General features: G+C 37.0%; 1 protein-coding gene and 1 non-coding gene across 7 annotated transcripts; one reads left to right on the forward strand and one right to left on the reverse strand.

Moving 5' to 3' along the window:
- Window positions 1-107,106: 107,106 nt before the first annotated feature.
- Window positions 107,107-901,551, reverse strand: PDE4D (phosphodiesterase 4D). Of its 6 annotated transcripts, none has more exons than XM_069492690.1 (15): window positions 901,097-901,551; window positions 311,034-311,225; window positions 294,580-294,616; window positions 286,431-286,504; window positions 281,695-281,744; window positions 160,238-160,350; window positions 124,015-124,108; window positions 122,173-122,345; window positions 121,461-121,559; window positions 120,449-120,613; window positions 119,138-119,237; window positions 110,030-110,184; window positions 109,020-109,142; window positions 108,352-108,534; window positions 107,107-107,766 (listed from the first exon to the last, which is right to left on the reverse strand). In XM_069492690.1, the coding sequence occupies exons 1-15, from the start codon at window positions 901,549-901,551 to the stop codon at window positions 107,350-107,352; spliced, it is 2,430 nt and encodes an 809-aa protein (XP_069348791.1). In that variant the 3' UTR covers window positions 107,107-107,349. The 6 variants fall into 6 exon arrangements, with proteins under 6 accessions (XP_069348791.1, XP_069348792.1, XP_069348793.1 ...); XM_069492691.1 differs by lacking the exon at window positions 901,097-901,551 and adding an exon at window positions 780,446-780,825; XM_069492692.1 differs by lacking the exon at window positions 901,097-901,551 and adding an exon at window positions 475,039-475,163.
- Window positions 639,596-639,657, forward strand: LOC138398515 (U7 small nuclear RNA). Its single transcript, XR_011235996.1, has one exon. It is a non-coding gene; the product is annotated as a U7 small nuclear RNA (small nuclear RNA).
- Window positions 901,552-1,153,433: the final 251,882 nt, after the last annotated feature.

The following is a 1,153,433-nucleotide window of genomic DNA, read 5'->3' on the forward strand; positions in this document are numbered from 1 at the left end:
GAGAGGGAGGAAACCATTTGGGCATCCTGATTTTTTATCCCAGATTTCCTGAAGATATATATGAATAACAAGCGAACAACAAATCCTACTGATTGTGTTGAGCAACAGGGAAACTTGGTATCTGTATCACTGCCCAGCCTATTTGCAGCTACAATTTTAGGAAGGCAGTGGGCATGGTTTGGTATATTTGGAAGGACAGTTCCTTTAGGTGGACTTTCTCTTTTTTTGGTATTGTGTTAAAGGTTTTTTAATTCCTCTTTTCAAAAATAGAGAAGCTTCACATCAAAGTAGTGGGTGCAAGTTTATTGTGCAAAGATATTGATAGGAAAACATGAATACATCTAACAATATCTCTAAAGAATAAAAGCCTACCAGTCAGGGAACCAGTTCACACACATTATCAGTAAGTTAAAAGATAAAAATTAGAGGAGAAAGCCTTTGGGATGTTTTAAGCATATCCATGTTATTTGTCACCTTCTTAGTTTGAGATCCACTAATTGGCAGTAAATTTCCACTTTGGCACCCTGCAAGGCAAGCCTTAGCTTAGTGAATACAAGATAACATTAATGCTTTATTAGATTTTAATGGGGCAACCAGCTTCAAAATCGCAGAATTTACAGTAAAAGGAAAGAGAGAACCTGGGGCATAAAAACAGATTTGTTCGCAACTGTAGCCTGTTTTCATGATGTTGTAGTATTTCTATAACCCAGGCCAGAATGTGGCCCTGTTAAATGATGTAGCTATTAAGCTCACTTTATGACCCAATAGGAAGCAGTAAAACCAGAATATTCTTCCCATCCTTACTTGCAGCCTTCATCCCACACATCCATACAGATGTAACAGGCCTAGATAGAATATTTCAGATGGCTTTTGCAGAAGGACCTTGATATATGTCATGTTGTAAAATGGAATGCAAAATGAGACAGGGTAGAAAAGGGAAAGGGAAAGAGCTGAGATTTGCTCTCTTGAAAATCCCTTCCCTGAAGAACTGATTGCTACTGAAATTCATTGGTCCTTCCACCAGATGTAAGCCAAGTGCCCACTTATGCAGCATCAAATGTGCCAAAGCTGAGCAATTTTATGCCAGTCAAGGGAGAGTGATGCAACAACAGCTGAAGGATCATGGCCAATGAACATCTGATACTTTATATTTTCCAAATCCCAGTGGAAGTGAATGAACCCTTTTTAATTGATTTCCAGTTCTGAAACTCCCACCCTGCTGTGAATTCCACTCCAAAGAATTCACTGAGAATTTTCTGGATAGAGTGTCACAGAGCTCAAGAGAAAGAACACCTATGTTCCTGCTGTAAAGCATATAGGAAGAGAGAATATTCTCTATTCATAATCTCATCAAGAAATTCTGGTTTTAAAATCAAATTTGGCAAATAGAGGAACTGGCCCAGGGTTAACTAGGTGAGCTTTTATTGGCATTGAGCTATGTTATTCATAAATTATAGCACTATAGTCCCAAGGTTTTTTGACCTTTTGGCCACTACACACGCACACACACACACACACACACACACACTACCTCCATCTACTAATAGTCTAAAAATATGCAGATCATTTTTACCAATGGCCTAACTAAATTTGTATTTAAAATGGCAACACATCTTAAAAAGTATATTATTTGTGTTAGTTTCTAAATCTTAGACACCCATCTAAGAGTCTTTTATGCAATTAAATTAGTGTTTTAAGTATCAATTTCTCTTCTGCTACTCATCACCTGACCACCCTCACCTGTCCAAATACTTTTAGGAATAACCCTTGTTTCAAGCAGATACTTTCAGGAGCTTTGGTGTTGGTCCCCTCTTTTCCTTTCCTAATGCAGTTGAAAAATTGTACTGAAAATTATTTCATCTAAATAGCCGTCCTCAGAGTGAATCAGCATTTCAGCTTTTGGGCATGCGGATGGATGTGGAAGGTGCACACAGTGTCCTTAAGTCCTAAGATGGCAGTTTAAAGTGAGCATCACGTCTACAGGCTCAGAAGAAGAATTGCTTCGGGACAATGAATCAGTTCATTGCTGCTGCTCCCATTGAACATATTCTACTGCCTTGATGAGCTTCTAATGGCCATGAGAACCAGGAGGTTATTGCAGTTCCTTTTTAGGGTCACTTAAAGGTCAGTATTCCTTTGTTGCCTGGTAAACAAGTGCTAAGATTTTTCTTTGGAAAGGGAGCTATGCTGGTGCCTCCAGGTGCAGCAGAAAGCTGCAGCACTGTGATGATCAACGTGAAATATAAGTTCTACAAAATTACAACCCAGCCAAGGCTCGGTGGCTCATGCCTATGATCCCAGGGCTCTGGGAGGCCGAGGCAGGATCACTTGAGCTCAGGAGTTCAAGACCAGCCTGATCAAGAGCGAGACCCCATCTCTACTAAAAAATACAAAAATCAGCCAGGCGTGGTGACACACACCTGTAGTCCCAGTTACTGAGGAAGCTGAAGCAAGAGGATGGCTTGTGGCCAGGACGTTGAGGTTGCTGTGAGCTACAATGACACCACTGCACTCTACCCAAGGTGACAGAGTGAGACTCTGTCTCAAAAAAAAAAAAAATTATAACCCAAATTATACAAGACATCAAGGCATGCAATAAACAATTATATATTTCACCTACTTAACTCTTACCCAGATTACTTATAGGCCTTTAGCACATTGGTGATTTTTTTAGAAACCAATTTAAACGTTCAATTTTAACTATATCTATATTTATAATAGATTTCAGGTATACAACATTCTTCTTTTTTAAAAGTAAAATACATACCCCTATTAACGGAACTTCCACGAAGCAACATTAATTTTAGAGCGTGGTAGTCCATAATCAGTGGTTCATTGTGATGTGCTTTATCCAACATGTATCTTAGTGCATGTACTATGTGATCTTTTAGTTAACTGTGTGACATTGGTGGGACTATATTAAAAACATATCCAAACTCTACCAAGCTGTACCAAGCTGAGGTAGCATCTGCATGTAAAAAACTGTGATACAACTTCTATTTTAAAGTCACGACTAGACCAAAAAAGTTACTGTGTGTTTGTTACTAACCTTCATAGTGCTATTGGAATGCTCAATCAGGTGTTTTTGGTGTGGCATACTTGGGAGCTGGCCTGTCTGTCTGAAGAACCCTTTCTGTCTGAATTACAGTTGGCATGACTAGAACCCAGAACTCCGTTCCTGCGCGTGCATACTCACTCAGCGTGCTATGTCTGCAAATGTCAAGGCGCCCCAGAAGCGACTAGACCCGTGTGGCCTTTCTAATCCCTCCCTGAAAAATGAAATCCCTATAGCTCTGCTCAGCTCTTCCTGTTTGCATACGCTACCTGTGTTTAGTAGTTTGCCAGTAAAGTAGTGGAAGACTTTCTGATGTGCCGAACCTTTTAGTATTAGAGTCAGATTTTTGGAGTTTTTTATAGTTTAGGTGAATTTTTGACCAAAGTCAGTTAAAGAAATAAACCTATTTTATATCCTGGAATTAATTGGGAAAAATTGGGTAAAAGATGAAGTTTAGGACCAGGAAGAAAAAAAAAAATCTTTACCCCTAGAGTGCACTTAAAGGGCTCTAGGTTCTAGAAATACAGTATGCCCTAAGGGGGAAAAACAAGTTGGGGGGATTTATCTAAAATGTATCTACCTATTGTTACTGGTATTTCATAAATCAATGTAATTTTTTCTTAAAAATCTTTACTGAAATGCTTGATACTCCAGTCAAATAATATTTCCCCTTGATAGCTTGAAATATTTACTCTTAGGCTACACATACAGCACTGCCCTTCCCAACACACACTTACTCACCTGGTACAGAGGCATCAGGTAAACACTGATACCTTTTTTTAATGAAGGGAAAATTCTATCTATGGTGCTTTCTCAGTGCTGGGGAAAAGGGAGCTTTTGCTATGTTCCAACTATAACTCACATCTTTTTTAAAAAGGTCCATGAAATAGGTTTGATTTGATTTGATTAGTCAGTGTATCTGTGCACATAATTAATGCCCATTAGACAGAGAGAGTGGAGAGAAAATACACTTTGCAAACATTATAGATAACAAATGAATTATTTCAAAACCTCATTCAGAGCTCAAATATTTAGAGCAGACCATCTAGCTAGTGGACAAGTTGAACTTTCTGTTTACAGTTCTCTTTTACTTACTGATTTTTTTATCATTTCAGTTTTTTAAAGCACTATCCTCATAGAATGCATGACCCACAATAGGAAATGAGACTCAAGTTTCATCATTTACTTCCCAACAGCAACTATTATTGGTGGAGTTTCAACCAGTCGTTACTTGCTGAAATGAGGTTTGGGGTTACCTGTGTGTTTCATTCACCTGTGTTCATACTTTCCTTCATCGTAAACAACTGAGAGTTGGCTGTGGCTTTATTTCTTAATGCAAATGTTTCTGCATTCATGTTGTTTGGGGCTAGGGATTGCTTAGGTTTGTGAATGCTGTTCTTATAGACACAGATGGTACATGAGCCACTCAGACACCTGGCTTTTCAGGGACGTGAGCATGACCTACATCTGTCTAGTGGTTCCGTACTTCCTCTTGTGAAAGTGAAGTTTGGGTATTGTTTTCTGTGCCGATATGATGATTTTTCCATGCATTATCTCATCATCCCTAGGATGTGTGCTGAATGACAACTGTCCTGTAATTCCTGTTAATATATTGTTAATGTCAGATGTGATGTGCTACCGTTGGACTGTCCAAATGTACAACTATTTAAAGGTGTTTGTAGAACTGAAATGTCTTAAATGTTGCATGAAATATGTTATAAAAATAGATTTGTTTTCTATTTTTCAACACCTCAGAATTGAGGGTTCATGGGCCAATAAGTGCAATATTTAATGACTTACTCAGTGTATATAAACTAGTGTGAAAGAGTGAATTATAATGAATGTGTGAGATGCTTTGACAGCTGTGTGACTTATTCAAATGATTTTTCTTGTAGCTGTATTTGTCTTGTGGTGCAATTTATACAGTAAATATCTTATTGGTGTCACGTAAAACTCCTCTGTGCCTACTTCAACGTACTTTTCTTCCTATAAGACCAAACGTTTAGTACCTGCAAATATATGTCAATTTTATCTTTGAGAATTGTGGATTTTATTTTCAAGACAGAAAGACTATTAGTTTATTTTATAAAAAGCATTCCCTTCTGTAATTCAGAATTCTCCTTAAGTGGCATATAATAGTGTGCATTTTACTATCAAGCAATTGATTTAGATACCTAAGAAAAAATATGTGCATAAGGAAAAGTCACTTTTTTTCTTCTCAGAAAGGTTGATCACATGTTCTGTCTACTAAGAATTTTTACTTCTATATTTCTGTGTACGTTTTATTGTTATGCAACCTTGTATTCTGTTTGCAAATTTAACACTGTCAACCCTGGGAACCCTAAAATACCAATGTCTTCTTATGTTGTATCTAATGTTATATTCACTTTCAGTTCTCAATTGTCCACATTGGTGATGTAAGAGAAACAAAAATCAGAATCCAAAATCCTTAAATACCTTTTATTGCCATCCTACACTCATATTCATCCTCAAACCCTTTTGCTTAGTCCTACAATTGGTGGCCTGGAACTTCACTGAGATGCAAAATCAAGAAATTATCTAGTTGCTGGTTAACTAAAAGCTACAAATGTTTCTGTATATGAAGTTTAATGCAAGTTAACCACCTTAAATTCCTATGTGCATTTTGCTTTTTGAGGGAAAGCATTCATTTTAATATTGTACTTTGCCTTGTCATTCAGTGAGTTGGGTAAGTCATGATACCCCTAGAAAGAAAAACAAGGTATGACTTAGTCACTAAAAATAATGGAGGGCAGTTAGTTCTAGATGATCATGGCCATCTGTTCATCATATAAAGCCCTCAGTTCTCTCTATGGCACTTGGCTGGAAATTGACATATGAGGATGTACCGATCATATTAAATGGATTTGGACTATGTGGGTGATGTGTGGCATGAATTTAACTGTGATAGACTGAAATTTGTGTTTGCCTCTCAAAACCCACTGAAGAAGTCAAGTAAAGGTGGATAAAGGAGGGAGATTAGTGACAACTTTGTGCCAAACTTTAAAAAAAAAAAAAAGGAAAATGGAAGCAGGTAACCAACATTGGAATGATAATTTAAGTGTGTGGTTGAATGTCTAGTTGGTTGTCACAGCGTTACTGAATCCCAGGTGCTCAGAGTTGTGGGAATCAAACATGGCAGTGGTACAGCTCTTGCCCTTAATGAGAATGAGGAAAAAATGCCAGCTATAACCTGAATGCTGGGTTCTGTTGGGATATATGAGTACAGAGAATGGGGGGGCTGGTAAGAACTGGAAGAGTCAGGGATGGCACCATTGAAGAGGTCAAACATAATCCCAAAACGAATTAAGATAGTGACAAGATCCTGTCGGGCAAGCAAGTGGGAAAGGTCATGGTATGCTCCCTGCGGGTGGAAGAGTGACAGAGCTGGCAGCTATAGATGATGTTTTCTCCTGAGACAGCCCTACTGGCCCTCTGAACCCCTTCCGTGACCCCAGTTTAGCTCCCTACCTTTCAGTCTCCCCAAGGAAGATGAGCTGCTGCATCATCATATCCCTCTGTGCTGAGCAGCCCCAGACTCAGCCACAAAACACAAGTTGCTTTAAAGCCACATTAGAGCAGTTAATTGAGACATTTGCCAGTGCACCAAACCACAAGACATTGTCTAACCGAATGTCACCCAGGCAGATGTGTACCCAGAGATTTTTCTGTAGCTCCAAGTTTCTCATAAAGGGCGCTGGGAAATGCACAGGTAAAGACCTTCCTTTGGAACTGGGCACTTTTGACTCCTTCTCAGTGACTGCACTGTGGAACTCTTCTTGAGAGAGTACTGAAAACAGCTTAATGCTTTCATATAGTGACCGTGACGTTTAGTTGAAAACTACTGCTGTATAGCAACTATTGTGACTCTTCCTGTGTCCACAGGAGCTCTTGTGTGGGTTTAAAGCTATGAAGTGTATTCACCTTGTGAAGTTTTAATTATCTTTATTGAAATTAATTGTGTAAAAACAGTATGTGCTCTATTAGGTATTCAGTTTGTATGTGAATTCTGTATAGAAAGTGGTTTTTGTTCTTTGAGTTTATCTTGTTTTATTTCTTGAAGATGACAATAAATATCTAAGAGACTATATTCCTGAATTGCTCAGCCTTAGTCTGATCAATGTTTTCTTTAATCTCCTTTCAGTTCATATTATTTTTGGTCCTAGGATGCCTATTTCCACTTCTTGTTATCTTCCTCTTCAGCAATCCCAGGCACAACACTGAGCCACAATTGAAGACAGAAAAAAAAATACATTTTTATTTAGGGCTTTGGGTATCCAACACATGAATTTGGACTTAGGCATAGGAGTGAATTCTAATACTTGTAATCTTTTGAGGTAGATAACTTCTCATCTGACTTGAAGGACTGACCGTGTTCCAGAGTTCAGAGGCCTTAGTTGTAGGATTAAGAATAGCAGCTAAGGTATTAAAAAGTTGCCTCTGCTACCTGAAGACCATGTGTCCCTATGTCAGAATTTTAAGGTCTAGTGATCACTTGGGCACTCTACTGGCACAGCCCGGGCCAGGAGGAGTCAACAGGGACAATATGTGGATGGGATGTATGAATGGTGTGGGTGTCATTTAATGCACAGCACTTGGTGCAGTTGTTAGGCTTAAAGAATTCACCTTCCCCAAACTCCCATCCAAACCTCCCATAAAACCCACCCTCCCCTTCCTAGGGGTGTATTAGGCATGTAGCCTTTTCCAGACCCCTAGGGAGACAAAGGAATGGAATGCAGGAGAGGAATTTACTTTCTTTAGCCCTCCTGATAAGGAGGATGCTTATCCCTCCCAGGTTGTACTCTAGGGAGATAAAGGAATGGAATACAAGAGGGGAACTTACTTTTCCTTATCCCTCCTGATTGTTTGAAAAGAATTTGTTTACTCCTCCCAGAAAAACCCTCTATAAAGCCCCAGGCTCTCCTCTTTTCTCTTGTGGATGCCTTTTTCAGCCTCCACCCATCTGCACCCAGATGTTCAAAATAAACAGCAATGTGCTACACATGAGGTTTCGTGTGTCTCCCTCTCAGCTCTGGACCTAGTAGCAGTGAGGACAAGGATTCCGCAGAGGCTCTCGCCAGGGGCCTCAGGGCATGGTGAGGCACCAGCCACCAATCTGTTTGCATCACGGCAGACCCACTACTAATTTTGAGAGCCCTTAGAATTCTACTTGTGCCAGAAGCACCAATCTACAAACTTTCTTCCAAATATGCCTCTTTGGATCATTTCCAGGACTCTGCACTGAAAATAAGCCAACATGGGTCAAATTAGCTTCTCGATTTGAACTCAGTGTCAGGAGGGTCACCTACTTGGGTAGACAAAGCAGGTAACATTCAAGGAATAAAAAAAAATAAAGAAAAATAATAATAAGGAACCTCCAGTTATATTATCAAAACAAACATTTACAAAATGCCTTCTGTATGCCAATTTCTCTGTATAGATGAAAATACATACAATAAAGTCCTAACCTTTAATGAACTCAAATAATTGTGATGGACAAAAATGTGTAAGTTAATATCAATAAATCACCACAATTGATAAACTTAATATTCCCTAATATGTGTGTCTAATAAATACTTGAACACTCAAAATGTTTCATTTTAAAAAAGCTCACAATAAATTCTTTGAAATGTTATACACTTTTTAGACTATAGTCCCCTCCTCCCAGATAAATTTATAAAAATTAATCAACATCAATAAAAATCAATTCAAGATTCAAAAAGTCAAGAGCCCCAAAGGACTACTCATATTTCCTGGTCATTCTGAGTTCCTATAGCTGAACGAGTTCCAACTGGTTTTAGCAGGAATCTGCCTATACCCTCACCCCTCAAGTAATATCCCCATAGCTTGGAATTAATTTTAAAAAATGAGGTTATTATGTGGCTACAGTATTTCTTTCTATAGCACTGAAACAGTAGACATGAAACAGAACCCATCTGTCTCCCTCAGAAAACGCTAACTCATTCTGTCCTCAGCTTCCTATTAGACTTCAAAAAGACTCCTTCTAAATAAAAGGCCACAAGGTCTTTGGACACTTCTTGGGGACACTCCACCTCTTGGTTCTTCTGTTTCTCCTCTAACTTCTCACCCCCTCACCTAGTCCAAAGTTTCCTTAGGCTGGTAAAGACAGGCTGCTCATCTGTTCTTCTTTATCTATCTATTGTTATCCCCTCTGAGTCCTTTAGGGCTAATTTCTTACTATTTATTAATTCTAAATCTCAGGCAATTTCAACTAAAAATCGTATTCTCTATGTTAATGTATTTCCTCCCCCTTAAAGCAAGTCTGCTAACTAAATGGAAAAAAAGCAAAGGGTATAGAAAATATATAGAAGATGGGTATGGAAGAAAATCTGGATTAATATTTCAAAACAATATCTTACCAAGCAATTACAATATAATTTGATTAGTGCCAATATAAAGGTTAAATATTAATACTAGCTACTTTGAAAGCATAGAGAGGAGCAATTATTAATCCAGACTGCAGGCAAGGGCAGGGATGTTGCAAGAAGGCCTACTAGCGGAAAGGAGGTCTGAGCTAAAGCATACAGGAGATACAGGAGTTATGCAGGGAGACGGTTGCTTCAAGCATGGGAAGCAGCAAATGAAAACCACAGAAGGATAGCAGAGCATGGTGTATTTATAGAATTTCAAAGCAGTTCACACAGGGTGATCCCAGGGTAGAACAAAAGGAGAAAGAGCCCAGGGCTGAGATCATGACATTTGTCAGAAATGCTTTAGCAGTCTGGATTTCATCCTCCAGCTGTGGGGAATTCATGAGCAAATTTAAGCAAGGAAGTGGTTTGATCAGATTTGAATTTTGAAAGAGCACAGAACTGGCAATATGAGAAATGGACTAAAAGGAGGCAACAGCAGAAACACGAAGAGTGTTAGAAAGCTGTTATTGTAATCTAGCAGTTTTATCCCCTAATTAAACGTGGGACAGTAGCAGCAGAGACTAGGGAATACCTGAACATTCACTTTATTTTTTTTATTATTTATTTACTTATTTATTTTTTGAGACAGAGTCTCACTCTGTTGCCTGGGCTAGAGTGCCGTGGCATCAGTCTAGCTCACAGCAACCTCAAACTCCCGGGCTCAAGCAATCCTTCCGCCTCAGCCTCCCAAGTAGCTGGGACCACAGGCATGCACCACCATGCCTGGCTAATTTTTTCTATATATATTTTTAGCTGTCCAGATAATTTCTTTCTATTTTTAGTAGAGACGGGGAATCTCGCTCTTGCTCAGGCTGGTCTCGAACTCCTGACCTTGAGTGATCCTCCTGCCTCAGCCTTCCAGAGTGCTAGGATTACAGGCCTGAGCCACTGCGCCCAGCCATTCACTTTAGAAGGTGGGAAGTGGTGACTGATAAGATTCAGTAAGAGTAATAGTAAGAAATCAAGGATGAGCCTCCCACTTATGGCTTAGTTGATTTTGCCATTAAATAAGAAAGCACAGCAGTAGCAGTAGGTTTCAGGAAGAAGATAATGAGTTCCATATCCAAAATGTTGTGATTAATGTTTCCATGGACCAGGATGCTTCCCAGGGAGCATCCAGGAGTGCAGGTATAAAGCTTAGAAAGGGGGTATGCACTGATGACACTTCTGGAAAGTGCCAGTACACAGATGAGAACCACAGGTCTTGGAGAGGAGAAGGTGACATGCAGGGGAATGTTTGAGATGAGAAGAGCAGACTGAGATCCAGGGTATGCTACATTTATAGGCAGCCGAGGAAAACAAGCTCACAAAGGAGACTTATAGGAAAAGTGGCCAAAGAGAGGGATGGAAAATCAGGTGAGAGTGGTACACAAGAAGCCAAGAGAGGCCGGACGAGGTGGCTCACACCTGTAATCCTAGCACTCTGGAAGGCCGAGGTGGGTGGATCGTTTGAGCTCAGGAGTTCGAGACCAGGACCAGCCTGAGCAAGAACGAGACTCCTGTCTCTACTAAAAATAGAAAGAAATTAGCCAAGCAACTAAAATATATACAAAAATAATTAGCCAGGCATGGTGGCACATGCCTGTGATCCCAGCTACTCGGGAGGCTGAGGCAGGAGGATTGCTTGAGCCCAGGAATTGGAGGTTGCTGTGAGCTAGGCTGATGCTACAGTACTCTAGCCCAAGGAACAGAGTGAGAACCTGTCAAAAAAAAAAAAAAAAAAAAAACAGAAGAAGCCAGTAGAGGAGCAAGTTTTGAGAAAGAAGGAGTGATCCACATTTTTGGATGATATAAAATGAAATCAAGATTGCCAGACGGGGGAGGAGGGGATGGGTATATTCACACCTAATGTGTGCAGTGCACACCATCTGGGGATGGACATGCTTAAAGCTCTGACTTGGGCCGGGTAAAGGCAATAGATGTAACCTAAACATTTGTACCCCCATAACATGCTGAAAAAAAAAAAAAAAAGATTGCCAGTCAACTTGTCCGAAGCAGTTTTAGAACAGCTATTAGGGAGAAAGACAGGTTGCATTGAGTGGAGAAATAAACGGTGATGATGAAGACGAAGCACTGTTCTTTCAGGTACTTGGAAATGAAGGTAAAAGAGAAGGTTGTTCAATGAGGATAGTCTAAGGACGGTTTTATTTCCAATGGAGTCTTATACATCATTACATGTTAAAGAAAAAGCCAACAAAGGTGGAGTTTGAAGATATGAGCAAAAATTGATATCTTCTCGATCCAGCTTTCATTCTCCCATTTCTATTCTTGTTCTTATCTCCTCAACCCCCTTCCTGTACACCCTGTTAAGATTTTCTATGCAACGATCTCAAGCTAATCGATATTGTCCTCTCCTAATAGTTTTACTTCTCCATAGCGCACAGAACTCCCGACAATTACGAGTGGTGAAATCAGCAAAGCTATCTTTTTTGAGGTTCATACTGCAACAGACATTTTAAATTATCTTTTGTTCTTATAATTTGCAAACTAACCATGAAAAGGATTACCTCATCTTAAAAGTGATGGATACGTAGTTAATGTAATAAAATCCAGAAAGCAGTCAGTCAGTTAAGTGGGTGGCAAGCCCAACTGAGCTGAGGTTTTAAACTGCTCACCAAATCACAAAACTGTTTTCAGGAAGGTGATCATGTTTCTGCAAAGTTGGCAGCTGCTCCTTTATACTTTTTTCCCCCTCATTGGGATGCACCAGGTGCGATGCATTCCCTGTGGCCAACATCACTTTGGAGGAAGTATAAATTAGCATATCCCTCAGTATCTTTTCGCCCTTGCCTCTATTCATAGAACAGAAAAGTCAAAAGACAGGGGCCACCTAATGGAGAAGAAGCCAAAATTAAAAGGACATTTAAAAATAGAAGCTTGGAGGGAGGGGTTGTGTTGGTAATGGAAATGCTGGAAACAGACACATAACCATAGGCTTAGCAAGAAAAAGATGGCTTTCACAAAAGACCATCTGTTGACACTTGAGCTAAAAGGGAAGTCAGGCTTTGCAATGGGAGGTGGGAGGGGAAGGAGAGAGTATTTCTTACTGATAGAGATTTGAAAGTATGACCAAGAAGTGAAAAGCTGACGTTTTTTAAAAGGAGTCTTAAAAAATACATTAGATTCTCAGGTGCCATGGATTCAAATCCTAGAGCTACAAATTAGGGTTTTGACAAAAATAATCTCAAGATTTTTTAAATATATTGTCTAAAACTGAATGAGACTGGAAGAAGACATCCAGAAAATTCCTCTTCTTCCCTTTTTCTAGTTTAAAAATACAATGACATACTTATAAGTTACTATAACTCTGTAAAAAATATGTTAATGTTTCTTTTAAATATGTGTCTGTCCATAAGTAGTAAGGGTCTGGAAGGTTTTTAGTATTATCAGTAGAAAAGACGAAAGACTCTTCAAAGGGCAGTGTAATATAGAAAAATGTAATAACAACTATTTGGGATTTATCATTTGTTATTTCCATTTGATCTCTAGGTTAGCCCCATAAATACAATGATTTTAGCCTGAAAGAACCTATCCTTGGATTTAAAATGTAAATCGTTCAATATTAAGACCACCCTAAAGTCACTTCATGATTTGATTATTGGAACCAAGTACAGTTTATAGAGTAGCTAAATGGATTTAAAAAAAAAAAACAAAACAAGACCCTGTCTGGTCTACATATGCTATCTATGAGAGATTCACTTCACCTTTTCCCTCATTGGGATGCACCAGGTGTGATGCATTCCCTGTGGCCAACATCACTTTGGAGGAAGTATAAATTAGCATATCCTTGATGAACACAGATGCAAAAATCTTTAACAAAATACAGCCTCCCTCAGTATCTGTCGGGGATTGGTTTCTGGATCCCCCGAAGATACCAAAATCCTAGGATATTCAAATTCCTTATATAAAAAGGCATACTATTTGCGTATAAACAATGCACACTCTCCCATATCACTGTAAGCCATCTCTAGATCATTTCTAATACCTAATTCAATGCCTACAGATCACTTCATTTGCATGGACTTAACATAGTATTCTGCTCCCATCAAATTCAAGTTTTGCTTTTTGAAACTTTGTGGAATTTCTTTTTCATCTGAGGTTGGTTGAATCTACAAATGTGGACCCCCACAAATACAGAAGGCTGACTGAACTAGCAAACCAAATTCAATAGCATATTAAAGAATCATTCACCATAATCAGTGGGGTTTATCCCAGGGATGCAAGGATATGGAAATCTATAAATGTGATATGCCACATTAACAGAATTAAGGACAAAAATAATATGATCATTACAAAAGATGGGAAAAAAAAACATTTGATGAAATTCTACATCATTTCATGATAAAAGCTCTCCACAAATCAGGTATAAGAGGAATGTACCTCAACACAATAAAGGCCAAATATGACAACTCAACAGCTAACATCATACTTAATAGTGAAAAATAAAAGCTTTTCCTCTAATATCAAGAACAAGACAAGAACGTTTGCCATTTCTGTTCAACACAGTACTGAAAGTAGCTGGAGCAATTAGGCAAGAGAAAGAAATAAAAGACATTCAAATCAGAAAAGAAATTAAATTGTCTCTGTTGAGATGACATAATCTTATACAGAGAAAATCCTAAAAACTCTACCATGCCATTAGAACTAATAAACTAAATCAGTAAAGTTACAGGTACAAAATCAACATACAAAAATCAGTAGTGTTTCTACACACTAACAATGAACTATTTGAGAAAGAAATCAAGAAAAAAATCTCATTTATAATAGCTACCAAAAAAAAAAAAAAAAGACTCTTAGGAATAAATTTAACCAAGGAGGTGAAATATCTATACATGGAAAATTATAAAACACTAATTAAAGAAATTGAAGAAGACACAAATAAATGGAAAGATAGCCCATGTTTATGGATTAGAAGAATTAATTTTGTTAAAATGCTTATGCTACCCAAAGTGATCTACAGACTCAATGCAATCCCTACCAAAATTCCAATGAAATTTTTCACAGAAATAAGAAACCTGAAATTTGAATGGAACTACAAAAGACCCAGAATAGTCAAAAAAATCTTGAGCAAAAAGAATAAAGCTGGAGTCATCACACTACCTGACTACAGACAGGTACTATAAGATAAAGATAAAATACTATAAAGATAAAATAATCAAAACATCATGGAACTGGCATAAAAAGAGACACATAGAGCAATGAAAGAGAATCAGTAGCCCAGAAATAAATTCATTTATTTATGGTCAATGATTTTCAACAAAGATGTTAAAAGTATACAAATTGGAAAAGATAGTTTCTTCAGCAAATGGTGCTGGGAAAACTGAAGATCCACATGCAGAAGAATGAAATTAGACACTTATCTCTGAGGATCTTTTCCATGGGCACATCAGGTTGCCCAGTGCTCAGCCTGAGCCCTGTAGTCATAAGAATGCCCCAGCCTAAACCAATCCTAGAAAGATCCCAGCAATGCAGGCTTTTAACTTGATTCTCTGTCTCCTCCTTGACCAATTAAATCAGAAGCTCTAATGAGGAGGCATGAGAATAAGTAATTTTTAAAAAATTTCTCAAATGTTTTTCATGTGGTCCAATTTTGTGAAGCACTGGAAAAAAAAAATAGGAGATAGCACAATTTGGAACAGTTTTCCTAAATACCAAGGAAAGTAGAGCTTTCTTTGCAATCAAGGGCTATCCAGCTCTTCAAGGGTCATTGCAGTTGCCCTTCCATCTGTTCCTTATTCTTTATCCAACAGGAATTATCAAGTTAAAAAGCAGCAGCTTATTTACATTAGGCTTAACATCTGAGTGTGCATATTCAACCCTGGGCAGAACTAGTTAAACTATCACAACATCATGAGAAACAACCCATCAAACAAACCCACAAACAATGAATGATGAAATAAAAACTTTCAAAGTGGCTTTATTAATGTCTGAAGAATTATCTCCCCATCTATCTCTTCTTTTCAGGCCATTTCTAATTTCTAGTGGTGGTGAGTTTGCCCATTCCTCTTGTCGTAACAATGCAGGAACATCACGTTTTTACCATTGGTGGTACTGGCAGAGGGAGCTCTTTATTCCCAGATAAGCTCACATGGAAACTACAGAATGTGCTGTGTTTCTAAGAGAAGGTCATTCATTCTTTACACAGACTTAGTATGGTACCAATCCCCTAATGATCTCACCTCCTGGTGCAATGGACTGAATGTCTGTGTCCCCCCAAAATTAATAGGTTCGAATCCTAACTCCCAATGTGATGTTATTAGGAGGTGGGGCATTTGGGAGGTAATTAGCTCGTGAGGGTGGAGCCCTGGTAAGTGGGATTAGTTCTCTTTAAAAAAGGGGCTCATGGGACTTTCTCGCCCTCTATCCACCTTGTGAGGATACGATGAGAGCACAGCAGTCTGCAACCCTCAAGACGGCCTCAACAGACCCCACCCGCGCTGGCACCCTGATCTCAGACTTCCAGCCTCCAGAACTGTGAGCAACGAATTTCTGTTGTTTATAAACCACCTAGTCTGTGATAACTTTGTTATAGCAGCCCCAAATAAGACACCTGGCATTCATGCTGGTATTAGTTTTATATTGCTGCCCTAACAAATTACAACAAATTTAGCAGCTTAAAAAGCCCCAATTTATTATCTCACCGTTCTATAGGTCAGAAGTTCTACTATCCCACCAGGCTAAAATTAACATGTTGGCAGGGATACATTCCTTACGGGAGGCTCTGCAGATGAATCCAATTCTAAGCTCTTTCAGTTTATTGGTTGAATTCAGTTCCTTGTGGTAGTAGGAATGAGATCTCTAGTTCCTTGCTGGCTGTAGCTGAGGGACCAGTCTTTGTTCCTAGAGCCTGTCTGTGCATTTTCTTGTGCTTTCAATGGGCCCTGACCTCTCTCCAGTCATAGCAGTTGGCCCTTACAACTCAGAGCCTGCAACAGCACATTGAATTCTTTCCACCCTGGGAATCTTCCTAATTGCCCCTTCTGCTGCATCCCTTCTGTGCTCCTCTTCTGATTTCTTCTGCTGCTTCTAAGGGCTCATATGACTACATGGGACCCTCCTGGATAATCCAGAATAGTCACCATATTTTAAGGTCCATAATCTTAATCACATCTGCAAAGTCCCTTTGCCGTGTAATATAACAAACATATCCACAGGTTCCAGGGATTAAAGAGTAAACATCTTTAGGTGTTATTATTATGCCTACCACACACCTTTATATAATTCCCTCGCTTTGAGGATAGAATGGATTTATCAAATAGAATGCAACAGAGTTTATGAGATGTCATTTGTAAGATTAAGTTATGAAAAGACTGCAGTTTCCATTTTGGGGCACTCTATTTCATTCTATCTTGATCACTCATTCTCGGAAAGCCAGTTGCCACATACTGAAGCAGACAGTGGAGAAATCCATGGGATTCAGCTTGGAAGCAGATCTTTTTAGGCCTAGCAGTAGGCAAATGAGTAGATTTGCAAGCACATCTGCCCTGAATTGAGCTTTGAGACATCTGCAGGTTCAGCCAATATCTTGATTGCATCCTCGTAAGAGACCCTGAGCCTGAAATACCTTATTGAGGGAGCATTTGGCTCTTTTTAAGATGACAATGTGCAGCCTAAAGCCGTTTATAGAACTGGATTTTTAGTGAAATAGATAAAAAAATATTACAGGAAAGAATAATGTTACTATATTAACTACGCATCAGAAACAAACACGCAGCCACAATTGCTGCCTTCATACTGCTGTTGGTTGCCAAGATCTTTTCCTTAGTCAGCTCAACAGCCTGTAATAGGGTAAAATGAAAATGTGAACACTAGATAATTCCTAACAGTAGTGGAGATGCTTTAATTAAGTACAATCCATTTCTGATTGTACTAATGGAGGCAAGAAATAGCTCTAGAATAATACAGAAAATTCTGTTAGATTTTGACGAAGGAGACTGGCATGGGAAGGAAATACTGTAGTTATAATGCCATACATATGTATATAATTTAACTGCTGAGAGAGAGACGGAAACAGCGAGAGAGAGCAAGAGAGACAGAGAGCAGCAGACAGGCAGAGACACAGAGAGAAAGAGATAGAGCACACACACTAGAGAGAGCAATAGACAGAGATAGAGACAGAGACAGCAAGAGACAGAGATAGAGAGAGACAGACAGAGCAACAGGCAGAGAGACACAGAGAGGAAGACAGAAAGCACACGTGCTAGAGACAGCAATAGATAGAGACAGAGAGCAATAGCGAGATAGGTATGGATAGTTTATAGTATAAATAGTTTGGTATTTTAGTTTTCTTATTCTACCTGTCACTATAAGTATCTTCCCAAGTTATCTCCCACACCACTATTTTTAATGGCTATATTGCGGTGATTTAAGGATAGATATCATAATTTTATAAACAATTCCCTGTTTTTCACGTTTTGGTTGTTTCTAACTTTTTTGGTCATCAGTACTGCTGGGAACATCTCTTTGGCTAAAGCTTTGCTTGTATCTTTCTTTAGGATAAATTTCTAAAAGTGAACGTTCAATGTATAATAAACATTTTAAAGCTCTTATTACAAATTAATAATTGCTTTCCAAAAAACGCCATGCCAATTCACAGACTCATTGGCATTATATAAAAACTCTTATCTCACCTCATTCTTACTGGCATTGTGAAATTTTTAAAATTGTGCCATTTATTTTTCATGAGTATTTGAAGCATTTTAAAAGAGTGTTTACCACCTCCATAACTACCCCACACCATCGTGTTTCCTTCATTGAAAACATTTTCATTTGATGGTAACTCCTTTTTCAAGCACGGTAAGGCCTTTTAGTCCGCAAGATTAGCATCAAATTCCTGTGATTTGGCATCAGCTAGAATTTAGTGACTAAATCTCAAATAAACCATTGAATTAATAAATTTTTCTTATTAAAAGATAAATTCTAAAATGGCTTTGACTAGAATAACATACCAAAAAAATGACCATATTCTCCAAGGACCAAATTCTCATTTGAATCTAAGTATTTAATGAAGTCAAAGGTAACTCATAAACTAGACTCACTGAGGAAAAGGTCAGTTTCCAGTGCTAGTTCTATGAGATACCAAAAGACCATGAGCCCCTTTTTAGTGGGAAAATTGCATTTAAAATTTAAGACACAGTCACATGAAAGACAAGAACCAAAAGAAAGTGTCCCCAACAAACTTGAGTTTGGGGGACGCACAATATGTTTTAGCAAGATTATGGTCATCAGACCTGTCATATGTTAGTTACTTACATTATGCTTTATGTGAATTATCTCATTCAGTTCTCACCAAACTCCTGAAATGTGGCCACTGCTATAGTCCTAGATAATAGCAGATGAGAAAACGAGGCATAGGGATGATAAATAACTTGCCCAAAGTGACAGACAAAGTAAGTGGCACAGACAGATTTTAAAGCCAGGTCTTTCTGACACAAAATACTGTACTCTTTCCTGCACATAGTTACCAGAGACCCAAATGCCTAGTTTTCATAGATTATTTTCTTTGTTGCAGATATTGGATAGGAGGCAGCATGCCACCATTGTAGGGGGCTTTGGATTTGGACATCCTTGGATTTGAATCTTGCCTATGTAGGCTAGACTCTGATGTCTATGATCTTCAATTTCCTTATAACGGCACCCAAAATTGTTGGGAGGACTAAATGATACAATGCCCAGAAAGTGCAAAATGCGACGCTCAATATGTATTAGGTATTATTATTTATATGTGTATTATTTGTATACCAAGTGGACAAGGCTGAAAAGTAAACATTTGTACCCAATTACCCAATTGTCACCACCAGAGGGCAGAGTAAGAATTTTTGTGACTTTCTATGTCCATTTTGATATGAGAAACTAAAATGTGACGTGAGTGCATAATTTAAATACCACTTACTAATCCTGAAATCTTGAGAGGGGGCTCTAATAGACAAAAAAAAAAAGGAGAAACTAAAATATACAAAAGAAATACATTAAGAATAATCTAAATCTTAAATTCAATTTATATAATTAATGTATACGATTGATGTATTTGATTATGTAAATATTGATGAAGCTGGAAAGTTTAGCAGTGAGGAAAAATGTAAAGTAATTATGAGAATTTTTAAAGTTGGAAAAGTAATCAGTAATATATATTCTAACATATGACATAGGGGTAAAGAAAAGAACTGGGAGATGGAAAAATTACACAACTAGCACAGCTCTCTCCGTTAAGCAGTGCAAGTGGCAAAATGTGCTCCAGAAACAAATTGTTCCATCTGAAAATCTCACAGAAGTAAGAGTATGCTGGAGGGATGGAGGTCAGGCAAAATTATGTTACACATTGAAGCAATTCCTTAAATACAGCTATTCCTGAGTTACCAAAGACTGCCCAGGGAATATGCTTGCCAAAGAAAATGAAATCAATCATTTCTAACTTGCTGTCAGTGTCTCACTCAATGGTAACCACTTGACATTAACCACTTTCCTCCAGAAAGGCAGTGTGCACTGTGGGTTGGACGTATCAGCAGCCAGTTTCGTGTCTAGATCACTTTCAGAAATATCAAATTCATCACTGGCTGAAAGGAACCAGTAGCCAATTGTTAAAGAGGCTTGTTTTAAGGATGCTTGACATGTAAATTGGTACTCTACAAAGTGTGTTTTTCTCCTTAATTACTTGATCTTTCAAACAAAAGTCAAGTCCTGGGTAATTTTTCTACCTTATTAGCTAATAATGACTTCCCTTGTCTGTACAGTAGACAAATCCCCACACCCACACAACTCAGGACCTCGATGAGGCCAATGGGGAAATTGCCATAGAGACAGAGCTTCCATTAGGTGATCTGCCCTCGCTTCTCCCATGACTCCTGTCAGGTGTGCAGACACTCTGACACCCTCTGATGCCTGTAGGCCTTGGAAGGGGAGCTCTCCCAACTACCAATTATGAAGCAGAAGTCCATTCAATGACCCTTACTGCCCAAGGGCTCATGTACCCTACAGATCTTCTCAGTGGATCCCAAATGCCCATCTGTGACTCCATCGATGCATCAGAATCACCTGAGTGTGTCTGTGGGGTCAGCCAAGGCTGGGGACTATTACAATTACACATCCCCAGATCCAACCTCAGACCTACTGAGTAGAATCTTCTAAACTGGATGTCAAGAATACATATTTTAACTGTTATATGAATCTCATAAATATTGGATTTCAGAACTGCTAAGCTAGATGAGAGCTAGAAAATTGGGTATAATAATAAAAATACCAAATTTTGCACAGGATTTATTGTGTCCAAAGTAACTTAACATGTGTTTTCCCACTGAACCATCACAGCTGGCCTGTGAAATAACTGTAACATTAAGACTCATATTGCTTACTTTGTATGCCTTATCTTGCGTCCTTATGAGGTAAATTCTGTTAGGATCCTTTTCTAGACTCTAGACAAGGAACCAGGGCTTTAAAGAATAATGTGGTTGTTTCAAGATGAGATTTGGGAAGGGAGTCAAGGTTTGAATCCAGACCCTCCAATGGCCCAAATCCTGATCTTTCTACCGCACAACACTGTCTTGCTAATTTCTTAGGGGGACTTTCAGAGTGAGGAAATTTACATTCAAAAGGTCCAAGACAACATCAGAATCCAGCTCATTACTGAATATCTCATGTTTAATTATCTTGACAACAATATTCTTTAGAGGCAGATTAAATGTTCTTTTCATTATTTTTAAGGATGTCCCTGAGGTGCCTGAATTTGGAATTACTTTTCAGGCCCTGGAAATAAGACTGATCTATCTATCTATATTTTTTGTATGTTTTCTTAGAACAACCTTTCAATTGAATGGAGATATAGACAAAGATTTCTCTATAGCCATACAAGAGTAACCGCCAAAGATGAAACCCAAAATGTGAAATTCTCTTTATACCCAGTAGAATCACCTGGGAAGTATTTTTTTTTTTTTTTTAAACACAAACCTAGCCCTCACCACAGATCAACTACAATGGAATCTCTGAGGGCGAGTGATCTTGGTTTGCACACTATTGTAGCAAGTTAGAAATGGAACCGAATCTCCTGACTCCTGGTTCGCTGTTCCTTCCACTACCTGCTTCTCCTCTCTTATTCCACGCAATTCTGTGTGTGTAAAAATGACTAGCTTAACATTCTACATATATTTATTTCTATGAGAACAGCAACAACAAAAAAGCTGAAGTTTTATATCAACATTTCCCTTTCCCAACTTCTCTTTTTTAGATTTACTCAGAAATAACTAAAGAAAAAGACAGCTACGCAATTCTGACTTGCGCTTGGTAGCCCTCTAATGTAGTTTTGCAGTAAATGCATCTTTTACAACATAATTTAGCAGAAAGTTCATGTTTTACCATAATCTGACATATTGTGACATGCATGGGTTCATTACTTTGCAGTTTTTAAAAAATGTTGGTTCCTTACTGTGCTTTAAAATGGATCTCAGAGCATTCCAATATAAGTTCCTCCAGGACAAAGAAAGAAGCCACACAGCCCCTCTCCCACTATCTCTCATGGGGAAAAAAGAGCATTTTAAATCTTAATCTCGCTCTAAAATCAAAGCTGGTTTTTTAAAAAATGAGAAGTCAACAGTGTTCTGCCTACAACATTCTAAATTTTCACCAAATTGTTTATTTCAACTCCTGTTTGTCATCTCACCTCAAAATCGGTATAGTTTGCATAAAGCAAAGATGTTGAAAAAGAAGGAAATATGATCGTCCGATCTTCAAATGAAAGTGAAAATGCTGGGCCAAACGAGGACGAATAACGTAACTATATTATACAGAACTAAGCCAGGGCAAAGGGGTGCTGTTTGGTCCATCTGGAAACCACATCAGGCCCAGAGCCCTTTCCGCCCGCGGAAGGACGTGGGAAAGCGAAGGACAAACGACCTCTCGCGCGGGGCGCCCCAGCCAAAGTGGGAGGAAGGAGCACACTTAAGTAAAAAGCCTACTTAATATTTGATGACCAAATTTATAAAACCGTTTCCATCTTCACAGTTTTGATTGCTTCCTGCCTTTCCCTTTTCATCTTCCTTCCCTCTGTAAAGAAGTCGCTCTTTAACTCTCAGCGCCCAAAGCGGCTGCTCCTCAGACTGTTCCCCAACCGCCTGCCCGACCTTCCCTGGGCTCCTCTACCATTGTCCTACCAGCCCGCTAGTCAGTCAGCTCTTCCTCCTCCTGATTGTTAAAATTTCCCTCTGTGCTCATATCTTCTCTGGTCACCCACGGGTGAAACCACCCCTTCTCCAGCGCCCATTTCTCCCTCGTCTCTTGCACGCAGGTCTCCTCCCTTCTATTAGGTCATTAAATCTGAAATGTCTGATTTTGATCAAAAGTTTAGTTTATTATATCTCAAACAAGAAGCAGTACAATTAATCAAAGTATGCGCCTAAACTATTGACACAGTTTTGCCATCTTCCTGGTAGCTTGTTTATGCCGGCCGTGAAGAAGCCTGGAGAGTGAGTGGCAATGAAATCCCAAAAGTCGTTTTCCACAGCTTGTTGAGAATTGAATATTTTTCCTTGCAAGAAGTGGTCCGAAGCCAGTGGTAGTCAGTTGGTGCAAGGTCTGGTGAATATGGTGGATGACAGAGAGTTTCCAAGTCCAGCTTCTGTAGTTTGAGCAGCGTTGTTTGTGTGACATGTGGTTAGAGCATTGTCTTGCAAGAGAACTGGCCTGTCTCTATTGACCAGTCTCAGCTGCGTCATCACAAGCATCCTCATCATTTCATCCAACTGGTGGCAGAGGACACCCGCTGTAATGGATTGATCAGGTTTCATGAAGCTGTAGTGGAATACCACCACTGGACCACCAAACAGACACCATTAAGTTTTTTTGATGAATATTCGGTTTTGAACTGTGTTTCGGCACTTCATCTTCATCTAGCCATTGTGCTGAATGCTTGTGATGAAGCTCAGTGCCAGGCACATAGTGGATCCTCAGTAAATTTTTCTATTGATTGAATGAAGTAATGAAATTAAGACCCTTACTATATGGATGAGAAAACCGTGGTCCTGAATTTGGGGTGGGCAGTGGGTCCCCAGTGTCTGCTCATAACATATCAAGGTAGGACCAAGATTAGGTCCTGGACCATGTGACTTGCATTGCAGTATGATTTTCTCTTTAATAACATCAAAATGGAAAAGGCAAAGTAAATCAGTTGGCAAAGGATGTGAGGAAAAGGTGAGAGAGGAAAAATGTACTAAGAGAAAAAAGGAGAAAACATTAAAAATATTTTTTGTAAACCAAATATAAGAAAAGAACAGGAAAAGGGAAGACATGTTGATAGGCGAAGAGACAGCTGGTGTGGGAATCCCCAAGGGGAGATGTCAGCAGTAACACTGTGCATTTCTATCTGGGCCCTTATACCCCAACTTTGCAGTGAACATTTGACTTTTATTTGAAGGTGGCAGGGCACCCAGAACCTCGAGTTACCTTTCCTGAGAGTATTGGGCGGTGATCATTTGCCCTTGCACATCTACCCTCTGCTTTTCTCCATCTTGTTCTGTGTGTGACTGGCTGACGTCCCCGGCCTGCGCCACGGGCTCCCTGGCCCTCTGGCTTCTGATTGTGTTCAGCCCATGGGAAGCGGCAGCAGGAGACTGAAAGGTGGGAGGAGAAAGGGACCAGCTCATCCTCTGCCAGGCCCTGAGTTAGAAGTGGCTGCCTTCCCTGGTAATGCCACAGCTTCTGCAGCTACAGGCTCATCGCATTTCACTAATAGTTTCTGAGCCTGTGGGAGTCCTAATGGCTTCCTGCAGTTGCTGGCTCTGGAGAGCTTCACCATTCTTTGTTGATTTTCCATATTCCTATTTATACTTAACAGTAGCGTTTCATGAAACTCTTTTGAATTATCCCTCTTGAAGGTGCCATCTATTTCCTGCCAAGAATCCAACTAATTAGGTTTGGAGAGTTTCCCTCAGGAGGCAGAGACAGACTTCTTTATAGAAGCCCAGTGCTCACTGTCACAGCTTTCCTTGTAGCCGGGCTCCACCCATGGGGTGCATCCACCCGAGTTTAAACCTGAAGCTAGAAAAGCACCCTTCTGCTCAACCCCTTGACTTTTGATACCTTGGGTGATTCAACCATCTTATTGTCTTATCTTAGATTAAGTTTGACTTTATGCTTTCTTTATAGTTTTTATTTTATTTTTAACTGACAAATTATAATTGTATATATTTATTGTACATTTATTGGGTACAATGTAATGTTTAGATACATATATACATTGCAGAAAGATCAAATCAACCTAACTAGCATATCCGTTACCTCAAATATTTACCATTTCTTTGTAGTGAGAACATTTAAAATTCTCTTTTAGCTATTTTGAAATATACATTATTAACATTATTATTAACTAAAGTCACTTTGCTGTGCAATAGAACACCAGGACCCATTTCACCTAACTAGAATTTTGTACCCATTGACCAATGTCTCCCCTTTCCCCATGCACTGCCCCTCCCCCAACCTCTAGTAACTACCATTCTACTCTCTATTTCTCTGAGTTCAACTTTTTTAGATCCCACATATGATTGAGATTATATGGTATTTGTCCCTCCATGCCTGGCTTATTTCACTTAACATAATGTCTTCTAGGTTCATCCACGTTGTCAAAAATGACAGAATTTCCTGTTGTTGTTTTTTAATACTGAATTATATTTCATTGTGTGTATACCCAGTAGTGGGATTGCTGGATCATATGATAGTTCTATTTTGAATTTTTTGAGGAACCTCCATACTGTTCTCCAAAACAGCGGTACTAATTTACAATACCACCAACAGTACATAAGGGTTCCCTTTTCTCCACATCCTTGCCAAAAGTTACCTTTCATTATTTAAATAATAGTCAATCTAACAGGTGTGAGGTGATGATATCTCATTGTGGTTGTAATTTGCATTTCTCTGATAATTAAAGATGCTGAATATTTTTCAGTTACCTGTTGGCCATTTGTGTGTCTTCTTTTGAGAACTGTCTTTTCAAGTCCTTTGCCCATTTTTATTATAATAGGGTTATTTTTTTCCTAGTTATTGAGTAGTGCAATTTCCTCATGTATTTTGGATATTGGCCCCTTATCTGATGTATAATTTGCAAATATTTTCTCCCAATCTGTGGGGTTGCCTTTTCATTCTATTAATTGTTTCCTTTGCTATGCAGAAGCTTTTTAGTTTTTATCAAATTTCACTTGTCTATTTTTACTTTTGTTGCTTGTGCTTTTGGGTCATATTCAAGAAATCTCTGTTCAGACCAATGCCATGGAGCTTTTTCCCTATGTTTTCTTCTGGTGGTTTTATAGTTTCAGGTCTCACATTTAAGTGTTTAATTCATTTTGAGTTGATCCATGTATAAGGGCTGAGATAAGCATACATTTTCAATCTTCTGCATAGAGACATCCAGTTTTTCCAGAACAATTTATTGAAGAGTCTTTCCTTTCCCCATTGTGTGTTCTTGGCACCTTTGCCAAAAATCAATTAACCATAGATGTGTGGGTTTATTTCTGAGCTTCCTATTCTATTTAATGTGTTTGTTTTTATGTCCATACCATGCTGTTTTGGTTACTATAACTTTGTTATTTATTTTGAAATTTGGTAGTGTGATCCCTCCAGCTTTATTCTTTTTTGTCAAGGTTGCTTTGGCTATTTGGGGTTTTTGTGATTCCATACAAATTTTAGGATTGTATTTTATATTTCTGTGAAGAATGGCATTGGAATTTTGACAGGGATTACACTGAATCTGTAGACTATTTTAGAGAATAGGAACATTTTAACAATATTAATTTTTTCAATCCGTAAACATAGAATATCTTTCCATTTATGTGTTCTCTTTAATTTCTTTCATCAATGTTTTATAGTTTTCATCACTTCTTTGGTTAAATTTACTACTAAATATTTTATTTTGTGATGCTATTGTAAATGGGATTGTTTTCTTAATTTCTTTTTCAGACAGTTTGTTGTTAGTGTACAGAAATGCTACTGATTTTTGTAAGTTGATTTTGTATACTGCAATTTTACTGAATTTGTTTATCAGTTCTAATGGTGTTTTTGGTGGAGTCTTTAGGATTTTCTATATATAAGATCATGTCACAAGCATACAGAGATAATTTTACTTCACCCTTTCCTATTTGGATGCTTTTTCTTTCTTTCTTTTGCCTAATTGCTCTGGCCAGGACTTCCAGTATTATGTTGAACAGAAATGGTAAGAGTGGGAATATTTGTCTTATTCCTGATCTTAGAGGAAAAGCCTTCCACTTCTCAAATTGAGTATGATGTTAGCTGTGGAGTTGTTGTATATGACCTATATTGTGTTGAGGAACATTCATTCCTTCATACCTAATTTGTTGAGAGTAAGTTTGATGTTAATACCTCCCACTGCTACAGCGAAAAATTGTTTTCTTTGCTTCCAATGACTAACATTGGTCTTATATAAGTTGACTTAATAATGATGATAAACTTGTAAAAGTACATCACTTGGAAATTAGAAAATGAAGTTGCTCACTATGTGGTTTGCAAGAGGTCCTAAATCCAAACATCCTTTTTCTTCTCCCGTTAGCCCTAGCCTGAGTCGGCTCATTAGTGGTTTCGGGGGAAACTCTATTCCTGACTTCTTGCCCTCACGTTCTATAAAGGTTAACCATGAATGGTTACACTGACAGGACTATTTTGGACCCTGGCCTTTGCTGCTTTTCAGAGGAGGCTGAGTGTGAGTCAAATTAAGAAAAAGGAGAAAACTCTCTTCTAAATAACAAGTGTCATCTATGTTAGTACACACATTCTGTGGGTTTCCACTGTACACAAGTAACAGAACAATATATGTGGCTATGCGCAGATCAGTGTTGGCCCAAGGGACTGGAGAATATATCTGAATTTCTTTTTGTTCTAATGAACTGCTCAGAGACGGGACGTTGGAGAATTTCATTTTCAGTTTGATATTCCTTCCTGTGGATCCCAAGCCAGTCATCCCATTTCACATAGGATCTAAGTAATAAGCTTAATTTTTCCGTATCTAGAAGGTAGACTATGTGGTGCATAATCGCATGAGGACAGTCATCAACACCAGCTAATCATTGCTGCATTTTCTCATATATTTTCTCTCACAACCCGCCAATACCTAATATTCTGGCTGGTAGGAGGCTGAAAATTCATCTGGTCAAGTTGCTCCATTTTGTAGATAAGGGAACTGGAATCCAGAAATGTTCAGTGCCTGCCCTGGTCAGACAGCTGCTAAAAGGCAGTGCCAGAAGCCAGCCAGATTCTTTTTTGGCTTCCAAACCAGTGTACTCCAAATAACAGGGAAAAAAAAATAGCTTCAAGTTTTTATTTAATAGAGCTCTTTGAAAAACCCAAAGATCCATTAAATTTGTCTAAAGAACTAGTTATCTGCAGGAGGAAAAAAAGAAGAAATAATGTGCTATTTACATTCTAGATATAAAGAAATTGAAGAATAGAAAATACTTTGCTTACTTTCTTTTGGTTTTTCTCTAGTAGCAAAATCAAGCTTAGAACCTTGTTAAGGGAGCTCACCTTGCAAAGTGAAACACCTTTTGACAGAAAATGTGGTTACAAGTTAGTCCAAAATAATGGTTCACATAGAAATCTCAGTAGCAGTTGCAGAATGGGTTGAGTGTCCTGTTTCAGGTGGAGCGACTGAGGCAGTGGTTGGGACAGATGGGGGCTCTGTGCATGGCATAGGACGGGGAGAGGCCCGTGCTGGGCACATGGGCCTAGACTATGGCTGTTCTATCAGATCCTGCTGCGTGACTCACTGTGTGTGTGATCATAGCACATCAGGGAACTTCATTCTCCACTTTACAAACGAGAGAACAATTATACATACCTCCTGTAGTTATTGTGAGAATTGATACATTTAGAATCTTGTATACAATAAATGTTCTGTTAGATAAAGTTAGCGATTATCATTATCCACAAAAGAATCCAGGCAGAGATCTAGGAGCTTACACAGGGCTTGTCTTTGGAATTACATATTTCGAAATTTGGTGGATGGGAAATGAAAAGAACATGCTCTGAAGAGCCACTAGAGGGAGCTCTCTGGTCGGCCTGGAATGGCAGCCCCACAGTGGGGCATTCTCAGCGGGTGCCCGAAACACAGGGCCTTGGAACCCGAACACCCTACAGTGAGACCCATGGGATTTCTAGATCAGATCTCCTGCTGGAGCTGAGGTTTCTGTGGGAATTCAGAGTTTGTCTCTGAATTGTCTCTCTTTTTCAATTCAAGTGGCCTGAAGCTGCTGTTCTTCACTGTGAGGGGTGTGTGGGTGTGTGTCTACCTACTCTGGATGATAGATTAGATAGATGATAGATAGATAGAAGAGTCATGGTTGCGCCTGTTTATAATGTCACCCCAACTGCATTTCTGAGTGGGAGGGAAAATGAGGGAGCTGCTGGGAGTGTGGAAACTCCTGGGAACCTCACCCATGTTGTTCTCCAGAACTGCAGGGCGGGGCTGGGGCAGGGAGAACAGGGCTCACCTCCAAATGGCACAGCACCTGCGGCCTGCTCAGGTTCGCCTCAGGCAAAGCATGCGTGTTCTCTTCAGGGCAAGGCCCAGACGCGTGTCCCTGCCCCACTGGGCCACCTCGCCCCCAGCCCTTCTCAGGCAGCATCAACATAGTCCCTCCCTCCCCTTCCCAAATCCAAAGTGCTGGAAAAGAATACGAGTTCATCGTTCACTCCTCAGTTTTTATTTATGTCTTAAAACCTAGCTGTCATTTTTTACTTACAGGCTTTCTTTTTCCTGTCTCCTTTCAACTCCCACCTTCCAGCATCTTAAAGTGATTCCAAGTGTCGCCCCAAGCCCACAGCAGTCCTCACCATCAGACTGAAGTGTCTTGCTCGTTGCTTCTATGAATTTCCAAGGGCAAAACTATGGGGAGTTTCTTCCCTGAAGACAGTCTCCCCAGCTGCCTGTTCCCAGCCATCTTGTCTCTAACCTCCTATCCTAGCTGGTTTAATCACAGTAGGCACTTCTGATTCCAGGGGAGGAGAGAGACTGGTAGCAGCAGAGGGAGGTCACAGGCCGACCCCCAGGTCAGGGTTCAGAGCACTGAGCAGCCCCTGAGAGAGGCTGTCTGTTGTCATTTCTCTCTGTGAGCGTCCAGGCCTTGCCAGGAGGAGGCATCCCGTGGTCCACTGAGGTTTTCCATCTCTAATGTGAGGCCAGGCCTTTGTTCTGGCCCCTTTGCCTCTGGAGTGACTGAACCATTTCTCTGCTGGCCTCATATCCAGGCTCTTTGACTTTCGGGTGCATATGCTGTCTGGACAGCTGCTGGCCTTAACTTGGCGGCCAGGCCTCTGGGCTCTGCCCACAGGAAGTCTGACTCACTGTGCTCCGGTTGTGTCTTTCCTGTTTGCTCTCCATCTCCTCTTCCCTGTTTTCCTTCTGGGTCTGACGCTGGGTGGCCCCCAACCCCTGATGCTGGACCCACAACCTGTTCAGCCTCTCTTTGCCTTAGAAAAATCAGTTTTATAAAAGCTCATTAACACCCTGACAAGAATCCCTTCCAAGTTACCAGCATTCCTGATTAGAGTGCCCACCTCCTAGTCATATAACCCTTCTGGATTTCTAGCAGAAATCTGTGGAAACGTGTGTAGCAGAAATGCATGTGGAAGGAACCGTCATCTTTCCCTGGGACGCTTTGATGATCTCCCTTTAATGTTTTAACAATGCTGGAGCCTGCATTGCTTCTTGAGTTGGGGGCATTGTTGGCTGCTTGTTTATTTTTCAACCACAAGTCCCTTTTCCCTCCTTCAAAAACCTTAGCATAAAATGAAACAATAATAACAAAAAACCACATAGGCCATCCTGTCTTGGCTATGCCTCCCTGGGCTTAGTCCAGTGCTGGTGTCTCTGTATTTGCAAAACTCCTCCATCACCTACCCTAAATTCTGACCTCATTCCTGGCCACTTGGGCATCTACACACTGAGATCAGGAGACCAGCAGGGCTGGGATAGAAGAAAAAGCGTTTTCTTTTTAAAGTGTGCTTAGCTCTGAGAAAAGAAAAGCACATACATAGAGCAAAGAGGACTTTATTGTTTTTGCCACTTACCTCAAGTAACTGTGTGTGGTTATTGCTCTCAGAGCATACAGAGTATATAATTTTGCCAGGCTTTTAACCACAGTTTTAGTAAATGGAATAAACTTGAGCAAATTTAAAAAAGAAAAAAAAAATTCTATGATAGATATCTCTAAGGCAACCCCCAAATCCAGTCTTTCCCTCTCGGAGGCACAACTCAGCCCTGTGCCCAGTGTGCGCCATTTGTGTGTTACTTCCGGCCACCAACGGGAGGCGAACGATGGCTGGGAGGCTATGGAGCTGCAGAGAATAGAAAATGTCTCTGCCTCTGTGTTCTGTGCACATTAACAGGACCTGGACACAGGTGCCTGGGGGTAAGCCCAAGCAGACAGTTCTTCCTAAAACCTAAAACAGGGCGTAGTGGACTCATTAAACCTTAAGGATAGAGGCAACCTCTGTGGTCAAACATCTCCATTTTCCAGGCAAAAACATAAGCCTGTGATTACCGGAGGCAGAGCGCAAGGTGGGAGCCTGGACTCTGGCCCCAGGTTGCTGGGTTGGGATCCAGCCTCTCCAATTCCTGGCTGCTGTGTGACCTTAGGTGTGGTACCTAACAATCCTGTGCTCAGCTTTTCTACTGGTGAAGTGGAGATAATGATAGCATTTACCACATGGGGTTGACCAAGTGAGTTGATAGCTACGTTTGCAGTGCCTGGGGTTGGGGAGCTCCTTGCTGAGCGTGTGGTTGCTGCTCAGTAAGTGGATCAGGAACGAATGAATAATTAAACGAGCACTAGTGTACCCACTTAGATGAAGAAATGAGGCTGGAGAAGGTATGGTATGCACCCAAGATTACAAAGCTAATGGGAGGCGCGGTGGGGCCCCACGCCCAGATCCTGGTCCCTGGCCACCACACCACACCGTCCCTGCATTGCTGATGACAGAGTAAAGCTCAGCAAGCCCCCTGGTGAGGTCACTTCAGCCCTGTCACGAGGCCCATCCACACTCAGCAGAGCGATGACCTGCCCTCCCGCGCAAACAGGAGGCGCTGCCTCAAAGGCCAGCTCTGCCCCGGCCCCTGCAGCCACTCCCAGGGGGCCGATTCACTGTCCAGTCTTCTCTGTGACACTCCAAGTAGGACCCCCCCCCCCCTCGCCCAGCATCTCCTCCTTTTCTAGACAGAATTGCCAACCCGGCTGCCTCCGCGCTCCCGCAGACTCCCACAGCGCTGTCGCCTAGGCGTGACGGTCCCGGGATCTTTGTTCTCCCTTTGTTCTGGAGGTGACTGTTCCTGCAGGGCCGCCTTCCAGCCCGCTCCTCCGCCCGCTCGCACTTGCTATTCCGCTGACGTCGTCGGCGAAGCAGGGGACTCCCGCGGGGTGGCCCCCGCCCCTCTCTCCTCCGCCCTGTCACCCGTCTGCTTTCCTTCTCCTGTTCCTCCGGATTTATTTTATCTTCTCTATGGTCTTAAGGCGGAGGGAGGGGACACCCCCGGGGATGCGCCCTCAGGCCCGTTCCCCAGTGCACCCTAATCAAAGCGGGACCGTTCTGACACCTCATCCTGGGACTATTAAAATGTCCGCTTTGTCGCTTCACTCCACAGCGGGCAGATTGAGGACACAGGCTTCTGCTGGGAAGCGTAATTGTCGCTGCTCAGTCCTATTATCCCAGGGAGAAGCCTCTTCTGACGTTACAGCGAGTGACCTTGAGCCGCCCAAGAAAAAATGCCGTCCGTGTCTGTTCTAACGCTCTTGGCGACCAGAATTCCCCCGGAGGGCCGGTTGCGTCAAGGATGAATAAGATCCAGAGCGGCAGAATCGCATCATTCATCTCGGGGAGAGGGAGGATTGCAGGCTGTGTTTTATGCGGTTGGGTGGCAAGTTTGTGTTTTTTTGCAGATAATTTCTTTCTTAGGGAAGTGAAGTTTAGCCTTAAAGTATATTGTTCTGTGACAACACTCTGGCTCCGGGGAGGAAGCCCAGGGGAGAGCTCAGGCAGCCTTCCTCCTGGCCTCTTTGTTTTTTTAAGTGATGAACGTAAATGTGTAGAACCCACGAGGCACCGTCGTCTTTGCAACGTGTTTCTGCCTCTCTTGGCGCTGTGCCCTTTCAGCACAGATTTGGATTTCACTTTCCCTCTGTACCCACCTGTCTCCCTCTTCCCTCTGCCACCGTCCCCCGCCGTGGTTCTGTCTTCCTCTCCACCCCTTTGTTTCCTTCGCATCCTCTAGTTTCCCTCTCTCCTTCAGCCTTTGCCACGCCATGTGCTTACCTTTCTCCCCTCCCTGCGGTACCCTAAGCTTAGCCGAGGGGAGACCCGCGAGGCGGTGGCCTGGGGCAGCCAACAGATGGCACTGCAGGTGGGAGGAGTCACCGCCAGGTGGCGCTCTCTGAGTCTGCGGAGCTCTGCTCTGATGAGACATTCCTGACTGGGTAGAAAAACAGATCATCGGAAAGCACCGTGAGAGAACACTCAGCCCAGTGACCTCCAGATATTTTTCTATTTCTTACCCAAATGTTTTGATCATGCACACCCGCATGTACTTATTTGTAAATATATATGTCCTACTATTAATCCGTACTGAATATCAGCAAAAGATAATAAAATGTTTAGATAAAAATGAAGTATTAGACATTCTAATATTTTCTTCCTGTACTACAATAAATCATTGTATGTACCTTCTAGGGAGAGCATTAATCTAACTCATATTTCCCTTCTCCAAAAGAACCATGTTTTTTCAGTAAAACAAACATTTTTTTTCCCAGCATGTGCTGTGTACTCAGCGCTGTGAAAGGGACAAAAAAATGGCCCAAAAAGGCATTAAAAAAAAGTTTTTTTTACAAGGTTCTGATACTATAGCTGTCAAGGCAAGATTTAGCAATAGATGTAAAAGATTCAAACACACATAAAACAATGTGCATGTATCAGCCAAGACACTCAGTTGTGAATGATATAATCCACTCTTTTACTATTTTAAGCAAAAAGGAATTTATTAGGTGACTTACAGAATCCTTTCAGGGCGAGTACGCCAGGGTTAGACAATGTGCAGCAGCCAGGGGAAATAATCCCACCCAACGGAGGTTACCCGTTACTGGTAACGTGTACTGGTGTTACCTGTTACTACACACGGGTGACACCAGCAACCAGACAGTGCAAAGTCTACTAGAGACACCAAGGGGAAACACGCTTCAGCTACCCTGCTGCAAAGAAAGCTGAGCTTCCTGAACACAGCCATTTCTTTGCATGGGTCACTTCCTCCTGCATGGTAGCAAGTGGTGGCTGCCTCCACTGGGCAGAACCTAGGCTGTATCCAGAACCAGTCCCCAAGGGTGTCTCTCTAACTTCTGCCTCTGCTGTGGCAAAAGGAACAAGAGATTGGAAGGGATGCTGAGGGAAGGAATCGAGGAACAGGATCTGTCACATTACAATTGTGTCCATTTGAGAAGAAAGGCCAAGGTAGGCTTTGAGCTCTCACATGGAGAATTCTGGGGAGCTAGTTCAGGACCTGTCCTACGCCGGGCTCTAAGTAGATGTCAGCCCGAGTTGGCCATGGGTTTCTGACTACAAGAGGTGAGCTCTGAGACGCTTCCCATCTGAGGCAATTTCCCTTCAGTCCCAAAGTTTCCTGCATTTTTCTTCTGTGACTATTTTTCCTCTCCTAATTGCACATGCTGCATTTTTGTTACAGCAAGTGTTACAGCAAGTGGTCTCGAGGACAAACTGAGTGGCACACGGAGAGTCGGAGAATTAAGGTTTATTTGCAGGCAGGCTCAGAGGGGTCTTGGCACTAAATTCTGAGCCCCGTCTACCCGATTTTTCCCACTTTTATTAAGTTGGGGTGATCCAAGGGGTGGGGGTCTCATTTGACTAATATCCACCAGGTAATAGGTTAGGTTAGTTGCTATACCAGGTAATAGGTTTAGTGTTATGTCGATGTGCCAGGTAATAGCTCAGTTGATGGGCCAGGTGTTAGGTTGGTATTATGTTGATGCGGGTCTTCTGTGAGGGGTGGGGGTCTCAGGTAGCTGTTGTGTTAAGTAATAGATGGGGGTTTTCCTTATCATTCCCCCCTTTGATGCCCTTATATGTCTATTATAGGGCATCATTTCTCAGTGTGTGATAGCCTCATAAGGCCATTATGTGAGCTGTTGTTCTCTGGGTTACAGTTGTTTTTACAAATTTTATAACCATGCTGAGTATGCAGGGGCCTACAGTGACAAGGAGAAGAATAGTTATTAGCGGCCCAGCCAGAGGTAGTAGTCATGAAGTCCATTGTCCCAAGTCGAAACCCCAGGTTTGTTTTAATTTTTTGTTTTTTTTCTGGATTCTTTTTCTTAGCTCCTTGACTTTTGTGGTCACTACTCCTGTCTGATTTATACAGTAGTAGCACTCTTCCTCTAGGAATATACAGGTACCCCCCCCTCTTTTCAGCAGTGAATAGGTCTATGACCTGTCTGTTCTGTAAGGTCACTGCTGTTAGTGAATTCAGTTGACTCTGGAGGGACAGTAGGGAATCTGCTACTCGTTCTATGTCTTTATTTAGTTTTTGGGATAACTTGTGGTAGATGTTTAGGGATGTTCCTATGTCTCTTACTCTGCTCCTATCCCAGCAGCAATTCCTCCCACTATGAGGACTGATGTTAGTAAGGCCCGCCTTTTCTGGGTGTTTGGGTGGGGGCTCAGTGCAGCTTCCAGTTGCTGGGTTTTAAAGATAGAAACATCTGGGGTGAGGAAGACCTGGGTGTAGGTCCTGGTCCAGTTTTTTGGGAGGCAGAGGTAGGCACAAAGAAAGAATATGTCATCCCAGGAGCAGGTGGCAGTGGCATTACTGGGTAAGGTTTGGTTGGTTGTGTAGAGTTCACCCGATATGAATCCCAATATTTTATTTTCTCCTGCGTTAGTAATGTGATATGCATGTGGGAAGTTATGGCTAAATGGACATTGTATGCTATTGGGCCCACCAGGGATGTTTTAGTTGGGCCTGAGTTTAAGATACTGGAGTTACAGCCTGGAGGCACAGGGACCCCAATATAGACTGGTTTCTGGAGGGGTAAACAGACCCAACATGAAGTATGGTTGGGTAGGGCCTGGAGAGTCATATTGAGGAACCAAGTTATTAGGGGAGAGGTTTCCAGGGCTTTGGTGATCTTTCACATGCCAGTAAGATCTGGCCTCTTATAAGTTGATTCTGTTACTGAGGCTATTTTATTTAGCTGAGTCCTTGTGTCTTTGACCTGTTGGATTTTAGCCTGGGCTTGGACTCCTCCCCCATCAGACATTTCCCAGTGGGTGTAGTAAGTCCAACAAGCTGGTTTGTCCCTTGGGGCTATACAGGGTTGAATATCACCTGTAATGGTGCCAGTCCAATATTTCTTTTCTCCACTGTGGCACACCTGAGCCTCACTATAACATGTCTTGGGCATGTAGGTGCTGACTGTGAAACTTCTGTGGTCCAGAAGCATCAAGTAATCCCATTCATGGAGGGAATCCAAGTCCTAGCATAACAAGTCTCAGGGTAGGGTTTTTCTGCCATAGTTGTTAGGGTGAGTGTCCCAACCAGGAAGAGGGGAGGGACTGAAGCAGGAGCAGACATCCTACAATGAGTCAAAATATCATAGTTAGAGATGTCCTCTGCAGTACAGTCTAATCTTCCAGAGTTACCGAGAAGAGTCCAATGTCCAGTAAAGTCACTATAACCCCAATAAGGGCCAGGGCCAGGGCCAGTGGTCCCATTTACTCCTGTTCAGTCCTGGGTGTGGCTGTCTTCGTTGGCAGACGGTTAAGTTGGATCTTTAGCAGGTTCTGCTGGTCCTGTTGTGCAGTCCAGAGATTAGTTTTGTTGTCTGGTTCGGCCTTTTTCACCCGGGAGTGGTGGATCCACGGAGTGATACCTGCAACTTTAACAGCCGTGGGAGTAACTAGTATCACAGTATGGGGACCCTTCCAGGTGGGCTCTAGGGGTAATTTTTTCCAGTCCTTTACCCAGACTAGATTCCCAGATTGGTGGGGGTGGACAGGAAGACCCAGGGTAATGGGGTTTTTTTCTAGGACAACGTGGTGGATATGGCACATAGTTTTGGCTAAGGCTTGGAGATATGTGTTTATATTTAATTCCCCTAGTTGTCTGATGTCTCCCCTTAATTGCTTGATGAGTGGGGGAGTTCTACAGAACAGGATTTCAAAGGGTGAAATATCCTGTGGGCCCCCGTGTGTACCTAACTCTGAACAGGGCTAGGTTTAGCATGTCTACCCAAGGTAATTGTGTTTTCTGACATAGCTTTGTTAGAGTGGTGTTGAGAGTCCGGTTCATGCACTCTACTTTCCCTGAGCTCTATGGCCTGTAGGCTGCACGTAGTTTTCATTTGATTCCTAGTGCCTTGGTGAGGGTTTGCATGACCTCTGCAGTGAAGCTTGGTCCACTGTCACTGCCAAATGAGAGTGGTAGACCATACCGGGGGATGATTTCTCTCAACAGAAACTTTGCCACTTCCCTAGCCTTTTTGGGCCGGGTAGCAACTGTCTTCACCCAGCCTGAGAAGGTGCATATCACTACCAGCAGGTATTTATAGCCCCAACAGGGTTTTACTTCTGTGAAATCAACTTCCACATCCTCGAATGGAGAGGCTCCGGTGTCCTGAATTCCTGGGGTGGGTCTCAGCCAGACCGTTGCATTGTTTTTAGTGCAGATCTGGCAGCGGGCGCTGACTGCTGCCGCGATGGATGGAAGTTTGGCGATGTAGTAGTACCGGGCGAGTAGCTGTGTGAGGGCTGTTTTCCCCAAGTGAGTCAGGTTGTGATGTCAGAAGACAATAGAGTATGCTAATTTACTGGGGATAAAGATGTTATGGTTTCGTAGGTGCCACCACCCGTCTGCGTCCTTCATGGCCTTCTCCTGCTCTCCCCACTGGTTCTCTTCTGGAGTATATTTTGGTTTTTCAGGCCACTCAGGTGCCAAAAAGATTTGGCAATGGGTTGCAGTGTTGTCCTCTGAACGTTCTCGGGTGGCTGCATTTTTGGCTGCTTGGTCTGCCAGGTGATTGCCGGTGGCAATTGGATCTGTGCCCTTTTGGTGCCCTCGACAGTGGACGACTGTAATTTCTTTTGGCTCCCAAACTGCCTCCAGCAGTTGGAGGATTTTATTCCTATTTTTGATCTCCTTTCCACCTGCAGTCAGCAGTCCTCTCTCCCTGTATATTGTCCCGTGGATATGTATTGTGGCAAAGGCATATTTAGAGTCTGTGTATATGTTGTCTTCTTATCTCGGGCATGTCTGAGGGCTTGGATGAGGGCCCATAGCTCCACCCTTTGTGCTGACTACGCTTGGGGCAAAGGGGCTGACATGATGACCTCATCCACTGTGGTGACTGCGAAGCCCGCCAGTCGTTTTCCATTCTGGATAAAACTACTGCCATCCGTGTAGAGTCTAAGTCTGGTGCTGGTAGAGGACTACCTTTCAGATCTGGCCAGCTGACATAGACCTCCTCTACTCCTTGGTGCAGTCATGGTCCGGGGGCCCTGGCTCAGTGGGTAGGAGGGTGGCAGGATTCAGGGTCCGCACCGTCTCCAGGGTGACCCACGGATTTTTGCACAGCAGTCCTTGAACACTGAACTAACCAGTTGCTTGAGAGCCACCAGTGCCCTGAGGTGTCCATTAGAGATATCACTGTATGAGGGACTCACACACGGAGGTTTTGTCCCAGTGTGAGTTTGTCTGCTTCCTTGACTAGCAGGACGGTGGCCACTAGTGCACAGAGGCAAGGGGGCCATCCTGCCGCTACTGGATCTAATTGTTTTGACAAGTAAGCCAGTGGTCTCTGCCAGGGGCCCACAGTTTGAGTTACAAACTCCCAGAGCCACTTGTTTCTTCTTGTGTACAAACAGGTTAAAGTCTTTGGTGAGGTCCGGTAGCCCTAGTGCAGGGGCTCCTTTTAGTAAGTCTTTTATTTCCTGGAAAGCTCTTTCCTGACTCTCAGCCCATTCCAATTCTTTGTTTTCAGGCCCGCGTAGGGCCTTGTACAGAGGCTTGGCCTTTAGGGAGAAACCTGGGATCCAGATGTGGCAGAATCTGGCCGTGCCGAGGAATTCCCTGAGTTGTCTCCGACTGGTCGGCCTGGGGATTGTACAGATGGTGTGTTTACGCTCATGTCCCAGGGTCTGGCACCCCTGAGTGATGTGGAAACCGAGGTACTTCACCTGTTGCCTGCAGATCTGTGCCTTTTTCCAGGAGACTTTGTATCCTTTGTCAGTGAGCAGTTGGAGCAGGCACCGGGTTCCCTGTTCTAGTCTTTTCTGGTTGGGCTCGCTAGAAGGAGGTCACTGACATACCGTAGAAGTGTGCAGCAGGTTTCTTCTCACGGAAAGGAGATGAGGTCAGTGGCTAGAGCCTCCCCAAACAGAGTTGGTGAATTTTTAAATCCCTGTGGTAGTCGCATCCAGGTGAGCTGGGTTTTTCTTCCAGTCTGAGAATCCTCCCACTCACAGGCGAACAGGGGCTGACTCTTCAGAGCGAGCCGCATATAGAAGAAAGCATCTTTTAAGTCCAGGCAGGAGAACATCAGGAGGAATGAGGCCGGGGAGGGTGTATAGGTTTGGTGCCACTGGGTGGAGAGTTACTGTGGCCTCATTAATCAGTCACAGGTCTTGGACAGGCCAGTATCCACCTCCGTTGGGCTTTTTGACTGGTAGGAGGGGAGTGTTCCATGGGGATTGGCACTCCACCCAAATCCCCTCCCACTTAAGCCTATCGATGTGTTCCTGAATTCCCTCTCGAGCCTCCTTGGGGATGGGATACTGTCGTCTCCTGGTCGGTTGGGCACTCGGTTTCATCTCGATCATGAGGGGTGCATGTTGGTGTGCAAGACCGGGAGGGTTGCCCTCCGCCCATATCAACAGAAAGTCCTGCCGGAAGTCAGGTGGGTTCTGTTTCTCTTTGGCCTCATCGTATAGCTTCCACTCCAATTCCCGAGGTAGGGTGACTGCCATTATGAGAGTCTCTGGAGCACCGAGCATGAGGCTCTGTGATCCCTTCTGGGTGGAAGGTGATTTGGGCTTCCAGTTTGTTTAGGAGATCTCGACCTAGGAGGGGCATGGGGCAGTCTGGTATGTATAGGAATTCATGTCTTATCTGGTGGCCCCCCCCCATCTGGCATATTTGGGATTGGCAGAAGGGTCGCACTACTCGAGTTCCAGTGGCTCCCACAATGGTGGTTTCCCACTTTGTAAGTGGAGCCACGGGGGTTGTTACCACCAAATGTTCTGCCCCAGTGTCCACCATGAACGTTATTGGTCAGCCTCCCACTTCCATTATGACTATAGGTTCCCGGGGGCCAAGAGTCAGGGAACCCGGTCAGTCTTATTCTGAGTCGACCCCAGTGAGACTGATGAGGTCCTGGGTCTCCGGCTCCTGCTGGAAGCCCCGGGACGGTTCCTGTTTGGTGGTGGGTGGTTTCTTTTGTTGGAGCATTCATGCTTCCAGTGACCAAACTCCTTATGATAGGTGCACTGGTCAGGCTTCAGGGTCCCTCGTCTCTTGGGTCCTCCTTCCCGTGGCAGGCTAGGTTTCTTGGCTGGGTCAGGTCTTTCGTGGTCAGTGGCCAGGAGAGTGGCTTTCCGTTTTATTTTCTGGTCCTTCTTCCTCTGCGAGGTCCGGTCTCGATTAATGTAGACCTTCTGGGCCACTTTCATCAGCCGCGTGATGTTCATTCCTGCAAACCTGTCAAGTTTCTGGAGTTCCCGTCAGATGTCAGTATAGGACTGCCCAACAAATGCAGCATTTACCATCCGCTGATTTTTGGCTGCCGCTGGGTCGAAGGGTGTGTAGACTCAATAGGCCTCACAAAGGCATTTGTAGAATTCGCTCAATAATTCCTCCGGCTTCTGGGTGATCAGAGCGACTTTTTTCATGTTGGTTGGTTTTCTGGCTCCCTCTGGGACCCCATGGAGGAGAGCTTCCCTATACCTTCCGAATGCCTCTTGTCTACTCTGGGAGTTGAAATCCCAATCCGGGTTGGTCTCGGGTGCTGTTCTCTGTGCCCACTGCTCCACGTCCAAGGTCCCTGCTGGAGCCTGGTCCTGGAGCCACCTGCAGGTCCCAGCTACAATCCGGCGTCATTCTTCTGTGTTAAAAAGGGTCAGAAGGAGCTGGCGGCAGTCTTCCCAAGTGGGACGGTGGTCTGAAAGATGGATTCTAGGAGGTCAGTGAGGGCCTGAGGTTTTTTGGAATAAGGCGGGGTGTGGTGCTTCCAGTTCAGAAGGTCAGTGGTGGAGAAGGGCTGGTAGTACAGGACTGGCTGTCCTGGATGAACGGACCCATCATCTGTAAGCTGCATCGGACCTCGCACCTCACGCAGGCGCATCTGGAGGGCTGAAGTTGGGGCCTGAAGCTAACCGTAGCCGGCGGGTAATGGGTGTGTCGGCACCTGGTTGGTCTGGAACTGGCCGTGGGGAGACTGATGGTGGCGGGGTGTCTGGTGGATTCGGGGGTACTTCAGGAGGTGTCATGGCAGGGTTGTAGGGTAGTGGTGGTGGTGGCTCCTCTTCAGGATCTTCTTGATGGATGGGTTTGGAAAGTTTGGAGGCTCTGTTTCTGTGAGGAAACACTATGGAAAGCCCTGTTGGGTGGAGACACTAGGAGCATTGGACACATTCTCTGCCCTTGGGATGCTTCTGATTTGGATAATAGATAAGATATAGACCATAAAGCAGTGAGTGCTATGTAATGCACATTAATAATAATATATGGAGAAGTTGCCAAATGACTGGTGCAGATAATAAGTACTCAAAGGAATCGGAGGAAAATTGTTAGACTATTATGTATCAGGCACCGTGCTAGGTTCTGCAGACACCAGTGAGCAAGACAGACCTGATTGCTGGCTGACCTTGAAGCACTCACCATCTAGTGCAGTGCCTCTCAAGGTGTGATCTGGCAACCATTTGTGTCACAGTCATGATGAATAATAATAGCTGACAGGTATTAAGGGCAATGCTACATGCCAGCCACTAAACTGAGTGCTTTACATGGATTATAATTTCATTCTCAGACCAATCCCATATTTGATCTATTATTATTGTCCCCATTTTACAGATGAGAAAACTGAGACAACACAATTACCTTGCCCCAGGTCACACCATTATGAAACACCAGAGCTATGATTCAAACCTGGAGGTCTGGGCTCAGTGCCCATGCCCTTAACCTACATTAAAAAGACTGATCCCTAGGGCCCAGAGCAACTGAGGCAGAATCTCTGGGACTGGATCCCCAAAATTTTACATTTTTAATTGGATCCCTAAGTGATTTTGATTCCCAAGTATTGAGACCAATGGCCTAGAGATGAAGTCAGATAATTCAACAAGCAATGATAATAAAAATAACATTTGAAAGTGTTGTGAAAGGGAGAAGTACAGGATGCTAAGGGAGTGTTTAGCTTAGATGTGGTAAGGGAATGCTTTCTAGAGGAATTGCTCACACCTGCACAAAGGTAGGCATCTCCAGGTACCAAGGAAGTGAGAAAGCTTCCAGATAGAGAGAAAAGATCAGAAAAACAGGGCCAGAGGAAGGAAAGCTGCCAGGTCTTGAAGAAGTAGAAGAAATCCACCATGGCTAGACAGTAGGAAGGTGGGGCCCTTGCTTAAAAGAAGAGGCCAGAGTGGCAGGTGGAGGTGAGTTAGGGCTTATGCATAAGGTTGGGCTGATTGTGCATTATAAAAGTTTCTCCATCCACCTAGGAAAGGGCTTTCTTGTAATGCAAACCCCCTCCCTTCACATACTTTATGCAATATGCACGAAGACACCATATGGGCTAGCAGTGGCCTGGGTCAGATCTGAAAAGCCTTTGTTTATGTTCAGAAATTTGGACAATGAGTAGGAGTTAAAGGATTTTAAAAAGCAAAGTAATATGGTTTGATTAGGTGTTTGAAGGTCACAAATTTCTACAGAGCATGCTTTCTGTGAGCACAAGGGTTGTAAATTGTACTCTCTGTTGAGGTCACCACTGTGGCTTCTCTTGTCCTGTGAGGCCACAGATTCCTTCCCACCCATTGGGACACTGAGTTTCCTTCCCATATACCCCCAGATTGTCACCCCCCCAGCTCCGACCCCCTGCTTGTTCACATCCTAAACCCTTTACATAGCATCACACTAATCCTTACAATTATATTTATTTATTAATTATGTTTATATTTATACATAAATAAACTGAGGGTCAGAGAGGTTAGGTAATCTGCCCAAGGTCACACAGCTGCAGACATGGAACTTTAAAACAGGTTATATTTTGTTTCCAAAGCTCTTTGTCTTACCACTGTATTTAATTGCCTCCAAATCTATATGAACAAGGTACAACCAGCCTCTTCTAGGGTTCCTATATAATAAAACTGACATGGGGAGTTCGGAAGCACTCAATTCCCCGCCCAACACCCCCTTAATCTTCCATGCCACAGCTAGCTATGGATGAATCCAAGCTACCTGTATTGACAGAACTAGTTCAGCTCCCAGGGACAGAAACACAACTCAAACGGGCTTAAGCAAGGAATTCAAATGGCTCACATAAATTAAAAGTTTGATTTTGAGCCCAACAGGTCATAAGGCCTTGGTCACTCTCACTCCATCTCTGCTTTCCTTCCCTCTATGTGGCTTCCTCTGCAGGTGAGCTCTCCCCTAGTGACAGCAAGGACAGACAATAGCAGCTTCAGCTTGTAGCTTACCTGTTTAGCCACCTCAGCTGGAAACATGCCTTTCACAGGTTATCCAGAGAAAGTTCTGTTCAGGGACCCCATGGCTGGGCCATGTGCCAGCCCCTGGTCAGTCTCACTTGATTACACGGTCTGAGTGAGAGAATAACACTCCCCAGTGGAAAATAAGATGCTGTTAACAAAGGAAGAACCCTCTAGCAGCCAGGAGAAAAACAAGTTGCCAGAACTCCAGTGAATTTTGTCATCCCAGCTACTTAGACCCAGTAAGATCACACTGGCTTCACTTTTCCAAGAACTTTCTAGATTTCTCCAATGGCAGTGATAATTTGAGACCCTCCTTGATGAGAATTACCTGCAAACATATCTGATTCCTCTTTTCAATTTTGTGTACTTTAACATAAGACGCAAGTTGAAGAAAACCCAAAGGGAAGTGGAGTCATTGATTTCACGGGAAATATAAAATTATTTGCTTAAATAGTGGGCAATTTAATAATGAAATAACAAATATTAAAGATGAGAAGATGACTTGGTTTACCAAAGATCTAAGGCCAAAGAAAATGAGCAAAGTTATAAGACAGAAAATAAAAGGAAAATTATTTTAAAAATTGAAATATCAAAGAAGGAAGAACTAGGCCATGGTAGATGGTTCGAGAAAGTAGAGATCCATTAACTTAATCAAGATTTCTAGGTTAAAGTTGCTGAGCTAACAAGTATACTGCTTTTTCCAACATGATAGGTGATAGAACAAGCCAAGCAAGAAGGAAAAAGACTGCTTTGCTCACTGTTGCCTCCATCACTATGACAACGTCACAAGTGGAAAACAGTGATATTGGAACGTTATAATCTATATTTTCTCTTTCACCTTTCTTATTTTTCAGTGTTCACAATGCTGGCAATATACTGTCTTGGTTTACTTTATTCCACTGTATTTTTCTTACTTTAAAGTTGTTGGAAACTGTAGATGCTGTTCAGTGGGAGATGAAAAGTAAGAGAGGAAAATAATTATTTTTCTATGTTTGGGCTAATAGTGCTTTATCATTTGGGAATAATTCTGTCCTCCGGTTGTATGTGAGAAGTATCTCACAGGAGATCAGATCTGTCCACTACTGGCCAACACAGAAGATGAGCATTGAACACTGCAGGTTCAGATACAATCTTGGGAACTGGTGGTTTAAATTTTTTTAGGATAATAAAATAGATGGTCATATTACTACAGTCACAATTAGCATTATCTTTGAAATCATCAAAATAGTTACTATTTATTGTTTTCTATATGCCAGACACTATGCTTATTGCTTCTTATGTCCCATTTTATTGTATATGAAAAACTGAGACTTAGCGCAAACGACTTGCTCAAGGGAATGAATCTAGGAAGCATAATAGCAGAACCAAGATGCACATGTTGGGTTGGTTGTCCTGGCTAGCACCCCACGTTCAGGAAGACAAACCATAGATTAAATGCATACTGAGGCCAATTAGTCTCATAATGTTCTAAGGTCAAGACTTCATTCTTGTCCTTTGCCACTAAAGAAATTGCTCAAAAAGGGAACTGAGGGAAGAGCATGTTCTTCAGCTATTATGTGTACCATGATAATCAGCATTGTCTTCCACATGTGTGAAGCCTAGTATATGACTATTTTATATTTACCAGATTATATTGCTTGGGAATTTATTGACTGTCCACTACTTACAGGGTACTGAGCCAGTAACTCCAGGAAGAACAATTACGAGGTAAGATATAGCCATTGTTTCAAAGAGCTTACAATATGGAGCAGGGGTAAGAGAGGGGGCAGCAGCTCAGGTGAGTACCCTGTGAGTAAAACAAGCCACAATTTGAAGAAAACTGTAAAAGAGCTATACAGCAAATGTTACAGGAGTTCAAAGAGAGAGAGGAATCTCATGCATGTGTGGAAAGACTTCCCAAAGAATATACTATTTGATACGGTGCTGATACATTGGGCCAGGATATCAGCATGCCTAGAGCAAAGGAAAGAAGGGAAGGCCAGACAGAAAAGACAGCATAAGAAGAGGCAAGCAGTTTGTGACGGTGTGGTCTGGTACAGACACTCACGGGTTGAATGAAATAGCCCAGTCTGGTTGGAGAGAAATGCGTGTGTATGGGGAATAATGAGAGGCCAAGCTAGAAACATAGGTTGGAGATGCTGTGTTCCAGCCATCATGGCCAAGCTGGTTGGTCTGGCAGACCAATGAGCAAAGAGCAAATGGATTGGATAAAAAATAATCCAATTGGAATGAGGTGATCAGGTTGCTAAGACGACAACAACAAAGCAGCGAGGCCAGTGCTTCTCAAACTTTAAACTGGGCATCTTGTTAAGATTCAGATTCAGTAGCTTTGAGGTAGAACCTGAGATTCTGCATTTGTGACAAGCTCCCACATTAGGCTGAGGCTGCTGGTCCACAGACCACACTGGGAACAGCAAGGGATTGCAGTTTACATCATCCACTTGAGTGCTATGAAAAGTTAAAATAATTTCAGATTTTAAAGTTCTTTTTAAAACTAAATTCACTCTCATACTTCCTTACTTGTAAACCAAAATTCAAAGACATGAGTCTATATAGAATGGTTCATAAGATATCCTTGGGCATTTTGCCAGCATTTGTTACTCCCAATCAGGTCTCTGTCTTGATACTTTTTCATTGTTTTGTGATTTCAATTGCAAATCTGAAATTTCCACCTGCATCTCCTCCTGTCCTCCCGTTTTTACAAACTCTTTAAGTGCAATCTTAAAAAATAGGAAGAAACAAACAGATTGAATGAGGTCATTTAAGCAATTTGTGGTTTCTGCTGCAGATTTTTGTTATCTTAAAGGGAAGCAGAAAACATGTGAACGTATAAATAGAGGTGTAGAGCACAAGTTCACAGAAATTTATTCTCTCACTGTATAAGGATGAGCTCACATTTAGAATGCAGGGCTCAAAGCTGGTCACCTTTGTGAGAAATGGGATACTGGTTACACTAAGGACAAGTTGAGCAATTTAGGTCTTTCTGTCACTGGCTGTGGACCAGATGCTGGGGCTTTGGCCTCTGGAGCAAATTAAAACTGAAAGCATTTAATAGCAACCTAAATCTTAAAGGCTGAAATAGGAAACACAGCAGAGGACTTAAAACTGGGTCAAGGAGGAAACTCTAGAAAACCTCCTAAAATGGCTGACTTTTCAAACATTGTATCATTCTTCAGATCAGTTATTTTCAAAAGGAAAGCACATTTTTTTCCAAATGTATCTTTCCTGACCCCTATAACAAGATATATATAAGCTGTTGCGCATAGCAAACTACAGGAATAAAATCCAAGCCAGTCACATATGCCGAACCTCTGCCCTGCCCAACCTTCTGTCCCTGCCCCTTCGTGTTATGCGGCATCCCAGCCACACAGTGTGATAAAGGTGGGAGCGAATTGCCCTGAAATGAGAAGGCTCCATAAGGAAACAGATTAATCTACACTCTGGGGTTATTACAATTTCAGCCATTTTAGATGGAGTGCTCAGCTGATCTGATTGCGCAGACGGTGGCATAGGCCCCGGTCAGTTCCCTGCGCAATGACCACTCACATACCAAGGAAGAGATTAGCTAAGTGCAGCTGGCAATCGAGAGCAAGGCTAGAGGAGGTTTCACTCCCACTCTCTAAAATCCCATTAACATTCTCTTTCTCGTAATGATGTTTCCTTGTGAGTAAAGAAATTAAATCTTTCCTATCCCACTTGAACATTTCATTTAAAAGAATTTATGGTTCACAGAAAGAAAATATCCTAAAGTGAATGAACAATCATTCTTATGTCCGATGAAAACATATGGGACAAGACATTGTTGGAGCCATGGGCATTTTTATGGAAAACGGTGGTCAGGACAGACAGTCATTGTGTGAGACATTCAGTCTCTCTGAGCAAAACTGCCCCAATGAAGAAAGGAGCCCCGAGCAGTGATGCCAGCCAGACCAGCAATGTTTAAGCCGTGTGATCTGCCCTAGCACAAAATCTACCAAGCCCCAGACTATTCTGGACTTGTGATGTGGCTTTACACAAAATGCTCTGTGAAAAGAGAGAGGATGATAATTAGGTGGCATATCAAGAATTTGGACTGGAAAAATGTAGGGAGAATTAGCAGTGGGGAAAAAAAGCAAGAAGACACAAAGACAAGCAGAAACAGAGTAATAGAACCACAAGAAAGGCAGAGTGAAGAGTCATCCAGTCTTGCCTCTGGGGTACTTACAGGTGCCTGGGGATTGCCAAGTCCCCTCCGGCCTCTGTCTGGGCTGTGGGACGTCCAGCTGACCAGCCTTCCTGCTGTCATTGGAGCCTGTTGATCCAACTCTTCGTGCATTTTCATAGACGCAGTTATAGGCTGAGATTCCCACTGACAACACTGGAGTCTCCATTTCCAATTCACATTAATGAAAGTGATTAAATGCTTACCTAACTAGAACAAAGAAAGCAAGGAATGAAACACCGGAGGGAGAGAAGAAAGAAAGGAAGATTCAAGTAGTTTCAAGACCTTGGTCATGAGTAGGATAGATGTTCTACCAACATCTCTGTCAGGCAAGACTCTTGAATTTGAGACCCCTCACTAAAAATGGTCAGGAGTAATTGAAGACAAAGTATAAAAAGGTAAGGGTATGCTATTTTTCTTTTAACTATTCCAAAACAACTATTTTTAATACATTGCATTGTTAATTTTAGGATACTCAAAATTCTTCTTTGGCCTCTCCATCTCCTTTGTTGAACTCACACATAAGTTTTATTCTATTTTGTCATGTCTTGTCATCCAGAGAAAATGAAAGGTCTCTCAGATAAAAGATGCTATTTTTCACAATTTGGTTACAATTCTGAAAAACAGAAAAAAAATATGCATTTGTTGCATGCCTCAACACTCTTTCCCACTCAACCCAACCCCAAACTGGGAGCTCAGGGCAGATTTTTTTCAGTGCCTTGAAGTTACGATTATAGTGATGATAGAAAGTCCTCTCACACCCCAGGGTCATTCCTAGTTCAAAAACATTTTTCTTTACAAAATTCCTTGTTTTTTTTCTTTTTGGTCACTCCATGACAGGTACTCTTGTCATTCAAGGACTTAATGCCATTGTTTGGAATGCAGCCTGCATCGCTAGTGAGCACTGCTGTCTGGACTCTCTCTAGTGGGTTGTCAAGATGAGCAGATCCTCAGTGAGTCTCAGCACAATTGTCTCAGGATACAGTGAGTGCAGAGATCACCATGGCAACATAAGCAGAGCAAGGTAGAACAGCATTATTGTTTCTCTCATGGAACGATGCTTCAAAAAGGGCCTTGACTTCTCAGATTCATCCTCTTCTACATTCTGTTAGGAGGGAGAAGGTAGCTTCTACCAGCAAAAGGTGGCAAGAGATCTAATATTTAGACTGCAGTCGATGCACTGAGAAATGCTATTTATAAAATAGATATATCAATGAGTCACCAGCTACACATTTGAGCATTCCTAAAACACAATATGTGACTAAAATGGAGCCTGAGGGTAAAGGGGAAATCCAACAACTCTAAATCACTTTCCCAAGTGCCAATCTTTCAATCACTAAAATAAATAAATGAAAGGTATTAAGACCTTAAGTTTTAGTGTGACATAGCATCATGCTCTTAATACATCTCAACAGTTTTATTTATACCATTATCAAAATTTTAAAGGCTATTGGAGTTTCTTGTTAATAGTAAAGAATGAACTGTTATTAGGTTTACCAGTGCCTCCCACTTGAGATGAAATCTTTAAAAACCAATGTTTTGCTTTTTTCATAAAAGCTATACCCTCTCCTTTACCTAATAAAAAGTTAAAACATCCCTAAATTGGCAAATTTAACTCAAAATAAGTAATAAATTGTTCTAATTTAACATTCTAGCTTGGTATGAAACATGGTGTAATATTGTTAACACCTAGCTGTGTAACCATGGTCACATTAATAGCTTATCAACTCAAGAGAACTCGGAAAACTTGACCAAGTTACTAACCTCTCTAGCCAGGAGCCATAGGAGCATGAGGAAATCAATCACCACACCTCGTTTTCCCCAAATGTCAAGTTAAACTAACATTCTTGCTTCCTCGTTTACCGTATGGCAGTGGTCCTCACCATTTTGTTCCTCAGGGTCATAACTGTAGATGACAGCCACGCTCTGGATACACTGCCAGAAGCCAAGATGGTGCACCAAAGGGTACAAGTTAGACTGCAGGTTATACTCAATTCTCCCACTGCCACCAACTCTTCTCTTGCTGGTGTTAGATTTACCAGTGCGGTAGGCAGCCTCTAAGATGGTCCCCAGTAACCCCCACATCCTAGTACTCATATCACAGCACCATCCTCCTCTCCTAGGTGCCAGCTGGACCTAGTGATTCTCTTCCAACAAACAGAATACAGCAAGAATGATGGGATATCACCTATGAGATTACATTACAGAAAAATCTTTGCATCTTGTTCACCTTTTCTTGTTCTCTCTTATTCACTCTAAGGAAGCCAATAGTCATGCTATTACTTGCCCTGTGGAGAAGTGCACATGGAAATGAATGGAGGGAGGCCTCTAGCTAACAGCCAGCAAAGAATTAAGGCCCTTGAAGTCTGCTGTAAGCTGAATCCTGCCAACAAGCATATGAGTGAGCTTGGAAGTGAATCCTCCCGCTCCTGTTGGGCCTTCAGATGAGACCATAGCTCTGGCCAATACCCTTATTTAAGCCTTGTGAGAAATCTTGAGACAGATGCACTCAGCTAATTAATGCTGGGATTGTTGCCCAACAGGACCCGTGAGATTGTATTGGGTGTGGTTTTTAAAACACTTAGTTTTGGGATAATTTGTTAGTGCAATAATAGGTAACTAATAACAAATATGGTCAGAAACCAGAGTAGAGAGTATTTGCCTCGAAGTGGCATTTTTTCAAATATCTATGTCTCAATCTAATGACTATGATTTAATTTAGTGACCTAGTGGGGCTCAACCAGAATTTTTAAATGACATAATAGAAAAAAACCAAAACTCATTATACATATTAAGGATAAATAATACTGTCTTATAAAACTTTTATTTCATATGAATATTTCACATATTAGGCCATGTTGTAAAATGTATTTTTACTATGAGTTGGCCAAAAATGTTTGAAAGATACAACGCCTAACAACAATTGTAAAAATCAAATGAGAAAATCAACTGAACTCTGCCCTCTGCCTGGCCAAATTCAACCAAACTTTAAGTCCTAGTAAGACTTGGCTCAAGTCTTACCTTTCTTTAAATCCTCCCTTTACTACTCTAGCCCACTGGTTTTTCTCCACCTCCTCTTGGAATGTAAGACCTACGGGAATCCAGTGTCAGTGGTGCACTGCTTTGTGATAAATTATGGTAATCTGAATTGTTGTTTGTGGCTGAGCATGGCATATGTATTTATCTAGCAATAAATGGTACGATCCTTGAGAGAAAGGGCTGTGATTTCATTTATCTATGTACTCCACAGTCTACATTATGCAAGTATAAAACATGTAAATAAAAGCCATTTGGATCACCTTTCATAATGGTGGTTTATTGTGAAGGAGCACAGCAATGCAGAATAAAACTGTAATTGTCCCTTGGTGGTAGGCTGATAAATCGTCCCCCAAAAGATAACCCTGCCCCAGTACTCTAAACCTGTGAATATAACTTTATCTGGAAACAAGATCTTTCTACATGAGACTAAATTAAAGATTTTGAGATTGGAGATTATCCTGGATTAGCAGGGTGGGCCCTAAATCTGACTGCATGGATTCTGATAAGAGGGAGGCAGTCTACAGCCATACCACCCTGAACACGCCAGATCTTGTCTGATAAGAGGGAGGCAGAGGGAGTTATAAGACCAACAGAAGAGGTAGAGATCAGAGTGAGGCTGCTCAAATCATGAAATGCTGGCAGCCACCAGAAGCTGGAAGAGGAAACGGTTTCTACCCTAGAGCCGCAGGAGAAGCGAAGACCTGTCCTTGATTTTGACCGAGTGATACTCTCTCGTTTCAGCAATCTAGTTACAAAACTGAGAGAGAATAAATGCCTGTAGTTTTACACCACCAAGTTTGTGGTAAGTTGTTACAGTATCCATAAGAAGTTAATACTCCCCTCAATACCAGTTTTACCTTTGACTTCCAGAATATCCAACATTATGTACCCTGTGCCTTATTGATGGTCAACATTTTTTCACACCTTTTAGGAAAATAATGTGAAATGCAGTGCCCACCTTTCTCCCTAAAGACATTAGGCTGAGTTGGCTTGTCACCACATAATATAGAATAGCCCTCGTGACAGTATCCTTGACAAGTTATCTCGAAGATGACTGGACTCTTTTATATCCATACCATTTGTGGTGACTTTGGGATCATGCCAGTCTTGATCAGGTTTCCTAGAAGCAGAGCCTGAGACAGGATTTTTGTTCAAATAATTGACCTGGGAATGCTCTCAGGAGTCAGAGCAAAAACTAAGCCAGATATAGTCTCAGCCAAAGGCTAAATTCAGTCTGATCTTACAGAAAGGCTTTGCACCACAAAATTAATCCCACCTTGAGGCAAGAGGTTAGGCTTTGCATACACACCCTATCACTTAGGGATTGGGAGTTGGGGGTAAGGGTGGGAACTGGGGGTGGGAGGACAGGAAATTATGGCCTCCCAGGCAAAGAACAACCGTATAAGGCTTCTTATAAGGAATGATTAATAAAACCACATATGCAAATCATTATATAAACAATTAATGAGTTTAACCATTATAAGATATTGTCAGGATAAATTTAGATTAATTCTAATGTGTTAGCCAAATGACAGGCAATGAATATTACTTACCAACTCTGATTTGAACTCTAGGTTCCTTTGGCCTGTAGCATAGCATGGCAGCCTGGAAACTCTCAATCAGGTTGCAAAAACAAACATGACCCTCAGCAGAGTAACAGTGGAATGATACTCAGATAATACCTTCAAAGGCATCATACACGAGGTGGCCACATGGTCTTACAGGCCCATGGAGGGACCTCTCCATGGCAGGTGAAATCTAAAAACCAAGCAAAGCAGCCTGTATGGTTTGTGACCACACTGAAGTCCTTGTTTGAGCCACAGATGAAAAACATGATCCAAACATGGCCTAGATGGAACTGGGCTGTTTTGTTTGTTTTTCAGGGAGACAGGGTGAAACCGCAAAGTATCCAAAGAGGTGTCAAGTCCACCCTTCATGTGGGAAGCGTGTGACCCTCAAAGCTTAGATTTTTGATCACTTAAATACAACACTTCTGAGCAAGTCCTTGAAACTTAGGAAATGCCTCGTGAATTTCCAAAACATTTCTGAAACATGCTAGACTGCTGCATTTGCTCCTAGGAGCAAAAGCCTAAGCAGAGATCGGGAACAGGGAAGAATGGAAACCACAGCCACAGGGAGGCGAGCCACACATCCCCAGCGTCCTGCACCCCAGCATGACACCCTCACTCTGTTCTTAACCACATACAAGCCTGTGTTTCCTTGGCGGGTAAAAGACAAATGACAGAGAGAGAATGAGAGAGAGGGACAGAGAATGACTGAAATGGCATTGCAGATTCTTTTTTTAAGGACATGTAAAAACAAAAGGTAAAAAAAAAAATCATCCACTATCATTATTTCATAAACAAAATCGATTTGAACATCATAAAACAGAAAGCACATAATGCCAGAATCAAGGGCAGTCCTTTAAGTTCAATGGATTTAGTTTTAGAAAAAAACTCATTACCTTACACTTACTTTTTCATTTTCCTTCAAATCAGCACTCTAAGTGTTCTGACAGCCACAATTTCAGACTTTAAGCTCCTTGTTCCTGTCCTTCTCATACAAACTGAAAAGAGCTGGACTTCTTCTGGCCCACCTTAAACCAAGAACAAATTAAATTCCTGCCCCAAATAAAGGCTATCCAAAGGTTGTGGGAACTTTTAAATTATCCCCAACTCCAGCTTTTCAAATACCCTAGGGAATTTCTCATTATCAATAGGGCTGCTAGGGAAGATTCAATAACCTACAAACTAATTAAAGTTTAACTTTTGTTTTAGGTGTTTGTGTCATATAAGACTTTTAAAAATAAAGATGAAGGGAATGTTTGTTCGACATTTATTGAGTGCCGGACTATACATTACATGCTGTGCTAAAATACGAGAATATATTTTTGTATTTTTCCCAATTTTTCAACTTAAAGTATTGTTTACATACAATAAAATTTATTCTTTTTCAACATACAATCCTAGAAGTTTTGGCAAACACTCAAGTTGTATAACCATCACTACAATCAAGACATAGAACAGCCCCAGAATTCTGCTCACCCTGTTGTAGTCAACCTGTAACCCCTACACCTCAAGATCAGAAACCGCTGATCTATTTTCTCTCTTCTGTCCCTAAAGACTAGTCTTGCCTCTTCCAGAATACATAGTTATACTTATATTTACAATTATTTACATAATAATTTTCCAGATTTCTGTATAAGTGGAATCATACAGTGTGTATGTAGCGTTTTGGGTCTGGGTCCTTTCACCTGACATAGTGCTTCTGACATTCTTCTGTTGTTGCTTGGACCAATAATTCCTTTCTTACTGCTAGTGTACTCAATTTGTTTAGCCATCCACTGGTTGAGGCACATTTGGGTTGTTTCCATTTAGGGAGTAAAGAAAATATAAACAAAACTATTCTAAACATTCACATACAGGTTTTTTTGTGAATGTAAGTTTTCATTTCTTGTGAGTAAATGTCTAGGAATAGAATATCTGAGTCTTATATATGTGTAAGTGAATGTTCAACTTTATAAGAAATTGCCAAACTGCTTTCCAAAATGACCGCATCATTTTGCATTCCCAACAGCACTGTATAAATGTTATGGTTGCTCTATATCTCTGCCAGCATTTGGTATTGTCAAATTTTTTTTTGTTTTTATTTATGCATATATGTATATGCATGTGTACATGTTTGTATGTGTGTGTGGAGAGAGGGAGACTTTCTAGTAGGTGCCAGTTAAGTAGTCGCTCCCCATCCCACCTCTCAAGCCCCTCCCCTTGGATCTGTTTTCTGTTTCTATGGATTTGTCTATTCTAGATATTTCATGGAAAAGGAATTATGTGTTATCTTTAGGTCTGGTTTCTTTGATTTAGCATAATTTTTTTGAGATTCACCTATGTTGTATCCTATACTAGTACTTCATTCCTTTTCCTGGCTGAATAGTATCCCATTGCATGGATATGCTGCCTTTTGCTTATGCCTTCATCTGTTGGTAGCCACTGGGTTTTTTCTATCTTTTGACTCTTGTGAACAGTGTTCAAAAAACCTTCTTGTACAAGTTTTTGTTTGAATATCTGTTTTCAATTCTTCTCAGTATAAGTGGAATTACTGAATCATATGGTAGTTATTCTTGTTTAACTTTTTGAGGAACTGAGAAATTGTTTTCCCCAATAGCTGAACAATTTCACATTCCCACCAATAATGTGCGAAGGTTCTAATTTTTTCATATCCTCACCAACCCTTGTGATTTGGGGAGTTTTACAATTTAATTTTATTATTATTATTACAGTTATCGCACTGGGTATGAAGTAGTATCTCATTGCTTTGATTTGGCATTTTTTTCTAATGACTAATGGAAGCTTAACATCTTTTCACATGCTTGTTGGCCATTTGTCTGTCTTTGCTGGAGATTTGAAGTCATTTGCCTGGAAATATTTTAAGGGTCCCCAAAAGCACAAATGGAAAAGTTCATGGTGAAATAACTCCTTAAAGATCTGCAAAACTCTATCCAGTGGATCTATCTGGTTTCAGCATAACACGTTGGTTCTTGGCATGCCCATGGCCAAAGAATGACCAGAAGCACCAAAGTAAGGCAAGCACGAAAATTAGGTTTACCGAGGAGAGAAGGATAGGCTAGAGCAAGAGCGAGATATAGGTTTACAGAGTGTGATACATACACCACAGATGACAACTGGACCCATTGTTGCAGCAAAGGGAAAACAAAAGGAAGGGGCCAAAAAGAGGTTAGTTATGGTCTCAGTCTTGTTTTATAGTGCCCAGATTGGGACCTCCCTATGGCTCAGACATCACCATGAAACCACTTTGATTGGACAGTTGGGAGGTGCATGACCTGAGTCTTACTATGAATATGGGATGCTCTAGGTCAATTTCCAGACTCTGTAGTACCTGTGGAGCTTCTTGGCCCATGAACTAGATAGAGAGTCCTCTGCGTTCTTTTGTGCTAAGTTATGATTGGCAGATTCATAGGGTATTCCCTCCTCTCCAGGTATGGCAGTCACTCAGGACACGATTAAGGTAATACAGGACCAAGTTGGGGGCCTGGGGCCCATCCTGTCTTTCTTCCCAGGTGGGGCAATTGCACCAAGGCAAGACACCCACTTTTGTCCCTAGGAGACCTGGAATCCCTTGCTATCTGCCTAACAGATCTGGACAGATTTGAAAGGGAAGGCTAGAAAGAGCCATGTAAAATATCCGAAGCACAACATGATAAATTAAAAGTTTCTAGCCACTGGTGCATCACCTGTGCCTCAAGAAAGTATGCTCAAGAAATTTGTAGAATTAAAATTCCAAAAGAAAGCATAGAAAAAATGAAAGAAGAGCCAGGAAGGACAAGTATAGACTGAGACCAGGCCCAGTCCTGGTCCGATGAGAGAATTCTGGTCCAATGAGAGAGTATCTCTCAAGAGGGATTACCCAACACAAGCAGGAAAGGTTGGACAAGGTTCATTTAAACACAAAGGATGTTTTTGACCAGACCCAGAACTTATTGGTTTGATTTTTTTTAATGGATTATCCCACAATGCAAAATTCGGAGGAGTATGATTGAGAACAAATGCTTGGGACAGAAAGCAAAACAAGTGTGAAAGGAAGGCAGGGACTTAATCCAGCAAGTGGTACTGACACAAAAGGGGACCAGCCTGGAAACAGAGTAAGCTGTTAGAGAGCAGTTGCATGCTGAAGGGAATCAGCAAGGGCGGTGGGGGGTGGGTGATGAAACACTGGAGACATACGCTAGGGCTACAGCAAAGGAGGTTGCAGAGAAAATGCCACTCAGGATCTGGAATCTTCAAAAGCAGAGACAGTGTCTGGAGGTGCACCTGGCAGGAGCATTGCCAGTCCCTAAGTCCCAAGGACACAGGCTTCAGAATTATCAATAGCAGCTTTGGTACAGGAATCTATTGAATGAGATTCTCTAAATACAGGCATGAGGAGAAGGAAGAATCTCCTTAGGAGACAAGTTTTCAGATGAGATCAGGCGTGTTCAGGGTAGTACGGCCACAGACGGCAAGCAGGTTTTCAGACCTAAGCAATTTCGTAGCAAGAGGCCGTGGAAAAAGCATATTTACCAAAGAATAGAAAATTCCTGCACTACAAGAAACAGTAAAGGCAAGGAAACAAGACAGATTTCCGTCCTCTCTCAGCTCTGGGTGAGGGAAAGGGGATCAGAGAGAGAACAAGAACACTGGGCTCAAAAAGGAAATGAAAATTGAGAGATTTTGATTTGCCAGGTAGGAAAGAAGTAGTGGCTAGAGCTGTGTTGGAGCGCAGAAAACAGTACCTCAAAATATGGCACTTTGGCATGCTGAGGGCTTTGAATGGAAGAAAATTGAAAGGCCTCAGAACCAAAGTCTCTCTGCCCTTCCCCACTGCTGTCTCTCTGGTCCTCTTCCTTTCCAAAAGCTCCAGGAGGGACTCTCTCTGGAATTTCTTTATGTATCTAAGGAAGTTTCCCTCCTCTCAAAAAAAAAAAAAAAAAAAAAAAAAATGGAATTGTCTTAAGACCACCTCCCTAGGAATCTCATCAAATAACCAGGAAAGATAAACCACCAGAGAAGAGGGAGTTGTCACTGTGCCCAGACAGACTTTTCATCCATCCTTCTGAGGACAGATGTGCTGAGAGATTACCTGGGAGGATTCGCCTGCATAAAGCAACCTTTGTTCACAGTAAAGTTCCACCCCTCACCTTCCCACCACCTCCCCAGAGCTCTGAGGAACTTTATCCTAGGCCATTGTTCTTTGGGCTTTATTCATTCCCCCTGAAATCATTTATTCCTAAAACCCCCTCTCCCTATGAAGAAGGGAATACAAGCATGTGGACCTCACTGGATTATTGGGTAATCACACTCCTGCAATTTTATATAAAAAAATTGCAGGCCGGGTGCAGTGGCTCACACCTATAATCCTAACATTCCGGGAGGCTGAGGCAGGAGGATTGTTTGAGGTCAGGAGTTCAAGAACAGCCTGAGCAAGAGTGAGACCCCATCTCTACTAAAAAATAGAAAGAAATGATTTGGACAGCTAAAAATATATATAGAAAAAATTAGCCAGGCATGGTGGCACATGCCTGTAGTCCCAGCTACTCGGGAGGCTAAGGCAGGAGGATTGCTTGAGCCCAGGAGTTTGAGGTTGCTGTGAGCTAGGCTGACGCCACGGCACTCTAGCCCGGGCAACAGAGCGAGACTCTGTCTCAAAAAAAAAAAAAAAAAAAAAAAAAAATTACATATGCTTTTTTTCTCCTATTAATCAGCCTTTTGTCAGTTCTTTTTCAGCAAAACTTTGGTGAGCGGAGAAGTAGCTACCCCTCTGCCCCCACAGCTGCCTCCATTGAATATTGCTAAGTTCTCAAAAAGGGCTGCAATATCTCAAAAGCCATCTGCAGAGAGAAGAGGGTATACATAGATGGATTTTATCTCTAACACAAGCCAATATATAGTGCCAAAAAGATTAAATTCACCCCAGTGAATTTAAGCATATGTGTCGTGGATTCCAAACAACTAGCATGACTGACCAGCATCCTAACAAGACTAACATCAAAGTCTTTCTCTGTCTTTTCTGCATCACTCTGAAACCACTGGGGTCTGGCTGAAACTGAGCAGAGTAAGACAAATGTGAGTATGGTTTCTGGACTTCAGTTTAACTTAAAATTTTTGCACTTCAGATTTTTAATTCATAAAAAGGAGATTTGAGTTTAGATTTTGAAACTTCACGGAATTACATATTCCCAAGTAATTTTTGGATTTTAACTTTTCCTCAAGAATTTGACAATCTGATGGGATTTATACTCAAATTCATAGGATGTCCACATGGCTAGCACTTCAGTGTTAGAGTTGTTTTATACATTTTATATCACTATTTCCACTTGCTCTCTTGGCAGGTCCTCTGAGGCTGTGATAAACACAGTAGCCGAGTCGGGAAGAGGAGAGCAGGTGAATTCCAGTGTTGGTGTGAAGTGGCCTTGGGTTTGATTTAGTCAATGTGCTGCCCTCTCTGAAAGATCCTTCTGTACGTAAACTCTGCACTGCCCACGAGTGGCCCCAGGAGAACGCCCACAGGAGCAGTGTGGGGAGTGGAGGCCACCCCTGTAAAGGTGCAGGTAGCATTGCCTGGATGCACACCTGATCACCTCTCCTGAGAGAGCGCCACACCTCTGGTTGGTCACAGGCTACAGTTAAGTCCAATAAGTTAAGGGGGGAAGAAGGATAATATTATGGTGTAGGAAACAAAAATTGTTTCTTCCCCACTCCTAATATTTACTCCCAAGGAAGAAAGTTCAATGGAATGATACTTCTTATCCTTGATCCTGCACCCCTTTATTTATTCCTTTTTCCTAAAAAGACAAGACAATTTACCTGAGTGGCAAATTGGTGAAGAATAATGGCCCACCTCAGCCTCACTGGGCTTCTTTGAAGTGAGCTGACCACAGAGATTCCTCCAGTCTTCCAGATTGTAAGTCTCACACAGGGAAACCTCCCACCATGACTGACTTGTCTGCTCTCAACTTGTTCAGAATCTGCATATTTGGAGATCCCACAGAGACCTCAACCAGAATGAGCAAAGACAGCATTCCATTTCAATTTCATAGGGCCCTGTGGAGGAACTGATATCTGGGCCTTGAAGCCTAGAGAGTGCAAATATGGAGATTTCCAGGTCGAAACAGCAGCCTGAGCACAGGCAGGAAAGAACTGGGTGTGCACAGCCCGCAATGTGCGGTTCACTACGATTTGCAGCAGGGCCAGAATGAGGGTGAAACGAGCAAGGCACGTAGAGCACAAAATTTAAGGAGTCGTTCTCAAGGTTGTGTAAGTGCCAACTTTGCATTTGCAGCTCTGAAAGTGAGTGTCTCCCTAAATTTTGTGTCCCACATGCCCTATTTGCTCCACCTTGCCCCTGGCCCCCATGTGCATACTCAGTGTGTAAAGGGAGATGGAGGGAGGGCAGAGCCCGGGGGGCTAAAACCTCAGGCTCTGGAGTTCCCACATTACTGGGAGATCATGAATTGAAACTAGTTTATGACAAATGTGATAAACACTGATTTGCATTAACTATTTGTGGCAGGCCGATAATGGCCTCCAAAGATATCCAGGTCCTAATCCCTGAATGTTACCTTATATGGAAACAGGGTCTTGAAGTTGTGATTAATTAAGGGTTTTAAGATGAGGGGATTATCCAGGATTATCAGAGTGGGCCCGAAATGCAATCACAAGCATCCTCGTAAGAGAGAAGCAGATGATGATTTGACCGCAGAGAAGACCATGTGATAGAAGCAGAGTCAGAGAGAAGGTGATGTCGCACTGGCCTTGACGATGCAGGAAGTGGCAGTTAGCCAAGGAATGGAAGGAATGTAGCTCTAGAAGCTGGAAAAGGCTCCGAAATGGATTCTTCCCTGGTGTCTCTGAAAAGAGCACAACCCTGCCCACATCTTGATTTCAGCTCAGAGAAACCCATATTGGACCTGTGACCTCCTGAACTGGGAGAGAATAAATGTGTGGTTTTAAGCAACTAACTGTGTGATTAATTTGTTACATTGCAATAGGAAACTAACTACTATCAAAAGGAATAAAGTTAGTGTACACTGGGTCTGTAGATAGAGTAAAATCCAAGAGGGGCAAAGCAGCCGCACAGGAGGGGAAAAACTGAGATGGACAAAGAGAGCAGAGAAGGTGCTCAATATGGGGTGGGCTGGGCAGTGACGCTCTTGAATTCAGAAACAAAAGACAAAAGATTGAAATTCACAAGTGACGGACAGCATCCACCACAATCACAAATGGAAGTCTTACTAGTAGTGAAGATGTAAAAGCTCAACAGAAGAAAACAGGTGAGTGAAAACTCCTTGAGAGGTGTTCAAACTCACATTGAGCAGTTTACATCTGTTAGACTTAAAGAATTCACTCTCCCCAAACTTCCATCCAAACCTCCTATAAAACCCACCACTCTCCTCCTCTTCCTAGGGTTGCATTAGGCACAGTAGCCTTTGCCAGACCCCTAGGGAGATAAAGGAATAGAAAGCAAGAGGAGAACGTACTTTCCTTATGACTCCTGCTGAGGAGGACGCTTATCCCTCCAGGGTTGTTCCTTAGGGAGATAAAGGAATAGAATGCAAGAAGGTAACTTACTTTCCTTATCCCTCCCAATTGTTTGAAAAAAATTTATTACAGGCCCAGTTGCTCACTCCCCCGGGAGAAACCCTCTATGAAAACCAAAGCTCTCCCCTTTTCTCTCTCTTGTGGACTTTTTCAGCCTCCACCTAATCTGCACGAAGATGCTCAAAATAAACAGCATTTTGGTACACATGAAGATTCGTGTCTCCCTCTCAGCTCCAGACCTAACAGCGTCCAAGGTTATGTTCACATTATTCTTATTATTCAATTAATTTATTTATATGCTGCCTTTTCTCCAAAGATTGAAATGGAAGAAAGAAGTCCAATCTTTCTATTTTCTTCTCTCTCTTCCTAGGCATATAAATGTAAAACAGAAAAATAACACAAAAAAAGAGAAAGTAGAAAAATCTTTTTTGCTAAAGGCAGTGAAGCCAAACAGGAAGTGAGAGGCTTCTTTGTGCGGAACAACTTAGCCCCAAAGATAAGTACAAGGAAAGGACTAACGAGACATAGTGTTGCTGATAAAATGAAGTGTGCAAGAAAAAGGATCAAATATTAAGTGTTCCAAATACAACCCATGCATTGAAAATTAATGAAATAACACTAAAATGAAAAAATAAAGCAATTTCTGGCTTTGGACTCTATGTGATAGTGCAACAGGAGCCTCAGATGGGAAACAACCCGATTGGCAGGTACCAGCCACTTTTGCCAAATGCGGCTGCGGCTGCAGCGTGGTCCTGGACTTTCACATAGACCGTCTCTTTGTCCCCCAAAGACCTTGGAGGTCGTCATTGCTCTCAGAAAAGGAGGGTCCCCCTTGCTGCTTTGCCTCTCTTACAACAGGAAGGGAACCCAATTAGATGGGGAGGGGGACATCCAACACTGTGATTAGACAACATTTGTCTTAATAGATTATAAAATCTAAAGCATTCGCCATTCTGTCAAACCAGAATTCGTTACATCCATAGGTCACAATGACAGACTTTAACATATAAGTTTGCCAGTGAAGAAAAACATAAGAGGGTAATATTGCTCTTTCCCTTTTTTATCGATCAAAACCTTTATTCTTGTGGTGCGGGATGCTATATTTCATTTTGAACCACGTTTGGATGCTCTATTGAGCTAAACGAGACCCCTTTGAGCAAAGCATTCCTCTTCTCTTTTGCTGAAATTTTCCCTTTTGTTAAAGGCAACTTTCTTCAAGAAGATGTCATTGAACTTTAGATCTTCTGGCTAGAGCAACCATAACATTTTTTGTCAAACTGAGATGTGGGATGTGACAGGCAGCAACGGGTAAAAACTAACACTTCCAGGTAAACCTGGTCACCATATGTAGGACATTTCTTCAGTGACCTTGCTGTGTTTATGGTATGTTTTATGAGCATCACATGCTGTTAATTATCCTTTTGAGTGTAAGTTCTAAGTCAAATTTTTCTGATTGGAAAATAACTGAAACAATTTAAACAAGCTTAAGCCAAAAAGCAAAGGCGTAAGAAGATATATTTAAAGACAAGGGACAATCCCATGGAATCCAAGAGCAGAGAGCACAGCAGGTCTCATGAGATCCTTGTGGAGCCGGGGACTGGGAAAGCACAGGGAAGGAAGGATCTTCACCAGTTGGTGGTCTGGGTATTCTCTCTGCTTGAGTCTTTTCTTCCTTTGAAACCACAAATAAGGGAATTTGTGGGAAACTGTGGGCTGCACAATAATGCTTCCTTAGAAGATACCTCATGTAGACTGGCCATGTGGTATCTAATTCTTCAACTCTTCATAGTCAGCTATGCAAGAAGGCTTAAGTTTTTATTACTCACCACCTTCTGTTTAATATAGTTTCTTAACTACATTTTTCCTTCCCAAGGGGGCTTTTGGAAATGTTTATGGGGTCAGGGTGGGGTAGACATGTTAATTATTTTTCATTGCAAAGGACAACCCTATATAATGGATTGCCCACCTGCCCGCCCCCACCCCAATGCCAATAGGGTTTCTACTGAGAGATGCTTAAACATAGCCATCAAGGCCCCTGCAGGGCAGCACACTGAGTGTGGCCTGACACAAAGCATAGTTCTCTGCTGGCCAGATTCTGTAAGCAGGTTCTGAAGGCAGAGAAGTACCTTCAATGGTCCTGGGTAGGGAAATGAAAATTATATTAGAAGAGTGATTTCTGTGGTTGCATGCCTTTATACAATAGCCAGATGTCACTAAGAAACATTTGTGGTTCCCGGCCACACTAAATGTCGGCCACTGTAACAAAACCTGAAATAATAGCACTGAAATAGACGTCACTCACCCACCCTCAGGACATGCCGACCTTCTTCAGAAAGCAAATGCTAAAACTCCCCAGACTAAGGTGAGCGCCCTGCATTTGCTGACAAGGCACTGGGTGTTAAAAATAACCTATTTGATCCCTGAGATATTTTAACCAATCTTATCAAAGCATTTTTCAAATGTCAGATCCTCTGTCACCTGACTTTCATTGGCTTCCCAAACTGGTATTTCCCACACTGATTTTAGGGGACATTTAGTCTGTAAACTGCAAGGCTTTCGACCCCAAAAATCTAGACAGTTGAACTGGCTCAGTTGGGGGTCTGCAATGGCTTCCAAGGTGGCATTTTTGGCTTGTCATGTCATAGATTCTCCACCTGAGGCGCTATTAAGCTAGAGCCCAAATGGGAGCTTGAAGCCCAGCTCCCAGCACCCCTCCCCCACCTCCAGGCACACCACGGGCCTCTTCCTCGCTTCTGTGTGGTGACTCAGCCACCACGGTGATGGGTGGATGGGTGGAAACTTGGCTCCCATCCCGCCCCCGGCCTCCCCTTCCCTCCCCATCCCCAGCTGATCCCTTGGAGAATACTTCAAACTGCTCATATCTAGTATCAGGAGACAAGGAGGAGGTTTACATTGACGTCTTCCGCTGTTATCTAATAGCTTTCCTGAATGGCAGAGGAACAAGAAATCCTGAAGTGCAAAAATAAAATTCATCAGCGTCATCAAACTTCACAGCAGAATAGCCTCTTCATTCTTCTTCATTATTAATGAAGTCAAAAGAGAGTCTGAAGTTTCGATCCAGGAAGCACCAAGGGTAAACATGCCAACCCCTCTCTGCCTCTCAGGCTCAGGGCGGACACCGTGCATGGCAGGCAGCTCAGCGGGTGGGCGTCTGGCCTGTGGTCCAGGTGTTTGCGGCTTGATGTGGGGACAGGCGGGGGCCTAGGGCACAAGCCTGACGTGGGAGGATGGCAGGTCACTGGCACATTTTTCCTAGGCAGAATTCAGGGCACGAACCACAGACAGATCTGCATGGTCATAGAATTTCCTGCAATATAATTGTTAGTGTCTTCCTCTTCCAACCAGATGAGCGCTTTTATTTTTCTGGAACACTGAATTAAACCGTCTTTATCTTTATCCTGTAAACTCATGTCATTTGAACGCCAATGGCAGTCACTGACATTATTCAGTTCATCGAACAATTGAGATCTTCTGGTCTGTTTTAAGATGTAATCGCTGAGAATAAAGGTCGTGACAGGTATTCAAATTGATTTCAGCTGAAGTCATGTCTTGTTTTTAGCTTTTCATTCTTTTACATGGAGTCAGACATCAGAAAAGTTTTTTAATTGCTTTGATTTAAAATGTTTAATATTAAACGAATGGTGTGTGAAGTGTCAAGCCGATAAAAGGAAATCTGGTGGTACCCGCTCAGCTGGCTCGTTACGTGGTAGTTAGAGCTGGAACTGAAGCTACACTGCTTCTGTGAGACACAAGCACATGCTAATGTGCACAAATTCGTTGTTCCAAATATGTCGTCGCTAGTCAGAGATGATCCCCCAGTCTCTCCCCATGAGATCCCCTCTTTCCTGTCCTGACGACGTGTTGGTTGAGCCTCCCACGTTTTGTATCTGCACCTTCTCCTGACCAGCCATTACTGAGATGACTCACTGATGTTGGGATATGGTCTAGCTGTGGAATGCAGTTTTTCTGAGTGAAGCCGGACCATCTAAAGGGGATTTTTATTCACACACATGGCATAATTAGCACCAGTGATCTAATTTATACAGAGACTTAATTTGCTATTTATATGAAAATCTCACCTTTACTTTTAGACTAGACCATGTGAAAGGCCATGCTTCAGTTTCTCTTCTTTGATATATTAATAGCAAAAATTGACCAGTAGGATTATTTTGAGCCAAGGCAGTATAATTTAGGGAATTATACTCTAAGTGATATTGTCTGTATTCCCACAAATCTTTGTAGAAAAATATTCTACTTATGCTGTAAAAGGAACCATTTGGGTAGTTTTGCTGGTTCTAAAATACAAGAAAGGTGTATTTGGAATGAAAGGTTTTCAATCATACCTGTCTTTGCTGTGTGTCTTCAGAATTACTGGTCTTCCCAGCATGGGTCTGACAGTGTATCCAGTGAGGGTTAGAGCTGCACTAATCAGCCTTAGGAGGGGTGACGCAGTCACAGTATTCTGAGCAAGGCTGTGATGTGCGTGAGCACACTGTATGTCCACTGGGAAGCCAGGCAGTAGAGCAAGGGCAGCTTTGGCTGTGTGTCCAGAGGAGTAGCCAAGACACCACGGCTGTGGTCCCAGGAACCAGAAGAGTTCTGTGGCCATAGCTGCTTCTATATTCCAGGAATTACTTGCTGGCCCTTCCCTGGCTTTCCAGCCCATTTGGATGTAGAGGGTTTTTAGCTAGTCACTGGCCAGTTCACCTCATCGTCAGCATCTTTTTCCAGGAAAGCCTTTATTGAATACATGCAAGGGGCTGGGTACTAGTACACAGCAATAATTTAGGACAAATATCTTGTCACTAAGATAGGAATAATAAACTTCACCAACTGAGTTAGGATGAAAGGAATATTACACAAAATAAAAATAGTATAAATACAAATTGGAAGAACCACCAGCAAAGCCGCACCCTTTGTCCTAGTAGGCAGCCGCCCCCGCCCCCAATACCCTCACCTGAGGGCCTAGGTCCCAGACCTTGCTAGCCGAGTGTGGGCGCATCGAGCCTTTCAGAGGGAGCCTCAGTATGAACTGTTTCAGTTATGTGTTAAACCTTCAAAATGTTGAGGGTGAGTCTGGGGTTGGTGATACTTCATGCTCAGGACCACAACATTGTCTTTTATCAACCCACCTCTCCTTTCTCAAAGCAGAGATGCTGAGCCTTTTAAATAATTTGAGGGTTTACAAACTTATGGCATGTTGTGTGGGAGTAGGAGAGTCTAGAATTCTAGGGTAAATTTGGCTTCTTGGTATGGGAGAAAATATTCACTTGAGGAAATTTATCTCCTTGGGACTTTAACAAGGAGCTAAAAGTGTGACTTTTCAGTGGCTGATTTCTATTGCCTATAGATGAAATTAAATACTATTAAAATAGGATTTGGGAGGAGGTGATGGTCTGTGGTCACAGCCTAGCCTGGGAGCATCATGCCTACAGCTACAGCTAATATTAATACCAATATGTATGTTGAGGGTCATAAACCCCAGCCTAAAGTTGGGGTCTGTGAGTCAGCCCCGTGCCCAGGGCATGGGAGGGCAGGGAGTCAGAGGCCTCAACCAGAAACCTTGACAGCAGGCAGGCGGCAGAGCCATCTCCAGGCCCCACAGCTGCCCTAGGAGGGGAAGGGCAACCTCTTCACCAGACTCTCCACTTACTCTCCCTCCCCATGCTGCCAACCTCTGCCCTCACAGCCACCCCATCCCCCACGACCTGTTACAGTACTGCCCTGCCAATATCAAAGATTCACGTTTTAGTGTATTGAGGCATAAAAGATATTCGGCTTTCTCTGGGAGTATAACGGGGACTAAAATCATTACCAGTTAAGTGGTTATTTCCCTTCCAGCCTTGTCAGAAAGACCCCTCCTTCCCTCTGCTCTGCAGCCTTAAGTTCTGATGAGGAAAAGGTCAAGAGTCCAGGGAATCCGGAAAGGCGGAGTCCAGAAAATCTGGAAAGGGTAGATCTAAAACGTACTGTGTGAAAAAACTGGAGGAGGGAGAGAGAGCAAAGAGCCTGAGTAAACAAGCTGGGAGACAATTCTTGAAGATTAGTTTTTAGCTATTTTGCTATTTTATCACAAAATGTTTCCTGACACCCATTTTGCCACCTTATTTAAGTTTTCAGAGAAAAGCGTTTTTTCAAGGTTTTCTCATTGGATTTTTATTTCTTTTGAGATAAATGCTAAGGATAGAGCACAAAGTCTTAGATTTACTTGCACTCTGTCTACATCTTAGCATGAACTGTGAGGGCCAGCCAGATAAGAAAAAGGTTTTGCTGAGATGGGCTGCATGCAGCATGAAGTGGGCAGAGGGGTCTAGAAGGAAGCACTCGTGGCAAGGCGTCCTGATATGTTTTCTCTCTCTGGTCTCCCCTGGGCTAGTGCCACTGGCGTCCTTGTTTTTGGCCCTCTGCGTGCCCTTGCTGTGTCAGAGGAGTACCCAGGCAGCTGCCACCAGGGAGCGGAGCCGCAGCAGCTGGGCATCGGGCACAAGTCCAGCTACCCGGCTGCCAGCACTCCAGGCCCTGTCCCCGCTCCCAGCTTACGAGGAAGTCAAGGGCAGATCCCCGCCATTTCCTCGCCAACCCCACCAACGTCCCAAGCGTGACCTTGTAGCATGGTCCCCAGGCAGAAGCACCCTGCTGCCAGCTTCTCCCCTGAAGTCAGCCTCTGGCCACAGGCTCCATGAGGCTCCTCTGGGCCCAGCCTGTGAGGCACGGACAGAGGAAACTTGGGCAGAGGAAGTTGGCACTTCATTGCAAATCTGGCTCCCTACAAAGAGATTTATAACCAGGCAATTCGCTTCCTCTGCAGTGCTTTTAGAAAACAGTTCCTGGCTTGACAGGGGAAGAAAAACTTTTGTGGAAAATGCCTGTCGTTCATGTTCCTGGCAGATCTACAAGTATTTTTTATGGCGCAAATGTAGCTTTGATTGCTCACTCAACAAACACAGACAGAACCTTTGTCAGAACACTGGCTGGAGTGTGTGCCAATCAGCAGACAGGCCTCAGACAAGGAGCAAGGGTGATGCTCCCTGCTGAACAGGAGAGGGGTGAGGACGTGGGTTCTCTCCAGCACCTGATCCCACCCTAACAATGTGCCCCCCACTCTAAGGATGAAATGATTTCCCTCATATCTAAGGGGACCTGGGAAGCATTAGTTAAATTGATCCCAAATGTTATGGGTTGAATCATGTCCCCCAAGAGAGATATGTTGAAGTCCCAAACCCTAGTACTTCATAATGTGACCTTATACTTGGAAATAGGGCTACTGAACATGTAATTAGTTAAAATGAGGTCATACTAGAACAGGGTGGGCCATTGATCTAATATGACTGGTGTCTTTAAAAGAGCAGAACGCCATGGGAACAGACAGAGACACACAGGGAGAAGATGGCCATGTGTCAGGTGGAGGTGGAGATTGGAGTGATGCATCTACAAACCAAGGAATGCCAGGGAATGCCAAGAACTGCCGAAAGCTAGAAAGAGGTCAAGAAGGATTCTCCTCTACAGCCTTCAGAGACCACAGCCCTGCCGACACTTTGATTGCACACTTCTAGACTCCACAACTCTGAGCAAATAAATTTATGTTGCTTTAAGTCACCCAGTTTGGGGTACTTTGTCATGGCAGCCCTAGGAAACTAATATGCCAATCAATGATGGCTTGATAATTGTCACCGTGAGCTGGCAAGAGTGCAGAGGTAAACTAGCAGTGCTCCTAATCAAACTTCCCCTCAGGAGCACCAGGCAAAGGGCATGTACTACAAAAAATGTTTTGTTTTGTTTTGTTTTTTCCTAGCTGAAGATGCTTCTCCTTCATGGGTCCTTGGGGGATCTGTAATCTTTTTTTCATATCAAACAGACCAAAAGTGTCAATGGTTGTCACCTAGTCCAATAATAAATGTGCTAACTCCTTGAGCTTTTGCCCTGTGATTTAGACTTGTGGGACAAGAAAACATTGCTTGGGAGTAAAAATTCAATGATCTCTATTTGGTTTCAAAAGGATAAGTCCTAATTATTCCAGAAGGAAAACTGGTTAGGCATAAGGGTCTGGGAAACTGATCATATCATCCTTGGGCTTTATTCATCCACTTCCAATTGAAGTTTGGGGCTGAATGAACATACCTTTAGCTTTTAGCCACAGCAGTGAATGACTGAAGCGACCCTGAGTTGTCTATAAAGAAGGTCGATTTGGCATCACTTTGGAGATTAAATAGATTAAATGGAAGGGAAAATTGGCTGGAGAGGGTGGCAGGATGGAGACCGTAATCTAGGCACGATGAAGTCGCTGCTAGAGCCAGGACAGAATGAGGATGGGGAAGGGGACAGAGTAGCTTGCAGAGAAAGAAGCAACTCAAACATCAGGAGAAAAAAAAGGCTCTAAACACTGTGACGAAATCCTGGATCAGGCAAGGAAATATTTAAGGGAATTGGCCTCATCCAGGGAAGAGAGGGTTTGTTTGATGGATTTAAAAACATCTAAATATCCAGAAATGTTCCAGGCATCTCATAAAATTAATTGTATAAAATAGAACAATTAACATTTCAAGAACAGAAAAAGAGACTATATAAAAGAGACAAAGGAATAGATGTTACCAGCCTCCTGCATAAAAGGAACTGCTGCAATTAGAAACTAAGGCAAAAAGAGAAACGATCTTTAGCTTTTACTGTATACACATAAAAACTCATCTAAAGACAAACTTGTTGCTAGAAGTGAGCTAGAAAAGTTTTTATCCCATTAATCTATGAAGATTTTTAATGAGAAAATGTTTATATACATATATATCTTGCTCTAGGTGTGTATATTTATTATATATATGTGTATGTGTATATATGTGCACTATATACATATATACGGTTTCTTTCAAACTTGCTGGGCTGAAATGACTTTCAGTTTAAAGTATGTGTATGGATTTCCTGATATCTGTGATTATTATGCTAACCCTAAGAAATATAGGCATATGATAAGGAGCCAGATAAAACATACACATGATTTTACATGCAAATAGATTCTCCCTTCCCCACTGTCAAGTGGTTGAGCCAGAGAAGCAGCTATGGGTGGTAATCGAAAGACAATCAGTTCCATGGTCTTACGCAGCAGGAAACAAAGATGATACCTTTAATCCTCCCAGGGTGTAATTATTCCATGAGAATCCCAGCTAGTAGAGAAGTTTCCTTGCTATTATTAGATTTCTTTCAGCTCAGGATGTAAGTATATACTGAAAGTCATTCACTGAAAATTACTGGTTTCTCTATCAATGTGTTTGAAATCTGAGCTCTGTGGTGGTTAATTTGGTCCCTGAGCTATGTAAAGCTGCACTTTGGCTCTTCCTTAGTGCAAAGCCTGAGTCTGAATGAACCGGCACATTACCCTTTATTCTACTTTTGTGTATGTTCCCAGAAAACAGCAGGACTATTCTCTTGGCCTGCTGAGATATCTCTTAAGTTCAAGAATTTGTTCCATTAATTGTTTTTTCCCCTCAACAGTTTCAAAGATTCCTAGTGGCTTTTCTTTTTTAATATCATAACCACTGATGTGAATGTCACCCAATAGCCTGGTCAAAAGAAAGCCTTCTCATCATGCCAGTTGATTTCATGTGTTCCCCCACCCCGCCCCAGGCTCTTTGTGGAATATGTTGTTATGTTTCCAAAATCAACTATGTTTGAACAATGGGCAAAATGACTGACCTGGAGGTTCAAAAGGATGAATAAAATAAAAAATGATAATTTTATATGTAAATGAACTATGTAGAGCAGTGTTAATTCTCTCTCTCCCTCCACACATATAAACACATACTTCGTTAGAAATATATCAAACTTCCACATTATCCAAATAACCAACTAAAGAAAATAGGAAAAAACCTACTCCTATTCCAATATTCAGTGAATAATATTAATATTTGTGGGACTCTGCAAACCAGGCATTGCAGACATTTTATGCAATATTACCTGTGGTATCCTAAGTTACTCTGCTAGGCAACTACTATTACATTCATTTTACCAATGAGGAAAGGGAGGCCTTGCAAGATCAAATGACTTGCCCAAGACTGCACACCTACAGTACTAAAGCAAAAATGTGAACTTGCATCTCTATATCTGTATCATCTGTGTGTGTGTGTGTGTGTGTGTGTGTGTGTTGTGGAGTCAGATTCAATATCTGTATCATTTCTAAGCTATTTTTTTAAATTCTCTTTCTATTCTATCATTCATATTGACAGTAATTGGCTAAATACAAACTAACTAGCTTCTAAAATACACATGTATTAGCCTATAAGTTTATAATATTCACTCTAGCCACTTCAGAATTAACTAATAGCACAATCATTATTGAGTCCTTTGTTCTCCTTTGCACACACCAAATGAGACTTGGCCGAATTCTTAACCTAAATCAGTGCTTTCCAGCAAAGAGTCTTCAGACTGGTGAGCCTGCTTCTACTGTCTTTTTTTTCCCCACAGCATGGCAGCTTCAGGGTTTGAACCATCCTTGGGTTTTTCTCAGCATTTGTAAAAGAGGATTTGGGTATCTCACCAACCCACAGGATGCTTAGCCTTGGAAAACCTTCCCCTTTGATCTCCCCTGTAATTGGTTCTTTGTGTACTTGAGCAAATGGAATTTCTCAGTGACTAGAATAGAAAACAGTAGCCAAGTTGACCTATGACATCAGAGGCCAAACTCTGCTTCTTTTTGGTGGTTTCATGATACTAAAGAAAATCACCTTCCAGTTTTGGAACACCTAGAAACCCACCTACATGTATCATCACTTCCCACATTGCTATTCTGAGAACCCCCATAGTACCATAACCTCTGCCATCTTTATTTCTTTTTTTTCCTTCCTTTTTTCTTCCTTTTCTTTTCTTGTTTTTTAATGAACCTCAGGTACAGAAAAATGTCTTAATCATAGGTCTCCGTTTATGACACACTATCAGGATGAATCTACCCAGGAACTCTTTCTTGTTTTGTGTAAGTATAATTCCTCCCCTTTTATTCTGATGCCCACTCTCATTCCGTCCTCCTCAGGCTCCCACCCTAGTGTGTTTACTGTGTCTTCCTTGAAGATGCATGTGTTTTAGGCAGGCACTGCTTCTTGTCCTCATACTTATGCAGTAATAGAATTTGTAGCTAGGCATTAGGCATGACCACATGACTTAATTTTGATCAATGGGATATGACCAAAAGTGATGTGTGTGACTTCTAGATTGCACCCTTTACAGGGGAGAAGTGTGTCCTTGCCTTTCGTTTTCCCCCTTCCCACTGGCTGTGCTGTGACTGTGGTAGCAAAAGATCAAGCAGTCATGACAGAAACCCCGAGTCAAGAGTAGCAAGGGAAAATGACGGAAGCAGCTGGTGTCCCTGATGACTTTGAAACACCATATGCCCCGGATTGCCTACCTGAATTTTTATTAAACAAAGAAAATCTTGGAGAGGAAAAATGGCAGACTAGAGGTAGTCTGCCAGGAGGCTGCTCCCAAGGAAAGAAGTGAAAGGTGCAGGCAGCTGCTTACACACAAATTGCTCGTCTCTGAAGCGGCATTGTGAAATCACAGAGAAGCAATGTGGGACACTCAGTGTGGAAGAAAAGGTGATGGAGTGATACATATAACAAGATCAGAGAAGGCGAGGAGAACAATAGGAAAATAGAGCACAGGAGTACCATGCTCGTCCTAATGCCACACTGTGGACTGAATGGCAACACGGCTCTCACCACCTCCGCAGACCTCCTACCTTCTCAGACAAGGACCTGGCTGGAGTCTGTGCAGAGCCATTGCACTAGACAACAGGCTCTGTGGGGATCAGGCAACAGCCAAAGCCACCCTGAACTCTTGGCTGCATTGCACCAGGTCTACACCAGGCTGGGGAGGAAGTGAACTGACTCGTGGTTTCCCTGAGCCATATCCTGGAACTAGAAGCCAGGCACTTCACCCCTAGGGTGCAGGGGGACCTCAGCACAGGAATTGACCAGAGCACAGCAGACTCCAATCCGAGAGGCTTTGGATGAATGCTTCAGTGAGTCCTGCGTGGGGTGTGGAGAGCTACAACCTCTGCGTATCTGACCTGGAATCTGTGAGAAGCAGAATCCACCCTCCAGGTCAGATTGGCCTACTATCTGCACACTGCCATGCTCATAGGCTTTGCTTCAATCTTCTTAAACAAACAAACAAAAAAAACCTGCCAGCCTAGAATTTTGTATCCTGAAAAACTAAGTTTCACATTTGATGGAGAAATTAAGTCTTTTCCAGACAAGCAAACACTGAGGGAATTCGCCAAGTCCAACCTACCCTGCAGAAAGTACTCAAACCTGCACTATACATGTATCAGCACAATAGATTAATGGTCGGAGCCCAGTCACCACAATGGCTGAAGAGGTAAAACAAAGCAATAAAGTTATATTCAACAGGAAGAACAGAAATCCACCCCACTTATCAATTCTTTTAATAAATGTGGATGGCTTGAACTCCCCACTCAAGAGACATAGGCTGGCTGAATGGTTAAAAAAATACAAGCCAAGTATCTGCTGTCTCCAGGAAACACATCTAACCCACAAGGGCTCATTCAGACTCAAGGTGAAGAGATGGAAAACAATATTCCATGTAAATGGAAACCAAAAGAAAGCTGATGTGGTAGTTCTCATAGCAAATCACATAGACTTCCAATCAACAAAAGTAAAGAAAGACAAAGATGGTCATTGTATAATGGTAAAGGGAATAATTCAACAAGAAGACATAACGATTCTAAATATTTATGTACCAAATACAGATGTGCCCAGATTCATAAAGCAAATCTTACTTGATCTAAACAAAATGATAAATGGCAACACCATAATAGCCAGGAACTTCAACACCCCTCTGACAGAACTGGACAGATCCTCCAAACAGAAAATTAAACAAATAAAAAATGAATTTAAGCAAAACTCTAGAACAAATGGGCCTAATAGACAAATATAGAACATTCTACCCCAAAACCACTGAATATACATTCTTCTCATCAGCTCATGAAACATTCTCTAAGATTGATCACATCCTAGGCCACAAAACCTGCCTCAACAAATTTATAAAAATAGAAATTATACAATGCATCTTCTCAGGCCATAGTGGAATAAAATTAGAAATCAACTCCAGCAGAAACACTCATCTCTACACAGTCATGGAAATCAAACAACCTACTGCTGAATGACAATTGGTTCAAGGAGGAAATTAAGATGGAAACTGAAAAATTCTTTGAACTAAATGATAAAGGAGATAAAAGTTATGAAAATTTGTGGGATACAACTAAAGCAGTCCTGAAAGAAAAATTTATAGCCATAAATGCCTACATCCAAAAGACAGAAAGATCACAAATCAACAATCTCATCAGTCATTTCAAAGATCTGGTTTTCTAGATGAGCAAACCAATCCCAAATCCAGCAGAAGAAAAGAAATAACCAAGATCAGAGAAGAACTAAATGAAATCGATAATAAAAGAATTATACAGAAGATTAATGAACAAAAGTTGGTTCTTTAAAAAGATGAACAAAATTGACAGGCCTCTCACTTCATTAACCAGAAGCAGAAAAGAAAAGACTCAAATAAACTCAATAAGAAATGAAAAAGGAGAAATCACAACTGATACTTCAGAAATACAAAATATCATCTCTCAATACTATAAAAACCTCTATGCATATAAACTTGAAAATCTGGAGGAAATGGACAAATTATTTAAAACACGCAGCCTCCCTAGGCTCAATTAGGAAGAAATAAAATTCCTGAACAGACCAATATCAAGTACTGAAATTGAAGTAGCAACAAAAAATTGTCCAACAAAAAAAGGCCTGGACCATATAGTTTCACCCCCAAATTTTTCCAGACCTACAAAAAAGAACAGGTACCTATCCTGTAGAAATTATTCCATAACATTGAGAAGGAAGGAATCTCCACATGTTTTAAGAAATCAATATCACCTTGATATCAAAATGAGGAAAGGACTTAATGAAAAAAGAAAACTACAGACCAATATCCCTTATGATTATAGATGCAAAAATTCTCAATAAAAATCCTAGCAAACCAATTTCAGCTACACATCAAAAAAACTAATCCATCATGACCAAGTGGACTTCTTCCCAAACATGCAATGATTGTTCAACATACGCAAATATATAAATGTAATTCACCACAAAAATAGAAGTTTAAAAAAGATCATATGATCCTTTCAAATGATGCAGAAAAAGTATTTGACAAAATTCTTTTTATGATAAGAACACTTAACAAAATAGTCATAGACAAGACTTACCACAAAATTATGAAAGCCATATAAGACAAATCCATAGCCAACATCATACTCAATGGGGAAAAATTAAAATTGTTTCTGCTTAGAACTGGAAGTAGAAGAGGTTGCCCACTATCACCACTTTTACTCAATATAGTGATAAAAGTCCTAGCCAGAGCAATCAGACAAGAAAAGGAAATCAAGGGCATCCAAATGGGGGCAGAAGAAGTCAAACTATCACTTTTTGCTGATGATATGATTGTATATTCAAAAAAACCCAAAGATTCTGGCAAGAAACTTCTGGAATTGATTCAGCAAAGTCTCAGGTTACAAAAATCAATGTACACAAATCAGTAGCATTCATATATACCAACAGCAATCAATCTTAGAACCAAATCAAAGACTCAATATCCTTCAAAATAGCAACAAAGAAAACAAAATACCTAGGAATATATTTAACTAAGGAAGTGAAAGACCTCTATAGGGAGAACTATAAAACACTGAGGAATGAAATAGCGGAGGACATAAACAGATAGAAAAACATATCATGCTCATTGACGGGCAGAATCAACATTGTTAAAATGTCTATAGTACCCAAAGTGATCTACATCAAATGTAGATTTGATTCAATGCAATCTCCATCAAAATACCAACATTATTTTTTGTAGATCTAGAAAACATAATTTTATGCTTCATATGGAATTAGAGAAGACTCCATATAGCCAAAGCAACCTTAAGCAAAAAGAACAATTCAAGAGGCATCACTTTACCAAGTTTCAAACTATACTACAAGGCTATAGTAACCAAAACAGCTGGTACTGGCACAAAAACAGAAATGTAGACCAATGGATCAGAACAGAGAACTCAGATATAAAGCCATCCTAATATTGCCATCTAATCTTTGACAAAGCCGACAAAAATATACACTGGAGAAAAGAATATCTATTCAATTAATGGTGCTGGGAATATTGGATGGCCATATGTAGAAGAATGAAACAGGATCCCTACCTCGCACCACTCACAAAAATTAACTCATGATGGATAACAGACTTAAACCTAAGGCAGGAAATTATAAGGATTCTGGAAGAAAATGTTGGAAAAACTCTTATAGACATTGGCCTAGGCAAAGAATTTATGAAGACCCCAAAGTCCATCACAGCAACAACAAAAATAAATAAATGAGACTTCATCAAATTACAAAGCTTCTGCACAGCCAAAAAACAATCATTAGAACAAATCAATAACCTACAGAATGGGAAAAAGCATTTGCATGCTATACATCCAATGAAGGGCTAATAACCAGAAATCTACAAAGAACTCAAGCAAATCAACAAGTAAAAAAATCAAACAAACAACAGCATTAAAAAGTGGGCAAAAGACATGAACAGAAACTTTTCAAAAGAAGATAGACTAATGGCCAAGAAACATGAAAAAATGCTCAACATCTCTAATCATTATGGAAATGCAAATTAAATTCACAATGAGATATCACTTAACTCCATTGAGAATGGCTATTACCAAAAAGTCCTAAAACAACAAATGCTGGTATAGATGCAGAGAGATAAGAACACTCATACACTGTTGGTGGGACTGCAAGCTAGTACAACCTCTATTGAAAGGAGCATGGAGATACCTCAAAGAACTAAAAGTAGAACTACCATATAATCCAGCATTCTCACTACTGGGTATTTACCCAAAGGAAAAAAAAGACTTTTTATAAAAAAGACACCTGCACTTGAATGTTTATAGCATCACAATTCACAACTGCACAGATGTGGAATCAACCCAAGTGCCCATCAACACAAGTGGATTAATAAAATGTAGTATATGTATACCATGCAGTACTACTCAGCCAAAAAAAATGGTGAACTAATACCTTTTGTAACAACCTGGATTGAACTGGAGACCATTCTTCCTAGTAAAGTATCACAAGAATGGAAAAACAAACACCACATATACTCACCATTAAATTGGATCTAATTGATCAACACTTATGTGCACATATGGAAATAATACTCATCAGAAATCAAACAGGTGAGAAGGGGGAGGAGGGGATGGGGAAATTCATACCTAACAGGTACAATGCACACTATCTGGGTGATGGGCACACTTGTAACTTTGATTCAAATGGTATGAAAGCAATTTATGTAAACAAAACATTTGTACCCCCATAATATTCTGAAATAAAATTAAAAAACAAAAGAAAATCTCTCCAGTTTAACCCATAATTATTTTGAGTTCTTCTTTTATAGTCATTGACCCAATTTTCTAAACAAGTACAGTATCTTTGAAAAATACATAGGGGCATTTAATATGTCTGCAAGTGTTTCAAATTTTAAATAGCATTGTTCTGTTTCTTAGGTTTTTCACTCAGCACTATCTTTAAAAAAAAAAAAATCTATCCTTGCTGCAATGAGCACATCTAGTTCTTGCTTCTAAGTGCTGCAGAGCAAGTCATTGCATGCATCTACCACACTTTTCTCACATACTCACCTAGTGATAGCAGCTATTGCTTCCAACTTCCATCTACCACAAACAACACCATGATGACATCTTTTGTGATGTCCTTTATGAACCTTTAGAAGAATTTCTCCTCAGTAAGTATGCCAAGAGTACGATTGCTAGTCATAGAGTTTTCTCACATTTAATTCCATAAAGTTCTGCCAAATTGTTTTTCAGAATGGTTATACCAGTCTGCACTTTCAATAGCAAATCCCAAGGGTTCCCATTTCTTTTTTTTTTTAATTTATAATTTTATTTTATTTTATTTATTTATTTTTTTTTTTTGAGACAGAGTCTCACTCTGTTGCCCGGGCTAGAGTGCCTATGGCGTCAGCCTAGCTCACAGCAACCTCAAAGTCCTGGGCTCAAGCAATCCTTCTGTCTCAGCCTCCCGAGTAGCTGGGATTATAGGCATGTGCCACCATGCCTGGCTAATCTTTTCTATGTATTTTTAGTTGTCCAGCTAATTTCTTTCTAATTTTTTTTTTGGTAGAGACAGGGTCTCGCTCTTGCTCAGGCTGGTCTCAAACTCCTGAGTTCAAACAATCCTCCCGCCTCGGCCTCCCAGAGTGCTAGGATTTCCCAAGAGTTCCTATTTCTCAACATCCTTGCCAATGCTATGTATTATGTAAGTTTTTAATTTTTGTTAACCTCAAGTAATTCATTTTTGTTTACACTTCTATGATTATTAGTGTTTTTGTAACTGTTCATATACTTGTTAGCCATTTGAGTTTTCTCTTCTGTAAATTGCCTCTTTCTACCTTTTTCCCCACTTCCTGGTATATTCTTGACATTTATTCTTGTTGTTTTAGTCACTTCCATCCCTGATCTTTCAAGGCAGATATCTTTTGCACCTTATTCATTGAGACATTGTAGTCATTTGATATCAGTTTCCACGTTGGTCTGCAACCCATATCCCATTCCCACATGGGTGTGCAACCCCACCCCAAGCCCAGCTACCCCCCTGACATTTCCAATGTCACTGAGCTGCCAAGTGTCCCCAGCTTGCAACAATTCTACTGGTGAGCCAACATTCCCTCCCTCTCCTGCTCTCCATAAGACACTGGCCCTATTCCTTTCTTGTGTCCTCCTTTACTTCCTCTGTATTTAAGGAGAAAAGGGAAACAGGATGGGATTTGGATTACGCAACCAGCAGCTAACACTCAAGACTTCAACATTTGGAAAAGGAAATGTGGATGAAAATTTAGATGAGAAACTCTTACGGTCCTTTCTGATTCTAAAAAGTTTGACTCTTCAGAGTACATGTGGTAATTTATAGGGCTTTTTATTTTTATTTATTTATTTATTTTTGAACCAAGAGGTTTCCATTGGCTACACTGTTTGTTTTCAGCTTAGATTTTCTTTAGACAGAGTCCTGGGAGAATGTCAGCCCATGAAAATCAGTACAAAAAATTTCATGCAGCTGAACAGATGAAAATATTTTAAGAAAGAGGAAGGATATACCACTGCTGGAGATCCCTGGGATTGACCAGGGCAAAAAACAGAAGGCCCCTTATGATATAACCATAGTCTCTCCACTGTCACTTTTGGTTCTAATCATGGTTCACTGCTTAAACCACTTTCAGTCTGGCAGTCAATGTTCTCAATCTCTCAACCTTTTACTCTTCTGCTACTCCTGTTTAGGAAAACTCTAGCTCTAGATTCATCCTGCCATCCTCCTTCTCTACCATGGTGCTGATTGAGGCTCTTGACAAATCCATGGTCTCTAACCTCAGCTGGGCTTTCCACACTGTCTGGCAACCTTCCCATGGCCTTCTGACAGTGCCCACCCACTAGAGTGGCTTTTTCAGACTTCATCTCTCTCTCTCTTTCTCTTTCTTATGTTCCTTTCTTCAAGTCTGCTTCTTCCTCCATTCTCCATTCTCCATATACCTTAACTTCCTATTTGACAGAGAATGAGGGACAGGGTAACTCATTCAAGCCCGTTTCCTCTCCTTCAACTTATTTGCATGTCATCTGCCTTACCTCTTTCTCTATAGCAGTGTCTACTGGCTTCTGCTAAATGCCTCCACCTTTGCTAGTGATTCTTAACTGGATAAGACCTAATGCCCTCTTTTGGTAAAAGATATATTATGACCCTCCTCCCCTTTGCTATTGAGAGATGAATGTAACCTATGTAGACACCTGATTATTTTTATTTAATTTAATACTATAATTATAAAATAAAGAGGAAATTAAAGAAAAATAATGTACATGCTAATATGTAAATGCTCAGGCACTACTATATTAGAATACATAATCAGGAAGACAAATGCCTGCACCTAATGAAGAATCACTATGTGATAGTTATGAATGTATAAACTTGGTATTGGAGCTCAAATAATGGGAGCAAAAATGCCATCTCAGAACCACAAGTAATCCTTGCTAAAACATCCAACAAGGCACAGTATAATCTTCTCTTGATTTACACAAAAATTTAGTCTGTATTAAAGCTATATAAAAACTACTCTTAGTTTATATGAAAAACAGAGTTAAGTTCTAAACTCACCTAATTCTAAGTAGGTTTTTACCTTTCTGATTGCCTGGAGGGTCATTTGGAACCTGCTTAGGATGTGGAAACTTTCTTCATTATGCTGCCTATTGCAAGACATAACACATCCTTGGACTTGGCCTACTCAGTGCCTTTAATACCCCGAAATCACTGTGACAATCCAAACGGCCCCATCCATTTCCAAACTGCCCCCTTGGGACAGCCAACACATTTGTGTAGAGAACTGCTGGTCTGTGTTCTGGATCTCTCTTCAGTGACTTGGTTTTATTAGTTATTCCTTTGTTTCAACCTTCAGCCTCACCTTCTCTACTTGCTATTTGCCCTCAATTCTGTGTCACAATAAAATCAAAATACCATGTCCCTGTAACACTAGATCCTCCTCTGGACAGTGTACTGTCTCACTCCTTTTCACAGCTGAACAGCACAGCAGCCCACCCTTGCTATTCCTTCCCTCTTGCTTCCCATTCACTCCCTAACCCACTGCTCTCTCTCTTTGGCCTCTACCATGCCAGTGAATTTGTTCTTTACTGGATTACCTGTAATCTCCTACTTCCTGGTTTTCCTTCTTTTTTGGTTGGCTATTATTGTTTTCTCTTCCCTTCATAGCTCCTCTTTTTCTGCCCATCTTTTAAGTGAACACCTCCACCAGTATCACCTGTCTTAATGGACATCATCACCAGGCACCCAACTGTCCTTTGTCCAATCAGAAACCAAGGAGTCATTCCTCCCTTCATCCCCCAGCACTCAGCTGGCCATGAACTTCTATTGCTTATCCTTTCTTAGCATCTCTCAAATCTTTTCTCTTTTCTTTACCTCTGCTTGGCCTATATCTCTCACTTGGATTACTATAAAATCTTCCTCTTTCCCACTTTCTCCATACTATGCATTGATCCTTGTCACTGCTTTTGGGAAGAAGAAGAAAAAAAAAAAAGCTTTCAATAGCCATTGCATAGCTTCAGAACAAAGTTGGAGCTTTTAAGCACAGCAGAGACAAGCCCTTCCAACTCCAACATCAATCCCACTTGCCCAGCTTCATAGCTCACTATTTACTCTGCTGCAAACTTATCCAGCCATAATGAATTAATGCTTGTCTCTCCAGTGCACCAGGCTCTCTTATGCCTCATGGCATTTGCATAAGCTGTTTCTTCTTGAATTGCTACCCCACCTTTCACCTGCTTCTATTCAAGCTTCAAGGTATAGCTCAGACATCTACTCCTCCAGAAAGACTTCTCTGAACTACCTGCCCCAGACTGAAGCAAGGTCGAGCGACCATCCTTTGTATCTCCTACCAGCCTCTGTGAGAGCACTTAGCATTGCACATTGCAATTGTTGATCTGGCATCTCCTCTCTACTAGAGAGAGAGTTTCTCTGCTGTACATCCCTGCAATTCCATGTCTAGCACAGTGACTTGTACTCAATAAAAGTTCATGAAATAAAGAAATAAATGAATAAAGAAATGAACAGGTTAAGAGTGCAGCTGATACTAGCAGGACAAGGCCAAATGTGTTTACAATAACATAAGGACTAGTCTAGTAACTTGCTAGCTTAAAAGAAAAATAACCACAAGAAAATTTAAAAATTCCTCTATTTGTCAGTCATAGACTCCACCATAATCCTTGTCAGTTTCAAAAGATGTAGTCGGTGGTTAAATGTTCAGCCAGACAAATGTTCACACCAACCCCACATGTAGACTTTCTCTACTTCAAAGCAGGATGTCCATGAACTTGCATGACAAGGCCAGAAGAAACTTGTATAAAGATAGGAAAAGGGACAGCTAACCCAGCCTAGTAAACACAAGCAATTTTGCAGGTGGAATGTCAGGGAACATCTCAGACAGGGCCTACATTAACCCTCCATTGTAGCCAGGGTCTACTAAATACAGAATGGGGAGGGTGTTAGAGTGGGGGGAGGTGAACATACTGAGAAAGTGGGACATGTTTTCAGAAGAGCAAGAATCTCATTTGTCCAACCGTATATTTGCAGCAACTAAAATAATGCCTAATATACCATAAGTACTCAATAAATATGTGATGAATTATTAAATCAATCCTTGATTGATAGCACTATAAAGCATTAACAGTGGTTGTCTCTGGGTATAGTAATCTAATTTTTTTCCTGCCACTTTATGCTTTTTGGTTCCATCCAAATTTTCAATGAGCATGTATGCCTTTTATATTTCCTTTTACAATCAGAAGTATTCAATGGAAACAAAAGGAAGCAATTGTGTAATGTGGTCCCATGGCAGTGGGGGTGATTGGGTGGTGATGCTGGTGTAGAATAAAACTACTACCCACCCATTATTTCTTGATGCCTACTAGGCGAAGGAGTGCTCCTTACACAGAGCAATTTATTGCTTAATTCTTATCATCATAAACTGGTCATCATAAACTCCAAAGTGTGGTCTGTGCTATCTCTGTCCCTCTCTCTTTCTGTTTCTCTCTCTCCTCCCTCTCTTTCCACTGCCTGCCCCCCTCCATTTCTCTGTCTCTCTTTCACATAGAGCACATAGAACTGTGTGGGCTGCATGTGAAGAGGCTGCAGAGACAGGAAAATGATAGGGGTTTTCCATGCATTCAGAAAACTGTGTGGGAATCAGTTCTTTTCAAATAAAATGAAGAGCTATTCAAAAGCCAAGCCCTGTTGTGAACCGTGCATTGGGGCCGTTCTCTTAGGACGTTTCTCGTGTGCACAAAGGAAAGCCCTGCACAGCTTGAGGACCCCCCAGGGCTTTGGCACTAAACCAGATTTAAAGGTCTCTGAGTTCTGATGATAACACTGCTTCCTCGCTCCCCCAGCACCCCCCAAAACCACAATATCACCAAACACTGCACACACTTGCCAATGAGAAAACAATCACCAAGGGTAACTAATACTAAGCAAGAACAAATGGAGCCACAAATTAAGGGGTATGGGTAACGGAGGAAAATAAATGCTTTCAGCTGGCATTTGAGAGGAACTGGAGCTGTTAGGCAAATGAGTCAGAAAGAGAGAAAGAGACAAATCCTAAGGGAAATTATCAGGTAAATGAGCAAATAGGCTGTCCACATTTGGGTACAAGTTCAAAATCATTCCAATCCATTAAGATCCTCTGGTTTTGCCTTGCAAGAAGCTAACGATAATGACATCATGTTCTAAGGTAAAGTCTCTCAGGAGGTGGAAAAGAAAATCCCACTGTGCACAAATAACTAACCTGCTTGCCCAACTACTCAGGAAACACAGTTCATTTGTGACTCTTAGGTCACCCCTGCCATCACTTTCTGCCATTAGCTTCCAAGTACACTTGTTATTCAAAATGTGTAAGTTTCCAGACATTAGATTTGGGAGGCATCTCCTATCTGACTCCATTCCAAATTCATTGAATTTACCCACATCCCTGACCATGACCAAATCTAAATCCTGTTTCCCCACTGTTGTTCTTTTTGGTTTCTGTCCAGGTGTGTCATCAATAAAACACTATTTCATTATCTAACCCACGTGGGAATGCAGAGTATGATTCCCATCTCGTTCTTTCCTCCTAATTTCTCTGGACACTTCTTTAGGTCGTTCACACACAAGAGGATTAAGAAATACTGTGGATTGATTAATTGAAAACAGCCATTTTAGGCCGGGCGCGGTGGCTCACGCCTGTAATCCTAGCACTCTGGGAGGCCGAGGCGGGTGGATCGCTCGAGGTCAGGAGTTCGAGACCAGCCTGAGCAAGAGTGAGACCCCGTCTCTACTAAAAATAGAAAGAAATTATATGGACAACTAAAATATATATATACAAAAAAATTAGCCGGGCATAGTGGCGCATGCCTGTAGTCCCAGCTACTCGGGAGGCTGAGGCAGGAGGATCGCTTGAGCCCAGGAGTTTGAGGTTGCTGTGAGCTAGGCTGATGCCACGGCACTCACTCTAGCCTGGGCAACAGAGTGAGACTCTGTCTCAAAAAAAAAAAAAAAAAAAAAAGAAAACAGCCATTTTGCTTTCTCTTTCCCCATTAACTTTTAGCATCTCCCCTTGAATTCTTACTTTCTCTTAGTATAGCAAGTAGTAAATATTATAGAACTCTCATTGCTTTAATTATCAACTGTTATAAATGAGAACAGCAAATCAGTTTACCTAGACTTGAATCTCGATCTTCACACAGAACGTCCTAGCTCGAGGGGCACTTCACTGAGTGTCCTTTCTACAACGTAAGCTAACATGCAAAACCTTCCCACAGGCTTCATTAGGCCCATCTCTCCTCTAGCAGCATACTCCGGGACAATATTACATATTTTTTAAGCAAGAAGCAACAGAAGGAGTTATCAGATTATATCTGGCTAAATCTGGACAATTCTGCACTTAAAACCCATCTCATAGCACAGCCCTTTCCCCGGCTCCTCTCCTACCACTGGCCTTGCTTCTCTCTGGGTTAGGCCTCTGCTGACTTCTCTGCTGGACCACAGCATTAGATGTTCTCACCCTGCTGTGAACATCCAGCCTCCTCCAAAGAAACTAAAATAGTTACTACCTGGCTCCTTACAGAAAGAGTTTGCTTAATATGCATGCACTCGTGTTACTTAAAAGGCGTAAAACATCAGATCATTGGCATACATTCACAGTTTTATTATGAAGGAATCCCATTATAGTGCAGTAGGGTTACAGGAGGGATGAGAAAGTTTCAGGCCTTTGGGTTTTCTAGAGCCGAGTTTCTTAACCTTGGAACTATTCAGAGTTTGGACTGAATAGTTCTTTGTTGTTGGGGGCCCGTTCTGTACATTGTAGGATGTTGAGGGTCACCCTTGAACGCCACTCCCTGGATGCCAGTAGCACTAGAAGCCTCACCCCTGTGACAATCAAAATTGCTTCCAGACATTGCCAAATGTTCCCTGGGGAGAAAAATTGCTGTCATTTCAGAACCACTACTCTCAAGGTATGGTCCATGAATTGGTGCTTGCCTGAAAATAGTTATCAGTTGACAAAGAAATGGGGACAGAAATTGCAATAGCAGTTTATAACAGAAGTACAGCAATTTGACAGTGTAATTTTGTGTTTGCTGAATCTAACAAAAATTTTGGCCTTGTATTTTGATATTTGGGTTTGTTTTCTATTTTTCTCAAATACATTTTTTATTATATGTCTTACTCCATTTGTGCTGCTATAACAAAATGCCACAGACTGGATAATTTATAAAGAACAGGAATTTATTTTCTCGCAGTTCTGGGGATTTGGAAACCCAAGATCAAGGAGCTGGCAGGTTCAGTATCTGGTGAGGGCCTGTTTCATCAACTGCATCTTTTCACGGTGGCATCCTCATGTGCCAAAGGCAGAAAGCCAAAAAGAGGATGAACGGTGTGTCCTCATTTGCTCTCCTGCTTCTAATATTTTTAAAAACAATAATATTTATGTTACTCATTTAACAGACTTAGAAATTGATTCTTAAAAGATTATTTAGACTAGGGGTCAGCAAACAATTGCCAGCAGGGCAAACCTACTCCCCTGCCCTCTGTATGTTTCGTACATAAAGTTTTAGTGGGACACAGCTCTGCTGACCACGATGATGCTTGCTATTTATTGCACACAGTCTTATCCTCTTGGGCAAGACTTTTCTTGAACAAATAGTAAAATCGTGGTAACACAGGTGGTCTCCATTTTCCATACTGATAGGTAAGCTAGCTATAAGGATGCAGGTGGTCTCAATTTTTAGAGATAAAAACTGATCTGCTGCAGAGGAAAGCCTACAGGACTGGGAATGATGAGACTAGTTAGATTCTGGATACAATCTGACCGCCAGACTGGCTGGAAGACTTGAACAAATGGTTTCACCTCTCAGAGCCTCACTGGATGTAAGAGCTGGACTGACACTACCTGGGACATGCTGCATGGACCCCGTAATGGACAGAGTGTAGCTCTTAATCCAGAACTATGGCCCTGTATCCTTTGGAGGCTTACTGGTTCAAGGAGAATAATAGATTTCATAGGACAATAGATGTCACATATTGGCATCAGAATAAAAAAAAAAATACCCCCTTGGTGTGTGAGTTGCCACTATTGAATGTTGCTATGGTCTGAATGTTTGTGGTTCCCACCCCAATTCATGTGTTGAAATCCTAACCCCCAAAGTCATGGGGGGACCTTTTCAGAACTGATTAGGTCATGAGAGTGGAACCTTCATGACTGGGATGAGTGCCCTTATAAAAGAGGCTGCAGAGAGCTGCCTTGCCCTCTTCCACCATGTGAGGAGTTGGCCCCTCACCAGACACTAAACCTGCCAGCATCTTGATCTTGGACTTACCAAGCTCCATAACTGTGAGAAATAAATTTTTGTTATTTATAAGCCACCTAGTTTATCGTATTTTTGTTATAGCAGCACACATAGATTAAGATAAATGTCTATACAACTTGGGTTTTCTCAGACCTCACCACACTGTAAATAGAAGTAGGTCATGTTAAAAGTAAAAACTAAATTGTGCTGGTTCTTGCCACAACCTAGGTAAGCAAGACCCTAACTCTTACGGGTAGGGGAGTCATGCAAGGGTTTCTTGCATATGTGCACATAAACAAGTCAAGGCCATTGCTGCTTCTGCTACTCCTGCTCAGTGCTACTGCTTGCATCCAGCCTTTGCTGGGAACCCCCATCCTAGAATGTCTAAGAGGCACTACTTGATATCCCAGTAGGGATGCCTGAGAAAGGCACTGTTGTGCGGGATGCCTCAGGAAGCCAGTTCCCTTCCCAGAGATCTCTGGAGACACGGAGAATGGCTCTCCACATTCTGTGTTATAATTTGTAGAATGTTTCCCTAAGTGGTGTCAGTTGAGCTCCTGTGTGTTACAGAGTTTAATAAAAAACACTTTCAATTGATACTCCCAGTTAGAGGTATACCAAGTACACATTTTGGCTGTGTGTTGAAAGGCCTAGTTTGGCATAAGCTGAGGCTAAATATAAATATCGCCATTGTAGAATAAATTTATGGAATAAATGAATAAATCTGAAATTTTATTTAAAAATTGATAATTATACTATATGATTCCATTTATATAAACTTTTCAAAAACAAAGCAATAGGGATGGAGAACTGATCCCTGTTGTCAGGTGTCATGGAGTGGGGAAAGGAAATGACTCTAAAGGGATAGTAAGAGGGAATTTTTGGGGGTGGTTGAACGACTCCATATGGTGATTCTAGTGGCGGCTGCTAAAATTCATAGAACTGTGCACAAGGAAAAAAAAGTCAATCTTATTGTGTGATAATTTTAACAATAAAATAAGATAAATTAATGATTAGTGCAAGTTTATTTTTTTTAAATAGTGTAAAATTTTAAAAGTTTAACACGATAGTGTAAAAACGAACATAACTCGGGATTGTCAGCTGCCAGATTGCTGTTGTAGTCACTGTCACGTTTCTGATAACTGATTGAGTGTCCCTTATCTGAAATATGGAAGCTGAAGCGTTTTGGATTTTGTTTTTCTCCCAGATTTTGGAATATTTGCATAGACATAATGAAATATATTGGAAATGGGACCCATGTCTAAATATGAAATTTATTTATGTTTCATATATATCTCATACACATACCTGAAAGGAATTTTGTATAATATTTTAAACTAATTTTATGCATGAAACAGAGTTTTGACTGCTACCCATCGTGTGACGTCAGGTGTGGAATCTTCCACTTGTGGCATCATGTCAGCACTCAGAAAGTTTCAGATTTTGGAGCATTTCAGATGTTAGATTTTCAGATTTTTTCTGTACTAAAGAACTACTAGCTTTCAAATGGCATATTCAATAATTTAACCTTTTGGGGAATAACACAGCATAATATAAATTAGGAAAATGTCTTTCAGTAACATGTTTTCTAGAAGAAACTTTGCATGCATTTACATAGTTTAGATAAATGAAAAACTCTCAAATTTCTGCTATTTAAAATGTTGGTAGTTTTCAGGAATCAATTTGACGAGCTTTTTGATTTGAGACCAGGTGTGGTGGCACATGCCTGAAATCCCAGCTTCTCAGGAGGCTGAGGGCGGGAGGATTACTTAAACCTGGGAGCTCGAGGCCAATCTGGGTGACATAGAAAGACCCAGTCTCCATAGTACACGTATACCATATTTTATCAATCCACTCATGGATTGAAGGGCACTTGGGTTGTTTCCACATCCTTGCAATAGTGAAATAAAAATAATAATAAAAAAAAAAGAAAGAAAGAAAGAAAGACCCAGTCTCAAAAAGAAAAAAAAAAAAAAAAAGGCTTTTTATTTGAATACTTAGGCTTCATAAATTCAAAATGGTAAGTAATTGTCTCTCTCTTTTTTTTTTTTTTTTGAGACAGAGTCTCGCTCTGTTGCCTGGGCTAGAGTGCCGTGGCATCAGCCTAGCTCATAGCAACCTCAAACCCCTGGGCTCAAGTGATCCTCCTACCTCAGCCTCCCGAGTAGCTGGAACTACAGGCATGTGCCACCATTCGCAACTAATTTTTTATATATATATATTTTTTAGCTGTCCATATAATTTCTTTCTATTTTTAGTAGAGACGGGGTCTCGTTCTTGCTCAGGCTGGTCTCGAACTCCTGACCTCAAGCGATCCTCCCGCCTTGGCTTCCCAGAGTGCTAGGATTACAGGCGTAAGCCATTGCTCCTAGCCAGTAATTGTCTTCTTAAACCAGTCTTTTATTTATTTATTTTTTATTTCAGCTTATCATCATGGGGGGTACAAAAGTTCAGGCCACATACACTGCCCATGTCCTGCCCATCCCCCCGAGCGAGAACTTCAAGCGTGACCATTCCCCAGACAGTGCGCATTGCACTCATCATGTAGTTATACCCCCAACCCCTCCCCCCACCTCCCATCCCCCCAAGCCAGAACATTCAAGCATGACCATTCCCCAGACGGTGCACAATGCACTCATTAAACCAGTCTTATAAACTCTGTATTCTGAGGTTTCATTTATATGAATAAAATATATTTTAGCACTTTATTTTTTCTATCAAATTTTTTTTTCCTATCTTTTTTTGGTGTACACGATTTCAGACCTATTCCTCTTTGTGAAATTTTGAAATGGCAAAGTTGACATTCTGCTTTTAATCCATCATCATAGAATGTAAAAAATAACATCTATGACTTACTGGAATTAAATGACTAAAAATCAAAATACTGTTCTTTAAGTTTATTTTGTTGAGTATTATGAATACAGATAGCAATTTGTAGATATCTGTATTATGAATATAGATAGCTTTGTAGCAATTCTACAAAGATTAGAATTACGATGTAATCTAATTTTATACTACTAAATGTAAATAAGGGTTTTTTTGGACTCAATACTGTTGTATTATTTTTCTACATTAGTTATCTAGCCAATCTTCTTTTTAAAATCCCAATTGCCAAACTGTCTCCTAAATTTAATTACTTGAACACTCCATTAATAGTTTTTAACATAAATTAACAGCTTTCATAAAAATTATTTTTGGGGATTTTTTAAATAAAAATCCTTATACATTTATTTATCAGTTGACTACTAGAATTTCAACATATGAAGCACCTAAGAAGACTTTTTTACTCCACATTACAATGAGAATGTTTACCTATATTTGAAAGGTAATATAAAGGTATGACAATATCTTTAAACATGTCTTCTTTGTGTAGCTGATGTCACACTGATTAGAAATGTAGTCTCTTAAAACATGATCACAAAGATGCCAGAACTAATGCTGAAGTGGACTCTCTGGAGGCTGACACAGAATGACAGACGATGGTCACATGCTGAACCCAAACCAAAGTTTGGAGCTTTCCTACTTACAGACTTTCCTCTATCACAATGCAGGCCTGGATCCACGGGGCTAGGCAGAGTCTAACAGCAGACAATACCATGCTGAATTTGCAAGTATTTCTCCCTTTGACCCTGGATTAATTACTGAATCAGGCCAGCGTCCATCTTTTTCTACGTACTCATGCAACAATTGCTTGCAGGCCCACCCTTCCGACATTTTACACTGTTGTATATCCCTGAGTGTGCTTAAATCCCAGCCAGCCCTCTGCTACACTTATGTACAAGTACATATTATTTTTTGAGCACCTGCTATATAACAACCACTATGTATGCTGTGAATTATATATATGTATAAGCACAAATATATATATATTTCTAATAAATTTCTAATCTTCATGATTATTTTATGAAGAATTTCCACTTAAACACGAGGATCGAATATACAAGGGCTGCTGGGAAAGTATCCAGTCATGTAACCATTCTCATTATAGTAGCAATGGCTGGATACTTTCCATACAGTCCTTGTATATTTTCCTATATTTCTCCACGAAAATGACAGCCAAAAGGTTTTTTTTTAAAGGCATAACCCTGCAAGGGCAAAGGGAATACGAAAGGGGCTGGCACAGCATTTTAGAATCTGGAAGCAGCCAGATAGGTGGCGACTGATGGGAGCAGAGTGAGCAGAAACCTAAGCCTAGAGTAAGGGAAATACATTGATAAGCTGATTTACTCTGCGGAATCCCAGAAAGACTCAGAAACCGAAGGACCCAGAGACTTATGAAAGTGAGGGTACTGGTGGGTTCCAAAAACAGTAGGATCCTTGGAAGATCTATGTATCAAACAGTTAAAATCTTTTCACTTACCTTGTGTAATTGGATGACTGACCTTCACTCATGCTGGTTCTCAAAGTTTACTCTGTAGAGGTTGATTCCAATGGGATTCCAGACTTGAGATGGTGGCCACTGCTGAGAAAAGGGCTACCATATTAGAACCAGGGAAGGTAGGTGAAAGATCATATCCTGAACTGAGAAATCCCAGCCCCTTCCCATACTCAGCTGGTAAAATGGTGGCACCAAAGAGATTGGAGAGATGATCACTAGGAAAACCAACAATCCAAGAGAAAAACATCTAAAAATGGCAAGAGTTTTTGGATATTCCTCAGTGAAACAGCCAAGCAGGAATAGCCCCATGAAGCTGTCCATTCGACAAGCCCTGTCCACGCACAATATTTTCACTTGACTTTCTAACGTCTAACTCTTCAAAATGAACTGACTGCAACAATCATCAGACTACATGAGGAAACCCTTTAGCATAACAGACAGACCAAGTAGAAAAGAGAAACTATGATGAAACAAGAACTATTCTGAAGTGAGCAAAAGAAAGTCTAAAGCAAATTATAATGAATATCAGAGACATTATAACCATGAAATGGGTGGTAATGAGCCATGTAAGAATTTGACCTTTTAAACAATGTGCTTGTATTACTTCTAAACATTTATTTTTATAACTTAAAATAATTAATAAATAAAATAGCCATATAAAGTAGCTCTTACAAGAGAGAAAATTGGAGCTCAGATTAGTGAGGGAATATGCCCAGGGTGACACATCTGAAGCCCGATGTGTCTCATTGCAGGTCCAGAGATTTCCAGGTTCGTCCTGGAGTCCAAGGAGCGCAATAATGGATCCTAGATGTTTAGAACAATATCTGGGATTGCTCTTGGGGAAAAACTCTCTGCATTTTCCCCCTTAGGTTACTGCCACCCTTCACTCACTACTACAGATCTTCCTTACAAAGCATTTCAGGCTGGGGTTGTACATTAAAGAATTGCACCTCTTTCTTTTCTTAAGAGAGAGAAAGCAATCTCATCAACATATCTTTCAAATGCCCAACTCAAAAGCAGGCCTGGGAATGATTTTGGCAGAAACACTTGGCCCTTCTACCATGAGACTTGAACCCAGAAGTTCTCTTGAGGTTTGCATTGATGGAAGAAACACTTTTTTTTTTTTTCTTATTCAAGGAAAAGAGTTCACATAGGTCACAGTGATACTAACCTTAGCAAAACAAGAGAAAGGGATGGACTTACAAAATACTCCTGGGTAACTTTCCCCTTCTCCTTCATCCTGAATAACTCTAAGGCTGCCTGGAGATAGAGAAGGGGCCACATGCTGAACAATGAGACCCTCTTCTTTGCAAGATGAGTCCATGTTTTGAATTCAGCTTGTTAGATGTGTAAATTATAGAAAAATGGAAAATGTTCACAGGATCCAAAACCTGTTTTCCTCTTCCTCTTATTCATTATAAGTTCTAGGGCTGGAAAACACTGTGGTATATTCTCATAAGCCACACTTCAATTCTTGGTTAAAACTGCTAATCATTGTGAGAATCATTTCATGAGTGCTGAACAGTTGACCTTCATCAGCTTTCTGGCTGAACACAGTTGATCTTCATCAGCTTTCTGGTTGCTATAGAAAGGCACCTGCAAAGCATTTGAGAATAGCCAGGATTGCAAAGAGTGAATTGCTAGGATTTGGGGCTCACCCTTATTCAACTGGCCTCAAACATGGAGATAAAAATGTTCTAAACACACACGCTCATATATATATATGTGTGTGTGTGTGTGTGTGTGTGTATACACAGAAGCCCTGCTCTGCCACTCTGAGGACACAGCTTGATTGGTTGGTTTTTTAAGTTCTCTACACTTTTATTTCTAACTTACAAAATGAGAAGAAGATGACCTATCTATAATAGTAAGTTTGTAGTAAGATCTGGTAATAATGTAAGGAAAGGATTTTGTCTGACATGTTAGGCACTGGGATAGTGGTTATAAAAGGAGAGGGAGATTTGGGATTTAAAAAAAAAAAAACAAACACAAAAGAGATCCCCTAATGCTTTGAATACTGACAGGTGACATAAAATAAAGAACTGAAGTAACAACCAGGTTCAATATCCTCTTCCTCAGAGAATACCGGGCATTTTAGAGACAAACTGGCTGATGCTCAAATATCACCTCTGACATTTTTAACAGGTGACCTTTTCCTTCTCAGCCTCCTGTGACCTCTTTGTCAAATGGAGGGAGTTCTGGGCTGGAGGGAAGTTGAAATGAGAATGCAGGGGTGACATGGTCTTAGCACACATTGTTCTCCTCCCCGACTCTTTCCTATCCCATTCCATTTTTTTTTTTTTTTTTTTTTTTTTTTTGAGACAGTCTCACTTTGTTGCTCTGGCTACAGTGCCATGGTGTCAGCCTAGATCACAGCAACTTCAAACTCCTGGGCTCAAGGATCCTTCTGCCTCAGCCTCCCGAGTAGCTGGGACTACAGGCATGCACCACCAAGCCTGGCTAATTTTTTCTATGTATATTTTTAGCTGTCCATATAATTTCTTTCTATTTTTAGTAGAGACGGGGGTCTCGCTCTTGCCGAGGCTGGCCTCGAACTCCTGAGCTCAAACAATCTGCCCGCCTCGGCCTCCCAGAGTGCTAGGATTACAGGTGTGAGCCACCGCGCCCGGCCCCCATTCCTTTTCCAACCACACTGAAAGCTCCTCAAAAGCAAGAATCAAGTCCTAGCCTTTGGAGGCCTCTGGCACAGCACTCAGTAGACTAGACTATTCTGGCTCAGTTAATTTCGAGTTTGCCATTTTCTCAGCATGATTCAAGTCCCTACCCTCCTCCCAGATGAGTGTGTTATCCAAATAGTAATCTTTTTCTGGCCTTCTTACCTTGCCTAGTGAAAGAACAAGGACGATCCACAGCGGAATCTGCATGTTTCAAAGCGTTGTGTTATAGTCCTTTCTTTGAGCAGGAGGGCAGTTTGTTACCGGCGTGGCACTTCAGGTAGGCGGATGCAGAGGGGAGGAGTGGGTGGTGAAAACTTTAAAGGTGAGGGCCACGTGGCCACCTGAGCCCCATGATGGTTAAAGGTGATGGAGAACCCGCTCCACCTCTACTCAGGTGTCTCCTGTCTGTCTCTAGGCAATTAGTAAAATTGCAAAATTCATTCTCCTTTCTCTTACCCACATCCTTTCAGGTTTCTATGCTGGTAACAAGGGAGTATGAAAATAAGGCAGTATCCTATGCTCATAAAATAGATCAAAGCTACCTGTCCCCTGAAACGGCCAACTTTCCCATGGGGGAGGGTGTGGAGGGGAAGGAGCCTCCCATATCCTAGGGGTTCTGGTACATCCCATTGTTCTCCCTTTCCTCCCATGAACGTCACTACAATTCATCTGAGAACTGTTCCAATGATTTAGCAGAGGACTAAAACAAGGAAAAGGGAATATATATTCATCTGAAAATTGTGCAACAGAATAATTGCACAAAAATGTGGCTTACATATCTAGCCAGCATTGTACTAGGCACAATTCGAGACACAGGCAAATCTAATATATGTACCTAACCCCCACCTGCACCGCCCCCACCGGCAAAGGAGTTTACAATCCGGTTAATTTTCAGCCAAGCCTTCCAAGTAGTATTCCAAGTGTTGGTATTGCCTTTGTCCTCTAACATAGAGAAGCTGGCATGCTATGTCTTCAATCTACTTTCAGAACAAGGCTCTAGAAACTACAGGTTCTCAAAAGCCCTGAAATCATTTCTTTGTGTCTGTGTTTTCCTCTCCAGGCAATCTGAAATAGCAGCGTTGAGCTAGTTACTTAAACACTGCTCCATCATAACACCCTAAAACCATCAAATTTTCTATTATGTTGCTTACTAGGCCTCCCTGTTGGATCAGTTTTTATTTCTCTTTAGAAACCACTGTGGAGTCATACAAGGCTGGTAAATTGGCAGGAGTAGGAATTGATGAGAGACCTGGGTTCCTCTAGCCACCTCTGGTGGTTGAGTTTGTTCTAAATCAGTGCTTCATATACTTTTTTTATGCATGACCTAAAACAAAAGCTATATTTTACCTGGCAACTAGGCACATACATGTGCATGTATGCAAGCACTCAAGTATATCCACACGTGTGTAAAAAAGACAATTTCAGAAAACCAAACTTACTGTTACTATGTGTGGTACACTGTGATATTTTCTATTTTATTTTAGTTCTTTTAATTTTGCTCATTGCAACCATCTTTTGATTCTACAACCCACTAATGGGTCATAAGCTGTAGTTTGAAAGATTTTATCTAAAGTTTACACTGAGATTAACATTTATTAATTCATATGCTCTCATAACACTATGAAGAATGTATTAATAGAGAAGATTCTAATATCATAACTCCCACATTTAAAATGAAAGAAAGAATCGTGAGGTGAATTAACATGCCCAAGATCACTAAGCTAATTTGGGGCCAAAGCCCCAACATTTCCATGGTGCCGGGCACGTCTATCCCCAACCCCAGCCCAGACTCGGCGGCACGTTGTTGGAACAGATAGTGGGTATGTTAGTTAGGATTATTTCAGGGGCAAGTAACAGAGGTTCAACTACAATGGCTTAAAATAATAGCTAATAATTAGTTTTGAAGTAGGACTGATTATTTCAGCAGGTCAAACATGTCGTCAAAGACAGGTTCTTTCTATCTTCTGCTCTGCCATCCTCAGCATGCTGTGTATTCATATAGTTCCTTTCACGATCTCAAGATAACAGTCCCACCATGACATCCTCAAAAACAATTCCAAAGCCCAGAAGAAACAATGCTCCTTCCTCTTCTCCCTTTGTGAGTGTGAAGGCTACTTTCCCGGAAGCCACGCTGTCTCACTGTCTACAACTGCAGTGCTGTGTGCCTGTCCTAACCTAATCCCTGGCAACGGGAGAGGAATTGCCATAAAAGGCTCACAATCAGCCTTTTATGACCGAGGAGAGGCTGACTCTCCCAGAAATACTTAACTTCCGTAAGACTTAAGCAGAATTCACCTTCTTTATGTCAGGAAGAAGGGGGTGCAAGGTTGGTAGCAATCAAGCAGGCAGCCAAGAGTATCTTGTGCAGTCGGCGTGGATAAAACTTCCCAGACGGTGAAGCGTCTCTCTCTCACCCTTCCCATACCCTTAGTTTCTAGTTCAAATGCGATGCCTTCAACTTCTGCTCCTGTTCCATATTCTCCTCCAGCTACTTCTGGCTCCTTAACTGTCTCAACACCTGCTTACCTGATCTCTAATCCATTCTAGGCCAATTCACACCTTCCCCCCTCATTCTTCACCATCCATCGCAGTCATTCATTCAGGCAATCACTCACCCATTTATTCTTTTCCTGTTTAATGCATACCTGCTAACAGGCAGACACTGAACTATGCCCTGGGAAAACAGTGATGCATAAGGCCTGTAAGGCCCACAGGCCCTATTTTAAATAGTGAATACAAATGTGTACACAGAAGTTTGGCATCTGCTGCTCTGAATGTACAGGTGGTGTGTAACTCAGGGTCTCTAGGAACAGAGATGATCAAAGCCTGAGCCTAAGGGAGGATCAAAGTGACATACTTTATTTGGGAGGTACAAGCCTTTGAGCAGTGGGGGTGAGAACAGAAAGATTCAGGCAAAATGAAGCAAGTGAAGTAAGAACAAGGAAAGGGAGGGAAGCAGGAAAGCCGTGGGGCATTGTGTTGTGATGGAGTATGTGCCAAACGTGTCACGCTGGCTGCTGCCCCACCTTGAGCAGCCTGGAGGCACGGCAGGTGGCTTGGTAGGCACTCTTGCCAGCAGGGAAAGGCAGGGACCAGACTGACGGGCTTTAAGCGGGGGCCTCGGCTCAAAGTGGTCTGGAGGAGTGAAGAAGTTAATCTGCCTGGTTCCTTCCCATCTCTGGTTTCCCAGGGGTCAAAGTTAACCCTCTGGGAAGTTACCTCCCTGCACTTCTGGGTTGTGTCATTTGCCCCTTTGGTGGGCTCTTCTGGTGCCAGATCCCAAGCCCTGGGGTGTGTGGTTTCACCAACTACAAAAGCAGAGAGGCCTCAGCTGTGTGATTAAGAGTGGAGTATCTAAAGAATGGAAAAACAAACACCACGTGTACTCACCACTATTAAATTGGAACTAAGCGACGAGCACACGTGTGCACAGAGGGAAGTAAAACTCAATGGAAATCAAACGGGGGGAGGCCAGAGGAGAGGGTGGGTGAAAACCTACCTAACGGGTACAATGGACACTGGGTGACAAGCACACTGTTAACCATGACTCAAGTATTACAAAAGCAATCCATGGAACCAAAAACATTTGTGCCCCGTAATACTTTGAAATAACACATAAAAATAAAAATTAAAAACAAAGAGAGACTGAACCTGAATGGGGCAGCTGAAGGCTGAAAAGGTGCTCAGTTTCTGTTCATTAAATGGGTGATCTTGCAGAGAGAATATGGATGTAATTTTCTTTTAACTCTTCTCTCCTTTTCATGACATTTTAATCTTCGTACCTTTAACCTGTGCCCACTTGTGATGCCGTTATTGCCTGGTGGTAACGGCCAATCCCAGGTTTCCTCTGCTGAAGGGAGCTGATAGCCTCTCTATTCCTTCTGTGCTTGTTGGAAATTGGCCACACATGTGATCCTACTGTTCCCAAGATGGCCATGGCCCTCACTAGGTCACCTGTCACCACTCCTATCATAACAAGTATCCCTTTGATTAAATGGAATAAATTAGAAATAGGGTTGAGATAATGCCTTTGCCTTTTTGCAAAACCAAAAATGGAAAAAACAACTCCATGAGGTCTTGAATCATGTTTCTCAAACTTTATGGCATGTAACAATCACCTGCGGTACTTGCTGAAACAGATTCTAGGGACAAACCCTAGAAATTCTTTTTCCGGGGGACTGGTTTGGGACTTAATAATTTGCTTTTCTAATAAGATCCTACTTGGTGCTGATGTCAGCTCAAGGACCACATTTCAAGAAGTGCTGGCATCAGAGGAAAAAAATAGTCACATATTAATATTCTGACTTAATTCCTTGCTTGCCAGGCAAAAGGGAGTCCACTGCCTTTAGAAACTCACAATCTAGTGGGAGAGACAGAAAATAAAAAAGAGAGTGACAACATATTAGGGGAAAGCTTCCTCACAGGGGCATGTACATAATGCTAAAGGGAAAGGCTTCCCAGACAAAGGGACATTTAAACTGGATCTAGAGGGATGAGCTGTTTTCCAAGCGGAGAGATGATCCTATGCAAGATGTAGAAGCATCATTTAGCCGAGGCGCAGTGATCTAGCCGCGGTTGATGGGAGAGACTGAGGGTGATTTAGTTTGATTAGATCCTTTGGGATCTAATCTTATGCATCAAGTTAAGGAGTATGAATTTGGTCCTGTGGGGAAAGAAGGCATCATCACCGTTCTTGGATGCTGTGGCAGCAGAGGGGGCCACTTTCCTTCACTTTCTCCCATTTACTCCTTAGTTTTTTTCCTCTCAACCTTGCTTGTTTTCAACTTTTCCAGTGCACCCATTAGGCATTTCAATCACTAATCCCAGCTATTATTTTATAATATAAGTTTTTAAAGATACTCTTTGACTGGTGTATAATGCCATGTGCCACCAAACATGGCTTTAAAAAGCAAGAGTGGTTGCTTTCTAAGCAGTCTTCTGTTCTAGACAGATGCCTGGACGGCAGCAGCTGTGCATGACTTCCCTTTCCCACCCCTTGAACCACTGACTTTCGCTAGGGGATCGAGGGGCATCTGTACCTATCCTCAGTCTGACCCACTGTGGCAGGGGTGGGGTGGCCTGGCAGTTTCTGTGTCTCTTCCCAGATGCTGCAAATGAACAGTAGGAAACAGAAACAACTGTCAGGGTTGGGGAGAAAATGAGTCAAGTGTTAAGAAGCCACAAGGTGAGAGACTGCTGGGTTCTCTAATTAGCCAGCCTGGTGGTAAAAGCAGTGCTTTGCACAACCTGGGCACTTACACTTAGTCTGCTTTTTGCTTCAAAAACAAGGAGCAAAGGAAAACAACTCTCAGACGATAGAGCTTTTCAGACAATACATTTACACGATGCCATTTCTGAAACCATGTCTGTTGGCTCAGGATGTGTAAGCACCTGGCAAACACCTGCTGAGCAGGCGTGATGGGGGAAGGGGCTCCGTCCTGTGCTGGTTTTGGCTGAGCGCCATCCCTTCATTGAGGCCAAAGCCCCGCCAGGAGACCCGTTAAAATCTCCTTGTCCCGTGCTGTGAGTCTCCACCGGGCAGAGGTGCACATCCATCTCTGCTCTTTCCTTTCCTGGCAGCTTCTTTCACTTGCTTTCTTTAAATTTTTTAAGAAGGTCTGGGGTTCTCTACCCCAGGGCTCCTCCTCACTATAGAGAGGTAAGTCAATGAATGAATATGCACTAATATCTAGCTTTGGACCATGAAAATGATCATTAACACCTGGAATGAGGGATGGTCAAAGGCAACGAAAGGCAACCTATGGTCAATTTTGGTCCTTGTTACTGAGTCAACATAAAAAGGGTGTAGAAATAGCGACGGGAATTCTGTCAAATCTGTAGTTGGTAAATTGTCAGACTTAGCATTTAGCTTGTGAATAATCTTAGCCAAGTCAATTAACCTTCTTGGGCCTCATTTTTCCTAGCTATGAAATGGAGTAGATCATGATGCCCCTTGTGTACCACAGCAGGGTACTGGGATGGGAATGTGTGGGCATGTGGCAGGGATCAAATATGAATTTCACCTTATAAAATCCTCAAGTGCTATATCTTGTAATGGAAACAGCTGGGTGAGAACTACGACTAGACATCAGGGATAGAATTGGAGCAGAGATTGCAGGAGAAATGGTTCTTTCCCTACTTCCTCTCATAGGAAGTAGAGGAGGGCCTGATGACTTCCACCTGCAGACAACTTTCTCAACTTCCAAAATGTTCAGTGTACACATTAGATTTGAATGTTGCCAACCATGTGTGGAAGGTTAATGGGCTGAACTTTTACTTAATGCATGCTATTCCTGTCTCGACTTTCTTCTCTGTATTTCAAGTAATAGCAAAGATATTTTGCAGAGTGGAGAGCAGAAGCAGACAGAAGTCATAAACACCTCTAGTCTTAGGTGCTTTGTTTTGTTTTGTTTTTTAAAGCCTAATCCCATTGAAGAGCAGAAGGAGGGAGAAGTGGGAGTGGGAGGAGAGAGTGTGTCCAGGGTTAGGAAAGGGACAATGCTACTTTTTTGCAGTAACTTAAGTAGACATGTCTTAGTCTGCTCAAGCTGCTATAAGAAAATACCATGAACTGGGTGGCTTTTCTTTCTCACAGCCTGGAGGCTGGGGAGTCCAAGATCAAAGCTTCAGCAGATTCGATGTCTGGTGAGAACCTACTTTCAGGTTCATAGATGGCACCTTCTAGCTGTGTCCTCACATGATGGCAGGGTTGAATGAGCTCTCTTGGGCTATTTTATAAGGGCACTGATCCTATTCATGAGGACTCCATCCTCTTACCCAATCATCTCCTGAAGGCCCCATCTCTTAATACCATCACCTAGTGGTTAGGATTTCAACATTTGAATCTGGAAGGATGCAAATATTCAGACCATAGCAAGATAGTCATACAACATTAGAAGGGCAGGCTGCTTTTATACACACTCTGTGGGCAGCCTAAGGAAGTGGGGCCCCAAACCAGGGTCTCTACCCTCAGCATCTATTCCTAGTAGACCAGCGGTCCCCAACCTTTTTGGCACTAAAGATTGGTTTCATGGAAGACAATTTTTCCACGGATGGGGGGGGGGATTGGTTTTAGGGTGATTCAAGTGCATTCCATTTGCTGTGTATTTTATTTCTATTATTAGTACATTGTCACGTGCCACCCACTGATAGAATTTTTGTATGAGTCTGCAAACAATTGATTTATTATGGTCTCTGTGCAATCAAACCTCTCTACTAATGATAATCTGTATTTACAGCCACTCCCCAGCACTAGCATCACTGCCTCAGCTCCACCTCAGATCATCAGCATTAGATTCTCATAAGGAGCGCATAACCTAGATCCCTCGCATGTGCAGTTGACAGTAGGGCTCATGCTCCTATGAGAATCTAACGCCGCTGCTGATCTGACAGGAGGCAGAGCTCAGGCAGTGAGGCCAGCAATGGGGAGCAGCTGTAAACACAAATGAAGTTTCACTCGCTCGCCCACTGCTCACCTCCTGGTGTGCAGCCCAGTTCCTAACAGGCCATGGACTGTATGTACCAGTCCGTGGCCTGGGGGTTGGGGACTATAGTAGTAGACCACCAGGATATGGGGGGACAAGGAAGCAAAGAACTGAGGGATTGTAAGGAGCCATTACAGCTGGAACAACACAGAGGTCTGGTGCTCAAGTTAGGCTGGAGATAAGAGAACTTTTGAGAAGTTTTATGTTGGGAGAGAGAGGGGATGTACCAATAAAGACAGATGGAAACTCCAACAGTATGATAGGGTGGGGACGCAGAGTCCAAGTTAATTCATTTAAAGGAAATAAAGCAAGCTGTATTTCCTGCACTTGTAAATTCATGGACTAAGATTTATACCCACTACGCCAAGTTGACATTTAGTATGTGGAGATTATGCAGTTGTGTGGCGAACAGCACTGGATCAGAAAGATGGTAAAGCACAGGTATGATTCCACTGAAACACGGTTATCATGCCCCTGGGGGAGCTGGTGGCTCTTTGACAACAGGGAAGAGGTTTCATTTTCTGGGGTCTTTTGGTTTGTTTTGGGTTTTTTGTGTGTGTGTGTGTGTGTGTGTGTGTGTGTGGAATGTTTTGCTGTTGTGCTTCTAAAGCTGTGAGCCTGAGGAAAGATTTGCAGGTCAGAGATCTGAACTTGGGCAGACTCAACACACCCAAATTAGCCTAAATCAACATGAGGGACTAGTTGGGAAAAGGGAATTGTTTCTTTAATCCCATAGTCTCTCTTTGGGGTCATGGCTTTGGGGAAGGGAATTTGAGATTAAATCAAGAATTCTCTGGAAGGCACAAATTGGGCACCTGTTGGCTAAAGTGACTGTCATTCTTTGTCGTGGTAAGAGGAAATAATGAAGAGCCATTTAATTACCCTATGCTGCCAGTTATGGTTTGGGAATTATCTTGCGATTAAATTTATTTGATATTAATAAATTGATATTCATAACCTGATTCATAATTCTGATTTCTTTACTCTCATTATCATGAAGAGTGGATTGCTTTGTCGTTCAGAATAAAAACAGAAAGATTTGTGAGGAAGAAGCAGAGTTCTTAGTTAAAATGAGAAAGGAAACTCTAAACTCTTTTATCTAGAATCTTAGCAAGCTCAGAAACAAATAATGTTTTTATGGTATCAAGTTAAAAACTCCCTAAGATCCCAAAATGTCTTGGCTATCAAATTGAATTATATCCAGTATCAATTTGGTGGCTACAGTCAACACACAGTAAGAACCTACTGTGTACCAGGCATAGTTTTAAGGGCCAGGGATGCACTGGAAAGCAGATACCTTGTTCTCATGGAGCCACGTTCTGGTTGGAGAGCCATACAATAAACAAATGAATAATGTATCTATCAATCTGCAATAAGCGTTATAAAGAAAATAAAGTGGGGTTTTGGGGGTAATGCTGTGGAGCAGGAGGGCTATTTCACACAGGATGGTTCGGAAGGGTGCCCAGCTCTAGGCCCTGCCAACCCTCCCCCTTGCTTTCCTTCAATTTCTCCAGCTATCTCAAACCCATTTGTACCTCAGGATTTTTGCAAATGATGTGTCCTCTGTCTGGGCCCCCTTCCTCTTCCTATCAACTCCTTTTCCCCTGCTTACCTCTTATTACCTTTCAGATCTCAGCCACAAATCACTGCTCAAGGAAGCCCTTCCTGGTCCTCCAAACTAGATCAAGTTCAGGTTCCCTCTTAATCACAGCACCAAACTGCTTCATTGTACTGAGCACAATTATAATGACATGTATATTGCATAGTTAATGCTTTTGTCCCCCCCAGACTATAAGCTCCATGGAAGCAAAGACTGTGTGTCTCACTGACTTAATGTTGAATCCTTAAAACTTTGTAGTTTGCAGAGTAGGTGCCCAACAAATAATTGTTGAATGTCTAAACAGTAACTTTCAATATGCCAAAATATTCAATTAAGCATGGAAGGCCCCTTCCCAAGCCTATTTACAAAACACCATGCTTAATCTAAGTAATCTGGGAAATGCTTTATATAGCAAGATTAATCAACATAATTTGGCTTCATTTGGTTATGAATATCAATACTAACTCATGATGTGACTATCCTTTCAACAATGTTCATTACCCTTGGAAATGTGTGCTGATTGAACTTCATTTAAAATGGATAATCGTTCATTTGTAAAAGACCAAGTCATAAATAGGCAGAATCAACCCATGCTTTTATTTTCATTGCATATAAAAATTTCATATGAAGGTATTGATGTACAGTACTATCCCCATGGGCTGTAAGAGAGGCTAAGAAACCACTAAAAGAATCATCATTTGTAATGCTCACACACAATTTACCACTCTTGAAAACATATCCAAAGAAAGAAAATTAAAAACAACTAAAATCAGTAAGGATGTTATTTTATAATTATAGTGTCCCCTTTGTATGGTTTAAAACAAAAGTAATCAAATTCCTTTGGGCCAGGGCTGCTAAAATCTACAGTTTGTGTCAAAAACATAAAATAAAATAACAGGAGGCTCATTTTTCCTAGAAAAAGAATCTTTCCTTTCACTAAGTCATACGTTCCAAGGGCTGGGCAGCAGTGGGAGGAGGTTTCCACATTATCCACTAGGAATTTTTCATGCTTTCAGGGGCTGGCCATTGTGAAAGGTTCAATTTAAAAATTCTACAGTGATACAAGTTTTGAAGAAATAAATTCTAGAGGATGGTGAATCCATTATGTTATGTGAAGCAGCATCACATATAACTTGGAGTTTAAATAGATGGGTTTATGTGTGTGTGTGTGTGCGCGTCTGTATTTTATCCACTAAGATAAACCAATATCAAAATTTGGTTTATCTTAGTGGAAGAAAAATTCTAGAGTTAAAAAGATGACCTTTTTTGTACAGTAATATTCACTTAACATGTCCAGAAACTGATGAACAGATAGATGATCAACACAAGTGACCTGTGGCTCTAGAAGCCCAAAAGACTTTTTTTAAAAAAGACTTTTTATAATCAGTGGACATGAATATATTTCCCCAGTAGAGTGTGAGAGTTGAAAAAATAAAAAAATCAGATGTGAGTAGCTGAAGTAGCTCCTGATAAACAGATGGCCAACAAGCATCACACATGCAGTGCTGCTCCATGGCAAGGCGTACTTAAGAGCTTATATCTTAAAAAGGTCGCAGAATCTTCCAGAGTTGTCTGTGGTTTTGTAAAATCTAGCCATTGCCAGAAATCCAATCAGTCGAAACCCTGGATATAAAATGCCCAGCCCTAGCCCCACCATTACCTTCCTTTCAAATGCAGCAAAACAGAAGAAAATATTGGTTAAAGTTAAGGCACAGCCCTGGGACCAAAGACCTGCAGCTATGTTTTTAAATTTATATATCTTTATGTATTTTATAGTTTTCTTGAATCTTCCATAAACAAGCTCTAAGGTGACAAGACTATATTACAGGAGAAAAGAAAAATGTACAAGGAGTATGTATACACACCATTCATTCTCTCACCAAGAGTTTCCAAATATATCAACACCATCCCATCATGGGATGATGTTTTAATAAGAACTGATAATTTACAATTAACATTACAGTATGTACATTGCAATAAATACATGGTTGTAAACAGACAAACAAGACTGTATTACAGGTAAGGTCATTTGGTGAGAAAAAAAATGCATGGCACAAAAAATAAATAATGCATTCAAAAATTAACATAAAGCTTTCTGTAAAATCCATTTCATTCAAGTTTTTTTCTTTCCTTGTCTGCAATTTGTTCTAACTACATTATTTTCTTGTGAACGTTTTAACTGATGTAAAAGAAAACAAAATTAAAATAGCATTATTGTGTTAAAGTAACTTGCAAGCTGAAATGCACTGGTTCTATGCAAACTTGGACGTTTTTTTCCCCATACAGTACCCAGATATTGCAATTTCTTATGGCATTTTAGGAAATGTAAAGCCACTTGTAAAAGGATGTTCTTTTTAAAGCAGTGTACATTTCTGAAGCACACTTTGGCAAGACAGAAGGAGGGACAAAGAGAGAGAGAGAAGGGCAAAGGTAAGCAGATTGTACAGTGCATTAGTCCCTGTCTCTTAGATATTAAGCCTTTTCCACAATTTGATTGTCCATTTGTGGGTATCTTTACAACATGGTACCATTAAGAACCAACAAACTGGAAAGAAAAAGCCTCTCTTTATTAGTGCAGTTATGAACCCTTTCAGGTCTGGATTTGTTAGTGACATATTGCTGCTTTTTAATTTTTTTTTTCATTAAGATTCTAGGCACTCTGTGGGGGAAATACCAAATGGAGGGTGGGGAATGAAGATGTTTTGGAAAGAGGAATAAACTCTAGACTCCTTTTGCCTTTCCTTGTAGATCTCCCTCAGGGACAAATACAATGAAAAGAGAAACAAGTTCCCAAATGTTCTTGTGAAACCACTTGGTTAAGCATTGATCTTTATTTGGAAAGGATCTTTATTTGGATGCTGTCTGATCTTTATAGGGGAAGGAGATTGCAAACCTGATAATTAATTAGTTGATTCCTATTCTGCCCTATGTAAAAGATCAGAGCTATAAAGACATGGTCTTTCTATCAAAGGTTCTAGGTATCGGTTGGATCTCAGGGGATTAAAATGGGAGCTGTCTTCAGCTTGGGTCATTTCCCTGGCTGATAATTTAGTTACTAGTCCCCAGAAGGGTCCTTGAGAAGTTCCCAATATAAACGTTTTTCAGGGTGGCAGTTTTTCTCAACTGTTTTAGTTTTTACTTGGTCAGATACCCCCTTTAGCCTGTATCTCAATTCTTGGATATCAATGTGAAAAATGATTATTTGGGCTCTAAACTCTTTACAGAGGAGGTAAACATTTTACTAAGAACTGACATGAGAAGAAAAGTCCAAACTAAATGCCTCATGATGCCAACTTCTCTGAGTAGGTAAAAACTTGGAATTAATCTCTAAAATTGCAACACAGTTCCTGGTGCTAAAATCAGCCAAGAGTGATCTCTAATTTTTTATTTAGGCAGAATCTTTTTACCAACCCTCTGGTGTCAATGGCATCATCTTCTTTCCCTCAGTGTGTTTAAAAGAAGTAGTTCCCCTCTACAAGACATGTTTATGAATCAAGGATAAGTGATAAAGCAATTCCTATACATTATCTAGCTGTCCATCAAGAAAGAGTAGTTGCCTCACTTAAAACCAACTATCAGAGATATTCCTGATACAGTTCTTAATCCCACGGTGAAATCATCAAAACCAAAGAGAATTAGTTGTACTGGTGTTTGTTAATATATACTGTTGATATTCTTAAAAACTGCCTAGTTAGCCATTAACTTTTTTCTATAAACCAAGAGTAAAAGCTAGTCATGATACACAACTTCATGGCAGAAATGAATGCTAACCCTAACTTGACTACCTGCTTCTTTTCATCAATCCGAATGGTGGTGATATATTTGAGAAGATCCCATCTAGCCAACATGGACAGAGGTTCAAACACACGCTAAATAATAAAGCAGCACAAGGGGAAAAACATTTCTCTTACTATAACTGGCTGTAAAAACAATAAAAATGAGCATGAAATGTGTGGATTATTACAAAGACATGCACTTGTGAAATGCACGTCTACTGACACAGCAAAAAGTTATCAGAAGACACTAAGTAGGAAAATATCTAAAAAAGACTGACCTATTTTAGCTACTGGATATTTATATATCTCCCACTTGCTTCAGACAACACCAACTGATGATTGAGTTTCCATGAGGCTTTAGACACATTTGACATAACGCACATCAATGTATTATAGAACAAATATTCACTTTGCACACTGTGAAGAAAAATGTCAGTGGAGAGCAACCCCACTTACCTGGAAAGAGTGAAACAAAAAGCAAAGTAAACAAGGACTTACAAAAAGGGTTTTCTGCAACATAAAGTTGTTTTTCTGTTTAAAATATGGAAGTCATTGGTATATAAAACAATGAATCACTACAAATCAGTTAATTGCTATGAACTATAAGGTGCAAGTAAAATTCGTAAATTAGATTTATCCAGTGTAGCACAGATTTGTACTGAAAACTTGCAAGTTACTCCTTAGAAAAAAATAACCAGTGGCAGATGAAGTTCTGAACATAGTTTTTTAAATATAATACCTCAGTACATTTAATAATAAAAGTAAGCTCTACAAAAAATCTGTTTTACATATCATACAAAATGTAGAGGTCAGTGCAGCTCACTGAACCACACTATTCAGTCATGTATCAGGAAGACTTGAAATTAGAAAATTATGCAATTTCTGTGGCTCATCCTCCTCTTCCTTCTGGTAACAGATTCATGCTGTGTCCTGGTCTTGCTGTTATCTGTTGGTTCACCCATTAAGTTCACTTTGTGAAATGCTTTCTTTCTTCTGAAAATATTGCAAACAAATAAAAAGAAAAGAAACCCCAAATCCAATCAACTTTTGGGCTGCCTGATGAGCCACGCTCCCTTGAAAACATTTTGGAATTGATTTTATCTGCTTCCACAGCTCTACCAAGCTGAAATCTTGTTAAAATGCTGTTTGTGAAGATTTCCACCTTGCTCTGATGACATGGAGGTGAAAAAACTGGTTACGATATTCCTGAGCGCCAGACTGGGTAGTCAAGGTCAGTTTTGTTCAACAAACGTCCTGGCAGATGACAGTGAGGTGTGACCGTGGTTGTGGCATGTGACATGCACTTTGGAAACAATTTTTCTACTAAAAAAAAAAAAAAAAAAAGGCATGAAAGTCTTTGCACTGTTACGTGTCAGGACAGTGATCATCTATTACACAAGCTTCGGTCTGGCTTTCCTCTTCTTCCCCCACCGCCTCCTCTTCAACCTGTTCATCAAGGGGAATCTCAGTGGACTCCGAGTCTTGAGTACAAAGAGTCTTGGAGTCACTGCAGCTAGTGTCTTCTTCCACTTGACTCCCACTGTCCTTCTCTGTGTCAGACTCGCCGTCTTCCTCTAAAGTTAGTTCAAACTGGAATTTCTCAGTTTGACCCTGCCGGCCCTCCTCTTGGTCGTCAGGTGCAGGAGAGGGGCTCTGGGGGATTGTGCTCTGGTACCATTCACGATTGTCTTCTAAAGTGTCCAAAATGTCCTGGGCATCCGGATGTACGAGGTCTGCCCATGTCTCCCAGAGAGGATGAACGATATAGTCTATGAAGCCCACCTGGTTATGAAAAAAATCCAGTATGAGTAGAGAATGTGGGACTAAGAAACAATGGGAAAGGTTAACTAGATCATGGCCCACAAATAGAACACTGAACAGAAGACTATTAACCTTAGTTTGGCAAAATAATCACTATTTTAGATAAAAGATCACATAAACGTATCATTACTAGCTGTTGAAAATTAGCTTCTAAAACTCTTAGTTCAAAAGCATGTTTACAATGTAAAAAATTTCCCAATTGTTTTTACATGGTAGGGTTTGGGGCCTGAACCTTATTTTAGGATCACCAATTTGTGGGTGAATCCAGATAACTGAAATAATGCCATGAACTCTATGGACATGAATATACTAAATGAAATAGTCACACTGAATGACTATAATGTCATAACAACGTATATATGACTATGAATCTAAGTCATAGGAATGAAAATTTCTTGGATCATGAACAATAAGGTGAAATTTAACTTGTCAAGAACAAACTAATTTTAAAAACCCAATAAAATACTGTGAGATGTGAATACAAAGTAACCAAATGCTAAAGCTGTACTCCTGCTCTCTCTGAAAGCTCTATGCTTCGTGCATTACCTGTGATTTTTCCACGGATGCATTGTGCTTGTCACACATAGGACTTATCTCCATGCCACGCTCCCTCTCCCGGTCTCCCTGGCGGAAGAACTCCTCCATGATCCGGTCCGTCCACTGGCGGTACAGCTGGAGAGGCTTCGTGGGGTTGCTCAGATCGGCACAGTGCACCATATTCTGAAGGACCTAAAACGGATGGATACACTCTATTCAGCACCTGCTCCTTTTTAAAAAAAAACTAGAAATTCACATTGGATGATTGTGACACTTAAAAATACATGTAGTGTAAGATTTATTCTAAACAGCACAACCATGATGTGTCTGTGTGTGGTTCACACTTGTATTAATAGTTCTAAATTATGCCACTTCTACCACATCTAAATATTGTAAGAGAAACTGTTTATGTGCATGGTTGATTAAATTCAGAGCGGCTTAAGTGGTTGGCTTTGTGGAGTATTAGTTTTTTTTTTCCCCTTAACATATACACAAATGAAAAGACCAATAGGATTTTACCTGGTTAATTTTCAAAAATAAGAATATGTATGAAAATCCTGCCTAAAATTATTAAACATATGATGTAGGAGAAAGGAGAAATAAATCTTATTTATTTCTGAAAAGACACATGGGCCCATGCACAGGCACACACAAAGCTAACTCAAACAATGCTTTACCTGAATCCTATCAGAATAATTATCAAGAAGGAGAACTCCAGAACTTGTCACTTTCTTAGTTTCAACCATAGTTTTCAAATCAGCCAGTAGATTCATGTGCTTTGACATGTCTGTTGCAAGTACCTTAAAAGACAAAGAGTATTTTATTAAGTAAAGTCCAGAGGGAAGTGTCAGAATTTACACGTGAAAATATTATGCAGAATATGAGAAGGAACAGAAACTCACTATGCTATCTAATAACAGTGTACGGAAATCCTTTACTCCTTCTTGGAACAGAATCTTTTCCTCTATGCTGTCAAGTTTTCTGGAAGCCCAGATAAATGTGTGCAATATACTGAAACATTAGGCACTGACAACCACTTTCATGGTCAAAAATGGGACGATATCTCTTTGGATAAGACATCATCATAGGTTCTGAAGTTCTTTTCCATTTCTTGGACTAGAAAGTGTTTACTGGACTATGATGGACTGCTTCAGAAACAGAATGTTCTGGTTAATTTTCTGCTTATCCAAGATAGATAATTCCTGCCTTCAGATGTACAAAGTTTAACAGAGTAAGTTTTTGATAACCAGAGATTTTCCTGTGTCTCATAATCACTCTAAATAATATGTACAGAGAAAAGAGTAAGGTCATGGGTGGCCTAAATAGCAATGTTTGATGGCAAAAGGTGAAAAAAAATCCATTCAAGCTGTGGCCCACACCCTCTGCTTTTGCTAGACATCTTTCTCTGCATGCCACTAGACTGGAGGTGCTCAGAAAATAAAATCTGAATGATGAGGGTGAGCTGTCATGATTTAAGCCCAAACTGCCAGAAGTGGAAAATCTACTAGGGAACATCATGGCCTGCAGCAGGGGAAGCTTCTACAACATAAAGGACAACAATAGGTTTTGAAATGCAGTTCCTTTTACCTGATACCCATCTCATTCTTACATTTAAAAAAAACAAAAAAAACAAAAAAAAACTTGCATCAAACTTTTTTTTTTTTTTTTGCTTTTATCAGCTACTTACAATGTCAATGACCATTTTCCTTAATGATTGTCTTTGCTTTTTGGTCAAATTCTGGAAAATGTCACAGTTTTCTTCCTGAAGCAACTTAAAGCCCACAGCTAAATGATGGTTCTCTAAGACAGAGGAGTCATTGTACATCAAGGCAAGTTCGGAATCTGAAAGAAAGATAAGAGGCAGAAGATCAGCGAAGCTGTTTATTAGAAGTTTACCTTATTCTTCCAATTCTAAGATACCTTGCAATTTCCCCTAACTACTTCTGTGGCCCTTATAATTACAAGATAATATGCAGGAGAGAATGTACTGGATAATTTAAGAGCAGAAAAGACACTGGAATCGTGGGAGTGAATTCTAGTGCTACTGACATGTGGTAGGTCATTTCACTCCGTGGGTCTCAGTCTCCTCTTTGCTAAAGCAGAAGAACTGGACCACATGATCTTTTACCTCTCCTCTAAAGCTGCCATAAGCTCAGCAATATAGGACATTATTATTACCATCTACAACATGCCCAGAGCATGAGGTGTTGTATTCCTGATTACTGTGCAGTACCCACCCTACAATTTATATAATTTAAGGATCGTGTGATGTAGGACTGTTTGTACTCAGAGAGGGTATAAGAATGGTTTGGAACATATGAACAATATTAATTTGTTCTTGCTGCTCTTATTTTCTTCCCCAGGATAGCTCTCAAAGTCTAAGCTTTATTCATTTTTTCCACTTCCTTTTCCAAGTATCGTGGCAGTCACTATATACTGTACATGTATATTGCTCTTCCTGCCCTTGCTCAAGGCTTCACACAGAGACACTGTGTTTAGCTGTTTACATACCCCCTGTGAATATTCTGTCACTCTCTCACGACTGCCCTCGACCTGTGTATTTTAGGCAAGGAGAAATCCTGCCTCTTTCCTAGTTCCTGTCCATAGCAGACCTAGATCTATAAGGTAGTCATTAAAAAAAATTGTTGCTTTATTTTGTTTCTACTAAGTCATTGCAAAGACTAAAAGCACATGTATTTGATCTTTTCCTGACTAATGCACAGGAAATACATATCCTTTTCTAAGAAAGAAATAACTCAATACTACTCAATGGCTATTTTAAAGCTGCTAGGCAGGAGAGGAGAGGCTCAAGACATATCTCAACTGGGAAATTCTACGGTTTTATCAGAACTATAGAAATAGGAATTTGCATACCTAAATTTTTGCTCCCAAACTACAGGAAGAGAGATGTCTAGAGTCAGGGTTCTCCAGAGACACAGAAGCAACAGGAGATGTATGTCAATGTGCGTGTGTGTGTGTGTGTGTGTGTGTGTGTATCAGAGAGAGAGAGAGAGATTTATTATAGGAATCGGCTCAGGCAATTATGGTGGCAAAGAAGTGCCACATCTTCAAGCTAGAGAACCAGGAAAGCAGGTGGTATAATTCAGTGCCAGTCTGAAGACCTGAGAACTGGCAGAGTTGCAGAAGGAGGTGAAATGGTGTAAGTCCTGGTCCAAGTCCAAAGGCCAAAAAAACCAGAAGTGCCAATGATGGAGGCAAGAGAATATGGATGTCCCAGCTTAAAGAGAGACTGAATATAGATCAGATGCGATGGTGCCCACCCACTTTGGTAAGGGCAATTTTCTTTAACCAGTCTACCAGTTCAAATGCTAATCTCTTCCAGAAACATCATCACAGACACATAGAAATAACGTTTTACCAGCTATCTGGGCATCCCTTGGTCTAGTTAAGCTGACTCATAAAATTAACCATCACTAAGTCTGTTCCTCGTCAAAGTGGCACCCATATGCATATCCTTAAACCATATTTAATCTCCAAATAAAGCCAATGACAAGGTCATAATTCCACCAAACATGACACAACTATCCCACACACAACCCAAAACACACTAATCCCCTCCCCAGAGGAGGTAAAATTTTTGAGTGATGTTTACTCTTATCCTGATATCCCCAAACTTAAATACTATGATATAAAATTAACAATACTTAAGTACTGATATAAAGTCAGTAATTCTTATGTTATAGAATGGAGAAAAGAAAGAAAACAAAGATATTTGCTTAAGATACGTATATAAATACGCAAATGCATTCATAACAAAATAAAGAGGAAATACTCATGACAATTACAATCCTCATTTCTGTAACTGGTCATGTGGTGGTAACTAGTATTTACAACTACCTTCTTCTACTGCTCATTCTGTATTCCCTTTGCCTTCAGCAAGCACGTCAGCTGGCTGTGGTTCTTTACCTGGTGGAGTGACCCAAACCTTCATTCCTGAAGGGTCTGGGCCATTAGTAGTCCTGCCTGAATTGGGTTGTTGTAGTTTTACATTGACTTTAATCACAGGGCATGACAATGCTAAGAGACACTCCAAGGGATCTCCTGTATTCCAGACATACCCTTCATTACCTCTGTTGCAGAGTAGTGATGAAATCTCCCTTTGGTAGTCAGGATCAATCATTCCAGGTAACACTAATTCCCCTCTTTGCCAGCTGACTCAGAGGCATGAGGAGCCCCAAACGGCTGGGTCTTAATTTCAGTTCACTGGAATCACTGTTATGACTCCTGGTGGAAGGATTCCTCCCTCTGGAACCAAGACCTCTAGGCCAGCAGAGCACAAAGGTGTAGGAACAGGAAGCAATATTTTGCTAGTGGTGCCACTGCCATTTCCACCCTTGATTCCTGGACCCGTGAAACAGCACCATATATCAGACACTGATTCAGAGCATACATGCCCTTCTGGAGAACCTTGCCTCAGCCCTGAAAGGTACTGCCACCTAGCTGGTGCTGTGACTGAGCTGGTGCTGTAACTGAGTCTTCCAAAGGCTATTCCACCATTTTATCCTGACAGCTGCTTCAGGATGGTGGGGGACACGATAAGACAAGTGAACTCCATGAGCAGGCGCCTACTGCCACACTTCTTTGCCAGTGAAGTGAGTGCCTGGTCTGAAGCAAGGCTGTGTGGATATCATGACAGATAAGGCAATCTGTAGGTCCAGGAATGGTAGTTTTGGCAGAAACACGGGTGCAGGGAGGGCAAATCTGTATCCAGAGTAAGTATCTACTCTGGTAAGAACAAAGCTCTGCCCTTTCCATAATAGAATCAACCTGCCATCAGCTAACTGGCTGATCACCCCAGTGAATGGTGCTGCATCAGGGACTCACTGTTGGTCACTGGAGCTGGAAGACTGGGCACTCAGCAGTGGCCATAGCCAAGTCAGCCTTGGTGAGTAGAAGTCCACGTTTCTGAGCACATGTATAAGTGCCATCCCTGTCTCCATGGCCACTTTGTTCATGAACCAATTGGGTGATGACAGAGGTGACTGGGAAAAGCCGCCAATTCGTATCCACAGAACAGGTCATCCTTCCCTCTTGATTATTAAAATCCTCCCCTACTGAGGTCATCCTTTGGTGAGCATTCACATGGGAAACAAATATCTTCATTGTTTTTGTTCATTCAGAGATATCTATCCACATTATCTCTTCCCTAAATTTCTTTGTCATCAATTTTCATATCATGTTCCTTCCAAGTCCTTGACCACCCAGACAAATCATTGGCTACAGACCATGAACTGGTATATAACTGCATATCTGCCACTCCTCCTTCCGAGAAAAGTGAACAAGGTGCACTGCCTGAAGTTTTTCCCATTGGACAGATTTCTTCACCACTGTCCTTCAGGGATGTTGCAGAGAGGGGCGTAGTGCTGCAGCTATCCACTTTCAGGTGGTGCCTGCATATTGTGCAGAGCCATCAGTAAACCAGTCCCTCTGTCAACTGATTGTGGGGAACTCCCCATGACACCACATACACGGATGGGAGAGAGAAGGCAGTGTAACAGGAGTGGGGACCAGAGGCATTTGGGCCACTTCCTCATGTAACTGACTTTTGACTTCAGTGTCTGCTTGGGCCCAATCATGTAAACTTACTTCCATCTGATGAAGGCATGGTGTGCATGCCCAACCTCGTGGCTTGGTGGGACAGATAACACCCAGTTTATGCTGGGCAGGCAACTCAAGTTACATGCTAAGTTGGTGGTCCATGGTCAAAAACATTCAGTATCTACTAAGGCCCAGCAGTAGGCCAAGAGCTGTCTCTCAAAAGGAGAGTAGTTTCCTTTGAATGATGGCAAGACCCTGCTCTAAAATCCTAAAGTCTGTGCTGTGATTCACCTATAGGGCCCTGTCAAAAGCTCCGAATAGCATCCCTATCTGCCATTGACACTTCAAGTACCTTTGGATCTGCTGGATCATATGGCCCAAGAGGCAGAGCAGCTTGCATAGCAGGCTGGACTTGTACAATTCCACTCAAAACTAGCAGCTTTTCTGCCACTCCCTTGTTCTGGGCCCCACTCAAAACCAGCAGCTTTTCGAGTCACTCTGTAAATGGGCCAGAGTAACACACCCAAAGGAGGAATATGTTGCTTCCAAAATCCAAACAGATCCACTAGGAATTGTGCCTTTTTCTTGGCTGTAGGAGGGGTCAGATGGAAAAACTTATCCTTCACCTTAGAAGGGGTATTTCAACATGCTCCATACCACTGGACCCCTTACCCTAGAAATTTCACTAAGGTAGAAGGTCGCTGAATTTTAGTCAGATTATTTCCCAGTCAGTGCTCTTAGCTAACAGTAGACATCCTGAAGAGCTAGGAGTTCAGTTTGCATTCTAATTCAGCCATTCACAGGCTGGGGTTCTGCCTTCGACTTTCAGCAATTTCAGCCCTGCAGCTACAGGAGCTAAGGCTCTCCTTCAGTGCACACCTAGAAGCTCTCAAGCGATTCATGCAATGCCTGAGCTGGGAATTCCAATCCCTGAGCTCATCTTTTTCTTTCAACACTTGCTCTAGTCAAATCAGGAGAAATAAACCAACATTATTATATTTCTTAGTTTCCTAAAAATGTTTAAAAACATCATATACAGAATCACTTAGTTCTTTGCTTCTTTAAATTGTTAATTAGAAGTATCCAGTGCAGATATTTTGCACATCTTTCTATAAACAGTTCACACCATGGACTACAGGTGCTCTTTTTACTACTGGAAATAGAATTGTTAGTGTCTTCAAATTTTAATCAGATGAAAGAGTTCATTCCAGAAGCCCCAGAACCAATTCAGAAAACTCATCCTTAAAATTCTGTTCCTCTAGAGTGACTCTTAGTACCAAAAACTGTATTTGTCATGCTTCTCCAGAGAAACACAACCTATATATATATGTGTGTGTATGTATATGTGTGTGCGTATATATATTTATATATTTATTAAAGGAATTGTCTGAGGTGATTATGAAGGCCAAGAAATTTCATGATCTACAGTGTGTAAGCTGAAGAACCAAGAAAGCCAATGGTGTAATTTAGTCCCAGTCTGAAGGCACGAGAACCAGCAGCTCTGATACATGACGGCAGGAGAAGATGATATCCCAGCTTAAACAGAGAGAGAGAATTTTCTACTCCTCCTATTTTGTGTTCCATTCTTCTATTTGGGGCCCTCTATGTATTGGATAATGCCTCCCAACACTAATGAGAGCAATCTTCTTTACTCAGTCTACTGATTTAAAGGCAAATTTCTTCCAGATATACCCTCACAGACACACCCACACTCATGTTGTATCAGCAATCTGGGCATCCCCTAATCCAGTCAAGTTGACATATTAAAAGTAACCACAGCACCCTCTTAAATACTAAGCCCCTGGAGGGCAAAGAGCTGCTTTTTCCTGCTTTAATGCTCCTGCAGTACCTCATGTACACTGAGGGCAAGTAGTGGGAAACAATAAATATTTGTTGATTGTATTATTAAGTAGATTTTTACCAAAATTTTAAATTACTTATTACCAAAGGATACTTTTAAATAATGGGGAAGTAATGGAAAGAGCCCTGCAAAATAAAAACAAATTCAAAAATTTTACCAATCAAATTTATCTGCTTGACAAAGAGCACTTTCAGGAATAGATTAAATGCATACGACCATATGACTAGTATGAATAAACATTTTTCCCCCAAACTTAGGCATCTTTGCCACAAGCAAAAATGATTTGTTTTCTAGATAAAATTTAATGCTATATATATTTTGTACTTTTGACACTGCTTTATTTTTTCAGAAAATAAAGCTGTGAAGTTAAGTGAACTCCAGCATGTTATATTCAAAATTTTATGATGCTATTTGTATTTTATGGCTTTATTTATATGCTTAAAAAAGACTTAGGCAGCTTCCTACCTGGAATTTCAATTTCTCTAAGTCCAGTTCACATTCCCCCTCACTCCCAAATCATTTATTAAAGCTTAACCAACTCTACCAAGTAGAAATGATCTCTCTGCTTTCATAAATTCCAGCATGCTAATAAGGAATGTAAATAAAATTAGTTCGAATCATTTGGTACCTAAAACTAACACAAGTGAAATAATTAACAAAAACTGTAAGTGGACTGGGAACCAGCCTGGTGAGCCCCTGGTGCCCACTCTGTATCAGCCACTTAACCCAGGACACGACCCCAAACCTTGCAGTGCCTCGGTAGCCTCCTTAAAATGACAGGTAACCTCTCAACTATGGGCTTATCAATTTGATGATTAGAATTCTTTATTACAAGAAAGTAGATTCAACTTTTGGATTTGGACAGGTTGGCAGCTCCAGCTCCATGGCAAGAGCTGAAGAGTGTGCTGGTTCAACTCATGGATTCTCAATCCATCCATGAAAGTCAGAGAAATTATACTGAAGTCTATTTTTAAAAAGCATTTACTGTAAACTAAAAATAAACATATAATTTTGATACAGTATTTTAACAGACCCTTTTATTACAAATTTAAAAGTTATCAGAAGGCCTTGTTTATTGCATGCTGTGAAGACAAAAGTTATTTGTGCTACTGGCTACTAAGGCTCTTCTGGGTCCTGAAAAAAACATTCTAGCTCTCAGGATCCCTAGTCAAAAGCAAACTAAGACAGTAATTCTGATAATTCCTGGGGGCTCTGATCAGCCTTGGGATACTTTCATGTACCAAATGACACCACTGATTCATTCTCTCAGGAATAACAGCCTCATCACATCCCACCCTCAAAAAAACACTAGCAACCAAAAGCCACTCTGGAAATTGAACTTCCCTTTGTTGCTCTTGTCCCATAGAGAGGAAATCATCATAACATCACCAAATAGCAAAGACCTTTCAGAAGCAGGATTAGCTCTCCTTCTACCCAAGGCATGTCACTAGCAAAATGACCTTAAACAGACACCTTTGGTCACTCTTTTTGTATTTATAATCATCCCCCAAATTTCTCCACTATTTCAGTGGCTCTCAAATGTCAGAGGACATCAGATTCATCTGTGGACTAAGACCTTGCTGGCTTAAATGACAGATTCCACAAGGACCCAGATGTACCTCCAGGTGCTAGCCTGAGCCTAGAGGATTCACAAGAAAGAACAGAGTGGGTCCTCATTATCCTTAAAAAGGTTTATCAGAGTGCTTGGAAGGTAGTTACTTTACTATCAGTTGTTTTCCTTTGTTCTCTAATGTATCCTTAATTCTAATGCTATAGTAAGGGAACATACAATATGTTATATAACAGAATGCAAAGAAAACATACCAGTCTGACTGGTGTTACCAAGAAAAAAAATATTTCTTAAAGGCAAAAGTTAGATTAAAACATACACTTTATGTATTTGCTAGAAATCTATAAAATTAGGAACATATCAAGGCATGCATAGGCATTAAAATATTAAATTAGGCCAGGCTCATGAAAAGTACCGGTGTTCATTATACTGTATGACTTCCCTGCTCTTCTCAGGACAGACAAACCTCACCACTGACACAACCCAGGAGTGGCATCCAATGTGTGTTAATATTTATATGTATGTTTTGATGTGTCCTTAAAGTGCCCCACTATAGGTCCTCATAAGGTAGCTGGAACATGAAATGTTGTCCTGTCTAATATGGATAAATAAGTTCCTAAACTAAACTTCTAAAATGTACCTGACTAACCACACATGTCAGGAAATCCTGGCTTCTCCAATCCTCCTCTACTTGGGTTAGTCACTAGCGTGCATTTTGCTGTAGGGTAGTCCAGAGGCTATTAAAAGATATAAAAATAGATCTAAATAATCCTAAAGGTCTGAGTTCATTTTTAAAAGCAAAGTTACATTTAAATTCTTTCTTTAAATCTGGTTATAGCAAAGTATAGGGAATGAATGGTGAATTCATAGATAATTCTACAGCTAGGCTGCCATACAGCATGAGAAGACTGCTATCCAGACTCAAGCACAAAAAAAAGACAGATTCTTAACAAACATGAAAAATACATTTTCACCAACTTTGCATTTTATTTTTTCATATATAAAAGTGAATTTACATTAATCTACCACAGGGAGAAGGAAATAAGTCATAGTTCATTTAAATCGTTTACCAGTTAGCTTCAAGTATCAAACAGAACTTCTGTTAACCTAAACCTCTTTATAAAGGCTATGGCTCAGGCATTACCTAAACATTCCTTACAGAGGATTTCTGCGCAGCTGTGTGTCAGAGATATTCCATATTAAACAATCAATACCATTCCTTACATTTCCAAATTCAGTGATGACTTTTTATATGGTGAGATGTCACCAATGAGAAAAAAATTTAATGATTAAAGAAAATATTGAAGTAAGACAGAAGTTCCTGCTAGCCTCATTAGGAGATTTAAAAAGGAAAGAATAGGGCTGGGCATGGTGACAGGAGAGAAAAGGAAGCTATGACCTCTGAAGAGGATTAAGTGACAACCCACATAAAGTAAGGAAGGTTTAACATTAATTCTCATAATGTTTTCTTTTTTTTATTTAAAACTTTAGGGGTAATACGGCTATCTAAATCTTTCTGCACACTTTCACTTTTAATTACCCTTGCCTAGTAACATGGCAATTTATTTTTTTTTTTTATAGAAGTACTGGAACACATGTTTTTCAAATATCATATGCCTCATCAAATATAATAACAAATTTTCAGGGCTAAGTTACATTAATATGCACTATCATTAAAACACATATTTATACATCTCAAAAGGACATTATGGTTCTGGAAATACCTGAACTCATAAAGACCCTCAGTCATTCTAAAATGTACAAAGAAAAAATGTGTTCTGCAAAAACAAATAAACTTTACTTACTTGTATTGATCAGAAATTGATTTGACACACCAGGATGATCTACATCATGTATTGCACTGGCAAAAATTGCTGCAAGAATCTCCAAATCTGTAAACACAGCCTGGAAAAATCAGAAAAATATAGATAACATTACTATTCTATAACTATATGAATTAAAAGTACAAACAAATGAGAAGTAACTTCCTAGAATTTAGGTGGAAAACAAAATAAAGCTTCAAAATATGTTATCACAATGTGTTAGGAAGAATCTTTTAGATAATGAGATACTCATAAACTTTTTAAGTGTAATCCTGGAATATTTTATCTGATTTTATTATATCTCATGATCAAACCTTGTCCATTCATAATATTTTATAAAACATTATAAAAGCTGTCTGAAATTATTTTTTAAAGAAAATAATAGCTCATTTTATAAATATTTAAGATGTCTAAGAATATTCTAAAATGTACATAAAATTAGTAAGATATGAGTAATTATTTCCTTTTCTTTTATTCAAACTAGGGTTTCTCAACAGCACTTTTGACATTTTGGGTCAGATAACTCTTGGGTAGGAGGCTGTCCTCTACATTGTAGAATTTTTAGCAGGATCCTGGCCTCTATCCATAAGATGCCAGTATCATGCATAACTAAAAATGTGATAGTTGTGACAACTAAAAATGTCTCCAGACACTGCCAAATGTCCCTGGGGGTTGGGGGTGGGGACAAAGGGGAGATAAATCATTTCTAATTGAGAACCACTCACTCAAATGATGAAGCATTAACACAATTTTTTAATGAAAACAATCTGAACTACAAAATATATTAGCAAAGGAGTATCTTTCCCCCAAATGATTAAGGAAATCAAATTGCTTTAGCAAACACTTAATGGAGCAACTTCTTAGGATTTGGAAAAATTAAAGAAGTGTTTTCTCCTAAAAAATTCTATGAAAAAAAATCAATGTATTTGCTTATATTTTATAAAAAAGTCATCTTTTGACCTATAACTGCAAAAGCCATAAGACTGCATTTCAAGAAAACAAAGTAACCAAAAGTGAATATGTCAGATGTGCTTTATGAAATGTCCACTGGATAATTTCAAAGAAGCAGTATCAGAAACAGATGAATAACTGAATCATTGACCAACTTTCACAGGGAAAATTCATCTAAGACTTCACTATTTATTAACTATAACAACATTTTTTTCTCCTGTAAGCCCATATACTTTCAACAAAGCCAATTATTTTCTTCACTGCAAGCCCTTCAGTATAAAAGTTTAAGAGTCTTTATGAGTGGAAAGTTAATGTTCTTGAAATTTCAGAAAACAGATTTACCTCCAAAGCAGGTGTAGATAACAGCACATGAGTAGACTGGACAACATCTGCAGCATGGATATTGTTGTGATAGGCCACATCAGCATGGTAATGGTCTTCGAGAGTCATAAGATACGTAATTAAAGTATCTACTGGAATTTTAAATGTTTTTAATAAATCCCGTTCCTGTAGGAAAAGAAATCCTCTTATATAAAAAATTTTTCCATAGTATTAAAAAAGAATCACACATCAGTGTTGCCTAAGGTTAACCCAGAAATGGCGACTACACTCTTACATGTTTTGTGAGGGAAACGGAAACCTTTAGAAAGATCCAGGGACTGAGGAACACAACCAGAACTGGCTTGTCCTCTGTCCTCCTGGAGCCCAACAGTGCCATACCCACATGTATGGTGTAGGAAGGAGATGCCGACTATAAAAGTTTCTGTGTCCCATCATCGTGAAGGCAGCTTCCATCAAGTGTCATTGACTCAGCCACTGGATCACACAGACTGAAACTCAACATTCTCTCTAGGGCTGGAGTTTCCCATCCCAGTCCCAAGGTATCTACAACAGCCTCAACTTCTCATTTAAATCCCACCCTGAGCTGGGGTAAAGATTCAACAAGGGTGAGAAAAGGATTAGAGAAGATAGCAGGACACAAGAAAGTGACTGAAGTCTAAGGAAAGGCAGCAGGGGGCTTACTCATTTTTTAAAGTTAGTAATCTATTCTCTATGGAAGTTAGTGTCACGGAGATGATTTTTTAACTATTATTTAAATGAACTGCTTCAATTTCCCCTACATCACATCTTTTTCTTCAATGCAAAAAAATAACAAAATTGATTTATTTGTTTTTCCCACATTCCACCTTTCTGTATCTTTATTTGTCCCTTAGCAAAGGAGTGAATAAGGAAAAAAAGTATCAAAATAAGCAAAAGAGGATGAGTAGTAGAGAAGACAAGAGACATGCACAATCCACAGACTGCATATTAAGTCCCTGAATAAAAGAAATATGTTAGAACTCAACCACAGTACCTGAAAAATGGTGTGCATGATAACAGTCAGAGGCCGGTTACCAGACAACTCTGCTATTCTGAAAACATGAAGACCCCATTTGTTCACATCCTCCAGTTCCTGGGGTTAAAAAAACAATACCAAAACATTAGAAAGTGGAAGTAGAATATGAATCAACAAATACAATTGTTTAAAGATTACTGACTTGAATGTAAAGATGGTTAGATTTTTTTAAAACAATGATTCATTTTAAATGAATGGGTGCACCATGTAAGAATAGGCAAACTTTAGGCAAATTCATATAAATGTACTGAAAACAGAGTAGTATTTGCTTAGCCTTATGACTCTGACAATATCATATGGAGTCAGTGTCATGGAGAGAACATATATCTATATACTTTGAATATCAATCTCAAAGCTCTTCTTCAATGGTGAAAATCCATTCATGAAATCTTAACTAGACTCCTAAAACCCTGAAGACATAATAGATTTCAAACTCTTTAAGCCCAATCAAATGAAGATGCAAAAAAATAAGAAAGATATACCAAATCACTTATCTAAATCTATATATTATTAAAATCTAAATACTTTAGAAAGAGCTTTATAAGTATTTTTCGATCTTCAAAAAAACCCCACAAATTAATAAACTTTTCCATCTATTTAAGAGAGAAAGAACCAGAACTCATGAAAAGACATCATTGCTTATTTATGATCATGATCTCTGAAATCATACCTTAGCAAGAACATCTTCTTGTTCAGTTTTAACTCCAAACCTTGGGATACTTGAATTAGTCAGACTAGAGCTGTGCATCAGTTTCTTAACTCCACTGATCTGAGACATTGGCCTTTTCTTTTTCTCCTTTTCTTTCTGAGTTGGACAAGGAATTTCCACTTCATGCTGCTTATCTTGAGAAATTTAGAAAATGTTGTACATTTATTATTAATTCTATCTTTTCTTAACCATAACATGCATAACAGTTTGGATTGTAATTGATTATTATATATTTCAGGAAATGTTTCCAAGTAAAACTTTTCGTTTAAGAAAATTGTTTCAATTTGATGTGGACTTAATTTGCTATCTTCGAACACAAAATTAAGCAAATAAATTCCACTAAAGAACAAGTATAACAAATATATTCAGTGGTTATCTCTTTGATAGAATGTCCTAATAAAAAATTTTGCAACATTTACTATGAAAATAGACTCAGAGAGAACAAAACAGGTGGTTATTTCCACTGTTTATCAATTCCATTCCTATTTGAAATTCACTTAGTGGCTTGAAAACTGCTCTTGCCAACTAAGGCCTCCAGTTTCAACATGTACTTTGAAATGGTAGAAACCTCAGACACAAATGTCATAAAACCCTAACAGCTAACTGAAATGGGTCATACTGTAGGATCCAAAACAACATTTTTAAATGACTTGGATTAATTCTACTACTTTTTATTTCTACATTATAGTGAGATAAGGGTTATGATATAACCGGGTTTTATGGACAAAAAAGAATCTCAAATATTACATGATAGTGAATATGCACATATGCTAATTGTTGTTTTCTGTAGTAAAAGACTTAAGATGTCTTGGTACATCCATCCACTATTTGAAGGCAGTGAGCAACCCTAACATATCTTCACACATAGTATGGGTTTGATAAATGTTTAATAAATATGCTAATTAGATATTATGACACTTTTGTTTGGAAAGTAAATCCAAATCAAGGAGATGTTGAAATTACTGACTTTTACTTATTACAATTTCTTTCTGTGGATGGGGTAGAGGGGTTGTCCAGCTATTATCAGCAAACTTTTCTTTAGCAACTGTATTATACCTGCCCAACAGTTTACCAGATTTAGTGTCCATTAGACTGTCAACAGGAACCATTTCTAATTTATCATTAAATACCTATTATCCAGCAATGACTGGTATTTAACAAGAATTTGCTGAATACATGAATAGATCTTTCTGTAAAATATATTTTACAGTTTAGTACTATTGACTGGGCGTGGTGGCTCAGCTGGGTGCTATAATCCTAGCACTCTGGGAGGCTGAGGAGGGAGGATTGCTTCAGCTCAGGAGTTTGAGACCAGCCTGAGCAAAAGCGAGACCCTGTCTCTACAAAAAATAGAAAAATTAGCCAGGTATGATGGCACGCCCCTGTAGTCCCAGCTACTCAGGAGGCTGAGGCAGGAGGATTTCTTGAGCCCAGGAGTTTGAGGTTGCAGTGAGCTATGATGATGCCACTGCACTCTACCCAGGGCAACAGAGAGAGACTCTATTTCAAAACAAATAAAAAATAAAAATACAATTTAGTACTATGAAAAAATACAATGTACAACTTGAGTTCTGAGAATCCCCTAATGTCCTAAATAAAACCAAAAGATAAAAACATACTTTGTCACCTTACATTCTAAAGCTTCTAGTATCAAATTATAATATTAATATGATAAACAAAAACAAATAGAATTTCTAACACTTGTTTGGCTTCCAAAATGAGTTGGCACACCAATCCCCCTCCAAAAACAAACAAGTAAATAACTCAAAAGAAAAATGTTAAATTGCATATTGTTATACTCACCTAAGAATGTGTTTGATATATACTCTGACACTTGATTTCCAGACCGACTCATTTCAGAGAGATGGGTGAGCTCCCGATTAAGCATCCTTTTAAACTGAAAAACAGAATGGTAAAATGAAATAATAGAAGAGGAAAATTTAAGAGAAATAACATAAGCATACTATGAGACACGGGAAGATATACCCCAAAAACTTTCAAGTTGTCCTGACAATTTAGATCGGTGTCATCCACATGAACTTTCTGCAATCATGGAAAAATAACATAATCTATGCTGCCCACTACAGTAGCCACTAGCCACATGTGGCTATTAAGAACTTAAAATGTGGCCAGTATGAGTGAGAAGCTGAATTTTGAATTTTATTTAATTTTAATTATTTTCAATTTAAATAGTCACATGTGGCTAGTGGCTACCATATTGGACAGCACAGGTTTAGACACTCAAGGAATAAGGGGAAAATCAGGGGAATCAAGGGATTAAAAAAGGGAATAAAAAATTTGAAAAGTATTTAGAAAAGAGAAAAACTAATTTATAGGTACATAATAATTGCCACATAAAATATGGTATATTTTTATCAATTAATTTATCATTTGCAGAAATGTATACATATACTGATCAAAGGTTAAATAAAAATCTAATCTTTTACTCCAAAGCAAAACTAAACTGACTTATTTCAGTACTCTTCCAGAATAATGGAGAAATAAAGTTCAGATTGTATTGTATTACGTAGTTCATTATAATATATATAGCATTTGAGTAAATAGTATATAATGTTTCATTTAAAAGTTTTTCAAGTAGGGAATATACCATTTTTTATTGGTTCTCAGCATCCACAGAATTTACCAGCCCAAGTGACTGAATAGAAAACAAGTTAATTTTTAATACTGTACTTTGTTACTTCACAATTTATTTTACTAATGCCGTGGTGCCTATTTTATTAAAAGAAACATTGGAATTAACCTATCAACACCACATGGCATTACTAATACCCACAATTCTCAAAGATTTTATGCTTCCCCACCCATCAGCTGCTCTTAATGCATCTTCTTTTGACCCTAAAAATAGCCCAACTAGGCCTTTTAATATGCTTTTAATATTTCACTTAACACATAGAAACAATACATTTTTCTATACATATAGTAACTGCTATTAGACACTTGATCAAAAAAAGTCAAACACATTTCCTCTAATCTTTAGTAGCCTTTAAAATTTTGATTTCACCATAAATTCTCATTTAAGTCTGGAGGTGAATAGTGGGTTTATCTTTTAGTAATTCCTGAAATGTAATTCTTATGCAGTATTTGATTTAGAATTTTTTTTTAAATCTTGCTTCTCTGCAAAATTCATACCAAGACATCCTACTCAATAGTTTGCTAAATCACTTCCAGAGTCAATCTTATTGACCATCTAGATTAGGTATAAAAAATTAACTATTACCACAAAGCATAAAGGAAGACCCCCATAAAAATTTCAATAGACTGTTGGATACAAAAAATGTATATCTGCAATCTACTGCAGTCAAAAACAAAAAAATGGCATGACCAGTACAAATTCTGCTTGTCAATGTACTGGTCCAGGGAGTTTATTCTCAAACTCAGGAACATAAAGTTCACCTTCTTTGTTCATATATTTTTATAACTTCTAACTATAAAATGCACATGTGCTATAGAAAATCTAGAAAACTATACGGGAAAAAAATCATATAAATTCCTATTGCTCGGAGATAACCATAGATAACTAGCTAAATATCCTTCTATGCCTTTTTTCTACATTTGTATGTATACATGTATTTTTTTCAATTGGTATCATGTAGTATACAAAACATGAGTTGCTGTTCATGTTCCTTTAGCATTATATAATATGATCCACTGGAAAAAAAAATTGGAGGCTTTCTAAGAATATTCACAGAGACATCTGCAATGGTGTTCAAAATTTCTTCTGTCCATTTTTGCAAAGTTCTATTTTCTTGAGTAGATTATGGGCCATCAAATAATTAAATGAGCTAATATAGAAAGTGTCTTATATTTAGCCTGACACATAGCAGGTGATCAGTATTATTTGAGTTCCTTCTGGCTCTCTTTCTGGCACTCAGAAAGATTCCTGACTTTTGGGCCTTTTATAATAATGCTTGATTTTATCATTGCAGGACAGGCAGATAAAGGATTTGACTATAGTTATGATTATAAAAATACATATCTGAATAGCTAGCTCCCTTCTTTCAATTTCTTAACAGAATTTAGGACAGTATTCATATGGGAAAGCATAACTATGTTTTAAAACCAAAACTATGATATCATGCATGATATTCCAGAGGTAAGAAAATCCTTGCTTTACAGATGAAATTCACCCTTGGAAAAATCTACTCATTAGGCAAAGCACATTCAAAAGAGAGAGAGAGTGTGCTGAATATTTTAAATATGTATTCAATGAAATACATATGTTGATTGAAAAAGTTAGACAGGGACACAGTTTATCATGGGGTCATTTTCTAACATGTACACACAACCTCATATAAGGAATATGTTGCCATATGCCCAAGAAGAAAATGTGCAGCCTACCTGCAAATACACTATACATGTTATTAGATTTTTCTAGAAGAATATAAAGAATGAAGTGTAATTTTCCTGGCGGTTGGTTATACAATTCACCAAAAATAGCCAGTTAGTACAGATAACTAAGGGGGAAAAAAAGCCAGCGAAAGGAATCTAACTATTGTCCAGACCAAATAAATGACATACTGCTTATTCCAGTTTATGTATTTGCATCACACACATTATTCTTAGATTACTTTCCTGCCTTTGTTCAAAATACAAAAACATGGGTTGGAGAAACCCTTCATCACACATCTACTTCTCTACCAAGTCTTGTAAGGTGCTCCAAGGAAGTCAACATTTCATTTTAACATAGTTATAAGAGACAGTATTTGAAACAACCCTCTCTATTCCCAAGGAAGAGAATAAGTTATAATACAAGGGTATTTTCTAAAAGGAATTAAAATTGTTTTCCTTTTTTGCTATTACTAATAACATAAAACTTTTGGTCCAAAGAAGCTAAATTAATAATCACAAAAATTACCACAACTGGTAGTTGATCTTACAAATTGGTTTTGGAATATATAGCTAGATGTAATAAAGAATACTAGACTATTCAATAAACATTTTAAAATGTAAGTGGAATTTCTCCCTTTTTAATATAACTATATAACATTTGTTAAGATAACTATATAAAATTACCATGAGGGGGAAGGAATGATTACAAAAGCTAATGAAATGTATTCTGTCTAGAACACCATTATATTTTTCAATTAAGAGATTTAGAAAAAACAAAATACAGAATTGCTTTTCAAAAGAACTGGTTGTAAAATGCAGAACAATTTAATTAAGCATTTAGTTATTTTTTTAAAGTAACCTCCAAATATTTTCTGTTGCTGCATTTCTGTTTTTGATCTAAACAGTCTGAAACAATACATAGAATTATGGCTGCAACTAAGAAAAAAGAGGAGGCTTTCTAAGTGAGGGCTTTCAACTCCTTTGTTCTCATTATGCATCAGAATGTCTGTGTACAGCATTTAAGGCATAAAGGGAAGTGAAGATGCATTTGAATCCAAATATTGTATTTTGCTTTTTAGAACTGCAGTCCTCCAATTTACATTATGCATTTAAAATTATTCAGGAAGCAAAATAAAATAATAAAACAAAATTAAAATATTCTTAAATGTAATCCCTTGTACTTCTGCATCATGCCAGTGTGATACAGGGTATATTACGTATCTTCCTAATATATATTTAAGGAGGTAGTAAACAGTAAGAAAACGCTTATTTTTTTCCCCATGATATTCTGCTAAAAATCATTTGAATATGCTGCACTGTGAGGCATACAAGTTTGGTAGGTATCAGTATTAAAGGCTATTTAAATAAATACTGCATTGAATGCATAAAAATAAATCTTTCAAAATGTATTATAAGACCAAATACATCTATATTTGCCCTTCTTACAAGTTTTTAAAGGTACAGTATTAACACATAAGCAAAGCTGTCCAGGAAAAATTTTCCTCAAAAAGATAAATACTAAAATTCTGTATTTAGATTCTTGGTTGTATTGTTCATAATCATAATACAAATGTGAAGCTCTTAAAAAATGCATCAATTATGAGCTAACTAAAAGCTAAGAGATAGATTCTGGGGTGGGAGGGTAATGGGAGTTTCTTATATTGCCCTCTACATTTTTCTGCATTTTTGAAAAATTTTTAGCCAAGAAATGGCTGGCAAAATTCAAATAATGAAAGTCTATATATTTAAAAAACAATTTTAAATATCTGAACCATCCATTGATTTAAAGGGAGTTAAGGAATCACAATTATTTGGACAATCAAAACTGAAATAAGTTTTCTAGTTTTCTTAGAATTCAGGTAAATTTTAACAGCAAAAAGGAAATTTTTCTTCAAAAAGAAAGAAACAAAGCAAATGAAAAAATATTTCAATCTGAAAGTCCTTAAAGGAAAATGAATCTTTAAAAATGTGTTGTGATTGGCTCAAATATTCAAGGATAAACATCAATTTATGAAGTGATGCTTCATTTGGGACTGAATAAGGTTTTTCTACCACTTGGCTTCTATTATGGAGATAGATCTACAATGCTAACATTACCACAGGGCAGGCAAAAAGCCTGCCAAGCATGAACACAATATTATTAAATTCAGGGTATTAATTCATTTCTTGAGATGAACAAAAATAACAGTATCATAAAAACTTTCAGTTTTACAAGTAGATAATCAAGTTTTCATTTTAATAAAATATCCCTTCAATAGTCAAGTAATGTCAATTCTTAACGTCACCTAGAGCTTTATACATAAAAGTAAAAAAAAATTCCTCATCAGGTTAAAGTAGTACAGATTTTTAGAAAGAGCCACAAATTAATTTTATAAACTTTAAATGCTACATACTAACTGGAATCCATAAATCAGTGTAATTTGGCCCAATACTTTACTTTCAGTGAATTTAATTAATTACTTTAATATTTTAAAGCACAACTCAAACCTATACCACATGACAAACAGAATATCCACTGCATATCAAAAAAGCTATTTTAACATGCAAACTACAACTGATAAAAGGTATAAATCTTATCTTGACCAATAAAAACATGTATTTTTTTTCTAGTTCACATGTAAGGAAAGAATATAAAATTGCTTAGAAAGCTCAGACTCCATTGTAATTAGTTATAACTATCAGTTATGTAATCAGAGTAATCAGGAGTTTTCAAAGACTAAATAAATCTTACCTTTATGTAGCCCCAAGACACTGACAGTAAATAGTTTGCTTCAGGCATTTTTGATTGATTAGATATAGATAATAAGTTCTTAAATGTATTTATCTTTAAAACCTTGGTACTTTAACAAATCTTCCCAAGCCACGCAGTGTGTGGGTTTTTTAAAGATTCTTGGCAATTAAGTATACATTAGAAAGCCTGGCATTAGATCCCATCCAGCCGTCTTCCCATTGAATACATGCCATTTGTAAAATTTCAGAATGGAACAAAATTCAGAAACTATTCTGAATAAAAAACATCCATGTGATAAAGGAATATCTAAAAATCTAAGAGTCTGCATCTTTCTCTCCCCGAGCTCCAGGGCTTAATGAATAATGTATGTCAAGATGCTTAGCTGCAAGAAAGAAGAGTTCTGTCAAAAGCTACCAAATAAGGAACTGCGGGGGAGCCAGGAAGAGTGACAAAAAACCCTGCCCATAAAAAAAATCCCAACTATCTACCAATCGCATTCCATCCCTCAGTCCATAAGGGGAGGGGGCGTGGACTCGGCACAGGCTGTGATGTGATCGGTTGGCAAGGGTGAACCTCGGGGGACGAGGTTTTCTGCCTCACCCGGGTAAACGCCATCTAATAATGGTATCCCTACAGCTCTGAGGCTGCCCTAGGAAAAGATGAATGGGGCTTCCCTCTTGCAGTGATGCATAACGACCATAAAACTCTTCAACATTCACAGTTCATTCTTAAATAAGAATTGCCAGTCCTTTTGGAGTCATTTCTATGAATTTCAATACTGACTTCTCTTCCAAATAAAAGCTGCTCTGAAAATGGCAATCAAGCATTTTAATTACCTCCCTCTCTCAAATCCAAAACAAGTGGCTTCCCTGCTGACGTAGATATAACCATAGTTCTCCCATCCAACATAAAAGCATAGTGATTCTAAAATACAACCAATGCCCAGAACTCACAAATGGAAATGACATATTCCCTCACCGGTGTGGCACGGCTGTTCTCAGCTCCTTTTGTGTCTATTGTTATGTATGGCTGAGCTCTGTAACCTTCAAAATCGAGGAATGGACATGATTTATAAATATAAATCTGATTGGGGGAAAAATCTGAAAGCTAATGCATTGTGTATGGACAAGGAATGCAGAGTTTCGTATATAGAATTCAGGATCTATAACCAGAAGAGAACATTTTTACAACTGTACCCAATGTTAAGAAAGGAATGAGTGGCTCTTAGGAATACAGGATTGAGCTCAGGAGTAATCAGACCTTTTATGAAGAGGGTTAAATAAGAAATTTAAATTCTTTTCAGAAAAATAGTATTTTTATTTGGTTTGGGATAGTATTACTCTGTAACTTTCATACTATAGAGGTCCTGTGGATGAGACATGAGGGAAATGTAGATTTTACTCTATTTTAGTATAAAATTCTGTCCATTCTACCTCAAAGTTTGTATCTGTGCTTCTACAACTTGCTAATAATGGTTATTCTGCAGTCTTCCTGCCATTTAAGTATTTCTATATCAGGTTTGTCTGTCTTAGATAGCATGCTCTTGCATAAATATCTGCATTAAAACTTTGCCTCTTTGAATTTCTATTGGTCCTTTGCTGCTCCTATTGGTCCTTTGCAACTAATGTCCTCAGCTGCTATTCCTATTGTGTTCATTTCCTAACTTCCTCTTAATCCTCTACAAAAGAAAGTACTTAAAACCCCAACACTCAGCTGAAACTACCCCCAGAAGAATACTAAAGTCCTCCTTTTTTCTGGTCTTTCCTTCTCCTTAACTTCTCTGAAGTACTCCATATTGTTTGATCATTCTTACCAATCTCCCTCAACTGGCAGGGTCCTGAAATTCTTTGGTTTTCTTTCTACTTCTCTGACCGTGCCTTCTTTACCACCTTCTATTAATTCCCCAACTCGGGATCTCCACAAGAACTCTGTCCCAGGCACACTCTTCAATGGTCGCTTCTAACTTAAACTTTAGTACCATATTTCCAAATATAAGATACTCTGCTCTCTTGAATGCCTTGCCAGTCACAACAAACTTTTTCGAAACCATGAAACATTTTTCTATTTAAAGTAGCTCTTCCTGTAACTACCTCCATTTCAGTCAGTGGGCCCATATTTCTTCCAGTATCTCAGATGAAATCTGTGACTCTTTTCTACCAATCAACAGGTGTTCTATGTGAGTCAGACACTCTCAGCTTTGATATGAACCATCTGACTGGATCCTTGAATAACCCTGGCTTGTTCCCCTTTACCACATCACCTTCCCTCCTTCACTCACCTTTGTTACCAACTCCTGTCTTTTATAGAATGCTGTTTCTTTCAGGCTGTTCTTTTCCATTCCCACTCCCATCGTTTCAGTCCAAATACATAAAAGACTGAGAGAAACAGCAAATACCTTCAATATCACCCCCTCTCATCCCCTCATTTCCACATAAAGTGAGACCTGGAGAGCAAAAATGATTTTTCTATGTTTACTCAGGTACTAAGAACATGAACTCCAAGTTTAAATCCTTTAGTGCACAATCCTTGACAAATAATCTAACCTTTTGGTGTGTCAGTGTTCTCATCTGTAAAATGGATTACTGTGACAGTTAGTCTCCAAAGATACCTCCTAATGAGCCACATGGCCCTACATTGAATCTGAGCTGGCTTGTGTAACGAACAAGCGATGTTGCGTGACTGCTGAGCCTGTCACAAGAAGTTTTGCAGCTCTCACCTTGCTCTCTTTGAACATGCTATTGGGATCCCAGAGCTACCAGGTGACAAAGTCTGACTGTTCTGACACTGCCATGCTATGAGCAAGTCCATGATAACGTCATGGAGAGTGGAGAGAGAGGAGGGAGAAGGGGAGAGAGAGAGATACTTTTTCTCAAATCCAACTTCAGCCTGTTACTTCAAATCTAGTAAGCGACAACTTAGCATTTGACTGCTTCATCACATTCACATTCCTCTGTGAGCTCCAGACTGCCATCATCTGACCCTAATTCCCAACTCCAAGCCTATTTTCAGCTGCTGTATTACATCTTTGCTCTGTCCCCGAAAGGCCAGTATTCCCCCAATCTCTATGATATAGCAGACAATCCCATTTCTCTTAATCTTTACTGAATTCACTGCCTAGAATACGCTCCTTCTCCTACTCAGTCTACCTCCAACTGGTTTTCCATGGCAGATTTAAATTATTCAAAGTACATACATCTCAGGACCAAATATTCTAGCCCTTCTTCAAATTCTAACTATTCTACCTTCACCCCTTCATTCAATAAATATATATTAAGCTCCTACTCTATATTAGGCACTGTCCTGGATGCTGGAGACATAACAGTGAACAAAACAAAGTTTTCTCATCTGGAGCTTACATTCAACAATTAAGTTAATAAATAAGTAATATGTCAAGGGTGGGTAAGTGCAATGGAGAAAAGAGAAATGATAAAGATTAGGAATAGAAGTTTCTACAAGATGACCAGAGAAAGCCTCTCTGATGAGATGACATACCCAGAGATCTGAAGAGAGGAAGAAAGCCATGTGCATATGGCGGGTAGGGAAGAGAAAGTCAAGTGAGGGGTAGCCAAGAGCCAAGGCCTTGCAGCAGGAGAATGCCTGGTGTGCTCCCTGCAGAGCAAGTGTAAGTGTCATACCACGTCATTTAAATCCAAATTATGCTCTACAGTGGGGTTTTCAGCCATATCAGGCTCACTGCCCTCCCCCTCCTTTTAAAAATCTGTCCACCAGTCTATTTTATTCTTTGATGAACTTCAAACTAAGTTACTTTTTTCTTTTTATAACAAGTGTTTTTTAATCCTAAAATGAAATTCCTAAATACACTTCCTACATACATACTCTACTAAATATATACATACAGATTAAATGCTTCCTACGTAAATACTTTTTAAAAAATCAGTCTAATGACATCAATAACATAAAAGAGAAATAAAAATACTTTCTATTAAATACTACAAAATATAAATACTTGTACAGAACTACATTAAAAAAAATAGTCAAAAGTTTAGATCTTACTATCACTGACTAGTGGGTGACCTTCAGCAAGTTATCTGAACTTCTCATGATTCAGTTTACTCATCTGATGCTATGGTTTGGATACTTGATCCCTCCAAATCTCATCAAAATTGGAAATTTCATCCCTAGTGTTGGAGGAGGGGCCTACTGGGAGGTGTTTGGGTCATGGGGGTGGGTCCCTCATGAATGGCCTGGTGCTGTCCTGTCACAGTAATGAGTGAGTCTCACTCTGTTAGTTCCCTCAAGAGCTAGTTGTTAAAAAGAGCCTGCAACCTTCCCTCATCGTTCTCTCCTGTCATGTGACCTCTGCACATGACAGCTCCCCTTTGCCTTCTGCCATGAGTGGAGGCAGCCCGAAACCCTTGCCAGAAGCAGATGCTGGCACCATGCTTCTTGTACAGCCTGAAGAACCATGAGCCAAATGAACCTTTTTTCTTTAATAAATTACCCAGACTCAGGTAGTCCTTTATAGCAATACAAACAGACTAAGACATCTGGAAAATGAGAATAATAGTATCCACCTTTGGCATTGTTATGAGGATTAAATTAGTGCATATACATAGAGCACTTAGGACAGTAAGTGCTTTGTAAGCACTTGCTATGATTTCTCTGATACAGGGAATTACCATGAATATAGGGTTGTTATATTAGAAGGATGATATTTTTCCCCAAAATGATGAATGATACTTAGAAAGGTTTCACATGTAACAAAGTACAATCTTCCCTCAATATACGCTATATTACTGCACTACTAGAAAATTTGGTGTGAATTAAAACGATGTAAAAATATTTAATGTTTAATGTAAAAAGTAATTGGGTTCTAGGCTCAGATAATTTTAAGTGCGCTTTTCACCTACATGAATGGCTGCTGAGATTTTTTTGGATATCATGTGGGACACAGAGCAATCCTCCCTGGTGAAGGCCTACCCTATCCCACGTATTCCAGAGTATCTAACCTCCCTGGCGTCCATTCATCAAGTACCAGGAGCACTGCCCAGTCACTGTGCCCTGAAATTTCCTGAATGTTCCCCAGTGTTAACAATCACTGTTCTAGTTGTTTCAACTGTCTTGAACTTGGCTTCCTCATCCAGGGTGGAGGATCCTTGAAGCAAAAAAAAAAAAAAAGATGATATCTTACTCTCTCTCAAAGTAGTTAGGGTACCACAGGCACAAAAAGATTGTTGGCTGATACAGAAGCAAAACTTATCAATATTTTTATACCACCTGTAGGAGATAGGAAAGGATGTGGATTTTCACCCTCAGCAAAATCATCAAAAAACATTTAAAACAAATTACATATGGCAGAGTAATATGTCCTATGTCTTAGAAAATCATGCAGAAACACACACACACACACACACACACACACACACAGAGTTTCCCTTCCCTCTAATATTTACTGCCAAGTCTCCCAGCTAAATGTGATGGTGCTTTCATTCTACAAACTTCTATTCGGCAGCTACTACGTGCCAGGTACTCTGACAGGTACTAGATTTAAAATAATTCAACTGTAAATTCCTAATTTGCTGCAATAAGGGAGACTATTTAATAGAATCAAGTAGTGTGTGTGTGTGTGTGTGTGTGTGTGTGTTAAAATAGAAAAAAATGATGTCCTGGAGTGTTCATTTCTCTTTTTCTGTCTTTTTTTAACAATACTTCTCAGAATTTATAGAGGTCACTTCTCTTTTACTCCTTGTTTTTTCAGTCCTTAACAAATACCCAAGCAATCAACAGTCTCTCTGGATGATTTCAGGACATTTGGGGATATTTAAAATTCTGCCAATGGAGGTGAACCTTTGACACATTAACACATGCTGGCATCAGTGACTTTGCAACAGAGGTCAAGACAGATAAGATGTATTTTGAATATGAAAAACAAAACCAAACCAAATTATGAGGAAACTGGGACAGAGGTCAAGTGTCTTGCTCAAGGTCACAAAGCCAGTAAGTAGCGGAGCAGGGATTTGAACCCAGGCCATCTGGCTCCAGAGTATGCTAAAGTGCCAAAAAGTATTTCAGGCATTGTTCTATATTTAGTCTAGAGTCTATAACAGGTCTATTAATATAAGCAATTCTAAGCTATTTATTATTGTATTTGAAATATTTAAGAAATATTGTCTAAAATAAGTGTATTGACTTCAAGATTTCTCCAATCTAAGGAATTTTCCTGGCAGTAACATTGCTTTCAGTTGGACTTACAACCACTGGAAAAATATTTTATTCTATAATAAATCTACATTTATTTTATACCTTTCTCCTTAGAATTAAAGTTCTGGTAGTTGTTATTAATTAAACAAATCTATACAAAGTACAAAGTGGGTTCTTTTATGTCTAGTATGGTTCAGCTTGAACAAATGCAAATCCAATTATTAAATGTCCCTTGAAGAATCTTGAAGCAATGTTAAACCAGATATTAAATACAATAGCTACGGCAAACTACTGTCTGAAAGCAATGTCAGTCTCCCTTGGCTTTCAAATGCCTCAAAAATATTTTAGAGGTAGACAATAATCTGCAATTAATTTATAACCAACATTTTAAATAGCAGAATGTTAAATCTATTTTCACATGATAAAAACTATCTTTGATTGATGCTAACTAATATTTAAAAAATCACTTTAGCATAAGTAAATCCCCTAAATGTTTTTGTGTTTACTGCCCTCTAGTGATAATGGTTCTGCATCTGATTTAAGAAATAACTATGTTCTTGAAGAGTCATCACCTTTCAGAAAATGAAAACATATCTTACAAGTGTTACGGAGATTTGAGATCAAAAGGAACTCCAGGTTGATTATTAAAAACCAAATAATCTTCAAAAAAGCTAAGACTCATTCTCCAATTAATCTGGTTTGAAAATTTTTATTAAAAAAAGTTTTATTTAAAGTAGAAAACATCTGCAACATTTACTGAGAAAAGAAATTCCAACACAAGAAACCATTTTTGTTGAGAGGTTCCTTGAAACTGAAATAACATGAGACTGATCTGATAGCTGTATTTTTATTTCTCTTCTAAATGGGCTAACTCTCTTATTATATGGTGGCATAGTACTCTATAATTGTTGATACAGCTTGAATTCATAGACAGTAGACACAGACTTTTGTATGTTCATTACTACTTAGTAAATCTAGCTCAAACCATCACTGTCATCATTATCACCCTAATCATCATCATTACAACTACCATGGACTTCTATTTCACTGACGAATAATCAAGGCAATAAATGAGGGTACCAACTTCAAATATATGGAGGCTCCACAAAAATAATCTTGTATGAAAAAGTATTTTCTACTTATAGAGAAAACGAGAATTCCCAATTCACTTAAACTGGCCTGAGTGAATACTCATATTTCATATTTACGATGGCCATAATATTCACCACGAAATACTAATGTTCCCTCTGTACTTGTGGCATGCTTTGTATAATAAAAACAATTTAAACAGAGAGAATACCTGTCTTCTAAAACAATAATAACAAATTTAGTAGAATGGGCTCCAGCTCTATCCAAGAGAATACAAAAAGTGCTAGATCACCCTTGTTTTTTGTGGCTGAGTAGAACTCCACGGTATATATACATACACACACACCACATTTTCTTAATCCATTTATGTATTCATGGGCACTTGGATTGTTTCCACATCTTTGCAATTGTGAATTGAGCTGCTATAAACATTCTAGTGCAGATGTCTTTTTTATAGAATGTCTTGTTTTCCTTTGGGTAGCTGCCCAGTAATGGAATTGCTGGATCAAATGGTAGTTGGTAGTTTTACTTGTATCTCTTTGATGTATCTCCACATTACTTTCCACAGAGGTTGTACTAGTATGCAATCCCACCAGCAGTGTATGAGTGTTCCTATCTCTCCCCATCCATGCCATCATTTATTGTTTTGGGACTTTTTCATAAAGGCCATTCTCACTGGAGTTAAGTGGTATCTCATTGTGGTTTTGATTTGCATTTCCCGATTAGAGATGTTGAGCATTTTTTTCATACGTTTCTTGGCCATTGTTCTGTCTTCTTTTGAAAAGTTTCTGTTCATGTCCTTTGCCCACTTTTTGATAGGGTTGATTGATTTTTTTCTTGCTGATTTTCCTGAGTTCTATATAAATTCTAGTTACCAGCCATTTATCGAATGTGCAGTACACGAATATTTTCTCCCATTCTGTAAGCTGTCTGTTTGCTCTCGTGATAGTTTCCTTGGCTGTGCAAAAGCTTTTTAATTTGATCAGGTCCTATTTATTCATTTTTGTTATTACTGTGATTGCCTTTGGGGTCTTTTTCATAAATTCTTTGCTTAGGCCAATGTCTGTAAGAGTTTTTTTAACATTTTTTTCTAGAGTGAAGTATCACAAGAATGGAAAAACGAGCACCACATGTACTCACCATCACATTGGTATTAACTGATCAACACATATGTGCACATACAGTAGTAATGTTCATTGGGTGTCGGGCAGGTGGGAGGGGGCAAAAGGGGATGAGTATATTCACACCAACTGGGTGTGGTGCACACTATCTGGGGGATGGACATGAGTGAAGCTCTGACTCAGGTGGGGCAAAGGCAATATACATAAGTTAAACATTTGTACCCCCATAATATGCTGAAATAAAAAATAAATAAATAAAATAAAAAAACCCTCACATTTAAATAGGCATATTTCTAGAATATATATTTAATCTTTTACATACACCACTTTTATATGTAGATCTTAAAGTAATTTTAAGTCATGAAATTTGAGCTATAATTCGAAAAAGAAAGATTATTCCTTGTAACAAATGATTCTTGAACAGTTTGACATCCATTCATAAAACAATGAACTTCAATCTTTATCCTGCACCATACTAAAACTACTTGAAAGGAATCATAGAATTAAATGCAAAGCCTAAATCTATAGAACTTCTAGGAGAAAATATTTGTGATCCTGGGTTAGGCAAAGATTTCTTAGAACACAAAAAGCATGAAGCATAAAAGAAAAAAGTATAAACTGGACTTCATCAAACTTCTCTTTGAAAGAAACTGGTAAAAAAGTAGAACAGCAAGCCACGGACTAGGAAGGAAATATGTACAAAACAAGTATCTGATAAAGGACTTGTATCCAGAATTTATTTAAAACATTCTTATAACTTAACAAGAAGACGATAATCTAATGGGGAAAAAATGGTCAAAAGATTTGAACACTTCATGACAAAGAAGATCAATAAGCACATGAAAAGATACACAATATTATTAAACATTAGGGATATGAAAATTAAAACTACAATGAGATGCCACTACATACTTACTAGAATGGGTAAAATGAAAAATACAAATACTGGCTAGGATGCAGAGCAAATGAAATTCTCATACATTGCTAGTGAGAATGCAAAATGGTATAGCAACTTTGGAAAACTGTCAGTTTCTTATAAAGTTAACAAATACCTTGACTGTAAGAGCCAGCAATCTCACTCCTAAGTATTCATCCATGAGAAATGAAAATATATGTTCATATAAAGACTTACGTACCAATGTTTATAGCAACTCTATTCATAAGAGCAGAAACCTGGAAATAGTCCAGATATCAATCAGCTGGTGAATAGTTAAACAAATTGTGGTACATCCATAAAATGAAATATTAGAAAAAAAAACAAAATTCTAGAAAGCAATAAAAAGAAACATTACAAATATATACAGCAACACAGATGAATCTCAAAAGCATTAAGCAGCAAAGTGAAAGAAGGCAATCATACAAGGCTATATATTAATATTTACTGTATTGTTTCATTCATATGACATTCTGGATAAGGCAAAACTATGGAGATGATAGGTACTGGGAGTGGTGGGAAGGAAATGACCACAAAAGAGCAAAAGAACAACTTTTTGGGTGGGGTGATGGTAATATTCTATATTATGTACTACATACATCATGTAATTTTATAGATTATAGCGGTGGTTATCTAACTGTATACATTTGTTAAAAAGCACTCAATTGTACACCTAATAAGAGTAAATCTTCCCATGTGTAAATTATACCTCAAAAACCTGAATTTGAAAAATATTAGCTGATGTTACCAAATTATTTTAATTACAGATTTGCTTAACTTTACTCAAAGGTAAATGAGAAATGAAAATCTCCAGCATAGTTACATACAGTGCAATAACATTTTTACTCTTTCAAAGAGCTCCACTATTATTTCCCAGAAAATAGGCATATATTTGTCTAATGTCCATGTCAGGTTTAAACAATACACTATTTAGTAAAACCCAAGTTGTGCAAAGCCTTTAAGCAATGAAATAATAATAAAAGTATTCTCATAAGCACTATTATTATTATTTTTATTTTAATCCTTTGGAATGAAAATTTCCCTAAAACATTTTAAATATTTTCCTGCTTTTTTGAACAAGCCAAACTCTATTTAATTAATTAATGGTGACTTCCTGGGCCACTGTTTTTCACCCATCATCGAATAATCAACAAATAGTTTCCGTGCACTCATTCTAGGGTGAGTGCTGTGCCAGCTGCTAGAGAGAAAAGTCCGGTAAAGAAGATACAGCTGCTTGCACAAAACTGAATAGTCCCAACTGCTGTATTCTTTTTGAATCCTTTTATCACTTTTTCATAGGTTTTATTTTTTTCTGAGTCCTTGGCTGTCAGCCTGCTCTCTTTCCTAGTCAGTATGAATCTGCCTTTGTATAGTCAGTTCAGTGCCTCCTTCCCCTTTCTAACAGGAGGGGTTTTTGTCTAAGGCAGCATTTCCCAGAATGTGTTGCAAAGATCAGTAGTCCTGTGCGATAATTCTCAAAGAAGACTTCCACTGTCAAATAAACTTTTAACACAGTGCTAACCTTTTTGGAGATTGTGTACATTAGCATATTCAAGGCTCTGCCAGGAACTGTAATAAATATTCTTGCTTTATTTTGTTTAACCTAGCATTTCCCAAGCCTATTTTACTACTGAACTTTTGACATTTATTAACAAGCAAAAACAATCCAAAATACTAGGGTTTCATAGAAAATTCTTGTGGAAAGTAATGGCTTTAAGTATCAGATAACAGACTTTTTTAGAATGGTTATTTGCTTATTCACTCAACAAATATTTATTAAACAGATACTATGTGCCAGCTTGGGGGATAGAGTAATGCACAAAACAGATGAGTTCCCTGTTCATGTAAACCTTGGACTCCCAGGGAAGAAAGACAATAAACATGTAGACAAAAAAATGAATGACAAAGACTGAATGAAACAAAAACGGGGTAATCAGGAAAAGCTGCATTGAGAAAGTGATATCAGAGAAGACCCAAATGACTACAAAAGAGCCAACCAGATTTGAGGCAGAGCACCCTCAGCAAAGGCTGAGGAACACAGTCAGCAGGAGGGAGGATAGGGATGCAGAGTAGGTTTAGAGGCAGGCCAAGTAAGATAGTGTGGGTCTTTGTAAGCCTTTTGGAGCATGTGAGGATATCACAGGAAGGTTCTGAGCAGAGATGTGATTTACATTTTAAAAAGTTGTCTCTAGCCAGGCTCAGAGTCACTCATGCCTATAATCCTAGCACTGTGGCAGGCCAAGGCAGGAGGAGAGGCGGGAGGATCGCTTGAGGTCAGGAGTTTGAGGTTGCAGTGAGCTATGATGACGCCACTGAACTCTACCCAGGGTGACAGAGCGAGACTCTGTCTCACAAAAAAAGTTGTCTTTGTACAGGATGGTTTGTAAAGGGGCAAGAGCAGATGGAGAAAAGAGGAAGCACTTGAGGAAGAGCTGCCAAGACTTGACGAATGAGATCCTGAAAGGAAAGAAATGAGAAGGATGGACTCCTAAACTTCTGGTTCGATCAATATCTGCCTTGGATGGATGTAGGTGCCGTTTGCTGAGATGGAGAACACTGGAGGAGGTACAGATTTGGAGGAAGATAAGGAAAGGGGAAACGAGTCCTATGAGTCAAGTGCAGGAACATTTAAATACATGAAGTTTTGGGTTTTTGTTTTTTTTACTGTTGAGGGACATTTTACTCCCTTACCCCTAAGTTCCTCACTGAGTTCTGGATAAGGAAAGCTGCCATATAGTTCAGTTTTGAATAAGATATTTCATTAGGATAGACCACTTCCATCAAAATCTTTTAAAATGTTTTTAGAATATTCCAATAAATCCCCTCTTCATAGCAGATTAGGAATGTGAAAGCCTAAGCAACTTCCTCATCCAAGGTGATACAGTAAGAACCAAGATTAGAATCTAGCACACACAGCTGGCAATATTTTTATTAAAGTACTATATCTTAAACTATTTTAGGAATAAAGACTTTACTGAAGGCAATAATAAACACAATTAAAAGTGGTACAATAATAGGACTTTTTTTCATTTGCAACAATGGCACAATAGTAGGGTATGAGAATAATGAGACGTATGATGGTACAGAGAATAGGTTTCTATATTGGCTTCACATAAGTTCAAGTCTTGGCCTTGCCTGTTATTAGTACTGTAATATGCAGCATGTTATTTAAGGTCTCTGGGTTGTATGGAGAGAATTGGATTTAATGTAGCTGACCTATGATATATTAAACATGTATCAGGATCTCTATAAGTTATTTATAGTTGACCAAAAAGACTGAAACTTGTCATAAGGAAAACGATCTGATTACAACAGCTGCATTAAGATTTATGCAATGATATCTACCCAACAGCTCATGCAATCAATGGCTTGTCTCCAAACTATTATAATAGAATCACCGATACCAGCTGAGAATGCTTTTAGAGATTTCAAACAAACTGGAATAATTCTCTCGAATGCACTGACCCAACAAATGTAAAGACACCCAGACAGGAGTACTACAACTCTTCATAGATAACAGTCTGCCTCTCCTGAATTTTTCCTGTTGTTGTATAAGTCCATTCCACTTTGAGTGAATGCAGTTTTAATACATGGAGTTAATATCATTCTTCAAAAGAAGCTTCTTATAAATTCCTTAAAATATATTTGACTCTGGATATAAGCAAATAAAAACAAAATATGGCTGGGGATTGTATTACGGAGGCTGCAATGCACAGAAGGGTAGTTAAGATCCTTAATCATTTATGTAAAAAGCACTACAAGCCTTAGAGTGATCAACAGCAGAACATGTGCAATTATAGCCTGGGCTGTCACGAGGGAAGCAAGTATGTGAATTAGAATATATGAACTTCCATTTGGGGAACTAAGAAAACACACTAAACAGATAACTTTTACAGATTCCTGAATACCAGTTCTAATAATTCACAAATTGTTTAACCCTAAAACCCATAATATTTAATACTAATAAAAGGTAATATTAATATTTATGGATTGTCTACTATGTGCCAAGGAGAGTGCTGAGTACTCTCCCAGAATTATCTCTTTTATTTCTAATAATAACCCTATAAGAATTATTATTCCCATTTTACAGATGAGACTTAAGGCCTGTTATTAACTCTGCAAGCAACACCCAAGTAAAATCCTGCCTTTTCACTGGAAATCCAATCCTGACAATTAAAGGTATATAGGGCATTTCTACTTAGATATGAGGCCTCACTTCAACTTTATGTCTAAAAGTTTAAGTGTCATATTGTCCAACCCTCCCAAACCTCCCCTCAACCCCTGCTCAACTGACTTCTCTGATTTTCCAACTTTTATCCTTTCTATTATTTGGGTTTAGAATTTCATACTTTCCTCTGGCTGTAGCCCCCCATGTCTTACATATCTTATCACCCTTCCCCATGCAATCTTTCTCCTACCAATTCCTTTCTTTTCATTCCTGTCCTGTTTTAGGACCTTATCATTTTTGTGCCTAATTTCTTAACAGATTCTTCTTGCTTTTAGTACAATTTCTCCTCAATATGATCCATCCTGCATACCACCACCAGATTTATCTTTCTAAAACCACTTTATTATTTTACTTATACTACTTTCATTATAATCAAACTCAAGAGTTCTTCAGGATTTATAGGACAACACGCAAATGGCTTCACCTGGCATTTAAGGCCTCAATCTACATTTGTCATACTTGCTTTGGGTCCTATAATCAGATCCTCTGGTCCAGGTAGGCTTCTAATTCCAGGATGTCCACTACCTTCCTATCCCCACAAACATGCAATAAAGCTAAATTCACAAAAGTGTCCCATCCTACCCTGCCTCATCTAGCTCCTGGAATATTGCCTCTTCCCTTGTTATCAACCGATGTGAAACCTTAATGCTCAAGATCCAGCTTTAGTAGCACCTTTTCTGGGATGCTTCCCAATCATTCTGGTCTTGTGTTAAATACACTCTGAACTCCTCTATAGGACAAGAACATCATGAATCATTCTAACGCACATTAACACACAACGGGCTTACTCATACGGCTAGCTGTATTTTCAGTGGCACATCTATATGCTTTTCTATCTATCTGTCATCTATCTATCTATCTATGTGTTTAAATACAGTCATACACAAAAATCTCATTTCACCTATAAGAACCTTTGGAGTAGACATATGTCCTACAATAACCAGGCTATCCAAAGATATTTCCCGAAAGGAAAAAAAAAATAACCAGGCTAAAACAAAAATCAATGAAAGCTTAAAGACTGGATTGTGGTTGTCTGCAGCCAAAAGGTACAAAACAAAAATCTCCTAATGATTTCTTTCCCACATGAGAGTGGTATCTGATCCAGAAAAAAATGATCAAGAATCAAATACAAGTAATAAAGACATACTAAACTAAAACTTTCATTCAAAAGTGATGATGTCAATTAAGACCAAAACCAAGGTCAGATATCTAGCAACAAAAAGTTTTTATTCGCTAAGAAGATAGAAACCTTGACGAAAGTAACATAGAACTGTTTTGTTCTGGGTCATTTTAACTTTCCTGTACCTTGTTACTTCATCTGTGAAATGAAGGAGGTGAACAGACTGATCTCACAGACGTCTTTCACTTGTAAGGGCTTTTGGAATTTTTAAAAAAACAACTTTTATTAAGCTGACCAAAGTTTGATTTCTCTGCAATGTGGCCGACAGCAAGTGGAAAATAAAGAGGGATCGACCACCTACTCAATGACTCATTTTCAACCCTTATAACAACTACACTGCTAGGGAATTTCTTCTCTTGCTATAGCTCGTGTCAGACTCATGACTAAGACCTCATCATGGGGCTGGAACTAGGTTCAGAGTCATTTCATCCATTCCCTTTTTTCTCAGCTGGATTGTCGTTTTTAATGTGTGCAATGCTTAAAAGGTCTACTTTTGGTTCTTATTTCTACTTACTCCAGATACCTAGTATCTTGATATTGATTAATATTTGACACTCTCGTTAATCACAATTTCAGTAATTTATAGAATCAGAAAAATCATTTGGAGGGGGCTTGGAGGTCATCCAGGGAGAGGGAAAAGCAAAACACAAGCAGTGAACCCCGTTTTTAGGCATAGTAAAATGAAGATCTACATGAGACCCTCACAACTCTAATAAAAGTCTTTTCTATGGCTGCCTTAATACATATTCTTTCAAAGAAATCATAACGAAGGAGTCATTGAGAGTGTAAACAAAAATATGCTATCACAGAGTGCTAGGTAACTGAGCTAACACTAAAGTAAACAAACTCAGTGGGCCATCGCATATGCAAGCTAGTAGGGCCCCATAAATCACCATGACTGGGTATCAGGATTTCAAAGGCACACTCTGTAAGCTCTCTCCCAGGCCTGTTGATTCAAGCTCCAATTGCCTTAGGTTACCTATATGGCAGATATAAAGTTGACCTTTTAAGTTTAAAAATAGTTCCAGTACTCATCCCTACTAAAGATAGGCCATAGTACCTATCGTGTGTGCATCACACTACACACTTTACCTAAGTTTTCAGTTAATTTTCACAACAATCCTGTGAGATTACATTAGTCCTGATCTACAGAGAAAACAAAGGCTCAGAGGTGGAAGTGATTTAATTATCCAAGGTCACAACAGTAGGGTAGGGTAGATTTATATCCAAAATAGGAATTGCTAAGCTCCTCAGAATTTAGGAGATTTAAAATAAAATCAAGATAAAAGTTCTTATTTTTCAACTGTTCTATTCTACTTTACTCTTCCAGCATCTAATAATAACTTACAACAGTGGTCCCCGACCTCTTTGTTTCATGGAAGATAATTTTTCCATGGACCAGGGGTGGGTGGAGGGGATGGGCAGTGGAGCGGAGCTCAGGTGGTCATGTGTGGCTTGGTTTCTAATAGGCCACAGAACAGTACTGGGCCACCATGGTACTAGCCGGCTTGGGGACTGCAGACTATGGTACAGTGAATCAGCTTATATTTGTTTTGACATAGTCTATTTTCACCATATTCCAGCCTACATTTTGCTGTCCCAGAGCCCATCAACTACCTTTCTTCACTCCCAGTCAACAGGGTCCTTAGGGGATGGCTCAGCAATTGGGCCACCATCCACTGCTACTGGGCCATGACTCAAACAGGCAACTGGTGAAGGACATGACTCCAGCTATTAGTGCTAAAAAAGACCCAAGCCTCAAGAAATACACCACTTCCATAAATCTCCCCTCTCCAGTCAGCTCTACCCCTCTCACCCCCTCAGCACAGCTGACTGTCTTCCCTTAAATATTCACACCCTCTGGCTGACCCATCTGGGATTTCTTTATTTCTTCAAGGCTGCCCCCAAAGGTTCATTCCAACCAGATTTCACCATATGAACCCTGTGGTGGAAAGGGGGCACGAACACTAACCAATTGGTTTGCCTCCAGCCAAGACAGCCCTGATCTTGGGCTAGCCCAGCCAGACATCCATCTCCCACCCCTCCCCTTCCTCACCTTGCACTGTCTGATATGTCCTCTTTCTCTCTTCTTTTTTTCCATCTTCTCTTTCTATCTTGCCCCCATTAAGAAAATAGACCTGTAAGGCAACCTCATGGTAATAGGCCATTTTTAAAATCCTGAACCTGCTTACATTTTCCCTGAGTATATTCCATACCTTCTCTATCTGCTACCTACCTTCTAACATCAATAAAGTTTCATCTTACCCCCACCTCCAAATCCTCTGCCAGCTCAGAATCTCAGATGTGCTTTTGTCATTTGGTCTTCTCATCCCACCGACCCCATTACCCTTCAGTTATACCAGTGCCCTATTAACGTAACTGCCTGCCTAATGTGCTGTCTCACCAGCATGCTCCTCCTAGGAGGTGGGGGGTCAGGTCAGTTTTGTTCTCATGCCAACATGACTTAGAGAACAAGAAAGGCAGAGCGACATGTACTGTAGGATTCTCCTCTAGGCATTATATTTTGCTGAAATTGCTCTTGCTATTTTGGAATCTAGTGCTCACTAAATAAATACAAAAATATTATCTGGATATATTTTGAAAATGCAGCCTGAGAACAAACACTTGTTCTATCTTTCCATCTTCCTCCAATGCTACATCAGAAAATAATCATCTTTTATAACTACTAAGAAGCATATGGATCTTAGGCATGTTTAACTGAACCTCAGTTTTCATGTATAAAAATGTTTTGAAATGTAGTATAATATTCCTGGAGCTAAATTAGAAATTTAAGGTTTAAGGTCTGAGAAAATATCCAGGATCATGCCCAACATTAGAAGGCAGGGCACATACTGGTACTTCGTGACCAGCTGTAGTCAAAGACTGTTCGTATGTTTCAAATGGGTAATATTAAAATGTTTGAAAATAAGGCTAAATGGCAATAATGCGTGTATTTAACACAAGACCAGAATGATTGGGAAGCATCCCAGAAAAGGTGCTACTAAAAGGTCACAAAAATTAGTACAGGATGAATGATGTTGGTGAATGTAAATGCCGTTTTTCACCTTGGATTGGTAATTCTACTTTTGAAAAAACAAATTCCTCTCATGTAGTGTGTAATGATGCAAGTTTTTTGTCTTTTATATCTTTTCTTCTATATATCCTTTAGTCATTTTACTGCTTATTAACACTACACAGAAAAATTAAGACTTAGGCCCAAGCAGTATCTTCTGAGAGAAAGTAAACTAATCTTTTCCTGATGTACAATAAAGAAACAGGTGTATTTCTAGTAAAAGATTCCTTATGATTTATCAAAACCCAATTATCACATACCATTATGGAGATCTAAGAGACCATATTGAGATTATAAGATCAAGAAAACAAATAGCAGAAAACCAAAATATATATCAAAGATAACATTAATTGGTTTCATTCTTATCACAGCATATCATTGAAACTGACTTGAAATTTTTTTTTAAAAAAGATACAAGAGGATAGGTGTTTAGTTTTCAAAAAGGGAAACGACTAGTCACAAATACTCACTGAACACCTAATCTATGAAAGACTCTGGCCAAAGATCTCAAAATATAAAAACCCAAAAGATTCAAGATTTTCGTTTTCCCAAACCTAACTTAATTTTTGAGTATTTTTTAACAGAATTATAGCTTTGCTTAATCTTTGTAGTCTTTAGCTTTTGTGTGAAATGGGGCTTCCCTGCAAATAATTAAATGACACCTACATATAGTTAAAGCACCCATGAAAGAATTATTTATTAAAAATTGTGAAAGCCCTTCCAAATTTGAAACTTATTCTCTTCTTAAATTCTTGCCACAAAGCCCATCATTGTTAATGTTTTAGTTCATTTTTTTCTGAAGTTTGAAAAAAAAAAAAACCTAGCAAATATGAAATAGAACTGTTATGGTCTGAGAATGTACTCCTTCTCTAAAATGTGGAGTTGACGTAAAGGCATAAACAACACAACTCACCTTACTAAGAAATGATCCTTTCTTTGTAATTCTATATGATTCAGTACAATTTATAAATCTTGAAAAAGACATACAATTAATTGTTTTTTGCATGATTCTTTTTTTCCCTTAATTTCCCACTGTTGTGAAATGTCTGTTCTTCCATCTTGACTGAGTTTAGAATGGAATGATCAGGTAGATTTAAAAGGAGAACAACAAAAGGAAAACACTTTGATACATCCTCTCAAAATACTCTGAAGAGTATTATTTCTTTAAGATGTCTTTATTCATATGTAAGTCTAAAGAAAAACAAACCAACAAAAACATTGCTATGTACAGGGAAAACAGTCTTGAAATTAGCCAGTTGCTTTCTGAGATGGAGAAGGGAGACGCCAGCCTGCACTGACTCCAATATGGCAGCCACATCTTTGCCTGGTTGCTATGGACACATCTCTGTCAGCCTGTGCTTTCCACTCTCCAGATCTGTTTATGACGGGCTGAGGTGTTTCCTATTATGGTGCCTATATCTGCACAGCACACTGCTTGCTAGTAATAAAAGCAAGAGGCTGCCCCTATAGGGATTACAGTACAGCAGACCAGAGTTGCTGATGGGGACTCAAGCATGCCCTGGACAAGCTTCACAGAATACTCTCTCACAGGCAAAAGCTGACAAACACACCCTTTCTACAAAGGCTAGCAGGGAAAGTATTCAGCTATGTCATTAGAATGATATTTCTAAAATAGGTATAGAGGACAGAGAACAGTTTAAGGCCATGAATATGGCCTATGTGGTTTTTGCCTGTGCAGTATAAACTTTTAATTTAAATAAGATAAGACTAACTAGCACCTACTATCCTAAAATTTCTGAGACATGAGTATCTACAGGCAGAACTGAGACTCTTAAGTGGGAAATGCTCAGGATTCTTATCATTGAAAGAAAAATACCTTTCTTGAAAGGTCCGAGCTACCAATCCAAGGTGAAAAACGGCATTTACATTCACCAACATCATTCATCCTGTACTAATTTTTGTGACCAACTACAGAATACTACATTGACACTCACAAGGTTTGGGCTAAAAACAGTGTAGAAGGCCTAATCAGAACAATGAAACAAAGACACAGTATATTGTACTAAGAGTTAAAAGAATTACAAATAAAAACCCTATAGAAGGTCAAAGGTGAAAGACATATCCCACTGGGGGTGGGAGACATAGAAGATAGGACAAAAAAAGCTTTATAAAAGAGGTGGCATTCCAAATAGGCCTTAAAGGATGGTTAATGTTTTTAAATAAAATTTTTGTTTTAAAACAGTTTTAGATTTACAGAAAACTTGTGAAGATAGTACAGATAGTTCCTGTACACTTTACATGCAGTTTCCCTATTAACATCTTACATTACTATGACTCATTTGTCAAAATTATTGAATCAACACTGATACATTGTTATTAACTAAAGTCTATACTTTATTCAGACTTGCTTAGTTTTCAACTAATGTTCTTTTTCTGTTCCAGGATCCCATCCAGGATATATTATATTTAGTAGTCATAACTCCTTAAAGAGGAGCCTCTTGGATGTGAGTTTCTCAGTTTTTCCTTGTTTCTTCTGATAACTTTGACAGTTGTGAGGAGTAATGTTCAGGTATTTTGTAGAATGTCCCTAACCCGGGATTTGTCTGATATTTTTCTCATAATTAGATTGGGGTAATATGTTTTCAGTAAGAAAACCACAGATACAAAATGCCATTTCATCTGCTCATATCAAGGGTGCATACTATCACTTGATTTATGATTGTCAATGTTGACCCTGATAAGCTGACTGAGGTAGTGTTTGTTGGGTTTCTACATTGTAGAGTTACTTTTTTTCCCCCTTTCCATACTGCACTGTGTGGAAGGGAGTCAATATGCACAGCCCACACATAAGGGGTGGGGAGTTATGTTCTCCCTCCTTGAGGATGAAGTATCTATGTAAGTTATTTTGAATTCTTCTGCACAGGAGATCTGTCTATTCTCCTCCCTTTAATTACTCATTCAATAACTTTTTTATACCAATACAGACTCACAGATATTTATTTTATACTTTGGGTTATAATCCAACGCTACGTTATTTTCTTGCTCAAATTGTTCTAGTTTTGGTCATTGGAAGCTCTTTCAGTTTGCTCTTGCATTGACATATCTCCACAGTGTGGAGTTCTGTTTGTTTGAGCACCTCCTTACTTTCTGGCACTGGAAATCTGGCAAGATTTCCAGGCTCATCTTATATATTTCATTCCTGAGTCCCTAGAATCAGCTATTTCTCCAAAGAGTTCTGGTTCCTTTTATCGGAGAATGGTATAAGAAACAAAAATGTGGCTGGTAGGTGTCCTCACTGCTACTGGGTGTCACTTCTTCTAGACCCTCCCAGGGGACAGAGCAAGGAAATATTTGTGTGTGTAGATGGTTAAGATGTTGAAAGGTGGAATGAAGGGCTATGTTCTTAATATATTTTTCTTAATATTAAATATTTATAAGATATTGTGTATCTGAGTTACTTCTGGTCTCATTCAGAGGAATAATAGATATATTCATCTATGAAAAAAACTGGCTAGGCTATTCTCCATTGCTTTATGCATTTCTGCTAGAAAAAGCTCAGAGATTGATCACAACGAGTTATAGATTTTTTTTTAAGAAAAAAAAAGCCCAGAGATTTTTTGATATTTTGATAAAAGCTGAAGCTGGCTTAATGGGCTATACTGTAAAAGTACACAAAGAAACAAAAGGTAAACACCCTGAAAGATAGAAATAGAGGTGGAAAAAAAAGCATAGAAAACAACCACTAAAAAAACTTGGCTTTGTAAAAGTCACTAATGGGGAGAGAAGAGGAAATGAAACACCACAATAGTTCTCCTTTGGTTAGTACCAACGTCATTAGGCCACCATTAGAAGCTCATCGAAGCTCATCGGAAAGGTAGGAATCAGGACAGCAAACAAACACCCTCTTACTCTCAGTCCCCAAAATAAGAGAAGAAAAACTAGCAATATTCCTTTACAGATGGAAAAAAATTAATGTACTGAGTACCAACTCTGTTTCTGACTTTGTCCTGATAATTCTCATCTTTTAGTTCATTAAATCATCATAGCAGCTATTTAACAAATGAAGACACTGAAGCACAGAAGGGAAAGTGGTCCCATGTACACTTGGTAAAGGGCAGGCTGGCTACAGTGGGCTGCTCTAAATCCACAGATCATGCTGCCTAAGAAACAAATGTCTAATGAATGGGACATTTCTTTTGAAGAAATTTGCCACTTTCTCTTTTAGTGGAGAAATCCCATTGGAGGCTGAGAAGGAAAACTGTAGGTTGTTTAAAACATATCATTCTAATCAGAAATGAGTCTCAAAATTGTTCTTGCAGTTGATTTAGACTAGTATGTCCAGAAATATGCCCAGTGTTCATAAGTGGTAATCAAAATGCTTTAAAGTGGTACACAGATAAATGTTTTCTCATTTTGCTATAGATTAATTTTAATGTATATTAGAAAAAATATAACTAGAATATCAAACCTATGATTTCATGCATATCATTGCTTAAGATGAAGCACTCAGGTGGGTATGTACATTTAAAAATAAACTGTTTTAAGTAGCTTTTCTATACATTAACAAACTAACAACAATTAAGAAAACAATCCCATTCATAATAGCATAAAAAATACTTAGAAATAAATTTAACCAAGGAGGTGAAATATCTGTACACTGAAAACTATAAAACACTGATGAAAGAAACTGAAGAAGACATGAAATGAAAAGATGTCCATGTTCATGGTTTAGAAGAATTAATATTGTTAAAATGTCCATACTGCCCAAAATGATCTAAAGATTCAATGCAATTCCTATAAAAATTCCAATATCATTTTTCACAGAAATAGAAAAAAATCCTGAAATTCATATAGAACCAAAAAAGACCTAATAGCCAAAGCAATCTTGAGCTAAAAGAACAAAGCCAGAGGCATCATATTCCCTGATTTCAAAATATGCTATAAAGCTACTGTAATCAAAACAGCATGGTACTGGCATAAAAACAGACACAACAAATGGAACAGGATAGAAAGAAAGGCCAGAAACAAGCCAAAGTATCTGCAGTCAATTGATTTTTGACAAAGGTGCCAAGAACACACAATGGGGAAAGGACAGTTTCTTCAATAAATGGTGTTGGGAAAATAGAATATCCACCTGCAGAAGAATGAAATTGCACCCTTATCTAATATCAGATATAAAAATCAACTCAAAATGATATAAAGGCTTAAGTGTAAAACCTGAAACTATAAAGCTACTACAAGAAAACATAGGGGAAAATTTCTACAACATTGGTCTCGGCAATGATTCCTTGCATAATACTCCAAAAGCATAGCCAACCAGAGCAAAAATAGCCAAATGGGACTGCATCAAACTAAAAAGCTTTTGCAGAGCCCAGAAAACAATTAACTGAGTGAAGAGACAACCCATCAACTGGGAGAAAATATTGACAAACCATATATCTGATAAGGGGTTACCATTCAAAATACATAAGGAACTCAAACAACTCTACAGCAAGAAAACAATAACCTAGTTTAAAAATAGGCAAGGGATCTGAACAGACATTTCCCAAAAGAAGAGATACCAATGGCCAACAGATATACTGAAAAATGCTCAATCAACATCTCTAATCATCAGGAAAATGGAAATTAAAACCACAATGAGATATCGTCTCATGCCTGTTAGAATGGCTATCATCAAATAGATGAATGGCAACAAGTGTTGGCGAGGATGTGGAGAAAGGGATCCCTTGCACATTTTTGGTAGGAATGTATTAATATAGGCATTTTGGAAAATAGTATGGAGGTTCCTTAAACATCTAAAAATAGAATTACCATATGATCTAGCAATTCTACTTCTGGGCATATTTCCAAACAATTGAAATCAGTATTTTGAAAAGATATCTGCACTCCCATATTCATTTCAGCATTATTCACAATAGCCAAGATATGGAAGCAACCTAAGCATCCATCAATGGATAAATGCAGTGGTCCCCAACCATTCTGGCACCAGGGATCAGTTTCATGGAAGACAATTTTTCCACAACGGGGTGGGAAGAGCAGGGGATCAGGCGGTAATGCACGGCCCGGTTCCTAACAAGGCCATGGACAAGTACTGGGCCATGGCCTAGGGGTTGGGGACTGCAGGATAAATGGATAAAGAAAATGTGGTACATATACAAAGTGGAATAACATACAGCCTTAAAAAAGAAGGGAATTCTGTCATTTTTGACATCATGGATAGAAATGGAAGACACTATGCTAAGTGCAATAAGCCAGGCTCAGAAAGACAAACATTGTCTTTAATAAATGATATCAATTATACATGGATTCTAAAAATGTCCATCTCATAGAAACAGAGTAGAAAGTTGGTTACCAGTGGTGCCGGGACAGAGAGGGAAGAATAGGGAAAAGGAAGATGTTGATCAAACGGTACAAAGTTTCAGCGAGACTGGAGGAACAAGTTTTAGTGCTCTATTGCACTGAATGGTGACCACAGTTAAAAATGTATGTTTCAAAATTGCTAAAGTAGGTTTTTAATGTTCTTACTGCAAAAGAATGCTAAATTGGTGAGGCAATAGATATGTTAATTAGTTTGACTGAATCTTTCAATAATGTAGACATAAAATATCACCTTGAACCCTGTAAATATACACAATTATTATGTCAATTAAAAATAAATAAATTTTTAAGAATATTAATAAAAAGCAAATTGCTTTAAATTGAAATATTCAACATATAATAGCAGATATGAATGTACACAGAAATAACAAGGTTTGAATAACATTTATTTAAACTATTATAAAATAGAAAGATCATCTTTTTCTTCTAAGAAACATTATGTTCTTACTTTGCAAGGAATACAGGACATGGGATTTTTTAAATTTTTCTTTTTTGTATATATTTTAGACAGGTGAGCACACGTAACTTACTGAGCACCCAGTGTGTGCTATGCACCAAACTGAGTTTTGCAAACATTATAGTGACAATACTATCGACAACTTTTCAATTTTATTTTCCCCTTTCATGATCCCCACTTATAAATGAAGAAAGTGAGCTTCAGAGAGGTGAAGCTTGTTGCCAAAAACATTAGGTAGGAAACAACAGAGCTGAAGTGGAAAGCAAGTTCGCCTGATGAAGAAACATCTATGTTCTTTCCACCCTATAAAGCTGCCATAAGTATCACTGATGTATATTCCAGGCCAGGGAGTAAATATCATTTATTCTAATCATATACAAAGTACAGCAAATAATAACAAAAGCCCAGAATACTAAACAATAATAATAAAAAATATTTTCTTAAAGATAAACTCTTTTCTAAGAGGAACAGATAATAACCCTATTATACTTGCAGTTGGTAATCCAACATAACTAATTTCCTAATGAACACAGCATAATTACTTATTGTTTAAGCAAATATCAAGGCTCATCCACACATCCTTGTTAGAGTTAATAAAAGAAAATGCCTTCTTAAAATGCCTTTCAAAACTAGTATGGATATTAAAATAAAGGGCTATTCATCTCTTTATTTTCTAGAAAGATCTCAGACTAATAGTGCCAATCAAACTATTACACCAAACAGCCAGGTATAGAACTACTGTCCTGCCAGAGCTATTCTGTCACAAAATAAACCCTAGCAATGTGTACTTTTAAAAAAAGAGTTGGTCTTTCCTGCTGCAAAAGAGAAACCAAACTATATATTTTATGGATCAATTGAAAATCTTGACATTAACAGCATTTCACATCTATCACATATTTGTATTGTAAGTAATAGCTACACTCTATGTGATTATCACAGAAATCTTCTTAAACTCAACAAAAGCATTATCTATCACCCTAGCTATTTGGAGAAAAAGAGTTTGTTTAATCTATCCATAACATTGGGAAAAGTACAAGGCTTATGTATTGAAATTTTTTTCAGAAAGGGAGATAGTTCATAATGCTATCAGACAGAAGTTACCATTATCCCATAAATCACATCAAAACATAACTGAAAGCAATTTCTTTAGCTGTGGTCCCCAATGCTCCCCTCCCGCCTCTGTCCATGGAAAAACTGTCTTCCATGAAACCGGTCCCTGGTGCCAAAAAGGTTGGGGACCATTGTTGTACAGTAATAATTAATTTATTGAATTATAAAATCAGAAGTTTTTGATAATTGAATATTAGGAATATTTAAGCTTATCATCACTCAATACCGACACAGGAATTGAGTTAGTGACAATAGAGACAAATTGATATTTGTTTTAATCCTTAGTGTCTTGCTAAGTTAAAGTCAAGGGCTTTACTATTCAATGAAACAAAAATTTCCTTTCAAAGTGTCTCCCTCTTCTGTTATTACTTAAAAGCAAAGAAAGTATTTTTTCCTAACACTGATTATAAAAACAAGGATTCCCAATCCTTCATATTAACTTTAAGGCATTATACGTAAGCTACACAAATCTTTCCCAAATCTACCTTTAGTAAGAGAATGAAAAAGCAGATAAACCCAAAACAGTTGAGTTTCTATTATAGAAGATATTTTCTTTTAAAATTTAAAGTTTTCCTTTAGGCATGTTGATTAACTCTTCACAATTCTTTTACCTAAGTTTTAATATTTTAATGGGGAAAACAACTGCTGCTGTTTTCTCTCATAAAATTAAAATGCCTTTTCCAACTAACTTAGCTTCCTTCTTCGCAAAAGTTTAACATGTATTTCTATTCTGAGTTATTTTATATTTACATAATGCTAAAATACCTTAAGATTTAGCCACTTGTATGAATATCCCATATTCCAGCACCTCTCTTGCCCACAGGACAATCTATGAGCAGTCACAGAGAGTGCTAGTAGTATACTTTATGCATTGACATCTGCAAAGCAGTAGGGGGAGTAGCCAGAGAAAGCACTAAGAAAAAGCACCCTAGAAAAGCAGTTTAATTTATAGGCAACAGAAACATGCTAGAGATGTTTGCTAAAAACCAAATATACAAAATAAATTCCATAAAGAAGTCATGACCACATTTGCAAAGCTGGCCTAAGTACATTTGGAATGAGCTATAGAAAAACAAGTCTCTTAGAAGGATGCTTGAATCCTAACTTCAAGACAGACTTTGAGCTTGAAGTACGGCAGTTTCCAGCAATGCCAAGCCTCAAACTGCCCTCAAAATTAGAGAGTAGAAACAAAACACATTTTTATAGTGGTATGTTTTGGGGAGAACTCAAAATGATTTTGTTTTCTCCTCTAAACATCGCTGCATTCACATTGAAGGCCTGATGAAACATGCATCATTAGCTCACAAGAGGATAAGGTTATATAGGGTTCCATAGCATAATCCTTGAAAGCCCTTAGGTCCAGACCCCTGTCCTGCTCTCCTCTCCACCAGCTTCCATTCTCATATACTTTCCATGAGAGAAAGGTAACCAAAAACATAGTGAAACTATTCTGTATTGAAAGGTATTTTACTAAAAAGGTACATGAGCTTTGCAAAATCTAAACAATAGGAGGGAAATCTGCCCACCAACTCCCATTATATTTTACATGTTATAAAAGTTAAATAAGGGCTGTGTTTTCAGTTTTAGAGCAAAAGAGAAAAAGTACTTAGCTCTTCTGTCTGGCATTCTGTAACTGGAATTTATGAAAAGCATAAACTTCTAATTAGAACTTTAAAATGTGTATGTCTGTATTATGCCAAAAATACTGTAAATATAATGTAAGCATTTTTTATAACACAGACATCTGCACTAAAGACAGTTATCTAAGAATTATATAAATCCATGAAACTTTAAATGTTTAGCATTAATTAAAACTAAATGGTAAAAAAAAACTTTTAGCCAAGTAGGCAACCAATGAAGTTTGACATGAACTCCAAATAACACCAATAACAAGCGGTAATTGGTAGTGCCCACTACTGTCTGACACTGTATTAGCCAGCTGTTTTTTATACATTCTTTTGAACTCTTACACTGACCTTTCAAAATAGTTATTATTATACCCATACTATGCTAAGGAAACTGAAGCTAAAAAGTTGAAGTCATTTCTCTAACGTAACTCAGCTAGCAAGGAACAAAACCATGATTCAACTTCCAGGTCTGTCTGTCTCCAAAGCTTTGAGACCTCACTAAAAGAGTCATCCTCAACTGTAGCAATGAGGTTCCAGAGGAAATCTATACAAATCTCAGGCAGATTACTGTGCTGATGAGAGTAAATGTTGTAGATTTAATCACTCAAATTAAACGCCATCTGGAATCTCTTACCCCGCTTGGTACAAGCATCTTGCATGTGTTACAGCCAACCTTGGCCTTGGCCAAGAATTCAATAATCTTTCTGCCTCATACTATCAACAAGCAGTGTGTACATTATAATAACAATATAGGAAATACAGCTAGTTGCTTCTAAAGCATCATTTAAAAACTGCTAATTGGTTTAGAGTTCTCTGATTAAAGTATCTATGAAATGTACGAACAATTTGTTAACACAATTTGTTAACTAGTTTGGGGAATCAATTTCATTCTTTGTAACACTCGAATCTATCTCCATAGTAAGTGTTTTCTATCATCACTTTAAAATCTTGATCTCTTATTAGTGTTTTCATTGTGCTTTTTAATCTACTAGAATAAATTTTTAAAAACTTCAAGAGAGAAGAACACAGAGAAAATTTTCATGATTTTTCAAAAGCAAAAAAAGGATAAAATGAAAACATGGTTTGGTTCAAACAAGTGTATCTAAAAAGAATGGATGGAGATAAAACCAATAACTGAAAAGCAATGTTTCGGACTGATTCATTCATATTTAATAGATATCAAACAACCAAGTGGACGTATGATGTATACATTTCCAGTTCAGACTGAAGGTGCGGCATCACTAACATGGCCTTCAGATCAGCTGGCCCAACTCAGCCCTTGTGGATGTGGCTTATTCATGCCCTTGTTATTAAGCAGAAGGGTAACTTTACAACCTTCAACAAGAACTTTTTTTCTTTCTATGCTAACCCTTTTTCTGCTATAAAAAGTCATGTGAGCTTAGCACTTACTTAGAAATAAATGAGTTTAAAAAGAAATGAATGGCTTGGACATTTTTTTTTCCCAGCACTGAAGACAGCATAGAAGATTCTGTGGCTTGGACATTAAAAGTTGAAGCAACAGCTTTAGCTGAGCTAAGTTTAATTTTAAAAATAAGTGTCACATCAATAATCTTTCAACCACAAAACATAAACACAGCTAGAAAGACTACATTTTGAAAAAGGTATTTTCTCACTTTACCTAGATTTCACTTCAACCAAATAAACCCATGTTCCATACTAAACCTGTAAATTAACTCAAAGTCTAATACGGGACCTTCACAATGAATATTTTAAATAAAAATGTCTCATTTGGTACCTTTAAAAGAAAAGAATCATTTTAAGCAATTATTGTGACCTAAAGTATTTTCTTATCTTAAAGTATAAATTATTCAATTGACAGTTGAAGTCATTTACAATATATTATTAGATTTTACATTAATTTTTAAGTTCAAACACACGTCTCACCACTAAGAATATGGATTTTAGAGAAAGTAACTGCAGCTGCCCAGGTTCATTTATCTGAAAAAGTATAGTCAAATCATCTTGAAGACATAAACAAATGCTCGCATACCACTAGGTGCCTTCAGATTCCGCTCTTCCTTTTATTATACAGAATCAACCAGACAATAGAATTAAGATCTCAGGCCCACTGCAGAATGGGAGCATTCAGCATTTAGGACACTGGAGATATTCAGCTTAAGTCTACTGCTATTACGAATCAAATTAAGAAAAAAACTATTTATATTTTACACAACTAAAAATACGTTACCCAAATGAGAACAATGGTACCTATGCCACAGCGGGGAGTAGGAGTCCCCTTAAAAGAGCAATAACCGGTCATTTTGATGAGGAGCCAAGTCAAATTTAGAAATGAGGCTCAAAGAGAAAAAAAACTATGTATTTAATCATCAGTGTGCCCATGGGTAGGTCAGTATCTGCAGGCAGTGGCTGGGGGTAGGGGGCGCCTCTTCTGTTTTTTTTATTAGAAGCCAACTTTTCCCTTAAACAACAATGCTATCAAACAGTGCTACATAAACAGTATTAACCGATAGGACAATCAAGTGGCTGATACGCTATGGTATTTTTTGTAAAAACTGCATGAAAACAAAACAGGTGGGATAAAAACTATAAGAAGCTTCAGAAAAAGGCATCACTTATGGAAAGATACATACACATAAACTGTAAGATGATATAACCTTCTTGACCTTGTTAATAGGGGGCCAAAAAATACTTAAATATCTTTAAGAGACAACTATTACTAATTGCCACACAACATTACCAGTGCTTACTGGAGAAATCCCTCAGCCATCTGCATCCAACATGCACATGCCTCTTTTCCTGTCCTTTTAGCCAAATAGTCATTGAAAACATTTATAATCCCAATTATTTCCTTGCATAACTAAAGACAAAAAAAAAAAACAGATTTTCCTGAAAACAAAAACTGAAAACACTCTACCTTGCATTCCAGGCTATTTTAAGGCTGTCTCAGGTTGAAGGTTACTTCTCAGACCCCAAAACTATATTAACTGCCAAGCCAGCACCTTAGAACATATGGCACAAATGCTTAGTTGAAGCCTCCTTGTAACTGAACGACCTCAGAAAACTGGATTTTCTCTCCAAGATTAATGGAAACAAAGGTAATGATTATAATGAACCTTCTAACTTTGTTAACGTTTCCTGCGGATGTATATGGCCAACTGAATGTACAAAGAAAGATGCAGTTCTTACAGGGTACCCTGACGAGTAGATAAATGAGGTTAAGGTTCCAAGTTCAGTGAACTATTCTGAGTTTGGTTGCCCTAGGTGGTGACATTCAAGTGATTTCACTGACATCCAGTAATTCTTATTTTCAACTGGGAATCCCAAGAATACCTTTAAACATGCAATGCTAATGGACCCTACTGGATTTCTGTTCCAAGGGCAAAATGTCACTTAGGAACTCTGTATCCTGGGGGTACTCAATCAAACTATGTCAAAGTTGCTTTTGCAAAATGTTTAATTTATCTGTAATGAATAGAAGAGAGAGGGAAAGCATGGAAACAGGAACCCTCCTCCAAAGGAGCACAATAGCCAACATGCAGTTGGCGTGACAATTCTATTTCCCGGGGGCTTAGGGACTGGTGGCTTCACCAGTGTGGGAATCAGCAGCTTAGGGGCGTCAGTGACAGCAGAACAGGGGCTTACCTTGTTGGAGGCCATCTCACTGACAGAGTGCCTGGTCTGTAGGGTCTCTAGCTGGTCCAGACACCAGTCCAGCTCCTCCAGGGTCTCGCTGGCCAGTTTCTGGTAGGCCTCCTCTGCGAAGAGACAGGGAAAGGGGGACTCAGTTCTCAAGCGCTTCACGGGGCCGCCAGTGAGTTCAAAGGGGGCCATCCTGCCATACCCCGCCATGCTCGGATGCCCGGTGCCGGCACATGAGGGCTGCTCCTTCATATTGCCGAGCCCGGCAGCACGATGGGGGCCAGGGCTCTGCTCGCGGGGCGGCCGGCCTCGGGAAGGCAAAGTCTCTCCAGCTTGGCGTCTCGGTTTTACTCCACGAAGGGCGCGCAAAGAGCGGCAAGCCAACTTTTACGCGGGGACATGGGCGGAAAAGCCACGGTGCGACTTTTGACGGCGGCGCGGCGGGCCGGAGTCCTAGTCCCGGAGCCCCGCTCTGGAGGATGGCGAAGGGGGTGGCGCGCACGCCTCAGTGCCCGCCCCGCGGAGGAGCTCTGGTCCACGGCCCGATCTCCTCGGTCCCCGGCCCCGAGCCCGCCCCGCCTGCCGAGCCTTCTGCGCGGCACTTGAAGCGAATGAATCAGCCGCGGCCGGGTGCGCGGCCACCACGTTTCCTGTTTTCTTTCTCAACTCCTTGGGCGGCGGGCGCAGCGCGGCTCCATCGCCGCGGCTTTCCGGGAACACTCCCCCTCACGCCCCTCACGGCCCTCGGCGCTGCCTGGCTCCTCCTCAACCCCCTTGAAAAAGATTCCGAATTGCAACAGCCTGTCCGTGCCACCCGCCGCGTCCTTCCCCTCAGCCCCAGCGCCGCCTCGCCGTGCCATCACCCGGCGCAGCCGGGCGCCGCTCGCTTTGAAGCGCAGCCGGGGAGGCACGGGCGTGAGCGTGTGTGTCTGTGGAGCTGCTGTGGGGCTGTCTGTGCCAGGAGAGCTGCGGAAAACCCGGCGTGGAGCGCCTGCAGCCCGCTGCCCGGGGTCGCGCTCTTCGCGGGGCTCTGGAGGGACCCGGCGCGCAGGCGCGCGCGGTCGCGCACCTGCCCCGCGGGAGCCCCGCGGGAGCCCCCCGCGCCCCGCCGAGCCGCTGCCCCTCCCGGTCACCCCAACTGCCAGAGCCGTCGCGTTTTCACCACTCGCTGCTTCCTGCGAAGTTTCATGGGAAAGCATGGCAGGCGGCACAAACAGGGTTATTTAGGATCCGCGCAACCGTTTCTGAGGGTTTAGGCTTTAGGGTTTCTGAGGGTTTAGGATTTACCTACTTCAAGGAGGCAGGGTTGTGGGAATAATAGCATTTCTATGAAGACCAGATTCTTTCTGTACCTAGGTCAGCCCCTACTAAGTACCAGACTTTTAAATTTTGAGGTGGACATAAACAGGCAAACAAAATATACAATATTGTGGGGTCTTGAACGCTTTAGAATTCACAGGACAATACGCTGCATTTTCACATTAAGCATTGCCTAGTAGTACCTTAAAGTAACAGCAACGTGAATGAACCACATGGTAAGGAGAATTTACACACATCTTACATAAGTACTCCCTTCCTCTGTGATATTGCACAAGACCAAGGTGATCTTGTGGTGCCAAGGAAGAAAATCTGGCAGGGTGTTTCTACCCACCATGGGCAGAATACACTACAAACATGAGAAAATTAAAAGACCATATCCAAAGGCATCATAGGGAAGCCGGTTCTACTTACCAAAGCTAACCCAGGGAACCGGGCACTCTTCCTAAACTGGTCAGTTGCAGAAGAACTTTAGTACATTTGCGTGTGATAAGCAAACCAGAGGGGGAAAAACTCAAACTCTCAAGAGTCCATCTTATAAACTATCAATACAAGATATTAAAGAGCTTACATGAAGTGGTGGAATCCCTTTTCCTTGTCTTCAAATCTGAGGTGTTGATGGAGAAGAAATTCTGTCCTTGAAATTTAGTCTCCATAAATGATCAGTGGCACAACAAAGAAATTCATGGACTGAATCTCAGCCTGCTGGGATTTTCCAGACAGATTTTTATATAAAATTTGTAAAAGTTAGAATAACTTTCAAAGTATTTGTTACATGTGTCCTGTGGCTTATTGTTATCAAGAATTCTTGAACTGTTTACTATTCACTTTGCGTACTCTAGGTTAAAATTTGCCTTTTTTATTCTACTTTTTTTTTTTTTTTCCTACAACAACCTCCGTAAATATATACGTCAGGTGAACAAACAATGCCTAAATCTTGCCGGGTGAATTAAGGTTTAAGATCGAAGCTTTATTCCTTAACAAAAGAAACAACCTTAAAGATAATTTTAAATGGTCAGTATAAACTACCTTTTTGTATAGCTTTTCGTTAATTATAAGAATGTAAAAATATTACATGGTTGTTAGAAAAACTGAAACATTAAACAGTGACATTAGAAAGTCCCTTGTAATCCTCCTACACCCTGAAGTTCATGAGCAATAATTCAGCCTATTACAATAACACAATCATTTTCATTTTACTGAATACCTTCCATATGCAAGTATAGTATTATCAAGTTGCCATGGTAGTGTATCTACTATATGGTTTGGTTTGGTTTTGGCTTTTTTCCTCTCTATACTATATAAAATAGGAATGTAGGAAATTATTTTATGGTCATTTGAATTGTCCATAGTTAGCATATCCAGTGGGTTAGAGACGCATATAGCTATTGTGTCTGAGATTTGTTCACTGCCATTTTTTCACTCACTGGTTACATCTGGAAGCCAGGAGTCCTCTCTAAGGTTTGGCTTTCCAATGTCCTCTCCCCTGCACTCCAACTTTCTCAAAGCCTGAGCCCCAGGGGACCTCCCAGGAAGTAAGTAAACAGTCCCCTCCTCCACCTTTACCAACTTCCCAAAGCTTTTCAGAAATCAAAAGTACAAATTCAGGCCTCTGACCTAGCAGGATGTGGCTTCACGTATTATATTTCAGTCTTTATTTTTTAATGTGGAAAAGTAATTCAAGAAAGTTTCAGGTTAATGCCTCAAGACATCATGTGCTTACATACAGGATTTGCTCTTAAGAAGGCAGTACAACAAGAAGAGGGGCAATTTTTTCCAGAATATCCATTTGATGTCCAAGTCATGCATTATAGCCATTTTGATAATCAGGATTGGGTACGATCATAATGTGGTATAAACATGTATTTTAAGTTCTAACATCTTTTGCATGTATTGTATAAATCCGAAGAGTGAAACATAAGTCACCAAAACACATCTATATAACCAGTAAGAAGATAATTATTAACAACAGAGTAAAGAATAGTTTATTCTGTAAAATTGTTGCTCAAATAATTATTCCTGATATTAGCAGAGAGCTGAGACTATTATTTTTTTTTTCAAATTCCTACATTAATAGGCAATATGGCTAGCCACAAGTTTTCAGCATGATTATTAAAGCTTCACTTTTAGGAATTTTAACCCCAAATGTGCTAAGACATCAAGTAACTGACCTTTTCATCCCTACCAAAAAGCCTCAATGTGAAGTTGTCAGCTATCCTACAGGAAATTGAGTCACCACACCAAACAACACACCTAAATGTCGACAGCTAGCGGGACAAAAACAGTGAGCCAGTTTAATTTTGGCTTTTACCAAGAACACATACTGCATTCATTAATAAAATACTTTTCCTTCCAGAGAGTAGTATACACTGTGGCTCTCCTTAAAAATATATGAAAACTCTTCTATTTAACTGTCCAAAATCTTGCTAAGTCAAGGAACTAAAGAGCAAAAAAAAAAAATCCAAGCAAAAACTATTGGCTAAATTCCCTAACGACTAGGAGAGGTCTATGGAACAGCAACCAAGAAATAACTTGAGCCTGGAAGTCCCCTCCTATACAGCATTGGCTTTCTTCAAGGCACCCTTGAACTATGTAACACCCATGTTCTGCTCAGGCTCTTTTGTGAACAAACAGTACTCAATTCTTGCGGGCTAGCACTTGGCTTCCGTCATTGTGATGGGCTCAAGGGTTCCCTTGACACATGGCCTGAAACCATTCCAGAGGCTCCAGGAGAAGATGCTGAAGCAGCAGCTCCCCATTGCAAAGCAAAAAAGGAATCACCTCAGAGCCATAGCAGTTAGCTAGATGCTGGGGTTGTTTTTTTTGTGACATGTTCAGCCCATTACTCTCACCCACAACATAGAGTGCTGTCGGCCATTGAGGTTAAAGGAGGTGTAACTGCGTGGATGTTGGTTTCTTTGCCAACACTTGAAGGTCTGCTAAAGATCTGTATAAGTTTGCCATAATTCCTAGACAGACCTATTGGTAGAAATGAAAAGAAGAAATAAAAAAAAAATATCACTTTGGACACCATTTGTTTGCCCTTAATTTAAAAAAATAATAAAAATTATAACTGCAGGTTCAGACTTCTGAAAATAAAAAACTGCATTTAACAGCTCCTAAGAGCACTACTTAAATATGTATCTCCCTAACCAATTCCAGTTTCTGCTCTCCTAATTCCTATCAAAATTACCTCTTTGTTCCTTAGGAGGGAGTTGGAAATGTCTGAAGTAGGTAGAACTGCAGAAAATGATTTCTATTTTACCATGTATTGCTTTGAGCTAGTCACCCCTCGAGTTTGCCACAGCAAAAGATTTTTGCAGGTTAGATCTAACTTTTGCTGACTTAATTTTTTCCTCTATACATTTTATCTGATGGGAAATACATGAAGGCTTTGGATTCTCTTTCAATGTGTACATGTAACAGGTTTAAGCAGAGGTTGCCAGTGGCAAGCTGCTCTTATTTCTAAGTGAATCTCTGGCATCAAGTTCTTGTTTTGAAGTCTTCTAAAATCTTATAAAATATATAAAATTTCACTTAGTACTTCAAAAAACTTCCAAAGTGGAGTTGTGCATAATTTTATGAGGGTTTTTTTTTTTTTTAATCTTCCCACCACCTACAATTTTTTTTCTAGTGCTGCCTAAGGCTCTAGTAAAATTTTTTAAATGAAATAAACACAGGATTGGCTTTCAGTGACTTCTAGTCCCACTGGTAACTTGACATTTATTTAGCAGCAACTGTGTGTCATGTGCTTTATTAGAGTCTGCAGAAACAAGATCACTGAGAGTGTGTCCCTTATCTAGCACTGGAGACAATTTCAGCACACTAGACTGTAGAAAGCATTCTGACAGAAGGAAGCAAGTGGTTATAGTAAAAGAGGTTACAGTAAAAGAGGGCTATTTAAATCAGACTGGGATAGAAGTAGAGTGAGAAAAAGCCGAGTCCTAAAGAATGGAATAGGAAGTAAGTGAAAAGGGCGGGAAGGATTTTTAAGATAAAATAACATGAGCAAACACATGGACCTATGACCAACAAGGTGTGTATGTGTATGTAGAAAAAGGAACATACATTTCCTTGAGCAGGAACTTGCTCAGGCAAAAGAAGGCTGGAGAAATCTGCAAAATCTGCAGAAGTCTTGTCAGGCATTTGTAGCTAGGAGCTTTGGACTCTGTAAGATTAGGAGCCACTGAGTGATTCAGAGTGCTGTATGATATGGGATCTGATTTTATACTGGATGAGAAATTCTAGTGCTGTGCAGTAAATGGGATTGCAGGAGGTAAGGCTGAAGTCAGTGAGGCCATTATCTTTGAACATATTATTGCTAGAATAAAATTAAATAATTTATAGACCATTTGCTTCTCTAATGATCATTCTTACCTATCTCTGTAAATAAAATCCTACATGGGCCTAAGTTCCCATGATATATCAGGCCAAGGTGACTTGACAGGGAGTGGGCTTCTTGCACTTAAAAACTGCAACCTTTTAATCACCGAATTTTTAATCACACTATAACAAGATAGAAAAAAACTATATTCACCAAAATTTCTTTCAGGAAGAGCCTGTTTGCATGAAAGTGTTTGATAAATTTACTTTATGGCAGAAGGTGAGACTTCGAGGAGCTCCATTTTGGGCAGAACTAATTTGTGCCTCTTATACATAGGAAAGGGAAGAGAATGCTGGTTGCTGGAGAGGGAGTGTGTGTGTGTGTGTGTGTGTGTGTGTGTGAGAGAGAGAGAAAGGAGTCAGCCTGGTCTACTGGGTAACTACCCTGTGAATTTTTCTTTCTCCTCTAGTCTTTAATAAGTTTACTGAAGGTACAAAATGCTGAGTTAAAGACATTTCTTATTTTGTTTTGATTTAATTCATCAAAGGGACTGAACCTGAAGGCAAGGATGGCCCAAGCAGAAATGTGTGCCTGAGCTGACACTGAAGAGAAGAGCCAGAGAAAAAGAAGAAGGCTTTTGGAACACAATGTAAAAATAGGGAGGGCTCTGTCAAAGGCATTGGAATAGCCACGTTTAATTAGACATCTGGGTTGGGGGCTCTATGTGACATGTGTATATCTGTAAGCAATATTAGTCCTTGAAGGAAACTAGAAGAGTGGGAAAAGTTTCCCATCTCTATTCTACCTCATATAAGCCACCATTCCAGGCACTTCACCTAACCTTCTGGGGCCTTATTTGTTTCACCTAGAGATTGAAGATAATAACAAGAAGCTGTAGGTTATTTTAGTTCAAGTGAGAGATTGAGAGTTAAATAAACTTATATAGCTTATCTAATAGATTTGTTTCCTTTCTTCCTCCATTTAATCTTCTCCCCCTGGACTTAAGTCTCTAACTTAAATGCAAATAATTCTATTAATTCAAATGAGCCTATCAACTAATACCTAGGAAAAACCTAGGGGTCCAGAAACTTAATAGTTACTTGGAGCAGTTTTTAGGGTGGGCAGAAAGAAAAAAATAAATTCAAGAGAAGGGGCAGGGATTCAGTGTGAAGGAGTCCAACTGGAGAACATAGGCCATTTAGGTAGCTATGAGCAGATAAGGATGTAAAGTGTAGGTCAGGCAATGGGCAAAGATAAAGATGGGCAAGTAGTCTTGGAGAGGTTGTATACTATTCTAATAGTTTTTTTTTTTTTTTCTGAAGGAACCATTAAACATCTAAGCTAGGGCATCACATGGTCAGATTTGCATTTCAGAAATTACTCTGGGAATAGTGTAAAAGGAGGATTGGAAAAATAAAGACCAGTAAAGATACTGGTGATTAGAAAAGGAGAAAGTCTTAGACAATGCCTGAAGGAGAAGGAGAAGCTGCAGAAAAGTAGGAGAAGAACCTCTCAGGCAAAAAAGGGGGGAATTTCAAAGGAGAATATTGCCACAGACTGAATGTTTGTGCCTCCCCAAAATTCATATGTTGAAAGCTACTCCCCGATGTGATGGTATTTGGAGGTAGAGCCGTTGGGAGGTGATTAGGTAATGAGGGTGGAGTCCTCATAAATGGAATTAGTGCCCTTATAAGAAGAGTCCAGAGAGCAAGCTTGTTCCCTTTTTGCCATGTGGATACAACCAGGAGTCTAGGAGGCAGTTTCCAACCTGGAAGAGGGCCCTCACCAGAACCTGACCATGCTGGCACCCTGATCTCAGACTTACTGCCCCCAGAACAATGAAAAATAAATGTTTATTGTTTAAGCAGCCCAGCTAATGGTGTTTGGTTATAGCAGCTTGAGCTGACTAAGACAGATATCAAGGCTTTGCTGTTGGTATTCAACACAGAATGTATATACCCGCAGGTTAATGCCAAGATAATTTTCATTCCAAACTCATATTTCAACAATACAAGACTTAAGGGGTGTTAAAGAATGCTGGTGAGGGAGTTTTTGTCTGAAAAGTTGTTCCAATAAAGTAACAATAAAAAAAAATTGCAAGCAGGCTTTTAAAAAAGTATTAGAACTATTTATGTTATTTGCATACTCTTGTTACTTTAGGGATCAATTTTATTCCTGTGTGGGGATTGTTAAGAGGATACCTTTGTTTTCATCATATACAATCAAGCTTAGGGTAAAACATAGTCTTTGCATCTTTACCTTTGTCAATGACTGCACAAAGCATTTTTTAAAGAAAGAAAAGAATTTGAGTAGATGATCTCTAGTGCCTACCCAGCTCTAACATTCACTCATTCTCTGATTTCTGATGTTGCTATCTGGGTTGAATATTGGTCTTAAGGTTGTCCACTATTAGTTAACCTGGACGGTGTCAGCTATTATTGTAGAGGGAATTCCTGAGCTGACTAGATGCTGTCAAAAGTCCCATCTACTACTAGAATTCTGGAATTCTGTATGTTTAGCTCAACTGTATACCAGCTGTGGATATTTTAATACTTGAAACAGACATACTCTAAGAAATAAAGCTATTGACAAATAGAAAGTGTGGGGGTATATTACACTCATCTTTGCTTATCTGCACTCCTACCCCAACCCTATTGCCATCTAATACTTTGTCAATTGACTTACCAATTTCTACTCAATCTCTGTAATTACCACCTTCAGTCAAATCCTTATCTATATATTTCTAGATTCATGTAATAGCCTACTACTGGATTTTTTTGGGTTCACTTTTTCACACCAAAGTCCAGTTTAGAAAGTCAGAATAATCTTTCTTGCACCTTGTTTTTAATGTGTCACTCCTTTGCTCCAGAACCTGCTGCCCAAACTCCCTCCACTTATATTAATGTTACACTTCTTGTGTTCACATAGGCTTTTTTTTTTCCAGCTGGATTTTCAATATCTTTCCAAACTCTCTTTTATTCCCATCTAAGACTATCCCATCTAAGGCTGCCCTTCCTACCCAATTCTTCTACCTGGACACAATTTGCTGCCTTCTGTCTCTATAATTTTTCTTATATTATTTTTATATTTATGTCGAGGCCTTTCTATACATGTCTAGAATTCCTGACCTTTACAGGGACTCCACACATCTTTGTGAGCGATTAACCAGTAAGTATGCTTGTTCGCTATCAAATAAGAATATTTATTTCCAAGTAAGATTTAAACAGTAGTACTGTCCTGGGTATGGCTGCCTAGGTGTGTTCATCTCTATCTCTTATTCTCAATCTCTTGCTTTCAAACTCTGCTTTTTTTTTTTTTCTCTTTTTAAACAGTATCAGGAATTAACATTGCCAGAACTTAGAACTCATCAAGCAGATCATGGTGTCTTAGTGAAGGGAAGATATTCTATATACATACTGCCTATATAGAGAGAATAATCTTTACAAAATTAGGTGAAATTCTAAACAAATCCATTGATATATAGGTATGAGGTTTGGGAGAAACAGGTGAATACACTAAAGGTGCATCTGATGCAAGCATCCCCTGAAAAGTGAACATAAGTTCAGTATGACCAATATTTTTTATTCTAAAAGTGTTCACTGACCTCACTGAAGTCACCAAGGACTCCAAGTTAAGAATTGCTTTCTGAATGAAGAAGAGAAAGTAATTGTTTTAATCAGCATTGCCCTAGAATCTTCTATTCAGACTCAGTTATCTCTGCTGTCTTCTTTCTTCCTCTTTTTTCAATTTCTCATAAGTCTTTGCTTAGCATTTACCCTCTCTCACTATGAGGAGAATTAATGCCGAAGAGATATTCATTCAATTTAAAGGCATTGAAGGCTGAGTTAAAAAATATAACAGGTTTTTAAAAAAGACTAGACCCTTTTAAACAGGCTATGAACAGAGTCTCAGAAGGGTAATTTTTTATGTCCAACTTTTAGTCTCATTATTTTTGTTATAAGTAACATATATGAGAAGTTATATCGGCCTGCTGGTAATTCTGTATTTGTTAAATGTATATGCATTATAGAATAAATTTAAAAACTCAAGATCATATCAGGTATACTTGGCTTATCCACTTGTTTATGAATGGGTGCCATACACAAACTTAAATAAGAGGAATTAGTTTTATAGTTATATAAGAATATCTAGGGAGATTTAGATTTGGATAAGAAATCTCTTATTTATGCATGCAAAGATCTACAACCTAAACAGTTCCTCATGGGAAGTAAGTGACAGATCAGAAAGAGCATGGACTTTTGAGTCATCCAAAATTTGAACTCCAGCTCTGCCATTTTTCTAACTGTGTTGTCTTAAATTAGCCATTTAAAGCCCTGAGCCTACTGTATAAGTTGGGAGTTACAGGATTTTTATGAGAAATGTATATGAAATATAAAGCCCCAAGGACTGTACCTCACATTCAATCAATAGTAACTATACTACCCCACTTTACAGAGTTGTGTAAATAAGTTGATCTGCAATAAGGTAGTTAATACATGAGTATTTCCTTCCTTTGTCACAGGTTCTCAATCCTAAAACAATCACTATTTTCCTATCATCAGCATCAACCCTCAATCATTAACCAGTTCTGAGCTGAATGTGAGTGAACAATCTAAGATCTAGAATAACCTTCACAAGACCACACCAAATTATGCAGTCACTGTATATGAAAAATATGTATAAGATATGTTATTGGTTAATGACAGAGCAACACTTGATGAGGTTACTGTGAGGATCGTTCCAAACATTTCCCAAATAATGTTCCAATCAACATTATCCTTAAAAGATTCTCCTTACTAATAAAGTTCTGTAGTCAAACAAGCTTGGGAAATGCATATGTAGCCTCTCTGCAGTGATTTCTAATGGGCACAAACCTACCAAAAGCTAGAAGTTCTATAGCAAAGAACCCTATTTAATGTCATTTAACAAGCATTATCTAAATTTATTTGACTTTGGAATTTTTTTTTCATACAACAACTATCATCTTTTGAAGCATACCTAAAAAAATTTTGTCCTACACCTATACCTATGTCAGATGAGTCCAAAACATAAACACATGTGTTCTGCAGACTCCTACATGTTTGAAATCTGCACTAAAGACATTTTCTTTCCCTTTCTCCTGACTTCGTATGCTGTTGAGAAATGGTCAGAGAGTAATCTTCCTCCCTCCCTTCCTTCTTTTCTTTCTCTCTTTCTTTTCTCCAGAAAGAGAGCAGTCAAGAAAAATTCCATGCATATTTATTAAGCCTCTCTGACGCGCTAGTTGCTGTGAAATACAAGAACATGAAAGATTCAGTGGCCTGCGCCTGGGAAGGAACTTATAGTGCAAGGTGGCATATAAATCTTTCAGCCTGGGAGTGCTACTGTAGTTCAGAGCAGGGAGAGGGAGGTATGGACTGTAGTTAAGTGTGCTGGGTTACAGAAAGAAGGTGAACCTGGATGTAGGTTTTCAAGGAAGTCTGTGGTTTGAGTGGCTATGGGAGGAAGGAGTCAGCTGGCATTCTTTTCAGGTAGAAGAAATGTCTGGAGCCTGAATAAAAGTTACATGTGTGGGCGGTAAATGGCTTAGGTGGAGTAGATTCCTCCTAGAGAGGAGAAGGGAAATAGAATTGAATACTTAAATGTGTGGCCATGAGCTAATGGGTATTGTGGGAACTGAATAAGTGCACTGGTAGCCCACGAAGATAAAATGGAGAGGAGAGAAGGAAGGAGATTAAGAAGCCATTGTCGTAGTCCAGAGGCACAACAATAAGCGAAGAGTTCAGGAAGTATCCATTTTAGTTGCCTACTATGACAGCTATGAGCAATAAAAAGTGCATGACATTGAGGACAGAGGCTCAAATGATGGCTCTGCAACTTAGCAACCATGTGGCAAATTTGGGCAAGTTATTTAACTTCTCTGTACCTCAATTTTACCATTTTGTAAAATAGGGCTAAAAATACTTCCTTAGAAGGTGGACTCCAGGCCATTTTTCCACATTTTATTTTAATTTTAAAACTAACTTTAATCTAAAAGTCATGTATCCATAACCTTATTTCCCTGTTGTTGCTTTCATTTCAATCTAAATGCATGATTTGTTTAAAAATATAAATATGTATCATCTGATACATGTAACACAGAATAGCTGCTTGTAACAGCAATCCATCTCCTCCCCATCTCTTTTTAAAAATTCAATCAAACTTATCAAAACAATCTTTTACCTATTTTTGATACTAATAGCCCTTTCATTTCTCTGAAAATTAACACAATTAGCAACAATATTAATGGTACCTGCTACTTTAAATAATTTAAATTGCAGTCATATTAGTAAGCAAGATGCACAAGCCACACCATTTATGTTTTTTTCATCTTTAAGATGAGCTTTTAGAAACATATATTATTAAACAGCAATCTGGACAATTCTTGCCATGCCCTGATCTTGTAAGCCCAAATTTTATTTTGAGTACTCCATCTTTATGCTTAAATGACAGCTCTTTGAGAAAAGAAAAACAATATTTCTTCCCATTGTGTGAAAACATAATGGGTATACATATATTATATATACATATGTATTTGTATAACTCTTCATGGCCTATTTACTAGCTAGAATTATTTAATGTGTGGACATTCTGCATTGTGCTAATTAAGAAATTAATATGATTAGGGTTTTGATTTAAGACAAGTTTGAGATTTACTAAAATTATTGCATGTGTGTCCTTCTGGTGACTTCATATTTTCTTCAAGCAGCATTATATATCTTAACTCTTAAAGGACAATTTTTAAGTTGCTGAATTAAATTTTAAGAATTTTGCCATTTTTGGTAACACTGCTATGTTCACTGTATCTGTTATTTCACTCGGAATTATTTATTCTAGTTATATAAATTTTCATCATAAATTTAACCAATGAAGAAGCTTCTGAATATTTAAGTCTATATTCTTATTTCAATCTGTATATTCTATTTTTCACATTTGTCCTTGTTGATCCAACAATTGTACCTGTCCACTTTGAAAGTGTTCATTCTTTATCAGCTTAAGGCCCCAGCTACCTGGACCATTCCTTTTTGGTATTCTTTCTAACCTTGGAGAACAAGTGAACATTATGGGGAACTTTAACTCCTGTGAAGACCACCATCTTCTTCTGAAGCCCCAGACTCCGCTCACACAGGGGTTTGGGGAGGATTATGTGAGAAGAGTCAGTGGCTTATAAACTTTTTTAAAACAGTGAACTACAGTAAAAAGTATATTTATACTATGACCCAGTAGATTTATTTAAAGTAGGAGGTACAATTGAATACTATTGTTAATTGTGCTCATTTTTGAAGGCATGTGGATGCTGACTCCTAGCAGTATAAAAAATATGTACAAGAATGTTTTGAGGCCGGGCGCGGTGGCTCACGCCTGTAATCCTAGCACTCTGGGAGGCCGAGGTGGGCGGATCGTTTGAGATCAGGAGTTCGAGACCAGCCTGAGCAAGAGCGAGACCCCATCTCTACTAAAAATAGAAAGAAATTATATGGACAGCTAAAAATATATATAGAAAAAATTAGCCGGGCATGGTGGCACATGCCTGTAGTCCCAGCTACTCGGGAGGCTGAGACAGGAGGATCGCTTGAGCTCAGGAGTTTGAGGTTGCTGTGAGCTAGGCTGACGCCACGGCACTCACTCTAGCCTGGGCAACAGAGTGAGACTCTGTCTCAAAAAAAAAAAAAAAAAAAAAAAAAAAAAAAAAAAAAAAAAAAAAAAAAGAATGTTTTGATACCTGTATGTGTTTAAAAAGCAGTGGGAGTGGACTCCTATTAAAAGCAACTTCTGTGTGTTATATACATAATAGTCATGGAGAAATTTGTTTATAGTCTTTGTTTAACAAACCATGCATCTCAACTTCAATGAAACCAACCAAAAATTATTTTATATATACAATATAAAGGAAATCTATATATAATTGAAACAGTATATGCCACATACACACATATAGATATATATTTGATTCAGTATATAAAGAATTGAAAGAACTTAACATGAAATTACATTTACCCTTCCTATGTATGATTCACTCTGATGTTTTCTATTTTACTTAATTTTAAAAAATATTGATTGTGACACACCAAATTGATGTTGAAATGCACTAATGAGTTGGAAAACACTTTGGTAAGACATCACCTAGCTTAATAATTGTTGTTTTGTTTTCCTCTTCTCTCTTCCACCCTTTTTGGAATAAAAACTCTCCCCCTACTTCCCTACTTCAACTGAGAGTTAAATAGATCACATAATAAGATTTGAGCTGTCTACTATGCATATATTTTGTAAATTATTTCTCTACACATGTGTGAGTTTTCTCAGGGCACTATAAGTTTACGAGCTGAATACATAAAGCAAGGATCACTCACTAAGACGCCTGTAGGAGCCAGGCAGATCATGCGAATGAATGAATGACACGGTTGGCGGGCACTTAGGCACACTGGGTGGAACTGAGGAGGGCAGAGCAGATTGTTGGAATTCCTGCCAACTGTTGCCAGATCTTCAGAGTTTTCAAAAAAAATCCCCATATTTGAATTTTTAAAGGCAAAATTTATGTTTTAAAAATTTTGGTTACTAATTTTTTAAAAAGTTAAACATTTTAAGGGACAAGCAAAACAAGTCTATGGGCCTTAGCAGCCAGTGTGCCCCTCTAATATCAACAGAGCTTAGCATTAGTGATAGAAACCTTCCTGAGAGTGGCATTTTAGAAAAGCCCATACAGACCTTGAAATTTCAAGACAGAAATAAAGAAGTGTTTCTGGAATCTGAAATGCTAACGTGGGGGTCACCGAAAGACTATATGATTTGGAGTCAAAAGGCAGATTCCTTTTCTGATTCCAACAGTTACTAAGGAATGGTCTTGGTCAAATGATTTCAGCTGTCCCTGGGCCAACTGGACCCCTATGAGACATGCTTTGAGGAATGTGGCCTCACCAAAAATATCTGACCCTGTTGACCTAACAATTACCTATGACTCAACTGATCAGGTAGCACTATCTCCCAAAGACCACCATATGTCCTCATCCTTTCATTGGCAAATGAATAGGAAAAAGACATCTTTCCAATTGGCCCTTATTTTCCTTTCTAGCCCTTAAAACCTTAAAAATGTATTCCTGGCAAACCCAGCTGTTTTTCCCTTTTCTGGGGTTCCTTTATCCCCTGTGGTTGACCCCACCTCCACCTCCATCTCTTATCAGCAAGTTTCCTCAAAGTCCCATTTCTTCATATTTGGTCATGCTGGGTTATTTGTTTTTGTCCCTTGATCATCTACACCTTTCTTCCCTCCTCCCCTCCATTTACTCAATCCCTGTCTTTCACAGGTCTACACAGGAGGGACAAGAAGACCCCAGCTGGAGGGAGTGGGGCACACTCAGGAGAAGTTGAAGGGAATTCACGTATTTCACCTGTTTGGGTTTTACCTGGGGGTGAGCCTTTTCCATGAACAAAGTTGGGAAGCTAGAGGTTGTTTTCGTTGATTCATCTTTGTCTACGTAAACTTTGGCTTAATTCATTAATTCTCAACAAAGAAGAACCCTGCTGGTAATACTAGAAGCCTGATATTATATGAGGCGCTCAACTTACAGAGCTTAGCTGAGAAGATTTCTTGCTTCAAGGCATCCACAATCTAGAGGTATTGATAAACAAATGAACAATGGCAGTGATTTCAAAAGATGCTCACATGTGCTATGGCTGAGGCATACACAGGTCAGAAAAGCTCAGAGGATCCAGCCAGGCTTCCTGGGGAAGACGCCCATGGCCCCTCCACCTGGTGACTTAGGATCAGAGCTTTTAAGCTTGGCTGGGTTACAAGGAACAGTGTGTGAACCACAGGAAGAGTAGGTCTAGTGGCTCAGATGGGGCAAGAATGAGCTCATGGCACTAGGCGTTAGGCACAAAACAGTCATTTCTTTCTCTAACTCTCCAAATTCTCTGAAGTAGAAGCCTTGGAGTGAGAGTGAGAAGGAGGTAGTGAGCTACAACTACTAGGGCAAAGGAGGAAAGAACAGGCATGAGTCTCCAAAAGCACAGAAATTCAACCAACTGGAAGCTGACAGCATTTAGAAGACAATGTTTAAAAAGGACAAAGTGGCAATTGTGGGAGGCAGAGGGGAAGAACTGGAGCTGCCAGATAAATGGGTGAAGAGAACCCAGCACTTTTGAGAGCTCAATTAAATTTTGCAGCTTGAATTCCCCACTTATTGCTCCCATTGCCTGCCTCTTCTTCCTCCTCATGAGCTGGGCCCTGTGGGCCTGGGATCCTGTGCTCTTTTGGGAAAAAAAATATTTAGAAATGAATTCATCAGCACAAGTAACCATTGCTAACATAATTCTCCTTCATGGCAAAACTGGCAGTGGAAAATACTCTGTTTGGTTCGATCCAATTCTGCCTCCCTCATTCCTTTCTTCAGAAAACATGCTGGCGGATCCTTGCTCCTCTTAGTCTTTGAGTGGATCAAATGCTGGCATATGCTGGGCTGGAGGGGGCCCTACAAGGACTGAAATTCAAGAGAACAATTTTTAGAGTAAGGCAGTCCTTGTTTGCAAACCTGAGCTTTGCAACTGTCTAGCCTGAGACTCTCGTAAAACCCAATTTACTTACCTAAGACTGTTTTCTAGTTTGTAAAATATGGAAAGGAGTACCTACAGAATAGAGTGGCTTTAAAGATTAAATAGGATTCTGCACATGCCTGAAAAATATGAAGTGCTTATAAAGTTACTATGATGACGAATTTTACACACTGGCACCTAGAGCGTGTTAGGATTTTTTGGATTGTTCCCAGCTCACTCTGATGCTTTCTCTTCTCCAAAGGTCTAATATCCAATACTGGGTGACTGAGATGGTCTTTCCAGTTTTTATCAATATGATCAGGAATAGTAATCCTGGAAAGAGCTCTCCAATTATTCATCTAATTAAATAAGCAAACCTTTTTAGCCCAGATAGCCTAAATCTCTGTAGCTTGTCTTTGCTGATTTGATCAGAACAGCTCAGACAGGGCTTTCCTGGTGGAAAAAAACAAATTAGCAGTCTGGAAAACAAGGACCTCTGGGTTAAAAGAATCTCACTAAAACAGCCTGACCAGCCTGTTTATTTTATCATATTGTCTAGCATTAGTAGGCGACTAGGAAAAATCAAGCTTACCGCCCAGCAGGAGTTCTCCCTAAAGATAGAGACTGGCAAATATTATGTGTGATGCATGAAAGCCAAATCAGAAGTTAACTCTTCAAGTCATTAAATCACTAACCATTCAATCACAATGATGTGTTTACTACTAGACCGAACTTGGTCCAGGGTTGGGACCATATTGAATTCATTTTTGGATCTCTGATACTAAACACTCGTCATCATGTACAAGGTATCCAATCAATTTTTGTTGAATTAAATTGAAGAAAAAGCAAGGAACATTCCCCTCATTAGGGCTACCTCTTTGTAATGTTTCCATAATTTCTAATGCACCCGAGAATCAATAACCAGACTGTTTTGAGTGTTATGAATGTGGTTCAAAGGACTTGTAACCCTTGTGCTCTGAGATATCACATGATTAGAGTAACTCTTGTGCCAGGGGAGAGAAATCCCTGGTAGAGTGGACCTTATCTCCATTTTTTCACTCCTAGTGTCCTATAGAGCCTTTTTTTTTTTCTGGGTACCTATAAATACTTTTACATTTATTTGTCTAGATATCTATTTCCCCCTGTTCTCAACTGGCCTGAAACTCATCAGGTTTTGTCTGTTATAGCAGTGTAATTATGAATAGCATTGCCTTTCACTCTAAAACGTGCCCTGGTTTGAATGCTAAATTATATGGACACCCTACTTATGGGAGAGTTGACTGTACATCACTTAGTCACCCAACTCCCCTCCCTATGGAAGTCTGGGTTCTACACGCGGCCAGGGGCTTTCCTCTGTGGAGGCAGCTCTCTCAATCACAACATTCAGGAGGTGTGAGCCCATTCCTGAAAGAACAGACGCCTGTCTCTGGAGAGACTCTTAGTAGAAGAAAAAAAAAATCATTTCTCTAAATGTAAGTCTTTCCTTTAATCTTGGATTTCTTATTCACATAAGAAAAAAAGAATCCCTAATAATTACATCCCTAAATTTAGTGAAATCTAGAGGACATGCTCACTTGAAAACTCTAATCTAGTAATTAAGCTTCTCAGGTTAAACTGCACCGTAATAATGTAGCTTATTTTGTCAAAATCAGTTAAGGTCCTCTAATGTGATTTGGAACAAATGGACAGACAAAAATTAAAATGTGGCTGGTCCAGGTAATCAGAAAACTCACTTCATTCAGTCAATAACAATGGCAATTTAATGGGTTCTTTTTACTACTGGGATGTAATTGTGCTTGGCTTTAATTTCTTGTAATGATGGAACAAATTAAATTACTTCATACTTCTAGGAACATTTGGCTACATCATGTTTTGGTACTTCCATAAACCCCACTGGAAATTAAATCAGTGGGGCTCCGTGATTGCTCATTCTTCCTATTTAGTGCCATGTCTGCCTTGTGGCAGCAAAGTGGTAACATTGTCTACCTTAATGCAAGACACTGCAGTAGAATTAAAAGAAATTACCTTCCCCACCTCCCTGCTTTCAGAGCTCCCTATTTGTAGCTATCAAATTTTGGCAAGCATGCTGGAACATAATCTTGTTAGAACAAGCACAGTAATTCTCATGTGAGACTATAGGACTCTCTATGATAAGGTCAAAATGTACCTGGGATTCAAATTTAGATGAGGGTATTAGTTGGTAAGAACATTAAGAGCATTAAACAGCTTTCAGAACTCTAACTACTTTTATTTTGTACAATTGATTTCTTTTTTCCGCACTTCCAGATGGACATGCAAGCTCTGAGGTTGGGAATCTATTGCCATGTACCATTAAAATTAATTTGTCTAGTACATTTTATCTTTAGGTCCTTACCCCTGGCAGGTAAAATATTCTAGCAGAATCTTGAACTCCTGGCCTCAAGGCATCCTCCTGCCTCAGCCTCCTGAATATCTGGGACCACAGGAGTCAGCCATGGCATCAGGCTCAATTCTAACAGAAACTAACACAACTTTCCTGAACACAATAGCTACTAAGCTCATATGGTAAAAGATCATATTATAAATTACATTGCAAATAGATTGCTGCAGACTACATGCAACATTATTAATAGGCAACACTGTGGCAGAGACTGTCCCTTACTATTGATGCTTTCCTTCATCAGTTGTATTAGAATTCTGCTTTTCACCTAAGAATATGACTGCCCCACAAAGAGAAGAAAATTTCCAGACTCCTTTGTAGACAAGTGTTGCCACACAACTAAGTTCTGGTGAATGGGTTGGTAGTAGAAGTGTTATGTGGAGGTTCTAGGAACTCTCCTTAAAAGATATCTGCCACGTATCTTCTACCTGCCTGTCTTTATTCTTTCCTACTAGCCAGACTATGAATTTGATGGCTAGAGCTGGAATAGCCATGTTGGACCATAAGCTGAATTTGGGTACAGAGGTTGCATCTAACAAAGCAACAAGATGGAAGGAGCACATGTCCTGGAAGACATTATGGAATAATGTTGCCATATTAGCTCTGGACTGCTTACTTTCAGATTTGAACATGAGAGAGAAATATCTGTCTTGTTTAAGGCACTTCTATTTTAAATCTCTGTATTTACAGCCAAACGCAATCCCAACTAACAAACACCGATAACAAAAAACTCATATTTACTAGCGATTTAAGACCATAGTTTGTCTTAACAACAAAGAAGCGTGTTCACATAGGCTACGCTGAGACTTGGGTATTGGATGGCTTGTTTTCAGCTCACCGTGATTTGAATATGTTGTGCAGTAACAGATTGCTCAGTAACAGCTTGCTCCAGAACTATCTGAAAACGCTTTTTAGAAAATCTGCCAAACAAAGCCACGAGAACCATTCTGCAGTTTCCTTTAGGCTTCAGATATTTGTCTTCCCAGCCTGAAAGTCATTGTGCTTAACCAAAAAGTGTTCTCCCTGCCCTGAAGAAGAACGCTGTCCCAATTGCTCAGAGGCTCTCCTTCCCTCAGCTCCTCTCCCCCACTCATTTAGACATTTGTACATATGGATGTTCACGTATTTCTTCTTAATAGTCTCACAAGCACATTGTTCTCGTTAAATCATTAAAAACTGGTGGGTCTTTTCAAAATTATTTCTTCCTACGATTTTTCATCTAAAGCCAATGTTCTCTCCTCCTGCAAATCTGATAGCTTTAAAGCTAAATTCTTGTGGATCCCAGTCAGGCCTGAAAGGTTGATAGAATGACATATTGTGGTTGTATGGTCAGAGCACAAATACTTCTGAATGTACAACATTTTAAAACAAAACAGTTTATGTGTAAGCTCTGTGAGGTTATAGACCATGGCTATCTTATTTATTACCAAATCCCAAGCTCCTAGAACAGAATACCTCAATATAAATCTGCGAATAAATAAATGAAGAGCTTGCCTGAAGTAGTAAATGTGTTATTTATACACACTCAAGGCTCACTGTGTGTGTACACTGTCAGAGTCAGCCTTGTGGAAAACTTTGGAGGACTGTGTCTCTAGAGTGTCCATTGCAGTTATCAGGGAATCCTACTTTCATAAATTGCTCCTGCATCATACCTTCCTCCTACAGAGAATCTTGCTGCCAATTATAAATCCTTGAAACACTGTCATTTTCACTTAGATTCCCCAATGCATAGAAATATTGTTAAACATTCTGGATAGAGAGGGATAGGCACATTCAAGCTCCTTTTGGGAAAAAATTGCAACTGTCAGAAATGTGTTAGCTAGCAAAATTAGCTGCATAGATTATGAAACAATCTCAATTTTATTTGTTCACAGCAGGGTAAACCTGCATTTTAAAAAAATTAAGATAGGAAATATAAAACAGTTTTAAGTATCATAATGGGAAGACGCCTACCACCACATAGTTTGGCTGTGGGACAGTGTCAGGATGATTACCCACTGGACCCAACTCCTTCCAGGACCCAATTCACCCTCGTCAATGTGCCCTTTCTGCTTCTCCACTGCTTACTGTCAGGGAGCAAGGTAAAGGTATTGTCTAAATAGAAACTACTAAGCTCTTTCAGAACCTAGAATTATCTGATCACAAGAGGACATACAGGATAAAAAATACAGAAAGACAAGATGTTCTGGCTGTCCTAATGAATGCTAACTAACTATAAAACCATTGATAAGATGGATCACTAAATAGATAAGATTCATTAATTAAGGGGAATCTCCATTTATAGTTCATCTATTCTCCCTAAAACCAGCACTCAGTTATTTCCCATATATTGATGTATTGTATATTTTTAATATACCAATATATTTCTATCATTTTTATATTTGCAAAATTTAAAATGTTAGTGATATGACGTTTTCCCCCCAGATATCTGAGCTGTCCCTCAACTAATAGGTGAGCTGTTCCTTATACAGTACAGTATCTGAGCTAGTACTTGAGGTAAAAAGGAATAATAAATCATGCTATAAAATCCAAAGGTAATCAGATATTTGAGCCTACACTTTAGTTCTATAGAAAAGTGTCCTTTTTTTTGGGAAGTACACATTGAGAGGATAGAGTACCATGATGTGTGCAGCCTTCTCTCAGGTGGTTCTGAGAAAAAAAAAGTGTGTGCGTGTCTATGTGCACATGTGTATATATGTGTGTGTGTACAAAGAGAACGAAGAATGATGATGCAAATGAGGGAGAATGTTGACAATGGGTGAATGCATTTATTCTTTGTACTATTCAGGAAGCTTTCCAGCATGTTTGAAATTATTCCCAAATAAAGCATTTTTTAAAAAGGCAGTCAGAATAGTGATAATCAATAATTTCCCTTATGCTCATATTTGAGCATTCTTTCCTGCCCTACTCCCCCATGTATACACACTACATACACACATAGGCTCACATAAATGATACTTACTGTACTTCTGTGGCTACATAATGAGTGTTCATCCAGCATGTGAGTGGCAAATTCAGTCTCCTATTCATGCATTCAAGCTCTAAGTAATTTTAAGAAACTTTTAGACAATGTTTGACTTTTAAGACAATTTTGAAGTCGTAATATAATGTCATCTCTTACAAAAACAAGACTGCCCTTTTGCCCTTTCGGATTTGATTGAAACTGGCCCATGGAGTACAACTACCTGAGAACATATCCTTGAGAAAGACAGCTGAGGCAAACTGCCCAACCCACAGGCTATGGAAAACTTGGCCAAAGGTGACTACTCTGGACTGTTGACTCCAAAAGTGCTGATGAATACAATGAAGTGTGGAAGATGTATGATTTGTTTTGAACACATTTAATATGATTGATGATCCAGATTTGGCAAGTTAGTTCACTCCCAGTGGAGATGAAAGTTTCACTGCCTTGCCTCTTGCAACATTCCTGTTGAGACAGGTTTCACTCTTATTGGCCAATGTACTAACAAATCACTTATATATGCAGCATAATGAATTCATTAGCTACACTATGGATCAATGCTGTACATAATATTCCTGAGCCAACATGAGCTCTTAATTAAATTTCCTTATTATAATGCCTCTAGCAATTTTCTTTCAGGCTACTAAACTGCAAGCCATGAGTATAAGTGGTAACCAGTAATTATGCTAGTAACTTTTTGAGATGGGCCAGAGCCGGGTCAGGTAAGGAAGTGATCTATTGTGAATGCCAGGTTATAAAACCAATACATGCGATCCAAAACACCCAGAATTGACTCAAACCATTCTATGTCTCAAGTTATTCTGGCACTCAGAGTATCAGCCTTCTGAACAAGCAGTTTCAGTTACTACATTAAAAAATCTAAAAGAAAAAATAAAAACTGAGATAATCAGTTTGTTTGGCAATGGCAGGGGTGTGAGGAATGAAAAAGAACAAAGTGAAAAATGACTGAGGATAGGATAGTCCTAGTTCTTCAGTATGAAATTGAAATCCCTATTTTAAATTGATGACTATCATGCAGAAACAGAGAAAGGGCAGGGAGGGGATAAGAACCTAATTCTAAGGTAATTCCAAGGAAGAGGCTATTGACCTAGGTTATAGCCAGAATTCAAGAGTCTGACCATTGTTGATGTCACTGTTGTTATTAAGTAAAAAAAAAAAATGAGAAAAAAATATATGTTTTCTATTGGTTCTCAGCATAAAAGAAGGAGAAAGAGAAGGAGGGACAGAAGGGTGGGGGAAAAGACTGATAAAGTCAGGAAAGAGATAAAAATCCAGGTTTAAGATCCTGAAGTATGCTATATTTCTGCCCCCTTCAAAATATTAAACTTTGCTAAAATACACTGGACATGTTTTTTGTTTTTTATTTTTTAAATCAACTGGTAGGCCAACTAGCCAAGATGACATTTTTGTCCTTAGTACTCTTTCAAGTGAGCTCTGGGGTCTACCATTAGAAAGTCTTAGCCAACCGACTTCTCATTAGACCACTTTGTGCTGGGCAGACTACAGTCTCCTAAAATAAACCACACTACCCTGATGCTAGCCCTGCTAAAGTGTAGTTTGCTGTCAGGTCTGACAGGCTACCAATGTCCCACTATTTTAACACAATAAAACAAACAGGAATGAAATATCCAGAAACAAGCCATAAATCTGGCAGTGAAGTTTCAATATCCCACACACTATGGTGATTTGTTAATTCAGGCTGGGTCTCTAACTAGAGTTTGTTAATCCTCTCTAAAATGTCATTAAACCATCTGTTTTGACTTGCTCAAATAACTTTAAAAAATGTATTCAGAGTATCAGTAACCCTTGAATTAATATAGCCATTAGTAGTGATCCCCTCTCCAAACTTAAATTTCTTTTTAAGCACTAGTTTTTTTTCCTATCCTTTCAACAAATAGCTTGACTTCCAAGTGTAAGAAGCACTTCAGTTGTAGAAACGTTCAGGGGGGTGCCCTGCTTTCAAAATAGGAAAGAAATTGATCCAATAATCCCACTTCATAGTATACACCCAATGGAACTAAAATCTAAATCTCGAAGAGATATTTGCACTCCCATGCTTATTGCAGCACATTCATAATAGTTAAGATATGGAAACAACCTCAATGTCCATTGACTGATGAATGGATAAAGAAAATGTGGTATATCCATATGATGGAATATTATACAGCCTAGTCCTGTCATTAGCAACAACATGGATGGACCTGGAGGACATTATGCTAAGTAGAGTAAGCCAGCCACAAAAGGACAAATACTACATGAGCTGGGTTATACATGTAATTGAAAATAGTCAAACTCATAGAAGCAGAAAGTAGAATGGTGGTTGTCAGGAGCTGGAGGAAAGGAGTAATTGGGAGGTGTGATCAATGGGTACAAAGTTTCAGTCTTGCAATATAAGTTCTGGAGAGGTACTGTACAACATAAGGCATATGTTTAAGCATACAGTTACTGTAGGCTTAAAAATTTGCTAAAAGGGTAGATCTTACACTAAATGTTTTTACCTACAAAAGGAAAACAAACAAAACAAAACAAAACAAAAGGGTCAAAGGAAATTTTTGGAGGTGACGGCTAACTTTATGGCATTGATTGTGATAATGGTTTCATGGGTGTAGACTTATCTCCAAAAATCTTGCAGAATAAACATCTTACATCTTAAATTTCCTTGGGAAAGGAGATGAGAAAATACTTGTCAAAAGACTGTATACCAATATAATATTTTGCCAAGAACACCAAAAACCTAGAAATCCTGTTTCTTCCTTTGACTCATACTGTTTTAATCATATGACATTATGCATATCTGTATTTGGAAGTTATAGCGACATTTCAACATAATATTGTCTTCAGGGTCTATGATTTGGCACTCACATATAAGAAAGTCCATTTTATACCAATTTGTTTTGTTCCTTGGTAACTAGACCCTCTTTCATTGGATCTGATAATTAATATTCCTGTTTCATAAAGAAGACTAAAGGGACCCAAAGAGATGCAGTTTTAAAGGTGTCCCTGTCAAAGCATCTTTACCTTAAGCAAAGATGTCCCAATTTTTCTCATTTGTTTTCCAGATTCTGTTCTAAAAAATGTACCTTATTCACTCTACTAATGGAAAACCCATTGATTCATTGAACAAATATGGACTGAACATGTAGTATATATTAAACGCTGGATAAGATTCTGGACATGCAATGAAGAATGAGATAAGTCCTAGCCCTTAAGAAACTCACTGTCTGATCAAGAAGAAAGACAAGCTAACAAACACTCCTAGTGCAACACCTTGGTAAGGGCTCCAGCAGCACATGTAGGAATACCATGAGAGGAATCTAGCTTGGTCTTGGAGGGGCTTCCTAGAGTAGGCAATTCTTGATATGTCAAAAAGGAGGAGGTATTAGAGTGCAGAGAGGAAGAGCAAGAGTAGAGTGTAGAGAGGAGTGGATAGATGAGGAGGGGTCCCAGACAGAGAGAATAACATGGGCAAAGGTGGGAAGTCATGGGGCCCAGTGCATTTGGGATCCTGCCTACCATTTGTTATAGCAGAAAGTGCATGTGTGGGAAGAGATGAGGCTGGAGAGATGGGCACGAGAGAATCATGAGAGATCAATGATTAGCAAAGAAAGTTGGGGTCATGTCCTGATGTGGTGGGGGCACATGGTGAGAATTTTATTTGTAAGACACTAATTCTTCTTCTTTTTCATTCTGTGGGGAATAGAAGATGCTATGGTCTGAAAGTTTGTGTCCCTCCCCAAATACATATGTTGAAACCTCATCAGCAACGTGATGGTGTTAGGAGGTGGGGCCATTGTGAGATAATTAGCAGAGCCCTCATGAATGGGATTTATGCCCTTACAAAAGCAGACCCAGGGAAGCTGCCTTGTCCCTTCTAGCACATGAGGACAAAGCCAAGGGCTCCACATCCAGGACTCAAGAAGGAGGCCCTCACCAGATACCAAATCGGCTGGCATCTCGATCTTGGACATCACAGTCTCCAAAACTGTGAGAAATAAATTTCTGTTGTTCATAAGCCACCCAGTTCATGGTATTTTGTTCTAGCAGCCTGAATAGACTAAGACAGAAGAGAAAATGTGCCTTTCTGGAGAGTGAGTTGACAGATAGAAAATAGCCATAGGTTTCCAAAGAGAGAGAAAGATATGTGATCAACAACCTGTTTCAATCAGGACTATTTTTTTGAAGTGCACTAAGTTTTCTTGTACCTTACCACATATTCTATAGTCTATATGATGGCAATGAAATACTGACTAGGTTTCTGAAACAATTTTTGGAGTCTAAATGTCACTGCGGGGATGAATAAACCAAACAGATTAGATTCATATGGGTTTGCCACATGACACATTTTTTTTCACATAAGATTAGAGAAAAAACTGATTTTACCGAATTTCCTGCCTTCTTCATGTTAGAACTGAAGTCAGTGCTATTATCTCTTTGCCTATTCTTTTATATTCAAAATCTGATGTAGGACTGTGCTGTAACAGAAGAAATAATTTAACACATTCTGTTACTTCTTATTTCTCATGAGTTTTCATTTAAAAGAAAACAAAAACAGGACATGGATTTTCTTTTCTTTATAAAAAACACATTATTTCTAGACTTTAAGAACATTCTAGTTACCAAATGAACACATATTTTTTAATCGACTTGGTAAAAGATTGCATATATTACAAGGTACTTGGAGGCTAACTCTTATGTGGTCAGTTTTTCATAACTCAAAATTGATGAAAACCTTGTAAGACAATCAAAATAAAGTGTAATTGTAGGCCCTGTAGTGACAAAACATGAACCACATTGGCTTGAGTCCAGAGCTTAAAACTGTCTATTTGAGCTCTTGATTACAGAGCCCGTGTGAATGAAAAGTCTGACATCTGTACAGCTGAGTATTGTGAAGTCTCAGTATCTTTGTATATAAGAAAGTAAAACTTGCCCCTAATCCACACCACTAGCACTCCCATAGGGTACAGATTTCATTTGGTTTAACGTGATTGTTTATATTGGTAGTATATTTCATGTGAACATAAGCAATCATCGTCTATCCAGACAATGGGGACAATAAAAGGTTTTTGAAAATGTATTGTTTTGCAAGAAACTAGATCTGAGTCTTTCTGCTTCAATCATTTGTTCACTCATTTGTTAGTTCATTTATTCACTCAAAAATGTATATTGAGCAATTTCCGTATGGCAGACATTGTGACATGTGCTGGATTCAATGGTAAACAAAGCATCCGTGGTTTCTGTGCTCAAGGATCCTGCCCTGTGGAATGTAAAGTAAAGCAAGGAATATCGACAATAAATGAAAAATTTAAATCTGATTGATGTTGTATGTAAAAATGCAACACCTCCTAAAAGACACTGTATCTTCTATCAAGGAAGATTCAGTCCAGTGAGGAAAATAAACATGTAAGCAAATATAAGGCATGATCAATAGATGATGCAGTTTTTGAAAAAGAAGGGGTTTTAGGCAGGAAGTGTTGGGTTTGGATTTGGGTTTCAAATCTGTGTGTTCCTGAGCCAGAATCTCAAGTCCTCTAAGCCTCAGTTTCCTCCTCTGTAAAGTGAGGCTAAAACTACCTTGTTTATCTGATGGTATGAGATTGGGTAAAGGACCGGATGGCTCAATAAATTGCTGTTATTATAACTGCAATTTTCTTCAGTCATGGAAGTTTTCAACTGAAGGGAACATTTCAGCTTGGTCTGGAAGAGTAGGAGTTTATCAAGCAGAGAGAGTTTGTTAGGATATTCCAGAGAGAAGGAACAAAATGTGCAGATTCAAGTAGCCAGAATGAAAATGGTTTCTTAGAAGAATGGCAAATACATCAGTGCAGTTGGAGCACAATGTTATCTAAATAATCTGTCTTTTAACCTCTTCTTTTAACTGATAAACAAAGGAAAGCATTTTAAAAATCAGTTTAAATCCTTTCCTCCTTATCCCTCTCCATTCCCCATTCCAGGGAAATACGGTTCTATTTCTTTTATAAAAACTCAGTGTTAAGAGACTTGGTTCATCAAGATTAGCAAATTTCACAGCATTGAACGAAACAGAGAAAGAAAAGTTAACAGCAAACATGTTCTATGTCAAAATTTGGATACTCCAGTGGGATCAGAAGATACGATTAAAAGACTAAAAATTGACATGGGGATATATTTCAGTGGTGCTCCTACCGTCATCCTAACTGTTATGTTCTACCTTCATAAAACCTTATTACCCACATGATTTGTGGACTCTGTTTGGGAACAGGAAGCTCATTTTATTTATCCAGTGGGGAAGCCCTCTTCTCCTTCCCTGGGCGATTCCTGAGCAACCATGAACACAGCAGCCACAGTCAGCACAGCGAGTCCTTGCAGGGAGCCTCTTTTCCATGGTACTCAGGATGACTCACACTTCCAGATGGCCTGGTCAGCCTTCATCCACATTCCAGTCCTGGCACTATTAACCTGGTCTTGTGTGGTCAAAACAAAAAACTTTTTCTGTTAGGAGGAGCAGTGTTTTTAAAAATTAAAAATGTTTACTGCTCTAATTTCTGAACATAAAAGGAGTCTGCCTTCATTACAGATTACTTGGGAAAAAAGTACAGGGGTGCAAGAGAAAAACAGAAACATCCCATCATTTTATCACCCATAATCCTACCACTCAGAGATAACCACTGTGAACATGTTGATGTATTTCTTTCCAGGCTATTTTTTTGGTAAATATTTCCCTATAAGAAATTTCCAAAAGGTGAATTACAAGGTCAAGGGAATAAACATTTTGATTTCTCTTAATGTGTACTGCCAGATTGTTTTTCAGGAATATTATACCAATTTCCACTTTTGTAAGGAAGCACTATTTGAAAGTGATATCACATGATATTTTTGCCAACACCGATTATAAAATGTTATAAATACATTTAAAAAAACCCTTGCCGCTAATATTATCTCCTTGTTTCAATTTGAACTTCTTATTACAAGTAAGAGTGATCAATTTTTGGATTTAAATTTTATTTTTAGCAAAGTTATATAGACACATAGTTTAAAGAACTGAATAGTTCCACAGGATTAAGAAAGAAGAAATTTCCTGCACTGCTTCTCCCACCTGCAATACATACATGCATCTTCTACTCCCTAGAGCTCATCATTTTCAAATCTTACTGTATTCCATGATATCTCTAAGTGACAAATCTTTATTGCTACCTCTTAATATTTCATTTTTAGGCATTGCTTATTGATATTTCACAGTGCAAGATGAGGACTTAGCTAGCATCCATTCATACTTCTCATCCTCATCCTTCAGTATGTATTGTAACTTTAGTTAGACTGATAGTTATTGCGTTTACATTAGGAGAACTACGTAAAAACTATAAGCAGCTAAACTATGTAACATAATCTATTTACTTTTTCTTTTCTACACTAGTTTTTGTTTCCTTATTGAAAATTCTTGCCTTTTATTCATTTGTTCCCTTAGGTGTCTATATACTTATCACTAATTCAATCCCAAATTTTCTCCCTACTGCAAAAACTAAGTATGGTTCAAACACTTTGAGAATTTTATCAAATTCACCTTCTTGAAGAAATCTCTCCCAGAGGCCTCTTTGATCTGGATTGGTTATTTTCTAGGTATGTTGCTCAGCTGTCACTTTGGGATGCTCCTTCCTCATTAGCCTGAGGATGATGTTTTTAGAGTTTATTCCCTTGTTTTGGTGAGCATGTTTTCCAGTAGCTTCCTGAGTAAGTATGCATCAGAGAAAAATTTTTTGAGGGCTCGCAACTTTGAAATTGTCTTTATTCTATGCTCACTCCTGATTAATAGTTTGGTTGAGTATAGAATTCCGGGTTGAGAATATTTCCCTTAAGAATTTCTTTCATTCCTTTCTAGGTTTCAATATGAATCTTAAGGAGTCTGATGCCCTTTTGATTTTTAATCCTTTCTATATGACCTGATGATGATCTTTAGAATAAGTCTTTTTTTAACTACTCTATATTGTGCTGGATGTTCCTGTTAATGAGTTCTGAAAATAATTTCTTCAATTGCGGCTTCTTGCAGTTTTCTCTCTTTTTTAGAATTTTTGTTATTTCCTTCACTGGCCCTCTAATTTCCCATATATTTTTCTGTATTTTCTGCCTTTTTTTATTTTTGCTCTATTTCTACAGAGATATCCTCAAATTTATATTTAAACACTTCTATTAAGTTTTTAATTTATGCTATCATGTTTTTACTTTCCAGGACCTCTTTTCCTGTTCTCTGAATGTTTTCTTTTTCATAGCATCCTATTCTTGTTTCATAGAAGCAATGTTAACAACATTTATGAATACCATATCAACTGTATCTCCTCTTATCTCGCTGAGGATATTTTATAAGTTGCTTCTTCCTGTAGCATCTGTACTCCTTCAAAGTTCCTCATTTTTAAAATTTGTTTTGATATCTCTCCATTTAAAGATATTTTCTAAATGTTTGATAAATCTTACCTGTGTGCTCATATTTAAGGCTAGAGTACTAAAAATCAGATTGGAAGCTCTGTTTGCATGGGTAAGATTTGTCAATTATATTCTTCACTTTAGAGTGATCTAGCTGAGCTGTTTCATTCTAAAATCCCAAGTATCACTCACCACCTTTGGGTCTTTTCTCTTGGGCTACTGGATTCTCCAGAGGGTACCTCAATCTCTTGTCCAGAGGGCTTATACAGAGTTGGAAACTTAATGGGGGAAGAAGGTTGAAACCCTCAACCTTCAGAACTCATTTAACAAATATTTGAGTGCCTATATTTGGCAGCCTCTGCTCTAGCCTCTGGAGATACAGAGGTAAACAAAATTGAAAAATCCTTGTTATTATGAACATAAATATGTGTTTACTTAATCCTTCTGTGTTCAGTGTGGCACCTCAATCTTCAACTTGCCTGGTTTTCCCTTGTCTAGGGACTATTTTATATTTCAGGGACTGTTTTACACTTTCCTGAGAATAATGTCTAGTGTTAATATTTTCCTGAGTGTAGGAGGGACAGTCACACAGCTTCACAGAGCGTAAGATGGGATCTGCAAGTCTAACTGCTTCTAAAATAGTGTTAGTCTTCATCCCATTTTCTTAGGTACTGGTTATAGCTGCTTTCTGAGTCTTTTGGTTGTGTTGAACTATTCATGAGATTACTCTTTGGCTTTCCCTAATGCTAGCATAGGATTTTGCTTTAACTATCTACTAAGGCAGCTACTACTTGTCCATTTGTTTTTTAGCTTCCAAAATATTGTTACAGTTATCTCCTTTCCCACTGTCTTTGTCATTGTCATTTATACCTATAAAGGTCCTTTTATGATTTTCAGAAGGTAGAGTAATCAAATGAATGTGTTCATTGCTCTATCTTTAATCAGAGGTCCTAATTTTTTTTTTTAACATTCTAACTTGTCATTTATATATCTTCTTTTGTGAATGGTCTGAATGATTTAACATTGAAGACTTAGTCTTTTCCTTACTTATTTGCATGAGTTTTTCTTTGTTAGTGTGTTAACCATTGATCTACAATATCTTTTAGTACGACTGATTTCAAATCCCACTGAGTTATCTGGAAGTTGTGGAAGGTATAGAAAATTAAAGGGGGAGGGGGGGTAAATGGCTGGAGATGGGAATGAGAAGGTAGGTTTGATTCAAATTATAGAAATATATCTATCTGCACCAAGTGGTGAAGACACTGTTGTTATCTACCCAGCAGCCACTAGATTTTGTTCAGGTGTCAGGTGTCTGGTGCTTCAAGGGAGACCAGGCCTTCCAATGTCAGGATGAACCATGATTAGTTCTGATCATGAGAAGTTCACATGGCACTTCTCTTGCCTGTGAAAGGGTTAGGTATAAGCATGTGATGAATTTCTTTCCAGTAAAAATCTGAGAAGGAAATCTGTTAGGGAGCTTCTGGGATAGTTTTTATCTTTCTTAAAAAGGGACAGAAGAAAAAGAAGTTGTATGAATATATTATGCTTAGAGCTGCTGCAGCCATCTTGGAACCATAAGAAGATAAAGCTGAGATCAAAAACTAAAGTGCTGAGAATGAGTGGCTAGAAAGAAAAAAAGAATCTGGATTCTTGATACATGTTTGAACCACTGAAATAATTCTATAGCTATGCTTCTTGTCATATAATTCAACAAATCTCTCTTTTTATTTAAGCCATTTTAAATGGAGCTTTCTGTGTTTTATAGCCTAAACATATGTAGTAACTCACGTTCATAGTAAATTCTCTCACACATAATTCAAGGAATGTTTGTTAATAATTTCACACTATTATATGAGGAATCAATAATTTATTTGTCAAGGAACACTTTCTGCTTTGAAAAATTCTGGAAAGATGATAAATACAGTATTTATTGTCATGTCTACTATATGTCTACATATAACATGAATTACCTTGGAGTAGCAATAAAATGGCAGTAACTTATGTAGGATCCTAGAATAGAAAAAGTAGATGGCTATGAAATGGAGAAAAAAGTGAGTTATGAGATCCAGGAAGATGAAAATATAAAAAATAAAAGAACCCAAAAGTTATAAAAGGTTCAAACTAGAAAGGGCTTTAGAAAGAGAGTCTAGCCTAACCTGCTAATTTTACAGATTGGAAAAATCAGTCCTGGAGAAGTTAGAAGTCGTCAAAGATTCAACTATTAATGGTAGAACCAGAACTTGAACACAATGTTCTGACTTTTCTTAGAGCATTTTTTATTATGTCACACAGTTCTTTACTTCTCCCTGTAAATAGAGATTATTTTACGAAGAGTAAGTCTAACAAGAGCTGATCAGAAGACCTGGGAGACACAATTAGGCTTCAGTTGTAATTTCCTAATGGGTCCTTGAAGTGCTTTACTGAGAAGGATTCTGAGGCTTACAGAAAAAACACAATTTCTTAATTATGTCTACCATGGGCATGGGATGGGAGAAATGCCATGCAATTATTTTCCATGGATAAGAACCACCTAATGGAGAATGAGGTGTGGAAAATAAAAGGAAAAGAATACACCATATATAATTTATGACTGATCTCATTTTGACTTAGCTTACATTATCAAACTTACTCTTTTGAAAAAGTCATTTGATTTTGGGTTAGATTACATGGAACCTCTCCTTTTTTAACTTTAATTTTTTTTCTTATTTTAGTTTGCTTTTTTGGACAGTAGATATGCTCTGTATTCAGTATTTGAAACCATGTAAACCTATTATTTAGTCACCTTGGTTTCTTTCAAGTAAAAAGTTCTTTTTAAAAAATATTTCAAATCATTGGTATGCACATTTGTTGCAAAGAAAACTCATGCTGTAAAATTTTGCTTATTTCCTCACTAGAGCAAATAGATATTTATTAATATACTGCATTTCTTTAAATGAAAAAAAAATCACAAATTTTCTTCAAACATCCAGCTATTTGGAATCAAGTATATAAGAAGAAAAGACTTTATAATATGAAATTATTTCAAAAATTATTATTACTTTTTATAAATATAGCACATACAAGAGATTTTCACCATTTTTCTAAGATGAACATTAGATGTAAATGTTGTCTTTTAGAATAATATTTTCATTTTTCTAAGTACTCCCCATAACCTACTTACTTATTTAATTTTATCCTTATTTTTTATTATAGATATATGTATATTTTTAAATGACCATACTATTTATTCCTATGTGATTTAATTCAAAATGACATTTTCTGTAAGTAAGGTCATTTATTTTTCCATGTTTCTACTTCTTGATGCTTGGTAGTCCTCAGGGCCATTGTAGATCCTTCTAGAAAGCAATTTTTAAGAATAATGCTTTCCTTTGGAGCTCTTGAGCAACCTCCTGAGAATTCTTAGAATAAACCAAAAGGAAGGCTAAAGAGACAAACGAATCTATGGTTTCTTTAAAGTTAATCAAACAGATTCCCCCGGCTCACTTTGGCAATCAGTGTGAACTAAAATCTGCATTTTCACATCAGTAATTTACATTTTATACAGTATATACTTTGCACTGATGTATATAAGAAGGAAAAATAACACAATTCTTCAGCTGTAAGGGGAGCCTCTTGGCAAATAAAAGAAAGACTTATTTTCATTAGTAAAAGGCAGGAGTTTAAATCTAGAGAACAAGTACTTAAGAAACCTAATAGAAAAATGTCCCTGATTTACTCTGTGTAAACAATTAGGTTTGAGAATATTGCTATATAATAACAGAAAATACCAGCTAGACTATTTGAAGTCTTCAGCGACTATAACAGAAACAGAAAAAAATAAGCTAACTCCTTCAGCAGTGAAAATATGAAACCTGAAGAACATCCAGTGACCATAAACACACACCTTTATGAGCCTGACAATATATACAGTTCATGCAGTTAGGAAGCTTGATAACTATGATTATTATTCTCAAGTTGAAACAAATGTTCTTGGCTAAGAACAAAGAATTGTTATTGAGCAGATGGTATCACTTTTTTTTGCCAATTTATATTCATAAACCTCAATCAATATCTTGCCTTAAAAATGTCAAATAACTCAGATTTCAGGATAATACATACCAACTAATCTGTTTTGCCTATCTCTACTCTATCACTCCCCACTCCAAAAGCTCAAACAACATGGTATGACAAAAATAAAAGCAAAAACTATTTTTCTTACTGCAACATGGTCTTATCTATAATTCAGCACTTCAATATCTTATGAAAGATACCAAAATCCAAACCAATAATATACCCCACGCTACTAATCCACAACATCACCTGTTGATCTATTTATCTACTATATGGATCATTTTTTATTCTTGCTGGAATTGCTACCAACATGAAAACATTTGATTATCAACTAAATAAGTTTTTTTTTCAGTGTAGTGTTTAGAGCTAGAATTTTAAATACACAAAAACTTGGATTCAAATTTTAACTCTGCCACTTACAAGTTGTATGACAGCTGGTCAAGGTACTTTTTCTCTCTGTTTTCAGAGTTCTTATCTGTACAATTATAATAGCTTTTACAGGGCTCTTCTGAATATTAAAAAGGCATTATATATATAAAGTTCCTAGCATAATATCTGCATAAATATTTAACAAAATAACTAATATTAGCTTGGTTATTAGAGAACTGGAGTCTTAAGTAAATTAAGATGCTGTCCCTAAGGTGCACTCAATGGAAATATGATTTTTAAAAATTCATTTTTTTCACCTTGCTTTTCTAGGGAAATGTGTTTCCCCTCATTTCTCTCTAATTTGTTTTCAATTGTAAAAGAGATTTGCAGTTACACTGCACTGTACATCCACAGGACTAACAGCTGATTTTCAAGATTTGGCAAGAGCTTGTAATATTTTCTTTTCTCAAACATATCCGAGGACTGCCATGCACATCGGTCAGTCAGCCACTTTGGATGTGTGCTGTAGGGATAGGACAGGCAATTCAGGGATAGAACTGGTCATGCACCTTCCATGCCCATTCATCAGATACCCACCCCCTCCCGCCCCACTCCCAAGACAGCAACCTTCAGGTTGTAGATGTCATAGAAGGAGTTGCTTTTTCTTACACAAGAACAGGAAAGACAGAAACCATCTTCGTGGTGTGGAGTATGGATTTTAACCAAAACTTCTCTGAAGACTTCCGATTTCCTAAAAATCTCCACTTTTCCCGTAGAGTTGGTATTGCCTAAGTGAGCCTCAGAAAATTTTGTGAAATTTGGTGAATATTCTGTGCTCCAGAAACAACTGATTCCATCCCCTTTAATCTCTCCTTCCTTTATGTCCATCTCCCTATTTAATGTTTCTCTCCATCTTTGTAACTAGTTCACTGATTTAAAAACCACTGAAATACATAAACAAACATGCACAACAATGTTCAGTGTAGCACTGTTTGTAATATTTAAAAATGTCCATCAATGGGAAAATAATTAAATAAGAAATCTGACATACATACTATGCCGCAATTTAAGTGGATTGGTATAGATTTATATGTACTAAAATAAAATAATCTCTAAGACATATTAAGTACAAAAGTTAGTCACAGAATAACATCTGTAGTATATTACTTTTGGTTAAAACATTACACATAATTCTAAATGTTCATATATATGAGTATTCCATTAAAATTCTGGGAAGATGTTGCTACGGCTTGAATGGTTTGTCCCCTCGAAAACTCATATGGAAGTTTAATTGCCATTGTAACAGTATTAAGAGGTAAGACTTTTAAGAAGTGATTAGGCCATGAGGCCTTTGCCGTCTTGAATGGATTAATGCTGTTATCGCTGGAGTGAGTTCGTTATAGTGGGAGTGGGTGTGTTATAAAAGGGCCGGTTTGGAAGTCTCGCTCTCTCTCCACCCGCCTCCCCTTCTGCCATGTGATGATGCAACAAGAAGACCCTTGTGGATGCCAGCACCTTGACTTTGGACTTCCCAGCCCCAAGAATTGTGAGCCAATAAATTTCACTTCATTATAAATTATCCATCTTGGGTATTCTGTTACAGCAGCACAAAATGGACTAGGACAGATATACACCAAATTATGTCCATTGCTAAGTGGATGCTTAAACAAAAAAGACAGCTAAACTAAAGGTGCATGTAGAAGAACTTTCTCATATTAATTTTTAAAATATTTTATGATATATTTATTACATATTTAATAAAACCATACATAAAAAAATCTGATGGTAGAAATCTTAGGAAATACAGAAAAATTAGAGAAAACAAAGAACAATTATATATATATTTTTCTACAACCCAACATTCAACACTGTAAAAATAATTGGCTTTTCTAATACATTTCTACACACATAGACACACATTAAATGTTTTAAACATAACTGAGTCTCTTCTCATTGACCTCTTTAAAGGGTTTGAAATACCAAAAAAAAAATGTTTTGCCCAGGCGCAGTGGCTCACTCCTGTAATCCTAGCACCATGGGAGGCCGAGGCAGGCGGATCGTTTGAGCTCAGGAGTTCGAGACCAGCCTGAGCAAGAGCGAGACCCCCGTCTCTACTAAAAAAAAAAAAAAGAAAAGAAAGAAATTAGCTGGACAACTAAAAATATATATAGAAAAAATTACCCAGGCATGGTGGCGCATGCCTGTAGTCCCAGCTACTCGGGAGACTGAGGCAGGAGGATTGCTCGAGCCCAGGAATCTGAGGTTGCTGTGAGCTAGGCTGACACCACGGCACTCTAGCCTGGGCAACAGAGTGAGACTCTGTCTCAAAAAAAAAAAAAAAAAAAAAAGTTTTGATTCCTATGAAGAAGCAGCACTAAGAACTATAGGCCAAAGTAGGCTGTGGCTTCTAAATGCACAGCTTAAAGCTCAGTGTTCCATGATACATGGAACAAGGATGCCATGGCCATACACACACATTTCCACATTCCCAGTTGCAGTCTGTGGTCAGGGAAGCTGCAGATTGCCTGGGAGCCTGTATTGTCTCAAGCTACTGACCTAGTTCCTAACGCTTCACTCTGATGCATTTCCTGCATGACCTCAGAATGTGTCATTGTAAACTCCGTAGTAAGATGGTAGTTGCACAATCTGGAGTGTGGATTCTGCTATGTGACTCAAATGAGCGTGATGGAGAAGACCCTAGAGCTCTGTGGGCCTCAGTTTCTTCAACTCTAAATTGATTGCTGCCGTCCTTTCCAGCATAAACAGTCTGTAATTTACAATAAGCCACAAAGAATCATGCGGAACTGACTACCACATAATGGCTTGCTTTCAGAGTTCTTAAATCTGTCCTCAAAACTGCCTGCAAAATGACTTCATTCACCGTGTGTGTGGAACTTGGCTCCGTTCTCCAGAAGGCTCACCAGATGGCGAAGAAGGATCTCCCCACCTACCAACATCTCCACGTTGTTTCTTGCCACTCACTCCTCAAAGTTGGGAAAAACCCGTGGTACCAAGCACTCAGCTGAAAAATGTGGCTTTCTCCTTAGCAAAAAGTTACAGGGCAAAACAGGGGCCCCAAACAGGTATCACGTGAGAGTAATGATACAGAGGATCCCTGGTTTTAACTGTCTTTGAAGTTTATTGAAAACAAACTTGAATCTGTACCAATCCTGACAGGCACGGATACCAGATTCACAAATGAGAAATCCTAAGCTTTCCTGATATTCTATTTAATCTTATGATATAGATCATGAAACATATTATAATTCAAGAGCAGAACTATTAATATAAAGGAGATAGAACATAAATACATAATCTTATCCACAATATATCTAGAGAAAATCTGAAAAATAAAATCATGGCTTCATACTATCAGGCATTGTGAAGGAAAATAAAAAAGAGGTTCATCAATATCCCTAGAAGTTTATGTGCTAGGTAGAAACTTTCAATCAAACAGGGGTAGATTAAGGTCAAGAAAAAATTAATACTCAAATTATTGATTATCATGATGGGAAATTTATTGTCTATACAACAATGAGGAAAAGGCATAAAAACCTGCTACCTCCAGGTAGAATTCACTCTTTTAAATGACATTAAGCCAGCCATAGTATTAAAATGCATGCATTTTTTATTTGAAAAATTTTTTTTTTTTTTTTTGTTGAGACAGAGTCTCACTTTGTTGCCCAGGCTAGGGTGAGTGCCGTGGCGTCAGCTTAGCTCACAGCAACCTCAGACTCCTCGGCTTAAGCGATCCTACTGCCTCAGCCTCCCGAGTAGCTGGGACTACAGGCATGCGCCACTATGCCCGGCTAATTTTTTCTATATAGATTTTTAGTTGTTCATATAATGTCTTTCTATTTTTAGTAGAGACGGGGTCTCGCTCTTGCTCAGGCTAGTCTCGAACTCCTGACCTCGAGCAATCCACCTGCCTCGGCCTCCCAGAGTGCTAGGATTACAGGCGTGAGCCACCGCGCCCGGCCTGAAAAATTTTAAAACCATCAAAATGATTAGTGTGGGATCCAAATATCATTTAAGTAATATCTTATAGAAACTACAAAACTATTCAGAGCAGTGACTAGAGTTCAGTTATTACTATTCCTTATTTCAGAGAAGAAAATCAAAGTTTTGCTTTTTATAATTATATATGATAAGCAGTAGAAAAATAGGTCTGTTTTTAGCAGTAATGTGCAAATTCCATTCAATATTAATTTAGATTTTAAATCACTTTTGCTAGCAAATATTTTGAATCATATGGGCAAGAAGTAATCAGATAAAAAGAGTGGGTTTTTTATCTGACCTAGATCGTAAGTTCAATCCTTTCATATGTATTTTCTCTGCCTTTATCCATATGATTATATAATTATCACTGGATGCTTGAATTAATAAACAGTTTTCTATATTTTTTTCTCAAAATTATATTTATTCTATTAGTGGCTTAGTCTTTCAAAGTACTGCTTTTTATCATATTGCTATAATGGTCCCCTATAGTATAAAATTAAGCCTACAACCTTTATCCTATCATCTAACATGTCCATGACATAGCCCATTACATTTATTAAAGAGTTGATTGTCAAATAGCACTCCTAGTACAATAAGAATACAAGAATGGTTCCTTATCATGCTAATGAATAGCTTTCATCCCAAATCTATGATTAACAATGAAACAAATCAGAAAAAAGAAAAGGCTGCCGACTGTCTCCACTATTATTTAATGCTGCTCAGAAAATTCTAGCCTAAGCAACCAAACAAGAAAACCAAATATGTTGTACAAATGTTTAAAATGAAGGAACAAAATTATCATATTTTCAGATGAAAACTTTATAACTCAAAATTCAGGAGAATCAACTAAAAGGTATGAGAAAGGTAAAACATTATAAAATATGTATACACCATGGGTTTTCTTATACTAGTTAGAAAATGGAGAAATGATCCTATTTGTAATAGTCACCAAACATATAAAATAAGTAGAAATAAACTTAATAAAAATGTAAAAGTCTTGTATAAATTATGTTGCAAAAAATCATTGAAGGGCATTTTCAAAAACTTGAGAAATGTATCTAGTTTCCTGCGTGGGAAGAGTGAATATTGTAAAGATATCAAGTCTTCCTACACATTAGTTGAATGCAGTTAGTTTTGCCCTAAAATGTTAAAAGGTTCTTAATTATGCAATTTGAATTATGATGTCTACTTTCTTCTTGAAAGCATTTTTCTCGGAACCTTCTAATGACTCTAATTTAGGCTGTCTGCTTTCTAGGCTTACTACACTGTTGTCATACTGGGATTTATTTTCATAAGACACCTGGGTTGGTTCCAGGGCTCTTTGTATCTTAGGTTGACTTCTGGATAGGATTCTTGGTGCTTTGTTTTGCCTGAATATATCTTCAAGTAATACTTTTATATATACATGTATATACATATATATATAAATAAGGAAGAATCTGTAGGTGGTAAACTTGTAAACTCGAGCCCTCAAATATTTAAGTACATCCTTAGTTTGTCCTAACACTTGATAGTTTAGCTATCAATTTTGGGTTCTAATTAATCTTTCTCCGAACTTTGAAACATTGCCTAGCCTGTAGCAGCTTCCAGCCTTGCTGATGAGAAGGCTGATAGCTTTGAAAAATCCTGTTTTGTTCTCTAGAAGGTTTTAGGATCAATTTCTTATCCTTGGAATTCCACAATTTCATCAGCATGTGTCTAGGTAGGTATTCTTTTTCCCCTGCTGGGCATTGGATAAAACTTTTCATTCTGAGGACTTGAATTACTTCAGGTGAAGAAAATTTTTTTTCTATTCTTTTTCCCTGCCTCCTCTATTTCCATCACACCCTTCATATCTTTTTACTTTTCCATCATATTTTGTATCCTTGACTTTTTGCTGTACGTTCTAAGAGATGGCTCGACTAATTCAATGTCCAAATATGTTTAGCCTTTTATCAAACCTTTCTGTTTTTTTTTTTTTTTTTTCTCAGTATCCTGCTCCTATTTCACGGAAACCTGATCATACTTAACAGATACACTCTACCCCTGAATATCTCTGAAAATTTAATATTGAAAAAATTTTCCCATGCTTTTTACTGTCTTTGTTTCTTCTGGAAATTTTCTTCAGGATAATAAAGTTGTCCTGTTTATGAATTAGTATTTTTTTGTTCATGCTACTGGTTTTCTTCAAATGTCTAATGATCCTTTGTTCACCAGGAATATTTATAATTTAAGAAATAGGAGTTTCTTAAGCGGTTGGCAGGGGTATAATAGGTATAATAAGTAGCTGTGTAGTACTTGGGGAAACTGCTTATAAGGAGCTTAATGTAATTTTAATCAAAATCTGAATGAGATTTTTTGGGGGGGACTTCACAAATAGATTATAATATTAATTCTTGTAATTTATAAATTAATTTGTATAATTTAGCAAAACCATATGAGAATAACTGAGAAAATCCTGAAATATAAGAATAATTAAGAGGGAACATGTTTTCCCAGATACTAAAATGTATTTTTTAAATTCATAATAATTATAACATATTGCTTTTTGTATAGAAATAAGATATAAAGATTAAAAACAGAACTAACTATTCTTAAATTTAGTAAATGGTAGAAGTGGTACTTCAAGCCAATAAGGAAATTATGGATTATGCAATAAATAGTATTCTGACAATTTAGAAAATCTAGAAAAAAAACATAGCCTTGACATAAAGTAAAATAAATTTCATAATTATTAAAGATTTAAATATATAACATAAAACAATTAAAAACTAGAATAAAACATTGGTATATATATTAACATAGTGGGGTTGGAAAAGACTTGCTAGGGATTTATAAAATATATTCCTATAGAGACTATATAACAATTTAAACTTCTGTTTATTTAAATAAATATCTGTGAAAGTAAAAATAGAACTGAACAAATGGCAAAAAATGTAAAACATAACCAATAAATAAAAAGTTAATATCCTTAATCTCTAAAGACCACTCTAAAATCAGTAAGAAAAAACAAATAAACCCATGGACAAATCATCAAAAAATAAGAAAAGGTAAAAATATATAATTGCCATTGGATACATGAAATATATTTTAATATTCTTGAAGCTAAATTAATTCACATTAAAATAAGATACTATTTGATTAATCAGATAAAGATAAAAATTAAAATAAAATGTAGTATTGGAGAGAATGTGGGAAATAGAGACTGCTGATGGAGTGTGTATAAACTTTCTTCTGGGCAATATGACAATATAGCAAAAATAAATCTTTGAAAAATTAGGCAAATTCTTCAGTTCAACAATTCTAATTCTAGAAATATATAGTAAGGAAATAACTAAGCCTTGTCATAAAGACTCTACCACAAAGATACTCATCACAATACTGTTGATAATGGGAAAGTTAGGAAAAACTTAAAATTTTCAGTAATAGAAAATTGCTGAAATAAATATACTATATTCATGTAAGAAAATGACACTAAAATGTGATATATATAATTATATTTAATGGGAAGAAAAATGTTCATGATACAATATATTGTATAATTTTAAAAGCAGATTACAAAATGGTACCTTCAGTATAATCTGACTTTTATTAAGAAAACTCCCTCTCTCTCCACACACACACACATATACATATGCACATACACACAGAACAAAATTATTTCTCAGTGTTATAATTACCGATAGTTTATTTTCTCCCTCTTGCTTATTATTATTTTTTAATAGGTATGCTATGTATTTAGTAGTCACTTGATAAATACTTGTTGCAAAATTTTAAAAAGTATGTATTATATCTAGGTTAGGTTGTTCATGTAATTTATCATCCAAACAATTATCCTTTTCAGAGAGTCAAAGGGGGCCCTATAAATTATGAATTCATATAAATTATATTAGGATAACAGGTATAAACTGGTACTGTCCCAGGCACAGCAAAATGTGCATGTTCTCTAAAGATACATCTTGACTTTGAGAAATTTAGAATCTTTCTTGAGGAGACAAGATTCAAATACATGAAACTATTAGAAAATAATCTCCCAAATTAGTCTTGTAAAGCCAAGTATTTAATTGCACTTGACAAATGTTAGATGTTATTGGAGGTTTAAGAAGTAAGAGCTGGATTTAGACGGGATTTGCCAAGAAAACTTCTTGGAGTAAGTGAGATTGAATGACACTTTTAGAACAGGTAAGAAACAGTAATGAGAACTTTTCAAATGGAGGTTGGGTGGCAGAACGACAAAGAATAAAATACTCAGAGGTAGCTTAAAACAGTGTTGTGTCTATAATCACCCTGACTTTTGCAAGGGGTCTGTATGGGAGAGTAAAAAATAAACAATCTAATAAAGAATATACTATCGTTGTCCCCATTTTACACATGAGAAAATGGAGGCTGAGAGGGTTATAGAACTTGCCGAGGAGGGTCACTTAGCTAAGAGTGGGGAACTGAGATTTGAACCCAAGACTGGTTTCGGAGCCCATGTGTTCAGCCCTATGCTGTACTGCCTACCGCAGCCAAGCTATGGTTTCTGGTTTAAATCTTATGAAACTCTTTGTGACATTTTGCTTATAATATTTCCCTACCCAAAATCCTTACCTCCTCCTTTCTGCCCTACTAAATCTCTTTGTCTCTCCACACCTAGTTCAAATAATACTTTCTCCACAAGTTTTCCCAACAATTTCAGTTCCTGGAATTCTCTCCTATCTGGATTTAAGAACATCACTCTCCTCCTGATTTTCTGCCTACTTCTCAGCTACTCTTTTTCAATCTCTTTGTTGGAGTCTTCTTTCTCTACACTTTTCTCACTCTATTCATTCCTTCTGTGAGTACATTCACCCCCCAAGAGACAGTATCTACCTACTTTTGTGCTAAGAACTCCAGTTTAGATTTCTCTACTGCATTTCACAAATTTCCACCTGGATGTGCACAGACATCTCAAACTCCACATTTCCAACACCGGCATCTACCCTATTTGCAGTTGTTATTGACAGCAGTTCCACCATCATTCATGCAATCACTGAAGCCAGGAATGCCAAGTGTGATCCTTCAGTCCTCCCTCTCTCCAGTCCAATCTCCTAGAAGTCACAAACTTCTGTTTTTACTCTATAAATAACTATCGAATTCTTCTCTCATCTGAACTCCCTCAGTTCAAGTCCACATGGTTTCTCCTGTGACTATTGCGTTAGTCTCTGAACAAGTTTTCCTGACACCTGTCTTTCCCTTCCCCATTCCAATTATACCCCACATCAGCATTTCTCCAATTTGAGATAGCACAGACTTCCAAGAACACTTCCCAGTCCCTCAAAGGCATACAGTTCCCAGATGAGAAACATTGTAGCTAAAAGTTAAATGCTTTTCTTCAGATGTTACATGTGGCTAATGCAATAATTTATGCATTGGTAAATGTAAAGCCAAAATACAGGCACATGATCTGGAAAATGCTTGCATTGGGGCTTTTAAAAATATATTACAAAAATAAAAAAATTCTTACAGAGAACGCTTTAACTCTAATTTGTGTCAAAATTAAAGAACATGACAAAACTTAAGACTAATAGCTCTGTCCTTGAATAAAATCACCCAGAGGTTCCCTAGTGCTTTAAAAAAAAAATCCAAGCTCCTTATCATACAATCTAAGATTTCTTTGCAGTTCATTTTAGGTTTCTTCTCTTTAATCATCTCGCTTACCCCTTCCTCATCACCCATAGTGCCACAAACTTTAACCTGTTTGGGACTCTCTCTCTTGCTTTTCACACATCAATATTTGATTAGATGTGTGACCCTAACCATATGCATCTTTCCTCCCTAACTAACTTCTTCTCATCCTCAAAGTTCCAGCTCAAGAATTTTCATCTTTGGGAGAATCTCTGATTTTCTTCTTTTCTCCAGTCTCCAAAATGGTATGTGTACCATAGCATGCTGTAATGGAATTGAGCTTTCTGTTTAACACCCTTGGCTGCTGGGTCCTTGAAATTTGGAACTGTCTTTATCCACTTGTGGGTCTCCAAGCCTAGTACAATTTCTAGGGATGAAATACATGTTTGTTAAATAGATGCAGGCCTCCATCTATATTTATCTTTCCTTTCTCTACTGCAATTAATTAACACATTCACTTATTCATTCACCAATTATCATTTATCTGTTATTTTCTAGGAGTACAAACATGAGTAAGATATCATCTTTGCCCCCAAAAGGGATTTTATTATTGTGCCATACTTTCTTTCATTCTCCCTCTCTTTCTCTCTCTCTAATCATTTAGTTGTCTGTTTTCTTAATAGTAGGAACTCATTTTAATAGCTTCTCTACTCCTCACAGTTCTTAAATCATTGCACAAGCTCAATACATTTTGTGGAATAGCCTTATTATGTCTTTAGGGGATGGTGCAATGTTCTGCCTATTAATGCATACTTCTATCAGAGCTTCCTGTTGCATGGAAAACCTGAGTGTTACACTTCAAGCAATTGAGGCAATTTACAGGTTTTCTGGCATAAATGTGCTAAGTGAGCTAGAAGTTTACAAAAGAAATTGAGTATTATGTATGATTCCAGGTCATTAGCTTGGCTTTGGGTGAAATACTGCTTTAATCAAGATAAATAGACTCATTTGTATTGATTTCAGTCAACATTATATGCTATTTTTATAATATCTAGGGATTTTAAGAGATTATTTTTTTATAGATGTTATTGCACTTTAATAATAAATAATTAAGAAAGATAACAGAGCTAATATTTAGTGAGCATTTATGTTGGACAAGCACAGTTTTAAGTACTTTTATAAGTATCAATTCATTAGATTCTCACAACTCTTATTATACCCATTTTATTGCTGGGAAAACTGAAGCACAGAGCACCTCATTAATGTGCCCATGGTAATTTAGCTAGTTAGAACAGAGCTGGGATTCAAACGCAGGCAGTCTACATACCTTATAACCGTATGAAGCTCCCTATAAAAGGAGGCCTAAACTGTTACAAAACGTGTTTTTAATCTTAAAGTTGCATATTATAGTAGAGTGAATTTAAGAATATCATCTGAATTTCATTGTCCTTGCACCTCTTACAGCTGTGAGGAGGAGCCTTTATGTAATCTTTTACAAACTATAAAGTGTTATAAATTCAAGAATTTATTTTAATATGTTAAAATTATAACATAGGAAAGTCTTTCAGAAAGTCCACGTGAAGGCAGAGAGATGAGATGAGACACTAGCACTGAATGTTCAGACACTAACCAAGTTAAGCTGCACATTTTATTGCTAAACCTAAGGGAGAGATTAGATAGTAGGAGAGTAGGAAGCAAAAAGGTATGAAGTCTGGATATTTAGGGGCTAACATAAATTATTTTCTTGATCAGCTTAAAGTGTTAACAATTACTTAAAGGGGTTTCTGGAAGAAGTAAAACTCCCCAAATGTAGTCAAATTGTTTTAAAAAAATCAGAACTATCTGTAAAGGCAAATGCAATTTGATCATATATCATTCTTTTTTTTTTAAAAAAAAACTTCTTGTTCTAGCCAGTTGCTATTAGCAATCAATTGATGTGCACTGCTCATATTTCCTGCATTTAAAAGTTGACATCATGTCTAATGCATCTGGGACTAGTGTAGGAGTTAGAGCAGAACCTGACTTCTGTTCCCAGCTTTGTACCTTGTTAATACAGAAGTGGCCATCTCCCTATAGGGAGATCTGTGATAAGGAGAATGCTGATGCACTTACCTCCTCTTAAGAAGATGCTTTGAAGATTGGTGAGACAATGTCTGTAGAGTTCTTTGCACTTTTTACAAGATAAACCATACACAGACCCACTGGCATGAAAAGCACTATGATCATCTCTTTCATACATGAGAGAAATCATAAGGAAGACAAACTTCAAAGGCAGTTCCATGTTATAAAAATGTTGGGTGAGGATGTGAAAAGTTACAGGGTAGGGAACAAAAACAACACTGAATCCAAACCAATATTTGCATTCTATATAGTCTACAGATTCTCAAAGGGGCCTTCATCAAGTGCTCCAGAGTACTATCAGAAACCATGTTTTTTTGGTAAAAGTACAATGGTAATAAATATATTCCAGTAACAAGCATAGCATATGGCAAGCAATTAATGGGCACACTCGCCTCTCTCATTGCTATGTTGTGGCCAATACTCTAACTTATTTAGGTTGGCTTTCGGTTCCCTGAGAGGTGCTCAAAAATGCCTTTTAGAAAGTGTTTTTCATGATGAGGTACAACAATGATAACAATAACAAAGAAAAAGAAAATGCAAATATCTACTAAAATATCTACTAAACACATGAAAGAGTACTCCCCCTCACTAGTAATCAGGAAAATGCAATGATAGATCCTCTACATTTGAAAAAAATGGAAAATCTGACAATGCCATGTTTTTGATTAGAATGGGGAGCAATAGGAACTCTCATACACTTTGTCAAAGACTTTCTTCTTATCTAATGAAGTTAAAAGATATGCATTAACCAGGATTCCATTCCTAGGTATATTCTCTCACAGGAATGCAGGCTTACGTGCATCGAGATACATGTATATAAATGTTCAAAATACCTTTATTCATAAAATTTCAAAACTGGAAACTTTCCCACCACATAAAAAGAGAAGGTTGGACAAATAAATTGTGCTTCCTTTGCATAACAGAACACTACATAGTCACACATAATGAGGACTGCAATGTACGAGCCTCCGCTACATACAACATGATGAATCTTAGAAGCATACCATTGCATAAAAGAAGCAAGATACAAGAATATCCCTAAGAAGAGTTCATTTACATAAAATGTAAAACAAACTCAACTGAGCTCTATTATTTTGAGATGAATACATAGGTGGTAAACCATAAAGAAAATCAGGAAAAGAAAAAAGTCAGGATAGTATTAATAGTTCTCTCTTTGGAGAAGAAGAAAGAGGAAGAAACAGGTGTTTCTGAGGGTGACTACAATAGGTTTTCACTTTAGAAGTATTTGTTAAATGTAACATTTATGGTTTATGTAGTTTACTAAATTTTTGTTATGTTTAACAATTTTAAAATTTACAAAGAGATAATTTTACAAAGCCTTGTAAAATTAAGGTTGAATTATATAGGACCTTTTGCTTCTATTTCATCTATACAACTGCTGATGAAGATCACCTGGTGTGTATACCATGAAGAGTCCCCTTAAATAACGTGTATTTATGGGGAAAACCACAAAGTCCAAATGGTAAAATGTTAGCAAGGGAAAGAACTGAAGACTTTTCTCCCCCCAAATTCCAAGCAAGTCTGGTTTAACTGAAATTAATGGCAGACAACAGAGCCATTTAATTGCATTTTAATCTTAATAATCTCTAAGCCTTGTTTGAAACATAAACAGACATGTAAGCATTCTTCAAGATGTTGGAAATGAGTCTATTTTATAATTCAAAAGCATATTTTGCTTATGAATCTCTTTAACAAGCTTTGGGTATTCTTTTCTTCCAGGTGTTTGATGTTGTATAGACACAGCCTCCATCCCTCTGCATATGATTTAAAACACATTTAGAAAGAGTATATTTATTTTACAAAATGGTAAGAGGACATAATTCAAATTGTCTATGGATTTATATAATTATGAGTATTAAGGCTCATAAACTCCTACAGATAGCATGTAATGATCTGAATAAGGTTCTCTTACTATTTTGCAAACCTGAAAGCATTTTATGTTACTAAGACATTATTAAATAGGTCAATCAACAATTTTGGCTGAGTAGAAAGCCCCTAAATCATAGACTGAAAAATTATTTTGTGCATATACACTTTTATTTAAAATCCCTGCTTAAGCAATTTATGGGAAGAAAGATAGTGTCAGTGGTCAAGAGGACCATCTCTGAAGTCAGACTTGGATTTAAATACCAGCTCTATCATTTACTAACTAAACAAGTCATATTATATCTCTATGCCCCAGTACCTACTTCCTAGTGTTCTTACAAGGACAAAAATAAATAATCTAATTAAAGAATTTAGCAAAGTGCCAAGCACATAGTGAGCACTCAATGAATGTTAGTTATCATCATCATCATCTTGCTCCTTTTTCATAAAACGCCCTATCCTACCTTTTACTACCATAAGGTGCTCTTCTAAGCCATCTTCCTCCTCAGCTATGGTTCCCCTGGATTCCCAGCAAAAGAGAGTGAAACTATACATGCTTATGTTCTCTCTCTTTTTCTGATACCTTACTAAAGTAGAAATGAAGGAATAAAAACACACATATCCACAAAGGCATAAGTAATACAAGAGGAGAGATTAGCAATACAGAGTTCAACTGAGTTTTTGAAATCAGAAAATGGATAGAGAAGTAGAAACTGCCTTAGCACGATGGAAGAAATGATTACAGAGAGTAAATTCCAAGAGAAAGTGAACTTTGCTGAACCCAGAAAGACTTAGGGCTTAGAGGCAGCACACACTAAGGAAGGCAGGAATTTAGCGTGGGGCTTAAAGTATATTAAAATTATATGGAGTGTTTGGATCCTAACTAACTTCTTCCCTTCCATGCTGGAGGCTGAATCTTTCTTTTCTGGAGAAAATAAGCTACAGATATCAAGCTGAGGACATTAGGCGCTGTGACAAACAAGGTGAGGACCAAGCTTGAGAAATAGGTGATCAATTGAAAGTCTGAAGAGTTCCCAGTAGGACATTCAACCTACTTATATGTCATGCTCCCCAAACATTAGCAGTCAGCTATATTCCCTAAGCAGAATTCTCCCAGGCAGGAACAGGAGAATCCTCTGATAATCACATTGGGAAACTTTTCAAAGAATACACCAGCTTTGATTGAACAATTAATCATGCAGCAGTAAAACCCTATTGTTGATGAGTCCTATCCATACTCGCAGAACTTTTGATGGTCTATTTCTTGTCATCATTGCAGTTATTGCTTTGTGTGTGTGTGAGTGTGCATGTGTCTCACTCTTAAATAAGAATGAACAGCCTCTCGAAGAAACTCTCTAGAATGAAGAAAAGAGACTAGAAAAAGCAGACATTATCAAAAGAACAAAGAAATCCACAAGAGACAGACAGAGGAAAACCTAAAAAGGACAATAATCTGTGCCATTAGAAAGATAAGATAATGCATTCCCAACATTAGAACAGATAAAAACCTATTAGAAAGAAGAGAACAAGAGAGTGATAATTTTTTTTAAAAAAAATCATAGTCAAAATAAAAATTTCAATAGAAAAGTTGGAAGATAAATTTGAACAAATCTTCTATAAGGTAGAACCAAAAAAAAAAAACCGACAAAAATATGGGAAGAAAAAAATTAAGAAATTCAAGGATCTGATCTAGAAGGTCCAACATTCAACTAACAGGAATTCTAGGAGAGAAAAGAGAAAATGGAGGGCATAAAATTATCAATGAATTAATAAGAGAAAAAATTCCAGAATGGAAAGACTCATTTATCTAGACTAAAAAGTGTACCCAGGATAATGGATGTAGACCCAGATCAAGACAATTGCTTATGAAATGTTGGAACATCAATGATGAAAAAAAGTTCATAAAAATTTCTACAAAGAAAAATATAAGGATGTTGCCAACATTAGAAAACAATGGAATGATACTTACAAAATGTTGAGAAAATACACATGCAACCTAGAATTCAATTGCAGTTAATCCATGTCTCAAAGGGTTGGTAGTGACTGAATAGTATAAAGAAAAGATTCCTGAAGAGGAAATCTTAAAAGCTAGGTTTTATCCCCAACTTTGATACTAACTGTAGAGACACAGGCAAGAATTAGGGGTACTCTTGGCATCAACCTGAGACTTCAGATCTCCTGAGACCAAGGTTTCTTTTTTGCTAACACCACTGAGTCACAGAACCAAAAAGCTGACCAAAGTTATAAAGTTTGTCAGACTTGGTGCTTCTGGAAATAAGTGTACTATTTTTTCATATAGCTGAGACCTCTGAGAATATGGGTCAGTGGGCAATATGCCACAAGAAATCAAACCCAAGTACTTATTCTGAAGTCAGTTAAGCTTAGATTTTTTATATCGCCACCAAATTTTTCAAATTGTTAAAAATATAACTAAGAATGATGACCTTTTGCTATTAATTAAGGATCTAGCATTTAACTATCTTCAATAACAAAGTGGAGAAATAAATAAAATATTTTCTTATTTTTATGCTTATTAAATTACCATGAAAAATATTCATTAACTATCCCATAAAGAAGTGTTCTTAGATGCTTATTCTTACTTAAAAGGAAAGGAGCAAAAAATAATTGAGCTAAAAAAAACATTTTTAGCTCTTCTTGATATTCTAGTATTCTTTTACAAAGGATCCTTTTTATCATAGTAATTGATTCCCTCTCTTACACTAGGTATATTATTATATTAAATAGCTAAAGGATAAACTTAGGTAACAGTGAAGCTATAGTTCTTTCAGAAATAAATTATGTGTGCCCAAAAAAGTTACTTTGAACATTTCTAATGCACCCTCTCATTATTTCTGGTTACCTGATTAGCAGTTAGTAAACCTGGATAACTGTTTTCTTCTGATAGCACTTCAAGTCTACTCTTGAGTTCTAGTATTACTTACCTAGACTACCAGGAAAAAATGAAGACATTATTTTCTTCCCTTGTACACTATGCTGAACTGTTTATAACATTAGGCTTTTCTATCCTAATACTCCAGGCTATTTTGATAATTGGCTAAGACTGATAATAATAGATTAACAAGTACAACATAATTATAATAATCATTCTTACTTAAAATAAGAAGAGTTTCCAGAAACAGAAACCGAAACAATTCAAGCCAAGCAGCTGAATGGGCTATTTCAGGGGTTCTTAACTCACTCCTTATGAGGCTAGATTGCATTTTATTTCCCTTAAGTGTTCTTTATTCATTTCACAGATATTATTTAATTGTGAACAATGTACAAAGCACTGTGCTAGTTACTGTGGAAGACATTAAGCGGGGTGGGGACAACTAGTTTTTTCCTTCAAGGGGGAATCTGTGGGAATTGGTCGCAGGGGCGTCTCTAAAGGAAAGTGCTGAAAAGGAGAGGCTGGGGAAAACAAGAACGAGGACCTAAGTTGTGAATAAAGAGGGGCCAGAGAGATGGATCTTTGGGAATAGAGGAATGAGATTTGTTTTTAGCCTTGCTCCCCTTTCCCCTGGCAGCCCCCTGAAGCTCTAAATAGACATAACTGGCAGAGTTCAAGTGGGCAATACGACTTCAAATCTACTAGCTAACTATGATCAGTCTGTCATGGAGCCCAGGATACAAGAAGTTGCTATCTCATCAAGAAAATAGGATTGTACTTCTAGTGAGCAATTAGTTGTCATGAATACCTCACATTTATTTCTTCTTCCTTTTGAAAACAATACCTTGATTTCCTTTGGGGAGCTTCCCCACTGTCAGGTGGGACCACTGTGATTGACTGATTGAGTGGAGGGTCTGTACCCTTAATTATGTGGGAGCTACCATAGAGAGATGCTGTCTTTTTGTATTGGATATAAAACCCGGAAAGAGATGGCACTAGAATTCTGATGTTGGTGCTGTCTCTGTGTGGATGGAAGCTGAGAAAGAAGCTGAAAATGGAGTTTACATGCAGGACCCACAGACAGACAATTTAAATCCTCATAAAGGGCTCTAACCAAAACAGCATCCACGGTCTATGTAAAACCTCATGGAAACCACATTGAGTGGGGGATAAAGCCATCCATATACTAAATACCACACGTAGAAGAAATACATCCAGGAGGACATTTTACCAAGTAGGAAGACAAGTGTGTAACAACGTTTATGTGCTTATAATATTCTTCTGTTACAATCCACAATGTCAAATTTTGCACTTTAAATTTACTAAGGAGTATTCTCAAGGGAATGGAAGAAACAGAGCTGGCTGTCAGTGAAGGGAAATACTGGGTAAATATAAGTTGAAACTTCAAAACGGATTTTTTAAAAAAGCGATTTTCTCTTTCTGAAAGTTGACATGGAGCCGGCAGATGACAAGGACTGTTATTATTCATACATGCAAGTCAACAAGTAAAACCAATCAAACAGGCAAACAGCCACGTGAATAATGGGGCAGTTCCTCTGATGACCAAGAAACAACTTTATAAGACCATTTGGGCAATGTATCTTGACGGGTAATATGTTATGCTTGTACTTTTATTTAAACCACAGCAACGTTTGTCTTCCTGAAAATAGCCCCTGCATTCTAGAAAAGTACAATACGAAGTCTCAGACTGGTGCTGAGCTTAATCACACCTACAGCGCTGTGGTAGGTTTCCTGAGCCCCTGCTCGCTAGATTTCACAAAAACCCGGCCCTCCTACCACCTTCTCTCCCTAAACAAACACACATGTAAGCAAATCACATCAAAGTATAATCATTGAAGAACACCATAACTTGCAAATTATCCGAGAAAAAGAATCACTGATGCAAAACTGAAAAGAGAATTACATAATTATCTTAGAGTAGAACTTTTTTCTTAAAAATTATTTTTCTTCCCCATTGATCATGCACAGAAGCAACCCACGAGCACTAATGTGGTTCCTTTTCAGCCTTTGCCTGTTTGTTTTAAAGACAAGAGAAAAATATGCTTAAAAGCCAAACACACTGATAAATGTTGACTGATAAAATCTTCCATATGGGATTACTTTCAAAGATGGCCAATTATAAGCTCCTGTCTCTCCTTTTAATGATATTTTTAATGATCCCCTTCCTCTCCCAGAAAATTAAGGAACAAAAACACCTTAGGCTGCGAATGACCCAGTAATCCTCATAATCACATTGCAATGACAAGCAAGAAGATCAAAGTACAGGTGCCTTGAGAAATAGGGGCTTCCATCCTATTATAAAATATGAACTTGCTACTGACCGAAGATCAAAAGTGCTTTTAGCTCCCAAATTCCCAACTTCTAAAATTCTGTGGTTTCCTTGATGAATAATCTTCCCCCAGATTTTCCCTTCCCAGTATCTACTAAACATTGGCAGTTCTTCATATATGGTGGCTGTGTTTCCACATATACAATAGCTAATTGATTTTAGAAATTTGGTGAATTACATTGAAACTTTAATAGCATTAAGAAGTCCTCAAGCTAGTTGTTAAGCTGACATCTCCAATAATGCAAAGAGAAAACCTAATGATGAAAAATTACATAAAGATAACCCATTGCCAGTATATTAGTTAGGTAGCTAGTAGTGGCTTCAACAAGAAAGAGGTTTATTTTTGTCTTACATTTAGAAAATCTAGAAACAGGTCAAGGCTGGAATGATGACATCACGTTTACCAGGGACCTGGGTTCCTATTATCTTTCTGCCCTACCATCCTTAACATCTGCCTTCCATTCTCACGGCCAATCCAGGTTGCAAGATGGCTACTGATGCTCCAGCTACCACATGAACCAAGTCAGTACTACAAGAAGAGGAGCAAGCATAAAAGTGAGCTCTTCTAGGCAGGAGCTCCTTTGTGCACATTTCATCGGTTACATCTATCTCTTAGGGAGTCTGAGAAATGCAATCTTTTGACTAGGCAGATGCCACTTGATATAATTAAGATTCACTTAGTAATCTTAATTATATTGGTTACTAAATGAACAAATCTGTAAGGATATTTAGTCAGCACCAAGCAATCTTTGTTACAGCATAGAATCACTGACTTCTGAATATTGGGTGGAATTTGGTCTAACCCCTTACTTACAGATAAAGAAACTGAGAGCAAAAGGCTAAGTTTTCCCCAAACTACAAACTGATTAGCCAAAGAACTAGGAGTTACAACTCAGATCCTTGATCATCTATCAGTAAAGATCCAGTTCTTTACTGACAAAGCAAACTCCAATGAGGTCAGCCCAGGAAATTCAGCTAACCAGCATGAATAATAACACATCTTACTACCTGGGTCAGACTCTGTGACTCACACTTCAGGCTTTACAGTCATAAGTGCTCACAAGCTGTAACATCCACCCTTTTTGGTTATAAAGTGAGAATCACAAGTCATGTACGTGTTTATACGGCCACTAAATTACTAACAAACCAAGAGATACGCAATACAATGCAACAGTACAAGTTACCATTTGTAGAAGAGCAGAGTGCTCCACATTTATGGGCAAAAATTGGTACTTGAACTTCATGAGTGACTCTAGGTCTTTTATGGTGGTGGCTTTTTAAATACACACAAACACATTATTATGGTGTCTCCTGAAATTGACATTCTCAAAATAGCGTCCACCATTATACAAAGGAAGTTTCAATGTTCTGAGGCTTTTTTTCTTTTAAACCATTGCTCTTATCTCTTCTTTAATTATGGTCATCACTTCCTCAGACTCCTCCAAGCTGCATTCTCAACCAACCACAGTCCAGGACGGAACTCCTACACCGCATGCTTTCTTCAGCACATTGAACTACATTATTAGGCTCTCACGTCTTACTTGTTTTATGTTTCAGGCTTCTTGAGGGCAGGGCCTATACCTTCTTTATTTTCCATCATACTCAGCATATGGTACATATGGTAAAGATTATAGTTTTCTTCCACAATATCGTGCTTAAAACATTCCAATACTCTCCCAGTCTCCCCAACTACTTCCTGTGGTTTCATTGATCCTCTTCATTCACTGCTACTCACACCCTAGGTTACCTGAGTGATTTCTCAAAAATACAGAACATAGCAAGCCATGTCTATACATCTTGGTGGTGCACCACTGTCTGGAGATAATGAACTTTTTGAGAAGATAGCCCCCACCTGCATTTACACCCAGTCTCATTCCTTGCCATTTCTTCTGTTTGCACCCTAGATACTATAAGCTACTCAGAAATATTCATCTTTTTCTACGTGCCTGTGACTACACGCAATTCCCTCGTCTAAAATGCCCTTCCTTCTTTTGTTTATGAAGAGATTTAAAATGGCATCTAAGGTACAGGTCAGTTATTATCTATGAAAGGCTATGCTGTATGTATCCAGCATTTGCTAGGGGCCAGGGAAGCTTAGTCAAAGATCTTGAATATTACTCTACACATACTTCCACTATTACACCTATTCTATTAAAGTTGGAAAACTTCACAAGTGTAGAAATTATGTTCAGTTTATTTATTTATTTATTTATCTTATTTTTCTAGAGACAGGGTCTTGCTCTGTTGCCCAGGTTGGAATGCAGTGGTGCGATCATAGCTCACTGAAACCTTGAACTCCTAGGCTCAAGCAATCCTCCTGAATCAGCTGCTGAGTAGCTAGGACTACGAGTGTGTACCGCTATGCCCGGTTAATTTTTAAAAATTTTTTTGTAGACACAGGATCTCCACTATGCTGCCCAGGTTGATCTCAAACTGCTGGCCCCAAGCAATCCCTCTGCTTCCCAAAGTGCTGGGATTACAGGTGTGGGCCACCACACTCAATCTCTGTGTTTATTTTAGTTCACTGTGAATCCCAGGTTCTGACGCACAGGAGACACTCAATAATTTGTTGAACGAATGAATGTCAGTTCCCCTAACAAGACTTGAATAATTTTCTTGAGAGTCTAACTGCTTGTCATAATAGATCTTGTCTTATTTTGATTCTATATCCACAGAGCCCAGCATAATACTTAGAAGTAAATATTGTTACATCTCTTTTGTTGTTCCAGGTAATCCCTGGATCCCAGAGCTGCCCTTTCAATAGGAAATCCAATCTCTCTTTGACAACTCCCCCTCCTTCAAATAGCCCAGGAGCATCAGGGATTATTCAGGTTAATGTAGAGTCTTGCTTCTAAACTCTAGGTGGAGAGAGGATGGACAACTAGCACGAAGGCTCTGCCGCTGCCACGTGGTGTCACAGTTGAACACTGGTCCTGCACAGTCCTGCATCCTTGCTGGCTCAGTTCTATGCAGGCTTCTAAGTTGGCCCAACCTTGGACTCTTAAGATGGCAGCTCTTTGATTTCATTGCTTGTTTAGTCAAAATTAGCCCCCACTCAACAACCTCAGGAGCTTCCCCTTCCCCTGCTCTATCAGCATTCTCTCAGCTGCCCTCTTTGGTCCATTCTGATAGGTTTCCTACACTTCCAACTGCAGGAGAACTTGAAGGTTCGATCTCTTTTCTCCTAGCAGACTCCTGAAACTCTTAGGTAATTTGGTCCACTCTCTCCTCAGACTGTACCAAGGAGAGGGGCAGCTTTGAATAAAAGGGAGAGATCTTGTCACACCCTTTCTCCAGGGAAACAGATGACTGGAGGTCTTATATGTACATAATTAAAGAAGTCCACTTAGTGACTTCTACAAAAATAAAAAATATATGAACCCCTCGCAGGTTTTCCAATAATAGAGTTAGAAATGGAGAGTACAGACTCAGATTTTCTGCCTCTCTGGTCACCCTCTTACACAGGCATGAGGATGCTTATTGAAATTAACAGTCATTTTTTCCAAGTCCTTTTACCTTAGGAACAAAAATTTCTGACTATGAACTACATATACCTATTATATATCCATTAAAAAATAATAATTTATGATTATAAAGACGAAATGGGATGAGGACAACTGAGAAACTCTTGTCCTAAATGCCCTTTCCTGACTGGCCAAGGAAACAGTGAGTCTAATGTCAGCTATTTTAAAAAAGAAGTGCATGGCCCACCAATCCAATAAGATAAAAAGATATTCATTCCAAGGTAAAGATCTGGCATTGCAGGGTCACATCTGAGTAGCAGAGCATGAATACAATAACAATAAATTTCAATTAGATGACAAAGTCAGCCATAGGTCACAGCACCAGCAGCGTCTATTCCACTAAGAATGGGGAAAGGAAGGCTTAAAACGCACCTTATGTTTGTTTAAGAAGATACCTGGGAATCCTTCCTTGAAATGTATCCAGCTAGTTGAGGTTTATATAATATAATTCAGGGGAGACTACCCCAAACTGAGGCTTAATTTACTAAATTGCAGAGAGTCTAAAAACGTACATTTTTTCCTCCACAATTTTATTGCCTCTAAAATCCAGGTGTGTCTTACAATCAATGGCATCTTGGATTTGATGAAATAAAGTGATTCATCAAATGTTTTTAATTAAATCAAATACTTTAAAAATATAATATAGACAACCTAGAAACTATCCCAACACTCAGATTCAAATCCCAGGATTAGGAGGTAACTATATTACTATATTAGCATATTAAAGCAGAGATACGGAGGTACAGACATTAGTGGTAACCCTTCAAAGGGGAAAAAGGCTGTCAGCAAAGGATGATAGTAGAGCCCACTGGTTCTCAAAGGGGATTCCCTGTCCAGCAGGCCAGCAGTATCAGCATCACTTTAGAACTTGCTGGAAGTGCAAAATTCTCAGGTCCCACCCCAGAAATGCTGAATCAGACTCTTTGGGGTGTAGAGCCCTGCAGTCTGTGTTTTAACAAGCCCTCTGGGCATGAGTTTGAGGACACTTAACAGTAGCTAGAGAAAGGAGACACTTGATCAGTTTGTATTTGGCACAATGTGGGAGGAGCAGCATCCTAACATTCCAGCCTAGTGGTAAGACTGAGAAAGATTCTCAAGACTCAGTGCAGGGAAGCACTTTAAAACCCCTCTGTTCCTAGTTTCTCATTTCCCATATGCCAAAGCCACTTCTAAGTATTAGTAGAGGTTTGTTTCTCAAGTGGTGAACTACAAGGAGAGAATGAACTGATCCTGTCTACTTGTCAATATATTTCTCACTGTAAATTACTTAATTCATGTTCTTGCTCTTGCATTAAGTTCACGAGTGTCAGTGACAGCACCTGATCTAATTAGGTTCTGAGAAAATGAAATTTCTGAACCTGGAAAACTTAAAGGTCAGTCCCTGAAATGTGTGTATGTTATGACGGCACAGCCTGACAGGGCCCACTACATACCCAAGACATTTAAATGGACTATTTCCCAGGTTAAGAGAAATGGAGAATTAAGGGCAATTAGGTCAAGATTGCAAGCTGGCAATCCTCAGGCCAGATCTGGTCCACAGATGTGGTTTGTTAGGCCCACACACGTTGTTCAAAAATTGGGAAGTTTCACATAAAATTTTGGATTTCTTTCTGTCTTAAAAGAGCTACAAATTTGACAATAGGGAGCCCACATCCTGGCAGTTCAGCACCAGCCTGGAGCTAAGCAGAAGCTGCCTCTTTAAACAGCCTATGCCTTCCAATCTACCACAGTGTCTGGGATCCCTATTGTCTCAGGGCTGGTGAGCTTCTCCCCTTAATTACCTGCCTGACCCCGGCACATTTGAGTTTGAGGACCATTGATCTACATAACCATTTTTTATGAAATAGGTAGTCTAGTTTCATGAAAATATTTTCATGGAAGTAGATAATTAGGCATATTTGAATAAAACAAATTACTCAGAAAATTACTTTTATTGTACCTTTATAGCTATTTGTATGTATGTGTGAGTAGAGGTGTAGTGCTCAGTTATTTTTAAAAACAGACACAGTATCAACACAGGCAAAGGTTGTGTGGCAGAGTAGAAAGTACAGGACTGAACCTCTAATGTCTAGATTTGGATCTACCGCTTACTAAATGTAAAATTATCCCTGAGCCTCAGTTTACTTATCTGTTATATGGGAATGATAATATCTACCACACACAGGGTTTATTGGGATAATTGAGTGAGACACTGTATGTTCAAGTTCCTCAAAAATGTTAGTTGAATTAAAGTTTGATGGCTCTGTTATCTGCATTTTACTTTAGAAATTATACCTAGCAGACATAAACTTTTGAAAAAAAGTCAAACTGACCCTTCAATAGCCTTATATTGTGATAATATAAAGAAATGAACATTTATTGACTGTAAACTACGAACCAGGTACTGTGCTGGGTGCTTTATATACATTGTCTTGTGGAAGACTTATAGCGATATTATGAGTTAGTATTATCCCTCTTTTATAAATTAAAAACCAGGGATCAAAAAGTTTAGGTAATTTACCCAAAGTCACACAGCAAGTATTGATAAACAGAGTCCATCTTACTCCAAAGCTTTTACATGTAATTACTTTAGCGTTTTTCAAACAGGCCTGATTGTAAGAATCACTTGGGCTACTAGTTAAAAATACAAGTTCTCTACAAATAGGAATTTGTTTCCAAGATTACTGAATCAGAATCTAAGGGGATAGCTTTGAAATCTGCATGTTTTATGAGAGCTCCATGTATTCTGTAACAATAGCAAGAAAACTGCTTGAGAAAGCTGATACGGAGTCAAAGTAAGCAGAAAAAGTAGTAATTTGCATGGTATTCAATAGCAAACAGGAAGGAAAGATGAAAGGAGGAAGGAAAGAAGGGAGAGAGAAAGGGAAATAGGAAGGAAGGAAGAGAGGAAAGAAGAAAGTAAAGAAAGGAGGGGGTGGACGGCGGGAAGGAGGGCTGCAGAGAAGAAGATCCTGGAGCTAAGGTCTATGGCATTTACAGGATCATGTGAATGCACATACTAGATGGATGCTTTCTTTCTAACTGCACCCAGCCTGTTTACTGCAAACATAAGGAACCAGCCAACAGGAAGCTCAGCTTGCCACTGCAGAGGAGTAAAGCACTTTGAACTACAGGCATCTTGTACACCCAAATTACATACTGTGATACACATAGTATTTGAGCTGTTCCGCAATACAGAAGCCAATTATTCTTGGCACGTACTTCTATCGTGCTCTCCAAATCACCATCCCTCACATGTGGAACTGTGCCACATCAAATGCACCAAGTCATAAATTCCTTAAACTCTTCGAGATGAAAGTCGAATGCAGAAAAAGGATAGTTTGGTACACACACCATGTAGCAGAAAAGATGTATGCTCAACTTAGTATTGCTGGGTCTATTATGAGAATCTGGGACAGCAAAATTCTGCCTTGGGAATTTTTCAGAGTGTAAACTGAATTTTTCCAAAGTAATTCGGCATAATCTTGCATTTTCACATCTTAGTTATTCATAATATTCATCTTAAAATAATTAATTTTCTAGCCTCTCCCTCTAAATGTTTTTAAGCACAGTGGAAAAACATAGACACTAAAACAAAAGAGTTAGAGGCTGTATCATAAAATTCTATTGGAAATCACAGAAACTATGCATATGTCCTGAATGGTACTGTTATTTAATAATCAGCTAAATTAACCCACTCCTCTTACCCCTGGCAAATCCAGGTTAAGAGAATATTTAATCAAAACTATTAAGTGATATTAAAATAGAAATCCAATGATAATTGTTAGTAGTATTATAGAAAACTTAAAACACAAATCCTGCAAGACTGAAAAGCAAGAAGTGGGGTATTAGATGCACTAGCTCTGTGCTTCTTAAGCTTTAAATATGTTTAGGAAATTTCTAGGAATTTCATAAAACTGCACATTCTGATTTAGCAGGTTTGTATTTCCAAGTTCCAAGATTCTGATTTTTAATAAGTACCCAGGTGATGCCCATGCTGCTGGCCAAGGGATCAAACTCAGAGTAGTAACTCCATCAATTTAAGAAGGCTAGCATTGGTGAAGTTGCCAGAAAGATGATAGGAGGATGCCAGTCGAGGGATTGTGACGTAAAGCTAGTATTACCTAGAAATAAAATGCAAAGATGAAAGAGAGTGAAGCATTTATGTAAATGTCCAATTTCTCCAGAAGAAATTGGTTACACAAGCAATAGAAAACTAATCTTATTTTTGGATTAATAAGAGAGGAATTCTAAGAGATTAAGTAGAATTACATCAATGCATCAATGAGTTTCTCAAACTTAAGAATTTGATGAGAATACTGGATCATTCTCTCCCAACAAAATGTAGATATGAACACGCAAACACAATTCTCTAGACAATTTCAGAAGGTTCACTGAGCTGCCTTTGGAAAGGCGTGAGCCCACCTAGGGGCCCATATCATAATTTAAGACTACCAGTGTACGTACATATTAGTGCAGAAGAAAAGTCTATATTTTTAAGAGTGATTGCTAGAAAAGGTGACAGAATCTGTTTTTGTATCTGACTGATAATACTATCATATAAAGGCTGATGATTTCCCAATCACTTCCAGAAAATATAAACTTGTTGAAATGTATATTTTTCTAAGGTAAGACATTAAGCCTTCTCATGTTAGGTAAGAGGAAAGCACCATATTAAAAAAATAGATATATACCATTTTGGAAAAACACAAGACAAAGATCCAGGTTTGAAAATTACTGTACAGTATAGGGCTTCTAAAGATATAAAGGGCAATTGTTGTTTTATGCTGGTACCATATGTCAGGTTTTTTTTTCCCAATAGTTTTGAGCATCCTACCACCTGTTTCCTTATACTAGGGAGAAATGATAACTAATTAGAGTTTTCATTTAAAAGACATAGAGAACACTTTATTTTTTCAAAAAAGTTACTGATCTCCCAATCTTAGATAAGCAGCTTAGCATCTAGAAGGGGAACGACACCTGTGTGTAAAACTATATGCCAAGGCACGATATGAAATACAGACATAATTCTCTGAGAGTACTGAGGAAGGAGTGATTATTTCCAGCATGAGATGAGGGACATGTATCAAGGAAATAGTCACAGGGGTAGCTCTGAGCTGGACCCAGAAGGATGAGTAGAATTTCAGTAGATGGAGAAGTAGAGGAGAGACATTTCAGGCAAAAGGACCCCCATCAGCAAAACATTACAGAGGTGGGGGAGGGAGGTATATGCAGTTTGGCCCAAAGAGAGTATGCTATTCCATTGCACTTGTAATATTCCCATTTGTGTAGTCTCCTTCTTGTTGAATCAGGCTGGGCGCAGGACTTGCTTTAATCACTAGAATGTGGCAAAATTGGCCATGCACCAGTTCTGGGCTTACACATTAAGAAGGCCTGGCTTTTGTGCTCTTGGGAGCCCTGAGCTGCCAGGTAAGGAAGTCTGACCACCTTGCTGGGAGATCACATGAGGAATCCACATGGAGAAAGAGAAAAGCCCTGAGACTACATGAAGAGAGGCAGAAGGCAGGTCATCCCCACTGAGCCCAGCCACCAGTCCACTGGCTCAATGACTGCAGCCACATTCAGGACCATGATGAGTAAGAACAGCCAGACTGGCCAGCTGAGCCCACACAGACTGCAGAATAGAATGGTGGTTTCTCAAGACACCACTTTTGGAATAGTTTGTTATGCAGCAATAGAAAAGTGAAACAGAGTGTTTATCAATATTTTAAATCAGTACCTCCTTTTGATAAATATAAAATGCACACACCCACCTGGAGATTCAGATGTAGCCCTGTTCTTCTATACTCACTAGTCAAGACTTGTTTTCAACCTTACTACTGAAGTTTAGAGAATAAAACTCTAGGGTTTTTTTTTTTTTTCATTTTACAAATAAAAATTATTACAAAAGTGAATAAACTTTTTCAAAACACACCCCTTACATCTCCCCTGCTGAGAAAGAAAAGTATGTGTGCTATGAGAAGCTATGATAAGGAGACTTCACTGAATCTGGAGCATTTAAGTGGATGTGTTCACGGATGCCAAGTCACGAAAAGTCCAAAGTAATAGAGGTCAGTCTTGAGAACATTTCTGGCCTGCAAAGGGGTAGCAGAGGACAATTGGAGGAGGTTGCTGAACAAGCCAAGGGGACTGATGCTCTGTCCAATCCTAAGACTAGCTGGTGGGGCTTGTACATGCCATAACCTGTTGGCCCAGCTTATATTTAACTCTTCCCAACAATTCCTGGCTTGTTGGATTTAGAGAGGAGAGGTCAAGGGGCAACAGTGAAGTATCTGCCTTAGAGTCTAGAAATGAGCCAAATAAAATCATCCACTATCTCTCAGGGTCAAATTAGGAAATCAATCTAGAGTTTTCAAAAATTGTCTCCAAGAGACTCCCAAGCTGACGCCTGACAGTAACTGGTTGAGGGTGTTATCATATCTGGAAAAAGAATGTTCCCATTAGAGGGAGGTTGGGCAGCATGTAAATCAGAGGAAAACGGGACTTGACCTGTGCTGCCAGTGGGGAGAGGGAGTGCCCGTGTGGGTCCAGGGAGAGTGTCCATCCTCCTGAGACCAGGGCCAGCCAAACATCTGATCGTATGTCACCCTGTCTATTCTAAATCCATGCCATGCGGCAGTTTAGCTTTCTGAACTTACCCATAGAGGGAGAATGTGTGTGTTGGGAAAGCCAAAGCACTTTGTAGCTTTTAAGGAATCAATGCATACTCTGGCTTTAAAGCTCTTGTGAGCTTTGAGAGTCGGAGTCAGCATACTCAGGGGCCATGAAAAGATCTGAGGGGCAGACCCTGGAATACAGTTAAGTCGCCAAAAAACAAACAACAAAACAAAACAAAACAAACCACTACTCTGTCAGAACCTGTCTGGGTAACTGTCCTTCCCTAGTCACTAATCCTAGGTAAACCTGCCCTACCCCCCACCACACATCATTTTAAATTTAAAATTTCTACAAGAGTGGTAGCGCCAACGTTCATACAACACAACAGCAGCTAACTTTTTTTGAATGCTGTCCATGTACTAGGCATTGTTCCAAGCACTCCATAGATTATCTCATTTAATCCTCATACCAAGGGTTGAGGTGTCATTACTCCTCTTTTGCCACTATGAGAACTGAGGGTAGGAAGCACAGGTCTCAGAGTGAGCAAAGGGCTGGGATTCAGAGTAGTTTGATGTCAGGGTGGCACCTTTAACCAATATATGGCATTGCCTCCTTTCAATGCCTCTATACCCAGGAGGATTGGCACTATGTCAAAAAGTCCATTTGTTCCCAACTGTGGCTTGTGAAATTTGTTTTCTTTAAAGGGAGAGGGGGAAAAATGACCTCTACCTATATGCTCTGATACTCTACACACCTTTCTTAGTGTCTCACAAGATGTTCGTGTTTCATTAACTAATGCTTAATGAAACATTAGGCATTAAACTCATCAGTTTGATGCTTCATTCAAACTAATGAGATGTGCTCTAGTTCCCTACCCCAAATCCCATATTTTCTCCTTCCAGCTTTTCTGTGGTCTCACAGAGGATAGTTCCCGCAGATTTTCATCTTGTTTTAATTTGTCTCCTTGACTATGCAAGCATGATCCCAGAACTGTAAAAAGGTCAGGAAAATGCAGGCTCATTGTCTGGGAAACTCTGTAGTTTTCTAAGGAGATAATAAAAAGCTACTTAGGATCCTGCTTTCAAATGGGTTCTTGGGGTCATGATTGTCTCCTGGTGTCTCCTTGTGCAACTGCCCTAATGCTGGAATGGCCATTTATAAAAATTTAATTCATTAGGTAAACTCACAACTAATGGACGTGGTGAGCATTGTATGGGGGAAGGGCATGTCTGCAATCCTGGCTTGGGTGAGGCAAAGTCATAACATGTAACCAAAATGTTTGTACGCCCATAATATCCTAAAATAAAAATAAATAAATAAAAATAAAAAAGAATAAAAAATTCAATTCATAACTAAGACACTTTTTTTTTTAAGTATCATCCTTTCTCTCTTTTAAAATTCTTATAAAGTATGGGATGTTTAAATGTGTTCTCCACCTACATTTTTCTACTCTAAATCCAGAGGGAATGAGGCAGAGACCAAAACCACAGCTTTCAGGGACCAGAGGGTTGATGTCCTTGATGTTCCTGATCTTCTAAATGAAACTCTCGGCTGTTCAGCAATAGAAAACCAATGAAGCCAAATCATCTGTGTAAGAGACACTGAGTAGGCTAATTATTCATTTATTCCACAATGTACTGAGTGTTGCTGGGCATGGCACACCTGTAGACCCAACTACTCAGAAGGCTCAGGCGAGAGGGTCACTTGAGCCAAGGAGTTCATTGCTGTAGTGAGCTATGATCGCACCACTGTACCCCAGCCTGGGAGACACAGTGAGACACTGTCTTTAAAAAAAATTAAAAAAAAAAAAAAGGAATATACTGAGTACCTAGCATAGCTGAGGCCCTGTTCTGTATATATCTGTATCCATGAATAAAACAGGCAAAGATCCTTGTCCACAGTAGCTCACAGTCTAGTAGGGGAGAGAGATAAGTAATAAATATAGTAAATTATGTGTTAGAAGGAAAGACATGCTATGAAGCAAACAAACACACCTACACATACAGTAGAGCAGGGACTGGGAATGGGGAGATGCAGGACACAGTTAAGAAATGGATGTCCTCATAGGGTGGAAAAGACATGAGCACAGACTTGAGGATAGCAAGCGAACTGGCTTGAAGACATTGGGGGAAATCACATTCCAGCAGGACCAAGATGGACATGTGACTGATGTGCTTGGACATCAGCAAGGAGGCTGGTGTGGCTGGAGCTGAATGAACGGGGAGGAGAAGAGTGAGAAAGAAGGCCAGAGATGAAACAGGGGCCAAGTCAGGTTGGGCATTGTGGGCCACGGTCATTATTTTTAACTCTGAAGAAAATCAGGAGCCATTGCAAGGTTCTAAGCAGAGGAATGACATGATCTGCACTGACTGATGTCTTTTGAATAGACTGTAGCACAGCGAGAGTAGATGTAGGGTTACCTATTAGATGGCTATTGCAATTATCCAAGCCAGAGAAGATGGTGGCTTGCAGTAAGGTAGTAACTGTGGAGGTGGTGAGAAGTACTTGGGTTCTGGGTATATTTTGAGGGCAGAAGCTTCAAGAGTTCCAATATATCAGATATAAGATGTCATAGAAACAAGGAACACAAGGATGTCTTCAAACTTTGGCCTGAACAACTGAGATGAGGAAGCTATGGTTACAGCAAATTGTGTGGAAGGCAGTTGGGTAAATCTGGGGTTCAACACTCCCTCTTCCCTCTTTCCCTCTTTCCCTCCCTCCCTCCTTCTCTTACTTCCTTCCATCTCTCCCTCCTTTTCTCCCTGTTCTCTTCTTTCCACTCTCCTTCACTTTCTTCCATGCACAACTACAAATACCAAACATTATACCTAGAGAAACAGGAGACACAGGGCATCCTCACCAGCCAACAGAATATGAATGAAAAATGGGGCAGAGATGTGGAATTGATGGTATGGGACCTCCTATGTTCTATTTGCTCCCCTCTTAAAGATTTAGATTCTGATATTAACAGATTTGAATAATTCACATTTTTAAACATAATTTTGAAAATGTACCAATACTTCCACACTGATTCTACTTCAAAAACTATGCTAAATCTAAAATTAGGGTTCCATTGTTAAATCGGTGGTGTATTTTTTGCCCACTCTATTATCAAAAACCACCATCCAATCAACCAAAATAACCACTGATATGAATGAAACATTCATTACTATCTCATAGAAATGGTGTCTTTTTTGTTTCTCTAGCCACTATCCATTAAAGATTCTGATGACTCAGCTAACTAACTTTATTATTTATTGGTTTTATTTTAAGAAATGTAAAGCTAAGTGGTATACTCTGATAGAAAGGATGCCCTAGGGTACAGCAAAAGGCAGATTAGGATTGTGTTAGGGGGCCAGTCTTGGAAACAGACTGCACAAGTCTGACTCCTGGCTCTGTTTCTTATTACCTATATGACCTGGATCTAGTTACTTAACCCCTCCATGCCTCAGTTTCCACAACGAAAAAATAAAAACAAGGGTGTAGCCAACCTCACAGATCAATGGTGAGGATCATGCCGAATCCTTAAAGAGTATGGCACTTGATAAGCACTCAATAAATGGTGTTACTTACGGAGATACTGAGGCTGTTATCACTGCTACTATCATACTTCTCCCTTCCCACGAGTTTACTTTTATATTTGATGTTATGTGCCTTTTTTTTCATGTTCGGTAGTCATTTCCTTATTAAGGAAAAAGCAAGGAGGAAAAGAAAGTTGACACAGATGATAGAAATGTTCAACATTATCAACTAAATAAATGATAGAAAATGAACAACCACAAAAACGATTTTGAAGAAGTATACTTTGATGCAGAAAAATGTTAACGAAGTTTTCTTAAATGGAAAAAAAAATCACAATGGTAAATAATCAAATGTCATGATCCCATTTGAGATATATATAAGTATATGAACACTTGGAAGGATATAAAGCAAATATTAATGGTGGTTATCTCTGCATGGATAGATTTGTCAAATTTTAATGACTTTGTTTTATTTTCTGTACGTGTATGATATACTCACATGACTGAGTAGTGTCACCAATTGAGTGAGATACATAAGGATGCACAAATTTAGAGAAAATGCTCTATTTAGTTTTGGATATAAAGAGTTTAATAAACCTGTGGGACACTCAGGTGGGAATTTCTGATAAATATTGTGGAAGAGGTTAAAATGAATTTCTATGTAAATTTAGGGGCTTTTAGCATGCAGGTGTGATTAAAATAACAAGAATGCATGTGTCAATCCTGGAGGACTCTCAGAGTGAGGAGAGTAGGGACTGAGAGCAGGATCCTGGGAACACCAATGTCACGGGGAGGGCAAAGCACGGGAAATCTAGGAGGGAGACAAGCAAGGAAGAAAAGAGTTTCAAGGACATATTGACAATTGCCTTAAAGAAACCTGACAGGAAATGAACCGAAAACTCTCTACTTTACTTGGTAATTAGGAGATCAGGGGAACCATAGCAGGAGTAGTTGCAACAGAGCTCTTGGTAGAGCTGCAAGCTGATTTCAAGAGGGTTGAGGAATAAAGAGAGAAAAAGAAAGTGATGAATATAAACTTTTTTTCCTAGAAGTTTGGGTGAGAAAGTCAATAGAGATACCAGGTAATAACTGGAGGGAGACACAGGATGAAAGGGGGAGGGAGTTTTTTTCTCTTAGGAACTTCAACCAGTCTGAGGGGGAAGCAGCCCCCAAAGAGTAGGTCAAAGAAAGGGGAGAAGAGATGATGGAGGGATGGATGGAGCAATGTCCAGGAGGAGGTATGGAAGAGGATGGAGGTTAGATTTGGTGGTATTTTGACCTCTTATTTTTGAATGTATTAAATATAAATCTTTCCATAACATTACACAGAAAAACAATACAGATTGCACAAAATGTAATTTAATCTTTTTTTTTTTTGATGACTTAGGGTCATTAATTTGAGCACCAATTATTATACTTGGTTGTCTAGAAAGAGATGCCCTTGTTTCCTAAGACAGGTTGAGCTTATTGCCCCTTTCTAAAAGGCCCTAAATAGCTGGCTTTTTTTTTTTTATGATTTGGTAGATTTTCTATTTCTTATTTTGTTTTCAGGCCATCAGCTGTCACTTGACTACTATCAGTTGTGACTCTCTACAATCTCCTAGCTAGTATCTCCCAATTTGCTTCATCCAGTTATAGAAGGCTTAAAACCATATGACTGTGCTGGTATGAATCATCACTAAAGTGTGAACATACATTTCTCTGGCTAATGACCTGCATTATCTTTAGTGGGTGAACGTCGTGAACATCTATTTTGAGTGCTCAGAGACCTCTTTTGCTTCCTTCCTGATGACGATCAGGAGAAAGGGACACTGTAGGGGTTGTGGGCTGAATTCTTAATAGTTAGGATGTATACTGCTGTTAATAACTGAGGAACACACGTACATCACACGTACTAACATGTATTCTGTATACAGAGAAAAGGCCGATGGAGCACTATGAGCTAACATATTAAAGTTTACTACTTTTCCACAAAACCTACATAGTTTGCTGAACAATTTTATCAGGTAAGCCATGATCTATGATCACATAAATAATTAACAACAATTTTAAAATAATTTTGCAATGATTTTGGTTCTGTTTAGATTCCCAATAGTGTAATTCCCACAATCTTCTGTCTGATTTATTATTATTATTGGGAAACACATTTCTTATCTCTGATAGTTGGTGAATTAATGCTTGCTATGGTCCTAACTAATAAATATATAGCCAAAAAATATGTAAAAATGCAGGAAATAAAATGGGAATATTTGTCTAAATTTATCAGCAATCCATTTTCAACATATTATTGTGTACTTTTTGGAGCAAGCATATTCAAGAAATTGAAATGGCTTAAAGCATACAATTCCCCATTGTATAATCAGAGTAAACAAACAAGGAATGATTTTCAGAAAGCTCATCTCTTGGATTTTTTTCTATGTATATACTACATGGAATTTATATTGTATGATAAGGATACAAATCAATTTTTTGCCTTCTGACCCTGATTTACCAAACTTTCACAGCTCAGACCTGCATAGACAGGTTTTGAAAATAACATTTGGCAAGAATGTGTGCAAACGTGCTGGATGAGCATCTAGGTACATGTATATTTTACTATCTTTCCTTCCTTTTCACTCTGGTGCTTTTAAAAATCAGCATAACTGCAATAAAAAGAACCCACAAGTGCCCTCTTATTGAATTACAAAGCAAGTGTTGTCGGAAACACCCCTCAGAGTTTTAAGAGGGTCAAAAGGAAGATGCTCTGCACGTACTCCACGCCTGCAGGAATTCTGCTGAAAGGAGATACCAACCCAGAGCTGTTTAAAGGATGACTCTGCAGCCAGCAAGAGCTGGGGAGAATGACTGGGAAGCTGGATTGGCAGGCAGAACAAGGAGGGGTGGGGGTGAAAGGACAGAAACAACAACAGAAGAGAAGGGTTTCAGATGTGTTGCTGGGATAGGCCTCTTCTTCCAAGTTTCAAATAAGGTTTCCAAAAGTTCAAAGAAAGAAGACAACTTTCTGCAAGATGAGAGGTTGTTTTAGGCACCTAGTTTTAAGTAATTAACAACAGTAGGTAATTATTCAATATAATCACTAGCAATAATAATGGCAAGACTAAATATCAATAAAAATATTTTATAGTACACAGTGGCTCCATGTGCCAATCCTTCATCTCCACCAAATTGCTCTACAGTTAGCCACTATTGTTTCTCGGGCTTTACTCTGGGATACAATTTCTCAACATAAGAGTTACAAAATTCCAAGATTGCTGCTCAGTTGAATTATTATCACTTATATGAGGCATGGTGGGTTGTCTCTGATTAACAGACTTCCTTATATTAACTTAAAACAGTCCAACCCTTTAGACAAACTTCATTTCTTTGACCAATTACAAACCAAAGAGTCTTTAAACCCACCTATAAGCTCTAAGCCCCCGCTTTGAGATTTCCCACTTTTACAGGCCAAACCAATGTATGCCTTCCATGTATTGATTTATGACTTTACGTATAATTCCTATCTCCCTGAAATGTATAAAACCAAACTGTAACCCAGCCACAGTAAGTTCACTTGCTCAAGGGTTCTTGGGCGTGGCTCCAGGCCATGGTCCTCAGAATAAACCTCTTTAAATTATTTTAGAGTTTGGCTTCTTTTTCGTTGACACCAACTGTGTTTAAAAAACATTAATGACTGTCTACTAATTTTAGATTAAAGTCCAAAATATCTTAGTTTGACCAGAGCTTTCACAGCCTAAATCTCTTCTAACTAGCCTCACTCATCTGTACCCTCTGCTACAGGATTGTCACATTTGTCGCACACATACATGATTCAACATTTGTGCATGACATTTGGAGTACTTGTTCCTCTTTATCTATTTAAATTTCTTATCCATAAGTCCCAACTCAAACCTTACTTCATCCATGGAGCATTTTTTGATTAAGCTAGCTCTCCAAGATCTCTACTTCTTCATAGTACCTATATGTCTTACTGGTTCTATTATTTATTTGACATTGAGAACTGAAGAATTGCTGTTGCAGTGGTAGGCCAGAACTGGATCTTGTCAATTGTTAAACATTCAAGAATTCTGCAAAAGAAATGTAAACAAGTGGTAGCTTGAAATCAGCCATGGTGGGAGCATTTACACCATGGCAATAGGCAAGCACTGAAGATCAGGATTTTTATTTTGTTTTGGAGGGTGGAGGGAAAAGGCAGAAGGAGGAGAACTGATTTGCCAGCATACCACACAACAGACTCTCTAATCCAACTATTCATACAACACCTGAAATATTTTGTCAACACACTGCTATAAGTTTCCAATATGGAACCCCAAAAGAGCCCAGATAGCCAAAGCAATCTTGAGCAAAAAGAAAAAAGCTGGAGACATCATACTACCTGACTTCAAAATATATTACAAGGCTAGAGTAACCATAACAGCATGGCACTGGTATAAAAACAGACACACAGGCCAATGGAACAGAGTAGAGAACCCAGAAGTAAATCCATGTACTTAACAGTCAACTGATTTTCAACAAAGGTGCCATGAACACATGGCATTGGGGGAAGGACACTCTCTTCAATAAATGGTGCTGGGAAAATTGGATCTCCACATGCAGAAGAATGAAACCGGACTCCTATTTCACACCATATACAAAAATTAACTCAAGGTGGATTAAAGACTTAAACATAGGACCCAAAACTATAAAAGTACCAGAAGAAAAAAAATAGGGAAAACACTTTAGGACATTAGTCTAGGCAAAGATTTTATGGCTAAGACTTCAAAAGCACAGGCAACAACAACCAAAAATAGACAAATGGGACTATATTAAGCTAAAAATCTTCTTCATAGCAAAGAAAACAATCAACAGAGTGAAGAGACAACTTGTTGCATGGGAGAAAATATCTTTAAACTATTCATCTGACAGGAAACTAATACCCATAATATATAAAGAACTCAACAGTAAAAAAAGCAACTAATTTCTTTCAAAAGTAGGCAAAGGACATAAATAAACATTTCTCAAAAGGAGACATACAAATGGCCAACAGGTATATGAAAAAATGCTCAACATCACTAATCATCAGAGAAATGCAAATCAAAACCACAATGAGATATTATCTTAATCTTACTCCGTTAGAATGGCTATTATTTAAAGACAACAAACAAAAAAAAACAGATGTTGACAAGGATACAGAGAAAAGAGAACTCTTATACACTATTAGTGAAAATGTAAATTAGTACAACCACTATGTAAAACAGTATGGAGATTTCTCAAAAAACTAAAAATAGAACTACCAAATAATCCAGCAATACCACTGCTAGGTATTTATCCAAAGGAAAGGAAACCAGCATATCAAAGGGATACCTACCCATCATGCAATAAGCAGCACTATTCACAGTAGCCCAGATATGGACTCAACCTAAGTGCCCATCAATGGAAGAATGGATAAAGAAAATATGGTGTATATACACAACGAAATACTATTCAGCTATAAAAAAGAATGAAATCTGTCATTTGCAGAAACATGGATGGAACTGGAGGTCATTATGTTAAATGAAATTAGCCAGGCACAGAAAGACAAATATCACATGTTCTCACTCATATGTGGGAGCTAAAAAAGTGGATCTCAAGAAGACAGAGAGTAGATACCAAAGACTGGGAAGAGTATGTGGGTGAGAGAAGAAGGGATAAAGAGAGGTTGGTTAATGGGTACAAACATACAGTTAGATAGAAGGAATAAGTTCTAAATTTTGATAGCAGAGTAGGTTGACTATAGTTAACAACAATGTATTATATATTTCAAAATAGCTAGAAGAGAGGACTTGAAATATTCACAAAACTAGAAATCATAACTATTCAAGGTGATGGATACCCCAAATACTCTGACTTGATCATTACACATCCTATGCATGTAACAAAGTATCACATGTACCCTATAAATATGTACAAACATTATATAGCAATTAAAAAATAATTTATTGAAGTAAAACTAACATAACAAAAAATTATAAGTTCTAAAGTCAACACTTCAGTGGTATTTAGGATATTTACAAGGTTGTGCAACCATCACCTCTATGGAGTTCCAAACATTCTCATCATTCCAAAATGAAAAGCCCTTACCCATTCAGCAGTTTTTCCCATCAAGACCACTTTTAACTTCAGTGTGTGGGAAGCCTTCATTTAGAAACAGTTTTTGGAAAAAAAAAAATGCTTCTGTGTAAATAATCATTTAAGTTAAATAATTGAGAATTGAAATTGAGAATATTGAAGTCAAGGAGCCTTACAAAATTAGACTCAGCCTCCCATCTTAGGATTTTAAAAATGTCATTCTTTATTTTGCTTTATTGTGGTTTTGGTGTTTTTAGTCTTTGTCAATTTTTCAGATTCTCATTTCCCAAAGCCAGATGTTTCCTTTGGTGCAGTGGCTAAGGTGTGATTATGCTGATAATATTAAACCTAATTTCCAAAGATGGATCAACAAGAATAATTCTCAGATCTGTGTGTTTATTTAGCCTCACCCTGATGCCTGAGAACTTCATCTCTAAATCACACGTAGTCTTCTTTCTGTCTTCAGAAATGAGCAAGAGTGCTGCTGATTCTCCAAACATCTCCACTGCATCTTCTCTAATTTTCTGTCAGCAAATTCTTCTTTGATATTTACTTGTTGTGCCAATTCAGGTAATAGACTTGATTAAAAGCACAAAACTCTTTCCAGTCAATCTTTGTTTACCTTCCACAATCTGCTGTTTATATATCCTCTTAATTTTTAATTTTGCTAAACACCTCACATTCGTTGTTCCTACATTGTTGTTGTCTCATCAAAATCTCAATTCCAATACCTGTGAGCTCTCCAGTCCATTAATTACCTCATTTCCTGCTTTTGACATTGGAGTTCTTAATACTAAGATCAAACTGAATGTTTTACCCTCATTTCTAATACTTTATTCCAGACATCCTGTCTTCTAATATTTAAAGATAGAAAACATGTATGCCGTTGTCAATACGAACTCTTCTGGCTTACTTGTCAGAGATGGATTGGAAGGAACTCATTTTGGAGGGAGCTTATACTGAGACAGCAAAGCATAGCACAATGGTTAAAAACATGTCTGTGAAAGTGAGAAAGACTTGGGTCCATATCTTGGCTCTGCTGCTGATAAGCTACATGACTTTGGGCAGTTGCTTACATTCCCTGAGCATCAGTTTTCTCATCTGTGCAATGTAGAGAAGGCAGCATTGTTTGATAAACATGGTCTTGTCTTTATGTCCCTTTCTAGTATTTCTACAAGTATCAAGTCTATCAAAATACTACCTCAGAAACTTGAAAAGGTACAACTTTTGGAAAATGTAGTCAAAGAGAAACAATTTTTCCTACCCAGCTTCTGGTTCTGCCCTGACTGGTATCTATAAATCATAACACGTTTCTAGGTCTTCACCTCCTTATTTGTAAATGGAGGGACATTGAGTGGAGGAGTTCTATTACTTGCATCTTGGCTCTGCAATTCTGGGGTTTTATTTGACACACAAGGACCATCGAAGAATAGAGTGAGGGGGGTATGTGGGCAGCGGTTTGCTCAAGGTCACACAGAAAGACTTGCTGTAAAAGCAGGAGCTCATCCTAAACTGGTTGTCAGCAAGTTTAATTTCCACTTGAGTAGACCACATTCTCTTTTCTCCCACAGCTGCAGCTCTGCTCCTCATTTATCTCAGCCCAGGCTGACCTCAAGCTCCTTTCACTTCTACCTCCCTGCATTTTGACCTGATAACTTCGTGGCCTAACTAGCCTCCTTCTCTGAGATCCCTTCTTAAAGTGGTCATTCTATTAAACTTCCCATTTTCATTACTGTGCTGTTGTTGATCTATTGCCACCAGTCAATTAATGGGAATTATATGGTGGAATGGGACAAGGGGGAAAAATCCAATAAATGTAATGTTGGATAAAAAAAAAAATAAGCTAAAAGAAGGATGAGAGGAGGGTGAGGCATAAAAACTTACCTACCGGGTACAATGAACAGTATCCTGGTGATGGGCACACTAAAAGCCCCACCCTCAGCATTATAGAAGGTATTGATGGAACAAAAACATTTATACCCCCTTAATACTTACTTTGAAATAAAAAAAAAATTTAAGCTAAAATATACTGAGTTTTAAAAATCACAATGTATTGTTTATGAATAAAAACATATGTAGTAAAAAGATGAAAATGTGGACAGGATGACTATTTTCAAAATTTATGCCAGAGGTTCTGGAGAGGAAGGAAGGGAAATGAGGCTGATGGGGCGGGGGGAAATGGGGTCTTCAAATTTATCTCTATTGTTTTATTTTGTTTCTTAAAAAAAAAAAATTGCTGTAGTTACACCAAAGAGGTAGTTTGTCAATTCTAGGTTGTGGATACATTTTTAAAACCTTTTGCTTTCCAGCTAATTTTTTTTCGAATTAATTCTAAAAGATTTATATCTGCTACATGAAGAACTAAGCGATTTCTGATCTCTTACTAAAAGAGTTCAAATGCTGAGGCAAGGCCTGTGCTACAAATTTGTGTAACCAAAGCCACTCTGCTCTCAATGCTTCTAGTGTTGGATTACAGCAGTTAGAGGAGATTGAGCTGTTTTGTTTCCATGGCTCATTAACTTACGGTTAGCCTGGTATCCATAATCAAATTCACTGCACTTACCCTTGCCTCCTCTCTTGGAAGTGAGGCCAGACCTTAGGGAAAAGGTAGACTTAAAAAAGTCTCAAACACTCAAGGCCTATGGTAATTTTGTTCAGAAAAGAAATTACCACACCTGAAAAGGATTAAATTCTTTTTCCTTTTCTAAATGATCCCCTTCCTTAAGCTTCCTCTGTCAGTTGACTGCCAACCTTATTGCTAATTCCCATCCCTCATCAGGCTTACTAGCACTTCCTGCTGCAAATTAGCGTTCAGTGAACCGGAGCCTGCTCTCCAAAACACATCCAGGCTCTGGGTACTTCTGGGCTAGGATGCTGGTGCAAAGGGCACCTAAACGTCACCGGGGGGATGATCAATCACCTGTGGCCTGGGAGTGTTCCAGGCACAATGAAGGGATATCTTGGGAGACAAAAGGAATGCTTAGGTAGGAAGAATCAAGAAAGTCTTTCATTAATTTTTCACTATAGGAAATGATCTGGATGGAGAATAATTAGAATCATAGAAGGGAGAGGTGGGGCAGAATGGGGGATGATGACAGATACAAGTGACAGGAACAAGTCAGGAAGACAGGTTGGAAAACTTGCAATAAGGCGCATAGCAAAAAAGTGAAGGGAACCAAAACAGTTGGTCTATGTTGTCTTGACAGTAATAACATCAAAATCAGTGCTTTTTCACCCCGGGGGGGGGGGTGGGGGGCGGGGCAAGGAGCCTGCAAAGTCTCTGGCCCTGCTTACTCATTTCCACAATATACCCAAACACCCTCACGCTCATATGCTTGGGAGCAGGGGGCTCTGGTCCTCTCATGAACAATCCAGGATCATATCAGACCCTGGGACTGATTTTCAGAATCCTTTGTTTTTTGAGTACAGTTAGAAGAAGAAGAAGAAAAGGAAGAAAGGAAGGGAGGAAAGAAGGAAAGAAGAAAAGATTCCATTTATAAACCTCAGACAAAACAAAAATGAAAACAAAATAAAAAAATAGCCAATATGAACCAAGTTGCAGATTTACCTGTATTCTTTCAGAGGATGCAATCCAAATTCCCATGTGTATAATTAGCCATCTTTTCTTTCTGTTATTACACCAAGCAAGACAGGTCAAGTGTGCATAGTGAATGTGCTTTGTGAAACTCCTCCCTTTCATTTACTACATCAGAGGAAGCCCATTTTAATATAACCTTTACTATTTCTTAAGAACAAATGGGAGGGGGGGCGGTTCTACTTCAACTACTTTTTGTGTGTTTGAAAGGAATGCTGTTTAGTGCTTCTTCCTTTTCAAAAAAGAAACAGGTCTTTGAGAAGAAGAACCCTTGCTATACAGCCCTTTCCTGTGGCTGCTCCTCTAGTACCAGCCCATCTGAAATAAGAGTTTCACATAATGCAATTTATTAAATCCACGTTTCCTGCCAGATTTTGCTTTATGTGCATATGTTCTTTTGTTTCCTTGCTAACATTTTTATAACTCAGAAATCATTCTTTCTGGTATGACTGAAGGATATGGATATTAAAATCAGATCAGCAAAAGATTCTATGGACTTGGAAAGCTGCCAATCAACGCTATAAAATAAAGCATATTATGCAGCTGATATCATCAAATCTGTTCTGTGCAGTTTTCATATTGCTGGGGGTGGGGTGCGAGGAGTGAAGCTGGCCCTGGTGGAACAATTGAGAGTGGAAGAGTGAAAGGATTAGACGAATTGTGGAATTTGAAAATGGGGACCATTTATACTCAAGAATTGTTTTCAAAGACTTCATAACCTCCAAGACATTTTCCAGTTAGGTCACTTTTGAATTACAGCTGGAGGTGATGTTCTTGGAGCTGCCTCTGAAAGCTGAAATCCCAACATGCCTGCAGCGTTCCCTTCCCAAACCCGCAACTTTGTCATTTTCTCAGGCAGAGACACAAACACGAAAGCGTCCACGGTAATGTTTGTGTGTGTGAGACAGAGAGACAGAGGGATGGGGGAGGGTGATCGCTGCTCTGCAGCAGCTCCTTTGAAGTGTTTAATTCCTCTCTTGTGATCTATTCATCAACACGACATTTAAACCTATCAGTTTTAGCTCAGCAATTTCATTCTCAGTGGCTCCTGTGGCTCAGGGCCTCTGTCCAGCACCTGGGTGGCACAGTTTGTTTCATCTGAATTCAGAAATATGAACAAAATCAAATTCTTTCTTACTTTCTCTCTTCTTCCCCCACCTCCCTCGATCTAGGCTAAAAGAGCTCGCGGCGGGGTGTGCGCGAGCGAGCGTGTGTGCACAGGAGCGCGGTGTGCCTGCCTTTTTAAAATACAGGAAACGTACAAAAGAAAGAAAAGTGCAGCTGGAGCCTCGGCTTCCCTCTTTGCTTCTTTCCTTCCCCACCCCCCGCCCGCCCGCACCGGCTTTTAATTTTCAAAGGCACTGCAATTGCTTGGTGTGGTTTCAAGAGCTGGGGTGCCATTCTCCCAGATGATGACTGTGCTGACGTCAATGGCATTCTTATCATGCCTAGTGCGACATCAGAAACCAGCCCTCAGAGGCTCCTCTTATTCACAGTGTCTGGGCTCTGCGCAAAACGTGGACTGGATTTCTGAAGTGCAAAGGACTCCCTTCTCCCAACAAGCTCTGCACTCAGCATAGAAAGCCGCCTTCTGTCCGCAGCTTGCCAGTTAAGACTTTGTTCCTTAGTGTCCTCTCCTGCAAGGATCCCCCGAAGGAGAAGAGAGGGCTAAGTGGATCACAGAGCTTCCTCTTGCGTCTCAGCTTTTAGAGCTCTGTGTATGCGTGTGTCCCTTCACCAAGGTTAGAGACAAGTTGATGCAGCTTCTGGTCATTCTTTAGGTTTTACTGAAGCCTTCGATATGAGGCAATTCCCCCTACACAGCAGCCGAGACCCTCTTGTTTAAGTGCTCCTAGCTTATTCTCTGGGCCATAACCAGAGCCCAGGTCCTCAAATCAAGCCCGTTTCCACTTGAGACTGCAGCAAGCACCCCTCTCCCCCTTTTTTATTAATAACAAAGAAAAAAATAGGAGGTGGGAGAAGAGGGGAAATAATCACGGCTGAATAATAATAATAGCAGAATAGGAAAACAGTATCACTGAGAATTAAACATTTTACTCTAAACTTCACCCACAACTTTTTAAGAGGCCTGATCTCAAAGGCCAAATTTATAAGGAAGTCACTAGACACTATACTCATTATGCACTTCCTATCCAGCAGTTTGGGGGCAGCTATTACGGTGACAATGAAACTGTCTCCATTTGTATGGGAGTTTATTATGACCCAAATCTACCCCAAAACATTTGGGAAATGTCCACAGTTCAAATCAAGATATTTAAAGAGATGGGGCAGAATTAAGACACCCTGGCTTTAGAGTCAGACAGGCCTGAGGTGGAAACCTGGCTTAACCACTTGCTACTATATAATTTTAGGACATTTCTTAACTTCTCTGAGCCTGGGCTTCCTTCTCTATAAAACAGGAATAATGATTCCTACCTCGCAGTGTTATTGAAAGGATTAGAGGTGATGTTTACTAAACTTTCATCATAATCTCTAGCACAAAGGATGATATTAATGATGATTTTTATAAAAATAAATGGGAAAAATCATAAAATTGGTAAAGACCAAAGTAGAACAAAGAAAGGACAGAAAGCATTTCCCTCCTTGCAACCAGAGTTAGATCCTCAGCGCCACTAAAATTGGAAGGGCAATATTTCTTTAAAGAATTTTTCCAGTGAAAAACTAATTATCTGAACCAAATATATGAGCACCGGCCTGCATTACGAATTTCCACAAAATGTTAGCGGAATGCATTTTGCACTGAGTATCTGATTACAATTGGATGTCAAATAGCTACAAAACCTAATTGTGCTCTTAAAAATTGTCTCTTCTCCCTGAGACACACTGTCAATATTCATCTAGGTGATAAGTAGCTCTGCATACACGGAGATAAGAAGCCGAATCAACTCTTTAAACTGAAAGGCAGACCCACGTGAATGGCACAGGGTTTTGGAAAGCGTAGCTGTCCATTTGTGAGATAAACCACGGGGTCTCATAAAGTACATTTTCACTCTATACTGTGTTATTACACAATTGAGTTTATTTCATTAATAACAAAATTTATCAAAATTAAAGTGCTTTCCCCTTGGCAGAAATCAATAACAATATAAAATAATAATAGCATTTTAACTCAGAAACAAATTACAGCCCTGCCTGTTTAAGTTGGCTCATGCAGATTTCATAAGTGAAACTGGAGTGGTCTGCGTAAGTTCTAGGTTGGATATGAATCAGGGAAGTCCAGATGTCAAAAGGGTGGGTGATTCAGAAGAGGGTACTCATCCTGGTGATTTAGCCCTAAACCAATCAATTCTGTCTAGGGCAATGGAGGAAAACAGCTCTTGTTTCTAATGGAATCGTCCAGTCTTGTCCAGCCTTTCCTACGTAATGAAGCTTTTGCACCCAGTCAGTAGCTTAGTCAGCTTTAAATGCTTGATATCCCTTCTGCTTCATTCAAGCAAATGGAAAGAAAGATTTTAGTCGTATCTAACTACTCCAAGCTACCAAGAAAAGTGAAAATGTAAAGTTGATCATGTTGTTCCCTTCCTTAAAACCATTCATTAGTGATGCTCATTCACCTGTGCCCTCAGCAGGCAGGACTGTTGCAACTTGAGAAAAGGGCACCATTTTCTAATTCATCCTGCCAGGGGGACAACCCTTTGGAATCTGTCTGCCTAGAGATGGTGCCTTTTAAAAATATACACAGATGCCTTAAATATACAAAAGGCACAGGGAAATCCTCTCAGGTCTCAGTTTAATGCTGATTTCTGATTTGGTTACATGCTCTCACAGCAACTTGTACTTTGCCTTCATGGTGCTTAAGACATTTCAATAATATATTTTGTTTAATTTTCCTTTGCCCTACTAGTGTAAGGTAGGAATTGTGACCATATTGTTCACCTATGTGTCCCCAATTCCTTAGCCTAGCACCTGGGACACAAGTAGTTGGCCAATAAAAAGTTGTTACACAGAGTTAGCTTGTTATGTTCAATAGTTGTTATGTTTTGCACTAGAAGTTATTTTTGAGAGTATCTGAAATAATTCTGCCCTTAGAAATGCCTTTATCGTGGTCGTTCCCAAACACCATAGGTATGTGGTGTTCCAAAACAAAGTTTTACTGGCCCTTAGGGAAATTTAAAGAAATACTAATAAAGCCAATGTAACACACTTCTATGTACAGATTAATGAGCAGTTTCTACAGCCCCCTGTGGGAGATGATTGCTGTTTGTGTCCTTACTATTTTGTGATATTATATGTATATAGCATGTAGGACATAAAAGTCCTAATATGGAATCATGGTTCTAGTATCTGGTAGTAGTTCTGTTGAAAATAGCTTTATTTGTAAAAATGAAGAGTTGGTAATACTTTGTTGGGCCCCACAATTTTTTATTTTGAAATTCCAAAGTCTGGGAACCACTGACTTTGCAGAATTGTTCCCATCAGAACCCAGACTTGAGGGTTTTTAGGGTGCATGTTTTAGTTTCTAATCGGATGTGGCTCCAACTTACAATCCTTCCTTCTTTTACTTCCCATTCTTATTTTTGATTTTTCTGATATTTCCCACAACTGTGCCATTTCCTAACTTTATTATTATGAATGTGCAATTTTGTATATCACTCTAATGTATAGTTTATTTTACTGTAAGAGATTTAAAAATTCTAATCATATACATAGTAACAATGGGCCTGGTACACTCACCCACTGTTTACTGGGATAACATAAGGTATAACCTTTAAAGGTAAAAGTAACCAGGTTTTAGTTGCACACATAGGACTTCCCAGTGGTGCGCCAATTAGGGGGGATTATGGGTGAGCCAAAATACTGTTTTCTGTCAGCTCTTGTAGCAAGTGGGTGGGAGATTGAACACAAGCCACATCCTTTATTTACTATAGTTTTACTAGAAATATAATTATTGATGTGTGCCATGAAGGAAAAAAGTATGGGAAATGCTGACTTAAATAACCTCTATATTATTTAATACATGTGAAAATTACCATTAATAATATTAAATCTCAAAATTATTCAGCAGACCTTATTCAATGGTATAATAATATTTCAAATTCCATATTCCATTACAGCACATTTTCAGGTATAGTTTTTTAAAAATAGCTAATGTAAAGGAAGCATGCAATTAATGAACACATGAAAATAAAACTAGCTTAATCTTCCCTTTAAGAAAAGCTCCTATTGCTTTTCCTGTTACATATACAGGCATAGACTTCATGGCATCTAGAACATGTTGATAATATTAACATTTCCACTTGATTGTGGAAAATGGCATTCATTTTCCACTCTTCTTAGGAGTATTATTAACCTGATGGTCAACATGATATACTAGAAATGTCCTTGTCAGTCAGAACCCACAAGCTGTAGAAATTACCATGTTGTTAAACATGTTCACCATCATTTGACAATGGCAACAAGTCAACACTGTTCTAATAAAGGAAGATCAATCATCCCATTTCACCATAAATTTCTTTCTTTTTCTAAAATTAGTATTATGATCAGTGTATCTCAAAGAATACACTGGAATTGAAAATTATGCTCATTCAACTCTGTTTTTCTATTCTCTTATAACTTGGGAAATTGACAAACTCACCTCAAAAATTTCTTTCTCTCTTTCTTTGTGTGTCTCTTTCTACACATACACACACACACATACAGACAATCTCTGAAGATCTTGTCATGTGTGTGAAACACAAAAAGAAAAAAGTGGACATTTTGTCATAAACAAGAAATGGAAAAGAACTCCTTCCTCACTACTAGTCCTAGCTAGAATTCATGCTTTTCTAGTAGGAATAGTAAAATGGGTGCTGATGCTGTGGCATAGGAGACCAGTGGTGTTAGATGTAGAAAGACATGGATTCAAATTTAAGCTCTGCCACTTCCTAGCTTTGTGAACACAGGCAAGTTATTCACCTCTGTAAGCCTCAGTTTTCTAATCTGTAAAATGGAGTCCATAGAATTGTGAGGATTCAACAAGATAATTTATTCGAAGCATTTGGCACAACATCTGGTATAAATAAGCCATTCAAGCAACAGAAGATATAACACTAAAGTATAGTACACTATATCAGGACATTAGAAAAGCTTAATTTAATAAATCTCTGGTCTGATCAGTATGATTCTGCTGGTAAACTGTAGCTGAGTGCATTTGGCCCGGCTTAGGGCCTCCCCAGATCAGCTCTGCCCAACCCACCTTGGGCATGAGCAACTTTCCCAGGTTCCTGGCCACACACAGCAGCCCCAGGAAAGAGTTGGTTGTCACTGAAATTGCCTCACCTTTTCTGCCTCCCCGTCCTAAAGGGACTGGCCTGGGTGATGGCCTCTCACTTCACCAGAACCACTGAGCTGCCTGTGAGGTTCATGGATGCTACGGATTCCCCAGGGACTTCTGGGAGGGTCGAGGGAGGACAAGGCCCTGAAGAGCAAACTTTGGCCAATGAGAGACAAAAGGTATGTGGGCAGAAAAACTGCTCACCCTTTCTCCCTCACGTGGAATGTTCTAAGACACAGTGGTTCTGTGCAGCCTCACAGGCAACTTCTCTCATCACTTAACAACCAGTGTTTTTGCAAAGCTGTAACAAGCTTGGCAATGCATTCCCTTGCATTTCATTTCTCTTCTTCCCTACTGCTGGTCCTCTCACCCCCACTCCACATTCACTTTCCTGGGATTTGCATGACTCCACCTCCCTCATGCAGTGCTGGCCTGCAGGCTGTTTCTAGGGAATTGGAGCTAAGACTGTAAGATTTACAAAAAAGATGAGACAACTAGAGTACAAGAATGAGAGAGAGAAGAATTAATAACAGTTGACATCAGTTCTACTTATCTCTAATTCCTTGGATTCCCCCAGCAGTGCAAGCTCTTAAGGCCACATTACCACCTTATTAACAAAGAATAAATGATAAAATCAGCAGAACAATGGGCCTTTGAGGACATTCATTTAGTTCCACAGAGTCATTTCAATTATAACCTAACATAACATGTTCAGAACCATTTAATGCTAGAACGAGAAAGAGAGAGAGAGTGTGCTTTCTCTTTGAAAAGTTATGTTCCTTTGAATTTGACTAAAACGTAATAGGATGTTAAAATGCAACCTTGGTATTTTTCTTTCCTTCAGAAATATGCCCACATTTTATAGAGAAAACTATATGTTGAGGTTCTGCAAAAAACAAAATGCAATTTTCACATTAAACATGGATTCTAACGTCTGGCATTTCTCTTAGTGCTTGCACATAATTATCCAAAATTGCAGTTTTTCTCACAGTGGTTGCTCTGATTCATTCCACATTGCGGGGCCCTCTCACATAGGTGGTCTTCGGCACCAATGCTCATAGTTGCCGTCTTCCTTCAACCTACGTGGAACACTTTTCCTCTCGTGCCTCATGGCATCGAATGTATAAGCTCTAGGTCATTATTCGGGCTTCTTTCATCCTCATTTTTGGTATTTTTATGGCTGCTTTTTGCACAGGCACATTTGCTGAGTTGGCGCCTCACAGGTGGTTTGGTTTGTGGCATATTTTAATAGCTATGAAACCATGGGTTCAGCGATTGGGTTGCAATGAGTTACATAATGCATGTGCAATTCAGTGCACCAACAAGAAGATTTTCCTAAGACCCCAAATGACCCAGGAAACTGACGCACTGAAGGGCGTGCACCTCACCGAATGTCCCCATGACAAGGATGCGCTTATCCTGAAGGATGTGCCCTTACTCTTAAGGCTGGTGGTCTGAGGAGAGCAGATCTGGTAATTGTCCAACTACATTAAGGTGCATTTATTTCTGTTGCCTTTTGGTTCATTTTATTTGATTTGGTTTGTTTTCTGTTCTTAGTAATCAAGCCATCTTATGAGTACTTTGGCAAGCAGTAGCAATAGATGTTTTCTCTAGGAAATTTTCAACCTTTCAAACACAGCAGAGTTATGGACATTACAAATTCAATTAAATGTGGTTCCTGGTCCTGGGTTGATGGTCATAACCCTTTTTTCTTTTTCTTATCACTCTCGTTTAATTTATTTGCAATGAAAGAAATGAGTATGAGGCTCCGATGGTATTGAGTTGAAATTCTGGGCCTTTAAACACAGCCCTCTCTGGTCTGGGCTTGTTTGCAACCTACCACTTCTAGAAGTGCCTGTCATTGGCCCATGAGGATAAACTCCAAATAATCCAAGTTCTATTTATCTCATTATTATTCCCATAAATATCTCCCATATGCCAGCACTGTGCTTAGGACATCATGCCCTAAGATAAAATGTCATAAAATTCTGTGGAAATACATATCTTGGCATTCATTTTGCAACTCTCCATGGATCATGAGGAGAGAGAAAACGAAGCATATGATATCATTCACTTATTCATGAATTCATTGTCTCTTTGTTTAAAACAACATTTATTGATCATCTACTTTGTGATAGGTACTGCACCAAATGCCAGTAAAACAAGGATAGAAGATATAGGATAAAAACCATTTGAAAAAGATGAATTTGACTACAAGATATTTTAAAAGCCTGAATGGTAAAACAAACAAATACCCTAAACAAAATTAAAATAAAGAAAAAGTTTACCAACAAGGGGAAGTTCATTTTCTTAATATATTCATAACATTAAAATATCAATAAAAATAAACAACCTCCCCCAGAGATAACTGATTTAACGAGTTGGGGGAGAAGTGGCCAATAAACATAGAAAAGGTGATCAACTTTATAGGCAATTAAATTAGATGGACAGAATATGCTTTTTGTGAATTCCAGGGTCAGTAGGTATGGGAATATAAGCATTTCTCATGTTGATGGTGGGATTGTAACTTGATGTAGTCTTTTTAGAAGACAGCTTGGCAGTATCTATGAAAAGTTTAAATTCAATTTCACAGCTCAGAATTTATCCAGTGAACATACTTACAAAAGGACACAAAGATTTTCAGGTACAAGGATGCTTGCAATGTTATTTGTAATAGCAAAAAACTGGAAATGATCCATAAGTCTATCATTAGAGTTAAATGGATTATTGCACACACCGTAACAGAATACTGTGTGTCAAGTAATAAGAATGAGGTAGATCATTATCTGTATACGCCCATACAAATAAATTAAAAAAGAGCTTGGCGCAGAATAGTACAATATTTATAATAGTCTCTGGGAGGATATGTAAGAAGCCATTAACACTTTACTCTAGACCGTTATGACCAAGCAATTAGCACTGGCACAAGTGACCTCTATTTGCTATCCTGCTCTCTCCCACGGTAACACTGATGGTAAGTGTGCCCTCCCTGAGAGATGTGCTGGCCCACGATCTTTGAATATTTGTATACAGAGAGAATTAGGAAGAATTGAAGATTGGTGCATATTTTCAAAGGAATAATTTAAAAAGGGCAGCAGCAAGGGGAAGGTAGGGTGACCAACGTGTCCCAATTCGCCCAGGACTTTCCCAGTTTTAGCACTGACTGTCCCACATCCCAGGAAATCCCTCAGTGCTAGGCAAACTGGAACAGCTGGTCACCTGTGCTTGTCTCGGGGTTACCACAGAGGCTTGTGCATGAGCTGTATGCATAGGAGAAGCTCAGGTACCCTTTTTCCTGCCCACATCTTGGTTTCCCTGTAGCTCTGCCCAGATGCCAAAAGGTCCCCACAATTTCCCAGAGGCAAAAGTCCTGGCTTTCCTTTCATCTCTATCCCTTGCTGCAAGGATTTCTACCTTTGCTTTGGTGATGTGACCTTTTGGATTACAATTTCTAAAGCTGAGAATTTTAAAAACTTTGAGTATAATTTTACAGGAGAAAAGAAACTATTGTGAAAAAACTGGGAGGGGAGGAATTTGGATATGGGGAAAAAACAAGTTATTTGTGAGGTGAGGAATAATAAATCCAAAGAGGTTTTCAAGGCAAAGAAAAACCCCATGGTAGATGGGAAGGGATACAGTAGAACACGTTGGAAAAACTGAAATGGTATCTATGAAATTAAGTTAGATTAAAAGGGGGCATTTTAAGGGAAAACTTTCAAAACAAAACACACCAACCCTGAGGAGCAACTGGATTAAAAGAAGCAATCAGTAATTTAGATGCTTCTGACACTTTTCTCATGACTGGAATACTCTGGTGGGAGAAGCTGCCCAGCAGCAGAAAACATAAACTATCCCCATTCGCAGGTGCAGGGCTGCCGACCCGCCCTTATCAGCCCTAGCAAGGGTAAAGGGAAAGTCCCCGGGGAATCTCACTGTTTACAGTGTCCATGGCAAGAGGGAAGCCAAACACTGGGGACACATGCTACTTCACTTTTGTTCCCTGAAATTGGGTTATGTTTCAGATTCGAGAAGGGCATCAGAAATATAGCTGTTGAGTGCATGTGTTTCTCATTATAGTGTTGGTATCCATTTCACATATATCCCCACAGTAACCGTTTACTGAAGGAAAGCCGAAGCCATTTCAGCTTGATTACATCTCTAAGAATTCCTACAGAAAGAAAACCTCAGTATTATTCATAAGCCATCTAATCTCTCGCTTTTAACATTTTTGCCCATTTGGGGGGGGTGGGAAGTGTTGCTTTTTGCATTGATAGATCAATAGCTACGCCACCTTTTCCAAAACCATATGTATTCTGCCCTCTGGACCATTCATTCAATCATTTAACCAATATTTGCTAGGAGATGAGTGGGGCACTGGAGCTTCATAGATGAATAAGACAGAGTCCACTCTCAGGAGTTAAGGGTACATTAGGAAAGACAGATAAAAACAACTAATATTATGACATTGTAAGATGAAAGAAGGGTATGAAAGATTTATGGAAGCATACAGGAGGGATGCTTAAACTCAGGAGGAATTCAGGAAAAGCCATCTCAAGGGGCAAGTAGATGTCCTGCAAAAAAGGTGAGGGGGGTGAAGAAGGCTTCCAGGGTGACAGAACAATATATGCAAAAGTTACAGAGGTGTGGGTGCTTGGCTCAATTGGGAAACTGTAATCTGTGGGCTAGAAACAAGGCACACTTGGAAGGAAGGGGACACATGCAGGGGTAAGGGCCCTAAAAAGGTAAGTGGGACCAGAGGACTAGAGGAAGGAGAAAGAAAGGGCACTCATACTCATTGGGCATTTATTTGGCACCAGGTGTTTTACATTTTGTATCTCATACAATGACTCCAATAATCCCCATTAATGTTCACTGTTCCATTTTACAGGTGAAGAAACAGAAGATGAGAAAAGTTACACCTGGGCTGAGCCATTATTTGAGGCCAGGTGTATCTAATATTAAAGCCCGTGGTCATTTTATCACGGAACACTGTTTCTAGGTAAAGGGTAAAGAAGTTTAAACTTTACCCTGAAGGCATAGCAGACTCTCTGATGGGTATGAGCAGGAGAGAGACATGGTCAGAATTGTACTCTCAAAAAAATTACTCTGACAGTAATTTGTAGGAGGAAGAACTGGGGCTTTTCCTAGGAGGACAGTGAAACATTTTTCTGCAACAAACGTCAGTGTCTACTGGCACATACTGAAAAGTCTAGGTCTCTTTAGGCTTTGATGTTGTCATAATTAGATTTATGCCTAGAAACATGCAAGTAGGAGATGTAAGTTGCAAAACTAAAGACAGTGGATTCCAGAAACTCTGACTCACCTTAGAGGGGCATGAGTTTGGGGCATGAGCATAAGGGTAAAATTAATACCGCATTTCCAAAACTGAGTAACACAATTAAAGTATGTGCAGATTCAGCCCCTATGAATGAACAGGCTGGCTAGAAGACATCATTCCTCTTGAGGTAACAGCTAGAGACGCTGGGAGCAGATGGAATAGTTCCAACTTGCGCTTGTGTAATTACGTCAGAGGCTTACCCTTCTGTCAAATGATCCTACCGCTCTAAAAGTTTGAGATGATGCCTGGGCTAAGAGCTTTCTTTAGCTGTGTGTCTCAGGGTGGCTATGAATTTCAGTCAAGTCATGTCCTGCACACTGGGTCTAATTAAAGAACTCAGGAATGGGAGGTGTGGGGTGAATTGAGATATACATTCAGGGATGGTGGAGTTAATGTATTTCTTGGATTGAAAGTACAATGGTCATTATAATGCCTCTTTGGGTTGGAAACACAGATCCTTATGCACACGTTCATTTTGCACAAATAGAAATGGTAAACCAAAAATCAGGGAGTGCCGAAGTTCTTAAACTAAGGACTATCTTATATTAAAGCTCTAGTAAAGAAGGTCTAGAAACTATTTTTGAGATAATTTTAAAAAATGTTTCAATGAAAATTTTGCTACTCCGTGTTTTTCAGAAACAGTAACAAGATATCTATATTCTAGTAGGTACAAGTGTTTGTACCAGAGGGTCAAGATTCTGAGATGGCAACCAAACATCCTTATCATAAAGATATGGTTACAGGAACTGGAGGAGAAGTAATGTTCCTTGATGTGATTCCATCATAAAAGGTAGCAACTTTACATCTTAAGGTCAAGGAGATAGTCATTCATTGAAAGTTGCCAAGGTCTGGCTAGATTCAGAAATCATCAAAGTATTCTTTTAATGGTAAAAATTACACATACACATACATGTTCCACTTGTAAAGTCAGGAAGAATCCTCTATTTCTAGGGGCCAAAGAGAATAGCTAAAACCTATAAATGGATATTTTACTTAAGTTGCAGAAGGAAAGTTCCAGAGGTTTCAGGATCCATAGGTGAGAAGAAAATGTAACTGGTAGACTAAATGGCAAACTGTTTGGTGATTTTTTTAATCTCTAACAAGACACAGTTTTTACAAATGTTGTTACCTGAAAATTCACAATGAGACAACCATTTGTTTGTACTTATAAAATAAAAATATTCCAGTAATTTATACCACCAAGTCTTCGGGTCTAGCCAACCTGCCTGCCCAAATTAGGTGTGTAAGCAGTTTTCAGGCTCTTCACAAGAACCACCTTAAAGAATCGTTTAGGCCACACCTGTGTTTCATTAGTGAAGCCTAGAGATGTGAAATAATTTTTTCAAGGTCACATAGTGTGTTATTAACAAAGTCAAGACTATGGACAATTTCAGGATCTTGTTCCTTGGTGTTCTGGAGTTTCTGAGGAAGCTCCTGAGAGGATTTTCCTGGAAGGTTAATGTGGTTAAGAGGCGACCAGGTGAGGCGCCAGGCCTCCCACTCCAGTTCACCTAAAGCAGGTCTGCTGTGTTAGAGACTTGTATGCTGGCCTTCTTTCTGAATAACATTTATTTGAAAAAACGTCTCTTCTGCTAAATGAAATTTTAAAATGAGCACATGGTGGACCCTGCTAACATATTGGGCCTGCGGCAGAGAAGATGCGGTGGACACCAGCAGACAGTCACGTGGTCCAGAAGCGCAGAACTATGTCCCTCTCATGTTGGAATTTTCCCCAGCTGTTAAGTTCTTGACTTTTGCGAGGGGCTTTAAAGGCAATAGGGTCTGGGTGTTCTTGTCTTATAGCTGCAGGAGCTCCCTTCTGACCTTGGGAAGTTTTCTAGTTATTCCCTTGTTTTCTTCCACTGTGCATGGGATGTGGTTAACTTGTATCTCTGAAGGCCAGCCCTGACTTTGTTGGACCCATCTACTTCCAAGTTGGGAACACAACTTCCCAAGCTGACCCCACCCTGTTGTCTCTGCACGAGGCTGGAAACTCAGGTAAATGAATGAATGAATATTAGGCTGATAGTAGCTGCAGGAAAACAGTTAAGAGGTGGAAACATAACAATGGTGAAATTATAAGGCAATAGAGTCCCTGATATCAAAGGAAGGTAAATGAGTTCATTCTAGCATTCCATTAGCCCTCGTAGAAATTTGTATGATTGCCTTCTCTGCTCTCTGTTTACAATTTTATTTCTGAGATGCACCTCATCATTTCCTATGTATAAAGGGGCTTCAAATTTGGTTTCCTTTCTCCCCAGTCTCCAGTTTCCTACCTCACTTTCTTTCCTCTCTTAATTTGAATTGCTAATGAGGTCACTTAGGTTTACAATAGTTCCCCACACTATGTATTATTCCCATCTCAAAGCAAACTTCACATTGTAATCTTCAAATTCAAAGTCCCTTACACAAGTGTTACTCTAGAACAACTGACTTCAGGCAATTACTGATTAAGTGACTTGACTTCTTGATAAATTTTGCCTACAGGTGGGCCCTTTCTGGAATCATGTTCACAAACTGGGTGGGGTCAGAGAAAATATTTTCTATTAACACTTTTATAATTTGTATTTTTACTTCAATGATTATCTTTAAAATTATGTTTTATCAGTTACAATGACAAAAATCTCTTTTGCAGGAATCATTACAATGAAAAGATCTGTATAAAGTAAGACATTGTAAAGTCAGTTTCCTGACCAGAGGTCTTCAGAATTCTTTCCTGAAGGTATTTTTGGGGGGAACCTGGAAGAAATATTTTCTCATTAAAATAGAAGTTTATAATGGCAATAAAGAGTGATCTATATGTAGCAGATTATTTGGGGGCTAGATGGAAATATAAAGGAGCATTGAGAAATGTGTTCTAAAATTTATATTTATGAAAAATAACATTTATTAATAGAGGTTCAAAAAGAGGCACTAAGTTACTTTTATTGCCTTTCTTTTCCTTTACCCTTTCCTTCCTTCTTTCCATGAATACTCAAATTCTCAGTTATCTCTAAACTTTTACTCAAATGCAAACTTCAGTCCCTTTGGCTTTTACAGTAAGAGTTTCATTTTGAGAAAACTAAAATTAAATGTCACCATCAATAAATCAACTAAAGGATCAAGTACATGTATAGCATGGGCAGAGAAATCAATTTAACACAGGGATTAAGAGGTTATCAAGTCAGCCTGACCCAGTCTGGACTCCAGCTGCAACTCTTACTGTGCATGTCCTTGAGTGAGTTAATTAAAGTAAACCACACATCCTGCTATTAAAATGGAGATAACACTATCTCCAAGCATAGCTGTGAAGATTAAGAGATAATTTGTACATAAAAAGCTTGGACTGTGCCTGGGACATAGTAAGTACTCAGTAAATATTATAATTAATCTAGTGTTGCAAAACATAATATTTCATACTGTTCCTATCATTGCAAAGTGATAAATCAAAGGACATTCTGATATCCTACCTAATTAAGAAAATGAATATTCAAGCAATATTTTAATTCATGTGCTTCTATTGTTATCTATAATTATCTCATTCAAATGACATTTTATAAAAAGTATTTGATGCCCCAGCTTGACTTAGTTCTAGACCTAGATCCTGCAACCCATAATGAACTGATGTCTTTTGAACTTGAGAAAGCTCGTGATAGTCTAAAGTTCCCACAGGGTTGATGTTGGTTCACTGCCTGTCACGAAGTACAACTTTGTCCCTGAAGCTGGCCATCAAAGCAGAATAAGGCTAAGGTACTTCAACTCCTTCACAATCACATGGTTTCACTTTAATCCAATTATAGATGCTAGTCACATGCCTTAAAGATCAGAGATCCAAATAAAGGAACCATCAGGGTTTCTCTATGGCTTACGAAAGAGAAACATCTTTTATGACTTTACTAGTCTAATTTTCTGTTGCTAAAGAGAAAACAGTTCTCTTTGTCCTTAACTAAGGCAGCCAGTTGTGTAGAAACCTAAGTGTGCTGTGGGTCAGGAGATGTGCGTCCTGACCACTCACCAACCATGACTTCTCGAAGTACAGAGACCAGTCACTGGCTGTCTCTGGTTTCACTTTCCTTGTTTTCTAAAATAGACTCCTTGCATTGATGATCTGTGAGATCCTCTCTAGCCATAACAGCCTATTATTTTATGCCAAGTGACTTTTCCGGAAGAACTGGAAGGCTGTAAATGATGGGTTCAGAGAAGACAAAATGAGACAGTGTAAATAAAGTGTGTATGTGTGTCCCCAGAAAGCAAAGAAAAACAATCACAAACACCATTCACTAGATTGTTCAATGAGAAAAAAGATGAGGGGGTTTTGAATATTAATCTTTATGATATTTCAGCTATTAAAATTAGCTTCATAGTTAATTGGTTCATATAACTAAGGGTTTTGTGTGTCTTAAGCTAGCATTTGTTCAGCACTGACAAAGTGTATAGAGTTTACATCTAGGTGCCATGGAGTTTTACAAAGTTTGGGTTCAACAATGTCTATCCTGCAGGAGCTTGTAATCAAGGAGATTAGTGAAAAAATGCAGATTTAATATAAATTGCTTAAAACTTTACATATAAATCACATCAAGCCAAAATATCAGCTTCGTTAACTTGACTAACTGGGGGTTATAACTTAAATGGTTTATATGTTTAACACAGGTCTTTGGATTTCCCATTTAGAGACCCTACCCCCTTCAACAATTAAAAATCCTCTATCCAGAAGCTACTTCTTGTTTTATAGATGTCCTTGCTCTTTTAAAGAGATGTTTTAAAATAATAGGTTGTTTTTATTACAGAATATTTATCTATTAAAGATAAATTGGAGAATGCAGAAAATATATTTTTTTCCTTAAAGAAAATAAAAGGTGGATTTAATGAAATGATCATTTTCATGTTCAAAGGTGTATTTGCTGAATGCTTTTCGTGTGCTAGGCACTCCCCAAATAGTCTAATTTAATCTTTGTAATGATCCATGGTATTATCACCATTCTACGTGACAGTAATTGAAATGAGGCTCATGGAAGTGCAGTGATTTTCCTGAATTTACCAAGTAAATAATTTGGGCAGGTGGAATTAAACCCAGGGCTGACAAGCTGGGAAGCTTGTGCTCTTCCTAATCTTTCATACTTCTCATTCTCGGTGCTTCTCTGGAATTTTGCTTACAGAGAGAAGGGGGCAGGAGATTTTCACCTCTGATATGCAGAGATTATGATGAAATAATCTCATGAAATATATTCAACAGTTTGATTACTAAAAATGTACATCCATCTCCCTGTATGATTTTTTAAAGAAATCAGATTCCCAATGAATGATTTTAAATGCAATGTTATATTCAGCTATGATGAATATACAGTTCTTTCCTAGAGATAGAAAAAATCTACTGAATTAAGCAGGAAAAACACTATCCCAGAGATGCAAAAGGTATCCCTGAGAAGTATGCTTGATTGCCATAACAGATATACTATATGTGATATTATCAAGCACTAATTGAAAACTGCTGATTTCATTTACATAATTCCATGCCTGGCAAATTAGGTGGTGTTGCTAATGAACATATACATATTTACAAACAGTTAAGGAAAATTTAAAATATGTGTCTGAAGACGAGTTTGATAGGTTTTAAAAAAACCAAAATCCTGTTTTATTTTTTAAAAAACTGAAAAAATATGCATCTAACTGTAGGTAGCTTTTCTTATCTTTTTCTGTAGATATCTTATAAAATATTAACTTAGTAAGATTCAATATTTTCCTATTTATATTTTTAAGAATGCTAGCCAATATCTATTTTGCTTTTATATGCATAAGATGTGTTTACATAATATAAAATAAGCTATTAACAACTGATCCTTTCTAGAATGCATTTTGAATTTTGAAGCATAAGAATCATTTTTTTTTTTTTAAATATTTTCAATTTAAAAAAGAGTTCTAGGCATGGGTGGTAATTACTACAGATAAGGTAAAATGGAAATGTAACACTTTCAAAGCCACCGAAGAGAGTCATTTCTTTAAAGTTAGCAAATGAGTTAGTAGTTTCATCAAGAAATGGAAATGGTCTGATTCACTTTCTTCCAAATCAAATAACACAGTCCAAAGCAAATTGTTGAAAGGGTTTTGATACTTTTATTTCCAAATTGGATTTGGAGTTTCTTCTTATTCAGATTCTGTTGAGAGGAAAGCAGTAGGACTTAGATTGATAATTTAATTGGATAAGGCTCCCTACAGAAAAAATGGCAGAAAAAAATTGCCTACTGCTTTATTTCCTGAGTAAAAAAAATTACCCTAATAAAAGTAATAGCAATGCTGAAAAAAGCATATTCAAATTAGAATTATGCTCCTCCTGAACACCTCCTTCACATCTCTGGCCCATATAATTCCAAAAGTTAAGAATACATGGCAGTTCCATGTAAATTTTAAATATTGAATGTCTTTGCAACTTCTATTTTAAATATTCCTTACAATACAACATAAAATAACAAATTTTTATGCTATAGTTGAGTGTCGAGGACAAAGATTATATTTGAAAAGTGGGAAAAAATACTTATAAGAATTCTCAGTTGAATCGGAGGGGGCTTTTTAAAAGAAACTCAAGCACTGTCTAAATCTTCAAGTTATTCCTAAGGTGAATTCAGTTTTGAATAAATTGATAAAAGCCATTATTGTCAAAGCTATCTATGTCTTTCATTGAGTTGGGCAGTGATGTGACTGAAACATCCAAGTTGGAACCCAGCATCAGCAATCCATAATACAAGCTCACCTTGAGTTTGACTCCTGAAGATCACAAGTTTTGATGCTATTTAAATCTCTACTCCTTTACAACTTCTCTAAATAAATGGTATTTAGAATTTCTTATGGTCCTGTTTTTGTCTCCATAATCCTAAACTGGACTTAGAAATATTTATGAAGTAAATGCAAGAGCCTTAACTTAGTCACTGTATTTCCTATCATTGGTTCTTTTGCTAAAGTTTTGATGTTTGTCTCCCAAAAAGTCTTGAGAAATATTCTATTTGATTAGGTTAATTTTCATACAAACATCCCATCATTTGAATAGCTTTTTATTAACCTTACCATCCTTTAGTCTCCATAATTTTCCAAGTCAGAGAACCAGTTATGAATACCTCTCATACCATATTGGGGCCATCACTGTGTAAATTCTTTGGTATACAGTGATTTTCAAACTTGTTCCTAATCCAGCAGCCACTTGCATCATTTATATCTGAGTTATTTCCTGTTTTTCTTAGTAGAGAAATGAATTGATATTCAAGCCAGTAAGTTTCACTTGTTGACTCAGTCATGTCATTAATAGAGGTAATTCATCCTCAACTAGAAAAAAATATGTATTTTCCCAAATTACTGACTTCTACTTTGTTGGGATTTTGGTGGCAGTGACTTCAGAGTCCTGGTTCTACAATGTATAGGTTGCGCTTATTTCAGTTGAAGGTAGAGGAGAAAAACTATATTTGAAAAGTGAGAAAGAAACACAGACTTTTCAATAGAACTTGAGGAGAACTTTCTTTTTCTTTTTTTTTTTTTTTTTTTACTGTAACTCCTCAAATACTATCTAAACTGTCAAGGTATTATTTATCTTCTCTCAGCTCTAAATTCTCATCTGTATCATGAAGATGATAACAACATCTATGTCTCATCTCTTCTGTATCATGGAGACAATAACAATAGACCCATCCCTCACACAGTGCAGAGAAGGTGAAATGATAGTGTAGATAGATAGTCTAGCCTATCACCTGGCATGGTAAGCACTCAACACTAGTTATTTGTTATTATTTTAATTGGTTATTCATTGTATTTAACATATAACCTGTTCCCTCTGGAATGAATCCATTACCAATGAAGACTTTTTAATTAAAAGAAACTCCATAGATGATAGGTTATTCAATAAAAGTCTACTGGAAGTGAAACCATTTACCAAAACCAAATATATGTATGTGTGTCCTTGTGTGCATATATATTTTAATAATTGGTTTATTCTAAATAATGGTAAACAAAATCTTTTCCTTATTCTAAAACCACATTTGATTCAAATACACTAATGATATTTAAATATTGTTCAAATATTGACCAATATTAGGCTGTGGGATCCTCTAATGCTTGTGTCCAGCTTGGGCCTGAGTGTCAGGACACAAATAGGAGATGCCAGACTTATTTGATAGTAGTGGTAGTAATCATTGCCTAAACTTGCCAATCATCAGTGCATAGGATTTGGTGCTTTAGGCAATAGTATTAATTATTCCCCCTCCCCATTTTTGGTACCATTTCCGCATAAACTGACACGTCTCCTCAGGCTTTACTAGATAAAAAAGCAAACAGGGAAGAACTAGGTTGGTAAAGACCAGTAATAATCAAAGTGAATACTCTGCATTTGAGTCCAAAATCAATTCCGAACTCAGTTTGGTTAGTAAGATATTTCTTCATCATTGAGGGGTCAGTAGGAATCCCTAAGCCCTCCTTGCTACAGTGTTAAGCTTTTTCACTAAAGGACCAGGTTCTTTCAGGTGCTATCTATCTTATTTGGAATTTAATTTGTCCTAACATTCCTCCAAGAGCTGTTACAGCACACCACATTGCTGTACCCCATTTAACTCCCAAACCTCAGAGAAGCTGGCTGCAGCATCAAACAACACTATTAAAAATACCACAGGGGAACCTTAGAGTAGGAATTTCAGGCATAAGTTGCAGCCTAGGGACAAACAGGGGTTGTAAAAAGCTTGAGTGAAACTGGGATAGGGACTTAAGAGAATTTCAGAGTCTGAAAAAACAGTCCTTAAGATTTTCATGTTGCTTTCTAGGGCTGCCTCTTTGTGGTCATCATATGTGTTAGTTAAAAGACAAGAATAACTTTGTCTTTCTCCCTCCCCGTTTGAATTTTTCTTGTCAACAGATTTGGAACCAAGTGTGACTATAAGTCAGAATGGCTTGGCAAAGTTTTCCAAGAGGAGGTTCCCTATTACTGGGCCTTGCAAAGGAATAATAGACTCATTCGCATAGATTTTTTTTTTTTTGTTAAGCTGGAAATCTTTATTGTGCCATCTAAGCAATTATTTGGAAGTCTTCAGGTGAAATCCTGACTCCAGGAACTAAAATACAGAAATTAGCAGCCATGGCTACATAAGAGGATCCAGGCATTTCGAATTTGAATGAATGTTTTGAAAATGGAGCAGACTGAATGGAGTCCTGTCATGTGGGAAGTCCAAATTCAGAGCCTTAGAGATGGGAGGAAGATGTTACAGTTGTGGTAGTGGTAGCCTTAAAAGAGGTGGTGGGAGGAGAAGAGTAGGAAGGAGGAGGAGGAGGAGGAGGAGGATTCTTCTCTGGGTGGGAGAACAGAAGGAAGAGAAGCCAGTGCTTGCCTTTCAAGCTGTGCAATAGAATCATTGCAAACTCAGTACGATAGCAGAAGAAATGGCTTTGGACATCAACTTGCTCATTCTCCTTGATTGGCCAACCTGCCTTTGGAATCTTCTCAGAAGATCCATTCTGCTACACATAAGTATTTCTTTTCCCATGAAATTCCAGAAGCATGGGTAGGGTGGGCTTCTGGTCTTTAACTTTCATAGAATTTTTCCGTCACATAAAATACTTAAGTTTGGAATTTTACATTCAGGATTGGTTATTTGATTAATATAGTATATATCTCCCCACTCCTAGCCCCTAGATTATAGGGACCAAAGACATGGATAATGCTTCTTTTTGGCCACCATTGTAACCCAAGAGCCTTGCTTAGTGCCTGGAATATGGGGGAATCTTAAGAAATTATTTGTTAAAAGAATGTTGTCCAAATTGTGAAATAGACTAAATCTGGATATCTAGCCCAAGGGCAGACAATTCATGGGCTTACCAATAGCCAATGAGCTACAATAAATGTCTAAAATAAAAATTTATCTCATTGTATTTGTAAATTTGTAGGTTCTAATTGCAATGTGAATGGGAAACTGCAACTAAGGTACTTGGTGTCAGAAGAAAAATTACCAAAAAAAAAAAAAAAAAAAAAAAAATCCGTAGATGGCTTGAAGTAAAATTTGGGGGCTAGAGAAGCTATAGCAAGCCATGTGCAAACTTTGACATTGAGCAAGCAGACATATGAAGAGCAGAGAACTATCTCCAGAAGAAGAAAACAGATCAGGTACACAAATAAACAAACCTCAGAGTCCTGAGAAAGATACTGTATCTTCCACAAGCAAAAGATGTTTCACATGTCTAGAACTGTGATGATTCCTGAAAACTTCCACACCTTGTCCACCTGTGTCCATGTAAAAATAACATTTATTTTGGTCTAGTTATTTCTGGTAACCAAGCTAATCCAATGAGGGTGTGCCATATGGTGATGAGGGAACTTTGTGAATTGCTATGTGAAGAAAAGATGCTTCCTCTGTGCCAGTAGCTTGGGAATCTGGAAACCTTTCCTGGAACCCTCAGGGTGTTTCCAGGAACAGTCACCAAATAGCTTTGATTCAAGGAAATGAAACTCTTCTGTCCTATATTGCCTGGTTGAAAATACGGTCACTTGAGTAAAATATGGTTTTGTTCAAAGTACTACATCACAGGGTACCCCTGAGCACTTACAGCAATGGGCTTACATATAGGAATTGTACTTGGGTTGATCACACAGTTCTGCAGCTGGTTTCTATCTGCTGCCTCGAGCTCACTTCCTGTTAATGACCATAGAGAGAGGCATTATCTTTTTCTAGTAGCCAGAGAGCATATGAAGTTCAATAATAACCTAATTTGTGAGGTGTCTGGTGGGAATGTGCATGGGAGCAGAGTGACACAGCCTCTCCTAGTTGAACACATCCTTGCGCTGCCTCGTGCTTGAAGCTGGGCACCACTGCTAATGTAGGGAGGGAGATACTAGGAAAACAGAGGTGAGGAATGACAGATGGAGCTCAGTCTGGACCTGGGCGATGCTACAGTGAGGGGTGAGGTGACATCACAGCGGCAATGAAACGGGATCAGGGAGCTGGGAATGAACAGGATGAAAAAGGGAAGGAACAGAAAGGGATGGAGACAAGGAATAGGAAATACAGAGAAATAAAGCATTGAGTGAGAGAAAAGAGTGGAAAAAGAAGAGGTCAAGAGAAAGGGAAGGGAGACAGAGTATAGTGGAGAACGTGAGAAAAGGAAAGAATGTGAAGGAAACCAAAGTGAACTGGGCTGGAATTTGAGGGACGCAGGAGTGTGTTGTTTATAGGGTGTGGAGTCTGAAATGTAACTGCTGAGGTTTGAATCTGGCTCCACAACTTTCCAGAATAACAACTATGAGAATTTCCACAAATCTCTGAGCCTCAGTTTCTTCTTCTGTAAAATGGGGATAATAATTCTACTTACCTCATAGGGTAGTTGGGAGAGAAATGTGATCATGCTGTCAAGACTTAGCACAGTGCTTGCACATGGTTAGTGGTAGTGTTATTGAGGTTAGAAGGCCGAGGAACAGAGGGCAAAGGAAAGAACAAAGTGGAGGAAGTGGGAAGGACAGCCATTCAGACAGTGGAAGGATGGAAAAGAAAGAAATTTCTGCTAATGAGTTTAACCTTACTTTCCCCACATTACAATCCAAGTTTCTATGGCTACCATATTATTTCTACCTGTTTTAATGACACTTAGGATAAATAAATGTGTTTAATATGAACACACTTTTAAATGTATTATTGTATTAAACTAGCCTATAGTAGTTTGCAAAATAGCTGTTCACATTTCCTTAAGAGTTGACATTATTCCCTGGAAATGAGTAAGATCAAGTCTACACGACGCTGAACCGGTCATCCAAAAAACCATTTGTTTATTTTCCCTTCCTCTTTACTGTATTGACTAGCCGTTTGATGGGATTAACTAAATTGACTGGTTATTTTGAAAAGTGTTAACCCCAGCTGTAGACAGTGGGGAAAATAAAGCCCCAAGTGTTCTCGCCTGTGCTTCTTTCCAAGTTTCTCTCCACAACACAAACCACTTCCTTTTACTTGAAGTCATTTTGCTTTTCTCATTAGTCTCACAGTCCAGGGGCTGGTGTTGAGTGCTGAGGCAGCTCTCAGTCCAAGACCATAAAACAACACAACAGAATTGGCCCAAAGCATAAAAGGAAGGCACTCTGGAGTTGGACTTCCCCTCTCAAGGAAAGGAAAAAGAAAAGTAAAAGTTAGGGCAGGTAAAGTATGAGAAAGACATCAGAGATCTATTCTTTTAGGGAGTGGGGGAATGGGGAGGGGGGAAGCAATGAAACCACAGCCCAAATCAGAAGGGAAAAATGGAAGGGACCAAAAAAACACCTCTTCTTACACTCATCCCAGCAACCTTCTGTGCACCTGGCAGGAGCTGCACACTTGTTAGGTCACAGATGTGTTTCCATGAGGCTGAATAAATAGTGTTCTCACAGACTCTCCAGCAGCAGTGGGGGAAAGGCTGACCTTTCTTGACCACTATTAGGCTACTTTTTTTTCTTCTTCTGAAAACTCATCAAGTGCAGTAGTGAGAAGGGGGAAAGAGCAGAGCAAGGGGTTTGATCTGTAACATACTGTGAACAAATCAATGGAGGTAACTCACTACCCTCAGACCAGCCAAGGAAGGCTACTCTTAAATGCCATTCAGGACACACTAAAAGGAATTTTGTTCTTTTCACAAAACATATCCTTCTGCAGGCCCACGTGAGTTACTTAAAATGTTGGCCAGTGAAACAAATACAGCAAATGGCGTTGCTTCGTACATTTTCCCCATTCTGATTCAGAGGGCTGACCACGTGGAGAAGGTCATCCAGCATCCACTTCTTTCAGGTTATTCCTTCCTACCAAAAGGGTTAAGAGACATATTTTTGTCCCACTTTCTTTCTCACATAGGAGAAAAAGTTTTCACATTGGCTTCTACTGTCCCATGTTTTGCTCTTACATCTACTTAATAATCATTTCAAGAAGTTGTAGTAGAGAAGAGTTGTAGTAGAGTCAGCTGACCTTCTCTATTTCAAGTCCACTGAACACACAGAAGTTGGCATGATAGGGTCCCAGAACCACACACTAGTAGAGGGAAGATACAACAAAAGAATTGACACATTATTGGGTGGGCTTTTTGAGAATAAAGAGGCATAGACTACGGTTTTTAGAACAATTTCATTAGGTTATGCTAGAGGTCAGTTTGAGGACTATGGAAAGACAAGAGTCTGACCCAGCCTGGGGAAGGGAGCAGGGCTTGAATAGTAGGTGCCCCCTGACCCAAAGTGAGATGAAGTGAGCCAGGCAATTATGAGAGGAAAGTGAGTTCTAGATGGGGAGAAGAGAACAAGTAAATCAAGAGAGTTATGAGACCTGGTGTGTATGGGTGGGAGACGCCTGCTACTGAAAGAATCAGGCAGGGGCTGGGGAGGAGGTATGATAGCTGGGTAGGGGCCTTGGGGACCACATCTAGGAGATTAGAGTTTATCTCATGGATGATGGGGAGATGAGAAGTGTTTTAAGCAGGAGAGTGACATTTTTCAGATTGATTTTTCAACTAGATGAATTTGGTTGCATTGTGGAAGGTAGAGCTAAGGAGAGATAGGGCAAAGACAGACCATTTAAGAAAGTGGTTCTCTAATTATTTTATTTATAATAAGAAATACGTATTCATGGCAAAACAGCTATGTGTGTATCAACAATTTTATAAAACAATACTTATCCTTGTTACTATAGATGTGGTTTTATACTCTGTTATGTTCTATTTAATTCTATATTTTTTTTAAAAAAATAAAATGCTAAATGCAACTGACAGTTTCAAAAACACTTTTAGGCATCACTATTTAGGGGAGAGCTGGTGAGTGCTTGAACTACTATTGGTGGGTTAGAGAGGAGAGCACAGATTTGAGAAATCTTTAGAAAATAAAAATATATTGACTTGATGGAGGGGTGTATGATTTCCAAGTTAAAATTTGGATAAAGATGCTTTACTGAGACAGGAAGAACAGGTTTTGTGAAGAGATATGTGAGTCCAGTTTTGGACACATTGGATTCGAACCCTGAGATATCAATAGATATTGGGCTTTTGTATGAATGAATCTGAAAATCAGGGAAGTGGTTTAAGTAGAGATAGCATTTTGGGAATCACCTTCATAAGATGGGAAATACAACCACTGAAGTGCATGTAAGCATCTAGACAATGCACAGAGAAAAGCAGTGAATCAAAAAGAAACTTCTAGAACACTCATGTTTAAGTGGGGGGGAAGGGGAGAGAAAGACAGGACATTAATTATGGTGAGAAGGTATATTCAGAGCAGCAAGAAAAGCATGGAACTTTCTGGGACACAATGGCTCCCAATAAAATATGTTGAATAAATATTGACTGAGTAAATGAATGAGGAGACAGCTTAAGAGGAAAGCCTCTAGGATAAGGACTGAGAAGGCAAAGAGGCACTCACTGGTAGCTACGGCGAGGGCAGCTGGAGCAGAGGTGTGTGTGAGGAAGTCCTAAGCCAGCATCTGCAGAGTAGATGGGGGATAAGGAGGTGAGCACCTTCACTGAGAGGGAAGGGTAAAGAACCAGCTAGAGGATCAGTAAAGAGTGTGTATCTGAACTTTGCTGTTGTTTTGCTTTGTGTTGTTGTTAAGATTGAGAGAGACATGAATAGGGAAAGAACCAGAGTGAAAGGAAATATTGCAGATGTGAGACAAAGAAAGGAAAATAGATAAAGAGAGGACCCGGAGATGCTGGAAGAAGAGAGGATCAAGGTCACATCTGCAGGAGTTGACTTGGCGCCGGGGGAGAAGGCACACCTGTCTGCTAAGACAAGCACAGGGGAGGAAGGGATGTGTATGGATGTCAGGAAGAGGATGCAGGGGTTGAGGAAGTTCATGCCTTGACACTTTCTTCAAAAAGCAGCAAGTCAGGTCATTGCTGAAAGGTGATGAATAGCTGCTGGCTCAGCAGACGTGGGTAAAGGGAGGAGGTCTGGAACAAACACCAAGGAGACTGAGAGGAGGCACAGCAGGGACAGAGTGTCAAGTGCACTGGGGGTCCGCTGCGGTGCGAGGTCTTGACTTCATTGGAATTCGAGCTTGAAGTGATGTGGGATTCCTCCTACCTCCAAGAGTTCAGGTAGTGACGTGGAGAAGGCAGGTTGTGAGAATGACAGAGTAGGGTCTTTCCAAAGTGAATAAGGACAACAGGATTACAAGAAATGTGAGAGGAACTGGGTAGGCAAGAAGGAGAGGTTAGGAGAGGGCTCATGTGCTTAAAGGAGATTGAAATCCCTGAATTAGGGGATTGCCAGAGGAAAAAAATCCTTTATTTCCCAGTCTTCTTTGCAGGTGGGTGTGGCATGAGACTAAATTTAAGTCAAGGAGATGTAAGTAGAAGCATTATATGGGATTTGTGAGAAGTCTCTTTTAAAAGGAGAAAGTATGTTATTTCCTCTCCTTTCCGCCATTGTGCTGCTGGCAATGTCGTTGGGATGGCAGGGGCTCTTGCGGTCATCTTGGGCCATTGAGACAAAGCCCATAGTCTAGAAATGATGGAGGAATTATCTGAAAGAAGATTTGGGTTCGTGGTGATCTTAGAGCAGCCGTGCAAGCACTGGACTATCTACTTTGGGTTTCTTTTATAGGAAAAAGAAATAAACTTCTGTCTTGATTAAAGCACAATTTTTTAAAATTTAAATTAAAAATATTATTTTATATATTTATGGTGTACAACATGATGTTTTGATATATATATACACATACACACACAGTGAATCTTTCACTCTAACTGAACCAAATTCTAGCTAAAATAGTATATGCATAGCAACTAGAACATTTATAGAGCCATTCGTTAGAGAATGCTAACCTTCCACCATGTAATGCCTGAGAACATATTTTATGGTAAGCAAAGAAGCTTTGATCTTTGTAGATTATAGACTGTTTGCGATTTGGGTGGGGAAGAAACAAAAGTCAAAACTTGGATTTCTTCATTAATTAAAAAAGAATAAAGCAAAATAAAGGCACAGGTACATTGTTTTTTCCCTTTAACATCAAAGTCTTGTTTGCATTTTTTATGAGAAAATGTGTTAAAATTAATGACATCAATATCCAGAATGATACATTTCCATTGTTTTACAATTTTTTTCCCCTTCCTAAAGGGTCAGAATTCCCATCAGTCAGCATAAACTGGTTAAAACCCAAACCTAGTAAATCACTTCTATTGCGTTGTTTTCAAAGTGACTAAACAGCTGTAGTTTTCAAGGTCAGCCAAATCATCTGCCAGGGTCACATGTGTTTCACATGTCAAGTAACTTATATGGGTTCAATTCCACCCAAGATCATAAGGAAAAAGACATTTGCAAACAAGTGATCTGAAGACATGTTTCCAAACAGCTGCTATGGTTACTGGGATGAGAGTTACTATTGTAAACCACTTGAGTTTAGAACTGTGCTTCCAGCCCCTCAGAAAGAATATTCATTTCAAATCACAATGTCCAAATCAAGAGAACCAGTTCCTAATCATAATGACACTCAATAAGTATTCAATGAAGATAAAAAATAATATTATATACTAGTTATTATCATAATGACATTGTTCATATGCAAGTGAGAAGAATATGTACTAGGTATAAAAACAAAACCAACCAAACACGTAATTGTGATGGAACCTAGATAAACAGCTAGAAAGAGAGAACTTTAAGCAACATGACTTGCCTCATACTTCTGCCTCCAATTTTTGCTTCAGGCAACATTGAATAGAAGCAAAAGACATGACTCCGTATGCTAATAACTCCCTTAACAACCTGGAGTAATTGGTATCATGGAGCCAGACCTCAGGATTTAAGGAGTTTAGGAATGGAAAAAAACTTTAAAAATTCACATATTAATTCAGGGCATAGTTAGAGAAGTTTAACTCCAACAGAGAGAAGAAAAGGGGTATTGATTTGTGTGAGTGACTCCTCCATTGGGTTCTTCTAACTCAAAAGAGATAATTGGTCTTGAATAGTAGCTCTTACATTGAACTTATATTGTGTTCTCTTAATATTCTTCGTATGTGTAATTCAAAGCCCACGATCCGTCTCCCCATCTTGTTTGTATTTACTAGTTCTGATGATCTTCCACGTGTGAGACATGCTGAATGAAAAAGACTGCCTTCTGATCATTTAACTCCCCTCTGCAGGTTTCAAGGTCGGCTTCCATATTTTAGCAAGCAAAATAATAGGCACCTCCAAGTCAGAGGAGTAGTGCAGACAGGCATAGACAAATACTCACTCCAACTAAGTATGGGCTCCAGTCAAGCTGGAAAAGGTCTTCAGCTCTGAGTCACTTGTACAATCAAGTCCCTAAACATGTTTCTGTCCCTAATATTTTGTTGCCCTGGGCAACCATCAAGTCCACATGAAGACTTCTGCCAACTGGAGGGGATGACTGGCTAGGAGTGCCAGAATTTTCTTTTAACTCTTTGTTGAAAACTCAAAATAGCAAATGGTGTCAAGGATATCCCCTAAAGATCCAGCCTGGGAAAAGCAAAATTCACACATTGACCTGGCATCTTTTATTCACTTCTCAGGGAAATATAACTAAAGAAAATAAAGGCAATTAATCAGAAGCATGCATTTTCATAATAGTAAAATATTACAAAAAAGCTAGTTAGATCGTTAGACATTATTTAATCCAATACCCTCATTTTACAGAAGAAAAATTACGGACTAAAAGTTACACAGGGAGCTAGCGGCAGAGCTGGATGATAGCTCTGGTCTCTACAGCCTGAGCTCATTGCTCTTGCCGCAGCTTTCAGAAGCCCAGTGTCAGATGCAAAAAGAAGAAATGTTAGTAAATCATAAGTGACCACCTCTTTTCTGTAATAGCAAACGGTCCTGGTTGAAAAGGGCTTCTCTGCTGGGACATTGGGAGCAATACTAAAGCCATGCAGTAGTGACCGCCCGTTAACACGCTCATTACAGAAAGTCTGATTATGCAGCACACAGTTAACTAAAGTAGCTGAAGAGTGTTCAAGGCCCAACAAAAATACCACGTTTGCTGGAAGCTTTCGTTGCTTATTCCCTGAATTTGATCTCTGCCTCCTCAAAATTCTTATGACACTGTCTGTGGAACAGTTCTGGGATTACCTAAGATTCTTAGTTTCTTTTTCGTATGTACAGCTTGTCAAGTCCTTGGGGGTAGAATTACATCTTATTCATTTTTGTTTCCCTGAAACCCAGAGCACAGAATTAAACATGTTTTTGTTGATTGGTTGATGATAAATCAATATTAATTTTATTATCTCTAGCAATATAGTGACAACCTACTTATCCGGAGATTGATTGCAGGAATTTTTACTATTTGAAATTCATAAGCAGGTGAAAATAACCCAGAAAAGTCAAGTAAATGCATTTAAAAATGTATTCACTATATGCATCCTGTATCCTAAAGGTCTACCTCGGAGATGGATTGTCCCAACCCTTACTTTTATTTTGAGTTAATTTTAATTTATTTTATGCTCAGTGCAATCGATAGCTTGGTAATCTGGTTTGCCAAGGAGAATGAAGTAGCAGATCACAAGAGATGCCAATAAGGCCAGGCCTCAGAACATCAAGAAGTGACTACTGGACACTCTGAGAGTAGCAGATGAGAAATTAAAGTGTGGCAAGGTTTGGGGCTCTTTACTTTTGGGGCAAAAACGTCCTCATAGATCATTAGGTCTGAAGCACATTTGTGAATGACAGGGAAATATAGAAGCTAATGTTCATAATGATGACCAGAGCCACTAAAAATGATTTAATTATATCCAATGCATCCCTTTAAGAGGTTAAGAATAAGCATAATACCTTTCAAAGATTTTCATTCCAAATGATTAAAATGTAAACCCTGCTTTTATAGATTATTCAATATACAGGACATTTTCTCCTAAATTAAATATAGGAAATCTAGGCACTGTGATAAACCAGGCACTGGTTTATCTCAGTGCCTAGATTTTACGCTGGAATTTTACACTGGAATCCAGGTCTCAACCTATGTTTATCCTACGTATAATACCAAGGATTACAAGGTTTCATATATTGTCAGAAACATTTTATATCCACTCAGTAAAATCATACAATTACTAGTTACTAAATCCTACACATTTGTTCTTTATCTTTTGCAACTATTTTTTCCTTTCTATTCACATTCTCTAGCTATTTTGCTAGTGTAGGGCCTTTGTTACACCTTATGCTTGGGTATTGTTCTTGTCCTCTAACTGGTTTCTGAATCTCTGATATTTTTTTCCTTTATCCACTGGAATTTTTAAAAGATCCCCAGGTGATCTGAACAGACAGACAAGTCTGTGAACCACCACCCTAAGTGTTTAGCACACTATTCATTTGACTGTTAATTACACTCTACCATGGAACTAGTCTTTTTATGGCAGGCATCAAGTGTCTGTGATTTCTGAGCTTAGACGCTCTTTAAAAATAGTTGCTTTTTAACGAATACTCACTGTTAGTGAAAAGTACGGTCCCCTCCATTTCCATTTCCTCCCTCCATTTACTTAACAACTATTTTCAAGCCCTTAGGTGCCACCTCTTCCAGAAGACCTTCTGTATCTTGCTTTGCATCTCCAACCAAGAGGTGCTAACGTCTTCTCTTGCTCTTCTTTTCAGAGATGCCACTGATGCTTACGCACAAAGAGACAGAGATGGCGAGTAGAGGTGGCTCTCTTAGCTTTGCTTTTTCTTTGTAGGGAAGCACCTAAAGGGATCTGTCCCACATATGAATCTACCCTTCTTTGAAGGTCTGATTTGAAAGCAAATTGGGCTACATTTTGCACAAAGGCATTTTAAACATGCAGGTGTGACTGCCCAAAATAACAATACTTTGAACTTTTACAGAACCTTTCATCCAGTGATACCAAAACAATTCAGCTTATTAAAGCCTTAGGAAGCTGGTGGACAAAACATCCAATGGATCTATAAATGGAGACTCACTGCATTAACTGGGTTGGGGATCTGTTTCAAGTCTTCAAACAATGGGGCACATACGTAGAGAAAACCATAAAACCATATGGTGTCTACAAGCTATGTCTCTTAATTGTGACATTTAATGTTCAAATTCTTCAAGGAAACAAATCCTTTTCCTTTTCTTTTTACATTTTTGCTGAATTCTAGAATTACCAGTTTACAGATATGTATTTGCTTTCAGAAACTAATAATTATTTTTTGCCCAAGCATTGGCTTCTATTTCATGTTCTAAAGAAGCCCATTGAACAGATAAGTAAAAATGAACTTCACCTGTGGTGAGGGAGCACTATTACTTATCTGATTGATTTTTAAACGAACAACTCATCATACAAATCTGCTGGATACCTGGAGCTTTGTATTCTATTTCTCCCAAAAAACTTACAAATTTAAACTTTCTCTGTTTTCCTCCTTCTGGCTGCCTTATATGCATTGCTGTGAGCAGCTAATATTCGGAGTAGGAACTGGGCTGTATTCCCATTTTCCCGTAGTTTAAAACTGCTGTAAACAGTTGTTATGAACAAAATGTGTCTAAGGAATGTTTATTAGACTATGGTTTTTATTTGGCTTTGTCCCAGCACATTAGTTTTCTAATTTTTTGTCCCATTTCAATGGTTTCTTTGATGTCTTGTTTTGACCAGCTGCTGAGCTTTCTGTGGCTGTCCATTTACATCACTTTAAAAAATGGTACATAAATGAAATTCGAACGAAATGAACAGTACTTTCACATTGTTTCAAAATCAAACATGTTCCCAAGGAATCTGATTTGTGGCAGATGGAGAACAAAACCTTCCAGAGGGAGGGCTGTTAAATGAGTCTTAATTGCTTGCACATGAAAATATAGTGACTAAGATTGTATGCACAATTAGGAATTTAAACATGTAGAAAAGAACTGGCCATAGAAACAGGCAGACATTTTTGCAGTCATAGCTAGTTTCTTAAGAACACAGACAATAAAGGACAAGTTAGTAAAAAAAAAACAAAAAAATTTAAGAGAAGTTTAATTGTTTTCTTTACTTCATTCTTGCTTATGTTGAGCTCTCAATTCTAAAGATGATTCACCTGCCTCAGAAACTCACTGATGGAAATGTCATAGTACAGTAAAAAAAAATGGTTATTCAAGAATTAGCATTTTTTTGTTAGTTCCTACTACGTGCCAGATGCTAGGCTGGTGTTTACTCATCTCATCTAATTCTTACTTAACTCTCTGAGATAGATTTGTTATTAGCCCCATTTTATCGACGAGAAATTAAGGCTCAGAGAACAACTTTCCCAAAGTCAAATGCTAACAAGTAGTATAGCCAAGATTCTCTGTATTGATTTAATGAATCCAAAGCCCACCCTCTGACAATGCCTAGCTACTCCCCTGGAAAAAGACACACACCTTTAAAAACAAAAAACAAAAAAAACCCCTCTTACTCCAAGAGTGGCTGTACTTTCAGTTTTGAGTCAATAATGCCTTCCTTCTTTTGGGTGACATGGTAGAGTAGGCTGGTGGACAGGCCAGAGGTAGTCAGGTGTGGAGACAGACTGCACTTGTTAAAGGTATGGTAAGGAAGGCATAATTGGGTCCAAATGAGGTGAATGGCTACACATAGGGCATGGATAATCTAGACAGAGGTCAGGGCTGAGATGATAGATTTAGAGACAGAGGCCAGGACCTGCTATAGGCTGGGCAGCTTAAGAAGCTTGGTCAGAGTGTGGGGTGGGGAAGTGTGGAGGTCAAGTGGAAGCATCTAGTCAGAGGTCAGTGCCATGGTGGCTCTGCAGGAAGCAGCTGTGGGCACACTGAGGTTCTACCTGACTGGGTCCGCCATGGTGTATGACGCTCAGTCTAGATCTCCAGAGCCCTGGGTTGGGCCCTCCTCACAATGACCTTACGAGTGAGTAAGCTGTGTGGTGTTCTACAGTGAGCTCCCTTTGGTCTTGAGGGATTTATATCCATCTCATCTACTGATGGACCTAAATGCCTTTGCAAGGGGACCTCAAATTTTTCTTCTGATTCTTTCTTCTCCGGAAACCTATACTTACCTGGAATGAAGGTGGAGGTTGGTGCTACGGTGCCTTTGATGAATGTCAAAATGTGGACATTCATGTCTAAAGTTCAAACAATGGACCTTCAAATGAATTCAGAAACCCAACTTGTTTGTATTCTGGGGCCTACTTACATGTTGTTCTTAGAAAACTGAAATGATTGAAAATAATTCTGTTTTGCATCCCTTAAAGTAAGTCTAATTAGAGAAGAGTCCATTTAAATTACTATTAAGCAAAGATCATAGGAATGCAAATTATTCCTTGCTTTGGTTCCTGCACTTGTAAGTAAACACAGGCATAGAACTAAGCATAAAAGAGGCATCAATAAATGTGCACAGGTCAAATTATTAGGAGGTCAAATAATTTTTGTGCCTTAGAGGAACGGAGTTTTCAGAGATGCAACAATGAACAGGTGCAAGAACTGCATCCCTAATAAAACTGAGTATCATAAAGAGAAGTTTAATGAGAAATAAATTAGCGAAGTAAATTATGCATTGAGGCCAATTCTCTTATCTGACTATAATTAATATTTATTTTTTGGCCTACCAGCATTTATTACCCTTTTTAAGAGCACCCAAATTTCTTTCAGGAAATTACTTGGTGTCTTCATTGGATGATCTTAATAATAGCACAGCCAACAATAATCAAGTGCTTACTATGTGCCATGCATTTTGCTTCATTTTTCATAAATATCATCTCAAATAATTTTCATGAACTCCCTATGAGATAATTATCATTATTATGCTTACTTCAAAAATGAGGAACTTGAGGCTCTGGAAGGTTACATGAATTGTTTGAGGAGAAACATCTGAAAGCGGCAGAGCTAGGATACAAATCCACAAAATCTGGCCCCATAACTCAGCTCCTACTACCACATTATATCACAAGTTTGGTGGAACTGAAGCCAGATGCCCTGCTCTCTCTTAGCCAAGGCCTGAGACCAAAACTAGACCAATTACACCCTTTCACAGCAGTTTGACTCTTAAACAAAGAAACTAAAAACAGTTGCAAGGATCTCACTAGAATGCTCCTGCCGTAAGACTTCCCCCTTGATACCCGGCTTTCTAGCACTGAGAAGACGCCTTGATTCCTTCAAACCTCATCCTCCAGCCTCCCCACTAATTCTCAGGGAATTGGGAACTCTTCCTATATTCTTCCACTACGTTCCATTTAGCACAAGTGAGAAGAACTGGTTTTTGTCTTACAAACAAAGGATCATTGCTGATACACCATTTTTTAAGGGGAGGGTTATAAACCAGCTGAAGGGAGAATCCTTCAAGAACAAGACGCTGAAGCACTGTAAGTGCCCAGCAATAATTTAGTAGACTCGCTGAGAAACAATGGTGAGACAAAATGCCAGGCTAATTTCTCTTGTTGCCCTTTCTGTGGGAATGATGGAGGCTCTTGGGGCCCTCTCTGAGCCAGTGGGCTTGGACACGCTGGCCTTCCCCTTTGTTTCCGGCACCTTCGGCAGTTTCCCTTAAAGGGAACCTTACTGTGAGGGTCTGCAGAGACAGACCGTACGAGGTTGGCTAAAGGGTAAGAGAGATCTCCCAGAGATTCCTTCTTTCCTTCACAAACTGACTAGAATTCGGATGAAACTGTCTCCTTCAAAGTGGCACCTGGGGACACCTGTTTATATGTTCATTTCGTATGTTGCCGTCACTATAAAGATTTCAGGGCTCCCTGTCTTAGAATTGCTTTGAGAGTCCATGTTATGCTTCTTTCAAAAACTTCAAAATTATCTTTTCCCTTGAGAATGGCTTCCTTTCTGGAGTTAGCCTCATCTAAGCTAATTTGGCATTCTGTCTGGTGAATGGGGTTGATAGTCATATTGGAAATAATATTTTTGGTCAAAACTGCGGTGTGACTGTAAACCGGTAATATGTCCTGTTCTTGTATCTTGTGTGGCCCATAAACTGTCTCTAAAGGCATTGCCAAAAAAAAAAAAAAAATGCTTTCGAGCAATGGCAGCAGGGCTCAGATAAAATGTACAGTTTCCAAAGATGACTGTTTTGAAGATCAATAGTCATTGAATAACATAATAAAGTCTACTGATAGTTTATAATGCTTTTCAATATATAAAGCCTTTTCTACATACCTTTTAATAAGACCTAACATTTACTACATACCAGATACTGTGACAATTTTTTTACATGGATTATCTCATGTAATCTCTCAAAATTAGGAAGGCATTATTATTATTCACCACATTTTAACAGAAAAGATTCAGGACATTTGAGTGACTTGTCTCAGGTCAGATCCAAAGTGGGTGAGCAGGCCAGCCAGCCACAACACCCAGATTTTCTGACTCCTGAGCCCTGCTCCTCCTCTCCTACACAGATCTCATTTGTACATCAAAACAAACAAACAAAACCTACAACGTTTGAGATTTTTTTCAAAATAAAAGCCTGTGGGAAGAGAAAACCTAGGTCTGTTTCTACCTTTGCAGTATTAGTCAAATAGCACAGTCAGTCTTCAGTCAGTGACTTCAGAGTTATCTTAGAGACTCTTATTTGTTCCTCAACTCCGAGGTCTTGGTTCCACAGCCAGTCCTTTGTCATTTACCCGTTTGGCTATCTGAAAAAACGTTTCCTCTTTTATTGCTCTCAGCCTTCCACTTTCTCGTGCTGTGAAGTTTTCCTCAAGTTCCTGAATTAGTTACCCAGACCCTTTCTAGTCTCTAATCTAAATAATATTATAGGCCGCTTCCTGGCTCTCTAGGAAAATGATCTCATGCCGCCCCATTCTTTTTCCCTCCCTTCCTCTCTCCCTTCCTCATTTTATTTATTCGCTAATCCATTCATTTATAAACTCTGTTTTCTATTTACTTAAAGAAATTGTCATTCAACAGAACACATTTTGTCTTTTCAAGTTCTACAGACCTTCAGAGTAGTGGTCTTAAAGCCCAATGGAGGTATTTTATGCCCCATTGGAGCCCTGGAGCCTGAGCAGAGCCTTCCACACACTAGGGACTAGGCAAGCAAAAGAGCAAATCCAGGAAGATACACAGAAATGATGTTCTCCACCTGGACAATTCAGTGTGCAATATGAAAACAACAGAAACATATCCAGAAAAGAATGCCATAAACACCCATCTGTTTTGCTAGGCACATAGAATACAGTGAGTCAGAAATACTTCCACAGGGCTAGCAGTGCTGAAAAATAACCACAAAAAAAGAAGGAAGATGGCACACTAAAAAGCACTGGGCTTTTAGGCATCAGAAATATCTAGAGGAAGGACATTTGGTAGAAATGGTACCCAGAGAGATGACAATAGACGTGAAGGGCCTTCACCCAAAGAGAAGATGAACATTCCCACTTGGTACAGCCTGTTCTTTCAGGGCCTTGACAGCGAGTGGCTCTAGAAGCAAAGGTGAGTGCTAACGCTGAGCAAGGCTTTACCCCAATTCTCCTGAAACGTTCCAGCTGCCTCACTTCCCACACAGACCTGAGGCCTTTCCTTGTTGATGCTCTGGCCCTGGGCACTCTGGTGACAACAGGCACTTTAGAAGAGTCAGACAGAGGACTGTGGGAATTGAAGAGTACTTGACGAACCCTCCATCCCAGGCAAGAACCCTTTCCTTAGTTCCTCTTAGGGTTTGCCAAAGGGTTTCTCTGATCCATTAATCTCATCCCTCCTCTTGTCCTACTCTCCACTCATATACATTCAGTAATGGACTGCTCTCAAAACAGAGAGAGAGAGAGAGAGAGAGAAAGAAAGTCAGGTAGTCCCTAAGGAATAAATTTTGAGGAGCAGTAGATACAGCAGCTTGTGTATATTTGTGTGTACAGGTCAATAAATTTTAAGGGAGAGAGGAGTTAACATTCTGCTTCTGAGTCAGACAATCTATACTTTGTCATGTTCTAGCTATATATCTTCATCAAATTATTTAACTTCTCTAGCTCAGTTTCTCATCTATTAAAGCAGGAATAGGGACATTGTCTACATCTTTGGATTACCATAAGGTTTAAAAGAGATTATGCATCTGCCGTGGTTAGTATGTATCAAATGTCGGTAAATGTTAACTTTTATTGATATTAGTATTAATAATATATCCAATGATTTTTAAAGCATTTTTTGGGAAATGCCTTTTGATATAATGAAAGAAAGGATGCTGTGAGTGAACTCCCTATTTATTTATACAGTTAAATAATTCAGTGCAACATCCAACCAGTAAAATTTGGGAAATTGGCCCCAAAGGAATTTTAAATGCTTTGTCCCACCACAGTCATTGTATGTCTGAGTATGCCTAGAATACTTTTTTAAGGCATAAATGGGTGGGAAGCACTTTGTGGAGAAAGGGAGTGACTTAAGAATGCAACTTGTGTTATTCTTTTATTTTTTTCTTTCCTTTTATTGGTGTAAGGAGACTTGGTCCTTCGTCTGAGAAGACAAAAGGAATACAGTGACTCAACATAACATTTGCCAAACTCCCTCTCACCCCCATACACAAACACAGACGTGATACTTGATTTTCTTTTCAGAGAGGAGCAAGCTGGTCTAATTAAAATTGTGTACACATTTTGAGAGATAGCAGAGATGCTGACGCCATGGTGACGAGGATGGCACAGATAATAATATCACTTTGTAGTTCCTTGCACTCACCGCAGAGCACTTCACACATATTTTCTTGTTTATCCTAGACTGCATCGTTTGTTAGGTGGGGGCATGGGTGTCACTATATACCTTTTCCAGAAAGAGATTTTCCAACAAATTACCCACAACCCAGTGACAACACTGTGTATGCAGGCAGGACTCTAACCAACTTCCTTCAGTATTCTACTGTTCTCCCAAATTTGGCTAATCAAATTGTTGGCCCGGGAGCATTTGTTAATAAATATAGATCCTGAGCCTTAACCCGAAGATTCTGGTCTGAAATGTCTGGGAATCAGTCACTTTGTGGTTGTTTTCAAGTATCCCTTGGAGATTCCTTTGGTCAGGCAGGTTTGGGAAGGACCATTCTTTGCTCTTTTTAACTCAGAGTGGTGAGGAAGGGTTAGGGGCAGGAGTGGACTTTGGTCTCATTTAGATCCTCTATTTACATGGCCGCTTTTCTGATCAACTGGAGGATAATAGAACAGTCTTGTTCAGGCTCAATAATCAATAGAAATATTACTTGAAAATACAGTCTGATCGTGGCACCCTGACATTGAAACATCATTAGGCACCAATACCTTTTCTAGGTGAGGAGAGGCACACTGACAACTGAGACCTGAGAAATACTGAAGTATTTGTCACTAGGTTCAATGTAAAATGGTAAAGCTATCTGTCTTTGTTAGCTACTGGTCAACATCTAAAAGTATCTTAAGTTGAATACAATGTACATAATTAAAATGCATTAAATATGTGCCTATTGCCCACATAGCATTTTATCATATGTACTTTAAAACAGAAGTCTTTTTCCACATTACTAAAATTTTCTATAAATCATTTTAAAAACTCTTATGGGCTTTTTTTTTGTACACCTAAATGAATTCACATATTATTTAGTATTTTCATTGTTTTTAATCTTTTATGCATATTCACAATGCTGCAAAGAACATCTATATATACAATTTCATTTAAAAAAAATTCTTCTTTCTCACTCCATAATCTAATCAACCCCCAAGTTTCCTCAACTCTATCTCTGAAGAATTGTGAATCTATCTCCTCATCTCCACCCCTCCCCCAATGCCCCAGTTCACAGCCACATTATCTTTATCATGTACAAGGCCTATGATAGCCTCTTGAAGATCACAGGGCTGGCACTAGTCTTTCTTCCTTTCAGTCTGTTTTCTACACTGCTTGCAATTATTGTCATTCTAAATGCACATTTGTTCCGCAGATTTAAAAAGATTTATAGTTTTCCATTGCCCATAAAATAAAATCTACTGTTATTTATGTAGGCCTCCAATGCTACTGCCTTAATCTACTTCTGGAGCCTCCTGTTCGGTTGCACCTATACACTTTTAACTCCATTTGTCCTTTACTGTTCCCAGCCCCCTGATTTGGACAGGCACTCCATGCTTCCATTTCTGATTCTTGCTGTCTCCTGTAATCTTCCCCAAACCATATGGAGAGCACCATATTCTTCAAAGTTCAGCAGGGAGCATTCCCCAGGTAGAACCATTGACCCTCTTCTTCAAATATATATATTTAAATTGTGGCACTTAACTAGCAGTTAATTATTCCAAATTCCTTCTCCCCTACATTGTGTATTCCTTGAAACTAGAAGTCAGATTTTACTTCCAACACCTGTGCATGCCATATATAAGATGTACAGGAAATGGCTCATGCTCCCATTCCCTCAACTCTACAGATATTTCTTTTGTTATTATATATACTACTTGTTATTATCATATGCACATGCATACACACACTTAAAAGGCAGGTCTAGGTAAGTAGCAAGCATTATTATTGTCACTATATTAATAAAATAGTTGTTTAGTTTCCTTCCTTTAATAACCTCTGAGTGTTAAATACTTAACCCAGATAATAACAAAATAATTGTTCTGGTTAAATATCTTTGTTGTTTTTCTCCCCCCTTATTAAATCTTAGGAACTATTTTGTGCTTTAGAAGAACACGAAACATATAAGATTTAAGTTTCTTCTCATTGTGACTGACTAGTATTAGTTGGATAGTTTATTTTTTAATCCTCTACTAACCGATTGACTAAATTCTATCTAGAATGTACTTTTTTTTTTTTAATGGAGCTGTGCATATTCTGGGTAAAAAAATCAAAGTGGAATGGAGACTTGCATTAATTTTTTTCTAGACTAAAACTACTTTTGTGTTTTATTTTTGTCACTGCAGCATGTGTCTCCCTCTGCAGGTGAAGAGTAGGCCATTGTTTTATTGTTTAGATAAAAGAATTTATATTTTCCAAAGTCAAAAAGCCAGAAGTCCTTTGCCTTAGGCTGCTTATCTTTATGTCTCTAGGATATATAATCAGCAGATATAATCAAAACGGCACTGACTATAAAGACACATCCAGTGAGAAGTTGGAACAAGGTATTTTCTAATTTTCAAGCCGATGTACAAATAATCCAATGCTACATCTATTACTCAGAAATTAATATTCTTTAATACTTCTTATACTTTCTCTAAAATATTTATTTCTAGAGTAGCTGTAAAGGCTACCTTAATTTGATGAGTCATTTTATTTCACAGGGGCGTAAGAAGGACCCTGGACTTGGAAAAAGGAACCACATGTTTATTCTTGGCTCTGTCAGTAAGTAGCATCTTCTCTCACCAGGTCTCAGTTTAAAATAAAGATATTTACATAGATTTTTTTTTTTCTGAGTTACATTTTTGCAGGAAAATCCTCAAACTGAAGATGATTAAATAAAGCGGTTGAAAATTTGGAGATTCAGAAACATACTGAAAACGATATTGTAAAGACATGACAAATTTTCATGATATGGCTACAAAATACTTCTCTTAACATCATTTAAAAATGAAATGCTCAAAAGGACTGACTCTGCCCCAAGCAACATGGCTCTACTCCAAAAACAGGTGATCACTGTCCCAATACAGGTATGGTTTGGGTATCTCCGACGCTTTGTCACCCTCTCTTGTTTCAACACACTCTTTAGTTCTGGGAAGCACCACACCCTAAGAACCTCTGCAGATGAGCCTTACCCTAAATGATAGAGGGATTACTAAAAATGTCCTCCCAGGCCTGATACATTATCAATGTCCTCTGCTACCTCTACTCTACCAGTTTTTAAATTAGCTTCAGGAACAAAAAAATGCCAGGTTATAGGGAAGAAACACTTGGCAAGTAACTCATAACCTGCTGAACTTTACCCTTTATATAACTTAGCTCCTTGAATTCTTACAACAGTCTTAAGAGGTAGGTACTCATATCTCCATTCTTCAGATGAGAAAATAAAGCAAAAGCGAGACTGGGTTCGCACTCAGGATTCAAATGCCACATATTATATTTTTATTATATCATACTAAAGAACAAATATGCTATTTAGTAGTAAGGCTCTTTTATAAATGCACACACTTAAAAGCCTTATTTTTAAAGACTTGTTAAATCTATATATTTACCAATTAGATATGGAAATACAAATTGGTAAGTGACTGATATACTTTAACCCTAATGATACATATCGAATGGAATAACCTTGAAGGGGGGGAAAGAGTATTGTAAGTTCTATGGGAGAAATCCTTAGAAAGCAAGGTATGCCATATGTAGACAGTAGAAGTTCTTAACTCTTCTTTTTTTAAGAATTAAAAAATTGGCTTATGGAAAAATTATAGAGAGTTAACTTTTTTCCCTTCAAAAGACTACAACTCAAAAGTAAGTTCTTAGACTTTAAAATAACCTTGGACAATAGTCTGTCACCTATGTCTTCACAAAGGCACCAGCATCTTCGACGAGTAGAGGATGAGAGCAAAGGATACAGGGCTAGGGGAAATGAGAGACCCCATTTGACGGCATAAAGTAAGTGTGTCCACTTTGACCATTTGGGGGGACTCATGAATTTTACTCTTATGATCCTGCAGGCTTGTCTTTCTCGCACTGTTCCCTTTCCTTCTTTCATCTCTTTGGGCTATTCTTTTCATCACCCCTTATTATGGACTGAATGTTTGTGTGCCCTTAAAATTCATATCAAAATCTTAACCCCCTATGTGATGATATTTGGAGGCTGGACCTTTTGGGGGTGATTAGGTCAATAAAGTTAAATTTCACGAATGGGATTAGTGCCCTTCTCAAGGGACCTAATCTCTCACCCCCTTTCCATGTTGTGAGGATATAATGAGAAGACACAGTCTGCAGCCTGAAGACAGCCCTCACCAGAACCCAACCATATTGGCACCCTGATCTCAGATTTCTACCTTCCAGAACTGTAAGAAATAACTTTATGTCATTTATAGACCACTTAGTCTATAATACTTTGTTGCAGCAGCCCAAACTGACTAAGACACTCCTAAATAATACTAAATAATAACAACAAAACAAACAAAGATGCATTGAGTGCTGATTCAACGAGGCACTTTGCTAACAGCATCACACATGTGCTCTCATTCAACCTAGCAACAACTAATGAAGTAGTTTCGCCATTCTAGAGATGGGGAAACTGAGCAGAGAAAGGATGTGTAGCTGCCCAGAGCTATCATGATAGAGCACCGCGTGGGTTCTAGACAGGCAGAGCACCCACTCGGTACGATTCTAGGGACAACACGTCGTGCTGTTCTATGGAGCTGCCCCCAGGGGTGCCTGGAGCTGTGCAGCCTTTTGGATCAGCCATGAACTTAACTGTTAGGCTACACTGTTCCTCCAGACTGTAAACAAAATCTCTAAGAAGGCCACCTTCACCTTAAAGGGTGCCAACTAATTTGTTTTAACTTCTCCACACTTCCAGGGCCACTGCAGAGATAGAGCCAGGTTCCAACAACAAAGGGAGTGAGCCTGGAGGGCAGAGCCTGTGCAGTCAGCTGCCAAGGGAGGGAAGGCACAGCACCGCCTTTCCTGAGTGTCTTTAGTCCAAGTCGCGACCAACATTATCATTATTATTACTGCTTAGGCTTCAAGGGTGAGCTCAGAGAGAGGAAGCTTCCCCTGTTATTGCTGTCTTTCCCCCAGCCCCCATCCCACGTTCCCACCTTGGTTTGCTACGCTTGGGCAAGAAAGAAGACTTCCCATCTTTAGTCAGCTTATTTCCTGTTGTGCTTTGTGATGAGCCCAGCTGTGCTATGCAGTTAGTGACAGTTCATCAGTTTCCCTTCCCAGGTACGGTATTTCTGTAGCCCCACTGTCCCTAGGCCTCAGGTCAGGAGTTTGTGGGTACAAATGTGGCCATGTTAACCTTCATTTCTCAATTTCCGTGGCTCATAGTTCCCTCTGGTATTGCTCTAGGGCCTCAATAATATATAAACATTTCTGGGAGCCCCTACAGGGTCTCTCACATATGTTTAAGACCGAGTCTATGCCCTCTGAGTGCAGCTACTCTCCTGCTCATCTGTGCTGGGCAGCTGCCCTGACCACTAACCACCCAACCATCTCTTGCTGGACACAATAGACTCCACTGGTACCTGAAGCTGCTCTTCTGGGACAACACTGCTCCACCTGTGATGCCAACTCATATGTGACCTCAAGCTAAAAAAGCTTTCAGTCAGGGACCAAAATAGCACTGCATTCTGCTCAAACCACAACATCCGTCTTGCTTATTGCAAAAATGAGGGGAAGGTAGTCTCTCTTCATATGGGTCAGACCTGGTGCCCAGAGCAGGTTCTTGATCAATGTCAAGAACAAAACTGGTGGACCATATATACACTATGAAATGACAATTCATAATCATCACCAATAAGATCTTGAAAGGGAAACATGGAAAAGAGAACCAATCACTTAATATTCATTGAGATACAAGTTCCATTTGATAGACATTCAGAAAAGGAGACATTTACCGCTGTTCCAGAATGGATTCTGATGTGGTAACCACAAATACAACTGGTTGACTGGCCATGATAAAGTTAAACTTCAAGGAAAGTATACTCACTAATAACTTAAAAAGGAGCTCCTTTAGCACATTATGGGTTGGAACTCGAGGAAGCCACTTGAAGGAATGAAGTATTGGTCTAGTTTGGAGAATATGTTAATTTTCTTCTAGTAATAATTTGAGAAAATATAGGTTTTCTTTTCCAGGCAATTATTTTAATGACTCAATTGGGGTTTCCAGCAATGATTTAATGAGTTCAATTTGGTTTCACGTTCAGCAAAATGAGATCATTTATTCTGTTTTTGGTTCAGTTGAGGTCAAGTTCTGTTTCAGACTAATAAGAATTGGGATAATTTGATTTGTATGCCCTTTACTTCCCTCATTCTTTCTTCTACTTTTCTTTCCCAAACATCTGTTCAATGCTTTCTTTTGATCTCATTAAACTTTTCTGGATTGTATGTTAACTTTTCTCCCATCTCGAACTGAATTTATCCTTAGTCTTTGGGTCCTAATAAGGACTCCTGGAATAGTGTTCCTTCCTATACACAACGGGATACTGATTAACCAAGAAGGTACCCCTTTTATTTATGCTTTCACTTTCATTAAATCAGGCTGCCACATAATAATATCATGCTGACAACATAAACGTGGAACCAAAATGGTAAACATTTTGAAGGTAATGCTATCTCTCAAAATACAAATGCCCAGAGCAATGCTAAACTGAGTACAGGCATGAAGTTCAATGGTTACAAAATGGTATATCAGTAAAGATTTTCCAAGTAACAGCTTAAATGGACAACTTGTGAGATCAATGATAAAAATTATAACACAGAGAAGGAATATTTCTTTAAAATTTTCATATTACAGTATAAAATTGTTGATAGTATTGTACTGACTGTTGGAAGATACAGTTTCTTCCTAGACATGTGACGAATAAGGTCCCAGATCTTTCTTACCTGTTATGGTGGCTTTGTTGATGGATGGTTGGTTGCACATGGGTGATCTTCTGACAAAGAGAGAAAAATACAAAGCAGTAAATATATGATGCTTGTTGATTTGAGTATTCTCTCTCTGAGTCATTTCAGATATGGCATTTTACTTTAAAGAATTATTTTTAAGTTAGGACATGCAAATGAAGATTTCTTTCAGACTAGCTGGTCAAGTTCCTGGTGCTGTTTGTACTATGGTTCAGATCACACATGCCAAAAAAGAAAACTGTTAAATTTCATGGTGATTGACTTTGGGGTAAATAAAACTGATGTAAAGTCACAGTGACATGATATAAAAGGAAACTCTTATTGATTGACTATATTCAATTAATCCAAGGCTTACAGAGCAAACACAGACTTTCTGAATTTGAAAAAGTAGTCAATGTACAATAGTTTTCCCTAAAGCAGTATTAATAAACTTTTATTTTTGGTATAAATTCTCATGATTGCCTGTACATTTTCAGAAGTGAATGATTCATTATAAACTATCTTATAATTAGAGAAGCTGTTTAAACTTTTTCCTTTCTATTTTCTTAAATCGTGAAACATCTCTGAAGCATTTGTTACAGAGGTATATTAATGACTTGTCCAAATAGATGCTGTAGAGACTTTAGAAATACAATAACCAAAGGTACTTAAATAAATTCTATCTTGTATTCTTTTTTAAGTTTTCAGATGTTTACCAAGTTCCACAAGATGACTGTAAACTCCTTGAGGTTAAAAAAAAGTGCTATCTGATTAACTTGTATTCCCTACAGAGTCCAGTAGAATGTACCCAGTATTTAACTAGTGCTTAACAAATTATGTTGAAAAGAATATCATATATGGAATGTCCATTAAAATTTTTTTGAAATATAACTTTATAAAGTTGTTAGTTATAATTGGCCACTTTCAAAATATAGTGATCTTTAAAAAACACTTTAAGAATAGATAGGTTCAAGGATGTTTGCAAACTGAGTTTTTTTTTTTTTTTTTTTTAGTGCTTCTACTCATGGTTGACACTTAAGTGATTACTGCGTGTCAGACGCTGTGCTAAATGAGCACTTCAGATGAATTATCTCAATTAATCTGCACAACAAGTCTTAAGGCAAGTAGTTTCATTGTTCTCATTTTACCAACAAGGAAAGCAAAGCTTTGAGTAGCTGAAAACCTTGTTGGAAGGAAGAAGGCTGAGATTTGGGGCCGGGCGTGGTGGCTCACGCCTGTAATCCTAGCACTCTGGGAGGCCGAGGTGGGCGGATCGTTTGAGCTCAGGAGTTCGAGACCAGCCTGAGCAAGAGTGAGACCCCATCTCTACTAAAAATAGAAAGAAATGATATGGACAGCTAAAAATATAGAAAAAATTAGCCGGGCATGGTGGCGCATGCCTGTAGTCCCAGCTACTCGGGAGGCTGAGACAGGAGGATCGCTTGAGCTCAGGAGTTTGAGGTTGCTGTGAGCTAGGCTGATGCCACGGCACTCACTCTAGCCTGGGCAACAGAGTGAGACTCTGTCTCAAAAAAAAAAAAAAAAAAAAAAAAGAAGGCTGAGATTTGAACTATAGTAATGTGATTTTAGGGCCTGTGCTCTGTGGTGGTACCTTATTTTTAGGATGCTTTTGGGGAACCTGGATGGACAGCCTCATATAAGTGCAAACTTGCCTTCTGAGGTGATTAATCTCCTAGCAGGGCTGGGGGGAACTTGGGAAAAGCAGTCTGGGATTTTGCAAATTCTCTTGGTTCTACTCAGCCTCTGGCTCCCCCTCATCACTCTTAAGTTTATTGGTATCAGTTTGGGATTAAAATTTGTATTTGATTGAAAATGCACCAAAATTTACTTCTGAATTATTTTAGTTTTTATTATAAAATAAAACGGGGGGGGGGATTGGAACTTGATAAAACCAAAAGATTAACATTTTAAACCGCTGCTCTGAAATAGCTTTGGTCTATATACTACTAGCAATTTTCTTGCTGAGAGTTTATTATTCAAATAATTTATATATTGATTACTCCTCTTTAGTCCTTGCTCTGTGAAAAATTAGAAAACATTGACTTTTGTCTGGGAAGGGTTCAGATGAATATTTTTACACTTTTCTATAGTTTTGGAAGACCGGATGGTTGATTTGTTACTAATTATTTCCTCTTAATATCAATCCTACAACTAACTGGCACTCAGGGATTTGATATCTTAACAAGTAACTGCAAGGCAAATATTAATCCTTTGATTCATGGTTGCACTGATGCCTCACTTAATGATGAATGTGCCAGAACTCACTTCTGGATTAAAAAAAAAAACAAAAACTCAAAGGCAAAAAGAGCAAGGTGACAGGAAGCAGCAGTGTGTTAACACCTCAGCAAGGTGCATCTGAACACCCATTCAGGGGCTGGGTTTCGGATTCATTCTTCCTGGACTCCTTTCCTGCAGCAAATAGAAATGGTAGATTGGGCATTGTAGCACATGGCTTCCACAACACCCAAGGGGGAGCTTGGAAATGTCCTAGTGGCACTGCCAGTGCCCAGCAGGGGAAATTCTGATTTCTCCAGGGTCATCATGTCATCAGCAAGAGCTAAATCCACTTCGCTCTTACTGAACAGAACAGAGTTTAGCTGTGTGTAGATTGAATTCTACTATTCTGATACCCAAGGAAGCTGATTTGGTTCGAATTAGTAAAGGAGGTACAAATCTGCATTGACCAAAAGACAGAGCACACTGGCCTTTACTCAGAGGCTGCCAGATAACACTGTTTGGTTCAATGCCACCCTGGACATTGCCAAGACAGGCAGGGAGTTCCAGAGTAAGCTGTGATTTTCTATCATCCTCTAGCTCCTTCTTTCCATTTTTATCTGTTTTGTCCCTATAAATCATTTGAAACTTCTGTCTTGCATAGAATGGGCCTCAGATCATTTCTTTGGGGCCTCAAGGGCCAGCCAGACCAGTCTGATCTACTGTTTGCCTGCCACATGTTTAAATGCTGGTACCCAGGAGACTATATCTAAAGGAAGTGTAAAGGCAGTTCGTTTCTTGTTTCCCTTTGAAAGACAAAAACCTTAATTTCCTGCATAAAATTTGACACTAAAAGGTTTGGAAGTGACAAGCAGTAATTTCATTTCTTCTGCAGAGTTGAGACTTTCCAAAGGGGAGGTGATTGTACCGATAAGCTACCAAATGCCAAAAACTCCAAGGCGCCACTGAGGTCAGCATGATCTTGTAGGGCCATGCTGCACTGCAAACAGCATGAATTGGTAACGAGTCAGTAATGGACAGGTGCCTCAAAGCACACCCTCATGTTTCACAGGTTGAATCGCCGCTTTACTCTTTCAGCCAACAAGCATTTGCAGAGTGATTACTCTGTATTATGCAAAGCACCAGAAATACAAGTGTCAACCAACCACAGCCCCTGTTCACTGGGAAGCGCCAGTGTTAAGGAGCATCCCATCTGACAAACAGGCAACAGGAACAGAGAGAGACAGGTGCTAAAATAGGAATTAAGTACAGGCTGTTATCAGATGAGACAGAAAGGCATATCACCCTGTTTGGGGCTTGTGGGCATGTCTATGTTGGGTATTGTCAGGGGTAATGCCCCCAAAGAAATTTTATTTAAGCTGCAACCTGAAGAATGAATTACAGTTAGCCCAGTGGACGAGGAAGGGAAGAAGAATATGAGAAGTGTTTAGGCTGAAGGAATAGTACTACAAGAATTCATTACCTAGAAAACATGACTATCAACTAAAGCTTCTGGGTTCCATTCCAATTATTTGCAATGTGGCATTTACATTGATTTTTAAAAATCTTTTTCTGTCATAGGAAGTACTTGAATAACAGCCAGAGCTTATCTGGATCATGGAAAACGTGCATTGAAGAGGTCACTTATATTATCACGGAATGGAAGGTTCAGATTTTTCATGTTTTTTAAGAAGTGGCAACTACTATAAAATTTTATACACTTAGATAAGTTACCGTTCCTAATAAATTTATATTCATTGCCCTCTTAATATTGGTTTAAATGTTTTTTTCTTCTGGAAAATTCTTTGGAGTTGATATTTTAAGGATATTTTATTATTAGCAACAGATTTTTTAAATTAACGGACAATTTAATAATAGCAAATCAGCTTTCCATTTAATCTGGGAAAATGAATTTTCTCTTTTTAGGTATTTTACCTTTATCAGAACCCCCAAATTATAATCATTTCCCATCTCAGCTTTCCCTCTTTCAAATGCTTTCCATGTTATCACGTAAATTGCAATTTTATTAATTGCTCCAAGAATGCTGCCGATCTGAGAGTCAGTAACAGCAGGAGAATCAAAGATCTCTGCTATAATATGGTGCTTCTCTAAATAAGACTTCTTTGTCTTAAGAGGATGACTTTGAGTTGACTTAAAGGTTTGATGAGATTATTTGCCCATGGATAATTTATGAAGTAAGCCAAAACTCTAAAGTTACCCTGAGTGTAAATGACTGGGCAGAGGACTGATCATGCCAGGTGATTTCTGACAGATGGAATCACCATATTTATTTGTCATACTGCTTCATTTCTGATATTAGAACCATCACTACAAAGTATTTATAGAAAATTAACAGGACATCATATGACTTAGTGTACACAGTTAGACAACATGGCAACAACACGGAGCAGTCTAATATATTGCCTTGAGTTCAGTCACGTTGAGAAAATGCTATTTAAAAGTTTAGCAAAAAGGGAGGGGGGTGGGAAAGGAGATCTTACTTGCTAGGTGCTCGATCTTGCAAATTAGTTAATGCAGCAAAGTTGTTTCGTACAGTTCGCAGGCTGGCCAAGACCTACAACAAAGAAGGATTCTTTAAACTTCTTGAAATAGGACTGTTTTAAGTGAAATTCAAAATGGTTTGTTAAGAGAACCTTGATATTGCTTGCAACTTAGTTTCATACAGCACTAAGGAATCTCCTAGCATTTAGTGAAGTTTGCACGTATCCATATGAAATCCAGAGAGGCCAGACTATAAGGATTTTCCAGAAATCTCTCCTCATTGTCTATGAATATGGTGACAATAGCAGCAGTTTCCACAGTATTCCCAGATTCCTTAGTCACCAAGACAATAGCCCAGGTAATATACATATAGCATTGTTGCATTTTATGCAAATTTGAAATACTAATAAAGTCTCACTTTAAGAATAAAAAAACAAAATTACTCCCAAATTCTCTTCAAAATTTCACCAAGAATCACATAAATGCAATTCTGCAAGCTTAAGTGAATTTTAAATTGTTTTTCCACCTTTGCCACAAGGCGACTGTAGTTATTTCATAGTAAACAGACATTCTTTTCCTTTGTTAAGGTTATCTGAACAGTGGATTATAAGAAGCCCTCAGGGAGGTATTTCTCACATAAAATCCTGCTGCCCTGTATGTGCACAGTGCCTGGCAGACAGAAGATATTCAAGAAAAATTTGTTGAATAAACGAATACAAACATACAACATGTTCAAAGATATGACAAGGCAGGACCGATAGGTGACACTATCTCCGATAGCCTCTGGCTTTTAGTCTCTGCCTTTTTCTAATTCCAACTGGAACCAGAAAGTGGGCAAAGAATTAAAAGTGAGCCTAGGAGAGAGAAGTTACAAGAGCACTACCTCTTTCTTTACCCTGCCCTTTTTCCTGGAATGGGCAAGTTTCTCCAGGGTGGGACCTACATTAGGTGGGATTATAGGTGATCTAGGTGACAACTCGAATGCTAAATTATTCTAAAACATCGACTTCAAGTGTCCTGGTAGGTACTACATAACAACCCAGACTGCCTGGCTCTGTTGTGTGTGGACTTGGACAAGTTACATAACCCCTCTGTACCTCGGCTTCCTTATCTGGAAAACTGGGATAGTGATATCTACCTCATAAGATGTTGCTAGGATTATATGAAATGACAGGTTAGGTGCCAAGAACAGTGCCTGGCAAACCGAAAGCACTCGGTGAATGTTAGCCCATTACGGCAGCATTACCTTTGGTTAATGATTTCACATGCACACAGGGAATTTACTCAATTAATGCCTAGCATTGGTAATACAAGGGAGCCCCCAAACTTCTAATTGCTCCAAGGGTTCTAGCACTGTTTTCGGAAATTTTTTCTTCTGGCACAGACCAAAAATAAAGTCAGTCTAAATTTTTTTCGAAGACAAAAATGTCTCAAACTCTTCTTTTGAAATTGGCATTAATTTGTGTCAGTCCATGGGGAGCTGTTTGTGCCCTGGGACGGTGACCTACAGCATTTTCCCCTGAAGGAGTTAATGGTGCTTCCCAAGAGGCCAACCATGATTAACTCGGTCACTGGAAAAACCTGGCTCATTATCACGTACAAACAACTCACATCTCTGAAAGGTCACGCTGCCTACGATGGAGTATTCAAATAGCCAACTGCTGACATCAGACCACGATGTCTTTCATTAGGCATGAAATCTTTGAATGATGCAGAAGTAAATCAGATAAATGATCTGCTGTCATTAAATCATGCAGGCTTAATTTATGTTTTAAGAAGTGAATATCAAACACGCTAATGAAGCATTTAAAATAAGATTATTGCAACGGCGAATCGATCCCTTTCCTAGACAAAAATTTTAACCCCAGAATTCTGAGAATTGTATTCTAATACATAACAGTTAAGTGTACCGCATTTGACAGCTGGGTCCATTTAGAAATAGTACTGCAGGTAATTCATGCTCTGCACTCATTTGAGAGGAAACATTAGTCGTGAAAGGAAACACTAGTTCATGAAAGAAATATTTTCTGTAGAGAAATTTTTGCCTCTGTTACAATAAATATCTAATATAATAAATTAATATTATTTTGTTTTGGCTTTTAATTTAAATTTTAGTTACTCATTTTTGTATAAACTATATCTTCACATGGTACAGAATTTATACAAAACAAAAGGGTATAAAGTGAAAAATATCCCCTATAATAATTAACACAAAAATCAAAATTATTGTTATTTCTGAGACGAGGCAATGGAAGCAGATAAAATTGGGGAGGGATACTCAAGGGGCATTAAAAATATTGGCACCACTGTATTTCTTAAACTGTTCATTTTAGTATTATTCTTTATACTTTACATAATCACTAGATACATTCTCAATTGTGTATGACATCTTTCAAAACAAAAAGTGAAAAAAGAAATCTGCCTCCAAGTCTCTCCTTCAGGCATTCAGCTGCCTGTCTCTTACCAACTGACTTTCAGGTAGTCTAGCTTCAAATCAACACTGCTGCAGTAAGTAACCTTGTAGATACATCCTTCCCTATGTGTGCAAGTATTAGATCATTGTTTTTCCTGTGTGTGGTAGGACAAACAGTACTTTGTAAATTTTATGTTCAGTGTTAACTATTATCTTTTGCACCATGACATATATGCTATTGACAGAAGTGTAAATAAAAGTTCCAGATAAATCTTATAAGGGGGTGTTGCTTTGAGCCTTGCCCACTGATTCTTGCTGTCTTCGTCACAAGTATCACTGCATTAGTCTTATAAGCTCTTGCATCACAGGACACAAAGAGGGAGGCGTCTATTCCTGTAGGCTGTGGGAGAGAACTGGAAACAGTTTTACTGAAGCCCCTGAATTAAGGTTCAATTATTATTTGTCTTTGTTCTAGGGTAGCTCTCACTCCCCCTGAATTCAACTCTTTAAGAACTGGAGTCAGAGCTTAAATGCTCCTATAATTTTCTTCACTCCTTAATGCTTGCTAACCAAAAAGGTCACTGAGGTTACTTCCACGTAGTTCAACGGTTAGAAATAAGGTCATTTCTTTCTCTTCTGCCTCTCCAAGAAAAAGTGTAATCAGTCAATGTCAAAAATACCTTGGGAACGATGAGAAATATATACATCATAGGAAAGAAATATTTGTAATGCTACAGAAAAATTTTGGACAAAGATGGTTTATGTATTAGCCCATGGATAATAATTTACATACACTACTCTCAGACTTTCTTAGGTGCTTCTAAACATTTATTAACCAATAGCATTCACTGAAAATAGCAGAAAAATGTGGGCTTCATTAAATAGTTAAACAGCTAAACAGAGAGAAAAAGAAAGGGATACTAGAAGAAATGGTTTTGTGGATAGATTTTCATACCATGTACACTTTAAGCCACTAGATGGCGGTAAAACACAGACCATGCGTGCCATTGGTGGCGGAGGAGTGAGGGGACTGGCACGGGGAAGGATTTTTGCCTCGGTTTTACCGCCAGAAAAGAAAAAATGGAGTCAAATTATGATTATTTACAAGGCAGAAAGGTCATATTGATTGAAAAGAAAACCTCTTTACAAGTTATGTTTGGGTTAAACTGTTTTCTTTTTTTACATCAACTATGTTGGAATACTGACAATTTAATATGGTTAGCTCTGAAAAGAACTTACACAACTAGAAGATGCTAGTTGTAATTTAAATTTATGAAGGCTAAAAAAAAACGCTGAAAGAAAAATAGAACCAACTGAAATGAGATGCCTGTCTTTTTTCATAGCTGGGCAGGGAAGGCCTGGTGGATTCATCAAACTAGAGGATTGTGACGAGACCACAAGATTGCTGCCCCTGGGTGAAATGGGTGAGGGAGAGGCAGGAACATTTAAAGAATATTGGTGGGCCGGGCGCGGTGGCTCACGCCTGTAATCCTAGCACTCTGCGAGGCCGAGGTGGGCGGATCGTTTGAGCTCAGGAGTTCGAGACCAGCCTGAGCAAGAGCGAGACCCCATCTCTACTAAAAATAGAAAGAATTATATGGACAGCTAAAAATATATATAGAAAAAATTAGCCGGGCATGGTGGTGCATGCCTGTAGTCCCAGCTACTCGGGAGGCTGAGACAGGAGGATTGCTTGAGCCCAGGAGTTTGAGGTTGCTGTGAGCTAGGCTAACGCCACGGCACTCACTCTAGCCTGGGCAACAGAGTGAGACTCTGTCTCAAAAAAAAAAAAAACAAAAAAAGAATATTGGTAATGTTCTATTACTAATTAAACAGTAATGTTCTAGAGTGTTAATAACTACTGCATTTTTTTCTAGACACCACGTGCTGTATTTTGGTTAAAGGCAAAATGATGCAGTGGTTCCTATCCTGTATTTTCAAATCAGGCATATCTCCTCAGCCTGAATGATGTGAGGGTCTCTCCAGGGATCCAGGAGAATGTTTGGGTGTTTCCTGTTTTCTCCTTCATCAAAGATTCTGCTTCTTTTAACACTACAGACTTCCACATGAGAATTCCAGCTGACTCAGTTTTTACAAGGTGGTTGTCTCACACGTAGTGGGAAAGATGCGACCTGATGCAGCTGACTGCAGAGAAGGGTTTCCCACATTTCAACAGCGCTGAGCCTCCTTGGTTATCCTTGGCCCCCAAGAACTCTGGACAAAAAAACAAAAGGCCAGCTGCTGGGTGGCATGGTGTGGTAAAGGCAGTGGGATTCCTCTCCACACCCAGCCTTCGTGCCTAAGGAAATACGCACACCAAAAGATTTCAACACAAACATAAGAGAATATTTTAAAATTGAAATTAAAAAAATTTAAAACTGTCACTTTTTGGGGGGGAGCAAAAGGATTCTGAGCTTCTAGGGGGAAACATAAGAAATGAGAGGTAGAAAAGAGTTTAGGTTAAACACCAGCAAGAATTTCTAGCCCTGACAGTGTTTTAGACATTGAAACAGAATATGGAGAGATACTGTAGGATCCCTTCTGAAAATTATGTCTATTCAAGATATTTTAGGCTTTAGCCCAACCAACAAGGTGGAATATATCTTTGCATGACTTCCTAAATTCTCTTGTAATATAGGATTTCATTCTCTTTGCTTCACAAGAAGCCTTGCTTTGGAAAGAACAGGAAGAGGGAATGCTTTCATGTTTTAGAGATGCACTCAGGCACAAAGAAATGGGTTTTCATGAAGAGGTGGAAGATGATATTGGGAGAAGATCTTCTACCACTTTAGACAGTGGGAAGCCATTTGTGGAAGTCATGGGAAAAGAAAATACACACAGAAAGATTAATCTAAAGGGATATAAAGTAAAATGTCAATAGCAGTTATTTGGGGGTTTAGAATTATGAATTTTTTTTCTTTTTGCTCATTATTTATATTTCTAAACTGTTTACACAAAAATATTTATTTTGAGAGCTGCATGACTTTTTCATCAGAATTTAGTGTGAAATTCCAAACTTTAAATCATGTTAGGAAAAGGGGCTAATTCTCTGGCCTACTTGGCTGAACATTTCCTGAGCGCCTTGTCTAGAATCAGTTGTTTTCTGTCCATTGGCAAAAACAATTATAATATATCAGGCTAAGTAATATTGATATCACTTCATGTGTTATATTTTTAGCGTTATAATATTTAGACAGTTTAGATATTAATCTAAATCTAGATATAATATTTAGACTGTTTAGATATTAAACAGTAAGTGCTCTAGCCTATATTTAAAAAAAAAAAATTGAGGAGTTAGTGGTTAGGGCAACAAAATGTGCTAGCTGTACCCAATGAAGCACAAGAGAAGGCCACAGGCAAACGGGTACTAACTGGGGTTTCCCTTACCTTCCTCCCGAGAGATGTTCTGTCAGTGGTGAAGCTCTTCAGGGTTTAACAGCTTTTTTTAAAAAAAATTCTAGGAGGGCTTTTCAAATCTTATACCCCATAAAAAGGCCATTGGTGAAAACTGGTATGAAGCCACTTAAGAAGAATCTGCAGCCTCTGGAGCAATGACCACCCTCTGCAAGGTGTTATGAGTCACTTAGCTAATCATAAGCAAAGTCTTCTAAAAACATTATGGGCTTATTTTCAGGCATCAGATATGCCTGTAAATTACACATAGTTGATTTATATTCAGAATTCCAATTTTAAAGGTATTAAGTATGTACCTTTTTTATTTAAATAGCTTACTAACATAGACGAAATGATATTATATATATACATTTTATATGTATGCATATACTTCTCAGTATTCTGAAATTCTATTAGTTTTCTTGGAGATGTTAGGTACACTACACAAATTTCTAATTATGTAAAAGACTAGATTTCCTTAGAGTTTAAGACATTGACGTCAGGGACCAAGTCCAATTTATTAATATACTTGTTGGAGATTAATAAATACTACTTGAAGAAGGCAAGGTATCACATACAGATAATTTTTAAAGTTTTACTATCTATTTAAGATGGTTATCTAAATTTTGCCTGATTTTATCTGTTCACCTAGTCCTTAGCTCTTAGATATAGAATTATAAGTTCTTAATAGTAATCAATTAAAAACCCTTAGTTTTATAAGAATTTGCTATCACATAATATGATTAAGGCATATGAATGTAAATTTTTTTGGACATAGAATATGGATATTAAAAAGAATTCATGATCTCTAGTAAAACCCTAAGCAAATAAGACATTAACCTTCTGAAAAGGATGGTGGTCAAATTCTATTTTTCATTGCCTGTATTAATTTAAAAAAATCACTCTTCTACATTATGTTATTTATGAACTGATTAAATTTTTGGTCTAAATTATGGCAATAACAAAATTTCAGGAAATTTTAAAAAGTAGAACTATACATAATCCTACTATCAAATACTGCTATTAGTCATTTTTTAAAAACAGCACTTATTATGACATTTTAGAGATGAAAGAGCAATTTCATCCCTACACAATTAAACCAACGACAATCAAAATGTATTAAATATCATGTTTTCTAGAAGTTGTGCTGAGCATTTTATAAGCCCAGTATTGTTTCAACTTCTTAACAACTGTATGAGGCAGGTACTCTTGGAATTTACCAGAGGGAGAAACCAGATGTGAAAAAGTTCAGTGACTTGCTCAAGGCCATTCAGTCAGCAAGAGGACAGAAAGGGTTTCAACTGGAGCCTGACTGTCCTTCATCCAGGCAGTCCCCTCATTTTCCCAATTGGAAAAAAGAGGGCCCAGAGAATTTAAATGAATTGTCTCAGGTGCTATAGCTATTTATGGCATAGCCCTGATTATAATTTTTATAATTTCTTGGGATTACTTGTATTTCAATATTTAATACTTCTTATCAGTCAGTGTTGGCTTGAAATCTGCTCCATGCCCCAGGTTAAATCAGTTTTATCCCATTCTGTCCCTAGTTGTCTATACCAGGGGCTCTCAACAACTCCTGCACACTGAAAAAGTACTGAGGCCTTTAAAAAATGCAGATGCTTGGATCTGATTCCCAGGTTTTGGGATTTAATTGACTGACCAGGGGTGCAACACTGGGCACTGGGATAAGAGGTCTCTGGGTGAATCTACTGTGTAGCTAGGGTGGAGAGGCACTAGGCTATCCATGGAACATACGGTCATTAACTGTTTTACATATATTCCAAAACATTTTAGAACATTTTATCACCTTCTTGCATCTATGTCAGATGGTTACAATATTTTCATGATGTGTATGCCTAAAATTCATTTCATTTATTCTAAAGGAATAAATGAACATAAACATATCACTCAGCTAAATCCTTGTACAAATGCCATATGTTTAAAAAAAGAGGTAAATACGATATCAGGTTGAATTGGATTATTGAATTTCAAGCACTGATCATGTACCTAATTATACTAAATGTAATTTAATCCGTGATATAGCCTTCTGCTGCTAGTGCCTATGTCAGTTAAGGAAATATGGACCCAATTAAGCACATCCCTTAGGAAGTTTGTTATTTGAAGCAAAGATACTCTTTGGGTCTATGGATTTATAGGAAACAGATCAATAGGGTCAAAGTCATATTCTCTAGCATTGCCTTCAAATGACTTGAATGAATCACAGAATTTGTATTTATACTTGTGTTTGATTTAAAATTAAATTAAGTTACAACCAGAACTAATCCCCCAAATTAAATATTCCTATCTGTGAGAAACCTGCCCGTTCACCAAGCTGTGCTTACCTGAGCAAATGGAGTCACAATCAAGTCATCTCCATGTCTGAAAAATAAACCAAATCCTGTGTTAGAAGTCACCAATAACTCTATGCCCTCTTTTGATCAATATGAAACGGCAAGTTCCAGTTTTACAAATTCCCATAGAGAATTACAGTAATTCCATCTTTATTCTTCAGCACATGTTCCTCCCAGCAACTGGATTGAAAATATCTCGTCTGGAATGTTAACCATTGTCCAAGTCCCTGGGTAAAAAGAAGGGCTTCTTGATCATCAACCAAGGTCACTGTTGCTTTTTAAGCACACAGGATATGCAACAGTAGAAACGGAGTTCCGGCAGTGGAGCCGGAGTTTTACTTTTGGCTTCTTATTGCAGATGTTAGTAGGGGGTGCCGTGGAAGCAGCCAGCAACTGCATTGGCTTCAGTAAGAGGACCCTGGACCATCTAACATTTGAAGGTGATTAGCATGGAGTGTTCCGCATCATCCTGTGTAAGTCTTGGGCAGCCTAGGAACTGAAGATGACATGGGACTGCATCATGCACTAATAAAAACCCAGTGAAACTTTTCAACTGACTCACATCCCAGCCACTGTAGTTGCAGGGGAATGTTACTCCGTGTGTGCTGTTGCTGCAGCAACCTCGGCTACACCGTGCCCGGGGTATAGGAGCAAGGTGTCAGCATGACGTGTCTTGGAGGGACAGGGAAAGGCAAGGAAAGTTGTGCAACATTCTACTTAGAGAAAAGTGAGAAACTGGGGCTCAGGGTTCTCTTGTGGTGTTTCTTAGCATGAATAATTCAAGAGAAGGATTTCCAGAATCTCCATGGGCTATTTCTTGATCTAGCTAGCCAAAGCTCTTTAATCAAAAGTAAATGTAGTTATTCCACAAGGAAAACTCCCTGGACAGGACCCTCACTGAAAATAGTGCAACTGAACTATTCACTCGCTCGTGAACAATCTGAAAAGGACCCGAGTGATATAAAACACCACTTGTGAAATATGCTGCAGCACAGAGGGCATATGGATGATGTTAGCAAATAACTTGTTACCAATAGCTAAGCCAGTTGTTACGGTCATCATCAAGTCATGCAGGTATCTTGAAAATACAACTGTGGAAAATAAAAGCAGAAAAAGGGAAAACACATACTTTAAAGGAAGCACATGCCATTTTGTACCCCCTTAGTTTCCAAATTGCATTTTTCAAGCAAGGGGCATCTGTTCTTTATAGAGATTATTTATAGAATCTTAGACTCTAAGAAGGCTGGCCGTCGAGTTTCATGATGTTTTGTAGAGGAGGTAACTGAGGTTCAGAGAGATCGTAAGGTCTAAAAACTAATAAATGGTAGAGGCAGGATGTTAATCAAAAAAGGCTTTCTAAGGCCCAGCCCAGAGAGGCTCTTTCCCCAAAAATGCCCCACAGGGGGAGCAAGCCTGGTGCACTGAAGCGGTAAGGAGGCCACTGTGCTGGAGGGAGCCAGCAGGAAGACACAAAGCCAAGGAGTTAGAGGAGACACCTGGGTCAGGAAGAACAACGTGCAGAGCAGGAACTTCAGTGAGTAGCTCTGTGATTCTAGAGACTGTCACGCAAGACAGGAAGTGCAAGAGTAGTGGTTGGTGATGAGTCAGGCAGCCAGTTACAGAGCCTTTGTACTACAAGTAAATGAACTTGGATTTTACTTTGTGGTGGAAGTTTGAGTTGGAATTCCAGCTCTGCCACAGACTATGTGTGTCAATGTGCGCACGTTATAAACCTTTCTTTCCCTTCATCTCTTCATCTGTAAAATGGAGATAATAGTACATACATATAGTATTGTTTTGGGGATTAAATAAGTTAATAATGTTGGTGCTGAGAAATGTGTTTACCACATAGTAAATGCTCAATAAATGTTAGCTATAATAATAATACTACTAGGTAGTAGTAAATATTTTTAGATTGTAATGACTTTTGCTTTCCTATGCAGTCAGGAGATTGCAGACACAGAAAACTGATAGCTAACAAGGACTCTTGAGCCCTGTGACAGGTCTGTAAAGGATTGAGGGCTTTTAAAGAGCAAAACTAGAAGCAGGGAGACCAGATGAAAGGGTTGAGGAGATAAGAAACTCAACTAAATCAGTGGTAGTAGAGAGAGAGAGAGAGAGAGAGAAGATGACATTAAGGGCTCTGTAAACAAAAACTTCATGAAAAATTTCAAACATTTCCAAAAGTAAAAAGAATGTTATCATGACTGGTACATTTTATATAATATCACCAACTGTTACAACAATGTTGCAAGGTAGGAAATACTACTCCCATTTTGCAGATGAGAAAATTGAGGATTGAATCACAGAGTCACCCAGGTAGTTAAGTTCTATACAGCCATAACTGGAATGGGCCCTCCTTAGGATTTCACTGTCTGACTCTTACAGAAACAGCTTAAAAACAGGTTAAAAAGAAGGCTCTAGGAAAATGGCAAAAAAAAAAAAAAAAAAAAAAAAAAAGGTGGGGGGAGAAGAGTAGACACTATAGGCATCTGGTGGAAAAAGAGACTTGGCCCACCATTCTGACCTTGCTTTCTAGCTGTCGACTTATAGGCAAAATTTAGGGCTACAGTTTCTCGTATGAACTTATTTTGAAACAATTACCTAACACTTACAAAACAACTGAGAAATACTTACAGATGCACCAGTGTTTAAAAAACAAAAAATGTGAGTACAAAATCCAAGGCTGAGTGCTTCAGCATTTGACAACTTTCTACACACACACAAGACATCTTAAGAATTTATTTGAAGCTGAACATTCTTATAAGGCTTGAACAAATCAGTAAACTGGGGAGTGTGTTATAAGTCCAAAAATGAAAGATAATTCCAAATATTTGTATACCACATATATGGCATTCAAGATACTTCAATGAGTCCTAAGATAAAAAATATTGTTTAAAAATCATTATTCTGTGATGGGAGGTACATTACACAAGCAGAAAAGACATACCATATATGTCTACTCAATTTGGCATCAAATAAACTATTAATCTGCTTCCACATACGGCCAAGCTGAAGACATCATATTTGTAAAATGGACTAGAGGCAGTTCAGAAAGCCAAAGTTAAAGTAATATGAAATCTAGATATTGTCTGAAGGTGCAATTTCTTCTTTCATTTTATTCTTTATAATTGCCCAACTGCAAAGTTTATTTTGTCAGACCTAAGTCATCTTGATTGAGGCATAGCATCAATCTGAAATAAATCCATGGAAATATGTCCCCTAAGTTTTTACACACTTTCTACTGGATTTGAGTCATTCAAAACTCAAAAGGGTTGCATGTCTTTATAGCAAATTCTTTCTTGCAAAAGATATATTTAGAATATACAATATTTAAGATAGTTTGTTTTCTTCCCTGTCAAAACACAAAGAAAGACAATTATAATTTTAGTGAAGGAGATATGTCACTTTTTCTAATTGCCCAGAAACTCTTTCTGCCAAATATCTCGAGATTGTCTCATTTTGGTAACAGTAAAATGATTCCTAGCATTTCAGTGGCAGATGTCCTCAATAAAGGGCAAGCTATATTCTATCGATTTTTTCAAAAGTATATAATACTTAAATTATCTTTAAATACATACCTAATATATAATTAAAAAATCCTTGTCTAAGTCCTCAATTAAATATAATACAAACATATCTTTTAATTGTGTCCTATAATTGGCTTATAATAATTAAAAGATCTGGCAGTTAAGATGAACAGAAGATTCATCATTTTATTATATACTATTTGGCATAAAGTATGTGTGGGTTTTAATGAGTTGAATAATTACACATACCCAAAAAGACCTATGAAATAAAATGATTCTGAAATCCTTCACTTGAATTACTTTCCCAACTAGGAACTTTTAAAAGTACCTTAGGTAAATGAGGTGGGGTTATATAATTCCATGTAATAAGTCACCTACTGGTGACATGAGTTTTGAGGAGGATTATGCAATATTATCTTTCATTTAAATAAAAACAAACATAACAACAACACACTTTAAAAAAAACTGGTGGGATATGCTTTAAGAAACAAATAGCTTTGTTTTTCTAGAACTGGAGTATTTATGGGGGAAGACGGGGAGAGAATGAGGGCTGAGGGGTCTCAGAAAAAAGCTTTTTTCTTTAATTTCACAGTTTTACGGTAGTACACAAGTTTTGGTTATGTAATTTGCTTTTGTACAGTTTGAATCAAAATTGTAAGTGTGCCCTTCACCCAGTTAGTGTGCATTGGACCTGCTAGGTGTGAACTGACCCAAATGTATATATGTATATATGCATATATGTATATATTTATGTATGCATGCATGTATGTAAGTATGTATGTATGTGAGTGATGAAACTGATAGCCAGGAAACAGTTACAGCAGAGTACAAATGCAGAAACTTCTAGAATAGACAGGATGAGCCCTTGCAGGTCACTGTGGGAGTCAGTGTCACACTGGGCTTCAGTCTTGTGATGTGGAAGGAGGTGCTGCATGCTCGGTCACCTACTCTGGTTACAAGGGGCTGAACCAGAGTCACCTTCTGTAGCCCCTGGAGCCCCGCCTCTCACCTCTCCCAAAAAGAAGGGCTTGCTGAGTCCTGAGCCAGTGCTACTGGAGGCAGGGGATACACGGCTCAACAGTGCTCTATTGATTCTTCTTTTTTCCCCAAGACAAATGACAATTGAGTCTACAATTCCCACTTTCTATGCCTTCTGCTATCCTTCTACTTCTGTATTATTTACCTTCATTATTTAGGCAATAAATATTTTATTTTCTACCTTCATTCTTTATGTAATAAGAAGCCAGAAAAATAGACAAGAAACCGAAAGAAAGAAATCCAAAAGCAAGCCCTTTTACAGAGACCTCGTTGGGATCCATAAACTATTCAAGTACTTAAATATGAAAAAGCCTGTTGTCATCTTAAAAAAATAAGTTCAATCAACATGAGCATCTGAAAACATAATTTCATAAGCAAGTTCAAGACTGTGTTGAAACACACTAGGTGGCAACCTTTCTCCATTTTACTATTATTACCAAGCCAGAAGGAAAAGGAGATGAAGTTAATTAGAAGAGAGTTTTTACTTTATTGAGGGAAGACCCCTAATCCTATGGTATTAAAAGCATTAGTGGCCATGTAAGACCTGCTGCTTCTGAATAGCACACATTGCAAATTTTAGCAAGACAAATGGTTGTACGCATTATCTTTGAAGAAGAGTCAGTGGCTGAGTTTGATCTTCTGTGCTTCAGCTACTCCTGCTGGAAAGAGATTTTCCTCTGGAGTTTGTCAATGGGATTAGGAAATTGATAAACACACAGATAATCGGTATTTTGAAATTCTAGGGTCTTTCTTCCCTCAGACTCAAAACTATCATCCATTTATCAATTCACCCTGGATTCACCTCTTTTAGGACTAGAGAGAAACAGTATGTTCTCATTTTTAATATGCACATAAAAATGTTTCTAGAAGATTCTGCTATTTGACAACAACCAAGAACACCCAAGAATTAGCTACAAGAGGAGCCATTTCTACTCACCATTCTCTATTCCTATCTTCATAGAGTATAGAAATGTACAACAAACAAATACATATATACATAATCTGCTTGATATTTGCAAAGTTATATATATTGTAGAAACTCTGAGAAATAAAGGAAAACTTAAAGAACCACCCAAGGTAACTACTGATAACATTTTCCTTCTGGATGTATGTGAACACATGTGTGTTATATGGTGCATGACTTTAATGGAATACATGATTTCTTACAGAATTGGAATCATACTGTATATTCAATTTTATATCCTACTTTTAGCATTAAACATTAATGAATCATGAAAAATTTCACATGCCTTTATTCTTTAAAAACATTTTGATGATTCCAGTCTATGTTCAGTAAGCTCTAAGTTTTTGAAGTAAATATGAACCCAAGTGTATTAAAATGTAAGCACTAATTCTATTTTAAAACACATTTTTTTGAAATAATTGTATGAGTTACTTAGCTTCATTTCAGTTTATGTATTAATCATTCATTCTTTTAAAAGCTACTTATTAAAGAAAACATGCCTATTTTAATAAAACACTTGTAAGCAAAGCTAATGTTACAATATATGAGAAATTGGGCTTCAAGGGGAATTCAAGAGGAAGTTGAATATTTTATGTTACCACCCTTTTAAATTAAATTCATAGAATTATAGGTTCAGACAACAAAAGTATTCTGGAAAATTTGACTACCAAGACTATTTTACAAAACTAAATTATATTTTCCATAGATATAATTTAAAAGAGATGATTTGTTTTCCCCCCAAAAACGTTCACTCTGACAAATTATAAATGCCACATTTAAGAATATAATGAATGATTTTAAATTACTTATGAAGGAGGCATTATAATTTTTGATAAACTTCTATTAATTTATGTACTGCTAAAATAAAATAAAACAAAACAAAAAAACACGTGACAATTGTGCTTCATTGGTATTATAATAGATTTACCTGAGTACACGGGTCCTCTGTATTGCTTGAAGTTTTAATTTGGAACTAGCTCCATTGTAAGTCAAAACAAATTAAGCAGTACCTCTATTTATGAAACCCCAGGGGATGAAGTTCCTAATATAACAAAGCCAACTTCAGTCACAATGAATGCAATTTTTCTCTTTGAAGCTATTGCCATTTAGGATTAAAGTAATCCATTCAACACAAAATCTTGTATGAAAAATCACAACCACCAAAACTTTCAATTTGGCAAGAGTGTCCAACAACCTTTTTCTGAGAATCAAAGAAAATGTAAATTAACATAAGAGTAAAATTAAAACTGTGTAGTATAATGTGAGGTAGTATCTTCCAAATTGAAATTTTTCACTGTGAAACTCCAAGCCACATGTGTGTGATTCTGTATATGCAGCTTTGCCAGGGTTTTTTGATAATGCTAAATATAGTTATCAGTCATCAAGTCGAAATGTTTACTACTCCTGTCTAATGAGCACATTGTTGATTATATTCTGGACTAGCATAAAAAGAAGAAATTTTAGTCCTTCCCACAATTTTAACAGACAAGCCTATTCTATAAAAACACGTGAATGAGTGCTCACCTGGCCATTTAAATTCTTAATGAGGAAACAGCCTGTCTTCTGTACTTTTTATCCTTTCTTTTCCCTCAAATTGTAAATTCCTAATAGACTTGAGTGTTCACCTACCCTGAAATCTCTCACTGATGTCCAGCAAAGTGATTTGATAGCTTGTTTTTAGCACTGGGAGCCTCTATACTATGTTACCATTATTTTTTATTTCTTAAGTAGGCTTTCAATATAATTGCATATTCTTTGGTACATTTTACATCTCATGAAGACGATATGCCAATGACAACAAATAGAAGAGTTACACATAAATGCAAAAACAAAATCAAAATAAAATCAAACAACAAAACTAAAACAACACTTTACCAATGATTTACAAAACAAAACAAGCTTGGCCTTGAGTTGGAATTTAGGCAACACAAGGAAAAAATTACCAAGTCTGAAATGGGATCTCTTTAATCATCCTAAGAGAAAAACTTAGGCTTCATTAGAGAAAATACATGCCAAAAAATGTCTTCAAACTTATTAGTTATATGATGGCACAATAATCTGTGCTCAAAATGATACATCAAAAATACTGCAATTTCAGTCATTTAAGAAGTATTTAGCACACGTGTGTATACACATTCACTAAGCAGATTAGGTTATTTTGTTTGATAAATACCAATGAAACAGAGCAATTTTTCCAGGAGTGCTAATGTCACCAATTAAAACTAGGCCAAGAGTCTGACTTCCACAGAGTGGAAGGAGGCAGGCAGAAAGGGCTGAGTACACAGGCTGGCGTCCACAGGTGCCCTCATTTTGTGTTCTAGGAACAGGCTCTTCTTTCATAGTCTATCTTGTAATATTTGACAAGCCCATTCTTAACGTCAGCGACCCTGGCCCTGCCCTCTTGGTTTTTCTCCAGAATGCGTTACTAGGGGAAAGATTTATGGGTAGCTAGCATGACAATTTTAAAGGTCTACATGCGGTGAAAAGATTCAGTAGATTAAAGGAAAGCCTTTGATCAAATAGAGAGGAGAACGATATGTTTTATGCATGCCTACTGTGTGTCAGACATGGTGTTCTACAACGCACCATGTTTAATTCTGACGACTCTGCATTAAATGCATGCTCGAATTCCCATTCTAAGATAAGGAACATGGCTCTGAGAACTTAAGTAACTCATCGGCAGTCAAGCCCTTGGCAAGTGCCAGGGTTCAGTGGTTTCCAAATGCCAGTCTAAGATCTGATGCTTGTTCAGCAGAATGCTCATTGGTCTTTGTCAAAGTGAAAGCAGACATGGACCAGGGAGTGAGGTTTTAAAAAGTTGTATGTATTCGTTTAGAAAACTCTTTTATTCTGCGATTATGCTCTCTCTTTTTCATTGAAATGAAAATGCCTTTTAAAAATAAAATGATTGCATATTTATATATTAATAGAAATTTTCTTTTTGATGTACTTTACCTGACAAAATAAGGAGTTGTAACCCTAGGTCAGTCTCCCAGGTCATTTTGAAATATTATTGGATCATAAAATCCCAAGGCATGAAATTGTACATTTTGCTGGATTTGAACCCAGGCTTTAAAATACTATTTTGTTTCTATCGTGCTATTTTCTGTATGCTCAAATGGATTCAGACTATTCTGAAGCCACATGGAAGTAAATATTCTAGACTCTAGAACAGTATTCCCCAATAAGATATTTCTACAATATTCTATTTCTACAATAGAATATTCTATAATATTTTCTCTCTGCACTGTTCAATATGCTACCCACTAGCCACAAACAAAAAGTAACCAGCCACACAAACAAAACTGGCTTTGGTGGTTATAAAAAACCTGGGGATGTTTCTTCAGCGAACCTGACCTGAACCACACCATGAAGTGTCATGAATCTAAGAGCAAAGCCCAGTGTCTGATACTCCTGACTTTCTGGTTGAGGCTTTCTCTCTATATATTTGTAATAGCACATCTTTAAATGATTCATATTGCAGGGATTTAGAAAGAATGATTTAGTAATACTCCCTAGTACACCTTATCTCAAGAAACACATCACATAAATGTTCCAGCATTATTTTTCCTTATATGGTTCAGGAGATAATGAAAACAATTCAGTAAGGAACTAAGACAAGCAAAAAAAAAAAAAAAATATTTAAAGTGATTGATATGTAAGTGAAAACAAGTATTTATAATGGGATCTCAGTGTTGGCTGGAGAAGTCTCCTTTTCTATCTAGGATTATAAAAAAGAATATAAAGACAAAAATGAATGCTTTCAATGCCCAGCCTGCCACCACCGCCTAAACTAACAACACTAAAACTTTAGGAAATTTATATTTATAATACACTGGACCATGGTTTTGATTTTAGTCTTCTTTAATATATAGAGGGAAGAGGGTTGAGACAGGAAAGCAGGTGAGAGCCACCAGGCACAATATCCACAAGTGATTGAAGCAGAACCCCTTTTGGTGGCCATCTGCCTCTTCAAATTTCAAGGGGCAGGAAGAGTCAGTAATTTTCCATGGCAGTTCCTTCACGTAGGGCCACACTGCACTGAGAGCACTATCCAGGTTACTGGACTAGCTTTTTTCTGTCAAGATGGTCTTCAAAATTTTCTTATTTTAGTTAGTTAGTTTAGTTTACTCACAAATTGCTCTTAGAGATTGTGTTCTTTTGGGATATGCTGAAAAATAGGCCAGCTCTTCCCTGACCAAGGCCCATTCAAGTTTGCTCTTTAACAGGAATCTGATGTCTCAGGGGATTGTGGGATAGCTGCTTTTATTATTAAACTGCTTCTCCCCAGATTTTAAAAAAAGTAGATGTTACCTTTCAGAAAGTATTAAGTCTGAGGTAAAGGCATAATTGCATAATAAAATATTTACAAGTTTAAATAATTCCCCTTCACACTGCCTATTTCTCTTACGTACAGGAGTTGAAGAAGACTCAGGTGACTATTTTTTTAGGTTTGGGGTTTTTTTTTACACAATTAAAAGTGAGTCAAAACACTGATAGTGAGTATGAAGGAGATTAAGAAAAGAAAATTGTGTGCTAAATATTAGGGCAAAGTCCTGGAGTTAGAAACTGCAGTAGCCTTGTCATTGAAACAGAGAATTATTGGTATGTTTGGTCAGTCTTCATTTCTTTTGCCCTCAGCTTTAACAACTTTTTATGACTAATATTTATCTCTCCATAGCTCCTCAGACTTCAGTATATACCTATTACTTTGGCCATGATAACCATGAGATATTAGTATATATAATTCAATGAGTTTGTTATTTTAAAAGGTTGGAGCACAGCACAATGAAACCCAGACATGCTGACATATAGTAATCCATTAAAATTGACTCTTTATTTTACCCTGTGGCATTAAAAACACAATCATTCAAAATGTCAGCACATCAGATTTCCTTCTTCATGATTTTTTTCAAAGTATGAGATTAGAAATATAAAATGTATATTCAGCTAGTATTTTAAATTACCTAATTCAAGGATTGAAGAAATATGTTTAACTAATTTGTAAGTATTATTTTAGCATTAATTGAACTCCTGGTTTTTTGAGTCAGAAATAAAATTACCTCAGTGACTGAATAAAGGGCAAATAAACAGATATTTAAAATAAAAAAGGTAGCAAAAAGGTATTCTGGTAGCTAATGATCTTAGAATATTCTGCCAATGAACTTCTTGGGATTTTATAGCTAGTGTTAATGTCTACATCAATACCCCACAATAATAATAGTAACAGTGGTCAGCTCACATGGATCAAAGAAAATGCCTTATCTATCTAGATCATTACCAAAATAATAGCACTTTTGGCAATAATAGAAGATTGTGGCTATCTGGAATCCTAATAGAATGAAAAACAAGATAAATTCTCTAGATCACACCAGAAAGTTTGTGGCTTTGGACCTATTGAGTTATTTTTCTTTCTCTTAACAAAATTTCTCATCACACAGAGATCGGATTTACCTCCAATCCTTAGGACATGAATAAACACCCTAATACAGAGGTTCTCAGACTTTCTCAGTTCTTGAAGCCCCTGACATCTCGATATTTTTTTACAACACCCATCTGCCAAAAGAAATAACTAATAGTTCCAATTATTAAGTAGTTAGGTCCATATAATTTAATAAGCTTTTGTCCTAACGATTTAGCAACTGTTGAGCACTACACAAGTTCTTACTTTGGAATGAGATTGGACACTGCCTCCCTGGTTGCACATCGATTTTTGCTCAGTACTCGATTTTTATCCTGCAACTACTGAAAACCTAGTTTTGCAAAGATATGATGTCACAGAGAGGAATGCCATGATCTAAATTAGAAACTGGGAACTATTTCAAGCTATTAGTTTTCCAGGTGGGTGACAGATATTTTTGCGTTTCTCTTGAAAATTTAAAATACCCTTGTACCCATGTGAGTGCCCCCTGTTGCCTCAGCAACACATTTTCTGAATCCCAGCTCCAGTCCCATCACCCCTACACCATAGAGTGAGGGATGAGGACACCCCCTCAGTTGGGAATGCCCAGGAATTGGGGAAGGGATGACTTGGCTGTGGTGCCTTTCTGTGCTTAGTTAAAGGAAGAAAGCTTTCAAATGGCAAATCGATATGATTTTGAAATCTACAATCTAGCTAGGCAGGGGCTACAACCTTTTCATGTAGTTCCAGTGAGAACTAGAACCTTTGTAATGCAACATGCCTTTTTATTATACTTTTGGAGATAGCCTCGTAAGACCAAGGAAGAATAACGTAACCTGGAATAAAAGATATGAATAGACATACGGGCAATTCTTCTTCCTTTTTCAAGGTCAGGACTCGACGCAATATCATGCTTTTACACAGGCAAAAGAAGTGGGGAGGAATGGCTATGACTAAAAACCCACGTTAGAGGCCCAGGAGGTGGTGAGGGATTGCTAACTGCTAAAGAAAGGGTAGCAGTTTGAGATGGGTGTGAGGGATATTGTCCACTAGCTGAGAGAACGTCCCCAGGGGGCACTTCAAAGGCCTGATCAATAAGGTCCTAAAAGTCTGTATGGTGCATGGGGACAAGTGACCTTGGGGACAGGTGTGCTCCAGCTTTTTTATGATATATTGTGTGTACTCACTGCTCCTCATTGCCCCTTCTGCACACATTCCTCCTACCGCATATTCTGTATGTAGGAGTAAAGTATGTCAATATGAGTGAAGAGCTGCTTGGATCATCTTTGGAGTCTGTATGTTAGTGTTCATTCAACAGAGGGTGGGAAAGCGAGGGTTAGTTACCATATTTTTCTAAAAACCTAAGTGGTTTGATGAGTAGCTTATAGCCAATAAATTCATAGTTTTATGACTAAATTCTATTTTTCTTGTCACTGCTAATTGTCCTCTTAATCTTTGCAATGTTTCACATCCTTGTGTGTTTCCAGATACACAAACTATATTATTAGATGATTTGCAACAACAGAAGTAACTGTTTATTCAAAAACTAAAAATATTAGAAATAAAAATGTAATTATGTTTATTCTGTAATTTTCTTCATGTTTCTTCATGACATCACTTGGGCAACCTTTTGTTATCTAATTGTTTCTACTATCATAAAAATTTATTTTACTATTAATGGTAGTTCAAATTTATTTTTCATGTAGTTATTAATATTTACTGTACTCATGCTAATATTTAACATTTTTTCTTTCTTATTTTTCTTAAGAATTAAGTTGATACTGTTTCATCTATATTTAACAAACCATGCGATGGTCTCTGACAGAAGCTGCCAATAACTTCTCTTCTGCCTTATAAAAGCTAATTTTTTAGGGTCTGAGTTTAGCCTAGTCTTATAGACTTGTATATATTTTCTAAGAGTTGGTTGCATTTTTGCTTTGTTACTTGTCTGAGATTTTATCTTATTTTATTCTTAACCAACTTTTTATGTGCTAAGTAATTCATTTGGTCTAATGGGTTTGTTCAACAAGTACTTCTGTTTTTCAGCAGTTTTTGCTGCAATAGTGTACAGCACTTTGTTTACAATGGAATTATCAAAATAATGTTCTTCTAGAAAGATCAAAATGTTTTTTATGCTTTTAAAAAAGATTAAGCTCACCGGATCTTGGGCCCATAATCTGTAAACTGGCATAACAGTCCCTATCAAAAGGACTGTGAAAATATAAAATGAAATAGTTGGTGGAAAAATACTTGGAAAAAATAAGGGTGATATACACATATAATGTGTGCTGTTATTGCTGCCATTATTGGTCTTACTTTCTTCTTGTGCCTCAGCTATTTCACTGGTACATATTTATAGACAATAAGATGATGACACGCTATCTACTAAGAGGTGGTTATTCTCCTTCTCAGTTTCCCAATATATTAAACAATTACATACTACTTAAAGAGCATTTGAAGGTTTTCTAGAACAGTTCATTCAAATAGATAATTCCAAACTTTCATTTGGTACTGTTTGTATTTGAACTTCCTAAGGGATTTTCTCGGTAGGAAAGCTTAACTAGAACAATAAGTATAAAATCATCAAGTGATTAAAATATGCAGTAACATCATTCCCTATAAAGCACAGTTGAATTATAGACATTGGACAATCTTCATAGCGTTATGAATTAGGTCAGGCAAGAAAATTGAGGTTTACACATGGCCACATGAGAAGTCAAAGGAAGAGCAGGCATAATCGTTTATAGTAGAAGATATGTGTAGGATCAGATTGAATATTGAAAGAGTAATTATTTATTCTATTTACCTTTCTTCCCACAGTGGCTTAATCTCTCTGGTAGAAAGAATGCCTTTCAGGAGTCAGTCAGTGTCAAGGGAAAACCTTATTGCTCCAATGTAAATACCCAGGGGGAATGGAAAAGCTAAACATGTCAACATATTATTTTTATACAATATATTTTTCTACATCATGGTCTGATTGATCTCATCATTCCTATGTGAGTCTAATCAGATAAATTCTTGAGGTACAGAGCAAACTGAGGTCATCCTTGTAAGTTTGCTTTGGAGATAAAAAGTACTATTTTAATATGAAATGTAGGCGTTTCATAAAATACATGTGTATATTTAGTATTTAATAACTTGAGTAGAGGGTATGAAAGAAACAATCTATACACTGGTACCCTACAATCAATTTACTACAATTAAAAAAATAGAACACATAACTATCTAAATAGGATCTACTAACTCACTGTGAATTTTTCCCTTGTTTCTATCTAAACCAAAGTTGTTTCACCTTTGATGAAGTTAGACTGGATGACTTTTAACTTGGTCCTTCACTCATTCAACATTATTTGTCATTCAGTATTCTACTCACCTCTATTCTATTCCCTGTTTTGATCTGCATAGTGGCTTTTTTAAGCTTTTCCCTTCTTCGCAAGCTGCCCCATCCCTGTCTCCTTTGGTTATTGATGGCTATACTTTCTACTTTAATGAAAAAGTAGGGATTAGTACCCTCAATTCTCAAACATCTTACCCTTCCATCTCCAAATTTATATTTCCCTTTTTCACTTAGTTTGTTCTTCTTTGTTCTTCCTAAAGAATACAATACTTTTCTTTACTACTTTTCCAAGGATAGTCTCTTTACTTGAGCTCATGATCATATTTTTGGAACTACAGATTCATCTTTAACCGTTTTTTTCCTTGAGTTTTTAGTCTCATTCTATCTTCTGGAGCCTTCCCTCAGCTCAAGGATCTTGAATTCAAAAAAACCTTTCCCCCTTGAACTTAATTCTCCCTCAAGCAGCCTGAGCTCGCTCTCTCCGCTTTGCTCATCAACCTTCTAAAGAGATGTGTGCACTTGCTCATATCTCTGCTTTCAATTCACTCCTCAACCCACCAGGCTCCTAATCCTATTACCTGAATAAGAGGCTCCACTCAGTTGTCGCTCAAAGATGTAGTAATTATAAAAGGTAATTGCTTCTTCTAATTTCTCCAGGTCCTCTGGACTTGTTATTTCTGCTCTGTCCTTGTACTTTAACTGTTGTCTCATTTCCCCAGCCTCACTGTGTAAAAGTCAAATTCATTACCTAATATCTGCCCTCGTGTGGTCTACTCTCTGTTCTTTGTCCCTCCTGTTAACATCACCATTTATTTACTCATTCAGGGTCAAAGCATTAGCATTCTCTTTGATTCTCCTTCCCCACTGGCTGTACCCTCCACAAACATACAAACATACACACAAACACAACATTCTGTTAGCCTCTTGGCTCTTGCCTCTCAACCAACCTCTTCCTTCTGCAGCCACTTCCTTGATCTAGATCATCATCATATTTAGCCTGCTTTGTTTCTGTGAATTTAGACACAAACCACTTCCCCATAGTCACTTCATTATGCAATCATTCAACAATAGAGTAAACAGAATGCAATAAAAACAAGAATGTAATCATGCCAAACCCCAGCTAAAAACCTCTGTGTCTCTTGGGTCCCATAGACTGTATGTAAATCTCCTTTCTCTCTTGCCATGTTTTGCAATTCACACCAAGCAGACTGTCATTCCTTAATTGAGTCATGATTTTCCACGCCTCACCTTTAGCAAATGTTCCCTTAGCCTGGTATTTTCTGCACCCTTCCACCAAATTCCTATAAGATGAATTGTAACCTCTTATGAGTTTTTGAGGTGGTCTCATGAGAGGTGGCGAATGTTATTGGACAAATGTATAGATCCAAAGGAGGAAAGTGGAAGACAATTCTATGCAGAGGCAGAGTTACCACAAATGACAGTGTAGGTATTGAGTGAGAGGAAGGACCTATCTAGAAGCCTCCTGAACATAAAAAGAATAGGAACACTACAGTAGACATGAGAATGGAATGCACTGAGAAAATAAGCTAATGCTGGTCTATGATCTGCAAACCTGCTTGTCAGTTTTAATTATTTTCCAAACTGTGTCATGTCTTAAATGATATTCAAGTCTGTCTAATGTTTTCTGTGTTTGCCTCTAGTGATTCATATTTTAAAACTGTTTTAATTTGGACAAAACCCCACAAAGATTTCTCGAATGATCTGGCAAACCAATGTTAACACTTTTAGATGCATCAATTGAAATATGTTCAAAATGCTATCCACTCTAATATCACAGGGATATTCAAAGTGAGTTTAAAGCTTTTCAAAATATTAGAAAATATCCATGTGGCTGGGTAGCTAAAACTCAGGTCCTACATAAATCTAAATTAACAATTTAAGTGTCATTTTGAATTAAAAATTTAATTCTCACTTTTCCCAGGCAATGTATTTTCTGGGAAAATAAATGTTTCTTATCAAGAGTGACAGTATAGTCAAGTTAAATCTACCATTCATTTTGTATAGCTTGTATAATTTTATTATTTTTTCTATATTAGAGGAGAATGATGCAGTTGAACAAAAATCATTGGTTTTATTACATTATCAACTCTAGATTTAAATTTACTTGATTTTCCATAGGAGCTCCCTCTTCTTTTTGCCCACCTTTATACTTACATATCACTAGCAATGGAGGAGTTCCGGGACATAGACTTTGGAGAAAGGTCATAATCGCTGTCGGATCGATACAGGAAGGACTCCCGGCGTTGACTGTGGACAAAATTTGCTTGGAGAATTAGCCCAGATCCTGGGCTGGTCATGGGATCCAAGGGACTTCGTCCCACAGATGTTCCATTGTCCACGTCAAAACTGAAAATGAAGGAGAAGGAATTATGTTGCTGTGAACATTCGCCTGTGGATGTTTTAGCAAGGGGTTTAGCTTCTGTTTAGAAATTGACAGTGGAATTAGCAGGAATCAAATTTACAGATGATTCCTGCTGTTAAAAAATGATAATACTGAAATAGACAAAAGTAAAAAAAACCCACTTCACATTCTTTTCCTGAGCTTTTCAATACTGTGGTTAACTGACCAGATACAAGACATAGGTATTTTTAAACTCAACATCACTTAAAAACGAACCATTTTGCAAAAAATAATCTTCTAAATGCAGAATTCCTTTTTGGGAAATAACAAATACATAGTAATGCACTAAATATTTGAGTTCAATTCGACAAGTGCTCCTTATGTGCCTATGCATCAGTCCTGTAAGCCTGGGCGTCTCCCACCTTCCCCACTACACCTATTCAATCACTAATTTCTGGTGTATCCACTTCCCTCCACCCCACCACCAACTCATCAACTCCGACCATTATTATAACAGCCTTTATGTTAGTCTCTTGAATCCATTTTCTACCCTGTACCAAGTATGACTCTTCTTAAAATCAAATCCTACTACGTCATTCTTCAGTTTACAATTCTTCAGTAACTCACTATTGTGCTCAGGATGAAGTCCAGATTTCTTGGCTAGACTGAAAGGCTTAACCATCTGTGCTCAATTATAATACAATTAATTGTCTTCCCAGCTTCAGCTTACGATCCTCTTCCCTCGGTATTAATGCTGCCCTCATCGAACCACCACCTCCTTGTCACAGGCTACCCCCACCTCGCCTTCTGTGCCCCTAACTACCCAACCTCCTTGATTTAGTTTTTCTCAGTTCGACTGAGTAAATACTGAATTTTAAAACAGTAATTTGTATTTTTTATTATAATTTTTTCAAATTAATTCAGTCAGTCTTAACTTACAGAGACCCTCCACTATACATTTGGGAACAAATATTGCTAAATATCTTAAAACATTTAACATTTTTTGATATAATATTACCTATTAAAATCAAAACATTTATTAATAAGTCAGAAAATGCTTGATAGGGTGTATTTCAGGGCCCTTGCTATTTTTCCCTGGATGTTGTCATATAAAAATTTGTCCACTAGATGGAGATTGTTTTTTTAAACAAGGAAAATCTTTTTTTTTTTTTTAATATTTACCAGTGTTTACTTTATTTTACTTTTATTTCAGAATATTATGGCAGTACAAATATTTTGGTTACATAAATTGCTTTTGTACCATTTGAGTCAGGGTTGTAAAGTGTGCCCATCCCCCAGCTGGTGTGCATTGTACCCATTAGGTGTTGTTGCAAAGATGTGGAAACAACCCAAGTGCCCATCAATATATGAGTGGATTAATAAAATGTGGTATATGTACACCACGGAGTACTACTCAGCTACAAAAAAATGAACTAATACCCCTTAACCTGGATGGAACTGGAGACCATTCTTCTAAGTGAAGTACCACGAGAATAGAAAAACAAACACCACATGTACTCACCATTAAATTGGAACTAATTGATCAACACTTACATACACATATGGAAATAATATTCATTGGAAAACAAGCAGGTGAGGGGGGCTGGAAGGGATGGGTAAATTCATGCCTAACAGGAAAATCTATTTTAAGTAACCTTAAAGGCCTGTATTGTCTACTTCTTAAAGACTCATGAAAACAATCTCTTAAATATCATCCAAAAAAGAAAATTTCACAATCTATAAGAATTACAAATATTGATAAAATAATATTAATCTAAGTAATAACAGTACTAGCTGTACAAACATTAAGAATGAGGATCTAAAAATGATTACAGATGTTTTATTAGACTTTTACTTATTAAAAAACTCAAGAAGATTTAATTGAATTTCCATAACAATTCACTGAATACTTATCCTGTTGTGGCAAAATAACATGAGTATCATTAATAATCTGGGGAATCACTCTAATTTTTGGTAACACAAGTTTTCTCAGAATACAGTTTGTTTTGGGAAGTGGACCTAGGGTATGAGATCATTTGCATAACTGATTTCCATTCTATTAAATGCTCCTATAATTAAAATTCATTATCAAGAAAAAGTAATATTACTGAGACTCTCTAGTCTGAAGCATTAGCAAATACCAGATTGATGAATGACCTTATGGGAAAAGAGACTTTGCACTCTGAAAAATTCAATGAACAAACTTTTACATTTTCTCCTATGTCCTTAGATTAGCACTTGATTAAATACAGATATGTTAAACATAGCACTTTTCTGCATGGCACTTACTAAGTCTGGTTAAGGGAGCAGGACATGAAACAACTAGAGAAAAAAACCCCAAACATCTGAAATCTGTATTAAATAGTATATAAATACTGAAATACTAAATTGTGTTATATAGACAATCAGAATATGTGATTTAGACAATGAATGTAAAAGGAGTTTAAGAAGCTGAAGGATGCATGTCTTTGAAAGGCAGGTTAAAAATGTCCAGGCAGAATAGAGTCGGGGTGGGGATGGAGGGTGTCCATCAAAAGTGAACCAGCAAAAGCAAAACCAAGAAAGAATGAGAAAGTCATGAGTATAAAACAGGAAATTTAGTGTCAGGCTCCATTTGAGAGTTGATATTAAAGAATAGTGGTGACCTGTAAAAATGGCAATTTTGTATGGTTCAACCTAACAGGTAGAGCTGGATGTGTTTATGGAAAGCTAGGCCAAAGGGTATCAAGCAGAAGCTTGTTAAAAAGAAATATGTGGAAGGACACACAGCAACTTTTAATATTGAAATCCCAGGAGAGTAGATGCGCAAGGCTATTACATTTCACTTATATGTGTACTTTCAGATTGTTTGATTTGTTAAAATAAATGTATTGTTTTTTCAACTATTAGTAAATAAAAAGCAGAAAACAGAGTAGAAAGCAACAAAGAAAAAATATAAAATAAAAGGAAACCCTCCTCCCTCAAAAAGGCTTGTTCATTAAATCTTTCAAATATTAGAACTAGGGAGCTTGCCTTCGGAGAGGTTAGTTTTGGATTTAAAAAGGCAGTACGTTTCACTCAGTGGGTAGTAAGTCAGCTGAGAATTAGACTACTTATTAGCTCACTGTCAATTAGATGGAGCCCAACCATAAGAGTAGCATAAGCTTGGGAAAGTAATTAAAGAATTGAGGGGAATAAACATAGCCAAGTATGATGATGGTTACAAGAATGATAATGATGATAATAATAATACAACTTTTGGAGCACTTTCCATGGGCTGGACACTGTGCTTTACATGTATTTATCTCATTGAAGCCTTGTAATAACCCTTTAAAGTAAGCACTGCATTTCCATTTGAGCATGAGGAATCTGAGGCATGGAGAAGTGCCTCTATGTTTAATAATGTGTTCAAGGCCACACAGCTCATAAATGGGTTTTAAGCTCAAGCTGTCTGATTCTAAAGCACAGGAGAACAGACATGGTTTATATCTCTTTTAAGGTTTCCTACTAATCATTAAAAAAGTACAAGAACACCTTTTAGCTTCCTCACCCGGATGGATCTTCAAGTCTTAACTCTTTGAAAGTTACATTCTGATTAATTTATAGCCTTAACACATATGTGAAGGCTAATTCTGGGACTAGGTTTTCATATGACCCAAGATTTTGGAATTTGCCAAATTGCTTGATTTTTTTAATTTTGAACACAACACAGTAGGGATATAAAAGATTCTCTGCTATAATCCATGTGGTGGGTTTCTTCACAGAGTTTGAGATTTCATTTGGATTTAAGGGAGGATCAGAGGGTCTATGAAGAGGCTTAGTGAATGGAACTAAGTGAGATGCTCTATTGTTCCACATGTTTGCGTCCCTTAATACAATTCAAGCACGTACATGTTGCTTTTACCAAAAGGCAGGTGTGGAGGAGCAGTGCAGTGGTATGTGGTCCCTCATGGGGGAGCCATATGAGTAACGACCAGCTGGCCTGTTGTGTTCAGAAGGCTGTGTGTGGCTGGCACTAGTCAGGGCCAAGCCCTCCTCAGGCCCAGCCCTTCCTGTGGCACCAGCCCCCCACAAAAGGCAAACAGATATCAGAAAAACCGACCAATAAACACACTGCTCCCAGCTCTCCACGCTGTCCATTTCAGTGGAATTACTGTGTGACAGTGCAGTCCCAACCCACCTTCCACCCAGCTCCCATGCTTGACTGCTCCCATACTTCCTGTCTAGTGACCTTGTAAATATTTGTCTTCTCAGGACCATGTCTCATCTCTTTGGCCTGATCCTGGACTCTGCTTCCCTGTTTTAAATACTTTCTCTTCTTGACCATGATGTGGGTTCTCCCCTGAGCCAGAGTCCTGCCACTGTCCTGGGTAAATAGCTCCCCTCATCTAGCCTAGACCTCAGCACCTTATACTCAGCACTGGCCCCCTACGAAGCCTGAAGTAGGCAAGACACAGAAGAGGCCCCAGTGCATCAGTTGCTAGGATCCTCTATCAACAGCGGTCCCCATTACCAAAGCATCTATGAAGAGCTCCCAAGGGAAAGACCCTGCTGAACGCTGCTGGGAACACTGGGAGCCTCCACTCATGCCAGGAGCATCTGCGAGCTGCCCCTTCTGCTATGCATTGAGAATAATGGCGTGTTGACAATGTAGATCAACCAAAAATGTTCCTGTTAAGACAATTATTTGGGAGTTAGAAAATACAGGTTAAACTTTAAATTTTGGTTCTGCTACTTTCCAGTTGCATGCTCTTGGGCAAGTTACTGGACCTTTCTAAGCTTTCAGTTTCTGACAAGGATAATTGCAGTACCCAGCTCTAGGGCCATTATAAGGATTAGAAGAGAAAATGTTTGGAAAGCATTTACCACATTGCCTGGCAGCCAGTACCTTTCCATTAGTTAGCAGCTACTGTTTTCACTTACATTACTCTTTACCTTGCAGGGGGATCTGCCATCTATGTCATCGGCCTGGGCAGAACCCAGAGGGAGAGATGAGAGAGGAAGGGAGATGAGGGACAATCACTGAATCAGCCCTGGCAATCAATGAGGTGGCAAATGCTGGAGCCAGATTGCTCTCACAACTTCAGCTGCTTGTCCGTCTCCACCCCACTCCACAATTCCAGGGTGATAACATCTGGGGAGAGGGCGGAGACTATTGATCTTTCTCTAGATATTCCTCACTGAGGAGAAAGAACAATTTCCTGCTAGGAAACGTGGAAGGCTTAGAGGTCCCAACAACCTAGGTGGGGCACCAGCTGAATATAATGAGCAGAAACAGTCCTTTAGACGTCAGTCTCCAGGCACAGGGTGTAGCGTGGAGACCTCAGGTCACGCTTACATTGCTGTTTATTTTCCAGCGCCCAACTCTCCCATGTATATTGTAGCCCATGCTGCTGGCTGTACAATAATAGAATCCATTTTGGTGCTTTGCCACGGTGGGGTAGAGGAGGCTTGCCTTTGAGCTTAAAGGAAGAGTAACTAGAACTAGATGATTACATATAAATGGTTTTTTTTTTTTTGTCTCTTTATAATAGCAAATATTTTACCCATTGTTATCTGTATCACAAGGTTATAAAATTTGTTTGTAATTAATTCCAGTGATATTTCCCCATTCAGAAGTTCCCCATAGGTCAAATAGCTTTTCTGGAGCCAAGAAAATACAGATGCTCAAAATTCACCATTTTAACATTTACTTTCTCTGATTATCTATAGAGTTGAGGCTGTAGAAAATAGCATTTTACGGTGATACGTGCAGATGGCAATCTTTCCCAATCATAAAGCTGCCTATCACATTTAAATAGGATACCTTGAGAGGACATGATGTTTAGCTACTTTACTAGATTACACAGTTAAATACTACATGTGTTAGCTTTCATTACACATATATTTGCACAGAGGACAGATATTTAAGAACAGGAACATTTTGCCCTTTGTTTTCACAGATGGTTTTTATAAACAAAAGCCTGGCACAAAGGTGAAGGGTACAGGCTTCTTTATTAGTAATATATCAGGTGATGTCTAGAAATTTACAGCATTTGTTTCTGGCTTGTCAGCGACACTCCCAAGTAACATTGGGCAATTAAGAAATTCAAGATGAAAATGATAGTATGAGCTTGATGTCTGGACTGGAAATGAGAAGGGGTAAGCTTGACTTGCTTACTAGATTTTTAATGGAATGATATGGTAAAGGCTAATGTTCCTGAAAAATGTTTATTAGACTAGTGTTACAGACTGAATATTGTTTACCCCAAAATTCATATTTTGAACCTCTAACCCCCAATGTGACTATATTTGGACAAAGGACCTGTGAGGAGGTGATAAAGGTTAAATGAAGCCATAAGGTTGGGGCTCTAATCCAATAGGGCTTGTGTCCTTATAAGAAGAGAAAGAGATACCAGAGTGCTCTCTCTGTGCCCTGTGAGGACAGGGGGAGAAGGCAGCCAACTGCAAAAGTAGGAACTGAATCTTGGACTTCCCGGCATCCAGAACTGTGAGAAAATAAATTTCTGTTTAAGCCACCAAATATATGGTTATTTTATTACGCAGCCTGAGCTGACGAAGACAACCACAAAGCCCCAATCAAGAATTATTTTATTTGAGGTTATAGATAACTTTTTAGTGATTATTTTTAAGAAAAAAAATTTTTAACTGAAACTTTACTTAAGAAAATACCTCAAATTATTGCTAAGACCAATGCCATAAAGCTTTTCCCCTACATTTTCTTCCAAGAGTTTTACAGGTTCATGTCTTACATTTAAGTCTGTTGAGTTGATTTTTGTGTATGTTGTAAAATAAAGGTTCAATTTTATTATTTTGCCAGTTTTCCCCAGCACCATTTGTTGAAGAAATTTTCCTTTCTCCATTGCATATTCTTGGCACCCTTGTCAAATATCAGTTAACTGTTTATGTGTGGGTTTATTTCTAGGGTCTCTCTCTATTCTGGTCCATTGGTCTGTATGTCTTTATGCTAGTACTACACTGTTTCGATTAATATAACTTAGTAATATGTTTTGAAGTCAGGAAGTGTGAGGCCTCCAGCTTTGTTCTTTTTCAAGATTGTTTTGGCTATTCAGGGTCCTTTGTGGTTCTTTATGAATTTTAGCTTTTCTATTTTAGTTAAAAATGCCATTGGGATTTTGATGAGAATTGCACTGAATCTGTAGATAGCTTTGGGCTGTATGGACATTTTAACAATAATAAGTCTTCTCATCCACGGACAAGCACAGGCAACAAAAGCTAAAATAGGCAAGTGAGACTACAACAAAATAAAAAGCTTCTGCACAGCAAAGAAAACTCAATACCCCCCCACTCCCAAGAACCCAATTGCTCTCCAGGCCAGGCTGGGCCTGAGAGTCAGATGCAGCCCCACAAAGATTAACTCAGTTTTAACTCAGATGAACTTTTCTTGTGCTGTTCACAGCCGGTCACTACCAACCTGGTACTTTCTGAGATCACTTCTAAGGTGTTATATTTCCACAAAACTGGAAATATAGTCTTCCTCAAAACTGGGCTTCATCAAGCTAAAGCCCAAAGAGGAACAGTGTCTTGTTAACAAGTGTTTCTATATTTATTTATTTTTCCTATGATATAGAGTAACTATAATTGCTTTAATAAGCCCACATTGGAACACTGATATTTTAATGGTATGCCTCCTTCTCTCCCCACCCACATGCATTTATTCTTTATACTGCAGACAGAATGATCCTGCTAAAATGTAAATCAGACCCTCACCCTAACCCTAACCCTTGCAAGTCCCTGCTTGACCATCCCCTAGTGGCATTCTATTTTATTTAGAGTAAATACTATGTCTTCACAGTAGCTTAAGGTCTTCCCTGATTTGGGACCTGGTGCCTCTCTGGTCTCATCTTGTACCTACATCTCTTCCTCTTACTCACTCTGCCTCAGCATCTTAGTCCTTTGATGTTCTTTAGACACACATGAATGCTCTCTCCCCAGGGCCTTTGCACTTGCACTTCTCTCTGCCTGGACTATTCTTTCTCCAGATATCAGTTCAATGTCACCTTCATGGTGAGATATTTCCATGCTGCCCTATTTAAAATTGACATCTCTAATTTCCTGGCTTTTGTTTTTTTTAACTTTCCTTACATTTACTTTTTCTCCACAGCATTCAACAGCCTCTGATAGACTTCACTTTTTACTTATTTTATCATCTTACTCTCCCCATTAGAATGTTAGCCCCGTAAGTGCACAGAGATTTTTATCTGTTTTGGTCATTAATGTATCCACAGCACTTACAGTAGTGCCTCACACACGTTAATTAGTTGCTCAATAAATATTTGTATTGTGACTGCATGAATATCTTCAGATGTGGCACTACTTACTATATCTTTGTTATCATATCATATACCATGGTTATCTGTGTAGTTCTACTTCAAATGAACTTCATTATAATTTTTTTTAATTTGGCTAGGAATTGGTCACTTGTTTAAAGAAAGCGTCCTATCAATTAATGAGATTGATTAGTTCATTTAAAAAATAATCTTGAAAAACACTTAGCAGGCATTTTAATGGGGGTTATTTTGAATATCCCCCTGTTTCAACACCAATCAATCAGCCATGCAACCAGGGGCAAGATCTAGGTTTTGTGGCACAGGAAGGTTATACAATTTTGAGAATCTGCTTTGAGAAAAATAATACAAAAAAATTCTTACTTTTTCAAATCTTACAAAAACCTGTAACTGTGTGCAGCTGCCAGCACCCCGCCCTCCTAGAACTGGGAAGGGAACAGGCCAGTGAGGGGCTCCGAGCTTGAGCTGGGGTAATTATAGAGCAGGAAAGGATAAGACAAGCAATGGGATGGCTGAAAGTAGAAACATGGCATTCTATTTTTTTAAAGGTAAATTAATTTCAGTTAATTTTTTTCTTCATTCCTTTCTTCTCCATTTTCCCTCTTCTTTTCCTTCTTTCTCTCTTCCTTTCTTTCATACCCCAAATTTCCAAAACTCATTCATATTTTTCAAAAATTGTCTTGTTATTTGCACATGTTTATTCTTCCTAGTTTATTCCACTAGGTTGGATATTGAAATCACTTTGAAAGTCTGAAAAGGGATAATCTTTAAACCACAGCTGTCTTCCCAGAGACTATGATTTTCTTTTTGAGGGGTGGGTTTTTAAAATGCAATTTGCAATTGCATTCCTGGCTAGTCATGTACTTATACTTATTAAAAGTTAATTGCTGAATGAATAAGAATTATTAAATTATGAATCCATTGTAAAATACTCAGGATTAAAAATATTATATATTAAGTGGTTGTATAAGTCTAGGTAAGATTGTCATTGAAAACAAAACTGTAATAGTTATACTATTTAATTGCCTTTAAAAATATAACTTAAGTCTGATTCTTTTTGACTAACGGATATGGAAACTCATATACCATGTTTTTCTCTGGGTCTGGACTCTCCCTCAAACAGGTCAGGAAACCATTCGTCAGCCCTACTATTAAATCTATTTCGGAGAAGTGATATTACTCAGTTTCCAACCTCAACGACCCAAACAGATGGGTTTTCCACTTTAATGGGGGTAGAGAGAACAGAGAAGAACTTCAGACGGCTAGGTGGCCTGAATTGCCTGAACTACATGCCATTTCTTCAATCTTACCAGGGCAATACAATTATAAGAATATTATCCTATGATGATCATAAAAAAATCACTCTTCTGCAATTCTTTTAAAATATCTCACGGAGAATAAAAAATATTATAAATGCTCACCCCAAACAGCACTCATCTCATTGTGTAATCAGTATATTAAGAATAGTTTTCCCTCATGATTCCTTATATTGGATGAATTACGCATGGCTACAAATTATATTTTAAAGGTTTTAAGACATTGGATGGGCTGCCTAAGTGGCAGTGGGATTCAACAATGATTTTGAAGAATAAAGAAATATTTTCATATTTCCTTGAAATGGTTCTATACATAATCCTGCCTGAAGACAAAATGATCTTGGAAAAGCATAGAGTTCAATAATCAGGATCATGAATGCGGCAAACTCTGCTTACTGTCTGTCAAATTCCATTCTCTGCCTGTTCCTAAGAAGTTAATAAGTCCTTTCCATGCCTCCCTCGCAATTAAATTTGGCCATGTGACTAGACGTGAGCAGAAATATCGCATGCCGCACACAAGACTGGCTCATGACTCCCCCCACATGCTCATCTCGGTGTTTTTTGTCTGCCAGCTGGATGCTGAGGATGCTGAAGCACGAGGGATGTTGGAAACGTGATACAGGAAAATGCTGCTCCCTGACTGAGAGCGAGGACAGCTGCCTTGTCCCCAACACCACCCTAGAAAGTTACTTGATGAAGAAGGAAGTTCATTTTTACCTCATTTAATTTTGGGGGTTTATTTGTTAGCATGATAGCATTTAATGCACTACATCACACCAAACTAAACCGGCAGGACTAAAAGTATGCTAAACTTTCAAACATTTCACACTTAGTCTGCCTCTGGCCAAGTGAAACCAACTATCTCTTTATCATTTTCACACTTGATATGATATGTTTTATTCCCTTGATCTTCCTTGGTTATATGCTTTCATTAAGACATTTCTTATTATCCAACTGCTTAAGAGATGTTAGAGAATAAGTTTATAATCATTGCACACAGTTGTGATTGTTCTGTGGACTCAAAGTTCAGTTCTGTTCTGCCTTGATGACAATCAGTAAAGACATAAAGGATCAACTCAAGCATGAAGCTAACACATGAACTAATCTATGGATTACAGAAGAAACACAGGGCCAAGAGTCACCAACACTCAGGATTTGTACCCATGCTTCACTTGAGCCAGTGGGGTTTCAGAGTATTAGATCAAACTAGGTTTGCCTTAAGATTTCAGAAGCACAGGCACCAAAAATTTTTAAAATACAAATGAGACTGTATTAAATTAAAAAGCTTCTACACAAGAAAGGAAATAATCAACAGAGTGAAGAGACAATCTGTTGAATGGGAGAAAATCTTTGCAAACTATTTATCCAACAAGTACAAATATCCAGAATACACAAGGAACTCAAACAACTTAACACCAAGAAAAAACTCCCATATAAAAGTGGGCAAAGGACATGAATAGACATTTCTCAACAGAAGACATACAAATGGCCAACAGGTATAGGAAAAAATGTTCAGCATCACTAAAGATCAGGAAAATACGAATCAAAACCACAAATCATCTTACCCCAGTTAAAACGGCTATTATTAAAAAACAAACAAACAAACAAAAATAACGGATGCTGGCAAAGATGCAGAGAAAAGAGAACTCATACACTGTTGGTGGGAATGTAAATTAGTATAGGACTATGGAGATTTCTCAAAAAACTAAAAATAGAACTACCATACAATCCAGCAATATCAATACTGAGTATTTATCCAAAGGAAAGGAAATCAAAGGGATTCCCATCAAAGGGATGCACCCACCCTATGTTTATTGCAGCACTATTCATAATAGTAAAGACATGGAATCAACTTAAGTGTTCATCAATGGACAAATGGATAGAGATAATGTGATATATATACATAATGAAATACTACTTGGCCATAAAAAGAAAAGAATGAAATCCTGTCATTTGTAGCAACAAAGATGGAACTGGAGGTTATAACATTAAGCAAAATAAGCCAGGCACAGAAAGACAAATATTGCATGTTCTCACTCTTTTGTAGGAGCTAAAAAAGTGGATCTTATGAAGGTAGAGAGTAGAATGATAGTTACCACAGGCTGGGAAGGGTGATTAGGTGTGTGTGAGAGGTGGGTGAGGGGGGCAGGGATGAAGAGAGGTTGGGTATTGGGTAAGTTCTAATGTTCCATAGCAGAGTAGGGCGACTATAGTTAACAACAATGTATTGTATGTTTCAAAATAGCTAGAAGATCGGACTCAAAGTATTCCCAACACATAGAAATGATAAGTACTTGAGGTGATGGATACCCTAAATACCTTGACTTGATCATTAAACATTCCATGCATGTAACACAATATCACATGTACCCTATAAGATTTAAATATTATATATCAATAAAAAATTCTATTTTAAAAAATATCCCCAAATTAGGCTTACTTTATTAAGAATGTGATTCTACAATAAAACAACATTCTGAATGTGTACATTTCTAGGGATATGGGGGAGAGTCTATGAAAAAATTCTAGGACGACTTCACAGTTCATCCAAATCTAGACTAGAACCACTCTTCACTGTTGTCTAGTTCATCTGCAGTGGAATCAGGGCAGAGTTGGTTCTTCAGACTGGGAATGTTGTAGGTGCCTAAGGCCCTTCCTTTTCAGAACGCATAGCCTAAAAGCCCTTGTAGAGCCAAATATGCCTCTCTAGAGGAAGGAAAGGAGGTGACTCCAGAAATAATGGGAGTGGTGTCAAATTTCAGCTCTCCTTCACTGAACTTCCATGTATTTCTGCTCTCAGGAACACTTTATTGCCACCTTAGAGATCAAACTCAAAGGATCAATACATCCTGAGGTGGGTAGAGTAGGTCACAGAAAAGAGTAATCTATCTGCTCCACAAATATTCATCAACAATTACCCACTACTGCCAGACTGGGAGAAAGAATGGAGTGCACTCAGAAGACACAAGGACTGTAGTAGTGGCATTGAGCTTCTTCTGCTCCTAAAGTAAATTGGGATTTATTTTTCCCTTCAGAATGACCAAATTCATGGTGAGACTGTTCATAAACCCTGTTGACTTGCCACGTCCACAGCCAAGATAAGTGCACAGCTGGTTTCTAAATGCATTTGACCTCTTTTCTAATCATCTCAAGTTGAGAAACAATGTGCGTTGCTGACCCTCTTTGCTTTGACATTAACTACGTTTAAAAACAAAAGTTAAATTTTATTTCTTCAGCCATTAAAATTCCTCTCATTTTTATGCAATGATATCTCTCAAATATTTGGATATATTCATTCATTTTACACCAACTCATCTATTCTCTGGATAGGGTATGGTATTCAGCTACGTGTATTTCATCTTTCTTTTTCTCTTCTTTGTAGAACTCATTCTGTATAAGCTTGGCTCCCATTTTATTTCCCACTTATACTCCTTTTTAAGAATGACTTATGCTTTTTAAATGAGGAGCCCAAAATGGTACATGGAGCTCTGAGTACAGGGTAAACAAGGCCATCTGTAACGAGACAGCCTTTCAACCCAGCAAAGATTTCTCTAACTGACTATAGATGGTCATGCCAGAATCTCAGATTTAGTGTTTCCTAATAGCAATTGTAATTGTTTTGATTTCTGGCCTGTAAAATATTTAGTACTACACTGTACCACCATAGTGTAAATATGTAAACAGAACCACAATTTCCAGCCTGCTTATATAAAATGAATACCACTGGTGGATAATTTAATTTTAAATGCTCTTAGTTTTACAGAAAAATATATTTTATAAAATAAATTCTACTTTTTTTCCCACACATTAAACTAAGCTAGTCTAGAAAAGAATAGAAGTCACTTTTAAAAACTTGACTTGAGGGGAAAAAAAGAACCCAAACATGATTATATACTTTGCTGGACCTTTGAAATTTAATTTTGACCAAATTTCGAAAATAGGCCTTGAGAATTACAGAGTGAGCAGATCCCTGTACTTCATGAAACCCAAATGGGAGTTTTTATAAGCATTCAGTGTAGGTATCATCTCTGTTTTTTCATATCTTTAAAACTTCTTAAAATCTTAAAATATGACTGTCTTATCCTTCTTTTTCTTTTTCCATAAAATTGAGAACTCAAATTTAAATTTGATAAGAGGGGAAAAAAATCCAAAACCACATCTATGCCTATCCTGCTTTTGGATTCTTCCTACCCAGCTGTCCTTTAAACTTGCAGCGTAATGACCAGTTCCAATACCATGTATGCCACTAATCCCACTAAAGTATGTGAGCCCTCAGGCCTCGTGAAAATAATCTCTCAGGGCACCTTTGGTGCTTCATCCATTTGCTGTGTCCAAGAGCTCCATCTCTGCCTGTGACAGTCCTATAACCTGTCCTGGGGAGACAAAAGATTTCTTCTCAAAGGTCTTTCCCTCTTGTGCCTTTTATGTCCTCCCACGCTGTTTCTAGAACCCTTTCACAACCATTGGCCAGTGGGATTCACATAGTGACCCTGGGAACAGGCAGTGGGAGTGGGGTGTGGGCTATCACCCTCATTTGCAGTAGAGAGGAATTAATGATGAGTCCAGAGTCTCATAGATTTGAGTGGCTAAATTGTGTCTCAAACCAGTCTTCTGATCTTTGGACTAAAGAGTTAAATGAAGGATTGAATAATTGGATTACTTTTAATTTCATAAAGCTTGAAACAAAGACAAATGCTTGGTTTAATGTCCCCTATTGGAACTCACTTAGAGATATTATCTAGCTGAGCACATTGTTTAAAATCTTTGCGTAGAACATGACATTTTGCTGAAATGAATGGATGTGTTTACACGTCTCTAAATAATAGAATGAAACAACTTGAAAGTGATTATACCAAGCGTCCTACATTTTGGTAACCTTGTTAATCACCCTACTAATATTGTAGCACCTTATAGTGTATGGTAAATGTTTGATAATACTTAGAGAAAGATACAGCAAGCAACCATCTAGTTAAATTAAACATATCAGACTAGCTGTGCAAGATAAAGGAATAACCACTTTATATTCTAAAGAATATTGTAGAGAAAAGGAATGCAGTTCTTTATAATACAAAGAACTAACCCTGGCCTATACTACTGGGTTGAAAATTGGGAGCCCTGAATTTGAGTTCTCACTGTGCCACCACCAACTTGTGATTCTGGCAAGCCTCTTGCTTCTTGAGGACTTAGTTACTTCATCAATAAAATAAAGAGATTGACTACTAGTCATTCTCAATTACTGGTCCACACATACCTTTGGAGCGGCTTTTAAAAATACAGATTCTTAGGCTTCCTTTTGGATACTCTGAGTCAGAGTGGAGCTGGACCCAGGAATCTGTATTTCTAAAAAGCTGTCAAAGCAATGCAATGTGTTGTCAGGTTGGGAACACCAGACTTGCTGATCTCCAAGTTCCCTTCTAGCTTCGGCATTCCTGGTTCCATCTGGACAGCACTGAACTCAGCTCATAGTCCTCCACCCTGGGCTCATGTGAGAGGGAAGGTGTGCCAAAGTTGTCCTCATCAGCCTCCTGGGTTGTGTCCCCGCCATGTGCCCTGCTCCTCCACGCCACTCTCTACACCGCTGTTGGGACTGTGTGTGTGGTTGAATGGAAGGACGGAGGAAAGGAAGAAAGGAACTGAGGAAGGGAAGAAAGGAAGAAAGGAGAGGAAAGGAGGGAAGGAGGGAGGGAGGAAGGAAGGGAGAAAGGAGAAGGAAATAGCTTGAGGTGGTGGGAAAATGTGACTATGTTATTTCCTTGAATAGCTACTCTTGTCTGTAAAAGTGAATTACAATTCTTTAACATGGCTTTTAAGTGTTTTAACATGTGGTCCTAATTCCTTTCAAATCTTGTCTCTGACCCCTCCAAAGATATGAGATTTTGCTCATACTGTTCTCATTGTCCAGAGTACATTTTATAGATGATGAAGTTTCTGTTCACTCTACCAATTTCTGCCTCATGAAATCTTCCTTATTCTTTAAAGCTCAATATGTGGTAGGTAACCATTGTGTAATATGCCTTCAAGTCTTCCCTCTGCAATTCCAAACATCTTATTCACACCCTCCATAAAGCATTATCTTGGAGCACTGCAACTGGCTTTAGACGCATTTCTCCCTTTATCAACTGCCCCTGCCCAGCTATTTGAGGCTGGGGGGCTAATGCCATTTACTTTACTCATCATAATAAATTTACATTGTATTTTACCACTTACCAAATTCTTTTACATTCATTATTTTATTTGCTCTACACTTCTGTGAAATATTACTGTTGCCTCCTTTCATGGAGCTGAAACTGCAACCAGAGAGGTTTACTGAGTTGCTGGTTAGTGATGGAGCTGAGATTCGAACTTAGATCCTGTGAATTCAAATCTTGTGCTTTTCCTATGCTGCTTAACAAGGCATTAGCAGCAGTGGCTCAACAAAAGCACATTAAGTGATTTAGTGAATGAATGACTGGTCAGAGGAAGCAGCATGGTGTACTGGGAAAATAATGGTCTCTGGTCTGTGTTTGCATATTGAATCTGCTACTTGCTAGCTGGACAAGTTTGGACAATTTATTTAACCTCTCTGAGCTTCCCTTTCTTCTTTTATCATATGGAAAAATAGTATTGCCTTCATAAAGGGCTTTGTGTGTGTGTGTGTGTGTGTGTGTGTGTGAACTCAATGATATAAAACCTGTAATGTGCCCTCTCCAATGCTGCGCAGAGCAAGTCTTCACTATATGTTGGTTTCTTTACTTTGTGTGCAAGGCAATTTGTTTTATTAACTGCATCTGGGTTCTGTGCATATGCCTACCTATGGAGTGTACATTTACTCCTGAGATTTTAACCCTCTCTCATTTCCAGTGAGAAACAGTAAGAGATACCATATGATGGTAGTTAAGAACACAAAGTCTAGGCTGTCTAGGTTCAAAACCTGATTCTCTCCCTTTTTAGCCATGTGAGCTTGGCCAAGTTTCACTCCCTCCATGCCCCAGTCTCTTCCCTAAAATGGAGAACACAGCACTTAGAATAATGCCTAGTGTGTGATGAGCCTGTGCACTTATGGGTACTACTTGGGTTGTGGAGGCACATAGCTAATAAAAGGCATGCTTAGCACAAGGACAGAGTATTTGCCCTTTGTGCTTCTCAACCAAAATTGGTAACTCTTGTAAAGTAGGAACAACGGTAAACTAGAACCTTGTCAATTCTATTCAGATTAGTAGATAATAGTAACTAGATGAGCAATTGGAGAATATGTATAGGAAAAAAATAGGTGTGTGAATTTTGTATTTAAAAACAATGAAATATCAGTTCTCATGTATTTATGACTAGAGTGGGAATAAAGGTCATTTGACTTTTGCTGTGCAACTTAAATTACTACCTCTAATGGTCTCATTTGAAATAGCTAAAACTGTCTCTTCCTTTCCCTGGCCCTACCATTAAACAGAAAGAACTAGAAGGAGAAAAAAGGTGTCAAGTTTTAGAAATGGTTCCTCTGAATCATAGTTATCCCTTTTGAATACTATATTAAATACTCTATTTCACCTGCGAAATCTCACACACGTTTCAAAATCATTAAAAATTGTAATAACAAAAATATATACTACCTGTAGTGCTAAAACATACCAGGCAAAATGTAATAATCTCTCTATCATTCCCCAGACTTGTTCATATATGATGTAAGGGCAAAGATATTTTTGACTTTAACATGGTAAGAAATGTGATCAGTGTCTTTTGGAATAACCAGAAACCTGAGATATTTACTGCATATTGACAATGTTAAGATGACGTCAGAAAGGTTATCTTTGGAATGGTGGAGATTGAGTTGCATCTAGAAGGCCAGGTATCCCTGTTACCAAAATAAATACAGCTTAAGCAATGGCAAACATGGGAGAGGGACCAAGAAATAAGAGTTTTCTCCATCTCTTTGCTGGATCTTTGTATGGTAAAGTAAAACAGGCAAACAATTTTAGGGTCTCAGCCTTTACATCTACCACATAGGGTTTACGTATCAAGGCTGTAACTTCTGCGCGTTGATAGAACTATGCCTTCTCCTGAATGCCTCTTTGCTTGGCTGATGTCTCTGAGAGAAAGTGTGGTCTTTAATGTCTTTCATAGTTTTGGCAACATTGATCACTTTGCTGAAATGTCTCCTCACTGGAGGCCTTGCTATCTGTGAAACACTCCTCAACCCTGCTCTCTGCTGCTATGTTCTTGGACGGAATTAAAGCTGAAATCCTAAGCAGCTCCCAAAGGCAAGTCTGCTCAGACAGTCCTCAGGGGGGTCTGTCACTGTCCATGGGGATTTTTTTCTAAGGGTAATGCAATAATGACAATAGATAATAACAATGGAGAATGTACTATCCTCAGCATTTCATATCCATTGTCTCATCTGAATTTTATTACTATGTTGGATGAAGAAATGGTGTTCAGAGAAGTAACTTGTCTGAAGTTTGTGTTTTTATCCATTATACTTTATTGTCTCTCTAGGATCCAGTGGCCTTTTACCAAAATACTGATGCAATTCAGTAAAACTAGGTTTCCAAATGCCACATAGCTCCCCAAAGTATCACTTCGTGGCAGAAACCACCCATGCTTTGGAATCAGATGTGAATCTGAACAGGCTCTGTTCCTTGCCAGCTATGGGACCTTAAGCAAAGCTACTTGGCCTCTCTGAGCCTGAGATTCCATACTTGTTGAAAAGGATTATAAAGCACTCACAATTAGAGAGCCAAAATGGGTTAGGGAACGTTAAAACATGAGTTTTGAATGTAGTATGTGCTTGGTAAATATTAATTCCTTTTTTATTCTTCCCCCTTTAAGTACACTGGAATTTCTTATATACTGCTTGGTATTAAGATGGTCTTAATCTGGCTCACTGCATGCACCTTGAAGCCATGAAGCAGTAATGAAATTATCACTGTCAAACCTTCCAGTTACTGAAACGAACAGCCATGACACAACCTTCTCAGTTCCCACAGTCTACCTATATTTTTAATAGGGGTATTAGTATATTTATAGTCTCTGTCAGAACAAAATTCTGTCATTACTTTGACTCTAGGACTCTCATTATGTGGCTGTGACTTTGTCAGAGCAAAGATCCTTGTTAAAAAAAAGAGAATAATTTATTTACTACAGACTATTTGAAAACTCTTATTGAGTAGCATGTTCAATTTGATGCCTGGGGTTACATGCCAGTTTTAGCAAGAGATGATAAAGCTAAATGGAATGTTTAAATTTATGATTTCTTTGCCTCTGTGCTCATCTACTTGTTTTCCTGCAGCTTTCCTAGTTCTCCTGGTGTCGATGAGCGGTACAATGAATGAATGGCACATGTCCGTAAAGCACCGGGCTCTCAGCTTAAGACCTGCAGATTTTCACTGTAAACTAACCAACTGGTTCAACTGATAAAACTAGTGTCCCAAAAGGTATAGCCCCTGCCCTGGGCTCTGGAGCACATTGTTTCTGTTCAGGTCATTCTAACAAAGGTCCATACATACAGCCACTTTGTTGCAGAGGGTTTTAAATTTGGGAGGTCAGAGACCCCTTTAAGAACCAGAAGACTTGTAAATCTTCAGAGATATAAGCCTTCAGAAAAATTTATGAACACACACACACACCCCCTCTGGAAAGCTCAGTGTGTCCTAGGGGTTAAGCCTAAAGGCTTTAGAGTCAGGTAGCCTGGCTTAAAATGATGACTCTACTGCTATATAGTTCTATGACCTTCTGCAAGTTATTTAACCTCTTCAAATTTCATTTTTAAAATGGGAATAAAAACAGTAACTACCTGATGGGGTCATTATGAGGTTTAAAGGAGATGAAGCATGTGAAGTGTTTAGCATACTGTGTGACACTTACCAAGTGCTTTTAAAATTTTTGGTATTATTTTAAGGGTCTCCAAAGCTTACAGATCTCCAAAGCTTATTTGTGGACAGGAGATTAAGACTTTCTGCTATGAAAAGAGGACAAAGTTCAAATCAATTAAGGACAATCTGCCTACCATAAAGCCAAGATCTTATTGAAGGTAAATAACTATCAATAAATGGGCATTCAACAGCTAGGTCTGCTACCCTGCCTGGCCCTGAGCAAGCAGGACAATGGGTCTAGCCACATCTCTGCTCTTTCCAAGGAGTGGCAATTGTGCCTCCTGCTGCAGCTGCCTGTACCAGCCACGGCTGGGAACTTGGCAGCCACGGCTGCTCTCCACACTTGACTGGAAAGGAAAACAGACTCTTAGCCGTCTGAGCCTTATAAGGCAATTGTGCTGTTCCTGACATGTTCTTTACAAGGTCCTAGGTGTAACAAAGGGCTGTGATAGGTTTTAATGAGAGAATATTTAAGTGCCCACTTTAAGGACACAAAAAACTTTCAGTAAATGCTGTCCCTTTTCATGGATCAGGAGAGAGGTTAACTCAGCTTGACAAAGTCACAGCTCCGGGAGAAATTCCACTGACACTCAGGGGACTAAGTTATGCATTTGTTTAACTAAACATGACTTGAAATAAGCAGGCCTTTGAGAGGGCTTTCCTTTTGGGATTATACAGCGAGTTTGCTGATGTAATACTTTCTCTTAAGACTTTGACTGGTGCTCTAAGGTACCCTATTTTAGTCAAAGTAGATTCTTTAGCCAAATCGGTACATTTTGAAATGATTAGAAGCAAGTTCAGACACATTAATCTTTAGAGGGAAATAGGCAGAAATTGAATAGTGCCTGAAGATTCTGTATCCTGTGTCTTTGCTTCAGAAAGATTATCAAAGGGAACAGCTGAATTAAGTGACTACAATATATTTATTTCCGTATTCCCAGCACCTAGCACAGTTCTGATGCCAGGTATAGATTCTAATTTAATAACTATTTATTGAATGATTTTGCTACATATGAACTTCAACATCCACTTTAAAAAACTCTATGGTTGGGAGCAGTGGCACATGCCTGTAGTCCCAGTTACTTGAGAGGCCAAAGAGGGAGGATCTCTTGAGGCTGGGAGTTCGAGGATATAGTGTGCTGTGATCATGCTCATTATTAAAAAAAAAAAAAAAAACCTGCATATTTTTAAATACATATTTTATTGCCAAACCAGTTGAGGAGGAATGAACTGTGCAAACACCTGTTATAGCTGATTCAAGGTGCAGATTAGCTCTACAGTGGCCTGGAGAACCTCATACTTCCTGATGGATTCGCTGAGCAAATGAGCAGGAAAATCACTATTTTAGATAAAGTTTCATAGACCGTTTTTCAACCGGTCTTACCAAACTTTCTGAGTAGTGGCTACTGCTTTTGATCTCAACTTAATTTCATTTCCAATGGTATATATGGGAAGGAACAAGAGAAAAATAAGGGGGATATCTAAATCGGTGAAATTTAGACATGTCAAAAGAGATAGCAGGACAAATCACAACCGGTAATCCACCAACAATGCCAATCATTTAAGATTACACATTTGAATTCTCCAATGCAGGAATAATGATGTGGATACAATACTAATGACAACAGTAACAATAAGAGTTAGCATTTATTGAATATTTTCTATGTGCTAAAGATAGTGCTAAATCTTTTGCATGGCTTATTTTATGTAATCCTCACAAGAATCCAAGGGGGAAGAGACTGGTATTTCCCTACTCTCTTTATAGAGGAAACTGAGGCAGAAAGCAGTTAAATAAATTACAGACAGATGTAGAACTAGTATCAAAGCACCAAAGTCAGAATTCTTCATTATCTGGCTTTTCTCACCAGTGGTCTTAGACCACCTGCCTCAGAATTAACTGGGGTGCTTATTAAACATGAATAGTTCTTGGTGTTGTCCAGAACAGATGAATCAGAGTCTTAGGAATGAAACTCATGACTCTGCGTTTAAAAAGCAGGCACAGCATTTCTTACATACATCCTAGTGGAAGAACCACCGCCTGAGCAATATGAATTTCATAGCCTGATATTGCTACATGAACCAGATTGAATAAATGATTCAACCAAGTCTGGTTTTTACTGTACACTCTTGTAAGAATCAAAATATATCACAGCATTAAAAAGACATTAAAATATTCTCTCACCAAAAATTGTCTCAACTACTGAAATCATTTCAACAGAGCACTCAAACTGTTTCTCTTTTGAATGGATCATACAGATGTAACTGCTTTTGGCCAGGTTTCGAAGATAGAATTCTGTGCTTCTCTGTCCCTTATGTGGACCTGGGGCCTTAACTTCTCATTCACAAAACAAGAATGACTAGACAAAATTTTATGAAAATGAAGATTTAAGTAAATACTAATTACAGATGTTCTTTTTTAAAAAAGAGAATTCACTATAATATTTCTTTAAAAAGAAATTTTATTTAAGTAGAGTTAAAATGTGTTTTAATAACTATCTGGCAGTATAGTATAAATTGTGAAGTTTATAAACATTTAAACTTTTTGACCCAATAAGAGCATTTCCAAGGATTTTGCCAAAGTAATTAACCAGAAATACAGATTAATATATTTTTTATAAAGATGTTCAGTGAACCATTATTTGTAGTAGAGAAAAAAGGAGGAAAATTTAAATGCCCAACAATGAAAGAATGACTAAACAATTTTGTTATATGTAAAATGGATTTCTATGCTACATGTAGAATATAGTTTTCTAGAATCCTAAGGGATATGAGAAAATGCTTCTTAAAAATGTTTACGTGAACAATGCAGAATGACAGATGATGTACACAGTCCTGATATTCACCTGGCATACAATAGTAGAATATATTTGGCAACAAAAGCATTTGAAATGTTCAGTCTCTGTGACCCAATTTTGTCAAATCTCTGCTTATAGGTACACATAGTGTGTGTATGTATATCTGAATACATTTGTGGGGTATGTGTGTGTATGCTTTAAAGAGTTATGCAGTAAATAAACCAACACGTTTTAATGACAGCTATCCCTGCATGCCGCAAAGACAGGTTATTTATATTTTGTAACATGTACTTTTCTGAAGTTCTCAATTTTTCCACAATGAACGTGTGTTTATTTTGTAGCTAGAAAAATATGTGTTATTACAAAATAATTCACTGAGAAACTACTTTTGGAAATCCATCTCCGATGCAAGGTGAAGCATGTCTGCAATATGCTCCTTGCTGACAAAGAGGCCTCTGAAGCAGGCCTCACCAATGTTCCCACTGACGGTAAATTTGGCGATAATTGTGCTGTCAGGGGAGCTCCAAGCTTAAATGCCGCAATTACGAGCTTGGGTACACAAGGACATACTGGAAGTGGTAAGCAATGTCAGCTTCCGCCAAAATAATGGTCAAGCGAATGTGTGCTTTTGCCCAAAAAGGAAAGTAACGTGGCTGTAACTGGATATTATAAATAAGTGGTCAAAGGATCCCTAAATAAGCAATATCACATAAGCCTCCTTGCAGCATATTTTTTCTTTTGGGAGTCGTGTCAGGCTCACAAACATGAAGGCAGCCAGGCAACTGTTATCTGTTTACCTCTCATTTATTTTTATAACTGTCCATGCCAGCAATGAGAGAAAATGTTTCTTTAAGAGAAAAATAAAATTGGCAATAAACTCCCTGAGTTTTTTTAAAAATCTTAAGGAACAAAATCTTCTACTTATCATGTAGCTGTCAAACCTAGCCTCATTAAAGCAATTGTATGTACGTCTGAATGTCTGGAACCTTGAGGCTTGGCCTCCAACCCTGGCTCTGCCAAGAGCTTTGTGCCTTTGGGCAGATTTCTTAGCTTTTCTACATCTTGCTTTTGTTATCTGTAAATGCAGATGGTATTATGCCACACAGGGTTCTGGGAGGTTGGGTGAAAAAATGAGACTAAAGTAGAGAGCACAATCCCAGGCACATTGTAAATACTAAATAAAAGTCAACTTGATTCCTTTCCCCTCCTGCCACACAAGTAAGATGATTTCAGGCCTCTGAAAGTATTTTAAGGAAAAAAGAAGGTAGGCAAATAAGTGCGTGTGTGGATGTGGATGTGTGATGAAATATATATGTGTGCATGTGAATGTATATATATGTGTGTGTGTATGTGCATATATATATATATGATATCTTTAAGGCTGAAATTAACAACTAGTATCTGCTTAAACAACAGCAACTAAACCTCTAGAAATCCTTTATTGTCCCTGGTGAGTTCTGTCCCAGTGAAGATGCTCACTGGTAAAAGAGAAGACAATCCATTTCTTTTGTACAGAGTCAGATTTGTTTGAAGGACACAATGACATCTATTCAGGAAGGCACCAATCTTTTTTCTTTTAAAATATTGAGGCAAATCTCTCAGAGGTTTCTTCAAAGCCGATGGTAATAAACATATTTCAACCTCTGCTTTGCTTCACTGTAGGCTCTCTGTGTGGTAAGGTTATGAAATAAAAATGAGTTTGACGTTACAGATATTATTTTAAAACCAAAAACTATACAAAATGATGTTGATTATTCTGTACTCATTATGCTAATAAAAATAAATGTCCAAAAAGAAATAGGCAATTATCCAGTAGGCCGGCCATCTATAATAACAGTCAATGCCGTAACTCTAGTTAAAACCACTTCTGATCTTAATAAATCTGATATAAAAACATAACACCAGATGGGGACTATATTAACCTTATGTGATACTTTCGACCATGATGAGTAATAGTGCTATAATTTTTATATGGTTGCTGTTATTAAGGGAAGAATAACCATTTATGGAAATCTCCTACATGACTCTTCTTTGTTGAAAGGAAGATTGGATCTACATGCATGTCAACATACTAATCAAAAGTAAACATGCAATCAAATTATTCAACATTTTGGAATCGTGGTCATTTTTATAGTTCCAGATGCTCATCTTTATCCAGATAAAGTGAGACTATTTTATTTTTTTGTCAGAACTCCAAAACTAAATATTTATAATACTCAAATACACAGATGAATTATCCTTAGCCTTGAGTGAACAGGGCCAGGGCCTCTTTATTTCTTTAGGTTTTGCCAATAAATGCAGGCTTCCTGCATTAAATGGTGCCCACAGACACTGAGACTGCTAAAATACCTCCTAAAAATCAGCACTTTACCACATGCCTTTTAATGTCAGAACATTCACTAAATTAACAAGCATTTCATGACATGTGCCATTAATTAGTGTGTATATGTGCATGCATGTATGCATATGGTCTAGGATGATAATCTAATTAAGTTTTATAAAACTTATTCAGTTATAATAGCTGTATTGCACATTTTGTCTGTAAACTACCCATACTCAAACACATATACACCCATGCACCATTATAATATGGCTTTTAAAATGTCATATAGTTGATCTCATTTGATCCTAACAGAAACCACAATCTAATTGAAATAAGTGCCTCTGCCATGAAACTAAGTCAGTTAGTTAGTGACTGTAAAGGCAGTTGATTTATAAGAACATCTATTCCACAGTCTTGCTAACTGAGCTAATTAATGACACATGTCATGCAATTATTGTTAATGTAGTGAATGTTCTGACATTAAAAGGCACATGGTAAAGTGCTGATTTTTAGGAGGCATGCTAGTAGTTTCGGTGTTTGTGGGCACCATTTAATGCACAAGAAGCCTGCATTTATTGACAAAACCTAAAGAAATAAGAGGTCCTGCCCCTGTTCACTCAAGGCTAAGGGAAACTTCAAGTTTCCTAAAGTGCAACAGGCACTTTAAGAAAGGTGGGGTTTGGATGGATTGACAGGATTGAATACAATGACTTCTTACATCCATAAAATTTGCTGTAAAACTGTTTATCAGTGGACTTCTTAAAACTAGGAATGGAATGTAGGCCTTAGAAATTATTGATCAAGGAATCCCTTGATTATATAGTAGGTATTTGTTTAATGAGAAACGAAAACTTGGCTGAACAGGTGGCCCGGGCCATTGTTTCTGCCACCTGCTCTCCTCACCAGTGTTATCAATCACTTGAACCTGGCTTGCTGCTCTGGCTCCTTCCCAGTCTCTATGGATAATCATGACTTTAAGCAGGAGGAAATTTAGGAGCCCAGCATCACACTACCCTGCCACAGTTGCCTTGAATATAATGGTCTATCCCTAATTACTGGCTTTGGCCTTGATTCCTTGTGCTTGGCTTCCTTCCCTGAGACTCCAGTTCACGTGGCCTTTGAATGGAGACTTGCGTTGCTCTGTTCCTGCTCCACGCCTAAACTGTAGGCTGGTGTGCAGCCATTCCTGAGGTCACGTGGTCTAGATCAGTGCTTGCCAATCTTATAGGATGGCATATTTTTATCAGTAAAAGTGAAAGCACCTCCACTATGTATATTTATTTTTAATAAGTTATATTTTATTCTTGCACTATTATACCAAATATTATCTACTTTATAAAATACACTAAAAAGAAAATTTTTGAGAGGATGAGAAAAAATATAAGGTTTTCTTTGCATTTTATTTGTCTCGTCCACATCCTGGGCGTATTTCTAAGAATTACCTGCTCTGAGCCACTTCTTAGGAGGTTGTTATGTTTTGCCCCCCAGATACCAGTCAGGACATGACACTGCCATTATGTCTGGTCTGATGGAAGTTTCCCCAGTGCCCACTAGGTGGCTCACTGCTCTTGCATCCGTCTAACACCTCACCCACCTGCTACCAGGTCTCACTAAAGTGCTTTATCCCAGTATATATAGTATGTTTCTCTCAATGGGCTGCACAGAGTTTTGTTTTTACTGTTTTCTATTGGATGTTATTAATATTTGTAAAATGTCATTTTATACCTGATGTGTACACATGATAGATGATATATAAAATTTTATATGTAACATAAAGTGATAAGTAAAGTAAGGAGCATATAATGAGGTACTGGGACATTATTTGGGGTAAAAATAAACTTTTATCCTTAACTTATAGTAAAATAAATTCCAAACAGATGAAATAATTAGGTAAAAATCTATAAATAAAGAAAATATAGCTAAATATTTGTCTGCTCTTAGGATGGGGAAAAAATCTCTCAGATTGTTAAAGCAAAGAAAGAAGTTACAGAAAACCCCAATAGATTTGACTATATAAAACACCATAAAAAAGTAAAGGGGAACTAAAAATTAAAATATATAACTACAATAAATGTAAGCTGAAAATGGCTCATATATTTAATAAGTAAAGCATTTTTACAAACAGTAAGAAAAACTATATAATCCCAATAGAAAAAACAGCTATGAGGCAAATTGAAAATCACAGAAGACAAATGGCTAATAAACACACAAAAAACATGTTCATCCATAGTAGTAGTCCAAAAATGTTAAATAAAACAACACTGAAATATTATTATGTGGATAATGATTTTATTGTAAGAATTCTGATGGCAGTGAAGATGGGAACACTCAAGCAGTGTTGCTTGGAGTGGAACCTGGCATAACCTTTATAGAAGTATTTTTGCAACATGTATTAATAGTTGTAAAATATTCATACACTTTAACATAGTTATTTTACTAGGGAAATAACCAGAGATAAGCCAAGGTTTCAGTTCAAAGGTGTTTCTTGCTGATATTATTAATCATTGGGAAAAACTAGCCTAAGTGTCCAAAAATAGACAAATGTTTCAATTATGAAATATTTTCAAGGAAGAATATTTTGCCTGCATATAAATCATGTTTCAAATAATTTTGTTAAATGAGATGGAAAAATACTCACAATAAAATGCTAAAGTTTTTAAAAATGGAATTAAATCTGTGCAATTCATAAAATTGCTATTAGTGTCATATTTTCTTAGAAAAAGATGAGAAAAAAAATCTAAGAATTAGCAGTGGTTATTTTGGGGAGTATTGAGATTATGAGTAATTTATATTTGTATTTTTATCCTTTCTATATTTTTTAAGGAACCTAAGGTGCACATAAGTTATTTTTATAATAATAATTATTTTAATAAAAAGGTATGTAGGAGTCACTGTGCTTTAAATATAAGTATTTTTCAGATTATATGATAAGAATTTTAGGATTAGTAATGTTTTCCTATTTGTTTTTTTTTTTTTTTTTTTTTTTTTTGTTGAGACAGCGTCTCACTTTGTTGCCAAGGCTAGAGTGAGTGCCGTGGCGTCAGCTTAGCTCACAGCAACCTCAGACTCCTCGGCTTAAGCGATCCTACTGCCTCAGCCTCCCGAGTAGCTGGGACTACAGGCATGCGCCACTATGCCCGGCTAATTTTTTCTATATAGATTTTTAGTTGTCCATATAATGTCTTTCTATTTTTAGTAGAGACGGGGTCTCGCTCAGGCTGGTTTCGAACTCCTGACCTTGAGCAATCCACCCGCCTCGGCCTCCCAGAGTGCTAGGATTACAGGCGTGAGCCACCACGCCCGATGTTTTCCTATTTGAATAAAATACAAAGGAGTCTTCGACAATAGAACGTAGTTAGCATCTGAGAATTATTTATATATTTCATATTTGACTTGGGGGCCAGCCACTATTCTGCTATACCTTGCTTAACAAGTTGTATTGAGGTAGTATTCCATAAGGCCAGCTGTCCAAGAGCCAGTACAACAGCGTGCTCGAAGGCTTAGGCTTTGATGTCCAGCAGCCTGGGTTGGAGTTCTTGTTCTGCGGCAGGGTACAGGTGACTCTACCTCTGCAAGCCTCAGCCCGACTAACCAGGTGTCACTCTTTTTCTCTACGTGGATGCTTCATCAATCTCATTTTCTGAGATTCATAACTGCATAATGACTAAATATGGTTAGTCATGCCATCCTGATTTTAAACGGAAAAATGGTAGTATGGAATGGATAGAATAAAATCCAGAAATAAGCAAATACTCAAGTGATACTCTCAACATTGCTTTCTTCACTAGGTGCTCATGCCCCCCAGCAAAACAATGTGCACAGCACAGTCCCAGCTCAGCCATGGTCCTTAGCCATCGCAATTAGATCATGATCATCAGTTGAGTCACATTCCCTAGTGACATCATACATAAAAATGTCAAAGATTCTTGCCCCCCAGCCCTTTTTTTCAGATAAGGGAGTAAACTAGGCAACTGTGAAGTTTTTACAACACAAAATTCTTTGTTAACTTTGTTGACATTTGGCGAATGAATTACTAATTGCTTTATGGCAGTGAAATCTCTATTTATTTCTTTAAAAACACCATGATCAGTCAGTGTCTTCTTCTGTAAATATAAATGATAGTCCTGCCAAAGGAAAAATGCATCATGATTTGAAAGGAATACGTTTTATCATGTAACATATCTCCATATTTAAATAAAATGAAATATAATAAGACCTCCCAATCATCTTCATAAATGAAATCTTCAGAAATAGATTGTTAATAGGCAAGCTAATTGGATGCAGTGCTTTTTCTGGTAGAGTCTTTTTAAATTCCATTACCCAATCCTCTTCCACCCCCAAACACAGTTACCACATACTGTATACTCCTCATTCTCACAGCAGGATGTATACAATACAGTGATTGAAGAAAAATGTATGCATTTCTTTATCCATGATTTTATTCCTCTCAAAAGACTTTTTAGCTCTAACTAAAGTCTGTTTTATATATTTCTGATAAAACCAAATTATTTTACATAATTCCTAAATATTCAATTTTTGTAGAATCTCTTCTCCATATCGTTCTGATGCATTTTAAGGCAAATCTCATATTTATTGCTTGTGTTATCTTAGCAGGACTAAGTGACCCAAAGTTATGTTATTTTCAAAATCAGGTTTGGTTAATATATCTGAAAAAGACTCGGATTTTGATCGTTAAGAAGGACACTAAATTATTTTTCCTCCAGCTAGAAATCTTGTTCTCCAAGGTGCCACAGAAGGAACCATCACTTCCTGAGGAGTGGTGTCCCAGGAGAGAAGAATGAATAAATGTTCAATGAATGTAGGGATGAACAAATCAGCAAAGCAAAAGAATTGTGGCTCTTTCCTATCATTTAATTAGGCAAACTAATTTAACCAAAGGAAGAAATCTGAATCTACTGGTGTTTCACACATAACCACTTTAGGTTTTTTCTTAATTAAATAGAAAACTCCACACAAAGACAGCTGATGTTCAAACACAGAGGAAAGCAAACACAAAGCCATTTCAGAGCTACATGATGGATGCTGTGCAGAAAGTCATCAACACATACTACTTGGAGAAGAATGTACGAGCAGCCGTGAAGGACTCCAGACGGCCCAGCCCTGCTCGTTAGCACCTTTCCTGTTTAGTTTGTGCACAGTCCTCATTACTCAGTCCTAGGGTTCACCCAGATGTTCACCCTAGTCTTTTTCCCCCTGTTTTGCCTTTGACGTGGATTGATGTGAATAAAACATTTGAGAAACACTAATTTGGAGTAAGAACTAAAGAGCGTCTGTTTTTGAAATGATACCTTGGCTCTTAAAGATAGAAAAGCAGTCATTAAATTTTTGCCCTAACAACTAAAAATGACGTCAATTTGGGCAGATGGCAAGAAGAGGAGCTGTGTAGCACTCAGCACTTCACAGTGCAGGATGACTGAAACAAAGCATAGGTCAAGAAGTCCCAGACCTGACCAACATTTATGAAGAGTTCCAAGAAAATACATTTCTCTTTTTTGCAATAATGAGTCATCTTTTCAATTGAAAAATTAATCAGTGCACATAGTAAAAGTCCCCTAAAATTCAAATTGGTGAGTACTCAGCCCTCTTCCACCTCAGATGCCAAATCTATAGCCATTTATTCTCCAAAGCTAGCAACTCTTACCATCATATTGAGTCCACATGCAGAAAAATGCTTGCTAGTGAAACATATTTATGTATGTATAGTCTTCATGTGTTTTTCCATAAATGGGAACATTGTGCATTAACTTAGTCATTCTAAAATATACTTTGACTAAATTAACAATATAGCCATTCAATGGAATAACTTTCTACTACTAAAAAGAAAAAGGATGAGAATGCAGACACTTTGAAAAACAGTCAAAAAATTAAACACACAGCTACCATTTGGCCCAGCAATTCCACTAGTAGGTGTACACTTAAGAGAAATGAAATATATGCACATACAAAAACTTGCATAAATGTTCATAGCAGCATAATTCAAAATAGCCAAAAAGTGAAACAACCCAAATGTCTATCAATGGATGAATATATAAACAAAATGTGGTATAGCCATATAATGGGATATTATTTGGCCATAAAAAGGAATAAAATCTGATACATGCTACAACATGGATGAGCCTTGAAAACATTATGCTAAGTCAAAGAAGCCAATCACAAAAGACCACATATTATATGATTCCATTTATGTGAAATATTCAGAATAGGCAAATCTATAGATTAAAAAAAGTAGATTAGTGGTTCCCTAGGACTAGGGGAGAAGCAGGTAACAGGAGGATCGGAGGGTGATAGCTATAGGGTAAGGGGTTTCTTATAATGTTGATAAAATATTCTAAAATTGATTTTGGTGATGGCTACAAAGCTGAGTGAATATACTAAAAATCAATATATTGTATGCTTTCTAGAGGTGAAGAGTATGGTGTGTAAATTATATCTCAATAAAGCTCTTCCAAAAAAGAACAAGAAACTTATCTAGGTATTGACATATTGTCAGGTGAAAAATGCAAACTGCAGAACAGTAAATGTGCAGATTATGCTTCGTTTGTGTAAAAAGAGGGGAATAGAATAGAATTTATGTTCTCATTGTTTACATTTACATAAGTTCTAAGGTATAAACAAAGAAAACCAATGAAAATGGATACTTGTAAGTATAAGTATCATTTTTTTCTAATTGTAACAATAATAACACTAGTAAACCTCACCTGGAGATAGCTCCATACCAGCACATGAGAGATCTTCCCCCTGGATACACAGTATTGCATTATAGTTTACATAAATTGTTCAATCAGTTTTAAGTTGATTGACATTTAGGCTTTTTCTAATATTCTGTTACAAAAACTGCAGCAGAACATTTTGGTACATGTATTTTTGCACCTATACACAAGTATATAGAGTAAATATTTAAAAGTGAAGTTGCTAGATTAAAGAGAAACAGTATAAGAAATCCTTAAAGCAACGCAACCAAAGAGGATCCCTGTGGATATGTGTGGCTGTCATGCTCGTCCCTTAAATTTGTTGACAACTATAGTAGCTATAAACCTTAATCAATTGCAATTAATGAGCAAAATATGTATTTTCTGACAAGATTAAATGAATTGGTAGGATTTTCTTGTTCTCTGTAGTTAGAGCATTAAGTAAGGAGAACAATAAGTTCCATTTAAAAGAAATTCAGACAAAAACCAAATGGTTTATTCTACGTAAGTACTGGAATTTGAGAAAGAGAAGTCTCCTTTTAATAGGCATGAATTTATTTGAATTCATTATGCGGTTTCTCAAATGCTGTGCACATTTAAAATGACCTTTCAGCCCAAAGTAGGAGTCTCAGAGAGAAAGGATAAAGAGAATTTGTTTCGATTAAGATAAACATCAACTACCCAATTATACTATTTGAATTCTAAGAAGGCAAAACCATTGTCAAAAAATTGGAAAGCACCAGAGATGGCAGTAATCTTGGTAAAATTTAATTGCACGAAGTTCTGATGATGCAAAGAGATGTTACTGAGTGTTCATGGAACACTGGGCTATGTTTGTGTGCATTCCTCCCTTTCCTTCCTTCCATTCTCTCTGGCTCATTTTGGAGTTGTTTTTGAGTGATTCTATTTGGCAGAGAAAACCCTGTTATTCAGTATGGTCAAGGAATGTAGACATTAACTAACAAAATGTTACAGTTGGTAGAATAATAGAGAGTTCTATCTTTAACAGATGTTATAATGTTGAAAAAATTATAATGAAATATATTTCATACTAAATAAAACCTTAATTTGGCTATTTTTGGTTATTATTGTTGCTTTTGTCATTATTTTGCAGTTTTATGATAAAGAAAATACTTGAGAACTTAAATACTTGAGGAGGATGATTGTGGCAATGATCTGTGATGAGGTTAAATTCATACAGGCCAAAAGCGTGTTGCTGTTTGAAGCTGATGGAACCCATTCATGAACTACTCGAGGGTGCCCAGGAAAAGGGACACCACATACATCCTGAGCAGTCTTGCCAGTGAGCTTATCAGTGCCTGGCCTTTAATATGTGTGGCTGTCATGTTATCCTTACTCCAGTTTGGGAAACCGTAGCTCATGTCTGTCTTTTGTACCATCCGTGCTGTCCAGCAGGCACATCCTACTATCAGCTGAAGGCTAACATTACCATCTTTGGGAAGACTACTCCAACCAGTAAGCAGGCCATTTATTTTTTACACATATATCTACTAACCAATTATATTTTGAACTCAAATTGTAACTAAATTTAACTCACAGAGGCATTAGAACAATAAAATCTATGCACTTATGGCAAGAGAGAATTCAATATGGGTTGCCTAGTGCATGACTTGCTACTTAAAGTGAGATCTTAACACCTAATAAAAATGCTCTTCAGGTCTAGCAAATCAAACTCTTGGAAAGGTCTTAAACTGAGTAAAAAGGAGAGATTTGCAACAACATGGCATCTTCAAGGGCACTTTTACTCCAGAAGGCTTTCCTTCTCTCCTAGGTGAAGCCACTCTCTCTGACCGTGGCTCAGCAAGGCTCTCAAGAACACAGGCTAGCAACAGGGATCAATCAGGTCAAATACACATGGAAAACAACCCAGCCAATGACAAACACTGAGGACTCACTGTGCAAAACCCATCATTTCAGGATGTGCAACTTTTCACTGGAAATCTGTCTGTGAGGGCCATATAAATTCAAGTTCTTAGGAGAGCATTCTTTTACTTCTTTTCTTTTTTGAATGATTAAGATGGCCTTCTTTCTACTTCTCAGACCCACTGGATATTCAAGGCCTTAACATCTGCTATAATCCTCTTCTCCCCAATGTTTGCTTGACCGGTTCCTTCAGTTTTCAGCTTCCCTGACAGCTCCAGCTAAAGTGCGCCTCTAGGATACACAGACACACACACACCGTTTAACTCAGTCCCTTCTGTGTTCTCTTCACCGAACTTAATTTGGAACCATTTTATTTGCTTAATTAGTTTTGCTTGGTAAGCTCCAGGCAGGGAGGGAGGCTCCACAGCATCTCCCAGGCCCAGCACAAAAAAAGGACTAAATACGTATTTGCCTTTATAGAAACTGCCCTATTCAAAACTAGAGAAAATTATCCTAAATAAAAATATTGTTATTGAACTATTTTATATACAAAGGAATTTATATCTCTCATCTTCCTGTAGCACCATTGTAGGCTACTATTAAAATAGAATTTATGTATACATAAGAATTAAACAGAGTAACATATTTCTAAATAATACTGTTTAGAAAATAATGTATCTTTTAAGAAGGCCATGTGAAAGAAGTTTCTAGTCTAGATTTAGCTAGAAGTGATGTTGCTTTTTACCATATTCATGTAAATTTAACAGAATAATACATTTAGAATAAGCCAAGATTCATTTGTATTAATTTGTAAATTGAAGTAATAATTAGGTTTTACCTAGAGCTGTTATGACATTTTCTCAGTAAACTTTTCATTGTCATTTCACTTGTGAAAGATTACATACATGTCATATCATATGGCCATTTTGTAAATGGTTAAAATTCTTACATCCTCAAACAGTAACTTGTGTCAAGACTAGCATGAAAACAAAAACATAAACAGGAAGACATTAATAGGAGTTTTTCCTTTCTAATAATAAACTGCCTAACATTTATTTGGTTTGCTGTGTCCCCAGCATTGGATCAAGCACTTTCCACGTATTATTTCACTTAACATTCACAGGAACCCCATGGGCAGTTTTTCCCCCTCATCCAAAAGCACCCAGCTTGTAAGCAGAAGAGCCGAGTTTTGAACTCAATCTGACTTTAGAACTCACCCCCATCTCTCCAGGACATATTGTTGGCAATTCCAAACTGCCCTTGAATTTAGACAGCACAGATCGTTGCTTCCTATGGCCTAAAGATATAGAAATACTTTGAGTGAAGTTAAGCACATAAGGTCTGACTTCAAAATAATATAAAGGTTTAAAACTATCCATTAACTTTTACCGGGGTCAAAAAGGAATATTTACAAAGCCATACAGAACGTGACTATCTGGCCTACTTCTGGTGCTGGGAGCTTAAACATGCTACTGCAAACTTTCTAAGTGCTTTTTGTTTCTTTCTTTAGAATGGTTAAAAGTTTCTTGAATAACTAAGGAAAAAGAACCCACTTTTCTTGAGAATTCCAGATTAAACATCTTTACATGCAGCATAATGTTCTACCTAGCCACCAAAAGCAAGGGTTAAAAGCAAAGGTTACTCAGAGTCCCTCCCCAAATCTCTCCTCAATAGAATTATTCTGAGGAACCAATCTTTTTCTATTACTCCTGCTAGTCAAAAATTCATATATTACAAAAAAAACAATTCATTCTCTCCACCAGTATAAATGAATTTATTCACGATGGTACACAAAATCAAAAATTGCTAAGATTATGTCCAAACTCTAAAGTTTCCATCAATTTAACTTCCCTTTCTACCAAACCTTATAGGATTTCACAAGTTTCAACACGAGCTGATACACAAGACACTCCCTTTTCTTTCATCTGACTACTTTTATCTGACTTAACCTATTCTATCTTAGCCAAAACGGATTGTCACTCATTTAAAAATATTGCCCTGAGAGCCTTTTTGCTTTTTTCTCCGAAAATAGGTTCATATTCTGAATTTCGGCACTAACAAATACAGAAAGTCAAAGACGACCTTAATGAGACTCTTGATTCAGAAATATTTCAGAAGAAATTAAGGTATTCATTTCATATTAAATTAAGACTTGCCTTGAAGGCTAGGATTTCTTTATGTGAATGTGAAGTTTACAGAGTAGGTTACACCTATGCAATATTTTGAAAGCAACTGAGTGACAATGAAATGCCTAAAGCAATTGGCACCAGGGGAATTTGGTACTTTAAACATTTTGGGAAGCCCAAGTTTGCATGGTAGTTACATGTTCTGTATCCTTTCTCCATCTCTTATGTATACATTCAACAACACACAAATGGCACGAATTATGGAAGCAAATGCGAATTATGGAAGCAAATGTGTTTAGTCCTTTGAACAAATTATCCAGGCTTACTGAAGTAAATTATCCAAAATTTTTCTTGCTGCATTGGAAATTCAGGCAATTTTTTAATATTAATATTAAGAAATGATACATGTGTGGAATTTGAAAAATGAAACTCTGTATTTTATTTAGAAAATTACTAACAAAGAAAGTCAAATCACCAACAGAACAGAAACTAAGTGAAAAACAAAAGAAAACTTCAAAAAGCTAATTACTTAAGAAGGGATGACCAAGGGTATAAATCTGAGTTTAGAATTCAATTAAAATCTTATAAATAAAGTATATAAATAAAATCTTACAGTTTTTCCTGACTACTGGCTACAGTTCATAAAAATCATTTTTGGAATTGCCCACAATATGCACTGAAGAGGCACTGAAGAGGTGTACTGAATGGGAGGTGTCCCAAAGTCAGACTGAGTTCAAAACTGGTCTTATAGAGCTGGAGCTGTTACAATGTCACAAAAATGCTAGAAGTCCAAATGCATGACTGGGAATCATGGAATAATATAGTTCATTGTGAAAGTCTGATAATAATTTGATATTCTGTTGCAAACAGGTTTTCCATTGTTGCATGGTGCCCTTATATGGCAGTTGTAATCCTTAAGGGCAAGCCCTACAACTGAACTACAGTGGGACATAAATGACATTTTCATCTGATCTCCTGCATGGAATCTGGTCTTTGACAGTTCTTTCAAAAGTTTCTGTTAGATCCCGATTTGATGAAATGGCCTTACTTAGATTAACACGGTAATAGCTGGGGATTATACATAATAACAAAGGAATATAACTGAACTCAACCATGGTAATAATAAAATGAGTTTATTTAGAGAGCTGGCAAATAAGCTAGTGGCAGTTATTTGTAGAAAGGAAAAGTTTATTTCCCTTCTTAGTGAAACAGAGCCTCAAGCAGTTTTCAAAATTTAACTAGGATCTATAAAAATAAAGGTCTCCTGAAGATTATTTGTAGAGGCAGATTTTGGCAACAAGTTAAATTATGCCATATATTCACTTTATGAGTTATTTTTGTTCAAAATTCACTTCTTTCCAGCTATTTTTTTTCTGATGCGCCCTTTTCAGTCTCCCTTTATATATGTACATTAAAATTTCCTACTTTATACATTTAATGTTTCAAAAGTTAAAGCCAAAATTAATTTAAATATGAAATAAAGCTGTTGGTTTTTAAATTTATATAAATAAAATAAACTTAAGTATTTAACTTGGCTGACACAGCCTTATTAGGAGGTGACTAAGTAAACAATTTATTTACAGTGAAAATATTTCTTAATAAAACGGCATGAATTTCCAGGCCAAAAAAAAAGTAAGAAAGAAAAAGAAAAGAAGAAAGAAAATATCTCTCTAGACCAGAGAAAATATTTTGATCTAAAAAAATCAAATATTCCAGATTTATTTTGTTTTACCCCACCCCAAATCCAAGTAGTGAGGGTTTCAAATAATTCTGTTCACCACTGAATTTCTGAAAGCAATTGAAACACGTTTTAACTATAAATGTATTGTCTTAATCATGAAAATAAAAAATATCCCAAGGATATAGTAGTAGGTAAAACCATCAATCCTCTGCCCCACAGGAGTACTTTAGAAAGTCACTAGACAGTAAATTTTATGAAGATGAGGGCTATATATTCCCTCATTGTCTCTCTAATAGCCAGCAGTGTGCCTGGAGCAGAACCAGCTTAATCCACATTGTTAAATGAAGCAATGAAAAATGCACCTTTGCTTTTGCAACTAACAGACCTGCAGAAATGATACCCTCCTTTAATGACTGTGTATTTTAAGCTATATAATCAGACTAAATGGCCATGTGGCTAGAAAATGTTTTTGTATTTAATGCAACACTAAAACAAATTACTTCCTCTGTTATTACGGATCAGGCTTTAATTTCTTGGCATTCCAAAATGTTTAAGTCTGGAAGTATAGTAAAGCTTAAAGTTCACAATACAGGCAGGGATGCTAACCCTACGTTGTTCCCTGACTTTGAAGGTCAGAGGTCTACTCCCTTTGTTAGGGCTCTAGGACAAGCTTGTCACTTTGGTTTAGCATCTCAGCTGGGGAATCTGCTTGGACAAGACAGCTGTGCTGGGTTTCAAGATGCTCAAAATGAGGCTAGAGTTAGCAGGAAGCGATGGTCTTAGCACTTATCGCCAACAGGTCTCTGGGCTTCATGTAACAAGCACCCATTGATAGAGTCAGGTGGGCTTGTTAGCTGGGTGATTGACATGCACAAAACACTTATTAGCATTTCTGTATGCACCATTCATTACTAGTTGATGATACTAAGACTCACTTGAGCAGTGAGAAAATGTTGAGGAAAACTTGGAAGTGTACATACTAAAATGGGAAATATGTGCGGGAATGGAGGGTATTCGGAGAGATGTGTTGAGACCAGAATTGCCAGTGAAGGTGGTAAACCAAGGGTGAAAGAAAGCCACAGGAAACGGGCAAAAATCCTCCCAGATACTTTGCAACTCCTTGCCATAGAGAGAAAATTCTGTCTCTACAACTCATCCAGTACAATCTCTAGCAAAGAGCCATCTAGTAAAATAAAATTAAAAATAAAAACAGATTGTAACATTATTTGTGATATAGACCACCTCACTCTTGTACTCTCCATGCAACGGATGTTGAATGCCCAAGATGCAGCAGGCACCGTGCCGGGAACAGAAGTTCATCCCTGTACAAAGCTGAGCAAACCCAGTCTACCCCATAACATGCTCACAGGAGAGGCAGGCGAGACAGCAGACAGTAACTGCAATGTTTCAAGAGTTGTAACAGAGAAATGTATAAGGTTTCATGAAAGCAAACAGAAGGTACTTTTAATTCTGAATGGAAGGGCTGGGAAGGCCTCCCAAAGAAACATCCACTGGAGGTGCGTCTAAGCAACAGAGTTTGGACGTTAAATCATATGCAAGCAATTATTATAAAGTGACAACAGTTTTAAATACTCAAATAGTCCTACATACCAAATTATGATTTAAACAGTTAGCACACATAATTTTTATCCTGAATTTATATTTCAAACAAAACTTTGCTTAATTACCTATACATTAGTGGGAAGGAATGAACCACATCCACATGAACATGGGATAATCTCTCAAACATCATTTTGTAAGGAGGTGGGGGGTCAGCCAACCACAAAATAGTACATACTATATTATTCCTTTTATATAAAATCTAATGCAGAAAATCATAATTTGTGATTTTTGAAATCAGCATCACTGCTACCTTTAGTAGGAATGGGCAGTCTTAAAGAGGTACAAAAGTGACTTTTGGTTGTTGGTAATATTATTTTTAATATGGGGTGACAGAGGGGATGACCATTGATAATTAGAATTAACTAAGTTTTCTTTTTTTTTTTCCTTTCTTTGGTTTGCCACATCCAAAAAGTTTTTATGTTAAAATATTTACACAGAGTATGTTCTTAATAAGTGACAAAAACCCAAGAGCACGTTAAAGTTGTTTATATACACACTTTTGTATGTATAAAATCTGTTTCTGCTACAAGTTTAATTGCATGCAAATTTAATCTCAGAGTTTAGATACATAGAATTATTACAAGATCACCAGGGCCATTTAAATGGCAAGCAGCCACATTATGCCCCTCTTCTCTCTGCTAGACATCAATTGATCACAGTACTTTTTCCCTAAGCCCCATGCTGCTCTCATTACATTATCCCATGCGGCTACTACTAATTATGAGAAGTTGCCCACAGATGAAAAAGATTAGCCATCTTGATTTTAAACAACCAATTTTTTAATATTTACATGAAAAAGATCTTATAATTTTGGAGGAACCTCACATGTATTCCGAGGTAAGGGTATAATTTCATACCTATGTATGAAAAATGATTTTCTAAATTATAATAACACTTTTATAATGGAATGTCTGCTAACAGCAAGTTTACTTTTTTGTGTATCCTTTATATTGCCCTAGAAACACTTACTGATTCATATACAGTTAGACTCAATTTTAACAATAGGACTCAGATAAATAATTGGAACTATTTTTTCCAAGCAAAAGACTCAGGGAATCTTTAGTGGTCAAATTGTTTCCCTCAAGGTGGTTAACTCTACCCTGGATTACACTTCTTTCCTCAATGTACAATTGTTAATTTTAACAAAGTAATGCTTTTACATACTTTGTTTTGTAACTACTCATAATAAAATAAGTAGATACCAGCGATTGTGGAATGCTGATTGCCTGTTCTCACTAATCTATTGCATTCTTGACATTTTTAGCTCCTATGGCTGTTCAGCTCATCCTGAAGCTACACTTCAGGCTGCAGGAACAGAACTAACCAGATCTCACTTCTTGCCAGTCGTATTTTTAGAAATAATGGAGAAAGAGTCTTAAGCCATTTTTTGCTGAGCTAGGATGGCTGGGTAAACGAAAGAAGAGTCCTACCCAGTCCATGGTTTGATAGGGAGGATGAGACTCAGCTGTGGAGATAATGATCTATGAATTACACAAGCAAGAATGCACTTTAGGACTAGAAGAGAAAGGGATTTGGAGAAGTAGGGAAGGCCTGGCCGTGTGATTACAGTAAGGCTAAGCCACTAGGCAGCCCCAAGAAGGAAAGTTACGTGAAGAAAGTCTCTACAAGGATGCACCTAGGGGTAACGCGCAGGCGCCTGGCCATTTCTTTCAGATTAAACCCTCACCTAGGTCTGCTTCCCTAGAGGATTCTCACTGATTTTCAAATAACTACATCAGAGGTGTTCTAACTTCCAATTGACCACTTCTTATTCTGCCGCTTTTATTACGTAGTTTACGTCTTTGACCCACCTAAATAGAGGTATGTCTTCTTTGAATCTTTGTGTTGATGTGATTTATCCAGAATACCTAGTTCTATATAAATGCTCCATTCTGAGAGTGCTCAAGAAGACTGCCTTCTGGAAAGGAAGCCCTTATAGGTGAAATCAGTTTCACATTTATAGTTCTTGATGATGTAAAAAGTTATATTGGAGCCAGGTGCCACGGCTCACACTTGTAATCCCAGCAAGTTACGAGGCTGAATCAGGAGGATCATTTGAGGCCAGAAGTTAAAGATCAGCCTTGGCAACACAGCAAGACCCAGTCTCTAAAAATTTTTTTTAAATTAGCCGGACATGGTGGCATGTGCCTGTATTCCCAGCTACTTGGGAGGGTGAGGCAGGAGGATCCTTTGAGCCCAGGAGTTCAAGGCTGCAGTGAGCTATGATCACGCTTGTGAACAGCCACTGTGCTTCAACCTGAGCAACAGACTGAAAGACCCTGTCTCTAAAAAAAAAAAAAGTCAAAAAAAAAATTCTCTAACGAAGTCTTTTACCACTTGAGCATTGAAATTGTTTCTAACAGTTTTTCTTGACCTTACTTGACTAGAAATGCTAAAGACCAGCAAAACTTTTCCAGCTCAACAATGGGGTTGGGGTGGGGAAAATTTGATTATAGGTTATCCTCTGTGGTCTCTTTCATTTCAAAGATTTTATGGTTCTACTAACTGGTCAAATGCCAGAGAGGAAGAAAACAGTGCAATTTATAGTCTAACCAGAGGGAGAGAGTCAATAAGCTGAACGAGTCAGGAACTGACTAGATCTCTTAGGGATGAAGCTGTGTCAAAGTCCAGGTGCTATTTCTCAACACATCTCTAGGGTCCAAGATTTGCTTATATGCAAATCTTTAGAAAGACGGCAGACAAATACCAAAGGTAAACATGTTCTTGAGATACACGAGGTTAAAGGGAGAAATGTGAACAATCTAGGGCTAAAAGGAAAAGTATACATAGCCTGCTGACTACTTTTTGTAATACCATGATCATAATCACATGTGGCCAAGGCAGTTTAGATAGTGGAGAAAAGCAAACAAAACAATAAGAACAACAGCAACAACAACAAAAGTGGGATGTAGAATTAGACAGATCAGGGTTTTTTTTGCAGCACCATGATTTTACAAGCTGTATGACTTGAGTTTTATCTCATACAGTTGCTTTGAGGACAAAATGAGTTCAATTGTACACAGCGCCAAGTCCAACGTCTCACAAACAGTAGATACTCAATACATTGCAGTAATCATCATTACTAAGGTTACTGCTCCAACTATGACTATAGATTTAGGATCTGCTGTCCCTAGCTAGCTGGTAAACCAGTGGCCAATTAGTTACCTGCTATTCTCTGACAAATTTGCAGTATCAGAGGAAAAACAAGCTAGCAGTGCCTTATTCCATGTTAGAATGCCATTGGTTAAAAGTTGTCACATTTTGCAATAATTTATCCTAACTAAATTGGTTATCAGTCATATAAATTCTGTGACACAAAGAAAGAACTCTGTACCATATTGGAATGGAATGCCATCATGGATATTTGGAATTATTATTTTCTGTGTTCCATATATACATAAAATATTCCATGCAAGTTCATTAAAAAGAACTGAATTTCTCATCTTGGGTGTATTTTAAACAGGAAGAAGAATTAGGTACAATGGGAGCACTTTTCTATAGGAAACCTGAAAATAATTACATACTGAAATTATGTCTAATGAACCATTTCTTTTAACAAGTCACACTGGTGCCATCTACTTCACAAGGCAGAATGAATATTTTGCTATATGAAATGAAAAAACTCCATGAAGCCATTCACTAGCAGTTTTCTAAGGTCATAAAGGAGAATCTACTTATCTATTGATTCACTATCATTATATCTGATACCTGATAACTAAGAGGAAATCGGTTAAAATTTAAGCAAGGGAGATTAGTATTAGATATAAACAAACTTCCTAACTGTGTGGGTTTAAAACATCAGGACTGCTTCCCCTAAGGAGGCTTTGGAAGTTGTGATCCCTGGGGTGCATGGATTCTACACCAAGTGTCTAGTTTTCTAGTTTCTTGTTCTCCCTCATGTGTAGTAGAGAAATGCAAGGACTTACAGTTAGTTGACTCCCTGTATTCTCTGGCAGAAGTTCTCAGGGCTAAGATGAGGGTAAAAAATGTCCTTTACACTCAAGTCCATTAATGGCAGCTTTTGCCCAGAAGTTGACAGTGTGATTACACAAGATAGTGCGCTAGGTGGCAGATGTTTGGTCATAGTGGGCTGGAGTTCTTCCACATTGGCTTCTCTCTAATATTTCCTCTTTTCTGGCCATACTTCCCCAGCTCTTCCCTTGAAATTTTTCCCTTGTATTTTTCTGTGTCTTATTCTGAAAAGCAGCAGTTCAGCCTTCTGTTAGATTTTCCAATTCACTTCCTCACCCATCAGCCAGGGTTCTACTAGGAGAGCCAACCCCCTTAGAAAGCTGAGGGTGGATAATAAATACTTATGCTTCCCCTGTCGTGCTAAGAAACTGTATCCATAGGCTCTGGGATTCTTCCTACTCTCCATTCTTTTGAAGCACTTTCTAGTTTAGGTCAAACTTGACCACAGAACGAGGCGATCCGAGAGCTGAGACATACCACTGGCACAGCTGCCCATTAGTTATCTCCACGGACTTACATTTAACAGCACTCACCCAAGCTTGCTGTGCTCGTGCCCCTGTGGTACTCCCGCCCTTCCTGTAGGCCCTTGTCCTTTTTTTCCATTTACTGCTTTTGGCTAACATATACCTTACTTCTACTGTTAATTTTCTAATATACCATCAAAACCTGTATTAGCTCTTAAGAAGGTGGATCATCTCTAGAAGGGCTCCAAAGAAAATCTATGTTGGCTTTTAATTAAGACTGTGCTTTCCTTGTGACTATCTTCCCTACCAACCTAGCTGATATCCCTCAGCCCTCGTTCTCTTTACCTTTATCCAGGCTTTGACAATTCTGTATGTTTAGTATTAGCATCATTCAGAATATTCATTACATGTTCCTCAATTATCTTTCCCTAAAAAAAGTAAAAAAAAAAAAAACACACACACACAAAAACTCCTTGAAGACCTTAATACTCTTCCTCCTTTAGCTTCATCTTAGAATCTACTTTTCTCAATCTTGTTAGTAATGGTTGGGTGGATCCATGACTAACCACTCCCATAACCCAGTCCATTCCAAGATACAGAAAATACAAATGACTCTCCAGTGGTAAGACAGCACTGCAGAGAGTAAAACTATAAATGATCTTAGCAGTCATTAGCTTAGTGGTTTTCAAACAATTTTCCTTGGAACCTAGAGTGTAATACAAGGACAATGCAAGCTCAGTGGATGTTTTATTGCTTTATGTATGTTTATATATTTTTACTTATATATTTCATACATATCTGTATTTCTAAATATTTATATCTATATATCAAATATATAATTTGTTTCATATATAGTATATATAATATATATATTTTATATACATATACACACTTATTTATATTAACTCCAAGTCATAGTTCACTTGTAAAATGTATTCCATTGGAAACACTTGTTTGAAATTCACTGATCCAGCCCACCCCTTTCATTTTACAGGTGAGTAGACTTGGCTTTACAGTGAGCATGTCAGAGTAGAGTGGACAAATGGCTTTTTTTTTTTCAGGGAATCCTGTAATTTATGACTTTAAAGAATAAATCTGTGATCCACTCTGTGTTTTTCCAGTTATGTTTTAAATGATACTCAAGGCATCTTAATCACTTCTCCTAAAAGCTGTGTACGTTTAGGTCTATTGCATAACAGATGAGGCATTAACTTAGGTAATAGGATCAAAAAAGTTTATGGCATGGTCAAAACTCTGAGCCAGCCTTGACAATGGTTGCTTACCTAAGCCAAGTATATTGGACAGACAGAAAGTATGCAAATTCCAGTAGTTTTCCTATTTACAAAAGCTTCTATTTAATATAATAAAAGATATAGGAAGGCAGACTTTGTACCTTTTTCAAACCTAACCTAAAACAGTATGAAACGATAAAAAAAAATCTGAGACATAGCACTTGTTTCTAACCTGAAGTCTTACAGAGCTTGCAGAGAACAGAAAAACTTGCTAACATAATTGGAATGATGATCTATTCAAAACTGGGAGGCACTGACCTTTTGCTCTTTATTCTCTGTTACAGGGAACAGATGACCTTATATGCTACCAGTAGAGAATATAATGGACTAAAGGCTGTCACGACAAGAGTCTTTCAAAAAGCCATTTTTCAACAACCAACATCAGCCCTCAACTTTATAGGCTATCAGACCTCTAAAAGGACAGCTTCCAAATATTGTAGTACATGTAGATACACTCACAAGATGAGCAGTTTTACAGCCATGACAAATGATAATTACGTACACAGTAAAGGGAGGCAACGTGCTGAAGTGAAAGCATTGTCTCTGAGGTAGACAGACGGGGGTCTCGCCCCAGCCTTTCCTGGCAGTTACCAGTTATACGACTTTGCCCAAGTTACTTCATATCATAGACTCTTTTCCTCATCTGTAAAATTTGGATTAACTATACCTTCCTTTCAATGTTGTTAGAAGAACTAAATAATATATTGTATGTAAAATTCTCCACAGAGTTCTCATTCACAGAAAACACTCAATAAAATGAAAGATAGAAGCATTATGATTAGAAAAATAGAAAAATAACTGATATGTTAAATGAAGAAGCAGAGTACAAGAATAGTATTTACAACTATTTAAGATATGTAAGTTAAGTTGAAAATGAGACTAGCTGAGGATGGTATAATGGGGTTATGAGTGATTTTCTATCCAACATATTAATCAATGTTATTACATCTTTTTTATTCTCAATTATAAAACCGGTAATTTTAGCCTAAGCAAATGCTTTCCACTGTGATCATGGGGCTAAAATAAGAATGCTCAGCTAGCCTGGATTTTTACAACCTTAGGAGGGGAGAGCTAATTAAAAAATTTAAAAAGGCAATCATTTATTGGTCATAGCTGAGCTGCAACATAATTCAGACAATTGTATCTGCTCAATATTGAAATGCATATTCACTGTATTTTGTACACTGAGCAAATTACTGTTTAATGGATATATAGGTATCTACACATGTAAAGATAAGGTTGTTAATGCAATGGTAGTTATGTTTTCGATAATTTAAACTTTCATATATAATAATTTTTTGAAGAAAAATCTCATACAATATAGAAATACAGGGAAAAAAAGAGAGAACATCTCCACTACCTTCATTCTTACCTTTTTTCCCACCTGAGAAGTAACCACTACCAAAGGCTCAGAATAGAGCCTTGCACAATTTTTTCTATGTCTATAAACCCAAGTAAAATTTTTACATATTCAATAATCAATTTCAAAATTTGCTTTAAAACCACAGTCATATTTTGAAGAGTAGCATCTCTTTTTTCTCAGATTACATAACGAATGAGATTAAATATAACAAACCTTGAATGTTCTGACAGCAGGAAAGAAGAAAGTCCAGTTTTATTGACCAAAGTTCTCTTTATAACTTTTTACTTAAACTAAATCATGTAAATCCTAGTTAGATTAATGAGAAGTATCTCTGGAATATGTTTATACATGGTAAAATGCTAGAGATATCAAGGAATATGCAAGGTAATATTATAATATATAACTGCTGACTACATCTGAATTTAAGACATGTAAAATTCAAATATTTATGGAAATGTAATTATCTGATTGTTTTGTTATATAGAATTTGGAGGCAGAATATTGTTACTGAAACAACTAAAATAGAAAGACAAACAATGTTCCAATCAATGAATTTGCTAATTTTATTAACTTGATGAGCATGAGAAAATACATATTAAGTTTTTCTTAACTTCATGCATGCAAATTTTTTAATGAAATGCTTAATAAATATCATAATTACTTTCTGCTAGAACCTGGCATATAGTAGGTACTCAATGAACTATTGAATAAATAAAAGCAACCTTGTATATACCTTTATTATATAAACTCTAAATTTGTGACACATATTACAAGGAAATAGATTAATTTCAAGACTATTTTAATTTTTTTCTTGAAATTTATAAAATGTTAATTACAAGTAAGGCTGGCCTTTTGAGTAGATGAAGTAAGAGGAAGTGTATAAAATATCATTTTATGTTTGCTGTGAAATCCCATTTAAAATGTGACTATGTCATTGGGATTTAATTAAAGCTGTAAAGAGCAAATAGTGTGGATTGCTTTTTATGGTACTTGTTGGAGAAAAACAGATAGGAAAAGGTAAAGAAGAAGTAATTCAAAGCATCAGGCTCTTGCAAAAGGCAGATAACAAACTTCCAAAGGTAGTGTTTGGCTTTGTTGGCTTTGAGGCACCCAGGGAGGAATAGACAGAGCTGGAGAAAGTGAGCTAATGAAACAGAAAATAGATTTACCTAACCAGAGTTAAGATGGTAAAGCCAAAAGATGAGTCCCAAGGAACAAAGTATACTAAAGATGAAAATGAAAAAAAAAAAACAAAAACCAAACATCTGACAAAAGGATAAATGGTAAAAGCGCAGGTCTGTCTTATAGGCAGTCAGCTGTGAAAGGGGATGAAGTAGGCTTTGGTGTTTGAAAAGCAATGAGATGAGGCAGGGGTGGTTGAGAAGTTAGAAAGGAACACTGGTGAGGAGAAGACATTGTCCAGTTGAGGTCTCTGAGGCCTGTGGCCTTTATGTGCAGAGGCACAGGAAGAGAGGCCTGCGTTTTTCTTGCTTTTCTTTCTTTTTTTATAATTGAGTAACTATATGTGTGTGTGCATGTGTACGTATACACACACACATATTTCCTCTATATACCTAATCTATAATCTATATTGATTTTACCATATATAAATAAATATGTATGTATAGTATTTGAATGACACAAAGGATAATAAAATGGTAAAACCATACTTAACAGCTATTATAGCCTCAAGCCAAATTATTTGGAAGCCGCAGTGATACACCCAAGCAGCTATATTATTAAGTCACATGTCAGATTAATAACTGGGGAGGTTTCTGTAGTGTGCAGTTAAATCTAGGAATCATTAGTGTAGAGAGAGACTTTTATTTCTTACCCAAGAATCATTCTGACCCCAACACTATGAGGAATATTTAAAGTTAAATGGAACAATATATACAATAACAAATCAAGATTTTAAAATATGTATTTTAAATTGTGGCCCTACTTATTTATGAAAGTATCTCATACAATTTAAAAAAATAAAATAGAATAGTTGTGACAATCTCAGAGGAGCAAAGGGTATCAAATGTTAGTTGCCTCCTAAAGTGAACTAATTATTGCCAATTGAGCCCTAAATTTGAAAATAAGTCTCCTGGCAATTTAGGCAAAGAAAAGAAATAGTTTGGTTTAATATTATGTTTTTAAATATTATATTCTTTTTTCCCATAGGATGTATATTGTAAATGAGTAAAATTCACTTATTTTATGAATTTTGATTACTCACATCAGAGTTTTATATTAGTTCTTGTAATTCATAATAGAGTTCTAAGTATTTTCCAGTATTTATTGTTTGGGAAAAAAGGACCTTACAAATTTATTTGCAGATGCAAACTTTATAACTCAAAGAAGAATTTGCTAAATGTACTCTTTAATAAGGAACGATACATAACCTAATAGACGAAATCTTCATCTATAATTTATTAAAACTCACAGAAATACTACTAAAAGGACAATTCTTGCTTCCGGTCTATTAGGAAACCCCAGTACAATAACAGCAAAGCATAACTCATCCACATAAACAGGGGCTGAATTCCTTACGCAAATAATTTGAGTATTTACATGAGCACTTGCCTGCTCACATGATACTGCATAATACATTCTGCTTGCCTGTTTCTATCCTATCCCTAGCCACCTCCCCTCAATCATTGCCTTCATTTCTCCTATCTGAAGCATGATTATTTCCACTTCAAAGAAATGAGCTTAGTTATTTATTTACAATCAATTACTAAGGTAAACAAAATAAGATTAACCTCTGAAATAGCCATGAAAGTGGTATTGTGTAAATAGCTATTCAAGACACAAAAGTTACTTTGTTGGAAAAATATTCCTTACAGACCGTGCCATATGCTTATGAGCATATCAGATCAGCATTGAGAAAATAGTAGAATAAATAGAACTGAATATACTTTTCATTAGGGTGAAAATATTAAAATTAGTAAAAAATATAACTAAGGAATATTAGTGACAAAATAAAACATAAGAGATGACTGAGTGATGAGCACCTTGATATACATTTAGCCACACAGTTAAATTCAAGTTGGTTCCATGTATATGATTAAATATGTATAACAGTATTAATTTCTAATACATCTGTGCCAAAAGTTAAGGTATTTCTTCTAAAGATAAGGGCAAAGCTTGTCAACCACCAGCCTGCTTGCAACAAGCAAAAAAGATGAGAAAAAAGCAACCAAATCAGACAGTGAAAAATGGCAAGTTTTCATTTGCAAAACTCCCAACATATTTGCAAGTTTTTTTTTTCTCCTTTAAAAAATTAACATCAGATAAATTGCTATAGTCCACAGGGAGTTAAAAAAAAATGTGAGCACACCTTTGATTACAGCAGAGGAGATTGGGAATATAATAGAGAATGAAAGAGGCACCAATACACTGTTGTTTCACAAATCCTCAATATCACACACCTCATCAGTAATTACTAAATACTCAAGTACATGTCAATCTTAAAAGGGAAAACGGGAGAAGCAAGAGAGAAAAGCACATTACCAAACTGCCTCTGTAGTCCTTAGGGAACTTGTAGATCGGGATCTTGGCTTCATAATAATGCTCATTTTGAAAAATAAAATAAAAAAAGAAGGGAAAAAAAGTCTTCAATTATTCTGATTAATACATTTCAGCTGTCTTTCTACAAATAAGCTTTAAATATATTCCATCTTCAAGGACGGCTGCTTGAAGAAATCCAGCTTTCCCGAGGTCCACCTCCTGCCCTCAGTCCAGCTCACAGGGAGGGTTCTAACACGCAGGAGCGCTTTCCTCCTTCAGACTGAATTTACTCCAGTACTAGGCTGTTCGGAAGTGACAGTTTTTTTTCTGTCTTGCAATGCCAAGGGAGGAACTGAATTTTGAATCTTTTCTTCCTCTGGGTCACAAGGGACACCAGCACAGTGAAAAAGTCACTTGATCTCTTCTTTTTTGCAATTCCGTAATAACAGGTTTAAAGATTCTCAACACTAAAAGTACTCAGGTAGAGAAAAAGGAAAAGAAAATGACCGGGAAGAACCGTAACACGGGAGAGCTGTCAAGGAAGTTCCATTTCAGGGCAACCACAGGAAAACACTCCAGGAGTCAGCAAAGGGTCAAAGCTCCCCACACTTCAGTTGGGTGGGCAGATTTACCTATGAATGTAATTTCCGTTGTGTCCCCTGCTTAGAATCCAAGGCTTTGTGAATGAGAACTATCATTCAATCTCACCAGGCAGAAACTATTCCTCAAGGGCTGTATGACGTCTGTAAGAAGGCAGTTCAAAACATCGCAGGGTAGTGAGAAAGGAAAAAAAAAAAAAAAAAGCCAAGCCCGCCCCGGCCTCGTCAATTGCTGAGACTTACAAAGAAAGGGAAGGGGCGGACCGGCTCCGGGGACCAGGACTGTAAACCGGCCAAGCAGACGGGAGACCTCTCAAAACTTATAAAACCATTTCCTCCTCTGGGAAATGAGGTGTCTGTGTTATTCAGAGTAAGATTCCGTGAGCACCTTTATAAGAAACACACCCCTTGCCATCGAGTTGTTTGTCTTCCAAAAGAAAGAAAGAAATGAGAAGTCATTTTCTCAAAAGCACCGGACCGGCACGCTAAAACTAAAATTTCTCTACTGAAGCAAAGTTAGGAGGACCGAAGGACTTAGCAGCTGTTCATTTTGAGCGGATTTAATGAAATGTCATGCTTTGGGGTTGGTTGTAGAGCTGTAAACTGCCTCTAAATAATTCAGCAGAGTGTAACAGGCATCCTTGCATCAGGACGTGCTGGAATGTTTAAACTGAAAAATCTAATGTATTATTGCTGGACAAGTGGCTACATGTACTGAGGCTGTTCCCTTGCACAATGTTTTCTGAACCTTATTTTTTTTAAATGATATGCAAATTTCATTCATCTCTATACACAAAGACTGTAGGTTTGCTAATTCTTAACAGCTCTTTAGTAAGGAACGAAGCTTTATATCATGTCAACATCACTTATTATTTTGAAGACTAAAACCTGCATAGCCTCCTACATCTGAAATAAAAACTTCTATTATAGTGGATATAATCTAAACTGATTCCGTAGCTCCTAACACAAGGAACATTTGACCACCCTGCCCATCTCTCTAAACGTTTTCACATAGGATATGTATTCCTTTGGGTGTAGCAACTTCAATGATTTTGGATATGAATTACCAAGTGAACATAATTTAAGCATTCCGATTGCCTAAATGACATTAGTTAGTACGTTGGTTCTCTAGTCTGACGTGAACTTGGTATTTATTTAGCATTTGCAGACAGGATGTTGGAGTGCAGTTGTGACCCACCCAAACAACTTGGAAAATTAACGTAGTAAGGCACCCGCCAGAGCCTCTGGTTGCTTATTACAACAAACCCTTCATCTCTTCCCTGGTCACACGTCAAGGTGCATTTGTGATTTAATTTTCTTTTAGTGACTCTCAGGCTTCTTAAGGTAAATGCCAATAAACTGCTTTCCACATAGTTATACTCCTTACGCTTTTCAGTTTTCTTATGTCTCCCCAGGGACAGTCACGGTTTCTTAGCACTGTCCCATGTTTAGTATATTGCTGGTGGCTTTAAAGCAGGTTAACTGATCACATATTTTTAGAAATTTAAAAGATGGTTTGTGAGACTACTCACTTTTGCAGGGGGGAGAAGGGGGCTTAGGGGAGGAGGCTTAACTTTTTTCTCCTTGGAATTTTATTGTGGGAAAAGGAAGGAAAAAAGCAAACTAAATAAAATTAAGCAACTATATATTATTTGAAATAGTGTTCTCTTCCATGTAAGGTCTACCAAATATCTTCTCGTTGCCATTTCAGAAAGAAAAGGAAAATGATCACAGAATGTAATTGATACGGTTTGGATGTTTGCTCCCTCCAAATCTCATACTGAAATTTGATCCCCAGTGTTAGAGAGGGGGCCTGGTGGGAGGTGTTTAGGTCATGGGGGCAGATGCCTCAGGAATGGCTTGGTGCTGTCCCAGAATGAGTGAGTTCTCACTTTATTAGTTCACATGAGAGCTGGTTATTTAAAGCAGCTTGGCACTACCTCCTCCCTCTCTTGCTCCTTCTCTTGCCCTGTGACACACCTGCTCTCCCTTCACCTTCCACCTTGATTGGAAGCTCCCTGAAGCCCTCACCAGAAGCAGATGCTGGCGAAATGCTTCTTGTACAGTCTGCAGAACTGTGAGCCAAATAAACCTCTTTTCTTTATAAATTACTCATTTTCAGGTATTTTCTCTATAGCAACACAAAACAGACTAATACAGTAACGTTTGAATGTTCAATGTTCAATTTTCCAAAAATAATCAGCCCTGTGTTCTACTGTTCCCCAGGTTCTCTGTCCCAGTGGGGGGATTTAGCTTGCTGCCATGCCCTTCTCTGTTGCACACACGTAAGAGGTTAGTGCAGCCTCACTTACTTGCTCAAAGTTCTACACATTCCAGGAATCTTTCTCTGAGAACTCTAACACACTTATTGGGCATCTGCTAAACACTGTGTAACAGTCCCATAATGCCTAACATATCATCCCCATCCCCCTTAAAAACAACTTTAAGTGGGGAATCTGACAATGTATTCAACTAACAGGAATACTCAAAATTTTTTGGATTGGTACATCAAGGTTGCTGTTACAGAGAAAGAAAGATGTACAATATCAGGCCACTGAGATTTATGTTTAAATTTTCCTTCTATTCCTAATGTTTAAGGTAGTAATAGAATTTTAAAAAAACTAATAGTTTTTAGTATCACAGTGTTTTCTCTATTTTAAGGCAATTTTTTTTTCATGAACACTTCTGAAATAATATTCTATAGTTTTTCCTCTGAAAAGCTTCTCAGAGTGGAACAGATATGACACTGCCCTCCAAATTCCTTTTAGTACACAGCATATGGTGGTGTACAGGCGACAAGGATGCCTGAATAAGGGGGGACTGGGCTTTAGGAACCATGTGGCCCTTGCCTGTAGGGCTTTGAAAAACATGTGTTTGATCCAGAAGCTGCTATTATCTCTCAGCATTTCCCTGATGTACCGAATTGCATAATATCGTATGGACTACTTTCTACTTTCCTGTTGTTACCACATTTCCATAAATGGTATCACAAATGTGTAAGTTAATTAAGTCATCCATCCTTATATGTTTTGTTGAATCAAACCACAATGTAACATGATGTTTCCCAAATTTCAGTCATGTAGACACCATCTCCACAATTTTTTCTATATCAGCATTTTATCTATAACATTATTTGATATTTTTCTTCATTGATCTCCTTTTTAAAAAATTTAAACCTAAATTTAAAAGGTAGCTTTATTTTGTAAATGAGCTCGATATATTGGTTCTATTTTTTCCCAGAAATACAAGTAAGTATTAACAGAAAAAAAGAGTCCAAATACCACCTAAAATTTCTCTCATACCATGAATGGTGCCCACAATGCAAGGTGGGCAACACTCGCAGGGAAAGCATCAAATGCACGCAGGTAGACTGGCTGTGCCCCACAATGTGATTTCCCTTTCTCTTATTTAATTGTGAGCATGACTTCTGAGACGAATGACATTTTTTAAGAACTGTGAATTAAACATGAAACATTAACTGAAACCAATGGAATGAGGTGTTAAGGAGTGATTTTACTATACAACCGAGGCCTTCTAAGATATTATTACTTTGAAATACTCTGCCTACTATCAAATCTTCTGTCCTTTAAGTAAATTCCTATTTTCAGATTATAATAGACAGTCTACACTTTCCAATCTGTTATGAGCAGATTTCTTAGAAACATATTATAAACTAACTAAATGTTCAGGCCTGTCACATGTGCTTAAATTAAGGACTGCAGATACGTCAAACTAACTTATAGGAAAAAGGACCATGGGATTGCAGTTTTTATAGTTTCCCAGTGTTCCACATTGTACTCTAATGAGAAAAAGTCACTTTGAACTCTTGTAGTAGTTCCTCATCATTGAGAAATACTGCAGTGTTTTCCTTATCTGCAGGGGAATTTTGAGGCAGTTTCTAGCAGTCTCTTTTATCATATAATGCTCACTAGGGATACAATTGGATTCAAGGACTTTCCTATTGGCATGAATCTCACTTGGAGCTGAATTCCTTAATTCCCAAGGAGAAGTCCAGAGTATTATATTTTGAAGGCTTCCTACCTTCAGATTTCCTACCCCTTTTGTAAAATGTCAGGATAGAGTAATAATAATCACTCTTATTTATTAATCACCCACTAAATGCTAATTATGCTATATATTTTCTTATTTATACATCACAACATCCCTGCAAGGAAGATGTGACAATACCAATTTTATGAAGAAGGAAAGCCAACAATGTGGACCCAAGTGTATCTCATTTCAAAGCTTGCTCTTCGTGATATGTGTGAGTACATGTGTGTGTCTGTGTGTGTCTGTGTGAGAGAGAGAGATACAGAGAGAAAGACATGAAAAAGTGCTACCTAGTACCAAGTTCTTGGAATTATTTTTAAGCCAGCTGTCCTCTTTATTTGGACAGTGGCAATGAATGAATATCCAATGAAAATGGTGTATGTACATTACTGACATAAGGATGGACATGTTTAACAGCCAGCAAATTTTAGATTTTCAAAATATCCAGGATTAAATAATCTGACTTCACCATCCTTGTTTCTAATTTTTAGGCGTACATACTGTGATGAGGATATATATGACAATATCATGAGCCTGTTAGCCATAAAGTATGATAAGGTTTTGAGCCATCCTTAAAACATGAGTAATAGTGGTTTGCTGTTACGTACCCAACAGATGGCATTTTCATCACCTCATTAGGTAATACTGGCTTAACAAATGATCATTTTAAAAGGTAACAATATGTGAGACCTCTGGTAATGTATAGGTTTCAATATATGTCAACAAATTACTTTGTCTACTAGAAGGTGCAAAAAACTAGTTTTTAAAACCAGAATAACATTATTTCTGCACGGGATCAGTAATGTTGACATGAAATGCATTTCATAATTGACTTTCAGAATTTTTCACTAATTCAATATTGGATTTCAAAAGAAAATATTGTAAGAATCAAATAAATTACCTAATTTTAAGTTTTATCAGTGCTGCTGTACTTCCTTTGTATTCTACCTCTCCTCTTCTCTCTCTTTTAATCTTCTTGTTCTTCTTGATTTTAAACTTAAATACATCTCTGCAAATGTAACTTCATTTTGAATTCAATATTTAAATGTTATTAAAGAAATACATGCAAACAGTTTAATCAATCAGTGATGAAAGCAATATCCTCAAACACCTGCATTGACCCCTGACCTCAGTTCATCCAGGAGAGGGAGGCCCTAGGAAGGTGACAGGAGGCTCTGGCTGCGTGGGTGGGGCTTGCCCACTGGGAGTTTTACTGCAGTGCCATCAGGTGCCCAGCGGGCATTATTTTGGCTTTTCCAAATGTTACTATGTGTAGGATTTTTTTTCTCTGGGGTAGTTCTATTTTCCTAGCGGAGGATATAAGTCTGCCTGCTAGTGTTCTGGTGTGGGCAGAAGAAGGGAGCTGAAGGTCTTACTGATAAGTTTGCAGACACTAATTTAATCCTTTCTTTTTTTTTTTTTTTTTTTTGAGACAGAGTCTCACTCTGTTGCCCAGGCTAGAGTGAGTGCCGTGGCGTCAGCCTAGCTCACAGCAACCTCAAACTCCTGGGCTCAAGTGATCCTCCTGTCTCAGCCTCCCGAGTAGCTGGGACTACAGGCATGCACCACCATGCCCGGCTAATTTTTTCTATATATATATTTTAGCTGTCCATATAGTTTCTTTTATATTTTTAGTAGAGATGGGGTCTCGCTCTTGCTCAGGCTGGTCTCGAACTCCTGAGCTCAAACGATCCGCCCACCTCGGCCTCCCAGAGTGCTAGGATTACAGGCGTGAGCCACCGCGCCCGGCCAGATTTAATCCTTTCATTTGCACAACTGTTCCTCTCCTCCCCTCTGCCTAGTACCCTGGAATCTCTGTCTTTCACAGGGAGGGATGTGAGGTATATTGACTGTACTAAGAAAGAGTTAGGGCTTATGGATAAGTGTACATTATATACATGTTCACACATTTCCTTTTTTTAGCACTTACCCATCTTCCAAAGTACATTCTAGGGTACCAGGGGCAGCTCAGTTTCCTTTTCTTTAGTAACATCTGCTTATTTGGTTAAGTTATTGAAGTTCTCCGTCCACTTCTATCTTTGTGCATTGTGGCTTAGAGTTACATACATCTCCTAGTTTCCTAAGAGGTGGAATATAACTTTCTGGGTTTTGTACTAGTTATTGGTTGGGTGATTTTCTTTTTTTTTTTCTTTGAGAAAAATGGGGTAGGAAGATCTTTTCTCCACTCTTTTAAAGCTAGGTATCTAAATTTAACTTTAAAAGAAATGAATTTGCTAAGTGTATCTAAGCATAAGTATTTAAAAAAAATTTTTTTATCAAATGACTATATGTCAACTCTAAGTATAGGCCAATATTCAGTATATTTCTTATTAGGGTAAAATATGTATAACATAAAATTTACATTTTAACCCCTCCTAAGTGTACTGCTCAATGGCATTATATACAACCATCACCCCATCCATCTCCAAAACTTTTTCATCTTTCCAAACTGAAAACCTTTTACCCATTTAAAAATCTTGTTCCTAATCTCCTCTTCTCCCAGCACCAAACAACCACTATTCACCTTTTTGTCTCTATGAATTTGACTACTCTTGATATTCCATATGAGTGAAATCATAAAGATTATGTTTCAGTGGTAAATTCAGACTCTCATAGCCAATTTTGGTCTAGATGTCTCATTCTTAAAGAGAAAAACCAATCACTGGAAGCACAAGGTTTGAAGACAACAATTCTCACCTTGAGAAATAAATGTACTCACCTCATCGATCATTGCTTCTTTACAAAGTATTTGCTTAGCTTAGTAAAAGGCAGGAGCAAAAATATCTTTGCCTTCACCAACATCTGTTTTTTTTTTTTTTAAATCATTCTTTTAGCTTTTTTTGATTGAAATATATTTGAATATTATCAGTGCATATCCAGATTGCTCATATTATAAGTTTAGTTCTTATTTCAAACTTATGATAGCTCCCTGTGTTTAATCCAGTGGTTCCTAACTCTATATATCTATCTCAAGAGAAAAAGGAAAATTTTTAAATTAGCTTAAATTAATAAAAATAATCGTAAAAGATTTTTTGAAAGAGATACAACAAATGGAAAAAACACGGTTCCAAATGAAGCCCTTGTTTCTAACACTGTGAGATAAATCAAAGTTTTCATTAAAATAAGATTTGAAAAACAACCTGTCAAAAATAAATACACACAGAATATGTTTTAATAATAATTTAACCTCTGATGTAATAGATAATGAAGAAAATTGATTTATTAGAAAACAAATTTTCATCAGGGCCATTTAATTTACATTTGTTTGATAACATTTTCCCCTGTACATGTTAAAAGTAATGGCAAAATAAGCCTGGCAATTCAGGCAATTTCTCCTTGACACACATTACAAATAGATTTTCATTAATGTAAACGGTCTGTTCTTTGAGACAATGCCTACTAATTATGAAGAGTATACAGGATCAGGTTAAGAAGTGGCCTTTGGAGTCAGATTGCCTGGGTACAAATCCAAACTCCACTAACCACTAGTTGTTTGATCTTGAACAAGTTACGTAACCTTCTCTAAGCCTGTTTCCTCAGCTATAACCTGGAGATAAAATAGAGTTTTGTGAAAATTTTAAAAGAACACATAAAAACTTAGCAAAGTATCTGGCATATAGTAAGGGCTCAGTATATAATCTTTACTATTAAAATAAATTTTAAAAGATAAAACAATGAGATATAGAGGAAAGCAGCTTTCAACCTTGAAAGTATATGTTGCTATTTAATACTAATAATACATTAGTATTTGATAAAATAATCGTTTTGTGTTTTTGTCCTAGTTTAGATCCTAGTCCCCAGACTCCCTTTACATAATAGATTGTATAGTTTTCCTGACTCCCATTTTATACATCTAAAATTTATTCTCCATGTTATCTTTGGGTCATCTTTCAAGACCAAACTTTAGAATGTTAAATTCTCTGATTAAAAAGCTTCCACAGCTTTCTATTCTTTGCAGAGTCAATTCCAGCCTTCTTTATGTATTAAATAAAATCTTCTACCATTTGGATGCAATCTACTATTCAGCCTTGTCCTTGACAACTAGTCTTTCCTACCCTATAATGGCAGCCACACCATCTCACACACCTTGCCCCAAATCTGCTCATGCTGTTCCCCTGTCTACTGGCCTTTCACCTTCTTCCCTCTTCCCTGCTGAGTATACTTCCCACTCAGATCTAACATAAGCATCAGTGAAGGCCAATGAATTCTAAGAAAAACTCAGAAGTTCAGCCTCCTTGGCTTGATTCAATCTGTGAACATCGTGGGTTAATTTTGATTATTATTGTTATTTTTTTACTTATTTTTAATTCATTTATAGTGTATGGCAACACACAGTAGAAATCACAGGGGCATTCAAGTCCCACAGTCACTGTTCAGCCACTGATTTTGACTGTGTGACCTTCGAAAATACTCTTTAAGGTTCAACACTGCCTTCTGCAAAATGAGGACAATACACACACCTATCATCCTCCTACAGTTCCTTTGGGATTAAATGAGAAGCCCTTCCTCTCTATCACTCTCAGATCCTTGCATATGTTTCTTTGGCAGTATTATCCTTTTTCTCTTTTACCTCTCATTTTTTGTCAGGAATTAACTCGGGCTACTCCTCCAGTCCTGCTGCTTTGCAGTCTGAATTAGGTACTTAGCCATGCAAACCTCTAGATTCCCGTCCTAATTCCTCTCGGAGTATTTGTCAACACCATATGGTGATCCTCTCTTCATTTGGCTAACTGTAAGCCACTAACTGGAAATTCCTAGGGGAAGGGATTGTTTTACCATCCTTATTTTCCCAGGGTCTGGACCTCAACAAACACTTGGGCCTCCATAATGCTGTGAGTTCCTTGAAAACAGGGAACGGGACTTAGTCTTCTTTGTATTCAGAGCACCTAGCACAATATCTGGCTCACAGGGTGTCTGCTTAACAACAGAATAAATCCCTGGTCAACAATGACAGATAGGCCTTTTACAAATTTTCTTCCTGTGCCCTTTTGTGGCATTTGCTTCATGGTTAGAATTAGATTTCAAAAATTGAGTCTTGCCTCTGTCTTGTTTTTCATAAGTCTCTATCCTTAAAAGTTACTTTAGATGCCTTCTTTGCTAGAAAAGGAGTTCTTATGGTATCTTTACAATAAAAAATATTCTCCCAAAGAAAGAGAGACTAGTTGGTGTATGGAAATATGCTGGAAGAAGTTTTAGGCAGGCACTGAGTTGACCCCAGCATCATCATTAAGAAGGAAGAGATTCTTTCTAAAGTATTTAGGAGAAATGGCCTTAATCTGGAGAAACTATTATGCAATGTGCTATTCAACCCAGATAGAGTATTTGAATTCTAATAGGGACCTTTTGAAAGCTCAGTTCAAAGGAAATGACTTTTCCAGGAAGAGTTTCCCCACATCTTGGCAGGACAATGAGGAGGGTGCTTATGGCATCTCATAAAATCTGCCAAAGTCTGTCACCAATCTGCCTATGAATAAGATGGCTGTTTCTCTGGATGTAAAGGCTGCATCCTGGCCAATGCTCTAAGAACCTTATTTGGAGCCACTAATAGATGGTTTACATGCATTAGCACATTTATGTTTATATCAACCACATGAAGAGTTTGTATATCCATTTATCAGATGAGGGAACTGAGGCACACGGAGTGCTTCCCCAGCAATGTAGTGGAAGAAGCAAGTCAGAACTCAGGCCTTCTGGCTCCAGAGGAGGCGATTTGAAGATGACAGAAAGAATTCCCATTTATCAAGTGTTCACCATGTGCCAGGAACTGCGTAAGATGCTCCACATATGTTCTCTCATTTAACATTTAGAACAAGCTCATGAGCTAGGTGCTATTATTTCCTTCATGAAACAGTCCAGGAAACAGATCTACAGGAGGTTAAGTAGCATGTGCGTGGTCTTAAATTGGGGCTTAATCTTAGATTACCAAAGTCAAGCATCACCTGTGAAAACTAGGACTTCAAGAACTAAACAAATAGCATTGGAAGTAGCATCTGAATAGGAGGATAATTCTTTTAAACTTGTTTAAGCAATTCTTTGATAAAGATGGATGAATTTATCACCCCAGTCATAGTTTTTTTTTTTTTTTGCACATGACATTGAAATCATTTTTATTCTAGGAACCATGACTTTCAAATATTTCAAGTATTTAGATACCAGTGTATACATAAATGTGGTATTCAAAAGTAACTTTTTAAAAATGCATTTTATTTTACTATGTTGTTTCTTTCCTTGAAAGACTAATTTACCTTCCTTTTTCAAAAATGGTTTCTATGAGCGTATCATATTTTTAGCTAAATTTTTTTTTTTTTGAATGGACAGCTCCTGTCTAAGGGATAGGAAAGCAGACTTAGATGCTATTTAATCTGAGCTATATATCACTCTGTGTTCTTCCGAGGAGAAAGACAGCCTGTTCACTCCAAGCATGCAGTGACCTCTAAAAAACTACTCACAAACAACATTGAACTGTGATTTTTCAGAGGAACTGCTCTACTATGTTTCCTGTGTTCTTAAAGGGAGTGCTTTGTCTGATACTTTTGCAAAAAAGTCAAGTCTTAAGTATGGTACTTGGCAGAAGTTGCTTTATGGAAAGTTGAAGGCAAATGAGCTAGAATAGATAATGCCAAAATACTTTCCATTTTCAGGGCAGATTGTTATTCCATATGGGGAAAGAATATGAAAAAGCTCTCCCACCCAAGTCCCTGTAATTTAAACCTTCATTCAGCTGACAGGTCCTCAGTGAGTCAGATTCCTCCAGGATTTAAGTTACTCCCTAGCTGACTCTCAGGCTTCTCTGCAAATAGTTAACTTTTTCGTTAAGAGTTACCTTATAGTAACTGCACATTAGAATTAATTTAAAGTGTGGTGATAAAAAATCAATAAAAATTAAAAAAACATAAGCTATTTTAAAAATAATAATTTTGCAAATGGCAAGTAGCTTAGGCAGGGCTGTTTCAATACTTATGTACATCTCACTATTTCTCATATCCAACATATTAAAATGGACTCACTTTCCACATTATAGATTTTTTTTACTATAAAAATCTAGAAAGAGTCCCTATAATTTTGCTTTTGAAACTATGTGGCTACTATTAAACTGATGTAACTAATGACTGGCCCTGATTTCTTTGCAATCATCCAGCATGCTTGGGAATACTTGCAAAATGAAAAAAAATCAGCATGTAAGTTTCTTTCAAATTTAGTAAAATTTTTATGAATACTCACTTGACAACTATTGAAGTTGACATAATGTTATGCTTTGAATATTTACTTAAACATTAATCTTGATTTAGCAGTTTTCTTTTTGTATTTTGGAGTCAATTATTTCATTTTTCAGTTCTCAAACATTTTTACAGGCCCATAAAATGCTCATAGGATCTAGGTCCTAAGGACCACAGTGCCTGCTATGGACAAGAACCCTAGAGGTGGGATTTGGGAGGAAAGGGAATTCTAGTAAGAAGTGATTCATGCAAGAAGATGTATTTCATATTTCCAGACAGTGTGCTATTTCCTGTACTGCCTCAACAATTATGAGTTACTTTACTTTGCTAATGAGGTGAAGTAAGGAATTAAGCATTTACTGTTCAGGTTCTTACTCATAATCCAGCTCATACTCGGTATCATAGATGACAAAAAAAAGAAGTCTAAATTGTCATTGCTACCTTAGAGGACCTAATAGTTTGGTTGGGAAGAAAAATGCTATTCTCTGATTTCCTCTAGAATAATTTAACACATGAGATTGTAAGATAATGAGTCTGGGGTTTGGTTACTTGAATGACTGAACTAAAACAATATTAGGGTTGCCTGGTTTTTATTAAATCTTCTGTGCTATAACTTGGTGACTAAGATAGAGTCTGGGAAGCATGGAGGCGCTGGTGGCCCCATCAGGATGAGAGTCCTTATGAAAGAGCCAGCATAGCAGGAAGATCATTTATTTTTCACTCAATCCCAGGATGTAGTATTAACCTGGGGTTAGGTTCCTACTCCAATTAGAGAAACTTGAAACATGAAAAGATTTGAGCCCTAAGTAAAACAGCTATATCAGAATTTACAACTCTGACTCTCATTCTGCTCAATTGCTTGGTGATATGGTCAATATTTTTTCTCTGAAATGAATTTTGTTTTTTAAGGATATATGAAATGCATTGTTTTGCAAATAGAACAGGATATTCAACAGAGGTCTGAATGACCAAATGTTTTTTCTTCATTATTGTTGTTCTTACCTAAATAGGCCCTATAATGGAAATAATAAGGTTTTCTGTAAGTGGGCTGGGTACATGTGCAGCTAGGCTGTAAGGTCAAATTTCAGTGCTTGAGCTACTCTCCCAATTCAGTGGGAGTCACACACCACTGAAGGCAGTATCTGGCTACAAGGTCACCATGTGTTACACTGGAGGATGGTGTGTCACCATCTCATATTAAGCTCTGCAACATCATGGAAAAGTCACCACCACGTTCACCTATCCCAGTGAATTCAACCTGTAAGCAGCCTGCCTCCAACTTCTTAGAGATCATTTCTGAGAACATTTGTCTGCCACTATTGCTTGACATGACAGAAAACAGAAGAAAAGGCTATAGAAGGTTTAATTGACCCAAGAAACTACGTAGCAGTCTTTGAATTATGTACAATTGTCTGTGGGATCTTAATGTTGATCTTTGATCCTAGCACAAGGGGAGACCTAAGGAGAAGCTGTTTTGGGGGGGCAGCCGATCTCAGTGAGAATCATTTAAGGGAATGAAGAGTCAAACCCTTTTGTATGAGAGGTCATTTTAATAAGGCCACTACATGTTTGTGTGAGCTGCACATTGCACAACCCCAGGGAGCACCATTTACACAAATCACAATGTGAACTGTGCTTCTGGAACTGTGGAAAAGGGTGGGTCTGTCTTTCTGCTTCTCAAATTGTAACACAATGTAACTGCATTTTCCATCTTTAAATAGATCCCAAAGGCTCAAGTTGAAGCCCTGAGGCTAACACTTGTCCCCAGAGAAAGCAGTGTGTCAGACTGTGGTTAGGAACATTTTGGAGGCAGACTGCCAAGGTATAAATCCCAACTTGCACCTTACCCCGCCAAATCGCTTTACTTCTCTGTGTCTCAGTCTCCTCAATTGTAAAGTGGGTGAAATCAAGGAGGTTGGGAGAATTAAATTAGATAATGCAGGTAGAACGGTTGAAAGAGCAGTACACACAGTCAAGGACTCAATAAATGGTAATTCTTAAGACAGTGTCTCCCTTTGTTCAATCATTATGATTATGGAATAAGTAAAATTAATCACAGCTGTTTCCTTCTGATTCTGCCTCAAGAATATTTATGGCTCTAGAGGAAACATTTTCTGTGTGCCTTTAAGGCTAAGAATTAGGAACAGTTTAACAGAATGTTCTCAGAGAAAATGAAAAAAATAGAATTTTGTGACTGTCATTAAGTGTTTAAAATAATCTGTTGTATGGGGTGTGACTGCTGGGTACTTTCAAATGTAATTATCAATGAAGGCTAATAGAAATCCCTGAATTTTCAGATATTGATAGAAAGTGACAGGCATTCCAAAAATAAATGTTGAGAAAAACCACAAAATTAATATTATACCTCCTCCCCTCCTTTAGTTCGTTCAGATGACACTGAGCGCATGACAAAGGGTCATTGAACCATTTGAAGATTTTTATTGAGGAAATCAGATATTTGTAAAAAGCTACTCTTTAAGAAATCTAAGTAGCTTTTTACTATTGACTAATAAACTTTTCTAATAATCTTCAGTTGTATTTAATAAAATATTAGATGTGGTTCAGTTTCTCAATCTTAAAATACTGAGTGACCCAGGAATAACATGAGGGAAATCTGAAGTATATGGAAGTTGAATTTGGTGTTGACTGAATCCTTGGTGTCAGCCCAAGGCAAACTGTAAGGCCAAAAGTGCGACTTTCTCTTTTTGGTCTTGACAGGCTTATGTTTTGATAGACTTGTTCTCATCCGCATCCCCTACACTGCTTCTAAGATAGCCATATGGTTCTTAGGGTACCCAGGGGGGACACAGGTTAGGCTTGACCACTGGGTGTAAGGCTAAGAACCATATGAAAAGGTATCATCTTCAGATTACTTCCTCTGTGCATTCTGTTTTTGTATCTTTTCATCAGAGATTTAGCAATCATGTCAATATAGTTTTGTTAGTTACTGATCTGTTAAAATGGTGGCTCTCTTAGAAAAAGTGCTCTACCTTCTGTGCTCCCCCTTGGCACCTTGGCCTCTCTCTGTCTCAGAAGTCAGGCTGTGTTGTAAAGGAGGGAAGCAAGCTGCGTATAAGGAAAAAAGAAAACAGCTTTGGAAGGATGATGGACAACAACTCATATTAGTCCTCAATGTTAGAATAGTAAGGACTATTGGGCCAAGAATACTGAAAATGCAAACCGTGGAAGGAGGCAGCTGCTGTTTAGCTTGCTCTTTCTCCCAGGAATGAGAGCTCAACATAGCCAACTTTTCTCAGTTGTAAAGAGAAATGTGAAATTTTATGTGCGATCTTTCCATTTTCAATTGCAGTGCTAATTCAAAGTTGTTTGTTTCTTTGTTTGTTTTGAGACAGAGTCTGACTCTGTCACCCGGCTAGAGTGCAGTGTGGCATCCTCATAGCTCACTGCAACCTCAAACTCCTGGGCTCAAGTGATTCTCCTGTCTCAGCCTCTCGAGTAGCTGGGACTACAGGTGCACGCCACCCCGCCTGGCTAATTTCTTCCATTTTTAGTAGAGACGGGGTCTTGCTCTTGCTCAGGCTGGTCTCAAACTCCTGGGCTCAAGCAAATCCTCCCACCTCAGACTCCCAAAGTGCTAGGACTATAGGCGTGAGCCCCAGTGCCTGACCCCCAAAATTTAAAAAAATATATTGCCTGGCCAATGCTGTGAAAGCCAAAATAAGTTTGGGGTGGAGGTGGTGGTCATATTACCAGATTTGCTTTTAACCACTGTTTAAAATATACTGATTTACTGTTTTATTAATCTCTAAGAAACTCATTTTATGCAGAGTGGCTAATACATCAGTATATAATACTTTATATTTTAATATTTTAAATTTTGATAGTAGATATAGTAAATAAAAATAACAACACAGTGGGATGACTTTACAAAGGTAAATATTTCAGGTCTTCAGGGAGGAAATTTTTGAATTGGAGAACTGTGATAAAATGGTAAGTACCTATTCTATCCATGCATAAAACTAATTCTAGTGGACTTAATTTTTTTAAAAAAATCCCGCATTGTTACTCTTTAGCTAATTATTAACCGAAGTCTGAGTGACCAGTTGTGACCAAATGAGTAATTTGGTTAGGTAAACCACAGAAGACAGAAGGAATTTATTCAACATTTATTATCCACTTGGTGCTTTATCTCTATTTTCTCTTCTAATCTTCAAAACAACCCTGTAAGATAGTTGTAATTATAACTTATTCTGTATTTTGTAGATGTAAGTTGATGTTTGGAGAGGGCATGCCTAACTCCTTTGGACCATGCTTCTCCATTATACAATGAATGTTGATGTTGCCAAATATTAATTCAGGAGCTGGTACAGTTAGCAATTAGTAACACACACACACACACACACCAGCATTTACAAACAAGGTTTAACTCTCTAAATTAGGCAAAGTTAGCTGCCATATGATAATCCAAAGAGAACAATTCTGTGCTGATAAATAGAGCTTTTTTCCCCTTAACTGAGTCGTCTTGTATCATTGTTAGGTACTATAGACAGTGTATACATTAACTAGGATCTGATACTTCTTTTTATGCATCACAAAAACCAACAAAGGGCTGAGTGTAATTAGTTGTAAATAAGTGACTTAACCCTTCAGATCTTTCTAAAGGAATGATAAGGGTCTGATAGGGTTGGAGTGGGAGGGGTCAACAGAGATTGGAGGACAATTACGGGCTAGGGAAATCTTTCTGGATTCCAAAAGGAGTTAAGGACAGAGAATTGAAAGTGAAACTGGTTCATACATTTCCATGCCAGCTTAGTAGTTAACTCCCTATAAGGGAATCTACCAACATTGTGACATTTATTTAGACTTCCTCAAGTGGGAAAATGTGTCCTTCCATTCAATATCAAATGTAATTATAGCATTAGCAACTTAATCCAACTTCACATAAATCCCAAATTGATTAAATCTACTATCCATTTAGAATAGTATCATATACTTATGAAGATAGGATGATAAACATTTTTGGGTCTCTGTGATAACTAAATGCTAATAAATAAAAGAGGTAGTACTTGCTTTAGGGAGTTTAGAATAAAAATAGGGGATGGGTGGTAAAAGACATAATGCCCATGAAAGACACCATATTATTGTGTTTTATTTGCTTCACAGGTCTTATATCTGAAATTTTTTGGTTCTTCATATAGATCTCACCTACTAGAATGCATCTTCTATAAGTGCAAAACTTGCCTGGGTTATATGCTCCTATATCCTCAGTATCTAGAACAGTGCCTGGTAGATAGGAAGCACTCAAACAATAATGGACAAATGAATGAATCAATGACATAGATCATGAATGTTACAATGAGAAAGTAGGGGAGGAAAAAATCCTATCGGCTGGGTAGTCAGAGAAGGTTTCAAGGAGAGGGGCTCCTAAATAAGGACCTTGAAAGCTGGTGGAAGAAAGGAGGCAATTTTCTTGTGACAAATGGCATAGACAAAAAGGACAAGCAAGGGTGAAGACACACCTGGGCTGATGGAAAGTGCTATTCCATCAGTAAATCCTGGTGAAGAGACATAGGGTCATGTGAAGAAGAACTTTCTATTAAAAATGGCATGTGTTCCCTTGGGGTTGGTAGTAGAGGTGATTTCTGTGGGGAGAGGTATTGGAGACATGAGTAGACGACCACACAGCAAATATAGGACAGTGGGCAGTCAGGGCTGAGGTGTGAGTAGAACTTTTAAATTCTCTCTAACCTTGGTATTCCAGGCCTTTCTTTTGGCCTGGTTGCTGAAATGATTTAGGGGAATTTCTTAAAACCTTTAAAGTAGTTGTGAATGGAACTTTGTTTTCTTCTTCCTAAATCAAGAGAAAGCTAAATTGACCGTAAGGGTCATCTTATATTTGGTGAATCATTATTTCTGTGTGTGGAGAAACCATTGTTTTACAGTTTAGCTCTAAAAGGGGTAAGTGAGAGTGACATTTAGGAGATTATTTTCTACAGATTTCAGAAGATGATTAATCATTTTGTTTTGAAGGTTTATGATAGGATAAAGTATTTTTAAAGCACATCATTAAACAACTTATAGAAAAATATCCAAATCTTATCCTATGGAAGCTCCTATTTCAAATTATAGTCTACAGAAAACTTCAAGTAAAATGTGACTTCACATCTGATTTTGTGATAAATAATTTGCTTTCTATTTATTAAGATCATTTTGAAGTTATAAATTCAGACACCTAAATACCAGTACAAAAACAATAATAGTTTTAAAGTTTCCAAACACACAAAACAAAGAGAAGCCTTGATTCAAAACTTGTACCCTATAGACAAACGAGCAAGTAACTCTGTCCGTGACTGTCACAGGGTAAGGTATTGGTGCCCATATCCTCTGAATACCCCCCTTTCAAAGCTGGTTACTACAAAAACCTGCAGCTTCTTGCCTGAGGGTTTTTAATACCTGGGAGTCTCTGCCCAAGGGCTCTTTTCTGGGCATGGTTACAAGGTTGGCCCATGCACAGATAAACCACAAGTGGTGGATTGTTAATGATCCCCAGAAACAGGTGATGCGTGGTGGAATTGGTGGAAAAGCACCCCAGCTTCCTCATCCCGCAGCTGGGATGACTCTGAGGTGTGTTCCACACTGTCTTCCAGAGCCCTCCAGTGGGACCAGGCTCCAGGTTCACACTGTGACAACTGGCCTGATGATGTATGTTCTACTTGCATCCTCCCATTTCCTGTCTCAATTCCCTACTCCTGTACTCATGTTTCTTGAACTTTCTGAATAAACTACTTGTAATCCTTGTTTCTGAGTCTACTTCTGAGGATCCCTAAATGAATACATGGCTCTTCCACTACTTTGTGACACCAAAGAAAAGTTTTGATTAGGACTTGGAAACTATATATGAAAGCTGATCAAAATGAGATGAATGATTAGGTCTGTTTGTTCTTTGTCAAATAGTGAAATGATGGCATTTTATTTTAGTAAATTGTCAGATTTTCTCACGTGCTTCCTTTCTCTCTCCATATCCCTGCTCTTCCCCATCATTTGGCCTTTTCAGTCTCTGGAGCACACACCCATGAAATAGGATGCCATGAGGTAGGCCAATGAGAAACACTGAAATTAAAAAGAAAATGCTTACAGCTTCACAGTGCTTATCACATGAACCTCAAATACACTTTATTATTTGTGTGTGTGTGTTTTAAAGGGTCATATGGATAGATCACATATTGTCAAATGTATATTCTAGAAGAAATAGAAATGTCAATTTATTTGCATGGGCCTAAATCAGTGTTACATTGAAATCAGGGTATTTCCTGACAGTGTGAACTAACACATGCAAACACACACATACACTCACACACTCACCGTATACACGTGTATGTGTACTTGACATATACCACTTAATAATATGAATAGACTAAAGATACTGTCAATCAATCCATATAAATCTTAAATTCAGAGTTAATGTCTTTGCCATATTCCTTTTCAAACAATGTTTGGCTGCCTTAAGTAAAAAAATTCAGGAACTACCATAGATTCACACATTTAAGTCAGGTTGGTCATCAGTCAACACTATTTAAGAGCCAGATATGTCAGAATGGCTCCTGAATCAATGATTATTTATAGTAAGTATTTTAACTTGGGGAGAGGGAAAGGACAGATTTCTTTCAAGTGTCTGTGGCCAGTAAAGAACCTTTATGCCTCTTTTCCTCCCAAAATCTGTAGGAAGGAAGAAGCCCAGTGTGAACTGCGGAGGAAGGGATGCAGGGGAGAGAGAGAGATTGAGAGATAGATTGAGAAAGAGAAGAAGAAGAAAGGAGAAATGAGGAGAGAGAATAAAAAGAAGAAAGAAGAAGGAATATTAAGAAGAAATAAGAGAACCTCTGAGAAGGTTTAAACTGTGCCCAGACCTTTCATAATCACTTAAATATTTCATCAAAAGGTATATAGAGATGATAGCTCCACCCCCCATATTATGAATGTGTGTCACATCACAGCTATGCAACTTTGCAATCACAAAGGCAGATTATAGCTCTGGATTTAGATTTGGAATCAGTACAATCATGAGGTTTATGAAATTTTGAAAATGATATTCTTTACAAGTTTATGATTACCAAAAGTAGTCCTATTAAAAGACTCCTTTAGTCTCTGAGCACAAAATATATTTTCTAAGTTACAGTGATAGCTTAAATAGTTGATGATCATGTTCTAGAGCAAGTGGGTGTGGCCATATTTGGGGATTGAAATGAGGAAAAAGGAAATAAATGTTTAAAAGATTACATGTCTCAGCATCTTAAAGCATCATAAAGCCCAGAGTAAATTTCCATCTTGTTGATTTGTATATAAACCATGCTCAGACAGGCAGAAAGAAAAATGGGGAAATCACCTTGGCTTACATGGAAGAGGGAAAGGCTGTATCTAGTTCATTGTTTAAAACTACCTGTTAACATATCCACAGACACAGCTCTGCATAATGAACTCTAGAACGTGGTTAGTGTCAGCAACAGTTGGGGATGGCAGAAACCACCTCCACCAAATGTAATTGATGATGGCTGTGGAAGTTGGCATGGTGATGGGACTGAGGTGAACAGCTGCCATAATGACCGCTGGGCACCTGCCCTCTTCAGCTCTGGGAAAACATCTGCCACCTTACTCATGGGTGGAGGTGCAGAAATGAGAAAACCTGTCCCCAGACGCTTAACTCCAAAACCTGCTGTCAGGCTAAAGTGCTGCCTTCCTGTTTCAGTGGAGAATTTCCAAGTCTATGCTAGGGAAGAGACAGTGGTCACGCCAGAGGCGCTGGTTCCAGCATCAGTGCTACAGGCAGACACCACCTCCAGCAGCTGTCAGCCCATGCTGGTCATTTGAGACCTAGCAGCTGGTGACATGCCCTCTCCACATGGCAGCTGCCTCTAGCAAGCCAGCGCACGACTGAGCCAAAGCTAAGTTGTTGGCATTTGCCTAGATGTTGAGAGCACCCACTGGCTTGGTGGGCACCAGTTGGCAGGAAGCGAGAACCCTGGCCAAGGAAGGTTTTCGAGAAGGCCACGTGCTTTCGTGAAGAAAGAAGAGGCTGCTTTCGTACCCCTCGTTAGAGGAGGCAAACAGAGTCCGCATCTATGTATAACCTGCCTGCCTTAGTCAGTGGGAGGGAGGCCAGTTAACAATTTTTTTACCTCTTTATCAAAATCAACTACCACATTGCTATATTTAGATAGTAGTAACTGGGCACACGGGACCAGCAGGCTTCCCTGACAGCTTTTTTATTAGGAGACATACTTTAGGTCCATCCCACTTTGTATGTCTGCAGCATGACACTCCACATCATAGGCATAACAGTGGAACTAGAACTAAGGCCACAGCCGCTTCGGGCACACAGAGCCAAAGTATGTCTGACTGAGTCTGTTTTTTCTATTCATAAACAAAACAGCTCTTTCCCTTGTGTAAGAACCTGGCTTGCCAGGCACACAGTGAACCAGCAGGAAGACTACATGAGGACAATGGAGACACGGGTGAGACAAGGGCGGGAGATGCACTGTGTTGCTCATAGGAAATGAAAAGCTCTAAAGCCCAAAGCATTTCCCTTAATTTTTTTCCATGTAGTTCCCTTGAGTTTATGCAGCTGGATATTCTCAAGGCTGAGAACAGACTGGCGCACTATAAACTATTCATTCTACCTTCAGATAGATTCAGATCCTGTTATGACGGTTGACTCAATTATTCCTAGAACCGAGGCATATGCATGTTACATTCTCTGATCTTAACCTCTTGAAAGGCAGCAAAATGAGAGAACACATGGAATTTTGTTTGTCACTTATCTTACTCCTTCAGAAATAGTTCTCCTTTATATGTAAAATAAGCCTGGAGTAATTGAGCTTTGATAAACGACAGAAGAAGGGATGGATTTCTAAATTAACTGGTGGCATATACCATGAGAAGAAATACATAATAAACATTTTAGCCTAAGCCACAGATTCTTCTGGTCTGGGTACACTGGAGGTATTTTTATAAATATAACATGGTTTATTGATAAACCTAGTAAATTGTTTAAAATTGGTGTTTTCTGTCATATTAGAGGAAGTTTTAGACTAAAAATAATACTAGCAACAAATACAGCATTTAAGCATTACCTACTATGCATTTTATCCGCACTTTATGGATGAGAAAATTGAGGTAGAGTATAGTTGAAAAACCTGCCTAGATCACATAGCTAGGGGCCCATGCCTATTTACTAGCAAGGATATAAGACTGAGTTTGTTTGACATGCAATAATTAATTAAAATCATGAAGTTCTCTGCATTCTCCTTGATTTTTGAAAGAAAAAGATGTCTGTTCCCTGAGAGGTAGCTACTTATAGAGTATATACAATAAAGTTAACTGGAACTTCAAATACATCAAAGAAAGCATTCAGAAAAGAAAAAATGGTTTTGAAAGAAGAGGAAATATTTTCTTACAGTCACTGAAGCAGAGAGCACAATAGTATACATTTATAGACCGATAACAACTTATGGAAAGAGAAAATATATAAAGAAATATGAAAAAATGTTAAACATAATTATGTTATCAGGGTAGGATAATAGGCAAGATTTTTTTTACTTCTTTTTCCACAATTTCTGGATGCATGATTGCTTTTTTTTTTTGTAATTAACAACAATGTGTTAAAGAAATAAACTGTAAATCCAGCCTCTTTTTGCACAAGGTGGCTGCTGATGTCATAGAATTTTAGCTCTATCTGTATATGGGTGCATTATTCTGATCTTTTATTTTATAAACAATGAATTGGGAAATTCTTTTTCTTTTATCTTAAAAAAAAAAAAAAAGAAGACCATAGCCTTTATGTTCATTTTGGGCAGTTATTAGTTAAGACAACACATGTAGGAAAAAAAACAGGTTATCAAATATGAATAATATTTATTTAAAAAACAAAATCACTGCTTTCAAAATGTTCATAACCTACAGAAGAACAAGTTAAGCTCATCATAGAGCTGGTGCAATAACCTTAGACTACATGATAATATCAAATTTGAGAGTGTGTATATATATATATATACATATATATATATATATATATATATTTTTCCCCCCAGAAGCCTTTCTACTTCCCCATTCAAAGCAATATCACTTTGTCGAGGGAAAATAAACAAAAGAAAATGGTTTGGGGTTGACTGAAAACTCTTAATATTTGAATTCTAATTTGGTTATAAATTCAGAAAAAAAAATCTGCCCTTCTGGTATAATAGTTTTAAAGAAAATGGAATCCATCAAGCATGAAAAACTAATCTCTGACCTTTAATGGTAATTTTACCTACTGAAAAAAGTTTCAAACACTCCGTTGTAGAAAGGAAACAGACTTTTGCTCACAGACTGTGGACTCTGGCTCAGTTGACAGTAATTTTCCATTGATGGGGAGAAAATCATGGAAATCACATAGCTATGGTTGGCTTTGAGCTTGTCCTATATAAACAGCAGCCATAATTCGGTGTTTATTCTTTTGTGTGGGTGAAATGTCAATAAAGTCTCTATAAAAAGATGTTACTAATATCTTTGAGGTGACCTATAATCACTATATATGATATAGTTGTATCTCCTTGATTCATCAACTATGTATTTTATGCATTTATAATACCTATACAAGCAGTTAAAATTGTGCTAGGAAAAGCAATAAAGTACTCTGTTCTGAAATTGTTTCTACAAATGCTGCAGTTATAGGTTTTCAATTACTTTAAAATTTCCATATCTGGGAAAGTTTTAGAAATGTATTTTTCCAAATGCAGGTGGGAGGATACCTTCTAAAGCTTGAGTCAGTTCTACAGGAACCAAGAGAAACACCAAAGAGTGAAATAAATTGAAACTCTTCACACCATTTCTAAAGCAATGAAGCAAAACTACCTCCAAGGGTCAGTGGAGGAGCCAGTCAGTCCACACCCATAATACTAAGATAGTCCTGGTCACATCCCCAGCCATACCTTTTTGAGTCTCTGTGGCCAATCTTGCATTCTCATGTCCTAGAGTTCCATAAGAGCCGAGCTTCCAAATGCAAAAGTGTGCGTGTGCGCATGTAGGCAAACTCACTTATTAAGGGTGAGGTACTGATAAGGTGAGAAAAATACTAACCAAACAGGCTAAATGAATTAAAACAAGTAAAACACTTAGAATAGTGCCTGGTACTTAGTCTGGAAACAGGCTATACATAATATCAAAACAGAGAACTTCAGTCTGTTAAGATATAAAACATAATCTATGTTTCCAGACTTTATGGACACCCTATATATATAAGTATAAGCCATTATTTGTGAGAAACCTATATACAGGAAGAAAGTAGAATGAAATACTTTTAAATTATAACAACTTATTGAATTTTAACTTGAAAGTATTTACCTATAATTACACTTATTTGATATAATTCCCTATCCATATTTTGTCTCCAGCAACCTGTAAAAAAAACTTTAAGTGACAACATTGATAATCATCTCTAAAATTCAAAAACCATTTTATGAACACAGCACACTGAGATATGACAAATCTATCAAATAAAAAGTTGGTCCTTTGAAAAGATAAACAAAATAGATAGACTTCTTGCTATATTAACCAGGAATAGAAGAGAAAGGACCCAAATAAGCTCAATCAGAAATGAAAAAGGAGATACTACAACTCTTTAGAAATATTTGTATACCAGAGAAATACAAAATATCGTCTGTGAATACTATGAAAATCTATATGCACATAAACTCAAAAACATAGAGGAAATGGACAAATTCCTGGAAACACACAATCTCCCAAGACTTAATAAGGAAGAAATAGGACTCTTGAACAGACCAATAATGAGCAACGAGATTGAAGCAGTAATAAAAGCTTCCAGCAATAACAAAAAAAGCCCTGGACCAGATGGATTCACAGCCGAATTTTACCAGACCTATAGTGAGTTGTGAAGATCAAAAAGAAATGGGTATAAAAATCTGATTAAGAGAGTACAATTATTAATAATTATTGGCATTTTAAAATAGTGAAATTAGAGCACATATATTTCCCTTTCCAATCTCCCTCCCTTCCTCCCTTCTTTCCTTCCTTTCCTTTTATTTATTATTCACCGAAACCCTACCAACCAATGAAGCAACAATTATTAATTGAAGGCTTTTGTTGTTTTTTCATGAAAACAAACCAACTAAGTAATCTATTTTTTTTCCATAGATAAATTTTTTTGTTGAAAATAAAATACTTTAAAGGTATTCATCCAAAGTCTGTTGCTCAAAGGACCATTTGAGGGTTAAGCGCAGGAAAGCACTTAACCCAGGGATGGAACACAGGGTCCAGTGACATTCATGTTAAACTTGACCTGACTCTGTCAATACTTTGTTCAGTCTATTGAGTTTTCATTCCCTCTCTCTGACTTCCTTTCTGCTCTTGTTCCTCCAGCTTGGCACCTTCGTGGTTTTTCATAATACATCTGCCATGTTACCTAGTCTATGTCTTCTCCCTTGCTCCCTGGAAGTGCACTCCTGGAAACTGGACTCAATCAGGAACTTCTTCCTGTCACACGTGTAATGATGAATCCTCCCATCCATTGTACTGCCTGGACAAAATTTTTATGCTCATGGCTGTAGTGATCATATTTTTCAAGCACAAACCCTGTGACGGCTAGTATTTAAGGGTCTCAGTAGAATTTAATGTGTAAAGGATTAAACATTAATATACTTCTTAAATCCAGCCTCTTGCTCATCTTGTCTTTGTGTTCTCCCTGTTATTTCTTCCTTTCTGTCAAATATCTCCATTAATATTAAGAAGAATCAGGAATGGACAGGTAGTCATAAAAGAGAAGCTAGAGTTTTGCTCTGAAATGTCTATAGGATGGTACAGAAAGGAGCCTCAGGACTGAACTGTACCTGGAAAGGCACCTCTTTCTTCACTGTATTCAGCCTTCCTGAGTCACTAATTGCTAGCAGCACAGAAGTCACAGAATGAAATGAGAAAAAGTGCTGAGTGGAATTTGGGAAGTATAGAGACACAGGAGATGAGTTTTCCTGGTATATTATATGACCATGTCACCAGTGTCCATATTAAAAGATGATCGTCTAAAAACAGAGCATACACACATGTGACGTGTGGACACACATTATAAGGTCTACTCAAGCCATGAGACTATTTGGGCTTGAGAATGTATGGATCGATGAAACACAATCTCAGTCATATATCTTTGATTCAGGAATTCAAAATGATGGCCAAAATCTCTTATTTACGAGGCAATTAGGTAGTGATTTAGAGGTAACATAGTTTGAAGATATCTTCAAGTCTCAAGTATGCGGCTTAGCTGTGCAATGATAGGAAAATTATGTCATTTCCATGGGCCACATATATTCTCAGAGCTAATTAAGACACACTATTGGTACAATAACCAGTGCAATGCCTTAGTATGGCCTTCATAAATGTGCAGAATTTTTGGAAGAAGACCAAAAACTACATATCAAGGAAAATACTGCAATCAGTTTTTATTGCTTTAGTTTTTAATCACTCACTCAATAGTGCTAGTGAAGGAAGTAACACCAACTTTACTCACTCCTATGGGAACAGACTGATACTGTCACATGAGACCAAAGACAACTAATCATGACCATGAGATGGTCCTGGAGTAGCTCATTCTGATTTTGACCAATCAGCCAAATGAGCAGTTCATGGACTCATGCCATCCCTTTTGAAAGTACAATCATAGAGCAAAAAAAAAAAAAAAAAGGAAAGAAAAGAGGTCACTGAAATTAAGGTTGCTCTCCTGAGTTTGTCAAGCAGCCCATTGGGCACTCAACAGCTGGGAACTTTTGGTGTTCCACCTTTATGGCTGATGGGTCAAATCCAATGCTATCTATCCTTAAGTCATGTATTAGATTATTGTTCAGTAAATATTCACTGTTCTCTTCCTCACACTCTCCTCCCTCAAGGATATTTGGCTTGGACATATTATGTATTTTGACCAACAGAATGTGGGCACAAATGATACTGGCTCTTCTGAGGCCTCACGAGGTATCAAGTGTTTGCCACTTGCCACTCTTGGAATTGTCAACTGTGCCATGATAAGAACATGCCATGAGAAACTGTTTGTCAAAGAAGGAGAAACATGAGGAACAAGCATGAAGGCAACCTACAGCCTGAGCAGTACTATCTTGACTCACTGGCAGACCTGTAGGCAAGAAACAAATGCTTATTATCGTATGTTACTGATATTTGTGGTTGTTTGTTATGTAGCATTACTGTAACAATAGCTGACTAATACGCCTTGTAATAAAAGATCAACATAGATAACCCAAGGGTTCTGACCCATTCAACTAGTCCACAAACTTTCTATTTTATTTTACCCTTTCATATGGGCTGCCCTAGCAGCCCAGCCTCTTATTCCTCAAATTTTTCTCATGCACAGAGTATGGTGTCCTCATCTCTCTGTTATTCCCATCTGTCTAATCTTTACATGTAAGATTCAACTAAAATTTTTACCTTTTATAAGGAAATGTAGATGCTTTTGCTAATTCTACCTCAAGGAGAAGCAATTTCTTCTCTAAAATCTTTCATCCCTCTCTTGTTGATCACTTTCTACAAAAAATTACAGTACTCTTAGTACTGTCCTATATTACTTATTGGTTAATATATCCCTTAGCATATGAAAGTGCTGTAAGAACAGGAATATCTCTCTCAAATTTCAGACAGAATAGGCCCATTATTAGGTACAATTTAAAATAATTCACCTCCCTTCTGAATCTGATTTTCCTTTGGATATCCTAACTCAATAAATATCACTGCCATCCTTCTAGTTGCCCAAGCCAGAAATCTGAGTGCTTATTGATCCCTACTCCTCTTGTCTCCTATTAACTAGGCCCGGTTTAATCAAAACTCCTAAATAGTCAAACCTATTCACCTCCCTCCAGACCCACTGACATTATCTTAAAGCTCTTTACCACTTTTTCCTGGATCATTGCAATTAATTCTCATGTGTTCTACCTACCTCTGGTCTTCACTTTATACAACACAATTTCCCACAGTAGCCAAACATTTTTTTTGAAGTACATGTTTAATTATGATATTTGCTGCTTAAAATCAGTTACAGACTCCCCACTGCAGCAGAATGAAGTACGCATTTCTATATCATGTATCAGGCCTTTCGCAATCTACAGTTTATTCACTAGCCTTACTTCTAACTGATTACCCAATTTGTGCTCCATGCCTCAGGCAAATTAATTCTTCTGCATATCCTTAAACCCACTATATTCTCTCTTATTCACAGTCATTTGTCCTTCATACTCTGTCTACCTGATACCCTTTCTCTCCTCCCACCATCCTTTCTTTGGCTAACTCCTCTTGCCCTTTATAATCTAAGGTCAGATAACACTCTCCTCCAAAGTCCACCTGGATGCTCTCCTTTCCCCCTTGCCCTGGCTGGCCTCGCCAGGTGCCCATCTTGTGTGTTTCTACAGCATCTTGCTCTTACATGAGTCCCTGTAGCACTTACTATACTGTAATTTCTGATTACTTGTAGCTGACTCTATAGGTAGCCTACCCAAGGGCCATTCCTCCCAACTAGACTCTCGGTATAACTCAAATATCCACATGTCTTTGCAGCCATGTGCTCACAGGGAGGTGGGCCTCAGCCCCAGCCCCCAGGAAGGAATCATTGTGCCAGCTAATAATGGAGGTACCATTTCTGTGGTAGTGATTGGTTATGACATTGGCATGTGAAACAATTTTGGCCAATGAGACATCAAAGAGAAATCAGCCAGGGGGAGTCTATCTGGGCCGGATTTTTCCTTTCTCTTACAAGAAGACATTAAAAAAAGAAGATCCTTCTGTTTCCACTGGTCATAGTTATCTGCATGTGACAGCTAGAACTATAACAGACATCTTGAGATCATGAGAACAAGCCAGAAAAATCTCCAACACTTGAGGACGGCAAAACAGAAAGATGGAAAAGACTCAGGCCTTTGATAACATCACTGAGTTACTTAGGGTTTAAGCCAATTAAGTTACAGGTTTCTGTTACTTATAGCTGCATTACAAGCATTCTGACACATGGCTATTTTCCTTACCACACTGATATTAGTAGGAATCTATGCTTGGAGATAGAACTGTAAAAGAACTAGGAATTTAAAGAAAACATCTTAGGAGCCTGCATGGCCTTATGGTAACTGACAAGGAAACTTTATTAATGAGATGTCATATAGAGAATCAGAATCAGCTTTTAAGGAAAAGGCTATAGAAGTCTTATGCTTTATTCTCTAGGCCTGAGAATAAAATGAAACTATAATAGACTTTTGAAAAGCTAGGTTTAAAATGGTCACAGGGATCCACTGTACCAAATTCAGAAGCTTCTAGAAATGTGACCTAATTTAGTTTCTTCCCTGCTCTGCCCCTTGCCTTTCCATTTCCCATCACAGCTCCGGTTTTACTTCAAAAGTCCAGGAACTTAAAAGGGGGGAAAACTCACCAACTCCAAGAAAAAGGTCAAGGTGATATCCAAACCCGCAATTACATTAACCTTTCATAGATCTGAACATTGAACAATGCAGTAGTATCTTTGCTTCTGTAGTATTTCTCATTAGAAACAGGAATTTGAAAAATTGCATGAAAGAGAAATTCTCTTCCTACCTTCATTTTCATGCTTTTACTATTACGTGCATAGCCAGGAGGAACTATGCAGCAGTCTATTAAACAGCAGTACCTTTCTATTTTTCAGTAAGACAACAAGTCTCCATTTCTCCATTTACATTAGGAAATTTAAGACAACAGGTAATATGGATAACCAAGATTATTGTTTGATTATATTTTGTTTATAAATTAATGGACAGTTTAAGTTCCTGTTGTGCTACAAATGGAACTGATAGCATACTTAAAAACAGCTACTTGTAAAATGAGACAATTTGTATAAGGTGGATGTTATCTTTTCCTTGAAAGTTTGGTAGAAGTTGTATATAGAACCATCTGAGCCACTAATTTGGGGTGGGTGTCTAAAATTGTAACTGTGGATTCAATTTGTCTAATGGCTACAGGTCTACTCTAGTTTTTTTTTTTTTAAATATAATGTTGAGTTGATTTGAGTTTTAAAAAATATATGTACTTTTACATTAAAATCAAACTTTAAAAATAAGTAATAATAAAAACACTGCAGCTTTAAACATGCATTGCCATTCACCTCCTCTTCCATGATTCTAAGGCCATGCTGTCTGTAGGTTAGCCCCAAGACACAGGTAATTATTAAATAATTGAAACATGGCTAGTCCAAATTCAGATGTGTCAAAAGTGTAACATATGCTCTGGGTTTTGAAGATTTAATATAAAAAATACAACTGGCTAAGAATTTTTATATTAACATATTAAAATTATAATATTTTAATATATTAAGTTAAATGAAATATATTGATAAAATTAATTTCACTTATTTTTTAACTTTTAAAAATGTGGTCACTAATCAGAATTTAAAATGATATATAGGATGTGCATTATATTTCCACTGGGTAGCACTGTTCTAAAGCATTCATCAGCTCTTCTCACACTATGCACTGTGCTGCAGATATTGACATATGTGTAATCCCTGAAGCACATGTTATGAAAAAAGCATACTCCTAAATAGATGTATGATCTTGAAAAGGCACATAACATTTTTGCATTTCCATTGCTCCATCTTTAAAATAAAAGGACTGCATGAGATGATTCCAAAATTCCTTTCCTATTCCCATATATTTAATGACTTTATCATTTCTTCAATAGATTCCAAAGCCAAGGAATACAGTTCATATGAGAGCGCATCTCAGTTTAATAAATATTTCTGGAGCATCTATCATGTGCCAGGTCCTGTGATGATGTAATTTTACATCTGAACATCCTTCAATTTATTTAGCACTATTCTTCATTCTTGACAACTCTGAGAAATATCTATACAATGAATGAATGGGTCACTATTCTGCTGCGTCTTATATGTTAATGCAGAAAGGAAAAATTCACACACACACACACACACACACACCCCCAAACTGGCTGTAAATGAAATACTAAAAAAAAAAAAAAAAAAAAAAAAAATTAAAAATTGAGTTGTGATTCTTTAGCAGAAACTCAAGTAGCCATACAACTGAATAGTCTCTGAACCTGGCAGCTAAAAATGCTTTATTCCTTCTGAAAAAAGGAAAATGCATTGTAATTGTAAGTAAAGAACAGTCCAATTTTAGCTTTGTCCTCTTTGAGGCTTACCTACGTCGATAATTAGCAACAGAGCTTCGGGGACTGAGGGAAGCAAGAGGATGATGAGCAAGTGCAAATGAGCTACCTTAGGAAAGCAACAGCATAAAGCAAGAGAGCCCTTGAAACCTGTGCTGTCAAAGCATTCGGCTTAGCCAGGCCAAAATATGAGAAACTGAAAATTAATAAGCCGGAACCCAGCTGTATGTGCTCATGTAATGAAGTCTACTGTTAATGTAACACATTTTCACCCTCTACTGCAGCAAACACTTCTAAAATTACTCTAAGCGTTTCTCAAAAAATGCTTCTCCAATTTTGCTTGGGTTCTTAAAATTCATTTGTTTTCTTCCCAAACCGTGAGAGAAAGAAATGAGGAAAGAATCTGATATACTAGAAAGAGTGCAGGACCAAGAGCCAGGAAATCTGATTTCTAGTCTCAGAACTGCTACCAACTTGTGATGTGAAGCTGAACACATTGTTTAATCTTTTTTGGTCTGTTTCTTCATCTGAGAAAACATGAGTATAAAACTCTATGTATTTTAATGGTTGGTAAGGGGATCAAATGAAATAACGGCAAAGAAAAACATTTACAAAGTATAAATGTTCTACAAATGTATTTTATACATAATTATCATAGATATCTCTTATGAGCTAAAAATCTAGTAATATTACATGTGGTCTTAGATCCAAAAATGAAGACTAAGAAAAAGATATACATAATGAAAATTATGACTTTTATCAGAAATAGCACAATATCCATAAACTACTAATAATATTTAAAAGCATATGGTGTAATGGTTAATTATACAGACTAGAAAGACAGAATAGAAGACAGACTGGTAGGATTTGAGGTCCAACTCTGCCACTTACTAGCTGTGTGATTTGGGGCCTGTTACTTCACGTCTATATACTTCAGTTTTCACATCTGTAAAATGGGGATACTACTACTACATCCCTTGTGTTTGTTGTGAGGATTAAAGGACTTAATATATATAAATCACTAGAATGGTGCTAGCAAATAGTAGGTAGTACATGAGTGTAGCTGCTATTTGGGATTTGGGAGTGCATTCTATGATGCTTTAAACTCTAGGCCAACTTCTTGGCTGGCATTTGTTTTACCTTGTTTGAAAAATAGCAATGGATTTCCCATGTACATATCAGATGTTAGAACTGTCACAAGTGCATGCTGGGAGAACACAGAAAAGCAACTTCAGGACATAATTCACAAAAGGATAGCCTAGATGGGCAACGATTTTCAGAGGGCTGAAAGAGAGGGTGAAATAAAACACAGTCATGCAGGGCCTTGGTACATGTGTGGCTCTTTTTGTTTTTCCATTTTCCTTAGGTACTGAAAAAATAATTAAAAGTGCCTTATATTTGCACTGTGTTTTTTTTTTTAAAATCACTTTCACATTCATCACCTTATTAGAAGTTCAGGGCCATTAAAATGGACAACGAACTTACTTTCACCCTCACATATCTCTTTGAGGAATCAAGTCAATTCAATACTTGTACTTGAGAAAAAAGGTGGGCTCTTTGCCAAATCCTTTCTGGCAGCTCCTCGCCTAAGCTTTTCATCTGAGCCAGCTGCAGGCCTGGAGGGGTCCAGAGGAGCGACTCGTCTGCTGGGCAGACCTGCCTCTTTTTGTGGCCGGCAGCGTGCTTTCTACATGCAGCTGTTGGTAGTAGGTGGATCACTGACTATGCCCCCCTTGCAAGAAGGCCATGTTGGATGTTTCCCCAGAGAATCCGAGAGTGTGGGGCTGAGAAGGAGACTGACTAGTTGAGGACTTCCTCCAGGATTTTCCCATAGGCTCCGCCCAGTTGCATCATTCCATTGTTGCATTCAAAGGTGATTTTCCATGAGACTACATCTACTGAAAAAGGAAGTCTCTGGCCATTTCTTCTCTAATTTGACCAACTGTTACTCAACATTATTGATTCAGAACCCCCAAATCAGGCAAACATAGCCCAGATGGGAATTCTATGCAAACGTTTTCATGGAGTCATTTGCTAGGAACCCCCTTCCTCCCAGAAAAAAGCATGGAAATATACCTTTTCATGAGGCTGTGGTTAAATCTAATTAGAATGCTTACTCTAGGAAAAAAATTGTTCTCAGAAATTATATTGTCTAATCAAGTTTGTCTCTTTTGTCTAAATACTTATTGAAATCCTTAAATATGTTATGACAATAGAATATATTAAATATAAGTTAATCTTTAAGCACAGTGTAATGTCTGCTGGTCCTGATTTGGATTATCATAATACTTCAGGTATCAAAATGTATAAAACTGAACACATCTGTATTCACTCTAGGATGAAAGAGATGATTGAAAAATTATTTCTTCATCTTGTGTGCTTTGATTTTGTTCCTTCCTCTTATAGTTCATACTTAAACTGTAAGGGTTACACAGAACGTATTAATAAAAAATCTTAAGGCAGTCTCTCCTTGTCTACTTATTCGACACCTAGATTAGTGCTTGAAACAGGGGAGGTATTCAAAAATACTTACAGAATAAATGAATATCTGAGAAGTTTGGATCATTCTAACTACACTAATATTTTTTATTTATCTATAGACATAATAATCTCAAACACATTAAGGAAAATTGATCAATATTAGCAATAGCAAAATGTTTTCCTTTAAAGGAACATAATGCTAAATTATAATTCTGCAAAGTGAAAAAGTAATCTACAAATTAATTATAGAGCATTAAGTGAGTCAAAGCCATTCTATAAATAAATAATATAGTGCTTTTCTAAAGGTTGCTGCTATTATGTGTAAGCCCTCAGGATGAAAACTTGGAGGCCTATTTTTAATACATTCATCACATTAATTAATGAACAATATAAACAAATCATGTAAGCACCTTGGCCAAGCATTACTCTTGGGGACTGAAGAGACATTTTCATAACAAAAGCTAAAAAAGTAGGGAGCACAATCTTGATTTAGAAAATTCGCTCAAATTTCCTAATTTACAGAAGTGAAATATATAATTGAAGCCAATTTTCCCTTGGTAAGGTAAATATGATCCTTTCACTATTGTGAGATGGTTTGCACCCTGTCCCCAAACTGGCCCCAGGCAACCTGCTCTTGGAATTCTCCCCACCTCCTCCCGCACCATTCTCACCTGCAGAGGGAAGGGTGAATGTTCAGTGCTCTCCCACTACCCACTGATGCTAATCAAATTTGTTATCAGGGAAGAATCTCATCTCAGGTACTCACACTCACACTCATATAAATTCAAACCACTATTTTACCTTTCCCTAAGATATCTGCCTTTTGGTCTTACCTCTGTGTTTAAAAAAGAATCCAAAAAAGTTTGTTTTTTTGTTTTTTTTTTTTCCTTTTTTCAAAGAAATTATAAGCCTTAGATGTCAGGAAGATAATGTCTTTATTTTGTTTATTTGGTTTTGAGATGAAAGGTCTTGTCTGACATTGAAATTACTTATGCAGACTAAATCAACCAATTTAGCAGTATTATGGCAGCTACTTAAAAGGAACTGCATGATTCACTCACGTTGTCAGGCTAGGGCATTTCCCTGTTTGTGCTCACCACTGCTTCCTCGGCCATCTCATCCATGCCTTCGTGTCTGACACACACTTCTGACTTCTTGATGGAGCCTCTATCCTGAGGACCTTCACCTCCAAAAGAGGATCACAGCTCCAACCACACCCATCATTTTCTTTCACAAAGCCCTTGTCCTTCCAGATATACAGTTCCCAGTCTTGAGAGCCCAGTCATCACTGACCCTTCCATCTCCTCACCCCATTTTTAGAAGTTGAAATTATATAATTCTTCTAGAAGCTGCCTTTCCTCTATTTCACCTCCAGGAATTGAGTTTATAATCTCATTACTTTTTAAAATAAAAATAATGCTTTATCATTGTATTACTTTCTTAGGGCTGCCATAACAAAACACCATAGAATGGGTGGCTTAGACAACAGAAACTTATTTTCTCATACAGTTTTGGAGGCCAGAAGTCCAATATCAAGGTGTCAGCAGGGTTGATTTCTTCTGGAGGCCTCTATTCTTGCTTGGTAGATGGCCATCTTCTCCCTTTGTTTTCACATGGTCTTTTGTGTGGGTATGCATTCTAATTTCCTTTTCTTATAAGGACACCAGTCATATTAGTTTAGGCCCCACCTTAACGACCTCATTTTATCTTAATCACCTCTTTAAAGGTTCTATATCCAAATACAGTCACATTCTGAAGCCCTGGGGTTAGGACTTCAGCATATGAATTTGCTGGGACACAATTCAGCCCATGAAACTTATGTTTTCCTTGGTGCACCTGCTCACAATCCAGAATATCATTTTTTTCCCAGAATCATTTTGATAATCTGTAGAAAAACTCTTCAATGGCCACAGATACATTCTTAAACAAAGTCTCTCTTCAGAATCCAAAGTTGGGTTGTCCCATGTTTAATTTCCTCATTCCCACATCCAAGGCCTTCTACAGCCTAAATTTATATTTTCAAGTCCCTTTCCTACAATTCCAGTAAAACACAGTCACTCTAGATTACTCTTTCCTACTTTTGTTGCTTCCACTTGGGTTTTTTCTCTCCAAGATTGGCATTATCCTTCAGTACTCTAACCAAATGCTAGGTTACTTAAGTGCCACTTTCCTTAGTCTGATACACACCCTTCCAAATAACTATGATTCCTGGTTCCTAGAGCGATAGCCCATTAACCTGACCTTCCTATTTCATTCACCTTTCTCTGCCGGTTTCCTAGTTCGCACAATCATAACTATCTCTTAACAGAGGGCTCATCATATCACCGATGCTGAATAAATCACTCACTGAGTTGATTAAAGCCAGTCAATTTGACATCAAATATTTCAGGGGTTAATATGATAAAATATCCCAAACAATTATTATTTTTTCTTGTTTTCATCTTGTAGACATGGCAGAAATCATGTTTTGAAGACCAAGAGTCAGCAATGATTATATTTGGGTTGATTATTTTTCTTCCCCAAATAATGTACAATGTTCACTTTAAACAATTATACTGTGTATGTATATACATTCTTAATCAAAATTTTTGATGACATTTATGAAAACTGGGAGAAACACTATTAGTATCCACATTATAGGTTGCATAATCTTAGGGTCCATTGTGAGTGACCGGCTCACCTGATGTTTTGTAAGATCTGGCTTCCAGTTACTTTTAGATAATTTCTAGTTTATTTCCCACTCTACTTCACACCTTTCCAAGGTTTATTCTGCAATCAACATAAAAATCTTAGTTCTTTCTTATCTCCCTGTCCTTGAGAAACCTTACCAAATTGACTTCAGGCTTTAAAAGCTATACATTAATATAGGCCAAATGTGGCCAACAATTTAATTGGCTAACTCACGTTTTTTTCCAATCCCCTTTATCTTTGCTGTCTTTATTATAGAGACTAGAAAGCCAAATATTAACTTTCCCACCCTCTTTGCCTTATAAACAACTAACTGTGTGGCATAGTTCTGGCCAATGGGCTATAAGCTGAAGTCTTCTGGTGGTTTTGGGGAGGGCTTTTGTGTTTCTGGTAAGCGAGGTAGATACAACTAGAGTTGCCCCTTCCTCTCTCCCCCACCCTCCTTCCCTCTCACTGTCTGTAACGCAGACATGATGTCTGCAGCTGCAGCAGCCATTTGACATCATGAGGAACAGGCCAAGAAAATGGTGGAGATGCTGGGTCTCTGCAGATGGCAATAAAATCACACAGCAGCTGAAGGACCTCCAATAGCCACTTATTTAAAAGTAAGCCCCATTTGTTCAAAGTATTGTAAGTCCAGGTTTCAAACATATTTCATAATCAAAATCCACAAAGGTCAAAAGGGCAAATGAGAACAAATTGGCTGTTTTCACACAAATCACTCACCACTAAGGGCACCTCCATTATCCTCTTTCTTTATATATGAAGGGCAGTGTTTTTCTTTTCCCTCAGGGATTATTATTAACTGTTTTCTAGATATGCCAAGAAGGGAGAAAGTTACATTAAAAATCAGATGGAGGGGCCGGGCGCGGTGGCTCACGCCTGTAATCCTAGCACTCTGGGAGGCCGAGGCGGGTGGATCGCTCAAGGTCAGGAGTTCGAGACCAGCCTGAGCAAGAGCGAGACCCCGTCTCTACTAAAAAAATAGAAAGAAATTATCTGGCCAACTAAAATATATATAGAAAAAATTAGCCGGGCATGGTGGCACATGCCTGTAGTCCCAGCTACTCGGGAGGCTGAGGCAGTAGGATCGCTTAAGCCCAGGAGTTTGAGGTTGCTGTGAGCTAGGCTGACGCCACGGCACTCACTCTAGCCCGGGCAACAAAGCGAGACTCTGTCTCAAAAAAAAAAAAAAAAAAAAAAAAAAAAAAAAAAAAAATCAGATGGATAGCCGGGCATGGTGGTGCATGCCTGTAGTCCCAGCTACTCGGGAGGCTGAGACAGGAGGATCGCTTGAGCCCAGGAGTTTGAGGTTGCTGTGAGCTAGGCTGACGCCACAGCACTCACTCTAGCCTGGGCAACAGAGTGAGACTCTGTCTCAAAAAAAAAAAAAAAAAAAAAAAAATCAGATCGAAAGGAGGGACCTTGTGATCTCCTTCAATTTAAAGATTGTTGTATTATTCTGCTTTTCAGGAATGAAGATGGCACAGAATGGCATAGAATGGTAAGGTCTGTCTGCTTTCTTCTGATATTTCCTGTACAGAATACTTCATAACTGCGATCCATAGTTGGCAAGAATCCCATTCATTTCCAGCAGAAATTCAGGAAGCTTAGTGTGCCTCTCTCCAGCTCATTAGCAGAACAATTAAAATCAGCTGTTGTAATGCTGCTTTTTAGGGCTTCAGATTTTGTAGTTTACGTAGCTCAAGGCAAGATTCATTTTTATGTAGAGATTTTGATTCCAGTCTTGCCAAGTCCTAAAGAGTTCTAATTAAAGACTCCTTGGGGAGTTTTTCCTTGATCTGCTATATTCAACATTCTTTAGTAAATAACCTGCTAGGATTATTTCTGGTGAGGATAATTTATCTTTATTTCAAGGTCTTAATTGTATTTTATACATATCCTGAAACTGCAGGATAGTAATCTCATTAAGTAAATACAAAATTGTATGTCATATACTATAATGAAAACAATACAGTGTTAAAGGATGTATGCAGATTTTTAAACCTGAAGGTCTTGTTTATGTTGATCCAAAGCTGAAACGTCTTCATTGCCACTTATTTGAATAATAGCCATCATCATATGTTTAATGCTAAGTTACAGGGCTCTCTTGTAGGTACAAAGTTGACTCAAAAAATGTACAGAATCATTACATCTCTGAGGGTCAAATTTAATAGCATTCTTTCTACCAAAATCTGATAGCCTTTGCAGCATTGGCAACTTGTCTGACAGTAGCAATTCTAAGGGAAGGAATTAGAGGTAACAAGCTGGAGAAGACCATCTAGTGTACTTTATTCGAAGCTGTGTAGCTGTGTTTGCACTGTAAGCATATTAGTTACACTGTATTTGGCTTTTGTGTTAGTTATGGGTATGCACATGGGGAAAACCAATGCCTCCGAACCCTCCTTGGTACCACAATTGTTTTACTAAGGTTTGCAGGGAAAGCAGAACTATATTAATATGGGAACATAACTTTAAGCAGGGCTTCTCCTCACCTCCTGATTCCTGGGGGAAAAAAAATCTTCTTATATTCTATTAGCTAATTACATTCTGTATCTATGTCCCATCAAAGAGATAAATCTATCAATCAGTCACTCCTTAGTAAGTACGATAGAAAGCATCTTGTTCTTCCCATCTCTTCTTGAAATGGTACTGTACATATTTTTCCCTTCCCCTTCCTGAGACGTACTTCCCTCTGCTTTTCACTTGGCTAATTCCTATTCATCCTTCAATACTCAGCATATATATTGTTTCCTTCCAGAAGCTTTGATTTCCCATCCCCATATTAACTGGTTCTCTTCTTTCTTGGGACTTGTACTTCTCCTTCCATGCACTTGATCTAATTATGCAAATAATCACAGGCTGATATGTTTCATGTTTGTCTCCCCTGTTCCTCTGCAAGGCTCCTGAGAGCAGGAACGATATCTGTTATTCTCACCACTGTGTCCTCAGAGCTCAGCCCAGTCCTGGCACAGGTGCCCAATGAACATCAGTAGTGAAGATCTCAGATGCCTTCCTGTGCTCAAAGTATGGGAACCAGCCCGGAAGAGCATCAGCAACAGGATCCTTCAGACAGTAAAGTGCCCATTTCACAGAGGAGACGGCTGTGAAGCCCGGAAAGTGTCCAGAACCCGGGAAAAGGGAGAAAGACAAAGAATCGCATCTATCTTGCAGTCTTGTTCAGGGTCACGGTGGTGGCTATTAATCTTAGCCACTAAAAATATATTTTTGTCCCTATAGATGGTCAATGATCAGTCATTGCAATGAATTTTTAACTATACAACCTACATTCATCACTTTTATCTTAGGACTAACTTAAAATAAAGGCTGATACAAGTAAAAGAATGATAAAGGCTATTTAAAAAAAAAAAAGAAAACACTCTGCAGTACCTTTATAAGTGTCTCCCTCTCAGGGATGAAAGGATAATCACTCCCTTTAAAAATATCTTTCTGTAAAACGACAGGGGAACTCCTGAAGGTGGAAACAAAAAAAGCTAGATGGCAGCAGACTGCCTCTCCACGTCCCTACCGATGAATGGTTGTGAGCTTCCTAACTAACAACCAGTGGCAGTATTCATGTAAATAATATAAGTAGTTAAAAGACTCCAGAAATAAATTCCTAAGCCACTCCCAGCCATCTGGAATAAGTATGGCTTGGAATTTTCCCCATTTTTGGAATTCTGAGAGAAATGGTCTAGACTAGATGTCTGTGACTATATTCAGATAATTCTTATTCATAAACCAAGAATAAAGAATAGACCAACTTCAGTGACACTGCTGGGAGAACAAATTGGCTCAAGAAGTAACAACAGCAACAAAAAAAACCCTGCTAAGGCATTTCAGGGTAATCAATTTAGTTGTATCGCTTTTTGCTGTGACTGAAGAAAGCTAATTTAATCTCTGAAAGGAGTATCTTGCTGCCAGGAATGGGTACTCACAAGCTTCAAATAAACTACGCCATGAACTTTAAGCTGCCCTTGACAGAAAGAAGGACACAACCAGCTCTAAGCCATTAGGGAAGGTATAATTTCCCAAGTCCAGACAGCCAGGGAAAGTAATCCTCAGACAGAATATTTTGTAGAAAAAAATTTGCATTTCCCTTTCCTTATCCATCAGTAACCTCAACAGAGAGATTTTTTGATTGTTTCTCTTTATTCCTATTTATGACTGTTATTACATTTTTGAAAATTTTTTTTTGTATTGTCAATAGAAGCAGGTATGGTTAGTAAAAGTTTACCTATGGAGCCAGGCAGCCCAGTGTTCAAAGTTCAGCTTACTAGCTACTTCTTAGCTATATAACCGTCAGCAAGCTGCTTACCCAGACCGACCACCTGCATTTTCACAGCTATTAACAAAAGAGGGTGGGCAGTGATAGTAATGTTCACCTTATAGAATTGATGTGAGGTTTTAACCAAATTACTTCTGAAAATGCCTGGCACAAAGTCAGGCGTGTAGTGCGGATTTAATAAATCTAAATCTCATTCCTTTCTCTCTTTTTGGGTCTTCCCTTCTTCCCCAGTCTTTTCCATCTTTCAAAGACCAGCCTTAGTAATAGATGATTAACTGGAGCTCCTGCCCAGCCCCCACCCAACACCCCCACCTACCTCACCCCCCTACCTCCCAGAAGTTCTGTGATCTGGCTGCCTGATACAAGATACAGCCCCATTAGGGCATTAGTCTGTTTACTCAATGCTCAGTTTATGTTGGAATACAAAGGATCCTGGAAATAAAATTAACTCATGTCTAATTGCCTATTTACATTTTCAGCGTTGCTTCATTTTTTACAATTTATGGTGAGCAGATTCTACAAAGAAGAATATAGAAAGAACAAAGGCTTTGGCTTTGAGAAGGAACTGTGTGTCAACAGGACAAGCAGGGGAGAAGAATGAAGGAAGAAGAGAGGAAGTTCTCAAACCCAAGCTCCTGAATCAGTCACTCTAAGCTTGCCCAGTTCTTGGATAAATTAAGCTTGCATACTTCTTAAATTGTCACCTGCTAACTTTTCATGGTTTTTCAATGTTTTTTAAAAACATTTTTAAAGACATGGGTACAAGTGAAAGGCATTTATAAATTCCCCTCTTTAAGGATGATTGTCATGAATAGCAGTAGTCATCAACAGCTAACATTTTAGTGGTACTTACCACATGCCAGACATTGTGATAAGCACTTTACATGACTATCTCACTGAATTCTCACAAAAACCGTATAAGTTGGGCATTATTATTTCAATTTACAGATGAAGACACTGAGGCAGAGAGAGAGTGTATAGCTAGTAAATGGTAGAATCAGCTAATAAGCCATGAACCCATCTGTTCTGACTACAGAGTTCTATGCCTCATGGGTGAGCAGTGGAACTCCGTAGGACCTGCACATGGTTCTACTAGAACATACAGTAGGATGTCATAAGGTCATTTTTTTCCCCACCAAAGTGAAAGTTGGGGAATTCTGAATGGGCATGGGGAAATTTTAAGAGCCCATAGGAGCATTAGTTTAAAGCTAGCAATGGCATGGGAGTCTTCCCCATCTTGTGAACTCTCTTACTGACGGGTTTCATTCCCATTGAAAGCTTTTAAAACATGACTATGAACTGTTTTTCTTTGGTAGTGGGAAGGGATGTTGTAGGGAAGAGACTCGGGGAAGTTCATAGATTAAATAACAGAAGAAACACAGGTTTCATACATGGTGTTACATAAATATCAAAGACGACCTCTCAAGAATTCTTTAAGGTTTCATTAATCTATGGCCCCCCAAAATATTGCTTCCCATTATAATACTTTATATTTCTATATTACTCCACAAATAACATATCTTATTTGATTCTCACAGCCAACTTGTGACGTGATTAAGGAAGATGACAATAGTCCTGTTTTATAGAGGCAAAAGTGTGGAAACAAGGCTTTCTATGGCTCAGCAGAAACAGAACCCCAAACTAACATCTAGACCCCCAATCCTGGCCAATAATGACTTTCATTAGTACAAAAGTTCTTCTGCTATAACAGTCTATGTCTTTCTTGGTGAAAACAATCTTCTCAGTGAACTAAATTTTGGATAGGAAACTAAAGGCTCAGCTTCACATATTCTTGTTTGGTGTATCTTAGGAATCATTTACATTCAGATCTAAAGGAACTGGTTATCTGAAGAGTGTCTGACTAAGCAGTCCTGGGAGACTGCGTGCCATTACCTCTTGAAAGTCATTACGGCTGAGTTCATGTTTCCAAATTCTTTCTTTCTGAGAGGAAGGCAGAGGATAGTACTTGAATCCAAGATAATTGAAGTTTGGTAGATATGAAAGGGGTGTGATTAGGATGCTAATCAGGAACTCCAGCTCAAGTTTCTGTAGTTGCCAAGTCCCCAGGGAACAGGGTAAGGGAAAAATTGCCTGATTTGAATAGAACAGCTAGATAATTAATTTTTTTTTTTAACTTAAATGCTTACAAATTCCTCACTGCTATAGCAACTATTAATGAAAGTCTGTTTTCATGATCCTCCATGGTATTTTAGCATAATTTATAGAAAAAAACTCAGAAAATAAAAAATAATGTAAACATAAGAAATGTTATGAAAATATCTTATGAAATATGTTATGAAACTTTTGTCCATTATGTAACTAGTGCCAACTTTGCAACCATTTAGGTTTCTAATGGTGATAATGTATTTATCTTGCCATTGCTTTTCCAAATCCCAAGTCCTTATTTACAGAACTGTAGCTTCAACCAGATGGCAAGCCTTACTTTTTGTCAAATGCAAACAGAGTCCAGACAGTGATGAGCCTCACTGCAGGCTTCTTGGGATTCCTCTGGACCACACACTATGGATCTAAGAATAAGTAAGACATGTATCCAAGTATGTATATTTTAAATTCTAGGTTTGATTTTTCTGATCAAGCTAAAAATGAGCTGAGAATCAAATTATAGATTTTCTTGAATATTTTATATTTTATCAAAGTCATTTTCCTTAGTAATAAAAAATTAGAGATGATAGAAGGCAACTGAATATGTTTTAGCATTTCCAAATAGTGTTCTATAGAAGATTAATTCCAGTATGAAAAAGATGATAAATCATATACAGATACATGAGAAGGGGAAGATGTGTTCTGTGGTAAAAGACATTTGAGAAAAAGATTTAACAAAGTTAAACAGTTTTTCAATAATTCTCAGTGCCTTTAATATGCAAGTGAATGAATAATGTTCAAGAGGGTCACAGAATATGCAGCTGTCTTAAAACTAAGCATAGCATGAGTATTTTGCACAGTGGTTGCAGGGACTAGGGTTTCACGGGCACACGTTGGGTCACATGGGCATGGGAGTGACACAGAACTGAATTCCTGTTACAGCTCAGAGGAGCTGTGTGACCTCGAGAGAGTGACTGAAACACTCTAAGCCTCGGTGTCTTAAGGTTAACAAAATGTCATTAAATTCAAAAATACTGGGAAAACTACATTATATTCTTGATATTCAAATGCATCTTCACTAATCTTGTAATTCACTAGTCTCATTCTACCATCTACTTTTCCCTCAGAAAATTTAGTTTAAGGAAAAAAAAAAAACGGGTGGTTGAGGAAGATCGTCTCAGAAAGAAGGGAAAGTTTTAGATGAAAAAGAAAAAACAAACAAACCATCATAGATGGGGTGTAATTCCAAGGGAAAAGTGCCAGAACCTACAAGAGATACCACAGGAAGAAGGTGCAGAGCAGAACAAGAAGGAGCAAGATATCAGCAGGCACCAACCCCCAAGAGGCCTGGAGTCCAGTGAAAAGGGTAGGTGGAGCAGATTGTTTCTCCCTCTCTCACACCTTTGGCAGTCAGCAGACTCCTGAGCTGCTGGAGAGATTTTCTAGCCTCACAGGCCCAAAAGCTGCTGCTGCTGCCAGTGAACTGAACAGCAGGTGCCATATTGCTTCTCCTCCCACCATGTGCCTTTGTCCTCCCATGGGGCTTTGGCCCCTCAATTTCCATTTTGCTAATTCCCACACAAACATTTCCCAACTCTGGCCCAGACTGCAGGAGCCACAGGGGGCTGATGGGTCCCTGGGGATCTGTGTGATCCCAGACCCTGGATGTTCTGGGCGGGCTGTGATCTGGAGACAGGGACAGAGTGCTAGCTTTCCTCATCCAGATGCTTTTCCTCTCCTTTCCCTCCCCCTCGGCTGCCAAGAGAGACACTTGAGCTGGGGCTCTCAGGAGCTGCTGCTTCCCCTCTGTTGGGGCTTCCACAGAGAGTGGTGCTCAAATCTTTTCTCTTAAAGAACTGCAGAGGGCTAAGGGGTGCTCAGACTGTGACCTTCCCAGTGCTGTTTGCCCAGCTGCTCCATCAGAGCAGGGCACACCCCAAAGTGGAGAGACATTCAACCTGCTTGAGCACCCCATAGGCAACTCAGGACCAGCACGCTTCTCCCTGGCATGGTCAGGAATTGATCTTTGGGGACCCGGGGACCAGCCCGCAGGCCAGATCCCATACTTCCAGGACTTGATTGTGTTGCTTGGGGATACAGAGGGGATATTTGTGAACTAATCTCAGGAGGCAATTGAGCCTGCATAGGCAGAACTGAAAAGAGGGTGCAATGTGGGTCCCAGCCATAGGGCACTTGTGGAGTACCCCTCCCTCAACAGGAAGGCCATACTCTCAGCCTAGGGTGGGATCCTGGGAATGGAAGCTCCCAGCCTACAGTGCCATTATGGGGGAGCTCAGCTGGTCTGAGCTCCTGCCTGCTGGCAGATGCTGGAGGGAGACAGTGGAAAAGGGGAGGTGGAAGAAGAGGGAAACCTGTTACTGACAGCCAGATTGTGAATCTCAGATGGCCCTGACTCCACAAGCAGACTTTCTAGCTGAATGAGACCACCTCAGCCCCTCCCAGGTGGCTATCCCCAGAAGGCTGGAAACAGACCTTTGACCCCACCAAAACAGGTACCTTATCAGCTTTTGTGGAGCCTGAGGGCAGGCTCACCCAACCCAGCCCCACCCAGCCTCACTGCCCCACCCACCCACTCCTGCTGGGACCTGGGGCATCTGAAGTAACAGCTGCTCCACATCAGAAGGAACCAGAGAAAGAACTCCAGAAGTATGAAAAATCAGAATGAAAGGACACCCCCAAAAGGAACACCAGCTCTCTAGTAATGGATACCAACCAAAATTAAAATCTTGAAATGACAGATAAAGAATTCCAAATATGGATTGCAAGGAACCCCAATGAAATCCAAGAGAAAATGGAAAACAAACTCAAGAAAACCAGAAAAACAATTCAGGAAATGAATGAAAACTTCACTAAAGAGATCAATATATTAAAAAAAAAAAAAAAAAAACAAATAGAACTTCTGGAAATGAAAATTTCATTTAAGGAAATACAAAACACAGTGGAAATTTTTAAGAATAGACTAGACCAGGCAGAAGAAAGACTCTGAGAGCTTGAAAATAACTCTTCCTTTGGAACCAGAAAAGAGCCTAAATAGCCAAAGCAAGCTTAAGCAAAAATAACAAATTTGGAGGGATCATGTTAGCAGACTTCAAACTATACTACAAGTCTATAGTAACCAAAACAGCATGGTATTGGCACAAAAATAGAGACGTAGACCAATGGAACAGAACAGAGAACCCAGATATAAAGCCATCCACATATAGCCAACTGATCTTTGATAAAGCAGACAACACACACTGGGGAAAGAAGCCCTATTCAATAAATGGTACTGGAAAAATCAGATAGTCACATGCAGAAGAATGAAACAGGATCCATATTTCTCACCACTCACAAAAATTAAAACAAGATGGATAAAAGACTTAAATGTAAGGCATGAAACCATGAGAATTCTAGAAGAAAATGTTGGAAAAACTCTTCTAGATGCCAGCCTAGGCAAAGAATTTATGAAGAGGACCCCAATGGCAATCACAGCAACTACAAATACAAATAAATGGGACTTGATTAAATTAAAAAGCTTCTGCACAGCTAAAGAAATAATCAACACAGCAACAGACAATCTATAGAATGGGAGAAAATTTTCACAGGCTATATATCTGATAAAGGGCTAAAAACCAGAATCTATAGGGAACTCAAGAAAATCAGCAAGGAAAAACAAACAACCCCATTAAAAAGTGGGCAAAAGACATGAGCAGAAGATTTTCAAAATAAGATAGACAAATGGCCAATAAACCTATGAAAAAATGTTCAACATCATTAATGATCAGGGAAATGCAAATTAAAACCACAATGAGATATCACCCTACCGCAGTTAAAATGGCTTTTATTAAAAAGTCCAAAAACAATAGTTGCTATGTGGATGCAGAGAGAAAGGAACACTTATACACTGTTGGTGGGACTGCAGATTAGTACAATATCTATGAAAACAGTATGGAGATTCCTGAAAGAACTAAAAGTATACCTACCATTTGATCCAGCAATCCTACTACCGGGTATTTACCGAAAGGAAAAGAAGTCATTTTATCAAAAAGATACCTGCACTTGAATGTGTATTGCAGCACAATTCACAATTGCAAAGATGTGTAATCAACCCAAGTGCCCATCAGTACATGAGTGGATTAATAAAATATGGTATATGTGGGCCATAGAGTACTACTTAGCCATAAAACAATGGGGAACTAATACCTTTTGTAACAACCTTATGGAACTGGAGACCATTCTTCTAAGTGAAGTATCAAAAGAACGGAAAAGCAAACACCACATGTACTCACTATTAAACTGGAACTAATTGATCAACACTTATATGGACATATAGAAGTAAAATGCAATGGAAATCAAGCAGGTGGAGGAGGGCGAGGAGGGGTTGGGTAAATTCACAACTAATGGGTACAATGCACACTATCTGGGTGATGGGCACACTTACAACACTGACTCAACTGTTTAAAAGCAAGACATGTAACTAAAATGTTTGTACCCCCATAATATTCTGAAATAAAACAAAATAAAACATGTAATCAATATAAAAATCATAAATGAGATATTTTTCACTTTTGTTCCTACTAGTATTTGAAATCCTCTGTGCATTTTACATTTCCAGCACGTGTCATTTGGATTTGCCACAGCTCAAATGCTCTATGGCAAATGGCTCTCTTATTGGACAGCACAGGTCTAGATTAACAGCTTCCTTATGGAAGGCATTTTTCTACACAGATACAACCTGTTTATCAGTTCAGAGTTATTGTATTTGTCAGGGAGAGGAGAGAACAAGGAAACCATATGTGATATGGATACTAAGTGACCCACAGGTTCATTCAATAGTTCAGTAACTTAAAGCCACAGAAGAGCTCTATTGTACGAGGGATCTAATTACTACTTGTCATGATACATCAGAGTTCCTCACAATCGTCCATACCACAAAAGTCAAGGGGTATTGTAATTGTTTTGCAAGTAGAAGAAGCAATAATAGTAATTTGAAATTTTTACAAAATTAAATTCTGTGTGTGTATGTTGAATACCAATTGTGTGTATGAATAGTTACCATTAATAGATAGGAGACATCCAATTTTATTGGCAAAGGTATGTATGGCATAAATTCCATCTATTTTAAAGGGTTAGTTGGTGATTATTTCCTTTTCTTCTTCTTTTTTTTTTTTTTTTTTTTTTTTGAGTGATGGGCACTATAGAAAAGCAGACAATCAGTCTTGTTCCATAAAAAAGTTATCTATTCATGCTTATCTTTGATGGAAAGAAATTTATAGCCTATTCTTATGAATAATGATAGCTAACATGGGCTGATTGCTTACTACATGCCAGGCACTGGTCTAAGGGCTACACATGTATTATCTCATTTAAGTCTCACAGAACTCTAATGATGTAGGTACAGAGGCTCCTGAAAACACAGTACATTTAAGAAATTTAATAAATGTCATACAAGCCACCAATTGAAGAGCCATGATTTGAACTCAGGAATCTCTGCTCAATCATGAAGCTAAATTACTCACTTTAAATACATTATGTTCTAAACATTCTTTTTTTTAAAAAAAAAAAAAAAAACAACTCCTTTTAGATAATGATTCTTTTAGCTAATCTGAATTAGATACTTCAAAGCAATTCCCATATTTCTTATGACTTTAAATATTGTGAAGATCTTAATGGGAAGGACCTCTGTAAAGACATAGGTTTATACTTAGCATAACCTCTCATTTTATTTCATTCCTAGGCCCATGCTAAAAGAATTCAGTTTCATTCCCTATCTCTGACGAATACCAGGATCTACAACACATGGTGCCTCTTATCTGCATCACTTTCCACAGTGTTTGCATTCATCTTAATGTTGATATTTTGTGGTCTAGTGGCTCCTAGAGAAGACAAATACCTGTCTTCTTCGAACTGCAAATAACCATATTTGGATTTGCTTCTTCTCATAATTTTTACTAGTTCTTTTTATTTCTCTCATGTATAAACTGAAACTTGAAAATGATCAAATCTATCTCAATAGTATATAAATATTTCTTTTGGTAATGTGACAGAGTTTAAATTATTAATAGTAGTACATAAACCAGTTGAAGCAACTGGGCAAGTAAATAACCCATTAATTTCATATTAATTCAGTTGGGTGTAAGCATCAGGAAGGTCTCTTTCTTGAAACTCCAGACTATGCAACACAAAGTAAGAACTAGTCTTCATTTTCATACCCTTCCTCTTTTTAAACATTTATTTTTAAATATTTAAATGACAAATAAAATTGAATATATTTTATGGTATAGAAGATGATGTTTTGAAATATGTACACATTGTCTACAGCCATACCAACCTGAATGTGCCTGATCTTGTCTGAAATATGTACACACTGTGAAATAGCTAAATCAAGCTAATTAACATATGCATTACCGCACATACTTTTTTTTTGGTCCTGAGAACATTTAAAAATCTACTCTCTTACAGATTTTCAAACACATAATACATTGTTCTTAACTATAGTCACCATGTTGTACAATAGATCTCTTGAACTTATTACTCTTGTCTAACTGAAATTTTGTATCCTTTAACCAACATTTCCCATTTCTCTCCTTCCCACGTAAGCCTCTGATAACCACCATTCTATTCTCTGCTTCTGTGAGTTTTGACATTTTTAGATTCTACATATAAGTGAGATGATGCACACACCCCTCTCCTCTTGCTTATACTTACTAATATTCAGCCAGAAAAATAACATCAGCAACAAGGTCACCTCTCAAAGTCTGCCAACCCCTGGTTTAAACAACATATATAAGAGTGTACAACATAAAGTTTGGGGCTTCATAAGTCTGACAGATTATAGATACTCATATACATTTGCTGTATGAACTATTGAATTTCACATAAGTACACAGAGACATTGAACTATTCTGTGATCTTTCCTGGGCTTGGTGTTGACTTCATGAATGCATGCTTGATGTAGGGAGAACTATTTTGGTACATATTTTGGGTCATAGTTTTATTATATTTCCATAATGCTATTTTCATAAGTTTACAAGGATGTAGTAGTTATACAGTCTATATACTCAATTTCAAATGAGAAGGCTGAGGTCCTGAGAAGTTAAGTAACTTGCCTGGTTCTGTATAATGAGCCAAGGTAAGAGTGGAAATGTAGTTCAGCTGACTGCTGACCTTCCATGTGAAAACTGGTATAGTTCATAGTATAATTAACATTTGAATGTAACCTAAAGAAATATGAGCTGGAATTTCAGTTATGATAATAATGAAAGTTTACACTAAAAATAAATTATATTTTGCATGGTGAATTATATAGTAAGTGGCAAATAAATGAAGCCTGAACTTGGATTTGAATATTTAACAATATATTATGCCTTTGTACAATATACTGATGTTTTATGGGAAGGATTTTTTCCACAGGGGTTATAATAAAAATATTTTCAATCTGTTTAGTTATTTCTTAGCAGTGATTGTGAACCAAGGAATACTAAAAGACATACTAGCCATATCTTCCCTTCTGTCCATAGTTTACTGTCATAATAGTAAAAGATTAGTGAAAATACTGGGAAAAGTGGCACATGATCACTGAATGATTCCATTTTAGTACAAACTTCATGATACCTCCAGTGGTATGGGATGATACTCAGCTTTCTCAGAAGTGTAGCAAATTCTTCTCTGAGAATGAAAGCAATCTTGGTGGATGAGGCCAGGTTTCAGACTCAGTCTCTTAAATTCTTACTTTGGATATCTCAGGGGCACTTCTTAAGTGGCTTAAGTCATTCATGGAAAACCAGCTAAACTCTTGATACAAAAGCAGATGTTCATTCTGAACATCTCAAAAAAGAAAAATAGCTTACATTCTGTTTTTTTTATAACCATCTTCCCTTTCAGTCTCCTTAAGACTGTTTCTGTCAATTGAACAAGGAGTAAACCATCAAAAATGTGGATAGTTATTTTAAGTATTTGCAAAAATGATTTGTTTTCAGCATCTATTTTGTTAGTGCATTAGTGTATTATATTATGAAGCCTCTATTATCCTAATGCAAATCAGGATTACTTTTGGACTCAGATAAAAGAATGCCAATTAATTTTTGACTGATTTCACCTAGAGCCAGTCGTCTGTAACCTATTTACAAAATTTATTCTATCTGAAAAATTCACTATAGCACCTATAGCCTAAACCCCTTCTACTCAAACTGTGGTCCAAGGACCAGCAGCATCACACCATATTGAAGCTTGTTAGAGATCTAGAATCCCAGCCCCATCCCAGAACTTCTCAATAAGAATCTACATTTTAACAAGATCCCCAGGAGATCCATGTACACATTCAGGTTTGAAAGGCAGTGACATAAGCCACAGAATTTTGTAGTTGTTTATAAACTGCCTTGTTCAGAAAAAGTGTACGTTTCTCTCAAGTTCTAGTGCTAGGTGTAAGCTAGATATTCATTAAAATACAGTAAGGTGATTGAAACATAAGAAAAAGAAAAACCTTCCCAAAGCAAAAACAAACCCTGAAAAACACTATGTCTTTGTTTACTCTATTTTCCAAAGTTCTAATTATTCTTTAGATTCTTTCTAAAGTACCATCTCAGAATAAGTTCCTCCCATGACGGTGAAACTCAGTAATGCCAGGTGGAACAGTGTGCATTCAGTGAATACAGGTCTGATTATCTACTTATAGAATGATCTTTGTCTCTAGTTATCCTCTTTTTCTCTCAATTGGGATATTTAATATCTTGATATCACCCTTGGAAGCAGGCAAGACAACAGGGAGTTGGAAACAAAGATAAGCCATTCTGCTTTTCTTTAGTTGTTTTGCTAAATGATTTGATAGGTTAAATATATTTGGTTAAAATAAACTCTGTGGATTTTAATTATCATGTCATATTTATTGCTGACCCCAAAATGTAACGTCCTAAGCTGCTATTTGGTTTTTATTGGAAACTACATTTTAATGACCCGAAACAATTAATGACTTCCAGGACCCATGGAATTATTTAGTCACTGAAGAATGTTGGGCTTGAGTATTACATTTTTAGAAAAAATCTTATTTCCAAAAAACCTAAAGGTAAAAGTCAAATATGATAACAACTTCCAGGGGGTACTAAGATAGAGAGTAAACTTTAAAAGAGAACATAATAAATCCTTAACACTTTTCCCAATTTCAGGTGACTCTTAAGTAGAAACTGTATACTTCTTCAAATTTCATGATTTGAAGTATGTGGTAATAACATTATATATTATTTCACATCATGAAATCCCTAGAATACATACTGTCTTAATGTTCCCTTTTGTTCCCTAATATGCTGCAAATTAGAGGGCCTTAGGACTGGATTTTGAAAGATTCAAGAGATAGGACCCACAGTTATTAACATGCTAAAGTTTTCCTGTCATCATCTAGAAATTAATGGTTACATTTGACATGGTACAAACTGAACTCAGGTCTACCAATGTAATTGATGTGTCAGTAGCTGGACTGATATCATCAATCAGTTTGTGATGAGCTTCAGACAAAAGAGGTTTATATATCACCAGCATCTTGACATTAATAAAATAAAGACAATGATGACAAAGAATGAAGAAAGATAATAAAGGAAAAAACTGCTCTACATACATGGGTAAAAAAAAATCTTTGAAAAAGCAATACACATTTATTGTATTATAACTTACATTGCCTGTGCATCTGCCAGTGGTTTTAAACAAGTAAAAGTAGTTTAGGAAAAGTCCAAAATAATTTTTCCCGGGACCAATTTATGGGAGAGAAAACCTGGTTTAAAGTGAGCACAGGATATATAGCTAGAACTAAAAGTATGAGATGGAAATTTTAAAATAGAATAAAAGATCATTCAATGGTTTTGCTAACAGTAATTACTGTTGGCTTGGAAAATAAATCTTGAAAAATTGTTAAGAGTAAGATTATATACTTAAACTGGATATGGGCCAAATAGAGGAAAAATTCTATTTCTGCATATCAGACCAAGTTTCCTATTTGAGCCACTTATTTCACAGTTACGTACTATTAATCAGGAGTAGACATAGACAGAGTATGAATGGCTCACTATACCCACACCATTCCTGGAAACACAGTTCTTAAAGATTAGAAGATCCAACTCCATAAATAAAAGGCATGATGGCATTATTATTATTAGGCAATAATTTATTAAGATGCTGTCATTGAAAATGGAATACCTACCCTTTGGTAAGAATGTAGAAAACTGGAACACTGCTTTATGGGACACATAAATGGTGCAATCCCTTTGGAAACCTATTCAGCAGTAAATAAAAACACATGCATAACCTTCAGCCCAGAAACTCTACTTCTTGGGATATACCCAACCTATGTGTATGCAATGCACATAAACATATACATACTACATGTACATTTGTTTACCAAGTGACATATCCTAGAGTGTTCATAATATCGCTATTTATAATAGTCTAAACTGTAATGCCCAAATATCCAACAACAGTGAAATGGATAGGTAAGCTGTGGTATCTTCACTTGGTACAATACTATCACAATGAAAATAAAGAATCAAAGCACACAAAACAATATGAACGCATCCCACAAACTCAATATTGACTGAAAGAAGATAAAATAAGAGAGTTTGTATTTCAGAATTCCATTTGTATAAAATTCAAAAATAGGCAAAACAAATCTATGCTATTGGAAATCAGGATAGTGGTTATTTTTGGGTGCAAACTGACTGGAAAGAAGCATGAAGGGTTCCCTTGAGAGCTGGTAATGTTTTGTTTCTTGTTCTGAATGTTGGTTATATTATTAATAGTGAAAAATGGCTAAGCACTTTTTTTTTCTCACTTAGTGGCACATTCACACCCATCATTTCATACCAATTAGATCAGAGAGTCTAAGGGTTACTTGTAAATAATGTAATGAAGAAAGAGAGTCCTTTCCCTTCCAACCAACACTGGGATGACAAGATATTTTTTAAAAAAAGAAAGTCAGATAGTGTTAAAACAAACATTAAGCCTTTCAAATTCACTCCAAAACACAAGATAATTTGTCTCCTCGGCCAGTAATTTCTTCTTTTCCTTTCTTGGCATTTCTGCAAGTCAGATGTCCCTGATGTTTATGTTGTCTTAGTCCACATGGATTTGCTTTAGGAAGAGAAACCTGTCATTTCTTGTCCCTGAGTATCTCAAGCAAGGGTCTGAAAAGCAGCACATACAATAGAAGTTGTACAAAGTCATCTCTGTCCTCCTCAATAAGGAAGAACGAAGAACAAAAATGTGTCCACTAGTAGTAGCGCCATTGGTAACCTCTCAACTACGTTTACTCAAGACATTTTGAACTTTACAATCAGCAACTAAGGAAAGTTATAGCGGAAAATATCTAGTCATTTTCTATGAACCAGTAAGACATGAAATAAAACAGTTATTTTAGCAATGAAATGTTTTCATCTTTTAGTTCGTCTGAGATCAGGGCAGTGATACTTCATGGAAGCCACAAACGAGAACTTTTTGTCATGTACAACCTAAAGACGGCAGAAGAGGTTTTGCTGTTAGGGTTTTTCCTCCACTAACGTGACCACCCTTTCACTAGGGAATGTACTTACATCATCAAATCAATGGGATTCTTAAACAGGACATAAATCTTTCTTTTGGATGGGAACACTAGTTGGATTCAGCTAATTTTTCATTCTCTATCTAAATATTGCCATTATGTGAAAAGAAAAATTCTTAAAAATGAAGGCAATTTTATTGAGTTAAACCTCTCCTCCCAGCCCATCTATTTTGTTACCCTATATAAACAAACTCTGCCATTACATTCCTTTATCCATAGCAACTTCCAGTGAGTAATACACAAATCAATTAAAGGCAAGTTAATTGCCAAAAAGGATCAAGTGACAAGCATTAGAAACATAATATTTACAGGCACCATCCTAAAAATTTATGTGTCAGAGAATAGTTTGGTCTGGCTAGCTTTCCTTCTAATGCAAGTTTTAAAATTTGTATGATTACTTTTGAAAATCAAAAATACATCACATAATTACTCTTAGCTTATGATAGCTATGTTTTGCAGGCAGATATGAACAGATACATCAAACCAAAAAAAAGAAAAAGTACTATAGGGCATACTACTGCTATTGAATTTTAACTTGCAATTTATTTTACTTTAATATTTCCTACATATGAAACTTTTTCAGGATAGGATGAAATAATGTAACAGAAAGTATGTTCTAAACTGCTCCTTCTCCCTTTTCCTTTCTCTTCCTCTTCCTGCCCCTTCTTGTATTTTTACAGTAAACGAGAAACAAAGCCAAGTTCACTCAAGAGATTGGAGTCTGATCCAACTGAAAACAAAGCCAGTAACAAGATCAATATCCATATGGCTCCATTGACCTCGTGCAATTCTGAGTGACGGATTGTCTGCCTAGAACTACAAACGTACGTGTGGATGTAAGGAATGGGTATGCTTCAACTTACATGCAAATAAATTGTCATTTTCTTTATGAAGGCTTCCATGACTTCTCCAAGCAGAACCCCCCCATGCCAGTCCCTCTTTCTTTTATTTCTTACCTTGTTTATTTTCTGCCTTCCTCCACCAGAACGTAAACTTTATGAGAGCAGAGATCACATCCATTTTGCTCCTCATTATATCCCTGACATAAGGTAAATATTTCTAGGTGGTTAATAAAGTATCAAGCACAGTGATGTGCTGGAGAGGTCTGTACCAACTGGTGAGAGCTGACTGTTACCCTTTTAGGAGTTTTTGTAAGTTGGTGTTACACCCAATGGCTATTAAAACTTAAACTATATAAGCCTACAATTAAACAAATTTTGTTGAAAATAATGGTAATAAATATTCAAAACTCATCATGTCTTAATAATTTAACTATATTTTACTACTATCTACGGTTTTGAGGTAGTTTATATGTATCATAACTGCATGGTGGAAACACTGTATGTGCTACGACGTATCTCCTGCCAACTCCACCTTGAGTGACCTCTGCAGCTTGAAATGGGCTGGGGGGAGAACGTTTCACACAGAAATCAGCAAATGCTACAAAAAGCTTTTTGTTTTTCACAGAGAGCTGGCTGTTAAGATTTATCAGCACACCACTAACCAGGCATATCATAAGCATTCAACAAATAGTCTCTGAATAAACGAATTGGTCTTTTATATGTATTCTGATTATATTGGAGATCATTCTTCTTCTTCTTCTTTTTTTTCTTTTTTTTTTTAACAGGGTTTATTCCTTTTACCTCAGCACAAAGCTTTTTTTTTTTTTTTAGGTTAACTCCTCGCAAGTTCCTCTTGAAATGTCTGTCTTTTGCATTTGAGTGATTTAACATAACTATAGTAATACCCATTTATTCTGTTCACAAATCCGTCTTTGCTCTTTCACATTTTAGTTTTTCCCTTCCAAATTTACACTATTATCAAGTATTAAATGACACAACTTGACAAGTTTTAAAGTGCTGTATTGTAGTCTCCCTTGCCAATGGAATTTTCTTTTGCTCTGATTCAAAGTAACTCTGGGTGCTTATCCAACCCCGCCTTACAGAAATTCAGATACCTCTCTTCAGCCCCTTATTGCACAATTTAAAAAGGCTTTTCAATTATAGTTGAAGGGTTAAAAAAAAAAAAAAATGGAAGTTAGGAGGAAGGAGAGCCATGGTAGGAAGTGGATATTTGTCTGTGGCAAAGAACATGATAGACGCTGGGGCCTCCAGAACAAGGAATAGTAAGGTACAATGTGAAGAACTGAATGCTTCCCCTTTTGTAAGAAGCATTCCTTACTTGCTCTGCCCAGACCAGACAAGTCTTAACTGGGCCACTCAGTCAAGGTCCCATCTCTTAAAATTATTTGATGGGGGCTCATCAACTTCGTGACCCAAAGACAAAAATGTACTAGTTGAAAATCATAAAATCAACGTTTTGAGAATGAATAATGCAAATCTTATGAACTAATTAAACATAAATATTCACATCTATTGCACATTCAACAATGGTATAGTTTTAACTATAGCATGGCTCTCACACTGATGATCAGAAATACCCACAAACATCATTATAAACCCTTAGCAGTGGGAAGTGTCTTTTCTTCTTTTGCCACCTTGATGTTTTTACATCTTTTGTCAGCCCACATTTGACAGTGCTCCTCTGTGCTGGCCTACAGCCCACCAGGCTACCTTATAGAATTGGTATTTTTATATTTAGTGCACAGAGTTCTTAATCTTTCTGTCTATGGTTGCTCCATGTGCATCTTGATAGCACAGAAAATTCTCAAACTGTATTTCCTTTCTCTGTCTGTTTCTGATCCACATTCATAATTGCACAGATTCTTTTGAATGTCGGTGATGTGGCTTTCCTTCAACTTAGAAAAATGCAGATAATATCTTCTGCAAAATTGTTATTTACAAAGTGGTCCCGCTCTACAAAAACCCTATTGCAGCTGATATAAGAAGTGATTTTTAGGCTTATAGGAAAAATGTCTGAGCTTAATTTTGCCTGGAAGAGTCTTATTATTGAGAAGTCTGCCCTTCCGTGGTCCTGGCCCAATTATGACTCTCATTTTCTACCCTGGCTACAAGAAGCAGGCTCCAAATAATTTATTCCCTTATTTATTTACTAAAGGCATTGAATTAGATGGGATCTGTACTGAAGTGAGGGGTGGGACATTGGAGCAAAGGTTTTTGCAGAAGCTTGGGTTCTAGCTCTGGCCACGGCACTATCAAGTTGCATGACCTCAGGGCCTCTCAAGATCTCCAGGTTCTTCAGTGTAAGAAGAATGAGTCTGAGCAAATGAACCATCAGGTTTCTTCAGCTCTAACCCCTTGTTTCCATGGATGTGGCAAAAGGAAGCAGAGTGTTCTCACGCTTGTCACAAATGTGAAAACATTTGTTAACAGGTTCATTCATTCAATACATATACATCAAGCACCTACTATGTGCCAGACACCTTTCCAAGCATTGGCCATAAAGAGGTTGGGGAAAAAAAAGACACAAATTGCTGCCACATGAAGCTTACATTCTATTATTAATAGCTAGCATTTATTTTAGTGCTATGTGCCAGGCACTTTACAGGAGTAACACACTTAACCATCATAGTACCCTATTTTACAGATGAGGAAACTGCAGCATATGAAGTTAAGTAACTTGCCCAGTGTTTCATAGCTCTAAATTATAGTGTGGACATGTGAACCTCAGCAGTGTTGTTCTAGAGGCAGCCAACTCTCAACCATTTGTCTATACCACTTTTCCAAGGGTAGCCTGTTTGTATGCACAAGTTGCTTTATAAGCCAGCTGCATTGTGCTATTCTGTAACCAAGAGTGGTCCCAATAAAGATGGTTAACTTGCATATGTATTTGACAAAAGAAGTTTCACAAAATTTGTGAAATGTTAAGGAAAACTTGAAAATGCTATAAAAGAGGTGGCAAGCAAGCCTGACTTTATGAACACATTTTCATTTAATCTGCACAATGGCCTTATGAAGTAGATATTTTTATTTGCTATTTAAAGACTTGGAAATGGATCATGGAGATTAGGAAAACTGCCCAATCAAGAAAGCAGCAGAGCTGGCATTGAACCTTGCTCTGTTGAGCTCTGAGGCCAACGTCCTCCTCCTACACAAGGCTACCTCACCCCACAAAGTGCAATGACTGTTAACACTATTGTTATTCTTAAGTACAAACCTTGCCTATAGGGCAATTATTTTTTCATTGTCAAGTTAGCCCACATTACTCACAATTTAGAATGTCATTAAGAAGGCTAGTTTAATAGGCAAGACAACACCAGTAGAATAAGTAGGCATGACACAGGATGAAGCTGACCTCTCTAGCTCAGAGAATCTTCTGGCTCCTCTGAACAGCTGGCCAAGGAGCAATATTTTGGTGGTAAAATATCACCACATGACCAATGTTTTTGGCCAGATAAATTCAGCCAGATGGAAGCCCATGAAGCAAAATCTGGGGGGGGGGAGGCGGGGGGAATGGAAGCAGGCAACATAAAACTACTGATTTATTTCCTTTTTTTTTTTTAACATAAAAATACTTTTATTGGGATGCTTTTGCTTAATATTACTTTAAACCAATATCAGTTAGTTAAGCGTACAGCTATTATTTAATAAGTTTATATTTTATTTGGTTACTAAATCTTCTATGTCGAATTACAAAGTGCTCTCTTCAGAGGAAGATGTGAGTTAAGTAGAGGAAGGTAGTATGTATATTAGCATCACACCTCTCAGTGTGGGATTCCTCCTGTGTGGTGATAAGAGGACCCAAGTCAGGAAGCTGGAGGAGGGAGAGTGACTATTTAGGAGTCCAGGTTCTAGGACAGACTTCAGGGTGCATACCTGGGCAAGTTTCTTAACCTCTCTCTGCCTAGTTTCCTCATTGGTAAAATAAAGGTGATGCTAGAATTACTTCCTGGCGCCGTTCTGGAGGATGCCATGCAGGAGAGAACACGGGTACAACAACACTGGGAACACCACTGGGTGCATAGTAAGTGTCCAACATAAATTAGCTCTTATTATTCTTTCTTTGGACTTTCTCAGACGTCTGTGTGTGGTCTCTGGTCTTTGAACCTACAATTCTTCTTAAATTCTTAAATGTTTAACAGTAATTATATCCATCCTCTTCACTTACCCTAAATAATTAAACGAAATGAGTTGTGGAGCACTAAAAACAACAGTTGTCACATCTTTTACATCTGAAAAGCTTTGAAAAATAAAAAATGCCTTGCAATAGGAGGTATTCTCGTGGTACTCAGAAAGTTACATCCCAATTTTCGAGTTGTTGGTGGCACTCATTCCCCTATTGAGATGTGGGTTCTAGCCAGCATTCTCTAGTGGGCATTGTGAGGTTTTATTCGAAAACCACGGATGTGCTACTACCTAGGTTTTGGGAGTGCCAAAGAGTAGTTATGAGACCCATCTCTCCTATGATCCCTGTTTACAGCTGCTGCCATGACCCCTTCAGATCAAAGTTACAGATATATCTTACTTTCTACTAGTATAGGGGATGATTTAAGGTTCTCCAGATCTTCTTGTTTCGGAAAATATTGCTTTATCTTTCCATAGCCTGAATATCACTTGTGCTTTTGTTTCTTGGTCTGATGGTCAATCCTCCCTCCTTCTACAGTTCAGTCCATGTCACATGAAACAAATGCACTCCTTAGCCCTTCCACAAAAGGTACAAGTATGCTCACAGGTATTTAATCACCTCTTTGGCAGCTTTGCTAAAATGCTGGGTAGGGAAAGATGTTGAAACAACTGGCAAAAATGAGATTTGGAGATGTTTCTGAGAATTTCAATTATGTCCTGTATCCCATGACCCCTATTATTATAAAGGGCAAGGAAACTAGAAGACACTTTCTGTTTCTAGCCTGTGGAATGCTATGGAATAATCTCTGCACTACATTTAAATATACTCTGAATGGCTTCCTTTCTATTTGCGTAACACTTATCCCATAGTCACTACATAAAATGTTCCTTTTAACATCTCCTTTTAAAAAGTCAGAAAGCAGAAAGTTTTGTGATTTGTTCTGGTTGGAAGACCAGAATCTTTAAACAAGGATGCCAGGACCTAGTGTGACAAATCAGTACCTTGCCTTTCAAAATAGTACTCATGTTTGTAACCAGTGCCCAATGCTAACGCCGATCCCATTACTTAAAACATGGTTGGCACTCCATTCTGGATCCACAGAGGAGAATCAGCTTCCTTATTATGTAATCCCGCTTTCTTCCCTCTCCTCCTCACCCCCTTCCTCTCCCTCTCCCTCAAATCTAACTTAGTTTAGTAATCTATGCATTAGTCATTGGTAAGTTATTATAAAAGTGTATTTTATCCACAAAATACAAAAACTTGTCATTGCCGAAAAACCACTTTCAAGTCTATTTTGAGCATTGTATAACAGTCTAAGATTATGTTTCTCAGGAGTCAATACTCATCAAATGCATGTGATTTTGCTATTACTTTAATAAGTCAGACTCTTTAACTGAATTTCGTATCTTATAGACTTGACATACCTTTAGCCTGAATGATTCCAAAGAATGAAAGCAATGCAAAAGGAAAATATTCCAGCTTAAAGCTAAATGTACCACCAGTATCATGCTTTAATATCCATTTCATATTCAAAGAAAAAAAAAAGACACTGCATTAGGCACATTTGAAGATTTTGCAGAATATAAAATATTGTTCTTAAGCAAACAATCTTGTAAGGTAGAAATCCAATGAGGAAATGTTGTCTAATGTCCAGTTCTTTCAGTTGCTTCAATAGTGGAATCATATTCAAAGCCTCTTAAAGGTCAAGATAAGCTTAAGTTACTTCTATGTTTTAAGAATCTCATATATTAAACAGGAAATGAGGACATGAAAAAACAAAGTTGTAAAATAATATTTTACATGTTTACATTAAACAGTTTAACACCTTTAATGCCAGGAATGTTATACAATAAAACTATTCAGAAGATAATTATAGCATTTAGGTGTGTGTATATGTGCCTGTGCACATGTGCGTGTGTGTATATACACACACTCAAGTTGGTTATGGCAACAAGGGCATTATGCGGTAATACCAAATAAGAGAGTATAGCAGGACACTTCAAATAGGCATTAATGGCACTCCTGTTGGATGTAAGGGAGCCTCTGACCTCAAAGAGTTTGCAGTGTAAGAAGGAAGACAAAATAGAACCCACAAACAGTACAAATAAATAATCAAATTAATTATTATATGGGCAATTAATATTCAAATTAAGGGGAAGTGAATTCTCAAGCTCCCAAAAAAGACTGGCTCATAATGGCTATTCAAGATGTCATCCTCATTTCTTAAACTTGTTACAAATGAACCTTGTTAAAATTGCTAACGTGGGGCATTCAAATACATGCAAAAGTCATCCTTCGCTATGCCAGTGCTTTTATTTTGAAAAAGGCCAGAACTTAACCAAAGAAAAGTGAAAATATCTTTGCCAGACTGAGAAGGTGAGGTTCATAATATATTTGATAGTCATACAATAGAACTTAAACTCTGCATTTTGTGAAATTTCTTCAACTCTTTAGTCCATCAAGCTATTGCTTATCCTCTACCCAGCAGTTAGAAATCTATGATATTAAAGAACTTTCTATCAGATCTCAGTGATGAACTGTAATGTTTACAAAATTTTGATGCTAAGTTATGAGCATATAATTTAGCACATATGAGTATGAGATGCAAATAATAAGCATAGAATCATGTTCAGTAGAATGTGAAGCATATGGTAGGCATATATTAATGTTAAACCAAATTTCATAAGTGTAACAAATTAACATAATTAATAAAAATAAATAGTATTTTGTTTCGAAATAAAAGCCAATGGAGGTACTACTTACACCTTTAGCTGGCAACTTATAGTTATCCCTTGTCAAAGTTTGCTCACACATTGTTACAAGTGAATTTTATAACTTGATTTCTCTAATTTTATAGTTTCTTGAAAATTTCCGAGAGCACTATCTTCCTTACTGTCTAAATCAAATAAATAATTCTTGTAAATTATTTTAATCCAAATTTTGAACAATTTCTATGCAAGGAAAGCAGAACACATTTTAATCTACAGTTAGTATATATTTCTACATAGGCCTGGCAGCTTACAGATACATTGCATTTGGTCTAAATAAGAAAGATCTTATTCCCAAGATTTTGCAAACAATATCACTTCTATTTACTATTGATGAAATAGCTTTCAGTGCTATAGACTGTAATCAATCAGAAACAAAAAATTGTGAAGAATCAATCTTTTCCTATAAATATCCAGAACATTCAAGTGAAGAAGAAAATCCAGTATTTTTCTCAGTATCTTCTTTCTTTCTAGTTCTTTGGTTAAAATGAGCTAACTTTGACGCAAAACAAAGTCACTGACAGTTTAGTGAGATCAAGAATTTTCATGTGATTTTTTTAGAAAAATCTTTAGAAATAAAAGATTAATAAAATATTTACTTTGAATTCATGGTATCTAATTTTTCTGGACAAGAGTGAAACTGTGAATTATTAATACCACCTAGAACATAGAGACAGTTCCAACTTTTCCATGTGCATGTGCCCTGAAACACTTATCAACAATGCAGTGTTTTTGTTGTTGTTTACTTGTTTAATCAAACAAGAACCCTTTCCTAACATCTAAAGAGTTGGTTACATTAATCCATTAGGCAAGTTAACACACTTGTTTTCCAGAGGACAGAAACACGAATGCTTTTTGCAGTTTGCCATTTAACTCTCACAGTTAGCTTGTAGAGTTAGCCAACTTCCTTCTACTTCTGCAGGTTCTCACATACCCTCATTTCAAGGTTCACATCTTCTTAGCTCTTATTTCCTATACTGTCAATTTAACCAACATTATGAGTTAAAGAGATCCACACAGGGCAAAGGTTTATTTGCAAGAGGCCTAAGGCAGTTTACAAAAGCCCTTCCCAGCTACAGAAAGGAAAGAGCCATACCTGTAGGACTTTGAGAAACGTAATCTTGATTGGGCTCTTGGAGACGGTCCTGGCACTATGGCTCCCAGAGGATCCCAAACAAAAGCCATTTGTAAAGACGGTACCAAGATCCACAGGAACGGCAGAAAGTCAGAGTTGGTGCAGGGCCCTGGGGCCCTGGGGGCTCACACGGAGCAGGAGGCACTTGTAGCTGAGTGAGGGCATTTCCTCTGTGTGGTGGTATGCGCTGACAGAGAGGTGGCAGGCAGGCTGAGGCAGGGCTGGAAGGGATGGCCAGGACTTCCTGCTGCATGACACTTGCCCTTTGCGACAGAGCTTGCTTCACTCAGACCTTATCTCACTATTAATGTGAGAAACACTCCCTCGAAAATTTGTTTTTAAATATAGCCCTGATTAAACAGCAGAGTCACATGCCACTCCTGAAAAGCACAATACATACACACAACAGAAGGTATGATTGGAGTGGGTGGACCTTTTGATCAAGTGTGTACTTTTAAAAAAAGGTAAATAGAAGATTTTGTTAAAAATTTTAAAAAAGTAAATACGTGCCAATGACTGGAGAGTTCGACAAAGATTACTAAATTTCACATGGCTAGCTGCCCAATATCATTTTCCTTCTTTTGACTTCTTTTAAAAACAGAGTGGACAAAATGATTAGCAAACCTTCCACAGGATTTAATTGGCTTGAAAATACCGGTGCCTGTCTGCAAGTCAGTGTGAGAAGAAAACAGGCAGATCACTTTCAAAGCTTTTGGCAGCTTTTCCCTCAAGGAGATGCCGTGTCACTTTGGAGAGTGAATTACCATGCATGACTTTGACAACAAAGATCAATTTTCGTGTCCATTTTCTGTTCCCTAGAAACATTTCTTAACTCTCTGATAAATCCCTTCAAACAACGTTCTTTCAAATTAAACGATGAGAGACAAACCGAGCCCTGCACACGTTTTACGAGCCCAGCACCTTCTGGGGAGGGACATATTCCAAGACACTGTACACAGGAGTCAAAGGACTCCAGTGCCCTCATCGGTCCTCACCACTGAGTGCTATTTAATGTTAACACTGGGGCATAATTTCATCAGTCCCTGTCCAAATATTGCCCCGAGGGTGACCTCAACTGTAAACCAAGGCAGAGCTCCACTTCGCCAGGATAAGATTAGAGAGGCCCCAAGTGCCCAAGAGTGAATTTAACCCTCTTTGAACTGGACAAAACTGACCAATAGTCGAGCTCAGTGAATGTCACCATAACTACCAAATGTTGAGACCCTTAAACCTCAATCTATTTCTTATATACCAGAGGGGTCCGAAATATTCACGTAAGTCTATAAAAGTTCAAGATACTAAGCATGATGCTTATTTTCACAACAGCACCCAGCACACCAGGGGTTCTTGAGAATGCTACGAGTTCCCTATCAGCATTGGGGATGAGTAACAGAAAACATTTTTACAGTTTAACCTCTTTGTTATCTGACATACAGGCTCAAAGAGAGTGGGTGAGTGATAGCTGCCCTGAAGAGCAGCAACCTAGAGGAGCTGAGAGTTCAAAAATAAACACATTCTCTCTGAATCAACTTGCAATATTTTAATGCTTCCCAGACTTTTATATAGGGAGCCACATTTCACATGAGCCAAATGAGTGGTCACCTTCCTGATCTACTTTGAGAAGAACTGAAATGTTCCTAGAGGTATGCCAGTCTGCCCCTCTGGTGTCTGAAAATTCCACTATTATCATTTCATTCCTTTATACTCGCTAATTTCCATTTCGGGGCAGCTCTTAGGAAATGTGAACATTCCTGGCAGAGTTAACACAGAGCTGAACAGCTTGGTGCTTAGTAGAATGCCTTCGTCTGGGACTAAAGTCAGACAGTGTAAGAGAACTGTTCACCCGGCTAAAGAAAGGAGGAGGCCCTGGCAGCTGGAGGGCTGTGGTGGAGCAGTGTGCAGGGTGGCGAGGAGCGGGGGACGCGAAGATAAGCCGCAGAGCATGAGGGATGGTACCCGCAATGCAAAGCTCTCCTTCTACCTGGCAGCGTTTATAATTTGATAGGTGAAACAGCATCATCAGCTTCTGAGAAAAGCTACAGTCCATATAGACAGCTTTCGAAGCAGAAGAATGTTCCTTTCATTGTTATCTCTATTTCATTTGGAGAAAGATAAACACTATCTTCCCATCCAGGCTAAAGCCAGCAATAGACATTTTCACAAATAATTAATTGCCTTTGCTTACCGATTTACATTTTAAAAGTGTTCTATTAATGGATAGCTAACTGATAAACTACAAGGGAATAATAATCATCTAGAATGAAGCTGCAATAGAATGTCTAACTTTTTCTAAAAATGTACAAGGAAGAAGTGACATTCTCTTTTTCGCTATTGCCAGAAACCTTTCTTCCTTCTTCTCCCCCCTGCTTCTTAAAAGCAGACATCTAGAACAGTTAGGCATGATAAAAAACAAAAAACAAAAAACAATAGACCTATAAATGTGAAATTATGAATGGGAATAAGGAAGATCTGGTCTTTTTTCCTAATATGAAATACTATAAAGACACAAGAAGTGTCTGCCAGTGTTAATATTATTTTTGCCCTAAATAATTACTTACCGCCTCCTTTTCATTTCTTCTGTACAAGTTACACATAATCCCTCGTAGGTTACCAAGCCTCAACAAGGTCATAGAACTAAGCTACTTATTACTGAGATTAATCATAAGCAAAGTTAAGCCTTGATTTCAAATATAACTATCAATATTGTTTTGAGGAACTGGTTAGTACTTCACTGCCATGAGAATTTTGACAATTGGAAAAAATAAAATAAAATGTTTCCTAGGATGAATCTTTGCTGTCGTTTATATTCCAACCAGGTGTTTATAATTTTTACTTCACAGGTACTAAAGGGTAGAAAAGGACTAAGTAGAAATCTTTTGAATATTTTAATTACTGTCCCTTTATTATTTATTTTTCCAGAAGAATTTTAGTAAAATCATGATTGAATAACAAGAAGAGATGTTCTATCCCTGAGACAAAGTCAACTCTTCTTTTACAAGTTGAAAACTGAATTTATATCCCAGGGAAAACCAGACTCTGAAATCTAAACATTGTTTCCATCCAATTGTTACCCACATAATTCCTAACCTCCCTAAAATATTAACAAAATGCCCACCTCCTGCCAATAACTTAGATCTTATGTTTCTGCAGAGCTCTAAATAAGGCATCATTTTTTTGCCTCTTAAATATTTCTCAGATTTTGGTTCCAAGATTCCAGATGTGACAAATGGCAACTTTGGGTTTTGGTGTTGACTCGGAAACTCAGACTTTCCTTTAGAGGAGATAGATACTATGAATCAAATTGAAACACCCAAAATTAAAAGGGGTAAAGTTTAAAAACAATCCACATAGGCATTCGTTTACTTACACACCAAGTCACTAGTTGACAGGTTGACAGGGGTGGTTTGAGCGAAGCTTCAGAGAAAGAGTTACATTAGTGGGGTTGCGTTAGGTTGAAACACATTGCTTCAGGAAACCAGAGCAGGCAGATAGATGGGTTTCAGGATAATGCTGTATTTCGAAATAGTCTCTGGTCACAGACTCAAAGTCAGTAGACGTTAATGTACAAGCAAATAACAGACTTCTTTACCAGCTACTTCTGATGGGAGCATCACTGTAATAATTCTATTTTCAGAGTGATACATTATAAAAGAGTATAACAAAAGGAAGTTTGACAAGTGCACTTACTTAAACACTTCTTAAAACTAGTGTTCATTCAGTACAAATTATTGTGTTTTAAAAAAGGCTTTTTATCACCTTATCATAATCAACTATAAATTATTTCTTCAAATGGAATTGCTGTAAGAATAATGCTACAGTTTTCTTTGAATTGCTTTCAAAAATTCATTCTAAAACTTATATGAGTCTACTTGACTTACAGGTCAATTATTCCATGTTCTGAAATGGGGGACAATTATTTTATGAGCTGGAACACAGTGGAAAGTTAACAGAATTGAAGGTACCCCGTAGTATCAAAAGCATTAGGAAAACATGCTTCGTGTTTTAAGCTTTATGCATTCTTTACTCGTGTATGCCCCAGAACACAGACAGAAATAAATTGTAGTTAAAGACATAAAGACATAGAATAAAAGATTGAAAAGAGGCATGCTTAAATGTAAGAAGAAAAGACCAATAATACAACTACAGATTATGAATTAAAATGTTTTACTACACACTAAGTTTTCTGTCTATATTACTTTTAGGAATGTTTTAGCAATTTGGAATAATTAAGTCAAGCCTCTTCTATTCAATAAGTCAACGGAGCTCCTCCTAAATACTTGGAGAAATGGGGTTGAAGGAAAGAAGTTAGGGAAGCAAAGGCTGATGGAATGGAATGGAAGGGTAATAAATTTTATGTTTATTAAGTATCCACTAAGTGACTGACAAAGTCTTCAAAAGAAAGTATTTCTGGAATCAAATTCTTTAAAAATCTTGCAATTAATATAGGCTAGTCACATGAAATCACAAACTTAACACGATTTTTTTTTTTTTTTAGTGTGTAAAAGTCTTCTGGAGTCAATAATTATCTAATTGTCTAATTCTCTGTATATAAAGATTTTAAAGGTCAAAAAAGTTCTTTCTTTTCAATATTTCATGAATACAGCCTGAAAAATATCCAGCTTAGTTATTGATTGGTGAGTGAAAAGGGGGGGATACAGGATTTCATCTTGAAAGCCACTTCCTCCCGAAGCCTTCCCCGCTCCCCCAGACCAGGTGATGTCTCCACAGCACTGTGTACTTCCTCTTTGTCAGCGTCACTGCGTTTGTCATTACTTTCTCAGCCTCTGGCTTCCCTGAGGGACCTAAACGTTGTGCGAACACGATCACATCTGCTTCCCCTCTGGGTCCCCAGCGCCTAGTGAAGAGTCTAGAAAAATAAAACCCATAATCATGTTTGTTTAATAAAAGAAATTCTCAGGGCTTCTTGAAAATAAGATCCATCACCTGCATTATATTCTTTTATGTTCCTAAGTAGGGGCAAATATTTCTCCACAACTAATTTACGTAGCCCTTACTTAATTTCTCTTTCCTTAGATGTTCCCTCTGACAAAGTCAAGGTTGTTGCAATAAGTGATAAACAAATAAGAAAATAAAATAACCAGAAAATCCACTGTCACTGTTATGACCAAATGAAGTACGGGCCTGTCCCACATATATATATATGTATATATATATATATTTAAAAGAAGCACCACTGGGCAAATATTCGGGGCAGCACTGGTATAGAGGATTAGAGATTACACCAGGAATTACACCGTTACACCATGAATTTGCCATGTGAACAACTTGAGCACTGTTGCTCGGCCTTGCTGAGTTTCAGTGTCTTATCCATTTGTTTCTCATTTGAGAATCAGTGCAGTTTTTGAGATGATTGAATAAGGTAATTGACATGAAAACATTCTGAAAACTCCATGCAAAATTTTAGGCATTACTGCTGACATTGTTTGTAAACTTTTGGGGGAGGTATAAAAACTATTTTTATATTGTTGGAAATATTTACAGTTTTAAAAATTATCTTCTAAAATTGGTTACCTTATGAGCACAGTAAGTAGGCATATCATTTTATCGGTTTCAAAAAGGGTATCAATACTCAGTTTTGATAGGTAAGTTTTTTTCTCTATTTAAAATATTTTTATCCCACGTGTGTAAAGATAGATTATCAGCTGTTCTATTTTAAAGGTTAATTCTATAACAAAATCTTAATGTTTTATTTGCACCATGAAAACCCTCTATCGGTTTTTGTTTATAAGAACTAAAAAAATTAGATGGAAAGGAATTCTGCTAAAATTAGCAGATGGAATTTTTCTTGATTGTTCAAAATCCTGGACTTCTCCTAAATACAGAAGCATTTCCATTTATTTTTCAAAAACTTATGGGATTCTGAAGACAGGTTGTTTAATTGGAAAAGCATTTGCAACGCTGACTCCAACTTATGCTGCTGTCATTGTTGACCACACACCAAATAAGGACAAAAATGGCTTCTTCCAGCTTTTCAGAATTATGCTAACAAACAAGCAAAAGCAGTGAGGGAATAACCAGGCTGAGAAACAAAATTGCTCCCTTGGGAGAAAGAAATAAGACCCCAAATACCAAGAATCCCTAAATAATAACAATCTCATATGCTGAATTATGGTGCCATGAATTTTTTCCATGACTATTCAATATCTGGCTACATCTGGATTTCCATTTATTGGAGCCAATGGTCATAAATTTTCCCATTCCTGACCACATATTGTTGACCTGTCACCCTCAGATCCCTTTCCTTACCCAGACACTTCCTGAGTTTGTGAGCCTAACATCACCATGAGGTCAGGATAACTTTTCTAATTCCTTATTTTATTACGATGATATCAACCACTTATTTGGAGCTTTTTGTGTGTGATAAGGCTGTGACATAAGCTATATGATCCTCACAATAATATATCTATGAGGTTTGTATTAATTCTATTCTGTTTTACCACTGAGGAAATGGAGGCTTACAAAATTGAAGTAGCTCGACCCTCTGATCACACACAATGAGCAGATCTGAGGTTAAAACTGAGGTCCCCCTGATTGCAAAACCTATATCTTAGCCAATATGTGCCTAGAATATAAATGAATGAAGGAATGAATGAGGTCAGGTCTCTTTCATTGGAGAGTTAAGTCATCAAGGAGGTCTTGGATTTTCACAGGAAAAGGAGATGGTATCAGGTAAACGATTTACATAATCTTATTTAATCTCCAAACATCATTATTACTGCTTCATAGATGAAAATCTGAAGTTCAGAGAGGTTAAGTAACTTGGCTGAAGCCACAAATTGAATATCTGACAGAGGTGTGAGACCAAATCCATTTTACCTGCTTCCAGATACACCCCTGTTGCAGCTGGTTCATCCAAACTCTTTCAATTCCTAATTCCAGGGACAGGATTGGCCTGCAAGCCCCAGGTGGGACTGAGGCTGCAGGCAGGAGCTCATTGGGCTCAACTGTGAAAACCAGAGGCAGGGAGGGGAGGGCTGGCACATGGTAAGGCTTGAGGAAAAGGGACAATGTCAGTGTTTGCATGTACTGTGCTTTGCTCTGCATTTTCCCTCTGAATATTCTACATAGAAGAGAAACATAAACTCTTTTCAGTCCATCTGATCCGCTGCAGCAATTCACTGAGGGATAAATTACAAATCTGGATATTTGAGTAACAGTGAAAGAAAACAGCTTGTTGTTGTTATTTGCTTTTGTTTTGTGACAGGATGTATAAAACTTAGGGTGCCATTTTCTAGCTAGCTCTCAAAACCACCCAAGAAATTATAACAGACATTTACATAATTGGGCCATTAATAGGTAATAAGACAGGTTCTGGTTTTTGCTTTCAGGTGCTACCACTAATTTTATTTCTGTTGGTTCAGTGAAGTTAAGTGAATTTCCCAGGTTTGGTAAGTGGTAAGTAATGGTCCTTTGATTAAAACTTTAGCTTACCTCTACATTTTAAAGAATAAGCCATTTCTATATTAGGGACTTAATTAAATAAGATGTAGAAGTAAATTTCAAAACACATAATTGTTATTTCATTGACCAGGTGGTATCAAGTAAAATGATTTATAGCAAAATTCTTAGTTAAATTGGAAATATTTTGGTTTGATATATATGTTATGGATAGCCATTAAAGGATTCAATTTACGTTCGAAAATAAAACAAATTGCCACCAAAGAAACAAAATCATAACTATGTATTTTAAAACACTATTGGACACTAGATAATGAAATGTTTGGGGCAGCAAGTATTTGCCTAGATATTCTAAAAGTGACTAACTCATAAAATCCTTTGCAATAAACAGAGCTAAAAGATACAGCCTAGTAAGCTAGTTTCTATATGGAATTTTGTTCAACAGCTAAACCAATCTTCCTTTCTTCCTCCCTTCCCTCCTTCCTTCCTTCCCTCACTCCCTCCCCCTTCTTCCTTCCTTCCTTCCTTTTCTTCCTTCCTCACTTCCTTCCTTCCTTCCTTCTTTTGTCCTTCTGCCCTCCCTTCCACACACAAACACACATTAAGCATCTACTACGTGCCACGTGGGATGCCAGCTGCATGGTGGTGATTAATGGTGAACACAATTCATGCCCAAGGGAAGCTTAGAGCTGAATGAACCAAAAATTGAAACTCAAGGCTTATAAGCAATTGGACTGGGCTTACATTTTTAAAAAGTATCAGGGCAGGCGGAAGACAAGGATATAAAATATTTATAGAAATAAAAAATAACTTGAACTGTTATTTATGAAAAAAATGTATACAATTAAAAAGAAGGTGATTTTTAAGATCATCAACATTAAAAACAAATCAAATGAGATATTTGTGCTGACATATCTTTCGTAGCACTGGCCCAGGGGAAAAATACTTGTCCTCAAACAGTCAATTCTTAATATTATGTTAAAGTGGGAAAGGCACAGGAGAGACACATTAAAACAGAAGTTCCTACTGCAACCAGAGTGGGTCTAAATCAGGGATGGGTGACCCTTGGTACAAAAGAAAGATGAGACCTGGTGCCTCCTTACAGATGCTTTGCAGCCGGAAAGAATCTTACTTCAGAAGGGCATCTCTGTAAACTGTGGTGGTAATATTTTTCTCAGTAAAACCTATCAATAGTGCTTAGAACATTAAAATTCACTTTCTTACACAAATAAAGAAAAAAAATAAGCATGCTGTACATAAAGCAATCAGCTCCAGAACAGTCCAGAATGAGTTGAATTACAGATGTCTAAAACACAAAATTGACAAGGCATGTGAGATTAGTTTCAGGATAAAAATTTAGAATGAGTCTTGCTATATCAGGAAAGAGGTTTTTTGTTTGTTTGTTTTCAAAATTGTATTATGAACATTTTCAAAAATGTAGAATAAGCTGAAAGAATTTTACAGTTAACACCTGTGTATCTACCACTTAGATTCTACCAGGAACATTTATGAGACTGCTTCTTAACATGTGATTATCACATTGGACTTGAACAGTAAGAACTGTACTGCTGTAATAGGATTCATCTGAACAGTATTTAGGATTGTGCCTTATGTTGGACCTAAAATTATAAGTTTCTATGTTTTCTTATTGAGTCTATTTTAAAGGGTAGATTTTATACAGACTAAGACAATATATTTTTTTCTAGGTAATGTAAACACAAAATAAATTTGAATTTTTAAATTTTTCTAACAAAAATAAATTAATGATAAAAGGTAAATGTTAAAGATATATTCAAAGATTATGAATTGTCAAAATCATTATCCATTTAAGTGATAAAAGCTATCAACCATGGGGTTTTATTCCAGTTTAGTCTTAGGTAATATGTTTTCTGAATTATTTGATACAGGGAAATTCTTGGTAAATTATGAGTTAGTCAAACACTTGGGAACGAGATGATTGGGAATTTTCCTTAATTACTGATGTTGTACAAAATATCCTATAAAATCTAAAATCAAGATAAATTTTAATAAAGTAGAATTTTTTGGTTTTTCTATGAGTTTTTTGTTTCCTTTTGTCATATTTTTAAATAAATGTTATATAAATGTTAGGCCTAGTTTGTTACAGATAAGGCAGCCTACTTTTCTAATAAATGAAAAAAAAATCTCGACATCAGTGACCCTAGCTAGTTTTTGTCTATTATTTCTGATGTGCCTAGTGTAAAGGTCAGCTTGCTAACTTCTCAGCAATTTGAAATGCAGGTCAAGGTCAGATGACTTCACAAGAGTGACGGAGGAAACCTAATTTTAGTCTCCATGAAACTGAAGAACTCACACGAATGATTACTGAACACTCTTAGCCTATGTTTGGAGCCGTATACTTGAAAAGGAATCCCATCAAGGAGGAACAGGTACTGGAGAGAGTCCTGGAAGAAGCCAGTGTGCTCTCAGGTGCTCCAAGGGGTCAAGGAGCATCTCAGATTCAGACAATTGACTTTTCAGGTACATTTAAAGGATGCATATTTGCAACTCTAGTACAAACTCATTAAAGCAGAAATTCAGTGAAAACAGTCAATATATTTAATAGCTATAAACAGCATAGAATGGCAATTCCAAAAAGATGTTGGGGTTAATGCTTTGTTAAAAAGTGCATTACAACATTTTTAATACTAAGTAGAATCCAATTACTCCTCAAAAGCATTTATCAATTAAAACATATTAATTAAAATATGCACCAAAATGTTGACAGTGTTATTTCTAGGGAATAGGATCATAGGTATTTTAAAACTTCTTTTCCATAGTGTTCATATTTTCTACAACAAATAAAATTACTTTTACAAACAGACAAAACTAAATATACTGTACTAAAAAACTTAAATAGTCAAGGTTCTTATTTCCTACCAGGTGTTTCAGGTTAAAACTTAATTAGATTTCAACCAGAGGTTATGAATAAAGACTTTTAAATTCATATTAAATTAAACAGGTATCACAGATATTTTACACATTGCTGAGATGTTAAAGGGTCTGAGAGAGAAGTCCTGAGAAGCCAGACAGACAAACACACCATTTGACACCTATGAAGATACAATTTAAAATCCAATTAGAAGCAGCGTGATGCAGTCTGCAGAAGCATAACTAGAGAGGACAGCACAGGTTCCTTCCAGAGGTGGAAGAGGAGCCACAGTCAGGAAAAATCAAAAGAAAGAAGCAGGGCTCTTTTAATACATTTAAGGAAACCCACTTTGTGTCAGTGTGCAAGGAAATTCTCCTCTATGACAAGAGATAGATATTTGCACAGCTGCACAGCGCCCCCTTGTGGAGAGGTTTAAACAACTGTACCTTCTCCCTAAGAAAAAGCCAAGAAAGCCATCGCTTAGCTTTCATCAGCGGATGACTGACTTCCAAGCCTTTTTGAGGATGCATATGTGGGTATGAGCAACGCACTGACTTGATATTCTGCTCCTCTGTTATTAACGTGTACATAAATATTCCACAAGGTTGTGTTTCTTAATGATAATACTTGAAAAAGAACTTCCTAAAATAGAAAATAAGCAATTATGTTTGTCCCCACTACTTGTGAAATTTGCTCTTTTGCGCAGATGAATGCTGTTTCTCCATTTGACAAAAGGAAATTGAAAACTGGGGACCATATTAAAAATCAAATATTTTCCATTCATCTTAAAAATATGAAGCCATTTGTTTATGAAATGTTAGTATGCTTATGAGGGCAATTTGGAAATGTATTAGTCACCTGAAATTTCATATGATAGCCAACGATAAAAATGTTGCCATTTGAGTACTGTGAGAATTAGGGGCTTTTGATGTGCTTGATTTAGCTCTTTAACTTGAATAAAAACCATATTATAATTCATGTAAATGATTCCACTGATTTGCAATTATCTGGATAACTGCTCAGCAGGAAAAATCAAATTCTGGATGCTTCTTGGAAAAGAGAAATTAATCTGAAATGTAATATAATCTGTCTAAGAAGAGCTGTGCTTTATTAGACATTCTGACTCAAAACAGGAGAAAAAATGAACAATTGATTGGGAAGTGAGTACAGTCTTCACTTTGCCTGTTGCTGGCTGTACTACGTAGTTAATGAGGATCTCGTTCATCTCTGCTCATCTTCCTATCCAAGCCATTCTACAAAACATGCTCAGCACCTGAGCCAGGAGAGTGAGAAAGTGTGGCTTTGCAAAAACCATTATTAAAAAACAGTAACAACACAAAAAAAAATGGCTCAAGTTGCCTCTCCATAATCTCCACTAGCTTTTCCAATACTACTCCAAATAAACATATATAGAAAGTAAAAACAACATGCTTCCTACGCAAATACACAGTCAAGATAAGTCCCCAAGATCCCCTTCCTTTCAATCAAATTGTCATCACTTCTCAAACAAGTACCATCTAGAAATTCTACTGTGGCCTCTGCTGAAAGATCAGACTGTTCATTGATGAGCATCATTGTGTTTATGTAGGAAAGAGAAGACAAAGCAGAGAAGGATGGAAACAAGTCTGTATAGGAACTCACTCGTATTCAGGCCTTGTGCAATGAACTTTCACATGGGCTTGCAAAAGACTAATGACTCCCAATTACATCTCCATCCCTGCTATTTTGACTGGTGTCCAGAACAGTATATCCACCTTCTTGAACATTGACATTTGGATATTTAATAGTCTTAGGTTGAATCCCTCCCAGGCAGACTGTACAAAGTCTTGGAGTAGGTAGTTTATTTGGAAAGGAGGCAGGCTGGTGATTCTAGCAAGTACAACTTAGTGGGAGGGGAAGTGGAACAATGAAGGAAGAAGTTAATAGGGTGTGTATTAATAAGCAGGTTACCACTATGGGTAAATAGGGCTCAATCTTCCTGGGGACACTTTGAGGGACCATATACACATACCTTGGGATTGCCCTAGTGAAGAATGCAGAACCTGGGGTACACGAGTGCCAATTCTGGCCCTCAGTGTTTGAGGGTTGCCACTGGGAGTGTTAAATCCCGTGCACAGTCTAAGCAAACACCTTTGTACTGGAGAAAGCCCCCAGGTGCCTGAGTTGCAAAGGTGGCTGAGCCCACTATAGCAACAGGTGAACTCTGGAGTAGTTGGACAGGAAATGGGGCAGGGCTTGAAGCCTTTGCCCACAGATAGGCCTCTCAGAACTTAAGATGCCAGAACTAAACTACCCTACCAGTAAACTTGCTACTCCCTTGTCTCCCCCAAGCTCAGTAAATAAAAACACAAGTTTTCAATTTGCTCAGGCTAAAGTCCTTGCATCATCTTTGACTCATCTCTTTTTTTCTCACCCCATGTAACAATCCATCGTCAAATACTATCAGCTCCAATTTCAAAACACATCCAGAATCTGTTCACTTCTCATCAGCTATGCTGCCGCCACTCTGGTCCAAGTCCCCGTTATCTGTCGCCGAGACTGCGGGAGTAGCTTCTTCACCATTTTCCCTGCTTAAACCCTTGCTCCGTGTCTATTCTGCACAGAGCACTCTGTGATCCTCTGAAAATGTATGTCATTTCTCTGCTGAAAATCCTCTACTAGTTTCCCACACCACTTGGGATAAAATCCAAACACTTCACCATGGCTTACAAAAGCCCAGTCCCTCATTCTCTGGCCTCTTCTCCTTCTACTCTCCCCCTTGCCCACTTGGTTCCAGCCAACCAACTGTCTTCCTATTCCTTGAACACAGTGTGCCTGCTCCCACCTCAGGACCTTTGCACCTGCTCCTTCCTCTTCCTGGAACACTCTTCCTTCAGATAACTGCATGGTTCCTTCATTTTGTTAAGATTCAAATGTCAGGTTAGTAGATATAACTACCTATTCTGACTATTCAATCTAAAGTTGTACTTCCATCACTATTTCTTTGCCCTGCATTAACTTTCTTCATGCAACTCAACATCATGACATGCTACATATTTTGTACATGTTTGTGTATTTCATATGTTTTATACTATCTTCCCCCACAAAATTTTAAGTTCCTTTAGAGGAGAGACTCTGGTTTGTTCACTGTTGTTTTACCAACAACCAGAATAGGGCCCGAGAGTGATAGTGGTTCCATACATATGTACTGAGTGAGTTAATTCACTGGTCTGAGAGCCATATGAGATAAATATTCGTACTTATCAAACACTTACTAAACACCATGACTGGTGTTGTCCTAACACAAGTATAAGCAGCCCCTGCTCTTCAGAAGCCTGAATAGCCAAGGTGTGGTGGAACCATCAGAGGTCAGAGCAGAAATGACTGTATTGGGAACAATGGTATTTAGGAAAACTGGACTGTGAAGAAACTTGAACGCTACATTAGGAGCGGGACCTCTGCTCCGTTTAGAAGTGAAAAGTCACCAAAGGTTTCCGAGTAATTAAAATGAAATTTAATTAATTACAGTAGGGTCTCAGAACAATTAATATTTTGATTCTACTTACAGGGACTTGAGTAGGGAAGAATTAAGACAGAGAGACGGCATCATGATTTTTTCCCCCTTGAATCCTCTTTTTCCCCAATATCCAAGGCACTGGCATAGATAATACTACGTGCATCTTTTTGACATAGTTTGTAGACTACTGTATCAATATTTTTCACACTCAGCTAAGAAGCTTTTTGACCTGACTGTGGATGTTAACTGTTAGGTTATTAAGTATGGAATGTCCGATTCCCTTAAGTGCTAAGTTTGACAGTTGATCTCTCTGACATTTCACTTTGACACTTCTTGTTTTATCTTTAATGTGAAGGTACATCCTCAGCCTTTCAAACACACATTTTAGCTTGTGATTATCTTTCAAACTTTTTTTTTATAAAAATTAGTTATCTGGAAACTAATAACTAAAGAATTCAAAAAAAAAAGATAAGATTGGGCAGAAATATGCTATAGGTTCTCTGGCGAGATACAGATATGAATAAATGGGAATAAACAAGTCCAAGGCATCTGTAGTGATTAGCAAGGATTCTTTAGATCTGCAATTTGTTTCTTTTCTAGGGAAAAATTCATACTGCAGTCTTCTTTCTCTGAAGGAGTGCTGTGAAGCACAAGAGTGCTATATGCGTGGTGCTCTGCTGGCCCCTGAACCTTCCGGGGCTACATATCCCTGCGACTGTCCAGCACCATAGGAGCTAAATAAACGTATGTAAAATGAATCTGTCAAATTTCTTAGAAGACAGACTCCAGGAAAATTTCATTATTTTGCTCCAAATTCTGCTTTCCTTCATGTAATGAATATTTAATTCTGTTTTGTTCCAGAAAGGATTTAAGGCTTCTCTGTTTCCTTTGGTAATTAGCTTAGATAAGCCAGATCATCCATTTCTTCACCTGCCCAATGGACATTAGCTGATGCTTACACTTCTCACAGCTGTATTTGCGCCTTGATATGTTTGAGAACCTTTCAGATACATAAACCAGCCATTATCATTTGACAATATAAACTAGTAAACTTTAGAATGTTGTACCTAACTTTCTAAACAATCCCAAATGACTGATTGAATCTGTTAGTTTATTCAGTTCAAAATTTAAAAATGAGAAAATTGCATAGGAAGGAGTTTAAGGAACAAGGGTTGTTTGATGGAATTAGCTAGTCTCAATTCTATATTTTCACTCAGTTCATCCGATTATTTGCCAAGTAAACATGTGGATGCACTCCTCAATCTCCTAGGTACTAGATTACAAAGCTCTAAGGAACCCGTTTAAAAAATGCATAATAAGCTAAGAAAAAATTATTCCTTATATTAATAGTTTCAACTTTGCATCTTTTACTCATGCTATGCCCACCCTTTTAGATATCTTTTTACAAAATGAAAAGGAATAAATTATACATGTTTAGAGGATAATTCATGCTACTAAAATAAATCGTGAGGAAAAGCTGAAGTGAAACTAGTGACAAGCTTTTGCTTTGTGTCCTACTGCCGTGGCGTTTTTGCCAACACTATGCATGGGATTTTTTCCAGTATTTTATGCCAGGACATTCCTAAGGAATCCTGTGCTCAGGACAAAGTCCATTTCAGCATCTGTCAGTCTCCCTCTGCCTCTCCAGCTCCTCGGCACACAGATCCATTTATGGATAAAGGCAAGGGCAGAAGGCAGATTTTGAAGGGAAAAGAAAGGATAAGAGGAGTGAGAGAAAGAGAGAGAGAGAGAGAGAGAGATGTCTTGCTCCGCAGTCCAGGGAGCTTACAGGGTAGTTCGTGTTCGGTGTTAGCACCGCAGGCCTCTGCAGCCGGCCCTTGTCTCCCTCCTGGTCTTCTCCACCGACTTCTGTTCCCCTCTCACCCCCCAGTGCACGGTGGCAACTTAGCCACAGCACAGAAGCCAAGACAAATCACCCCATCCCAAGTTGAAATGGTGACTTCAATGATACGTCTGCCTAATAATCAATAATTCATTTTAATGGATTTTCTGATGGATAAAGTAATGTCCTTATAACCTTCTGACTTCTTTATTTTTTTTATTTTTTTTTTTTTTTGAGACAGAGTCTCACTCTGTTGCCCAGGCTAGAGTGAGTGCCGTGGCGTCAGCCTAGCTCACAGCAACCTCAAACTCCTGAGCTCAAGCGATCCTCCTGTCTCAGCCTCCCGAGTAGCTGGGACTACAGGCATGCACCACCATGCCCGGCTAATTTTTTCTATATATATTTTTAGCTGTCCATATAATTTCTTTCTATTTTTAGTAGAGATGGGGTCTCGCTCTTGCTCAGGCTGGTCTCGAACTCCTGAGCTCAAACGATCCACCCACCTCGGCCTCCCAGAGTGCTAGGATTACAGGCGTGAGCCACCGCGCCCGGCCACCTTCTGACTTCTTACCAGCACTGACCTAAGAATCACACCAAAAAAAAAGTGCTGTCAGAATGCAGAAACAGTTTTCTGTTTGAACAAGTTATTTTTATGGCTATATAACTGATGAATATTCATGACAGAAAGTTTAGAAAATGAGAAGAAAGAAAAAAAAAGAAAGAAAAAAATATCACCTACACCCAGAGGCGACTTGGAAATCTAGTTTATTTTCTTCTGAAAATATTATATTTAGTGGTTGATAAGATTGGCTGGATATAATATCAAAATTTATTTAAACATCAGTTTATGTGGAAGATTTAGAATATACCTAATCTCTCAATATTGTAAGTTCTTTTGTGGTGAATATCTTTGAACATAAATCCTGTAGTATCTCAAATTACTTCCATAATCCAAATATCTATAAGTAGAATTACTAGATTAAAAAGTAGGAGTATTTATGAGGCTTGAAGCTCCTGATGATTTTCAATCATTTTTATGAAATAAAACTTTTAAATTTGTTCAAAAACCAGTGTAAATATACATTATGCATTATTTTATTATGACTTTTCTTTAAAGATTAACAAAACATAAGATAATTCAAAATAACTTATTTACTACAAAGAGGACTCTCACCACATGAAAATTAGTCAGAACCTAGAGTAATAAAAATAATGATTCTTATAAGATGGAAAAAAATCCCACCATATAAATACTTAATTTTGGCCATATTTTATGAAAAGGCCAAAAACAATTAAAAAAAAAAAAAAAAGAAAGAAAGAAGAAAGAAAGACATATGGCTGTTATTATAGTTGGTCAACCACTTCAAGTTCTTGTAGCTGGTGAGGTCACAGGAGCTACAGGCCGACATTTCAGACAAATTATGCACACTGAGGTCATGCTGCTCTACTTGAGGCAATTTTTCATAATTGTAGTGCTCTGTTTACAAAAGGTCCTTGACTTAAAAATATCCTTTTGTGCCCTCTAGTGTTTAAATTCATCAAAACTTCGGGAAGTTTATGTTTTACCTCTAAACTCCAACTGAACACCATTTCATTCTTACTTAGACCAAATGTCTATCTGTCTGTGAAAGTGGCCAGTATACATACTGTTCGGAAAATGTTTAAGTTTACTTAAAATTCTTCATTTCAAAGGGAGCTAGAGCAGGGGTTAGAAAACTACCACAGGGCAAATCCCACCCACCATGGTTTTTTTGTTGTTGCTGTAAATAAAGTTTTGTCGGCACACATCACGCTCATTCACTACAGACTGTCTATGGATAACTGCATTTGCTCAGCAACAGCAGAGCTGAGTAGTTACTACAGAAAATTTATGGCCTGAAAATGCTAAAATATTTACCATCTGACCCTTCACAGAAAAAGTCTTCTGACCCCTCGACTAGAGAATCCCTCTGATAATTAGATTGGATACCATGACATTTTATAATGTCCCTTAATTCTACTCCCTTTCCATCAACCACCAGAATATGGGTTAAAACAAAGACTGTTGTGGGCCAGTCAGTTAGCTTTGTGGTTCATGTACCAACTTTGTATTGTTTTAGTGAAAATACGTTGTTCTTGATTTTTGTAATATCCACTCAGTGTGACAATAGCGACTCCGTCCTGATGATTTCGGCATTAATGTGATTATATGGAAGAAAATATAATGAGATCAAAACTCTTTACCCATCCAGACCAGGAATTGAAAAACTTTCTTACCTCCTTTGCCACCTCATCTCTTACTGATTAGCCAGAACTCAGATGAGGAGTAGATTAATATCCCATCCCTCTTTATTTTTATACATCTAATATTAAAGCTTGCAATTACTTTTAGAAACACATACAGTCTTTCTGGAATAAAGTAAACATACCATTTATAATTAATATGGAATTTACTTAAGTTCATGCTTGATTCAAATCTCACACAATCACTTCTTTTACGTACTAGTGACAGCACAGTGCACAATAATAAGTCCTTAGTGCCATGGGGTCAACTTACAGGCTACCTTCTTTCCCCAGCACAAATCTCACATCTTTCTAAATCCCTCTAATATTTTATCCTCTGTTTTGTGCTTCTAGAAGCTTTATTGAAATTTCTTACTTCTTATCTGAAATGGTTGAGATATACATATATAGTTCGTCAGACTTTTTCCATATGGTTTTCAGAAGTGGATCTATTTTATCGCTTTCTAACTTAAAAGTTGGCTTCTGTTTCAAAATGATTACAACAATTCTTTTTTTCAAAGATACACATCAGCAATAGCCTGGCCAGGAGTTTTGTACAGTAATAGGAGAAAACACAAAACCATGGGCTGAGAAAAGTGAATGAAAACAGGCTTTGGTTGATCCTTTTCCTCATGAGACAGCATCCGTGTCTGGTGACATGCATTCACGGCCATCCTAGATTACACACCTGGAGCTTCCCTTCTCAGCCTACAGTGTCTCACTGCATGCACATCCTTTACTCTGGTCTTTATAGTCCCCCATTTCCCTGCCCCCCGATACAACCCTCTTTGTCATACCTGACACAGAAATCATTTAATCACAAACCCAAATACAAACACTGCATAGACTTACTTTATGGAATCACATACTTAAAACTTCTGAATGAAATAACTTAAACTCACTTTCCAAATCTATGCAATAACAGCAACTAAACAGGTAGTAAAACACATCATCTTTCATGCTCAGTGTTAAAAGCAATTTCAAAAAACCCAGAAAAAAGTACACCATACCTCTGTTCCATAAGCAAAAAATATCCAAACTTACCTACAAAAGAAAAGAACAATAAATCTCAAATCAGAATGCATTTGAATTCTTTCCTCTAGTAAATTAGTCAAAGATGTCATCATGAATATAGTTAATTCTTAATTATTGCTATGTGTATCATTCTCTCTAAATAATGCTTTTTAGTTCTTGTAGATGCCAGCAGCGCTGACAGTGATGTTCTCAAAGGGCCAATTCTCACTGTGCAGAGAGTCCTTTTCCACCTGTAGTCTGCTTAGTAAGAGAGTTTTTATAACAAAAACGTAAATAATTCCCTAGGTGAAGGAAATGTGTGTATTACAAGACATATTTTTGAGAGTCAAATACAAACAAGGGAAGAAGAAGAGGTTTGGAGTCAGACCAACCTGGATTTAAATCCTAGTTCCACTACAGCCTGATAACTCAAGTCATTTTATTTACTTAATGGGATTATTGTGAGCATTGAATAAGGTCATCGTTTTGGTACGTTGTAGAAGCTCAATAAATATTGTCTTCTTGCTGTCCTGTATGTTTTATTTTATGCCAATACTTTGCTGAAAGATAGATGTTTCATGCCGTATATAAAGCATGGAAAAGCTTTAAGCAATTTAAAATGGATAGAAAAGAAACAAGTTCTACATTTCTCTGTCTTTGTATTATGACCAAGTTGGTTCATGTGAAATATTAGTCATCTTCTAAATGCTGGGCAATTTATTTTCTGGTGCAAATTCAGGCATTTCGCTGAGAGTTCAAGCCATTAACGGAGAGCATAGCAGTCCTTAGCATGGCTTCCACACCCCACATATTCACACTGTGTCCCCTATGGTGTCCGCTTCACGCCCTCCCTGCAGCCTCACAAGCCTTCCAGACATTCCAAAGATACAAGGATGCTCCGGCCTCAGGGTGTTTGCATTCACTGCTCCCTCTGCCTAGGAGGAGTCCACACTGCTCACCCACCCTTCGATCCTTGCCTCAATAGGCCCCCTCAGCAAGGACTAACCTGATTTCCCTACTGAAAATTCCAACCAGGCTCTCAGCCTCTATTTTTAACGTCCCGTGTTTTGCATTATTTGTCCCCCAGCACTTACAGCCTTCTAACGTGCTATATAATGTATATATTGAGTCTCCCTGTCCCTACAACCCCTTATAAGCCACATGGCAACAGGGGTTTCTGTCTGTTTTGTTCACTACTGAATAGCCAGGACCTGGAACAATACTTGGTAAATAGAAGGTATTAAAAAAACATTTGTTTAAGGAATCAATAATGCATATATAAAAGAGCCAAATATAAAACATAAATTATACCTATATATACAAGCATTTTTATTTATAGATTTATATAGAAATGTTAACTTTATATATTTTACTTTTATAAATATAAATTTGTTATAGAATAAATATGTATTTATCAACTATATGAATATTTAATATTAGTTAAATTTTTAGCTAGAAGTAAATCATCTTACTTTAACTTAACACCTTTTATGAGAGAAACTGTGGTAACCATTAGAGCTGCCGGCTCACTCTTCCCAGCTCCCCACATGTAGGTGCACTTAATACCCCTCTATGGTTGAATGGAGCCACGTGACTAGTTCTGGCCAATGAGTCAAGTGTGGCCAAGCCCTGAATTGCTGGTGGGGGACTCTCCACCCCTTCCCATCTCTCTTGCTGCCAGAAGGACCAGCAAAGTCCATGATGGCAAATGTGTCAGCTTCCCCACTAGACTGAGGAGGCTGAGGAGCACAGCCCCCAGGTGATGACATGTAGCATGAGAAAACAACCACAACAACAGCCTTTGTTGTTACAAGACTTGGAGGTAGTAAAGGCCATTTAACTCGCCCAATATGACAAATGGAGAAATTACGCACATATAATTTAAAAATTATGCAGAAAAACTTTAAAAAAAAAAACCCACAAAAACTATATTATATGTATCCATTTTGAATGCTCTTTCCCAAATCATTTTGTTTCTGCTGGTACTTAACTCTATAATTCTAAGTAATACGCTTACAGTGGTTTTTTTTCCTTGATTTTGAAAGTTTTAGCCATTATCTATTCATTTCTTGTTTAATAGATAAAGATTTAATTCTTTTATATTGATTTCCCTTCTCCTCCTTTCACCTAGTTACATCACAATTTTTAGTTAAATTTACAATTGCCATTTACATATTTTTACTATATAAATCTTATTTACTATATATGCAATATGGTCATATTTGCTTTATGGCACTTTATTTTGCTTGTAGTTAATAATTGCCTTGGTTTTTCTCCACATGGTAACTTATATCTGCCATCCCCCTCAAATGGTCTAGCAAACTGGATAATCTATCAATTCCATTTTCTTCTCTCCGACCACCTTCTCAGGACCCTCTGCTTGCTTGCTTCAATCTGTAATTCTGGGCTAGTTGCTTTCCAGGCCTTCTAGAAATCTGACAGTTTAACTTTCTCTCTGTTGTCTCCCATTACGATTACAGATCCCATTGGATCCCATGACTTCTGCTTTAATAGCTTCCTGTTTCTCATGGGTCCCGTTTTACAGAAGCTTAAGTGGCAAACCAGTGATTAGTATTTAGCTGTTTTCAGATAGTGCATGACTAAAGATGGCTTTATTCTGTCTTTATACTTGCTGATGGTTTAAATTGCTATAGGATTCCACATTGGAAATAAAATTCTTTCAAAATATTGAAGCCAAGACTCCATTGTGTTGCAGCACCTATAGTTGTTTTTTAGTATTCTGACATTAATCTGATTGCTTTCAGTTTTGGAGGAGGGTAGAGGAGAAGGCTGAGGATTTGGCATTCACGATACAACTGTACTGGAAGCTGAAATGTACTGCCCAGGTTCTCCTCCACATGTATTTCTCCAGTAGAGGGTGTACCATGCTTGCCCAAGACCACACGCCTCTGACACAGAGCGGTCTGCAGACTATGGCTAGGTGACAGAGAGGAGGGAGGTGGTATAAAGGCTTAAGCCCCTTCCCTCAATTTTAGAAGCCCCCATTGGACCAGATGAGGCCTCCATTGACCCTTTAATCATTCTCCTCCTCATCCTCCAAAGGTGTTGATCCTGAGAGCACGTCCCATACCCACCCTGCACACCAACCGCTATCTTACAGCCTGCTTTCCAGGGAACCAGACCTGCAACACAGGCATTCCCCTTCATCCTCGTTTCATCCCCACTCCTCAACCCCTCAGTGTGCTACATCTGCTCTCTCAGGGTCCTGAGCCTCTCCAAGAACATTTCTCTAGAAAATAAATCTTGGATATTTCTGTTAGGCCCTGTGGGTGGAAATGGGGGCCTTGGGGGAGTTGGGGGAGGTAGTCTTCTCTCCTGTTCTTATGTCTCTCCTTTTAAGTTCCTCTATTTAATTAGAGATAATATGAACACATGGGATCAATTCACTACGATTAAATAGAAGTCCATATTTTTTAGATTACCAGTTCAACTGTTCATCTCTATTAGCATAGACTAAAAACAATTTTATGTATTAAAAGCAGAAAAAGGCATAAGAATATTTCCCAAAATGCTGCATAAAAATCCTACTTTTTGAGATATTCAGAGTCCAGTTGAATAAGAAAAGTAAGAAAAAGACTAGAGAGTCAAACAATTTGGAAAATATTGGCTTGACAATTAAAAAAAAACATTTTTTAAATTACATGAGTTCTAAGAGCTTTGAACATACTAATTGGAATGTGACTCTACTAGAAAGTGGAGAGCATTTGCAGAGTAATTGGACCATTCCCCATGGACGTCAATTAGTATCAGAGTAAGCCACCTTTTAGAATATGACATGGGAATTGCCACACAAGTATCTGAAACTAACTTTTATGCTAATTACAGTGCTTCTCCTACTCCTGCAAGAATTTCTTTACCTTAGCTGGAGAGGTAAAGTGAATTGCTAATCACTTGAAAAATAGCATGACTGTACTGAGGAATAAAACACGTTAACTTTTAACTTGTTTCAGGTGAGTGCTTTCTCCATTACATCAAATTGCCTGCTAAATTAAAATTAATCACAATATTTGAATTATCATTTAATGTAAAATATTTCCTTTCCCAGAATATTCTACTATAGAAATCAATTTCTTACCATCCTGAAATTTGTTCAAGCAATCTGCATATATTTTTAAATCTTTATATCTCTCTAGTTTAGTATGTGCCCAAATGTTCTCTGTGGAGCACCCAATCCCTTTAGATACTCTGCAAACAAACAAAAAAGTTACATGTTTAATAAAGTTTGAAATACTATGCATAAGTATCTCCTTCCCAGAGACTTATGATATTCATTTAGCTTGTTAAAGACTTTGGAAATCTTCTGGCAATGTATCAGTTTAATTTTGTGAAGCTATGGCTTATTTGACCATGGAACCACTCTGCATGTAGCACCCATTAATATTAGCATTCCACAAAACCTACTTCGGGAAATACTAACCTAGACTACGAACCTAAGAACCTAGGTTCTTAATGGCAAGAGATGAAGAAACCATAAATTACAATAAATGTTAATAGAAAAAAAAAAAAAAAGAGCTCCAATGGTCCTGACTAAGAGTGGTAATTTTTGTGTAGGCACTTGATTTCTCCATGGAAAAGGAAAACAGAGAACTAGTAGTTCCATTGTATTTATGTAGTTAGGGTGGAGTATGGTCCAGAACTCCTTGCTTAAATGTATCAACCTCATCCTGTCATGACTTCATTTACCCAAGGCTAAGCTGTAATCTCAAAATACATCTTTTTAAAACTGACAAATAAAAATTGTATATATTGATGGTGTTAAACACAATATTTTGAGATATATATATACACACACACATTGTGAAATGGCTAAATCAAGCTAATTAATGTATGCATTATCTCATTTACTTATCTTTTAATTTTTTGTGAGAATACTTAAAATCTACTCTTTTAGCAATTTTCAAATTATGATATATTATTAACTGTTGTCACCCTGATGTACAACATATCTTTTGAACTTATCCTTCCTAACTGAAATTCTAACCAACATTGCCCCTATTCCATTCCACCCCCCATCCTTGAATGAACTACAGGAGAGTTGGTGAAGCCCCTGAAATTATATGTAAAATTGTGTGTACATTTGCATTTTTCAAGAGAGTGGAACTATAGATTTAATCAGACTTTCAAAGTACCCTGAGGATCCCCCCCAAAAAAGTGATATTAATAGATCCTTTAAGGAGATAAGGATTCCTCTTTCTTTGCTGATTACATTTTTATAAGATTTCTTAAGGAAAATATTATAAGTCATGTTTACTGTATTTAATAATTTCTGGGACCTTCATTTTTAGATATTCAAGAAATTTAAAAGGCATTGCAGAATACAATTAGTTTATGGGGATTGGTTAAAATATGCTTACTTTAATAAAATTTTAATTTTTTTTTCTATTCTGCAGCTAGGGAAAAGAAAGTCACTTGAAAAGATCTCATTTGATGCTGGTGAGGATGTAGAGAAAAGGGAACTCTTATACACTGTCAATGGGGACCCATCTTAGTACAGCTGTTATGGAAAACAGTATGGAGGCTTCTCAAAAAACTAAAAATAGAACTATCATACAATCCAATGGTCCCACTACTGGATGTTATCCAAGGGGAAGGAAGTCAGCATATCCGAGAGATACCTGCACCCCCATGTTTACCGCAACACTATTCACAATAGCCAAGATATGGAATCAACATACATGTCCATCAATGGATGAACAGATAAAGAAAACATGACACACACGCACACACACACACATATACTATTCACTCATAAAAAAGAATGAAATCCTATCATTTATAGAAACATGGATGGAACTGGAGGTCATTATGTCAATGCGTAAGCCAGGCACAGAAAGACAGGTATCACATGTTCTTAATCATATGTGGAAGCTAAAAAAGTGATTTCTTAGAGGTGGGAGAGTAGAATGATGGTTACCAGAGGCTGGGAAGGGAGAGAGGGGAATGAAGAGAGGTTAGTTAATGGGCACAAACATACAATTAGGTAGAAGGAATAAGTTCTAGTGTTTGATAGCACATTTGGGTGACTATGGTTAGCAATAATTTATTGTATATTTCAGAATAGTAGAGTTGAAATGCTCCCAACACACAAAAAAATGATAAATGTCTAAGGTGATGGATATCCTAAATATCCTGATTTTATCATTACACATTGTATACATGTATCAAAATATCACATGTACCTTGCAAACATGTATATTTATTATGTGCAAATAAAATATTTACAGCAAAAAAGAGATTTGAATTACAACAAAAGAAAGATACTCTATTACTTGCGCAACTTAAAAAAAAGTCTTATTTGAGTGAAAAACTCACTTGCCCACAAGATGGCTCTCTATAATCTTGGATATGTGAGCTTTCCAAACCAATTTCTTAAGAAGCTATTTCTAAAGTCTTCTCTTCACTAAAAAATAACATATTTATTAATACAATAAATTACTCTCTATCATTACATGCTTGAACATCTAGCAATGCCTGAAAAAGTATATTTTAATTTTTTTTGAGTGAGTGAATTAATGGATGGATGGATATTTCGGACATTCACAGATTATTTACTAAATTTCTGCTACATTCACAGCCCTGTACTATGCATGGTGGTGGATTTAAAAACAAACATAAGGAGTTAAAGTTTAAAGAGTAAATCATAGTTACTATCTTTCGGGAAGATAAGATTTTTATACCCGAAGTTTCAGAGTATAAAAATGCTTTGTCTTTGGTACAAAGAAGGGAAGATATCAAAGTTGAGTTCAATTAGGAAAAAGACCTTATGAGTTGGTTTGATCTCTGAAGAACTGCAAGGTTTATATGAGAAGAAGGTGAGGGGAAGATATTTTAGGAAGGGCAGACAATACAAGGAACAGCTTGAAATTATGTGGTCATGGCACGCAAAAAAAAAAAAAATGGCCTTCCAGTAGATAAGGCTAGATGACTTACAGAGAGTGTTCCAAGGGGAAGGAAAGGTAGTTAATATTTATTGAAGACATAATATGATCTATGCTGTGATTAAATGATTTTTCCCCCAACCTTGAAAAATATATGTGTGCCTCTTATTAAAGCATTGGAATTGTGGTGCTATATTTAGATCTTTTGAATAGGTTAGGTTTTCCTAAATGTTGTACTAAATCCCAGTATATAATCACCAGAGGGAAAAAAATGTCCTCAGAGAGGAAATCAGAATTCAGCAGGTGGGCCTTAAGTAGGCCTAAGAGGAGACTAAACTTCTCTGTATTGATTCTCCATCTCTTGAGTGAAGGCTGTGTCTTTTATTTATTTATTTTTTATTATTATTTTTTTTTATTTCATCTTATTGTTATGGGGGATACAGAATTGCAGGTTACATACGTTGCCTATGTACCGCCTTTCCCCCCAAGTCAGAGCTCCAGGCGTGTCTGTTCCCCAGACAGTGCGCGTTGCACCCATCATGTAGGTATATATCCCTCCCTTCCCCACCTCCCCTTCCCGAGTCAGCACCTTCAAGCGTTACCATTCCCCAAACGGTGCGCAATGCACTCATTGTGTAGGCATACCCTCATCCCCTCCCCCACCCCCCACCTCAGAGCCCTCTCTGCAGAAAGGTTAAAGATGGCCTCAGCTGCCCAGTGCAAAGTAGGAGTCGGAAGGAAAGCTTCTCATAGGAGACTGAATTGGAGTCAAGTATCTCCTACGATAGATAGTTCAAACTATTTAGTTTCATGTTATTTTGATTTTACATACTTCTTCTTGTCAGTAAGTCTTACTTTAAAATTCCTGCTTTGTCTCATGTCTCAACTGTTCCACTAAGAAAAGTTTTTTTTTTTTTTAATTGATATTTGGATTAAATCGGGTTAAGAAGAACAGTATCCATCTGTCCAAAGGATGATGGGATCTCAGGTGAAAGAGAGTTGAGACATGTGGTCTGGCTGCCTCACTCCAAAATGAGAATTTCTCTCCATTCTAACCTTAAACTCTAAACTTACAAGTCAAACTGTCAATTCAGCAACCACACTTGGCTTTCTTATAGACATCTCAACTTGCCATGTTCATAATGAAGCTCAACCTTCCCTCTCCAACCCCTTTTTTCTTATGTCTTGTACATCTCAACTGATGGCAATTCCATCCTTCCAGTTGCTCAGCCCAAAATCTTGGCATCATTCTTCCCTCCTCGCACTACATCACACACCCAATCTATAATGAAATTCTGTCACTCTCTCTTCAATACATATCCAGAACCCGACCACTTTGTACCCTCTCCACTGCTCCATCAATCCTGGGCAGCCACCGTCATTTCTCATGATGAAGCCTCCTCATTGGTCTCTCTGCTTCTTCCCTTGTCCTCCCTAAAGCCCATTTCTAAGTTAGCAATCAGAGTGATCTTGTTGAAATCTCTCCAAAGATCCTTGCTTGATAAGGCCAAAGTCACTAGTAAGATGTGAAGTGCCATGAATTGCCACTCACCTGCTCACCCCCAGTTATGTTTCATTTCCAATGTTGTTTCCTTCTTCACCACTTTGCAACTTCACTCCAGCCACCATGGCCTCCTTACTGTTCCTCAATCACGGCAGGAAGACTTTTTCTACCTCCTTCATGTGTTCACTCAAATGCCACCTTTTGAATGAGATCCTTCCTAACCCTACTTAAAATTTTACCACACACACACACACACACACACACACACACTTGTTAATCTCTTCTCTGATACATTTTTATTCATAGCATTTATCATATAATCTCTTTTTCTATCTGTCTCTCTGTGTATACACACACACATATATGTATATTTAAATTATTTCCCTTGTCTTTTTCTTTCAACTAGTACATAAGCTCCATGAGGGTAGAATTTTTGTCAATTTTATCCACTGCTGTATCTCTTCCAGTACATGAAAGAAAGATCTAGAATACAGTATGCCTTTAATAGTATTTACTAAATAAACTTTTTTTTAAAGTCTGGATTTCTGTGTGCTGACAAATGAGAAAATCTGCCAACACTGTCCTGTGTTTTCACATGGCAACAGCTGTCAGGAGCTTAGAAGCAGCGGTGCATGCAGATGAGGATGGGGCCTCCCTGGGATCCTCACTTGTTTTCCCCATTGCATGGCTCCTGGCTCCCTGCGGATATGTGAGTTGTGACCTCTGCTGGGAGAGTCCTGAAATGGAGAGTGACAGGATCAAAGGAGGACTTTCAGTATGGCATCTGGGAGTAGTGGGTAGGGTGGATTTAACGAGCCTGGGTGTTGATGCTTGTTAGTGTCTGTTGTCCAAGTACAGGCATGAGTGGATGAGGACCCTGGCAAGGTTAACACTAACACCACCGAAGAATTTCCTTTACAAACTTCTGCTCCCTTTACAAAGGAAATAGAGTTTGAAGGAAGGATTAATAGAAACTGAGGACGGATTGATTACATATTGAAGATGAAAGGAAAGAAAGAGTAATGATGACTAAAATCTCTGGACTGGTTGATTAGGAGAATGATAATCACTGATGTAAAAAGAGAATTTGGGAAAGAGTCAACCTAGGACAGAAATGAGAAGACCTACACATGGAAAGAAATATGCTGATTTGAGTGAATAAAAGTAAAGTATGAAAACACAGATTTAAGGGTATTTGATAACAAAAAGGGACTTTGAGATCAATGCCAGAGATAAGGATTCAATTTTGCATACTGTTTATGTATTGCCTATGTAAAGGCACTTCATGATGAAGACTGTCAAGAACAGAATATATGGAACAAGGGACAAAAACGGGGTATGAAAGAGAATATTCCCAAGTATAGGTCAAGTAGTTGCAATGAGATTTAAAGAAAAAATTCCTCTCCTCCTCCCACTAAAGTACACACATCTACACAAACATAAGTGTTAATAATTTAATGTGTTGAAATTGGCTGCTTCCACACTCTATGTGCACCCTACCCTTCCCCATTCATACCTAAGATACCATATGCTAGTGAAGATAAGTTATAAATGACATCAACAATATTTGGGGGAGGTTCTCTCCTTTTCCTTTTCTGACTTTATATTTCCAAACCGTGTATACCCCATGGATACCTCTGAGTGAAGAGAAAATATTACAATCTGCTGGATTTTAGAATAATAATTAAAAAAAAAAACTGGTTATTTTAAATTCAAACACCATGCAGAACTCATCTTCAACAAAGGGCAGGTGCCAGGCACAGCACCAAGAGTGTAATAGGTGGTCTCTCTTCTCTTCCTTTCCTTTCCTCTAAAAGTTGAATAAAACTAAAGTTTTACCATTCAAGAAAGTATGCCCTTTAATTAAAAGAGGAAGATAAATGTGATAAAATTTCCTTTGAGCTCTTTAAAACAAGTTCAGTCCATGGGGATTGAAAGTATTATTTTTAGTCTGTTACTAATATGTAGGGCCATGCATTGGGGGGGGGGGGGGCTAATGTTTTAGATTTTGGATACTCATTTATTTGGATTGAAGGTTTCATAGGGTATTTTCCATCTTTGATGCTCTGAAATGGTTCCCCTTGCCTTGCTAAAATATAGTCTGTCCTTCTGGCTGCCAAATTGACTCACAGAGGTTTTCTATCTGTATCGGCAGATAAATGACAGCAGATGGAATCCAGCCTGCACCCTGTCCCATCCGCAAGCCCCCCGCAGCCTTAGAAGAAGGAATGTGCCCCTGAAGCATTATGCAGGTTGTTCATCTGGCATCAGTGTCACTGTCAGAGTTGGTGAAGGGGAAATTGGCAAATCACTATACACAGTAGGCAAAATGCCACGCTCTCAATTTCTGGATTCCTGTAGGCATATTCTCTTCACTCATACCTTGTCTTTTTGCCGAAGGCAGGCTTCTGGGCCAAGATGTTTTGCCAGCCTGGAATTTTTTTGCCCAATGTGCAGAAAGATAGTTAATATTACCACTAGGGCATCATTAAAATCAATTCCCTTAGTATATTGATATATTAGAAACTGAATACAAAAGTGAATAAACACCTTATTGAGCAAATGCTATATTATAGGTTTACTATACCACAATCATGTTTTTTATATTACTATAAGTGAAAAGAACAAAAGCAAACACTTTTGTGCTGCTTACCATACACAAGGCACAGTTCAAAGGCTTTAAAGGCTGTTAGCTTTCTAAATCCTCACAACCTTGTAAGTTGAGCATCAACAATCTAATTTTCGATATAAGAGAAAACTATGATAACAGCAACACCAGCAGTAATAATAGGTAACGTAGGAGTGTTTACTATGTGTTGAGTACTATTATATATACATGTTATATAAACGTGTGCATATACAGGTTGAGCACTTCTAATCTACAAATCCAAAATCTGAAATGCTCCAAAATCCAAAAGTTTTTGAGCACCAACACGAAATAGCGACACATTTGCCTACTCATGGTTCAATGTACACACACTTTCACACACAAAATTATTAAAAATATTATATAAAATTACCTTCAGGCTATACATACAGGGTATATAAGAAACATAAATTAATTTCACATATAGACTTGGGTTCCATCCCCAAGATGAGGTGTATATGCAAATATTCCAAAATCTGAAAAATTCCAAAATCTGAAACACTTCTAGTCCCAAAAATTTCAGATAAGGAATACTCAATTTGTATATGCATACACATACAGGCACACATATACACACATATACACTCATATGTGTATATTGGGCATATACATTAATTCTTTCAATTCTCACAATAGCCCTGTGAGTTTGGCATTACCATTCTCATTTAGAAATGAGGAAACTAATAACAGTAATAATGAATAACACTAATAATAGTAATAACAACTAACACTGTGAGTTGAATATGTATCAGCAATTGCAGACATTATCTCATTTAGTCTTCACAGATGTTGAAATTACCATTCTGGTTTCAGAGATGACAAAACTGCAGAAATTCAAGAACAAATAACTAAGAAGTGGGAGTCTGGGTTTTTAACTCAGATGCTGAGTCCAAAGCCTGCCCCTTCACCAGTGTGCTAGACTAAAGGCCACACATTCTGGAAATGCAGACAGATTGTGACCACAAGGAATTAATACAGAGTGATGTGTGTTTTACAATATACTGCATCAGTTGGAAAACGCAATTTAACATCTGTTTTTGAGGGCCTACCGTGTGCAAAGCTGTGTACTAAGCAGTGGGAAAAATGCAAAGACAGGAAATACACACTTTACTCATGTATCCTAGGAACTTGTGAGCCCATGGGGAAGATCACTCCATGAATGCAAGAGAATGAATGAGGTGGGCAGAGTGGGGTGTGTGTGTGCAATGACAGACGAACTCTATACTGGAATACTAAGCTTATAGGGTAGAATTCTGGGATATTATGCTGAAATGCTAGGGGTTCTCGCTGGGCTTTTTGTGTCTTTCTATTAAACTCCATTTATGTTTAGCTCTGCTGATGTTGCTCTTGCAGCTATTGGTTTTCTGAATTAACAGAAAAGGGAAAGGGAACAGCACGAATTATGGGCTGTTGCTGCTCAGCAAGGGGACTGTGTACTCTGGAGGGAAAAGTCTGGACATGATGTGATCCTGTTTGTTCACTCTATTCTTGACACGTCGTCTTTCAGGAAGGCCAGCAGTCCAATAAGCTGAATGAACGCACATGCAGGAAAGCCTTTCCTTTGGAAAAAATATAGGGCTTTTGGGCCAAATTGTGGAGCCCTTACAGCATGTGTTCTGCCAACCACCTGAAGGTCAAAAAGATTTTCTGAATGCTTTTGAGGCAAAGGGAATTCTAAACCTGCAAAGAATAGCCTGGGTCATGGTAATTCTGAGAGACAAGGTGTGACCATAAAGAAGTCAGATGTATTTTGCAAGCTGTGCATAGAAAACCAAACCTTTTATGCTATTGTTTCATGCAAGTAGAGTTAACAATGACAAGGAAATTATTGGTTTTATTTTATTCTTCCTAAGGGGGATTGTGATTGTTCGAAGTGTGAATTCAATAACTCATTTTAGTGATATAGTGACTTCTTTTTATCCTGATTGTTTTATGTAAGTATCCTGCTTACTAGAGCATTAGTTATAAATCATCTTTACAGTGAGAAATAAAGTAATCTGCCTTCAGTATCTGCAAACTGCCTTCAATATCTGCAACCTCACTTACCACCAGCCCTGACTCTGCTGGTCTGATTGGTCACGTGTACACATCTCCTCTCTCTCCTGATAGGTCAAGGATAGCCAGCCCCATTTCTGCCGATAAAGAGCGCCACTAGTCCCTACTCTACACATAGTGACAGTATTAAACCTATCAAATATTAAAGGGGAAATGGAACATTCCATTCAAATATTGAACAATATCAATCCAAGACATTTAACTATGATCATGCCAATAAACAGACAACACTTATCATATTTGCAAATTTGGTTGCTTTGCTTCCTTTTAAATTTAAAAAAGAATTATTACACTAATTTTGCCCCCAAACTATACTACACAAGGCTTAGAACAAGATACAGAATCCTGCAGTATAGGCTTTATATACATATATGTAAAAAAAAGAACAAGATACAGGAGTCTTTTGTGCCACCCCTCTCCATGAGACTCTCAAACTCTTCTCTTTTTCAAACTCCATACTTCTAACTGGCTTCCCATCATGAACAATGAGGATTTCACATGATTTCACTATCTCACTCCTCCACTTCCTTCCTTGTGTTCTCTCAATTTTTAGTTACATAACAATTATTGAATAAATATTCAGGTCTTAACTTATTTGTCCCTGCAAAAGAATGTTTGCTAATAAGCCAAATGGTGTGTCATGATTATGTTTCATTTATTGAACAATGCTTTCTTTTTTTTCTGGAGCTATAAATTGCCTCCTTTTTTTTTATCTGCTTATTTTTATGTGGCATTATCACTAATTCTTCCAGAACTCTCTGAAATAATTTTTAAAAGCCCTTTGTAGAATATTTTCTGCCTAAGTTAAACACATCAATGATCTCATCAGTTTCCTCACGGTTAATTGGCAATTTTATTGGGTTTGGAATTCCAGGTTGCAAATTATTTTCACTGAGAACTTTGAATGCATTGCTCCATTGTCTTCTAAGCATCAACATGCTTTTGAGAGGATAAATTAATACCACATGAACCCTTATCAAAAATGTAGTCTGTGGCATTTTTTCTTTCTCTCAAGAAGCTTTTAGGATCTTATATTAAATTTGTAGCTGGTGTTCTGAAATGTCAAGATGTGTCTCTAGTACGGGTTTTCCTTCATTGTGCTAGCCACTAATCTGCCTTATAAATGTGGAAAATTTGTCCTTCAATTTGAGGAAAATTTGCGTTATTTTTTGATTAGCTTATTCCCTCCATTTTTCTCTTTTATTTCTTTCTCAAACTCCTAGTAGTCAGATATTAGCCATAGAATTGGTTTTCTAATTTTCTTAACTCCCATTGTCCACCTTTTTGTCTTTTAGTTTTACATACTGGTAGATTTCTAGAAACTTTATCTTTCAGCTCTTCCTCTGAGTTTCAGTTTTATCTATCATTGTTTTAAATTCTACTAACTCTATTTTGTTCTTTTGTCAATTTTATATAGTAGCCTTTTGTTTGATATAGTAATTTCACATCTAAGAATATTCATCATTTTTTTAAAACTTTTGTTTCTTGAACTGTTTCAATATAATCCTAATCATCATTATTATTATAGTTTTGTTTGTTTGTTTTAGACTTCACGTTGGATTGTTTCCCCAGAGGTTTGTGGAACCTTGGCTCTCCGTTCATATTATAGAGGGAGACACTAACATGCTGACTGGGAGGGCCACATGGCTTAACTGGGCTTATAGAGTCTCGGGATTCATTATAGGATGAGTGGGGAAGAAAGACGCTTGCCCTTTTCACTAGGCAACCATCTAATGCCAGTACCATAGTTTTTTTCTCTGGACAGTGATTCCATTTTTCAAGAAAAAGATCCTCCTATTTCATGCCTAGGCATTATAAGCATAACTGACAGAGTTCTTGTTCCCAAGTGCTATTACAGAAGCCAGAACTGTACAATTCTGTTGGCAGACTTTTATTTAATCTCCTACCTTCCACTGTGCCTAGTATCTCCAGGTAAAAACTATTTTTATTTAATTTTTTTGATAGAATAAATTTCCATGCACAGAGTGGGATTGGTCTCCTAGCTGAGCAGGGTGAGAGGAGAACTTGTGGAAGAGTCCCCGTCGTGTGTAGATTTTCTATGCATCTTCCCGTATGCTTAAGGGTACTTGGCTCATCAATTCCCAAGTCTTTCCAGATTTTGACAAAGGGAATTGTTAGCTGCTCCTGGTGCCCTCCTCTGTGGGCAGTTTCTAATTAGCACTCTCAACTTTCCTAATTATTTTTCTCTCCTTTCCATTTTCCAAAATCTTCCTGTCACATCTCCAGTTGTCTTCTCTCTTTTCCCCCTATTCCTGGGAGTTTTTAGTCTCCTGTTCCCTTACTATCATTTTAAGAGAGGGCTGTCAAAGGTAGCAAGTGCAAAAGGTTGCACTGATTTGCTAGGGCCACCATAACAAAGTAACACAGATTGGGTGGTTTAAACAACAGAAATTAGTTTTGTCAGTGTTCTAGAGGTTGGAAGTCCAAGATCAAGGTGTCAGTAGGTTTGGTTTCCTCTGAGGCCTCTCTCAGTGGCTTTCAGATGGCCACCTTCTTACCATGTATTCACATGGCTGTCTCTCTCTGTGTGCATGTGTCTAGTGTCTCTTTGTGAGTCCTAATTTCCTCCTCTTATGAGGAGTCACAGTGGATGAGGGTCCACCTTACAGATCTCATTTTAATTTAATCATCTCTTCAAAGACCTTATCTTCAAGCGTGATTCTATTTTGAGGTAATGGGGGTTAGGAATTCAACATACGAATTTTGAAGGGACACAATTCAGCCCAAAATAAAATTACATTTAAAACATCAAAAAAAAAAAAAAGAAATATTAACACTACTCCAGACATATTGAATGTATTTTCTATCCCTTTACTTAAAGACAATAGAATCATCTATCCAAATTAACAATGTTCTCTGTGAAAGAGCACACTTTTCATTAATTCATTCTCTTACTCATTAAGTAACAACTATTGAGCATTGACTTTTGCAAGGCTCTTGGTTTAGCAGCACAAGGGATGCAAAGCTAAGCCAGACCCAATCTCTGTACTCAAAAGGGTTTTATTGAGAAGGATACGAGCAGGAGGCTTTTTCTTCTTGTGATGGATTTTTATAGGATAGTTTAAAACATAAAACATTTGTCAACTCCTTCATGGTGATTACTTTGAAAAAAACTTAAAAGAATATTGTTAAGGGAATCCTAACAGAGCTCATCTTTTACATTAAATGCAAATTTTTTCACTTTAATTTTGTAAAAATCACTTTTGTTGCCCAGAAGCCTGGCACTTATAAAGGTTGCCTCATATTACTTTTGCTTGTCACTATTTTATTTCAGGGAACGTAACAGCTCAACTTTCAACCGAAGAAGAACAACAGAAAGTGAAGAACTGAACAGCATTAAAAGGATGTTCCCTCTGCTACCCTTACACACCATTTCCCTCTCCTTCAGGCAAGCTGGGAGCACTGGGGTGGGCGAAGACCTGTTTGCAGGAGAGCTGAGGTTGTGCAGCACATGACAAAGCTCCAACGGATCTGGCCCACGGCTGTTCTCACTTGGCAAACACATGGCATTGAAGGGCACTGGGCATCTCTTGCTTCTATGGGGTTTTGATCCATGGAAAAATGTTAATGATTAACCTAAACTTAAGCAATACAATGAGAGGTTGTTACTTTGTACTGGCAACCTTTGACTGGACGATCTACACACATCACACGCAGAATGAATATAAAGCATAAATGAAATGATTGTTTTATTTATTTGTAAGTTATCCTGGTCCTTCATCAAAATATGAGGACCCCTTTGGGTATAACCTGGGATTCCTCTACAAAAAGTCACAACTTGTTATCTCTAGAATGTTCTGTGTGTATATCTCCCTGTTCCTCATTGGCTACAGCGAATTCTCTATGAGTACAATGGATAAGCTTTTTAAATTCCTTTCATTGTAAGATTTTATTGTCATTTGGAGGGCTATACAATATATGGTTGATTTTCAAACTAGACTACAAGTGTCTGGGCTACAACTAGCACTTAGTAGAATTGGGAGCAGACATGTACAAACAAATATATATACAAATATATGTATATATTTGTAGATTTGCAGATACAAAAAGAGACAGAGACACTTTCATGTATACTGACTCATTCAATCCCCACAAAAAGCACCGTTCTACGAGGAACCTTCCTCTCCTCATCGCCCTTGTCCACCATCAAGTCAAGTCCTTTGATAATGTCCCTATTTTACCTCTAAAGAAGCTAGACCTGAAAAGTTTGAGTCCCTCCCAAATCAATCCAGATCGTAAAGTGACAGAAGCAGGAAATTCAAACAATGTTTACACAACTTACCCAAAGCTGTTTCATTTTATTCTTTCCCAATATCACGTCTGCGAAATTCTCTGCCTAGATCAATATGTATGCCAACCACCTGTCTATTTTTATATACAGGCAATCGTACCCAGGTTCAGGGATTGTGGGAGGCAAGAAGGGGAGATGGTTGTAAGGACACTGCACAGCACAGTAGGCAAAAAAAGAACACCTTCAACAAGACAACCATGGCATTTTGGTTCGGCCTCTCAGCATTGTTAAGAATGGTAAATGACACTTGAATTCCTTTTTCTGAGAAAGATCAAGAACAGTCTCTTGATAAATATGTAATAAATACACATAACATATAACGAGTTTTTGCTGCAGGCATCAGTGTTTTAACTAGAAAATCCTAAAATGTAGATGATTTTCCTCTGAATGCTCTCCTGCATCAAGCAGACAAGTTTAAATTAGGCTGAATTTTATATCTGGACTGTAATGAATCACAGGCTATGCCAAAATATAGAAAAATCACCCGTGAAAAACACACAGTAAAGAAAACTCTGGATAAATTATCATCTTAAGCTCATCCCATAAAGCCCATAGTGCAGGATTCTGTATCTTGTTCTAAGCCTTGTGCAGTACAATTTGGAGGCAGAATTAGTTGAATAATTCTTTTTAAATTTAAAAGGAACCAAAGCAACCAAATTTCCAATTAGTCTTACTTAAAATTTGTCAATTAAAATTAAAATTTAAAAACTGATAATTGATTCAATTATTGGAAAACCTTTAAGTATATTTGGAACAACTTGGGTAAGTGAAATTACACTTCTAATTGTAAATTTTATGAGATCTAAATCTCAGTCAAATAAAGATCAAACAAGTAAAGATCAAATATGTTCCAGGATAATTTAGCATCAAAATTAATAAGTGATGTAAGTAAAAAATATATACAGAATTTCAATGCCATAGTATGAGGAAAGAATGTTAAATATCTCATTAATAATTATATGTATTAATTATAGGTTGAAATAATAATATTTGATATAGCGAGTTAAATAAAATATATTCCTAAAGTGAATTTTACCTGTTTCTTTGCTTTTAAAATGTGGTACCAGAAAATTTAAAATTACAGAGTGGCTCACATAATAATTCTATAGGCCAGCATTGACCTAAATCCTGAGACATACATACATGAGAGGTCAACTTCATGAGACAAATGAAATAGTTAATGAGACAAATTATTCCATTTTCTATTCTAGATCTCTATTTTGGGGGAATGTTGGTAGAAAATACCAAAATTGTCTTAATTCATTGGCAAAGTGAACCCTGGACCTGATCCCGTTGTTAATCTCCCTATTCTCTTGTCTAGGTCAACTCTTTCACAATTTTCAGTAAAAACAAAAACTCTAAGTGCCCTTTATTGGTATATTTTATATTTGTTTGCCTCTTGAAGGAGAATTATTCTGCTCACAGCTGTTTTCTATCTTTCAACCACAAGCTCTATCTTTAGGTCAGTCTTAGTCTAGAGCCAATTTTGTCACAGAATCCCAGAGGAGAGCCCAACAAGAGCTTCTTAGAGATGGTCTAAGAAAATAGGAGCTAGAAAACTAGGAGCTATTCAATATCAATGTCTAACCTGTATGTCTGGATTTCTTCCTTACTGGGGATTATAGTTTCATAGTGAAATCTAAATGCTGTCTTTGAGAACTGTTGACAATAATCCATTCCAGACATTTGCTCTCCTAAGAGTTACATGCATGATAAACTAAAGGTAAAAAATTTTAATTAAATGGGGGAAAAGTATTATAGCTAAGTACTTGTAAATCTTTGAGTATTGCAAAAATTAAGGAAATGTCATTTATCAAAAAAAGAAATCTAAAATTCCACCAATTTTCAAGCACTGAGTGCATATGAAGCAGTATGTCCCCAAAGTTAGAATCATCCAGATATTTTAAATCGGTCAGAGTAAACATTTGTTTCATCACAGATTCACCAAAGTCAGAAGTAGAAAATTCACATCTACTTGCAAGCTAAGGAGAGTAGTGTTTTTCTGTTCTCTATGCCAGGTCTCTTGACATACTTAGTAGCATCTACTCACCAAATAATTCAGATCACTGGATTTATAGTCAAAAGCCATTACAAGAAGTAGTAATAAAATCATAAATACATATTTGTTTGATATACATATATGAAATATTTCATCTTTGAGAAATACTCCGAATTTTGAGAATATTATAAATGATGTCTTGGTGCCACAGGTAAACCGGTTTACTTACTCCTTTTTAATTTGTATTTATTATTTTAAAGTATTCACTATAATCCTTTATAACATTCCTCTATAAAAGAGATTTTAAGCAATAAATTCTCTATGAATTTTGATTTATAAATTATATATGGTATGTATCATGTTAAAAGTATGTATTATATACATAAAATGCTGCATCCGTAAATTATAGCAATGAGGTCCCCACATCCATAATGCAAATGAAAAGTAACTTCCCCGGCCAAGAGCACTGGAGAAAAGATAAGCAAATCCATTAGAGAGAACATTAAATACATGTGAAACAGCCTCCATAAAAATACCCAAGCTTCTGGGAAAATAATGTATCTAACTATCGATAAAACTGTTTTCAGAACTACTAAATACCCACATCTAAATACTCACAAATACCTACTTCTAGCCAAACAAGACAACTGTGAGTCTATTGAATTTCCAGTAAGAAATGTTTGGTTAAAAAGAAAAAAGCCATTTTACCTTTTTTTTTTTTAAAGCAAGTAACATAATAGAAAGTGATAGAACTCATGGATAATTTTCACTGTGTGGCCATAAACATACTTCTTTCTAGTGACCAGGTAATAGCACTATATTTTTGTTGGTTTCTTTTCGTTCTCCTCTATAATTCCAAAGTTATGTACTTTTACCCGTAGTCAACAAATCTCTAGCCATTATGCCAGTTTTGGTTGTTTTCTGGCCATTGTACCAGTTAAATATTTGTATTTATTGCTGAGAATGTAATGGTAGGGCAGAGCAGTATTGGATCATCCGTGTCTTATTTCTTCATATTCACTTTTTGTAAGCATTTGTTGGTTGAGTTCAAGATTCAATACCAGGACTAATGATGATTTGATTTTTTTAAATTAAAAATTAATTGTCAGTTTAAAAATAAATGCCACTTTATGAAGTACTTGCAATATACATATCTTAAAATTTACCCAAGGTCAGAGTGATCTCGGCAATAAAACATTTAGGAATAAAATCTGATGTATTTTGGACTTCTTTGTAAATTATTTATCTTCTATTCAAGCTTCATTAAAAAGTCTGCACAATTTATGGCCAACTAAAAATATATATACAAAAAATTAGCCGGGCATGGTGGTGCATGCCTATAGTCCCAGCTACTTGGGAGGCTGAGGCCGTAGGATGGCTTAACCCCAGGAGTTTGATGTTGCTGTGAGCTAGGCTGATGCCACGGCACTCACTCTAGCCCGGGCAACAGAGCAAGACTGTGTCTCAAAATAAATAAATAAATAAATAAAAATAAAAAATAAATAAATAAATAATTAAAAAAAAAAAGTCTGCACAATTAGCACAAGGTGAAAGTGATGTTCTGAATCAGAAACAAATTAACAAAAAGGGGATTGACTGTGACTTTGAAAACCATTAAGCTTTGACTGTTAAACCTAAATCTAATCCACAAATGTAGATGTTCCCCAGCAACCTCAGCTTGCCCCCCTCTTCTGTTTTCACATCTCCAGCCCGGACCACTTTTTACTCTTTGCCTGATATTTGTTTGCTTATCTCCATTTATTTGTCCTGACAAATTCTCAAAATCAGTTTATCCATCAATAAGTCATTATTTTTATTCTCAAACCTGCTGCTTCTCTTCCTAATCCCTATCTCTGTCAGTTGTGCAAATTCAGGATTCATCGTGCCATTCAGGCATCATCATGGAAATAGCTGCTTCTTTTCTTTCTCACACAAGTTTTCAACTCTTGCTAATCCTTCCTCCACAATGACTCTAGCAAATACTCCTTCCTGTTCATTCTATTACTATCATGCACCATTTCATGTTAGGCCCTAATTTCCTGCTCTTTTTGAAAAATAACAACAGAACTCTTTACTTTTCCTGATAAACTTTTATACAGCCATTGCAGAAAATATAGAATTTAAAAAGAATAACAAAAATGAATACTGTAATTCATCACCTGTGTTAGTTACCATCCTATTATTTCCAGAGTAGATTATTGCTATTTCCACCCCCACCAGTCTCCTTACTCTAGTTTTCTGCTGTTCCAAGTTGTGTCTTCATTGCTGCCACTTTATTCTTTTTTAAGCAAAGCTACAATCATAGGACACCCCTGTTCGAAAATCTCCAATAGCTCTCCTTGGCTTAGAAAATATTCCTTAGCTTAATTTTCATCATAGTCTCATTCTCCCTTTCTAATTTTATTTGCCATTGTTACTTCTCAAATTCATTAAGTTCTGACCACATTCAATTTTTTCCTATAAATGCTTATTTTCTCACATCTATACCTTTGCCAGATTGTTCTCCTAATCTGAAATGCCCTTCACCCTCAACTCAGCACTACTAAATGAAAACCCTAAGACCAAATACCATTTTGCCTAAGAAGCACTCTATGATACTCCCAGTTGGAAGTAAAGTTTTCCTTCTCAAGAGTGCCAAAGCATTTTACTTCTACCTTCTCCATGGTACAAAATTTAGAGACAGATGACTGGGGATTGGGTCCCAATTCTAGCATTTAACTAACTTTATTGCCTCGATCAAGACCTTAAAACTCTCTGGGTCTTAGTTTTCTCATCAGTTGATGTGATGCTCAAAGAACACAATCTATGAAAATCTACTTTGCAAACTATAAAGTACTATATCATGTGTGTTCATTCTCTGCCAGTCATTCCATTTTTGGCACTGCCTTTCAGAAGAATGCACCATCCTCCTTCATGACCTAATTTGTAAGACCTACCCTGAATAGTCCAGCTGGTGGTAGTCTTGTGTCCCGTGTTTTCCTAGAGGATTATTAAAGTCCTTACGCAGTTATAATATTTTCTTTAAATTTTTGCCTGAGCAGTTAGACTTTGATCTTTTTGCATGCTGGGAATTCTTCTTTTCAGTTTTGCATTCCTAGCAGAGGACTTTGAACTTAGTTCCTGTTCAGTAAATGTTTGCTGAACAAATGAATGCATGAGTGAATGAATGAATTTACTGATAGCTTGATCTTGTGGAAAATTTACTTATGTGCAGTCCCTGTCATCTCCTTCTAGAGTGTAAGCTCCATGAGGGCAGGTTTTTTGTGTGATCCACCGTTGTACCCTTAGAGTTCCATGTGCATTATATGGAATAAATACTTCCAGAAAGCAGAATAGAAAAAGGTAGCTAAATTGGGTCATGCAGGGGAATGCTCCTGTGTATAGAAGTTTCCCATAAGACTGTTTTCTTCTGATGTGCATGCAATCTTAATATCTGCTTAATTTGCAAATGAGGCTAATTATATTTACTGTTGACATTAGAGTTTCTTCTCAAATTGAATAAAAGAGTTATCTATAAACAGGGATACATCTTTTGAGGGTACAGTCACACAAATATCAGTGGAGTCATGTCTTACTCAGGTTAAGTTCTGACATCAGTCCTTGTGGCAAAAATCTAGTACAGTCAATATTACCATGGAGGGTCTCTTGAATCACCCTAAGGTAAGGCAAGATGTCCACACTAAATAGGCCTGTGGGAACCAGGATGGACACAGAGTGGCACGTTCACATTTCCCACCTTACATTTCCTAGTGAACATACATCCACCGCATGTGTTGGCAACTGGAGCAAGTGGAACTGCTTTACGTAAATTGCTCTTTCTCTCTTCTCTATCCCTCTTATTTTATGTAGTGTATATATTTGTATTTGCATTATTAAGCACTTGGATAGTGCAACTCTATTGAATTGTCTTTTTACAGTATTAATCAGGTTCTCCTATGTCACAGTACATGTAAAATCTCTCAATAGCCTGGAAAGATTAATGGGTCTGCTTAAATCTCATTATCCCTTGAGTAATTTAACCCCAATCATCCCCATTATAACTTAAATCCTAGTCTGACACAGAGAGTTTAGTATTGTGTAGTCAAAATGGCAACTTAGCTTTAAAAACTGCCAGTGATGCAAGGGTTAATGTTCATCTTCCTAGTCTGTTTTGAGGTGATTTTGAACATATACTGAAGTCAGAGATGATGGAAACCCCAGGGTTGGCATGTCCTTCTTCCACAGGACTCATCATACTGGATTTCTGGCATCTATCAGCCTTAGGATTCAAATGAGTCTTCCCCCAGAGGCAAGAAGACTTTGCTGACAAAAAAAAAAATATCAGACAGAAGTAAAATCTTTTGCAAGTTAAGATGGCCAAGAACTCCCTTGCTAGCAGAGTATAAATCCTACCACAAGCAACAGAAAGGGCAAATTAGATCGTGTTACTTTTGGTGTCATAGTCACTGGATTACTAACTCACACACAAAAAAAGAAACTCAAAGAGAACAAAGAGCTGCTGGTATTCATAATGTTCTTGTTATATACATGATGGATCACCATGGTAACACCAGTATCACATGACTCATCTTACATCGGGTCCCAGCATACTTTGTTCAAAAATAACAGCACAAACAGGAGCACATATTTTCACTCACAGAGGCAGGGGGCAGGAGGGCAATTACAAATTTAGGAAAACTGCATATCCATCATAAAGGTACATTGCATAAATTATGATTGCTCAACAGACTTTGAAACACGCGCGCGCGCGTGCGTGTGTGTGTGTGTGTGTGTGTGTGTGTATATTTTTCTAACTTTTGCCCGGATTAAAAATCAGTGACTAAATGCCATATGCTTACAGTAATCCTCCATGTATCATGATAAACTGAAAGTTATGCATTTTGTGAGCTCATTTACTGTGAATTCTCACACAATCATAAGCTCAGATTTCAAGAAATCTTAGAAAAATTTTGAAAATTCTGATCATGAAAATTAGTCAAATTCATTGTTTTCTAACTCAGCTATTGCTCAGAAAGAAACATCACAGAGGTAGAATTTGTATTTTTAAGCTTGAGGTCAGCTCCAAACCTTTGGAACAGAGTACCCACTACCAAAAGGGTTTTGGTGCAATTTACTAGTACTGAGAAATGTGAATATCACTATAGCAATGAAAACAAACCAACAAACACACACAAAGCCCTTTTGGGTAGACTATATGGAAACCAGCAATGTGGAGATCACTTAAGAGGCTCTGACAGTATTTCCCATTAATTGGCAGTATCAATAAAGACAGAGCATAAGGGATTGATGTAAGAATTAAATAGGCGAAAGACGTGATGAGGGAGGGAGTTAAGACAAAGGAAGGTGACTAAGGTGACTCTCACATTTCTAGTTTGGCTAACTAGGTAGCAATCAATCAGACCAAGGAATAGAAGAAAAAGACCAGATTTTAAGCATAAGATGATGAGTTCAATTTTGGTCACGGGGACAACTGATAAAATTTTCAAGGAGTGAGTATAATACAAGTACAAAGGGGAAGGATGGTCAGGACTTGAGATGTTATGTTTGGAAGTTGCTGAAATGAATTTAACGTTTCTCCAAAAGGGTACACATTTATTTACTGTCTCTGATTAATTTCTTATTCCCAGTTGAAAAAAATGAATTTGACAGGAATTTACTGAATGCCTATTACATATCAGGTCCTGTACAAAGCACTGGACACATTGTCATTTAAAAAACAGGTTTGGACCCTGTTCTCATGGTCCTATGATTGAATGTAGGAGGCCAACAAATTATATAAATATATGATTGCACTTGTGAGAACTGTTCAAAAGGAGACAAGAGCCCAATAAGAGTATTAAAATAGGTGCCTAAAATAGTGTGAGCACTTAGAGAATGTTTGCCTGGGGATGAATAACAATATGCACTCCTAAGAACATGAATGAAAGCTTGACCATCTTTTGAAATTCAGAACACATTCCATCTTGTCTGAGAAGTGATTATCTTCCCCTTGGGCACCTGCAACAGCCTTCTCATCAAATTTCTTTGCTTCGGGGTACTTCTCTCTATCACCACTGGCAAAACTATCTTCCTTGCTGGAGCAGCCTTCTTCTTAGGGCGGTACAAAACACAGCACTACAGATCGAGTCCAAGGCATTGCTCTTGTTTCAAAGGCCATCAGTAGACCGACTTCCTACCCCTGCTTTTTGCCTTGGCTTCTTTCAGACCTTTTATGTAAATATATATTCTCTTTGAAAGCAAGGTGCCATCCTGAGCCTGGGATGTTTTGTTAGCATTCACTACTTCATTTATCGCAGCTTACAAAGTAAAATGAAAGATGATAGTAGAAGCTTTCCCTGTGTAGTTCAAGTTTATCTACATAATAATAATTTTGTTCAATACAAGGGCAAAGCCATGGAAAACTAAAAAAAAAAAAAAAAAGGTTCAAAGTGTGGTTAAGTAATTTAATGTCTCTAATTGTATATATAATAGAAGTGTGACTAACACGTTGTGTAGTCTCCGGTACATCACTGGCAGCAAACATTCTAAGTACTCAAAGGAGTCCCATTCCACTCCTTTTGGCAAAGGAGAGACTGTACAGTTGGGTGATGGGTGAATGCTGAGCAGATGCAGGAGAACCAAGGTTAACATGTATGACTGTTTTTATTAATCCCCAGCGCTTGGGAATGGATTAGAAAACTGACCTATTCTTTTTTGAACTTCAGTTGGAAAATATTACCTACTGTTTATTTCAGTGCTTTAAAATCCTCAATGATAAGCAAGACACAAGGAATACATTTTTAAATTGTAGTGCAAATGAATAAATCAATAAATTAAACAATCACTTAATATTTCTCTCCAAAATGAACATGAAGAATTATTTGGTTAACTCACTTTTCAAAAAGAGTAATTTCCCTTGCCTACCTTCTCTACTTTATTTTTGCCACTCTCCTCCCTGCCTCATCATACTTCAGAAACCTGCCTTATCCTTTTAGTTTCTTTAACATTCACACTGGGGCTTCATTCACATGCTTCGCAGTAGAGCATGTTGTTACTCATCCCCAGGCCTCATCATCCCCAGGGAAACATTCTCCAAATGCTCAGACTATGTTAGGTGCCCATTTACATACTGTTATTGGGTCCTTGTCTCCTTCTGAGCAGTTCTCACAATTGTCATCACATATTTAAGTATTTTGTAATTGTAATGAAATTGTCCCTGTCAGGATTTCACACTGCTTGCTTCTGTTGGTATGGGGATTCGCTCTTTTCCATCCCAATGTATGCAGCATGCCACTGCCAAATTCTTCTTTCTAAAACAACTGTTTCCATCATGCCACTCTTAAGGAGGAGGAAAGATAGAAAATATATAAATAATTTGGATTCGTTATGATAATGTAGTAACAGACATAGAAGAAAAGGAAAACAGCTTGTTAAAAGAGATACTTTCATGTAGAAATAGGGAATTATGAAAAGATTTAATGAAAAAGATCTGTGGGATGAGTTAGCATTCATCACAAAGGGAGGGGAGAATGGAACTCTAGGCAAAAAATAGGTATTAGCTAGTAGGTCTTTATACCTAAAATACAGAGTATATGCAGGTACAAAGGGCAATTTATAAGGATAAAGAGATGTAGAAAGGAAGTAGATCATGATGGTTTGGAATTTAGGCTTTTTTTGTAGGCACAAAAGCTAGGGGTATAAGCATGAAAGTGTCGTGATGACATTTTAGTAAATAGATCTGTGGATGACAGGAAGAGGATGATAATAGAATAAAGAGACCATTTATGAGGCTGGTAGCTTTCAGGCAAGGGATGAGGGCTAAACCCAAGATGGTAGCAGTGGGGGGTCATAACCAAAGGTGAGATGAAGGCGGAAAAGTGCACCTGTAGCTGGTTGGTGGCAGTGTGTTTGGGCTGAGGGAGAGGAAGCATTTAGGATGACTTCAGGGTCTGTGGCATGGATCACTGAGGACAGGGGAGACAGGGCGGGTCCCTGGGTAATTTTAGTTTCCAATATATGGAGTTTGAGTTCTTTGGAGGACATCTGAATAACAGGCAGTTGGATACACAGCTCTGCACTGAGAAGACAATGGGGAGCTGGATATATACATTTAAGTTAGAACTGTTACTGCCAATAATTTTTACCCAGATGTAGGGAGGATTAGAACAAATTCTGAGGATAATTAGGAGTTTTATTTAAAGTGAAAAGAAGAGCCTCTTGTCAAAGAAAATACTCCCTTTTCCCCTAGAGCTTTTCCTTTATAAAATTTGCTCTTTGCTATTAGGATGAGCGAGTTATGATGAAAATGCACATCTGGCCCACACGTTCACAATAAATGGGACCAGGCATGTAGGCACAGGGATGGGTGGTGGGAGTTCAGCAGAGCTTCATACACCAGGCCAACAGGGATGAGCACTTAATATTTTCTATAATATGTAACTTTGTCTAGTATTTTTCACCTCTTCTTGAAAAGCAGGTCAATGTTTATCACCTAGCCTGGAGCTACAGGGATGTGTTAGACCATTTATTCAGCTTTCTTTAATGAAATCTTAGTAGTACCTCTACTGAAAGAATAATAAGCTCTGAAAATGTAATAAAGGTGCTTATTCAGACAAATCAGAAGACAGGACAGCTGAATTACTGAATACTTTAAATGATATTAAAAATGTGGCAGTTATCTATTTTTAACCAGGCTAAGAAAGCATTATCTAGTGGTTATCACAAGAAAGGTAAGAGAAAGTATTTACATAAATACATTAAAAATATCAGTTGTCTGTATATAAATAATAGTCTTCAAAGATATACAACGTACTCCCTAACCCAATTTGTTAACACAAGGTTTTCTCAACCTCACTATTGACATGTTGGGTCAAATAATTCTTAGTTGTAAGAAGCTGCCCTGTGTATTATAGGATATTTAGCAACATCCTATCCTCTAACTACTTGATACCGTTAGCCACGCCTGCCACTTAACTACAATAAAACATGTCCCTAGACATTGCCAAACGTCCCCTGGGTCGGGGCTGAAGGGTAAAATTGCCCCAGTTGAGAATCAGTGGTTACCTTGATAATTAATTTAATATCTAACCCTCACCCCCACCAGACACACACACACACAAACACACACACACACACAAAGAAAACTGTACAAAAGCAAATGTTGGTCTAGGCCCTGTTTGAATGATTATAGTACAGAGTCCAAATTAAAGTGATTCTATTTGATAAAGATGCATTGTTCACAATGTGTACTTGTCTTGCTTTGGTACAGAAAGTGGGAGGTATCCTGCTGTACTCTTCAATGCCTCCCTCGTGCAGGTTCATGCTCATTACTGAATCCACTTTTACGAACACGAGGTCACCATTTATTCAGGAATCACAGTCCAATTCCTATCTCCCTCCACAGTCACTATCAGCCAATCAGTTCTATGGACACAATATGTCATGGGCTGCATTACATCACCCACCAATTCATATGTGGAAACTTTAACCTCAGAATGTGACCTTATTTGGAGATGGGGCCCTTAAAGAGGCCACTAAGTTAAAATAAAGCCAACTGGGTAGGCCCTAATCCAATCTAACTGATGTCCTCATAAGAGGAGGACATTTGAACACACAAAGAGAGTCCAGGGATGCCTATGCACAGAGGAGAGGCTATGTGAAGACCCAGTGAGAAAGTGACCATCTTCAAACCAACAAGAGAGGCCTCAGGAGAAACCAAACCCGTCAACATTTTCATCTTGGACTTTCAGCCTTCAGAACTGTGAGAAAATAAATTTCTGCTGTGTAGGGCACCCAGCCTGTAACATTTTTGTTATGGTGGCCCTAGCAAATTAATATACCACTTGAGTAAATGAATAGCTTGATGATTGGTCAGAAATCTAAGTGTACAGCTTTGTAATCTTTCCCTAAGGAGAAAGCAGGCTGGTTTACATAACTCAGACTCAGGGAGCAGGAGTAGGCCCGTCACCAGCAGCCAGGGCCATCAGTGTCAAGCTAATGAAATGCCAGGGGAAGAAGGCAGCAGGGGGAAGTGCAGCACTGTCCTTGTGTGCAAAAAGTAGCGCTCAAGAGCAGTTGCTTTACATCATTTTGGGGAGCTAGTGACTACTGTCTCACCTGATTCACTGCTCCTAGTTTTTTGTTTTTTTTTTTTCCATTTTGATCAAAAAAGTTTTTTTTGGCTTTTACCTTATAGCAGGACAAACTGAACTGGAGGCTTCAATTTCAAAATATTTTTAACTGATTTTATGAACTTTTGTGGCTCTATAACATTTCTTACAGATTTACAATATTATTTCCCTCTAGAAAACCCCCCTCTGTGCCCTGCCACAGTGACTTTTTCTCCTCCTTTCTACTACTGGAAGCTATAGATTACACACACACTCTCTCTCTCTTCCTCATGAATACAGAAGTGAATTTCAGATTCTGCTTTGCTGGCCTGGTAATAACACAATGCATGATCCCCAACCACTTAAGTCAGTGGTCTAAATTCAGTGCTGCATACAGCTTCTATAAGGAAATAAGGAAGGAACTTAACTGATCCAATAGAGGCAAAAATCTTGCCAAGAACTCCATACTGTGGCATCGGGGGAAGTGAGATATATACCTATGCCAAAATATGCAGCATGAACTTTCTAATCATTTTTTTACTAAACAAACATTTATTGTTTAATCTGTGCTGGGCTCTATGCTGGGCACCAAGGAAGTTAACAGTGCATAAGGCAATGATCCCCACGCTCAAAAAGCTCACAGCCTAATTAGGTGAGGAGCGGTTAGAAGAGCCAGATTTTAAATCTGATTTTTAAATCTTTGTATTAAGATTGAGACATCTAAATTTTATAAAAGTAAAAGGAAATTACATTCCACATAAAAGTAGAGGTCTAGAATTTGAGGAGGCAACTAAAATTTAAAAGGAAAAAAAATTTAAATCACAAATATAAAAAATAATTATAATCACAGATGGTAGAGTTGTCATTTTCTTCAACATTAAGCTTGATGAAGATTTAGTAGTGTTAACTGCTTTGTTAAAGGCTTCATTGCCGCTCTTGAAATAAAAATTGAGAACTATTAAATGACCATGTGGCCATGCTTCTAATACAGCTAATTTTCAATTTGGAAATCATTTCTCTGTGTTCCAAGACAAACATGGTGTTCTTTCAATAAGTCATTATGTTATAAGGATATGTTTAAATTTAAATTGAGCTATATTTTACATTTATGTATTAGATTTCCTATTTTATTCTCCCCATGGATATTAGTGAAAAACCAAATTTCTTTTTATCACCACAATCTTATGCTTCATTGGATAGGTTAAAACATCAACATATAGCTCTTCTTCTTTAGATGTTTTCTTCCTTCCTTCCTTTCTTCCTCATAATTTTTTCAGTAATTAGAAAAGCAATTTTCTTTCTGCCAAGAAGCACAACCATGACTACATGAAAATAAATGTAAACATATTGCTTTAGATAAATCTTAGTCCCAGCCAGCATCCTGAAAACTAAACCATTTAATTTGGGGTAGATTTTAGTGAATCTAGGGTGATGACCCCACCATTCCAGGCGTATTGTTTTCCCAAAAAAAAAGTTGAGGTTTTAAAATTTACAACTTAAATAATGAGTTACAGAATGAAAAACATTCTCTATAATTTGGATGTTTGTTCATTCACTCATCCATTTCCTCCAACCATTGTTTTCGTTACACATTTGTTGTCATTTATACTTCCATGGGATAAAAACTCCAGATGTAATGATTTAAGAAAATCTTTTACACAAAAGTCATTTAATTGATTTACTTGCTGGATATAAGCAATGTATTATGCTAAAAGAAAAGTTAGATCTGGTATTTTTACAAATTCTAAGGTCTATGCTATAAAATACTAGTTCTTGTAAAATGCCTTTCAAAAATACTTGCTTGCAAAATGTATTGTGATGCCCAAATTTAAAAGTAATTTTAATTGGGGATATATCTGAAATTTCCTAGGTATATGCATATACACAACAACTTACATAAAAACATAATTCAACTGACTTACACAGAAAGTTGATTGCTTTTAAGCAGAAAAAATAAGATAACAGAAATAGGAGCATAGCATATACACGTGGTTTTGGCAACTTGTATGGATTTGTAGTATCACTCCACTAACTAGAGAAGGGACTGGGGTACCAACAGTAACTGAGCCATGTCGGGTGTGTCTGAAAGTACCTGAAAATAGTTGCTTGTTGCAACGAGCCTGTTATAAATTCAAATGGTGCTAGAGCTGGGCAGAAAAGCATTGCTATTCTGGGGAAAAGAATAAAATATTGGCCCTCACAAAAATCAAAAAGCTTATTCTCATCAAATCAAAAATCATTTTCACAGTTAAAAAACTAACCCCTAGGCATTTCTGAAGGTTTACAAACCATTTTTTTAAAATCACTCAAATGTCTAAATGTTCCTTCATGTTTATGATAAGGTCAAATCTGGCAAAATGTATTCTTTGTCTTTGGGTTTGTGTGTGTATAATTAGAAAAAAGAAAATTCAAGAGTAAGATGATATTAATAGCCTTCAAGTAAAATACATTGTTTTTAGAATTTTGGATTTTCATTCTGGGAATTCATAAAATTAAGGAAAACTGGAATTTTCACAGAGAGAATAAAACATCGTTATACAATGCTTCTGAAGTTCATTGTTAATTGCTGAATAAAATGAGTTTGTATAAAACCAAAACTGAGGGATGAGTTTTGGACACAGTAGTCAAATATATCATCCCTATTCCAACACTGCATAAAAAGGATAGAGGGTAAAATGCTGATCTCACATGACAACTTCTTTATAGGAAATATACGTATAACCCTGTTCTGGATTCCCAAGTGACCACATGAAAATGACTGCTTTTTGTAGAATGATAACACATCCATAGCACCTTGGCATTAAGGAATGTTACATATAGATGATGAGCTATTGGGCATCTGGTACTAATAGCTGTTAATAAATACATCCATTATTTGGCTAAATCCTGTTTTAAATTGTCATCATGGATAATTCTGACGGTAACACAAGCACCAATAATCTATCAAATTCTTACAATTTACAGACCTTGAAACCGGATTAGCTTTTGCTAAATAGCTAAACTAAGACTATTTCCAGCTTTCCTCTCTGGTTAATATTTTCCCAACTCTCCAGTATGCTGAATTTAAAAACTAACCTCTCACCCTGACCCTCCCAGCTCAGCAGACCTCCAAAGCAGTTACCAAAGGGTAACAAAACACATTTTCACTGACAAACAACTAGAGAAAAGGAAAGCAGTTACCGTCTCCTCTGTGGCTTAATATCAATCGGCTTGTTGATTGCATAAGGTGATCCATGACCAGAAGCGCTTCGGAATCTAGGCACCTTCCCCAGAGTTAGGTACTCACAGCTGGTTGGCAAACTCATTGTATCCAAAAGGCAAGAAGCAAAAGCAAAGCTTAGCAGTCAGACCAGCATTCCTGGGAAAGCTGGGAAGAACGTGTCATATAATGGATTTCAGACATATGCTGCTCACTGGTCGCCGGGTGCTTCTTTTCTTCAAAAGTAAACGTGTGTTTCTCAGAGGCTACACGCGCTACCTTGTTTTCTGTCCATGGATACAGGAAGCTTGTTGCTTATTTCTAACCAGGCTCGTGCTCTGACCAATTATTGGCTGAGCAGATGAAGTACAAATTCTGTAGCTCCACAGAAAGCCTATTTCCACTCAGACCAAATCTCCGAGTGGGCAGCAAGGTTTAATCCACTTTTGTGTAACGTCTAAAAGAACATCAATCTAATGTAATAGCGGTTGAGTAACCACAGTTATGTACCTATATCATGCATGCATCTGAAGGGAGGGAAATAATAAATTATTTGCTATATTTTCAAAGGAGGAAAATTGTAGCTACTTAGAAAACGAGATGGGCACATGGAAATGATTATGGGTGTTTTTCCAATTTTCTGGTCAAAAAATTGTGGGTTCTTGTTCATAAATTGCTGTTCACAATAGGACATAACTCAGCCTCTCGGGAACATAAAAATTGTAAGCAAAAAGCTTTGTGTACTAACACTTTTGACTATGATACTGATTTTTTTCCTTTGTTAGAAACATTTTCTCAGAAATGCAGCCTCTACCTGCTCTTTAGATGAAGATCTATTGAAAAATTGATGATGAATTTTATGAATTCTTTGTAAGCTGTTTTTTTATAACAGTGAAATATAAGTTGGAGAAATTAGAAATGTTACTGAATAATTCTACCTGAGGCAGCAGAGCCTCAGAGAAATGTTACAGCTTTAAACAGCCCACAGTTTTACTAGCCCTCACTCCATTTTCTAGAATTACAGCAACAAAACCACAGAGGCCCTCGCATTAGTCTCCAGATAGCAGGTGTTCAGAATACCGTACAGACTAATTTTTATATTTGAAAAGTGATTTCTTGTCCAGGATTTGAATATACACACCAATGTATTTAAGTGTCCTGGGACCTGGGCAAACACAAATTGTGTTGAAATAAAGCTATATTTTATCCTACAGGAGCCAAATCCAAACACCGATTGTTAAACAGCAGACACTGTTTTTTTTTTTTTTTTTTGCCTTTTTTTTTTTCCTTTGAGACAGAGTCTTGCTCTATCATATCACCTGGCTAGAGTGTAGTGGTGTCATCATAGCTCACTGCAACCTCAAACTCCTGGGCTCAAGTGATTCTCCCCCCTCAGCCTCCCAGAGTGTTAGGATTATAGGAGTGAGCCACCACACCCAGACTAGACACTGTTTAAACTCAGAAATTTTAAGTGTGAAAGGGTCGATAATTTTCTATTTGATGATAAACCTTTCCATTTCAACAATTTTCTTTTTATATTTCATTTTTAAATTACAAAATGGTTCATGCTCATTTTAACATGTCAAATATTTTTTATTTATACAGAGGTATATAAATAAAAGAGCTTATTGTCTTTTCCTTCCCATTAATCCCACCCTTTCCTTTACCCTTATTCAACCAAATATATGTATGTATTTCTGTGTATATTTTATATATATGTGTGTGTATATACACACACACAATATATACACATACGCACACATATATAGGGCCTCTCCTTCCTTTATCTGTAAATTAGGCTCATATTATATACAATACCCTATAAAAATTTTGTACTTACATCATGGAGAATTGTTTCAATCAATGCATAGAGATCTAATGTGCTCTTTTTAATAATGATATAAGATTCCATGGCATGGGTATACTACTATTTATCCAACCAATCCTTTATTGATAGACATATCATTCTGGACTTTCATAAACAATAAACATATTTATTAATATATTCTTACTGATTGGTGCTTTTATTTCTAAAAATGGGTTGCTAGATCACAAATTGCACCATTTTTTCCTTTATTATGCTATAGACAGTTCACACTTCCACAGCCATATGGGAAGATGTCAATATTTCCCCACACTCTTGACAACACTATCTATTGATATTCAAGTCCATTTATCTACAGCGTTAAAAAATGGTAGCCAACTCTCCCAGATGTCCAGTGATTGCATACGGTTCTTGCTAAAATGAAACTCTAATGAAGGTGCCTACAAAGGTAAGAGCAGCCTACCTGAACTGAAATATGCTGGAACATAAAGAAATGGTTTATAAAGGCTTTGCCCAGGTGTGGAAAGTCAGAAGTCTTATCAAAAGGAAAGAATATCCCAAGCAAAGTTAGTAAACACTTAATAAATAATTTTTGATTAATTTGCATAATTAGGGAGATAGTAAATATAGAGGAACTCCTGCTATGCTTTCACTCTTCAGTATATTTTTTTTAATCAGGATATTTCGTAATTGGGGTAAACATCACTAATTTTATAATATCAAGGTAGTGCCTAATGACTGTCAGCTAATTGTGATGTATGTGACTGTGTATAATTAATAGTTTTTGAGTTTAAGAGGCTCTTATGAGCAACTCCTCTCTTTCAGAGTCTTAAGAACAAAAGCACAATAAAGCATTTTTATTGCAAGCTAATTTAGGAGCCTGCCCAGTAGTAGAGGACACGAGCTGCTTCACATAAGAATTTCCTAAGAGGGGTAACAATCAGAAACTGAAGGGTGAGACATAAACCTCTGTGGAAGAGAAATATGTGTCCTCCGATGAGTAAAATTCCATGGTTTTCTTAGCAGAGGCATTTTCCTTGCACCAGATAATGATTTACCAAGAAACTGGCAGGGGCCCCTGGGGATTATTTGTACTTAAATTGGGATGAGAAGGGATTACTGCTAAAATCCAACCTGCTAAGAATGCAGAATCTGTGAGAACTCTGGCCCATCAGCAGGAAGTGGCCTTTAAGGGAAAATGGAATTTTCTTATCTTCAACAACTCCCTTTCTCTGGAGCTAGACAGGTAGTTGGGGACTTTATCTTTGGGAAAATAAAATCACATTGGACAGTTTAATTTTATCTAAAGATTAGAACCACACGCTGTAACAGGCTTACCCCAAAATAGGGCTGAAATCTCACTAAGGAATGAGCAAGTTTCTCTACCTGTGTTTTGTTTGTTTTTGCATACTGAGATTTCTGTGGCAGACAGGTATGGGGTCTAGCACAAATCTCCTTGTCATCCCCATGATTCTAAACTTTTGAGAACATTAAAACAAAGGCAGAAATCCATCAAGGTATCTGGAGCATCAATTTTACTCATTGGAGGACACATATTTCTCCTCCGCAGAGGTTTATGTCTTACTCTTCAGTTTCTGATTGTTACCTCTCTTAGGAAATTCTTATGTGAAGCAGCTCTTGTCCTCTACTACTGGGCAGACTCCTAAATTAGCTTGCAGGTCAAAATGCTTCATTGTATTTTTGTTCTTAAGACTCTGAGATAGAGGAGTAACTAGGTCATAAGGGTCTCTTAAACTCAAAAACTGTATGCTAGAGGTTGCAATGCAAATAACATCCTGCATAGCAATTAAAAGCAATTGCTAGCAAGTAACAATTTGGGGCCATAGGTCTTTTCTTCTAATAATTGTAATAATATTTATTAAAGAAGTTTCCTTCAGCCTTTAGCTCTACCCTGGCCTGAGTTTGGCAATTTGAGAAGCTGGAGGAACTTCTTTCAGACAGGAGGGTATCATCTGCTCATGACCATATCAGAGCACAGAAACTGACTGAATCTTTTCCCCTGGCTTGTGGCTTGGAAGGACTCCCTCCCTCCTCAGACCTTGTGTTCTCTGCCCATGCCCAGACTGGAGAGCAATGCTGCTGCGGTTCTAATCTGCCCTCAGCTCTCTGGGCTCCTCTTGATTCTGACCTTCACACTTCCTGGTCAATACACCTAATCAAGTGCTCCTTATGTGCTGAAAATCTCCCACATCTTTATCCAGAGTCCACATCTTTCTGCTGTTATTATCAACTACTCATGAGAAAATTCCATTCGGAAGTCACACAGGTACCTCATTTGAGCATTTATAGTGTAATTCACATCAGCTCTCTTCTCCTACCCTCCCAAAACACATTTCTTACATATTCTCTGGGATCATTTAGCCAATAATCTGACAATCACTGCTAATCAAGCCACAAATCCTAGAGACATGAATAACATGGATGGTAACAATAATATTTATAGTAACAATAGATAATAGCTAGCACAGATCAGATGCATTTAATATGCTAGGCACTGTGGTTGACAGGAATTAACTCATTTAATCCTCATAAAACCACATGAGCTGGGCAATATTATTATACTAATTTTTCGGACAAGAAAAACGTGGCACTGAGGGATTATGATGCACACCCCGGGTCACACCGACTGTTAAGTAGTCGAGTTAGAGTTAGGAACTAGTTCATCTGGCTCCAGAGACCAAACTATATGCTTTGCCTGTCTACACATTGTACTTTCCTTAGAATCTCTCTTATTTATTCTCCCCCCATGTTTTTGCTTAGACTTAAGATTTCCAGTTTTCCCTCCTCAAATCTATCCTTCACTTGCCTGCCATGATCATTTTAAACCATAAATCTGAACATGTGAGTCTCTTGCTTGAAATCATTCAATGAGTCCCTGTTACTCTAGTAATACAGTTCAAAATTTAAGTTCCAAAGGTCAGCACAGAGATGCCCTATGGCCTTGCTCTCCCGTCCTCTCTTGTATCAGCCACAAGTAACTTGGCAGCGTCCTTCCCATTCAGTTCGTTCTTCCACCCCTCTGGGTCTTCCCAGATGCTCAGCACTCTCACCACAGCACTTTTCTCTCCCTCCCATCGCTGGCTAACTTCTCTTACGTGTCATCTCTTCCAAAAAACACTCTCCATTCCTTAGTTTTACTTAGGTACCTCTCATCTATTTCCCCAGCTGCAACTCTAGTACACTCTTTCATAGCTGTTCATAGATTTATACATTTATAACTTTTCTCCATGGCACTATAGTTTCTTGATGGCAGGACTTCTGCTTTTTTTTGACTTTGTAATCCCAGTACCTAAAACAACACTTTCTTATTAAATAAGGTAGCTGAAAGTGTAAGGTGCTGACGTTCCAAAGACCTTATTAACCCTTCCCTTAACTCCCTCCTCAGCTACTCTCCCCACAATAATAATTAAAAATATTAACTATTAAATTGCATCAGAAATATTAGAGCTATTCAGTATATGCTATCGAACAGAAATATTTTGCAAAGAGTACCCACCGGCACATGAGAGAAACATCTTTTCTCAGGGAGCAAGGGATGGATATAGGTTTAAATTGGAGGTGATAAGTTTGTGCCTGCCTGGGCTAACAGTTCCAGCTCAATAAATAAAAATTGTCAAACTAGTTATTCAAACACTTGAGTAAGCACAGTATTATGCCTTTATTTATTCATGCTCTGTTTTGAGAACAATTAGTAACAATTAATTAGTGAATATTCTTCAATTAAGGGTCAGCTACCGATGTTCCTACAGTAGACTTTCCTGAAAATACACTTCTTAAACACTGTACATAACACACTTCCCACAGTCTTGTACACAATAGCTATAATCAGAAAGAAATGCCATGAGTGCGGATGAAAATTTAACTACCATTAAGGCTGTCACAGTGTTTTCCAAAATAATAAAAAGATGGAAACATCCTTAATGTCCAAATACTTAAATAGGTATGGAATAGCTAATCAATGTGAATATCATAAATCCATTAAAATGATGACATTGAAAATCTTCCCTTGGTACTTACCCATAGGAATGAAAAACTTACATTCACACAAAAATCTTCATCCATTGAAACAAATGTACTATTCTGGTGGGAGATGTTAACTTTTTGACCTATAAATTGTTTCTTGGAAATTTTACTAGCATGACTCAATCCTCTCAGATTGTAAAAATCATTAAGACTGAATTGTATGTCTTTTAGGACTTGAAGAACATAAAGACTCATAAATCAGCTAGGCAGCAAGCCTAGCCAACTTTATAACAAGGATAACTTTTTATTAAATCAATCAACTGATTCATTTTTATAAGAAGGTAAATTTGAGAAGAACGAACCATAGGTTCTCATCTTTTTAAAAGCTTCCTTCTCTATCTAATGGAGTTTCTTTGAGAACAATTCCTCCCAAAATCTTTTTTTATCTATTAACTCTCAGTTCCTCAAAATCACAGCAGAAGCCTGTTGATCACATAAAGTTAAGTTTCAAACCTACTGGAGCAAGGGACAAGACCACTTGGACAGTGGCCTTAGAAGAGGAAGTTAGTGCAGCAGGTAGCCAAGTGAGTTTTGTTTGTTCTCAGTTTTGTTAAACCCAGGGACAGGAAAGCAGTCCTGGCCTAAGTGCCCTTTAACAGAGACAGGAAATTATGTCGGTTTCAGTTCTCACATTCAACAAAAAAGCCCATGATTACTGATAATCTTATCTCAACAAACCTATTATATATCCAAAGTTTAGGCTGAGCTAAAGTAGCAACAAGACCAACTGAATAAAATGATGCTCATTCATTGAAGTTTCCAGGTAGGCCCACACAATTCATATCTCCAAGCTTTTTATAAGCTGTTTGAATGTTAAATGGAGTGGCATTTTGCTTTAGAATCTATGGAAATGGAAACAAATGAGTTTAATATACACAACAGACTTTGACAACATGACTTCTTCGACAGATGTCCTACACTACTTCCCACACTTCCATCCTTAAAAAGCACAGTCTACTTGCCAAGATATAAACTGTTGCCAATGTTCAGAGGCAAAAGAATTTTCAACAGTAGGAACCAGTAGAAAGGATTAAAATACTTTAAGCTTATTTTCAAATAACCAAGTATCTTGTATCAGTATAAAGTCACAATATGAAAAATAATCATGCTCTAAGTCTCTACTCTGTCAACTATCCAGTTGACCAAAGAGGCAGTGTCTTTGACAAACAAGGCTCTACATTTGGTTTCCAGATGATTTTTAAAAAATCTGTTAATTCATGCTTCTGCCCCAGCCAGCCAGCTAACCAGACAGGCAGCATTAGTTGAGCATCTCCCATGTATACACACAAGAAGTGGATTAACTCATATAATTCATTTCATGTTCAATTCATGCATCATAACAGGACTCGCTTCAATTGACAACATCATGACATAGAAACAAAAGTGGCAGAGCATCAATGATCCTATTTGAAACGTTGTAGTTGGCTAACATCACATCAAGCTTAATTCAGCCCACATCATCATTTATTGCCTTATATTTTTAATATAGTTCACTCTCTTTTATAGAGAACTATAAACCACAAGGTGGGAAGATACATGGCTTATTTGTCTTTGAACTCTCCATAGCACCTTGTACACTGCTCTACACACAGTGTCACAGTGCCTAGTGTATTTCTCTGCACATAGTAGGTGCTCAGTAAATATTTGTAACAAAAAAGACTTGAAGCCATATTTTACCTTCATTGACTTTTTAAACTGAGGGACTCTACTATTCAGTTTTCCTGAAGAGTATATAGGTATTGTCCTGGAATATTGATTAAAGAGTGCCTCCTTTAGAAGTTATCCAGTTATTATCTGGCTCTGAAACTACGCACTTACAAGGTTGCCTCAGCCACTTGGACAAAAGTATCTCAAAGGCAAAGACTGAGGCTTCCTTATTATTGCGTCTCCAAATCTATCTCTGTACCCTACCTCTTCTAGGGTCTGCATTGATGACCCCAGAAAAAATAACAGAAAATGGAGAAACTGATGGTGAACTAAATCAGATTGGATAAATCTAGAGACAAAACAAAAGTTGTCCACATGGGGATAAATTAGGCAGGTAAATATTGACCTAGATTTTCTCCTACACAATTTAGATGATACAAAAGTTACCTCCCTGCATTCAAATCCATATAGCAGTGAAATATCATTGTCATTGTCAAATACCTACGTATCTCTGAGTTCGTTCAACACAATTCTGGAATTATTTGTAAAAGAGGGAGAGATCGAGAATGAGGATGTTGGTTTCAGGGCCAGGTGACTTTGGTTCCCAACCCTGCACTGCCATAAATGGCTTAGGTAACCCTGGGGGAGAATGACACCTTTCTACTATCAGTTTCCATGGCACTTAAGCTTTATGTATGCATTCGACAAATATTGATCAAGTTACTATTCTAGGTGCTAGGAATCCAGTAGCAAATAAAACTGACAAATATTCTGGCCTTTATGGAACTAACATTCTAGTGAAGATAGGTAGATTGACATAAAAATAAGTAAAATATATAAGAGAGGGGATGTGGAGAAAAATACAACAGCAAAGGGGCACAAGCTGTTCAGTGAGAAGGATGAGGAGGGAGACTGCCTCACTGCATGGAGTCCCGGGGCAGAGTCTGGGGGATGTGGGATGGCTGAGGGGCTGCCCTTCCTGTGATAACTAACTCAAAAAGAGATAAGGGGGGAAAGGTGAGGAGGCAGGGACAGGCATGGGCAGTGCTCAGTACTGTATTTGTTAATGAATAAGTGAGTGAGTGAGTGAACAAATACCTTCAACAGATGTTAGCTGCAATACTAAGATAGCAAATCTGTCACCTGAGGAAAATAATCCAATGATGCTAACATGACCTAGAACTTAACCATTATTAACATTTTGCAAGTTCCTAAGCTGAAACATCCCTCTTAATTAATGGAAGAGATCCATTTTTTTCTGACATGATTCATTCCTTTGTTGATAGACTATGGCTATGTGAGTCACTAGATAATTTAATATTCGCAACTGTGATTTAGCAACCACTTAGAGTTTTCCTGTTAAATTTGATGAATTAATCCCAAATCCAGGTAACATAGAATGTAAAGGCAATTACAGAAAACATAAAGTGGTCATAAATTAAGAGTAAATCAGTTACAAGTTGCATATGACCTTATTAACTACCTTACTTATTTAGAAACAGAAAGTGGTGCTAAAATTTTAAACAGCTTTTAAAAATTTTAAACATCTTGATTTACTCCCCTCAGACAAATAATCAGTTGCAAATTCATGGACTAGTCACTACTGGTAACAATTATAGCTAATATCTATTCAGTGTTTACTTGGTGCCATCAAGCACTATGCCAAGAATTTTTCATGTAATAGATTCTTATAGTTGAAAGGTTCATTGGCAGCGATGGAAATGTAGTCTTTCTCTGATGCATGAACACTCTCCAGGGAGAAACAAGTGTCTGGTCCTGGCATGAGGAACGCCCTGCCTCATGGGGTAGCTTTCTCATCTTTGAGCAGATCAAATGTTGAAAAGTTCTTTGTATCAAATTAAGTTTCACCTTTCTAAAAGTGCTACTCCTTGAGCCTAGATCTGGAGTCATTCAAAAACAAGACTGATTGTTTTTAATATGACAGCCTGTGATTAGCTAAAGAGAACTTCTTATTCTCTCCCTTTTCCAGGCCACATTAGTCTCACTTCTTTTGATTGTTCACCATCCTGGCAACATGCTTCTGGACTGATTTCTGCTTATTGATACCTCTTAACGGTATCTGAAATTAATCTAATAGCCCAGGTGTGATATGACTATTGCAAGATGGAGAAAGACATTCAGATTCATTTTTCTGTTCACTATACATCTATGAACGAGGCTTAAGACAGAATTCCCCACATATACTTAATTCATGTACCACTTCCTTTAGGCCTCAACTATCCATTCAGAGTAATTGTAAACTTGAAATTACAGTCATTTTTATTAGTAAGCTTAAATAACTGTTGATCCTGACTTTGCATTTCAAAATATTTACTATCCCTTTCAAATTTAGGTTTCTGTGTATTTGTTTGATTGGATGAATAATCTTCCATTCAGATAAACATTTATTCTTTATTCACTATTCTTCATCTATGTTGTTAAACTGGTAACAAATATATTTAACTGCATTTTCATCCAGCCCACACATCCATTATATCTACAATTATACCACAAGAGACATTTTCAAAGACCTTACCAAAATAAATATATACTATTCCTACATCATATTTCTAATTTACTAGACAAGTCATAATGAGATTATGACTAATTCTGTGTAAATTGGGAAATGCAAATGATAACAATGGGCTTTGGGACCAGACATTTTAATTAACAAGACTGAATGTTTTTTGAAAGAGAAGTAAAAGAAATAACAGGCAGTATCTTGGAAGATCATTCAGATATTAAATTGACTTTGTACTATGAGAAACCAATCTAATCGAGACCAAGGCAGTGTAACTTGTGGGGAACATCAAACAGTGAACACAAATTGGGGAATGAAAGTGTGGTTTGACAACATCAAGTGTATATAAGAGATAAGTTAGTAACAAATCAGCAAGTTAACAGCTTAATACAAAAGCAAGGAGGTCAAATTGTAAAATCAGGGTCTTTGAACTCATTCTCCCTTTACAGACTCCTTGATTATACGAGAGCCTATACTCAGTGTGAAGCGTGACACTCAGAGGAAATTCATAGGGGCGTATAATGGGACTGAGAACAAATATTTAAACAAATTGGTACCGTTTTGCCTACAGATGAGAAGATGGTGATTTAATGACATGTTTTGGAGACTTTCTGCAAAGAATAATAATGCCTACTGCATTCCACCTTCTCTTAGGAAATAAGAAAATGTGTGATTTTAAAAAGAAGCAGAGAGAATAGATACAGCAAAATAGAAAGTTTATCTGAAAGTAAAGGGTTATTAATTATTGGGAACTTGTTGGGAAAACTTTCAAAAAGTCCTCAAGGGCTCTTCCATCCACACTCTACTGCTATAGAGGATCACATAGGAAAAGCCCAAGCTAAGAACAGACAGTCTATACCTCTGAATTAGGTGTGGGTAGAAGAAGACATTGGCCTGCACCATCTTGAACATGTGCTACCAAAAGTAACTTTTAAAAACCTTTCCCCACTATTGCATATCATAAAAAATCAATCATTTAATCATTATTTATTTTATCCTTACAAAAGCCCCAGCGAAGTGGGAAACTTTGAAAGACACAAAAGGAGAATAGCGCCATCCTCACAAAGCTTACAATATTTTTGAAAATAAAAGTCTTACACACATGAATAAATGTGCACTCAATGTGAGACAGTACATAGTGTGTGGCTCAAACACAAAATGTTATAAGAGCTCAGGGAAAGCAGAATCAATATCCAGCCTGAAGCAAACTAATTCGGTTTACACAGCATCTTACACTATACCATTCTAGGCAGGCGACAGAATCCCTGAAAAAAACTGATTGCATAGTTTCCAGAATATGAATATGATGGTCTGATCATTTCTCTTACAAATAGGCACAAAGAAGTAGATAAAGATGACATTTATACCCAAGGGCTTACATAATGTTACCTCGAAAGATGGCATATATTTGCACTTTATTTTTTATTTTACTAAAAAAAAATGGCAGAATTCCTGAACTGCATGTTCCATTTAGAAAAAAAGCATGTACTCTGTTGTTCTCTGTTCCAATACGGGAAAATCAATAGTGTAATTACATGGAAACAGAGAAGGCCAGGTCATCTGAATTACCAATGTCATTGCTATTGTGAATCACAGAGTATGGTATCTAGAATTTATTTAATATGATTATTTTGCTATCATGAACAATGTTAATCCCCAAAAGAACAGATGGTACAAACGTATTTTAAATTATTCAATGAAGTTGCTTTTTAAATCACAAATGTGTATTAGCAGAGTGAATACACTTGGCATTCAACTGTTGTTTATGTTTTTGCTCTCATATGTTCTAAGAGGTAACCCTAGTCAACTGAGAAGTATCCTTTGACCATCTGGATACAAAGCTGATGGAAAACAGGTAATGGGGGAAAAAGTCACAGAATCTGTCTAAAGACCGAAAAAAAGAGAGAGAAACAAGAGAAATATACAACTTTTCTTGGGTTGTACAACAGCGTAACACTAAAGTGGCAGTCTTTTCTTAGCAAGCGACTAAGCACTAACCTATCTGAGATCTAGCAGGAAAGTACCTAAACCCACTCTCTAGTGCCTTTCTTTAATGACACCATCTTCACATGGAACATATAAGTTTAGCAAGTTACCTGAATGCTTAGAAGTTCATTTCAAGTGAAATTTTGAGTTGAGAAAAAATAAATCTGCTATCACCTGGTCAAATTCTAATCAAAACATTAACATCTTAGAGTACATCCTGATCTTCTCACCACAATTTACCTGCCTACTAGGAACTACTTTCAACTCTTTACAAAGCACTGAACTTCAATTCCAATAGACCTGGAATTACCTCGTTTATTATGTCTCAACAATTCTCTACTATATTATGAAAAAAACCCTACATTTTCATTTACCAATACAGACTTGTATTTAAGCCAAGATCGATAAATATAGTCAATTTTAGTGAAAGAAGAATCATTCAATAGCTCATTTTTCATGGACTCAAGAAACATATATCAAGTTTATGCCAGGAAATACTTTTGCAATGGTACTGACGTGTATTGTTGATCTGATTTATGGTGACATGTCTAACGTTTCTGATAATTCTGTTCCCAACATTTATATGCCATTAAATTGACCCTATGCCAACTGAACTGCCTGAATATATAGATTCTGTTGCAATTTGTCCATAGTTGTAAGGACAATCAATTATTTAATAAGAATTCAAGAAGATTATCTACAAGACCTGAATAATACTGATTTAGTCAAAATTATTTGACATGCAGACAAGACAATGCATTGAACAAATTGTAACTTTTTAAGTACTTTAAGGCAACATGTAGACATCACTTAAATCCAGTATTAATCAAATGCTCCAGATTAACTACAGCGTCACAGTTTGGGAATTATGTTATATTGCTTAAATAGGCATGTATATATTTATTTATTTACCTATATAGGAAAAGAAGACATAAATCAATTTAGACATAAATTAGACATAAATCAATACCTCTTTCTGCCTCACAGCATAATTTTCAATAAATAAATACTAGATAATAAATAAATAATGGCCAGAAATACTAAAGAAAAGCAGAAAGCATAATAAACAGCAATGATTATTAAAGCCATCTTTTGTCACTATCTTCACCCACGTAGCCATAATGCAAAGCTGAATGTTGACTAGGTATAAATGAATTCCCATGGTTGGCTTAAAGATAAGAGTCCTCAATACATAACTGATCTAGTATAATTTGTCAGTTTTTGTTTCTGATATAATAGAGGCATTTGCTTAAAAGCACATTATGGAAATATTTTATTGAAAATAGCATTAAAAATAATTTCATTTGGTCATTGTGCTATGTGTATATATATGCTACATGTATTATATAATATATATTTAATATAATCCTTTATGTATAAAATATATAGACATATATAATCTACAGATCATTACATTCATTTTAAGTAATTACTAAGTAAACTACCTATAAAGTAACAAGAGTTATTCTTCAACATATATACCATTTTCAAATTCAAATCAGTATTTCCTAAATGATTTATTTCAATAGAAAAATAGAGCTTGCTTGCTGAATGAATAGATGTGTGAATGCTATTAGGACTGAAGATATTTTTGGCAAACCCTTTGGGAACTATCATTCGAGGCCATTTCCAGTATGCACAAGAAAACTGCCTCTTAGTTCTATAGTTACTTCCCATTTTGACTCAAAATAGCATCAGCTTACTGGATCCACCACTTTAATTATCAGACTTAATGCCGAAAGTCTTTTGGCAGCTTCACAGAGCCAGATCTACCTTCAGTTGATGGAGATTTGCCATCAATGGAATAAAAAACATGTTTAGCAAAGTCTCTGAAGGGAAGTTCAAAAGAGGAATCCCTGAAACATTTGAACAACGGCAATATCCCTCAAAGACCTTGCTAGAGCAGAGCTTCCCACAGGCATCATTTAGGAAGGCCCAAACTCCATCAGATCAACGTGTAAGTTATGCCATGTTTTGTCCCTCTTTCTCCCTCTTTTCTCTTCTGTTCATAAATGTGTTTAAAAATAGTAAAGCAAAATCTGTGTAATCTTCAGAGTCAATGTCAGACATTTACACTCTATTTAGACTTTTGGGTGGGGCAGATTTTAATTAATGAGTACATGATCAATAAAATGTCACATCAGCAATGATGAAAAATAGTGATTGCTTTACACATTCCTTTAGTGACTTTGCATCATGGTGTAGGTGGATTAAGGATTTGTTTTGGGGGGAACTTAACAAAGGTCAGACTTGCCAGACTGTGGATGTGATGCTGGCAGTCTGTGCAAGGGTCATACTTCCTACCCCATTGACGCCAAGTTGGGCTGTGCAACTTGCTTTGGCCAATGGCATGTGCATGGAAGAGATTTGTGGCATATCTGAATAGAAGCTTTAAAAGCCATTTGATGGCCCTGCCACCTCCCCATTTTTCTGCCTTCTCAGAATGGACAGTTTATTTAGGGTTGGTTCTAGAATGAAAAGAATAAGAAACAGAGCAATACTGACCAGCCAAAGACACGCAACAAGAGCAGGAAATAAAACTGTGGTCATAGCCACTGAAATATCAGGATTTTTTTTTTACCTTAGCATGACTACTTTTAAACTGACTGAAACAAAGAAGCTCACAGTAGTCAGGGGTCAATTGCAGGAAGACATTTGTATGTTATTTAAAGCACTGACAAATGGATTTTGAATTGGTAAAGATTAAAGCATTCTGTAAAATAAAATGGTACTTCCTCTAACTTTTCATGAGGCTTTTGATAATAAATTTTAGGAAGATTCTCTAGCTGTGATTTGAGGCAGGAATCTCTGTGCCTTGCTCCAACATTCCCTCAATCACACTGAGGAGGTTTTACCTATTTCCCTTCTCCACGTTCCTTTCCCTGTTCTCTGGGCTCTGTTCTCCCCCTGCCTTTCCCTACTGTTACTGCACTAGTCAGCAGTGCGTGGGAGTGAAGGCTGATCTGGGCATGAAGTCCCTTGAATTTTCAATACATAAGGGTATTATTTCCAGTATCATCATTAACACAATAAATACAGTAAAATTTACAACAGAATTAATTGCAGTTACAATTCAAAGAACAATCTTTTCAGTAGCAAAGTCTCAAATGTGGTTCCCCGCCCCCGCCCCCCCCCCCCCCAGCCGACACAGAGAGCAAAGGGAAAAATGCTATAGTTTGGGAACATCAACAACAACAAAACCCTTTCCCCAGGTGAGTGGGTGATAACCCTGTACTTCCCACTCATATGTTATCTCCTGATCCAAATCCAGGTTGAAAGGCCTGGCTTCACAAATGTGAAAGTTTACCCATTGAAAAGCAATGCTTTTGATGCACCCAAACGTACAAATACGGATACCATTTGCAGTCTCAAGCTCAGATGTCAGCAGCTTCAACATCCCCTCGCCCAGGAGGGCTCCGTTTGGTCCAGTATCTTTCTGGTTTACCTGAGATAGTCATGCTTTTACCTGTGGCTGGGTTTACCGTTGCTTTACTGTGAAATTAGTAATAGTTCCCTTTTTACTTCTGGGCAGCAAATTATTCAGTCTCCAAATCTAGGAGATTTTAGGCCCAGGAAAAATTTGTGCCAGGAATTTCCCAGAACATTGTCCTCTAAGAGGCATGTGTAGCTTTCTTCCTGTCTATCTCCCCTGACAAAAAGTTCTAAAACAATCTTTTAAAATATCCTACTCAACAAAGTCTTGAACTCACTGTACAAAGTACTCCTTATTCAACCTTAGCGCCTGCGTATCAGTTGTTCACACTGAACTCCCCTGCTTCCCTCCCTTCTTCTGCCTGTCACATACAATTTCGCTCATAGAGTTCATGGCTTCCTTCAAAGGACAGAGAGATATATCAAGTGATTGGGGTTCAGAATTCAAAAGAATAACCTTCTTTTCAGTACTTTAAAAATAGCTACATTCTTAACTCGGTTAAATTGTGTAGGTTTTCTCAGTCTATGCCTCTTGTTGGGGGGTGGTGTGGTGTGTGTAACAAGTTGAGAGTAGCAGGAAAAAGCCACTTACCCATTTACTTCATGGTCTACCCTCTCTCCCATAGAATGACTTGATTTCCTGAATCAGTTCGATTTGTAGGACACTATTTGTCATACTTTAAAATTTTATTTATTTATTTTTTTAAATGACAAATAATTGTATATATTCATAGGGTACACAGTAATGTTTTGATATATATATAACATATGGTGATCAGATCAGGGTAGTTAGCATATCCATCCTCTCAAACAGTTATCATTTATTTGTGTTGGGAACATTCCTTTTTCTAGTTATGTGAAACTATATGATATATTATTGTTAACTATAGCCTCCTACAGTATAGAACTCTAGAACTTATTCCTCCTAGTTAGCCGTAATTTTGTATCCTTTAACAAATCTCTCCCTATTTCTCCCTTTCCCCTACCCTTCCCAGTCTCTAGTATCCTCTATTTGCAGGATTTTTAAAAAGCAAAAATTTGGACTAATATCTAACATTTCAGTCGCCCATGGTCACACCTATCTTTATTAAATGGCAGCTGACTAGCAGAGTTCAGTTTCAATGTGGTATTTGCCATTTAGCAGTTATTTTTCCAACATTCCCGTTATATATACTATACTGACATCCAGAGAAATTCAATTTCTGGTTTATTTTAAGATAAAATGCTAAACCAAAAATTCTGTTCTGACTGTGTAAATGATCACCTAGTGCCAACTGATTAGCATTTTTAAGGCAAAGAATTTGGAAGAGATGGTATGTTATGCACATCACACTTAGTGTGAAAGAAAGTCATGTATTTGCTAATGTTTTTGTGGCACTACAATCTTTCTCTGATCTATAAACTGCATGTAAAATTGAGAGTTGTGTTATTTAGGGTTATTTTTATTTAAAAAATGTCTTAATTTGTATCAAGTTCACTACTCAATTTATCAATCTGTCAGTATTGGCTGGTAACAAAAGGAACCTGGCAGATCATCATTTTAGCACTGTTTCCATGTAGTGGTCAAAAGGATGACTTAGTATTCTAGAGAGGTTTATCAGGATATGGAATAAAGGCCAGGAGGCAGGGCTGCTGGTATTGCTTAAACAGCTATAACCCAAGCACCATGCATATACTTTTAAATTCTAACAACTATTAATCTGCTCTCTCTCCCATTTTCCCCAAAGACAAATGTCCTTTCTTTCTTCTCAAACACTTGAGTCCTTACTTCCCACACATAGCAGATGATATTCCTACTCAAAGAGAAAATAGTAACCATCGAAAAGGAACATTCTCCATGTCCAGCCATCAAAGAGACAAACTCATCTACACCCACATTTCCATTTTCCCTCCTGTTACCACCTCGGGCAAATCCTTCCACCTGTGCTTTGGACCTCAGTCCCCCTCACACGCTCACTCAGCTTCATCCATCATTCCCTTACTCTTTTCTCCCTTTTTACCAAGTCCTTTCCATAAGAATTCAAATGAAACTGATTATTCCCACTGTAAATAAAGTCCCCCTCAATTCCTATTTCTCTGTCAAGATACTTCTTACCTCCTCCTCACTCTGAGCCTAATTTCTTGAAATAATTTCGTTTATAACCACTGTCTCGATTCTCCCTTCATACTTACACCTCAACCCACTTCAATCTGGTTTCTGCTCCCACTATTATGGAAATTTTTCTCTCTGGGTCATCAACCTACCTACGTTTCACTAAATCCAATGTACATTTCCAAAACTGTTGGCCACTCCTTTTTTTCCAAAATACTCTTTTCCCTTGGCTTCCATAGCACCTCGTTTTCTTAGTTTTCTTTGTAACTCTCTGTTCATTTCTTTGTTTTTGTTTTTTTTTTTTTTTTTCAGTTTCTTCTTCCACCCTCCCCTTCCAATGCTGGCATTTCTCAGGGCTGATGCAGGGCTCTCTTGCTCTCCTAATCTTGCATACCCTCTAGTTTATCTTCTTAACTCAAATAACTTCCATGACCATCTGTGGATAGACAGCTCCCAATCAATTTCTCTGGTTTGGATCTGTTTCCTGAGAAACATACCCAGCATACCTAGCTCCTGGACACCTGCACCTGGAGGTGTCCTGTCTATACCCTAAGCTCAACCATGGAAATCTCCCTCCTCCAGTATTTCCTCTTGCTGTAAATAGCAACCCTTCCATCCAGTTGCCCTGCTTTGAATCCTGGAAACAATTATAACTCCTTCCTCAACCTTGTCTCCTAGAGCCTCTCAATTACCAAGACATGCAGACTCTACCTCTTACCTCCACCTCTCAAATCAACTGCCTTTTCTCCATTGCCTGTGCCATCATTATGTTCCACACCAACATCTGCTGTCTGCAACAGTCTTCTAAATGGCTCTCTGTCTCTGTTCCAAACAATTCTATACAATGCAGCCACTGACTTTAGAAAACACAAATGCTCATGTCATTCCCCTGCAATGTCTTCCATCTGGCTTGAGAGCCCTCTAATATTCTTGCCCCTCTTCCCTCTCTCATGCTTCACACACTAGTTATCCATGTCTTTAGTCCCTAAAATGTGTCTCATTTCCTCTCCCCTTGCACATGATCTACAATATTCTTCCTTTTCTCCATTGATAGATTTCTATTCATACTCAAGATTTCAGACTGAGTTTTATTTTCTCAAGTAAACTTTTATTGACTATTTCTGACATAGAGTTTACCTCTACCACTGATATCAAGGCTGTATCCAACAGGATCCAACTAAAAAAAGAGAAACACTACACATTTCAAAAGGAGTGGATTTAACAGATATAATTCATTACACTTGTAATGGAAGAGTTGAGAAACCAGAAAGGGGGCTCTGTGGCAACCCAGAGATTAGGAACAACTTAAACTACTATCAGCCCTGGTCTAGAGGGAGAAAGGATGGCTGATGTTTCCAGGGCTTAGGGTCACCTGACCTACGCAGGAGTAATAGAGGAGACACAGCTACTGCCTGAGATACTGCCTCAGGCAGACAGAGGGAAACATTCTGGCTTCTCTCTTTCTCCCTCTTTCTAAATGCCCACCAATGTGCTGCAGCCATCTAACAATCAGTGGGCACAGAAGCCTGGAAACCACAGCCCTCAGAGGTCAACCTCTAGCAATAAAGGGCAGAGAGAAAGGGAAAAGTATAAATCTGAGACTAAACAGGCCAAAGGCCACCACAAAAGCATTCATTACATTTAATGTCATTACTTTCTAAAATTTTTTTCTACCATAAATTGTAAGGTCTATGAGGGCAAGGACTATGGTTTGTCTGGCTTATTAGGTTTTCTCTTTTAAATAGCAAAGTAATTGATATAAGCATACCTTACTTTGCTGCATTTCACTTTATTGTGCTTCACAGATACTTTATTTTTTACACATTGAATGTTTGTGGTAATCTTTCGTGGAGCAAGTCTGTTGGCCCCATTTTTTCCAGCAGCATGTGTCTGCTTTGTGTCTCTGTGAAACATTTTGGTAATTCTCGCAATGGTTCAAACTTTTTCATTATCATTACATCTGTTATGGTGATCTGTGATCAGTGATCTTTGATGTTACTATCATAACATGAGCCACACCCACATAAGATGATAAACTTAATCCATAACTTTTGAGTGTGTTCTGACTGCTCCACAAATTGGCTGTTCCTGTGTCTTTCTCCCTCTCTCCAGGCCTCTCTATTCCATTTCAATATTCAACAATGTTGAAATTAGGCCAATTAATAACCCTACAATGGCTGCTAAGTGTTCAAGTAGAAAGGAAGAGTCACAAGTCTCTCACTTTAAAACAAAAGCTCGAAATGATTAAGCTTAGTGAGGAAGGCATGTCAAAAGCCAAGATAGGCCAAAAGCTTAGCCCTTGTGCCAGTTAGCCAAGCTGTGAATGCAAAGAAAAAGTTCTTGAAGGAAATTAAAAGTACTACTTTAGTGAACACAACCTATAGAGACGTCAGTGCCTAACAAGGACAGGCTCTCTTGTTAGGGGCTAATATAGCTGGTGACATTAAGTTGAAGCCAATGCTCATATATCATTCTAAAAAGTCTAGGGCCATTAAGAATTATGCTAAATTTACTCTGCCTGTGCTCTATAAATGGAACGACAAAGTCTGGATATGACAGTAAATCTTGTTTACCCCATTATTTACTGAATATTTTAAGCCCAGTGTTGAGATCTACTGCACAGAAAAAAAGATTCCTTTCAAAATGTTACTATTCATCATCCAAGAGATCTGATGTTCTTTTCATGCCTGCTAATACAACATCCACTTTGTAGCCCATTGAGCAAGGTGTAATTTTGACTTTCAAGTCTTGGTATTTAAGAAATACATTTTATAAGGCTACAGCTGCCATAGATAATGATTCCTCTAATAGACCTGGGCAAAGTAAATTGAAACCCTTCTAGAAAGGATTCACTAGTCAATATTTCATTAAGAACATCTGTGATTCACAGGAGCCAGTCAAAGTATCAACAGTAATAGGAATTTGGAAGAAGTTGATTCTTCCAAAGTCAACCCCTCATGGATGATTTTGAGGGCTTCAAGACTTCAGTGCAGAAAGGAACTGCAGATGTGGTAAAAATAGCAAGATAAATGGAATTGAAAGTGGAGCCTGAATTGCTGCAATCTCATGATAATACTTAAATGGAAGAGGAGTTGCTTCTTATGGATGAAGCAAAGACAGTGTTTTCTTGAGATAGAATCTGTTCCTGGTGAACATGCTGTGAACACTGCTGAAATGACAACAAAAAGATTCAGAATATGATATAGACTTAGTTGATAAAGCAGGGACAGGATTTGAGAGGACTGACTTCAATTTTGAAAAAAATTCTACCGTGGGCAAAGTGCTATCCAACAGCATGGCATACTGTAGAGAAATCTTTCCTGTAAGAAAGAGTCAACCTATGTGGCAAACTTCATTGTCATCTTATTTCAGGAAGTTGCCACAGTCACCGCAACTTTCTGCAACCACCACCTTGATCAGTCAGCAGCCATTAACACTGAGGCAAGACCCTCCACCAGCAAAAAGATTATGATTCACTGAAGGCTAGGTGATCATTAGCATTAAAGTTCTTTTCAATCAAGGTAAGTACATTGTTTTAGACATAATGCAATGGCACACTTAATAGACTACAGTATAGTATAAATATAACTTTTATATGCACTGGGAAGCCAAAAAATGTTGTGTGATTTGCTTTATTGCTATGGTCTGGAACTGAACCTGCAATATTTCTGAAGTATACCTGTATTTAAGAGGCATTCAGTAAATATTGGCTGGATGAGTAAATGAATGCAATACTACTATTCAAATTTTCAGATGGGGAGAATGAAATCCAGAGAGAAAAAGTAATGGCCTAGAGTCCCACAGCTAGGAAGAGGTGAATCTTTGATTTGAGTCTGGTCTATCCAAGTCCTTACTCTTGTTCCTGTACCATATGGACTTCATCATCTTCTTTTTTATCATTTTGCTTTTTGACGTAATTTCTCATAATACACTGATAAAAAGTACGCACAGCCATTCTATGGTGGTTGTGATACATACTGCTGAGATTGCTTCTTTTATTCCATCACCTATTTATCCACTCAACAAATATTTATTAAGCATCTAATAAGTTTAACTAACCCAAAAACTCTGTGTGGAAACTATCAATTTTGTTCATTATTGTATTTTCAGAACTTGGGATATGCCTTGCACATAATAAGCATAATGCGACTTCAATACATATTTGGTGAGATACTGCATAAGTAAATTTTAAATGACACTAGCTGCTTAAGATACACAAAGAGAGCCCAACATTAGGGAATTTTTGATGAAACTTCACTGGAAAAGATCTATGTATTAATCAAGTCCTACTGAAGGATTTTGAACTTCAGAGGACGTAGCACTGAAATTAAGTAGGCACTATCTGTCTGCTTCCTGAACCCAAACTTTGCATTGTTCATTCTCTCAGGCTCATGTCTGTGGTCAGGATTCCTACCCTTCTATTCTTGCTAAACTGCTTTGCATGCTAAAAAAAAGAAAAAAAAAGTACATTTTGGTAAATAATTATACAATTGATTAATCAAGGGAACAACAACAAAAAGATTGGTATTTTGTTAATCTATAACTATTTTTGGACAGAGTCAATCCTTAATCTTTCCTCTGCCAAAGGAAAAGGACCATGCATAAAAAGAATACAGAAAGTTTAGCTGACATAGTTTTGTTTTAATACTCCAGATCTTCAATGAAATCTGATTTCTTTCATTTATTTAATAAATGAAACTTTCTCATGGGGACTGCAGCATCCTTCGCCAATCATATATTTTGGTGGCAATGTGAAAAAACATAATTTGCATGAGATATAGAAAGTGATAAATTAGAAAAATTAACTAGAATGTTGTTTGCTAATACATTTTTTTATTTATCTTAGTATTATTTACATATTTTCCTTCATGATTGAATTTATAATCAATAAATATTCAGTGGTTAATTTTTTTCATTGAGAATAAAAACTGTTCTCTAATTTCCCCCTTAACTAGACTCTTTAAGTTTTGTTTCACTGTTATCAAAGCAGAATCATTTCTTACTTCATTCTTAAGGATTTTGAGAGGAAAATTGTGTTAATGTTTAAACAGTGGTGTTTTTAAAGACCAGCTTAATTTTTTAAAGTATTCACTTGGAGAGCATGTTTCTGATAGGTAAAATAGGCAACAGGCCAGACAAGGCAGAGGCTAGTGCATAGAATTTTCTTTGTCTATCTTGGTAGTTCCAGTGACACTTACCTGTCTCATGTTCTATTCATTCAGCTGTCAAATGAAGTGATTCTCAATTTCGGCTGTACCTTGGTTTCAGCTCTAACCCTGACAATTTAATAGAATCAAAGTCTCTCCAGGTGGGGCCAGGCATCAGTATTTTAACATGATCCAGGTGAAACTAATGTACAGTCAAGGTTTCAATCTCACAGGGAATTGAGACAGCTTGTTTGGTCAGATAGTCTATTATACTGAAATTATGCCAAAGGTAGCTAACAAGTACTAGTAGTTCAAAGCTCTGGATTAGATTTTGGCTTTAAATAAAATTTACTTTATGGACCTAATTAGGCACCTAATTAACCAATTCAATCTGTTCAAATCTTTCAGCTGTGGAAGGTAGTTAACTCAGTCCTGTGTGGTTCTTAACTAATCATAGATCTCTAACCATCTGAAAAAGCTAGACACACACCCCAGAATACTGAACATTTCTACAAAATTTTATGTACAATTTCACAATGTCCCCAGATCATGTGAAGCCAGATATGAATTCATTTAAGGCACAAGGAGGAGATGCCATGTTAAGACACAAAACTAAGAACAATTCTGACTTATAACCAAACTTCAAATCAGTATAAGTAGGCCCGCTAACAATTACAGCTGTCCTATAATGTAATGTTAAGAAGGCATTAAATGTAAAAGATGATGACTATGTGGAAATGATATATAAAAATATTTAGAAAATGAACAAGTAAAAAAGTATAGAACAAAATTACAATATATACACTAAGATTAAATGTGAATTATATGGATACGGATGAGAAAGAAATATGAAAATGAAAAATCCATAAGAAAATGGATTAAGACTTTATAGTGAATTTCTTGTAATAAAATTATAACAAATTTTCTATATAAAATTAAAATAGACAAGTACCATTCTAATTAAAAGGATGATTTTTATTATCTCGCCTTTGTAGAAGACATAGTAGGATAAGACAACACTAAATTACTTGGAAGAAGGTATTAGAGAAATCAACTGTGTTAGAAAATTAAACAGTTGTCACCAAACCACTAGGTGATGCCAAAATATTAGTTCTGTTACTATTCAAGCCTACCCCAAAACAATGATTTACCAGGAGAATGCGGGAAGTGGTATTGTCTGAACATGACCTAGATCGCTCACGCTGGGTTGTTGGACAATAAATTGTTGGCAGCATCCCTCTTCTCTCCGGCCTCCCCAAACTCAGCTTCCCATGAGACTGGTGACTCTCTTTTCCTGGAAGAGGGGGCAGCAACTTCCCATGCTTTCTTAACATCTCCAGGGCTGGGCAGCCAGCTTTCCTAGACAACTCCTAAAAAGAGATGACGTCTAAACCCAGCAATCAAAAGGTTAGGCTGTACCTCCATAGAGAAGATTCCTCTTTACACTCACCCTACAAAAGGGAAAGGCAGAGAGATGATGCAGCGTCAGGGACCATAAACCTCCTCTCTTCTTGCCAACACTTGATTAATAAGTCACTCAAAGCCTGTTCCTTAACCCCATGAGTGGTGTTGCGGCACATGAGCTCTGCCAAAGTATGTGGCAACCACGAAGGAACACATTTGCCCCCGAGGTGGGTTAGGAAGGATGGTAGTTTTCTCAAGCAAAGCCAGGCATAAATTTACCCTACCATTATGGGCTACTCTTAAATACCCAGGGCACCTCTTGGGGAGTATATTGCTTTGTTCTGTTTACAACTTCATAAATAGAGCAACATGTATTTATGTAAATAGCTGAGAAGTTTAGGGTAAAAAAACTTTTGTTGAAAAGCATGTAGTAAATTTCCATTTCAACAAAAAATTATATATATATATATTCACATATACCAAAAAAATCCAAGTACTTACACAAAAACTCTTAGAAATCATTATCTAAGAGGAGGGGAGGGAAGATGACAGGCACTTTATCTAAGTCTTACATTTTTGCAGTGTTTGGAATTTTTGCTTACATAATCAAGAAAAAATAAAATAATTATCAAAAAATTACAACTATTTAGGTTCTTTTTGGACACAGTTTTGAAACTTCGTTTCCCAAGGGACACTATAAAATAGAGTCATTTGGTAATTAAGACATTATTCCCTAGACCATCTGGCTGCCTGGTAGGCCAAAAGGTTTTGACCCTTTTGCCTATATTCAGTTCAGCTAAGAACAATGCAAGCTGAAAACCTAAACAGCTTACAGCCTGAACTTTATATTTTTTCTGCTGAGTCAACCACCTGCCTGATTTTGCAGCTCAGTCAAAATGTTGTAATTGGTTTCTTCTATTCATGATTATATCAGGTCCCTATTTTTTGTCCATTTTAATAGTTCTTAATAGAATAATTGTTTGGGATTTAATGTGAAAACTACTAGTATTTTGTTAACAAAGATATTGGCCTATGTTTCTGGTATTTGCAAGCTCTCATTCTTAAGAATTTTACTATTCTATGATGGTCAGGTTAAGTAATGGAGACAAATAGCATAAGACAGCATTTATAAAATTATTTAGAATCATCAAATTAATGCATTAGTTAAAGCAGTTATTTTATAATTGTTCTTTTTCTAAAAGTAAAAAAAAAAATCCACTTCTAATAGCAAGTAGAACAATTTAGCCTAAAATATCTCCATTTCCCTTTCCCAAATTATTTTAGTTTCGGTTACCTTATTGTATCATCTGCCAATTGTGTCACTTGGCAAAACAATATTCTAAGATTCTACCAATTCACCACCTCAAGATTATCTAGTGTCTCTAGGTGGTGCCAAGATATCCCAGGTGCGTCTTGGTTCAGACTGCCAGCTAAGCAGACACTGGGGTGACATACATCAGCCCAAAGGACATTCATGCTGGTCCTCCCAAGAAGCATCTCCAGGACATCAGAAGAGCTCTGAGAATCCTGGGATTTTGTGAGATTCAGAGTACAATCCTATGTTAACTCATGGCCATCTTTTTTCACATAAGCAAAAGTTAGTCACTGTTAAGCAGGTCAATTTTTCTTCATAAAGATAAAAATATACCACCAGTAACACTTTGTTTTTTTGTCCATAGAGTGCCCTTGCAGATGTTTGACTTATGTAGGTCAACATCCAGCATGAAATCTATTAAATAGTACAAAGAGCAAATACAACAAAAAGCTGGGCTGGTGCCCCAAAGATATGTCTTTGGATTTAAACCTTTCAATGATGCTTTATTTAACAGTAGAATGAACTGAGTCTTTCATATGTGGAATTGACTTACTGTTTTCTGACATTCCATCATTGCTAATAGTATGCCATGACAGTATTTTAAAACAAAGAGGGTAGGATGAATAAAAGGTTAGAATTACTTTTAATAAGGTAATTATAAGCAGTCTACAGTCAAATTTTCCTTTTGTCACTAAGTATTTGTTTAAACTTCATATTTAGAAACTCCTGTATCCTTTACAACTGTATCCTCTACATATAATTTTTTAAGCCATTGTAATAACTAAAATCTCCACGGTTAGTCATTAAATTCAATTAATATTTATGTTTGTCCAGAGGGCATATATCATAGTTCAAGGTTAACACATGGGCCTTGCATTAGGAGTTGCATGAAACGTTGTATTTATTAATTAGACTACATAAATTGGCGGGCGAGGGAAGAATACTCAATTGAAATGATAGTTAGGATGGAAAGGCATTCACATCATATTGAAACATGAGCTTTGTTGTGAAAACATGTACCATGTGGGACTCTTCCAATTTCCTATACCTCTGATATGAATCTGTACTGATTATAATAACCATTGTTTCAGATGGTTGACATAGAAAGCTAGTGAAAAGAAGTGAAAAATGAGGTTACACTCGCATACGTACCATCTCCAAGTAAGGTTTGCATTATTAAAATCTGTGACTGGTGCCAGCCTGGTTCACAGACATTTGGAGGATTAAGAGGGGTAACACTCCCTGCACTGAATCACACACTCATTAAGCTTTCTCTTAAAATCAGGTGCCTTGGGGTTCATCTCTGATAACAATGGCCCTCCAAGGGAATTATGACAATCATTCTGTTGTTTAAATTTTCCATTGCTAGATTATGCAAATGCTCAGTGCAGAGAGATTTCCTTAGGAAATTTTGCTAATTAAGTTAAATTAGCAGCTGCACTTGTATGTTTAAGTCAACATTTATTTTTTAAGTGTCATTGATTTAGAATATAGAATATGTCAGAACCTTAAAAGAAGAATAGAATATAGAATAAAATAGAAAAGAAGAATAGAATATAGAATATGTCAGAACCTTAAAAGATCTCAGGTTGTTCAGCAATCACATATGCAAAAATAATGTAATAAGAATACACTTATAAGGCAACAAACATCTACATGCTTGCTATAAATATACATATTCTGAGTTTAAATCTTCTGGACAAAGCGTTGCAGAACAAATAAAAAAATCTTTTCAAAATACAAATGAGAATATCTATGTACCTTACTTTCCCACCCACTAAAGCCTCTTATTTGGCTTCCCATTGATCTTAGGGTAGAAGACAAACTCCTTAATGTAGTCTCTAAGGCTCTGCCTCAGTCAGACCCTACCCTCCTGTCTATCCTCTCCTCAGGATGGACTTCCTGTTAGCTCTCTGCCTCCCAGCCACACCAGCCTTCCTTTGGTAAACATACTCTCCATACAGTACTATTTCCCACATCAGGGCTTTGCACATCTGTTCCCAGATACTCATCTTTTTATTATCTCATTCTCCTACTTCTCTTCTTCTACCACCACTACCCTAACAACAATGACTACTGGAACACATACATAAATTCATGCACGTGTACACACACACACACACACACACACACACACACCTCCCTTCAAAATCTGCTCATTGTTACATCCTAAGAGAAATATTTCCTGATATCCTCCATATATCCCCCAAAAAGAAAGGCCTCTCTGTTACAAAATCTCCTAGCACTGTATACATTTACTTCATAACACTTATTTTTAAAATTTTACATGTATTTTTGGACCTTTTAGTTAATATCCATCTCTCAATGAAAGTTGGAGTTGTATGTTTCTTCCCATCATTATTTACCCAATATCTGGCATGAAACCAGGATACACAAACATTGTTTAATGTTGATTCAATCAACAAATCAATCAAATCTCCACTCCTCAATGATAGTTGGATAATCCACTGGGCAAAATTCAACCTGAAGGAGAGGGATAAAGGAAAAGAACAATTCTTGAGCTCAACTATTCTGCAAGGACAGGGCTAGCTGCTTTGCATATTTTAATATCAGCAATTACCCAGTAAAGTAGGTATTCTGATTTCGTTTTTACAGATGGAGAATCTCAGACTCATGTGGGCTTAGTAACTCATCCAAGGACTCCTGCCTAGGAAGAGACAGTAACATGGTTATCCTGAAGTTTGGTAGGTTTTGTATTTTCTTAGGATTTTCTATGACATTGTGGAGTAACCTTTACATCAGCATTAAATCATATTTGCATAAGTTGCATTTAGGATGATCCTATCTTAGCACAGAAAATACTTTTGAATATTAGCTATAGAAATTATGAAAAATGGAATATAATAAAAACTGAAAAAAGTCATACAAACTGAGCCAAAATTTTAGCACTGAAAATTTAATGAGGTAATCATCTTACATTTAAATCAGAATGTGTACAGTTGGAATTATTAGTAAGAATTAAGTATGTTTTCAGAATTTAAAACATGATTTCTGGAACCAAAATTTATTTTAGTTCCAGAACACCCAATCTACTATCTTATGACTGTAAATGTGTTCATGATTTTTCCCTCCAAAAATCTGCCTCTAGTTCCGAAGACTCCTAACTAGGTAATTACTTTCCACAAGCCCAAATTCTTTTCTGTGGCTGGGTTCAACACCTTTTACGCTTCTGCCCATTTGCAGAGATCAGCATTTCCTTTCACCAGATGCCTCTGCTGACCATAATGCTCATGGAGCTCTCAGGGAAAAAACAGAGACAGGTCATTTTTCCACTGCCTGATTTGAGATCTCTGGTACCGGTTTCTTTCTGTCAAGATAAGCATGCTAAAGTCAGCAATAATTACAAAAAGGACTCTCACTTGGTCTCTTACTCTACTCGTTCCAGTACTTTTAGACAACAAATATGTAGTATTTAATATTATGTGCAGAGCCCTCTAGATACTGTGAACAAAGTAAAGGAAATTCAAAATATGATCAGTCCTTATCTTTGATGGATTTGTGTTCTAACTGGGGTATACAGAATGAATATACATGGAATGATTAGAGTAATCAAGTGAGAAACTGTAATATGGACTGTTATGGGCTGAACTGTGTGCTCCCAAAATTCATATGTTGAAGTCCTAACCCCTCATACCCCCAAAATGTGACTATCTTTGAGGACAGGGTCTTTAAGGAGGCAATTAAGTTAAGATGAGGTCATTATTGTGAGCCCTAATCCAATATGACCGGTGTCCTTATAAGAAGAGGAGGTTAGGACACACACATGCAGAAGGAAGCCCACATGAAGGCACAAGGAGAAGACGGCCTTCCACAAGCCAAGGAGAGAGGCCTCAGAAGAAACCAGTCCTGCTGACACCTAGATCTCAGATTTTTAGCCTTCAGAATAGTCAGGAAAAAAGTTTCTATCATTTATGCTACCAGTCTACAGTCCTTTGTTACAGCAGCTCCAGACATAACACATGGATTTTATTCAAGAATGATTTTAGGGCAGGGAGAAATCAGCATGTGTTGGAAGACTTGAGGAAGGCTTGTGCATGACATGGAGTCTGAGTTGAATACAGAGAAAAACTACATGAAGCAGAGGCAGAGGGATGACAATCTCACTGAACAGAAAACTGAATGAGGTATGCACAGTAATTGGGAGAGAAAAGGAGTTAGTCACTGGCATCTGTCTCTAAAAGCTTTGAACCTTTGCAATGTGTTCATCTTAAATGTTAATGTATTTTTAATAATATATTTACTCACTAATAGTCGATAGATAATTTCAATTTATGGTAGAGTTAATACGTTATTATCAAAACAGCCATGCTGACATCGACATGAACATACTATTTTCCACACATGCTTAAATCTTGAAATCCATAGCAATATAAAAATGACTGCAAATATAGGCAAAATACCATTATAAATACAATTGTATTCTGTACATTATTTCATACGTACACAAGAGTCGTACGTGTAAAATAAGAAAGAGAAGACAGCTGCAAAATGTGGAATAAATTATGTTTGAGTTCACTGGTATTTCTCAGTTATCCAGATTATACACATTTATTATCAAAAGCTTTGAGAATTTTACTAGGTGAAGCTTATACATATATTCATAATCATATGTTCGTAAACCATTTAAGTATATGGCTTCATAGTTAAGCAAGCAAAAATTAAATATTAAAGATATTATTTTTAAAATTTTAGCCCTCTTTTAGAAACAAACTGACAGATTGAAAAAAAATCCCCCAACATTGCCCACATTTGTTTCCATTTGGGATTTTCAGAAAATATTGCAAAGTTGCATTTAAGTGAATAATTTCCAGCTTGAGAATGGTGAGCCAACTCAGAACCATAGGCTGTTCATCTCACCAATAAGCAGGTGTGAATGAATATTTCATAAACATTCTCTGTAACCTCCTTTCTACTTGCACAGCAACAATCCTGCTCCACCCAGCCCCCACGGCTAGTCCCCTCCCTAGAACAGAGAGGGGCATTCGACTGCGCTTAGAATCCTTACCAGCATCAGGGGGTGTGTTATTCTTTACTGTTCACATTACATTTTTATCTTTTGGTTTTTGTTTTCAAAAGCCATTTGTTCTACATCAGGCAGGTGCATTTTCTTTCAGCATTAAGGAAGAGGAATACCAAAAGTACTTACCTAAAAAACAAAACACAAAGAAATAAGGATTAAAGTGAATTCACGAGCATGCTTGGTTACTTGACAAAGGACTGATGTGGGGATAAAAACACCTCCAGCACCTCATGATGCTGAAACACATGGCCAATAAGGCAGGCAAAGCCACCAAGGAACACACAAAGAAGATGCATGCTTTTCTGAAAGTTAAGAGAGCAAAGGAGCGTGCCTTATTTATTTTTTAAAAAAATGAACAGGTGAGGCAAGGTTTTGATTTTATTTTATCTTCAATTTTCTAAACAACTTACATCATTACAGACTCCATCCTAGGGAGTATCGTCTCTCTCTGTGCTTTAACAGGTTTTAACTGCCTACAATAATGCTTTAATCATTATAAGCCAGAAGACCTTGATTCTAGATCTTACATCTCCTCTAAATCAGAGCTTCAACGCTGTGTCTCCCAACAGCATCATAAAGGGTGGACGGGGATGTGCCAGAACTGGTAGATCATGAGAGAAACAAAGGCTTTGTTAATGGTCATCTTCCTGACCATGAGCCCATGGACCTCCTTTACTATGAGTCATTGCAGTGTTGGCAGAAGGGTCCACTTTCTGAGGCTTTTGGGCACTACTAACATAGATGACATCAAAGCTAATACACATAATCAGATGCAGCATACAACAGAGAAAAAATATTCATATACATTTATGAAAAATTACATGTAAATCATCAGTGGTAATGTCAATGGTTTTTTTTTTTTCTTTTCCCAATGTGTCTGCTCTATATAAGTATGAGATCTTTGAGAGTATGCTGATCACAGATGCCCTCTGCACAGGGAAGGCAGGACATGACCTCGCATAGCTCACAGTGAGTGACAGTTTGGGAACAGGTGAGAGAAGGCACAGGACACACCAAGTGAAGAAATCTGTTCATTCTCTCAGTTATCAAAAGCCAAAGAAAAAATTCCTTTAGAAGAAATGATGTTTTCCATTTCATCCTTGACAGGCAAGATCCAAACAAGAGAAAAAATCTCAAAGAGAAAATGGGACTTTGAGGAGAGGAGAGGAGCTCCCATTTACAAAGAAAAAGGAGAGAACATCCATGTGGTGATGTCGGCAACATGTAGAGCCGTCTAGTCTGGTGCTGCTTGGACAAGCCAGTGCAAAAGGCAGAGGCACAAAAAGCCACTGCTCCTCAGGCCTGCAGTGCATCACAGTTGCCTGGGCTGCTTGGTAAAAACATGGTATTCTCAGGGCCCTCCGAAACCTATTAAACCAGCATCTCTGGAGGTGAGATTTTGGAATTTCCCTTTTAAGAAGCACCCATGGTAAATTTTAAGTAGCGAGATGGGCACCAGTCTGCACATATAGTTTTAGGAACCACATACTAGAAGGTTTGAGTCTGTCTCCTTTTTAGGAGCTGCTTGTCAAAGATCATTCTCTGAGGAGGATAAGCTACATTATTCTGTCAGAATTTAATCAAACATCAGGGACAGAGATAGGGAATGTGTGTTTCTCTCCCTTATTTAATTTTTCCTCATCAACAAACTTCTGATAAGAAAAAAAATCTCACATAAAATATATTGTTTTATTGGCCTGTGCCACCAATCAATGGGATTTTCTTTCCCTACTATATTCTGATTCTTATTAATAAAATGCATTCTGCACTCCCACTGATAGAGGGCACCGTTTTCTTGTTCATTCTGTTGCAGGTAGTTGATAACAAACAAACAAAAACCCATAATTTCCTCAGTGAATTAGGACTAGGAATAGTTTTGAATATTGCAGTGTATATATTAATAGTAAAATCTCTTTAGTGCAAACTCCCATGAACCTAGGTTGACTGATTTCTAGAATCTCTTGGCCTGTGATAGCTTCATTTTCATTTATATTGTTTGGCCAGCTCTTGAGCTATTTTTATCTGAATAACACAAATTTAGAAATTGATTCATTTTGTTTCTATCAGAATGTTTTTATTGCATTCTGATACTTCTCTGCTTTACACATTTAGAAATATTTATTTCACTTCCAGGTTATTGTGATATATTTAAAAGGATGAAAAAGTACTTCACAAAATTATCTCAAATTTAATACTATATATAATATAAAGAGGTTTCTTCCAGACTAACATGTTCCACTACTAAGTGAAATGTAACTTAAAAAATAATCACAATATCAGCAAATTGTGAACTGACCTCAACATTAATATTTATATTCATCAGAGGCTAAATGGAAATGCCTTTATGTCTCATAATTGCAAATGAACCTGTATTGCCATTTTAAAAGATTTTTCCAAATGTCTATCTTGGCAAATCAGCATTCATTTTGTATTTTGCAAGTGAGAGGACTATGAAGATTAAATCAAAGAAGTTAACATGGTTGGTCAGGAGCCAGAAGACTTGGGTGGGGGTTGAGAGGAAGACGGCCATTAGAAGAATTTTTAAAACATCTTCTATATCTTAGAGCATAAAAATGGAGTGAAGATGAAATATTAACTGACACAGGGCATAAAGCGCCACAAAGAAGCACAAATAGCTTTAAAGGCTTCTATAAATCCTAAAGATCATCGTAAGACTCACATCCCTCTATACCCACTTCAAATCGTATTATTCATTTCCTTTTCCCTTTCCAACTGCACAACTGACAATAGCTACAAAATGCATCACCCGAAAGGAAGACAGTTTAACAGGCCTGAAGAATATAAAGTGACAAGCAGTTTGTCCCTAATTGTGGCCTTTCTCTAGTAGCACATAAAGAGTTGTCTTTTTTAAAGTAGTGGTATAATATATTACAGCTCTAGACCAACTAAAGCCCCAAAGCCAAACTTCCAGAAGTAGCTACTCCACGATTAAGATAACTCTTTTATGGTATAGAGTTCTTTTCTTAATTATGGAAAAAAAAAAAAGTTAAAGAAAACTATATTTGCTTTATTTTACATTAAAATGGTTTAGAAATAAACAGTAACTAAGAATATGACATAAATATCCCTTCCAGAGGAAGGTCAGAGCATACATGACAGCAGGTAGATGAGAAAACACAAGAAAACAGAAGTAAAGGGCTAATTTTTTCAAAAAGAGAAATCACATGTTCTTCTAATATTACATAATATCTCTGAAAGCACAACATTTTATTAGGGTTTAATTAAGCATATATTGTTCCAATTTAGCCAGTTAAAACATAGAGAGTAAGTAAATGTGAATCTAAGGTAAATGTACCTGTTTACCAAAACATAAAATGACAATCTTCTTGTTTAAAATCACACCAAGTGGTCGGCGCAGTGGCTCACGCCTGTAATCCTAGCACTCTGGGAGGCCGAGGCGGGTGGATCGCTCAAGGTCAGGAGTTTGAGACCAGCCTGAGCAAGGGCGAGACCCCGTCTCTACTTAAAATAGAAAGAAATGATCTGGCCAACTAAAATATATATAGAAAAAATTAGCCGGGCATGGTGGCGCATGCCTGTAGTCCCAGGCTGCTCGGGAGGCTGAGGCAGTAGGATACCTTGAGCCCAGGAGTTTGAGGTTGCTGTGAGCTAGGCTGATGCCACGGCACTCACTCTAGCCTGGGCAACAGAGCGAGACTCTGTCTCAAAAAAAAAAAAAAATCACACCAAGTATACATATGACTGAGTGGAAGCCAGGTGTGGACAGTGTTCTTCATAAGCAAAAACTGATTTCGTGCTGGTCATAGGAAAAGAGGGAGAGTCAAAAGGTCCAAAGAGAGATGTGCCACATTCAACTCAGCTCCTACCAAGATGGGTTTCATTGTTTTCATAATCATAAATCATTTCCCCAAACGCAACAACACATTTCACTTGCTGACATTGCTCTTGAACAACCTGCCTGGCAAGTAGCTTTCTCATTAGCTTTCAAAGACATCCTATCTATGTCGTTCATCTCCTGCAAATGCATGAATATAACCTTTCCATCACCTTGACTTTTAATTTCCCCTTCAAAATAGGAATTTTGTGAATTGATTTGACAGGTCATCTAAGTCTCTCAGTACTATTCATAAAACTTGCCTTCCAATATGCTTTGAAATTAAGATTATAAACCAGTTCCATATTATCATACTTATGCCTACCTAAAAGTATGCTGACAATAGCTGGCTAGCCATACTAGGCCAAATTAAACGACTAATATTTCACAAAGAATTAAAAAGTTACTTTAGATTGAATACTACTTGTTAGCAGCATATAAAAAGAACTCTGACTAGAAATGTTCTCAACATAGGAGGAGAGTAAGGGCTAAAAGCAGATTTTAGGAAAAGGATTACTTTCTTACATGAGATATTCCCACTTTAATCCCATCAGACACTGTGAATAGGTAGAAGTTAATCTAGTAATAAAAATATGGATTTTATTGTCAGAGCTAGGTTCATGGCCCTTAATGTATTTATACCTAGTTTGAATCATTCTACTTTCTTATAAAAAAAAAAAAAGAAAATATAGAAAGAAATAATGACCTAGAAGAAAATATAGAACATGATACATACTGAAGAAAGACTGTTCTAGGTCTTTTGTTTTCTCACATGAATCAGTTCAGTAAGCCTATTTACTCTCATAGTTTCAACTATGCTAATGCCTCCCAAATATATAGTTTAGATTTTAATTTCCAATCAAAGCTTCAAAGCTTCAATCCTTAATTTGCAGTGGCCAGGATAGAGACATCATATAATTCATCATCATATTATAGCAATAATATAGGTAATGCACCTAGGAATTTTTGAATGATGATATATACACTAACAATTATATTAAAAGCCTGTAATTAATTATGTTATTTAGAAGATTATAGTCAATGCCAAATCACTCCATACAATCCTCCAAAGGCACTTTTCCTTCCTCTAAAAAATGGTCAAGAAGACTTGGTTAAGAATTCCTGTTTATTTTGCAAGAAGGAGATTTTTTGCTTGTTTCAGCTACCTTTCCAAAATGCCTTGTAGTACCTCTGCTTCTACAATAACAGCTCTGTACCAGTGATTTTCAATGTCCAGATATCCAGATATTATTATTCCTGACAATGAATCTGCATTTATTTCAAATGTGTTTAAGAAATCTGTGAAGCTAGAGCTCATCTAACCTGTCATCATCACTCTTCATCACCCTCAAGCAAATGGTCAGGCTGAAAGAATGATGCAGACCACTAAGGATGCCCTAAAGTAAACTGTTAGAAGAAAATGACCAAGGAAATTTGCCAAGCTTCTCATCGCTCAACATGTCATTCCACGTGGAACAACAGAAGTCAGTTCTGCTGAATAAAAAAAAGGAGCAACATTGCAATTGTTCTTTTGACAGTTCTCATATAAAGCTTAGAATCTATAGATAAGCCAGTATGTATTCTGTATATTCATTGTGAACTCATTTGTCTATATGGATTGGTCTTGACTAAGAATTTTAAAGGTGATAGAGCAGGGCATGTTCCTATGTACTTAAAATCACTGTGTCTGTGTGTGCATGTGTGTGTGTGTGAGAGAGAGAGAGAGAGAGAGAGAGATTACAAGAGTTAGACTATACATGAGCAAAGGTAGCATAACACTAGTGAGTCAGTGTTGTCTTCAGTTTTTTAAAATTCTTTTTTGTATTTTATTTCCTTTAAGTTCATTATATGCCATTGTATTCCTACTTATTTTAAACTCAGGTACATTATATCACATAGTTAACTAGAGCATTTTTTTCCACCAAAAATGTGACTTAAAAAGCTTTTTTTCTGCTTAATATCAATTAAATCTCCAAAAAGTTAGGAGAATTTGGAGGGGAGTCCAGAAAAGAGTGCATGTGTTTAACAAATAGTCCAAGCTCTCCTCTTTCTGGGCACATGGTAGGATTACCCTAACATTCTCCTTTGATGTCAAGCAGGGTCATGTGATATACTTTGACCAATGGATTTGAGCAAAAGTGACATGTGTCACTGCTGGGTGAAGGTGTAGACAACCTATCACTGATTAATTACATTATTTTTCCCTGTTGAAGAAGCCAGAGTTGAGATAGAGCATTAACCACTTTGGGTCCCAGACTGACAACAATAAACAGAGCCTCTTGCCAATCCATATTGGATATTTAGGAAGAAATCAAGACATAAACTTGTGTTATATTCAGCCACTGAAATTTTGGATTGCCTAGCCTATCCTGAATTGTATAATGAGTAACCAAAATAATAAAATATTAATAACTGAAGCCATGAAGTGTTTTATTCAAAAAGTTAATTATGTGCAGTATTTATTAAGCTCAAAAATGAAAGACAACTAAGGGTTTACTTAATTACTATCTTCAAGAATAGAGACAGGGTTTGTTTGGTTGGTTTTTCTTCCCACTAGAAAACTGTTTACCATTTTTCAAGTTATAAAGACATTTAACAAGAGGAAACTAACTTGAACCAAGATAATTTGGGGCTGTAAGTAAGAGAAAATAAAAGATTCTTCAGGTCATGGAGGAAGAGGATGAAACCAAGGAAGGGGTAACAGATGAAGGCTGTGTAGTTTCCTTCCCCAGATAACTGTAATAAGGGACACATCTCCTTCACTCCCAGATTGTTTCCATTAGTGAACTTTAGAATTTTAGAATTTAGAATATTAATTTTAAATAAGCCTCAGGGATTCCTACAGGGATTCATGAATTAGCTTATGGGGGGGGTCTATGAATTAACTAAGCCAGTAGCTAAATTATCCATTTCTGTGTACACCTTTCAAAGAAGGCCTATAACTTCATTCAGATTCTCAAAAGGGGTCTCTAACCCCAAATAAGACTAAGAGTCATGGTTGGATGTTAGCCCCACATAAAGTAGGGAATCATAATGCATAATCTCAGTTTTCTTTTACAACTCTTGTGACGATGGCAAATCTATAGCTTTATTTTCACCCTCACAGCAATGCGGAACATGGCAAGAATTTTTACAGCTGCCACCTTAAAGTACAAATCAGCTTTGCAAAGGAGGAACCATAACTTGAATTCTAACCAAGAAGTTAACTAGGGTTGACTTCAAAGGATTTAGAAGAAATGCCTTGAAGAGGCTGGGGGTTCTCAGTTTGTTACTCTATCCTTAAGGCCTACTCCTGTCTTCCCTCTAGAAGGATTAACAAAGAAAGGTTGGTGGAGCCTTCTACACGGTGATCTCAGATTTCCAGACTCTGTTGCTGAAGGGCTCAGGCTTGTGGGTTGCTGCATGCCCCAACATCCCCAAGCTCCCAGCGCATTCCCACTGACCACTCAAGCCCAAAAGGAAAGTAAGGACGGGCTTGTCTTTTAAAAACAGTCTTTTTCTCACATTTATGGTTGTTTCCATTTTTTTACTAAAACCATACAAAATAAAGTTATACAATGAATGCATAAAGGACCCAAACTAATGTTTCAAAAACTTCACCAAGCATGTCACTAAAAAGACACAAAGCAAGATTCTTAAAAGATACTTATGCTGATCACAGTGTAGGGAAAGAATGAGAAACAAGTTTCTTCCCATCAACCTATTCTCCCTTCCTTCCTCCATTTTATGAAGAAAATGGTGACAATAAAATTTAACTGAGTTCTGCTTCTGGTTATAATGAACTAGCTTACAGAAAAGCTGTACTTCCACCAGAACACTAAAGTTAAAAAACAAAACAAAACAGACAAAACCTAACCTAATGTGATGGGGTGGGGAGTAATTGGAGTGTGGCACCAGGGGCTTCTGGGAGAATTGGTCATTTCTTAATCTGGATGGAGGTTACATAGATATGTTCATTTTGCAAAAATTCATCAAGCTGCACACTTGTTATTTGGTACTTTTCTTTATGTGGTTACATTTCAATAATAAATTTATCTTTGAAAAATGCTCACTGCTTTCAGTAGGCCTGGTGAATGCCTGGAAATACATCATTTGCAAAATGCAAACATATGTACTTTTTCTCTTAGAGTCTTAACTTTTGGACATTCTACTGAATTTGTTCAAATTTATTGCCATTGGAATTATTCTCTTCTGGAAGTTTTACATAAGCAATAGCCAGAGATGGCATCCTCTGGTAAGTTCATGAGCAACATGATCTTTCACAATGCAAAGCCCATTTGATACTGCATTGGCCTTGAACGTGGTTTTTGGTTACATACTTTGGAAAATTGCATTGCATGTGGCAAAATGTCCATCTCTGCCTACCCCTGTGATTCATTTTATCAGTTTCATAATGGGAAAAAGAAGAATATTTTCTAATCTACCCAGGCTATAATTACAAAATAAATATGCTGCACTATATTTTAAGTAGACAAACTTTGAAATATTGCTTGCAAAGTATACTTCTTAATAGCATTATAACTAACAATAAATCATTTTAGAAGGCAATTGAATTAAATCTCATAAATTTCAACAATTTATAGACAAATATTCAGAGATAATAGTAACACATGAAAAAGAACAATAGTACCATCAATCTACAAACACACACTAGGGAACACAAAAATTACACAATTATCAAATACAAGAATTTGAATTTCTATGCACAATTGACAGAATATTTTAAGGCAGCTTTAGAAACCACCTACAGAAAATTAAAATGAGAATATTAATGCTGCTTTAGAAAAAAAAACTTAATAGTGATATTGAGAAAAGGATTTCTGTAACATTTAATTTCACTGAGCGGCAGTAGCTATTAAATTGATTTTACTCTTATTAAACAATCAATTCATATATTTTATTCTTGAACAGAAACAAAGGGGCATATTATTAATGTTATAAAGCATTGAGGGCCTCTTTATAAGAAATATGCTCACTTATATATCAAATAAAATAAATCAATGAAGGCTAAAATGAAAATATATATAATTCAATAAGATGAAGAGAAATAGATTGGTTAAGCTCAGATAACAAACTCTTAGAGAATTTAAAAATATAGCATTCAGTTGATAGCATTTAATAATTATTATCATATGGGAATATTCATATCTCCTTCTTTCAGCAATTAGTAATTTTTGCCAGAGTATTATCTAATTAGAAATGGTAACAATCTATATAAGCACAGATTTGAGGTTTATAGCAACATTACTTTTTGCAATAGATTACAAACATTTAGACTGAATTAGAAATAAGACTACAAAGGAAAGGTTAAAATTATATAAAAGAATCTGTTTTTAAGAAATTCTGAAGTGTCTATTTATATGTGAAAAATGGATATGCTAACTACAAATCATTTTATCTTATTTAGTTGGGTGCAGAAAGAGGCTCAACACTTTAAATATCTAAATTAGTTTACTAAATGTTCAAGACACTTCTACAAAACAGTTCAACAATTACAGATTAAAAGCCACAGTGTATGTATGCATGTGTGTGTAAATTTTAATTAAAATCCATGACAAAATTATAGAATTAATTTTTGGTTTTGAAAGATAGATAAAATAACAGGATTAAGTATATTATTTAAATAAATATAAAGACTCAAAACTATCTATTTGACTTAATTAGTTAACTGGGTTTCTCCTGAGCCATATTCAACTAGCAAAGTAGTACTTAACATATAATGTGCTCCTGTCAATGGATTCTTTATGAGATTTTTAATAAACAGATCACAAGGATCACATTTCAGTAATAAGTATCTTAAAACATAAGGTTCAATAATGTGCATAGTTGTTTGCTCAGTCTAACCTCAGTTATTTTCAGTATCTATTGCTCTTGGGTGATGAACATGAAGCTTCTTATAAAATATGACAAAAAAAGAATTGTTAAAATGACAAAAATATTCAGTGCACAAAGCAAAAGCATGGACTCTGGATTGTTGGTGATGGTTTGGACCCTAGCTTCATACTAGAATTACTAGAGGAGCTTCTTAAAAATATTGTTGCCCAGGCCCTGTGCTCAGAAGATTTTGATTCACTTGGCCTGGAGTTTCCAGGACTTCTGCGTTTTTACAATGCACCCAGATCATTCCAAAGCACTGTTATGGTTGGAACCATATGGGATGCATGCCGTAACAACTCTTGGGTAGATTCTGTAGTAGGTCCATGGTCTGTCCTTACTAGCCATGGCTAGGCCTAAACTATTCCAGATATATAACTAACTATGTTTTAGACTAGTTCCCTTTTATCTGTCCTCAGAGGAAAGGAAGGAAAAATCATATATATTTTCTTTTTTCTTTTTTTTTTTTTGTTTTGAAACAGCCTCTCACTCTGTCGCCTTGGGTAGAGGGCAATGGTGTCATTGTCATCACAGCTCATTGCAACCTCAATCTCCTGGGCTCAAGCGATCCTCCTGCCTCAGCCTATCAAGTAGCTGGGACTATAGGTGCATGCCACAACCTCCGGCTAATTTTTCTATTTTTAGTAGAGATGGGGTCTTGCTCTTGCTCAGGCTGATCTCGAATTCCTAATATCAAGCGACCCTTCCGCCTCAGCCTCCCAGAGTGCTAGGATTACAGGTGTAAGGCACATATTTTCTGTTTTTTAACCCTTCCATCCTTGATAATCATTCCAAATTTTCCATTTACATTTTTACTTTGAGTCAGCATATTTCAAACTGTGGGCTCATGACTAATGGGAAGGTTGTAAAACAGATTCATTGGGTTGTGACCAACTTTAAAACTAACAGAATAGAATATATTAGAGATCATCACATGTAGTAAGAGTAAGTAGGATTTGTGAAACTTTTGTCTCGGTTAAACATGTATGTGTGTGTGTGTGTGTGAATACATATGCTGAGTGGTAAAATAAAGTGTAGTTCTGCAATAGATTATTGAGTTCTCAGCCAGTTCCAGCTGCTTATCTTTTTCGCACTGTCAGAAAACTGAAAAAGTTCATGTCATGAAAATGACATGAATGACAAAAATGTCATGAAAAGTAGGAGTTTACCAGTCATAATTTTAATCGACATAGTACTGAACTCTTAAAAAATCTTGCAACATAATAGAATAAACATGGCATATATCCTGTAAATGCAGATTAGGGTGGGAAAGGTGTACAAATTAACTTCTAATCTCTACTGCTAAGGATTATCTTGCCTCTTTCTCTAAATATCTTACTAATATCTTATGTCATATACATTGGTCTTCCTACTTACAAGAGACATTTTTTTGAGGTTATATTTTTTTTTAATTCTTTTTTTCCCCAATACTTAAAACTGTTATGGGTTTAAACACTTCAATAACTTCATTAAAGGACAAATTCTCCAAGATATCTGTTCGTGAATATTCTAATATTCCAAAGTTTATGATATTTTTATGCAAACTATTCAATGATAGTTTTTAGTTTACAAAGTTATCAAAAAGGGTGGAAGTACATAAAAGAAAATGATGCTGCTTTTCACAACATTGTCGTCCACCTACGTGGAAAATTTATATTTTTCTTTGAAAAAATGTCCTTTCAAGAAGGTGGTATAATGCAGCAATGAAGATAATGCTCCCACATCCTCTCTGGTTGGTCTAAGACTTAATAAAAAGCCTGTCTGCTAATGTCCCAGGTTACCTTCCTTATCTTATTTTCCCCCTTTGCTGCCCACTCCCAGGTTCTGGTCCAGTCCTGGCTATTCAAGAATGCTTCCACTTTTCATGATGTGCATTGTAGCCACATTGTCGTGGTGTGTGGCCATGGTGGGTCACTGAGATTCATCCCCAGAGGTTAATGGAGCCAGCATGCTGGGATGGGAGTACTCTGTGAAGCCAGGCATTACTTTGTAGCATGTCAGGTCATTTCATTTAAATTACTTTGTATGCTTCCAATAAATCTCTTTGTATCGGAGCCAATATTAATAGGTTTCTGTTCACTCATTCACTCATTGAGCATTTACTGTGTGCCAAACAGGTAATAATAATCAGCATGGCAGCATGGGCCCTGCCTTTGTGGAGTCCACTTCCTTACCACCAAACTTGCCCTGATTAAAACAATTCATGTTATTATTTTCCCTTGAAATGGACTAAAGTCAAGGCCCATGGGCTTTAGTGTTTTCAGAGTAACCAGGGCAGCAGTGACTGAGACAGAACCGTGCACAAGATCTCAATGATCACTTGCATAGCAGAATGTTCCTGAAGGCTCTTCCTCTTCAGTTTCAGCAAAGCTCCTAAAAAGGCTAAGGGCAAAACAATAGGTGGTGAATACTCCCACACCTTGGAGCTGTAGACCTCTGTAGGACTTGCAAAACAGCAGCTCTTCTGACCTTAGCTGACATCCCACATGCAGCTTTTAAAAGAGGTCAGAGGGAATAATGAAGGAGAGACAGGAAATTCAAGAGAGGATTTCTTCTGAGAGTATTGTTGGCATGTTGAGTCTTACCTCTTTATTGGATTTTAATGGCAGTGGAGAGAAAGACAAAATGTTTTCTGACTGTGCTCTATGAGTCCTACTTGTTCAACATGGCAGTTATGGCAATTATACTTTTTAACAGAGAAGTAATAAAATGCAGTACAAAAAAAAAAGAGAGAATTAATCAGGAAGTCACCATCTAACTGTGTGTCTCTGAATATATCATTGGTCTCTCTGAGACTCAGCTACCTCATCTCCAAAATGGGAGTGGAATTCGGCCGATGAAATCATTCAAATGGAAATCTCCACAATTTCTGGCCTCTCTTCCCTGCTCTTTGGATGCTTTTGGGTGACGGTAAGGAAGGAGCGTCTCAAGGGCACAGTTTTAAAATTCCTGAACCTTCTTGAGTCCCTGAGCTTCTGTGGTTTCTCCCAGCATTAAGATTCTAAGATTTGACTTTTGTTCCTTTTTAATATCCCCAGAAGCTCTAAGGTAAGACTTTTCTTGAAAGTAAAGCCCTTTGCTAACTTTGGTATTCTCATCACTGTCGCTATTAACCACGTTCTCTTTGTTGAAACCATTCCTCAGCTGGCAGGCATAATTTTCTCTTTGTATCCTTCATGCATACTAAACCCACTTCTTCAAAGAAAGAAAACACCAAAAAAAGGAAAAAAAAAAATTCAACTCTCACGTTCTGAGTCCATGACTCAGACTCTAGTCTCCTACACCCCCTTAATACTCATACTTTCTCCAGTTTGTCAACTAACAAAATGACAGACATTCTCTCATAGTTGAACTTACTTGAGGCTTCTTGTAGTCTAGAACATTACATATTTTAATTGCTAAAAAAAAAAAAAATACTTTTGGAAAGTTGCTTCAGTTCATTGAGTGATGATGTGTTTGTTGAAACATGATGGTTTAACCATCGTCTACGGGTCTTTTCTTTCTAGGCAACGACTGTAAGGGCAAAGAGAGGCATTGTTCTTTGAAGTACTCCCTTTAAAATGTTCTTGTTCTACAGTGGTGATTGCTAAAGGAAATCATTTTGCAATGACATTTCAGATATTCAGACAAAAATCATCCCTGTAGTAAGAAAAGAATATTCAAGATTTTAAATAAAAAATGTATCAACATAAGTCAAAGAAACAAAAGGAAAAAAAAAAGTGATTCTCTCTTGCTCTTTTGGAAACAGAGCCACAGAGGTTATTGTGATGCCTTAGGAAATACGAACTATTTTTATAATGGTGTACATATCATTATCATAACAGAGCAAAATTTTTTGACTCTTGTTTGTCAACAGCAGTAATGTGCTCCTAATCACAAATTACTTTCTTATGCTTCTCTCTAATAATATTTACCTTTTTTCTAATAATATCATAGAATCCTATATGAATTCAGTTTTACATATGAATAAATATACATGTTGTGATTAATTTTATGTGGCAACTCGACTGGGTCACTGGATGCCCAGATATTTAGTTAAACATTATTCTGGGGGCACCTGTGAGTGTATTTTTGGATAAGACTAACATTTCAATTGGTAGACTGAGTAAACATAATTGTCCTCCAAAATTTTAGTGGCCCTCATCGAATCAATTAAAAGCCTGAATAGAACACAAAGGCTGGTCCTGCCACAAGAGGGGACTCCTCCTGCCTGACAGAGCTAGGATATAGGTTTTTTCCTTGCCTTCAGACTTGAACTGAAACTTCTGCTCTTCTTGGGTATCAAGCCTGCCAGCTTTTGGACTAGAACTCACACTGACGGCTCTCCTGGGTCTCTAGCCTGTTGGCTGCAGATCTTGGGACTTTTCAGCCTCCATAATTGTGTAAGCAATTTCCTTAAAATAAATCTCTTTCTATGTATATGTAGATTGTGTTGGTTCGGTTCTCTGGAGAATCCTGACTAATACACATGGAAATAAATTTTTAAATCTTTAAACAAGGAAATCTGTGAATATCTCACATATATAAACTTCAGCCCATCGCCTTCTCTGGAATTCTGTTGGAAAAAAAAATCCATAGCCTTTAAAATCTTTTACTATTCCAAGGATCTTCCCAGGGCAAGCAGACCAACATTTAAAAAAAATTTTTTTTTCTTACAATTTCATTTTTTTTTGGTGTGTTTCTCTAGGAGAAGCTACTAGCAGAGCTCTTCCAACATTGCTGATATTAAGGTAATCACCCTGCCCTTGCTCCTTTGTTTTGAGTGGCTCATTACAACCAGGGATTGGGGTAGTGGCAGAGGGGCGGGAGAGCACGAGGGGGCTCTGGGTGGTGCCAAAATAACCACACATAAAGCTTATCTGCATGGATGACCTGCTAAGGCTGGGTGCCTGGCCACAGTGGCCTCTACCCACACAGTGCTCAGGATGCCAGCTGCTTTTTAGGGACATCCCTGCCACTCCCTTTACCTTTAAGGCTGATTCTGACACTTCCAGAAAGAAGTATACCCTCTTCTTCCATATTAAAGCTAATCTTAATGATCATTAACTTAGTGGGCCGATGTCAGTAGCATAAACAGTGAAACTGAACCAATGCAACAAACATTATTATGGTCTCTGTTCAAGGGACAGCATAACTATATTTTAAGAGGACAGGCACAGTATGGTCTCCACTTGGGCCTTGTCCCCTGAAGGAGCACACACAACTTCCAGCTCCCCTGGTTATGCTAGCTTCCCAACACCATCAACTCCTAAGAACCCAACTATGTAAAACATCTCTGCGGAATTTCACTGCGGTCCAGGCTTCCCCAGGACAGGCACATTCTTAGATAGCAAGTTAAAACTATAATTGTCCAGGGGCTTCCGATCCAACCCAAATGTTTTCATCTTAATACCAGCCCTAACTGGTGATTTAGTATCTGATGAATAATGCTTATATTTTTATGCTCAACACGTAACAGACTGTGGTTGTCTAAAGCCAACCACTTGGCATATCTTTATCCTTCCAAGTTGGCCCTGTAAATGTCATATCTTTAGGCATACTCAACGTCACTACCATTCAAGACTTTGTGCCTATGGAGTATTGTACTTTGAGAAATTCTAGGTAATCTTAGACTAGTCAGGGCCCCTATTGAGACACTGTGTAGGGCTAGATCCTATTTCTTTATTGTCCACACCCTTATCATCTTCCTCCTAGAACAAAAAAAATGTAGCAGATATACTAATGTTGTCTGTGCCCCTTTCTTCAGTCAATGGCAGCAGCAAACATAGTTACTACACCCTCATTCCTGTGATACCAATTTTAATATAACAACATTTTAATCTTACTATATTAAATTTCACTCTATTTCTGAGATGAGGTAACATACACACTAGAAAGAGCAGCAGACTGCAAGGTAGCAGCCTGTAGTTTAAGCCTCAGTTCTATAGCTTGCCTGGCTCTGGTGAAAACAATCATTTGTTTCCCATTTTCTCATCTGTAAAATGTAACTTGGGTCAGCTCTGAATGTCTCTGAGAGTTCTAAAATTCTATGATTCAATGATTCATCAACACCACTTGACCACCAGTGATATCCACCATGATGCGTGCGACTCAAGTTAGTAAACCAATTAGTTAAAAATTCTAAGAAACCTCAGTGTCTCCTAGGGAAGGCTAGGAGATAACAGATCATGAAGACAACAGAGATAAAAGCAAATTATGGTAATATCTGGCAATATCTGGTGGGCTTTTATTACCCACCTAGCCACTGGCACAGTGGCTCACAGACACAGTATTTACTTGTTATTTGATGGAGGGATAGATAAAAAGATGAATACTTTCTCATCTATTAGTATTCAAGAAACTAAGGAATGACTGTATAGTGTATCCAATGATTTGTGCAATGTGTCAGACATCTGGGCTTTATTTTCACTGTATGCCATTGTTATTTATTAAAGAGTAGAAATGATTAACACTGAGACATCTGGCCCTGCTTATACATCCACACTGCAAGTTTTAAAAAAAGATATACCCAGGAAATTACCATTCATATCTGGACATAAAAGTCTGGATTGAATTTTCTTATTTTAAATTTAAGTCTCCACCAATAAGGTAGAGATTTTACAAAATAACCTCTCTTCTCAAGAACAATGCTTTAAAGAAAAGCTTCTACTAAACTTAGCAGTTACATATTTTTAGGTTTTTACATTAGTAAATGTATTTATTGTATACCTATATCCAGTCTTATGGTGGAATAGTTTTTCTAAAAGAAACGCCCTTATTGAAAACCAAGAACATAAAGTTCCTAAATGCTTTCATGTTGTATAAGATCAGAACCAACACTGTCAGAAAATGATTAACACTCAGACATTCTCACTATTGTCAAAATACGGCACAAAGAGGCAGAATGCAGGATTGCCTCGGGCATTCCCAGCTCCCTGACGTCAATTCAGATCAAATTCAGATAACTTGCTGTGCCAGCTGCTTGATTCTCCAATTCTCTGAAAATCTATTCTCTTTAAAACGAGGTTGCTATCTAAATACCATCAAAGCTACTTTGAAATATTGGGAAAAGGGCTTAAGCTCTTTTTGAATACTTTTAACCACCCCGCAACAGCAAGCCTATAGAAAATGATCAACTCTTTCTGATTCCTTTCAATTATGACTGCTATATTGAGATAAAATATTTTTTCTGGACTCTATAGTTTGATGTAGAGTGAAAAACAATCTGCAGTCTGTTAAAATTTAACTCATATAGGTTCATGGATATGATTTGGTTGCAGACTCTGTAATGCATGTGGCCCTCTAGGCCTCTGAAAACAGTGTTGCCTAGGAAACCATACTATTTGATTGTTTGCTCCCTACCTCCCATCCCCACTTTCCCATTCTTTTCTCTATGTCACTATCAAATGCCACAATAGACTTTCCATGGTTGCTCTTCAGAAATAAAAAAAGGCTTTTAATTATTTTAAATAAATATTACCTTAATTATTGCCCCTCTAACAGTTATAAACTTTTCCTCTTAGTATAGGTGATTTTCTGTGCCATCTTGTATTAATTCTTTACAAATTAATAATAATAGGTAACACTTATACAGTACTTACCATGTGCCCTACTGCATGCTTTATATGTATGTATTATTTCAGTTAACTCTCATGACATCTTTATGAAATAGATATTATTATCCTCATTTTATACATGAAGAAATGTAGGCCCATAGTTGTTAAATGACTTACCTGGTGTCATACAACTTACAAGTAGTGGAGCTGAGGTTTAACCACGTGGTCAGATTAAATGTTCATGTCTTAACCATTAGGATATATTGCTTCCCTTTCTGAGCATAAAAAGTACAAAAGAGAAATGGCCTATGAACCTTTAAAGCATTAAATATTCAACACCCTGTGTGGCTTGACTAAAAACACTAGATTATTATTAAGCATTTATTGTAGGTCAATACTTAACATGCCTGTATTATAGTCGGAAATAAAACGAAAGTAATAAAATGTTTGCTCCCTGCATCAAGAACTTAACTTTATAAATACAATTTTATTTTGCAAAAGTAGGTAATACTCCTTCTTGTTTTAGTTTCCAGCCCAAGAGTTGTCTAATTCAAGAATGCTTAGAAGAGGAAGTAAGATAAAAGGACCACAGTTCCATCATTTAAAATTTTAAGATTCATCTTTTTAATACTTGTGATAGAAAGTAAAGCAAACGAATGAACAAAATCCTGGTCAGTATGGAGCTAGGGGAGAAAGAAACTTCTTTACTGACTATAAAAGGCAAACTAGAGTCTAATAAGAGATACAGCAATATGCTCTTTGGGAACAAGCAGTGCTTCACTGGAAGGTGTTTTCACTGTCCATGGAAAGGTGAGTAGAACTTCTACTGGGTGTGGAAAGTGGGTGAGAGGAATTTCAAGCTGGTAGAACATTAAGTGCAGAGAAATGGAAATAGTGAAGAAAAAAATTACTTGAAATTTTCATTTGTGCTCAGTTAATCAGAGACTAAGAGGAAACGGGTAAGTGAGACCGGAAGATGCAGACTGGAAGCCAAGAACCAGGTTCACAGCCCTCGCACAAGGAACTTGCAGAGTGATCTTGGACAAGCTACTTAAATTCAGCTTCCTCATGGGTAAAATGAGGCTCTCAACCATATCATTTTCCTAGTTAATTATCAGCCTATTTAGTTATGCACATTGTTATTCCAGAAAGGGTTTAAACTGCTTTATAAGGCTACATAAGCTAAAGTAACATTAATAAAAAGTAATCAGGAAGGAAAGGAACACAAAAAAGTGCCAGAACTGAGGCTAATCCAAAAAGGCACGTCGTGAAGACTTATTCCTTGGCTATGAACTTGACTCTAAGCTTTAGAGCAATCTCTGAACAAGTACAACCTAATAAGTTACACAACTCGAGAGAGAAATACTTGCCTCCTAGCATTGTAAGGATCAAGTGAGATCCTGCATGCAACAAATATTAATTTCCTTGTCACTCCTCTAGGCAATGATATGTAGTACAGGTACTGGGAAGGAAGGAAGCTGTCAAGACTGTCCCTTTAGAGAATTACCACAAGTCACTGTCTGTCACTCCACTTCTTCCCTGCCCTCTTCTCCTCTGCCCATCAGACACACAGTGTGTACAGACACAGGGACACCACTCTCCACTCAGCACTGTGGGAAGGATTCTTGAACTAATTACTTAGACTTGAGCTCTGGGTGCTCCCTGGTTCTCTCAGGTTTCGCCCAGGTCACCATTTACAAGCGGACAGACATCCCAGACGTCTGACATCAGCAAGAGCAAATGAATGTCTAGCAGTTGAAGCAAAGTAAAATATAATGGATTTAAAAGCACTGCAATTTCTAAGGCCTGTGGGCCACCCAGTCTATAGCTTTCATTTCCTTTTTTATCTCACATTTTCATGCTTTACCAGTACCAAACAATTTGAGCTATTCAGCTGATGCAAGCTGAGAAAGACACAGTGGGGAGATGCACATCTTGTAAGATTTGGAATACAGCTATTTAATCTATCAGAAATGAGTTTAGAGTAGATAAGCTGTTTAAATACGCATTTGAAATACCATTAATGGGAACATCTCCTCTTCTCTTTGCTCTGCATTGTGGTTCTTTTAATAAAATCGCCAAGGATGACATTAGTGTGTGCATAGCTGTGCACCCTGTGCTTAGCAACAGTTACTTAACGCCAGGATATTCATTCATATGAAAAAGAACTAGATCCATATTCAAAAGAGCAATAAACTTTTTAATGAAATATAACCATTAGAGATAAAATTTTTTTTGGAGGGGGGTCTTCAGAGAGCTTTCTAAGTACAGTGGGAATATTCCACAATTTTGGGAAATTTGTAGCAAGCAAATACAGTAGTTTAATGAATTACCATGATAAAATATTTTTGGATGTATTAGGATTGATGGTTTAGCTGGTAAGTAAAATTTTAGGATGAGTAGGAGCAAGGCAGATCCAGAAAACATCTGTGCTTTCAAACTGAAATGAGTCAAAAGGAGAAAAATGACAAACTTCTGTGGTAAATAAGCCTTGAATTGTTTTCTAGTCCAAGGCAATTTTTAAAATTTTAATATTAATAAGAACTGTTGCCATGGTCCCTCTGTAATACCATTTTTCTCCTGAGGCTTCTGCTTGCTTAGGCTCTTTTGTTTCTTACAAAAGCATAAGCCCTCTAGAAAATATTAATTAGTTTCTTTCTTGATATGTCAGAACTATTCTTTAGTTAAATGCTATTTAAGTTGATAAGTGGAATTACTTTCTCTGCTAGACCTCCATATTTCTGGGGAGAGTTACAATATTTAAAATTCATATCTTGAGGAATCCCAGTTGGAAAATACAGAGTTCTTTGGTGTAAGAATCTGAGATATTTGTTATTTTAATGAAAGCAGACATATAGTGTTTCAGTATTCTTTTTTCTTTATTGCTTCAATATTCTCAACATTTGAATTAATAAGATTTTTGGGGTGCCTTAGCAATATGGATGAATTCTTATTCATTTCCTTGTGCCCATATTAAAAAGGGGCTCAAAATGACTCGTTAATGAGAAAGGAAACTTAAAATGAAAGAATTGTTTCATGGTTGCATCTCTAAGGGGACCCAACAATATCATGCAATTTTCAGTTTTCTCCCCATTTCTTTATATTCTAATAACTTACAAGTTTTCTAAAGAACATACCTTTCCCCATGCAGTTGTTTTCTCACATATATAGCAATGATAATAGTTATGTAAGACTTCAACTTTTTAAAAGTATGTGTTTAATAAAATCTCTGGTATTTCTCTAGAGATAATAATATTATAATAACAGCATTGCCTTAATAAAATAATAACAACACTTTGGTTATTACCACTAGTGTAATAAAAATATCATTTCTCAAATATTTGCTTATCTCCTTTGACTCTCACATATGGCCACAAAAATGAGAAACCCTCAAGTAAGGTAAGTTGTTTTTATTTCTCTCTTTTCTAAAGCAACTGTGGAGTAAGTATCCTCTTGAAATGAGTCTCCATATGTCACATGATTTTCTAAAAAGCAGTTGGTTGAACTTAGTCAAACAAAAATATTTACTATATTGGCTGTTTTTATCCCCACCACCACACTGAAAATAGATTTCTTTTCAGGTAACCGTAACAAATAAGCACTAAGTAGCTTCTTTATGCCAATCACTCTATCTAATGATTTTATATACATCATCTCATTCCTATTTGAGTCTTCTGAGATACATATTATGATCTCCATTTTACAGGTGATGCTGGAGAGGTAAATGACAATTGCAGAAAAGAAATAAACTAAAAATAGTTTCTAAGTTTAAGAAAAATCCATTCAGAGAATACATGTTCATACACAGAATTTAAACCACTTAAAAATACAGTATTGTTTATTTATTGCACTCTACCTTTGTCATTTTTGTGCATTCCTTTATACATCTGCATTTGTGTGCTATAATGACTAATAATACTAAATTGAAGTAAATTAAATGACTATAACTAAATTATTTTGTTCTCTTGATGTGGTACAGAAAATAATTAAATAGGTGAACTTATAATACATTATCATGTGCCAAAATTAATTGGGAACTGATAAGGTACCACAAAAGTAAAAGGCTCAATCATTTCCCCACCATAAACTCTACAAAGTATACCTCTACGCAGGCTGTCAGTCAGTTAGGGAGGACAGAGGAAGTCTGCATAGTGGAGGGTAGAACTTGAGCTCCAGAGCCCACTAATGGAGAATCAAATCTTGGCTCTACTTATTAGCCAAGTGAGGTTGGCCAAATTCATCTTTCTCTAAACTTACCTGTCCTCAGCTTGAACATGTAGGGGCTAAAAAGTATTTCAAGCATATCTATAGTATTTTATTTCTATTTAAAAATTACCTGAAGCAAATTTGAGTTATGATGAGATATTTAACATTAGTTAATCTTGGGTGATGGGTATATACGTGATTTTCTATCGTTCACTGCACTTTTCTATATATTTGAAATATCTCATTATTCTTGCAAAAGAGAATAAAATGAATAAGTACATAACATAAAAGTTGACAATAGCTACTTTTAGGGGAGGGCTGAGATGAATGTTAAATCAGATAGCTTATACAAAGTGGATAACCCACAGTAGGTACCTCTCAAGTATTAGCTCCCTCTTTCTTATAGTTATTTCCTTGGCAATACACCATTACCTTCTGCCTCAACAATTTCATTCACAAGATTGAGCAGTGATTTTCCAGTGAAGCAAGTTACAATATTTGATGTCAGTAGTGATTGATAAAATGCTAGTTAAGTATCTACTACACAGGAAAATCACATAATATTGAAAACAAAGTTTATTTAAAAGTTTTAGAAAACTTTCTCTGTTACTTTCATTTTGAAAGTAACTTAGGTTATGTCAAATTCAAGTATTTTTCTCAGTATTACTGTGGAAAGATGATATAAAAATGTATAGCACTTTCAATATCACTGTTTAAATGTATGTATATTCACAAAGATCCCAAAGGTTCTTGGATACCTTATTTCTTACTTTATCTAATTATAACAATAAATGTTATAATTCAATATAATGTATAAGATATGGAAATTGGTCTTTATTACTATTTTCTTCCTAGTGAGATAACAGGAAATAATGGATGGATTTTGGGTTGCTCAAACAAGAAGTAGGACAGAAGAAATAAGAAAAACCTGTGGCTTTATTTACTAAAGTTAGGATATTGTAGATGCTCAAATGTGCAACCCAGGTAAACCATCCAGGACTGAGGCACGCATTTTCCCAGCAGCTGGAAGTGTTGGCAGCTGACAGCTCTCAGCAAAGTCCCTCTCCTAGAATTGCCTTCAGTGGAAGAGAGCTAAATCCTACTCCCTTCACTCCCCAACAGGTGTTGATCCTGAGAGAACTGCGCCCCCTCCCCCACAACAAATTTCCTGCCCCTAAGTCTCTGTCTTGAAGTCTGTTTTCCAGAGAATCCAACTTATGCCATGTTGCATTACCTCTTTCTTTCAAGGATGCCTTTGAAAACCTTGAGTACAAGTCTCCATGATCCTGGACATGGAATTGGTTTATATAAAAATTTACTGGGACTAGCTTCTTTGTACTTTCACTGACAATAACCTACATAGAACATTCACAAATCAAGTCACTAGATAATCCATTGATGATTAACCACTCTTATGATATATTAATCCAGAAATGACATAAGAAATGATGTCTGATTAGTGAAGGCAAAGTTGCCCACCCTTGACACCTAACTTCTCACATTTCGCTTGTGCCTGTACCTACCTATATTTTTCTACCTTTAGAAGAGTTAAATGTAAGTACATAAAAACATTACTCATTTCTGTTTATCCAGAAAACCTACTATAGATTTTTTTGCATAAGATAATTTATCAATAATAAATTAATAAATTACTGAATGTACACATGAATCAACCAATGATCTTTCTATCAGGGATTGAATTTATCTAATTCTACAAATTGATTGCAAATGACATTAGTGGTTTAAGAGCCAGTAAGATGTTGGTGATATACCACAAACTCCACAATTTTCCTCCAATGCAACAAAACAAATAAAAAAGATGCCCAGTCTGATTAAACACCCAAATTAGTACAAGAGTATATGGTTTCATTTTCATCACCTCCCAATTGAATTTCTGATTACCTGGAGCTAATTTTCAGATGAACATGTACTATGGAAATAATACCAGGGGAGTTTATTATTGTAGGGAATTGATAGGCCTATATATTTAATTCAGTGAGAGATGTCCACAGGCTAAAGTTGTTTATATACATTTGAAGCCTCTGTTTAAAAAATTTAATTGTCAGTTTGGTTACAATTTATGACTTTTTATTTCAATAATTTATTTTAGGCATTTTGTCAAAATATCCTTTAGGGACCTAGAAAGAAAAGACTATTCTGAACTGCTTATAAAGCAGTTCGCAATGCATCTCTGAAGAAACATACTGAAATACAGCTTTTCATATATGTAAGCCCTTCACAATAAGACAAAATGGTAAAGAATAGCATAAAAAGCATATTCTAAATACTTGATTACAGAGTTCACTGTTTAATAAACAGTTCAATATATTGTAATAAAGCCGCTCACATGTATCAAAAAAAATTAATGTAAAGTTGTTAAAACACAACAAAGCCTTGTTTTCCCTCTTCTCTCATTCTCAAGTTAAATTGCCTATTAAATAACCAGAATCTCACCCAGTTATAAATAGAAATTAAATATTTTTTTTCTCTAGAAAACAGTAACTCAGTTCTAGAGACCGAATGATAGGTGTCCTGGTGATTTAAATACATAATTGCAATGTTTTAATACGTAGGTAAATTACTAAGACAGAAACTGAATGAATAACGAGTGATTGAGTGGCAGGGTATTTTACGTAGGGAGACTGATTCTATTTATTTGTGAAAATACATTACTGTTTAATTCAGATTCATGAAGCCACACAATCCCAGGATATTAGAGCATTATGGGAAAAGGTGGAATACATGTCTGGGCATCAAACATCTGACCACATTACAAAACAGTTATTTTTTCCAAGTTATAATACAAATTGCTTTAAAAATCAAATGGCTTAATATAAATGCATGGTAATAAGATTAGAAACAACATGAGCTTTATGAACTTGGGTTTGGCCTTAGAAACCCCAATTAAAGATAGGTAATACTTCCTTTGACACTCTGTGATGTGGTATCAAAAATGCAATGCACATATAGTAGTAACAGTCATCAGGTGTTGGGCAAGTGGAAGAGGGGAGGAAGGGACGGGTATATTCCCACCTAATGCATGCGGTGTGCAGCGTCTGGGGGATGGACATGCTTGAAGCTCTGACTTGGGTAGGGCAAAGGCAATATATGTAACCTAAACATTTGTATTCTTGTAATACGCTGAAAAAAAATGCAATGCAACCTACGAGGACAGACAATGTAATGCTCTGAGTGTTGCTACCTGGTGAGTTCAGACTAACAGCAGCAAGGAAAATATCATCTAAGATGCTGGAATTGTTTCTGCTCCCAATTGTGAATTCACAATGTGTCAAACATGTAATGAAGGAGCTTCCTAGTTGTTAAATAGCCATTAAACTTCTGAGGCATTGCCATGTTAGTATAATGATGCATTATAGATTTCAAAAATAAATACTAGCTAGAATTAGGATACAAATTCAGCTCCCGAACATCTGTTAGGGAAAGTCAGCGTCCTAATTTCACATGAAAATCAGATCTGTCAACTCAAGCATAAAACCTGGAAACTTCTTTCCTGGTCCACACAATCTCTTATGAAAGTGAGACATCAGGAGAAAGTTGAAATGTTAGTCATAGCTTTCATTTATTTTGGGTGCTTTATATGCCCAAGATTATGCAAACATTTTTTCTTTATGAATTTCATTATTACAAAGAAATTGGATCAAGGTTGCACAATAATCTTTTAAACTATTACTAACTATTGCTAATCTCCATCTTCCAAAAGACCAGAGAAAGTTCTAAATGTCTAGCAACAGACCCCATGCACCTGTATTAGGACCCTGAAGTAGCCCCACCAGTGGCCTACTTATCCCAGCAACATGATCAAAACAATATTACTCATTGACTGGGGAAGACTTTAAGGTGCACCCAAACCTTATTTCTTACTTGTAATGCTGGCATGAATGGATTTGTTCTATACAGTTCTCCAACAAAACACTAGTCTCTAATACAGGTTCCTGTATTTGAATCCCTTTCAGGCCACTCTCTGCAGTCACTAGCGAAGGAAGAAATCCCTCGGGCTACTTTTGTTGGTATGTTTTTTCTATCTTACCCAGCCCAGTTTGGCCTTGCCTTCCTCACCAACGATTACCTCCCTGGGAGCCTTCCTGGGGTCTTCTCTAGTCTGTGTGATACTGTGAGCAAATTCACATACATCCTGATCACTTTTGAAAATAACTTGTTCAGCTCCTTGACCACACTGAAATTAGCCCTCCCCCACCTCCTGATGGCACTAACTTCCAAAATGTTTTCCATCAGAAGTAGTCTCCTTCCTTACATGCTTCTTGTAGCACATGAGCCCACTCTAATCTTCAGCAAGGCTTCCTCGTGACAAGCTCACCACATCCACTGACATCATTCTCTCACTGTCTCTCATTTGTCAACCTATGGACCCATTTTTAACTTTCTTGGTGGAAGTTACCATCAAACTTCAACAATCCTCCTTACACATCCTCAACCTCTATATCTCCATTCCATTCCATTTTCATTCTTCAGAAATACAGACACCTCTATCACGTCTAAATGATGAGATTCATAAATGTTAGCCTTTCATTTCTCCTTTTTCATCCCTTCTAATCTTCTCTCTTTCCCCACTGCCACTTCAGTATTGTAGTCCTTTCCTATTTTTCCATATTTTAGCCTCATCTGCTAGACCAACTTATTTTCTTTCTTTAGTGTAGATTCCAGGATGAAATTTTCTAACCAGATTCACGTTAGCACTTTTGAATGTCTTATACTTGGTTTTCAGAATTCCCACCTGTGAAACCCAAATCCTCTTTCCATCATTGTAGTCTTCCCAATAATAACAAAATTGTATCTTTGAATACTTGTAATATATATTTTCCTCAGTCTGTTTGCCTTCTCATTTTGATTATGTTTCTTGATGTAATTACTTTTTCTTTTTTTTTTTTTTTTTTTTTTGAGACAGAGTGTCGCTTTGTTGCCTTGGCTAGAGTGAGTGCCGTGGTGTCAGCCTAGCTCACAGCAACCTCAAACTCCTGGGCTTAAGTATCCTACTGCCTCAGTCTCCCGAGTAGCTGGGACTACAGGCATGCGCCACCATGCCCGGCTAATTTTTTTTCTATATATATTTTTAGTTGGCCAGATAATTTCTTTCTATTTTCAGTAGAGACGGGGTCTCGCTCTTGCTCAGGCTGGTCTCGAACTCCTGACCTCGAGCAATCCACCCACCTCGGCCTCCCAGAGTGCTAGGATTACAGGCGTGAGCCACCGCGCCCGGCCTACTTTTTCTTTATTTTCAGTTTTTGGGTAGCCCAATCTGTCAGCCTTTTCTTTTTCTTTTTCTTTTTTTTTTTCTATTTTTTTATTTCATCATATTACAGGGGTACAAATGTTCAGGTTACATATATTGCCTTTGCCCCACCTGAGTCAGAACTTCGAGCATGTCCATCCCCCAGATAGTGCGCACCGCACCCATTAGGTGGGAATATATGCATCCTATCCTCTCCCCTCCCACCTGCCCAATACCTGATGAATGTTACTACTATATGTGCACATAAGTGTTGATCAATTAATACCGATTTGATAGTGAGTACATGTGGTGCTTGTTTTTCCATTCTTGTGATACTTCACTTAGTAGAATGGGTTCCAACTCTATCCAGGGTAATACAAGAGGTGATAGATCATCATTATTTTTTGTGGCTGAGTAGAACTCCATGGTATACATATACCACATTTTATTACCCACTCATGAATTAATGGGCACTTGGGCTGTTTCCACATCTTTGAAACTGTGAATTGTGCTGCTAGAAACATTCTAGTGTAGATATCTTTTTTATAGAATGTCTTTTTTCCCTTTGGGTAGATGCCCAGTAATGGAATTGCTGGATCAAATGGTAGTCCTACTTTTAGCTCTTTGAGGTATCTCCATATTACTTTCCACAGAGGTTGCACTAGTTTGCAGTCCCACCAGCAGTGTAGGAGTGTTCCCATCTCTCTGCATCTGCACCAACATTTATTGTTTTGGGACTTTCTGATAAAAGCCATCCTCACTGTAGTTAAGTGATATCTCATTGTGGTTTTGATATGCATTTCCCTGATGATTAAAGAGGTTGAGCATTTTTTTCAAGTTTGTTGGCCATTAGTCTATTCTCTTTTGAAAAGTTTCTGTTCATGTCCTTTGCCCACTTTTTAATGGAGTTGTTTGATTTTTTCTTGCTGATTTTCCTGAGTTCTATATAGATTCTAGTTATCAGCCCGTTATCAGATGTGTAGCATGCAAATATTTTCTCCCATTCTGTAGGCTGTCTGTTTGCTCTCGTGATAGTTTCCTTGGCTGTACAGAAGCTGTTTAATTTGATCAGGTTCCATTTATTTATTTTTGTTGTTGCTGTGATTGTCTGTCAGTCTTCTTCATAAATTCTTTCCCTAAGCCAATGTCTATAAGAGTTTTTTCAACATTTTCTTCTAGAATTCTTATAGTTTCATGCCTTAGGTTTTTCTTTCTAATAAAAACAATTCAGTAGCATATCCTTTATCTGTGCTGGGATATGAAGATTATATAAATGAATTTGGAGTTCAAATTTGTTTACTTCAACAAACATCTATTAAGGATAGCTACCCTAGGTAGAGTAGATATGTTAAAGAATAGCCCCTGGCCTTAACCAGCTTGCAATTTTTGGAGAAAAATAAACACATACATAAATTATTTTAGTATTACACAGCAAGTACAAGGAGAGATGTATATCAGCATATGAAAGCACAAGGGAAGGTATTACATGTGTCTTAGAAGGCAGAAAAGTAAGGTAATGTATCCAAGGCAGATGGTATGTGAGTTGAATCTCAAAAGGCCAGAAACTGGCAGCTGGAAAGGAAAGAGGAAAATAGATTTTCTGGACAGAAGAAAAGAACAGATTTGTACAAGAAAATGATAAGGACCTAAATTATTGCAGTCATAATAAAATTGATAAGAAGGGAAGGCCTTAAATACTCAGAATATAAAATCATCATATTGTGTTGACTGATTGGATGTACCACCTAACTATACTGGGCAAATGCAGGTGCAGCAAGAGATCAGGGACATGATGTGAATTCAGGTTCTGATAGGTTGAGGCTGAGCTGGTAATTGGAATGTCAAGTGGAATAGACAATAGAAAGTCTAAATTTTAAGACGGAATTTAGGAATATGGATAAAACCTGAAGATGCATGAGAATGTTTGTGATAGCTAACATTCAAGGTAAATTCTAAACTTACCTAAGTTTCCCCACGAAATTTAAAAGTGCCTTTGAAGACCCAGAGAAGCTGTCTTCTTCAATTGATTCTTTTGTCACCCTGCACTGGTGTTCCCTTCTAAATTATAATCTCCCTATGGATTCAGGCTGTGGTTTCTTCATCTTTATATGCCTCGTATCTCCTAGCATAATGCATTACTCTCAGAAGAGGGCAATCACTTAATAAATGTTTATTATTAAAAGGTTCTTAATAGCATAGACATATAAATAATGGGTAGATTAAACTTATGGGGAATACCAGGGACAACAGAATACCTATATGCAAAATGTTCTATTCATAGATAAGTCTATCTGAGACTATAACCCAAAACAAAGAGAAAGAGGAGAGATATTTATGACATGACTTTTAGATGTAAAGAACTCAAATGAGTTGCCTAAAAGAACAGATCTCTGTTTAGTTACCTTCAACCTGTGGAGATGTCAGATCAGAATCCGAAAGCTATAAACATGGCATCTGAGCAATAAAAGTTTCTTCCACAGACTTCCCTCCAGTTAAAACTTGAAGTGAATGTTGAAAAGATACAGATATTTTGTTCCCTTTGGGACAAGATGTATAAAACTTGGATAATTATTTTATTTCAATTAGGAAAATTAAAGCACCATTATTTTTTACTTAAATAACTTCATTATACCCAAAGGTATTATGTTTTTCCCTCCTTAGGGAATATTGCAAGCATTGTTTTTCTTTACATTGATATAAACATGGAGAAATTCTTGTGGAAAGGACGAACTAACATCTGATTCTACATTATTAGGAACACTCAATCACAATATCTTGATGGGATGAAGGTGTTTTATAGCAAATAAATAATGGGTGGATTAAATTTTTGCTGAGTTTCTTTTATTTGCTTGCTTTTGAAGAGATGATCTCAAATTTTAAATTGTTATTTAAATTTAATATAAGTTTTATATTAGGCAAAAGGGTCTAGAAGGATCTGAAGACAAGTGTATAGCTTCATGTAAAGCCTCCAAAAGTGTAAAGAGGGTCTTCAATTCAGTATTGTTCAGGGTAGGAAAAAGGAGATTAGGCCACAATATTCCTAAATATTAATATCATGCTCAGGAACTCTTAGGTAATTTTACAGAATATGGCAAAGTGATGAAAGCTCAATAGGTCTGTCATCTATGATCCCCTCTTGGAGAAACACAGGAAAAACTATAATTACATCCCCAGAAATTTGTGCTTTCAAGTAAAGGGCAAATAAAAACAGTAAATTATTAATATAACTCCATGCAACTGATGGACATGCAGAGGCAGGTTCATTCAATGGAAGGGCTTTCACTATTGGTTCATGGCAATGGTTCCCATGAAAACCAATACTGCACAGTGTAATGGTGGTACTGTCTACCCAGGGATATCCTGCAATTAACATAAGGAGATAAGGATATTTAATCTAAAGTACTTAGGTACCATGATCCATGGCTGTCTATAAATGACAAGAGCAGAGTAAAATGGAATGCATAGACAAGGGTTTATTTCAAATTCATTTAACTTGAAATTTTATTTTTTCACTTTCTACACATTTTAGAGTATATGTTTCTGAACTCTTCCACTATGTCTTTCTGTGATTTTCAAATCTGGTTTCATTCTAGATTATTACCTCTCAGTGAGCCAGAGCAGTAATGAGGCCCCTGGTATAGTGGGTAAGCTCACCTTAAACAGAAGGTAGTTTACTCTCTTGATACAAGCAAATGCTGCTATCTTTGGGTCAGGACTGTCCAGAACAGCATGTGATGGAAGATAAAATGAGAGACAAATACGGAATTGATGACTTTCTTCACCATCATGATGCATCTATTCTGTTAAAGTGTATTTATGTGTAAAAGTTCTGGAAATCTAAAGCAACATACCCAGGACTTTAAGCATACGTCTCTACTTGAGATCTTGTAAGATCACATACCTTTTATCATTGTGTATTCCCATTTTTCATAAAATATTATGGATTTCTTAAGGACAAAATGTTATTTATTTTTATATATTGGGTCTGGGATGAGTTGGGGGAACAGCGAAATACTTGTTGAATGAACAAAAGAAATAAATAAAAAATATGCAATCAATAAACATAATGGCATGTTCTAGACGCAATGTGTGCCAGATTTGACAAGTCATGAGAAAGTGATAGAGAGTAATATAATGTACGGCCCCTTTGAATCCTAACAATGGTTTGTCATCCTGTTTAAGAAAGTTACATACTATATTATTCCAAAATATAATTGATCTAAGTATCTGTTGTATACATATGCACATTTAACCACAATCCATTTTGTATTTGTTAGTAAGAAATAGTATATTATTTGACATAATTTAAAGCAAACATGATTTTTCCTACTTGTATAACTGAGTTCCAAAGAGAAAATCCAATATCCCCACCCAGTTAAATCTGGCTAAATAGTGTGTGTCAATCAATATGAACACACACTTTTAAAAAGCTACTCTAGTTCTCATTCCTCAGAAACACTGGTTGTGTAGCAATAGGGGACATTTCTCTGTTCTCATACATTTTGTTCTCTGTAATAAGGAATCTCCATTTTTTAGTGTGTGACTGCTGATACCTATTAAGCCTGACCCCTCCTTCTTTCCCTTTGCCCCACATCTGGGAAAGCTGATGAGAAAGCCCAGGTGTTCTCTCCTTTGGTGCTGGTGAGAGATTCAAACCAGATAAGCCTCTGCTATGGCAGAACTCTCAGCTTTGCTCCGCCCCCTAAAGCCCATACAATCCCACAGCCAGTCATTTTTCAGTGCTCTCATTTCAGACCTTGGGAGGCCTGCCCTGCTCTGTCCAGAAAAAGCCTCAATTTTGTAAGCAATACATGTTTTCATACCCTCTTGGTGTGTGTGGGCTGGCGTCACTCATTAGTCTTAACGTTTGAACCAAATTTGGGTGGAGTTTCATCTGAATCTACACAATGGTTACAACAGTCTAATCTTCTAGATCTTGGTTATTTAGTTGTCCTCCTCTGCTCTTCTCCTTAGGAGGGACGTATAAGGTAAAATACATGTTCCCGGATCACATACAGAAGCTAGCCTAAGGGAACTGCAGCTTTAATACAGCAAAAAGAACTTAGAAGAGAGTGCAGAAGTGATATTGTTATTAGCAGAAGTTGAAAACATCCACCTGCCTAATTCTGAATTGGCTCTGGCATCAACAGTCTTTCTAGACTATTTTCAAACAGCATTATTAGCAAAGGGTGCTGTGAAGAGCAGGAAATTATTCTTTTATGCCTACATTTGATTGGCCTCTTGCAGTGCGTTAATATAAGGGTATGTGGCACCATTTTCAAAGCTAATGTTAAGGAAATTAACATGGACAGGGGAAAAGCAGATTTTCTACATTTAAATAGCACATTCTCAAGAGGAAAAATGCCAATTGATGGCTTATTCATAACACAATAGCTGTTTAAAATACAGCTTAGAATTTATGATGTGCCAAGCACTGTGCTAAGCATTTTGCACACATCACTGCATTTATCATTATAAAAACCTTATGGGTTAGATATTATTATTGACATTTTACTGATGGAAACCAAAAGTAGATTGTACAGCTAGCCCTTGTCGGAGACAGAATTTTAACTCAGACTTCCCATATCCAAAGTCTATATTCTGACTCATGCTACAGCTTCAAATCTACATTGTTAAGGCTGTGAAATTTTTTGCTTCCTGCTAATTTTTGAGAGTGCAATAGGACTTTATAAAGCTAATTAGCTGGCAAGCTTGAGAAAGGAGCACCTTTTTTTCTATGGGATGTAGGGAGACACTATCTGTCACAGCTGATGGATGAAATATATAAAAATACTGCATGGTATGCTTTATTCATTTCAGGTACATTGCCCTAAATAAATGTACACCATTAATTGAGATTCAGAAAGCAAATGGAATAAATGCTTTTAAAATTTTTCAGTAGTTAATTACTGGATTATGTCAAAGTAAATATTCTGGGATCTGTGAGGAAGTAGAGAGAGGTAGAAGTCATGTTGCTGAACCTCACCATGCTTACAGTATACCTGAGAAGATAATGTGACTCAGTAGTTTGTCTAGTTTTTAAGAATTTTAAAGTATTGATTCACTACATTAATATAAATGATTTTATAAGTAAGATAAATATTTTAAAGTACTAGTTTTTTTTAAGATTTGATTTTTTTAGAACAGTTGTAGGTTCACAGAGAAATTGAGAGAGCACATGAATTTCCCATATACAACATTCCAGTTTTTAAGTATTAATTTTAATATTTCTTATGTCCTGAGTTAGTATCTAAACTGATTTGCTACCCTCAGTCTTTGGGACAAAATGCTTCTGTTTAAAATAGCTTATGGCTAAGAATTCATCATTTTAAAGCTAATTATGTATAATCAACAGGTATATAATTTAAATGGAAAACAGCAGGGGGAGCTCAAAGACAGGTTGAACAAATTAAAGATTGCCTTCAAGAGTACTGAAATATTATTTTAATACAGTTTTGAAGCCAAGAAGAAAGTTAAGAATAGGCACAGTGAAATTATTAGATGATATTTTCTACAATAACTCCCAGCAAAACAGCTACAGAGGAATACTTTACTGCACAGAGCATTTCAAAAGGCCAGATAAATTTTTTGTTAATGCACAGAATCACTAGACATCAGGAAAATGCAAATTAAAGCTACAAGAATATACCACTAGAATGGTTAAAATGAAAAAGATAGAGAATACCAAGTGTTGGCAAGAATGTGGAGCAACCAGAAAACTGAGACAGCATTGGTGGGAATCTAAATTGAAAAAACTACTTGGAAAAATTAGCAGTGTTAAAAAAAAAAAATGCATGCCTCATGATCAAGCAATTTTACTTCTGGTTATATGCCCAACAGAAAAGTATACTTATGTATACAAAAAGATATGTACAATAATGTTCATAGCAGCATGATTTGTAATAGCTTCAAATAAACCCAAAACAAATGTTTACCAACAATAAAATGAAGAAATAATTTATGGTACATTCATATAAGGATGCAAATGAACCACAACTACGTATATAAAAACAGATGAATTTTCCAAATATAATGTTGAGAAAAAGAAGCCACATATTAAAGAATACATTCTCTTTAGTGAGTAGTATGAATATAATGTTAGAAATCAGGATAGCAGTTATCCCTGGGAGGCAATATCTATTATAGAAGGGGACCACAAAGAGGGCTTCCACAATTTGGTAATTCTCTGCTTCTTGATATAGTTGCTGGTTACATGGGAATGTTGTCTTTATGAGAATTCACCATGCTGTATGTACACTTAGGTTTGTGTGCTTTTTTTCTATTATGATATAATTCAACAAAATATTCTCTAAAAATTATACTGGCTGATTGTTTTAAATTAAGAGTTTTTGTGGCTTGAAATTAAGAAAGCAGTTCCACAGGGATAAGTATTAATTATCCCTGAAGAGCTGGTGTTTTCCCTGAAGGTGTCTGCCAATCTTTTGTGTGCCATGGAAAGACTTGAAGCAAGGGGCCTAAATAGAGAAGGGACTTCTATTCAGACTCTACAGGAAGTCTTACACCTGAAAGTCAGCACCCATACTGCGTGTACTAGATAGCAACCTTTCATGCAGAAAAAGACGTGCTTTGGTTTTAAGGTGACATATTTAAAAAAAAAAAGTTTCCTTCAGAAATTTCTGATCACAAGTGTGTTCTCACATGGACTTGGGTACTTGCGTGGCCCGAAAGTTGAACATTTAGTTTAAAGTAAATCCATGGTTGTTAGGTAATGCACTTACTTAAATTATAAGCAAATTCCCTCTAGAAAAATACACTTTAAACACAAATAATCTCCACTGATAAAATACTGAGGAGCATGAGCTCGAGTACATCAAAAAATCACGGAACACATAAAGAAGTAAACTTCCATGAGATATGTACGATCAGCAGAAATAAACAGCAGAAGTGGACCTAAGAGATGAGAGATTGGATTTACCAAATTACTAAAATAATATATTTAAACTATTGAAAGAAATGATAGCAAATTTAGCAGATGAGTAAGAGGCCATTAAAAAAATCAACAGGTATGTTTAACATAAAAACAAATGGAACCTCAAATAGAACCTTTAAAATTGAACATCTAATAATTGAAATTAGATACTCAATAAACAGGTGAAACAACAAATTAGACTTAGATGAAGGTTGAATTAGTGAGCCAGAAGGCATGTATAAAGGAAATATGCAAAATGCAGTAGAAAAGAGATAGAAAATATGAAAGGGGGGTTCAGAATAGTGAATGACAGAGTGAGGTCAACATAAGCCTATGAGAGCTTTATAGGGAGAGAGTAAAGGAATGGTAGTGAGGCAGTATTTGAAATGATAATAGTGAAGAATGTTTCAAAATTAATAAAGGACATCAATATTTCATATTTAGGAAGGCCAATAAATTTTTAATAGAGTGTTTTGTTTTTTTTTTAAATCAACCTCTGGACTCATTAGAGCGAAATTGTACAACAACATAAAAGAATTTAAAAGCACCCAGAAAGAGGAGTCAGAACAAAACACTTGCCAGACTAAAAAATGATTTCTCAAAAGGCAATTTAATATTATCTTTAAAGTGCTGAGAGAAGTAATTGTCAACCTAGTGAAGCATATACAGCAAAACTATCTTACAAGTGCAAAATAAGGATTTTAAGAAAAACAAACTTGAGAATTTTCACCTATTGTACACACATTAGGGGAACTTCTAAAAGATATATTTGAAAAACCAAGAATGTCTCAGATGCAAAAAAACAATATTGAGCAAAGAAAATGAAAAATATGCTAATAGTCACACAAATTGGCTTAATAATATCTAATATGTGAGGTAAATATAAAGAAAATGAAAAACAATTCTTTTGTACTTGTTCAGGAGAAGGGTAAAGGTATTATTTAACCCAAGCATTTATTAAGTCAAATACTCAGGGAAATCTTTTTGGGGTTAGTACTAAAATAATAGAGTTAGAGTTGAACACTTACAAACCAGAGGAAAAATACAATGAGAAAAGAGAGGCAGTCACTTTGATCAAAAATAATACAGGAAAAGAAGAGAAAAGGAAACAAACAAGAAAGCAGGAAAAATAGGAAGCCTAGAATAATATTTTTAATATTATAATTATAATTAATCCAGTGTTCATGAATTAACTGATATTTCACGAAATAAGCTAGTTTCAACAAATGTTGGAGAATGGGTATTATACAGATACCTTCTCTGATAACAATAGAACAAAGTTAGACATTAATAATAATAGAAATATAAAAATCCCCATTTATTTGGAAAATTTTTAAAAAACGCTTCTAAATACTTGAGTCAGAGAAGAAATTGTAAAAGAATTTATAAAATACTTAAAGCTGGAAAATAAATATATTACATATCAAATATATGGGATTTGCAGCTAAATCAGTAGAATTAAATCATTATATTAGAAATAAAGGCTAAAATACACAAAGCAACTTACTTAAGAACTTAGAAAAAATAGCAAAATAGACCCAAAGAGTGTAAAGAAAGTAAATAATTATGAGAACAGATACTAATAACATAGAAAAGAGAATACAATAATAGAAATTTATTAACCAAAAATTATTTAAATAGACTAACAGTAGTCTGGCAAATTGACAAAAAAAAAAGATATAGAAATAGAGGAAGAGAGAAAATGGTAATAATTTTAAAAAAGGAAGAAAAAGAAAATGAAAGGGAAAAATATGAGACAGAAATAGATAAACAAAAAAGAGTACCCACTTAGAGGAGGCATGAGGCATGATTTACCTGGAAAAATAGAGAAACAGAAAATTTAAATAAAAAAATAATTTTCCATGTATATGGAAAATGCAGGAAAATGTGATGCCTCTTAGAGAAATCACAAAGTTCTCAGTGAAAACTGTTCCGTCAAGTAAAGCAAAAGGAGCACCCATGAGAAGTGGTAGCACCACCAATTCCAACAGACATGGCAGGGAAGTCTGAAAATATAACTCTAATTTCTGTGACGTAAATCCTTCTTCTAAATTCTTTTTTTATTATAAAACCTAAATCTAAGTAATTACCAGTACTAATAAGATATAATTAGACAAAGATAGAATGTGACTCATTTATGATGGAAGACAAAATAAGATTAAAAATTATTTATCAAGCAGGGAGACATAAATATGAGAGTAGAATTTGATCTAGTAATTCCACCACTGAGAACTTATCTTGATAAAATGTGTAATTTAAAAGATGAAGAAAACCTCTATAGATGTTTCCTAGAACCATGATATCTTTTTTTTAAAAATGTGCCACGACTAAGTTTGTTTTGTATAATGAAGTAATTCACCAAGTACAGTATGAGGGTTTGTAGCTGCAAAGGGTACTCACAAATCCCCAAGCTAGAGGAATTACGATTTGGGGGTAAGCTATTTCAAATAGTAGCAAATGAGAAAGAAAGCTTGAACATCAAAAATACAGAAATTTTCAATCAAGTCAGAATATTGTGTAGCAATCAAAATGATAGGTGTGAAAATTATGTCAGATGACAGAAAAGTATTTAAAGAGTAATATGAAGTTTTAAAAGTAGAATAAACTCATATATGATTAATATTATAGCTACAGAAACAGTACCAACAGTAAACATTGTAAGGAAAAGAAAAAATGAAAATTGTTGTATCCTGGTGGCAGAATTATTGCTAAGTAATTTTAAAAATGTATTTTGTATATATATTTGGGAACAAAAGAAATTTTTTTTAAATTTTACTTGTATCTGTTGACTAACATGCACAATGGTAGTGGGGACAGACCATTAGTTATTATTTTTGTGAATTCACAATACAAAATTCACAAAACAAATATAAAATTCTTTAAAATGAGATCTGAAAGTACAATAATTATCTTGCCTTTCAGTTTCACTTAGATAAATATGAAAATGAATACTAATTTTCAAAATATGTTGAAGAGCACAGGTTACAAGGAAGTACCTGATACAGCTTTATAATGAACAGATAGTGTCCTATCAGTTCAATTCCTTAGGTGATAGAATAATAGGTCAAGTTAGAGCCAGTTGGAAAACATGGCTTCTGAAACTTTCCCACATGGTATTCTCATTAGCAATAAAAAACACTGAATATCTGTTCCATGGACTTAGTACCTTATGACACATTGCTAATAAAGCTTTTGAAAATTGTGGTAGTTTAAGGCCTGAACTGAGTTCAAAGATGCAAGAAAGTTTGGTGCTCCAGAATATAAAGAACACATAACGTGGGTGTAGATGTCTAAACTTATGACTATATACAATCTGGTTTGTATGCTCAACTGTTTAGAGTCCTGTAAAATGTCTAAAATGTTAATGACTCAGTGTTAAGTGAGATAAAAAAAAAAAGTAAGCTCTTTTTATTACCAGATTATACAATCTTCATATTTTAGAGATTCTAAAAATATCTATAGAAAACCCCCTTTTGAATGATGTGGCAACTTTTCTCCTAGAAGGAGCAGGCTAAGCTAAGAGACCTGAACATATTTTCTCTGCCTTTGTTTCCATTAAGGTTATATTCCTCGCTGGGGCAGGGATATCAAATTCACAATGTGTATGCCTAAGGCAAAAATCACTTATCTATCAACATACTCTTTTCTGCCAAGTCTCCGAGCTATATACGTCTTATAATCTTTATAAAGATATATTTTGGGAGATTACTACCAATCAATGAAAGCTATTTTTCAACTAGACCTAATTAAAGAGAAGATGAATATATGAATGAACATGAGGTAAAAGTTTGGAAATGTCTCTTCAATTTCACTTCAAGAATGTTCAGCCCCATTGAACTGGTTTAACCAAAACTCTAGACGTACAGGTGTAGGCTTCATCTTTATTGAAGAGTTTAACATTGAATTTCCCATTTCAAAGGAATGGAAGCCGAAAAGGTAATATTCATTCAGAAATCAGTTGATGTAAGTGCAATCAAGGGACATTTGTAAAAAAGAAATTAGGTTAATGTTCAAGTAAAGATAGGGACATTTTCTCTTATAAAACCTATTATCATAGAATAGCAACACCACTAACAAACAAATATGAAGCAGTACCAAGGACAAAGAGAAAAAGTTATTTCCATTTTTGAAAAGAGGTGAGGTCTAGTTTAGGAAAAAAAACATATCAAAGTATAAAATTCAGACATTTTAATTGACTGTACAGTTTAGGTTGTTTTTCTCATTAATGTACAAGCACCTACATGTAATTTCCAAAATCTAAATGTGTTCTTTTAAAAACCAGTGATGAATATGAAAAACAAAATATTCATCTTAAACAATGAGATAAAAATATAGAGGTTTCTCATGCCCGTATCTTTTTAATAATCAATGATTAAATTGTGATCATTGATTTATTGTATGGCTATTTAGTTGCATTTGATTTTTCTCAGGATTTAATGTTTACTTTTGTACTTCCTCCACTAAATTTATCATTTCAAAATTGTCAACAGAAAAAAATTGTCAACAGCAATATGCCCAAAAAAATTATGAAAACTTGGAAATACTTTGTCATTCTTTACCATATTAAAATGAGATATAAAAGTGGAGTCAAGAATGATATTGACAAAAAAAATTAGGCTAGCATATTGTCTAGATAATGAGTTTTCAATCTCCTAGGAAAAAAATACATTACATTAATTATGCATATTTATGCTTTAATGAGAAAACATTGCGTAAGGATGAACAAAATCCTTTAACATATAGCTGGTAGGGAGGTAAGAGACTACCTAGTTCAGCCTCCTTTCAGAAATGAGGAAATTGAATCTTTAAAAGATTAAATGATTTGTACAGTTCATATACTTCATGAGCAGGACAATGTCTCCTGTATTTTTCTCTGTACCATGGTATCTATGTAACAAAGGAAAAATTTTCTTGAGTTGTTAAAAGTAAAATGTCTTATACTGAAAGGTACTACTCCCACCTGCCAACAAATAAGAATTTAAGGAAAAACATGTGGTAAGGAAATGACCTAAAAGGAATCAAACATAGGGTGGTAGCAAAATAAACATGTTTCACCGTGTACCACAGATTTCATGAAAGATAATGACAGTCTCTTCCTTGTTTCTGAAGTCACTTATGAAGAGACAGGTTTAAGTCTCAGTAGAAGAGATTGAGATTCAGTTATAGAGGAAAACTCCTTAAAGTGAAAGGACACTAGGGCTAAATGATTTCCTGAAAGGTTATAAAAAAAGATAGGCATCCATTTATTATTTAATTATGCTAAATCACTGCTGAATTCAGTGAAAGGTCTGTAAGTTAAACGAAATCATTAGGTAAATCAAGCTTTTAACATAGGCCATTAAGCTACAAAAGCAAGGAAAGTGTTTGTATTCTTCAATTCAGAATCTAGAATCCCTAAGGCATCCTCTTGATGGGGTGGGAAGCTGCTATTACAAATCACAAGGGCCAAGATTTTGCTGGTGGCATTTTTTGTTTGTTTGTTTGTTTTTACCCCACCAGGGTCTAAATCTGTTTTTAGTGGCCTTGAAAACTCCAAGACTGAATTGCTGAATTCAATTCAAGATTGAATTAGTGAATCAGTGATTAAACAAAACAACTTAAAAAAAATCATTCTTTTCATTTTTTAGTAGACAAAAGAAACAACCTTTCATTTTACCACTTACCAGCTGTGTGAGTTTGGGCAAGTTTTGGAAACTCTAAGTACCTCAGCTTCTTCATTAGCAAAATGCTGATAATAGTAGAATATATCTCAAAACTTATCATAAGAGACGAGTTAAATGTAAAGAGCTTAGAATAAGAGAGTTTATATCTAATTCATTTTATGTACTTAAAAAATTAAAAATTTTCAAGGATTATATGAAGCTGATCTGAATCATAAAGAGGTTAAGAACTGTAAACCAAATATTAGTGAATAAAGCAGTAATAAATGAGTATTTATGCACATAAATATATGTATATATGTATATTTATGTGTGTACAATATGAAAGGCTATAAACATTAGAAGTTCTAATAATTTATGACATAATAAAGGAGAAAAACCACATACATATCCCAACAAATGCAGAAAAATCCTTTAATTCAACAACGATTCATGATGAAAATTTATGGCAAGTTTGGATCAGAGGGAACTTACTAAACTTACTAAAACTGTTAAAAGATAGCTAGTCAAATATTTATAGCAAATATCACAGTTGATGATGAACTGTTGAAGCAAGCTCCTTAAATTTAGAAACAAGAATATTTGTTTTCTCCATTTCTAAAGTAGACTAACAGTCTACTGAAAGTCTTGCTAATATTTTGGACTAGCATCATCACTACTCCCCAGGAGCTTGTTAGAAATGCAGGCTCTCAGGCCCTGACCTACTACTGAATCAGGATCTTCATCTTAATAAGATTCCTCAGCGATTCATATATATATTTAAAATTTGAGAAGCATTGGCTTAATTAGTAGAGCAAAACAATAAATATTTTTGTAAAGTGTTATAAAATGTAGAGTATACAAATTAGAATGGAAGAAATAATTTTTTTTTCTTATTCAAAGATGGTATAATTGTCTACATAGAATACCTAAAAGAATCAGAAGAAAAATTATTAAAATTGCAACAAAGTTTGTCAAGTTTTCTTGATATTTGAACAGAAAAATTATTAGATTTTTATATAATGGTAGCAAGCATTTAGAAAATGTAACTTAGAAAATTGTTGTCATTTTATAATGGCAACAGAAGTATACAGTGTATATGAATAAAAGATGTGAGATCTTTTGAGATCTTTATAACAAAATTTATAAAATTTATAAAATGTTTTGAAAAAAGAGACAATGGAGACATATGCCATGATTGTAGATAAAAAGGTATTAATATCCTGAATATATCACTTTTTCTTAGATTGATCTATAGCATCAATGAACAATAAATATCATGGTAGTTTATTTCAAGGGACTTAATAAGCTGTTTTTTAAAAAAATTTTATGGAGGTGATAAAGACAAGGAATAGCCAAGACATGACTGCAGAAAAACAGATCAGGCAGAGGGAACTCCCTACCTGACATTATGATAATGCACAGAAATTAAGACCAGGTGGGTTTGGGACACAGATAGGAAAAAATATGCAATGGAACAAATGGAAACGCTAGAAGTAGACCAACAGTACTAAGAAACACAATGCATGTCAAAGGTAGCACTAAAAATCAATCGTAAAAAGAGAGCCCAAGAGAAAAATGAGCAAAATTTGGGCAGAAATTAAAAAATCATGAATGACTAATAATCACATTTTTAATGTTCAAACTTATTAGTTATCAAGGAACTTAAAATTAATACTAAAATTAGTGTCCGTTTATTACCACTAGATTGAAAAAGTATTTGTTTGACAAACAAAGAAGCACTTAGGACAGCTTTTTACAAACTATGTATGAACACATGTCCCACTTGTTTCAATACCCATTGAGAATTACTAAAGTTTACACACATATGTCACATACATACACATACACATGCATATATACCGTCATTCAAGATTAAAATATGATAAACATTTCCTGGAGCTCTGACTTGGGGGGAAAGGCGGTACAGGAGCAACGTATGTAACCTGCAATTCTGTATCCCCCATAACAAGATGAAATAAAAAAAAAAAGAAAGAAATTAAAGAAGATATAAATAAATGGAAAGACATCTCATGTTCATGGATTAGAAGATTTAATACTGTTAGGATGCCAAATACTATCCAAAATGAATAATAGATTCAATGCAATTCTATCAAAATTCCAATGACTGTTTTTGCAGAAATAGAAAACCCATCCTAAGATTCATATGGAATCCCAAGGGACCCTGGACACCCAAAACAATCTTGAAAAACAACAAAGCTAGAAGACTCACACTTCCTAATTTCAAACCTTACTTCAAAGCTACTGTAAACTAAACAGTGTATTCTGACACAAAGACAGACATATATATCACTGGAATAGACTAGAAAGTCCACAAATAAACCCTCCCATACATGGTCAAATGATTTTTGACAAGGCTACCAAGAAAAGCTTACCAATCGTACGTGGCCACTAACTGCTTACGATTTCTGTTTCTGGATACCTTAGCCCAAAGTATTCTTTCACTAACAGAGAAAGAGACTGAATATTTGACTATGTGTTTATTGGTCATTTGTATTTCTTATTTTGTGACTTGCTTCATTGTCACTTTTGCTAGCTTTTTATTGCGATGTTTTACTTCTTATTGGTTGTCAGTTTTGTATATCAGGTCCGTTAACCCTTTGTAGAGCATATGCTCTGAATGGTGAGCATGTTGGACTAACACAATTCATTGAAATTTTTCCCTAGTGATTTTAAATGCTACCTTTACTGTATACTAAATTCATATATATGCGTATGAATCTATTTCTAGGCAATATACCATAGTGGTTGATCGTATAGACTCTGAAAGTAGGCTGCCTCCAGTTTCAAGCTCTCAGGTAGAGACAACATTTTTAACACCCAAATCTCAATAGTTATCTAAATTCCAGCATTATTAAAATCTGAGAAAAATATATATAATATAAAGTACTTCTAAAAGATTTGAAATTGAGTAATATGAAATACAGACTAGAAACTCTAGTTACTAAGTCATTACAATATGCCAAGTTACTTCATATATATTAACTCTATTTGATACTTGAACTGGTGATTTATCCACCACTTCACAAGTAATAAAATGGAGGCAAACAGAGTTGGGTAAATTATACAAAATCATATAGTTATAACTGAGAGAGCTTAGAATTGAATCAACTGTGTTTGAATATTAAAAAAATATCAATATGAAGGTGCCATACCTGATGAAATGGGCCTAAAAGGACCCACTTCTTTGTTTACTTTATACTTTTACCTGAGAGCCTTGTCTCTTTTCAGTTTATTCTCTACACTGCAGCCTATGTGATCATATTCTAAATAAGGAATCAGCAAACTATGGTCTGCTGTCCAAATCTGACCTAAGCTAAGAATGATTTTTTTTTTCACAGCTTTACATTATTGAAAAAAAATCACAAGAATAGTATTAAACTTATATTCAAATTTCAGTAAAAAAAAAAAAAAAAAACATTTCCTGAGTCAGTTAAAAATTATAGCTTGTGTATTCTTCATGTAAAATGTTAAACTCTTTCAATGACTGAACATAATGGTTATTGAGAGATGAGGAAAATGATTAAATTTCTGGATTTAATATAGTTAATATTATTTATAAAGGAAAGAAATAATACTAGCTGTGTAACCTTAGGTAAGTAACTGAGTCTCAGTGAGCTTTGGTCTCCTCACTAGTAAAATGAGTCTCAAAGGAGCATATACTTCATAGGGTTGTAACATTTAAATGTGTTAAAACACTTGAGCTACTTAGAGCAGTGCCTCATTCCCAGCAAGTGATCTAGGAATGTTAGCTATTGTTACTCATGTAATTCACATTTAATAATAAATCATGCTTCAGAAAATGATGTCAATGTAATGAGCATTTCAGGCAATCTAAGTTGCTTTTGTTCTTGATGGCATTTTATACCTTTAAAGTTTCCAATAAAAATATAATGCTAACACCATTTATAACAGTAAAACAGGGGAACAAATATCTTCCATGACAATTAGAATATCTACATGTATTAGTTAAATAAATTTATTATTTATTGTTTCCACTTGCGTTGAAATGTGCCTGAGTAATCATTTTATGAATGGCTTCCTATTCCGTCCAATATTTTTAGCAGGTTTTAATTCTCAAGCATTCAAATTGGATGTGCTAGAATTTGGCTCCTATTAACTCATGATTTTGCCCTAGTGATTACTTTCTGTTATCAGATTGAATAAATATGTGTATTATTTATACTAGTGGCAAAACAGTGATTTCAGTTTTGCAAGGCAAAATGATATTTGCTCTCTATCATCTTTCTTTAGCTAAAAAAAAAATGCAATAATAAAGCATGCTTAGATATTTTTGTTGTCTGAACATTCTTTAACCCCATCCCTTATTGCATGGATGAGTCATGATGAAAACCACAAATACATATTGTTAACGTTCAGTTGTGTCAGTTCCGGGCTGTGCATTGTGGTAGTTGCCCCAGAGGAGGGGTGGCAGGACATGATCATTCACATCAAGGATGCTATATCAATTTAAGAAGACAGAACTAAAAGACCCCAAACAGTAGTGAGCAATACCAAATAGTTCCAGGTCAACCTATGATAGTGTACACAAGTCTAATAAAAAACTAAAAGAAAAGGAGGTGAGGAAAGCAATAGTTGGGGAACGTTTTATGGCTGAAGTGGGAATTGCAATAGACCTTGAAGAAAAGTAGAATTTTAACCCCAGTTCAGGCATTTGATTACCAGCTTCATGATTTTGCCATATCCACATGTCTACTTCATGATTTTTGTCATATCTGAGTTCCCTCTATATTATTATTTATCTTAAAAATTCTTACATAGATTAATCTTTAAAAACCTAAATAACTTAAAGAAGAAACTTTATAGCATTACTATAAATGGAAAGTCAGTACCTCTTGCCATAAAAAAGGGAAAGGCATCTGAAAATAAACACAGTGTAAACAGAACAACCTTATTAGTTTCTGTCTAGATAATACTGACTTCCAACGGCTCTGGGCTAGAGGCCAGTTGTGTCTTTGTTTAAAAGAGATATTAAGCAGGTATTAAGTAGTGTTAGCGACTTACTAATACTAACATGACACTTTCTTCTGTCCTTCCTTCCTCTCTACCATCCTTTTTTCTTCTCTTCTTGTCTTCTCTCCAACCTTCCTCCTTCCCTCTCTCCCTCCATCACTTCTTCCATATTCCTCCACATTCCTCTCTCCTTCTCTTCCTCCTTCTTTTCACATATATTTGTTGAGCACTTCTTACTGCCAGGTACCATTCTAGGCATTGTGGATGTAAGTAACAGTGAAGAAATAGACAAAAGCTCTCTTGCCCTCATAGAGCTTAAATTCTTGATAGAAGAAGACAGTCGGTAAACAGAGAAATAAGAAAGGATGTAGTAGGTCATAGAGGCTATGAAGAAAAATGCAGCAGGGAGTGTCAAGGTAGAAAGAAAAGCATGGACAGGAAAGGATTACTGATAAAGTGACTTATGAACAGAGATCTGAAGGTCAGGGTGGAACCAGCCATGCAGATACTTAGAGGAAGAGATTCCCTGGCATTGGGAACAGTTAGAGCAAAGGTCGTGATGCAGAACATTCTTAGCATGTTCTGGAGAAGTGAGTGGGTGAGGGGAGAGTGGCCTGAGAAGAGGTCAGATCCAGATGGCTTGAAGGAGGATGCTAGCAATTAGATCACATAGACGTGTAAAAGACATAGCAAGAATTTGACTGACTCCAAGTGAGATGGGATGCCATTGGATGGCTGTGAGCAAAAAGTAATGCAATGTGACCTAATTACTGTTTTTGTAGAATAACTCTGATATGTGGAGACTAAACTGGATGGGACAAGAGTATAAGTAAGAAAACTGGTTAGGGGGGTACTGCTATAATCTAAGAGAAAGATGATAGACTGTTTAGTACTGGGGAAGCACTAGAAGTAATCAGAAATATTGGATTTGCTGAGTGAAGTATACCTATACCCCACTACATAAAAAAACCCTCTATTTCAGCACCTACGTATTTATAGCTTATAAATGAGGCTGTTGATGGGGCTGTTCTCCCTGCCCCATGTTTGTTACCAGTGACCAGCAATCATGCCTTATTCATCTGAAATCCTTAGTGTGCTGACCCCATGTCTGACAAAGGTGCTTAAAAGTTTTGTGGAACTGATTCCCAATGAGTGCAGGAAAGAAAGGCACAGAGGCAAGAAGGCTCATGGTAGGTATTTGCGACAAAAAGACCCACGTGGGAAGAGCAGAGAGGCCATGAGCATTGTGAAAAAGTGCCTCTCAGGGAAACTGAGGCTCATATTAGAATGTGTTTTACATGAAAGGAGACCTAAGGGATGTATAGAGGACAGTAAATTTAAGATGATGGGATAGAGGCCAAATTTCATGGAATTCAAAGAAAAATTCAACATGGGTAAGAGTTAAGAAAGGACTCAGGATTGACTACATAACTTTTATGTTTAAATCAGTAAAACCTTCTTAAGTGCTTAAATTTCAACTACCAATTCACAGAATAATGCCAATATTTTGATTATTTTCCTGCTTTAAGAGATAAAAAAGAGCTGTCCAGAACCAATGAAATTTGTATATGTATTAGAAACTCCTTAGTTTCTAAGATTGGCATGGAATTGTTCCTGTAGACATACTATGAACCTTTACATTCCTGGGATGAAGAGACATGATGGCATCATAAAGGTTTACCATGGTTAACTAGGTATATTTCAAGGAAGCCAAAGAAACTACAGGGGATCATTACTAAAAAAAAATCTCCACTGCAAAATAAAACAAACAGGAAATGAAGGCAGGACTGGGACAGCATGGAGAATGATGTGCTGCTGAGAATGGAGGAAGAGGAGTTAAGGCAAGAAGACCTGGGGGAAAGGTGGCTGGAGGGAGCAGAAGATGTCCTGTCTCTACAGAAATGTGTTCCTGATGTTGCATCAGAGAGACTTGGCTCAGCTTGCATGAAGTAGCCAAGTCAGAATCAAAATGGAAATAGATACATGACTGCCCAGAATCTTGCTGGTAACATGGGGACCTCAAGCCTGGTATGCAGGGGAGACAGAGCCAACAGTCATTTTTGCAGGTGAAAGACAGATTTTTTTTTTTCCCCAAATCCAGGTCCTCTTCATCTCTTACCTTCACTTATAGACATGGCCTCCTACTTGGCCCTGTCAGTCAACACTTGGCCCTCAGCACTCCATTCTTCACCAGCCAATACTGGCCTCTAAATTCTTTTTGAGTAAATACCAAATATACTCTTTTCTCATCTTCCAACACTCCACATTCCATAACTTCCTGGTTAATTCTTTCAAAGTTGTCTTTTCTAACACTATCCCCTACCCCATCAACCCCACTTCTACAATTAAGTTTATGCCCTCCTTTTATTTGATCCGAGGCACCTTCCAACTCTCTGTTATAATACTTGATACACTTATAATTCTAGATCTGTGTTCCCCAGAAGGTAGAAAAGTGTCTGGTACATAGTAAACACTTAAATATTTGTTCACCATTGAAGGGTGAATGTTGACTATTGATGAACTTGAAGATATGAAGACAGTAACTGATCATTTACTTTAAAAGGTTTTACATAAATTTACATTTTAAATAAGGTGTAGCTGGCTGTCAGATACATTAAAAAGAGTTCTGAATGAATAGGAAAAAGCTTTCCTTGAGACTAAAAGAGAAGTAAACTCAGGATTGGAATTATTATAGAACATTGTATAATTTACAGTATTTACAAATTAGAAAAATAAATACTAGGAGTGCAAAAGCCTCATCATACATAAACAAATAAATAATAAAAAAAAATTACACTTTAACCAAAACAGAGTTAATGTAAAGTATACTTGTGAATCAGTTCAGCTCCTTAGAAGGAAAAAAAATTAAAATTTACTTGGAATAGTCCATTGAACGGGTATCATTTAAATATTTGTTCTTGAACTAAGATTAACCATGTAGAAATGTAAGAAAAATTAAATTTAAAAGGGTGTTTATTTGAAGTGTACTTTTAAAGCAAGTCTTATGAATCAAGGCAAATACTCACATACATACACTCATGGTACTGGAGTGCACTTTATTCTCCTATAAACCCAAGACTTAGAGACAGTTGCTAGCTGCACACAAACAGCCACACTGCCCATTGTTTTACACAAATGGCGATTGAGTAGCCAGAGAGGTTGATGTCCCCAGTTCTGAGCTACTTCCGGGTGTGTGCCAGATGTTTAAGCTGCACAGTAACTCATTTAGGCCACCAGAGTAACTCTTAATGTACCAATGCTGTAATTTGAGAAGACCATTTTATTTCCAAGAGGGCTAGAGAAATCAGCAGCAATTTTTAACACTTGCTGTTCCTAAGGTGCGAATTCCAGGCAAAGAATCTGGCGGTGTAGTGAAATTGCTTATGCCATTTCACATTAACAAGCTACAAGATGTAATTCTGAAAGGCCTGCCATTTGCAGTGCATTACACATGAAGAGCTGCCTCAATTAACAGAGGGGCTCTGCCACTAAAGGGATGTGTTTCCGTTAACCTGAGTAAGAATTACCCTTAAAAGGGGTAGAAAAATTTAGGAATGGAACAACATTGACTTTCTAAGATTCACAAGGCAGGCAGTTTAGAAAAAGTTCTTAGCCTTGAAACAGAACATCTTCTGTCATTGTCAGTATGAATATTTATGAAGCACTATCAGTTGGTTTAACTCAGTCCCTGCTCAATTAGCTTATAATTTAATTAGTCCTAAATGCAAATCCTCTAAATTGGGGTATTTGGCTTTTGAAATGCATGTCAACCAATGCCATTATCAATGGCTCTCTAACTTTTGCTTGTCTCTCTCTCACTTCTCTTCCCCTCTTACCTTATTTTATATTTTGCTCACACACACCTGCCCCCCAAACTGAAAAGATGCAAATCAAGGTACACCTGCAAAAGCAGAAGGCTTGTGGTCCACACAGAGCTTTAAAATCCATCCTAGTGTTTTGTACCTTAACATTGTAGACATAGTTTGTGAATTATAGATAATCTAACACAATTTATAAAGTTATCAAATATCAGTTTTTAACTATGAAAACATTTCTAGGATATTTATGCAACCTGAACTCTAAATAAAGTTCTCTGTTTCCATTTGAATTTCACATGACTGAATTTCCTATATAGTCTCTGAGAGAGCTTCCTATCTGTCCTAGGGTTGGTCCATTGCACAGGATTTCTTACAGGATTAGGTGGTGCATTTTATTCTGCGCTACATTCTCTCTTAGAAGACCTCAGTTGTATTAAAATCACAGAGAGTTGCTCACTAATACAGAAAATAGAAAAAACTCTGCCCCTATGAAAACTACTTAATAATTTTAATAAGTTTCTCTTTAAAAAAAAGATATTTCCTTTTACCAAAACCACACTCTTGTAGTCATAAACATTTTCACTTTATAAGAACCATCAAAAATAGGTTCAGGAAAAAAGTCACTCCATCGCTTCCTGTGCCCTGTGCTACACCGTGGAGCACTGCAGTACACATCAGAGATAAACATTCTCAAGTAACATCACAGGGCAAACAGACCCATGGAAGTGGACTCCCTCAAATCTCTCTATGGTTCTCTGCAGGCACTCATCGATGGTAGCTAAGGGACCATACAGGAAAAGACACAGACTGACGTCTGCTGGCCACCATTTTCCTGGTGGTTTCAGTAAAGAACATTAAACCTGAAAGATAATGTTTCAAAAATAAGTGTACACTTGCTTCAATGCATTTTTTTCTCTTCACCTTTATTTTAATGTTTAGGAAAGCTAAACTCATATATATTTTGATTATCTATAACAATTTTATTTTAGGAAGTTGGCTTATTACGTTATCTAAAACTACAGGAAATCCGAATGTTGATTCACCTGTACAACAGCAACAGGAATTTTTTCCCATTGATTCATTTTATTTCTTACTTGTCCTTTTTTTGTTTATGTAGCCATTCTCCTATTAATAGACATTTTGTTCATTTCTCTTTTTCATTATTACAAAGAATGCTTTTGGAGAAATTTTTAATTAAACATTATTTTTAGTTGTGAGTTTACCACCACCCCCCAACTCCCTAATCCCTGGAGAATATTACTACTGTATGAGCACCATAGTGTTGATCAGTTAGTGCCAATTTGATGGTGAGTAGGTGAGTGTTGTAGAGGGGAAGAGCAGGCCTATAATCCTTGCTTGGGTGAGGCAAAGTCATAAAATGTAACCAAAATGTTTGTACCCTCGTAATATCCTGAAATAAAAATAAATAAAAAATAAATTAAAAAACATTATTTTTTTCTTCTTATGCCAAAATAAGAGCTTAGAACAGAAAATATAGACCAAAAATGTTAATATTTAAAAGTATCTGCAATCCTACTTACTTTGAAATAATCATTGAACAGTTTGGTGGTGGTGGGTATGCATGTCAGTGTGTTCATACATATATCCTTTTCCCTCTGACTACAAATAAGCCAATGCATAAATTTATAAAAATCGGATGGTGCTAAACATACTTTTTATAACATGCTTTTAAAAAAAATCCTATAAGGCTTTTAAAATATTCAAAACACTATCCATTTTCTAGCACACACACAAAAAAATGATTCCTTTTTTTTTTTAAATCACCACAGAAAAGTACATTATAGCAGGCAAAGAAGAAGTTTAGTTGAAAGTTATCCTTCTAACATTTGAGAGAGACTAGAATGGATGAAGCTTAATGTACTTGATCCTGATGAGACAAAGTAAACGTTCCAATATTTCAAGACTTCATTGCAAAGTAAAATATGACCTATTCCTATTATTTCAAACAAGTTACATGCTTAAGGAGTTAAGGTGTCTGCAGCTGAAAGGAATAATGTTATAGCCTTGCTTCTAAATGTTACAACAATTCCTTCTGTTATAATTCTGCTGTCTCAGATAGTTAATTAACAGAGCCACTGCAACAAGGGGTTTATCTATAATTTTATTGAGTAACCAATTTCTGAGCCATCTACTTCTGGTTTGTTTTAAAATCAAATGCAAGATAATTGGCTAATATACAATCACTGTGGGCTAGAAACATAAAGAATAAGCCAATTATAGCCTTCTTTGATGTGCCCCTACTTTCATTTGAACCTCCTATTTTGCTGACAAAAGTTAGTGTATTATTCATTAAAAAGTATTTCTTAAACATTCCTCTATTATATCTGAAACACCACATCTTGAACTCCTCCTTTTGTATTAGCTGGCCATCAGCCATCAACCATCAACCATCATCATCCAGCTAAAGTCAAAGATATAAACTTATACTTAAAGGTAAGCAAAACTGAAAAGAAGAAACAGAAGACCCTTGGTAAACTAATAGGAGCATGGCATTTAAGTGACATATTGAAGAACACATACACATGTCCCAGAAAACAAATCCATACTGAATAAAATCAGCTATAGAGATCCTATCAGACATATGACAAAGCTTGTTTAAGAAGGATTGAGAGAGCAATAACAGACGTTATTAGGTAAAGGAATGTGGTTTGGGAAAAGAATACAATGACTTCAAACTGGGAAGGATAACTAATAGAATGAACGACAGAATCAGGATATACAAAGAGCATAAAGGCCCAAATATAACAATACAGAGTTAAATAGGGACACATTTGAAGACCTGCCCTTTGTCTAAAACAGAAACATCTAACTGAGCAGCTACCAAGAGGGAGGGAGATGGTGCCTAAGCTGAGTACTTTTAATTAAGTGCATGATGTGACAACAATTGGATGTGGCCACCAAAGAGTCTATGTAATCTGAAGTCACATTCATTGACAAATAATGTCCAGAATGAACCCCCCCCCCAAAAAAAGTCTCTATGGTGCTCTGAGCTAATTGGATCATACTGGAAATTTATGTTTTCCTCTGGGCCACAAAATTAAAAAAAAAAATGTTATAAGATAGAAGCTAGTCTAAAGGAAAGTCACTGGGACAGCAAAAGAGATGCAATAGTATAAGGGTAGTTAAGGAACAGAAAGCATAGGGAACAGGTGTAATGGTGACAGATACGAAAGAGTGATATGTGAAAATGGAATTTTATTTGCCCCATGTGTGTCCAAGCTTCACAGTAGGAGCAATGCTACCTGGAAACTTTAAGGAGGCAGAAGATTCAGTGAAAGTGAGACCACGCCAACAACACAGAACCAGCCAACAAGACATCGACACTGCCTGGGAGAATGGTGAGCTCTCCGTGTGAGCAGCATCACCTGAGGATATAACAGAAGCACAAAACTAGAGGTTCTATCGCAGATCCACAGAATCGAAAACTTTGGCTAAGGAGCCCAGTAATGTGTGTTTTTCTGGCCTTTTCCTGTGATTCTGATGCTCACTAGTGAATGTGCTTTTATTTTCTTACTCTAAAATGTCATCCCTTACATCTTGTTTGATGGTGTGTATGGAAAAGCACAGCTACTTATTAAAAGGTAAAAATCTGAGTCAGCAATTGCAGCTAAGTCACATCTAAAAACCATGTGGGCAGATTTTGAAAACTAGATATTTCAATCAGCTGAAAACGTGACAGCTCCTCCCCTGCAATCCCAATTTAAAAGTTTTATTTCTTCCCAACAGTTTGTATAAATAACCCATGCAAAATAAGCATTGTATATAGATTAAGAAATGCTTTTCACATATTAATTGAAATCTCTCTTATTTTATTGGAATTCTTCTCTCTCTTATATTTTAGATATATTTTCCAGAGATTGATTTTCTCTCTCAACTGGAATTTTGTTGGAAGCACAAAAAAGCAAAACCAAACAAACAAGCAAGTAAATAATATTCTCATCTAAACAATTATATTTTAAAAATATGGATATTTCTTCCTGTGAGTTAAACATAAAACAAACAAATATATTGTATTGTATATAGTTTTATTTTATTAACTGGAAATACCATTTTACCTACATGATAATTGTAATAATAAAGGTGAAGCCAAAGTGCTGAGAGAGCCCCAAGGATGTGGCAGCTAATTCTTCCTGGATTACAAGGGACAGTGCCTTAGAAGAGGTACTGTTTCAGCTGGGTTTTGGAAGGTGAGTTTCCAGCGTAGGGAATGGGGTTGGGGACTCTCTCCACAAGAGTAAAACAGTATGTGCACATAAGTACCCCATCACCAAGGAGCTTTGTGGGGTGAATCTACGAGTGAGAGAGTCACACCATGCAGGACTTCTAGAGTTAAGGAGTTTGGGTTATCCGTAGGCAATGAGATTGTAGGCTGTGGATTTACATATCACAATCTCTTGTTACAAAGATGGGCTCTGGCCCATAAATTGAATCATACAAAGACAGTTATCAGGAAATTCTAGCAATTTCTAGCTTCAGAAAAGGCAGGGCCAAAGCAATAGTGGCAATGATGAGGCCTGGAATTGAGAGACATTTGGGCCCGGTTTGAATGTGATGGCCAAGGGAAAAAATAGGGAACAAGGTAGAATCTTGAGCTTCTTATTAAGTATTTCTTAATATTGGCAGTGATACTTATTTTGCATTAGTTATTCATTCAAACTATTGAAGCCAAAATGAAGGTTTTGTGTTTAGATGCAAAGGTGCCTCTATCATGTATCCAGCTGGTTCAAATCATCAGTTTTCAAAATGATAGAAATAGGTGGTATTCCTGGAAGGCAGAGCAGGTGCAGATGCATTTCTTTTTTTTTTTGTTTGTTTTTTTGTTTTTTGTTTTTTTTTTTTTTGTTGAGACAGAGTCTCACTTTGTTGCCCAGGCTAGAGTGAGTGCCGTGGCGTCAGCTTAGCTCACAGCAACCTCAGACTCCTCGGCTTAAGCGATCCTACTGCCTCAGCCTCCCGAGTAGCTGGGACTACAGGCATGCGCCACTATGCCCGGCTAATTTTTTCTATATAGATTTTTAGTTGTCCATATAATGTCTTTCTATTTTTAGTAGAGACGGGGTCTCGCTCAGGCTGGTCTCGAACTCCTGACCTTGAGCAATCCACCCGCCTCGGCCTCCCAGAGTGCTAGGATTACAGGCGTGAGCCACCGCGCCCGGCCAGATGCATTTCTTAACCAGCAGCTCTAAGTGGAGGTCCGTGAACCTTTACAGCATGCAGTCATGGGAGATCTTAAAAAATACTGTCAGCTGGGTCCTGTCCCCAGAAAGTCCAGTGTCATTGGCATGGGTGTCTGGTCCACACATCAGATTTTTAAAAGTTCCTCAGAAGATTTAAAGAGTAAGAACTGGCCGGGCGCAGCGGCTCACGCCTGTAATCCTAGCACTCTGGGAGGCCAAGGCGGGTGGATTCCTCAAGGTCAGGAGTTTGAGACCAGCCTGAGCAAGAGCAAGACTCCATCTCTACTAAAAATAGAAAGAAATTATCTGGCTAACTAAAAATATATATAGAAAAAATTAGCCGGGCATGGTGGCGCATGCCTGTAGTCCCAACTACTCGGGAGGCTGAGGCAGGAGGATCACTTAAGCCCAGGAGTTTGAGGTTGCTGTGAGCTAGGCTGATGCTACGGCACTCACTCTAGCCTGGGCAACAGAGCGAGACTCTGTCTCAAAAAAAGAAAAAAAAAAAGTGTAAGAACTATTGCTTGAAAATATAAGTAAAGGCCTTTTCAATTTGATAGTGTAACTTTAAATTTTATTCTGTTGATTTGCCCAACAATGTGTTGTGATTCTGATGAAATCAGTGTTATATGTTTACCTCCTAGGGAAGATGCAAAAACAAATGAGATAATATGTGTGAAAGTACATCAAGCTGATACTTACTTGGGCACTACGATCAGCACCACTGTCTCAAAATTTTCCTTAAGGGAGTAAATACTTACATAAATCACTGGGAAACTACAACAAAGTAGCATATTTTCTTCCATTTTAGCTTCAACATGTGGGCTATAAAACTGTCATAAACACTATCTGCCACAACTTATAATAAATATTTTTATTTTATACAATATGAGCAAATACATTTTTAAAAGGCATCAGAGGGACTATAAATGCAAAGTTTCTATAAATGCCTGAACAACATCAGCACACGTGACCTGTTGATATAGTAAAATAATAGAACATTGTTTGGGCTGGGCTGTGCTGAAGAAGTTGATCTCTTCCCAGCCCTAAAGAATAGTGACTGGAACTTGGCAGCAGGAAAATCTGGGCAGATGTGTAACCAAAGTGCTTTGAAATAATTATGATGTCTAAAACAAGGAATAGAAATATTTTTTAACACATGGATGAAAATATAATTTTAAAACTCATGAGGAGAAAGAAGCCAAAAAAAAAGAAGAAAAAATAATGTTGGGGGTCGAAAGAAGGAAATATAAAACAGAGAAAACATCAAAGTAAAAGGCTAAGTAGATTATATTTTGAAATAGTAAGGATGCAGGAGAAAAGAATAGATCATGGATATGGTAATTTGGATACACAAATATGGAGTATATCAAATACATATACAGTTCTATCTGTAATGTATGAGATTAGAAAGAGTAGTTTTAGCTACTTTGAAATAATTTCAACATGATTGTTGGAACTACCAGGTCTAACTCCAATTAAGATTTCTTAGCTCTGTGCATTTACAATATTTAACTCCTCTGACTTTTTCCAAATCTCTTACATTTAAGCTTTTGTGGCCCATTTCTTAGGCCTTTATTCAACTTACCCTTACAGAATTTTTAAAAGACTTTCTTTTCTCTTTAATATGAGATTTATTGTGTACTTTCAGCACTGCATGACACTATGGAAAAACACACATAATCTGTATTTCTATATTCTTTGTGAATGAGCTAAATCTAATGTTTACCACCATAAATTTGGTACATCCTACATGAAGACATCAGTTTTAAATACAATACTGCTTCATATATTATGAGAAATATATACTTGGTGTATAAACCATTTGGTAAGCTACAATAAGACCCACCCCAAATTTAAGCAGGCTTATCTGAAGTTTACAGAAGATTTAGTGTAATTTACTGAATGGCTAAATATATATATATATGTGTGTGTGTGTGTGTGTGTCTGTGTGTGTGCATGCATTTTACTGATTGGTTAAGGTAAAAGTTATGATAGGACATGAGGATAAACACTGTTGGCTGGAATAAACCATTTATTACAGAGAATCAGGGTTCTGAAGACCTAACTAGGACAAGGGGCACAGGAAAAGAAGATGAAATTTCCAGAAAACAAGCTTTGATAGTTTTGACCAAGCCCCAAGCTGTCTAGCTATCATCTACATTTTGTATGAGCAGAAATTTTATATTTCAAATAGAAGCTTCCAATTATTAATTAGAAAAAAAGTTTATACGTGGAATGTCATGACTAAGTTTAATTGTTCACAGAGTAGACCAAAGTAATGCAAGTATTAAAAAGACTAAGTCCTCGGAAATAAATTACCCATGCCTCCTAACTTTTCTAATTTGGTAATTTGAAAACACTAATGGGATTTGGTCATCTTTAATTGTGTTGATAATTCTTGTTCTTTATTCCCCAAGGCCAGTTGAAATTTATATGCCCTTATATTAATTTTTCTGACCATCTGTGGTTTCTTAAAAGTAAAGAAGTTTCATAATTATGGAGAAAACTTTAGGTAAAACTTTACAGAATGGTTTATAATTTATATAAGATTTTTCTTTAGTTTTTGACAACTATCACTTGTATATATAATTATTCAGTAAATAGATGGCCTTCAACAAGTTGTTTGACATGATAAAAGAAACTTCCCTTTTCTTTTACATTTTAATTTCAATGTTTTATTTAAAAAATGCAATGCTATACCATTACTAGAAAATTAAGAAGAGTTGTATGATAAACATGATCCTTGTTTTTCAAAATGGGAACACTTATTTTACCCTCTATTATATTCACCTAGTTATTTTTCAGTATTGCTTTCACCAAAAAACATATAGTATATAATTTACATTTTACTATTACAGGGACGTGATCCCTAATGAAAATGAGGATAGAGTGCTCAAAATGGGGTCAGATCATCCCAGCCCTCTTGATTTTCCATTGTTGAAACAAAAAAATAGGTCTTGTTAGTTGGTAGGTAGGTTTCATAGAGTAAATTACCTTCTAGGATATTTTGCAGAAAAATTCTGGAGCTCTAAAATTCACTTAGCACTTAAAACTGGCATCAAGAGTAGTGCCCAATCACTGTGGGAGTAACCAATGACCATAAAGAAAGTTCTTAGGCCTCTGCTGTGAGAAAGGCTGGAGAGTATTTACGAGGACAGAGAGGACTAAGGGAAGAGCACAAATCACTTGAGCTCCAGGCCTGCACTACATTCCCAAGAGTTTATTGGATATCTCTACTTGGATAACCACAGATTTCACAGATTTGCTTCTCCAAATGGAACACATAATTTCACCCCCAAACCCTCCCCCCTCCCTGGGCCCCAAGCTCAGTGAATGGCCCACTATTCGTCTAGTTTTTCAAGGCGTCTACCTCTCCCTCAATCTCATACCTAATGAATCACAAGTTCCCACTGATTCTATTTCCTAAATATCTATTACCTAATTCTTCTCACCTCATTCCATCCCTGGCTTGCTGTTAGTCCAAGCTATGAGTACTTGTTGTCTGAATCATTTCAGCAATGTCCCCACTGGTCTCCCTTCCTCCAGCTTTGTCCTTCCCCATTCTAGTCTCTACAGTGCAGTCAAATTCTATAACCTTAAAGGCTCCCCATTTTCCGGAACCCTTAACATGGCTAGAAAGGCCACCACTGTTTTCTGTTCCCTGTATTCTCTGCAGCTTCATCTGCTATTATTCTCCAGACCCTCTGCAACTGACCCCTGTACCCCAAGCCCTACCATATGGAACTGAGTTCAGTAATGTGATGGTGTAAAGAACTCTCTACCTTTGAACGTTGCATATGTTCTTCTCTCTGCCTGCTCTGTCCATTATCTGGCTAATTCATATTCATAGGCTTTAGTGCCTCTTCTGTGAACCCTTCCTGACCACCCCCATGCACGTGCCCTCAAGTCCAGGAGAGCTGCTCACAGATAGCATACCAAATGCTGTCTCAACCTGAAAGTTAGTACACTTCATTGTAATTGCCCATTTACTCATTTAGCTTTACTGTTGCTTTACTGCTTCCTAAGAGTAATGGCTGTGGCTGCCTTGCTCACTTGTACAATCCCAGCCCATGAGAGTGAGAGGCCCATGATAGGCGCTCCAGAAATATTTGTTAAATGAATGAATCTGAATGCAGTTATGTGCAGAGTTCAGATTTCTATTTTTGCCCTTAGCTATCTCATCAAAGTACTGCAGGAAACATTACATGGTAATTAGCTGTCAGCTTATTACAAAGGACCTCCCTGCTGTATAGCTCCACCCTCTCCCCAGCCCCCCAAAATCCCAATTACTAGTTAGATTTAAATCTATTTGACTCTAGTTCTTTCAGCCTTGGTAAAGAACTGTAGCAACCACCATTGTATTTAAGAAGAGAATTAAATTACTAATATTGGTCTACCCATTTCTCCAAGAAAATGAAATTACTTCTCTACAGAATTAAAACACCATTTCCTTGAACTTGATGAAGAAGCCAATTTTCTTTTGTGTTTCCTGCCTCAAAAAAGAATATATGTCTAGACAGAATATTAGTGAAGTTTTTCCATGAGATATCCTTTTCTGCTAAAACGAACTCCATTATTCCTATAAAATTACGTAAGTAGCCCAATTGCACCTCTCTGCTTACACACTTTCTTAATTAAAAAACAACAACAACCATAAAACAATAAAACTGGGTGGAAAAAAGTCTAATCCATATTTCCTAACATCGGAAACACACAAACTATGGATTTCTATACCCTTCCCCAAATTTCTAAATATTGTCAAATTCATTTCCAGAAAAGCAAAACTAGTTTCATTAGCTTACATTTGTCCTGTGATATTCTTTGCATCGGTGTGTCTCAGAGTGTAGCACACATCAGAATCACCTGGAGGTCTTTTAAAAGTGCAGGTTGCTGGACCTACCCCCAGAGTTTCTGATTCATTGGGCCTGAGATGGGACCAGAAATTTGCATTTCTAACAAGCTCCCAGGTGATACTGATGCTGCTGGTCTGGGAACCACACTTCCAGATGTGACGTATACATACAACTTATGGTGGAGAAGCACATTTTGTTTCTTTCTGTGCAGTTATGTCAGGCATTTTGACAGGTACTATCCTATCCTTCCCTCCCTTTTATTTTTAGTCACTAGTATATAACTCAATATTACTGCCTAAATACGTAAAGCATGAATTCCATGTATTCCTTCCAGCACAAGGGTACATCATTTTCTCAAAAAGAAATTAAAGAAAAGAAAGAGGTCTATTTCTGCAAGTTTAAACAAATTAAATGAAAAAAAAAAAACAACTAAAAATTTGTTCTAAGGGGGTTTTGCTTTCAACACAAACATGTTTTGCCTCAGTCGTGATTTCTTTGTTCAGGAGCCAAGCTGGCAATTAAGCTGGCACAGGAGTAGGAGCCATTTGTTTAATATGATGATAGTGTAGCCCTTTGTAAATCCTGGAACAATGAGGGCCCACACATAAGCTCATTCGAAGTTCTAGTTCCTTCTTTCCCCTTACTGCTCATTGTGAATTCTCATAGCCACAAAGGAAAGGAAAGATTTTCAGTGCTGTCACATCCTTCCCTCATTTACACCATTTACTGCCTTAACTTATAGGAGCAATCTTAAGTAAACTTCTTTAAACACGTTGTAGAAGGGATTATCAAGTCCACTAACAAACTGGCAGTTTTGAAATCTCTTTTGTTCCAAAGGCTCTCCATTAATCTCTATGTTCCTCTGTCATTATCACTGTGCTGAGAAAAGCAAGTTGAAAATCCAGTCTTGACGTGGGTTTGGTGGTAGGGTTATTTTATATCTTTTAGATTTATGTCAATCTTCTTAGGAAGTTCTAGTTCTCATCAGTTTTGGCATAAGCTAACTCATGTAAGAGGTCTCAGAATTTAAAGAAAGTGATGCCTGCAGTAATGGCTTCTGAAGAAATAAGATGCACCACACTGTGACAATTGCAAGGCTCTACATGAGTTCCCACTCTTCTATGAGGTTCTGTTAGGGTGGGAACTCCATCTTGTTCACTGCGTCATCCCTAGAATTTAGAACAGTCTCAGAAAATAGAAGACACTCAATACGTAGCATTTATTGTCTGACTGGCTCTCATTATAAGTATTACAGCAAATGCAAAACAAGAATTTTAAAAGTATAACATGACACCGAAGTTTATAAATTAAATATTACCAATACAGAGTTTCTACAAATGAAGAAAATTAATCAGAAGAAATCTTTTTAGAATATAACTTCCTTCAACCCACAGTCTACAAATATGTGGCAAATGTTCAAAATAAATATACATTTACATTTCAGAACTCAAATCCTTAGTTTTATACTCGGACAATGCCCACATGAGTAAAACAGTTTTCACTTAAATTGTCTGCCAGTTTACAATATGAGAAGGAATTTCCCATGGGATACCATCTCCTCCCCCTTCTCAAATTGTGTAGAAAGGGCATATAATTATTATGTTGATGAATGTGATTGCCATTTCTTTTTAATATCAATGGTTTTCTAAAGGCTGCTTTTTATATTTTGCAGGTGTATCAACTTACAGTTCTTTACAATCCTTTCAACTGAATCTACTTACTGCTGGCTCAGCCTATCTGAGTTCATGAAAGAATCCTGCTTGGGAGGGACCCACCATAAGAACTTCAGCTGCAACTAGGTCATGCTACTCAGGTCTGGATCTAGGTGTGACTACTGGTTTCTACATGATCTACTCTTTTTCCCAGGTTATCCAATCCCTGACATCTACTTCACAGACACTAGACCCTGTGTCAGATGTTCAAATTAGGATAACCTCATACCACAAAGTTTTATTGTCTCTCCTAGCTTTGGATTTCCTGTAACCCAAGACAGCCTAATCCAAGATGGGCTCTCTTATGCCCTTTGGATACTATTCTTCTAATGACTCCCAAGACCAGCCTTTAGGGACAAGCTAGTTCTCCCAAGTTTCTTCTAGTATCCCAGTGCTATTTTTTTCTGCCAGGTTCTGATTTCTTTTCTAGTCCCTGTTGCTAAAATCCCATTGAATCCCTCACAGACACCCTGTTCCTGACAAGGTTTAGATTTTTCTGTCTTAAGTTCATTTCCAGGGCTCAGTGAATAATGATGACTAGTCATTCAGCACCCAACACACACATTGTACAGAAAGTGCAGACATTGGGATGGAGGAAGAGCATAAAAGAGGCCCTTGGTACTGAAACATATTTTCACAGAATAAGATAATTGGTGAATTCTCAAATCCAGTGAGGATCAAATTGATGTACTATTTTTGCACTCCCACAAGAATTCTCCTACCTCATTTCTGCACAGAATTTCATTTTATAGAAAGGTTCCACGATTTTTGACATACTATAGCATGTCCTCACATCAAGTAGTTTTGTATTTTGAGAATTATAAAATGCATTCATCAAAAATTTGTGGCACACCATGTGCTATGTAGTACATGTTTATATATTTTAAAATTCCAGAACAAACCTCTCTTGAGGTTCTGTTTAAAATACAACCTGTGCTTGTGCAGTCAAGTAGGATAGAAAAACAATCACCTCACGGAAGACCAGCACCTGCCCTACAGGTACTATAATTTGAAATTTTGTTGAAAGTAGCTTGAAAATTAGTTATGCAGTCTATAAGAACACAAGCAAGCTACAATATTCCTTCTACTGGATGACATTAAAGCCTCAGAAGTGAAATGTCCAAGACTCTTCCAGGTATAAAAATCTATTGAGAAGAGAAGCCCAGAAAGCATTAATGCAGTCCTGTCTGCATGCTGCCATCTAATTTACAATCCATTGCATGCAGAGCCAAGTGACAGTTATTTACATTTGTTCTTCTGGGATAAAAGAAGGGATGAACCTGAAAAGGATCTGCTGAATCAGATCACGTTTGACTGAGGAGTGACAGAGGAGTTTTCTTCAATTAATAGCCAGCTGCATAATTTGAGCTAATGCCAGCCGCGCTTTCGTCATGAAGTGACACAGAAATAAACAATTCTATATTCAAGTGCTGGCATGGTGAAGTGAATTAATCCACCCGACAGTTGGGAGAGAGAGACAGAGGGACATAATCCAAATGTTATGAGCACATTTTAGCAATCATTTCAAGAATATTGGGTTCATCCTAATTGTTAAAATGTCCAAATGGATCCATTGAGGCTCAAATACTTGTTTGAACAAATTCTTAGGGAAAAACCAAATGGAATAGAAATAGTCTCACCAAGGTCATGGTGATTTCTTTCACTGATGAGTGAAATCTCCATTAATATTGAATTCATCGTCAAGGAGGGAGTGGGCAAAAGGGGTTTTATTAAGGACATCCACATGGGAGAATTTTTGAAAGGGGAAAAAGATGACTACAATGACACAAAAGGAATTCAGGTCAGGTTTAGAGAGGTTAAATGGCTGCTAGTTCATTCAGAAAACATTAACATGCCCAGCTGCTGGGAGTTTTCTAGCTAGGTGCCTGTCCTGGTTGTCAGAAGTCCGTGTGTCTCCTGGCTGCCTGGACGCACTCCCATCTGTCTGGATGGAAGAGCACCCACCCACATGCCAGACCTTTCCCTTACAGGAAAGTTTCTGAGGTTTCATGTTAGGCAAACTTTGCTCACCTATCACTTCATGTAAACACCTCTTCTCTGGGGATTTCTTAGAGAAAAACCCACTTGAAAGCAACTAACCAGAGCAATGAAGGTCAGAAAAACAGAAGCTATGTGGGAATCTGAGTATGGAACATACTGGCATAAAATAAGCTCTCCAAACAAGGAAGCAGTAACAGCTTGACCTGTGAATTGTTTGCTATCTGTTTGCTCCTTCAGTTTTCAAACTGTAGCCCCGGAAATACAAACACGCAATTCTAAACATTCACAGGCCTGTGGCAACAAAATTGTACACGCCAGCTTCACAACTGGGGCATGCAGACCATAAATTCTGTAGTGGCAGGAGGGAGGTGTGGAAATAGACTGTCGTCATTCAGCACCCTGCACCAAACAAAACTGGGCACAAGAAAAGGCAACTGGCAGCAAATTCCTGGATTCTCTCATTCATGGAAAGAAGGATCTCAGGGATTGAATTACCCAATTGACGCTAATTCTACCCATGCCAGAGGACAAAAGTTACAAGACAGCCAAAGGTCATGGTTGGTTGGAATGTAGGCAGAGTTGCTTGGTCCTTGGTGTGTAACAGACAGAAGTGCTGGAAAAGGGGTTCCTCACCAAGTCTGGTAATGAGTGCTCCCATTCCGACATGGATTTCAGAGAAGGGCTGAGGGGGCAGAGTCCCGAGGATTTGACCCTGTAAATCAGTCAGCACGAGAAATAAACCTAATTTGGCCATGTGAGACTGATGAGAAACAGTCTTTGCTGCTGATACCACAGAAGGGAAAGGGCAAAACAAGAAACCCATCACTATTAGTTACATTTAGAGCAACAGAGAGAGAATCCTACACCCACGGGGCACCCTGTACCATCACTGGTTGGTTAGTCTGGGGTACCCTAAATTACTAGCTGGAAGCCATCTCCACAGTGAGTATTGGGGGAGGTGAGCTGTTAGGAAGCTGAATTACAAATGCTATTTCAAATGTTCTATGGAGTGTCACTGTGTGCCCTAAATGTAACTCCTTCCCAAGTCAGCAATTTATAGCCTGAACATAGGCACAATCTCTAGATGTGAGATTGCATGGTATTTCCCAAGTATTAGTTTTCTCCTTTCAACACACTCTTTTCACATGAAGCACGTTATCTTTATTTTCTAGCACTCTCTACATCACACCCGAATGTGTGGATGAAAGCAGAAAATTCTGATCATTAATCAAAATATTGTGTAAGAGTCTATTGCTTTCTCTTATTTTTATAATCTTTGTTATGGAGAGGATATAGCCTCTGTTTCTATGCCTGGGATAAATGATACATTTGGATGTATTAATATTAGCAGACTCTCTTATTAAAATACTCATGTTTTATATATAATATTATCTCTTCATTCAGGGACCAGTTATATAATTGATGATTTGTTTTTCTTCAATCTTTTCCTTTTGACTTCTTCTTTATCAGGAAAAAAAGAGGAATGATGGAATTGGAATCTGTTGTGCAATGAGCATGTCCCCAGCCCTATGCTAGATAAGTTTTATACATTATCATCTGTAAACCTAACAGTCTTTTGAGATTAATATCCAATTACATATAAAGCAAAAGAAGATAAGAGGTAAAGACACAAGCCAAACATCACCATGTCCTAGTTTTACCCCTGCATTTCTATCATTTTTTTCCATAACTTTTCATTTGCCCATGATCCTTTTAAATTGTAATTTCCTTAAAGGAGAGAACAGCATCTTATTTGTCTTTTCATCCTTGTGCCTGGAAGGAGACAGGCAGAAATGTGAGGAGTTAATGTAGGCCATGCAGCCAGCAAGCAACAGTGTTGGGTTTTCAATCCAGAAATGTCTGATGCTAACACCTCCCAGGTAAAAAAAAAACAATGTGGTAATTTATCAGTGATGCTTGGTAGAAAAATGGGCATTGAAATTAGTTTATCTAGTTTCACTCTAGGTAATTCACGACCAGGAGGTTCTCAAGAAATACTTGTTTACAGAACTTGTGCATCAAGGTTAGCTCTGTTTCCCCAAACCATGGATAACTGGAAACTAAAAAATTAGATAAAGTCAGGCTCAATGGAAGGAACAAGAGCTTGTATTAAATATGAATGAGCATTTACTTTGTTAAAAGATAGGTTGGCTTTGCATCTGGATTACAAGAAAAATACTGCAACATCAATTTTACTTGGAAGAACTACATTTGAGTAAAACCCTAAGTGCTCTCGGCATGAAAAATTCTAGTTTTTCCTTACTGTAAAAATTCACAATGTAAATATAAACATGATGGCATTTTCTTTCACAATACCAGTCATTTAAAAATACAAATCTCTGAAAAGCAAGAATTTTTGACAAAGTAAAATAGCTTTAAATCCTGTGGAAAAACTGAGGGCACAAAACCTGAGAATTTTCAGGTATAGCTTTGCTGATGGAGTTGAATACTCTCTTACACCAGCCCCCTTTTCAAACTCTACCTCCTCCCACTCCACTTGTAGCAACTAATTTTAACAGTAAAAACACATTTAAACTAGAAAGATGAACAATAGGCAGAAAACAGTTGATGGTTTACCAGTTTCCGCCACTTCACAGCTTAAAACGTAAACAATTTAGCTATGGAGATGCCAGCTTAGTTTGTCCAATAGCACAGTAGTCACTGTGCCCAGGGCCCTTGGTACTTGTGGAAGCTCATGAAAATGTTTGCATTTCTTTAAAAATCTGAAGAAAAATCAATGTAATACAGTTTAGATTATGTTTATGTTTATATTGATGTAGTTGTAAATATAATTTTGTATTTTTTGTGGAGGAAGGGACCCACAAAGCCAAAAATGCACAGGGCCTATAAAGTCATAGTATCCCTTGAGCTACACTATTTTTAATTTTTATAAATTTGCTATGCCATTATTATTTGTTGGAATACTAGGAGGACATTAATGTTATGTACCTTTTGTGTCTTCTCTCCCACCACAAAAACCAATTCCATCAAAAAAGATAAAAAATTCTTAACAATTGGATTGGATATCAATAGGATATCAATGGATATCAATCACAAATCCAATTTAATTGGGCAATGAAAGTAAAGGATTTCCTAAGAAAACCTCGCTTTTCCATATCTCACATCTTTTACCTGGAAAGCAAATACTTAGAAATAATTACAGTTTCAGAGGAATGAAAGAAAAGACAAGCTATTAATACTAGAATATTGTGCCTTTATAAAAACACTAATTTAGAAATGCTTACCCACAGAGCTTTTTTTCTTTAACACTGATTAGCAGATTCAATTGAATAATTCCTCAATTAAGGTGGGTACTTTGGTAGGTAGTCATATCAAATTACTGAGTTAGTACTAAATTAGTAACCTTAAGTACTCAGTTAGTAAAAAGGCTTGTATCAAAGCCAGTATCAAGAATCTATTTTTCATACAGTACAGTAGAACAATATTGGTTCATGTGGACATTGTGTTTTCATGCCAACCAAGCCATACCTTGATTTCCTTACTGCTCTGTCTGTGAGTTAGTTCTATGTTTGTCCACTAATAGGATGTTGACTTATATATATCATCTGATTGTTCCTCTAGCTCTAACTGTTCTGTGGAACAGAGAGGAAATGATAAGAAGTGGGAATAAAATACCTTCAATTTTGGAGTGTTTGTTAAATATCTCTTGGTATAGAAAAAGGCAAGAAGTAATGGTTGAGATAAAGTTTTAACATTATCTGTGAATTGTATTTACCTATGACCTTCTATAAATTTTTTATAGGGAAAAGAAGTGGTAGTATATATACAATTCAAATTCAAGTATTTGAAACAGAAAATTTTAGGATTTCTATCACATTCTAAATAGTTTCCTTTTGAAAAATATGAAAGAAAATTAGAATTTAACACCTTGCCTACATTAATAAGGTATAATAATATAGAAGTATATAAATCATATAAGACAAAAACAAGTAATAATAACCTCAAGTAAACATTCACTTTTTTCACAGCCAAAATTTTGATTTTTTAAATGCTTTTTAATATAGGACAAAAGTTTATTTTTTTTTCCTTTCAAAATATAATTTGTACAACTTACTGTTATATATGTGGTCACAGCTAATATTTTAAGAAAGCAGAACTTAAAAAGATATGGAACTGTATTCTGCCTCATTGTACTGAGATAATCTTTAAATATGATTTTTTTTTTTCTGGTTACAGTGCATCTCTGCATATTTGTCCTGCATTTTTTCCTCTCATTCTGATAGCAGAACACAAATTTTCCTTAGAAGAATCAACCTCCACATGATGGAACTGCCCTCCACGGCTGGGATGCACAGAGGCCTGATTAGCCAGTCACAGTTGATTCAAGGCTGGCCTATAATCCAAGTCCATCCATCTCAAGTCAGCCCTGAGTCTCCCTTGGAACCACTGCAAGAGATATGTGCTCATGTCAAAGGAATTACTACAGGCAGGATTATGCCTGGTGCTGCTTTAGCTTTCTTTGCCAATACTTAGGGGAAGTCTGAGAAACACAGTGTGACGCAGTGAGATGCGGGTGGGGGGAAGCTTGGGAGGAGAGAAGAGAGAGAAAGAGAGAGAGAGAGACTCTAATGCCCTAATCACATCATGAGAGGGCTTCGAACAAGCCTTGCAACCATTGAAAACCAGCTGCACTGCTTGGATTTTTTCAGTTTCAAGATGCTGTAAACTGACATTTTGTTTGTTTAAATCAGCTTAAATTGGGTTTCTATTACTTGCAACTAATGGAAGAGAGAACTCTGACTAATACTCTATTTCACCACATGAATCTTTTCAATGTTCAGGAATATAATAGAAATTTTGATTTGATGCAAGTTCACTCTTGCTTATTTACTGTTTGCTGCCTTTGTCTTTGATTGACAATAAGGGACTCCAACTGTTTCTTGTTGCACCACTGGGGCATACTCATTCATTCATCCATTCCTCCACTTGTTCATTCAACAAATGCTTATTGCACACCTATGATTTGCCAGGGACCCCTCTAGGTTCTGAACATTCATAACTGAACAAAACAGACAAATGGTCTACCTTCATAAAATTTACAATCTGGTGGGAGGGAATTGACTGTTAATTAATAAATAAAAAGGAAAACCGTGTAAGTATGTTGGATAGCTGTATGTGCTATAGAGTAAAATAATACAGGAAAGAGGATACAGAATGTCTGGGCTTGATGTTGAGTTTGTTTTGTTGCTTTTTAAAATAGACGGTTAAGGAAAGTCTCAATAAGAAAGTGGTATTTGAGCAAAGACCTGAAGAAAATGGATGCCTTACTGAGAAAGGTATGGGTTCTAGAACAGACTCTAGTAAGGCTCAGCTCTATAGGGTATATGGTAAACTTTCCTAACACGAGTTTACCTAGTTACATGAGAAAGAAACTCCCATTGATGCCCCACTAGAACTCTTTGCTGCCAGCTCTCTGACGGAACTGGGCATATTTGTTTTGTTTCACTAGGCAAACAGAAATATGGGTTAGGGATGGCTGTAGCTTCCCTGAATAATTATTATTTTCAATGTGCACTCTCAGGCATAAAGGCTGTGATGTGAATTGCTGACTAATTTTATAAAGCACCTGGAGCTCCTCAGGGCAAAGGCACTATGTCAACACCAACATTAAACAAATAGCAATAATTGGCCAAATCCTCTGGTGGTGTAAGGCAAATAAAATATGTTCCCTCTTGGAAGTTCATGACGTCTGCCAGGTTAAGCAAGAATGAGGCAGAGCATTTTTAGAAAGCCACTCTTGCTACCATTGTATATGGCCTTCAGACAACTACTGTGAAATGTTAAGTATTTAACAGCAAATTAAAACTGAACATGATTTTTTATTTCATTACCACAACAAGGTACTGAATAACCACTCGAGATATTTATTGTACTTTATCATTTTCCAGGCAGTTTTACTATTAGTCAAAAGTAACAGTAGAGTGACATTCATTAAATAATAAGAGCAGAACAATTTTTCCACTAATTTTTAGAGGACATACAACTCTCTATTTAGCAAAAGAACTTTTTCGAGCAGTGCATCTTTCATAGTTTCTCAATGTGAATTTTAATTAAAGAAACTTACCCAAAGAAAGAATGAATTATAGGGGTTCAAAGGGTAGACAAAACACTAAGTTGTATATGACATAGTAACAAGATTTCTTTGTATTTCTAAGAATTCTATAAGGAAATGTACCTAATTTCAATGCAAACCTGTACCCACCCCACTCCATTCCACATCAAAAAAGGCATTTATGAGGGAGAAAGTGCAGATATATATATATAAATACAATGTATAAATAAACATCGGGATTTTAACAAGGAATAGCTCAAGATAAACCTGGTTTTACTGTATTAACTCCAACGTTCAATGGAAAAAAAAAACCATTTTCTCAAGGTTATTAACATCATTGCTCATAGAATTATTAAATGCTGTTGCTGAAAGCCCTTAGAAATAATCTAGTATGACTCCTTCATTTCACAGATGAAGAAACTAAGCACTAGAGAGGTCACTTCTGCAGAAATAAATTACGTATTAAATATCAACTATAATACCTTAAGCCATAGCTACTGTTAATATTTTGGGATATCCTTTCAGATATTTTTCTCTGAATTATTATATATTTTTTATATTTAAAAATGGGCTTTTCATTTAACATACAATGAATATGTACCATGTTAAAAATTAGCCTTATGCATCAGTATAATATCATCTGCATTTACCTTGATATATTGATATTTTAAACTAATCCACACTGCTGGATATTTGGCTCATTTACTTTTTTGGCTCATTTTCAAATTTCTACTATAATAAACAATGATATAGCTAAATCTTTTCACACATTCTTAACTATTTCCTTAGGATAAATTCTTAGAAGTAAAATTCCTGGTTTATAGAGTGTGGTTTTTTTTAAGGTTTTTGGTAGTTACTATTGAATTGTCTTCTAGAAGGCTACTCAAAGTGTTCACTTTCACTGCTAGTGAATGAGAATGTCCTGACTTGAATCAATACATCGTTTTTATTAGGCTTAGGCTTTGTTTTTTAATCTTTAGCACTTTGATTTGAGAAAATATTAGTCCACTGTTGTTTAATTGGCATTTCTTTAAGGTTAGGTTTTTATTCATGTTACTGGCAAATTGTGTTTCTTTTCTTATGAATGGATTGTGTTGATTTTTTGGAAAGAATAGTCATTTTTTTCCTTATCGATTTCTGATACATTAAAATTAATGCCCCTTAGCAACTTTGGAAATAGACTTTCTGGTTTGCCATTGCCATTATATTTTATTTATGGGGTTTTATTTAAATTTCAGAATATTATGGGGGCACAAATGTTTTGGTCACATGGATTGCTTTTGTACTGCTTAAGCCAAAGTTCTAATGTGCCCATCACCCAGATAGTGTACATTGTACCTGTTAGGTATGATTTCACCCATTCCCTCCTCCCTCTCCCACCTGCCTGATTTCCGTTGAGTTTTACTTCCATCTGTGCACATGAGTGTTGATCAGTTAGTTCCAATTTGATAGTGAGTACATGCAGTGTTTGTTTTTCCATTCTTTAGATATTTCACTTAGGAGAATGGTCTCCAGTTCCATCCAGGTTGTTGAAGAAAATATTAATTCCTTTTTTTTCCCCATCTGATCTTTGACACAGTAGGCAGTAATATACATTGGGGAATTGAATCCCTATTCAATAAATAGTGCTAGGAAAATTGGATAGTCACATGCAGAAGATTGAAATAGGATCCATATCTCTTACCACTCACAAAAATTAATTCAAGATGCATCACAGACTTAAATCTAAGACATGAAGCCATAAAAATTCTAGAAGAAAATATTGGGAAAACTCTTCTGTATATTGGCCTAGGTAAAGAATTTATGAAGAAAATCCCACGGGCAGTCATAGCAACAACAAAAATAAATAAACAGAACCTCATTACATTAAAAAGCTTCTGCACATTCAAGGAAACAAGCAACAGAGCAAACAGACAACCTATAGAAAAGAAGAAAATATTTTCATGTTGTACATCTGATAAAGGGCTAATGTTTAGGATCTATAAAGAACTCAAGCAAACCAGCAAGAAAAAATCAAACAACCCCATTAAAAAGTGAGCAAAAGATACTAGCAGAAGCTCTTCAAAAGAACATGAACTAATAGCCTATAAACATGGAAAAATGCTCCATATCACTAATCATCAGAGAAATGAAAACCAAAGCTACAATGAGATATCACATAACCCCAGTGAGAATGGCTTTTATCAAAAAGTCTCAAAACAATAGATGCTGGCATGGATGCAGAGAAATAGGAACACTTATACACTATTGGTGGTACTGCAAATTAGTACAATCTCTATGGAAAATAGTATGGAGATTCCTCAAAGAACTAAAAGTAGACCTAAGATTTGATCCAGCAATCCCACTACTGGTGTATTTCCCAAAGGAAAAATAGTCATTTTATCAAAAAGACACATGTACTAGAATGTTTATTGCAGCACAGTTCACAATTGCAAAGATGTGGAATCAACCCAAGTGCCTACCAGTTCATGAGTGGATTAATAAAATGTGGTATGCATATACCATGGAGTGCTACTCAGCCATATTTATGCTGTTTTAGATGTGCAGAAATATTTTTATTTCAAATCAAAAGTAAAGTTTATTATATCTCAAACAAGAAGCAGTACAATTAATCAAAGTATGTGTCTAAACTATCGACATAGTTTTGCCATCTTAACAGTAGCTTGTTTATACCAGCAGCAAAGAAGCCTGGAGAGTGAGTGGTGATGAAATCACGAAAGGTGTTTTCCACAGCTTCTTGGGAATTGAATATTTTTCCTTGCACAAAGTGGCCCAGTCTGGAAGAAGTGTTAGTTAGTTGGTGCAAGATCTGATGAATACAGTGAATGACAGGAAATTTCCAAGTCCAGTTTCCGTAATTTGAATAGCATTGTTTGGACGACATGTGGTCGAGAGTTTCTTGGAAGAGGATTGGCCTGACTCTATTGGCCAATCTTGGCTGCTTAAGCACAAGCTTCCTCATCGTTTCACCCAGTTGGTTGCAGTAGTCATCAACTGTAATGGATTGACCAGGTTTCATGAAGCTATAGTGGATAATACCAGTGCTGGACCACCAAACAAGCACCATTAGCTTTTTCTGATGAATATTCGGCTTTGGACTGTGTTTTGGCACTTCATCTTTATCTAACCATTGTGCCAAATACTTGCCATTGTCAAAAATCTATTTTCATCACATGTAACAATACGGTATAGAAATGGTTGGCCTTTATGTTGTGATAGCAAAGAAAGGCAAGTTTTGAGATGATTTCTCTTCTGATGCTCATTTAGTTCATGCGGTCATGCAGTAACTATCTATCCACTTCTTTACCTTGCCGATTTGTTTCAAATGGTCCAATATTATTGGAATAGTAACATCCAATCCTGCTGCTAATTCACATGTAGGTTGAGATAGATTCGTTTCCACAATAGCTTTTAGCTCATCATTATCCACCTTCGTCTTAGATCACCTATGTGGCTCATTTTCAAGATTAAAATCACCAGAATGGAACTTCTCAAGCCATCAACATACTCTGTGTTCATTAGCCACATCCTTCCCAAACACTTCATTGATATTAGCAGCTGTCTGCACTGCATTGGTTCCATGATGGAACTCATACTTGAAAATAACATGAATCTTTGACTTATACGTGGTTTCACAAAAATAGCTCTAAAAAAAGTTATAAAGATAATCACAAGCCAAAACATGTGTTTGAAAGACTGAGGATGTACCTTTACAATAACAATAAAACAAGAAGTGTCAAAGTGAAATGTCAGAGATATCAACTGGCAAACTTAGTACGTAAGGAAATCGGACATTTCATACTTAATAACCTATATTTGATTTTTAATTTACTCCTATCAGACATTTTCTTCATGCTCTCTAGTTTTGATGATATGCTTAGAAATACCTTCCCTACCTTGAAATTTAGATAAATATTCACTTCTATTTTATTTTAGTTGCTTTATTAATAAAATTATGTATTATATATTAATAAAATATTATCTTTATTTTAATTAAAGCCTATCCAATATATAATTTTATGCAAAGTATAAGAAAGGAATCGAATTTTATATTGTTTTCCAAAATGATTGGCTGTTGCCCCGACATCATTCATAGAATAACCCTCCCTTTTTCATTGAATAAAATGCTACTTTAATCATACATACATCGCACACATACATAAATATATACATGAGTCTTGTTTGGAATTGACAGTCCTTTCAAATGACCTCTATATAATTCTGCACTGAACCATGGTCCTAATTCTTATAGTTTCTATAACATAATTTCTTGGATGGTGAGTTACATCTCTTCAACTTTTACCCATTGTGCTTTTCTTCAAGTTTTTCCTGATTTTCTCATGTATTTATTCCTTTAGATGAACTTTTGACGTATTTCATCAAATTCAAAAGTAAAATCTCATTAGTATTGACTGTAACCAATATAAATATAAATAAATATTATGGATTATTTAGCAAGAATTGTTTGTCTTTTAATTAAGATTTACTGTTTTCTTTTTAATAAAAACACCTTTGATATCTTATTATTTTCATTTACAGGTAAAGGTATAGTAATTTTTGTGCCTGGAATCTTGTGCTATTTAGAAAGGAATTTTATTTTTTTCATTATAATTTCTAACTGATTATTGCTTTTTTATAGAAAAGCTATTGGTTTCCTTATATGTATTTTATATTTGGCCACCTTACTGAATTTCTGTATTATTTCTAATAATATTTCAACTAATTCTTTTGGCTCTTCCAGGTAAATACCCACATAGTTATAAACTCACTTTTCATTTTACATTTTATGTTTCAAAACATAAAGCTGACTAGAACTTCCTAAATGTTACATGAAAATATTATATTACATAACAGTGCTTATAATGAAATTGACTTTAATAGAAATGATTTGTGCTTAAAAATCTGTTTTGCTATTGAGTTAAACACTATATTCTTCCACTGCTATTTCACTGTGTCTTTTTTCAAAAAAATGATGAATGGATATTAAATTTTGGTGAAATGCCACACTAGCGCCTGTCATTACAAGCCTGTTGCTTCCTCTTTTAACCTATTAATATGATGGATTCTGTGAGCAGATTCACTCACCATGAACCACGTGTGCATTTACAGAATCAACCTTATTTGACATGAGCATGAATCTTTTAACAAAATGCAGGATTCAATTTACCAATATTGTACTTAGGATTTTATCTCTTTATTTAATAATAAGATTGGTTGTGGATTTCCTATTGCAGTTTGGTCTATTTCACATACTAAATCGTAAAGCTGAATTTCTTTTCATAAACTTCAGAAAATTTTACATAAGATATTATTTGCTCCTTAAAAGTTTGGTAACATTTTCTCAGAAATTCTCTGGGCCTTATATGTTTTGGAGGGTTGTTTGTTTAAAGCAATTTTCCAATTTTTTTTTTCCAACAAATATTGCTTTATCAAGTTACGTACTTCAATTTGTGTCAACTTTGGGAGTATATATATATATTTATTTATTTTTGCAGAAAGGCATAATTTAATCAAGATATTCTGTATCTCTCTCGCTCTCTCCCCTTCCATATGTAGATCTTTCTGACTCATCTTAGGCCCTCACTTTCCCCCACCCCCACATAACTGTTTCACCAACTGTTAGGTGTGACTGCTGTTTCATTCTCTCTCACCACAGAAAACTGGGAAAGAAATTTTAGGAGGTGAGAAATAAAGCATCATCTCTCAACTTTTCACCATCCCCCAAGAGAAGCACGTGGGGGTCTCCATGCCAACAGTGCACTCCTCTGTGATCCCTTTCCCTAATCACCCGGGAGTAACTTTCCACTTTTAGCTTTAACAGAGTGAGCAGGGCTCCTCTTCCTCAGAATCTGGCTGCTAGGTGAATTAATAGGTGTTTCATGAAATTCAAACACAGTAGTAAGATTTATAACAGAAACACTTCTAAACTGTTTGTCTCCGTTCTCCCAGTCTGGCTCTGGATAGAGGGAGTTCTTTGGGACTAGTTTCTGAAAGAACATGTACTTTTTCATGTTATATAACATTTTGAGCAACATTTAAATGAATGCTTAATGAGAATTTTCAAATAGATATTTGTGGTATTTTAAGCCACTAACTGAGAAAGATTTAACAGCTATACTTAATATTTTAGGAACAAGTATAGTAAACTATTGTTTAATAAATAAAAGACAAGGCAATTATTACAAAGGGAAACCTGGAAAAGCTAAAGCTTCTAAAATAATTAAACCTGCCCTCCAGCAGACCCTCCTGGAGCACTACATCATTAACTGAGTTTGCAACAAATAGAGGAAAGTATAGAATATAATAAAAGCTAGAGTTTCTTGAATACTGGCTACATACCTGGCACAATGCTAGGCGTATACGCATTAGCTTCACTCCTCACAACATCCCTAAGGAGGCACAGCAAAGGAAAACTGACATTGTTTACACGTCCTGTAAGCCAGGCACCAGGATCAATGAGTTTGCAGGAACTATCTCATTACATTTTCACAAACATCTTGCAGAACAGCTATTATTGTCCCCATTTTTGGAGGTGAGGAAACTGAGTCCCAGATCCTAAGGCCATAGAGCTAGCAAGTGACAATTCATAAGGTGAAGTCTGATTTTGACATTGTACCACTGTTTCAAGTTTGACTCAACTTGATTCTGAGAATGACGACTAATAGTTTATAGTTGATCACTACATGCTTGGCCCTGTTCTAAGTGCTTTATATGTGTCATCTTCTTGAATCTTCACAACAACCTTATAAAATAAGTACCGTGATTGCCCCTTGTCCCCTTCCATTTTACAGAAGAGGAAATTGACACTTAAGAGAAGTTGTCCCGCACCTAGACCATTTATTAATAACTCCAGACTCTAAACTTTTAATCACTGTACTTTCAGAAATATCCACCAAGAAAGATGACTGAATTTGAGGAATAATATTTATAAGGCAAGTCTAAAGGAACATGAATAGAAGCATTGGGAAGAGAAAGCTATGATTTCTAACTCTACGATTGGCAGTTTTCCTTAGATGTCATCTACTCTAATCTCCACTGGGGAAGGAGCACAATGAAACACAACTGTAACTGTGCCCGAAAGGTTAACTATGTAACAGCTGTAGGCATCTCAGTCAGAAGCAGGTCTCACTTTACCAAAACAGGTCAGTCGTGCTTGACTACAAAGACTTTAGGATCCTGTTTATATCATATGTTCAACACAGTAATTTGGAATGATCTGGTACAATAAGAAAAACAAAGAGTAAACAAGCATCTGAATAAATGTGTTTCTTCTGAACTTCTGAGGGGAGAGGGGTGTAAGAAAATGAAACATGCCAGGCAAAGGTAAATTTATTTGTAAAGAACTTAAGGAAAGAGAGAAAAAGGAAACACTGTTTCCCAGCAACAAGTATATCTCTTTCCTTTAGGTCTCCCTTCTTTTTATCCCTAACCCCCAGTTTGTTGAAAAACTGATTATTGACCCTCTGTGAACTCTGGGTCTGGTTATCTCTTTCCACTCAACCTTGCGGGGACTCAAGCAAAAGGAGTCCCTGGCTCCACTGCCATTTTCAGATTCCAAGGTGGCTATGCTGATTGTCATCTTCCCCCACTTCTACCCCAATCTCTGATCCTCCCTTCTCCTATAAAGGGACATCATTATGAAGCAACCTGATTTTGTTTCCAGCTAGTATTTTCTGAGCCAGAGCTTCATTCGAATGTGACAATATGAGCTCCATGAGATCTTGGTCACCTCAAATTACTTGCTGGAAGAGGTGGAATGGTCCTACTTCAAGTGACTATATTGCTCAGGTTCCTCAGTTTTTCTAAACTTAACCCAGTGTCTTATGTACTTTCTGGCTGGTTTTCAGAGTTTATGGGCCCTGTCCTTGATAACCATTATAAAATAAGCTTTCTATAGAATATAATGTAAAAAGTATGCTATTTCTGCATTTCTCTGACTATGCTAAGTTCTCTTGATGGGCAGTGAGTGTCATATTACACTACTAGTGGCCTGCACACATGAGATAGAGCACCTCTTTTGTACCTGGCAGAATTGTGACTTAATTCTTACCCTGGGTATAATGTTCTGATTTTGACTTTTTATTTCAAATTCCCTCTTATTCTCTATATGTTTCTTTAGCACATACTAGGTGTCCACTGTGCCAAGTAGCTTTCCTTTAACCAGCACAGCAAGCCTATAAGGCAGACACATTTTGTATCCAAATATTAGAGTGGGGAGAACAGAGGGGAGGAGAGGAGGTTAAGTGACTTGCATGTGGCCACATCCTCACCTTGGGAATCCTGCTTTGCTGTAAAGCCGTGGTAAGACATTGGCTATTAGAGCACTCATTGTTCAGTATCCAAATATTAATAGTATCCCTAAGGGAATGAACTTCAGGGTTTGGTACAAGGAAAACTTTTTCTTCCCTGAAAATGGATTTTGTGTTCTTCACATCCAATATTTCTCTTGTTTTCCTGCTAAGTTTGGCCACCATGTAACAAGAAGATAGACTTCCAGGCTCCTTCAGAGGAAGCACAATGATCCTTATTATTGGAATACCTACTTTCTCTTCATCTAATTTTCTCTTTTTAAAATTCTGCATTTAAAAAAATAAACCGTTAATGCCTTTGTAGTTTTTGTAACGTCCTGCAAATCCTTTTTGTAAATAGGGCATGAATAAAGGAAGGAAGGAAGAAAGGAACAAACAAAAAGGCAAGCATATAAAATGACTTACCATTTATATTTTTAACTGATTCAAACCTTTGTTTTCTAATCAACAAAACCTTAATGAAATGCCATCTCTAGAAAGCCTTTATATAAAGCTTTTCAAATAATAAAAGGAATAAGGGTAAAATACTGAAATGAATAAACTTTTTGCAGGCAGAAAAGTCTTTGATCTAATGTTCCCTGTTCACTACCTCTCAAGGGCCCCCAGAGTAAACATACCACGAGGATTTTTGCTAAAGCTAGTCTTAAAATATAGACTATTCTAAGATTAAACTTTGTATGACTGTGATTTATAATTTTATCCCTAAGGCCATTTATATCACTTTAAGTAATGTTGTAATAACTATTGAAAATACCATATACTCTGATTTTACATAAATTTGCAATTTATATTATCCTTCCTCACCCCCTACATTGGTAAAGACTTATTCCAATGATATCACATTGTGGCTTTTATTTTCTTGCCAGGTTGTCGTCTTCAGATTTGGAATCTTTCTATGCCAGCCCTGCTATCTTTGGTGACTGGCTGGGTGTCTAAAAGACACAGAGACACGGAGCAGGGCTAACGACTGCGGCCAGCCTTTTTCACTTTCTCAGATGTTTAAAATACAATGAGGGCTTGTCGAGTATACTTTAGAAATAATTTTGTCAGTAGGTTTATGTATATTAACGTGTGTCCTGAGAGTTAATATGAGCATTTTACACTAACCATTGTAGGTGGTCTACCCTTCTTTTAGTTGCTGTATCCTGAGACAATAAGGCATTTTATTCAATTAAAGAATGAGGTAAAATATCAATGTAGAAATGCAGAAAATACATACTGAAGCCACATAATTCTAAACACAAATAAGCATTGCTATATTTGCAAATGAAGTCAGCTAAAGGGAGGAAAGTATAAACTGACCAGGCAATGAATACATCAAGGAAAATGAGAACCCGTGGAAGAAAGGAGCCCACCAGTACCTAGGTTCAGCTCTTCTAGCAGGAAAAAATCTGGTAGCATTAACATCCTAGTTCTTTATAAAATGATGTGCATTTAATATGAAATATCATTGGTGGCTCTAGAGAACATATACCTGTATGGTTGTAAAGGAACCATAGCTTTAGGACTATTACTAAACAAGGGGAATATTTTCAAATTTACTACAAACCATTTTTCCATTTTTCTTCCTACAAATCCTTATTAAATATCTACTACATACTAAATGTTGTTCTAGGCTCTGGGGATACAACAGGACACAAAACAGACCAAACTCCTTTCCTTGTGGAGCTCATATTCCAGTTGAAAAATATAAATATTAAACAAAATAAATAGGTAAATGATAAGATATATCAGAAAATGATAAGCACAATGGAGAAAAATTTAGCAGGAGAGTCTTTGGGGGTGGGGGCTAGGGATGAAGACTACAGTTCTCAATATGACGGACAGAAAATGCTACACTGAAGTGACGCTGGGAAAAGCCTTGAAGGGAGTGAGCCATGTAGGTATCTGGGGAAAGTGCACTATTTCCTCATTTGGATATAAACGTGCTGGGGGAAAAAAGCATTTTCTATACATAAGGCTATGCCTCTGAAGCAGTACCATGTAGATGACAGAATTGGAGAAGAGGATCCAAGGCCAAAAATTTGGAAAAAAAAAAATAACATATTTTTATGTTGAAACAAATATAGAAAAGCAAGGGATTGAAGACAGATTTTTAAGATAAAATTGGAGGTGTTAAAAAATTTGCAGCTGATACCATAACTCCAGGCTACTCTTTCCAGACAGCAGGCATACATGTTCAATTTCTTCTGGCATGAAAAGCTCCAGTGGAAAAGTCAGAGAAGCTCTTATTAATATCTCTTTGCTGGAACAGTCATGTTAGGGTGGTTACTGAGTTGAGGGGAATTAAAGGATATGAATGTTGACTATCTAAAACAGCACAGATGCGAGTGTCCAATTTCAGAAGTAGTAAACAAAATACATGGATTTTACATAGGTCTAAGCCACATGAGGTATCTGTGCAAGGGGTTGCTGAATCTCAGAATTACAAGCTAGTCACTTTTGTAAAAAAACGAAGTGCAGACTTGACTGATGGTAATAGGTGGAAAGAGGAAGAGCATGAGCCAGAAGTAATCAAATCATGGCTCTGCACTCTGTGGTCACAAGGAAACTACTTAAAACCTCAGTTATTTCATTTATTAAACGAGTCTTTTAACAATAATACATGTCAAATTCCTAACATGGTGCCCGTTCACCTTTCATTTTACAAGACTACTTAGTGGTTCAACATCTTTTAAGGAACAACATTCACTGAAAATTGAAGAAAAGAAGTCTGAATATGTGTGCCCATTTTGCTATTTATTCTTAAAGTTTTAAATAAAAAGAAAACATGAAAATAATATAATGCTTAATTTTCATGAGCCATATTATAATTCCCAGTAATTTTGGGCCCATGGATATGGGTGATTGATTACAATGTTCTTCAAAAGAAATGATTTCATTTATTATATGGACTTTGTTTGAGGAAATTAATAGAAAACATTTAAATGTTTGTTTTGGAGAGGTTTCATGCTGTTAACTTCAAAGCACCTAAGCCTCCAGTGGCCCTCTTGAATATAAGCTATAAATACGAGCATCAATGACTGTGGTTGTTTTACATGAAACTTTCTGACATGAAAACATTTCACCTGTAACCTCAAAGGTCAATGATAGCTGATAGCTCGTGAGTATGTTTCCACAATACTGAATATTTTGGTAAAATACTGATTAGAAAAGATAAAAAAATTTAAAAGTTTTTATAGGATTATATCAGAAATATTGAGAAATTTCTTACATCACTCAAGAAAAGTTTTTGTTTGTTTTCTGGAATGACGTCATCAAGAATCAATCACGTTTTTTACAAGGTAACTATATTCGCAAAAGGTCCATTTCTCTATCCAAAGCACATGGAAATAATTTACATATAAATGAAGAAACATGCCACCCTTTAAAAATGTCAGTTTCTTGACATAAGTCCAATGAATTGCTGCAATTTTAAGTCTTTAATAGATTCAAGGTGAAAGAAATGGCATATTATTTGAAAGGGTTTCCAAAGCACTGGGGCAGCCTTGTTTTGCAGATAATACTTTCTAAACATTTGGTTTAGAATATGGCACCAGAGGCCTTGGCAGTGTATACTCTGAAGAAATGCAAAGTTTAATCGATCCATGCAAATCAGTCCCAGATGTGGTTTATGAAGGACTACATACTTTTAAACACAGTCTAATAAAGATCAGAAATCAATCTATTCCTAGTGATAAAACGGTAGGTAAATTCAATTCATTTAAACATTTATTGTGAACCTACTCCATGAAATATCCATTTTATGTCTTACAGCTGTGGTCCCCAACCCCCAGGCTGCAGACCAGTACGGTCCATGGCCTGTTAGGAACTGGGCCACACAGCAGGAGGTGGGGGGGGCCCCGGGGGGGGAGGGCTGTGAAGCTTCATCTGTATTTACAGCCACTCCCCATCACTCACATCACCACCTGAGCTCCACCTCCTGTCAGATCAGTGGTGGCATTCAATTTTGCTTTATGGTGAGCTGTATAATTATTTCATTATATATTACAATGTAATAATAATAGAAATAAAGTGCACAATAAATGTAATGTGCTTGAATCATTCCAAAACCATCCCCACCCTGGGTCCATGAGAAAATTGTCTTCCATGAAACTTGTCCCTGGTGCCAAAAAGATTGGGGACCACTGCCTTATAGGAGGTAACAAGATGTAAGAAAAACATGCGGCCCTGAAAATACAAACAATCATGTGGAGTAGGGCATGTAAAACCCATTCATTCAACTAGTATGTCTTGGTATGTATTGAGCCCTGATTCTGGGTTAGATACTCTTTTGGTGATATCACTGTAAGTGAGATCTGATTCACGCTCTTTCGTACTTTTCATCTTTAGTGAGGAGGAGAGACAGGTAAATAGCTTGTTATAGCCCAGTAAGAATTATGTTAAAGTTTGCACAGGGTGTTAATGAAGCTCAGAAGAGGGGCCAGAGCAATCAATAGTCCAATCCTCAGGTCTGGAGCCTGGAAGAGGTGGAAGAAGAATTGCCAAAGGAGACAGGGGTTGAGGGTAGTTAGGGAAGGGTGATCCCAGCAGATAAAACAAACTGCAAAGGTAGAGAAAAGCCAGCAGGAAACTGGCCACACTAAGTTCATTGTTCCTGGAGAGAGTCTTACGGGACATGGCAAAGAGAGGGAGGTGGGTCCTAGCGAGAGAGGCAGGTGCTCAGTTCTTGACGGCCAAAAGGCCCTGCTGAAGAGTTTGTGTTTTATCTTCAGGGCTCTGGGGAGTTGTTGAAAGATTTCAAGCAAAAGATTTTGAAAAACATAACAGTGTAAGATAATTCTATGATCCTCACTTACAAATTATGGCAGATATTTCAACCGTTCACCAATTTCCAGTTTCTGTCCCCTTCTGACCTCATAGGACAATTATACTTCCCTGTCCCCTTGAGGCTAACAAAGTTGCATTGCTATGAAAAATGAAATATGGTTCACTTTTCTCAGTGGAAGCATTTAATTGCTGCTGTTTGGATCTCTAACCTTTTCTTCTATCATGGGGATGGTAGAAACCTGTGGTTTATATGGAGGTGCTGCTCTAAGTGATCACATGGAGACTATTGGCCCGCAAGGTTCCCATATCCACTGTGGGATTGTCTGTTACTGCAGCATAACTTTGCCTGCCTTACCTGATACACCTAACCAAGTAATGGGGATATTCTTATAATTAACAAACTATAAACTGCTTTGTAATTTGTTCAATTAGAACAAGTTAAGTATGTTCCTTCTTAAAATTATTCACCTGTCTAAAGTAAATTTATTGTCCTGGTAAATCAAATCACCCTTTCCAGATCTTATAAGTGATAATGAATAGAGTTTTTGCTTATTTATTTACTTATAATTAGTTTTTGGTTCTGGAAATTTGAAAAATGAAGAGTAGAAAGGAGATGGCATGCATTTATGTTAAAAACTTTTAGAAAGAAGTAGTATGTTAGTAACATGGTATCAGTATTACAGTATTTTAAAAGAATAAGGATGCTAACTCCTGAAAGTGAATACTGTACATGTTTGTATGCATTTTATTCTTTGCACTTTCTAACTGCTGATTGCTTACTGTCGTCCTCCTGGCACCAATTCATTTCTACCTCACATGCCAATAAATGTTTAGGAATGTCGGAGAATGCAGAGGATGCCAGAAGTCTTCTTTCTCAGAGAAGTATCTAAGCATTTTCCCATAAAATGGGAGAATTCATTGATTGGCCATTCTTTGGACAGGCTTTTAAACCTTCTCTACCAGCAGGGATTTCATATTACTAGGACAAAAGAGAAACTGCTTGTTCTTATGCTTACAAAATCAGATCTTTTATCTGATCTAAAATTGTACAGGGATTAGGTCTCAGGGAAGGAATATACTATGTCTATATAGTATACAATAAGGTATTTTGAAAAGATAGTAGTGAAGGAAACACTTCCTGAAATGGTAAATTTGCCTGTAAAATCAGAATGCCCTACCAATCCTTTGAGATTTGGCCAGGATGTTCCCCTAGGTAAGGAACCTAACCCTTTCAAATTGCATGAAAATTAGAAGACAAATGAAGATGTTGTAGATGGAAATTCATTTCCAAGTAAACCAGTGGGGTAGAAATCATTAGAATAATAGCTAGTTTCAAAAAACTATGTCCTGTTTCTCTTTGTCAGTCACAATTATAATATTTTAAACATGTGCACTTTATAGTATATTTGTCTAGTTAGGTTGAGTTCTGTTTTAGAAAAATTTCTCAGTTTTTAAATGTTATTTTAGAGAAAAGAATACAAAATAGTATAAAGCAAAGTAATACAAAGCAAAGCAGAACTTTAACATGAAACTGATATTGGTGGTCAAGGAAAGCATCTTATTTTCTATTAAATGTGTTCTTTGTTCTAGAAATAATCCCTATTTCTCACTTTCTCACATAGTAACTACATCTCAGTAGAGTTAAATCCTCAGGACAACAGAGCATGTTATGGTGAGATATTTTACATACGGCTTAACCATTTTGTAAAATCAGAGATAGCAATTAACCCAGAGGCTCTTTCTCGTTTCCTTTTCAGTGGTGTTTAGCTATTGATAAATATTAAAGTGCATGTGATTTGGCTGAAAAACATGGAGAAAGAAATGTCAGAAACCTGTCAGTTTGCTGAATCAGTTTGCTGTGTTGCCAGAGGGCTCTCAGCTGGCACAGCCCCTCTGGGCATTGCCAGCTTACGGAGGAAGTGACGGGGTGGGGTAGCAACAAGTGTCAGACATGCTGCTGAGCCGATGATCTCAGCAGGCCTGAGGACAGAGGAGAAAGGTTACCACATAAAGGGCTTAGCAGCAACCCTGGAGGAATTTCAGCCTCAAAGAGATGTGAGTGGGAAAAGGTTTCACAACATTTCAGTTACCCAGGGCTGGAGCAGCAGGATTCATTGATAGAAAGAGTAAAGCAAATAAAAACCCTCATCAGTTAATATGACTCTCAAATAAGAATGCAATTCCCTGCAGCCACAGTAGCCCAGGAAAAGATATCCTGAAACGGTCATTCTACTGAGATGTAGGGACATCATGATCGGGATGGAGAAGACCCCTGCAGGCTCTGAAGGAATTGTAAATGAACTTTACTGAGTGGTCATTATGTACCAGACACAGTTGCAAGTGCTTTGGGGGCATTAATGCATTCAATCTTCACCACAACCCCTTAAGGTAAGTATTAATATTTGCCCTATTGTATAGATGCAGAAATGGAGGCATAGAAAAATGAAGAAACTTGCCCCAGCTGATCCAGCTAGTACAGGGGAGAGCCAGAATATAAACCTAAGAAGCCTACTTCCATCGCCCATGCACTTAACCACCAAGATTTACCATCGCTCAGAGAGAGGAAATGACAAAGCAGAAAATTCCCAGTCTTTACTTTTTAGAGGAGACACAAGTTATATACGTGAAAAGATATTAAACATAAGAATATAGAAAATGATAGATGCCAAGTGAGTGCCAAAAAATACACAGCTGTTGAAAGAGGGCCACTGCAAAATAGATTGGAAGAAGCAAAACAAAATTGAGAAGTGGATTCTTGAAATGGATATGAACAAGTAGGGCAATGTGGCATGGAGGAAGGGAGCCTGGACAGTATAGGAAGGTGTTAGCCTCAGAGGGTCCTCGGTTCAGATCTCAGCTCTGCCACTTACAAGTCATGTGAGCGCAAGTCAGTTACTTAGTATTTTGTGGTTTAGTTTTCCTGTTTGTAGGGTTAGTAAACCTATCTCAAAGGTATTCATGAAGACTAAGCAAAATTAATTCAGTCCAGGTCTTATCATAGTGCCTGGTACAAGGTAAACACTTAGTATCCTCATTATTATCCAGTGGGGGGAGATGGGAGGGAGGTTTCAGATGAAGGGACCAGCATGGGAAATGATCTGTAATAATCAGAAATACAACTTCTGTTGGCTCAGTTCAAGCTGACTGGGTAAGTCAAGTGTCTGACGTGAACTTGGAGGTGAGAGGGATGCTCCCATGGATAGTCACCAAGGGGTCTCCAAGCTGTGAAGAGTTGCCATGTGGTCTGTTCAGTGCATAGTATTATGCATCGTGTGCAAAGGCATGAGTGTAGGAGAAAAGGTAGAGACACCAGAGTCAGAAAAACACATTTTATTTGTGGTGAGACAGTCTGGCTGGAGGACACTTTTACTGGTTAGAGCTCTGCTTATCCAGATGAGCACACAAAACTTGGAATGATTGACCGAAAAAGGAGACAATCCGGATTAATTCATTAATCAAAGAAACATTTGTCAGGTACCAAGCAGGGGGCTCTATGCTGAGTGTTACGGTATGCAATGAATGAGGCAGAGATGACAAGAAGCTTCCAGGAAACTTTCATTTTTCTGAGAGAGACAGATAAGAAAACAGCTGCACTATCCTATGGAGAGGTGGTACTTGAAACACAAGATTGACGCCCAGGCTGCAGGGGACGCACAGAGACTTGGAACGCAACACAGGTGGGGTGTGAGGCTCTAAGAAGAGACTGTCTTTCATATGAGCCTTGGGGAAGAGGCAGGTCTCACCAAGCAGTGGGCGGGGGGCCGTGGGGAACTAGCCTGGACAAAGGCTGATGAATGGAGCCGAATGACACATTCACTGAAGGAGATGCAAAACACTTCCCACCAACAGGGTTCAGTTGGAGTGTGGCTCATGAGGTTGTGAAATCAGCCACTGAAGATGCTAGAAGAATGTGTATGAGAGATGAGCTCGGCTTTGCTCCTTAGACAGGTCCCCACAGAAGGGAAGAGAAGGAGAATGGAGTAGGTGGTGAGGTTGGAAGCCTGTACACTATTTACACAGTTACTGCATGGAACCCAGGCAAGAAATAGTTGCAGTCATAATTGGGGGACGAAAGAGCTGTGGCATAAGCCTAGTGAGGAAAGGTAAAGCCCTCGACACTCCTTAGCTTCACGTAAAGAGGGCAGAGTGATTGGGTAGGTGAAGGCCCTAGACAGGTGCTCGGGATGTTACAGCTTCAGAATGCCTAAGTGCAGCTGTCACTCCCTCTTATTTTCTGATTCTCCTATCCTCTGCCACATTGTCCTTCTCCTCCCTCTGGGACACCTCCCTTCATCTCAGAATTAAGAAATAGAGGTGGAGAACATGAGTAGTGGGGAGACGGCCAAGACAGCAGAGGGACAATGAAGAGAGAATAGGAGGTGGAAAACAAAACTAAAAAAGAGACTCGAGGAGACAGGTTGTGCTTTTGCTAATGCCACTAGAAAAATGAAATGTGAAAATAAGAATTTATATATAAACACAAACACATGCATATGTGTGGGTGGATTAAGCAACTACACTCGCTCTTAGCCAAAATGATCTTTTCTAATCAGATTGGGAGATGGAAGTGTCAGAAGCTTGCATAGGTAGCATTTGATTTTTCAAATGCTGTTTTTGAAAGATGGGTCATATTTTGATTTTTGGAGAAACACAGAAGGGAACTGTATTCTTGATCTTGGAAATGCAGTCCATCACTTTCAGGGCAATGTAAGGATCTTTAGCCCGGCTGCCAAGGCCTGGATGGGCTGGCCCCACACATCTGCTTACTCTGTGCCTATCTCCACCCTGGCATTTTTGGTTTCCTTTCTATTAACCACTTGTTCATTCATCACATAATGTTCTCTTTCTTGTCTTTCTTTTCCTGGCTAATTCTTAGTGATCCTTCAAATCACAGCTTAAACCACGTCTCTCCCAGGGAAGCCATTCCTGATCTCCCTGACCAGGTCAAAACCACCCCCCCCCCCATAGGTCCTTATGCTGTGCGCCTCTTTTCCATAGCATCTGCCTCAGTTACAGCTTTGTGTGTGCATGCACGTGTGTGTGTGTGTGTGTGTGTGTGTGTAGAATTTGATCAATTCCACTTGATTGTAAACTCCATGTGGGCAAGAACCATGTCTGATTTTGCACACCAGTTTGCCTTCAATGTCTACAAAGGAATGGTGAATGAATGGTGAATGGACGGATGATGTCAGGGTGCGATAAAATGTTGAAGGAGATACAGCTAAAAAGGGTGTCAAAGATCAACTCAATCTACTGACCACTTTGCCTACCCTAAATATTATGTCTACCCTATATTTCTTCTTTCTGGACTGAGTGGGAGAATATGTTTGTTTGTTTTTCTCAGTTTCCTAAAATCTTAGGCTACAAACAAAGGCACTAATGGGTAGTACACTTTTGTTAGAGCCTAAGGGGAAATGTGTGTGCTCTTGAGTCTTATAATTTTTACATTACATGTTTTCAATATTAGCTTTCAACCTAATGCAAAAATGAAGTGCAAATGGGAAGCATATTAACTATTTTATACAATATCTTAACTTTGTTTTCCTTAGGACATTCATTGAAGGTATAACTCATTACTGAAAACCTATTCTTCAGTGTGTTTCTAACCCTCTAGCCACTTCAAAAAGAGTTGCTTTAATTTTCTAAGACAAATCCCTACTTTCTTTGTGATTCCAAGGATTCTTGAGTATGGCCAATGACCAATTGCTAAAGGTGGATAGTAAAAGTTACTCCTCTCCCTGAACTACCAGTAGGAGACAGTCAACATGCAGTTCTTTGGTGTCTCTCCAGAAAGTATAGAGACTTATAGGTAAAGAGAGTAAAAGTCAAATTAGTCAATTTTCTTTTTATAGATATAGTTGTCATTTGGGGTGTATGCTCGTTAGAAAAGAAGGTGAAAGCAATAGATAAACTTAACTTGTGGAAATACTGAGAATTTCCGTTATCCATGTCCCAAATTACTGTAAATAATACAAAGTTGACCATATCGATCTTCATGTAAAGAAAAATATTTGGGACATTTTAAAGTCCTAACAGTTTGCAGCGTAAAACTAATGAGAGGGGAATTAATATCGAATTTTTCTAAGGCTTTGAGAAAAATACAGCTTCTATTTAGGTACTTCCACTTTAGTCAGGATAAATGGAACAACTTTGCTGGAATCGAACAATTAAGTAAGCAAATGGTGGATGGTGGGAGCCAGGGTCTCACTTTTAGAATGGAAGGTTACAGGTAAGCAAGAGGAAGAAGCCAGAATGATGCATGTGGTAATGGATTAGAGTTGGAAACATCAGTATGAACTCACGCTTATCTATCTATCCATCCATCTATCCAGATGATTACATACATAAATATCTGTAGATATGTGTATATACACAAGTTAGTATACACAAATTTATTTCCTTGCTCTTTCATGCAAGAAGGCCTAGAAGAAATGACACCCCAATAGCAAGGAGCACACCTAGCACTCAAATCTTGGTTTTTAATATTAATACCACTTTTCAATGAAAGGAACCAGGACTCCTTGGAGAAGTGGCTGAATCTAGGATGGGGGAGGAACTATATTGCTGATAACGCTCGAGCATCTTGTAATGCCAGAAAGTATGAAAGTGCATCCAAACAAAACAAAACCAAAAAAAAAAAAAAATAGAAAACTAAAAGCATCACAATTATGAGGATTTATCAAAGGGGCACAAGAACCAACCAAAAGAGTTCCCAATAGCCAAACCTGGAATGATTAGAGCAATACAATGAATAAAGTAATATTGGAATATAACCTAAAGTATAATATACATAGCCATGAGTCCACACTGACATACAAAAATAACTGGATAAATAATTAAGTAAATGAGGGAGAACAGGCAAATCTGTTCCATGGAAAAGAATTGCAAACATTGGATATAGATATGCTGCCTTCAAGGAGATGAAGCATAACTCCCTCTTGAGTGGGGGTAGTTCACAGTGACTTCCTTCCAAAGAGTGAAATATGAAAATAAGGAAAAAGGGTAAGTTTATAGTGGAAAACCTGACCAAAACCATCTCAGCCAGGTGATCAAGGTTAACATCTTTAGTCGTGTTGACAGTGGGATGAAAAATGGCACTTTACTATCTGTGGTCTTTCTCCCCAAAACACAAAACCCTAGGCTAATCATAAGAAAAACATCATAAAATTCCAATTAAGGGACATTCTACAAAATACCTGACCAGTACTCCTCAAAACTGTCAAGATCAAAAACAAGGAAAATCTGAGAAAATTCTATAGCCAAGAGGAATGAAAGGAAATATAACAACTAAATGTAATGTGGTATCCTGGATGGGACCCTAGAATAGAATAAGGACTTTAGGTGAAACTAATGCTATATGAATAAGTATGGACTTTAGTTAATACTAACATGTTGATATTGGTTCACTAATTGTAATAAAAGATCATACATAACATTTTATTATGAGATGAAATGGGTGAGGGGTATATGGAAACTCCCTGTATTATCTTTGCAATTTATATGTAAATCTAAAACTGTTTTAACATAAAAAGTTTATTTTTAACAAGCAATAAAAGTCTATAAATTTAATTTAAACTGGTACAATTAAATAGTAAGGTCTAATCTTACTGATATAAGATAATATTTCATTTTCTAAAAAAAAAAAAAAAGAAAAGAAATAGCATTCTCCATGCATTAACCTCTATGACCATTTTCTTTCTCTACATTTCTTTAAAAGATAGTAGACCATGCTATACATCACTAATTAAAGCCAGGTTAAAATGTTAGGGAATTGCTGAACATATGACTCAATTAAAGAAAGATCTACTAAAGGGCAGGAACCAATTTACAGGAGATAGGCATTTACTATATGGATGTATCTTTCAAGAAGATGAAAGGAATCAAGAATAGCTCAGTGTTCTAAGATACAAACAAACAAATAGAAAAACAGAGAGTAAATGAAGGATGAAATATAAAGTTTTAAATCAAACAGAAAAGGGAGAAATTGCAGCAAATTGACAAGATGTTATCATCTACTTATGATTTTTGATCCTTGCAAACAATGTGTATTTGTCCATCCCTACTTCCTCCCCTGGACCAGTGCAGGCCATGTCCCATGAAATGCCTGTTCTGACCATTAGAACAGCCAGACTCATTCTGGGGCTTAATCTCTTTTACTGCAGATGCACCCACTAATTATATTTCAGATTAGCAGCCACAAAGAACCTGCGTCTTCCAAGTACCTGTCCTTCAATTACTGCATCGTTTTCTCTCTGTAATAATCGCAGACCTTCAACCACTTTATATGTGACAAGGTGTGAGTTTGCCACCTCCCTTGTCATTCTCCTGAGTCTTCTTCAGCTTGTCTACAGCCAGAAGTGAGCACAATACTCAAGCTGAGGTCTGAATGATGCAGGGTCAAGTGTACTCATTACCTCTTTATTTTGGGTTATTCTATTAATGCAGCCAAAGATGTTATGTGAAATCTCCAAAAATAGGTTCCATATTTTATCTTCAAAAACATTTGACAGGTACAAATACTACATTATCTGTGATTCCTGTGAATGAGGTTAATACACTATTATGTGGTTGTGAATATCATACTTGGCTTCCTGGAGGCTTCGAGTATTCAGGTACCATGGCCCCCCTGTGAAGACACAGCCAGCAGTGCCCTCAAAATGGCATAGCTCCTAGCCTGCCCTTACTAAATATCCACATCCTTTGCTCCAGCTACACAGCTGTAAAGTCAGAACTGAAAATAGTGGCGGAAGAGAGTATTCTTTAAATTCAGTATTAATCTCCTGATATTTTCTGGACATTTTAAAGTACCTGCATCCCCATGAGAAATATTACTGCCTATCTAATAAATGAGGATGTCATACAAAATTACCCAATTAATAACTCAAGAACACTTTAAAGTTCAGATGCCAAAGAATATATTTTTCTAATATTTATGGAAAATATGTAAAGTAATATAAAAATTTTATTTGCAAATTGTGCAAACTGTGTTGGAACAAAATGACAGTGAAGATGGGAGATTTCTTTCCCATCGTGAAGATGGGAGATGCTCTTCACGTCCTGTTACCAATCCATTTACTTCAGCTTTATCAATTCTAATGACCAAGATATAGTTATTTTAAACATTAACGCTTTGAAGACTATACAACACTTATACATACACAAAAAAATTACAAATCTCCAAGAAAAAAATACCAAGTAATGAACGCTAGCCAAATTGTTACCCAAACCAAGCTAACTCAGGGATATTATTGGTATCTTTAATCAAGAAAGATGAATAACATTAATTTTTAGTGGACTTAGATTAAATAATGCAATTAACAGCTATAGAAATTGTAGATGAGAATAAGAGGAGAGAAAAAACACATTAATCAAGTAGACATGTTAACAAAATAATAGATTAGTCAAGATTACCTTTGAATAAATTGGGAAAGAATAAAAATACATTAAAATATCTCATTTGTAGTACTTCCCAAGAGAAATAGTACTGTTTTACAGACTAAATCATACATATGCCCAATAAATACTCATTTTCAATCTTCGTATGCACTGTAATGTTTGTAATGTAAAAAGCAAAAATTTGCTCCTCCTTAAAGTATTTTGGTTTGAGATTTTGTAACGAAGGAGATTCTTTTTCATGCTAGACATAAAAGTTCCTAAACACATCATTTCATTGATGTAAAGCACATTTGCAAAAGGCATTAGGGACCTCAGTTTAAGAACAATAGACGCAAGGCTGATGTACTGGTTGCTTCCTAAATACTATACTCAGCAAGCAGTTTTAGAGCACTTAGCAGTGATGAATTGCCATGAAGAATCAGGTACTAAAAAGCCATTTCCTTGGAAATGAAACCCTTTTTAAAATTCTTTTATCTTTTGCTTGTCTTGATTGCAGCTCTGAAGAAACCAAGGATACAGAAGGAGTAGAGAAAGCATGCAACACAGATTACCCAGAGGAGACACTCATGAGTCTGAATGAAAATAGATTCTAGGGAGAGGAGGGAGGAAAGTGGCCATAATCTTCAAAATTCTTTTGATGTGTTACTGCTCTCAAAGTAGTGGATTTTCTCAACGTAATGCTGTTGAATATAGATGAACTCATCTGTCAATCAAACATCTTTTACTAATGGCCAAGTCAAACACTTGATTATTCTAGTATTGGCATCAAACCCTTAATGCCAGCATGAAATAGCCAATTCACCGAGCTGGGAAAAAAGAAATGACAGGAAAATTAAAAAGTGCAGTGAGCACTTATATTCTATAATCTGGAACTGCATTCTTTATTTTGTGTAGTTGTTTTTGTTTTTTAGGGGATTTTTGTTATTTTTTGTTTTACCACCAAAGGAATTGTTTTAGGGGGTAATAGATAACAGCCATATCACATATTCCTGAAAAAACAACTTATTGGACCTGACCTCATAAATGTAAAGGATTTTATAAATTCCAGAAGCTTTCTTATTTGTCTACAGCTCTTTCCAGACTATGTGTCATTTCATAATCCTTTTCATGGTTCTCGTTTTCCTTATCAATTGAATTTGCGTTTGAAACATTTCAAGCATAGGGAAGCAATCGTGTGAGTTGACATATCTTGTCGGGAGCGGCCTTGTCAGAATTTTGACTGACGCATCCACTCTCATCCATAACAAAAGTCCATGTACAGACTCAGGAACATTTGCCTCAAAGGTTCGGGTGTCCTTAAGGGTCACACAAGGTTGTGTCACCCTTTACGACTGCTGTCATTAAAAATGGCACAGGACTCAGGATTCTAAAATCTAGTGCTACGATGGGCTATGAAAGGTCTCAAAGTATATGAGAATGCTGTCCTTTTAACCTCAAAACAGTAATTTATCAAGACATAGCATATTTTCTATAAGGAACATATTTTTTATTCAGATTATTCTTTTACAGACACCTCAATATCTTCAATAGTAGTTAATCAGATGAAGATGAAATCTAGTACATAGGCTTTCTTTTAATTACGAATCAACAAAAGTATTTACAATTTTCAAAGATCTTTCAAATGTATTACAATCTTCACAGAAACTTATGGGGAAAGAAAGGGACAGGAGGGGAACCAAAATGTATCAAATATCTTATGTTTATCAGGTGCCATGATTTTGACATATCTCTTTCCTCTTTACGCACACTTTAGGACAAATTTTACTTTTGATTTTAGTTTCAGAAGTAGGTGTGCTTCCCCTGAGCCACTGAGTTGTTTATATCTAATGGACACTGAGATTTGTATTTAAGCTTCCCGATTTACACTGGCTCCTGGGAAGCTTAGCAAAAACTTTATGCCCATCTGGCAAACCCTTGGACTTCATGGTCTACTTAACTCCTAGAAGATGGAGGGCCCTCTGCCTCCTTTGAGATCTAAACAAAATTTTTTTGAACTTCCCAATTTCACGACTGGTAAGGTCTCCAAAACTCACCCTTACATTTCTGATAATTTCCTGGGGGCAGGGCTCATTGCCTTTTCTTACCAACATAACACAGCTCATTTTTGATTTGTATACCACCACCACCACCAGAGTCACTTACCTTCAGCCTTGGGAGGGCTGGAAGTAAGACATGCATACATTAGCGGTCTTTTTTTTTTTTGTCACTGGGGAGGGATCTGTTTATGGAGTGAGAACACAGTTCTCAACCTTCCCTGGGCTGCTTCTGCTCTTCCTCTCCCGTTTTCTAATCTCTCTTCCTCATTTCCATCATTCTAATTAGCTGTGTAGCACCAAATTCTCCCTCTGACATGCAGAGTAGCTTTCACTCTCACAGCACCTGAGCACCTACCTGTAGCCAAACGCTCAAGGAACTCGCTTCCTACCCCAAGGGCATCTTCAAAGTATCCCTTCCAGCAAAGGCATTTCTCTTCTCCTGCAAAGATTCTGGTGCCATTTAAGGTGTGTATATATATACATACATACATATATATACGTTTTTTTTAAACCTCACTACATATGCATGTGAGTAGGAACATCATACCTTATTTCTCTTTGCCTTTCCCTCATTATTCCCACTGTAAGTTCTGCATATGTATCTTTGTTGGCCACCTTAAATGCTGTCTGGGACTAGGCAGGGTTTAAAAAGGCAAATAAATAGGCCAGGCATGGTGGCTCATGCTTGTAGCCCAGCACTTTGGGAGACCATGGCAAGAGAATCCCTTGAGGCCAAAAGTTTGGGACTAGCCTGAGCTCTATTAAAAAAAAAAAAAAATTAGCCAGGTGTGGTGATATGTGCCTGTATTTGCAGCTACTTGGGAGGCTGAGGCAGGAGGATGGCTTGAATCCAGGAGTTTGAGGCTGCAGTGAGCTACAATGATGCCAATGCACTCTAGCTCAGGCAACAGAGGGAAGAGGCTCTGATTAAAAAAAAAAAACAAATAAATAATCTATTATCTCATTGAATCCTTACAACAAATCTGAGTGATTGGTACTATTATATTTTTATTTTATGAATGAAGAAAGTGATATTCATAAAAGTCAGGTAATTTGCTCAAAATCAGCCAGTCAACATCAGAGTTGAATTTGAAGTATTTCAATATGGCTGTAAAGAATGGGCCCCTTTCTCCAGCTGAGAGATAAATATGAGACCCCTCAAATACTTTATCAAAATACATATGCCACCTCCATTTCCTACCCACCCCTCAATCTCCAGGTTTTCATACTTCTTGTTATTGGGATGAGAGAATGAGAGCTGATTTTTTTTGTACAAACTCTTGCAGACATTTCTGATAAATGATACAACTGCCTTCTTTAATGACATCTCCAACCCTCGCCATCTCCATCATGATGAGAACTGTGGCTCTGCATCCTTAAAACACCTAACTTAGTGTTAATTTTCCCGGGTGTTCGCTGACCAAAAAATATATAAATATATAAAATAGTTATTTTTTTTAATCTCGCAGATTCCCAGTGCTAATAAAATAGTTCTCGATGCTCTTTCACAATAAAGCAAGAATAAAACTATAATTCTAATGTGCAAAGGGACTTCAGGTTTTTAATGGTCATCTTAGCTAATAGACATGGCTAATATTCTAAATAAAATATGAAAACTATGGCATATGCTCCCCATTTCAAAGGCTCAACTGAAAAATTATTTTTATGCAAAATCTCAATATTTTCAATATTTCAAATATGATTATTTCTCCTGAGAAGTGATTTAATGCCTTTAAAAAAACAATTAAAATCAAAATAATATCAAAATGAAAAACTAAAACAGAGTAATAAAGAGAAACGTCTAAGAGTCTAAGAAGGTATTGATTACTTCAGAATCCAAAGAATACAGCAGATCCCACTGAATGCACACCTACTTCTTGAGAAGAACTATGCTGAGCATTTTGTATGCTATATCTCATTTAATCCTTACAGCAATATGATGAGGTAGGATTATCAGCCATATTTTTTCTACATGAGGAAAAAGAGGTCAAAGTAAGCTATAGCGCTGCTCAAGGTCATATACCTCATAACTGAAAGAATAAGGATACAATCCTGATTGTCTGTCTCCAAAGCCAACACACTACTGACTCTCAGAATTTCATAGCATTTACTATGTACGATGTAGCTAAGCTTGTGAAAAAGACAAAAAGTATATAAGATGTGGATGTTTTTGTTTAGTGCTCATACACTTGTCCATTAGAGGACATCACCTGGCTGCAGATAACCAAACACTAAATTGAGCAGTCTTTTTGAGTTCACGAGACTTCAGAAAAGTGAGCTGAGACCAAAGAGAGTTTCATGGAAAAGATGAAGTGTTGCAGTCTTGGGGGAGGGAACTTGAAAGACGGTGAGCTTTGGACAGGCAGAGCAGAGGGCAGAAGAATCCCAGGAAAGGAAATCAGATGGGTGTAGCTGGGACTAGTGAGAAGGCTAGTATAACAAAGGAAGGGGAATCTTGTTGGCTAACCATGAGAATCACATAATGAAAAATAAAGATAGATAAGGTGAGACACTTACAAAGAGCTTGGAGGGTCAAGTTGAAAAATCCATTTGTTAAATCATTCACAAAGGTTTACTGATGCCTAATACATGCGCCAAAGAAAATAAAAAAGACAATATAGAAGGTGCTGGAGAATTCTGGACACAGTCCTGCAGCAATCCCTGTCAAGGCCCTGCTCATATCCGCTTGGCTGTCACATGCCATGTAGAGGGTTGATGAGGAGTCAGGCTCCAGCTTCCTCAGACCTTCTTCAAAAGTGCAGCATTTATATAAAGCTGTTCATCAATAGCCGTCATATCTATTTTATATATTAGTCACTGCCTAAGCTTTTATTTGAAGGGAGGATTCTGTGACTTCAAAGTATATGTTTATACTGAGTACACCAAATTCTGGTGAGGATGTGAAGCAACAAGGACTCTCATTCATTGCTGGTGTGAATGCAAATTGTACAGCCATTTTGTAAGACAATTTGGTAATTTATTACAAAACAAAGCATATTCTTCCCATATCATATGATCCCGCCATTATGATTCTTGGCATTTACTCAAATGAGTCGAAAACTTATGTCTGCACAAAATCCTGCACATGGATGTTTATAGCAACTTTATTTATAATTGTCAAAACTTGGAAGCAAGCAAGATGGTTTTCAATAGGTGAGTGGAGACATAAACTGTGATACATCCAGACAATGGAATATTATTCAACACTAAAAAAAAAAAAATGAACTATCAAGCCATGAAAAGACATGGAGGAAAGTTAAATGCATATTATTAAGTGAAAGAAGCCAATCTGAAAAGACTACATGCTATATAATTCCAACTGTATGACATTCTGGAAAAGACAAAACTTTGGAGATAGTAAAAAAGATGCCAGGTGGAGGGCAGAGAGAGAAATGAATAGACAGAGCAAAGAGGGTTTTTAGGGCAGTGAAGCTACTCTGTATGATGCTCAAAACCCATAGAATGTACAATACCAAAAGTGAACCCTAATCTAAATTATGGACTTTGGGAGATAATGATGGGTCAATGTAGGTTCATCAATTGTCACAAATGTACTACTCTGATGGAGGATGTTGGTAATGGGAGCGACTATGTACGTGTTGGGGCAGGGAATATATGGAAAATCTCTGTACTTTTTAGCGCAATTTTGCTGTGAACCTAAAACTACTCTAAAAAAATAAAGTATATTAAAACAAAATATATGTGTATGATTATAACCATTGCACTAAATAATAGATGTATTTAAAAACTCAAATATAGGATATGTATTCTAGAACAATAAGAGAAATAACATTAACACTAATAATGGCTAGCACTTACACAACAAGATTAGAAAGACAGAGGCCAGATGAAGCAGAACCTTATGCTGAATTGTATGCAATACAGGGCCAATATGTTTTCTTGGCAAGTAAATAGATATTATGAAGATGATTTTTTTAAAGCTTAGTTTAACAGTGAAAGATGTATGAAAAGAGAAAAAAAGAACCACACGTGGAGGCTGGTCTATGTCCTGAGGACCATATTATCTACTGTGATGAAAAGTAATTAAAATGTAACATAAATATTGTAAATGCAGAAAGGGACATAATGAAGCACTAGAACCAGCTGCAGAGTTAATTTACAGGCTTTTGTCATGCCAGCAAGATAAAACATACACATCTTCAAGGAAAGAAAGATTCCTATGTGAAAGTGAATGAGCTGGTTATTGGTTTTGAAGAAAGAGTGTCTTAGATAAGGTGATTTGCAGCAGTAGCATTTGGATTTTGCAGATAAACACAATTCAGCACAATGGCTGCTTCTGCAAATTCAGTTAAACTCTCCCAAGTGCCAGAAATCAAAATATGTGGGAATTATTTATGCTCAAGATGACAATTTTTATAGAAATTTTACCTATCCAGAAAAGCATGAACTATCTCTTGAAAAATTGAAATTAATCTTGAAAGCATTAACTTCCAAAGACACAATTCTACAAAAGTAGTAATAATTTTCACTCTGAAGCATTTATTGAGCATCTACTGTGTATCAAGCACTGTGCTAGGGTGCCAAACACTGTGCTAGGAACTGAGAATCTAATGACAGAAGACCCAGATAAGATAACCGTAAAGGGAAAATCCATCCTGTGGGAAGTAGGCACTGATTCAACATGGGAGGGCACAGCAGTTTCATAAGGGCAGGTGATTCTCACTGAGGCTTGAGAGATGAGGAGGAATGAATTATTCTCCATAATTCAAATTTAGCCCAAGGTGTTCTTTCTAGGTATGCACTGAAGAGTTCCAAGAATGTAATACAGAAGAGGCAGTTTAGTTCTCTAATCAACCTATAGCTAATGGGTAAGATCTAGGATGGAATTGGCCTGCCACTGAGCAACTCGATTACCCTAGGCAACCTGGTTAACCATTCACAGCCTAGTTTCCTAATCTGTACAATAACAATAGCTACCATTTATTGAGTGAAAGGTACCCTTCTAAGCATTTGACCGGTTTTCTCATTTAATCTTCACAGCAACCCTATGAACTGAGAACTATTTATTGTCCCTATTTTACAAGTGGGGAAACTGAATCACAGAGAGTTTAGATACCCAAGATAACAAGGTTGTACCCTCCTTATCTTGTTAGGAGGCTTACTAGAAGTCATGGATTTGGGGGAGGATTAAATGAGATAATGTCTATAAAAAAGGTTAGTCTATACCTGGCATTAATAACCTCTCAAATATGATAGCTATTATTATTATCTTTATTAAATATTATTTTTATGCCCTAAGCCCCTACCTCATCTCAAAAGATGGTACAATAACATTATTTGAAAAATGTAAAAGGTAATTTAATTAAATTATTCCCTAGCCATATAATTTTTGTTACATATTTTTTCTGTGCACAGTTTTTTTCTTTTTTTAATTTTTTTTTATTTCATCATATTACAGGGTACAAATGTTTAGGTTACGTATATTGCCCTTACCCCACCTGAGTCAGAGCTGCAAGAGTGTCCATCCCCCAGAAGGTGCCCACTGCATCCATTAGGTGTGAATATACCCATCCCCTCCTCCCCCCTCCCACCTGCCCGACACCCAATGAATGCTATTATTATATGTGCACGTGTTTAATAAGAAAAAATTTATAAAGTATCTTATTAAGTGCAACATTGTGCTGGGTACTAGAATATAAAGTAGAACAAAGTAGTCAAGGCGGCTACCTCCATGAATAAAACAGAACATGATTTATTACTATGAAGTCTCAAAGGCTAGCTTGGTCACAGAAAGTTCCTTGAAGCAGAAGACTGTGCAATGTAGACCTCGTAGGGTATGGTCATCCTTTTAAATGGTGACATCTTGAGGCAACTTAGCATTCAACCTCTCTTAAAAATGAAATCTTACATGGATTATTTTCTAAAAAATAGAATTTTTTAACAAATATTTTCTTCTTTTAGAATCCAGACATTCAAAAGTATAGGGCTCCAATGCCTTACTATATGACGTGTAAGTGGTCTCTTCCACTGCTCTCAATAACACTACGGTTTTCTCAATTTGCCCACTATCAGCTTGCTACCTTTCCTTTCTTCTCTAGAACAGCAAAGGCCTCTCCATTATTGTACCAATTATTTGTTTAAAATTTACTGAGCAACCCCACAACAAGGTTCCTGATATTGAGAACTTTGTACAACATTATTTCTTTAGACTAGATGGGGGTTAGATGAAAAAGGAAGGGCCTGAGACTTTTATCAAGAGAAAAGTTGGGAAGACATGAGGAATGCACAAATTGTATGCGAGATATGTTTTCTCAAGTACTGTGGATATCAGCATTAATAGTCATAAAGTTGCTGTCTTACCAATGAAGAAGGCTGGTAATTTAAAGTTAGGTTTTGTGGAAAAGGAATTAAGTGAAATACCTAAGGCTGAGAGGCCAAGGGTTTCCTATAGGAAGGGCCAAATACTTCAGAAAAGCATCAGAGCTCAGTCCTAGAGCAGTTTGTTTATCAGTGTGTATTGTTTCTGTGCATTACCTTTAATCAAAGGACAGTTAGGCCTAAACAAGACAGAAATGAGTCAATTAATTAGATCAGATATAGGACCATAGATTTTTATAGCAACACAGTGATCATTTTGTCAACCCCCTCATTTTCAGATCTAGAAAAGAAAAACATGGAAATTCAAATGAGAGGAAGAATGAAGTTCCCTTATAAGTGACTAGGACTGTTTAATACCCACCCCATTTAGGGTTTTGGAGCCGAATCAGAATTCCCACAAAGAAAACCCTGTACAAAGTAATGGTGAGCACTGAATGCCGAGAATATCAAAGAGGAAGCTCTGTTGAGATGGACAGAAGAGATGAAAAGAGTTCATAATATTGGCTAAAGTCATGGTACCCTCTAGGTTTTATTCCTATGGCCTATCAAATGATAAGGCTATTTAATAATATCCCTTGATTAACATCTTATATTTGTCATTTCCCCCTATTTATCATGGAAACATAAAAGAGAATTTAAATTTACAAATACTTAAACAAGGTTATATCAGTTCTGATTAAAGTCATATTATGCTTGGTTATTTTCAGTAAGTTTCCCAGCAACTGGTGACGCTTTGAAATAAACTTCACAAGGGTTTTGAAGAAATTTTTGTAAAAGCAGGTTACATATATATGGATTTGTGACATTCTAACATAAACCACAGAAAGGTTCCTATTAAAAAAGGAGCAAAGCTGAATCATTTTGCCTTTCCTTCCCACTGTGATTTTCATTCATTTGAAGATAAAATTCAAAGCAAACATCTTAGAGCTTCTGTTTGTCACCCAAGAGTTATTTCAAGGCAGCATAGGAAATCTCACATTTCTAAAATCAGGTCATGTACTGGAACTGCATTCTAATTAATATGTTCATAAAATGGTTTCTATCACTGCCAAATAAAAAACGACAACAATAAAATCAACTCTGTATTCCCTGGAATCCCAAAAAGCACAATCAATAGGAGAAATCCTAATCATAAAATAGTTCCTAATTTAGTAATTAAGAGCTATAACATTTCTCTCATATCTCTACTCCTTTTCCTGACATAATACTTTGTGTAAATAAATTTTAAAGTAAAGTAAAACATCATTTATTGACTGAATATATTCTTTTGGCATCACTGACCTTTTTCCAACTTGCTTGACCCCCTTGTACTTCCCTCTTCAGTAGCCTTTGCAATTCCCCAGAGTAGCTGTTATAGAACCTTACTAAACTCCTCTACCTGCTCCTCCAAGGTCCTCCTTCTGAGATGTGATCTTGAATTCTACTTCCCAGAGGAAAAACCCCAAACTCCCCCAGGTTCTCCTTCCATTTACCTAATCTCTACATTACCTGCATCCTCCATCCTGTTTCAGAGGAAGTCCTGTTCCTCCGCTAGTTCCCCAGCTCTGTATCAGGGTACTTCCTTCGGGACATGCTCCCCACCCTTAAAAGTGCCTGGTGTTCTTCACGAGCTACTAGGTTTTCCTCCCTCTTACTTTCCCCTGTCCTCCCCTCCCTTCTCTCCTCCTTCCGTCTTTCTTATCCAAAATTTTTAAAGAAGTGGTTTGTCTTACTTCTCTCTGCTTTTATAACCCTTGAAATATAACTTATCCCCTTAAACTCCCTTAAATAACTCTCCGAAGTATTACCAGTAACCACTAATTCTCAAATCCATTGAATGTATTTTTAGTCCCTCATTTCTAGACTTCTGCAAGGTATTTAGATCAAGACAGTTAACTTGCTTCTTCCTTTGGACTCTCATAACACTTCGTGTACAGCTGTATTAATATGCTCCCTACTTTACTGTAATTATTTGTTTTGGTATCTATTGTCCTCTCTACGCTATGAGTATCTTCAACACAGGACTCATCGTATTTATCTGGGCATTTATGTGTAAATATATTGGTATGTTCCACCTGTTCCAATATGATTAAGCATCCCATTTTCCAGCAATTCAGATATTGGGCTATTTTATGATTAAAATGCTTCTTTAGCATTTAGGTCTGATTTCAGATAATTCTAATATGCTTCACCTGTGCACAAAGTAAATTTTAAAGACCTATAATAAGTTAAACATTCTAAAGAATGTAATAACGATGGCAACAAAACCCAAAACATATACGATGTTTTATTATAGGCAAAGCACTTTCAAAAACATTTCATCTGACTTTTACAAAGTCGAAGTGGAGCCTATGTCAAAGCAGGGCCAGGGCCGAGCAGTTTGGACGTGGCCAAGCCACGCCCCATAGAGATGGTGAATGGAGCTGTGTGAGCCCAGAGAAAGGGGTGCCTTTTGCTTTGCACGGACGCTCTGTCCATTCACCAAGCACCGCAGTTTGCATTTCTACTTCCTCTGTCCAAAATGTGGCACCTTTGCTAATATATCTGCCCAGAAAAGTATCTTTTACTAATTCACAGAAAGGGTCTTATTGGCCAGAGTGGCCCTGGGAATACAGTTCACCACAAATTCCTTGTAAAACTTTTCATTCTGAGAAAACACAGAAAGAGCTGCTGACACAGCCTAAGTACAGGTCATGGTTCTAACATGAACAGGAAGAGTTTCTCAAGGAAAAACCATTCACATTCAGTAGGCATCCTACGTATTTACCCAACTTGCTAAACAACAGGGTGAATCTGCTTATTTTCTCTGGTTTACTGCTAATCTATTTTTCCAGAAGATCCCTGGGTGGAGTGCTAAGGTATCTGCCACAAGAACAATAAAGTGGATTAAAAAGACACTGGGCTTTAAAATCAGGCTAGACCTGGTTTTGAGTGGGTCAATTTTTCTAAGTAATGGATATGTGTCTTTGAATAAGTTATCTAACCTTGGTGAGCATTACCTTCCTCATCTGCAAACAGGGATTACAATAAGACCCACTTCAGAGAGTTACTATTACCATTAAACGATGTAATTTTTTTTTTTTTTGTGAAAACATGCAACAACACACAGGATGGTTTGACAGTACTGATCTCTTCTATGAAGTATACAATAGTCATATTTGTTACCTGTTTAAAAGAAGATTTACTCAAGAGATTTTAGCATGCCGTTGTTAACATTCTAATAAGTTATTGTTACTAATGTGCTTTGAGATTTTTTTTAATAGTCTACTCTTTAACAAGAAGCGGGTAAATATCTGCTGCAATCATTTTCAACCGTGGTGAAAAGCTCAAAGAGCTTTCACAAGGACATACAAAACATTAACACCAGAATTAGAGTTTCATATATATATATGTATATGTATATATGTATATGTATGTATACACACACAAAGACACACACACACACACACACACACATATACATATATAAAATCTCCCCAAATTTATAGGCTGGTACTTCTCAAACAACTGGAAACATCATCCAATAGTCCATCAAGTGATAAGCAGTTGTAGTAGTTAATTTACAGCTCAGAGGCATTTTTGAGCTATCGTAAAAAGGGTGGGGTGATGCTATAGCTAGACAAGTACTAATGAACATTAACACTGTGGGATGTGATTGAAGGAGGAGAGGAAGCGGAGAGGGGTTTAAAATAAAAAAGAAACTTTCAACCTGTGTCAAGTGAGAAAACAGTTGTTAGTTCTTGAGTTCTTCTTTCATCTCAAGATTCTAAACTATTTTCCTTTTTCCTTTACTTGCTTATTTTTTTCTGAATCCAGATACCTCAGCATTAATGGGAGTAACTCAATAATAGTCAACTAAAAGAGGTGCAGCAAATAAGGAGTGGAAAGTCAGAAATTTAATGGAAGCTAAACATCCCAAACTCTTGGTTATTAATTTTCATATGATGGAGAATATTTTCTTCTTTTCTTCTTCTCGTAGGATATCTAAGACCTCCTTGGCTTGGGCCACCCCCTTAAATACTACAGGGACTAAAAACTATATTTAATTTCCTTAAGTTGTGAGCACATTGATATGACTAACGACAACTTTCCTCCTCTATTATACCATTCCTAATCAATTTTTTAAAAATATTAAAACATAAAAATATGAATTTTTATTTTCAAATTTAAATTTCAAGGTATTACTAGCGGAAATTAAGGGGAATACCACTCAAGAGAAAAATTATATATTTAATAAGATCAACATTTTATCTAATGGAAAAGCTTTGGTATATTTTATCTAAACCTGAACTTCTGCCTTAAACAATAACTGACTTTACTGTTGAGCCCCAGAGATTGGTGAACAAAAGGAGTTTGTTTCCTTCAGAGTGGAGGAGGAAAAAAAAGGAGTTTGCATAAGTATAAACTCTATCTAAATTTTATTGGTCATAATGTTTGCAAATAAATTGTGTTGACCCTTACAGGAATTCAGAATCAAGCTGGGAGTCTGGTATTTGTATTTTAGAATTTTGTCACCCAGAGGAAGAGATGATAGTAAAGCAAGGTCAGCTATGTCCTGCAATTTCATTAGGAGACAAGCAGACACTGGAAGAAGTTTAGGTTGACTAAAATGAACAGAGTTCCATTACCTTACATGAGACTTGATACATTCTGCCCTTCAATGAACACATAGTCATCAAACTCAATTTCTCCCACCCACTCAAATCCTAATAAAATAAGTGAGGTTATTATACTGGTCAAAACACAAACTGTGGAAAATGTACTTCTGGACTGAGATTTTGTAGTTTCCATGTATGAAGAAAAGAAAATTTTAAAAGATGAGACTCTAAGAGGCTCGATAGAAAGGATTATCCTTTCATTAAGAAGCAGGCCATCTTGCCTTTCTTTGCGTATTTATTCATTAGATTAGTGGTTTTAAACATGTACACACACATAATGAATGGATGTATAAATATTGTATTATTGCTATATTGATTTATATCTTGCTTCATTCCATAAAGGATTTAGATCAAATAGAAAAAAAACAAAATGAGTTAGTTTATGAGTTGAACCCTTGGTCTACAGAGGAACAGCTGAACTGTGATTTGCTAGACTAACTCTCATAGGAACTGGCAGGAAAGAGAAAATCTACAGAAGAACGTGGGGGCCTAGAAGAAGAAACAAGAAGCCTCAATTTTGAGTCAAGGTGCCATAATCACCCCATTTTGCCTTTTGATTGGAGTCACCTCTCAACATCAGAGACAGTTTGATAAAAGCATTTTACATCTGATCTTTCAAAATTAAATTGTAAGCACCAAATAAATAAATAATCACTGTCCATAATCACTAGTCCCAAATCTTCTCCTGGCTTCCTCAGAGGGGCCCTCAATGGCAGCACTATATAGCCTCCCCCAACAGGGCCCTTTAGCTTCTCTCTTTTGCTCTCCTTTCTCTGAGCCATTTGAGTCCATCACAGAAAGGATGCAAAGGTATGCAAATACAATGTACTCCTAAATTCAACACAGCCTCGATGTTTCTGGCATGAAATTATAGTATTTTTACAAATCAGATTATACAGAGTTGTGATATAGCTTTTAAGTAAGGCCCCAAACTGCAAATATATGTTAGTCACACTATGTAAAGTCATTCATGTTAGACTCTTGCATGTGATTCCATGTCAGAAAGCTTCCAAAGAGTCCCCTTAATTGCTGCTAGGTGAAATTTAAATTCCTAGAAAGCTGATTTGCATTTCCTTTCTTTGCACCACGTAAGATCCGTTCCTGAATTGCCAGGCTACCTTTCTATTCTCATAACTAGTCAGAAAAAAAAATAAGAAAAACTATATAGTACTTATTTACCCAGTGAGGCAAACCCTTATCTTTGTTTGGCTTGGCAGTAAAAAGGCTGAAAAGTATAATGGAAAGCGGCCTTCGCAATAAAATCCTCCAGCAAATATTTTTTTCTTGTAGCTTCAAACAAGAAAGACACATTCTTCAAACCACTCTTTCAGCATTCAAGGGGTAGTGTTCTATTAAGCCAGGTAACAAGACCTCTTATTAACTTTAACCTGTAACCAACAAATAGTGAATTCTTTAATGCTATTGCTCAATTATCAACACACCAGCTCTAGGGCAGGAGTATGAGAGTCCAAGTGGAAACTCTGTGCATAGGCTCTGGTTCTTTCACTAACTCTGATAAACTTTTGAAAACTACTCTAGACCGCCTATGTCTCAATTTTCTCTCATTCTTGCTTTCCAAAAAGCAGAAGAGAAAGAAGCCAATGCATGCCACGTCCTGCCTCTCCAAAGGGTTTAGAGCCTTCCTAGAAATGAGCTAGGACTCATGAAACCAAAGTATACATCTCCTTTAAAATGTTTATTATTCCCTGGCATTGGTCTGTTGCCAACTTCTGATCTATCCTTCGTGAAGAAAAAGACCTGTATGTGAGAATGAGGAAGGGGGGGGGGGTCTTTGAAGATGAGATGGGGAACAACTTAGCAAACCCTCTCTTCTTAGCACAATAATTCATGAGTATGAAATCCGATCCAATAGGGGATCTTACAGTAGGACAAAGGGAAAGAAGGTTCTCTGTCAACAAACACCCAGAATCTCTTACTGCAGTATTGAAAGGTGAGGTTATAAATAAAAGGCAACAACAATTGGGGAAGTTAAGAACCAAGCACAGCATTAATTAGGTCACCTGGAAAAAACCACCACCTTCTTCCTTCGAAACCAACGTCATATTAACGAATCCTTTTAAGGGGCCCAGAATAGACACATAGAGCACCCTCACTCCACATTGGCTCAGTGTGGCCCCAACAACAAACTGGCATACCATGCAGTGAAATGGATAAAGGGTTACCAAGCTCCAAGCACAAAAGAAAATCACCAGGACTCCAAACTTCTCTACATAGCTTTCAAACATATGTATTACAGATCTGGAGGAGGATGAATAAGCAAATTTGCATTCTTTCCAAAACTACAGAGTTGAATAGCTCATTTCTTTCTAGTCAAAATTAGAGGTGAGGGTAATGCAATAAAACAAAATATGGTTATAATGTTAGACAAAGAGAACATGCACACTACCTATTGCAACATAAACAAATGGACTCAAACAACAGGACTTAGGCAGAACAAAAACTGTTGCTTTATAGCAAGGTACACTTTATGAGAATGGCATTTTTCCCCTCTAAATAAATCTTAAGAGGTATAAAATTAACCATAAAAAAAGGCATAAGGAATAGAAGGAAAAAAATTTGACAAATGCCTACTATGTGCCAGAAAACTGTTTCTGGGATCTTTTAATTTCAGGATTAAAGACTATTGACGTGAATTTTTCTACAGGGATGACAAGGACCTTATTGCTGATGCCCGACCCTCACCACCAGGACAAGCAAGGCGATGGCACAAAGACTCCCACTGAGTTGGAAACTCTGGTGATGCAGTTGGAAGTGGGCCACTGAGGTTTGCAGGCACGTCACCCAGACTCTCTCCCAAGCACACTAGAGGTTGGGGACAGTGGCTGTGTTCAGAGAGAAAGAAGATACGCCACAGCGTTGACTCTGGATGTATCTGGTGTTGACAGAAAATAAGCACCTGCCTTGAGTGACAGAGTATGTCTCCTACCCTTTTCTGCAATGGATTTTTAACTGAAAACTGAAATATCTGTAACAAACCAGCAGGTGCTTTGGGTGGTGCCTTAAGCTCTCAGGAAGCTTTCATTTGACACATTGTTATAAAAAACAGTTAGAAAGCCCTCAGAAACCTGTATTTGGTTATATCCATTACTTATCCTGAGTCCAGTCAAAATATTTACCTGGAAAATATACTTTCAAAATCAGACACGTTACAATATCCAAAATAACCCATGTTTATAGACACAAAGCCTTAACATGTGCCTTTATTATGCATTCACAAAGTTTCAGCTATGAGAGACTGAATCCAGAGGACCCTAAAGGTATGGTAAAAACAAGCAATTTTAAAATAATGACCTTTGCTCTTATGATACCCTCAGCAATTAGTTCCTATACACATTGAGTCATAAACTCTAATAAGAAATGGTACATGATATCACATGTCCAGGGACTTTAATACATCGCAGTGAACCTTAATACATGACCAAAAATCAAGACATTAAACAAGTTCTATGAGAGTCTGAGCACTTCATGACTCATGTGTTAGAATTCTACTAGACTTCTATTGGTTCATTATGGTAGAAATATTTCTTGAATAGCTAAAATATTCTTAAATGTGAGGCACCATCATATCTTAGAATTATTTCAAAATTGAGTCAACATTCTAAGTTTCCCTTAACCTTCTTTTGGAAATTCAGGTAAATTGTATTAGATGTCAGAAATTTCATGTGTGCCCTTCCCCAGGGAGTTTTGTAAATAAAAGAAAACAAAACAGCAAAAAACAAAGCCCAAACCTCCCCTTTTCTTTTATTTATGAGTTAAATAGTTGCTATTCTCAAAGTTGTTTTTTCTTTTTCTTCCATGAAATTTGAGCAATTGTAAATGTCCTCATGTCCTCATACTTGACTTATTTTGAGATGCTTTATATTAACAAGTAATTTTTCATTGCATAACCATTACTTTCTCAGACATTTGGTTTTACACGTTTTACTTTTCATTCTCACTTGATACCAGTATTCCTTTCAAGACAAATCCTCATCCTGTCCCTGTCATGGAATTTCATAATTCTGAGTTTTACAAACTGAAGGAGTATTGATTACTCACCATATCCAGGAATGCCTTCTAAAGGGGAAATTATTCACGTGCATCATGTTTGCAGATCTTCTGTCATTAATATTTTCCTTGTCTCCTATGTTACATGGAGTGGTTTTCACAGATGAATTCCAACTCTCTTGTTTGAGCAGCTATGGTGGGCAATTATTGCAACAAGTATTAAATTCCAAAAAAATCCCCCCCAAAAAACAAATAGCAGTAACAAAAGCCCTTCCAAGATTTGAAGAAAGAAACATCACAGAGCACTGCAGGTATGGGTCCATCCATTTAGGTTCCACTAGTTAGTCAACACACTAAAATAACCAGTTCAGCCACTAATCCTAAATGGTGGCAAATATTGTCCTGGTAAAATCTAACTGCCTTGAGTGTAAGTTAATGCATCCTCGCAGGAAGGACTCTGGAATGTGGAAAAAGAGGAGTCAAAAGACAGTTTCTTGTTATCCTTGTTAAAGAAGTATTAGAAGGGAAGTGGAAAACTTCAGGTTGCTTTGCCATACTGTCCTTTAGAAATGAATATTGCTTTTTCTTCTTTCTTAGGCACATATTCACTTTAACGCAGTGCTACCGTCTGAGACGTGTCGGACAAAGACCTGGGCAGAGGGGCTACAAACCATGTATAACCAAAGCCAACTTCTTCCCCCAAATCTCAGAGTTGCTGGCTTCAACTGCAAAAGTAGGAAGGCAACGAGTAATTTCTGCTTTGCAGGACAGGATTTCCATTAGCTACCATCATGACTTCAGAAGGTGCTGTCGTGATGAAATTCATTTCTGCTGCCTATCCCCATAGTAAGTCTGTCTGCTCTCTTTAAGTAAAATGACTGAGCTATTGATTCTTTCACTGCAGAATCCCCTCTAATTTGTTATTATCAAAACCATGTGCGGGCTTTTCATATTTTGCCTTGGAAAGAAAAGGAATTTCACAGCTGCAAGTCAGACGTTGTCTAAGAATTTCTTCCCCCGCTGTCTTTCTTTTCTCTTCGCGCGCTCTCTCTCTCTCTTTTGTTTTTTTTCACCCCGAATTCAATTCCCCAATAGGTGTCATTTACTCTGATGTTCTGACATCTTCTGAAAGATTCTCATGCCCAAGCTATACAGACCTTGCATGCTTTTAAAACACAATGGCAACAGGCTCCTGCTGGAGTCCCCCAGCGCCGAATTTCCAGCACAACCTTTGGAATCGTCGCAGCCGCCTTGTCTGCCCTGGGCTGTGCCGCCCCAGCTCTGAGCAGCTCAGGACACTTGCAGCCTCCTTGGTACTGTACATTAACTCTGCAGCAGCCCGCTCGGCTGCAGACACTGCTGCCTGACAGGGGATGTGCTGGCGTCAAGGGGGCCCTCTAGGTGGGTTCCCAGACACTGCAGAGCCGCGCACTCCGTGCTAGCCTCCGAGGCACGGTGAGCAAAAGGGGTTAAAAGGCAAAGCTCGCCCTGAAAGGGCAGATTTCTTTCAGTAAGTAATTACTGGGCAAGAAAAGCTAAACAGCAAGAAACCTGTAAATAACCTCATAGGGAAATGACACCTTGAACAAATAGATATTAGGGACGGAAGATTTTGCTTTTTGTTTTGTTTTCCTTCTTACCCAATGAAAAGAAAGGGACTAAAACAAGTCCAGAGCTAATTTGCAAGTGATAGGGTTTGGTTGATTCACTCCTTTAAAGAAAAAAACAACAAAAATATTGGGGTGGGGAAGCCTTGCTTACTCAATGATTTGTAACCATTTAGCTACAGATGACCACAGGGTGATTTTTGGACAGGAAATCCTATGGAAGCCAGTTCTGCAGAAGTCAGTTATATACTTCAATTGCAATTGCGCACGCCATAAAGCTGCTTGTTTGATTAGGGGGTGTGTAGATATGAGAAGAGCTGAGATAAAACATTGCAACGCCCATTTTTGCATTTCCTCAAGCTTGCCCCTTTGTTGTAAAAATTCTGTTCAGTAATCCCCTGAAAGCACCCCATCACTGTTGATGCCATTTTGGAGCAAGAATAAAATATTATAGTAAACTCTTCTAATAGTAGGTTGGCACTTAAATGGTGTTTGTTCGAAATCAGAAGAATAGACTTTACAGTAGAAGTGTACTCAATATTAATGTATCACTTTTAACTTAGGTATTTTAAAAGCCTGTTATGTAATTGCTTAATATTAAATGGAATACTGGCAACACTTAATATATCATGCTATTATCTTCAGTTAGGATTTCCCCAGTGAGGTCCTGTCATTGCAGAAAACATTACCCAGTGTTGGGGGGAGGGGCATTTCCCATAAATTCAAAACCGGGTATAAAGGAATCTAGTAAGTCTTGGAAACTGCCATCATTTGGGGGGTTCATTTTGATTAAGTGATGATCCTAATAGAAGCATTCCTGGGAGAAAGAAGACCTGAGTGATTCCTTTAAAGTGATTCCTTTCTGAACTTGTAGGTTAATAAAGATGGCACCACAGCATAAAAGGAACCTGAGAATATTTGTTGGGATTTCCTGTAGCCTAGGCAGTGTCCTCATGACCTCTTTTTGCTAAAGGGTCTAAATCTCTACTATGAGGTCATTTGTGATCTGACCCAGAAAACTTTAGCCTAAATCATTTTAAACAAGCTTTGAATGCTTTGAATCAAGCATCACAGGGTAATTAAAAATTTGATATTATATTAGATATTTAAATATTATTAAGAGCTAGGAAAACTTACAATGTCCCAGGCCCTATTCTAAGAGCTCTGCATTATTAGCTCATTTAATCCTCACAATACTATTAGGTAAGGATTGTTATTAGCCCTGTTCTATGGGGGAGGAAATCCAGGCACTCAGATGTTAAGGAACTTGCTAAAGGTCAAATATCTAGTAAGAGTCACCATCTGAATCAAGGAAGCCTGTCTCCAGAGACTGTACACTTACCACTGTATTCTAGCACCTTTGTAGTAGTAATAATACCACCTTGCATTAGCGTTATGCTTTCTAAAATTATTTTTACATGTATTATTTTAGCATCACACAATCATGCTGAGAAGAGTAAGACATTTGTTATGCCCATTTTGAAGATGAATCTCCAAAAGAATTTTATTTGATCATCATCGCACAGCATGTTAGTAGTAGGTCTGGAAGAGAATCCAGATGATTTTACTCTTGTTAGTGTATTTTGATGATGCTGCTGCTGATGATGATGACAGATACTAATTTAATTATTTCAAAACCAACATTTAGTCCTTATACCAGAAGAGTAGGCTTCCATGGAAAGTAGCAAATGCAAAGAGTTTTAAGAAATGATGTGGAAATGTATTTTCCCTTGTCATATTTATCTGACATTTCTTTATTTTATTTTTTTTTAGTCCATTCTATTATACTTTGTTTATATATCAAAGTGTTTCCTATGGGAGATATAATAGCAAGAATATCTCTGAATAATTCTCAACTACTACACAGTACAATGTGTAATACTTGTTAGCTATGCTTCCATTTGTGGGCAATGACATAAGCAAAGCACTTTACAAATAGAAATACAAATAATTTAGTCATTAGATCTAAGGACAAAAGGAGGTTTAAAATTAAAATACATTTAAACTAAGAGGAGATTTTAACTGAATATTTTTAAAGTAAACTTTTCTTAGATTTTTATTTATTTTTATACAGGTAATAGTCTAGAATAAAAAATAACAAATTAAAACAAAAGGAAACGCAATTGAGAAGCTGTGATAAATAGAAAATCCAAATTTCTGCTTGAAGGATAACAAAGAAAAAATGCAATTTATTTCACAGTTCAAGACTACAAACTAATAAAGAATCCTAAATTGAGTACTTTTATAGACTCAAGGCAACAAATATAAAAAGATAGGTTTGCTTAGAGAATAGAAATATTTCATTTCCAGCATTTTTATTCTATCTATATTAGAAACAGGGTCTTAAGAGTTATAACCACTAATTTACAAACTGACACTTCACAAAACTTAATACTTCATAAATGTGTGCCCTTCAAGAAATAACAGTTTGGTTACATGTTATGATTGCCTGAAATAAAAAAAAATAAGATAAATAAATAAATAAAAGAAATAACAGTTTGGCAGAACTAATAGGTTTGTAATTTAAAAACAAGTTCTCAGAAATGAATAATGTTGATGGACTAGGGAAATACTAATCTGTTTTGTTCTACTAAAAGATAACCATCCTTTCATGGAACTTCTAAGAAATAAAAGAGTAATCATGAAAGACTACTTTAATGGCTGATCTGAACCCCATTATTTCTACCATCAAAGGAGTGCTAACTTTTAGCAGGGCACCACAGATTGGCACAACCTTGGTGAGGTCCCTATAGCTATCGTGTAACCTCAGCTCTACCAGCACAAAGCCTTGTTTTTTTGTTTTGTTTTGTTTTTTGTGGTTTTAAAATTTTATTCCCACAGCAAGCACATGAGTAATTGGTTTTTCAGGGATGGACTTTCATTATCCACCCTTATATGAAACTGATGTAAAGAAAGAAAAAAAAAAGCATCAATTAACTGATAAACTACAAATTCAGAGCAAACCAAAATAAAAGATTGTTAATAAAAAATAAAATTTAAAAGATAGTTGGTAAAATATTGAAAATGAAAGTGATAACGAAATTTAGTACAAAAAGTTTGTCAAGTCATAAAATCAAAGTCATGAAATCCTTAGTATGAAATTAAAATCCTGACAATCAAAATAAAATTCTGCTTTTGTACCACTATAAAAAAAAAAAGATTGTTTAGTGCAAGCAGAATCAGAGCAAGAAATATAAACTATCCAGTGTCCCCATGTCCTTTGCCAATGAAATCTTTTTCTCGCACAGCTAGGATGTTATGCTCATAAGAGTGAAAGTTTTCAAACTAAATTCCTGGGAACCCTGTGGTTTTGCAAAGCTACCCAAGGCCAACTGACAGGTAAAGGTAAGCCAGGTTCCAACCAGAGAGCCCCTCTGCTTTTACCAGTTTTATCTCAAAGTTTGGTTTGAAAAAGGGAGTCTGGCTCTTTAAAAGAAAAAAAATGTTTACAAAAATGTAACAGTAAGAATACAGAATTAACACTTTCTAGGCAAATTCTTATCCTTACATTATCAGTTTCAAGACTCCATCCTCTTCAAACCCCTTCAACTGACGCACTTCCTTCACAGTAAACATAATGACTAAGTTGTACATTTATGCTAATACAATCATAGTGTAATAAAGTCACACCCTAGTCTCTGCGCTTGGGTGTTTCCTAAACTCTTTAGTCACACCTATCAGATATTGAGGGTGTGATGACTTGCTTCATTAATTTTCTGTTTCATTTTTAGAAAATAACTTTAATTTCAATTGTTAGGGTATATCTTTCTGTCACCATCACATTCTGGTATAATCAATAGTTAATATCAATGTTTGCCTCTTAAATAGCATACATGAAATAAAATTAAAACACCTCTATATTTAGACATGAAATGATAATATCTAAAAGGTCAATTTTTTTAGTAATCTTATATGAACACCATTGATCAGTGCAGATATTTTAGGAAAGTCCCCATTCTTTCAAGAGGCTGGATAAATTTTGTCCCTTAGATGTTAAAAGCAAAAACAAAACAAAATTATTTTGTCCCTCTATTCTACATATTGAGTTTTTATAAATATATTTATACATATACATATCCCTATATAATTTGATTAGCACATTATATATATATATATATATATATAAATAAAATAAATATCACCTAAAACCAACAAATGCTCTGTCAGAAAATTTCACGATTTAGATAATATAATAAATCATTTTGGGTCATATAACCAAAGCTTAAATCTTCTAATCTTAAATGATAAATAAATGCATTTACAGTAGAATCATCTTGCATCATCAAACACAATGCATTTCATAATTCCAAGGAAATAATTTCATGTATTTCATATATCCAAGGAAATAGAAGCTACAATCACTTGGATATCTTCTTGAAAGACGTGATTTCTTGCCTAAAGCCAAAAAAGCAAAGTATTTTCTTTCTTTTCTAATAAACAATGAAATTTACATGTACTTTTCATACGTTTGTATGTGTATAAATACACATATATTTCTTTTTATTGCATACATCACCTAATAAACAGGTGAGAGTAGCATTCCAACATGTAGAATGAGACCCAAGATAACTGCATGCCCACCCACCTCCCAGCAGGAAAAGAACATTCAAGATCAAACCCTCTCTCCCACCATTATAGAAAACCAATCCCTCTGGAAAAGAACAGTGTCTTCCTCTGTGTATTTATAACATCAAAAACATTGTTGGCACTCAGTAAATGCCAACTAATAACGATGTTGATAGTGATGACTTTTTACTTCTGGCATGTTTTAGCAAAGTCTGAAGGCATGCTGTTCAACACATTTATAACTGAAATAAGAGAAGCCCTCATGAAGTCATAGTTTCAACTGCTAAGAGTCAGGGAACTGCGTCATGTTTCAGGAAGTTGCTAGTACATTCAATTTCTACATATTCTTATTACCAAGGGATACAACCACCAATTAAAAAATGAAAAATAAATCCCTTAAACACTTAGTTTGATCACCTAAAACCAACAAATGCTTTGTTGGAAAATTTCACGATTTAGCTGATATAATAAATCATTTTGAGCCATATAACTGAAGCTTAAATCCTCTAATCTCAAATGATAAATAAATGCATTTACAGAAAAAAAACGTGTATCATCAAACAATACATTTCATAACTGGAATATTTAGAATGCTTGCTAAATTCCACTTTTAATATTTTTGGAAGTAGAGGAGTTAAAATACCTAATGCTACAACACAAAGAAGGCACTTAATATTCATATTCAAAAATCTAACTTGACAAAAAGTCCACAGCAAGTTTGAAGAGGAAAAAGATGAATTTGCATTCCATCTTGGAGTCTCAAGATGCGCACCTTTAATTTTAGGTTCTTCTACTTTTAGTGCAATTTTGACTCAGGAAACCTCTTTGAGACACAATTTCCTTATCTGTAGCATAGAAATAAGCTCATAGGTTATTGTAATTTTTAACTTATTATAATTTATAATTTTTAAATTATAAAAATGTACTTTATAATAAGAGAGCTCTTAAAATATTGTTTGCATATTCTTTTAAATTTGCTTATTAAAAATATAATAAAATATAGATCTTCACTCAGTCCGCAATTTACTTGAATCAAAATGGAATAATGAAAAGCAAAAACAAATAAAGCAATATTAAAAGTAACTTCTGAAATGAAATCATATTTCATTTCTATCTTAAACTTTTCTAAAGACTTTGTTCATATTTTTTCAAAAATTCAAAGGAGTAAAAATATTTCTCATGCAATAAGAGAAAGCCCAGTTTCAAAATATACCCATGTTATAGAATATTGTAGATTCCTAAGAATGATTTGGAAAAATATCTGAAATAATGCTAGGTAAAATAATGCTAAGTAAAAATAAGAAACAACCCTCTGCTTTGTAGAATAATATCATGAGTATAAATTCATCAATTTAAATGTATGTGTGTGTTAATATATAAATTTATGTTAATGCAGAGAAAAAGAACCAGAAGGATACACACCAAACTATTGACAAAACTACCTCTGAGATAAGGAAGTAGAAGTGGAAACATTAAAAAAGGATTTCTATCTTTTTATTTTTTTACATGTTTCTGAATTGATTCATCTTTTAAATGAGAATATATCTATATATTACTTGCATAATTAAAACAGCAATGAAGAGAAAAATATATTTAGTATTTGTTAAGGAAGAATAGTCATTCTTAATTAGCATCTAAATATTGGAATATCAAACCCAAGTTTCTAACATTTACCAGACAGATTCTCTGACTCAAAGCTGAATAGTCAAACTCAAAATATATATTCAGGAATTCAAACATTCTATTATTAATATTAAACCAATATCAAGTCTTAAAAATAGAAGTGAATAGCTGATTTATTCTTTTTCCATATCCACGTGAACACTGTAGCTGGGGCCAGATGCAGTATTCATTCAAAGTCAGAACTATCAATGTTAAAGCTATGTCTACTTGCAAAATAAAACATCTGATCAAACTTCCTGATTATAGTATGTGTTTATTTCACTCCAGTTCAAATATTTGGGTATCTGCAAACCTGTGGATGCCAGTCTGACCTCTGGCCCTCTTTAATCCGGATCGTAGTCACTGGACACATACAGCCTTTACACAACCATACCCAGAATGGGGCAGGCTAAGAACAGTGTCATCTTGAGTAGCACCAAGAGAAGTGTTGTAGGAGTACAAAGTTGTTCTTTCTTTCATGGATCCTAGCTAATTAGATGTTTCCAAAATAGATTTTCTCTCATTGGTAATTTAGTTGACTGATTGATTGATAATTTAGTTAAACCCTTGATGGCAGTTTTTCTGTCACTCATTCTCCCAGTCAAAAAGTAACACAGGTGGGGCACAGTGACTTACTCCTGTAATCCCAGCACTTTGGGAGGCTGAGGCTGGAGGATTGCTTGAGGCCTGGAGTTTGAAACCAGCCTGAACAACATAGGAAGACCCTATCTCTACAAAAAATAATTAAAAAAAAATTAGCCAGGCATGGTGGCATGTGCCTGTAGTCCCAGCTACTCAGGAGGCTGAGGCAGCAGGATCACTTGAACCCAAGAGTTTAGCTATGAGAAGGCCTATTTACAGCAGTTCCTTTTACCCACTATGTGTCCAGCTATCAAGAAGATATGACAAGGCATAGTAAAAGACCAAAAAACACAATTTAAAGTGACAGAGTAATTATCAGATTCAGATAGAGTTGTTGGGATTATCTGTATGATACAATAAGGTAAGTACATGTCATAATAAATTTGTCCAAACCCACAGAATGTACAACACCAAGAATGAACCCCTATTATAAACTATGGACTTTGGTGATAATGATGTATTAATGTAGATTTATCAATTGTGACAAATGTAGAACTTTGGTAGGGGAGATTGATAATGGGGAGACTATACATGTGTTAGCATTTGGGGTATACGGGATATCTCTGTACCTTCCTTTCAATTTTGCTGTGAACCTAAAATTGCTCTAAAAAATGAAGTCTTTAAAAAAAAGGCAACATGACAAGTATTAATCTTTTATATCCAGAATATGTACAATTTTTACATAATTTCAAAATTATGGATAATACACTTTCTATCAGTCATGTCAATAGATTCCATTTCCTTTAGTTTATAATTGCTTGAAACAAAAGTAGACCCATAATTCTTTCAAGAATGTTTATTTTAACCTACATTTTAACAATCTATTTATAAAATCTGAACCTTATAACACAGCTTCTTTTTCAATAAATGAGATATCATTTAAAGGTTACATTTAAAAAATGAAATTTATTATTTCATTTAGGAAACCATGCAAGTTCACTATGGAAAATACAATGGTAAAAAGAAACATGAAATATGGAAAGAAGAATCAAGCCATCCATAATACCACTCCCCAAAGATAAGTCAGTGTATTTCCTTCTGGTCTTCCCCTCCCTACACCAGGATTAGTGGGGTTTACCACTGATTTTTATATTACTGTAGAATATTTAACTGGCCTCTGGATTTGGTGAAAAGTACTGCCTGAGAAAGAACTCTTTTATTTACCAGGTGGCATATGGTAAAGAAATTACCTTGGAGATAATCAAACCTATCCACTCTTACAGAGTAGGCAGTTCAATCAGATTGAGCTACAAAGTTTATTATTCTCCCTGCAAAGAAACCCTTATGATGGATTTTTACTGGTAGATAGTGTCAAGAGGGTATTCATTCAGGCTTTTCTGTTCTAACTGTTTAATTTTGATCCATCTTTGAGTCTGCTGGCATATTTCTTTTTAAAAACTTAAGATAGTTCATATCTACTATAGCAGCAGTACATAGTAGATGTATTTTCTGGTTCTGGTAAAACTAAGAGATTATTTTACCTACTTTTAGAATGGAATAGGGTGGGTGGCCTACCACTGATATTTCCAATCTAATTCACTGCTTCTTTAATATTTTGGCAGTGAATCACCATCAGTCCTGATTTTTGGTGCTTTTGTAAAATTGTAATTTTGGTGGGATGGTGTTTCTATGGTCATTTTAATAGGAAGTTGGAAGAGGCTGCATCATATGCTGCAAGTAAGATGCTATTTAAAATCCAAAGGTTCCAACCACCACTTCCAAAACTTGCACATACATACTTGCACTTGACAGTTAACAGAGTTAGGTATAAAGCAAATATGACTTTTACATACAAGTATGTATATTTGTATATATATTCATAATATATATATTAGTTATATTACAGACACATATACATGTATTTTTATTTCAACATCTTGTATTTACTATGTGGAGACATTACTACTACATTACTTTTTTAGTTATCTGTGAAATAGATGATTAAAGATTATCATTAGAACATAATAGTGGGGTTTTGGGTCTGTTTTGTCTCTGGTATATCCCCTAATGCCTAGAATAGTGTTTGGTGCATAATAAATGCTCAATGAAGTATTTGTTGAGTCAATTACTATCAGAAATAAATCAGTCACTATACCAAACATGATTATAGGCAGACATACTGCCTATATCTCCTTTTAAAGGGCTTGCATTCCCTACACCCTTACCCTTATAAAATCTGATTGGAATAGTATGAAAACTTGACTCACTGCCACCTGATTCATTCGCTGGACATAAAATATTAATATATTAATATTCTCTCTTTGGAATGTGAAGAGTCCTAAGTAAAACTGAGACTCAAATCGGTTTGCGGTGGGGTTGAACCAAAATGTCATGTGGACTCAGGGGCTAAAGTTGCCATTTTGGGTTAAATACAAACTGATAACTAAGGAGAGGGTGGCAATCACAGAGAGAAGACTGGAAAGAGCAGAAACACAGAGACCAAAATGGATGACTATATGGACCCAAAGAGAATAGCTGCCCTGAATCCAGAGTTTTCCAAATCCAGTAGGACCAGCTACACTTATTTCTGTGAATTTCTGTATCTTTTTTTTTCCTTTAGTCTTTATTTTTTTTTTATTTCAGCTTATTATGGGGGTACAAAAGTTCAGGTATATATATTGCCCATGTCCCACCCATCCCCCCAAGTCAGAGCTTCAGGCATGTCCATTCCCTAGACAGTGCACACTGCACTCATCATGTAGGTATACACCCATCCCCTCCCCCCCCCCCCGAGATAGAACATTCATGCGTGTCCACATTTGGGAATAATACCAATTGGGTTTCGGACTGAGGTGAGGGGTAGGGGGAGGGGATGGGTGTTTACCTACATGACGAGTGCGTTGCGCATTGTCTGGGGAATTTCTGTATCCTTGTAGTAACTATATTCCCTTCTTTTTTATAGGTGCTAGTCTGAGTCAGTTTCTTTTTCTTGCAATCAAAATCTTGATGAGTCACCATATAAAATACCTTATTTTGACATTCATAAATTCTTTACTTCCTTCCAAAAGTAAAGCAATTTAAAATTAATGCTATAGTGTAATATTGAATAGCCACAATAAATTGACTTGACATTGACTCAATGGTTGCATGATCAGGGGGCTTAAATGAAAACACAGGGAGTGGAGTTAACAATGTATCTACATCTACATCCACTCTGAGATATTCTGGAGAGAGTTTCCTCTTACTCTGACTGACATCTATCATACTTCCAGTCAAAATATTAGCTTCTTATTTTTCTCAAACCTCTCTTGCAGTCATCTTTACTGAATGTCAATTAGTTTCAGATAAGGAGGCATGAGAGAAAGTGAAAGAAAGAGAGAGAGAGATTAAGGAAGAGGAGAAATACTGTGATCTTTTTTTAACTTTATGGATAAGAGAATTTAGTACTCCAAGGCAGAATTCCTTTTTAGGGAGAAAAAAAGGACATGTTTATGATTTTTAGAAAATAACCATTTAAAAGCTTAAAATATCAAAATATGTTAAACCTAGACCCCAATATGTTAGAGTAACTAATAGTTTCAAAGTTATTATGGTGTAATTAAGTAAAGCATTCTTTAAATACAAAATAAATTCAAGGTTAGTTATTAAATCCTAGTTTTCCATTGTAGACAGATAGCCTTTCATTCACCTAGCATTTTACACACTGTTCCCTGCTGTTTTTAACATTCTGACTCAAGGGTAAATCCATAATTCTGAGTACCTGAAACTTTCAACTAGCCTGCCTCTCTCTATAATTGGCATATTACACTCCTAAAAAAAAAAAAAATCACTATAGACTACACAAATCACTTAATAGGTACAAACAGACAACTCATAAACAATACATGTCCAAAACTGATGAGACACAAAAATATTAATATGAAATTGAATTGCCTTGCTATATATCTTATCCTTTTCTCTCTGGGAAGCACATTATGAGTGGGAAAGAATTCAATGTGGAATATAATGTGATTTTATCTGTTGTTCTTAGTTCCAAGATTTGTAGAATGGGTGAAGACACAAAGGAGCTTTAAATTTTTCCACAAAATAAAGTATCAAACCTGATCAAATAGTGAATTTGCTTTCAAGGTTTCTTCTCTTTTCTCACTGACCCTTTCCATTGAGATTACTGATCAAACAGGGGTTAGAGCAAAAATAAAAAGCAGGAAGGGAGCAAGGGAGCACCCAGTTTTTGTTGTAAGAACCCTCAGAAATTTTATTGATTTTTCAAATCCTCACTTTACTTTTTAAAAAATGGAAGTTATACAGGAAGCAGGAAAAAAGTCAATGAAAATATAAACTCGCTTCTCTCCCTGTCTCCCATAATTATTCACTGATTAGAGGCACAGGCCATTTGAGACGAGGCTGCCAGTGTATGTGTGGGAGGATTGAACACTTTTGTTCTGGAAGGAGAAGGATCAAGCAACTGTTACAGCTGGAATCTTTGCTGGCCTCTCTGCATAGACTGTAGCTATAGAGAGCAGGTGACAGTTCTAAACTCCCAGTCCCAGGAGTCCAAAGAGAGGAAGGAGTGAAGAAAGACAAAGGAAATTCAAACAGTGGATTGGGACAGAAGGACTTTACTATTAATATCAACATTCCCATCCCCTCAGTGACCTACTGCTTGCTACATCTTTAATGTAGATCTATTTTGGGATCTGTTTGCTGGGGCATAGGCATTTTAAAAGAGCAGAAGAACATTTGCTGGATAGTATAAATAATTTTCCTTGATTTCCCCCTCAAATATTAGAGGAAGACAGAATAGGGAAACATGCAAGAAAGGAATAAATGTGATGTGAGATTGTCAAGGTATTTTAAAGAATATTTATAAATGGATATCAATATTGTAACACATTTGTTGAAAATAAGGACATGTGATATATATTAAAATACATTTTATTTTGGTTTTCTACTGCTCCTTTCAGTCTTTTGGGTTTGTTTGTTTGTTTGTTTGTTTGTTTTGAGACAAGGTCTCACTCTGTTGCCCAGGCTGGAGTCCAGTGGCATGATCATAGCTCACTGTAACCTTGAACTCCTGGGTTCAAGCAATCCTCCCACCTCAGGCTCCTGAGTAGCTAGGACTAAGCTAGGACTACAGGCATGCATCACTATTGCCTGGCTCACTTTAAAAAAAAAAAATTGTAGAGTTGTGGGGGGTCTCATGATGTAGCCCATGCGGGTCTCAAACTCCGGCCCTCAAGCAATCCTCCCGCCTTGGTCTCCCAGAGTGCTGGGATTACAGGAGTGAGTCATCATACCTGGCCCTTTAAATTTTCCTTATGGAGAAAGTCTTACGATTTTTCTGGGCACTGTAAAGCAATAGAGAGCTTTGTATTCACTTTAAACCATCAATTCTTATTCTTTTTGGAAATTAGACTACCATTCCAAATTATAATTCCAAACTTGATTGAACTCATTTCTTCTTCCCCCTCCCAGCTGGGCCTATTGCAGAGTAGCTGCTTGTGGTGGGTGAGTGGGTGGTATTGAGGGTAGGGTTTATCTTCCCAGCTGTTGGTACTGACTGCTCTGGGATTGGAAAGCATGGAAAGAGATGATGAAAGGAAGGAGAAGATTTGGGTTCTTTTTCCCCCCTTGAATTGGCACCATCCTAAGATGGCATATCATATTGGGGACCTTTCAGACGTTGAAAGCTGTCTCTTTGTCTCATGGGCACTTTTGTGGGTTCATTAGTGGCATCCCTGCCGGGCTCCCTGGCTGCAACTCCTATGACTCAGGCAGAGCCTTGTTTTCCAAATGCTGCTGGTTAATCAGCCCCCAACCAAGCCCTTGGTTTTCTAATGATCCATTCCCTACAAACTCTTGCTACTGGATCCCAGCTGCCTTTCCCAGATGGTCTCCATGGAAAGAACATAACATGGCTCAAGACTAGGTCTCTCTCCTGTGTGTGGTGTGAATCTGGTCCACAGGAAAAAATACCACCATTGATGCCTCTTTCTCTGCACTTGATGTGAATGAAACAACTATAGCCCTCTTTGAGGGAAGTTAGGGCAGGATTCACAGCACTGCCCAGTTCTCACTCTCTCAAAAATATATTTTCATAAATTTTTGCACAAGCAAGAAAAGGTTCATTTTCTGCCATTGGACCTTGTGTCTGGCTAAGGCCATCTATCTTGTGTTAATGAGGAGATTAAGTCTAGGTAAAAGGACAAAGTGCTAAGAACGGCAAAGCAAAACCTGGGCGATATGTATGTACCTCTTAATAACCATCTCTGGAATAGATCGCCTTGAAACATCATGTCATAAGACAGTAAATTTTCCTTATTTGCTTGTATTAAGCCATTAAGTCGGGAGCTCCAAACTTACAGCCACAGGCATCTTCATTGATGCAGTTCACCATGAAATATTTACTATAAGCCAAACAAGGCCACTTATCAATAGGCAATCAAGTTAGACAGGAGAGGGAAGCTTATGTTTGCTCACTTCTTTTTTTTTTTTTATTTCAGCTCATTATGGGGGTACAAAAGTTCAGGTTATATATATGTTGCCCACGCTCCCCCCATCCCCCTGAGTCTGAGCTTCAAGCGTGTCCATTCCCTAGACAGTGCACATCACACTCATCATGTAGGTATGCACCCATCCCCTCCCCCCACCCCCATCCCCCTCAGTCAGAACCTGCACCCCAATGTTTATAGCAGCACAATTCACAATTGCAAAGATGTGGAAACAACCCAAATGCTCACTTCTTTTGTTCTTTCTAAGTAGCTGGTGGGTAAGCTCATCTGCCACACAAAGTACTTTAAAGCTAGAGGTTTAAGTTTCTTTTCAAAAGTGCAGTTGCTATTAACTGAATTGAAACAACAGTTGTGATGACACTTGTGATAAAAAATGTTAAGAAAAACAAACAAAAGTTTTGTTCACTTTGTGAATCCATTATTTATAGGTAGGGTTGGATCTCTCTTAGAGTGCATGGGGAGATCAAAGAGGTTTCTAATATGACATGATATTGTCAATATCCAGGGCAATGATCACATTCCATCTTCCAGAAAATCCGAAGATAATATGCGTGCCAAAAACCCTTTGGAAATCGAATCATACTTCATGCTGAATTCCATTTAGAGGATCAAGCAAGGACGTATTTTACTGTTCCATACTATGATGTGGGTGTGCTTATATTAAATCACTTTCAGAGAAACACTAGGTGACTAATTTGTGACAACGATATGTTTGCAGACTAACACATTCATAAGAACAGCAGAATAATGAGCTAATTTGTAAAGTACCAGATGGAATTTACTGAAAGCCAGTGGCCTAAGCTATCGTAATTGTCCTTTATACTCTAAGAAGACATTTCTAGTAATCTTGCTACCCACAACTTTGCTTTTGGATAAAAAGGCCAAGGTCTAACTAATCCTCTTCCCATGAAGGCAGATCTGTAGTATTTGAATATTCTTGCTACTGGAGACCTGCGGTGGTGTGCAGTTCTGCTTTTTTTTTTTTTTTTTCCTCCACTGTCTGAATGGCATCACATGAGGAATCATTAATCTCCACTGTTCTCTAGCCCATGTCATTGTTGTCGGGTTTTCCCATGTTGTTTCTTTGATAGTTCACAAACAGTGAGGTGTATTCACATTTATACTTGGACTGTCTTTTTTTATTTCCTCTATGTTTGCATGTTCCAGCCCACTGGAATAGGCACTGTATCCTCAGCACTTTTTGAGATTGCCTTTTCTATTTTTTATTTCTTTTTCCCAAATCAGTCCAGGGATGACTTTATCCCTCTTACAATTAGTATCATTCCTCACTGCTTTAGTGCCCAACCAAAACTTGAGATTGATAAACCTGAACCCTAATTTTGGCTCTTTCTCCATTACATCTCCTCATAGCCCCAAGTATAAACTAGGTAATTTGTGCTGCTAGGTGAATAGTTTTTCTGAAAGAAGAACTAATAACAATTCTTCTCAAACTTTTGCAAAGAATAGAAGAGGAAGAAATCCTTCCAAATTAATTTTATGAGGCCAGTGTTACTCTGATACCAAAGCTAGACAAAGACACTACAATAAAAGAAAACTACAGGTCAACATCCCTGATGTACATAGATGCAAAAGTCTTCAACATAGTACTGGCAAACCAAATTCAATGGCAGAATAAAAAGTTCATTTGCCATAATCAAGTGGGATTCATCCCAGGGATGTAAGGATGTTTTAACACATACAAATCAATAAATGAAATACATCACATTAATAGAATGAAGGACAGAGACCATACCATCATTTCAATAGATGCAGAAAAAGCATTTGACAAAATTCAACATCATTTCATGATAAGAACCTACAACAAATTAGGTATACAAGGAATGTACCTCAACACAATAAAGGCCATATATGACAAACACACAAGTTAACATCATATTTAATGAGGAAAACTTGAAAGCTTTTCCGCCACTTTTATTCAACATAATACTGGAATTTCTAGCCAGACTCCACTAAAAAAACTGTTAGAACTAACAAATGAATTCAGTAAAGTTTCAGGATACAAAATCAACATAAAAAATCAGTAGTGTTTCTATACACTAACAGTGAACTATCTGCAAAAGAAATTTTAAAAATCTCATTTACAATAGCTACAAAGAAATAAAATACTCAATAAATTTAACCAGATATGGAAAAAATCTACACTGAAAACTATGAAGAAATTAAAGACAACACAAATAGAAAGATAGCCCATGTTGATGGGTTACAATAGTTAATATTGTTAAAATGTCCACACTACCCAAAGCAATCTACAAATTCAGTACAATCCCTAACAAAATTCCAATACCAATCTTCTCAGAAATGGAAAAAACAATCCTATCATCTGCATGGAACCAGAAAAAACACCAAATAGCCAAAACAATTTTGAGCAAAAAGAACGAAGCTTGAGGCATCACACTACCTCACTTTAAAATATACCACAAAGCTACAGTAACCAAACAGCATGGTACTTGCACAAAAACAAACACAAAACTGATGAAACAGAATAGAGAACCCACTAATAAATTCACGTGTTTATGGTCAACTTAATTTTGACAAAGGTACCAAGAACACACATGGGAAAAGGACAGTTTATTCAATAAACAATGCTTGGAAAAATGGATATCTACATATAGAGGAATGAAAATAGACCCTTATCTCACACCATATATGAAAATCAACTCAAAATGAATTAAAGACTTAAATGTAATACTCAAACTATGAAACTACTAGAAGGAAACATAGGGAAAAAGCTCTATAGCACTGATCTGGACAATGATTTTTGGATATGACACCAAAAGCCAGGAAACAAAAGCAAAAATAGAAATTGCATCAAACTTAAAAGCTTCCGCATAGCAAAGAAAATCAACAGAGTGAAAAGACAACCTACAGATTGGGAGAAAATACTTGTAACTATACATCCAATAAGAGATTAATCCAAAAAATATAAGGAACTCAAACAACTTAATAGCAAGAAAATAAATAACCTGATTGCATACACATTTCTCAAAATGAGGCTTACAAATAGCTGACAGGTGTATGAAAAACTGTTCAACTCACTAATCATTAGGGAAATGCAAATTAAAACCTCAATGAGATATCACCTCACACCTGTTAGAAAGGCTATTATCAAAAAGACAAAAGATAATAAGTGTTGACAAGAAATATAGAGAAAAGGGAACCCTTGCACACTATTGGTGGGAATGTGAATTAGTACAGCCATTATGGAAAACAGTATGAAGATGCCTCAAAAAATTAAAAATAGAACTACCATACAATCCAGCAATCTGACTACTGGGTATATAGCAAAGGAAATAAAATTGGTATGTGGAAGAGATATCTGCACTCCCATGTTTACTGAGACATTAGTCACATTAGCCAAAATATGGATCCAATGTAAGTATCCATCTATGGATAAACTGATCAAGAAAATGTGGTATATATACCCAGTGGAATACTATTAAGCCATAAACAAGAAGGAAATCATGCCACTTGCAATAACATGGATGAACCTTGAGGACATTATATTAAATGAAATAAGCCATGCACAGAAAGATAAATATTGCATTATCTTATTCATATGTAGAATTCAAAAATTTTGACCTTATAGAAATAGAGATTGAATTGGTAGGGGCTGACGTGGTTGGCAGTTGGAGGGGTGAAGTTGATGGGGTGATGTTGATCAAGTGACACAAAATTTAAGTTAGATGGGAGGAATAAATTCAAGAAATCAATTGTACAACACAGTTACTAGAGTTAATAATGATATATAGTTTTCTTGAAAAATGCTGAGAGTAGATGTTAAATGTTCTCACCACAATAATAATGATGGGAGGAAAAGCATATGTTAATTAGATATATTTAGTCATTCCATAGCATATATATACTTCAAAACATGTCCATGATAAATACATACAATTTTATCATAAAACTAAAAATATATATGATAACAAAAAGAAAAAACTTTATTTGGATGTGTATCAAGATTGCTATATGTTTGAACAAATTCTTGTAAAAAAAATAAGTTTTTCTGAAGAAACTATGGTTTGGTGAAAGGAGCACAGGTTTTAGTATCATCAGACAAACCCAAGGTGTCATTATCACTTGATTTACATTGGGCTCATTTCCCAACCTTCACTGAGTCTTAATTTTTTCATCTGGAAAACGACACATACCTCCTAGATTCATTTGGTATTAGATTAGAAGGTACATAATCTGTACCTGCACATGCAGGAACTCAACATAGTTGTTTTCCTTGACCTCCTCAAATGTTTGCTATCTAACCTGCTGACTGCAATGGTGGGAATGTTAAATTAGGAAAGAAGGAAAACATATAACAGTGTAGAAATATGAAGAGACTGAATAATGTAAGCTTCACAATTACTAAAGCAAAGTGAGTTGGCAGGGTCAGCTGTCAACATAGCCATCGTATGGTTTCTGTATCATTTGCCTTAAAGTGAGCCTATAAATTAATTAGAATAATACCAACAAACCAGAAGAAAAATGGGAAATGGATGCAAGTAAGGATCACAAAAGGAGAACTACAAATAGCCAAGAGCCATTTGAAAAAATGTTCAATCTCACTAGTAACCAAAATTAATTAATTAAAAGTACAATGAGGTATTTTGCCTATCACACTGGTTTAAATTTTTTTTTAAAGATTAAAAATGTCCAATGATCATGAGGGGGTTAGAAACAGGTACATGCATACACAGTTGGTAGAAACACGGATTGGGAAAGACGTTTTTGAAGTACATTTTAGTGGACTTTTTAAAATGAAAACATATATACCATTTGATAAGCAATTCCTGTAAGAGTCTATCCTATAAAAATGATTGCTCAAGTGCAAACATATGTGCAATGTGCATGGGCACATATGTACACACACACACACACTCACTGGTATTCATTTAGGTATTTTTTATAACAATAACAAAAATATGCTGTTTCTGTCTCTCTGACCAGATGCTGAATTCCTGGAGAGAAGGCCAGAACTTTATACCTCCTCACCAGTAACTTCCAAGCTTCCAAACGTATATAAATAATAGGGTTGAAGATGCTTAAAATGCATAGTGGCTGACAAAAGATGAAAATATTTTCATTATGTAAAAAGACAACTATATAGATTTATAAAATTTGTAGGTGATTTGTTGTTTTCAGAGGTAAACATAAGTATTCAATAATTGACAATCCAAAAGTTTATTCTAACCATTTAAAATTTGGGGAACACTTATACAATAATTGATTTTTACTCAACTCTCCAAGCCCATGTATAACTTATTTATATTTTTATCATAAATTTGTTATTTATAAAGTCTTAACATATTTAAAGAAAATCACAACATCCCATCAAATGCAATTTTGTCCTTGAGTCTTTCTTTCTTGTTTTATTCTCTACTCCTGCCCCCCGTGGTACATACAACACTTTGCTTTGCTGTCAGACTTCCTCTAACTTTCTGAAAAACATAGGAAACCCTGTCATTATAGGCCAAAACTGATCTCATTTATCCCAGGAGTATAAAAATTCTCAAACAGGGGTTCAGAATCCTGTTACTACAACTCTGGGCCCTGTTCCCTCAATAGAATCTAATTTTCTTTCAATATGGAATGGGGAGATGGGGTATAGTGTCTTTTAAATACAGAGACCATGCTTCTGATATCATCAACAAAGAGTGCCTCTGGGTCACTTTATCAACAGTGGGATTGGGCTCCTTCAGTCACACTATCTGGACCCAAGTGGCATGAATTTAAGTGTACCCATTAGTGAGCTGTCTGTCTGACCTGGCTATAAAACAGATTAAATGGAACTAATCCACCTAAAAGAGAAATTCAGTAGACAGGGAGTCAGCCCAACCTGGCTACTTTTATATTAGATAACTAAAATCCAATATTTAAAAATGAAATAGTATCTTCTTTTTCAGGGAGAGCTATATTAATAAGACAGAAGATGTACATAGGAGGTAAGAATGTTACAGTATTCTCAGAGCAATATGCTAGAAGAAAGTCCTTGCATCAGTGTAAACCCCAGATCAGTCAGTATAAATGCTGTGTCTATTTTTAGCAATATAAATTGAGCTGAGCTTCTCAAAAGAATACATTGTATTAATTGAAGGCATTCAACTAATAATTAGCATAAGAAGCTAATTAGCTTCTTTCTATACACCATTAACTGCAGTCCGCAAGCCCTGTGCTGTGGGCCGGTACCGGTCCATGGCCTGTTAGGAACCGGGCTGCACAGAAAGAGGGGAGCGGTGGGAGAGTGAGTGAAGCTTCATCTGCATTTATAGTGCTCCCCATCACTCAGATCACTGCCTAAGCTCTGCCTCCTGTCAGATCAGCAGCGGCATTAGATTCTGCATTGTGGTGAGTTGTATAATTATTTCATTATATATTACAATGTAGTAGTAATAGAAATAAAGTGCATAATAAATATAATGCACTTGAATTATCCCCAAACCACCCCCCACCTCATTGTCCATGGAAAAACTGTCTTCCATGAAACCGGTCCCTGTTGCCAAAAAGGTTGGAGACTGTTGATTTAGAAACATGCCCTAGCACATTGGAAATAAAGGGAGAAAAGTGAAATAAAGTTAACATTTTTTAAAGTCTCTCTTCTGTGGAAGGCTTTGTGCACTGAGCTTTACACAAGTTATTTCCTTCAATACTCACAATAACCCTATAAAGCGAGTATTGTTAATATCCCCATCTTACAGATGAGGAGTCTGAAGAACCTAGAAAGGTTAGGTTACTTGCCCATGGACCTAGGGAGTAAGTGGCTGGGCTGTGATTGGACTATTAATCCACCTTTGCCCACCATACTGTGAGACTAGCGTTGTCCTGTGGGTTTGGACATGGCCAGAATGACTGGCTAGGAGCAGCTGCCACTACAGAGACAGTAGAGGGGGTGAGAAAGACCAGGAGCTTTGCAAGCAGTAAGTGCCTGGCACAGTGCTAAACACTTGGCTCGCCTTGCCTCATTTAATCTTCCAAAAAGTACTACTAGTTTGTCCATTTTACAGTGAAGAAACTAAAGCACAGCATAGTTAAGCAAGTTGCCCAAAGTTACACAGCTAGTTAACAAACAAATCCCATGGCGAGTTCATAATATTATTTCTTGTTTCTTTTCCCCATACCTCTCTCTCTCTTTTGTCTATTTCTTTCTTACAGAAGGAAAAATAAAAACCGAGTGAGTTGCTTTACAGTTTACTGATTTCATATACCTTTGGGAGTTTTAGTGCCTTTTGGTTAAAAAAAAATAATCAATACTGTCCCAGACCTTTGGGATGCCAAGAGGCTATTTGGGGACATTGGAAGGCACTTTACTGACGTTCTGCTTATGTCAACAGACACGCACAGAATTGGGCTGCGGTTTTATTCCCAACCCTATGGATGACTTTCTAAACTCTCAGCAAAAACATATTTTAGTTCTCCTATCTGCAAAATTAAAATAGCTAGGTGTTTTTGTTTAAAAATGCTAATATATGATTTGGCAAAGGCTGACACTTTATCTTGTTCCCCTTAGCTGGTGTTTCGGGCTTATTCATCTGGCAGTGAGTGAGTGCCCAGCGCCTGTGCCCCTCCCCTCCCCTCCCCTATTTATTGTCAGGCTGCTGCAGTGCAGCGTTGAAACATCTGGTCATTTAGATCATTAAAAATCAATCCAATGACCAAATCGTTCTGTACATTTTAGAGAAATGACAAAAAGTGCAGCATTAGATTGCTATTAACTTGCTCCGGGTTTTCTTTTTACAGCTGCCAGGAAAGTCATTTGGTAAAATTGATTAAACCAGCATGCCAAGGATGAGAGAGGAAAAGAGCAGAGAAATGTAAACACGGTGAGCTAAGAGGGGAGGGCAATGATTTTCTTGGGAACGAAGTGAGATGTCACTGGGGGAGACAGAAGTGGGCGGGTAGGAGGAGCGACCTTGCATGTAGTGAGCATACTATAATTTGGGCCATAAGATATTCAAGATGGTAGAATACAAGCAACCAAAATGCAGAAACAATAGAGAAGAAGGAATGAAGAGGAAGCAAGCTATCCATGTGCTTCTAACAGACTGTCCGCACTGGTCACACTGCACAGTTTGGCTGAATTAATCCAAGAGACATCACTGGTAAGAAGCTGATTTGAGAATTTTAGTAAATAAAACTCTTTCAATACCAGGAGAGAGTAGGGAGGAATACCTAGTTCCCTGCACAGTGGGGTTTATTTCTGTAAGAACAATTAACAAAGAAAGGAAAATAAATCTCTCTGTTTTTGCTCAATAAGACCATGACTGCATAAAAATTCACACATGCATTCCCCTATTTGTCACAACAGTGGCCACTCCAAATAGGAACTGCCTTCCCCTTACAGAATTGCATTTTTCTCCTAATATCTTTCAACAATTTCTTGATTAATGCCAAAAGAACCCTGGTATGTGGAATCACACAGTGCTGACAAGGATAGATTTTAATGTGGGCTTTCTACCACCGTGCCACTATTTCTAATTCCTCTAAGTGTCCTATTTAAAGTCACACTTACTCTGCCATCAGAGGGTACAGGAGAAAAAAAATAAAGTCACACTTAGCTCACACAAGTCATGCTTTTCTAGAAAAGGGCAAGAAAGACCATCAAGTATTTATCTGCTATATATAATGTCTGCTACCATTTCAAGTATAACAGCCACCTAAACACAGGGACTTAAAATAGCATTTAAAACATTATAAATAAAGCAAATGTTCTGTGGAAAAGTATGTGTACTTCCTTGGATACTGGGCACAGAAAATGATGATATAAGAACCATTTACTTATATAGGATAAAACTGACACTATAAATGAAGTGACCCCCTCAAGAGATGTTTTAAATTGCACTGACACCATACTGGGCCTGCTACTTGGTTGAAGCTGAGACTCAACGTTTATTTGAAGGTATGGGTTTGCATGGGAATAATTAGACTTCTTGAATGAGAGTGTTAGCTAGCTTCCAGGATGGCCCCCGATTACCCACCTCCTGGTATTTTCATCTTTGTGTAGTCCCCTTCCACACTTTTCCGGGGTTGGTATCAGGCAGAAGCAATGGCATGTCAAGATTAGAAATGATTAGATTATAAAAGACTGTGTGTACCTTCTGTCTTGGGATGTCTCTCTCTGTCTCTGTCTCTCCCATTTCTCACTCTGGGGGATACAAGCTATAATATTGTGAGCAGTCCCATAGAGAGGTCCATGCGGCAAGAAATTGAGACCTGCCAACAATTTTGAGTCGCTATGGAAGCAGCTGAGCCTTGAGATGACTGCAGCCCAAGTCAACAACTAGTGAGAGATTCTTAGCCAGAACCACTAACTAATACAGGGCAGCATTGAGCCATTTACATGACTGAAGGTCACACATACAGAGCCACATCCTAAGGCGCAGGAGTGATGGGGAGAGTAGAAGGTTACAGAAGAAAAATTTCAAGGAAGGAGATATGATCATCATTAGTGCTGTCTTCAGCATTCCCAGTTCTCCCTCTGCAAGGCATATGGCAGAATTGCACTTTCTCCTCCCTTTGAAATGAGACATGGTCACCTCACTTTGTCTAATAAAATGTGAGCAGCACTAGAAACAATATCCATCTCTCTAATTCCTATAAGTATATACATATAACTGTATGTCTTGAATATTACTATGACTTGGTAAAATAAGACAACAAAAGAAAAAAGAAATGTGAGCAGAAGTAATACATGTGAATTGTGGGAGAAACCGTTAAGGTCTGGTGCATTATGTCCCCTCTCCTCTGCCACAGTGACTGAGAACTTTCCAGATAGTAGTGTCTCCCAGCATCTGTGTTCCTAAGTAAAGAACAGAACCGTCATCCCTCCACCAGCGACCTCTTATGAACATGTAGCTTGAGTGAGAAATGAGCCTCTACTGTTTAAAGCAACTGAGATTTTGGAGTTGTTTGTTGTAGAATGATATAGCCCATCCTCACTAAAACAGAAAGTGGATCTATGACTAAAAATTCACTCTATGAAAAAAAGAAATCTGGTATGATAATGAGACTCAGCTATGAAGCCCAAGGTTCCTGAAACATGTAGTGATCCTGGGTAGATTGGGGTGATTGGCATAGGAACTCTCCTTTTTGCATCCTGGAAATACAAAGGTTTGCGTATGAGAACTGAAAGAACTTTTTTACTATGTTCCTAAAACTTGAGAGCTCAAGGAGAAGCACAGCTATTGACTTCCCCTGAGAGAATAAGAAGAGAGAATGCATTCTCTGTACTCTGCAGGCAAATAATGTGCTGGTACTGCCCTGGATGGAAGAGAGAACATTAATAGCTGGAACGAACTGGCTGGTGTCTGCTATTAGGCAGTCGAGAGACCGATGAGCATGGGTCGAGGGCACGGGTGGAGCGGAGGCCAACATAAAGTGGGATCTTGAACAGATCAATGCAGAGGCAATTGCAAGGTTCTCCTAAGAATCTCAGAGATACTTAAGTGAGAGAATTGGTATGAGTCATTGCTACTTATGCTGGAGAGGATGGACATAGAGATACTAACATTGAAGAATTAATTTTAATGTGACCTAATTTATAGCCACCAGCTTGGAGATTAAATACCTAAGACACTATTGCTTTATTATTAATTTCTTATTAATTATTTGTTTGTTACAATAATTGATCCTACATCCACACTGTATCATGTGGTATTATGTGGTTCTACCTTGATGAAGTCTCAATTTAAGAATTTAAATTCTTTCTGTAAGTGTTACAGCTCTTTTACAATTTGTCTAGCAAGTTTTCTGGTTTTCACCAGGAACCCCCCCCCACCCCCAGAAAAAATTTAAAAAAAGAATAAAATCCTTTTGGCAAGAGCTTTGTTTTAGTCTGGAACAGTTTATCGATTCTCAACTAACACCTATTATCAGACACACATATGCATTGTTTTAACATTTAGTGGATTATAATTTAATACAAAAAGACTTGGGCATCTGAAGTGAACGTGTGAGCAGTTCAGCTGATTAACATTTTGAGTATATGCACATTCATCCTTTGGATGGGCTCATGCCTCAGATACCCATTACATACACCTTAATGAAACAATAATTAAACAAGGGGGAACAGGGGACTAAGGGAGGTTTTGAGTAGTGAGGAAATGAAGTCAGTAAGGCTGGAGAGCAGAATTCAAATGTGATACTTATCTTTCAAAATAGGAGAGACTTGATAATGGCAGAGAGCAAAAAGTCAGGGGAGAAAAACAGAAAGTGTTTACAGAAGGAAGCTGGGCTAGGGGTATAAGGTCTCTCAGAAAGTGCAAAGAAGTGAGACCTGGACCACAAATCCAAATGTCTTTACAGAGGATTTGCATATATATCTTACTCAAATAAATCATGGATTGGTATTAAGCCTTCAGGGTGACTTTTCATGACAACCTGGTTGTCTTAGTCCATTCAGGCTGCTCTAACAAAATACTGTAACATGGGTACCTTATAAACAACAAAAAATTATTGCTCACAATTCTCAGAGCTGGGAAATCCCAGGTCAAGGGACCAGCAGATTGGGCATCTGGTGATGGCCTGCTTTCTGATTCACAAACAGCCTTTCTGATTCACAAACAGCTTTCTGATTCACAAACAGCCTTTCTGATTCACAAACAGCTTTCTGATTCATAAGCTCACATGGCTTAAGGAGCAGGGCGTCTCTCGCAGGCCTCTTTTATAAGGGCACTAATCCCATTCATGAGGGCTCCACCCTGATGACCTAATCACCTCCCCATCGTCTTTGGGGGTGAGGACTTCAACATATGAATTTTCAGGGGACACACAAGCATTCAGACCATGGCACTGATTTATTACATGTGGCTACTGTAGTTCTCTCCACCAGAACCCTCCTATTTTTCCTTCTCAGAAACATCACAGTCTGAACTTATATATTCATTTGTCTGTCTACATGTCTGTCTCCCCAACTAGGATACAAGCTTCGTGGGGGCAGGTTTCATGTCTGCTATGGTCACTGTTATATAATCTCCCCAGTATAGTGCCTAGTACACAGTAGCTGTTCCATAAATATCTGTGGATTGATCAAATCAGGATAGGCAAAAGAACAAATTTAAGACTATTTAACTTCATTGATTAAAATTTCAATCCTGAAATTGTTCTGATCTCTCTCAGGACTCTTTTATACTTTATACCTACCTGCCCTTCTCACTTAAATGAAGTCCTAGAATGAACTGTGGCCCAGTAGTCCTTATACCTTTGTAAAATTACAAAGGTTTTCAATCCAGTTTTGATAATATAGCGGCCAAATCTATCCACATCGCTAAACCCAATCAACCAGACTGTCATTCTTACTCTGATGCTATTTAGAATGTGCAGTGAGCCACCGGATTCTACTTCCTAAAAACTAATTTCCCTGGAGCTTTTGCTCTATTATTTTATCAATGCCCCTGAGGTCAGAAACTATGATTTCGTCTCTCCTGAACAGTACAATTTCTCATTAAAACTTCTTCCTATAAGCCTGAGTATTTCTTTAGAAATGCAAGGAAGTTTCAAGGATCATGAAGGACCTTTGGTTCGATAGCAGCTATTTTTAGTGCTTTGAGAGCAACAGCACAGTCAAGTTCATTAACGACCTAGAAACAATTAATTCAATATATGTTCTGATTCCTTGATTGACAGTAGTTGTTGCTGTTTTGTTGTTGTTGTTTTGGTTTTTTTGTTGTTGTTAGATTTGAAAAAAACAGTGTTTGGTCAATCTTTTAAAAATGTATATTCTTATATTTGTTTTTATATATCCCAACAACCAAGTTGGATTATCATATTTACATATGAATATGGGCAAGTCTGATAATCCAATAATTTATATTTTATATCTCGTACTTCTACTCAAGGATAGGCAGATGGGCAATACTCATTTATTCATTTTTACTGACTGTCCCCATGTTCCAAGAACAACTCTAGAGGCCAGGGATACAGCAATGAAGTATGAAAAAACTAGGGACCTTCATTCTAGTTGGGGTAGGAGAGATGGAAAATAAAAAGTCACATCTATAGATGGTTATGTGGTAATAAGTTCTAGGGAGAACAGTAAAAAAGGAGAGAGGGAATGGGGAGTGCCAGGGACAGGGATGATGTGGTTGTACTTATTTTTTTAAAAAAAGGTGGCCTCACTCTGATGACACTTGAATAAAGAATAGAGAGAGGTGAGAAAATAAAACTAGGGGATATCCAGGAATGCAAGTTCTGGTTGAAGGAATAGAAAGCATAAAGTCCCAGAAGTAGGACTGTGTTTGGATAGTTGGGAATAGAAGGAAATCAGCATGACTAGACCAGAGCAGGAGTAGCAGGAGCTGAATCAGAGGTAACAGGAACCCACAGGTAGCAGGCCATTGTAAGGATTTTCATTTTCATTTTGAGGGAGATCAGAATTTATGGAAGTGTTCTGGGCAAAGAAGTAACTGACATGACCTAGATTTGAGTAGCCCCCTCTGCTGATGTGTGGAGAATAGACAGAAGCAGGGACACCGGTCAGGATGTGGTGCAGCAAGCCAGGTAAGGAGGGTAGGTGGCCGGGACCACACTGGTAGCAATGGAGGTGGTGAGAAACTGTCAGATTCCAGGTTATCCTTTGAAAGAGAGCTGGCTGGATTGGCTGATTGGATTGGAATTAGGGGTGTGAGAAGAAAGGAGTCAAAGGCAAGTGCAGAGTTTAGCCTGAGATGGGGGAATCTGCAGGAAGAACAGGCTTGGTGGGGAGAGCAAGTCTTTGGTTTTGGGTGTGTTAGGCTTCAGGTTTGTAGGAGACATCTAGGTGGAAATGGCTGGGAGGCAGTTGCACATGAAAGTCTGTATTCAGGGGAGAGGTTCAGCTTGGCAGAAACTTAACAGACAATGGCATATAGAGTTGAAAGTCACGTAAGATTAGATGAGCTGTAAGAGACATGTAGAAAGAGGATGAAAGAGTGCAAGGACCAAGCTCGGGATGTGTCAATGTTAAGAATTTGGGGAGCTGAGGTGGAAGTAGCAAAGGAGAATGAGGAGTGACCAAAGAAAAAGGAGGAAACCCCGGAGAATGAGATGCCTGGAAACCCTAGTGAAGAGGGGCTTTCTTCTCTGAATGTTGTTGAGCAACAGTGGAAAGACACCTGCTTTGTAATTTTTATTTGGTCATAAGATTCACACACATCAACTTTCATCTGGTTTAACATTCAATTTTTTTTTCAGTTTTGCATTAAGCTTGAAAACATTCAATTTAATTTGCATATTTTGGAGAGTCAAGCAATTTATGAGAGAGAAAAAAAGAAGGAAGAAATGCCAGAAATTATGAAATCTGCAAGATTAACTGGTTATATACTAGTGAGACAAAATGAAATTATATTAAGATAGTCATTAAGTTAGGTCAGTTTTGCTACACAATAGAAATTATCTTGATCTTTGGCTCAATTTTTTTAAATGAATAATTTGAGTTAGAGTTTATGTATTAAGGGGAACATACTCTCCACTCATATTTTGCAGCATATTTACATAAAGTTAAACTTATTTCCAGGCAACTACATAATTTAAATAAGTTCTGGACCATTTCTTAGTTTCTGCCCTGATGGAATTGACCTGACCATGGAGCACATGTTAAGTTCAAAGAACATTCTGCACTTAGATTAGCCCCATAGGAACAGGCCATTTTAAAATGCAAATATACAGAATTAGGAGGGAAGAGAATCATGCTGGAGTAAGCATCTTATTTTTGGATAAAAACTGAAGTTTATGCCAATTATAATATTCAAGCTTTGTGTTATGATAGGAATTATGATTTTGTGCTTTTTTTTTAAACTAAAACCAAAATCAAAGGTTTCTTATAAGTATGGGAACAGTGAATTTAAAAATAAAATAGAGCTATGTAGATATATTCAGCATTGCCTTTACTATCATGCACAATCATAGCTCAGAAGTATAACACAGTCTATATTACTACAGCTAAAGCAACAACGTGCAAAGTTATAATTCCATTTCCCCTTTTTAAAATGAAGATAGTCATACCAGTCCTGTTTACCTAATCAGATGAGATTATGTATTTTGAAGCATTTTTAAAACTGCAGAATATCCTACAGCACCAAAGGATGAACCCAGCATGACTTCCCTTTAATGGGTGAAAATTTTTAAAGCACCAGTTATTTTTTAGTCACTAGGAAGGCATTTCTCTTTAAATTAACACATCCTCAGGCCACTCTGCTGACACTCAAGTTGAGTTATTCAAAAGGTGGCTTTTGGATATTTTTAATGTTGGACATTCTCATTCTAGCCTTGCACTCTTTATCGGGATGTCACTAGTATACGTATATACGTCAGACCAGCATTTTAAGTTTAGAAGTTATAAATCAACTCCAAGGTTTCCTAGAATATATTAGCAAAAATGAAACCGATCCCCCAGTATATTTGAATTCTGAGCAGTCCTACTTCACTATGATTTTCTGGTTCAGAGATAAAAGCCTTAAATGGACTCTTAAACTTTAAGGTTTCTTGGACATTCAATACCTCGCTCTGTCATTTTGATGAGTCTAGTGTAAATGAATCTTAGATATGTGGATTGAATTTCCCATGCAATACTCATGGTTATGAAACATCTAAAAAAAAAGCGTTTTGGCAAACAGACAAATATGTTTTGCTGACCCATCAATATTTTCAGGATACTCAGTGGACATAGACTCAGTAGGCATATTCAACATAAGAGTGACCAAATTGTCCATGTTTGCTCTGATGTCACCAGTCTTCATGTATCCTTGGATTGTGAGGAAGAGAAGCCCTTCAACAGTACAGTTCACATTTCAGTCTCAGTGAGCTGGAGTAATCTGATCTCCTGATTTTACTATAGGCTTATTTTGAATGTGACCCTAGTAACCTCACATTCTTTATACTGCCTACCTTACACTGTTCACTAGTTAGTTAGCTAAATAGAAATGCGTTTCAACCAAAAGAGGACTATCTTGTCATAAAGTGTAGGTAGTTTCCAGTATGTTTAGTAAGATATCACAGTAAATATATTTAATATAAGCATCCACAATCTGTCTCAATAGTAAAACCAAGCACTAACATTTTTTGACTTTCAGTGAAAGTTAAACTTATTGAAAACATGCTATGTTTTTTTTAAAAAAAACAATATTTTAGATTGTGATTTATAATGGAATTTCACCAATGCAGCCATTTCCATCAATTTGATTCTTATTTCACTGTATTTACAAACAAGTTGTTTTTCAGTTTTAAAGTTTTAAAGAATTCAGCCCGGTATTTTAGTGTTTCAGCACTTTCTTTCCATTTTGAAAATGAGCCAAGTATTGATGTGGTCAGATCTGTGACTCCTCAAACCATTAGAAATTATGACTATGATAAATATAATGTAGAAATTTTCCAATTTGGCAACTCATATTGAATTTAAGAATAGGAGTTACCTACAAAAGATAATGGCCGAGTCACCACAAATCTGTCACTACGATAGCGCCATGCTCCCTAGCGATGACCCCAAGTGGTGGAATGAGCCTTTGCCTTTTCAATCCTATCCATGAAAATAAAAGTAAACTGCTAGAGTTAGTCAAAAATTTTGTACTCTGACAGGTTCCAAACAGAATTTCTTCTGTGTTTTTGGTATGAAGTTATTCCCATGGAGATTATAATCCTGCTTTCCCCCCCCATTCTATGCATTTCAAGAGCTAAATATTGGTGCAGGGAGCTAAAAATCATGATGTACTATCTCAGTTGGAATATATATATATGTACACACACACATATAAAAATATCATATTATATAAAATAATCAAGGATTTAACTTAGTGTATTACTTAGACCTAATAATGATATATCCATCTAAGATTTTAAAGTACTGGATAATATATTTACATATGATTTTGAACTTTTTGTCATTTTCTTCATTAAATTATCTATCAGTTTTCCTCATCTCCAATTGCTGAGGATGTACATTGTCTTCTCATTTGTTGTCAACATTATGACTAAAAATATACCCTCCAACATGTGCACTTGTCTTATTTTGGATAGGTAGGTTTCAAACCTTGCTTTGCCTATGGGCACATTAGGTAAAGAGAGAGTGCCATGTCTGAGGATGTCTGTCATCCCCTGCCTCCAACCTTGGAGAGCTCAATTTGGAAATCAGTGTGGTAGCCCTACATAGTGAAAGTCATTTGCTTACTTCTTTTTCGTAAATACCATTGTAAACATTATGCTACAATGGGGACTACTAAATAAGAGATTAACAGCTAATAGTGAATGAATGTCTGACAGTAATAGCACCATGAATAAACCCATGAGTCTGACAATACTTCATTAATTCACACTTGACATGGGTTGAATTATGTCTCCCCCAGAATTCGTATGTTGAGGTCCTAATCCCTACTGAGAATGTGACCTTATGTGGATTAAATAGGCTTGTTGAGGGTATAATTAGTTAGGCTACAATAAGGACATATTGGAGTAGAGTAGGCTCCTAATCCAATATGCCTGGTGTCCTTATAAAAAGAACACCATGTGAAGAGACAAACATACACACAGGAAGAACATCATGTGAAGACTGCAGTTTTGGTGCTACAAGCAAAAGAACAACCAGAGCTAGGACAGAGAACTGGAACAGCCCCTTCCCTAGCTCCTTCAGAGGGAGCATGGCCCTGCCAACACCTGATCTTAGACTTCTCACTTCCACAGCTGTGAGACAATACATTTCTGTTTAAACCACTCAGTTTGTGATACTGTGTCACAGCAGCCCTAGAAAACTCATACAGCACTCATTCCTCAATTCCCTGCATTTTTCCTTCAACTCCTACTATTCCAAGGAAATGCTTTTCACTAAGCAATGACCTTTTTCTAGGTCAGTCAACTCTTTCTATCTGGAGCTTTTAGGCTATTGGCCATCCCTTTTTAAGTCTCCCTCTATCATTATTTTTTGATTTTTTTTTATCTAAAAGTTCTGAATATTCCTTTTCATTTAATTTCTTCAATAGTCATTGAAAATTTGTCATGTAAAAAATTATTCCTTAATGAATAAAAGTAACTGTGTTCAAGGAACATGAAGTCAAGAGGGAGAGAGAAGTAAATCAATGAGTAGAACACAGTCTTGTGCATGATATAAGAATTTATATGAAGCTCTCTTAAGTCTAATCTACAGGTTTAGGCAAAGATTCTCTCGTTTAAATTTGCTTTTATTTTTAATTATTATGGATACATAATAGTTGTATATATGTATAGGGTACATGTGATGTTTTGATACAGGCATACAATGTGTATCAATCAAATCAGAGTAATTGGGGTATCTGTCACCTCAAGCATTTATCATTTCTTTGTATTTGGAACATTCCAATTTCACTCTTTTAGTTATTTTAAAGTATTCCATAACTTATTGTTGACTATAATCACTTTGTTGTGCTATCAAATATTGTTCATTCTGTCTAACCATCTAATTATATTTTTGTACCCATTAACCATCCTCATTTTTTCCTCCCCTCTCCAATACCTTTCCCAGCCTCTGGTAACCATCACTTCACTAGCTGTCTCCATGAGGTCAATCATTAGGCAAAGATCCTTTTAAATGGTAACATATGTCCTGGAACACGAGGAGGGTTTACCTGAGCGGGGATGGAAAATGGGAGACCTGAGCCAAGAGAAGAGGGCATTCTAGGAAAAAAGAACAACAAAGTCCCAGAGACTAGAAGAAACAATGAGCATTCAGGGAACCCTGATCAAAATTGTGTGCAGAATGCAGGAAAGGCTGTGGCAAGAGAAGAGAACAAAGATCAGGTCCTAATGGATCACATATGCCATGTTACAGTTGGACTTTATACTGCAAGCAACAGATAGTTACTGAAAAGTTTTAAGCAGGAGCTATATTTAATCATATTTAGCTTTTAGAAAGAAATACTCTTTGTATTATGTGAGGAATAGATGAGTGGGAGTAAGCAAAATGGAAAGCAAAGTGTACAGTTAGGAGGTGGTTGTAATATTTCAGAAGAGAGAAGGGATGATGGTGGCTGCTATGGTTTGAATGTTTGTCCCCTCCAAAACTCATGTTGAAATTTAATTGCCATTTTAACAGGATTAAGAGGTGGAACATTTAAGAGGTGATTAGGTCATGAGGACTCCATCCCCGGGATAGAGCTAGTACCCTTATAAAAGGGCAAGTTCAGCCCCCTCTTGCTTTCTCTCACCTTCTCACAGCAACAAGGTCCTCTCAAGATAATGGCACCTTGATATATGACTTCCCAGCCTCCACAATTACAAGAAATAAATTTCTGTTCATTATAAATTGCCCTGTCTCAGGTATTCTGTTATAGCAACACAAAATGGGACTAAGGAAGTGGATTAGCCAAAAGTAGTACCTATATTTATGGAAAACAATGGAAATCTTTGGAGAATACTACAGGTGGAACAGATATGACTTGAAAATTGATTGGACATGAGTCATAAAGGAGAGAAAACAATTCAAAAGTGATAAAAAAAAAAGTCTGTCTTGTAGAAATTTGATGAAGTCTGATGTCATTTATGAAGATAGAGACTCACAGGGAGGCACAGACTGCACATGATGGGAAAGGGATGGAGGCAGGGAGGCAGGCTTGGACATGCTGAGTTTGGACATTCTGAGTAAACATATATAGAATACAAGCCTACGGGCTAGGGGATCCAGATGATGTTTGGATTGGTAGCTATGACAGATGCCTGTGAAGGCATGGGTGTAGATCAGACCACCAGGCTGGTTCTCATACCAGCACATCAGAGTCATCTGTGGAATTTCTAAACAATTTAAGTGCCTGGGCTCCACTCCCTAGTAATTCTGATTCAGATGAGCTAGCATAGTGAGCAGACAGCTGTTTTCAAAGGCTTTGCAAGTGATTCTGAGGCCTAGGCACAGCTGAACACCTCTGGGATATTGGGTAAGAACAGAAAGGGCTGGGGGCAAAACCCAGAAGAACACTATCATTGCAGAGATGGGAAGAGGATCGAGAAACCTCAAAGAAGACTGACAAATTGCAGGCAGATGGCTAGGAGCCTATGGAGGAAGGGACTGTTTTAAGCATAGAGAGTGGTCAACACTCTTCAAATACTGAGGAGAATCTGAGTAAAATAGAGACTAAAAAAGTCCTTTGCATGTAGCACTAAAAATGTCAGTATTCTTGGTGTGGGAAAATGCAAAATTGAGAGTAAGAATGTATAATAAAACTCTTTGGCTGTGAAGGGGAGGAAGGCAGTATGCAAAGTAGGACCAATGAAAATTTGACTTTGCACCGTTTTGTTTTGTTTTTTGAAGGGAGTGTTCTGAGTACGTTTAAATGCCCATGCTAATGACCTGGCCCATGGGGAAGGCTGCTGATCCAAGAGAAGTGGCAGGGGAAGGAGCACATCAACCAAACAGGCAGAAGCGGGTGGATTCAAGGCACAGGGGCAGGTATCTGCCTCAAACAGAAAAAGGATGGAAACTTCCATGTGACAGGGAGAAGGGGTTTTGACATGGGAGAAATGGACATGAAGCTGACTAGAGAAACAAAAGGGTTTTTGTTTTTTTTTTTGCAGATTCAAGTCTTCCTCCAATTGAGTCTAGAGAGGCTGAACCTGCTAAGCACTAGGAGTAAAAATGGAGAGATCACACAGGTGGATTGATCCTGGCTTATAATTTTCCTGCTTGGGTACAGCAGAATAACAATGAAGGGTTGGCCAGAAAGCAGTAGAAATATCAGACTACTAGATCTTTAACATAATAAGGGGAGCTAGAAGGAAAGGAAGCCACATTGAGAGTGTGAGATTTTTGAGTTTAAGATTTTGAGGTTATTTGGAGAAGTTCTGGCTGATGACAAGGTTTGAGTGTGGCCATGGGGGTGAGTTGCCAAAGTAGAACTGAAGTCAAGATCAGTGGATTTAAGGAAGGAAAAGGCGAGAAAACAAAGCTGTGGTTCTCAGCCTTGGTTGCACATTAGGATCACATGTAGCTATAAAATCTCTCAACACACCGGGACCGTGAAATCAGAAGCTCTGCAGAGAGAACCAAAGCATGAATATTTTTTACAAGTACACAGGTTGAGAACCACAGAACTCAGTTGTTGCCTGTTTTGTCTAATTGAATTCTGAAGTCACTCAAGATGGTAAATTATATGGATACTTTTGGTTTTCAACTGGTACTTAGGAAAAAATTAAGAGAGATGAAGGGAGTGGCAAAATAGCCAGCATGGGGAAGTAACAAAGGGTTCCTAAGCTCTTAAAATATTCTGTGGTTTATTATTAAAAGATAAATGGAACTAGGGCTGTATTGAAAGACTTCTTTCTTATAAAAATGTAGATAAATCTATACTCTCACTTCCTCTTTTTCTGTTCCCTACAGTTGGAGTTCAAACACATCCCACTTTCTTTCTTTGTAAAAGTTCAATCAGGCAAGTTAGAGCTGTAGGCCTATAGAACACTGCCAGACTCAACTTCGCAATTTCCATCCTCACACTTCAGGTTGCTGTCTTGGATTCTGTTTCTTAGACTAAGCAAGGCCTGCTCTTACTAGTTTTCCAATTACTACCCACTCCCAGAGACTGGGTAATTAATCAGATCCCCTCCAGAGGTTGTACATTAGAATTACCCTTTGCTTCACAAATAAAAGCTCAAAATTAACAGATATCCTTTATGTTTCCTGGAGTGAGCACCTTTATCTGGGATGCACTGAATAGGAAGCCAGCTGAGTTCTTCTTGTCACCATGGTGATGGTAGCATCCCCGAATTATAGGTTTTTGTAGGAGTTCACCAGTTGAAAGCTTTGAATATAATCAGAAAGCAAACCTGCTAGGCCTATAAATGATGCTTCAGCTAATGAAAGCAGAAAAAATAATGGTTGGGTATTCCTTGGCATAGTGGCTAATTTCTAGTAGTTTCTTGCTGATTAAACCTCAGGAACATTTTTCTTCCTGTTCTCCTTCCTGCAGCGACAGAGGCTTTTCCTGAGAAGTCTACGGTTACAAAAGATCTTGGTTATAAACAATAACAGTGATAATATTGTTCCTAGCAAGACCGGCTTTTAATTTATCAAGAGTTCCCTGGCACTCAGGCATCCAAATCATTTTACTTGATTTTTCCCTTACCTAATAAATCAGCAAAGAATAGGATATGTTGCTAAACTGGGCTGTGCAACAGTGGAACCCAAAGTTTTAAAATTTTCTGTGCCCAACAAATATGTGAAATCTGAGAAATCGACTCTAATAAATACCAATAATGACTTAAATTTACATCATTTTACAGTTCAGAATATTTATACATATTATAATTTATTTTTTCATATCTTTTATTTCTTTTGATCTTTAAAAGAGTTAAGTATTGCCCTTTCTTTTTTTTTTTTTTTAAATAAAGTGACCTATGGCTTCAAAGGATGAAACTAGCCTGAAGTAAAACCTGAAATTAAGTGCTAACTGGACTCCAAGTTCAAAGTCAGATATTTTGACTCAGAGAACAGAGTTATGTCTACTACACTGTTTTTTAAATAAAAAATATATGTATATATGCACATATACACACACATATGTATATATGTGCATACATATACATTTTAAGAGAAAATACATATAATTCCAGGTAAAAAGTATTATGGTAGGTGTCAATAACCATCTGAAATAAATGTAAAAGGTCTTAATTCTAACTTACTCTTAAAAGTAATGCCAGACTTATTATAACATCAAAAAACAAAACAAGCTAAAGAAAGCAAAATTCAGCTCCAATCCAACATGCCTGACTTCTGCTGAGATTGGAACTGTGTAGCTCATCTCCATCCAAGCTCAGATCTCAAGTCTAAAGTGTTGGCTACCTTGATACGTGGCTACTGTTACCCTGGTAATCTCAATAGCTTTTTCTTTGTTTGGGGCACACCTCTATCTCTCTCCCTTTGTTCTAATTTCCTCCACCCAAAAGAAAAGGGGTACCCCTTCAATACTCACCTCTCCCATGCCCAATCTTAAGGAGCTATGCTGTAGGTGCCCAAGCCAGGTGGTTGCTTAGCACCACCTGGGAGAGTACTTTAGAATGACTAATGTCATTAGCCTGAGACCATCAACCCAATTGTCAGTCAACAGAAGGCCTGAGAATCCAGGGTAGGGTACTATGGACCTACGAAAGTATTTTAAGCCATGGCAAATTCACCATCGCTTCAAAATTCTGACTGGTATCTTCGTGATAGTTCTTTCTAAATTTAGCATACTTCCCATTATCCCCACATCTCTTCAATCTTTCTGTCAAACTCCTGATTCTTTACTTTCTGATCACTACCCGAGATGAAAACCCCTCCTTTGGTCTTGCTCTTACCATATTTCATCGATATTAAAATGCCACTGATTGTGAGATGCATCATCAATTGGTTAACAGTTTTTCAGGGGAAAAAATAAACACAACCTTATTAAATGAGCACATCAATTGGATGACTCATCCTAATTTCAGAAATGTTAAAATAATAATAGAATGCTTCAAAGTTGTCAAAATACAGAATGTTCTTGCTCACATCCTCATTTAGCATAATTTCTTCTGCTCCAATATTATCTGTAAGACCCCATCCTCTCATTTTTCTGTAACCCTAGTACATTACTGTCCAACAGAATTTTCTATGGTGATGATAATGTTCTAAAATCTATGTTGTCCAGTACTATAGAACTGAGTCTTATGCTTGGGCCACACTTTTTCTTCTTGCCCTACCTCGCACTGTTGCCCTCAATAACAACCTTAATCATGGTGACAATTTCTCCAGATTCACCTCTATTTCACTTTGGAAAGCCAAAGTTGTGGACTTGGTCATCTCCAAATCTGCTTCCCAATGCTTGAAGCTCTGCAGTTCCCCCTCCAACTCTGAGGCTTGAAACCCTGCTACAATTTCCTCTCTGACTAAATCTGTTATCGTCCAATCACTTAACTTTCCTAAGTCACCCTGAACTTGGTATGTATCCTCATAAGAACAACCAGATCCCCAGAGTTCCAATCTCTGACCTTTTATACACCTTGACATCTATTGTTTTCTCTGTACCTTCTGGGCTGTTAAGCATTATTAGAAAAAAATATTAGCTATATTGACTGGATGATCCATTAGTAATACTATTTACTTCCACAGAGGTTTCAATGTTTTTCAGCAATACCATTACTTGATAAGTTATTAAAAGTCTTTATATTACTTTTAAGTTCACGACTTGATCTCACTTTCCTTTACTATCACTAGAAGATAATCATGGCAATCATACCAAAAATAGCTAACATCTCTGAGCATTTATAACATGGCATGCCCTATTCTAAGCATGTTATATCCATTATATCATTTAACACTCATAAATATTATTTGGGCTGTGTTCTATTGGACCTACTATTTTTTCTCACTTTACAGAGGAGAAAATATATATAACATGGCTGCATTTTGCAATGAGAGAATAGAAGCCACCTTACACGAAATGGCTTTTTTATTTCTCATCTGATACCAGTACTCATTCTCTGTCCTTTTCTTGTATTTCAGAGAACTGATTTCTCCCCTTTCCAAATTGAATGGACCCGTGCACGCTCTTAATTCTATCTCCTGTTTATCTTGCAGGACGTTTTTCTTAATTCTATCTATTCTTCCATTCTCTGGGACTTTCTCATCTGTCTCTGACATCTTCAGTCTATTTCTTTCTTCCTCCACACACTCTTGCCCCATCCACATTGGTGACAATGGTTCTTTCCACTTTATTTACAAATTCTCATTTAAACAACAGAAAAACAAAAGATCTTCTCTCAAATTTGTCTATTTTTTTCAGTCCCCTCCCTTTCTTTTCTTCCCTCTTTAAACTTCCTGAAAGAGTAGAGGGGCAAGGTGACACAGTGACAAGCATGCTCCCAAGCAGGAGGAAGAAAGGTGGCTGTGTATATATTGTGGCACAAATATTAATATCATTAATATCACTCAGCTTTCAGCTTCAATAAACTAAAATGTCCAAGTACATTGATGCATAGAGGAATTATACAGCCTCTGCTTTCTGATCCATCTATCAAGATATTTAGTCTATACCATATTGTTAAGAATTATTTCTTGTAGCTTTTCAATTACATGATCATTTCTTCATTTTGCCCAGTAGTTCTTCATTTCTCAAATGATAAAACTCTAAACATCCCTTTAAGCCTTTGCAGTCTAATGTCTGTCATTATCAGTTCTGATTGCTATATTTCAATTCCTAAAAAGTCAACATGTTACCAACTTTGTGGCTATAACTGTTTGTTGATCATTTAAATATAAAGTGAAAATCCATCTAAATAGTCTTTCCTTTTTAATACTCTTTCCATTGCTTAAATTTATTGATAGGAATTACATACCTTGGCTGATGCAGAATTCTGAGATAGAGTTTATTACTTTCAGCCCTGATGTTATTTCATGATTATATTACATGAAAAAAGGGATGTCTGTAGATGTAATTAAGGTTACTACTAATCAGTTGATCTGAAGTAAGGAAGATGATCAGAGTGGGTCTAACCTAATCGCACGAGCCCCATATAATCAGAGGGTTTTCTTTGGCTGGAAGCAAAAGAGGAAGTCAGAGAGATGTGAAGTGTGGGAGAGGAGGTTCTCCTTTGCTGAGATGGAGATGACCAATGGGGCAAGAACCTAAGAGTAGTCTCTACAGCCAACAGCTCGCAAGGAAACAGGGATTTCTATCCTATAATTGCAATAAACTAAGTTCTTCCAACAGTGACAGGAATGAGCTTGAGAGAAGACCCTGAGCTCTAGATAAGAGCACAGCTGGCCAAGCCCTTAATTTCAGCTCTGAGCTTGAGACCCAGAGCAGATAACTCAGTCCTGTAATCCTGGATTTCTGACTAAAGAACTATGAGATAAAAAAAAAAAAAGGATGCTGTTTTAAGCTGCTAAATTTATAGCAATTTGTTACTCACTCAGCAATAGAAAACTAATATAGCCAAAACATCTGGGTAATTTGTTGCTGCATCCTTCATATTGAAGGGTGACTGCTTTATAGAACAAATGGGTGACTTAACTTCTTAATTTGGAAATTCTATTATATATTTTTGGGTAATTTAATTGCAAGTTTGTAGTTTGCAAAAATGGAAACAAAGATTTTTAATAAAATTTACAAACTAAAATAAAAACACTATAGAAAACATTAATATTTTAATGGTGAAAGGATGAGCATTATTTTGTTTACCTTTCAGTGATTAAAAAAACATATTAAGATCCAAATCATGTCACAAGTTATTTGCAGCATGAGAATAGAGTCAATATTTTGATTAAATAAATTAAGGTAATAACTTTAACGAGCAGTAAGCTAAAGTACCCAAATGGATTGATGAATAGAGGCATTTCTAGATCTTGTAAATGTATATGCTTCTATTGCTTCCTGTGCCCCACACATAAATAAGATCTTTATTCTAAAGAATTATTCCTGATAAACATGCTCCTACTTTGCTTTTGTTAGTTCCATAATCCTCAAATGATAATGCTTCTGTGTCTTTTGGAAAGCATCCCAACGGACCTATCAAGAAGCTTTGTATTTTGCACACATTTAATTTTTCATACCTCCTCTATTCAGTCTCTAGGGAATATAGTCTACTTTACAACCACATTCAGGCAATAAGAACTCAGTTACGTACCAACTTAGAGTCTAGCTCTTCCAGTAGTATTTTTAATTCTCTAGGATAAATGTGTCTTGACTCACTTGAGGTAATTAATTACTGTTTCTCAAATTTAACTGGATGGTGATGAGTTTGAAGATGTGAATAGGATTCCAGTAGAAAATACTCTAAGAAGACTTTTTCTTTTCAGGACAGTCACTAAGCAGGTGACGCTGACATTTTGTTGCTATTCAAAGATTAAAATGATAGTAATAGAGATTACTAAAAATGCACTGAATTCTAGGGTTTTATTTTATAATTCTTTTTCCAAAATAGAAACACATTGTAAGCTCATTGCAACACATATTTCATATTTCATTCTTAACTAGGCACTGAATTTTATGTAAACAATATGCTTTTCTATTACTTTCTAACTGCATTATGTGTTAATCATGCCCTGTACCCCAAAAGCCCTTTATTTAAAAGGTTATATAAATGAATCCATAATTTCAGAGTATGGTTCAGGATTCAGTAATGTATTTGAGTATGTGCCATTGCCTTAAAGCATCAGATTTTTATATGAAGCCAAAAGAGTTTTCATAAAATAGAGATTGTTATTCATGGCAATGGTTTTTACTAGCAACCATGAGAAATGTTTGGTAGCCTTTGGTTACTTTCTGAACATGAAATCACCCCACCACTGCTTGTCCCTAAGGCAGGGGCTGAGCAAGGATGGTGAAAATCCATACACTTCCTGGGGGTGAGGGAAGAAATGAGCCCACACACAAATACGTGCTGCCTCCTTGCTAGCCTCACCTGCACCTGAATCCATATTTTATCCTCAGTAAGAAATAGCTCAGTTCTTTACCCTTAAAGACCTGTTCTCAAGGAGCCATTCTTAAAGTTGTATAAAATAGTCTGTAGATTAGTCATCTATGCCTACTGCTTACTTATTGGAATAGCAAAGAGAAAAAGAATTAAAATAAAAAATTACTGCTGCAGAATCCACAACAAATGTGTCAATGGGATTCTTTGCAACTTTTTAAAACTTGAAGTTATATCTTTAATAATGAAAGAAAAGAATGTTTGCAATACACCTGTACCATAAGAAAAAACAAATCAAGGGGTGCCTGTTCAGTGATTAGGGAGCAGCGATGCAGGGCAGTGCTGTGGATTTCATCAGGCAGCACTGGGCTAGAACCGAATCATCTCCAATATCCTCATCTAGGCTTCTATATCCAGCGATGTTCCATAGAACTTTCCGCAATAGCTGAAATGTTCTATATCTGTGCTGTCCTATATCATAGCCACTAATGAATATTTAAATTTAAATTTATTAAAATAAAATAATTAATTTCTTCCACATGACTAATGGCTACCAATTTAGATAGAGAATGAAATTCTTTTTAAGGATAGTTAGTTATACCACCTATCATTTATTGAGCAAGCCCTGACCTTGAGCTAGATAGTTTATCCTTTGTTTCCACAAATATTTATTGAGGATCTGTTTAGTACCAGGCACTGTTCTGCATACCCAGAATACAACAATATCTGAGACAAGTAAGTCCCTTGCCCCATGGAGTTTTTAGGCTAATGTGGAGTAGAAATAGAATAAGAAAACAAATACATCTATGATTTACTTTTATGTAACTATACATATCATACATGGCAAGGGACTGAGCATGTTGAGAAGGGGTAGGACTGTTCTTAGAAAATGTGGTCAAACAAAGTCTTTATGAGAAAATGACCTTTGAGTAGTGTTAGGGGTTGAACTGTGTACCACCCCCCCAATCAAAATTCATGTGTTAAAGTCCTCACCTCTCAGTACCTCAGAATGTGACCTTATTTGGAAATAGGGTTTTTGCAGATGTAATTAGTTAAGATGAAGTCATATTGGTATAGGGTGGACCCTACTCCAATGTCATGGGTATTCTTATTAAAAAGAGAAATCTGGACACAGAGATACATGCAAAAAGAAGTGAAAACACAGGGAAAATGCCATCCATTAATACAAACCAAGGAGGGGGCCTGGAACAGATCCTTATTCACAGCCCTGACAAGGAACCAACCCCACCAACAACTTGGTCTCAGACTGCCAGCCTCCAGAGCCGTGAGATGATGCACTTCTATGGCTTAAGCCATCAGTCTGTGGTATTTTGCTATGGCAGCCCTAGCCAACTAACACAAGTAGAGAATTGAATGAGGAGGCCATGTGAATTGTGCATGTCATTTATTCCTTGCAGCCACCGTATGAATTAGGCATTGGTGTCTCTATTTATTAGATGGGAATTTTGAGTTTAAAAAAATTAAAAAATTTGCCTGAGGAAATTTTACTCTTACGTAGCAAAGTCAAGACAGAAATCCGAGCTGGCCTAACTCCTGAGCCTAAATGTCTTCTTAATTCTACTGGCTTTGACTGCTTTGGCTTATTTTTTCCTGGATCCACCCATATCTGATTCAACAACCATGAAATAATTAATTTTATGTGTAAATAAATTGGCTCTATCTTTATGGCTATAGAGTTTCAGTTAAAATGAAATTTTAAAGTCTAGCAGGAATATCTTATTTAGCTTTTTGTTTAAAACTAATTCTATATTGATTGTCACATTTACTTGTAAATATCAGCCTTTGAAGTATGGATATATGCACACACATACATATAAACACATGTATACACATGTGTATGTGTGTGCATATACACGCATATGCACACATACATCTTTATATAGCATTTAGACTATTTTATATTTGAGATTAATTTAAATAGTGTTATGTAAAATCTACAGTACTTTTCTCTTGGCCTTTTATCCCACTGTCTTCCCTTGTTTTTTACATATATGTGTTGACATTTATATTATAGTGCTTCAGCAGGCATCTACTTGATCAAAGTCATATTTCCATGAAGACAGACAATTCCTTTATTAATGAATGAGTGTGAATGTTTATAGACCCTCACCTTTGTCAAGAGTCTTTCATATTTTCTTTTCTTAAGACTATAGGAAATTGACTTCTGAAAAGGTAAGTTTAACACCTGCCTTCTTGAACACAGGGGTGGCAAAAAGTCGTTATGAGAAGATGGCTCATGATTTTGTTTGCTCAGTTGGTAAAAAGAAACTACTTCAATTGGCAGAAATGTTTCCCCAAATAAGAAAGGCTTTATAGAAAAGTTCTAAATATGGCCAGACTTTAATCAAGCAATGCCATCTGTTCGATGAGTGGCAAGGTCACAACTCTTACAATAGGAACAGCATCCAGTGCCAGAAATGAACATGCGGAAGTCCAACTGCTGCCTGTACTAACACAGGTCTCCCTACATTACAGGAGGCATGCGCATCTCTGTTAGCTTCCAGTATGATGTTTATAAGAGGCACTTTAATTGATCCTGGTCCTGCTACTGATGGGTTTCAGACCTTTGGCTGAGTCACTTAACTTTCATGAGACTCAGTTTCCTCCCTAGAAAATGCAGCTAATAATTTATATGTCTCATGTTTTTGGTAAAGATAAAATGAGATCATATTTGTGAAGGCACTTTGTGAACTGTAAAGTGCAGTGTAAGCAAAAGGCACTGTTTTTCTAACTGTAAGTAATAGCTCCTAGAATAATAAAACATGATTTTAAAGTAGTTTTTGAGTATTTATTTTGTACCAAGGACATGGCCATGATTTTACTTGCATTATCTTGTTGTATCTCATAAGGACACTATCAATTATGTACTATAATTATTGCCATTTTGCAGAAGAAAAAACTAGTGCTTAAACAGCTTGTGTGAGTTGCCTAAAGTTTACCAGCTAGACAATGCCAAAGAGTGAATTTGAACCCAGGCTGATCTTACTCCAGAGCCTATATTCTTAATAACATTTCCTTTCCCACAACCTACAACCCCAACAACCAAAACATAGTAGCTTTTTTTATTTAAACTTTAACACTGAGAAAATTTCTTTGCTTCCATTTGTGGAGACAAGGATTTTAAGATTGTTAATTTTTAAAATTCTAAAAAAAATCTAATAAAGTTCATGTCATATATACATACATCTATCTATTAACTTATAGATAGATGTATGTATATATGGCAATGTTGTTGCTGTGCCAATTATATTTCATAATAAAAGAGATCTGAGTGTGTAGGGAGGATGGACAGGAAATACAAAAGAGAGTAGTGATCTGAGAAGCGATTAGATCTAATTATCTTTTATTCTGGCAATGATTAAGGTATTTACTGAGGCAATTGATTATCAAAGTGGAAAACAAAGAAACTCCTAGCATACCACATTTAATAAAATTGAATAAAAACATGTCTGTAATAGTGATGAATAACCCTACCAGTGTCAAAATGTGTGCAAATTGCAAAGTTACTGGCGGTGGGGGTGTGCATGGGAAAACACACAAATGTTGGGCCTTGGTCTCTCAAGCCTTCCAAAAGAGGGGGAAAAAATAGCTGATTTACCAACTGAGCAAGTCTATATATCACATCAGACTCTACTATCATTTAAAAAAATTCACTGGAAATACTACTTAAAAAACAGCGAAGGAGCCAAATAAATTTTTGAGAATAACTAACTCTTATCAAGGACCTTAATTAAGAGATAGATACAGAGCTTAACCTGTAGGCAGCAGGGCTTTGCCAACCACTACCCTCACCACCTCCCATCACTTTTCTTTGGCTTTCAAAGATATGTATTGACATAGTGTTTTTTGTTTTTTTTTTTTTTTTAAAGAAATATAAAGGGAAAGCACAGTTGTAAATAGAGGGAGAAACCATAGAGGACTGAAGACAGTGTGTGGTGTATCAGAGATTCTACAAAAAGTTTTCTTTAAAAAACGAGGCAGTTATGAGATGTCCTGAAGCCTCCAGTTTTTATAACTTTTAGGACTTTAGTAAATTTTTTATATGGCATTCTACAGGTGTTGAGTTGGAGGATTTTGGTTGATCATTGAAATTCTTGCCATAAGCACGACCTTTTATGAAGAGCTACATAGCAGGGATGTTGTTCTATTTTAGTTTCACTTTGCATTTGTTTTTTGGTAGGGTGGGACTAGAAAAATTCTTGCTAAATTTCATCACCTAGAAACCTTTTTATAGTATAATATATTCTCTTCAAACTCTATGCATATTAGTCAGTAATTTAATTTTTATCATTAACATTGATATTATCAGTGATTTTTCGAATTATTAAATACAAATTTGTAATGCCAATTCAATTACTATTGGATAGTCATTTGATATAATTAATCCCCTCTTTGAGATATTTAGAGTTCTTTTTTTTTTTTTTCCTATTATAAACAATACTGTGATGAAGAGCTTTTTAACATATATCTTGGCTAATTTATTTATATGTATACGCCCTAAAGTTAAATTCCTATAAGGCAGAGGAAGTCTTGTGTTTTGGAAAGATAATTGGTATTTTAGAATGATAGTTCTTGGTCGGGGGGATATCTTGGTTGCGGGAGAGAGGAAACTAAACACTGAGAATCCTATCACCTAAACTCGGGTGGTGGTAACAGAAGTGCAGATTTGGGAGAACAGAAAAGATTCAGAAAGTGGAATTGACAGGATGCGGAGACGGATCCACATGGGGCACAGGAGAGATCTGAGGAGAGTGGAAAGTCATGGGTGACCTGAAGGCTTCTAGCTTGAGCAACTGGGGAGGACGGACGTAATGAGTTCCAAATTGAACATGCTGAGTCTGAGGTGCCTTCCAGGCATCCTGGTAGAAATGGACAAGGGGCAGGGATAGAACTAAATAAATTCCCAGGGCACAGACCTACACATACAAGACAAGCAGAATAAAATCCAGTTTTACAGTATTTTATATATGTTTTACTATCATATGCCCATCTGCTGGCTTCCATTATCTTCTCCTTTCATCCCCCCAAATTTTAAGTGTGTATCGGGGGCAGGGTGTGAGGTGAGGATTACACGGAAGTTTCTTCAGTTCTTGTCCAAAGTTGCTGCATTTGATGGAACAGCTCTTTTTGAACATTGATAAACCTCAGCCTTGAAGAATAGCTTTAGCCTTATTATAGAGAATTCCGATTTAAACTTTGCCAGTTTAAAACAAGAATGCATATGGAACAAAACATTATTGGAAAGTAACTGTCAATCAATCAATGCTCCCACTGAACAGTAAATATCATCTTAATAATGTTCTGCATTTGTAGTGTCTATTATATTTTGAAAAAGATTTACACATGCATAAGACAATTTAATTTTTACCATAACCTCAGAAGTTTCACAAGTTTTTATTACCAATTTACAGATCTCAGGACACTGAGGGTCTGGAAAACTAAACAATTTTTCTGTTATTTCACAACTGGTAAATGTCCAAATTGGAACTTGAACTCTGGCTTTTAGACTCTGAAATAAATAAATAAATAAATAAATCTCTTTACTGCCTCTTCTTTCTCTTCTTCCTTTTTCTTCTAATCACAATATTTTGATTTAAGTTTTGAATTCAAAATTTATCGCATTCTTACAGCAAACAAGGTTTCAAGTCATTTCACAAAGTTTTATACAAGGGTCTGTGTGCTAAAATAGCTGAGCTGGAGCACAAGGCTTGCAGACAGTCTCCACTGTGGAGACAGTATAATACCTCATCGGACAGGGCTTCAGCCCCGGCTGCCTCGCAGCGCTGTGGACAGCATTCGGCAGCTTTTTCCAGTAGCCCGTCCTTCCCTTACATTCTTCAGTCACCTTCAACTCCATAAATCCTGTGTAATAAGTGTGTGTGTGGCTCAAGCTCATATTGCTTTTTGGAAACATTAAATTGTCAACTCCTGTACTTAAAAAAGAAAAGATTTTTGAGACTGTCTTTCAATACTGTACTCTAAAAATTTATCATAAGGCCGTTATCATTCTTTTATTACACAGTTTGGATGTAAAGCGATTCTGTACCTTTTTCTTTCTTTTTTGGGTAGTCTCCACTCTCCTTCATTCTCAGAGCTTTCCAGACAATTAGTCCCATGTAATGCTACTGAGAAGTCAAATTTATTTTTTCAGGTTTTTTAGGTTGAATCTGACTTGAAAGCACTTATTTACTGGTTCAGTTTCCTTATTCTTAGAGGTTAAAGTGACTTCCTTCGGCTTCCTAATTTATTTTAGATAGCCATCTTAACTGTGACAAGAGAAATCTAACCAAAGTAGCACAAAAAAATATTCTGATCAAACTCAATTTTTACTTTTGGCTGAGAGCTGTTTATTGCACATTTGGTGCCACTTTTAAAAAAATAACAGTTTTATTGAGCCATAATTGAGGTAAAATGAACTGCATATATTTAAAACATACAACTTGACAAGTCTTGGCATATGCACACATCGGTGAGACCATCACCACAAGCAAGGCACATATCCACCACACCTGAACTTTCCACTGCCTTGTGTTCCTTCAGAACCCTGCTTTCCCCCTTCTCTGCCACATAATTCTGACAAGAGACTCAATATTGTAAAGATACCAAATTCTCTACAGTTTTTCTGTAAATGAAATTTTATTTTAATAAAAATCACAACAGGAGCCTTAAAAAATGTGACAAAATTATTCAGGAAAAAAACCTTGAAATGAGCTGTTGCAAAAAAGAATATAAGAAAAAGATGAATGCATTCAATGTAGAACTAGGCCAAACCCATAGGCAGAGAACGCTCATCCCCCCAAAATGGCTAATAAACAAATTGAAAGCTAACTAAAAATCAGAGAAATGACAATTAAAATAATAGAAATTCATTTATGTTAATTTATTGGCAAAGACTTAAAAGATAATATAATGCTTAAATGTTAGAATGGCTTTTTGAAAGCAGATACTAATATATTGCTGGAAAAAGTTGTACAATTTCTATGTAAATATTGCAATACTGCAATATTAAATGTACATTTTTTGACCTAGTAAATTGTCTAGAAGTTGATGCTAAGGAAATAACCAAAGAAATGAACAAGGCAAAAAGTTAGGAGCAATATAAATGTCCATCATTAAAAAACTGGTTAAATACCATGGTTCATCCATATGATGGAATCACTGGATGGCATTTAAATGGTAAAGTTTATCTGTATGAATTAAGTGGAGGAAAAAAAGAGTGAAAGAGAAAAGGAAATATGTACAGAATTATTTCTTTTCTTTTGCATAGAAAAATACTCTAGTGTGTTTTTGCATGTACAGAAAGAACTCTGGAAAGAACTATATAACACTTAACAGAAGTTTCCTCTGGGAGTAGGTGTAAAAGTACAACAATTTTCACTTTTCACTGTGTGTGCGTATATATATATATATATATATCTATCTTTAATTTTACCAAGAAATATTTACTATTATAATTTAAAATGTTTTCATTAAAAAAACAGTATGCATATGTTCTTATTAAATTTATGTAGCTTTCCATATTTCTCTAAACATATGCACTAAGAAAAAATTCTAAAAAAATACTACACAATGTTGAGAGTCATTCTATAATTACAAGTAGTCTTGCACAAAATTTTTGTTATTCTGGATGTTTCTAATTTTCTTACAATCATCTGTTATTAGTTGTGCAACAAAATACTTCTAATAAACTTCTACTTAAGCAAAATCAATATAATGAAAAACATCACTTAAATAATATAAAATAATCAATCTCTGCAATGTTCTTGTTTTTACTGACAATAAAAATCTAGTAAATATCATCTCTGAGAGGCTTTCTGCTTCCTTCCAAAAGGAGCCAAGTTTATGCTCCTTCAAGAAAGAACTGCAAAATTGGACAAAATGTACGAAATAACGGTTTTCAGAAATGAAACAACAGGCAGCTCAGCACAGTGATCAGAGAAAAGGGAGAGAAGGACAGGAGCCCTGTGATTGTCTCAGCTTACCACCTAGAGAGCTTCCAGGTTGCAGGAGGGGGAGGGGGAGCCCGCCAGAAGACAGCAGTCTCCTTAGGTTGGGGAGATGGAGCTGGGAATCGGGGAGGTCAAGGCAGGTAGAGTTTGTTGAGCAGAGTGACAGAGGAGAGAGTGGCGCAGAGAGAGAACTTGGGGGACATCTGCACAGGCTCCCTCTTGAGTCTTCAGCTGAGCATTGATCAGCTTGGGGAAGGTGAGAGATGGGGGGAAAGGCAGGAGGAAGGAATGAAAAGGGGGTAAGAGGAAATGTTTTGGGGTGGTAGGTGTGTTTGCTATCTCAATTTTAGTAATTTTCTCACAGGTATGTATATATATCTCAAGATTGACTAAATTGTGTACTTTAAATGCCTGAAGCTTACTGGATATCGGTTTGATTTCAGTGGAGTCTTAAAAATAATTTTATAAAGAAAAAAGGTATGATGAAAGATGGACCGATGGGATAGGGTATTGCTCAGATTAACTCTTTGTGTATGTACAGTACAACTTAGCATCAATTGACATTTACATCTCTTCATGGTATCCAGTGGTACCACAAGAAAACAAGTAAGAATGCTACCAAAACACCTATTATGCTTTGTATCCAGATGTAGAAAATTGCTTTGAAAAATCTTGGCAGTTTTCCATACTGGATCAAAGTTTGCCTACCATGTGATTATTTAATCATGACTTACTACTCTAAGAAACTGTAATTCACTAATAACACGTAAGGCCATGGGCCCGGTCTGCCCTCCTTCCCCAATACCAATAATGCATAGCATCTTTAGAAGGCCCAGCAATGTTATGAACTTCAACAAGGGAAGTATTACATGTCAAGAGAGATGTAATAATGCATGGCGTAGAGTCCAGGAAATTTGGAACAAGCCTTGGCTTAACTGAACATTAAGGGCTGTTCCTTGAGTAGGATATTCGCAGGAAAACAAGAACGCTGGGTGACCACATCATATGGGGCAGGCCCAAGCTTAATCTACATCGTGGGTGAATGTTTCATGTTCTCTGAATCAGCAAATTGTCAGTGGGACGTATTTATCTATATTGACTGCTCTCACCAGCTTATGTGAGGTAAAATAGTATCTTGGCAACCAGCTGAGGGGATTTTTGGTACTGCATTGGTCTAAGTAATGTATTATTGATCTACAGTTAGACTGAGCTGAAGGTCAGACTTCTAGGATTTCTCTCAGGCTCAAATTCCAAATCAATTGTTGTCTTTTAGGAATGGCTATATCAGTGGTTCTTGAGTCAACTTTAGCCAGAACAACAGGAATAAACCTGGTATTACAGTATGTGGGCCGCAAATATAACAAAATTAGTGCCTCTATATTTTGCTTTGCAGATTGTTCTTGAATTATGGCCCCACAATCATGCTGCATCGCTCACTTCAAGTTTCTATATTCAGAGAGAATTTAAATAACTCACTTGTTTACACTGAAACTTAGTTCATACGTTCTCGTCAGTGTTTATTTCAGGTTTTTCAGGTGAAATGTCCTACTTATTGATATTTGAGCTTATAGAATTTTTATTTGTATGTAAATGTGTGTGTGTGTGTGTGTGTGTGTGCATGCATGTGTTTTAATCGATAAAGCAATGGTGGATTCCCAGCTTCTTGAGGACTACACTGAAAAACCTAAAGGATAATCCAGATTACAATTAGCATGTTCTACTCAGTAAACTGGGTTTCATGCCATTATCACACAATGCCATTTGGTGCTTTAAACAAACCAAGGGAAACATTTCACATGAAAGGGATTACTTCTTCTTATGCAAGTCACAATACTGAAAAACAAATGAGCATTTAAAGCCTGCTGGAGCCCACCCATATCTCCCCCTCAAAAGATTATGCTATTCAATGACTGGAGTGATTTAAAGAAGTAGTGTGAAATACTGGCTGTCAAAATGAACTTGTAGAGAAGAATGCATAGTAAGAACTTCAAAGAAATACCGTCTGAGAAATGGTGCTGAACTCTAGAAAAAATAGAACTATTTTTGTAAAATGGTAAGGCCAGCTTCTTTGTTTCCTTAGACAAGCAGATTTCCTGTGGTCTAAACATTTTCCTGTCCACCTGCAGTAGATTTATTGTGAAACTAAGAATGGTGAAGCTTCAGGGTCCCTCAATTGCATGGGCCCCTTTCTGAGGCTCTGGACGGGGCTCTAGCAGTGGGTCGACACACTTATATGCTTTTGGAATTTTGCAAGAGTAACATAGCTTAACTGCAGTAGTTTAAGACCAATGTCTACACACTGATTTTGCCTCTATCATTCTTTATACTTGAGTTAAGTGGCATAGGGGTGACTGTGGGCCTTTTTGGGATCTGGCTAATTGGAAGTTGAGTGAAAGATACATTTAGTTTTGGTTTGGTGTGATTATATCACTGTGGTCCTCAGTATCTCCCATGTATCCTTAGGTTACTGCTAGCTGTCCTGGTGTAGATAGTTTTCACGGATATCCCTGATGACCACTGTGAGGGCAATACAAAAGTGCAGGGCCAAGGATGACACTGTGATGTCAGTGTAGCCAGGGCATCAGGCACCACAGTCTGTGTGGAGTGGAAAATATACAATGTTTAAAATACATAAAGCCAGGAACTAGTCTTTGAAAATTCTTCCCAATCTTCCAGTTCAAAAATGAAAGACATTTGATAGAGATATTTTCAAAGTTTGGCCACAGTCCTAAGAACATACATGCAATCACCAATAACAAGTTAAAAGATTTGATGTGACTTTTATTTTAATTTTTAATGATTATGGGTACCCAATAGCTATATGTATTTGTGGGGTACATATGATGCTTTGATAAAGGCATACAATGCATAATGATCAACTCAAGATAACTGGGGTAGCCATCACTTCAAGCAATTATCACTTCTTTGTGTTAGAAACATTTCAATTCTCTTTTAGTTATTTTAAAATATACAATAAATTATTGTTAACTATAGTCACCCTATTGTGCTACAAAATATGAGGTCTTATTCTTTCCGTCTAATTGAATTTTGTACCCATTAACCATACCCATTTTATACCTCCCTCCCCACTACCCATTTCAGCCTCTGATAACCATCATTCTAAAATGTTGGGCTATAATCAATCATAATAGAGAAAAGATTGCATTATCTTGTTATTTTCAACATAGAAAATATAATGGAAATCATGGTCAAATGAAGAGGCAATCAGAAATTAAACAGCCAACACTACAAAGCCAAAATAAAAATCATAGAAGTGTGTCAAGCAAATAATTAATTGTTTAAAAAATTATGTTAATTTTATAGATTTTTGTGATGTTTATAGAATTTTGTCAGCTTTATTAATTTTGTAATTTGTTGTGATTTCTTTTTATGTTCTAAAAAATATTCAATGTTTATAGCAAAAAATATCCATTTCTCTTAAAGTGGGCCCCTCAAATAGTATAACACCTCAGGGGCCACAAAATCTAGACCCACTCCTTGTCAACCACCACAATAACCCTGGGTTATGAAGCAGTAACCTCCTTTATATTATGACTAAATAATAAAATGGATATGAATCTACTAGCTAAACTCCAAATTGTGATATTCAGCATTTTTAAGGGACTGATTCTGGTGTACACACAAAAATATATATAAGCCAAATCCTATTGCCAATCGATAAATCAATAATTCATATAAGACTGTACCCTCTCCTTGATTGCACTGAAATAAAAATATTATATTCCTTATGCTCCATTTTGAATTTGATCCACCTTATTATATTTGTTGGTTGTATATACATGGTACTCCAGAATTATTTTTCAGAATCTTTATATATAAAACTGTGATGTTCTCAATGTAATGTGTTTTGAACACTTGTTTGGCTAAATAGCCACAAACATAAAAGCTAGGAATGACATTGCAATAGGCTTCATACATTTCTTACCAAAAGTGATAAAATCTGTAAACAATATATTTCACAAGTCTGTCATACTTGTTCAGCTCCATAATCTTTCCTACCAAATGCACACAATCTGGCATCTTCATAGCCTTCAAGTGGAAACGAAAGCTTTCATTAAATTCAGCAAATTACATGAATCACACATGACAAAAGACAGCTACCACAGGGCTGGTGTTATGGATAATTTTTGTTTGATAATTTATATATTAATATTGGTAAACTAGGACCAAATATGAAAAAGAAACATAACATGAATCAAACCTTTAGCTAGTAAGGATAGGATTATTATATTTAAAACTTTAAATTTGGATATACTGAAAATCTATATGATTCATGTTATTATTTCCTGTATATACACATTTTAAATTTATTTTTGAAATTGGGGATTCTCAAGGTTGATTAAAAAATAAGGAAAATTGTTATTTCAAATATACCTATACTTGTTTAAATATATCTGTAAAATGTGCAGATTGTGACATATTTTAAAGCATTAAAATTTACAATATCATCTACCATATAATTTATATGTGCAGAAGATAATTGCAGATAAGACTAAAGAAGGTTGAAAGTTGAGGTTTTATAGAGAAAAAATTTTTTTTGATATTTTCGATTATGACATTATTTTCAGAAGAAAAAAGTTATATCATAAGATTATATAAATGTGTTCACATTTTAAAAATTCAATATTCTATAAAGATTTGAATTAAAATGAATTTATGAAATAACTTTGTCTTAAAAGATTACCAAATTAAACATATAACTTATTAATATGATTTTATTTTTATATATCTTTATAGGAAAAGATATATGTAAAATGAGGTAGACCCAAATCAGTGATTCTGAACCCAGAATCAGTACTCTGTAATGGGGATATGGATGTAATTTCAGTGGCACATGTACCTCTATATTAAATGCAAATTCTCTGTGTGATTATGCATATATGTACATATACACTAGGTCTAGTTAGATTCTGAGAGGATTTCAGAACTTTTAAAAGAGTAAAAAGCATAACCTTAAGAACAAAAAAGAAACTTTAGAAATAAAGTTCTAATTGTGTTGGTAATGACCCAATCCAACCCACACATCACAAGATAGGGAGAAAAAAATATTTCAAGAAGGATTTGATGATTTCAAGGAACAAAGTGCTCAGGAGACATACTCACTGAACAATTCCCAAAGTGCTCATGTGTGAGCAATGTGAAAATTCTAAAAATACTGTTCAGTGACATCTCAATAGTTCTTCAAAAATACCAGACTAAAAACCAAAGCTTAAATATGGTTACACATTTTCTTTACACAATAATTTTAAATTGTCTTTGAGCTTATGGATACTTTTGTAACCAAAATATTTGAGTTGGAGCTTTTGTATATTAAAGGACAGAGAGGATGATTAATTATTAATTTAAGGTTACAAAAACCATTAATGACTAAACATGGTAACTGATAGGCAGCATTTGGGCTGACAGTAAGCCTTCTTGTGAAGTCTGCTGGTCAAGTTATTATATCAGAGGAGCAAGAAGAATATGACCATTTTCAAAAACTCTGCTACAAGAGGAATTATTGAAACAATTTAGGCATCTAACCCCAAATAGAAAAGTTTAATGGAGGAAGAAAATTATGGCTGCGTTCAGTTGTATTATCAAAGCAAAGAGAGAATATTAGCATTATTTTGTATCTTTCCAGAGACATGCCTTATGCCAAGAGGAGGAAGTGGCAGGGAAACAGAATTCAGCACAAAGAATACTTTTCTAAAAATGAGTCCTAGGCAACAAGGAAAGAGCTTGTCTTATGAGTTGATGCTCTCTCCCAAAAAGGCAATTTTAAGCATCAAGAATGTTCTCAGATTTCTACACTGAGGGGGAAGCTGGATTCTTATATATAGGAAATCCCTGTCAGTACTTAAATTCTATGATTCTATGATTTATTAAGAACAACCGCTTGCTACTACAGAGGACACAACCCTATAACAGGGCATCTGCCTAAATAACACCCTTCAATGGTTATAAGTGAACACTTAAATACGAGGTGAGGAAACAGAGTGGTCATTGTAGCCTAAACTGTACACAAAACACGGATTTTAGTGAGAGTTGCCTTCGTGAATTTTGAACTACAGCCCAATTACTACTGTCTTCTCTGGGAAGATTTAAGGAAGAGAGTAAAGCTCTTCCAGGCCACATCATCACATAAATGCAAAGCATTTTCATACTTTGTCAGTGTTCCTGCCTGTAGAAGCGTGAGCAGAGGGAGGAATTGAGGCTATAAGCAGGGTCAGAGTGGCCAATGCCCTTCAAGATAAAGATAAGTAGTGAAACTGGTTAGGAAAGCCGTGGGGAGACTGGAGAAGGAATTGGAATGATGAGCAATGAAAAGTTGGAAGATGAGAAAATCCAGACAGATTACCTTGGCAGGCAGGATTCTGAAATGCTTAGAGAGAGTAATAGCCAGAGAGGAGACTGTAGGAAATTGAGATAGGAAACCAAAAGACAAAGATAGATAGACCTATTCCTGAAACAGGAATAATACCTTCATGAGGCTCCAGTGTGTAAATTAAAAACGATCCTTTAAAATCTCCATGTTGGAAAATAAAAATTAGCCATTAGATTGTAAAATGTTGATAATGTAAGCTATAGAATTTCTTTTTAAGAACTGCTTAGATTTTTGCCTACAATTTCAAGAAAAGAAGAGCATCAATCTTTAAAGTCTAAACTGAAAACAGAAATTTCTTATTTTGAATTTGTTTTCAACGTTCAGAAGGTGTCACATGAAAAATACAGTCAAGCTAACACTGCAAACAGCATTTCAAAGAGGAAAAGAAATCCAGTATTCCCCTCTCCGGCTTGTCAAATTAAATTCGTCAATATGATTAATTTTTACCCACACATTTTCAGAAATTAGATGAATGAATTAGAGTGGTGGTTCAATTTAAAACACCTTTCCTTTTAGTAAATCTAACATTTATGGTAGTCAATAAAAGAATTGCTATTTTAGTCAGAGAAAAGCCTCAGAAGCTCTTCTAATTCCCCTATTCTGTTGATTGATGCAAATTATCTCTAGAGGGAATTAATTTTAATAGTTAATGAAATAAGGAGGCTGAAGATGCAGAAATCAGTGCCTTGAGTTTTATCTCTGTGTGTCTGCAAGGGCTGAATCCACACTATGCTGTAGAGCCAGCAATGACAACTCGCCTGAACTGACTGAGGAGCAGCCTGAAAAATCCACAGAAATAAGTCTCAACAGCCTCTGGCTAACATCCATTCTTAAGTGCCATTTCACTGACACTTTTAAGTATCCTGAAAAAAAAAATATGTGTGTGTGTGTGTGTGTGTATACACACATCTATAGATATGTGTAAACAACTTTAAATACAGGAGAAGATTCTGGTTAGTAGTTTCCTATACTATGTTTAATGGTACAGTTCGTTTTATTGCAATACCTTGATAAAAAATTAGCACTTAATAAACAAGTCCATTCTGTTGACAATTTGAAATGTCAATCTCATATATCCATGTACTAGCTTTGCCACAATTTGATGTTTTGTGAATGCTTCAAAAGCCATTCAATAGCTAAATAAAGAAAAATAAATAAACAAACAGCCAACAAACAACAGCTCAGCCCAAATGAACATGCTGTAGTTTTTATAAAATGCTATTATGATACATTGGTTAATAAGTTTTTTTTATATAAAAAATGGTGGTTAAATGAGAGCTAAACTTTTCAAATCAATGTACTGTTTTCATTTTTTATCAACTTCTAACACAGATAAGAAAGATCTTTGATGTCACATTTAGTGAGAGCTCAATAAATATTCTTTATTTTTTTCTTTTCTTTAATACAAAAGGAAAAATAATTTTATCTGGACCTTCCCTCTGACATTCTATATGGCTATCAGGATGCGAGTATGGCATAGACAGCAACGGCCACAGAGGGAGAACTTGGGTCATCAAATATATGAAACCAACTTTTCCATAGAAAACAATCATAATTGTTGAGTACAATAATAATTAATCCATATCTTTTTTTTTTTTTTTTTTTTTTTTTGAGACAGAGTCTCACTTTGTTGCCCAGACTAGAGTGAGTGCCATGGCATCAGCTTAGCTCACAGCAACCTCAAACTCCTGGGCTTAAGCGATCCTACTGCCTCAGCCTCCCGAGTAGCTGGGACCACAGGCATAAGCCACCATGCCCGGTTAATTTTTTTTATATATATATGTTTTTAGTTGGCCAGATAATTTCTTTGTATTTTTAGTAGAGACGGGGGGTCTTGCTCTTGCTCAGGCTGGTCTCGAACTCCTGACCTTGAGTGATCCACCAGCCTTGGCCTCCCAGAGTGCTAGGATTACATGCGTGAGCCACCGCGCCCGGCCCATATCTTAACATTAAAGGAACAGTTGGATTTTATGAAAATGATAATTTTCTTTCCTTCTTCATGATAACTAACAGTCTAGTTCTTCAAAGTAGTTTTGGAAAAGCACTGGGTTGAGGGAGAGAAAGCAAGAAACACAAAGGGAATACAAGAAGGAAAGAATCTATCCACATGGCATTTCTCAATGCCTGCTGATTCCAATCTACAGCACCATTTGTAGTGGATTCTGTGAAGATGTGGCTTCAAGAATGACTTATTTTCCTAGGTTTGGGAAGTGTTCTTAGCTGTCAGCCCCCTGCAAATTGCCCCAGCTAAAGAGCGCCACCTTGTCTGAGCATCTGATAGTAATATCTATTAATAGTTAACAACTCCAAAGGGCATCCCAGCTTTAGTACTCCCTATTGGGTCTGCTGAGGCCTTCCTCCAGACTGCATTGCAGACCAACTTCTTCTCCCTTGTATCCTGATTTTGCTTTCTTCCCTCCCCTCCATAGATGGTAGTCCGAAGAACAATCTATAATAAGCCTCTTGCTACCTGATTTCTTCCTTGGAGTTTGTTTCTCTGGAAATCTAATCTGTGAACCAATCATATGAGAACATTGAGCATACACCATTAGTCCCTGCATCTGACCATTTATTCTCTATAAGAGTATATTATTTAAGTTAAGCCATTGGAAAGATGAACCTTAGAAAAAGTAATTCTCTCTGTATTTCCTTATGTACATCTATCTCCACTGATATGCCTCATAAGAACTCACACATACCAGCCCAGATTCTTTGCTTGCACAATATGTTTGTGTTGTGTGCTCAGGATATGTAATGATAAACATGTAGAATATATCAAGAGTATGTCCCCTGAAAAATATACAAAACTCACATAACTAATATTGATAGCTATTTAAAATAGATACTAACGTTAATATAATTGAGGTGTGCATTTCACTGTGGCCTTTTTAATTTCTGTATGATATGTATTTGATAGTAGAAATCTCAAGACTTTGTTGTTTATCCATTCTTTTCTCCAAAAGAGCAACTATAAAACCTTGTCTTTTCAACCATTCCCCAAATCTCAATACTTCTTAATTGGAGCTCAGGAAACACTCATTTCAATACAGAAAGTCAGATCTGATTGCATGTTCTTTTTTATTAATTCCATTATGGAAACTGCCAGAAATATAAATGCAGTTAATGTAGGATTGACAAGAGATGCTGAATTCTTTTATTTGGTAAGCCAGTGATTCTCTTCATGCCAAGTAAATATCTTCAATAGTATTGCACAGTACATAAACACCGCTTATCTATTTGGTTATTCAAAATGAAGTCATTGATATTTAATAATAGTAATTAGAATTGAAGTGTCACATTCCAGGAACATTTCAATGTAAAAAAAGATACTTTAGAGAAATACTAATTTTTTAAACTGAAAGATATCCAGTATTTCAAAACTGAAACTTGTAAAATATCTCTGTTGGTTAGGTTCACATAACTGCGTATTGAACTGGCTCTTCTTCAATTAAATGTTAAGAAAAAATATTTTTAAAGGCAGCAATTAAAAGTGAACATATAATAGGAGTGTACATCTCTGAGACATCATCTGAAACAACCACAATGAATGTGATATTTGTATGTGGAGGGAGAGTTGGGTAAAAATAAGACAATAAGCCAGGCATACTACTCAGTGAGACTGGAGACACAGTGACAAATCAGAGAAACAGAAAAGAAGGATGGGATTCATACATCAAAGTTCTTCCTACTAGCAATAAGGGCACAGAGGATTTGCCCCAATTCTGCACTTTCCCAGGCGTGTCTCAGAAAATACTTTAAGCTCATGAAAGCAAAACAGTTACTTCCAATGTATACTTAGTTATATTTCTAAATTAATTCATTACGATTTCTAATTATGGGGGTAAAAGTAGAGGGGAGTGGAAAGGGGGAGAAGGAGAATAAGAAGGAGGAAGAGGAGGGCAGAAGAAAATGGGGAGGGGGGGACAGAGGAGAGAAGAAGAAAAGATGATGACTTATCACCCAGCATTTTTCAGTGCCTGCTGGCTCCAGATTAGAATGCCATATATTCAAGAGTTCAGGGTTGCTCATCTATTCCCTGGCCCTGGTAATTCTCTTTGGACAAAAGTGTCAGTTTATAGGCAGACTTTGTGGTTTGAGGTACTTCGCTGGTACAATTGCCTCCTATCCTGGCTCTGTGTGTTGATTTGTATCAGGAAGGTCATGATTTAGTCCCCCCAGAAATATTGGTTCAATACACGGGGAAGGGTCGCTACTTAGTAAAATTGTTCTCTATCTTGTTTTAACAGATTTATGGAGATATAATTCAAATACCACACAATCTATCCATTGGAAGCATACAAAAAATGTTTAATGACATGAGTATATTCACAGAGTTGTGCATTCATTACCACAATTTAGGATATTTTCATTACCCCAAAAAGAATTCCCACCCCCCTTAGCCATCAACTTCCAATCCCCCAGCCCCACCCCCAGCCCTAGGCAACCAGTAGTCTACCCTGTGTCTCTATAGATTTGTCTATTTTGGATATTTCATATTAATGGAATCATGTGATGGGTCATTCTGGCTTATTTCCCTTAGCATAATGTTGTCAAGTTTCATCTGCATGATAGCGTGCACTAATGCTGAATTCTTTATTGTTGACTAATATTCCATTGTATGAACATACCACATTTGTTTATTCATCAGCTGACGGACATTTGGATTGTTTGTACCTTTTGGCTATTATAAGTAATGCTGCTATAACATTTGTGTACATGTTTTTCTGAGGGCATACATTTTCAATTCTCTTGGGTATGTAGAAATGGAATTTCTGGGTCACATGGTTAACCCTGTGTTTAACAATTTGAGGAAACGCAATATTCTGTATCTTTTTCATCCATTGCCATATGTCTACAAATAATTATCTGGAAAAAAAATCAATGCCAAGTTCTTTTAATATCATTCAGTCTTCTTTCCTCTCACATCTTAGACCAAAGCTCCTAGCTAAAATGCCCTTGGTTGTTCCATGAATTAATACTGTAAAAACTCGATATGCCAAAGACATTCACTAGACAGTATAAGTTATTCTTCTTGATACGACATACCATGTATTTCAATGAAAATGAACTTTAAAAGGTAGAACCACTTAATGATAGGTTTCTCATCACAATACCCTACACGTTATTTTGTTGTTCTGGAATTTCAATATAAAATATGATATTGGAAAAATAGCATTACTCCTAATAAAAAACATGCAATATTTTACATCTATGTAATATTTTACAGTTTATAAGTAATTCCAACCTGAACAATGTTCATTTAGCCCTTACAGCATTTAAGTTAAAATTTCTTTTCTTCTAGAAATGAGAACACTAAGATTCAAACAGGCTAAGCTGCTGTTTTATATTTATATTAAATAAATATATTTATTTATAAATTTATAAATATATTTATAAATATATTTATATTAAATAAATATAAATAAATATTTATATTTATTTAATATAAATATTAAATATTATAGATAGTTACAGTGCTGGCTAGGACTTCACACCAGACTGCAAAGTTAAAATCTAGAGAACTTCTAGTTATAACTGTTCTGGTGAAAGGAGAGCGCCCTGCTATGGTCATTTGTCCAATCTCTACTCTCACCTTTCGTTTCTACTTCTCCCCCCCTACCCCCACAACACACACAGTACTCAAAGCACATACTCAATTCATGCACATGCATAAACAGCACACAGACATTTCTCACATGCCACAGACACAGATGTACACACCTCACACTGCCCCCACATATGCACACCACAGAAACACACACTACACTCACACAAAAATCTCATGCACGTGACATTTATATACATGGAGGTCTGTCCAGAAAGTATACAGCCATTGTTAATATAATGAGAATGGTTTGTGTGACATCGATGTAACCTGGCAGTCAAGGCATGTGCACTGGGACGTGTATGCATGAACAATGACGACTTCACTGTTCCAGTCAGTGGGGTGATGGATGTCTTGAGTGAGCATGTGTACTGTGTGGTCATCGCATTCAAAATGACTAAGCAAGTAGAGCAATGAATCTGCATCAAATTTTGTGTTAAGCTTGAACATTCCTCCGCAGAAACTATTCAGATGATTCACAAGGGTTTCGGGATGTTGCAATGAGTGCAGTTCAAATAAAATTGTGGCGCACACACACTTCAAAGATGGTTAAGAATCTACTGAAAGTGATCCATGTTCTAGAAGGCCTGCAATAAGCAGAACACCCGAGAATGTTGCATGTGTACAGGTTAGGTTAAGAGATGCTGGGAGAACAACTGTGTGAGAATCCAAGGTGCCTACTTTGAAGGGAACTAAGGCGTCACTGCCCTATGTACAGTGTTTCTTTTATCTTCTTCAATAAATGTCTTTATTTTTCACAGTACATGGCTGGATACCTTCTGGACAGCCCTCACACACACACACACACCACATGCAGACCTCAAATACACATCCATACCTCACACACATGCAATCTGTGGGTGACCAGAAAGCTGTTAGAGCCAAAGATGATGGATCCGGGTGTGGGGGAAGCACACATTCCTTCTTCAAACCTAAGCCTTGGGTAGGACACAGCAGGAAAGGATTTGGGCATTCCTAAATCCTTAGCCGTATTACCACTGCTAGTTGTGAGAACTTCAGGACGTTTCTTAAACTTCTAAACCTCAGCGTCCTTATTATGATAATCATAGAATCTACTTTCTATAGTTGCACTAAGGTCAAAGATCAAATACTCCACATAAAATACTAGGCACGTAGTAAGAATTCAATAAATGGTAGCAATTACTATTATGATTATTTTTATCCCCACAAAATATATACTTAAAATGTAAGTGCAACATAAGCTTTTTTGAGAGATTGAAAGGACAGATTAGAAAAAAAATTTAAGACTGCTTGGAAGTGGTATCTCTATGAGGAATATGACCATTTGCTATGTTATACTGTTATGAATAATCATAATTCTTTGTTATTACAATTGGTAAAATTGAAGAGTGTCTCAGAAAGTGTAATTTGGCACACTTGTCAGCACCACTGCAACTCTGGGGAATCAAACAACCCCATATAAGACTTGTGATTTTTCCCGTCTTGCCAATGAGTGGACTTTCATCACCAATAAATTAAGGATGTTCCTGTATTGTATTCTCTGAGTCTTCAGGGCTCAAATGAATCTAAATCATTGAACAAATGACAGTTTTGGATTACATTTCTAATGAAAAATAAATTTAATCATTTACTTCCTAAAACATAACAAGAGCTCTATATGTTTCCCTATAAGCTTATAGTAATTATACCATTCATATATATTATCTAAACATTTATATCTATACAATATATACAAAACACATATACAATCTATATATTTTAACTTAATGAGGAGGTGTTGGTAACCTATTGATATTCAAATTTATGCAGAATATTATTCAATAAAATCACCATTCTTCTTCAAACTGGCTCACTCCTATGTTGTTAGTTAGCTCACGACAGTCAACTTATATAACAAATATAAAGATACATAAATCTCCAAGCCAAAGACTGCTGGCTAATATATTTTGCATGTTATAATAAGGCTTTTTCTGAATCACACTTTTATTGTATAAACACTATTTCATATTTAGCAATCCAAATTTAATCAACGTTTTATGTTACTATTTTTTGCAAATTAATACAACCCTTATCATCACACATATGGAGGTATTTGAATATCTTTATTATATAAAAACTCATATTTACTTTAAACTGCCTATGTAACCTTACAAGCTAGTTTAGGGAAAAATTAAAATTATTCTTTGCTAGATTGCCTTTAGGGTGAAGCTTAATAAATGTTTATTGAATTGAAATCAATATATAAAAAGAATAATTATAAATACCACTTAACTGTTTATGCCAGGTGTAAAGATAACCAATTTTTAAATGGCTCATATTACTTAATCCTTAAAAAAATTGTATGAGAGTGATATTTTTTCTGCACCTCATAGATTAAAAGAAAAAGACTGGAAGATCATATTATTTGCCAAAGTCTCACACCTAGAAAGTACTGGTCCTGGGTTGTTGAATTCAAATCCCTAAGTCTGGATACTGTTTTCCATCTACCTAAGTACCCAAAATGGAAAGCTAGATTTTAAAATGGGCATTTGGTGTTTGATCCTGCCCAGATGACTCTGGTGTTCAATAATTACAAACCACCAATGCCAAAGATAATCCTTTACTACATGATTTAAAAACCCAGTTGAGATCTTTTTTTAAAGTGTGTATGTGCATTTTAAGAAAAGTCTGATGCAACTGAAATTTTTCAAGGTCAAGCCTTTAGCTATAATCAAAAGCTATGCAGTCAAGGAGATGTTCACCCTCAAGGGAGATCTCTATGCAGGGAAGGGACGTGGTTAATCAGTAAATAAAAAAAAAGCAACTGTTGTTGATTTCTAACAAATGCCCGATGGAAGAAAATGCTTAGAGTGAGTCATTTAGGTGGGTGAACAAACTTACTGGCTCCCCATTGGCAAACACAGGGTAAGTAGTGTCTTAATCTATCTTTCCAAGAACTAGAAGAGGAGAACTTTAAACAGAAGGGAAAGAAAGCCCTAAAAATATTATGTCACAGAAGAAGTGAAGTAAACAGGCAGAAAAGACTTCTAAAGCTAAGCACTTAGGGACAGAGTGTTAGTAAAGAGAAGTGACTAATTGCATTTTGGTTTCTTCTGCAAACTAGCTCAATGGGGAAAACTGTGACGAAAACCAAAACCACAACTGAGAAGTGCTTTTCTTTTTAAAGTATGGCCTCCAAGCCTCTCCAGTAATTATGCTGTGAGGGAAGAAATTAAGAGTCTCACTAGGTGAGGAGCCTTAAGGGCAGTCTATGCAAAAATACTGTTTTTACTTAGTATGTTGCTCAAGCTGTGTCCTTTTCTGACAGTGTTCAGCTATGCTAACATCTATAGCAAACTGCATAAGGAATTTTAGCCATATTTCAATATGTAATTTATTATAAAATTCCCCTTTTCACCCATCAAAGGGCCAGCCTTCTGCTACAGTACACAAAAGGATCTGAACCACCCTGTCTTCTTGAGCTCTGTGTGCACCGAGATGCCAGCAGTTAGAAGACTCCTACTCTCTGACAAGTCTCTCATAACAAACTTGATACATTTTTTAAAAGAAACATTGAATTAATACTTTTTGAATTTCAACCCTTTGGCAATACACATTTCTTCTGGAGGTGATAGTATTTTATTCTAATGAAACCTTTCTGTCCAATGTTTGCTTAAGCAGAGCTCATTTGTACCAGTTTGGGCTTCAGACAAAAAGCTTATCTTTTTAAAGTTTTGTTTTGTTTTGTTTCCATGGAAATTGCATTTAAGCACATACTTTTATTTATCTTCTCTAAGAACAAATGACCATGAGACTTAATTATTTTTTCCTCCTTTTTTTCCCTCTGATTTCTTTTTTTTCAAAATTAATTTATTTTCTAAAATTGAAGTGCCACCTGACAAAAGAGCAGTTACTTTAGAGTAACTGAATGTGGTTATATTTATGCCTTTTTGAGAATTAGTTCTGACTACATTCATATAAGACCTTGTTTTCAAGGATGTTTAGAATTCAAACCTCAGACATTGAGAATATCACCCAGGAAAAAGGATGCTAAATCGGACTGTAAGAATACTTTACAATTTGACCTGTAGATTTTATTCAATGAAGGACAATCAGCAGGGCAAAGTAAAATAATTACTAAAAATATGTCTGATGGTCAAATGAATGTGATAAAAGCTGTTGAAACAGTGCTTAAAGTAAGTTATCACAAATTCCGAATTCTCGGTATTGTGCCTAAATTCACAATGATGATAGATATTTTAAAAGGATACTGTTCACTATTTCTTCAAGCTCTGATTCACCACTCTGAGATCATAATGCCTAGAGTAACCCCTACTGGCCAGTCTACTTTATGGCTAGTGCCGAAAGAATACACGAGAAAGGGTGATTTCACTGATAGAGTTGTGACCCCAGGAGCCGTTTTCCAATATTGCATTTAACAGCAATAGTATTACCTGTTTTATTGTCATTTAGCTTCTGCAGTGATCCACCTGAAGATTTACTATGTTTTACTTTTATGAAGTTTGAATAAACATATTGAAATTTTTAAATTTCTCACAAGATAAATAATACTTAAAAATCAACAGACAAAATGAATTTTGCTCAAATTAAATAACTTTCCCTTTGTATTATTTTCTGAAGAGGGAAAATTATCAAATAATATTTCAAAACTCCATTACATGCTCTAAGTTTAGGGGCTGGACAAGGCACAGAATGAACACAATGGGGCTGTGTCATTAGGATGCTAATTGACATGACAAAAATTAATAACAGGTAAAGTGAGCAGCATGTTGATATGTCCAACCCATAAGCCTAACATTTTCTCTGCTTACAAAGTGACATACATGACTCTACTTTTGCATAAACAATACTCAGATTCCCCTCTGTCTTGCATGTTTAGGTTGCCAGCAATTGACTTGTATTCTCTGGGCTAAAATTAGGTAAATAAACCTGTGCATAGGGAATTTACCATGCAATCCTATTAATTTTCCATATCAAGATACCCAAGAATGAAACAGAACCTAGACAGAGTCTAGAATAAATCACATATAGAGCAACATTCTTACTTCTTCCTGGCCCATGGCATCTCTCTTGCTTTCTTTACAGGTTTGTAAAAATCAGGTTAAAATGAACTGAGAATGGTTCATTCCATATGGGAAAGGTGATATAAATACACATGGTAGCTCAGGACAAAGCCATAGCTAGGGGGAGGTATTTTGAACTCTCTGTCTGCTTGGGGTTGCTAAAATTATGAATACCATATGCTGTGGTAGATTGCACTATAGCTCTCAACAACTCACTCTTTTCTCTATGAGAAGTTCTGCCATATGAATTTCTAGGTCTTGTGGTAGGAGGGATATATTGCTCAGCCCACTGTCTGGTCAGCCACAAACTTGCTTGGGCCAGTGGAACGTGAGTGGAGGTGACAGGGCATCATGTCAGAGCAAAGACTTTAGGAGTATTGTGTGCTTCCCCCAGCCTCTTGGCCTTTTCCCTCTGCTACAGTTCACTGGTCAGAGCCCCAACCCACTGTACCCTGTGCAAGGTCCAGACATTTCCTCCACCTTCTTCTAATGAATCTAATGGTCCAACCTACTGAATTCACAGGAAAACAAGAAAATGCTTTGCCTGGAAAGGAACTCTTACATGATCTCAGGGTAAATTCTGAGGAATTCAAACTCTTTGAAAACTTTGTCAGTGGACATCTGGGTCTCATTTTTGCCAACAAAAGAGCAGATGTAGCCTTATTTGCACTGACTCTGAATATCTGTTATTTGTCAAAAACATTTGAATGTTTTTAGTTTCAGTTTCCCACATATATAATTGTATTACTCATAAAGTTTACTTTAAAGCAAGGTTTAAAATAAAACATTATGAGAATTAAGTAGCACTGGTGCACTGAAGTTGCCACTCCTAAAATAATTACACAAATTCAAAAGAAAGAAAAGCATTCTTTTAAGATAACACCTTTAGCCTCTCCTTTCAATTGCTTCTAAGAAACTGGGCAAATCACCCTCAATGAAAAGAACTTGTATAATTACATTTTCATTATATTTTAATTTTATAACATTTCACATATCAAACAATGGGATAAATATTGCTGATGGGCAGATCAGTGTGAGAGAGATTCCTAGATTCCAGAAAGATAACTTCATTTATTACTAATTTTCTTCTTTTCAAAATAGCTCATAAATTTCAGATATTTCTAATTCTACTTGAACCCTTTTATGAAGAGGGAGATGTATGTACAAACAGAATTCTAGGATTTTTAAATGAATGATTAAATTTTAAGTTGGAAAATATTAACCCTAGTTTACTATACCCTATGTTTAAGAAAAGTATTTAATATGAAACCATGCTTCCAAATAAACTTTGCTATTTGTCTTCCTAATACTTGTATAATAGTTATTTATTCTTAATCACATATAGAAAATAAGATTTAGAAATTATCCAACTTTGCTTATTTCCACTGATATTTTTCAAATAGAAAATCAATTTTAAGTCTTTTCCCTGCCATATGAAACAAATATTGAATAATCATTTTATTTAATCTGCTACTTGCTTGGTTATGTCATGATATTTCTAACTATTTTATATTTTTCTCAGCAAATGAACTATTTTATCTTACATTCAACCTCCCACAAAACCTCATATAATTTCCTAAATCATAGCATCTATGCAGCAGGAGGATCTATTTATAAATTCATTGCATTTTCAGTGTCATTATTGGCAACATATTCCTGAGCAACTGCTATGGAGACAGAGTAACAAAATATATGGCAGAAATTTGAACTATGTCAAGCCTGAAGGGCCTAACAAAGGTTAGCAGGATAACATAACATTCAGCTCTGCTAATTTTCTTACCCTCAGATCATCTCAAAATATATATAGGAAGCGTCTTCTTTATTCAACCTCCTTCACATTCTAAAGAGAATATAGAACTTTGCTTTAATTGAAGCCAATGTAAGCAATATTTGCCTATTTTTGAGGGAGAGCATTTCTTTCACTCTGAGGTACTTTAGGAACAGTCATTATGTTGACAAGAAATTTATAGCCAATGAAAATTCTGATGCTAATACAAACATTTTATCCTTTTCTGCTCTCTCACTAAGTTTCCGAAGACTGATGTATACCAATGCTATAGAATCTTGCATACTCATTCTTATTCCTTCACTCTCTCCCCACAGAAAGATTAATAATATTTATTTATTGAGGATTTGTGGTGAGAGTGAGGTAAATATCTCAAGCCATGTGTTCTAGCTGTCATTGTCAGTCACCTTGAGCCTACAACACAACTAGATCTGACTGATCAAGGTGCTGTATATGAATATATTTATTTTGACAACTATAAATCATGTAATATTTTGACAAGTATAAATAATTTAATAAGAACTTTCATATATATTATTTCATTTTAGGTTTGAGAGGAAGTCAGCAGTTGATTCATGAACTGCTTGTCTTCAGTGTTAAAAATTTAGATTTTTTTCTAATAGTCCCCGAGATCTACTTAGGGACTTTAAGTATGCAGTTTCATTTTAGAACTATTTCTCTGACAGGTAGTGAGAAATAGTCTCCAAAGTGGGGCTGGCACATCCTAGAGGGTGATCAAAGCCATCCATCAGGTATTGAGAGAAAATATACAAGTGTGTGTTTGTATATGCAAGTACATATATACACATGCATAATACATTCCTATTTAAATTTGATACTTGGTAATTTATGCATTAGTACCTGTATGTAACATATAAATACATATCTACCTAAAAAACATATTTAGTAGTTCATGTTCAATCTTCTTTTTTTCCTTTGCTGATGATAAATGAAATCAAAAAGTTTAGAAACTATTAACAAATGAATTGGAAGCAGAAAATCAATGAGGGGCCTGTGAAAAAAAGAGTCCAGATGAGAAAAAAATGAGCGTCTGAATGAAGATGATAGAAATAGAGAAGAGGAGAGAGATGCACTATATATTCTTGAGATAAAAGAATGAGGGACTGACTAAATGTGAAGGGAGAGGCAAACAAGGGAGAAGGAGGCTGGCACACAGGAGACACTGCTCAACGGAGCTCAGCCTCAAGAGAGACCTATCAGTGGGAATCAGAAGCAAAGGTTTTCTTTTTTTTGTTTGTTTGTTTGTTTTTGTAAAATGTTTGAGGGAAATTGTAACAAAGAGGAAAAAGAAGGAAAAAGAAAGATGAATAGGCAGACTCATTCTTGCCCTAGCCCAACCATAACTGTTCTGTCTTATCTATTTTGTATGTTGGAGTTTTGTGCGAGATTTTGTGTGTAAAAAGGTTTTAATACAGTTTGAAAATGATGGGCACGGAGTTCAGTACGTAAGTCTCAGAAAATAGTTAGGAACAGAGAGAAAACATGTAAAAGATAAATAGTATCTGTAAATAAGGTTGCTAAATCTAACCTTTTTACACTTAAGAGAATCCAGCTTCTTAAATGGCGAAGGAAGTTCTGTTCGCCAGACTATAATGAATCTATTCCCCTCATTATCACTGTCTTCAGATAATTCCAGTTTTCTGTGGACAGAACTTTTAAAAATGCCATCCATCTCCAAAAAGATATTATTAATTCTCAAAGAAAAACAAAAGTTTGTGGAGTCATACATCTAACCACCAATGTAAACTAACTATTCTTTTCGTTATCATTACCTCTTGCTCCTCTATAGTGACAAGTCCCCTTCAAATTTGACCAAAATAATTCATGCAAATGACAAAATTGAAATGTCACCAGGGGAATATAAACTGGTTGTCTCCTTAGAGTCTTCCTGTGTAGCAATAGTAAATTTACCAGAGTAGAAACCTGAGTATGGACATTGAGTTCCCTCCAGATATTTTGGCAAGCAAAGTTTAAAACAACCATGACCTTGTCACCAACATTAATGAACAGACTTTTTGCTTTATGTTAGCATAGTTATTAGAGTAAGGTTACACTCCTCTTAATACTGCTGTTATTGATGCTGACATTCCAAACAACTCCAATTTGATGGAGTAATTATCTTACTTTCCTGTGAATAGACTTTTTCTGCCTCAGGTCACTGAACCTCTTATTTTTCCCAACATAAAATTTCTATCCAAAAAGCAATCTAATACAATTGATGAAAAAGACTATAACTACATTACATTCAGAATTCCTCCTCAGGCCCTCTATCAAAGTCCTATGATTGTTTACTTTATATATTGCCTGTGTTGAGAAGCATGCAATTATAGCAACAAAACAGTGCAGATAAGCTGAAATGACCTTCTAGGGTCTGAATATTTGTGTCCTCCCAAAATTTATATGTTGAAACCTAATTCCCAATGTGATGTTATTAGGAGGTAAGAGCTTTGGGAGGTGAGTAGGTCTCCAGCCTCATGAACAGGATTAGTGCATATATAAAAGAGGCCCCATAGAGCTTCCTTGTGCCTTCTGCCATGTGAGAACACAGCAAGTAGATATCATTAATGAACCAGAAGGCTGCCCTCACCAAACACTGAATCTGTAGCACCCTGATCCTGGACTGTCCAGTCCAGCCTCCAAAACTATGAGAAGTACATTTCTATTGTTTCTAAGTTACTCAGTTTATGATGTTTTATAGCAGTCCAAACAGACTAAGACATGACCTAAGTTATTAACAATGCCAAAAAGAGACTAATTCTTCCACCATTTTCTGGTATCTGAAGATAGTTTAATGGGCTTTTCTGTAAAAATTATAATAGTAATAAACAAAAGAATCACCAAGAAGATTATTTTAGAAAAAAGGTCTATGAAATTCTATATAGTTGCTTACAATTTATTAAACATAGTCCTGAATCTTTTGGAATTTTTCAGCAAGTAATAAAGAATCTCTGCCTAAGCAGGTCTTTTTTTAAAAAAAAATATTCCAAGGAGAAACCAGAAAGTTCTGTCACTGCATTTGGATGCAGTTGTTATGCATTTTATTCATAGGAATGCACAGCATAGCATGGCTCACTGGTACTGAAAAGGATTGCTGAATGGCAGATTTTTAAAGGAGTAAGCAACTGAATTGTAAAAGGTCCTAGCAATGATAGATTTCACAATTCCTTAAGAATCTATCCCCAAAACACTCCTGATGTTTGGATTCCAAGAAGAATGAAAGTGATGGCTTATAATTAGCCTGATTGTGTTAGGGGCATGACAGATACTGCTGGCCAGCCCTGATGTCACAGTAAAATCTGTGTCTTCTCAGCAATATTCAAGCTCTTTTTCTGCATGATGGACTGTAGCACCCTCTTTCTGACTGCAGGTTTCATTGCATGTTATAAACACATATAAGGCAGGGCCTAGGTGCTATGCAGATGAATAATGTATCTGTCGGGTCAGGTGACAGCTTAGGAAACGTCAAAATAAACAACAAAAACAGAGCAATTCTATGAAATGGACAATATGTGTGAACATTACTTTCTGTCCAATTCAAATATTTGATTGGCCACCTGAAGCGTGTTTAGCAGAACACCCACATCGTCAGAGTGAGCCTGAGAGTTTTCGCCAGGCTGACCCAGCCTCCTTGCCAGAAATTTTTATGATGGTTCTAAAGACGTTAGTTCTTTGATCCAACCCTCCTCTAGGGCCTTCTTTTTCAGGCTTTTGGCAATTTCACAATAACAAAAGAAAAAGCTAAAATAAAAAATTTATATCTTTTATCAGTTGGCACGCTTTTGGCTGCAAGTAATAGAAAACTATGACTCTACTGGCTTTAAAAATGAAGAAATATCAAATCTTGGGCCACTGAAAAGTGACGAGCTCAGCGACTGCAGGTTTCATTAAAGGGGCATAACGTTCATGTCAAGGCACCACGTCCTTCCTACCATTCTGTTCCACATCTTCGGTGTGCCAGGGCCCTCTGGCCAGCTCCACAGCAATAAGATGGGGCTTGGCAGAAGCAGCCATGGTGGCTACCGCAGCGGTAAGATCATTTGCAGGAATGACAAAAGCACAGAAGAACAGGTGCTCCTCTTGAGCCCCTCTACTTAAGAAGCCCTTCAGCAAACTTAGCTCACAGCTCATTTTTCAGAATTGTGCCACTTGCCCATCACTAAGACAATTATTTTTAAGGAAAAAGAGATGAACCTGATTGCCTATACTGATGTACCTCCGAGCTAGGGGTAAGATGACCTTTCCTAAAGAGAGTGACACCTAAAGAAACAATTGGTATCTTCGGCAAAGAAGGAGAGGAAATGGATTCTGGAAGAGCAACCACTGGTGTCAGCTACATTTAGATTATTTATGAATTTGATTTAAAATCAAGTCTGCATCTCTGTGTGTTTAATAAAAAGAGAAGTGTTAGAAAAAAGAGGAATCACTAAATTCATTCCTCTTCTCTTATTTGATTCAAAACAGTGCTGCAATTTATCAATCAAGTTGACTTTAAAGACTGGATAACTATTGCTTATGTCCTCTCTCAGGACACTGTATTATTCTGGCCCCTCCTACTGTTTGACCTACTTAGGTTCACGCTCCCTTCCCTGGCCTTGCATCTACTTCCCACTCCCCTTCTAAAGATTTTGCTGTAAACCCTCTTCTCTCTTCTAAAGTTTCTCCCAGCCATGTCAAGGGCATCAAATAGCACAATTATATGAATGTTTTTCTAATTCGTGCCTCCACCCTGACTTCGCTTCCATGTTAGGCATAACTTGCTTGGCCAATTTACCCTCAAAGTCAACAAATAGCACTGAGCATCTTCCCCAATTTAGCATCTTGTGGTGACTTACCTATTTCTGTTTCTGGTTCATCATTCTCTCAGCCATTCAGGCCTGAACCTGAGAATAATCTCACTCTTTCTCAGTCACTGTATTAATTTGTAATAACATAGTACAGTATCTTTGAAATATCTCTAGTATATGTCCCTGAGTCTGTTGTCACCAAACTTGACTCCACATTATCTCTTGCCCAGTCTAACTCACCAGTCTTAATGTTTCTTAGACTACATGCCCAGTCTATGTTCCCATGAAACCATTCCAGATGGCTCTTCCTACAACATTCCAGCAACATCTGCTTACCAATTCTCTTCACCCTGTACTTGAGCTCACTAGCCCACTGGCATTCTCCCCAAATTGGAACACACTTCCTGTCTCTGTGCCTTTGCCCAGTGTTCCTTCCTCTGCCTGGAATTCTGCTGTTTCTACTTCTGCGGAAATCCTACTCATCCTTAAAGTATCGAGAATAAATGTGTCCTTAAGACTACATGGCTACAGCAGTTCAAGTCTCTTTGATATTTATTTACTGATATTGAGGAAATGTGTCAATTCTATGAGACTTTGGTATTTCTCTATAATTGGGGGAAGAGGATACTACTTTCCCTGTTTTTGTCATCTCTATCACAGAATAATAAAAATGAGAAAAATTTTAAGTGATATGAATATGTAAAAGCAAGCATAAAGGCGAACACACTAGGTACAATGAAAGGCTTATTATGATCATCTTCTTTAATGCCATATATTCACAGTATGCTTAGGAGTCATCTTCCTGGGATTCCACTTGTTCTCATCACCTTTATGGGCAACACTATGACTTCTCTTTTAGAATGAATTCACCCACTTCACAGCAGGCCTGCTGAGGGTCAGTGGCTCTTTTGTAGTATACTTACATATTTGGAAGACATAGTAAGATCACAAACTCCTTGACATATTAAATTAGGGTATGAAAGACATTAGCTATAATGTGATCATATGGATAATTTTATATGATTGCAAATATGATATGGATAATCTCTCATCTCATATTTAATCTCTTCTCATGATACAAATAATTATTTTATTTTTTCATTTCAGTAGATTTAGGGGCTACAAGTAGAATTTTGTTACATGAATATATTGTATAGCGGTGAAGTCTGGGCTTTTAGTGAAACTATCACCCAAATAGTGCATGCTGTACCCCATAAGTAACTTTTCATCTCTCACTCCTACTCATCCCCCTTCCTTTTGAATCTTCAGTGTCTATCATTATGCTCTGTAAAACCATGTGTATCCATAGCTTAGCTCCCACTTAAAAGTAAGAACATGCAGTATTTGATTTTCCATTCCTGAGTTACGTTACTTAGGATAGTGGACTCCAGTTCCATCCAAGTTGCTACAAAAAACATTATTTCATTCTTCCTTATGGCCAAGTAGTATTCCATGGTATATATGTGTGTGTGTGTGTGTATATGTGTGTGAGTACACACACACATATACACATACACCATATTTTCTTTATCCACTCATCGGTTGATGGGCACTTAGGTTGATTCTATATCTTTGCTATTGTGAATTGTGCTGTGATAAACATACAAGTGCAAATATCTTTTTGATATAATTTATTTTCCTTTGGGTAGATACCCCGTAGTTAAATTGCTGAATCAAATGGTAGATCAAATTTTAGTTCTTTGAGAAATCTTCCACTGTTTTCCATAGAAGTTGTACTTAACATTATGACAGGAACAGAACCTTTAATTACCATTTTAATGAGAATTTTAAAGTGCATATACCCAACATATACCCTCACACTTTCAAAACACATTTTTATTATACAAAATGTTTCCACAGATAGAGTGAGGTACCAGCTCTGGCTATTTAGTCTGGCAACTGAAGCAGAGTTAAATGCTGTTAGCATTTCTGCCCTGGTTCAAGTCTAACCAGTCCAGTTATCAATCTAAGAGGCAATGTATAAATTGAGATCAGGTTCCCATCTGGTTAAAACTAACACCATCTGCTTTGAATTGGAGGATCAAAAGAAGAAATTATCATTGATCTAAACAGAAACTCAGACAAGCAGATTGCCATTTGAAAAAAATAGTAACTTCTCTATTTTAACATATTGACTGCCATGTGAGTTGTATTTAACTCAGGATAGTTTTGAGTCCAGGGCCTCAAGAAGCAAAACTCTGCAGTTGGTTCCTAAAAATCTTACTTATTGATGTTTTTATTGTTACAATTATTGTCGATAATTTAATTTTAAAAACGTGGATTGCATTGTATATAGCTCATGCACGGAAAATAATAAAAAACTAACAAATTAGAAAGGATCATTTTGTTTTAATAAAACACCATGGCCTCAGGGGAAAAAATTTTTTTTCTAGTACGGTAGTCAATGTTAAAGAAGGATAACTCTTATTTGACTAGCCTGCTTCCTTTCTAATTATAGAAATAACCATGGAATGAATGGTAGGTGATAAAAATACAAAATGGTATATAGGGGTTAATAAAGACAAAAACCATGATAGTTATCTTTCCAAACAATAAAGAGAAACCAAGTATTGCTTCATTATTTTATTATAAAACTAAAATTAAAAAAAAAATCATTCATATTAAAAACACTACCCATGGAATATTTAGCAAATGCTAGAATTCCTTGTCCCTAGACTTTTTTTAAAGGATTAAAACTTTCCTTTCTAAAAGAACTTGCTTTTAAATATATTATTTCTAAAATCAAGACTTTTTAAAGATCTGAGTTGCTTCCTATCTCTATAGCATACTCTTGGAGATAAGATGTTTCACATACTCACAGACTCTCCCTAAATCTTGGAACATCTTCAGGATAAGAGGCAAGGCTGGAGCCCAAGTTGAGGCAGAACCTCATTTCTGCCAGTAACAGCACGCCTAGCCAGGCCTAAAAAGTTTGCCAAGACCACACAGAGACTAGATGGTAAGTTGGATTTATATTTCTCTTTGCAACTGAAAGCCATTCTGAACTCCTGCCTAAAGCTGGAGAAAGTAAAGAAGGGCCAAAACCAGAAACCATTAGGGCTCAGAGGTAATTATGGAAAACCAACAAGCATTTACCTAATGATTCCCCAGGGCCACTCCTAGAGGAAGGAATGAAAGGAAAAAGTTTACACCACCCACAACACAGAGATTCAAAGCAATCAGTGAACCAAAGAAGAAAAATCCAGTTCTGAAATTTGTTAACAACGTGATATTTCTCCCTTCAAATTTCTGAATATTTGGCTATATTATAATCGGTTTTATGCATATATTCTTAAAATACAACACCCAATTAAATTTACCACTTGAGAAAGAGTGTCATCAGTAATTCTTTTTTGGATAATCTCTTTTAATTTTTATTTCTGCAGATTTTTCTGTTTCTAAGTCCACAAAAGGAATTTTTCAACATGATGTAATATAAAAAATCCAGAATACATCATAAGTTAATTTCTCTAGGATGTAATCACTACATATATAAAATGAAAGGGATGCATATAATGTTTTAAAATTTTTCCAGCTCTAAAGTTTTATGAAATTATCATTTTTTTCAAGTGCCAGAAGAGAAAGAAAAGGATGTTTAATAATCTGAGCTGATGATGCCTCACCTTCCCAAACCATCTAACCATTGAACCTACACATTTATTGACAAATAGCTTTGAAATCATAACATGAAAATATCCTACAAATGTACTGTGTTTTGGCCCACTAATGTCTTAATTATATGAAATCACTACATCAATATTTCTTCCATCTGTAAAATAAAGGCATTGAAAAGATGTCCTTTGAGTCACTTTTAAATCAACTTTTTAAAAGTGTACAATTCTATAAACATGAATCATACTCCTATAAAGAAGTCTTAACAAGTACAAATCTTTGATCAGGAAAGTTAATGGACACTCTATATACATCCCTGTACTTTTAGGGATTAGCAATGCTTTTTTGGATGGGACAGTAAACAGCCCAACTATTTGCTTAAGACTAGGCAGAATGCAATTTATCTTCTACTTGGTTTGCAGAAAATGACTAGGTAAACTTTACAACATTCACCAGTGAGTGTTTCCATTCTCTTAAGACTTGGCTCACAGACTAGAACTCAGTTTTCCAAGCAGGTACAAGATGTTTCCTTGTTACTGATGTGTTTCTGGAAAGTAAAATAGACCTTCTGAACTACCTTCTAAAGGCATGCTTCACATTTGTCCCAAGTAATGATTGTTTCAATATTATTTACAAACCCAATCATTACTCCTTTTTGAATGCAAAGCAACATATGCTAATCGTTGCTTTGATGACTTTAATAAATCAAAACCTGGTGAGAAATACAATGTTCTCATCTTCTTCCAGGCTTCTATGTGAAATACTCAGAACTGTACTTGCAAATTCCTGAGCAGCTCATTCTAAGGGAAGCATGATGCCATCTAGTGATCAGATAGGAAATCACATCGTATTCATTTTTCCACCAGGCTTTCTTTGTATTGTAATAAGGAATTAGACCACACATTAAAATTGAAAGAAGAGAAATATAATAAAAATTCCAAGGACCCTTACGTAGTTATTTGCTATGTGCACCATTTTTCAGAACCATTACTAAAAATGTATGGCTTATAACAATAATAACATGGCATTCTCACTCTCTTGGAGTCACTTTTTAACTTCAACCAACCATTGGTTTAGCCATATAGTTTCCGAAATAAATGTCTTTACGTGGAATATTTAATTCCAATGAAAGATGTTTTGGTTCATTCAAAGATAATGAAGTTTTTGAAACATAGTTCCAAACATTGATCTGTAAAATACATTTACTTAAAAATGCTTAATTTTATTGACTCTAAGTGATGTCCTGCTAGAATGCCACTGAAATTGCTGGATATTTAAGAACACAGAGGAAAAACTTAGATGACATAAATGGCATACTGATTAAAACACTTTTAAATAGGGAACCAAAAGTATTCCTCATTGTCAGGAAAAAACATTTGATTGTATTTCTAGCTTAGTTATACTATTGTGCAGATATCAATATGATAATATCTGCTTGCCTGGGCCAGGTAAGATGCCCAACCTGTTCTAGCAGATTTTGTCCAGTCTAATGCACCCTTTCATCGCCATGAACTCCTACCCACCCAACCTCCCACCCACCACCCCTAGCATGTCATAGGGACCCAGGTTGTCTCTGTCTAATGAACCAATAAACTTATTTCTCATATCTATCTCTAAAAGCATGATTTGGGGGATTCTATTTACTATAGGGTTTCTCTCTTTTCTATTAATATGATTCTCTGCTCCTCCTCTGAGACACTCTCTCAATAAGTGGCACCTTGGCTTGATCCATATTGGGACTGACATATCCTAAACTCTTCAGAATCTTGAGTACCCATGTCCAGATGGCTTTCTTCCCATGGGTTAGTTATCCCTCTTACACGCAGGGCATTATTCATCAACACAGCATTTGATGAAGCAAATCTAGAAGGATGGAAATCTAAACTATCATTTCTTACTTAGTACTTTCCAAGTGTAGCACTGATATTCTATAACAAGGAGATTTCAATCCTGTATCACATAAGATATTGTTCACAGTTCAAAATAGGTGCTTTGGGCATTATGGGCATTGGGCACAATGTATAGTTTAATATTGTGTGGCTCAAAGTAACACTTTATCTCCAAATATTAATAGGAAATTTCCCTAATCATACTCTGACAGTACAGTGACTTCTATTTAAATTATGCCATGCATGTGTCAGCATCAACTACATAATATCTATACCTCACTTGAACTGACTGTAACTAGGTTTTCACTATGGGTATAATGAATTTCATTGAAAACATTCAGATTCCCCATTCCTCAAATAAATTTTCCAAAAACTTTTACTTTCTCTGTAGAATAAAACTGGAAAAAAGTAGATTTCTCTTTCTCTAGCATTACCGAATTGTTATTCAAGTCTGTAAGTTTTCCACAGCCCATGGTAAACTTCTCATGATACTATTACTCTTGAAGTGCGAAGACTGTTACGGGGTGGGACAGAATGCTATCTTTTTAACCAACATCCCCAGGAGTACATCCAGCTCAGTTATACAGCTCCCACTCATAAAGTCACAATTGTTTATTCCTAAGCTAATTATGTGTGTATGTGGGCTGTAGCGCAAGAGTTACAAAGTTATCATTTTCCCCCAATTTATAAGTGTTTTTGAGAGATATGAAATGACAATGGACAGAGAAACAGTTATGAGATTTTGGGCAACAAATCAAGAAATATTTTTAATGGCAAGTGAAATAGCTTTGGGACCTTCTAATCTGGTTTCAAATCCTGACTCTTTTACTTTATAGTCTGAGCAAGTTAATGAACCTCTCTAAGTTCCTCTTGCACATATGGATATGTTCTGGCTTCATCTGGAAGACCAAAAGTTCTAATTTGGGCACATACTGATCTTTAAAAAGAGCAATGATTTTCAAAGTAATTTTGAATTTTTGGTTAAAAACGTGCTTGTGACAAATATAGTTTTAAGAGATCACAGTGTGACCTATAAAGATTTTAACTTTAGAGGGGCTTGGGAGCTAACTGAGATTAGGAATCAAGTCGTGTATTCAATAGCACAAGCATGCACTTTTGTTTTACGAAATAGAAGACATGGGTTCCAAGCAATGAGTGTGCAAACTGCATTTATTTTTCAAAATAAGGAAAATATAATTAGAAGAGACTTTAATTACTAGTTTTAATAAATAAATCTACATGGTGGTATACCTGAAAAGTGTCCTTAGAAATGAATTTTATATTTGGCATTGATGTTGATATATCTGATATTTTAGGCACTTTATATATATTATTACATTTATCCATTTATACTTTCATTTGGTCAATAGATATTTATTAAAGATTTTTGCTGTAAAAAGCACAGGTTTGGAAGTGGTCTACTTTCATTTTATGATACAGATTAAAACAAGGGGTCATATTAAATTTGTGTTCAACTAATAAGTCAGCAGAGAGCTTCTAAAAGCTGAAGAATTTCATAATTTCACAGAGCACAAAAAAATAATTTTATGTATTTTAGGTTTCACACTACCGTTTTATTAAACTATACATAACATATACACAATAAAGTATGTATATGTTTTTTAGAGTTTTTTTTAAATCAACACAAAAATTGTACATATTTAGGGGTACATAGTGATGCTTTGATATATACAATACCTAGTGATCAGGTCAGGGTAATTAGCACATCCATCATCTCATACATTTATCATTTCTTTGTGTTGGGAACATCCAATATCCTATCATCTAGCTTTTAAAAATATGTATTATTGTTAACTATAGTCATCCTATAGTGCTATGGAACACTACAAATTATTTCTCCTATCTAGCTGTAATTTTGTATCCATTAACAGATCTCTCCCTATCCCGGCTTCCTTCTACTCTTCCTGGCCTCTAGTAACCTCTGTTCTACTTTTTACTTCTATGAGATCACTTTTTTAAGCTTATATTTTACTGAGCAAGAAAGCAGTAGGAAAGAAAATGTGGATGGCTTTAAAGGGGAAAAAAGAACAAACAAACAAAAAAACCCAGCCATATCTCCAAATACCCCAATCTTGTGAATTGAAAAAAAAAGTTTAAAGTGTTTTTTTTAATCAGTCACTAGCTATTTGTATATTATATACCCACAGACAACCATAGTTAAAATTTAGGCATTATCATTCTAAGGCATATCTACAGAAACATTTAAAAATGTTTCCCAATCATTTTGCAATCTTACACCAGCTATTTAATTTATATGCCATCCATATTCCAGTGATCTGGACTCTTTTGATCCACCTAAATAACACACTACTTAGCATTTATCTAGCCTTTTCTAAGTAGAAGCTTAAGGCTCTTTTGAATTAATCATCTTATTACACTAATAGAGACAGCAACCAATCTGAACCTTCAGGGACAGATGAGCAATGGAAAGACACAGAAAGTCAAATTGCACTGACAATAATTTTCTGAGAAAGAACAATGGGAGTTGTGGAGTTCTCAGAAGTACAAAGTTCAGACAGATTGCTTTTTCACACGGAATAGACAGAACTAAGACTCAGAATGGTAGTTCTATATGACTGTAATACTCTTATTGATCAAACACTAACTTAATAAGAGCAGAATGTATACTGATATTATTATAATGGTGTTTAATACAAGAGTTAGAAATAGAAAAGGTTTCTGAATTAGCCCGGAGCCAGCCAAGTAATTCAGGGATCCAGATCACTCCAATGCCTGCTCACTTGTCCCCTGTGATCCCTCCTAGGTATGACACATCCCAGAGAAGTTAGCTGTTAAGTTTTCTACATCCTTGGACCACTGTGTTCACACTTTGGCACAGCCTAACATATATTTTTGTATGTTTATGATTATCTCCTCCATCCTTCACTAAACTTTTAGTTTTGGGGGGCCAAAAGTCCCATTTATCTTTGCATTCTCAAGTCCTATTAAGCACATAATAAGTGCTGATTAAGTAAACAAATAAATAATCCCATAATTGCTTAAAAGTGAGGTGCCTGCATAAATTACCAAGGCACTAAAATGCCCCTAATTGTTCAAATTCCTTAAACTCAGTACAAAGAAGTGAAAAAAAATAGTCTTGGCTTGCTTTAAAGAAATGTAGAATATTAAATCAAATTCTTGCTAGATTATTATTATAATATTCTTTTATAACTTTTTATTGTAAAAGTAATAAGATTATTTCAAAATTTACCTATGTAATAAATATAAATACAAGGAATTAAAGAATGTCAATAATCCTATCATTCAAAATTAGTGTCATATTTTAGTATAATTAAAAACATGTAAAGAATTGCATTATGTGCACCTTTGTGGCAAATTTTAATGTAAATAATGTAAATATCTCTATCTCTATCTCTATCTCATCATTTTTTGCAAATATATGGTTATACCACAATTTAAATAATCTGCTATTAGTTTATATATCAACCCCTAACTTTTAACTATTATAATGATTATATAATCACCTTTGCCTACTTCTTTAATTATTACCCAAGGATAGATGTCTACAAGAGGAATTGCTCTAGTAGAGTATGCATATTTTGACTTAGAGTGTTAAAATTAGCTTTCTAAGTGTATCCAATTTATAGTTTATCAAATAATATATGTGCTTGTTTCCATAGCCTTTCTTGAGTATTATCAATCTTTCTAAGTATATTTCCAGTAAAATTTCAAATTAATCTCAGAGAAGACTTGGAGACAAGCTTATTCACTTAATTTCTTGTCTCTAATATGGCAAAGACCACAATAATAAAAGAAGTCAATGTTCATTTTTAACTCATGACATGTATTATATGATCAACCTCTCTTACAATGACATAATCCCTATCGTTATAACTCTATGGTAGGGAAAGGGCATTAAATTTTAAGTCCAAATTTGCTGAACCTAGAAACATTTTGTAGACTAGAGTATTTAAGTGTCATAGTAACAATGGCTTAACGGAAGGATGTTTTTCCATACTAACTGAAACATAACTTGATATTTATTGATTATATAATCTCGATATATTGGCTAATTTTTCATTCACAAAACAAAATACTGCTTTGTTTATTTTGAATACGTCAGAAACAGTAACAAATTTCACTGCAAATGCTCCAAATAAGTAGTCAGATATTTATCTGTGATTAGCTTACCTTCATAAACATTTCCTAGTGATTTTGCTAACTTTAATTCTGTAATATAAACTCTCTGGATCTTACTCCAATAGAAATACCAGATTATTTGCACAATAAAGCGCTAAATGTCAAAATGACAACCATTTTCTGTAATCAAGCTCCTGCCAACTTAAGTCTAGGACAAGTGATATATGAGAAAGATAATCTAACGGCAAGGCTGCAATCCCCTCTCTTAGGTATATTATGCTCTTTCCCAATATCAAGTCACCAGAGATGTAATTATTTAAATTCCTACATAAATACATGGAATTATGATTTAATAGTTTGACTGATATCAAAGATAAATATAAGAACATTTATATTTATTCATGATGATTAATATATACTTATATAACACACAAAATTACTATTAAATACATTATTGCTTTGCTTTTCATAAGACCCTAATGGGAAGTTTTAGAACTAATTACAGGAAGAAAGTTTTCTATCTTGAAGACATAAATATTGTCAAGTTTTCCTTATTTGCTATGTCTTTGAAGAAACTGAAATTTAAATTTAAGTTTGAATACAAAATATGCTTTTACAGTTTTGTTTCTAACTTAGGTTTCCATAGTCCTTTTACACATTTTTAAAATTAGGATAGCTTAAATACTTTTTAGGAACAAAAAGCATGAAAAATAAATGCGCTAATAATTAAATAATGGCATTGCTTTTATATATAATTTTGATCCTCTACACTAATAAAAATAAGATGAGGTACAAATATTCAGATACCAAACCCCTGAAATCCGTGCATGCACTTGCAATTTACTCACAATTATGTTTGAAATTACTCATGCACCGACATTTGCCCCCTGCTGTTTCCAGCTTATCCTGAAGTTTGTTCTAAGACAAAGTTCAGCAGATTTGTCTCATTGAGGTCATGGCTATGTACTCTAGGAAAATACAAATACCTACCTCAGTTGAGTATTTAATGGCGCTAGGCATTTCTTATCATTGTGGAAATGGAATTATTAGCTCATATTTTAAACATAAAAACAGAAAATGCCAGTCCCCAGACTGTTCAATTTTCCCCTAGGTAAAAACAAATTTACAAACTGAAACAAATTAACTGACCCATATTTCAAATGAGTAACACAACCACATTGAAGTAAGTGGGAGTAGGGGTGAGGGGAAAACAAACCAAGGGAATTTGGAATATAGGATTAGGCACACAAAACAGAAAGAATGCTACAAAGACTCCTTAAAAAGCTTAAATGTTGTTTTTTTTTCTTCTTCTTCTTCTTTTCCCCATACAGGCTAATGTTAGCAATTGTGAAACTACTTTGTAAAACTACATTCTTGGATTAAGCAAATATGTAATATATTGTGAATAATGGGAGCCAGGCTTCTCACTCTTGGGGAAAAGAGTTACAAATATAAAAATGGAGAAGGATAGAATGAACACTGTGATAATGGATTAGAATTGGAAGTATCATTGTGAAATCATAAGTTTAACATATAGAGATACTTGGATATATACATGGATACAGGTGTGGGAATGTATATGGATGCACACATTTATGTATGTGAGTATGTATAAGGGGTCTTCAAAAAGTTTATGGAAAATGTGTCTTATGAAAAAAACTAGGCAAGGATTTAAAAATTTTTTCACACCAAAATGAACTCATACTAACTTGTTATAACATGTCTGAACAGGATCTGGTTTGAAGCACTAAGGATAAGAGTTCCTATTAGAACATGAATTCAGCTAAAATTAAAGCAAGAACAAACACCAAATTTATGACTGAGCTTGGGTGGAAGAGTGGTGAAATAACTGATGCTTTATAAAACATTTATAGGGACAATGCTCCAAATAAATCAGCAGTTTACAAATGGATACCTTGTTTTAAGAAGGGACATGATGATGTTGAAGATGAAGCCAGCAACAGTAGACCACCCATATCAATTTTTGAGGAAAAAAAATTAATCTTGCCCATACCCTAATTGAAGAGTGCTGACAATTTACAGCAGAAACAATATAATCAACACTATAGACATCTTGATTGCTTTAGTTTACACAAGTCTGACTAAAAAATTAAAGTTGAGCAAACTTTCCACTTGATGGGTGCCAAAACCATTGTGCCCAGATCAGCTGCAGACAAGAGCAGAGCTTTCAATGGAAATTCTAAACAAGTAGGATCAAACTCCTGAAGCATTTATTCAGAGAACTATAACAGGAGATGAAATATGGCTTTACCAGTACTATCCTGAAGACAAAGCATGATAAAAGCAATGGCTACCAAGAGGTAGAAGTTAAAGCAAAAGCAAACTAGTCAAGAGCAAAGGTCATACAACAGTCTTTTGGAGGATGCATGTTCTTGGACTTGCCAGTTTCTAGAACTATGAGCTAAATATAGCTCTATTCTTTATAAATTACCCAGTCTGTTACTTTATAGCAATTATAGCAAAAGAAAACAGACTAAAACAGTAAAGAAATCTATTTAGTGCGGGCTGGAATAGAAGAAAGAATATCATAATGTATCATACTGTATAAAGCTAAGTATTTGTTTTAGACACTTGTATTGCAATTATATACAATCACATGCATATGTTTGTGTGTCCTGGGTCATCACATAAAACATATTTCTTATGGTAGTTCACTCTCAAAAAAACAAAAAAAGAGACAAACACTGTACTTTTCTTTTTTATTCTAAGGGCTTACCTTTACTAGTATGCATGCATACATGTAATCAATTTACTGTTTCTTTAGAGAAGCACTTATTGAGCACCTTCTGCTTTCCAGGAAGCAGATGACAGCTACACTAATGACAGCTACTATTAGGAAACTTGCGATCCCTTCTACTCTCCTTCTCTTTCTTCTCTTTCTTAGAGAAAACCATGTCTCCAGAGTGAGTAAAACCAAATACATCTTAAAAGTACTCGATAGTAGATGAGAATCCATACTACGAATTATAGAATCTTCATCTTTTTTAGAAGCTATATAATGCTATAGTATTTGTCCTGGTAATAATAATTTTCTCACTTTCTAAGTTATTCACCCAAAAATTGTGCTTAAAGATATTCTGAGACTTGACTCTTTGCATGTGCTATAAAATGTACACAGTAATGAGCAAACAGTAAGCTAATGTCCATTAAAATATTCAGAAGTCACAAATAGCTTGTATTTACTTTGTGAGCATGTGCTTTTGCATAAATATATTTATATATACAAACGAGTCTAACATAAGTTTTCAGGCCATGGCACTACAGCCTTTTCTACTCTTGTTATAATCAAATGGTCAACTTAAATGCTCTCCCATCCTGGACAACTTTAACTTAAAATATAATCTTTACACTGATAATTTAGTGAAGAATGGTATAATTTCTCCCACTTCAGGTTGCTTTCTTTAAAATAAAAATCATAGACTTTTCTACAGTTCTTATAAAATGGAATAATATATTGACTTTAGGGCTTACGGAGATTTAAAGTTAGAATTGCCAAGTGACATTCTGATGAATTTCTACAACTGGTTTCTCAAACATTACAAAGCATATTCATCATAAAATCTTGCTTTTTGACCTTACCCATCTGGAGTAAAACTAGATTTTCCAGTTATGTCTTTATAACTACAGAGTACAGAAAGTAAATATATGTAGAGCAGAAGATGATTATTCATGGCAAATCTCACACCTGAGATTAAGAATCTGCTAGAACTGTCCATTACAATTTGGTCTGATTCCCTATATTTTTTTCAAAGTGTGTTCTCTTCATTGTAATTTACTTATTAGTATTTTGAAAATATAGACAATGTATTTAAATATATAGTATGGTTATCTTTTTATTTAAAATAATAATCCCTTTCTGGTTTGGCATAATGGAATTATTAGTATATCATTAATATTTTTGTGATTCAGCCAGGCCCACATGACTTTAAGATGTTCTGAATTAGATTAAGGCTCATAGGATAAAGGCCAAACTACTTAACAAGACCAGAAGCCTCATATAATCCAGCTTCAGGACAATTTTGCAGACTCACCTTCCACCATATTCCCATAAGTGCCCTATGAGAGGGTTCCCTAAGAGTCCTACAAACCTTTTTTATGCTCCTTCATACCAGCATGTTCTTTAATATGCTGCCCATTCAACCATCAAACCCTAACTAGCTGGTCATCCTTTAAGACAAAGCTCAGTGTCAATTCTTACATGAAATCCTCCTCCCTTCCTGAGTACCACCTTCCCTTCTACCCTAAAAGGTCATTCTTCCTCCTTCTGTCTCCTCATATCTTTTTGCTCATACTTCTAACACTTCTACATTATATTTTAGTTAATGTATTTTACAGTATTATCTCTCCCATTAGACTGTCACGTGCTTTATTATTATTTTTTTCTGATCTCCTCCCCCATAGGGCATAGGAAGATGTTTAGTACAAGCACAGCTCTCAATACTCTTTTTGAGCAACAAATACCATTGGAAAACACAAAGAATTTAACAGTTCTTAAAGGAAATGGTCATAACCAGCCACTGGGTTGTCCAGGGTAATGTTCATGAAGAAAGTGGTAACTGAATTGGGCCTGTAGAATGAGTAAGATGTGGCTCATAAACCATGGTGGGAGAGGGCATTGTAATAGAGAACAGGAAACAGAAAGCCAAGACCTAGGAGCCTCAATGTGGTGGCCACAAGAATATGCTGCACACCTCCAACTATAAGAACTATAACTGGCCAAGGGTCCCAGCTGATGCCTCGGAAATCCAGTGCAGCATTTGAGCTAAGACCATACCTCTCATGCTCTGCTCTCCAACACTAACTGAGCACAGCCAGGATATTAAAGCAGACACATTCCCAGGAAACACAGGACTCCTCTGATGGCTGATATTGGCTTGAGGACCCCCACATGGCTTTGCCTAACCCAATCTCAGATACTTCCACCCAATCTTTCTCTCTTATTTACTCAGAGCCAAACTTGTATCATGGTCTGAGGTTTCATTCAGCCTTAACTGGCCCCTTATTTTCTTTTACAAGAGCGTTTCCTAAAATCCTTGCTATTTCTAATCCCATTTTAGCATCTGCTTCTTGGAAGACTCAGACTAACACAGACAGAGTATGCATAGAGTAAATAGTGGGAATTAAAGCTAGAAGAGCAAATTAGGGCTTTATTATTGAGAACAGGAAGTCAATTCAATACTTTGCCTCAAGGCAGAATAAATCTTAATTTCCTAATAGAAATATAACTGTCCATGCAGTTTTAGAGTTCAACAGTGACAGAAATTTCATAACTTCTTTTTGTAAATTATTTCATAGCTTAATCATCTTTCACATCTCACTTAGATCTCTGCTAAATCTCTTGTGATTTAAGGTCATTTCTTCCAGGTTGGTCTTCTATGTTGATAGATTACAGCCAACTATAGAAATACTAAATTAACTACATCGACTTTTACTCATAACAGGAATTTCTTCTACAATATTCTGCACACATGTTCTTGCAGGGCCATCGGCCACTTTTCTATTTGGCACAAAATTATGTCAAAAAATAATCTAATCACAGAAAACCTGTTCCCCATTTGTAAGCAGAAAAACAAAGGTGTGTATGTTTACTTCAAAAAGGTTTTTATGATTTCTAAAGAAAGGAAATGATTTTTTTCCCATTTTAAAGTCTTTCAAATATTCTGCCTTCCACTGACAAAGTAAAAAATTAAATCTTCAATTATTTAGATTAAACATAATATTTTATTCAATTTGAAATAACAGATGTATTTTTTTTTTCTGCCAAAGATTTGAAACAGAGATGGAAAGCATGTGGGAAATGCTGTTATCTTTCCAGATCTCTGCTTGAATAAAATGAAGGCATTTGTCTGACCATGATAAGTACATTGTCTGGTCCAGATTCTCCACGTATGCAAATCAACATGAAAAGCTCCAGCAGCAAGACTTACCCATCTGCATAGAGTTTCAAAAATGGTGATGTACTTACCTAAAATAGAAAGAAAGATGACATTAGTGACATTCATCGTAGCTTAGACACAGAGTGAAAAACACATTCTAGAAGGCATTTAGAGCATCTGTTCCCCTCACCGTTGCCAAGACCCAGTTTTAGGGCTTTTGTTTATGACACAACAGGCCAGATGGTGGTGTCTCTCACCGTCCAAGTTTACTCTGAATACACTTCATAGGTATTTGATTAATAAATACTGAAAAAGATTCTAACAATCAACTAATCAAGCACTATGATTTAATAACAGTAGCAAATAACATTTACTGAATGCATACTTGCCTGCCAAGCCCAGTGCAATATGCTTTATTTTCTCATTTACTCTTCAGGGTAAGTATGATTATCATGCCTACTATAAAGATAAAGTAAGTGAGGCCTAGTGAAGTTCATTAACTGGCCTAAAGTCACACAATTAGACAGTGCTAGAGCTGAGGTTTTCATAGGCTCTCTGATTCTGGAGCACAATCTCTATGCTACACTACTACAACCCAATGGGACAACATTAAGATATCATCTCACCCCAGTTAAACTGCCTATTATCAAAAAGACAAAAAAATAAATGCTGGCAAAGATGCAGAGAAAGGGGAACGCCTATACACTGTTGGTGGGAATGTAAAGTAGTATAACCGTTGTGGAAAACAGTATGGAAGTTCTTCAGAAATTAAAATTAGAACTATCATATGATCCAGAAATCACACTGCTGAATACATATATCCAAAAGAAAGGAAATCATTATGTCAAAGGGTATCTACATTCCCATGTTAATGCAGCACTATTCACAGTAGCCAAGATATGGAATCAACCTAAGTGTCCATCAACAGAAGAATAGATATAAAAAATGTGGTCCATATACATGATGGAATACTATTGGGCCATAATAAAGAATAAAGTCCTGTCATTTACAGAAACATGGATGGAACTGGAGGTCATTAGGTTAAGTGAAATAAGCCAGGCACAGAAATATCACATGTTCTCACTCATATGCAGGAGTTAAAAAAGTAAATCTCACGGAGGTAGAAAGTAGAATGATGGTTATCAGAGGCTGAGAAGGGAAAAGAGAGGGAGGGAATAAAAAGAAGTTGGTTAATGGGTACAAAAAATAGTTAGATCAGAGGAATAAGTTCTAATAATAGATAGTATTCATAAAATAGCAAAATTATACTTAATGATTTATTATATATTTCAAAACATCTAGAAGAGAAGAATTGTAATGTTCCCAACATAAAGAAAAGATAAATGTTTGAGGTGATGGATATCCCAATTACTCTGATTTGATTATTATGCATTATATCCCTGTATCAAAATATCACATGTACTCCCAAAATATGTATAACTATTACATATTAACACAAAAAAGTTAAAAACACAATGGGAAAGAAAGATAGGTATGAATAGTAGTACTTCGTTAAATAATAAATTATAACAATAGAACTGATCACAATTTTAGAACTTGGACAAATGAACAATGCCTGGTGCGTAGCAGCTACTCAATAGTATCTGTTGAGTGAATAAAAGAATAAATAATAAGCAAGTGAATGCAATTTATACTTAATCAATGTACAGAGGTTATAACCCAACACAACAAATATTTGCACAACAAAGCTTTCTAATGTGCAGATTATTTTTTTCATTCTTGAGGATGGCCAGGTATCACTGCTTTATTATACTGATTGCCTGGAGGTGAGAACTGAATGCTCTTAAGGGACAAAGATGGTGGATGGATCTAGAACAAATGGCCTATAAAGAAAGATGGAATTGTCAGATCATCAAATGACATGTTAGTCAACACGTAAAATCCTTCAACTTTTCAAGAAAGAATTAACAAACACCATTTAATAGTTTGGTTTTCTTTAGGTTTTTAGTAATTCTCTTGTAGAAATTCTGATTAGCAATGAAATGTTAAAGAAAGAAGTAGCTGAGGGAGAAATAGAAATAAGAACACTGGGAATTGGAAAGAATATGGTAAATTGAAAACCAAAAGAAATCCCTGGGGCCTCAAATTTGTGAAGCTATAACCATCAAGTCATTTCAAGTTTTAATATCCCTAACATACTCAAAGAATTGATTTTTAAAATAATTAACACCAAGAGCAAATTACCCTCTAGAAATGCAAGTCTCTATTTCTATAGGATGGTGCCAGAGAGAAATGAACCAACGAAACAGGGTGGGCTTCACACAAAAGTCCAGAGCCCTTATCAAAGAACTCTCAATTTTAACATACTCAGTCTTTATACCTGTGATGTTTTCACTGTGTTTCTCAGTATTATTTATAGATTTGGGTTATATATTAAATGTGGTTCTTAAAGTTAAGCCAAAAATAAAGGAAAGCTGATAAGATTTTAGAAGTTTTGTTTATTTGTTTCAAGTTCAAATTAGACTGCTCTGAAAAGAAAATCACAAGTATCTGTAAATTTTAGTGAAACAAATGGAACTTTTATTCCGAATTCACTGTTTGCCCTTAAAGATAATTGAACTCAATGATTCAAAACTTTAATTATGAGGTAGTTAAAAAAATGCATTTGGTTCCATTTTGACAGAGACCTTGGAGGGAATCCAAGGAGCAGAGTTATTTGCGCATGTTAGGCAATATTTGATGGAATGTACTTGTTGAATAAGAATGACCAAAAAGTATATTTGTTTTCTCTACCCACTTCCTTGTACTGATACTAAGGTTCTGGTTAACATTAGATCTGTCAGTGAGCAGATAAAGGAAAATGGTCTAAATAAGATTCACTTTCAATAAACCTGAAGTAGTCTAAGGATTAGGATTCATATCTCTATTCTATCGAATATTTGGATCATTTCTAAGAGATAAAGGGATATGAAAATAAGACATCAAAGGTTGATGTCTTAAGGGCTGAAAGAAGAAGAGGCAAGTCAAAGATGAATAGCATTGGAATTTAAACTCAGAGAGAAAAAGGACATCAAAGAACAGTCATATTTATTCACTAGAACTAAGGCAAAAATTTTTCCAGCACTAAGTCTGTGACACAATTCATCACCCCTGCCCAACCAAAACCTCCATTTTCAAATACTTTTGTCACTTAGCAGTTTTTTTAAAAACAAAAAACCAAAAACCTGAGCATTATCTTATTGGGAATCTAGTTGCTTCATTCACAAACTCCTGTTAACTCAGTGCATTTATTCCTCTATAAAGTAGGTGCAGATCAGAAGAATGAGTTATATGCCAAGTTTGACTTCTTTGCTGGGAATATGGCTAAGTCAGCTCAAGGTGAGGTCAGTATTAGTGGATTATTCTACATCTATGCCTGGCACTGCACAGTGAGCCCCTGTTCTTAAGGATTCTTAAAGGAATCTTATTTTAATCTTCTTGAGAAGGGAAGACAGTCATACTTGAAATGACGATTAAGTGATGCAAAACAACTTACAATTAAATGTAAATTACATGGTAGAGACATCCAATGCTACAGGAATTAAAAGAAATGAGGAAAAGATGTTTCAGCTGTTGTGTGGGATTACAGCAATATGTTGCAACTGGGTGGGAAACCATCAAGAAAGCTTTTGGACTTCTGATACGGAATGTGCAACACGTACATGCTCTTCTTGCCAGCGTTCACAGAGTCCAGGATAGAGATTTCTGGATTAGTGTGGGAGTTGCTTCAAAACCAGATCAAACACTTGGGAGGAGCCATGGGTCTACAGTGATTTCTGAGGAGCAAGACCAAAGAGTATTCTATATATCACGATCATTTGCTCCTACAAATTACAGACTGTTAATTGAATATAACAAGTAACACATATAACAATCAATCTTTATCAAAGACTACTATTAATGAATTTTGCTCAAAGATGTTCAGTTATTCACACTATAACTACTTGTAGAGGATCAGTTCCGTGTCATGGAGGCACACAGAGATGCTTACAATCACATTACTTTCAAATTGTATTAAAGTCAGGCCCCCCAGTTATGCCCATCTGAGTTGTTTTTATTTATACCTAATGCAACATTAGCTGCCTTGAAATCTCCAAGGTCTCTGGTTTTCTTTATTTTTTTATTTTTTTTATTTCAGCTTATTATGGGGGTACAAAAGTTTAGGTTATGTATATTGCCCATGCCCCCCGCCCCCGAGTCAGAGCTTCAAGCGTGTCCATTCCCCAGACAGTGCGTCTTCTAGGATCTTCTTTTCTTTCAAAATTCAATAAACAGCTCAAATTCCTATCTCACATTTATTGGAGAACTGAAACATTCAGGCTCCAATGATGTTTCTGTATTTTTTTAAAATTTGGACCAACTCGAAGTTCATCTCTTCTAGTTAATTTTCTACTGATTGCTGCCTTATACATCCAGCCCTCACTTTTTCACTCTTGGCTCCTTACAGTTCATTACAATTGCTTCCTGAAGGCAGAAATGGTATCTTTTATTGCTACATTACCAAATGTTGTCTCTGTGCATAACACATGTTAGGTATGCAACAGGTTTGTTGAAATGACAATTGTTTCATTAGTTACCCCATAGATTAATTACTCAGGCCAATGGTCACTTCACTCTTGTTTGTGTTCTAGTGGTGATCTGCGTGACACATATTGGACCTTGAAGTCTTTTCAGGTGAACTACATAGATTGGGGACATATTTGAAAATGGTATATATTTGATTTATTCTTGTTGAACTGATTTCAACTCATATTAATTGTATTTCTTAAAGTCATTCAACTTAAAGTGTGTAACCATTATGTACTAATACTTTTACTTATTGTCTTCTTTTACCTAAACTTTTGTAGCCCCACAATATGCTGAAATAATAATAAAAAAAATGAGCAAATCAAGAATGATGTGTACATAGGAAAAAAGAGTGAATTAACTTTAAAAAGAGCCAACAATAATTACTTACTATCAGTTTTGTGGTTTACACATATACATTTTATCCTCCCAACAACCCTGGGAGGTAGGTGCAACTGGTAAATGAAAGACTTAAAATAACTCAGCTGAGATCATATAGCCAAGAGTGGTAGAGCCAGGATTCAACTCAGGCCATTTGTCCAGAGTCTCAGTGTATAATTGCTAATACCAGCTTCATTTCTAAATTCATTTAACAAATATCCATCAAATGCCTACTATAATCAGGCTCTTGTTCTAGGGATGTATCAATGACCAATACATTCTGGCCCACATGGACCTTACATTCTAGTGGAGGGAGATGGACAATAAGCAATCATATAATATGTACATTATTTATACAGCATGAAAAAGGTGATGGGTGCTACAAGATAAACTGAGTGGGGAAACAGAGGGAGAGAATGGCGGTATTCAGAGAAATGCATTTGCAATGGCAAACAGGGTGGCCAGAGGAAGCCTCATTAAAAAGGCACATCTGAGCAATGACTTGAGTTATTCTTGAATACATTTATTTGATGAGAAACCAGTAAAAGGTGAGGGTACAGTAGAAGATGACAATTCAGGAAAGTACTGAAGCTCTTGATTTGCATCTTTTTAAAGGTATTTATCCCATAGTCTTATATATTAGCTAACCTTGAACACATATTTTACCTTTTCTATTATTTTGTAAGTTCCTTGACCAGGACAACTATGCTTCACACATTTTTAAATCCCTCCACAGTACTTAGAAGAGTGGCTGTCACTACAACTAATATCTGTTGAAGGGAATGACGGTGGAATGGAAAAAGCTGAACATATGACAATTTAAAAGCCAGAAAAAAAAAAGTAGTGATTCAAATCAGTAGTTACAATTATCAGTACCCAAAAATAGACCTAGTCTGGAAAGAAATTCATGGAAGAGTCTTTTCTGATCATGGCAATGCAATTGAGATAACGTGTTTCAGGATAGAATGAGAGTCATTTTGTTATTCTTGGGGCTGAAGGAGTTGAATGGGAAGGCATTCCTGATTAGGGGTAATCAGGGGTGAATCTATACTACAGGCCACATTTAAAAGTAATTTATTCATTCAATCAGTATTTATTGTGAGCCAGTTATGTACTAGGCCTTAGAGATAAATCAGCTAATGCAATAGATAGTCCCTGAATTTATGTGCTTATATTCTGAAAGAAGAGATATCTATTTAAAAAAAAGTGTGATCAATTAATTAGCATTATGATAAGTGCTATAAAAGAGGCACACAGAGAGCCAAAGGGACCTAATATTCTGTAGGGTGTTAGCAAGGTGCACCTGAGACCTGAAGGGCAAGTGTGTGGGGTACTAGTGGGAAAATCGGAACTTTCTATATTGACAGTACTAATCTATTCATTGAATATAGAGCAAGTGTAATTATATTTCTGCATTATATGCACCCAACATATGCCATCACATTTACTCTTCACAACAAATCCATAAGTAAGGTTTTATTACACTCATTTAACAGATGAGAAAATTGAGGCTCAAATAGATAAAAATATCTTGCTCAAGATCACACAGGTTGCAAGCCCAGATTCTAATCTAGACCTGTTGAGGATGTTCCCATATCACTCAAGTGGTGTCAGGCAACCTGTTACCAAGATCTACTATTCTGATGAATTGGGATTGTATATTTGCTAATAAACAACAGCCTGGGTAGGGCGTTAGATCTGATTGGGGCCAGCTAGGCTGATTTAGGCTGGAGTGGCCAATGAAAACACAGGTTGAATTGTCCCAGTGGATATAGCCCTTGGTACCACTTGGCATAACAAACTTTCCTGCCTTTATTTACTGATTTTTTGTAGTGGACAAATATTGAAGATCTATAGACACCAGTTTCAGCACCGTATATATGAAAATGAATTACAATGCCCTTTTCTCAAGGAGCTCAGTCTGGTGAGGAGCCAGATTCACAAATGGATAACTGGAGTCTAATACAGCAGATGTTACACAAATATCACAAAGATACTACAGAAAGCACTCAGCCCAGTAGAAGAGGCTCTTACTTTTGCCTGAAGGATTCGAGGATGAACTGGCCTTTGATCTTGAGATTGGAGTGGAATAGCTGGATGCTACGCAAAGGGGGGAAAAACATAATTCTCTTCTGGGACAAGGGAAAGTCCACCATGTTTTTCATACAGCAAGAGGTTGGTTGGCCAAGGTGTATCTGAGTATGTGTTGGAGAGGAGGGAGACAGCCCTATCCCTATCACAGGGTAATTATCTTGACTTCTGACTTCCTATATTGCATGGACATTTGACAAGTTGACTGTGTTGTGGTCTACTCTGTGGTATAGGCCCCTTAGACCTATTACCAACATGAAGGGCCAAGCAGAAGGGGAGAGATATGAAACACCACACATGCTCACACTCAAATCCTATCACAACAAATTTAACCTGTAAATGGATTTGTTGTTATCTGAAAATATTATAACACTAGATGTAAAAAGAATGCCGGGCCACATATGGTGCTTAGAGATATTTAAGATTGACTTATTTTCTATTTATTTTTTTGTTGAGGTTGAGAGACAGCAAGAACATGAAGCAATGGAATTTGCTTTATTGTCCCAAAACAAATCTATTTAGAGCAAAACCATAATTACAATTACACATGCAGTTCTTGTGACAGGGATGACAGCATCACATCAACATTCTAATTCTCAAGACCTACATCAAGAAGCAGTGGATTCAAGGAACCACCTGCATTAGCACAGACTATCACTAGTGGTCACAGATTTATAAAGGCTGAAAAATCTAATCTCTGTGTCTCTGAAAACTGAAAAGGCACCTTGGCAGTTACCTAATCTCCCTGAGAATAGAAGTTTCACTTGGCACTCGGGCCTGAGAGGCCCCAGAGTGGGCAATTAGCTTGTTGGATCCACGGTGTCTTTTGTACCTCTTCATTACCACATTGTCCATCAGGCTCGAGCCCAACAAAAGAGCTTTCAATGTCAATGGCTTTGACCATTTGAGATCTTGAAACAGAATTTCTTAACCCATTCATTTCTACTATTTCTCAGTTGGTCTATAGCTAGGAAAATGTAAGTCTCTTGTAAGTCTGTAAAGAAATTGTAATTTCATGGAACACACAGAGGTGGGATGTTAAATGATCAAGGAGAAAATTTTTAAGGGGAGAAGGGAGAAATAAGAATCAGAAATATAAGTTAATTAACAATTTAATATACTCAACGTGTCAATAAATTACGGCTTCATAGCTGGTGGTTATAAGTATCTCAAAAATCTTTTAAAACTTAAAAATGTTAACTCTTCTGGCATCACCTTCCAAAATTATATAAAAGAACCCCAATAAAATTAGACTTAGAGGATCCCAAAACCATTTTAAAAATACAACACCAACTTTTTTCTTTTTTCCTGTGGGGTTCTCTTGGCTATCTTAGAAAGGCAGTATGAAATAGAAATTAAGAATTCAGGCTTTGGAGCTAGACTGCCTATTTCAAACATAAGCAAACCCGAGTGTCCAAAAAGGGTTAGCTATCTATCATGATGGTGAAGGTGGTGGTGGTGGTGGTGGTGGTGGTGACTGCAGTGACCTAAACAAAAAAGAGGAAGATGGGAAGGATGAGTTGGTAACCAAAGGTCAGTGGAACCTTGTCTAGGGACACTGACTCTTGCCACTTTCCTGGTAAGTGCCTAAGAACCAACACTGCAGAACAGGAATATTTTATATCTCTACCTCTTCCATGCTGCATCAAAAAGCAATTTATTTTTTAAAAAATCTTCCCAAGGCTAGACTGATGCCAACTGAGTGTCAGTATATCCCTTGTTTCAATCACCATCTACTAGTTAGATTCAGTTTAGATTGTCTACCTCCTGAGAAACTCTTAATAGCTTCTTCTGCACAGAAACATAGAGTATTGATCAGACAGCATCAGGCAGGCTCCTTTGAGTTTGAGTGGATAGATTTAATCTAGCAGTGGGTTGAAATTCTGATAGCTGCTCTGCAGGGATCCCAGCTTACAAATTTCAATACCCTGCACAAAGGAGTTGCATAAACATCACTGAACTCTATCCAGTTGCCAACTAGGAATACCTGAAAAACTAATAAAAGGAAGAACAAAACATTCAAAACTGCAGGGCTGAATGATTATAATCTCTATTGGTTCTATAATAGTTTAAAGTGTAATTATCAAATTAATTGCAAACACAACTAAAATAACTTTCTATTAGTTGGCTAAATAGAAAAACATTTTGTGATATTATTATTTTACCAACATCCTAAGTTTGGCCAATTATACCTTTGACATTTTTTATTTTTCTCCTATAAATCACGCCACTAAGGTTTAAAAAAATTTAAAAACTTGGGCATTTTATTACCATCAAAATGGGATAAATGTGACTTTGCAGAGATTAAATAGAAATATCCATCTCTTCATGATTCACACTTATTGCATACCAAAAAATGACATGAGAGAAAAAAGTCACACATAGATGTCACAGGTATATTCATATATAAAATAACTAATAAATGAATAAAGGAGAATAAACTTATAGACATATTATATAAATGTATAGATGTATCAGTGTCCAGTTATTTATTTATTTATACTTACCTGCTAGATTTTCCCACCAGCAAAGATTACAGGACCTCAATCTCCTTACTGCCTCCAAAACTCAGTCCCCCTCCCACAAATTTCACCTTCTTCTTCTGTGTATTATTTATCAGTTACCAATTTAACTACTCATTAAATTACTGGTCCTCTTTCCTCAACTACACACAGACAACATGCCAATTATATCCACTAAATACTTGTGGATTTGCATTCTTCTCTCCATCCTTTAGATCTACTAATTGAGCTCAACCCTGGTGATGTTTCGCTTGAGCCACAGCAGTAGCCTCCAATCTTGTCGCCTGCATGTTTAGTCTCCATTCGGTCTCCAGGATCTGATCCTGTCACATAACTGCTTGGAACACTTTGTGGTTTGAGAATGAACCCAAAGTCCTTAACACGGCACACAGGTCCACAGAATTGGTCTTTATTTATCTTCAGGCTCATATCTTATCACTTACCTACTGAATCATCCCTTCATCATCACACATACGATGATCCCTGCCTTGTGTGTCTGCTCCTGTGAGTCCTCTCTGCCTTGGATGTACTTCCTCCCCCTCCTTCCACCCCACCTTCATTTGTTAAGACTCAGTTTATGTCACATCTTTCCAGCCCAGGCTAGGTCCATTTTAATTGGAAATATAATGCCTAAGTTGTTTTAGGTTAGGTCCTGCTGCTTTCCACTCCCATAAAGCCCTGTGCATAGTGCCAATCATGGCACTTAACACATATTTTTCTGATAATCTATTGAAATCTCTGCTCCCCCAACCCTAATTTGAATCTGAACTCCTTGGAAGAGGGGCTTTATTTATGTTATTTATTTATACTAGTGTTTGTAGTATACCTAGAACATAGTATTGTAGATATATATAAAGATTCGTTAAACAAGAGTGAAAGAATGAGTGAATGATGGTTTTCTCTACAACATTTAATATTTAAAAGCAAATGTAAACAAGGTGGAGAAAATGCCATTTATCAGAATTCAGGAATGAGAGTGGGGGATGAGCCCTGGAACACATACCCACGGAATTTCACAATTATGGAAGGTCACACTCACATGGTGACTTTGGAAGGTGGAGACTCCAAGAGGAACAGCACAGAGGTAAGGAGATGGTGCCAGCAAGATGACAGAAGGATATATGGTACATGGTCAACAGGAATCTTCCTCAAAATTCTTCAGAGTTTTAACAAATCAGCCAAACACACATGCTACATGTTCTTGAATTTCCTATCAAAAACAGTCAATTCCTGTATAGTTTTGCATCCAGATTTGAGGCCCAGCAGAAGGCGAGAACATGTGAGATGGACACACATGTCTGAAGGCAGAGAATAGCATAAAGATGTAAAGTATAGTCCTGGCATAGAGGTCATAGCAAAAGTTAACTGAATTCCTAGGGACAGGAAAGCCGAAGTCAATAGAAATTTAACAGAAGAGAATGAGGTGGGAAGCTAGGTGATAGATTTATTCATACATCAGCAGCAGCCTCACATGGAAATGATTTTTGATTTGTTATGCATTTATTATTTATATCCTGCCTTTAAAAAGTTAGAATGGTGCTGAGGGAAGAATAAAAAAAAGAAAAAAAAAAAAAAAAAACTAAAGAAAACAAGGTTATTCAAAATCCATCCTACAGGTATATAAGTGAAAGGTGAGCTTCTTAGCAGCCCATATGAAAAGGGAACACAATGTCTTATGTGATTTGGAATTACTCAGAAAACATGGAGCTACCCTTGATACTGAAGCACCAGGGAGAAATGTCCCCTAGCTCCTCATTGGGAAAACACTCTGAAGCAATGTGCTTTATTTTATGAATATGGTATGATATCAAGAATATAAAAGAAGTTATTTTGAAAAAAAAAACCTTTAATCACCTAAAATCTTCCTGCTCTTGCCCATAAATGCACATGGATCCATTCCCTTATGTAAACCACAAGGAATTGTCTATTTCACCTTACATTGTACATCTTACACTGTACATCTCACACTGTACATCTCACTTCAGCCTTGAGGCATGTCTATCAATAAAAGAAACATGTCTTATTTTCAAAGCTTTTTATTATTCATATGGTTGATAGTTCTCAGACAGTAATTAACACATGGTTAGTAACACTTTCTGTGGAGGAAGTACCTTACACTTCAAATAACCCTCACCAAAAGAACAGATATACATACAGACTTATACAGTATTACAGATTGATGATAATTCAAAGAGGCACCATATAGCTTGTACTTAAGAAGGAATTTTCCCTTTGCATTTTGAAGGGGGATCTGGCGGTGTTTCCTTTGTCCCCAGCCGACCGACTTCTCAATGAAATGTTTCTACTTTGCACCCTTTGAGTTCAGTTGTTCAACTGGTTACAATTTGTTAGATTAGTAACTGGTTGAACAACTGTAACCAAAGAGTACAGATTGACTTGTTGAAGTCTACTAGAGGGAGGTTTGCTAGTGATGTTCAGCAGGGCTCTGTCTGTCCTCTTCAATGTTTGCATGAATGACTTGGAGCAAGATACAGACATTCAAGAGAAATTCATTAAACATTGATGATTCATCTAGTATTTACCTGCTATTATGACAGGGACTGAGGGTACCAAGAGAAAATGTCAGAAAATGTCAGTTAGAGCTCCCTGATGCCAAGCTGGGGAGAAGGAGAGGAAGTCAGACAGAGAAAGTAAAAGAAAAGGGATGGAGGGAGAGAGAGAGAGGATATATTACACAACAGGAAATTTAACACATGGTCCATAGTCTCTGGCTAGAAAAATATGAATGAAAAAAAATATTTCAAAGGACTGTGAGGGAGGGAACCCTTACAATTTACGAATTTCCCATTTGAATGAACATTCTATCATCGTCAACACTATAGAGCACAAATCTGATATTTCACCTCACACAGTATTATGTAGGTGACAATTTAACAAGTCTTATTTTGCAATACAAACAAGAAAACACAAAAGCCCTACTTTATTAAAGGGAAAGAAGAGGACTCTCATCTCTCCAAGGCCCAGTCCACTCCCTGATATTAATTTGGATACTTAGGGAAAGGCATTCCTTTCAAGCACCAAATGTTTGTTTATTGTAATTAGTACAACATGCTTCCTGGGACACAGTCATCTGTAGTAATTACTCCATTTCCCTAATCATCTAATATTTCTACATCATGGTATACCTTGCTCACTTTATCATCTGAATTTTGAGAATTCTTTTTCAATTCTCCAGAGTTGACTAAGAATTTGAAAAATTGCCAGTACTGTGATCAAAATTGGATAAAAACTGGAGAGAACACAGTTGAGTTCCCACTTGCAGATAATCCACTTATTAATTGGATTGCTTTGCTAAAACTCATACATCCAATGAGATTAACTGGTGGGTATTTGCTATTCAAGAAATTGATTTTTTTCCATTTGAGTATGAATCATCAATGAACATTTATACCAAGACTATATATCCATGAACAAGGCATTCAGTGGGGTCCAACTCTGGACTTAAATGATGTCGCTCACGTTTTAGACTGAGCAACAATGTCATAAATAAAAGTAATAAAAGCATCATAATTCAACTTACATGCAAGATGGAAAAATAGAATTAGAATACTTTAAATATTTCCTTTGAAATGTATGTGTGTTTCCATCAGATTTATTTTAGCTTCCTAAACCTCTGTAGAACCGAATCCTCCAACTACAGATATTAGTCAAAGCTGTTTAAAACTCGGCTTTCCTTATTTACAAAAGGCAGTTTTTACAAGACAACTATCAAGAATAAACACAAAAAGAAATGAAAACTTTTCCATTTCTAGCGATTCACCGGAGTAAACTGGCAGTATATTGAGCACAGCTGTTTCTGTGAGAGATTTTTCTTTTTTTGGAATTTCATATTGACTGTGCTCTTGTGGCATGAATATTATAAATAAAAGGTTGTTCCAGGCTTGATAAGAAGAGAGGCCAGAAACAATTGCTACCACAGGTCTTCCCCTTCCTTAATAACCAAACTGTTGTCTGGAGCCTCCTGAATAAGAGCCCATGATTTGTCATATCAATTACGACAAACAAAATTTTCTAGGACTTTTCTTGCCACCTTCCCTAAACTGAGGAAGACAGACCCAGCAGGGATGCAGTTCTAAACATATATTTAAGAGTAAGAAGGAAAGCGTCAAATGTAAACACAGGAAAGAGCCTCTTATTCCCTATACTTCTCATTTTTCATTAACCATTGAAAGCTGTTTCTCACTGAATTGAATTCTTTAAAAAGAGAAACCATGACAATTTCCCCCAGGCTGTGGTAAATATATTTTCTTGCACACTTAGTTTTTTGTTTAATAACACTCCTAATAAAATTAGATGCTTTTAGCAATTTAATAAACTAAGAAAACTTTTCCTGCTAATTTGCTCAGAGCCTATCTGGGTAACTTATATTCATAGTTATATTTTTTCAGGTACTTAATTTTGTGCCAGGATTTGTACACAGCACTCTATATGTATTATGGTATTTATTCTTCCAAACAATTTGATGGGATAATGCTTGGCATAGCAATTCAGTGATCATGTTCTACTGTGATCCCTACTCATCCTTTTGTGAGATCGACTACTAAAAATGGTAGATTATAGCACAATGTGAAAAGGCAGTGCTCTGGAGTTAGATGGTCTATATTTGAATTTTAGCTGTGAGGAGTTAGGAAAATAACAAAATGAAGACAATAGTACTACCAATCTCAGAATAGAATTCTGGAGATTAAATCATATAAATGATTACTCGATCCATGTCTAAACCTGTGTCTTGAACCTCTTGTACTCTTCCAAAATTTTTTTGATGTTTTAAAAACAGTAGAAATAAAATACTGTCCAGACCCTGACATCCCCAAAGACACTACTGCCTTGAAGGCTAGCCAGGTGGGTTATCAGGTTCTATTTACTTGGTTATGAATAATGTACTTCACCCAAGGCAATCCTTCCACAAAAGCTCATTTCTCTTCTTTTTTGCCTCAGAGCCAGGGAAAGGTGTGGCCAGTCAGGGTTTCAGGGTTATTTGTCCCCAGGTGGTTTGAGTGCTTTAGTTCAGGAAGAGACTGGGTCAGTTGGATATGAGCACCAATGAAGACCCTTTCAGTCACTCCTAACCTGGCACAGATTCACCTTCTTGAGCAACACTGGGAATTTGAATAATTAAATGCAAGGATATCAGACACAATGTGATTAAATCAAAGTACTGAAACAATGAAAGTCTGACATTCTGTGCTCAAATTATAATGCTATCAGATGTGAGAAGTAGAAATATCTCTCCGTTAGGCAAGAATGAGTTCTCACACAGGTCTACCCAACCTAGATTTTTCTCTCAGTGTGGTTTACAGCATTTTCAGGGAATTTAACATCTTGCTTATGGATGATGTTTCATAATTTGGGAAGAAATTAATTCTAGAATGCATCCTTTGCTTACAGAACATGACTCACACTTACAGAGGTCTTTTCAATATGGTAGAGCTAGTCGTGGGTTAGGAAGAGCATAAAATTGATCATAAGGAAATATATGTCCTTTTTCGAGCTCCCTCTCCTTATCCACATGTACACATACATGTTTGATAAAATAATGGTCCTTAATAAATACTACAGAGTAGTCTCCTCAAAACCTAAAGAAAAGAGTATGCTTATCAGCGATGCTCAATTGTTTTTCATTACGGACATCAAAAAACAAATCGGATCAATTATAATGAGAAACTTCAAATGAAACCAGGAAATCAGTAAAGCAAACATAGCATCCAGTAATGTTTTATAGGAGAACATTAGCAAGATAGCAAGAAGTTAATGCATGAAGTAGCAACCTCAGTTTTGTTAAAGCATTTCTTCTACATTCCTTGATAAAATCATTTTTGTTATGATTAATCACATTATCATTTTAAATCTGTACATCTCCTTAGCTATACATAAGAATGAGCCATGACTAACCAGAGACTGCTATACAAATACATTCAGCTAAAAATGACATAGTGCATGTTCAGAGATAGCAAGTGGAAAATAATGGATTGATTTTACACTTCTTTGTGAATTTATTCTTTAATTCAACAAATATTTGAGTTATTGTTCATCTAGGTGCTTAGGGGAATCAAAAATAAGAACATACAGTCCTTGTCTTCATGGCATGCTCAGTCTTATGGAAACTCAACCACAAAATGGTCTTTTCCAGATTTGGTCTAGTTACAGGCTTAGAAATCTATAGCCCTAGGCCAAATCAAGCCCACAGCCTATTGCTGAAATAAGATTTTATTGGAATACAGCCACACATAGTTTACATATTACCTGTGGTTGCTTTTGTGCTATGATGACAGATTTGAGTAGTTGGGACAGAATCCTTATGGCCCACAAAGCCTACAATATTTACTTATCTTACACTTTACAAAAAAATTTTGCCAACCTATGGTCTCATGAATAATAGCTTTTATTAATTTAAATTAGACCTAATATTTTTGAAATTATCACGAGTGTGATCACTCAGCTGAGACCCTAGTGAAAAAATACAAAATGCTGGACATTTAACTAACATGGATTATCATATATATTATAATATATTTATATAATAGAATACTGTCGAAAACAAAGCTGCTTTATATATGCTCATTTAAAAGATATCCAGAAGAATTCATATGTGAAATAAAAGATTACATACACAGTTCTTATTTATGTTAAGAAAAAAAGTTTATCTATACATATATGTTTTTATAGCCATTGACTATTAATAGAAAGTTACATAAAAATTGGTACAAACTTACTCCTAGAGGGAACTACTAGAATTTTTTTCTTTGTGTCACTAGAAATTTTTATCATTGTGTTATATAGGCTAATCTCAACTGTATCTTAAAGTATTTCAACATAAATAGTGTAGAGTGTGTGTACACACAGGCACACCTGCAACCGTGTGAGAGAGGCAGACACAGAGAAGGACACAGTGAGAGAAAGAGTGAATTTTATTCTTCCTTTCTTTTATTTCAGAATATTATGGGTATACAAATGCTTTGGTTACATATATTACCTTTGCACGGCCCGAGAGCTACAAGCATGCCCATCCCCCAGACAGTACGCACTGCACCTATTAGCTATGATTTAGGGGGTATTCTTTGATATCTGCTGAAGTAAGGTATTGTGGAGTACTCACTCCAAACATAGCTATTTACAAGAGTATCAACTATTGTTATCGTGAGCTGCACTAAAATACTTGTTCATTTGGATAATGGATGCTAAAAGTCATTTTCACAGGTAAATTGAGTGGTGTCCAAGAAACGTGGGTTGATTAAAAAATTATACCTTTATGATTGAAGAATAGGAGCATAGTAATCTAAATGGTGTCCTAAGCCTGAGGCTTGATTAGGTCTCGTGTCCTGTCAGCTTAAGTTGAATGCATCGAAAAATTCTTACTAGAGAGGTAGCTATTTCTGCCTCAAGAATATTTTCACATCTGCCTGGCATGGATCTTCCATGTCAGACACTTATCACAATGTCTAAGGAACAGAAAGCTGGGAGTCTATGGAGCTTATGACAAGAGGCTGTATAACAATTTGTGCCTCCTTGGTAACCAAAGTTTGTAGGTTAGCAAAATTCAGTCCAAAATTGCTTTCATTATTACATTGTACATGATGGCTTGGTTGTAGGTGAGGAGACCTATGTACCTTATCCTCTTCTAATTAATGTAGTCTATGATATTCACCAAAAAGAATCTGATAACTATGAAGGGTCAAGTTGGCTATGTCAATTCATGGTGACTAATTTGAAAGTAAACGATTAATCTTGATAAAAGAGATATTACCTAAGCCTCAATAAATGAATGTTCCACTTCTTAGGACATGAAAGTCACCCTGAGTAAAGACATTGGCTCAAAAGTCTTCATTTTTCATCTGACTTTTTTTTTTTAATCAAGGATTTCCCCTCTCCTCTCAAATATATTTTCAGCAACATTAATGCTAAGTCTTATCTGGTTTTGAGAAGCTGTGGATTTGATGGTAAAATCATAACATTTTAGATTTGAAAGGTGCTTTAAAGAACATCTGTTTTTATCCACCCCTCCTACTAACCATTTCATAAATAAGGAAATAGTTTCATGAAAGTAAAGGAACTTGCCTAAAATAATCAAGCTAGAGACTGAACCCGAATCAGAGTCCTTAACACCTAACATTTCCCCTGCAGCCCCAGGAAGATTTCAGACCGAGGAAATGAGTAAAAGTGTTTAATACTTTAAGCTAAGCACAAAATTCCTAAGAACTCTTCACTCTAAACAGAAAACCTAAACTCTTAAAAGAATGGCACCTCCTTTCCTATAACACGTTCTTTGAAGTTCTTTCACAGCTGAAAGCCTAACGCTGATTCCTCAGTGGTTTTACTAAAATAGAGTTTTCTGAAAAGCAAACTCATCTTTCAAGGAAGAATATGGGATTTGCAAAAGGAAAAGGGCTAATGGTGCCAAGAGCTTGTCTACCCTGCTGAGAAGTTTCCAGATAGCAAAGAAACAGCAGGGAGTAGCAAGAAATGGAAGTTACAGTTGAAGCTTCTCTTCAGGCACAAATGGGGTTTCTGACAGCTCTAGCTGAAAAATCTGGGAGCAGCTGAACAGAAACATTAATCCAAAGGCAGCCTCGGAGCTCAAGTGCTCAAGCCTCTCCACCTCAGTGTAAATATTGCAACTTCCTCTCATCCTTCTCCCACTCAGGGGAGGATGACCTAAGGGAGCAGAAGACTTGAAGGCAGCTGCAAAACGAGAATCGCTGGGTGGTGTGCAGAAAATAGCATGGTTAGCTTGGATCCCAGCACTGGTTTTCAAAACTAAAGGAAGTAAGAACGATTAGCATAATGAGAATACAAATCCCAAGCCTCCTTACTTTCCACAGAGCTCTGTGGGAGACCACCTACGGGAAATGTGGGGAAGAAAGGAGTCTCCAATCAATTGCAGCAGGTTTACTGATTCCCTTCTGTGGGCACAGCATGGTACTGAGTGCTTTGGGGATTACTAGGGAAAGAGACAATATGTTTTCTTTCCTTGAGAGCTTCTGATTTTGGATGAGACAGGGTAAATATGCGCATGTGAATACGTCACAAGTATACAAACAATTATACAAGGAAGAACTATGCTGGCTCAGTACCCGGGGAAGTGGGAAGAATTCAAGTCAGGGCCTTGAGTCAGGCATGAGACAAGAACGGTTTCATGGAGAAGTCAAATTTTCAGCAGAGTTTTATACATGAGAGGGGACCTGCTTTAGCTGAGAAGTACAGGAAGGGTTTCTACTTCGTATGGGAGGCAGGAAAACAAGAAAGCCTTCATTTAAAATATGCTAGAAGAACAAAGAAAAACTTCTGAAGCCTACATTTATATAGAGAATCTCTCTTTATTCAAAACATAATGTGGGGATTCATGCAGATGACTGAACTCCAGTATTCTGCACATTAATAACGCAACGACAATGTCTATGATACCCTAATCCCTCAAAGTCCCATTTGTAAAATAATTGTACTTGTTCTCATAAAAAAGAAAAACCTAAAGTAATTAAAGATAATATTTAACTTAATGTCAATATTAAAAATGAAGTATTCTCTTTAGGTAGATAGTGAAGGATTCAGGGTGGAGAACGAAAGAGGGTGCTGCTGCAATTCACACTCCAATCCCCAACAATTGGGCTTTCAGAGAGGTTCATGAGCTACCTGCATGTGCAGTAAGACTCAGGTCACGCAGCTCCCAACTGTCCAATCAAAGTGGTTCCATGGTGACGTCTGAGGCACTAGGGAGGTCCCAATCTGGGCACTATAAAACAAGATGCAGATCATAACCAAGTCCCTTTTTGCACCCTTCCTTTTGCTCTCCCTGTGCTGGAACAATGGGTCCGGTTGTCATCTGTGGTGTATGTATCATGCTCTGTAAACCTATATCTTGCTCTTGCCCTATCTTTCTCTCCTCAATAAACCTCATTTTCGTGCTTGCCTAACTTTGACGTGTCTGGTAATTCTTCGGCCATGAGTGTGCGAAGAGCTGACATTTCAGACTAAAGCCTGACAGTCTGATATTATATTCCACAGCTATCAGTACTGTTATTGTAAATTCTACAAATGGCATACCCTGATGAACATATGGGAGGAAAAATATTGCACTTGTGTAGTTCTAACGCTGTTTTTGAGATTGCTCATCAATATTTCTATTGTGAGTATGTGGATATTTAAAAGTCACATATCCTCCTTTCAATCATGTTGTAAAGCAATGGGTTAACCCATAGCTACCACTTGTGGAGCACTGACCACTCCAGGGGTACAGCAGGAATTTTACAATGGTTTATAATTGATACTAACAATAGCCTAATAAGGTACCATAACTCTATGCACAATTTGCAGGGAAACTAGAGAAATGAAGATGTAGAAACTTGAAGTGATTTGCCTTTGCTCACAGAGCAGGGACTCCAAACAAGAACATTATTAACCAATTTGACATATCACCTCTTAGAGAGTTCTCTAGTGTCTTCTCTAACAGGAATTATAGATAAAAAGATACAATTCCACTCTGCTACACTTCTGCAATAAGTGTGGAAATGTCTCTCCTGCTGACTATTTTCTATTAGTGTCTCACCCATTTTTATATGTCTTAAGGGAATTCTTATAACTACATTGGAAAAGTTTTCCACATTCTGACATGTCATACTCCCAGGAAATTTTTGTTGATAAGAAATCTTTATTTTGTCCCAGGAATTCTCATAAATGCCCTTAACTATCACCCCTTAAATCTCTTTCCGCTGCAGTATTTATCCTCTTTTAAAAATAAAGTAACTAATATGTCTATCCAATTATTTAGCCAGGCTGTAAATACTCTTCCGTTGCGTAATCTTTCAATTCTTTCATCATACTTTATTCTGCCCTCTCCACTCCCTTCAAATTGTCTGCATATTTTTTTTCCACTAGGATTGAGCTGCTGTGTCTAAGGTTCTGCCTAAAAGCTGGTTGGGAATCACAATCGGAATGGATTGTTAATCATTTTCTACAAGCTACCCACAGCTCTCTACTTTTTGTTCAATACAAGCTCTGCTTTTATGCCTTCATCATTGTTGATGCTAAATTATTCCAGGGACTTTTAATTGATAGCATATTATTAACATAGGATAGATCTTCTATGATTAGTATATTATGGATATATTACTTCTTTTTGGCATCTCCACCAGGAAAAATAGTTGAAGAAAATGCTTATAAAGCTTATGTAATGTTCAGGTTTTGTTCATTAACAATTCTCATGAAATTGTCTTTGGTAAGGAAGAGGAAACAGCCAAATGACATTCATGATTATTTGTGGATTTTACTTATCCATGCACTCTTTCATTAGCTCTCATCTTTGTCTGCAATTTCCTTTGCCAATTACATTATATTTAATAAAAATCAAGTACATTTCCTTCAGGCCTTTTCAAAAATTTCCCCAGTGACTTCAGATTTGACTTCTGATACCTGGACCTGCTTCGACAATATTCGGATAATACTTTTTACTTTTATTTTTTAAAATAATTACTTTTTTTCCTACTTCTTTTAGGGTATAAACTGATAGCAAATGGCTAAAATAACATCAAACTAAGCCCGGGGTGGGTCCTAAGTAAAGAACAATAATTCCTCATTATCTCAAGCTCTATCTTGTTCTACTATATTCATTCCCTTTCCATAGTCCCATAATATTTTCTACCTTTATGGTCTAAAGCAATGGTCCCCAACCTTTTTGGCACCAGGGACCAGTTTCATGGACCAGGGTAGGGGGGATGATTACAGGATGATTCAAGTGCATTACATTTATTGTGTGCTTTATTTCTATTATTATTACATTGCAATATATAGTGACATAACTATACAATTCACCATAATGCAGAATCAGTGGGATCCCTGAGCTTGTTTTCCAGCAACTGGATGGGCCCATCTGGGAGTGATGGGAGACAGCTGATTTATTAAGGTCTCTGTACTCAAACCTCTCTGCTAGTGATAATCTGTATTTGCAGCCACTTCCTAGTGCTAGCGTCACTGCCACAGCTCCGCCTCAGATCATCAGGCATTACATTCTCATAATGAGCCACAACCTTGATCCCTCACATGTGTAGCGTACAGTAGGGTTCACACTCCTATGAGAATCTAATGTTGCTGCTGATCTGACAGGAGGCGGAGCTCAGGCAGTGATGTGAGCCACAAGGAGCAGTTGTAAATACACAGGAAGGTTCCTCGTTCTTCAGCCACTCACCTCTGCTGTGTGGCCCAGTTCCTAACAGGCCACAGACTAGTACTGGTCCATGGCCCAGGGATTGGGGACTGTAGGTGGAAAGGATCTCATTCTGTTTGTCAGTCTATCTGTCTGTCTCTCTCTCTCTCTCTACACATATCAGAGAACTACATGAATGAAAATATACAAAAAACTGTTAACTTTTATATAAGTTATTTTTATGAAAATTCAAAGTTCTTTATGTTGCTCATTAAAACCCCACCATTTTTGCCAGGGATTTATAACAGAGTTACTAGCCTACTGAATTCACCCTGCCACAAAAGAACTGAAACACATTCTGTCCAATTAACTTTAAGCTATTTTTAAAAATATAACAATAATTCTTAATAGCACAATGAGGTTTATGCTATAGGATTGTTAATAGGGTAAGTTTAACCCTCAAAGCAGTGTACATAAAATTAATTTTGCTATCACTGAAAAATAGAAGACAGAGGTTCTGAGCAGGGACCTAAGATTGATGCTTAGGGTATGATAAAATTGGTGGATAAGATTGTCACATTTCAGAAACATGGTATGCATAATCTATATTTGAAGTTATAATTATTATAAATAAAGATGATAATTGTATAAAGAGTTTTTGAGTGAACAGTTCAATATTAGTATTTTACTATTACACTGTGGAATATTTAATAATTAAAATTACTTATCACAGATAAATTTAAATTTCAAATGGTCTGCCATGGATATTGTCATTCTATGGTTAGTCCTGTGACATAAGCATCTGTTTTAGGAATATGATAGCATTAAAATAAAGTTATAATAGTACTGTTCAAAGTGAACGCAAGAACTCACACACACAAAAAAACTTAATGACCATTTGAGATGATACACAACTTTGTTAACAATGGGGAAAAAGTAAATTATTAAAACAATAATGACAGACATAGTTCATCTAACAAATAGGTAAAAAATTTAAAAATCTGATAAAATCAAGTGTTATAACAAAGTGATAAACAGGTAACTCTCATACACAGCTTGCCAGAGAGTAAACTGGTATAGAAAGCTATTTTGGACAGTAATTAAGCATTACATAGGGAAGTTGGTAATCCTATTAACTCAAAGATGCAGCAGTTCAAGTTCTGGTCATGTACCTCAAAGAAACTCTCTATATGTGAACAAGCAAATATGACAAGAGTGTTTGCAGCAGTATTTAGTCATTTATTTATTCATTTCACAAATATTCACTGAGTGTACAGTTCTATTTGTTTGAGATATCTCTGGGACTGAAACAGACAATTTTCCCTTCCTTCATTGGTATATTCCAGGATATCGTTTGTGGTACCAAAAAGCTTGAAATCACTGAAAATAACCATCAATGAGGCAACAAAGTAGTGTGTAATCATATAATGGAGCAAAAAAAAAAAAAAATACTATTGAGTGAAAAAAAAAGCATGCTATAGAATGCTGCTTGCATTACATGTGACTTATGTAAAGTTTAAAACCATATAAAATATATAACATTTTGGATATGTGTGGTTGTAAAAGCAACATAAAACTGAATAGAGAGTATATACTCTAATTGTATGATAGTGGTTGACTGCATTTGAGAAATGCAGAATAAAGAGGATTTTAATATTATCTAGAATTTTAAAAATACAAAATAATCATAAAATAAAAATTTTATTCTAATTTTGCATATGTGTGTGCTAATTATGTTAATCTTTGAAGTTTTTGTATTTTTAATATTTTTAAAACTGCCAATTATGTGCATAAAATTATTTTTTGATAATTGCATTTAATCACATTTTCATAAATGTCTCTATAGAAATTTATAGGAGCATTGCTTCTACCAATAACATGACCTAACTAGTTTATTACAGGGTAATTGAAAGTTTACAGGATACAGAGAGCATAATGAACCAAGATAAGATGAATTTATGCCACCTAATTAATTATTACACAATCAAACCAATTCAACAGAAATCATAAATATCTAGTAGTAGTTTCTTTACTTTTAAAAATATTGTACCTTTAAAAGAAGCCACTTGTAAGAGAAGCTGTTGAAAAGAACACAGTGGAAAAGACCCATTAGGTGTTTACCAAGCATCCTTGCTTTGTTTACCATTCAATATCCACGGAAACAGAAAGACATGTTAAAGGTTCAGCCTTCCCCCTGCCTATGAGTTTATTGAATTAACCTAGTAGACCACAACTAGATGATCTGTTTATGGCTATACAGCCATTTACCCAGATTTTAAGAAATTTCTATAAAAATCCTATATGGGTCATACTTACCAGGCTATATGAACTTAAAAAAAAAACCTTAACTTTCTATTTCTCAACTCTATTATCTGTTAAATGTTGATATTAATAGTAGCAGCTGACTAAAATGGTTTCCTGTAACTTGCTATATCAAACATATTGTACTACCCACTGACACAAAATTAGTGTAGTTTGTTCAATAAGTAAACAAATTGATTTAAAAGCTATTGTCATGGTATTTAGATTAAGGTGCATTATATTTGCCCCCACATATCTCTTAATAATTACAATCTAAGGTTTTTTTAAAAACCTTAAATTCCACCACAACGCATTCTGTGTTCATAAAGCATGTCAGAATACACTTATATCCAAATGTTTATATAATTTTGAAATAGATCTGAGTAGTAATTACTTAAAATATAAATGTTTCAATGTCTTCAATGTCATTAAAATGTAGAAAAATTATTTGATTTGGCATTTTCAACTCATTACTCTTCATATAAAACAGGAAACTCTAATAATAAACAATTATATATAACAAATATATAACAAGAGTTATATATTCAATCACAATGTAACTCAAAACTTTGTGTATACTGAGCACATACCAGAAACTACATGAAATCACAACAGGCTGGACATTTTAATTCTGGACCCGTTTTTGTGTCAGTTTTTTGAAAGACTGTCATGGACACAAGCATATAATTATTAGGCATTGATAAAAGATTTAGCACAGGAAGAGGATGTGAGGAGAGCACTATTTTCCTAGGAATAAAACCCTTTCATCTTAGTTCTCATAAAGCTCATTGCCAAGCACAAATAATGTGAGTCACTGATAGGGAACCAGAGGAAAATGTCCTCCTGCCTTCATTCTCTCCCAGCTAAATCACATTAATTGATCCCAGTAAAATCTCTCATTTTGCTGCCTTCCCTGCCTTAAGCCTTTATTTACGTCATGATCATCAGCACTTCTCACTCAGCATGGCCTCCACCTGGAAGAACTGCCCATGTTCCTGGTAGGGGATGAACACATCTTCTTACCACCCTGAGAGATGTAAGCATTTCCCCTGCTTCAGGGACCTACAACTCCAGTGATGAGCTGAGCTGCGGAGGATCCCACACAAATTAACAGCTCCTATTATGACTCACTGTCACCTCATCATTATTTCTTATAAATATCATTTATTTGTAAAGAATATAAAAAATTGAATTCCACATACAAGATGAAGATGCAGCCACGATTCAAGAACACTGAACATTTCTGAAGTAATAAAAATAAATGTAACACTTTACAAAAATATTTAAATAAAAAATCTACATGTGCACTAGGAAACTATGGAAAATTATTAGGGTGGATATGCAACATCCAAGATTATATTAAATTGAATATAGCTCATCAGCTGTGCCTTGGCTTCATTATGGTATTTAAGATATCTAATAGTTGCAGTGATTAGAAACATTCTGCTTTGTTTCCATTCCAGCTAGGACTGATAATTCCCCAACAAAAGTAACAACAACTTAGTAGTGACAATAGCCAATATTATAGCACTTACTCTAAAACAGCACATTGTTGTAAACATGTATTCATCTAGTCCTCCAACAACCCTACTTTTACTATCTCCATTTTGTATATGAGGAAATTAAGGCAAATTCAGCAATTCTTTCTAAATCAGCAGGTCTCAACTTGCGTGTGCATAGAAGTCTTCTGGCCATTCCCACACCTTACTCTGATTCAGTACTGTTGGTTTGTGACAGACAGCCCATAATATAGTGTTATGGTTCCATCATCAAATGGTCTGAGGACCGAGTTTGGAAAACACTACTCTAGGTTTCACTATTCCCAATGCCATTCCCATTACCTTCAATGCCTCTCTGGTGATGTTTGGGTCATTGTTTTGATGTTTCTGACCATTCTATTTCCTTTCATTTCAGAGTAAGAGTAATTACTTTGATCTTACTGCATTTGATTACCTACTCTATCTCCATCTAAAGTTTGATCAAAACAAATTATACTGATATGCTTACACCTTAATTATGTCAGTTTGAATAAAAGCCGTGACACTCTCTGAGAAGACTCATTTCTTTTTTCACAACGAACCTGTCACAGGCTGGTGAACACCTTCCTTAATTTTTAAAATACCATGAATGGGGAATTCTCCTTCCTTCAACAGACATCTGCTTAAGTAAGGATTGCAACTCTCAAAGGTATATCTGAGAAATTCAGAAATTTCTGAAGAATGTTCAGACATATCATCATTCCAAAACGCATAAAGTAACATTTATGAGCACAGTTTTCTTACTTCAGGGCTCTTGTAAGAGGAAGATTCTTTGATTTCTCCAGCAGAGCTATAAGCTGAGAGTAACATCCACATTGTAAGCACAGGGGCTGTTAGAAAGATCTTGAGAGTGTGCTTGACTAAACAAAACATTTCATTTTCTTATTTCCACAACGACGAAGAATGATTTTATACAGTGAAAGGAAAAGGAAACCATTGTTTTCTTCATTCATGGCTACATTCTCCCTGGCTTTTAAGAAAGATTGAAAACATCTTTCAAATTTTAGTGATTTGAAAAGCTGTAAAAGATGATAACATAGAGGCATACTTATCAGACTTTGTGTGGGGGGGTGTTTTTAGAAAAAGGTTCTGAGACGGTTTTGAAGGGCATTAAATTGAAGTACAATAAAGGCACCTGCTCTTTGCTCTTACAGCTGAAGGCAATCACTTGTACAACTTTCTAGTGCCACATGGGGAGATACACAGAGGGGCTTCATGTTGAACGGGGGACACTGCTAACGGGGTCATGCCCCTTGAGTCACGCCAGGCACCAAAACGTATCTCTACCCTAACCAGTGGGGTCTTTCTATACATGCAGCCCCTGGTATGCTGGTAAATGTCTATGTGTATCAGTTGACTCTCCAAGGGGGAAAAAAAAGCCCTGATTTATAGATTAAGTCAATTCCCATGGTGTAGCTACTACCACCATATCTGTTTTCAAGCTGCCAGTGTGGTGGCACTAAGTGTGGAGCTGAGAAGAGATGTGCAAGTAGCACCTCTTATACAGTATTTCAACCACACAGACACAACAGACTAACCTCAAGAGCATGGATAATCGCAAAACGCAGTAAAATAATTAGGAAGTAATGAGTTTTGAGTATTGATTACCTTTGTTTTTCATACAGTTTATTTAACTGGAGGTTTGTTTAATTTAACAGTGGCTGTGCTTACCAACCAGGTCTCAAAATCCCTGACAATGTAACAGTTGGCTCTCTTGAGCTGGTTCCAGCCTACCTGGCTCCAGCCTACCATTGCCTGTATCTCACCTTAAGCCAACCTTCCATGTGCTGATCTATTTTTATACATAGCCATTTATGAATAACAATATCATTTATTTAAGTAGAAAGATTTACCCTATGACTATAAACAGGTTTAATTAATACAATTCAGTATCTACGTAACTTTGTAGAATGATGGTACTATACCATTTCAGTGTTAAGAGAGCTTTTAGAGATCATCTGATTCAACCCCTCCTAAGACTTGCCATGAAGACTATTGGGGGTGCCATCCCTACTCATTCTCCTTTAAAAGTCCAAAATTACTTAAAATTACTTCATGTAAGAAGCCACATTCAATTCAGACTCCTCTGACTATTCCTCAAGGACACCTGTAATTTCACTCTACCAGTTCTACCTATTTTTTTTCCTATAGATTCTCTCAGCCAGCATCCAGCATATCAAATCAGTATGTTTCCCATTATCTTCTGCAAATGTTATGTTTGTTCTCCCGCTGTTTCTTCTGCTCTGTCACACATTCATTCATTTGCATTTTTCAGTGTGTTTTTTTTTTTTTAAAGAATGGTAGACTATTTTCTATGCTTGTTATAAATGCTCATTTCAACCAGAGAATTAGAACACCTAAACAATGGAATCTAGAAATCTGCTTTTCAAAGAAGGGCCCCTCAGGTGAGAGTAAGGTCTCTAGAGTTTCAAGTAGTGACTCAGTGCTAAGGTGAGATAATGGGAGAACATAAAATGCAAGATCTAGTGGTTTAGTGGATATGAAACTGCAAGCAGTTATAAAGCAACGTGTTAGGTACTACAGCGTAATAGTGTTCAGGATCAGCAGTAAAGAGAGAATGAGCAACACTGATCAGTAAAGAGATTTCTTCACAAAAGAGATGAGGCCTTAGTGCTAGAGAATAGTTGTTCTTTTTTGTGGTTCTCGAAGTTCAAGGCCAAGAGTGGCTGCTAATGAATTACATAGAGCCCAAACAAGGGCCTTAATAAGTTTGGACTTCTCTAAGATAGAATTTTGTTAGTTTGATAAGAATCACTTGGATTCCATACAAGTACAGATTCCCAAGCACTTTACTCTTGTATTAGAGATTCTGATTTAGTAGAATGGACAAGAGCTTGGAAATCAGCATTTCTTTTTAACTCAGACAACCTTCTTATTTCCTTAATATAATGTATAGCTTTATGAATAATATTTTTTCTAACTTTTAAGTAGTGTTTTCTAAAAGTAAATTTTTTTGTTTTATTTTTAAATTATTAGATGGCAAAATGATTTTTTAACGTAAGAGAAACTGCTGTAGGAGCAAGAGACACAGAAAGGTTTTATATGGAGAGTAACAACTTCAGATTTAAGCTTTAAACTAATATTTCTAAATCTTAAACTACTGTTCTTAGTTTAGATCAAGTTCAGCACTCGGTGAATTTTACCTGATATTTACAGCCCACACTGACCTCTTCTTTGTTTTATACATCATTGGACTTGGAGTTTGAATTATGCTGATACTTTTCTCCTATGCATTATTCTTTTGCTTCTATTGACAACCCTTTGGAGTAGAAATGGTTCACCTCTCTGTATTCCACATAATGCCTAACGCAGGCATAAATACATAGATACACAACAAATATCTGTAGATTAATTGATTCTACAGATTCTCAGTTCCTAGTCCTGGTTTTTAGCATGTTAGTTAGGAATATAATAAGAAAAGTTAACATTTAATGAGTATGTAATATGTGCCAAGCACGGCTGGAAGTACTTTACATGTGTTAACACATTTAATCCACTCAACGTTGTTATGCAATGGATACTATTATTATCACCATTTTACAGATGAGGAAACTGAGGCTTAATAATATTCCAAGGTAGACTGACTCCAGACTCCATGCCCTTTGTTACCAAGCTGTACTGCTTCTTCCCAAAATGCCTCAATAAAAATGCTGTTTAAACAATGAATACATAAAAGAAAGCTACAATGAAATTATTATCAGTAGCAATAATTTTTAATGTAATTACATCAGAATCCTGCATAAAAGATGCTACTATAAACTATAAATTTACAGCAGTCAAAATTATTCTAAAAATTCCCAGGCTGAAATCTGCCCTTGTCAGCTATGCATCACTGGCTCCTACCTAGACGCTTGATTAAAAATCTGTTCTGGGTCTTCACATTCCCTATGCAAGTTGCACATCAAGAGAGGTTCGAGTGACACATCAAGAGAGGTGCATCCATAGGTGCAGTGACAGAGCGACAACAATACTTCACAGCCTTGAAATCTGTGACAAGCCCAGCCTTTGACAGGCTGGTGAGGGGGTGTGTGCATCTTGAATATTACCAGATGTGTCACGATCTTTGTTCCCCAAATACTTGCTCCCTTTTGGATAATGAAACAGCAGAAGACACTATTCAGGACAATAAAATAGGTTCTAATATTCCCATACCCTATAATTAATCTTCATTCAATCACAAGCATTTCTGTTCAATTTATTTCTTGAAATAACATGCTAATAAGGCAAGAAAATGTGACTCTAGGACAATGTGGGAAAATGGCCTTCATTTCTCTTCTTTTGACATAAATAAGATGCTTTTGATCATATTAATGAGTGAGAAATATGCAAGTCTCTAATACAAGATTTAGTTAAATTACATCCATCCTTGGAGATGAAGAACCTGAATTTAAAAGAATAATTTAGGTTGAAAACAAGTCAAAGTACATCGCCGCTAAAAGTCTAATCTTTTTGAACTTGATTTAAAATATTCTAGAACCTTTAAAAATATTCATTGTTACACACTGCCACCCCTTTTTTCCAATAGTTTTTTCCAGCTCCTGCTGTTTTCTTAATTCTACCCCTGTACATGCTCCCACGATAATTCTATTTATTCTGGACCTCCTATTTCTCTAAGGATTGCTTTTGGGTGCTGGCTGCTATCTACCAGAAACCTAAGGAGAACAGAATAATCTGTGTCAGTATATATTAAGTACGCCTTATTAAGGTTAATCAGTGATCTCTTATGAAGTTACTAATTGGTTTAAATGGTTCATAGGAGAGATCCATAATGAGAAATAATTTTATATACTGAACATTTAAGCTCTTTATCGACTGGGACATTACTGGAATTTGACTTGTATCTAACTGAACTCAGTATACTCCTAGATACTCAAAGCTCTTACTTTTGAAAGCACATAGTAGAAACTCAATATATACATAAGGAATGAATGCTCTTGCCCTTTCCTTTCGTTGTATGTTTCTGGAAATTCAAGAAATGAAGCAAATGCTTTTTTATTTTTCACAATTGCTTCGTTGTTATAGAGTCACAGTTCAGACTCCTTTAATAATCTAGTAAACTGTATAACATAACTAATTTCTTATAGTAATCTAATAATCTGTATAAATGCTTTCAAAGCTGATCAAAATGTGGCCCAGCACTGTGTCAAAAACAGAGGACACTGTGACCATGTCAAAGGCACAGCAATTTTTCATCCCACGGGTCAAGGTCCAGTTGAACAGGAGAACAGGAAAAGAAGAATTGCATTTGGCTGCAATGTTCTTGGGTGACAGAGAGGACACCTTAAAACACAAGCATACAAGCAGTTTCCTAGGACAATTGAATAAAATATGGGCTTAAATCTCCTGGGTCCTCTGGTTTTCTCATGAACAGTGTGTGAATGTGGGCAAATTACTTAAATAGCTAAACGTGTTTTCTTACTCTTATAAGAAAAGGAGAGTAAATACCTCAGAGAATGTGGCGAAGACTAAATGAGATATTGAATGCAAAGCATTTATTATAACAAAGAGCCTAGCATAGAGTAAATGCTCAAGAAATGGGGACTATTGTTATATTTCTAGGATTTGGATAATTCCTACTAATTTGGACAAATATAAATAAGACAATCCCACAAAAAGGAAAAAGTTGTTGTGATGTCTGAGACTTACTATTTACATACAAATGAGTATGGAGAATAAAGAGGTATGGATGCCTTGCCCTTGGCAGGAATGGCATGGGCCTATCTGGGCAATACACCTTATCCCTGAAGCAGAGAAGATATCCTGTAGCCAAAGTAATCATATGGGCTTTCATAGTGGAAAACATTTAAATACTTCCTTTAGAGACGCATCTTGAGACTCACTTAAGGAGCTGTTCAAAATAACATTGTATGCATTTGACATGACAGCTGGATTTGAACAAGTGCTTTCAGCAAAAGCAGAAACCGCCGATTAACTTTTCTGCTTGCAGTTAGTTACGTTAAATACTTTTATCCCAAGAAGGGAGAGAGAAGCTAAACTCCAGGTCATGGAGCATTCTGTCATGTTTGGTCTTCTTTTGTTTTTCCTTCTTTCTTCTCCTCATGTAGCAGAAAATGATAGGCTTAAAAAGAAGCCAACCCAGCTCTGCATCTCAGACTTCCTTTATTCTTACTTGGAGAAAGGAAAGATTGAGAGATGAGAATTACAGGAGACACCAGGGGGTGATTTTCCTTAGGCCTTTTGAGACCTATCTGAAAGCTGTTCCAGAGTACGGTGTTGGCTGGGGTTCACAGCTAGTTAACCAAGAGTAGCCTGGAGGGAGCAATGTGGGGTATTACAATCCCCTAAGTATGAAGGTTCTACATCTGGAACAGCAAAACATTACTGGCTACTTTGGGGATAATATGGACACGAGAATCCTAAAGAATGTAAAATCCCAGGATCACCTCATAAAGATTTCAGATTACTCTCATAGAGAAAGATGATTTAAACAAGACTGGAAATACAACAGGTATTGGTTAGGAAGTAAATTTTTTTATTTGTAATTAATTACGCATAATTAAAAGTGCAAATTACAAAGCCACGATACCAGTAAATGCTCTTATTATTATCTTGTCCACAGATGTCCTCCCTTCTCTAATCCTTTCTCTCCAGGTAGGTGTGAGCGTGCCACCAGGTGGTGACACGATAAAGTGAAGTGTCAGGCACATTCATAATGCTTCTCAAATTGGGGACAATATTGGAGTGTCTGAATGCCAAGGACTGCTGGAAATAACTGCACCTTATTCCTGAAGCTTTTGTGTGTCTGAGGTTTTGCTTTTGTTTCTGCAAAGTCAAATAAAACTAAAAATATGCAATAATATTATATTAAAATACCTCCTATGATGTAAAATTTAAAAATCTGAGTCAGATATACTTTCATCAAGCCCTGGCTCTGCTTTACACTAGTATTGTCACAGTGGGCAAGTTATTTAATATTTTTGAGCCTCATATTATTGAGGATACTAATTGCTGTCACGAATTATTTTAATCATACCTTAAGACTCTGACTACCTCTCCAAGATTCTTACCCTGCTGTCCCTCCTCGCCGCACCACCACCATTGCATGCATTGTTCCTTGGCCTTCCCTTTCCTTCTGGTTTGCCTGGGGCAATAAAGACCCACTTGGACAGCATCTCCTCAGGCAGAGCTGCTCAACCCAACCCTGGTGCTCATGCCAGATCTCATTCAGCCTTTCCCTTTTGCATTCTCCACACTATTAAAGAATCACTTGTTTTCCTGAGTTTTGTTCACTACTGGACTGGAAGGGCTGGGTCCACATTTCTCTGCATCTTCTTATTCATCTAGGCATTATGCTCACCACGCAGACACTCAGTGAATGTTGAATATTTTTAAAGAATTGCAAAAACTCTTACAGACATTGGCCTACGCAAAGAATTTATCAAGAAGACCCCAAAAGCAATCACAGCAACAACAAAAATAAATAAATGGAACCTGATCAAATTAAAAAGCTTCTGCACAGCCAAGGAAACCATCCCCAAAGCAAACAGACAACCTACAGAATGGGAGAAAATATTCTCATGCTGCCCATCTGATAAAGGGATGATAACTAGAATCTATATAGAACTCATGAAAATCAGAAAGAAAAAATCAAACAACCCTATCAAAAAGTGGGCAAAGGACATGAATACCAACTTCTCAAAAGAAGATAGACTAATGGCCAACAAACATATGAAAAAATGCTCATCTCCAATCATAAGGGAAATGCAAATCAAAACCACAATGAGGTATCACTTAACTCCAGTGAGAATGGCCATTATCAGAAAGTCATAAAACAATAAATGTTGGAGTGGATGCAGAGAGACAGGAACACTCATACACTGCTGGTGGGACTACAAACTAGTATAACCTCTGTGGAAAGTAATATGGAGATACCTCAAAGAGCTATAAGTAGAACTACCATTTGATCCAGCAATCCCATTACTGGACATCTACCCAGAGGAAAAAAAGACATTTTATAAAAAAGACATCTGCACTAGAATGTTTATAGCAGTACAATTCACAATTGCAAAGATGTGGAAACAACCCAAGTGCCCATCAATACATGAGTGGATTAATAACATGTGGTGTATGTATACTGTGGAGTTCTATTCAGCCACAAAAAACAATGGTGATCTAGCACCTCTTGTGTTATCCTAGATAAAGATGGAGCCCATTCTACTAAGTGAAGTATCACAAGAAGGGAAAAACAAGCACCACATGTACTTAACATCAAATTGGTATTAACTGATCAACACTTAAGTGCACATATAGTAGTAACATTTATCAGATGTCAGGCAGATGAGGGGAAGGGAGGATGGGTATATACACACCTAATGGGTGCAGTGCACACCGTCTGGGGGATGGACACGCTTGAAGCTCTAATTCAGGTGGGGCAAGTCAATAGATGTAACCTAAATATTTTTACCTCCATAATATGCTGAAATAAAAAAAAATTAAAAAATAAAGAATTGGAAAAACTCTTAAAATGTTAAGAAAAAAGTATAAGCAAAACAATAAGAAGGCTTTCTGGAGGAGTTCATTCATTGCCCAAAAAAGGAAATCTATTACTTGAGAGAAAAGGGTAAAGCTCTTCTAGTCAGCTTGCAAATATGACAATTATGATCAGTGGAATACATTGCACGTAAAATTGATTTATAGGCCGGTTCTCAGCAAATGTTAACAGTAAGTCTAATTCAAAATGTTATTTGAAAAAGAAGTTACCATTTAAATCTTAAGTGTTTACTTTAAACCATTAAGAATCAGACTATGTTGCTTTTTATTGGGTTCTCTAGGACTTAGCAAACAATTTGAAATCCTAAGGGCTTTATTGAAATAAACAGTCTCCATAAACATCAAGGGTAGTTGTTTTTTTCACATCAATAACAGATCAGGTTCCTAAAAGATGATTTGAAACACGAAGACTTTGATGCGAATCAATCTCTAACCCACTACATGACTCTGGACAAGTTAGTAAACGTCTCTGAATCTCAATTTCCCCATAAAATGGTTGATAAGACCACCCTGAGGACTCCTACGAAGATTAAATGATAATGTACACAGCCCTGTGCCTGGCACTCAAAAACGTCAGCTTTCTTCTTACCCACACCTGTGCCTCAGCACTCACATTCTCTGTAAAGTCAGTGTCTTTGAAATAAATATTTTGTAAGTTAAACGCTATCAAATATTAAATGCTTCTTGGAAAAATAACATTTTCCCAACACTATGATTTTTTAGAATAAATTTCAGGTATTAGATCATGTGAACATACTAATTATGTAAAATAGTTTTGCCCAACCTCTGTGTGAATCATAGCTGCAAATTATACTGTCACAAGCATACAAGATACTCATGGCTATGAACTAAATTATGCCCCCTCCCCTTCACTTGTTGAAGCCCTAACCCCCAATGTAATGGTATTCAGAAATAAGGCCTTTGGCAGGTAATTAGGTGTAGGTGAGGCATGGGGGTGGGGCCCAATGATGGTATTCATGCTCTTAGAAGAGACACGAGAGAGCTCGCTCTCTCTACCATGTGAGAAGATGACCGTACACAGCCACGAAGAGAGCCCTAACCAGAAACTGAACATATTGGCACCCTCATCTCAGACTTCCAGCCTCCAAAACTGTGATAAAATTAATTTTTTGCTGTTTAAGACATCCAGTCTATAGTATTTTGTTATCTCAGCTGGAGCTGAGTAAAACACCCACACACCAATGTAGCAACATTTTAGTTATAAATTCAATATTGATACAATGTCAGCTAACAGAATAAAATTTGTATAAAATAACTTTTAAACAGTATGAAGGTATAGTTCTCCTTATTCATAGGCATACGTACATACTTGCATACACATATTAAAATAATTTGAATATAGAAAATCAATGATATAGCCATACAGTTCAACTCATCAATCGATTAATTCAGCAGACTTATGGTGTGCCTGCTACATGCCAAGTAAGCTCTGGTATACAAAGACGAACAAGACACATTCTTATCTTCATTGAATCCACAGCCCAGTAGCAGAGAAAGTCAAAACATAAGGTAAGTACTAAAGTGCGATAAATGCTCAAGAATATGATAACATAATATTAACAGCTGTTCTATATTTTAGAACTGTTCTTCCCTAAAACTATCTGTACTGACTTCACCTAGATTAATCCAGCAATTGTCTCCTGACATTTCTACTTAGGGAGACTTATTTAGGAGGCATCTATGGCAGAATACAGTTTCTACCTTAAGCTTTCTACCAACAATGTTAGAAGTGAAAAATAAAACATAATTTTTGAGCCTTAGCTCCTGTCAATTTAAATGAAAATAGACAGTTGGTTCAGCATATGTTGATTTCTTAAAATCGGAAATAGACTTTCCCAGCAATATGCCTCAGGGAAAATAAAATGTGTGGGCTGGCTTATTCACTTATATTAAAAGGAAGTTTCCAGCTGATGTTTGATTACATTCCTGAAGAAAAAAAAAACAAAGACTGTGATGAGAAAATTACAATTATTCTTTCCTCAGGAGTAAAGATTTCTGGTCTAAGAAATTGTTTTGAATCAGTGGTTAGAATATAAACAAACAAACAAATAAAACTTGAGCCTAGATCTATCCTGACACTAAAATTCAAGTTAATATGAACATAATAGAATCTAAAAACATAATAGAATATAAAAAGCATAATACAACTTATATATTCTTAACCTCCTATTTCCCACCAATGTAATCTGGAAGGTTTTTGGCTTGATTTAAAAATTAACTCAAATCTCTTCAGGGTGTTTTTTCTCCTGGGAGGTCCAAACAAGTAAGCTTTCTACCCTCACGTTTCTCTTTATGTTACTCTCTTTTCAAGGTATTCAAGTACTCAGTAATAAGAAGCTTTCAACCGAATTTGGTGGGGCAAACTGGCTGGTCTTTCTTCACGTGGTAGCTCAGATAGACACCGATAGACACCTCACTCTTGGTGTCACTGTGTAGCTGTACTCTCTGAATGGCTTGGCCCATGGCTGTCCTACATAAACAATTATTCATGAAGTTAAATTATTAATATTTAGAAGGAAAATAGATTGCCTGTGACTAATGCAGTACAATATAGTACACAAAATTGGGTGTGAATGTTTGTCCTCTATAGTTAGCAAAATGCAACTAATGATTTGTATTTAATTTGTTTTCCTACTCCAGTTATAGTAGAGCAAGATTTAAAATAAATGGCTGAGATTTTTTCATTTTATTGGTGAATCTCATTTGTTACAAGTATATATATTATTTTTATATAAAATGTGAAAACCAAAAACACTTCATATTTTTAGAAGAGAACTCCATATCATGTTTATAATATTCATGATTTCCAGATGTTATTAATGAGAAGCTATTTAGAGAATTTCCTCTGAAAATTTTATCCTATCCCCATACAACTTATGATGTTTGAATATTTTATAATCGTACAGTCATGAAGAAACTGTTAGTACCCTATTTTTAAATAAAAGAAAGTAATGGAATGAGCCAGAGAGAAGGATCATTCTGAACAGATTAATCCAGGAAACACCTTGGCCTGCCTAGACTGGGTAGATTTTACCAGTAGGCCTTTCCAATTCATGCTATTCATTCTTGACTACATTTGACCTTCTGAAAATTAAAGCTGGAAGCGCCTGAAGCTTTATTACACAGCACCTGCTCTAGTGGGTCCTAAACACCAAAGGTTCTTGAGAAAGTCTTCACCAGTCTATGTAGAAAAGAGGGAAACAGAAGTAGTTTCATACATTTGTCATTAAGCTACAGTTATCAAATTTGAAGAACTATCCTTTACTCTGACATGATCTTTACCACCTTTTAGAATTTAAAATATCCATAATTTTATGAAATAAGAGTAGAGTGTAGGATTTTTTTTAAATGACCTCATTTGGCAAACTAGAAGTAGGCAACCTAATATAAGTCAACACATCTTAAAAATCAGTATTTAAAAATGCAAAGTCCAAGAACATATGTGGTCTACACCATATGTCTTTACTATTAATAGTAGAATCACTGTTGTAGTGACTTAAGTATTCTTTTTGCTCTTAGTATATTTTTATTACCTTCGGACCAGGATAATGCATATGAAGGTAGATCTAGAAAACCCCATATTAGCCCATCAGTATTTATCTCATTGTTCAGAGGAATGTATATATATGTGAATCTTTTGTTTTCCTATATAATTCTTGCTACATTTAATTCTAGCTATATAATCAAAGTGCAATAAGGAGTATTTGGACATGTAAAACTTTGCTATAGATATATCACACTACATAGTTACAATTATAACAGAAAAGGCACAAAAGAAGCAATTCTTCAGGATAAAGGAGCCACTACTCAATTAATAATTTAATAACTATTCAATTAAAGCATCTTTCAAAGCTACAGAAAATCTGGAGAAAATAGAAAAACATAATGAGAGATCTGGGAAGAAGAAATGGCATCAACTGTTAATCAATGCATTTCCAGATCATTATTATAACACTGACAGAATTGAAGAAGAAAAGAATAGCACAAGCCAAACCATTTGGGAGGTTATTACAATATAGTTCAAAATGAATACAGTAAAATCACTGGCACAAAATTATTATTTTTCATTTCAAACCTATACAGAAAGCATATAAGGATCATTAATTAGTTGTTCTCATCTCATTCTATTTGGAGAAAGACTACAATTCCCTTGAGACAAAGTTCTTATTGAAAAAAGAGGTTACAAGTCTAAAAAGGGGAAATAAGAGTTGAGCTCCATTTTTATGCAAATTTTTGGCCTCTATTTTTTTAATTAAAAATTAATCCCCAAGTGTATTGATGCCATCCCTATAGAAAACTGGCAGTATCTATTAAAGCTAAATTTATTTATCCATATCCTGTAAACCAGCAATTCCACTCCTAGTTACATACTCAACTGAAATGTTTACATATTTTAAAAACCCAAAATCATGCTGGACAATTTGTAGCAGCAATATTTGTAATGGTTCCAACCCTATAAATTGTCCATTAATAGTAGAATGAATAAATACATCGTAGTTTATTCCCATAATAAAATATGGATGATTGCACAAACTAATGTTGAATAAACGGAGGAAGTCATTTTTTGAAAAGTACATATTGCATGATTCTATCTATATAAAGTACAAAAAGAGGTCAAAATCCTCTGTTGGAAGGGAGGGATGACCTTGTAGAAAGAAATAGTAACTAGACGAGAAGAGGAGGGGGATTTGTGGGAGGCTTATAATGTTCTGTTTCTTAATCTAGGATCTGGTTACATGACCGTGACATTTCTCCAGCGACATAATTATGATCTGTATACTTTTCTGTATGTATTCTATGTTACAATACAAAGTTACAAACAAAGATGAACACCTAAAGTAACAAATGTGTTGCCAGGAGGTAAATATCCACCAGTTTCCAATACAATAACAAAGTGATGCTTTTTCTAAACATAGAAAGCAGCTAAGAAATTTGGGAAAGAAAATAAGATCACAATAAAATTTAGAATAGATCTTAGATTTACAAAGCACTGTACCTAAATATACAAAGCATTTTTCAGACCTACAGCATGTCCCATAGAGGGCATTACTTCCTGGAACATTCTTTTTGTAGGAAAAAAATACCAACACTAATCTTGGAAAAATAATTGTATGAATCTTCTAATGTTACATTAGAATGATCTATCTCATTTTATTTCAATCTGGTTTTGGACTAAGACTTTAACTTTGAATAGAGCAGTTTTATAAACAACATTGTTTGCCATGTCTACTAAGTAAGTGCTTGAAATTCTGGGGGATTTGCTCTACTTGATATGCTTGATATACTTCTTAAGCAATCTATATGATTATGAAAACATGGACTTGTAGGAAAATCTGGCTACATTTATATCACTTCTAATCTGATTTTTTTCTACTTTGTTACCCTAAAAGTAATTACACTGGTGATTGCTCAACAAAATCCTTTTCTTCTTGGGCACATGGCTAGATTTCATTTCCCAGCCTCTCTTGCAGCTAGGTATGGTCATGTGATAGAATTCTGTTCAGACTCCTCTGTGCTGTTTTCCCCTTTCAGCTATCTGAACTAGAGATGTCTCTAAAGTCAACCCTGGAAGCCACACACAGGAAACATGGCAAAGCTTCCACAAATCTGAGTCCCTGAATAGTTGAATTGAGGAGGGCAAGAACTGATCTTCTCTTGTGTTTGAGTCATTATATATTTCTGTTGCATGCATTAGCTTACCCTAAATCATATACATTAGTAATGCATTTTGGGGCTCCAAAATAAAATTTGTAAATTGTAAATTATTGTTTTTATATGTGGTAGTGTGGGGTTCTCTGTCCCCTTTACCCTCATTATACTTCCACATGCTAATCCCTGATGGAAAGCTGGGGGATATTTTAGCAAAACAATGCATTAATATTACAACAATACGAACTATCAGTTTTAGCAGAAGAAACTATGTCTTAGATTTATTGCATTTGTAAGAAGGATGGGGTTGGGGGCTAGGCCAGGGGTAGAAAATATTAACAAAAAGAGGATGTTGTATAGATAATAAGGTGCAAAATGGAATAACAAAGAGATGTTTTGCCAGACTTTTCTGGATTCCCAGACCATTAATGGCCTTCCATGAGTGAAAATGAATTGTCTTTTGGTAATGGCCAGTAACTATGAACCTTTCATACAGTAGGCAATAATGGATAGATTCTCAATGGAGGAAAAGAGAAACAGCTACTTTGCAAGCATAAACAGAGGCAAAGTTAATGACAAGAAAGTTTACTTCTTAGATTAGAGATGCAAAACATTGGATTTTATGTCCTTTACAAGTTAATTTAAAATACCACTCAACTTTTCTGGGCATGTAGTCATTGCCATGAGACCAATTTATTACGCCTTTTGAGACCAAATCAAAGGTCAGACACCTTCAAACTGCAGTCTTTTGTGTACAATTGCAGCTAGAGCCCAAGAATAGAAGCCTAATTGTGAGCCCTTAGATGAAGATAAGTAGGAAGCCTTCATCTTTACACTCCTGGCATTCAGGACAACAGTGACATGTAAGAGGCACTCCACACGCTATGGAATGAGCATATTCTAAGAGAGTAAACACTTAGGGTGCAACTTGCTGTAGTACAAAACTTCCGAACCCGAATGATATCGCATACCTACTGATGTAATTTATCCTGAGCCAGAAAAGCTCAGGAATGAGTGAGCTAATGTGAGGAGGAGAGAAGCCAAATCCAATTATCACTGAGAAGAGAAACAGAGGAAGAAGCAGGCACAATGCTCTAATATGTGAAAAAAGTTAGTAGACACTGAAGTAGGGAAAACCAAGTTAAAGTCAAGGAACACTACAATTATGTCCAAATTCTGCTTCTGCCTCCAGCCCAGGGGAATTTTAAAAATTAGAATAAAGTTATTTCTTTTAATATTACAATGATAGCACAATGATTTTTAAGCTTTAAAATGCAGTTACTTTAATTATAAGCTTTTATATTCAGATTCTATTTATATACACATGAGATAGTGAAGAGTTGAAACATTCATCATTTAAACTGGCTCCAACATTAAGATTCGTTTAACATGCTATTTCAGACCAAAAGGGGATTGGGGACTGTGATTAATCAAGAGTTCCTTCATTCTCCCCTTTTGTTTTTGGATCAGCTATAAATAGCCACAGAATTTGTCCATTTTGCATTTTCTGCTGCATTCAGCATTTAATTTCCACACTGCTTGATAAGGCAGGATCACTTTAAATTAAAGATCAGAGAGGTTGCTGTTCAATTCTTTTAGTCATGTGCCACATAAACTTTGTGTGAGTTATGACAGACCATTTGTCTCTGAATCACAGGTCTTGATAGCACATAATATGAATAACTTTTATTAATCTGAATTTAGCATTTTTTGGTATTAGACCCCTAATATAATTGTGTACAGGTAATATGATCTGATTTTTTTTTTTTGAAAACCCGCATGCTCTATTGCTTTTTTATATCTCATCAACTAATTGTCTTTCCAATCCCATCAAATTTAGCTGTGTCCACTCAACTACATAAGACCGTGGCTGAAACTGCTGATTATATATCTAATATGCATTCTCCCTTTAACTCTCATTTATACAAGCCTAATGTTGTTCACCCAATAATATGTCCAGTTAAAAACACAAGCTCCCCAGCCTCTCTCGAAGTTAGGGGCAAATATGTGAAAGTGTTCTTGCTAAAGAGATGTAAGCTAAGGATTCCTAGGAAATCCTTGCTTCCCTTATGTAGACACCATCCCTTCCTGCTTCCTTTCCATTTCACTTCTTCACCCTGCTTGGCATGAGGAGATAGTTCTGGAGGCACAGTAGTCACCCAGGATCATGAGGTGACAAGCATAGGACAGGCCAGTATAAGGATGGCAGGCAGAGAAGAAAGAATTAAAGGAAACTATGTCATTGAGGATATTACAGAATCACTGGACTAGCCCTAGACTACTACCTCCAGACATCTTTTGGCACAAGACAAATAAACCCTTAGATGGTTAAAGTGCTACTGGTTTTCTGTTACTTACAGCTGAACGCATTCCTAACTGATAAAGAAAAGACCCTCTAATGGTTTCGCAGTAAAGACTTTCTAGCACACCTGCCATACTTTTAAAACATGACCACTCTGAAGCGAATGAATTCAAGCAACTGCCTTCCTTCCTAATGTTCGTTACATTGGGACACATTAATTTAGCTTTTATTGGAGTTAATGTTTCCTTCAGTCATTTATTTGCTTAAAAACACTTTTTAAAGTAAATATACAAAAATTACCTACCTAGAAAGGGCAAAAAAGCAGAAATATTTGTAAGTCATTTAATTCAGTTCTTGCTTCCTTTCCTAAACCATTAATTTATTTGGCGTAAAATACACTATAATTGAATGGTGTTCCTGTATATCATGCACACCAGTTGCCATGCTAATGTGCATAAAAAGCTTTCTCCAGCATGAATGTATCAAGTAAATCCCAATCATTGCCACTACACATGCTGACAGACAAAATAAAATTGCTGACTAGTTCCAAAAATCTGTCCAGAGAGATCACCACTGTGCAAACATCGTTGAAGGTCCTAATGGATAAGCTAATGCTTTCATACTTGGCATTTGTCCTGTTAATTTTAAAATAATAATAATACTTAGGCATTATTTATCTATGCAGTCCCTATAATTCTCTTGTAATTTACTGTACAATGTGAATTTCAATAAAATTTATTTTCTTCTTCCTCTATTTGTTTTTATTTAAGGATTCAAAATAAACCCAACTAACCTGTCTTCTGAAAAACCATACCTTAATCTATGCTAATATCTTTTGTAAAAGCCATATCTTATTAGTTTATTTATGGTCAAATTTCACTGTGCATTTTAAATGTCAGGAGATTAAGCTATAGAAAGAGAGAAAAAGAAAAAAAAGGAAACAGAGACAATTTTCCCTCCACTAAAAGTGCTCTGTTTTCACTGGGGAATTTTTTTGGGTTCATTAAACAACTTAATTCATAAAGTAACAAAACTCCACAATGAAGAGTTGATTGAAGAAGGAATGGAAAACTTTGACCTTTTGGATCCTAATCCCCTGATTAACTTTTACCATACTCCCTTATTAAATGCTATAAATGATCATTATCAGGTTTCAGATTTAGACAAAGCAGCTAAAAGCAACATCTTACCTTTTGACAAAGATGGTAAAGGGGGAATTGGAGGTAATTAAATAATAAAATTTGTTTAAAGAGGCTTCACTTTTAATCCCTGTGGGATGGTCACAAACCAAGAATTTATTTATGTCAACTAAATAGGCAGAACCATTCATTATGTAAATATGACCTTTAAAGCCATATAACAGCTATAATGTGAATAATATATCCATGAATAATTGAGAATTGAAATCATTTATTATTTATTAAGTGCTTTTTATACGAATTTGAGTTAAGTAAATCAACTCGTTAAGCCTAGTGATGGTATCCATTAAATGATTTATTCAGCTGCTAAATATGATGAGTAATGTTTAGAATGGTCTCATTCTAAATATGAAAGTGAGCTAGAAATGGAACAATGGACATTTCAAGATGAATGAAATACCATCCTTGTTTGCAAATTTTTCATGTGTTAAGCTCCTTAAGGAAAAATAAGAGTTCTTTACAGAATGGAAAGGTCAGAATATATGATCAGTAACTAGAGTTTGAGGTAATAATTGGGCAAGACATTGAGGTAGGGATTTTGGTAGCTGGCAATATCAACAGGAGAGCATTTCAAGCATACGAAAGGACAAAATTAAAGGGCAATGAAAGTTCAGAAAAGTAATCCTTTTGAGCTAGGCTACATGGAAAGGGTGAGAGAAAACCCTGGGCAGGTGGGATGGAACTAGGATTTTAAAAGACTCATTGAGGAGTTTAGATTCCTTTCAGAAGACTGGTGGAGACAGAAGAACAAATGGGTGAGATGTAGTATAATCAGATTCAATGCCTTCCACACCCCAGTAAGAAATACATGAATTATGATCCAAGAAAAGAGAAGGAAGCCTGGAAAGTATTAGGATTATCTTTATTTCTGCTGCTTCTGTTTATGATTACATGGATTAGGATATTACCCGTTGTATTGAGAAAGAGCTGAAATCTTACTTTAACCCAGGTAATCTGCTAAGTGTGTGATTAAAACTACTAATTTACCAAGAGCCAAAACACTAAAATGTCAACTTGCCCCTAACCAACAATTTTATCTTTGTGAATGAAAATAGCATCCATATTACTATCTTTCCTTGCCTCTGTCTTCCCTTCCTCTTCCTTGAAACTTTTTGGATGAGTATTAAGAAAATAAATTAGAAAACACTAATTTTATTATTTTTAAAATGTTGAAATAATTATTTTTAATGAGACTATTGTTGGCAACCACTTGTTAACTATAACAGAAAGAGTAAGCCTCAGTTTTGAGCCAATGAGTTAAAGATTAAATTTGCATTGATCTAAATAGGGAATTTTCATAAGCTTTCATAACCAAAGTCTAGGGAATTATAAAATTCTACCTAGTGAAAGAGATAATCTGAACCTCTTTTCAGTTTCATTGCCTGATGGAAAAAATATTCTCCCCGAAACAGATACAGATGCAGGGCTATAATCCTCAGAATATACATATGTATATACGTTTTTCTGACACCAACCCAGGTACTGGTTTTATTTAAAGCACTCTTTTTCTTAAACCATGCTCAAACCATGGTTGACACTTTAAGAAAAGAACCAGTAGGATAAAATATAATATATCCTGTTCACAGCAACAGACTCAGTGGAATAGATTCTATACTATACTTGATGCTGGACTTTTTAAATATGTACAGACAATTACATACAAGCTGTAATTTACACAACTATTCTACCTCCTTAAAGTATTTTCCCTAAAAATTTACAAGTTCATTAAGTTCTTTCAAGCAAGAGGTATTACCAGTCTGCATTGCTGAGACAGGCTCATAGAGAAAAAAAAAAATTTTATTTTGTCTGCTGTGGTCTCCTTGTAGCACTGGCATATGAAAATGTACAAATGATCAAATATCTCACAAAGTGAAGTCACTGTTTTGATCAGATATTTTCTAGATATATACAAAAGAACCATCAAGGAAGAAATAAAAAATATTGAGATTTAGCTTCACATATTAAGTTTATTGCCATTCCATAGGTTATGCCATGGACTCATTTCTTTTTATCTCTCTCTCTCTCTCTCTGTCTTCCCCCACCCCCTTTCTTTCTTAAAGAGAAGTCACAGCTAAAAAATACAAGAAAAAAAAAGGTTTGGAAATATGTGAGGAAACGATAAAGGAAACTCTCTACAACTGGCCCAGAGATTAGCCTGAGTTAGTCCCATCACATGCAAAGGCTTGTGGAGGTCTGGACTGTAATGTCTGTGATTGTATCTCAAACTGGCTTTCAGATTTTCAGAGAAAGCATAACCCATGATGTGGTTATGGATGAAATCCTTAATACGAATTGCATACTTTCATAAGCACTGTACTCACAAAAACCCCTTAAGCCTCATAAAACTTATATTGAGGGTATATATTCCTTCTACTCAGAAAAATCTCAGATTTATCCATTGCCCACAGGATATTTGTTTAAAAGTGACACCTTTCAACAGGCCCTGTGTCCTGAAGAAGTTTTGTGAAAAAACTTACTCACTTAAATGTCAATAGAACAGTTGAGTACAGAATCCCATCTATACATCATACAGTGATACTGTAATTATGAAACATAAATCTTAAATCAGTGAATGTCTGCACATAAACAGATTAGGAGATTAGGTTTGAGATGAAAGTAAAGGAATGATCACTAATCTTAAGGAACATAATTGGAAGAAGTATTTTGGTTTTATTTAGGCAATCTGCACCTGAGAGCTGGGGTTCTAAATTATGCAGCTAACCACCTTGAAATGCCATCAAACAAATTCCAAGATGTGACACTTGAGGGAGATCCTTGTGCCTCTTATTTTTAAGTCAGTGGCAATAGAATCCTTCAAAATATTAAACTCAGAAACTAAACAGGCTTTAAAAAACAAGAAAGTGAGAATGGTGTATTTATAAAAGATACTGAAATAACATACTTTGCATCGTTTGCCAAAGTGTATTTCAGATGGCATAGATTTAGTTTTCCTAAATATAAAAAGCAAGCATACTATAAAGCAAAATATGTCATAGAAACAAAACTTCTTTACGATAAAAATTTTAAAAACAAAAATCAAAAGACCTGGAAACAATTGTTTAAAATAAAACAGAGTCAAATTTATGTAAAAAAAAAAAAGAAATAATACACATGTATTATGAAAAACAGTAGAATGTAAGAAAACAAACCAACAGATAGACATTAAGATCCATCAGATAGTTGTTGAAAAGATGTGAGCAGAGTTGAGGCAAATGGTATTACAAAGGGTAAACAAACAAATGGAAAAATAATCATTTTTACTGAAAATAATATTAAAATAGTATTTTATGTGATCTAAAGAGGCAAATATTTTGAGAAAATTACTACATTCAATATGGATAAAACAACACAATATTTTGGTGATATTGTAACTTGATTTAAATTCCTTTGAAAGCAATGTGACAAAATGTAGCAGAAATCACGAAGGGAGCAATCACTTCCACACAAGTTAAAAGACAAGTGCAAAAAAGATGTTCACAGCAGCATTAACTATACCAGCAAATATCTGGAAACATTCCAAATATCCAAAATTTGGGGAGTAAATATTTCAAATGTAGCATTATAACTGTTTTAAAACTTTCTTCTTTGCACCTTCTTGCAATCTTCATAATTTAATACAAAAGTAATACTTTGGTAATCAGAAAATTATCTGTTAATAAAAAAGTTAAATATAATAACAGCATAATATAATATGAAAAATAAATATAATTGTATTAGGTTATAGATTTTTTCACCACAATAAAAAATTACTAAGAAAACAATTGAATATTGTTATACTCTTTGAAATTCTCTTTGTTTCACTAACTCTGCATTTATGCAATAAGGTCTAACTAATCATAGCACTATTTTGTAATCCAATCCAATGACCTTGAGGGCATAACATAAAACATAGGCTTTTAAAGTAGCTTTCTTGGTGGTGAGGGCATTTGGGAAAATCTGTTTTTAAAAATGTTAAAATGTTATTTTATGACTATTTTTGCTTTTGAATAGTTTCTAATATTTTATAAAATTTCTTTAGATATGTATTTAAATCCCTAGCTTTGTTTATAGTAGGGTAATAAGTGAATCTTAGAGACTCCTGAAATTTTAGCCTAGAACCAGCTCTGAAATTTAAAAAAAATTTATGACCTGGGCAAGTTACCTATCCTCCCTACCATTCATTGTCAACATTTGTATTATGGAAGAGGTCACATACATAATTCCTCTGTTCTGTAACAGGCCACAGTATTGTGAAACACAACTTTGCAAATCTAAGAAATTAACACTATGACATTTCATTAAACTTAATAAATTCTTAATTTATGGTAAAGCTTGTTGTTAATCTTATCTACAAAATTTCAAATGTCCAAATGGTGACTAAAAATGAACCCAACTTTATATATTTTCAAATATCTGAATATTTAAAATTACTTACATATAATATCTTGCTGTTAACCCAAAGTTTAACTCACTAGCTGGGTTTTGCTATTTTCATAATACAAATGAATGTGTGTATATGTGCATATATGAATCATTATAGATGATAGTTATACACATATACACACACACTCTATAGAATCAATATTACTTGTCTCTTGACTTCCCAGATTTGCAAAGGCAGAATGAGAACTATATTTCTCAAAACACATTTATTTGTATTTAGAAAATATGCAGAGCCATATATTTCTACCAGTTTATATTATAAACTAAAGATTATGTTCTTGCTACTGCTGCTAAAATACTTTAAAATTCAATCAATAAGAGATGGTATTTCTATGGTATATTTTGCTTCAAATATCCACATACATAAACATCCATAGGTTGTAGGACCAAGATTATTTGAATAAATGTATCAACTTTATACAGATACAATGAGCCATACATGGGACATATGCTGACGTATTTGTGCAAAACATTTGTTATGGACTGTATTTTGTCAGATTTGCAGAGTACAGGGAAATACAATATAAGAATGAAAAATGTTGAACAATAACAAAAAAAGGAATTCCCTTCTCCATGAATAGGAGAGAGAAAAGTGGTGTAATATTATTTTCTCATTATAATTAAATGCATTAGTAAAATATATAAAATGTAACCGCAGGGGAAAAAAGGCATAGTTACTAGTTTTCTGAAGTGCATAAAGGAACCATTGCTTTTGAGAACACCCACCTATGTGGCAAGAACATGCTCATGAAAAAATAAATACCTAATAGTGGTTATCTTGGGGCAAGAAGGGAAGGGAAGATAATAGTATTGGGAAGGGGTACATTAGGGGCTCCGGTTCAGGGGCTCCGGTTTTATTTTAATGTTTTATGGCTTGAGCTCATTGATGCATAAACGGCTATAGTATCATATATGTTTTTATGTGTCTAAAACATCTAATAATCTAAAATAAAAGTGTAAAAATATACTTTTACTTGAGTATGTTTAAAATTTATCTCTAATATTCTATGATCTGCAAAAGAATACATATTACTTTATCATTTATGTTCATTCCAAATCCTATGCACATTTCTTACTCATTTATCTTTTGTCATTTTCAATCTACATCAAAACGGTATAAGTTTACACAAATTGTAAAGTAAAATGCCATCTCTTAAATACTTTCAGAGTGATTAAAACCTAAATTTTTTTTTATTTTAATAAGGGTGAATTTTAATCTAACTTTAGGTCGAGGAAAGCTTTTACATGAATGAAAGAAGTAAAAATAATCGTTTTGACTATAGTTCTACATCAAAAATCAATGTAAAAAATTAGACGCCAAATAACAAACTGAGAAAAATATTTTTGCAAAAAATAGGATAGAAAAAGGAAAGGTTAATGTCCCAATAGACAAAGAAGACACTAACGTACAATTTCCAAAAAGAAGAAATAAAACATTCCTATACATATATGAAAATACTTGCAGTCTCCATATTAATCAATTGAAACATATTAGATATTATTCTTTAATCTACTGATTTGGCAAATATTTATCAACTGTAAAAGCCTCAATACTCTGAATGATGCAATGATATGGCAGCATGATATACCACAAGCACACTGTTAACAGAGTCTGAAAAGCAGATCTCACGGTCTCTTTTAAAATGTTCTTTAACTCTATGCATTATATTTCTGAGAATCTGTGCTAAACCAACAATCCAGGATTGATCTTCAAGGATGTTTATCTCAGGAAAATTTAAAACAGTGAGAAGTCCAGTATTAAGAGAATGGTTGAATAAAGGGTAGGAATATAAAATCATATCATGGAAGTTTATAGAATAATATAGGACAGTATGAAATAATGGAACTTTACCATTTTTAAATATTATTAATGATTAAAACAAGCATAAAAAGTCTAACTGGAGGTTGAAGTTTTGAAACCTAATCATTCTAACACTGTACAAATGCATTATAAGATTTCTTCTTTAAATACTCTGTAGAATAAGAATTAGTGGATTGCTAGAGGAAAGTTTTAGATGAGTTGTTTTTAAAAGAGGAAAATGCTATATTATTGCTGGTTTTCTTAAACTGAATAATGAATTCGTCTATAAATCATTTAGTACCTTAATGTCTGTTGGTCCATTTTTTGTGTTAGTAGAGAAAATTATTAACAGTCTGGATCTTTCAATTAAACCTTCTATTGTTTATTCTCTATTTTATAAAGTGACCATATAGTCAAAATATTTTCAATAGTGACCCAATAACCTACTCCCACAGATTTACTGGAATAGTCATCCATTTCTTTTTCTTACTAGTATTTTTATTCTAAAATGGAAAAGAATAGAAGAAAGAATGGATTATTTTATAGCATTGTCTTCATCATACTTTGTAACAATGAGCAAAGCTCATAAACTTTTAAATTCTTGATGCATTTATGACTTGTAAATAGAGGCACACTTATGTGGAATTTGGATGTAAGCAGTTTTCCTTCCTTTTACCATGACTCAATTCTTTCACTGAAAGATTTCACATGAGGCTATAGAATTGGTCAGATGCCTGCATAAAAATAGACAAATACAACAATGGAATCACATTTGGAATTTCCTTCTCTTTTAAGTTTGAGGGGAATATACAATGTGTAGCTAAGAACATGATGTTGCTGCTTCAGCAACTTTATGGAATTATTCAGGTAAAAACTGACGCACATAGTACTTTGCACTTGGAAGGTCCTTCCAAGGACTTTAGAGATCAACTACCCAACACCTCATTTGACATGTGAAGAAACTGAGCCTGTGAGGATTTAAGTAATTTGCCTGTGGTCACTCAACTAGCTAGTAACAGAGGAGGAACAAAAACAAAGTTCTAGATTTCCAGTAAACTGCTCTGTTAATTCACTTCTACGTAACTGCTTATTGCATTCAAGTCACCTAGTGTAAGCCAAAATTAGGTATGGAATGTTGAAAATGGCACAATCTCGTTGTACTCCAAATCTAGGGTCAAAGCAAGAGAAAGATAAAACAAGAGGGACAGAAAAATAAAAGAGGTGGCCACTGACCAGAGATACTGAACAAGTGACAAGTTCTCCCCAGTCTCCTTCCATCCTCATCCCTAAAGGCTCTGGGTCAGCATGAAAAGATCACTGGACTGGATCAATCTGTGTCGAGGTCCCACTTTTCTCTAAATGTATAGCCTTGAGCAATTTTCTGTGCCACTCTGGACCTCAGTTTTATCATCTGGTCAAAATTTAAGATATCTCTCCAAGGATCCTTTTTCCTCTATGTCATTAAGCAGTTGAAATTTTCATTTCCTTCCTTTCCTTTCCTTTTTCTTTCCCTTTGTCCAGGCAATAAGTCCACCTTAAAGAAATTCCTGCAGTTGCTCTTTAAAAGAAGAAAATATTTTAATGGGTGCCTAATAACAAGAGGTCTTAGTATGATTATAACTATACTCTGAGTATTTTGGTGTTTTAGAGTAATACAATATACTGGAAAAAGTACAACTACCTCTGGCTAAAAGCTGTTGAATATTAATTTTAAATTTTAATATTTTCTTTCATAGAACTTGATTTCCCTCTGTCAAGTCCTAGGACAGAAAGAACTTTTAATAAGTAATGTGAATGTTACAACTATATCCCCCAAAGATTCATCTTTATATATCCAGGTTCTTCCCTTTCAAACAATCTGAAATTTCATTCTTCAAGTAGGCAATAAAATTTCCACAGTTAGTAAAATAAAGAAGAGACTAGGAGAAGAAAAATCTGGCTAGGGAAAATTTTTCTAACAGTGTGTCATCTAAGTCTAATAGTTTACTTCTAGTAGCCTTTGTTTTTTTTTCTTTTCTCTTTCTTTCTTTCTTTTTTTTTTTTTTTTTTTTTTTGACCTTTTGGGTTCTAATGCTTCAGACGAATTCATAGTCTTAGTGATTTGTATACAACATGGGGATTAGGAGTCCGGACTGGCTATCTTGGGAGTGTACATTGTATCTGGAATAGACTGCATGAAATAATGTTTTTTACCATCAGGATCTCCTCTCACCATTATTACTGTTGTTTCTGATAACAATTATCACCATCATATAATATTTTATAAAGTACATATCCTATAATAAATTAGTCACCTATACAGCCTTTTCAAACTACTCCTATATGTTATTTATCTCCATTTAGCAAATGAGACCGACAATGCTCAGAAGAATTAGAGGTTTATTCAATCTTACAGCCAGTGTATAGTAAAATCAGGTGTTGAACAACTCCAATTCCAGAAAACTTATTTCTTTTATCTGTACCTCAAGATGGAAAGCATCATTTCATGGAGGCACAAGGGTTTGCATCTTCATACCAGGTGTGGGTCTATCAGGAGTTCTAAATTTAGCTCAAGAAGTACACTTAGATAATGTCTTGAAATAGACATCTCTATTCCTTATGTAGAAATTCTGTCATTTCACATTTGAAAAAAGGGTCATTCCATAAGGTAGAAGTATTCTTTCACACTGACCTTTCACATCACTGAAAACTTTTCTTTTTATTTGCTTCCCTAACAAAGAATGAGACTGAGAAACAGTTAATATTTATTTTGAAAAAAATAGGGCTTAATAAAGTATTTTTAAGCCTGTCTTACAAATATTTGAAGTTATATTAGTAGCAGAAGTTTACCACTTAGGGCAGTGCAAACAAAATCTAAAAAGATACCATTGCACTTTGTACTACAGCAATCATTACACCAGCAGGAATGGCAAATAAGGCACTCAATAACAAAGCCTACTTAAAATGTTCAAATATTACAAGTTAGAACATGATAAGTGATTATTCTATAACAGCCCTCAGCTATTCTTCCTATTGGATTGGAGTTGGGGAACCTAGACAAACCTTTAACCTTTTCCTTGTTTCTCATATCAAAACAAATTACAGATAGATCAAAAATTAGATATACTAGACTTTAAAAGAGAGACTTTAAAAGACTTTTTTTTTTTTTTTAAGGCCCAGGCTCCTAAGAGTCACCAGCCCTCCGTTGGCCGTGCCAGCAACACGCAGGGTCTACACCCACACCCAGCTATGTCACCACTCCCCTCCCCAGAAGATGGCCTTCCTGCCCTCTCCTCAGCCCATCCCAGGGCAGGGGGACACTACAGGGTGCCAAGTACTAGGATGGGAAAGGAAAGTATGCAAATACCCAATGCTCTCCTTAGAGGAAAGGAAGCAACTTCTGTGAGGAGACACAACAACTTCTGAGGGAACGGCCTTGGCATCCATTCCAAGCACTGGGCATGGGGTGGCTGTCATCTGGGGCAGATGGCTCTTAAAGGCTTGTGTCCCTTGGGCACACTCAGCACAAAAATTAGCACAATAGGGGCATCTAACACTTGCTGTAACTATTGACAATAGGTTGATGAATGGCCACCATGGGAAGCCGATGGGCAGAGATGACATAAAGGTAATGTGAAAAAAAAAATCAATAAGCTTAAAATGGAGTCATATTTCTTAAACATGACATAAAAGCAGCACATGGAGTAAAGGTTTGCTAAACCTTGGTATATTCAAAAAAAAATTAGAAAATGGGCAAAGGCCTTGAATAGACATTTTTCCCAAGATGATATACAGATGGCCAAAAAGCATTTGAAATGCTGCTCTACATCACTAATCATCAGAGAAATGCAAATCAAAACCACAATGAGATAATAATTTCAAAACTACTAGGATAGCTAGTATAAAAAAAAAAATCCCAGAATACATGTTTACGTGGATATAGAGAAATTTGAACCCTTGTGAACTGCTAGTAGGATTATAAAATAGTGCAACTACTATGGAAAACAGTATCAAGGTTTCTCACAATATTAGAAATAGAACTATCACTGGATCCACTTGTGATCTATATCCCACTTCTGTGTATATATGCAAACAAATTGAAAGCAGGGTCCTACAAAGCGACATTTGTACACACATGCTCATAACAGCACTATTCACAATAGCCAAGAGGTAGAAGCAACTCACATGTCCATTGACAGATGAATGAATAAACAAAATGTGTGTGTGTACACACACACAATAGAATATTATTCAGCTTTAAAAAGGAAAGAAATCCTTTCACAAAGTGTAACATAAATGGACTTTGAAATTATGCTAAGTGAAATAAGTCAGTCACAAAAAGACAAATACTGTCTGACTCCACTTATATGAAGTCTTCAGTCAAATTCACAAAAATGGAAAATAGAATGGAGATTACCAGGGTCTGAGGGGAGGAAGAAAGGGGTGGTTGTTATTTAATAGGTAGAGAGTTTCAGTGTTGCAAGATAAAGTTCTGAAAATTGATTGCGCTGCAATGTGAATATACTTAAGACTAGTGAACTGTATACTTAAAAATGGTTAAGATGATAAATTTTAGGTTGTTTTTTGCCACAATAAAAAAAAATTTAGGGTATTTACATATGACTTTAAAAAACCATAAACACAATAAAAGGAAAAAAAATAGACTGAGAAAAATATTTAAAACAGTTAAGCAAAGAGCTAAATATAGTAAAAATTATCATAAAAGTTAGTAAATATAGTAACCATAACAAAATGTTTATAATCTCAATTTTCAAATAGAAAAAATATATGAACAGGCAGTACCAACAAATGACAAATAAACAATAAAAAGACATCCAAACTCACTCATAAAACATAAAATAGTAAAATAATAGACTTTTTTTTATCCATAATAATGATGAAAAATAAAAGATCATATCCACTGATGGTAAAAGTGATAGTGAGAAATAAATAGTGCCTCTGGTACACAGTTCATAGATATTTACAATGCTGAAACAATATCAGGCCAATTTACAAATATTTTTTCATATTTAAAATTAATATACCTTTGGACCAAAGATTTCACTGATAGAAATGTTTTGTACTGATATACCTTCTAGGTTTTATAGCGAGTATTAAATGAAAGAATCCCTGAAAATACCTAGCATTGTGTATAATACTTAGCAATTACTCGGTAAGTATTACCAACGTTTGTATTATATTTACTTAAACATGCATCATAATTTTGGAAGGCTACACCAGACAGTGTTAAGAATAGTCACTCTCATGAGAGCAAATGGAAAGCTGAGGGGCAGAGGAAAGGTACCGGAGGATATATACACGATTATATTTTGTAGGGATTTTACCATAAACAACTACCATATTTATGGTATAAAATTACTGCTATAATTTTAGTCACTGAGACTCAGACCAAACATTCATTAAAAAATGGGAGCACATCCACCGTTCTTTGCGAACTCATTTTGCCTACAGTTTCTTCCTCCTCTTTAAGAGAACTCTATATGCAAAGCATACAAAATAAATAGTGTTTCCCCATTGTCCCCATGATCTAAACCCATCCTATCTGGGTGGCTTTCTCAGTGTCTTTCACAACAAGGCATACCTTCAAATGATTGAGTGGGCTGAATGGGGACTCTCAAAAAGATGTCCACACCCTAGTCCATGGAACCTGTGAATATTACCTTATTTAGGAAAAGGGTTTTTGCAAATGTAATTAAGTTAAGGATCTTGAGATGAGGGAATCATCCTGGATTATCTAGATGGGCCCTAAATCCAATACAAGTGTCCCATAAGATACATGCACAGGAGAAGAGAGACGCAGAAGCCATGCGAAGTTGGAGGCAGAGATTGGAGTGATGTGGCTACAAGCCAAGAAAGTCAGTAGCTACTAGAAGCTAGATGAGGCAAATTTGCCTTTCAGCCTTCAGGGCAAGAACAGCTCTGCCAACACCTTGGTTTTGAACTTCTGGCTTATACAACTGTGAGAGAATAAATTTCTGTTGTCCTAAGCCACCAAGTTTGTGATCATTTGGGATGACAGCTCTAGGAAATGAATACAGATGCCCTTATCCAGAGGTCCTATTGCCCATTGACCCTCACTGTTACATCGCTTCCTCTCATATATTTTGTCATAGTCTTTGCAGTCAACATGCCATCACGGCAGGTACATATTGTCGAAAAGACACCCCTTTGGTGTAGAATGCTCATGGGAAGTAATCCTTTCTGTTAACACCACCACAACTATTATGCGATCGATCTAAACCAAGTTCCACACATCTGTAATGCTACAACTTGAGATTCGTGTACTTGGGTCATGAAGGCTTTCCTGTCTTGTTAAACCCCTATTAAAGTGCAAAACTCCCTAAAAGATATAACTTTCTAGGGTGGAAGCTATGATATTTCAGGGTGTCCTCTGTGCTACTAGGTCTGAAAAGGGGTGAAGAGGGAAAAAGAAAGTGTCCAGAAAACCCCAAACACTATCTCTATGCACTGAACATATTTCTTAGAATACCCGACCAACTTCTTGAAGGCATCATACTATCAGAAAAACAAAATACCACCCATTATGTCCTGGGCTGAATGGTAGACATATCAGAATATAACTTAGAAAGCATATGCCATAATTGTCTCGTCAGACACCTTCCATTGAAAAACTGGAAGAATGTACCTTTTCCTCATTCTTACTGTGATTACAGTTTTAAAATGTGCATTTAGTGCTGCCACAGTTTCTAACGAAAAGTGTTTGGGCCAAGACAGTAGAGAAGAGTTTTGCCTGGGAGGGTTGGCATATTTTTTTCAAAAGGTTTTGAAGGTTGGCAAGACATTAGAAAAATTACAAGGATCAGAATTTGGCACTGAGCTTTATAGACTCAGAAACTAGAATCTCTGAGCTCTTGAAACAAGCCTCTTCTCTCAAGAGTAGATTCATTTTGCACAAGCTGATGGTACTGCTGAATGGAATCCAAATGTCAATTTATTTCCTTTCATTGAGCACTACAATCATCACTCTGATCATCATGCTTCAACCAGCCTGACCCAGTACTTAGTTATATAGGACTCAGAAGAGTGATATATGACAAGAAAGACTATAGTCAAAAGATTTCGTCGTAAGCATGGAACCAGGAAAAAAGATGATAGATAGATAGATAGACAGATAGATGAATAAATCTTTTCATTAGGAAAACAGGACTACCACGACCACAAATGTTACAGAGTGTATGCAATTCTGACAGGGACAGCTTTCATGCCTACTCAGATTCTCACCAGTTGTATCAACTGATTGACCTGTAAACTCATCTTTTTAAAGTGTGTTGCATCTTGGCTCTGACGCATTGTGCAGATATTGTATGCTAATTCACAGGGAAGAATTCCATTTCTCTTATTTTTACATCTTCTCTTTCCCATTGTACTGTATACAGGCAGCATAATGCTCTGCAGTTAATTGTGACCACAATATTAATTCTGAATAAAATACAGCAGAAGAAACATCATGGCAGAACATTTTTAAAAATCCTATATTGTAGCCTACAACTTTTGATCACTTTACAAGGTCAACTTTCATTATTGCTAGGCATGACAGTAACCCAATGGCTATAACAAAAAGCTATGACCTTAACTTCCCAGGTGTCCCCTATTATAAAGTCTGTCTTTGATGTGTTTAAACAAACATAAATACAGAATTCATGATGAGGCCTATTAGGATCATAAAATCTTCTGAGAGGAAGCTGTCTAGAGCCACCCTGCTTAAGAGATTTTAAAAACAGACAGATCAAAGCATGTGTCATTGAAAATCCTGCTGGTTGTCATGAGAGAAGGAGTAAAATTGCAAACCCATTCAGTCATATCCATTATTCTAATGACCTGGAACAGACTAGGATGATGAAAATGAAGGGTGAGTAGTATGGGGTCATAATAACTTTAGTCATATGCCATGTGCCACTGATACTGAATTTTTCTTTCTACAGCAAAGACAGTTTTATTGTTTTTCCTAGATAGTTATGGTAACAGGTTTTATTTCTGAGTACCTGGTTTCCCGTCTATAGTCCCACACACATTGGCAATATGCCCATCCCAGACATTCCTTAGGATATTGAGGATGAGTTAATAAACAAGATGGACAGATGCCAAAAGATTTCATGCTAAGAGTAAAATCTATATTTCCATTGAATTGCCAAACTGAATTTTGGGCAGGTAAAAAGCAATGCTGTCACATCAAACTGCATCCCATCAGCTCTCACATCTCATGCTTTCTTTAATAAGTATAGTGTTAGGATTATGTGGATAGGGAAAGAAAAGGCTGGAAATGCCTATATATCTAGCATCTTGAGAGGGAAAGTCTGGAATAGAGGGCTTCTCTTTTCAGGATAAGCCACTCTTTAGAAGTCAGACCTTAGGACAATTTTCTAGAGAAAAAAAGCTTGTGTGATGCTGATTATAATGCTACTCTCCATGGAAACTCCAATGGGCAATGTATTTCTTAGAGTGCTCTCCTTAGAATATATTCCTCTTCAAATTGATGCTATGGCTCTTTTAAATGGGCCACCCTGTATATTACAAATGAGTTTTTCCAGTAGAGAACTGTGTTGATGTAAATCTACGTTGGCAAGAGCGTCATCAGAGTTAGCTGGGAGTGACAGGCATGTTCTAGCCAATTCTGGACAGTGTGTTGAAATATGCTTCCTGGGCTACAAGAGCAAATTCACAAAAGCAAGCCCACGTCTTTGCAGGGGTGACGTGCCGATCAGCAAAGCCCTGGCTCTGTCAGAACATAAAACACGTACCAGAAGCATTTCTTGAGGAGAAGCCAACCAATCAATCACAGCAAAAGCTACATAATCCTCACAGGTTAAAAGGTGCCAGGGCTTGCCCTTTCCCTTAGGGCAAAAAAAAAAAAAAAAAAAAAAAAGTTTGCACATGTTGCTTGCAGGGCACACTCCTAAGACACAGCAGATCATATTTCCTAATAACAGCCAGCCAGCTCATACAATATAAATCCACACACAGGCAATAAGAATCAATAATTCAAACTCCAGAGAGAAATCTATATCTTTTCCATTTCACAGTTGTCCTGCTTACAATTATGATAATGAAAACATTCCTGCATAAATGTTAAAATGTGCCACCATCTTGTTATCTTTTTAAAAATACTTTATGCCAACACATAAAACCTACTTGTTTAATGAAAGCAAAATCATTGTAATAATTAGGTGTATAAACTGCTGTGGCAAGTACATAAACATATATTTTTTTTCAAAAATATTTTTTCAGTTCTTTAGTACCTAACATGAATATTATGCTCAAGAATAGGACTTTGTATTCTATTCAGGAAAAAAATGGTAATATCATGTTAGGGCCATACATCTGGAAACCGGCAATTTCCTATTCGCCTCACCTTTCTGTATCTTCTGTCATATATCTCATCACCAGCGCATAAATACGTGACAAAGCTGTGGAAGTACATGGCTTTACCAGACAGAAATGTTGGAGTGGTGACTGCTGGGCAGACCCGGCCAGTCCGGTTCCCATTGTCTCTCTTCCCCATTTCTATAAACACACTGCAGATGAATTACAGTGCCTGGGATGAATGAAAACAAACAGACCCAAGAGATTGGCCAGCCCAGCAGAAGAGTTTGTGCTTGTCTGACTTCATGGTCTCAAACAAAGTCCTTGTCTTTAACACACAATCATCACCACAAGAATTTCAAGACTGCCAGGTGGTTGCTCATCACCGGATGACTCTGTAAATCCCCTATTGTAACTGAAATCCCCAGCCTTCTCCCAATCCCACAAACTCTCCAGCGTGCCTTCTGGCACTCATACTCTGTCGTCAACAAAACCTCCTGTATCCTCAGCATTTTCTCTGCCTGTTTCCTGCACCTTCTTGCTCTAACACCACTGGCTACCCTTTGAAAACACTGGTGTACTTCAGTCCTCTGATGAGGTGGCCATCATCCCATCCACAGTTTTGTACCACTGCCCCTAAAGGAGAAGTAGCTATCTTTCTTGCTCTTCTCTGCTGCTTCCAGACTATGATCTCTCCTAAACTCATGCTATTAGTCTACTCCCTCCTGTTCCAGTCTTGTGCAGATCTCCAGTCACTCCTCCTTCACCCTTGAGGATTTTAGCACTGTGTCTCTCCAGCACAAACTCTGGCATAACTCATAATGATCTTAATTTCCTCCCATGGTCTCCCAATTCCTTGATCTTACTTCAGATAATCTTATCTTCAATTCCACCTTGGCCTCCTCACTTTCATTACTACATGCAATGTCTTGCCATTACCAATAACTGTACCCCATAATCACTTGTAAGCGTCTCTCCATACCTTCTCTCTTTCTAGCTCATTCCCTCTAGTATTCCAACACCAAAATTTCCCAAACTCATTGAGTGCTCCAATGAATTGACTTTGTAAGTTTGTGCTAACCCTCACCCACCTCGTCTCCTCTTTTCCTTAGCAAGCTTAGAATAAAGATGGCATCACAATCACTTCTTTGCATATCCTTTAACTCAAACTTGACTGAAATTTCTCACCTCAGTTAAATCCAATCTTTTTCCAGCTCTGCATTTGTGCCTAGGCAGTCAATGATAGCTGAGAAAAAACTCAACCATGATGACTTTGAGTTTATTACTACTGGCCTGAGGAGGGTGCCTTAGTGCAGTCTGGAAATTTTAACTTTCTCTAGACAATGTACTACTCTTTTTTGCCTGAGATGATTGATCATTTCACACCTTCTCCTCACTCCTCAAACCTCCAATATCTCTTCTCTTTTTATTCTTAAGCTGATGAGCTAATTATTTTCTTGCAAAATAGAAGCTATACAAGAGGCCTTTTATACACTGCCACAAACAAATCTACCAGGGTTCTGGCTTTCTATACTTCCAGACTTTTCCACTCTTCTCCCTCACTTATGAGCGAACAATCAATGCTCTGATGGACAAGCATCGTTGTCCATACACTGGTGCCCTGGATCCCTGCCCCCCACCTCCCAGGACTTCCTCAACGATATTGCTCCTGCAATTGTCCCTAATCTCTCATAACCAAATGTCCCTCTTTCCACTGGTCCTTCCTCAAAATCACACAAACACATTGTAATATCGACAATTAATCCACTTTGAACCATATCCCCCTATAGCTATCATCCCATTTTCTTGCTATCGCCTCTACCAGACTTTACAGCAAAATTTTTAGAATTAACTATTGCCTCCACTTCTTCTCCCATCATATCTCTAATCAACTCGAGGTAGTCATTTTACAAAAAAGCCTTCACCTCCTGATGCTCACACTTTTGGGTAATTTTCTCTCATACTGTACCAAGGTTGATGTGTGTGAGCAGTACAATATGGCAGAGTGATGGTGTGTTGCTTCCGAGTCCAGGTCATAAAAGTCATTGTGGCATCTGCCTTGTCCTCTCCTGGATCGCTGACTCTGGTCTATATCATAAAGACACTCGGCCCTTTTGAGAAGCCCACATAGTGAGGAACTGAAGTCTTCTGCCAACAGTCAGTGTAAAACAAGGCTGCCTGCAGACAGCATCATCTTGGAAACCGATCTTCCCCTAGGCAAGTCTTCAAATGACTATAGCCATCACTAATAGCTTAACTACAAACTCCCATTGCAACCTGAGCCAGAACCACCTGGCTAAGCTGTTCCCTGATTCCTGACTCTTGTAAACTATAGGAGATAATAAATGCTTGCTGTTTTAAGCCACTAAGTCTTAGGGAAATGTGTTAATATTCCACTCCAGACAGTCTTATGTCATCACCACTCTACCACACCCACGTGTGTGGTAGGCCACCAGTGACTTGCATGTTGTCAATGCAATGATAAATTCTCAGTCCTCATTTCAGTTGACCTCTGACATAGGTTGACACAGTTTATCACTCTTTCTTCTTGAAGCAAACACTTTGTTCATTTGGTCTCCAGATATCATTCTCAATTTTTCTTCTACTTCACTGGTCACTCTGCTGGTTTTTCCTCATCTTCTTGATTTCTAAATTTGAAAGTGCCCCAGCTGTCTCAGGCCTTGTCTCTATCTATACCTGCACCCTAGGGATTGCATCCAGTCCCACGGCTTTTACTACCATTTTTATCCCAGTAATTCTCAAGTGCTCAAATGTTGATCCTGAGTGGAAATCTCTGCTCCAAACTTCAGATTTATATATTCAATTATCTAAGCGATATCTCCATTTGGAAATCTGAGAGGCATATCAAACATAAAATGTTTAAAAATAAACTCCTGATCCATCTGCCCTAAATATGCTTCTTCCACAAACTTCCCCAGCTTGGTAAATTTGCAGCTATATTCTACCTGTTGCTGAGACCCAGACTTGCAGTCATTCTTGATTCTTCTTTCTCATTCCTCACATCCAATCCATCAGCAGATTCCGTTGGCTTTGCTTTCCAATGGTAGACAGGATTGTGACCGTTTTTACCACTTTTATCTCTACTACTCTCGTCTACACCACCATTGTATTTCACCTGGATTATTCCAACAGTCTCTTACATGGTCTCCCTGTTTCCTCCTTTTCACAGCATCTATATTTTCCACACAGGAGCCTGAATGATTCTTCTAGAACTTAAGACAGATTTTTTCTCTCCCTAAGACAGACACTCCTACTACTAACCCTTTTCATTTCCGTACAGCACAGTCATCACTAAGGAATATCCCAAATCCTTCCTACAGCCTCAAAACACCGTGTGATACTTTCTACAGCTCTGACTTCATTTTCTATAACTTCCCTCTCCTCCAAACGTGCCAATTACATCCTTCATCTGGGCCTTTGAGCTTGTGATTTCCTCTGCCTAAAATGTTCTTCTCCTGGATAATCATATAGCTTGCTTAGTCATCTCCTTCAGATTTCTACTAAAATGTCACTTTATAGGGAGTCCTCCCCCAAAATCTTACATAAAACTCTATATCCCCTTACCTTGCTTTAATCCTTTTTTTACTGTACTTATTTTTTGACTCGCTGGAATATTTATTTGCATGTTGTCTTCCCCTCCATAAGAATATATGCTCCATAAGGGCAGGACTTTGTCTGTTTTGTTCAGTGCTCTATCTCCAGAAGAGTAATGCTTACATAGTAGACACTCAGAAATTATTTTTTGAATGGATGAAAAAGATAATAGGACATTTAGCTCTTGACTCTCACCCTGGTGAGCTAATCATGAAATAGAGAAAACTGCCTTTAGAGCAAGATGGTTTTCTGCGTATAGTCCTTCTGAACTGCTAAATGTGTTCTAAGAGTTATATACTCTTGCAATTTAGTAAAAAGGTAGGCACAGTCCTCACATAAATAATGCCTCTGTTCTATGCATCAGAACAAGTGCCACTAGTAAAATTAACACATCTGATTTGAATGGAAATACAATCGTGTATTCTTTGATATCAGAAGAATTACCTTAGAAGGAGTAGAAGGGCATTTGTTAGCTGAATGATGGTATATAGATTGGTCTAATTGGACTGAGTCTCACAGTCCAACTATTGAGGGTGTTCAATGTACACACTTGTGACTTAGCAAGCTTAGCATGGGGTGATAACTCAAATGTCATGTCTTTTCATGTGGAGTGAAGTTATTAAGAAAGATAATATTGATCATGTTTCATTTAAGCAAAGAAATCCCTGGGGTGTGTGTGTGAGAGAAAGAGAAACCCACCTCCTGCCACTTCTTCTTCTTCTTCCATACTTCACTCCAGTTCTCTCCTTGCTGAAATCTTCTATGCTTTATGTTCATCAGGAGTTCCTTCCTAGGCCCCATTTTTCTCTTTGTAAAACATGGTAGTAAAACCTAAACCTAACCACATTTCAGTGAATGTTAAATGAGATAATCTAAAGCAATGCTCAGTATGGTGCCTGGGACTCCTTTGTGATCACTCCTTGAGTGATTCCCACTAACAGATACTACCTCTACCTCCTATAAACTCCCACCACTCTTTGTATTTAGTTACAGCAACTATTGTTTTATGGTTATTTAATTATATTCTATCCTATATTAGATCATAATCCTTGAAAGCTAAGACAATTCCCCAATAGCATCCCATATAGTAATTTGCACAGAGTACATACTTTACATGAGTTGAATTATGCTTCTAGATTTTGATAGGCTCAGAGCACCCTCGATGTTCCGTCAATACTACTTTACATTTTATTTGAAAAGTGCTATATTTGTTAAATATATCATTCAAACTTTTGGATAATTTTATGAAGCACATATGGATTAGTAATAGTTTCATCTACAGATCAACATAATTGTGTCTGGTAGAGTTTAAAGGATTCCCCTAGGATACCACAGTGAGTAGCAAAGTTGGACTAGGCAGTAGATTTCTGGACCTCCTTCTGTATCACAAGGCTGTGCCAGGTGCTAGGGCTACACTCGTGAATGAGGTGGATGGAACTGGTTCCTCCCTTCACAAAACTTACTCTTGAGAGATCAGTGATTCACAGCTGGAGACAATTTCCTCCCTCACCTACCACCACCAGTGGACAATTGGCAATGTTTGGAGACATTTAGCATTTTCACATCAGGCTGGAACTCACTTTCATCTAGTGAGTAGTGGCCAGGGATGCTCTTTACCTCCTACAGTGCACAACAAAGCATTATCCTGACTCAATCATCAGTAATGTGGAGGTTGAGAAGCTCTGCTCTAGATTTAGCTCCAGAAGGAGTGGTAAGAATTATCCATAGGAAACAATATCAGATACGGGTTAAATGATAGATTTGGAACTGATGACAGAGGCTTAAATGCCAAGTTGAGGAGTATAAACTTTATCCTATAGATCAAGGATTGGCAAACTATGGCCAGTGGGCCAAATCTAGCCAAATTTTTTTTGTAAACAAAGTTTTATTGGAACATACTCACGCCTATTTGTATATCTGTGGCTGCTCTTGCACTGCAGTGGCAGAGTTAAATAGCTGCTATAGAAACCATATGGCCCAAAAAGCTGAAAATATTCACTATTTGGCCCTGTGCTGGGTTGAATGTTCTGCTGTTTCCATCATAAAAATCTGTAATTTTTTTTTGAATAAGGGGCCCAGTAATTTCATTTTAGCTGGGCTCTGCAAATTATGTAGCCAGTCCTGTGTGAGTGTTCTAATCTGGAAATAAGTAAGTTCCGTGCAGATTACAGAGCTGTAAAAAAATCTGATTCCTCACTTATCTCAGTTCTCACTTATTTGCATGGAAATCCTATACTTTTTAAAAATGCCCATGTTTGTGCCCTTTGGAAGAAGAACTTGAAAGCCACCATTACCAGGTACAGTACTTTCCACGGAACATATGCTTCTGTGCAGCTACCAGGTAGGAAATTAATAATTATATAGCAGAGAAACGGGTTACCATCACCATACTTTCTGCTTAGGAAATGGAATCACCCAATCCAAGTTCAATGTGGTTACCTTCAACTAAGGAATTGAGACCAGAAGAACCCCTGCAAGAACCAACGTTTCTCTTCCTATAAAGGAACTGTCAGTGGTTCAGGTACCACTGGACAGGTATATTAAAGGGTTTGAGGTTGTACCAAAATGGTTTTAGGCATAATTGCTGTGGTTTATTGAATTTTAAGATGTTGAATTAGATATGAGCAGCTTATTTCCTTTCCAAATCCTTTTCAGTCATTCTTATTACCGTAGGGAAGAAGACTTAATTGGTCTTTCACATGTCTATATTACTTGCTAAATGTCATTTTAAACAAAGAGAGAGCAGACCTCAAGCTCAGGGCCTTTAGTAGGACATGTAAACTTTAGGTAAACTTTAGATAAACTTTATCTGTTTTGCCTTTTTTATTGTATATTTTTACAATTATCTTCCATGCATTATAAATTACAATGGTTCCAAATTACAATAATGATACATAGGTTTATTTTTAAACATATGTCCCTTTAAATAAAAATGTAAATCTACGAAAAATATTAAAGGCAAACAGTACAAATGGTCCACAGATGTACCTTAAACTGTGAAGCTGATACAGGAATGAGACTGCTACTGTTATTAGTAAGAGAGCTTTATTAAAGGAAGCCTGATTCTAGTCAGAGGAGAGCTGTACAAGTCCGCCTTGTGCGTCATCAGCCTGCAATTCATATATGTTTTGGTTATTACTACCCATAAATCATATGCTATTCAATTTGGCACTCACTGAATAGAAGGTCATAAAAAAATCACACTGCACGGAATAAAGCAAAGTAAAACAAATACTATAAACCTAAAGAAGGCAAACAAGCAGGAATGATAATGCAACTAACCTGATTAGTCAGAAACCTGCTTACTTGAAAAGGTCAACAACATACACTCACCATTTATAAATATAAATGTGAAATTAGTTATGTAAGAAAATGGGGAAAAGGGTACCCTACTAATTATAATAGAAAGAGGAAGCCACTTTATTTTAATAATAGCTAATTTGATCAGAGGACTATCTCATAAGGGTAATGGAAAGGAAATTGGTTGGTTTGAAATGACCACAATGTAAAAATGATATATATTGAACTACAGACAAAATATTTACATTAAAATAACGTTTCTTTGCTAAGTCTCTTCAAAAAGATTTTCCATTATTTAATTTTAGTTATTCTGAATATCTACTTGGAAAAGTGGTACTTAATTTCTGCCAGTTAAAATTTCCCCAATTGACATACTAAAAAAGGGACTATGGAGGGTGTTGTTTCTCAAATTTCTCCTTAAAATCTTGGCATTTCTTTTATAAGCTTAGGTCTTGATATATAATTTAATCAGTATGAATTCTAAAAGATAAGGATTAGTCATCAGAGTTTAATAAGCTATTCAGTAATTTCCTAAGATCCATAAATATCTTTATGTCATTTTTTCAGAAATAGAACAGGTATAAATTATTTTCAAAGTATAAACTAAATATTATTAAAATGCATATATTTGACAAATTATTGTGACACTATAGTATACAAAGTCAAACTATACTAATCTAATTTCCTAATCTAATAAACCCAGAACACACACCCACATACACACACAGAGTCATGGTGACAAAGTCCATAGAAATGATTAAGCATTGAGTATGATTTTTTTTTCCATTATGGCAATCAAAAACAAAATCACCAGGACTTCTAGGCTGAAAAAATATGTATCCCCCCTCAGTGTTCACATAAGAGGCACAGCAATAGAAGGCATGTTCCTCAATCAATCAAACAACAAATATTTTACTCAATGGATATTATACAGGTGGCACTTGGACCTTCACAGTGGATGCAACGATTGATGCACGTGGAGGTTCCTTCTTTTTAGGAACTTACAGTCCAGCTACACAGTCAAAACACAAACATGAAATAGAAGGCAGTGCAAGCTAGAAAGTGCCAAATAAATGGCAACACGTTGTGTTTGAGAGTCCAGGGAAAGACCTCCCCAAATGAAGGCAGGCAATTTTGGCCCTGTTTACACTTCTTATGGAGAACACAAAGTCAGAACACTAACCCAAATGTTTTCACTTTTTTCCTCTCATTAAAGCTTACATTTTATGTATAATATATTGAACCAAAGAAAACAAGCTCAGAAATGCTATTATAAAGAAGAAAGACATTTGCTTCTGGTCCCAGAGATATATCCATTCTAAAAGCTGATATCTTTTTAAGTCCAAGAGACTATTCTATAACAGTGGGATTTGGCATGAAGGCTAGCAGATGAGTGGAAGGAGATTGTTTTGAGGTAAGACGGGCCTTGGTCTTCCTATCTGGCCACCCGGTCACTTGCAGTCAGCCTGTGAGTCAGGCCAGATCTGGTTACCAAGCATTTTGCTGCTCTGTTGCTTAGTGACTTGAGCCTACAGACCATCATTCCCAGCTGGCTCTTTTGGAACCAAACCTTAATAGATTTCTGACTTGATCTTTCTCCTCAGAGCTCAAGTCCTTTATGCCTTTTTCTCTGAATGATTAAATATAAAATTATCCTCTGATTGGCTTTGTTTTTATGCATTTTATTTAAAAACCGCTGTGAATCAGAATGTTCTCTGTTGACCCTGAAACCCTGCTTTACAAAAGACATATATTTCTCCTATATGCACATATAGTTTTGAACAGAAAGAAGGATGTCAATTTTCAGGAAAGCTACCTGTGTAAAAAAAATAACTAAGATTCCACACCAAGAAAGAATTCTGTCTCTCCCCTTCTTTTAACTGACTACCATTTTGTAAAATATTTGCATATTCATTATGATAGCTTGAATATACATGCAAGATAGAGTAATAATTCTGAATGTGATTCTTAGACCACAGAAAAGTGATGCTGAAGAAAAAACATGGGATAGAGAATTAGACAGACCTGAGTTCAAGGTTTAACTCTAATGGTTTCAGGTTGTGTAGCTGAATGACCTTAGTTATGTAATAATTTTTCTGAGCCTCAGCATCTTCATATGTGAAGTACAACTTGTAATACTTACATTCAGCCTCTGTTGTTCTGAAAGATTAATGTGCATAAAGTACCCCTTACACATAGCAGGAACTAAATCATTGATGACTATGTTATAACAAATCTAAGGTTAGGAAGTTATATTATCACAAACCTAAGGTTTTTATTCTAAAATGAAATCACATAATTTCTTCTCATAGCAACTCTTCAAGAACTCATTTTGAGAATAAGTACTTTATCTGAAATACTTAAAGCGCATTTATGTCCTTAAAATTGCACATGAAATGATTTTTGTGTTTTGTATATATAGTAAAAGAGACTGATGTGTTATGATGATATAAAATTGAGGATCTAGTAAAACAGAACTTTAAATTTGAATTTTTATAATGAGCTATAGATTTTCATATTTTCTACCTAAAACTGTAGCTTCCAGATGGTATCCTAAAGCAAATACCACCAAGACTTTCATTATGCAGGCTCTGAAGCCTCTGTATGAGTCACAGAATTATTAAAGAATCCTGTCTTCTGTTTTTACCCAGGCAGCCTCTACCACACTCTCTCCAGCAGCAAGTTGGAACTTGAGTTTAATTACTTATCTTAAATGGACTGTAGTTTGTTATCACTTTGTAAATTTAATTAGTAATTTTTTTACTTGCAAATATCAAATGCCTTTATAATCATGTGACTTATGAATAAAAAGCCTACAGTTCAAAAACATTGAGTAAATAAGGTCAAATATCAAGCAGCCAGCAGACCTGGAAATGTGATTCTCAGACCACGTGGCTTCAACTATACTGAATCAATCACAACTTTAAAAACATGATTTTTTTTTTTCAAAAGCCAAACTATTAAAAAATGACATATTTTTGCTACTGGTGATAATAAAGCTTCTTACTGAAACTGCTACTTGAAAAACAAATTTGGTTGCTTCCTGTCTAAGAAAAATAAGTACTAAAACTTAGTTATCTAAACTCACAGGAGCTTTTTATTTATAGAGATGTTTATACAAAGAATAATTTTTAAATCAAAGCTATGATTTAAATTATTTTAATGAACTTTGAGATTCAAGTTTTTTATTTTCTTCTCATCAACATTTCTACCAAGTTTGCAAGAAAGACTGTGTTTTTGTTTGGAAGTCTTTTCACCCCTAGTAGCAATGGCTTCGGCTCGTAGAGATAGGCTTCATATCTTTTCTCTTTCTTTAAGAGAAATGTCAATGGTCATGGGAAGCGCACAAGAGTAATAAGCTGAGAGGTTATCATGTTTTCTTCTTTTTTTTTTTTTTTTTTTTTGAGACAGAGTCTCACTCTGTTGCCCAGGCTAGAGTGAGTGCCGTGGCGTCAGCCTAGCTCACAGCAACCTCAAACTCCTGGGCTTAAGGGATCCTCCTGTCTCAGCCTCCCGAGTAGCTGGGACTACAGGCATGCACCACCATGCCCGGCTAATTTTTTCTATATATATTTTTAGCTGTCCATATAATTTCTTTCTATTTTTAGTAGAGATGAGGTCTCGCTCTTGCTCAGGCTGGTCTCGAACTCCTGAGCTCAAATGATCCGCCCACCTCGGCCTCCCAGAGTGCTAGGATTACAGGCGTGAGCCACCGCGCCCGGCTTCTTCATTTTTTTTCTTAGTAACTAATTGTCATAATTTAATCTTTGTAATTTCTTAAATATTACAAGTCAATTAACATGTTCTTTAAGAAGAATGTCTTCCTGGGGGTCTTCTGATTTTAGGAAAGGCAATAATGTCTTTCAAATGCCTTTCAAAAGTTAGAGACACCCTCTACTTTCAGCACCTCCACCTCCCATGATTGTCACTGAGGGCAATAGCCAATTACGCCATGGCCATGGCTAAGGACTGGGGCTGACTGGCCCTGCCCAAATGTGCCAGTACTTCCTGGTGTGCTCCCCGGATGATTTCTCCTGGAAACTTCCTCCCCGCCTCCTGGTATCACCCTTTAACTGCAGCCCTCCTCTGAGGTCCTAGCTCCCAGGAGAGTACAGCAATGCTCTTCCCTGGGTATTGTCACCATAAGAGACAGAGAAGAGACGACTTCAAAGCTAAGTGGGGCAAATGTAGGAGAGATGAAACAAGGGAGAGAGAGTCCTCGAATAGAATCACTAAGTAATGGCTTTGAAAACCTCTGTGTGTGTGTGTGTGTGTGTGTGTGTGTGTGTGTGTCTTTAACCTACAAACTCTAAATGGCTGGATTTCTCCTTTACAGGTGACAAATGGTTTCTTTCTCCTTCTGTGACTTGAAGAAAATTTATAATATATTTCTCTCTTAACAACAATAAAAGCAACTACAGTTGCTGATGAAATGATGACTCAAGAAAGCAAATATTTACTTTAAACATTAGCAACTTCATGTCCAATGCCAATGCCTCCTGATAAAGAGAAATATATAACAAATGAAAAAAAAAATGGCCCAAACCATTTATCTAGTTACCTAAATATCTTTCAGATTTCCTAAATCTTATCTTTCAAAAATTCACATAAAGAAATTATTTTGTTGTTTAAGGTTGTTACTAAGTACTTTTATTATACCTTTGGATATGTTGTAATTAAAAACACACATGAACGCACAGGAATTATAAAGATAATACATTTGAGTTTTACCTGGTTACCATGTTTCCCAAAGAAATCCTACTGCTAAATTTCACTTGTATACACTCTAGAACATTCCCTCCATGCAGTGTATACAGCACAATGTAAACTGAAAATCTCTGTATCTCTGAGAATTTTTTCATCTAGTCCTTAATTAGGAATATAACCCCCATCACAGTATTTATATTAGAAAATCATATTTGGCTTTTATCATGTTTGGAATTAAAAATGGTTTGAGAATTATTTACATAAATAAACCTGAGGGTCCTCAATGAGTGCTATCCATAAATATTAGTTTTTAATGGTTAATGTTGCCAAAGTAGCTTGACAATACTCAAAAACATAGCCTGAACTGACTGTTAAATTCAGGAAATTGCATCTCTTCCACTATGGTAAAACTACTCAATATTTTTCACTGTGACTATACAGTCACTTAGATTAGAGTATGATACTAAAGACGATAGTAACAACTATCTAAAATTAGATAAACAGTTGGCTTTTTAGAAGCAAATCAATGTACAGTCATGCATCACTTAATGACTGGGATACATCCTGAGAAACGCATCGTTGTGTTCTATGGTATAGCCTATTGCTCCTAAGCTATAAACCTTTACAGCATGTTGCTATATTGAATACTATAAGGAATTTTAACATAATGGTTAAGTATTTAAATATCTGAACAGATATAAACATAGAAAGGGAACAGTAAAAATATGATATAAAAGATATAATATGATAACCTCTTTAGGGAACTTAACCATGAATGGAGCCTGCAGGACTGGAAGTTGCTCTGTATGAGTCAGTGAGTGAGAGATGAGTGACTATGAAGGCCTAGGACATTACTGTACAGTATTGTAGACTTTATAAATACTGTATACTTAGGCTACACTAAATTTATAAAAAAACACTTTCTTTGTTCAGTAATAAATTCACTTTAGCTTACCGTAACTTTTTTGCTTTATAAAAATTTTTTGTTTTTTTATCTTATTGACTCTTTTGTCATAATACTTAGCTTAAAACATAAACACATTGTACAGCTAGACAAAAATATTTGATTTCTGCATATCTTTATTCTATAAGCTTTTTTATTTTCAAAATTTTTAGGTCTTTTTTTACTTTTTATACTATTTTGTTAAAAACTAAGACAAAAACACACACATTAGCCCAGGCCCACATAAGGTCAAGATCATCAGTATCCTTGTCTTCCACCTTCACATATTGTCCCACTGGAAGATCTTCAGGGGCAATAACATACGTGGAGCTGTCATCTCCTATGACAGCAATGCCTTCTTCTGGATTATCACCTGAAGGAATTGCCTGAGGCTGTTTTACAGTAAACTTTTAAAAAATTTTTTATAACTTTTTTTATAAGTTAAAAATACCCTATTTATACTTTAAAATAATGATACAAAGTATAGTATAGTAAATATATAAAGCAATAACAGTCATTTATTATCATTGTCAAGTATTATGTACTGTATCTACTTATATGGGCTGTAATTTTATATAACTGGAAGCACAGTAGGTTTGTTTATACCAGCATCCTCACAAACCCATGAATTATGTTTTGTGTCATGAGTTCACTAGGTGAAGGAATTTTTCAGGTCCATTAAAATTTTATGAGACTACCTTCGTATATGTGGTCTATTGTTAACCAGAACATCTTTACGTGGTGCGTGACTGTATACTGTTTGGTAGTTTAAATGAATAATCCAGGTCTATGTGCATCAATATAGCTCAACTGCCATAATCTGGAGTCATAAAGAGGAAGTTGCTAAGGGATACACACACACATACACACACACAAAACATATATATGAGACATACACTCCTTGCTCTTTTTCACTGTCTAGTATGGCATAGTATAGCGTGTATGAAATGGTACACACACACAGCACATCTATATGAAGTGAAAATATAGAGACACACAAGGAAGAACACACTGGCTTCAGGATCCTCTGGGAAGATAGGAGAATAGGATGAGTATGGCTTTAGCAGTTTCTATAACATTTTATTCTTAAAAAAAAGAACTGATACAATGGTAAAATATAGACATTTAAAAAATCTTAGGTGGTGGACATATGGATTTATATTACAGAGATATGAAAAATTTATAACTTAAAATGATTATAATATTAAATTACTTTTATAAAGAATGTGTGATAAAAGAGCAGAAGTTTTGTGATTTAAGTTAGACTAAACAGTAACTTTTAAGTTATCAAAGACTGAAAACCACCAGTTCTAACTTGTTCTTCTATGACTTTATTTAGGCCAAAATGTGTTTAAAATTTAATGAGGAGAAAAGTCTAAAAAATATAAAGAATTTTCTGACAGATTTTCCTGAAATAAAGTAGTAGTGGAAGTTAAGTTTTCTTCACCAGAAATTCCACTGACCTTGGAGCCCCTGCTGACGTCAGAGGGAATCCCCTACTCAGATGAAATCTGAGTCATGTATAAATCACTAGACTACAAGGTATTATATATTAAATAAAAACAGTAAAACAGAGTAGTGAAAAGCATGGACACAGAGGGTTCTAATCCTAACACAAATACCAGCATTAAATACATATTAGCTGGTGATGTAATGATTACTAACAAGCATTGATAGAATAACAGAGGCAAGATGTGCTACAGAAATTTGAAGAAGTAACGGATTACTTTCAGTTAGAAAACCTGGAGGGAGCTCTCAGGAAGAGCAGGGAATCGAAAGATGTGGAATGGGAGTAGGCAGAGAAGAGGCAATGAACCCTATGGTTCTGCCTCAAAAATGCCTCTCCATTCTGCCTTCTCCTTTCGTATAGTCATAAAACTGATGTACACTATTCCTTCAAACTCTTGTCTCTTCATATATGTTCCTTTGTTTCACTCCAGCTCATTCACAAACCACTGACAGGCTAATCTAGGAATTTAAACGTGATCCTAAAGGATCATGCAGACCAAGGCTGGCATAATGGCCATATAGTAGATAATAAGAAACGTATTCACTTATAATGACACTCACTAAGTGTCCAGCCCAGTGCAACACGCTTAAATTTACACATAATTGCACTTGAACCACAACCCCAAATAGCTACTATTCCCAGGAAATTGGGTAACAGGGAAACTGAAGCACATGTTAAAGCAACGTGTCCCAAGACACACAACCAGTAAATGGCAAGTCAGAAGTTAAGCTTAAGTAGTCCGGTGTTTGACTGCTTAGATGCTCTCTGTTTGAGTGACACAGCTCCTGGAGTATTGTATCAACTCAGTATGCTACTCTTTAAATGGGCTATGAAAACCCAAATGAAGTCTGGGTAAGAACAACCAGGATTAACCTGGTAAATACAGCATATAAAGGTGAAATAACCAGGCGTTTAGTTAAAAAAAGACTTTTTAAAAAGCATGGGAACACTAAAGTATTGATTAACAAATTCATCTAGCAGATATTTATTAAGCATCCACCACTGACCAGCCATCATGCTAGGCATGAGTGTACCAAGATCAAAAGAACAGGGTCTTGGCTCTCTGGTGGGTTATTCCAAGCCACTTGCCTTAAAAGCTACATGGAAGAAGGCGAAAATTCAAACTGTAGGGCTCCTAAAACAGATCCTGGATCCATGGATGATAGTTACAGGGAAAGTGACTTCAACTCTTTATAAGTAGGTCTTTCCACTCAGTAGGCCTGTTAAACAATAGAATTGCTTCTGTATAATCTTCATGCAGGAGGTCTGCAGAGAGATGTTCAAGGACTGGTCGTCACAGATGCTATTCTAAGGAATCCAACTATGATTGAGAGGGTAAACCAGGTAGCCATTAACAAACTGTGACATAAATGGCCTAGCTCTTCACCAAATCTGGTTTACCTTATTTTTTGATCTGAGCCATGTTTCCTAGCCTCCTTTGCAGTTAACTGTGGTCACAGAACCAAGCTCTAGCCAGAAGAATACCAGTGTAAGTGACGTGTGTGCTTCTAGGCCTGCCTCATAAAAACTCACTCATGCCATCCTTTGTGGTCTTTCCCCTGATTCAGCTAAGCCCGGTAACCTTGGGAATCACGTGTTCCAAACAGTGGAACCACAAAATGGTAGGATTCCTGGGCCTTGAAGCACCCCAGGGCAGGCTGCCTATCCACGAAAAGCAAAAGTAAGAAATAAACATTCACTGTGTCAATCCACTGATATTCGGAGAGCATTTTGTAGAACAAGATTACCTTAACTAAAACAGATGCCTTTAGAGTATGATTCACTTTTTCTACTAAAGTGTAAATTATTTGAAACTAAGAAATGGTTCTTGCTCAACTTTGTAATCATTAGATACAAACTAAACATGTTAGATTTAGTAGATATTAAATGTATCCATAGCAAATGGAGGGGAATACCAGGAGCAGGAACCAACACTCGGAGGCAGGAACATACAAGGCATGTATTTAAATGGCTGATAATCTCAATTAGGGAGGGGCAGAGGCTTTGAGTGTGCTAGTAATAGCAGCAAGCATCAAATATATATCTATATATATAGGTATATATAGATATATGTATCAGAACAATTTGAAATATATTTTTAAAGTTCTGCATAGTGCTTAGTACAAATTGTAAAAGCACAGATGGATGATATTTATCAAAAGATGCCTGTGGATATTCTTGGGGCTCATGGAACCAATAAGGAAAATTTGAGATACTCTTTCCAACTCCCTTGCTGGATGGTTTTAGTTCATGAGGGAAACTGCTTCCAAGTTACTAAAAATCAATACCATGGTTTTTATTTTTCATTTCCATGGGTCTCTTTATACTTCCCTGACCTGGCTGAGACCTGATATACCGAAATGAAATATTGGTAGAAATTGTGTTCTTGGCGTTTTTCCAAACAGCACCAGAAAAGGAAGTGCCAGAAATTTCAGAAGGGAGCCTGTTTTCCTGAGATTTCCTGCCTTCCTTACATCTCAACGTGTCCAAATAGTTCAGATAACCTTCAGCTGAACTCTAGGTTGCTTCACTTAGACTGAAATCAAGCAGCTGAGCTGAAGATCTCCCATTCAGCAAGAGGTACAATTTAGGAGGTACAATGATAAAGCAGCTTGACCAAAAGAGACACTGGATACCAAAATTCTGGTCCTGGCTCCTTATGAACTCAAGCCAGTTGTCCTGCTTTGGCACCCGATGTCTGGTCTTGAGCCAACCTTCTCCTTCAAAGCATCTGAAGTGTTTATTTATGCCTTTCTTTTATTCACTGGTAGTTGCTGACAAATTTTTTTCAACAAAACCTTCATCAGAGAGAAGTCATCATTTCCCAATAATTTCTTCAAGACTGAAAAGGCAATATTTGTCTTACTCCTCTTATGACCATTGTATCTAAACTCAGAAATGCCATCTAGCTATTAAAATCTCGGAGACAAAACACTTTCCTGATCAGAGATCTAGTAACTTAAAATCAGAATTGTGAAGCTGGACATGTCTTTGGGTGTGACATGCCTTTTGTTTCCTTTGTCATCTGCATTCATCTACAATGCATGCCTGAGTACAGCCATGTCACTCACTAGTTTAAATTTTGATTCTCTTTACTTTTGCTGCTTTCTTCCTAGAAGTCTAGTTGGGTTTTTTAGCCCCCATTCCTGGCACACTTTTTGGTTTGCTATGGAAAAACCATATAAAAATTATTCAGTCAGTTTCTCAACTAATACACTTGTTTTCTCTTTGTTATGCTCTTTTTTTAATCATAATTTATATTCATCTTACCAAAAGGTCAAGATGGTATATACAACCTATCAGTACCTAAAAGTAACCAAGTGTGTATCACAGACCCCAGAGCTTAGACCCACTGATCAGAACCTGGAATCACCTCTTCTCAGGCAGAAACTACAAATAAGCTCACACAATGGTTTATTCTAATCTTTGTTTTTTCAAGAGTGGGAAAACATCAAGAATCCCCCAGAAAAATACATGGAAGCATATGCATAAAATAAATTCACCTATTACAAAGAAGATAAAAACATTTTTAAAAAAAAAAAAGTAAAAATATTGACAAAATATTCTAACAATCCAAAGTCAAAGAACACAACAATACTACCAAGTACCAGCCTGCAACTTTTGGCACTGAATTCCTAATCCCTTTCTTCTTTCCTTTGTAAAGGGCATATTTGGGTTTATAAATACTGTATATTAAATTCAGTAGTGAGGAGGGGCTTTATGGGGACAGCCTGTCATACACACAAATACACATGCTATAGGCATCTTTGTCTGTCAAAGTGCGGACAGGATCCTGCAGGAAAGAAAGCAAACTATGATTCCTCTCCACCCCACCCCACCCCTTTCTGATCCTTTCTTTCCTAGGCTGTTGGAGAACCTGGCAGGCATATTAGTTTAGGAAATCAAATCAACGCCACCGTGTAGGTATGGGAGTAAAACTGCATGCACATTGGACATCTGGAAGCCAATTTGCTTGTAGGAACTTGCAATAGGAATTGAACTTTGAGAAGCGCCCCCACCTCAGCCACTCCCCGGGATCCTTGCCCTGACTTGGGCATTTGTGGGATTTTTTTGTTAAAGGAGACTACTCGCGATACGTTTCAGGTGAGGAACGATGGTGATCCTCCCTCCCCACCCTCGAAATTAAAGGCGGGAGGAACAAAAGTCGCCGAAGGGAGACAGCCACCATTTCCGTGTGGTCGGTGCAGACCTTACCACGTATGAGCCACGGTGAAGCGCCGCTGCTTGGGGATGTTGCTGCTGAGAAGCATCCTGCGCAGGAGCCGGGGGGAGTTTCGCGGAGAAATCACTGGAGAGAGCTTGGGCGAAGCCGATTTCCTCGCCGTTTTGGACTTCTCGTGCTGCAACAGGTTTTCCCGCAAAGATTTAACAAGATCCTCGTTCAGCCACGGGTTTGGACAATGCGGATTATCCACTTCAGGTACTGTTAAGGTGTCCGGGCTTGTCGTCTGCTGAGCCATTTTCCTGGTCAACTTTGTACAGTTGGCGACGATCCAGGGCAACGTGGTTCCCTGGCCTCTTTCCAGGGATTCTGTCGCTCGGAGTCCGGGAAATGTCCGGGGAAGCAGGTCGGATCCAGCTGCTGCTAGTTCATCCGGTCTCCTGCCTCAGTCTCTCCGTGGCGACGGGGCTGGGTGAAGACGAGGCGAGCGCACTCCTCAGCGGAAGCCTGTTAAACGTCACCCCTCCTCTCCCTCTCCCGAGCCCCTGCCAAAGATCGCTGACGAGCTCGCACGGCGAAGGAACATGGAGGGAAGCCACCGCGCTAGCAGGGCTTTTGTCCGCGCTACAAAGCAGCCTGTTAAACTATTGGAACTAATGCGCCGCAGCTGCTGGAGTGACTTCTGCTTATGTACATAAAAAGTCCTGGGGGGAGGGCTTAACCATCAGATGCCTGCTGCTCTGTTGTTTGGCTAGTCTTTCCATTTGCTTATTCCTGGATCCAAAGGAAAGAAAAACTTTGAACTTGACCTTCCTCTCCCGCAGGGCTACTTATCTCTCTACAGGCTACGTTCATAAAAGAAAATTGCTAGTCCTTTGGTGTGCTTTATATTAATATATGTATGGAGAATAAACAGGCACTAGCTGGGCAAGGAGAAATATTTTCCTGCTTGCTAATCTCAATTTGATGCTCCTTATAAGACAAATCCCAAGAGAATGAAATGGACTCCTCCCTCCCCCATTTTGAAACAAACAAAAGGTTTAAAAATACTACACATGGAATACATTGCAGGTTGCTGTTGTGTTCTGCAAAGTTGTTAATAATGGCCCTTTCAAAGCACTGAACAACACTATTTAGACTCACAAATGATATTTTTTATTTCTTTGCATTTAAACTAAGGCCCATCTAGAGGGACAGACTGTTTTCAAGAGTAGTTAAAAATGATTATAAAGTTTCAATTACTATTTATGATATATACAATTTTATGAATTCAACTGTAAGAAGTGAAATACATCTAGCTTTTCATGATTTCTTTTATTGTCTTTTAATGTTAGATTTTAATATGTGTTGAATATGGTTTCAACAAACTTATTCAAAGGAGGTTTAAAATAGAAGAAATTATATTTCTACTGGAAAGAAGTATAAATGTTATAACAGGAAAAGTAAGTGGTAAAACTTATTAAATCTTATTTGTGTGGACACTAGGAGTGCAGACATTAAAAAGCATTGGAAAGGAATCCACCAAATCTTTGAATAGGGATGTCCCTGGCATCCTAGTTCATCAAATCATATTTCTCAGTTATCTAAGAATATTTTGCATTTTTAAAATACACAATATCTTCAGAAGGAGCTGCAAAATCCATCCAGACAAAATGGAAACCGGAATAGTCTGAGTCTGACTTTTGGTTTCTATGATTGTATTAGGTCAATTTAACAAGTTTCTCCACCTTAGGTTTCAATTCCTTGCCTTTAAAATGTTATAGAAAAGGATATTCTGAGGTTCTGTTCACAGGAGCACAGGGTCAACCACTTAGTGCATCTCTCCTGTGAATATACCTATAACAATTCAATGAGACATGTGATGTGTGCTGTGACATTATCAAAAAATGTTAGACAAATATTTGAATTTGAAAAATCAGTATGTGATTATTCTTATTCCCAAAGAATTTTTACCAATATAAAAGGTTTCATCACTGTGCAACATTTAGTGACAAAGTCTCTTAGTGAACTAAAAGGATATATCTATCTATCCTTATATGCATACTATAGTGTGTATATTTTCTATAAAATAAATATAAAGTATATATATATTTCTATAAAGTGGGATGAGGGGCTGACAACTGCACTAGGAGTTCTGCAAAACAAGTAAGCAATGCTTGCTCTCCAAGAGCTTGTAACTTAGTAGAAAGGACTAGACAAGGCTTAGGAAAAGACACCAGAACACCTGGAAAGTGATATAATCAGGTGCAGAAAAATACAATGAAAATAATATGTATATGTGATGATGGAACTCTGAAGGGAAGCTTGAAGGGGAGGGGTTTCAAAACTTAATGGAAATAAAGTTAAGAAAGAAGTACACTCCAGGATGAAGAACTATAATGTGCAAATGAAATAAAGAAGCAAGTTTTGTGGAAAATAAAGAAAAAGCCTAGCTGTCAATAGATATAAAATGTGGACTATAGGATAAAGTGAGAAAAAGTAATATGCAGTATACTGACATGGCAAAAACATTTTTTTAGAAAAAATTTCCACTTTCTAAAGACTCAGTTCCATTCAATAAACATCTGTGGGCATTTATTTTGTGCCGTGCACTAAGTGCTCTAGGGTATTTAAAGATTAGCTTGATGCTGTGTCTGTCCTCATGGAGCTTATAGTCTACTGGGATAGATGACGTGTACAAAACCATTGCAGGAAGAAGTGTAGCCCAAGTGCCCAGATAAAAGCCTAGAGGCTGGAGACACTTAAATGTCTGACTCTAAGTAGAGAAAGTGACTCTTAGTGACCAAGTAAAGGAAGACATGCTACTAAGAATGATATGGGTTACATACCGGGGATATGTATGGATGTAATATATATATATATATATATATATATATGTATACAGTTGAAGGGATTCTAGGTTCTAGTTCTTGCCTTCAGTGACCTTGTAGAGAGTACTTAATAAGAGTAAACTATTACTATTACACGTTGGTCTTGTCATAAATAGTATGTCATTTAGGATGCTCAGAGAGACTGGGTGCTTTGTTGATAGTCACAACCAAGCTAAACTAGAAGATATAACAGCAATCCATTAAAAATTTTTTGAACATTCTGGTTAAACATGGACTAAACCTGAGTAAATGCATTCTACAAATTTCTCATTGCTTTGGTGTGTGTTAAAGGATTCCATTGCAGAAACAGGATTGGCAGCCTCTTTGCAGGTCCCCATATACTATCATTATTATTAGTACAATTTCCTAACATCTACAAATACTTTCCTGAATCTCCCAAAAGATATATGAAATGCATGCTGCTTTTTAAAAATTAAAAAAATAATTTGTTTTGAGACTTCTTTGCCATTGCCTTGAAAAAACTTGAAAAACCCTGCAGTGTTTCCAAATCATGCTTGAAAATCACTACCTTAGGAAATGCAAATTGTAAAGTTCTGAAGATAAGCAAGGTGAGTAAAGTTAGGATAGACTGGCAATTTTCTTTCCACTAATGCAGAGGGTCGGAAGGAGCTCTTCCAACAGGAGCACTCCACAACTTGCCTTTTCACAAAATCTCTTTAAAATTAGCTGCCTAGAACTTGTCTGAAAAACACTGTACTGTAAGTGACAGCCAAATAAGGCCTTAGGTTTTAACAAGTGGAAATTTGAAAGTGGGCGAAATGTTTTGATAAAGTCACCCACGCCTAGAACAGCAGATAACATCTCTTAACTTCACAAAAGTTTTCCTAGATACCTCTTTGTGGATTTCCAAAATTTTTTTTTGAAATCCACAAAAACGTTTTGTTTCATTAATTATTTATAGGCAGTAAAACAAAGAAGACAAGATTTGCACAGGTTCTGAGACCAAGATTGGAAAGTGTGCCCTTGTCTCTGTAAGGACAAGCAAGGCTGATTTCCCACAATTGAAAGGGAGCAGTGGTAGGGCTCATTCAAAAGAATTAATAAATTAAAGTGATTTATACTTGACTATGGAAAACATCATATGCTTTTCCCAACTATGTTTTAATTAGGTAAATATGAATTAAAATAAGATTGCTTTCAAATTGCCCATAAGATGTAGTCCATGGTAACAACCTGATAGTGGGAGAGGTTATGTTATCTGGTGGTTAAGAGGATGTGCAGTGTGTTTGGAGCCAAAAAGCTTGTTTTGGAACCCAGCAGTGCCACTTATTAGCTGCATTATTTTACTTGTCTGTGGCTCAATTTCTCATCTGTGAAATTGAATGATGGTGGTGATGATGATGATGATGATGATAGTGGCTATTGTATAAGAATGTGCCAAGGATTAAATGTGTTAATACTCATGATATAAAGTATTTCAAAGAGTGCCTGGTACAGAATAAGCACTCAATAAATAATACCTACCACTAGGTGATACAAGAAACTCAGAAATTTACACTTAATACATATGAACTGTAGATACAAGTAGATACAAGAATTTTGTATTTTATTTTATTTCATTCTTGCAGTCACCCTTAGGATGTTGTTTTTGTACAGTTGTTTTATAATGGGGGTATAAGGAGGTTAAATAACTTGCTAAACATCATATAGTTCAACAATGGCAGAAATGGTATCTGAATCTGTGTCCATGAAGTATCAGGGCCTCTTTTATTTTGATCTACACTGTATCACCCCAAAAGGAAAGCTGATCTGATATTTAAAACTGATTATGGTTATTTCTATGAAAAATAGTAGACATCTGAGATCCCTGAGTTCTTGGTCCAGTTAACACTAAATTTTGTCCTTGGCGGCACTAAGAACATAAACCGTGACAACCTGTGAAGCCTGCCAAGTCATGAAGTTCTTACAGAGGCGTGGTATTCAATAAGAGCAGCTGGAGGTGGAATTCCTGAGGTTTTGTTTTTTTTTTTCATCTATATGCCTGTATTCCTTCAATATGAAGGAATTTTCATTAAACTCCATGATAGTTTTCCACTTTGCCAAATAACATATTCTAAAATCATTTTATCTTAAATTTTCATCATGATTATTTTTCATTTAGAATGTATATCATAAATTTTGATGATAAAATTATAGCATCCATATATCTAAAAGTATATCTGGGTACTATAGAACACAGCTTTTCAAATCATCAGCACCACTGAAATTTTATTAAGTATTGGGCTAGTTGGCAGACATTTAAAAAAAATCTTTAAAAGAGAAGATATATGCAACCATCCCAACAAAGAAAATAACTACTAAGTATCAAATTAATAATAGGAACAAATGGTGCCTCAGTGGCCACAAGGAGCAATGAATAAATATCTAGCAGATGGAGAATAACTCAAGGAAGAAGGGCTTGAATTAAATCTTCAAAGAAGGTACATGTGGAATAATAACAATAATAATAATAAAATAGGGGATATAGTAGTTGAGGAGAGGTAATAAATGTTGGATTTTTAGACTCTTTACCATGGAAAAATCAGCAAAATTTACTTGATATGTAGGTAAATAATATGTAGATAGATTTAAATAAGTTTAATCTGGTGACAATCTGTAAGATAATTTGTAGAAGAAGGATTCTAAAGGCTGTTAATTTCAACAGTTCCTATTCAATATGAAGTTGCATTGAAATGGAAATAAAGGGGCTAAGGAAGCAAGAATTAGAAGGATTTGTTCATTGGCTATTTATGAGCTTGTAAGTCAATTGAGAAGGCAAAAACTGGGCATTTTTTATACATTCCATCTAATTAAGTATGGTGCAGTTAGTTAATCTTCAAAAGTTTGTTAATATTTTTAACAGTATCTAGAGTTTATTGAACAAAACAAATATATGTTTTGATTTATATTAGAGCTACATTTTGAACATACAATGTGTTCTTCTAAGCTCAATTCATTTTAATAAAAATATCAAACCAACAAGACAGAATAATGGCCAGTAAACATAATAAAAAGTGCTCAACATCTCTAATCATCAGGAGAATGGAAATCAAAACCACTGTGAGATATCACCTAACTCCAGTGAGAATGGACTTTATCAAAAAGTCCCCAAAACAACAAAGGCTGGTGTGGATGTGGAGAGACAGGAACATTCTTACACTGCTGGTGGGACTGCAAATTAGTACAACCCCTGTGGAAAATAATTTGGAGATATCTCAAAGAGCTAAAAATAGAAATATCATTTGATCCAACAATCCCACTACTAGGCATCTACCGAAAGGATAAAAAGACATTCTATAATAAAGACATCTGCACTCGAATGTTTATGGCAACACAATTCACAATTGCAAAGATGTGGAAACAACCCTAGTGCCCATCAATACATAAGTGGATTAATAAAATGTGGTATATGTATACCATGAAATACTACTCAACTACAAAAAACAATGGTGATCTAGCACCTCTTATATAATCCTGGATAGAGCTTGAGCCTATCCTTCGAAGTGAGGTATCATAAGAATGGAAAAATAGGCACCACATGTACTCGCCATCAAATTGGTACTAACTGATCAACACTAAGGTGCTCACATGGTGGTAATATTCATTAGGTGTCAGTCAGGTTGAGGGGTGGGGGTGGGTAAACTCACAACTAATGAAGACAGAACACACTCTATGGGGGAAGGGCATGCCTCTAGTCCCGGCTTGGGCGAGGCAAAGGCATTACTTGTAACCAAAATGTTTGTGTTCCCATAATATTCTGAAATAAAAAAAAAGATCAAACCTAGTCAAATAGATTTTTTTCTTATATTTAAACTAAATGTTAGAGAGATCTGTACTGAAATAGTAAGTCATAATTTTACTTGAAAGAACACTTAACATTTTATGGGGTACAACTTATACGAGCAATATTAATATAGCATGTTTATTTTATTTCTGAGAAAAATTGCAATACAACTAAGAATCTTTCCTTTCCTCATGATACATTCATTTAAAAAAACTTCCAATAATGAACAGAAATTATTCCTAATTACTTTGCTAAAATGAAACCCCAGAATGCCCTCCCTAAATATTAATAAAATTTCATTAAAGACAAAAGATTCTGATGGCCATTAAATTTTTAACATATTATAATACCCTATATTTCTGGGTCTTCTTTCAGTGGGAAGAATAGCCAAGCATGGTGCCTTCAACTTACCAACAAAGCAAAACAAAAATCCTATAACCCACTATATCTATTTAGTAGAGCATCCCTTACCCTATTGAATTACTGAAAAAATTACTAGATATAAATGCAGAATACTAGCGCACTAAGCGTAAGTACTTTGCATAATTACGTAATTTGATCATCACAATCACCCTAAATAGGTAGGTACTGTTACCCATGTTTTAAAGTTAAGAAAACTGATGCACAAAAGAAAACCCCTCAGGGATCATAACCAAAAGATCTCCAAACTCCCCAAAATTGTTCATTGTATTACAAGTAGCAGTGCACAAAACCACTGGGGTAGGCCTTTAGAGTCTTTGTTCGTAATGTAAAGAAAGTTGATAAGAAGAAACAAATGTTTATTGTCTTTGTCCACATAATAAACATGATAATGGACAAAATTCAATGTATATCCTAACTTCAGAGGAATATAACACAATAGTCATCTTTTCAAAGCCTGATACCAAGGAACTCATCTCTCTCTTTTATTTTGGGTACTGATCCCCAACCAGCCCACAAGAAAGGATTTTTAGAGTCTTTCTCATATTAGCGTAATGTAACTGGAAAACTTCCCTCTCACCCCCACACATAACATCTGTTTCAGTCATTCTGTCTTTTGGATATGGTTTTTGTGAGATAAATAGTGTATTTCACTGCAAGTGTCTATAATTTGGAGGTTTGGAATTTTTTCTAAAGTTTAATGTACATAAACAATGATTCCTCATAATCAAATTATATTTTCAGGAATAACATTTTTCGTACCTAATTATAAGGAACCTTCTGAAACCTAGGTGTTTATGTGGGATGCTTTACAAAAGGCATTATAGAAACCAGAGGTTTACTCCCATTCTGTAATTAATTAGCTAAGTCACCTTGAATAAGTTCATTCAACTTCCCTGGAACTCAATTTTCCAGTCTAAAGTCATATAACTTTATTACAGCTTTTTTTTTAATTTCAGCATATTATGGGGGTACAAATGTTTAGGTTACATATATTGCCTTTGCCCCACCTGAGCCAGAGCCTCAAGCATGTCCATCCCCCAGATGGTGCACCGCACCCATTAGGTGTCAATGTACCATCGCCCCTCCCCCCTCCCACCTGCCCCACACCCTACAGTTTTATCACTTAAAAAAAAACAGATCCTAGTCTTTGATTGCAAGTTTCAGTCGCCATTTAAGAAAAATCATCAAGTGCATCCTGAGACAAATACAGTCTCTTCCATTTGCATATGCTGTTATCGTATACCACAGATAATGCTTCAAGAAGAGCGATGGAAAAAATATATTCAACTTTAAGAAATTGAGGATGGAAAACAAGAGAGTGCTGCACTAAATAGGTGTCTTACTGATGATTTTATGGCCCTTAAACTTGTGAAAATTCCTTCCCTAACTAGGTAAAAAATTTGTTCTGACATCTGAGTCACAGCTTGGGAGACAGTGGGAGAGCAATGCCTAAGTTAATTTAATATTTGGAATCAAAGCATTGTTTTACTTCTAAAATACTGACATTACACAGGTATATTCACTGTTACGTAATAAGTCAGGCTTTCTAAAACATCAGGGCTTAAGTTATCTTTTAGACAATATGAGGAACCTCTGCACTCATGTTTCAAGAGTATTTCCCACCACAAGAACAAGTTTTGCCCAATGTTAATGAATGTTGCATGAAAAAAGTAGCACTTTGCGGTTCAAAATATATACTGGGCTAGGCTGAATACAATTAAATGGATTTCCTCACAAGATCTCTCAGTCCTTTAATATGCAGGCTTGCTTAGCTCTAAATCCACCTGTATTCTCCAGCATGGCCAGAGACGGATGTTTCCAGGAACATTTAACTTGACTTGCTACAAACATCACCTTGTGTTCCAGGAGATTTTAGATGATAGATAATGCAAACTTTCCTGGTCTTCTGGTGTGCTTTTATTTTTCCTCTTGTATTGAACTTCAATCAAACAGAATGCTGCCAGCAGAATGACAAGTTTGTCCAGGTACTAGCTGCCCTGGTACTAGCCTCCATTACTCAAAGTTATTGTTATGCTCCTGCTCTCAGGTGAATTCCACCCTATTTTGTGATTGGTATATACCCGCATGGAAGAGCCATAACCTCAGCAGAGAATGAGAGGGCTGTGAGTCTCGATGACAACATTATGGAAAGCTTGCCTGTGAGAAGGCTGTGGACAGATTAAGAGGCCAGGGAAGTACTGGACTAGATGGCACTGTGGGTGAGAAAATTCATAAAGGCAACTGAAGGCCAGACATGGCTTTCAGACTTAAATGTACTAGAAATCATCACGCTAAAATGAAGATTCTCATTCAGTACATCTGGGGTGAAGCTTGAGATTCTGAATTTCCAAAGTTCCCAGCTGATGTTGTTCCTGGTCCATGGATCACCCCACGAGCATCTCAGCACTAGAGTATGTAGGAATTGATGGCTAATGAAGCACAGCAAATAAAGGCAATTAACTTGGACCCAGGTGATGCTACTTCTTTATATTCAGGCATTTGTGTAGTGTTTAAATCAGCGGCTGATATATTAATAAATAATGCCTTTTTAAAAAAATAACTTCTATTATACAATATTACACAACAAAATCATACACCATTTTTCAATAGAGCACATACACACTGAAAGATTCAATTCTAGCAGCGAACTTTGCTATATTATATGAAATCCACCCTTGAAAGTTGAGGCAAAAAAGAGTTAACAGAAGTTGAAACAAACCCTTTTGCAAGTGTGATGAAATTCTCTGCTTTTCTATATTATTAATTGAGATTAATGGTTACATAATTGAAAGGCAACCCTTAAGACTTATAGACGGTTTCCTGGATGTAATTTATTTAATTATTCTACAAGCATTTAATGGGACAGATGCTGCATGCTAGGTTCTATGGGTCCACTGGGGATACTGATCTTTGTGTATCTGGGACACAAGATTCATTCTTTGCTGTGCTCACAGTCATCTGGGACTTTCAGTCCAGTCTACTCTGCACTGTGAAGCATTGCCAAGGACATTTACCATAAAGATTCACTACTCCGCTATTGACCTATCATCTAAAGAATTAATCAAGAGAGTGTGCACCCATCAACTTTATACACCTAGTCTCACAGTCAGTCTGTGGATAAGTACAAACCAAGGTATGTGCTTTTCTTTCTGGTGCTTTCAAAGAAGTTATTCTGACTTGGAAGTGCTCAAATGATTTGTAAGTTATGTATACCAGTTCAAATTTTTTCTGGAATTATTATTTTTATGCCCTAATAAAAACAAATATGAGTACCTATGGCACTAATATTATAAAGATGTATATTCTAGTGAGTCTAATAACCACCATTTATATTCTGTAATTATGTAAACATTGCATAAATCCAACTAGTAATTATTTAATCAGTTTCAAGGGAAAAAACAATGCACAACACAGAAATCCTCTTGCTGCATCCGTGGTGGAAACACGTCAGTCTAAGCAGCAGTTGCACCATGATCCTTGTACTTTAAATGCCTGGAATATAGTAAGTGCCCAGCAGACACTTGTTAAAGGTAGGGAAGGAGGAGGAAATGGTTTTGTTTGTTTAAGTATTTTTTGTGTGATTTGGGATAGTTAACAGGCCAAAAGGAAGAGATGCCCAAATCAATTTATACTGCTCTATCTACTAGAAGTCTAAAACGTTTTAGAAATCTTATTGCTAGGCATGTGTTTAATTTTACAAATGTATTCATTTTAAATTATCCAAACAATATATAATCTATTTTCATCATAAAAATTTTAAAAGTGGTGCAGAAATCTAAAATTTCTATAGACAAACATTCCTAAACTCGGCCCTCTCCCATGGTAACCTATCATCAGTTGTGTTTATCCTTCTAATTCTCCACTCTCCAATACAGTGGCCACTTGCCACGTGGCTGTTAGCACTTGAAATGCAACTAGTACCACTGAGGAAATCAATGTTTATTTTTATTTAATTTTATTAATTTAAATTTAAATAACCTTATATGGCTAGTGGCTACCATATTGGGCAGCAAATTCTAGACTTCCGTTTGATGTCATGAATAATTATGTGCCTGTAGGAACATATATTACTGTTTTCTGAGGCTTTTTAAAAACATAGTGTCATATTTAATGATCATTCAGCAACTCGCTTTTTTCACTGCACAAAGATCTCTCTTACTCGTTTTAGCTGATGCCTAATATTCAATAATATGACTATTTTATAGTTCGTTTAGCCATATCCCTATTGAAAAGCATTCAGTTTTCTAGTTTTTCACTATTACGTGTAGGGAACAGCCATGCAAAACTCACGGGGTATGCATTCCAAGTATTTTTTTAATAATATTAAGATACTTAGAAGTAGAAATGTTAAGTGGTAAGATATCAGTATTTTTAAATTTTAATAGAAACTGCCAAATTGTTCTTCAAAGTGGATGATTTAATTTACACTCCTACCCAAAGTGTTTGAGATCCCACATTTTTTTCCTCAAACAGCTTTATGTTGCCATCAATTTCCCTGCACTAGTTGTCAAAGCCTTTTATTTCCTCAAGAATATCTTCTATTTTTCACAGAAGAAATTAAGAAGAGCATCAGTGGCTAACACTACAATTCACAGAGGTAGGAAGATATATTTCACTTTGCTTCTAAGTCAATGTTCAATTTTAGCTCTTTAACAATTTTAGTTGACCAAGCATTTCCCAGAAGTGTCTCTAATATGACAATACTTACACATTATAGAAGGCTTTTGAGAACAAAAAAGCATCACCTTTCTTTTTCAGTAATGTTCTGGCACTGCTCAGTAAAATACGTTTTAAATTGCTTTTTCCTATAATACAGATAAATTGTGTTGAGCCTTTATCCTTCTTGCCTAGTGCCTCTTTTAAACATCACTGTAGAATTTGTAATGCCTGGTCAGGACTCTATTACTGTTTTGTGAATTTTTTCCTTGAGTAAAATCAATGGTCTACAGATAAGAACTGAACTCTTAAACTCATTGGATCTTGGTCTGACAGTAGTGTTGCTTGCTGCAGCATCCTTAAATAAATAGTTTTGTGTGATTAAAAGAGCACTTGAAGGACCAGGAGTCTAGCCCTGATTATGCCATACTTGTCCTAGAACCAGAGGTGAGCCAGCCACTCTCTAGGTTTTCTGTATGAAAATGATGGTAATAGAATACATGACCACATAGGTAGCCAAACTACAGTTAAAATTGACAAAGGAGTGTGGCTCCTACATGACTATTGGTTGGTATTTTGGTTTATATAAACAAGTAAAAAAAAGTGAAACAACAATGATTTATGTTGGAATTTCCCTCATTTGTCAATGACCAAGGCAATTTCTTTGCTGCATTAGGTAATAGTTTTAAAATTCTAGAAGACCATTTCCTCAATGTTTTTGTGTGATTTACAATCTGATGACTACAGACATGACACACTTAACTTTAATCTGCATTATTAACATGTTCTCCTTCACTTTCTTAAGTCTAGACAGTCAACAAAACAAAAATCAATCCCTGATTTGTAGCATTTGCTGATCTTCATGACATAAATACCCCCACCAAAGCTGATATCAAGCTACCAAAGTGACATTAGCCAATGTAGAGCTGGGAAGAGATGTACAGTAACACATCATTATAGAATGTTTCCATCAACAGATGCAATCAACAAATAATCTTGAGATCATAGGTAATAAAATGTAAGATAATTTAATTGGAAGATTATATAATTAAATTTTAAACAATAGATTGGGTTAACAATTTGCTCAACAAATTTCTGAACATTTAGAAGTGGGGGCCTGTGAGTCAGTGCAGGCCAGCTCTAGAACACTGCTGCTTATTGACCTTTCGAACATCCGCTAATTTGAAGTGCCTGTTCCTTTATGATTTTCTAAGAACTCTGTTGTTTTGATTGATTATTAGAAATTCTTTATGGTTTCTGGATAAGAGGGCTTTTCTGTTGTATGTATTGCTAATGCTTTTCTTAGGTCTAGGCCCCACTTTTTAAGAAGGAACTTGACAAATCCGGGATTTAAGTGTAGCACACAAGTGTTCAATAAATGTTTGGTTAAGTAAGTTCCCCCAAAAGACACTAACATATAGAGATTACAATGAGCCACTGGATTCTTAAGCCACATATCACTTGTTTGCTTATTTGTTTGTTTAGAGATGGGGTCTTGCTATGTTGCCCAGGCTCCAGCGATCTTCCCACCTCAGTCTACCGAGTAGCTGGAACTACAGGCATGAGTCACGGCTTCCAGTCTGACATATTACTTTTTTATGGAATCATTTCAGAGAAGGAAGTTCTCTCATTTTACCTTTGTAGCATGTTTTACTTCTCATGGGCCCATAAATAGCCTACTGCAGTGATTACTGGTTTTTTTAGAGCCACAAGACCTGGAAGTTCAGAATCATAGACTCTTGGGCTTGTAAAGGAATGTAAAGAACCATTGGTCCCTTCCACCTTACCAGTATATGTTATGTATATAATCCCTAGCAGTATACTTTCCACCAAGGTGATACAACTTATGCATTCCTTTAAAAAATAATAAATTATAAGCAATTTTGCTGCAACAATACATGAGAATTTTGTGACAATGTATTTGAAGACTTGTGTGAGTTAAACCAGCAATGAAAAACAATGGAACTTAAATCCAATTTATATAATAGATTGTGAAGACCCAACATATCCTTTTTGTTCTGCGGGTTTATATTGGCCCCTTCCCCCATGCTTTGGTACTTTCCCTACTCCTTCTTTTCTTCCTTCTCCAACTTTCCTTTGTATCCTGGCACCTTCCAAACTATGTGACTCCTAGATGTTAGTATGGATGTGTTAGCACATTACTCCATTCAAAGTAATATAATTCATATCAATCAGGAGCTTCCAGAAACAATGTCTAGACACAAGAAACTATAATGAGGAGAATCTCGGGCACCAGCAGAGAGCCTGGTTTTGGTATTCCTCAATCAACAGCTGCATCCTTAACCTTGGCTGCATATTAGAATCACCTAGAGAGTTTTATAAATCTCAGTTCCTAGGCCATGCACCAAATCGAATAAATAAGAATCTTTGACCGTGGAACCAAGGCATCTGTTTTTCTGTAAAGCCCCTCGGGTTATTCTAATATGTGGCCAAGTTTGAGAGTAACCCTAGGTTGAGAAATTATTAGTATCAACCAGCACCCACATCTATAAATTAAGGTCATTCATTCTATACTGTCCTGAATAAAAATGAGTATCTGTTTTCCACCACTGTGAGAAAGCACTGTCTGTCAATCAAAGACATGTTAGATAATCCCTTTCTTCCCTGGGCTACATAATCTTGCCTCTTCTCTCACGTCTGTACCCTCTTTAGTCTTCTTTCCTCAGACTCCTGTACCAATCTTCAATTCATTTGTGGTGTTCTAGTCTAAAACATTCGTTTCATATGAAAGGGAAGATATCGATTTCTAACTAAACTGGAGCAGGATGCAATTCATATGTCTATATATGAAACACAATTTGATATGTGGCACTTTACTATCAAGTGACCAGGGTTTCATTGACCCTGGCACCAGTCAAAAAATTGTTCTTGATATCTCAGGTTAAGAACTAGGCAGTTTGTCTGGGCTCACAAAGATTCGGGGACTCATATATGTGAGAGAGAAGTAACTACAAATCAGGGAAGGGAATGAGGATTTCCCTCTACAACCCATAACCCTCCAAAAGAGCAAGGACGTACATGTTTGTGTTGCTCACAAAACCAACTTCCAAATTAAGAAAACGGATTGTGCTTTTAAAGTTTATGGCTATAAATCAAAGTCCTCAGGCATTCATGGATTAAGAGCCAAAGATCAAAGTCAGTGCAAATGATATGCTAAATATGCAGAAGGAGGCTCAAATCCCTCTCAGTTCTTTCAGACTGAAAGAAAAAAGTAAGAATAAAATCGGACCGGCCCTGACAGAGGGATGTAATGAAGGGCACGGTGTGAAACAGGTTGACACACGCACTTCTCAAATCTATGTGGTAGTAAACCAGGCATCACCTTTTACATTTTTAAGCTAATTAGCTTCAATACTAGTATTTGAAAACATGTTTGGCTTATTACTAACATAGGAATAAGGCAGTATTTGGGGGAGCCTATTTCGAAGGGATGAATGTTGTACAAACTTAGTCACTGAAAATTTAAAGCAATATACAGATTTTATTTTTCTAGCACCAAATTAATGTCTTAAATTGAGCCTACTTTAAAATGGATGGAATGTTTTGGAAAATTTTACTCACTACAAAGACATTCTGGTCTCAGAACTGGCATGCTATTTATATTTTGCAATACCATGTGCACATATCTTAGTTCATAACTTAATTTATGTTCTTTCATTTCATAAGCACATAGGAAGAGTACAAGAGTACCTATGGTACAGGAAACAGAAAGACTATCTCTAAATTTAAGTAAATCTAGCTTTCATTTGTGACTATAAGCAAATTTCTTGTAGTAAAATTCTTACTAGAATACTTCTTAAAAACTAGCATTTCATTCATTGATTCACTCATTCAACTAACATTTATTGAGCACCTACTGTGTTCCAGGAATGTATTATGTGTGAGTGGCACAAAGATATATAGGTCTGGATCACTGGCCTCTCCTGGTACCCAGAAGGGTATCTGACCCACTATATAACAGCCAAGGACGGTGAGCTACAAAACACCCTTTCACCTTTTTGGTGTTATTTTAGAAGATGAGGAAGAGGAAGGGGATGCTGTTGTTCATGACTAGTGGACAGACAGATGGCTGTTTCAAGAACCACCTTTAGAAAAAATAGTTTGCAATAGCTATTATGAGACAGATGTCAACACAATTAGCTTTGGCACATGTTTTTAAAGATTTGACATGGTCTTGCCTATGAAGTTGTTTTTTTAATGACATCACATGCATAACAAAGGATAGTGCCATGTTTTTTCCATGTTGTACTCTAGCGTGCTGCTCCGTGGAGTAAAGTGTGTGGTTTACTTGCGATGCAAACTCCTACATTTATTGCCAGTGACAACGGTTGTTTTCTCCATTAGGTTTCATGTGGCTGGCCAGGTTATGTCATAAGAATTGTATTGAGAAGAATTATGGGTTTATTGAATGCCAGCTCTGTGCAGTGAGAATGGTGGGGGTGGGGGGAGTTGGCAGTGCTTCTTTTGGTGGGAGAACAGAAATGCAGGCGTCTGGACTCTGCATGAGCCTTTCCACATCAACTGCCTTCCCCTCTCCCACACCCAGGCATCTATTTTCTAGCCTCTGGAAAATTGCATGCATGTGTCCGGAAAGTTCCATTGATCCATTCTTTTCTGCAGCTCTCCACATTTCTGTGGCTTTAGGAAGCCTTGAACTGCAATCTCCCTCTTCTCTCAAGATGCGTCACTGAGAACAACTTAAATCAACTATAATTTTCAACAGATCTGAACAGGGATTTGGAAAGATAAGGTGGTTATTGAATTGAATTATAATAAATTCAGGCTGTAGTCCAATTGCTTCCAGCTCTTCCCCTCCTTCTGTGGGTTAACAAGTGTTTCCAAAGCCATGCGGCATTAAGAATCCTGAAACAGCTAATTAACAGTGCTGATCTACATCACATGAAGCATGTGGGTTCCAGGCAGCTGTAAAACCTCAGCTTCCTGAGGCTATCCGAATGGTGATGGAGCACTTGGATTTGTATTCTAACATTCAGCTCCCCGCCTGTGGGAGAAAATAACCTTCCTAACAGGCACTTTAGGCGAGGATAGTACTTTGGGCATAAAGAAGTCTCATCGCCATGACTATGAAAAAGTAAATGAACATTTCCTCATGTTCAGACTGTGACTCACAACCGGCCTGTTCGTGGACAAAGAAGGCCTGAGGCATTCTCTTGACACACTGTCCAACCCGGTGAAATGAGGGATTGGTGAGATGCTGAGTTTCATAGCTTTGGAGCAGACAACTTCCAAAAAGCAGATAAAACCAAGGTAAAAGAGGTCATTGGTGCCCTTTTCAATGTCTTTTTTCCGCCTATCTAAAGATTTCACCAGGAGAAACAGAGGGCCAGCCTATCATATTTCACAGATAAATATACAAAAGCAATAATGAAAATCTCACCATTTTTTCAAAAACCTTGGACAAGTTGAGATGAACCAGTCTCATCTCGGATAGATCTGCGTGTAAGTTATGTGCTTTATTAATAAAATAATCTGTCACACTGACAAAGGAAAGCCTTATCTCTTGCCTCCAGCCTATAATCCATCTTCTATAATGTTATCAAAAATGTCTTTCTAAAACATGTCATTCCTCTACTTGAATAACCTTGATTCTTTTTTCTGTTTCATGGTAGATAATATGCACATTTCTTAAGCTCCTTATAACAAGACTTTGACTACCAGATTCACATCTTTGTTACTTCATCTCAGGATATCAGGAAGAATATTCTGTAGCTACAGAAATTTAGTTCCTTAAAAGTGCTGTGCCCTTTTAAGCCCCTTACCGCAGGTATAGAATTGCTTGTCTCTTTCTGTTGAATTTTTTGTTCTTTGTTAAGGTGCTGCTTAAATGTCACTTGGTTTGGCAATTCTTTCTTCACCTTGCAAACAGAAGGAATCACACGCTCTATTACTTCCATTCACTCCTCTATCACTCATACACAAGGTTAGGTCTGTGACTTACCTTTTTGTCCCCTATGTCTACATTGTCAGTAACATACAGAAGAAAGGTGATAAATGACTTGTTGAAGGGATGGATAGATGATGGATGGTTGAATGGATGGAATTAGGTCATTGAGCTATACCTAAAGTTCTTATAATTCTATAATCCATCTTTATATGATTTATTTTTAATGAGGAGATTTTGAAATGATTACTAGGACATATACCAGTAGTGGCTACAAATAATATTCAGTGACATTTAAAATTATAAGGGAGATTTTAATTCACTCCTTGTACATGTGTGTCTTTCTTTTATATAGGCATCTTACTACAGTGGCCACAGAAATGCCACAAACTGAAACATAAAAGCTGATTCTAGAAGCCCATAAAATCTGATTTTATAGTTAAAAAGTTAGAGGTTCATCTTAAAAATGCACGTGTAAAGCCAACCAGAGAATGATGTTAAATATATTGAATGACAAATTAGAATACAAAATTATCCACAATTGCTAAATAGTGGGCCAAACTGAAAGTATCATAGGAACAAAGTAAAGCAAACATTTGCTTAAAATAAAAAGCTAAGTATAAAACCCAACATTCTTAGCAATAGAGAAATGGGCAAATGCATTCTAGTATGGTATATCTGTAAGATGGATATTGTGGAGGTCTTAAAAATGATGACTTTGAAGGATATTTAATGATTTGGTAAAAATGTTTGTAGTAGAATATTCACTTCAAAAAGAAAAAAAGACAGGGTTTGAAAAGGTCTAGTGAAAAACTATTTGCAGGGGGCTTAGGGCCCCTTTGGAGAGAGTTCCGTGAACAGTGGGGGGGAGTTGGGTACAGGGAGATATTAGCCCAATAAGAAAGCCTTGCCTGTCTGAAGGGAAGAAGCATTCTGAACGGAACGTGGCAGCTGTTACTAGATTGCATCTCCAGGGATGAGTCTTTGGATCCAGGGGAGAGCAGAGAGATTTAAGTAAAAAAATCTTGCATATAATTATGTACAGTATCAGGAACAAAGGGAGAAATTTTAACACCCATGGAGCAGCTACAAAATGGAAGCATGGCCTTGTGGTAGCTTTGGTTCCCTGGGTAGTAATGTGACCCGCTAAGCCTTCGGGCATCCAAGGAGCTGCTGGGTCTGGTGGAAGAACAGTGGTCCAAGAAGGGGGACTTGTTCTTTGGTGACACCTTTGGGAACTCCCAGAAATAATTAGATGGGTTGCATAGGAGAACTGCTTCAGCAAATGTGAGCAAAAGCTAATGAAATTTAAATTATTATAGGTAATGCAACCTCCTTTGGTACTATAAGCTGGTAACATCTGTCAAAATTTAGGGTAACGATTTTTTAAAAAATATTTATTATATATGTATAGGAAAGGAAGATTTAGAATGCTCACTTATCAAAAGCTTGTTATAGGTAGTGTCATGGGCTTTATAAAAAGAAAATAAAGTTAAAAACAGACACAACAATACAAAATCCAAAATAAGTGCAATGTAATTTTAGACCCCTTTAACCTCAACAGCAAAAATACTGTTTTACAGAAGACAATCAATTCACCATTCCCTGAGTTTGATTAGGATTTGCCTGAATTAGATAACCACACTTATAACAGGAAGAAGGATGTTGATGAGTTTAGAAATATTTCACGAGAGAAGGGCTCCAACACTGGGTAGCCTTCACCTAAAGTAGAATATGCTTAAAGTAGAGGAGACAGTTGTTTCACATAACGAAGACTATTTCCAGGAAGAAAATTCACAGAAGTCTTTTACTCAGAATTAAGAGCAAGAAGCATGCAGTACAGACAGGCAGATGAACAGCTCAGTACAAAGACTGGTTTCTATACAATCAAAGCTGTTCCATGACAGCTCGGGCTGCCTGGAAAGGCAGTATGTGTGATGTCATCGATGTTCCCAGGAAGAAGCTATCAGATTTGTGGTCAGGGCAGGGTCTGTGCCAGATAAGTGACTGGGCTCCATGATGTCTATATTGCTTCTAGTGCTAAGATTCAAGATTCTCTGATTTTTGTATGGTGAAAAACAGTATTACTTGGAATTAATCTGATTTTCTTGCCTACCTTGAAGTCATACATTGTATGTAATTAGCTGTTATATTTTAAGTTTTATACAGGTTATGAATCTATTCCTGATGGGAGTGAAAAATATGCCCTGAGTAAATATTAATATCTAGTATAAAATTAAAATCCTTGATTTAGTTCCATTAGTTCTGAATCCCTGAAGGTCTTGATATATACAGGCTGCATCTTTGCCTGGTCATTCAGGGTTCTGCAAAACAAGAGTTTGGGGTCAACATTCTTCTAGGAGTAGAGTCGGATCTAGGTTCAGTTTCATCTGGAACCAAAGTTATGTTGCTCTGAGCTTAGAGCTCACAGGGCTACAGCACTGAAAATAATTTTGTGCCTTATGAGCTAGTGTGATATTTCATTCAGTGTGATCAAATGGAAATTAAAAGGCAGGAAGAGTTCTTTATGTACTTTTTTGTAGTTGGAGGGATTGCCATTGGAGGGGGGTGGGGAGAGAGGAACTGACTTCATTCCTGTCTACTTTATGCCAGACCTGAGAAAGAGGCACATAGAGCCTCATTGTGTCTTTAGGAGAACTAGACAGGCCTGGGCTGTCTCTATTCTGTACACAAGGAAACAGGGGCTTACAGGGGACAGTAGTTTAGTCACACATAGAGCCAAGGTCAAAACATAGCTCTGGCAAACCAAAGCTTGTCCACTTTCAAACAACTAAACGTAACAAAATAATGATATGAATATTTTTAAATGTCATAGTTCAGTTTTTGAAGAAAGAATCCTCTCTCTTCATTTTGAAATTATTAAAGTAGCCCAGAATTAAGATTAAAATGGATATATTTGAGACCAAATGCATTATTTTACCCATTTCAACATATTCAGAGCTTCATGTGAGAATAAAGCCTTAAAAAAACCGACCTCAAAGACTAAAATGAAAAGCAGATATGTGTTTTTCCAGTAAAGAAAGATTGCCACAAAATCACTGTAGAGTGTATGGAAATTTCAAAGCATAGTGAGAATGTGTTCTGATGCCCAAAGTGAATAACAGGATGTGTGACTAAAGCTGTTGACCTACGACCAGCTAACTCACCTCAGAACCTACGAAGCCGCTGACGTTACTTCTCTTTTTCTTTCTCTTTCCTCTTCCTCTCTTTGTCCTTAGTTTTCATGGCACCCTCTGCCTTAGTTCTGCTTCCTCCTCTTCTGTGCTTTCTGTCCTCTTAGCTTCCTCCTTTATCTTTTCTTTAACTGAGCATATCATAAAGCTAATATGACTCTGATATGATAATTTTTTCTGTATCATGAAAAGCTTATGTACCACTATGCTTCATGTTAAACACAGGCAGGTGCAATCTGTTTCTTTCTCTGATAATTTGCTTTCGTTGTGCTCCGCGTATTGGTTCTTCTGAGCTAACTGCCACCCTCCCTCGGGATGTGTGCCCATGTGCTGGGGACAGAGAGGCAAGAGTGCCCTGTTCATACTCCACGTGAGAAGGGAATGCTCCCTGCCCCTGTCAGATGAACACTTCCTGGTATTCAGGCTCAGAGTCATGACAGTGTGTCCAGCATCATGGAATGATCTACTGGGGCGTTTTATAGGAACAGTGTCAATAGATGGATAGCATCCAAGAGAATCCAAATAAATCTCATTTAAAAATGTGCTGTTAAAAGGGGCTTAATACTTTGTAGTGCACCTACAGCCTAAATATGTTGCCCTTGGATGGATGGAGAACACACCAGTTATTAAAAGCCACAAGAACAGACACTCTACTTGAACTTAGCCAAAGGCAAAAAAGCTACAAATAGAGTGGGGGGAGTTCAGGTGCTGAGAGCCACACAAAGCCACTTGAGAGAACTGCAATGTGAATTCTAGCCCTTCTCAGCTCATGGCATTGCACGCTTTCTTTAACCTCATGATTCTGTGTTTTAGAATGAAGACATTGTGCTGCTAACCTGCATGGAAACAGGGTAAATGGTGAAGACACTAAGCCCAAGTCAGCCTCCCCCAACATCTACAGAATTATCCCTCAAACTCTCGGGATTATTTTGCACTGTTAACATGATCTACAGTATTCATTTTATTTACTCTTCCAAAAATATTTAGACGGTACCTTCTCAATTAGTCAGTCACAGCACCGAGCCTTATAAGGGTTAGAAATTAATACTGAATTATAAGCAGTAAAAAATAAATTCCCACTCCTAAGGTTACACCTTTTAGGAGGGAACAGAATGCCCTGAGCTTAGAATCACATGACTCCGATTCAAGCACTGCTTCTGCCACTTGCTCTCTGAATGACCTTAGGCAACTCACTTAGGCAATTTACTTAAGCCTCTGACTCTTACTTTCTCTTTTACAAAATAGGGATTATATTCACCTCCTGTGATGTTGTGAGAAGAAATGGGAGAATGTGTGAGAAAGTGCCCTGGGTACCATGACTACACAAAAACAACGCATTGTAACCAAAGTATTTTCAAAGGCTAGCATAGAATACAATGTATGGTCCCAGGACACAATTAATAAAAATACAAGAGGAACCTCAAAGAAGCAAATAGTGATTTTCCAAAAAAGTGATAATATAATCACTCTGATAATAATCAGTGCTATGGGGTCAGAGAAGAGGGCAACATGTGACTGGTGAGGTCATAAAGGGCTTCCCTAGGGAGGAAAAGTGGCAGAGAAAGGGAACTGAGATTAATAAAAAATGGGTAATAGGCTGGTGGGCATTATTCCCATTGCACTGATGTGGAAACTGAGGCACAGAAATGTTACATAACAAGAATTAGAACCCAAAAGTAGCAACATCTACATTTAAAACTAGTTTACTTATTTGTTTTTTCATTACAAAGTTCAGGCACTTAATATACTCGTACAATGCTTGGCAGCTAAATGAGGCTGTGTGTGTGTGTGTGTGTGTGCGCGCACGCGCGTGTGTGTTGGGGAAGTGGGCATGGAGTGAAGGAGGAAAGCCAGAAAATCAATGGCTAGAAAGTACTAACAAGGGATGCCAATGTATGTGACATATTTGGGGCGTTGCAAATAGAAAGTCTAATGGGCACAGAGGTTGTACAGTGCAGGAGGATGACACAAGGCAGTAAAGGTGTGTTGGGAATGAGTAAATATGTGAAGGAGTTTGGACATTTTCCACTATGAAATAAGGTCTCATTGAAAGTCTTTAAACAGAGGCATGATCTAATCCAGGTGGTTTTAGGGAGATGGATCTGATACCATGTAAAATAATCCAATAGGGAAGAAACAGGAAACAGAAAGGCTCTTGTATGGTGATGTGGCTCAGGCTTAGGGTAGAGGAGATGAAAGGAAAGGAACCGGTATGAAGGTAGGAAGGCAGAACTAAGAAAATATAGTGACAGATTGAAATTGGAATTGGAGTTGAAGGTGGCTGTGTTCAAGAATGACTGTAGGCTTCAAGTTTAGGTGGCAGAAAGAATGAGGATGACATTAACAGAAATGGGGAAGACAGGAGGGTGCCGACTCTGTAGGGAAGAGGCTACTCACACACACTGAGCTGAAGTTACAAGACAGTCAAACGTAATGTCCAGTAGGTGGTTAGTTGGAGCAGGACAGGGGATCTGGTTACAGACTAGAGAGTCTCTGAGGACTCCTACTTAATGCTGTGGATGTGCAGGATTTCCATGGGAGCAGTAAACTCAGAGGCAGATTATTCACCGGTACCGTGTGGTGGGAAATGTCCAGTGTCCAGCTGTGAATATTGCAAACATTTCTCTATAATGATGATGAAACATTGACTCTGGAATTTTGTTTTTTTGCCTTAAGTGAAACTTGCAAATGGTGGCCAAGCATGTAGAGAACTGGTCTTATGATTTATTTCATGTTCACTTAATAATAACTGTTCAGTTAATAAATGTCCTGTGTAAATCAGAATTTAATCTAAGACTTGCTTTCATTCTAACCAGGTGGTGAGATTATAAGAAAGTAGCTATTAAATAACTCTTACCACCCCAGACTTCACTGCCAGTTACAAATATCCAACCAAATAACCCAAACGTGTTCATAATCATGTTGGTCAGGCGCCAATATAGTTAAGCATGAACATCTAGCCTTTTGAGGAGTAAAGATTCATTCACAATGGCTCATTACCTAAAAGAAAGGAATAGTCTTTAGAAATGTATTCCAAGTACCTTTCATGGCAAAGGAAAATTCTAATCAAATGACTAATCTTGAGTTGGTCACATCATATGGACAGGGACCCACACCCTCTGATCAACATCTACCTATTCAGCATTTAACCATCAACGAAAGAGCTTTTTTATATAAACTTTGTTTTTTTCTCTCAGGGGCTCATAAACTATGGTGACAGAGAGCAATCATATTTTTTAACGTTATTGGTTAGGTATAAATGGTGATAATCTGATTTAATCCCCATCCCAGTGGAACATCATGAAAATACAGGAATGTAAACAGCTCATATGGTGCGCAGGAGGTTACCACATGGTGTCTGCCCATGTAGGACGTCACACTCGAGTACACACTTACACACACACGCACAGACGTACACACAGACACACCGACAGGCATGCACAGGCACACACTCAGCTCTTGCTGTCTCTGAGATAATTCGACAAGCCCTGCAGCCGGTCTCATCCTCATACTCAGAACTGTTCTTTCCTTTCCTTTGAAGAGCACCCCCATCTGAGCTAGAAAGGGGATGAGTCACACTCAGGCAACAATTTGTAGGTAGAAATGTGCATAAATGCGCTTCTCCAAGATCTTCACAAAGAAAAGACAAAAGAACAACCATTTCACTGCGAAGCCATCTGTGATGCTGGCACAGCCAAGCACAGAGTCCCTAGTGCTGCCCAGCAGCCTGCGAGGAGCAGCCTCCCCCACTGAGTCGCAGAGCCCCCTCTGAGCCTCCCCTCAGGCTGATGCTCCACTGCCCCATCAGTGTTCACTGCGATTATGCCGACTTTCACCTCCCGCACTGCTCTCCACTCTTTTTGCCCTTCAGTATTTTTTTAAAATTTTTGTCTTCAAAACGGCATGCTTTACAGAAAAAACAACAACAACAACAACAACAAAAAAAAAAACCTCAAGTGTTTACAAAACAAACAAAACATAATTAAGGCATTTAAAACCACTCTTAGTAATAGCTTAAACACTAATGAATTGATGATTAATTGTGCAAAAAAAAAATCAAAGATGTCATCTCTAATCCTTCATATAACTTTTGTCAGCTGGAAAACATCCAAGAATGACTTACGACCTGGACGGGCCCACATGGCGGGCAGCACAGCTCTTCTCTAGCCTGGGACAGAACTGCTTGTGACCCAAGATGCTTTCCGGGGACAGCCTGCCTGCGTCCACACGTGGCCCACCTCCTAGCCCTGCCTGTGTCCGCTCAGAGGAGGGCATCCGTGAGACTCTGTTTCCTCATCTGCAACGCCAGGACTCAGATCCTGGGGGGCTCCAGCTTTGCCACGTGTTTTCTCAAGAATATTTTGCTGTAGGTAAGAGGCAGTGACGTCACAGAGGCGGAAGTCAATGGTCAGCCTTCCTTATCGATGAATATTGATTCAGCATTCATAATTTAATGGGAAGCTCCTCCAAAATCTAGCAGTTTTTGGTTTCTCTGGACACGTGTCATGTAGGAGGCTCTATATGTGAAGACAGGCTGAGGGAGGCAGGTGGCTATGTTTGTGGGAGCAGAGGGACAGGACGAATGAAGGGGTCTCGGGGGGAAAGGGAAAGTGGAAAGATGGTGGCCTGTCCTCTTACCCTCTTACCTGGGGCCCCCAAACCCATCCCTCCAAAAGAAGACCTGGCGGGACATTTATGTCTGTGGCAAATGTGTGGAATTGGAACGACGAAGCCACCTTGCCAAAAACTTTGATGAGATTACGTGATTGAGGAAATCTATCAAATATATTACAGCCATTCTATCTAAATAGAATTCCTGTTACTTCTAAAATAGTATAACAGATTAGGAAGGAGGGTTTGGTTTCTTGGGAGGAATTTTTAGATTATAGATTTTACAGAGTCACTTAGTATTATAACTTTGGAAAAAAATCCATTTCAGCTGTTACCAGTAGTGCCAAAGTCTGCAGAAATCCAATTATACAAATTTTACAGTCCACAGAAGGAAAAAAAAAATCAAATTATTATCCATGGACATTTAAGCAGAGTTTATGACTGGAAAAATAAACAAGGCCCTAGTGATTGTGGAGCACAGTGCTAAGAACTCAGTGTCGGGTAGGAGGCTTTGAAGGTCTGACACTCAGCGCTGCCCTTGCAGGTGTGTGAGCTTCAGCAAGCGGCTGCCACTCAACATCCACCAAGGAGACCATTGTGTAGACTCTTAGTGGCGATGCGCTGAGGTGCTCAGCACAGGTTTGCACACATGGTGACCATTAGCTGAATTTTAGCTATTATGATGATGACTAATAGCAGATAAGTGCTTCAATGAAAAAAAAAAAAAAGGCAAACATCCAAAAGTTAAAAACACGAGTATATTTGTTTGTTTTTCATCTTTTTAGATGACATTCATTTTAGGTTTTGTTTTTACATAATTTGTTCCATCTCTCTCAGGCAGGAGCATTTCATTTCTTTGAAAACAGTGTCATACTTAGATATCAAATGTGGACATCAATGCGGGAATATGGACATCCCGCTAAGCTATCTAGTGCTGTGTAAACCCAAAAATGTACAAAACATTTCATGCACAAGGTTATTCTTTCCACGAACTTGGAAATGTTTCAAAATAAAGTCGTTGAGCTCTGACTTGGACCATACGGGCACAATGCCAAATCACCTTTGAATAAACGTATCCTCTCAACTTTCATTATTCAGAATTGATTTCAAAGATGGAAACTCAATTTCCTTGTTACATATATGTGAGTTGTATTGATTTGTCAGACCAAATCTAAAATGCAGTACTTGTCAGATGTAGGAGAGACATTGTCTAAAAAAAAATCAACCAACTCAGAAGTTATAAAGCTGCTACAAAAAAAAAAAAAAGGTACAAATAGATAAACACTCTAAGCAGGGAAATGGGAGATTCTGTTGCTTCTGAGAAATAGATTTTCTAGAAATTAGATCAGCTGGAATGATTGTCATGGATATGCCAAAAGACAAGTGAAGGAAATGTGCTGAATATTGTTGGCTCTGCACTGAGAAAATCTCAGGAACCAGCTCACGAGAGTGCTACCCACGTGCAATGGAGGGCCAGTTACTTAGATTCTTTTGGCAACAAAAATGCTTTGGGGTGACGTTTTGTTGTGCTGGAGCCCTTAAGTCCTCCTCACTATGTAAAATATTATATATAGCCTTTAATATAGGGCTGTTAGCAATATAAATATGTTTATCGAGTTCTTGAGGACCATTCTTTAACTTTAGAGAATATATCTTCTAATGCCCCCAGAGACATCCTGGGACAGAGGAGCCACCCATAACAGACTCACTTAGGGACGCTCAGAGGGTGAGGCCAGAAGGGAGCCAGCCATCTCCAGAACCCCTCTATGCTGGCACCATGCTCTCAGACTGCCAGCCTCCAACTAGGAGAAAATACATGGCTGTTGTTTAAGCCAGTCAGCCTGCAGTATTTTGTTATGGCAGCCCGAGCAGATGAAGACATTTCCTGTTACAGTTTCTCAAGGTATTGCATCCCCTTCCTAGAAGTGTGCATGGACACTTGTGGTTTTTTTTCTTACTCACTAGACTGTCAGCTCCAACAGAATAGGAACTGCGTTTCTTTTTGCAAGTAGGTGTTCAATGATTTTTTGAGTGAATGAATGACTAGCTATATGGAATTCCAAGATCAAATATAAGCTGCATAGAAAATTTCAGCTTGGCCATCCTACCCCATGTAAGCACGTGCGCGCGCACACACACACACACACACACAAAAGAAGCTATTTAAAATCAAAAATCTTCTATCAAGGGGGCACTATTAAAAGAAAGGCTTTGTTGTGCTATGCACCTGTGTATGTCTGAGAGTTAAAAAGCGATAGTGCAGGAGAGAGGTAAAATGAGTGCTAAATATCATTAAATGAGAAAAATCTAGAGTTTCTGTGAATGATTTTTGGACAAGGAGAGATACAGAAAGGTAAGAATGAGAGAAGACGGCCAAGAAAAATAGCAGAGGACTAGCATCTTTGTTGTAGAAATCACCAGGTAAGTTACTTTTTAAAATATGAATATCCAGATACTATTCCATTTCATGTTATTTATGACTATGCATTGCTTCCATTTCTTCAAACCATCAAGAAAGTCTGGCACATACACAAATGTCATATTTCATGTGAACATGTTTCAGTGAACAAGCTCTCTTTTGTGCGAGGAGAAGGAAGTTTAGTGGATGGGAAAATTAAGGGAGGGGCTCAATCTACCTTTGGCCTCTATAATGTGGAAAAGAGAGATCAGACAGCTACTCTGAGATAACTCCTGAACTGAAGTAATTCTGCTGAAGAAGAGACATGGGCCTGGTGCGACAGGCAGAGACAGGCTCTGAGTCCCCTGGGAGTTCTTAAAAGCTTTGGAGAGAATGTGGGACTTTTCACAATCTGTACAATGAACATTGGAGCCAATTTTATGCAGACCTCAGGAAATAGGGTGAACTGGTTGACCCCCGAGAGGAAAAAATTCCATATCCCACAAACAATAAAAACCTTTAGTTAAGTTTAATATGATAGCAACCAGAAATGGAGCTTCCTGTTGTCCTCAAGCAATCGAAAGTTCATATTCACACACCCAAGTAACTGCCTCCTGGCGTCCTGCACCTGGCAAGTGAACGATTTAATTGATAACTTTGCAGTCTGTTTCAGTTTTGGAGATCTGTTAATTGCAGAGGATAATTGGAAAGGATTTGATGAGGCTGTGTCACATAAATGCTTATACTCAATGAGGAGGGAACTTGGAGGAAACAGGAACACGCAGTAAGACTGTATAGGAAGAATTCCTGCAGACTGTGAGAAGCAGTAGACCTTGGCTTAATGAACAAAATAAGGGATGACATCTCATTTTTTTATTGGGTGTGTAAAGAATGAGAACCTGAAATGCAGGTTTGGTTATTAAAGTGAATTAGTAAAGGAAATTTATGGTTTTGAAAGCATCAACAGTTATTGGGGGAGGAAAAGGAAATGGTTATAGGTGACTTTTAGATTCTATGCTTGAGTGATTAATGACAAATATAATATAGTAAATCCTTGGACAGTATCAGGCAAACAGCCTGTGTGAATTAATCTTTGTTTGTTTTGGTTTTGCTAGGGAAATAAGAGGGCTTAGACAAAGCAGGGTGAAGACATCTGTCGGATGGTCCAGAGAGACTTTGTAAAAGCTTGGCAATGTGGTTTCAGTACCAGGCAACTGTAAGTCCTGTCTTGGATGATTTGGATACCGAAGGAAGTACAGGGATACTCTGAAATTTACATCCAGATATAAATTCCCAATTGGTCCCCAAGCTGGCAGTGCATATCTCTAAACATATTTTCCTTGTACTTCCCCAGAACACATCATCTTAGCACGAGAGCTGCTTTGCCTCTCAGAAGTTTAGAACAAATCTCTATGAAAGGCAGCACTTTGAACACTCCATCACTGAAATAAAGTTAGGATGGGGAAAATAATGAATTATTCAATAAGTAGTATCTGGAAGCAAAGTCTGTGTAGAATGAAGGAAAGTTTAATTATTAAAAAATAAAAGTTTAATTATTAAAAAATAAAAAAAAGTTTAATTATTAAAAAATAAAAATAAAACCAATTAACTTGGTTTATTTTTCTTAAACCACAGAGTCCTCTCTGTGTGCCTCACCCACTTAGGGACAACAGCTTCCTTGCAGTACTCGAAATGTTACCAATTAGAATCAAAGTTCCCACCGTGAAGCATTATGTGACAAAACTAACTAAAGACTACCCTCTAGTGGTATACTGGCAGAACTACAAGAACTGGCAAAGAGCAGAGTAAATACTATGAAAGAAAGGCGGAAACCAATAAAAGGTAGATCTGTTAAGAGTTCTTATCAAACTATAAGGGTATGGTAACTAAAACAGCATAATATTGGTACAAGAACAGAGACATAGACCAATGGAACCTAACTGAGAACCCAGATATGAAACCATCCTCATATTTCCATCTAATCTTTGACAAAGCAGACAAAAACATACACTGGGGAAAAGAATCGTTATTCAATAAATGGTGCTGGGAAAATTGGATAGCCACATGGAGAAGACTGAAACAGGATCCACACCTCTCACCTCTCACAAAAATCAACTCACAATGAATAATAGACTTAAACTTAAGGCGTGAAATTATAAGAATTCTAGAAGAAAGTGTTGGAAAAATACTTACATAGACATTGGTCTAGGGAAAGAATTTATGAAGAAGACCTCAAAGGCAATCACAGCAACAACAAAAATAAATAAATGGAACCTGATTAAATTAAAAGGCTCTGCACAGCCAAGGAAACTATCAGGAGAGCAAACAGACAACCTACAGAATGGGAGGAAATATTTGGATACTACAAATCTGATAAAGGGCTGATAACTAGAATCTATATAGAACTCAGGAAAATCATCAAGAAAAAAATCAAACAATCCTATCAAAAAGTGGGCAAAAGATATGAACATAAACTTTTCAAAAGAAGATAGATTAATGGCCAAGAAACACATGAAAAAATGCCCAACATCTCTAATCATCAGGGAAATGCAAATGAAAGCCACAATGAGATATCATTTAACTCCAATGAGAATGGCTTTTATCAAAAAGTCACAAAACAATAAATGTTGACGTAGATGCGGAGAGATAGGAACACTCCTACACTGCTGGTGGGACTGCAAACTAGTACAACCTCTGTGGAAAGTAATATGGAGATACCTCAAAGAGCTACAAGTAGAACTACCATTTGACCCAGCAATCCCATTTCTGGGCGTCTATCCAAAAGAACAAAAGACACTCTATAATAAAGACATCTGTACTCGAATGTTTCTAGCAGCACAATTCACAACTGCAAAGAGGTGGAAACAACCCAAGTGCCCGTACATGAGTGGATTAATAAAATGTGCTATATGTATACCATGGAGTTCTACTCAGCCACAAAAAACAATGGTGATCTAGCACCTCTTGTATTATCCTAGATAGAGCTGGAGCCCATTCTACTAAGTGAAATATCACAAGAATGGAAAAAAAAAGTACCACATGTACTACTCATCATCAAATTGCTATTAACCGATCAACACTTAAGTGCACATATAGTAGCAGCATTTATCAGGTGTCAGGCAGATGGGGGGTAGGGAGGATGGGTATATACACACCTAATGAGTGTGGTGCACACCGTCTGGGAGATGGACATGCCTGAAGCTCTAACTCGAGTGGGGCAAAGTCAATATATGCAACCTAAACATTTATACCCCCGTAATATGCTGAAAAAAAAAAAAAAGTAGAACTGTTAAATTTTTTCCTTTAGTATGAGGGAAAATAATTGATTACACTATGTAATAAATGAATATACATGGAGCAAGTGTTCCTATTCTTAATTACTTCAAAAACCTAGATGAGGTTGCAGGTAGTTCCAAGTGCATGCCTGCTTTGCTGTTTACAATCTAATTATAGCACCAGTGTAGGGACATTTCCACCTATCATAAATTGGCTGTAAAATATAAAATCTCATATGAAAGTGACAAAAATACAATGGATGTGAGAATTTGTTTTTCACTATCCCTTGCATCTTTCTCAACTAGCTACATCATAGCTGGTACAACTAGAAAGTGGAAAGACTGAGTTTAGAGTCAGAAAATCTGGGTGGCTCCCTAGTTCCACAAACTTCTGGATGATTGATTCTAGGTTATTCATTTAACCTCTCTGAGACTCACTTTTTAAAAATAGGCAAATATGTAAAATTGTTGCTCTTTTAGTCTCCCAGAGTTTAGGGGAAAATATAATGAAATGTGTAGCAAAGTTCTTTGTAAACCTCAAAGTGCTACATAAATCTTAGCCACTATTATTCTTGAAATCTCTAGATGAGGAGGATGAGGATAGTGAATCTGATATTTAAAGGTGCTATTTAAATTTATTTAAAAAATTTTTAAAAAGCCATTTTTCTTGCAATTTTTTGTGTCCTGAGACAAATATGTTTGAGATGGATTGAGTGATTGTCTAAATTATCAAGGTTATCTTGCACTGGTAGATAAAGCAAAGGAAAGCTAATAATTTATCTAAGTTTACATATGGAATCAATGACTGAACTCATAATAACTGTCATAGCTTGTGTGCTGAAGTTTATCACTCTAGAAATCCTACTATGTTGTTAATATTTTCCCAGTAATTTCAGTAAATAATGTTGATAGATGGATCTAAATTATTAAAATGATTATGGATAAATCATATAACTAAATTTCGCTTCATGTTTTATTATTCTGAGATATAAGGGCAGAACCTGAAAAATGGGTGAAATAGAAGGGCCTCAGTAGATTAGACCTACTGATGTCATCACTATTCAAGAAAGAGCTATTTCCTATGTATATTTTAGGAACTTTCACCCGGTGATATCTACCTATCTACTAACTTTAGGGGTCAGGTGGCAATCAATTGATTCTGTTTATAACATCAGTTAAGTTAGAAACAACTAGTTTCTAATTGATTAAATGTAACCCATTTTCAAATAGCTTCACATGACTAACATCAATCTATTTTATTTTCTAGACCAGAGGGAAAGACACAGGGTCATTACATTCAGAGTGGCATGACATGGTTACAGATCTTAGCACCAAAGCGGTACTTCTGTTTTTATGCATAACTGTTTTATAATGGAAAATGTCCCTTGAAATTAGAGGACTATTTCAAAACAAATCATTTACCCCAAACAACCCTGTTCTAGTCATTAATTACCAGAACAACAAACTCTCACCCACCAAATCCTTACAGAGTAGCTAAATTGAGCAGGAAATGCAGAACTCAGAAGAGTTTATTTTTCATTTCTGGTTTAGAGCAGGTTTATCCAGGATTCAGAATGAAGTTAATGCTTTGTGCAACATGTAAACAACAGTTCGTTATATTTTATCGTTTCAGAAAGCAAAATACGAAAGGAAAACATCCATAGGAGGCACAGAAAAATCAGGGATAGGTGTTTCTGAAAATAACCACCTAGGAAAAAATGTGGCTCTCTTTAAACTCATAAAAAGAACAAAGTAGTTCAGAAGCTCTAAAACATTTTCTATGTATTACAATCACCTAGGTACCTTTGACAATCTCTATGACCAGATCCCAACACACATCAGTTAAAATAGAACCTCTGGGATGGGACACAGACATTAGTATTTTTTTTAAGTTCTCTAGGGGATTCCAATGTGCAGCCAAGTCTGAGAAACACTTTGGTTAAGAAATGATGACAGATTATTCTTATAATAGCCCTGTTCTTATAATAGCAACAAGCAAAGCTTCATTTTATAGATAGGTAAGCTGTGAACAAAGCACATAAAGGCTAGAAGCAAGAGCTATATGGAGTAAATTGATGGGCTGGCAGAGAATAGAAAATTAGTTCAGTAATTCCTGCAGCACTCCCTGCTAGGGAGTGTGGGGATATAGACAAATCCGTGGCCTGATGCCTTTAGTGAGCTGACAAATAGTTGAGGCCACCAATGTGCAAACAAACCAAGAACAATTGAAATACATGCTCCAGGTGGGTTACAAGCTGAGCTGTATTGTAGGGTAGAGCAAAATAATAGATGTTAATGATTTGAGAAGGTAAATATGTCAATAATACTAAAATCTCTACCTGGTGGATTCCAAGGATTTTGAAAAAGCAAACACATGGTAAGAGGAATCCCCACCAGTAGAACAGAATATGGGAAAGGAAGATAAACATAACTTTATTTGTGAGCTCTAAGGCAATGGTTCTCAAAATGTGGTCCCATTTCTGCAGCAGTGGCAACACCTGGGAGTTTGTTAGAAAGGTGCATAACTGGACCCCACACAGAGCTATTAAATCAAAAATTCTGGGGATGAGGCCCAGCGATGAGCTTTTATGAGCATTCCAGGTGGTTCTGGTGCACCCTAAAGTTTGAGAACCACTACTCTAAGGTTCTTTTGAGAATGAGCTTTTCTCTATGATGTGGAATGTCCTTGGAATGATATCACATAAAATTGACCATTTTATCATCCACATTTACTGAAGTCGAGGCATTGTGCCTGTACAGGGTAATATATATTCACTAATCCTTCAACACTGACAAGATCACTTTTGCTGGCAACTGTCGTAAAAGAAGAAATAGAAAACTAGTTGTTAAAAAAAATACCAGGGCTGAGCAAACAGTTGTGTTGATGCAAATTTTCTGACTATAGGTAGTAAAAATATTTACAAACTTGTATTTTATATAAGGCTTATAATATTTAAGACATCTGACATGACCGACTCCCCCTTTCTTTTGAATCCAGAACTTTTCATTTCACTATAACTTTAAAAATACAAACATCATCCAAATCATAAGAATGAACAAATTATAATCGCATGCAACACTTGTATGAATCTCACAGACTTAATGGAACTAAAGAAGACAGACACAAAAGAGTAAATAGAATGTAACTTCATTTTCATAAAGCTTAAAAACAGGGGGAAACCCCCTAATTTTGAGTATTAGGAGTCCAATAATGCTTATCCAGGGGGTGGGTAACTAGAAGAGGCTCCAGGGAGCTTCTGGGGTGCCAGAAATGTTCTGTTTCCTGACATCGGTGCTAGTAAACCCCAGTGGGCTCACTTTGTGAAAATTCATTAATTTTATTTTATTTTATTTTATTTTTTTTTTTTGAGACAGAGTCTCACTCTGTTGCCCAGGCTAGAGTGAGTGCCGTGGCGTCAGCCTAGCTCACAGCAACCTCAAACTCCTGAGCTCAAGGGATCCTGCTGTCTCAGCCTCCCGAGTAGCTGGGACTACAGGCATGCACCACCATGCCCGGCTAATTTTTTCTATATATATATTTAGCTGTCCATATAATTTCTTTCTATTTTTTAGTAGAGATGGGGTCTCGCTCTTGCTCAGGCTGGTCTCGAACTCCTGAGCTCAAACGATCCGCCCACCTCGGCCTCCCAGAGTGCTAGGATTACAGGCGTGAGCCACCGCGCCCGGCCACATTAATTTTTTTATACTTATAATTTGTGCACTTGTATTTATATGTACTTTGACCCAAAGTTCAAAACCATGTGACAAGAGGACCAATGTCATGTGAGGATTTTAACAAGTCAGGACATCTTTGCTTCCCTTTGGAATTTACAGATGCGTTGGGTGTTGGGGTGCCGCTCTCAGTGAACGTGGGGGACTGTCAATGGTGTGTCATCCATAGCAGTGAACAAAGCCCAATGGATAATGACATTTGGTCCCTGGGGCTCTAAAAGTCCAAAAGAAGACTGTGGGAATGAATGCTCAGCTTCCAATGGTGCTAGGTGCTTCATTCTGGCCTCAGTGTGGCCCACGTTAGGACAAGGCACAATTGAGAAGCACGTGAGATTGTGGACAGTCCCTGACATAGCTGGAGAGTGGTCTCTGCCTGCAAGCACGCCTGTCAGGGTCCTGGTGAGGCTCTGCCGCCCTTTCCAGCCATGCCCTGAATCCTGATGTAATGCTTCCCGGCTCCTCTCCTGCTGTGCCCCCACTCCTCCATCTCCCCTTCCTTATTCTCTCCTTTCTTCTCATCAAAACCTACCTGTGCTCCGTTTTATTATCTCAGAATCTTTGTTATTGGCCAGTTCATTAAACCAGTGGTTCTCAATCTTGCTTGCACATTAGCATTCCTTGGAAATTTTATAAAAACGCTGGTATCTGTCCCCCCCCCCCCGCCCAGAACAATTACACACGACCCTCTGGAGACTCCCCAGCCCCTCCTACTTTCATCAGCACCCCAGCTATGCCAATGGGCAGGCGAGAGTTGAGAAGGCCTGAGCAGGCTTACAAAGCGAGGGGCCCTCATGTACGAAGCGTTCCTCCCCAAAGCCATGTCTGGATTTCACTGGGGCCTGGGGGGCTTAATGAAAGGAGGGACCAACGTATCATACTGTCTTCTGCCTGCAGAGCAGAAGTTCTCTGGCGGGGCAGGGGCTGTGCAGCATTGACTAGCTCCACCCGGCTGTGGTCAACAGCTTCCCCAGACACACCCCAGGCCTTTTTCTGGAGACCTAGAAGCAGTTAATACTGGAGCAAATCCTCACTGACCATAAGGATTGCTTGACAAAAACAATGTTTTTTTTTTTTTTTTTGGCTGTTGTTGTTGTTGTTGTTTTTACATAAAACAGTTAATATTTTAAATCATATACTGAAGAGCTAATGGTGCGGTCATTTTTCTAACGGATTTTTAATGACGTGTGAAATTCTCAGCTGATAGTCAACAAGGTGTAAAGTTTTACAGAAGCACTGCATTAGTGTGAAATTAACCTCGTTGATTCAAGTTTATTATTTCTGTTTTCCAAAACTCAAGAAAAGTGTGGGAAAGATGTCTATTAATGTTCCTACTTTCCTATAGTTAATAGGAAATAGTTACAGGACCATAGTTAATAGCAATGTATTATATTCTTGAAAATTGCCAGAAGAGTAGATTTTAAGTGTTCTTACCACAAAAAAAGGTAAGTATGTGAGGCAATGTATATGTTACTTAGCGTGATTTAGCCATTCCACAATGTATACATTTTCCAAACAATATACACACAGTAAATATGTACGTTTTTTAAAAAACAGAATTTCTACTTTCCTTTTAAATATCATTTGGAGCAGGAGGAGAAAGTATTTTTTCTTGGTTTTATTTCACAGGAAAAGTTACCGAAGTGGGAAGGGAGAGCAGAAAGTCTTTTCCAGGCTCAGTTTCCTTGGCTGCCCCAAGTGGCCCTGGAGTGGGGATGACCTGGTGGCAACCAGCAAGCCCCTTTCCTGCCAGCGCTGTGCGATCAGTGTTCTATGACACTGGGTTCTGAGACCAGGGTTCCAGTAGGAGTCGCCGGCGTTCAATATCCCGCTTAGACCAGACAGAAGGAGGCTCTGCCCTGGAGACCTTAGAAGGCCTGCTCTTCCCCTCCCCCGCCCTGCCCCTTCCCATGGCAGGAGGCCTCTCCAGGACCCTTGGAATATGGCCACCCAGAGCCCCAAACCTTCTTTTAAATCATGACCTGGGAATTGGGGTCTTGAAACTGCAAACCCAAATGGCCCACACCTGCCAACAGGCTCTGCGAGGTCCCATTCCCGCATCTGCCCCAAGTTGCCAGTGTGCCACCCCTAGGCCCGAACGGTGGCTGCTGGGGCCATGAGGGTGGAGGGAACTGGGTCAAAACTTACACACACAGGCTGGCATGTTGCCACACACACAAGGAGGCACTTCCTGGTTCCAGACAGAGCCAAATGGAAAGAGAAGGGGGACAGGGGGCCGGGACACAGGCCTTCCCGCAACACTAAGGGATTTGAAAATGTTCAATTCAAATCTGGCCTTCCAGGCCATTATGAAAGCATATTTGTCAAAGTAAGAGGACAGACCTTTAGCACTGAGGTAGCAGATAGAACCTAACCATTAAGCTTTGACCTTCCAGGACATTGTATAGTCGTGTTTGTTAAGGAAGGAGGCATGAGCATCCTTAATTAACAGTTTGTAAGCATGATTTACAACTTTTAAATATTTGAACCTGTGGGATGTAGTCTCCCACCTGTATTCTTACCTCAAAACCTCACAAATTGCAGAAGCAGCTTTGCTCGGAGCCTACCCTAGACCTACTGAACCAAATGTCTGAAGTTGAGCTGGTGGTATATCTGCATTTTAACAAGCTCAGATGATTTGTGCCCACGATTCATTTGCCAAGCACTACCTTAGGCCCTTATTTCCTCTCCTTTGTTTATGCTGAGTCCACGTGTCAACAAAGTGGTGTTGAATAATTCATCTGCAAGCAGCGGGAGCAGACGGAGGAGGACAGATTTCACTGGAACATGTGGCACATACTGAAGCCAACTCCCTTCTGTCTAGGAAACAGGGTTCCTAGCCCTGTGAGCCCGTGGCTTCCATTCTGATTTTTCTCAGTCCAGCGACATCCTGCGGGAGAACTGTGATGGCCCTCCGGATAGGCAGCCCGAGTTCAGATAATCTTCCTTCATCAACGTAATCCACTCATTTTTAAGATTGTCTGTCTGTCCTTACTAATTCTTTGTCCCCATATTTTTTTTTTTCTTTTCCTAACTCCTCTGCTCCATAATGTCTAGAATTTTGGTTTTAACACAAAATTGTCTACCCCAGAGCCCTTTGGTGTCTCCTGGCAGGTGAGAAATAGTTCCTGTCTGCAGAGCCCGTTAATGGCCTGGCAGCACCTCAGGTTCACCTGGCAGGCCGTGTGGACTTCCCAAGCCCAGGCCTGATTCCACCAGTTAAATCTTGATCTGACCATGACAAAAGATGTGCGTGTGTGTGTGTGTGTGTGTGAGAGAGAGAGAGAGAGAGAAATAAAATTATGGGGAACAGATGAGTTTCTGTTATTCTGCTCACTCTTCAAAAATTTCAAAAAACCCTTTTCCCCAGATACCCAGAGGCTTTTGGACATTCCTTTCGTATTTTTGCAGCATTAATCAAACACCAGTTACGAATATAATCCCACCTTATTGAACTCTGTGCATTCCGTTAATGCTTGCAAATGCTGCTCACAAGCGTGGCCTCTCACCAAAGTGCACTCCCAAGTTCTTCTGTAAAGACATCTCATGGCCAAGGACAGTTAGCAATGACACTGTCTTCCAGGGCTTTACATGGAGGCTGAAAGGCTGAATTTAGTTAATACTCCCACATCCTACTTGGTTAGGAGAGTGTTCTTGCTTTCCTTTTGGGGTTGTGTCTTAGTCTGTTTGTGTTGTTATAAAGGAGTTCCTGAGGCTGGGTAGTTTATAAAGAAAAGAGGTTTATTTGGTTCACAGTTCTGCAAACTGAAAGAAGGCTGGCACCAGCATTTGCTTCTGGGTAGAGCCCCTAGTGCTTCTACTCACGGTAGAAGGCAAAGGGGAGGGGAGATGGCACATGACATGGTGAGAAAGGGGAAAAGAGTGACGGGGGCGGGGGGGGGGGCCACCAGGCTCTTTTTAACAATGGGATCTAGCAGGAACTCATAGACCTAGGACAGCACCAAGCCATTCCTGAGGAATCTGCCCCCATGACCCGAACACCTCTCATGAGGCCCCACCTCCAACATTGAGGATCAAATTTCAACATGAGATTTGGAAGGAACAAATACCCAAATTATATGTGGGGAAGGAGGGGGATTATTACAAAACATTCTAATGGCATATCCAGTCCATACCCTGTAATTTAAAAATTTAATGTGTATATGTACTTTATGGAAGAGGAAAAGTTGTGCTTGAAATTTAAGTACAGTGACTGACTTAGTGCCTCTAGCCTAGAGAGTTGGGCATTGCTAATGATGCCACTCACTCCCTTTGAGATGTTTGTGCCAGCTGGATGTTGTCAAGGTGATTCCTAGTCCAGATACTTGGTATAGAGCAGCATCATTTCCAAAATTAATACGGAAAAAAACTACATCCAAATTAAGTCACAGCAACTGATATAGACCCACCTAAGATGGGATTTAAATGTCTTTATTGTTTCTAGGCAATGAAAAACAAAATCATCTTGTTAGTTGTGGGAGTACTTTTAAATCTGAACCTATAATTTTTTAATTGTCGAAGCAGATTTAAAGTACAAATTTCCTAGTAAAGAAGAAAATTAAGTCAAGAAGAAGAAAGCAACACTACAGTAAATAATACCATTTGTCAAATTTACCCTGTGTAATTCCTATTTTCTCAATTTCACCAAAGAGGAGCACTTTTAGGATGTGGTATTGGCTGCCTGGATTATAACAACGTGCTGAGAGGTCGAACATGTATCACTTATGTACATCTCCAGCTTATGCAAGTGGAGCCCAGGTTGGATTTTGCAAAACCCAATTTTAATCAATCTACTGATGAGAACCGTACTTTATTTTCCCTCACTAAGGAAGGAACAAAAATCAATTATGCCAAGAAGCCTTCTTGGTACAGCTCTATTCCCCTCAAAACTTAGATTCAAAGTCTGAGAACAGGGTTAGTATTCCCTCCAAACTATTAACCTGTCATCTGGGGCCTGGGGGCCATCTCTCCTGGAGAACATATGGGAACTCCTCCATTGCGTTAGGGTATTTTTATTATTATAAGGATAATTCACACATTGAATAAAAATTGTATATCGCCTATAAGGCAAGAAAGGGACTTCCCAGAAGTCATGTGCACCCTTAGGTGATTATTGTTTTCAAAACTGAAAGATAATTCCAAGACCTGGTTAAGAATGGTCAAGAAACAGAGTCCTCCATACGGCTACTCAACAATCCTCCCAGTGGCCAGAAGGTGGCGCCCACTTCTTAGAAATATCAAAACATGCGGTTGGAAACGAACTCCGTGGGGACCGGAGCAGCATCACACAGAGTCTTTCAGTAAAAAGATCAGTCGGTCTTCACAGGGTTACAAACAATAATCCGTTAGGTGTATGAGCAGTGACCTCCAGCAACGTATTTTGTATTATTGCTGGCAGTAGTAAAGTAGGATACAGAACAGAATGGCTCATGCTCGTTTTTACTTATTTGAATTTATTTCTTCTTTAGTCACTGTAATTCACACATATCGATTCCTCCTTGTGTTACGTGATACACCGAATTTAAAGTGATGATTCCTTTCTACTGGGAACTTATAATGAAAAGATGGAGTAATAGAGACAGAAGACTTCTAGAGGCATCTCCTTGGTGTAGCTCAGCTCTTCAGGACCGCGGACCACACTCGGACCCACCATCTCCCCCTGGCCTCTCTGCTCTGCCAGGCCTGGGGCCACTGTGGTCTCAGACCATCTGGCAGAGGGCCCTGCCTTTTTTGTCATCTCCCTCCTCCCTCTGTATTCCCATTTTTTTAAAGAATAAAAACAATTAGAACTTTAACAGTTATGTGTATTTTTTTAAAAAATTAGTATATTTTCATTCATGTATACTTGTGGGTTTGGGCAACTGCAGAAAAACCAGAATGATTTCTTTGTGCGTTGACCTTGAACAAATGTTGTAAGATTTGCAAAACATCTAGCAAAATAGATTCACTTTTCATGTGGGCCTCTTTTTCCAAATGCACAATGGAACAGAAGTTGACATGAGAAAGCAGTGCAAGGAGTTGGGAAGAATTTGGACACAGGTATAAAGAGGCTAAATAGAGGCTGCAGAAAGTAGAGGGAAGGTGGAAGGCCAGGGCAGGAAACTCAGGGAGAAGGAAGAGAGAACAGAGGTGAAGAGAATTGACACCCAGGGAAATGCAAATTGTCTCAGAATGTCCAGAAAACTTTGTATTGTGGGGCAAACTTAAGAACCATGTGGACTATATCTACAGAAAGAAACATGATTTCCCTTGGAGAATTTTAGACTTACCAGAAAGCCCCCTAAGCTCAATGTTCTACTCTAGGTCGTTAGCCACCAACCCAGTTTGCCCACTTCTGTTCAATTGATTTTTGCAACACACTCACACCCAAAATACACAAGCCTGCTACAGATTCATTCTGTCTGACTTTAACTGTGTCCTCAGTCGTGATTTTAATCACTCTCAAAGAATTCTCTCTCATATTAGCCACAATGGATGTTGTAAAATTCTTTCACCTTTTTTCAAATTCCCTGAGCTGGCTGGACCTTCACACTTACTAGATGATTCTGTGGCCTACTGTCCTGACCCTCGGCCACTCTGCGTGAGCTCAAATTTCCAGGAAGCAGTCATGCCCCATCCTTTTCACCTTCATAGATGATCTACCTCTTGCCCAGGCCAACCCCCCATCCAGGAGACAACAGAGCAGAATAAAAGCCATGTGAGCTTTAGATTGAGAGAGTGTGGGTTTGAATCTTGGTGCTGCCACTGCCTGGGCACGTGTCCCTGGGCAAGGTACGCAACTTTTCCAAGACTCATCTGTAAAAACGTGGTAATAACATAACCTCTCTGATGTGATTTAGGAATTGCCTGTATGTTATTTGTGGAAACACTTTCACACTACATAGCAATAAATTCCCTTAGATACCTACCTGCTGACTTTGAAATTGAAGACTTTTAAGCCCAAGAAGTATATTACTTTCCTAATTACCAGAATTGGGCCTAGGGTGAGGAGACAGAGTCCTGGCCCTGCAAATCTGTTACCTTATACTCTCTTATGTCTCAACCACCACCATCTTTTATGATAGTACCATTTCTTTCTCATTTTTCAGCTCATCTCTCTTCTCCTAAGCCTTAAGTTCAGACATTCCCCAAGATTCTATCCTCAGCCTTCTCTTCCCCCTCCACCTGCCTATTCTAGCCTGACCCTGTGCACTGTGATAATTCTGACCTTGGAGATGAATTCGAGGTCACAGCTCAAACCTGAAAGGCATCTCCTCTCATCAGCTAGACACCTTCAAAGAGATGCTTTTCTGGCCACTGATGCCCAAGAGACAGGAGGGCACATCTGAAGGTTGGTCCTAGCCCTGTTTATAAATTCACAGACTCAATTGTAAGACTTCAGGAGACCCTAAAGTGAAAGAGAATTTTGAAAGCATCTTGTTTATAAGAAAGCTATCCCTACAAACAATGGAATGTTAAGTTATTGCTTATCTGCAGCCTGAAGCGCAAGCTAATATTATTTTGCAGTCTTCTCATTAGCAGCTCAGATGGCTCGCTCTGGCAATAACGTAAGGAATAGACAGGATGCCAAAGGGCAAGTGCTGAACCTGGCTGGCTGGAAGGAAAACCATTTCCCAATTTTCTGCTAGGTCAGGCTGCTGTGTTTCATTTAAACCGAGACACAAAGTAATATTCCTAAATTCTAATATCAATAGGTCTGTTTATCCCTTCTACACCTGGGAAGATTGCTGCTAAAATATTTTTCTGACTTGTTTTTCAGCATTTAATCTCCACATGCAAGTGACTGTTTTCTGGACATCTGCTTATGGTCCCAGGGCAAGCTGTTTGCAAAGATGCTTACTCGCTCTTCTGGTTAAGTGAACCTCTCATTCTTATCTCCCTTAGAACCATCAGAGAGTTTTGGCAAACATTGCTAACCAGGTCAACTTTGCACTGGCTCAGGCCTCTCCTGCATTAATGTCACCAACAACTGTTGGTGTCTCTTTGCTATATATCTTTGAGGCACTGACTCCTCCCGTAAGACTGTAGAAGGCATGTGTGTGTGTAGACTACATATAATAATGACTACCTGCTTTTATTAACTTTAATATTTTCCTCCCTGACTAATTTCTTACTGTCCAACTTGCACATGCACACACGTGAATACACACACACATGCGCATACACAAATGTTCCTGTTATTGTTTACCTTTGGCCTAGGGAATTAAAATCCATTTTAATAATGATTCAATAAAGTAGATTTATTTGCCATTAACAAATTAAAATGAAAAGAGTTCCTAAGCCAATAAGAAATTATTTCTAAGTCTTCCAGTTTTCCTTGTCCCATATAATTGCAGAAACACTTGACTAAGAGTCTAGCATGGAAAAAAATGCTATATTCACAAAATCAACGTGGAAGAACCTCAGGCTTGTGCAAAGAAACTATTCAATAAACTCAAATTGCAGATATTTCGAGGTTGCCAATTGCTGGCACATCACTATTCAGGCAGCATGATCGGCTCATGCCAGCCTCAACTCAATTCAGGCATCTACCTGTTTGACTGCAACCATCATCTTGACCTCGGGGAGCCACTGTAGATGCCTTGGTGTATCTAAGGCACAGCTGAAAGACTTGAAATTATCTCTAAAAGTCTGAAATATCACAAATGGAAAAATAACTCACAGAAGGTAACATAAAACTAGATATTCTGGCCCTAAGTTAATGTAGGAAATTCACACACTATAGGAAGAGTAGGTTATTTAGTCACAGGGCTCAGAAAATAAGCAAATAAATGCAAGAGTTGAAGAAGTGATTGGTGACACTTTTCTCCTTCCCTGGGCCTATTCCTTATTTCCTCTTTCTTCCTTCCTGACACTAGGGGGTGACAAACCATGGACCCGAGGGCCAAATGGAGCCTGCTATCTGTTTTTGTAAACAAAGTTTTATTGGAACTCGGCCATACCCATGTGTTTACCTATTGTCTATTGCTGCTTTCGTGCTACATCAGAGCCAAGTGGTGGTGACAGAGACTGCTCTATCCCACAAAGCCCGGAATATTTACTCTTGGGCCTTTCACAGAACAAGTTTGCCGACCCTGCACTCAACCTGTAGCATTTTCAACAAGGGACACGAAGGTGACAGTGGTAGATAGAAGGAACTTTGACATGTGTCTGGTCAGGTGGGAGAGGTGCCAGGTTCCTAAAACTCAGGTCTGCAATACGATGAAATCACCGCCTGCCAGCCATTTCTAGTGAGTCACGTTCAGACAAATGATACCAACAGAAGAAACCTAGGAAGCATATCCAGAGACCATAAAGCATTGGACCCGAACTTTGCAGGGACGTAACTGGTGTTTTCATCTCTGCTTTCAATTGAAAGTTGCACCAAAGAAAGACGAAAATCCTGACCTCTCGACACCAAAGGGGATTTGGCTTCAGGCAGGTGCTTAGGGCTCTCCACTGGGGTTGGGCTGCATTTTAAAATGCTGCAAAGCCTGCTTTCTGTTCAGAGATGTAATTCCCAATCTGATCACAAGAGTGCAAAGCTGAAAGTGTGGTAGGGAGGAGAAAAAGTGCTCAGGTACATGGGTAAGATGGAGGAGGAGGAGATAACTACAAGAACAAACGTTGAAGAGATGTACTCTAGTCATTTACATGAGAAAAGACTGGGGAAGTGGCTAAGACCAACATATAGAGTCCCAGATGTCTACATATTTTTGCACATTGTCTGGCTAATCCCACAAATGAAAGATTTTAGCACAATAATGCTGTCTATATCAAGGAGATAGACCTCGTGGGGAAATTGTGGTAAAGGAGAAATCTAGGATGCCTCATCTCACACATTCATTTAGGTGAAGGATGAAGAAAAGAACTGAAATAATAGGTTGCCTGGTCCTCGTATGTGTCACATTGCAGGGAATGCTGAGCAGGTGGCTCAGGATGCAGGAACAAGAGGGCTAATGGAGGACCTCGGTCGGGGAAAATCTTATGCTTTCCTGAAAGGGGAAGGTCAGTCTCTGAAACTGCATTATGAATGATTTGGGGATCGGTCCCTGAAAACATTTCACAACTGACTTAATTAGCAGATGATTTTAGAACATGAGAGAATGAAGTTAGGCTCCGGGGGAGTCTGCATGATTCATGAGTAGGGACTGTATCGTGTGGCGCAGAGTTTAAGCTTGTAGGCTCCGGAGCTGAACTTCTGGAGTCTGGGTTGGTCCAGCAGCTTCCTAGCTGTGAGATCTCAGGCAGATTACCTAACTCCTCCCTCCCTCAGTTTTTTCAGTTGCCAAATGGGCACAGTCATGAAATAGGGATTAAATGAGTTAATACACATAAAGAACTTAGAATAGGCTGGCTGAGATGAGAGCTACGCAATTGTAAGCTATTATTACTGATACAACTATCAGACCAGTGGCCAGGGGAATGCCACAGACCTGGAAGAAACTGAATTTTGACACATCATTTCACACATCCTCACGATATAACAGAGGACTGGCTGAAAGGGTAGTTCGAAGGAGCACAGATTAATAGATCCACATCCGGTTGCACAACTATAAGTTCACTTCAGCTCATGGAAACTTCTCTAAGTTCAAGCCTTGTGATTGGGTTCAGCTTTGTCCTGTTCAACATTTTTCATCACATTTCATTACCTGAAATAACTTTTTTATTATAAAAATTGTGAAATATTGCAAAATACTCCAGGCATACAAAAATAACTTGCAACATTCAGAACTGACAAAATATGGAAAAACCATACCTAAAGCACAAGTGATTTCTTTTATACTGAACGTATTCAAATAAAGACTGAAAGATCTCTTAGTGAAGGGGCTGCAGTGTCACAGGAGGCATGTGTTGAGATAAACTTCCAACATTTTACTCATTCATTCAAATGTGTATTAAGCATTTCATACGTGTTAGGCCTGTCCTAGGTACTTGGAATTTACGTAAACAAAACAAATTTCTTGTCCTGACAGAACATTCATTCAGGTGGGATCCCTACAAATCAGAAGGTTCCATGAATCATGAATCCTTGGTTTCATTTTAAGGTTTGCCACTAACTATACATAAACTTGACAAACTCACTAAGATTTTCTCGTTTGTAAAACAGTGAAAAAATACCATCTCTTCATATTTGGATCATTCATTCACTCAACAAGTATTTACTACTTTGTGCTCTTGGGGAAAAAAATGAATGAGAGAAGGTTCCTGCCCTCATGGTGCTTATGTTTTATATTATCCAGGAGATAAAATCAGGCATTTAACATTAATATGAATATTTAGATATCAACAGAAGCTGCGGCTGCTATATCCAATGATACCATCATGGCTCATGGGTCTTTCATGGTCTTTTTGGGGCTATCCCCTGAGCTGTCACCTGAGCCGTTCTCTAACAACATAGCCAGCACAATTGCTAGCATGTACACAGACAGTCTGTTCCACACTTGGAGAGGTAGGGAAGAAATCCTAAGATTTCCATAAAACTTAGAAGCATTTCCTTCCTAAAAAAATACCCAATTTTGCTGTCAAATGCTCCTCCCCTTCGATGTGGAGGTTGGAGTCAAGAGGTACCATGGGTGGGAGAAGTTAACCTGCATGTCACCAGAACCTGCGCATGTTTTAAAGTGAATTTCCAAATGCAAACACATTCCTAAATCCTTAACATGCTCAGCAAGGAGCACACTGAGGCTCGGTCCCTGGAGGAGGAGCCAACATTGATTGGTAGAGGGCAGTGTCCTCTCAGAGGGGAAAATGAACAGAGGACAAACCATTGCTCAACTGTGAACTTCTCTCCATCTGCTCTTCCCACTCTCTGGGGACAAAAGGAGCAAGACACTCATGCTTCAGGTGTCCCACACAGGTGCCAGCACTAATGTGCCACTCCTCTTCCTTTTGCCCCCTCCCAAGAGTGGATCTAAAAAGCGATATGTAGGGCACCCAGATTGTTGGCTAAAGGGACCACAAATTTAGCAGCTAAAGGTGGCTCGGTATACTTGGAAGATTACATGAGATGGGTTTTTCCTCTCCCTCATTTAGGCCACGCATAATTTTCAGTAAGTAGGGAAGAAGAGGGGTCTTTTCATTTTTATTTATACAATAAATATATACTGAACACTACCATGTGTGGGGCATGTCCTAGGTATTAGGAATACAAAAAGAATAATCCAAAATCCTTACTGGCATTGAGTTTACTAATACAATGAAGAGCAGAAGAGATATAACCTATTAAAGAGCTATTAAATATACACTGAGTCACTGTTATAGATTGAATTTTGTTGTCCCCAAATTCATATGTTGAAGCCTTAACTTCCAATGTGACAGTATTTGGCGGTAGGCATTTGGGGAGGTAAAGTTACATAAAGTCATAAGGGTGGGTTCTAATCTGATAGGATTAGTGGCCTTATATGAAGAGGAATAGAGAAGAGAGTATGTCTCTCTAATACACACACACACACACACACACACATACACACAAGCAAAGGCCAGTCGTGTGAGTACACAATGAGAAGGTAGATGTCTGCAGGCCAGGAAGAGAGCCCTCACCGGCACCCAACCGTCCTGGTGCCCTGATCTCGGACTTCCAGCCTCCAAAACTGTGAGAACATGATTGCTATTAAAGCCACCCAGTCTGGTATTTTGCTATGGCAGCTTAGCTGACTAACACAGTCAGGTATGGGTAAGTGCTCTGAAGAAAAGCCAAGCAGAATAAAAGGGGTAGAGAGAGATGAAGAGAGGTGGTCAGGGAGACCCTTTGAGGAAGAGACGTCGAGCAGAGAGCCGAATGAAGCTCAAGTGTTCACAGGCAACCCCTCTGGTCAGGTTTAAGAATGGTAACAATCAGGATATTGCAGAGTTATTCTAGAAGCAAATTAGATTGCTGTCCTCTAAGAATATTTTTCAGGAATAGATTGCTGTCTTGCAAGGAGGAAATGTGTAAATGATGACTGCCTAGTTGTATGAGCTTGGCCAAGTCCCTTAAACCTCACACCCCAGTTTCCTCAGCTGTGAAATGGGATAATAATCATCTTTATCCTGTTGGGTTATTGGGAGGTTTAAATCAGTTACCACATGTAAAGTGCAGGGACCAATGCCTGAAACATAGTCAGTGCTCAATAAACATTAGCTATCATTATTGCTGCTAATACTATTATACTATCACTACTATTACAACAACTACTACTACTATTATTGCAGAGCCATAGAATATTAGGAAAGAAATTTCAGCAATGGCATCTTTCAATTAAACCTTCACTGAACACCTTGGCCCTGACTATCTCTGGGAAGTGAAGTTTGGTTTTCTCTCTCTCTCCCTGCTCCATCAGAGGAGGAAAACCAATGGTTAAGCCCACGTATTGTGAACTGGGAAGTCTTTTGCACAATTTCAAAGCCATCAGTGACAAAGGCTTTCTTCAGACGGAACTTTCTGCCCAATGAACCAGAACACTCAGGGAAAACTGTTCTGGCTCTCTCACTCCACGTAGGTCAGAATGGAGGCAAAAACAGCCGTTCTAGCACCAAAAACTGTTAGCAGGATAAAGAATTTCCCTCTGGTTTCCCTGCGGAAGAGCAAGAAAAAGCAGATGGAAAGAAAAGGAAAAAAAAAAAAAAACAACAAAACAAGAAATAGAGACACAGAAATGAAAAAGAAAAACTGAAAGGAAAGAAATAAATATGGGGGAAACTCTAAGACCGTTAGTAATTTACTGTGGACTCCGATGTTGACACAAGCAATCAAAAAGGACCGGGGAAAGGAATTACATGGGCAGACATCCCATTGCCTACTTGGATCTATGCTTGTCTCATATTGGGAGATAATTAAAGAAGTTACTTTGTACAAAATTTATTTGAGTGCATTAAAATGAGTAAATAATATTGACAAATGTTTTCATCTAGGCTATGCTTTTATGGAGGCAATTTTACAATCACATAAAGTGAAGTGAAATTGTTTTGAACCTGCCAGAATGTAAGTTTCCTTAGGCAGAAGCTCTGCATGTGGGTTTGTTTTGAATATTCTCTCCTTTTCAATGCCTGGTAAGATTGGGTGCAAGTATGGTCAATAGGTGGCTAGCTGGCAGTTCTCCAACAGCTTTCCGCATGTTTTCTTCAAAAGGAGTCTAAATCTACTAGTTTCCGTGGACTGCTGCTTTTGTTTTTATCCCATTCTTCTAGAAAATTATTTTATTTTTAACATGTTGTCATCAGAACGGTACACACAACACTGCCTTTCAAATAGTCTTATTACTCATATAATAAATACAGACATTATTGCTACATTATCAGAGTTGCCCTTGACTTTCATACTATTCTGTGGAAACCAAGTGTTCTACACATCATTTTATTTTGCTTTCTGGAGGACAATTTTATGTTAGGCCCTGGGTATGACTATACAAAAATTTTTCCCACTAATATTTCACTTGACACTGTGAGTTAAATGCAAATCTGAAGGGGGAAAAATGATTTTTTTTAAGTGAGATCCTTTAGCAAGAATATCTGGATAGTAGCTAGCTTTCCCCTCCATAGCTACTGAATTAAGAGTGGGAGTGGAGGTGGTAAAAAGAACCTGGAATTAGAAAGTTTTAAGGCAAGCGTGTGCAAATTAGAACTGCAGTAAAATGTGTTGATTTCTGCTCGAGGCAATTTCCCTAGAGACAACAGTGGCGTTTTGAAAAGAGCACAGGATTTATAATCAGAAACTATGCATTCATTTTCTGCTACAGCTGCATACTCGTGGTTTTGCCTTCAATAGTCATTTGGCCTTGAACAGCCCCTTGGCCTATCCTTGTGTATAAAATGAGAATAATATCTGCATCCCACAGGGGATGGTGAGGATGCTATGGACAGGTGCTTTGTGAACAATCAATCAATATTTAAATATCCTTTCTGGCATTCATGTCTACATTTCCTTGTCTTTCCCATTTTCTAAAATCTCCAAGACAATGTTGTTATTTCTTAGCACATGTATCTTCCATTCCAACCTTCTGCCTACTCCTGTTGTTTATTATCTATTCGTTCATTTATTCAAATAGCTACGAAGGCCCACCCTCCTCCGAGCATGAACACTCCCATCAGGGTAGCCCCAAACCAGGAAAAGTCAACTCAGAACTTTTTCTGAACTTTAAACTCTTCTTCTCACATTTTCTTTGCAGAGAATTCTCTCCTATTTTTGAAGTTTAGAGATGGGAAACTTCCTGGATGCTAAATGTTGAAGAAATCAGACAGAGCTTGGTACTAGCAATCTCTGTTTCTAAGTAGAAAGCTATGTGAAATTCTCTCACCCCACTTTCAGATGGGTCCCTTGTGCTTCCTGAAGAGCAGTCGTGGGACCAGCTCACAGTCAGGGTGTCAGTGCAAAATGCTTTCCTCCTTCTGACAGGAACATGCAGAAAGTCTTAATGGGATATTGCAGTTCTTTTGTAAAAAAGAAAACAAAAATTCTCACTCTTCTGGCTTCCTCCTGTTGACACGGTAGTACTCAACTAGCTAAGTGCGTGTGTGTGTGTGTGTGTGTGTGTGTGTGTGTATAATATGTATATCTTATTCAGGGAATTAAATTAACATTGAAATATTAAGTTTATGTTTAAGATCTCAGTGAGAGATAATCACTCTTATAATTTGGTTAGGGCATATAGTAATTTATAAAATATGCCGAGAACACCTATCTAAACTGCTACTCTCTTGTACCAAATCTAATTTTTTAGCAAAGGAAATAAATGACAATTGGTATTTGACAAAATTTAAGAGGAAAGTAACATTATTAGTCTCAGATCATACAAAGTCAGTTAGTGATGCTAAAAAGGATAAGTCCACTTTGAATCACTATGGTTTGTGTATTTATTTAACGTTTCTCATTTTTAAACTAGAGACATCTATTAACATACTTGTATAAATAAATATTATATATTTCATTTATCAAATTTACATATTACATCATCTAATTCCTTTATATTGCTACTTAATATTTTTTGGATCTGTACAATTCTAAAGAAGTAAACTGTGCCTACATGATTTTATATTTTAAATAAAGTTTCCTTACATTTCGAATAGTTTTGGTTTTACAGTTTTAGTTGCTATATTGTTGAGTACATGGGAATTTGGAATAATTTTAAGGTAATCAATTGTAGACAGTGGTGTGGTGGTAAACAGTTAGCAACTGGCTCTAGAGGACGGGAGAAAGAAAGACCCGATTTGTATCATTTCCAATTTCCATGGCATAATTCATCACATTGTGATTGATTTCAATGCGCTGTCATTGAATGTGGAGTTAGGAATAAATGCTAACAATAGGCTCTTAAACTGGTACCAACCAACTCCATAACACCATTACTTTTATCATTTTTGGTGTTTAATCTTTACATTTCCGCTTGTCTAATATTAATATTGTTACTTCTGCATTGTCTGGGTTCATATTTGCATTATATGTCTTAGCATATTTCCTTATTTCCAATATGTATAAGTGAATTTTAAGCATGTTTCCCATAATTGTATATAATGATTTGTGTTTGTGTGTGTCTATGTTTTGAGGTGACAGACTATGTATCTGTTTTTTTTTAATTTAATATGATATTGAGTAGGAGAAATTGGTCTGTTCATATACATTATAATATGGATCATACTTTATTTTGTTATTTATATGTTATTGCAAAGGGCAGATGTTACTAAACTTTATACTCAAAGAATTAGAGATAAGAAAACACAGTTTTATGAACATCCAAGTAAACACAGACAATTCCTTTTATAGAAACGAACATACTTTTATGATCTTGGATGAGAATTATTATAATATTTTTTTATTTTGTTTTCTATATTCGTTTTGCACTGAGATAGGCAGATAGATCTCACTTTGTACTGAGGGTAATGATTTTTATTAGAATTTTTTATTATACTATAATTTGTTATATTTCATTGCATTTGTGTTTTATACCACTCCCTGCTTTTTTTTTAAAATGATATCTTAGATGTTTAAAAAAAGTGAGAGTAGAGAAGGAAAGAATAGATTGTTAATGAAATGCTGAGTTTTAGCTTATTTAGTACCTGTTCAATTGTGATGTTTAAAGTGTTGTTATCAAATAGATTGATTTGTTGTCACCCCAACTCTAAGACTCTTCTTCTGAATAAGATATTTTACAAGGACTGCTGAAACCATAGTTGGCCCAGCTGTGAGTGGAAGCCAATCTGTGCATACATGTTCTGTTCAGCTTCTACCATACAGCCTGCGATGATGCAAGTCCTCAATAAATGTTTGTCAATTGACTGGTTGGCAGCTTCCAGTGTCACAGTCAAGGTGCCGCAACTGTCTCAGACCAAGGCTCTCTCCTAGCCTCCTTGTGGTCTCCAGAAGTGGCCATTAAGCAGTGGGGATGGAAAATGCCTTCCTCAGCTGGACGCTGACTGCTGAAATCCTTGCTCAGCTAATTCCCATTTTTCGTAATGGCCTTGTCACCTAAAAGAGCTGTGCCCTGAGTTTACAGAATGGACAGTCATTCTTACAAATCAGTGTTTTTAAACAAAGTATGCTTGATTTTTTTTAGCTATAAAGCTGCTGTGACCTCTACTCTTTCCAAGACTATCTGACGCTCCCGCAGATTTGTGCTGCTTTCTGCTGCATCTCTTCTCCACTAAGGCCCCAGAGGTTCTCGGCGCTTTCAAAAAGACTTTCATCTCTCAGCTAAGGCTAATAAAATCAAACTCGTGTCTCTCGCGCCCCTGTTTAATGCCTTCCTGTATAATTCTTCAATTTGTAGACTCCAGCCAAGGGCCCATAAAGCAATTTCCCCCACATTTCATAATTTCCTGCTCATAATGCTTTCTTTCCCCCCCCCCCCATTCCTTGAAAAACGACATTAACAATGATGCTTTTAGTTTATCTCCAACTGCCTGCAGAAAGCAAGAATGGAGGGAAGGAGGAGAAGCTTGTCCAGCAAAGCTTTAGCCAAGAGAGAAGACCACCAGTTTCACAGCTTCTCTTTTTCCTCAGAGGCTCCATTTAAAAGCCTTAAGCGGCCTCTGGAACCATTGCCTGCAATTCAACTCTAGGACTTTCTTTCTTGTTTTTTTTTTTATAACTCAACCAATCAAATGATTTATTTATTTTGTCGTTGTATGTACCCTAAAAATAGGTGTATCTAACACCAATAAAACTTTTGGTTTGCTCTTTCCCAATTCAGTTTACTCTCTATGATCATCTGCTTTCAGACTAAAGCACTTCCTTTAATATGAGCCACAATAAAATTGTAAACACTAGGACTTTCTTTACACACTTTTATGATCCTACTTCACGTCCATGTGATTTATTTTCACTCCAGGAAAGATTAACACTGGCAACTTTGGGGTAAAAGTTTATGAAATGCAACTGGACTTGGATTAAAAAATGTCTCAGTAAGAGGCTGATAATAGAGAAAAATATTAGCGTGTAGCTTTTTAGTCAGTATATGATGAAACATAAATTAAGATGATGGCTTAAAGTAACAAAAGCTATCTCCAAAATTTATACTTTTTGCTCTGCTTTCTCTACTAAACTCCAAACTTAAAATACAACTCCTAACTTAACTTTCTAATAGGAATTTCAATCTTAACATGAGCAAACTGAAGGTCTATCTCTACCTTAAGCTTTCCCTTAATTTTTCCGTCTCCTTAAATGACACCACCACACACACTTCGAGTCAGACCCCAAGCGGCAACCCTTCACCCATCCCCATGCTTCCCTTCCCATATGCAAACCATCAGCAAGACTCTGAAAGCTGAAAGGTGAAAGTATGTTTCAAACATCTATCTGTCCACTCTTTACATCACCACAGATACTCCCAGTCCAAGCCACCAATATATTTTGCCAGCATGATCGAAGTGGTCTCTGGTCTCCCTGCTTTTCTTCTTGCTCATTTGCATCCAATTCTCCACAAAGCAGGTAGAGAGGTCTTTCTAAAAGTGTAAATCAATTCATGTCATTCTGCTAGGAACCCTTTTGTGATTATCCACTACACTTAGAATACATCCCATCTCATCTGCAAGTCTGTAAGTTCCTTGAGGAAGTGGGCGTTGCCCACCTTTCTGACTTCATCTCATACCCTTCCCCCTTGGGCTCATTACTACTTAAACCTATTGGACTTCCATTTTATTTTGAAGATCACAAGCCATTCTTTGGGACCTTTGCTATTTCCCTATCTAGAATGTTGCTCTTCCCACAGAAATTCACCTGGCTGGCCCCTGCATATCATCCACATGTCAGCAAAATTTCATGTCAGAAAAGTTTTCCTCAGCTGATTGATTTAATGTAGTCTCTGCCACTCTTCATTGCATCACCGAGTTTTATTTTCTTTTTAGCACTTCTCACTGTGAGAAAACATCTTGTTGATTTATTTGTGAACTGGTTTATTTTTTGACTCTTCTTTCTTTCAAGAACAGCACTGTCCACAGAGAATGCAAACCACCTATGTGATTGTAAACTTTCTACTGGCTACAATATAAAAGTAAAAGAAACAAATAAAACTCATTTTAATTGCACAGCTTACTTAATCCAGTACAACCAAAATGCTATCATTTTAATGTGCAATCAATATTAAAAATTTTATTAATGAGGTATTTTACATTCTTCTCTTTCATAGAAAGTCTTTGAAATCAACTGTGAACGGCCCTCTTCTGGTTCATCTCCACCAGGATTGGACGCATTTCAAGTGCTCAATCACTGCATGTGCTGGTGGTGACCGTATTGGACAGTGCAGTGCTAAAGAATGTAAGATCCATGTGAGCAGGGATTTTTCCTGTCTTGTTCATTGCTGCATTCCTTGTGTTTATAGAAAGAAACATTGTCCAATGCATAGAAGCCACTCAATAAATATTTGTTGAATGAAAGAATAGTTCAAAGAATTTTGAGATCTTTTGTGGAATTTTTAAGTAAAGAGAGAATATCTATTTTTATATGCAATTTCAAAGTCTTGAAAAAGTCTAAGTAAATCAATTAGTTACCTTGGGTGTGGAAAAATCTTGATTTAATAATATAAGTATAGATTTGGGGAAAAGGTCCCAGTCTTTTGTATTCTTCACCATCTCTATGATATTGCTCAGCTCCCCTTTGGCACTTACTAAATCCTTACAAGAAATGCCCTCTCTCACCCATCTCACTAGATCCTTCACCTCTCAGCACAAATTCTCACTATAAGGGGAAGTGGGTCTCCCCCAAGGCAGACCTGGACACACCTTCATTTGCGATCCTAATGTACTTTGGGTAGTGATCTATTATAGCATTGAACCTACCTTGTTAAAATAGAATTGTACTATCTCTCCGCATCCATGCCAACATTTATTGTTTTGGGACTTTTTGATAAAAGCCATTCTCACTGGAGTTAAGTGATATTTCGCTGTGGTTTTGATTTGCATTTCCCTCATGATCTAACACCTCTTGTATTATCCTGGATAGAACTGGAGCCCATTCTTGTATCACAAGAATGGAAAAACAAGCACCACATGTACTCACCATCAAATTGGTATAATTGATCAATACTTATGTGCACATAGAGTAGTAACATTCATTGGGTGTCTGGCAGGTGGGAGGGGGGAGGAGGGGATGGGTATATTCATACCTAATGGGTTCAGTGTGCACCGTCTGAGGGATGGACACACTTGAAGCTCTGACTCAGATGGGGCAAAGGCAATATATGTAACCTAAACATTTGTACCCCCATAATATGCTGAAATATAAAAAAAAGAAAAAAAATAGAGTTGTATTATTCCTTTGCCTCAATTTCTAAAAGAAGACTTCTGATCCCATGCTTGGGTTGGTAACAGTATTAAAGTACTACTTTAGACCTCCCCATATGACAATCAATTTACCTGATTGGCAAGATGGAAAAAGTTTGACATACACTGGCCTATGTGTGTCAAGTGTGTGCAATTAATGCATCTCAATTGTCCTTACCTCAGAGGGAAAGGAGTATAACTGGTTCCTTAGAGCCCTCTACAAGCAATGCATTGGTCAGAAAATGTTAAATATATGAAAGCAGCAAATAAGGATCAAAAAAAATCTTCATTATTGAAAAATCTAGATTAGACATTGTAAGTAAAGGGTTAAAATCAGGTCTGGGATGATTGAGGCCAGCCTGGAAGAATCATCTGAGAGTTGCCTTTTCCTAGTGCTCTTAGCTTAGAAACTACAGAGTTAAGGTCAACGTGGCATGCTGTGTCTGCCTTGTCTGCTGGTGACACTGCACCTGGGCAGGGGAGCTATGGGGTAGCATATTGGCCTGGGCTTCTAAACTAGAACAGTTTTGAAAAGTTAGTTGGAAACTGAGAACACAGCTTCTCTGTGGCAAGGTGGCCACCATGTATTTAGCCCTTACTCATAGCAGCCATACATACTCCAATGAGGGAGCAAAAGAAACCGTGCATATGGGTAGGTTCTGAGCCACCTGATGACTTGAAGATGCTTTACCTATTGTGTCTGTTGCTCTGCAGCTTTCTATAAAGCTAAGGAAATGTGACATTAGGGTAAAGCCTTTTGTGTCTTGTGAATTTAACAACTTGAACTGTTCTCTCATATTTTAACAACAATTGTGTCAGGGTAGAGATCTACAGCCAGAATCAAGCTTTCCAATACTTTCTCTCAAGTCTTGGTCCAGAGACACAGCAGCTGGGAGCAAGCTGCCGGCAGAGGACATTTACTCATTTGTTTTACAATAAATTGAGGCTTCCCTCTTACCCACCTGAAAGCCATAATAATGGAGACGAAGTGAACAAGATAACCTGTACTCAGGGCTTGGTCCATTGAGAGGGTTGGTGAAGAGAGTAAGATATGCAAGAACAGGATCCCATGTGCTCATGGCTCCTGAGCCACAATGTTACCCAATTGGAAGGCTTGAACCAATGGATGTCAAATTTGTGCCATTTGCCACTTGCCAATCAATTAAATGAGTCTTTTCTTTGTGGACAGGAGTGACACAGGGTGGAGAGAATTTGTGTTTCTCTGATACAAATTTGAAAGAAAGAGAATAAGGATCATGAGTTTACTGACATTTTGTAAGCACACCTCTCTCTCCAGTAGAATGCTCACTCCTTGGAGTCTAAGCCTCTGTTTACCTCTATATCCCTAGCTACCAGTGAAGTGCCAAGGCATCAAGGAGTAATAATTTCAATGAACAAATGAATTTAAAATGAATAGCCATTCAATCACCAGCCTTCAATATCTACGTTATACAAATACCGTAAAAAAAGTTTTAAACATCACCAAAGTTTACAATAAGAGCCATACAAAAATTATGTACATAACTTGAGATTTACATTGCTTCTTTCCTCTGAAGACTTCCAAGTTGTGTACATGAAAAACATTCATGCAAAATTATTCTCAAGTCATGTTTTTACTGATCTCTGAAGTCAGAACTATAGTCAGTGTTGGAAAAGTGAGAACCGTTTCAAAAAGTACCAAATACCAAAGAGGCTATTTCAATTCTTATAATTTCACATGAAAGCCAAATGTTTTAGGAATCATAAAAACTTGTTCCTTTAAATCTATATAGCACTTAACATGGAAGTCAATTCCAAGCAAGGGAGTAGAGGCTGGGAAAATGGAAAATAGTTAGAACAAATTGCTTTTTTAAAAAAATACCCACAAAAAGGAAAAAAGTACTATCAAATTAGTGCTAAACAGGCATAGAAAGCAGAAAGATGATTTGAAAAATCTGACTAATAGGATATCTTAGAGCTCTTCCTGACCTGACACTTATGAACAACTACCATTTAACAGGGAATAGTCTATAGGAATGTCATAGATGACAAGGGAGAGGATTAATGGAGTTGAGTCTAAAGAACCAAACAAAAATATCTAGAATGTTGCTCAAGTCAAAACATTTGAGATATGGTTAATTTTTAATCTGGATTTTAGGTAAATTATCTGACTTGAACTTTGCATTTATGGTCAGATAAAAGGTTCTGACAGCCTTTGTAGCTGAATTGATTTTTAGCCTTTAAAAAAAAAGGGTCAGTTTCTGCCAAGACAGGCCCAGAGCACACTGGGTAAAAAGAAAGTAAGGTGAACAATAGTATTATTAAGTATGAAACGTCCGCTTTCCTTAAGTACCAAGTAAGACAGTTGATATCCCTGACATTTCACTTTGACACTTCTTGTTTTATTTCTTTTGTGAAGGTACATCCTCATTCTTTCAAACACATGGTTTGGCTTGTGATTATCTTTCAAGGTTTTTTTTAAAACAATTTTTGTGAAATTGCTCTAAAGTCAAATATTCATGTTATTTCCTAATACAAGTTTTGTCATGGAACCAATGCAGCATAGACAGCTCGAAATATCAACAAAGTGTAAGTTGATGCTTTGAGAAGTTCCGTTCTGGTGATTTTAATCTTGAAAATGAGCCAGTGGGCAACCTGAGGCCAGGTGGATAATGATGGGCTGAAAGTTGTAATGGAAGCAAATCCATCTCAACCTACACATGAATTAGCAGCAAGGTTTGATGTTACTATTCCAATAATATTGGACCATTTGAAACAAACTGTCAAGGTAAAGAAGCTGTATAGAGGGGTACCGCATGAATTAAATGAGCGTCAGAGAGAAATCACCTGGAAGTTTGCCTTTCTTTGCTGTCATGACATAAAGGCGAACCATTTCTACACTGAATTGTTACATTTGATGAAAACTGGATTTTTTTGACAATTGCAAGTGTTTGGCACAATGGTTGGATAAAGATGAAGTGCCAAAACCAAATATTCATAAAAAAAAAGCTAATGGTGTCTGTTTGGTGGTCCAACACTGGTATTTTCCACTAGAGCTTCATGAAACCTGGTCAATAAATTACAGCTGATGTCTACTGCAACCAATTGGACCAAATAATGAGGATGCTTGTGATTAAGCAGTCAAGATGGCCCAATAGAGTCAGGTCAATCTTCTTGCAAGACAACGCTTGACTACATGTCGCACAAACAACGCTGCTCACACTATAGAAGCTGGACTTGTAAACTTTCATCCACCGTATTCACCAGATCTTGCACCAACTGACTACCACTTCTTCCAGGCTTTGGACTACTTCTTGCAAGGAAAAATATTCAATTCTCAACAAGCTGTGGAAAATGCCTTTCGCGATTTCATCGCCACTTGCTCTCCAGCTTTCTTGGCTGCTGGCATAAACAAGCTACTGTTAAGATGGCAAACCTGTGTTGGTGCATACTTTGATTAATTGTACTGCTTCTTGTTTGCAATATAATAAACTAAACTTTTGATTTGAAATCAGACATTTCATATTTAATGACCTAAATAGTTAAGACTGGTTGAATATTGGCCTGACTAAATTAAAGCTAGACACCTATCCTGTGAAAAGGATAAGGCATGAGTCAACAAACAAAGGTAGTTTTAAGCCAGACTCTTCTAATACATTCAACTACTCAGTTTTTGGAAAATAAGAATGATTTCAGGACCTGAAGAAGTATTCCACCTCAGTAGCCTAAAGGTGTTAAACATCATAGTATCATGAAGATGTGCCTTTATCTGATCACAAGATACAAAAATTAATCTTCAGTCATCTTCAGGATTATCATGCACATATTTTGCTTGCAAGTTCATCTGCACAGTTTCTTGCCGATTAATTAAGCCATCCAATATCTGTTTACATATTTCACAAATTTGTCTGACCCTCACTCAATTGTACTGTGCAGCAGGAGGATGCTAATTTAGCAAGAGAAAATACTCATCAAGGAAATACAATTTAGAAAGAGAAGACCAGGGGCAAAAATATTAGTCAGCTCAGGGCTAGTTCAGGTCTCATTCTGAGAGACAATGCTGGGTGTTCATGAGGGACATTAAAGAAAAGACGAGCAGCTGGGTGTCCAAACAGCTCAACCTGAATTTGATCTTCGCAAAATGTCTCTATTGTTTCCGTTGAAATAGTGTGGCTGAAAAATAATATCATAAAAGCTCACATTAAAATGTACATATGAAAAACACATTAAAATGAAAATGAGGCTTTTGGAATTATTTCTGCCATTTCCACTTGTGTTAGGACCATTAATTGAGGTCTTATTGTATTTGTTAGCTTATTACTTTCACATAATGTTTATAAAGCTTAGGCAAAACTATATACTCAGAAGACATAAATGCTTGCTTGATAGTAGAGGGTTGGTGGAGAGAAAAGTAAAACAAATGGAAAGGAGAAAAATGGATCAAAGAAAATACTTTATAAAAATTGATTTCAGGCCAAATAAATAAAAAAATCTGGTGAATGGCTTTTTAAAGATCTAAAATAACTTCAAAACCTAAGAGAAAATATGTATATCTTATATATCTTTATATAGATATAGATAAAGAATCTAGACATGGAGCAAAATGGAACTAGAAAAATATTGGCTTGAAAATGTGAAACTATAAATCTAAAATTAAGACTTCCATACATATGTTATAGGAAATATTTTTTTTTCCTTTTTATAAAAAGCTAAGGATCCAGGTGTGAGGGATGATCAGATCTAAATAAAGCTAAAGATGACTAAAAAGAAATATGGAATATAAAAAGAGATTTATTTTTTGGTAATTTTTTTGTTTAAAGCAATGACCTAAAGAATGTAGACCCTTAATTTAATGATATAATTGTGCCTCAAAAGAGTTTTGGGATCCTCTTTAAACTTTTCCTCAGCATCCATTGTATGTTATTTTCATATGTATGGTTATTTATTTTGAGGTTGACTTGAAATTCCTATCACTGTTCATGAAGCTTGGGGAGCTGCAGATTGGCAGGTATTGGCAAACCTCAGCAAGAGTCCTTTTAGGAGCCAAAAAATATTGGCCTAATGCCATCTTATACCCTATTATATACAAGTAGTAGAACAAAACACTACTAGGGATTCTAGGGAATGAAGCAATATGAGGATTGCATTCTATGAGCCCTTGTAGATAAAGCACCAAGTATCACATGTGAAGTAAAAAGTAAGTTGTGTCTATTAAAGGGTTAGCAGGTAGGCTTCATTCCAAGTGCCAGCTCTGATTCATTCGTGGCGGCTGTCTGGAGCACTTCTTTGGGAAAGATTCCCAGGCAAAGCCTCAAATCAGAGGCAAAAAATAATGAAATAAATGTGGGGGTAACAGAAGTCATACTTGACACATATTTGTCACTCCTGTTATAAAGAGTATCTAGAGATTTTTTTGTGCTGTCCATGGAGTGACCCTAATGTAATTGTAGCATGAGATTATGCATATAGTCCCAGAAAGATATTATATACATATCTACACACATACACACACACACACACACACACACAATTGTAACAAGGGATGAAGGATGTAGTCACAGGATAACACTATTCTGAAGAATAGTACACATTAGAATATATAATTTTTTGGTTTATTTGAAAATCAGGTTCTGTATTGAATAGTCAACTGCTGGTAGATTAGATTTTTCTGTATTAAAAAAATAACTTAGAGAAGAAATCATTTGTATATATACCCAATTATGTAAATTACTTAACATTTACACAATTATGTGGATTACTTCCTTACTCTCTTCACAATTAATTATCTCCGACACCAGCTGTGTGGGGGGCTGGCAGCTCCTGCTATATCACAGCTGTTTCCCCCACACTTCAACAGCACACTCTTCCACTTTGTCAGGGATCCCACAAACAAAGAAAAGTAACTCTCACTGCAAGAAATCTTGAGGTTAACCACAAACACTAATGGCCTGATTCTGATGAGCATTCCACTGAAAAACAATAAAAAATCATTAGCTGGACCTACACACATTTTGTCAGTGCCTATGTTAAGACATTTTAAAACCCTTCACAAAAATCACTCTTCTAATCTAGTTATACAATGACCCTTTAATTGCTCAATTTTTGACTAGTCTACTTAAGTAGTTTTTTTATTTTTTTTAGCATTTTTTTAGTATCTTTTTAGTATTTTTAGTATTTTTTTATTAGCATTTCCGTATTAAAAAGTAATAGGGCAGAAGAGGCCATGAGTAAACATGGTGTTGACCATACCTAATAAACACACATTCATTTGGAATTCACCCTTTCTCTTTAAGATACCCTGAAAAGATGGCTTTTGTGTTCAATTTTAAAAATATCCTTGAGAGCATTGTTTCTTCTTAAAATGTTGAGGTAAGAAGACATATATCTGCAAGGCTCAGTGTCACACAGTTAACTGTGTGTTCGTCCTTATTCGGTTACCTGACAAGTACACTGTTTACAAGTACAGCAAGCCTAAGTTGAAACATCAATATAAGACTCAGTATGGGGCTCTCTCCTATTGGCAAGAAGTACATGAAAGAGAACTGACAGGCCTTTTCTGTGTTTGAATTTAAACGTAGGCTGACAGATAGCATCTTTTCACCTGTAATTGGACCAAAGAAGGACCAGAGGAGAGATAAGCTCCCCTGCTGTTGTTCCGGCACATCATTTGCCAGCTACCTGACCGCTCACCACTAAGGCCATCACTGGACTAATATCTTTTGAGTTTTCTGTATGTTCTGTATTAGTTTTAGACCAAAAACAAAGAAACATACCACTCAAAATGAAAGGCTGAAAAACAAATATTCATTTTCAATATTAGCAATTTCTACAAAAATCCATGAATCAACCATGGAAAATTAAATTAATTCATTCCAAACTGATCTTTAAATCGTCATCCAATAAAGCAATGTCTGTAACTTTTTAAAAATGTACATCTAGTTTGAGACATTTGGGGGGAAAGATTAAAGGGTAAAGATTACTTTAAATCAAGGTATCCTTGTCTTTGTCATCATCATCATCATCATCATCTTCAAATAGCATTTACCAAATACCTCTCTGCACATTTCAATAATAGCCAGCTGTTGCCCTTTGGGCACTGACAAATCAGAATTTTCCACATTGACAGAGAAATAAAGAACGTATAGAGAATTTAAAAACATCAAATATATGGATCAAAAAGCTGAAGAGTACACTATCATTTTATGCATAAAGTATTACAAAACAGAGAGTCATTAGACTTGCCTATTTCAATGGGTTCATATTGCAGTTAAATAGTTTTTCGTCTTTAACTGTAGAAATTTGAAAAATAGCTTAGTAATCCATCAAAATAAAATTGTTTTCAAATGTCATTTTAATGGCTAAGAAGCCATCGCTGTAGCACAATTTAGTCAGGGCACACATAGCAAGAAGCTGTGAATGTGCTAAAAGGGCTTTTCTTTTGGGACAATAATGGTTTGACTAGAAGCCTCAGTATATTGAAAATAGGAGGTTTTATAACTTGCTTAAAGAAGGAGAAAGAATTAGTTTCTGAAATGGAATGAGAAAAGGTCAGAAACAAAAATAATTTATTGTTTCAAGAGATTGGTTTAGAAGTGATGTATTAGAGATATTTATTTCCTCCTGAGAAAATATTAGAATAGAAAAACAGTACTTTTTGGCTTATTGGTAGGAAAACTAATAGGGCCACTAAAATTTAAAAGTTAGTACATGCAGATAGAAAGGTCAAGATGAGGCCAGATGGGTTGCCACAGTGTTCGTAATAACTAGGCAGATGAGATAAACAATATCACTGCCTTCCAAGCTTGGTGGCCAAGGGCAATATTCCTTGAAAGAACTGGTTATTTTTAATAATGATAGCAGCAGCAACAGTAATTTGTATTAAGTGTTTCATAGGCATCAGGCTCCATGCCAAGGGTTTTACACGCATTGTCTCATGTCATCCCTGCACCAATCTGATGTCCTGGTAAAATCATAAACATTCTAATCCCCTTTTAAATCTCCTCAGGGAAAACTGAGGTTTAATGAGGTTATATAGCTTGACCCTGGTTACACCCTAAGTGTCAGGGACAGAATTTGAACTCATCTTTGACTCTAAAGCTCTTGGATCTATTTTCCTTATTATTCCACATTCCCTGAGCTATATACTGCCTTAATATGAAAGCGGAATCTTAACGAGCACTTGCAAGAACGCAGTGCAGGAAGAAAGCTCAGGTTGCCTAGTAGTTAGTCTCAAGAGAAATATGATCCCAGTAGAATTGACGCAGTGCAGCAAACGGCAAGATACATCACATAAAAAGAAGAGCCTTGATTATGAAGCCTTTGACTCTGCAACATAAGCCAGCACAGGAAAGGGCACAGTGAGACAAGCCAGCAACGACTGAAAAGCAGAAACGTGGGCACAGCAGAATGGCACTACTCACATAAAAACATATATACCTGAATTTCAACTTAAGTAAACGCTAGGGCAGCCTAAAGAGTGATGGTAACCTACCTATTCTAGAGATTTAAAAAAATATATATTTTTAATTTAAAAAAATTTTTTTAATTTTTTAAATTTCAGCATATTATGGGCGTACAAATGTTTAGGTTACATATATTGCCTTTGCCCCACCCGAGTCAGAGGTTCAAGCATGTCCATTCCCCAGCCAGCGCCCACCGCACCCATTAGCTGTGAATATACCCATCCCCCTCCTCCCCTCCACCTGCCCAACACCTGATGAATGTTACTGCTATATGTGCACTTAAGTGTTGGTCAGTTAAGTCAGTTAATACCAATTTGATGGTTAGTACATATGGTGCTTGTTTTTCCATTCTTGGGATACTTCACTTGGTAGAACAGGCTCCAGCTCTATCCAGGATAATGTAAGAGATGCTAGATCACCATTGTTTTTTGTGGCTGAGTAGAACTCCATGGTATACATATAGCACATTTTATTAATCCACTCATGTATTGATGGGCACTTGAGTTGTTTCCACATCTTTGCAATTGTGAACTGTGCTGCTAGAAACATTCAAATGCAGATGTCTTTTTTATAGAATGTCTTTTGTTCCTTTGGGTAGATGCCCAGTAATGGGTCTGCTGGATCAAATAGTAGTTCTACCTGTAGCTCTTTGAGCTGCTTGGAAAGACTATTGATCTGGCAGGGAAACACATGAGATGAAAAGATCAAATGGCATTAAGAAATTCAAACACAAAACCTGAGGTTAGTACTGGCCATTCATGGCTCTTGCTTACATAGAAACTCCTGAACTCGCATAGACCCAAAGGAATGTGTTTTAGTGCCTGCGTGTAGATTACTTTTGCTTGATTCTGCCAGACCCCTAACTCACTGACATCCTTGTACTGAGTTTCATGTGGAAATTCAGGTACAGAGTGGATTTCTTAGGAAGATGTTGGCATCACAGAGGAAGGAAATTGGAATATGAGTCATGATTAAAATGCTCCTTTTAAAAAAGCTATTTTATGACACTAGGGTACAGGAATCAAAAGCACATTAAGATGTCAGCAGCTTCAGTCCCCTGCCTCTAAGTTTACACACTGCCTAAACCAGCAGTGGTCTCCTTTTTCATAATCATGAATCCCGATTGCTTCTGTAGAATATGTGTACAGGATATGTGTAGGATATATACATGTAATTAAGGAGATTTTTGACAATTTAACAATTAAGGAGATTTTTGACAATTTAACAATCATTTCTGAAGTTAGGATATTACAAAAGCAGGCCTGAAATATCAGACTCCTAAACATTTATATAAAAGTGACTTCTTATCTCATTTTTAAGGTTTAGTAGTTTCTATTACTGTGAAATAAATATGAATTGGCTATGAAGGGACTTCCGCCACTAACTAAGATTGGACAAAGATCACTTCCCTGTCCTCTGTTTCTTCATTTCTAAAATGAGAGAGACAGACTACTTTTACTACAGGAACCCTAATTCCAAGGAAATTTGACTAGAACCCCAACATGAAAAACAGAAAGAAATGGGTCCACTGAGATGAAGCACAGGTGGGGGCCTAAAGGGAAGTGAGGACCAGGAAGAGGGACCAGGGACACAGAGAGGTCACTGGAGGTTGAGGATTAGGAGGGAAGTCTCACAGGAAGTGACACAGTTAACCTGGAAAACAGGAGGTGGCACCTGGAGAGTGGGCTGTCTGAGCTGGGGACGCTGACAGATGGCCAGGGCCGGAGTGTGCCAGCAGCCGTGGTGGAGAGAAGGTGCCTCGTGGGAAGGGCTCAGGAGACCAAGTGGCTGCGGTGACTAACGGGTTGACATATGGAATGCATTAAGTTGCAAAGGGTGACTGACCTGATGCGGAAGATGCTGGAAAGACAGTGAGTGAGGGTGGTCAACTTAGCATCAGTGCCCAAGGAGGAGAGGGAAGAATGATTTGGAAAGGACAATGGAGGAAAGAGCAGACGGTCACTCAATCCCCCAAGCCTGAGGTGAGTGGATTTGAAAGAGTAAACAGCAATCCTCCAGAAACCAGAGGGAAACAGGTGATTTCAGTTAAGTCAATTTCAAATAATTTTCCAATTTTAAATTAGAAAATTCAGATAGAACTTTTTGAGAAGCCATTGGGGACATGAAGCTAAGTTTATTGATTAGAAAGAAGAAATTCTGTCTGGAATTATTGAACAGTGGCAGTGTTTCCCCCCCGCCCCCCCAGGCACTGTCCAGTATCAATAAGTTTCAGACTTATAGCTGGCTCCGACTCCACAGTCCAGCCAGGGCAGCGGTGGTGGGTGCTTGTGGTGGGAGGGGGCATGGGAGAGGAGGTCAGACACAGTCTCACAGAAAAATCACTTAAAGGATAACAAAACTACTATGCCCAAGCCTCACGTATAGAGATATTCAGTATTGCACATGATAAATACAGATAATCTGATTTTTCTCTCTTATGTGCCAATTGATACAGAAAGTCAATAATTTCAGTCAAGGGAAATAGATAACAGGCTTGGTCTGAAGTAGTTTTGTCAGTTCTTAACTGACAAGAAACCAGCAAGTATTCATAATTGGAGAAAAAATTCAATAGCTTTTCATGACTAAGTTCTACATCAAAATGATCTGGAGACTGTCCTATAAAATTAAAGGCTCATCATACCAAATCGCATTTCTCTTAAATAACCAAGTACACATGCAGTCTCCCTCTGCCACTTCTCTCTGTATAAGCAAATCCACCCACTGCAAAAGGAACCAAAAGAACAGCAAAACCACACCATAAATACAAAAAAGAAAAAAAAGACGACTTTTTTGAACACCTGCTGTACTTAACCTTGCTCTATCACCAACAGCTAGTGCTGTGTTCCCCCTCCCCCCCTCCCATGTCATCCACCAAAAGTACAAAGCACTGTGGGAAAAGAACATGCTTTGTTATATATTATTAGACAATATTATCGTCCGGATAGTATTGGCATTTTTATATACATAAAATAATGCTCATAGCTGCACCAGAATAAGCACATTAGTGATAGTTTAAAAAATGAGATAATTGTACAGGGAACCATTTGAAGTGGAATCATTATATTTTAATTTGACATCTGATCCTGCAAAGTTGTAAATGGAGTTCAGAGGCTGTGTGGCATAGAGGCTGCGTGAATGCAGCAACCTGTGAATTATTATCCTTTGTAAACACCAAATTCAAAGGCTAAACATTCATTTGTCATGCTTCATGCTCCTTGATCACATCTTTAGGCAAAGAAAGTGTTGACTGAGTGTTGTTCCTCAGTAAGGCTTGTGAAAATCAAATACATTTGTGAACTGCAAATACTGTTTCATAGGTTAACAGTCACTAATAGCTTATAATCAACGAACAGCCTCTTAGGTAAACAGGCCACTTTGAAATTTCAGCAGCAGCTTGGTGCTGGAGTTCTCTGAAATACTCTAAAGAAAGTGAACTCTGTGTCCCCAGGTTTTGGGGTGATTTTTTTTTGCACCTTTTACCATCTACCATCTCAAAACTCTCTTCCAATTGCTCCTTTCCACCTCCCCATTAAAACCCACTTTCAGGAAAGGATCTAAAAATGTAATACACAACCAGATGGTGTTGCATTATAAATGGCACAACAAGCCTCATGCCAGGGAATGAAGCAATGCAATGTAGTTGAAAGAGGTGGTAGTGGGTTGGGGGGTGGGGGTCTTTGGAGCCATATTGGCTGAGGTTGGAGTACTTGATTTGTTATATCCCGGATACATGTTCTTGAGAAATACCTCAATCTTTTTGATCTTTAATTTCCTCATCTATAATATAAAATGAAGATAATCATTCCCCAAACAACACTAGCTTATGTGGGGACTTTGTGCATACCAGAAAAAGCCTTCCCTCTGGGTAGACACATCCATTTGGGTTCGGGGGTCATCCGGAGGAGTGCAGCCTGGATTTCAGTTCTGCTCACCCCTTCAGCCAAATGCCTTTATTCAGTGCACAAACAGCCCTACAGTACATGACAGCCCTGATGAGAGTTACCCTGCTGGGCTGTTGTGGTAATTAAGGTAAATGGTATGTGTGAACATGACATATCACAGGGCTTACCATCCGGGCATCACTAACTTTTTCAAAGCTATTTTCTTACAGTCCTTTCATCTTGTATTTTATCGTTACACACACCCGCATGCTTGCACTTTCACTTAATAAGTTGGATAATATATAAATAATAATAATAAATTTATATGAATAATTAATTGGTAGATAATAATAATAAATGTACTTAAAACAGGGCATGGCGCAGGGTGACATTTCTCAGGGTAGGTGGCCATGGAAGCAGGTTGCTTATCACTTGCAGAAAGGTCGGTACTGATTTTCTGGTGGAGCTGGCTTGTGGCGAGTAGCTTCAATGTTAGGAGCTCCTTTTCTGAGCTCCTGCTTAGATGGTCCTGGGTTTGAAATCTATGTGAGTGACTTATTCTAGAAAGTATTGCATTCCTGGAAAGCTTGGGGGAAGACAGTACCCTTCTCCTAGGGCTTCTACAGAGTTGTGATTCAGCAGTGCCCATAAAGCTGGAGTCTGACTCCTCAGGTCATATCCCACCTTGCCACTTTTGTGTTGTGTGACCTTGGCCAGGTTGCTTCTCAAATCCCTTTGTCTCAAATACCTCATTTATAAAATAATATAAAATAAATAAGTAGGAAGGGGAAGAATAATACCTCTTGAGGCTGTTGTGAAGACTACATGCATTAATTTATTAATGTATGAATACTTAGAACAGTGCCTTGCACATAGCTGGATATATGTGTTCATTATGGCTGTCATCATCATCGCCACCGTCATCACCATTATTGTCATTATTACATTAGCAGAAGCATCATAATACTTGGGACATTATTTATTATTTATGTGATTGTGTCCTCCTTTCTGAAACTATTTTTCCTAACTTATCTGTATCTGTTAAATTTTTGGCAACAAAAACATATTTCTTCAAAGTGAGAAAAAATTGAAGTTATAACTATAAAACAAATACAAGGAGATATCAGAAATAATCTCTTCCACTAAGCACATGAATGTGTGGATGGGGAGTCAGAGCATGTTCTAAACAAATAAATAGGCAGAGTGCAAACGGGAGTTGGTTTTAAGTCTTAACTCTGCCTCTTACCTTGCCCTGCATCCATGTTGGGGCCACATTCAGTACATTGTCAGAGTCCTACCGCTTCCCAGAGATATATATATCTTGAGATAGAGAAAGGGAGAGATGGAGAGACAGAGAGAATGAGAGAGAGAGAGAGAGAGAGAGAGAGAGAAGGGGAGAGAGAATGGGAGAGAGAAAGAAAGAGAAACAAAAAGAGAGAGGGAGAGCGAGAGTGACTAATTGGATTTTGCTAAGTGTTTTGTGTTGATGTGGGGAAGAGAAGTCACATCCACATGGGACAGCTCCATGATAAAATTCCCATCAAACATTCTGGTTTCTCTTTAGCTCCTTTTCCTCTCAAAGGCACCTTGGCTCTCTCATCTATCTACCCCCTGCACTGTCTCAAAGTCTCATCTATCATGGCATCAACACATCCTGGAAAACATTCACACCCTTGCTTGTCCATGGTATGCCTCCCTTTACTCCCCCTCTGTCCCCAATTTCTAAAACTTTACCATTTACAGTTCTCCATCTGTCCTTCAAGGCTTCCTTCACCTAGGCTAATTCTAACCCTCCTCCTCCAAATTTCCTGTTACTTAAAAGTATGAACTACCTAGCCAATCAGGCTTGGTTTTTCACTTTTTTCTACAAACATTTATTGAACAACTACTATGTGCCAAGCACTAAGCCAAAAACTATCCATCTAATTCTAGCCCCTGTACAAGGTATATCCAAGTCCAACTATCTGCCTCCGCTGAAACTGCTATATAGCATTTAGGGTCCATACCACCTATTTTAGCCTCTAATGGTTTTATGTGTTTACATTTTATTTTCCCAACTGGATTCTAAGCTCCTTGCAGGAAAGAGCTATGCCACATACGTCTAAGTCTTCAATCTGTCATCTAGAATGTGCATATGCTCCACTAGGGCAGGGGTGTGTGTTGTCTATTTTGTTCATTGATGAAGCCAAGTGCTGGAATGTGCCTATTACATAATTGGTGCCCAGAAAACATTTGCTAAATGATGAATGAATCTCTCTGAGCACCTGTAGGATGCTGAGCATATATTATGTATTTTAAATCAATACCTTGATAATTGAGTGTTTAACATTAATTATGAGATGTTTTGCCAGATTGTCCAAAAAACAACCTTTGAAGAGTTCCAAAAACTACCATTTTTGTACTCAAGAACATACTAGCAGATCCTAGAGTTTCCATGCAGTTGTGGCAAGAATAAGTAGAACACCATAGCTCCCTACAAATGAAAGTTCAACAATCTTCTGAAAAACAAAAATAATTACCAAAATGAACTCATTATTTGTTCTATACATTGTCTACAACTTATCAGTAGCATGCATTGCTCATTGATAGGTTCTTTTTTCTAAGATTTAGTGAATTTTACTACTTGATGTTACTATCACTGCTCACTAATAGTGATAATTTTTTAACCTCTAAAGATAGTTGTACATCATTTACATACTTTAATTATTAATAGAATGCTAGAACCATAATATTTCAGAGCTGGAAGTATCTTACTCAACATCTATGAGTCTTCAAGCTTTTTTTTTTTTTTAAAGTACTAAAACTTTAGTTTTTAACTAGGATCTTACAAAGGACTCATCTGTCTCTATCTCTCATTCAAGGCTTCCTTCACCTAGGCTCATATGTATAAAGACATAAAAGTGGAGTTGTTCTGGTGACACTGGAGGAAGGAAAGAGGAGAGTGAGTCCAGAGAAGTTCCTTACTGTGCCTCTCTCAGCTTCTCCCAAGGTGTCCCTATTTCCGTGCCGTGCTAAGCAGAACCCGAACGTTATGCAGAACACAGTCTGAATTACACCAGACCAGGACCAGCTTCTTACTTAACACAGAAGAAAGGAGTGGAGAGGGTAAAAGATTGATGTCAAATATCGTTCAGCTGGGCGGTAGTGTAGCCATGAGGGATCCAGACCTCCAGCCCGGGGGTGTTTCCACCATGCTGTACTGTCCCCAGATCAAGGTCATTACTAACAATTGCCATTCTCACCTAAATTCTTCCAGGCATTTCTGCACCCCTAAGAGGGGCACCTAATTCCCTCCTACAAGACTTGTCTTGATTTCTCTTTCTCCTGGTTTTTGAACCTAGCTTTTAGGAAATGTCAGATTACCAACTTGTTTAACAGTTTCTTTCCTTGACCCCTAAATTGCTCCCAGCTGTCCCCTGCAACTTCCGTCATGAAGGTAGAGTAGCACTTAGAGGTGTTCTAGTAAACTATTTAGTGCCTATAGAGTGCTTTTCACCTCAAAGCCTACCGTCTACAGGGTGATTTTCATGGCTGAAAGACGTAGGTAAACATTCACATATGTTGGTTCATTTATAAAGTGGCTTCGTTTAAAGATCCAGGCTTTAAATGGTACCTTTGCAAACGGATGTCTATTCTTTTTATTATTATTACACATTTGCACAGACACACATCATTAGTTCTTTATTGACATCCTGTTTTATTTTTATCTGGTTTAATGCCTTCTAGAATACCTACTGATAGGGAAGAGGAAAAAGATGAATCAAAACTTGGTGCCATATGGGAGAAGTGAGTCCTCAGGTTCCCTGCTGCCTGCGTGGCTGAACAGCAGATGAAATGTGCAGTGCGAACACTGAGCCAGCAGAGGAAGAAGCTGGCAAGGCTGTCTTGGAGAGCCCGAAGCTCCCCACTGGGCATTAAAATGGAGGCCGGCAGTCCCTGGAGCTGTCAGCTCCGATGTCTGACTCCCACCGGCCAGTGGGAGGAAAGGCAATTAGGGCCTCTGGAAGGTGGAAAACCAACACTTAATTGGCTCATCCCGAGTTAAATACCAACATTGGACTCCTCTCCTCCAACTTTCGGTTGGAGTTATCAATTTTTTCTTTTCATTCTTCCTTTTTTTTTTTTTAGTTTTTCTGTCATTTTTGTTAGTCTTCATTTTTTCTTATCATTCAATTTTGCTTTTGGAGGAAAGCTCTCAAGAGATACATTTTCAGGACCATCCAGATTATATCATTTCAATGACTGACTGAATTTCAAATATGTAATTTAGGCTTTTCCAAGCTGCACGATGATATGATGCAGTGTTGCTTTTGACTATGTATTATTTTTCCTATGGTGGAAGTGTGATGTGAATCATTTCTAATAACTCCTGGTGTCACATACACCTACGCCCTCTCTTTGTGCAAGTAATATTCAGGCATGTGAGTAATGTGCATCAAAGAGCATATAGCACATCACAGCGGGGACCGGACAGATAACATGGCTTCCAAAACGTCACGTGACTGTAGCCTGCATGTATAGGAACACAGTGCCCATTACAAGAAAGGTTATAAATTTGACTACTCCTGTCAGACCCTATGTGCAGCTATGTGTTCACTTGTGTCCAGACACATTTTAAGATATATATTGTAATACAATCATTCTTGCCCTGACCTACATGATCCTGTCCACTTTATCAGATTCACCTCCCAACACTTTCCTCCTCTGGGAATCTTTCTGTTTATAGCTCAGGCCTGGCTCCTTCTACCCAGGGACTTTCACTTGTAAGTCCCCCTGCTTCAAAACCTCTTCCATGCTGGTTACTTCTCCTCATTCAAGTCTTAGAGGAATGTTCCCTGATCACCAAATCTGAAGGCCTGTCTTCTACGTTCACGGGCACATACGCACACAGGCACGTGTGCATGCACACAAACATACACACACCTTTGCCACTCTCCCTTCGTCCCTGTGTCCTCCTCATCTTGGCACTAACCACTCTCTGAGATGATCCCCTGAGCTGTTGAAAAGGATGGGCTTCTTGGCAGATAATGCTTTCTCTAAATGTGAAGAATTCAGGGAAAGACTTGGAGTAACCATCTGATGTAGAAGGTAATTCCACTGTGGACAAAAGATTATATGGGAGTAATAGATGAGAGAAAGTCAATTCTAGAAGAAAAATCATTTATTCTAATTTTTTACTCTGAAAAGAAGACCTCAGGGGCAAGAGAGTTAACATGGTTTGTTCCATGGTATAGCAGATGCTGTTGGCTGACTAATTCCACATCCATTCCCCAAATCATTGTCTCTTACCCATTTCCAATATAGAGGCTGGGAATGCTAAAAACTAATTTTCCTAGATTCTTTTGCAGTCGAGTGGCCCCTTGACATAGTTCTAGCCAATGAGAAGTGGTGAATTCCAAGATAGCAGTGCTTTCTTGATGAAAGGGACAGAAGTGGCTATCGCTGCCTTTCTTTCTCCTTCTTGAATTGAAAGTAGATTTGAGGGATGGAGCTGCAGTAGCCATTTTGTGACCATTAGAAAAGAGCTAAGAAAAGCACAGAGATGCTGGCCCTAACATCATACTGAAGCAAGGCCAGCAGGTGACTCTTTTTAGCCTTCCTTATTTGTTTAAAAGACTGTTAGTAGGATTTTCTTTTAGTCAAAGGATTTCTGACTGACATGCATATATCATAGAAAGTGGCAGAGTTGAGATTAATTTTATATTTTCTAATGCTCAGACAGGTAGATTTTTCATTACATATAGTTACTTACTTGCCAACTGTTGTTAAATGACAACTGTGTTCCAGACACAGTGCTAGGACCTGGGGAGTTTGTTAGTTGTGGTCTCTGGCCATACAAAAATCTACTATGCTAGAAAAGAAACACTAGTGAATACATGATTATAATTCGATGAGATGAGGGCAGTGACATAGGGATACACAGGACACCAGGACAAACAAGAAGCCCAAGTTCCAAAATGGGAAAGGAACAGAGAAGGCATCCTCAAAAAGATGACATCTGCCTAGTCAAGGCTTAAATGAAGAGTAGAAGTTAACCAGATGAGGGGAGGTAAAAGAGTCTCTAGGCTGAAGGAGATCATAGTGCAGAGAGGAAGGCCCACCTAAGAAGCTGCAAAAAGGTCAACAAGACTGAAACTCAGTGTGTGCATGGCAGGAAGGGCCCTGCAGAGAGAGGTGGGGGAGGGGCAAAAGGTGAATATGGAGGGATGAGCAGGAGCCAGGCAAGCAAAGGGTCTCATCTGTCAAGATGATATGTTGAAACTGTATCTAGGGACAGATGCCAGGAAGCTATTGAAGGTTCAAGAACAGGGGAGTGACTGATTGGACTGGCATTTCAGGGAGATCGTCCTGGTTGCAAGGTGGACCATCCATTGGAGGGGAGGATTGTTAGGTGCTTCAAGACTGAAAGTCAGGGAGGGGGGTTAGGAGGCAGAGATGATGGGAATCAGAATTTGAGGGAATATCTGAGATGTTAAGAAGGCAGAAGTGAAAGGACTTGGGGATAATCAGGTAGAGTGTCTAAGGGTGACTGGGGGTGGCTGCCAGGTCTCTGAGGTGGATGATTAGAAGGATGGCGATACTTTTGCAGGGCTAGACCACCGGAAAGGCAGGGAAGGCCTGGGGCAGGGAGTTTCAGAGCTAAGGGTTATAGGAAACACCACATCTCCTTAAGACCTCAGTGTGTTCCATGTGTAGAACACATGTTTTCTATTCCTAAATCTACTGCCCTCAAAAAGTAGTAATGAAACAAAATGTCAAGTGATTTGAACACCAAGCAGGAAACTGGGGATTCCTTAATTGTCACCCTAATTTTTACACATTAATAATTATCTCTATATGTACTACTCCATCTCTTAAATGGAATATACATTTTCTAGAAATTTTACAATATTTTGTATTATGTAAAGATATTTAAATAAAGATAGTCTCTGTTGCTAATAATCATAAAAAGAAATTTGTTTTTATGTCCGCTGGCTGCAAAATAATTTGTCTCATTATCTTACAGTCATAGCTTGTACACATATAAGAATGTCACTAAATGTCAATTAAAGTAATATTTTTCTCTGTAAAGGTTAAAAGGAATCTTTTCAGTTAGTTTAACAAAAGCTTTTTTATATTAATTCAAATTAAAATTTCTGAATATAACGTGAGTTTCAGTTATCTGTGTTTCATCGCTAAATTTCTTTTGAATTCTGGTTTTTGTCTTAATGATGAAACATTACAATGGTTACTTTTCATTTATATTCATAAATGTACCTAATGGCTACACTTGCCAAATATTTAACATAATTTCAATTCCTAGAAATCAACATTTCTAAACCACATGTTCCCAGAAGTATTCTTTTAAATGATGTTTTATAATTTTTGCTCACATTTCACTAATTGTACAAAAAATATATATTTTTTTACCTCAGGAAACATATGGTGTAAATGCTTAAGGAAATGTGAGTCATGTCTTTGATGAGGCAACTACTGAAAAATCAGCTCCTTCTGCTACAGTATAAATAGCATGATAATCCTCATCGAAGGTCAAAATCTAATTTTAAAATATGTATTTTAAGAATTTTATTTTTGTCATCTTGCCATGAATTAGAAATATGGTCTATTCAGTGACCAACTCTGACATTTTCTAGTGCACTTGCTTTTCATGTTTTGGAGCAAGAGAGATGAAAAGCCTCATTTCGTTGTATTTTGACTCAGAGATCTTTGAGAGACTGCAGAGCCAAAAAAAAAAAAAAAACCAACCCCAAAACAATCTCCTCTATCCATTCTCTACCCTCCTCCCCCTAGAAAAATCCTTTCACCTCCCAAACAACTTCTAAAAATACGTTTTTCTTTTCTGTTAACTGCTCTCTTGAAACTTGAAGATGTGTCTGCAGAATTTGGTAGTCAATGTTACTCATTTCCAAACTCCCATCTGGTTCTCAAAGGATTTTTCCCCCCTCTTTCCAAGTGAACACCTCTGAAAATTGTCATGGATTTGGCAGTAGGTGAATCGCCTATGTGTAAAACTCTGAACACATAGGTAATTTCACCTATGAAATAGCACTGGGCACCTCCACCTCTAGTTATCTCTTCCTGTGAGCTTCAAGTCCAGTAAGTATTTGGAAAGGGGAGCTGATGAAACAACTATGGGGGTTGGGGGATGGGGGGAGGCTTGATTGACAGGTGAGAGTCCAGGCCATTTGCACACTATTTGCAATTGAGCCCTGTAACAAGAATGGAATTTTTAGATATAAGGAAACTGAGGTAGAGGGAGGTTAATTGCTTTAACACTGCCAGAATTTAAAGACTGAATTTCTGGCCCATTGTTTAGGCATGAGACACACCAGGGTAGGTCTGTGGTACTTATCACCCTCCTTGGTTGAAGCTAAACTTCATTTCCACTGACTGGTCCTCACCTTTGTACAGCTCATGTGTGGCTAATTTCTGAGCTTGCTTGTTAACTTGTCAAACATCTGGAGCACAAAATTTGCCATTGACTTCAAAGAGAACTCTGCTCAGATTCATTTGTTTTTGTAAGTACTATAAATAGGTTTTTAATTATTATTATAAGAAAAATGAATATCGTGGAAAACTTTAGAACTAAGAAAAGAGACAAAAAAAAATCTCTAAATCATCCATAATTTCTCATCCAGAGATATCCACGGCTAACAGATGGATTTATTTACTTCTAGTCTTTTAAGATATGCATATATATTTCCAAAACTGATACTATGTTATATAAACACATATTCTGATCTTTCCCATTTAATATTTTATTGTATGTAGTTTTCCATACTTCTATATTTCAAATATTCTTTGAAAACAGGTATTTCAATAGCTGCAAAATAGTGTATGCATAGGCCATTAAACCCAGCAGGTCACGATCAGGTCTGGTCACCACTCCAGCCTTACCCTCAGACACTGGAAATTGCCACACTTTCATCCAGGCACCCTTCAGAAGGTTCTTCCTGCCTGGAATATCCTTCCTTGTGGTAGGTACCATTTTAAGATGTCCCCCAAGATTCCCCTCCCCTCTGTCCATGCCACATATAATCCCCTTCTCTGATGTGTGGTCTTCCCACACATACGGTTAGGTTACAGTACATGGAGAAGGTGCAGAAATTTTGCAAATGTAATTAATGATCCCAAATCAGTTGATTTTTGAGTTAACTAAAAGAACAGATTATTTTGGGTGGGCCTGACTTAATCCAGAGAAAATCCATAAAAGAGGAGCTGGGCCCTTCCTGAGGAGGGACATTGTCCTACTGGCCTTGAGGAAGTAAGCTGCCATGTCATAGAAGGTTTGTGAGAGGGTAAGAAAGCGCAGGTGGACTCAAAGAGCTGAGAGTTGTCCCACATGCGCTGGCAGCCAGCAAGAAAGTGGGGACCTCAGTTTTAAAGCCACAGCAACTAAATTCTGCCAAGAGCCTGAAGGAGCTTGAAAGGAGGACCCTGAGCCCCAGAAATGATTGCAGTCTGGCTAACGCCGGATTGCAGCCTTGTGAGACCCTGAGTGGGGGACCCAGCTAGGCTGAGCCTGACCCCTGGCCCACGGAAACTGTGAGATAAAAAGTGTTGCTTTAAGCCTCTGAGTCTGTGGTAGTTTATGGCCCAGCAATAGAAAACTAATATGTTCCCTTTTCTCTCTTCCACTGGAAACTTCCAATTCTCTTTCAGGTCTGAGCTTTGAGGCCCCTTCCTTTTAAGCAGTCCCCTCCCCACCCCCGTTTATTCACTCCCTCCATGGCAACACAGGGAGAATAGCAGTTGCCTGTCTTCTCACCTGCGTGTCTCTTGCTCAATAAGCAAGTGTGAATACGGAGGCTCAGAGAGGTGCAGATCTATTTGTTCCATGGCCAAAATACATAGGAACACGTGAGGAAAAAGCAGCATATGTGAACATAATGCAAACTTGAATTGTAACAGATTTGCCAACACAGGATGTAATTTGAACAAAAAATATGGTGAATGTGCCATATTGCATGACATTTAATGTATTATCTGAAACTGGTCACACACCAAGGTGACTCAAGAACCTATTGAAGCAAATTTCATTGAATAATTCATGTGTGCATTAGCTGTGTGGATACAGACCCTGCATCTATATACCATTTGCTACACGGCCTTGTCAGTTCTTATGTAAAAATCACCGAGTGAATAAAACTGCACATTTAGGGTCATTTCTCATGTATTGATCACCCCTGAAGAAAACACACGGTTCTTTTCACTGGGTTTCAAAGCCTGGTTAGCCGACAGGATCCGCGAAGGAGTTACGTGCTGGGGCTGAGTGACTCATCTGGGAGATGACAGGAGGTGAACAGGCTCTACACGCTAATTGCGTCAAGCTGAAGCCCTTCCAGATATTAGAAATGAAAGCAAATAGATGTGTGATATTTTAATTCCACATTAAAAGTAGGGGTTAAAATAATAACGCAGCTAAAATAACACAAAGGCCTAGTGATCTCTGCCTTTTTATGATGACTAGGGACATTAAAAAAAAAAAAGAAAACCAAAAATACTCTTTTTCTATTATATACAAAACTGCCTATTTATTTACTTTACCTACAGTAGTACCTGATTTAATACTGGACACACACTGAGAAAGGTCAGCTTTGACTGGTTTTTGATGAGAACAAAATTCTGCGTCTACCTTGCTGGACTGGTGAGTTAGAATTATAATATTTCCTATAACCCATTAGCTTTCCCTAATTGGATCTGTCTAGCAGAAGAGCTGTCAGATCCAGGAACAATTCAATAATTCTCAAGCTCTATGTTTCACAGTAATCACCTGGGAGGCGGGTCTTACTGTTCAAATTCCCAAGCCCTTCCCATAGAAATTCTGATTTCCTTACGTTTAAGGTGGAGCCTTACCCTATGTGCTTTAAACAAGCCCCAGAGATGACTGTGATGCAAGTGGTTTAGCTCTCACATATTCAGAATCATTGACTGAGAGCACTAAGATATTTGTCATTTCTCAGAAGACTTGCTCTTCAGGCCAGAAAATGTTTGCCTAGTATTCTCTACTCTACCTGAGAAAGAAAGACTCTTCAATGAGTATGGGGTCCCTTTTCTGGTAAATCCCATAATGCAAATGAAGAGGAGAAAGCTCAGATGCCTACAGGTGCCAAGCAGACATGCAAATGACTAAAGCAATCAGGTGGAGAGCCCACTGAATTAGAGAGTGTCAGTTATACAGAAAAGCCACTATTCTATGTGCAGCAAGCACTCTTAGCAGGTGGGAATGTGAGCAGTGTGTTGCCAGATCTACTATATTTTCAACAGAAACAGAAAATCTGGATTTTTATATAAACTCTCCTGACTTTCTTAAACACTGGGTTTTTAAAATAAAATTCATACTTGGGCTAAGGGCTACCAGTTTTCAACCTCTGTTTAATCGATCAGGATAATTCTCCATAAAATTTGAAAAATGGCAAAAGCCTATCTTATTGACGGTGGTGGCAATGTGAGAACTTGAATATGAACTTCACAGGTGAGAGACAGGAAGGAATATCCAACCAGACGATGTTGCTCAAGAAAAGATAATTGAGGAAAGGGCTCCCTTTTCACAGAACTCAGCGCTGTGAGGAAGAAGTGTTTTCTAGAGTTCGGAACATGAAAGCACTCAAAATTGGATTTCTTCTCCCCTTTCTCCTCCTCCTTCTTTTCCTCCTACCTCTCTTCTTCTCTTTCTTCTAAAAAAGCAGGGTCACCCATGACCCTGTGGAGTGTGTCAGCTCAAGGTGGGATCTGCAATATATTAAGATGCTATAGAGTAAAGCAGATTTTTGTGTCTGCCCTGGACTCAACCTCATTCTTCAGGCTGGCCTATAACTGATGGATCTTAGCTGCGGGGAGTGCCAGGGGAAAGGTTTATGGGGAAGGTGAGGCCACGTGCCAGCCTAGTAGCTGTGTTCCAGGGATAACAGGAACTGACCTTGGGGACAATCTCAGAAATGTTAGAAATCATCTAAACCTCCCAAATATCCAAATACTTTTTCTTCCTGAGGTGTCAGTTTCTTCTGAACATATTCTTTCTGTTTGGAGCAAATCCTGGAGAGCACTGATAATTCCTAAGTCAGGCAAACAACCAGGAAAACCTTTATAATCTGAGCCCAATAACTCTATATGGCAAATTTGACAGAAGTCTACTCTGAAAGTCCTGCCTGAAACCATTGGCTTGTGCCAAGTTATACAAAAATCAAGGCAGTGCCAGTTCCTCTGCCCCAAAACCACTAAGATCACATAATATTTTGAGCTTTTCAACACAGCTTCTTAATGTGAATACCCTAAATACAAAGTATATATACTCTGTGGGGCAGGAAGGTTCAAGTTTTCCATTATAAGCCTTTTATTTCATAATATACAATTGGGATCTTGATAATGATCACAATGGGATATTTTAAGATCCATTGGTAAGCATTTTAAAGAGCCATTCTCCGGGAGAAAACAAGGCTTAACTGAACTGTGAATATGTTTTTAATGATAAGCTATTTCCTATTTTAAAACCTTTAAAAAAGTAGAGGTCACCTAATTTCATAAAGTAAAAAACCTTTAGCAATAGATTATTGCTTCAAGATATCTGATAGATCAAATTAGCAAATGCTTGTTCTTATTTTCTTTATTGTAATTTCACATGAATTTAGTGCCTAAAAAAGATAATGTAAGACAGAAGGTATTATGAAAACTCACCTGTTTCACTGTCTCCATAGCACTCCTGTTGTTTGAGGCTAGAATCTGCTTTGCATTGTGATGGCTAGTTACATTAAAATTCATTATTTTAGGTATGGCGATATTCAATTAAAATGTATACATTCATATATACATACAGATATGTCATTCTTTACAGAAGTTTTTACAGCTACTAAAAATGATGTTCATGAAGAATTTGTAATGGCCTGGCAAAGTCCTCTACTAATACTATTAAATGCAGATCACCAAACTGGATATACCCACTGACCCCAATTAAAATGTATGCATAGAAAAAAAATGGAAAATATACCACAGTTTTAACAATAAATAACCTTTACCAATGGGATTAAGAGTGAATAAAGCAAATCAAAACCACAACGAGATACTACTTCACACCCCTTAGAATGGCTACTATTGAAAGTATTTTTAAAAGAAGATAATGGATCCATAGAAATATCATCTCTAAAGCAGATGATACATAATTTTTAATAATATAAAATATGTTAAGCTCATATTTTTTGGCAGTAGGCAGGTGGAAGGAGTATTATAATATAAAAGTAAAAGATACATTAATTATTAATTTAAACTTATGAAATGATCATCTGGAATACCACACAAATGTTTTTTCAAAAAATAAATCTTTATGTTATAGAGATTATCTTCAGAGACTAGGGACTTAACTGTTTTATTTCATATGATTTTGAACTATTGAGGCATGACTTTAATAATAAAATTTAAAATTAAAAAGATCTACTTGAACAAAGAGACATGAAGTTTTAATATGTCCAGTAAAATACAAATATCTTATAAAGAAAAAGAGTTCATGTAGGAATGTGCTCTGTGTTCATTAAATTCATTGTTTATATACACAGGCTGCTAGAAAGCATGACTGTCCCCTACAAGCTGCACTCATCGCTCTTGTTTATATTTTTTAATTTACTTGTTTTAGAAAGTATAAAGATGAGCTTCTAAATGTCAAATTTCTTGAATTATAGTCAGCAAAGTTTTTTTAACTAATGCTAAGAGTAACAGAAGTGAATATATTTTTCAATTTTCCAAACCATATATAGACAAAAGAGAGCTCACATTGTGGTGCCTGAAGTTTCATGGTGTTTTTGTCAATTATTTGTTTTGCTTTGTTTTTAAGAGAGCATTTCTGAAACGTCTAGTGCATAAAAATATTTAAAAACTCCCCTGTACATCTCAATTTTTGTTATGATTTGAAGTTGGATGACAATGTTGAATTCTTTAAGTTAGGCTGGCTGCTATGATTTATTCTTAAAAGCCAGAAATATAGAAAACACAGTAGGCAGCATTCTCATGGTCTGGGTTATATGAACATGGACAGTTGATAAATTTACTTGGCAACATGAAGCCAATAAGCTGGTCATGAGACTGAGGAAAGAAGTTTGGAGAGAAGGGGGCAAAATATACCTATATCCATACTGGGAGACCTAAAGTGATTAATGTGTTGATCACTCGATAGTTTGATATATGCAAACCTCCTTTGTCCCAGGAATAATAAAATCAAAGTTCTGATTATCAACTGCCTCCCTCTACTCTCCAACACAGACATACCTACACACACTCACACACACACACACGCACACAAAAAAAAATCCAACTGATTTGGTCAGACACACTAAAAATTGGTCAATAAATTAGAATAATAAAACTTGATATTTTTAAGCTGGTTGCATAGTGAACAACAAAGAGGGTTATGGCATACCTCCAAACCCTTCTCTAGAGTCCATGTTTTTACCCACGATGCAAATAGGTTAGGAGTGCCCATCTGTAGAATGAGGATGACAATAAAAGTTACCACATAGGGTTGTTGTAAGAATGAAATCAAACTATCCAATGAGTGATTTAGCACCGAAACTGCCTAGCTTCTAGGACATGTGTAGTCACTATTACCTGTTGCTCTTCTTTCAGGCAGAGAGAACAGGAAAAGCAACGGTATAGAGACATGAAAAAACCTAGCATGTTTTGAGGAAACATTAAGACGTCTAGCATGACTGAAATATAAAAATTGCTGAGGAGGTGGAGAAAATAAAAAGGATGAAGTAAGAGATGTAGGTATAGATTACATCCTAAAGTGCCTTTACCTAAAGGGTTATAAAAGTAGGTGTCATGCCTACAATGAAGACATTGGGAACAAGGACAGACAACAGTTATAAGGCTACTGTAGAGGTTCAACAGAGACATGACAACCTGAATAGACTATGGCAGTGGGCATGACAGAGAATGGACGGATCTCTTTACTCTACTTGAAAAAATTATTTATTTTGTTATGTCAATTGAGGTTGTGATAACCAGCTTCTAAGACAGCCTGGACCCTTGCCTCCTATTGACAGCCCTTCCTATATTGTATCAAGAGTGATCTGTGTGACCAACAAAATGTGGCAGAAATAATGGTGTGTAACTTTTGAATCTAGGTCCTAAAAGACTCAATCCAGTGGATATCAGCCACCATGTTATGAAGACATTCACACAGCCTGGCTCGCAGCCCATTTATAGAGGAAAAGAAACCTCCCACCAACAGCCAATGCCAACTTGATCATCATGTGAGTGAATCACCCTAGAAACACACCCTCTAGCCCCAAACAAGCCTTTAGCTATCTGTAACCCTGGTTGACTTGTTGACAGCAACTTTATGAGACACCCCAAGCCAGAACCACCCAACAAGGATCCTTCTGAATTCCTGACCCACAGAAACTGTGCAAAGTTAGTCATGCTTATTGTTGTTTTAAGCCACTAAGTTTTGGGGTCATTTATTACAAAGTGACAGTAAACTAATACAGTTTTATCTCAACTGCACCTAGACCTGGCAAGTTAGATTCTAAGATTCCCATCTCCTTGTGCACAGGCCTTGTGTAATTTCAGCCCCTTAAGTGTGGATGGAGTTTGTGAATGTGATAGAATACCACCCGCTTGATTCTGTTGCTTTACATGGCAAAAGAAATTCTGCAGATATAATTAAGGTTACTAACCAGCTGACTTTGAGATGATTAAAAGGGCTATTCTGCTGATGGCCTGATCTAATCACGTGAAACCTTTAAATCTGGTCAGAGTCAAAGGGCCAGAGTCAAAGGAAGTCAGAGATTTCAAGCAGCAGGGAAATTCTTCTGCTGGCCTTGAAGGAGCAAACTGCCATATTTTGAAGAAGGCTAAATAGCGCAGAGTGGCAGGTGGCCTCTAGGAACCCCAGTCTGTCAGTCACAAGTAACTGAATTCTGCCCACAGCTTGGAAGAGAACCCCAGCTCCACATGAGGACTGCAATCATGGCTAACATGGTGATTTCAGTCTTGTGAGTTCCTATGCTAAGAATCCAACTACTCTTTCCCCTTATGACTTAAGGAGCTGTGAGATAATAAATGGGTATTATTTTAAGCTGCTAAATTTGTGTAATCATTTGTTACACAAAACTAATACACCTGGCTTAGATCATGAGATCTTGGACTTTGAGCTGATGCCATAATAGAATGAGACTCTTGGGGACCATGAAATGTGGTGAGTGTATTTTGCATGTGAGAGGGAAGTGAATTATTGAGGGCTGGAGAGCAGACTCCTTCACTGGTATCCAGCCTCCAAGATAGCACTCAACGATCCTCCTTGTCTCTGGGAATTCTCTCTTTTATGTAGTCCCCTCCTCTCTCACATTGAGTAGGGCTGACCTGTGTGAAAAAAGGGATTCTTTGGAAGTGGCATTGTGTGACTTTTAAGGCTGTATTGTAAAAGACAATGTGGCTTCCACCTTAATCTCTTGTGGATCACTCACACTTTGTGAAACAGCCTCCATACCATGAGGATGCTTAAGCTGCCCTGTGGAGAAGAGCCTCTGGCAAAGAACTGAAGCCTCCTGACAGTAGCCAGAACGCATGTGCCAGCCATGTGAGGGAGCCATCTTGGAAGGGGATCTTCCAGCTCCTGGCAAGTCTTCAGATTAAAGCAGTCCTGGCAGATAGAACTGCAACATCATGAGAGAGTCTGAGCTAGAACCACCCAGCTATGTGTCTCTCAAATTACTCCTGCCCCACAGAACCTGTGGGCATAAAAAACTTTATTGTTGTTTTAAGCTGCTAAGTTTTGGGTGTATGCAGTAATAGGTAACTGATTAAGAGGTGTTCAGGATAGTTTCTAAAGATTGATCTCTCTCTCTCTCTCTCTAGGTTATAGTGGACAGTTTGCAATAAAAAAAGAGAAAGGGGAAAAAAAAGAGTTGTTCAGAAGTATTTAAGGGGAGGTTTCCAGACAAGCACAGGTTAAATCTGTGGTCCTTATTCCCATGGTTAATAGATTATATGTACTGATGAAAAAAAGTGACAGCTAAAAACAAAAGACTTTGACAACTGGACCAGATGAAAAGATTAATAACAGTTCTCTCTCCTGGCTCTTCTCCTTAACACCTTGATCATCCTTAACACTCCCTTAACACCTTTCTTTATATGTCTTGCACAAAATGATCAGCAAAATACAAGAAAAATCCTTTTGGACCAAATGATAGCAACGTGGAAACACATACCTCTTAGACACAATAAAAATCATGATATGAAGGACTCCTTTGTCCTGCAGAACAGCGACTGTATTCTGTTATGAGGAATTTAAATGCTACACAGGAGTGTAACTTTAAATCATTGCTAATTTTTCACTGAATTTCAAGACTAATTCAATGCTTGTAAAATATTTAGATTGAAAATATACAGGTGAAATCAATATGCAATTTGAGGTTGAAAATAAGCAAATGAGTTTAGAAGGGAATCTTAAAAGTAGTTTGTTTTTGATTATAAAAATTATAAATGCTTACTTTAAAAATTTTAAAATAAAAAAGTAAAGAATAAAAATTTATCCATAATCCCCATACTTAGAACTAACTACTCTTTAACGGTTTTCTATGCATGCGTTGTAAAATTAAATTATTCCTGCCATTAACATGTTCTGTTTTTCATTTAACTAGCATTAATAAAATAATTTCCCTGTGCTACTAAAATTATTTTTAAGCTATATGTAATAGCTCCTTTTAACACGTGATCATATGTATATATAACCCAGACCATGAGAACATTGCCTAAATATTATGTTTTCTATATTACTTGCTTTTAGCAATAAATCGTGGCATCCAGACTAACTGAAAGAATTCAACAATGTCATCCAACTTCAAATCATAAAAAATTGAAATTTACAGAAGAATTTTTAAACATTTCTATGCTTAAAAATGTTTAAACATAAACATTATGGTGCATCTAAACATCTAGTGCAAAAAAGGGCATGCTCAATGCTAAAATCAAGGAGGCAGGGCAGAAACAGGCAAAAACTTGAGAAAAAATAACCCTACAATTCAGGAATAAATATTCACATTTAGTGTATTGTGTTCCAATCTTTAAAAATATACACATTATACGTTTTCACATGTATTGACAAAAATGATATGCCATGTATATTATCTTGCTCTTTTTTGGGTCACCAAAATAATGAAAATGTTTCAACAAAAAAAATTGTTTATAATATGATTTAATGAATTCATAGTATTCTATCACCTGGACATAATTTATGTATTTATAAATAGTTCCCATTGTGGTATAGTTTGGTTATTTAATGAAAATTTTGAGGGTGTACCATTTCAAATTTAGAATATTTCCTTAGGATAAATTCTCAGAAGTATAATTATTGGGTGAAAAATGTATAAGTATTAAATAAATTTAAAGTAATAGATATAGCCAAAGGATTTTCAATAAATAATATAGCAATTTACTTATTGACCAAGAGTGAAAAGGAGACCTTTTCTCCTTCACTGTGACAACATGGGGTATGAACACTTTCTCATTTTTAGAGCAATATGATAGATTGAAAATGGTATCTTTGTTGTTTTCACTTGCATTTATTTTATGAGTAGTAAAATTAATTTTTTTCATGTTTACTTGACATATTTATTTTTGTATGTATCCACTTATTAATGTTTTGTGTCCGTTTAAAATCACTGTTCTTCTATTGTCTTGTAAGGGCTGTTTATATATTAAAGGTACCAACACTTTGTGTATGCATACTTTTTGATTTGTAATTTTCTTTTTAATTATCTTTATTCACTTTCAAGTAAATTAAATTCTAAAACATTTATGTACTTAGATATATGAATATTTTTCTTGATGATTTCTTCCTTTGAAGCTGTGCTTGGAGCAAGTTATCGCCAACATCTAGGATTATATAAGCATTCAGGATATTTTCCTCTGGATTTATGTGGATTTCATTTTTATAGTTAATTCTTTAAACATCTATATCTGAACTTTATCTTGAAGTAACACGTGAGATTAGACTTTAACTTTGCCCCAGAAGTGTTTTCTAAAAGTAAATGCATTGCACAATTAATATACAGTCATCATAGATAACAGAGACAAGTTTAAAAAATGCACACTACAATTCAAGCTATTGACATTTTATTCACCCTCTCTCCCCACTCAGTCTCTCTCTCTTATTGTCTTACTTCATGTGGGTTAGCGGGAGGTAGTGCTGCCATGGATGAGGGCACTGAACACAGCAGTTTTATTTGTTTATATATTAAATTATTAAACTGGACTTGAGAGGTAGAAATTATTCCCTCTGTTTCAAAGATGAGGAAGGAGGGATCTGAGAGATCAGAGTGCTGGAGATTATAGAGCTCAGAGCCTGACAAATTTGAATGTGTAAAAAAGTTCCTAGAAATCTTATTAAAATGCAGACTTTGATTCAGTAAGTCCAAGAGGGGGCCTGAGCTTCTCCCTTCTAACCAGCTCCCAGGTGAGGCTGATGCTGCTGGTCCGTGGACCATACTTTGAGTAGCAAAGACAAAGATGACAATGAAACAGTAAAATTTGGTATATACCTAGGTTTTTAGACTTCTGTTTTCTTCCATACTATTATGCCTCCTCTGGCTGCTGTCAGCACACACGTGTGCTTGTCCTTCTAACAAGGTTTCAACCTAAAACAAAGTCAATTTCTCAAGCCTCGCCTTCTTTTTACAAGGATAAACATAATAACAAATACTTAAAAATCTGAAAGTGATAAAAAGAAATTTAAAAGAAAAGATACAAGAATGTATGCCACGAAAAAAAAAAAAATTCCAAACAAACTTCCCAAGGGAACTTTTGGAAAGCCATCACTAAAATTAATTTTTACAGATGGCCAGAGAATTATATTCCAAAGAATAACCAGAAGGGTGGAAATCTTTCTAGTTCATATTTTAAAATCTACTCATTCTTGAAATAGGGAACATTCACAATTATTGTTAGGGCCAATGCCTATTGTGGATGTTCTTGACATGAGAATATTCTACTCTCATAATTTTACATCTTCAATGTATTCTTAGGAAACAGGAAGAAATTATTGCCATTCAGTATGAGACTAACATTTATTTTTTTATAGCAAGTCTCAAAAGGAAGGGCATTTATTTCACACAAATACATTTTTTTGATTCATGTAATTATTATATTTGTAGAAGACTTAATTTGAACTTGGTAAAAATAATTATTTTAAACTATGAGTCAAGTTTTCTAGGCGATTACCCTTGGAGTGAACAAGAATTATATGTGATTCAGGTAAATTTTTTTTGATTTGTTCACTAAAATATGACAACTTCAGGACATATTATAGCTCAGGCCTAGAGGATCAAATGAGCATTATTCTCCAAAAATTAGACTGCAATCCAGTAGGGAAGGTGGATTGAACTTAGAGCTCCTAATTCCACTTCAATACCACTATTTCCTAGTAGTAGGCAAAAATCATAGAATTTTTAGCTGAAAGAAACCTTAAAGACCATTTAATTCACCTCTTGCTCTTGACAATGGCTTTGCTCTTGCTTTTATTTATCAAAGTGGAACATAAGTGTTACCTGTCTTTTGGCATTAGAATTCTCCACACAGACATATCTTTGCTCTTCCAGCTTGCCACGCCATTCTGATGTTCATACTTATAATACAGGTGAAGAAAAGACTGCTACAAGAGATTATTTCAGTGGAGGAGAAATAAAGTCACGATTAAATGTCACATTAATCTGAAAAAAATATATTTCTGAAAGTGCGTATTTTTCTCATCAATGAGCACGACAGTTAAATGCATAAATCTCCCACACATCAATGGAAAAATAAATCTTGTAGTGACGAGTACATGAAAGATTTTTCTCTGAATAGTGGAAAATACACAGTCATAGTAGCTGCAAGTAATTTTGTAATTGCCTTCCTCTATTACTGATGTGGCACCTGCTCAATACACTGAGACCTTTTTCTATCGTCATTGAATTTCACAGTTAATTTGCATAATGTGCCAAAGAAGAAAAATAATGGATCTGGCTGAAGTTGCACCTGAAGTAAATCATGGGGAAACAATGCAGAAGCAGGCTTCTCCCTAGAAATATATTAAAATACAAAGGAAATCAACATGAAATCTCAAAATGTTCATTTTCAAGTACTGAAATTGCATTTTTCTAAACTCCTACAAGAAATCTTGAATGCTTAGTCCTCTTTTTAAAATATTCTTTTAAAAAAGTACATTTCAAAGTAAATGAGTCTTAATAAGATTTCTTTTTTCTACAACCTACCTACCTGGTAAAATGCTGAAGTACTTGTTTTTATATACTAGATAAACTCCCCAGCATCATGGATTTGGGAATATGAGGAATGGGATGATGCCCTGAGTTCAGCATTGTTCATGTCACATACAAGAGCCTGGGTTGCCCAAACAATCTCTTTAACCCCTGCCAGCTTCTAAATCTCATTCCCAAATTCAGAGCCAAGAAATGCCCAGCAAGGGTGCAACGTCAGCAATCGGCCGAGCCTAAGGAAAGTGTACTGCCTTGGGAATGACTGCTGAGGATGAAGACCCACAGCTGCCCTCATGCTCTTCCTCAGTCAACCTGGATTTACACAGCATGCATTTGCCTAGAGCAGGGAACACCTGTAACCTGCCTGGTTGGAAGAAGAAGAATTTGGTGTGCTTTCTGGGACATCACATTTATCTCTTTAAATGGTTTTTGAGTGATTAACTGGGGCCTTCCTAACTCCAGAGTATTCATTCTTTATTCTTCTTTTCAACACTTTAGCTCCCAGAATACATCAAAGGCTCTTATATTTTCAAAATATATGAAAAAGAATACTTGAATTTTTCCTCACCTCAAATTTCATCTCTGAATATCACATGGGAAGGATTATAAATAAATTATGACTAAAGACTACCAGGTTTATTTCCCTGATGAGTAAGCCCTTTTATGAATCAATATTTATTTTTGTGAACTATCGGCTACTAACTTTAGACTAGTAATATTTTTGAAGATGGAACTCTTGAAGCCATTTCTCAGTGAGTTAGATGCACCAATACATCTATCAGCCGGACTCTGCTTCTAAGGCTCCTAAAACTTATGCTGAGGGACACAGGTGGGGAAGATCTAAAAGATCTATAAACATCAAATGAGACCTCATTAACTAGACAACCAAAAGATCATAACTTAAGAAAGATAAGAGAAAGATGGAAAAAGAAAGGGAAGGAGGGAAGGAGGAAGGAGGAAGGAAGAAGGCGGGAGGGCAAGAGGCTAGTATGCTTCTATTCAGGACTCTTTTTCTATGCAAATACAAATATCTCATGGGTTCTGAGTTTTTCTTCCCCACATGATATAAAACTGGTGCATTTCATAGATACATGGATATCAGAAAGGTGAATGTTCTTATGTACTGTGTAGCTTTTGAGACTGACCTTGGCATTCCTGCTTGATGCTGTCATAGTTGAACTCTGAACTATGGTGGTAATTTGGAGCAAAGGCACAGAAAGGCCTAGAATTTGCCTCTATCTTACCACTGTGGTAGAACGTGTCATTTGGCCCCAACTCTCTAGTCCTCGTACCCATGTTCTTTCTTTGCCATGTCATTTTCCTGAACCCTCTCATCATGGTTGGGAGGACCTGTCCCACCACCAGTCTTTGCCCTCAGCCATGGAATGTTAGTAAATGTAATGAAAGAGACTTGCAAGAGTGCTTCTGTGTGTTGGGTTTGTGTTCTTCCACTTCTTCCATGTTCATGAGAAGAACACACCCAGGTAAGCCCAGTCATCCCAGGAGAGAGATAAGAGAGAATGTGGAATAGAATCACTCCCAGCCTGCATAGATGTGTGAATCTATCCAAAACTTACACAACTATCCACAAGGGCAACATCGATCAATGAAACACCAACCAGCTGCCCCCCAGACTTTTAAAAATAATAAATAATTATTTAAGCTGCAGTAACAGCTAATTGATATATTCTCTTTGTGCCTTCATGGTAGAATCTAACAAAATTAATCACTACCTTTCAAATTAGAGAAAATGGGTGCCAGTCTCAACAAGACCTCTTGACTCTTTATCAAATATTCACTCAGATAAAACAATGAAAAGAAAGAATAAATTTTTTACTAGAGTCTCACTGAGGCACTACTATATGCTGGTTCATATTGATTGGAGGCTCTAGAACAAACATTGTCCCAGTACTGGAATATTGGAATGCATACTTTGATGGTAAGAAAAAATTGTTGTAAATTCATTAGTGTCGTTCTCTAGGAAGGCAACTAAAAGTATCTGTTTGTTTAAATTGATAGCCATTATAATTTTTCTTTTTTTTACTTTTTACACCTATGTGCATTTATGTATTTATTTTTTTTAATTTCAGCACATTATGGGGGTACAAATGTTTAGGTTCCATATATCGCCTTTGCCCCACCTGAGTCAGAGTTTCAAGTGTGTTCATCGCCCATATAGTGTGCACCACATCCATTAGGTGTGAATATACTCATTCTCTCCTCCCCGCTCCCATCTCCCTGACACTCAATGAAAGTTACTACTACTATATGTGCACATAAGTGCTGATCAGTTAATACCAATTTGATGGTGAGTTCATGTGGTGCTTGTTTTTCCATTCTTGGGATACTTAGTAGAATGGGGTCCAGCTCTATCCAGGATAATACAAGAGGTGCTAGAGCACCATTGTTTGTTGTGGCTGAGTAGAACTCTACGGTATACATTATAACACATTTTATTAATCCACTCACGTATTGATGGACACTTGGGTTGTTTCCACATCTTTGAAACTATGAATTGTGCTGCTAGAAACATTCGACTGCAGATGTTATATATAAAAAGTCTATAAAAAGTAGATAAAAAGTCTATAAAAAAAGATTTTTTATAGAATATCTTGTTTTCCTTTGGGTAGATATCCAGTAATGGGCTTGCTGGATCAAATGGTAGTTCCACTTGTAGCTCTTTGAGGTATCTCCATATTACTTTCCACAGTGGTTGTACTAGTTTGCAGTCCTACCAGTAGTTTAGGAGTGTTCCTATAACTCTACATCCAAACATTTATTGTTTTGGGACTTTTTGATAAAAGCCATTCTCCTTGGAGTTAACGGATATCTCATTGCAGTTTTGATTTGCATTTCCTTGATGATTAGAGATGTTGAACATTTTTTCATGTGTTTGTTGGCCATTAGTCTGTCTTCTTTTGATAATTTTCTGTTCATGTCCTTTGTCCACCTTTTAATGAGGTCGTTTGATTTTTTTCTTGATGATTTTCCTGAGTTCTGTATAGATTGTAGTTATCGGCCCTTTATCAGATGTGTAGCATACAGATATTTTCTCCCACTCTGTAGGTTGTGTATTTGCTCTCATGATAGTTTCCTTGGCTGTGCAGAAGCTTTTTAATTTGATCAGGTCTCACTCATTTATTTTTGTTGTTGCTGTGATTGCCTTTGGGGTCTTCTTCATAAATTCTTTCCCTAGGCTGATGTCTATAAGTATTTTTCCAACATTCTCTTCTAGAATTCTTATAGTTTCATACCTTAGGTTTAAGTCTGTTATCCACTGTGAGTTGATTTTTGTGAGAGGCAAGAGGTGCGGATCCTGTTTCAGTCTTCTACATGTGGCTACCCAATTTTTCCAGCATTATTTACTGAATAAGGATTTTTTTCCCCAATTTATGTTTTTGTCTCCTTTGTCAAAGATTAGACAGCTATATGAGGATGGTTTTATATCTGGGTTCTCAGTTCTGTTCCATTGGTCTGTTTCTGTTCTTGTGCCAGTCCCATGCTATTTTAGTTATTGTAGCCTTGTAGTATAGCTTGAAGTCTGGTAAATTGATGCCCCCCAATTTGTTCTTTTTGCTTAAGACTGCTTTTGCTATATGGGATATTCTCTGGTTCCATACAAAGTGTAGAATTATTTTTTCTAGATCTGTGAAAAATGATGTTGGTATTTTAATAGGGATTGCATTGAATCTGTAGATCATTTTGGGTAGTATAGACATTTTAACAATGTTGATTCTGCTGATTTATGAGCATGGTATGGTTTTTGCCATTATAATTTTAATAAGTGCCTGTCTTTCCCAAATAAGAAGTGAATCATTTTCTTTTCCTAGGGAGAACCAATTCAAGCAAAATTTCAGGGTAATACCTGACAAACAAATACGTATTTTCCAGAAATTGACACCTAGATATTTTTTTTAAAGACATGAGAGGTACCTCTCATTTCCTCAGCTTTGCCCTTTCTGCTTTGTAAAGGACAGTTTGTTATATTTGATGTCAAAATAGTGCAGAAATAAAGAGGAGGCCATTTCTAACAGTCACACTGCATCCATTCATCTTATTTCTTCCATCACCTTCTCCTTCTGACAAGGGGTTCTTAGGCCCCAGACAGAAATCCGTGTATAGAGGGCTCAAAGGCAATTCAAACAGTTCAAATGACAGTAGGGTTAGCACCCCTCTCAAAATATCCCGTAAGTCATTTGTCTTTATAACACAAGAGTATTCTCTGATTTTTTAAATGTATATATAATGAAGCTTCTTTCTTAAGAACAGGATGATAAATAACCAACTAAAACACAACAAATTTTCCTAAAAATAAACTGAAATCAACTCCTTTAGTGTGTGCTAAAAGAATATGAATTTATGTTTCCACTGCTGGATGACAGAATGGTGTGATTCTACCCAAGTGCGGTACTAGCTCAGATGGTACTTGGAGCTCAAAGTGATAAAGGAGGGTGAGCTCCTGAGTGTGGATGTAAGAGTTTATCAGTTTGGCTTCTGGGTTCCTCGAGGGTGTGGATGTGGATTATGATCAAGTTTACAAATTGGTCCTCTAAAACTGTGATGGCTAATGATAAGGATGGGGTATGCAGGGATTGTGGTTGGAAGAGGCCCCAGGATCTTGGACAGCATTTAGGAAGAGTGGAATGTTTGATAGGTTAAATTTGGGCTTACTGAGTTATGGGTTGTTTCAATTTCACAGTCATAGTATAAGTAAGAAGATTAAATGAAAAATGAACAAGATATTTTTAGAGATAGTTATAGGACCTGCAGAGTAAGGAGCTTGTGATTTTCCCAGTGATTTGGGGATAATGGGTCACATTTCCGAAGAAATAAAGGCTCTGGTGGCTTTTTACCACGAGAACAGATAGCTTGTGCAAAAGATGAATTAATGAAGATGAGCTTGGGCCCATGGAGAGGCACGTTGTAAAACAGATGAACACAGAACCATGAAAACTTGAGACACTGGAGTAAGTCCTATGTTACTGATCTGTGTTCATGCAAATGATGCAATGAGATTTAATTAAGAGCACTTTCTTATGAACTGAGCAATCCTACAATGAGATAAGCATCTCATTCCACATACATCCACCCCACTGAGTGTTATTTTTTCACTAAATATATTACACAACAAGGAATAATTATTTTATTTATTGAAGTTAATTGCTACTATTGTAGTAATAATTTAGTGACAACAGTTGTGCTAATTGCTGAACAGAGTATTCAAATGAATCACTTTTAAAGTATATAATTATATAATGAAAATAGGTTTAAACCCTGAAAGACCACATTCTGATAACAAAACTGAAAATAAAATCTGAGAATCACAATTAACTAGCTTTTAGTGACAAAATAAGCAGAGATAATGAGTATAAACATAATTACTAATAAAACATACACTAAGGGTCTGCTAAAGAACTCAAACTACAGTATTCTCTCTCACTCAAGATACTATCCTACTTAATGCCACCTAAATTATTAGTTTCTGACTAACACTAACAAAACCTTGTTGCTCAGTTTTTTGGATACAGATAAAGCAACAGGAAAGCTATAGCTTATTTATTTTGAATTCAGACAATAATGTATTATTTTTATTTTATTTATTTTATTATATTTTATTTAATTTATTATATTTAATTTAGCCCCATTTTTAGTAGAAATTTAGGAAACAAGAAGTCTATTTTCTTAAGCCCAGCCACAATTTACTGAGTTACCTAATTTTTTTTAATGAAGCCTAAAGTAGCCTTAGCTGGAAGAGTTCTCAAGCCAGTTTGTTAGCCATTTAATAGATAAAAATGTTAAAATGGATCGTGAGGTATATAGACTTCTATTTTTCAGTAAGCTTCCTAAGTCTCCCTCAATCCCCTAAACTACGATTTCAGTTCAATAATTAAATCAAACAACCATTTAAACCAGTGAGAAAATAATTAATTTGAGTGTCTCTTCAACTACATGGAGAAAAAGGGAGGAAAGCAGTAGTAACTAAATGCTGAACTTTTCAGAACAGCTGCATTCTTGTTCTACAGCTAATGTTCTTCTTTTCTCCAGTTCTCATCTCAGTGCTGGACACTAACCTCACCCAGTGAAGACGCATTGTCCCTGGACCTCTGCATTGTGTGGTTCCTTGGGCAGGATCCTTGTTAATTCACAGCTTCCCAAAATAAAGGAATGAAAACTTTGTGGCTATGGGGCCCCAAATCTGCATTTTTAAAAGTTCTGTTAAAGCTTGGTAAAATCAGCCCTGTTTTCTTGCATATCAGAGGCTTAAAAGACATGTGAGAACAGCTGGCAAAGGCCTGAGTATGGCCAGCCTTAGGCAAAGTTGTACAGTAGTCCACATTAAGAATTTATCTCTTAGTTCATTTTCGAGTTCGCTTAGAGAAGCTTGCTTGCCCTCTTGTGTCAGTGCTCTTGACTTCTCTTCTCACTGCCCACAGGACCCTCCAACTCTCACCCTTCAAGCAGTTGAGCACCCCGAATGCACTCTCCTTAACCCTGAATGCACTCCCTCACCTGGCCATGCCTTGTCTCCCAGGATGTTCCCAAGGCTTTATATCCTATGCCATCGAAACCATTTCTGTACTTCAGGGCCCTATCCTGTAAGGTTTCACTAGCTAACACATTTTAAGCTATCAACCAGTTCACTAAGTTTTAATAACGTTTTATAATTTTTATACAAAAGTGATACTTGCTTAAAACAGAATAATTTGAAAACTTGGGGAAAAATGAAGGAAAAAGTCATATATAATTCCATTAGTTGTGAGTATCCTCAGTTTATGTTGTCTGCTATGATATGTATGTATGAATTCATGTGTTGTGTATGTACATGCATGCACACAGGCATGCCAACCATAGTGTGTTAGTTTGGCCCCCACCTCTGGAGTCAGATTGGCTAGGTTTGAATCTGGGTTCTGACACCTTTGGCAAGTTACTTGGCCACTCTATACCTCAGTGTTCACATTTTTAAGATGAAATACTAATAAGACCTAAGTCATGAAGTTGTTATGAGCACAGATGTGGGCACTCTTAGCCACAGTATGTGCTGTGGTTAAGGGCATGTACTCTACAGTCACTGCCTGGATTTTTTCAGCTCAACCATTAGCAGATTTATTACTGTGGAAAAGTTTCTTAATCTCGCCATGCCTCAATTTCCTTATCTATAACATACAGAACTCAATTGGGTAATAACAAATAAAAAGTCAGATGACAAGCTGTTTTACAGTTTCTGTGTTATTGGAACTGAAAGGGCAAGGGAAAATTATGAACTAATTATCTGAGATGGTATTTGGCATGTCTGTTCTTGGGCCAATATGATCTCTAGGCTAGGATTAACTTCAATATCATTGCTTGAATTGCTTAAGAAAAAAGTTTATTTTTTTTTCCTAGGGAGAAAGAATCTAAACTTTTATCAGGTTCTCAAAGGGACCCCTGACCCAAGCAATGTTAATAACTACTGTGGCATTAGATGATCTTGCTCCAACATTCAATAATTTTAAATTTTATGCTACCATTTTGAAAATCTACTCTCTGTTTTAATTTTTCTACTTGAATGACATCAAACATACTCCAAACTGTCATTTCTAATACTAAATTCCCTGAGACTCTAGTGTTTGTTCAAGTACTCACAAATATACTGTCAGAATTTAGAAAAATACTCAAAGCATATTTTTCTTTTATTAAAATCAGATATAATGATGGCTCATCATTTAGATATCCGAATAGTACCATAACTTTTGTTAATCTTTTGCTACTTTTTCTAACTTAGGCTTAAAACAATATTTTAGAAGAACATTTTTATGTGTCCAGTATATAAAATATTCCTGTAAGTTTAAAGTGTTATAAATCACTATTCCAAATATCACAAAATAGAGACTTTTGAATGGGGCGTCTAATATCTTTTGGCTTCAGTTTGATAAGAATAAACTTCCTTCTATGAAGACCAGTCAATTCACTGAAAAAGCCATTGAACTACTTTTTTGTTTTAGGCATGATGTTACTTTTACATAATTCATTCTCCATCATTTATCTGAATTTATGCTCTTAGTATGCATATTTTTGGTACAGATCTCTGTATGTTGGCCTGAATAATAACAAATGCTAGATGTCTTTTAGTTCTCTAAGTACTAGATTTTTTAGTTTAAGAATTTTTTTTTTTTTTTTGACATAACTTATGTTTGTGATAGTTTTGGCATTGTGATGAGGAGAGGCCTTTTGCCAGTCCTGAAAAATCTCAATTGTTTTAAAAATATCCCTCCATGCCATTGATGAAATCCAAAAGAACTTCAAGGATGAAAGGGATGATACAGCTTCAAAACCCCAACTGGCTTCCTGGAGGGTGAGTCGCTGAGCGGTGCTCGGCGCGCAGCATTCACGGCAACAGCGCACAGCACAGCGTCTTTCTTTTGAACTGGTGGGGAACTGAAATTAACTGAAATATTCTCCCCTTAGAGGCTCTTCAGAAAAGGATTTGCTTTCTTTTCAATAACTTCGTGGCTCACACAGGGCTTCACTGGGATGTGCAGGCAGACGTTCTCCTTAAATGACTTCGATGAAGCCCCTGGAGTCCGGAGGATGCTGAGCAGTGGGTAGCTGGTAGTCTGAAACCTTACAGAATTAAAAGCTTTAACTACCTGGTAGAATCTAATATTTTCGAATACCCACAAGAGCCCCCACAATATGGCTTTTTACAGTTGAAATTGTAAAATGTATACGCTATTTTTCCTTTCCTTTGGCTGTAACCTGAATGTGAAAGAGATTTTCTGTGAATTGATTCTGACAAATGCTTTTAAACACCTGTCCGATCAATCACCACTTTAAAGTAGTGCCTTTCTAAAAATAAACTAGCTCTACTTCATATTTCACTTGCCCTTCTACCCTCTCACCAATGATTATTCAATGCTGGCTAATAATTAATTGTAAGGCAAAAACAGGTATTTCAATGTGCTTCATAAATAGCTGTGTATATGTATAGAATAGGTGACGTCCTTCTATGAATGCCTACGCGAGATTGCCCTCTGGGTTTGAATGCGTTATTTTTGGTGGTGTTATTTCCTGTGTAGCTCCATGGAAATAACAAACCCAACAGACTGGCAGAACCTTTCACCCTTTGATGCCTGTGGAGCGTGTCCTTTAGATAATGATTACAGCCTTGCCTTGCGATGCCGGTCCCTTTGTACGGCAGGAGAGGTCCGGGCTGCTGGGAGGATTTGCCACTGCCGGCCTATATGTGACCTCACTCCAGTAGGTTCTCCGGCAGGCCTACCCAGAGCCACGCTGGATGCTGACAGCCCTGCTCTGGAGGGCCGCAGTGCCCAGCACAGCAGCAAATGTTCTCACTGAGTGGCCTGTGATTTAGTAAGTCCCACTCCAGGACATCTAACACTCTCTCTCTGGGATAGGATCAGCCAAGAATAATAACTACCTTGTTATCAGGAAAGGGCAGTGAGCTGAGACTTTCTGTGAAATAATAGCCTAGTATTCTCTGCATTTCTTTCTGGGGGTGAATTTGTAAGATTTACAAAGAAATAAAGGTGAAAATTTGATGCCCAAACTAGGTGGCTTTTTAAACTCAAGGGAGCAATTTGTGTACAAAATATTTTCTAGAATTCTTCAGTAGAACAAACATAAAAGCAAGCTGAATTTAACTAGAAGATGGTGATTTTCTCCTGTTTTTTTATAAAATATTTTTATTTATAAGTGACAAATATATTTTGATGATTATTCTATGTAGTATAAATCATCACAAGACGTTAAAGGCTCTAAATGTAATTTAGACTCCAGGGATTAAATCCAGTTAAGCTAAAACTCGTTAACTGAAAGACAGGGGTGTCCCTGAAGTTTCTTCCTGTGGTTTCCTCAGAGCCATTGCCACAGCCTTTTTGTAGAACCAGGAGGAATGTGTAACCTGGGTTTTTTCCCAGCTCCCAGCAACTGAATGATAAATCCAAAAGAATGTCATCATAATAGTCTAACTAAACCTTCATAAGACACTCTTTATTTTGAAACAGGATGAGTATATTGTATCTTAATTGCCAGGCCTTTGTATTCTTATATGTATTTAGTAACTTGACTTTATTTTTTATCTCCATTTCAGATAGTGGCCACTTACTATAGTAATAATGACATTAAACTATTATTTTTATTGAGTGCATGTGATTTCATGTGCATTATCTGCTTTAATCCTCCCACCATAAGGTAAGTTTTGCAGTTATCACAGATGAAGAAACTGAAAATCAGAGAAACAAAAGGAAACTAAAGTCACATAACTGGTAAGCATGTGGCACAGAGAATCCAGCCTCACTCCTGACATGTGATTGCTGCTAGAGCACTTTGCCGTCTGGACTGTTAGAGCAACTGGATTCCTTTAAGCCCTATTTATGCTCTTTTAATTCTGAGGTACTATGGAAATGTAATTTGCTAATTACTTACTGTGGATTAAGTGTCTAAGTAAGAAATTATATTAAATCAACAATTCTAGTTTCAGTCTCTACTATCTTCTCAATCATTTGTGCCATTTGTTTATAGTTGTTTTAGTTAAGCAATGACAGTTAACTATATGTTGCAAGAAAACCATTCTTATAATTTGCAGCAGGCAGGACTCATATTTATTTCTTCTTTTGTGTTTGTTTACTGAAAATATTGTTATATGAATTCTCTCTGATTATATTTAAAATTTCACCATTTTTTTTTTTATCTTGGTGCAGAGGCATAAACATTGAAACCAAAAGCTCATACTCTTCTAAAAGGAATAATGGAGTTTCCATCACAGATAAAAAATACTGTTTTTATTTATTCCAAATTCCAAAAATGTCTTGGGAAAAGAGTCAAGGGAGAAGTTGCTTATCTATCCCAATTTATTTGGATAGAATTTTATATCCAGAATAAAGAAGATATCAAACAGTTATGTAAATTTATATAAGAAAGTACATGAAAATACAGCAGAGCTTTGGCATCAGTAATATCTCTGAAATATATAATAAATAGCCATTCCTTCCTTTAGAAAGTCTGTCTTGATTTTGAGGAGTCTCTGGAGCATGTACAACAGGCAAAAACTGAAATTGTCACGATCTGCTTAATCAAATGTCTCTTCAACAGTGTCCAGGGGGAGTACACAGTCTCTAATAAGGTTTTAGGATGATTTGTTAGACTGAGGCTTCCATCAGACACAGAGTTCTTTAATTATGATCCCCCCCAGAGATTAACTGAGCAGTGTTTCCCAATCTTAAAAAAAAAAGTCCTCCTGAGCATGTCTAAATTCATAAAACAGAAAGTAAAGGCTGCTCTCACTCTTGGAAGATAATTTGCAAACTGAAGTCAGACTAGATGGCATATGTCACCTATATCTGGAATCCTAAAGACGCTTCTGATTTCAGAGGATAAGAAAGGAAGCTAACTTAATTAAGATTTGTAGAGAGAGCAGTGTATGAAGTCAGGAGTATGAGATGTGACCCTTGAAGCCAGGGAAGAATATCTTCAAGAGTGCAATTCTAAGACCTGGTAATGGCTCCAAGATATTGTATGTGAAATGAGGACACATTTTTGGAAACTAATGTGCTCCAGTGAAAAAGAGGAGATGAATATATTGTTCCATTTCAGCTCAAAAAAATAAAAAAATATCAACCTCATTCATAAAGGAAAACTAAAATTACAATTAGAGACTATTGTTCATTTACTTGAATGGTAAATATTAAAAACTTTACAATGTACTATATTATAAAATATACTGAGAGTAAGTAAAAATAGTCATGGGAGGATAAATTGGGGGATAAATTATATTTTTGAGGACAATTTAGTAATATCTACGTAATTTAAAAATACGTATTTCCTCTGACTTAGGAATTCCATCTCCCAATATTAATTCTACAGATATACTTACATTATTTGAACAAATAATTAAGAATAGTCATTACAGTATTGTGGGTAATGGTAAAATATGGGAAACAACTTAAACATCCACCAATAGGAGACTGGTGAAATTATGTCTCATCCACATAACAGACTATGCTACAATTATTAAATACACTATGGAAGATCTACATGCACAGTTAGGAATCAGTCTCATTGCATATCACTAAGGGAAATAAAGAAGAAGCAGAAGAGGGTATATTATGTCTCAGCATTTGAGTAAACACATAAAAGATCTCCATCAGGAAATGCAAGAACTGCAATTGCCTCCAGGAAAAAGAATTGGAGAACTGAGAACTAGGCGGCATGGGGATTTACTGTTCATGAATAGCTTTTGATACTGAAGAGATTTTTATTCAAGTGCTTGTATTACCTATTCGAACAAATTAATCAATCATTCTTTTAGAGAAGACTGAGAAGAACAGCTGTTTAAAACAGTCAAGTTGCAAACTCAGGTAAAACTGTGTCAATAAAATGGCTCAGAGAAGCGATTCTCAAACATCTTCGTCTCAGAATCTCTTTATATTTTTAAAAATGATTTAAGACCCAAAGAATTTTTTTTTGTTTATGTGGAATATTTGCCATTTTAAAACTGAGACATCTAAAAGTATTTTTTACTAATTCATTTTCAAAAACAATAATGAACACATTTTACAAAAAGTAACTGTTCTTCAAAAAAAGTGAGAAAAGTGGCAATGTTTTCCATTTTCGCTAGCCTAACAGAAGACAGCTGGGTTCTCCTATCTGGCCCTATATTCAGTCTATTGCAACATGACATGTGTCACATTATGTAGCTTCTGGAGAACTCCACTGAGAAAATGGCAGATGACATGCTGGTATTATTATGAAAATATGTATGGTCTAACAGACCCCTAAATGGGTCCTGGGGACCATGCTCTAAGATCCACTGGTCAGAATAAACATAGAACATTACAACAGACCTCAATCAGCAACGTATGATAGAGCATTTCCGGTCCTTAAAGTGAGTTTCACTTGAAATTTTCTCCTCAACTGCTATCAAAAGCTTTGGGAAAAAGTGAATTGTCAGGATGATTACCTAAGATATATAAGGAATGTTAACATGTCTTTATTCTTCTGGTTCTAAGATTATTATCCAAGAATCAGGTAATAACCAGAACTGTCCATGTTTGGACCATAGAAGCTTAACATTTGAATCACCTGCAATGAGTTCAACTTCAAGATTCCAATCTCATCTCCTAAGAAAGGTTGTTTTAACAGAGTGCTATGATAGATCATCTGAATTTGTCACCAATGTGCTATTAGGACAAGGTCTATTATATTAGCTAGAGTTTCCCATAAAGTCCCATGTGGAAAAAGCATTGTTTGAATTTAGTACCCATAGCACATGGTTTTCCCCAAGGAACCGAAACATTTCTTCCTTTGCATTAAGGAGAGCAAATTAAATTACTACATTGGCCCAACATTTACCATTAAATTTAAAACTTAAGTTCAATGGCATTACTTATGATGACTCTTGTGCTTTTCCTTCTTTGCTTCATCCCAGTGATATATTTTGCTTATATTACATAAAATCTCTTTCATAAGCTATCACTAATTCTTTTATGAGGTGACATGTGGAAACATACACATATAACAAACCTATACCTTCAGTTCCAAGAAGTTCACCCAATATATTAACAGGAGCTCAAAAAATAAGTCCAATGTGACAATTTTGTTACAGACCTATTTTCTATTAGCCTTGCTAAAAGATTAAAAGGCAAGGAAGGGTTAATATCTATTTGTGCAACTGCAAGAATGACTAAACATTACATAAAATTAAAAAAAAATGCATGCCTAAGAACGGGCTATCTATTTACCTTATTGATAGAGTTTCATTACAAAAATCAGGCTGGTGACATCAAACATGTGGGCCATGGCCTCACTCCAAATGACTGAAATTCATTCAAGATCACAAATGATTTACTAAAGGCTCACTCACCACTGCTGCCAAGACAGGGAGATAGTATTGAAACATACATTTCAGAGCCAAATTTAATGGTTTCTTGTCTAAGAAAGGTGAAGTCAGGACAACAGAAGAGAGTTCTAACAATGGGAGTAGAAGACCCTGGAGAAACTTTAGGAAAAAACATTCCAAGTAAGAAGGCAAGTGGTGTGTAGTTGCCACCTGTTTGTGGATACATGTAATTCATTCTTGTAAGTTATTATCTATACACATAAACACACACTGACGCATACTGACATAAACATAGAACATTATTGTGGTAGGCAGAATTCTGAGATGACCCTCAGTGATCCATCCCCTTGTACTATCCCTTCCTCTTGAGAATGGTCAAGATCTTTAATTTTCATTCCTTCCTTTTTTTTTTTTTTTTTCCAGAATATTACTGGGGTATAAATGTTTTGGTTACATGGATTGCTTTTGTACTGCTTGAGTCAGAGTTGTAAGTGTGCCCATCAATTTTCTTTTAACCAATGGAATATGAAAAAGGTAAAGGATTGTTCAGATGTGATTAAGGTCATTTATCAGTTGACTTTAAGTTGATCTAGAGAGGAGTTATCCGGGAGTGATCTGCATCTGGCTTAACCAGGAGTCTAGAAGTCAGAGTCTATTTCTCATGCTGACCTTGAAGAAGCAAGCTTCCATGAATTTTATAGTTATAAGGAAGTTAATTCTACCAACAACAATGTGAGTTTGAAAGAAGAGCCAGAGCCCCAAATAAGACCTCGACACTGACCAACACGTTGATAAAAGCCATTTGAGATCTGGAACCGAAGACTCAGCTAAGCCAAGGCCAGTATCCTGACCCATGGAAACTGTGAACTAACAAATATGTGTTGTTTCAAGATGTCAATTTCGTGCTCATTTGTTATGCTGCAATAGAAAACTAATATGATGTTTGATGCTTTGCAAAGGTACCATGCTAAAAGCAGATACGTTGCTTAATTAGTACAACTTCAGTATATGAACATAAATTGGTGAAAAATCTGTGGGTATTCACACACACATACAGACATGTATACATCTATATACACTCAAATTTGTCATCAAAGGAGAAAAAGCAAATTGCTTTCATTATCTTCATCCCAAAATTTGCTCCAGCATTTTTCCCACCCGTCTTAGTTAAATTAAATGCAGATACTTTCATTTAGTGTTCCTAATGGAAAGCTCAGAATAATCACTGACTACTTACAGGGGTGGCAGCAGAGGGAGAGAACACACATCATAGTCTTTCTTTGCAGAAACCATTCTTAATTTGGAAATGAAGGTTCTATCACAAGTCAGCAACTTTCTTGTAATGAAAAGTTACTCACTAACTCTGTAACCTGGCTAGATCAGTCAAAATCATATTTTTCCAACTTTTTACTGTGGTAAAATACACTACCTACAATTTACTATCTTAACCATTTAAAATCACAATTTTTCACAAACAGAATTTGGAAGCTGAAATAATAACTGTAAGGATGTGGCATAGTAGTAGTTCAATAAAACTTTATTCTGATTCCTTACCCTCCCTTTTGCTAATGATAAAGCATGAAACAGTATTCATTCTGCCCATTATTATTAAATTAAAGCTCACTGGGTGAGTTTGATCTTAGGGAGTGTGCACATCTAAATAGCAACAATGTTCACTTCTGAATAGCAGCGGTAAACAAAGTTAGCAGGAAAAAAAAGACCATGCTGTCAAGTAGGCACATCTGGATACCTGAATAGTACAGATCAGTAGGAAAAAACCTTACTGATTGGGATGACTGATTGGGATGAAATGGCAATAGAATATAGGTCCTCTCAATGAAAATGGAAAGATTTTTCTTATACTCTATTCCCACAACTGCTGGATGCCAAAAAACAATTGGAGCCTGTGTCTGCCCATCTTTGGATGTTCTTGTAAACAAAGCGGTTACATCAAACCAGCTACTGGGCATTTGAACTGCCAAAGGTACATTTCTGGGGCTGAAATGCTTCTCTTATTCCCTTCCTTCATTTCTTGTCCCTTCCTATACCTACAGAACACATACTGTGGGGGAAAAAAAAAAAAACATGCAACATGGACTCAAGTCATAAAATAGTGTAATTCCAATTCTCTAGTTTATGAGTTAGAAGGAGAAATTCTGAAAATTTCAGCAGAGATCAAGAGTACATTCTTCTCATTCTCTATACACAGATGACACAGATTTTTAAAAGATGCACAGTCAGGGGGATGACTGGGCAGATCTTGAGGCAATCTGGTGATCACATGGAATCAGCCTTTTTTAAGGCCACACTCACATTCTGGGGCTGTAATTGTTTGAACGGTGCAGAAAAGTGTCAAAGCTGCTAACTGCACAGCTCACCAGATGCAGGAGTGGAATTTGCCACTCCAACTGTGCAGAAACCTGGATTGAGCCAAAAATCTGGAAGGAGTAAATATGAAGAGGTTTCCCCTCTCTAAGGGCATGGTATTCTATTAGGTTAAGCCATGTGAAATTGACAATATTTGACAACTTTCACCTACAAAGATGGTTCAACCCAATATATTACAGAAATGAAGAGGAGAGAATGGACTTTAAAATATTGGTGTAATAACCTCTACATATCTCTAAATCAAAGTAATAAAAGTACATAAGCAGAAAAATATTGTATATGATGATATAAAAAAGAAGTCATAGCTTTTACATTCCCTTTCAACTCTGCTTTGTGTGTTTTAAAAAACTAGTGAATTATGCCAATACTTTCATTCTAACAAAATATTCTAAAGTCAAAAAGACTTGTTGAAATAAAAAATCAAGTAATCTAATATAAAATAGTCTTGATCCTTTGTTGATAATTGTATATATAAGAAACACAATTTAGAGTTGATGAGTCCAGTGAGATGTTAATTTTCAGGCAATGTCCCTTCACTCTACCTTTCAGCATCTCCATGTTCTCTGCACAAATATGTCTGTTCCCATTGTACTACAGGAAATTTTATCTCACTGATTCATTTCACACACCATGAATAACAATTGAAATATGAACACTGGGGAATTCTAATATGCACCAGAAGGGAACTTCTACAGCCAAAAAAAAAAAAGGTATTCTTATTGAGGAGGCAATCTTCACTTAACATGATTGGAAAGACTGTAGATAATAGAGTTATAACCTTAGAATTATATTTATGAAAGAAAACAGACACGTTTCTTTTCTCTCTGCAGTGGTTATGATTTCTTACCCATCTAAAAAAAATAAAATTATTTGGAGAATCCAATGTAATACTCTGTGTAAAAAATAACCAGCAATACTGCACCTCTTTTCTCACACAAAGAAAATGTTCATGTCAGGACTCGGTTCTTGTCCTGACTATGTAAATTTCCAGTTTTTCTCTCCTGTATTCGGTCATCCCAAGGACTTTCCAGCCTGACTCGATGACTCCATCCTCCCTTTTTCATATAGATGGTGCTAATTTAAAACAAATGAAGGATTTACCTGACTGCAAAATGAATAAACTTCATCTTTAATTTTTCTAGCTTCAAGCTGTGATTATTTTTCTTCATAGACCAGTATACCATCAGATTAATTAAAGAGCAACTCTGTGGGGCAGCATTGGGGTCCAATTTGATAAGTACACAAGGTGCAAGAGTTTGCAGATATCCTCCCTTGCCAGGTAATTCAGAAAGCTCCTGGCATCTGGTAACCTTCTCTTTTTAGATACTAATGATTAAGGATCCCGCCTACATAACTTGATGAATTGTCAACAAATTCTCTGCTCTTTTATTGACATATAAATCATGGCAGAAGGCTTGTTTTCTTAAACAGTCAAGATAAACTGTCCTTTTCCCAGAGTTCATGTTTCAAATGAACACAAGGAGGAATCTGTGTTTTGCTTGAAAGAGCGCAAGGTTAGAATATCTCCTTAGGTTCAATCACTGTCTCCTCTGTTGCCACTGGTACTTTAAATGTCGGTGATCCCCTAGCTTCCATCCTTGACCTTCTTCTCCACTGACATCCCTTCTCTGGGTATTTTTTTTGATGTCTACTGTATTTTTCTAGTAACTCCCAAACAAACCATGACATTCTCCCATTCTTCTGAGTTCCTAAAATCTGACACATTGAAAGAACCAGAATTTTGGAGTCAGAAAAACTCTTGCATTGACTTGGGTCAATCTACAAGTTCTATAATTTTTCTAAGTATTATTTTTCATGTCTGCACATGGAGTTAAGGGTATTGACTTCATGAACTGTTGAAAATATTGAGATGTGATCTCTGCAAAGCTTCTAGAAATATCAGGCCTAGTTAACCAATAAAAAGTAGTGCTGAGGACACGATGATAAAGATGATGACAGTGAAAGTCATGATGATGATTATGATGACAATTAGCTACCAAAAATTTCTATTTGCATGTTCACAGGCAAACTCTTCAACTTTCTTCCCCTGGTCAGTGGTACCATCACCCATCCAGATGGCTGAGTATATAACCTAAGATTTCCATATCTTCTTTAGTCCTCATCTACCCACCTTTTTAAATTGATTGCAAAGAATGGACAAACCTAGCCTCTTCATATCAGCCTATTTCTGTTGCTGTAATTTATGCCTTTGTCATGCATCCTCCTAGATTTTTTTTTCTAATGTCTCTACTAGATACCCCGACCTTCATTCTTTCTCTATTCTTATTCTTCCTCTATGCTACTAACAAAGGGATCTTTACAGAATAGACTTATTATGATTCTCTTCAACATAAAACCCTTCTATGTGAAGGACATTTGGTATAGTGTATTTCAACGTACTACGAAAAAGTCTTTTAAATATTGATCTATAAATGGCTGGTTCTAGTAATTATCTTAGAAAGATGTAAAAGTTTTTCTACCTTGAAAAGAAAAAAATTACTGTTGCATACTTATCCTAATACTAAGTAACAGGATGAAGGGCAAGAAGAAGGACAAGATAACAAAGAATAAAATAAAGCATAGTAGTTATTCTATGCATAAGCAGTGTTATGAAAGTAAACATAGGGCCAAAAATATGTACAGAGAACCAAAATATATTAAAATATATAGACATATATATAAAAAACAAAAAAAACTCAGATTTTAGAACAAATCTCTCCATATTTACAATTCTGCATGGTAACAAAATACCTAAATTCTAAGAAAATGAAAAATTGAGGAATTATTAGGTGTGGTTCATAAGAGTGGCCATCCTAGAGAATACGAAGTTGCAGAGGGAAAAACAAGCAAAAGAAAGAATAGGGGGTGCTTATTGTTGTTGCTGTTTTGTTTTGCCTGTATTTCTGTTGGTTATCTGTAAGAGGTATGTATATCAAACACAAAGGTTTGGCAGTGTGGTTAACAGATTATATGCAGATAGACTTAATCAGAGGTAAAAGCCCATGGTAGATATTACAAAGAAAATACAATTGTGGAAAGGGATAAAAAAGCTTAGGCAAGTTTTCAAAAGGTTTTTTAAAAAAAGCAAAAAAGTAGTAATTTTGCAATAACATACCACTACCATTCCCATGCATGCACACACACTCACACCAGTGTCTGCAGGATTTCCTGGGACGGATGAGTACAAAAATAATGGAGATTAGAATGATGCCACTGCACTTTAGCAGAGGCAACAGAGTGAGACTCTGTCTCGGGGTAAAAAAAAAAAAAAAAAAAGGAAAAGCAGAGCTGCAAAGCCTGGTGTAGTAGCTTCCAAATTAGAGAGAGAAAGAGAGAAGAGAAAACAGAGAAGAGATAAGAGGGAGAGAGAGAGACTACGAAAAAAGAAAGTTCAGTAGCCTTTTTGGTGTCTCTTAAGAGGAAATAGTTTCAAGTGCCATTTTTCACATTTTCCAATGAAGTGAGAAAACCAATTTAACTAAATTAATGCAATTAATTAGTGATGGCTTGAAATGGAATATATCCACCTATGCACTCACAATCACAAAGCATTTGTTATGCTTAATGCAATGACAAAAGTGAGCTATCTACGACAACACTACAGATTTCATCCATCTGCAGACAAGTTGTTAAAAATTGTTTGCCTTAACTAATATTTCAAACTTTCACCCCTCACAAACAAGCTAAAAAATTAGAATGACTAAAGAAAAGCAAAACTATGAGATTTTAAATTAATCTTATGTGTCCGGATATCTATGGATTCCTTAATTATACTTATAAGAAAATATTTAATTTGAAAATTATTTTAGCTAACAGCATTAATTCAGTCAGTCAACAAGTTCCATTATTTCTAGTTAAAAAATAAAAATCTGGTAAATTCATCTCTTCCTGTTCATCCTTCCTGCCACGGCATTAGTTTTAGACTATCACCACTTATTTCTTATCTGGTTTAATGTAATAAACACCTAAATCACACCTCCAATTTCTTCCCACTCCATGTTTCATGTATCTACCAAAGTAAGCTTTAAAAAATTCAAAGCGAACCACATAATTTCCCTGCTTAAAATCTATCAGTGCCTCTCTAACATCTTAGAGGAAAGTCGAGGAATTTCGGCAAAGCCTTCTCTCCCTCTTATTCCATTTCCTAGCCAGCTCCATCCCATGCAGCCTGAACTCCATGTACACTGAGCTACTCTCAGGCTACTGCCTTGGAAAATACTAGCAGCCTTTAGCTGTTACTACAGCTTTTAGCTATCTACCTAAACAATTTCTACTGTTTCGTAAAAATCAGATGACGGTCAATATTGTGGTTGACAAAATACTAGTGGGCATTTGCGGATATAATTATTGTATTTTAGTCGGGTCTTTTATAATTTTCTTGCATTTATTTTTCACAGGCAGATTTTTATAATAGATAGAAGATCCAAAATACTCATTTATTATCTACATCAAATATTTAAAGCAAATTCTTAGAAATAAACAACATTCAAAGCAATCAACAAGCTGCCAGACTGGTGGAGGGCCAATGCTGGTACATGCTATTGCTTTTCTATAGATTCCCACTATGTCCTCAGATCTTCTTTATGGTTCTAATGGTTCAAACATTTATGAAATTTTTCATGAGTTATAAACTGATGTAGTAACAAACAATCAAATGAGTCTCCAGTTCAATGTCATCAAGCCAATAATCTAATTGGGTTAAATCAGTTGAAAAATCATTGGGGAAATATTACATTGAACTTGTTTGGCAAAGTTACTTCAATGTGCTGTATAGTCATCTCTTAAATCTAGCTAAGAAGGTAGAAATGTTTGTAAGAAAAAGAAAGTGCTTTTGACACATGACATAATAGAAAGCACACTGTTTTCTCCATCTTGTGTCCAATTAATGAGACATGTAATTATTATATCTGAACTCACTGAAAACTGAATAGCACTCCACCAGAGAATAAATAGTTAAATAGTTGAGTCTGGGGTCCCCATGCCATGGCTGCCATTAAAAACAAACAAATAAAAATTTGTTTTCCCTAACAAGATATTTTTTTCTGAAATATTGCAATAATGGGATTATTAAGTGTTTATGTGACCTTTTATTTATATTTTTTATTCACTCTTTTGTGACTTTGGTTTACAAAATATTCCATGTCAACAGAAGTAATGACTTTTCTAACAGCTTCTAGGCCTTACTACACCAAAAATAAAAATAACACATAAAGTAAAAGTGAAACATCCATAAAATAAGTGCCATTTTTCCAGAATAATGGTGCATACTCTTACTTTTTCCTATGACTGTTAAGGTTTTTAGATCATTTTGAATTAGAACGTATATTCTCAGGCAAGAAATTTATTTACTTTTACTCTTGGATCTTAATGTCATGATGAACTACCAGATGCTGAGGGTTCGAGTAGTTATGGGCATTTTGTATATATTTGAACCAGATTAACAGAAACAATGAATTTGAGGCAGAATATTTATAATTTATTAACAAAGGTTAAATAATGGATAATCTATCAGCACTAAAATAATCATAAAAGCAAAACACAAAATATCATTAAAATTAATATCTAATATCATCATTATTTTTATTTGCTATCTCCTTAAATATAACTCTTCTATAACCTCATAATCCTGACAGTCCATGGTACTACTTCTTTACTGACTTCCTGTCCTTTGGGCTTCTTTTCAGAGGTGATACTTGCACCTGTTAACACTGAAGCATCTTTTACATCAAATAAATTATATAGTAATTTCTTAACTCTTTAATCAAATAAAGCACATGGTAAAGGCTGTCTGAATTTAAAATTGTTCCTGCTCTCTTTTAATAGTAAATTCCTAGCTTTATAAAATTGATAACCTTATTAACTCTGGGGTTCATTTATCTATTTATTATTAATAATTGTTTAAGTGAAAGAAATGTACAAATACTATATTTGAATGTGAACAAAACTGACAGGGTCCTTGCTTTCATAGGGTGTTATAGTTTGGTGGAAGAGATTAGCATCAGTCAAATAATTATACAATTAAGCACATAATTTAAAACATAAAAAATGCCATAAAGGATAAATATATGGTATTATGACAGGTTTGAGAGATCTGAAAAGACTTCACTGAAAGAGTGATGTTTGAATTAAGATCTCAAGTATGAATATGTGTTGTCAAAGCTAATAGGTGGGAAGGAAAGAGCATCTCAAGCAGAAGAAACAATACATGTATAGGTCCTTAAGTGGGAAGACATATAGTTACACACACAGTTTGGCCTAATCCATTGAACCATGACTATCTTCCTTTTCCCCACAAACTGTAGATTTGTTGACTTATTGGATATTTTAGTGAATATTTATCACAGTTTCTGAGTTGTTAATGTAAACATAGATTTCTTAAAGCCATATTCTACATGAGGATCTTTATTATACTCTACTACTTCTCCAAAATCTGGTAAGAACAGCACAGTGTATTTATCAGTGTTTGATGATCGTTCTTCAGTATCTGTAGTAGAAACTGCCATGATAAGTAGCTACATGATTTCAGAGACACCTGGCTACTCATCATTAGACAAACTGAACATGTCCTCAATACAACTGAAAGACCCTAGGTAGCAGGAATGATTCTGAGTGGCAGTAATACAAAAATGTGTATAGAGAGGACTGCAAACTTCTATTATGTATGTTATGATTTAAAGTGAGCTGAAAGCATATCTGTCTGTTGGGTAAATAGCAATAACAATAACAAACATAATAGGAAAACAAACACAATATTGTTACGATGAACATGCAGCAGTTTCAATAGACAAAAAGTGTGCTTCTCTACTTTCAGAGAAAAGGGTTGTGAATAAATTACTCTAAAGCATCAACCTCATGTTTGGTAAGTAACTTCTAATGTTTAACTAGTCTATATTTAAGTAAGTCAATCTATATATTTAATGTGGCTACATTTTATAACTAGTTTATTTTGGAACATTCAATTGGAAGTGGATATTATTCAATATGGATATCTAGAGAATGGGATGATCAGTGCAGAAAATCAGAGAGCCAATACTAATACCAAATTCTCTCATTCCTTTAGTTCCATTCTCCTATCATGAGTAAGGGGGGCCCAATTTGGGGTAGCGTCCCAGAATTCCAAAACAAGTTGGAAGTTACTCAGGTTGGGCTTTTTGAGGACTACGGTTACAGGAGCGAATCAAGTCAAAAAGTGGTATTTGAGAAAGAAACTGAAATAAAATCTTAGTTTTCAATCCTAAGAACCAGGGAACACATAAGGCATCCAAATCACATTCAGGTAACCAGATGAAAAAGAACAGGAGGCTGAATACAGGAGAATCTAGCAGAATTTCTCAAGCTAAAGCATAGGCACGCATGTATATAGACATAATCTCATATGTGTAAATATAAGTATGCCTGATCTCATACAAGTAAGTGGTACCATATTCAGTTACTTACTTTCTAAATTGCGGTTTTCACATAATAACCCATAGAATTTAAAACTACATTTCAATACATATAGACCTCCCTCATTATCTAGAAGTCCTTTGTTGCAGTTATGACATCATTTATTTTCCCATTTCTTTATTGAAAGATATTTGGTGGTTTCCAGATGTTTACTATTACATACAAGGTTACAATATAGTACTTCTTTGCTTACTTATTCAATTATATTCTTAGGCCAAGTTCCTAAGCATAGAATTACTGGGACAAAGGTATGTACATTTAAAATATTGATATATATTATTTGATTACCCACCAATATTTTCCTAATTTACACTCTTTGCTAAAAATGTACACAAGAAAGTGCCTAATTCTCCATATCCTCTCAAATTCTTTTGAATTATTCATCTTTTTCATTTTTCCAAACTGATAGATGAAAAATTAAATAAGAGTGATGTTTTAATTATATTTTTTGTCTGTTCACCAGGTAGAAAAACTTTTTAAATGTATATTTGTGATTAATCTTTCTTTCTTTTTGAATCACCTGTTCATATCCTTTGTCTATTTTTCTCTTAAGTTTTTTAATCTTATTATTGATTTTGAGTGTTTTTTATCACAGCATGAAATAAGGATCATTTTTATTTCAATAACCACTAAACCCTATATACTAAATAATTTATCCTCTTCTTACTGAGTTGGGATGCTACCCTTACTAAATCCTAAATTTTCATATATACATGGGTATTATTCTTGACTCTTTATTCAGTTCATTGAATTATTGGTTTACTCCTGAATTAAAATCATCCTGTTTGAATTAATAGCCTATATGATATGTTCTGCTATCTTATAGGGAAAAACAGCCTTTTATTTTTTAAAATGTTCTTTAATATTCTTATACATATTTATATCAAATTTTAAGTCAAGTAATCCCCTATAGTCCCACTGGAGATAGGTCATTTTAAAATAAGCCTATGATTTTGTCTGTCTGAAGTGTTACATTTTTCTAAAATCTCATTTCAAACTCCTTTTAACTATCCCAGTGAGATTATTACTCCATTGGTATATGATGTTCTTATAACTTTTCCCTTAGTGAATCAGCCAATAACTTAGTTAACTTTAGAACACAATGTCTTAAATTTTGTGGATTGTTGAGAATCTGATGATCATTCTCCCAAAAATGTGTACCTACCCCCAAATGTAATGGATCCTATGGATCCGAAGAACCCAAAGTTAGGAATTTACTCTGTAGAGGCATCTCTTTAAATTAAAAGGTGTATGTGGGGGGTTTTATTCCATCAGAATTACTTTCATTCTGATGTTATTTTTTCACAAGTTGGATCAAAACTGTTACCTATCTCTATAATCATTATAATTTTCCTCTGCTCTCATGGTCTTAACTCAAATTAGGGGCTGCTTCTTCTCATCAGATACCAACAGATACTCACAGTATAATGAAAAGATCACCAGAATAGGAGTTTTAAGGCTAAAGTCCAAGTTGAACATGAATATGTATCTATTTTTCTGAGATCCAATATTCCGTTTTATCACCTATTAAATGGGTAGAATAATTACTAGCACTGTATGCTTCATAGATATTATTAAGGAAATCAAATATGTCCTGTCTGAGAGAGCACAAACTAGAAAGGCATAGTTTCATTATTATTTCCACATTTAAAAGCTCATCATTAATTGAGGACCTATATAAACCATCTACTGTGCAAGATCCTAATGTACCTGATGAGGGAGTCAGATAAAACAAATTATTAAATTGTAATTGGTAACTAGTTGCTAGAGTATAGACACATAAAAAATGTTTTGGAAAAGCCAGAAGAGAAAAATATTCCCTCTTCTTATAGGAATATCCAAAAGAGTTATAACATATGAATTGAGTTTGAAAAGATATTCATGAGCTTTTAGAACAGCTAAAGAGGGGGTGGTGTAGAGGAAAGGGAAAGCAATTGAGAAGAAAGAAACAGCTTCAGAAAGACAGAGAGGTATGAAAAGGCACTGAAAGCTCAGATCATGGCCAGAACTTGAGTGTGGTTATTTCATGGGGTTTACGGAAGAGGATGAATAGTAAGATTTAGACTAAGAAATCTAGGTCTTATCTTGAAGGCAAAGAGAAATCATCCTAAGATTTCAGACCAGCGGATGATGAGATTGGTGCTCATGAGTGTAAAATAAATTGAAGTTAGGAGAGATTACAACTGGAGACCACTTAAAGGCTATTGCAGTACTTTAGTGACTAGATGATAAGTGCTTGAACGAGGGCAATGGGAAAATATGAGAGATAGTTCTGAGGTAGATTTAAAAGATCTTGGTGGTCTCTGAGATCCAGAGTTAAGGGAGAGGAATTATCTCAGAATACCACAGGCCTGAGACAACTGTATGGATGGAGATACCACATGTTGAGATAGATCAATAGCTATAAATGCTTATTTAGATGACAAAGCAAATCTTACAGAATTATCAGTTGATCTCCAAAGTGCTATAGTGAGGATTATGGTGATGGTGGTACGTGTGTGTATAGAGTCAAACCAATTTAGCTAATAAGTTTTAAAAAAATAAGGTAAAATGCCTTCATCTCTGGAAAAAAATTAGACCTCCTATTTTTAAATGTAGAAAAATGTTCCTCAGGGTAAAAATAACCACAACATCTTTTGAAATATAATACAGTGCTATTTGGTATAATCCCTTAGCAACATTGCTGTTATGAGCCAGGACGAGCAGCATTCAAGTTATAGACTCACATGTTGCATATTTTTAAACTTGGTAGATGGATAATAAGCTGTGAGAGGGACATAATTTTACCCATGTTAGATCTGAGACATTTGAATAATTAGCAAAAGTCATTAATAGGATTTAGTCTTCTTAGACCATTATCCTACATGCTCTTTAAGAATCCTTCCCAAGATACCTCTCTAAACTCACATTAAAGTTTAGAGCTAGAGATTAGTGACCAATCCATTATTTGTGTGTGTGTATATATAAATGTATCCAAATTAGAAAGTGAAAGAATGTTTTCTTTTCTGAAGTCATCTTTCTTTCACCAATATTTGAAGATCCCATTTACAAATGCTTCTTTAAAGTAACTTCCAAACGTTTGGTTTCAGTCTATAGCCTGGAAGATGGAGACAGTGATTGCTAAAAGATGGAAGGTGTAAAATGTAAAGTAATTGTCAGGAGATATAGTAGATATCTGGTTCAGCCAGTAAACTAGCTGCTTTAAGTAATTTAACCCCTCAGGCCACGTTTCTTCCTGTGTCAAAGATCAGCAGTGGTCAGTGTTTGGCTAGGTTAGCTTAACTCTTAGTCCTTTCCCTTCTTGACATTTCATAGTCTTAGAGAAGTATGTCTTTTGACATTGTTGGTTACCTATTTCCCTGTTGCTGCTCCATATGTGGGCAACTAAACTGAGATGGTGTAATTAGAACGAGATAAGAGCTTATGAATATTCCATGCTTGGGCGACATGTTCCTCTCCTGTTTTCCCTTCCACCTCCTCCTGCCCACCACCTCCTGTCCCCATGAAACATGAAAGGTATATAATTCCAGAATAAAAAAATATAACACGGTGATGGATTCATAATGTTTTTCTGATTCATCAGTCTCAGAACATGCTAGCTGATGAAGTACTAAATCAAGTTACCAAGATCATCCTAGAGGAGGCAAATAAGTAGAGAAATGGTAAAATTAATTTTTGTTTAAATGGCTAACACTGTGTTGCCAATATATAGGAAATGTAAAAAAATAATATTTTCCTTACATTTTTGCTATTTAAGAATCCTAATATCCTTACTTATTAAAATGCAAAGATGTCAACCTTATGTCAGTTATCCAATATTTTTTTAAAAGATACTGTTTCCTAAAATCCAAAGTCTTAGATTCACTGACATGGCAATTTGAATGACCAGGTTCTCAATTAGTTATTTTGGTAGTGTGAAATTCAAATTTTGAATCATGAACTTAGATTGCCATTACATCCTTTAATGAAGGAAAAACTACATAAAAAAACTTTGGCAAAATCAGTAAAAACAATGAAGAAATATTTTTTATAACCCAGAGTAGAAAAATTAACACCTGACTTATTTTAGTATTTAAATATGACAATATAATTTTCCTTTAATTTAATATATCATGTTTATGTATTTCAAATGTCAATGTCAAATAAATATATTATAAGATGCATGGGATTTATATTTTGTATGATTATAGTTTTTAGCTCTTTTACTTCTACAATACCTAAATAAAATGTCACCTTCTTGATACTTACATCTCTGTCATCTAGAATGTTTTGATAATATCAAAGCATCACCTATGCTATTTGAATTTTCAACCTTACTGTATGATTGAGACTATTCAGCTCCTGCATATTTCAAAAAACACATTACTGAGAGGGAAAACATATTGTTGCATAGAGGAAAATCAAAGTAATAATTAAATTATCAGTTCAGTTAAACGATTCTTACATTTTGAGGATCTACTGGTTGAAATGATTAATCTGATATATACATTTTTAAAGAGTCTTTTAAATTTTTTCAGATTTCATTTAGTTCTCTTGGTAATATAGAGACTTATTCTTCTGGTAATTTTATTCTTTCAAATTTCATCTATATTGAGGTTAAAATATGAATTTACCTTATTAGACAGATACACGTTAATACAAAACTCATTTAACATATCCACATTTTCCATGGAATCAAAAGAATTGACCAGAAAATGTCTGAGGATTGCCTCCTTCTTGTTTATATAAATTTCTTTATTAAACCAAGATCCCTCTTTCCCATTGCTTCACAAACTATAATTCTCACAATTTCAGCCAAGATAATAATCATATCTGGAAATGCTACTGTACACGCTAATAGCTTTTTAAAAGACATATCTTTCTTGATAATCCTTAGGGAATCATTCACCCATCCACTCATGAGGCTTTTTCAGAGACATTAACTTGACAGAAAATTTAAACCCCCCATTTGGATGGTGGTGTGCACTTGTGTGTGAATGCTCACGCAGACACCCCTTTTCTTTTTCCTTTTTAGAACACTAAAAATGACCTGAAGTGTTCTAATTAGCTTTAATTTCTCTGAACACTGCTTCATAAATATCATTGCATACGTTGTACAAAGTCAACAAGTACAATGGTTTGCCTGTATAGGGATTATTAACCCCAGTTTATATTGTTCAGGATTTCTAAAGTTAAAATCTCTCATTACTTCCAGAAGCTTGCGGTATCTGTCATGTTTTTAAAAAATAGATTTAAACCATATCTCATTTTTGGTACATTCTGGCTATATATCCTGTGGTATCAATCGACATGAACTTCATGTTTGGTTTCATATATTTCCTGATGCTGTCAACATGCCCAGATTCTGCACACATTTATTTTAGGGGGGCCCACTGTCTTCCTTGGGGTAGGAGACCTGGATTTCAGTCTTAGCTGTAGCACTCACAGTCTGTGTGATACTGAACAAATTACCCACATCCTCTAGGGCTTGGTGTTCTTATCTATAAAATGGAGATAACCATCTCATCTCAATGTTCTCATTGGATTCAAATAAGCTAATAAATATAAAATTTCTGTGATAATTTGAAAGTATTGTTACTGTTCTCTTTAAAGAATCAAACTAATATCCATACCCTCCTTGAAAATTCATTTATTTGCAAAAGCAACTCTATTAAGAGAAAGCATGACATCCAATGTGTGAGCACATGGGAAATATGCAAGTAATGTAAAGAATTGTAAGTCTAAGGATCTTTAAATAGAATGACAATGATATATCATTGGAAGCTACATGTAAATATTATACATCTTAGTTTTCATGTGAACCATTCAACTAAGCAATTTCAAATAGAATAATTAATCTGTGTAGAAAGCATAATAAAAAATAAATTCAAATCAATGACGCAATACCTCTATTCCAATTAGCTTATTTTTCTCCCCTCCACCCTGCAGACATACTCTATTTAATTTTAAAAAATGAAGTCAATTAAGAAACTCTACAGAATTAACCCACAGATTAAGCTAGAACTCTTGTTCTTATTCAGTGTTTATTAAGGGCTCATCATCATACAAAATTTTTCTATTAATAGGTCAAATATACAAAGCATCATACTTGCTTTTATTCTACCATTGGGAACCCATATAATATAGTATTCAACAACCACCTCTTCCAACAAAGAGTAAAACTGCATGAGGGTTTTAGCAGTCTGGGATATAAAAATGAAACTTGTATGTTAATTTATAAATTTCTGCAATCCACACTAATTGTCAAAGTTTAAATTGATCTGAATTGGCATTGTTAACTATAATTCTCATTCTTTTCATCCAACTGGTACAAGGACATCACCAACAAGGTAACTAAGGTGTGAGGACATCATCTTCCTCTGTGTGAGGAAGCACAGTGGCTAAGAGCATGTGGACAAGCTGACAGGATGTGTACACATCAGGCTTGGGATATTCTATTTGGCTGGATTCCCTTGCTCATAGTGTAGACAACACACAGACATGCTCACCAGAAAAACTCAGATAAACACTCATTTGCACACCATTATGATTTTCTAATGAATCTAACCTATTGCCAATCAGAGTTGGGCAAACAATCCTAGCCCCACCTTTCCTGTTTCCACACCCAGACCTGATTTACAATTTACGATTACCCACCATCCAGATATATGGCTTGGGCATGCAGTGCATCCATGCCTGCCCACGGCTAAGGTTAGCTAGTAGCAGCTCTACCTTGCCATTAGGTATGCTAAGGATCAGCAGCTCCTGAAATCTTGTTTGTGTTCTTGTGAAAGAGAGAAGATTGAGGGCATGGGGGTGGGGGGTGGCCTGGGACAGGGAAGAAAGGAGCTGTTTCTGGGTTACCAGGAAGGGACCAAATGTAGGCCCAACATCCACCTCCATTCTTGAGTTAAGAATCTGCAGCTGAGTCCTCAGAGCAGCTGTAACTGGTCCCTTACACTACCCATTTCTTTGGAAAAGCAGAGTTTGGCTTCTGTTAAAACTCCCGGTTGACATGTGGCTTCCCTGCCCTGTCTCCGGAGCACTTTGCTTTAAGGGGAAATCACTATGATCAAATTTCTACGTCTTGCCTGCTGATAAAACAAGGTGCTTTCTTCCCGGGATCTTGCAGGGATTACTGATAGGCACATGCTCTCGATACACACACGCTCCCACACACCGACACCGTGCGACTCCCACAGAGTCCTCGCTCCTTCCATCCCTCCCTCCTTCTCTCTCGTAAGGATTGCTGAACATTTTGCTCCAAACTCTCCAAGTCACCCACGTGTTTGTTCTCCCCTTTTGCTGTTCAATTTACTTCTCCACTTGACAAAGAGAAACTCGAGTTGTTCTCAGGCTTTTAGCTGCAACCCTGGGACCAAGCTGTCTCACCTGCTCCCTCCCCACACCGCCCCTTTTCAGATCTGCCCCGACAACCCCGCCTCCCTCTGGGGCAAATGGAAAGATTATTGGGTGCTTTCCTGGCTCAAATCGCAGCACCACAGTCACCCCTTCTCCTCCTCCACCCGGAGCAAACTGGATTCGCCTGTTTAGTCTCACTAGCAAGGGTGGGATGGAAGTGGGTGGGGAGAGGGCTGGTGGGTGGCACATAACTAGGAAGCACGCGCGCGCGCACACGCGTGTACACACACACACAAGCACACACACAGCCCCAATTAACATTTATGCGGTACTTTCGGGGTCTCTTACACACACCTGAATCGTATAATCTGAAGCAAGGACAGACACACCCCTACTTGCCCTCCCCCAATTTCCAGAATAGAATTTGACCCCGGGTCCAGGATTGGTGGTGATAAAGAGACCAGCCAGGAGAATTTGAGAAGAGGGGAGACGACCCTTTGCCTGAATGGGGGAGGGGGCGCTCTTCACTCACCGCCTGAGTCCCTGGAACGACGAGGGCCAGGACATCCTAGATTTCTTCAGGCCGGGCCGGTGGCCGGTCTCCACGGCGTAGGAGGTGCGGTCCATGGCGCGGCAGTACAGGTAGCGCTCAGTGTCCGAGTAGCCGCGGTGCCGGACGCGGCCGGTGGCCCCGCTCGAGGCGTAGCGGCCGCGGGCAGCCCCGGGCGGCGGCGGGGGTGGCGGCAGGGGGGGCGGCGGCGGCGGCTGCAGCGGGCACTGGGGCTGGGGCTGGGGCGAGGGTGGCGGCGCCGGGGGCAGGTGGTGATGGGGGTGCAGGAGGCGGAACTGGGGCTGCCGGAGCGGGTACTGGTGGTGCTGCTCGTGCCTCCAGAGATGCTTGGGGGCTTTGACCGTGGCCCCACCGGCGCTGTCGCTGCCCTCACCGGTGCCGGCCCGGGCCGGCACGCTGCTGCCCTCTGCCTCCATCCTGGTTCGCCGCTCCGCGCCCTGTTGCCCAGCCCGGGTTCCCCGCGCTGGCCGGAGCGCCTTCCAGATGCTACCGCTGCCGCCGCCGCCGCCGCCGCTTCTGGACCGAGCGGAGGCTGTGCTCAGCTTCCCACTTGAAGCCACAAGAGGCTTGGGGCTACCGAAAGGGGGCTCCGCGAGCGGGAGGGGTCACAGAACACGACAGGCTCCCTCTACAGTGGTTATGGCAGAGACGCGCTCCTGGGCTCCCCAAGTCACCAAGACTAGGGCGCGAGGTGCGCGGCTTCGCCAACGGTTGGTCCCTCCTTCCTCCCTTTCTTCTTCTTCCTTCCTCTGGGCGCCGGCAGCTAGAGCAGGAATTGTTAGCAGCTCGAGCTGCAGAAGCAGCGGCAGCAGCGGCAGCAGCGGTAGCCGCCGCCTCCAGGGCACCCGAACGCTGATCCCGGAGCTGCTGAAAAGTTGGACAGCTCCCGACTGGCAAGCCGGAGCTGTGACTTTCTCCAAAACCACTCCAGCCAGTCAGGAGTCAGACCTGTGCTCCCGCTCCTTCCCCTCCCCGTGCTCGCGCTGCCGCCCTCCCCTCTCTGCTCCCCACTGCCCCGGAGGCTTCCTGTTCACCTCCGCGTGCTCCAGTCCTCTTTGGGAATGGGGTTTGGTGATCCCTGGCTGGTTCTCAGAGCTTGTTGACGAGGAGCTCCATGCTGGCGCTTCCAAAGATAAGGAATGTGACCTAGCAAAGTTGCTTGGAATATTGTGTGTGCCTGTCGTTGAAAAATTGAGTCTGAGTAAAATCAAATATTAAGACTAATTCAGTCTCTTTCCCTGACATAGGATTACATACTGTCTGGATCTTTCCCATAGCAAGGAGAATGCCCATTGTTTCCTCTTGAAGATCTTCCTCCAGCTAGTATGTGGGTCCCGGGGAGTGGTCCTCGCTGGAAATCAAGGCGAGCTGTCTTTAAGTATAGAGCCACGGCTGAGCTCGCTGGCCGCAGTTAAGGTTGAGGCACCTTTTGCCTTACAAACCTCTCGTGCTCTTCAGTAGTTTCTACCTTCAGTGCCTGCCTGCAATTTGCCTTTCTGCCACTTCCAGCAGAACACAGCTCTATTACCAAAGCGTTTTAAACACATGTTGTATCATTATTCCACAGAAATTAGAATCACATTTGGCATTAGAATCCAAATTCAACTTTTGTTTTCCTTTAATTAGTATTTTCCTGCAACGTTGAATGTTTTTAAGAAGCCAAGAGAATTTCAGAGCAATATAGAGACATTTTTCTTGTACCTTTTTTATATTACTATATTACTTAAATATCAATTGTAATTTACCCACTTTTAAAATAATTCTAGAATTAGTGTTTGTGGAAGTTAACACAGTACCACCCAGTATTTGAAATATAATATATTCAGGACTCACAATCACTTGTTGGCAGAGTAACTATTTAATTCTTTGCACATACTCAGTCTTAACATAATTGAATGTGTACATTTTATGCATATCCTATAACCAATATTAAAGTATCAGAGCCACAAACCATTTCTCAGATTCTCCAGCATGCTAAATATTTAGTGCTCTCCATGCAGTGAATGCTCAGTATAGATGCCATTGGGAAAATAATGTCAATGAAAATAAATACTCACTTTGCTTGTTATTAAGAACAGTCCATACAATGTGCAAGTGGCAGCGGATAAATTTAATATTATGTGGAAAGACCCTCAGCTTCATGTTATTTATTTATTTATGGTTGGAAATGTCCATTTCCTCCAACATTTCCGTGTGGGCACTCTGCTCATATATAGCCCATACACAAAATCTGAGAAAGACTGTGTTTTGAGAGAAGCAAGGCAGTCTCCCAAGCACCACCTGCCCCTGCATAGGACTGAAACCATCCTTTACTAAGGCACTCTCTTACTCCTTTGCAGACACAAGTGTGACTAATGGCAGTGGCCAAAGTATTTTCCATGCCTAGAATGGCATTACGCCAGTGTCTTCCCAAATATAAAAGGAGAAAAGAGGATGTGTTCTGCAGTATAAACTACTTTTTTTCTTTCAATCCATTGCATTATTAACATCTGGAACCATTTCAAAGAAGTACATAAATTTCTTCTTTCCTCTGAAATGCCTGCCATCTTCCCCTCACTATAACTATGACAAAATACCTATATCTGAAACCCTTATACTAACTTCTCAAATGCTAACAGTACAAGTAATTTATTATCTTCTTTGCACATTAAACAGAATAATTCAAATCTAACCTGCTTCTCACTGTCAGTTTGCCCCTTCCTTTTAATTCACAAACATTTTCTTTTTTCCATATTCTCCCTTTATTTTTTAAATTATTTGCTTTGTTTTTACTGTATAATTACAAGTCAGGAACATTTTAATATAAGAAAATTATTTAACATGTTCCCAACTTGTAGAGTTTTCAAATTCTCTTATAATTCCAAAAGATTGTTGATAGTAGTAGTTTATTGTATAGCTTTGAGGTTACAGCTTGGGTTCTCATCTATTACTTCCTACTCATATGATCTTAGCTAAATTATTTACCCTTCCTGCCTCTCATATGCAAAGTAGTACTATTGTTACCTACTGCACAGAATCTTGTGATTATTTAATGAGATAATTCTTAGTACATGCCTTATACACAATAAATGCTTAATAAAAATATCAGTTTTGATTATTCCTGCCACATATGGAAGAATCCTAAATATCACTTTAATAAGCTGTTACCAACCTTGGCTGCACCTAGAAATTATCACCTGGAAGGCTTTAAGAGTGTCTGATGTTCAACCCTTAACCAGTGATGCCAAACTTTGATGTTATTAGAATCACCTGGAGCGCTAATCCAGAACACAAGGGCCAAGGCTCCTTGAAGCAGGATAGGGCTTGTGGTTCTATACTTTTGTCAAGTTTGCAAGGTGATTCTGATTCAGAGTAAAGTTTGAGAACCATTTCCCTGCCTAGACAGATGAAGTCAGTATTTCTGGGGGATGACTTAGGCATTAACACTTTAAAAACCCTTCAGTTGATTTCTTATATCAGTAACTTTTGATCCAGACCTACTCCCTCATTATATGGTTGCAAAAGCACTAATAGGTACTGTTAATTGAATTTTCCATGTGTCTTAAATACTTCCAGGTAAAGCCAGCTTAAAAGCCCAGCTCTCTTGAAAATATGCACTTTATTACTCTAGTTGCCTCTGTATTAAAAGAAAATCTTATACTATTAAAAATTGAACACACTCAGCCTTTTGTTTAAAAACTTTTCTCATTACTCTAGAGATTTCCTACTTATAAATAAAACAAAAAATGTCAAATATTTAATTGACCCATTGGTTTTCCCTGCTTATATGTCAAATAATTATTAATTTTTCCCACTGATTGATCATAGATCTCAGAGTTTTAAGGGTGCAGTCTAAGAGGGTCTTTGTGAACTATTGGGCATATGGGGCATCCTTGAAAGTTATCACTAATTGCCATCAGCACATCTGTATAAAAAGTGAAAAATCAGGTAAATGATCAGTGTCTTTTTCCTGAACTCACCTAAATAAGCAGTTGGTTGGTATCATTACCATGAGATGGAAATTATAAACCACCACTTTTTTCTGCCAATGCATTTCAAATCTGCGTTAACAATACAGTCAATCACTCAATGTGCTGCTGGGCAATCAACAAGGGAGAACATTCCTGTCAATAATGATGGAGAGTTCTGGCAGAAATGACATCAATTAAAAGCTAGCAGAGAGCAAGCATTCTTTTTATCCAAACACAGAGCTAAGTGGTAAGTTGCAATAACTAAGGATCCATTTCTATCTTGGTGATTGAAGTAAGATTTAAATGAGATTTTCATTTTGCATAATCCTTTGTATACTTGAACAACATGTCTTATTTTATTGGTTAAGATGCATCAATCTCATGCCCAACAACTTACAATTGGAAAGTTTTACCAGATGCCTTAAATTAGACAAAAGTCAACATTTTCACTGTGACAGGAAAGAAAGGGGCAAGGATGGATTCAGATGGAAGTAAGACTATTGCATTTATTGAACTTTTGGTATTCTGCCAAATATTAATACTTTTCATACATTGTTTTATTTAATCTTTGCAACAATATACTTTTTTTCTTCACACTTTGACATTTTGAAAATCAGAATGAGCCTTGAAATGAAGATGAAAGAACTATGCTAGTGCCCTGTCGATGCTGAGAACAGTGAACCTAGCTCTACGTAGAAAACACCTGTTCACCTGATTATCTCAACATTAATTCATTCAACCAATATTTATTGAACACTTAATATGTGCCAAACACTAAGTTCTAGAGATATAGAGGTCAATGCAGGAGATAAAAGTTCTGGCTCTCCTGTTCTAATTAGAAGAGACAGAATAAACACTTAAACCCATATATAAATATATCAGATGGGGCTAAGTGCTATGAAGTAAATTAAGAAGTTAGTGTGATATTTGGGAGTGCTATTTTGTATTGAGTGGCAAGGAAGGCTTCTCTGATAGGGTAACATTTGAGCAGAAACCTGAAGGAAGTCAGAGAGTGAGCCGGCACTCCAGGCTAAGGGAAAATCAAGTGCAAAGACACTGTTATAGCAGCAAGTTTGTTATGGCTGAAGAATACAAAAGCAGCCAGTGGCCTGGGGTGAAGTGATGTACAAGCTGTTTGGAAATAAGAAAAGATCAAAGAGATCCAGGTTGGCCAGGGTAAGGACTTTGGATTTGATACTTGTATTCATGTAGCTATACATTGTTGAATTTCAAAACTAATTAAATTAAATTTAGGCTTTTAATATTTACTTAAATATCTTTAAAAGATCACATTATAATTATCTCATTAAAAAGAGACATTAATCTGTGTGTAGAAAAAACTGAAAATATGCCTGAGAGACAAACATTTACCATAATTGAAGAAAATATTTCTGGGAGAAAGACTATACTTCCATACCTACTTGCTAAACAACAGGATATTCCCAAGTACAGTACTTTAAGCTGTATATTTTTTAGCATTGAAATGACAAAATCATGGCCAATCATCCAGCAGCAATATACTTAAAATAAGTAAATAGCACCAAACCCCTCAGAAGATGTCATAGAACTTTCAAAGTGACTGATTTGTGAGACCTGAAGGATAATTACTCAGGGGCTAAAATGTTCATCTGCCGAAAGCTTCTAGTTGACTTTTAAGAGAGGATGTTTGATGTTTAGTGAATAATTAATTTTTTTAAAAAATGAGTCAGTATGTCTCAAAATATTGCCATCAATTTCCAAGATGCAAAGAGATTATGAGAAGGAAGGAGCTCATTACCATGAAGTTAGGACCAACTACCAAAAGCCAAGAATGTTTAAGAATCTATGTAGGGAAGATTTAATCTTATACTTTGAGATGTGAAAAGGAATGTGGTAGTCACTGGTATGACAAAATGTATGCATTTTTTATTTATTTAAGAAAATGTAAATTTAAAATAGTATTTCTCATTTTTAAAAGTTCCTATTGAGTCAAATATTATAATTAATGGATTTATTAAAGTAGAGGAATTTGTAGCAGTAACTCCATTCTACATATGAGGAAACTGAAGCTCAGAGGGACAATTACTTCTGTAAAGTCAGATACTTGTTTAGTGCCAAAGCCTGGACTTGAGCCATGGTCAAGCTGAGTCTAAAACCTATGATCTTGACTGCATGATAAAGGGGAGATATTAAATATAGACCTTTTGAAAGTAAAATGTCAATGGATGAGTTATTTAAAAATATCAGTGGATGGGAGGTTTAATATTTCATCTGATATCATTTTATCTCTCTCATTCTGTATTAAACCACACATCCACTGATATTATTAGAAAGGTATTAAAATATTCATACAAGGGATGATTTGGTATCTAAAAGATACCAAAGCACCAACAGTTAAAGATTAATGAACCAAACAAAGTTCTAACATTTAGAACTTCTGTTCATCGAGAGTGATCAAGAAGGTGTGAGAACAAGTCACAAACTGGGAGAAAATATTGCAATCCATATAATCAAAAAGGACTATTTAAAAATAATAAAGTATTCCTATAAATCAGTAAGAAAAAAATAGAAAAAATAGTCAAAATACATGAAAAGGTATTTCACAGAAGAGGAAAGCAGAATGATGATTAAACATGGAAAATTTTATCAATCACGTTAGTAAGCAGGGAGATGCAAGTAAAGACCAAAGTGAGAGGGCATTTTATGACCACTACATCAGCAAAAAGTAAGAAGCCTGATGATACCATGTGATATGGTTTGGATATTTGGCCCCTCCAAATCTCACACTGAAATTTGATCTCCAATGTTGGAGGTGGGGCTGAGTGGAAGGTGTTTGGGTCATGGGGGCAGATCCCTCATGAATGCCTTTGTGCCCTCCCCACAGTAATGAGTGAGTTCTCTATTAGTTCATATGAGAGGTGGTTGTTTAAAAGAGCCTGACACCTCCTCTCTCTCTTTCTCTTGCTCCTTCTCTTGCCATGCAACACACCTGCTCCCCCTTCACCTTCCACCTTGATTGGAAGCTATCTGAATCCCTCACTAGAGGCAGATGCTGATACCATGGTTCTTATGCTTTGGTGGTGGGAAAACAATTTACCATAATCTGGTAAAGGCAAACATTCACATACACTATGATTCATAATTCTACTCCTGGGTACATGGCATGGAAAATGTCTTACATGGGAACACGGGCACACACATGTAGACATGTTCCAGAGTGTTCATAACAGGATTGCTTTATAACAAAAAGCTCAAAACAAACTCAATGTTTAGCAAGAAAAAATATTAACACAATTGTTACATCATGCAGCCATGAATGACTACACGAAGCCACCCGCATGAATCTTAGAAACACCCTGTTGATCAAATAAAGCAAAAGGCAGAAGACGGCAAACAAAATATCATCCTTATAAAGCTCAAAAACAAGAAACAAATAAGAAAACAAAACAACTCCTAGGAAAAAAAGATATATTGGTACAGTGCCTCTCAAACTAATGTGCATATACATCAACAGGATATTAAAGTACAGATTTTGTTTTAGTAGGTCTGAGGTGGAGCCGAAGTTCAGTATTTCTCATAAGCTCCCAAGAGATGTCCATGCTACAGGTCTGCGGACCATACATAAGTAGCAAGGTTTTAGCGAATACATACATATATAATTTTTTAAAAATATTTAAAAATTGAAAGGATATGAGATTCACAAAATTTCAGATGGCTATCACCTGATGAGTGAGGAAGGAAAGAGCTCACAGGTAGAGACAGTATATTGATAATATTACAGTTTATGAATTATATGCCTTATAACCTACATGTATGTTACAGACTCTTTTGCATAATTAAATATTATATAATACAAATCATAAGGGCAATCAAAACCCCACAGAACAGGGAACCCACATCATCACCAACAGAACAGATGAAACTGAGTTGGATAGGAGGAACCAGAAGCAATGTGAAGCTGAATATTCCACCTTTGAAAGGGAAAGCTGCAGGCCATTTGTAAACGCTCAGTAACCTCCCCAAATTAAATCACTGGGCAAATTTATTAAACTGTGGCAGCATTAAAAGAAAAAAAAAAAAAGCAGGGGATCCAAACAGAACTCTGAGCTAAAAATAATTATGAACTACTTTAAAATAGAATTTATCCTCTTCTCAAAGTTTGGTTTTTTAATTAACACTAAGTTAAGATAAAAATTTTTGTGAAAAAGTGTGTGTAGCTCTCAAATGCAAGGTACACCTGTTCCATTCTTTGGCTGTTTGTCCCCCCATCCCCCCACACAGAGATCCCTAAATATCTACCCCCTACATTCTCTGCATTTCCAGAAAGTTTCTTTCCTAGAGTCAGAATGTGGTTTCATTCCTCAAATATCTGCCATTAAGATATGATATCTCATCATCTAACATTTTAGCCATCAGCAAACATCACAGCAGGGCTTGGTAACAACCAACAAGCACTCAGGATAGTTGCTTAAGGATCAGGCAGTGGAGTTAGCACAGAAGAGAGAAAAATTAAGTTACTTTAAAATAGAAGATGGATAGTGACAGAGAAAAATTTTTTGCCTTCTTTATATTATCTCAGGTTCTCCAAACTGTTCTGATATTAAAAAATACAATAAATCTCTGAATGAGACACTCACCTAATATTTAACTGCTCTAAGGAGTAAATGGTTGAAGACGGAGGGCAGGCCACCTACATTCCAATGATTCTATTTATTGAGTTTACTACGAGGCAGGCATTATTCTAACTGCTTTACAAGAATTAATTTATTTCTTACCACTGAGTTTAGCCAAATAAATAAAAAAGAATTAATTTATTACTACCCCCATTGTACTTAAAAAAATTTACTTTAAGTAAATTTATTACTACCTCCATTTTACAGATAAACTGAAGCACAGAGAAGACAGTAACTTGACCAAGGGCACACAGACACATGTGCAAACCCAGTGTTACAGGTCAGACCACCAGTTTCAGAGCTTAATCTCTAGGCTGGTGTTCCCTGCCCGCCTCTCTGCAGTCTCAGTCTCAAATAAGCCTTGTAACTGTGGACATTGTCAATTCCCTCATGAATGAAATAGAACGTTCTATTTAAGAGGATGGCTATAAGTATCAGGCAGAAATAATTTGAATCCCCAAAAGATACATGATTGTTGGCAAATTTTGTAACTTTGCTGAGCCTTAGATTCCTCATCTGTGAAATAGATTAGTGACAAAATATATATGATAGGACTTTGTAAGAATTAAGCAATCCATTTCATGTACTCAGAATTTGCTACCACTGTTGCTGCTGTTGTTGTTATTATTAAAAAATGACATTATAAATTTAAACCCAGGTTGGTCTTTGCTTCAGATTTTGTCCAAAATACTATGCTTTACCATGTAAATAACATACATAACGTCACAATAAACCAGACATTTTATTTTTGTTTCTTTCTTGCTCCCACATCTCCCCCAATCAGGCTATTAAGTATTGAAGCACATTGAAAAGAACTCCACGTGCCCAAACTAGAAATCTTAAATAGATAGGAGAACGGGACATGCTCTCCCACTTTACAGGAATAAAGTCATTTTAGGATTAGCCATCCAAGTTTGAATTCATTAGCTTCCAAGGGGTCTGTGAATAGTTTAGATAATTATCCTAGACCACCAAATTCAATTGCTAATGTAACTAGCTATAGCTGTTATTAATTGAAAGGGAAAAGATTAACTCATTAAATCAAATGGTGTTTCCTCAAATGACAACAAATATGTTACTTTTCAGTCCTACCAGAATTCTCCCTTAAGATCTGAAGTAAATAAGATTTCCAAGAGGCTCCTGACATTGAGGGAAGACTAGTTTCTTAATCTGTTTTCAAGAAATACATGTTCCCGCCCAAAGGAGAGAGAATTAGGATCAGTACCTGGGGCACACTCACAGACTAACTCGGCTTATTGCGCAGTTATTAACTTTCTTTGTGAATGCAAAAATGTTTAATGAAATAATATAATTTTAAGTATTGGGAAAAGCCACTGTTTATTTTGATAGAATTGTTAAATTTCCATGTAATCGAGTGAGTAAAACAGAAGAAAATAGGAACTTCAGGAGAAGAAAAAATATATATAGAAGTCACAATTCAAGACAGATTCTCCCACATGCTATTTTAATTTCAAGTTTTTGCTTGCTTGCTCTATGTTCTTCCATACTTGACACAATGATACAGGATTTTATTTATTTTAATCAATGTAGTCTTGGCACAGTATTTGGAGGAAGGAGAAGAAGAATCATCATCATTCTCCTCAGCATGACACTACCATTTTCAAATAAATGGAAGATCCATGGTCTAATATTACTAAGGCTGAATAACTTCCCCTGGCTCAGTGCATGGAAAACAGCATATTTTCTTCATGCATAAATAATAGAAATGTCATTTTTGAACACACTGAATTGTTCAGAATGCCTTGTGGAGTCTGGCAAATATAGACCTAGATTTACTTGCAAGTGGCCTCTGTGCAGGTCCAAAGATGTGGACTAATTGACCAATTATAAACCACAGATTGGGTTAATTGACCCAGCTCTTCTTTGATGTTGGTCGAGTAACTTATAAATGATGAATCCATTCAGTCAGAATGGCCAAACCAGTACTCTCATTGCAGTGAAATGTTAGTTTTTATTATTTTAAAAGTGTGCCATTTATCATGGCCATTAATAGAATGAGCACTACAGCCGGAATGTCCAGAGTTTCAGTTTCAGCTCTGAGACTTTCTAGATGTGTTATTGCAGGTGGGTTATACTAACCTCTCTGCCAATTTTCTCATTGATGAGGATGATATTAGAACCAACTTTGCAATGATACTATAAGGATCAATTGAGATAATAGATGTAAAATGCTCAGCACAGTATTTGTTACATAATATATGTGTACGTAAGTATAAACGTATATACATTATTTTATTATATACATATAATATTTTATATATAATTAAGGAAATTAGGAAAGTGGAGATCCAAGAGCCCCCACAGCACCATGCTAAGGTACAGAGCTCTTGAAAATGATGAGCTGTGTTCAAGTTGTAATAAGATTGTGCCTTTAAGCCAGCAATGAATATTTTAGTGAAATAAAGAGCTTCTATATTTTAAAAGTGAAAGCAGTTTTGCCTTATTCTCTTCTTTGTTTCTACTTTTATTTCTACTCCATATGTGTTTTCTGGCATATGAAGAAGAAGGAAGAAAACACATGTTTATTGAGGGCCCACCGTGTCAGATGCTGCTGCAATTGGCATTTCACTTATGCCATGGCAATTGATAGCCATGCCTTTTTATGTGGAAGGTATTATTATTCCTACTTTACAGATAAGGAAAAGATGTCCTAAGTAACTGGCCAAAATATACATAGTTACAAATACTGGAACCCAATTTCTAGCCACTATTTATGCACCTGTAAAGCCTTTCACATTTTTTAAATTTCAAAATATTCAAGAGGTACAAATGTTTTTGTTACATGGATACACTGTAGAATGCTGAAGTCAGGGCTTTTAGTGTACCCATTAGCTGGATAGTGTTCATTGCACCCAGTAGGTAATTTTTTACCCTTCACCTCCTTCCCATCCTCCCCACCTTTTTAGTTTTCAATGTCCTTTACATCTCTTTGTGCCTGTGTGTACCAATCATTTATATTCCACTTATTAGTGAGAATACGTGGTGTTTATTTTTCCATTACTGAGATGCTTCACTTGAGATAATGGATTCCAGTTCTATCCAAATTGCTGCAAAAGACATTATTTTAGTCCTTTTTATGGCTGAGTAGTATTCCATGGTGTGTGTGTGTGTGTGTGTGTGTGTGTACACACCACATTTCCTTTATCCACTCATGAATTGATGTGCACTTAGGTTGATTACACACCTTTGCAATTGTGGATTGTGGTGCAATAAACATTCAGGTGCTGGTGTCTTTTTTACAAAATGATTTCTTTACCTTTGGGCAGGTACTCAGTAGTGGGGTTGCTGAATCAAATGGTATGTCTATCTTTAGTTTTTTGGGGAATCTCCATATGGTTTTTCCATAGGGGTTGTACCAGTTGTACTAATTGGCAATCCCACCAACAGTGTACAAGTGTTCCTTTCTCTCTGCATCCATACCAGCATCTGTTGTTTTTGATTTTTTAATAATGGCCATTCTGATAGGGGTAAAGTGGTATCTCATTGTGATTTTAATTTGCATTTCCCTGATGATTAGTGATGTTGAACATTTTTTCATATGTCTGTTGGTCATCATTTGTCTATCATCTTTTGAAAAAATTCTGTTCATGTCTTTTGGCCATTTTTTGATGGCTTTTTCTCTTGCTGAATCTATATAGATTCTGGATATCAGTTCTTTGTCAAATGTATAGGCTGCAAATATTTTCTCCCATTTTTTAGTGTGCCTATTTACTCTATTGATTATTTCCTTTGCTGTTCAGAAGCTTTTTAATTTAGTGAAGTCCCATTTATTTTTGTTGTTGCTTCATTTGCCTTTGGGATCTTAGTTGTAAATTGTTTGCCTAGATCTAAAAGAGTTTTTCCTACATTTTCCTAGGTATTTCCTGCATAAAAACCTAGAATTTTTATGATTTCATGTCTTACATTTGAGTCTTTCATCTATCTTGAATTAATTTTTGTATATGGCAAGAGATAGGGGTCCTGCTTCATTCCTCTGCATGTGGCTATCCAGTTTTCCCAGGACCATTTATTGACTAGGACATCCTTTCCCAAATGTATGTTTTTGTCTGTTTTGTTGAAGATCAGTTGGCTGTATCTACATGATTTTATTTCTGGGTTCTCTATTATGTTCCATTGGTCTATGTCTTTACTTCTATACCAGTACCATGCTGTTTCCATGACTATAGCCTTGGAGTATAATTTGAAGTCAATTTTTGATGCCTCCAGATTTGTTCTTTTGGCTTAAGATTAAGTTGGTTATTTGGGATCTTTTTTTCTTCCAAATGAAGCTTAAGATTATTTTTTACAAATCTGTGAAATAAGATGTTGGTGTTTTGATGGCAATTGCATTGAATCTGTAAATCGTTTTGGGCAATATGGACATTTTAATGATGTTGAGTCTATCAATCCATGAGCATGGATGTTTTTCCATTTGTTTATGTCATTTACCATTTCTTTCATCAGTATTTTGTAGTTTTCCTTGTAGAGATCTTTCACTTCCTCAAGTATATTCTTAGGTATTTTATTTTCTTTGTAGCTATTGTAAATAGTATTGAGGTGTTGAGTCCTTGATTTGACTCTCAGCTTGATTGTTACTAATATATAGAAATGCTATTGATTTGTGTACACTGATTTTGTAGTATTTTGTTGGTGATTTTTGCATTTATGTTCATAAGGGATATCGGTCTGTAGTTTTGTTGTTGTTGTTGTTGCTGCTGCTGCTGCTGCTGCTGTGCCCTTTTCTGGCTTTGGTAGCAAGGTGATATTGGCTTCATAAAATGAGTCAGGAAGGATTCCCTCCTTCTCAATGTTATGGAATAATTTCTGTGGACAGGTGTGTGTTCTTCTTAGTAGGCCTTGTAGAATTCGGCTGTGAATTGGCCTTGTCCAGGGCTTTGTTGTTGTTGTTGTTGGGAAGTTTTTTTTTTTTATTATTGCCTCAATCTTGCTGCTTATTATTGATCTGTTCAGGATTTCTATTTCTTCCTGATTCAGGCTTGGGAGGTTGTGTGTTTCCAGGAATTTATTCATTTCCTCTACATTGTGCATAGAGATTTTTGTGCTATTTGTGGATGATATTTTGTATTTCTGTGGCATCAGTTGTAATGTCTCCTTTTTCATTTCTGATTTAGGTTATTGGAGTCTTTTCTATTTTTGATTAATCTTGCTACTGGTCTGTCAATTTTGTTTATCTTTTCAAACATCTAACATTTTATTTCATTGAATTTTTGTAATTTTTTGTTGGTTTCCACTTCATTTAGTTCTGCTCTGAGCATTGCTATTTTTTTTTTTTTTTATTCTGCTGGCTTTGTCTTTGATTTGTTCTTCTTTTCCTAATTCCTTAAGATGTGACATTAGGTTGTTCAATTGCAATTTTTCTGTCTTTTTAATGTAAGCATTTAAGATTATGAACTTTCCCCTTATCATTGCTTTTACAGTATCCCATAGATTTTGAAAGCTTATGTCCCCTTCATCATTCAGTACAAAGAATGTTTTGATTTCCTTCTTAATTTCATCATCGACCCAAGAATTGTTCAGCAGCAGGATCTTTAATTTCCATGACTTTGTGTAGATTTGAGAGTTTTTCTTGGAATTGATGTCTAGTTTTGCCCCACTGAGGTCTGAGAAGACACATGCTATTATGATAATTTTTTCTGAATTTGCTGAGACTTGTTTTATGGCCTAACAGGTAATCAATCTTGGAAAATGTCCCATGTACTGATGAGAAGAACGTATATTCTGTAGTTTTGGGGTAGAGTGTTCTATAGATGTCTGTCAGGTCCATATGTTCTAGAGTCCCATTTAAGTCCAGTGTTTCTTTGTTGATTTTCTGCTTTAATGATCTGTCCAGATTTGTCAGTGGAGTGTTGAAGTCCCTGGTGATTATGATGCTACTGTTTATTTCTTTGCTTAGACCTAGTAGAATTTGTGTTTTGAATCTGGAAGTTCCTGTGTTAGGTGCATATATATTGTTAGGCCTTCTTGTTGAATTGCTCCCTTTATTATTATAATGATCATCTTTGTCTTTTTTTTTAAACTATTGTTAAGGTTGATTTCATCTGATATGAGAATGACTATACTTTCTTCCTTTTGGTTTCTATTTGTGTGGAATATTTTTTCCATCCTTTACCTTGAGTCTGTGTGAATCCTTGTGAGGTAGATGTGTTCCTCGGAGACAGCATATACTTCGGTTGTTATTTTTCATCCATTCAGCCAGTCTATATCTTTTAAGTGGAGCATTAAGACTGTTCACTTTCAGTGTTAGTACTGATATGTGGGAATCTGTTCTGCACATCATGTTGAATAATACCTTGCCTTTTTTTTTTTTTCCTTCTTGTGCTATTGTTTTTTAAGAACTGTAAGCTTTAACTTTCAGGTATTTTTACATTGGTATTTCTTGTGCTGCTCCATGTATAGTGCACTTTTGAGCATCTCCTGTAGGGTAGATCTAGTAGTGACAAATTCCCTTAGTGTTTGCTTATCTAAAAAAGTCTTTATCTCTCCATCAATTATGGAAGTTAGTTTTGCAGGATACAAAATTCTTGGCTAGTAGTTGTTCCGTTTGAAAAGACTAAAAATGGGGCCTCAAACCTTTCTGGCTTATAACATCGATGCTGAGAGGTCATCTTCTGTTATTCTGATGTGTTTTTTCCTTTGTAAATTAGTTGCTGCTTTCATTTTGTAGCTTATGGGATTTTCTCTTTCATTTTGACTTTGGCCAGAGTGATGTCAATGTGTCCTGGTGATGTCCTATTTGATATAAATCTTCCAAGTGCTTGATGACCATCTTATATCTGGATATCTATTATAAATATCTGGTGATACCAGGGAAATTTTCCTTAATTTTCCCTCAAATAGGTTTTCCATGCATTTTGGTTTTTCTTCTTCTCCCTCAGGGATACCTATAATTCTTATATTGGCTCACTTTGCATAGTCCTATATTTCTCTGAGTGATTGTTCTTCTTTATTCTTTTTTCTGAATCTTTGACTGACTAGCTTAGTTCAAAATCCTTGTCTACAAGCTCTGAAATTCTTTCTTCTGCTTGGCCTAGCCTGTTGTTGAAACTTCTGCTGTATTTTTAAATTCCCTAAATGACCCTTTCATTTCTTTAAGTTCTGTTTTATCTTTTCTTATGTTGTCTATCTCTTTAATGACTGTTTCATATTTTTATTCATGTCCCAAAATATATTTTTGGCTTCTTTGTGTTGGTTTTCAACTTTCTCTTTAATCTATTCACCTTATTAGCCATCCATATTCTGAATTCCTTTTCTGACATTTTGACAATTTCCTTTAGGTCAGGGTCCGTTGCTGGAGACCTATTATGATCCTTTGGGGGTGTCAAAACAGCTTATTTTTTCATGTTGCCCGAGTTCCTATGGTTGTTCCTTCTCATCTGAAACCTGTCAGCTTAAGACAGATAAGTTTGCAGAGCATCTGTTATCCTCTGCTGGAAACTCTCCTACATAATGAAAAGAAGGAGAAGTCCCTGGCTGGTACACTTGTGTCTTACTCCAGAGGACTGAACTGGCAAGAGGGGGGAGATGCACTGAGAGACTGTAATGTAGCTGTTCTCCTGTGTCATCCTGTTCCTCTGTGGTTGTAACAGTCCAAGCTGGTGCTAGGAGATATTTGTGGAATGGTGAGTTGGTCCCCAGGCCACTGTTGGAAGCTAAGGCAGGAGGCTGGGACAGTCCTTCTCCATGGACATGGGTGGCATGGGAGTTTTCTCTGCTTGAGCCTCACTGAAGCAGTGGCAGTTGGCAGCTAGGTGAGGCTATTTAGGCAGTGGCCCCAGATGTCAGGGCTGTGGGTGTTCACTCTGCTCAGTTCCAGTGGCAGTGGCCTCTGTGGGGGAGGGGGTAGCTTCAGGTGTATGGGTCTACAGAAATGTGGGGGTGGTAGTGCTATGGCAGCATGGGGTACAGTTGGGGTCACTGAAGTGCATGATGCACTGTGCCACTGGGCACGTGGCATACCGGGACACTGGGGCACACAGGGTATGGGGCATGGTGGCTGGGCATGTCACAGGACCTTAGCCAGTAGTTGGCCTTTTGCATATCTTTAGTTAAAGAATTTACCAGATCTAGTATTAGGTCAAGTTCCTATGTATTTTTAATCTGGAAACTATTTCTCTAGGAAACTATGCTAGGGAAAGTAGTTAGCATTCTAAACCAGTCTATTAATTCCCAATGGAAATACTACATAGTGCAATAAAACAGGGGTGGGCAAACCATGGCTGTGGGACAAATCCAGCTCCCCATCCATTTTTGTAAATAAAGTTTTATTGGAACACAGCCAAACCCATTTATTTACATAAGTAAATGTCTATGACTGCTCTCGCTCATGCTTCAATGGCAGAGTTAAATAGCTATGACAGAAATTGTACATCCCACTGAGTCTAAAATATTTATTAAATGGATCTTTGCAGAAATAGTTTGCTGACCACTGCTGAATAAGAAAATAGTAGATGACAAGTTCTGTCCTAACAAACCACCATTTATTACATCCTCTCTGTGAGGAAATACTGTCTGTCTTGTTTGGGTAAAACATATCAGTGTACCAGAAGATGATTTCAGCAGCCTCCATGTCAGCCACAAAGTGGACCAAGGTGATGAGAGCCTGTCTTAACTCAAGGGCATGGGTGTGACTGAGGTAGTTCACTCCAAAGGAAGACCTAGTCTGTCCACAACTCCCAGCTGCCCAGCATAAATTGCCTTTTCCTCCAATCATCCTTTACTACTCCCTTTTCCTCTCAGCTGAAATTTCTCCCAAGTCCTCATTCTTCTGTTGCTCTTTGACTTCCCTCATCCATTTCAGAAGGATAAAGTCACCCCTCTTTTAAACCTTAAAGCATAAAGGAACATTATTGTTATTTACACTTAACTGAAACTGACCTATATACAATGTTTTGAGTCTTCAAAATACACGATTTTTTTGGCTTTTCTCTTCTGTTGGTGAAATTAAGGGCTTTGAAATTTCAGTAATTTTGGGCAATACCCAAATGTAAGAAACATTTCCAGTTCCTAATACCGCATTATGTTCCACATGAATTATGAAGGAAATCTATAAAAAAAATTCAGATATTATCTGGAAAGCCAAGTAATTTGTTCACATGTGTAAAGGAAGGTATGAAATAAAATAAACTCAAATTTTTTTTTAAAAAAGATGGGATTACTTTTGGAAAAGTTAATTGCTTTTGATTACTTGTTACCGTTTCATAAAAACTAGCAGAAGTACCATTACCCCCAATTTTTATCAACCTGAGATTGATATATTTCCTCTGTTAATTATTGTAATTTCTGCTGAAAAGTTAATTTTCCTTATTTCTTTCATTAGTTCCATTCCTGATGGCTTACTGGTATAAACTAAAACCTAACAGTAATAATCTTCTCAAGATTTACTCATGTATTTATTCTGGAAACTACTCAGAATAAGGTCCCTGACTTTGTGTTTCACCCACTCTGGACTATAATTACACTAGGCATATCATCCAAACCAAGAATTGGGGCACATAGTCTGATAGAGCCCTAAAAAATGGGAATGGTTATTTTAAATTAGTATTATTTTCCCAAATCCTAGAGGTAGAACAACCATAACTACAGACATGCTCCAATATATTCCCTAGAGTTGTCCTCTTAGCTAAATGAGTAAGATTATGATAATTGAGAATTCTACATCTACTATCAAAAGCTAATGATAAAAGGAATCCAGGAAACAACTAAAAATTAGTTAAATACATGATAGGAAAACTAATCATTAGAATATATTTGAATATAACACAAAGTGGCAGCTTAATTTTTTTCTGGATCTCTTTTCTATTTACAGGTATTACTATACTCATTATTTCATATTGTATTTTCTCCTCAATTCACATTAGGGCATTATCTTTATGTGTACTGACTCTCTTAAGTATGTTACTTGACTAACAAATGCAGTTGTATAAACAAACATATCAAATATGGTGAATTAAATACATTAATATCATCTTAGACTAGTTTTTCCCTTTGATTTCTTATACCCAGACATTTCTAGGTCTTACCAGGTCTTCCTTCACTTATGTAATCTCTTATAGCCATCACTCCCTTTTCATTCTTACTTATATCTTTTACCACTTCATGCCTGGATTATTATGACAGCCTTCTAATTTAGCATTATTCAAAATGTGGTCTAAAAACCCCTTAAATCAGAATCACACTGATCCTAGTTAAGACGGAGATTATGGGTCTTTTCCAGACTTGCTGAATCAGAATCTCTGGAGTAAGACTCAGGAATCTGCAATTTTAACAAGCTCCTTTGGTGGATTCTTAAGCACATTAAAGTTAAGAACCACTGTTCTGTTTTTCTTCCTTTCTCATCTTTCCCTATTTTTAAGAAATTGTGCCTATTTCTATCAGCTTAGTCATTCTAACATGCTGTCCTCATCCCCTGTAGAAAATCTTCAATGATTTCCTATTATTCTTGGGATAAAATCCCAATTTCTTAAGTTGGCAATCAAGGACCCACACAATATGGTCAGAAACTAATTTTGTAATTTCCCACTGTTTCCCAAAGATAACAAATTAATTCCTGGTTTCACACATTCAACCACATTTTAAATGCCCCTCACTCACCTTCTAACTCGCAACACCCTGTACTCATTCATTCAACTCTAACCCATTCAACTCCAAACACAAGGCAATGCCAAGTTTCTCCATGATGCCTTTCTTGGTCTTTCCTTTTTATGAACTCTTATGTTTTATTGTTCATATTTTTCATATGCCACTTTATCATAGTCTTCCTGTGCTGCCTCTTTAATTGTCATTTAATTTTTAATGTGAGTATGCCTATCTCATTTTTGCATCTCAATTGTGAAGTTCCTGAAGGTGAGAATATTGTGTAACTGACTATGCTTCTAGCATGCCTGTAGACAATGAATAAATATTTTTGAAATGACTAAAAGGTTGACAAGTCTCTATTGATTTAACCAATTATGTGCCTGTTATATTGATTGTTTTTGAATTGTACAGTCTGCTTTAACAAAAACAGATTCCATTATTTTATGAGCTTACACTTCTCTCACTTTCACATGCCAAAGAGCTATAATTACATTCATGAGTACCAAATTGATCCTGAACCAGACAAAATGCCAGTACTAGAAGCATCAGCCACTTTGGTCTAAATATCATATGAAAATCTTGTTGGCTGGTTCAAGTGGAAGGACAGCATGAAGTTCTAAGCATCATTCTACCCATTTTATACCCAGTCACACAATAACCATGTACCTCATTTCTCAGTTACTGCTCTTTGCACCCCAAAGAGATGCTGGTAATTTAAGTTGTGTGACTACCATATCGCCACAGACACTAGATTCCCTATTGGAAGCGCTTTCACCTGTGATACTTATGATCACAAATAATATCTCCTTGCCTCCAAAGGATTCTATGTCCAAATTGCAACTTCAAAATCAAAATTCACAATGCAGTAGAATCCTTGGAGCAAGGCTAGGGTCCCCACCACAGTCTCCCAGGGACTAGACAGTGAGCTAACCAAAGGCTTACCATAGGACCATTGTTTGATTTAAAGATTGGCTTATCCACCTACCAGAATCTAATGTCCACCGTATTAACACTTTAAGGCAATTAGAGGCATTATGTTACTGAGAACACTTGGGACAATAACTGATAAACTTTGAATCATCTTTTGATGAAGTCTAATCTATACTATTATGTATTTTTCAGATGTTTAAAGTAATATATTATGGTAATATATAAAATATTTAGTATCTATCACCAAAACATATAGCTAATTTCTCTATTTGAATGGGTAATTTATTCTTTGTATAAATTATAATTATTTTAAAGCTTTATAGGATTCACAGTTTTGTTATTAGTTAAATTTTCATAGAATGATCTTTTTCCAAACAATAAAGTACAAAGGGAGATGATTTTGAACTAATAAAAATTTATGTTCAAAGACCAACTCTGCAACCACCAGTGTGAGTTTGAATAATAATTCCTGTATCAAAGAATTATGGTAAGGACATAATAATACTTGCATGGATTGAGCACAGAGCCTGCCATATAGTTGTTTGTTTGTTATCTACTCCCCCATTAGAAACCAAACTCAATGAGAGAAGAGCCTGGTACTTACTAGGTGCTCAAAAATCATTTGTTGAATGAATATGACTAACTTATTTTTCTGATAAGGAAAAAAGATTTAAGCTAATTTTTCTATATTTTAATGTCGTTCATCTAAAATCATTCAGTAAAATATTTTCTGGAAAGGAAAACATCAAGAGGAACCAGACATCAGTCTTAACTTTCTTCTTTCAGATACAGGAAAGAAAAATTGCACTTGATGATGGGAGATACATATTGTCAATAAATGAACCAACATATTGTGATTGATATGTTTATCAAAGAATTCTCTTTGACAATATCAAAGACACCTGAGCATATTACCCTGATGGCTTATGACAATTAGGTCAGTTAATTTTGTGTTTTGTTTATGACCTGTGAAGTAGCTGGCAGAACATCTACATTTCTTTGGTTTTACAGTTTTAGGTCCCCTCATGGTTTTTAATAACTAATATAAATATGAGATGTAACAGGGATTACATCATTCATTTATGAAATAAATAATTATTGAGCACCAACTAACTGCCAGGAAATGGTCTCATCACTGGGGATATGGCAGTGAGCAAAACAATTAAGGCTGCTCTATCTCTATTTAATGTAGTGAGATAAACAACAAACACATAATAAAATAAAAACAAACACTCCAGAGAGAAGATAGTGAGGCATGCTATGCTGGGAATTAAAATAAGGGTTGTGCTAGCAGGTGACTGAAGGCTGGGTTGCCAAGGAAGACCTCTCTGAGCAAGCGACCTTTGAAATCTGAATGGTGTGGAGGAACCAGGAATACAAACATCAGGGAAAAAACACTGTGGAGGGAAAACTAGGCTAGTGCAGCAGCCTTGAAGAGTGGCTTGGACAGTTAGAATGACCAGACAGCAAGCTACTATGGGAGAGAGGAAATTAAGCCAGCAATTATCCAAGGGCATGAGGAATATTTTAATTTTTCTCATTGTTACATGCAAGGTGTTGCATGAGATGATTGTCAAGGACTATTCTCTACTAAAAACAAAAACAAAACATTCAAAATTTCCAAGATGATTCTGTTAATCCCAATTTAAACTCTTTATGAAACTCACTCTTTCAAGTCCTTGAGTAGAAAATTCCCAAAGCCTGGGGAGCTGCACTTCTGGCCCCAGGGGGCTGTAGATGTGGCAGTTGTTATAACATTCTATTTAATATTTAGAAAGCTGAAAGCAACACCTTTCCTATATGTGAGAGCTAGACAAACACATTTGAATTATACATTAATAAGACTCCCACTGGAGAAAGAAAAAAGGAAGCTATACAAAATTTAATGCATAAAAACTAAAGTAAAGCTTATTTTTTTTTCATTGTAGTCCAGAACTTTAATTATAAATATTAGAGCTTTGGTGAAAAATGGTAATTAATTTTTATAGCATTAAGGATACTAAATTGTCAAAGGAAATATAGTAAATATGTTTGTATTTGTCTACCTTGAGTATAATATGTATATTTCTTTTCAGAAATTCTGAGTTAGAATTGACACATTGGCTTCACTTATGTAAATTAGCTGTAAAAATAGCTTATATATGCTTTAAATATTTTGTATTTTAAAAGAAGATAAAATTTAATGAAACAAGCATGAAATGTCTATTCTGTAATCAAGAATAATAGTAGCCTTGAAAGATGATCAGAAAAATGTCAGGATTTGGGGGCATAAAAATTGCAGTTTTTAAGAAACATAATTTGTCTCCTGCTATATCCAATATTAAAAACCCATATGAAAATAAAAATCATCAAATGATATCTCTACTCTATTTCACCTTCTTAAATATAGTTTAAAGATAGTCTGAGCTACCTTGGGTGTAATATATACATTTCTCTACAGAAATTCTGAGTTAAAATTGACATATTGACTCCTACTTGTGCAAATCAGCTATAAAATTATTTATTTAATATAACAACTTATTTATTTAATAAATATGAATAACTACTGTTTGTTCTAGGTACTGAAGTTCTAGGTTCTGGCATAAATATAACAAAATCCCTGTCATCCTTAGAGTCCACAATAGGCAATAAACATATAGACATATATGCTATCAGATGATGATAGGTTCTATAGAGAAAAATAAAGGTAGGGGAATGAGGAGTGGGGGAAACGGGGGTGTGCAATTTTATAAGATGTGGTCAGGAAAGTCCTCTCTGATGTGATATTTGAGCCCAGACTTGAGCAAAGTCAAGAAAAAGCATTACAAGCAGAAAGGATTGTCAGGGCAAAATCCCTGAGGAAGAGCAGAACAGCAAGGAGGTCTGTGTGGAGTAAATTGAATGAGTGAGAGACCAGAGGAGATAAGGCTGGGAGGAGAGGGCAGGGGCTGTGTGTGTGTGTGTGTGTGTGAGAGAGAGTGAGAGAGGTAGGGGGGGGAAGAGGTCTTGACTTTGACCCAGAATGAGATGGAAGCCTTTGACAGGTTTTGAGAAGAAGAATGGCAAGTCTGAGTGATATTAAGAGATCATGCTCTGGCAGCCATGTTGAAAACAGATGGCAGCGTGCCAAGTGTGGAGGTAGACATAGCAGATAGGTAGCTATTCCAGTGATCCATCTGAGAGATAGCCGATTTAAGCCAGGGTGGAAGAGGTAGGCGGGAGGAGGGTGAGAATAGTTAAGGTTTGGTTATAATTTGCTGATAGGTTGAATGTGGTGTGTTGTGTCAATAAATAAATAAATAAATAAGGAAAGAAAGAAAAGAAATCACAGATGTTTGGCTTTAGTAACTGGAATTATAGTACTGCTGCTTAGTGAGGTGGGGGCTCTAGGGGTGGAACAGGTTTGAGAATTGTAAACCTAGAGTTTGTTTAAGGGCAGGTTAAGTTTGGGACATCTATTAGACCTTCAAGTGGCGTATAAAAATATAGTGGACTTGTGCTTGTCTACCTTGGGTATAATATGTACTGTGTGGTTCTCTACAGAAATTCTGAGTTCGAATGGACATACTGACTCCCACTTATGGTTGTCGCTGAACAAATCGATTTGTTAATTGCCAGTCAATGGATGACTAGCTAGGGCAGAAGGGAAAAATTTGAGGACTGAGTTGGACAAATTAGAAGGAACCAGAAAAGGACACTGATGAAAGGCCAGTGCACAGGAAGAATAGAAATGGTCCTGGAAAGCAAGGAGAGAGATGGTGCAATCACACTGAAGATTATTTTAAAATTTATTATTAATAACTGACATTAGCTAGTAGTTTAAGAGGACTCAACAACTGGTTGAGCCTACATCTTGGAGAACATTGGGAAGAAGCTTCTAGCAGCTGCCTTCTTCAGCAGACCTTAGAAAGGAGAATGGGTTGCCTTGGTATTAGAATAGTTTGTTTTGGGAAAGAAGATCATACTTTTATATTATTTCTAAACTGCAATATAAATAATTGACATTGTTCTTTTTGTATTCTTCACAATAATGTGAACTGAACATCTATCTATTCATACATTTTACTTCACTAGGGACTGTGGCATTACATTATGTTAGGATTGTATCAATTTCCTCCCTCATATGTGTATAACTTACTCTTAATAGAAAATAAGAGTAAATCAGAAATTTTTCTGAAGGTAATTTTAATTTTTTACAATATTTATTTCTTTTTGTTGATGTAAGTTATCTGAAACTTCATCACTCCAGAAAAATAAAGTGGGGGTTCTAAAATCACATTGGTCTAAATATGAAATATATAATATTTATTTCTCTGAAATACTTCTGTGTAAATAATTTATCCCTACACCTTTAATTCTGTCTTTAATCTCCTATTCCCCAGAATTATCTGTTACTAAGGTTGGTTTTGTTCTTCACCTCTTCTTATGGTCCCACACCAACCTCAAAATATACTTTGTTGCCAACAACAAAGTATAACTGATAAAAATGCTTTCTGTCTGAACTTTTGTATCTGGAAGAGAAAAGGACAATGGTAAACCCTCCTCAGAAAGCCGTGGTTTGCAACCTGCCTGGTACACCAAGACCTACGGTAAGTGGAAAATAATCTATGCAACAAGCTCATATGTCAATTGAGAAATACTAATTGGTAATCTCTACAATAAGAAAACAAACGTGGGCACATGTACAACTGAATTACAAGAATGAGCTACTCTGCCTTTGTGATGCTTTTACCAGCAGCTTTCTTAATAAGACAAAAATTTAGTTCATACAGCCAAGTTCATGCAAAAAAAATACACAGGCATATTGTGAACAATAAGACATACAATAACTGTGGTCAAAATATGTGCCAACTGCACTTATCAAAAGCTAAACTGTAGGGAAATAAGAGTTTTCCCAGTGTGAAATCAATGCATTTAATAACTAGAGTCCAACAAGCCAATTCAATGCACATGTAATTCAGCTTTAAAGCCTGCATAAAGAACCGTTTAATCACATTGCTGTTTCACTATGAATTGTTAACACTGATTTTATGTTTGAAATATTTTTTAAAAGATGACTCGACATATTGCCAACATTTAGTAAATATTTTCAAGAATTACTGCATATAGATTGGGAATATAGTATTCTTTGCAAACCTATGAGACCAAACAGATTGCTTCTTAAAGATGTCTTTCATTACATGCTGTTAAACAGAATGGGTGAAGGTCAAGGGAGAAGGAGAAAACCCAATGTATAGATTCAATTCTACATTGATGTCTATGACTGGCTAGCACATTTAGGCAGAGCATGGTGCTAATGAGGCCAAAGTCACAGGCTTGATTGTGATATGTGTCAATTAGCCTCATTTTGTTTCATGTTTCCAAGGTGAACACTAACCACCACCATCTGACTCATGGCTTAGTTGGTCTCGGTGGGGACCAGGACAGAGTTTGTACAGATCAACAGAAACCTTTAACTACTTCAGGAAAAACAACTTTACAGGTCACAGCCTCCTTACAGCAGGTTGCTAATCACCTTCTCCGAGAAATGAAAGTAATTCACTACTTAAGAACCACAAGAGGTATTGAAAGGGCATTAAACTGTGACACGCAAGACCTGGGTTCTAGTCCCAATTCTGGGGTCCCTGAATTTGTGACCTATGTCAATTAAACTCTGTGACTTTTAATGTTCTCATTTATTATTTCATATTAATACTCTCCCAGCCTAGTCCTGAATATTAAGATTATCGAATAAAATGTGACTTGGTCACCCTTGTGTTTTAAGCTTTTGGAACATAGTTGATGCTTGTTTCATAAATATTTGCTGAATAAATTGTTAGAATGAATCTGAAAGACTGAAGCACACTATTTCAATGTAACTTATTTAGCCTAAATGACCATTTGTACACAGTTGTTATAACCTAATAGACTTGTCAATATGTTATAGATTTTTTTACATAAAAGTTAAGATAGATTATAACATTAATTAAAATCATATAGAATAAAATGCCATATGATTGTATTTCTTCTTACAAACTGATATAAACATTTCATGTAATTAAAATAAGCTTACGTAGAATATAAGAATGCATAATCCGTCTTCTAAATTCAATCAGTTGCTAAAATATCAATCTAGTGACCTACAGTTTTATAATGTACATAATTAGTTCTACAAGATGGAGAAAAATTGAGGAATAAATTTGGAGAAAAATAGCATTATATGTAATATTGCTAAAATATATACTCAGCATTTGAAAGAAAATGATTTTGTAACATGGTTTGGAAGATAAATAACTTTAGAAACAAAGCTTTATAGTGCAGCCAATTATAGGCATACTTGGACTCTGCTTTAAAATATGTGTGTGTGTGTGTGTGTGTGTGTGTTCATGTGTATGTATTATTTTTTAAAGAGGCATCTGTTTATGTAGCAGTTAAATGCCAAACAATGGATTAAAGTTGATTACCTGGACACCTTTCAAAATGATGCTTAATATTGGAATAGATTTTCTTTTCTGGAATGTGGCAGATATCAAGGTGGGTCCCATGATTTTCACCTTCTGGTATTCACGGCTTTTCATAATACCCTCATCTTGACTGTGGGCAGGAACTCTAACTTGCTTCAAACAAATAAAACACATCAAAAGTGATGGCCTGTCACTCCCGTGTTTATGTTATGTTATATAAAACCCAGTTATGTTAGCAAACTCCCTCTTTTCCTCCCTTGCTGGCTTTGAAGAATCTGCCTTGTTGTAAAGGGTCTATAGAGAGGGAAATGTAACAATGAACTGAGGATGGCTTCTAAGGGCTGATAGCAGCCTCTGACCAACAGCCACCAAGAAGCCAGGATCCTCGGTCTTACAGCTGCAAGGAAATCAATTCTGTCATTAACATGAGTGAGCTCAGAGGTGGATCTATCACCAGTTGAGCCTCCAGCTAAAAACTGGGCTCTGGCTGACACTTTGCAGCCTTGCAGAGGATCAGCTAAGCCATGCCTATACTGCTGACCTGCAGAAACTATGAGATAATAAATATGTGTTGTTTGAAGCCGCTAAATTTTTGAATATTGAAATATTCAGGGAAGTGAAATTGTTTTGACAAGAATATCAGAGACAAACTAAAAAAATCCATATATGTATACGTAGAGATACATAAACATAAACTAGCTTTTCTGGGGAGAACAGCTGAATTTAGTAAAAACAACACCTTTTTTTGAAACTGGTTGAATTCAAATTAAAAAGTATTGCTCTCTCTAATTGATAACAGTTGGATAGATTCAACAAACCACTTTCTAAAGCTGGTTGGTAATGTTAACAGTCTAATTGCCAATCCCAATCTAAGTGTTTTTGCCTGGCTTTAAGATGTATGCTTAGAGCAAGGCTGCAGAATATTCTTGAGCTCAAGAATATTATCAGTTTTCACCTTCCCTGCTCCAAGTCTGGTCATTCCTAGTACCAATTAAAATCTGCAACATATAATCTGTGTGGACTTTCTGGGAGGTTTATTCTTTCATTAAAGGTGTCAGGCCCTCATTATCAAACAAATTGGATTCATTATAGCTGTACTTTAAATACAAATGGCCTTCTTCATGTAGCTAAATACTACCCATTCTTAAATTCAGGTCAGATTCACAACCTCTGAGAGCCATATCTGACATTGTTCCATCTAATCTGATTTAGATACTCTTCATCTGTACTTGAAGAGCACTCCATGCAAACCACTGGACCTGATAATCATGCATTTACTGCTTGGATTCTTCCTTCTACTCTGCCTATTTTTCTTCTGCTCTCAGTTCAGTGCGTGGCACATAGTAGACAATTATTAGGTTGGCGCAAAAGTAATTGTGGTTTTAGCATTGTTGAAATTTGCCGTTTAATATTGGAATACATTCTTAAAATGTGGTTATGTTATACATCATTTTAATACACATTTCTCTCCTTGTTTTTTTGCTAATGACTTATTACTTGCTGTTTATTTTATATTTATTTTAAGGCATCTTTCAAGACTCAGTTCAATTGTTCCCTCAAATGCAAAGCTTGGGCCTCCTTTAACTTGCCTTCTCTCTGCTCCCAAAGCTAGGAGGTGAAACTAATATAATGTGAATGTGTTAAACACCATGCTGCATTCTTCTACAGAATGTAAACTGGCAACCAGACAAAGTACACTGCAGCGCAGTCTGAAAATACCCATGTGGTTATATTTATATATACCAAAAGAAAGTATACATAAATTCCCATACTTTAAGAAGGTACTTGTGAATGAGAGCATAAACAAAGTATATTGTCCCTAGCTATTCACTAGAAATCTTGGAACTTGGTATTTTTTTTTTCATAGACAGCTTTACTTGGTTTGATTCAAGTACTGTTGCTTCCTGAATTCAGGTGCAGGTGCTAATTAGCATGAAGGTAAATGGAGAACATATGGAAATAGAAATGTAACAAAAACAAAAGTTCTTTTTGATGATATGCATGGTTTAAAAAGTTTCAAAACAAGAAAGCAAACTGGCGGATAGGAATATTCTACATCTCTCATACTGAAATAAAGCTTCCAAGCAAAGCATTTATTACTAAGAAATGTGATTGTCTAGTCATTCACTACTTGAATATTTATAAAGTTTACAGTTCACATGTGGTATTTCCATAAACTGCCTTGATTAATGAATTTAATTGTAAATGTTATGAGCTAATTTCCTAAATTGTATTTCATTTTGTTTTTATTTCAGACTGCATAAGGCTCAGTGGATTTGAATCAGATGACAATGCTGTCAAGCTGTATGGTGTGAGCAGTGTAGAAGTGAATGTGGCTGCACGGTGAGTAGGGTATTGACCAGAGTATTAATAAATGTATGGAGGCTCAGCACCAGATTTCCTGAGCTAGTCTAGACCTTAAGTTGGCCCACAAATTCATTCAGGGGACTTCATAAGTAAGCACCAAGGCCAGAGATTAAAAAATGAAAGATTGATATGAAATTCTCCACCAAGGACAGTTTTTTTGGATACACAGGATCTGATGGAGAGGGAGTTTCACAAGTTTTGAGCTTTTCAATAGGAGGAAAGGATAAAGGGTATTGGTCACATTCCTCAACCCCCTGGATCTCTATTTTGTCCTGCAAAAAGATGAACTAGAACAAATATGGGATTGATACTGAGCCACAAATGTCCCATCTTACTTTTGGGCCTGCTTGTTATCACTATCTCTGTCCTTTTCTCTTTATATTTCCTTATAACTTTGACAGCCCGAAAGTTCTAGACCTTAAAAGGCTCTATCTCTACGTATTAGATCAGATATCCCTGCTTATTTTTGCAATTGTCATCTCCCAATTGGAGCAAAGTCAATTAATCTGGTGGATATTAACATTTTTGGCTACAGTAAAAGAGCTTACATAAGGATTCTTTCTGGATCATAAGAGATAGATGTACTTAAGGATCTTCATTATACATATAATTTTGACTTATAATCTGCAAATGCAGTAATTTTGCAGGTACTCACATGAAAATTAATCTTTTTGAAACTCTTGCTATATGTTATTCATACCCTTTAGTTTAGTATAGGTCAGAAAAATATAATACTATAGACATTTATGCATTTTACTATACCCCACCCCCATCGTTAGATCATTTATAATATTGATCTTAGTGATCCCTGAGAAACCTCATCTATACCCTTTTTTACTTAAACAAATACTCATTTATTCCTACTGGTTTTTTTAAAGTCAATTCCTCTGCATCTCAGAACATAACACCTTCACACCTATTCCATTTTGATTCAACTTTTTAAAGTAGCCTTTGGTACAAAACTTTTGAGTGGTTTAAAGATATTATATCTACAATGTTTTCCTTATTAAAACTTGGTTTTCTCTCCATCCCAAAGAATCCAAATAATTAAACATTATGTCCTCTTTAATGTTATTTTTCCCAATATGTTTAAGTGTTCGAAAATGTGAAAAATTTAAGCAAGCACACCGGCACTTGGTTAATACCATAGGAATACATTCATCTAATGAAATGCTTCCTATACATATTTTTTCCATCATATTTGGAGATTATTTCTATAACAGGCATCTTGATGGATCATCAGTAGACCTGACTGTAGGTTCAGTTACTACACAAGCCAAGACCATCTTACAGAAAAGGCCACAATATGATCAGGTACCGCTTCCCTGGGAAAATGCTTCCCTTCAAAGTCAATGAATAAGGAAGCTCAAGCTATCTCTGTCTGGAAGTCACAATATAAGTTTGAACAGTGCAATCAAAGTAGTACTGAACAAAATGTTAGCTCCATGCAAATACAGCCTTCATGCCTGGCACATTTCTGGCTAGAGTACAGCCAGCCCCTAGTCTAAAGGAACCTGCAGTGAATTGAACATTTGCCCCGCAAAAGCTATGTCCACCTGGAATCTGTGAATGTGAACTTATCTGGAAAAAGGAAGGATCTTTGCAGATGCAATTCAGTTAAGAATCTCAAGATGAAATCATCCTGGATTGGGGTGGACTCTAAATCCAATGATAATTGTCTTTAGAAGAGAAGGGAAGAGATATATATTAATATAGAGAGAAGGGCCATGTAAAGATGGAGGCAGAGATTGGGGTTATGCTGCCACAAGCCAAGTAATGCCCGGAAGCACCAGAAGCTAGCAGAGAGGCACGGAATGAAATCTCTCCTAAAGCCTGTGAAGGAACAAGTCCTGCTGACACCTTGATTTCAGGCTTCTGGCCTCCAGAACTCTGAGAGAATAAATTTCTGTTGTTTTAAGCCAGCCAGAATGCAGTAATTTGTTAAAATAGCCTTAGGAAACCAATATATTCATAGAACCAAACTTATCCTGGGCTCTGAACCCTTCCAGTGGTATCTATGTTGAGAAAGGGGGAGAAATCCAGTGGAGTAGGTGCTCCACTGCAGAAGGAGAAAACGTTATTTCCACTATATTCCGAAGGAGAAGTAGAGATTTTATTTAGAGTCATTGAAAGAAACGATTGTTTTGAACAATAATGTGCAGAAGTATGACTAAACAGACTTTCATCCTGTATGTTAAAGTACTGGCAGTTTTAGGTTTCAGGCAAGAAAAACAAAAGAAAAAAATATTTAGGATCACAGAGCTTACAATAACAAATGTGAAAAATTTCTAATATTTCAGGGATTCTTAATCTTGCCTCTCCTTTTTGAAAAATTTTCAAGGAAAACAAAAACTGCATTGGGATGAAATGCCCCATATTTATTTTGTCATTCACAAATGAGACAATGTTGGAAAAATGTGAATTTTAATCTATGCAATACTTTTCAAGGAGAACTATACAAAATTATCTTTCCCATTTTGCCTGTTGAAATGTTTATACAAGGAAAACTTTATATATGTAAATTTTAAAGTTTAAATTATGCTTATGATCATTTCATATGTTTCTTTCAAAATAATGTTTATTTTTAAGGCTCATTTTTTATATTAAAAAATAAATAAAGTTACAAAAATTTCTATATGTTTATTAATTTGGTTTACATGCTGTCTTTGTTTTCAGTTGCTTATAACAGAATACCTGAAATGAGGTAATTTATAAAGTAAAGCCCATGACTTTCATGACAATATAAATAGAAAATATGATTTTTAAAGCCATAGCTCTCTCCTGTCAAAAATGCAATTCAACTCAACAGATAATTTATTGATCACTGACTACATCAACAAAGAAATAAACATATTATGGTCACTGCTATTAAGGAGCTTTCTACCTAAAGTGGCAGGAGAAGTCTATGAGGGATAATGGTGAGAGCTAACATTTACGAACAATTTAATATAGAGGTCCTGTTTAAGAATTTTATAAGCATTATTGCATTTAATCCTAACAAAAATCATAAAGTAGCTACTATTAGTAAGCCCATTTTGTAGATGAGGAAACTGAGACAGAGTTGGGTTAAGTAACGTGCCTAAGTTCCAGCAGCTGGTAAGTGGAAATCTGACTTTCAAGTTTCTACTTTAAGCCACTATACTGTAGTGACCTCCCCACCACCATCAGTAACCAAAGATTGTGATAAATCCTTTTATTTTTGTGCCCTAGGAACATAGAGGAGGAAATGGTGATTTACTCCAACTTTGGGGAATCTGGAAAGGCTGCAGGTACCAAGCTGATTCTACATTAGACTTTGAAAGAAAAGGGTACAGTTTATACATGGAGGAAAAAGTATTTCAGCCAAGGAGATTAGTCAACAAAATTGGAAAACCTCTAGAGAACGCTCCCCCAGAAAGTTTCTGTGCAATTCTAGGGCACTGTGAAAATTTCCATATTCCAATTTTTACCACCCATCTCCCAGCCCCAGGGGGTGGCTAACCCTTCTAGAAATAGAGAAAACTTCTCTTTCTGGGGGCAGCAACAGACTTCTGGAACCCTGATCAAAGGTTGTAGGACTCAGAGGTTTAGAGGAAGGTATCTGGACTCCTACACCATTGCTCTTGAACAGAATTGAGAGAATTTGTAGCTGGAACATCTTGTACTGCACACATAATGCCTCAAATTTAAGTGATTTTCTTCAGATTCGAAGACCTGGCCCTGCTCAGATTAAATCAGTGGTTTTGATTGCTAGCACTAAGGCAGAGGAAAACATTACAATTTGAGAAGATGCTTCCATAATTATTGATGTGTCTCTAAACTAATGTGTCATTTGCTCTCAACACTGAAAGTTTTAAAGTCATGATTTCCTCTCTCTTCAATTAAGGGTAGAACACTATGGAACTGTCTCCAGAGTAAACATGATGATATTGAGAAAGAAAAATCACAGTATCAGATAGCTTTTGGGATCCTGCAACAAAACACTACACCAATTTCAAAGTTTGATAAAGGTCACAGGAGTAACTTTTTGCCTTCAACAAACATTTTAAACTTGTACTGAGAGCAGGGCTTCTAACCAAAATGACTTTACAGAAATTATCTACTTTATATGAGGTAGATATTATTATACTCATTTGATAGATCAGGAAACAGGATTCCCAAAGAAAATGACTTGCTCTAAATCCCCTAACTCATACATGGTAGATTAAGGATTTAAACTCTTTGGGGTTTTTTTCCACACTGTAATTAATAAATATGTATGGAGCTATATTGTCCTTCCCTAAGTATGTTTTCAAGCTAGATGGAAAAAAATGAAACACATACAAAATTAAGTGGTTTATACTTTTGCCTCTTTTATAGTGCTATGGTTATGCAAATGAGTTTACTTTGAGCTGGTTGACCTAAGACAACTTGAGGACTACAGAATTCCTCTGAGGGACAGAAATGCTATCAAGCTTAGGAAAACACTTAAAAACTTATTTGATTATGGAAGATGAGCCTCTTTTATGTATAATCTAGACATGCAAGGTTTAAATAAAGACAAAAAAAGGAGGTGAACTCTGGCATTTTGTGGGGTTGTGACCATAGCAGAAGAAATGACAGAATTGCTCGGAGATGGGGAGCTCCGTGTGTATAGATGGACGTGGTCAGGGAGTGCCCGATAACTGTGTAGGAACTCTGATTCTGTCATTCAAATTCCAGGTGATTCCTGCCTGTGCTATAATTAGCCTGCATTACCCCCAAAACTTTCAGTAAAACTTCATTACTGACAATAACTTGCTATGAGTGGTATTTGGGATAGTAATGGAGAAGGGGTGGAATCCTGAAGTTCCAGATAGTGGCAGATGTTTGAATAGATCAGAAATATAAAGCATATAGTATATATGATAGCAGTGCAGAGGAGGGAGCAATCATTTTCACATAAGGAATTAGAGACTATGCTACAAAGAATGTAGCATTTCATGTAGGCCTTGAGAAATATGTGGCATTTGAATAGGCAAAGATTGATGCAATGGCTTTCAATTAAGAGTAAAAATGGCATGGAGGCTGGGAACGTCAATGCATGTTCTAGAAACAGAGGATTCAGACTAATTTAAGTTAGACACATACTTAAAAGCAATGGAAGATATGGGTAGAAAAGCAGGTTAAAGTCAGAGAGAGGAAGGTTTTCAATGTCAGAACAAAGAGTAAAAGATTTATTCCATAGTAAACATAGAGTTTTGGTAAAGGGAGTAAAATTACCTGGTGGTTGCTGGCAGATGGCCCAGGGCCTAAAGATAAAAAGTATGAAGATTTCGGTTTTCAACATGTTGAGTTTAAAGCGCTGTCAGATTATAAATATCCAACCCATTGGGCATGGAAGAATAAAACTTAGGAAAGCCTTCACTATGAAAGATACTGATCAGGAAGTGATTCCAAAGGGCTGCATTAATGATTGAATATATGGCAGGGATGGGAGTTCCCAAGGAGAGAATAAGAGAGATGAGGTGATGTCAGAGGTCAGGATGGGGGCATGATTTAGGGGTAAGAAGTGGAAACTCAAAACAGTAAAGGTCAGAAAATAAGGAGAGCTTTTCAGGAAAGATGAGGCGATTTAATATGGTATGGACATTAAAGGCTACAAAAAAAATCAAAGGAGTACAATTTTCTTATTTGATGAAAAAGGGGATAGAAAATGAAGCCATTGTGAATGATTTAGGAATAACAACATATGGAGAAACGAATTGAAGCATTTAAAGTTTAAAATGTGTGCAATTTGAGTCTTGCCAAGTTGGCTTTTAATTTCTTTTCCCATTTGTATTTAAAAAAAATAAAAGTCTTGCATCCAGAATGCATTTTAGTGAATACAAAAAGGGGCACATAGAACAAAAAATAGCAAAAAGTCCTCAAAGTCACTATTGCTACAATCAACTAAATCCTTGGTACTCAAAGAGTGGTCTGAGGCCCAGCAGACTCAGCATCATTTGGGAGCTTGTTAGAAATGCAGAATTTCAGGTTCCATTCTAGGCTTCCTGAATCAGCACCAACACTTTAATGTGATCCTTAGGTAATTCATTTATTAAAGCTTGAGAAGCACTACTGCACAAAATATTATTTCTTCTGTGTATAAGCTGAAGGATATACATGACTACTGATATGTTCAACATTATGTATTTATAAATTCCTGACTTCTCATTGTGAGATAATAACCAGGCTGTGAGAGTGGATTTTAGTTCCTAGGTCTGCCACTCAATAGCTGTGAGAAAATCTCACCCTCCTGCTTTCAGTTTCATTGAAAAAGCAGTAGTCACATCCAGTCCTACAATACTGTTATTTTATATAACATGTGTTTAAGGAATATGGCCTCTGCTCTTTAGAATCTGTAATATAACCCTGATATAATGATGGAGAGAGAGAAACATTAATAACACACATTAAACAAAAGCAAAAATGCACAAAGCGTGTATCTTGTAGTGACAAAATAAACATAAGAATGACTTAGAAAGGACATTTTTAGAGTTCTAAGTTTGAGGAGAAATTGCTATTACTTGCTCCTCCAAGTAGCTCAAAGTTTTCTGGAGAGGGCAGTTTCTTACTTAGTGCAAAGGAAGAAACTCTGCAAACCTCTAGTGATGACAGTAAATAGTACACATGGGACGCTTAGTATGAGGCAGATACATTTACACGCATATCTCCTTTAATCCTCAGAACAACCTTAAGAGGCAAACAGCACTACTATCATCCCCATTTACAGACAGGAACATTGAGGCTTAGAGAAGCTAGTAACTTGTACAAGGTCATACAACTGATAAGAGGCAGAACTGAAATCCAACCCAGGTCTATCTAACTTGAAAAGCAGAATTGTTAATTAAGTACAATGCTATCAAATATGAGGAATTAGAGATGGATATAAAATAATATCAGTAATATTATCTAACATCTACAAGCACCCACTATGTATCAATCACAATTTTAAAAGCTCAATATATATGAATATTTTCCATCCTTACAAACACACTATCAGATAGGCACTATTACTATTCCTGTTTTATAGGTGAGTGTATTAGCTCAGGCTGCCATAACAAAGTACCATGCAGTGCATAGCTTAAACAACGGACACTTATTTTCTCACAGTTATAGAGTCTAGAAATCCAAGATTAAAGTACCAGCATGCTCGGGTCTGGTGAGGACTCTCTTCCAGGTTGCAAATGGCAACCTTCTCACTGTGTCCTCACAAGGACTTTCCTTAGTGCATACAAGTAAAGATACAGAGAGGGAGAATGAGAGGGACACAGAGAAAGAGGGAGAGATTCTCTTTCTCTTTCTCTTCTTATAAGGCCACCAATCCTATTGAATTAAGACCCTTATGAGCTCATTTAAATTTAATTACCACCTAAAGGCCCTATCTCCCAATATAGTCACATTGGGGGCATACGGCTTCAACATATGAATTTTGAGGCAACACAGTTCAGTCCTTAGCAGTGAGGAAATCACCCTATGAAAATGATTAAATAACTTCTTCAAGGTCACACAGTGATGAATGATGGAGTTTCAATTTGACTCATGGCAGGCTGGCCCAAGAGACCATACTTAGCCACTATATTATGTTTCTTCTAAGGATCGATGAACAGAGGGTACATTAACTATGAGATAGCTCTCTCCATTAAAAGTTTCTCTGTAGCCAATACTTCATTGTGATTTTTATTTAACAAAATGCTTTTATTCTGATCTAATCCCCTCCCCCCAAAATATCTGTTTCCTATTAGTGGAACTGGAGCAACCTGACTTTTTGTTTTCTAAAACCAGTACAACTGACAAATGTAACACGGAAGAAAGTAGGTTAAATGGTATTGACTGAGTGCTACTGGCTTCTAGGGACAGATTTATTGAATGGCGCCCTCCAGTTACATCCAGGTTTTCAGAACACCTATTATTCTACACCATCCTTTACTTTATATCATTGCTAAGGGTCTCTCCACTCAGTTAGGTCACTAGAAGTGCCAATTAAAGGTGAGATTAAAGACACTCAGCTCACATGCTGGCAGAGGCACTGGTGTTTACCTGCTAATGAATAAATAGTGGCTGAAAAGAGAAATCAAAGCAGTTTCATTTTCTTAAATCAGGTCCAGTTCTTTCTAGACTGCCATGCCAACCAACAGAGCCAAGAAGAAAAGCAGTTGATAAGCTGGAAGTTTAGAAAGTGCAATTGAGTCAAAATGACTGATATGTCAAAAGTCATACACTGAATTCTTTACTACAAGGATATTTCTACATTTGACTAAAACTGGTTAAGAGAGCAGCATGGATATGCTAATGATCAAGACTGTCACTCTAATCTTACCTCCTATGGTCCCTTGATATACACATACCACTGTAGCAAGGCTGATCACTCCTTACTGTGTCCTGGACACATATTCATAAACACCTTTTTATTGTGTTTATATTGTTTCCTGTACTAGTAATGCCTACGCACTCAAACTATCCAAATCTCATCCTTCAGCCTAGTTCAACTATCATGTCTTCTTGCATTTTTCTATCATCCCTTCAAATTCAATTTTAACTTTAATCACATACAGCTCTATACTAATATGCCAGAGAGAAGTCTTCTAATGGTCACACCTATCTGATTCTTCTTTCCTTCTAAGAACATGAGAGGATTACATTTCCCTTGCCCCCTTTACAAATGGGCAGGGCCATGACACTAGTTCTGGCCAATGAATTGTATATCGAGATAAAGTATGTCACTTCCTGGCCGGGGCCTTTAATTACTAGTGTGTAACCATTCGTATTTCTCTTCTACTGGACCCTAAAAATAGACAATGTTCCTGGTAGTAGCCTCCATCAGCCTGGGTCCCATAGTAAAGATGAGCTAGGGCACACTGGGAATGTGGTGTGAGCAAGAAATAAGCCTTTGTTGTTTAAGCCACTGAAATCTATGAGTGTATGTAGCTGTGTGTATGTGTGGTAGGGGGTGTTATTATAGCAAAATCTAGCTTATTGTAACTAATATGGCATCTTTCTGCTTCAAGATTATATATGTTATGCTGCTAAGGGTCTTCATTTATTTTACACTCAAGAAATATTTATCAGAGCACCTACTGTGGGACAATCAATGGCCTAGGCACTGAGGATATGATGGTGAGCAAACCTTATGAAGTCCTTGACCTCATAGTTATCATAATCGACTGAGGGAGATAAATGCACAACAAATAATTATATGAATAAATACAAAGTTTAAACCAAAGTCAGCGCCATGAAGACAAAGTACATCTGACCTCATTGGGAGGACTGTGGCGAGGTATGCCTTTCTGAGAAAGAGATTTTTGAGCTAATGAGTTATGAAAATGAATGAAGGGCAAACTAGGTAAAGTCTGGCGGGAGTGAGACAGAAGAGTATTGCAGGTAGAGGGTGTAGCAAGTCTGTGTGTCCTTAGGCAGTGGGAGCATAACTAATGTGAAGGAAGGAAAGAAAGCAGCTAGGTAGAATCTAATCCTAGAGACACATAGGGCCTTGTAGGCCAAGCTAAGGATTGTGGACTTTATCCTGAGAGTAAGTGCAATGGCAGCCCTGGAAGAATTAAAAGACAGTAGGGAGAGCGTATCATTGCTCCCTCACATGACATGGGAAAGTTCCCTCCCAAGGTCAGGTTCTGATGTTGAAACTCATGGCATTAGACCTTTGGTATGATCAAAGAAGGGCTTATTATTCACACAGGTGGGGAGTCCCATGACAGGAGATAGAGGACAGCTCTCTAGAAAGAAGTCCAGAATGGAGAAAGAGAGAGAGAGAGTGGATAGAGTGAACAGGAATTTTATAAAGAAGTCCCTCTGGTGCAACCTGTCAGGCTCAAGATTTCAAAGAGGTGGCCTCATTTCCAGAGGATTTACATGGTTGAGGATTTTATTTGTTTGTGTATAGTTTTCACCAGTTTCACTGGGGAGTGGGTCCATGGATCCCCTCAAGATGACATGCCAAACTCATCCCCTCCCTGTATCCTGCCTTGGATATGCCCTTGCCTCAGGACTCTGGGCACTGGCCAAGAGATTGCTAACAGATAAGATACAGGCGGAAGCTTGAAAAGTGCCTGCCCTGTGGGGTTTGCCCTCTCTTGCTGCTGGAAGATTTTTTCCCCAGCTTTTGAACAAGCCTGCGCTAGTACCCTGGAGGATGGCAAGAAAACATGGAGAGAAAGCCCCCAGCTATCCCATGGGTCCCAGACTTCACAGATCAGGTCAAGAAAGTAGTGACAGAAGAGTCCGGACAGGAGAATGTCAAGGCAGGGATGCTAAAAGCATTGAATTCTGCTGAGAGATCACGGAAGAGAAGGATTGAAAAGTCCATTATATTTAGAGCTATTGAGGTTATTGTTCATCTTATTACAAACCACTTTATTAGTGAAATGGGGACAAGAGATAGAGTAGAATAGGTTTAGATGTGGATAGGGAAATGAGGAAATAGAGCTAGCAAGAATAGACAAAACTGAAAAGTGTAGCTTTTCAAGGGCGATGAGATATGGGCCAGTAATTACAGCATTGGTTCCTAACTGGGGGCATTTTACCCTCCAGAGGAAATTTGGAAATGTCTAGAGACATCTTGCATTGTCATACGTGGTGGAAGGAGGGGGACAGAGATTCCATGGGAAAAGCATGCTGCTAAAAAATCCTAAAATACACAGAATAGCCACCAAATAAAGAATTATCCAGACCCAAATGTCAAGAGAAACTCTAATGTTGAAGTATAAGTGGAAAAGGATGAGACTTTTGTTTGTTTTTAACACAGAAGATACTGGAATATATTTTGATTCTCGTGGCAAGTATCTAGCGGATAAGAAGAAGTTAAAGGTACAAAAGATAAAGGTGTAATTTTCCATAGGTAAGAATTATTATTAACCTTTTTTACAGATGAGGATACTGATACTATGAGAGGGTAAGTGACTCGTCCCAGGAGAAAGTCAGTGGAAGTCTTTCCTGGATCTGGTTCTGGACTCTGACCCTTTCTCAGGTGTTCTCTAAGCAATGATATTGCAGAATTCTAAGCATTACCATTTTGTAATATCTAAGTACCTTAATTGTACAGTAACAACAACTGTGCAGTTAGAGGAGAGCCTGAAGCACTTACGCTGTACCCCAGGGACTATTATGGCAGACTAAGGGAAGCAAGAAAATAAATGGCAAACTAGGAAATGGGGGGGTAGGTCACTTAGGGCCAAACGATGCATTAATATGCCGACATATCTGTGCAAGAAACTTTTAAAACCTATACCCATGGGGTACCCATAGACCCTGGACATGTCCAGGGAACATCTATCTTCCTCTTAAGAAATTTGGTTGGACTCAGGGGAGACTAAAGAAGTGTTAACTTAATGCCTGCCATGGAGTAAAGGGTGGAAGATTAGGAGCACTTTATTGCTTTATTTTATCCACTTTATTGCTTTAACAGATTCTGTACCTGAGCTATTTTTAAATCTCTTTGGATAGATTTCATGAACTCTCTTTTCTACTTATTCCTTTTCCACCTCAGGAAATTCGGCATTAGGATTATATCTAGGCACGCTTCTTGTTTGCTCACAATGCAATTTCCTCTTCACTCACTGGAGATGAAGATATCTTCCAGCATGCTTTGTAAGATAACCAACACTTCATGGGCTTGGTGTATTTCTCCTCCTTCTCTCCTATCTCCCTTTCTCCTTCCTATCTTCTTTCCTCTTCTCCCTTCATCTCTTCTTTCCTTCCTCTCTCTTCCTCCCTCCACCATCTTAATCTTCTTTTGTCTGTAGTTTTCTCAGGATTTGAACTCAGATGTGTTTGACCCAAAATCCCACAAAAAATATAGACTACATGAAATGTAAATAACCACCCTGGATTATAATGTTTTTAAAATTTAAGATAGGTACTCTGATCTACTAAAAAAAAATGTTAAAGTGCAAAATCTTCTAGAATATTATCAAATATATTAATCTACTGAGAAGAGATATAATTTCACTATTACTTTGCCAAGTTTTTCTGTTGTTTCTTTTGAATGTGCATAGAAGTAGTTTAGTTAATTTTCTGCAGTTTTAATGTATTCAATACTGCATTACTGGAGCAGAATAAATGGCTGAAATGGCAATTTGCCAAAAACCCTTCTACCACTTTGAGAGGAGAGTATCAGAAGACAATATTATTTACTGTTGACTAAAACATTAAAATATGAAATAACATTTGAAGCAAGTGCTTTTCATGAAAAATCACTAAAAATCTACCACAAAAATATTGAAAACACTTTGGTTCACAGCCTAGCCTTCTATTTCAGAGTTTGAATTACTGACTGGAGTTTGTGCTGTTTTCCAAAGAGGCTGAGCTCAAGAGAAGAAAGATCCAATGAAGGTCTGGGATCCTTTAATCTTAGAATATTTATTTCTGTACAGTGACTGAGACAAAGGTATGAACAACTGGGCATGGAAACATCACCTTCCTGTTTCTCTTCCCGCTCTACTACCATTTTATACAATTGTTGCTTTCGTTCTCTTTTCTAACACTTGCATGCCATCAGCTCTGCTAGAGTCCTTGATAAAACATAAAAAGAAGCATCTTCTATGTGGGAACCATGTCTCAAAGCCTAACGCCAATAAAGTGCTTGTGAGGAAAGGTGGCATTGGGGAGCACAGTCATAAGTAACTTTGAGACTCTGGACAGACTGATCCTTGGATTTTATTTGTATTAAAAACGGCTGCTCACCCCACCAGCCACCTCGCTGAAAGGAATGACCCAAGCTGGTCTGGTTAGCCTATTTGCTCCTGTGAAGTTTTTAAGGGCAATTGTCCATCTCTTGGCCGAATAGACAGGAGAGAGCAGCCGTTTGACCACCTAATGGCTGCAAAAATTCAAATCTGAAGCTGATGGCCTCATGAAACAGCCACCTCTCATTTTCAAGTGAAAATGACGAGGAACAGATCTTAAAGTGTGGTCTCCTGAACAGACTGCCCCATGCCTGAGCTGCCCTCCACACTGCAGGTGGGCCCAGAGCAGGCATGGGGCAGTGTTCTGGTTAGCAATACTCAAGCTAGCCAATTTATCTATCTCTGCTACATCTGTCACCCCAGTGCTGAGGCTCAGACAAGCTGTCCCTTCTAGTAGCCTCAAGTCACTGGCACCATGGTGGGCAAGCTACCACAGACAATGACAGGACATAATGAATTAGTTGAAATTAGAACACATACCCCACAGATACCCATGTTCAGCAATTATGACAGCAATGTAGGGAATTAGCTTGTCTCCAAGCAGCTAAAGGAGTTTAACGCCCACTGTGCCTTAGGTAAACAAGGAAAGAGAGAACAGCTAAACCATTGTATGTCGAGTTATCATTCACAAGTCAAGAGTGCTGGACCAAAAGATTTTTTTCAAGTATCTTGCATTTCTAACATATTATGCATTGAAGGAGGACACCCATCTTCCTAAACTTTATTTAAAGAAAATTATTCAAACTTGGAAGACATTGGCCTCTAGTTGTGGAGTTGTCAGCACTTGCCAGGATACAATGATGAAAGGAAGTGCTGATTTTGCCCAATATATTACCAGTCCCAGTCCCTCACTTGCCCTATGTTACCTATGTGAAAGGCAACCTATGGAAAGCACTCTCTGATAAAACGGTTCATGCATATTAGGTGTTCTTATTTAAATTAATGAGCTATCATGATATTTATCCTGATGGGCCCAGAATTCATTGTTACATTGTATAAACTGGGGCTCTTTTCAGTTGTGTACTATATTCTGGCCCGTTGGGAAGTCTCTCATCTTCAAACTGTTACGTTCTACAGATTTATAACACAATAGCTTTCCTTGCTTGCTCTTTCTCTCATATCCCTGTTCATATGTAAGTGAGTTTGGCCCTAGTTTTCAAACAGAAAAGTTTTGATTCTCAAACAAAATGCCAGGTTCCTGGAAACCAAGAATTCCTAGAAGAGTTTCACATGCCAGAAAACTTCAAAATTTGTTGTTATTATTAAATCGGGCTACATTCAAGTTGTCCGAAAGCTTCCTTTCTTCAAGGGAATGTAAGGGCAGTTCTCCCAGCACTTTTGTGTGGAAAGCACGTTGCAGTCCTCTGAGTAAGTTCCTGATACCCCTTGGAAGGCAAGGCTCAGCAAGTTCTTTCCTTCTCTCTTAACTTACCATGTCCTTCATGATCCATGGAATTCACCTGCTATTTAGCAGATGAACTCCTGGGTATGCAGCTCAGGAGTAGAAAGCCGGGGACGCTCTTGGAAGCTGGATAACAGACTCAGGATTAGAGGTCTACAGAAGGACAAACCAAGCCAGGCAGTTCTGTAAGTCAGTGACTAGCTGTTCCCGTGTGGATATTCACTGCATCCTGAGCAACAAGAGAAAACTAAAACCTGTATGATATGCACACTTGCTGCTGAAAGCTGATAAGTTCTTGAAATATGAAATACAGATACTGATAAAGAGAAATGTATACCTTTCAAGGACATATTTAAGAGGAAGCTTATTTAGACAACTGCTTTTCAAGGATATGCCACTCTTAAGAGAAGCTCCAAAGGCAATCAAAGTAGTAATTTATAATGCTTAGTACAATAGTGCACTCTAAGAGAGATGTATAAAATATACCTCAAATATTAGCTTATCAGTGAGTGTAGTTAGTATCATTAGTGCCACTAATGCATTGTGAGTGGAGTTTCTTTATATAAAAGTTCTTATCCAAAGCTAAAAATAATTCCCACTCTTGAGATGTTCTACCAGGTTTTCCCTATGGGTACTTGTTATATTCTTGGGATCATATTGTGCCCTGGATTATGCCTGAATTTACATAATAATAGGCTAAATTATAATGGAATTCTTTTGTGATTTAGTAATGCTGTATACAAATTCTATATATGGAGAAACCAAAGAATAGATAAATTAAATTATTTTCTTCATATTGCAGAAATATAGTAGGAAATCACATGCTGTTCTCTGGGATTTACAGAGGGAGAGGATGGTAGTTGTGCACTGTGCAATTCCAATTTTGTGCAGAAGATTGCAGTGGCTTGCTGTTCTTATATATTGAACTACTGAAGAGGGAATGAGAAATATGGATGAATAAAATAATTTCAGAGTGACTTGCTGTTCTTACATACTGAACTACTGAATAAGGAATGAGAAATATGGGATGAATAAAATAATTTAAAGTTAAGTATTGTGAAATTGAATGCTCACAGTTAACAAATGAATGCTGAACTACAATAGCAATAGCTCTCACTAGAACCTATGGTTGACGATGAAAACCCACGCTTTTGCCCTTTAAGATGTTTACAATTTACTGGGGAAGGCAAAACCCTTACATATAAAAAGTTAATAATGCAAGAAAGTATATAATTAGTTGACAATTAATGATACAGTTTAGTATAAAGGAAAGAATACTGAGTCAGAAGTCACTATATGGATTCTACTGCTGATTAGCTATGAATTACCTTAGTGACCTTAAGCAAGTTACAAGCTCCTCAGGTCTCAATTTGTCACCCAGTTATAGCTAACATTTATTGATTGCTCAGTAGGTATGCCGGGCATCTCCCACATATTCTCTCATCTCATCCTCAAACGGCAGCAAAGTTAGGTTAAGTAGCTCATCCAGGATTATACTGCTAGTATGTGGCAGAGGATTCAAATTTGTATTCTCAGATAATAAAAGGTTAGGGTAGTATCAGAATGACACCTACATGTATAAGCGTGTGTGTGTGTGTGTGTGTGTGTGTATGTGTATGAGAGAGAGAGAGAATATCTGATAGGTTTTCCAGGTTTTATTAAAAACATATGTGATAAAGAAATTACCAATCTGGTTTAACTGTGAAATATGACAGACAATTCACATCACACTGCAGTACAGAGGCCATTCCTTGAGCCTATCTCTGTGACCAAATGGGCCTGATTCTCTGGTTCAATTATTTGCAATATGATAATGTCAAGCACACATATGTTACTTTCAACATTAAGAAACAACTTTCCGGCCAGGTGCAGAGGCTCACGCCTGTAATCCTAGCACTCTGGGAGGCCAAGGAGGGTGGATCTTTTGAGCTCAGGAGTTCGAGACCAGCCTGCGCAAGAGCAAGACCCCGTCTCTAGTAAAAATAGAAAGAAATTATATAGACAATTAAATATATATATATAGAAAAAATTAGCTGGGCATGGTGGTGCATGCCTGTAGTCCCAGCTACTTGGGAGACTGAGGCAGGAGGATCGCTTCAGCCTAGGTGTTTGAGGTTGCTGTGAGGTAGGCTGATGCCACGGCACTCTAGCCTGGGCAACAGAGTGAGACTCTTGTCTCAAAAAAAAAAAAAAAAAAAAAAGAAAGAAACAACTTTCCCATAAAAAGCCAACCATTTTGTTTCATACTTGAGATGACGTGTTACCCACTCACTAAATCCAGCAAACCTGTTTCTGTACAGACTTGAGGTAGAGGAATTTTTATGTTACTTTTTCATTTTTCCTTATATATTTGTAGACATAGCAGAAGACATTTGCATTTTTGTTTCATGTGTTTGTTTGCTTTATATTGAGAAGAAACATGAAATCATCTAAGCAAATCCACTTTATGATTATGGTACAAAAGTTGTATTTAATTTATCATATATGTGATTAATAAAACTTTAAACCTATTTTCATTTCTACTGGCCACTTCAATTATCAGAGTTAAAACGTCTTTGGAGAAGATTTTCAAAATAGTATATGAAGAATACAGTATTAGTCTTATGGTATCTACCCTAAATGTTATTTATATTACGAAATATTAACATTTTTTGTTCTTTCTTCATGACTCATTTAAAAGATCAGACTTTTCTGATGTTTTGCTCTGCATATTTCATGATATCTTTGGACCAAAGTGACACACCTCTGATCTAAGACTACCAACCTACAACACACTAAGGTTTGTAATTCAGTATCTTCAGCCCAGTAGCTAGGTAATCAACTCCATCTTTTTGTGAGGCAGATAACAATATAAAAGGGAACTTTCAATTGCTATTACTATACGTAGTTACATAAAGTCATATTAAGAGAATTTATGTTTCATAAATGATTTAATTCATTTTATAATTAGGTCCTCAGTAAACATTTATGATTATGAAATAGATCCTAGATTTTCGTAGATTGGATATGAATATCTTATTTGTCTTTATGTCTTTCAAACACAGATACTCAATTTTTGTTGAATGAATAAATGGATAGACATATAAATAAAAGAATATGTAATCATGATAAAGGATATACTATTTAAATCAAGAAACAAAGCACAATTTATCATTTAAGACAATCTTGGCTGACTTCTCTCTTGACTGAATCTAGACTCTGAGGTGGATAAGAACCTGTTTTCTCTATAAAAGCTTGTATTTAGTTAAAGTTTATTTGGTCATTACCTTTTGGTTTTCCCAGAAATTGGTTTTATTATTGATTATTATTATTTCTTCTTTTTTCATTTGTTTAATTTTTGAGTAATTTAAAAATTGAATAGATTTTTAAAAATTGTACCAGTTATTAGTTAAGAAACAACAGTTAACCCAGTATAAGTCTGAATAAAGCAAATCTCCTGTCTGGCTGAAAACACTTATAACAATGTCATAAACTGAGTGGCACAGCAAAATAGCAATTTCAAGAGAATTGTTATCAATGCCATCAACAGCAATATTTGAGTCCATACTATGTGCCAGGCATGATTCTAAATTCTTTACAAGTATTATTTAGTCCTCACAACAAACTTATATGAAAAAGGTAATATTGTGATATTTATATTTTCATGTAACATTAGCTTTAGTGATATATATCTATACAGAGAGAGAGAGAGAGAGAGAGAGAAAAGATAGGAGAAAAGGTAGAAAAAAAGAATAAATAAAGAATAATCCTTTGGGATTAAAAGAACTAAAGAAATTATTTTTTTTTTTGTATTCAGATAAATTTACATTACTCTTTTATATCCAATATCAATAAAAATATCTAACATAAAAGCATTGAAATTTTTTTACCAAAGCATATTGCAATTTAAAGGTGTACTTAAGTATTTTAGGAACTAAAATATGGTGGCCAATAAGTTTTTATTTTTCCAAATATGGAGAGTTAAAACTTCAAAACACAACTACCATCTATTATCACCATAATTTCATATGAGAAAGACCATTTTAAAACCAAAAATGTTGAAAGGAGATAAGCTCATAATAAAGGTCATTTCCTTTAACTGAACAAATTTAGGTTTGTGAAAGATTCATGATGCTGTCTAGTTTCTGATTTCAGAGCCTGCCAATGAAAATTTCACCATGAACTGGTACCAGTCTTTGCACTGACATTTGGGAATCACCAAACTTCAGGCTATGACAACTACATTTATTACTAATTTTTTTCTGAAAACAGATGTAACCTAGATTTAGTAGGCCCCTACTTTTTCCCTACATCTACCTAGATGCCATATGCAGCAACTTATTGCATTTTTTCCAAAAATAAATCCAACTCTCAATCCATGGGGATATCATTTCCTCTAAAGATTTTAAGATTATAGAGAAACAATTTTATCTCATATACTATACAGCAAAGCTCCATAAATATGCCCTTTAAACATGTCTGTTTTCCCCTTAAAGTCCATCTCAGAATGCCAGAATCCTCACCTCTCCTCTCTCTCTAACCCTTTATATCCACAGTCTGTAAAATTCTCACCCCACTCAACCCCACCCTCTCTCTCTCATCACTTCTGGTTCTAACCTTTCATGTTCCACTCAATAGAACTCTAACCTGGCATTAGCTAAACCCTACCTCCACCACCCATAGCATATTGTATTTTCCAAAGATGAATATATAGATCTCCTTATGTTATCTTGTGACTGATAGTCCTCCCTTTGAATCTTGGAGGAGGCTTGTGGTTGATCCACCTCATGAAGTGTGGTTGAAGTGATGCTCTGTGGTTTCCAAGGCAGGACATAAAATAGACACAGCTTGTAACAGGTTCTTTCTCTCTCTGGAGATGGCTGCTCTTGGATCCCAGACACTATGTTATAAAGAAGCTCAAACTAGTCCTCAGGGAGAGAACACACGGAGTGAAACTGAAGTCTCCAGCCGACAGCCAACATCAACCACTAGCCATGAAAGACCTTTCAGATGATTCTCACTTTCAACCTTTGGAGTTTCCCAGCTGAGGCCTTAGACATTACGGAACAGAGACCCATCATCTCCACTTGATCTTGTTCAATTTCTTGACTCACAGAAACCATGAGAGATAATAAAATATTATTTATGTTTTATACCACAAAGTTTTGGGGTGACTTGGTATGTACAAATAGTTACTAATGCATCCCCCCTTAGAAAGGAGCTTCATGACCATTTGTTATTACTCACATCTTCTCTTTGGTGGAAGGGAGCCATTAATGGTCATCAACTTTGTCAAACTGCTTTTCAAAATATTCACCAAAAAAGTACAGGTCTCATACAATTACATGTAAGACAATATGTGTTCTACTTGCTTATATAGAAATGTTTAACAATCTTTAAGAAGTGGTCTAATGTTTATATGAGAAACATGAGATTTAGAATCATGTTCTAGCTATTCAGAGGAGAGACACTGCAAGTATAAATGATATTTTGCCAATTAAATGCATCAAAAATATTTATTTGTTAAACATGTATATTCTTTAGGGTTTTAAAACCATAAAAATGAAGCAGTTCGACTATCATTTTAAGTTTAGTTCATATTTTTCATAGAAAATAAATAATAATTTTATTGGAGCCAACTAAATTCCTCATTAACATTCACTTGATAAAGATGGAAATGAAACTGAACATTAATTTGATCAGAAAAGCACCCCAATGCTTCAGATATATTCTTCAGTGAGCTTGGCAATCTACATTTACTCATATCACTTTACAGTTCTCAATCTATTTTTGTCAAGATTTATTACAAAGGCTGGGCAGGCCCAATGCTTATCAAATTATCTATATTGCTCATAGTACTATAAATTATAAGGAATATCGTGAAAACTTGTAGTATCATATAACACATTTGTATAAATAATGACTGAAAAGGTGGCAATCCTTTCCTACCTGTTTTACAATTTAAACTGTACATATTTTAGAGTAAGGGAAAAGCTAGTAACAAGGCTTAGTGGAGGGACGAGTCACCTGTAGTCATATTAAATGTTAGACCTCAGTGCTCAGTTCCTTGGAAGGTTTTAATGTTCCTTATTCAAAGAAGGAGAAGAATTACAAGAAATGACGTGGTAATTATTACTGCTATGGGTTTGAGAAGGACTAGGCATTCGTAAAGAAAAGAGACCCTCCCCAAAATTATGTTAGCATTGGAAGCCAGACTCCTGGTTCAGGCTCACTCAACTAATATTTTGGCAGTTATATGGGCAGCATTCAGCATGAAAGATTACATTCTACTGGAAGTTTCCAGCCCAAAGGTAGTGTGAATAAAACAGGAAATATTAACAAGTCAGAAATGGCCATCAGTATGAGAGACGGCAGATCTAAAGATACGTTAGCCCCAACTGTGGCACTGGCTTATTGAATAAGAATTCAGTTCATTCTTATTCTCAAAGACCCAGCTGAAAAATGACACTGCCCTGAAGGGTAGTGTCTCTTATCAGGTAAGAGAGCACTGTCAGAAAGATGTGAACAATGCATGGGACAATGCTGAGAACATACTAAGTGCCCATCTAGCTGGTGATCATTTCCATCTTAGCGGGTTTTTCCCCCAGGCAACGTCTGCTTGGCAATTCAATTGGCATGTGCAGCCCGGGTAGCAAACCAGTTATTCTGTTCAGTAGGTGCCTGCCAACTTGGAGGAACATGCTGCCCCATCCAAGTCCATTCCTCTGCTCAAAATAGTGAGGGAATCCCTGGGGATATCACATAAATTGGCCTGAATCTGCTCAGGCTGCCAGCTTTCAGGACACCATGGGGATTACTCAGCTTCTCTCCATCCAAGCCTGGGGATTCTGCCCAATATAGCTGGGAGGGCTTTTCCCGTTTAATATTCTTGTCCCAATCATTTTAACCATCACCAGAGCCAGCTATGATGATTGCCTGTCTGTAGCAGGAAGGTGCTGGGCCGTTTCTCACATCTCTCTACTGCAGCCTTGCTTTCGATCCCAGGTACACAGGGCCACCTGCTTCCTTTACAGCCATCTCTCCCTCCTGCCCATGGCTCCTCTTTCAATCAGATCTCTCTTCTCCATTGGGAAATTTAACACCAATAAGACCAACATGTTCTTTTGTGGAGCTGCTGCTACTTATGAAAAGGAATAATTGAATGGCCTTGTATTTTGTTCCCCTCTAAGTTCCTCTTGTGTTTCAATCATAGGAGGTTGTGCTTCACTTTCTCACTGACGCAGTTATAAGATACTCTTTCTGGAAGAAAGAACAAGAGCTCACCTATAAGACAGCTGTACTTCTGGCCCCTGCTGACAAAGGTGGAAAGGCAATTGATCTGATTCTGAATCAGATAATGCAAAAGCAAGAGTTCAAAAATCCAGGTGAATGAGCCAAGTCTTAGGTGTCAGGGAACCTTGAAGAATAAAGCAGTGGTTACCACATCAATAGGACACTGACTTTTAATGGGAAAAATGGAGATCTGGGTGGGCCCAATCAACTACTGTGTCCTTTGGTTAAATTAATCAATAATCTCCAACCTTCAGGACAGTTCTCAAGCCCCTGGCTGCATGGAGACAGTCCCTTACCCTTCCTCACCAGAACTGGAGTCCCTGACTGTCCCTATCTGTGCCCATCAGTCCATTCTTGATGTGGCCTGGGCTGTAGCTGCAACCACAGACAAGCATTCCTTTCAGATTTATGTGTTGGAACATCTTTCAATTACATTATGTAATAGCACCCACATAATTATAGCGAAAAAAAAAAGTAAGAAACAGTATGGGAATTATACAAAACCCAAAGCAGACAGGTCCCTGTGTGCTGGTGAAACAAATGCAACCATACATTTCTATTCGTGAGCCAAGATTACTGGGGAATTTCAAATATTTCTGCATTTCTCAGTGACAAAAGGGGGATGGCTTCAGAATTAAGGCAAACATAGTCTTTTTAAAATTTATAAAGCTTGTGATAAAAATGTTCATATTATATGCCAGTTTAGAGTCTGTTTTTAAGCATTTCTTATGTTTTCAGCAGAAATCTTTTGGCTTGGATTTTTTCCCTGGAATTTAAGAGGTGAAACTGACTAATCAAAAAAAAAAAAAAAAAAAATTAAACTAACTGGCCAATTTCAATGCCCAAACTAAAAGAAATTTCGAGACATGGAGAAAAACAGAAAAAAGAGTGAAAAAATTTGCATTTTAAAAGTCCATTTTAATCTTCTAAATCCTTACTCTGAAAACAAAACAATCAAATTCACATGACATAAATATATATGTCATCAGGTATTTAGAAATAAAAGCAAGCCTGGCACTGATTTATGGAATTCTTTGTGCTTTGATGTGACTAAGGGTGAAAAGGTTTCTTTTGATAAAAATAATGACATACATCCATAAGAAAGGATCTGAACGCCATTCTTGGAACTATAAGACTTCATTGAAAATCAGGCCTGTGACCCCTGGTAACCAACAAGTTATTCTATAACAGGTTCACTTTTTTTTTTCCTCAATGTTTTTTTTTGGTGGGAGGAGTAACCTTCTTTGTTGTAGTTTTACTTTTGAATATTGAGTGTTGGTATATGAAGGAGCCATTTCATATGTGGTATTTTCCAATACAGAACTGGACAGACATTTTAACATAATTTTACTTCTATATAAAGATGTGATTTTTTTCTGCTATCAAATCAGTAACTTAACATATGTGTGTCAGCGTGTGTATGTGTGTATGTTTAGTCACTAGCAAAAGAGTTAGTTTTTCTGGACCTAAGGTTTTTATCTGAAAATGTTCTATATGATAGTCAAAGCTCTTTCCTTCTAGTATGAGTATATGAGTGGGAGTAGTTGCTGGCAGTATATAGAAAATGAATATAATATATATATTTTACATATATATGTATATTTCTTTATATTTATAATGTATGTAAAGATTAATAAAAGTAAATTATTTTTTTGAGACAGAGTCTTGCTCTGTGGCCCCAGCTATAATGCAGTGGCATCATCATTGCTCACAGCAACCTCAAACTCCTAGGCTCAAGCGATCCTCCTGCCTCAGCCTCCCGAGTAGCTGGGACTACAGGTGCATGCCACCATGCCTGGCTAATTTTTCTATCTTTTGTAGAGATGGGGTCTCTCTCTTGCTCAGGCTGATCTCGAATTCCTGGCCCCAAGTGATTCTCTTGCCTCAGCCTCCCAAAGTGCTAGGATTACAGGCATGAGCCACCTTGCCTGGCCAGCAAGTAATATTTTAATTGCATATCCATTTAATAAAATAGAAAACAGATAAATGGACATGCGGCAGCAGACTTCAAATGCTATAAAGTATTTCCTACCTCTTTTATTCTAGTGAGATTTTGTATAATGAAGTATGACACTAAATTTTATTCTGAAAAATATGAGTAAATTGTCATCCTAAATATATTTTCAGACTCTAAATTTATTATCTAATTAATTAAATGGTGAGTGAGTAAAATGTAACGAAATGAAGTTGCCCTAACAATACCATATAACACTCACAGTGGGAGACCTGGATAGTTTTCCTGATTTATAGATATCACATAGGAAATAAGCAATTTGGGAAATGCTTTTTTGATGTAAATTTAAATAGACAAGCTAGGGCCTTTGGCATTTCTAGCAAACATTTAGGGGGGGAAAAGGATAAATCATTGGTAATAGGCTCTGACCTGTCTTCTTTTTTCTTTTGTACATTCAAATCATCATAAGTTTTTAGAATATAAATAGCAGGAAACATGAATACAATATATAGTTTAAGTAAGTATGATATCTTATTATTATCTTAATGATAAATTTCATCATTAACCTTCATATTAGCATTTATATATAGGAATTTATTTACATATTTCTCTCATACATTCCTGTACTCTTGAGCAAGTAATAGTTCTCTTGGATGTAAAAATGCTATCCTCTTTTGGCAAGAGTGCTTCCTCTAAAAAGATATATTACCAAGCAGGGAAGGAGAAACAGTGATCCCAAATGACTTTCTTACCCATTCATATATCTATTATTTGTGTTCACACTCTATTATTTGAGGAAATCTGAAATGTACAAACACCATAAAAGACAGAGTTTCCACCCTCCAAGAACTTATATGTGAACTGAGAAGAGAAAATAAATTATACTTAGGGGATAGTTAAATTGCAGTGCTCTAAGTGCCTCCCTCAGCATCTGGCATGTTGTAGGCTGTCATTGCAGCCACTCAACAAATATTTGTTAGCACTTACTGCATCCCAGGCTCTGGTCTAGGTGCTGGAGATACATCAGTGAACACAATAGAAAAATTGTAACTTTGTAGTGCGTTGAACTGTGGCCCTCAGAAGATAAGTAGATCCCGAATAAGAATGTAAACTTATTTGCAAAAAGGCTGTTTGCAAATGTAATTAAGGTAAAGATCTTGAGATGTATTTAGGTGAGCCCTAAATATAATAATCTACACCTTCTTTAAGAATGCCCTTTTAAGAGACAGAAAAGAAGAAGACACAGAAACACACACGGCAAAAGGCCACGTGAAGACAGAGGCAGAGATTGGACTTATGAAGCTCCAAAGCGAGGAATGCCAAGGGTCGTCAGCAGTCACCGGAAACTAGGAGAGAGGCAGGGAACCCATTATCCCTCAGAGCCTCCAGAGGGACCCAACCCGACCCATATCTTTTTTTTTTTTTTTTTTTTTAGTATTTATTTATTGATTGAACTTCGGAACTCCAGAACTCAGAGAGAACATCTTTCTCTTGTTTTAAGCCACCTACTTTGTGGCAATTTGTATAGCAGCCCCGGGAAACAAACATACTTGCCTTTGTGGAGTTTAAATTCAAGTGTGAGGAGATAAACCATAAACAAAACAAATAAGTAAAATATATAGTGTGATATATGGTACCAAGTGCTATGGAGATAAATATAGCAGAAAAGAGGCATAAAAAAAGAAACAATATGGGTGTGTAATCGGTGTGTACACATGTGTTAGTGGGAGGTGTTGGAGAGAAAGGGGAGGAGCAGAGGTGGGTTATGAGGAGGATGCTGCAGTTTACACTGCAGGGCTCTCTGCATAAGCACCTCCCAAGGCTCTGAAGTGGGGCCCTGACAACGTGTTTATTTAGTCTAGGCTTTGGCAAAATTTGCAAAAGTAGAATAAAAACTATTCCAATATCAAGAAGTGAATTAGAAAGATGTTTTGAATGTTTCAATCAGACAAGTGAGGGCTGGGCGCAGTGGCTCACTCCTGTAATCCTAGCACTCTGGGAGGCCGAGGTGGGAGAATTGCTTGAGACCAGCCAGAGCAAGAGTGAGACCTCGTCTCTTCTAAAAATAGAAAAAATTAGACAGCTGTGGTGGTGAGCACCTACAGTCCCAGCTCCTTAGAAGCCTGAGGCAGGAGGATCGCTTGAGCCCAGGAGTTTGAAGTTGCTGTGAGCCAGGCTGATGCCACTGCACTCTAGCCCAGGCAACAGAGTGAGACTCTGTCTCAAAATAAATAAATAAATAAATAAGATGTGAGAAATTACTGATTCCTGATTTGAACATATAAGGAAGATACTTTTTTATCCTCAATTTTTTTAATTAAAGAACTATTGGAATATTAAAAAAATGCAATAAAACCAAGTGATTAAATCAGTAGAAATTATTCAGTTATCAGGCAGCAAATTATAATAATTTTTGTCAAATCATCTCAAAAGTGGCAATTCATTAAGAGGAAGAGATAAATTTCAAATAGATATAATGAATTGGCTCTTGGATTGCTTGACAAGTGAATTAATGAAGAGGATTGAATCAAACTAATACATTGAAAAAAATTTTAATTTTTTTCTGGATTTGACATAAAATGCTGACATTGATGAAGATGATATAGAACTCATGTTATGACACTACAGTGAGGACTTCAATGGCAAACTGTTAAAAGAATAAAAGAGTATGTAAGATTAGCCACCACACATACACATAAAAACCCACCAAATATCCTGAAATCTTACAGCTCATATATGAAAGACAATATTAAAGATTTCTCAAAACTTGATAATAGCTTTACCAATTTCTATGACATTACCAAAATTTTCTTTTTTTAAGACCACACCGAACATGTGAACAAAATTTTGTAAACTATTAATAATTTTTTTAAAAAATCACCCTTCCTAGGGAAAAGTTAAATTATCTTCCTAATCTCTCCATAGAACATATTGCAATTTCACTGTCATTTAAAGAAACAATCAGAGAATATAAAGCCAAAATGTAGGGGAAACACTATTATAGCATTAGATTGGCCAGTTAACGATATGACTTGTAATATTTTGAGACATTTGGGATACATGTCAAATTAAATTTTTAACTCATAGTGATTTCTTTTCTCATTTTAAATATTCACTATGCACTTGGTTTACATTCTGTTAGTAAGTGTTATTTTTGCTCTTAATGAGAATGCCATAACTGAATCAGCTTCAGGCCCAGGTTTCAGCCACTGCCTCTCCACAAACCCGCGCCTGCTCTGTAGAGCATACTAGAAGATGAGAGGAGAATATAATCAACCTAACCAGCCTCTAGAGAGCCCAAGAAGTTGAGGTATTATTGAAAGGGACTAAATGAAAATCAGTTTTCTCAATGAGAGGTCAAAAGCACCTAGGAATAGGAGAGAGAGGGGCTTGGCTCATGAAGTTGCTAAAGCACATTGCCTCTCTACCCTCCTTTATTAATCATCATATGGTCAATGGAGGATCTTTCTATATTCCACTCTGGACTCAAAGGTTATGCTCTCATTTTCCATCTTGGCCAACAATCTCAGAGGGGTGGGAATCAGATTTAATTTTCCTTTTCTTCAACAACATTCTAATTCTGCCAAAACTTCGTCCCATGGACTTGAAGATTTTGACCAAAACTATTCTTCAGGTTTGAAGCATGCCTGAATAACCACTCTCTCCTCACATCTGTCCGTACTCGCCCACGCACACAACACTCGGACTCCCAGCTCTGCTCTCCTGGCAGTCTATATAAGGGCAATTTTACTAGAACACGATGGCGTCAAGCCACACCAAAATCAGGAAAACAACAGAACACAGAAACAGGCTGGTTTCCAAAGCACAGATTCTGTATCCTAATTTAACCTTAAAATGAAAAGACAAGTTTTCCCCCAAGTGTAGCAAGTTCTATTGTGAAAATGCATGCCTAAAATTTTTATTTGGCATTTTATGTTGATCTTTCCATTACTAAAGTAGTTCGATGAAGTTTTTACCTGATTTAATGTGGACTCTTATTAAAAAATATTAGGTGAGACACACAAACCTGTTCAGAGTGAAATAACTTGTTCCATGCCTTATTAGGTTTGCAGCTTGCAAACACCTCCAAGATCCCAAATCTCCTAGACTGACTAATTGGACTGAACTCCTGAGGCCAGCTCTTATTCTTTTATTTCCATAGTCATTTCTTAACTCCATCTAATAGTGATCCCTTTGATAGGATCTGCAAGCCTATAATTTTTTTATAAGCAGAAATATCTAGCAATATGCAGAATGGAAGAACATTGCAGGCTACTTGCATCCGCAAGATGTAGAAAGAGGTTTATTCACAAAGTCTGTGCTCTACACATATTTAGGAGAGATACAGAAATAAAAATACACTTTAAAAGAGGAAAGGCCTATGTGACAGGCTAGAATGTGACAACTGGAAGTGTCCACTGCCATCATGACAATCAACAATCTGTTAAGTTCTAATCCAGTCTTGTCTTAGGATTTTGACCTTTACTTTGGTCTCATTACGAGAATGAAAAGTTCAACATTTTTCACTAAAGTAAAATTAATCAATATAATTTTAGGATTTTTTAAAAAACCAGAAGTAACCAGTATTTAGCCTCAGCCAGACGGATGTGATACAGAGTGTAGCTTCTACACCATAGAATTGTTCTTGCTCTGCCTCTCCACCCTCAGCTGGCTGTGAAGTCTCCTCTTCACCAATGCTCAGCTTCTCCACTCAGTGTTCTAAACCAGGATCTCAACCCTGTCCCTTGAGAGCCCACATCCACTCCCAGGCTCCCTTCTCTACTCACTGTTTACACAGGCAATCTCTTCTTCACCCAAATGTAAGTGAGGTAAGTCTATTTTACCTCCAACTATTTCTCAAAATCTGACCATTTCTCTTCTACCCACCACCTCTGCTCTAGACTGTGATGCCACCATTCCCATCTGAATTACAGCAATGGCTTCCTGAGTGGTCTCTCCACGACTCACGACTCACTCTCCCACCTAATCTTTAACAGTACACACAGTGATATTTTTTTAAAGGCAAATCTGATTTCATGCCATTCTTCATTGATTTCCCATTGCTATATCCTTAGTCTGGCTGACCTGTGTGTCCCACCTCTTTAGCCTACTCTGGCTCCATGCTACTGCTCACTTGATAGTTCAGTTATACTTTTCTTCTTTTAATTCCTTGATTATATCATGCTCTATTTTGCCTCAGGGCCTTTGCACATGCTAAGAAATATTAAAGCATTTTAAAAAGAACAATTTTCAACTACCACAACTACTCACCTACCTCTGTGCCCGTATACTCTACTTTCTCTTATATTATTATGGGTAAATGTCCTTGCTGTAATGCAAAGGTTAGTCCCTCCTCTTATATACTAGATCAATTCCCTTTTATCTACTCAAAGACATTGTCCCAGTAATTTCCTGAAACATCAATTTTTGTCTCTCTACTACATTATTCTTTTCAGCATGCAAACAAGCTATTAATTCTCTAACTTAAAAAAAAAAAAATCTTGGCTTCATGGCATCCTTCAGTTATGCCCATCGCTTTTCTTTCCTCTACAGGGAAACTCTAGCAGCATGGCAAGCAGCACAGCTGGCTCCCTCGCGTTCTCTAAACCTTTATTCAAAGTCACATTCTCAGTGAAGTTGTTCCTGGACACTCTAAAACTCCAACCTCTCCAGATATATCATTTATCTTCTCAGCTCCTCCCTACTCATGCAAAATGCAAGATCCATGAGAGCTGGGATATTTGTCTACAGTGTATACTATTTTGCTCCTGTGTCTATCTCCATGAGAGATAGACACCTCTTTTTGCTCACTGCTGTATCTTGAGTGCCTGTCATCATCCTTGTCAGAGAGAGGGTGCTCAATCACTCTGGTGGAAGAAGAGATGAATGTAGGAGTACTGCAAAAGCTTCATCTCTCCTTGGCCCCCTCTCCACCATAGGAAGCAGGTCTTTTAATACTTTGAAAGCTTAAATATTCTGATAAGTTGTCCACTTAGTAACTTCACTAAGAAGTGACTAACTTCTTAGTGAAGTTACTAAGTCTAAATCAAGGGTTGGCAAACTTCTCCTGTAAAGGGCCAGGTACTAAACATTTTTGACTCTGCAAGCCAAATGATCTCCATCCCAACTACTCTACTCTGCAGTAGTAGTGTATGTTCCAAGAAAAGTCATTTATAAAACAGGTGACAGGCCGAATTTGGCCTGCAGGCTGTAGTGTGACAACCCTTAGTCTAAGTTTTTCTGGATCTTAACTTATTTTCTAAACAGGACCACATGAAAACAACAATGACAACAAAATGGTGCAATTCTTTCCCATCCAGGTATCCAGGTTCAATCCCATCCATTACCTCAACAGGCTCTTTGGTCCTTCCCAAGTGAAGATCTCACCCATTACCCCCACTTTCCACTCAATCTCCAGTTCACTACTAGCTTACAACTTAAAATTATTTCACAAAGGCAATTAGAGCCAACATTAAAGATAAAGAACAGTAAAAGAAAGTCTCTCTATTTGAAGACTTCACGTGATTTTTACCCATAATATGTGTCAAATCCTAATATGCATCATTGTCTCATGATACCTCCAAGGAAAGTAGATTAGAACTTTTCTTCTTCTGAAGCATTATTAGAAAGATAAACTCCAGGAGCAAACAAAAAACAAAAACAAAAACCATGCAGATCCTTACAATTCCTTTTCAGAGGCATTTACTAAAACCCATATTTTTAAATTTTGTAGATGATATATTTCTCTCTCAGGTGCATAGGCCTATGTCATGCAAAGCAATCTTTTGTTTGCTTATGCTTACAAAATGCTGCGAGGGGAATAATTTAAATGCAAATTAGAAGCTATCCAAAGACAACTTTATTTTATTGTTGTGATATGAGGCTAATGGAAGTAGTCAGTCATTTTCCAGGATAAAAATGTCCTTTAAATGAAAGAAACGGTACAGATGTTTCAACTGATGCCAATTTTATTTTTTGCAAATGTCATCTGATTTTGTTTTTCTCATCAATTAAAAGACTCTAATAGGGCATCATACAAAGTCAATTTTCTAAAAATAATAGTGTTCAAACTGTTAAAACAATAATCTGTGGCAGTTTAATAACAGATCTTAGCGTTATATGGCAACACATATTATTTTGAATGGGCAAAGGTTTTAGTTAATGGTGCTAATTAATAACAATGAAATCCAACTGACTTTAGGTGACCATTGTTAAGCAGATTTTCACCAAGTTTAAGCTATTCCTGGGAGAAAGTGTTTGTATTTGTTAAAGGCATATTAACTTTTTCAGACCAATAAATCAGAGACCATTTAGCCCTGAAGATGTAATATCCTAATCAATAAATTAAACTCCACATGTGAGGGGCAGTTTCTGGAAAGTTGATCTGGACTTCTCTCAGGGCCTCAAATGCCTCAGGAATCCCAGTCATCCATTCTCTTTCATACCAGGTAAGGGTTACTTGGGTATAACAATATTCAGCTCATGTTATCCTCAGCTAATTATTGATGTCAGTAGGGTCTTCCTTAGAAAGAGAGGGGTAACCTCAAGCAGAAATCAAAAAATATTCAGGTATTCTATAAAAAAGATTAGAATCAAACAAAAGCCTTCCTCTGTCATTAGAAGTTGTGGAAATTTGGATAGAATAGAAAATTATAGTGAAACTTAGATGTGACATTCTGCCATATCTAGGTTAAGATCAAGGACTTTGAGATCTTGGTTAATATTTTGGTTATCGGGGACACTGGGGAAATTATTTAACTTCTGCAAGCTTCAGTTTTCTCCTCCGTAAAATGAAGAAAATAATGTACCTACCCTAGGATTGTCCTAAGTCTCAAACACAATAAAACATAGCTAATGTTTACAGCATAAGGTCTGATACATTCTTCAACTTTAATATCAAGAGTTTGAGACAGGAGATAAAGGACAAAGGAAAAAGAATACTGTGTTCATGGGGAGTCAGAGGGACGGAAGCCAAAAACAAGAAAAAATATAAGTACCATGTTGTAATGTGTAGTTTCTTCAATATTGCTATTACTAATGCCAGAAACTGTTTCTAAACTATTCCAATTGAATTTTTGTTAAACCAATCAGATTTTTCTAAGCTACAAGAAGTATTACTGTATATCCATATATAATTAATATTCCGAAGAATTTCAAAATTCAAGTATCTATCCATTCCTCTTCACAATTCCACCATTAACATTGGAACAAGCCACTAAGTTATTTGAAATGACTCACATTTCACAAAGAACAACCTTCTTAGATCCTTTCTATTTACTAGAAAAGACTTCCTGAAGAATAGGTATTTTATTGGAGGAAAGATGGGCGAAGAAAACAAATTCCAAAGCACAGAATTATAATAGAGGCTAAAAAGCTGTGGATATAATTAAACTAGAATACATTAAGGTAGAAAGAGGGTGCCTGAAGAAAAGGAGTCCACACGAGGGTTTCTGAGAATGTTGTGGTAGCCTGCCCATGTCCTCTCGGCTGGGACTTGACTCTGCTGATAAGGTCTGAGGAGTGACCTGTCTCTGATACTTCTCAAGTGCTTCACACACATGTGTGCATTCATGCAAGTGCATGCACATCACAATAAAGAGAAAGAACTTCTAAAGGACAAAGACAACTGTAACAAAAGTATTTAATATATTGGACAGATTTCCATTTTTTTCTTAATGATTGTCTTCAAAATGTTTCTATCAGGAACAATTCTGATAAATTTAGCACTAGGTGTAAGGAAGAGTTAGACAAAGATGTGTTCCAGTATTCTAAGAGAAGCCTTTCTCAGTGGACTAACAGCAATCAAAGTTAATGCTCCTTCAGGACCAACTTCTTTTCAGATATGTAGAGAGAGACAAGGAGAGAGAAACATAAATATGGGCTGGGTGGGAGGGAGGAGAAAGAGAAAGAGAGAGAGAAATTAAAACAAAATAGTACTTATAGAGGAAGAATATTCTCTAGAGAGAAAAGACATGCAGTTTGTAATTTTATGCACTTAATTAATTGAAGTGCAAACCACTCTCATTAGGAGTCCATTTTAAGCCTACCAGCTTGAACAGTCAAAAGGGAATAATTACAACGAAGCCCTGTCCTTGTCTCTGTACTGAGAGCTTTACAAACTTTGCCAGGGATATCTCAAGAGACTCTTCTTTTTGCTATCCTCCTTTTTGTTACCTTTTGTGCAAAAAAGAAAGCATTAAATACAAATTTTTCGCTTTGGTTTCTCCTCACCAATTTTCACCACTGATTTTCCATCAAAGTTCTAGAAAAGTCAGGGCACTTCCTGTCCTTTGGTTTCTAGAGTAATAAAGGGCTGCATATGTCAGGATTCTGGATTGCCGACAAGAGAAATCAATACTGATTAGCATAAGCAGAAAAATGAATTCATCAGAAAAACGTAGGATAGAACTCAGAATGGATAGGGAGCTTGATGAACCAGACTTGAGCAAGATCCAGGGAAGAAAACAAGCAGCCAGGAGGCCAGATCAGTCTGCTGGACCCTGCAGCTCACCAGCTGGGCACACACCACTCCTGGTCACGCTGTCAGCAGCCGCAACTGCCACGCCACTAGCCTTTCCACCCAATAGTGGCACATGCCCTACTGTACATCTGAGCCGCCCAAGGTTCAAAGACCTGGCTGGAAACATCAGATTGGCCACAGTGAGGTTACAGACCCCCTCACACTAACTCTTACTTCAGGGAACACCTGTCCCTGCAGCTTCTCTAGTGGAAGTCTGGGTCCTTGCTCCTACCTATCCTGAGATTTCTCCACAACAGAAAAGTGTCAGATACTAAGCAGCAGAACCAGTCATCTACCCCAGGACTTTAACTCCCTTGAGTTCTCATCCCTCTGACTAGCCTAAGGGCTGTGTGTCAGCTACATTCCCGAGCAACAGAGGTGACAATATAACTTTTAAACGTTAAGAAAGAGGGGGAATAGCACCTACCTCGTTGGCCAAATGAGCATCAAACTCAGGCTCATTGACAAAGAAAGTAAGAACTGAAACCAAAATGCTTTCGTGTCCCAGTGCCAAACAGTTTCGAGTCAAAGCTTAAGTGCCTGCTTCAATACTGCACAATCTGGAGACTAGGCAAAAGGAACATAGGTACTTGCTCCAGGATGTGCTGGCTCCTGGAAAATGCGGCTATAAACCAACTGAACCAGCTTACTTATCGAGACTAACAGTTTGCTCAAGGCTCCCGTTAAGAGGCTCACTTCACTTCAAGACCCCACTAATCCAAAACTGCTAGGCCCTAAATTCTGCTTAATCCCAACCATTTTTTTTTACCTAGCAAGATCAGGCCCCCAAACCTGTCTCTAAAACCCCATAAATATCCTTTCTTTACTTCCCTTTTCTGATATAACACTGGGTTTAAAGGTGTTTTTCGCCCTTAGTGAAACTAATACATAGTTCTTCTTGATCAATAGGTTCTGCTGGTAATCTTTTTTAGGGGGCCAACAGAGGAATGGTTACACAAAATGATCTGGAGAATTCTGAAAGGTCCAAGTATCCCCTCTCCCCCACAGCTGTCAAAAATTCCTGTCAGATTGTATTTAAGAAATAAAAGATCATATGTTTTATTTTTATCTGTCATAATATATTCCTCAAATAGTGTCTGTTATGTACTAAGATTCAATAGATGAATCTGGATGAATAAAACTATAAATAAATAATGAATATGATTTTAATGTAATTCTGTTGATGGCTAAACACATATTTTTATTATTAGAAATTAAGATGAGAGAAAAAATAACAATTCAGTTATTCCAAAAAATCAAATTATTTCACAATGCTAACATATTTTGCAGTGCTGTAACCTTAACCCGGATACACTCTTGTAATTTCCTTTTCTCCCAAAAAGGTTCTAAATACTTCCCTGTTGCTGTGTAGTTATCATAATGATCATCTTAATGACTGTATAATGATCTGTGAAGTGAGTTTTCACTCTTATCCATTCACTGTTTTGTCAACTACAAAGGAAATTTTGACATACAGAGATGTTTTATAGAATCATTTAATAAACATAAAGTTATTAGCCCTCATTTCAGTTTTTTCAGTGGATACTGGACAGAACCTACTGGAAGTTATAAACCAAAATGAGAAAATGTGGGTTCTTGTCTGTATTTGTTGCAGTAACCCTCTGATAATCAATTAACCTTCACATTTCTTTTTAAGACAAATGATGCCTTCTCTGCTTGGGTCCCCGTGGTGTATAATTAATACCCTTCACTAAAGCATCTTGTCCACATGATATATACTCTACAGTTGCCAAATCCTAGTCACAGTTACTATTTAAGAGGGAGTGAATTAATAAAAACAAAAAAGTGACCCTGACAAGGTCACAGAACAGAATTAAAAAAAATGTGTTTGCATAAGTATTATATCAAGGTTCTGAGTCCCAGGTCTCAACCATACAATAATATGAAATAGTTTTAATTAAAAATTAGCATCATTACAGGTTGCTTGCTATAAGTTAAAGTCTGCAAATAGTATGTTACATCCAAGTTAAGGGCAAAACCAAATGCACGCACCTTTCTGTTGCTTCACTAAGGTCACAGTAGTAACCCAATTCATTAAAACATGTTTTCCACAAATACAATTTGCCTGCATGGAATTCAGTATCATTATGTATTTTACTGCTAAAATTGGCAGCGTGATGAACTAGAATAATGCTTGAATCTCAGAAATAATACTTGGGAATATTTAAGAAAGCAGTAGTGTTTAATTTGATGATCATTTCTAGAAAAAAACCTCAAATGCTAATTCAAAATACCTAAGTTGTTGTAACTAGCAAAATAAATAGTTAGATATAAAAACTATTTAAAATAAAATATTTGATTGAAAATTGTGTTGCACATTAAAAAGAAAATCAGATCCTTCTCCATATTCCATGGCCTGTAATAAATCTAGAAAACAACTGAATATTTGGAAGATGTAAAAGTCTCCAAACACCAGAAACTGCTGCTGTTCCATGGATGCTGAAAGTACAAGAACCCAAGAATGCTACCGTGGACCTACTTATTTGGACTAGGACAATCTCCATGGCCTTTCCAAAAGACTCACCAGCTGTGGTCAACTTCTTCCTGCCTGAATGAAACACCTGTCAGTCAGCGGACAGCTGGAGCAATTCTTGAAAATGTTTTGGAATTCAGCCATTGTAATCATATCTCAGAGAACTACCCAAGGTAGAATTTCTTCCTCTCCTCTGTGTTCTTCCAGTTCTCATCCTCATGCTGTGCTATGATTTATCCCTCCCCTCTACACTGTCACTCTTGTTCATCCCAAATTATTCAGTTAGGTCATCTAGAACCCTTTTTTTCCATGGAGAACAGACTTCCCTTCATCCTCAGCATTGCCACTGAAGAGTTGCCCTACATCTCCTGACTTCTTTCAAACTTGGCTCTTCACTGAGGATGCCACTTTCCTGCAGTGCCTTCAGGTGAGGCTTCTCTGGTTCCCAACTCTCTCTCTGGGTCCTGAGATGGGGGAGGTGCTCTGCTGGTTAGTCACATTGACTTGCTGATTATTACTCCACCCTCCTTTGACATCTATGCCAATCAATTCTACCTCCTCATCACTGACTTCTACCAGTCTCCCTGGTCACCCTGTCTCATTCATTGACATCACCTTGACATCTTGAGTCCTGCTCTACCCTGGATGACTTCGATGTTGATATGGAAGAGTCACCTCATGCTCAAATTTCCCAATTCCTCGAGTACTTCTTTTCAACAGCAGTCACCTCTCCCCTGACATCCTTCTACATCTTGAACATAAATTACTTCTAGCGTTTACATCTTAAGGTTCAAACTTCCTGTCCTCCAAATACAATCTCCTATCTTTTCAGCTGCTCAGTTATTCTAATTTCACCTGTTTGACATAATAGAAATTTCGAGAGACTTTAAATATTTTCTATATCAATCAGTATCCTCTTATATTCACTCATTTCCATATTCAGCTTAGTTGCCACAATTCATCACTTCTCTTACTCTTTTGCAAATGCTTGCAAATCCTTGTCCTATTTTTCTCATGTTGCACCTACTTGCCAATTTTGGATTAATCCAGTTGTTTGCTTTCTCAGTGCTTATATCTTGGCTGCTTAGCACTACTAGAAAATACTACAAAACTTGCATTTATTATATGAAAAATGAACGGCAACTTTTATCAACTGTACCTTCAATTGACCTACTGGTCTAGCCATGCTTTAACAGTTTTTAGTTAACTGGATACAGTCACTCTGCTTTTTCTTATCTCTGGACTTTGGCCCTGCTATTTTCTCTGTCTGGTACCATCTTCTTTTGGTCTCAGCTTAGGTGTCAGTTTCTCACACACCTAGGTTAGTTTACTTCCCTATGATCTCATATTACTCCATATGTCCCCAGTCATAGTTGTACATTATATGTAACAAACAAGATTGCAGTTGCCTGTTTTCCTTATGTGCCCTATTTGATTGCACACTCTGTGAAGGAAGTGACTATGTTTGTCTTATTGAGCCTACTGTCATCAGTGTATAGCTCAGTATATAGCAAACTAGAGACACTATTGGTTGGATGAATATAAAGTGAATACATTTTTATATGATGAATATATGATTAAAGGGATAAATATATCTACCAGTATCCCTTGCATGTATTCTTTTGTTTTTAACTCAACTTTGTAATGTGAGTATAATACAGGTGTTTTTGTTTTATTGTGATTTGCTTTATTGAACTTTGCTTTATTGCATCTCACAGATACTGTGCTTTTTACAAATTGAAGGTTTGTGGCAATCATGCATCCAAAAAGTCTATTGGTGCCATTTTTTCCAACAGCATATGCTCACCTTTGTGTCTCTATGTCACATTTTGGTAATTCTCATAATGTTTTAAACTGTTTCATTTTTTTATTATATTTTTTATGGTGATGTGTGATTAGTGATCTTTGATGTTACTATTGTCACTGTTTTGGGGCACCACGAACAGTATCTGTATAAGATGGCAAATTTACTCAATAAATGTGTGTGTTCTGACTGCCACCAACCAGCAGTTCCCCCATAATCTCCTTCTCCTCGGGTCTCCCTAGTCCTTTAAGACACAACAATGTTAAAATTAGGCCAATTAATAACCCTACAATGTCCTCTAAGTGTTCAAATGAAAAGAAGAGTTGCATGTCTCTCACTTTAAATCAAAAGCTAGAGATGATTAAGCTTAGTGAGGAAGGCATGTCAAAAGCTGAGACAGGCTGAGAGCTAGGCCTCTTGCATCAGTTAGCCAAGTTGTGAATGCAAAGGAAAAGTTCTTGAAGGAAATTAAAAGTGCTACTCTAGTGAACACACAAATGATAAGAAAGTGAAACAAAAAAAAGAAAAAAGAAAGTGAAACAGCCTTATTGCTGATATGGAGAAAGTTTTAGTGGTCTGGATAGACGATTCAAACTAGCCACAACATTCCCTTAAGCCAAAGCCTAATACAGAGAAAGGCCCTAACTCTTTCGATTCTATTAGGTCATTAAATATGAAGTGTCCTATTTAAAATCAAAAGTGTAGTTTATTATATCTCAAACAAAAAGTGGTACAATCAATAAAAGTACATGCCTAAACTATCAACACAGTTTTGCCATCTTAACGGTAGGGTGTTTATGCTAGCAGCAAGGAAGCCTGGAGAACAAGTGGCAATGAAATCACAAAAGATGTTTTCCACAGCTTGTTGAAAATTGAGTATTTTTCCTTGCAAGAAGTGGTCCAAAGCCTGAAAGAAGTGGTAGCTGATGCAAGCTCTGGTGAATACAGTGGATGACAGAGAGTTTCCAAGTCCAGCCTTTGCAGTTTGAGCAACGTTATTTGTGTGACATGTGGTCAAGCGTTGTCTTGCAAGAGGATTGGCCTGTCTCTATTAACCAATCTTGGCTGCTTAATCACAGACATCCTCATCATTTTGTCCAGTTGGTCTTAGTAGACATCAGCTGTAATCGATTGACCAGGTTTCATGAAGCTGTAGTGGATAATACCAGTGCTGGACCACCAAACAGACACCATTAGCATTTTGATGAATATTCGGTTTTGGATGGTGTTTTGGTGCTTCATCTTTATCCAACCATTGTACCAAACACTTGTGATTGTCAAAAAACATCCATTTTTCATCACACATAACAACATGGTATAGAAATCATTCACCTTTATGTTGTGACAGCAAAGAAAGGTAAGCTGCAAGATGATTTCTCTTCTGACGCTTGTTTAACTCATGTGGAACCCATCTATCCAGTCCTTTACCTTGCCAGTTTGTTTCAAGTGGTCCAATATTGTTGAAATAGTAACGTCAAACCTTGCTGCTAATTCACATATAGGTTGAGATGGATTTGCCTCCACTACAGCTTTCAGCTCATCATTATCCACCTTGGTCTCAGGTTGCCCATGTGGCTCATTTTCAAGATTAAAATCACTAGAATGGAACTTCTGAAACCATCAACATACTGTGCATTCATTAACCACAACCTTCCCAAACACTTTGTTGATATTTCGAGCTGTCTGTGCTGCATTGGTTCCATGATGGAACTCATATTCGAAAATAACTCAAATTTTTGACTTATCCATGATTTCACAAAAATTACTCTAAAAAAATTTGAAAGATAATCACAAGCCAAACCATTTATTGAAAAGACTGATGATGTACCTTCACAATAAAAATAAAACGAGGCGTCAAAGTGAAATATCAGAGATACCAACTGTCAAACTTAGTACCTAAGGAAATTGGACATTTCATGCTTAATAACCTAATACTGTAAGACCTTTAGGGATTCTGTGATGTGTGAGGAAGAAGTCAGTGCTTTTTCATGGTTTTAGGTTAGATTCAAGAATTGCTACTGGTTTTCAAAATAGGATATTTATCAAGATATATAGTAAAGTGCTCTATCACTCTCAAAGTCTAATTTTAATCTTGAAAATCATAAATTTTAAAGCAAAAATAAGGCTATTTAGTAGATTTAATTAAATCAGAGAAATGCTTTAGAAATAAAATGCTTGTGATGCCTTGTGGGTATCCTGAGAAGTTTAGATAAACACTGTGCCTACAAATTGCATTTAAATAAATCAAAGACAAAAGAATCCAGTTTCTTTTACTTAGCATATATCTTTAAGATTATTGAAGATACTGCTTCCCAATTTCATTTTAGTGATATTTTTAGAATCACATCTAGCTCAAGAATACTATATTTCTAAAAAAATCTTCACAATCACAATTATGTCTCCCATTTTAAATTTTTGAAAGCTTTGCCTAGTAAGTTGTAGATCTTCCAAATAATGTTCAATAAGAACATAGCAGATAAATCTTTTGCAACTTGAACACATATCCAATATGAAGGTACCAGGCTTCCTGGGTAGACTGTGGAATACAACCCACTAGCTCCATAAACCCTTATATCCAAAATATTTCAAATAAGAAATGCCCATTGTTAATATTTTCTAAAGTTTAAAAGGCCAAATTCGAAAGATCAGATATGTCTGTTTTAACCAGGCTTCTGTTTTTCTTACTTTTATTTTCTGTTTGGATTTTGATTCAGTAATAAAATGCTGAAAATAACCTTTTTTGTTGTTTGGTCTACAGTACCATTTGTACTCCAGAACACAAGATGATGAATGGTTGATCAAAGAATCCAATGTCTAACTGGCAGCTGGGACTATTCCTTCTGTGAATGGAATATGACTCAAAGAAAAGGTTTCTGGAAAATATTTGTATAATTAATCCTTATATGACTAAAGCACTTCTTTCCCCTCTGTTGGATAGTTAATTTTATCCCCCACATGACCATTTCTTCCTTTAAATTCTTTTCATTTTCTTTCTTTCTTTTTTTACTAGGACATAGTGATACAAACATACACAGTGTACTTCTCCAGACAGGTAATAGGATGCTAGTGATGAGAAAGTGTTCCTAATATTCTCCACCCGCCCATATCCCTGAATATACATCTCTCCAGAGGTGTGTCATCATATCACGGGGGGGGACAACTTGCTTCTTGGCTCTCATTTTATTATAGCAAGTGCAGCTGTGAAACACAATTATAGAGATTTAGTGCTACCCCTTTATGCTTCCTCTGTTCCCACCACTTCCTACCAGTGTGCTAAACCCTCCTTAGAGTATCTGGGAGTACATGGGCCACCTGGGGAACGTAAGCCAAGGCTTGAGTTGTGGCTAAAAATCTTCTAAATCCTCTTGAGGATTCTGAGCAGGGAAATATTTAGAAGTCAGCAAGGTTGTTATAGAAGCAAAGCAGAAGGAAGGGGGACCTTCATTCTCATTCCAGACATCATTGAACAGTGCTTGAAAGCAGGACATGTCTATGGACAGATGCCAAAAGTGAGATATAGACTTCTTAACACAAATATGACAAGTCCATAATAACTGTAAGTTTATCAGTCAGGAACAAATTTCTGGTTGCTTCTAAAACCTGCTAGAACATCCATCTCTACCCCAAGAGTTATTAGTAGAGGATCTCTGATGTCAATACCAGTTAGGAAAAAAACATCAACATCAACAAACACAATGTGTTCCAATATTTTCCCCATATAAACATAGTAGTTGTTGTTTTATATTGAGTATTTACAACATGCTTCAAACAGTGTTAAGTATTTTATCCTTATAACAAACCCATAAGGTAGGCGCCCATTTATTCCTACTTTGCCATTGTAAAATTAGAAACTTAGAGTGGTTAAGAAAATTTCCAAGGTGATATAGCTAGGAAGCGGTGAGGCAGGCCTCAAATTCAGACCACCTGTGCCCACTCTTGACCACTCACTCCCCTGGTGTCAGCCACCACGGACGTGCTGTCATTTCATTCTCAGCTTTTCCTTGTCTGCCCCCTTAGTGCCTAGAAGTCCTGTCTACCACCATCCAGCATTCGATGGATCAACTGTCTTTTTCTCCAGATAAAATTGCCCTGCAGGTTAAGTGTCATTATTGTTACCTGCTTTTCCCTTGTTAAGCAGGTCCACTTCTTGCCTTGTGTTTACTTCTCTACCATGCATATTTCACCCATTTTCTTTTTGTTGTTTTTCCCAATTAATCTGGCCATCCCCCTTTTTATTTTCTCCCACCTAATTCTGTTGCTTCATTATCTCTCTTATCTTCATTTTCCAGTGACAGTTTTCCCTTGACAAACACACACACACACACACACACACACACTTTAGAGGTTCTTAGAGTTACCACCATATTAAAAGTAAACAGAAAGTACAAATTCAAAGAACCGTCTGGGAGAAAATAGTCACTTTATAATACATATATCTACAAAAGACTCATGGCTAGAATATATAAAGAACCCCTAAAAGGCAATAAGTAAAAGAAAAACAGGATAAATGTCTAAATGGGTATAACACAAAGATTTCCAAATGTTCATTAAACATATTAAAATATAAATAATATCACTACTCATCAGGGAAATGTAAATTAAAACCACAGTAAGATACCACTACACATTCACCAGAATGTCTGAAATGAAAATACCAAGTGTTGGTGAGGATGTACAACAACCATAATTTCCACACCTTGCTGGTAGGAGGGTAAAAGAGCACATTGCTTTGGAAAATTGGTGAGCAGTAATGAAAATAAACATCTGCCTACTTAAGACTCAGAAATGCTGCTCCAAGGAATATGCCCAAGAGAAATGAGTGCATATTTCCACAAAAAGACTGGTATAAGAATGTGCACAGTAGCTTTACTCGTAATAGCCCCAAACTAGAAATAACCCAAATGTTTATTTATAAAGGAGTATAGATAAATAAATAGTGTTATATTCATATAATGGAATACTGCACTACAATAAAAAGAACTAAATGCTGAGATATACACCAACATAAATATCAAAAAACATTTTGAGTGGTACAAACCAGACACAAACATTTCATACTACATAATGCCATTTGCATGAAGTCCAAGAGGAAGCAAAACCAATCTTTAGTGAGAAGTCAGGAAATATGGTGGTGATTACATGGGTGTATAAAAAAATAAAAATTCATCAAGATGTATACTTAAGGTTTGTCTATTTTATTGCATACAAATTATAGCTTAATAAAAAGGTTTTATAGGAAGAAATGGATAGAAAATTATTTAAGAGGGAAATATGGAAAGCTATGACATTCAAAATTACTTCTTTGTCAAGTTTATAATATTTCAAGCCACTAATAGCTGTCCCTTTTACTTCAGAGAGGGCCAATGAACACCATGAAGCTTGAGTGATCCTACCCTGAATGGGAAACTAGCTGGTGAGTGAGTTCAAGGCTGTTGGCATCCTGGGTCTTAACAATTCTGTTTTGTGTTCCAGTTTCTAAAGGTTGCCAAATCTCAACACACACAACCTAAAAACTTAGGCATATTCCCAGGGAATTGTTAAAGAGTACCCACTTGAACACATTTACTTTGCTTGGGAAAAACTTGAAGTAGAAACATGGGAAGTGTTAACAGCTAAAAGCTCCCTTCAACTCAGTCTCTTCACCCAGGTACTTCCTGAGGAAGCTAAACAGCTATCATCCATAAAACTTATTTTTGCAGGCCAAGTTCTTTTTTGGAAACTAATTACTCTCAGGACCATATCATGACTTTCTAAAGGGAAGAAACAAGTCTCTAGACCCAGTGCCTGATACTTGACAGAGCACGTATCTGGTGTACTGATACACCAGAAGAAAGAGCAAAAAGCCATGATGTTATAAGAGAATAGAAATAAATCCAAAGGGCATGAAAAGTCTCCTTCAGCATCAAAGACTTGCAATTGCTAAGGTCTCAGAATAGGTTGACAGTGGCACCTGAGGGCGTACTAACCTTTAATTAAATAGGGAACTTGGCTGTAGACAACCCAGCTAAAATCGTCTAAATTTCTCATTAGCCCTTTCTGACAGCTGTGAAGGAACCTGGGTTTCTTGATTAACTGAAATGGATACAGAATGTAACCACTAACTTTACCTTCTATTTATCTTCCAAAAGCTTAGACATTCCAGAAAATTATAGTCCTGAATTTTCTATTCTGCAATATTCAATTCACCAATTTTTATTTTTGCTTTCTAAGGTAGTAAAAATGCCTGTAACATATCTTTAGTCATTGTTTGTTGTTGATTGGCCATTCTCATTCCTTGTTTCTCTTAGCTGCATTCTTCGTAGAAAAAACTCACCCTTGTTTCATCTCTCAAGAAAATGAATTATGTTCCTTCATAATATTGAATAAATTTATAAATAGTAAGTACATTATTGCTTATACAATCTTCTCTTGTTATACTCAGGGGATTGGTTCCAGGACCCCCCAGGTTTACAAAAATCTGCACATACTCAAAGCCTACAGTGGGCTAAGCAGAACCTGCATGGAGGAAAAATCAGGCCCTCCTCACGTGCAACTTCTGCATCGCTCAAATGCTATATTTTTTATCCACATTTAGCTAAAAACAATCCTCACATATGTGCTGTTTGAGGGTCAACTGTAGTTAATTCTTAGATTTCTGTTTCAGAAAGAAATAAATTTTAAACCAACAGCTATGATACAGACAATTCTGAACCTTGAAGACTCCTTGGCACTGGAAGACTATTTGTTTTTAGCAACACATTCAAATTCAATTAAATAAGCTTAGCTTTTACTGGAGATTTTTAATTAGATACATTGTACAACTACACCGAGATATATTAAATATACTGCATCATTTTATTTTAAGGCCATGTGCTATAACACCACCTTGGAATGAGAAATCTTGTTTAGCTCCCAAACTTTTTCAGATACCAAAGTTAATTGAATATACTAGGGTCCAAAATTAGCATATTTTAATTTTAATTATAATCTCTTCTTCCTCAAATGTGAAGAAAGGAAGATTATGATTCCAAGATGAACTTAGTATATACAAAAGAATTAATGAGGCCTGTGTCTATTACATTTAGAAAGGTCTATTTGAAAGGTTGGCCCTTATATAGCATCTGGAAACTTGGATTTCAGGAGGTGTCCTACCATCCCTTAAATGGCAAGAGTGGCTCAAGGTGCATAAATTGTGTCTGCAAACAATGTGGTATATGCTGAAAACCTACTTGCCTTCTAGAAGTCTGGAATTTGAGTTCAACCTAAGCAGAGGGCACTTAAGTGACCAACCCTCAACAAAAGTTCTGGACACTGAGTCTTTAATAGGCTTCCCTAGTAGAAAGTGTCCCTGGTAAACACATTTCACACATGTTGTCACAACTCATTGCTGGAGGAATTAAATGCATCCTGTCTTACTCCACTTGCAGAAGGGACTCTTGGAAGCTTGTGTCTGGTTTCCTCCAGATTTTGCCCCATGTGTCTTTCCCTTTGCTGATTTTGCTTTGAATCTTTTTGCTATAATAAATCATAGCCATGAATATTACTATTTGCTGAGTTCTGGGAGCTCTCCTAGGAAACTGTTAAACCTAGGAATGGTCTTGAGAACCCTAGATACACCTGTATCTGTGAATTCTGCCCTCTACACAGACGAACAGCAGCAATGTTGATTCCAAAGAGAGGGAAAATAGTTTTAGGGGGTCAGCATTTTTCCAAGAAATGTACAAGTCAAGTTGTCCTACTAAATTCCCACCTGCCTTAGTGAGTCTCATCAACATATACACATTCATCTTTGGTAGGCAAACATATGGCTTAACAACAATGACAACAAATACATATTTTATCTTCCCTTTGCTTCGAGGTAAGAATTTGTTGTCTTCCTATTTACCTAGTAGTAATTTCATCATACCTTTTCATAACACCAGTCCCTTGGACTGGTCGGTAACAATTCAAATGGCTAAATTCAATATCTTAGAGTTGAGTTACTAACCAAGTTTCCTCTGAGCACAACTTTCCTAACAACTTTTAGCAAAATCCATAAGGTACCTTCCCTAGAGACGCCGTTCATTTGACAGAGAATGAAGAAGAATCACATTTGTAGCATAATGTTTTGTTCTTGTAGTCGTAGCAAATGCTCGAGTCTGGCTGTGTATGAGCCACTGGCTTAACCCTCTTTCCTTTTTATCCAAGCCTCTTAACAATGCAGCTGGCCAAAAGAACAAATAATGGATGGGCCCACTATCCTGAATTTTTTTCACAATTTTTTATCTGGTGACATTGCTACTAAAGAGCAGAAACTTCACTGGTAAACAGCAGGAAAAAGAATAAAAACACAAAAACTATACTCTGGAAAGTAGGAACTACTAATGTTACATGATGGGGACACAGTTTGTGGTTGATTTTTTTATAAGAACTAATGGAAAATAAAATCACCTTATATTGGGAGCTTAAACAGTATTCTGGTAAGCAACACCTCAGAGTGTCAAAGGCCAAATTACTAGGCTCATGAATACAATTGCATATTTATTTTGATTCTAATTACAATACAATCTGTTCTTGATTCTAAATTCATTGTGCATCAATGACCATTGCCTTTTGTTTCCAGGTATGTATCCCAGCGTGGTAATTTGTCCATTAGTTCTCATTTGCTAAGAATTTTTTTATTAAATTGCATCTGGCTGATATTAATTTACCAAGCACAATTGCCCTTATTAGCATTCATAAACACATTTTCAACTCTTCCTCTCCAAATGATTTGACTAAAATGTCTTCTCCTGCAGAGATAGACGTTACCTGAGAAAAGCCATCCTTCTTTTTTTGACTCTAGAAACCCCATTATCTTCCCACTCAAATCAAACAACAAGCCACAAAAACTCAAAAGGCCACAGATAGCAGTCACCATCTAAAACATAAAACGAGGAAATGACACCCAAAGACACTCACCCACTGGAGTCTGCAGAAGTGATGGCAATCAGAGGCAGAATCTTCAGGGGGAGGCTGGTCGGTCTTTGAATGTTCTCTGATTCACTTTTCAAGTCAGCTTGTTCCAACTGTCTGAAGGCGAGAGGGGGAAGCTGAATGTTTCGGCATGAAAGTCTCCGTACAAGATAGGGTTCCATTCCTCGGAAAGGGTCTTCCTCTTCATTACTGGAATGTAGTGTTTCTTCAGAGGCCTAAGGCAAAAGTTCAAGACAGTACATGTAATCAACGACAGTCCCAGTATTTATCATTTTATAATGGCTTTATGCTTTTCTGCTAAAGAAATTAAGTAAAATTTATACATGGAAAGTGCTAACTAGGAAGCAACAACATTAACAGAAAAATACCTGCTGAAAAGATGAAAACTCATAACCAAAATCTAAATTTATCTTTAAAATAGTAAATTCATTCACAAGATATGGCTTGGTTGTAATAGTTAACTAACATCTTCAGTAAACTTAGAATTTATAAGCTTTGCACACGAATGCTATAAAATCAAGGACAAATCAGGTTTTTTTTTTTTTTTTTACTTTCCATGAATGAATTTCAAAAAATTCATTTTAATGTATATCATGGCATATGCACGTGGGGCTATATATACACAGTTGTGCATTATATAAGGACAACACATAACACATAATGCATTTCTCAGGGATCCATCCTGAGAAATGTGTCATTAGGCGATTTCGTCATGCAAACATCATAGAGTGTACTTATGCAAAACTAGATGGTATAGCCTGCTACACAACTATTCTGCATGCTATATGGACCATTGCTCCTAGACTACAAACCTGTACAGCAAGTTACTGTTCTGAATACTGTAGGCAATCGTAACACAATAGTATATATTTGTATATATAAACTGTACAGTAAAAATACAGTATTATAATCTATGAGACCACTGTAGTATATATGGTCCATAGTTGAGTGGAATGTCATTATGCAGTGCATGACTATATATCTGTATATCTGTATATGTTTTCTTCCCTCACATACATGCCTATGAAAAGAGAGGAATAAAATGAATCCTATTTTTTCTTGACACTTAATACCATATTTGTAATATATGCTTTCATATGTCACATGTTACTCAGATATTCTCTTGGAAATTTTTATAAGACTCTGTGCAGTAGATTAAAAAATACATGAAAAAAGTACCAAGTAAAATTATATTTAGATCACAGCTGGATTTTGCAAATTTGATCCATGTCGTCCACATGCAAAGGCAAACCAATTATAGAATAAAGTAGAAAATTTAATAGTTTGATTCTAGTTGAGAAAAATATACTATTACATGAGCAATAATTATTGCCAAGTGGCTGGGTAGTCTACTGTAGTAACATTTATTATATCCATATGCTCAGAATTATAGTACCACTAAATGTTATAACATCTTTCAATAGAGTGCTGGTTTTTGAATCCTTGCATTGCCACTTCACTCTTCACTAACTGTGTTCTTAGTGTTACTTAACCTCTCTAAGGCTTCTGTCTCTTCATTATAAAAATGGGACTAATATTAACATATTAAAGGAGACCATGTATGTGATGTGCATAGCTCATTACCTACAATGTGATAAGCAATCATAAATGATAATTTCCTTCCTTTCTGAGTTTTATAGGTAAAGAAACTAGCCCAGTGAAGCAGAGCACATTTCCCAAAATTAGCTTGTTGGTTATAAGTTAAAATTGCATGGACTTGAGAGCACCTAGACCTAGTTTAGAATCTTTATTGCACTCCTTTTTGCACTACTAGCTTAGGGCCAGTAACTTTGGATCTCTGAGGTTGTTTCTGCATCTGAAAATTGATGTAATAATATTTACCGTTCAGGATCATTGTCTGGACCTGATGTGAATTATCGGGAGCACCAATATCTGGCACAAAGTTCGCACTCAACAAAATGGCAGCTATTATGACAATCTAGGCTAGTTCTCCTTTTCTTTCCATAGCACTATGCTGCCTTTGATGCTCATTCTCCATATTGGTTTCCAAATCGAAAATTTGTCTCTTCCTTATTTGTATCTTGAGAAATGTGAAAGGATGTACAATGGTGGACTCTATTCAACCTTGGGCTGTATTCTCTAATTTTATGGACAAATAGGAAAATAGAAGGGCACCCCAAAAATAATAAGAGGTCAAAGCTTAAAACAAAGTTTATATTTATTTTAAATCTAGATCTGAAGATCTAGATTCCAAAAATCTGTGCTTTTTTTTTTTTTTTTTTTTTTGACAGAGTCTCACTTTGTTGCCCAGGCTAGAGTGCCGTGGTGTCAGCCTAGCTCACAGCAACCTCAAACTCCTGGGCTCAAGCAATCCTTCTGCCTCAGCCTCCTGAGTAGCTGGGACTACAGGCATGCACCACCATGCCTGGCTAATTTTTTCTATATATTTTTTAGTTGTCCAGCTAATTTCTTTCTATTTTTAGTAGAGACAGGGTCTTGCTCTTGCTCAGGCTTGTCTCGAACTCTTGAGCTCAAATGATTCACCCATCTCAGCCTCCCAGAGTGCTAGGATTACAGGAGTGAGCCACCTCGCCTGGCCTAAAAATCTATGCTTTGAGGAATCTACTTGCTTTCTAAAATAGCATCAGCAATAAAAATGGTTAATATTTATTGAATCCAAAAAAATATATATTTATTGAATTCTTATGATATGATGCTGTGTTTTACATATAACACCTCATTTATTTTTTACTAAAATCCTATGAGTTACCTTCTTTTACTTTTCTCATTTCATCCATTAAAAAACAAAACAAAACAAAAAAAACAAATCTATAAAATACCGTGCTTTGGCCATACAGCCACATGGCTGGTAGGGGACAAACCATCTTGGTTTGCCTGAGACTTTTTGATTTTTAGCACCGGAAGTCCTGTGTCTGGGGAAACCTCACAGTCTCAAGCAAACCAGGATGGTTGATCACCCTACAAGTCAGGATCCAAACCCAAATCTCTTTTAAGTTAAAGCTGGAGCTAAAAACCACTAGTTTGTATTGCCTTAACAAGTATAGTTTGTGGTAGGGTACATAGTACTAGAAAAGAATAGAACACACACTAATGGACCATAATTCAATACACCTCATGCTTTCATTTTTTTAAAAAAATTAACAAACCTGAGATCAGATCAGCCCTATATAAACATTAGAAATTAATAATAATCTTTGATTAAATCAGGTCATAGAAATTCTAGGCCCTATTCTGCCACTAATTACTTATGTTGTCTTATAAAGTCACTTAACCTTGCTGGGCTTTAATCTCCTTAGGCATTAAAATCAAGAGGTTTTACAAAATAAACCTTAAGACCACTTTCAGTTCTGAAATACTCTGATTTTGTAACAACCTATGGCAAAGCAATGTTTCTGTGAGACAGCAAACATATTTAAAAAAAGAGAGAACATACCCACAATGTAACAGTCTTAGCTTTTACATTGGGAAAGTGAGTCTCTGTATACTTATGAAGTTCACGTAAGGACAGAACTGCAAAATTAACCCACACTCTTGGATTGCTAATAGCTCAAAAGTAAGTTACTAACTTATTTTGTGTGTATACTCTTTTCTTCAGGATGAACATAGAAAAGAAGAACAAAGGATGACTCTAGCAAAGTTTTAGTAGGACTGAAGGTAGCTAGCCAGAATTAACATCTTTTTGTAAGTGTGTAGCTGCCCACTCTGGGTGTTAGCATTACAATTGCAAATATGCTTTATATAACCCAGATTATCTGATGAATGGCTTAATGTTTGTGACATTTTCTTTTTGATAAAACTGCCTCAAGAAGTAACTTCTTTTGAAAGAACTGTCTCTATTAAAAATAAAGTTTGTGTTCATGCTCATATATTGTCAGTTTAAACCTAAACTTTCTATAATTATTTTTATTTTCACAATAAAAATGATAAAGCAGATGTCTGTATCTGAACATTTTCTATTTGAAAACAGTATAAGTGGCTTTTTCACATACCAAATTAATGTGCATCAATTATGCTTCAGAAATAAATAGAAAAATTTTCTCCGGTAGAAGGTAGGAGGTTAATGCCCTTATTTTGGAAAGAAATGTAAAACTACCAGAGCAATATGTATCTTGTGTTATTGCTAGAAAATGGCATATTTGCAAGGAGATGAGGGAGAAGATAGTATTTCTAATGTCTCCAAGCCATTATATCTCAAAATGTGGTGCTCAAACCCTCTACATAAGAATCACAGAAGGTGCTTGCTAAAATTCAGACTCCTAGGTCCTATCCCAGATCTGCCTGACCAGAATCTCTATTAGAGTTTGGGAGTCTGAATAAGTCCCAGTATGTTACTGTACATACTAAGGCGTAAGAACTAATGGTTTTGGCATTTTAGACAAAGTCTAATAAGATTGTCTGGCAAAACTCCATCCACAAAGATGTTCACTGAAGCTCATTTATAATAACAAATAACTGGATATAATCTAATTGCTGTACTGAGGGATTGGCTTAATAAATTTTGATACATTATATGATGAAATACTATGAGGCTGTTAATGCAGAAGAATATGTGATTATCTTCATGATATAATATTCAGTGGGAAGAACAGATTATAGAGTGATCTCATTTTTATAAAACAATAACATCAAAAAAAGCCACATATATTCATAAAAAAATTCTGGGAGGATATATCCCAATTCTCTAAAATGGCTCTCCCTGGGTGGTGATATTGGTAATGATTCTGTTTTTATCTCTTTATTAATTATTAGCTTCTACATTATCGATAATAAAAATGTCTTATTTTTTAATAAAAAGTATAGTAAGCATCACCATAATAAAATGAAACATTCACCTTGCTATTGATGGGACTTAGAAACATTTCTTATTCAGCTTCAAGATATGCAATATCAAAAGAAAATAAATGCTAAAATATTTGAATGAATTTACATTATAGTAAAATAAAATGATCCTTAATAATTAGCCAACTTATAGTTGACATACAAATAACTTTAATGTCATGCTTTTCACTGTTAGGACAAATACTTCTCTGAAAGACTACCTAAAGGAAACAATTTCATAGTAATTTATACTTAAAATGAGCATTATATTTATTTTCAATATTATTATCATTTTCCTTCAGCTTCTATGCAAGGTATTTAATTAATTCCTTTGTTCTTTTTTTTTCTCTCAATGTAGATAACAAATCACGTAATGGTCTTTAGTGCAAGGACATACACATAACTACTGTTAAATTTCTGTGGTTCCTAAAATCTTACAGTTTTTTATATTTGTTTCACATGCATATTTAAAAATGAAATTTCTATAGAGAAATCCCCTTAAAATGAATATACATAGTCATTGTAGGAAAGAATGTTTCTTTGTGGACACACAACTAGACCACATTTCCAGACTCCCTTGCAGATAGGTGCAGACATGTCAATGAGTGTTACATTATATGCCAATGGATTACAAGCCAAGGAAATGTGTGCCACTTTCAGATCTGGAACATCAAAACCTTATGAGTACAATCTCCCATTCTCGCCCCCTGCAGCCCTTTTCCACGTGTTGAAGATGGTAGAACCATAAGATGAAAGAAGCCATGGTTCCTTACTGCTTACAGGAGAGCCACTTGCCATTCAGGGACACTTAATTTGGGCTTCAGGAGGCACAAATAATCTTCTGTTGGGGTAATCCACTAAAATTTGGGGTTTCCTTGCTACAGGTAGTGCTATTTTATATGCTTAATCACATCTCTGTTCTTTGAGTTCAACCTATCTTAATCTTGATACCATTTCCTGGTTAATTCCTTAATTAAGTATTTATTGAATACCTATTGCTTTCCAAGTTTGTGCTGGGTGCTGGCAATGGAGAGACTGAGTTAGGTAGCCCCTGCCTTTCACTTAAGCACTTGCGGTCCATTTGGGGAGAAAGGTAAGTAGAAAATAATCACCAGTATGTGATAAAAGCTGTAACAAAGATTTAGGGTTCTTTAGGCATACAAAGGTAGGATGAATACTTTTGCAAGTTAAAAGGAGATGCTAGCCAGATGTGACATCAATGAAAGGAGAAAATTTGGACTGCCTCAAGCAAAAAGAAAAAGGTGTATGATTACCTCATACATTGGGCATTTCTTTTTTGTTTTCTGTCTACTTCTCTAATCATTTCTGTCTAGTCTCATTGCCAGCTCCTCTATTAACAGTCTTAAAGCTAGGCATTCTCCAAGGTTCTATCCTTCAACCATTTCTCTTTTCACTCTACACACTCATGTTGAAAATATCATCCAAGACAATTAATTCAAATACCTTCCACTTTTTATTTATGACCCCAAGTCAGCCTTCAGCCTGCCAATTGTAGTAGAATGATCTGCCTATGTGTCTACTCACTTTCTTGGCCTGAACACATGGATGAATCTGGAAGGGAGCACGCCAAAACAGCTTTTGTATCCCTGGCAATCAGCCAGTGCCTGGGACAAAACACATGCTAAGTAAACTCCGTTGAAAGAAAGAATGAAGCAGACACTTGTCTCCATTGCTTGAACCGCAGGAAATGGGAAAATAGTCTTAGGTATTGGTATTACTAATAATGTTGTATTTGTAATTATTAATATAAGTTAGGTATGAAGCTGAAGCACATAACAAGGAATTTCTATTAAAATTCCAACACTGCAGCTGCTCAAACTGCTTTAGTCTATCCTCATGTTTAAACCTTCTTTCAAATATATAGACATTATCAAGAGTATTTTCACCTATTTTTAAAATAAGAAGGAAAGATTTCAGGCACTCATTGCTTCCAGAAGGCCTACACTGTGCAGAGCATTATAGAGGTTAGCATGTTAAATAGTCAGATAGGTTTTCAGAAAGAAGATAGATTAAGCAAAGGATAGGTTTTTATTACTTTCAATGCTAAATTCCTTTTTTCCTAGCCAATTACTTTGTTTTAACTTTAAGCTGTGTAAAGGTAAATTTCCCCTGTACCAAAATTTGTAGTATAAACAAGAGCATGTTTGATAACTGAACCAACTCTTTAAGGACTGTCATACAATTCAATAGGTTACCAGCATAGTGAATTGAAAATCATATTTGTAATCTTAAAGGACTATATGCCAACAGTAGATATTTCCTATATATGTTTTTTATGTCTTCATGAAATTGTTAACAATACACTAGAGCAATAATAGAAAATCAGCACTGAGATTCTTTAAGCCCTATGCCAAATGTTTTTCCCCTTATCTCATTGCTTATTATGTATGTTTTATCTTAAAATTAAATGCTATTGTTACCCAAATAATCTTATAGGAAACTCACCAGTCAAGGCAATACAGATAAAAAAATACCTAATGTCTTTTAATATTGAAAGGGGCATTGCACTTAATTAAAACAATCCATTTTTTAAATGAATATTTGTCTGCTGATACAGAAAAGGCACTCTTGCAAAATGAATTCCACATAAAAATAAAAATTTCCACCTCAGGTTAACATAACGATAGGAGATAGCTCTCAAAAATCCATAGAGCATAATCCAAATATAGGCTATGATTTCATACTGATTAGAAGAGACAGAAATCACTGAAGTCTTTCCAAAGCCATTTCCTACAACTCACTCAACAAAACTTCTAAAAAGTTTCTAAAAGAAATAGAAAAATTTATCATTCAGTAATATCCTACCGTATATTCTCATCAACAAGAAAGTCTATTGGAAACTCTAGGATTCAATTAACCTTCTGCAAATAACATTGTACCTTTCTGGGTGACCTTAAAAAATGAAATCAATTCTATTTTCTTAGTAGAGGAAGAAAAAAAATTAAAGGAAAAACATGAGTTCTATCAATTATGTACTTTACAAAGATATACAGTAATAGAATCACAACTATAAAAATAAGCTAAATTTTTTAGCAGCTGAAAATCATGTCTTCCCAAGAAGAGCACGTTAAAACCTACCAGGCTTATTACTCTTTGAGTGTTCTGAAAAGTCTCTCACTTGAGGAATTAAGTCTCAAATCACACATTAAGAGCAATACAAAGAATCTATTGTCTTCATTCTCAAATTTTATTTAAATACCAATGCCAACCAAAAACATGTTTACAAACATGAAAGCAAAAACTAAAATCATTGAAGTGAAGATACGTATATAATAAACTAGGTGTGTAAATATAGAATAAACTAACAACTATCGGGCTATGGGAAGGAAAAGAAAGACAAAGTAAAACTAAATTCCCTCTCCCTGTGGAGGGAGCCAGAAATTATGCTTTTGCTAGGCTTTGAAGTTCAGATAACTATAAAGTATTTCATTGGTGAACAAACTATGGACCCAAAGAATGTTCATATTAAATCTACATTCAAAATTATAGTTACTGGTGAATCACATATTGATTCTTATTAAAATTAGGATAATAATAATACAAGATGCTCCCTATCATCCCCCTTTACTTAGCATTATTACTAGTATTTATTGTATTATATGTTCTGCATAGGTAGCTACCTGATCTTCATAAAAACTACATGAAAAACTATTATTCACATTTTATAGATTTGGACAATGAAGCTTAGAGAGGTTGGTTTGCCCAGAGTAACAATACTAACCTTAGAAAGGTTAGTTTGCCCAGGGTGACAAAGACAGCAGGCTGGTCCTACAGGAGCTTTTCATAGGCCACCTAGGCCAGGTTCCACCTTTCTTTCAGACAATTAAGAATGGCTCCCGTGGTCTGAGGACTCATGGTAATGCATGTGGAGACCTCTTTTCAGCTACCTTATATTCCAAGACCTCTGAGTTCTGACTTAGAATTTTCCAGAGTTTTAAGACGAGATTTTGAAACCACATTTAAAGCTTTATCAAAGCTCATGGTTTTAACCCAAATATAACACTGCCCTCATTTTCAAGAACTTTGTAATCCAATGTGGGAAATAGAAATAGGATGCATAAAACTATGAAAAAGGTGAAGAAAATTGAAATTAAGTTGTTATTAGCTTAAAATAGAGTGTTATAACTGTAAGAGGTTTTTTGAAAGCCCATGGTAACAATAACAACAAAAGAAATCTCTAATAGGTCCACAAAGTACAAAAAAGGAACCAAAGAAAATACCACTGAAAAGTATCAACAAATCACAAGGGAAGACAGCAATAAAGGAAGAAAGGAACACAGGAACTACCAAAAAAATCAGAAAATAATTTTTTAAATGGTAATAATAAATCCTCACCTGTCAATAATTACTTTAAATGTTAAAGGATTTAATTCTCCAATCAAAAGACACAGAGTGGCTGAAGGAAATGAATTAAAGCAAAAAAAAAAAAAAAAAGATCCAACAATGTGCTTCCTATAAGAGACTCACTTAAGCCTTAAGGATACACATAGACTGAAGGTAAAGGGATAGGAAAAGATATTTCATGCAAATGGCAATAAAAATAGAGCAAGGGTGGCTATACTTAAGCAAAATAGACTTTCAATCAAAATACGTCACAAGAGACAAAAGAATATTTAATATAATCATATAATGATAAAAGATCATTTTATCAAGAGAATATAATAATTGTAAGTATATACACTCCTGATATTAGAGCATTTAAATATATGAAGTCAATATTAATAGAACTGAAGGGTAAAACAAACAGCAGTATAATAATAGTAGCAAACTACAATACCCCACTTTCAACAAGGAAGAAATCATCAGACAGAAAATCAATGAGGAAACAGTGGACTTGTATAACACTATACAACAAATTGGCCTAACAGACACATACAGAACATTTCCATCAAACGGCAACAGTATATATAATCTTCTCAAGTACATACAGAACATTTTTCTAGATAGGACCTATGTTAGGCCATATAATAAGTCTTAACAAATTTAAGAAGTTTGAAATTATCTCAAGTATCTTTGCTGAACATAATGGTAGAAAACTAAAAATCAATAACAGAAGGAATTTTGAAAAATTCACACATATATGGAAATTAAACAACCCATACCTGAACAACCAATGGGTCAAAGAAGAAATCACAAGGGAAATCAAAAAATACCTTGAGACAAATAAAAATGGAAACTCAACATACCAAAACTTATGGGATACAGCAAAAGCAATGTTAAGAGGGAAGTTTATAACAATAAATGCCCAGATTAACAAAAAATCTTAAATAAATATAACCTAACTTCACATCTCAAGGACTAGAAAAAGAACAAACTAAGCCCAAGTTTGCAGGAAAAAAAAAAAAAAAGAAATAAAGATTAGAATAGAAATAAATGAAATAGAGACCAGAAATACAATAGGAACAAGCAATGATAGTAAAAATCTATTTTTTTAAAAAGATAAACAAAATTGACAAACCTTTAGCTAGACCAACCAAGAAGAAAGGAGAGAGAAATCAAATAAGTAAAATTATACATGAAAGTCAATAAATAAAATTAACAGAAATAAAAGGACCATAACAGATTACAGTGAACAATGATTTGCCAATAAATTATATAACCTAGAAGAAATGCATAAATTCCTAGGAACGTACAATCTACCAAGACTTGAAGAAACAGAAAACCTTCACAGACCAATAACAACTAAGGAGATTAAATCAGTAATTAAGAAGCTCCTAATAAAGAAAAGCCCAGGTCCAGGTGGCTTCCTGGGTCAATTCTACCAAGTATTTCAAGAATTAACTCTAATTCTTCTCAAATTCTTCCCAAAAATGTGAAGGGGGAGAACAATTCCAAACTCACTTTATGAGGCCAGCAATACCCTTTTAACAAAAGCAGACAAAGAGACTATAAGAAAATTAAAAGCCAATATCCATGATGAACATAGATGCAAAAATCCTCAATAAAATACTAGCAAACTGAATTCAAGAGCATATTAAAATATCATTCACCATAATCAAGTGAGATTTTTCAACATCCTTTTATGACAAAAACTTTTAACAAATTAGGTATGGAAGGAATGAATCTCAACATACTAAAGGCTATATTTGACAGGCCCACAGATCACATCATACTCAATGGTTAAAAGTTGAAAGATTTTCCTCTAAGATCTGAAACAAGGCAAGGATACCCCACCCTTGTCACTTCTTTTCAACACAATGATAAAAAACCTAGCCAGAGCAATTAGACAAGAAAAAGAAATACAATTCATCCAAATCAGAAAGGAAAATGTTAAATTTTCTCTTTTTGCAGATGACATGATTTTATTTATTAAAAAAACTAAAGACTCCACCAAAAAGCTGTTAGAATAAACTAATTCAGTAAATGTGCAAGATACAAAGTCAATGTACAAAAACTAGTTGCATGTCTATATACTAATAACAAACTATCTGGAAAAGAAATTAAGGAAAACAATCTCATTTACAATCACATCAAAAAATACATAAAATATTTAGGAATACACTCCAAGAAGGTGAAAGATCTCTACACTGAAAACTATAAGAAATTGATGAAAGGAATTGAAAAAGACACACAAAAAATGGTAATATATCCTATATCCATGGATTAGAAGATATAATATTATTAAAATGTCCACATAGCCAAAGTAGATCCACAGATTCAACATAATCTCTATCAAAATTCCAATGGCATTTTTCACAAAAATAGAGAAAACAATCCTAAAATTCATATGAAAAGATCCTGAATAACCAAAGCAATCTTGAAAAAGAAGAATAAAGCTAGAGGCATCATAGTCTCTGATTTCAAATTATATTACAAAGTTCTAGTAATCAAATCAGTATGGTACTAGAATAAAAACAGGCACATAGAACAGTGGAACAGAATAGGGATCCTAGAAATAAACTCATGCATATATGTCAGTTAATTTTTGACAAGGGTACGAAGAATATACAATAGAGAACGGATAGTATCTTCAATAAGTGGTGCTGGGAAAGTATGGTTATTCACATGCAAAAAAATGAAATTGGACCTTTGTTTTATACCATATACAAAAATTAATTCAAAATGGATTAAATACCTGAAGTCATAAAACTCCTAGAAGAAAACATAGGAGAAAAGCTTCTTGACATTAGTTTTGGTTTTGACAATAACTTTTTTTAAAATATGACACCAAAAGCATAGGCAACAAAATAAAAAATAAACAAGTGGGACTATATCAAACAAAAAAGCTTCCACACAGCAAAGGCAACAATCAACAAAATGAAAATATTTTCTATCTATGAACTGTTAGAAAACATTTGCAAACCATATACAGTCATACCTCAGTACCCATGAGGGATTGGTTCCAGACCTCCCCTCAACCCTCACAGATACCAAAATCCTTGGTTCCTCAAGTTCCTTATATAAAGTGGTATAATATTTGCATATAATCTACACACATCCTCCTGTACACTTTAAACCATCTCTAGATTACTTGTAATACCTAATACACCATAAATACTATGTAAATAGTTATACTGTATTGTTTTTAGTTACATTATTTTACTGTTGTATTGTTATTTTTATTTTTTTCCCAAATATTTCTGATTGGTGGCCATTTGAATCTGTGGATGCAAAACCCACAGATATGGAGGGCCGACTTTACCTGATAAGGGGTTAATATTCAAAATATACAAGGACCTCCTATAAATCAATAAAAAACAATCCAATAACCCAATTTAAAAAATGAGCAAGAGACCTGAATAGACATTTCTCCAAAGAAGACAAAAGAATGACCAACAGGTATGTGAAAAGGTGCTCAACATCACTAATTACCAGGGAAATGAACATCAAAATCACAATGAGATATCTTCTCACACCGATTAGGATGACTATGAAAAGTGATGGTGAGAATATGAAGAAGAGGGAACCCTTGCACATGGTTGGTAGGAATGTAAATTGGTAGCTCCATTATAAGAAACAGTATGAAGTTTCCACAAAAAATTAAAAATAGAGTTATCATATAATCCAGAAATCTCACTTTGGGGTATATATCCAAAGGAAATGATATCAGCATGTCAAAGATACTGTCAGGCTGGATAATACTATCATGTTCATTGCAGTATTATTCACAATAACCAAGATATGGAACCAACCTAACTGCCCATTGATGAATGAATGAATAAAGAAAATATGGCATGTATATATAAAGGAATATTATTCAGCCATATAAGGAAGTCCTCTCATTTGAGAAAACATGGATGAACCTGGAGAACATTGTGTTAAGTGAAATAAACCAGCCACAGACAGACAAATGTTGTATATCTTGCTTATATGTGGAATCTAAAATAGTTGAACCCATAGAAGTAGAGAGTAGAATGGTGCTTTCCAGGGTCTGAGGTTGGGGGAAAATGGAATAATGTTGGTCAATACATTCTAGGGACTTAATATGCAGAATGGTGACTATAGATAATAATACTGAATTGTTTACTTTAAATTTGCTAGGAGAATAGATGTTAAGTGTCCTCATCATACACACACACACACACACACACACAGAGACAGAGAGAGAGAGAGAGAGAGAGAGAGAGGTAACTGTGTGGGAATGGATGCGTTGATTAATTTGATTGTGGTAAGCATTATGCAATGTATACGTATGTTAAATAATCATGCTGTGTACCTTTAATATATATAATTTTTATTTGTTATTTATACCTCAATAAAGCTGAGAAAAAAACCTAAAAAACAAAATATGCTATCCTCTCAAAATAATGAAACACAAGTCTTTCATCAAGCCTTTACATTTAACTACTAATTGTAGAAAATTCAAGGGGCAGGTGACTATGTTGAACAACACCAAAGTGATGCAAAGAGCAAAATGCAATCTGTGAGAAACTATGCAGGATACATGACCCAGTTTTTTTTAAGAAAAAAAATTTCAGAGGAGAAGATAGAAGGGAAATTTACAGTCTAAAAGAGAATTAAGACACATAATGATTTCAGTCTGTTAACTTTATTTGGAACAATTTCAAAGAAAAACATTAAAATTATATTAAAAATCAGAAATTCAATATTAAGAAACTATTAGAAAATTTTTAGGAAAATGAACAAACATTTTAATGTTTTTGAGGTAATTTTTAAAAGACTATTTTTAGACACATACTAAAATAATTATACATGAAGGGATATTATGTATTGACTTTGCTTGAAAATAATTCTAGTGGAGGAAGACGTGGATGGGGATACAGATGAAACAAGAATTAGCTGTATAGTGAGAATTGTTGAAGCCGGGTGGTGAGCACTTAGCACTTAGCACTATCCTCTGTACTTTTGCACATATTTCAAATTCTGCATTATACATTTTTAAAACGAAAAATTTATAAGGATTTTCTCTTTAAATAAAAGAAACAGAAATAAGGTGCTATGCAAAGAGGAGGTCCCATCAAGCAGAAGAGTCACTGAAATGAAACAGAGCTTCTCTCACCACTCTACCTAGGTTGGCTCTAAAACTAGGGTTAAAGCAACATGTTCCCCAAGCTATGAGGAAGCTAAGAACACTAATTAAAACAAATTCATAAATCGCTAAGTGATCCTCAGAGACAGAAACTGTGTATAGTCAACACATTATCATAATGATGATGACGATGAAACATCAGCAAACATGATGATGATGATGACATAGCACATTAAAGTTATATGGTACCACTCCAGGATAGAAATTTCCCCCATTGTTCTGTGCTATAAACATGATGATTCATAGGTCTAATCTCACCACTAAGTATTCACTAACCTTTTCATAATTAAGTGCTTCTTTTCTCTGTCCTGAAACTAAATAATCAGAAGAAAATGCTATCCCTTATAAATAACATGTAGCAAAAATCAATTACCATACCCCTTCAAATAAACTGCAAATTTCCCAGCATTTATGGTTCCCAGCTTTTCATGGTTAGCATAAACTCCCTCAGGACTGCATTCAAAATACATTCATCCCTAGCACTTAAATTCAGGGCTTTAGACTTTTTTTCCTTCAAGGTTATAAAGCAATTTCTCCTTTTTCTTGATTTTGAGAATATTAAAATTGCTAAAGCTTTATAATAAAAGGTGCATAGAATTTTTACAAGCATTTAAAAACTAGATAATTATTTGTTCCTTTGTTACATTTTGGCCTCTAAATATTACTTTCTAGGTTAATTATAGGATGATTTTTTCAAAACAATCCCCTCAGTTACCACTGTATGCAATGAAAGTTGAAATCAGTTCTCAATGGTTTGATTTTTCATGGGTTTCCTTGAATGATAGAGTAACAAATCACTCGAAACCTCAAGGCAACATGGGTTTTATAAGTTAGATTACAAACATCATGGGATAAAAATGCATTTTCACCACACAGGAATGAGTAACTATTGCACAAAACAGCTGAAAACGGAATAACCACAGTCATCAACATGGATATAAGATATGGTCAAATATGAAAAAATCCTCAACTATTGAATATTACAATTTAAAAATTCAGCAAATAATTTTCTGCCCATACCATAAATAAATAATTGTCAGTATTCTTTGTCTCTCCATTTTGTTATTATACATATACATATTCTACTTAAATTTTACTACATTTAATATTTAATGTAAAATACATGATCTCATTTCATGTTGCTTGCTTGATAGACTTTCAGAGTTGGCAGTGACTTTAAATGTCATCTAGTTCAATATTCCCCTTACATCATCACCCTCCACATGTATAGCTAATTAATTTTCCCTATAGCACTGGCAAGTAGGCCATGAATCTATGTTTGCATATCTCCAATCATGAAACCTGAAAATATTTAATGAGCACCTGCCATGTGGCAGGCACTGATTTAGGTGTTTGGACAAAGACCTCTGCTCTCAAAGAGCTTATGTTCTAGCATGTATGCATACTGATGAACCAGAGATGAATAAAACAGAGCAAGTCTCAAGTCACTGTGAAGAGATATGCTTCCCTATCATTACCACCAGTGGTTAGCTTTTTGGGGGTCACACAGATTAGGTCTAACTGCTCTGCCCTATGAAAGCCCTCCAGATATATCTGTATCTCTCCCACTCCAACCTTGTTTTACAGGCCAGGAATTCCCCAGTCCTTTTCTTTCAGGTGCCAAGCACTCAGATTACTATAGGCACCAGGAGTTTAAAGCAAATGAGGAAAGAGGCCTGAGAAGAGCACAAACACAGGATCACAACATCTCCACAGTCAGTTTCCATACAAGAATGCAAGAGCAAAACCCAGAAATCTATGTTAATGAAACATCTTGTCACAGTAGAGCTGTTTAAACTGATTTGTCTGTAGCTGATTGGTTTAATTTCACTGAATCATGCTGACAAGGATGAAAACCTTATGTTTTGTGTGTTATTTATGATTAGAGCTAGCATTTTGGGGAAATTGGGATAACCTAAATTTTCGTTAGGTGGCTAGGGGCAGTTGGCTTTGGAGTATCTAACTTGTGTCTTCTATTTTTTTTTTAAACAAAAGTCTGGAGAGAGGGGAGTAATTTTAGATAGGAATCCGTGGACAGCCTCTATGAAAGTAACTTCGGCAAAAAGAACTAAAGGAAGTAAGATTAATGTCCTATTCCCTAAGGGGCTTTCACTTTCCTCCTCTTCCTGAAAATTGAGATTATGTGTTTCCTCAAGGCCTTTAGCAAGTTAACCTGTATGTCTCATCATTTGTAAAACAGTAATGACAATAGCTCCCTCCTCACACAGCTACTGTGAAGATTCAATGCAATAAAGCTCATAAAGGGCTTACAACAGTGCCTGACACATGCAAAGCATAATGTATTCTGTGACATGTTTCTGCAATGCAAATAAATTCATCAAGAATTGATAAATTAGGGATAAATGTCAATATACCATAGACATTGTGTTGATTCAGACATGATTTTTCCCAGCACATTATTTTTTACAAAGTAAGAGTAGTCAGATGCAAATATGCCAACCAAAAGAGCTGAACATTCCCCAGGAAGGGATATGGTACTGTATATGGTTTTTATTTACCTTACGTACTTCCTCTTGCCTCATTTTGGTCACAGGCTTTGTGTTGAAAAAAGCTATTGCATAGATAACTTGGTTCTTTGTGCATTTTGTTCTTATTTCTGTAGCATTTATAGAGGTTTAGTGATCACATCTGAGTTTTTTTAATGCCACTCAACTTACCTCAGGTAGGATTTTTTTGGAGGGTGTAGGGATTTCTTCATCTAGTTTAACTTCACTTCTTTCTCATGTTTATTCTACTCTTTCTAATCTGAATATATAGTGCTTGGGGAACGTCCATTTTATTTCCATATATACAGCTTTAATATGTGACATAAATAAGTTAAGCAATTTCTTTTATACATTGATGTAAAGGTTGCAGATGATCTCAACACTATACTAGATGAATGCCCCATTTTAAAAGCATATATAAAATAAACAGTTATATTTCATACTTGAATTGCAATAAGTATTTAAGAAGGCAACATGGACAAATTGTTACATTCCTGGATCCTTACTCTGACGGTCAAAGAGAGAGCCTGGAGAGTTGGAGATAGTGTCGGGTTTAAAGTCTTAAAATCCTTGGTTCTGAATGTGTTCAACATTAGATAAATCCCCTTGTTTTCTGCATTAATATAGAGGCATCCACAAACAGCTTAACATCACCAGATCCTAAGCTGACAGAGACCTTTATCAGTCATAATTAAGTACTAATAAATAAAAACTGGAAATACCAAATAATCAGGGAATAATTAATACCAATAACTCATCTATATTATTTTTTTCACTTTGGAAACTTTATTTGCTCAAAGGTAGATTGGACCTGACAAAAAGTTGACATATGATGAGAGCTATGTAATTTTCTCATTTGGCATCAAACATTTATAAAGATATGGTGAAATGCCATATTTGTTTTAAATATTATGATGCAGACTGAATTTTTTTATAACAGAGTATAACTAACTAGTGTGCAATTTTGAGATTAATTTTAATTCTAAATTATTTTTATTTTATTGAGTTTTATAAATAGTAATGATTTCTCAAACCTTCATAGTAAACACTAGTAAAGCATCCAATTATTGTTATCTAAAATAAACTCAAACCTCTTAATAACATCTCAGTTACAACAATAGCAGTAAAAAGTGTGCTTTGCATCTCACAGAGGCCATGTATCTGTGAGGCAGTGGCTTCCAGCTGAATTATGTCATTTCACAGGAGAAATTTATCTCAAGCTGCACAGATTTTTAGGAGTAGACTGGTGCAAACATGGTGCTAATGAAGACCAGATTGTAATTCTGATTTCTGACCAGCACCTGCTAGCTTCACTGAGGAAAACAGGTCTGCAATCACAAAAGACCCCATTAGTTCCAGCAGTCATTTCACAAAAGATGTTATTTTTCGTAAGGAATTCCAAACAAAAGAAAGTAGACAGCTCATCCCAACTGGCAGCACCATTTGGAGGGAGGAGTGGAGCTCCAGAAAGCTGAAGTGTGGGGCCAAGGACCTATGCACAGACCTTTCTTTTGAATATCTATGTGGCATGAGAGGAAAAGACAAGGGGTTAGATTTAGCCTGTGGCAGTGGTTTGCCGACACGTGTCCTGGAGGGTTACTACATGAGAACAAATAATACCTGGAGAAAACAGAGAGGCCTGTTTAAAAAATGGAATGCTATTCATAAGGGCCAGGAAAAGAGACACGTGCTTCCAATAGTTTTTGTACCAATGTTTTCTTCTATACATTTCTTAATTTGATGCCTAAGAGACCATACCACACCAAGTTTTATTATGCTATGTCTTTTCTGCTGATACTATGTAGATATTCAAAATGAGCATCTATGCATAGGTCCCCTTCTGCTGTTGTGCCACATGGCCATTCAGTATTTGTGACAGAGATGGTGTGGCCCTCAAGGCTGCAAATATTTACTATCAGGCCCTTTACATAAAAGGTTTGCTGGCAGGTCTAGGTCATAATGCAGCACCAGAACAGAGTGTAGAGATCCTGTTTCCTAACTGGTGACTTCATCATCAAAAACATTAGTTAAAGCATTTTTTAAAAAGTGGTTACTCTAATTAACAGCTACAGTCTCCTCAGACTCAGAGTCCATAAAGAAATTGGGTAGGAAAGAAATAAAGGCTTCAATAGACGTTAAAATTTCATCCTACATATTTAGCGGCTGTAGATTTTCAGAGCACTGATGGTTATAGCCACTAACCAAGTCATTACTATGACAATGGTACATGAAGTCAGGATTAACATAAATTCTACTATGAAAAATGTTTGTGTGCTGATGCACTGCCAAGAATTCTCAGAGAAGCTATAAAAATAGATAATACTATGTAAAGATAAATCACATTTAAAAATAACTCGCTATCAATGCCTTAGACACATTCACAATCAAAATCTTTGAAGAAACTAATTGAATTTCTTAATGGATCTAATGATAAGAAAAGAAACTACCCTCTGCAGCAAGAACTGAATGAATGTGCACTTCTTTCTTTTTTCTTTAAATGTATTTCTTCAGAAAGCCACTCTAAATGTCTCCTTTTTAATCAAGAAACTCTACTTTTCTTAAACGTGACTTTAAATGGTTTCATTTTATTCTATTCAGAGTATTTCAATGATAAATGAAAGTACAATGTGGCTTTATAAGATAGCATAAGATTTCAGGCTGAAATAATAATCAGCATGAGGAAAGTTAAGATGCTCAGGATGATTCAGAAAAATCCTGACTTGTGCAACTGAGGCTCAGACAGAAGCATTGGCATTTCCAGTTTCCCTCTGGGTAGGAACATATTCAAGGAAGATGATTGCTCTAACCAAAAACATGTCCTATTCTGCAGTTGGAACAAAAGATGGTAGACACAGCATCACTTTTTTGAGCTATATGGGTACCACAAATGCCATAGACAGCTTTATAGCCTGACAGTTTCTGTGTAGGAGGCCCTTCTTTAGGGAAACATCATATTCTCAATCAGTTAAAGACTAGATCATAAAACAATTGAAGGGGCAACTAGAACACCATGAAAATTTAAAAGAGTTCCAATGCATGTAAGGAGCTACCTATCTGCTCCTATCCTATTCTAACCAGATGTCTTTTTCCACCTGTTGATCAACATCTGCCAACATACTGAGACCAATTTCTTCTTTTGGCTGTAATAATGTTTGGAGTTTCTGACTCCAAAAGCTTTCCAAGCTATCAAATTTTTCTCTTGCCTCTGGGCTCCATAACTATTTGTTTAAACACATTGCCTATATCTAATTCTTGATTCCTGGATTTCTTGCCGGGATCCCTGATTTCTGCTCTCTGACTTCCTAGTCTTTTTCTTTGTTGTTTGTTTTGTTTGTTTTTCAGCTCATTATGGGGGTACAAAAGATCAGGCTATATACATTGCCCATGCCTCCCCATCCCCCCGAATCTGAGCTTCAATTGTGTCCATTCCCTAGACAGTGCCCATCACACTCATCATATAGGTGTGCACCCCTCCCCTCCCCCACCTTATCCCCCCCCAGTCAGAACTTCAAGCGTGTCCATTCCCCAGGCAGTGCGCATCGCACTCATCAAGTAGGTATACACCCATCCCTTCCACCCAGCCCCGACCTCTGCCCAATACCCAATTGGTGTTATTCCCAAATGTGCACTCAGGGAAACCAGTTTGCTGGTGAGTACATGTGGTGCTTATTTTTCCATTCTTGGGATACTTCATTTAATAGAATGGGTTCCAGCTCTCTCCAGGAGAACCAAAGAGATGCCATATCGCCATTATTTCTAATAGCTGTGACTTCCTAGTCTTTTATATCTGGTTTGGATCCATAAGAGTGTCCTGACCTTGCCTTTTGGGACCACACAGAATTCTCATTTATTGTCTTGTTCCAGTCTTAATCATCACTGTGTATTCCCTTATGACTGTGAGCCCTGATCCCAACCTCCACCTCTCCCAAGGACAAGAGCTTTTGACCAAGAACTAATTTTCTCTTATATTCACCTTCTTTTCTAAGTTTTTACCTTTTTACCCTTAATCACCTTGACTTACACAAGGACTGATTTCTGATTACAACCTGGCCCTGATATGATAAAACCACAGTTAGTCCATCGATAACTAACTGCTGGTCTGCCAAATACACCACTAAAACAAGGTAACCATTTTCTGAGTACCATTGTGGGTAATGTGTGTGGTGTGTGTGTGTGTGTGTGTGTGTTTGTGCACAATTGTTGCAAAGATCTAGTAGTGTATGTCATGTTTTCTATTTTACAAGCAGCAGATAAGAAGCCCAGAAGCATGGTTTTGCTCTAAGTCACACTACTTACTAATAAAAGGTAGAAGATGACAAATTCATTTCTGTCAGACTATAAAATCATTCCCCGTGGGAGACTGTTACATGGGTGACCTTTAATAAATGCTACTTCTTGGTATTCCTACGCCTATATAGTCCTCTCCATGTTGATTCTGGCTTAGCCACATGACTTGCTTTGGCCAAAAGGACATTAGAAAACATGACACTAGCAAAGGCTTGATAAGGACTTACACATTGGGTGGGCTTGTTCTTTTAAAATACCTTTGCTTAGAGCCAATCACCATATAAAAAGTCTGACCAGGCTGCGTATGGTGGCTTATGCTTGTAATCTCAATGTTTTGGAATGCCAAGGCAGGAAGATCACTGAAGGCCAGGAATTCAAGACCAGCATGGGCAACATAATGAAACCCATCTCTACAAAAATTTTACAAAAAGAAAACAGCTGGGTATGGTGATGTGCACCTGTAGTCCTAGCTACTTGGCAGGCTGAGACAGGAGGATCACCTTACTTGAGCCCAAGAGTTCAAGGCTTCAGTGAGCTGTGACTGTGCCACTGCACGCAGCCTAGGTGACAAAGTGAGACCCTGTCTCAAAAAAATAAATAAATAAAGTTTGACCAGGCTGAATCTGCCATGCTATCAGGAAGCCCAAGCTGATTACATGTTCTTTCCCCTTTTCTGAAAGCTCAGAGGTGCCAAGTATGTGAGTGAATCTTTCTTGGACCTTCCAGCGCAGATTAACTACTGACCAAATGCAGCCATGTAAGTGACCTAATCAATACCACATGGAACAGAAGACACACACAGGTAAATCCTATCCATAAGAAATAAGAAATTGTTGTTTTGAGCCACAAAGTCCAAGTCATAACTTGCTGGCTTTGAAAATAAAATTATTTCTCATTCTCAGCCTTTTCAGATGGCAGATGGTTCTCAGAGTGAAAAATGGCTTCTGAGGTCTTCATAAATTCTTTCCCTAGGCCAATGTCTATAGAGTTTTTCCAACATTTTCTTCTATAATTCTTACACTTTCTTGCCTTATGTTTAAGTCTGTTATTCACCGCGAGTGGATTTTTGTGAGAGATGGGAGGTCCAGATCCTATTTCAGTCTTCTGCATGTGGCTATCGAATTTTCCCAGCATCATTTACTGAATAAGGATTCTTTTCCCCAGTGTATGTTTTGGTCTGCTTTGTCAAAGATTAGATGGCTATATGAGGATGGTTTTATATCTGGTTCTCAGTTCTGTTCCATTGATCTATGTCTCTGTTCTTATGCCAGAACCATGCTGTTTTAATTACTATAGCCATGTAGTATAGCTTGAAGTCTGGTACACTGATGCCTCCCAATTTATTTATTTTTTCTGCTTAAAAAGGTATCACTGCAACAACAAAAAAGAAATAAATGGTACTTGATCAAATTAAAATCCTCTGCACAGCCAAGGAAACTATCACGAGAACAAACAGACAACCTACAGAATGGGAGAAAATATTAGCATGCTACATATCCAATAAAGGGCTGATAAGTAGAATCTATATAGAACTCAAGAAAATCAGCAAGAAAAAAATCAAACAACCCCATTAAAAAGTGGGCAAAAGACATGAACAGAAACTTTTCAAAAGAAGACAGACTAATGGCCAACAAGCATATGAAAAAAAAAATGCCCAACATCTCTAGTCATCAGGGAAATGCAAATCAAAACCACAATGAGTTATCACTTAACTCCAATGAGAATGGCTTTTATCAAAAAGTCCCAAAACAATATATGTTGGCATGGATGCGGAGAGATAGGAACACTCCCACACTGCTGATGGCACTGCAAACTAGTACAACTCCTTGAAAAGTAATATGGAGATACCTCAAAGAGCTACAAGTAGAACTACCATTTGATTCAGCAATCCCATTACTGGGCATCTACCCAAAGGACAAAAAGACATTCTATATAAAAGACATCTGCACTAGAATGTTTCTAGCAGGACAATTCACAATTGCAAAGATGTGAAAACAACCCAAGTGTCCATCAATACATGAGTGGATTAATAAAATGTGCTATATGTATACCATGTAGTACTACTCAGACACTAAAAACAATGGTGATCTAGCACCTCTTGTATTATCCTGGATAGAGCTGGAGCCCATTCTACTAAGTGAAGTATCACAAGAATGGAAAAACAAGCACCACATGTACTTACCATCAAATTGGTATTAACTGATCAACACTTATGTACACATATAGTAGTAACATTCATTGGGTGTCGAGTGGGTGGGAGTGGGGAGGAGGGGATGGATATACTCACACCTAATGGGTGTGGTGTACACCATATGGGGGATGAACACGTTTGAAACTCTGACTCAGGTGAGGCAAAGAAAATATAAGGAACCTAAATGTTTGTACTCCTGTAATATGCTGAAATAAAAAATAAATAAATAAAAATTTAAAAAATGGCTTCTGATCAAATCTAGAGCACTGCTAGTAAAATGTGACCTCAGGTAAATATCAAATCAAGATGTGGTAGTCAAATCCACCCAGCTAGAAGAGAAAGGTGTCTAAAACTCTTAAAGCTATTGCTCCACACATGACATTCTGACTCTCAGCCTAAAGTAGAAAAGCATCTATCTTAAAGAGATTTGCATCAAATGGTAGTTCTATTTTTAGCTCTTTGAGGAATCTCCATACAGCTTTCCATAGTGGTTGCACTAGTTTACATTCCCACCAATAGTGTATAGGTGTTTCCTTTTCACTGCAACCGCACCAACATCTATTATTTTTTGACTTTTTGATAGTGGCAATTCTGACAGGGGTAGGGTGTTATCTCATTGTGGTTTTAATTAACATTTCCTGATAATTAGTACTGTTGAGCATTCTGTCATATGTTTATTCAACATTTGTCTATCTTCTTTTGAAAAAAATCTGTTCATGTCTTTTGCCCACTTTTGATGGGGCTATTTGTTTTTTTCTTGCTGAATGTTTGAGTTCTTTGTATATTCTGGATAGTAGCCCTTTGCTGGATGTATAGTTTGTGAATAATTTCTCCCATTCTGTGGATTATCTATTTATTCTGTTGATTATTTCCTTTACTGTACAGAAATTTTTTTAGTTTAATTAAGTCTCATTTATTTTTATTATTGCTGTATTTGCTTTTGGTGTCCTAGTCATAAATTCTTTGCCTAGGTTTATGTCTAGAAGAGTTTTTCCTGTTTTCTTCAAGAATTTTTATGGTTTCAGGTCTTACATTTAAGTCTTTAATCCATCTTGAGTTAATTTTTATATATGGTGAGAGATAGGGATCTGGTTTCATTCTTCTGCATTTGGCTATCAAATTTTCTCAGCACTATTTATTGAATAGGGCGTCCTTTCCCCAGTGTATGTTTTTGTCTGCTTTGTTGGAAATCAAGTTGTCATAGCTATCTGGTTTTATTTCTAGGTTCTCCATTCTGTTCCACTGGTCCATGTGGAACCAGTACCAAGCTGTTTTCTTTACTATCACCCTGTAGTATAATTTGAAGTCCCGTAATGTAATGTCTCCAAATGTATACTTTTTGTTTAGGATTGCTTTGGCTATGCAGAGTCTCTTTTTGGTTCCATATGAAGTTTAGAATTATTTTTTCTAGATCTTTGAAAAATGACATTGGAATTTTGATGGGAATTATGTTGAGTCTGTACATCACTTTGGGCAGTATGGATATTTTAACAGTGTTGGAATGTTTTCCAATTTGTTTGTGTTATCTATGAGTTCTTTCATCGGTATTTTGTAGTTCTCCTTGTAGAGATCTTTCAATCCAACAATCCCACTACTAGGTATCTACCCACAAGAAAAGAAGTCATTGTATCAAAAAGACACCTGCACCCAAATGTTTATTGCAGCACAATTCACAATTGCAAAGATATGGAACCAGCTTAAGTGCCCATCAACATATAAGTGGATAAAGAAAATGTGTGTGTGTGTGTGTGTGTGTATGGTGTATATATATATATATATATACACACACACACATACATACCACAAGTACTACTCAGCCACAAGTAATAATGAAATAATGTCTTTTGCAGCAACTTGGATGGAATTGCAGTCCATTATCCTAAATATCTCAGGATGGAAAAACAAATACCAGATGTTCTCACTTATAAGTGGGAGCTAAATGAGGGATATATATGGTCATAAAGAAGTATAATGGACATTGAAAACTAAGAAGGACTGAACATGGGAGGAGGGTGAGGGATAAAAATCTACCTATTGGGTACAATGTACTCTGTTCTGGTGACAGTTACACTGAAGGCCCTGACTTCAGCATGATACAATTCATCTATGTAACAAAAAACACTTGTACCCCCTAAATCTTCTGAAATAAAAAAATTAAAAAAAAAAGAAATTTGGTGAAATAGCTTCGGCTTAATGGAATAGAATATTACTGGATACATGAGAATACCACAAAGTTTTTAAAGGAGGTGTACCATCTTGGACTAAAAGGGAAAGTGGCAGGACAAAACAAAAGAAGACTCTGGGCATCCATAATTTAATGGCATATAAAAAGCCTGAGAATGCTACTCAGTTTGCAAACATAGGCCATTTCTTACAGAAAGGGATAGACAAGTTGGAGGACAGAATCAAGAGCCACTGAAAACAACGGAATAGAAAAACCATATCCAGACAAGCATTTCAGGAAGTATTCCTTGCCTCTAGGGTTAAGGTAATGAGTAATATGTTCCCAGATGGAGCTCAGAATCGCTATGAAGCAGTAATTGCAATGTGCCTCTCATTTCCCTCCTTTTGAACATCCAAGACTATTTTTAGGATACAATAATCCCTGTTTCATCAATGTATATTGGACGGGAGATTATACACAAGGTATCATTTTAGGTACAAATCTCTGGATCAAGAGACACTATACATGAGGGAACCTCAACCTCAGATGTACCTGATTTAGATGATGAGATCCTGGACCTTGAACATGAGCCCAATGCTGTAACATGATGAGGCTTTCCGAACAGGGGCAAACATTGCTGTGGTCAGAGGGAAGACTGTGATAGTGAGTCTCCAGTTATTCTTCTCATCCTTGCCCACATATGATATTCCTGGCAGCATGAAGTAGATTCTGTTTTTCCCCTTGACTATGAGCTAGACCTGTGATTTTCTTTGACCAATAGAATGCAACAGTAACAATATCCTGGGACTTCTGAGCCCAGGTCTGACAGATTTCCTCTATCAGGGAAGCCAGCTGTCATGGTATAAAGAAGCTTGGGCTAAACTACTGAAAGAGAAAACACATGGAGAGTTTGATGGTTAATTTTATGTGTCAACTTGGCTAGCCCATGGTACCCAGATATTTGATCAAACACACCTATGTTTCTGGGAAAATATATTTTAGATTATATTAATATTTAATCAGTAGACTTGAGTAAAACAGATTATCCTCTATAATGTGGGTGGGCCTCATCCAAACACTTGAAGGCCTTTTGAAAAAGACTGATGCCCCCCAAGGAAGAGGGAATTCTGCCAGCAGACAGCCTTCAGATCTGAGCTGCAACATCCACTCCTCCTCCCTGGGTCTTGGCTTTCAACATTCCTTCCTCACTAAGCTTAAGCATTACTAGCTGTTGATTTAAACTGAGATATGTACAACACTTAGAGGCCATGGTCAGGTTATTAATTGGCCTAATTTCAACATTGTTGTGTCTCAGGGAATAGGGAGGCCTGAGGAGAGGGAGAGAGATGGGGAATGGCTGGTCAGTGGGGCAATCAGGACACACACAACATTTATCAAGTAAGTTTGCAGTCTTATATGGATGCAGTTCATGGTGCCCCGAAACAAATAACAATGGTTACACCAAAGATCACGGGTCACAATAACAGATACAAAAGTAACGAAAAATTTTGAACTATTACAAGAATTACTAAAATGTGACAAAGAGACACTAAGTGAGCACATATTGTTGGGAAAATGGCAACAATAGACTTGCTCGTTGCAGGGTTGCCACACACATTCAATTTGTAAAAAAGTGCAATATCTGTGCATAAAGCAAAGCACAATAAAATGAGGTATGCCTGTGCACACACATACACTCACAAACATCCTCAATGATGAGAAACCATATGGAGAGTGGTTTGTTTTCTCTCTCTCTCTCTCTCTCTACAGACACATGCACGCGCGCGCACACACACACACACACACACCCCTCTTCTATTGGTTCTGTTTCTCTAGAGAATACTATTACAGAGCATTAAAGAAACATACAGAGAATCCCTGAGTCACTGCACATATGACTAAAGCCTTCCTGGACTTTCCAGCCTACCCCAGCCACCAGTTGAAGGCAACCAAGTTGATGCACATGGAGGAGAAGAATCACCCAGCCAAACCCTGATCTGGACCAACAAATTATGAAGAAAAAAAAAATTTTTAAGGCACTAAATTTGGGCTTTATTACAAGCATTAAGTAAGTGAAATATCTTCTTTTGTTCCAGCCTCTCTCTCTCCTATCCTAGGCATGAGCTTAATCTTGTTCAGAGATTTAGCTCTGAGGACAGTCTAAGATTAGCCTATAATAGGAAATTTACCAAGCTCCAATCACTGAAATCTCAATTTCATTAAAATCAATTATTTGGAGTCATGTTTACATCTTTATAGTGGCCATTTGGGGATTTTTAATAGATAAACCAACTATTTGTTCACCTTATAGCTTCAGCCTTCATTTAAGGTTCTATTTATAAAAGTAGGAAAGAGGGGAAAATCCAGACACTGTAATGAAAAAAGACGACTTATCCCTCCTACAAAAAATCCCATTGGCCCTGAGAGTCTCTAAGTTACAATAAATTCAGAAATAGAGTCATTGGAATGCAAGAAGGGCTGCTGCAGGTGTCACCGAGTCACTCGATGACATGCAACAAGAATAATTGGACGCAGCTTTACACCCCAGGAGAACAGTGTTAGTGAATGGGCACAGTCACATAAGCCTTTGAGAATCCAAGAATAATGAAGTCAATTAATTTCTGCCTATCCCTGTTCAAGGAAAATGTCACGCTGTAGCTACTTTGAGATCCAGGCTCAGGGCACAGGCAGTGCTGTAACATGTGGTAAACAACAAAAGTGGCTGCAGAGTGCTGTGCAAAGCTGCTCAGAATAAGAATTCACTGTAATTTTGAGCATGTGATCCATCTGTCAATGCAGAAAAACAACACATTTGAGGGTATGTTTATTTATGCAAAGAGTGCAAATTTTGTACCCTCATTAGCATACTGAATAAAAAGCTGAAGTCAAATTTCAACTCAGTTATCTGGGGCCCTGTTATAGGTGCAAGAGTACTATATACACCAAACATACTTGGTATTAACCCTTCCTTAAGTCTAAACATTGTTCTTCCTCTCTCAAGAAAAATAGGAGCAAACTCTGTTTGTAATTTGTCCTGGTGTTGGATCATTTCAAGTTCATCTTCAAGAAACACATATTAACCCTATAAACATAAACAACTACTGTGTACCCATAATAATTAAGAATAAAATTTTTTAAAAAATAATAAAACCACAAAAAAGCATATATTAGCAGTCAATGTTGCATATTTCTGTGTAATTAATTGGGATAAACATCTCTCCTTTTTACCTATGGGGTAGTATTATTGGCTGCTGTCTTCCAGCTGTGGTTTTGTCAAAGATTCCAGTGTAGAGAGCTGAAGTCTGGACAGGAAAGCTTGAAAGGTCATTTTGGCAGCTTCATTCTCCCTAAAAGGAGCTTTCTTTCCTCCAAATAAGCTTAACTTAGAAGATAGATAAGTTGATTTTTGTTAGATAGACTCCTCTGCCATCCCTACCATCTCATAAAGTTCCCTGTAATCCTTTGAATAACAATAAAGTCAACCTGTTTATTGAATCCCTATAACGTGAAGAAATTAATTGAAGATATGGAGTGCCTTGAGTGAAGAGTTTTCTAATCTTTCAGACAAGGTGGTAAAACGTTTTCCTTTAATCATAATCCAATTTTAAAATGTACAAACCAATTATGTCTGTAACTTTCTGCCACACTTACTTCTTTCTATTACAGACAGAAATATCAGTGAAGCTCTTGAGCATCCCAGCCCTGTCTAAGATGTCAGAGCCCTCATTACATCTCAATGTCCTCCTTCACAGCCGGTGCTTCCAGACTCCAGGCATAGCTGTGAAACTAACAGCCTCCATTGCAGACGTGTTCCTTTGCCTACGCCAGCCCCTCATTGTTACTTGGTAATTACTTGCTTCTGCCTTAGTTGACTCCCTATCAGACTCCCAGTGAATATTCCAATTCATTCCATTCTGCTCTTCTTTTGTTTCCCTGGTCCTCTACCTCATAAAGCATTTCTGTACCAACTGGAAATCATTAAATTGTCATATCCTCCCTTTTCTCTATTTCAAAAACACTGAGTCCTCCCATGTCGTCATCTCTTTCCTCCTCTTCTAATGCTGATTCCTCAACACACCTATAATCTCATCCCTCCCTGTGACCGGCTCAGGGACATTAATGCTTCATTGAATGTCCTTTCTCTCTAGCACAGAGGCAGTAGGACAGAGTGCTTAAATGCAGGTCTCTCGAGCGAAGCCTCCTGCTTTAAATCCTGATACCATTACTTGTTTGTATAACTCTCTATGCCATTTAGTCTCCTCATCCAAAATATGGATAATAAAGAGCAGGACTTATCTCACAGGTGTCTTATGAAGAGCAAATCACCTAAAGCATTTAGAACTCTACACGGTACAGGGGAAGCACTCAAATATTGGTACCTATCACTATGTTCAGCTTTCCTTAAATTCTTTCTCTACCTCACTGTTTTAATTGCTCCATGCCCTTAGCATCTGTGGTATTTTTTTTCTTACTTCAACTCCAAGCAATCTTCTTTCGAAAGACTGGTTTATATTTACTCATGAACTTCCTTAAAGCTGCCTGATTCAACTCCTAGTAATTTCTGTGGCAGTCCCCAAACCAATGATTTCCTAGATTTCAGCTCCAAAGACCTATTTCTGCCCTCATCTTTCTTCATTTCTCCACTGACAATTGATTTCCTTTTATACCTTTCTTGCTGTTTCACCTGCATCACTCTGGATGCTCCGGATTTTCTTCTTACATTTCAGATTTCCTTCGCTGCTTCTCAGGCCCCTCTTTGCCCTTTACTCCTAAACAGAGGTGTGACCTGAGATTTGGCTCTATTCTCTCTACATCTCATCTTCTCACACAGTGTGCAAAAAGCACATCTATAAGTTTAAGATAAACAAGATATGTTTGAACATCTTGGATATTCATTGTATTTGTATATTTGGCTATAAACATCCTTAGAAGCAAATGGATTCATACTATTCTGGGTCAGTAAATTTTATCATTCAAACACCCTAAGTAGAAAATACTGACATGCACTGAGTGATTGGAAAATATGGTACTTCAGAGTTGTTGGGGAACCAAGTGTCACTAACTCTATAATAGAATCAAAGTGACCTCATGGACTACTGTAATCACAGATGGCACTAATTACTCCCAACTGCAGGACTAATGCTTTTCTGAAAAAACTGGGTCATTTTTTAGAAACATGATATGTGTTTTCTCTTTTTACCAACCAGTGTGTTTTCTTATAAACTAGTGTGTTTTCTTATGAGCTAGAATTTTTATTTCATTTTTGATTGAACAGGCATACACAAAACCATTGCCTTCCACAAATTGGTTGAACTTCCCATCACAAATGTACCGGGGCAAACATCCTATTTACAAACATGAAACTATGTTTAGTTACATTTCCTGTTGAAGCTAGCCTGAAAATAGCAGCCAGTCTAGAGATTCTGACATGAGAAAACTAAGTGTCACTCTCTACTTACTGTTTCAAAGATGTATTTATTTAAAATTATAGTTTCAAATGGAAAAATTGAGAGGTAGTTACAAGCAGTTACATTTGGAGCAAAAGCTTGTAAGTGGTAAAAATGCAAGAGATAACAAGGTAAGTTCAGAACAACCTTGAAGCACAGGGGTGCATTACAGGGAATTTGGTGATAGAAACCATCCATAGCACAGTCCCCAAACACTAGGGAACTCCAACAGCATTGAAGCTGGCCACAAATCTGTAAGATGTATTTCTATACTCATTTAAAATATAGGTTTTTAATCATCACGGAGATTAAAGTCAGTGGCCTGACTTGATGGCCACTGAATGGAAAAAGCTAAGAAATAGTTTCATGAAAACATCTCGTTGAATATATAACATTAAAATCAATTTTGAAAGACAATTTAAAGTTAAAAGGCAGGAGAACAGAATCTTTGCTATGACCAATGCTTCAAAAGCACAGAGAAAAGAAATGCTTGCGGTATCATGAAGGTTAGTTTCAGAAGCACCAACGGAATAGAGGTCCTGAGACAGAGACAGTTTGATAGAGCCCTGAGTGGCAAGTTAGATTGAATATGTTCTGACTCAGAAAGAGGCAACTGAGATGACAAAGTGTACTTTTACAGGGCAAAGCATCACTGAATAATTGAGAATATGAAGACAAACTAGATTTTTACCTAATGTTAGTATGAAAACACAGATGTGAGCGGTGTAACTATTAATACGTTACTAGTTGGCTACACTTACAGAGTAGCTGTCAACACATCTTATTTGACAAAGTACCTCAAGGTAAAACTGGTGAAAAATTTTTCAGTGAGGTATGAGCATTGTATAATAGTTAACATGATATTAACTAGAAGAAAAATATATGTAATCTATATTAAGCACAACTTTGGAAGCAATAGTATGCTTCAAAGATATTATGCCCCTGGCCGGGCGCGGTGGCTCACACCTGTAATCCTAGCACTCTGGGAGGCCGAGGTGGGCGGATCGTTTGAGCTCAGGAGTTCGAGACCAGCCTGAGCAAGAGCGAGACCTCATCTCTACTAAAAATAGAAAGAAATCATATGGACAGCTAAAAATATATATAGAAAAAATTAGCCGGGCATGGTGGTGCATGCCTGTAGTCCCAACTACTCGGGAGGCTGAGACAGGAGGATCGCTTGAGCTCAGGAGTTTGAGGTTGCTGTGAGCTAGGCTGACGCCACGGCACTCACTCTAGCCTGGGTAACAAAGTGAGACTCTGTCTCAAAAAAAAAAAAAAAAAAAAAGATATTATGCCCCTGACTTCACCAGCAACCAATTTATTTACTTATCCAAAAATAGTTCTGAGCATCTACTGTGCCGACCATTATGCTAGATCCTAGAGATTCAACTCTGAATAAAGCATAGTCTTAGCCTTAAAGTGTTTACATTTACCAAGAGACCACTCCAAAGATTTTTTTAATTGATTTTTCTCAGCATATACAATGACTTAGTAAAAGCGGAAAATTTTGCAAAATACAATTTTTTTTTTTTTTTTTTGAGACAGAGTCTCACTTTGTTGCCTTGGTTAGAGTGAATGCCGTGGCATCAGCCTCGCTCACAGCAACCTCAAACTCCTGGGCTTAAGCGATCCTACTGCCTCAGCCTCCCGAGTAGCTGGGCCTACAGGCATGCGCCACCATGCCCGGCTAATTTTTTTGTATATATAGTTTAGTTGGCCAGATAATTTCTTTCTATTTTTAGTAGAGACAGGGTCTTGCTCTTGCTCAGGCTGGTCTCGAACTCCTGACCTCAAGCGATCCACCTGCCTCGGCCTCCCAGAGTGCTAGGATTACAGGCGAGAGCCACCACGCCCAGCCTCTTTTCTGTACTTTTAAAATTGTTTAAATGACTACATATTTTTAAAATCAGAAAAAATATTAAATGGCATCTTTCCTTTTGTTTCTACAGCCACTATCCTGGGTCTGACCTCTCTCATTGTTGTCGAAACTATTGTTAGACCTTTCTAATTGGTCTTCCTCAGTATTATTGTCCCCTCCCTCCAGTCTATCCATCCCTAAATCATAGCTCTGTTCATTTCACTCTCCAACTCAAATCCTTCCATGGTTGCCACCCACGGCAGAAAGTAATCCTAATCATTTGCATAAAAATAAACACTCTCCGTGAAATGCTCCTGATTGACATTTCTTATTTATATTCCTCAACTGCCTCTTTCCACCCACAATTCTTTGCCTTAAGAACCCCCTGTGACTCAACATTCTAAAAACCCTTTGTATATTTTTCACTTCTGATCTTTGACCTCAGTATATCTTTTCACAGTATGGCCTCCCCATGATTCCTACATTCTGGGCACTCAATGCATGCTGACTTGCTAAATAAATAAATCCCTGTCTTTCTTTCAAGGCCAAGTCTGTGGCAACTTCTCCAGTCTTCCTCAATACCTCCAGTCAGATTACCCTCTCCCTCCTTTAAGCACTTACATGATAGCTCTCTTTTAATATATTGAGCACATTCCAGTTTCCAGTATAATTGGAAATGTGCATTTCTGTCCTCCCATTACACTGAAAATTTCTTTATGGCTAGCACTATTATCAATTCATTAACAATTCTCCTATAGCACTGGTTAGGTAGACAGAAGGTGGCTGTTGAAGTTAGGTGGGGGTGGTGATGGTGATGATGTAGTAGATGAGATGAGTTGTGTGTGACAGTGGGTGGTATGGAGGTCCCAGCATCATCCTCGGTGATGTGGGAACTTCTCATACTATGAATTCCATTTTTGGCTACCTAATACGCCCAGTGAATCCAGGTATATGTACCTATGAGCTCTTAGACCATAAATGTAAGTTATATAATCATCCCCATCATCAGCCATTAATGCCTAAAATGTTTGGTGAAAGCAGTAGACAGGAGTCAGGAGCAACTGATATAGTTAATCCCCATGTCCTAAAGCCCTAATTGCACAGCGTTTGCCCCAAGAACCATGATCCACACACTGCCTAAAGAGTTAGTTAATATCCAGGATCAGTAGAGCTGAAAACTGTAAACCAGATACTTCCAGCAGAACATGCATTTCTATATTCAGATTAAAAAAAAAAAATCTATTCACATTTTGAAGCCAACATAAATCAAACCTTAAACAGCTACATCATTTTAAAATGAACCTCTCCGCATTATATTTTAGCCATAGATAATATGGCATCTTAAAATTCAATGGCTTAGTTGAAAATGGATATAGAATAATGTAGAACATAAAAATGTAGTGTGCAACTCAGAAGCCTTCACATTTTATTTCTGAAAGAAAGAATATTTTCTTCTATTCAGAGATAATGTATTTTCCTTGACATCTTTAGCTTCATATGAAATTTATTTGGGGAAAGGAGTAGGGAGGATTAACTACTCATGATTAAAGAAATTCTGCTATTCTTTAGATACCAGAATAAGCCTTTGATTTAAAAAACATTAAATTATGAACAAACGCTTTAAAGGTCTTTCACATGGCAAATAGATTTTAAAGGAAATCAAACATGGCAGGGGCTATTTGTTTTCCTTTATTTTACCACCACTTCAGTTCCCAGCATATCCTGCCATTGTAGAGTAAATCAAAACAAGACCAGGAAAAGGCAGGGGCCAAAAAAATTGGTGGCTCCTAAGTGCAAGCCTGCAGGATGCCACAGAAATTGAGAACAGCAGCAGGGAAAAGGCAAGGGATAATTTACACATACAGCCTCCCTCTAAATCTGTGCTTGAATTAAAACTAAAGTAGACTTCAGTCAGCAAACTCTGCCTCATGAAAAATATTATGTTTACATACATTATTTAAATCTGTCTTTTTGCCTGCTAAACCAATGAGCTTTTTACTGGAATTCCATATTTAAAAATAGCAAGAAATATATGGTAAGAATATTTAATTGCTCAAATGCCTACTAAAATTAAACAAATAGTATATCTTATAATGAGAGAGAAAGAGAGAGAGAGATTTATTATTATAGGTTAAAATAACTGGAAATATTTAACTCATAGGGAAAATGATCAAAACCTGATGTCATTACATATGTAGAAAATATCATATAATAGACTATCAGTGAAGTTGAAGCAAATTATAAGTAAGAATAATTAAAATCAGATTTATTTTCTAGCTATTGTCTTGAGAGGTTATAAGGAAGTATTTTATTACTAACCAGTTAGTGAGAAACATTACAAATTATCTTTTTAATAGAGCTTCAGAAATAGAACTTGGTAATTTAGGGAAATACAGTAAAATATCATAGATTAGGCCATGTCTAAAAAAAATAATCACCTTAATGAAGACAGTAACAAATAAAATTAATAACTTATTGGAAAGAATATAAATCCAGTGCTTCTTAGACCATGGTAAGTTGACATTTATCCATTTAATTTGATCAATGTGTATAGTCACACTAAATAATTCAGGCTTTTTGCTTTGGTAAAATCAGCCACATAATTTCTACTTCTCTATTGTGTTCTTATCTGTAGAATTACAATGCTATTTTTTAAACTTCTTTCTTGGATGACATGAAAACACTCTATTTTCTGAACCATTCCATAACTACACAGGGTAAGAGTTTACAGGGACTCAAGTGTTCTAAATGTGAAAGGTGCTCATTCCTGTGAGATGTTACTTTGATGTTGTATAAAGCACACTGTGAACTTTGGAATAGTACAGACCTACATTCAAATCCTACTCCTTCCAGGCAAGTTTCTAAACCTCTCTGAGGTGGTTCCTTATGGTGTAAAATGGGAGATAATTTATTGCACAGTTGTGAGAATTAAGTGTGATAATTAAGTGAAGCACCTACATAGAGCTTTCCACACAGTCATTAAAAAATATTATTTCTGCCTGTTTGTCACTTGTCACAAGTTCTTTTAGGCAAGGATGTAAAGCAAAAGACAGGCATAAGCCTGTGAAACTTTGTCACTATTCAGAACTCCTCAGAAAGAAAAACTACATGTATCTTTGAAATCCATATTTCACACTTTGAAGAAGTGCAATTCTCAAAAAATCTTTAGGTCTTTGCAAGTAGATCAGGAGAATAACACATAGCACCACTCTGTGGACAAGCCATGGTTGTCACCACCAAATAAAATGTCTCTGTATCAAGCATCTAGCTCTCCTAAAAGCACCATTCATGATTATTAATATAAATCACTTCCAGATTTAGCAAAACGAGTATCTGTGTCCAGGTCTACACACAGTATCTCTCCCCCTTCAATATACTTTTAACTGATGTTTTACCTATTGAGATTTATATATCACTGGTAAAGTATCTCACTTTTCATATGTTCTGTTGTTGAGTAAAGCACTAATTTTCCTTGAAAGACTAGAGGCATTTCCTTTTTGTGTCAAAATTCTACCTTTGGTTGTATACTGAGAACCATAACACAAAAATTCTCAGCAATTCATCTCCAGTGTCTCATAACCACCTCACAAATGGTCACTTCAGGTTTTGAAGAGTTTTGCATTTGGAATTTCAAAGAAAAGACACTCAAAACTCTCTTCAAAAGTCAATGTTGATGGTCCAACAAGATGCCTTGTTTTTCCTATTACTTTTACACTTCAGGAATTCAAAATGTGCTCTCTAAAAGAGTGAATTCTATGTTATCCATTTTTTATCACAATTGACAGAAAAAAGTGAGTGATACTAGCTAGATACATAATCTCACTGTTAAAAGTCAGGTAATTGCCATTAACCTTAATTATTAACCTCATTATTAATTAATTTCACCCAGCTGAAGGGCAGATATGCTCTTCGTTCTTGATGACACTCTATGGATTTAGAGTTTCTGCCCATTAAAAGGTTGAAAACTAGCGTGGGCTTTCTGGAGGGGATCATTTTCTCACCATATGGATGAGTCAAAGGATCATCTTAGATCACAGTTGTCAATATAATTTCTACAATCAGTGTAGTGAAGATAAAACAGAGAGAGAAATTTAGCAACAGGCATGTGGGAAACAGAAACAGAGTTTGCTCCAGTTTTTTCTCTAATAAAATATTTCTGAATCATAGTTCTTCGATAAAATAAAAATAATATGTACTGTTAGCTCAGAGCCCTTTTTATGAGCTACAGATAGAGGGCCACAGGTTTCAAAGGAGTCTTAGGATTCTTGTTGGCCAGCAAACCATATCTTAGATGATCTAATCCTTCTTCTCAGAGGATAGATAGGTAGGAATCTGCTAAATATAGAAGACATGAGAAAATCAATGATGTGGGAGGTAGGAATGGGGAGGAAGAGTGTATATGCCAAAGCAAGAAGCATTAAAAAAAAGACTGATTCAGGAGATGGTAAGGACTTCAACCCAGGGAGAAACAGGGCTATGGATGGGAAATGTATTTGTTTCCCATTGCTCCTATAACAAATTACAACAAACTGAGTGGCTTAAAATACGACACATTTATTCTTTTAGAATTTTGGAGGTCAGAAGTCCTAAATTAGTCTTACAGAGCTGAAATCAAGATGTCAGTAGGACTGATTCCTTCTGGAGTTGCCAAGGGAAATTCCCTTTCTTTCCTCTTCCAGCTTCTAGAGACTAACAGCACTGCGTTCTTTGGCTTGTGGCATCACAACAATTTCTACTTCTGTTTTACTATTGTCATCTTCTGCCTTTGATCTTCTTGCCTCTCTCTTATAATGCCCCTTCTGATTACATCTAGGCCCTGCCTGGATAATCTCCCCATCTCGAGATCCTTAGATTAATCACATCTGCAAAGTTCCTTTTGCCATATAAGGTTACATATTCACAGGTTCTAAGAATTAGGACTCAGACATCTTATGGGAATCATTACTCAGCCTACTGCTGAGGAAGTGGCAAAACTTACGATTGTATCTATCATTATTATGTGCTATTCATCACACTAAGCACTTCACATGCATTATGTGGCTGTAATGCTCTTTCTCTCTCTGTAAGATGGGAATGATTATGGGTGATATTTAAAATATTTAAAAACTTGTACCTTGGGGGCACTGAACAATCAGAATGGACTCTAGACATACTCTTGAAGCCCTCATTGCTGCATAACCCTCGCTCTGTGCATGACAGAGTTCCACATGGTTCCAGAAAAGAAGTCTGCAAGGCCATACTGTGCATACTTATATATACTGGTTAAATATCAATCTTGGTAGTAGCATACTGAGGCAGGCCCTCTGCTAGGTATGTTACATTCATTATTGTATTGAATCCTTAGTTTAACCCTGTGAGGAAGGCACTGTTGTCTCTGTTTCACAGATGAAGTGAGTAAGGCTCAAAGAAGTTCAATAATTTGCCTATGTTAATGTTTAAGTCGCTATGAAAACCAGGAGCCAATCTTTGTGTGATTCTGGGCCTCCTTCTCCTTCCATCAGGTTATGCTGAGTCTTATTCAAAAATCTAAAATAATACAATCTCGAGATACTTAAGGATTATCAAACCAATATGATAGTCTGGATAGTAAATTAGATATTAGATTCATGAAAATATTGTAGTGAGCCCTTCTTCAAGGGCAGAGGTCAGGGTGGCCACCCTGCTCCCAAACAGGGAGGGTCCAATCATTATATCAAATGACCAAGTTAGTTTTGGGGGGTTGACCAGAAGGGCTCACTCACTTGCTTTCAACATTTACATTGCCAGAGCAATCTGAGAGATACCAGGTGGGCCCCTCCCAAGAACTCAGTGTCAAGCTCGGGTCTTGGCATGAGAAAGCCTTCATATTCCAATCTCCACTTTCCCATCACTGCCACTGTACAATTCCCAGCAGCTTCAAACTGTGATTTTAAAAGTTACACAACAAACAAATAAGTTAATTATGCTCTTCACAGTTTGCTTAGACATACAGAGTTTAACAGCCAACAAATATGTAAAACACTGACTGATGGGTTTCAAAATATAGTTTAGCTGGAAATATTACAGTTATCCTGCATCATTACTTGGAAGTATCATATTCATTTTTGGTTGATACGCCACAAATAAATTTATCCATGTGAACCTGATGGATTTTATTGTTAGTATTCTGAGAAAATATTTTAAAACAACCACAAAAAGTCAACAGCAAGCTTATGAGATAAACATAGCTTAAAATGTCTCAAATGTGTTATAACTGCGGGCTGGTGTCAAGACCCTGAAACTCACACACATACTCCCGTACAGATACATAGCCCGTGAAGCGTAAGGATCCACCAATCCGTGCCTTCAAATAATTATTAATATAAGGAAGAAGTTTTGTTTATTTTTAGCAACACCCAGTCCCCTGATATGGTAATTCCTGTATCAGAAACTCACACAGGATGGCGGATAAGATAGTGAAAAGGTGTTGGTAAGTTTACCCAGGTCGTTAACCTAACAATTTATTCAACTTTCTCTGCAAATTCCGGCAAATACATCCAAGAAGGCACATAAGCTCACCTCCCAAATCTTATTAAAAGGACAATGGGGAATTCATAAACTTCACAGAATTTTAGAGAAAAAATTAACAAGTCCTGAGTCTCCTCTATGCCCTGACACTGAAATCAGTGTTGTCCCCCTGCCAAAAAGTAAACACGTTCTCTCCAGTGGCCTGACTGAGGCACTTTGTTGCCTAGTTACCCTGGTGTCCTCACAGACCTGGGTTGCCTACCTCTGTGGGAATGAATTAAATCTACTAAATAAACCCTGAATTGGACACTTCAGGGTCTATTGGTTTACTCAGTTTAAACTGTGCTTTGTTTATAAATGGTCTTAGAATTTCATTCACGCCCTTGGAGTAGGGGAGGAAAAACATAAAATACATATAAAATCTGAAATGTATACTATTTCTAAATATCTTATCTAATAATGAGCATTATTATCATCTTTGACCGCAAGAACAGAGACCCATTGTGATATGCTATCAGAGACCAGAAGATTCACATGCACTTCAATTAATTGCGTACCAGATTAATTTACACAGGATATACATATGGTTTTCCATCACAGCACAAAACCAAGGCAAGAATGTATATGGCTGACACTCTTTGATAAGTAGAGACAGGGAGAGACTAAGCCATTATAAGATACTTAAGTTTGGAGAATCAGGGAGTATTACATGCAATATAATATGTTAAAATGTTTAGCACCTATAAATTCATATTTAATCAATATGTGAAGTTTGGAACTACAAAGCTCATTTGAACATTTCTTAAGCCATTCTCCTAGCATTTCAATGGAGAAAAAGAATGAGCATTGTTATTTCATTTTATAGGCGCTAAATCTTTACAAAGAGTTTTAAGATTCATAAATTATCTTTAATTAATTTGTTTCAAATGAGAGATTATTTCATTAGTTTATAATTGATTCTCACTGATACTTATAACTTACTTTTTCTAGTTTAGGCCTATTTGTTCATTCATTCATTGCTTTCCTCAGTCATTGGTTCTGTAAATATTTATGCTCCAATCACTGTGTTAAGTTTTAAAAATTCAAGGCAAACAAAAGAGAGAGTGCTCTCTGCCCTTGTGGAGGTTTCTAGTGAAGCAAATAAGACAGATATTGGACAAATGATTCCAAAAATAATCAATAAATTTATTACATGAGTGTCATAAAGGATACATGTAGCACATCTGAAAGCATATAACCAATTTAAGTGCAATATTGTTAACTAAAGAAATAAGCTAGTTCTGAAATATGGAGCATAAGCAGCCAGGTTTTATTCTGACACTTATTTTTAAAGTGATTTCTTCAACAATATGGCCGGGCGCGGTGGCTCACGCCTGTAATCCTAGCACTCTGGGAGGCTGAGGCGGGTGGATCGTTTGAGCTCAGAAGTTCGAGACCAGCCTGAGCAAAAGCGAGACCCCATCTCTACCAAAAATAGAAAGAAATTATCTGGCCAACTAAAAATATATATAGAAAAAAATTAGCCGGGCATGGTGGCGCATGCCTGTAGGCCCAGCTACTCGGGAGGCTGAGGCAGGAGGATCGCTTAAGCCCAGGAGTTTGAGGTTGCTGTGAGCTAGGCTGACGCCACAGCACTCACTCTAGCCCAGGCAACAGAGCAAGACTCTGTCTCAAAAATAAATAAATAAATAAATTAAATAAAAGATTAATATGACTACCTTTTTTACTCTCATGCATGTTATCAAATTATACAAAATAAAATTTTGTATCAAAAATGAAACATGATATCAAAATGAAAAATAAATAACATGTTTATGTCACAATCATTTTGAAGATTTGGCAAAAATTAGATGGCTCTACTTTTTTCTTGCAGGTCCTAGTCATTAAAAATAAAAGCATACACATCAAAGTTCTTAGTATCCAAATATGTCTGAGGCTCTGAGACTATGTAATCCCATGTCTTTCATCTATACTGAAATATTCCTTTATACTTTCTGGTTTCCAAGACTTTTTCTAGCCTTATCAAAAACCCATAGATGTCCTTTCCTCAGTGGCAAAATTATGAGAGCCACCATGAGGAAATTCTGCTATTGTGCTGAGGTTCCTTTCATTCTCTTTTGAATAGTGACAAATAAACAGAGCCAGTTATGGCACAATGGCTGCCCAGGCTTCCCCACTTAACATTCCTGAACATACTATTTGTTGTTGAAATAAATTCTGATTATATTGTAAGTGCTATAGTTTTATCGTTCGTTTAGAAATAGATTTTGAATGCCTCATGCACTCTATTTATCAAACTCGAAACACTTCCCCTTTCCACTTGCCCAATTATCTTTATTTCTTTAGGAGAAGTTCTTTAAATTTCACAAGTACCAGAATGCAACTCATTTATCTATTTGTGGCCTCCATCAGCCACAAGTTTCAACTTTTATTAGGATGTAAGCAAAATTCTCCTTTGAGTTTTTCTAATATAAAGACAGCTCACCACAAAAAAAAAAAAAAAAAAAAAAAAAAAAAAAAAAAAAAAAAAAAAAAAAAAAAAAAAAACAGTGTATCTTTTTTGGGACAAGTATGGTGTTGTTGTATAGAAAGAGGAGAGTGTTGACAGATTGCCAGCAGGATGTGAGCTGTGTCTTGCTTTTCCCCAATGCAGAGAGATGCTGTGATTATCTGTCTCCGCTCTCTCACCAATTTCCTTTATGAACAAAAGGTAAACGCTGACGAGCCTGCTGGTTGGATGGAAATTCCACCTTTGGACACAGAATGACATTGTCCTAATTAAAGTTGAGTATGTCTACAGTCCTTGTCATTTATCTCACTATAATGTTGACCAAATAAATGAATCGGTTTCCATTTTAGTTACACCCAGCTGTTACTCAGAGATGCACACTTTGTGGAAATTCTTTTTAAGCTCGTAACCATTTAAATTGGCATTTTATGTATGACGTTATATTTTAAAAACAAAATGACCAATTATATACTATACAGAAATTAATAGTTAATATTAGGTGTATGCACATTCAAAACTAATGTTACATTATAATATAAAGAACTATTTCTTTTCACTGCCTGAGTCAGTCCTAAGTATTATGTCAGATAATTAACAATAGACATTAACTCTCAATACCCTAAATGTTCATTCTTGTTCTTCCATTTATTGCAAAACTTATGAGGTAACTTTTAAACAATGAGTTCTTTTCTTCTTTAAGATTCTCACAATTAAGCGAACCTGGAATTCTTTGATAACTGTGTTGAGGATAAAACCTCTCTCACTATATGTGGAATACTTTAATTATTTTAGCTCATTAAAATAAAAGCTCATGAAAGGCTGAGTCTTATTAGTTACTTCAATTTTATACTTCAACCCCTATTACCAGCTCTTATAAAAATACTAATCATTAAATCATAAACTGCTCTGAATTTTTGCTTTGATTGAGAAGTAATCACTCCATAAATGAAGCTCTAGAGTTATTAGATATATAGATGGTATCTGCATCTTGCTGGTTGAAAATTGAAAATTTTGCTCAATAGTTGTGGTTTGGTTGGGGTTTTTTTTTTAGAAGTTTGTAGATATAAACATAGTTCTACATGGAATTCATGTGGTGCTATTGTCCAGAGCCTCCATTTCTCTTGAGAGAAAAAACATCTTATTCCTTGTCATGTCTTAGTCACCCTCTGAGAGCAAGCCACATACAGAAGAGACCATAGCTAATTCTTTAAAGCAACTAGGAACCCTTTTGTACTTTGCCAAGGTAGTGTTAGATACTTCTCACATGGTATACAATCTTAATAGTAACATTTGAAAATAAGTGAATTACAAACTAAAGGCAGTCATCAAGATTCCATAAGTCTTTTCATATTAAGTATTCTCTCCTGGACAAGCATATTTTGCACTGTATCAAATGTTCTCGTGCCTGGATATTTCTACCTGCAGGAAACAAACAAACAGACAAAAACTATGGAGAGAAGAAAGCAAGATGAATACATAATATGTTGCATAAGAAATTCCAAGGTTTATCTCTGATCATAAAATGTCTACAATGTGGCAATATTTATAGGCATCAAGAGGCAACTCAACACATACAAAGAGATAATTATAGATGTGAAGTCATTACCAAAGATTAAAGAGAAGAAAAAAATGGCTCAATCATTTAGGCCATCACAAAGATCAACAGCATCAACAACACTGCCATACGTTTCAAACTGCAAAGACATCAGCTTTCCCAGCAGACTGGCATGGACAGCTTCTACAGTCCAAGGACCAGACCTTATACTTTCAATTTATTGTTGTTATATAAGATTGTATTATAGATTGAAAATATCTGTTAAATTTAATTAAATATCTGAAGCAAAGTAATACTATAAAATCAAAAAATAAAACCTCATAAAAGCTCCAAACATTCAGCAACAATGACAAACTTACATAGGAGTCCAGGCCAAGAAGGAAGGAAAGAGAGTCAGTGTACATAATGTCTCCAAGGTGTGCACACGTCTCTGTGGTTGATTTCCTGATGACTTTCTTCAAACCAAATATAAATAAATTATAAAAATTGGTTTAGAACAACCCAGCCTGTTCTCCTTTCCAGTAGCATTAAATGGATAATTTATACCTATAGCTTATTATATGGGAAAGACCAAGGCCTCTATGGAAAATATATAAATTAGAATGAGCATTAATATAAATTTTATATACATATGAAAGTCATGATTGTGTATTACAAAAATAGGTAGGTATGTGCCTTGTTCTAAGCACTTTCACATATTGTCTCACCTCATCCCCACAATAACTCCAATTGATAGAAACTTATTCAATAAGATATAAAAAAATTGGAGCTTGAAGTTCAGTGACTAACTAGCCCAAGGTCACCCAGTTAGTAAATGGCAGACAGGATTCAAAGCCAGGCAGTCTGACTACAGAGCCTGTTCTCTTAACTTCACTCTTCCTCTTATACCACAGAGTAAAGGAATCATGGAAAGAGGGTGGAAACAGCGAGAAGAAAAATCACTTATAAGGAGAGATAAAAGGAAGCAAGAAAAGGCTTAACAAAGAAACCAAGGGGGAAAGGAGAAAGGAAAAGTGAGGAAGGGAAGGGAAGGAAAGAAAGACAACATGTAAATACTAATAAAAGAAGGAAGTTGCATGAACTTCTGTGTCCTTGCTGTATGATTTTCCTAATGAAATCGTAGGAAGATGAGAAACCCTGCAGTAACTGCTCATTGCCTTTCATCTCATCTCAGCATAAAACTTGGGTAACTGCCACATCAAAAAACTCATAAAAGAAAATATCAATTTACGTATGAATCACACTCCCACTTCTACTCCCGAAAATTGCCTGATTTCTTCATCGTAAGATACTGAGTCTCCCTTGAATGAACCCATCATAGCATTTTCTATCTCAGTTTAAAATACAAAAGGCCACTGGCCAATATTAAATGTCTTTTCCTACTGAGGCTTGTATGCTGCACTGAGAATCAGAAGTGCCAACCCCCAAACACATTTTTACTGAGACTTTGCTCAGATGTCTGTCATCATATGAATGATGAAGGAAGAAGAGAAGCAGCAGTAGCAGGACAATCTGTCAAAAAAGAACGGCCAAGATCAGTGATCAGTGTTTGTATGCCAAATGGATTTCTCTGCAAATGTAAGGAAGATAGCACAGGGTTTATTAGCATGTGTGTTGAGGATGGGGAAGGACAATGAGCTCTGCATGGTCACTTAGTTTCTTCTTGTTCCATGATTCCATATATCTATACTTTGAAAGCACAATGATTATTTTCAAAGAGAAGTTAAGAGGCCCAAGTTCTGGGCTCTGCTCTCAATTTCGAGCAACCTATCTTATCTTTCTGATCCTAAGTTTCCACATTTTTAAAATAAAGTGTCTCTCTCTGCGTTTATGATCTGTGACTTTTTGATGACAGCTACCTTTGATGATCACCATTTTGTACATAGAAGCCAGCATGTGCACATAAACACACACACACACACACACACACACACACACACAAACAAGCTCTAATTTGATATTATTATGACTATCTCCAGGTAGAAATATACCTATTTATTTAATATCAGTGTTTATCTAGCCTAAAGATTTCTTTGGATGGCGCATTTAATATCGTACTAGGAAACCTATTCCAATATCTATCAACAGCAAATTAAAGGAATTTTCTTACACATCTAAACAACTGTTTTAGAATTGGTATTTAAATCATACACTGAGGCAAATAAAAGTGTTGAGTTCTTTCATGATTTAGATAAGTAATTGAATGCCAGCTTGCATTGGATAAAACCAAAGTCTCTACACAGAAGAAATTGGAAACTAAGAGACATTTAGGTAATGAAAGTAAAAGCTATAGCAATCCAAGACTATCAGTAAAGATGCTATGTAAAATGGAAATAAAGACCAGTAACCAACCTAGCAAATACCTGTAGGTTTAAAATTTGGGAAGTACCAAAATACAAATGTTAGGATATGCTCATCTTCACATAAACCCCTACTGGTCATCTGCAATGAGGCATTCGAAAGCACACATGTCTTAGAAGCCTAAATTATGCTAGTGGAATTTAGTCATGAAAAAATGAAAAAAGAGTGATATCTGGATCAATCTTCCTCGTTTTTTAATACTTAGCTCCAGCCACACCTCCTCTCTGAGCCTTTCCTCATTCACTTCCTCCAGTCTTCCTGAGCAGCCCTCTAGGGTGTCCCCAGCCCTGCGGTACTATCTCTATCTTACACTTAGAAAATCATATTACTCTTATTTTTAATTTCTATGCTGGGCTCTCACTAGCTAGCTATGAGATCTTTGAGGGCAGAGAATACGTATTATTTGACTTGCACAGTATCATTATTATTATTTGACTTGCACAGTGTTATTTGACTAGCACTCTATAAATACTGAGTTAAATAATCAATAACCAATTAATGCAAATATGATACTGGATTCCCACCTTTAGTGTCTTGTTAATGTAGAGTCGATTGAAATAAGACTTGGATATAGGTACTTATGACTGAAGCCATTTTTCATTTGAAGAAAATAGATGTCATATTCAGAAAGAAGTTATATATTATTGCCTCTAGGTTAGAGACACGGCATTACGAGTGACTACAATCATGCGACTACAATCATCTTCTTCCTTTAATAGGAAGAAGAGCTTAGCCCTTTTTATATATAGCAAGAGCCTGTAGTCCCCTAAAACTATATATGTTTGTGTAAGTATGACTATTCTTCTAGAAAGAGGGAAATACTCCAAATCTACAGCTTTGTAGTTTATTGGTTTTTAGATCCTCTACATTTAAGTGTGGAATAATGGCAAGAAAATACACTAAAGTTGAACTTCAATTTAATTAAACCTATGGAACAGCAAGGTACCAAAAATTGATTTTTAAAGAACACTTTTTTAAAAGGTGAAATTTTAAAGCCTCCCAAGTATGTAAAGTTTTGAGCATTTCGAGCTATGTTGATTGCTATTAATCTTGCCTCTTCTTAGAGTCACTAAAACCTAAAACTCTGAGTATGATTAAAATGAATAAAATTAATAGTGTACTAAACTCTGGGTCTTCTTGGGGTTTTTTTGTTGTTGTTTTGTTTTGGCTTTTTTTGCATTTGATCTGCAGCTTCATACTGTGCTAAGAGATTATTGTCATTCTGCAAGCAATCTTTCAAACCAAAATAATGGAAAGTGAAAGAAATAACATCTTCAGAGTTAAATAATAACATCCCCACAAGGATTATTTATACTTTACAAAATCTTACTCTTTTTGTTTTGTCTCTTAGAACTGTTATTACAAAATTGTCTATCCAAATTGATAAAGATATAAATGAAAGTAATATCTCCAGAAAATGTAATTCATACTATTACTCATCTCCTGGGGAAGAGAATTTGAAATAAACTTAAGAGCTGCTAAGGAGTATTTCTACATCAAGCTCTTTTATGGGATGAAGCTAAGTGAGAGCTACTAAAAGAAAGATCATAAAAGTTAGAACACCCCCCTAACAATACACACATTTACTGTTTAAATGCAATAAAAATACGTTATATTGCCAATGTCTTATTCCCCATAATATTTTAGAAAAAGAGAAGAAAAAGGCAGTATTGTCATCCATAAGACAGATGCCATAACACCATAAAATTAAAATCTTCCTTGTTCATTTTTACAATGCAAAATAAATCTCAAATCATAATTATTCATTGTTCTAGAACTCTGAATAGTTACATTAACTCAAATCTATATGTTAAAATATTTTTTTTTCTTGGAAAAGTGTAACCCATACAAGTACATTATTTCTAGTAGTTTCTTCAGGAAACTAGAAACATCAACGGAATTAAAAGTTCTATCTGTTTTGGCATTGTCATATATATCCACTTTTTTCCCAATAAAAATGTGATTTCTCTATTCTGTATGATGCTGTGATAGTGAATACATGATATCATGTAATTGACAAAATCCAAAAACACTAGCAGTTTTGCTGAGAATCATCTACTTTTGTTCTGTAGGCACCTGAGAACACTAGTGGTAGATGCCTGTGATCTTTCCACTTCCTGGTTTCTTGAATTCTAGTGGCAGCATCTCTGATCATCTAACTCTGAGCTCTTAGTATGACTATATAAGCTTTCAGTTACCTGTATTATATAATATCCTATGTGAACTACCTAGAATGGTTTCTATTTCCACGACCAATCTGGTTATATGCATTTACTACCACTCCAATCTCAGATGTCACTAAAGAGGGGGAAAGTACAAAACCATAATGGTAGTAGGGGAAGGGAGAGAGTGATTAGAAAACAAAAGATTTCAACAGATTTATAGAAGACAAAGTAGATCAAGAAGTGACAATCAGTGAAATAAAGTACAGGAAACCACAGATTAGACTGTCTAGAAGGGATACGAGAGAGGGAGAGAGAGAGATGGAAGTGGGAAGAGAGAGAGATTTCCTTGCACAACCAGAAAGGCTTAGAATTCCAAAACATAATGTACAATGAAGCCAGGAAAGGTACCAGAGTGACATGGAGAGCTGACAATAGGGATTATAATTTTAAGTCACTATAGGTAGAAGTAGCCACCAGTCAACCCTGTAGGAAAGAGGATATGCAGTAGATAGGACTCTGTGCCACACTAAATTATTTGAGGATTTTTACTAAAAAGAAAAACTGCATTGTAATAAATAAACAGGTAGATAGATAGATAGATAGATAAAATTCCTTCAGACAAAAGACCTTCATAATCTGGCAAATTCTGATCTCCCAGGGCAACTGTTAATTTACAGCCCCATCGCTTCAAAGCAAGTACAAGCCAGCTTTTCATCCTTTAAACCTGAATAAAATGATAATCATGGCTCATCAGGCATCTGAAGAAAGCTTGTTTTAAAAGAGACAGCCCAAGATACACAAAGAAGATAAAATGACCCCAAATGAAACAGAGATAACTTGGAGAAGAGAAGAAAATTTGTAAATATCTCTAAAGACTATCCTATGAGAGATTAAGAAAAATCTTGATTTCCATCACAGATGCCCTTTATGAGGGGAGGAGAGAGAGAGAGAAAAAAAAGAGAGAGAGAGAGTGATAGGTTAAATATCCTCTAAAAATTTGTATTGTACACTGTTATTTAAAATTAACTGTAATTAAGATTAACAGAAGAAAAGTAACTTGAAAATAAAATTAATTTTTTTATAACCACAAGATATTATATCTGAAAAAGATCCTTCTAGGGTTAAGAAAAGAGGTTATGAAAACTTTGAAGACCTTGGTATTATTTTTTAAAATATTTGTAGACAATTTCCTCTCTTTGACTAAAGAGTGTCTTAGTGCTTTTTCTCTCCTTCTAGCCTCTTCTCCCTCATTTCCTCCCCTCCCTTTTCCTAATTATTATTTTTACAATGATACAGTTCATAACGTGCATATCCTCTCTGTAATTGTAGCTCCTATAATTGTAATTCATCCTATAAGTGAATATATTACAGAGCAAATACTCTGTGATGTTCCTTATAAAACTTACCACTCTTTCTAAATTATGGATGTATATCTGTGGTTATTTGATTAGTGCATTTCTTCTCCCAAAGACTTATGTTCCATGAAGGCAGGAACTCTGTTGGTCTTTGTTCACCACTGTAACACCACATCTCAAACAGTGCCTGATATAGTAAGGAATATTTATAGTCAATAAATATTTGTTGGATAAAGAAGCAAATGTGGAATGTACACATAGAAGAATAATAATGGGATTCAAAAGTGAGTAAGGTATTCAGGAAAAACTTTATAGAAGATACTGCCTTCTAGTAGCATGGGTGCCGACAGTGTTACGGGTCAGTATGTATGTTTACTTTTGGGGTTTGATGGAGTAGGGATCACTTGGAGATTGGCCCAATGAGATATGCACATGACACAATCCTATATATTATGTGTGCTTTGTACACAAAAAACTGCCTGGAACTATTAATAGAATACCTAAATGTTCCCTATACTTATCTTTGGGAAAATTGAGCCCAATTTTTTTTCTCTTCTTTGTATCTTTCTCTAAAATCTTTCAAATCATAAGCACATATCACTTTCATAATCAAATAAAAAATAATAAAGCTATTTTAATTTTTCAAAAATTTTCATTTGTCACAATGAAAATGCATTTATGGAGGGCTTACTGTATACCAGAGAATGCTTTAAATAATTTAAGCATATTGACTCACTTCATATTTGAAATAAAGCTATAAGGTAAGTTTTATTTTTGTGCCTATTTTATGAATGAGGAAAATGAGAATACAAGTTAAATAATTTGCTCAAGGTCATATAGCTAGTAAGGAGAGGAACTAGCATTTGAAACCCAAATGTGTAGTTCCAGAGTTTATGCTGCTATGTAGAACTACATCTCACATCAGAGCAAAACTCTGATAATCAGAGCTCTCTCTCTCTGGGTACTGTTTTCAATTAGAAAAAAAAAATCCATGTAGTATTACTGATGGGCACAGTTAGCTTTGCAATCTTCTTATTTTCCAATCTTCCACTTAAGAAATTTTATACCGTCCAATGAAACACTTTGAGATTTGATCACCCAAACCAGCATCAGGCCACATGAACAGTTGGGAATACGCCAATAAAAACTATTAAGATCCAGTCTCCTAAACAAGTTGCATGTGAAATCAAGTCTCTCCTGTATTACTTCTCCACCTTCTTCTCTTGGATTCAATGGACAACTCATCACATTTCCTAAAGGGCCATTTCAAAACCCTTCAATTATATCAGCATTTCTGCTCCCGATAAATGTCATGCCATATCAGGGTCAGATAATGAAATGTAATGTCATCTATTTGCTTGAGTTTTCAAGGGCATTTGGTGAGGCTGCTGTTCTATACACCTTATCCATCATCCTACACTTCCTTGACTGCAAAAAGAGCAGGAACTGCAGGTAATTCTTACCCTCTAGGAAAAGCCTATACCCTAATGTAGAACAGAAAATCAAGTACACTAGTGAATCATTCCTAACAAACCTTCAGTAGATACATTGCATTATGATTCCTGGGTATTTTTGGATTTTTTTTTTGCTCAACTCGAAAGGGTTCAGAAAAGCAGGTTTTGAGTATAAATTTCTTTCTCCCAAGAAGATCTTTAGCTCCTTATTCTGCTATTAAGAAATTAGGCATATAAGACAGAATCTATGTTTAATCCAGATTTCTAAGTTGCTAGGCTACTGCAAATATGATGTAAGTATGGGGCGGGAGGTATGAACTATTTCTTATTTCATGTGTAAAATTTATGTTTTACATGCACATTCTAATAATATATTATATCTTATGATGATTAATTGTGTGAGTAGTTTATATGCTCTTATACTTGTTACTAATAAGTTGTATTTCCCTACATACAATATGTTCTTGCTTGGTAGTTCTAGTTAGTACATGGAGATGTTTTCAAACAATTGCTTGATAAGATGGTAGTTTTTACAACCAAATCGGTCCATTGCAACAATGTAGACTGTTGACCTAGAAAATCAAATGAAATATTCAATTTAGGGCCTAGAATTATCTAATTCAACTAACCATATCATTGTCAATTCTTGGTCTCATTTTGTAGCATGTGCCATATGTTCTTTCTATAATCTAGTGGGGAGCTCAATATTAAACACAGCATTATACTGTCACACAACTATGTCATTCGTCATCCATCACCATCTATAATTTTTCCAGAGAAACGGCTCTACTTCTCTGAAATTTCTGATGCTTCCTCAATGATCATGGACATTAAAATAATAAAGGAGGAAAGAAATTTCAAACACAAGAGCAATAAAGGACAACATTTTCTGCCCTCTCTTGATGCAACTAAATTTTCTCCTCTGATGTTTGATGTATTAACTGATATATGTCCACATTTCACTTATCTATATTCCTCAAGTCTTCTAAATCTGGAAAAAATACTAAGGTGCCCTGCATCCTTCATTGTCCTCTCCCGTAATGTAAGGGCATTGATGTGACAGACTAACACAATAAGGAAAAAGATTGGCTTGGCCCAGACACAGGTCTCCACACCTCTGCAAATATAAACTAGAACTGAGAGAGACAGGCAGGAAAGCTCAGTCTAGATTCTCAAACTTCAGGGAGAAAGATGTACTAGAGTTTCTCTTTAATTTCCTTATAAATTGATCTATGTCTCAAAATAATAAACGAGCTGTTATTTCTATAAATGTAATAACATTCCCCAAATTTAGAAATTCTATAATAGTTGAGTTGAAGAAAAGAAATAACATTAGAATACCACTGTGTCTTTTTTACAAGAGTATTGTTGATTACAGGTACAATGTTGTATGGCAAATCCCTAGAGCTTATTTATCTTGTTTGACTGAAATGGTATGCCCACTGATTAGTAACTTCCCATTTCTCCCTTCATCTAGCCTCTGGTAACCACAATTCCACTCTTTGATTCTATAAATTTGACTATTTTAGATACTTCATATAAGTGGAATCATGCAATATGTGTCTTTCTGTGACTCACTTATTTCACTTAGCATAATGTCTTCAAGGTTTATTCATGTTGTTGCATATGGCAGGATTTCCTTCCTTTTTAAGGCTGAATAATATTCCAGTGCATGTAAATATCACATTTTCTTAACTATTCATCTGTCAAGGGACACTTAGGTTGTTTCTACATCTTGGCCATTATGAATCATGCTGCAATGAACACAGGAGTGCCATTGTTCACACTTTGAGATCCTGATTTCAATTCTTTTGAATAAATACCCAAAAGTGAGATTGCTGTATCATATATTAGTTCTATTTTTCATTGTTTTTAGGACCCTCCATATTGTTTTCCACAGCAGCTGTATACAAGGGTTGCAATTCCCATGAGCAGTGTGCAAGGGTTCCAATCTGTCTACATCCTCTCCAATACATGTTATTTTGCCTTCTTGATAGTAGCAATCCTACTATAGTAGGTATGAAGTAATATTTCATTATGGCATTGATTCACATTTCCCTGATAATTAATGACATTGAGCATTTATTAATATGCCTGTCAGCCATTTGTATGTCTTCTTTGGAGAAATGTCTCTTCAAGTCCTTAAACCATTTTTAAATTAGGTTATTAAGTTTTTCTACTAATAACTTGTAAGAGTTCCTTATATATTTTGGAGATTAACCTCTTATGAGATATTATATATGGTTTGCAAATATTTCCCCCATTTTATAGGTATCCTTCTCACTGTGTTGATTTTGTCCTTTGTTGTGCAGAAATTTTTTAGTTTAATGTAGTCCCAGCTGTTACTTTTGTTTTTGTTGCCTGTGCTATTGGTGTTGTATCCATGAGACCATTGCCAAGACCAATCTTTAATGCACTTTAAGTTGATTTTTGTGTATAGTGTAAGATAAGTGTCTAATTTCATTCTTTCACATGTGAATATTCAGTTTTCCCAACACCATTTGATTCAGAGACTATCCAACCTTCACTGTGTATTTTTGGCACCTTTGTGAAACATCAGTTGACCATTGCTATGGACTGAATGCCTGTGTCCCCCCAAATCCATATGCTGAATCTTAATTCCCCAAACTCTGTATTAGAAGGTGGGGACTTTGGGAGATAATTAGGTAATGAAAGCAGAGAAGTCATGAATGGGATTGATGCCCTTATAAAAAATACCTCAGTGAGATGCCACATGCTCTACCATGTGAGGACCCAGCAAGAAAGCATTGTCTATGAGGAAGCAGGCACTCACACTAACTGTGCCTTGATCTGGGACCTCCAAACCTCCAGTACTGTGAGAAATAAATTTCTGTTGTTTATAAGCTACCCAATTTGTGTTATTTTGCATAGCAGCCCAAATGGATTAAGACAATCTTGTATGCATAGATTTATTTCTGGGTTCTCTTCTGTTCCATCGGTCTATATGTCTGTTTCTATGCCAGTACCATACTGTTTTGATCACTGTAGTTTTGTAATATATTTAGAAACCAGGAAGTGTGATGTCTCTAGTTTTGTTATCTTCAAGATTGATTTGGCTATTCATGGTCTTGTGGTCTTGTGAATTTTAGAGGTTTTTTTTGTTTTGTTTTGTTTTTTTCTATAAAAGAATACCGTAAGCTTTCTTCATTCTTTTTCCCTTTTTGCTACTTTGACCAAATTATTTCCAGTTACCTGTCTTTAAGTTCACTGATCATTTTATTAAGCTTGGTCTCACCAGCAGTTGAACCCCTCTAATGAATTTTTCAGTTAATTTAGTTATTGTGTTCTTCAACTCTATGATTTCTTCTTGGAACTTTTTTAATATTTATATCTCTTTATTGAAATTCTTACTTTTGACCTCAGTGAGCATCTTATGAGAGTTATTTTTAATTTCTGTCAGGTAAATCATATACCTCCATTTCATCAGGGTCAGTTTCTGGAGATTTACCTTGGTCTTTTGTTTGGAACATTTTTGCTAGTTATTCATTTCCTTTGATTCTCTGTGTTGGTGCCTGTGCACTAGTAAAAGAAGGCATTACCTCTTCATGCACTAGCCTTGTACAGAAAAGGGCCATCACCAATTAGCCTGGCTAGAGATTCTGTGGGCCTCTACCAATTCTTTTCTTCCCCATAAAGAATCAGGGAGCTGTAATTTTTGTCTTTTCATTCTGTGTTGAGCCTTGTCAGGAAGCTATGGCATCTATTAGCCTAAATTGCTGTCTACATTCTCTTACAGGTAACTAGACTGTGGAGGCCTGTCAAAGCTCCAAGAGTAGTAAGATAGATGTGAGTTTTAGGGGGCAGACCTGGAAAAGTTTGGGGCATCAGGCACATAGATTAACTCTTTCTCTCCTTAGGGGGAAGCTGAGAACTGGGATTTTTAATCCACTCAATCTGTGCTGAGCAATGAGAAGGTTCAGCAGCATCTGCCATCCCAAATGACTGTATCCTTTCACCCTGGGAAGCTAGGCTATTCCAGACCCATCAGAACTCCAAGATTGGCAAGACAGAATATAGTCCTCTGGAGTGCCCCCTTGGAAAAGTTAGGTAGCTAGACACATGAATCAACTCCTTCCTTGCTCTGGTGGAGGCTGGAAGATAGGAGACTCTTTCTGATCATAAGGCACAGCACCAGGGCAGGGTCTCCAGCAAGGTATCCCAAATCTCCCTACTGGCTTTGTTGAGTCTGATTTCACATTCGTCTGTGGTACAGGAAACTTTCATTTAGTTTCTAATTTCTCACAAAGGGAATTTGCCCATGATTGTTGCTAAACTGGTGTGTTTGTGAAGGGAAAAGGGGCTCAGGGCTTCCTACTCCACTATGTTTCTGACATTACTCTATTCTAACTGTGTCTTAACATATCCCAAATTCCCAACATTTTGAAAATTTCAGTATCTCATTGCCTATTCAATTTAGTAGTATAATTTTCCCAAACTCCTCCTCCTAAAAATGCTGTAGTTTCTTATAGTGAACAAAAAGATAATTTTGATTACTGCATAGCACCCTTTAAAGTAAGCAGGTATCTTCATCAAGATCATTATCAACATCATCAACATCATCTTCTAAGCATCATATATCGAGTCACTAACCTATGTTCCAGGCATAATCCTGGATCCACATTATTGCCTCTAATTTTCAAAAGTTCTGTGAGACAGTCTTCATTAATTCTCTTTTTGCCATGAGAGTTAGTGGTGTAGAGGTTAAATAGCTTACCAAGGTCTGGTAGATGATAAATAATTATTGGTTAGAAGTATGATTCCTGATGCATGTAAGGAAATATAAGAATTACAGAAAGAAAATTTTTTCATGTTGCATAGAAGTTATGAATTCTATGATATCTATTATATACACAGTTGTCCTAACTGTGCCCAAAATGGAATTTGGAATCTGTCTGTTTGTGATCACAGCACCTGTCATGTTCCTTTTGCCTGAGTTGATGTGCGCAGCCACTTTTATTAATACTTTGGATGGTAAGCTAAGAAGGAGTTTTATACTTGGGATTTTCAGTGTTAAGGGAAGGTAAATAAGACAGATAAGTGAATAGCAGATGCTATGGACGGAATTGTGTCCCCTCCAAAAATTCATATGATGGAAGCACAACTCCCAATATGACTATACTTGAAGGTAGAGCCTTCAGAAAGAAACTAAGATTAAATGAAGTCCTAAGGGTGGAGTCATCATCCAAGAGGGCAAGTACCCTTATTAAAAGAGGAAGAGATACTCATTGTGTGAAAACACAGTGAGAAAGTGGCCACCTGCAACCTGGAAGAGAGTCCACATCAGAACTCAAACATGCTGCCACTCTAATCTCAGACTTTTGGCCTCCAGAACTGTGAAAAAATAAATTTGTTTCATTTAAGCCACCCAGTCTATGGTATTTTGTATGGCAACCCAAGTGGACTAATACACTGGGGGTGTGGGGAATGTCAGTGTTTTCCACCTTCCTTAACTCCTCCTTTAGCAGGATGATTTGGGTTTTAGCCCAGATGGAAAGAGGCGTGATAGTCAGATTATGAAGTAGCTATGTCCAAATACAAACAAAAAAGCAAAGAGCCTCTAAGTAAAAACAGTTCTGCTTTAGGTCTAGATGACAAAAGACAGCATGGAGTTGGAAAGGGAGCCAGTTCCTTCACCAACCGACATGTATCAGTATCAGAGACCGCAAGTACATCACTGGCAGTCAGAGTCATCAGGCCCTTCCTGGGTGTGGCCCTGACTGACAGTCCAGCCTTCTCCTGCAAGGCAGCAACTAGAGGGACTAGGATAAGGGTGACAAGGAGCACAAGTGTCCTCAGCACATATTAAACATCTGGGACACTCACAAATAATGAGAGGATATTTTGACAGGAATGGGAGACAGGGGAGAATGGAGGAGATTGGGGTCTGCAACCGTGCAGATGGGAAGGTTAGACACACTAAAATTAGGACAGTGGTGTTAATGAAACCTCATTTACTTTCATAGGCTTTGTGAGGTCTGATAACATTCATATTCATACAGTAAAATTTTAAAATATACATTAATGTTTGCTCTGTATGTTTATCATACCAGGATTTTTAAAAGGTCTCTGTGAAGTGTAGTAATAACAGTATAGTAATACTAATGTAATAAAATTGTTTTTCCTTTTCTTCATTATTAGAAGAAACTGTTTTCTTACCCACATCAGATACTTTTGCCTGATATTTTTAGGGAAAGCTCTGACATGCTATAATACTAAATAGGCACACATTCATATTTTAACTTCCATATAAAAGTTTAGTTTAGTCAGACATTTCTCTGCTTCCAGAAATACATGTCTTAATGCAAAATGATCTTCCCAGGAAAAGAAAATTACCAGAAAAACATACTAACTGGCATGATGCTTACAAGACAGGTACCTCTGAGAAAAGGCATAAGAGGAATCTGACAAATGACTGTCAGGTATTGCATTTAAGAAATGTTCACTAAAGGGCCATAGCAGCACATTCTTGACATGGAGTCAGTTTTTGAAGCAAATGGTCCAAGCTTTCAGGTTATTTCATATGCATATCCATGCTTTAGCTAAAATTTATTCATAGCTTGTGAACCTCTCAGACAAGAGATCATAGTAGGACCAGAGAATGGTCCCAGCAGCTTGTGATATAGCAGCATCTGCAGGGCCCACGGTAGAAAACAATTCCTACTCCCAGAGTAGATATGGTCTGGGAAAATGAGCGGAAACTCTGTGCTTTGGGAAGCAGTGGCACTAGAAGGAAAGCTGGCTCTTTCAAAAAAAAAAAAAAAAGTTGAGACTCATAAATGCACCATCAGTCCTACTCAACCAACTATCCCTTGTATTGCCCCATATACTCCAAAATCTTCTTTGAGACCTTCCTTTCTCTTACTTGGTGGTATTAACTTTCAGGACATTCTGGGCCTTGGACTAGTCTAAGATTCAGATTCTCATTCACTGCAGTGCTTCACTGAATGGACAGAGTGGCGTAAGATGACCCTTCTTCTATTAAGGGCATCCAAAGCTGAGGACACAGACTTGTTTCTATTTGGAGGTAGGGAATAGGGCAGCAGGGCTCTGCTCTGGATAAAGCCCTTCTTATACTTGACAACACTCTTTTCTCTATTGGCTTTCAGAGACAACCCTACCGTGGGCAAATGCAGCCTCATAATAGAGGTGCATCTTGGAAGGTGATGCAAAGTCCTACCAACCCAGTCGCTCCCACATTGGCCTGTCAAGTGCTGACTAGATAAAAAGTGCCTACTTCATCTAGGTAGGAATATCCCACTCCAATAGCCTTTCCAGCACAATGTTAAATACAGGGTAGCTGCTTGTTTGGGGCCAAGCTTAGCTACTTGCTTCCTTGCCTCAGCTGTTCGTATTAAGAGAAGGAAGGAAGAGAGAGAAGGGGCCACACTGCTCTCTGCCCACTCAGTACTAAGCACCATGTTCATCTGAACACTTGTTTTTCATCCATTTCCTCCAACCAATCTTTCACTTCTAACTCTTGGTATTTATTACTTTTTAAGTTTTATTTTGATTTTTTAAATATTCTGTAGTTCTAAATTTCTTAATTATTAATTTAATTCCTTTCACATGTTTATTTTTGTTACATAATTCTACTCTTTGACTTTAGCATTTTGTCTGCTCTAATTTTATTTCTAAACTTTGGTTCCATTTAATACATTTCACCTTACCATTAATTTTACCTGTTCACCTTTCTCTTTGTTGGGGTTTTAATTCTTTTTCTCCCCTTTCTGCTCTTACCTTTTTTTTTTTTCCAACTTAAAAAAAAATAAATCCGATCCCCTCCTAATCTTCTCTTCTCCATTTCTTATTTTTAAATTGAGTATGTTCTCCTCTGCTATTCCTTAATGTTTCTAGTGATCTTGTCCACACGCTAGTGGGCCTTTATTCTGACCAGGAAAGCCAGAAGCCCCTTGTCCCCAACACTTGCCATATGGCACACCCCTCGATACCCACATTAACTTTTTCAATTACATCTCTTCAAAACGTTAACCCCAAGAAATTCAAAGATTACAGGCTAGTAAGTCTCCTCAAGGCTGCAATTCTCTATGGATGATTGCTGTCTGCTGACATGGCATGCTATCAAATCCAAGTCTTGCCAATCATGCTTATGGATGTCATGCTTACACGTCACGCTTATGGATCTTAAGCATACCTAATGATCAAAATTGGGTAAATGATAGCTATAATTGACAACAATCTAGGAGGATTTTTAGAATAGTAGGTCATACCTGAAAATAAAACCTTCAATGCCAGTCATCTTCAAGTTTTTGGTTTTATGATATCTAAAATTATTTTTGTAAACTATTCCCTCACATATTTTCAAGACAATATCTAACTTTCTTTTTATCATGGGTTTAAATATTTGCAAGGGATCAGTTATTCAATTGTAAAATTAATGCATTAAAATAAAATTGTTAAATCATTTTCTAAAAACGTATCTAATGAAAGCTAAATGTCATGGCAATTTGGTATACCTCATTATCCATTTAAAGAAACATAAATGAAATCTTCCTTAACAGCTAAAAATTCAATATTGGGAACATTACTTCTTAAACTTGTATTTCCATTCCATTTCCTTAGAAAATGTTATCAAACTTGTAATATATTTTAACCTTGAAAGCATTTTATAGCCCTGCCATACTTCTCTGCAATATAAAAGCATAGAGATTTGTTACATTTTTAAAAAATATGCTGTTATCATGTGCTTTAAATATTAAAATTTTTCTTCTGAGTGGTTATCATTATAATAATATAGTTTAGTACATAATTATTCAACATATCTTTTAAGTTTTAATGACTGTTTATCATAAAAACCAAAATTTTATTGGAAATTCATCTCCAAATGAGATGAATGGTCTTGAATTTCTCAAACTGCTCATTTATTTGTGTGTTAATATGTCTCACTGCTAGAATGAGACAAAGTTTGGCATAAATTCTTTTTCTATATTTTAGTTTTATAGTAAGTACTACATATGAATAAGCATATGGAAATGGAAAGAGTTCTGTTATAGCAACATCATTAAATTCCTTGAAATCTTGATACATTCCAAAAAACCCAGTCATGTAATATCGAAAATTATTCTCAACTGTCAGGTCTGTACTTGAAGTCAGTCTACCTTCAATTTTGTTAAAAACAAAGAATTGATAGCCACTCTTCCTGCATACAAAATGTTTAGTCAGTCATGAGAGTTATTTACTTTGTTAATACTACTACCAAGACAGTATTTCAAATTCTCCCTTTGATTTCTACTAGAAATTTTTTAGACTACATGGAAATGCACCATAGTGACATTAGAGTTGGGGAAGAGATGAGTGTTTCTCTTGCAGAGTAGGAGAAGGGCAATTGTGAAAAGGGCAGCTGGGAAAGGAGAATGTGTAACTCCATCTGGGTTTGTTCTCCAGCAGATCTGTTTTAGGAAAGGGAGCACATGTTACTGCAGGGTTTGAAAATGATGATCTTAAAATTACCCATAATCAGGTACCCCTTTGTAATGCCAAGGTACACGTATGTGTTTTGAAGACCACAGCTTAATATAACGTCCCTAGTCTTATGTTAGTAAGGGTTTACAAAGTACAAAATCTCCCCAAAGACGTTAATGGGAGAAGGTTCAATATCACATCCTACCAGGCCTTAGAAACAGCTCTATGCCAGGTGGAGTCTAACATGTATTGGAGGATGGGGACACCTGCCTTCTTGACAGGTCACAGGTTGTTAAGATTCGGGCAGGCAGGGCTGACAAACTGTACATCACTGGCCTTGGGCCCCTCCAGATAATTCCTCAGTGCACAGGAAAGTGACTAACAAAAGTCTTCTCAGACTCTTTATTTCTGTGGGTCAATTAAAGTCTGAGAAAATTAAATTCTTCAGGGTCATAGGCACTACTGCACATCTCTTTCTTCTTCCTTTTCAAGAAGGAAGGGTTCTCCCCACCCGCTCTCTATCCCTCACTGTAGCAGAACCTATTACGATATTGTACAAAATGGTTTTATCTCCCAATTCAGTCTCTAAAAGAGAACTCTCCTCTCATCTTCCTAACCCTCTATGTTATGGAATGAATGTTCATGTGCCCTTAAATTCATGTGTTGAAATCCTATTAGTGGGTAGGGCCTTTGGAAGGTAAATAGTAAATAGGTCAGGAGCGTGGAATCCTCATATATGGGATTAGTGCCATTATGAGAAGAAACCAGAGAGTTTCCTTCCTCTCTCTGTTCTCCATCACGTGAGGATACAATGGGAAGACAGCCAACCGCAAACCAGAAAGAGGACCCTCATGAGACACTGAATCTAGCAGCGCCCTGATTTTGGACTTCCTAGCCTCCAGAACTGTGAGGTAAGTGTGTGGGGTTTTTTTTAAGCCATCTAGTCTATGGCATTTTGTTATAGGAGCTAGAACTAAGAAACTCTGGTTCCCCTTATGTAGTACCCAACACCACTTTTCCTCCCTGCTTTGCTGACGGCTATTCTAGTGCAGAAGAGATCTAATCCATTACTAGGCTTATTTTCAAGAATTGGCTGGAAATTCACATGCGTCACTTGTGCTCACAACTCAGTGGCAAGATCTAAGTAGCATGGGCTCACCTAACACGCGGGAGCCAGGAAGTGCAATCCTACTTTGTGTCTGGAAGGAGGCAGAACGCCACTTACCTGGGGATCAGCACCAGTGCTGCCACGCCGCCCTCTTGTTCTTCCTTTCATGCCATTTTCTCCCCCACTCATTCTTGCCATACTAGCCTTCCATCAGTTCCTCAGTTGACTTTTGGTCATACTGCTCCTTCTACTTAAATTTTCTTTCTCCCACCTTGACTGACAGCTTCTCAGTCCTCAGATCATAGCTAAAATATTTTCTTCGCAAAGTAGCTTGCTATAATACCTCTTCTCCCTCCGTCTGAGGTAACCCCTTCTATTGCCCCTTTTCAAAGCTCTCTGGTCTGTTTCCTTTATAGCTCTCATGTTCATTTGTAATTATATGGCTAGTTTGTTCACCTAATTAATTCATGTCAGCTCCTTCCATTTAACTTTAAATGCCCTAAGAGAAGTGACCAAGTCCATTTTGTTTGCCACTATGAATATACATGATGCCTAACTTGAAATTGCATAATATATATTTGCTGAATAAATAAATGAACCCAGGACCTTTTACAGTTTCACCTCAAGTAGCTTCAGAATGAAATTTCTCTCTCACCTCATACCGATGGATTGTATTAGACACCGTATATGGGATTACTGCCACATTTGACAAGATATACGGAGTAGCAAATACAAAGAAAAACAAGCAATAAGAAAAAAATAAGCTACACTGGAAAAGAAACATTCAGAAGGGAAAAGCAGAAGAAGCCACTCATTATTTTAATAACATAACGTAAAACTCTACAAAATTTCATATTCTTTCAAAACAAACTCAGTATAATAAATTTATATGGGAAAACCTGAGTTTAGTCATCAGATGTAATAATCAAGCAAGATTGCAAAAACTATGGAAAATAGCATCCTAGACCTTCATAACAAGAGGTAACAAGTTTTACTTTTTTTCAAAATAGGGCCGTTGGCCTCAATTTGTATAGCCCTTACTCACTTACTGCCTGGGCCTTAGGAATACACTTTCATATTGTGTAGCTATCCCTAAAAAGTTTCAAGATAAACAAAGTACACATAGAACTGTTTAAGGAAGTTCCGCTAGAACTGTTTAAGTATCAGTCTTAATAATAGGCTTGTTCCTTGCCAACTGTTTATACTTAGTAACTCTAAGGATATGTCCTGGCCTGGCTGGAGCCAAAGGTTAGACTTTATCATTTGTCAAAGAGACAGCTTTTGATCCCATTTGGCTTTTGACCTTTTGGCTTATCAGATATTTTAAAGTCTAGCCCAGTTTTCTTCTTGTAAATTGTAAACTGAGGCATTTCTGGTTAAAGTTCTACAAAAGAAGTAGACAGGCCTTAGGCCCAGTTGTTTTTGATATTGAGCACTGTTTCATACCTTATCGCCTTGTGTAAAAATTCATGAGGAGTAATAAGAGAACATTTGTAGATTTTACCCATGAGTTCATATGAACCAGAATTGGTAATGGGCTAAACTGAATGGACACAAAATAAATCCCTCACGTGATGAATAATATGGCTGCAATAGTAGACATAGAAATGCTGTTTTAGGCATTAGAGAGAAATTTTCAGTGGAATACCATAGGGATGCACTATGTATGATCACATTTCTGTTTAAATTATAACATAATTATTTACACCACTCTTATAAAAGCTTGATCCCTCATTTACAGAAATCAGAAACATCGCATTTTATGATAGTGATTCTTAATATCTTAATGTGTGTATACATGAACTTGGCCTGTTTAAGATCCTCGTAAAAGTGATTGGTCTTCTTTCTAGAAAAGGAAACACATGTACCATTCACCCTCCAAAATTTGCATATAATTTCAAGGGATTCAGTGACTCATTTGAAGTGCATGTGAGAAAAGGAAAACAAAACAAGCAAGCTACAGAACAACTATTTTCTAAAAAATCATCTTTGATTAATGTTCCAAACACTTAACTCTCTTAAAGTCAGTTACTCAGGATTAAGTCTATTAAGTAACTGTTAATCCTACACACCTACATAGTGACTCAGATTGGATAGTCAGCAGTTATATATTATTACCAAAATATTAAAATAGTCTCTGTCCTAGTGGAAAAATAATTGCTACTTTGAACTCCCCTGAATCCTCAACTATTGTCTGCTCCATCACCCAGAATACCTAGGACCATGTCATGGTCCAGCAACTAGGAAATCAAGGCCTGGTCAATATAGCAGAAGACTCTAGGATGCAATGCCCACACGTAAACCAACACCAGCTCTGACTGTTTAGTGCCAATGCCTTATTGAGGTATGATGAAATATTTTGAATATAACCCTTGAGTTTATCTCTTTAATTTTTCCTAAGAGAAATAATCTACATAGAATGAGTGAAAGAACACTAGGTGCTTTCTTCAGTCTGTTGAAATTAAGAGTATAATGAAATAGATGACTTTGCTATGTATTTTTTAAGGGAAGAAAGCTGAAAATATTACTCACAGGTTAATTTTTCAGGGAAAATGCAAGAAATAAGAAGTGAGGGGAGTTTGAGAAGAGTAGATTCTGGGTAAATTTGGGGCAAGGGATAAGAGAAAGGGAATACAGCCCTAAGATATGTAGCCAGATATTTTGACTGCCCAGCCTTCTGTCCTTTGGGAAATCATGACACAATCATTCTATATGATTCTATTCTTAACTTTCTAACCTCCATGCATAGACAGTCATATTATCTCATTTTCCTCTTAGCAGTAATATATCTAAAGAGTAAACATATAATCCAAGCAATAAACCAAGCAGAATTCTTCTCTATTTTGATATATTGGTGATGGGGGAAAGGAGTTCTCTTCCATGGAAGGTTCTTTTGCCTTCTTTCGTTCCAGGTAGAGAGAACCTGTGTGTAAATGGAGCCAAGAAGAGGTAAGAGACTGATGGAGAAAGAAAAGTCCTATTCATGATGAAATGAGTCTCTGAGGATCTGGCTCTATAGTTATTCCTTTTATTTATAAGTCTTCAAATATCATTCCAACTAAGAGAACTAATAAATTGTCATCATTACTGTTATTAGTTAAATTGCTTAAGTTATTTTGAGTTGGGTTTCTGTTATGTGAAACCAAAAGAGTTCTGGTTAATTTAGAGGGTTATGCTAAAAGTCATGTTTATGTAAAAAAGGGGTCTGTAAATAATGCAATCACTAGTGACTAAGATATGAAATTCTAAATAGAAGGAAGAGATTGTTAACACAATAGACTTTACAGCTATCTGTGATCATTTTCAAAAGCACATATTCTAACATGGTTTCAATTGCTTTTGAACTGCTTAGTGATGAAAGGGCATAAGATCCACCTATTATACTCAGTGAAAACATTCTGCAGTTTAGAAAGTCCACACCTTTATTCTGATAGCTAAAAAAAAAAAAAAAATCCGTGATTCAATCTAGTTAAATGTCAAGTACAATAAATACATATTTTTATGATTTATATTAAGAAAGTCTTAAATATTCTAGGCAAAACAGTAAGGGAGACTGAAGGAGAGCTTTTAAAATATTAATACTTTTTCCAATAAGATAGAATATGTGAGAATATTTAGGCTTTCTGGCATAAAATCAAATAATAAACCATTGCTTTGATTATTAACTGATTTGTTAATTGATTTCCAAGGTGCTTTAGGAACAAAGAGCTGTTCAATATTATGGCTCCTTAGTCTACAGACTTTTTCACATTTAAGAAACAGTATTCTAGATTTTCTAATGACTAAATAAATCCACAAATACATTTTATGAACCAGTGCATATATTTTCCCATTTGGTAAAGAGAGTTATTAAGCTGTATAGCACTTAAACACTTTAGCTATGAATGGAATTTTCCATTAACAATAGAAAATTCATCACAATGATATGAAAAGTAGATTTTAAGGGAGTATAAGGGGACAACTGGTTATAAAGTAAATGATTTGCAATGATTTCATCTGCTGCCTAAATGCAAACACATGATTGACAACTCAAGAGAGCATGGAGGGAGTTTTGACCTCCCCCAGCAGTCTGAGAATAGTTGTGGGAAGGCCACTCTGGTCCCATTGCATGGGAACCATTGGGAATGCCTAGAGGGCTAAACCACCTAGAGTGAAATAAGGACAAAGAGCAGGACATTGATGTAAGTGACTGGTATGTGGATCTAGGCAGCTACTCTGTGCTTCCCTCAGTTGGGGTACCATATTGAAGGACTAGCCAATGCCATAGTGTTGTATGGACACAATCCAAAGGAAGGCCTAAATCCCTGGCTGGATCTTTCATAAACCTCAGGGGCTTATGTAGAGTCTTCCCCTGGCCCAGAAATAACTAAAAGGTCAATATTAAGTTTTGGTGCCTGCTTAAATTTTCCCTAGACTGGGAAACAACTGTAGGACAGCAATATAGTTCCAGGACAACATTATTAAAATAAAAAATAACTACAACAACTGGTGAACAGACAGGCAAAATAAAAAGACGTAAATTAAAACATCAGTAAGTGAAAATGTGGGCGGTGGTCTTAAAATACAGAGTTTATTTTTTTTTTTTACTTTTCTTTGCCATCAAAGTTAAGCCATTACCAGTTTCAAATAACCTGTTAGATTATACTCCTGGTAAGCCTTGTGGTAACCACAAAGCAAAAATTTGTAATAGAAACCCTAAAGATAAATAGCATGGAATCAAAAGGTACTACTAGGGAAAAATCATTTAACCACAAAGGAAGACAGTAAGAGAGGAAAAAAGGAAGAAATGATCTATAAAACATCCAGAAAACCAGTAACAAAATAGAAATAACAATAAGCTCTTACATTTCAATAATAACCATAGATATAAATGGATTAAAGTCACCAATTAAAAGACATACAGTGGCTGAATGAATTAAAGAAAAACAACAAGACCCAACTGTATGTGTCTATAAGAAACTCACTTGACCTATAAAGACACACATAGACTAAAAGTGAAGGGACAGAAAAAGATATTCCAAGCAAAGAGAAACCAAAAAATGACAGCTATACTTTATCAGATAAAATAGACTTTAAATCAAGAACAGTAGAAAAAGACAAAAAAGAACATCATATGATGATTAAGGGATCAATATAGCAACAGGATATAACAATTGTAGATACATATATGCACCCAACACCAGAGTACACAAATATATAAAACAAATATTAATAGACATACATGGAGAAGTTGACTGCATTATAAGAATAGTAAAGGAGTTCAACACCACACATTCAGCAATGGACAGATAATCTAAACAGATAATCAACAAACATCAGAATGAAACTGTACCAAATGCACTTAAAGACATTTACAAAACATTCCATCCCACAGATGCAGAATATATATTTTTCTCATTAGCACATGGAACATTCTCAAGGATAGACCACATATATAATAGGTCACAAAACATGTCCTAACAAATTCAAAAAAATAAAAATCATATCAAGTATCTTTTCTGACCACAATTGAGTAAAACTAGAAATCGATAGCACAAGACACATTGGAAATTGTACAAATACATGGAAATTAAAAAACATGCTCCTGAATAAGTAGGTCAGTAAACAAATTTAAAAAGAAATTAAAAAATATTTTGTGACAAATGAAAACAGAAATACAGCATACCAAAACCTACAGGATATAGCAAAAGCCGTTCTAAGAGAGAATTTTGTAGCAATAAATGCCTACATCAAGAAAGTAGAAAGATTTCAAATGAACAACCTAACAATGAACCTCAAAAAACTAAAAAATCAAGAACAAACCAAACCCAAAATTCATAGATGGAAAGACATAATAAAGATAAAACCAGGAAAAAATAAAAGTGAAACTACAAAAAGAGAATACAAAATATCAATGAAACTAAAATTTGCTTCTTTGCAAAGATAAACAAAACTAACATACCTTTAGCTAGACTAAGAAAAGAAGAAGCCCCAAATAAATAAAATCAGAGATGAAGAAGAATACATTACAACTAATACCACAGAAATACAAAGAATCATTGGAGAGTATTGTGAAAAACTTACACTAACAAATTGAAAAACCTAGAAGAAATGGACAAATTTCTGGACACATAAAACCTACCAAGATTGAACCACGAAAAAATAGAAAACTTCAACAGATACATAACAAGTAACAAGATTAAAGTACTAATAAAGTCTCCCATAAAAGAAAAGTCCAGGACCTGATGACTTCACTGAAAATTCTACCAAACATTTAAAGAACTTATACCAATTCTACTTGATCCAAAAAATTGAAGAGAAGGGAATACTTCCAAATTCCTTCTATGAGGCCTGATACCAAAACCAGACAAAGAGATAACAAAAAAGAAAACCAGAGACCAAATCCCTGCACATAGATGCAAAATTCCTCAATAAAATACTAGCAGACCAAATTCAGTAAGACATTAAAAAAGATAATTTATTGTTCAAGTAGGATTCATCCAAGGGATGCAAGGATGGTTCAACATACGCAAATCAATAAATGTGATACATGACATTAACAGAATCAAGAGAAAAACATATGTTCATTCCAATAGATGCTAAAAAAGCATTTCATAAAATTTAACATCCCTTCATGATAAAAACTGTAAACAAACTGGGTATAGAAGGAACATACCTCAAAACAGGAAAGGCCATATATGACAAACCCACAGCTAACATCATTTTGAGTGGGGAAAAATGGAAAGCCTTTCCTCTAAGATGTGGAACAAGATAAGGATGCGCACTTTCACCACAGTTATTGAACATAATGCTGGAAGTCCCACCCACAGCAGTTAGACAACAGAAAGATAGAAAGGGTACCCGAAGTAGAAAGGAATAAGTCAAATTACCCTTGTTCACAGATGTTAAAGACTTAAATATAAGACTTGAAAACTATGAAACTGCTAGAAGAAAATATTCAGGAAATGTGTCAGGACCTTGGTCTGGGCAAAGACCTCAAAAACAGGCAACAAAAGCAAAAATGGATAGGTGGGATTATATCAAGCTATTATAAAAAGCTTCTATACTGCAAAAGAAATAATTAACAGAATGAAGAGACAACTACAGACTTGGGAGAAAATATTTGGAACTATCAATCAGACAAGGGATTAAGAAGCAGAATCTACAAGGAACCCAAAGAACTCAACAGCAAAAAAACAAATAATCTGATTTAAAAATGGGCAAAGGATCTGAATAGAAATTTCATGAAAGAAGACATAAAAATGGCCAAGAGGTATATGAAAAAATGCCCAACATCATTAATGATCAGGAAATGCAAATCAAAAGGTGACAGACAGATAATGTGTAGGCCAAATTACAATGCCCTAGAGCAAGATTCATAGGCCTGTGCCACTCTTGACTCTGGGGACATTGTGAACAACTCAGTCTGTTAGGGGAGCCTGACTGGACCACGGCTTGCCATGCAAGACTGCCTGATGCAAGCTTGTCATTAGGACTGATTCCATTCTTACCACTCCACACCAATGCTTTCAGAGTCAAATCTAAAACCAACAGATTACAAGTGGATAAATATCTGATAGATCAAATGTGTTCAGGAGAGGGTGTTGGGGGGGTAAGTGTGTAAATCACATATTATTAATATAAAGACATGAAATGGAGAGGCAGATGTGGAACCTCTCTGGAGATGCCTTGAAATAACATTGCCATCAAACAAAAAGGATGCACCAAGTACAGAGTCTTCCCTCAGTTCTATGCTGGGTGTTATACATCTGACATGACTTAGGTCCCCTGCTTATCCTCTGAAAGGATTCAGTGGGTTCTCTAAATTCTGTAATGTCTGTATATGGTTGCCATGGACACCATGCTTTTCTGAGCTCTTCTCATATTCAAGAAGGTAACCAAAGAGGGGCCAAATAAGAAAAAGAAACTATCTCTACTTTCCCCTTGTGTCTATCCCAGATTTTTGTTTGTTTGTTTTTGAGACTCTTCTCTCAAGAAATATACCAGTTTTTATACCAGTGTGAGAGGATAGAAATTTCTACTTATCCCAGTATCTTTTTGCCTGGGTAGAAGTCAGGCTTCAGAGATGAACCAGACAGTGGAGTAAAGACAAAATGCTCACTCTTTCCCTGCCCTCACTCTGTCTTGAACTATTCATCCCTTAGGACTCGGGAGTAGAAAGCAAGAAGAGAAAATTAAATTCCAGGTATAACTTTACACGTTTGTGCCATACTCTTTCCAGAAGTAAAAAAATGAAAATAATTCTTATTTTAAATAATTAAAAATAATTCTTCAATAAGATTAAGGGTGATTTTTAATTGAGCAAATAATTTTAAAACTTTTTGCAAAGAATTTTTGATTTGTGAAATCACATACATAGTTTTACAGATATAAATACATACATTGAAGTATAAATATCTTTCCATATTCTTTCTGTAACATTATATACCAATGGCTATCTCTAGATGCTGAAATTATGAGTAACTTTAATTTTTAAGTTTTTTTTTCCTAAATATTCTTCAGTGAGCACCTCCTACATTTATAATCAGGAAAATCAGTATCTTTATTAAAAAGATAAACAGTAACTGAGCATTTTAAAATACTGCTGACCATGCATATATCATTAACTTTAGAGTCAATCAGATATAGAGTCAAATATCAGCTCTGCCATGTACTGTTAAATAACTATGACTTTAACAAGGCTAAGTTTCCATTTTTCCTAAGTCTCAAAGTATACACTGAATCCATGCAAAATGATCTGTCAGTGGTAAAGAGTGAGTGATTAAAGGCAGTCACTTATGGGGCAATTTGTAAAACATTAAAAACAAAGTTGAAGGTAACCTGAATGTTAATAAAAATGTAGAAATCTGTTTTAGATTATTCTAAATAGCATGTGTTAATATAACATTGTTTAGCACTGTAGAGAGACTCCAAATTGAAAGATGAAAAAATACTTCTATTCAAACAGTTACATTTATGAGTTGAATTATATCTCCCCAAAATGCATACGTTGAAATCCTAACTCCCAGGACCTTAGAATGTGACCTTGTTTAGAGAGAGGGTCTATCAGGAACTAATAACATTAAAAGGAATTCAGTAAGGTGTCCTAATCCAATGTGACTAATAACCTTATTTTTTTAAGTGAAGTGTATTTGAACAGCATAGATGGAATATGATGTGAAGAGAGAGAGGTTGTCTACCTACAAGCCAAGCACAGAAGGCTGCACCAGCTCTTTCCCTTGGATCCCTCTGAAGGAACCAAACCTGCCAACACCCAGATTTCACACTTCTAGACTCCAGAATTGTAAGTCAATAAATTTCTGTTGGTTAAGCCATTCAGCTTGTTGTACTTTATTATGGCAGCTCTATAGTTACTTTATTTTGCTCCATATTTATATTTTTGTGTGACCACTCTTCATTTGTGTTCACATTCATGGAAAGCAAAATTAACAATGTGAAGTCTAGCATTTATGAACACACTCGGCATGAAGCAAGAAAACAAAAGCCTACATAATAGAGCTTTTAAAAATTATTATTTAATCCAGTTCTTCACAAATGGGATCTCTGAATAAATTATTTTCTTTCAAAAAGAGAAATCAAAACTTCAAATTTTATAAAGATGAATTGTTTGCTCTATGACTCAAGTTTACTGTGTATTAACAATAAACAAGAATGCATAGGATAAAAGAAGGCAACTTTAAATTATGATCCTTCTCATGTAGTACACTAATTTGGATGTATTTTACAGCGCAGGCACACAGAACTGTCTAGAAGGAAGTTTATTTTTACCACTGAACGCTAATGTATAGTTTTAATGAGTCCAGAAATATGCTGGTCAAGGCAGAAACCCTGAAAGCTAATGATTGAGGAAATTGTGATGTTTACTGGGGGAATAATGGAATGCTGAGCTTTTATGGTATTTAATTACATGGCTTCCAGGCCATTAGTTTATAAGGAAATATCTAGTTCTTTTATCTCATACCCAAGTCTCCTTACCAATGCTCTTTTTTCTTCTCAGAGTATCAGTTAATGCCTGAGAAAACACCATTAAAATGGGCATTTTTAATTTAGCAAGGCTTTTACTGTGCCAGTCACCTGGGTCTTGGACAGACAATGTGCTTTCAGAGCTTTAGAAGCAGGAATTCTTGTTGACATTCATTTCCACTGAGTAGAAAGTGATGTGTTAGGTTAAAAATGAATGTGATCCAGTCATACTCTTATCCTGAAAACTATAGCCAGCATGGAGTCCTGAACAGGGCAGAGAGTAAACACAAGTGAAGGAGAGGTAAGGAAGTGACCGCTTCATGTCAGCCATGTGCTAGGTACAGTTTCACTGAATGCTATGAGGTAGTTTTATCTTTCTTCACAAATGGGAAAGCAGAGGCTTGGAATGATGAAGTCTTTTGCTGAGGGACAAATAAAGAGCAAGCAGTGAACTAAAGTATGAAGCCCTCTCTCTCTTTCAAATTTCATTCACATTTGAAAACCACACATAAAACATACACAACCTAAGTAAAAAGAAATCGTGAACTGTTTTTTGGAACTTACTCTCAAAAAAAAGGTTATTAGATTCTATAGTCTTCAGGTTATGACTTAATTATGTGAATCAATCCGGTCTTACCATTTTGATGTAGGATATTTTCTATTTGAGTGTCTGAGGTGACGTGGTAAATTTATCTATACTTTAAGATCAATATCTTACTTGCTCCCAAATACATATAAAATGCAAAATTATTAGAACAATTAAAGTGAAATTAGAGATCAGTTAGTAACAACTCTGTTGTCTATTAATATGCTTATTTATTTGTTCAATATATATTATGTGTGTATGTGTCTGCACATGTGTGTGTTATCAGGTGCTGTGATGGACATTAGGGAATTCAGTAATATACAAAGCAGAAAAGGTCTCTCCTCTAAAGTTTACAGACCTCTGAGACCCAGAAGGAAACTAGATATATACCTACTTATTAGGCTAAAGGGGATAAAAAGCAACTAGAAAACTCTCTTAGTCAACAATTGCAATCTCACTGGATGTGAATCGAGATTACTTACCTCACTTACTTTAGTAACTAATCTCTAGGAACTGTTTCGTACTTAGCTCTAAATCCATCTCTAGCACCTAGTTCCCAGTGAATGCCTGTTACCCTCAGCTAAACTGAACTTCTTTTCCATTAAATCTTTTACCATAGGTCACAGCCAGACACAATGATTTAAGATTGACTCCACTTATGCTTTGTCTCAGGCAAACTCTTAGTAAAACCGTCAACACACAGCTTAGAAATTGGTTAAAAGGTACAAAAATAGAATTAGACAGAAGGAATAAGTTCTAGTATTAGATAGTACAATTGGTAAATTATAGTTAATAATACTTTATCGCAATATTTCAAAATATCTAGAAGAGCTGTACTGTCCCCAACACAAAGAAAAGATAAATGCTTGAGATGATGAATATCCCAATTACCCTAAAATTTGATCACTACACATTACATACATGTATCAAAATATCACATGTATAACTATGATATGTCAAAAACTACAAATAAAAGACAAGGGAGCATAATCAGTCTTTAAATAATTAATTGAAAGCTGAGTAGAATGTTAATTGCCCATTCAGGTAGAAAATCAGACCTGATTTTTTCACCCAGGGCTCCTATTTATTTTCACTACAGTGGGAAAATACGACATTATGACACTAACAGCTCAGTTCTTCTTTGCCTTTGACAAAGGTAAATTTTGCAAGAAGGTAACAGAACTAAGAAAATAATAGGTTATAAAACTGAAACATAGAATCATAGAATCCATAGGTTGCTGTAGACCTTAAATATGAGAACTTCTGTCTATTATAGGAAAGAAGCAGGGCTTATCTTGGCAAAAGAGATGGCAGGAGTGGAATGAGAATTGAGAATCTTTCTCTTTCTCTTTTTTATCTCTCAGCATTTTATGTCACTAAGGAAGCATTGCTAAGTTCCAACTACCTGTTCCTCCAGACAACACACACATGCATGCACACACACACACATTCACTCTCTCTCTACTACATCTTTATCAAAACAAAAAGAGAGAAAGAATCCAACTACCAAATTATCTCTAAATATGGGCCAGGCTCAAATATTCCAAACAGCGGGAGGACTGCCAAGGGTCCTGATGCTGAGGGCCTAAGAAAACCTGGCTGCACCAAAGCCCATGGAGAGGGGAAAGGGGAGCCCTGAAGCTGAGAAATTGGGAAAGCTATCAGCACCTCCCATGTCTTCTTTGCAGTATCATCTTCAAATTATTTGTGTGGGAATATCCAACTCATTCTAACATGTCTTATTTTTAAATACAAAATCATCACATCCATATAAGATACCATTACAAAAGGAAAAGGAAAAGAACAGCAAAACACCTCTACAGATGAAGAAAGCAAACCAGAAAAATGTTCCAATGTCGCCAAGGGAAAGCATAACCTGAATTTGTAACAAATACAGTGATAGTATTTTTTTCAGAAACCAGAAATGTTAATTCAAAAGTATTTATGGACAAATAAGCAAAAATATCCAGGAAAGCTCTGTAAAAGAAGAGCAATATGAGTAGATCATAAATATAATATTAATAACACATATTTTAAAGCTTCAACAAAGAAAACAGTATGATACTGCTGCCTGAAGAGACAGACGAAAGAAAATAGAACGTTTAATTAGAAAACAAGCATGTACTGAAATATAGTATATAATAAAGGGGGCATCTCATATTAGTGGTGTTAAGATGAGCTTTTATTTATTTTGTAACATAAACAAAATTTTATCACAGAAAAATTTAATAATTCCTTAGTATCATCACCTATGCTTAAAGTAACTCAAGGGTTTTAAACATTAATACCTACTTAAGCTTTGTTCTAAGCAATAATTTGCTTGAAATGATGGTTTGGGTATACTATTTGTATTTTTTCTCATATACAGTAGAATATTAAATGTTAATATTTGAAAGGGAAAACTGTATCCTTGCACTGCCTAAAATTATCTCAACTACCATCCTTATTAAGGCACACCTCATTTTAAAATACACCAAGGTTTTTTTTCCAGCTTTATTATAGTATAATCGAAAAATAAAATTGTATATATTTAAGGTATAAAACATGATGATTTGATATACATATACATTGTGAAATGATAACCACAATCAAGCTATTTAACACATCCATCACCTCACATAATTACTATTTCGTGTGTGTGTGATGAGAACAGTTAATATCTACTCTTTTAGCAAATTTCAAGCTTAAAATAAACTATAATTAACTATAATCACCATGCTGTGCATTAGACCCCAGAACTTATTCATCTTATAACTTATCTTAAACTGAAAGTTTGTATCTTTTGAAAAACATTTCCCCATGTCTATTTAAGTCCTTAGTCCATTTTTTAATTAGGTCATTAGTTTTTTACTATTGAGTTGTAATAGCTCCTTATAGATTTTGATGACTAACCCCTTATCAGATATATGGGTTGCAAATATTTTCTCACATTCTGTTGATTGCCTTTTCATTTTGTTGATTGTTTCCTTTGCTATGCAGAAGTTTTTTAGCTTTATGTGGTCACACTTGTTAAATTTTGGCTCTGTGGAGTTTTATCCAATAAATCATTGTCAAGACCAAAGTTAAGGAACACTTTCCCTATTTTCTTGTAGGAGCTTTACAGTTTCATGTCTTACAGTTCTCTTTAACGCATTTTAAGTTAGTTTTTGTATATGGTGTAAATAAGGGTCCAATTTCATTCTGTTGTATGTGGATAGCCAGTTTTCCCAACACCACTTATTGAAGAGACTATTTTCCTGTTGTGTAGTCTTGACACATTTATCAAAGGTTAGTTGACTATATACATGTAGGTTTATTTTGGGGTTCTCTATTCTGATAAATTGGTCTACGTGTTTGTTTTCATGCCAGTGCTATACTATTTTCATCACTATATCTTAGTAATATACTTTGCAATAATGAAGTGTGATGCCTTCAACTGGTTCTTATTATTCACAGTTGTTTTAGGATTCCTTTATATTTCTATAAAAAATGCAGTTGGAATTTTGACAGGATTACATAGAATCTGTAGATCATTTGGGGCAGTACAGACATTTTAACAATATTGATTCTTCCAATTCATGAACATGAGATATTTTTCCTTTTTTTTTTTTTTATTTCAGTATATTACAGGGGTACAAATGCTTAGGTTACATATATTGCCTTTGCCCCATGCAAGTCAGGCTTCAATTGCGTCCATCCCCCAGATGGTGTGTACTGCACCCATTAGCTGTGAATATATCTATCCCCTCCTCCCCACTCCCACCTGCCCGACACCCAGCGAATGTTACTACTATATGTGCATGTAAGTGTTGGTCAGTTAATACCAATTTGATGGTGAGTACATGTGGTACTTGTTTTTCCATTCTTATGATACTTCACTTAGTAGAATGGGCTCCAGCTCTATCCAGGATAATACAAGAGGTGCTAGGTCACCATTGATTTTGTGGCTGAGTAGAACTCCATGTTATACATATATCACATGTTATTAGTCCATTCATGTATTGATCGGCACTTGGGTTGTTTCCACATCTTTGCAGTTGTGAATAGTGCTGCTATAAACATTCTAGTGCAGATGTCTTTTTTATAGAATGTCTTTTTGTCCTTTGGGTAGATGCCCAGTAATGGGATTGCTGGATCAAATGGTAGTTGTTTTTCAATTTCTTTCGTCAATGTCTTATAGTCTTCAGTGTACAGATCTTTCACCTCCTTGGTTACATGTATTCCTATGTATTTTATTCTTTTTGATGCTATTATAAATGGCATTATTTCCTTAACTTCTTTTTCAGATAGTTTGTTCTTAACATATAGAAAGGCAACTGGGTTTTGTGTATTGATTTTGTATCTGGCAACTTTATTGAACTTGTTTATTAGTTCTAATAATTTTTTGATAGAGTCGTTAGGATTTTCTATATATACCATCATGCCTTCTACAAATAGAGATATTAATAATTTACTTCTTCTGTTCCAGTTTGTATGCTTTTTATTTCTATTGCTTGCCTAATGGCTCTGGCTTGGATTGCTCATACTATGTTGAATAGAAGTGGTGAGAATTGACCCCCTGGTCTTCTTCCTGATCTGAAAGGAAAAGCTTTTAACCATGGAGCACGTTGTTAGCTGTGGACTTTCATATGTTTTCATAAAGGTTAGTTTGGCTTCTTTTATTTCAACCTGAGGAACTCCCTTTAGTGTTTCCTGTAAGGCAGGCCTAGTGGTTCTGAACTCCCTCGGCTTTTGTTTTTCTAGGAATGTCTTTATGTCTCCCTCATTTCTGAAGAATGGCTTTGTCAGGTATAGCATTCTTATTTGGCCGTTTTTTCCCCAGCACTTTGAATAGATCATTCCATTCCTTCCTGGTCAGCGAGGCTTCTGCTGAGAAACCTATCCGCATATAGTCTTTGTGGGTGTCCTTGCATATAATGAGTATCTTTTCTCTTGCTGCTTTCAAAATTCTTGCTTTGTCTTTGACTTTTGACAATTTGATTTTAATGTGTCTTGGAAAAATGTTCTCTGTGTTGGTCTTGCCTGAGGCCTTTGAGCTTTGTTAATCTAGATGTCCATATTCCTCCCAAGACTTGGGAAGTTTCTAGCCATTTTTGAATATATTGAATATAGAATATATTGATATACTGAACTACATGAAATCAAAAACCTTTACATGGCAAAAGCTAACCATAAATGAAGACAAATGATAAACATCAAGGAAAAAATAAAAATATTTGCAACTCAGATCATAAACAAAAGACTAATCGTTCTACTTTGTAAAGATTTGATAGAAATCAATGAGACCAAATACCCAACAAAAAATGAGCAAAGGAAATATATTTTACTGAAAAAAATCATTAAACTTAATGAAAGGATGCTTGGATTCCTGTATAAGAAGAAATTGAAAGAGAAAAACAGTATATCATTTCTCACAAAAATCCAAAAGTTTGACACCTTTTGAAAGGATATGGAAAAATGTGCACTTTCAAAACTTTGTTGTAGGATTATAAAATGGTATAACCACTATGGAGGGGAATCTGGAAATATTTACAAATCGACAGAAACAATTACCAGTTCTGGGACTCTGTCCCACAGATACTTTGGAATCACATGAAATGACACTAGTTATTCATTGTAACATTATTTATCACAGAAAAAAAAAAACAATACTAGAAATAACCCAAATACTAGAAATAACCCAAAGATAAGGAATTCTTTAAATCATGGTATATCCACATATACCATGGAACACTATGCAGATGTTCAAAAAAGGACACACTTCATGTACTAATAAGGAAAAACCTTTAATATATATTATTAATTGGAAAAAATAAAGCTGAAAGCAGGACAATCAGAAAGGAAGAAATTTGGTAAAAATGGAAGGCAAGAAAGTGTATGTATATGTGTGTGCGTGTAATGTAGAATGGGTACCATGTACAGAAACATTGTAGGGGTCAACAGGGTGCTAGTAGACAGGATTCCTCATAGTTGGGGAACAGGGTGAAGGAGGAAGAGATGGGAGAGAGACTTCCCTGCTTTATTTTCTTATAAACTTAGGCTTTTTAAGTAATATAACTATTTTTACCTACTCTGAAAAAATACTAATTTAGGAAGGAAGGAAAGAAGGAAGGAGAGAAGAGAGGGAGAGAGGAAGGAAGTAAGGGAGGGAAGAAGGAGAAAGACAAAGAAAGAAAGAGAGAGAGAGAGAGGCAGAGAGAGAGAGGAAAGAGGAATAAGAGGTGGAAGAGGAAGTGGAAGAAGAAGGAAGGAGGAGGAGGAGGAAGAGGAGGCAGGCAAGCCCTGCCGCTTTTAGTCTGAAACCACTTGGCTACATTATCTATCCTTATCAATTATTTATGAAGAGGATTTTGCCACAAACTCTTAAGTAGGTCTAAAATATTTGCACTGGCTTTTCCTTCCCTCATCCACACTCCCTTCGTAATATAAAATACAACCAATGAGTCAGATACATGCTTGATACCACTTGGGAAACAACAGAACAATATCCAAGACTCCTATTCCTGCCTTCAGGAACTAACTACTCTTCTCAGGGTTCTTTAATCTTCCATTCTTTTAGACAAGAGAAGATCTCAATTGCAACTAAATTATTGATTCTACTGAAAGTAGGTGATATGATTTTGTGCACTAAATGGTTTCATAATTTATCTCCAGCCCTGCAGAGGAACACCATGGGCATATATCACCTCTTAGGAAACATGTTCACACATATATACTGTGGCATGAGCCTTTTCTAAGTAAAAGCTGAGGCGTCAAAAACACAATGCATGTTAACCTTCTAGTTGTCTAAAATATACCAATCTGTAAGAGGATTTCAAAATTTATTTTGCATAAAGTGATTTGAATTAACAGCTTTTTGTGATTTGGAGGTTGGCACAGATCCCAATATGTACAAAGTGATCATGTTCCCAGGAAATTTGGATCATTGGCAATGCTGTGTTAGGTCTAAATGGAGTCTTGCATTGTGGGGTTGAGAAACAGTGTGGCATAATTTCTTATGGCTACTTGTGTGGCCCATCATAAAGGCAGAAGTCAGGGAATCTTCATTGGATGGAGCCCTAATAATCTCTAGTGTAATAGAATCTGATGTGTATCAATACTGGGCAAAGAAAGAGGAAGGTAACCTTGCTAGAGAAATAGAGTGAACACAGATCCAAAATTCAAAACCTGACTCAACATCTGTTTGCATTTCTGCATTTATCCATTTTCAAATAATCTTATTCAATAATAAAGTAAAAAGAAAAAATATATTTTTATAATGTAGACACTCTTGCTGCCAATTCTGTGTCTCAGGGCACAACATTTTATATTCATTTATTTGCCTACTATAGCACAATGGCAAAGCACTGTGCTGTAGTCCAACATAGTATTTTATATAATCTATACATTTTTGTATACTATGTCTCTGAGGTATTTTGATCAATCTCCAGTGGAAAGGTGGACTAGTGAATTTCCACTCCTTCCTCACCAGTAGATGTGGGACTTTGGGCCAATCATTAGTATTCCTCCACCTAAAAAATAAGAGGATTTTGGCTAGATGCTAACAAATTTTTCAGTCCTAAGAATTCTATACTACATGTACACTCTGTCTCAGAATAAAATGTTTCACATGCCTAAATTGAACCTTAGAAGCTAAAAGCTGAATCCTGAATCATTTAGTGGAGTAATTGTCTCTAAAAATGCTAATGGAATTTTACAAATGCTTCCTGCCACACCCACTCCTTTTCAGAGAACAGAAGATGAGATTGTGAATTTATGGTAATAGAGCAAACACCCAAACACACAGCAGTTTAATTTTCTTTTATTATTATATTTTTAATTTACTATGGATGACTAACACTTATTAGTATTCTTTTCTGATCCCACCAACACCAAGAGCTGCTTTCTGTCTGGGTCTTGGCAAATCATAAAAGCAAATAATTCTTTAAAATATATATCAGTCAACCCAAGAATATTGGGAGATTTCAATTGAGTTTCGAGCTTCTAAAATTCTGATGTATGTACTTCCCATTTGTCTTCTAAACCTGATCTAATAATAGACTTTTAGAATCACAATATACTATAAATAATATGACCAGGCCCTCTACTCTAGATGGGTTTTAATTTACCAGCAAAGTAAATCACCAGACATCTGGATATAAACCAGCTCTTTTGAACTGCGAGGAATAAATCCTTCAAACAGCCCACCAGCTACCCAGTGCTGGCAATGTAAGTGGGGGAGGGAAGAGATAGAGGAAGGAGAGGGAGAGAATTTGGGTGGGTAGGTAAACAAAGCTGCATAATAACACTTAACACTTTTATAATACAAACAGTGCTTTCAATGAATTTATAGGATTACATTTTAACATGACCATCACCTTCTGAAGGAACCTTAAGACTCCAGGACCGAAGTAGCTATGAAACCAGTTTATCAAGAGGCACCATTTTCAGAGGCATTGACAGAGGGCAGATAGAGACCTATCAAAAAATAATAATAATAAAAAAAAGAAAAAAAAAAAAGATAGAGATGATGGTCCAGAAAGTTGAAACAGAAAACAGATAGAAGGGTTTTTTCTGCTCTAAGGATTATTAAAAAAACAGGAATAGCTACAACCATGGGGTCATATTCAATATATTTTAATAATTAATATGCTTGTCACAAACTAAAGAGAATGAAGACCATGACCAACCAGAAGGACATTCATTGTAAAGAGCCAGCTGAATATCTGTGTTCTATAGTCCTGTCAGGAAAATGAATCTGCCTTCACCCTAATTCCATCTTTGCTTTCTTTTCTATTTGCAATCTACTTGCAGTTTTACTACAGAAGAAATTAAAAAGAACAGAAAACAAATATCACCCACCAGGAAGTAAAAGTGTTTGTGGTGTAGAAAATTTTTGGAGCATCTTTGTACTGGGTCCCATTTATTTATGAGCTCCTACGGAGAGGTACCATGACTACTGCAACTCCTAGAACACTTGCCCAAAGAATGAATATAGTCAGTATTGCTGACTCATTGCATGACAGAACAGACACGCTAATCTAAGTCAGAGTCCCTGGAGTTATTCTTCCTGCTGGATATTCAGACTCAAAACAACTGATGATGATGAGCTCTTCTTTGCTTTTTAGATGGACATGAACTGAGCAGGAATATCAAACTTTTGAGCTCATTTACAACCATAAGTCAAGGTAAGAAAGAATAGAAGACTAAAATGGGAAGAAGGATATCCAGGGCTGAACTATTTTAGGAAGGATGGGGAGTCATTCCCGTATTAAGGTTTCAGTCATATATTACTAGCACTTGTTAGAAGAATGGGATTTATTAAACAGAAATAAAGAACATGTAAACAGGCCCCAAATTGAGCCAAAGTGTGTTCATTAGTGGAATTCATATAGCTCTGGACATACACAATGACCTGGTGGGCCTCCAGAAGTTTATTTTGTGGAAAGGAGGCAGAAGCTCCATGTAAAGAAATAAACCTAAGACAAAACAGAGATAGAAATAACAAACTCTACTTGGGAGCAAGCCTTAATCTTTTGAAAGGGAAGAGTAATTCAGAGTAAATCATTTTATTAGTCTCATTGAATTAAAGGAAAAAATGGTTTATAAAATATCAGTAGAGAAAAATATAATTCATTTATATCTAGCATTAAGACAAATATTAAATATGAATTTAAAAAAATTAAAAATCTATTCTTTATGGTTGGTGCTTCTTTTTATGGAAATAGAGAAGGGGAAGTAAATGCCAAAGCTATTAGTTGAAGGAAATAAAAACTATCTGGCTAAGAATTCAAAAGCACAAGCAGCAAAAACAAAACTAGACAAATGGACTGTATTAAACTAAAAAGCCTCTGGAGAGTAAAGAAAACAATCAAGAGAGACAATGAAGAGATAACCTGTAGAATGGGAGAAAATATTTGCAAACTATTCATCCAACAAAGGACTAATACCTACAATATACAAGGAACTCAAACAACTCAACAGCAAAAAAAAAAAAAAAAAAACCAAACAACAAGAAAACCCACAAAGAATCTATCTAAAAAGTGGCAAAGAATCTGAATAAACATTTCTCAAAAGAAGACATATAAATAGCCATCAAGTATATTAAAAACTGATTAGGATCACTAATCATCAGTGAAATACAAATCAAAACCACAATGAGATATCATGTCACCCCAGTTAGAATGGTTATTATCAAAAAGAAAAATAACAAATGCTGATGAGTATAGGAGGAAAGGGAACTCTTATATACTGTTGGTGGGAATATAAGTTAGTATTGCAAAAGAAAAGAAATCAGTATATCAAAGGGATACCTATAGCACTATTGGTAATAGAAATCAACCTAAATATCCATCAACAGACAAATAAGAAAATGTGATAAATATATACAATGGAATACTATTTGGCCAATAAAAAGAATAAAATCCTTTCATTTGCAGCAACATGGATGAACCTGGAGAACACTATGTTAAGCAAAACAGGTCAGGAACAGAAAGATATATACCACATTTTCACTCAGATGTGGTAACTAAAAAATAATTGTGAACTCATGGAAGTAAGTTGAATTGTCAGTATTAGAGGTTGGGAAAGGTAGAGGGAAGAGGAGGCAGGAGAAGGTGGTTAATGTAACAGTCCCCAACCTTTTTGGCACCAGGGACTGGTTTCATGGAAGACAATTTTTCCATGGACCAGGGTCAGGGAAATGGTTTTGAGATGATTCAAGTGCACTACATTTACTGTGAACTTTATTTCTATTATTATTACATTGTAATATATAATGAAATAATTAACAAACCTCTCTGCTAATGCTAATCTATATTTGCACTGCTCCCCAGTGCTAGCATCACCACTCAGCTCCACCTCAGATCATCAGGCATTAGATGCTCATAAGGAGTGCACAACCTAGATCCCTTGTATTCGCAGTTTACAGTAGGGTTCGTGCTCCTATGAGAATCTAATGCCACTGCTGATCTGACAGGAGGTGGAGCTCAGGCAGTGATGCAAGTGATGAGGAGAAGCTGTAAATACAGACAAAGCTTATTTCACTCACCTACCACTCACCTCCTGCTGTGCAGCCTGGTTCCTAACAGGCCACAGACCAGTACCCATGGCCCAGGGGTTGGAGACCACAGGATTAATGGATACAAAATTATAGCTAGATAGGAAGAATGAGTTCTCATGTTTTGCAGTCTGTATTGGTGAATATGGTTAAGTATAATTTATTGTATATTTTTAAAAAGCTAGATGAAAGAATTTTGAACATTCACAACACAAAGAAATAAATGTTTGAGGTGATAGATATATTAATTACCCTGATTTGATCATTAAACAGTATATATACATATTGAAATATCACTCTGTACCCCATAAATATGTACAATTATTATGTCAATTAAAAATAAATGAAACAAAAACCTACCTGACCAGGATATTTTTGGTTATTTTTAAATACTAACAATAATGTTAATGATATTATGCACATGGAACAAAATGATCTCCAAGAAATTCGGTTGGGCATTCACCCAGAAAACAAAAGTAATGTGCATTTGTTAAACATCTTGCTTACTAGCAATTCTTATATTGAAATTATTCCTGGGGAATTACACAATTTTAAAGATAAGTATTTATTAATCATTACTATACGAATGTACTTTACTTCAATGTCCTATTCAGATCAAATATTCTAGACACACACATACCCATTTAAATTATTAGCATAAGAATTGCAATATGCATTTGATAGATTTCACTCATATCTTAGAGTAGCATTCATTTTTCCAGACTGACATAGCTAAAATTAATCTACCTGTCACTCAGGAATGTTACTAAGTTCTCTATAAAGATGTTTAGTAAAGAAAAATATACCATGTGATAAAGTAAATAAAAATGGTAATGTTATTTAATATAATAAAAACTAAAATTAATAAAATTATTAGGTTTTTTTCTCACCTGATATGGGGGGAATGATAAATAATTGCTTTATTTCCAGACTATGTAATCCTTTCATAAAGATTTTTTTCTTTGCCAAAAAAACCTAGATTTAATTCATGATTTAAAGACTAATGGTAATTAAATTTAACTTACTTGATTACAAAATATTTTTATCTCATTTTAGGGTTTTAATTTCTCCATTGATCATATGATTTTTTTTAAAAAAATCTAACTTATAGGAAATCCCTGATCCTACAGGTGATTTCTTCATGCTTTATAAGGGGCAGCCAAACGAATGTGGTAAAGCCTTTGATCAATCCAGCTGACTCCAGGGAACCTGGCTAATGGAAGAGGAGGGCTGCCATTATATTTCTGCATATTTTATAAAAATACTGATTAACGTTACTGAACAGAAAACCTGATAATCCAAAGATTGTGGCTATTTCCATTCTGAAACATTAATTATTCACCCTCAAAAATAAATGCTTTTATGCTCAACTTCAGACATTATAACCAATAGCATGCATTGCCCTTTTTATTTTTGACATCTTCTCCCTGGAGTGAGTAATCAGTACTATTTTGAACTCTGTGAGGTTGTGCTTAGTGAAATTTATGAAAAAAATATGATAAACAACATGACTCACTCCTGGTTTAGTATTGTGCTGTTTGGTCACCTTGATTCCATGTGACCTTTCAGTCACAGCTTGAGTAAGTCTTTGTATCTATTTGGTGTTTTACTTAGTCAAAATAGCATATCTCTGATCCAAGTATTCTGAAAACTATACTTTAAGGCAAATTTGACACTAAATACATAGCTAAGAAGAAGTAAAAAAGATTACTTTGGTCTTGTCATAAGACCATCTAAATAGGTTCTCTCCTCAGGACCACACCCTCAGGAGGGGCATTTGCACCCTCTGCAGAGTATGAATCAACTGAGAACTCTTAGTCCCTGACTATGTTTATGTTTACAAGGTACAGGTGAAGAACACAGAGGAGGATTTGGTATCTTTCATGCAAGAAAGTGGAGGATGGTAACTTTGTTTTTACCTTATTTTGTGCCCATATCCAAAATATCCATGAGAGAGCAGATTCATAAGGGTCCTGCTTCTATTTGCCCTGAGTCATCTACAAATTACTTTCAGGTGAGGGTTGAGCATTCCATCCAGGGAGATAAGACATAGGTCAACTTCATTTGAAGAGGACTTCCCATGGACTTACTTTGAATTATTGTATGAAAAAGGTCCAATCATGTGCTTGTAAACCTCTATAATAATATAAATTATATGCTCCAACCATCCAGCTGCTGCTGCCAAATTATACATTAAATAATGTAGCTGTGTATCAATCATTTAAAACAAGGGCCACCTAAGCAGAAGAGTCAAGTTTGCATTATCCTCCCCTCCGTCACATCACCTCCCTCCTAAAGAAACTATAATACTTTTGAACACAATAAATACCATAAATTTATTTGGCACCAACAATGTGTAAGACTGAGATGGATGCAACAAAGATCACACAGGTTAACATAAGATAGGCTTTGCCCTCAGGAATCTTTTAAAAACGTCTTCTTCTATCTGGCCTGACCTCTTATATTTTCATCATTTTAGAGTCTTTGTGCTGCTCTCTATTAAGGAATCAGGCAGCATCTCACCTAGGGATGGAAGTCTACGAGTTGGACGTTTCCTGACATGCCTCCCTTTCTCCTACTGTAATTGTTCACCATAGGTCTAGTTCCCTCGGTGCCACACATGGTCATAGACTTTCTGAATCTCTGTGTTCCCCCATGACAATGAAAGAGTTATCATTCTCTTGATACAAGGCCAGTCCTTAAATCTGTTCTCTGGGTCCCATTCACTTTTGCCTACCCAGAAACCCTGCCATAACAATCAGCTCTTCTCTCCTTTATGTCTTCAACCTCTCTTTCTGAGGTGGGCTCTTTTGCATAAACATTTAAACACACAGTATTAAACAATAACAACAACAAAATCCTTCCTTGACCCTGTAACTTCTAGTGGCTACCTATAACTGCCCTATCCACTGGTGAGCCCTCAGAGCAACAATAGTACCCCCATATAGATAAACCCCAAGGATACACTTGGTTGTCCAAACATATTCTACAAGATGGTGGCAATATTTACTGGAATTGGAAGCAATTAGACTGTCTGCTCTCTTTCCCCAGTACCTATCAATAGTGCATCACATTTAGAAGATAATTGATAAAAGTCTGTTGGAATAAATTATACAACTGAAGCTATGATATAAAAAATGGGTAATTCATGAGAATAACAGACTCAATGCTCCACATAATTTGTTGAATCTCACATTCTTATAGTAACTAGCAGTATGTCATAGACTCAGTGCACAATAGATGCTCACAGTAGGTACTAACTGATATTGCATGTAAATGACAGCCATGTATTATTTTTTATAAGATGGCAACTTAGTTTTTTAAATATAAGTGATGTGGTATGGCAGTCATGTTTTAAATGCAAGAAAACATAAGTGTTGGTGCTTAAAAAATATAAAGCATCATTGAAAAACCCTGATTTGTAATTTGTTATTATATATCTTTTAAGTTTTTAATAGATAAGACTATATAATTCAGATTAGTCAAATGCAGAACAAAGACATCCTCAGTTTGCTTGGCCCTGCAGAACCTCACAAAACACAATCAGCAACTCTCAGGAAACATGTTGTTTCAGTGCTGGAGGTCAAGACATTATGTGGAGTACAAACCAAAGAACATAATTATTGAATCTGGCTCCCAGTGGTAGATGGGATATATTGAAGAAAAAATATTAATGAAGGATTAATTCCACAAGCTTATCCCTGATAGTATCCCAAAACGCTTTGTTTTACATGAAGTTAAAAATCTCACCAGGCTGCAAAGGAACTTTCATCTGTCATCAGTTTGCTTGTTAAATCCTACTGATAGAACATAGAATGTTACACTGGATTAGAAAAAATAAGTAATGCAAAATAGTTATCACTTTCTTAATCCATATTTATAACTGATAAAGGTGTTATATGTATACATGTGTATAGATGCATATATTTGTATGTAAGTGAATAAACCCTATATGTATATATATAATTAGATAAATATAAGATAAATGAATGAATAGATAGATAATACTTAGCATGCCTCAAAATAGTTCCTAAAAAGCCATTTTATAGGAAAAAGCAAAGGTTATTTACTAGATTGAAATGGTAGATCATATTTTCTAATACCAGGAGTCTATACAGTCCAGAGATGCTTTAAAGAAACTTTCCCAGTGTAGTGACAGAATGAGGCCCCTCTATTCTTGTGTGAAGTACATGTTAGCATAAAAAATAATTTCTTAGCTCTCCATCTGAAAGTAGCCATCGTTGAATGAAGCCATTTCATAGGCAGTGCTGGGGTGGTTATGAGGAACTGCCATGTTTGGAATCACCCCCACAGTAAGAGTCGCCACCACCTTCCTTCCTTGTTGTGAGGTCTCTAAGTAAACCTGACATAGAACCATCCTCAGAGGTGTCATTCATGAACAAAGGATTCATTACATTTAATTATAATTGACTATAGAAGAAAGTGACTAGAAACACCAAGTAATGAAGATAATTATTCTTTAAATGCTAGCATTTTTGAACACCTGCTATATACCAGACACTGGGCAAAGAATTTTACATTCATTATCTTATGTAGCTCACAAAATAACCCCATGATATATGTAGTATCTCTATTTTTCAGTGAGGAGCCTGGGTTTATACAGCTTAAATTAAATAGCCAAATCAAACAGCCAGTTAGTGACAGATCTGGAATTCAAACACTTGGCTCTTTGTGTAGTTTACCTCCATATTTCCAGATTGAAGCACCTTAATCACTTGAGATCTGAAATAGGGTGACTAGATATATGTAATTTCATTGTATTACGTTAATAACAACATCAATATAGTATTCAGTACGTTCATAAAGTGACATGTTTTTTCTTAGGTGAAATAAGTGAATTATTGATCAGTTTACTGATAAAGTGATGTTAATGCAGAGAGAGGAATAGCCCAGATATCGCTATTCTTTGCTCAACTCTATACTCACAATTCAGTATAGAATATTCAAATAGGAAGTTATATTTTACAGTGAACAACATGTTTATGAAACACACACAAAACTACAGAAATGGCATCGGCCACAATTCTTGGTGTGTGTATCTTTAACCCATCTGTAGAACAAGTTTTCTATTAATACATAGCATGGTCCCCAGCCAGGGTGTCATCGTGCAGGTCTGTGAGAGGGCAAATGACAGAGCATACAAAGAGCTTGAGGAATGGCGCATAACCCACCATCTCTCTTATATCTGCAGCAGTCATGTGCAAGAGACCAACCCAGATGATGTTGTGTATGTGGACATTTGTCCACAGACAAAAAGTTGAGACCCAGCATTCCATAGCAGTAGCAAGGGCTTATAAAAATTACACTTAATTCTGAGCTTCCAAAAGCATTAATACTTTTATACCTATTGGACTCCCCAATGTCACACAGTGCCAGCAGTACAACATACTCCTTTGGAAGTCTCCCAACTTTTCTAAAGCCACTCATACTGGAATTTGACCAATATGCTGTCCTGGATAGGGAGAAGTAGTGAAAACATATTTTTAATTCTGTCAGCTTTATGTATACCTCATAATGCAGTAACTAATAGTATATAATTGGGTTAATTATTTATGGAAAAATAATTGGGTTAATGAGATATTTCTTTATGAGAAAAGTTGACTGGTACTGCTAAATGAAAGAAAATCAAAGATCTTAAAAATATCAGAAATTACAGCAGGAAAAAATTAAATTCTTACATTTGGGAAATTGCAAACTCATTGCTCACAGGAAGGGACATCTGGAATGCAAAAATAACTTAAAATAACTTAATATATTATAATTGACTGAACATCAGTTTTCATCCATCATGTTAATGAGTATGGCTACCTATACAAAATGGTATAAAGCAGACAACATTTTTGTTAATGCCTTTGCAACCTACTCAAAAAATGTGGGACTACAAGACCTGAATAAAACATCTTACTTTTTACAAGTGTGAACTAATATAAGTATACTTTTAATACTTTTTTGTCACAAAAATTATTATAGTTATGGGAGAAAAATAATATAACATTACTCAAAACTGCGCAGTCCTAACCAAACAACTATGTTTCCTTTGAACTCTTATCCACATGTATAATTTTAAATAATTATAATTATAGCATTGATATAATTTTACATTCTCTATTTAAATTAATATTAATATTGTATCTTAATATCAAATTATTTCAGAGTAACTATTAATAATATTTTTTCTAAAGAAATGATTCTGGTAAGAACAGCAATATTGGCTGATCTTTTTTTTTTCCTCTTTTAACCTTTAGGAGTTATCAATTCATTCTCTCCTACAAGGCCTACTGGCTCTTGGTTTTTCTTTCAGTCTCTTTGGATATTGGATATATTTCAGAGTACTACTCACTTGTAAAGTCTACCAAACACACTCCCTGTAACCTCAATCTTTTACTTAAGGTTTTCACTTTCTTATCTTCACTCTACTATCTCAAAAAACACAATGCCAACATTTTATAAATCAGTCCATATTCAACTACAAACTATAAATACACAACTATTACCTTATTTTCTTTATATTCCTTTTTTAGAGGATTAAATTAATTACAATAAAATCTGAATGTAATGTCTTACCTATTGTCCTGGAATTTTATTTACATTAATTCCAAAGAGACCCCGATCCCACGACACATGACCCATTATCAATCATCACCTCGCTCCCCACCATCTTGAATAATTCCTTATTCTCCTCTCTGCCTCCTTCCCTTTTCTCCCCAGATGTGAAGAAAGGGCCTCTGGTCCATAAAAATATCCACACTGTGATGACCCTTTCAGCTACCAACCCTCTTTCCCTCCCTTTCCCAACCAAACACAAAAAGAGAGACAGAGACAAAGAGAGACTGGCGAATCTTTGATGACTTCTTTTCTTCATCCCTTAGTCATTTCTTCAAAGTCCCTCCCCCAATCTGATCTCTATTCACAACACTCTGCTAGAAATCTCTCACAAAGGCAGCCATGGACACCAAATTGCCAAACAATTGATCTATGCTCAATCTTCATATTGTTTGACTTTTCTACATCTTGTGGCAATTTAACCACATTCTCCTGAAAACCACCCATGTTTTTGTTTCTAGGCCACTGGATAGATGTCATGTTTCCTACCAGCTCTGTTGACTGTCTCTTTTCTATTTCTTAAAAGTGGGCATTACCGAAACAAGTTTCTGTCATCAATTCTCTTTTCTTACTTTAAGCAGTCCTATCTTGAGCTATTACTGCAATAGACTCAGTCAGCCCACATCCCTAGAAGACTGCTCCAGCGACCTCTGGGTCCTTAAGACTTTCTTAAGGTTGAGCATTACTTATGCTGCCCACCAGGCTGCCTGTCCTTGTTCCAGTTTCTCTGCTTAACACTTGATGGTTTGGTGAGGTTCTTCCCAGCAGTCCCATGCACTCACTTCCCTCAAAGGCTTTTCCATGTATGATTAGGATCCCAAGCTGATGGTTGCTTTCCTTGACCTGGTCCTCCGAGCACTATACATGGCAGATATGCTTTGTAGTTGTTCATGGATGGATACCCTTTTCTGTTTTTCAGAGTGGATGCAGATTGTGTGTGTGTGTGTGTGTGTGTGTGTGTGTGTTAAGTGAGAATCTGGGAGGGAAAGAGTAAAATATATGGGCCCAAATAATCATTTTGAATTGAAATTCCACCTCTTACTTTCCCACCATCCTACTTCAGGCCATTTTTACCTGACACTTGTATCAATTCCACAGCCCCTAGATCAGTGTTTCTCAAACCACTTGCATCATAATCTTCAAGTGTGGTATTTATTAACATGCAGTTTCCTACATTTTAAACCCATTGCTGATGAAACAAAATCTCAGGAGATGGGTACCTCGTTTGAAACTCTCCCAGAATATTATAACAAGTTTCCCAGGAGATTCTGATAATACACTAAAATTGAAGAACCATAGCACGAGAACTATTAGATCTTTGAGGGGTGAGGACTTGAGGTCTGTATGTGCCCTAGTATTCAGAAAGTGCCTGCACAAAGCCAAATGATTCTTCCTAAAACATGGTCTGAAGCTCATGGCATTGTCCCAGTGCAAAAAGTTTTCATTGCTCCCAGCAGCAAGACGAAAGCCCTGAAATGTCTATCATTTAAAGCATTCCACAATCTGATTCTCCTCTACCATTCCAAGCTTATCATCAGTTACTTGATAATATGCACCGATGCTCACATGTTTCATCTGTGATTCACAGGCTTTGGTTAGTCTTCATACGAAAACTATGATGGACACCATTCATATAATAGTTTCCGATTTGACTGAACATCAAGAAAGTTTTGTAAGATTCAGGAACTCACAAAAACAGTAATCTTAGATAAAATGCAAGCCTTCTGAAAGCATGCTTCCCCTGTAACTAAAGACTGCATATCTTTCAACCAGCGAATGTGCTTGTTGAAGTTGAGATTCAAATAAAGAATTGAAATAATCTTTACAGGCTTTTGCCTTGTTGAATTGCATGAAGTTTGGGAAAAAGTTGTCCCCTGGAGCTAGACTGTCTGGATTCAAATCTTGGCTTTTTCAGTGACCTTGATTAAGTTATTTAATATCTTTGCCTCAGTTTCTTCATTTATAATATGGGCATAATAAGAGGAGTTACCTCATAAGGTTGTTTGAGGAATTAATGAGTTAATATAGATAAAGCATATAGGACAGCACCTAGCACACATAAGTATATGTGATACACACACACACACACACACGCACATGCATATGCATTATGTATGAGTACATATAATGTTAAACTTAATTATATATTCAGGAAGTTTGAAATATTTGGAGTATATTCAGATGTAAATCAAAATCTGTGACTCAGAAAAAAATCTGGTCTTTGGTCATACAAAGAGAGATTTGGGTGTCATCAATATATAAATGGAACTTGAAGTCACAGATTTATATGAGCTCACCCTGAGAAAAGGAAAGATAGAGAATATGAGAAACTTTGAGACAGAAGCTAAAAACAGAACCTTAAGGCAGATGCAGAATTTAGTGGCTATCTTGTTTAGAGCACTTGGCATTTCATTAATAGTAACCAAGCATTATTTCTGGGTCCAAAAGAAAAATCCACAAGCACAGAAAATCTTAACCTTCTTACCAGAGAATACTATTGTTACACATACCAGTGATGATATGTAGAGCCATTAAAATTATTTACACTCTTGGGCTTTTTTTTTTTTTTAGCTGTTCATCAAGTTATTCCCTAATATATCACCACATTAGAACAAATTTATGTTTTCAAGACAAGTATTAAGGCAAAACTGACTGTGCTCCGTGAAGAGCATAATGCACTAACAGGAGATGAGATGAGTCTGAGTAATTCGGGTAGGAGTCAGTTTCTACAAATGTCAGGTGCCTATGGAGGATGCTGGCCTTGCACTCAAAGTGAGGAGGACTATCTGCAAGGAGACAGGGTCTGGGAGCCATATAAGCTGCACGAAGGTCTTAGCAGTGCTAGGACAACTTCTCAGAAACAAGGGGAGGTGTGGATAGCGGGTAACCTATGGCACCAGACTCGTGTGCTGTCTAAGCAGGTATTCTCCAGAGTCACTCTGGAGTAAGAAGCATGGGTGAGAAGCATGGAGAACAGCCCTGCAGGACTCTACTCACATGGACAGTCTTGTGTCAGGTACACAGCTGGGTCTTTGAGTTCTTGTTTGGTCCATAAAACTGTCCATTTCCCAAGAGAGTGTTGCGGCCCTGCCCAGGTACTGTGTACCTGCATTCTTGCCTAACAAAATCTGTACTCCCCTACCTTCCTACCACACAGCACTGGTTGGGTTGTTTAGTGATGACTTTCACCTAATGTGGGGGGAGGAAGAATAAGATGCATTGGAAAAGCCTGGGAAAGGTAGGAGAATGCTCAGCAAGTGTTAATTTGAGAGGAAGTATTTCCAATTCAGTGTCAAAGTTCTTTTGACATGCAGTGACTATGGAAAAGAAAGAACGGATGTTAAACACATGAGGATTTTTCCAGATATTTCTTGGATAAATGTACTTAATGGCAGGGAAAAAAAATCTGATTGCCAGTCCCATGTAATCTTTCTGATTCTACTCTGAAGCCACTTTATCAGCATTTGAATTTGACCACAAAATAAAATTTGGCTGAGGAAAAGCCCTACAACATTCCAAATATATTAAACAATGAGCCCACAATGAAGTAATACTATATTGATATCTCTCACTTTAATAATTAAAACGTAAAACTAAAATATTATCATTTAATATCCCAGTATAAATGGTCACATTTTTTACATTCTCAAATTCCCATGGTAGTACTGCAGTATGTTTATCAAAATTTGAGCATTGCACTGAATTATTAATGAAATTATTGAGTCTGATTGACCCCAGTCTTTTTTAAAAAACATTATAATGCATGTAGTATCTTTTTAGCTTAATTTTCTACGATTATTTTTGTTTAACACTTTTAGTATAGCCAATTTGGTATCTATTTTTCCCAAGCTCTTTGTGATTATTTATAATATAATGCTTCCTTCAACCTCAACTTTCTAAGTATGCAGGACTTCCTGAGATTGTTGTTTCTTATAACCTTTCAGCTCTCAGAGCTGTCCAAAATATTACTACATTTTCCTACTTCACTCACACTCTTACCCATAAATGATTATTTTACAACTCTCTTCAAACTTTCAACAGCTTCTGCCCTATTCTCATACTCAGTTGATAACCTGATCCCTGTTTATTTGGGAAAAAGCAAAAGCAAAATAGAAAATAATTTATCACTGCATTCTCCACCACACTTACCAAGCCCTCCATTGATGTGCCTGATCTCATCTCTTTTTGCCTGCTGAAGAATAGTGTGCTAGTTATCACCCTCTCCCCTCCATCACTAATTTTCCCCTCTTCCTTGGATTCTTCTCTATCAACATAACCTGTTGTAATATATCCAATTTAGGCCTCAAGTACCATCTGTCTCATTTCTCTGCCTAAAGTCCTTAGAACAAAATTCCTCAAAAGAGTTGTCCAAACTCATGATCTTCACTTCCTGTCCTCCCATTCATTCTTGAATCCTTTCTAACCATTTTTTTGTCCTCCGTACTCCACTGAAACAGCTCTTGTCAAGGTCGTCCAAGGCCTCCCCAGTGCTAAATCCATTCAATTCTCAGTTCTCATTTACTCAAGTAATCAGCAGCATTCAGCCATTAATCACTCATTCCTTTCTGAAACACTCTTCATTGACTTCCAATACTCCCCTCCCTGTAGGTTGTCTTCCTGCCTCACCAGCTGCTCCTTCTCAAGCCTTCTGTTGATTTTTCATATTCCCAACCTCAAAACATTAGATTGGCTTCTCCTCTTTATCTACAGTAATTCCTCACTTCTCAGCCTTAAACTCATCAATACATAAATTCTATTTGTAAACCAGACCTGAACTCCAGACTGGTATAACCAACTGCCTACTCAACCTTTCCACTGAAAAATCTGAATTCATATACCAAATTTAACATAGAAATCCTGATCTCCCCAATTTCCATCTCAGTAAATAGCAACTTTATTTGTTCAGCTTCTCAGATCGGGTTTCATATAGTCATCTTTCACTTCTCTTTTTCTCACAACTGATATCAAGTAGAATATCTTGTCAAACCTACATTTGAAATATATCCAGATCTTATCTTCTTCACTATAAATGCAGCTACCACCCTGGTCCAAGTCATCATCATTCCTGCCTGGAATACTGCACTTGACTTCTGTAGTAAATGCTACTGGTGCTCTCCCCAGATTCCCTTTATTGGACAGGTGCACCCATCTTCCAGAAATTATATTGACTGATAAATAGCTCTTAGCTGCACCCCTGGAAAATTGCCTTTGGAAGACCAAAGGGAAGTCTTTCCCAGAGATGCTTTCAAAATTATAATCACCTAGGCCGGGCGCGGTGGCTCACGCCTGTAATCCTAGCACTCTGGGAGGCCGAGGTGGGCGGATCGTTTGAGCTCAGGAGTTCGAGACCAGCCTGAGCAAGAGCGAGACCCCACCTCTACTAAAAATAGAAAGAAATTATATGGACAGCTAAAAATATATATAGAAAAAATTAGCCGGGCATGGTGGCGCATGCCTGTAGTCCCAGCTACTCGGGAGGCTGAGACAGGAGGATCGCTTGAGCTCAGGAGTTTGAGGTTGCTGTGAGCTAGGCTGACGCCACGGCACTCACTCTAGCCTGGGCAACAGAGTGAGACTCTGTCTCAAAAAAAAAAAAAAAAAAAAAAAAAAATTATAATCACCTCTCTCAAGTTGGCCAATAGCCAGTGATCTACTGATACAGAGATACAAAAGCCTAACCCCTTTTTCTATAATATCATTCAGCCTCGAGAGTTTCCCCTTGGAATCAGGCTGAGTGTGAGCTTTATGTGTAACTACACTTTTGCTTTTCCCTGTGTCTTATCCTGCTGCTCTTCTTTCTGGTTTCTCCTGAGAGCATTTCCTTAATAAATCCCTTGTACAATAATCTCTGTCTCAGGTTCTACTTCTACAGAACCTAAGATACATCCTAACTGATTTTCTTTGCATTTTCACTGCTGTTGCCTGTTCTCAACACTGTGATCTCAATCAATCTTAAATACAAATTGTGTCATTCCTCTGGACAGAACTTTCCAACAGTCTTCCATCTCACTCATGGTAAAAGCCAAGTCCCCTACAGTCTATTCAGCCCTACATGATTATAATCTCTCTGACCTGATCTCCTATGTCTCCTCCCTTTTCTCTCTTTACTCTAGCCTTGCCTGCATTCTCAGAGTTCTTTATAAAGTATACCTGTTATATATATGTGTGAATATAAATATATGTGTATATACACACACACATTTGGGGTATTGACTCCCCATGTGGCCAGAAATCGCCATATAACTTTTGACTTCCCAGAAACTTAACTACTAATAGCCTACTGTTGACTAGAAGCCTTGCCAATAACAGAAACAGTCAATTAACACATATTTTATATGTTAAGTGGATTATATACTATAATACAATAAAGTAAGCTAGAGAAAAGAAAATGTTATTAAGAAAATCATAGGAAAGAGAAAATATATTTGCTATTTATTCAGTAAAAGTGGCTCATCATAAAGGTCTTCATCCTTGTTATCTTCGCATTGAGTAGGCAGAGGAGAAGGAAGAGGAGGGGTTGGTCTTGCTGTTTTGGAAGTGGTAGAGGCAGAAGAAGATCCACATATAAGTGGACCTGCACAGTTAAAACCCATGCCGTTTAAGGGTCAACTGTTTACATACATAATAAATGTCAAAAAGGATGATTCAATTTGATAGATAGATAGATAGATAGATACTGTTTATTATCTATCTTTCAGACCATAAGCTCTGTGAGGGTAGAAACTTTGTTCACTGATATATTCCTGGTACCTAGAAGAGTTGGGGCATATAATGGGAACCAAAATATATTTTTTGACTTAATGAATCACCTAGTTTATCTACTTAAAATGTTCCTTTTATCCTGGCTTCCTTCCAATACACAAATGAGAATCAGAATTTTATTTAGGGCAAAGGTAAGAGCTAAGAATTGAATGTCAAAGACTATCCTCCTAAATAAGAAAATAAGGGCTGTGGTTTTTGCTATTTTGAGTTAAAAAGGCCCTTCAATATCTCAAAACAGATCCTAACTTAAGAGAAAAAACAGTTTGAGAAAGAGACACAATTGGGAGCATGGTTCTTTTGAGTTAAAAGGGCCTTTGTTTATGATTTCACCTCCATCAGCTTCAGAAGATTGGGTGTCCAGGGTAACAAAGCTTCAAGCATGGCCTAAATTGTAATATATATTCAACATTTGACTCAAATAATGAATTGCATCTGTCATATCATCTAGATGTTCTAGGCCCACTTGCATTTTTTAATTAGAAGTCAAACTGGGAGGACCAACAGGGAATTTTGTGAAGTATGTCTTCGAAACGAATATATTTAAACACTAGCCATTAACATCCACTTCAATTATGTAAATATGTATTTAGACTCTCTCTGTGCTAGGTGTTAGGGTAGGCCTTAAAATTCAAAAACAAGAGTTATTGAAAACAATTTATTGAATGCCTTATTGGATATCAGGCATTATTCTAGGCACTGCTAATGCAATTATGAGCAAATAGACATTTTTCAAGGAATAAAAGAGACAGTAAACGTTTAATCATGTATCTATGATTAAAACATCTAATAAGTATAGTGAAGATAATATATAGTGTCATGATAGCATATAGCAGGGAGTCTTAATCTAATATATCAGTTAAGGGAAGGCTTTCAAAGTGCAGTGAATTTTCACAGATTGAAAGGATGAGGAGGGTTTCACTAGGTAAAAGGGAGAGAAAAGTGGGAGCAAGTGACACAGCAAATGCCCTGAGGCACTGAGTGGAAAGTCAGTGTACACGGAGCTCAGAGAGTGAGGCAGGCAGAGGATACTCCAGGATAAGGCAGAAAGGAAGCTGGAGACAGGGTGTGATTCTGATTACAGAGCACCTGGAAGACCACACTAAGGAGATGTTAGTGGTATGAAGGACAGTGGGAAACCATTAACAGGTTTTCAGGCAAGGGTATGTGGTGAGTGATCAGGTTAGATTTGTGTTTCAAAAAGATGACTCTGACTGCAATGTGGAGAACAGACTGGGTGGCAGGCAAGAGCAGATGCCAGGAAATGGATCAAGGCAGCTATTACTGTGGTTCAGAAAAGAGGTAATGCTAGCTTAGGCTGGCCCTGGGAAAGATGAAGAGAGAGAGATGGATGCAGCATATAACTGGAAGGTAGAATCAACAGGCCTTAGTGATAAAATTGTTTATAGCAGTTAAGGGAGGGCAATGAAGGTGAAGAATTGGATGACTATTGATATTTATAGTTATAAGGTCCATGGGAGAAAAATCAGGTCATGATGAGCAGGCAGTGAGGGAAGAACAAGATTTCAATTTTGGATATTTTGGATCTAAAGTGCCTCAGAAACACTCAATGGGAGATACTGAAAAAGCAGTAGTATATACAGGTCTAAACCACAGAGGAAAAATATGGGATGAAGATACAAATTGGTGAGCCTTTGGTATAAAAGTGATAACTGGAATTAGAGTCATGGAAAGGATAGAGTAAGACAATAAAAAAGAGAACCAAGCTTGAGGCACTCAAGTTGAAGTTAAAGGGAGATGTGAAGAAGGCAGAGATGGAAGAGGAAAACCAGGAGACAGTTGTAGAACAGAAGCCAGAAGCCAAGGACAAGGTCCTGTGAGGACATGGTGGGAGGAAGAGACTATGTCCAACTAGTAAGATGGAAATGGCTTTACTTCTCACCTGGCAGTTGGAAAAGATCTGGAATAATGTACATCAAGCTTCTGAGATTGGAATAACTTACCTGAAACTATAACCTGGAGACAATAAAGATGACTTTGGGATATATCAGTCAAGAAGTCCACTGAAGAGTATTGTCCAAATGAAACAGGCACATGTTATAATTACAATGTGGATGTAACACATATGTTTTAAGGATTATGGAAAGAAATTGATTTGGCTATGGTACAATGTCATCTGACCTTAAGCAAAGAATCAGCAAAATTTATTATTCCTTCTTTCCTGGGCCCACAGCTAGACTACACTTCCCATTCATGGACATGTAAATGTAAAGTGAGTAGAAGCAACACATGCCACTTCTGGTCTTGCTCAAAGAAAACATCTGCGGCTTCCCCATTCACCTACTGATACGAGAGCAGTCTGAAGCTTGAGAGGAAAATGAAGCCATAGATGTGTAGAAACCCGGTCTCTGAATGACCAGGTAGAAGGCAGCAGGCCAATCACAAACATCAACATACTTTGTGTGAATTAGAGATAAACCTAGTGGTTTAAGTCAGTGGAATTTAGGGTTTTATCTGTGACAGAAGTTAATATTAATTGCTCTGACACACTGGATCTGGCTACTTTGGAAGCAACTCAGATGGGCAGCATTCATTTCACAGCCCATGATCATCTCTCGTCTCTCATTGATTCACTAGCGAACCATATTTCAGTGATACGGACGGAATGTTCAAAGCCAAAAGGCAGTTAATTTGCTACTAAGCATTTCCTTAAATCTGAATGGGTTGGAATAATTTAAAGTGGTTTTCATTTTTTGTTTTTTTCCTGGAAAACAGTATAATTATTTGAAATAAATTATAGTTAAACTACACTTTCACCAGAGGAAGAAAACAAACTTCCATTTTATTTCTTTTATTGACAGTTAATCAAAAAGCAAACTCTAATTTTGCCATCAATATTGTGTTACAGTTATGTAAATAGTAATTAAGCAAAATGTAGTTCTCTCAAATTAAAAAAGAAACTCCAGATTTTTAAAATGTGTACTTTTCACTTAGAACAGCACTAAAATTTATTTAAAATATCTGTTTATATGTAACAACATGCAAGTGTTCATATGACAGCTTGGCAAAGATACTAGGGAATCTTTATAGAAAATCTGGTATGAATATTGCATATGCATAATCATAACTTCTTCTTTAAGTCTTTGGACAGGGAAAGAAAGGGCCAACAATGGAATAGTGGTGGAACCTGAAAAGTTCTACAGGTCGAGAACAGAAGGGAAAAATAAACACTGAATGCATGAAAGTATTACTAATGCAATTGAGACATTCTCTGGGTTCTCAACATTTTTCAGGTTTAATTTCAGTACCTGATCAGTAATTTGATTATTTTAACTTAATTTTTAGCTCTCTTTCATGTAGGACCAGCTACATAATTTACAAGCCCAGCTAAATGTGGGCCCCAAGTGAGCGCACAGTTTGCATTTCTATGAAGCTGGGGCTGCCGCCATGTCACCCTCCAAAAAAAAAAAAAAAAATTACAAAATACAAAAGATTAGAAGTCAAGATTTTTCAAGTGTGATGAATAAAAATATTTGGTTGCTGCTCACAGAGTTCTTGTATTTACTGCAGGTATTAATCAGTGGTGTCCTACAAAAACTCTAATGTAAGTATAAGATATCTGGTTTCCTGACTTTTTCTTGTGACATATAGACAATCAAAATGTGGCTAGAAAAAAGGTATCTAAAGCAAAATAATGCAATATTCTTTTTTGATCTTGCTCTGGTCTGAATGTTTGCATTCCTCCAAAATCTCATAGGTTGAAATCTAATCACCAATGTGATGATATTAGGTCAGGTCAGGTCTTTGGGAAGTGTTTAGACCATGAGGGAGGAGCTTTCATGAACACGATTAGTGTCCTTATGAAAGGGTCTCCAGAGAGCCAATTTGTCTCCTTCTGCTATATAAGGACATAGCTAGAAGGCCTTATCGAACCAGAAAGCAGGCCCTCACCAGACACTAAATCTGCTGGTGCCTTGATCTTGGATTTCCCAGCTTCCAAAACTGTGAGAAATTAATTTTTGTTGTTTATAAAATACTCAGTCTTTGGTGTTTTGTTATAGCAGTCCAAATGGACTAAGACAACTATAAACTTAAACTGCACATAACAGGATGATATGCATTGCTGATTGAGATGTGTTCCTACTCCAGAGATTATCAAATAATTGGCAAGCTTAGATTACAACAGTACCTTGGTAAGAACAAAGTTATTGAAATTTCACAGGCAAGTTCAAAGAGGGCAGGATTCTTTACATGAGATTCCCAATTTGCCTCCACAGCCAGGAGAGGACACACTTCCTTGATAGCCTTTGTGAATGACAAAGATAAGAAGGACCAGTCTTCTAAGAAAGTGCTGTTAATGTACATAGAGACTATGCTTAGTTTGTTTTCCCATGGGTTTAACTGGTTGTAGTGCACAAAGACAGATAGAGGATGCCAAGACACTCTCTTGGGCACAAATCTGTGGTGTCTGCAAAAAATAGAGAGTGATGATTTGCTCTGATATTGAACATTCAGTGAGCTTCTAGACCAGGTTACTTATCTTGGGGCTACTAGAGTTGGGAAATAGTATTGGTGAAAGATGGCACAGTGGTTTGGCTAGGTAGAGTGGGACAAGAATCATCACCTTGACATTTATATTTTAAAGAGGTAAGAGACTTTCCTGTGCCTAGAGGTTCCAGGTTGGTGCTTTAATATTGGCAAGTTTGAAAACATTTAAACTGTGATCTGGAGTTAAAACTTATACGACTTGTTTGTGGAGTGATTGTCAAAATGAAAACTATAAACAGAGTTTTATTACTATGATTATGTAAAGATTATTTTCTGCAGAGTGAAATACGTGAAGATTGCTTTCACTTTTCTCTGACTCCTATGCCAGAATCAATAGGCCACTCAGAAGAAGATATTTCTAGCATCAAATTAGATCCTTAAGTTATTCTAAATCCTCAATCATACTCTCAAACCTATTGATATTCTCCTTCCAAGAGATCTTCCTAAATATCTTTTATCTATTTTCTTATAGTTCTCATCTCTTTATCTTTTTTTCTCTATGTTTTTGATTCCCATAGCTTTATTATTCTTTACTTAAATTTTCAGTTTTGGCAGTTATATTTTGTATTTTTAAGAGCTCAGTCATATTCTATTTTTCCTTTTTCATAGTATCTTTAAAAATTTTATTGATTTGTTTCATTTTAATGTTTAAAATCTTGACTCTCTCTGAAGATGGTATTATTTTTCTGTTTCCTAAATGATCTTTATTTTCCCTGGAGTCATTTCTCCATTTGGTCATCTTGAACTTTCTTGTTCATGTTGCAAATTTCCTCAAATATCTGGTGAAACTTAGTTTTCAGTTTATATTTAAGAATATTTTTTAAGGAGGTAATAGAAACTTTGAGTTAGAGATCCATACAAGTGGACATGACTTGTTAATTAGCTGGTTTCTCTTTAGAATGAACAGGAGAGAGTCAGCCATCATGACCTTTCTCTGCTGCCACAATCTCCATACTAACTGCCCTAGCTCTTCCCAAGAGTTCATTTAAATCCTTCATTATATCAACCTTATTTTGTTTTGGCTTTTGTTGGGGTGATGAGGAATACCTGGTTGCAAGTTAGGCATTCTGTGGCGTGGAGCTGAGGACAGATGTAGAGAAGGATAAAACTGGTCCACATACTTTGTGTCAGATCCAAAAATGGTCATTATTTATTCCTTCCCTATATCCACACTTTTGCAATGTGACTTTGTAGTTCTTCCCATCAACATAGGAAGTCTATTTCTATATCCCTTAAATGTGGACTGGTCTTATAACCTAGCTGAACGATGTAATGAAGTGGAAGTGAAAGTGTGCCAATTCCAAGCCTAAGCCTTAAGAGACCTTGCACTTATATTCTTTCTCTTATAACTCTGCTCAGCCACCATGTGAACAATCCCAGACTAGTCTGATGAGCGATGAGATTCATGAGGCCAGTTGCCCCTACCATCCTAGGTGACAGGCAGATTAGCAAAGCTGACTAATCAGTTCAGTGAAGACACATGAATAAACCAAGATGAGCCCAACCAAAACTGCTCACCAGATAGAATAGTGAACTAAATAAATGGTTGTTTTAAGCCATTAAGAATTAGAGTGGTTTGTTAGGCAGCAAAAGCTGATGCACATACTTCCGATGAACATTCTGATTATAGCTATATTTCTCCTTTCAATGCTTATCAATATTGTCTTATCCAAAATGGAGCCTTATTAGTTTCTGCCAGGCCACTGGGACTCCTTCTTGGGTGTAGCTCCCTCCACACATATTCTCTGCAATGTTCCCTTTGATTTGCTTCAACAATCAACACCATTCATTCACATTTTGTCTTCCAGAAATTTGATCTAAAAAACTCTTACGAATGATGGCCTTTCCCCCATTCTCTTTATTGTTGTGCATTGTACAGGTTTATTTTATTCTGCTATTTTTATGGGTTTTAGAAAAGAGAGAGGAAAACAGAAAGCATGTGATCTATCAACATATTGAACTAAAAGTCAACAAGTATTAAGCATCTATCAAGCGCAGGCTATATAAAACTTTAGAAGCACCATTAGTTGGCATGTTAAATAAACGGAATTCTTATTTGTTTTAGTTAAGCACATTTCATAAATATCACTCAGGAAAATGTGTTAGTCTAGTCCCTGCACATTTCATGAACTAATTGTTTTTATTTAAAAATTATCTTTCAGACTTTTATTGCTTATTCATGTATATACCATCCTATTCCAGAAAGAATTCACATTGGATTTTGAACTAATTTAGAAAATTCTTTCCCTTGTTGTTAACAAGTGGTAAATTTAACTATAATTATCTTTCAGTGGAGAAAAAATACAATTAGTGCATTGTAAATACTCAATTATCTGATGGGTGTAAGAGGTAATTAAAGAAAACCAGAAAACCAGGCATTTATATTCCTCAATTCATGTATTAGGAATATAATTTGTATTGACAATATGCAAGACACTTTCTGGTAAAATACAATTGATGAGGACATGGTTCAAAAAGCAAGTTTTTAATATAAATATATCAAAGGCGCGCCTCTTAGTATTGGACAGTTCACTATTTGTTATATTTAAAACATTATTCAAGTAAATTTTATCTTCACAATGAATAAATGCACTTTGAGGCACACCTCTGCTGTCTACATGAAATGGGAAGGAATTACATAGCTTGTTCCAAATCATAGTGTCTTCCGTGACCTCTCCCTTCAGGTTGCATTAAGCGTCCTCCAGATGAAGAGCCAAAGAATCAAAGCTTCCCATCTTTCCACATAAACAGGACATCAAAATCTAGTTTCCAGCTCTGCTACAAACTGTGTAACCTGGAGTAAGTAGCCCAACTTCTTTGGATTCTCAGTTTCCTTATATCTAGGAAATAAAGAGGATCAACTGATGATCTCCAATTCTCTCACCTTACCAGTGGGCTCCCTACATTACCATCAAAATAAGCTTCAATCATAGGCTTTGGAGTCACCCAGACCTGGGTTTGAGTTCATACTCTGCCACTTACTTGCTATAAACTTCTGGCAATTCTCAAAAACTAAATTGTATTATCTATGAAATGGAGATAACCTCACAAAACTTAGAAAAAGTAAAAGAGATAATACATAAATTGTTCCTAACATAGTGCTTGAAACCAACAAAGCACTCAATAGATGCTAGCTAATATTAACTAGTGTTATACTATAAAATATCCAACATTTGCTTATCCAGATGCTAACTGAATACTTCCATTGACAGGTAGATCACTACTTTATGAGAGATTCCTTTCCACTCTGGAACATCTTAAATTATTAAGGCTTTGCTTATAATGAATTTAAGTCTGACTTCTTATAACTATGTATTTTGCCATTTAGAGTAGTTAGCTTTTAACCTGGGGCCCACAAATAATTCAAGACATTGGTAAAGTTGGATAAAGAAAACATTACATCTATATTTTCACTAACTTCTAACTGAAAAATAGCATTTCCTTCAATTATGAATATAGTCACCAAACCATTATAGTTTGTGATTTTGACACTGGTAGAAATCATAATATCTTCTTATCCCATTAGAGTTATTGCAAGCATTTCAAAATAAAGTATGTTAGACATTAGATCTGCTAGATCTAGCTATTTAATATATTGACAAAGATATACATATATCAAAATTTGTTTAAATATTTTAATAATTTATTTTAATATAATTGGTTTTCTTTTTAATCCTACAATTTTATTTTGTATTTAAAAACATTATATAGTAATCCCTCAGTATCCCAGTAGGATTGGTTTCAGGACTTCCTGCAGATACCAAAATCCAGGGATGCTCAAGTCCCTGATATAAGTCGGCATAGTATTTGCTTATAACCCACGCACATCCTCCCACATACTTTTAATCATCTCTAGGTTACTTGTAATACCTAGTACAATATAAATGTTATGTAAATAATTGTTATACTGTATTATTTATGGAAAAATGACAAGAAAAAGTTTATACATGTTCAGTACCAACACAATTTTTTTTTATTTATTTCATCTTATTATGGGGGATACAGAATTTGACGTTACATACGTTGCCCATGTACCGCCTGTCTCCCCAAGTCAAAGCTCCAGGCGTGTCCATTCCCCAGACAGTGTGTGTTGCACCCATCATGTAGGTATCTATCCCTCCCCTCTCCACCCCCCTTCCTGAGTCAGCACCTTCAAGCGTGACCATTCCCCAAACGGTGCGCAATGCACTCATTATGTGGGCATACACCCATTCCCTCCCCCCACCCCCCACCTCAGTCTGATATCCGATTGGTATCATTCCCAGATGTGTATTTAGGTGATGATCAGGGAAAACAATTTTCTGGTGAGTACATGTGATGCTTGTTTTTCCATTCTTGGGATACTTCACTTAATATAATGGGTTCCAACTCTCTCCAAGAGAACCATAGATGTGTCGTATCTTCATTATTTCTTATAGCTGAGTAATATTCCATGGTATACATATACCACAGTTTGCTAATCCAATCATGTATTGATGGGCATTTGGGTTGTTTCCACATCTTTGCAATTGTGAATTGTGCTGCTATAAACATTCAGGTGCATGTGTCTTTGTTATAGAATGACCTTTTTTCCTTTGGGTATATGCCCAATAATGGGATTGCTGGATCAAATGGCAGGTCTACTTGACTCTGTTTAAGATATCTCCATAATGCTTTCCACAGGGGTTGCACTAGTTTGCAGTCCCACCAGCAGTGTATGAGTGTTCCTGTCTCTCCACATCCACGCCAACATGTGTTGTTTTGGGATTTTTTGATAAAGGCCATTCTCACTGGGGTTAAGTGATATCTCATTGTGGTTTTGATTTGCATTTCCCTGATGATTAGGGATGTTGAGCATTTTTTCATATGTTTGTTAGCCATTCTTATATCTTCTTTTGAGAAGTTTCTATTCATGTCATTTGCCCACTTTTTGATAGGGTTGCTTGATTTTTTCTTGCTGATTTTCCTGAGTTCTAAATAGATTCTTATTATCAGTCCTTTAATCTGATGTGTAGTATGCAAAAATTTTTTCCCATTCTGTAGGTGGTCTGTTTATTCTCGTGACTGTTTCTTTGGCTGTGCAGAAGCTTTTTAATTTAATCATGTCCCATTCATTTATTTTTGTTGTTGTTGTGATTGCCTTAGGGGTCTTCTTCATAAATTCTTTGCCTAGGCCAATGTCTGTAAGAGTCTTTCCTACATTTTCTTCTAGAATTCTAATTGTTTCACACCCAAGGTTTAAGTCTGTTATCCACCGTGATTTGATTTTTGTGAGAGGTGAAAGCTGTGGGTCCTGTTTCAGTCTTCTACATGTGGCTAACCAATTCTCCCAGCACCATTTATTGAATAGGGATTCTTGTCCCCAGAGTATGTTCTTTCCTGCTTTGTCAAAAATTAGGTGTCTATATAAGGATGGTTTTATATTTGGATTTTCTGTTCTGTTCCACTGGTCTGTGTCCCTGCACTTGTGCCAGTACCAGGCTGTTTTAACAACCACAGCCTTGTAGTATAGTTTGAAGTCTGGCAAATTAATACCTCTCATTTTGTTTTTATTACTTAAAATTGCTTGTGCTGTACAGGGTCTTCTCTGATGTCATACAAAGTGTATAATTATTTTCTCTACGTCTGTGAAGAATGATGTTGGTAGTTTAATAGGGATTGCATTGAATCTGTAAATCACTTAGTAGCAACACAATTTTTTTCAAACATTTTTGATCCACAGTTGGCTGAATACACAAATGCACAACCCACATATACAGAAGGGTGACTATACTGAGAAAGCATTCCTATGCTTACCCAGTCTGCTGAAAGGATCAAGGATCTAGGACTTAATACACACACATACACACACGCACATGCACACACACACACACACACACACACAGATTAGTAAACTCTGCTTTCAAGTAAGATCAAATAATTCTACTCTTTCTCATTGGTGGAACCCTCAACCACTAAAAGACAAATAAGACATTGGTATGGTTTAAATGTTTATGTCCTAGGCCGGGTGCGGTGGCTCACGCCTGTAATCCTAGCACTCTGGGAGGCCGAGGTGGGCGGATCGTTTGAGCTCAGGAGTTCGAGACCAGCCTGAGCAAGAGCGAGACCCCATCTCTACTAAAAATAGAAAGAAATTATATGGACAGCTAAAAATATATATAGAAAAAATTAGCCGGGCATGGTGGCACATGCCTGTAGTCCCAGCTACTCGGGAGGCTGAGGCGGGAGGATTGCTTGGGCCCAGGAGTTTGAGGTTGCTGTGAGCTGGGCTGACGCCACGGCACTCACTCTAGCCCGGGCAACAGAGCGAGACTCTGTCTCAAAAAAAAAAAAAAAAAAAAAAAAAAAAAAAAAAAAAAAAAAAAATGTTTATGTCCTTCAAAATTAGTATGTTGAAACGTAATCACCAATGTGATGTTATTTGGAGATAAGGCCTTTGAGAGGTGATTAGTGGACTTATAAAAGAAGTTCAAGAAAGAACCCGCACCCCTTCCACTATGTGAGACACAGTTATAAGGTGCCATCTATGAATGAAAAAGGAGGGCCTTGCCAGACACCAAATCTGGTGGCCCCTTGATCTTGGGCCTCTGAGCTTCTAAAACTTTGAGAAATAAATTTCCATTGTTTAAAAGCTACCCAGTTTATGCTATTTTGTTATAGCAGCCAGAATGGACTAAGTCAGACCTAACTGTCAGATGCCTTGCCTTTCTCTCTGCCTCTACTAAACATCCCTAATTGAGCATGCCCCCAGGCATTCCCCATAGAATACTCACCTGCAAGATGATCTATGAAAAAAAGCTAGTTTTTTGCTCAAAAATTGGGGGGAAAGAAAAGGGGAAAATCATCAAATGCCACAAGCAGTGAGAGGAAGGAGAAAGAGAATAGGTAGCCGCATGGAGAAGCAAAGTTAAAATGATTTTTAAGAAACAGAGCACTTCTGTGTTTGAGGAAAGAAGTGAGGAGCTATTGGAGCAGGAAATAGTCAAGATAGAGAGAGGGGATGATGGGAGGACCATAGTCCTAGAAGAAAGGTCAGGGGATGAAGGGAGAATGTAAGTAGATATAGAGCGATGTAAATCATTTCAGGACACTGGGGTGGAATGCCAGTCCTCCCTAATGGCCTCCTGTCTTAGACAGGTGCAATGCATATGGGTAAAAGGCTCTGAGAAGTACTGCCCAAGAGACATCTGTTGAATTTGCCTAACTCATCCTCTCTAAGCTTCTTTGACCACATAATAACCATTAATGTTCTATGAGCTACTTCTCTGCAGAACACACTAGGAACCTGCTCTAATTTGTCAATGAGCAAGATACTCCACAGGTGATCTGACAATTGCTAGAGCACAATGAATTACTGTTAACTTTCTTGTCTGAGCAATAATATTTCAATTGATGTTGATTCTCTTTCTCTCACAGAAAGATTCAATTTAGCAGATTTTTAAACACTGTCAGTTGATATAATACTTGCAATTAACTGTTCTTTTTGATGAGAACTGCCCACACAATCATGTCTTTCTGTATTTGTGCTATTGATTTTTTTTTTTTCTTTAACCCCTAAACCAGAACTTACATTTAGTTTCTGATAGATTTTGCTTATTACTTCTGGCCTATCATGTTATTTTTGAACCATGGCATTCCCTTCAACTTGTAATATTTTCCACAAAGTTAATTAGAATTACTCTTTGTTTTAATGCAAACTCCTCTTTATTTATTTATTTTATTTTATTTTTTTTTTGAGACAGAGTCTCACTCTGTTGCCCAGGCTAGAGTGAGTGCCGTGGTGTCAGCCTAGCTCACAGCAACCTCAAACTCCTGAGCTCAAGCGATCCTCCTGTCTCAGCCTCCCGAGTAGCTGGGACTATAGGCATGCACCACCATGCCCGGCTAATTTTTTCTATATATATTTTTAGCTGTCCATATAATTTCTTTCTATTTTTAGTAGAGATGGGGTCTCGCTCTTGCTCAGGCTGGTCTCGAACTCCTGAGCTCAAACGATCCACCCACCTCGGCCTCCCAGAGTGCTAGGATTACAGGCATGAGCCACCATACCCAGCCAGTTTCTTTATTTTTAAAGTAATATTTGCATATTAACAAGCAATATGTAGAGCTCAAACTGCTCTACTTCTAGTGTCATAAATACGGCCCTCATCATCTTTTTGTCGGGGAATCTGCTCTTCACCCTACATTACATTTTTCATTTCTAGTTTTTTGTTTTTGTTTTTTTTTTTGAGACAGAGTCTCACTCTGTTGCCCAGGCTAGAGTGAGTGCCGTGGCGTCAGCCTAGCTCACAGCAACCTCAAACTCCTGAGCTCAAGCGATCCTCCTGTCTCAGCCTCCCGAGTAGCTGGGACTATAGGCATGCACCACCATGCCCGGCTAATTTTTTCTATGTATATTTTTAGCTGTCCATATAATTTCTTTCTATTTTTAGTAGAGATGGGGTCTCGCTCTTGCTCAGGCTGGTCTCGAACTCCTGAGCTCAAACGATCCGCCCACCTCGGCCTCCCAGAGTGCTAGGATTACAGGCGTGAGCCACCGCGCCCGGCCGCAAACTCCTCTTTAAAATATGGAGCGGAACATAGCCAAAGGAAGAAGAATGTTGTGGCACATCAATGCTTTGGAGCATGTTTGTTTAATCAGTCTCTTATCTGTATAATTTCACTGAGCTATTTACCAGGATTTTCTACCACATCTAGCTTCCTAAGAGCCCTATAATTCCAAATGTATGGTTTCCATGGTCTTTATTTTTCTCTTTTCTTGAACTTGGAAATGTCTGTAGTTATTCTAAAGAATCATTTTCCTTCTTGTAACATTCAGACAAAGACATACATAGAAGTTTAAATCATTGATTATATTGTTCTTTGAACTACATACTCACTTTCTCACTAAACTTAAGTATGTGTGTGTCCTCAAAGATGACATTTCTGAAGTCCCTCCAAATGTAAACCAAACGTCACTAAACCATGCTGTGTGTCCTCAAAGGCCAAGATTAAAATCACAGTAATTAATATCAGTATAAGTGGAAAAAAACATACATGAGATAATATATAACTGCTATAAGTAGTTGATTTCAATTATTGGTCATCGATTTAATGTTAGAATTAAACTTGTGTTCAGGATAGTGAAATTGTGCCATGAAGGGCTTTTTTTTTTTTTTTTTTAACTGAAACCAGGATTATATTTTAACTCAGTACTCAGTAATCCCAGTTTTGGAAATTAGCAATCTCTTCATCCTAATGCAATTCTGTTCACTCAAGTATTTGCAATGAGATCTTGGAAGTTATGAAGGTTCTAGGATCAATACATTTATCCCTGAAGGTAGAAGTTTAAAATTCCAAAATGATGAAGCTGCTATATACTGCTGCAGTTCTTCATAATGTTTGGCTCCTTAAGTAGGAAATACAGTTAAGCACTAAGCAAAAGGGGTTCCTAAATAGACCAATTCATTCGAGATAATTGAAGCTTAGGTTCATTACATGAAGGATTAGTTGCAAAATGGCAATGCTACACCCATTGGGTTTTTCTCAAGATCTATAAAAGAAACAACAAACCAATGATTAAGTGTAACTAATAACTCTTTTAATGTACACATTCTAAGCTCTTAATTGGAGGTTTTATATATTAAGATATATAATTAATTTTCACTAGTTTCAGTGAAAATCTCTTAAATAGCAAGACTATTCTCAAGGTATATAATGTGGTCAGGTAAGTTTTAACCTTCTATACAAGGACCACTGTCATTGACTTCTATAAAATTGTAATGCCAAACTTACTGCTACAAAACATATGTAATGTCACACAATACAAAAGCCCATGGGAGACTAAGTCAATATAAGAGCCATGCATATGGAGGGGGAGGAAGGAAAAAATAGGCTATACATTGGAAATGTATACAGTATCTAGGTTCACAAAGGTCAGATTTTTCTCAAACTATAAGATGTTATGGTGTTCCAAAAAGAAATTTTCCAACAACATTGTTTCCTATAAATATATTTAATGTATGTGTTTAAGTATACTTCTATAATTGTTATCATGCGAGAATCCACATTGAAGAAATTGAGAAATGTGTCAACAGGTGTACCACGAATTTATGAGGTAGAATCTAAATATCAATGCTTTATATCAACATCATTGTCAGTATCAATGCTAAATATCAGGATGATGTATATTTTGAACAAATTTTCTAGTAATTTCTATCATTACATGGTATATTCCAGGATGGGAACAGAATCATTGAATTATAGAATTTTCATGCTGGAAGGAACTTGGGTATAATCTCCTCGCTTTACTTATGGGTAAAAGTGAGGCCCTGAGAGATTAGATGACTGGGGCTCAGTTTATTCAGTGAGTTGACTAAGGATGCCTTCTAGTTTCTAATTCTGTCCCCTTTTATCCAGTTTTTCACTCCCTGTTATCATAGATACTGGGAGAAAAAAAAAGAAGGTCGGGGGGGAGGAGGGAGGGAAAGAAGGAAGAAGAAAGAAAGAAACTGAATCCATTAAGAATAGAAACGTTACCCATTAGTATGACTATAGAATTGAAATATTAGATGAAATGTGCTTGTTATTCAACCAAAGCGCTTAGCACATCATGAAACTCCATAAATAATGTTATGCAGAAGAGACATTAAGGACTATGAAATGTACCCTAGAGGTACACTGTAGAACCTAATAAAGAATGGGATAATGGGGACTCAGCACAGATTAGTGACTCAGCTTGAGCAAAAGCAAATTAAGGATGAGTTTTGAGAATGGTTTAAAAATTACTTAACTCTCACAGTTAGGGGGTTGTTTGTAAGAAACAGAACTCACTCATGTTGGCTTAGGCTGAAAGGAGGAATTTATTGAAAGGTTATAGGACTATTTTATAGAGCCCAAGACTAAGAGGCAGCTAAGCCCTCTGTGGGATTAGAACTCATCTAGGAACCTATCAAAGAGGAAAGCAGCTATACTCTTTGTCTCTTTTTCCATGCAGCTCACAGTTTCTCATCTGTGTCCCCCACTGGATGTCAGTTTCACTCTCTTCTTTGTAGGAAAATTGGCCCCCCTATTTCAAACCCCAGTAAAGACAGACTAGAATTGATGTGTCCTAAATCAAAATTTCTCAGAGAGAACCTGTTCTTCATCTTGGAGATGGCTGAGGTATGAGCAGTGCAGTGGCAGGAACTTCTGCCCCTCAATAGCAACTACGGAAATAGACCCTCTGGAACGATGTCATCAGGAGATTCTCTAAGAGAATACTAGGGGTGCAGAGAATAACCATTGGCAAAGAAAGCACGTGGCTTCTTCAAAGCTGAACATCTCTTGGGAAGAGGGAAACTACTGGCAACAGAAAAGGAAGACCACATGGAAAATAAACTAAGGAAGAAGGTAGGAAGGAGGAATCCACACGAGTTTCTTGGAGACTTCTTCAGTCCCTAAATTGCAGCCACAACAAGCTTTGCTTTAGAACTCTTCAGTGAGCCTGACAAGAGTGCAGCTGGGGTATTAACCAGAGCTTGTTTACTCCCTTTACTCCTGGACCTGCTTCACTCAATCCTAGCCACTCTCCTCAGAATTCCTTCTCACCAACTTACTGCTAAGTTAACTTCTCACCTTCCTGTGGACCTAGGACACAGAAAATAGAAAAAGAAGGGTTGTCTGCAGTGATTGCCATCCAAGCAGACATGATCTTAGAGATAATCTAACCAATCCTGGTGAGCTGAAACAATGTGTGCTTCCAAACTGGAGAGACCTTGGTTTGACTCCTTGATTAACTCTTTGAAGCTGTCTAACCTAAATCAGTTTACCTAACCTGACTCTTGATTTCTCATCAAGATAATAATGATTTCCTCAATAAGTTTTTGCTTAAATACATAGGATAATTTAAATGATAATAATAATTTAAAACAACTGGATTTGGAGTCTATATCTCCTCTCCTAAACCCTGATCATAACCTGTACAGTAATTATGAATTTTGGGTCCTTCCATTTAAAACACATACGTTTATTGAGTACCTACATCTTCAGGGAATTACTCTAGAGACTGTATGGAAAGCAAGAATTTACCAATCACAGGCCCTTACCCCCAAGGAAATTACAAAGTTACAATGGACAACACATAAGGGGAAGGAAAGAATAAAGAAAGAAGGAAGGGAGGAAAGGAGAGGAGAGGAGAACAGAGGAGGAGAGAGGAGTGGAGGGGAGGGGAGGAGAGGGGAGGGGAGGGGAGAAGAGAAGAAAGGAAAGGAGGCCAGGTGTGGTGGCTCACGCCTGTAATCCTAGCACTCTGGGAGGCTGAGGCAGGTGGATCGTTTGAGCTTAGGAGTTCGAGACCAGCCTGAGCAAGAGTGAGATCCTGTCTCTACTAAAAATAGAAAGAAATTATATGGACAACTAAAAATATATACAGAAAAAAAAAATAGCTAGGCATGGTGGTGCATGCCGGTAGTCCCAGTTACTTGGGAGGCTGAGGCAGGAGGATTGCTTGAGCCCAGGAGTTTGAGGTTGCTGTGAGCAAGGCTGACACCACAGCACTCTAGCCCAGGCAACAAAGTGAGACTCTGTCTCAAAAAGAAAAAAAGAAAGAAAGAAAAAGAAAGGAAAGAAAAGGAAACGAAGATAGGAGGAAGGAATACAGAAGGAGAGAGAGAATAAAAAAAGAAGGAAATAGACAAGTTTTGAAAAATTGTCTATTGTGTATTGGGCTCTTTACATACATAATCTTACTCTTCACAAGCAATCTTTTAGGTAGGTACTATTATCTCCATGTTACAAATAAGTGAACAGCAACTCAGAAGGGTTAAGGGACTATTGAGAAATATTTAAAAAGCCCAGATAATGTGTTGATGAGATCACAGTAGAAAAATATTGCTTTTAGCTCTGTGGTTCGAGGTTTGGGGAAGCAGATGAAATTTGAGCCTTCTATATTCAGTAGGATTTGGGCATTGGAAGAAACACCAGCATGAGCCGTGGTCCTGACAGCAGAAAGAACACAGCCATCCAAATCTGGGGACTACTAAGCAGCTAGATCAGTTCACAGCACTATGCACAAAGGAGAGTAGGAGAGTAGTCTTGGGCATAAGGTTGGAGCCAGATGATTAAGAACTTGAATGCTCGGCTGATGACTTGTGATATTTCTGTGGGCAGTAGAGAACCACTGAAGGTGAGTGAAAAAATTATATTCTCAGATCTTTAGCCAGAGGTGATATCTAAGAAAATTTGGCCTGGGGAGCATATGACAATTACCAAGGTAAAAGGTATTCATAACAAGAGTTTGATTTAGGATTGTGGCCATGAAAATGGACAAATAATGAAGGTGTGAAAGAAAATTTGCAAAGGTAGAATCAACAGATCTCAACACTTTATTAGACGGTCAAGAGAAGAAATAGCCAAAGCCATCATGGGTTTTAAAATAGGGGACTCTCACAGTAACTGGGAGTGAACAAGGAATAAGACCCTTCTCTCTTCTCCTCTCTGGGTTTTCTGTTTAACAGGAAGCTAATTTTGAAGCTGTTTTTAAACTAACGAAAATGAAGCATATTGTTTTCACAAACCTTTGTAAAAATCTGCTGCATTCTCTGGCATGTTTGCAAATATTGCCACATTCTCCAGACAGTTTATGTGCAACATGCTTCACGTTACTAACAGAAACATCACTAAAATAATATTCTGTAGCAAATTTATGAAGGTCATTCCCTAAGAGACTATTTTAAAAATGGAAATACATTTGCTGAAAACTGTTAATAATTTGATACTTACACATTAGACGCACATATACTTTCACCCACTACCAGTCTGGATTTTATTATTCATCCTCAAGACATTTAGAACAGTGGCTGTCAACTCTAGCTGCACTTTAGAATTGCCTGTAAAGTTTTAAAGAATGCTGACACCTGAGTCATAACCCCAGGGTTCTGGTGTAAATGATTTGGGAGCAACCTGGGAATTGGGATTTTGTTTTTAAAGCTCTAGATGATTTTAATATGAAGCCATGGTTGAGACTCACTCAGCAATGAGAAAAGTGATGATGATGTTAGAGATAATTAAGTTTATCTTGCCATCAAAAAATTTGTACATATATGATACCAAATTGGTCTTGCCCTAACATTAATAAGATATGAGAAAAGTTATATCAAGAATGAGGATTTAGTGGGCTGCGTGGTTAGAACTGAGAGAACAAATGAATAATAAAGCTGTGAAGTATGCTGACTTCTGAAGCATTTTGTATATTCTTTCTTCTGACTCAGCATCAACCGCTGGAATATTACAGCAGAGAAAACTCTCCTTTGCTCCTCCCTAGCCACACTGCAACACTCAGTAGCTGGCTGGCTGACCCCATAAGAAGATCCCAAGTTCCTCCACTCAGCATCTGGGTGGCAGCTGCCACCTCCTGGGTGCAAAGGCCAACACAAGAGTTTTGTACACATTGAAACTGAGAGAAACTAGGCAGGGAGAGCCGGCTGCCCCGCTTCTCCCTATTTGGGGTAATTCTGAAAGATCTGCTTATTCCAAATCTCTTCTCCCTCCCGTTACACACTGAATAAAGTGCTGATTAACTCCATGGCTTAAGGCATTGCTAACAGAAATCCCATGTTAAACGTGCATGTTGCCTGGGCAGAGTAAGGCATTTTTTTTTCCATTGTTCAGCATTGCTAAAGAATAAAGTGCTACCTTTTCTCTAGCAAACAGGGCTGTGAGGGAATGGGACAAGCTATGCAGTAATAGTCTTGGGGAATTTTTAGGGAACACAGCAGAAAGAAGACCTCTGGCTGTTCTGAACTCCTCACTATTACTCCATTTACAAGCTTTTTTCTAGTTTGACTCTGGCCTTCATTAATTTTATTATTTTTCCATGGAGGGTCCTCCTCCCCAGTGTTCGAGCTGGAATTCTATCCATTTTTCAAACGCCAGTACTAATGCTCTTTCACCCATGTGACCATACTAATTCAAATCAACTCTCCTTTCCTCTCTCAGCTTTGGAATTGTGTATCTTTGCACTTGTTATTCTTTCTTACTGGACCTAAGAACCTCAAGACACAGAATTTTTTCTTTGTCCAAATGTTGTACTACATGGCACTGGCTGCCATACTTTGCATATAACAAGCACTCAATAAATCTGATAAATGAATTAACTAGATTGATTTAAATATCATCAAAGAATTCATAGACTACTGGAATTTTTTCAGTTCTAAAATGACCAGTAAGTTTGGGGATGAAAGCGGTGAAAAGCTCAAGGCTTCCCTGGAATGGATGTCTATAGAGGCACTTAATCATCCCACAAAAATAACAGACTTCTATCTGAAGCAAACATGAACATTCTTAACTAGCTTTATCTTATGGGATTACAGTTTATCACGACTCTTTAATAGTATCGTATGTTCTTTTCTGAAACATTATTTAAATAAGCTTAGTTTATGAAAGTCCCAATAGTCACCCCTTGTAATTGTACCACTGAAATCACTATAATTCTTGGTTTAAGGAAGTTAATACATTTTCCGTCAGGGTGATAAGAGTGTCATCTCTTGTCTCTGAGCCCTGTAGGTAGCACACTCAAGAATGACTTCTCCAACTCTAGGGACTGACAAACTGCATGTTTATTTATGAGACCTTAATTCAAATTATTTTTGTTTACTGATTGCTAGAGGAGCTATGGGGAAGAGACTTTAATTACCAAAGTCCTCAACAGTTCTAATTTACTTAAGGGTCATCTTAACATCGATTCTGCTGTAATCCATGGGGTTTCAGCCTACTTACAACTGCTTGCTTTTACTTCAAGAATCTAGTTTGACCCAAATCAACCGTATTCCAATCTGAAAGTTTCACAAAATTTGAAGAAGTATTTGGAGAATTTTCACCATACATCTTTAGAGCCTTTCCTATCCTCCAAAGCACCTAACACAGAGTCTTTCAAATAGCCTGTACTCAGTATACTTGGGGAAAGAACAAATGAATGGGTGAAGGGTGTTTATATTTTGCCAGCAGAAGTAACTGAGAGCAAAACTTGATAATATTTTGGTATTTGGTTCAGAAAAAATGGCAATATAATGAAATTTTCAGCTGAAAATTTCCTTTGATATCTCAGTATCTTGCCTTTTGTTCCTAGGTATCTTTTGATACATATGTTCAATCTTTCAACCAGAGTATAAATTATAAAGGAATTATGTTTATTACTCAGCATAGAACCTAGTACCTAGCAGTAGATATTCTATAAATATGTGTAGTTGATTTATTTCTACATCATCTCATATTTTTCCCTTGGACCTGTATCTACCCCATGCTACAGTCTTCTCCCAGGTAGAGCCTTCTGGATGGTATTTTAGTGTCCAAGATCAGAAGGAGCCATTAACACAAATATAATGCGAGGGCCAGCCCCTCGGAAAATTGCAATGTGGCAAAGAATGTCCTCATTGACTCTTTTCGTTACAATTATCTGCTTCTCCATCAGGTACTCATTGATCCTCTACTTAAGAAAACAATCCAATTCACTCATCAGTACAAGGGTATATTAAACCACAAAAGCAAAACTATTCAAATGGATTTGCTACAAACTAAAAACTTGGATCTGCACAGCAAAAGAAACAGCCCACATATTGAAGAGACAACCTATGGAATGAGAGAAAATATTTGCAAACCATACATCTGATATGTGGTTAATATCCAAAATACTATAAGGAACTCAAACAATTCAATACCAATAAAACAAATTCCCAATTTTAAAAAAATGAGTAAAGGACCAGAATAGACATTTCTCAAAAAAAAACATACAAATGGCCAACACATATATGAAAAAAATGCTCAACATCACTAATAATTAGGGAAAGATAAATGAAAACCACAATGAGATATCACCTCACACCTATTAGAATGGCCATTATCAAAAAGACAAAAGGTAACAAGTATTGGGGTGATGTGGAGAAAAGGGAATTCTCTATTGTACACTGTTGGGGGGAATGTAAGTTAGTACAAGCACCATTCAAATGTGCGACCATTTAAGGAAGCCACCACTACAGCAAAAGTAACATCTGTAAAGTGCATTAGAGGACTATGAGAGGCCCTACAGCTTTAAAAAAGTCTTTGTTTAATGTGAGAGGAGATAACACAAAAGTGTGAATACCAGGAGGTAGAGATCACTGGAGGCCATCTTGGAGGTTGTCCACCACAGAACGTTTCTTTAGATGCCCATTTTCTATGACATATCCAAAGAATCTGATGTTCAAATGAATAGTTTATTGCCTCCCCCAAGCAGCAGTTCCTAACTTTTTTGGGGGAGAGGAATATAGGTCCTTTAAAGTCTCTAATGGAAGCTGTGAATATAATCCCCAAGAGAATGTACAGTTGGCACTTAGTATCAAAAAGTTCTGCATCCACATTTAACCAACTGGGGATTGAAAATATTCCAAATATATACAGCAATACAAATTAAAATCAATACAGTATACAATTATCTACATAACATTTACATTTTTTCAGGCATTATAAGTAAACTAGGGATGATTTAAATTATACAGAGGATGAGCTTAGGTTATATGCAAACACTAAACTATTTTATACAAGGGACTTGAGCATCTATGGAGTTTTAAATCTGCAATCCTGGTATTTGGGTCCTGGAATCAATCCCCTACGGATACCAAGGGATGACTGTACAAAATGAGTCATTACAATTTTGCACAACATTTCTTGGAGTCCAGGGATTCCCTGAAGATTTTCCAATGACGTCAGGTTCAGAAACACTGCCCTGTTTCACAGTTACTTCCCTGGGCAATCACTAAGCACAAGGACATGGCTTCTGTTGGGAATTTGTAGCAGGACATAAATATAGGTGATGGCTGGTAGACTTACTTAATCAAACCCTAGTCAAAATTTTTCTGTAATCAGAAGTTCAAAGAGCTTTGAATAGAACATGTTCATGTTCTGAGCTAGGTTTGCAAAGAAACTCCTAGACGGGAAACCCAAATCCTTATTTATGTTGCAGTCCTTGAGAGATAAAGAAGTCCTAGGGGTGTTGAATCTTTCAGAGCAAAGCTAAAGGGAGATGGAGGAATTTTGCCAGGACAGCCTCTATGAACAAAAATGTAGAGTTTTGCCATGGGTGTTTGATAATATATGAGAGCTGTCTATGTTTAAAACTGTAGTAAATAAAGTTGAGCCTAACTTGATTTTTGTTGTAAGCCCTGTTCTCACTTTTTCCTTTTACAAGTTTACATTTTGAAATCTAGAACCTGAACCACAGTCTCAGTCCATTTTCTATTGCTATAACAGAATACCACAAACTGGGTAATGTATGGAAAGGAAAGGAACGGGGAGGGAGAGGGAGAGGGAGAGGGAGAGGGAGAGGGAGAGGGAGAGGGAAAGCTGTGCAAAGAAGTATCAAAGACTCAGAGACTGAACCTAGGTTCAGTCTCTGAGTCTGTTTCCTCATCAGTTTCCTTATACAAAATGGCATAATACATAACATGACCACTGTATAGGATTATTTTGGATCCAATGGGAAGATTAATATGAAAAATATCTTGTAAATTATAAAATAATAAAACTGGTCATGTATTACTATTGTTGTTATTGTTATTAAATACACTGTATGGTTGGCAGGGATGCTATATAACAAGAAAAATTGTTGATAGTTTTTAAAAAGTGTCCCTCAGAAAGAAATCTATGCTCACTGGTCTGAGAGTGTCAGAAGAAATACTTTTGCAAGGTAAATAAGCAGCCATTTCTATTCTGAAGGCTAAATACTGTGCTGTCGTTATAAAGTCAGTTATTGATCTTGACAAGTACAGAAGGTACTTTGCAGAAAATAAATATGACAAGGCCCCTGAGTACCAGGTTTGCATCTAAACAAAGGTAAAAGACTTGGCCTCAATAATAAAGTGCACTTGCTTCCCTAAAAGTATGGTCAACTGTTCGTATTTTCAACCATAACCCTGAGGGTTGGGAAACCTGTGAACAAGGCAACTAAACAACCTCATGAATTTATCTCTACATTTGTCAGTAAAATGTGGGTGTGCTCCTGCACTACAGCCCCTAATCATAAATGGAAACTTGGGAATGTCTTATTTAAATACTTCGTGGGATGGAGTAGCATTGACAAATATAGACTCATGCTTCTAGCCTTAAAACAATTTAAAAGAATAATCATATAATCTTTTACACTGTAAAATCAATTGTCAACTATTCACAAGCTGGATTGTGTGGTGACTCACCCTAATTATTTGATAACTGTTTTTTTATTCCGTCTAACCAAGTACAAAGATTTTGTTCAAATTCCCATATTAATATGATCAAGGAGACTCAGCAAATAATTAAACACAGAGACAAAAAAAAAAAAAACTTCAAAAATCTCTCTTGGAAGCAACATTTCCACTTTTGCTCCCAGTTATGTTAAAACAGCACTATTCTTCTGCATTTCAAACCATTGTAAATGTTTCAGGCAGAGGACTTAAGAATTAATGCTAAGGCCAATGTCATGAGCTTTTCCCTTAAGATTTCGGTTTCTTCTAGTAGTTTTATACTTCCAGGTATTATGTTAAATCTTTAATGCATTTTGAGTTGATTTTTGTGTAAGGCAAAAGACAAGGGTCCAATTTCATTCTTTTGCATGTGGATATTAGTTTTCCCAGCACCACCCATTCCCTGTTGTGTATTCTTGGCATCCTTGTCGAAGATCAGTTGACCATATATGTGTGGGTTTATTTCTGGGCTTTTTATTCTTTTCCATTGGTCTATATGTCTGTTTTATGACAGTACCACACTGTTTAAATTGCTGTAGCTTTGTAATATGTTGTGAAATCAGAAAGCATTCATATGATGCCTCCAGCTTTATTGTTCTTTCTCAAGATTGTTTTTACTGTTTATAGTCTTTTTTGGTTCCTTATGAATTTTAGAATTGCCTTTTTCTATTTCTGTAAAACATACCATTGGGATTTTGATAGGGGTTTTACTGAATCTATGAATCACTTTGGGTAGCATGGACATTTTAACAATATTAAGTCTTCCAATCCACGAATACAGGAAGTCTTTCCATTTATTTCTATCTTCTTTAATTTCTTTCATTAATGTTTTGTACTTTTCAGTGTAGGAGTCTTTCACCTCCTTGGTTAAGTTTCTTCCTACATATTTTATTCTTTTGATGCTATCATGGATAGTATTTTTTTTAATTTCCTTTTCAGATAGCTCATTGTTAGTGTATATAAATACAGTTGATTTTTATAAGTTAGTTTTTTATGCTGTAACTTTATTGAATTTTCTTATTAGTTTTGACAGGGTTTTTGGTAGAATCTTTAGGATGATTTTCTGCATATAAGATCGTGTCATCTGCAGACAGAGATAATTTTATTCCTTCTTTTCTGATTTGATGCATTTTTTCTCTTGCCTAATTCTTTTGGCTAGGATTTCCATTACTACATTGAGTAGAAGTAAGAATGGGCATCCTTGCCTTGTTCCAGACTTTATAGGAAAAGTTTTCAGGTTTTAAGCATTGAGTATGATGTTAGCTGTGAACTTGTCAAATACAGACTTTACTGTGTTGAAGTAACTTTTTCCTATACCTAGTGTGTTAAGAATTATTGTTATGAAAAGGTGTTGAATTTTGTCAAATACTTATCCGTATCTATTGAGATAATCATGTGATTTGTAACGCTTCATTCTATTAATATGGTATATCACATTAATTGATTTGAACGTGTTGAACCATCCTAGCACCCCCAGGATAAATCCCAGTTGATCATGATGTATTATCCTTTTAATGTGCTATTGGATTCAGTTTGCTAGTGTTTCATCGAGGGTTTTTATATATTCATCAGGGATAATGGACTGTCATTTTCTTTCCGGATTGTCTTTTTCTGGCTTCAGTGTCAGGATAATGTTGCCCTTACAAATTGAAGTTTGAAGTGTTCCCTCCCCTCAGTTTTTTGGAAGAGTTTAAGGATTTGTGTTAATTCTTCTTTAAATGTTTGGTAGACTTCACCAATGAAGCCACTTGATCCTGAACATTTCTTTTTGGGGAGGTTTTTGATTACTAATTTCAATCTCGTTATTTGTCATTGGTCTGTTAAGGTTTTCTATTTATTCATGATTCAGTATTGGGAGTTTGTATGTTTCTAGGAATTTACCCATTTCTTCTAGGTTATCCAATTTGTTGGTGTATAATTGTTCATAATAGTCTCTTGTGACCGCTTTTATTTCTGTGGCATCAGTTGTAATATTAATATCTCCTCTGTTTACAATTTTATTTATTTGAGTCTTCTCTTTTTTTTTCCTAGTTAGTCATGGCAATGGTTTCTTGGATATGACATCAAATGCACAAGCAACAGAAGCAAAAGTAGACAAGTGGGACTATATCAAACTAAAATGCATCTGCAAAGAAAAGGAAATAATCTGCAGAGTGAAAGGCAACATACACAATGCTTCCCATGGCATCATGAGATCATATCAGGAGATACTGTGAAGTTGCATTTATGTGCATCACATGGTAAGTTTAATACCAGGAATTGGTAAGTTAATTGAAAAGAATGAGAAAGTTCTATTAACTTTTTACTGAAGAGTAATATACACACAAAAATGAACATAAGTGTATACCTTAATAAATTTTTATAAAGAATACACCATTTCAACAGCACCCGGGTCAAAAACAGCCTATTATCAGCACCCAAGAAGTCCCCTGTGTGCCTCCTTTCAGGCACTAGCTCTCCCAATCAATAAGGGTAACCTCTATCCTGATTTCTAATACCAAAATAATACTGTTGCCTATTTTTACACTCTATATAAATGGAATCATTCTTTTGTGCCTGGCAACCTTGTATCTGAGATATTCACCAATATTTTTCATTTTCATGGCTGATTAGTATTACAGTTGTGTGAATATATTACAATTTATTCATTGGTTCTATTTTTGATGGGCAATTGGGTACCTTCCAGCTTTTGTCTATTACAAATAGTGCTGCCATGAACATACTTGTACAGTCTTTTATGAAAATTTGCATGCCATTCTGTTTGATATGTATCTAAAAGTCGGACTGCTGGGTCATAGGCTATGTATTTGTTTAGCTTTAGTAGCTACTGCCAAACAGTTTTTAAAGCCAATTACCAATACACACTCTCACAGGAAGTAATTGAGGGTTTGGGTTTCTCCACATTCTTGCCAACACTAGGTATTGTCTGTCTTTTTTATTTTAGCAATTCTTGTGGGTGTGTAGTGGTTTTAGTGGTATTGAATTGTGGTTTTGGTTTTCCTGTATCATTACACTGAGCCTCTTTTCATATGTTTATTAACCATTTGGATATCCTCTTTTGTAAAGTGCCTCTTTAAGACTTTTGCTGGTTTTCCCATTGGGATGTGGGTCTCATTCTTACTGATTTTCTAGTAGTTCTTTATATATTCTGGATTTAAGTCTGGAGTGAGTTTGTTTTTTGCTTTTGGGTTTTTTTGATACGGAGTCTCACTCTGTCACCCCAGCTAGAGTGCAGTGATGTCAGCCTAGCTCACAGCAACCTCTAACTCCCGGGCTCAAGAGATCCTCCTGCCTCAGCCTCCCAAGTAACTGGACTATGGGTGTACACCACCACACCCCACTAATTTTTCTACTTTTTATAGAGATGGGGTCTTGCTCTTATTTAAGCTGATCTTGAACTCCTGGCCTCAAGCAATCTTCCTGCTTTGGCCTCCCAGAGTGCTATGATTACAGGCATGAGCCATCATGCCTGGCCTAGTTTTATATTCTTAAATCATCTGGATGAGATGATATGGCTCCATTACATGAATGGATCAACAACAAAAAAATGAAGTATTTGGAATTCACTTGACAAATACTTATCAAGCATCTACTACATGCCAGACACTGTGCTAAGCTGTGTGGAAATGATTTATAACCCTTGCCTCAGTAAATTATAGAATCATTCATTATAAATGCAGAGGTTCAGGTAGAATGAATTTTCTCATTGCAGCTTGCCCTCATCTCAGCACCCTAGCTCAAACAATTTCAGAGGCTTCTAAAGGTCTGAAAACCAACCCAAAAATTAAGACAGGTTCCTGAACCAAATCCAATAGTTCATACAGATTTGAATTAAATGAATCAAATTATAGGAAAGTCTTGTTATTAAATGTTATGCTTTGGCCTGCTGCCCTAGTGTTCTGGCTGTTTCACGGTCTCTGATCAATGACACAGATCATGAAAGAAGAAGGAGATCATGTGATCAAGCTAGTCAATTTAGGTACCAAGGTTTCTAGAAACAAAGCCAGAAGTGGAAATTTGTCTAACAATTCAAGAAGGAGGATACGGTCTTCAAATCCACTAGGGAAAGAGGCCAGGAAGAACTTTCAGTCTGGAATCTGGGCTAGCCATACACAGAATCATAGTAATTGTTGCTACGACTGCTTCCTGGAGGTTCTCCTGCCTTCTAAGCCCAGATATCTCAGACCTTTCTTCTTAGCTTCTCTATCAAATTTAAATATCCTTCACTAGTCTCTGCCCAAACTTACTCAATGACCATTTCACTAGTTCTAAGGAAGGAGAACATATATTTGGTTATTAAATCCAAATAACAAATATATTTTCAATGACTAGAATCCAAGATTGAAAACACCTTTGATGATTGAAAGGATGTGCTACTATTCCTTAGAGTTTAGATTTTCTTACCCCTGTAGCACTCCCTCAGAAGCCCCAGTGACATGCTAAAATTAAATTTTACTTATAAGTTCTTAAGTTACATGCACACTCCTAGATAATAAAAGCAATACTATACTATATTCATTTCTTCAAGTAAAGCCATAAGTCCGTAGTATAAAACATAATCAGTTCTGGATTTTGATTATCACTAGTCTAATACAAAATCAGTTTAAAAGATTTTAAAATTATTTTTCTTATTATCAATCAAGTTTTCAATCTGGAAAACCTGAAAATTACAAGCATAGAGAAGTATAAAACAAAATCATCCATAATCTTACCTGTCCTTGTCTCTGTTAATATTTGGGCATAATTTCTAACCATTTTTTCTATGTATGCTTTTTAAACAATATATTTAAATTTTCATGCTTTTTAAAAATTAAATTCATGTCATCAGCATTTTTCCACATTTAAAAAACTCTTAGTAAACCCAACTTCTAATGTTTATATAATATATCCTGAAAGGGATGCATCATAATTTACTTAACTGTCTTCTTGCCTTATGCATTTAGTATTTTTTAAAACTTCTTTCACTATAATAACTAGTGTTGAAGTAAAGACTTTTGGTCAACAAAAGCTATTTTTCAATTTTGGATTTTTTTTTCCTGAATATATTCATAGGATTAAGATGTGTTTTAGAAATATTTTTAAAGACACATATATTTATGTCTTTTTGTCTATGTTTCACTCATTGCTAATACATAAAAATGCTAATTGTTTTTACTTGCTTTTAATGTCTTTGGTTTTTAGCAAAGCAAAATATTTTTTCAATATTACTTATTAGCAACATGAATTTTCTTATTTCATTTATGTAGTCATTCATCCAAATATTCATTGAACATCTACTAAGTACCAGACAGTGTTCTAAGTACCAGAAAATTATCAGTGATCAAAGCAGAGAAATTCCCTGCACTTATGAAGCTAGGGGAGAAATAGTCCCTAAACAAACTACCATAAATCTGTCAGGTACTACTACAAAGGGAAAAGGAAGAAAGTGAATAGTTAGAGAATGAAGAGAGTGCCATTTTAAACAGGTGATTAAGGAAGACGCCTCTGTAATGAAATATTAAATAACACTTAAGAAGAATTATTTCTGAACATTCTGTTCATTTCCTCAGCCAATTCATTTAAAAGAGTTCTCTCTCTTAAACTGTGATCCAAAAAATAGAGTCAACATTTACAGTATTCAGCAAACAAAAAATTTCCTAGGTTTTATTTCCTTTCTTCTCACAAAGGCTGACAATTTTAACTATGGGTCATCCGAATCTACATCACTGATCTCAATACAGTTAGCTTTGTCCAGTAAATAAAAATGTGCTATCATTCAAATACAAAAACAAAATTGATCACCATTATTTCATTATTTTTCTTTTCAGTATTTTTTTTTTTTGCATTAGTATTGATGATATGCTTATGCTCAAATACCATGTACACTTTTTCCTATGGAAAAAAAAAATAGTGCTAATTTGTAGTACCAAACGCATAAGGTTTTTGTGAGGATTACATAAGTTTATTACATGCTCAGCTTGGTGCCCAGTACAGATTAAGTGCAGTCATGTGTCCCTTAACAATGGAGATACACACTGAGAAATGTATCACTAACTGATCACGTAGTGGTGCTAACAGCACAGAGTGTACTTACACAAGCCTAGACGGTAGAGCCTACTATATACTACATATATGCTATGTAGTATAGCCTATCGTTCCTAGGCTACACACATGTACAAATGGGTACTGGACTGAATACTGTAGGCAATTGTAACATAATGGTAAGTATTTATGTGTCTAAACATAGAAAAAGGTACAGTAAAAATACAGTAAAAGATAAAATGTAATATACCTGTAGAGAGCACTTACTATGAATAGAGATTGCAAGACTTGAAATTGCTGTGGGTAAGTCAATAAGTGGATGGAGAGTGAATGTGAAGGCCTAGGACATTACTGTACAATACTGCAGACTTTATAAACACCGTGCACTTAGGCTACACTAAATTTATTTTAAAAATTTGTCTTTTTTCAATAATTAATTAATTTTAACTTACTAAACTTTTTAACTTTATAAACTTTTCAATTTTTTTTTACTTTTTGACTCTTTTGTGATAATACAGCTTAAATTTAAACACACGCTGTTCAGCTGTATAAAAATATTCTCTTTCCTTATATCCTTATTCTATAAGCTTTTTTCTAGTTTTATTTTTTTAACTTTTTAAACTTTTTTGTTAAAAACTAATACATAAACACACACATTAGCCTGCGCCTACCCAGAGTCAGGATCATCAATATCATTGTCTTTCACCTCCACATCTTGTCCCATTGGAAGGTCTTTAGGCCAAAAATATGCATGGAGCTATCATCTCTTAAGATAACAATATCTTCTTCTGGAATACCTCTCTAAGCCTGTCTGAGGCTGTCTCAACAGTTAACTTTTTTTTTTGCAAGTAGAAGTAGACTCTAAAATAATGGTAAAAAGTATAGTATGGTAAATACCTAAATCAGTAACATAGTCATTATCATTATCAAGTATTATGTAGTATTGTACATAATTGTATGTGCTATCCATTTATAAGACTGTCAGTACAAGTTTGTTTACACCAGCATCACCACAAACACATGAATAATGTGTTGTGCTATGACTTTGTGACAATACAATGTCACTAGGAATTTTTCAGCTCCATTATAATCTTATGGGAACAACTTGGTATGTGCAGTCTGTCATTGACCGAATTGTTATTATGTGGTGCATGACTGTATTCAATAAATATTTCCATATTTTCATTGTCAACTTCATTATCATCATATATTATTCAACTGGGCTAAGCAGCCTAAATTGATTCTTATCTTCCTCTTGCATTGGTTTCTTGGGGAATCAAAGAATGAGATGTTAGGAAAATTTGGTTGTGGTGTTGGCTGCCATTTAAAATTATAGCAGTGTACAAAGCCAGTCTGCTCCCAGATTTTTTTGTACAAACAAGAATCATTCGAATGTTAGGGATTTATACTTGACCCCTGAACAACACAAGTTTGAACTACATGAGTCCATTTATGTGTGGATTTTCTTCTACCTCTGCTATCCCTGAGACAGCAAGACCAACCCCTCCTTTTCCTCTCCTCCTCAGCCTACTCAATTTAAAGACAATGAGAATGAAGACCTTTATGATAATCCACTTCCACTTAATGAATACTAAATATATTTTCTCTTATCAGTTTGTTAATAACATTTTCTTTTCTCTAGCTTATTTTATTATAAGAATATAGTATATAATACATATAACATACAAATATGTATTAATCAACTGTTTATGTTATTGGTAAGGCTTCCGGTCAACAGTTGACTAACAGCAGTTAAGTTTGGGGGGAGTCAAAATACACAGATTTTCAGCTGTATGGGTGCTGACACTCCTAACCCCTGTGTTGTTCAAGGGTCAACTGTATATTAAATTTAGTCATTCCTCTATTTTGCAGTCCTCTGAAAAATCTCATGTATATTTTCTGATAATCTAGAATTAATCAAATGTAGGATTCTGTGAGTTACAGGGATTTTTAACTATTTTACATAAAAATACTAACAAAATGTATAGAAAAGGTGGGAAAACAAGCTGGGCCAAACTAGGGGGAAATAAATACCATTCATTCATACAAGTATTTATTGAGTTGATTTCCTCATTAATTTTTCATTTCTAAACTACCACATCTCCTTGCTTCATGTCATTAAAAATCTTTTTGATATGCAATGTAAATTTCCAAATCTATTGTTTCCTGGTGACCTTTGCTATGATGGCTCTATGAGAGATGCAACACAAGTAACCAGAAATACTTCTCCTCTCACCTTTCCCTTGGTATTCCTGCCTTCCTCTCCACAATTCTTACTCTTTGACCTAAGTGTGGGCATTGACAGATGAAAGTTTAAAGTCACTATCTTTTAAAAGATTGATTTGAAATTTTTCTGATTCATTTTTTAAGTTCTATGAAAACATCTTAAATCCATGAGTAAGTCAATAAAAACACTTCAAAGCAGAGCCCAGGTAATATTGGCAATCAAAATTCATTATGATGTGCTTGGTACAAAAGATTTTCTTAATGAATTATCCATTAACATGTCAGGTAAGTTAATTGACATGGACTTTTCTACAAGAAAGGAGGAGAAGAAAACTGTTGAGTACCCCGGATGCTAAAGGAAATCAATAGCCACTGAGAAGAGGGTGGCAATGACTGCCATGGCTCCTTTCCACTTTCTGGGGTTCCATAAACCTGTTATTTTGTTCCTCCAACCTCACATACTTTAATTATCCTTCTGAGAAAGTATAGTATATAAGTTGATTCAGAATCCATTTTGGCTTTTGAAGCCTAAATGGGAATTTTATATTAATATCACAAACTGCAATATTACATTACATTAACATCACCACCTATGTGTCCTTTCTTTCTCACCCCATGGAATTAAAAAAAGAAACCAATAATCTGGTCACTATGAGTTTGCACTCTATAAAAGGAGGTTATATTTTACCACTTACTTTTATATGTTGAGTATGAATCACTTCCCTTGAAAAATGCTACTTTCCCACTCTTCAACTGCCCCACCTAATGGCAAGAGGTATGAATAGCAGCCATTTTCTTGGTCCTATAGTTGAAGAAACACAACAATTTTTCACATCTGTGCAAATGTGTAGCATTATGACTGAAACATGGATATTTTCCCCGCCCCTTCACAGTCTTACACTCCACTCCAAATCAATTGGCATCAGACAGACCAGGACAAAGCAATCAGACATAAAGGAGAGGGCCCGTAATCCAACTCTAGCTAGTGAAAAGAATATGCGTTAGAAGTCAGCACTGCCACTTGCAAGCTTGCTAGCAGCATGAATCCAGGCACTGTTAAATCTCTTTTCTTTGTAATTTGTTTCTAATCACAACCTTTTGTCATTATAGATAAAGCGTTGTGGTGAAGTTTACTGAGATAACAGATGAAAGACTTAGCACATTGTCATTCTGCTTAGCATTAGTGAGGGCCACAGAAATCAGCCACATTCTACTGCCCCCATTTTACAGAGGAGGAGACTGAGGTACAATGAGGTAATATGATTCTCTAGAAATCATATACATCTTTAGTGGCCGAATTCGTGTCCTCGACAAAGAGGCTTATTCTCCAGACTGCTGCATCTACCACCACTAAGTATCTGTATCTATCACTATTTTCTAATAATTAAATTCTTCCAGTTCTCTACTCTTAACAAATGAAAAGTTATATTGTGTCCTTTAATAAGTTTGGGGGAAACAAGTGAGGAGAGGTATTTTTTTTTAAAGTTAGAACCTTGAGTTAGAACACACGATATTAAGTACATCATTACAAAAGGGACTATAGCAAAATAGATTTGCCCAGCATGCTCCATCTAGGGAAGATTAATAAATTGCTAATGTTTATCAGAGCCCAGGGTTTGGTGTCAATAACAGAAATTAATCATGTTTCTTTGAAATGTTGTCCATATTCCTCTATGTCAACTTAGAATTGGACTCTTTGTGTCTCAGCAGCTAAGTTTGGCCAGATTTCATTATAGCTCTAAGGACCTACGTAAAACCCGTTGTTGGGTTTTTGCTTTGCTTTGAGCTGTTTGCTTTGTTGTTATAGCATGTGGATTGTTCAGAGTTTTTGAGTGTTTTATTCTTGGTTTAGCTACATTTTAGCTACAGAACCCCTGTCCCAAATTTACCTCCTGATTCTAAAAGGCAGTGTTAGTCAAAGTGTGGTCCTCAGGCCACCTACATCAGAATCACCTGGAGAGATTGTTTAAATGTGGCAATTCCTGGGCATTTTCCCAGACATACTGAATAAAATCTCTTGGGGTAAATTTCAAGAATATGTATTTTAAGAAATTGTTCCTAATGATTCTAATACACATTAAATTATGAGACTTACTGCCAATAAGATAGAAAAGATACCACCCAGCCACAAAGGCCTAAGGAAGAAATTAATTTTCCTTTATCCCAAAAGCCCAGCACTTGGCACCCTTTTTACCTGGTACCACAGACTGAGTTTGTAGAACTCCTTAAATTAATGAGAGGTTTCATTAGCAGGATTTTAAGTGTTTTGTTCCTAGTCCCTGTCCTGAGAACAAATTACACAGAAACACAAACAGATGGTTTTCAGTTATCTGTTTTTTAAACAATCTAAGTAAATTGAAAAGCACAATGTGTTATTATCAAATAACAGCTGCACCAAAAACCTATGAAACTAAAATTCAAGGTCATTTTGAATGAAGAAAAAAGAGGTATACAGGCTTAAGTATCTCTTTTTATTTGAAAGCCTGGGCTAAATTCTGGCCTAGCTATATTGTTTCATAAATTGTTTAGGTCAGTTATTATAAAACATTAAGTGTGTTTCCTTTTTCTCTTTCCCATCATTATCATTCTTTCTTCATTTCTTCCATTTCTATCTTTCTTTTCTTGCCTATTTATTACTCTGTATCTTTACCTCTTGAGAAATTTCCTGAGCCCATTTCTACATATCTTCTCATTGGGCAGGCCTAGCTATGTACCATTCACTTTCCTCTGAGCGACCTGGTTTCTGGAGCAGCCACTTCTGGAAGTCTTTGCCAATAGAAAATGCGGCTTTGCATTTACCCAAGCACGGAGGCCCTAGTGGGTCTGATGCGATTCACAACTAAGACAGATGGACAAAGAACTGGGTGATCCCACATTATACTCTATCTGTTCTTTTCTGATGACTATAATAATTGTGCCCATCACTGGAGGGCCACACAAGCCTCAGCCGCAGCACTGCCCTAGAAACTAATTGACCATATTGAGACCCCTTCTCAGGTATGCCTTTAGCTGCCAAGACTGTAAGCTTATTTTCTCCAGCCTTTAACACAAGGGAGCACTGTTCCTCACCCGACTTCCCTGAGCCTTGAGGTAAGCAGGAGAGAGGAAATATTTGGGAAGCAAATACTGACATTAAATAGAAACAAAGAGGAGAGGACTGGCCTGCTGGCCCCAGGGCATCCCCACTGCCTTGCTGGAAATCTGGGCATATCACAAAGGAGGAGAGGACGTCGGAGAGGGAAGCAATCTAGTAGCGACCATCTGATAGAGCCTGATCTATTGGTTGGGAACTTTTTCTAGGAATAAGTGTATCATTTAAATATATTAACCTTAAAATGCTACAAAGCTGTCTCTAATACCCCTTAGTTTTCAAAAGCCATGTATTCTCCGGTTTGTCTTATTAATCCCCTTTTGCAATACTTTGTTTTTAAGGAAAATCATCATTTAATAAAAATAATTCTTTCCAAACTCTTAATATGATGTTGAATCAAACAATGATTAACAGAGATTAATGATAAATGTATTCCTAAATTGTAAATAATAATACTAAACATCAATTAAAGTATAAAACTAAGGATGTAAAATATTGAAAACAATATTCAAGTAACAGAGAAACTATCCAGAGGCACTATTTAGCACTTAAACCTGGATTTAAAATAAAATTCTCCTGAAGGCAGAGTGGAATCTACTTTATAAACCCAAAACCTAGTGAAATCTGAAAGTCAATTATTTTCCTTTTTTCCTTCCATGCTATTTAAGCAATCAAAAACTTCCACTTGCATAAAAAAGATAAATTATTCAATAAATGGTATAGAAACAAGAAGATACCAGTTTGGAAAGATATGTGGCTGAATGTCTGTGTTACTCCTTAAATGTAAATACATTGATTACAGAGATAGTAAAATACTAAATGTAAAAAAATGAAACCATGCTCACAGAATGATGTTGCCAACATGTAACTTACAGTCAAGGAAAATGTGATAGAAATTTTGGCTCATTTAGATCATGTTGGGCTTCCTCAAAAAATGTTTTTAGGAGGACAGAAGCTGGTTTTTATTTTTAATTGAGAGAAAAAAATCCTATGTATTTATCACATACAACACAATGCTGTAAAGTATATATACATTGTGGAATGATTAAATCTAGCTAATTAACATATGCATTACCTCATATAGTTAGCATTTTGTGGTGAGAACACAACACCCACTCTCCTAGCATTTCTCAAGAATACAATATATCAACATTAACTATTGTTGCTATGCTCAACAACAGATCTCTTGAACTTATTTTTCCTATCTAACTGTAATTTTGTATCCTTTGACCAACATCAGCCCAACCTCCCCTCCTCACCCTTCCCAGCCTCTGGTAACCACTGTTCTATGCTCTATTTCTATGAAATAAATGTTTTTTTAATATTCTACATATGAGCAAGATCATGCAGTATTTGTCTTTGTGCTTGACTTATTTCACTTAACATAAGGTCTTCCAGGTTAATCCATTTTGTTGTAAATGACAGGATTTCTTTCTTTTTTTTCTGGGTTTTTTTTTTTCTGTCTTTTTTTTTTTTTTTTTTTTTTTTGCTGAATACTATTTCATTGTGTGTGTGCACCACATTTTCTTTATCCATTCATCCATTGATGGACACTTAAATTGATTCCATATCTTAGCTATTGTGAATACTGCTGCAATAAAAATGGACTGCAGGTATCTCTTAGACATACAGATTTCATTTTCTTTGGATGTGTACCCAGTAGTGGAATTGCTGGATCATATGGTAGTTCTGTTTTTAATTGTTTGAGGAACCTTCATATTATTTTCCACAATGGCTATACTAATATACATTCCCACCAACAAAGTATGAGGGTTCCCCTTTCTCCACATTCTCACGGACACTTATTATCTAATGGCTCTTAGAATGGTAATACCCATTCTAACAGGTGTGAGGTGATGTCTCATTGTGGTTTTGATTTGCATTTCCCAGATGATTAGTGATATTGAGCATTTTTTTCATAACCTCTTGGCCATTTGCATGTCTTTTTTGAGAAATGCCTATTTAAATATTTTGCACATTTCTTAACTGGGTTGTTTTCTAATAATTGAGTTGTTTATGTTCATCAGATGTATAATTTGCAAATATTTTCCCCATTCTGTAGGTTGTCTCTTCGCTCTGTTGATTGTTTCCTTTGCTGTGCTTTTTCATTTGATGCAACCTCATTTGTCTATTTTTACTTTTGTTGCCTGCGCTTTTGATATCATATCTAAAAAAATCATTGCCCAGAGCAATGTTGTGGAGCTGTTTTGTTTCTCATTCCCTCACACCTCTGGAAGTGCGCAGGCTCCCAACTGCTGGATAGCTTTTCTACCCTCATGAGCCCAAAAGCTGATGCCACCAGTGAACTAAGAGTTTCTTGAAAACCAAGCACCAGGCTGCCAGCACCCTCAAAGTCACTTCCTATCACCACAGACCTGAACCAAGACAGCAGGCACGATACTGCTTCTTCACCCATTGTGTACCTTTGTCCTCCCCAGGGAGTGGCAGCCCTCCAGTTTTCACGTCACTTATTCCCACACTAACATTTCCCAATTCCAGCTCAGACTGTGGTGGCCACAGGGGCTGGAAAGTCCTGGAGGATCTGTATGATCCCAGAGCTATGATTCCAGGTGGTCTACCTTCTGGGGAGAGGGACAAAGACAACCAGAGTGCCAGCTCTTCCCCACTCAGACTTGTCCCACCCTCCCCTCCCCAACCCACTGCTGCTGAATGGCATGGATGCCCCAAGGGAAAATTGAGCCAAGACTCTCAGGAGTGGCTGCTTCCCCTCTGTTGGCGCATCTGCTATATTGAGGCTCCCACAGAGAATGGGGCTCACATATTTCCTCTTAAAGACCTTCAGTGGACCAAGGGGTACTCGGACTATGAGCTCCCAGTCTGCTGGCCCTCCCCACTGTGGCTTGTCCAGCTGCTCCAGCAGAACAGGGCATGCCCAGAAGCAGAGGGACATTAAACCTGCTTGAGCACTCCATGGACAACTTGAAACTAGCATGCTTCTCCCTAGCATGGTCAGAGACTGAAATTGGGGGACCAGGAGACAGGCTCACAGGCCAGACCCCATAGGCCCAGGAATTGATTGTGTTGCTTAGGAGCTGTTAGGTTATTTATTTGAGATCTTTCTTCTGTTTTGATTTAGGTGTTCATTGTTTTAAACTTTCCTCATAGAACTGCTTTTTCTGTATCCCATGGGTTTTTTTATGCTGTTTTCCATTTTTATTTGCCTTAAGAAATTTTTATCTTTTTTTTTTTTTTTTTTTTTTGAGACAGAGTCTCACTCTGTTGCCCAGGCTAGAGTGAGTGCCGTGGCGTCAGCCTAGCTCACAGCAACCTCAAACTCCTGGGCTCAAGCGATCCTCCTGTCTCAGCCTCCCGAGTAGCTGGGACTACAGGCATGCACCACCATGCCCGGCTAATTTTTTCTATATATATTTTTAGCTGTCCATATAATTTCTTTCTATTTTTAGTAGAGATAGGGTCTCGCTGCCTTAAGAAATTTTTAAATTTCAATTTTACTTTATCATTGATCCATTGGCTGTTCAGGAGCACATTGTTTAATTTACATGTATTTGTGAATTTTCCGAAGTTTCTCGTGTCATTTATTTCTATTTTTATACCTCTGTTGTTATTAAACACACTTTATATAATTTCAATCTTCTTAAATTTGTTAAGACTTGTTTTTTGACCAGAAATATAATCTATCCAGAAAACATGTCATGTTCAGTTGAGACTAATGTGCATTCTGCAGTTGTTAGGTGGAATGTTCTGTATGTTTGTTAGTTCCATTTGGTCTAGATTGTAGTTTAAGCCTCATGTTTCCTATTTGTTTTCTGTCTGGATGATCTGTACATTGCAGAAAGTGGGGTGTTGTCCTCTTTACTGGATTGCAATCCATCTCTTCTATCAGAGCTAGTAATGTTTTCTTTATATATTTAGGTGCTTTTCATGTTTGGTGCATATATATTTACAACTGTTATGTCCTCTTGCTGAATTATCATTATATAATGATATTCTTTGTTCTTTTTATAGTTTTTGACTGAAAGTCTATTTTATAATCTTACATAAGTGTAGCTAGTCCTGCTCTCTTTTGGTTTCCAGTTGCATGAAATATCTTTTCCCATCCCTTCACTTTCAGTCCATGTACGTCCTTACAGGTGAAGTGAGTCTCATGTAGGCAGCATATAGTCGGGTCTTGTTTTTTTTTGTTTGTTTTGTTTTTGTTTTTTTGTCTTTTTTATCCACTCAGCCACTCTGGGCCTTTTGATTACAGAATTTAATTCATGTGCATTCATGGTAATTATTTACAGGTGAGAACTTACTATGTTAATTGTCTTCTAGTTGTTTTATAGATTCTTCTTTCTTTCTTCCTCTCTCACAGTCTTTCTTTGTGGTTACATGGTTTTCTCTAACAGTATATTTTGATTTCATGCTTTTTATATGTTGTGTATTTATTATAGCTTTTTGTTTTGTGGTTACCATGAGGCTTATGAAATACATTTTATAGTTATAACAGGTTATATTAAACTGATAGCAACTTAACTTGGATCACAAAAGAAAATACTCTGAATTTTTACTCCATTTTCCTCAACATATTTTGAATTTTTGATGTCACAATTTACATCTTTTTATATTGCATGCCTCAACAAATTATCATAGTTATTATTATTTCTATTAGTTTTGTCTTTTAACCTTCATGCTAAAGATATAAGTAATTTATACACTACCATTACAGTATTAGAGTATTCTATATTTGACTGTGTCTTACTTTTACCAGGGAGTTTTATATTTCCAGATATTTTTGTGTTGCTCATTAGCATCCTTTTATTTCACTTGAAGAACTCCCTTAAGCATTTCTTGCAAGACAGGTCTGGCTGTGATGAACTACCTCAGCTTTTGTTTCTCTGGGAAACATTTATTTCTTCTTCATTTCTGAAGGACAGATTTTCTATGTATCATATTCTTAGTTGGCAGTTCTTTTTTTCTCCTTCAGCACTTTGAATATATCCTGATCTGTAAGGTTTCTGCTGAGAAGTATGCTGATAGGCATATTGAAACTCCCTTGTGTGCTATTTGCTTCATTTTTCTTACTGTTTTTAGGACCCTCTCTTTACCTTTGATCTTCCACAGTTTGATTATAATGTGCCTTGGGTAGTCCTATTTGGACTGAATTTGATTGGAGATCTTTTACCTTTCTGAATATTCATATCTTTCTCCAGGTTTGGAAAGATTTCTGATATCATTTCTTTAAATAAGCCTTCTAAACAATATGGAGATACCTTAAACAGATTCAAGTAGACCTACCATTCGATCCAGCAACCCCATTATTGGGTATCTACCCAGAAGAACAAAAGTCATTCTATAAAAAAGACACCTGCACCCAAATGTTTACAGCAGCACAATTCACAATCGCAAAGATGTGGAAACAACCCAAATGCCCATCAATCCATGAATGGATTAGCAAAATGTGGTATATGTATACCATGGAATATTACTCAGCTATTAGAAATAATGGCGATATGGCATCTCTTTGGTTCTCCTGGAGAGAGTTGGAACCCATTCTATTAAGTGAAGTATCCCAAGAATGGAAAAATAAGCACCACATGTACTCACCAGCAAACTGGTTTCCCTGAGTGCACATTTGGGAATAACACCAATTGAGTATCGGACAGAGGTTGGGGCTGGGTGGAAGGGATGGGTGTATACCTACTTGATGAGTGTGATGCGCACTGCCTGGGGAATGGTCACGCTTGAAGTTCTGACTGGGGGGGATGGGGTGGGGGGAGGGGATGGGTGCATACCTACATGATGAGTGTGATGTGCACTGTCTAGGGAATGGACATAATTGAAGCTCAGACTCAGGGGGATGGGGAGGCATGGGCAATGTATATAGCCTGAACTTTTGTACCCCCATAATGAGCTGAAAAACAAAAAAATAAAATAAAATATATCGAAATAAATAAATAAGCCTTCTATCGTTTTGTTTTTCTCTTGAGTGACAATAACTCAAATATTTGCTCATTTGATACTGTCCCATAAATATTATATAATATCTTCATTCATTTTCATTCTTTTTTCTCATCTGACTGTATATTTTCAAATAACCTAAGTTCACAGATTCTTCCTTCTGCTTGATCAATTCTACTATTTTATTTTCCATTTTGTTCATTGTATTTTTCAGCTCAGGATTTGTTTCTTTTATTATTATTATCATTATTACTATTACATTCATCTTTCTGCTACATTTCTCATTCTGGTCATTTAATGTTTTCTTTATTTTTTTAATTGTTTATCTTTTCTTGAAATTCACTGAGCTTCCTTAGAACATTTATTTTGAATTCTTTGTCAGGCAGTTAAGACATCTCCATCTTTTTGGATGAGTCACTGGTACTTTATTCTATCCATTTGGTATTATCATGTTTCCCTAATTGTTTTTGATCTCTGAGGATGTGCACCAATGTCTGTGAATTTAAAGAAGTAAGTACTTACTACAATATTTTCAGACTGGCTTTGTGTAGCAATGACCTTCAATAGTAAACCTATCCAGAGTTCTGGGAAAACCTACTGCCATGGTCCCTCTGTCCATGACTACTTTAGCCACTAGAGCAATAGGGGGTACCCTTAGCCTGGGACTGCCACCGGTCAGATGATGAAGAGCTGAAATTTCATACCTGCTGAGGCTGTTGCAGTGCTGGGCACACCTAAAGCCTATGGCTAATGAGGCCTTCCGGCCATTGAGGCTTGTCCAAAGTCCAAGGCCACTACAGTCACCTGGCAGTGATGTGGACTGCAGATTGTATCTGCCTCTCAAGGGCTACAGGTTCCTTTCTGTTGCCAAAGCAGATCTGGAGGCTGAGTCCACAGTTGCTGACTTGAATTCAGGGGCTGTGGGGAGGTATGCCCATTGTGGGGTTTTACTATGTCAGGGCCATTGTTACGGACCAACATAAAGTCTTATGCTCAATTTCTTCTCTTTACCTCAATTGGATAGCACCTCTCTACACTGTGCTGCCTGGGGTTGGGGAATGGATGATATGAGTAATGTAAAACTATCCTTCCTACCTTTTTTAATGCATCTTTTATTATTTTTATGATATAACTAGGTACTGTGATCTCTCATTTGGTTTCCTTAGCTCTTGTGAAGGTATTTCTATGTTGGATAGTTTTCCAAACTGATGTTTCTGTTCGGGGATAAACACTGGAGAGTCTGAGTCCACCATTTTACTCCTTCTTCTGGGCCAGAATCCATAAGCTATTTAAGAGAACTCTCAGTTGCAACCCATTTAAAGGAGTCACTGGATGATTCACAGCATTCGTATCCCAGAAGGTTGTGAAATTAGGTCCAAAGCCCTAGGACATAGATGTTCTCTATTTCAGATTGTAAATCACCCTGGCTACATCAATGTTGGCTGGCAGTGATTGAAGTAAAGTGTGAACAAAACCAAGGAACTGAAAACTCAGAAGAACTAACCAAGATTTATCAAATTTAAAAGCGAAATCTTGCGAAGAAGAATGTTAGCAGATTTTCCACTTGCCATGGTAATTTTAGGAGGATGACTTTGATGATTCAGTTTTTCCAACTCCATCATCCCTATGTTTTCCAATCCCTCACTAAAAAGAATTTATTGCCTCTTTTCTAGCCAACCATTCCTCCTTAGGCTTCACTTTCCCTCATAAGACATTATGCATCTCTTCATGCCACCCCTGCTTCTATGAACCTCCTCCTGAGCAGGCAGGCTTCATGGCCATAGGTATGTATATAGCCATCCCTCAGTATCAATGGGGGATCGGTTTCAGAAGTTTCCATGGATACCAAAGTCTATGGATGCTCACATCTCTTATATAAAATGACACAGTATTTGTATATAACCTACGTACATCCTCCCATATACTTGAAATCATCTCTAGATTACTATATCTAACACAAAGTAAAATATTATGTAAATAGTTGTTATACTGTTATTATTTGACAATGACAAATAATAATGACAAGAAAAAAGTTTGTACATGTTCACTACAGACACATTTTTTTCAAATAAATTTCAAATATTTTCAATCTGCACTTGAATCCACAGAAGTGGAATCTACAATATGGAGGGAGGGCCAGCTGTATATGTATAGGTATGTGTTAGAGTTTATTTAGCAATATGGCTATACCTTGTACAACATGATGATTAAAAAAGAAGAAAAAGGAAGGAAAGAATGCAATTTTTCTCAGTATACCCCTGTAGATTTTGTTGTTGTACTTGCTATTACTATTGAATAACCTTATTTTTCTCATCTCTAAAATAATCTATCAGAATATGAATAAAACAGCTCAATATGGAGGATTACTGATCTTCAAAAATTATTTCAAATAGCTATCCTTTTAGCATTGAACACATTTGAAAGGAAATGAATTTTTCAAGCTAGAGTGGGAAAAAGAAAAACCTTAAGAATCTTAGAAAACATAGGTAAAATTATCCATAATCTTGAAATAAAAAAGCCTTGCTAAGCAGAATACAAAAATAAGGAAGTTATAAAGAAAAAGATCAATTATATTTTTTATAATACAGAAGGTGTGCCTCCAGTGTTTATTATTACTTAATTTTTCATAAATTTATACAATATTTAGGAGTTTCCAAAATACATTAAATGAATTAGCTCAATTTTTTCAACTGACCTACTTAATTACCATCCTAATCCAATCTCCTCCCTCATAAACAGCAAAAAGACTTCTTTGCTGGGGGTGGTTACCAAATTTATTTGATAGAATTGATTGTTACTATAGAATGGAAAAAGGGAAAAGCTGAAGTAAAGCAAGAGATGAAGAAATAAGAGAGTTTTCTAACTTCATCTTCTTTGGCTTATTTTTTTAATCCACATTCAGTTAACAATTATATATTGTTTTCATTAAGTCCCCCTTAGACCAGGAATACTCATGTTGAGTGAGATATAAGCATACAAACATTAGAAACCCAAATAAACTATTTTGGAATCCCACTCATACCTCTGTTCCCCTTTATTACTGCAGAGACCGATTCTAAAGACAGTGAGAGAATACAATAACAAGAATAAAGTAGGCTATTCTATGAACTTCCCTTCCTTTTGATTTTAGCATAATTTTACATCCCTTAATTTTTTGTGGACCTGCAAATTATTTTTAGTTTGCACTATCGTACATAAAACCTTAAGAAACTGATTTCATATTAGTTTCACAGAAAATTGCTCATGGTTTTCACTCTATCCTCTGCTTTTTTTTTTTTTGTTTCTTTTCTGCTACTTTTTTACCTTACAAATTTCACTGACTATGATATTTTCAGAGTTTAATCTGGGTTAAAAGTCGTATTTTTTTTTTTTTAATTTCAGAAGAAAGAAAATTTAGATAACAGTAAGGAAAAGGAAACCCAGCATATTATGCAACCACTATGGGTGGGAAGGTGATTTTAGACACTTTAACATGCCTTATCTCTTTTAGTTTTCATAACAATCCTATAATGTAGTTCTTATCATCTACATTATTTTGGAGGAGTAAAATAAGGCTCAGCTTAGTTAACCAGTGGCTAGTTACTAATAGGCTGACTTTTTAACTCTGGTCTACATGGTTCCAAGGAAAGAGATTAAAAGGGAACAAAGAGAAAAAGAGAGAGAGAGAGAGAGAAGAGATCCTAGAGTTAAACTGTAAAAATCTGCAGTTCAAATGCTTTATTACTTCATTAAAGTGTTTTCTTATCTGCAAAAAAAAAAAAAAAAGATGATAACACAGCCTAATGTACAAGGTTGTTATGAGTCTCAAATGAGGGAATGTTTGTGAAAAATCACTTTGTACACTGAAAAACACCATACAAACTTTTTGTATAGTAATTATCATAATGAAGCCCCTGTATGCACAAAAAAAAGAGCACTTGATGAGGGAATTACAATGCTAAAGAAAAATCACAGAGAGAAACAGAGATGATAACATAGATGGTATATAACAACATAATAGATGAAACAACAGAAGAGAACATCTTACTAAATTACAGTAAAGTATTGATGCAATTCTGAGAATACATTTATCTCTGACTCCAGTTTCTAATTTTGATGATGGAAATGATAAAACATCCAGCAGTTTAATTTTAAAGTGGAAAAAATCTAGGCAAGCTTAAGTGAAAACAGAAAGCCATGAAAGCTGTCAGACAGAAAATATAATAATCTAACCATGGAAATATTTTCAAGTTTGGGGATCAAAATATGCACCTGGTAATACATTTCAGAGTCATCATTGTTGAAATAAAGAAACTATTTTGTAGATACTTCAAAATCATCTTACCTTCAGAAGTTAAATTATAGAATTAGTATCAAATACCAGTCCATATATTAAAGATGGAATGGATACACTGTCATTTGTCGAAGCATACATCAGCTAGATAGCAAGGCTAAGCAAAGGTAATATACATAAATCAAACTTCATTGGTCTTTTGAAAATGCAAGGTGATAAACTATACAAGGTAAGTACAACTGTTTTTAGAGAGGGAGAGAACAAAATACCATATTTCTAGGTAGAAATAGTTGATTCCTGAAATTATCTTGTGCAAAATAGGTACCCTTTACAGGAAGAGAACATTGATGAAGGCTGTTGTGAATTTTCAGAATTACACTGTCATGGTCTACTGAAGTAGAAGATAGAGACAAAGTGAAAATTGGTCACAGAAATAATGAAAGCTCAAACTAAACAAAACTTAAATAAGAAAAATGTGCCAATCTGGGGTAAAACGAAGAGTTAACACATCCAAGGAAGGATTGAATTAAAAAAAGCTCTTACTACTCTGAAATTCACATGTGCTTTATAAATCTCTTTTCCAAAAAGGATGAAAACTTATCTTACCAGTTAAATCCACTGAACTCTGAATGATCATTCTCTAATTAGAAATGAAACATTTGGGAAAACATGTTCAAAAGGTCATAAAGCCTGTATGGTCAATTATCCTAGAGAAATTGCTATTTGCATAGGTATCTTCTTACAATCTCTTTAAAGGTATAAGAAAGAAACTGAATAATATGTTCCATACCCAAATCCAGACAGGAAATCTAAAATTCACTTTTGATCAAAATATGTGCATATAGTAACTTTAAGTTTTTAAAATATCTTGACTATTTGGTTTTATTATTAAAATCTACATAAAATGCTTGGGCTTTTTCTCATATCCTATGCTTATTATTTCAAATATGTATGTCTTAGGTATTCTAGGCATAAGTATCAGGTTCTTTGTGTTCCTCAGTTTTTTCATCCATCAAATAGGGATAATAATAATAGAATAGTTACATGAAATAGTGTTATAGAATAGTTGTGAGAATCAAATATAATAAGTGAATAGGTAAAAAGTGTTGGTACTTGGTAGGCACTTAATAAATTTTGATCACAAAATATTACATCACAAAATTATTTTATAAGATAACTTGAAATAGCAACGTCTTATGCCAAGTACGCCAGTGTACACACATGCATATATACACACATACACATCCACAAATTACTTTAAAGCCCCAAATATTCAGGCCTCTGTGGGCAAATAAACAAATCCCCCTTCTCAAATAACTGTGGGACATTTAGAGCCCTTCCCAGTATTTCTGGGCACACCCAAGAGAAAGAGAGGTACCTTCACACACCTAGTTATTTGTCACAGCTCCCTCTGAGCAGTTCTCTAGCCATCATTGCTTCCTCCCTGCTCCCTGATCCTTTCTTCCCTGCTTTGTCTCAAGTAAGAACAGAGCCCTTCTCTTCATATTCCGAGGCAAAATTGTTATAATATTGTTGTAATCACAGAAAGCTTAAAGAAAAGTTTGAGAAAAAGGAAAAACAAACAAATAGAACAAAGATACAAAATGTTGAAAACTGGTCATCAAACCTCACTACTCCTAAAGAGGCCATCTCAGCTGCGAGGAAAATTGGTAGTCGCTCCTCCCAACCCCGCCTGCTGCCACGTGACTCTATCATTGCAGAGGTTTTCTCATACCTATTCACTTCCTAGAGTCCTCCAGAGCACCTTCCCTCCTCATATTATATCTCTCTTGAGCAGCCAGGGAGCAAATTTTAAAAAAATCATAATACTTCATGATGCAAAAGAGTTTACCTTCATTGTGATTTAACCCTTGTTAAATCACAAGGGTTGTGAATGGAGGCCCCAACAAGCCTCTGGGGCCTCCATTCACAATTTAAAAATGTCTTCCTAAACAAAAATTCCATTTTCTGTCACACTATAGAATATAAAAACATCTGGAGTTTACAATATAACATAGTTATCCAACTGTTAGTATACCTATAAGTACAGATACTGGACTACCATTTATCTTCACTAAACACATGGTATAATGGATACATTAATTAGCATGTGAGTGATGACTTCATTTACATCTGTCAGACTTGACTGTGTAGTGACCAAAGTAAGGAATTTGTAATCAGAAGGCCTGAAGTATAACTAGGCTCCTCCATTACTAGCTGTGTAAACTTGACTAACTCACTTAATCTGCCTGAGGCTTATTTTGAGTCTCCATAAGATGAAAACAAAAATCATTGCCTTTTCTACAGTTTTTGTAAGGAAAAAACCAAGAAAAATACTATATAGTATGTTGAAACTTAAATGCATTTTGCAGTTATAAATTATTAGCAGTAGTTACATTAGCACACATTAGACCTTAATTCCGTTTGACATCTGGTATAATAATCTAACATTTCATCTCATCAGTTAATATTCAAAATCATATATACATATTCAGCCTTTGCTACAATTATTCTTTAAAAAAACAATGAATTAAGAATGATGGCTACAATAGAAATTACACACAGACACATACAAAATCAGCTTCTACTTCATTGTGAATTTAATCTTTCAGAGCTAGCTTAAATTCTAATCAAAAGCAAGTATGGAAAGATTTAAATTCAAAACAACATTTAGTACACTGCTAATAGGAAAAAATAAGAGTTGCCACAGAAATAGATAATATAGCAAATGTCAGCAGCTTCCATATACAATACTTACATAATTTCACTACTTGTCACTACTTTGATATATGTTAATGAGACCCAGCCTTAAGGTGAAAGCAGCAGGTAACTTACAAAGGAAAACCTATGAGACTAACTGCTGACTTCTCAATTGAGACCTTACAAGCCAGAAGGGATTGGGGCCCCATTCTCAGTCTTCTCAAACAGAATAATGCCCAGTCTAGAACTTTTTATCCTGCAAAATGAAGTTTCATTTATGAGAGGGAAACAAAGTCTTTATCAGACAAGCCAACACTGAGGGAATTCGCTAAGATAAGACCTGCCCTGCAGGAAATACTCAGAACTGCATTATTCATGAAGTAGCACAACAGTCACTCCTCAGTATAAAAATCACTCAAAAGCTAAGGTCAAAGGTCAGCTACCACAATGGCTCAAGAAATTTAAAAAAGCAACAGTGTTCTACTCAACTAGATGACAGAAATCCACCATATTTATCAATTCTTTCAATAAATGTGAATGGCTTGGACTGCCCACTGAAGAGACATAAGCTGGCCAAATGGATAAATACACACAAGCCAAGTATCTGCTATCATCAGGAAACACATCTAACCCACAAGGACTCACTCAGACTCAAGGTGAAAGAATATAAAACAATATTCCACACAAATGGAAACCAAAAGAAAGCTGGTATGGCAGTTCTCATACCAGATAACTTAGTCGTCAAATCAACAAAAGTGATGAAAGACAAAGATGGTCATTATATAATGCTAAAGGGAACAATTCAACAATAAGACATAACAATTTCAAATACTTATGCACCTAACAGAGGTGCAACTAGATTCATAAAGCAAATCCTAGTTGATCTAAGAAAAATGATAAACAGCAGCACCACAACAAACCAAGGACTTCAATACTCCTCTGACAGAACAGGATAGATCCTCCAAATAGAAAATAAACAAAAAAACAATGGACTTAAACAGAACTCTAGAACAAATGGGACTAATAGACATTTGCAGAATATTCTACCCCAAAACCACTGAATATACATTCTTCTCATTAGTTGAAGGAACATTCTCTAAGATTGATCACATCCTAGGCCACAATGCATGCCTCAGCAAATTTAGAAAAACAGAAATTATACCATGTATCTTCTCAGACCACAGTGGAATAAAATTACAAATCAACTCCAACAGAAATACTCACTGCTACAAAAAGTCATAGAAACTAAACAACCTACTGGTTAATAATAGTCAGGACAAGGAGAAAATTAAGATGGAAATCAAAAGATTCTTTGAAATAAATAATAAAGGGGACACAGTTTATCAAAATCTGTGGGACACAGCTAAAGCAGTCCTGAAAGGAAAAATCAGAACCATAAATGCCTACATCCAAAAGATAGACAAATCAAGAATCTAATGAACCATCTCAAAGAGTTAGAAAAGAATGAGCAAACCAATAACAAATCTAGCAGAAGAAAATAAATATCCAAGATCAGAGCAGAGTTAAATGAAATAGATAATAAAAGAACAACATGGAAGATTAATGAAACAAAAAGTTGGTTCTTTGAAAAGATAAAAAAAATTGACATGCCCCTTGCTAGATTAACCAGAAGCAGAAAAGAAAGAACTCTAATAATCTCAATCAGGAATGAAAAAAGAGAAATTACAACTGATACCACAGAAATACAAAATATCATCTATGAATACTATAAAAAATCTCTATGCACTAAACTTGAAAACGTGGAGGAAATGGACAAAAGTTCGTAGAAACATACAACCTCCCAAGGCTCAATCAGGAAGAAATAGAATTTATGAACAGACAAATATCAAGTACCAAAATTGAAGGAGCAATAAAAAAACATTTCTAAAAAGAAACATCCCAGACCAGGTGGTTTCACACCTGAATTTTACCAGACCTACAAAGAAGAACTGGTGCCTCTCCTGCAGAAATTATTCCACAGCATCAAGAGTAAGAAATCCTCCCTAACACGTTTTACAAAACCAACATCACCCTGATATCAAAGCCAGCAAATGACTCAAGAAAAAAAAAAACTACAGACCAATATCCCTTATGAATATAGATGCAAAAATTCTAAATGAAATCCTAGCAAAATGAATTCAGCTGCTCACCGCAGCCATGTGGGCTTCATCCCAGAGATGCAGTGATGGTTCAACATATGCAAATCTATAAATGAAATTCACCACATAAAGAGAAGCAAAAACAAAGACCACATGATTCTCCCAATAGATGGAGAAAATGCATACCACAAAATTCAGCACACTTTCATGATGATAATACTTAACAAAATAGGCAATGACAGGACTTACCTTGAAATTATAAAAGCCATATACAATAAACCCATAGCCAACATCATACTAAATGGGGAAAAATTGAAAGCATTCCCACTTAGAACTGGAAACAGACAAGGTTGCCATCTATTACCACTTCTATTCAACATAAGTGCTGGAAATCCTAGCCAGAGGAATCAGACAACAGAAGGAAATCAAGGGCATCCAAATGGGGACAGAAAGGTCAAATTATTGTTTTTTGCTGACAATATGATCTTATATCTAGAAAACCCCAAAGATTCTGCCAAGAGACTCCTGGAATTGAAAAATAAATTCAGCTAAGTCTCAGGCTACAAAAATCCATGCACACAAATCAGCAGTTTTCATATACACCAAAAACAGTCAAACTGAGAACCAAATCAAAAAACTCAATACCTTTCACAATAGAACCAAGAAGATAAAATACATAGGAATATATTTAACTAAGGAGGTGAAAGATCACTATAGGAAGAGCTACAAAACACTGAGGAAGGAAATAGCAGAGGATGTGAAGAGGTGGAAAACCATACCATGGAAACCAGAGAAGACCCCATATAGCAAAAGCAACCTTAAGCAAAAAGAACAAAGTGGGAGGCAACACTTTATCAGACCTCAAGCTATGCTATAAGGCGATAGTAACTAAAACAGCATGGTACTGGCACAAGAACAGAGACATAGACCAATAAAACAGGACTGAGAACCCATATATTAAATGATCCTCATATAGCCATCTGATCTTTGACAAAGCAGACAAAAACATGCACTGGAGAAAAGAATCCCTGTTCAATAAATGATGCTGGGAAAATTGGATAGCTACATGTAGAAGACTGAAACAGGATCTGCACCTCTCACCTCTCACAAATATCAACTCATGATGGAAAACAAACTTAAACTTAAGGCATGAAACCATAAGAATTCTACAAGAAAATGTTGGAAAGACTCTTACAGACATCAGCTAAGGCAAAGAATTTATGAAGAAGAGCCCAAAGCAATCACAGCAACAACAAAAATAAATAAATGGGAACTAATTAAATTAAAAAGCTTCTGCACAGCCAAGGAAACTATCATGAAAGCAAACAGATAACTTACAGAATGGGAGAAAATATATGCATGCTATACAGCCAATAACAGGCTGATAACTAAAATCTATACAGAACTCAGGAAAATCAGCAAGACAAAATCAAACAACCCCATTAAAAACTGGGCAAAGGACATGAACAGAAATTTTTCAAAAGCAGACAGACTAATGGCCAAGAAACATATGAAAAAATGTTCAATATCTCTACTTATCAGGGAAATGCAAATAAAAACCACAATGAGATATCACTTAAGTCCAGTGAGAATGGCTTTTGTCAAAAAGTCCTAAAACAATAAATGTTGGTGTGGATGCAGAGAAAAAGGAACACTCATACACTGCTGATGGGTCTGCAAACTAGTACACCCTCTATAGAAAGTAGTATGGAGATGGCTCAAAGAGCTAAAAGCAGAACTACCATTTGATCCAGCAATCCCACTACTGGGTATCTATTCCAAAGGAAAAAGAGACATTCTATAAAGAAGACATCTGCACTTGAAAGTTTATAGCAGCACAATTCACAATTGTAAAGATCTGGAAACAACCCAAGTGTCCATCAATATAAGAGTGGATTAATAAAATGTGGTATATGTATATCATGGAGTACTACTCAGTCATTAAAAAAATGGTGAACTACCTATTGTATTATCCTGGATGGAGCTGGAGCCCATTTTCCTAAGTGAAGTATCACAAGAATGGAAAAACACCACATGTACTCACCATTAAATTGGTACTAATTTGTCAACACTAATGTACACATATGGGAAGTAACATTTATAGGGTGTCAGGCAGGTGGGATGGGGGGATGAGGGGATCAGTAGGATGTAGGGTGTACTGTCTGGGGGATGGGCACACTTGTAGCTCTGACTTGGGCAGTGCAAAGGCAATTTATGTAAACAAAGGGTTTTTGCCCCTGTAATACTGTGAAAAAAAAAAAAAAATATATATATATATATATATATATATATATATATATTTGTAGTGAAATGGGAGTGTTCTTGGCTGAAAACCTACCCACAGTATTTTCTAAAGTCTTGTTGGATGGCCGGTTAGCTCAGTTGGTTAGAGCGTGGTGCTAATAAAGTCTTGATGGGAAAATATGAGAGTTGGAAACTGGAGTTATTTCTTAAAGCTTGCTCCTTTGGTCTGGCAAAGGCCAGGTTAAGGTCCTTGTCTGGAATGTGGATGTTCCAGTCTAAATTGCATAATGCCATAGAAGGAAGTCTTGTTATGGCCAGAGCTGTATCTTTGTAAATTATTATGTTTACTTGCACCTGCAGTGAGGGGTTTCTCCTGGGTCTCCTGGACTAAAGAGCCTGGACACCCAGGAGGATACAAGAAAAACAGGCATTTCACTATGGGAAAATAAGGAAAACAACTGGGAGTAGGTCGGTAACTTACGAGAAAGGACTTAGTAGTAGGTTTGTTCTATAATGCCAGAAATGATCATGTCTTATATTTGGTCTTAAAAGTTATCTTTCTGCATTGTAGTTTCCTTCCATTTTGTCTAGGTCAATCAATTTTAGTTGCATGTTACAGCCTGGAATTGGCTGTAATTTAGGGAAGTGAGGGAGGAACCCCACTGTCCACTTGACATAACAGTTCCGAGGTCTCTGCATCAATTCAGGGAAGACAGGCTTGATGTGACCACAGGTGAACTGCAGGGGTCAAAATGGTAGTTATTAGCAGAGAACTGGTCAAAGCTGCTGTCACTGGAATATAAAGCGAAAGGATTCAGATTCCTTCAAAGCAAAGCTACTTACAATATTACAATGCTCATCAGCAAAATGTAGGGGTAAATTTAGAGGATTAGTGTTTAAAGCAGCAAAAACTTTACATAATTAATTCCTCCAATTCCCAATAAAATGAGGATATTTTCAATTCCATCCATTCTTAGAGGCAACAAATTTCCAATCAACAGAGGCAGTGATTTTACATAGTTGGCAGAGATTCGATGAGCTCAATTCATTAATCAGGATCCTGTTTATTCTTTGGGCAGAAAGGATAGTCATTTGTTAGATTAAGGAGAACTTATACTTTGACTGCAAGTGTTGAAATGTAAAAAATTGTTACTGAGCCCGTTCTGAAAAATACACACTCTTGGAAATACATAGTCATAGTCTTAGAGTTGAAAGAAAACTTCCTACTCACAGGAGGCTCCCTTCATTCTACACATAAATAAAATAGAGACTAGCAAGGTAATTCAATCAGGGTCACATATAGGTATGAAATGGTGAAATTAAGGCATTTAATGAATGATGTATATTACCCTAATAAAAGTCTTCAACTTTAGTTTCAGATGTCAATTAACATATTGGCAATCTTCCTATTTCAGATGTCAATTAACATATTGACAATATTCCTATACATATAGATTTTATATCTATATACATGCATATTATACACACATTTATAAAGGTAATAGAAGTTAAAAATTATAAACTAAAATATTCAAATTTTTATAATTCATCATATAGTATTGACAACAATACAGATTTAAAGAACCATAAAGACTTGATCAGATCTTGGAAAGATCCAACTATAAGACCACTTCATAATTTCCTCAAAAAACTCTGTCCCGATGTTAGAAAATCCTATCAGATGAGTGTGATGCGCACTGTCTGGGGAATGGTAATGCTTGAAGTTCTGACTCGGGGGATGGGGGATGGGGATGAGGGATAGGGGGAGGGGATGGGTGTATACCTACTTGATGAGTGTGATGCGCACTGTCTGGGGAATGGACACCCTTGAAGCTCTGACTCGGGGGGATGGGGGGGCATGGGCAATATATATAACCTGAACTTTTGTACCCCCATGATAAGCTGAAATAAAAAAAAGAGAAGGTTTTAGCTTTCATCTACTCTAAGTCACTTTTGTCAATATCTAATTCCAGTTTTTTGTTGTAATTTTTTATTCTTCCTTTTTGTTTTAGGAGGTTTTCAGCATTGTTTCAAGAAATAAAAATATACAAATGCTTTCTGAATAGACAACACTACCCATCCAAGGACATAGTCTTCTTTGACTACTCTGTCAATTATTTCATTTACTTTAGGTGAGGAAATCCATGTTCTGAAACCCTGCATGAGCAATTGCAAAGACAGAAGCAATTGTAATCTTTTACTTTTTCAGTCCTTATATGCACATATACTGGAGATTGCCCAGTATATGTGTATATATAGATTTTTTCTCAAATCTCTTATCTTTGAATATCCCTTCAGGGACTCTTGTTTCAGAGCAAAGTCTAGGTCTCTCTTGGCATTATTCACATTATGTTGAAATGGAACTCCACTGGCAAATTCATGCTAATGTTATGTAATGGCCTCTTCTATAATAGAAAAATAAAAGTTAGACATTTAATAATATTTTAAAGTACATGCAATAAGCAGAGAGGAGGACCTTTAAAGTTTGTTGTTTATTGTTTTAAATGAATTCATAGAAAAGGTTGTTTTTGTTGTGTCACTGTGGTGTTATCAATTATTTTCAGTAGTTTTAATACATTTGGTTTTAAATGCTTAGTAAGCCAGATTCTCTGCAAAACATAAATCCCCATCTAGACGTAAATTGGTGGTATGTTAACTCTCTGAACCTCTGGGGTACCATTTGGTGCACAGTCCCATGAGATACAACTGTTAGAGTATAGTCAAATAGTTGACGAGGGTTTAATAAATATTGTTGACCATATTAAATTTGGGATATTGAGGGCTACAAGCACAACCAAATTCTTTACACAAAAGCAATATTGCCAAAACAGAAGTCAGGACTGACACAATAGGAAGAATGGGGGTGGGAGAATATGATCATAAAAATTATAAGCTAAATGTCTTATTCCCAGTTTTTGTACTATAAATGTGGCTGTACCCCCACCTCCACGTGTGTGACATATGACACAACTTACATGATAGAAAGAACTGGAAAGAAGGTCAGGGGGGCTCTCACTACATAATGATCAACCATTCTTTGACTTGGCATCATGGCTTTTAATAAATACAATTTATAGAAGCTTGTGAAATGAGTTTTTTTAATAACAAAAAGTAAAGCCTTTTAATTTTTAATAATAAAAGTAAGGCTGTTTTATTGTTAATATGTTTATTAATGGATCCATTTCATTTAAAAAAAATCTTTAACACTAAAGGATTTGGTATAGAAGCTTATGATACAACTGAATATTGTATAACATTTTTTATTGTCTTATATTGGGTTGGTTTGGGTTGGGGGTTTTTGTTCATTTGCTTTTATTTTGAGTTGTGTTTTCAATACTGGGTATCCAATGTGAAGTTTTCATTTTACCCTTGAAACAATCATAGTAAATATTGAAAGCATGTAATAATAAACCTAATTATTTATGGTTCTTTTACCCTCGTCTTCTCTACCAGACATAGCTGCCTAAACACAAAGCTAGGGTTATAACTCGGGACCTGAGCGACCATTCCTGTGCTGCCCTTGAAAGCACTGATCATGGGGAGCAATGTAAACAGATTGATAGTTTTAACTGAAGTCATTTTTTTAGCCTTCAAAACACTTGCTTATACGTGGCCATCACAATAGTAAAAAAATAATAGTTAACCAAATTCTTAAAATAGAGAATTGGCTTTAGTTAAAAATAAGGCTTTATGAGTAAACTTTTTTCCTGAAGCAAAATACAACTAATAGAAAACTATCCCAAATTATTATGCTTTTCTTCAAAATTTCACCTCATTATAGAGAGGTGCTGTGCATAAGAATCATTCTTTAACATTCATCACCCATTCAACAAGATTCCTCTACATTTTTATGTATCTTGGCTGTTTACACTGTTAAGTACAACACATGCAATTATTTTTTGGACATAATCATTTGAAATTCAACCACATCTTGAAATTGTCCAAAAATGAAATAGCAACCACATCACAATATCACAAAAAGTGGAGGTTTTTCTAAGATGACAATTTAATGATTGGCTTTGGCTGCTAAAACAGTCCTGTGACTTGTGATTGATTTCAAAGCAAGTGGTTGGTGATCAGTCCCTATTCTTTCAGACCTTTCCTGTCATGCTCACATTCATCTATACTCTTGGCTATTCTTACACTATTGTTGATTATCTGAAAAAAATTCTTTTTAACCACTCTAAAATAATTTATGTTTCTGCAACAATGAGTGTAATTGACAATTACAGCGCATTATTCACAGCTCAAAATATCTCTACCAAATAGGATACCCACAACGTGATCAAGTGCAAGTACATAGAGATTTGAGAGCCAAGACTTCAGTCTTCCTGTGAAGAAGAATTAAAGATTAAAATGGGATAGACTTGGGTGATCAAGTTAGGTTAGGGTGACAGGTTGCTGAAAAAAATTTAATAAATTATAAAAATTATAAATTTAGTTGTCAAATATGCTCTAGGAGGGTAGAGATGATATGCATTTTATCCACATTGGATGCCCAGAGCCTAACACACAGTAGCCATTCATTAAATACTTGTTGAATTTTGTAAGCAAATAGCATGAGCTGGAAGGCAGGTATAATGACCAAAAGAGCGAAATCTCTAAAACGAAAAGTTTCCATTTCAGTGAGTTACTAATAAAGACATAAGCACGAATATTTTAGTTTTGCTTTGTACTTTGTGCTTTTGAAAGTATCTCTGCAGTATCTCCTCTGACCTTTGTACCCTTTTGAGTGAACAAAACAACACATGCCTAACTTTATCCAGATTCCAAGCTATGACAACTTTGTCACTCTTGTAGCTTACTTAGGTGATGATGGATATAGTAGGGAAATGAGGCTGGTCTGGGAAGCAATTCATTATTTTTACTTTAACCATAAAACCAAAAATGGTCTATCTTACTGGGTAACAAATGCAGATAGCTCTGAAGTGCCATAACAAAATGTATCATCCCTTCCTAATTCCTTCTTGGTCTGCCCTCTCCAGGCAGGCACTGAAATGTAGATGAAATGGCACAAATTACTCACCCTTAGTTATTAGAAGAGTGATTCCTTATAAAAACTCAGCAATGTAAAGGTACAACTGCAAACATTTAGTTTTTTAAAGAATAAGGTAAATTCGGTTTACAAACTTTGGACATGAAATAAGTCTTGTGTGAAAAGAAGCAATTCTAGGAAGTCTGCTGGAAATATTTCACCAGATGGGATCCTAGCTCCTGGATTCAAAACTGACAGCCTGTTTAGGTGGGCTTTAAATTTAACATGCAAAGAATCTGCCAGATACCCTGTGCCCTTCAAACAGCCAGGACTTGCTTCCAGTTTTGAATAAACACTAAATAACAATTCTGTCAAAAAAGAACAGGGAACATCAATTAAAGACATCTGGTGAGTGACAAATTTATCCAAATGTAGAACATCCAAAAGAATTCTATGTCAAATAGAGGGCAATTTCATCAAGAAAGTAACAAATTCAATTGAGTAGACGGTATCTTGAATCTCTCCAAACTAGTAGGAAGAAAATGATTCAGTGTATTAGGAAATTGGGAATTTACTGTAAAAGACTACAAAATACTTTAGAATTCAATGCACAAGAGAATTTATTAATGAAGAAGAATTAAAATGTATTCAGTTCATTCTCCAGATGAGAAGATTTATCAAAATTCATGAGTTTGGAAAATAACAACAGAGACATTGTAAGGAAAGTTACTTTAAAAAGTTATAAGTAGCCCCAATTTTTAAAATATACTATTACTATAGAAATTTTTACATTCTGTCCTCTTGTCTGTACCTTTTCTTTCCTCCCCTGATGAGCCAAAAAGCAATGGGACAGTGAGCATTTGTAGAGGGAATGATGGTGGCTCAGATAGGACTGAAACTTACAAACTTCCAAAAAGTTGGCTCAACTGGTAAGTCCATGGATAGGACAAGGTACTTCAGAGATTTGTGTCACTGAATTGAATGTTAAGAACAAACAATATAAAATAAGCAAACTAAGAAGAATGAAGGAAGAAGAAAATAGTTTTGAATAAAATTAAAATTAGCCCCTAAGTCTATGAAGAGATGATTAGAGCCTCAAAAATCATCATTAAGAGTGCCCTTAACATAAAATCTAGAAAATATGAAATGAACAGAAAGATGTTAACCAGATTATTTTCAGTGTTATCTAATTGAGAGAATATGCAAATTCTAGAATACAGGACACCACCTTTTGGTCTTAAATATCAAAGGGACTTAATAAAATCATCCCTTAAGAATATCAAACTCTCTGTTATGGAATGTTTGTGTCCCTTCCAAAATTCATATGTTGAAGCCCTAATCCCCAATGTGACAGTATTTGGAGGTGGGGCTTTTGGGAGGTAGTTAAGGTTAAATGAGATCATGAAGGTAGGGTCCTCATGATGGGATTGGTGATCTTATAAGAAGAGGTATCAGAGTTTGCTCTCTCTTTCTGCCATGTGAGGACCCAGTGAGAAGGTGGCTGTCTTCAAGCCATTAGCAAGCCAGAAATCAGTCCTTACCAGGAACTGAATTGGCTGGCACCTTGATCTTGGATTCCCTGCCTTCCAGAACTGTGATAAAGTAAATTTCTGTTTAAGCTACCTAGTCTATGGTGTTTTGCTATGGTAGCCCAAGCAATCTAATATACTCTCCTTTGCCCCAAGACCTTTATTTAATATTTATTTGGGAACTGGTCTTCAATTCAATTTATGAATGAGTACAACATGACCTAGAATCATAGAAACTTGTAACTGGTAGGAAACAGAACTCTCACCTATTTTAACCATCCATCTTATGCCTGAATCTTTTACATGAGATGGAGATTGGCTAAATGATCTTGCAAGCTACACTGGAACCCCTCTCCCAAGGAGAACTCACTAAATAAGTTAATTGTTTAAAGATGGTCTTTTTAAGAGAGTAGAATGATGGTTGCTGGGAAGGGTAGCAGGGAGGGGGCAGATAAAGTGGGGATTGTTAATGGATGCAAAAATATACTTAGAATGAACAATATTTCATACCACCACAAAGTAACTATAATCAACAATAAGTTAAAGTATACTTTGAAATAACTAAAAGAGTAGAATTAGAATGATCCTAACACAAAGAAAGATAAATGCCTGAGGTGATGGATACCCCAGTTACCCTGATATGATTAATTCGCAATGTATGCTTGTATCAAAACATCACATGCACGCTATAAAGATATGCAACTGTTACACACTCATTATAAGTAAAAATTTTTAAAAATGAGAAAAAATAAAGATGGTCTTTTTCTCCTACTTCTTTGTATGACTTAAATTTTCACAATGGCAGATACAAGACCTACAGAGAGGCACGTACGGAGGAACAGAAACTGTTTTAACATTTAGAATATTCTCTTTGAATTTTCAAATGTCATAATGCCAAAGAAAAACATCCTCAGATTCTAAATCAAATTAATTCTTTAAATTTTCTTCATCAAGAACAGGAAACATCTACTTCTAACTGTACAATTTTGGATTCTGTTATTGGCAAAGACTTAAGTGGTAGGGGGTGGCATGCTTAGACCTGTGCAAAATAAATTTTTGAAGAATTAACATGACAACTTCTAACCAGGCAAAAAATCGGGCTCTTTTTTTCCTGATAAACAGTAACTCCTGTTCAGAGTCATTTAATTAAGTGGAAGCACTTTCTTTATGCCACTGGATTTTCAAGAAGTTAGGAAGCAGTGAAATGAGAGCTGTAATGTTTGCATTTGGACAAATGTAAGCAACTCAGGTTCTCTTAATCTGGAAGCTTGAGCCTCTCTACCTAGATGAAAAATTTTGCATTAAACAAATGCAAATAGGAAATCTCCTAGCATCATGAAGTACGTGCAGTTCCTTAAAGTCACCTCTCAGTTAATCATTTGCTTTTAGAATGTTTTCCTCCAAGAACAGGGGAATGTTTAATGATATATTTTTAATTATCCAAAATATTCTCCCTTTTGCATTTACATATTTTTTCTCATATCACGTCTCAGAAATTCAGTAAAGAAGGAAACATTATATAATAGTTTGTTTTTATGTGTAATTTATAATAAGAAAACTCAGTAACAGAAAGATGTATTTGCAGTTTGGTAATTTGTATGCAGGTCACTTCCTACGACAATGAGCAACTTTATAAGGCGACAAAAGGAATTCCAGGCTAAAAGCCATGGCCCTTTATTTTACGCAATTATCTCCACAACCAAACACCAATCAGTAAAACAAATGAATTTGAACATTTCCTCAGAGTTTGTTGAATTTACTTGATGGGTTATTAAACACAGTACTCAGTCCAAGTATGGACATACTTCTCAGTATATTCTCATTTTTTAAGAAACCCTATTGGGCACACTATACTTTCCTCTCTACATATTCATGTTCCACCCTTAAAAGCTGGATGGTAATTCTATAGAAAGAATGAAAATGGCCTTGGGCCATCACAATAGAATCACAGGCTGTAACACAAAGCATTCCCATGCTAGAGAAATGTGTTTGCATTTGTGGTTTTTTTTTTGATGCCTTCAAACGAATGTTCCTACGTCACAACTACATCTGTTTAGATGCCTTTTCCCCTTTGGGTAAATGAACAAAGGGGCTTGTTTTCAGAGCTCGCCTGATGGAAATTAACAGTCTGCTTTCATCCTTGCCTTTTGTAGCTTCCTTTGAGTTGCTCCATTTGATTATGCTTTCTTTCATAAGTTAATCAAAACCTAAAAATTTTCATGAATTTGGTAACTTAAGAATACTAAGTAATTGGAAAGAAGGCTTCATCAGGGCCCTGAGGATGTTCATTTAAAAATGTTTAAAAGGAAGATTAAAGGGGAGATTACAGACATATGCCAGGGTAGAAAGCTCGTGGAAGGGATGAACTTTCAGAATGTGACCAGTTAAAGTACCTAATGACATAAGTTCAATTTATGTTTTTGGACTTGCCCAGAAAGTTTCATACTCAAGACATACATTTCTCCAATTTCAACTTTTAATCAGACATTTTCTGCATACGTTAAAAAATCAGGGTGTTTAATGTCATGCTAGTAGGCTTATATGAAGGAATGATAAAGCGTGTTAACTGGCTGAAAGAGAACTCTCATCAAATGCCAACCAGGCCACACAGACAAGTCTTCATCTGTTAACAAGCTGCATACAGCCAGAGAACTGAAAGTCAACCAAAGGTTTTTCACAAGCCTAATCATGATACTACAGTATTAAAATCCAAAGTAAACAGTAAAAAGTTATACGTACACATTTTTAGAAAAGAAAGGAAAACAAGAGGTACTTACACTTTTGCTCCGAGAAAGCGAATCACAGGTATTTCTTTTCATCGTGGCGTTTTATGTAATTCAAACGGGCACTAGTTGCTTCCAACGTCAATGCTGTCACTGCAACAATTACCCACTCAAAAGCCAACTGGAATGCTGAAAAGAAAGGAGAGGAAATGTTTAATCAAGTATATGATTAACACGTGCACTTCGAAATGCTGTCTTAGACTAGGACAGTAATTCTTAAATAATTCACCAGAACAGGCTAAAATGGTACTGTGTTTAAAGCAATAAAAGTACACACAAGCAACATTTCCAAAACAACTTTTGTTAAATGTAAGTTAGAGATTTCAAGCGCCATCTGTCTTCCACTAAATATTCAAGTCTACATTTTTAGTGGCTGGAAAAAAAAATAGGTATGGTAGCCATAACCTAAAGTTACATGTATGAAATGATGCAAACTGAATCGTGTACATGCTGATTCTTACTACAGACCCCTCAGTTTTTCACTAAGGGATCACTAAGGTAGCTTTATCACTGGGGGAATCATATCTGTATCTGAAGGGAAGAGCCCCCTGAGCACTGCACCTTGGCCTCTGGTTTCATCAGAAATAATCCACAGTACGCTGAAGACAATCCAGTGACTTTTAAGTAAATTTACTGAGCTTTCCTACTTTTAGTTCAAAGAGGTTATAAGGAATGCTTGAGAGAAATAGAAGGGAAACAGTTTACCTCGTTAAGCAATCACAGTCATTTCACAGACTATTCCAGAGTAATTGCCACTTAAATGATATCAATAAGCTCGTTACCTAACTGTCACTTTCTACTAGACACTAGAAAGGAGATTCTCTGTCTTGAGTTTTGAGGAAAGAACAAATCGAGTAACTATATGTGTTGTGTTCATTTCTGATATTCTGCCACATCTGGACATCACTTGCATATTCATAAGGTATATTTGCACGGGGGCTGAAATGCCTTTTGAAAAAGAACTTACCAACGGGGGAAGGGGATTAGGCAAACCAAAACACAAAAACTCTGACATTGTAGGTGTAGGCGGATGCTCACAACAACATGTAGTTGTATCATTTTGGGTTTATTCTAAGCTTCTCAAAACACTTGCATCTGAAGTCTAGGGAACAGAGTAACAGCGATCAAGGTCTAAAGGAGCTGGTTTTGCTAAAATGATTGAAAAATATCAAAGTACTGTGAATTACACATTTTAAAAATAAATAAAACAAAATAACTATATACACTTTTAAAAAAAAAAAAAACATACAAAAGTGGTAAAGCCTGCAGGGAACACAGCGTCAGCTGACGGCTGGCCCAGTAAGAGGCCAGACAGCAGCAGCAGAACCCACGGCCTACACCAGTGGAGAGGAACCTTTACCAAGCTCTCCAGCAATCTGCAATGGCATTTTCTCAAGGCTGCAAAGATTTCTTTGGGATATATGTGAGTCAGCCCCTCAAGATTTCTAAAAATAAAAGGAAGATACTTTTAGGGAAGCCAGAGGTCCCACAACAGCAAGGTGGAGCTAGAAACAGAGAAATGAAGTTTAATATCACTAAGAATGTCTCGAGAAGCAACTTGGGGACCCAGAGGGAACCGAAAGACAAAGCCTTCTTCTAAGGTTCATAAAAATGCTTGCCTGAAGGCTAAAGAAAAATGCACAATCAAATGTGAGTTGCTGAGATAAATACAGTTCCTTTGAATGTGTATAGATTTTTTTTTTTTTTTTAAGGGAGTAGCATTTAGAGAGAGGAGCTGATTCACAAATGGAAAGTTCTCAGCAGGTACACCTCCAGAAATTCAGTCACCTTTACAGATTAGTTATAATGCTGAGCATTTTATAGGTCTTAGAAAATGTGGAATTAAGTCACTCATTTAATTTAAGAAGTGAAAAGGAATTATATAAACTGTAAACTAAATACACCATACTTAGGGAGAAAAAATTTCCTAGATATCTGCTACAGGAAGCTTACATATTATCAGAGAAAAACTCATTCAAAATATTTAATTATTCATTTAGTATTTAACAAATAGCTTTAAGAATAACCATGGAATAGTTGCCCCTCATTGACTACTGACTCAATGGTAATAAATCAGTCAAATCAGATGAATAATGGATTTGACCTAATAAAGTTTGCTGAATTAATCAGGTTTTCAACAAATTTGCCTTGAAATCATTTAAAGAGCACCATTAAGAGATACTCTCCCATAGGAATTTAGAACCTATAGAAATTTGAATAGGTAAATGGATTTAATTGAAAACTGGCTGCTAATGGGATGGCCTTTCCCAGCCTGTATACCCAGGAGGCAGCCTGGCCTTCCTAGAAGAGTATGGACCTTGGAACCAACCAGGCATATTTTAGAATTTCAGCTCCCCACGGGTATTCTGTGTAGCTTTAGGTAACTTATTTGATCTCTCTGAGCTTTTTCCCGAACTGCAAAAGGGAAATAATAATACACATATGTGTTTTGAGCTTTGTTGAGGTAATGTACATAGATGAAGTAGTAACAAGGAGAATACTTGGCACATAGGAGATGCTTGACTCATAACATCCATCATCATTCATCATTACTACCTTTTTCTTCTCTTAGTATCAAATGGCAAGTAACAACTATTCTTATTTTTTCTCCTAAAAGTGCTGAACTCCATCAAATAAAACATACTTAAGCAAATACGCTTTCCCCTAAGTAGTATGAATAATGTATCAGTTAGGGTCCCAGGAATAAACAGACAGCATACTCATATTAGGATCATTTAAGGAGGGTTCAATAAAAAGACTAAGAAGATGTGGGCAGGGTAGAAGAATCCACAAAGAATGGTACAGTGCCTGGAGCTAAAATAGCAACGGTGGAATTTTTACCCCACTAGACCCAAAGGGACAAGTAGAGGTTGCCAATACCTAAGAGGAGAGAGTCATACAGAGTGGGCTGCCTTGAAGTGGGAGGTTGCTCTCTGGGACACAGCTAGTCTCAGGTGACCTTGAAAGGAGGACAATAAGGAGATACACACAGTCTCATCTTCCTCCCTCCCTCTGATCTCCTGCCAAGACTCCCCACTGACCAAATGCAACTAAGCCAGAGGGCAAAGGAGAATGATTTGCATACATCTCACTGGTCAGCCTTCCAGGGCAAAAAGCCTCCTAGAGTATGGCAGGGAGGAGAGTAGAAATGGATGGGAAATGGAAGATGTGCCACACAAATTTGCTCTGCAGTCTATGGAGAGGATTGTATTTTTCTGCCACCTCATTCATCCTAAGAAAAATATCTACCATTTATCTTTAATCCTTCCAATAACCCTGTGAGGTAGCTATTATTAATCTATTATCCCCACTGCACAAAAGAGGAAAACAGCTCCAAGAAGTGAAGTAAATTGCCCAGGAAATAGCAGAACGAGGATTCCAACGTGATTTGTCTGCCTCTAATGTCCATGTTTTTGTCTACTCTGCCACACTGCTTTGCTGCTGATGGCATGAACCAATGCATTGTAATTATCAACAAGTGACAATGTCTGCAAATACCAAAGCTGTACCTAAACCAAAGAAATTTTGATAAAAAGCTTTACTCTCAGAAAGGCAGTTATCTTAATTCCTAGAAGTTCCTCCCTCAGAAAAGATAATGCAATGAAACAGCAGAAAAGCTTTCTCCCTCCAGGTGCACTAAAAAGAAAGCCAGGAGAGAGGACACTCACACGTGCAATTTCATTACTATACGAGTTTCCACATACAAGTTAACTGGGAAGAAGGAAGAGTCAGCTCCTGCAGGGAGAGCACTTTAGAAATATTAATAAAAGTGAAGAGAGGAGGTAGGTAAGATAGATGGTACTGAAATATTCAGAGACAGAATCGAAGCTGGCACGCCTATAAAATTTTTGCTGCTTTGATGTAAGGATAAGGGAGTTAAGACAGGTTGTTTCCTAGAGATTAAGGGTTTATACAGTAGAAAAAGCCCTGAACTGGTTATCAGAAGAAATAAGTTCTACTTTTCTCATTACGTCATACACACAAGCTGCATGGTATTAGAAAGTCCCTTCTCTTTTCCCCTCCACCAGTTGCTTGCTTCTCTGCAAAGTGGAGATAACACTATCTCCACAACCCACCTCATAGGCTTGTTGTGGGGATTAATTAGATAATATCTCGGGAAGTTTTCTGGAAACTTTTAAGTTCCCTCCAAATATAATTCTATTCATTGAAACAGCAGATGCACCAGTACATAATGACACCCTTAACCCAATTATCTATACATTATTAGAGAGGCTCATTTGGACAAGAAATGTTTAATATTTTTCAGAAGCATTTTCTATTCTTCCCCTCTTTGGGAACTAATATGTTTTCTTCAGTACAAGAAATTCATATAGTAACTGCTGAATTATAAAGCCACTCAGATGCATTCATTTTTAAAATGTTTATTGAGCACCTCATATGTGCCAGGCACTGTACTAAGCTCTTGAATAAACACTGGATTTTCTTGACTCAGGGGGAAAGAATTATTTGGGTGCAGTTGCATATGTCTCCAACATAGTGTCACCTCCAACTCATCAAATGATAGATTTTTCTAGGGCTGTATAAAATAGACATTAAAGTGAAAGCAAAATTGGCAGGCTCTTCCCTTGATTACATTCCAATCTAAATGAAGAATAAGGCCATGTGTGGTGGCTCATGTCTATTGTCCCAGTACTTTGGGAAGATCACTTGAGTCCAGGAGTTTGAGAACAGCCTGGGCAACATAGCCAGACCCCATCTCTACAAAAAAATGTAAAAGTTAATTGGGTGTGGTGGCATACACCTGTAGTCCTAGCTCTTGAGAGGCTGAGGCAGGTCCCTTGTGCCCAGGACTTTGAGGCTGCAATGAGCTATATGATCATGTCACTGCACTCCACCCTGCATAACAGAAAGATCCTGTCTCTAAGAAAAAAATTAAAAAAAAAAAAAAAAGATCTACATGTGGCACATATAAAAGGGGAACTTTGATTACTATAAAAGCCAACACCATAGAAATATAGTGAAAATAGGCTCAATTTATCAAGGTATACCCAGCAAAGTATCTGTAGGCAAGAAATTAGGAGGAGGCAATGCAAAAACTAGATATTCAATAACTTAATAGAAAAAAAGCATAAAAGGAGGGAAAAACAGATTTTTTTTTTATGGGACAGTTTGAATTGTTGCCTTAGGCTCTTAAATGACCACTAATTTGCTCTCCACACATATGAGGCAGATAACTTGGACATTTGCTTCTGTTGGCCCTCTGCTAAATCTGTGGCAGGAACAAAGAAAGTGCCTGATATCTCTTCATACCTTCTAAAATTGTGAATTAAGAGAAAGAACTCCTTAGTCTAGATCTAAAGATGACAACAGAAGTTTCCTGCTATTTACATCCTCTCTCTATTCTCCAGGGGCCCTGTGCAGGCTGTCCCTTATCTGAGCTTCTGCTAGAGGCTACGGAATCTGAGATCTAGAAAGAGCTTAGGGTATAAAAATGAGGTACTTAAGTAGAGGGAACATAAGTAACCTAAGATCATAGAGATGCCTGGCACAACACAGTAATTAGACTGAGGCCCCTGTACCTCCTGCCCAATGCTCTGTCCAGCTGATGATATTGACCTGCACATGGGTTTTCCCAAAACTGGCTTCATAGGTCAACCCAGATGTACTTTGTAGTTTGCCCAGCAGAGTTTAAAAACGTGTTTCTTGCCAAAGTTGGTGCAATCTACTTGTAACCACAAGCACGGTCCTGTACAATCAGGCTGCAGCTTATGTTTGGTAGGGACCCCCCAGTGACCTCCTCAGGGGCTTCCCAGGTGCTACAGTGATGTTTCAACTAGGAGTCAGGTGATCTGTGATTTACATGTTTAATTTGACTTTATCTCACACTCTAGTCCCCAGCACTGTCTCTCCATTCTAGTTAGGCTGGTCCAATCTCTCCAACACCTGTGACAGGTTCATTTCTACGTCCTACCCCTAAATTCATGTTCTTAGATTGTTCTTCTCTTCATTTTTCTGAACTCTTTCTATTCTTCAATGTCTAGCAAAAGTCCTTCCTTCTAATAACAACTTCCCCTGCTGCTCCAAGTCAAATAGGTTTCAACTTTGAATTCCAACAACAAAGGATATATATATTGCACCACAAAATCATCTACTATCCAACATCTTTTGACTGTTTTATGGGTTTAATATTTGCTTCTTTGACTGGGGGTTGAATAAGGTACATTGTAAGACCTCTTCCATATTGCAAGTTGTATGATTATAAAATATAAATTCCTTAAGGCTGAGAGCAATTCATTATCATTCTTTTTCCATTTCCATAGAAGCTCTGACTTGGGGGGAAGCCAAGGGCAATATACATAACCTAAATATTTGTACCCCCATAATATGCTGAAATAAAAAAATAAAAAAAATTAGAGGTATAAATACATAAGAAAAACAGGAGCATTTTAAGTAATAAGTAGAAATTTTGCAAAGTTATATATAAAATTATAGAAAAATGTGGAAAATATTTAATCTCACTATCAAATGAAAATTAAAATCTCAAAGTTTCTGTTTGTCTCACCTATAAATTAGCGCAGTTTTGTTCTTTAAAATATTTGATAATGGTGTATGCATTTCATATATTGCTGATGAGCTTTCAAAATGACATAAGTTTTTGGAAAGAAATTTGATAATAAGTACCAAAAGCTTTAATGGTGTTATATACTTTATATAATAATTCAGGAAGTAACCTGAAATATGGAAAGTGCTTTGTATGCAAAAGCGTTCTGAGCAGTGTTACTTATAATAATGAAAATTTGTGAACAAGTTAGATGTCCAATATTAAGGGAGTAGCAAAACAAAATACGAGAAACCTCATGATATAGTATACAGTTAAAAATATATTTCACAAGATATTTTAATTACATGAGAAAATGCTTATGTTATACAGCTAAAATGAAAAAGCAGGATTAAAGTTATATATGTAGTATGCTCCTATATAATTAAGTTATGCACACAGAAAAGACTCAAAAGAAATTTAACAAAATATTAGTAGTTGTATTTAGGTACTGTATCTTGTTTCCATATTTCTTGGCTTCTCAGATTTTCAACATTTGGAAAAAAGGAACACTTAAAAGATGGAGTAAAAGAAAGCATTTGAGTGAATACAAAACAAGTCACTACCATCTCTTCCTATTAATACTTCAGAGAATAAACAGAGGTGTTGGCTTTTGTTTATATGATTGTTTGGGAGGGGATGGGTTGTTAGTTTTCTTGCTCCTTCATTTGTTTGTTTTTGAGTGTTCATGTTTGTTATTTCACACCTAGTGTCAGACTTTGTCTTTTGGGAATCTATGGACTGGGAAAAGGCTTAGTTAGGAAGGAGATGGCCAACGTTAACTTCTCTCTCCCTGACTCTGCTATTTCCCTTCTCCATTTGGATGTCCCTTTTTCTTTTGGACCTAGTAATGGCGTCTATAAAAAGAAAATCTTTAGGTTCCACTTCACCTAGAAAATCAGTTACTAAGGTCTCCCTGCTGTGCTAGTTTCTGGGAATGCAAAACGCATGGAAAACAGACAAATGCAAATAAAGGAATGAATCAACAAGTAAGAAATTTGGGTTTTATAGGACCAACAGGAGCTCTATATTTTCATATTACTATAAGTTGGCAAAAATGCAAAGTGAGAGGAAAATTCTGACACAATTTGCCAACAGAATATTTCTGAAAATAATATATTAACAGGGCTCTTCACCTAGGTTTAGCTTCAGCAAGCTTTGTGCCCTTTCAACTGTTTGAGCCTCTTAATGTCTCCCTGAAAATTTTATAAAAAATTGTGCTCCAGAGTCCTTCCTCACCCCAGCTTACTCCCCTTCACCTCCTTTCCTCCTGGCTGGGAAGTTGAGGTGTTTCCCCTCCGGTGTGGAGTTGTGTCTTCTACCTTCTCTTACCTTCCCTTCCCCTGTCCGCCCTAACTTTAACTGGTTCTCTCCCCTCAAGCTCTAAATTATTCTCTTGAGAGTCTCTCCCCTTTTAAAAAGAAAATCATCCTTATAACCCTATGTTCTCTCTCCTCCAGATATCATTGTCTTCCTCTTCACAATCAAGTTCTTTGAGAGAATTGTCTATTAGCTTTCTTCACTTCTTTATTCCCACCTTCTACGCTTCAACTCAATGCAACCTAGTTTTACTCCTTCTACATTTAAACTCTTTTTTCTAAATATCCTAGACCTCCAAATCTAACAAACTCTTTACAAATATCCTAGACCTCCTATCACCAAATTTAACAAACTCTTCACAAATTCTGTCTAGAACTCTCTACTACAACATTGTTCCTTTCAGAGTCTCTCTCCTCTGTTTTCTGTGATATCACTCTCTGCTGCTGCTTGATCTGATTGCTTGATTTCTTTCTACTTTGTGGGGTCGTCTTCTCTTGTTCACCTCTAAAATGTGGTGATACCATTGCTCTCACTCATTATCGGTGCTTCCTAAACATAACTGCATAACAAAATTAGCTAGGGAATGCTATAAAATGCAGATTGCTGACTCTCCACTAATGAGTCAGAACTTCCAGGAGAGGTAGCCGGGAATCTACTTTGGATCAATTCCCCAGACAATAACCATGAAGCATGCAGAGCACCATACTGTTGATTGGCAATTGGGAACCTCTGTTCTACATTATATTCCTTGATAATTCACTAGTTTTCATTGCTTTAGTTCTCACCTCCACGTCCTTGGTCTTGACTTTTCCCTCTCCCTCTTACCCGTATCCACATCCTTCTTCCTTTGCTTGGCTATTCCTGCTTCAAGATTTAACTCAGGTGACATCTCTTGGAAGTTTCCTGATTCTCTCAACATCCTAGCCCACCCCCACTGCCAGCCTGAGCCAATGCCCCTTTTCTCTCATTCCATAATGCCTCCTGAATGCCTCCAACAATATAATTTGCCAAATTATATCAAAATGATCTGTTTCCCTGTGTGTCATTGCTGCCTCCACCCAGGACTCTAAGTTCCTGGAAGTTAGAAAAGATTTCATATTTATATATGCAATCGCAACATAAAATATGCTCAGTAAATGTTTACTAAATTCTGCTGAATGGAACTGTTTCCCTTGACTAGAATTATGAGAAGGAAAGCACATTTTGTCTCTAGAATGAAAAGAATCAAATATTTTACTTTGTAGTTTATGATCATATAAAACCATCATCACATTCCCTTCTCTTCCCCCAAAATGATAACAACAATCCTTCTTACTAATTCATTCACCAGACATTTACTAGGCACTTGTGGTATGCAATGAACTATGCCAGGGGTCCAGGGATGCAGAGATAAATATGATAAAAATCTCTCTCCACGAGGAGCTGGAAGTCTAGTGGGGGAGAAAGCCAAATAACACAATGCACTAAGTGCTCTGACGGAAGCTCAGAATAGCTGGTGTGGGACCCCCGAGGAGGCAGTATGTGATTCATACACCTAATGGCTTCAAAGCCCATTCTGAGTTATTCTGCTCTTATGAACACTTCACTTTAAGTTATTCAAATGTCATTTCATATACTGATGTTCTTTCCCAAGTAGAGGGAAAGAATCATGAAAGCAGAGATTGACAGTTCCTTTCATCTCCTTTGTGCATCTGGTCAGACCTTCGTCGCTACTGAAGAGGTGGCTGTAGAACTCCATGCCCAGAAAGGGTGCTGTAAATGCCCACTGAATGAATAATGTGCAGGCGGTCACACTTACATAAAAGAACACAAGCCACTTTTGACGTCAGTACAAATTTATTATAGAATAATTGACATTTTAGAAAATAAAAGTAGATCACTTGCCTCCCAAAGTAGCCCAGTTCTTCACTCCCAGGGGTGTGGAAATGCCAGAGTACCCACTCTTTCAACACTCACCTTGACCAGTATTTCAAAATGGTATAGCTGAGTCATTTAGCAGTAAATCAATTACTTTCCCTTCCAGGAGTCCATGCTGTATGGCCTTTCCTCTCCACCTGAAATAATTTCAGCTCTCTAAAACACAACTTTTCACCCTAAATAAAAGGTCAAGGTGCTTTCAATTCATCTCTCACAAATGTAGGGTCTGTTGCTTGATAACACCTTGCTTTGGTTTTAGCTTCCTGCTGCAGAGAAGAAAGTTACAACAAAAGATTCCTTTCAACAACTTTCCTAGCCATATTCCCTCCCACTGCCTCATTAGGGTGCCCTTCCAGCCTGGGCGGTGGGAGGTGTCTAGAGCAGTTTTGTCCTGTGAATCATAGGACAGCTCAGTGTGTAGTCTGCTGGCCTGAGGCCCAATATGGAAGGAGCTTCTGGGATGTGTCATCACCAGCTAAGTTATAACAGACCCATTGAGAGCCTCAGGATAAAAATCCCTGAGTCACCATGAGGGAAAACAAAATGATAATAAAACGATCTCCATAGAATCTCTGGTCCAAGCTGCTCACTACCCCTAAAGAAAGGTGAAGTTCATTGAGACATTGAGGTTTTTCTCTTTTTCAACATTTTTCTGTCCCATAGCATATTAAACTTTGTCATTGGAATACTTTTAAATTTGAGAAATGTTAGAGTGGCATTTGATTGAAGGTTTTGGAATGCACGCACAGATTATAGTTTACAAATTATAATCTTTACTTTCCATTGTGAAATCAGCTCAGTTCTATATTATGAACCATTCTGCCTCTCTAGCTAAAACCAGAAAAGCACTAATAGATAGAAAGACAGACAGACACAGAAAGATAGCTGAGAGGGAGTGAGGGAAGGAGAGAGAGTGGTAGGGGGAGAGGGAGAGAGAGAGATTGAGAATTTATGTCATAGATCCTACATTCTATTATGGATAGCTTTCTCAATCTGAACTATAGAAGCAAAATTATCATCTCTAAATAATTATCCTTTCAGAAGTTCTTTTTTTACTAACATACATACCCCTTTGTTCTTAGTTGCTTCTATTTATCAATCAGCAATGAATCCTAATTTTTATATTTTCCTGAAAAATTTACATTGTGAACAGCCTTCTTAAGAAAAATTACAACTGAATTGTATTTTAAGACCTAATAATACTATTGGTTTAGATTATTTGAGACACAATGAGAATTTGAAGAAAATAAGCCAGAGTTAGGGTAAAGATAAAAGAGACAAAAGGAGTTGATAGAACATCATACATATTTTACTTAAGGCAGGCACATAAAAGTTGTTCTAATGAGGCTTCAGCAGAACAACTTTTATCCTAGCATCAAGTAACTCAGAAAGTACCCTCAAGCTATCATTTCTCCCTGATTAACAATTGCTATCCAAGGAGTCATTGCCTACAGACTATACAAACAGAAGAAAAGCAAGGCATAAATGAAGAAATTCAATGTTAATTAAAAGAAACATAAACAAGGAAAGTAACACAACCAAGAAACCAAAAACTGGGAGTAGAAACCCAAACCTATTAATTCTCTGCCTCTTAGGAAGCAACAACCCATTAGCATCCTTGCGAGAGAATGAGCCCACTGTGGTGGTGTCATTAACACCCACAGATTGACAACTGTACATGCCTCTTAGTCTGGAGGAAATTTTTAATCAAGGGTAAAAAGCAGTTTTTAAATATTAAGAATAAAATGACAGCAGAAAAGAAGTTAGACAAAGAATTTGGATTTTTTTTCCAAGAGTTTTATTATTTTACCAGTTTATTATGGGCACTAAAAGTAACAAGCAACAAAGTCAAGAGCTAGTAAGTCATAAATTATAATGCTTTTCTGCCATGAGACAGTCATTTTCAACATACTCTTTTTCTTTCATAGTCATTGTACGTGTGGTAGATAAAAATCAAGTCAGCCCCTTCAGTAGAGTACCTTTTTTTTAAATTGTTTTCATTTTCATGAAGAGATTATAGCTTACCCCATTCAAAATAAAGAACTTTAAGATAATCCATAAAGAAGGGTAATTTACATGAGAGATGTTGATTTGGAGATGAAGAGGAAAGAAAAATTAATTAGTGGAATATTGTAACTGGATTCAAATTCTGTTTTGGTCATCTCCTAATTTTGTGGCCAAGAGGAATTACTTAACCCTTTTGAATGTCAACTTCATCCATGGTCAACATAAATATAGATATTCAAACTCACACTACAGGGCTACTGTGCAGACCAAATGATGAACCTATACGTCAGCACATACTAAGCTACTAAGCACTGTCCCCAGCTCAAAGAAGGTGCTCCTGAAACGTTAGCTTCATGTTATGATGTCCTCTGAAGCATCTTTAACACCAAGGGCCTCAAGGAGCTCTAAGAATCAAAGACAATTACAGTTATAATTACTCTTCCAAATTGGAGGACAGGGGACCTCCAAATTTATTGTACAATCTATTGGTGGTATAGGTAAGAGCCTTGAATTATGGTTTACCTGTCTCAGTTTAGAGTAAGCAAGCATTGGGTTTTTTAGGAAACTCAGATTTTACTAATGCTGCAAAACAATTTTGTTAAAAATGCACTCTTCCCAGAATTGTTCTTCTGCCATTACACTGCCCCAAAAGGAGAGGAGCCTTTCCTAATTCTAGGGACACATAAATGTGGAACATGATCTAACGCTTCATTTCTGTGTCCAGGCCTAAGCTTTTCCACAGCCATCAGTAAGGCCAAATGAACATTTCAAACCTTCCATCCAGAGGTTTGAAATCCTTTTCACACTGATGCTTCCTTCTTCAAGGACTCATCGAATAAGCATCAAAATGAACCCTATCACTTTTCCAGCAAGAAGCTAATTGTAACACCCACACTCAGCTGCTAGCAGCAGGCAGCTACCAAGTTTCTCAGCAAATGTAAAAGGCTCTGAGTATAGAGTGAACGAGTGGAGGACCTGACACACGGAAGAAAACTCACCTCGGTCCACCACGGTCCCCATGATTATCCAAATAGCTGTTCAGAGCGTGGTCGCTCTAATTGGAGCCTGGGCTGAATCACTGCATTTGTGTGGTACCCATCTGGCACCTGAAATTAGATTTTGTTCCCTCTTCATTCATAATGGCGATGAGGGATGGATGTGGGATTGCACAACAGCAAAACCCTGTAAAGATTATTTTGCTAATAGATGAGTTTCTTAGTGAAAATGGAAAATGGAAGTTTCTCTTCTAAGGATCTGGCTACCTTTTTTTTTTTTAAATCACTGAAGGGCTTATTAGCTCAATTTTTCAAAGGACAATGACACTTGAGAAGCTGGAGTTCTATTTTTAAAACTTTTTACTTCATAAAGAAGTAATATCAATATAAGCTAAAGCATGTAAGTTGAAAAATAAAACTAAATTAAATGTCTGAAATCAAAGTAGCCCAAGGAAAGAAACTTGGGGTGCAAGAGGTCTTTAAGTTTCCAACCATCTAAACCCTGCCCTCATGAAGATGATGTCGTACCATACCACACCAAAGATACTGTTATTGATCCATCCTATTCTTAAATATTACTAGAGAAAGAGACCCCAGAGCTCCAGCAAGAGTTGGGTGCCAGCCTAGTTAGCAAAGACAGATAGGTCTGAGTTCCATAAGAGTAATTCCTGTTCTTTGCTTATGCCAAGAGAACAGAACAAAAAAAGTAGTATTAAACCAGCCCAGACACTTCAAAAGTAGAGGCAGGAGGAATAGACACCAAATCATTCCAACAACACCGAATTGGAAAATGGCACATGAACCAAAGTCCCCTTTACTCCCAACACTATGACAACAATAATAATTTTATTACTATAATTATAAACATTTACCAGACATTTAGTATGTGCCAGGAAATGTTCTAATCACTTAAAAATATATTAACTAATGCAATTTCCACAAAATTCTATAAAATAGCTACTATTTTAATATCCAATTTGCAGATGAAGAAATGGAGGCAAAGAAAGTTTAAATAACCAGCACAAGATTACAGGGCCAGTAAGTTTAAGCCCAAGATATGTAAATTTCCTCCTGCACACAGAGGCCATTCTGTTTTTTAGGGAAGGGACCAGAAGTCAATGAAGAGGAGAAAAACTGTTCTGTTATACAGCTAAACTTTGAATTAATTGAATATTTACCCCAAAGAAATTATTCTAATCCCTAAAAGAATTGTTTGTTTGTTTTTTTTTTTCTCCCTCATCAATAGGAACAGTGGCTCTAGAGCTAGAAAATTAGCTATGGAAAATAAGAAAAGCTAAATTGTTTCCATATCTGAATTTTAGGGAGGACATTTTGACCCTACTACAGATGACAGTCAATATACATGTACCAAACTTCCAACATAAGATAGAAGTTTCAGTCCACTTATTTCACTCTCCTTGTTCCCAAATTAACTTTGAAGCAACAAAACAAATATAAGAAGAGGAAATTCATGGACGAGTGCCATCAGTTTAGGGAATTTCTAAGACAGTCCACAGGATCCAGACCATTCGTGAGTCTTCACACTCTGGAGTATGAGAAGAGTTTAATTGTAAGAAATATAATGATATAATTCATTACATTAATAGATCAAGGAAAAAGAGAAATGCACAATCCCCTCTACGAATGTCTAAAAAGTATGTGAAAAATCTTAACATTGAGTCCTGATTTTTAAGATTTGATAAAACAGGATTACAAGACATACCTTCTTCCAGCAGGTAGTTTTGCTTAGTGAGGAACAATGAAAGACATTCTCATTAAAGTCAGGAGCAACAGAAGAACATCCCCTGTCACCACCCTCAGTTTACAATGTGTTCAAAGTGCTTGCTGATACATCCAATAAAAGTTAGTCATAAATACAGGAAATGATAAGGCAAGTCTACCATTAAGTGAAGATCACAGAACTCTCTACTTGATAGTCCCCCAAAAATAAAGTAAACAAAAAAAGTTGTGGTTGATTACAAATCAGTGTTTTCCCACATACCTACAATTGGAAATGTAATCTAACCTCCGCCCCCCGCCACACACACACAGCCCTAAAAGAGTAGGCATGAAGATTTCTTGGCTTTTGTTTTGCTTCTTTGTTTAAAAAAATAGAGGGGCTATTAAAAAAATGAATTATAAAACCTTACTGAAGTACATAAAAGGAGAAACAAAAAGAAAGAGCATGTTTCTGAAGAGGAAAGCATGTGCAGTTCCAATCACATGCAGTTCCAGCCTGAATTATTTATCCATGTATTTGTACTTAAAGTTTTTTATAGGCACTTTCACACATACGCAAAGGCAGAGAAAATAGGATTGTGAGCCCAATGTCCCCAACACCCAGCTACAAAAACATCAGCACTTTCTCCAAACTTTGTTCTACCCCCAACTGCACTTTCTATCAGCTCTCCCTGCTTGTATAATTTAAGACATCATATAAATAAATGTGTAAGGGTATCCAGAAAATTTCTGGAAGATAATAATAACGGAGGGGCAATTTCTTTAATAATTAAAGTAATTGAAACAGGAACCGGAAAAGAATCCAGTAGAACTGAACGGAAACATCAAAGAGATACAACTATATGTAAGAATTTGATATTCGACAAAGGTAACATTTTTTAACAGCGTATACTGCATAGGTTAACTAATCATTGTATTGGGACAACTTGATAATTATTTGGGGAGAAAACCTAAGACCTACCTTCAGGTCATGCCAGAATGAATTCTAGGATGAATTCAAGATTTAAAGTTAAAAATGAAGCCATGGAAGTACTCAAAGAAAATATATGTGAATATTTCTTTTCTCTAAGGATGAGGAGAGTCTTTCTAAGCACTATCTATGCCAGACACTTTCCTAATTACATAAACTAAGACTAAAATGATTTAATTAATTTTTAAATGAAAACTTCTATATATCAAAAAAATTTAAATAGACAATACAAACTGGGAAAATTCTACATCTTTTATGGATAAAGAGTTACAACACGTTTCTCTTAAAAATCAGTAAGAAAAATAAATATATCCCAGTAGAAAGAGAGACAAAGGCCATGAACAGGCAAATTCACAAAAAAAATGGACAATTTAAAAATTTAAATTAATATACAGAAAAATCCACCTCACTAGTAAGCAAATAAATAAAAAATAAAATAGATGCCTTATTTTGTCTATCACATGATACATTAAAAGAAAAAATAACACCCAATGTTGGAGCACTCATTTATTGCCAGTGGAAATATAATCAGTACAATATTTCTAGACAGGTATTTGGCAAATGTATCAAAAGCCTGATAAACATGCATGTCCTTTGAATCAGCATGACAAAAGGACACACAGATGGATGTGCAAAGATGATGGTCAAAGCATTGTTCACAGCAGTAAAAAAAAATGTGAACAAATTAAATGCCCAACAATAGAGGATTATCTAAATTATTAAAAATATTACTATTAAAATGCAATGGAATATAATGAGACTATTACAGATGATGACATAGATGTATACATAAAGATGTTTATAATAATAAACAGCTGAGTGAAAAGCACAAGTTACAAAACTGTATATAGAGTATGATCCCATTTCTGTAATATGCCTAAACATGCATAGAAAATAATCTAGAAGGATACACATCAAAATTTAATAGAGTTTAGCTCTGGAATCACTGGTAGTTTTTCTCCTTCTGTTTCTGTGCCTAATTAATATAATTTTTCTACAGTGAACACATGCTATTGTGTCACAGAAGGTTTTTAAATACAAAAGAGCTATGTACAGTTATAGCTTTAAATGTAAATTTCAGCTAAAGACCCAACAAAGTTGCAGGAGGAAAGAACGATGATGGAATTCCTGAGTTAGGACTGGGTGGATGCTTGTCATGCGAAAGATGGACAGCACGGGCCATCTGTGACGTGACTAGAATGAGGACTTCAGGTTGTTAACATATACGTCCCAACTGCTGTGAAATATAAGGTGGGCTTTGAAATTCAAGCATAATTACAGAAATTCAAACTTAGAATAATTTTGATTAGTTCTCCTGGGTACTAGCAAAGTTAGTAAAGGAATCTTAACAGCAGTAGATGATTGAAATGTTTATAAAAATAGTCAATAAGTTACAGTATACTCTAAAATAACTAAAGAATGGAATTAGAATACAAAGAAATGATAAATTCTTGAGGTGACGGATACCCCAATTACCCTAATTTGATTATTACACATTTTATGCCTGTATCAAAACATCACATGTACCTTATAAATATATACAATTATTCTGTACCCATGATTAAAAATAAAAAAGGGAAAAAATAAAGATGCAACATTTTTTAAATTTTCCAATTTAAATTTTTAAAAATTTTCCAATTCCTGAAGTGTGCATTAGTTTACATCTTTAAGATGCAATCATTGAATCTTTGATTCAGCTGTTTAAAAAAGCACTTGCCAACACATTTTTCTGTTCATTATAAAAGAAGAGAGAGACCATATCGTTTAAGGGTAAGCAGGCAGGAAACCCCCAGGGGCCATCTCCCCTCTCTCCACAGCCTTGATCATCCCAAGATGTGCCCAGGAATAATCCTATTCCCAATCAAGAAGAATTCAAAGAGCCCTGTATTAATGGACATTTAGAGAATGAAAGAAAACAGAAACTTATTGAGTGGCAGCTTCTTGCCAGACAGTGTTATTAGCTTCTATCTATTATTTCACTTAGTTCTTCAAAATCTGTGGGGGTAGGTGGTAGCATACCCCCCATTCTAGTGATGATGAAATCAAGCCTAAGACAAATTAAATGATTTTCCGAAAATGTCACAAGTAACAAGTGTTAGAGGTGAGGTTCAAACCTCTATCTCTCTAGTTTAAAGGTTTTGCCTTTTCCAATAGGCTGTAAAGACTCACCTGATTTTGTGTCACCGTTTAGCAGTTGAAGGTGGGATAGCTTGGAGGTTGAGCACACAGACTTTTGAACCAGAAACCCTGGGTTGAGATGCCTATTCTACTGCCGATTAGGTGTGTGGCTCTGCAATGCTATTCAACTTTACTGTGACTCAGTTTCCTCCCCTGTAAGGAAACTTACAGGAATGATAACAGTACCAGCCTCATAACTTGTAAGGACTGATAGACTTAAGATGTATGAAGTTCCTGGGACTATTTTTTTTTACATACAGTAAGTATCAAAAAGTGCTAGCTATCTTTATTATTATTATTTGTGGCACTTTGTGTAGCCGCTTTGTGTTCTGTTTTCAACAGCTGGTCTTTGCTTTATTCCCCTGCCTTCCTCGTCTCTCAAATTTCTCCCTGACAGCCCTAAAAGACTGCAGTTCTGATCTCCCACTCAGACGCTGAGTCCCCTGCCAGAAACCCGGCCTTCTTGAGGTCAGCTGTCTGCCCTGCTGCCTGGGGTGCCACAGGCTGCCCACTGTCAGGCTCTGTCTTGCTGTGCTCTGCCAGCCTGTGGGGTGCCACCTGTGAGCTTTTGCAGGACCTTCAGCAGTGACAGCTTGCTTGGCTGTGCCACCTACCACTTGTCACCCTTCTCTCAGTACACTGTGCTCTGCTTGCAAACTAGCAAAATGTCCTCTTGTCTCTACCAGTGGCACCTGCCCCTCCCCTTGAAGCAGACTCTGTTTTCAGATTCTGGCATGACAAAATTTGAAGATGCACCCAGCCTGACCTGCCCCTTATCCACTGACCTAAAGCTGGCATTCAGAGGGACACTAAAGACAAAGCTTCTACAGGTAGTGAATGGGGACTCCGCTCTAATCTTCAGAGCACCCTAAAAATCTTCCTGAAAAGGCAATCTAAGGTGGGAATAATAAATGTACTTCATTTTAAAAACTGGACAAACTGCACAATATTCAATTCTTGTCATTAAGTGAGGTTATCTCCAAACATGGTATGATTCATACAAAGAAATTGCATCCCAGTGTTTCTTGAGACAATGCTGACTTCTGCATTCTGACCCTTTTCAGCTTCTTTTCTTTCTTTCAAAACACCTTCACTGGCACTTTGACAGACTCATCTTGCCAAAAGAGAAGGATTTGCAATGTGACCCCTGATTTGGAATCAACTACAGATCATTCCTAGCTTTTGTCACCTTATGTTAATAAGTGCTTAACACTGCCTCAGAAGTTCAAATCCTTTCAGATTACCTCTAATGCTACAGGGATCTTCCTCAGGGAAACAGCAAAGTATTTTCAGTAGCACAGGGCTGAATAGAAAAAATATGCTGAGACTTCAAAGGACAGATTTCCCAACCTTCTCTAGTGCTCTAGAAATGGAACAATGAATTCTTTGGCCTCTCCATACATCCAAAGTTTCCAGTACTTGTACTGAAATTTCTAAATATTTGCATTTTCATTTTGCTTTTTGAAGAGGAATACTTTATACCTACACTTCACTTTTTACTGAAAGTTCTCAAAAATATTCATACAAACATTTCACAACATAGAAGCTGGTATTCAAATTTCAGAGAGAATGAAATCGAAGCAAAATCTTCCCATGACTTTCTGAAAATATGTCTGCACACAAGATGCACAGAGTTGATATCTGATTAGAAGGAACTGCAGCTAGATAAACCACATTTTACTCTCTATGCTAAAATGATGTCATAGCTTCTCGCAGGACTTGATAAATATGCAGGATGAAAAGCTAAATATTTGCTGAGCATCTCCTAACTGTACAACATCTACCCTGAAAAATACCATACAGAGAAAAAAAAAGTATGACATAAATCTCTTTAAACACTTACAATCTTGTTTAGAGAACAAGGCTGACACTAGAAACAATTATAGAACACTACAGTCTATAATTGAGTCTTAATAAATTGTGTGGTACAG

The sequence above is a fragment of the Eulemur rufifrons genome, chromosome 17, assembly GCF_041146395.1.
Source record: "Eulemur rufifrons isolate Redbay chromosome 17, OSU_ERuf_1, whole genome shotgun sequence".
In the NCBI taxonomy this organism is placed as follows: domain Eukaryota; kingdom Metazoa; phylum Chordata; class Mammalia; order Primates; family Lemuridae; genus Eulemur; species Eulemur rufifrons.

Excerpts from the sequence above, each read along its gene's own strand:
- PDE4D (XM_069492690.1), bottom strand. The coding sequence starts at position 901,551 with ATGGAGGCAGAGGGCAGCAGCGTGCCGGCCCGGGCCGGCACCGGTGAG. Across the intron at positions 286,505-294,579 it reads TTGTGACTCCATTTGCTCAG|GTCTTGGCCAGCCTGCGAAC; the intron begins GTAAGCACAGCT and ends TCTTTGTTGTAG. Across the intron at positions 110,185-119,137 it reads TCAATTTCTGATCAATACAA|ATTCCGAACTTGCCTTGATG; the intron begins GTAAGTAAAGTT and ends TCTTTCTTTCAG.